This window comes from Micrasema longulum, unplaced genomic scaffold, assembly GCF_059751315.1.
Source record: "Micrasema longulum isolate JH-2025_06_02 unplaced genomic scaffold, ASM5975131v1 h1tg000142l, whole genome shotgun sequence".
NCBI classification, from domain to species: Eukaryota; Metazoa; Arthropoda; class Insecta; order Trichoptera; family Brachycentridae; genus Micrasema; species Micrasema longulum.
Window position 1 is genome coordinate 28,697 of NW_028277348.1, and position 1,153,433 is coordinate 1,182,129.

General features: G+C 31.9%; 11 protein-coding genes and 2 long non-coding RNA genes across 23 annotated transcripts in view; 6 read left to right on the plus strand and 7 right to left on the minus strand.

Annotated features, from left to right (window-relative positions):
* The first annotated feature begins 46,121 nt into the window (after nucleotides 1-46,121).
* Nucleotides 46,122-48,181, plus strand: LOC148284165 (uncharacterized). Its single transcript, XR_015825389.1, has 2 exons — nucleotides 46,122-47,469; nucleotides 47,777-48,181. It is a non-coding gene; the product is annotated as an uncharacterized LOC148284165 (long non-coding RNA).
* An 89,891-nt stretch (nucleotides 48,182-138,072) lies between these two features.
* LOC148284166 (uncharacterized) lies at nucleotides 138,073-287,472 on the plus strand. Its single transcript, XR_015825390.1, has 3 exons — nucleotides 138,073-138,194; nucleotides 209,963-209,999; nucleotides 287,357-287,472. It is a non-coding gene; the product is annotated as an uncharacterized LOC148284166 (long non-coding RNA).
* A 31,079-nt stretch (nucleotides 287,473-318,551) lies between these two features.
* LOC148284167 (membralin-like) lies at nucleotides 318,552-701,208 on the minus strand. The gene is made up of 11 exons (XM_088242544.1): nucleotides 700,977-701,208; nucleotides 700,114-700,718; nucleotides 697,820-698,039; nucleotides 694,487-694,592; nucleotides 692,413-692,659; nucleotides 688,677-688,767; nucleotides 622,866-622,923; nucleotides 554,858-554,941; nucleotides 481,501-481,633; nucleotides 359,522-359,621; nucleotides 318,552-320,529 (listed from the first exon to the last, which is right to left on the minus strand). Exons 2-11 carry the CDS (start codon nucleotides 700,617-700,619, stop codon nucleotides 319,678-319,680), a joined length of 2,397 nt encoding a protein of 798 aa, XP_088098670.1. The 5' UTR covers nucleotides 700,620-700,718; nucleotides 700,977-701,208; the 3' UTR covers nucleotides 318,552-319,677.
* A 149,944-nt stretch (nucleotides 701,209-851,152) lies between these two features.
* LOC148284168 (growth arrest-specific protein 1-like) lies at nucleotides 851,153-907,858 on the minus strand. Of its 2 annotated transcripts, none has more exons than XM_088242542.1 (3): nucleotides 907,510-907,858; nucleotides 854,885-855,168; nucleotides 851,153-854,017 (listed from the first exon to the last, which is right to left on the minus strand). In XM_088242542.1, exons 1-3 carry the CDS (start codon nucleotides 907,601-907,603, stop codon nucleotides 853,538-853,540), a joined length of 858 nt encoding a protein of 285 aa, XP_088098668.1. In that variant the 5' UTR covers nucleotides 907,604-907,858; the 3' UTR covers nucleotides 851,153-853,537. The 2 variants fall into 2 exon arrangements, with proteins under 2 accessions (XP_088098668.1, XP_088098669.1); XM_088242543.1 differs by lacking the exon at nucleotides 907,510-907,858 and adding an exon at nucleotides 866,609-866,715.
* A 9,629-nt stretch (nucleotides 907,859-917,487) lies between these two features.
* Nucleotides 917,488-927,596, plus strand: Art8 (Arginine methyltransferase 8). Of its 6 annotated transcripts, none has more exons than XM_088242559.1 (8): nucleotides 917,515-917,653; nucleotides 918,889-919,169; nucleotides 920,463-920,624; nucleotides 921,828-922,064; nucleotides 922,759-922,952; nucleotides 923,199-923,410; nucleotides 926,099-926,327; nucleotides 927,373-927,596. In XM_088242559.1, the coding sequence occupies exons 2-8, from the start codon at nucleotides 918,909-918,911 to the stop codon at nucleotides 927,551-927,553; spliced, it is 1,476 nt and encodes a 491-aa protein (XP_088098685.1). In that variant the 5' UTR covers nucleotides 917,515-917,653; nucleotides 918,889-918,908; the 3' UTR covers nucleotides 927,554-927,596. The 6 variants fall into 6 exon arrangements, with proteins under 6 accessions (XP_088098686.1, XP_088098685.1, XP_088098688.1 ...); XM_088242556.1 differs by lacking the exon at nucleotides 917,515-917,653 and adding an exon at nucleotides 917,949-918,592; XM_088242558.1 differs by lacking the exon at nucleotides 917,515-917,653 and adding an exon at nucleotides 917,953-918,151.
* Grip75 (gamma-tubulin complex component 4) lies at nucleotides 927,588-939,177 on the minus strand. Its single transcript, XM_088242563.1, has 12 exons — nucleotides 938,908-939,177; nucleotides 938,658-938,808; nucleotides 936,726-937,023; nucleotides 935,502-935,697; nucleotides 934,335-934,525; nucleotides 933,828-933,954; nucleotides 932,552-932,708; nucleotides 931,527-931,661; nucleotides 930,801-930,975; nucleotides 930,153-930,354; nucleotides 929,905-930,068; nucleotides 927,588-928,776 (listed from the first exon to the last, which is right to left on the minus strand). The coding sequence occupies exons 1-12, from the start codon at nucleotides 938,974-938,976 to the stop codon at nucleotides 928,620-928,622; spliced, it is 2,022 nt and encodes a 673-aa protein (XP_088098689.1). The 5' UTR covers nucleotides 938,977-939,177; the 3' UTR covers nucleotides 927,588-928,619.
* Nucleotides 939,178-942,484: 3,307 nt separating this feature from the next.
* On the plus strand, nucleotides 942,485-946,595 carry Use1 (Vesicle transport protein Use1). The gene is made up of 6 exons (XM_088242545.1): nucleotides 942,485-942,799; nucleotides 942,886-942,982; nucleotides 943,395-943,521; nucleotides 943,672-943,874; nucleotides 945,036-945,177; nucleotides 946,396-946,595. Exons 1-6 carry the CDS (start codon nucleotides 942,654-942,656, stop codon nucleotides 946,434-946,436), a joined length of 756 nt encoding a protein of 251 aa, XP_088098671.1. The 5' UTR covers nucleotides 942,485-942,653; the 3' UTR covers nucleotides 946,437-946,595.
* A 2,081-nt stretch (nucleotides 946,596-948,676) lies between these two features.
* Pal2 (Peptidyl-alpha-hydroxyglycine-alpha-amidating lyase 2) lies at nucleotides 948,677-958,592 on the minus strand. The gene is made up of 6 exons (XM_088242547.1): nucleotides 958,322-958,592; nucleotides 958,055-958,242; nucleotides 954,124-954,322; nucleotides 951,817-952,044; nucleotides 950,653-950,937; nucleotides 948,677-948,892 (listed from the first exon to the last, which is right to left on the minus strand). Exons 1-6 carry the CDS (start codon nucleotides 958,478-958,480, stop codon nucleotides 948,776-948,778), a joined length of 1,176 nt encoding a protein of 391 aa, XP_088098673.1. The 5' UTR covers nucleotides 958,481-958,592; the 3' UTR covers nucleotides 948,677-948,775.
* A 691-nt stretch (nucleotides 958,593-959,283) lies between these two features.
* LOC148284173 (uncharacterized) lies at nucleotides 959,284-961,413 on the minus strand. Of its 2 annotated transcripts, XM_088242550.1 has the most exons (3): nucleotides 961,183-961,413; nucleotides 960,832-960,936; nucleotides 959,284-960,375 (listed from the first exon to the last, which is right to left on the minus strand). In XM_088242550.1, the coding sequence occupies exons 1-3, from the start codon at nucleotides 961,189-961,191 to the stop codon at nucleotides 960,202-960,204; spliced, it is 288 nt and encodes a 95-aa protein (XP_088098676.1). In that variant the 5' UTR covers nucleotides 961,192-961,413; the 3' UTR covers nucleotides 959,284-960,201. The 2 variants fall into 2 exon arrangements, with proteins under 2 accessions (XP_088098676.1, XP_088098677.1); XM_088242551.1 differs by lacking the exon at nucleotides 960,832-960,936.
* Nucleotides 961,414-961,668: 255 nt separating this feature from the next.
* LOC148284174 (uncharacterized) lies at nucleotides 961,669-993,324 on the minus strand. Of its 2 annotated transcripts, XM_088242548.1 has the most exons (7): nucleotides 992,804-993,324; nucleotides 970,615-971,033; nucleotides 967,270-967,305; nucleotides 966,694-966,907; nucleotides 964,439-964,585; nucleotides 962,552-962,701; nucleotides 961,669-962,468 (listed from the first exon to the last, which is right to left on the minus strand). In XM_088242548.1, the coding sequence occupies exons 2-7, from the start codon at nucleotides 971,021-971,023 to the stop codon at nucleotides 962,354-962,356; spliced, it is 1,071 nt and encodes a 356-aa protein (XP_088098674.1). In that variant the 5' UTR covers nucleotides 971,024-971,033; nucleotides 992,804-993,324; the 3' UTR covers nucleotides 961,669-962,353. The 2 variants fall into 2 exon arrangements, with proteins under 2 accessions (XP_088098674.1, XP_088098675.1); XM_088242549.1 differs by lacking the exon at nucleotides 967,270-967,305.
* A 20,360-nt stretch (nucleotides 993,325-1,013,684) lies between these two features.
* Nucleotides 1,013,685-1,027,508, plus strand: LOC148284175 (uncharacterized). 2 transcript variants are annotated; one of them, XM_088242553.1, is made up of 9 exons: nucleotides 1,013,685-1,013,706; nucleotides 1,018,552-1,018,676; nucleotides 1,021,844-1,022,091; nucleotides 1,023,078-1,023,197; nucleotides 1,023,287-1,023,508; nucleotides 1,023,877-1,024,094; nucleotides 1,024,670-1,024,902; nucleotides 1,024,983-1,025,149; nucleotides 1,026,437-1,027,508. In XM_088242553.1, the coding sequence occupies exons 2-9, from the start codon at nucleotides 1,018,622-1,018,624 to the stop codon at nucleotides 1,026,899-1,026,901; spliced, it is 1,728 nt and encodes a 575-aa protein (XP_088098679.1). In that variant the 5' UTR covers nucleotides 1,013,685-1,013,706; nucleotides 1,018,552-1,018,621; the 3' UTR covers nucleotides 1,026,902-1,027,508. The 2 variants fall into 2 exon arrangements, with proteins under 2 accessions (XP_088098679.1, XP_088098678.1); XM_088242552.1 differs by lacking the exon at nucleotides 1,013,685-1,013,706 and adding an exon at nucleotides 1,013,999-1,014,268.
* Nucleotides 1,027,509-1,032,300: 4,792 nt separating this feature from the next.
* Nucleotides 1,032,301-1,041,439, minus strand: Psf3 (DNA replication complex GINS protein Psf3). The gene is made up of 3 exons (XM_088242554.1): nucleotides 1,041,129-1,041,439; nucleotides 1,040,043-1,040,311; nucleotides 1,032,301-1,033,388 (listed from the first exon to the last, which is right to left on the minus strand). Exons 1-3 carry the CDS (start codon nucleotides 1,041,232-1,041,234, stop codon nucleotides 1,033,146-1,033,148), a joined length of 618 nt encoding a protein of 205 aa, XP_088098680.1. The 5' UTR covers nucleotides 1,041,235-1,041,439; the 3' UTR covers nucleotides 1,032,301-1,033,145.
* A 1,410-nt stretch (nucleotides 1,041,440-1,042,849) lies between these two features.
* LOC148284177 (G protein alpha o subunit-like) overlaps nucleotides 1,042,850-1,153,433 on the plus strand; it is a 114,712-nt gene continuing 4,128 nt past the window's right edge. Inside the window, exons 1-2 of one of the 2 annotated variants that reach the window (XM_088242565.1) lie at nucleotides 1,042,850-1,043,184; nucleotides 1,108,301-1,108,343. In XM_088242565.1, coding sequence (XP_088098691.1) covers nucleotides 1,043,067-1,043,184; nucleotides 1,108,301-1,108,343 — 161 coding nt within the window. In that variant the 5' untranslated portion in view covers nucleotides 1,042,850-1,043,066. Of the gene's footprint in view, nucleotides 1,043,185-1,048,767; nucleotides 1,049,430-1,108,300; nucleotides 1,108,344-1,153,433 lie in introns of those variants that run through there. The other variant, XM_088242564.1, reaches the window with a different exon arrangement.

Here is a 1,153,433-nt window from a genome sequence, read left to right on the forward strand (position 1 = left end):
CTGTATTCGTAAGCGTTTTACATTTAAGAATAGAGAAAAATTGATTATCTACTACCTATAATAATAATAAATCTTTATTAACCATAATATACAATGTCATACATACAAAAATAATAACAACGGTATATACAGTTAATTGGCATACTTATTGCCACTAACAATTTCTTACAGTGTAACCAAAACTAAATAAAAAAAAGAGTAAAAAATAATTTCAAAAATAAAAAATAAAAACAAATAAATTAAAAAGTTTAGAAAACATAAACAGTAAAAACATTGTACAAGATTATGGTGTCTATTGCTTACATGAATTATATTTAATACATTAAAATTTATTCTATTACATCTTCTATGGAAACATTTATTGATTAGAAACACTTTTGACATACCTGCAAATTTTCCAACACCATTTATTTCCTTAATTTTATTGGGGAGCTTATTTTATATATTTACTACCGTGCATACGGTTTCTCTTTGTATAAATGAATGTTACGTTGATTGATTGATTTGGTGTTTATTTTGTAGAACTCCATATTTAAACTTAAAATACTAGAAATCAAACACTGACTTGAGTCTACTGAACACATCAATTTATTTTTAAAATATAAAAACAAAAATTTCGAAAATTAAAAAAATTATAATAATACATTTATGTTTATATTAACTTATTCATTAAAATGAACAGCAACCTATTATAAAATTATTAATATATTTTTGACAAGAATTATCTTAAGTTATAACACTATAAAGCTTCATTAATTATCTCACAATACATACATGTATGTCAATAAATACTTACTTTGTTATATTTTTTCCGAAATTTAAATATAAATACCTTAATACCCCATTACCTATTAAACACTTAGCCTTGCCCTTAACCATTGGTTTTTCCCTCAATTATGATTAATGTACATGCTATAGTTTATAAGATTATTTTTATTTTCTACTTAAGTACCTTGAATTATATAACTATATAAGGACATTTGATCCATCTAATCTTCACATTCGTTTGAAAATGCCCTAACAAGGCGAAACAATTGTCACGAAATTTTTGTTAATAAGTGTTCAGTAGACTCAAGTCAGTGTTTGATTTCTAATATTATATTAGTTTGAATGTTTCGTTAGTGGAATTTTTAAATATTTTTTTTAGTAGTAGTCCCATCCCAATTTCACCACTATATATCAAGCCAAGTTTATGAGTAAGGCCCATAGGGACTTCGTAAAAAATATTTTCTCCCACAAAAATGCATAATCTTATATCTTTCTCCGTTTCATACTTAGTAACGTAACAAAAACATTTGCTGTAATTTTCAAAACGATTTGTCAGCATTAAAGTCATCCATGAATATGTTTTACATGTGTGGTGTGAGGAGGGAAATATTAAAAAAGAAAGGAGGCAATAAACAATATTTTGTTTATTGGCATTTCGAGCCGATGGATTGTTTTTATGAAAAAGGTTTAGAAGATACAAACTGTTATACTGAAAAGGTTAACATGTGCAAAATGTTTATTTGTCATACCCTTCCCCGGTCACGTCATCACATGTAAGATTTTATGTTTTCGGTTCCGAATTAAAAGGCAAAAAGCAATGTTTTCCTATATAGCAGTTGAATTGTAAGCTAGCGATATTTTTTTCAAAAAAAAATTTTACAATATAAAATCGAAGCCCCAATTGGGTAACATTTGCTTCCGATTTCCATTAAGGCCTGGGCTAAAATATATCAAGTATACGAAACGATACGCAATATAGTTATTTGTGAGTTATTTATTGAGCAGGTACGTGGTTATTTAAAAAAATAGAAAATTAACGGTGTCAAGTTAAAATGATAAAATTAAAAACCCATTAAAAAAGATAAACAGAAAAATCTGAAACTTGAAGGAAGCCAAAAAACAAACACAAATTTGAGTTCAGTTCAGTATTTATCATTAAAATGTTCATTTTCGCACCCAGTGACCCACAGAACACTGAATTGGTACCCCAACTGCGTCGTACCATGATCATTTGATACATGAAGGCAACATGATCAGACTTACGCTTTAAATACAGTCCATGGATAAGGAAATATAACGGTTAAAATCTCTTTGAAATTAATATTTTATTTCAAACTGATTAAAACCCAAGGCTGCAAGCATGGTAGCAACACGTCAACTACTATACTAAAAAGCAGACTTATTTCCACCCGATTTATTTTTCCAGGATTTTTATCCAAGAGTACACATCGAGCCAAAAACACCCGTTCATGATTTAGGTTCTATTTCAAATTTCGTTATATTTTTTGTCCGGACACTGCAAGGCTTTAGAACACATTAAATATCTCGAGTAAAACAAACTATGTTTTAATATTTGCTGGTTGGCAGCTACTGGTTTGCAGCAATAAGATTAAATTATTACTGATAATACAATATGTACTAATATTATAATCTATATTTAATATTATAAATGCGAAAGTGTATTTTCGGGAAAAAGAATCTATTTGAAATTAATTAATTAAATTTCTATAATTGACTTGCTTTATCTGTGGTTGGTTGGGTTTGTTCGTTTTGGTTTTGTAGCAGGATTTTGGATTTGTGAGTAGAATAATGACGCTACGTCACCATAGATTAACGCATCATCGTATTTCTTTCACAGTGATATTTGGAAGACCAATCTACTTTCAATCCCGATAAAATATATCATTCCATCGCGAAAATTCTTATTGATAAACAAAAACTCTTCTGATGAACGACGAAACTAATAAATTAGTTAATTTCCCTCTAATACCGTGCGAGCAAAACCGCGGGAAAAAGTTAGTAATTTTATATTTTAATAACAATACATGTGCCAGCCAGGATTTGTAGACGGTACCACCTGTTTCATGTTCCAATAAGTAAAACATCGTATGTTAAAAATGCATTTTTTTCGTAGGACTTTTTCAGTGTACAATACAAAATTTAAAAATAATAGATTACTCAAACATCACTCTGTCAGATTTAAAATTTACACTAAAAATGCATTATGTAAATTAGTAGACATTATAATAATAAATATGTACATCTCCCTTCCCCTACTTATCCTCTCTTCAAGCATTCTTGTCCTAATCCCGCCCAATTTACAGTAACTTAATGTTCTTAGCTTAACTTAATGATATACAATGTAAAAAAATCTGCCGTACTTATATTTAAACACAAGACGTCAATTTCTGAGTTCGTGCACCCACCACCACCCGTATTCCTAGACAAACAAAACAGTTTAACGGTAACTGCAAAAGTCAAATATCTAGGGCACATACTGACTGATAATTGTAAAGACGATCAGGACATAGAGAGACAGAGAAGAGCCATCAATGTCAGGGCCTCTATGCTAGCGAGACGCTTCATTCAATGCAGTAACGAAGTGAAGAAAATCATATTTACTTCGTATTTGACGTCCATGTATACAGCGGAACTTTGGAACAACTATACGCAAGGAGCGTGGAATAAATTAAGGATCACCTATAACAACTCATACAGACAATTATTCGGATTGCCTAGGTACTGCAGTGCCTCTGAAATGTTTACAGCTGGACGAATAAACACCTTCGCTGCCCTGCTTCGCCAAAGAGCCTGGAGCCTATGGGAACGCCTAAAAAACTCTAATAACGAAATTCTCCAAGCCACTGCAGGGTGGATCCATTCACCGTTGTTCGAGCGATGGGGCGATATGTTAAGACCACCATAAGTGCTGCAATATAAAATTTTAATTTATGTTTATTGTTATATTTATTGTTATATTTTTGTTTATATTTATGATTATGTTTATGTTTATATGGTAGAATTGGCACTGCACGTTATAGCCATTTTACTGGAATAAAAATTTAAAAAAAGAAAAAAATATATAAAAATTCTTTGATTATTGAGTACATGAAAATAACATTTTTATATGTATAAATTGTATGTATTTATTTGATATGTATTATATTTTCTTCATTAACTTTGTATACTATGTGAAAATCTGTTATTAGTTTTGAGTTTATACACTATATCTGTTTGTTTACTATAAATATGTATGTAGAACTGTTGATTTCCCAAATAAAATAAAATAAAAAAATATATTGTAACGTCCACTCTTTGTTAATGAAAATTAATAAATTATCGAGGAATAGCAAAAGTCGGCTCCATGAGGAGAGAAACGTAAAGATGTTTACCATTTTGTTATGGATATATTAAGCCGACACCGATGCAGCGTTGGCGGTCCGGATTTATAAAGACTTTTTCACATTGTTTGTAAACAATCCAGGACATCCATCAGGAGGGGGTAGGGCGAGGAACGAGGGACGAGGAACATGAACCACGGGACCAGATGTACTAGGCATAGCAGTGGGACGGTAATGCGGGCAGTAGATAATGAACAGAAAGGAATAAAGGAGCGATATACCACCTAAATAGGTGCACTAAATCAAACGAATGTCACAATTGCATCTGGAGGGAATTATTAACAAACAATGGAACTTCTGCCAATAACGCACTTGTTATGAACCGTCTGCTCGTTGCAGAAATAGGGATCATCACGAATAACTACACATGTGTATTTAATGTTCTACCAAAAACTTATAATAAATAATATTTGGCTGATTTATATAGCGCCATTTTTGTAGAAAACCACCTCAAGGGCGCTTTACAATTGAATACCTAAACTTACATTCTAACTAAACTTAAGTGATATATTTTTATTTTATTTATTTTATTCGACACTTTACATATATATACAATAAATATATATATAGGAGCTAGGTAGAAGTAAAATGAATTGTCTCATTCGCCCATACCAATACTGAATCAACTGCTCCACAACTGTATAGCTTATGTTAGGTGTTTGTTATTTTCATTGTGTGTTTTGTAATATAAATAATATAGATGTACATAAATACCTTGTTTTTAAAACTGTCTGAATATTTGTTAATTATGTTTGTTTTTTAAGTTAGTCTTCTTTGTTTATTCTCAAATGTAATTTCAAAAAACTAAATTGTTAAGTGTCCTCGGCACGGGAAACCCCAGTGAGGTCACATTATTTTTATTATTAATTATAGTTTGTAAGCGAAAAATATGAAAAAATGAATAAATAAATAAATAAGGGCGGGCATATTGCCTTAAGGCAATTTCTTCCTACCTACCCAAACCGTTCAGTTTGAGAAAATTATAAATACATGCACATATTGAATCTTACAATTTTATACAAAAATTAAAAGCAAAGATTAACAAAAATAAATATATATATAAAAAAAATAAAAATAACACTATACTATGAAGAGAGGAGAGGGGATGGGAAGGAAAGAAGAAGGATAAAGGAACAATTTAAATATTTAGATAGTGACATTTCAATCTTGACTTAAATATATTATATTTCCAGATTTAAAATTGAGGGTATGATAGTCTAAAGAAGCGGGATTTTAGTTGGGATCTGAACTGACTGGGACATCGGGACATCGGGACTGTCGATGATTCGTAAGTTTGAAGGCAATTGGTTCCAGGAAGAAGGGCCGGCGGCGGCAAAAGCACGATCTCCAAATCTAGTGTTTGGGGAGCGCCGGATTTCGACAAGTTTTCCTCTTCCTGAATCAAATGCAGACCTAAGAGTAAATTTTCTTTGACATGTATTTTCCCTAATACAAAGGTCCGATAGGTATTTTGAAGCCATTCCATGAAGGAATTTGAATACTGTCCAGCAAAACTTGTATTTTATTCTCTCTGGGCTTTTTAACCTGTGCAAATCTCGAAGATGTTGTGATATGTGAGAATATTTTTTTACTCCCGTAATAAGCCTTGCTGCTGCATTGAAGGCAGATTGAAGTTTATTAGTTTGATATTTTGGGAGATTTGCGTATATTCCATTACAGTCATCTAGACTTGTGTGAAATTCAAATATCCTAAATGCTATTAAATTTTAATATCAATTTGCACACTTACAATTATTATTGTACCTAGATTTTCAACGACAGCTTATTAATTTGCTGTAATAATTAATTCCATTTTATAAGAGCGGACAATGGAACTTTAAAAAAGGGTCTAAATAGAATAGGGATTTAATGTGTTTTTAGAAACAAAACATAATTTTAATAAATTACGCATTTAAGGTATAAAATAAATGTATAAAATACATAGGTACCTACTACTTTTTTCTTTTAAATAGGCAGTAAAAACGTTTTCTCCTAGCTCGTTCTAAGCGAAACACTGTGCATTGGTTGAATCATTGTACTTTTTTCTCGAATGAATTACAAAAATACATGTAGGTAAATTGTAATTTAAGTCATTTGAAGAGATTTGAAAAAAAATAATGAGTCAGTTGGCGCGTATGGTTCCTTCTAGCCTCTCTAAATTAAAAGCAGAAGTTAAACATTGTTTCCGCGCGTGCAAACCTTGGACAGAGCTTCACAGTCGCAGAGTGAGACTGAAGTATACCCAGATGTAGGGCTCTATCGGTGTACACGGGGGCTCTAAAGATTACTCACAAGCTGAATAATTTGACCCGAAAGTACAAAACTTCGCGAAGCGAGGAGACGGGGAATAAATTATAACAGTTAAAGCGCTTATACTTTGTCGAGGCTTTATTTACAGGAGGACGGGGAATGTGACAATGCGTGTAAACAAAGTTGCACGGGGACTTGCCATTTGTGGAAATATCTCCCCGGGGTACCCGAACAATCAATTATTACAGTCACGAGATCAACGTACAATATTATGTAGACATTTAAGCAAGCCGGGAAGCAACGTGTTTAAATTAAAGCTCCTAATTCACGTTTGCGCACGCTAAAACGACGATTATGTACGCTATACTATACTATTAGCTCTGGGTGGTATTCGTCGAATTTGATAACTACCGCGTGAAAATAGTTACGATGTTGTGAGAATCGGAGAAATACCGGACTATCGTTAAGTTAACGCGTCAGGCTAAAACCAAAACAATCACTCTTTACGGACCATTGTCCTTCTGATACAACGAACATCGATGGTATCGCATTCCAGATCAGTTTATCTTCTCAGACGGTTATGCGAACATTAAGTCGCACGATTGGTTTGCCTAAACGACCGTACGATCCGTATCTTTATTCCTGCTGTAAATACAGTCCTCACCTCACAGTTGCGTTATGATCGTGTAACGAGATATCCTTAATTAACTAATCAGTCGGATTTATAACAAATTTATCGAATTAGATTTCATTTGCCATTAGCGCGCTTAGCCGAATTCTGTCACGCACACAATTACAGTGTAATATTTGGAAAACAGGATAGTGTATAGCATGTTTTGTTGGGCTAAATCATATAATTTAGGAAATAGACACATTAGTATGTATCTACATAATCAGCGAGAAAGTATTCTAACGATAAATTAATGTGAGTAATCGATTGTGAAAATCTAATTTAGATAAGGAACGCGTCTAACGCTTTCCTATGTATAATCCAACTTCTAAAGGAAGCATTACATTTATATGATATGGATGCTGGAATTACAGATTTTATATTGGAAAATATCAATATACAATGCTTCATATTAAATATGAAATGTGCATGATAATTTATTATTTAAAACATAAGTAAACACAATATTATTCATCGGGGATTTTAACACTATTCCGATAATCCTCAGATATCGTAAGGTGATTTCATTAGTGGATAAAAACCAAGTTGTTCAATTCTATCCAGTAACGTGATGTTCTCGACGTGATTCAGTTTGCAAATGGTCGCGGGGGAGTAATCGAGAAGAATGGGATGTTAAAAGTACCAAATGAAACACAAGCATATTATAAGGAACGGACATGAGGCGAAGCAGTATCAAATGGAAATCTAATATGCCAATGGCGGATGCTAAATGGCATTAATTGGGAGCATTATGGCATTATGTTGTATGTGGAGCAGACTGCTTAACGTCCCGATACGATTTATTCTAGGACTCGATATATTATATTACATATACATCAAAATGCATGCTCAGGGCAAAATTAGCACAACACGTCATTTCGTCATTTATTTATTCGACGAAATCAATCATGTTTGAATTTAGGACGCGATGAAAAATCCGGTCAATAAACAAGTGAATGTGTAAGTTAAGTATAGATTAATTCAAAATTTGAAGTTTATTTATGCAAGTACACGAATAAATACGAGTAGGTAGGTTATTATTATCTTATTATAAATATAATTTGAGAATAAATTATCCATCAATCTACATAATATATTAGATATAATAAAAATGAGCCTCATCGTAGAATTATGATGCAATTTATTATTGTAATTTGGTGGTATTTGCCATAAGAATCCGTTTTTTAGTCAGGAATTAGGATTCCTTTACAATACAAGAACATTGGTCAAATGATTTACAATGAATTACCAGGATCTTGGAGGTTAAACTAAAAAAACTAGGAAGCTTTGTGTTGCACATGAAAATCGGTTACATTATTTACAATGAATTACCAGAATCTTGATAGTTAAACTAAACTAGAAACCTTTTTGTTACAACAATTTGACAACGAAAAATAATAAAAATAAGTCAAAAAGATCCAGCAAAGTACCGTTAGTCTATAAGGACACACGATTAAAACTTTATGGCACAATTCTCGGGTCGAAAAATTATGTGACTTACGTACTAATTATATAATAATAAATACACGCGTTATTCCTATATAAGCTTTATCTAACTAAGATATAAATATTGCTTTGCCCTTAAAAATTTTAATAAAAAATTCATAGAAAATCACGTAAGAAAGAGATATACGCATCTGCTTAGTTCTTATTAATTTATATGTAACTTGCTACAATAGAAACGACACTAGCAGACAGCTGTTAATTTTTTTTAAATGTGCTTAAAAACATAAATAATTAACTACTTATTCCGCAAATTAGATTGTATTTATAATTATAATAAAATGAAATATCTGTTTGGTTTTTCACGTTTGTAGTGCAATCGAAGCACTTTTTTTACATACACAACGGCATATTGCAGCGTAGCATCACATAAGACTGCTGGGAAATGAAGGCAAGGAAGGCAATTACCCACGAATTTAAATGTCATTTTCATCGCGCTAGTAACGCGTCTATTTTCGTACACGTACAATCATGTGTGACAAAGGGGAATTTAACAAATAAATATAAAGGCATACGTAGTGAATAAGGATATTCGTGATTAAAAACCACTATACTATGTACGAGACCATTGCTGAATAAAAACAAGTGCAGGTAACAAAATAAAATTATCTGTTTGCTTCTCGAGGGAATCATGGGTTGCACAATGCAAGTTTGGTCCTATTTGACAAATGACCGGAAAAGGTGGGAAGCGACCGGCGATCGGCCGAGATTTAGTGAAACGACCACTGGATACAGAGCCAAACGAATTGCATGCATGACTAGCGTACAGTTGAATCCGGATTTTATTTTTACGGACTTTAACAGGACTTTTGTGAAACGAAATTCAAGACCAACCAGGTGTACACACTCCTGCAATCAGACTTTCAAGGCAGGTCTCTTGTTTTACCCTCATAGGCACTGAGTCTGCAGTGATCTAAAATATGTGATACATTCCTAGTACTTCCGTGCTTTAGGTCAAATAAGTCGTGAATAAACTTGAGCAGCATGATCAGTCCAATGAATTAACCACCATAATTAAAACGGGGGATAAAAATAAAAATTATCTTAATAGCTTTAACGTCGATATTATGAGTATAATACAAAAGAATCTGCAAAGGTCAAACACGGAAGTATCGAAAATCTCTGAATTTCGCGTTAAAATTTGCAAAACTTTTACCGGGTTATTTAATAAATCGACGCGAGTCTGTATTTTCACCTCAAAAAGCCGTCTTATTCTCTCTAGCTAGAGAGGTAAAATTGTTTAAAACATTGAAAAATAAGCAATGTGAGCTAATTTTATTGCGATGCGTCGATGATACGAGTAGTACACGGGCGGTAATGAATGGTTCTGATGTCTTGCTAAATGTCACTTTATTTCGATTTCTGAAAATTTTTGGCTCCAATTTAGGTATTGTCTTTAGATAGAAAAATATTGGTATTTTGATGGTTTTCTTGCACGCCAAAAAAAGTTCCTGCGTTAATGTTACACTCGCGCTTATTGTGACGAAAACAATCTAAAAGAACGAATAAAATACAAAATGTGAACGAAAAACCCTAGCAAATTACTCAGCTAAATGTACAGCCTGTTAGGGCGAAATACACTAGAAATGCCTTAACGTGAAGAACTACTGGTAGATAAAATATTAACTGGCGTTTCGATATTGGTAGCACTATTTATCGCTGAAAAAGATTTTCAAATATATTTTGTAAAGCATTTGCAGAGGAAGGCAATCCCTATTTGCCATATGGAAGAATGCAAACGCCGAATTGACCCGGACCAGCCAACTAGAATGTAGAATGTAGTATGTGTGGAACTGCGAAGAATGAATTTCATAGTTTCATAGAGTATGTACATTCATGGATGAAGCATAGCGCTCATGGTCGACCGAGCGTTTCGAAAATTTCAGCATTTTAGAAAGCACACATTTTAAAGGACTCGAAAAATGGATTAAATTTCTGCGATTTATTTGCAGTTTAACAAAGTTTGGTATAAAGCGGTAGAATTGCGGATTTCAGATTCAATCAACACATCAAAACCCATGCTACCACAAGTGAAATATTTTTAAAACAGCTTAGACTTTGTTAAACATTTGCGGTATTTATAATGTTTTCTTCTTCACGTCATATTCACCTTCTTTTTAGTTCAAAGGAAATTAAAACGCCACTGTAACGGATACATTTCCCTTTGAAAATTGTTTACAAAGCAAGCGTTACTTATGACATAGCCAGAAATAGATCATTTTAAGCAATAGTCACAAAGTAAGGCTTTCATTTATGTTCATTATAAATGTCAGTGTACAAACTAACTAGGTTTAAAATCTATTACAAATGAAGTCTAGAAAAAACATTCGCACATAGGGTTCTAAAATAATAGTTTATTTTCATTATAAATAATGTTTCATGACTCAATGCATTTTTGAAACACGGGAAACGATTCGATAATATTGTCATAACTACCGTATTTGCGTAGGTGCGGAAAGAAATAAAAACAAACGTATAAATTGAGTTAAGTAATTTTAGTTCACCTAGTAGTTAGACCTGAACGAGTAAAATTCCATCAGAATATCACTATAGGTACGATACAAATATCCAGTTGGAAAATGCTTTGAGATTTTTCAATTTGACATTTTGGAATAAGCCAAGGAATCTCAGTACGATATAATATCTTTAAAAATTACCCGATGGTGAACATGGAAAAACGACGAAACATTTAAGAAAATATTAAGGTAAAATAAACAGCCCTGTACAAATAAAAAAAAAATACACAAAAAAAAACAACAAAATACCTAACAGTTTTTGAAAAATGATTCCGTTTTTTATTTATGACGGTAGTTGTTATAACTAAAATACACAACAAAAAAGACACGGCATGATCAAAATCAACAAATACTAAGGTTTGTTTGTTCTGTTTGGAAAATTGGTGATTAAACATGAAAATAACAGGAATTACACGGCATGCATTAACTAGGCGCTTTGATAAAAATTTCTGATGTAGGTATTATAATAATATGAGGTAATTATTTAGTAGTTTAATGTTTTTAGAATTATGATGATACTATTAATTTTGCATCGGAATCAAAATAGGAAAGTATTAGATCATTTCGTTTATACTTCTACATTCAGATGGATAATAAATTTGATATGCAATAAAAAAACAACACAAAATAAAATAATAAATAAATAAAAAATAAAATAAAGAGTATAAAAAAAAGAAAAATCTTAGTTGTGACGATAATATAAACCTTAAGCTGAGAAAACGAATGGTCAAATGTAATATTTATATGGTCTGTCTTACTGTACGGTGTAGAGGCGTGGACTCGCGTGGAAGTTAATATTATAAACCGCCTTGAAGCATTTGAAATGTGGATCCACCGTAGAATGTTAAGAATATCTTGGACTTATATGATAACCAACAATGAAGTATTACGTAGAGCCAATACTAATAGAGAACTATTCACCACTGTTAGGCTCCGTAAGATTTCAAATTTTGGCCATGTATTGAGAGGTGATAAATATGCCATAATTCACAGCTTGTCGTGAAGGGGAAGATAGACGGACGTAGAGGGGTCGGAAGAAAAAAGCTTAACTGGCTTCGAAACATCCGAGCATGGACCAGCATTAGAACTTTGGAGGAGCTGTTTCGCGCTGCTCAGGATAGGGAAGCTTTCTCCCAAGTGATCGTCAACGTCGAGGGGACCCGACATGACACGTGAAGGAGAAGATAAAAAAAACATACGTAAGTTATCATTACAAAAAAGACAATATACAGGGTGTTCTTAAAACCCTGTCACATCCGAAACCACAATGATAAGTATGGGCAAGAAGACAGATTAGCATATTTAAAAAATATTTAAAACAAAGAAAATTTAAAAAAATAAAATATTTAAAAAAACAAATGGTTGCTTACTTCTGCAGGAGAGAAGTGAGGGGAGCACGGCGCAGTATCAGATTCCCCCTTTCCCTTCTCGTTTTTCCCCTGCAGAAGTAAACAACCGTTTGCTTTTTTTAATATTTTATTTTTACAAATTTAATTCGTTCGAAAAAAAAATTTTAATGTGCCAATATGTCTTCTTGCCCATACTGATCATCGTGGATTCGGATGTGACAGGGTTTAATGAACACCCTGTATAATTTAAGAGGCTAAAAAATCCCATCATCACATTAACCCGCAGTTCTTTGGATAATACAGATACAAAGTTGAAAAAATGTAGAAGGCGTGTTAAATAATTTTGCAAAACAAAATTAATTGATGAGATGGGATGCCGCGCCATTTAGAATTGTTTGTTAACATCTCATAAACATGGCTATCTCTTTCTCGTGAATAACTATGATTAATTACCGGGAGTGAGTTGAATAAGGACCAGAATAATGATTATTTCAGCGAGACAACCGGGTTTGTTGTAAATTGGGTCGGGGGACAATCCCCTGAATTTGTTTTGTGAAATGATCTCATCAAAACGCGACATAAAAAGGGGTGCAAAACTACACGGGAAATAAAACTAATACATTATGATACTTACTGTGCAATTGAGGGATAAAATTGCAGCAAGTAGTAACCTACAGTATGGACGACAATGCATTTGCCTGATTTACAGATCTTCAACAACTGCACACTGCACATGTGCCCACATGCCGAATAAGATCACCTATATGATTTAATGTAAGTGGTAATAGTAATACGTCGGATTTCGGTCAAAATGAGTAAGGCACCAGAAAGTACTTTTAGATAGCCATTTTAAGTGCCATGAGTGCACAAGTCAGCCATTTTAAGATATTTATTGAAAAACATGCTCGTTAAAATAGTGTTTTATTATATTTTTAAGAAGAAGACAAGAAATGTCTATGTTAAAATCGGAATTAAAGGTACTGCAATTTTTCGTATAAAGAGTGCATTAGATCCCAAAGGCAACAAAACAAAATGTAATTTATAGCAAACATGTTTTTTTTTAATCGTAAAAAAACAAATTGTCACGATAGTAGAACAACGACGCACGTAATTTTCTTAAACATTAGATGAGAGCGGTATAAAAGTTTTTTTGACACTTTATGTCACAACTTGATAAGTAAAAAAGCATATCATTTGATACTTGGATTAGTTATATTTATTTTATTTATTTAAAACCTGGAACTTTTAATTGACAGAACGACAGAAATAGTTAGGTAAAAAGCACTTAAATACACCTGTCTTGTGCTCACGGATCACACAAAGAAGAATGATATAAATTATAAACTAAGCTAAGACCATTATTATGTAATGTATTGCATAGGTGCTGTACATATTAAAATGAAGTATGCAGTGAAATCCTAAGGATTAGAGTGATAAAAATCACCATATTAATTATACGATTAAAATTAGTATGTGCTCAAATTAATTTATAATATAATTACATTGTAAGGATTGATTTATTCGAGATTATTAAACCAAAATGATTACGTTTAATGTATAGTACATAATATGTGCCCGCCCCATTACACAATATTCCTTGTATTTATTTCGCTGGATGAAGAGAATGTTTAATATAATTTCTAATTAACTTCAACGGTTTGTTTAGCATGTGGGCTGACAGTTGATAGCACAATATCACATGTCAAGATTCTCATATCGTTGGCTATACCAAAACCAAACAACATACAAGATTTATAAGAGAGCGGTTTACATATTACGTTTCATATTACGATAAATATTCGGTTACCATTTCATCGCCTTCATAACAATTACATATTAACTCAAATCACGTAATCATTTTAATATTTAAAATAGCTATATACAAAATATAAAGAGAACTTTGTATGAGTCAGAAGACAAATTATCAACTTAAACTCAAAGTAAGTAGGTCAAACTCTAAAGCAAATTTATTTTTTTGCAGTTATTCATTTTAATAATATTACTTGGCATTGTGTTTAATACTTTAAAGATTAATAAGCCAATAAGAGTATTATAATTTAAACACAAACAAAAAAAAAAATTGTTTCGGTGATTTTATTTAATACACACGTACAGACAGTTAATGAGGAACTTTAGCCCTACGGGAAATCGGATACGAAAAATGTTTTCGAAAAAATATTTTAATAAAAACGAAGTACTTTGAACGACGCCAATATGTATCAACCAATGATAATTGAATTGTTGAAGAATTCCGGTGTACTTACCGTCAACGAACCAATCACACGTGGATTAATTTCAGAAATACAAAACTTTAAAAAATCATGGCGCTGATAATACGGTACATGAATTTTTTTTTAAAAAACCACTGAAATTCCTCATTGTACAATTTTAGTGCAAAAGTAAATAAACGCATATGGGTATATTCTATGGCCAAGCGGACGAAGAATACAGTTCTATAAAAAAATTGAACCAGAGTTCTAAACGAGTGTACATGGAATATTCTCATTTGATTATTCTATTTATATGCAGTATAAAAAAATGTATAAATATTCATTGATCCTATAATAAGCTTTTAAGTAAAATGCGAAGTATAACAGAATCAGTCTGCCAGTGACAATGTCAGCAGGAAGAGCAATGTCTACACTCTTAACTCAACCGTTCGGATATCGACATCTTTCATGTTACCGAAAGTCAAAAAAATATAGCTTCCATTTAATCTAATTACAGGGTATATTTTACTCTTTTTCACATTCAAATTTGTGCTGTTTTATTTTTTTTGTGATGCCTATTATTATTTTTAATAATGAATATAATTTAAAAAACTAAATTAAATAAGTTTTATAATGACAAATGAAGTTTTAATGACACTTGACCAAACATTTAAAGAAGGTGATCCCTTTTCCAAAAGGAAATCCAGACATGGTAGACATGATACATTTATGTAAAAGGGTTTTTCTACACTGGTATATTCCAGTCCCAGGACTGGCATCTGAAGCATAAGACTGGTCGTCTTAAGAGTACCTTCATGTAACAAATAAAATTGTTAAAATACGTTGCAGTTGGAGTACTAATGCAGTGCCCTTTGCAGCATTTGCTGCGGAAAGGGAATAGCGGAATGAATAAAATTTATCGTCGGTCGGCGTGTATTACCGCCAATCTAATAATTCGACTTGTTCCAGGGATGATATTCCAAACGCTCTCGCGGCTTAGAAAAAGCGTTTTATCTCGCGTATTTACATACAAAATACGCGAGGTAAAAGTGTTTTTTACGGCCGCCAGAGCGATTCAGAACAGCACCGCAGAAGAACAGAAAAAAGCATTATAAAAATCAAATCTAACACATTATTTAATCCGCGGTACTGTTCTTCTTCAGAAAGCCTTAATCCTATTGGTCCCCCGCATATCGTATGATTAGGGAACATCCAATAAGAGTTATAAATCCCCCAATATGAAAATATAATTTTTAGCAAAATTGTAGATTGGTGGTTATGCACGCCAACCGACGACATATGCAGTGTACTTAATCGTATTAGGTAATATATATATCGCGGGGTAACTGCCAAAAGTTGGTAGGTCCATAAAACATGTTATGGAGTTATCGCAATTTTAAAGTTTGACATTCTGACAGAAAAAAAATGGTTAGAGATATAACAATGTTTTGGCAATAAAGATACATGCCGATTTTGGCTTTTTCATTGCCTAAGTCAATATTGTTAGTGTTTTTACAAACTTCTTCCTGTTTGCTAATAGAAAAAACTGGACTAAAAATATGTAAGCTATAAAACTGCTTTACTGAGATCGAAGGAGCTAGAAACTTTTTCTAGGCATAGATATTCACGTAAAGACACACAATTCATCGCTAATTCCATATACCTAAAATGTGGACTTACCAACTTTTGGCACAATATTGACTAGCTTAGTTCAATTTTATTAATAAGATAAAAGTTGTCACAATAAATTATACTTAAAGGTTATTACAAATTATTTTACCTAACTAACAAAAGGAACTACTTGATTTTATAAATTACGTTAAAGTTCTCCTATAATTACTTAATATATCGTTAAAGATATCAATATCAGCATTACCTTATACATAATTATATTCGTGGGTATACTGGCGAAAAACGTTAACTCGAAAATATGCAGATTTGACAGATTTAATGATGAAGTTTTGTAAAGTTTTTAATGCTCTACAAACTGGCAAAATACACGAAGTCATATAAAAAACATGTAGTTTTAAAAATAAATTTAAGATTAAGTCGTATACTGGGCATTTTATTGAGGCAAAAAACTTTAAAAAAATCAATATTTACTAAGCATAAAATTAAGAAACGGAAAAATTAAAAACATGTTCTTAAATGAACACTTAATATCTTACATGAGATGTAAAAGAGTAAAATTGGAACAAAACTTAAATGCTTGAATTCTCAAAAAAGGGATTTGAGAGTTAAAGTTTTTTGCCAGTATACCCACGATAATCTTAACATACGTGATAATGCAAAAGGTTAATGATTCATTATTAAGAATCAAGTTACGTAAAATAAGGATTTTTTAAATTTATTATTTAACTTAACCCAACCTATCATAACCTAAACTAACGTCAAATAACAAAAAAAAATGAGGCTAGGCGAAATTCAATCCTTTCTTTGAACGTTCATTCAACGAACGGCCTAGCCATTCAGTTGAATGCCGTTCAGCTCAGTGGCTGATTCAACTATTTAGCGGCGACATATAGATAAAAATATCTGGGAATAATAATCGACCAAATTATTAAATGGAAAGAACAAATAGATTCAATGTGCAAAAGACTAAGAAAATTATTCTACATATTTTTAAAGCTTAGAGGTATTTTATCGACGGATCAATTGAAGACAGTTTATTATGCTCTAGTACAGTCAATCATTCAATATGCAATAGTCGGGTGGGGAGGGGCCTATAACGATTTAACCCTTAAAAGTTCTACAGAAAAAAAAAAAAATATATATTTTATAAACCATCCTTGTTTTCAACTACCAAACTGTTCAAAAGATTTTGAAAAAATACGGAAAGTGTTGTATGCTCCAGGTGCATAAGGAGAGCCTCCCATCGGACCGTATTACGGGAAGGTTAAGAACAGGATGCCTCGCTCTACAGAGAAACTACCACAGCCAAACATCATTATACATAGGATTTACATAAGCTTTTCAATAATTTATCACAAAATCTACGTCAAAAAATAAATTACGGAAAATTTAAGGATAAATTAAAGAAAAGCTTCGTGACATAATTAACATTAACTGTATTTTGAAAATGGAGATGTATGTTTAATATGTGCCTGAGTTTATAAATTTAGTGTTTTTTATTTATTTTATTATTTTGTTTTGCATTTTTTGATTATTTTTTATGTTATTTTGTAAACTGACCAAACACAAGAGCCAGACTCTTTTTTGGCAAGTTCAACCTTAAGTGTTCCATTATTTTACTGAATGTATTGTTTATTTATGCTAATAAAGGTTTTTATTAAAAAAATATCCGCACAATAAAAGATAACACGCTTAATATAATATGTAATACAACGATGTCAACATTCTAGTTCATTATTCTTAATATGTGTTAATAGATAGTGGAAGTATAAACTGCAGTTCGACGACGATGCATAAAGCGGTATCATCGACAGGAAGAAGAATGCAAAGTGCATTAGACAAATGTCTCATAACACCTTAATGGCGCGGTGCGCGGTGTATCTTATTCCGTTCCGCACTCGATTTAAATACAAAACTGCTAGAAACTACCTTCGTTCTCGCATTGTTCTGCACAGGAGCGACAAGGATGTGGATATAGCTGGGGAGTCACTTTAGGTGTGAGTTGCTGGCTGTTGAACTCATGGGACATTAATGGCACGACAAAGACGGAAATTCAATGCATAATACAGTCAGTTACAGAGCGGGTGTTTATTACGAATTTACATGTTCCACTATATAGGTACCAGAAACTAAGTTTGGATGATATTTTTGAGTTATTCGACCTGCAATCCGACTCGGCGAAAAGTAGGGAAATAAAATATGGTACGACGAATTTCTAAAAATACATAGGATTCACTGAATTATTTCAGTTAAGAGCTGCATAAAAAAAGATGTCTTATATTTTATAAGGTACAAAGATACAAACATAAAAAATACAATTTCTAGATATTCGTCGATACAATGAGGACATTCAGCCCTACGGGAAATTGGATACAAAAAATGTTTTCTTACGCGCGGTAAAAATTAGAACGTTGAATTGTACGGGAAAGTTTTTTTAAAAGGTGCGAAAAAAATTATAATTAAAATAATTTACTAAAAATGAACTTCTTTGAACGACATCACTAATTCATATTAATCAACCAATGATAAGGGAGCTGAGAAATATTTCGGTAAGTTGACGGACCAAATGACTGAGAAGTGGAAGAGAACTTGAGACGCCACTCGCCGAGTAATTTCAGAAATCCAAAATTTGAATAAATCATAGCGCTGATAACACGATACATAAAAATTGAAAATTTCAGATATCCAAAACTTGAGTAAATCATAGCGCTGATAATACGATACATAAAAATGTTTTTTTTTTTGGTTGGTTTAATGGTAGTAAAAATAAATTTTAAAAAACCACTAAACTTTCTCATTCCACATGCATACAATTTATCTTCAATTACAGAATTACACAGAACATATAAAATAACATTTTTAATTTATTTATTGAACATACGGTCTAAGCTAAGTGCAACAGATATATGAAAAAACATTTGTATAAGAAACTTAACAAAAATAATATAAAACTATGGAACAAAGACAAACAAGGGCAATAAAATTATGGTATATTATATTTGTGACTATTTTTAAACTTCATACCTCATTTGGCAACAAACAATAATCCTAACTTGGCTCTTTTTCTTTGAATGTTCACGATATACCTATTCCATAATGCCGAATATTGTCGCGGGTAAGATTCACTGGGCACTACGATCAATTATCTAAAGCTGTTATTTTTTGTTCATTTCAATTGATGCCATAAATGACAGGAGTCACATTTGACCCAAATACACAAAATGCTAATAATTGGCCATGACAATACACGACAATTGACATTTTAGCTTTATATTTTATCTCCGCCTGGTGGTCAAATAGTCAGCGCGCTTGCTTACCACGCAGGAGGTCCCGTGTTAGATTCCTGACATGGTGGACATGAAATATTTATTTTAATGTGTTTTGACACAAGTTAGTAACAACAAATTTTCGAAAAAGGAATTTTAAGGAAAAATAGAATATTCATTGGCAATTGCCTAAATGGCTAAAATTGAAGTAAAAAGTAATAAGATTTTCAATATAATTGTTAAAAACATAAAAATGAAGTGTCCCTAGCGAAATCTGGAAAGCTACTAACTCGTACTTATACTAATCGGCCGACTGGCGTCTTTCATAAGTATTGGCAACTTTGATCTCTCTCGCTCCTGAATATACATGTAGTATCAAGAGTGAGATGAAAAGAGTGTGTGAGACAATATTATTAATTTTATTGACTTTTTAAATAGGTATAGGGTGACCATAATGATGGAACATCGTATAATGGGCTATATTGAAAGGTTATTTTATTCATAAATGGCATTAAATAATATTTGTTTAAAAAGTAATCAAAAATATTTCATATCTTATATCACAAAAAATAATAATTTATAATAGGTATTCAACTTGCAGTTTTATTTGAATTGTTGATTTGGGGTGAGCTTTTAACTTTAAATGTGCAATATCTCACAACTGGTAAAATGTACCAACTTGTGCCAGAAACCCGAGAAATTCATAGTCCCTGGATTAGTGGTTTAAAACAAAGTTGTTTTATTTATTTTATTTTATTAAAATTATATTATCCCACAATTCCGAAAGTCAAACTAGAGGATGGGTCATGGGGTCCACCACTAACATTGAATTCGGGCAAAGAAATATCTGGGTTTTAGGTTGTACGAGTACATTGTAAAACTGTGGATTCCAGCAGACTACACACATTCCAGAGATATCTATTACCACAAAAATGAAGTAGATTATAGGAATTGTGTTATATTAATAAAGCATGATTATTATTATCATTACTTGACATAATTGAATTAAAACCCTAAAATACATTATATAGATATATATAAACGTAGTATGTTACATCTGTAACAATATATATTTTTGAGAATCTTACGAAGTGAAACGGAAGTGTTAGTTTAAACCTCAGAGTAATAATGCGTCGACCTATAGAGAAGCCCTATCACTTTGTTTCATAGAACGCAAGCGATGTTGGTTAGCAACAAATTGGTGGCCATTTTGTTTTGCTTGACAACATACACATAACGGTTCTATCGGATGTTTTGTCGCTGTGCTTGGCTTTGTTTGTAAATAACATGTAAAATATTTATGTTATAATAAATTAAAATCGACTATGGTGAATTGCAGTATGTTTGGTTGCAGCAGTAGGAGCGTCAAAGGTGTTAAAGGAGTCAGTTTTTGCAGATAATAGATTTCGATTATTTTCCCATGATTTACATTGATTTTTTTGTATTTATTGTCCCGACACGTGTATTATGTTGCTTAAAAACTTTCCTTATACTAACATATTTACTTTAGATACTATTTTTCCTCAATTTAGGGGGATAAATTTGTGAATTAAAGTATATTTACTGTTAATAATGACAGTTGATATCGGGCAATATGCCAGGGCCGCACTACGCATCCATATAAAGTTTAAGTTTTTATCGAGTAGAGGTCGATTAAAATTTTACTATATGAATAAATAAATAAAAAAATAAACACGCACATGTATTTTCAGTTTTATAGAAAAAATATAGGCGAATTATAGAAAAATGAATTGGAATAAATAACCCTGCAATAATAAATACACAGGTACATATTTAAAAGTATTTACAATTCAAATTAATATCCATTTCGCAATTCTCGACCTGAGTACGGCCCATTGTTTTGCTGCGAACTGTAGCTAACTTAATAACCAATGGTCATATAATGGTTTTCCTACGTTTGGGCTCCTCTATAGCTCGGCGCATTATTACTCTTGAGGTTAAAACATTGTATCTTCTGTTACTTGAAAGAGATACGAGTATTATACATTTTTAAAGGTAAGTACTCACGCTGAATTTTTTATTTTCTTACGCAATATATGAAACATTTAGGGTCATCAATAAGGAGTGCGATCTTACGAGTACGCCTAGGCTCGCTAAAACGTATTTCACGGATCGTATCCTCTCTAAATCGTCAATCAAATGTCACATTAGATTTATAAGCCTGATATTTCATACGCGCTACAAAAGAACGCGGAGTCGCAGCGCTTTGGTTGGCTTTTAAAGAAGGGGAATGTGACGTAATCGTTCGTTAATTTTTCTTTGCAAAAAAAAACGAAGGGTACATTTTTATTAGAAAATCTGGAAATAGAGAGATAAATTTTGGGCTGGGAAAGATATTTTAAAAGTAGAGTGGATACATGGGAGGATTATACTCAAAAGAAATATATATTCTAATGAAGAAATAATGCACAGATTGGCTTGCTCAAAGTAAATCAACAAATTAAATATAACGTAGCAATTTTTATAAATAAAATAATTAAGGGGATGAATAAAATAAAAACAATAATAAAACTTAACCAACAATGTCATACATATGAAACAAGGGGTTAAAAAAGATAATATTACCAGTGAGGAGAAAAACAGAATCTCAAAACTCATTGTACAAGGGATTGAAGCTGTACAATGAGTTACCTGAAGGAATAAAGGAAATAGAAAAAATCGAAATATTTAAAATTAATTTGAAAGAATATGTTGATAATTGAAATCGAAATTTTGATAAAAAAAATTGAAATAATATTAAAAGTTTATACTAGTTCTTAAGATGTTATGAACTAACTTAATAAAGAATACATAAATAAATAAATAAAAAGACTGGTCAACATATTTGCAATCCCCGGAAAGTTACTACTTATGTTAATATTTATTGTTTAGGTTGGAAAAATGCGTAAATTACATTTTGTTCTGGCAATTTTGAAAGTGAACTATGTTTAGACAGAAAAATTATAAATAAAATATTAACCAAAAATTCACATAATAAATAATCGATTCGATTTTACGTTTAAGTCCTCATCTAAAAACACTTTTTTTTTATTTATTATTTTTTCTTTCAATGTTACATATTATAAATACATGGTAAGGCGTGTAATTTTATAATTGCAAAATAATACTCGTGCATATATTTATTGAATACTGAGACACAGCTTATAGTGACAAACCGGGAATGACCCATGCCTGTGAACATTTCCCGATTAGCTAGAAAACCCGTGTTGATTCTGGGCACTTGAAATGCATTCATAAACACACATATAGGTTCATATACATGCGCAAACACACACATATTTCTTTCTAAGTTAGCATAAGTATTGAGTACTGTCAATCTATGAGGTGTCACCTCGAAATTAGTCGATGTATAACTGAAAAATAAATAAATAAAGGGTTTAATTTAGAGCGACAAAGTGGGTCCATTTAATGGACTTAAATGCATCATTACTATGAGCGAAGTGAAGCAAAACGAAGATTTTCGACTGTCGCCTTTCGCTGTTGCACAATTGATTAAATTGTCCTTGGTTTAGTCAGTCCCGGCCGAGTATGACAACCCAGAATACGAATTATATGACATTTGATAAAAAAATTATATAATTGAATTTGGAATTTAAATACGTAATTGAAACAGTCTATTTGTTTTTCCAAGATTGGTACACATGTTTATAATTAATTGGTCAATTTTCGGACATTTTGGAGGCGTAGTTGGTTAGCTCTACATTATCTCTGGTTGTCTTTTATTTATTTATTTTATTTATTTTATTTATTTTTATTTGGGAAAAAACAACAGTTTTTACATATATTGTGTATAAAAAAATAAGAATACATATGAACGAAAATTGTGAAAACAGTAAATAAATTTTTTCCACAGTGGTGTAAGATATCGATTAAGTACATTATCGGTATCAAAATAAAAGCAATTAACAATTGTTAGGCACTTAGAAACTTGCAAATAAAATAGAAATACATATACTTATTTACAGTTATAAAAATAAAGTTAATAGAAACATGATAAATTTAAATTTAAAGAATAAGAAAAGAAAAAAGTTATATAAAAATAATGTAAAAGGTACAAAAATATAATAATGAACATACGAATACATACATAATTACTGACATCGTAAAACTAAACGGGTGTATTTTCTATGAGGAATTTTCTATATTTCAAATAAGAGAGATGAAAAATGTCTGCGTAAAAAATGAAAAAGTCGTTTTTCCTTGAGTTAGTCCTAGGTACTGGCAAATTAAATGTAGTATGGAGTCTTGTTCTGTTGGGTACAAGGTATTCTAAAGAACTCGTAAGTAAAGGGCAGTCTGCGACGTTGTTTACCAGTTTAAACAGGAATATTTGATCTGCAATCACTCTTCTATACTCCAGAGTTTTAAATGAATTTGGTGTACAGTGAAATTTATATTTTATTAAAATAAATTACATTAAATTGCTTTTGACAGACAAACTATGTAAGACTCGATTTGGTGTGATCGGCGGTTTTCAAGATTATTTATTTCATAGCGAAAACGACGCACAGTTGTTTCCGCCTCGCGGCTTGTTCGCGACTTTTTGACAAAAACCGGACCGCATTAATGCCCCATTCACCATATTATTCAGCAGACTCGGCCCCCTGCGACTTTTTTCTGTTCCCAAAGATGAAGAGGACTATGACAGGGTGACGTTTCGCGACTATAGAGGAGATAAAGGCCGAATGGCTGACGAAACTGACTGATTATTTGTTTCCGGAAGGCAAGATGATTAGTCAAACTCTTTAGATGACAGTCTAGAGAAATGATAAATAACATATGTAAAAATAAATTTTAATCTAAAACTTTGTTAATGTTAAATCAGGGTTGGTATTCCGAACGAAATTAAAGCGCGGTATGGCGCGTTTTTACGCAATAAATACGCGTTATAGCGCGCTGTAAATGCGTTCGGAATACTAGCCCTGGATCTCATACATGGTACCCAAACCGCTACAACACGAGACAGAGAAAAGTCGTACCCCCACTTGGATTGTACAATCGACAAAAACAAATGATTTAAAAACTTCATAATTATGAATAAATACTTATCAAATTACTGAATAAAACAGAACAACGATTCATTCGTCAGAATAAGAAAATATGATTGCTCATTAAATTAGTCATCACAAGTGAAGAATATGACGAGGAAAATTATTATTATTTTATTTATTTTGTTGACGCATTTTCAATATCAAAACATCATTATACTCTTATATGTATTATTTTTAGATTGTGTGCAAGATGCCATTGTATTTATTAGAATTCAGCATTTTTTCTGTTCTAATTCTGTACGCGGGCAATGTCAATGTCCCAAACAGTGTATGCTAGACGTGTGCGCCGATCAAAAAATCGTCGGCGGCGCGGCGGCGAGGAGTGCAGCCCTAAGTGCATGGGCATAGTGCAGAGCGTTTCCGGCGCGAATGCGGTTCGCGGCGCGGGCCAGGTGTCCGCGCGCGATTTAACCACGCGGTTTCCGGGGAAGTCAAACCAGCTTGATCTTGACGGTGTCCGCAGTGTGATCAAACTGGTTCGACTTTCCCGCAGACGACGTGGTCAAATCGCGCGAGGCTCCCGCGCTGCGAAACGCGCCCGCGCTGCAAATGCTCTGCACTGTGGACAAGAACTTTGACGGTCGGCGTAATTGGCATGGTCATTTTAAGAAAACATTGATGATTTTTATTTTTTAGTTCTGCAATCTAACATACTTTTACTATTTTACTGCACTTTTTTAGATGGCATCAAACATTTTAAATGTTAGTAAATAATAATAATAACTATGGTTTATTAACCAAATAACAATTACTTTATCTACTACATATACACTTAGGTAACAACCTGTTTTAAGGCAGACATTTTCATGCAAAAATAAATAATAACATTACTATCTATTAGTTTATTTACTATACAGTTGTACAATATTAATTTATACCATTTATTATTTAAGAATGTATTTTGAGTAAATTTTCCGATTTTTCTCGACCTAAACCCAGTAACCAATTTTTTACAAATTTTAAAAATTTAATCCGGGTCATGGTTTTACAATATTCGGGTAACATATGAAATATTTTGGGGCCCAGAAACCTGAAATTTCTTTGCCCGAATTCAGAGTTTGTGGTAGACCCCATGACCCATCCTCTAGTTTGACTTATGTTAGTGTGAGAGTGTTCCCTTTGGGATTTGGTTGTTTTCAACAAATAATGAACTTTTTACATTTTTAAAATACCTACATTTATTTTTTTTGGTCAAGAACATTAGAAGGTAAAAAGTCAAGAACTTGTTACACATGGCGTATCTAATATACGGAAAAACGACCAAGAATATATCTTAGAAGAGCTAAAGAAAAATTGCATACTTTTACCCGTATGCAGAGACAAAACTTAAGGTGAGGAAAGTACATTCTATTGTTTTCACCTTCGAGTTATTTTCCGCGTTTGAGATTAGAATGTACTTTCCTCACCTTAAGTTTTGTCTCTGCATACGGGTATTAAAAACAAAACCGATTATAATAAAAGAACCATGCACGTATTTTGAACGAGACTACGTTTCCATATTATAAAAACATTTTCAGGCAATATTTTGATAACAAATTATCAAGGAATAGGAAACAGGAAGTGTCCAACGGAAGTGATTATTGAACGACAATTTAGTCAATTACTGCAAGGTAATGAACGGGAACACCTTTCAATAATTTATCGGGAAAAAAACACTCAAATCATGATATTACATTTTTATTGTTTGCTTACTACTTCGTTGTAAGCAAAAATTAATAAACAATATGTAGGTAATGTAAAAAAAAAACATCGTAAATTTCATAAACATTTTATTAGAGTAAAACTATTTATTACTATTTAAGAACGTTTTAAGGACGTCCAAATACGACAGGCCTGGTTTCCTCCCTAGGGAGATATTTAGATCTAAATTTGTTTAAACAGAGAGGGAAAACATTTTTGAGAAGGGAATAGGAAAGCCTAGGCATTTACAGTGTATTAAAACTGCTTACTACTGAAAACATTGTTGATCAAACTAACCGGTATTTTCTCCTAAGACCCAAGCTTTTAAAATTAATTAAATTAAACAATTACTACTACTACTACCATCCCGCCATTTCCCCGTAGGGGTAGGCAGAGAGAATGGACTGCCACACACGTCTATCCTGGCATACAATCCTAGCCTCTTCCACATTCATACATCTTGTCATACATGCCCTTCGGTTCTGTCTGCTTTTGACATGACCAGACTTAAGATTTTGGTTTATCTGATCATGCCACGTCTTTCTTGTTCGTCCTCGTCTAACGTTGCCGTTCATTTTCGCCATATATACTTGTTTTACCTTTCTTTCGTCGTCCATTCGTTCTATGTGACCAAACCATCTCAGAGACCCTTAATCTTATCAATTATACTTGTCTCAGATTTACACTGTCGCCTGATTTCATCATTCGTAACCCTGTCATACATTGATTTCTCACACATTCGTCTAAGAGATCGCATTTCAACAACGACCCAAATTATACTAAATAATTCAAGGCGTTCAGACCCAGACAATTACATGGTGTACGACATGCGCCTCGACGCCATGGTTGCTGACGTTCAACTGACAGACGACGTTGACATTTCATTTTTTTTATTGAGGTGAGTATTGCTAGCATATGAAAAGTATAATCCATCATTTTATTTATTTATTTTATTTATTTATTATTTACATACAATATTACATTTTAGTTATTTTAAGACATTTTTGAAAATTTTTTTTTTTTTTTTTCAGGACTCACCAAGCCAATGAATATGGCTTGTCGGTAAAGATCCTTTACAATTAATCATAAGATAGTCCTACATGGTTTTATAATAATAATGACTACTAACTTAGATATAGGGAGCGAAAAAAAAGTACATGTAATTGATCTTTTCAAAAAAAATATTTAGAAGATGTAAAAAAAAAGCAAAAAATAAGTGAATGATCACGCAATTTTAAGATAAAAAATAAATAAATACAGAACCGGAGTACCAAAATTTTAAACAGAAGGGTGTACATTTTTAATAGGCACAAAGCATTTTATTAAAAACATTATTTATTAACATATCCATATCTATATCTATATCTATATCTATATGTAAGTCTATATCTATATATCATCCTCATCCATATCCATACATATTTATACCCGTACATGCACACATACATATCCATACATACATATATACACATATATACACATACATACATACATATATACATGTGAACATACATATACACACATAAACATCCATGAGAATATTACTTAGTTATAAATTCTATTTTATATATATCTATATTTACAAATATTCAATTTTTTTAATATATAAACTCCTGATCGAATAGCCAGTCTATTATTTTGCCCTTGTCACTTTTGGTAGTGCCATTTCTCAGATTGTTTGGTAACAAATTGAACATAACTGGAACCACATATTTTAAAGTTCTTGTCCCATATTTGTTTCTTGTCTTTGGAATCACTAAACCTTCATTTTGTGTGAATCTTGTGTTATAACCATGTTCCAATAAATTTATTTAAAGCGAGATGTTAGTTTTAGGAGTGAAATTTGAATCTGCTAGAACCTATTCAATAATAAGTACTTTCAGAAGAATCATGGGCGTTTATTTTAGGAAGATAAATTTTAACTTGGGTCTGAATGACTATGTTGATTTAATACTTTTACAGTACCCGGGGCCTCAAAAGAATAAGAATTATAAAAATTGAAAAATTGTTTTCAGGCATTGGTGAATGTTACACAGAGTATAAAGTGCCTACATAAACCAGCCAAGGACAGGTCATAAGTCCTGTAAATGTCGAGACTTTCATATTCTCTTTTCAAAAATATTTTCCGTCTCAGCCGCAAAAAAATTAGATACACTTACTATTCATTTATTTACCGGCCGGTTTCGGAACTGCTACATGCTACGAGTATCTTATCAAGGTATTATTTAGAAATTAGTATAATCGTCGATAGTTGAATAAATTAAACGTGACTGAATATCCATTAGAAAAAATGTTTACTACCATCGCGAATATTATTTGCTACCCATTGTAAGTAAATGAAAAGTGACTAAAAACAAATCGTTTTTATTTTAATTTTAACCAATAATAATTATTAAGCATTTTAAACGTCTTTATTTTCCTTATATACATAAAATATCATTAACATTTTTTAAACTTATGTTTTAAAAAATGTTTACTACCATCGTGAATATTATTTGCTACCCTTTGTGTAAACCGAGTGTTATTCTTAAATAAAAGGTTTTCCGAAAACTTCCAAGAAGTAAAAAAAACGCTTTTATGATAAAAAGTTACACAAAAAACTGGCATAATAATACAAAATAATGGTCTGATAGTTGGATAAAACATAAAGTTGAAACAAACTTGGAATTTTCTCTAGAGCAAAGGGAGCGTAAAGTGAAAATACCCAAGACACGTTATAACGACGTCTAAACTTTTGAGCGTTTTTAATGACTTAAAATTTATGTAATTCTTAATTAAGTTTAACTGTTTATTAACGCTTTATGCTAAGTTCTTCTGAAGAGATTTGATAAATTTATGGATCAGCATTTTACTAGCTTATCTTCACACCGAAATAAATAAAATTTATAAGATATACTTTTATAATTACTAACATTTACCTTTTTTCATTTATAAATGTCTTTTTTTTTTACATTTTTTTTTGCACCACAACAGGCCAGGAGGCCTAATTACAGTGGTGAATTACATCACAGAGCACCCAGGCTTGAGAAAAATCACATTTTAAATTTTTGTGTTCTCACCGGGAATCGAACCCGGAACCTTCCGTGCGTGAGTCAAGCGTCTTGACCACTACACCACGGAGGCCGCCAACATACAATTAGCTGGGGTGTGATGTAGAAACGTGACAGAAAATATTTATAAATATCAGAAATACATAGGTTACTAATAACAATGAATAAGTGCGTGAGATGGACATGAAAAAAGTAGGAATAATCGGCGCGCGTGCATGAGAAGATGTATGAATGTAGAGGAAGCGAGATCTGTATGCAAAGATAGTGTTGAGGCGTTCTATCCCCTCTGCCTACCCCTACGGAGAAACGGCGTAATGGTTTGTTGTTGTTGTTGTTGTTGTTATTATTCACTTATTTATTTACAAGCCTTACCGAGCTAATTTCTATGGATTGTCGGTGAAGATCGTTTAAGAAAACATACGATTGCACTATTGAAATGTTTTAAACAATAAACATTCTAAATTAAAAAAATATAATAAATTATTGCTGTAAGGCTGATTCGGTATTGCAAATTGCAAGTGCTAAAAGCAAAGAGTGTGAGCATCTTACATCGCATGTGCATTTGGTTGCTAACGAACCGTTTGTAAGTCTCGTGCAGTCCATGTGCATTTCGTTCAAGCATCCGACGCATTTGAATAATAAATTGTCGCAATTATAATGAGACTCTTTGTTCCGTTCAACAACACCCACGAGCCGTGCAGCGGTCCTATTGTGGTGTTCGCGATGCCTCTTCCTGCCCGGGCCGGAGTGAATAATATAATATTGTCTACACAACAACCAGAGGAGTCGATGGTCTGCCGTGGAGATGAATCAACTTCGCGATATGGGATATTTATTTCTAATTACTACCATTGACAAGATAACGAGACTACCACGAGATACAATGTACGGAAGATAAGGAACATTTAACTGAAGAATTTGACTTGTATGTTTACTAATATTATATTATAGAAGATAAGGCGCCCAGATAAAAATATCAAATATACTAAAAGAGCGACTTATCGTAAGAGTAAATCTAAAGAAAACATTTTGTATTCAACGTAAATAATAGAGATTGTTATTAAACGGCTAAAAGTAAACTAAAATTTGGTTATGTCAAACGCACACCCAATCGAAGGGTTTATACCTACAGTCCATCCAAATTTTTAATAAAAATTCGCTTATAATATTTGCCTACAAACACAAATGAAATTTGCATGTTTACATTGTTCACCAACATACAGGCTTGTTAAACATTCCAACGCACTGTACATACATAATCGTCATGATCGTAGAACAACGACGCATGTGATTTTCTTCAACTTAACGTAAGAGCAGTATAAATATTTTTGGACATTTAGTGTCACAACTTAAAAAGCACAAAAGTATGTCATTTGATACTTAGATTAGTTATACATGTTACTTTTTTTCAAACCTGGAAAAGAAAGCCTTTATGTAACCTTTTCAAGATCAAATATAAAAGCTCGTTGAATTTTTCGCACATCCGCCGTTTTTCTACGAAGTTAAGACGGTTTGGAACGTATGTCAAGATTGATCCATGTGACGTTCTTTCCTCTATGTCCACCCCTATAAAGAAATGACGTATACTTTTGTATAACATTGGTATTTCTTAGAAAAAATCGTTTATTCAATTTCGAACTATCCTAAACGCCAAAACATAAATGTGTAGGAGAGCGATTTGTTCAACTTTATAAACGGTACGTTCCAGAATATTGAAAACGTTAAAAAAATATTTTTTTAATATCAAAAACATTTTTCACTTTGTGGTGTGACATTTTACACATCTTAATTTATAAATTAAGTTAAATTTGTTAAAACAAATTTATGAACAAATAAACGTTAAAAAATAGTTAAAAGCGAGAAAATATTGTGAATAATTCAAACCATAATTGCTTTTAAAGAGTAGGAGTTAGGAGTCCTAGGAGTTTAGATGAATGATATTGAGTGTTTAGGATAAACGGAAATTATTGAATAACTTAAAACCAGTCTGAAGATGCCGATGATGAAGATTGGTCGAACAAGTAAGTGGAAGTGTACCAAGTTATTTTGTATTAGTAACTTGTGAAAATATAAGTTTTTACATCATTACAATGGAATTCCATAAAGAATTGTCAGTAAATAATTCAAATCAAACTTAAAAAGCATTGCGTTTTTGGCACTTGAGATTGTACAGAAAGAAAGGGAATTTCACAGAGAATCATATTCTTCAAAAGAAAAAAACACTTTAAAAAAATGGTGTTTAGAATAATTTAGAATTAAATAGATGAATAATTGTACTAAGTACCAAATTATAGAATCTTCGTTTGCTATATAGATTAATGGTTAGCATGCTTTGTAACCATACGTTTAGATTCGGGATTGATTTCTTACAAATCTTGAAAACAAAGACACTGGAAATTCACAAAACCGATGATGACGATTTGAAAATAATATAAAACAAAATTGTATAAACAAATTAATAAGCAAAAAATCGGGAACCACGTAATATATATTTTTTTAATAATGAAATCAGTAAAACGAGACTTATTGATCCAATAATACAAACTAAAATGTATCTAAAGCGCATACGAAGCTTTATTTTCTTTAAAATGATTAATGATAGCAGGCCCAATAAGCTTGGATAAATATTTATTCAGTAGCAGATTGTCGACAGTTTTGATACATGCAATGCATTCATCTTGCGGGTTTTCGCTAGCACACGGTTAGCCGGAGAGAGACCAGAATCTACTTCGTTACTGAGATTTGTGTTTTGACGAGCCATGTACCCCACGGAGGATATTTTACGTCCATCCCTCTGACGGATGACCCGGTGAAGAGCTATGTCAGAAATGACACAACGAATTACGTATGCCTGGAAGCGGTTATAACTCGCTATACGAAATATACATGTTCACGTCATAATCATGAGTCATAACAGAAAACCAAAATAAGAAACACGAATACAATTAGTTTATAATTATAAAAACTTTTTATTATATAAAAATAGCGACTTAAACGAATTACTTACGGATTCTGTGTTTTGCAAGTAATTGGGTCGAATTTTAAAATAATGTCACATTACTATTGATTTACATACTTTGAGATAGTAGGCATACTAGAATTCTGAGATTATTTACTGAAAACCATTATTTAAATAGTCAAGATTTAGATTACCATAAAAATGTATAACTAATATTATTTTATTGAATTATATAAATTTTTTTCCTATCAAAATTAATTACTAAATTAAATCATGCTATTATTAAAGAAATAATTTAAAATTTTAGATACATGATCTCAACTTTGCTACATTATGTATATTTAAATAACTTATCTGTATTGTATTTCTTGATATGTATAATTTTCATAATGTATTTTGTATATTGATGTGTGTCATAATATTTATAAATGTATTGATTTTATTTAAATTCATTTCAACAGAGAGGGAAAAAGCTTTTGAGAAGGGAATATGGAAGTCATTTACAGGGCTTAGGACCTGTCATCGGCTGGTTTAAGTGGCCACTTTACACACTGTGTAACATTCACCATTCTGCCCATGTTTGAACATCCACATTTCCTCAACTCTTCCATCTGTTGACTTTTGTGAAGTAAAAGAGCTGAAACCTTTATCACGTGGGTGAGATTCATCCGGCTGAACCAAATCACCTACTAGGCAACGCCTGGAAACAATTTTCCAATTTTTATACTTCTTCTTTTACCAGGTAGTAATTCAACAATGTTTGATTATGTCCAAATGATTGCAGACTGGCTGGCTGACAGCCAGTCTGCAAGCATTTGGACATAATCAAACATTGTTGTATTGATTTTAACTCGGAATTTTGTAACAAGTCGGGACATACAATAAATATACAATTGTGCTATGTATTATAAAATAGTATATTAAATAAATAAACTAGATTATAAATGTAGAACAATTTTAAAAATAAATTGACTTTAAAATGCGACTATAAATACAACAATACTCGTATCATATCACGCTTATGATATTTATTCATTTTATTTATTATACGGCACAAGTGCCTTTTACAATATAACATTATAATGAGTTCAGTAATACAAATAAATTAATTAATATTAAAACATGGATATATACATAGAAAAAGAACAAGATAAATATGTTTACATATATGTATGTCAGCATACAAAAGACATAAAATATATATTGCTTATACGTGAAGGATCAAGAAGTTTTGCCAGCAGAGTTCAGAGTATTTAAGTAAGTTTTTTTTTGTGCTAAAGAAAGATAGGTTAACCTTGAACCGAAAGACATAATTACGAAAACAGTGGCATAAAAAACACAGCACACACTTTACAATATTCTTTTAAAAAGCTCCCGAAACAAGCGTTTTTTAAATTGAATTATTAAAATTAGAATTCTTAAAGTAGTAGCAAGTTAGACTAGATGTTACAGTCAAACATAAGAAAATAGAGAAAAAATGCAATAATATTCTCGGTTACCAAAAAAAAAAATTGGATAAAAACGGAACCTATTTTTCGGAAAGTAAAAATTTTTCAATCAAAATAAAAACACAATTATTTTTTTAATGCATTTTTTTTTTAATTTTGTTTTTTTTTAGTACACAATATTACTACTAAATACAATTTTCATGTATATTACAACATGTATTTACATGAACGTTTTTTGGTGTTCATGTAAATACATGTTGTTGCTTGATTACATTCATTTCTGAATTTTACCTAGATAAGGGAGCACGAAAAGCTCCGAAATCGGTTGGTAATTAAATGAATGATAAGTGGTTAACACAAAGTGTTTTTATTTGAAATAAAATTATGTAATGAATAACTACAAAGTTAGTACTTCAAATATAAATTTACGAGTTATAAATTAATTTGACAACGATTTTAACTTATAATAGTTCATAATAAACGTATGAAACAAAAGCATGGGGAATATGATTGGGGTGTCCTTGTTAAGGTTTGGGGTTATCGGAACCTTATTGGAGGTCACACATTCTCTTCCCGTTATTATGCAAAGAAAATACCTGGAATAGGGTTTAATAGCACTTGTCTGGGAACCCGAATATTTCACACTGAATGGGCCAATGTTCATGCGCAGTAAGAATATAGTTTACCCGTTTCGGCTAATCTATACGGTTTAGCAATACACAGTTCATCGAGGTCAACGTGAATGTATACTGAATACTTCTTTATCGTCATGGTTTCAGGGGCGTGCATGAGGTGGTAAAAAGGCGCTTCATAGTTATACATTTACAAATAATTTATTCATTTTTTTAATAAGATTCCTAAGATGATTTTAAAAGAAAATGTTGAGAAAGCTTTTAAGAAAAAAATAATTAAATGGTTAATGTGTAACAAAGCTTTATATTGATTATCATTTAATGTCATCTATTTTAAATTTTATAAATATATTTTTTGTGAATATTAGGTATGCTTTTAGTCCTTAATAATGTTTATATTACTTTTTAAATTTATATAATTTCTCTAACGTTTCTCTTTGTAAAGGAAAAATAAGAAACCTGCTGACAAGCCGGTTTCGCGGTTAAGTGGGTTTCATTATTTTTCCTTTTATATTTTCTGTTAATGTTATTTTACCTTCTTTAAAAAAAATAAATAAAAAATAAAAAAATACATTTATTGGGGCTAAGGCTTCCAGTTTCGACACATATATGAGTCTTGAGACTGAGACGACCCGGGAGACCGAGTCTCCAAGTTTTTGAGACCTTGAGACTATTCAATACTAACGATAATTCAATACTAATCGTATGAAAACGAACGAAAAAGTGCTGCAAAATAACATAATAACGTACATTTAAAGAAACTTTTTATTAAAATGAATACAGAACATGCTGGCCATACTTTTATCACCAAATATGGATCAAAATAAAACCCCATAAAACGCCAAACTCTATCTGTGCCACAAGGACGACAAAGACCAGAAAGTCCAAAATGCGATGGATGGACAGCATTAGTGAAGATATGACAATGTTGGAACTGAGGAACTGGAGAGGAAGGGCAGCAGTCCGGCAAGAGTGGAGGAGACTCCTGGATTCAGCCAAGGCCCACCCAGGGCTGTCGAGCTTATGATGATGATGATGTATAAAATAGGCTAACTAAAATAACAAGAAAGAAAAATCTTCTTACATCAACAACTAGTTAAGGGTGAAGTCGGCTAGCAACCAGCGGACATCATGCTCCAGACAGAACTAAGAGAAAATATGTGCAACTTTAGCATTCATTCGAGCAGTGCCGCACCAACCCAGCCTCAGTCTTATTAAAAAGTGGCAGTTTTCACGCGGAGAGTGTGTTTTTCGCTTTTGATTCTTAGTGTTGCCTGCGCTAGCACTTTTATACAGATTATGAAATTCAACCTTCAATTTTATGATTTTACCGTATGATATGATATTGTCATAGTAATATTTTAATTCGTGTGTAAATTACGTGCTAGCAACTGGCAACGCTTTCCCTACCCCCTAGAAAGCGTTTAGAATCGCACTGCTAGTCTTGAAATTTTGAAACTACGTAGATATCTCGAGTCTCGATATTGAAAATGTCTTGAGACTCTCGAGATGTCAAATGTCTTAAGTCTCGAATGCAAGACCTAATTAGAATACAAGTCCCGACTCCACAGGAAGTCCCGTGATCATTTGGGACGAAAAATATATTTTACTACAACATCATTAAAAAATAACAAATAGCACATAAATATAGGAAGAACGAACAAAGACAAACATTTGATTTACACTAATTAATTAAATCATTAAAATCAAAGAGTTTCCAACATAAATCACCCCCACCCCACCTTTGAAAATTGATTTTGTCTTTGAGGGTCACAACTTTTCCTGTTTCCAAAGATGAGGAGAACTATGCAAGGATGAGATTTAGCGACCAGCGCCGGCGGTGCTATTCTGAACCGCTTTCGCGGCCGTAAAAAACACTTTTATTTCACGTATTTAGTATGTAAATAAAAATAAGTGTTTTCTACGGCCGCGAGAGCGTTCGGAATATCACCCCAGGGGAGATAAAGACTTAATCGCTGGCAGAACTAAACGCCGTACCAATAAGCGGGTGCCAGAAATGTTTGGAGGATTGAAGAAAAACTCTGGCATAAGTGTATTATATCCGATGGTGATTACTTTGAAGGGGAAAATACTAATATTTTATTTATTTTATTAACATAAACGGCAAATCTGCCTTTTACAAAAAATATAATACTAACATACTAGGCTTAATTAAAAAAAAATGTATATATAAATTTCATCTTAATAAAGATTTATAAAAAAAAAATAAACCTAATAATTATACAATATTTATAAAAAAAAAATATCCAAAAATTGTACAACATGTTCAATAAAAAGTTTAAAAAATAAATGTTAAAAACAAATTAAATAATAAAATATTTTAAAGTAATACAACAAGAAAATCGTAAGTACTGTTTTATACAGCTGGGCAAAGTGAACAAAAAATTGAATATATTATGAAATGTATAAATAAATAAATATAATTACCATTCATTATCTGTGAAAAAGTTCAAAAGGTTTGTTCTATAGGAACAATACCCTACACTAAATATATCAGATACGTGGGAATAAGTATTGCCGAGTTCATGAAGTCTGTTTAATACGGCATTATAAGTATACACTGTCCGTGAATTGTTGCTACGAAACGGTAGCACCTGTCTAGTCATTCTTCCAGGCACCCTAAAGTTGATGAGAGGTAACAGTTCAGGGCAATCCCGTATTGAATTTACAATTTTGAATAAATTTAAAAGGTCTATAATTTGTCTTCTATCGTTAAGTTTTAACAAATTAAAATATTTTTTTTTAGTAAAACATCGTGATAAAAAAAAATCATGACTGATTCTACGAGTAAGTTTAAAATGTATATACATTAAGAATTTTTTTTGCACTCTTTCAAGAGAATTTTGGTGACAGTTGTAGTAAGGAGTCTATATTGTAGAGTTATACCTTAACTGGCTTCTCACTAATGAAGTATAACATCAACTTCAAAGTGCTATGTTTTTGAATTTCTTAGGGCCGGTTGCATCAAAGTTGGTATAAATTTAGTTTAAAGTTAAATATTTAAACTTAGTTAAGGCTCAAAATCTGGTAACTGAAAAATTCCGTTGCATCAACATTATTTTAGTTAAGTTAAAGTTAAGAATGTTGCTATTGTAAAGGTTCAAGTTTCACCCTAAAAATTGTTGGGATTTTTGCGCAAGCACGTACTTGTTTATTTATGTAGCAATACACATGCCCCGCGACGCGTCTTTGGGCACAAACGTTTAAATTTCGTTCCAATTTTCAGTGCGTGCGAAAGGGCGAAGCAACACTGCGCATTCGGAGAAGAAAAGAACAAAAGGGACATCGTCCTTTTTGAACTAGATAAAAAATTAAAAGAGCAAAAGCTAAAAACAAAATGAAGAACTTTTTACTCTAGAAAAAGAGCAAAAGATGACATTTTTCGGGCAACTATGGCAGCCTTAAATGCCCAGAAAGAGTTAGCTGAGCTCAATCTAGCTCTATTTAAAAATAAATAAACAGCATTTCAATACAGTGATGATTTAGATTTATTTTACACCACGCCGCTGATTATTAAGTCCTGTGTTTTGAAAAATAATTAACAATTAAAAATTCAAATAATTATTAGTTCTTCACTTTTTTGACATTCGAAATCTTGCGATAAAGTCGGACTCTTCCCACAAAAAATGGTCCGTTCGTGGTTTGAACAGTTTTTTTTTTCGGTTTAGAATATACTCGATGATAAATTCGTCATCGGAAGACTAAACATCAGATAAAATGGACATTTGTGCAACTTTTCACAGATCGATCAATAGATTTCAACACTCACGACGCTTTTTTGACAGATGGCAGATCGCATTTAACTTTAAACTTAACTTTAAACGGTCCCCTGGCGGCCGGTCAAATAAAAGTAACTTTTTTGTTAATATTTAGTTAACTTTTTTTGATGCAACGCATTTTGACATAAAAGTAATTTTTATTTGACTTTAGCCCTGACTTTAACTGAACTTTTGTCGATGCAACCGGCCCTTAGTCACACGTAACACGAAGCCTAACATTTTTAGAGATTTACTAGTAATGTTGTTTATGTGACTAATGAAGGATAATAGTGAGAAACAAATAAAGATTTTTTTAATACATGCAAATTTCGCGTATTTTTAATCAAACTTCGTACATCGTCTGGTCAGTCCCAATTACATACGTAATATTTTAAACTAAGAAAAATATATCAGAATGAGAGATAGTAGCAATTGAATGTAAAACCTCATCGAAAACGCGATTAATTCCAAGATATTATTTACCATATCAGGGGAAAAAAGCTCCGAGTCAAAATGTTTATATTTCAACATGATGATAGATGGCGGTTATGAACATCATGTGTACGTTTGTATAATAGAGACATCGAAACCATGTGATCTTGTTTAAAATAAAACAAGTGCTTTCCTTCCATACTTTTATTTGCTTATTATATGTAGTATTATTTTTATGTTTTTTCATTACTCATTTTGTATTATTGAATTTAGTACTCACTGTTATTTGGCATATTATATATTACTTCAATTTCTACCTACAGAGTGAGCATATCAAGGCATATCTAAATTATCATTTCAATTACGCCGTTACGCAGTTTCCCCGTAGGGATAGGCAGAGAGGATAAAACGCCACATCACTCTGTCCTTGCATACAGACCTCGCTTCCTCTACATTCATACATCTTCTCATGCACGCACGCCGATTATTCCGACTCTTGACATGTTCATCTTTAAGTATTTGATGGACTTGATCGTGCCATGTCTTTCTCGGTCTTCTTCGTTTTCTGCATCCATCATCATTCGCGTCAAAGATCCTTATGAAGCGTATGAAACAGTACTTATGATTTTCTTGTTGTACTACTTGAGAATATTTTATTATTTAATTTTGTTTCTTTACATTTACTCTTGAATTGTTTAAACTTTCTACTGAATATGCTGTATAATTTTTAGGTTAATTTTTTAAATATAGATCTTGTATAATTTTTGGGTTTGATTTTTTTATAAATCTTGGGTTTAAGGAAATTCATGTTTTTAAAAAAAAAAATATATATTTAGCCAAATATGTAAGTATTATAAATTTTTGTAAAAGGCAGATTTGCCGTTTGTGTTAATAAAATAAAAATAAAATATAGCTTTTTGTGACGTCAAGGTTTATTATTGAGGGTGCAGAATGATCGATAAAATAACATTAGCTTATTTTCATCCTTTCGTACGTTCACATGGAGATAAAACCCACAAAGCGCATGTGGTTTAGATCTCTATTGATCAACAGTCCGTAAGATGTTTGTAACATACTAAATATCGTTATTGTGTATTTATAAATCGTCTAATAATAACAGCCATGCGAGAAATATGTATAAGGTGAAGTCGAATTCTTATCAAAACACGACACCATTTTTTCATGTTGAGTCACTCTTTAACTATCAACTCGTCATTTTAAAAAATAACTTGGGTAAAATATTTTAGCAAATGTTTATATTATTTAGTAAACAGTATTTAAAGCCCGCAAACAAAGAAACGGTGGCATACGTGGTGCAGTGGTTAAGACGCTTTCTCACGCACGCAAGGTTTCGGGTTGGATTCGCGGTGAGAACACAAAAAAAAAGTGATTTTCCTCAACCCTGAGTGATTTGTGGTATAATTCACCACCATAATTAGGTTTCATGGCCTGTTGTGGCGTAAAATAAATAAATAAACAATGATTTCCCCCAATACGATGATATTTTGCAAAGCATTATTTTGATATTTTATTTATTTAATATAACAATACGCCCAAGAGGCCTTTAACATAGTTTTAACTTTTTAAATATACAACATGATATTTTTTTATTTTTTTTAGACGTGTAGAAACCAAAAAAACATGCTGCGATACAAAATCAAAAGTAAAACTTTGCGTAATAAAAAAGAGAAAAACATGGATACAATGTAACATTAAATTAAAATATGAATTGAAAAACAGTAGGTTTATAAAGTAAGAAAAATCTAATTTTAAATTATTTTTTAAAATGGTATTAACAAATTAATAAAAATAAATAATAACTAGCCGAATACAGGTCATAAGCTCTGTAAATGCCTAGAGTGCCATTTCTCTTCTGAAAAATGTTTTCCCTCTCTTTTGCGACAAATTTAAAAGTAATTTCTTTTTTTTTTAATAAATATTTAAAAACATCTATATTTTGTATTATAATATATTGTATGGCACGTACTTATTTTGTACTCTTTGTCCTAACTCACATCTAAAAGATAAATAAAAAGTGAATTCAGAGTTTCATTACAGATTCGGTAGGATGGGGAGGTCCAGAAAACCAGCGTTTTATCAGAAAACGGTAGTACCTAAGGGTCTAGTTGAAGTATTATTCGGTATAAAGGAAAGGATTCTAGTGAATAGAGCCTTAATAAACGCCGGGAAGAAAAGAGGTACAGCGTGCCCTCACAATCAAAATGTGAATTTTCTTTCGTAAATTTTGATTAATGTCGATACGCCAACCTGCATTGTATAGTTTTTACTGTTGATTTTGTAATGACATAATTAATTTACCAGCTTTCAAATTTATAAATAATAATTCTTGTATTTTTCCAATTGAACATGATGGGCCTTACTTAAACTTGGTGTAAAGTTATGCTACGGTATAGTGGTAGAACACGGGTGGGAATATCATCCTAATCAAAAGTTTTTTATGTTTATGAATGTTAGAAAAAAAAAATTTTTGAATTTAAATATGTTTCTTTGACATGGTTTAAACCCGTAATTTATTTTTATTTTTATTTAATATAATATAAAGTTACAACATGTTAACAAAAAGAAATACATAATAAAGCAAAAGTACAGAAACAAAAAAAGAAACGAAATACCACACCAAAAATACAGATATAGATCATACAGAAAATACTGTAGAAAAAGCTACAACAAACGTCATACGATCAACCACACAAAAAAGAAGCAACCTCTTGTGCTTGCTGTGGGATTACAATATTAATAATTTAAGTACAAAATACACACATATTTCAAAAAATAAATGACGGTATATATATTTTTTTTAAATATAAATAAGTACATATACATATGCATGCAAATGCGCATGCGTACGCACGCATGTATAATTATACACACATATACACGCACACGCACACTCGTCATACGCATATACATATTCACCCACATACATACTATAACATGGTTAAGAAAATGATAAAGTAAGGGTTTCAAGTTACTTAACAAAAAATAACATATTTCCTTAATTTTACAATACAAAACTTAAATATAATTTAAATGTTAAAAAGCAACATTTAATTCAGGAGGTTGATAAACAAATATTTTTAAAACACACAATTAGAAGAGAGTGCAAATCAAAGTGTGCGACCCGCTTGCAGAGTCGCCTTTCTAGTGCATACAATACAGGCGTTGCAATTTTTTTATTTAACAACAAACGTGTAACGGACGGTTTTGTTTTTGTACCTACTTCGCCCCATTGTTTTGCTGTAAACTATAGCTAACTTCGTAATTGATAAGTATATAATAATCCTAATAATGATTTTAGTACGAATGGGCGGCTCTATAGCGGTAGCGCGTTATTACTCTTAGGGTATAATCGATAAGATTAAGAAAGAAAAGAAAGTCATTAAGATGGTTTGGTCATGTGGAACAAATAGATGACGAAATAATGGTAAAACATAATAATTGGTAGCGTAAGACGAGGACGACCAAGGAACGCGTGGCATGATCAGAAAAACGCATATAAGGAATCTTCTATATTTAGTATAGGAGAGATGAACAATGTCTGCGTGACCGGAGAACGGTATTTGTAATAATGACATGCTCTGTATAAAAAAAATCATTATTCCTTGAATTTGTCCTGGGTATCGGCAAATTTAATGTTGTTTGTAGTTTTGTCCTGTTAGGCACAAGATATTCTAAAGAACTTTTAAGCATAGGGCAATTAATGCCATTATTCACAAGTTAAAATAGGAAAAATTGATCTGCAATCACTTCTGTGCTCCAGAGTTTGAATGGCACTAGGAGTACAGTCAAATTTGTATTACATTTTTTTTTCTGTATACTTTATAGGTTATTAATATAAACCTTATATTGCCGATTCCACATAAAAGAAGCATACTCTAACTGACTTCTCACATATGTGTTATAAAGCAGTGTTGATGTTTTAATATTTTTTAAGTCGTTAGACATTCGCATTGAAAAACCAAGCACTTTATATGCTGTTTTTCAAACAAAATGTCCCCTTTCGCGTGACAAGAAATACGTATTTATTCCATCTGCCAGTCTGTAGCACTAACTATGAACAACACTCTTTTCTCTATCGTTCTTGCTCTAACTATAATTCTTTTTTTTAATCTTTTTATATATTTTACATGCCCCTTAATTTATTTAAAAATAAATTAAGACTTATGATTTCTGGCTGCGATACGATCCCACTTACTATTTAATGATGCTCACACTTACACACACCTTACACTTACTCCCACACTAATTCACATAAACACACATCTACACTTACTTTCATACAAATACACATAAACACACTCTTTTGTTGTAACATAATTTAATAATATGTATGATTCTTATTAAAAACTTCGCTGGTTTGTCTTTAAACCGTATTTTAAAAAAGTTATCATTTATCATTGTCAAATGTTTGTTTCTTTAAAATAAATAAATAAACAATAAATAGTTATCATATTATTTGTATGCCGTACGTCCGAAGACAGCTAGCAGATAAAACTAGAGGCTTTTAATGGTTTTTGAGTGGTTCAAGTTTGCACAGTAAACACTTTCTTCTACTACTACTACTACCATCACGCCATTTCCCCGTAGGGGTAGGCAGAGAGAATGGACCGCCACACACGTCTATCCTGGCATACACTCCTAGCCTCTTCCACATTCATACATCTTGTCATACATGCCCTTCGGTTCTGTCTGCTTTTGACATGACCAGACTTAAGATTTTGGTTTATCTGATCATGCCACGTCTTCCTTGGTCGTCCTCGTCTAACGAAACACTTTCTTAAAAAAACAATAGGGACCGCTAAAGGTAAAAATTTGTAGTGTGTACAATAATCATTGCTCTAGTGCCATAATTGGGGGAGAAAATACGATAACACGTTTGTATTAAGAAATGCGAGATAGCTTTTTCTTTTGACGCATCAACCAGGAATATACAGCCGCACACATTCGCGACATGACACCTCTACCGTGCCACCGCACCGGTGGCAGTTCCTGGAAAGCTGACTGCGACTAATGCCACTCGAACCAGAATAGATCAAACACTCACTTTGCCTGTACTCAGTACACGGTGCATGGAATTCGCACATATTTGCTGGTATCATTGAATTAAGAACACACGCATAGCGAGAGAAAGTATGCTTTCTCATTACAGCAGAATTTTGGTGACTTACAACTTAAGTTCGAGGAAATGAAGTTACCCTTTTTTTTTTAATATGTGAGTTGCATTATTCTTTCACCTTGCTTGTAATGCACAAGGATTATATTTACTTCAAAGGGATAGTTATTTATTTGTTTACTTTTAAAAAAAATATTCTATAAAATTTACTTCAATGAAAAACTTTGTTTAGTTATTTAGTTGATATATTATGTAAGGATCGGGTGCTAGATTTCGGCTGTGGCCTGTTTCAGGAGCCTCTCCGCATTTGCTCTAGTGACGAGGAAACCACAGAAAACTCGTCAGGAGAAGGCGGACTGTTGTAATTCGCTAACAGATCTTCATAAGAGTGTTCGGCATTTGGTGTCCTGTTATCATTGATACCTTTTATTGCCTTTACTATATCTATCATGTATAATGTTACCTCTTTTGACAAGTCCTTATGACTAATTACTACATAAACATCGTGTAAATCCTCGTTTAGACTTCTGCATCGCGCCTCAAGTTGTATTCTCTGCAGACTTAAAAAGGGGCAACGCATCAATAGATTGGAGACATCTTGGAGAGTAACATCATCGAATGGGCAAGTGTTGATCTTAGATATCTTGAATCTAGGTAAATAGCTCATAAATGAGTCATGATTTGTGTAAGTTCGTATCCTGCACGCTGCAGTTTCCTGAACTCAAAAGCATAGTAAATAGAAGGAAAAAAAAATTTGGTACCTTTCTTGTGGGTTCTGCTAAATAGCGATCATTCCAGAAGTAAAGTTCATAAAGTTACCTACATTGCAGTGCTACTTGTCACAAGTGACGTATGTTGGTTTAAATACCTTGGGCCTTACTTATTAGATTTCCTTATACCAGGTTTACATTAAGAAAGAACTATACCCGGTTTAACTATTTATAACCGATATAAAAAAAGCTTACTTATAAAAATATTTATTACCTAGAATTTTTTTAAACAGTCAACACTGCGCGTGCGCAGTAACTTTAAACAATAAACAAACGTCAAAGTAAAATAGACACTATTGTCAGTGTAATGGAGAACACGGAGAAAACCGTTAGAAAAAGAAACCAAAATTAGGAAGAAGAGGAGAACGTAAAAACGAGTTGTTTAGTTTATTTGTGTTTCTTTTTTTATCAAAATTACTTAAAAGACATACATTTCAGATAGTATTAAAACAAATTATTAAAAATCACTTGAATCGCATTGAGAAGGTCGGAGGACTTCGAAATTGTTTAAAATTGAAAAATAATCTGATAAACTATCCATTTTGATAACCGAAAATTTGACTTTTGACAGATCGCGTGCTTATTCCAGCGTTATACCACATAATGCGCAGGTATGGTCGCTATCCCAGATTAAAACATAGTTTAACTCTATGCGAGGTTTATAAGTAATACTTTTTGCTATACCATCATAATTCTACCACTATTCTCAAGCTTAACTTTATACCCGATTTATAAGTAAGGCCCTGTTTTTTATTATAAATACTGCTTATTTGACTATTCGCCCTGAATTCACGACTTTAATTTCGGCACCAAAGCTAAACTGCTTGAGTGGCGGTTTATTGTGTGGACGTAGACAGTCTAGCATTAAATAAAAATAAGGTTAACACTTTTTTATTTCCACGGTTGAAAAATATAACATTTGGATTTAGGAAAGTCGGATTAGCTACTTTAGTTTATATAGTTACTACCCCAAAATTGTCGGCCTCATGGTGTAATGGTCAGCACGTTTGCCTACCATGCAAGAGGTCTCGGGTTCGATTCCCGACATGGCTGATATGAAATATTTATTTAAAAGGGTGTTTTTACACTAGAATATTTTATAGTCCCTGGACTGGTACCTAAGGCGTAAGACTGATCATATTATCTTCATGTAACAAAAATAATCAAGATACACTGCGATTGGTGTCCAATGGCAGACCCCTATGCACTATAAGTGCATAGTGGTATTTTGTTTACTATTTTACTATTAATATGTTTTTAATTGCTATGTAATTGTGCTTTATTTTTTGATACTCTGTTTTACCTCTTATGTATATTGTAAAAAACAAAAAATGACGATGATGATTTTAAAAAAATACAAGATTTTCCAACTGAATCTATTTAGTGAAAATAAACTGGCTAGATTAATTAAATTAGTTTATACTAAAAAAAACACGTTGTTTTAATATGAATATATTACATACCTATTACCTTATACATTATTATTTGTCTACGCAAAATTTTAAATTCATAAGACAAAAAATACATGAATTGAATTTATTTAAATAACATTATGGTATAGAAAAAATATTTCCATTATTCAACCTTTTCTTAAAGTCAATTTTTTTTTTTCTTATATTTTATACCCGATTTTCAGTAGACTACAATTTAACAAACATATTTCTGATTCAAGCGAATTTTATTTTGAGTGGGTGAATTTTCAATGATCTGATTTAACATGTTAAAATAAATAAAGGGTTGTTTAAGCGGAGTAATCTTTTTTTTGACCAAAGATTCCGCAATATAGACACAAGACAACTATCAAAGCTACTACGTAAAAAGTTAAATATTGAATTTCTTTCTCAGTCCATTCATTATTTATATTTAACTAGCGGACCCGACAGACGTTGTCCTGCCCGAACATTGGCTTGCCTGCTATTACATTGGAAAAATACTTTTCATTGATAAACAGGTACCTAGGTTCTCGTTTATGGTTGAATTCCAAAACATAAAATATTGAATTTTCTAATATAGAATTATTTTTGCAAATGTCAAATTCGGCTTTTCTCACCAACAGGAATGCACTTTATTCATGAATGCGATTTTCAAAAATGTATTGAATGTCAGTTAATATTATTTTAGTATTACCAAAAATCCAGTTAAAATAAATAAATTATGTGGGATGTAAGGAAAAAATCTGTTTGGGATCCATAAAAAGCGAATGTTGTTTGTAAACATTCAAAAACAAACTTTTTTTAAACAAAAAAACAACATCCTTTTTTTTTTGTACATGCATACTCGTCGAATGCAACCCTGAAACAAATATTTATGCTTTTAACTTTTTTTTACAGATTCGACTAAAAAATAAAAAGAAAACCATTTTCCGTGAACGAGGTTTATGTTAGTAATAATAATATACGACCGGCCATTAACGTTATGAATGCGAGGTTTGATTATTGTGTACTGTTCGCCACACACGACTTGATAGAAACAGTGCCGACATACGTATGTAGTATGTAGGAAGGACGAATCAAAGGAAACCACTGTTATATTTCATGCAGATATTGTACGAAAGGAAGATTATATTTAAGTGTACGATTATGTATGTTCAGGAAACGCCTAAGTTAAATGTAAATAAGGATGTTTTACTACAAGCTTTGGGTCTGAAATAAATAAAGCTATTCAAGATTTGGTAAGCTTTCGCCATTAACAATGTTGATGATTTTAAGAAAGCACTTCATCAGTATAATAGTATAATACTAGACAAAAAAATTGCTCAAGTATCTATAAGAAAACGGAGACCTTTGCATACACATTATGGAGAGGCACCAGTTTTGCTATGTGGACATTAAATGGGCTTCAAAAAGAGATCCACCTACATTTCTGAGTGCAGTGGCTTTAAATTAAGTCCGCGTCGCAGGGTGCTTAAACAGAATTTCTAACAAGCACGAAGTTCAACAATGTTTTGAGTATGTCCAAAAATGTTTTCAGACAGGCTGGATTACCCGGACATTAATAATGGGCTTCAAAAAGAGATCACCTACATTTCTGGGTGCAGTGGCTTTAAATTGAGCCCGCGTCGCAGGGTGCATGAACAGAATTTCTGACAAGCACGAAGTTCAACAATGTTTTACAGGCTGGATTACCTGGACATTAATAATGGGCTTCAAAAAGAGATCTCCTACATTTCTGGGCGCAGTGGCTTGAAATTGAGTCCGCGTCGCAGGGTGCTTGAGCAGATTTTCTAACAAGAACAAAGTTCAATAATGTTTTGAGTATGTCCAAAAATGTTTGCAGACAGGCTGGATTACCTCCATAGGGAGTTTTTTAGATCTAAATTTGTTGCAACAGAGAGGGAGAACGTTTTTGAGAAGGGAATATGGAAGTGTAGGCATTCACAGGGTATATGAGAGGTCATAAGCCATGTGAATGCCTAGACTTCCACATTCCATTCTCAAAAATGTTTTGCCTTTCTGTTGCAACAAAATTAAGAAGAAAGTTTTTTTTAAATAATAAAACGATGTATTTTTGCTATAAGGTAATCACCCATCAACCAACCGAGTTGTGGTCCCGTGGTAGTATTGTGGACTCACGGACCAAAGGTCCCAGGTTCAAATCCCACTCTACCACAACTCTATTTTCATTTTTCCAGCACAAGTTATTTAAAACTTTTAGGAAATGGTCTGAAAATTAAAATATTTGAGTAAATAAAAAGAACTCTAGTATTTCTCTTTTTATAAAAAAAAAACTATAATAAGTGTTTTACTTTTGGCAAGACTACTTTACTTACTACTTTATTCTACTTTACTTTTGCTTTACTGTTATGTGAAAACGAGGAGAATGATATATTATTAATCAACAATGTTTTGGGTATGTCCAAATGCTTGCAGATTGGCTGGATTTTCTCCCTAAGGAGTCGTTCATATTTAAATTTGTTGCAACAGAGAGAGAAAACATTTTTTAGAAGGAAATATGGGAGTCTAGGCATTTACAGGGCTTATGACCTATCATTGGCTGGTTTAAATGGCTACTTTACACACTGTGTAACACGCACCATTCTAACACAGTATAAAAAGTTGATCATTTTTTATTTAAATAATTGAGTAATTAATTTAATATCGACATCCCTAACGGCCTTTAATTGGTTTGAATTTTACCATACGTTGGTAAAACTATTTTGGGTTTTTTTTTCCCTAAAAATCAAAGATGTGTCTCTTTTTATATTTCCGGCTAAGAAATGTGTAATATCATAAAGTAAATACAGTAAAGGTAAACATGCCAAGGGCAGGCGAAAAACTAACAAGATAAACTTTCTTACAATTCAACCTCTGATTTTAACGGGACGACACAATGTTGAGATGGTCGGATGGAATGATATAGAAACTAGTGGTTAGAAGTAAGGAGATATGAAAGGATAAGGGATTTGACAATTCTTCCGCTGTTCAAACAATGTTCATATCAAAACCAATATCGATACAAGACGGGTGAGTACAAAAAATAAAAAGGGTACCAGTGTTGACTGATGATACATTATCCACCGGTATAATATAACAATATACCTAGTTATTAATTTGAGAAAAATGAGGAGAAAGCAATATTTTATTTCAGTATTTTACGTACAAATGGAAATCGACATATCGAGCCATCATCGCCGAAACGTATTTATTAATATAACAAAAATAAATATTCGAAATAAAATTTGGTTAATAAAGTACATATACGAGTGTATTAATAATTAAGAAGAAAAATATTCTCTTGTAAAATACAGTTTTTGTCGGTTGCAATGTTTTGGCGATCATGGCTCGATATATATAATTGTGTATAAGTCCGTTTCGTGTTCTAGTGCCGCGCGAAAAGTATTTACGCTGAAATATTTCATAGTTCCTGGGCTGGCACCTAAAGCACACAACTGATTATCTTGTGTTCACGTTACAAAGAAATTTCCGAAAGGCACTCCGATTAATGTACCAATGTGGTGGACTATGCACCATTACGTCTGGATAGGGGAATGATGGTGTATAGTAGATCAGCGGTTCCTAAAAGGTGTTCCGCGGAATCCTGGGGTTCCGTGGAAGGGTCACGGGAGTTCCGAGAGTTAGGAGAACAAGATCAGAAGTAGACTGGATGCCGCTCCAGATCTCCGTATTCAATTGTCGGACATTTGTCGGACGTCTGAAGAAACATATTCTTTCTCTTCCTTAATCTCTCCTCCTTTCCTTTTTCCTCTTTCCTCTTTTTTCCCTTTTCCCATTGAGTAATAGTTTCGATTTAAGGTAATTTATAAACAAATGCGTTTATTTCTATTTTTATATATCTTTGGCTTTTAATTTTTTTTTCTTCTATTGAATATGTTCTGTGACTTGAATTATAAAAATAAAACTTTTATTTTATTGGTTAGTTGGAAGAAATTGCCATTTGGCAATAAGCCCGCCAATGTACAAATAACATTATGTACAAAAAGTTAAATAAATAAATAAAATCTAATTTTAGTGCTATTATAAGAAAAACTGTGGAAAACTTTCATTCTTCACGTTAATTACGAATATGTAGTATAGATGTTTAATTTAAAATATAGTCTTTATTTTAAAGTCGAACGTTACAACATGCAAAGTGTAGTAGGTCTTAAAAATAACATTTAAGTCATAATATTTTGAGTTTGTGCAAATGTTTGTATGCAAAAGACTGAATTTCACCTCCTAGAAGGTCATTAAGATTAGAATTTAAGAAATATGGATGTTCAAACATAGGCAAAATGGTGTATGTTACATAGTGTGTAAAGCGGAAACTTAAACCAGCCAATGTCAGGTCAAAAGCCCTGTTCGAGACGGGGTTCCGCCAAAAAAGGTATATCAATCAGAGTTCCGTTAGTTCCGTCGACAAAAAAATTGCGAGCCGCTGTAATAGATTACATTATTTACATATTATGCTAAAGTTCATTTTTGCTCAAGACTACAGAATACTTTTAATAAATCAAATTCATAATTAAGTTTAAAAAAAAGAAAACATACACATAACTAATTTAATACGTTGCCTGAAACACTTTGATGCTTTTTAATAAAAGTAGTTGGCCTCGAAACTCGCATTACACCATGTTTTATGGAATGTCACTAAAAACACGATAATATTAAATACGTAGTACCATATATTGCAGGAATTATGTAATATTAAACGAGGTGTGTTTCGGATACATAAAAAAATTACATCGAAATATTTATTTTTAGTTTTTTTGCAAAAACTAGATTTATGAGTCTAAATCAATTTAGCAGAAACGTTGTCTGAAAGGGTTATGCCGTAGGTTAGCGTGTGAGGACTCTATTGGGCTTGTCGCGTGTTTGACGTTAATTTATATCCATTTGATATGTCTTATCACCATGTTAAATTATTGCGATTTAAGGTTGAATAAACAGAAATATTTGAAATACCAGGGAGCATCGCCAAACCAGGAGATATCGTGTCAAGTCGCCATTTTAAATGTAAGCACGACTTTAAAAAAATACAAGTATAAATACGATTAAATCTTCATGAATTCATAAGGACGAAAAACCTGGTTATACATTTGTCTTATGTACGGCTTATATTAATAGGAATAAATCCTTAGAGTCTCAAACCATATTTCTGTATTAAACCAATATGTCAATTTTCATTTTTTCAAAAAAGATATTTCTGAAGAAAAATCGCCTAAAATAACAAAATTAGAAAAATGAAATAACTATAACCTCATTAACATTAACATTGATAAAACAAAAGAATCAATTAATATGAAAATAAATTACACATAAAAATGCTTTATTTCATAATTTTAATTCAATGAGGAAGTTCGGTGATTTTTTTTATTTGTCAATAGAACATTAAATGAAACCATTTTTTTTTTTTAATTTTATGAATCGACAATATTTTGAGTTTGTCCAAATTTTTGTAGACAAGGACTGGATTCAACTCCCTGGGGAGCTGTTTATATTAACATACTACAAGGGAGTTGAATCCAGTCCTTGTCTACAAAAATTTGGACAAACTCAAAATATTGTTGATAAATTACCTGGTCCATGAAAAAGTATAGAAATTGAAAAAATAATATTTTCAGGCGTTGCCTAGTATGTAGATGAAATAATTCAATTAGATGAATCTCACCCGCATAAATAAAGGTTTCAGCTCTTTAACTTCACAAACATCAACAGATGAAAGAATTGAAGGAATATAGATGTTTAAATATAGGCAGAATGGTGAATGTTACACAGTGTGTAAAGTGGCCACTTAAACCAGCCATTGACAGTTCATAAGCCCTGTAGATGCCTAGACTTCTATATTACCTTCTCTTAAATGTTCTTCATCTCTGTTGTAGTATGTTAATTTTATGTATCGTATTATCAGAGCTATGATATTTTAAAGTTTCGTATTTCTGAAATTACTTCGCATGTGACGTCAGAAATTATCTTCCGCTTATTCTCTGTGAGTTCTGATGATTGGTCCGTTGACGGTAAGTAAACCGGGTATCTTCCACAGCGCTCTTATCATTGGTTGATTCGTATGAACTAGTGAAGTCGTTCAAAGTAGTTCGTTTTTATTGAAATATTTTTTATTATTTATTTCGTGCATTTTCATTTGCCGAACAATTTAGCGCTCTATTTTTTACCGCGCGCAAGAACACATTTTTTGTATCCGATTTACCGTAGGGCTGAAGTTCCTCATTGCTGTCATTTGATTCCAATAAAGTCCATAACATTACATATATTTTAAAAATTAATGTACGTTTATTAAAATTTGTGACATTGACATTTTCATTTAATAATGTACAGGAATATCAAATAAATAATTTTGTTCAGAAATAGAATTTCCTGAAAATTTACAAATTCATTAAAATGTGAGGTGAATTGAAAGGCGCGCTTTAAATTAAAATTGGGTGGGTAAAGACGTAATACATTATACTTGAGAAGAAATTGAGCAAGCATTGAATAAATTATTTAGTTAAAAAACTATAGGTAACTTGGGTAAATGGGGAAGTGTCGCCAGAGGCAAAATGAAACGCCTCGTGTACAAGGAGAAGGTGGAAAGAAGTGGAATACAGGAGAAAGTAGGCAACTTCTAAAAATGTTTTCTAGGGAGCGTTTTATTTTCTTGAAAAACAATTAATCCACAAAAGCGTCTAAGTTTTGCGGGTTTTGTCTATATTTCTCGACTCCCGAAAAAAAACTTGGAATTGAAAACTAGGCAAGAACATGCGATGTTTCTAACGAAAACTTTTTCTCGTGTGTACACTATATAAATTCATCTAACATACAATAATTTTTCGAAAAGTTAAATGATAAAACTTTTAATAAGTAAGGTTGTCCGCGTGGTTGAGTAATATAACACATTTTAGAAGACGTTTGACCGCGGCGCTGGTGTGCATGTCGCGGCCAAATAGTTAAATCAGCCACTCAACAGAGCGGCTAGGCTGTTCATTAAATGTCGGCATTCACCTGAATGGCTAGGCCGTCCGTTGAACGAATTAAGATAACTCAACGTTAAACGTGTTGGCTGGTTGAAAGCTAGCTCTTTGGAAACGCTCGAACTAAAAGCCGCCGGGTTAGGTTAGGATAGGTTGGGTTAAGTATAATATTAATAAAAAATGTTTTTTTACTTAACTTACTAAGTAACGTTAAGGATTAATTATTAAGTTAAATTAAGGATTAAGTCAAGTAAAAAAACGTATATTTTTATTAAACTTCCCAACCTATCCTAACCTAACTTAACCTAACTTCACATGACAAAATAAATTTACAAGTAAAGCGATTACTATTGATGAATGAAATTAAAGCGACGTTCAAACCTTTCGTTAAACGCTCATTCAAAGAACGGCCTAGCCATTCAGTTAAATTCCGACATTTAATGCAAAGCCTAGTCGCTAAGTTCAGTGGCTGATTTAACTATTTGGCGGCGACATATGCATACCACCACGATTCTTGCGAAACATGTTTAGGCTCTAATGTTGCAGATTGCAGATCAGAGGTCCAGACTCCCATTTTCTAATATGATTAATAGTGACAGATCAACAACGGGCACCGAATTTCAATATTTAGGTCGGCAAGTTAATAATACAACAGATACTTTTCATTGAAAAGATTTCGCTTAGCGAAAGCGCTCGCTGGTCAATAAAGAAGAGTAATACAAATCCAATGAGTCTGATTAATACTTCGTATCAAGACAATAAATCAACTGTGCAATGCCCCCTTTTCAGGGTCGAAAATTTTACTTGCGCGGTGCAAAAACGTTAATAAGGATCTATTCTTGTAAGTACGGGGTCAGTACCAAACAAGCTCCTGGCATCATTGCGACCCGTGTAGATAGGTATATTGTGATGGTCCCTGTAAATCAAATATAAGCGCTCGCCCTACCCTACCTAAATCTCTACAACTCCAAGCCCAAATCTCTACCCGTAATTCAAATATAAGCACTCGCCCTACACTCCCTGAATCTCTACTACTCCAAGCCCAAATCTCTACCCGTAAATCAAATATAAGCACTCGTCCTACTCTCCCTAAAGTTCTACTACTCTTAGCCCAAATCTTTGAAGTAACGGACTATAACGTAGGAGGCAAATGCTCTTACACCCTCAGGGTAAGTATTCTAAACGTGTTCAATTACCGGTTACCGACGAAGATACTTTGAATTTTCATACAAATATGCACACTTTCGTACATAAATATGGATATTAGTTTATACCGTCTTAGTATATACCGATGAAGATAGCTGGTCATAATCGCGGCCCAGGTTTGACTATTGGTCCACGAAGACGCGGCTTCTATGTGTAAAGGTGTTTTATCATCGGAACTGCAGAAACTACTTACATCTAGAAGTTTCAAAGAGACATTTTTTTTTTTTAATACATAAGTTACAAAAAACTAAATTTTATAAACACAAAAAAACCCACAAAGGCATGGCTTGTGTATAGATTAATTCACTGATTAGTAAGTGTTGGTATTGTTTTTCTTTTTTTTTTACAATATACATAAGAGGTAAAACAGAGTAGTAAAAAAATAAAGGATAATTACATAGCAATGAAACACATATTAACAGAAAAATACTTAACAAAAAATCCCACAAAGGCATGGCCTGATCGTGGGCATAGATTGTAGAAGGTGCACATTGCACATTCATTATATATTGAATTACATTGACTTATCACAGGCATGATTAGAATAGCATAGGTAATAATAACAAGACACAAAATGCCGAGTTGTTAATTAACATACATAAAAGGGTTGTACAAAATAAAATAATTGAGAATTGTTACAAGCACGTAGTAGTACCTAAGAATTCTATTTTTATCGAAAGGCAAATAATAGTTGAAACCGAAGTGATGAAAACCAGAAAAACTTTTTTGTAAGAAGTCATTGACACTAGAACACTAACAGTACAGCGTTATTAACTTAATATCTAGAGTTCAAATGCTTCTTTAGAGGCTAATCACAACTCTTGTATTTGATAAGCAAAAATAGAACAAAAGTCTTAAATAGCAAATTACGCGAAGAGAGAATCTTAGAAGCATACAAAATAAAATTCAGAATAATTTGTAATTGTGTCCAGGTTGGAATTTATCAATAAAATTCTAGTAATTAATTTGTTGAACTCTGCCCCCCGACTATTTGTATATAGTATGATTATTTTGGAAACATTTTCGATTACAGTATACCGACAAAGACAATATTTTTTTTATATACAAACGGTATTACAATGGGAAGTTAAAATTTATCTTCAATGAATAAAAATTAAGTTTTCTGAATGAAAAATAGAATACCCATAGAATTATGGTATACCAGAAGCTAGAACCAAGTTTGCATACATCGCACTGTCTCCAAAAGTTTCCCAATGATCCCCCCTGCACGACATCCCGTTTGCGCGCATGCGTGAAGTGGCCGCGTAATGTTGCTAGATCGCGAACAATATATTATCATAACACAAGTTTAAGTAAATTTTGAGTTATTTTATTTTTTCTTCTACCACAAAAATATTTTACCGTACTATAAAAAAAAAACTAGATACTTTTACTAGGCAAACGTAAAAAAATAATTTAGTAATCAAGTAAATGAATACCGTTTAACATTATACTAAGGCTTATTAATAGAAAGCCGGGCAAAAGACTCCCCTGGCAATACTAACAAAATGTCCATCTTGTTTTATTTCACAATCTGACAGACGGTAAAATAATAGAATTCTTAAATAATATTATTGGTGAATTCGCTACTTACACATGAAATGTGACTCTAACCTATTTCCATTTAAATCCAGCAGTATTTACAATGCATAATTTAATTAAAATCGGCGGTTGCGTAGTAAACGACGTCAACAGAGCAACTAATAGCCAAAACGTAAAACTACTTATTTATGAGTAGTTTAGTCGGCTTCAGTTTGATGCGAGTACGCGGTTTCTGGACGATTATAATTCTATGACCTGTGCATACAATTTTTTTTTCAAGACAAGTTCAATTACAGATTACCGAAGAAGATACTTTAAATTTTCATACAAATATACACATATTCGTACATAAATATCGATTTTACTGTATAGCCGAACAGGCTATGGCTGGAAATTTGCGTCCAAATAGCAAAAGGTACACGTGCTAACTGACCAAATATATCAAAGATTATTACACTGTAAAGCGATAAATCGTCATGTTTTCTGTTAGCGCGGGGGGAAGCCAAGACAAACGTGAATTATTATTGAAAGGATTTGGCATAAAAATACTTTAATAATTATGACACATTCTTAACATTATGGGATAGAATTATGCAAAAAATTAAATAAATATAATTGACAAAAATACTACTGGGGGACCCTAGTTACCCATTAGGCCCGAAAGGGTTAATTATATTGAACCTTAAATCTTTAGTCATAGTCACTGAAAAGAATTTGGTGAAAATTTTATCCAAACATTAATTGTTCATTGCATTTTAAAATATGCACATAACCTCACTTTACAGTGAATTTTAAGTGCAATAGTCCATTTTTTATATGGAACGGATACAATTGTTTCATATAAAAACTGCGCGAATTAGCAAACCTAACAGTCGATAATCTTTTTTTTTAAACTTGTATTTATTTACATAAAACATATTTTTAAAAAACTATTCAACTGTACGCTCGATACGTTTTTGTGACACGACGCTACAATTTATACATCAAAACTATTTTTTGTCAATAGATTTACAGTTTTCGGCTAACCGTGAACAAAAAACAAAATACTTTCCTCTTTAACATTAAAACCGAAATTAAGGTGAGTTATTTAAAAAATATATATATATTATGGAAGCAGAGTGCATTTCCTCATCCCAGAAAACCCACACACAACCTACATGACAGGTTTATTTACTTCCATTCGGATTACAGATTACAAGAATTGTCTTCGGAAAATAATGCATTTCTGTAGGTAAATTTTAATTAAAACTATTTTACACAAATGAACACATATATTCATTAGATTATTGGTAAATATTTGTTTATATTTGTATTTCATCAATGATGTAAACAGTGCAAAGATCATGTGAAGAGGCAGCCGGTGCGTATACCTTACTACGATACCTTACGCATTTGCACATGGCAACTACAAAATGATTTACAGATCATATTTCAAAACTGATAATTAATCAAATGGGCAAAATATAATCCTTAAAGTTACCTTAATAATGTGCTGAGGTAAATCTGGTTGAAGAACAAACTTATTGTCTTTTATTTATCAAAATGCAAACTGACGAACACAGGCGACACACACGTCCGACAGAAACCAAACTCCCGTTTGCTAGTTTCACGTTTCTCCTGACTTTCGCTACTAGCAGCGCCAGTTGACAGCCACTCCCAGCCTGTTTCAGCGCAGCTGTGTAAAAATGGCGGCGCTAAATTCTCTAAACGTCAAATTACTGCCATCTATTGAAAAATATAGATTAGTTAAAAAGCAGATTCCTACAATAATTCTAATAATGATTTTAATTTATAATATAGTGCAGGTGACATAATATAATATCTCGTATACGGTAGGTAGGTAGAAAATTCAAATGAGTTTATTACTTAGTAAAATTATCACAATTCCATAGAGCCCTTAGACGAATGTGTGGGAAAGCAATGTATGACAGGGTTACGAATTATGAAATCAGTAGAGAGTGTAAATCTGATTCAAGTATAATTGTCAAGAATAGATGACGAAAAAATGGTAAAACAAGTATATGTGGTGAAAATGAACGGTATCGTGAGACGAGGACGACCAAGGAAGACGTAGCATGATCAGATAAACCGAAATCTTTAGTCTGGTCATGTCAAAAGCAGGCAGAACCGAAGGGCATGTATGATAAGATGTATGAATGTAGAAGAAGCTAGAAATGTGTCTCTGCCTACCCCTACGGAGAAATGGCGTGATGGTAGAAGTGGTAGTAGTAGAAAATGATCACAAGACACTATTCACACTTTTACTAGAATATCATCAAAACAAGGTGAAATGGGTTAATCACTTTGTAAAATTATCACAAGACATTATTCACACTCCTACTAGAATATTTTCAAAACAATGTGTTTCAATTAAAAAAAAAAAACAACTGATAGAATGTGAGAATAACAGTGTTTATAGCATGTGATTAATGAAAATTATAAAAAGCTATTTTTTTTATTGGGAGAAAAAATTAAAAAGTTTATTTGTAAAAAATCGACATTTATTTGATGGAAGTTCACAAATAAAAGAAACCATACTTGGGGGTTTAAATTTATTTAATAAAGAATGAAATTAATATCACATTAAAATATGCATAATTTTGGAAATCTGATCTTCCACAGTATTCTGACTTCTAGTAGAAATGATTTTATACTGGTAATGGTTTCCAGAACATAACAAATGCCAGGAACCATAGATCTTTGTTATATTATGGTAAATCAAAATCGTTAAATACTGCTTACGGTTTACCATACATGTATTATTATTATGGATAACTTATAAACAGGGTGTTCTTTAAACGCTGTCACATCCGAAACCACGATGATCAGTATGGGCGAGAAGAGATATTAGCATATTGAAAAATATATTTAGAATGAACAAATTTTTTCAAAAGAAAATATTTAAAAAAAAACAAATGGTTGCGTACTTCTGCAGGGGAGAAGCGAGGGGGAAGCCGCTGCGCGGTTGATGGTATATCAGACTCCCCCCTCCCCCCCCCCATTTCTCCCCTGCAGAAGTAAGCAACCATTAGTTTTTTTTCATATTTTATTTTTGAAAATTTTATTCGTTCTAAAAATTTATTTTAATTTTTCCAATTTGTCTTGCTCATACTGATCGTCAGATGTGACAGGGTTAAAAGAACAACCTGCATAGCGCCATTTTCGTAATATAATACCTCAAGGGTGCTTTACAAAGTGATTCTCTGGATAAATATATTTAATGGAAGCTTTTAAATTTGTAATTTGATTAAAATGATTTATTTTGATATCACATGCTACGGATTTATTCAAATGATTTAGAAAACATGTGGGTTTTAAGTTTTTTCCGAAACATCACTTTACTCTTATAGCCTCGCACCTCTGCTGGGAGAGCATTCCATGCCATAGGGCCAGCGACCGCAAATGCACATTCACTAAATTTAGTGCGCTGTTTGTGTAGAGGTATAAAACTTTTTCTCTCGCCGTAGACGTAGCTGATCTAAGCTTAAGACGCCTGTCAGCTAGTTCATCTGGAATGCATAGTTCCCTTAGATATTCAGGAGCAGAGTTGTGCAGTGATTTATACGTAAGCCAACAGAGTTTGTATTCCACCCTCTGTGGAAAACGTAGCCAGTGTAATTCCCGAAGTAGTGGGGTGATATGACCGAACTTGAGGATTCTGAATATTAAAAGTCAATGGTAATCTCTGTAAGGTTTAACAATGTAGTTGTGAGTTAAATTATCTGAACTTCTTGACACTCTACAGCAATATGGAGAAATATACTTTAAAATATTACTTCATATTCAGCCTGTAGCTGTCCACTACTCTATTCTACTCCACACCTTTGGGTCTACTTACTTACTTAACGTGTCCAGCTGGATCATACCTTTCTCTCTACTTTGTTGAGAGGTTTCAATAGGAGAGGTGGCTTTAATAAAACTGTTTCTAGATCTCGGACGTTAGGCTGCTGGCTGGTGGTGGTATAGGGGATGTCTAAGATTGTGGGTTTGTTTGTACCTCTGCTTCTGCAGATGTCTTTAGACGAAAGTGATAATAAAAAATAAATTATAAACGGATAAAAAATTATAATCGGTTGTGTTTATATTCCACCTTCTTCGTCTATTGATACTTACAAGGCCCACACAGAATTGGTAGAGTGAGTTTCCACTAATGCAGCTTCTGTGCTAATATGTGGAGATTATAATTTGCCTAAAGTATCTTGGATTAATGATGAAGATGGAGTTAAAACATAAAGCCCCAATACCCCTCAAAGAGCGTTGGGAGTAAACTCATTTGCTTAGATGAACATGTATCAATTGAATTTTGTAAAAAATTGTTCAGGATACTGTCTAGATTTGATTTTCAGTACTATACCTAACATTTTTGTTTCAGAATCTATTGATTCTTTGTTGCCCATTGACAAATATCACCCACCACTTGATATAAATGTTACGCATGCCTTTAATATTGACTCACTTAAACCTAACGATAATGCGCATTACAAGTTTGATAAAGGCGATTATGATGGGTTTAACCTATATTTCTTGTCTTATGACTGGAGCACTATTTTTTCTTATAACAATATTAATGAGGCTTAATTAACTTTAACCAATGTTTGAATGAAGCAATAAATATGTTCATCCCTGAAGCTAACTTTATCCGACCAAAGTTTCCAAAATGGTTCAGTTCATATTTAAAAAACTTAATATTTGAAAAAAAAAGAAATCACAAATCAACTGGCAACCTAATAAATTACCAAATATTTTCCGAATTGAGAGAAATGGTAAAAGCGGAAACAAGAATCTGTTATAATGTCTTTATTAGCAATACTGAGCAGATGATTAACGATGACCCAAAAAAGTTCTGGAAGTTTGTCTCGGATAAGCGTAGCGATCATCATGTACCGTGTACCGTCAGTTATGTTCCTCAATGACGGACGAGCAACTAATGGTACCGACATTGCAAATCTTTTTGCAACTCATTTCTCATCCGTTTTTGTAAATAATAATTCCTTATGCTGCACTATCCCATTACACTATTTAAATACTATAGATCTAAACAGTTGCACAATAACTAGTAATTATGTTTTCCATTCTATGAACAAATTAACCAATAAAAAGACTTTTGGACCTGATGGGATTCCGGATGTTTTATTGAAAAAATGTAGCTACACTCTTGCTAAACCAATTTCATACATGTTTAATCTTTCTCTGTCATCTGGTGAGTTTCCATCCTTATGGAAAATAAATTACATAAGGCCTATTTTTAAATCAGGCGATAAATCTGATGTTAGCAATTATAGGCCTATTTCAACATTATCTTGTTTACCTAAAATGTTTGAAGCTATTATAGCTAGCAAAATCACACCCATGTTTAAAAATATACTGATCGATGAACAGCATGGATTTAGATCTGCCAGATAAAACACCTCTAACATGGTAGATTATACCCAGGTTATTGTTAAAGCACTTGAGGATGGTCAGCAGATTGACATTCTCTATACTGATTTTTCCAAGGCATTTGATAAAGTAGATCATAAAATTCTCATATATAAATTACATGCCTTGGGAATAAGAGATCCATTACTCTCATTTATTTAATCGTATCTTACTGGTAGGAAACAAAATGTTCGGATAAATAACTATTTATCAACCAGTGGGAATGTTACATCGGGTGTACCTTAGGGTGCTCGTTTGGCACCCCTGCTTTACAATTTGTTTATTAATGATGTTGCTAAATCATTCTCTAACTTTCGCTTTTGGCTCTTCGCGGACGACAACAAAATTCACAAAATAATTCAAACTTTACAAGACTGTTTTCTTCTTCAATCAGACATTAATTCTTTTAACCAATGGTATAAAGTCAATAAATTAGAACTAAATATTAAAAAATGCAAAATAATGTCATTTCAGGTACCTAATAGAAAACTCCAAAATTGATTTAGTTAAGTCCATCAGAGATATAGGAGTTGTTTTAGACTATTAACTAACAAACAACGAGCATATAAATAAAACAGTAAATAAATCACTGAAATTGCTTGGCTTCATTAACAGAATATCCTCTGATTTTACTAATGTCCGTACAATCAAAACTTTTGATTGCTCAACTGTTCGCCCTCTTCTTCAATATGCCTCCGTGGTCTGGTCTCCATTCTATGTCAATCGCATAAATCACATTGAATCAGTCCAACATCGCTTGCTTCGAAAAGTAGAATGGATGCTTGGACTAGAGACTAGAGAGAGGTAATTATTCCTATGCTGATATAGAGTCGATGTTAAATATTGCTAGTCTACAAAAACGTAGAACTAATATTGATTGCATATATATTTTCGGCATACTAAATGATATAATCGATGTTCCATCATTACTGGAATAAGTAAAATTCAATATTCCGACTCGTAGGTTGAGAAACAATGAAGTTCTGTTTATTGATCGGCATAGAACAAACTTTGGCCTTAATTCTCCAATGACCCGTCATTGTCGTATTGTTAACTCAAGACAAGATCTGGACTTTTTTGGTTTGAGTTTACACCGATTTAAACGAGCACTAAATAACTAGCCCAGATCTTGTCTCGATGTCCCTTATGTTTGTCAATGCTACTTTTCTTCTTTTTTAATGTTTTAAACTATTCTTTTATTGTAATATTTAAACCCTATAAATTGTATACATAGACAATGTTCGTTAATAAATAAATGAATAAATAAAAGTGTGGTGGAGCGATTCCGGTGATTAAGTATAGTTTATCAGATGAAGTTGCCTTTAGGCAAACTTTTACTATTCATGCCATTTCGTTGACTCCTTAACTCTACTAAGCGTTTTGCACGGCAATGTAGATGCGGCGTGACGCGACAACGCTCATTTTTAAAACATGATTTGAACCTATCGTTTTATGAAGCATCATCTCTATTTAATTATACATCAGTGCGTTACTCCAGCAATATCTGATTGGTTTTTCATTTTTTAATTTTTCATTAAGAGTACAGTATATTGTTTCAATAAATCAAACTCAAATACTTTTTTAAAGCCAAATTACATATTTTTTCTTTTTAATATAAATAATTTTTGGATTTTAAAAAAATCCACTATTTTTTTTATAGGACCTACTATCACATATATCACTGGCGCAATCGCCGGGAATGGCGGGAATGAAAAATAAAGTACATTCATCCATATAAGGTTTCATAATAGTTGTGATGTTCGAAAACAGATGGTGCTTTTAAAACATCGGTAAAATAGAAAACATTTTTTAAAATTAAAATGGTTCGAATCAATAATTTAAAAGTTTCTTCAAAAGAGTACAGATGGTGCTATATTAAACTTGTAGATAAAACAGTAAACATTTTTTCTAAATAAAAAGTTTTAGTCAAGGATGAATCTTTTAGAAAATGTCAACAGATGTCCTACATAGCTATGTATCGACGCTGGAAAGGAAAAAGTTACCGAACGACATGACGTGTGGAAACTTTACAGAAGAGCCAATAAGTTTTTAAAAAATTAAACATATGTTTCAATGTTTATACATATGTATTAGTATTTGTTTTTTGTATTTATTACCATTTAATGGCAAATTGCAGATATTATATCAATGTTTAAACCCGCTATTAATGACAAGTCATAAGCCTTTTATATGACTTGACCGATATATTCCTTTGTTAGAAGTGTTCTCAATCTTAGCTGTAAGAAATTTTTCTGTTATAATTGAACTTCATTTTATAATAATGATGAAAATTAGTAATACTTGTGAAAAGAAGTAATTTAAAAAATTAACCAATGAATTGTATTAATTATAGATAAAACTTGTTTTCGAAAATTGGGATTGACAGATAATACTTGATTATGGACTCGCCAGATAAATGAATCCTTACTATGGAATAATTACTACGGGGAGAGTAAGTAGACAGTAGTCAGGGGTAGGGAATAATTCTTCATCAAAATAATAATAAAAAAATGACAAAAACAAATTTTCGTTCCTGAGAAACGAAGGACCATTTTTCGTATAATATTTTGTTACTAGTTCCGTTTAATTAGAAGTTTACATTAAGTGTTTCCTGCCAGTAATGGGTAGGCGTTAATTAAATTTTTAAAATCAAGAAAGTAAGAAATAAAAAATATCTAAAAAAGTTATTACTTTTCGTGCTTTTGTGTACTGTGTTTTTATTCAACTTCGAACAATTTACACATAAAAAAGTTAACACTTTCAATGTTTTAGTGATTAAAACAACAAAAAAAACTCTAATGTGTGTGTCATGTGCAAATGAAAAACGATCACAGTGAGATTTTTTATAATGTTTCTTGATAGTTTATATACCTCTTTTTACTCTATAAATTTATCTGCAAATACAACATATTTAACACTTTTGATGTCGGTAGTGCATAAAAATACGATATTTAAGAAAGTTTTTAGAAGCAGTCGGTGTATGTTAATTTTTCAACTCAAGCGAAAATAGTTTATATTAATCAATTACTTTTTTATTACATAAATTTAACTATTAAAAAAAAAATGGCTCCTAAAAAGAAATAAAAAACTGAACTAAACCCTGTCACCAACAACATTACAAACTGCTGTAGACATTTCAATTTTGATAACAATGCTGCAAATATAAATAAAAAGAATTGTGGATGGGTACAAGAAATAAAAAAATAAAATAAAATTGATAATGAAAGATGGGACGGGAAAAAACATATGAGACCTTCGAAACTTTCAGAAAATCATTAAATGTGAATTTTAATTCTGCAAATGGCTGAATTTGAAATTGCAAAAAAACATTGTGAAATACGTAGAATTATAATATACCAGAAGGCGCGTAGAACCAAGTTTGTATACACCGTACTGTGTCCAAAAGTCCCCCCTCTACCCGACATCGCGCCTACGCGCATGCGTGAAGTGAGCCCGTAATGTTGCCAGACCATGAACAATATACACAAATATAAGATCATTTTGTGTTATGTTATTTTTCCAAGAAAAAATATTGTACTGACTGGACGATAAAAAAAAACAGGTAGTTTTACTAGGCGAACGTAAAAAGAAATAATGAAATAATCATTCAGTAGTAAATTAATACCGTTTAATATTACACACAGGCTTATTAATAGAAAAACATTCGACTACCGGGTAAAAAATTCGACTACCCTGGCAATACTAACAAAATGTCCACGTACTTTTATTTAACAATCTGACAGGTGGTAAAATAACCGAATTCTTAAATAATACTGCTTGCGAATTCGCTTCTTACACATGAAATGTGATCCTAACGTATTCCCTATTAATCCCAGCAGTATTTTGACACTTGCCAACGACACAACACGGCATAATTGAATTTAAATCGGCAGTTGCATACTAAGCGACGTCTACAGAGTACCTAATGGCCAAAACGTAAAACTACTTGTTTGTGAGTAGTTTAGTCTGATTCGATTTAAGTCTTCAGATGCGGTATGCGGTATATACATTATTGAATGTACCTACAATTTCTGTCAAAAAAATTCAATCTCAATTGTTAAAAATAATATCGAGACAAGTTTTGGCTCGTGTCTCCCTAGTTGACTGTCCCAGACTGAATGTACTCCGAAGAACGGAAATGAAATGAGCGTTATCATTTCTTTTTTGTTATTTCTAGATGCTTGTTACTGAAACTTGTTAGGGAGAATACTAACAAGTGCTATTTTTCTTTCGCTAATTAGTCCATGAGATTTGTTTAAATCGGCTCCTCTGAAGAGTCTGAAGTCAGTTCTAAATTGTAAAACATTATTTATAGCAATAAAACACGTTTATCGCAGTGAACGAAATGGAAAAACAAAATTCGTCCTAAAATAATAAGATTGTTCATCAACTATATATATTTTGAATACGATTAGTCCAAATAAATAGTAAAAACTTTATTTTAAGGAATATATTAAATGAAGGGTGGGCGGAAGAAACGTCGTGAAACCAAATTTTCAAGAAAAACTGTTTTTTAGTTTCAAAACTGTAAACATGATCGATGAATAAAAAGCTGTTTTTTCCATACTTGCATTACAAAATTCACTGATCAATTGGCCACTAAATTTATTTAAAAATAATTTATATAATATTCGGTAATTCTTAACATTATATTTTATTAAAACATTGATTTTAAAAAAATTATCTTGCTTTTGTTAATGTTTTGAATATTTTTTTTTAAAAGGATCAAAAACATAATATACATGTGTTTATTCTTTAGTTAAAAATTTTCAAACTTTTTGAAAATTTAATTTTGTTTTACTTGTAGTTTTCGAGCTGTATTTTTCCGTCAAAAGCTTTAAAACGATAATTTTTAAGTTAACTGTTTTTCTAAGATATTTATTTTTCTTGTGTTGATTTAAAATTGTGTACAGTAATTGAATGCACTTCAATTCATACTAAACATGACTACTTTATTATTTTTTTATTTTTTATTATTTTATTAGTGTATACACGGCACAAATACCTTTTATAAACATTAACATAAATACAATTAACATACAGTGTTCTATACAAAATTATGAAATAATATAATAACAATATATCTATACATATTACACAGTTGTTTTATAAATGTTCTATATAACAACTTCTGAGATTTTAATACTTAACATACTTAGGTAGAAAAATAATAAAAATAAAGATAACGCGGTATATTCGAAATAGCAAAAATCATAAATCATTGATTTGTTGGTATTGTTGCAATGTATATTGATTGTGTAATAATCTTATTCTAGTTACGCTGTGCCTCTCCAAAAAAAAAACGGCTTACACAGAAGATTTATTTATTATATTTAATAGTTGTAGTATAATCCATTATTTATAAAAAAAATGTAAATATGATTGAGCTGGTCTCTAATATTTAACCCTTAAAAGGCTGTGCTTAAAAAATCTTTACAAGCAGTAATGAAACATCCTGTTACTTCGAGTAAGAGACTGAATATTCTGAAGTTCAGACCCCTGAAAAAAAAAAAACAGAGACATAATGTTTGATATTTTTTTTTGGTAATTCATAACTATTAAATTTAGGTCTGTTGTAGCAATATAAATTAAAACTAATAAATACGCCAGTCATTTAACTATCGTGCGCTCCTACTTACTGCTAATAACCGGCTAATTGAACGAATATCTTATTTTGTTTTTATCTCTTTCACACAAGCACCGGCCACAAAACACCGTCGGTGTCTTCCTTTTTATAAGTTCTAAGCTCGTGCTCTTTATTTTACAGACAAACAGATTTATTGTGGGATTGGCAACTCTTTCATTCGTATTATAATTATCCATCGCATACCAAGGACAAATATTTATTGTATTGAAATTCAGCATATTTATACAAATCTTATTTTCCAAATTTGGTGTGAAAACATCCATTTGAAGATCATAAAATTTACGACATCATCATTTATATAAATAAGAGAGATCTATTAAGTCTTGTATCATATGTAGACTCGTATTATGCGGCCTCCGTGGTGAAGTGGTCAAGACGCTTGACTCACATATGGAAGGTTCCGGGTTCGATTCCCGGTGAGAACACAAAAATTTAATGTGATTTTTCTCAAGCCTGGGCGTTCTGTGATGTAATTCACTACTGTAATTGGGCCTCCTGGCCTGTTGTGGTGCAAAAAAAAAAAAATGAATGTATATATACATAATTTATGAATTTCACCACAGCCACACAAAAGTAAATAATATATTTTTTTAAATCAGTTGTTTTCCTCTGTTTTTTTAATATCCGTAGGGAGGCTATTTAAATCTTCGATTCCCAAATATTTATGATTTTGTTGAAATTTATTGGTTTTGCACTTTGGTACATTTTTATTGTTTGTTATTGCTATAAGAATTGCATTAAAAATAATATAGTCTCTAAGTTGGGAAAATGAAATTTCAAAAATGTTTTTGTTGAAAAGCTTTGATATTTTTACTTGAATGACACAAGTATGTTTTCTACTACTATTGCACTATTTTCACCGAGGTCACTCTGATAACAGTGTCGCCTGCAAATGATTTTCTGTTTGAAAATGTCATTTACATAAATTGTAAAAAGTAATGGGCCTAAAACTGTCCCTTGATGTATACCAAAGTTACTTGGTCAGGCGTTGGCTAAAAGCTTTATTTGTCTTTGACGGTTATTTGTAAGATACCTCTGAAGTAAGCTTAAGGCCCCTCCATCAATGTAAATAGATTTTAATATTAATAAAAGTTTATCGTGGGAAATGCTGTCGAAGGCTTTTCTCAAGTCAAAAAAAATTCCAATACATTTCAGAGATTCGTCAAGAGATTCTTGTATATTATAGGATAACCTGGCAATTGCATATTGTATGTTTTTGCTCTCCATGGGTCAATATTGATTCTCGCTGATCGTATTATTTTTGAAAAAAAATTGAGACATACTTATTTTGATAATCTTCTCCATGATTTTTAATGTATTTACCGAGTGTCCGTCCCAATTTTATACTATCTTATTTTAAATTAATACACAATAATATCAAACGATTAGTTGATAGCTTATCGGTACGAATATTGTTTGATTTTTTATATTTTATTATGTAAAACAATATCTACAACTTATAATAATAATAATAGTTAGGACTACACTTTGGCATAACTATTTTTTTTGTCTGCATGCACATACTATTAAATGTTTACAATACATACCAGGTTTACTTATACGGAAAAGCGAGTTGTTCCTAAATATTGTAATAAATATAGCAAAACAAATTTGCAATACAGTATACCTAAAATATAGTATGTAACATTTTACCGAACAATTCTAAGGATAGTGCATTTATTACAGGAATGAGATGCATGCTCAAAATGTGGTTAATGATTTTTTTTCTGTTTTAATATTAGTTAACTGTAATATTTAATTACAATTATTAAAGTAGGTTTAAGTACTTGAAGTAAAAAAAGAACTTGCTGACGAATAGCATGTTTACAATTCAGTAGGACTTTATTTTTAAGATTATTTGCGTAAATACTTCAAACAAATTATTTAATCCACCCAACGTCTGATGTGTAACGCCTACAAAACAAAAAAAACAACAATCGCAAATCGACAAAACAAACTAACTATAATGCACCACACCACCGTTTGCACACAGACCTCGCTTCATCTATATTCACATCGTCTATGTACGTTCAATTCCGCGCATGAGCCAAAAAAATAAAAATCTTTTTTTTGGCGTTTTCGATTGATTGGGACAAGTCGCATTGATTGGTATATTTGAATTTCAAAATTGACCAATAGACTGCTTGTATTCGATTAAATTCAGTATCGGGAATGAACCCTTCCTACTCTTTAGTGAGCAAAGTAATACCGCTATATCCCTAAATCCCATGCAGCGGACGAGACGTAATCGATTTGCGTAAAGGCGATACAGCGAATAATCCACACGTAACTGCCAGTTTAACCGTCACAATTGGGAAATATCACCTTTTTTACAATTTTAAATCAATAAGGGTCTATGAAATACTGACGAGTAAAAAAAATGTTTTTTACTCAATAGTAGCAAAAAAAATATTTTGAAATTTAGGATTTCAAATTCCCGCAAAAGTCTGCATTGCATTGGCCACGCCCCTAATATCTCACGATAAATGTTGAACTTGGTTCATGACCCTTTAAATTTAAATATGCTTTTTGCTACACACATACATTTTTTTTAATTATGAATTTAAATATGTTTCTTACTATGTATTCTGTTCTTATTTCGCATTTTACTGAGTTTCAAAATATTTTTATAGACATGTTTATATATTTTAATGGCTTTTAATAAGTTTTCACTGCATTTGTTACTTTGTTTTTATTATGTTTTTGCTACGTTTTTTTTACAACATTTTTACTATGTTTTTACTACATTTTATTATGTTTTTACTACATTTTTACTATGTTTTTACTACATTTTTTACCATGTTTTTACTCCATTTTTTACTTTGTTTTTCACTTTGTCCTGTATCTTTATAACTGTGTCTATATATATTGATTACTGTTTTTTATATTTTTTTGACTGTCTTAGAACGGGGTAAATAACCCTAGTTAGACAGTCAAAGCAACTTTGCATAAATTATAATTTTGTGTATGTAATATAATGATAACAAATGATAATAAAGGCCAAACACGTCACAATTTTGTAAAGACGTATTTTAAAACCATTTCATTAAAAAAAATATGTATGAAAACATTTCTCTGCAATATCCATATTGATTTTGAAAATACTATTAATTTTTCAACATCCATTTCACATGTTTTTATCGGTATTCGGTATTTTTTTTTTTCGAAATCGCATGTTTTTTTCCTCCTAAACATTTTGACAAATTATTCATCGGCGGTATTGAACTTGCATGGACAATATTCATGCATCTTCTCATGAACGCGCGCCGACCATTACGACTTTTAACTTGTCCATCAAGCATTTGCTGAATTTTTTTTTCGTTTTTTTCATCAATATTCGCATCGGAAATCTTTTTAATTTCGTTCTTTCGCTGTCCATTCGCTCTACATGTCAAATTTTGTCAGTAATTCTCGCCTCATCTTTGGATACTGCACGAAACTTGAAATTTTTATGCCAATTATACATTATTTTAACACATTCGCCCGATAATAGCATAATAATAAATGTAACTATTAAATAAGAAACATAAATTTTAAAAATAAAACACACCAAGAAAAATAAAATTGTATCGTAAACAAAAAAAACACATAAAATTCAAACAAGTGATGATAATGAAATACAGCTGTAGGAAAGTTTTAAACAGTCAAATAATTTACAATGGGGTAGGAATTAAAGGGTGGCTAGGACACGTGTACTTAGGTCACGTGGCAGCTGCTACCCCCTTCCCCTTCCCCGACCGGCTACAACCACCCCTCGCCGTTCCCCGAACAGTAACACAGTCTCAGAAACCCTTCAATGTAACAACTTCGTGAAAGTGACGCAAAATTCCACCATGAATTCATTTCTCGACGCAATATTTTCCCCAAGATCGCCTTTTTCCTAAACAACTTTTAAAGCGACGTTGTTTTTGAATTTTAGCAAAAAAACAAGGTTTTGTGTCCACGGTTTGTTTAATTTCATTGTAGAGAAGTCATGACTGTAATATTTACGTTCAATGGATAAAACATACACTCCTGGCGAGTATTTTTGATTATTGAAGCGGTCATAAGGACGTTTTATTTATTTATTACTGTACTCCATATTTAACTAAGCCAAAACAATGTTTTCTGGTTATTTTAATGTCAATCGCGACACATAAATGGGATGCAAAGCTGACTTGGGAGGATGAACAGGAGCTAAAAGTCGACAGAGATGCATAGAGGATCTTTGTGGACACCATAACCTCCAACTAGAGAGTGGACATGGAATGATAATGATGATTAATACCAATATGATTTTCAGTTTTCAATGCGTTTTTTGTCCCCATCGAAGTGTTACTAAAACATAATAAAAAAATAATGTAAATGAATGCCTTGACACGGGTTATGCCCAGTGAGGTTTTACACTAGAATATTTCATAGCGCTCGAACTGTCTCCTAAAGCGTAGGCATTTTATCTTCATGTAACAAAAAGAAAGGAAAAGGGAGTGATAATTTTTTTAAATGTTTTTTTTATTTCCCGCTTTAATGTTTAGTTGAGATTTCAATAGTTTTTTTCAAGTCGTTCTACAAAATTTATCACTATTATTATGTGGGTACAGTGCGTTCGAACGTTCAATAATCCTATGTTAATGATTAGGGCTTGTCGCTGAACCAAGTAAATATACAAATTTCGTTTGTGTTAGAAGGCACATTATAATACACACAAAGCAAGGGTTACTGAAGATTTAAATGGACTGTACTATGGTCAAATGGACGTTCATGATTGGCTAGTTAACTTGTTAATTATGACGAGATAGCTATGGACGTGTACTCAAAATGAGCATAATTTTAAACTTTTAATATTTTCACCATGTATGTTATACTTTAATTATAGTATTCGGCGGAGGACCTGTTGTACACAATAAATTGTGACACGTATTCAAAAAGTCTATTTTTTGTATAGTTTTTTCTAATTTTGGCTTTCATTTGCTTACACCACGTCGTACTTACTGCTCTGGGATTTGACGCTAATGAGATCGAGAACAATAATTTGAAATTATGAATCCGATAGAGATATAATTTTATTATATTACGTACGCCATCTTTGAGTTGTGGACGGGTGGTTTGTTTGTTTTTGCAATTTGTGACATTCTGGCGACAGCTAAAGATTCATTTTTGTTAATAGAGTATGACTTTTTTTAAACAGTATTTTTGGTCTACAAGTCTAAGCGTAGCAAACTTACTTTTCGTAAGAATTTTTTTTTACATTGCAGAATAAAATCCTAACCTTTTGTAGGGATGTTTTTTTTTTCTTGTGATGGAGTAAGTGTTTGTGTGCAAAAGATAGGGTGTGTGTATGCGTAAATTAAATAACATGACGTTTTCTGGATTTAATGTGAAGTGAAACAATGTGTTTAGTGCAACAAAAAATATAAGGTGGCTCCTACAATCGTAGCTAAAACGTCAGAACAAATCCGACACACACGGTATCACCCAAAAAAGAAACAAATTGATAACATTGACCGTGAAAACCCTCGCACCTATTTGATGTAAAGCGCATTTATTTATTTTTAAAAACCAAAATTAAATTGATATCTTTAAAAACTTTTTTTTTCAAATCATTAGATTTTTTTACTTAAATACTTTGTCTTAAAGTCTAAATTTCAAGAGGGTCATCTGCCGGTCGAAAAGTAACTGTATTTAAGTTATATAAAACTTTGAGGTACATTTTTTATGAGAAATGCCTTAGAAAATAAATGTTTTTGTCTGAAATTAATTTTTAATTTTTTTTTGTTGCGTTTTAAAATGTAAAAATTGAATTATTTCATTACTTTTTATCAAACCACAGCATTTATGATGTTAAAATTTTTAATTCCAAGTAGAAATTTCAAAACTTCCTTCCATATCCTATTTCCCAGCTGCTGACAAGTTTCTAAATAAGAGGCTTAGCGGGTTATTCATTTTTTTTTAAATTAAGCATTTGTCAAAAAAATATGTATCATTGATAAAAATATTATTGATGCAATGACTATTTTTTAAATACTATATTTCAAATAATAAAAACTTTATTTTTTATGAACTAAAAAATAAAGTATTATATTCCAAAATTATTATGTAAAAAATATTTAATTGTTTCGAGACCAGCTTAAAACGAATGTCTTAAGAAATTTGTTTCGTCTAATAGAACAATGCATTAATACTCCTTTTTTTCTATAATACGAGTGTAGCCTGTATTAAACAAGATTATAACTATTTTTAAAATATGAATATTCAAGAAACTCCATAAATATAATCATTTATGTAATGTTATAATCTTGTAATTATATTCCTTCCATTAATTTTTGATTAAGCAATTATGTTACGGCATTTTGCCTCCCAACCCTCGCTGTCCTTACAATAATGATAATAGGCACATACTCGCAATGCATATCTAAAGCGAAGGATATTTTATAGGAGATTCTGATAGTTTGTAAACTCGCACTGTCACAGCAGTCTTCACAGTCGAGTTAACACTGACATGACTGGCGTACTCCGGCAATAAATGGTCGCTTTAAATACCCGTGGGGTTAAATCTACCCCTTGTTGACAGAATCCTTCCAATAGTTTGAATTTAACGAGAAATTAAATTTTCAATGACGAACCTCCATGCTTAAATGAGTTCTAGACGGAAGTGAGCCACAAACTTAGGGCCAGTTCGCACAAACGAAGATTTTTTTTGAAATTACTAATAATCCAAACTTTCATGAATTTAAAAAAAAAAATTTTTTATACATAAATTTCCTAAAAAGTACATGTTTTTGTAAAATTCTAAACATATCTACTTTTACAAATTTAGTAAATGTTATCACTGTAACTCTTCAAAAAAAGAAACTAACTCTTGTGCTTGGAGAGTGTCATACACTGTTTTAGTTGTTTATTTATAAGAGTTTATATAATTTTAAATTCGAGTACATGAAAAATAAAAATAAATCATAGGATATATAAAGAAAAAACATAAAACAATAATGCATTCAAACTAATTAAAATTTAATGTTGATTTTCACAAGTTAAAAAAATTTCTTTAGATTAACTTTAAATTTATTTATTGATATATTAAATAAATCAAACGAAATTTTGAATTATGGAGTATTTTTACAAATCAAGAACAACGTTTAAAACATGTATAGATTTTTTACGATTCTAATGATATACTTGAAGCTATCAATGTTAAAAAAAAACAAGATTTCATTAATAATTTTCGGCTTTAAAAACAAGTACATACAAAACGGCTCGCAGTTGACGTCACGTCATTATGACGTCGCGCGTCATTCCCGCTGAGTGCACTTCTTACAAACATTGCTTGCAAGTATGGTGCGGTAACGTAATACATGTCGTTCGTCCATCGGATGCGAAACTTCTTGTTTACAGATGATTGAAAATATGCGTATTTTAAACCATTGTAGAAATTTTAAAAATAATTAGGAATAAATAATAATACCGTTAAAATAATAAAAACGTAAAATGACCCTATTGGGCAACAATGCAATCTGGTGTTCCGAGTGATTTTAAATTTAGTTTTATCTATGTCTTAACTTGGCATAGGCTAATGGTCCTATGGATTTGGAACAAATTAAATTCTCCAAGAGGACGGTGCCCGACAATTTTAATGAATAGGTATTTGAACATAATTTTTCTATTACTTTCTAAATCGATGTTTCGTTGTTCATCTTTCCGCACTCCATAACTAAACACATTTTGTTGTTTTTTTAAAGAAAGAGTATCAAAATAAAATTTTCTGTAGCGGTACCCTTTGCGTTTTTTTTCACGCAAAAACATTTTTGATTAAAAAAAAAAATTTCCTTTTCGGGGATTTTTTTTTCTAGAATATATACTGAACTCTTACCATCGTTTTTATGCAAAAAAAATATTTTTTTAAATAGTGGAGGTAATATATTTTTTCCTAAATACGGTCGATACAGTTAAATCAATCGTAGATTTAATTAAAATTTTGCATTTAAATTAATATTAGACACCCGCCGGATACTGATCTACTATCCGGTATACGGAGGATACTGAGTTACTACCCGGTATCCGCCGGATACTGAGAATCTATCCGATATCCGGCCGGATGGACAAATTAGGCCAGATAGATTAGATACCGGATAGTTACCGAATATTCGTTTCATCTCTTCTAATAAATTGTGTAAATTAATGTTTCCTTTTTAATTTATAAAATTAATTTATTAAAAATATACATATTTTTATAGCAAAAATATACTCTCGAGAGTTAAAAAAACTGATTTGAGACAATACGTAAAATATTAATAAAACATAATTTATTCAAGATAACTCAAATAGCCCTATTTTTTGCGAAAATCACTTCAAGCTCGCTGTACAATAAACATCCCATCACGTCTTGCAGCTACAGAGCAATCTGACATAAAGTAACAACATTTTCTTATAATATGCACCAGATGGCGCATAGGAGACTAAGTTGAGAGACAGTACATTCAAATGCATTCAAAAGCAGTGTACCTTAATCATCTGCTACAGGAGGGTAAGGTACATTTAGAATGGACGTTTATAAACTTCTCCGTTCATCAATACCTTACTAAAGAAGAACGGCGTATCGATGTAATAAATTCTTTCCATAAATTATCAAATGTCGACCTTCAAGAGCACTTTTTTTTGTAATCCTGTTACCTAACATCTGGCTAAGATTACATTAGTGCATGTTTTTTTTCATTTTTCTGTACTTTAATGAAATTGATTGTGTACGTAACTGAACCTTAATACAATATAATCATTTCAATACGCAAAAAAATGAACATGACGCTGGCAAAAGCGTAAATTTTGTTATGCAGTGTTATTATATTATATAAAAAATAGAAGAGTCCCTGATAATTCTTACCCCTGTAGCATAGTGAGTTGGAACGAATGAGTGGTTACTCGATCCTCGAGTCATCTGCAGTTTAAACAAATCTGACACATTTGACAAGCTATCCACTGCGCGCCGCACCGCGCCGCGCCGCGTCCTACGAACTCATCAATATTCATTATCAGTGAGACAGGTTTGGTAAAAAAAACATATTGACGAGAGTTCAGTTCGGATCATTTGATCTGAAAACACGAGAAAGAGCCTTGAAAATAACTACGCAGTAACTTTTCATGATTTTCAAGATTTTACGAAAGAATCTAACATTACTTCGTTTTAGAATTTGCTCAAGTACTGCGACGATCTAAATACGAAGTCGCCCGGGGGTTTTGTTTACACGTTGGTTTTCTAAATAATGCTCCTCATGCCAAAAATATGTTTTGCCTAGTATTATTGCTCATTGCACAAATTGCTTGCATGATGGTATTTCTAACACATGTAATTGTGAACTCATAGAATTTGTGGAGGAGTATAAGTATTTGTTTTTTTTTTATTGATCATAATTTTAAATGGGATCGTCATATATTTAAACTTTGTGATCGATTGCGGACTCTTGTGAGTACTTTTTATAAGTTATCTTTTATTTTGCCAAAAATCCCTCTTAAAATTATTTATTTTTCTTTAGTAGAATCAATAATAAGATATGGTATTAAGTCGTCGGGACATTCGACTAAAACTAATATTAAAATGATCCAGGGTCTACAGTATTCTATAGTTAAGCGAATTGTACCTGCAGAGATTTACGAACAAAGAAGTAATAATGATCTCCTGTACAAAACAATCAAAACTCTGCCTGTTCGAGGACTACTGTGGCTTTGCATCATTTTAGAACAATTTAATAGTGATACATTCAAGTTTCCTCTCAAACATAACCATAATACACGCTTCACGTCTAATGATGGCTTGGTAGTACCAAAAGTATGTAATAAATATGGAAATAGAACTCTCAAATATTTAGTACCTGGAATTTTTAATTTATTACCAAAAGAACTTCAATTTAACTCACATTGTAACAAGAGAAAAATAACAGAGTGGCTACTCGATCAAGAGTTTATATATGAATAGTAGCTTAGGTGTAAATATTTTATTTTTTCATATATTTTCTTGTATTAAAAAAATAAATTTATATATTATTATTTGCATAAACATGTTTATTCTGATCTTTCCGGCTGTTAATTTTTATATGTTATTCATTGTTTTTATAAATGTTAATAATATTGTTAAGTCAGTATAAATATAATCTTCACCAACAAGCTACAAAAAGTGGCTTGGTGGGATTTTAGTTTTAGTAAAAATATAACAAGTGAATTTTTTTAAAATAAATAATCTATTAAATAAATAAAAATAAAATAAAATAAAATGTTCATCATTAATTATTAAGCAATAATAAAAATATTTTGTATTAATGTAATCAAATTATTTCTAATTGAAACAATAAAGTATTAATTAATTATTTGATTAAAATTATTTATTGACAATTTTTTATGGAATTTCATAGTAATGATGTAATAACTTTTATATATACAAACGTTTTTAATTTAAAAATACATTTTTACTTATTTGTTTGACCAATTAGCGCTTTCACCCTCTAATGGCGCTAATTGTTCAAATAAATAAGTGGAATTGTACTAAGTATTTTTAAATTCATAACTTATATTTATTTATTTATTTACATACATTGTTTAAGTTTATTGTACATTATTTGAGACAATAAGTCCCAACTCCATGGGACTAAAAGTCCTGTGTTGAGATGGGACAAGCAAATTTATGACACAGACACATTAGTATATCACCACAAACATAGGATTAGAAACATAAAAAATGATTATGAAATATACAAAAAAACATATATATGGCACATCAATATGGTAAACAGTAAACTCAAGTATTCGGAAAATCATCAAGGAGTTCGGTTTCTTAGAACAGGCAAATGCCCATATAGAAACCGATTACAACATTAGGCATACTAATGTTTCTGGCTTGCCGATCCTTCGTATATTGAGCCTGCTCCTAGTGCAAGTAAAATTAGTCAGTGTGTTTTTTGTGCCATTTTGTAAAATAAAATAGGTGTAATAAAGAAATAAAACAAATATTTCACATCAACCATTTCGGGAACCGAACCTGAGACCTCTAGCATGGTAGGCAAACGCGCTGACCATTCACCGCGCACCACGAGGCCGACGAATAAAATTATTAAACAATGAAATTACAGATTCTTTTTACACGATCTTTATTTTTTTACGCCTGTGTATTATTTAATTTCTAATCTGAATTATATTTGTTATTGTGAATTACAATGATATTTTTTATAATTCTTTAAACACGTTTCCTAAATCAACTTTTGATGGAGGCTTTCTTTCTTCCAATGTCTCTAGAAATATGTGCTTCGAAGCGCTACGTAGTTACCTTCAATATTTGTTTTAAGTGGTACGTCGAATATTTTATGGGTTTTGGTACATACCTTTCATTTTTTTAAATTTATTTCATGGTGTCCTTATTTTTATGGCTATACGAGCTTCATAGATTATATCTACATATAGATGCAAGTCAGGACATGAAAATTATTAATTGTGTGTAAACGTAAAAAGAACAAAATATTAAAAAACACAAGTTAACCTAGTGATAAAAAAATAAAATAAGAACTTAAGTCTGTTCATTGTTACAAGAATTTTCAAATAAACAAACCAGCCGCGGGATATTCGACGGCGAATAGCCTATTTCACACATATCATATTAATCTAAGCGGCACGGTAAAATTATAGTGGATTGTCATATATTAGATTCGTCAGTACCTATTTAAATTTGATAATATATGTTTTTTTTTTAAAACCCTATATATAATAACTTAAGTAAAAATATTAATGAAAATGCTTCGGATAGCGCATTATCTAAAAAAATAAAATATTGGCGTTCTTATAGTTAACCCAAATACTTCAATTTTGGTGACCACTTTCAACGAGTTGTAAATAAATCACTATTAGAAAATGGAAATCAAGTTGATGTTGAGTGCAGTTCGAACCTCGGATATCTGATTCGTGAGTCCCCAACACTAGCCACGGGACCATAACCCGAATCGGGTTGTGGTCCTGTGGCTAGTGTCTCTGACTCACGGACCAAAGGTCCGTGGTTCGAATCCTAACTCTACCCCAACTTGATTCCCCTTTTCTAATAGTGAGTTTTTTACAACTCGTTGAAAATGGCCCTCAAAATAAAATATTTGGGTAAATCACTAGAACGCAAATATTTCTTTTTAAAAAAAAATTATTTTTTTAAAATAATATAGTAAAACTTGACAAAAGAGTTTTAATAATAATTTTATCCCAATAATTATTTTAATTTAGCAAGTACTCTCAAGTAAAAATTCTGCAAAAAGAAATCGATTGGAGATTAGTCGGTCTTATAGTGTACTGGTTACTGCGCTTGCCATTCATTAATAAAGTGAATAATTGTAAAACAATAAATATAGATCCACCGTTTTGAATTATTTCATGCCGTATAGATGCCGTGGTGTGAGATCGGCAAAAATGCGATATCACGCAGTGAGCTCGTGGTTTGCTCGTGCACAGCGGTCCAGTCTCCGTGAATATATGGTAGAGTTTTCAGAAATATAAGGAATAAAGAGAACCTGTCTAGTAATGACATATTCTTTGATAGTTGCAAGGCATCAGACCACGCTATGATTTTCAGGCGCCGACATCGGCATCAGCGTCGCGACACGTCGATTAGAAGTAATGAACATGGAAACCAAACCATTATCTTAACCTCTCTAAACATCATACCAAAGATTGCGACTAATGTTGGATTAATGATTATAAAGGAATATTTGAATATTTGAAGTATTATTGAAAATATTTAGTGTACAAAAGCACCGTGAAATACAGAGGCGTAGCCACATATTTATTTAAATCTTAAAGTACAAAGAATAAGTGCTTTGGCGGACTTATTGCAAAAAGCAATATCTTCCAGTCAACCAAAAACAGACTGGTCAAAAGAAGTGTTGGTCAAAAATTTGTACTAAAAAACAAAATAAACATCAAAAGATAGATACATAAAAAAATCTAATATATTAAAAATAACAGCTATTTTTTTATGGGGAGGTAAAGCTTGCGTATCGTATGTATGTTGTAAACTTGTATAAGTATAATATTTTACACTGGTTCATTTATAAATTTGTGTAAACCACATTAACTTTATAGTTTTATAACGTATACGAGTTATAGCTTATAGTTATTAGATTATAGTTATAATTATTGTCAGACTACAAAGTTAAAAATGTTTTTGATATTTAAAAAAAAAGTAAAATATTTTAACCATTGCGTCGTCGTTATCTCAGTAAAATTGTATAAGTTAAGGTCAGTGCACCGATAAACATTTTTTTTGTGTTTATTGATTTTTTTATTAATTTATTCATACAAATACAATACATACTCATAGATAACAAAAAATAATAACGTATCCCTAACTCTACAAGGCCAAGAGCCCTGTGTTGAGTTGTTATACAACATAATGGAAAGTGGAAGCATGCATATTAACAATAGCAAAAATAAAAACTAAAAATTATTACATAAACAAATATTTCAATAAACATCTGGACAACACGCTTAATAATATATGAATTTATGCAATATCTCGCAGCAGTCTCCTGCAATGGTCTTCTCACTTATACAATATACACTTGTACACTTTTCATAACAATGGTTTTCGATTATGATAAAATTATAAATAAACTTATCAATGAAACTTTTTGGTTTAGTTTTCCTTTTTATTATTTTGACCAACGAGCGCTTGATCTTATCTCCAAAATATGTTAAGAATAGTATAAAAACTGTAAATGTTGTAAACAATTCACCAGCCTTGAAGATGCCTACTAAGGCGAAAGTACTCGTTGGTCAAAATAATAAAAAGTAAAACAAAACCAAGAAGTTTTATTGATAAGTTTATTTATAATTTTATCATAATCATTAGCTATGGAGTTTTATCAAGAAATTCAACAAAAAACATCAATGTTATTAAATGGTTTTCGTTTTGGAGAACTTAATTTTTTCATCAAAAATATTAACACCACAGTCTTAAAATTAAAGTGTCGCTAATTTTGTAAGCATACAAATCGTTAGCAGGTTTTTATATGTTGCCTCGATTTTTTTTCATAATAATTATTTTATTTGAAAAACATTACATATTGTACTATATTCTTCATTTTTTCATATTAATAACAATAAGAAATATCTTAAATACATTTTTTTTCCATTAGCCATAATTTAAGCATATATCTTACTCCTATATTTAACCTACTATTCTTAATATTGTTTTTGGTAACATGTCACAAATTTTAGGTTTACTGTATTGTAATGTCCCTTTGTCATATTTATTACAATATCTAGGAGCAGATAGCCGTTCCATCCTAGTAAACCTTATTTGTCTATTTGTCAATTTTTATCAGCGCAACTGGGCCGTACACAAATATCATTTAGGGATCTCAATAGCATTACTATATTCAAATACTAGACGGTATTAAATAAACTCGTACCGGGGTCTATTCAAAATGTCATTATGTATCCAAATGAAACCTATTCATAAAATTCCGCATAATGCTGTGTGGAATTTCCGAGTTGATGAAAAAGAAAAATTCTCAAAGAAAGTAGGAGTCTCCGCGGAAACTGCATACCGCCGCTTTGTAGTAGACTGCGACACGGTATAAAAGAATATTAGTGCTCTGGCATCAAAATAATCTCTTCCTGATGATTCGCTTTCGCCGCTTTCTTTCCTAACACAAAGTGGCGCCCGTCCTTCTGTGCGGGGGTGGCGGTAGTAGAGGGGGAGTTCACGTCAGTATGTTGTCAAAGCGAATTAGTTTTTTAACGTAACATTTTCATCTAGTAGACGTTAGCCGGAGCATCTTTGCATGCTAAATTTTTACTCTAAAGATTGCTACCGATTGCTCGCAATACTAACGCGGTGTTTATGAACTTTAAAAAAAAACATTGATTTTGTAAACTCAAACTAATTTTCTTAAAAAATTTCTAAAATTTTTATTGATGAATAAGTGACCATTTATTTATTTTTTTAAACGCCTTGTAGGTTTTTACATGTTACATATATTTATATATAAAGAACAGACATATATTTTACACGAAAGTAGCAAAAAATTTAAATGAACTATTAAGAATAAGAAAATAAAAATATATAAAAATTTTACAAGATTCACTTTTTAACACTTCTTGATTTATTATTATGAAATAGAACATACTGTGATCAACATTTTGAGTATGTCCAATTATTTGTAAACATGCTGGATTTTACTGCCTAGGGAGTTATTAAAATCTTAATTTATTGCAACAGGGAGACAAACTTTTTTGAGAGTAAAAAAATAAGTCTAGGCATTTGCATAGCTTTGGACCAGTCATTAGGTGGTTTAAGTGGCCAGTAATTCAGCCAGATGAATCTCACCCACATAAAAAAGGTATCAGTTCTTTTACTTTTCTCCCTCAATAGATGGAAGAGTTGAAAACATGTAATTGTCAGAATGATGAATGTTCTAAAGTGTCCACTTATACCAGCCAATGACAGATCACAAGCCCCATAAATGCCTAGACTTCCATTTATCTTCTAAAATATGTTGTTCCTTTCTATTGTAATTAATTTTAACACAAAACTTAGTTTTCAGTATTTTAGATATTAAAGAACAAGATTATAGTTTCGCAAGAGAACTCCTTCCATCAACGGGTGATATTATTATGGGCACTTGCAACATTTGTAACAATTGCAACACCTGGTGCCAGGTCTGCCAACGCAGCAACGTAACACGTCATCAACAGCTACAGAAAAAAAGTCAGATTTTTTTCGTCCAACGCAGGTTTCGGTTGGCCTAATACGATATAGTTAATGACGTTAAACAATAACGTAAATTAAATTCTTAGATCGCGGTTAGGTTGAGCCAGGATGATTGGCAATCATTTTATTATATTTGGCCAATTAAGTTTGTAATAAATTCCACATAAATGTGTGAGTGAAATCTTTTATTTATACACGCTCGTCCCATGCAACGTAACTTTCGGGTAAATTTCATGTAATCATTCTTTACATGAAAACAGTTTCAGGACAATATTCCAGTTTTTCTACTCAAGACATTTTTTGGTGGAGTTCTCTCTCGACCTGCCTTTCAAAGCTGGAAAGTGAGCAATGCATTAACAAGTGGGGAACATCTTGAAGAGTTTCATCATCACATGGACGGCTGATGATCTCGGAAAGTTTAAAACGGTGCAGGTAGCTTATAAACCCGCATTGACCTGAAAAGGTTTGTGTGAGTTTGAAGCTCATACGCTGTTTTTTTTTGCTTAACAAGATATATATGCATATCATAAATCTAAAATAAACGTGTAATATTTGTTTATTTTGTAATAAGCAGTTCGCAATGGAGTTTTGGGTGTTGACACTCAAGTATGGAAGCTAAGTACAAAATAAAAAAAACGAGTATGAACGTGGGCTGAATGTTGTTGAAATGCGACTTCTCAGGCGAATGTGGAGTTAAACTAAGTACATGCACAAATGTAGAGATTCGTGCATTATGTAATAAAGTAAAACATCGTCAAACAAATTACAAATAGGAATGCTCCGTTGGTTTGGAGATGTAGAGTGAATGGACACCAAAAGAACGGCAATATCTATAGATACGAATATTGATGGATGTAGAAAACAAGATTGAAAGCAAAATACATGGCACTCGGGAATATCAAAAGTTGGAATAATTGGAAAGATGTATAAATGTAGAGGAAGCGAGATGTGTAGCTGTAGCTGTCTTATTTTCGTATTATTTTGTATTTTTTTATTTTTTATTTCTGTACTTCTATGTTATGGTCCTCCGAATATGTCATAGACAGCGGCTTGGCTTGTTCATAAGATACTAACGGGATATGAAAATAGGACAAGAATGAAGAAAACATGAGGATATTAACATAATCTACATTTTAAATTTTAATCTTGATGCATTGATTAAAATATAAACAAATTAAAACGGGGAAAAACGTGTATAATAATTTATGCATAAATCTGTTGGGGAAAAAAATTACAACATTCACTAAACAAAAAATAGCCATACTACTATTTTTATAATGAAAAATATAGTAGTGTAATGCCTAAGACGTTCGCCTGACCATCGGAGGGTTCCGAGTTCGATTTCTGGCAAATTTAGGGAAAACATTCATGATTTTTTTCAAGCCCGGGGTCTTGTGCTGTAATCATTACACCGCGGTAGCAATTAGAATTACAACTGTTGTAATAAAAAACTTTAAAAAAATAAACATATATTTTATTTGTGTCCAGGTGGACGAAGAATACAGTTCTGTGTGTGCTATAGAATCAGAATCTTGTAGAGAATAGTGTAGCGGTTGGCGCATTCGCTTACCATCCTTGAGATCCCGGGCTCGATTCCTGAAAAGGTCGGTATGAAATAAGGTGATTTTTTAACTGAAATATTTCCTTGAGGGGATAATGAGGGGTGGGGAAGACGTTTTTGCCTATGTCCATACATCCTCTTCCCCCTTACAAATTTTCACAGAGTTTGTATTCTTTGGGAATATTTTTGCTAACTGTCCTCTATGCGCAGCTTACAGAGAGTTCCCAGGACTCTATAACAGCTGCGGATGGATGGAGGGCTTTTGGAACCTTTTAAATGAAGTACTTTATTATCCTTGGACTGGCTAATAAGGTGTAAGACTGATCACCTTACTTCTTCCTGATTCCCATCCCTAATTTCTCCTTTTTTTTAAGCTCATACACTGTTTATGGGACTTGACTGTGGAATCACCTCCCATCCACTATCAAAGATGTCTGTAGAGGAGCATCGTTTATATTAGGTACGACTGAAGAAACATCTTCTCTTTCTTAAGAGGATATGCGATGCCAGGAGGTTTTAATAAATAGGTATTTGAGAATTGTTTTCCTGTCATTTTCTCGCAAATGCTTTCCCGATACTGTGCAAAATAGATAACTGCACATCGGACTCTCGATAAAATTGATCGGGTTATGGTCCCGTGGCTAGCGTTGCGGACTCACGGATCAGAGGTCCAGGTTTCCATTTTCTAAAAGTAAGTTAAACTCGTTTAAATATTTGGGTAAATTATAAGAACGCTAATATTTTATTTTTTTAAATAAAAAAATCGAAGTTTCGTTTTCCCGTTTTACGAACCCCAAAACTTAACAGATATTGTTTTTTTTCTTTCAGAAAGCGTATTAAAATAAAATTTGCAGCTACAATATCTTTTCCGTTTTTTAAAATTATTTATCATATTTGTGTTACGTACGTCCGAAGACGGTAGATAAAACTGATGGTTTTTATAGGTTTTTGGGTGGTTCTAGTTCCCATAAGAAACAATTTATCAAAAAACAGAAAACAATAGAGACACGCCAATAGTAAATCTTTATTGTGTAAAAATCGTAGCCAGCGCCACAATCCAGGGGGATAATACAGGAATACATCTGTACAAAGAAAAGTCAAACTGCGTTTCCACTTAATCTCTTCTCTTTTACTTTCTTGAATTTTTAAATTTAATTAACACCTTCCCTTTACTTGCAAGAAACACTTAACGTAAAGTTCTAATTAAACGGAACTAGTAGCAAAATATTAAACGTGAAACAGTCTTTCGTTTCCCAGGAACGAAAATTTGTTTGTCTCATTTATTAGGATGAAACCGCAAAATCCTATCCGAAGACGTCACCGTGACGTCACACGTCACCAACAAATCGGTTTACAAAATCGGGAAATAATTGGATGGACTTGCTACCGTAAAAGCTTGGATTAGTAGGTACCGTCCTACTGAAATATCATACGAAATTCAACGATACGCAATTTGGACTATAAGAAAAGTATTATTGCATTTTGTTCGATTGATTTTTTCATTTATGTTTCTTTCTTAAAATTAAACTCGTTTATTGTTGTAGATTTATTTACACTTTTAGATTCATCCAAAGCGATTTTCTCGTCTTAACAATTAATCATAAAGGATTCATTTATTTATTTATTCTTTCTTTCAAGTTTTTTCTACGATTTTTTTTCATTAAAGATAATGTTTCTTATTGGGGTGTCTCATGCCGAGGGAAACATTTTATATGATTTTGAGACATGCCTTATGTACATATTAAACAATAAAATCACGAAAAACTTACAATAAAAAACAGTTTTTTACGTATGACCTAATCCACTCTTCAATCCGTGCACGATCCACCTCCATTATTCATTTCTAAATAGCAATTTTATAATTAGAGTACTTACTAATTGTCCTTATGGACAATGAAAGTAGGTTGTACGCTTTAATCGAGAAGTAGACCGATCCTCTTTTCCGAAGTCTGTGTTGCTTTTCAATTGTTTTTGGAGCATCAAGGTGGAGTTTTAGTAACTCTTGACACATTTGTGTTTGGTGTTATGAGAGGAAGTGAATATTTTTTGTATGCAAACAGTAGTACATTTTTTTTATAAACGTAAAAGTATATTTTTCAGGATCAAAGGTCCGAGAGTCGAACTCCGCTCTGCCACGATTAGATTCATATTTTCGAACAGTGAGTAATTATTTACAAGTCGTTAAAAATAGCACTGAAATTGAAAGGTTTCGGTAAATCATAAAAATACAAATAATTAAAAATATTTTGTATGCCTAATACAAAAATATGAAATAAAACAAATGCAATTAAAAATATCTCGATGGTTTTGTGATTATAAAAAGGTTGCCAATTTACGTTTTGTGAGGGTTGTCAATTCTAGTTCAGAATGTATGCATTTTCCATACAATTGAACCGCACCTTAGCCACACAAAGGTTTGAGTGTTTTTTAATTTTCTACGAATTGAAAATATCACCGTAGGGAATATACGTGTTTGTACGTTATACATTATAAACTTATCGTACTAAAAACGTGTGTGAGAGTTCTTAGAAGAAAAACAACGTATCACAAAAAGCATATCTAAGAACACATTAAGTGATCGTTGGCTTCATACTTGTAGTTGTATTTATTTTTAATTTTTGTAAAATAATTAATTAATATTTTTATGCACATTGGCAAGCAATTTTTTTCCGCGTCTCCCTACCTTTCATTTTTTTAATAGATTCAATCTACATAGATACGAGCTATGATTGCCAAAACATCGTAAGCGACAAAAACAATATTTCTTCCATAAAGGAATGTACTATGAAAAACAAATTTCGTTTCGAATATTTATTTGATGTTAATATTTAGTTTTTCAATAAAATAAATATTCAAAACAAAATGTGGTTTTCAAAGTGCATTCCTTAATAATTATTAAGAAGACAAAATATTATCTAGTTACGTTGGTTAACTCAGTTTTCGTCAGTTACGTTGTTTTGGCGATTATGGCTTAGAATAAAATGCTTGAAAAAAAATTTTTCAGTTACGTTTGTTATTTTTGTATTTTTATCACTTATTACTATTTGACTTTTTGTACCTTATTTCTGTTTTTAAAAAATATACAAAGCCCTTTGTATAAATAATACAGACACCGTTAAATAATAAACAATAAAGTTTTTTAATAGGGATTAAAAAATGAAAAAAAATAATAATTCACTGAATTTTAACTGTATAAAATTATCTTTTCATCGAAAAAAAAAGCGCTTCCCCTGGCAATAGTCTGGGCCTCCCGGGCTGGAAACCGCTGATTTTAAGGGTACTTTGAGAATGTAAACGAAACAATTTAAACAATTTTTGGAAATTCCCATGCAATAAAAAACCTTATAAAGTTTTTAAATAAGCAATTAAGAGTACACATAGTATTTAATTTTAGCGTTTATAAATATTTAAATCTAATGACAGGTCATAAGTTCTGTAAATGCTTAGACTTCCATATTCTATTCTATAAAATGTTATCCGTCCCTGTTGCAATTTGTTAAAAAAAAATATTTTTTTAAAACCATATTTTAATTAAATTTTAAATATAAGGTCGGATTTTTTCTCCTTTTTGAAAACAAGTAAACAATTTGTTAAGATAAAAATATCCCCTCTTTAAAAGAGAAGATCTTTAAAAGACGTTATTTATTTTTCAACAGTATTTTGAATAAGTAGATTTTAGCTTTTAGCCGTTTTAGTTTTAAAAAATCATCAAATGATTGACTAAATATGTTTGTTTAAATATGGAAAATATTACTTAACTTGTTTTTGTTAAATATATATAGTTATAAAGGTGGTAAAATTACTTTGTTACTTTGTTGTTTTCAATATGTGTTTTTTTTAAATGCTAATATTATTCAAAAAAATATCATTATTATATTATTTTATTATTATTATTATTATTTCAAAGTCACTCGCAAACGAGTGGAGGCGTATAAAAAAAATAAATTATATTCAAGTCTCAAATTGAGTTGTTACTCCAAGGAATGTAATTCATATGCATTATACTTGTAAAATACTTTGTGGTATATGGTTTATAAATAAAAAAAATTATTAAAAAAACCATAATAGACTTAAACCAGTCATGATGAATTTTAAATCAATTTTCCAGCAAATGTTTAAATTTCATTATTCTCTTCTTCATATCTGTTCAGATATTGTTTTATCATTTTTTTTCTTAAGCAGAATGAGGGCGCTCAGTGGGTATTTTTTGCTTGTTAATAGACTATCAAACTAAACTAATTTGATAAAAATATATTTACATGTATCGTATTATCAGTGCTGTGATTAAAAATATTAAAAAAATACTCCGCATGTGACGTGACAAGTTCTTTATGGTGAGTTCTGCTGATAGACTCCTCGTAAGCGGGAAATCTTTCACAACACTCTTTAATATGTTAATTTACAAAAGAACTCGTGACGCCATTCATAGGAAGCCATTTTTATGAATTTGTCATGCATTTTCGTAAAACTTCCCGCTGAGATTAAATGCTTTAATTTTTATCGCGTGTTACAAAACTATTTTATATGTAATTTCCTACAGCACTGAACTTCTTCATTAAAAATATACACCTTTACATAATATATGTATGTGTGAAAACCAATCATTATTGCATGTATTCGTTGTTTGACGACAAAATTAAATTACTCCATATTTAAGTTCAACCTTTACTAAATAATTGATCAACTGACAAATAAGGGTAACAGATTAAATAAAACAAGACGAAAAAACATAAATAGCTCCATCTACTCCGCAGGCGGCTAAGGGAATGAAATTTATACGCCGAATTAAGACCAATAATTCAATCGATACTAAAGAGTTTCTCCCCTGAACAAATAATAGAAAATTAACCGTTGGCACCATAGTCAATATTGCCTCGAAACCTAGGCATCACATTATGGACCCTTGGATGACTGTTCGTACAAATAAAGGTTTCTCGGAGTCCTATGGTTCCCGTCGTTCTCTAGAATCCATGTGTGCATTTGGTTGTTGCACATCAATAGGGATGAGGTTGTCAATTTTTTTAAAGTTCTAGATTAGCAATTAGAAAAAATTGACAAATCTGCTTCCCTTCCATACTTTTACTTTTATATATCTTGATATTTTTATGTTTTTTCATTATGTATTTTTGCATTATTTAATTAAGTACTCACTCGTATTTAACACATTATTTATAACTCCTTTTTCTTACTGCAGTATATAGTGAGTTTCTAGAAACTATATATCAATTATCATTTCAAGTATGTTTTTAAAAATATATTATTTTTTTATTGATTTCAATGATACTATTATTTTGTTTATTTGAATATGTATGAATCTATATTTCTATAATTTATATTCTAATATTTATGTATGATTTTTTTTTTAACGTTGTATCCTTTGGAATTTTTATTATTTATTACTTATATCTTGTTTTTTGGATTGTTATTCTATTGCATCACATGTCATGGTAATTTAATCTAATTAATTTTTGTATGTATTTTTTATTGTTAATTACTATGGCTTTATACAGTCACAGCCCAAAAAGCTTCAATAAGTTCATTAATATTTAAACGAGTGTAATTTTGAATAAATAAATACGCAACAGTAAAAGCACTCCTTCCACGTACCTGAAAACCGTTTTAATGACCGTGGGTCTTTCTATTGGTTTTCATGATACTAAAAAACGTTTTCCTGTCAATAAATGAGTTGATCTTTATAAATTTCATCTTTGAATTAAATTTAACTCTACCATTGCCATTTCACTGTAAGTTTGACAAATTATTAGGATGGCTTATGCTGGATATTGCCATTCTTCCTCATGACCACATTGGTATGGTCACAAAAAATGTGTTTACTTGTATTAAATACAGTTACAAAAATATATTAATAAACACACTAACATTAATTTAAATTATTGTTATTATCTTGATGTAAAAAAAAAACAAAATAAAAGATTCGCATAGGTATATTTGCAATTTTTTATTTATTTTTTTATTTAATGCACAAAATACACAATTTTACATGGCCACAATTATATGTTTTTTTATGTCCCGACTTGTTAGAAAATTCCGTGTCAAGTCGGGACTCTTCGATATATAAATCAAAAATATTTATTTACATATTAAAACAACATACAGGTAATCAAAAAAATATGCAAAATAATCAAAACAATATACAAAATATACAAAATAATAATAGAAAAATAAAAATAATAAAAAATTATAATACATGTCGAAAATGGAATCAAAAGTTATACAATAATACGTATGATAGTGATGACTAAGTAATACGTATGACAGTGATGACAATTGAACCTAAGTAATTGAAAAAAAAATCGTTAATGCCAACAGTATGCCAAGATTTCAATATTTCGTTCACTGAAAGGTTCTTCATATTTGTTGAAATATCTGCGATAAGATTTTTTAAAGATTTCCAACAGAGCCCTATGTAATTTGGCTTTGAAAATATTTTTTTCAATGGTGTATATTTATGTTATATGCGTTTGTTTAATTTTAAATATTTATTAAAGCATGAACCACTTGTCAAGGACCACCTTTTTCTTCTTCTTGTAACTGATTTGATTTGTTAATAGGGCTCTAAATAGGACTTAGAGTTCTTCCTTTTTCACACGATTGCAAAAAATTGCCAAATCTTCATTGGATATACGAAAAATAAATATCCATGCTTGAAATTGAGACGTAGGTTTATTGGATGTGTTTCAGGAGAAACAGGAGCTAAACCTGGTAATTGTGGAAAAATATTTTCTCATCGAGTAGATGAAATTTCGATGAGATAGAAACGTCTTCGACCATTAAAACCAATTACGTCCATACCAGTAAGCTCTAGAAGACCGAATTTGTATAAGTGTCGGTTTATTATAAACGAGCCCGTCAATTAGTGAAGCGGTCTCGCCAAAACTTCTTTCATTACTAAAACTTGATGTCTCCTTAAAGTTATTCTCCGAATCACTGATTTTCGACACCTGAATGGTAATCACTTCCTTTGAACAGTTATCAACAAAATCACTGTCACATTCTTGCAACCATTTCATTATTTTCTGCCATTTTTAACATTAGTTTCAGAAAAAAAAGCACTTCAAGTATACACGGGTCAATTTTGATCCGATGGGGTGTGGAACTTTTTTTATTTATTTTTTAAACTAAACTTGCGTTTTATTCACTGGCGGCTCCTGACCGAAAACATTGGCAGTGCATTTTTTTACATTTTGTTAACTTGTATATTATTAAGTTCAATAATATTATAATAATATGATAGGTCTGACGTGATAAACGAGCAATAGTATGACAGCCCGCGCATCGGAACCAGAAACGATAAATGCGCCCAACGTAATACGCACGTCATAGTTCACTAAATTCGTTATAATATCATGTCATTACGCATGTCCAAAGTGACATTACGAACGAACTTTAAATCTGCGCATGCGTTGGCAATGCCTGGAATATGTATATTATCTTCTCCCTCTAACGCACAATTCATCGGTATTAAGCATTTTCTGTCTCGTTCAAATGACGATTTTAGGGGATATGATATATTTCTTACAAATTCAGGGTAAAAGATGGTGCAAAACAGAATATGCACTGGGACGATTGCGCATGCGTAGACAAAAGGAAAAAATCGTCCGCTAGAGTCGATTTCGCTAGATCTTTTGGCGCTAGTATTGAATATAATGATGTTTACGTGTATAATATTGCAACGAATCCCTGTTTCTTTCTACCTACTTATAACATATATTTACTATCGATAAAATTGCTAATTTATTTACACAAATTTTTACTTGGCAGTGCACTGCACTTATGCACATACTAAGGAACCGCCTCTGGTTTTATTGCCAAAGATAATAGACTCAAAATGTAAAACAAATTTAAAAAAAAAAATAAGTGCACATATACATGGTGTAGCGAGAGATTTTTTTGAAAAATATATGTAAATCATAAGACGTAGTACTTTATATAATTGGCACACATATTATTTATATTTTTATGTATTTGATTGCTTTATATGTGTTTTATTATGTACTATACTATTTTATTTATGTTTAAGTAACATGTATTCTTGGTACATATATATATACTTTATATTTGTATAATAACGATTTTTAATTTCTTACATTTGATTAGCTAGGCATTTATAATTGAGTTGTTTTAATTTTTCTTTTTTATTTTGTTATTTTATTAGTATAGGACTACTTATGCTCTAAAGATAGAAAATCTCCATCTAAGAACAGGCTGTGCCATGTTAGATGGAGACTATCATAAACAGAGAACACTCTGTTTTCATTTTACATTAGTTGGTTTTATATAGATTCTCTGTTATTAAGGATGTATATTATTTTTTTGCAATAAATTTATAAATAAAATAAAATAAATAATGTTGAAATATTTTGCCCAACTGATAAATACCAGAAGCGGTGTGTGAAAATATCTGACAACTGACAAATTATGATCGATTTTAGTTTCGGTCGGGTCTGTTTTGACCAGTCAACGGTTAATAACAATTAAATCGGTCAGAGTTTTTCAGTAACTTTTGCTTAAAAAAAATAGAATCTGACTTATGCTTAAAACCGACACTTTAAATTAATCAACATTAGTATGTCGGTTTACGAAAACAATACATATGAAGTTACTTTTCATTATAGTCCTTAAAATATAATATGATTAGAATGACAGTTGTCAGAAAAAGTGGCGACATAACTTTGTAGTAACGTCAAAAGAGTTATTTATATTGACACACGAAAAATCATTTGTATCTGGCGTGTTAATTTTTTTTTATATAATGCTTGAAACATAAATCAACATTAATATATAAAATCAGCTTTATAACTAAAAGAAAACTAAAATAAATCTAATTATTAACGACGTTCTTACAAGGTTACATCATTTTGCAAAAACGTTAGAGATGGGACAAATTGTTTAAGGTAAATTGATCGAATAAAAAAATAATTCATTTGATGTTGTTCATGAAAAAAGTATAAATGTTAAATTTTTTGGTGAATAATAGTGTTGTTAATAGGCTTGTTTTTGCGTTTTTTTATATCAATTTTCGGAAAAAGAATTTCATGATTGCTTGAAATAACTGATGAAATCGATTTGATCAGTGATCAGTAATTTCCCATAACTAATGAAATTAGTTTGACAGCTGTCATTCTAATTAAGCTATATATTAAGGACTATAGGTGATGTTTTAATTATTGAGGCGAGTGAAGATGGTGTTACAATTGAGAAAGGTAAACCAATCGACATTATTTGAGAAAAAAAAATAGTTAGATGCGTTTTGATACTCAATATAATATTTGTCTGTATGCGAGGGGTAAACTATGGTAAATGTTTATTCATTTGTTTATTAACGGCCGTAGCAAATTTGTACAAATTGTATAATATAGTTTAAAAAATAATAAAATATAAGATAATGAATAAGTTTATAAATCTTCCATACATATTATGATGTACACATAAGCACATTATGTATGTTGTATACATAAAATGAAGAATAGTCCAAAGGCGACTAAACTACCCATAGTAGGTTTACGTTTTGACCCATTAGTTTCTTTGTAGACGTCACTCAGTACGCAACTCCTGATTTGAATTCAACTATGCCGTGTTGTGTCCTTTTAAAGTGTAGAAATACTGCTAGGATCTTGAAGGAACACGATGCAATCACATTTCATGTGTAATTAGCAAATGAATGTGTATAAAACAAATGCATTACTTAAGAATTAAGTTATTTTTCCATCTGTCAGATTGTCGAAGAAACAAAATGAAAATTTCGTTAGTGTTGCCAGGGTAGTAAATTTTGTACCCTACTTTGCTCATCTAATGAAAGTTAGACCTCGAATTAAACAACGTGGGGGACATTTTAACGACATTATCTTTAAAACATCAAATATTATTTAACATGACATAAAAATATCCGTTTTATGTAAAATAAAATTTGTTTTATATTTTAAGTTCAAAGTTCATTAATTCAATTACTCTTATTAAATGACTCTTTATTTATCTTCTCTGTTGTGTCAATCAATGTTTCCGCGTGCACAATAATTTTTTTAAGAAATTAACAGATTACTTTTTTTTTTACCTTACATTTGTGTTATGATTATTATTTTTCCCATTAAGCAACATTACGCAGCGACATCACAAATACACGCGGCGAAAGAAGGGCATAGTGAGGGAATTATTGGACACAGTCCAATGTATTCAAATATGATTCTACGCTCCTTCTGGACCATTCTTAATTCTATGGTCGTACACGATAAGTTTATAAAAATATTCATTTTTGGTTATTTTGTTATTGTTGTAATGTCAGTAATACCTATTTCCTATGTAGAACCAAATGAGTACGTTGAACGAATATAGATAGTACGTATGATTGTTGATATGACGAGGACCCGTCACAATAGATCTTCACAGGTCGCAGTGACGTCAGGAGCTTGAATAGCACTGACCTCTAGGTCTAAGAATAAGAATAAGTATGATTGTTTGAAAATAATGTTTCGGGGCCTTTATCTAATTACATTTATTCTCTCAACAATATTTTGAGTTTGTCCAAATTTTTGTAGACAAGGACAGGATTCAACTCTCTGGGGAGCTGTTTATATTAAATAATTACAACAGAGATGAAGAACATTTAAGAGAAGGTAATATAGAAGTCTAGGCATCTACAGGGCTTATGACCTGTCAATGGATGGTTTAAGTGGCCACTTTACACACTGTGTAACATTCACCATTTTGCCAATATTTGAACATTTATATTCCTTCTATATCTATATTCCTTTAACTTCACAAACATCAACAGATGAAAGAATTGAAGGAATATAGATGCTCAAATATAGGCAGAATGGTGAATGTTACACAGTGTGTAAAGTGGCCACTTAAACCAGCCATTGACAGGTCATAAGCCCTGTAGATGCCTAGACTTTTATATTACCTTCTCTTAAATGTTCTTTATCTCTGTTGTAATATGTTAATTTATTCTCTCTTTTAAAAAAATAAAAATATTTATAATTTATTTAAATAGGGTGTACATATAAATCAAAGTATTATGCATTAGCCAGAAATTTTAAGATTTTGTCAAGCACAGGCTGTTTGGAAAGAGCTACTATCGAGTCGAAGAATATTTGCAGGAAAAGATAGCTTAGCCTTAGGTCCGTGTTTTTTTATTTTAATTTATTGATTTTAGTTTGTTGATTTAATTTTTTTCGTTTGTTAGGTTGAATTGACTAAAAGTTAAATTATATAATATAAATATTTATAATGTTGTTGACGTTTATAAGAGATTCACTTATAAACGTAAAACTGGACTATTTCTTTTGAATTCAGTTGGTCAGTGAAATGCAATCTGTGTATGAAACAGACTGTTACTAAAATTGAGTCAGAGTAATCAGTAGGGCTGGTATCTGTTATATTTTCTCATATATGATCATTAAAGAACTATCACAAGTGAAGAATGCCTACGCTCATAGAATGAGCATCTTTTTATTTAAAGGTATAAATAAATATAATGGCTTTGTTTTATGAACCAACTTTTTCGGCAACTACACGCTGCCCTCTTCGGGGTCATATAATAACTTTTTTTAAAAATACGTATTTAACGTATATATAAATACGTAGTTATTATATAACCCTGAAGAAGTCAACGTGTAGTTGCTGAAACTAGTCGGTTGTGACAATAATAAAGTGGTTCATAAAACAAAGCTATATTATTTATTTATACCTCTTAAACATAATCATGAACCACAAAGTTAGTGCTGCAAATATAAAAAAATAGAGCACTTTTTTGTTTATGTAATAAATTAGGCATATTTGAATAGCAGTGGCTTCACTTATGGAAGAAACCAAAATTTTTCTTTCCTCAATTTTAATATAAAATGATACAATTGTTGTTAGAATAAAAACTATAAAATTTCGCAAAATTATTTCGCATGTAACAAAAAAACTGTTTTTGAAATGGTTAAATTTGAATTTAAAAAAAAAATAGCTTTCGTAAAAATTAGATTACAGTACATTGCGTTGGAATGTTTAATATATATAGATTGTTAATTTATTTATTTTTAGCACCACAACAGGCCAGGAGGCCCAATTACCATGGAAAGATTCATGCTTCGTATACGTCTAAGAGACAGAATAAGAAATAAAGAAATTAGGAACAGAACCAGAATAGCGGATATTATAGATTGCATAGCAGGACTGAAGTAGAAACGGGCAGGACATGTTGCGAGACAAGATTCCACAAGATGGACCCCCAAAATTGATGGAGACCTTGGGAGAATAAGCTAGGCGTCGAAAGACCTCAAAAAATATGGTCCGATGACATAGCTGCTGTGGGAGAAAATTGACTGCAAGCAGCAACCAACCGAAAAAAATGGAAGGATTTGGAAGAGACCTGTATCCAACAGTGGAGGACAGAAGGTTGAAGAGAAGGAGGAGAAGAAGAATGAATAGTTAATAAGATTTCGTTTCAATTTTGAACAATTTCATCATGCAACCTCCTCGCATTCGAAAATTGTATAAAAAAAGAGCTGTGTGTATTTTTTCCAATATTTAAGTATTTTATTAAATATAAACCTTAAAACAGGTTTTACCTGTGTCCATATTCCCGAGAAATCCATTATGTAGAAATAATATCACCCTAAGAAATGTTTTGAAATAGAAAACAAATATAAAAGAAACATTAACCCTATTTTTATGTAAGGCAAGCAAGGCGTAGCACAAGTAAAATAATATGTTATTCTTATGATTGACATAATATTATTTAAAACCAAATTTCAACCTCAATATAGGTGAGGATTTCTAAGAAATAATATTATTAGAAATGTTTTGAAATAGAAATACAATATTGTAACAAGTGCTAAGCTTTTTCCTAATAGCAAATAAACATGATTGTTATTTGTATATGTTGTTTCTTCCCGAATTTCGTTTTTACCTGACTTTTTAAAATCGTGGCTCTTCACATTATGACACTTCACGATTTTTTTACAAATTCAATCAATATTTAGTCATTTTCATCATTAGTCCACACCAAGTTTACATTCATTATGACAGGCAAAAATGTTCACCGCTACTCAAGAAAAATCCTGTAAATCTGAAATTGTGTCTAGAAGCTATTTTAAATATGTGATATTTTAATGCTTAATAAAACGAATAACATTCCATAATGTACAACAACAACATCTCGTTTCCCAGCACATTTCTGACCAAACAACAAATATGTTAGCGTTCTTATAACAAACAGTTGGAGCCTTCTCGGGTTTCATTTTCTAATTTTGTAATGGAAAGAAAAATAAAACGTTAGAGAGTAGTTTGCTGGGTGGAATGGCGCGGGCGGGCGTACCATTGGCTGCCGGCATTACTGTTATGGACCCTCGGTTAGGGACTACCTGCTTTCCCCGCCGAGCGCGGGCCCCCACCCCATCAAGCTAAAAAAATAATACTTCTATTTGTCAGTCAAATGCTTAAATACAATTAGTAAAAATCGGCTTTTGTCTACTTCCTGACTGACGCATTCTACTACCGTGCATGAAGCAACGGATTTGGTAAGAAGTTTGATTGTTAAAAAATATGTCAAGAGGTAACGCGGTCTGGCTTTTCGTCATACAAACATGTTACCTGTAATATCCCAGGATTTTGGCAAAAGTATTTTTTTTAACTCACTACTGATATTTTCTATGGGCGTGACTCAATTGTTTTTTTTTTTGATAAATTGTTTCTCATGGGGGATAAGACCATTCACAAACCCACAAAATTGCTTGGTTTTATCTGCCATCTTTGGACGTATGGCATATTTTGAAAAATGGATGAGGTACTGAATCAGATAATTCAATTCTTATATCTTTAAAAAAAAAAAAAAGGTTTAGTTTTAGGGTACGGAAAATGGGACAACGAAACCTCGATTTTGTTGATTTTAATTGAGTATAATCAGTCCGGTGTGCAGAAGTCTTTTTTGAACAATTTCAGGGAGATATTTGCCAGAGAGTGACAGAAAAACTAAGTTCAAATACCAATTCATTAAATTTCCCTGTAACCGCATTTTCTATTTATATATTCAAAACCTTTTAAAAAATAATTTCAGTTAAAGAATGTTATGATCAATCTTCTTTTTCCGATTGATGATGATTAATAATTTTGATAAATGTATCAATAAAAACTCCTTGGTTAAGTTTCATTTTATTTATTTTGACCAACGAGCGCTTTTGCCTAAGAAAGTAATTTTTGATAATAATTTAATCAAAATCATTAACTCTGGCGTTTTATCAAGAAATGTCTGAAATTAACATATAAACAATAGTGTTATCATAATGACATTAACATAACAATACGGTGTATGTCTAAAAGTATGATAAATTTCCAAACCAGATTTTTAAATATAATTTTTAACTTTAGCATTTCATTGCCCTTCGGGTAAAGAAAACTTTATACTTTTATATTTTAAAACATATAAGTTTGTAAGTGAAAATTCTTAATGGAAGTTCATTGTAGTTTATTATATATATATTGAAGGATAGGACACTAAAAGTAAAATTCTTAAACTCATCAAAATAGCATTATATTAATTCAATTAGTTAACCCGAAAAAAGTTGATAATGATGCGTAAGATAAAAATAACTTTATTTAATTCACTTTCATATGGTTTTGAATTATTTATCCTTACCTCTGTTTTGTATAAATACATTGAACTCCTTAACAAAGATACCAGTCTCGAAGATGTTGCGAAAGCGACGAAACCGGTCACTGGATATTCCAAATTTGTGGATTAAAGTATCACTCGTTTTTTATTTTTATAATAAATTATATATTTTGTGCTCGTAGCTAACTCAATAAAACTTTAAATTTTTTTTACAAAAAATATAAAGTTAATCATTTTTTAAGAAATATGTCTTTTCTTCTATTGAAAATATTTGAATTTAGGTGGCATTTTTAAAAAGCCACAAATAACCTAAGTTAGGTACGAATTTCGGATACTTGATCGCTTTAAACTGACAAATAAATAATAAGGTTCCTTTGCCTACTTGTTACGTTTGTAAGAAGTCTTGGGTGTGATTTCTGAAATAGTTAACATGATAGTCTTATTTTAAAAATATATATCACTAAAATACTTCATAGGTCCTGGACCGGCACCTCAACTACCTGTAGCGTATTTCAACTTCATATGCAGTGACCTATGCACCATCAGATGCATGGTAATAGAATAATAGATGAATTATGTAATTACAGAAACAGTATTTTTAGAGTACCCAAACGTTTGTAGACTGGGCTGGATTTCACTCCCTAGAGAGTTATTAAGATTGAAATTTGTTGCAACGGAGAAAGAAAAAAAATGAGAATCAAATATGCAAGTCTAGGCATTTACAGGACTTATGACCTGTCATTGGCCTCAATAATGGTTTAATCTCGTTCACTTAACAAAAGATGGAAGATTTGAGGAGATTTGGATGTTAAAACATTGGCAGAATAGTGAATGTTTCACAGTGTGTAAAGTGGCCACTTAAACCAGCCAAAGACAGGTCAAAGGCCCCATAAATGCCTAGACCTCCATATTCCATTCTCAAATGTGTTTTTTGAAATAGTTGATATGAAATACTTGCAATAAATTTCTAAATATCAAATATTTATTATAATTTAAAACCTTTTAGTTGGATAAATAAGAGTGCGTTCGAAAGTTTAATATCATAGGTTTATGTGTGTGCATGTCGGTGAACCCAGTAAACATACAATGTTTGTTTGTGTGAGAATGCATATTATGATATATTTTTTTGATTTAAAAAAAAAAAAAATATTATTAATAAAACATAAAATATATATAGTACATATTATCCTCCCAGGAATTATTAAAAAATAACTCATTTGGGACCGTACATAAAAAGAAAACATTTTTGTTACAATTCATAATATTATACATAGTTTTAAATGAAAAGTTGCTATGACGTACACATGAGCACCGGCTATTAAAGATTGAAATATTCTGTTATCACGTAATTAGAAAAAAACAATATTTTAATAATGCATATTGTCTCTGCACTTTATAGTCATTTTACTGGAATAAAAATTTAATAATAATAATAATATTACCTATCCTATCTGTTGAAAGAAAATTGAATATGATATGTTCATGTTTTAAGGATATTGAGTTTCATATAAATCACCGGATTCTTTAGCATTTTGTGTAAACAAGCTATGGTGAGCAAAAAATCCTGAATAAACAAAATGTAAATGCATCTACGAGTATTAATACTAAAATGGAAATGTTCAGTGCAACAGGAAATTTTATATAAAATATTTTCTTACGCGCGGTAAGTATTAGAGCATTTAATTGTACAGCGAAAGTTCTCGAAAATATATAAAATAAATAATTAAAATGTTCAGAATAAAAATAAACTACTTTGAACGACGTCACTAGTTCTCCGAAACCAACCAAGGTCAGAATATTGTCATACGTTTCCGGTTACCGCGAAGCCAACCCACCAATCGGGACAACTCACCGTAGAGCACTTGCGACGTCACTGGAAGAATTATTTCAAAACCACAAAATTTTAAAAAATCAGGGCGCTGATAACACTATACATATAAATACATGTATATTTTTTCGATTGGCTTAGTTTGATAGTCGATTATAAATTTGAAAAAAGCTTTAAAAAATACTGAACTTCTTCATTAGGCTCGTAAACTAAAATTACGAATTTTCAGTGCCCATCAAAGCTCTCCATCAAAATTTACAAAAAAATGACGTCATCTTTTGCCTTCTTTCAACAGATATTTATATGTTTATAGCATTTTTCACAACCCTTGCCAAAATATCTTGCTGAGAATTTTATGTACCTTTCTGATTATGGTCTTTCACTTTCTCTCTTCTCAGGAGAGAACACTTTCAATTCCTCGACATAGCACATCATTTTTTGGCTATTATTTTTTCGTCCTAGCTGCTAGACTTTGGATTGAGCTACCTCTTTTTATAAAAAATGCACTTTCTCTAGCCTCTCCCAAAAAACGCCTGAAATCATTAGAATCCTGAAATTCCTGAATTTTACTGATTTAAAAAATATATTTTGATCCCCTTCTCTTTTCTTGGTTCTTTTTTCTTTTTCCATTCCAAACTCATTTTTTGATTTCACATTCCTCTATGAAATAATATTTTTAAAAAATATGTGCAAGCTTTATCTCCCAATTAAATAACAGCTGTCATTTTTAATAAATTAGGTTTTTTTATGTTTGTACCTTCAGATATATATTCATGGTTTTTTAGTACAAATTTTTGACTAACTCTTCTTTTGACCAGCCTGTTTTTTTGGTTGGCTGAAAGATATTGCTTTTAGCAATAAATCCGCAAAAGTACTTATTCTTTGTACTTGAAGGTTTACATAAAGAAATAAATTTATTTATTTAAATTTACAATCCACTACTACGGCCAATTACAATTAATGTACAAAAACTATATAATTAGGTAACTACAAAAACATGATAAAAAAAGCACAATAGATTATTAAGGTCCAACATAGAGTCCATAAAAACAATAGTTAACAAAGACAAATAAGTCACTAATAAACATTATGATACATAGTTAGAGAAGAAGAGTCTAAAACTGGTAATCCCAGCTTGGAAAAGACCCACCTCTCTCGGTAGGCTGTTTAACAGATCAATCGTTCTCCCCATAGGCATCATCAACGGTAAACTCGTCCTGCATTCTGGAAGAAAAAATTGTCTGTTATGCCTAGCTTCTAAATAGTTACTCGGTACAAATAATTTTATGCGTTTCAAAATGTTGCGATTGTAAATTAACCCGTTCAGAAGTTTAAATGCCATCAAAAGCAAGACAATACTCCTTCTGGCCCGTAAACTTGTGATACCAAGCATATCTAAATGGAACAATGATGGGTACTGCAATGGGTAGTATCCACACTCTTATGCAGAAGTAACGAAGAAACTTCTTTTGTGTTCTCTCAACCATTAGTGAGTAAGTAGCTTCTTTAGCCCCCCACACGCACTACTCTCTAGAATGCTACGCATTAAAGCTGTATACAAAAGTTTGATGGTATTCAATTCTGCGAAGTGTTTAAAATTATGTATCACCAATCCCAACATCTTGGAAGCTGAACGACTCACATTGACAATGTGACTATGAAACGTTAATGAGGTGTCAAAAGTCACTCCCAGGTCCTTGGTTTCCAAGCTATGCTTTAAAAAAACTTCAGTTATATTATTGTTATGATACAAAGTATGATAATTTCTAGTGAAACACATCTCCATGCAGTTATCAACATAAAATTCTAGTTATTATCCTTACCCCAGTTTAGAATTTCTTTGATATCCTGTTGCATCATTGCATAGTCGCTAACTCTTAAAAGACTGGTAAATAATCCCTTTGCTCGTGGTGATGTAACATCTTGTTACCACAAGCAAAATACTGAATATTCTAAAGCTCAGACACAAAAGAAATATAAATCATAAATCAGCCGCTCATAATTCACGCATGCGTCCCCCATCACTGTCAACAACCAATTGAATTAGTTTCACACAAAACCGGCTACAGCGGCTACAGAATAGCGTCTCTGTCTACCTTGTTATGTATTCTATATTCGTGTTCTCTCTAATACAGATGTATTGCTGTATTTGCGGACATCATTCTTCGGGTAGCAAGGTTAAATATTTTTGTACTAAAATCCAGCATGGTTTAACAAATTTTACTTTCCAAATCCGATGTAAAAATGTCCATTTGAAGATTACAAAAAATACAACATCATCATTTAAAAAATAAGAGAGATATATCAAGTCTTGTATCGTACGCAGACTAGTGTGACATCACAGGCACACAAGAATTAACGGAAAGAATATTTAAATATAATTTAAGCAAAAATTGGGAAAATCTTATGCATTTACCTATATTATTTATAAAAAAAAACAGAAAAGTAGCGGCCTTAAATTTGAGTTAGAAGTGCAGGAAAGACGTACGGTGAGTTTACTTAGTATTTCCTGGCAAATTGTGGACGCATAATGTACACATCCTGATTGCATTACTCGCCAATTGTTCCGTTCTGAGCGCAGCGCAGCGGGGGGAAATATCGTACTGGGAAAACTAGGAAATGCTCTCTGACTTATTAGGAAAAAGGGCCGCTAATACGATCTCATCTGGACCGGATATTGGATGGAAGAGTTGTTTCGATTTTTTCATTGACGTTTTATTGTTTTCAAATACAGTTTTATTTTTATAAGGCGTGCCTTTACAATAAAAGGAAATTAAAATACTCGTATTTAACAAACCTTTCAAATGTTAAATTTTCATACTGGGTTCGGTAAATGTTATATATATGTAGCCGCTAAATAGTTCAATCAGTCGCTCAACTGGCGGCTAGGCTGTTCATTAAATGCCGGCATTAAAATGAATGGCTAGGCCGTTCGTTGAATGAATTAAGAGATAACTCAACGTTTAACGTGTTGACTGGTTGAAAGCTAGCTCTTTGGAAACGGCCGATTGACGGTCAAACAGTTGAGTTAACTTATATTAATTAAGTAAAAAATTATTTTTTTTATTATTGAACATAACCCAACCTATTCTAACCTAACCTAGCTTTACATAACAAAATAAAACTTTTTCATTGTTGTTTTAAAATTAAAGAATCTAAGCGACGCCGAAGTTCGGCCTTTTCGTTAAACGTTGCTTTCAATATTTTGGCTAAGCATCCGTTGGCCATTCGATTGAATGGCGGCATTTAATGAGCTGCCTTGCCGCTCAGTTGAGTGGCTGATTTAACTATTTGGCGGCAACATTTATATAATATATGGTAAGTGAACACCCACGATCCAAAAGTAGATCCTAAAGGTCCGTTCTGTATCTGATATCTTTGTTATAAACTTTTTATGACAATATTTGAGTTTGTCAAAATATTTGCAGACAAAAGACTGGATTTCACCCCCTCGGAAGACATTAAGATTAAAAAATTACAACAGGGATGGGAGATACCTTAAAGAAGGGAATATGGAAGTCTAGGTATTTACAAGGGTTATGACCTGTCAATGGCTGGTTTAAGTAGCCACTTTACACATTGTGTCATATTCACCATGAAGAAATATGGATGTTTAAACATGTGCAAAATGGTGAATATTACACAGTGTGTAAGGTGCCCACTTTTTTTATTACTTTATTTTTATTTATTTATCACTTTAGAAAAATATATCTTGAAATTTAGCTATAACATAAATTGGAAAAAATGCCCACTTCAGCGTCTAAACGTGGGCCATTCCTTTTTTAATTATGACAGAGTTTATAGTATATAAATATGGTATGACATGACCATGAAAAGAAAATAAAAGAAAAATAAAAGAAAAAATAAATTAAACCAGCCATTGACAGGTCATAAGCCCTGTAAATGCCTAGACTTCCATATTTCCTTCTATAAGGTATTCTCCATCTCTCTTGTAATTTTTTAGCTTTTAATGAAACTGTTATTTTAGATTAAATAAATTTTTATTGATATTTTACTTTCAGAGCAGCAAAACAGTTTTTATTCTTATTAAATAAATTTAAAGTAACATGTTATAATTTTGGATACCACCATGTCCAGAGACTACTCAGTAGGACACAACTTAAACAGGTTTAATTTACACACGTACACAATTATGTTTTAATACATTTCCAATAAGGTTCCATGTAGTTATTTCAATTTTTTTTTTCATTAGAAGATCTTCCGTATTATTTGGTTTTAGGGAGGTTTAATGTTCGTTCTCCGAAGCAATTTGTAATTCAAACGACAAGGGACCCCTTATGTTTCAACTATAATATTATATAATTTATTGATTTCTGCTAATTTCAAAAATAATTATTAAATGATTACTATGTATTATATCTTATACATTATTTCATGTTTCTGGGCTACCTGGGGTGCTATTATTGATCTTATTTTTGAAATTTGGGAATTTTTATTTTTGCATGCTATTTAGATGTGTTAGTGTATTTATGTACGTATGGGAAAATTACGAGAAATGAAAATTCAAAATAAGAAGTAATTTTTTTTTAAGAAAGTGCTTTGGGGATTAATATAAAAAAAATAAAAAAAACGCTGTTTTTATTGTGATTATTTTTAACCTTAGAAATAAACATTCATTTTTGGCGGATTCCGATCAATTTTCCTTGTAATTTCGACACATTTATTTTTTTTCACTGGATTATAGGGAATGCTAAAATAATATTACCTCACATTTGTTATATAAAAAAAAAACTTACTTTTCTTAATAAATGCTATAATATTGATATAAAATTTTGTACCTACGAGAACTTTCGAGAACCCAGATGAATCTGTTTTTGTAGTCTCCGCAAAGTGTTATATCCTTCCCAAAGTGTTAAGGGAAGTAACTCCTTTCCGCCGAATAGGGGGCATTTGATAGCTGGGCAACCATTTTAGCTCCATTACCCGCCTTCGCTCACGTGGTCTAACACGTATCCATTTCCTATTGATATTGCTCCACATTCCTCTTCATTTCCGCCGGAAACGCTCCACGTTTCCCCGGAAAGACTGCAAGTTTAGTTGTCAACACTTTGAAGCCTATTTCAATTATTTATTCTCAAGTAAATCACTAAGCTGTCAAATTTTAACGAAACTGGCGACCTTCGTGGTGTAGTGACTGAGACGCTTGACTCGCATACGGAAGGCTCCGGGTTTGATTTCCGGTGAGAACACACATATGAAATGTGATTTACTTCAATCCTGGGTGATCTATTTTGTAATTCACCACTGTAATTGGATCTTATGGTCTGTTATAAATAAATTGTAAATAAGACAGAAATCAAACTGAGAGCGAATTTATAAGGCATAAGCTGCCATTAGCTAGTTTTCGTGATCAAATAAAACACTGTGTAATATTCAACATTCTGCTTCTGACATATTTTGAAAAAGAAATATTATGCCCAACGTAACAATAATTTTGACCACAATAAAAAAAATGTCCTCCACACACCGAGGCAACATCTTTTCTATTTGAGGTACCCAAAGAGAGCTTTTTGCATGAGTAATTTATGGTCATGATGTTTTATCAATATTTCAGCGCTTTACGAGTGATATTATTATTTAAAAATAAAACTTTTAAATAAAAACATTTCATTTTTATGTTTTATCTAGTATTGTAGTATGTAAATAAATTTTTCCATAGTTTAAAGTTTGATTACATTATATTTTGATTTCTTACGTAACACCATACCTCCAAAAGAAAATTCTAGAATTGAAAATAGCTTTCTTACCTCTTCATTCACATTCTCAAGGCACTCTTTTGATTTCTCCTTCATTTTAATTGCGTATAAACATACACACATTTTTACAGTTTATGCGGCTCAGCTGTGAAATCATGTCCCATCCACGATGAAAGATATTCTAAAGAAACATTACCCATATCTTCCTTTGACTATTTTCGTTTCCTGTCCTTTTATTGCTTCTTTTCTATTGAAGACTAGTGTCGACATCAATTTATTTATGTATTAATATGTATTGCTAGTTTCACATTAATTTGTTTGTTTTTTTCACATACGCATTTACCCTAATAATAACTCATTTCGTTTTATTGCTTGGTTGAAAGAATTGCCGTTTGGAAATGAGCTCGCTAATGTGCAAATACTATTGTGCAACCACATTAATTTTTTTAATATATGACAATTTTTAAAAGTAAAATGACAATTTTTCGTCGTCTGGAAGTCAATGGGATAAAACAGGGCATGTGTAGGTAAGGCGGGATAAGAAAGAGGGGTGTTCTGTCGAAATGTCCCGCACTTCTTAGCAAATTAAATTTTCAGTGGCGACACGGGACGCGTTTTGAAAACAGACAAATATTTTTATTTTACCGTTTGCAAAATCGATATACTATACGCATGAACCTATACATAGACACAGTTTTCGAAAAAATAATATACCAATACCTATTAGTTTTGTTCATCACGAAGGCGGGAAATCTTTTTACCGTTTGTTTTTTTTATCAGATGATTTTTGAGAAATTAACAAGTTATAGATTTATTTTCAATTCTTCGAAACAGATATTTAAAATAAAACTTTATCAGTTGAAGTAAGGCCCAGCGAGTATGGCGGGTGACGCAGAGGCTTAAATTCAGCTCTTCCAGCGTAGATACCATTTGCCGCGAAGGGTGAGGCTGGGGGTTGCGTTGTCGTGAAGTAGCAGTGGCTATGAACGATTGACCAGCTTTGGTTGTTTTACCGCGAGCTTCTTTTCTACACCTTCTTCAGCCTGTAGTCATCCACTCCTGAATCTTCTCAATCCTTTTCCATGCCGGTCTTGGCCTATTAGCATCCACGCTGTTCCAGAATACTTCGCAATATCGTATCTCCAGTGAAACTGCGGTCGTTCGGGGTTCCTGGTAGTAGTTCGAGGGCGCCGGCACTGGAGGAGCGTTGTTTATCTACCATCTTAGCTGCGAGCAACATGACCAGCCCAGCGTCATTTCAATGTTGCAACTCTTTAAATAAAGTCCATCACCTTTGTTTTGGTTCTTATGATTTCATTTCTTTTTTCATCTCTAAGACTAATTCCCAGCATCGCTCGATCCATGGCTCTCTGTGTAACTCTCAGTTTATACGCAATTTTATTGGATAGTGTGATGGTCTCAAACCCATATGTAAGTACTGGCAAAACACAGAAATCAAACACTTTTCGTTTTAGATTGAAAGGGGTTCAAGTATTTTTCAAAATATAAAAAAGTTTTTTTTCTACCTGTGTTGGCGTTATCCTCTACTATATAAACCACCATTTCGTCATCATAAGCTTATTTTGTGTGACTTTTCATTTTGGGTATTGCTTTGCTGGAGTCCCTTTATCCAACCACTGCATTAAACGTTTACAATTGTTGTACATTGAGTGAAGATCCTTAAGCCCACCATCTACCCACAGCTGTTAAAGAGTCCTGGGGGACTTTCTGTCAGCTGCGCATAGAGGGAAGTTAATATATATATTCTTAAGGAAAACAAACTTTATGCCTATTAAGGAGAGGTGAGGAGGATGTATGGACAGAGGCCAACACGTCGTCCCCACCCCTCCGGATCCCCTCAATGCCTCTGTTTTTTTATTAAAAAAATATGTATATACACAAACAATTTACATAAATAAACGTATCCAAATTTACGAAAACAATGACTTAAAACTATAGTACAACAACAAACATAAGTAAAAACACGGATATTTACAATAAGAAAACGGCCTTGAATAAAGAAGGAGGTCGGAGGCAGAGGATCCGAGTACCTCCTTTTATACCATCTACCTTGAATATAATTATTCTTATTATGCTTTTTCCTATATATTTATTTATGAATGTGTACATTTATGCATACATTTGTGCGTGTGTATGTATGCGCATATATTATTATAGATACAAACTACTTTAACTAGAATATAATATAAATGAATGCCTCGAAAGGGGTTATGCCCAATAAAGTGTTCATAAAGAAAATAAATAAAGAAAGTATGTGAACTAAATTAAAAAAAACATTGGAATAAAATTGAAATTTTGAATGATAAATTCGTTAAAGTAGGTATTAGGTAAAAACTCAATGATTATGTTTTTTTCTGCAACAGAGATGGGACATAACTAATAGCATTATTTATTTTGAAAATGCATATAAGGTCCACGTTTTTCCAGTGAAGGCAGATTGAGAGATTGTTCTATTTCAAAACAATAATAATTACCCCTTTGCAATCCGAACAACCATGCTACTTTTCTTAGAAAACTTGTATGTTTCTTTTTCTTTAAAAATAGATAAATATTTAAGTTAATGCAAACTATGGACTCTGCTTAACTTCATTTGTTTTTCTGTAGTTTTGTGAACAAAAAACACTGAAAATATATGATATTAATGATAAATTGACATGATAAACATACAACATTATGATAATATGTGAATGTACGATTGTACGATTGTAATTATTGAATGCTAAAAAAAACAAAAGCCCTTAGGACGTCTGAAGGGAAAAAAATCCTTAGTCCTCGCTTCAGGGTTGAAATTATTTTCATTCTTTCATTGCAGTAGCTTTTATTTGTCTTGCATAAGCCAGGCTTAAGTTTGTGGATGCCGCTCGTTCGAAGAGGCATTGGCAACAGTCGTTTCAATAGTATTTTTCCATAGTATTTCCTATAGTATTAAGCTATACGTATTCACAAGTAGTATACATCAATTCGTCTTTTCCGAACAGCAAACGGTGCGCTGTATTTTAATGTCTCGTGGTTCTTTGCAGCAATTAATGTTTCAATCATAATCGGAATTCAATCAACTGGGTATTTCTTTTTCTTCTCGAATTTGACGTTTCGTCATGATTGTAGAACAACGCGGATGTGCGAAAAATGCGACAATGACTTCATTTTATATTTGATCGTCAAAATGTTTTATGAACGCTTTATATTCCAGGTTTTATTTTTTTTTTATATATAACTAACCTAAGTATCAAATGATATATTTTTGAAATCGAGTTACCTATGACATATAAGGCCCTATACACCTGGTATAAAGATACGCCTAAGCATAGTGGTAAAATGAGGATGGGAATACCATGCTTATTGAACCACTGTTATAAGAATGATATTCCCATCCGTATTCTACCACCATGTCTAGGCGTAACTTTATACCAAGTTTATGAGTGAGGCCCAAAGTGTATTTTTTTAAACCGCTCTCATGTAAAATTTTTAAAAAATACATGCGCCGTTGCTCTGACAAATTAAACGAAAATTCTGGAAGACAGAAAATGGCGTTTAACTCGATTTTAAAATGCCGCTTGAATCCAATGGCGTATAATTGGTGTAGAAAAAAATGTCCTTCCGTCTTTAATTTTATTTTTATTTTATGAGATCAAATTTATTGAAATTGACGGGTATTTATGTTATGGAAACTTATTTCCAAATATTTTAGCTAGCAATGAAAAAAAACATCTCCAAAAACACAGTATATAGAAGTAAATAAGAAGTTTCATTAGTAAAAAATAATTTATTCAACGAAGGTCCATATTCATGGTCTAAAAAATAATAATTTTCCAAAAAAAAATACGAAATGAATTTTATGAAGATTTTTGCAAGAGTGGTAAACGTATGTCTAATATTTGGAAAATGCAACGGAGTAAATTTAAATGTATTTAATCTAAATAATAAAAGCACTAGCTACCATAAAGTTTTGTTTTTATTTTATTTTATTTGAATAATAATTGCTATTTTTTTTTTGGTCAGACTAAAAAATTGCTAGCGGCAAAAAGTCCGCCATTTAACCATATAAAACTCTGTTTCATTATTTTGTATTTATCACGTTGTACATATTATGTTAAATAGATATTATTATTGTTATTGTTATCAGTATTATTAAAATTTCTTTACGGATTTTGATCACGATGAGACGCAGAAATAAAAAATATTCGTTTCGCGTGATAAAAAAATACTTTAATTACAATGCACCTGTAAAAAACATAATGGACATATAGTTTCATTCGTAAATCTAATTCAATGCATGAAATAAGTAGATGATTAGTTATAGTGTTGAATTAACTATAAATTATTATTAATATTTGGTCATACTCAAACATTGTTGAATTAACTACCTGGTAATAGAAGAAGTATAAAAATTGAAAAAAAATAATTATTTTATTATGATATATATTGTTTTTTTTTTTTTTATTTTTTTATTTTTATTTTTTTTTTTTAAAATTTTTTTTAAATTTAATTTAATTTAATTTATTTCGAATACAAACAGATGTACAGGTTAAATTAATATTTAAAAAAAACTTTATAAAATGTATACATAGTAGGGCCTGCCATCCAATTAAATTCACATAATAATACTGTAATACAGCGACGACAGCTTAAAGTTTAAACTTTATAAATAGTAAATATACTTTACATTAAAACAAGATGAATATGGACAAAACAAGGAGATAGTGGAAAGGAAAAGAAGGAAATTGATAAGGAGTGGTAAAGGATGATCGAAGGAAAGTAAGAGTGGAAAATTGCATTTTGATTTAATGATTTAATGAATTATGAATGAAGAGTATGAATCAAGCCTTTTAATTATCTTCTGTACATATTGTGTGCAGTGTTAAATATATCAAGACTATTAATTTTTTTGTTAAATGTTTCACATATACGAGGGATCGTAGAATGTTTAATGTTTCATTTGTTTAGTGTTTTTATTTTATTCGTAAATTGTTAATCTTTCTTTTGGGAACTATGTATGAAATATTAAATTTAAACTATTTTAATTTTCGTTCACCACGTGGATAAGTTTGCCTTCTATCTAAGAGGTTTCGGGTTCGATTCTCGAAATGGTTGACATGAAGTATTTATTTGAAAACGGTGTTCTAATACTAAAATATTTTACAGCCCATGGACTGGGACCTAAGAATGATCATCTTAACTTCATGCAACAAAAATGACCAAGATTAACCGCTGCTGGTGTTCCAATTCTGTATCCTTAGCACAATTATCGAGGTATGTACCTACAGCTTGCTTTACTCATACTTCACACCACATCGGAGGACATAAGTCTGCTGCCCAAATACACGGAAAAATTGTTTTGTTTATTGTTGTCGAACGAAAAAAACTGTCCAAAGGAGCTCTCTGTAATCTGATACCCTTGGCATATTTGTGCTAAAAAAAAGTTACCCAGAAGTACATATTATACACTTCATAGAATTGAGAAAAAGTGGGCAGTGAATTCTTCACTGACTGGGATTAAATTGATTAGCATGATCAACTCGCCGAAATAATTACAAATTTTTCAAAAGCCCTAAAATTATTTTTAGAAGCCATCAGATATGTATATCCAACAGCACCTATAACAGGGTCACGGATAGTAACAAGACGCTCCACTTGGTAATCATAGAAGGGGGGAAAGGAACAAGATCACAGGATGTGTTCAGAAGATTGATTAGGATATCCGCCGCATCGCGAAGGGGAATGAACAATATTAAAAACAAATACTTTTCCATCAAATTTATCATAACCTCATAAAAACGGCATAATCCAGTGATCAGGGATAGATAACCCTAGAAAAGGTGAAGAAAAAAAAGAAAGGTAACCCTCCCTGGGGGGGACGATTCCCATCGCAATCGCCAAGCATCAAGAAGAGCATTTAAAGACATTTATTTTATATCTTAAGTATGAACATTATTAATTAAAGCTAAAATAATGTTATATAATAGCAGAAATATAAACCTTGTTTATTATAAGCAAGGTAAAAAATAATGAAATTCCCATGTAAAAAAAAATAATTGAAAAAATTAAACATTATAATACGTAATGCTACTTATTAATTTACTATATGTTTAGCCCTGTCTCAATTACCATGTCTAACACGGGCATAACGTAAAAAATAGAGGGCTTTACTTAATTGCTCGATACTTGAAGGATCTGGGCTTGAAAGGGGAGATACGAGCATAGTAAATTGAGAACTCTCTTCATACAGTAGTCAGGCTCTTTCTCTCTCAAGTCCTGCGCTTGGAGGGCTAGAATGAATGGTTTATTCATATTTATCTTCACAGGTCGCGGTGACGTCAGGAGTGTATGTAGCACTGACCCGTGAAGAATGAGTACGTAAGTAAGTATGAATATGTACCGTTAGTTAATTTGAAATTAATAAATGAACTAAACATATTTAAATAACTTGAAAGAGCAAATTAACTTTTTTTTAAATTATAAGAAATATAATTAGCCTAAAAAAACTTGTTAAAATATATTACGCAATAACTCAATCAGTTTTGGAATGTGGGATGATTGGATAGGGATATGCAAATGACACACTGATCAAGCAAATAATAATTGCACAAAAAACTTTAATAAAAATTATCTTAAGTGTCCCAATCAGAACTAGCTCCCTCGGTGTATTTGAAAATCTTAATGTCAAATCTATAAAACAACTTTATGTAAAAACTTTGTTACTATACGCACGTTAACATTATTCTCTACCTTCTCTGTTACAAATACAAGAGTTACTATCCCCCTGATGCTGCAAAAAAAAATACAACCTTCGGTCAAAGAAGATTGACCTTCTACTCGGTTAAAGTGTACAATCTACTTCCATTATCCATAAGGACAATTAGTAAGTTCTCACAATATAAAATTGCTATTGAGAAATGGATAGTGGAGGGGGGTTGCGCACGGATCGATGAGTGGATCAAGCCAAATAGGTAAAATGTATGCACTGTTTATGATTTTTTTTAAATTGGTCTATATAAATTGGTTATGTTTTTTATTAATATTTTTGTTTTTTATTGTTTATTATGTTAATTATTATTTGGTTAATTTGATTAATCACGTTATTTTATTGTTATTATTATGTTAACTTTGTTAAATAGCTAATATTAGGCATGTTTCACATTTTGTAAAATGTTTCCCTCGGCACGGGACACCCCAGTGAGGAGGGAACATTACTCTGTTTAAAAAAAGAATACAAACAATGTAAAAGTATAAATAAACAAATAAAATAAATCAAATAAATAAAGTAAATAAAATAAATAAAATAAATAAAATAAATAAAATAAATAAAATAAATAAAATAAATAAAATAAATAGAATGAATAGAATGAATAGAATGAATAGAATGAATAGAATGAATAGAATGAATAGAATGAATAGAATGAATAGAATGAATAGAATGAATAGAATGAATAGAATGAATAGAATGAATAGAATGAATAGAATGAATAGAATGAATAGAATGAATAGAATGAATAGAATGAATAGAATGAATAGAATGAATAGAATGAATAGAATGAATAGAATGAATAGAATGAATAGAATGAATAGAATGAATAGAATGAATAGAATGAATAGAATGAATAGAATGAATAGAATGAATAGAATGAATAGAATGAATAGAATGAATAGAATGAATAGAATGAATAGAATGAATAGAATGAATAAAATTAATAAAATAAACAAAATAAACAAAATAAACAAAATAAACAAAATAAACAAAACAATCAAAACAAACAAAACAAACAAAGCAAACAAAGCAAACAAAGCAAACAAAGCAAAAAAAGCAAACAAAGCAAACAAAGCAAACAAAGCAAACAAAACAAACAAAACAAACTAATATTTGGTACATAGAAGGAGTGGAGTTCCTCTTTATATACGAAGCGAGCAATCTCATATACCACGCGACGGCGACGCTCGGCGGTGTTTTCATGCCACAAGTTTGGCGCATCTGATTAATTGCGAAAGCAGTCAACGATCGCAATTTGCGATAAGCAACAATCAGTGTCATCTGGCGGTGGTTAAACATCATGCAACATGAGTTTAGCAGCCACCCCGATATGCTAGAAGCAATTTGGATCATCGTCGCACGCGTGTTCCTACTCTAGAAACTTTGACATAATATTCAGCGCAGCTTTAGACTAACTAACATAATGAGGAACTAAGATAATCTTTATCTATGTACATATTTGATCAAACACCATTTGTGATTTCAGTTATGTATTTGTAATTTTTTGTTCTAATATGGGCAAAATGGTAAATGTTAGTCAGTGTGTTAAGTGGGCACTTAAACCAGCCAATGACAAGTCATAAGCACTGTTAATGCCTAGATTTTCATGTTTTGTTTCCTTAAATGTTCTCCATCTCTTTTGTTTTATATTGATCGTTGGGATTATATTTATTTATTTATATAAACGCCCAACGGGCATTTTTATGGACACATTTGAACATAGAAAATTATTTTTTAAAAAGTAGAAAGACTCAATGGTTTATAGTAGACTTTGTGGGAGTGGAAGCGGAAGAGAGGTGTTTATAATTGAATTTTTAAATAAGCGCTTTTCTCGAAAACCACCATGACAGTTTTATTATTTCACAAAAAAAAGGTCAATGTTTGTTATTACATAACTACTAATTTGTTTTTTCCATTATTCTCTCGATTGAACGTGAACAAAATAAGTTTTCGAAAATGCTCACTTTCTTCTACTTGGTATTTCATTTTGAAGGCTTGTAATCGGCCTCCGTAGTGTAGTGGTCAAGACGCTTGACTCACGCACGGAAGGTTCCGGGTTCGATTCCCGGTGAGAACACAAAAATTAAAATGGGATTTTTCTCAAGCCTGGGTGTTCTGTGATGTAATTCACCACTGTAATTGGGCCTCCTGGCCTGTTGTGGTGCAAAATAAAATTAAAAAAAAATAATAATAATAAATGTAAGGTAAAAGCAAACACACAATCTTGTACTATAAAGCAGAACATATTCTTTGAACTAACGTGTAATCTGTACCTTTTTTTTTTCATGCTCATTTTGAAATTTGATGAAAACGGTCACAACTTACCTAATACTTAATATTTTTTTATTTAATTTTTAAATGATAGTTATTCATTTCCAAGCACTATTTACGCTTTATCTGCATTCAATTTGTTGATTGAATCTTAAATTATTTGGTAAAGCTGCATGATGAAATTAAATATTTTTTTTAGTGTAATTGTTATTTTATTTAAAAATCAAACACCACTACAGTTTTGGAAGAGCACTCCTCTCATTTACGGGTAATACAAAACTTGTATCTTAATTTAGAAAACAATGTTCGCACTAAGTGGAATATTTACCCACATATGCAATCTTAGTTTCAATCACTGATTTATTCGTTTTATTTTTTAGACTCTTCCATTACAATTTGAACAGTATTTCATATTTATAAAATAAATTTTGTATCACCCTTTGATAGATAAGTTCTCTTTTTGATGTAATAAACGGTAATAGTACTAAAAATAAAATAAATAAAAAAATTGACAATAAGTGTAACGAAGTGTATGTCAATTCAATCGATAAAAGCATTAACATATGATAATTGGAATTGATCATTAAATAAAAAGCTATTGTATTTGAATGCATATATAACGAATGTAATAAATACCAGATGATCATCATTATCTTTCCATGTCGCTCCCCAGTTGGAACATATGATGTTTACAAAGATCCTTCAGACATATTTGTCGGCTGCCAGCTCTAACATCCTCCCAAGTCAGGTTCGCGTCCCGTAGTTCTGACATAAACTGCCGACGAATAATCAGCAGTGGACGTCCAAGACGTCGAGAACCTGGTGCCTTGTGATGTAGGCAAGCGTGGTGAAGGAGGCATCAGCAGTACATGCCCAAGCCAACCTATCGCCTCCGCTTGATGATAACTATACCAGATAAATTGGAATAAATAAATAAACAGAAAATTTCACATATATTATGTTAAATTTCGTATTTTTTATGCATAAATATGTATTATCACAAGTTTTTTCCTTTTCCGCTTTATTTTCTTTCTTAAAAAAAAAAAACATTTTATGGTTAAATATTAATATGAAATTAGAATATATAAATAGTCAAAGAAACCAATCTAATATAATAATTTGTAAATGCTAAAAGTATTTCATTAAAAAATCGCAACGCCAATGTTTATTAAGTATTTCATTACTAAATAAATATTTAAAAAAAACTTTAATAATTACAATGAAGCCATCTCTGACGTCACACTTCCTTCCCCTTCCATATCTCAACTCATCTCATCAACTTCTCTCACCTCCGCAGCTAACTTTATCCTCCATCAGTTTAATTGGATGAAGTGCGATTGTGTCCTATGCGAGGTACTAACCAGAACAGGGAACACTATGTAGATGCCGACACAGAGCACGGAACGCAGAGTGTTGCATATATCAAGAACAATACACACGAGGTACGCTCTGTACGATCCTTAGAGGATTATTAATGCTCAACTTCAAAATTACTTCCTTTCCACCTTTTCATGCATACTTTTATTCATATTTTTCTTTTCAGTGCTATAATAGAACGGCGTATATTAACAAAAAATACTTTGATACAATTAAAACACAATTACAAAATATAACATTAAAAGAATAAATTACACCTGAGATACCAGCAAGGGAACATTGTTCTGTATAAAAAATAAATAATACAAACATCGTAGAAGTATAAATAAATAAAATAAATAAATATGTGTATCCACCCTACAAAATGCAAAAAGAGATAGATATCAATTTCATAATGGTAATTTCCTCCAAATCACTGAAAAAAATAGCATAAAATATTTAGGCATAATAATTGAAAAAAAACAAAATTGACCGATCAAATAAATATTTTTGTAAACAGAATGAGTAAACTTTTATGTGTAATTATTAAATTAAGAAATAAATTAACTATCGAACAATTAAAATAAATTTACTTTGCATTAGCCCAATCCATATTGCAGTACGGAATAATTAGATTGGGTGGTGCTTTTAAAACAAATATTTTACCGGTTGAAAAATACAAAAAATAATTAAAAAGTAAAAATAAAAAAACTTCTACTTTTCCTGGATTTTATATATAAAATCGTTATCAAAAAGAATTGGTTTACTATAATCCATAAAGACAACATTAATTTTAATGGAAAAAAATGAATAAAAAAATGTGTTGTTTCTACGTCACAAAACGTAAGTGCACGACCTATAACATCTGGTAACACTTTAATTCCAAAATTAAAAACAACTACAGCTCAAATCATGCTAACAGATGAATATTTTTGTTTAAAGAAATGAAAAAAGGAAATAAAAAGTGCCGTCAGGAATGCAACATACGAGTATTTAAGAAAAAAGCGTAAAGTCATATGTATATATTTTTTTGTGTAGCACTAGTTGAAAACATAGTTTATTAGTTTTTTTGTAGTTTATATGTTATACCAAAAATATTAATAATGAAAAATAAAATAAACAAATAAATGTAAGACGTCGCTCTCCATAATGTACACAAGATTTTTTTCTTTTACGTCATGGAAAACGTCAATGTAAACATATGTATAAAATTTATATAAAAAAACGTATTTAGTGTTAATATTTTATATTTTTTTATCTGAAATAAAAAACGAATAAAATTCAACACCCATATATTTTTATGAGATAATTTTTTTTAACAGTAACAGGTGTATAAAGGACCTTAGTCTTATTGTTAAATTAAGACCTAAATATTTTAGAACACAAGAAAAAAGCCACTTTCATAACATCAGGAATAAAAGTAAATTAAATATTCCATTGACGAAACGATCATTTGTACGAAGAGAGCCAATATGCATGGCAATCAAAACTTATAATAAGCTTCCCAAAAAACTAATGGGAATGACTTTTTAAAAATTATTTCAAGAATGCTTAAAGTGTTTCTAACATGTTCCTGTAGTAAAAATAAATAATTAGAAGCAATCGAATAAATTAAAATGTATTAAATGTAAATAACGTAAGCAATAGACACCATAACTTTTATAATGTTTTTACAGTTGGTATTTTCTTAATTTTTTTTTAGGTACTTTATTATTTAATTTTTCGTAAAATTGTATTTTTTTATTTGTTTTTGGCCAAACTGTAAGAAACGTAGCGGCAAGAAGTCCACCATTTAACCGTGTATACGATTACCTTTGTTTTTTTATATATTTTTTGTATTTTATAACCTGAATATTATGGTTAATTTTTTAATTTTGTTATTTTATTATATTGTAATCATTTTTAAAAATATTTTGCGAGAACCTTCACACACATATACTTAATACATGTACAAAATACAAGTGTCAAATATCATGCCACAAAGTGAAAAATATTTTTGATTTAAAAACACATATATTTATTTAAATCATCAAGTACAAAGAAAATTTTACCTTTGCGGAATTATTGTTGAAAACAATAACTTTCAGCCAACCAAAAAACAGACTGGGCAAAAAAAGAGTTGGTCAAAAATTTGTCCCAAAAACAAAATGTATATCAAAAGATGCATACATGAAAAAACCTAATTAATTGGAAATAACAGCAGTTTTTTAATGGGAGGATAAGTCTTTTACTTATAAATTTAAATTCAAGAACATTATGGTTTCCATATTCAAGAATGAGGAATGTGGAATTCAGTTGATGAGTTTGAAAGGAGAGAGAGAGAAAAAAATATTTTTGAAAAACAATAAAATGAAGTGAGGTTAGGGTTCCAAGGATTTACAGTAATGTTTCAGGAGTTTCTTGAAGGTGGCTAGAGAAGGTTTATTTGTTATACGAAGAAGTAGCTCATTCCAAAGTCTAGGACCCTGAACAGAATAAGAATTGCTTAAAAATGATGTGCTATGTCGAGGAATGGAAAGTGTTCTCTCCTGAGATGAGTGAAGTGAAAGAGCATGATCAGAAAGATAAATTAAATTTTAAGCACGATGTAAACTAGATTAGTACAGAAAAGACAATCGAAAAGATCGGGAGAGATTTTTTTTAGTTGTTTCCTTCTCATATCCTCACTAACACCCTCACGAGCATTCTCACAACTGAAATTAAGTGAAGATACGTCTGCCTCGTTGTGTAGTGGTTGACTCGTTCGCCTACCATTCTTGAAGTCCGGGTTTGATTCCTGGCAGGGCGGAAGAAAATAAAGATCCTCAAGGTTTTTAAACGGCTATATTTTATTGTTCCTGGACTGGCACCTGAAGCGTAAGACTCATCAAATTACCCCCATGTTGTTACATGAAGGTGATCTAACTTCGTTGCATTTGGTTTATCAACGTAGCGCTCTATGCACCATTGCCTGTAGAAAGGGGAATAATGATGATAAATATTCCAAGTAAGTAAGATAAGTAATTTTTTGTTTTGTACACCATTTTGTGAAAATGACCTAAATTATATTTTTATGGTATTTTTTATGATCAATATAGTATAAAGTTTCCACAAACCAAGTGTTGTAAAATTTCCATTAAATATAAACGTAAAAATTGTTTTTTTCAATAAAAAATGGTTTCGTTTAGAATCACCTTAAATTAGCATCTGACAAGGTTTTTCTTTATTAATGTTTATTGTTTTGGCGTTTTTGTTTACTAATCATTGTATTTTTTTTACCTTTTATTTTCTTCATTGTACTAGTAGTTTAACGAAAAATGTTGAATTTGTAACATTTATAAGGTTTCGACAAATAAAGAAAGATTTTTCTGGGTTGTATATTGTTCTGGGAAACCTTTGAAATGTGTCATTTACTTTTTGTTAAACACAAGAAAACTTGACAAGCTCCCAATTAAAAAAATAACCAATTGGCAAGCCGTATAAAATAACGATTCTTTTCCTTCAAATTAAACGATAAACGAAACACTTCAGGGCCTCAATTACAAATAGACGACAAAAGATTTACCAAAGATGGTCAATTGCAATTTCCGTCTATACTTTTGAAAAATATTAACACAAACAGTGCTCAACGTATTTTGGTAATTTTAATTGTTTTGAGAATAAACACAATTTATTTTTAAAAAAAAACATCAAAATAATAGCAAAGGTCCGAAACATATAAAAAAAATATATCGATAAAAAAAACGCATTCATTTAACTAATAAATAAATAAGAAATACGTTTAACCGGAAACAAGAATAATAATTAAATCTGAAAAAAAGAAATGCATTGTTGATTAGCAAAACGTCTAAAAAAATATTATGAATTTTTTATAAATAATTTTAAAAACACGTATCTAAAAATAATATAGAATAATAATTATGTTTATTTTAACAGCGTGTACTAAGGGGGATAATATACTTATAACCAATATATATTGAATCAAATAAAAATAATACTAAAATTTAACCAACAATGCAATATATACGAAACTGGAAGTATACAAAGATAAGATTGCCAATGAAAAGAAAAAAATGAGTCAAAAACTTATTGCACAAGAGAATAAAACTGTACAATTAGTAACCCAAAGAAATAAAAGAAATACATATATTAAAAATCAATAAAAAAATTCTTGATTGATAAACTTTATTATGAACTATCATTTAAAATTTATATTAGTTCTCAAGATCTTATCAACAAACTTAATAATTTCATGGAGATCTGTCACAATAGATCTTCTCCGGTCGCAGTGAAGTCAGGAGCTTGTAAAACACTGACCCCCACGTTGAAGAATAAGAATGAGAACGGAATATAGCGTAAATTAATAAAATAATTGGTCGTTAACTAAAAATGCCAACTAATGATATGAACCCTATCTTTTCTACAAGCAGCCTTCGGTCTACAGATGTCCCGAAAAAATGGTGAAAGCTCACCGTCTTTTAAAAAATCCACCGACTCTATTCAGCGGAAATTCAGAAAGTTAAACTATCCTGGGACAAAATAAAGGAGGCGCAGTAACACTGCCAATAGAGAAGACTTGTGTTTGTCATAAGCTCTGTACAGTGAGTGAAAATGGTTAGTAGTGAATGATTAAAAGAAAGATTTTTATTACCGTGATAAGAAATAGGATATAGATGGCTGTGGGAGAATTCTCTAAAATCAAAGACAGTGACGTGGAAAAACTTTAACAAACAACGAAAAAGTTGATTCAACCGTAGCACTCCAGCACGGAGACGATTGAAACTTGTTGCTCGGAAACTGTCGATAACGAATTCGAATGTAGGGAAAACGACACCATTTGTGTGGTTGCAATTTTTAAGAGCTATCATTACGCCATCTTGGAGTACTCGCAGAGGCGGGGTAGATCTCCCTGTTAACTGATTTCCCGTGGGCGCGATCGATTCGACACACGATACGGGTACACGACACGCCGCCGCCGGAGGCAAGAGCGATGGTTAACCAAATTATTGAGCTGATCTGATCGTTCGTAGGAAGTGACTAAGAAGCAAATAAATTAATTTGAGAATTACTCTTAAAGAGCATTAAAATTTACTAGAAAAAATATTTTAATACTCAAACGTATAGAAAATTACACGTAAAAAAAGCATAAACGTTTTTTCAACTCGATTGAATGAATTTGTTAAAGCTCATAAACACATAAATAATGTGAATCTTAGCTGGTTTACATAACAAAGTATCTGATTTTTCACTAGTCCGTGTCCCGATTACAATGGGAAGTCAACAGGGTTGTTTTCAATTATTAATAAAATAAAATAGATTTTTTTCTACGAAAATGTATTTATTTATATAAAAAATAAGTATACAGTCATATGTTACCTGTAATTTAATATTTTTGAAAAAAAAACATGTGTATATATACACGTTTTTGTAGAAAAAAATCGATTTTACTTGAAAGACAATTGAAGGTAACTCTGTTAATTTGTGATTGTAATGAGGAAGTTCATAGGTTTTTAAATATTTTTATTTGTTAATAGACTGTTAAACTAAGTCAAAATATATTTTTTAAAAATTTTATATATCGTATTATCGGCGCTACGATTTTTCAAAATTTTGTATTTCTGAAATAACTCCGCGTGTAACGTCAGAGGTTCATTTCCGCTTATTCTCATTCAGTTCTTCCTATGGATCCAGAAGCGACAAGCAGACCGGAAATCTTCTATAGCTCTCAGATCATAGGTTGATTCACATGAACCAGTGACGTCATTTAAAGTAGTGCGTTTTTATCAAAATATTTTTTATTATTTTTTCTATACATTTTCAAAAAACTTTGTTTTACAATTTAATGCTCTAATTTTTACCTCGCGTAAGAAAACATTTTTTGTATCCAATTTCCCGTAGGGCTGAAGTTCCTGATTGGGGTACAGAGCTGGTAATTTAAACGCTCTCGCAGCTGTAGGCTTTTAGAACGCGTATTTGCTACGTAAATCACGCTATTAAAGCATTCTCTGCAGTCGCGAGAGCATTTAGAATAGCAGCCCGTATGTGAATTGCTAGCAATTTGTTGACAGTTTGTCTGAGCTACGGATCGAGGACTAAAATTGGAAAAACTCAAAAGGGTTTATCAGAGAAACACCATTTGCTACTAGAAAGCGGACTACATTATTCCTTCAAGGATAAGTAAGCTTTAAAAGTGAACTGTATCATTGCTAATTAAGGAATTCTACATCATCGTTCGAATCCAATTAGGCAGAGGACACTGTATTGGTGCACCAAATGCAGCTAATTGTGATTATATTTTACATACAGGTAAGGTGGATAAGTCTTACGCTTTAGGTGACAGTTCAGGGAAAATTAAAGATTGCAGTGTGAAACCACCCTTTCAGCCAATATTTTATATCAAACTTGCCAAGAATTGATTCCAAGATCTCTAGCATTGTAGGAAAATACACCAACCACGCTGATTAAAAAATATTTATCTTTTAAAAGGGAGAATTTTGGTGCGAAACGTAAAAAAAGTGAAACTATTAAAAACAAATAAGTTACCGTTTGGAGAAAAAAATATGTTTTATTTTATTAAAATTTACCTTTAGGTATTTATTTTTGAATATAGTTTGGAAAAAAAAAACTTACACTAAAGTTTTTTAATCAGTTATTTTTGTTTCGTAGAAAAAAATGTAGACAAAGTAAATGAATTTTATTATTTTTAGAATGTTTAAGCGATTTGTGCTTAAAAACTAAAACAAATTTGGTAGATATAACACAACTTAAACGTATTAAAATTATTCGATTAGATTTCCAATAAACTGTTAGTGAACCCTGAAAAAGGTAGAGTGTGAGCTAGAAAGGGGTGAGAGGTGGCCTCACGTTGGGCGCCAATAGTACGGGTAGCAGGACTGGGGAGGCACGGTGAAGGGTGAGGAGCTGGCGACAGGGTTGGGAGGGAAAACAAGGGGATGAGGAGACCTCATCACAGAAGTGTCATCTCGCTACACATAGGCGCCTCAGATACATCTAGTCAAACGGTTCACATGTTGATTTGCATGAGTGACTTGACAAAAGTAAGGTTGAACCCTATTCTTGGTAGAAAGAATCGAATAAATCATAACCGGTTGTGGAAAAAGATTAAACCTGTAACCGATTATAGCCATGGCGCTTTTAACATAAAATGTTAACAACAAAAAATAAACAATTCCTCATCCCTAGAACCTATCGATTTAAGTAAGAAACTTCTAGATGATTTTTTAAATATTTTCATTATTATTTTTCATTTATCTTTTTTTCAAGTAAGTTTTTTTTTGTTCTATTCATATTAACGTGTCGGGTACATTGACATATCATTACGCAGTGAGTCCTCAAAAGTGACACTTTACTCATGCCCAAACGCTTAGTCATGCCCAACGCGTATTTAGACGTTTTTAAACCGCCAGCCAGCATATTATAAAATTTAGAGTTGAAACCAAAATGCCTTTTCGTGTCATGAAAAAGTGCAAACACCTTTCGGATTGAGTAACTTTTCATTTGTAAATATTTATTCATGAGTGATTAACAAAGTTTTAAATAATTAATATTCAAATATAAATATGTTTTTTTGTAAACGTCAGAATCGTGAACGTTTTATTGCTTACAGGGCCTGCACTGATAGGAATAAGTTTTTGAAATATAATAAATGTGAGTAAATATTATTTTTAATCGAGAGAAATTAAATCAATGGATCCAAATTATAAGGAATTTAAGAGTATTTATATAATTGGAATCCACCAAAAACTAATGTCGATTGTTAGCATTAAAATAAAATCTGTTTAACACACCAAAAATGAGTATCCTCTCATTTTTGGTAGCATGTGCATGCTCGTTGAATGCAGCTCTGGTGTAAATAAACAAACTCAGTCTCTATGGGTGCATCTTCATATCACTATATTTAAAAATATTTTTCTCCGGTGTATTGACATGTCGATGGCCATGTTTTTTTTTACTGTGTTTCTAATTTTGTGTAATATTTTTTGAGACATGTTTATGCGAGAATCCTGAGCGGCATCCATTTTAAAGACTCTCATAATTTCCCAGAAATTATTATTGAGAATAACATTTCGGTGCCCTCCAACATACCCATCAGAACAGTTGTTCCAATACATGAAGGTGCTGGATATGAGACAACTGAACCTAAAAGAAGCCTTACACACTTCTGGTCGAACAATAAGGAGACGTCTCAGCAAAATGTCCGTACGAGGTTTTCCCAGAGCATGAATTATGTCATACCCAAAACCCGTACGGCTTTCGCTCAGAGACATCTCTCATTTATCGCACCGAGAGTATTCAATATTTTGAAAGAGCGTATTAAGCTCTCAAGGACAAAGAATTTTCAAGAAAGTAGTTAATGTCTAGATTTTCCTTAGTGGGAGGGATTTTAGTAGGAAACTTTTTGATGATTTTCCGAATGTTTGAGTTTATTGTTTACCATATTGATGTGCCATATATATATTTACATAGTACAACAGAGATGAAGAACATTTAAGAGAAGGTAATATAGAAGTCTAGGCATCTACAGGGTTTAAGTGGCCACTTTACACACTTTGTAACATTCACCATTCTGCCCATATTTGAACATCTATATTCCTTTAATTCGTTCATCTATTGATGTTTGTGAAATTAAAGAGCTAAAACCTTTATTGATGCGGCTGAGATTCATCTAATTGAATTATTTCACCTACATACTAGGCAACGCCTGAAAATGTTATTTTTAATATGGGCAGAATGGTAAATGTTACACAGTGTGTAAAGTGGCCACCTTAACCAGCCATTAACAGGTCATGTAGATGCCTAGGCTTCTATATTATCTTCTCTTAAATGTTCTTCATCTCTGTTGTAATATGGGGATAATTGTAGGAAGTTGAATCCAGCCCTTGTCTACAAAAATTTGGACAAACTCGAAATATTGTTTATATATATGTATTTAAAATATATATATATATATATATGTTTCTGATTCTATATTTGTGGTGATATGCTCATGTGTCTGTGTCAACTAATTGCTAGTCCCATCTTAACACAGGACTTTTAGTCCCATGGAGTTAGGACTTGTCTCAAATAATGAACAGTAAACTTATGTATGTAAATAAATAAATAAAAAATAAAAAAACAAGTCCAGAACCTTACTTACTGCCTTTGAAATGATAGGCCGTAGTCACTATACAACGGGGCAGTTTAGTTTAACAAAGTATTTTCATTATATGACTGATTCATAATTTTCGTATTTTCACGACCATTCATCGGTAAATATTAATATTTTCGTGTACAAACATAATACCGAAACCGGTTTTGGTAATATTTCAGCAAGAGCAATGATTGAAGTGCGGGAAGTAGCTTTCAGTCAAAGGGCGGAGGACATATTGGAAGACAAAGTTTTTTAATTGAAACAGGCAAAGTTTGATTTATGTTTCCGACGAAACAAATATTGCGATCAGATATTAAATATCGTATTTTGAATTCATCCCCAATTCGAATTAGATGCGTTTATGTGCGAAGGAGCTAAAGGCCAATAAATCAAATGAATATTTACAAAATAAATTACTTTGTTATATTTATATTTGAACATAAGATTTTCTCACCTTAATTGTTATCTTTTATTTGTCCTCTTAGATATGTTATGTTTCTTTTTTACTTTTTTGCTGTTTTTTTTTTATTAATATTTTACTTTCACCAAGTTAAGTTTTAATTATTCAACTTTATTTCATATTACGAGTATATATTACATAATAAATTGTTCACTGCTGTGATTATTTCTGTAAAACTTTTTGTTGTAAAAGGTTTTTTAAACCGTTGATATATAAATAAATACAACAATGTTACAGTAGTAGCCGCTCGATTGTGGAATAATCTACCCACTAATGTTAGAGACGCCCCTTCATTATTTACATTTAAGTCAAGATTGAAATGTCACTATCTAAATATTTAAATTGTTACTTTATCCTTCTTCTTTTTTTCCCATCCCCTCTCCTCTCTTCATAGTATAGTGTTATTTTTTTTTTATAAATATATATTTATTTTTGTTAATCTTTGCTTTTAATTTTTGTATAAAATTGTAAGATTCAATATGTCCATGTATTTATAATTTTCTCAAACTGAACGGTTTGGGTAGGTAGGAAGAAATTGCCTTAAGGCAATATGCCCGCCTTTATATGTATGTATATTTATTGTATATGTATTTAAAGTGTCAAATAAATAAATAATGTTTTGAGTATGTCCAAATGCTTGCAGACTGGCTGGTTTTCCTCCCTAGGGAATTATCCATATTTAAATTTGTTGCAACAGAGTGGGAAAACATTTTTGAGGAGATAATATGGAAGTGTAGGAATTTACAGGTCTTATGAACTGTCATTGGCTGGGTCAAGTGGCCACTTTCACACTGTGTAACATTCACATTTCCTCAACACAAAAGTCAACTGATGAAAGGGTTTTGGAAATGTAGACGTTTAAACATAGGCAGAATGGTGAATGTTACACAGTAAAATTCTTTTGTCTCAAAAAAAAAAAAAAATAATGACAATTTCCTAGACTTCCATATTCCCTTCTCAAAAATGTTTTCCCTTTCTGTTGAAATAAATTTAAATATAAATTTCTTTTTTACGTTTATGTACAAAAACATTTCTCCACAACATCCACATCGATTTTGAAAATACAATTAATTATTCTAACTTCATTTAATTTTTTTTTATCGGTATTCGTAGTGAGTGATGTTTCTCTATTGATTAGCCCTGTTTACGTCTAGATATTTATATTTTCTTCTGATTTAGGTCCCCTTTTCACACGAATCACATTAATTACATCTATCGTTTGTCTGAAATAGAAAAGTATAAATATGGCGTTTGAATCATTAAAGTATCAACCCCTTCAGTTTGAATTGGCCGGTTTGTTTTGCAATAACCGTCGCACGGTGTGGTAAATTTGGACAGAAGAGAAAGTTTGCATCGCTTGTTCTGCCGGGACAAACCACCACAACCGGGAACCGGATAGATAGACGGAATCACAAAAATATCACCGCAGATGTTAATATGAAAACTTATACAGCGAAGAACATCTCTTCTCCAATTTACATCAGAGATTTCAACACAAAAGAAATACAAGTATTAACAAATAACTACACAGATGGAAAACATTGAAGTTGTGGCATTTACAGGGCTTATCACCTGTCATTGGCAGGTTTAAATGCCCGCTTTACTGACTGTGAAACATTCACCATTTTGCCCATAAGTATTTAAACATCAACATTTCTTAAATTTTTCCATCTGTTGATTTCAAACTAACCTTTGAGGCTGTAGTCTGGTAAAACGAACGCAAAATTAGAATATCATTGATTTTGAAAGTTTTTTTTTTATCGGGCTATATTAAAAAAAATAAAAAACACAAATTAGATAAAAACAATATTTTTTTGGTAAGGGCTGGTCTGAAGATCATAAAAAAGTCAATAAGATATTCTTTTAAATTGAATATTACAACCAGAGTTATCTTCTTTTTTCATAAAAAGATAATACAATTCTATAAAAAAAGGTTTCAACTAAAGTATTTCAATAATTTATTTTAAGTATTACCGAAGGCATAATTTTACGTAGAAATAAAGGAAAATGTCACAAAAATGTATGTTATTTAAAATGCTTGTATTTCTTTTCAAAAACAAAAAAATAAAATTTGGCCGCGGCCACTTTCATGTTTAAATTATAACAACAAATTTTAGTTCAATACTTGTCTTTATTGAGATCCCAGATACCTAGGTTCAGTCTAAATTTGAAATGGCGTAATCTGCCGGTCTTAAGGTAATTATATTTTAGTTACGTAAAAAATTTAATTTAATTTTTAACAGAAATACCTTTAAAAATATTGTTTTTATCTAATTTATAATTATATTTTTTTTTAATATTGCGCGACTAAAAAAAAAACATTTGTTCTAAAATGGCAAAATCGTATGATTTCCAAATTTTGCGTTCGTTTTACCAGACTAAAGCCTTAAATAAGCGGCGCAACAACAATGTTTTAAGCAGACAAGCGCCGTGGCGCAGTTGGTAATACGGCTATCAGTAAAATTGGCGTCGGGGGTTCGATTCCCGACAGTTGCAAGAAAAAAATCCAAGAAATATTATTTTCGTAATTGGTCTGGGTGTGTATTTTTCATTACCTCCTTCCATATCTTCTCTATCCTACCCGCTGACTAGGCTCTAAATAAAAGCTTAGCGGGTTATTTCCTAAAATAATAAAATAGTACAAATGTTTGCCAGTAGACTGGGTTAACTAGGGAGTTATTTACAAATAAATTTGTTGCAACAGAGAGGAAAAACTGTTTTGAGATGGTAATTGAAAGTTTAGGCAATGACAGGGCCATGACCTGTCATTAACTGGTTTAGTGACCACTTTACACACCGTGTAACATTCACCATTCTGCCTATGTTTCAGAAAAATCAACGGAAGTGTCGAAGAAATATTTAACATGAGCAGAAAGTTGAATGTTAGACAGTTTGTAAAAGGGCCACTTAAATCAGCGAATGACAGGTTATTAACCTTGTAAATGCCTAGGCTTCCATATTCCCTTCTTGCAACAAATTAAGAAGCAGTGCTTCATTTATTTATTTCCACGTACGTTAGTTGATTTCAGAGACACAGTTAATAGTGACACAACCAGGAACGACCCATGCCTGTGAACCTGCCCCGACTCGCTAGAAAATCCATGTTGAGTTGGGGCACTTGCAATGCATTGCATGATTGTAAAATCTTTCAACGGTGACGTATATGAGGAGGATCGGAGTTAAGAAATTAAAAAATAATGACAATAATAATCGAATCTAATGTTATTAAATTACAAAAATGGACATGGGCTATTGTAGTACACGTAAATACAGTTTTTGCTACCATTCTTGTTTGCTATACGGTTATGAGAAAGAATGTCAATATCCGACAAAAGCCTCCCATATAATTTGCCAAACACACAGTGAAAGTAGTAGAGTTAAATTCAATTAAAATCGCGACACACGAAATTGAACATTTTCAAAGAGTATTGCTTTTTTGTATTTGTAAAACTGATAGGAAGTACATTCACTGTTGATTTAAAAATGTGCATTTCTATTACAGAAATATTTTTTTTTTTTAAATATTTTTTTTGTAAATTAGAAGTTATTAAAAAAAATACGATTCATTTCTTCTTTATAATTATCATTTCACAACATTAAACGATCCCTTTTTAAAATCGGCAATTCCTGGTGTCTCAGAATATGCCAGGTTCAAGTTTATCGTTTGAAAGAGAATTATAATCGGTATTATGATTAAAACTGGTTTTGTGTTTGAAGACTATAGGGACTACTATAGACTATATATATACTTGAAAACAGCTATTTATTTCATGGTGTTCCAATTAACAGATTGCATTTGTGGCCTTATTGATTCATTTTTTACTTTCCAAACGCTAATTTTACAAAGTCCAGATTCAAATTAAGGTACTTTATCTAACATTTAGCACCTGTAGTCTTATTTTTCAAAATAAAACCTACAATTTTCTATCGGGTTGCATACTTTAAGTCCGTATGCGAAAAACTCGCTCCTTTGGCTTAAGTTAAATTTATAGTGCGCGACATGTTCTTTATGAAATTTAAAATTAAACGTAATGTAAATTATATGTTCATGTTATTTCCTAATAAGTAAATATGAATCAATGAACATTTAATAAATAAATAAAACCTAAAAATATACAAATAACGATATTGGTAAATTATTGCTAAATAATAAAGACAAATTACTTTATTAAATAATTCAGGTGTTTACCAATTAAAATGCAATTCTTGGCCTTCTGTTTACGTTGGAATTATGGTGGAAACATCGAGAAATTTTGATATTCGTGTTAAAAAACATTTTATTTATTTATTTTTACATAAACGGCAGAAATAGCCTTCAACATATATATTTATATTAATATATAATAAACATAAACAGGAAAATAACAAAAATGATAAAATTGCATAACTATATCAAAAGTAATAAGTTGGTAAATACACATAAGTAACAAAAAATATTAACGATATATATATACATTAATATGAAAAAGAAAAAAAGAAAGACATAGAAAAAAGTTCAAGAATTATATTGCGAGAGAAAAAAATTAATCAGACTTGTTTTATAACTATCAAGTCTAGAACAAAATATATCAGCCATGTCCTCATTCTGATTACTGATAATATGAGGTGTCTTCACAATAGCGATTTCACCGAATTCGCAAATCACCTAATCAATTTTAATCACGACTTTAATAAAAATACAGGAGTTGAAATCTTACATACAAATAATAAAGGGTTGAAAGTAAATAATATGGAAATATTTCACATTAGGAAAGCTTAAAAAAATAATGTTTCCTTTATCAGTAATAAAAAAACCTTTCAATATAGGCTGTTATACGATGTTCCATTGCAATGGGCACCCTTAACTCATTTAAATCAAGCTCCTCCTTTTATCCCCTCTCTTTTCACTATTTATCAAACAACATTAAATATTCTCATAATCTAATCAGGGCATGTCCTTATTAAAATTCATGTCGTGTCGGTTTTATATTTTTGAGCCACAACTATGGTGAAGGTGTATATTGGGTTTTCCATGTTGGTATAATTGGTGTCCTGACAAAGAGACGGGTACGTCTCGAAACCGGTAGACATAGGAAAGTGGGTGAGTGGTTAAATACAAATATTAAATAACATTTAGTAAAATGTTTGACCAAAAAGTTAATCTTTTTTTTTTATTTATTTAAATTATTTATTTAAAATTCTTGATGGAATTCCATTGTAATGATGTAATAACGTATACTACATAAGAGTTATTAATTTTAAAATACTTGACCAATAAGCGCTTTCACCCTCCAATGGGCATCTTCAGACTGGTGAATATTAAACAGTGTAAGGATAATTTATATAAAACTAAATATTATCTTAAGTGTAGGTACATTTAAAAATAAGTTGAAAAATATACAATACATGCATGATTTGCATTGTTTCTTGAATTTATGTTTCTTCATGTAACTATTGCAATTGGCTTAGGCCGTATTTATAATAAATAAATAAATAAATACGCAATATTTCAATGGAACAGAGTGAGACATGTTATACATATTATATGAAAAACATTTATTGTTAATTAAACATGAATTTTGATAAATCAGCAGATATAATTAAAAAACTCACCTTTATTAACTCCCTTATTTGGACCCTTTACAATGTAATAAAACAATAAATGTTTTTCACATAACAGAATCTTCTCTTAAAGTACACCGCCAACACATGTTTCAATAATTTGTCTAACTCTGTTCCATTGAAATATTGCGTATCGTACCTTTTTCAACGTATTTATAAATGTACCTACACTTAAGATAATATTTAGTTTTATATAAACTATCCTTACACTGTATAGTATTCACTAGTCTAAAGATACCCATTAGAGGGGTGAAAGCGCTAATTGGTCAAATAAATAAGTGAAAGTGTACCAAGTATTTTTAAATTAATAACATATTTGTAAATATAAGTTATTACATCATTACAAAGTTAATGCTTTAAATATTAATAAATAAAACTATTTTGTGTGCATTTTCAGAACACGTACGATGTTCCCACTATATTCTTCCAGCAAGGACTCGCGTACGAGGAAGTTTGTATTAATTTAACGATGGGAGTCCTGCAAGGAGAAAATCGATAGATAGTACTCAACAAGAGATTATTTTCATAGCTACATGTCTGATAGTGCGGCGGGAGAGTTGGACAGAGATAAGGCTGTCACCCGGGGTAACTTTCTATGGAAGGGTCACGCGACTGATAGCCGAACACACCTGATAGTCCCAACAGTCACATAACAGCTGCCTGTTCATTTTACCCGAAATTCAATACACTATTTTTTACGAACAAATATTTGTGTCATATCATAAGAAATCAGCTATTATTGTTATGAATAGTTACGCCATTTACGTCGCATCTTGTAAACGTATTGTATTTTTACTATACACATGGCAGTATAAAAATTAATATTTTTTGAAACGTGAAAATATTGAAGTAATTTAATTAATATTTCACAACAGAGATAAGGAATATTTTAGAGAAAGGAATATGAAATTCTAGGCGTTTACAGGGCCAATAACTAAACAAACAACTCTTACGTAAAATCTCGTTCAGTATTCAAAAGTTTATAAATAAATTTGCATAAAATTACTTAATATTGTTCATTATTTACTATTTTTTTTCTCATGTATCTCTATAATAATGTATACACTTATGTTTATGTATATGTATTTGCATATATGTGTATATATATATATATATATATATATCTGTACATGCATGTATGTATGTGTGTGTATGTATGCATATGCACGTGTATGTATGTGTATATGTTTTTGTACCCATATACCTATGTTGGTACATTCCTTATTTTACTTATTATTGTATCTATTAGTTATTCTTATGCTATCTTTAATTTTAACTAAATGTACATACTTATGTTTCACTGCTGCACTTAAATGTATTTCTAATATATGTAAAAGCCCGTAGGGCATGTAAATTAATAATAAATAAATAATAAATAAATAACAACAGGTATGGAGAATATTAAAGAGAAGGAAATACAGAAGTCTGGGAATTTACAGGGCCTATGACATGTCACTGGCTGCTTGAAGTGGCCACTTTACAAACTAATATTCACCATTCTTATATATGTTTGAACATTCATATTTCTTCAATTCATTCATTCATATTTCTTCAATTTCTTCAATTTTAGTGAAATAAAAGAAAACGAAACCAATGTCGTGAAGAGATTTATCTGATTAAATAATTTCAAATACTAGACAACGCATGAAAACCATTTTTAAATTTTTATACTTCCTTATTAGAAAATTGTTGAAACTCATTAAAACATTTGGGCAAGCTCAAAATATTGCAACTAGTTTAATAAATTTCAATCTTGATTTTAAGTTTAAAAATATCTTATTTAATATAAGTTTGTATTATGTTTAATTTATTAGTAGCTTCAGAATAGGTATTTTCGTGCCTAGTAAAATTGCTAAGGACGCTTCCTTGCAACTTTTGATTGTTGAAATTTTGTTAATTAACAAATGTATATTTTTCATTAATATTAATGCAGCGTAAACTAAATATAGCGCATTTCGATCACGTGTTACATAAATGTAGGGTGTCAACAATAAAATGATTCAGCAAAAGTACTTCCTCCACATATCCAAAACTGTTTTAAAGTTGTTTCTTCCTATCAGTTTCACATATACAAAAAAAAAAGTTTTTTTTGTCAATAAACGAGTTACTTTTAAAACGAGACAGGCGCCGTGGCGCAGTTGGTTAGATGACCAACTGTGAAACTGGCGTCACGGGTTCGATTCCCGTCAGTTGCAAGAAAAAAATCCAATAAATATTTTTTTCTCATTTGGTCTGGGTGTTGTGGTGTATTTTTCATTACCTTCTTTCATATCCCCCTCTATTCCACCTGCGAACAAGCCTAAAAATAGAGGCTTAGTGCGTTATTCCTTAAAAATAATAATTATTTTTATTGAATTTAACTCTACTACTTTCACTGCCCCTTTCAATATAAGTTTGGCAAATTACAAGGAGGCCCTTGTCGGATATTACCATTCATCGTGACCATATTGCAAATACGTATGGTAGCAAAAACTTTATTCGCTATTGAGAAAGAATTGTAAGTAGGTAGGTACTCAGTTTGACAATTTCAACATCCAGGGTTAAGTTAGGTTAGTTTAGATTAAACACACTACTTCGCTTTGATGGGAAAGGACGGCACAAAAAATAACTTCGGTTCATATTCACAGACATTAGCCGATACATAAAATTAAATTTAATACTTTAGTGTAAAACCAACTTGAAATACAAATATTTCACACCAAATTTCGAATCGAATCCGAGACCTCGTGGTAGGCGAATGAGCCAACCACGTCACTACGAGGCGGACTTCGCTTCACTCGATTTCCTCTTTCAAGACTTTTTTACATTAGAGCAACGAGTCAAAAGCACTCGTCCAGGATTCTGATTCTATTTCATGCACATAGCTGTATGAAGTAAAACCTTTGGGGCCTCGTCTTCCTCAGTCTCCACTCGAGAACACGATTTCGATTACTTAAAATTATTCCTAGAGATAAAAAACCCAGTCGACTGCTAGTGCCTACAGTCCGATATCAAAAATATCAAATACTGGAGTTCTATCCAAAAAATGTATTTCAATATTTCAAAATGCGAAATTTCATCTTTCACCAGAGCGTTGGGTACTGTATATGTGTATTTTTTATATTTAAATACACGGCACTGAGTGCCTTTAAAATATTATATTGTATTTCGAAAATAACTCCGCGTGTGACGTCGGAGGTTCTTTTCTGTCAGTTTTTCAAATTGGTTCATTAACTGTAAGCAAACCGGATATTCTTAATATTGGTTGGTTTATATAAACCAGTGACGTCGTTCAAATTAGTGTGATTTAAAAATAATATTTTTTATTATTTTTTTTCATACATTTTCAAGAGACTTTGCTTTACAATTTAATGTTTTAATTTTTACCGCGTGCAAGAAAATATTTTTGTATCCAATTTTCCGTAGAGCTGAAGTTCATTATTGGAGCTCTTAATAAAATGTATCAGCAATAATTTGATATACACATGACGGTAAGATAATGCATTTTCTGGTTCAATTCTTTCTTTTTTATTTTGTTAACATTTTTTAAATCTTAATTTTGCGAGGTACTTTTGATTTTATTATTTTTATTTATTCTGTAGATATGAATTGAAATTTTCGATTTACTAAGTTTTATTTTTTATCTTTTTTATTTATTTTATGTTAATTATTTTATACGTATTCAGTATTATATCTGTTCTCTTTTTATTTGATTTTTAATTAAAACTAATATCTGAGCACCCGATGACAAACTATTATTTTATAGTTTATCGGGACAAAATATATTTTAATACTTTGTTTTCTTTATGATGTATTAAAATTGTAATAATGTGTATATTTTATTGGATAAAGACTGTATGAAAAAAAAGCGCACCTGTCTTGAGACTTTTCATTTTCAAATAAAGTTACATTTTACACATATATTCAAGAGCTGATTAATATTTTTATTTTATTTTCATAAATTTATTGCAAAAATAAGTATTCATATTTAATACTCGGGAAGCAATATGAAACTAGTCAATTAGATAACTAATACGGAGCATCCTCTGGTTAGAATAGTCTCCAGTTAATATGGCTCAGCCAGGAGATTTTTTATATTTTAAAATATAAGTAGTTCTAAACTTATAAAAATTATGGTATTTTAGGCTGTGCCCGTGTTAAACCATAATAATTAACACGGAAAAATAGTTAATTAGAAGAAATAATAACAAGTTGTACAATTATTTGCAGTATTAAGAATAAAAGTCCATAAAATAACTTGAAATACCTTTTAAAAAATAAAAGGATAGATGTGCTCTTAAAAAAAATATTATGCAAAGTTATAAAAACAATCTTGGAAACAGAATAGCAAAGAAAAAAATAGCGATAAGTAAAACTGACCGACTGAAACAAGATTTATATATTATTATTTGTATAAACATGTTTATTCTGATCTTTCCGGCTGTTAATTTTGATATGTTATTCATTGTTTTTATAAATGTAAATAATATTATTAAGTCAGTATAAATATAATCTTCACCAACAAGCTACAAAAAGTGGCTTGGTGGGATTTTAGTTTTAGTTAAAATATAACAAGTGAAATATAATAAGTGAAAGTGAAAATAAATTGAAAAAAAATATTGAATAAAAAATTTTTAGCCGAATCCGAAACCGAATTTTGACTTATGTTCGAGTATCAATTTACATATTACTTATACAACAGATATTCATTAAAACAGTCCTTCAATGTTTTACCTAATTGTTTTAACTATAAAGACATTACAAAAAAGATAAATACGACAGATCTTAGAAACAAAGACAACTTAGAGTCACGGGTCATAAGATGTACCCGAGTACATTGTGGGGAGATCCTTAAGCTCACCATCCACCCGCAGCTGTTATAGAGTCCTGGGGGACTCTATAACAGCTGCGGCAGCGCATATTATGCACGTATTCCTTAGAAATATTTATAATAGGACAGTTATTATAAATATTTCTAAGGAATACAAACTCTATGCAGATTAAGGAGGAGGTAGGAGGATGTATGGACAGATGCCAACACGTCGTTCCCACCCCTCAGGATCTCCTCAGTGCCTCAGTTTTTTTAATTAAAAAAAAATTTAGTGAACCTGATAGTAATAAAATAAAAAGGAATCAATTCATTAGTTACGTAAACTTTGACAAAGAAGCTTGTTTGCTTTGAAACCAGTCGGTGAAAAATAAAAATTAGTTGTTAAAAACAAAGTTGTTTTATTTATTTTATTAAAAAAATATGTATTTACACAAACAATTCACATAAATAAACGTATCCAAATTTACAAAAACAATTTCTTAAAACTATAATAATACAACAAACATAACTTACAAAACAAACATAATAACGGGATATACCCACAGCAGATCCAGACAGCAGGTTTCGGCCGAACAGAAGTTTCGGCGAATTTATGCCCGAAACCGAAACCGCGGCCAAAACTCATTTTAGTGGCTGAAGCTGGCCGAAACCGAAAAACGGAACATCAGTAGGCACTAAATAAAACATTGTCTTAGTAAATTTATTCCCGCATCAATCTCATACAGTAAAATATTCCCGTGAAAAACCTTTTTTTGTCGACCTTGCTAGGAACGGAACCACTAGACCACAAGTTGGTATAACCTTCGCTTCATTTTTCTTTCAGAATTATTACCAGAATCAAATAAGAAATATTCGTCGATGGTTCCCTTCTGTTTGTTCACACACTGATCTGTATTTTTTTTTCACCTTTCACTTATTCTCAGTTAAATATTAGGCAGTAAAAATAAAATTCGTATATTAAAACTGTTTGCTTAATTTACAAACAAAATAAAAAAAACACATATTATGAATTTTATTTGATGAATAACTATAACTATTGTATGTTAAAACTGGTGAAATAATTATCTCTATCGAGACTGTAGGTATTTTCACATTCATAATGCGTAGGTACCTCCTTATCCTTAGAGTAGGCAGGCCTGACGTCGGAAAAGCGCATGTCAGTTTCACGTTGCCTACTGCGCATGCTCGCAGGGCGTGGCGGTTGTTAGACGAACTCACCCTCAATCAGTCCATCGTAGGACACCGTTCGGGGCAGTCGCTAGTTTGGAGGCTCTCCCGACCACCCTATTCCCGTCCTTATAAAAACTTCCAACTAATTTCCAAGTCCCAAACTCACAAAAAAAATCCCACTTTTCATCGCAGATTTTCAAATCCAAATTCAATCTAATCATTTCCTCACTCTTTTCTTTCTTCCGAAACTTTTCGAAATAGTTTTGAAACTTTTGAATTTTCCAACTTCCTCGCCTCACCGGGAAACTGCTGGTTTTCGAAATTTGTAAAATATTCATTAAACATGTATTTTTTCTTAAGTCTTTTCTCTTTATTAAATTAATGATTTGAGTGCTTAAGAGATTTGAAAACTAATTTGTAAATTATCCGTTAAAATTCGTGTTCCGTCGGCAGCTTCGAAAAGGTAAGACTTTAAAATTACTATTTAAATTATGAAAGTACACACAATCATCTCGTTGAATGTTTTTGGCCTTTGAAATGAATTTTATTTTACTTTAAATATTATTTCCAAATACCGAATTTTATAGAATTGTTGTATAAAAATAAATTTAAATCTTTTGAAAACATATTTTTTTGAAACTGATAACGTCATACTTTATGGTTTTTTTATTTATAATATAAATCATAATAAAACAGTTTGTTTTTACCCACTCATTACTTTGTTTTAATAGGTGGTTAAAAACAATTTGATTTATTTAAATTTTAATTATATACTGATAATGTTAATTTGAAATAAAGATGCATCTTTAATTTTCATTCTATTATCAATAAATAGAATTTAGTTCAATAAAATTCTTTTGTATTTTAAACTTTTCATTTAAATTTTATATTTGAAAACTTTGATGTTTATATATTTGAAGTTTATATATGAAATTTTATTCATTTACAAAATTATGGAATGCAAAAAAGATTTTTCTGTTTTTTCTTTATTTAAAATATTCTAGAACTTTATTTTATAAAACATACTTTCTAAATTTGTAATGGAGTTTATATTTTTTTCATAAAATAAATATTTGATTGAAAACAAAATTATTCTTGAACTACTAGGATGAGTTTAAGTTCAATCAGTTAAAAAATGTGAATTTTAAATTTAAAAAAATACAGTTAACCATCATTATTTGGATTTTTTAAAGCAACGTTTTACACCTTAATGATTTATTTATATTAAAATCTATTTCAGGTTTTTATTAGTTCATTGGTCAATTGTATGTCAAGAATTAAACTCGGAAAAAATAACAAAATTTACATGAGAAAAATAAGGTTTATTAATGAAAGAAATGTCTGCATTTTTTCTGTAAAATTGAGTCGACTCCTTTTTTAATCTTTTGAAATATTTATTTTCTATTTATGAAAAATTCCTCAAATATTTTATTTTTTATATGAATCAAGTACATACCTGAATTCCATTTGCATTATTTTCCCGTCAAATTTGTTAAAATTTCTTGGAATTCATTTAATATACCTGAGATCAAGTATCACACAGGTAAACTTAAAGTCACCATCTTAGATTCCTGTTCATATTATAACTCCAGTATTTTGTAATACACATTCCCGCAAAACATATAATTTGTTCCTTGTTTATACACGAAGGGTTGAAGATTGCGTTTATTTCGGATACGCGGTTAAAGGGTGGGATTTTCATACATAATATATATCACATTTCATGTTCATTACGAACACATTACTCACGTTTCACAGTTTCTGTCTTTGAAGAGGGTAATAAGGTCTTCCTTTAAGATTTAAAGGTGGTTCGCCGCATATTTAACTCGCTGAAAAGCCGTTTCAACTACTTTAAATAGCTCAACTGAGAAGGGATGGGGAACCAAATATTCTACACGTATTGTAGGTAAAAACTTAATGAACATTTATCCCGGTATTTATTTTATGATTGAAAAAAATTCTTATGTTCGGAGTTGTTATTACAAAGGTTGTAATAACACAAAAAAATGACTTAGGCATATGAGGAAACACTGACATTTTATAAATATGAATAAATTACAGGATACTTGATTTCCCTGGCCATATATAAAAATGAAAAATGAAATATTATGAAAGTATTTTTTAAATTGATATGAAATTACATTATAATTTTTAAATGACATGTTTTTTTATGTAAACATATTTTAAATATAAAAACTACAAACAACAATTTAGATCATTTTTATGATTTTAAATTCAACATTCTTAACGAGTTTTGAAATCCTATTTTATTTGTGGATTTATTTTGCAAAAGTTTGTTTCATAAAATGATCCTTAAACACTAACCACAGTTTGATAAATAAGCTTCTCTTGAAATTAATAATATAATAAAATAATCAATGTAAAACTAAAAAGCATTTAAAGTCATTTTTTAAAGTATTGAAAAAAATAATACTTTAATAATCAAGTACTAAAACATTTTTTTATTTTCTGAAATTTATAAAATATTTGACTACTGGTTGGTGAAAAAAATATTAAAAGTAAAATGGGTGATTAATATTTTTGGTTTATTGAATTGAATTGCCCTTCTTTGTTTAATTTCACTCATCAGGTAATTGTAAAAACACCTTGTTTTTTTCTGGTAGTACCTATAGTAATAAGAGCTTTTCACAAAATTATCAAAGTAATATTCGTAATATTCTAACACTCCACCCCCTATTATCACATGATCCCAGTCAAGTTTGCGCGTTTAAATGAGGCAACATATTAAATGTCAAATAAGGCTTTGGAGTAAATTGTTCTTGCATTCCAGCTCACATGAATACTTGCGTGCTGGTTTTTTCTTTCCTCCGAGGGGTTAAATAAATTTGCAAGGGAAATTTAATTCATATTCATTTAACCTCATTTCCTTTGATAGCACCTCTATGCGGAGCAAAGGGTAGGTAATGTTTTGCTGTTAAGTGATTGTTTTAATCCAAAGTGATCTGATTTACTAGATTATCTGAAACTACTTGTAATAAAGTTACTGATTAAATTAAAAATACAGCAAGTTTCGACCTATCAAAATACGTTAAATTGATTTTGTGAAATTTTATTTTAATTTGCATTAAATTTAAGCAGAAATTTTGTGTGCTAAAATGTTTAAATATCCCGATATTTGGAATATCATTAATATTAAAATAAATTCAATAAATAAACATAATATTATTCTATCAATATCATCAAAAAAGCGATACCCTTTTTCAAATAAAAATCTAATGATATTGCAAGAACCATCAAACTAGATTAATTAAAATGTATTCCTAAAAACAAAATATTGTGATTTTTGGTATTTAAATCCAAAAACACGAAATCAGTGCAAAATGAAGTATTATTCTGGTATTTTTGATGAATATATTTTAAGTTAATTCATGATTTTGAAAAAAAAGAAATAAACAATTCTGTCATTAATTAATTGTATGATTGAGAGTTATTGTTCCAACCTAATGTAGGACGAATGATCTGAAAGAGTTAGAACTATTTTACGGCAGCGTTAGTAGATTTCCGCCATTCTGTTTAGACAAATGAAACACTTTTTTATTTTTTAATATCGATTAAAAATAAGTTCGTCTTGAAGTATAGCGGCTGTCCGCGTTTGCATAAATTACTTTCTTTTTAAATGTTTTGTTATTTATTTCCGCTTATAAGTAAATATTTAATTATTTGAATATTAATTTACATAAACTTTTATTACCGTACAATAATTTTTAAATATCCATTAATACAAAAAACACAGTTCTTACACTATTTTTCTAATAACATTTTTTTAAAATCAATCAGTTTTCCATAATTCTTCATATTATCAGGCATCTCATCATATAATTGAAATCCTTTATTTATTGAGGTATTTTGCTATTATTTATTAGTTCTTTAGATATGTACATTTCAATTGATTCTAGTACTATTTCACTTATAAATATAACACTATATCGACGGTGGAAACTTTACAGAAGTGCCAGAAAAAAGGTTTTTTTTTCAATCAATAAAGAATCTCGCATTTTAAAATTTTATTTTAATTATGTCAGAATCTCTTCAAAATAATACGCAGATCAATAAAAAAAAAACAATAAATGGCTCCCACGAGTTGCTACATGGAGCTTAGTAACCTTTTTCGTTTACACCGTCGACATTATTACAACAAAATATATTTTTAATTCTGAAGCATAAGATTGATCACCTTACCTTTATGTAACAAAACATCAAGGTAAGATACTTGTAGTTTATTTGTACAGTGCCCTATACACCACCAAGTATGGATACGAGTATGATAATGATGATACAAAACGCACGATTAAGTATTGTTACCACATCTTGAATGTTTATAATCGTTGTAATTATCGATTTAACCCGCTGACCGATACCTTATATCCTGGCTGTGATCCATTATTAAGGGTGCCTTTTCTCACACCTACCGTAGTACAAACGACCTGCTAAAGCTTGCCCCGAGAATTAAAGTCGGGATCACGCTCCAAGTGAATAGAACCCCTAACATGTGGTGAAATAACCAAAATATACAATGTTTATTTAATGTTCGCTTTGGTTTTCGTTCCCTTATTTCTGAATTTGATATAGCAGCAACGAAAGGGTAAATAAAAGAAAGATTTCAATCTTTTTTTATTTACCGGTACATTTTTTTTCGGAGAGGGTGAAAATGTTATATTAAATTTATTGCCATGTTCTAGATATATCGGAAAATATTAAAATAAATTCGACAATTGAATAAAAGTACTTGAATTAATAAAACTATGCGTCGTAAACTTAAGTCAATCTATTATTATATATAGTATCAACTTGGAACTTTTAACCGACAAAAAGAGCATTTTTTAAAGTACCTGCAAGTATTTAATGCGTAATATTTTTATTTTTAAATAATTAAAAAATATTTTTTACGAGAACAGAGTATTATAAAGTTGGTCTGGTTGTTGTCTTCTATTAGTGTCTCTGAACGGACTTTGAATCATGAGGTTTAAGGTTCGAATCTAGTTTTACTACAACTTGATACTTACAACAAAAAAAAAACAAAATCGAAATACTTAGGTTAATTGTAAAAATGAAAGTCTTTTTTTCAATAATAAATTATGAGAATATGAGTGATATTTAAATACAGATATTTGGAATAAACGGTGACCTGTTTAATGACTTCAGCGACATCACCGAGACGAGCATAAATATTAGAAAATTAAATGAGTTCACAACATTAATTAAATGTAACGAAAAAAAATGTGATAAAAAGTTTATAAAAACGATCATGAACTTTTTTATAATAAAGATATCAGCCACAAAGTTGTCGCAAAAGGGATGATACTGATCCCTGGTTATTCAAAAATTTTGGATTTAAATATGGTGGTACTTATAGACTGAGTACGTCTGTTATTTGAATTACAAATTACGATGAACTTGAACAAAAAATCACAATCAAACTTTAATATTTTTTCACTTCAACTCTACGTCGATTTGTTTTCAGTTGAATTGTCACAAAGTATTGACTACACAGATAACATTTAATTAGTAAAAATAAAAGCTTTGTTTATGAATGGTAAATATTGTCAACAATGTTTTGAGTATATCTTAATGTTTGCAGGCCGGTTGGATTTCTTTCCTAGAAAGTTATTAAGATACAAATTTATTCCAACAGAGAAAAAAACCTTTATGAGAAGAGATATGAAGTCTAGGCATTTACAAGGCTTATGACTGGTTTAAATTACCATATTACGCGCTGTGGGTCATTCACCATTCTGCTTAAACTTTTTTTAAACATCCACATTTCCTCAAATTTTCCATCTTTTGACTTTTGAGAATTAAAATATCATTTTTATTTTTTTAAATTTATTCATACAAATACATACACAGTACAAAAAAATATAATAATAACGTATCCTAAACTTTATGAGGCTAAGGGCTATGTGTTGAGTTGGGATACAACAAAATAGAAAAAGGAAGCACGTGTATAACTAAATAATAACAAAAATAAAAAGATTATAATATTATATAAACATACATATATTTCAAAAGGCATATGGACAACACGCTTAATACAAGTAGTATATAAATCTATGGAATATCTCGCAGTGGCACAATAGTCTCTTTCCTTAGACAAAATACAGAATTGTACACTCTTTCTGAAAATGGCTTTCATTTTGGAGAAATTAATATGTTCATCCAAGACATTGGACAATCTCGGGGTCACAAAAAAGAAATTCCTCTGAGCAAACGTCGTATGTGTTTTTGGAATGAAATGATTCAAATTACAGGAAAACTTCGTACGAGCATTCTGCTGAGATCTACTCTTGTACCCGCTTGGCTAAAAATGTGTCAATGACTCTTAAAAAAAAAAAAAAATCCAATGTCCAGTACCTTCATGGATTGGAACAATAACAGGTGGAAAAGTGAGACTGAAACCTTTGTAAATGTTAAACTGAGTAAATACAAGGAGGTACGTGCTATAACGTAAAACTGATTATATCGTGTATACCCACGCAAAAGCAATGCCTATGTGGTATTTTTTTCTTAGTATTTTATTGTTTTAAACTGTATAATGTTAGATTTTATTCAAATAATAAAAAAATATTAAAAAAAAAAAAAAGTTAAATGTACAGATGAACAGTTGTGTTTTTTTTTAAACGCGTTAGATCCACAGTGAACGAGTATAAGAAAAGAATATTAATAAAATACTGTATTGCGACATACGGGCCAGAAGTGCATAATTAATGGCAGGTGGTGATATTATCGCCAGACTGAGGGCATTACATGATTGACACCGGCCACGTGACACAGCGAACGAGTTCACATTTTAATACGAAGAGTCACGTTTATAAAATGAGGTATTATTTTGAATGTACACTTTTTTAACCCAACTAACGGTAAACAGTTTCTTTTACCTTCTAAATAATGCGTTTACAATTTTTAAAAAGATTTTATACATTTAAAACTTATTGGCTTAATTGACACGGCGCGGCGCGGTAAAATAAGGGAGGATGGAAATTAATTTATATTTTTGTATTTATTTAACATCTGTCGGCCTCGTGGTATAATATAATGCTCAGCACATTTGCCTACCATGTCTCGGGTTCGATTCCCGACATGGTTAGCATGAAATATTTATTTAAAAAAAGTGTTTTTACACTTGAATATTTCACTTATTTATTTTATTAATTTATTTTATTTTATTTTATTTTTGCACCACAACAGGCCAGGTGGCCCAATTACAGTGATGAATTACATCACAGAACACCCAGGCTTAAGAAAAATCTTATTTAATATTTATGTTCTCACCGGGAATCGAACCCGGAACCTTCTGTATGGGAGTCAAGCGTCTTGACCGCTACACCACGGTGGCCGCCAATTCATAGTCCCTGGACTGGTACCTGAAGCGATACGCTGAAAAAATGATCAAGATACGCTGCGATTGGTGTACTAATGCAGTGCCCTATGCATCATTAGGTGCGGAAAGGGAATGACGATGATGGTGATTTATTCAGCATCATTCCGCAAAAGGAAATCGATTGAAGATTAGTAGAACCTATAGTGTACTGGTTATTGCGTTTGCCTGACATAAAAAAATCAAAAGTTGGCCTTTGTGTTGTAATGACTAAGACACTTGACTCATGCACGAAAGGTTCCGGGTTCGATTCTCAGTGAGAACACAAATAATTATAAGATTTTTTTCAAGTCTGGGTATTTTGTGCTGTAAATCACCAATGTAATTGGGCCTCCTGGGGTGTTGTGATGCAAAAAAAATTTACATTAAATTAATATTAATCCAGCTAATATTATTTTATAATTTTCAACATGAAATGGGCCATAATAGTAAGTACTACTACTATTAGATGGGCGTTAAGGTTATTTAAAAGAACTAGCAGTAACAGTTAATGTTTAAAAAAAAACTTTTTTGTGAAACAGTTTAAAAATAACAGCTTAGAACAGTGTGGGCAAAAAATCTGGTACAACCAGTTATTTACTTACTTATTTACCGAGTACAGACTTTAGACCTTGCCATTCCACCAATGTGCAGTGACCGACATCGCTTTGTCAGTGGCTATCCTCAAATCATCCTCTTCACAAGTCAGCCGCATTTGTGAACACCGCAGCGAATGAGGATCATCCCGCACCTCTCCACAATCGCAGTTCGTGTCATATCCCTCAAAAAATTTCCATCCCTGTTGGTTATATTTGCACCTAGTCCCCCCTACCCTGAGTCTGTTGAGAATTTTTCACGTAGGGTCCAAACGGCGGTGTTTGTGCTTTCAGAAGGCGTTACGATCCTGAGCCTATCGTCGAGTTACAAAATCTCTCAAAATTCTCTCTACAGAATCTCTCTGCATTTTTCTGCAGAGGTCGTTAAGTCAGTTGTGACTTTGAGAAAACTCTTTCTCGATCGAGTTGCTGAAACTGTTTCACGAAAAAACCATTTAAAAAATTAAAAATAGTTAGGATATTAATAATCTGCTTCGTGAAACTGTTAAGCATAAAATGTAAGCTAAAAATAACGAAAAAAAAAACATGCATTCAATAAGAAAAAAAACATTTAATATTTAACAGTATTAAATCATTATCATACTTATCCACATTTTATCATTCACTAAAAAGCAGCATATTTTAATAATCAATTACATGAACGCAAAGTGATTAGTCTTACGTTTTAGGTTTCAGTCCAAAGAAAATGAAATATTTCAATGAAACATTCCTTTCACATACCCGAAAACCGCTTAAAAGACCAAGGTTCTTTCTATCGGTGTTGCTCTAAATAACTTTTTATTTTGTAAATAAACGAGTTGCTTAATATTTTTTAAAAACCGCGCTTTCATTGCCTAGTATTTAATTCAGTTAGAAAAATCATTTCCACAAAGGCATTTAAGTATTTAAAGTGAAACAATATTTGCACTTTTGTGGGCTTATCGCTTAAGAAATTTCTTCCAGGCAACCAAAAAACAGACTGGTCGAAAACAACACCGGTCAAATTTATATAATATACTAAAATTATATATTTCCGCATTGAGGCTCTTTTTGGAGGCAGATAGGGCTTGTAAAAACTTAATACCATGAATAAAATATTTCAGTGTAAAACAACCATTAGAACAAAAAAAAATATGTCCGAAAAATTAAACGAAACCTTTACTTTGATGGCAGGTAAATGCGCAAACTAAAAAAATTAATTCACGAAAGGGTTTAAGTTACTTTGATAATGTCGTAATAAGACAAAACACGTGGTGAGTTAATAATAAAAAACCTTTTCATTCTTTTTATTAGGTAAAAATGAACATGGTACAGGCAAACGCGTAAAGTTTGTAATGCCGCGTAATAACTACTTTGTTTTGAAAACAAAATACAATGAAGAATCGTAGGTTAAACTTTCATTTGAAAATATTGGCCTATACGTACTTAATTCAAACAAAGCGTTATTCGATAACGTTAAGCGGTGTTACAAATTGGTGACGTTTATTGTTAAACATTGCGCCCGCATTGCAAACTAACTTCTAGTTTAAATTTAATTGTTTCTGTCGGGTTTCGAATCATAATACTTTTACCTGTGTGCGACGCGACTATAACCAACTACATACGCTTGAAGCGGATATATTAATTCTCGAAAGCTGCTATGTTCTAACTTTTTTAATCAGTTTAGTTATGAAATTTATACGATTTAATAAACTGTTTATTACGCTCTTCTTTTTTTAACTTCTATCTGCATCATTCGATGGGAATAAGCTTGAAAAAACTGTTGTTTTAAGACAAGACACAGATCAGAGGCCAGAAATAAAAGTTGATGGCCAAATACTACAGGTCTGTTCAAAGTTTTGTTGCCTTGGCTCAACAGTGTCTGAAGATGTTCGAGGATGGAGGAGTTCGTTAGACCAAGAGATAAACTGTAGAATAGGAAAAGTAGCCACATTTGAAAAGCTCCAAGATTGAGTTTAGGAAAATAATAAACTTAATATTTACGAAAGTACAAGTTTATCAAGTCTGTGTTCTTAGCGCGTTCCTATTCAGACACTAAAAAAACAAAATCAACGCTTTTCATTTGCGATGTTTGTGGCGTATTCTTGGCGTCACGTGGTAGAACAAAGTGACAAATACAGGTGTACTCACCCGTACTCGGATGTCTTCGGCGATGGTGATCTAAAAACAAAGACGTTTGCGATGGTTCGGTCATGTGGGTCGAATGGAGGCCGGCCAAGTACCAAAAGATACTATGTATGGAGAGCTTTGTGATGCTAAAAGATCCCACGGTGGTAAGCAATTGCGATTTGAAGATGTCTGTAAACGTGGCATGAAAACTTTTTGCATAGACGCTGATCATTGGAAAGATCTCGCCAGGGATAGAGATGTGTGGAGAGGAGACGTAATGGAGGGAAGAGCGGCACACGACGACTTCTGACTGGAAAGTCTGAGACTTAAAAGACTGCAAAGAGGGCAGCTACCAATCGGAGCCCCCCCACAACCTCGAAATGTGAGAAATGTGGCCGACTGTGCTGGTCCCGTATAGGACTATATAGATGCACTCACCAGAAAAGCTGTTTTTCCCAGTCTCCAAATTAAGTATACATCACCATCGTCTTTCAAAGACGGACGATTGCCATATAGATAGATCTACATCAAATTACGCATATGGAAATTAATCGGTTGCACTAATCGCAGCGTATCAATATTATTGGTCTAACGAATATCAGTTGATAATCATGTAATTAACACCGCTAATTTAACACAATTTAAACTAATTTTCGATTTGGAATTGAATGAAGGGTGTCGAAGTTGTGCCATTTTTGAAAATAATGAAAGTTGATAATATTAGTTGATGTTTTAAAATTCATAGAAAAAAGCATAATAGAATAGGATTTTTGTTCACAATATCCAACATAAGTTTTCCATGCAATTTGTCTAACTGACAGCGAAAAGAGCAATAATTGAAAATCAATAGAGTTAAATTCAATTAAAATCGAAGTTTCGAAAAAATTTCTCCGGTTCAAAAATTTTAAACTGTTTTTTACCGAGAGAGAATATAAACTTTAATATTTTTTTTTACAAAAACATTGAATTTAAAAAAAATAGTGGTAGGAGAATAATTTCTAAACTATCTTTTTTTTTTTCATAGTTCAAACAATCTTATTGATGATCCTGATTTGATCAAATGCATCTATATCAATGTGCTTAATAGGCCAATGAGGCATCATATTTATTTTTGATACTTTCATAAATGTATGTCAAATTTGCGCATTAATTATGTGTTCCCGAAAGCTCAGTCTCTCGAGAACACAAAATTAATTTGCTCTTTGCTTTTTATCAAACTTAGAGAAACAATTATTCTTCATTTAAAAAATAATAATTGAGTTTACAGTATTTTTATTTGTTTTCATTTTTTAAAATTGTATTTTCATAACTGTAAATTGTTTATAACCTGTATATGCAAAAAACCATTGAGCGTTCATAAATAAATTTTTAAAGAAAGCAAAGATAAACTTAGGACAGTCAAAAATACAATGAATTTTAACACTATAATGACTTGAAAAATTACACTAAAGAAAAAAATAAAATCAACCTGAAAAAGCACAAAACAACAAGATAGATCTTACAATATTTTTTATATAACACTAACGGGTTTTTAAAAATAATCAATAAATAAAATAAACAAATCACAGTACAAGGAGTGCAAAGAATATCTTTCATTATTTTCTTAACTGTCTGCGTCGGGAATCAAACTCGAAACTTCAGTCAATGTAAAAACAATAAATACCGATCTGTGACACGATGCATGTTAATTATTAATACTATTTTAAAACTTGATAAACCGCCAGAAGGACTTTGATTATTTTTCTTTCTTTTCTTGTCGTATGTTAATTTTTATATTAATATGTTAAAATTGGCACTGCTACGTAGTTTTTTTACTGGAATGAAACACGTTTTTAAGCTCCTTGGGAGGTGAAATCTAACGCTTGTTTATGCATTTAGACAAACTCAAAATATTTATGGTCAATTAAAAATAAGATACTAGAGAAAAGTTTGCTCACTTTTCGAGCACAAGTCTCATCTGCGCTAGGGTTTGAAAATCTAAAAAGTTTTCTTAAAATTTGATAAGAGCTGGGGCTAATTTCAAACAGTTAGTTCTGCGGCAATGTTTTCCGTGACGTGATAATAATCGGGTCTAATTGGGGAGGAATAATTGAATTAAACTACGACCTAAGTACCCTGAATCCGGGTGTGCCCGTACAAACGTGGTCGCTATCCTTGTCGCGGTTTCCCTGGTTGAATACACTTAGGATAATTAAACAATACTATGCTATAACTGTTAAACTCGGCGCTCCAGGCTGGCTCGTCGATGTTTGCTGGAAGAATAACGTGTTACGGGCGTACGAAACAATGCCATTAATGTTTGACAAGGACCGTAAAATGGCTATCGAATAGGATGTCAATTTTATACAGGGTGTTTTTTAAACCCTGTCACATCCGAAACCACGATGATAAGTATGAGAAAGAAGACACATTATCATATTTAAAAAATACTTAGAACATAGCAAATTTAAAAAAATAAAATATTAAAAAAAAACAAATGGTTGCTTATTTCTGCAGGGGAGAAGTAAGGAGAGTGCGGCCGCGCGGTTATGGGGGCATCAGATTTTCCCTCCCCAACCCTCTTTTTTCCCCTGCAGAAGTAAGCAACCATTTGCTTTTTTAAAATTTTATTCGTTCTAAAAAAATATTTTAATGTGCCAATATGTCTTCTTGCTTATACTGATCATCGTGGTTTCGGATGTGACAGGGTTAAATGAACACCCTGTATATGATAAAATGTGAAATTATTGTAGTCACGCGGTTTTGCTTTTTCACGTGATCATTCAGAGCTTTTCAGTGTCATACCGCGAAACTTTAGAAGAACATTTTTATGGCGTTCTCTTAAAAATATCCTTTTGAATATTTTGGAAAATCCTAATTTTTAATTAAACAAAAATATAAAAATTGAGGTTAAAAATATATTTGACCAAAGAAGCGATACGCCGTGGATGTGGAATATAAGGTGGTTGTGTAGGAGAGGGGTTGGGGTTAGTGGAAGGGATGCTAGTCGGAGACTTTAAGGTTTTTACCTCCGTTTTCAAACTAAAATAATTGATTTATTTTCAATAAAAAACCGCTTTTAAATAAATTCACTAGGATTTTTCCACTTAGGAAGTTTATCAATGAGGAATATTCACCTAAAATTTCCCGATCTGGATCTAAAACATATTGCATAAAAAATATTTGAGGTTGGATAATAAATAATTATAATATTCCACATTATTTTCTTGTATTTTTTTTTCAATGCAAATGAGGAAGTTTAATGGTTTAAAAAAAAAAAATTGCATATAGCAAACTCTCAAACTAAGCAAAAACAAATTGTATCGTATTATCACAGCTAAGATTTTTTAAAAATGTTGTAATTTTAAAATTACTCTGTCCATGACGTCACTAATTGCCGTTGGTGAGTTGTCTTGACTGGTGAGTTGACTTCTTAGAAACCAGAAAACTATCACAACACTCAACAACGCTGTAGTTGATTGGTTGATTCGGAAGAATTTGTGGCGTAGTTAATTTTTATTATTTTTTACACATCTTCGAAAAACTTCGCTATATAATTAAATCCCCTTTTTTTTACCGCGTGTAAGAAAACATTTATGTATCAATTTCCCTTAGCGCTGAACACCCTGATTGAATACTTATTTTTATCAAACTGTGCTCTCAATTATTTTAATTAAAAATATATAAATGTAATATAAAAAACGCTGGGTAAGATTCAATCCCAGTCGAAAGGTTTCAACTTCAAAAAAATCAAGAGATGGAGAAAATGAGCCATCGACTAGTCATAAACACCGCACTAAGCCTCGACTTCTTTCTTCCTTTCTCTAAAATTTATTGTGATTTATTAAAATTATTTAATGATATTTTTTCAAAACTAATAAATTGGCTATCCACCCGACCAATAATCTCTCAACAACTGAATTAAATGCTTTAATTAAAATACTGATTAATTGAAATAGTTTAATAAAACATTTGTTGATTACAAAACAAAATATTCAATTTAAGTCAACATAATTATTGTATGCGGAACCAGTGGTGTATAGGGAATTGCATTGGTACTCCAATTACAGCGTACATTGATCATTTTTGTTACACGGATGGTAATGTGATTAGTTTTACGCTACAAGTGCCAGAGAAGGATCAATAAAATATTCCAGTCTACGGCCACCTCTAAAAACAAATTTTCACATCCCTCCTGCTAGAAATCGAACCGGGGTTCTTAATCACGTTAGGCAAATACCCCGATTTTCCTTTTCATGATTTTTACCTAAATATAGTTAGTCATCAAGTCAATTACATGCATCGAGGGTCCTTGTTTTATTTTTAAACAGAACTGTATTTTTCATTCACTCAGACACTGAAATTACGATAATTCAAATTTTAATACTCATATTACGCGTATAGGCTTGCCGCTGATTGCTATAATAGTGTCTTTTCTCGTTTTTTTATTATTTTTAAATAAGTAAAATATTGCGATTGCAACGGATTTTTTTTTTCGTGCGACGTCGGATAAATTTTCTACTAAGGTTTGAAATTCGCATATTTTAAATAACCCAAAATCGAAATGTAAGGCGCCCTGCGGAACAAATGGCACGTATCAAGTTTAGGCGCTAAACTTGTACGCGATGTTAGAAGCGCAGTTGACAGGCATAACGCAAGACGTCAAATATACGTAATGTCAATTGCGTGTGCTTATTTAAGAAAAAACACGAAAATTATAAATGAAAACTTGCTATAAAAACATTAATTTGTAGTTGTGTTATATAATGTTGAAGGTCCAACACAAGTTTTTAAGATTTATGAATTTCTAATTAAACATTCTAATTGAAGAGCCAAACTATAAATGTTTGATGAAGCAGTTTCAATTAATATGTATTAGTGATAGAAGGGAAATTTCAGATTTAGTGCTGCTTTTCAAGTTATTAAATAATGTTTGAATTTGAATTTTTATGTGAGACAGCACGGGGCGAGACATAATACTACTTTTTCTCTTAATTTGTATAGTTTAAACTAAATACTACCTTTTCTACGGAAAACTATATTTATTTTATTTATCTTTGTATAAATTAAAACCATTACTTTTTTAATATTTTTTTTTCTAAATTATAATAATGTACCAAGTGTTATACTCGTTTTCTTGTTTATACTATGATACATCAGCTCTGTTACTTCAATTACTTCAATACTTTTGAAATTTAAACTACATATTTATTGTTAATATTTTGCATACTTGTACTAATATTTCTTGTTAAATTTTCTTTGTTATTTATTTATTTTCTCCTGATTTTATGTATCTATATTTTTTTTACTTGTGTACAGGTGTTTTGGATTTTGTTTCATTACAGTTGTTTTTTATTATTATTTTATACTTTGTTAAAGGCGAAAGCCGTCAAATAGAAAATTTAAAAAATCCGTTCGTAATATACATGATATTTTTAACTACCCTATCATAATAACAGTACGAGAATTGGGTGTAATAGTCAATACACGTATGCAAAGCACTGAAAATTTGTAATATGTACCGAATAAGAATTTCATTAAATTTGTAAAGAAAATATGCAAGGGTGCAATTTGTGTAAAATTGCATAGCAGCGCAAACAAAGTGAGCAAAGAACAAGCATTTGCTATTTGCGCTTCCCCGCGAGGTTGAAACTTCGCTCTTATCAACCGAGAAGCAAGTGGTGCAGATCTTATAACACGCTTCCCAGCGCTCCAAACTTTAAACTAAGGTAAGCGTTAGTTTGTCTAGTCTGGAAAGTAAGCGCCATGAAAGTTGATTACTTTATTCCCCGCTGGATCCACTTAAAATCACAATCCCACCGGATTACCAGCGCTGAAAAAACATTCTCCATCGCCAGCTATTTCCACGTGTTTAAGTATCCGGTTATGTCTTGGATGTCTAGATAAAGATAACAGATCCTGTCTACGCTGGGATAACTTTTAATTCTAAATTAATTTGATAAAGCAGTTAGTGTAATAGAGAACAAATTCAGTAGGTACTCCAGTTCAAGCGCAATAACTTTATTTATAAAATTAAAACACCACTTTTTTTTACCTATAAACGTTTTTTAAACCCAGTTTTTTTAATACTGATTATTTGGAGCTAGAAGATGAGTCAAAATATTATATTTATTTGTATTAAAACTGTTATTTTTAATCAAATTTAGTGGCTCGTGGTGCAAGGGTAGACGCAAAAAGGGTTCCGTATCCGATTCCCGGTGAAATAATAAAACATATATATGATTTTAAGCCTCGAAGATCTGGTGTTTAATTTACCACCGTAATTCGGCCTGTAATTCGGACGCCAATAAATTATTGAAAATAAATATTTTGTATATTTTTTGAAACACGCTAAAAATATGTAATTGTTGTTTTTGACTATTTTTTATTTTTTTATTTAAGAAAAAATAAATTTTTGCGATCTTAATATTTACCCAAATATTTTAATTTTAATGGCCATTTTTAACGTGTTGTAAATAACTCACTATTAGAAAATGGAAATCAAGTTGTGATTGAGTGGGGTACGATCCTCGGATCTTTGATCCACGAGTTCACGACATTAGCCACGGGACCACAAACTAATTTTAATTTTATGTAACTATTTTGTGTTATAAATAAACGCTCGTACTTTTAGCTATTTTATCTTCTAAATAAACGCTATAGGCACTCAATTGAACTGAAAGCACGGACATTAAAAATTTCTAAAAAAATACACAATACTGAAAAAAAGAGCAGATAAATTCAATGAAACTATTTATTTTTAACAACAATAGTGAGATATTTACAGAAAATTGATCCACTTTTGTCCCCAAAACATTACAAAATATTTTACAAAAGAGCTAAATGAGAAAAAAAGCTTGTAAAATTAACCTAAAAAATAATTTGAAAATTTGAACTGAAATATACCGATATCCGAGGCAATACGAATAAAATTTTCAAGGACAAACAGAGCTAATTTTTTGAAAATATATGCGATAGGTAATCAGTTGAAAAACGTGGAAAACCCAATTAAACATATCTTTTTTTCTTTATGATTGGTAGCCCACTATTTCTAGTAAGTAGTCGTCTGGGAAAAATTACAGGTAATATTTATACTCCCTGAAATACAACGCAGAATTTGACCCCCTCTCTACCATCAAGGAATACTTGCAATATTTTTAGATCCTGAATATTAAAAAAAAAAATTGAATGTAAAAGAAGAAATCCAAGCATATTTAGGGGATTATTATTTAATTAATGAAAACACTATATTACTTCATGGGAAATGATAAGAAGTGAAGGAAAATATTTATTTCTTAAAAATGTACGCATAAAAAGTGATTATTAAATCACACCCAATATTTAGGGGAAGCAAGGCTTAATTCTGTATTCCATATTACAGTCATGCCATATCAATTCATAACCATTCCCGTACAAAGTAAGAGAAATCTTTTTCTCTGTCCGAGTCCCAAAATTCTAGCTGAAAGCTGAAGGAACACATAATAAAGGAAAGTCCATAAATATCCGACACTGGGACCCGCGGGGAGGATGTTCCTAGCTTCCTGTTACATATTCCAAGCTCCTAGGGCCTGCAAACGTTGCGTTTTTACTAAATTGTAAAGGATAATTTTGATGAATTAAAAAATTATGTTTGTGTTCCAAAACAAGCACATTACTTTAAATAATAACAGAACACTTTATTTGTTTTTGGCTAATATTAACACAATATGGTAAAGGGCAATAAAAAAGGTCAGTAGGGCAATAAAAGGGCAATAAAAAGGACAGTAAAAGCAATAAATGAAAAATTAGCGACGTTAATAGTAAAATACTTAAATACAAATAAATTCAAACTTTTTACAGTGTTTATAAAATACATATTTAGTAAAATTCCACTTTTATTTATTATGTACTTTTAATGTCCTGTTTAAACCCGGGCACTGCTGAAAAAAAATTTATTTAAACGTAGAATTGAACTAAATACGTATTATAATTGTTATTTTTAAAATTCAGTTTCATCAAGTCAAAAAGTAAACTCGATTTATTACACAGAATATCAATAATTACACCAATTGATTAACTATTTATGTATGTAAAAGCACTATAATTTATTAAACAGATTTTTTCATCGAGTCGAAAACACTCGTCCAAGATTTCGGTTCTCTTTTACACACATAACTGTATTCTTCATCCGCCTTGACACGGACCAAAAACTGTTTTTTTTAAACTGTACATTTTTTTAAAACTGCATAATTTCTCCGTCTGTAAGTCTATCGAAAGTCAAATATTTATTTTTGATAATTTTTAAATTCAATATTGATGCATGTGTTGAAAACAAGTAAAAAAATATTTATAAAAATTAGGTTATTCTTAAATTTTAAGCAATAATGAATAAAAAACGTGATAAACATAACGTTTGGTCACCCTAGCTCGTGTGAGACGGGAAGTTCGGGGTAAATCTGTTTCTCCGCCGAGCACTTGTCATAGTGTCGCCAACAAGGGGTGGAATATTGTATTATTCAAAGGCAATTTGTTTTATTCGATAGCTATTTCCCTTAATATTACGTAAAGTGGGAAGTAACTGTCAATTACGGAAAAATATATTATGTGAAGTCCTTTTACCGTTTCGTTCAACAGCTCGTGATAATTTCAACACTTTAACGAGAAACACACTTTGGTATCACGGAATACAAAAAAACACCCATTTCAAATAGTTTACAAATAGGGTATTACAACTAACAAGAGACGTTTGATTTCGAGTAATTTCATTAAGTCAATGTGATTTTAATGGTTCTTTTATTTAGAAAAAAACATATTTCTGTTTGTTTTAATTTTATTATTACTAGTATTAATATTTATACATATTTTTTTTTTACAATTATTGATGCATTTTGAAATTTATTTTCATGTTTCTATTTTTATTCTGATTTGCAAGTTTTATGATTTATGTTTATTTTTTTAATATTATTATTGTTTATATTACCATATAATGGAAAAACACATGTAACAAAAATGTTCTGCCTAAGCAGGAAGTTCCTAGCTAATCGGGACTTGAAACAAAGAACCTCTGTACGTTATAGAACAGCGAATACATGAATAATAATATAGACATTTCTTAAAATATTTCTAAGGAGTTTTCGGAAAAACTCATTTAAAGACAATCATATAACATTAATTTATAGACGTAATTACATATTATCATTACAACCATGTACAAAAGTTTGAATACTAGGGAGTTCACAAAACTGAGGATGGATGGAAGCATGCACGCAGAGCTCGCAACCCGCCTAGGAATTGCTGGAGCAACTTTTAACATGATGCGTGTTATCAGGAACTCAAGTGTATACTACATACTATAATACCAGTGGAGTATATGGAGTATATGAGTGCAAATTTGGCACCCTACAAAAGGTTGAAATATCAAACCTCTGAGTTTTGAGAGTAAGTCCTTGAGGATATCAGGCATAAGGTGGTTTGATTTATAACTTACATTTAAGTCCGAGACCGGATGCAGCAGCCTCCAATAACGAGCGTCTTAAGGATGCGGCGGTAGACCTGACTTGGACAGGTGCTGCGCATGTCTTAGAAAAACCTAAACCCAAGTGTCTTTCTTTAAACCTGCTGGCGCACGCTGTCTTAAAAGACCGTCGATGACGATCTTTCGACTTTATTTGGTGGAACCAAGTGACGCGGGATTGACGTGGGAGGAAGCGAGAGTGCTGGCGGGCGATAGCGTCTCCTGGAGGCATCTGGTGATGTCCACACGCTCCGCCTAAGAGCGGATGTAGAAAAAAAGAAGAAGTACAAAAACAAAATCAAAACCATGATATTTTCTTATAAACAACTTAATAAGAAAATATTATATAAACTTAAGGGTAAAAAAGGTTTTTTGAATATACAAATTACGTTTACAAAATAAGCACTCTAGATCGACCAAAGCATTTACGTTTATTCCAAGCACTTCAAAAAAATATAACTTGCTTACATGCAGCGTATTCTGATTATTTTTGTTTGTTGCAAAGTTATTAGTATTACGCTTCAGGCAGTCCAGAGAGTATGAAATATTTAAGTGCAAAGACACTTTTACTACAATTCATATTTGCAATTTTATATTTCAAGCACTACCACTGAATATATACATTTGAATTATTTTTTATGAATGTTTAAAAACTTTGTTATTAGCCGGGTTGGATTTTTTAATAATCATCAAGCAGATTATTTAGCGCATAGCAATCAATTAAATTTTTAAAGAAATCTTCTCGTCTTCACTGTTCTTAAATTATATGTATTAATAGCGAACGAAATTTAATCAGAATAACAATTATTTTCAATAATAATCACGCAAAAGCATTACAAAAACATGAAATGGTGTTTTTTGTTCGTTAGTAGTTTGAATTGAAGGAAAAAATGTGTCTTAGTTTTATTATCATCATCATTGGCCTATACAGACCCAGTGGTTCATATGGCACTTAGAAATGGGACTCCAATCGCTGGCTTCTTTTAATATCCGCGTGGGCTTTGACGCGTGGGCCCAACATGTTGGTTACCTTTCTAATAAGCGCGTTAACAACTGATCTATGACTATCTCATTATTAATATTCAGTCAATATTTTCTGCGCTTACTAGTTTATTTGAAACGCAATACTACCAGCCACTTAAGTGCATTAAATCTGCCTAAAAAAATCTTGGCTGAGAAAGGGAAAACTCCGGAGGGAGATCGCTAGTCTATAATACATATTTGCCGGGTAACTTTAACATGTGTCGACGTTACAACGGGTAGCCATGGTTTCATATCCTATTTTTTTGAAACTTTGAAATACAATTTTCAACAATATTTATTATTGATAATTATACTTTTATTCCAGTACAATAATACAATAACCACTTACATTGCGGTTATAGATTAATCAATGGAACCTCGTTTTACACGGACGATACACGTAAAACAGCATCCTAAAAAAAACATGCTTGATAGGTTATCTTTTATAAAAATAAATTCGGGATTGAAAAAAAAAGTATTCTGAATTGAAAGCAAAAGAAAGACGCGCGACGTAGGCATTTCAAAAGTGTGATTATGTTGTAAAAGTCAACCGGAAATCAATATTCCGTGTCAGCTGACCTACTGTCGTAATAAAGGCAATTCCTAAATGTAAACAATGAATTATCAAAACCCTTAATTAACTATTAACAAACCCCTGATACGGGCGGATGTAAAATCGCTGAGAAACACGGAATTAGTGCATGACCTCAAAATCTCCCCAGGAAGTAAAATAAACAATGGATAGCATATAAGTAGTACTTAGTAACACTTTTAGTTAGTTAGAAATAAAGTCAAGTCTGACATACACAGTCCGACAATACAGTCAATCTGCTACAATATGTAGTTCAATTACTAAATTCATACAATGCAGTTACAAAATGTAGTCTAATTCAGCACTTCGACCCTCAACACTGTTCTCTTCTGGCAACATTCAACTGGGTAGGAGCTCCCATGCATCACATGCATTAAAATCCTACAATACAGTAGAAATCCAACTATTCGAATCAATTGAGGTCAGACTCCATTCGGATAATTGTTTTTTTTCAGAAAAAAGGGTCTGTTTTAATTAATTACTGTATGTATGCTAAAAAATGATATTACTTTTTTCAAAGAAAAATAGCTTTTTATTAATTAAATGAAAAGGCAACACCTTTAAATGCTAAGCGTAGTTACAAGTGTTGTATATTAGTTCAGTATCTCTGTTGTAATATGTTTATATTAACCGCTCTCTAGGGGCTTAAATCATATTCTTGTCTAAAAAATTTGGACAAACTCAAATTTTTTTGAAAAATAGACTACTTTAAATGACGTCACAAATTCTTCTAAATCAACCTATGATAGAGTGTTAATTTAAATATGTTAGTGATTTTACAACTTTTTTGTGTATTATGTCTATAAGAAAAGGTTATTAATACTGTATAGTACCCAGATGCACATTAGTACAGTATCCCTGTTGTAATATGTTCATATTAACAGCTCCCTAGGGGGTTGAATCCTGTTCTTGTCTACAAAAATTTAGACAAACTCAAAACATTGTTAGAAAATAGACTACTTTAAATGACATAACAAATTCGTCTTAATCAACCTATGATAGAGTGTTGTGATAGATTTCCGGTTTCCAGGAAGAAAACCCATTAACCGGGACAGTTTATCAAAGAGAACTAATGACGTAACACGCGGAGTAATAAAAAAATAAAAAAAAACATAAAAATCGTAGGGATGATAAAATGATATATAAAAATAAAAATGAAAGGTATTTTGGCTTAGTTTGAGATTATAAAAATAAAAAATTACTGAACTTCCTCATTAATCTTCACATTCGTTTAAAAATGCCTCAGCAAGGCAAAACAATTGTCCGTTTTTTGTTTTTGTTGAAAAAAAAAAAAACAATAATAATCAACCAGTGTTTAATTGTAATATTCACTTTTAAAAGGCTGTGCTAAAAAAAATCTTTGGGCGCGGAGCTGAAACATCTTGTAACATCAAGAAAAAGACGGAATATTCTGAAGTTCAGATATTTAAAAAAAAACATAGGAACATACTTCCATAATTAATAAAAATTATAATAAATGCAGGCCTGATCTAGCAAAATCAATTAAAATCATAAATACGCCAGTCATTTAACTAGAGTGCACTCCCGCTCACTGCCAATAACCGACTAAATCTCTTTCATATAAACACCGGTTACAGAACAGCGTCTATCTTCTTTGTGACAAGTTCTATCTTCAACATATTTATTGTTGTATTGGCGTCAATTTCATTCATATAATTATTCTTCGTAAAGCAAGGATATATATTTGTTGTTCAAAAATCCTGCATACTTATACAAATTTTACTTTACTAATTCATTGTGAAAATGTCCATTAATTTGAAGATTTAAAAAAATACAACTTCATAAAAAAATTAAAACATTTTAAAAATAAAATATATACTCCAAATAAATCCTGTTTTTGTAATAGCAGCATATGTTTATCTTGTTTATCTTTTCATGGTTATGTCATACCATATTTATATACCATTAACATATACATTATTAAAAAAAGGAATGGCCCACGCTCAGACGCTGAAGTCTTTGTGGGCATTTTTTTCCAAATTACGGTATCGCTAAATTTTAAGATGTATTTTTGTAATGAATATTTTTGTAATAATAATGTAAATATATGTATGTAAAGTAAATGAAAAATTATTTAAAAAAAACATATTTTACATCACAGCTACTCAAGATTTAAAAAAAAAGTTATTCGGAACGTTTATAAAAAAATAAATAAAAAGCGATTTTGAAAGGTGTTCCGATTCATAGGTTGAAATATCAATACATCGGAACTTATTTCTTCACCATTGATCTTATAACAATTAGGTACCAATAACTAATTTGACTATTACTCAGACATAATTTTATATTTGAGTACTGAGTTGTATCTTGGTCACCCTTCATATCTCTTACCTTTCACCTGTATGAAACATTTATGTGGCCGGGGTGTGTTATGCTCCCGAGCATGAGTCCCTCCTGAGTACCTGTATTATTCTCTGTGGGGAAATAGCTATTGTGCCTTTTAGTTTCATACCAGCCGAAGATAAAACATCCTACCACGTGCAAACACCTTAGATACGAACGTCAGATGTTTTTGCTTTAAGCTGATCCCACAGATCAGAAAAAAAAACAAAAATGTTATAAATGTTAAGTGATTTTCGAAGTAAAAATTTTCATCAAGGATATTTATCATGAATTTTCTTGTATCCTTTTAAATAAAATATTTAAATTACGTTCTAAAAAGTTTATTTAAATTACTCTATTTTCTTTTCATCAAATTCTTAAACATAGATTTTTTAGCACAAACTGCTAATGACTGCATTCAAATTACGTACAGTTATCTTTTAAGGAGACTTTTATTTCAAATATTTTTTCTAATACACATAAGTAGCGATCAGCATTGATGAAATACTGATTTTGTAGAAATAACAATACATCATCATCATCATAACCACCGTAGCTGATTTTGCATAGGGCACTGCATTGGTACACAAAATGCAGAGTAACTTGATCATATTTTACATTAAGGTTAAAGGAGCATTCTTACGCTTCAGGTGCTAGTTCAGGGACAATGAATTATTAAAAAGGACAGTAAAAGCCATTGGTTTGCCTGCCATGCAAGAGGTGTCGGGTGCGATTCCCGATACGGTTTACATGAAATATTAATTTAAAAAGGTATAATTACACAACCATATTTCATGGTCCCTGGGCTGGCACCTGAAGTGTAAGACTGATCATATTACCTCATGTTACAAAAATGTTCAAGATATGCTGCAGTGTGCTATGCATCCTTAGGTGCGAAAAGGGGAATGATGATGATAATTATGTAAAAGCCAAATAAACAAATATATTAAGTCAACCTTCTCAGGAATCGATATGAGGACCTCAAGCATGGTAGCAAACGCGCCAACCACTATACAACGAGGCGGACTTTTCTCTACTAGATGTTCTTTTCCAAGATTTCCACCTCGCTTCAGGATACTAGTTCAATTTTATACAAAAAAACTGTATTCTTCATCCGTCTGGACACAGATAAAATAGTAAAGATATAGTACATATCATTTATTTGTACAACATTTTGACTTTGTACGTGGTACGTGTATAATTTTGAAGTAAATAAATAAACACCTTATAAGAGACAAATAATACTAATTGTTTTTTTTTTTATCTTTAAATAAATAAATAAAATCTTTCTATTTACTCTCCCTCTCAATGATAACAAAGAGACAGGTACCCCTCGATACTCGTAGGCATAGAAATGTCGGTAAGTGGTTATATGCAAATATTTATTGACATTTATTGAAATTTTAGACCAAAAGGGTAATTTTATTAATAATAATAATATAGATAATTTAATGCATAAAATAATATACTCTTTTTAAGTGGTATCCGATAAAAGATGTCCGAGAATATTCTATATCAAAACTGTATGAATTTTTCATTGAAATCGTTTTTAAAATCGAAAGAAATTCGATTCCCAGTCGACAGGAAGCCCTCAAATCAATTTACTAATAAAATTTTCTGCTCAGTAAAAGCATGGGGTTATGAAGGAAATAGAAAAAGAACACCCTGCGCTTATTTTTGTATTATTTTGTTTGTAAGGAAAACTCAGAAATCTATTGATTTTTCGCCTCTATGTTATCTACGACGTGGCGTTATCAACAGCGCCAGACTGGTTGTGGAATTAATCCATAAGCAAATGAATTAAATGTTTTTTTATCTAAACAGTTAATTTTTGTTAGGTTTTCACTACTGAATTACTTGATTAAGGTTTTTATTAACCCATACTTGAATTAATTAAATTAAATGTATGTATTTAATTCCGTTCTTCAAAACAAAAGTAATCTTGAGGAAAAATATTTAAAATTAGGTTTTATACCCGTATGCAGAGACAAAACTTAAGGTGAGGAAAGTACATTCTAATTTCAAATGCAGAGAATAACCCGAAGGTGAAGACAATAGAATGTACTTTCCTCACCTTAAGGTTTATCTTTGCATACGGGTATTAGTGTTAGAGAAGAGGCTATTGCAGGAGACTCCTGATATTGCTTAATTTTAATAATTATTAATTAAAACATGGTGCGCGCAAATTGCCGCGTTGGTCCGGACGGTGATATAAAATAGATGTTGGTGATATAATTTTTATTTTTGTATTTATAAATAATAATATGAATGTTTCTACTTTCCATTATGTTGTATGCCAACTCAACACAGGTCTTTTAGTTTCATAAAGTTACTATTTTATGAAATATATGTAATTTTGCAAGATATATTTAAATAAAATAAAGAAAAATTGAATAACATTAGTTTTATAAGTACCAAGAGAACAGTGCAACTATGTAATTAGTAAGTTTAGAAGGGTAACAAAGATTATGAGTCCAACAGGACGAGACATTTTCTTTAACAACAATAAAATCGAAGTGGTTGATGAATACATATATCTAGGACACAAAGTCAAACTTGGTAAAGATAACCAGATAGCGGAGTTACCAAAAAGAAAAGGGCTAAGTTGGGCTGCTTTTGGCAAACTAAAATATATTTTTGAAAATAAAGAAGTCCCTATATGCTTAAAAAGACAAGAATATGATATTGCCGGTGACAAAGTACGGACTAGAAACCATGCGTGTAGCACAAAAAAGTAGCCAGAAATTAAAATGCATTCCATCGAAAAACAGATGCTCGGTGTATGTCTAAGAGACAGACTAAGAAATGAAGAAATAAGGCGCCGAACCGGAGTCGTCGATATCATGAATCGTGCAACGAAATTGAAATGGCAGTGGGCAGGACACTCGGCGAGGCAAAATGATGGCAGGTGGACACCTAGAATAATAAAGTGGAGACAATGGGCAAAAAAAAGAAGTGTTAGAAGGCCACAGAAAAGATGGCTCGACGATATTGCCTCTATTACCGGTAAAACGTGGATGATGAAAGTGAGTGATAGGAAGGAATGGAGACGTTTGGAAGAGGCCTTTGTAGGTCGACGATGTCCCAAACGTGACGTGATCTCTCTCTGCCCATTCCTAGAGGGAAACAACGTGAAGGTTGTAATAGTAGTCTGTGCAAATTGATTCAGCACATACTTCTTATTTTAATAAAAAATAAATCATAATATACATTTTTAAAAATATTTTACAAATTAACAAAATTAAGCGTTCTTTTTATATGTGTTCACTAATTATAAGTGGATAAACACTAATGTATATTTTTTATTGTACAATAATTCTAATTACTAAGTTAACGTCAGAGATTGATTTGTTTATATAAAATCCCTCAAGGGTTAAATCCAATATATGTATCAAAATTGTGGACTTCCTCAAAGTATTGTTTTAAATACCAACTTAATGAGAATTTAGTACGGTGATATGATTCACTATTACATTTTTCATATAAAAATATCAAAGTAATAAAATATTGGTGTAATACTTATATCTATAAAGTAAAAAAGACTTGATTTAAAAAAAGGTTAATTAATTGTTGATATTTGAGTAGAAAAACGACACATCCACTGTTATAATGAAAAAGTTTAATGCTACAGGAAATTCGATATTTATTTTTATACACGCAGTAAATTTAGAGTATTTAATTGGAAGACGAAGTTTTTCGAAAACGTATAAAAAAAATTAGTAAAAATTCGATTTGATAAAAACGAATTAATTTAAAACATCACAAGTTCTAGTGACAGCTGTTCAGAATAACCAACAAATTATGTGTTTTGAATTCATTCTGGATTCCAGCAAGCCATGTTTAGCGTATTTTCACGCGTACACGGCTCACTTAATAAAAAATACCACTTTTTTTAATGAAATACTTTCGATAAAAAAAAACAAAAAATTTGTATCTAGGTATTACTAGCGTAAAAAATATATTTACTAATTTATAATTCTTTATTCCCGCTAAAACACTAAATTGTACTGGACACGACCCGTATACGTCACGATTCGCATTAAATTTTGACGTTTTGTTATTCCAGCACTTACTTGGTATGAAGAAACCGTCGCGTCGTATATTATTTCATCCGCGTTTATTTAAATATATTAGTGATTTTACAACTATTTTTGTGTATTATGTCTATAAGGAAAGGTTATTAATACTGGATAGTGCCTAGACGCACAACGAATATAGAATTCACAACTTCAAAATCCTTCGTACACACCACGCGACAATAAAGGGCCATGCAAATAGTAAGACAAAATGCCAAACATGAATCTTGACGTCACGAGTGTTACGATCAATCATGGCGCGTTTTTGAGAAATCGTAGTTTTTAACAATTTTGTTTTTAAAATTATGAAGTAAAACATTTTTTCACATTATCCGTATTGGTTTTGAAAAATACAATTGTAAAAAAAAAAACATTTCACGTATTTTTATCTGTACTCGTTGTATGTGATATTTCACTATTAAACGTATTGCAAAGAGCCGAAGATATTATATTACGTGTTTTCTAGAACCAAATGAATAAATAATACCGTTTGTTTGCCACTGTTTTTCACTTTCCCGGGCTAACGAAAAGATTACAGTCTGTTCAATTCACATAAAAGGGGAATATACACTCGAACCTTTAATAAAAATATCAATATGTATTTTCCTGTCAATAAAACAAATTGCCCATTAAATGAGAGAGACCGTCGCGGTGTTGCCGCCAAGCAGTATGCCATACAACAATATTTGAAAATCATTATCGGCGTAATAAAAAGAAGCTCGCCACAATGGACCTCTTTATAAGACGAAGCTGCCATAAAGGGGCTATAAACAGCGTGTGTCGAACCCTAGACCGCCATTCCACGCCCGGCTCATCAATCATTTGGCGACATTTTAGGTAAAAATGTTCGCGAAACCACCGGATCATTATAATAAACAAAATCTCGCGATAAAATCAAACGAGTTGTCAAATTTATCTTTCTCCGATAACGTTTTTTAAATTTTCTCCGGAAAATTGTTAAGGCGTTTGTTGAAATTTCAAGAATGGTGATTGAATTTTTTATGTTTACGTTATGTCTGAATATGTTTTTATGAGAATCTGATCGAAGTTTTGAAAAACAAATTTATTTTATCTAATAATTTGAATTATGGCATAAATATCTTGGTTTGCAAAGTTTTCTTAAATAGTATTAATAACTAGTCTTTAAGCAACTTAAATTAATACGAATATCAGGCATCATATTTTGGGATAGCCAAAATCAAACACCTTTGAAATGTATGTCTACATAAGCATTATTTAACTGAATTTGTTAATATTATTTTCAGTTAATTTATAAACTAACAGACAAACATTTTAAATTAAAAGCAATTATTATTCCTAAAATATACAATACAATTTTTTTTATTAAAAAAAATTAATCTTTTTAAGTCGCTGTCGATTTTGGCTATTTGGTTGAGTTTCAAAATAATTTTATAAATTCAAATTTTTTTATGAATTCGTTTTTGATATATATATTAAAGTTCGTCGAGTTTTAAATTAAAAGTGGAAGAAAAACATTTTCAATTATTAATAAAGTATAAATAATTATTGAAAAAAAAAATCCTTTTCTGTAGCTGAGTATAAAATATTTCGTGTCGACCCTCGCAGGAACTTTCGGCCTCAAGCATGGTAGGCAAACGCATTAACCACTACGGATGGATTTTTCTCCACTCGATTTCCCTTTTTAAATGTTTTACCTTCGCGTCGAAAAAACTCCGGAATCGTTTATTTCCTCCCACACAGAACTGTATTCTTAATCCGCCCGGATACAAACTAAAATATCATAAACGCCACGAACAAATTAAAATATCTCCCTAAAGTTTATATTTTATCAAACGATGACACAATTATCTAAATTTTAATGAGTGATTTTATTAAATTAATTTTAAGTAAATTTTTAAAGTAATAACTTATTTTTGTTTTTTTTTAAAGGTAAATTTATTTTTCTATAGATGTAGGATATAAAAAATAATCGTAAATATTTAAATAACGGTAATAATATAAAGTAATAGAGTCGGAAACGAGTATGGAGAAATTGATATGTTGCGTTTCCCATTATCAGTTTTTAAATAAAAAATTCTTACGTCGATAAAATAAAAAAAACTTTTATTTTTCGAATGCTGTAAGAATCACATTGAATTTTTTGTATTTTGCACATCTACAATTAAATAATAAATACTGTAAACTTCATGTTATAAATTTTTAAACACATTTAATTAGTACCTACCAACTTGAATGTAGTATTTTACCATTATTTATGCGTGTTTTACATATTTTACATATTTTACATATTTTTTTTGCACCACAACAGGCCAGGAGGCCTAATTACAGTGGTGAATTCAATCACAGAGCACCCAGGCTTGAGAAAAATCACATTTTATCGTATAAAGCGTAATGTTAATCGATACTTTAAAAATAATATTTGCTGTTTATTAGATAAATGCATAACTATTGAAGTATTATACCACGAAACGCTTGAGTTTGAATTTTGTACCTGCCGTGTAAAAGCCCTATGGGCATATATAAAAAATAAAGTAAATATTTTATTTGTTTTTTTAATTAACATATTTTTGTTTCATCAATTTATGTTAAAACGTTATTTTCGACTCTTAAATAGAATTTTACCGGAATAGGCTTTCCGTAGATCGTATTTATGTAATTATTGAGAATAAATTAGTAGACCCCCTTTCCGTATTGAATGGAGTTTCTTCTTTCCAAGTGCGGACAAAACTCCGCTCAAATTGATTGATTCCACTTCTAGCATCTCTCTTTCCTTTCATTACACCGTGAAATGCTATGCTACGTCACAAATCCACTAAACTCAGGGCTTTTAAACTTACAAAGATACAACAATATTTTCTTTAAAAAAAAAGCGTCTAAAAAAAATTTTAAAGTAGAAAAAAACTTTTGTTGACGACAATCTTAAAAGTAGACCTTAAATGATAAACACTTAAATAGAACGAAATATTCAGAAAACCAGATTTAGTGAATGTGTGATTTCCAAAACATGATAACTTTTGAACCAAATAACATAATTTCAATATATAAATAAATTTCAATGTAAAAAATAATTATTTTGATACTTGAAGTAAATATTAAAATAGCGTAACTCGGACAACTGATATTTTTTGCACTAAAACAAAGTGGACTTCATTTTTTTTTCTACTTGAAAAAACATTTTTACAACAAAAGTGGACTTTGGTGTTTTATTCACGTATAAACTAGCTCGGTGATATGATTTCTGAATTTTTAACTTTGAAACAGAAAAAGTGGACTTCCGTGTTTTATCCTTTAAGGTACAGATACATCGTCACCGTTTAGGCAAAAGTCACTAACCCAAAAAACCTCAGTTTTGAAAATCGCAATTTGAAGATTTAAAGACAAAGGAAAAGTCGGAATTTTTGTGTTTTAGAAGTTTTATGTCTACAGCACAATTACTTGATTTCTTTTTTATGAATTCCGTAGGTAACTTTTTCTTTCAGATACATTTTTATTTATATGGAAATTTTTTAATGTGGCAAGGCGGCTAAAATTTGGTTCTTGACTGCTTGTTTATAATTTGGGCAATGCAACCCAAAAGAGTTAATGACAGAAAGAAAATATTTCAAAATTTTGTAGGTAAAAAAATATTTAGCGCAATAAAATACTTTTTATCATGTTTATTGTTTATTTTTTATCATAAAAATACCTAAAGATAAACGAAATGTTGTTTATAAGAAGAACACTATCATACTAAAAAAAATGATAAAAATCTGCCTGAATTCTCATCAAATTCTACCTGCCTTTAATCATTTATGCTTGTTGAGATTATATTAAAAGTCGCACCACTGTTTTTCTAAGAACAAATTCTTTCGATAAAGGCAATTTTTTTCAAGCTAAGTAACGTTGTGACTTGATTTTTATAGAAGATAATTTTGCGTTTTGAATGGCATTTTCAACTCACAACTGAGTTTTTTTAGGGTTAGTGACTTTTGACTGAACGGCGGCAATATTACGTCACATGAAAAATATTAGTTTTAATAGTTGTAGGTCAAAGGTCCGAGGTTCGAACCCTCTCAACCACTACTTAAGAGGGTATGCAGTGGGAGAGCGGTTTGAAGAATAGGTATTTGAATATAGTTTTTCCGTCACTCTCTCGCAGATGCCTCCCCGAAAATTGTGCAAATAAGAGAACAGCACGTCGGACTGATTATGCCAAACTAATATGGGCATAATCGAGGCTTCGTATTTCGGTTTTCCGCTCACCAAAACTGAACGGATTTGTATTTTTTAAAGGAAAAGTATCTTCTGTGTCGGAACATTTGGTTATGATTTTTCCAAAAAGAGCTATCATGTTTGTATACCGTATGTATGAAGAAGGCAGATAAAGCTACACGCTTTAAAAGGTTTTAAGATGGTTCTAGCTCCCACGAGAGACAATTAATATGTATTTGATTTGATTGACCTAGTATTTTAGTATTATAATTGAGGAAGAAAATACGAGAATACTTTTGTATGAATAAAAGTCAGAACACGCATCCTCTTAATGCATTTCTTTACCACAAGATATCTACGACTATTGGGAAATGAGCTCAAAATTGAAATATTTGATATTTCAAGCGATCTTGTAAAGAGGCGATGAATTATTAAGCATACTTATTTTAAAAGGCATTTTGGTTTATAATTGAAATCACTACAATAAATTATTCAATTATAATTTATTGATTTTCAATTGTATCTTTATTTGATATCTTTCAATTTTAATTTTCAATTTCATTTATTCATATATATGTGCATTACAAAATGGAATATCTTAATTCATACATATAGAAATAATTAAAATAATAAGGTGAAATTAGGTATATATAAAAATAACACACAAATAAACACAATACTCAGATAATAATATGTTAAAAAAGTAAGAGAATCTTGTAACGAAAAAGTCTCCCAGCGACGTGAAAAATGTCAATGTCCAAAGTAATATTGTTCAACATAGAGATAGCCCTTCCAACAGGCATAACCATTGGCAGGTTGATCCTGTATATTGGAATGTGAAACAGTCTATGCTGACGCTGTCTAAGGTAACTATCCGGAACATACAAGCTAACGCATAATTTCAGGGTTGTCAATAATACCGCGCAACAATCAAAAGAAGTGCGTAGTTAAATACACATTCCTTCTGGTCTTCAAACTGCTGTAATCGAGCATACTAGAAGAACTCAGTGGAATAAAGCCATGGATAATATCCGCACTCCCTCGTGTAGAGAAACCGAAGAAATTTCTTCTGAACCCTCTCCACCATAAGAGAGTACTTCAACTCACACGGTCCCCAAATCATCGAGCCACTCTCGAGTCTACTTCGCACCAACGAGTTACAAAGAATTCTCAGTACTCGTGTACTACCAAAAACCCTGGCAGTACGCAAGACGAATCTTAACATCTTCAACGAACTATTTTTTTAAATTTTTTTATTTATTTACATACAATATTACATTTTAGTTATTTTTAAAACATTTAAAAAATATATATATTTTTTTTACAGGACTCACCAACCCAATTAACATGGCTTGTCGGTAAAGATCCTTTACAATTAATCATATGATAGTCCCACATAGTTGTATATTAATAAGTACTACTAACTTAAATATATGGAGCGAAAAAAAGTACATATAATTTATGCTTTCAAAAAAATATTTAGAAAGATGTAAAAAAAAGCAAAAAATAAGTGAATGATAACGCAATTTTAAGATAAAAAAGAAATAAATACAGAACCGGATACAGAATATTTTTAATTGAGTTAAAATAATTGTAAACCAACATTATCCAATATTTAAATATTAAAATAAACTTCTAAAATATGAATTAAGTCTCGAAAAAGGTCAAATGGAAGTCTAGGCATTTTAAGATTTATTACCTGTAATTTATGAATTCAAATGGCTTTTAAACTCAGGGTAACATTTTTGGTCTTTATTAAAACCACCACTACTCTTTATTTTTTAGAATTTTTTCAAAGTAGAATTCCTCAAACATATCCAGTAGTTGCCTACAAAAAAAAGACGGGCTTAAATGAAATATTGTTACATAAAACAAAACGCACAACGGAACACATTAATACTTTTCGTCTGATACTTGACCTCGTGTTTGTTTAGAAGTGTTTACATTTTACTTAGATATTTAAAAAAGTTCAAGATATCCATATATACAATAGCATTCGTTGTTGACAATCCCTGTGGCAGACTAATGCGGATGATTTCGGCATTTCGGAAAAACTGGCTCTTGTCCCGAAATAAGAATTTCTGATGCGTAAAGCGGGAGATTTAAAATTGGAATGTCGTGAATGTCTTCTGGACGTTGCGCGGGAACAATGGCGGACGGTTTAGGTCCAACTGGGACGTAGCACCCAAGGATTATCGAATTAAAGCCCTTTCAAATATTATTAGCGTTTGATCGTCACATTTTCGAGGGAATATTTAAAACAATGTATTTAAATAATATTAATTGTTATTTGATGATGAAATAAATCAGTTATATAATTTTTTTATAATAATTTTCGTTCTTCGTCTTTCGCCAATACGCACGTAGTGATGTATGAAAAAATTTATAATATTTCAAATAGTATTTTTTTTGGTATATCTACGGGGTACAAATGAAGTAAAACGTACTATACTATAATCATAAAACAAATAAGGATTAGCACCAAATATTTTTAATTGTAATATTTAAGCAACGATGTTTTGAGTTTGTCCAAATGTTTAAAGACAGGCTGGATTTCAGCTCTTTTACTTCACAAAAGTCAACAAATGGAAGAGTTGAGGAAATGTGGATGTTTGAACATAGGCAGAATGGTGAATGTTACACAGTGTGTAAAATGGCCACTTACTTACAGCGGTCAATTACAGGTTGCAAGCCCTGTAAATGCCTAGACATCCATATTTTCTTCTTAAAACTTTTTTCGTGTGTTGGAACAAATTTAGAAAATTCACAAATTACAACAGTGATGGATAACACTTTAGAGAGAATATCGAAATCTAGGCATTTACAGGGTTTGTGGCTTATCGTTGGCTGTTTTAAGTGGCCACTTTACACACTGTGTAACATTCATAATTTTGTCTATGTTTGAACAACCATATTTCTTCAATTCTTCCATCTGTTGATTTCAGTGAAGTTAAAGAGCTGAAACCTTTATTGTTGCGAAGATATTTATCTGATCGAAGTATTTCACATACTAGGTAACGCCTGAAAATAATTTTCCAATTTTTAAATTTCTTCTTGGATAGGAAACATTTAGACGAATTCAAAATTTAATTTAGAAAAAATTTAGGTTGCTGTTTGTTTTAGTATAAGGCTTTGAAATGGGTTAAAAGAAATAAAAAAATATTGCAAGCATACTGGTATTGGTATACAGAGAGATAATAAATAATCAAAACTTCAAGGATTTTTTTATAATTAAAAAAAAAATATGTTCAAAACTCGTTTATTTATCGTAGCTGCTCTAAATTTAATTAACTTTGTCCCTATTTAGATATTTTTAATACAAAATTTTGTGACTTTTTGAAACACTTTAAAAAAACTTTTTGAAACACTGTAAAATGAAACATTTGTCAGTGTAATAAGTTTATGTTCCTTTAAATATGTTTATTTTATTATTTCAAAATTTTGGATTGGTCAACTATATTATGAAAATACCTCTTCTCTATTCATCCACTTAATTTTCTCATCCCTTAACCTTCTTACGAGCTCTTTTTTTTCTCATGTCTTACATAATATATTATTTTTCTCTTTACTGTGTAACATGTTCTCTCATTACATTTGTGAAAAACTTTAACTGAATGGATGTATTGTATTTTTATATTTTGTATTCTTATATAAAAACTGTTGTTTTTCCTTAATAATAAAAATAAAATAAAATAAATTAATATAAAAAAACCTACCCTACCTATAATACGTATAATTATTTATTCGAAGCGAATGGACTTTTTGATCAAGCTATATAATTTTTTTTTTAAAAATCGAAATGTTTGTATTCCTATAATTTACATTTTTTTAGAATTCGAATTAACTTCATGGTGTTGTTTTCTTATCACTGCGGCCTGTGCAGATCTTTTGCTATAGTTCCTGTAAATAAATTCTCAACCCATACGTTAAGTTTTTGAAGAGCCAGGCTTTTGAGTAGATTGCGAGTGCTTTCATGAATATGGTTAAGATTCCTTCACAAAACCCAAGTCCTTAAAGTATTTGGCTATGAGGTAGTGGACAAGTGCTCTCACGTCCTCAGATTCAATCAATGGTCCACCAAAGATGCGTTTCTTTTGTGGAACAAAGCATAACATTCACATAACCTATTTCATTATCTGCACTGTAGAACCTACATCTAAAAGTTTCAACGAGATTAATTGAAGTATTTATTAAAATTGCAGTGCTCTGTGAGGATTCTAGTGATATTTTTCACTTGGTTTTAACTTAGTTTTATTAGGTCAAAAGTAAACCTTTGCGAGTGCCCCTTTAGTAATTTCTTCGCATGGTACTAACCAGGTGCTTACCAGAGTATAATACTCTACTTCCTGGCCCATGACCTAAGTTTATTGCGAGGAGTACATTTGGGTAACCCACAAAATAGTTCTGTGTCCATTAGAGTATAATGTAACATTTAAATAGGTGCGAAGGTTTTCACGGTCACTGCTATCAATATTATGTATCTTTTTTGGGTGATACCGTGTATGTTGGATTTGATCCGACGTTTCGGCTACCATTGCAGGAGCCATCTTCACAGTTTTCCCTGAAGATAGCTCCTGCAATGGTAGCCGAAACGTCGGATCAAATCCAACATACACCGTATCACTCAAAAAGACACATAATATTAAATGTAACATTTGTTGTAAAATACGATTTATAAATAAAAATAATTGCTGAAAAACTAAAATGTTTTCAGCTCATAATCTGTTATATTAGAAGTAAGTTTTGAAACAGTAATTATATATCTGTTATAATATAAATAATTATCCCAAACAAGTTTTTACTATTACATAACGTTAAATATAAATTATTAAGGTTTTGGACGTTTTTTTCATATTTTTGTGATTTCCGCTTAATTTATAAATTGGATTATTCTATAAAGTTTATATTTGAAGAACTAACTTTGTGGTTATTCATTATAATAAAATAAATAAAACAACTTTGTTACTTAACTTATATTAAAGTTTCTTTTAGTTTTACCAATGTAGATTGAATCGCAATCATTACAATTTAATAGAAAAAAGAAAAAAAAAATAGTGGTTAAAAACAAAATTATTTTATTTATTTTACTATAGATTATGTTAATTTATAGATTCAATATATTGTTCTTTGTTACACGATTGTGTATAAATAAGTAAGGGTGCGTCTGATATATTTGATTTATTTTATTTAGTTTCCTGTAATATGATGAAATATAATTTAAACTGCAGAAAAAAAACGTATTATTAGAGTATTTATTGTTTTATTAGAAATGTTAGGTAACAACTCAAAGGAAAATCTCTCTCGTCTTAATCGTTTAACCAGGAAATCAAAGTAAAAAGGTGATAGGATCAAAGAGTCACCAACTCCTTATGGGGATTAAAGTGCGCAGCGAGTGTCACCCCGCTTCCACTTTACAACCCCTTAAGTCTGTTTAAAAACTTTATTTTATAATAAATTCCCCGTTTATTGAAAACTGGCTGGTGTGTTCTCTTTATGCGATAAGTTTTATAACAACCCGGAGTAAACACTCTTTCACTGCACGTCTGAGAGCGGGTTGTAAGGGTAAGTGTCCCCTCGGTAAGTGTCAGCGCACCTACCCTGGGTATTTCTTTTAAGAAAATAAACCAGGACGGCTGCGGTCACAAATTTAGAAACGAAGTTTGCTCGAACTGAAGGCTGTATTCTTTTATTTATTGAAAAACAATTTAAGCGATGAAGTGAACTTAGAGCTTTAAATAAATTCACTTTTGATTCAATAGAAAAAGGACGTCATTCAAGAAAGTTAAGCTGAGAGACATTTTCACCACGATTTTCGCCTCTGATAAATTTTCGAAGGACTTAATGGCTTTCGTGGCTTTGACTATTCACACAATTGCGTGTCTCGTATGATAAAACAGTTGATAGTAATTGCTCATAATATAAAATTCTCACATAATTTTGATATTATTGTCACAGTTTCTTTGATTAGTAAATGTAATTATTTTTTAAAGTAGTAATTTTATGAAACAAGATGTCTTTAAGCACCATTAACTAGTATTTTTAAAAGAAATACAATTAACAAGAAAAGTGAAATGAAGTACTTCGAGAAAATGCTGTTTTTTCTTAATCTATCTGAAAAATGAAAATACAGTTAAAATAAAGCGCAAATAAAGGAGAGTTTTTGTTACTAATAATTATGCTCCTGGGCGAATGAAGAATTCAGTTCTGAGTATGAAAAAGAACCAGAACTCTCGACGAGCGTTTTTGACTTGATGGCTACTCTCTGGTAAAAACCTAGAATAAGGAAATTGAGTGGGGATAAGTCCGCCTTGTTGTGTGGTGGTTAAGGCATTCATCTACCATTACTGAGGTCGGGAGTTCGATTCCATGCAGGGTGGACGTGAAATATTGTTTTTTTTAATGTGGTTTTAGTCTGCAATGCAGAATTTCTGGATGTGAAGTGTAAGACTGAGACATTCCACGTATCAAAAATGATCTATATACACTGGAAGTGGAAGTGAAGGTTGCAATGGAGTTCTCTATGCACCACTAGGTGCGGATAACGAAATGATGATGATGATGATGGTACAGGAACAATTAAATCATAACCATAAAAATAACGCTGTTTTTGGTGTGAATCTGTTTAAAAAATAAAAATACAGGTGGAGTAAGGCGTAACTAAAATAGGATATGTGAATTTCCAAAAAGCAATTATTAGATTATATTTCGTAGTAAGCATTATTTAATGAAAACACTAAATGTAACAAACGTAATCATTAATTTTAATTAACTATTAGTTTCAAAGCAGACGTGGGTAATTACGAAGTTAGTGACAAGTTGATTGCTTGTTACGATTATACTGCCCGAGCTGTAATAAAAACATAACATTTTGCATGTTTGATGACGTGTGGAAAACATAATTAAATATACCCAGTTAGAAGCAAGATCGTTAGATGTACAAGTATATCTTTACAAGGCGGACTTTCGGCAATGCCTCAAAAACTGGCTAAAGGTTTATATACATATATAAACGACTCGAATGTTCCCCACGCCATAAAAGCACCGTTAAATTTATACTCCAAATCTAACAGTGTGTTTTCTGCCAGCTTTTATTACCCTCCGAGCTTTTAGCTTGTGCACATTTTCATTAATATTTTTCATTGACATAAGTGAATCTTTCACTTAAATAAACGTACTTCAAGAGTAACTACAGACAGGAGAAAACGTGTTTAATGTATGATTGATGCAAAATAAGTTAACATTTTAAATGAAAAAAGGAAAAATACTTAGCAATCTAACCAAATAACGTAACATAAAAAATATATTATTGTTTTTTGTTATTGGATACCAAATTATAAAAGAGTATTAACATATAAGTGCTCTTTAAAGAGAAAAAAAGTATTTATTGGTTAAATAAACAAAAATACAAACCGTCAAATAAATACAAAATTTTACAAAATACAAAAAATAAAATCAAGACTTATCAATATAAATATAAAATAGCTACTTTTTTTTCTCCTCAAAATACTTTAACACGAAACGATGCAATAAACAAAAATATTTTTGTACCACATTTTATAAGTAAGATAAACCATACGTGATTCAGAAGTAAGGAAATGCGAACTCAAAACTGTCATGCTGAAGGCATTTGTTTTCTTCAAATTTCCAGAAAAAAATAATACCACAACAACAAACCATCACACCGTTTCCCCGTAAGGGTAGGCAGAGAGGATATAACGCCACATCACTGTATCTTTGCTTACAGATCTCACTTCCCCTACATTCATACATCTTTTCATGCACGCGCGTCGATTATTCTGAATTTTAACATGTTCATCCTGAAGTATTTGTTAAATTTGGCCATGCCATGTCTTTCTCGGTCTTCCTCTATTTCTGCATCGATCAACATTGGCATTGTAAATATTTTTAGCCGTTCTTTTGCTGGCCATTCGCTCTACATGTCCAAACCAACGCAAAACTCCTCTCTTGATTTTGTCGATAATGCTTAAATCCGCCTTGCATAATGAACGGATCTCAACATTTGTGCATCTATCGCACTACCACACATTCGCCTGAGAGATCGCATTTCAACAGCATTTAGCCTACTTTCATCCCTGTTTTTTCATGTCCATACTTCGCTCCCATACATCAAGGTCGGGATCAGGACTCCATTGTGAACTGCTAATTTTGCCTCTTGCGACAAACATTTATTTGCAAAGGTTGATTTAAGTTCACCGCTCACTTTGTTCCCGGCACTCACCCTCCTTTTAATATCTTTATCAGTCTTTTCATTCATAGTAAACATACTTTCCAGACACACCGATTCATAGCTCATTGCGCATATAGCTCATTTCACATTAAGTCATACTTTCATTTCTTTCAAAAACCATCACATTCGATTTATCGACATTCATCAGCAAATCGCTTCCCTTGCATACATGGTAGACCATTGTTACCAAGAATTGCAGTTCTTCTTTATTGTTAGCAAGAAGCACGCCATCATCAGCATACAAAAGACAATTGACAGTTAAATTAACCCCTTTTCTTCGCATTCTTAAGCCTTTCAGTTCTTTCATACGTTTAAACTTAATAATAGTCATAAAGTATTTCAAATATTTAAGGTATAAATAAATAGCTAAGTACAACGTTAAATCTTGTTTATTTTTACTCTCGTCTCTAGTTTTCGTAAAGATTTTGGATTACTTTATAAATGAACATTTTTTTTTGTAATTATCAAAATTCTAATTAGCTCTCATTTAGGTAGAGCGTCAGACGTTCAATACTGAGTAAACTCGAGTTGTTTTAAAATGAAAATGGTTTAGTTAAATATTTCAAAGGCGCTTTTAAGGACGGAATTATTACCAGTACTTTAATAAAAGAGCCCAAAAGGCTGTTTAAATTTCCCTGGCGGAGAGTAAAACCTCCGCTTGATGATTTCATGATTTTAAAGTGGCTATGTTTGGTAGGTTTTAAACGTTTAACGAGAGTTTGAACCCCTTCCCCGATGCACATTCGTCGTGCGGCAAAATCTTAGCCGTTACTTAGCCCATAAACAACTTCTATGGTCAAATAAAACTGGGAGAGTGCATCCAGGTAACGGAAGATATACGACCCAGTACTTTACTTTTTGTGTACATTTTATATTTTATTTTCTGTCAACGTAAAATTTAAGCTCGCCATTAAATTGCGAGTATTATTAGATTTATCAGCATAGACACTGAAGAAAAACCTTAAGCATATTAAAAACAAAAGTATTTTTAGGAAAAGTTTGACACAATTTTTAAACTATAAATTAAGATTAATAATACAAATTTGGACGCAGTTTCAAAAAACATTAATTTCAAGATACTCACAGATTGCAAAAGTTTCACAAAAAAAAATATAACCCAACATATTTAAATGTTGATACCCATATATTTTAAAATAAAATAAACGCTTTTTTACCTTTTATTTAAAATATTAAGGTAGGCTGTTAGTTTACGTGCTGTTTACAAACTAACCTGTAAAGCGCAATTGAATAAATGAACAGTTTACATAAAACATTTAAGATCATGCCTGTATTACATTTTTCTTAGTCTGTTTCCAGAAATATGCTTATTTGAAAGTGTATTTGTTACGGTTAAAACTCTTTCGCAATTGTCGAAAGTAAGCACATCTCGCAGGAATAGTAAATTCACTTCTATTTACAAATATTATTTTTATATTATTTTCTTTTATTATTATTTATAAAATATTGAATACAAAAAGTACATATTATACTCCCAGTAGTTATTAAAAAAACTCAGTAGGGAACGTACATAAAAAAACATTTTTGTGATAATACATAATATCATACATGGTCAATACATCCGAAATAGTAAGAAAACATTACATAAGAAACAAAAAATATTGTGCTTTACACATTTTCGTACTGAAAGCTTAGAAATATGGTCCAAATACTTCAAAATAAACTTGAGCGCAACCGTCATAACGGTAAACCACTTTAGTTGAATGAGAAAACATATGCCGTTTTTGGTTTCCGAAGCTGCAGAAGACGGCACGAGGCAGTCACCCGTGGAATTTTTATTGCATTGTGCAAACATGCATTTTCTCGGATCTAAAAAGGCATAAGCCGCGAGTCTGGGATCCGGAAAGGAATAAGCCAGCGGAATAAGCTCATGGAATCGTCTCCGTAGCGTGTCCTCACAGCGGGTAGCGTGTCATTGTATCCGGCATGGTATGAATAAACCAACAGAACAGATATATCTGCAGCTGATCTTTTTCTTGGATCAGAAACATCACAAAACAAGCAACGAAGGGGTGGCTTCTTTCAAATATGAAATAATACATGATTTTGAAATCTGAATTACTTCGACGAGTTGAAAGTTATTTACATAAAAAATAAACGACAGCGATTCAATGTATTCGACTAAAAGTTAAGCAAAAACTAGATATTTACAATATCATACAATTAATTAAAAGAAGACCATTATTACAAAAATAACAGGAAATCTTACATATTTTTTTTTCTATTATATTTTTTTCAATTCACTTGTTTGCATTGTTTATTTGCTCTCGTCGTTTATTGAAACAATATATATAAGATACATAATTTCAATAAATTCGCGAAAAGAAGTATATTTTTAGAATATGCTAAAATATGAACAAGTTAGTGCTTTTGGATAAGTAATTAAACAAAACTCGGAAAAATTTGTTGTACCAACATTGTATTTTCAGCCAATTTTAACTTCGACATCAATTATCCATCGGTATTATTGATTCGATATTTTATACGAGTTCATACGAAACTAATATTTTCAATGATTCAAGCATATACTGGCGCGATAAAGTTTTCTCATAAAAGTGTCTGTCAAATGATACCTGATAAATGTTTACAATTTTCCAATTTCTCTTTCCGCCGAGTTTTCCAATTGGTTGTTGAGATGCGGAGGGGAGGAAATTTGAGCTCCGGTAGACGGTTTAAGAACTCGCAAGTAAAAACATTTCGAGTCTTTGGAAGGAAAATTGTTGACGTGTTAACAGGTTATAAATTTGTCGTTTTGTCGAAAACTTTGCTGTTATATTTATTGGACCTTTAATTCTAGTTTTAAACGGCTTGTTTTACATAATACCCACTTATTTGTGCTTTGAAAAAGTTTTGTTGTGTCGCTTCCTCGATAACTTTTATATTGATGATAGTAAAAATAACTACACATTTTTAATAAAATACTAGTACGTACGTGAAATTTGAAATAGTAATAATTATTTTATTAAAAACCCCAACTTCCATAAGACATAATAGGAGCCGTGGCGCAGTTGGTTAGACGGCTAAATGAGGTCTGAGCGTATTTTTCTGGTGTATTTTTCATAACTTCCTTCTATATCTTCTTTTTCACATCTTCTGACAAACCTCTACATAAGAATTTTAGTAGGCTATTTATTCCCTTAAAAAAACATGCTTACAAACTACCTATAACTTTTAAAATTTATTTTGAATATTTAATATCATGTACTATGTTTTTTGGAAGGATATGGAAGAGGCCTATATCCAGCAGTGGAGGACAGAAGGCTGAATATTTTAATTTTTTTTTAAACTAGGTTTTTTATGTACCTATGTATTACCTACAGATTATATCTAAATAAGTACATCCGTTCCAAGATAGACGCAAGTTGTAAGGAGTGGTAGATTATCATAGGTGTTTACTACTTTTAGGTAATATACTTTTAAGTGATATCAAAGCGTTGTCAAACTTTTGTATAAAAAAAGTAAAAATGGTATTTTACTTTCAAAACGTTCCTTCATATTTAAAGATGTACATGTATAAGAAAATTTAAATGCGTGAATAAAGAAACTTTCCCATCGGAAGGTCGAAAACGATTGAAAATCTACTGAATCATAAAATTACACGTTTGCATGCATTAAAAAAATAAATATTATATTTATTTTATTAAAATAATTTAAAAAATACAGTTTTAACATTTCAATTTTCTTATATTTTCTGAAACTAAAATCCCACCAAATATTTTTCTGTAGCTTGTTGGTGGAGACTTTTTAATTGTACTAACTTAATTAAGAGCCAGAAAGATCAGTAATTTACATGTATTTAGAAATAATATTTTTTTTTTAACACGAGAAAATATATTTATTTATTTATTTATTCATTTATTATTTTACACGCTCTACGGGCTTTTACATATTTTAGAAATTACATTCAAGTGCAGCAGTGAAACATAAGTTTGTAAATTTAGTTAAAATTAAAGATAACATAAGAAAAGCTAAAAGATACAATAATAAGTAAAAATCAGGAAATGTACCAACATAGGTATATGGTACATAGAAAAATATTTAATAAATTTACATATGAAAACAAACGCGCATACATATACATACATATAAGTTTATACATTATTATAGAGATACATGAGAAAAAAATAGTAAATAAAGAACAATATTAAGAAATTTTATACAAATTAATTTATAACCTTTTGAATACTTAACCTATATTTATATAAAGACAGACGAAATATATCAACGTCACCATACTCATTACCTAGCCGGTGTAGTCTAGGTATTGGTGAATTGTAATAATAATTGTGACTACCAGGAGATTAAAAAAAAATAACGTTAGCTGCCGAGTATTTCGAACTGGTACTTTCAAGCTGATAACACTAGTTAATTCCGGGACGTCCAATGAAAAATTAAAATTTTTGCACATAAGTTACTATTCATATAAAAACTTTTGATCGAATGGCCACTCTCTTATTTTAAGCCAATCAACAGGCTTATGGAAGCCCGAACTGATTGGCAATAATAACACTTATTCTAAACAATCTTAAAATCCATTTGAATGGACAAAAGGTATGATTTTGGCATAATCTAGGCGGACATGGTAAATGTGTCATCGCAAATCAGGAGTGACAACACCGTTTGCTTCTTGAATGCTTGCCTTCGCTGTAGAAACAGATCGGCAGTACCACTTAACGAGATTTTGTGCATTGTTCTGAGGATTTTTGGTAAAGAAAAAAAAAATCTGGTGTTAGTTTTATAATTTCCCACTGCATAGACAGCATCGGGACGCAAGTTACGGTGAGGTGCATTAAGGTTTATCTGAGCAAGAATGTCATGGGCATCTATACAGTTACATATTAATTTGTGGAAGAATATCAAACTCTATTTACATTGCGTGTTAAATTTAAGTTCTTTTGGCAGTAAATTAAAAATGCTAGGTACTAAATAATTGAGAGTTATATACTTGGAACATACTTTTGGTACTACCAAACCATCATTATACGTAAAACGTGTATTATGGTTATGTTTGAGAAGAATTTTGAAAGTATTACTATTAAATTGTTCTAAAATGATGCAAAACCACAGTAATCCTCGAACAAGCAGAGTTTTGTACTGAAGAATATTATCACTTCTTTGTCTGCAATTCATTTTAACATTAATAAATATAAAATTTCGCGTCAATTTGGTCAAATTAATGTTGTAATTTTTTTTTTTAATGCATGTTTTTTTTAACATCACGTAAATCAACTTGAATCACTTCTTAGTAAAAAAGGAGTATAATATTATATATAGATTGAAATTTAACAATGTATCATGTTATTCTATGCACAGAAATGCAACAAAACTTTAACAAACCAATTTAAGGTAAGTGAGACTAACGGTTCACGCCAGGAGAGCACAAGCATTGTACTTTTCAAATGTCACAAGTCTTCGGCTACCAACTACTTTCCTCCCTTCTATTTTCTTCAGTACCATATTCCCTTACAACGGAGAGTTTCGTTTACGAGATCTTACAGTACCGTACTCGACAGGGTTCTAAGTTTACTACGAAACGCTTCGATACATTTTGAATGGAGATGAAAATGTCTTGTATTTTTATTTCTTTACCTATTTAAATTGAATCTTGTTTTCAAAATATGTTTATTTTAATAATTCCCGCCCGGGTCCAGGCGCATAAAAATACAATTCTGTGTGTGAAATAGAACCATAACCCTAGACGAGTGTTTTAGAGCCGATGGCTGCTCTCTGGTAGAAATTCTGAATAAGGAAATCGAGCGGAGATAGGTCCGCCTCCTCGTATAGTGGTCGACGGGTTTGCTTATAATTCTTGAGGTTTTGGGTTTGTTTCCTTGCAGGATGGAAGTAAAATATTGGTTTTAAAGATTTTTGAACCGCAATATTTCATAGTTTTTGGACTGGTACATTAATAAAAAAACTGGTTATCTGCCTTATGCTCTACTGGGTGCAAAACTAGGAAAAATTATGATAGTTAAAACAATATCGATTTCTCCCTCAAATAATGGCATCATCAGTTTTTTTTCGTTATAATATGTTTAACATGCGGAAGACGAGTCTAATGAAAAACGTAATCTGAAATAGCAAAATAGGTTTGAATGGTTTTATTTAATTGCAAAGTCAAAATTATTTTACTTTTACGATACATGTCACAATTTTAAATTACGCAGGAAATTTATAAGCAAAGCTTAACAGATTTATTAATTATATTTGGCAGTTTGTGTCATTTTTATTTGACCAAAAAGCATAATTGCACCCTCGAAAGTTATATAATGACCATTCTGTAAAAGAGAACAAATTAAGGATATTATGAACAGTCCTAAAAAACTGCCTTTGACATATTCGACATTTTTCAAGTTTTTTACTGCATAAGTTTTTGTCGGATGCTAAAATTATTAGAATAAAATATTACAAAATACGCTCACAAATCTCTGAAAACTTCAAATTGTGTAATGAAATATACATAGAATATAATTTAAAAAAAAACAATACATGAGTCTATTAAAATAAGCTTTATCAATTTTTAAGCTAATATTTTTAATGATATAATCTAACAAAGTTCGACTTTTTCGAAGAATCATGAATAATTGAAACTTGCGAAAACTGCAGTTTCTATCGGCGGTGTAAAGGAAAAAGCTAGCGTAACTTAACAATATACCGAATGGCTGTCTATTATTTGTCAAATATATCTTTCGATTATTACTCGTCCATAACGAAACATAATAAAATCCGAAATTTCATTATCAGTACAGATGTACAATGTGTAGACATACTGTGCGGCAGTATATGATATTATTCGAGGGGTATCGCCTTGCACCCCTCTTCATAGCCCTTAGTCGGTTGTGTGAGCAGCGGAGCCTTTTGCTCAGTTGACGTGAAATGTGAGGCGTATAATATGATTTTCTGTCAATATGAACGGTAATAAATGTACCCTTAGTGGCGGAGAAACCTTATTTCGTGGATGGAGCTCACTAAGGGTATACTAAATGTATTGGCTATGTTATTCAAAGCGGCACAAGTATCATAAATTATCGATTTAAAATGTTTGTTACTAGTCTGATTTTTTTAAAAATTAAAATATAATACATTCATTTACACTAATTTATTTTGACAGTACTTAGTAAATAAATATTTTAATATGTGCATAAGTTAACACCATTCCATTAGCAAAAACTTATATAACGACCTCTCTGTAAAAATTAAAAAAATGGAAAAAAAAGTGTTTAAGTAGAACTCATAAATGCCTCATTTTACAGCAAACTAGCAAAATAAAAATAAAATGTTTACTTTAAAAAAAGCTATTGGCAAATTTTGTGGCATTAGGTAAAAAGGTTCAAGTCCCTAATTGAGCAGGAGAGCCATTTAAAGTTTCTTACTGATTTAATTATTTAACATGCAATTTTGGTTGCTATCTCAGAATAACTTGAAATTCGCTAACTTAGGGACAAAAAAGTAAAGACGGTACGACTTACAATACGTAATCTCCACATGAGTTTTATTTTCACGATTTTTAATAAAGTTTTGTTTGTTTTTTGGTTACAAAGGTACAAATGTGATTTAAAACCTCATAAAAGTATTAAGTTAAACAAATATGTTTTTTTTTGTATCCATTTTTTTAAGGAATAACTTACTTACTATTCCTTTATTTTTAGAGGTTTCTAAGCAGTTGGAAAATATATTGAAGAAAGTTATAAAAAATTTACCACAACACCCAATCCAGACTTATTGATAAAATATTTTTCCTGGATTTCTTTTTACAACTGGTGGAAATCGAACCCACTACACCAGTTTCACAGTTGGCCGTCTAGTCAACTGCGCCAGGGCGCCTGTCTGTGTAATACAACTGACCATAAATTGTGCGAGGTTCTATTTAAAAATGTTTAATTTGGAACTACAAATTCAGTGAATTAAATAAAAATCGATCGTTTTGTTTACACAAAGCATTATTTCAAAATAATTATGTATCGTATTCAAATGTTAATTTCATATCTCTTAAGTTTCGCGATGAATTTAATCATACGCCTGGGAGTCAGGCAATTTGCACAACACAAATAAACAGTTCATTATATGGATTTAATTTTATTTAGTTATTTTATAGAACAGAATGATGAGTTATTTTATGAGCACAAAGAAAACATAATGAACCAATAATTATAGATTTGACCTGTTTTCTTAAGAGAACATGAAATTTTTTTAAATATAGGATTAAACAAATCTTGTTTTTTGATTATTTTTTTGTATTTTATTTACGTTACTTATATTGTCTTGTAAGTGCATTTGCCTAGTAATATGTTTTTAAAACAAACAAAAAAAAGTTTTTAAAAAAAACATTTCTGAATCGGACTAAATTTATCATTACATAATTTGACTTGATTTTGTTTTTTAGTTTATAATTTCGTAGTCAGTTCTTAAAATATAGAAAACCACAATAACTATAGAGTGGGGCTTGCTCAGAAACCAATACCTACCAGGGGCGAATTCTCCTAATAGCTGATTATTTGCAGCTTACCTTTTTTTTTCAATCGAAAGTAATGTTATATATTAAATTATTTTTGGAAAAATAAATGTCATCAGCCATCGTTTGCATTTATTGCGTTGGTAAATTTAAATATTTAATTCATCATATTTGATTTAAAATGTCAATCCATACAGACAGCAAACCAGTGCGCCTCTATTGACCAAAACTACTACTACTGGATTACACGAGCTCGCGCGGCTAAAGATAAAACATGAATTTAATTACATCTTTGAACCCCTAATTTTAGATTCACTTGAAAAAAAAACACACTTACGATTACTTCTGAATCTTGCAACTTTCCTAAATGCAATTTAGTCTTTGAACACTTTTTTATAAGGGCTATTATTCATTAAAATAAAACTGTTAGACAGAAAACCGTGCAAGGGAGGTAGCATTATACGCACCGGTTGTGAAAAAGAAAAACGAATATATATGCCTTATCAAGGAAGTGAGATTAAAATAATACTTGGCAAGTCCTAATCGGTGGTTTGTAAGTGAATTTGTTGTAAAATAAAACATATTTAATTAAATTCAAATGGTATTTTTTTTGGATGTGCCATATTACAGCTATGAAAATTTTATTAGAATTATTGCAGGTTACCAATCTAAAAACTCACTACTTGCCACTGATGAGTACAGTCACCTTACTTACTATTATCTTATGGACAGTGCAAAAGGTAAATCGCGCATTTCCTGTCTGTAAACAACAAAATAATCTGAACATCCAAAATAATTATAACGTAGCTCGGATGTCAAATTGTTGACAGTAATTCAAATAGAAGATGACCTTGATACCACAATTAGAAGTAAAGAAAACACTATGAACAATTGCTATAAAAGCAGTAGCCCTTAGGCTTCAATAGCTGAGTAGTTCAGTAGGGTTTTGCTTAGTGATGAAGTAGTTTAGATCAATTCGATTCAGTTATCGCCGTTAATCTCGCGCTTCGTATGAAAAAAAACTATATTTTATTAAACATGTAATTAATAAGCATGACGACATTTTCTTCTGTCATCTCCAAAAAGTGTTGGAGCTCTCTGCATCAACAAGTAAAAATCCTACAAATGTTTGAGAATTTTAAAGAAGACAATCTTTTAGGTTGGAAATCCACAAAAGAGTTGGTTAAAATTAAAGTAAAAATATTGAAAAAAATAAAATAATAATAAATATTACTAAAGAGAGAGATGTTACGGTTTGTGTGTGTCAGGCGCCAGTTTTTCGCTAGGGAATAACAATTATTTTAGTATGCATTCAGTCAGACTATATTAAGGTGGAGAAGCCAGCCTGTTGGCAGTAGTCAACAGGCCTTCCGTTCCACTAAAGGAGTGTTTGGCATTTTGTTTCCTACTTTAGTTTATTTTACCAATTGCCTGCAATATATTGACCATGTATGATACTACCAAATGTTTACAGTTTCGCCGCTAGACGCGCTTACTCCTGTGCTCCGTTTGTTTATAAAAAATTAACTTCCAATTATTATTATTATAACGGAAAACCTATAAAGCACAATACGAGTATTCGTAATATAATACCTCAAGCGCATTTAACAAAAGCGTTGTACATATATATCTACTAACATACCGACTACAGGTAAAAAACATGATTATTTGTTGTCCGCATCCCTACTGATAATATTCACCGCACGCGCCTGGAGAGTACCTACACTTACGTATAAAAAAATTTATACAATCGATACTCCGGAACATGCCTATAGGCCAGTAGAGTGGACATCTACAAAAAAGTGAATTATATTTTTTTAAAGTCAATAAAATAATGTGAATTTTGTGAATATATTTCTTTTTAATTTTTTTGAAGGATTATTGAAAAAAAAAATTGTTTACTCATGTAAATTATTTTATTTTTTTATTATTTGAAAATTTTTTGTAGTAAATCTTAAAAATTTATACAACCATTGGTACCTATAATATTTTATACACATATTTTTTTTACCAAAAAGCCTTTATTAGTACAAAAAACAATACATACAATAAAAAAATTAACACTTAAGGTTGAATTTGAAAAAGAGTCTGGCTCTTGTGTTTGGCAAGATAACAAAATAATATTTAAAAAAAAAACAAAAATGCCCAACAAAATAACACAATTAATAAAAAATTAAACAATTTTAAAAATGGAGAAAATTTAACACTGATAAAAAAACAAATAAGAACACAAAATTAATCAATTGATATACACAGGCACATAAATACACACATTTTTATTTTAAAAATAAGGTTAGTGTTAATTATGTCAGGAAGCCTTTCTTTAATATATCCTTAAATTTTCCGTAATTTATTTCTTTACGTAGATTTTGTAAATTGGTTAATTATTGAAAAGCTTATGTAAGTCCTATGTAAGTATAATGATGTTTGGCCGTAGTACTTTTAATTCTCTGTAGAGCGAGGCATCCTATTCTTAACCTTCCCGTAATACGGTCCTATGGTAGGCTCTTCTTATACACCTGGAGCATACAACACTTTCCGTAGATATCCTCCTCTCTTAAAACATTAAATTCCTTGAGCAGTTCGGTAGTTGAGAAGAAGGATGGTTTATATTGGTTAGATCGGGTTGTAGTTGCGTGGCTAGTGTCTCGGACTCACGGATCGAAGGTCCGTGGTTCGAATCCCACTCTACCCCAACTTGGTTCCCATTTTCTAAAAGTGAGTTATTTACAACTCGTTGAAAATGGGCCTCAAAATTAAATATTTGCGTAAATTATAAGAACGCAAATATTTCTTTTTCTTTGAAAAAAGAATATGGTTTTTTTTTTTTTTTTTAATTGTAGATCATTTAAGGGTCTAAGATAAGCGTTAAAAGCCCCTCCCCATCCAACTATTGCATATTGAATGATCGACTATACTAAAGCATGATAAACTGTCTTCAATTGATCCGTCGATAAAAAAAAGTTTTTTTCATACTTTCATAATTTTCTGTCTGTACTAGTATATAAAGTTTTCTATGTATATTCTTGTTCATAAAAAAACAAATTATTTTTTATCCTCGGAACGTGTTACTCCAGTAAGGACTTTATTTTTTTTGTATGTTTTTTGTTTCACAAGAATTAAAAATAAATAAATAAAATACAAATATATCTAAGCAATATTTCAAGTTAATACTTTTGAAGTTAAGCTGTGGTTTGGGATCAGTTTTTCACTCAAATATGATTATCCACCCTTCGGCGTAGGGTGGCTGTCTTCTATCCTCACCCCAACTAATACAACAGACTGACTTGGCTGTCGTAACAAGGAAGCTGAGTAACAATTTTCGCTTTCGTTTGAGTGATGTACCTACCCGTAACTTTACCCACGCGCGCCGCGCCGTTTCGCTAAAGCAAGGGATGTGGCCAAATAGTACAGGGTGTCACAGTGGAAGGCATACGATTTGAATAGTAAGCCATTTTTTGTCTGTCAAATATTGAAACTTCATTTTTGACAAATAACTTATGGATACATGACAAATTAATATTGGACCATTTGCAGCGCCGTAAATTTACCAATTGGATGCGGGAGGAACTCGTAGTTATTCAGATGTTTCGAAGAAAATTATCTTCAACGATGCGACGTCCCTTTGCGCAAATGTTGTACAAGTTTATCTTCCATCTGCTGTTTTTTTAAAGACAAAGTGGTGAAACCTTTAATAATGAGTAATAATGGATGTTCAAACATACTGTGTGCAAATCGGCTACTTAAACCAGCCGATGACAGGTTATGCCTATAAGGCGTATAAAAACCTAGACTTTCATATTTACTTAAAAATAGTGTATTTAAACATTTTGTATCTATAAAACCTAAATAATTTAATCAGTCGTTAATTAAAATGATGAGTAGATCTTCGGTAATTGACTTAGCGTTTTTTCTTTTTATTACAGAAAACGTATCTGATTTTTTTGATTAAAAAAAATCATAAGTAATACGTTTCTATTAATGTTTGTAATTGAATAATAAATAATAATCCGTTTACTGTTTCTAACAAAGTAAAAAAGAAAATTGCACTTTGTATTTGATTAAATACGATTTTCTTTTGTTAATTTTTTTATTATTTCTTTTTTTTTCTCTGTACGCGTGCAAGAATACACATGCATACGTAAGACGTGTAAGTACAGAGTCAACCTTCACCATTAGTTACGGGTAAACCTTTATAAAAGTAATATGATGAAATGTGAGATTTATTACTCGTATATACGGGGGAGAGAGACCACTCTTTTCGTATGAAATATTGAGCGATCAAGGGAGAAGGTGTTTGCTAAAGTATCCCGCAGCTTGGGTTTCTGACTGCCCCGCTTGTTTATTTGATTTTAAACAATTTTCAGATCTCAGAAAAAAATATAATCTACATGCAGTTACTTAGATTATACAGTGTTCATATTTCATGTTTTGAATTCAGAATTCAGTCTTAATTATTTGTTTATTTCTCTTGCTGTTTTTTAATTTTTAACCTTTAAATGCATCGTGATGAAAATTATTTAGGTTTAATTATAAATTTAACTACTAAAGTATTTTTTTCTGGTAATAATTAGGCGAGTTCATATATGGATTTCAGGAAAAAAAAAATAAAATCCACCTTTTGTTTCCAAAGTCTCTGTCACGCCCATAAGCGTGTCCGATCACGATAGAGACATATAGTATATTTACAGATACAAGAGCGATGTGTAAATATATTGTTCACACCGGCTTTTGCTAACAGACCCGTACACTAAATCCTTAGCACATTCAAAACTTTTTTTTGAATTGATGGTTCTGCGCACTTGTGCAATTATTTAATCTTCTACGTCAAAAATCCACTTCTTCGAATATTTATGTAGCTATAAAATTAATAAATTTCATCACTTCTCCCTTTTTTTTTTTTTTTTTTAAATATAAAAAAAGAAATTCATTCAAAAATACACATTTGAAGCACTTACTTTGTGGTTATTGATTTTATAATTAAATCTAAAATGAAGACAATTTTTTAAAGTTTATTATTAATTTAACTACCGTTTCTTCTTGCTTCTTTTTTGAGGTGTGATTTTAAAATGAATAAAATCTGATTTTATGAGTTCAACACTCTATCTAAACCGAATGCATACAGTGTAGTCTTGTATAATTAGTTAAAAAAGTGCAAATTATCAAATTTCAACCTTCCTCACCCCAACTGCATACGGCCACACACATAAAATTGACACAAAGACTTTATTACCTCCAAATGAATAAAATAATATTTCTTTTAGGTTGGGGTGTATCCATTTAAAATTTAAAAAAAGGATTATGACTTATTGGTAGTATCATACATTATATTTTCTAATTTTATCTTGACAAAAAAGCATGTCGTAGCTCAGAAACCGGTGGGAAATTAATGAAAATTGTTAAAAACAAAATAATTGTTATTTTCATTTTAAAAATATCATTTATTCGTCAATAGTTTATTTGTTTTTATATTATTTGTGGTTAATACCGTACTTACAACAATGAATTATTTTTAAAATATAAAAAATATACTACCCAATAGTTTTTACGGGAATTGTTTCTAAAATCAGTAGTTTGGAATAAAAATAGTGATCTTAATGCAAACATAGTAAGCTCTTATCTCACTTTACCGAAGAAAAACTTTTGTTGAACTATGATTAAATATTTGAACGGCATTTTAATAAACAGATGGTGCTTTTCGGGGCTATTTCATTACGTGTTGTTAGCTGTTTCTACATACATTGGATTGCCTAATAATCTGACGTTCAAAACGTTTGCAAAAATGACGACATAGTCATTTAAATAAAGTTTACCATCTTATTTTTTTTAAATATGTATCCATGCGTTCAAGCACTCAATTATAAAAGTGGCTTTTCAATCACGGCTAAATTTTTATTTTTCACTCGGTTGAAATTCACCCTTGCTATAATACTTTAAGTCTCGCCGCAGAAAAAATCCCTATTTCCTCACGACAAAGACGAGATTTCCAAGACAAAAGAACATAAACTAATTCAGACATGCTTTTAAACGTAATAAATTGCTCGGAATATTAAATTCAGCAACTCGCGGTGAAAAATCTCATATTTCGTACGGGTCTGGCTGCAGAATGTTTCTAAGCCATGAGGATTGTCGGCAAAAACAATTTGGCAGAATTAAAAAATGTTGGTTAGGTACTGGCGCGTAGGAAAACCTTCCACTGATCAAGAATAACTTTGGAATAAAAAAAACACGATTTCTTAAATTAAATGTTTTATTTTAATAACACAATTTTTTTGTTTGTATAATATGTTTTTTATATCTGTATCATATAATTTTTTTTCTGCACTAAATAACGTAGTATCTTAATCATCGCATAAGGGAAGATCGATTTGAACGCTTAATTTATACGTGATTTCAAGCGGTTATAAATAGGTTATCTTACAATATACCTTTTTTCGATTCTTTTATTAATCATGTGACTTACCTAAATTAATATCACTTTTAAAAATACTATAAAAATTTGCTTAATTTTACTATCCAGTTCTTTTTAATTACACCACTTCTGTTTATAATAACATTTTACGTGAAAAAGGCACAAATTAAATATGATGACAAACTTTAAAAAAAATAATTTGCAAAAGTCGTGGTAAAAAATTTATTTTTACATTAAAATTGATTTATCAAATTAAAAAAATTGCAAACGTGTATAATTGTTTTGTTGATTTTGTGAATTGGATTTTGTCCAAATTTTCACTATTATCAATTCTTGGTTCTCAAATTCACAATTTCACGTTCTTGTCTAACTCATATCGTCAAACCAACGCTAAAGTGACGAATTTGCATTTTGGACAGTTTTGAGTTAAATATACCACGAAAGTAAACTTTAAACTGAGCACATACTACTAAAACACCGAATTTGAAATTGTGTAACAGCACCGAAATCTGACCACCAACCATTTCATCAATTTGAAAAACACCTATATATGCAATGCCAAATTGGCGAATATTTCTTTGGCGACTTTGGCATTGAATACATTTTTATTAGTTTGCCTAATTTACTACGCTAAAATGGTGAAAGTGGAAAAATCACGATTCCAGTGCCTTTGACTGAATGTTCCTTTCTTTTTTTTACAAAAAAAAACTATTATAATAATTTTCATATAATTTAACAAATTCAAATTAAAATTCCAAATGGAAATTCCACAAAATATACATATAATCAATTTTCAAAAAAGCTTGCAATGTGATAAAAATAAAGTCAAATCTTAGATGTTTAAATTTTTCAATAAATCATCTTTACCAAGGTATTTAACCATACGAAGTTAGTTAAGAACCAATATAAATTGATTTATGAGGCCAGTTCTAAACTTCAAACCACAATATCTGAAAATGATGTTTTTCCACATTCGCAAATTTGGCATTTGCACGACGATATAATGTTTATACGGCTCGACTGTGAAATCATCTCCCATAATCGATGATGTCTCCACAATAACTCTGTATTACGCCTGAAGCAACATCTGCTTTTCTTCCTAAATCTCTTTATTTTTTTTCCGGTAACGACTAGTTTAGATATAAATTATTTTTTGTACACATATTGCTAGTTCTGATTTTGTATCCATTTTTTATCGCATGCGTTTTAAAAAGAAAATTATAGTAATAATACATTTTATTTTATTTGTTGGTTGGTAAAAATGACCATTCGATTATGCCCGCTTATGACTGATTTACGTAGAAAAATGTATTAAAAAAAAAAGAAAACTTAATTTGAAATTGATTTTAATGTGAACATTCTAGATGTTATCAATTTTTTTGTAAATACCATAATACTCAAAAAAACATTGTTTTTTAAAATAATTGATAAAACTGTATTTAAAGATTTATAAAACAATTTTATAAAGCATAAATACTTACTTGAGTATTCCATAGTCGCAAAAAAACAATGAAATGTAAATTAATTATTAAGGGTTTAAAGGCAGGTCGATAAGTCGATCCCATCCTTATTAGGGATGTTGTACATTGTACTCCCTTAGTAAGGACTCGAGGGAAATAGGCAACTTGGATCACAAATTTACGGTGACTTAGCAAGCCTTCGTGTTATGATTACATTATTTTCATCTCAGAATTCAGAATAACCTCCTGTAATTAGTAGCCTGAATAACTTTGCATAGAAAAATACACCGAACTCAAATAATATTCCAAATAAACGAAAGGCAAGTAGAGATTATATTATTCTGGAGAAAATTAAGTGATATGTGTGTTTTAAAATATCATACGTTACAAAAGATAAATATGACTTATTATTATAGTAGTACTCGCGATTTAACGACGTTTTGAAACAGTTATGTAATTAACAAATGAATTACAATAACAAAATTTATATAACTCGTTTGTTTTCTATTGATGAAGTCTTAGAAGAAAATTGTGATAAAAAATATTTTGAGTTCGTCCTAATTTTTCTAGACAATGAGTGGAGAGAGACATTGAGCCTAGGGAGTTATTAAAACAGAGATGGAGTTTATTTTAGAGAAGTAAATATGGAAGCCTAGAAATTTACAGGGACTATGATCTGTCATTGGCTAGTTTTAGTGGCCACTATTTATAATATCAATCTAAAACTCCGAAAGCAACTTGCCAAGACATACGTATGGAGCATATTGATGTACGGTTGTGAGACATGGTGCCTTACCGAAAGAGATAAAAAAAGACTAGAGGCCTTCGAGATGTGGTGCTACAAAAAAAATATAAGGAGTTTGCTGGAGAGACCACATCACTAATGACGAGGTTCTCAACAGAATCGAAGATGGTAGGCACCTAATTAAAACTATCTCAGAGAGGCGAGCCCGATGGATCGGCCACATAATGCGCCATGAGGGTCTCCTGCACGATATCATAGAAGGAATGGCTGAGGGGACAAATTATAGAGGGCGCCACAGACGGGAATATTTGGAGAAAATGTGCGGAGATTTAAACTGCGCATCATATGCCGAGCTGAAGAGGGCTGCAGAAAATAGAGACTAACGGAGGATGAGATGTGGGACTTTGCTGCAAACCAATCCCCAGGATTGTGACTGCGAAGAAGAAGTGGCCACATTACACACTGTAACATTCACTATTCTGTCTATGTTTGAACATCTTTATTTCTTCCATTGCTTCATATATTTATGTAAATTCTTAGCTACTACTACTTCTACTACTACTACCATCACGCCATTTACCCGTAAGGGTAGGCAAAGAGAATGGACCGCCACACACGTCTATCCTGGCATACAATCTTAGCTTCTTCCACATTCATACATCTTGTCATACATGCCCTTCGGTTCTGTCTGCTTTTGACATGACCAGACTTAAGATTTTGGTTTGTCTGATCATGTTACGTCTTCCTTGGTCGTCCTCGTCTCACGTTGCAGTTTATTTTCGCCAAATATACTTGTTTTACCATTCTTTCGTCGTCCATTCGTTCTACGTGACCAAACCATCTCAGAGACCCTTTCTTAATTTTATCAATTAAACTTGGCTTAGATTTACACTCTCGCCTGATTTCATCATTCGTAACCCTGTCATACATTGATTTCCCACACATTTGTCTAAGAGATCGCATTTCAACCGCGTTCACTCGGCTTTCATCCTTCCTCTGCCAGTTCCATGATTCATTTCCATACATAAGTGTTGGGACTAAAACTCACTGGCAGTTGTGCACTGCCAGTTTAGCTTCGATTGACATATTTGCTTAAATGCTTCCATATTTCCATCCCTAAAATGTTTTTCACCTCTGTTGTTCTTGACATTCAGTCTAAATAATCTTCACATTCGTCCGAAAATTATCTAAAAACAAGGCAAAAATTGACCGGGTTTTTAGTTTTTGTTCTAAAAAATCGAATTAGATAAATAATTTAACTCAAATCAATGTTTGATTTCAGTATTGATATTATAAAATTGAAATATTTTATAAAAAATAACACATAAAAACAAACTATAACGCCATTTCTCCAAAGGGGCAACTGCTTACTGCAAGAGATAGAACGCCACATCAATGAGTCTTTGCATACAGACCTCGTCTCCTCTACATTTTAACATCTTCTCATGCACGTACGCTGATTATTCCGACTTCAGACTTATCCGTCTTTAAGTATTTGTTGGATTTGGTCGTACAATGTCCTTCTCGGTCTTTCTCATTTTCTACATCCATCCACATTCCCACCTAAATATTTTTTGTGGTTATTTTACTGTCCATTTGCTTGATACGTCAAAACTGACGCAGCACCTACTTTTCTTAATTTGGTCGATAATGCTCGTCTCAGCTTTGCTTACCGCCCAGATCTGAACATTTCTTCACCTTGCTAAATTCTGTAATTATTCTAAATTCTATGTACATATATATTTACAGAATAGTTGTTTATTTACGAATAAATAAAAAACACAAATAGATTACTCTACTTCAAAACTCTATGCATGGATATAAACTCTTTTAAAACAATTTTAATTTATCAAAATCAACACGCCAGAAAGTAGAAATTAAACGAAAACACTCTTATTAAATTTTGAAACAAAACTTATATTTTCTTTTAGCTTTCCTCCCGTAAAAGGCGATACGAGGCAAAAAGTCGTTCCGGAAATGGCGTGCTATCCTGGAATTAAATATTTAATTAGGCACTAGAGAAAATAAGGAGCAGATAGACTTTATTGGTCCCTGTCACGTCATCTCAGTAAAGTGACCCCAGAGATCTCAGTCCTCCGTATTGCTGTTCCGAACTCTTACAAGGAATAGTTCAAATACTTGTTTCAATTTGTCGACACCCTCGTACGTAAATTTGAATCACAAAAACAATTAATTAGAAATGGTCTTGAAGCCCATTTTCATTATCGGACTAGTATTGAGATCTAAATATCTTTACTTTGGTTTTATAATAGTTTATTTTTAAAATACTCGTAGTTTTAAACATAGCCACATTGATAGTTAGAGATAATATGATACAAGTAAACGCCGTTTTACGCCGGGTTCCGTTCCGAGAGACACCGGCGTAAAAAAATCGGCGTAAAATGAACAAAAATACAATGGAAGGTTAGGTTCCGTGTCAAGATTCTAAGAACAATCTAACATGTTTATTTAATACATATCCTATGACCATTCAAAATAAATTATAAATGTATTCAATAAATACAGTTTAAATTCGTTTACAAAATAAATAATAATCTCTTCATATAAATAATGAATTTTTCAGTTCATCGGTACTAAATAAAATTCTCACACTTTTGCAAAAGCATCAAATTTCATTTGTTTTGATTGTTGCTTCCTTTTTTGCAGAATCATAGCATAAACTACAAATATTTTAATATTCTTTTAATTTTAATAAAAAATATAGTCATACCTTTTAATGTTTCTTAAAAACAAAACAAAAACTAACTCGGAAACAATTTCACACACACAATAGGCTGCTCGCGTACACGGTAATAGAATAAAACAACGTGTAAAATGGTGTCTGCCATTAGAATCGCGGCGACTACTGCCGTCTGGTGTGGGCCGAACGGGGAAAAGTCGAGTCAGTTATGTGATAAATTAACAGTAATAACGTCTTATTTACAAAACCTACTTATCGTTAACACAAATACTTTAATTATTTTTATGTGCAGAGTCAAACTCAAACTCAACGTGGCTTTAGTGGGCTCATTGCATTTATTCAACTTTTAAGATACGAATGCCTTTATTCTCCCGAATGAGTTCAATAGAATTAAATATTCAAAACGTATTAAATGTGGCTCATTGTTTGATAAATTGAAGAAAATAAAGATGAGGTAACGACAGGGAAAACAACAGTCGAAAATGCGATAAATGATGGAATAACATAGTTTTTGTATGTTCCAGGAAAGAGTTTGAAAAAAATATTTTAAAATAGTAAGGTTTTTTACGGTGATTTTAGGAATACATATATTTTGGATTGATTGAAAACCTACTTTTCTTAAATATGAACTGGTTACCTTTTGTTTGTAGATGTAGTAGTTTTCGAACATTTTCTTTTTGAATTATGCTATTAATAGCTCGAAAACGATTACATATCAATTTTGGAACTAATTACTTCAAGATGCCCGAAACTACACAAAAATGTCCAAATGTGTAACGATAGTGATAGGATAAGTAACATCAAATGTATTCTCATGTTTTAGAGATATATGAGTAATTTTACACCTGGACAAGTTATGTGTATCGCCAGAGATTACAACAAACACATTAAAGCAAAGGATTGAAACAAACATATAGTAATACAATAAAGATAAAAGTTCATGACAAAATTATCGTTAGTTACAAGACTAAACAAGCCAAATTATGTGATTTGTCGGTGAGCCCGTTTTTGCCGTGTATCCTTCAAATATAAATCGAATAATAAAAAAATACTAATCTGTCGTAGTTTTTTGGATACCAAATAATAATACATGAATTACACACTAATTAAGCGCAAATTGAAAAAACTCAATGAACGCCGTTAACTGTAAGTATTTGAAAGAATTAGACTTTTTCCCACGTTTTTTAGCCAACCATCCTAACAGCGAATCTTGTCGCATGGTGTTTGAATCTTTTTTGATTAAATAAAGAAATCCCTTAGATTCGAGATACACCCTTAAGGCCAAAGACTGCGGGTCGGTTGGCAGACCTCTCTACTGTCTTACTTAGAGCTAATTGAGATTTAAGGTTACTATCTACCCCATATTCTGTATTCCGACTAAGTTCTAGTTTCCCTAGACTCGACCGTGGCATTAGGCAATTTGTTTTATTAATCGCTTTAATGTTGGCATCGGTTTTATTAGCGACGCCTTATTTCTCGGGCGTTCGTGTATATTGAACGACCATTATTTTGAAGATAAATCCGTAAAAAAATAAAGTAAAAAAAACTTGTAGAAAACAGTAAACAGTAAACTGAAACAAAAGTAATTATTTAAAAAAAATATTTATTTGACTTATTATTTAACCAAATATTTCAATTTATGGACCATTTTTATCTAGTTGCAAATAACATATATATGAATGAAATAGGAATCAAGTTGGGGAAAAGTTTAAACCTCGGATATCTAATCCGTGAGTTCGTAGCACTTGCCACGGGACCATAACTCGATCCGATTCAATATCTACATATGCGGTACATATCGTGAGTAAAATAAAATTATTTCATCAAATAAACTGGTATAAAAATTAAAAGGTATTTTTAGGCGTTGCCAGTTGGTGAAATAATTCAGCCAGATTAATCTCACCCACATCAATAAAGTTTCAACTGTTTCACATCACAAAAGTCAACAGGCGGAAGAGTTGAGGAAATATGGATGTTTAAATATATCAAGAATAGTAAATGTTACACAGTGTGTAAAGTGTCCACTTAAACCACCCATTTTTGATCATACGGCTACAAGAGTAGATCCCAGCAGAATGCTCGTACGAGGTTTTCCTGTAATTTGAATTATTTCATTTTAAAAACACGTACGACGTTTACTTAGACGAATTTTTATTTTGTGGCCCCAAGAGTGTTCAATGTCCCGGATGAACATATTACGTTCTCCAAAACGAAAGCTATTTTTAGAAAAAGTGTACAAGTCTGGATTTTGTCTAAGGGAAGAGACCATTGCAGAAGACTGCTGGGAGATATTCCATAGATTTATATACTATTAAGGGTCTATATGTTAATTGAAATATTTATATGTTTGTGCAATAATATTTAAATTTTATGTTTGCTGTTATTCAATTATGTACATGCTTCCACTTTCCATTATGTTGTATCCCGACAGGGCCCTTGGCCTCGTAGAGTTTGGCATACGTTATTATTATTTTATTGTAATATACATATACATGCATGAATGAATAAATAAAAAAATAAAATGTCATAACTCTCCTGCCAAGACTTCCATATTCTTAAAAAAGACTTAAAATTTAATTTAGACATTAAATTTTTAATGTCTAAATCATTACAGATTTCTTAAATTATATTTTTTACTAACTTAGAAACATAAGTTAAAAATTATTTAATATTTAAATTAAAATTGTTATATTTTTGTTTTTTTATGTATTTTTTTATGATAACCAAATTTTAATGTTCTGTTTAGTACCAGATACATATTTTTATTGTTTTTTTAAAAATAAAATGTGATTAAACATCAAAACACACATGAGGTAAAAAATAAAAACGATTCTGATTAAACTTGCCAAAAAAGAGTCATGCGTAAATCAGTCAGATGAATTTCACCCACATCAATAAGGTTTTAGCTATTTTATTGCACAAAAACCAAGAGGAGGAAGAGTTGAAAATCTAAATGAGGATTTTTTAACATTGTAAGAGTTGCTAGTAAGTGGAATAATTTAGCCAGATGAATCTCACCCAAATCAATAAACCCTTATTTCCATACATTTCTGCTGGAAAAAAAGGAAATTGGAGTTTTATTAAAAGATGAGCTAATACCGGTAAAACTGATATAAAACCAGAATTATTATGTATGATTTAAGATACATTAATTACTTATTTACTAATAACATGTTGTTCATTATTTTTTTAATATTTTAAGATGGTATTTTACTTGCTAATAAATCCATTAGCATATATAAAAACATTTTTATAGAGAAAAAAAATTTCTCTTTGAATTCTCTAAAATATTTTCATTCAATAAACAACCCATGACACAAGTACACGTTTTATGAAAAAATGACAGAATCTACGTTGTAAATAGCACCCGTTAAACAACATAACCTAAATAAACCACGTTAAGGATTCTGCTGTGTTTAAAAAGTGCCTTCCCGTAAGACGTGAGGCTTAACTAAATATAAAGCCGGGTATCCCTCACCCCTGCTAAAGGAATTTAGTCATTATATAAATTAAGTTTACCGTTTCTTTTGCCTTACCGAGGGGAGGAGTAATGAGAAAGCTGACTAGAAATAAATGGGATTGGGTGTTTTACATAGATGAGGAAATCGGGCACACTAGAATTGCAGAATAACACGTGTAAAAAATTGCTTTTACGGTCGATATTTGTAAAAAATATTAATAGAATGTGAGGAAATAGTTTCAAATGAAAAAAGTGTAAAAAAAGCATCTATATCATCAATTGAAAGGTTTCTGATACCGTTGAGTTACTGAACTGGAGAAAGGTCTATATGCTGGTATTTTATATGCATATGAATACAAATTTGTGTAGCTCTGTTTATATAAAGTTTGATGTATTCATATCCGCAAGTCAGAAACTTTGCGTATCTTGACAATATCCGGTTCGCGAAGAAGCAACCGCAAAAAATATTGTGTCGAAATGTCGCCATGATCTGGGTCGGTTTTTATTTTCGCATCCCTCCGAAATCGAGTCAATATTTGATCAAGCCAGAATGAAACGGCAATTTCAGGCGCGGATTGTGGAACCGGCCGGAGTCGGTTGTCAATCGGATTGTGAAGCCGGCCGGGTAAAATTGGTTGTCAGCGCGGATTGTAAGGCGGGTAAAGTTGGTTGTCAATCCACTTCCGGGGAATGTGACAGGGTCCGGATATGCTGCCCTCGTCATCACGCTGCTAATCTCGCGGACAGCGGCAGAGAACCTTCGGTGACAGTACCTCGAGGTAAACTGTTGATATATAAGGCATCAGCGATTATTTTTGAAGGGGATGAAAGGCATTTTTATGACCCAGTGAGTGTCAGGTGTGATAGCATTCACAAAAGTATTTTTTATTTAACTTTGTGACAAAAATCAAAATGAAAACATACAATACGCTTTATAATTTACATCACTTTATAATCGGGTTCTGATCTTAATATGATGATATTTGTATTTTTTATATTTAATATTTTCATTTTATTTCTGAGACAAACCCTCGAAAGGATTGGCTATAACATTCCTTTAATTTAAGTGACCGACCGAAATTTCGGTTTTGGCCTAAAATTCGTTAAAACTTCGGCTCAGCCGAAACCGGCGGTTGGGATGTGTCGCATTGTTTTCGGTTGTACTCGATAGCATCTTATGGATCGTGACTCTAAGTTCTCGTAAGTTCTAAGATATTTCATTTTTATATATTTGTAATTCATTTAAAGTTAATAAATTCTTATAGCGTATATTGAAGAACTGTTACATATAAGTCGTATGCAGAAAATGACAACGAACCAACAATGAAAGATAAATAAATTTACTCATTGAATTTGTTTTATTTTTTTATTATGTGTATTATTTTACATTTATTTTAATGAATTTGCAAGGTTTAATAGAAAAAACGCGTAATTTTGGGCGTTTTGAAGTAATTTTTTACTTATTTCAATATGTTTCGGCTTCGGATGAAACTAGAACAGAAGCCGAAATTCGATTTCGGTTGTGGTTGAAAATCTTGTTTCAATCGGTCACTACTGGATTTCCAAACAATTTATACAAACATTTGGACATACTTAAAACATTGTTGATTAAACAAACTGGTACAAAAAAAGCATTAAATCGAAAAACTGTTTTCAGGCGTTGCTTAGTAGGTGAAATAATTCAGCCAGGTGAATCTCACGTCCATCAATAAAGGTTTCTCTTTTATTTCAAAAAAGTCAACAGATGGAAAAGTTGAGGGAATGAAAATACTGAAACATAGTCAGAATTATGAATGTTATTCACTATATAAAATTGCCATATTAACCATTCAATGACTGGACTTATTCTCGTAAATGCTTAGAAATCCATATTTCCTTCTCAAAATTGTTGTTTCTCTCCATAAAACCAGGTAAGCCCTGTAAATGCCGAGACTTCCATATTACCTTTACAAAAAGTTCTCCGTCTATGCTGAAAGAAATATCAATTTACTTTTTAAAAACATTCGTCATTTTTAATTGAAATACGTGTACCTTTTAATTAGCAACATTGATGTTTAATCCGCTTGTGTTCAGATAAATACGAATTCATAATAAATATGCAAATCATGATTCAAGAAAGAGTTCGTCACTTCTTTAGCCCTACAACGGGGCAAGGGATAACCCTTTGGAGAAGATTGACAAGTCAGAGGCTTTGCTTTGAGATGATTTTCCTTTGAAGGCGTGCGGTGTTTGATCGCGGAGGCATCCACTGAGTCACCCCCAATTTCAGGAGAAGGGACAACATTGTTAGTAGCAACTCAGCAAATTCGTTTTTTTACGAAAACAATGCATCATTTTTGCACATAAATTAATTATGTAAAAAAAATAATTTAATTATATTTTTACGCCAAAACAGTGTGAAAAAAATCGTTTCTTTCCTTCGTACGGAAACATTGAGATTTAAGGACGTGTATTTATACGTAGTTTATACATTTGTTGTTTGGAAATAACGTTTGTTTCAAAGTAGTTTCTTAAATGAAATGTAGATTTGTTTTATAAAGTTTTGCAAACGTTATTAATTTTTATATATAAGGTGTTAACATAAGTTTTGTTCGTTTTTTTCCAAACAAAGAGAACAAGAGATTTTTTTATATTTTTTATAAATTAGTCAATAATTCTTAACATCTTCACCGCACGTTGCGCAAATATCGCGAGCAGCTTTGGCAGTTTTATTCCATTGATTGAACGCAAACAGGTGGAGGTTTTGAAAATGATTATTCTTGTCTACTTGACATTCCATTTTGAAGGCTTGCAATCAAATAAAATAACACAATACAATACCCATAATCCAGAGATATTTGTTACCATAAAAAATGTAGTAGATAAAGATATTGAAATTTTGCTGATAAAATGTTATTAATGATAATATAGAAAATATCTTATAGAACGGAAAATTGTCTTTGAAATGACATAAAATATTAACCTTTTTGTTTTACTTTTGGTGTTCATTTTATTTGAAAAAACCGGACACGACTTATAATAACACTTTCATATTTTCAACACAGAGTTTAAAAGAGACGATAATTATTCAATTTATTCATTTATACAAACATTGCATATTAGATAAAATGGCATAAAAAACACCCTGGCAAATTTTGCTTTTACTGGTAGTAGGCTCAATATATGAGGTTTGGCAAGCCAGAAATATTAGCATGCCTAATGTTACAATCGGTTCTTATATGGGCAAATGCCTGTTCTAAGAAACTGATTTATTGCGGCAAATATGTTGATTAAATACGTTTCCCGTAAATGAAAATAATGTTAAAGAAATAGAAAAATCGGTGAACGATGTTATGAAGAAAGCAGCCAGCCATAGAAAAGTGAAACTGAGATAATAGCACCTTTGTGAAAAGACTGAGTAATCAAATCTACACAACAGTTGGAATGTTTTTGACTCTAACAAATGATAAACAATAAATACATTAGTTTTTTTATATGACAAACAAACTAACAAGAATATTATTATATAATTGACCTGTTTTTATGATTTTTAAAGTACCGTCAGATTTTTCTAGTGCTGTGGGTGTTTTCTGCAAACTGAGAAATGCCGTTTTTTTTATCGACACCATTTTCAGATTGTGATTAATACAGTTTTTTGTATGGAAGCGGTCTGGCTGTTCATAGCAGAACATAGAATTGACTTTACTACACCCGATAACATCAATATATATTTTTTTCAAAATTGTGGACTGGCTGCTTTCTGCATTACAACGTTAAGTTGTAGTACAAAAGAGATAAAAAATCCAGTTTACCTTAAGCAATTTGTAATCTAGTAATGTTTTTGGTGTGGATGCCCAGCTCATTACTCCATATTCTATTGTTGATTGACATAATGCGAAACATGTTTTCTTTAGATATGATACATTGTCTCTTATGTTTTGAAAGAAATGCAACGACTTTTTGGTTTTCTAGGTATTTATTTATATGTGTGGTTTTTAACATAAAAGCGGTTTAATATTCTTAAGTATATAAAACATTCGACTTTTTAATAATAAGATATACCTACGCGTGATGTAGAATCTTTGTAATAAAATTTTAAGGGTAACTTTTTTATTGTTGTCCTGTTTTTGTTATACAAAAGGCTACACATTCAGGTTTTTCAGTGTCAAACGTAAGCGAATAACAGTCTAGTGCTTTTTAAACAAGTTTTACTATATTTTCAGTTTCGCTGTATGCTTCAGCCCATGTATTTTAGAAAAATATAACAGCAATATACCTTACGATTCGGTTTTTTTTATTTATTTAATTATTATTGTTTAAGAACATTTTTTATTTCGTTATTTATTTTATACATTCGCTTGTTAATTTTTTATTATTTGAGGAAGCTTAAATACGTTTTTTATTGTATTATATGAAACTGTTTAGAGACTATTAGCAAGAATTATCCCAATATCCTAGATAACACTCACTTTGTTTCCTATGTTTGAAGACAAAAATCAACATATAGGAGAAATTAACAAATATTGTTGTTCAAACGTGAGCAAAATGGTGAATTCTTCACATGATAAGTGATAACTTAAACGAGTTATTAAAAAACAGTTAACTTCTCAAATAGATACTTCAGACTAGTTATTCATCTTCATTATGATTTATCCAGTTTTCATTAAAACCCCCGGTTAGCTACTAAATCATATTTAATATGTCTACTTATACAAGTTTAATGTTTAAACCATTTTATAGTTCAGTTTATTACCCATAATATCTCAATTAAACATTCCCAGAAACAATAATCTAACCATGAAGGGTGGACAAGTCCATTATTTTTCACATTAAACAGTAGACTTCAAATAAATTCAGAGAAGCATTTGAATTTTCGAGAATATTTGTATATTAAATCATAATTAATAAAGTGCATAGTAAAATTAACCTGATGTTTTTGTTATGCAGTAGATTTTAGATGTTATTTTGTACCGTTTGAAACTAGTACTAATTCCAGTCTGAAGGTGCCCATTAGAGGGTGAAAGCACTAATTAGTCAAATAAAAAAGTGTAAGTGTACCAAAGGTTTCAATTTGTATTTAAATATAAGTTATTATATCAATACTTGAATAATTACATACTAAATATTTTCTTTGTGTTTGTACACAATGTTTGTGATTATTCAAGTATTGATAAGTAGTAAACAGTAATTGTTTACTACATAAATTTAATCTGCCAACCAGTTATGACTGTTCCTTTGTCAAGACTTATGTTTAAGCTTGGAAAAAGGAAAAGTCATGCTCAGAAACCGGTCGGCAAAACAAACAGCAAACATATCAAAGCAGACAGTAAACTGGGACAAAATATCAGACAAGGAATCCTTGAGCAATGGCTCGATATTATGTAGGTATAATATTTTCTAATAGACAGAGAGTATCAATCTAACTGATAACAATCAGCTGCCTGACTGATCTTACATAACCAGAGGCAGGTTGGATCTGAAAGCCGGGAGGTGAAACAGTATGTGCTGATGCTGTCGGATTTATCCACCTGGAACATGAAAATCTTTATTCTAAATTATGGAAATTATGGATACAAAACGAATTTAAATTCTTTCTTTTTTCAATAAATTAAATAGATTTTTCCTACAATTTTCACATTTTCACTAACAAAAATTGTGTTCTATTATTACCAATTATTTAACTTATTGATATCTATTGTATTCTTCCAAGAGCCTTTATTTAAATTAAAAATAAAATGTAATAATAATTCCAAAAATTGATACATGCGCCAAACGTAGCGCCATTAACATTACATTAAGACGGGCGGACGAAAGAACTGGTGTCATAGGTAACTGTATACTATTTAATAAAAAATGGTCCTTGGGAAATAATGTTCGAAATACTATTCTCTGCGAGCTTACTTAAGGATGAAAAAACATCAACTGGATTTTTAGAGATTAAAATACAGTATACATTTAGTATGAAGAAATCAGCTGAAGTAAGCCAGTTTCTTTCCCCACTGAGAACGGGTTGGGCGCTGGGTGAGCTTATAGATACATATTTTTTTGAGAAAGATATAAAAAGTGACGTTAATTTATAATTAATGTAGATTATTTTATTTATGTCACCAAAATAAAAACAACTTTAAAAATTGCCGTGTATAGTCAAATATAATAGTAAGCTGCGCATAATCGCTTATATGGACGATAAACCGCCCCTGTTCGTAGTAAAATTAAATGCTCTTATTTTTACCACGTGTAAGAAATCATTTTTATATCCAATTTCCCGAAGCACTGAAGTTCTTCATTCTATTGATTTAATCGTGGTGTATAAAATAGAGACATCCTTTATTTAGTTCTTGTTATCACAGTTATTAAATAATGATGATTTCATAAAGGGTTGGAAATCTTGCGTTCCCCAACCCCCGCCTCCGGTGCACAAGCTCGTTTAATAATTCATCAGAAATACCATCGGTAGAAGGTTTCTGTTTGTTTCCCGAAACGTCGGATCTTTTCGCAGCTGTCTTCTGTAAAGCATGATAGAATTATTTATTTGACAAGTCGGTTGTATTTTCAATTGTAGGGAATGGCTCAAACGCTTTTTGATGAAATAGCTTCTTTGATATCTGTTTGATTGTGCTGTTTGGATTTATGAGAGTCATGAATTAGTATCATAAATACCTTAAATTTTAGTTTATAATTTTAATTAAGGTTGCGAGTCGGGCTGTGGCTCGGGGCTAGTGTCGCGGATTCACAAAACAGATGTCCAGGGTTCGAATCCTACTCTACCTCAACTTATAAGAATATAATTATTTTTTTTCCCAAAAAAAAATCATTCTCCTCTATATTTCTCTGTATAAGTTGCATTAAATATAATAAATTGGAAAAAAATAATTGCAAGAAAATCTAAAGTTAATTTTATAAACATCATCGTAATACCTTTAACCGCACCTAATGGTGCATAGGGTACTGCAATTACGAAGTTGTTGTAGTGTATTTCAGTAATTTCTAACAAGAAAGTCAATAAATCTTACGCTTCATTCGCCAGTTTGGGGACTGTTCAATGATCTAGTGTAAAAAAAAAAAAAAAAAATGTATTTCAACAATGTTTTGAGTGTGTCAATTGTTTGATACATAAGAATTGGATAGGCTAAGGAGGTATTAAGATTTACGCATTATAGCGGAGAAGCATAGAATTTCAGAGAAAGTCATCTGGAAGTCCATGCATTTACAGGGTTTATGACCTGTCATTAGTGTGTTTACGTGACCTCTTAGCAAATCAAAAAATCTCATACGAGGGAAGTCAACTACCTATAGGCAGAATGGAAAATGTTATACAGTGTGTAAAGTGAAAAAGACTTGTTTCTGCAGATGATAGGTCGTATGCTCTGTACATATCTAGTTTTCCATATTCTCAACAGCTTTTTCATCTCTGTTGAAAAAAATATCTTTATTTTGACTACATAGGAAGAACGACAGGCGGATTTTTTATTTCAGTCAAAGGTTACAATTTTAAGAGATAAAAACACTTTGTCGTACAGGTGTAAAATGGACCACAGTTTATTATATACTCGTACATATATAATATATTTACAAAATAAGTGCTAACAATGAAGTTAAAAGGGTATTTATAGTCTTAATAAAATCAACTCGGGTTTTTTCAAGCACTTCCAAATGAACTTAAACTTTTAACGTAAACTGTTATCCACTATGAAATATTTAGGTAATTTCTTTACAACGAAGATCTTAAAATTTGTAAAGGTATTTTGTCGTCAACAATGTTTGAGTATGCCCAAATGCTTGCAGACTAGCTGGGTTTCCTCCCTAAAGAGTTATTCATATTTAAATTAATTTCAACAGAGCGGGAAAACATTTTTGAGAAGGGATTATGGACGTCTAGGCATTTACAGGGCCCTTCTCAAAAATGTTTTCACTCTCCGTTGAAATAAATTTAAATGTGAATAACTCTCTAGGCAGGAAATCTAGCCAGTCTGAAAGCATTTGGACATACTCAAACATTGTTGAATTACTACCTGGTAAAAGAAGAAGCATAAAAATTGGAAAATCGTTTTCAGGGGTTGCCTAGTAGGTGATTTGGTTCAGCCGGATGAATCTCACCCACGTGATAAAGGTTTCAGCTCATTTACTTCACAAAAGTCAACAGATGGAAGAGTTGAGGAAATGTGGATGTTTAAACATGGGCAGAATGATGAATGTTACACAGTGTTTAAATTGGCCACTTAAACCAGCCAATGATAGATCATAAGCCTTGTAAATGCCTAGACGTCCATATTCCCTTCTCAAAAATGTTTTCCCTTTCTGTTGAAATAAATTTAAGTATTTTGTCGTAATCAAAACTATATTAATAGACTTTTAAGACTATTTAAATTGGTAAAAGATCGAAACAGATAATTTTAAGGGTTTATTAAATATATATATTTCAAGTTATTGTTGGGCACACAGTGCTAATTGCTACAAAATAATGAAAAATATTAAAAAAACACGAACCTAACACTGCACCATACACAACATGATATACCATACTAATAATTTATAATAAGAACATGTATAAATTTTTTATTTGAAGTACTAGCTTTGTAGAAATTAAAAATAAACGTGTATTCTTAATGAAAAATGTCGAGTTATATTAAATTAATCACCCTGTTTTTTGTGAATAAATGAACTTAGAAGAAATATTATTTACAGACTCATACAGTCCACCTAGTAACGATAAAATATTTTTTCTTGTGTAAAAGTTAATTTTAAATGCAAGAAAATTAAAGCTAGAACAAAACGAAATAATTTTAACTACCTAATATTGTTTTGAGAGATGTTAAATACGTTGGCAAACAAAGCCAGTTTGAAAACTACCCTATAATTAACTCGGGAAGCCCTTAACAATCAACCACTTAGTGGCACTTTCTAATAACTTGGTACTTTGAATGACCTGACGTAGTGAAGCAAACTTCGCTTGAGTATTTAATTGTTTGATAAATTAATTAACTTTTTTGGTTACAGGTTGATGACCGCAGCGAACAAATTGGCGGTAAATCGGGTAAGTTTTAATGCAATTTTCTTTGATGTTAGAACAGAAATGCAGAATAACATTTTTGAGAAAAAAAATTACCAATCTAGACGTAGACGTTCCCTTGTTGGAATTGGTTTTGAACAAGGAATGGTATTTGTGAAACAAATGCAGCTCAATACGATTGTCTGTCACATGAAAATAAGGGGACCAGTCTTACACTTCAGGCGACAGTTCATGAACAATGAAATATTGCAGCGGTGACACACCTTTTTTGCAGTATTTCATACATTCATTCCAGGAATTAAACCCGGGATCTCAAGCATGGTAGACGAACGTGCCAACCACTAAACTACGAGGCGGACTTATTTCTACTCGATTCTTTTTTCAGGGTTTTTACCTGAGAGTGGCCATTGGGTCTTAAACACTCGTTAAGGGTTCTGATTCCTTCTCGCACTCAGAACTATATTATTAATAAAGTTACTTTGAAAACATTTGATAGTTTAATAACAATATTGTATGTGATCAAAAAAATTAAATACTATAGTTTCATACGAACAAAATTCAATTTAGAATTACAGAGATGTGGCAGTAAAGTGAGCGGTTTGGGAAGGAAAATTATGAAACGGTTTGTAGACGCCATAATATTTGGCGTCGGCGTCGTTACGTTTAGCGAAGTAGACTTTTGTGTGCATTACCCCTCCAAATCTCCTTTTTCCCCCATCTCTTGTCCTGTTAATTAAGAGAAAACGTTATTTGCTTTAGGTGTGTTGTTCAACTTGATTTAATTTATTATAATTTCATATAATTTCTAATTAAGTTTGATGGTTTCTTAACGCTCTCTTTAAACATGAAAATCAAAAAAGTACCTATTATAATGATTAATTGTTGAATTTGTACTAGGTTTTCAATGTAACTTCATTTTTATCCGCTTTCAAGCCATCTGTATTTTAAAATAACTTATTTGATAAAAAAACTAGTACATTTTATATTTTTAATTTAAATAGAATAATTAATGCCTCATTTTTGCATTTGGCACCACGACTATTATCTATGTAATTAAGTAAACTAATTAGTAGATAATGTTTTATTATTACTTTGACGCAATAGCAAAATATCACATCCCACGATTACCGATAAAAGTATATAAAATAGTTTTACAACAATATATTGTATTTTAAAAATCAATATGGATGTTGTGGAGAAACGTTTTCATATACAACTTTAAAAAAGAAATAAAAATAAAATATGTCACCAGAAAAACGCAACACGTTTGGCATTGATAATTGTGACGTCAAGATTCGTGACGATGTTTATGACGAAAGTTGAAAAACTGACTCCTTTAGTCCACTCCTGTCTAGTTTTAAGCGTATCCATCTCACATTACCGTCCTTACAAGACAAAAAGACTTGATTTATTAGTTATTTACATAGCATAATACTGATAAAATAAAATTGGATCGAATTCATTAGTTGAGTATAGTTTTGAAACTGGTCGGTAGAAAAAATAAAAAATAAGTGGTTAAAAACAAAGTTGTTTGTATTTATTTTATCATGAATAATTACAAAGTTAATGCTTTAAATAAAAACATCAAAATTATGATTCAACTTTTCATGCGGAAACTTGTATTTTACTTTGAAGGTAATTGAATCTCTGTTAATTTTTCAATGTAAATGACACATTTTAAGTAAAATACTTAATGCTTTTAATTATTAACTAAAATCATCATAAACCGTCGCGTATCCTAAAAATTGTGCATGCATAAAAATATTAAGTAACTCGACTTACCGAAGTATTCACTTCAAACGTACCTCCATAAAACGTTTTTCGTTTCCCTCATGCGCACCTTAATCTTATCGGAAGTAAGAGATATAAATAAATAAGAAATACGAAATTGTCTGTTTGACGTCCTGATGCGAACTTCGGGTAATAAAAATGCTGCCGTAGATGGATTTTGATGCTCCTTTTATAGACAGGATATGTGTTCCGTTGGCGTAATATTTTACACGCGATTGGTGGATTTACATTCGATTTCCCGCCATTATGAGACATTTCTTTTAAGAAATGCAATGCACAGACGATGAATATAAAGGTTATTAAGCTGTTTTACGGTTCCATTATCGAGCGTTTGTTTCGGAGTATTTATGAGACCTCAGATTTATGAACCATGTGCAATATTAGACGATAAAAAAAGCATTCACTAACTAACTAACCATCACGCCATTTCCCCGGAGGGGTAGGCAGAGAGGATAGAACGCCACACCACTCTGTCCTGGCACACTTCCTTTGCTTCCTTCACATTCATACATCTTCTCATGCACGCACGTCGATTACTCCGACTTTTCACGTGACCACTTTCAAGAATTTGTTGTACTTGATCATGCCATGTCTTTCTCGGCCTTCCTCGACTTCTACAACCGGACACATTCGCATCATAAATCTTTTTAGCCGTTCTTTCATCATTCATTCGCTCCACACGACCGAACCATCGCAAAAGACCTTTCTTAATTTTGTCGATAATGCTTAACTCAGCCTTGCATTCTGCTCTAATTTCGACATTAGGGCACCTATCATACATTGTTTTTCCGCACATTCGCCTGAGGGATCGCATTTCAACAGCATTCAGTCTACTTTCGTCCCTTTTTTTCCAACTCCATGCTTCGCTTCCATACATTAGGGTTGGTACCAGAACTCCATTATGAACTGCTAATTTAGCCTCTTGCGATAGACACTTATTTGCTACGACAGACTTTAAGGCACCATTAACTCTGTTACCGGCACTAACCCTCCTTTCAATATCCTTGTCCATATTTCCATCTCTAGTAAACATACTACCCAGATATACAAATTCTTCGACCTGTTTCAAACTATCTCCATTTACTACAATCTTACATTCAGTCATAGTTACATTTCTTTCAAAGACCATGACGTTCGACTTTTGCACATTCATTAGCAAATCACTCTCCTTGCACACTTCGTTAACCTTTGTAACCAAGGATTGCAGTTCCTCTTTGCTGTCAGCTAGGAGGACTGCGTCATCGGCGTACAGAAGGCAACTGACAATTAGATAAAAGCATTCAATATAATAATACTGGTTTAAGTTTTTTGAATTGCGTGATTTATTTTAAGTGTGTTTATATAAAACGAAACTAAATAAAATTGAAACTTAGCATAATATAAATAAACAATTTTTAATAAATTCATCGTCATCCTTCTTTTTTCGAGAGAATGTTTCAGTACTAGAGTCTAGTTGGAATGATTTTTCAATGTTTTAAATTAGTAATGCAGTTATTTCGTGTATTTATATGATTATAATGATATATTTATCTTTGTTCTTTCTTCATTAATACGATATTATGACTAACCATTTATTTTTTAATGATATGTTGTTGAATTAGTCCATTATTCGTTCCAACTTAACACAAAATTTTGGTCCAACGGAAAAAAAACTCGTATCTTCATAAAGTAAATATCTCGATAATTGTAAATAAATTAAATAAAATTAATTGAATTATCTTTCTTATGTTGCATAGAGTAATAACAGCATTTCTTAAATATTAATTACAAACAAACAAATCATCACGCCGTTTCCCCATAGGGATAGGCAGAGAGGATAGAACGCCACATCACTCTGTCTTTGCACACAGATAACACTTCCTCTACATTCATACATCTTCTCATGCACGCACTCCGATTATTTCTACTCTTGACATGTCAATCTTCAAGTATTTGATAAACTTGATCGTGCCATGTCTTTCTTGGTCTTCCTCGTTGCCTGCATCTATCAACATTCGCATCGTAGATCCTTTAAGCTGTTTTACACTGTGTAAATATGACCGTTTCGGTAAAGATGCCATTTTAGGAAACCATGTTTTCAAATAGCGATCGATGTCAATCGAACCAGTTACCTCAAGTACGGTAGGCAATCACGAAAACAACTTTACTATAAGGAATTATAACCATAATATAGTAAAAGCAATGAACAATTAACGAAATGAGTATTAAATTTGTTGCAACTGAGGTAAAACATTTTTGAGAAGGGAATATGGTCTGAAATAAGTTTAGGTCTTTACAGGACTAATGACCATTGGCTGGTTTAAGTGGCCACTTTATACACTGTGTAACAATTACCATTCTGCCTATGTTTAATTATCAACATTTCCCCAACTCTTCCATCAGTTGACTTTTGTGAAGTAAAAGAGCTGAAACCTTGATCACGCGGGTGAGATTCATCCGGCTGAACCAATTCCCCTACTGGGCAACGCCTGAAAACAATTTTCAATTTTTATTTAAAAAAATTACCAGTTAGTAGATTTAATAATGTTTTGAGCATGTCCAAATGGCAGGATTTCCTCCAATCCAATCCAATCTCACCCTCGTGATAAAGGTTGATCAATTTAAATACTGATATAGAAAATAATAATAAAATAAAGACATATTTGATTTATTTTTTCCATGGAAGGAAGACACATCCAGAAGAAAAAGACAACAAAAAATATGAAAAATTCAAAATTTAAGGGATAAACAACCTACCGTTGTGGCACAATTTTTTTGTAAGTTGAGCTAACCCTACTTAACCACTAAGTACACACTGTAAACGTATTGTTACGCAACTATTACTTTAGTACAACGATAAACACAATTTTTAAAGGTGAAATTGGTATCAGTATATCAGAACACATAAAAAATACAATATTACAACATATTTTTTCCCCAGCTTTCTCCTGCTTTTAATCGAAGCGGGGACCGGCAAACGGTACCAGGATTTAATTGTGTCCTAATACGCGACAATTATAGCGAAGTATAGTCAGACCACATCCCCGCCGGGGTGTGTAACATCCAACCCGTGCTGTAGGATATAGGAAGCAAATAAGGGGTCTCATAAACCCCCTGCGATTTGCATTTTAAGTGTTTTCCAACGGGTGAGACACCTCGGAGCACATTGGGCCCATTTTACTGCTCTACATGTATAAGCCAGCGAGTAAATCTAATAGGATGTTAAGGGAATTTAATATTGGGGAGTGTCAGCTTCATTTGACTGCGAATAGGAGTGTCATTATGGGGCAAAAAAATCGAGATAAAATGGAATACATATTTATTTACCTTAACCTTTTGAAAAAAAGGCGATTTCATTGATATCAAGCAATATAGAAGTTGAATACTAGATTTTACGTATTACTTATTTACTTTTTCTCAATAATAACATTAACATTTGATTGACATACTCGTATATTTAAAGAGCACAACAAAAAAAATCAATTTTAAATTGACGTTCCTACTTATTCCGTCACCATTCTCAAATTCGTTAGTCAAACATAAACGACTTTTAAATATAAATTTTGTATTAGAAGTACTAACTTTGTGGTTATTTATTATGATCTAGCCACCTTCAAGAAACACCTGAAACATTATTATATATCCCCAGAGTACTGAACTCCTTGATTTTTACTGCTTTTTTTTTCTCAAATGTATTTTTTTCTTTCCTTGGTTTCTTTTTCTTTCTTCTTCTAAACTCATTATCTGATCCTATATTTCCTTATCATTGAATACGTATAACATAATGTACTTTTGTTAAATTTTTACTAATGTTTATATGTGCAAGCCTTATCTCCCAATTAAAAAACAGCTGTTATTTTTAATTTATTCGTTTTTTTTAAAAATATTTTATTTTAACATATGTATATATTACAATATTTTAGTTTGTCCAAATGTCCGTAGACAAAATAGACTACCTCAAATAAGGGAATAAAGAATTCTAGGCATTTACAGGGCTTATGACCTGTCGTTGGCTGGTTTTAGTAGCCACTTTACACACTGTGTAACATTCACCATTTTGCCTATGTTTAAACATCCATATTTCTTCAATTCTTCCATTTGTTGATTTTAGTGATGTTAAAGTTCTGAAACCTTTATTGTTGTGAAGTAACACAGTGTGTAAAGTGTTAAAATGTGTAAAATGTTACACAGTGTGTAAAGAGGCCACTTAAACCAGCCAATGACAGGGTATAGGCCCTGTAAATGCCTAGAATTCCTTATTCCCTTATTTAAGGTACTCTCCATCCCTGTTGTAATTTGTTAATATATATATATATATATATCTTTTGATATATATTTATGGTTTTTTAGTACAAATTTTGGACCAATCTCTTCTTTTGACCAGTCTGTTTTATGGTTGGCTGGAAGATATTGCTTTTAGCAATAAGTCCGCCAAAGTACTTATTCTCTACACTTTAGTTACGAACGAAGTTCTAACTAAAGTATAGAGAAAACTCTAAACGAAGTTTTAAATAAATAAATAAAAAATAAAACAAATAAAACAACTTAGTTTTAAAGCACTGTTTTTTGACTTTTTAAAAATATTTTACTCCGCTCCTGTCTAGTTACGAACGTATCCATCTCACATTACTATCTTTTTAAGACAAAAATACTTGATTTTTTTATTTTTTTTATTGGCAACATACTGATAAAATAAGATAGTAAAGAATTGATAAGTTAAGTATACATCGAGAAAGAAGCTTTTTTTTGCTTTGAAACTGGTAGGTGCAAAAAAAAATAGTGGTTAAAAATAAGGTTTTTTTATTTATTTGACTATTAAATAGTTTTAAAAATCACAGATCTCGTAGAACAGTTAAGAGGAAAGCGTTGTATTACACATAAAAAGATAGTAAAATACGAATCCTTTAAAAAGCGCAATGGCCTTCATACAACATTTTTTTTTTAAAGTTTTGTTTTCGTTTAATAATGTTAAATTAAACAATAAACTTTAATAAGTCTGACTACTTTTTAACAATTCGATGTAACCGAACTTTTTCACGAAAAAAATTTCAAGTTTATCAATAATATAGCCTCTTATGTAAACTAAGAACTAGAACTTGAAAAAAAAGAACAGGCAAGGACGCAATACGAGAATATCAGAACAATATCACGTACAACATTTTGAACCGAGACAAAGACAGTTAAGACAAGAAAACCGGGACTCAAATTTTACATTTGTAAAATAAACTATCAGAAAAACAAAAAAAGAGAAATTTTATATAATAATCTGTTAGGGTTTATGATTTGTTTTTTTAATAAAAAAAACAATAATATTAGTTTTTTCTTCAATATTCCCTAAGATTCAATAACAAAAATAGAACGCAACAAATGATAGTTTTGAAATATTTGTACAATTTGATTCTTATTAAACAATTTTAATAATAACAAATAAGGGAAATATGATGAACGAGTACAATAAGGTGTTAGTTGCAAGGAGAGTAGTTAGGGTTAGAAATTATATGAAATATATTATGATTATTATTTTTACTATAGTTGAATAATTTGGATAGCGTCACTTTTATGAAAATCACGTTAAGGGCGCTGTACAGTAAATAAATATCCCAGCACATCTTGCAGCTACAGAGCGCATGGACGGTAAGTAATCTAGCCCTCATTTGCATTATGTTTTAATTTGACAACGAAGTTTAGTGTTTGAATGATATTTAAAAACTCATTTTAAAAAATAGAAGTTAGATGATAACAAGTCTTGCAGCTACTGAGCGCATGGATTGTTGAAATTCTAGACCCCATTTACAAAATTTAAGTATTTTATGGTTGATAAGATTTACGTATTGAAGTAACATTACGAATCGTCTTGAAGCTACAAAGCGGATGGACGAGTGGAATTTCAGCAACTTAAAATTATATCAATAAATTAACAAAAAAATAAAACTGGACAGAGTCGGTAATTTGTCAAGTGTTCATGCTAAAAAGTAAACAATAAAAAAAATACATACAAAGCACTGTTCCAACATCATGTTTTACATCATCTTTTAACATCATCGTTGTTTAACATCATGTTTATCATGTTTAACATCATGTTTAACATCATCATTTAACATCATGTTTAACATGTTCCAACATCATGTTTAACAAAATAAAGAAAGATATCCGAACTTTAGTAAATTGAAGGTATCATGGTTACTGCCGGGCGTGTGGCTTACAAGCTGCTCGCTGATTCCTGGAAGATGCCAGATGTACATATGCGCCGTTACCGAGGGATGGCGCGTATTGTTTCGATGATTGGTGTCCATTTTGTGCTGAATTGTTTCGTTTTATGATAGGTACGCAAGACACCCGCTCAATTTACTATTTTGCGTTAATATTGGACAAATGCGCGTGTGAGAGTGGTATAAGGATTTTGTATGTTATTAGAAGGTAAGGATTAAAAAAAATTATGTATTAAACAAAAAAAACATACGTTCATTTTTAGTAGTACAGTTGTAATTTATTAAAAGGGGTATTGTTTAAGATAGTTAAATTTAGGTACTTTTGAGTCACAAATCAAAACATTCGTAAACAATTTTACTGACTTTTTTTATGATTATAAAGTAACAGGCGCACTGCTGTTTGAAAGTTTCAGTTGTTCAGTACTTGTCACATATTTTGGTAAGAATAAAGTGTAAAACAATGCAGTAAAATAAAAAGTCTTCTTTTTTACTTTTCGTCCATTCATTCACCTCTTATAAATACCAGCTCAATATTTTTTAATAGTCAAAACTCAACTCAATTTTCAAATTTTAAGCTTCGATTGGAAAGATGAACTATATTTCACACCCAGCCAGTACGGTGGCTGAGCGCTAATGATGTTCTGAACGTTTCTTAAAAAAACATGGATTTAATTTATTCATGACACGTTAACAAGGATTTATTTTATGATTTATCTACATAAAGGAAAGATAAATGCCGTAATTTTAGAAATTTATCGATTTAATAACAACATTTCTCGAATAGATTTTAAACGAAGTCGTGTAATTTACATTTAGATAATGTAATAACAACTGACAAATTATATGGAATCTCTATAGTCAAATGATTTAAATCTAAATTAATGTAAATGTATACACGGCTGATGTACTTTGTATAATACGAAAACACCCCAGCGAGATTCATATCTTAAAAGAGTAGTATATTCTTGTTTTATAATTTAAATATCTCCATCAATTTCTAGAAAAATACGGCAACTTTGGTATTTTAGCATTTTTATGTTTTTCTTTTCCCGAATTTTATCTGCCGAAACTTCTACTTCAGTTGACTCCTTGATTAGAAACCGACCAAATTAAGAATACGTTTTAACTTCTACAATATATTTTGACGTAGAGTAAAATGCGGTGCTTGAACTCTAAGTAGGCTGAGATTTTTATGAGGCAAAAATTCTGTCTAAGTCTGTTTTAAGAACATAACATTACGAACCGGTTTTCTTTCGTTCGAAATAAAACATTATTTATTTATTTAACTTTTTGTACATAATTTTATTTGTACATTGGTGGGCTTATTGCCAAACGGCAATTTCTTCCAACCAACCAATAAAAAAAAAAAAATTATAATTCAAGTTACAGAATATATTCAATAGAAAATAAAGATTAAAAAGCTAAAGCTATATAAAAATAGAAATAAACGTATTTGTTTATAAATTATCTTAAATCAAAACTATTACTCAATGGGAAAAAGGAAAAAAGAGGAAAAAAGAAAGGAGGAGAGATTAAGGAAGAGAAAAGAGATGTTTTTTCAGACGTGATTTAAACAGAGATAATGTAGTAACATCTTTAATGGTGGATGGGAGATGATTCCACAGTCGAGCCGCATGGACACTATATGAGTTAGAGAAGAAAGAGAAATTGTGGATGGGTATTAAGAGAGTGAAACAAAACAAAAAAATACGTGTTTTAGCAAATACTATTTTGATCAAAAAAATATATCATGCACCAAATTTCTGAATAATACTAACGATTACATCACTGAAGTTTTAATTTATTACTTGTTTGTAGTCCAAAAAAAATTGAGGGGCTACTTACGCTATCTATCATGGTGTTGCTTTTTTAATTGTTAATTATTCTACGCACATTACTGTCAAAGCTGAAAAATATGTAACTTTTATTGTTTGTTTTTAGTGTATAAAATATTTTATAATAAAAGTTAATTTAACAGCCCTCCTCATTGGGAAACTAATAATTAATAATAAGTTTATCGGTTTCCTAAATAAAAGAAATAATAAATGACAGGTTTACACAATTACACAATCCACTTAGTTTGATTGACCGACGCCGACGAGTGGTTACATCACTCTTGGGACATCGTCAGACTGGTATAGATAGTATTTAACAAATTTACACTTCGAATAATGTTATATTGGCCATGAAGTTTAAATAGGTACTCGTATTTATGTAGAAAGGGGTAGGGGGAATATTTTGTAGAAGTAATTGATGATGTGTTTCTAAGGAAAAAATATTTAAATATTGAATAATATTATCTGTGGGTTTTGTTATTAAAAGGTTTTTATTTTAAATTAGGTAGATTTTTAGTCAAGAATGTCATTGAGGTGCTCTTAGTGAAATTAGAAAGTACTTTTGTAAGTTACCTAGTTTTGTGTGAAAAATATTAAATGATATATAACAGAAAATAATACACGTTCATCAAATAATTGGTCAATATTTTCACGGATTTTTTTTAGTTTTCTGTGAATTATTTCAAATTTTTTTAATCAATCTTTTATAAACAATGACAATTTCTGGGTTAATACTAAAGCCATGTACAGTTTCTATTAAATAATTGACAAAATTAGAATGACATTTTTTGTTCTTCTAGTTGTAAAAATAATAACGTGATTTTCTGTTAACGGCATTTAAAGAAAATAAAAAAATTAGTCACATAAAAAAACACACTCAACGACCTTCGTATAGGGTACGTACTAACCCTAGTTAGACTGGCAACGATAAAATAAAAATGAATAGACATAGTATATGTATTTACTCTTAACCTTTATCTATGTATGATTATCTGTTATTTGTTTTATTTATCTTTGTCAACTCTTTTAGTAAATAAATAAAGGCATGGAAGACATTTAATTGCATGCAAATTAATACACAATTGCGCTTGCAACGTGTTTATTTAATTATACGTCATTGTTTAAACCGGGTTGTTGTCACACGGTTCACGGATCACAGGTAAAAGGTTCAAACTCCGCTCTTCCATAGAACGATTTCTATCACATTTATTTACGATTAGTTAAAAAATGCTCTTAAAATTGAAATATTTGTGTCAATCATAAAAATGCAACAGTTTCTTTAAGGGAAGTTCGATTAATCAGTCATTTTGCCTGCCTGCCCCGCTTATGTGACGATTATATCCAAAGCGCGTAAGCATGTAAAAAATCAGACCCGATTTTGTATAAAATAAATTAATGCACTCGGAACGTTGGAATAATGTCAATCCAGAGCGCATCAGTATGTGATATGTTTAAAAAAGACTGTAGTTATTTATCAAATATCTGTACCTTAGAGGATAAAATACGTGAGTCCACTTTTTGTCGTTTTGAAGTTTGAAATGCAGAAATGATCAAAATAAGCTATTTTATACGTGAATAAAACACCAAGTCCACTTTCATGATAAAAATGCATTTTTAAGTCGAATTAAAAATCTGCAGTCCACTTTGTTTTAATGCAGAAAACATCAGTAGTCTTATTTATACTATTTTACTATGTAATGCTATTATTAAAAAAATATGTTGGAAGTTATTCACGTATTTAAATTTTCTCATTTGGTTCAAAAGTTATAATGTTTAAGTATAAGTTATAAATCGCACTTGATTTTTGAACATTGTGTTCAATGTGACTCCCATAGTTTATTATCCTTTAAGGTACAGAAATGATTTCATTCCGCAGTCCATCATAAAGCTTATTAATTTTGATTAATTACTATGATTTATTCCTACACGTTGTTCGCTGATTACTAGAAGCAATATATGTTTTGTATGTGAGGATGGTTATTTTGGCAACTTGACGAAAATTTTTGCCCTAGACTAGAAAAAAGTTACTCATACCTGCTTTAGACCATCAGAATAGATTAATCCGTTAATTTCGCAAACGACCAAAGGAAAAGTTTATAAAATCCATTAAAACTACATTTGAAGGTACAAATTAAGTCCATGCAAGTCAAAAAAGTTTTGGATTGATAGTTTTGATACAATGACAATGAAATATAGATTCGTACGTTTTTTTTATTTTTCCCGTAAGATCGTTGATTTTATATTTGGCTCATTTTCAGAATTCACGATTCAATTATAAATAATACATGTAAATTCAGGATCAAGGGCTTCCAACAACAAACTTTAACAACAATATTTTGAGTACAATTTTTGAAGACAAGGATTGGATTTAACTCCATGTTTAAACATGGGCAGAATGTTACATGTTTCTGTGTGTAAAGTGGCCACTTAAACCAGTCAACAACATGTCATTAGCCCTGTAAGTGCCTAGAATTCCATTTTGTTTTTTTTTTATGTTTCCTAACTCTGTTGTAATACATTTTCAAACATTCCTTTTTTTAAAGTAAAGTATTTTTGTAGGATCAATCTTTTGCAAAAACGTTGATCTTATTTTTGTCGAGCTTTATTTAAAACGGGTTGCCAACATAACGATGTAGCGCATTGAGAAAACATAGTATTTGTAAGAAGTAAATAATCCACAAAGTCTTGTGAGGGATTAATTTCACTGAAGTTTATGATTCTAGTTTGGAATAACACAACCATACCCAAGCGATAAAATAAAAGTTGCATTACCCCAATAAGTCACTCCCTAGAGAAATGACCAGCAAAGATGTTTACAAATAGTTCGAGTGGACATAAATACAATTTGAACCGCCATTAATAACAGAACCTGGTCACGTCTCCGCAGAACTTAAAGAAATAACAGAAAAGAAGACGGAGAGAGAAAGAGATTGTTTCGAAAAACAATAAACTGTTAAATGCCTCGCATCAAAACTTTACCGGGCAGCTCAGCCCGCAAGTCCCCCGAGACAACACTGAAGAAATTCTATTTCCTACTGCTCTTAAATAGATTCTCAAGACGACCTTTTGATTTTCAAACAAAACGAGGAACCATTTAAATTCAAACTTCATATCACAATATTAAATCGGATAATAGTAAAATGTATCCTCAATCATAAACCACTGAGCTAAAAAAATACACTACAATTTTTTTTTTTATTGGAACAGGTATCATCGTAAATAAAAAAATATAAGAAAAAAATAAAATTAAAAGTTTTTAGCTCCATACGTTTAGATTTAATATTTATCAAACACCGTTTTAATTAATTAGAATAATATTAATTTATAAATTTTTCCTTGATAAAGAAGCTTGTATAGCTTTGAAACCAGTAGGTAGAAAAAATAAAATATAAAAATAAGTAATGATGTAATAACATATATTTACATATAAGTTATTAATTAAAAAAATACTTGGTTATTTATTTTATTTTTAAATTTACCTAAACTTAAGATTATATTTAGTTTAATATAAATTATCCTTACACTGTATAATATTCACCAGTTTGGAGATGCCCATTAGAAGGTGAAAGCGCAAATTTGTGAAAATAAATAAGTGGAAGTGTGCCAAGTATTTTTAAAATTAATAGCTTATATGTAAATATAAGTCATTACATCATTACAATGGAATTCCATAAAGAGTTGTCAATAAATAATTTAAATGAAATAAAAAGAAGTGTTTAAATCAAGGTTCTTTTATGTTTATTTAATTATTTGTCTCATTAAAAAATCTTATAATACAAAAAAAAATTCATGCCTCGATATACTTAGTTTACATCGACCTACAATTCAAAATTCTTAGTGAGTACTAGTTTGTTTGAATTCCACGAAGAAAAATTACCCGAAAGAAGTTGAGTATTACTAAATAGTTTTCAGATAAACCAACCGAATATTTTCATAAAGTTTGAGTTCATATAGAGGATGATGTAATGATGTAAGAGAGGTGGAGATGAAGGGTAAACGGTGGGGGGCGACAGGTCAGAACCACCCTTACAAGTGGTTAAATAAAATTATCGCCGAAGTATGCCGCAGCACGGAAATTGGCTTCGACGATCTTAATTTATCGAAGTTTTTATGGTTTAATTAACAGAATTCACTTAGTGGGGTGCACCCACCCTTACAACCTCTTTCTCAACAAAAATGTGTCTCATGTATAATATAAGGGGTCGTTTTTCCGCCTGAAATTAAAACGGTTTAAAATTCAATGAAGTAAGAATTGCTCCCTATCTTGTTTTAAACATTTTTTAAAGACTCCCAGGACATAATTTGTTGAGAAAGATTTAAGAAATCGTATAATTAATCAAATATTTTTAAGTCGAAATTATAATTTCATCAGCCGTTCCCCCAAATAACGTGACGAATGAGGTCAAATTCATTAAGTTATTTAATTTCCGGTTTAAATTCAATTTGTGCTATTTTACGTAAAATTTAATCAAAACTGGGTTTTTAACGTTTTCGTCATATAAAAAAACTTAAAATTTGAGCCTTGCACTGGGTTTAAAAATGTTATTTTCAAGCTTAAAACTCAATTGTCTTTGAAAGAATTTTATATTTCAAACAAATAAGGATAACAAACATACTTTTTATTAGAATACAGGGTTAATTTTCAAGGCTAAGCAGATCGTTTCAATACAATAAATATATAAATATATGTATATATTTAGCTAGTATTCGTGAGATTCCGAGATAGATTCTCAAAAAAAAAAAATTAATTACTGCAATATTTTAAAGTATCAAGAATGAATCTAAAATGTGTGAATAAAACTAATAATAATATTTACTTATGCAGCAACTGGTGTACAAACACGTAATTATTGCAAGTTAAAGTTTTTAAACAATCCTAAAAAATTGCTTTAAAAACATTGTTTGGAATAACGCAAGAAAACCTTCCCGAACGCATTTGTTTTTCGTTTCTATCCCAAAATGGCACAATATTTACTCCAAATTCCAAGTGAGACACAAATCTCCTATATTACGTTGTGATCCCGTACAACTCTCTTGGTTGGAATATAAAAGCTCAACGTGAACCACCGAAACATCTGAAAACTGAAACAAAGTTTCCTGAAACCTGAAAGACTAAAGCTCCTAGGGGGAAGACACCTGTCGCCCTCCCCTGCACTTGTAAGCGGTCTCAAACAAACTGGAAAAAGGCTTTATTTCAATTGCAAGCGATCTCTTGTTCAACAACAATACCAAATGTGTTGGCGAAAGTAACAATAAAGGACATTGTCTGGGGATTGCATTTCAATTTGAATTGAAATAAGGTACATTTGTTTTTTTTGGAAAATAAACTGATTTGTTTTCAAGCACTCATCCAAGAATTTTTAGTTGGGCAAGAAAATGTATTTTAAATAACCTTTTTGCCTCTATGACTCGTACACGGAAGTTCCCGGGTTTGAATTCCGGCGAGAGCACAAACATTATGTATGATTTTTCTCAAGCCCGGGTGTTCCGTGACGTAATTTACAACCATGAATATGCCTTCTGACCTGTCGCGGTGAAGTCAGCAGCGGATGTCTAGGATCTGGTGGCTTTAAAAGAAGGCAAGCGTGGTTTAGTCACTAAAAAGGCATCCGCAATATACCTTTCTAACTGTATCGTCTCCTCCGAATCTCTTCCTCAATGTGGTGAATAGGCTTGAAAATTTCAATGACTTACCGAGTTATGCTAGCGGTAGTAACTACCAAAATGCCCTCTCATCTAAGAAAGATTGGTAAAAAAATCGGACATCGATGACCGGATTAAGCCGACCTCAGAAGTTACAAGGCAGTTGCTCGCATACCTCAAGCCTCAGGAGCAAAGGACCAATCAACTAACCTCCTTAAATTTACTATTTACGAAATTATATGATATGATCACCAACGATTAATTGTACGCCTAGACATTTCTATATATAATAAAAATGCAAACTTTTCTGCATAATGAATCATCATCATTTATCTGTCCAAACTCCATCATGCATTGGGTACTGAATAAGTTCACTAAATGCAGCGTTTATCGACAGCGCCAATCTGTTTGTCTTTTTCGTAGGTATTTTTTTTTATCAAACTCCATAGTTATTATGCATATATTATGTTAGTTTCTATGTAAAATGCCCGCTAATATACAAACAATGCAGTTTAAAATGAATAAAATTGTTTTAATATTCCTTTCTCGAATACCTTCTTCATATCTGTGAAGTTTGTGTATTTATTTATTTTATTCATAATATATTTATGTAACATTTATTGAGACACAAACCCCAACTTTATGGAAAAAAAATCCTGTATTGAGTTGGGACAAATAAATGTTTAACATTTTAACAACAAACATATGTCCATATATAATACAGAACAAAAACATCATTTAAAAATACATGACATATCAACATATAAAAGAACATGCAATCTAAAAACATTTGAAGTATATGAAAAAAAAAACATTTAAATAAACTGACTTATATTATTTATCGATATTAATCAAATCTCAGAAGGGTTTAATCTAGTACATGTTTCTAATTAATTTGACAAACAAATTTCATCAAACTTTATCTCGGCAGAACGACCAAATATTTTTTTTTACATTTGATGGTTAAAAGGGCTTCGGAATCCCAAAAATATTTTTTTATCAAAGTTAATTATGAATTGTGACAATGCAGAACGAAATAAACGTAAATAAATGAAAAATATGGTAAACCAGTTTTAACTGAATGCTGTTTTACTCGTGTTTTAGTTCATGAGAAAAAAAGAAATCATGTATTTAAAAAAAATATTTTTTTAAATATTTATTTGGAAGTTCAACAAGAATACATAAAATACATACATTTTTAAAGTAAGCATTACTTACGTTCTTTATATATATTCTTAATTATAGAACTCCACCATATTTCGTAAATTATATAAAATAAGTGTGTAAAATCAATTTAAGTTATAATAAAGATTAAGTTTAATGAAATATAAGAATAAAGATAAATAAGAAATAAAATTGAGTTAAACATACGAAACTATTTTTTTTTTAAGAAAAGAAAAGAGAAAATAAAAACAAATAAGATGTAATAAAATAGACCAAAATTAATGTTCATACACAAAAATAAGGATTAGGCATTTGATTTAAGACACATAGTAATATTTTTTTTACAATCATTTGCTCTATTATGATAAATGTCAATGTTAACTTTTTTTATATTTTGTTATAGAATCTTATATGTATCCTATAAGATACATTGCTAAGAAAATATTAATTATAAAATTATTTTCTAACGCATTAAGTACTATAGTATGTTGTAGAATATCGAAATTGAATAAATATTTGATTTAATATTTCAAAAGATCAATTTTTCTGTGAATAAAGAAGGATAAATTCGATTATCGTGGATGGCCCCTTCATTATTATTTTGCCCATAGAAATGATTTCAAAGTTAATTAGGATTCTCCCCAATTTAATTCATAAAAGAGTATTGCTAAGTCAAACAGGGACAACCGTTTAATCACTTCAAAGTGGACTACCCCTTTTCATCAGCGCAGCACTGGGTTTAATTTATTTTTGTCAAATCATATTTTAGGTAAATTTAAAATAAAGCGAAAAAAAACAATGCCTTTTCTCAATGTTCTTCTCGTAGCACCAAACGAGAAGAACTAATAATATTTGGTTAATATTTATGAACTAAATTATTTTAAAACTTTTTTGTTTTTTTTAATTGTTTTAATGTAATTCTTATTTCAATAATAATTAAATACATATTGGCTTACAATTTGAACTTTGATTGTTGTTTTTTTTTGTTTTTTAATTTTTGAACATTTTTATCTATCATTTATTTTTATCATATTTACCACCAAACTGCAAACGCAGTTTTTTTGCAGGGTTTTCTCTCTTTAAATATTTAAGTAACAAACAATAATGTAAACTGAAAAATAATATAAAATATATCAACAAAATAAAGTAAAAAAATAAAATAATAGTAAAATACAGTTTTTTTTTTTACCAAAATATATAAAAAAATATAAACAAACACTCTTGTGAATACTGTTGATTGTTTAGTTTTCTTTTTTTTTCCTTTTTTTACATACTTAACTTAGAATTTAAGAAATAATGTTTAAAAACATATTTAATTCTATTTTTATTCATTTTACTTTTCTGTATTTCGTCTGGAAGTGTATTTACTATGCGTGGGAGTATATACGTCCTGACCTACTTTCCATACGCATTTACAGCTCTTTTTTTTGTGAAATTTCCTGTCACTTTTTGGCGCGTTTCATACTTATGGGATATCGGTGTTTTGTAGAAATCTATAAAGTCCTGTGTTACCAGGCGATAGAATATCATATTTTGTACGTTCAAAACTTTACACATCGGTAAAGGATTTTCAAAGTCATTTTGACAAGTAATCATGTTGGTTTTACTAGCTAACATTTTTAGGAATCTAATCTGTATTTTTTTTATCCTATTTGTATGCGTTTTGAATGTTAGTTCGTAACAACTCACTCCTTATGTTGTGCAGATACAAAGATTTTTTAAGGGGGATTAATTTAGCATATTATGTAAATCTCCACACAAGCAACAAATATAAAATTTTGCATTCGATCATGAATAATATGTTTTTACTGATATATTTAAATAAATAAATAATACAACGAGTTTTTTTGGAGGTAAAAGCTATCAATCGGAAAATTTAAAAATAAAAAACAGTTACAAATATTTATTTATAGTAATGAACGTATAACACCGATAAGCCGTTTTACGAAATTATTTTATAACCATCATCAAGATTTTTCTATCCGCAACCAGTGGTGCATAGGCTACTGGGTCAATTTAATTACATGGAAGGTACGGTGAACAGTCTTACGCTTCAGGAGCCTATTTAGGAAGAGTGAAAAAAAGCAGTGTAGAACCAGATTTAAAACTATTATTTCAAAATCAAACCGCATTGGTTGGAGAATGCGCCAACCCATTCACCCTTCTTCTTCTTCTAGTGCCTTGCCGGTTCCCCGACGTTGGCGATCACAACAGCGAAAGCATATGTATCTGTTCTGCGCTACTTTTATATTTCGCAGCCAGGACGACTGTTTATTGATGTACTCGCCGTAGTGATTTCTGGGAAAAGATGACATGAGTGGTTTTCTGTTGCCTTCTCTGGGGATTTTTCTGTCTTCTGGGGTTACCTTCCCTTAGCTGGTTGGTTTTGGTTTTGAGGCGCCAAAAACTCGCCTTTCATCCTCTCGTTATCTGCTGTGATCACACCGCTATGCGCGTGACCCCATTGTCCAGGGTTCGCGATGTGGACGCTAACGAGTTGGACTAGTCAGTAGTGTTGCCGATGGAATGCATCTGGGCGTTTGCAGCATTTTATAGAATCGCATCCTCCAGCAAGATGTGACTCACTGCGACCCTACTGACAGTTCGAACCCATTTCCAGTTATCTTTTTTTCCTAGGATTTTCACCTGAGAGTAGTCATCGAGTTCAAAACACTCGTCCAGGATACGGACACATTTAAAAAAAAATATTTATTTATTTTTTGAAACTTAAAAAAATACATACGCAGCATCAAAATATAAACAAAACCTATTTATTAACGAATTCAAATTTTAACTTCAAGTAAAGGGCCATTAGATTAGCTTTTTAGGATTAAAATTGAAAAAAAGGGAATTAAGGGAATCTTTCGCCTTGCGTTTCAATATTCACACCTTGTATCTTACTTATGAATAAAAAGATTGGACTCCACCCCTCTCTCTACCCCCCCCATTCCCCGCCACTCCCACCCCTCGTTAATAAAGTGTCTCGACAGCTTGAGTTATGAATTAAACATCGGTCTAACTATTATTATTTGTTAGCGTCTTGGCACATTTTATTTTTCACTGTCATTTTGTCTCGTTCCCCCCACAGAGGAGTACGCTAACTGCGTCTCACTCTGATGCGAATGAGGTATAAAATAAAGTAAAAAATAAAATACAGCTTTCTACGCATGTTAAACAAATATGTTTCTGTAGCGCTGTAAGGGTCAATTTAACAGTAAAAAAATAAGTTGAACTTCAACATTGTTTTTTTACTTTAGATAAGTAGAAAGAATGCAGAAAAATTTTGTGTGATAATGAGGTCTGTTAATTCGTAAGGTTCCAATGAGGAAAATTAATTGAAAAACAGCATTTTTTGGGCTTGTTGCAAAAAAATAAAAAGTTCTAGTTAAATCGTTGCTACGTTTTCGTTAAAATTGACAACGTTTTTTCATTATGCAATCCATTTTGTTTATTTTGACGAAAATGTTAAAAATTAAGTCATTTTTTTAAAATTGAGAAAACAGGTTTTTTTTATCATTCCACCCGTTTTGCCCATTTAGACGGAATCTTTACACGTTACGTGTAAAACGATTTAATGTTGAATGTTTTCATCGAAATAAAATAAAAATAACCATATCCACTGTTTTATTATTCCGAATTTATCTAAAAGCTGAGAGAGTTACATTTTAACATTAATTATTTAATTTATGTTTGTGTTTGTATCCTGGCGGATGAAGAATACAGTTTTGCATGAGAAATAGAATCACAATCCTGGACGAGTATTTTCGACTCGACGGCTTTTTTCAGGTAAAAATACTGGAAGAGGAAATCCCACGAAGAAAAAATCCAGCTCGTATTGTAGGGATTGGCGCGTTCGCTAACCATACTTAAGGTCCCGAGCTCGAATTCTGGGAAGGTTTCTATGAATCATTTGTTTTTTTAAGGTGGTTTTACAATGAAGTATTTTCTTTTCCTTGGACTGGCATCTGAAGCGACAGACTGGTCACCTTACCTTACTATAACAGATGCTCAAAACACATTTGAAGTAACAATGCAGTGTACTTTGCACCATTGGTGCGGATAAGAGTTTGATGATGTTTATACACACTAAAAATTCAAATTAAAAAAATATATACATTTGTGTGCAATTATTGTGAGGTCGTGTAGACAGGTAGTTTATTTATTTAACAAATTTACGGACAAGGTCCAATTTAATCAAATCATACCACGAAAAACAATAATAATACAGTAAAAAATAATAGAATCAATACAGCAAAGACAAGTTTATACAAGCAAAGACAGGCATTATGGAATCCAGGTTAGTTCTACAAATATACAATAAATTTATTGAGAATATTTTTTCAGTCTATTTGTAAAAAAACAGTCAATTTATAATCAAAGTAATTATAATCTTAGTTTTCATTTACAAATCCAATAATTCTGGGTAGAGACGCATGGAAACCGTAATAAGTCTTATGATGACCGAGGAACAGAATTGTATTATTTCTGAGTCTATGTGAAGGGTTATTAAGAGATATTTGTTGTATTTTTAACATGCAAATTAAATCTGTATAAAATTGACGTGATTTCTAGTTTTTATGATTTTTTTCTTATAAATTTATGCTGAACTGATTCGATGCGATTTATATGAGTAACATATGAAGGAGACCATATTACGGAGGGGTATTCAAGAATTAGTTGGGTGTTATAAATGATATGCTGTAAGTATCAATTACAGTTGATACACTATCATCACGAATAAAAATAAGCCAAGACCGAAGCAAATGCACATTTTAAAATGTCTTATAAAGTTAAATAATAAATAAAATTATAAAGATTTCGGGAGACGCCAAAATAAGCAATATGCGAACATTTCCTACATTTCCTGCATAGCGTCTGTAGCAAACAAGGATGACATTCTATCGCCCATAAATATATTTCGCGACAAGGATATCGACAATCAAACACTAAGGGTGAAACCTTCCAAAGTCCTCCGTTCTCCGGAAAGGGAGGAGGAATACAAATAAGAAACGGTCGTACAAACTCTAACGAAATATTTAACTATTGTACCCGAAAGGGAGAGAAATCACCCCAGATATTTGATTTCCTCGAACATTTCTTGCAAACTTCAAATAATTGAACGCGCTTTTCTCTGAGGCGATCGCTCAGTGCTAATATGGAAAATAACTCGCTGAGAATTGTATAAGTAAATAATTGATTATCATAACCACGTATAAATCTACCTTTTCTATGCAATCAACTTGGTATCACATAGTATACTAGTTTTGCGTCAAGACTTTATTTTAAAAGAACACTTTGAAGATTGATTAATATTACAAGAAAGAGAAAAACAATTTTGAGAAAGAAAAATGGAAATCAAGGCAATAACAGATCTTTTTACTTGTCATTGGCTGGTTAAAATGATCTCTTTATACACTATTAAACATTATTTTTCTTTACGTTTGAACATACCTATCTGTTTTAATTTTTTTTTTAATCTCGGTTTCTCATGGTATTCCAATAAATACCATAATAAAAACTGAATTAAGCGTGAATATAAATCACATTCGATCCATTTCAGCACATGGGTTCGATTTCGCTCCTTCGCTCTTCAAAATGTAAATAAAGTACTTTTCTAGCTTTGATTTTAATTTTAAAAATATAATTCAATTAACATAAGGTAACACGAATTACATAAATGTTTTTTTTTTTGTGTGAAATGTGAAATATTGTTAACAACACCATACAGTAAATATTTATTGAAACCAGACAATTTATTAATCCAACCACTATATATTATTTACCATTACAACAACTTAGATACTATTAGTTGTTTATTTGCTTTGCAAATAATAATAATAAATAATTAAAAACATACCCCTTTTCTAACAATAGACGTCACTAGTTTTCTCGATACTTTTATTTTCACCTATAAGAGGGCCAACACACACGCGAATGTAATATTCAAACCAAAATATGTACATGCATTCTTATCATCAACATACCCCCAATCCGCATTGTATGTTGCAAAACGCACTATATTTAAATATCAAATGCTGCGTATATTGTTTGTTTCATAAAATAAGGAGATCAGTCTAACGCTTTAGGTAACCAGTCCATCTACAGTAAAATATTGCCGTCGTAAACTTTAATCAAATATTTCACGTCGATCCTGCCAGGAATCGAATCCGGAATATCAAGCACGATGGGAAAAAACGCCACTTTTTTTAGGGTTTTTACCCGTCGAGTCAAAATCACTCGTTTAGGGTTTTGGTTCTATTCTACAAACAGAATTGTATTCTTAATGTAGGCAGAATCGTAAATGATACACTGTTGTGTAAAGTGATCATTTAACCTACTGATGACAACATTGTTAATGCATAAACTTCCGTTTTCCCAATAGTATCATATCAGTTAATAAAAAACTAATTAAGAAAATGACACATTTTTTATGTGAATTTACATTTGTTTACTTTTTATCAAATCAGTGTGTCGAAAAATTGTTTTTTAAAATAATCGTACATCTTTTTCACGAAAACTTATCAAAACGATCTTTACAAAAATTTACATCTCAATGACATTAAAATCCTTAGCAAAATGTCCTCATTCAACTTACCATATGGGTCACCAAATATTTGGTATTTAAGTTACGTGATCAAGAAAATGTATAAAGGATTTAGTAAAAATTTGGACCCGCATGTTTTGTTCTCTCATTATGGAGATCGTTAGGATACCAAGATGGTTTATGCTTACCTGAAATTTGAGATAATCTTCTGCGAACAAAGTTTACACTACCCCCTTACTCGAAGGCCTACATTACATTTTGTGAAAGGGATGGTAAAACATTTTGGAAGAGAAAGGTTGGAGATATGATTTTTCCATGAAAACGATAATTGTTATTTTTTATTATTGAAACTTCACACGGTGTTATTGAAGCATTTTTTAATCCCAAATGACGGCATGTTTCGGCGTAGCAACACGTCTGATCATGATAAAATCTCGTTTAAGAATGAAAGCACAATAGGTAGCGGTGTGTAACGTGTCTAATTAAATATTCGTCTTAGTTCATAAAACCTTGATATTTGAATACAAATTATTCATTCTAAATAAAACAGAATTGAAGAGAAAAAAATAAGAAAATAAACTCTAACCTAATTGTTTATTTATAAACTTTTTGATTATTTATTTTTAACATACAGCTGCATACATTTTTTCAGACAAAAGTCTTAATTCCATAAGACCAAAGTCCTGTGTTGAGTTAAAACGAATAATTTATTAAGAGAATGATATAATTCTATATTACCTTCTCTAAATTGTTCTTCATCTCTGTTGTAAATATGTTAATATTAACACTTTCTTTAGGGGTTGAATCCAGTTCTTGTGATGAATCTCACCCAATGAATCTCACCTACTTCAGTAAAGGTTTCAGTTTTTTCAGGTCTCAGATTAACATACTAAATAATTAAAGATATACGAATGTTTGAAGATAGGAAGAATGGTGAATATTGCACAATGTGTAAAGTAGCCACTTCTTATTGTATTATTAACCACCAAAATCTATTTAAGTATTTTTAAAACAACCTGAATGAAACTGTCCATTTTTTATTTTATATATCTCTATTTTTCATAATATATCCTAGATTTAGTACTGGTAGATTTTTAAAGATGGCACGCTCGCAATACTTACACAAACGCATTATATTTGTGTTTGATACTTACACAAATAATCTCTGTCTCTCTCGCGCTCAGAGGCGCTTATGAGTGTGACATAGACTACTAATGTTTTGTTAGCTGCTAATGATATGGTGATAAAATAAACACAGGATGCTTCTGTATTTATCTGATTCGATGTATGTTTATTAAGCTAAGGATTAAAAACACTGGTTTAAAATTTAAATTTCATTTAATCAAATCATATAGAGGTCGATTATCTAGTGCTGGCACTTACAAAAAAACCTTTTTAAAATACAGAATATTGATTTTAAAAATCTTGATATTGTAATAAATGTTTTTAAAATCTAATTTGGATTAGAGTGAAAAAAAACAACCACTTAAGAAAATGACAAATATTTATTTATTTTTAAACAAGCATGTTCTTTATTAAAGTATTTTGTGTTCATTATAATAATAATTAATACAGTGTAATTAAAATGCACAGTACAAATTATATTGGAAAAAATATGTATACACAATTATTGATTAACAATAAAGATATAAGATTCTCGACATAAAAGTAAGTATAACAACTGTTGTTTTTCCTAAATAAAGAAATTTAAGATAGCATATTTGGTTTAAATTTTATATAACCTCTTTTTAAACCCACATCCTGTAGATTTTAAAAGCTTTAACGACCAGTATAATCACGCATAAGCCATGCCTATTTTGGTTGTTTAGTGGTATACGAAATAAAAAATGTATTTTTACAAAACGTTCTTCTTCTCTGCTGTAATACGTGAAACTTATTTTCGTTACCTTAAACAAATAAAAATAAAAATCAGTTTTTTTAATAAAACTATGTAAATTTTTAAATTGCTTTTAAGTATCTCGTAAAAAATAATAATTAGGTAATTTACGTATTACGGAATCAAAGTATTCCCCGCCGTAGTGCAACTGTGGGTTTAAAATAAGGGCCGTCATTTTATCTCTCTGAAATTCTCCTTAATCAATGTCAATTTCGTCCAGCCGCCTTCGCCAGGGGAGAACCTGGGAATTAATTTAAATTATCGCCCCAGCCCTTGTGATAGTGAGAAATGAATTATAATACATTTCGTCTCCTGTCAACACTTCGTTCCCTTCCTAATCTCTCTTGCATTTCGGATATAAATAGAAAGGACTGTTAAGACAAACCGGAAAAGAAATCATTTATCAATAAAAAACCGTGTCAAACATTGGTTTTTGAAAAATGTTATTTCAAGCATTTATTTTGTAACCAAACATTTCAATACATATAAGTGAATATAACTACTTACTGACTCTTCTATGTTTACCGGTTTCGAGACGAAGCCGTCACTTGTAAGGATTTTAATTACAATAAGATAAAATTGGTGCATAGTAAGATTTGCATGTTTATTTGTTTTTTTTTTTTTTTCACAAACAGTAAAATATATCACATTACATACACACTTCATAAAATAATAAATACTTAACATTTTTCTCAAATTATATGTTAATATCAATAAATTTTAAACAAACATTAAAAATGTTAAATAGACGAAAAATTATTTTACAATAGACGTAATTTATGCAATTTATAAAGAAATTTATTTTAATATAGATGTAATGTAAACAATTAAAAAAATATATTTCCAGATCAATAATTTATAAACAGTCTCGTTATAAATAAGATATTTAATAAATACTTTAATGCATAACAATCATCATCATTATCATTTCCTTTCAGCATTAAATGGTGCATACGGCACTGCGTTGGTGTACAAATCGTATCTTGATCATTTTTGTTACACGAAGGTTAGATGACCAGTCTAACGTTTCAGGTGCCAGCAAAGAGACTATAAAATTTTCGAGTCTAAAACACCCATTTAAATAAATATTTCGTGTTAAGACGAGACCTCTTCCATGGTAGGCAAATACGTTGACCACTACTGGCTGACTGTACAGCAATAATTATAGATATTGAAGTAAAAAAGATGACGTAACAATAAATTACGTTTGATTAATGAAGGTATTGAATAATTCCAAAATAATTCAAAATATAAATTTTAAAAAAGGAAAACGGAAACCGTAAGAAACATATAAGATTTATGATTTTATTTTTTTAGTCAAGGAATTTTTTTATTTGTGTGGACCATCACTTTACTAAAATAATCAATATCAACATTCTGTTCCACACCATTAAACAACCTTGTGATTCGAGATAAGGAGTTACAGTGCGCAATATTGTTATTAAATACTGGAAGGGAAAACGTATTGTAGATCCTTAATCGCCTTGTGAAATATATAAGTTACACAAAATGTCCTCAGCAAGTGAGGTCACATTATTTTATTGTTATTTTTTTATTTATTATGGAAAAAAATGAAATGGCAATGAATTATATTGTACAGTTCACATTTAGTCAACGTTCATTTTATAAATGTCCTAACTACGAGACGGGTGAATCCCAAAACCTGAAATTCAAATTTAACACTGTTTTTTTAAGATAATTTGTTTTATATAGTATTTAAGTTAAAAATGAAAAGTTAAGTATTATCGACCAAATATGATACAAACAAATTTATACGAAAACAGTAATATTTTTTAATGATATTAAGTTGTGACTATAAAAAATATTAGACTTTAAACTTTTTTTTAGTAAAGTAGACCAAAAACGAAAGATGAATAATATTTAATAGTTATAACGGGAATCAAATCCGTGTGTCCCGGGGAAAAACCAGGATTTTTAAATTCTATTTTTTAAGAAATAACCCGTTAAGCCTCTATTTTAGAGGTTTGTCAGCAGACGGGAAAGTGAGGATGTGGAAGGAAGTCATAAAAAATACACCTTACAACTCAGATGTGAACTTTAATCACAATGAACAAAGTGGCAACTTAAACCAGCTAATAACAAGTCATAAGCCCCGTAAATGTCTAGGCATCCATTCGCTTCTGGAAAACATTTTTTTAAAAGGATAATATATATATCTGTGGTGACACGGAAAAGGGTCATAAGTCGGCATGGCGTAATTTTACAGTACGGCTGTTTTAATTACTGACCCTTACAAAAAAAAAAAAAAAAAATTACGAAATAAAAAAGTTAGGTACATTAGTTATTTTAAATAATGGAATATATTTCAATCAAGAGTTTTTTATGAGTTGACATATGCATTGCTTAATACATGTGCCTTTCTTCCTAGTTATTTTTTTCCCATACTTCAATCGCATTAGCACTAAGAGCACTTAGGCCACAATTCATAGATACATTTTAGCTTTACATTTATATATATTCTTAATATTTTCAAATTATCTACATTCATCATAACCATTTCATGTCCGCTCCCTAGTTAGAGCATACGGTGTCCACAAAGATTCTCACTAGGTAAAACAGAAAAATACCAAGTAATAAATACTTATTTTTACTACTACTACTACTACCATCACGCCATTTCCCCGTAGGGGTAGGCAGAGAGAATGGACCGCCACACACGTCTATCCTGGCATACACTCCTAGCCTCTTCCACATTCATACATCTTGTCATACATGCCCTTCGGTTCTGTCTGCTTTTGACATGACCAGACTTAAGATTTTGGTTTATCTGATCATGCCACGTCTTCCTTGGTCGTCCTCGTCTAACGTTGCCGTTCATTTTTGCCATATATACTTGTTTTACCATTCTCTCATCGTCCATTCGTTCTACGTGACCAAACCATCTCAGAGACCCTTTTTTAATCTTATCAATTATACTTGTCTCAGATTTACACTCTCTCCTGATTTCATCATTCGTAACCCTGTCATACATTGATTTCCCACACATTCGTCTAAGAGATCGCATTTCAACCGCGTTCACTCGGCTTTCATCCTTCCTCTGCCAGTTCCATGTTTCACTTCCATACATAAGTGTTGGGACTAAAACTCCGTTGTGCACTGCCAGTTTAGCTTCGATTGACATATTTTTATTAGAAATTACTGTGCTTAGTGCTCCGTTCATTTTGTTGCCCGCATTCACTCTTCTTTCAACATCTTTTTCTACTCTTCCATCTCTTGAAAACATGCTTCCCAGGTACACGAATTCTTCTACTTGCTCGAGACATTCGTTGTTTACATTTATTACGCAGTCAGTAACCTCACTATCCCTTTCAAATACCATCACTTTTGACTTACTTTCGTTCATCGCCAATTCGCTCTCCAGGCATACATCATACATTCTAGAGACTATTTGCTGCAAATCAGCCTTGCTGCTTGCTAACAGAACTGCATCGTCAGCATACAACAAGCAGCTTACTGAAAAATTATCAATTTTTGCTCCAATACCCATACATTCTATCTCTTCCATACATTTGTCCATGTATAGATTAAACAACCATGGTGACATTACACATCCCTGTTTCACGCCTTTTGAGATCGCAAACCAAGATGTAAATCCCCCATTAACTCTTATACACGCTGAACTCTCCTCATAGAGAGACGATACTGCACGTATAAGTTTATTGTTTACTCCATACTTTTCCAACACGCCCCACAATTTCATTCTATCTACTTTATCATACGCTTTTTGCAAATCGACAAATGCGCAGAATAGTTTTTGACTTTTTGCCAAAAACTTCTCCGTTAGCATTCGCAGCGCAAAAATTTGATCCGTGCATCCACGTCCACTCATAAAGGCTCCTTGCACGTCCCACACTTTGTCTTTCGTCACCTTTCTTACTTTCTCGATTATAATTTTCCCATACAGTTTACCGACAGAACTCAGAAGACTGATGGCCCTATAGTTTCCACATTCCGCACGAGATCCCTTTCCCTTATATAAAGGCATGACAACTGCCCTCCTCCAATACAACGGCGTATGTCCTTCCTTTAGGCAGAGATTGAAAAGTCTGTGCAGCCATGTGCTCACGATCTGGCCACCACTCTTCAGATATTCCACAGCAACCTTATCATACCCAACGGATTTTCCGTTTTTCATACTTTTCAGCGCGCTCTTTATTTCTACCATGCTTATCTCACATGACCTATTATCACTCGTATCTTCCTCTGCACAACCAAGCTGTTGCTCAGGGACACTTTCAGTACTTTCGTATACTTCCATAAAGTATTCCATCCATCTCTCTTTCACTCCTTCGTCATTCGTTAGCATTCGGCCATCTTTTGATTTTATCGCTTTAATGTAAGAACACAATATTTTTGGTGTGCAGAGGTTTAATTTTGAGAGGTACAATAAAATAAGAGAAAGGACGTAGAAACTTCTGACATACATCCACGACAACAAACCACCACGCCATTTTGGTATTACTGTAGGCCAAGAGGATAGAACGCCATATCACTCTGTCTTTTAACAATCAACATCAATTCATTCCGCCGCAGTCTCCGGCAAGTGTTTTGTAAAACTCGTGGCAATTCGAGGTGGCGCGACGTTAGGATGGAGTTCAACAAAATATTTGCCCTTTTACCATATCATAAATAAATGTTATTTATTGCTTTGCATCATTATGGCCAAGCTTATGCTAGCGCGAGTCGACCTGTGCCCCTTTAACATGTTGAAGAATTTATCGTTGAAAGTAGGTACAACTCGAATTAGGTCTTTTTTCTTTGACACTTTTTTGCAAATATCGACTTAGCTTCAAATGTAAAATCACGTTTTCATTGTCAAAACGAGAAAAACATCAACTTGTACCCGTTTTCTTCGTGTGTCATTGAATGGAGTTTCAAATGACAGTAAAAACTCAAAATATCAAAAACGACTTGTGCCGTTTCTCCGCGACACCAAAAATATGTTCTTATGGAATTTACCCAAAAATTATTATGCCTGTTCCTTTGAGACTCTGTTTAAACACGTCCCTGTTTCAATACGGTTTGATATCATTTTATTCAAACTAATTTCACACAAATTTCCTCAGCCACTTTGGGTTCGCTATCGTCGTCCCTCTTGCACCGGGAAATTCGTATCTGCCGCGGTGACAGGTCGTGTCATGTATCGCTAATCCGCTCCTGTAACACTAGACAATGTGCGAGATTATACAGGATGCCGGGGCACTGAGACGACCCTGCCCCGGGGCAGTTAATCTCGCGTGGGTGACCTCGGCCGGCCTCGCTAATTCATTACTCACCCGCCCCCGCCCAGACCCTGTGCGTCGCGACGCTTTAGTTAACATCTCGTAACAAAACAGTAACAATACGTCCTCTAACTCATTTATTTATTCATTTATTTTACATAAACGGCATAAATTGCCTTAAACATATATTGAACATAAATATGAAAAAAAAAATACACATAAAAACATAACAAAAAATTATAAAATTGCATAACTATAACAATAGTAACAAGTAGGTAAATACACATAAGCAACCAAAAATATTAACGAAATAAATACATAAATATGAAAAAACAATAAAAGGAAAAACATTTTTGAATATAAAGAAAAGTTTAAGAATAATATTGCGAGAGAAAAAAAGAAATCAGACTCGTTTTATAACTATCAAGTCCAAAACCAAATATATCAGCCTTGTCCTCATACTGATTGCCATATCTAAGAGCCTAGGGATAGGCGAGTGCATGTGATAGTTGTTCTAGAACTTGCAGAACAAAAAGGAGATCTGTGGCGGGTATGTCGACCAGGTACACGGAAACACACCAACTCCAGCAAAACTGGACAGTCAATTAATGAATTGATCACCTTAAAAAGTAATATTAGGAATGTCTAATACCCACCCTATCATAACAACAGCATTTAAAATACAGTTTATTGTGTTTTTGTGATTTTAAACAACAGATTATACACTCCTTAGAATCATAATATCCTAAGAGGTGCATTTATACAGCAATTACAACAAAACATCAGGCCGTTTCCCCGTAAGGGAAGACAGAGATGATAAAACACCACATCACTCTATCTTTTCATACAGATCTCGCTTCCTTTTCATTCATACATCTTCTCATCCACGAGCGCCGATTATTATGACTTTTGACAGGTCCATCTTCAAGTATTTGTTGAATTTATAATGCTATGTCTTCTTCGGTTTTCCTCTATTTTTGAATCCATCAACATTCGCATCGTAAATATTTTTAGCCGTTCTTTCGCTGTCCACTCGCTCCACATGATAATGCTTATCTCAGCCTTAAATAAGGTACGGATCTCGACCTATATAGTTTATGATCTAATGTAAAACATTACATTGGTATGTAAATAAATTAAACATTTCATGTTTTTCACAAATCTGGAATAATTTTGACCGTCGGGATATAAAACGAGCAAATAAAAAACGGCTTGCAGTTGGTCATTTTGACGTCACACATCGTGTCCGGAGTGATTGCGTTCGAGTATGGTACGGTATCGTTATACGTGCCGTTGGTCCCATAGAGCGTGAAACGTCTCGTTTTTAGGTAATTCAAAATACGAATATTTTACATCTTTGTAGGAAATTTATCCGACGCCGTACGGAAAAATAAATAAGACCATGGCTATTGTAACTTTCTGCTCATTTAAAAATAATGATAATGAAAAAACGCGCAAACGCCCTATTGGCCTATATGACTTTATTTATTTGAATCCTTATATACAATATTTTCAAGGAGTTTTTGATAGTCAAAAGAAATTATTTGAGAATGATTTTTGACTATTAAGATGATTATGAAATAAAGGTAAAATTCAACCGTTTGTTTGAAACATGCTTTCTGTAGACAATTTTGAAAAGAGAATATGGAAGTCTGAGGACTCACAGAGATCATTTTCTGTCATTGGCTTGCTTAAGTAATCACTTTATCAACTGTACCATTTATCATTTCGCCGTTAATTTTCTTTCATTAGGAATACAAACAGATGTACAAGTCACGATACTTATTTATAGAGAAATAAGTTGAGAAATCACAATAAGCATTGCAATTCAATAAGATTTATTCCCATCAATTTAACCATATAAAGCAATGATTTAAACAATATGAACAATTATATAATAAGTAATGAAAATAATATTCTGGATTACAAATGAAAAAAACAAAAAGATTAAAATATAATTTACATATCACATCATGATATAATTTAATAAAAAACAGAAAGAATGGAGTTATATTCATAAATTGAATATTTTTTGTTCTACATGTATTCTTTATCATTTCTATTTCTTATATTCAGATTGTTAACTCTTACTCACATTTATAAAAAAAACAACCTGATTGTAACATAAAATTTTTATTGATATGTTTTTTTTTATTTGTATATATATATATATATATATATATATATATATACAAATAATTATATATATATATATATATATACAAATAATTATGTATCTACGCAATCGATTTACGTATTCTAGATCTAGTATACCCACACACAGGCTGTGCCAATGTGGAATTCTTTCGTTTTCATGTATTATGTAATAAATAATGTACCAAATGTAAATGAATAAATTGTAAATAAAAAATATATTTAAGCTCAGAGAGAAAATAAGTACAAACAATATTCAGTAGAAATAGAAGAATCGGACAAAAACAGATAAAAAAATTTATACTTAAAAATACAAATAATGATAAGTTTGTAAGGAGACATTGCCGCTCACTAAACATTTTGAATAATAATAATTTCTGGGTAAAAATAAAGATATACCCATAGAATTAAAATATTAATAAATAAAAGTACACTATAATATTATAGCTCGTAGAAAATAGAATTAGGACAATTAGAAACTTCAAATTAATATTTTTGATACCCAAAATGTTTATTATTTTTTTACAGTTTTACTAACGACATAAAAGCACAAGTGAATAAAGGCGTGACAAAAACTAAAAGCAAAGATATTCGGAGTTGAAATTTTAAACACTAGTAAAATTATTAATAACATAACACTTTTATTAACTATCAAAATTGATTTTCTACTACTTTTTGGTTGTGCAGTTGGCTTTTTGTAAAAGGGCCATATATAAAATCTTCATCTATGTAAAAAAAACATTAATATTAAAAAAAAAATACAAAACAATGCCTCAATCCACTCTTGCTCTTGATTGATTGTCGATTTTAAACTTAATTTTGAATGTAAAAAACGAATATTTGGCGAAGATAAAAATATTCGTTTACCAAAATCTGTCTGAGATAGTTTTAACTTTATATAGGAAGGTTCAACACAACCATTATTTTCCACTTGACTCTCGAATTCAGATTTATTGTTGAATGATTATGTGTTACAATACACAGTGGCGTAGGAAACCGAGTGGTCTACCGCAGGCTCAGGCGGGTAGGGAACACTTGTCAGGGCTAGAACTATGCGGAGGGATGAAAGGTTTTGGTAGATAGGGCGCAAGTGGGGAGGAACCCTTTTGAAATTTAATACGAGAAAGATTTCAAAGATTTCAGTGGTCGGAATCAACAACCCCTTTCGGTGAGAGAAAGGAAGATGAAATTTTTGCCGAGTGTTTGGGAAACCAAACAATATTATTTCAATTAAGTGGGATATCATTGAAATAATTGTTTTCATTTTTGAAAGCGAGTCTTGTATTACGGTAGATTTTTTTACAGCTTCAAAGTGATTCCATTTTTTGGTGCTAGAAAACGTGATTCAAAGAAAACACCATAAAACATTATTGAAACAAATGGATATATTCAAAATAACAATAAAAATGCGTTTTTCGAAAATATTTCACTTTTTATGTATAAACGGTAAAACAAATTTTCAGCTCGTAATTTATTATTCACAAATTAACCATCAAAAAATGAATAATTATTAAATATGACATTTCGCTTGTTTAAGATGCACTCGTATACGCTTTTTTTTATTGTTACAAAAGTTTATTTACCAAATAAGATAGATAACAGAAAACAAATATATGTAGTGGGACCAAACTTAACTGATTGATTACCATAATACGCCGAGACATCTATTTACATGGGGGATAAGTTTCACGCTGACCCGTGTAAAAAAAGTGTGAAAACGTATCAACGAATATATCAAAATAAATTCGGGATAAAATGAAATTGTTAGCAAAAATATATATCTTAAGTTAATTATAAAATATGTATAGCTAGACAACAAAGGCGTGACAGAGATTATTTACTATCACTTTCATTCATTTATGATACTCTTATTAAATAGAAGGGTGATGTAGGAAATTCCAAAAACAAAAAGTAAAGTATTACAAATATTATTTTAACGTTTAGCTGAATTAATGTTTTTCAATTCAATTTTTGTTTTTTGTTATTTCAAACGCGAAGAAAAAATAGTAAATAAAGAGGTTCCCGTGTAAATGGCAAAACAATGAAATGTATTTTCCTTTTGTAAATTTTATCATTAGTTATATTTAAGAAGAAAAGAATGCAAGATAAAAATATTATGTCTATTCACGTTAACTTTATTTTCGATTGGATAACTAATTCAATAGGTTATATTATAAACATTGATATAATGAACGCAAAATTTTGTTAGTGTATTTGAGTTTGGGAATAACCAACACAGAATAGTAGAAAATACATATCACGTATTCGGTAAACTCCAATACTTGATATTTTACTTCTAAATGAAGGATTGTTTATGTTAAAGGTAACCTTAATCGGAAATTGTGAAAGTTCATTTATCGCGGTAGGTTAGTGGGTACGGTTAGAGTGTTTTTGTTATGGAATAGGGTTCGAATACCAATAACAGTATAAAACTCAAAGCCTCGAGTACAATCGCAGAAGTGTGCGCTATGAAGTGGAACTAATATCTGATATTACAATCCTGTACGGGTATAATATTAGGAATACTCCCACAATATGAAAATCAGGATACCGGGTAAGAAATGCGCTTCCTATATTAAGTTTTGGATCGCGAGTAAAGGATGTGCGTAATATGCTTCAAGAAATCAACCGATATTCAATAATGTGAGATGGAAAGATACTCCCAGAGAACTTCAAGTAAATTCCGATGAAAAGTATCTTATACATGAAAAAAAATGGAACTCTATTAGTAAATGGGAATCCAATTGTAGTAGACTGGGGTTCGAACCTCGAAACTCTGATCCGTGAGTCCGCAACATTAGCCACGGCACCACAGCGAAATCTTTATTTGGTTGACAATATTTTTAGTTTGTCGCAGTGTTTGTAGACAAAGACGGGATTTCACCATTTAGAAAGATATTTAAATTAACATATTACAACAGAGATAGAGTACATTATGAAGAAGTGAAAATGGTATTTTTTACTAAACCAACCGGTCCAAGAAGAAGAAAAAAAATGTTTTCGGGTAATGCCTAGTTGGTGAAATAATTCCGTCAGATGAATCTCACTCGCATCAATAAGGTTTTTACTCTTTACCTTCACAAAAATCAATAGGCTAAATGGTGAATACTAGTGTGTAAAGTGGTCACATAAAACAGCCAATGACTGGTGATAAGCCCTGTAAATGTCGTGACTTCCATATTTTTATTTATATTTTAAATTTTTTGTACATAATGTTATTTGTACATTGGCGGGCTTATTGTCAAATGGAAATTTCTTCCAACCATCATATTTCCTTCTTTAAAATAATTTCAATCTCTGTTGTGTTTTATTAAAAATATACTTTTACTAAAGTTTATTTGTGCAAGCTTTATCTCTCCATTTAAAAAACCGCTGTTATTTTTACTTGAAAAGATATTTTCATGTATGTATCTTTTGATATATGTTTTGTGTGATTAATTTTCGACCAACTCTTCTTTTGACAAGCGTTTTGGTTGGCTGGGAGATATTGCTTTAGCAATAAGTTTCTCAAATAACTCATTATTTTTATTTGTAGAAATTTAAAAAAGTTATAAAGCATTAATAAAAAAAAATGATCCTTCATTGTTAGCTTTACTGCCTAATTCAATTAACAAATTGATGTCAGTTATTTCAATGTTTTCAATAAATTTAACATTATCTTGGTTTGGGGAAATAAGTTAAGAGTATAGTAATAATTTATAAGCCACCCGGAGAGAAATGAATGTAAAACAATTTAGTGTCACTTTACGATGTCGTTATACGACTTTATCCACCATTTTCCGTCGTAAAAATCCTATATTCGTGTTCCGAGTTAATTTATTCGTGTGTTACACATACGTCCTCTTTACATTTCATTGTTACGTAAAAGTTACAAGAAGTAATTTGTTTTTCATAAATCTTTATTAGGTTTACCTTTGCGAACAGAAGCAATATACTCCGCGATGAAAATCCATTAACTTTTGCCGAAAGATTATTTTACTTTATCTAAAACATACCGCAGAGTAAATTGTGTATTTTTCTAATGTAGCTTATCGTGACATTTTTATTATAACTTAGTAAAAAAAATAATTGGATACCTTAAAAAAACTAGCGTAGCAGACAAAAAAAAGTTACAATATAGAAGGTAATATGGCATCTAAGGCATTTACAGGGCTTATGACCTGTCATTGGCTGGCTTTAGTGGCCAATTTACACACTGCGTAACATTTACCATTCTGCTTATGTTTGAACATAGAATCGGGTTGCAGTGTCTCAGACTCACGGCTCAAAGGTCCGTGGGTTGAATTCCACTCTACCCTTTAATTATTTACAACTCTTTAAAAATGGCCTTTAAAATTAATATTTAGATACGAAAAAAAAAATATTTTTTCAAAAAAAACCCTTTCCTTCCATTCTTCCATTTGTTGATCTTTGTGAAGTCAAAGAGCTGAAACCTTTATTGATGCGGGTGACATTTTGTTTAATTATTTCATCTGCATACCAAGGGCGAATCGTCCAAATATATGATAATGCACAGCTTACCATTATATTTGACTTTCTAAAATAATGTTTTTTAGTAACTATGTTTGCAGAATTTTTTTATTTTATTTTTTTAATTACCACCACCGTTTTCTATATTCCTACAAAAAAATCTATAAAGAACGCCCAGTCCGTTCTCAGTAAACGATGCAACTAGCCAATTACCTCAGAAAAGTACAATATATTTTTCGTTTTTGACCTAGTCTTACAGTACTAAAACAAGCCTGCAGATTACAAATATTATTTGAAGATTCTCTATTTAAAAACTAGTACTTTGAACATTATTTCTGAAGAACTATTTTTCTTTGATAGAATACCGTTGACATATTATGTATCACAAATGACATGTGGCGTTAGAAGTGCCCGTTTTTGGCATTATTTTAAAAGGGATTAGCCAGTGCTCCGTTTTGACATTTCAATCATAATGGAAATATCTGCTGAATGTCATTGCAGTATTTTAAAATAAACTATTGTACAAGTGTTCCTTTAAAATAATGTAGAATAAAGCTACGTATATCGCAAAGTTATTAATAATTGTTTTATTAGTTGATTGTCACAGAATCACAGAAAAAATGGCCATTTATAATTTTATTACTTATATATTATGTTGAACATTTGTGGTAGAGATTACCTGTAAAATGAATCACTGCTGAAAAATAGGCAGCATCTTAAATATTATTTATTTTTTATACTTCTTCTCAGACAAGCTAATTTCATCAAAAATATTTTGAGTTCATACAAACCTATGTTGAATATAAATTAAAAATAAAACATATCTATTTTGATTTCAAGTTGTGGAATGGCAAAGATTGATTACTTTTATGAGAACTTATGGCAAAAAGAATCGATTAAGTGCTCCCTAGTTGATCTGATGCGTTGTAAAAAAGGAAGCTTTGTTGAGGCTCTCAGGAGGCATCCACAGTACATAGTCATGCCAACCATAGCCTCCGCTTGTGACAGTTGTCATCGGAGTTTGTTGCGTCCGTTCTATTATTACTTTAATCCTTACAAAGTCAAACCACCACATACGAACACTAGTGAGGTGCCACGATTTGCACCCGTAGACGAAAATAGGTGTTATGCGGACGTTAAATAGGCGATATGTAAGATTTTAGAGATATAAATAAAATTAATATCTGTTGTGAATCACTTTTTATTGACAAAACCGGCTTGTTTCAGCAATGACACGTTGCCCTCTTCGGGGATATAAAATAACTAAACATACCTATGAAAAAAAGCAGTGAAAAGATTAGTGGGTGTTGATAAGCATAGAGGAGGGGGTAATTGTATTTAAGGTACGGTAAGACTTTAAGGAATTTTTCGACCATATTTTGACAAATAACCACACTTTTTTTACAATATTTGAGTTTGTCCAAATGTTCGTAGACAAAAGACTGGATTTTATTTTTCAACTTCACAAAAATTAACAAATGGAAGAATTGAAGAAATATGAATGTTCAAATATAGGCAAAATGGTGAATGTTACACAGTGTGTAAAGTGGCCACTTAAACCATATAATGACAAGTCATAAGCCCTGTAAATGCCTAGAAGTCCATATTCCCTTCTCAAAAATGTTTTCCCTCTCTATTGAAATATTTTGTCGTAATTAAAAATATATTAATAGACTTTTTAAACTATTTAAATTGGTTTAAGATCGAAAACAGATAATTTTACAAAAGGGTTTATTAAATATAAATATTTCAAGTTTTTGTTGGGCACACAGTGCTAGTTGCTACAAAATAATAAAAAATATTTTTAAAAACATGAACCTAACACTGCACCATACACAAAATGCAAACATAGGCAAAATGGTGAAGGTTACGCATTGTGTAAAGTGGCCACTTAAACCAGCCAACGACAGATCATAAGCCCTGTAAATGCCTAGACTTCCATATTCCCTTATTTAAGGTATTCTCCATCCCTGTTGTAATTTGTTGATTCACACTTTTTTTGTAAATGGAATTGTGAATTATTACATTTAAATCAAACCGTCTAACAAAATTTTAATATTAAAAATAATCAATTAAATATAAGTCAAAGCCCTATTTTTAATATTTTCCTTTTTAAGTATAACCCTATCTTAAACACAATTACTCCCTTATCTACCCGTCCCCCACCATAACGACGATTACCCCCTCCTCTATCATTATCGATACCCACTAATCTGTTCAGTAAAAAGTGTTTCATAAAACAAAGTTTTTTTATTTATGGATCTCTAAAATATAATAATGATTCACAAAGTTACTGTTAAAAAGATCCAAAATATGATACGTCAGATACTTAGATTAAAAAAAATAACAGGAACTACTCCACACTTATTTGTTTATAAATTTGTATAAACCATATAATTTAACCAGATAACCAGATAATTTAGAACGATTAGAAATTAGTAAAGCCATTAATCAAAAACTTCAAATAATAAATAATCAATTAAATTTAACTTCGAGTCCTCTTTTAAAACTATTCCCGTAATGATTTATTTTGTCTTCTCTCTCTCTCTTTCTTTCTATTTTCTATATTTTTCATACAATATTTTATTATATAAATAGCAACGCGTGTAATTTTAAGTTAGTAAAATTCCTGACGATGAGGTAGTAACCTCGAAACCAGTCGAAATGTAAAATTTAAGTGGTTTATACAAATTTATAAACAAATAAGTGTAAAATGTCATACCACAAAGTGAAAAATGTTTTTGATAACAATAAGGAACTACTCTAGATCAATCAAATTATTAAAACTGAATAAAGAAGCTTAAACAAATAAATTAAAATGCATGTGAATGAATGAAGACAGTGTAATCATACTTGCATATGACAGGACATCTCAGTTACGTGATTATATTAAAATAATCGGTGATAAAAAAATTGACGACAATTGAATTGACCAAACACAAAAACGGAGAGCGTGTTAATGGGCTTTTGTTAATTATCCTTTCTTATACTATGTAAACATTTCCACTCAACACGGATTGTTTTTTAAAAAACTGAAATTTAATCAATTCAATATATTTTTTTAATTTAAATGAACAAATAAATAAAAAAGTTTATTTAAAAGAATCACGTTAACGAACATTTATTTTGTCATTGCTAGTGTACGAAAGAGACAAAATAAAAGCACAGACAAATAGATATTTGAAAATCGCCGGTCCAAAGCAATGGTGTAGCTTTAATGAGGTGGGATTTGAGAAAGGCACGTTCTGCTATGTACGCCCGTACATAAGCGCCCCTGGCTTAAGGCTGTTTACCGTGCGTGCGAGAGGGACGACGCTACACCTCCGCTCCGACCGCACCGTGTACATTATATACAAGAATGAGATATTCCGATTCAAAGATATTCGGTATCACTCTCAAGAAAAAGTGATTTATTTGATGTAAGTATGTGTTGGGGCGCGACGGAGCTAGTTTGTCGTCGCACGTTGGCGAACGCCAGAAAGAGATGAAATATGATACTCGCCTCGGGGGGCGAACGTGGTATTCAATACTATTGTCACTTAAAATTATAAATTGATCAACGAGATTTTGAGTTAGTCTAAATGTTTGTAGACAAAGAATGGATTTCACCTCCTAGAGAGTTATTAAGATTAACAGAGATGGAGAAAATTTTTAATTAGGAAATATGTAAATCTATCTATTTCTTGTACTTCTATCCATAAGCCATGGGCCCTATAGGTCCATAAATTCTGTAAATGCCCAGATTTTCCGTTTCTAACAAATCCAGTATTTGTCTATAAACTTTATATAAATATAAATATTATTGATTAAACCAATAGGCCCAAGAGGAATGATGAAAATTAAAAAATGATTTCAAGCGTTGTCTAGTAGGTGAAATAATTCAGTCAGATGAATCTCGCCCACACCGATAGACTTTATGCTCTTTAACTTTACAAAAATCAACAGATGAAAGAATTGAAGAAATATTAATGTTCTAACGTAGGCAAAATGGTACAAGTTACACGGTTACATGTCATAAGCGGAGATACTATAACTCCCTCGCTCACTGTACTTCATAGTCCTAACGCTCATATATACCCCCGATATAAATTTCAGCGCTTATCAGCTCAAGGTTTATTTTTTCGTTTTTATTCTCAGAACCCACATAAACCTTCCCATGCCAAAGGGGGGTATCTAGGCTTCCCCCAGGTAGCATATTTGTTCAATTCCTTTTTCGTTAATTATCTTCTTTAAAAAAAATAATGTTTAGAGTAAAAACATTTTTGGAGTAATAATGGTCCATGAAATACTGTCAAGTAAAAGAAAAATTGCTACTTATTAGTAGCATAATTTTTTTAATTTTTAAAAAATTTTGAATTCCCGCAAAAACGGTCATTGCATTAGCCACGCCCCTAATACGTCACAATTCATGTTTATTTTCAACTTTGTTTCAAATCATTCAAGTTTTTTTAGGACATCGTTACGAATCTTGACGTCACAACTATTAATGTCAAACATTTTTTTTTTACATGAAAATATTTCTCCGAAACATCCATATTGATTTTGAAAGTACAATTAATTATTCTAAATCCATATCATGTATTTTTATCGGTATGAGTTTATTATTTTTATCGCCTGTTAAAACCTTTAAAAAACATTAAGAAACATGCGTATATTGTTCGTCGATTAATATTATTATTTTTTTCAATTAAAGATAATTATTTGCGTTCTTATGATTTACACAAATATTTAATTTTGAGGGCCATTTTTAAAGAGTTGTAAATAACTCACTATTGGAAAATGGGAATCAAGTTGGGGTAGAATAGGATTCAAACCACGGACCTATGATCTATGCGTCTGAGACAGTAGCCATAGGACCACTCTTGTAGAATTGTAGAACTATGATGTAGAATTCTCATAACATTTGATGTAAGGAAACATTTCCGCTTAAGACACAAACTAGTGGGAACTCTCACAGTTCCACGTCTCACCTTATATTTTTCGAAAAAATCCAATTGAAACCGATTTGCGTCCAACTCTAAGTATTTCTTCGAGCTGAAAATCATTATTAGGATTTTTTTAGAAACGCCACGTGACGGCGCGTCTTGAGTCAAAACTTACAATGACCTGCAATATAAATTTCTATGGAGACAGGGACTCTAGCGTTTCGAAATACTCCGAAAGTTTAAGTTATTTGAAGTGGTTTTAATGCATTAAGAATAGTTTAAAACTTTTTTATCTAGAAGTGTGAAATTATTTTCAATAAAATGGCTGTAACAGGCGCACGAGGCATGACGGAAAAGGCATTTTCACTAGTTTTGACGTAAATTGCTGTGGTTATTTCTCATGGGATTTAAAAAAAATTTATGATGCAAATTGATGTTTCTAAATGGCTTCAAAAATCAAAAAATGTGAAGGGAATCATCAGAAGACAAATTTTTATTATTATAAAAATATTGGTCACATTTTTAGAAATAAGATAATAATTATTTATTTACTTTTAAATCCCACCGTACAAAGCTCACTGCAATGTGACCTACTATCATCTTAAGGACAGGGCAGAAGATAAATCATACATTTCCTGTGTGTACAAAATAAATAATAAAAAACATAAAAGTAATTGAATACCTAGCACGGATGTCCAATTGCTGACACCCAGAGAAATAGAAAATGACCTCAATTCCCCACTAGGAAGTAAAATGAAAATGAGTGCAATTAAGACATTTGACTCACACACGAAAGGTTCCAGCTTTGGCTCTCGGTGAGAATAGAAAAATTAAATGTGATTTTTCTTAAGCCTGGGTGTTATGTGTTGTAATTCACCACTGTAATTAGGCCTCCTGGCCTGTTGTGGGTAAAAAAAAACTCTCGCGCTACAGAGCGCGACTTGAATAAGACAGAATTGGCAACAGTGCCAATTCTGTCTTATTCAACATATAATGAATACGCATCAATGCATAACGTCATTTTCTTCTGTCACATCCAACTGGGTAGGAGCTCCCATGCATCCACAAGCGTGAATCCTACATATGATAGTGAGTTTTATCTTAGAACCGACGTCGACGCGCAAAATAACTTGCTCAGATCGAATTAAATGTATACGTAGAAATATGTAAAGTAATTAATTTGTTATGGAATTTCGTTTGAGGCCTAGGTATTAGGAAGTCGTCAGTCAAAAGAACTGGAAAGGAACGAGAGAATGGAAACATTTAAATGAATACACACGAATACGCGAGGGAGCTTCGTTACAAATTCTTTTAAATTTCTTCACTTTCTTTGTCGAAGCTTAAAGGCTTTTTGCGTTATTTGAGGAGTTCAAAAGTGACGATTAACTGTTTAATGTAAACAGTCGACGGGATCACAAAGCGCCGGAATACAATGTTGGAAATAATTACAGCGAAAAGGGATGGTTTAATGTCTAAAACGTTTAAGGCTAATGGTATATTATATTTTCTTATGCATAACATGTAAATCATAAATCATTTACATCTGGATATTTTAACAATTTTCGCCCAGCATTCAATCGATTGAATACTTATTATTGCTTATTTGATGTCCACAGTCGTAATTAAAACGTTACCGCAAACATTTTTTTTAAGTCTAATACCAGTATTATTTTTGGATTATGTGCTATACGAAGGGTACTGGATATGAAGGATGCATGTCAAAAAAGAATGTTCTAATATGGAACTTTTTTTAGTTTTCAAACCTCTTGGATTTAAAAAAATAATTACAAATGTATAAAAATTTGCTCATGTAATTATTCTATGATGTTTTATATAATCTAAAATAATGTTTATTGAAAAAAATTCTTGACAAAATAAGTATCCAATTACAAAATGGTTGGTGCGTACACAATTAATAATAACATTTCTACCTTTCTCAGTGAAAAGGCGTGTTTAGAGAGGGAGTTCGTTTTACATTTATTTTTATTAATATATTATATAACATACAAGATGTGTTCAGAAAATGACGGGAGTTTTTAAATTTCGCGGGTTCGGAGAGTCCGATTGTCAAATTTTGTCAAACATTGAAGATGACGAACGGCCCGGGCGCCCCAGCACATCAACAACCGATGAAAACGTGGAAAAATTCAATGAAATGGTTATGAACGATCGCCAAATCACGATCAGAGAAGTCGTTGATGATTTTGGCATATCGATTGGCTCATGCTATGAAATTTTTTCGAATGTTTTGGATATGAAACGCGTGGCAGCAAAATTTGTTCCAAAATTTTTTAATTTCGAACAAAAACAGCGGCGAATGGAAGTTGCTCAGGTGCCACTTAATGAAGTCAACGACGATGCAGAATTACTGAAACGTGTTATAACAGGTGACGAAACATAGGTTTACGGATATGACGTTGAAATTAAGGCTCAATCGTTCATGTGGAGGCATTCTGGATCGCCAAGACGAAAATCGCCGGACACGCCGAAAACGTCTAAACTTTGCGGCTACCACAGACAAAAAAAACAATGAAAAAAGCTGAAAATTAAAAAAAGAACAATGAATAAAGCTAAAAATTTTAGCATACTTCAGGAGCATGTATGCTAACACACGTAATAAAAAAATTGACAAATGGACTCTCCAAACCCGCGAAATTAAAAAATTCCCGTTATTTTCCGAACACACCTTGTACATGTACGTATTATATTTTATTTACATTTAATTTTTACTAGGAGATTCCTTAAAATAAAATATTTTAAAAGGTATGCAATTTTTAATTGTATGGAGGTCAGGGTACGGCGGAATACGTGTGTTTTTTAAACATAGAATTAAATGTTTGAATAAAGCTACAGTCGTTTTAGAAATTATCCCTTTATTTTTAGTATTTAACTGACATCCATCGTTAGTGGCCCTGTATGCATTTTTTTTTATTTGTTCAGTTATCTTCGAAAGTAGAGCCAGTATGTCAAATTTTGTTAATTCTTTATATCCTATACCCTTTATATGTATACACCGTTTTTCAGGACCAGACTTTCGGAGAATTTTAAAGATGAGCTAATAGTTGTAAGGGTGAATTTATCTCCACCCTATTTCATTATTTGGGATTTGTCCGAGTGGAGATAAATCCAGCACGTTGTGTAGTAGTTGACGCGTTTGTCTACTATTCTCAAGGTTCTGGGTTCGATTTTTGGCAGGGTGGACGTGAAACATTGATTGCTATGGTTGTTTAAACTACAATATTTTATCATCACCTGACTGGGACCTGAAGCAAAAGACTAATCACCCCAACGTCATGTAACAAATGATTGAAACACGCTGCATTTGGTTTACAAATGCAGTGCCCTATGCAACACTGGGTGTGGAAAGAGGAATGATGATGAAAAGTAGTTGTAAAAATGCACAAAATACATGAGAGTACGGATGTACATATGTTTTGGAGAAAAGAAAATTTCAAAGATTTTCGCAAACAATAATCAGGCATTATTTTTGCGTTTTTTAAACATGTTTAACAATCAAAATAATTAAAATCGTTATATCAATTTATTTATTGTTACGCATATTTCTTTCAAAATTATTTTATGTACAATAACATAATTAGAGTCGATTTTATTTTGAATATGTATCTTTATATGAATAAAAAAATAACTACACATATTTTTCACTAGCAATTATCCAAGAATAAAACTGATTTTTAAAGTATCAATAAAGATATTCTTCAACCAATGTACTAACGCAGATGACAACAATGAACATAAATAAATTTATTTTAAAATACAATGTTGAACAAACTTATTCGTTAACCCGCGTATGTACAAAATAAATCATATTGTATTAATAAAAACGTTTGCCAATACAATACGCGATACATTATCTACGCCATAGAAATATTTTACTAACCTGCAATTAAAAAAATGCATAAATATAATATTTCTCTTGGAAAACTACATCCTGTACATTTTATATTCACAAAGCTAACGCGGATATTTTTATGCGAAGTCTTATGTATGTGTGTGTACAAATAATAATAATTCTGAAAAGCAATTTGATTCCTCACAAAGAGAATAGGACCGGAAAGATAATTCCTTGGGGTGGAGGATGTTTGCCTCTAGGATGAATCTTCACCGTAGACTTGACTTACGAGATTTTATTTTTGTCGCCACACTGCACTGTAACATTTGCTTTTGTTTGTAAATGCACTTATTTCGCAAAAGACTTATACCGTACGACTTATGCCATAAGCTGCCAGAAGTACGAGAAAAAAGTTGCAGTTTTATGCACCCCTTTTCCGGGAAAAAATGTTTTTAAGTAACGGAAAGTTTATTAAAGTAACATTTTCAAATGTGAATTCATAAAAAACGAGCACATCGTCTTTTTAAAATGAGGCAGTGAGTTCAAGTAATTACTTTTAATAACAATAATTATCGTTCACAAAATATTTTTTTGTTACGTTTGTAATAACGGAAACGAACTACTGTAACAGCATATAACACTTTAGTCATGAGAAAAGTCACATTCAGTTTCCTATTGTGATCACTCTGGGTTCGATTTCTGGTGATCACAATTCTATTTTGGTACACATTTTGTTATATTTAATTGATTTTTAAAGAATGAAATAATTTGAGAATAACACAATATTTTACATTATTCTTTTATAGAAAAAAAAAACTTTATTACTGTTAGGCAAGTGTTAACTGAATTCGGGTAACTGACAACAAATACGGCTTTTATTTCGCGATAATTACAAAATTAAAACGAAATATTAATATGAATTAAAACGAATTTTCAATCGTTATTTATTAAAAAAATAATAGATTTATTTTAAAATATAACATTAATTTAACTTTGTTTCCTGGAATACGTGATTTTTTATTTCTTAATTTAACACGATAGACGTAATTTAAATTGTACATTGGTAAATTTATTGCCAAATGGCAACTTTATCCAAACAACTGATGATGATGATGATTTCACTAAATAAAGGTTTTATTTAGTTAATTTAGGTTTTTTTTTATTTTTTTATTTTATTATTCAAAAAACTTCTTTTTTTATACTAATGTTGTATTATTTTAAAAATTATTTTTATCTAGTTATTTTCAACTTCACTGTGTTATGTTTATATTTAGAATATAAGATTTTCTCATGGTTATTGTTATATTTTATTTAGAGATGTTATGTTTCTTTTTTACTTTTTTTTGTATTGTATCTTCACTAAATTGTTTAGTTTTAATTATTCTATTATTTCATAATATCTAATACACGTTTATTATGCACTGCTGTGATTATTTTTGTAAATATTTATTTTTTGTAAAAGGTTCTTTGAACCGTTGATGTATAAATAAATATGCTTATGTGATGGGTCCTTTCTCTTTAAAATCTGTTTAAACCGTTTGCCTCAGCACGAAAAGTTGGTTATAATTATTTAGTGATGTGAAATGAAGTTTAAAGTTACTGAAAGAGATAACCTTAACTGAATTTCCGAGAGTTCGGGGGTTGAACATCAATTATCACCGGGGTTAACTGCTTCCACGCGGTAGAACGAGGGGGGAAGGGGGAGATAAAAGCCCGCCGGAAAGGTTAAGCTGAAATAGCCTAATGTATATCAATTTAGTCGATTATCTTTGTTTTTATTTGGTCTGCTAGCGTGAAACCGCAGTCGGAATATAAGATGTTAAGGATTTATACAAGAATTAACAGGAACTGGGGGTAAAAGCGAGGGAATGTGGAAATATGCCGAGTCAGGCATCGTGAATTTATATGTTATATATTAAACAAACATAATATTCTATATAATCTTACCGCGCTTTGCTGATAGGTTCAACGTTAGTCTTATCTATTAACGACGGTTTAATTTTTGAATATTTGTGTTAGCAAATTTTTTTAAAACTCTTACTCCACTAAGGTACGCACTAAGAATACACAAGTCAAACAATCCAAAAGGGTGTGATATAGCGGATTTTTTTTTTATAAAAGGATCTATGAGCAATGCGTAGAAAGAGATATGTTGCTATTAAACTTTTTTGAATAGTATATTGTTTTTTATTTATTTACCCCGATGCGTTTCAATATTTTGTAATTTTTTTAAATTGTGCTGGGTTGGAGAAATTTGGATCAGATATCTAAGATTCGCCCTCCAACCAACCACATTTTGAGTCCTATTTATAACAAGCGCACTTATTTATAACTTGTTGAAAATCATTGTGGTTACTTCAATAAAAAAGTTCTACTGTAAAAAAATCACTCAAGGTTTTGCTATTCGGTTAACCATATTTTCCACAGGTTGTATGGGCAATTTTTCTGAGGTTAATTTCTGGTATTCTGACTAGTCAATGGGTTGATCCACAAGCACTTGAAATTTTATGGAAGATTAATAATTGTGAATAAATTAGTATTTAAAAGGCCATTTTCAAACAGCCTTTTAGAGAAAAAAGTGCAAATCAGTCGAACAAAGAAGGGAATGTACGGAATACTTTTCATTGTGACAACATCGTTAATTTAATAGGGTCAATGAACCAGTTAATGACCACCCCCCAGTAAATGACCATTGGTTAATAAAACACAATATAATAAGAATTGCTACATGTGTTCAGTCAAAAAACTTTTAACACTAGAAACTATGACAAAAACAGTAGGCGGACACATCTTTTGGTAAGAAACAAATCTATCAGTTTTGAACTTTGAGTTGTCAAAAGGTTATAGTGCGTCTTCCCGTTATTGTTCTGAGATTGATAGTGTTATAATAAGGAAAGGTGTGGTGAGTGTTTTATTTGATGCTATTTCTTATGCAATTCTTTGAATATATCCATATTCTAATGTGTGAGGGTGTTTTAAAATGTTATGATATAACTAAATCTGTAGTGGTCATTCACTGGTGATTCTGCTTTTTTTTAGAGTAATATTAATTATAATTGAATTACTCGTATATCAATAAAAAAGTCAAAGTACTTAGAAAATTTAATGTGTTTTTTATTGTTTTCTTTTATTTTGTACGCTTAAAAAATTAAATTTATACCTTAAATGTGGATTTCACTACAAGCTGAACCTTAAACGGTCATTCGTTGGTGCTTTGACCCTACATTTAAACAGTGAATAGTCATTTCCTCTTTTGCACCCAGTTGTGGGTAAAGTCTATGGTATATGTAAACAAACCAACAACTTTCGAAGCACTGGAAGTCAACACAACACGCAACATTTACGAAATAACGCCGGATTTATTAGAAAAAGTGGTCGACAATTGGACCGTCGGAATGCGCTACGTGACTGCTAATCGCGGATAGGGTTACCATATGACAGGCGTTTGCCTCGTTTGACAGGCATTTTAAGGCTTAGACTGGCGAGTGGACGGCATCACTCAGAGACGGGCATTTTTAAATTTCGCGCGAGTCTTAAGCGTATTTATAATCGTCTCAAGTATCGGTTAAAGTTTTCGTTGACACAATAGCAACCACGCCTCCCTCGCCATGGCCTTCGAGGGGATAATGAATCTAGAGGCTGGCAACACTGACAACTCCTCTATCCCCCCATTCACGGTATTTGGGTGAAGGTTGGATAGTAAATATACCGATTTTTTTTTAGAATGGGTCGTTTTTTATCTAAATCAGGCATTTTTGGCACATTAACAGGCATTTTTTCTTTTTAAAATAATAACTCTAGTTGCGGAGGACATTTGTCGGATACAAATTTTAAATAATAAAAACTCATTACAATATTTGAGTTTGTCCAAATGTTCGTAGACAAAAGACTGGATTTCACCCCCTCGGAAGTCATTAAGATTAACAAATAACAATAGGGATGGAGAATACCTTAAATAAGGAAATATGGAAGTCTAGGCATTTACAGGGCTTACGACCTGTCATTGGCTGGTTTAAGTGGCCACTTTACACAAATATTGTAATGAAACCAACTGGTCCAAGAAGAAGTTTAAAAATTGTTTTCAGGCGTTTCCTAGCATGTGAAATAATTCAGTCAGATAAATCTCTTCGCAACAATAAAGGTTTCAGCCCTTTAACTTCACTAAAATCAACAAATGGAAGAATAGAAGAAATATGGATGTTCAAACATAGGCGAAATGGTGAATGTTACACAGTGTGTAAAGTGGCCACTTAAACCAGCCAATGACAGGTCATAAGCCCTGTAAATGCCTAGACTTACATATTCCCTTATTTAAGATATTCTCCATCCCTGTTGTTGTTTGTTAATAAAAACTCATTCCAAAAAATATTCGCTTCGTTAATTTCAATAAATTTATAATTTCATCACCCTTTAAAACACCCTTGATATAATTTTTTTTAAACCGTAGTTTTTTATAAACATGTCAAGGTTTCGTGTTTACACATACTGCAGAACATATTCATGAAGATTAATGGATACTCTGGGTTTATAAATTGAGCCGACAATCTTTGGTATGTGCAACAGAATTCGCACCAATTGTAATTCATCGTATAACGTCTCTGCCGCAGTCTAAATAAATTTATTAAGAGAGAAAGTCGTCCTGAAATTTATGTTCAGCGTGAAAGAACGACCCAGAAATAATATGTACACCCCTGGGCGTACCGTATACGGTACCGCACACTACTGGAAAATTCCATAGTAAATTCACAAAGCACGGACAATGCGTTAGGACTTTATTATTTCTCACTCTTGAAGAAAGGGGCCTTTTCAACAGGAAACGGCCAGGGTTGAATCCGACAAGAAAACTTAATTGATTTTGTGTTTTTGTTTATTATTTAATTTTTAAATTTAAATTTATTTATTTATTTAAATGGCAAAAATATTCCTTTTATTTATTGTATGTGTCTTCACTGTGGTGCTTTGTCGATGATGCAAATGCAACAACACTCGCCTAAATTGATTTATTTTTCATAAATATATTACAACAGAGATGAAGGAGAGTTTAAAGAAGGGAATGTATTTAATTATAAACGACACGCTATGCCTTATACCTAAAAATACATACTTAGTAGAAATATAAATTCAATGGAAAAAATAAATAAACATACACATTGTTATTATATTACCATAACAGCAGTTTCCTACAAAACAAACACCTTTACCGATTATAAAAAAGATTCATTGAATATGAGCAGAATAAAAAGTAAAAAAAAAACAGAAGTATATCTTCAAACATGCATCAGTACATTTTCCAAAAAATATACAAAATACAAGATAAAAAGATGAAAATTAAAAAAAAACCAATCCAATGAAATATATTCACAGATTGTAAATTGCACAAAAATTAAAAAATGAATAAATCACAAATTTACATAATACATGAATAATAAATATATTTTTTGGTCAACAAACCTTACATCTTTCGATAACAATTTTATGACCATTGTCGATGATCAATGGTCATTTTATTAAATAAAATATACTCGTACTTCCATTTTTAAGAAAAAAAATTAAAGGAAAAATATGTTCAGTCTTACCATTCTTGTTTTACCAGTAAGACGGATAAACGGACTATGGCTATATAAAATGTGAAATAAACATTCTTTCAAAAGAAATATTTATTGCAAAAGGAAGGATATGTATTTTTCAGAAGGGAATATGGAAATCAAGGTTACATACCTGTTTTTTTTTAAATCAATAGAGAAATACCTGAGTTCTTATTATTTACTCAAATATTTAATTTTCTGACCATTTCCTCAAAGTCGTAAAAAACATGTGCTGGAAAAATGGAAATCGAGTTGTAGTAGAGTGGGATTTGAATCTCGAACCTATGGTTTGTGAGTCCACAATACTACCACGGGACCACGACCCGGTTCAAAACCTGCAATGGTCAGGTTGAAGTTATCACTTCAAATTATGATATAAAATACTCGCTACACTTCTACTAAATTAAACGACCAATTATTAGCGATTTTTCTTCTAACTAGCATCTTCAGACTGGGGAATTTACACAGTGGTGAAGCTCATAAAAAAGAAAAAAAAGAAAATTTCGAAGTTCAAAGTAAATTATTTAATTAAAAATATTTGGATTACTTGAAATGCGTATAAATAGTATAAAAAAAATCAAATAAGAAATATTTTCAAAACAGCGTAGTGCTCAGCACCACACCACCCTAACTATATTATTCTAGCACCTGCACATAAAATATAAATTTGAGTCAAGAACACAATGATACTTGCCTACCAACCCTGTACAGAACAGGGATAACGGGAAGAGGAAAGGCAATGAAACCATGAATAAGGGAAGAAGAAACAACGACCCCTACAGCGGGGCGGATTAACATTAATGGAATGACTTTTATTTTATTTAGTAATTAATATAATCTTATTAGAAGGAAATAAAACTCCCAAAAATCAAGTTCAAACAATACATAATTGCGATTTGGGTAAAGCAAGCAAAAAATGCGCACTAAATACACAAATATTTTATTAGGGGTTTATCAATAAAGTTAAAAAAAAAACAAAACAATAATAATTATCTCATCTCAATAAACTTTGTTATATAATCAAATGAACATGCAGCATTTTCAGTAACAAAATAATATATTTTTAATAAGTGAACAATAGTAAAAGTACATATTGCTCGTAATTTTTCTGTCTTTTCTTTCTTCTTTTGTTATTTTTTTGTATTTTTATATATAAATCGTCTATACATAATGCATACGTACTCTTTGGGTGCGTACTTTTAGACATTGCACTCATTTGTCGACATAATCACAATTATTTATAAGACTGCATCTAGTGACAAAAACAAGTCAATGCTCATTCGTTAAATAAAATAATACTCACCATAGCTTTAGTAATCCTAGTCTTTTAACAGATTTTTTGTTTTCACCGATTTTTAGATAAAAATTACCAAAAAACATGAATAAATTTTTAAAAGAAATGCAATCCAACACACCATTTGAACGATACGTCGATCGATAGTTTAGGCTATAGATTATTTTGTAAACTTCGGAAACGTTTTTCGAATAAATCGCGATGCGTACTCTTTGACAGTGCGCACTCTGCTTGCTTTACCCCACTCAATACAAATATGATTCACTGAAATTTATTATTCTTAGATTATATTGTTTGAGACACGATACCGGAGACCTTATTAAGAAACGTGATTCAAGTGAAAATAAATCGAACTCAGATGGTAGAATTTTTAGGGATAGATCGTCAAACATAGTGTGAATTTTTGTACCGCAGTACACAAGAACTACCTTTTCTTTGCATTGCAGTTTCTAACATATTTTAAGTTTATTTTATTTGAACTTTAATCTCGTTCCTCTTTATTTGTTTTCCCCATTGAGTAATAGTATTGATTTAAGGTAATTTAAATACAAATACTGTTATTTATATTTTTGTGCAGCTTTCTTTTTTTTAAATTCTCTATTGAATATGTTTTGTAACTTGAATTGTATAAATACAATTTCTATTCTACGCCTTGGTTGAAAAAAATTGCCATTTGACAATAAGCCCGCCAATGTACAATTTACTTATGTACAAAAATAAGTAAAACGAAAACGATGTAGATATGCTGCGATTGGAGTACTAAAGCAGTGCCCTATGCAATACTGGATCCGGATGGTGAAAAGATAGTGATGTAGATAAATTTATAAATTTATTTATTTTTAAAATATTCCATAAAACAAAATGTTCTTTAAGTCACAAATGGACAAAATTTATCAATGCATTAAACATATATTTTTTTTTTAAACTCTGGAATTCGTTTGTACAAAAAATAGAAGGCTTAAGAATAGGCAATATTTAAAATGCACGATATAAGACAATAATTCAGTTATTTTTACTTTTAACCTAATGTATATTATGTTACACTGCTGCACATAACTGTATTACTAATAAATGTAAAAGCCTGTAGGGTGTAAAAATAAATAAATAATTCTAAATCATGAAAACATAGACTTAAGGTTTTAAGTAAGTTCAAATGTTTGTAGGTAGTTTAAATTTCTTCCCTTATGGTAAATGCAGCCTGTCTACAAACGTTTGGACATACTCAAAACATTGTTGGTTAAACTAACTGGGATAAGAAAAGGTATAAGGTAATTGGTTCAGCCGAATGAATCTCCACATTATAAAGGTTTCAACTCTTTACTTCACAAAAACCAACTGATGGAAAAATTGTGGAATGACCCTTATCTAACGCCAACTGAAAAAATCTTTTAAAAAAACTAAACAATTGTGAACCGTGAACTTTTGAACTTTTTCAACTAGAATCTTTAAAATTTATTCACAAGTTAGCCACTGATATTGTAGACAAAGAACTAAAACTTGAAAAAAATTGTTTTAAACATGGACATAATACAAGAATATCAGAACAATACCACATACATCATTCCAAAACAAGACAATGACAATCGAGACTAATAAGTTGGGGACTGAAGTTGTACAATAAACTGCCAGACAAAACTAGACAAAAGACTCATTATAGAAATATAATTATCAACAACAGAGTATAAATTAAAAATTATATTTTTATTGTAAAATGAATGTTTTAATCTATAAGGGTTGATAAATAAATTTCAAATAAATTTCAAATAAAAAAAAGCGGGTGTTTAAACATGGGCAGAATAATAAATGTTACACAGTGTGTAGAGTGGCCACTTAAACCAGCCAATGACAAGCCCTATAAATGCCTAGACTTCCATATTTCCTTCTAAAAAGTGTCCCTTTCTTTTGCAACAAATTTAAACATCTACCTATTTTTATTTTTATTCCAAATGTTATATTATAATTCCTAAACTTATACAACTAAATCAAACTATCAAACTAACATGGTATAATATAAGTCAAAGTTATTTTTTTACTACCGCTGCGTTATTATTCATAAAGGTCGTAACGATATTATATTTAAACATAATTATATTTATGCAGATCTTTCGAAAGATAACCACATAAGTGTTTTGCAGGGGACAATATTCAAATAAGCATGTCTTTAATAGATGCACTGAACGTGGAAGCGAAAAGTGTGAAATTTCTCCTTGTTGCGTTTGAAACTCAGGGGAGCAGTTTTCTCGGCGCTTTGTGAAAATGTCTGATTTGAAAGACCAGTTTTATTTTTCATGAGACAATACGGCTAACGCCTTTGAAGTTTAGGGGGTGCCTGAGCCTTTGTTTCTATTCAGAGATGGTTTGAATACAGGGGTAGAGTTGTTATGGTCGCTATTGCGACGTATAAGGTTGGAATGCGCCGTCTTTATGACTCAATTTTACTTTATTTACTGCCTGGTCGTAGACAATCGTGCTGGTATCTGCTCGGTCTACATATACGAGAGGCTTAATGAAAATGAATACAGGCACTGGGAGGCTCTGGGATAAGGTTTGTTTTCAAATACAGGTTTAAAGTAACGATTTTCTTAGCATTGTGACCTCAACTTTAGTCTGACGCTTATTGTTTTATTCACAACAAACCGTAAATAGTTGGTGTTCACAATTTGCAACGGGTTGATAACTAGGATAGTTTTGAGGATTGAATTTAGTATCACATTATATTTATTTATGAATGCTTTTCACACAAGAGTAATAAATGCATTTTTGCACAAGATATTTGCATTCATTCATTCATTATCGTCTTTCCTCACATAATGGTGCCTAGAGCATATACTTTCTACTTGCAGGACCAACCTGCCAATGGTAATGCCAGTAGGAAGAACAATGTCTTTACTCAACCGTATCTCTTTGGATATTGACATATTCCGTGTTACTGAAAAAAAAATCAGATATGATAGTTTATTTTACTCTAATCAATAATAACTGCGTATTTTTATTAATTTATTGATTCGGCGTTCATTTTGTAAAACTTCATATTTATACTTTTAATATAAAAATCAAACACTGATTTGAGTCAACTGAACACTTTATTTAATTTTTACAATATAACAACAAAAAGATCTGTGACAATTATTTCGCCTTGTTTGGACGTTTTCAAACAACAAGACGAAACAATTGTCAGATAAATTTTTGTTTTTTGTATAAATGAAGTGTTTAGAAGACTTAAATCATCGTTTGATTTTTATATTAAATATTAACTTTATTTAACCATTTTCTCAAATTTAAATCTTAGAGCTATTTTTATTTCTCGTGTTATGAATGCGTTGAATACATTTTCGTAAAGTTAATAAATGTATAAAATAAATCAATTGCTACGCTAACCGCAGCGTACCTTGATTATTTTTGTTACATGCACGTAAGATGATCAGTTATAAATCTTTGAAATATTCTAATTTAAAAACATCTTTTCAATAAATATTTCATATCAACCATGGCGGGAATTGTGCAAATGTGCTAAACATTGAACACGAGGTGAATTATTTATATTTCTTGTACACATATATATATATCAAGCATTAATTGCACTGTAGGAAAACATCATGAATAATGACAAAGAAATGGTAAATTTTACGCCTTTTATGTGTCACAAACATGACGGAGAAAGTACGACGATATTTGAAGCGACTTTTTTTTATTCGTCTTAAATTTATGAATAAACCTATGTCTCTAAATCTAGAACATTTTGCTTGTTTGGTTTCATTTTGATTTTAATATCGATTTATATTATTTTAATTCAATTCAATTCAATAAATTAATCATATATTTTTTTGTATTTTATTTAGAAAACTTACAGTTCGACACTTTAAAAGATAACACGAAGAAATATAGTATGGACTCAGAATCAATAAAATGTTCCCAAACATTGTAAAAAGTAAGTAAAATACATTGGATGAGTACAGACATACTAGCTTTTAAACGCGCCTTCGTTCGCATGGCATTAGGGGGGGATTTATTTATTTGTTTATTAATATTCACGGCACGCAGTGCCTTTTACCTTAAAAAGATACATATTTAAAATAATATAAACATTTTAATATAAATGTGAAAACTTTATATAACCCAGCAGTTTTGTATAAATAACATATTTAGGTATCAAAAAATAATTAAACAATGTGTGCATATAAAATTTTAAAAGGAACAAAATATAAGTATAATAAATACAATTAAATTCATTAGTTTAAAAAAATATATATGGTTATAATAATGACAGTTAAAGTAATTTCAAAAATAAGAATACACTTAAATATGGTCCACAATAGTACCCATACAAAAGTAATCATAGAAAGCACTATAATCTAAAAAAATGTAAGTTGATTAATTTGTTTTGTCGTTTATCAAAAATAATTTTACTAATGAAAAGGTCATTATAAAAAGCAGCCTGTATTGATTGCCGGCCCTCCAACTATCACTACGGACGACAATCCGTTAGTCAATGGCGATGTAGTATCGTTATTGTTTTAATAATAATTAATTTTTCCACCAAGAATTTTCCAAGGGAATTTTATTTTTTCAGAATGAAAAGAAGCTGGTGACACTTGGCAGCTCTCTGGCAATTCTTTTGCAAAAAATCACGTCAATCGGTATCTCCGTTGCGATGTGAAAGAATGAATTTTTCCATTAAGAATTTTCCGGAAGGAGTGATACTTTTTTCGAGATGAAACCTTTGTTACTTCTCAGCTCTCCAGCTATTCCTATGAAAGAAATAAAGTCGATCGGTCTTTCCGCCGCGACGTGAAGGAAGCAGATATACTTTGGCCTTTATAATATTAGAATGGGTAATCATCATCATTCCCCTTTCCGCGCCTAGTGGATCATAGAGCATTGCATTTGTGAACCTATAATGATAAGGATTCAAGTTTTTTTTTAATATAACCAATTAAAAAAAACACAATGTTATGCGAGTGGCGTTTCCAATATAAAATGATGAAAACGACGAGTAACTAAATTTCTTTTTTCTATGATAAATGTTTTATGTTATTTACATGAATTTTCAAAATCTGGATGTGTGTAAGATGGTAAGAAATAATTTATTTTGTATTTATTAAAATAAAAAAGTTTTGTTGGTGTATTTTTAGAGTAAAAAATGTATTAAAAACCATTTTGTTTTCACTAATCTCATATCATGAATACCAATAATAGTTCCGGACTATTAAGCTCGGATTAGATTCTACGGCAGTTTGGTTAAGTGGATAGCCATAAGGGTGGAATTATTTTGAAGTTGAGACAACTTGAAGTCGAATGCAATTGCTGCATTAAATTGTGGGAGGATAATATTCCAGACGGTCGCTTCCAACAACATTAGCTCCACTCTAACTTCAATACGGCTTGTTGGTTTTACTAAACTTTTGTCAATAGGGTGCGGTGCATCCACTAACGGATTATCAATACATAATACAAAAACTGTATTTTATAAAAACTTATTAATTTTATTTTAAACACAAATATTAATTACCTTATAAATCTCACAAACATAAGATAAAATTTTTCTCTATTTATTTTAAGGAAGTTTATGCTACGGAAAATTTTATTTAAAAAATGTTTACTTATACGAGTTAAAAATTAGAGCACTTAATAATACAACGATGTTTCTCAAAAAAGGAATAAAGAAATAAAAAAAAATATTTTAATAAAAATTAACTACTTTGAACTACATCACAAGTTATTGCGAGTCAACCAAATTACTACGGCGTTATTATGTGTTGTGATAGATTTCTGGTGTCCGGAAACAACAAGTTACGTTACGCGCGGAGTAATTTCAAAATTACAAAACTTTGAAAAGTCATAGTTATGATTATAAGATAGATTTTTTTTCTTTGGCTTAGTGTAATAGTCTATTAAAAAACTAAACTTCCTCATTAAAACATAATTAGAAAATATTTTACATTGGACAGGCATGCTATTTTATAATGATTGATCTTTTTTTTTTTTACACGCCTCCACTCGTTTGCGAGTGATTTTGGCTCTTAGAAACAAGAATAAGAAGTTTAAAGAATATACGCTTCAGTGAACGACAAAAAAACCATACCCACGAAAAAATATAATATAATGTGAGGTAGTTAAAATCAGTATAAAAGAGTTATGTGACAATAAAATATTATCACCGTCTAAATTAAACGTAAAAATAACACGAAATTTCGGGCCAAAAGTAAAAAGGGACATTCAATAAGACTTATTATTTAAATTTGGCAAATAATATTAAACAAATTCAAATATTTTAATTATTTGTCCCTAAGAATTTAGTCAGAAGTAAATAAGTAACCAAATCATTCTAAGCGAGTAAAAATTTTACGTTAAGAGGGAACGTTTTATATTCTCCACAAATATAAAGCTTCTGTCGTAGAGGGGACAGTCAAAGAACAGATGATCTAATGTCTTACCGCCATTTTCACAAAGACACATTGCCGAAGTAAAGACACCTAGATTGATCATTATGTATATTTCTTAATGTACTAGATCCGAGTTTAGTTATATATTCCCAAGCAGGAACATAATAGAATAATTCGTATTATTGAAGTAAAATATGAGATTTTTTTAGCCAGGGCGGCTTATGTCTACATTTATAGATTGTACACTACTTGTCATATATAAGGTAAACATGAGATGTTCATATACACCCTCACCCATTTTGGACTTTGCCATCTTACCCCCGTTTATACCACAGAACTCAAGTATCTGTTATTTGCTTGCTAACGCACACACATACACAAATAATGTATTTCTTCTTTCGCACTTGCTACTCTTTTGTTGCGTAATTTTTTTATGTAAAGCCTTACTCAAGACTGCTGGAGTTGACGACTTGTAAAAAAAATAATAGTGCGTTCATAACTGCAAAAAAGACAGCACGGCCGAAGTAAAAACCGGAAATTAAGGCTATTGTGTTCGATTCTACCATTAATACGAGTTCTTCGAGACCATCGTCAGACTCCTCTCATGATACTCTATGCACCATAGGATGCGAATATACAATAGAAATATCGTTTTCAAACGTCAAGATAATTAAAAACTCAAATATTTTATGTATTTGGCTGAACTGTTGGTCCTATTCAAAATCCTTAATTCACTATTTGACGCTCTCAAGTTACTAAACTCAATACAGTTAAATATCCCTACAAGAGACAAAAGACAAAATTAACCTTTTCATTCTGAAAATCATACTGTCTTCATACGCAAAAAGGCTAGCAGCTATTTGCAAGTCATATATTAGGATATGACACTTTTGAGTATTGATCAACTTAATGCAATCTTTTCAAAAATGTAAATAATCATAAGTAAAAATGGCACTTATAAAAGTTTTTGAAACTTTTCACACTGTGTTATGGATAATTGATTGTTTATTTTTGTCACACTTATTTGGAAGAAAACAAAAAAAATATATTATAACTGAAATAAAATTATTTATTTTTTAAAGTTAAAATAAGAATAAAGTGTATTATAAATACATTAACTTGTATTTATTTTTTTTATTAAATGTTAGAAAATAATCGTATAATCTTATGTCTTCCGATTTTAAGACATATTATTTCTCTTTGTTAGGACAGTGCAATTAAACATGCAATTTTAAATTTTTAAACATTTATTTATTCATTCATACAAAGACATATATCACAAAAAAAAACGTATCCCTAAATCTTTGAGGCTAAGAGCTTTGTGTTGAGTTGGGATATAACAAAATAGAAAGTGGAAGTTGACATATTATTAAAGAATACAAGAAATATTTTTTTTTACATAAACGAAAATTTTAATAAATTTTTGGACAACACGTTTTACAGTACTAGATTTTAATCTATGCAATGTCTTGCAGCAGTCTCCTGCGACGGTCAAATAACACTATACTGCCCTTATACGCAGAAAGGGGGTCATTTGCAAAAGTCGTATTTTGAAATATGACACTTTTGAGTATTTATCAACTTACTGCAATTTTTTCATACCTGTAAATAGTTGTAAGTAGTTTGTCAATTGTTTCTAAGCATAAAACCAGTATGTGTCATATTTACACTCTACACTGCGTTTTTGCAAATGAATGCCTAGACACTGTTCTCCGAATAACTACTGTTTTTTGAAAACTTAAAAAACATGTAATTTTTTGTAATGAAATATTGTTTTTTTTTTGCTTGTGGTTCGACCAAATGGTTCGAAATTTCTTTTAGAACAGTACCTCATATTTAAATCATTTTATAATAAAAAAACCCTTTTTTTTGTTTATGAGGTATTGTTTATAGTACTAATTACGGTTTTCACTCTTCCTCACCTGAAACTTTTACGTCCGCCAAAAAATATCCCTGTCTGAATCTCTATGATATCAAGTTGTCTTCTTTCATGCAATCACTGAATCAAGTTCAACTGTAATCATCCTTTCTCTTCTATTCTCACAACCTTATTATCTGTACTTATTAGAATATATTAAAGTATTTTGTCCTTTTTTGTATAATGTAATGTACATAGTTTTTGTAAATGCCCACTAAGCGTATACGCGCTATTTTGGGGCCAGATCGTGAAACTTCGAGCAACATTCGTCACAGTAAACTTTATAAAAAACTTATTATTTTTGTGCCAAAAAATTTTTAAAGATTTTTTTTATAATTTAAAATAATTAAGATTTTTTTTTATTTCTTGGATTGGCATCCATTTCACAAATCTTTACGCATCCATTACATTTTTTTTTCAAAATACAAGCGATACGCCTCAAACGCGGACAAGGGAAGTTGTGGGGTAGGAGAAAGGTAGGGGTTGTTGAAAGGGTGCTACTCCAAAAAAATAAGGATTTACTCCAATTTCAAATTACAAACAAATCATTGAAAAAGCGAGTTTTTGAAATAAAAAAAAAAGACATTTAAAAAAAAATTTGAGAAATGTTCCTCTGAAGTTTCTGGCCTGGCCCTGAAACACTTTGCATATTAATAAATAAATAAAAAAAATAGTATTTTTACAAATATAATTTACTTTTGATATTTTACCGACAGAAATAATTATGTATTTTTAAAATTAAACGCAAATATGTACAAGAGCTTTCCCGTGTTAGGGTAAAATGAATCAAAGCTTGTTGAAAAAGCTCAGACAGGGTGAGCTGAAGATCATCTGCTGTAGTAAAATAATAACCTCGTTTGTAACAAGTTGTTAAACTGCCCACGGTAAAATGGACCGAAGTCAAAGTTTACAGAGAAAGCTCGTGAGAACTAATACGAAGGAAAAAAGGTTTGAGCAACTAATCAAATGAAATCTAGCGATTACTACGCAAAATCAACACGATTTTACGCAATTAATAAATTGATACAAAAATATTGTTTTGTAGATAAAATGTTGGGAAAATGCGGTGTCGTGCCAAATCATCAATCAAAAACAAATACAAAAATGAAAAAGGAAAATGTGAACAAAAACAAAAGGCAAATTAATTTATAGTAGAAATAAAAAATTAAAGATTTTTTTTTTAAAAGTAGTTAACTTTTTTTAAATATATTAAAATAGGATGTAATAGAAAAAAAAAACTTAAATTCATAATATTTTCCGATCACGTTTTCAACTAGCAATAATCGTACCTAAGAGAAATCTCATCGGGTACTTATATCACGAAAAAATATTTATTTTATTATGTGCTATTTTTCATGGACTGACACCTAAAGCGTAAGTCAGACTTGTCAGTTAATCATTAAACCTATTTAATTTGATTTAATAACAGTTATTTTAAATTATGTAGGTAATAATAATTAAATGATAAAGTCACGTATCACATGGGATTAATTTTTCAATGAATTCACCATGGTAAGAACGATTCACGATCAAGAGCTTTAGTGACCAAACTTCACGTATTAGTTCGGAAGCTATCGGCGTGAAAAAGAGAACGATATTTCTTGTGTTTTTCTTTTATTATGTTCTTACAGCGCCTTCTGCTGGGCGGTTTTGCGTAAATTTGCGATGTTCAGGTACAGACTGATGGTCTTACTTTCATGTAACAAAAAAACATCGATATCTTATATACCAATTCAGAATGCACCATTGGGTGAGAAAAGAGGAATGATTACGTGAAATATAATTACAAAACTGAAATAAAAAGAAAATGAGAAAAAAGTTCAAGAAAAATAGGATATGTTAAAAAATGATTTAAAATAAACGAGTTATTTAAATGAGCGTTATTTCTGAATATAAATTTTGTATTTTTAGCAGCGCTATTTCGCCAACAAAGTAAACACATTTGACTGGGGGTAAAAGTAATCCATGCTCTCTGGTCTACCTTGTAACATTTCCGATGTACAAATTCATCGGAGCATCTATTCTGTAAACACGCCATTGTTATGATACCGAGATCGAGCTACTAACCTCTGTCTACTCAACCCGAACGCCCAAATTACTTGTTTACGAATACCAGCATTATGTATGTAAAGAGATTATTATTATAATCAACACAAACTCATAATATCAGTAAAGGAATCATTATTCAAAATTTTCGGGAGTTTAAATTTGGTTTGATTTAATTCCGAAGTTAAAATATTTTTTCGCAAGTAAATTTGTAAATTAAACTAAACAAAACAATAATTTTTATGTATCGTATTATCATGGCTACTAGTTTGTAGTTTTATAATTGTACAGTCGAGTCGGTAAGTTTTCTTCACATTTAAAAAGAGAACCTAGTACCTATCAAAACACTAAAAATCTCGAAAAACATGGCTACCTGGAAATCGAAAATCTATCAAAACGCTGCAATTAATTGGTTATTGCTCACACATATTCACGTTAACCTGTGACGTTGCAAAGTGGTTCATGTTTATTAAAACCATTTTTATTTATATTTTTATGTATTTTCGAGAAACTTCGCTGTACAATTAAATTTTCTAATTTTTACCGCGTGCAAGAAAACATTTTTATATATCCTATTTCCCGTAGCACTGTATTTCCTTATTTAAACGTTGTCCCTTACGTTACACGTTACACGCCGATAGTGTGCATTCAAAGGATAAAAATAAGATTAGATATTTGAAAATTGAGACGTTAACAGAAAGCACGATAATGCACGCCTCACAGCACGTAATAACCATTGAGCAGTTCGAAATAATGAGAAGCTCCTTCTTCGAAAGTTCCATAAACCACAATAAGAGGCGCACTTTAAAACGTCCAATTTTTCTCCCTCTCCGAGACGGAAATTGCAAAGGATGCCGGGACAAATTTCCCGTGTCCATATTTCACAGTACCTTCCTAACACAAGATGGCGAGTTGATACACCCTCGCTGTCCTTCCTATATAGGTCTCCCGCCCTTCGAGTCTCGTCGGACTAAATTGCCAGCGCAATAAATCCCAATTTAAGAACGCGTTCATGGCTATAAAATACTCGAGACTAAAACGCGACCGCAGGAAAAGAACGGAGTTTTTAAATAGATCACCTGCACAGGGGATGAGAATACTTTAAGCAGCCGTAAAAGTTGTCCTATTATATTTATTTACCTTTTAAACGTGGTATTCTGATTAATTACTGCAATTCTTTATTTTGCTGTAGTTGAAAAAGGTAATTAAACTTTAGTAATAACTTACGTGGCTTTTTCTTGATATTTTTTTTATTTGGTAATTGATTTTCTATTTACTTACATCTGCTTGATTCGTAGACTTTATCTTTTACGCTGATTCCAAAATATTTTTTGAAGTGTATCGTATTTTATTTTGTTGGCCTCGCGGTGTAACGGTCAGTGCGTTTGCCTACCAAACAAGAGAGCTCAGGTTTAATTCCCGACGTGGTTGGTATGAAATATTTATTTAAAAGGGTGTTTTAACTGATCATCTTATCTTTATATAACAATAAAATAATCAAGATACGCTGCGATTGGTATACCAATGCAGTGCCCTATGCACCATTAGGTATAAAAAGGTAATGATGATGATTTTTCATTGTTATGGACTTCTTCATGTTAGATTATAACTATACCGACATGGTACTTTTCCTTAATATATCCAGTCTGTCACAACGTCGATTTAATGCAGATTTAATTTGCATGTTTAAAATACTCAATAGTTTATTTGATGTCCCGACTATTCTCCAACAGATAACTCTTAATTTTTCTTCACGTAGACTAAGAAACAATAAAATTCTGTTCCTCATAAGAGCAATTGTGGTTTCCATGCGCGTCTACCCAGAATAATTAGATCTGTAAATGAAAATCAAGATTATAATTTGTTATTTTGATTGTAAATTGTTTTTTTTTTACAAATAGACAAAAAATATTCCTAATAAATTGACTGTATATTTTTAGAATTAACCTGGATTCCATAATGCCTGAATAATGCCTGTATAATGTTTTAACTTGTCTTTGTCAAATTTATTCCATTATTTGTAATTGTATTATTATTGTTTTTTGTTATGTGAATTGTTTAAATTGGACATTGTCCGTAAATTTGTTAAATAAATAAATAAAAACGTATCTTGACCATGATTCTCTTTTCGCATTCAGTGATGCATAGGGCACTGCATTGGTAAACTAAATGCATCATAGTCATTCTTGTTTATATCAATTTCGCATGATGCATATAAACATACACGACTTATTTGACGAAATTTCGCATGATGCATATAAACATACACGACTAATTTGACGAAATTTCGCATGATGCATATAAACATACACGACTAATTTGACGAAATTTCGCATGATGCATATAAACATAGACGACTTATTTGACGAAATTTCGCATGATGCATATAAACATACACGACTTATTTGACGAAATTTCGCATGATGCATATAAACATACACGACTTATTTGACGAAATTTCGCATGATGCATATAAACATACACGACTTATTTGACGAAATTTCGCATGATGCAAATAAACATACACGACTTATTTGACGAAATTTCGCATGATGCATATAAACATACACGACTTATTTGACGAAATTTGTATGACTTGGCAGTGGTAACATTTTTATGTATTTAAACGATTCCTCCAATTAGCCGAATCGTACAAAATTCTATGTAGCCTATATTTTATTAGTTAGTTAATACATGAGATTACGAATGAACTCGGTAAATTTTGATTGATTACACTTGGTTGTAAGAATTATTTTTTTCTTGCAATACAAATCCCATTAAACGTTCAAAAACAATTTTCCAAAGTAATCGAAGTGTTTTCGTCAAAATTAATTCTGATTCAAAAAATAATCCGTCTGGTTTAATTTGCTTTCGTTTAAAAATCTCGCAACATAATCTCATAATAATGTTATTCTCGATATAAATCTCCGTCCCGCGTAATTCATAACCAATACTTAAAGCAAATCTTGAGAATTCTCTCGGAAATATGTTCCAAGGGGAATTCCAGACAATGTTGGAAACATTAATTCGGCGGGAAAGTAAAAGGGAGCGGAAGTCATAGAGTTTAAAAGTAGATTATTTGAGTATATAAGTACGTTGCTACTCAATATGTGGGACGAGTAAGTGTATGGAGAAAAATACTAATGAGTAAAAATAAAATTAATAAAACACTTGATAAATTCTTTCAGGTATATTTAGCTTATTACTCTAGGTATATTAGTGAAGTATACCTTGAGAAAGAAGCTTGTTTAGCTTTAAAACCGGTCAGAGGAAAAAAAAACTAGTGATTAAGAACAAAGTGGTTTTATTTATTTTATTTAGTATAACACTTTGTTTTTAGACCATTTGAGTTTATTTTAAAAGATTACTGGTTTCATATAGCACAGATCTTTCTATATAGTATATACATATATACGGGTGATGTTATAAACTAAATATAAAAATACTTAGTAGGGAGAAGCTAATAAAGGAGTAAGGGGCCAAATAATTAGTAGCTTAGAAATGTATAAAAACAAAAAATAATAATTAGGAAAAAACATGCATTCATAGTTTGATATTGAAAAAATTCTTACGATAACTTCAAATATTCGCGTTTTATAAACCCCTCATTCCTTAATTAGTTCCTCTCTACCCCGCCAGTACCTAGATTTATAATTTCAGGATATTTATGTTTAGTTTATGACATTACATGTAGACGGAAAGATCTGTGCTTTCTGAAACTAGAAGTGCTTCAAAATAAACTCAAATGGTCTAAGAACAAAATAATATATGTAATCATGTTATTTAACAAGGTTAATGCCAATTCAATGAATAATACAAGCGAGTGTTGTCATTTTTTTTTACACCACAACAAGCTAGAAGGCCTAATTACAGTGGTGAATTACATCACTGAACACTCAAGCTTAAAAAAAAGGAGTTTAATTTTTTTTTGTCTCACCTGGAATCGAATCCGGAACCTTCCGTGCGTAAATAAACAAAAAAATGCGAAAAAGTACATTAAAAGCAAAATGTTCCCATTGACATTACTAATTATTTTTTAATCTTATTTCATACAATCACTCGTAATAAATAAACTGTCAATAAAAAGTAAATTATGAGAATATAGTCAAATAAAGTGAACCAAAAACAGTACTTAAAACATTAAAAAAAAACAATTAGAAAAAAAAATTGGCATTACAGTTAACTTGCAGTCATCCAATATTTGTTTTGAACTAAGTATCTTTTTGCTCGAAGTTTATGATTTGGATTGAAAATAATATTCTTTGGAAAGCTCAAAAACCCTTGGCCAATTGCAGGGGAAAATAAGGGCAATTTGTGTATTATGGTGATACTTTGCAAATATGAAATTTGATAAGTAAAATATTTATTATGTTTATTCAGAAAAACAACAGCAATACAAAAAAACATAAAATAAAGCCAAATAAGCTTTCTACATAAATACAATTATAGAAATTCAGTTCACTTGGATATTAACCCTCCCTCCCCGGTGATGTGTAGCTAGTACACATTGCGTCTAGTAACTATAATATCTTTATGAATAAAATAAATATTGGGTTTAGATTTTCAGTTTTCCTCCATTACACATTTACGTATAGACTAAAATAAATTGTTATTAAATAATAAGTACTTATTAGGGACAAAAAAGCATTTTATCGGAAATCGGGGATAAATTACAAATATAATCAAAAGTATACCACAGTATACCAATAACACCTGGCGTTACACGTCCACTGCATGTCCAGTCACGTAGTCCAGTACTTTTCATGTTTTCAGCAGTTAGATTTGAAATATTATCATCTTTGAATTAAATTATGGTTAATTAAAGCCATTCCCTATAAGTACTCCATTTTTCTCTTTTTAAATTTCTTATTTTTAAATGTGTAGTGACTACAGAGTACCGTAACGCGCGGATGTTTTTAGGACAGTAAGGGAAAGGTACGAGTAGAAGTGCATGTGTGCAAGTTTTTGTAAGGATGCGTGGGTATGGGAGTGGTGTGTGGTTTTGGTACGTGTGTGAATACGTGTGTGAGTATATATGGGTGTGAGGGTGGGTTTATAAATTATTTATACTTAGTTAATTTTTGTAAACGCTCATTTTTTCATTATTAATTTTTGGCATCTAATGGTGCATAAGACACTGCATTGGTTCACCGATCGCAGTGAATCTCAAACATTTTCGTTATATGACGGTTAAATGATCACGCTTACGCTTCAGGCGTCCAGGGACTATGAAATATTCTAATGTATTAACACCTATTAAAATAAATATGCCAGGAATCGAGCCCCACTTTGCCCCGATTTGATTTCCATTTTCTAATAGTGAGTTATTGCCAACTCGTTGAAAATGGTCACCAAAATTTAAATATTAGGGTGAATTATAAGAACGCATATATTTCTTTTTTTTTTCAAATAAAGAAATAAAATTAAAAAATTAAAAAATTCATGCCAACCATGTCGGGAATCAAGCCCGAGACATCTTGCATGGTAGACAAACGCGCTGACTACTAAGCCACGAGGCCGACGATAATCACCTATAAGAGTGTCAATTGGTCTAGGTTACCCTTACCGTCTCGAAGGGCTTTCAATCTAACACGCACCGCTATTTACCATATTTATAATTAGAGATCCTAGTAGGTTTTTTTTCCGCTTTCTGGCCAAGAATTTCGTTCGCAGAAGTACAGAAGGGATGACTTGAGATTGCTCCATCCCCCTTAATAAGATCCGGATGGAAAGGTTTGTTTTTAATAGAGTAAATGCTTTTACTGACAAGAGCTTCGAATCTCTGCCCATGTTTCGTCAAACTTAAATTTGTTCACATCGATTTTCTTCTGAAGAAGAAGAAGATTGACGAATCATTACAGATTAACTATAATCCATCGTCAATGCATCTCTCGTCTTCACAAATAAGGGGAAAATTATCATTGAATCCCTCTCTAACCGTGAAACTAACGTATTGTGTTTAAACATCATAATTAGGTGGGAACTTATTGGCTTTATGATGTTGCTTCCCGGCTTTGAGAACCAACGCAGCGTTAGAGATGGCAGGATGCGAGGAGGCTACGAGCTCTTAGTGTCGAATGAGTAGGTAAGGAGTTTAGTTTATCCTGCCATTTTCCCGATCGGGGGGGAAAAGCTGATATTTCGTGTAAACATTTCTACTGCGCCCGTAATTCCGGATGTCAATGAGAGAAATACATTCAAGGGTGCTCTTTTACTAGCTAGAAACGAAAAAAAACATTTTCAATAGGGAAAAAACAATACCCAAACACTCAAAATTTACCAAGCGTGTCAGATCATAAATAGCCAGGGAAAAAAAACCATATTGTATTCTAAACTGTAATGGTCAGATTTTTCGATTTGATCAATTCTGTTGTTTTATAAAAAATAACTTAGCGTAGTTTTACTTATTTATTTGACCAATTAGCTCGTTTACCCGGTAACGGGAATCTTCAGAACGGTTATTATATTATTTTCTTTTTTTAAAATTATGTAATTATAGCTTTGAAGTATATATTAGTTTTACTATTTTTATATTAAAACCTAATGAAAAAATATTAAATCTCATTTCACGGATGCTAGAAAAGGTTGAAATAAAAACATAACGATTAGCTTGTTATGATCTAAAAACTTTTCATAAAACTTTGACACAAAACAAAATGTCTCGTTCCTTAAGGAGTTCAGTTCCTGATCAGGTAGAACGAAATAAGCATCCAATATTATAAGGTATCAGATTTACACAAATAGTGTATATCCGATGGAAGTTTATCTAATGACATCGTCTGCAGTGAATCGAGGCATGCAAGGTAATTGGCAATTACTCCGAATCAGGCCACCTGCTTCTACAGTCTATAGAGTATTTACTTAAAGGGGTAAACTGAAAAGAAAATCTTAATTTAATAAAACGGAGCGCGGAGAAAAATATATTACCATAAAACTCACTGAAATACGAGATCTTATTTTACAGTGTTTATAAAATTACCCGTAACAAATTTCTTTAAAAACAATGCTTGGCATAGCTACTTATGTGATTATGATACTTAATTAATATTTCTAATGAAAAAGAGGTATGCTATTCATTTTTAAAAACTTCTCTCAAAAAAATGTACAAAAAATACAAACAGCTCAACATCGTTCGAGTAATCAAATAATAAAGAGAAAAACAACATTTCCATATATATGGTATATTTGTATATTCTTGAATCGTAAATTAGTAGTTTCTTAGACATCTTAACTGGAGATGCAGGAATACCGATCTCAATCCTGCAAAAAGCACCACTTGCTTACTTTAGAAGATTGCCGTCTACTGTTGGACATGGGGGTGCTTCATGACATACTTAGTGGATGCCTTGATAGTCCGGCTCTTATGTCGGAGTTATCATTAAAAGTCCCCGGCTACCGCAACCGTCACACGTGTTCCATATTATATTACATGCAAAGGTTATCAATAAACTATTTTTATTTTTTCAAGTACAAAAAAGGGAGAAAACATAAATTAAAGTAGTTTAAAAATTAAAATCAAAGGAAAAAGTATTTTCAATGTTTGTACTTAGTATTGACATAAATGGAAATAATGTAAAAAACTTAGTAAAAGTAATTAAAAAGTAAGAATAAAAAAACATGCTCAAATGAAAAAAAAAACATTTTCAAAAAGAAAAAAAAATTATAAATACGAGTACATACATATTTTAAGAGATTAAAAAAAAACCACGAGAAGGAACTTTAAAAGAAATAAAAAACAGTAAATTTCAGTTAATTTAAGTTAATTTTTAGTTACTCTTCTTCTGATGATGTTACAAAAAATTAAGTTTTAAAGATTAATAATCAGTCTTACTCACCTACTGAATAATCATATTTATTTCAATTTTAGTTTGAATATTTAGTATTGGAGCATCTACACTTTGATAAGGATAATTAAAATTATTGTGTTTTCACTACAACATAACCTTGGAAGTTTTGACGATAAATGTATTTTTAATTTTTTTTTTCTGATGTAAATCGTGATTTGTTAATGTACATACGAGTATATCTAATACGCAAACCCCGAGTAAAAGTAATTAAAATGACGTTAAATGAGTTGGGCAAAATGCATCAACCATATATGGCGGAATTTTGAAGATTACAAAAAAACATAAATGGGATATACACATTATGCAAAATATTACGTTTTAAAGTCTAATTTACACAACATAAAATGGGCAAAGATAAATATTTTATACTAGTTAAAATAAGAAGGAAATTCGAAGATCAATGTTATTAAGGATAAAAAAATATTTACATTATCAGAACATTACGTTTATCAGGTACGTTACGAGGAAAATTACTTGATATGAATTAAGATTTTGAAAATTACAGTTTTTGCTAAAATTTCTGATTGCAATATGATCATGATGATCAAAAACAATATCCAAAAAAAACCCTCCATAAAATTTTCCAAACTGACAGTGAAAGTAGTAAAGTTAAATTTAGTAAAAATCGCGATAGTTCGCCCTACACATACCGCACACCGCATCTGAGGGCATAAGTATTCTTGTCGGTGCCCACATACATGGGGAAATTTCTCGTTTCCGAACAAAAAAAGCTGCGTGAAGGAGTTCTCCGTAATCTGGTAGCATTAGCATCTTTGTGCTGAAAAGGGGTTATCCGAAAGTACATAGTATGCTCTTCATTGAATTGAGAAAAGAGGGAAGTAAATTCTCCATTGACTGGGATGAAATTGATTGGACATGATCGATTCGCCGAAATGATTTCAAAACTTTAAAATTATTTTTGGAAGCCAGCTAATTTGCATTAAAGACAGGACCTATAACAGGGCCACGAATAGTAGTGAGAGGCTCCATTTACAAATCATAGAGAAAGGGAAAGGGTGGGAGTAAAAATCGCGAAATATGAAATTGAACAATTTAAAAGAGTAACTCGTTTATTGACAAAAAAACATTGCTTTCTTATGTAAGTTAAACCGATAGGAAAATCTTTGAATTAATGTTACAAAAATGCACTTTAAAAAAAAGTGACAGCGGGAATTTCTAATTTCTTGTTACAATAGAGAATAAAAAAATAAATACAGCCATAGAACATAAAGCTTTTAAAAGGTTAGTAAAATTAGCAATGATAAATCCAACTGGTCCATGAAGAAGTATAGAAATTGAATAAGTATGATTTTCAGGCTTTGCCTAGTATGTGGGTGAAATATTTTTTTTAGATGAATCTCACCCATATCAATGAAGGTCTCAGCTCTTTAACTTCACAAACATCAACAGATGAAAGAATTAGAGGAATATAGATGTTGAAATATGGGCAAAATTGTGAATGTTACACAATGCGTAAAGTGTCCACTTAAACCAGCCAATGACAGGTCAGCAGCCCTGTAGATGTCTGGACTTTTGTACTACCTTCTCTAAAATGTTCTTTATCTCTGTTGTAATATGTTAGTAAGAAAAAATACTTAATTTGAGCAAAGTAAAATATTTGATGCTGGTGTAGCGGAAATTTGAGGCTCATTGTTATTGTAGATGAAAAAAAGTCTCCGCATCTCAAATGATACATTCCTGTTTGGCAAAAATAATAGAGAAAGTATTTCTAAACATGGCGGGAACTATGTTAATCCGGAGTACCACGGCGAGAAATAAGATTGCTCGTTTCCGGAGGTAAAGAGGTATTTTGTAGTATTTTCTCAATGCACATTTGCTGAGTGGCGTCGCGCGTTATAACACCGTTACTCATTATAACGGCATTTGAAACGGCTTGTTACATTCTCCGTCTGATCTACTGTACTCGGGGAGTGAAATACGATGCGAGCTTTTCATACCTCCGCTGAAATATTTTTATTACACGCGCGCGAGGAATTCTGAAGAACGATTTCGGGCCAAAATCTCGGCGCGGAAACATGTATATACGAGTACTTTCATTATAATCCCCCTGTTTTTTAATAATGTCATATTAAAATATGCATTTTAAAACGATTACATTTTTTTTAAATCCTCATCTTCACCCTCCTTTCCACACCCAGTGATACATAAGGTACTGCATGTTTAAACCAAATGCAGCGTATTTAGATCTTTCACTTTAGATTCTAGTTCCGGAACAGAGAAATATTTCAGTACATATTTTACGCCCACCCTGCCAGGAATCGAATCCAGGGCCTTAAAATAAATAATAATAGTAAGGGAACGCGCCAACCAGTACACAACGAGGTGGACTTATCTCCAATCCGTTTTTTTAAAATTTAGAATGAGAGCAGCCATCGAGTCGAAAACACTCGTCCAGGGTTCTGGTTCTATTTCCCACGCAGAACTGCATTCCTTATCTGCCTGGATACAGGTTAAAATGAAGTGGAAATATTATTAAAATGGAATAAAAACATAATAAAAATAAAATTTACTAATCTGCTTTCCTTTTGTACTTTTATTGGCTAATAAGCAAGAAAAAGTATATTTAAATACTAATAAACTGGTGAAAAATATTTTTTGATATTTTGGTGTTTTTTCGTTATTTTATTTTGTACTCACTGTAACTTAGTTATATTATTTATTAATTTAATTACTTTTTTTTAACTTTATAAACCATATTTCAAATATGTTTTTTTTCAATCATACTATTATTCTGTATAATTTATAATTGATCATTTTTGTTTATGATTTTTTCGGAAGTTTACTCTTTACTGTTTTATTCGTGTTCTTTATTATTTAAAATTTTTTTTACTATTTTTTCGAAAAAAGAAGTTACAACACAATAAAAAACGAGGTGGACAATAAATTGATGGTTTTTAAAAATTAAGTGGATATAAAAAATATATATATAAAACAAAAAATAACGAATTTTTTTTTTTAGTATAAATAATAAACTATTTGTTCTCCCAAATATTTTTATGCAAATAATATGCGTACAGTGTTAGATTTTGGGTTCATTTAAGTTTATCTTAATAAAACATCATTATCATAATTCACTTTCCGCACCCTGTGGTGCATAGGGCACTGCATTGGTGCACTATCTTATATGAATAGTGGAGCTGGGTTAAAAGTAAAATGGATTGCCTCATTCGCCCAAACCAATATGGAATCAATTGCTCCTCAAATGTATAGTTTATGTTATGCATTTGTTCTTTTGATGTGCGTCATTAAATATAAATAATAAAGGTATACGTAAATAAAGTATAAAACTGTCTTAACATTTTGTTAATTATCTCTTTATGTACGTCTTCTTTGTATATTCTTACATGTAAAAATATTTTTTTTTAAAGTATGTTGTCAAGTGTCCTCAGCACGGGTAGCCCCAGAGAGGTCACATAATTTCCATTATTTATCATTGTTCTTACGGGAAAAAATAAATAAATATATATGAAGGTATGATGATAAATATTACGCTTAAGGTCTCAGTTTTGAAACTTTGAAACCAAAAATACCTTTTTAAATCAATATTTCACGTCGGGATCGAGACCTCTTGCATGGTAGGGAAACGCGCTGACAACTACACCACGAGACCGATGATAATAATTGTCTTTTAAATTAATCAAACAAATTAAATTGACAATATTAAGATTTAAAAAATATGATTTCACCAGAAATATTCTCTAATTAATTTGAATGTTTTAAACAATAAATATAATAAACCTCATTTACACAAGAAGGCAAAGCAGTATAAATCTTAAAATAAAGAGCCGAAAGTGTAAGATCGTAATAAAGTGGAATAAGGTTGTGAAAAATGAGCTGTAGCACTCTCATTCGGCGGCAGCGCTCCGCTCTGAGGGGATAATAATCGCATTAGAGGTTTCCATTTCATCGCTCCTCGTTACTCTTACTGCACCAACGCTTTGTGAAACATTCTGATCATGCTGTGGTTTTCAATTACATTCCGGAACTTGCGGAGCACACTGTGGGAACTTACCGACTTAAGGACGTTCTGGTCTTTGGAATACTCTGAACAAGTGAATCTTTTCCGATAATTAGTCAAATGCGGGGATATGCTCAAATTTAGCAATTATTAACTTATGCTGCTGATAAACAAATTATGAAGACTCAAAGAAAATTAAATATAATCGACGACTGAGAGACAAAATAATAAAATTTCGCGACCCAAACACTACTGCTAGGCATATGCGAGTATATATATTTTTTTATTTGGGATTTTTACAACTATTACGTAAAAAAATAAGTAGAAATATATTTAAAATACTAGGGCCAATTAAAAAAATCCACTGTAAATCTAATAATACATAATTTATAAGAAAAAAAGTTTACGTCATTGTATGTGTGTGACGTTTGTATTCATGTGTGTGAATGTGAATATGTGTATGTGTGAATGAATGAGAGAGTGTGTGCATGTGCGTGTGTGAATGAATGAGGGAGAGGGTGCGTGTGTGTGGATGCGTAAGTATATTTAAAAAAAATAATTTGAAACTTTTAACTATACTGAAAAGTGTACAAGAAAGAGCTTGGTTAGAAGTTTGATTATAAAAAATAAAAATAAAACAATAATTATTAATTTCTACTTTCGAAACCTTTTTGTAAATATATATGTCAAGAAATGTCATAAATTATATTTTTACAAGTGTGGTAAATGTTAACAAAAAGGCGGACTGTGAATGAAAATCGAATTTCATTCGGTTTTGTGAATTGGGAAATATTTGAGAAAGGAATAGGTACATGGAGTGGATACCTACTTTTAATATAATCTGAATGTTCTTCAATTTCTGGCACTGGATCACAAATGAACTTTAATATGACAATGTTTTCCTCGACGCGCGACGATTCCAACCACTTTTTATCCGATTTTTTGTCAAGTCAAAAATGTTGTATTGTTTTTGTTCTAAATCCGAATCTTCTAATTTAGAATATCTTCTATCTTAATATTAGGTAGGTACCATAAGGATGGGTCAAAGGAAGGATGGGAAATAAAGGTTATCGGCCAGGAATAATATCGATAAATGCTGTTATTTACTTAACAGTAAATTTATAAACTTTATTCTGTAAAAAAAACATTTTATTTTGAAATTTAATTAATACACGTAACTTACGATACGATAATTTGATATTGCAGGAGACTGCTGCGAGATATTGTAAAGATTTATATACTATTAAGCATGTTGTCCAGATGTTTTATGGAATACATTTTAATGTAATATTTTTTATTTTTAGTACTGTTTAATAATATGCATGCTTTCACTTTTTATCAAGTTGTATACCAACTCAACACCGGGTCTCATAGAGTTAGGAAAACGTTACTGTTTTTTTGTTGTAATATATGTATTTTTATAAATAAATAAATATTTTCCACCTGATACCTTGTAAAGTAGGCAAGCGTGGTTAAGGGTCTCAGAGGGCATTTGCAGTATATGGCCCTGCCAACCGTTTAGCCTTCGCTTGATGCCAGTTGGGAATTGTCATTTTATTACTTCATTCCTTAAACTTTTTTTAGATAGAAAGAAAACATCTTTTTCTTTAATGCAATTAGCGAAAAATATAGTGTTTTTTGTGCTAAGCTTATGACGTTGATTAAATAATTAATAATTAATAATTGCTGAACACACCAGTAATAGTGAATTCCTCACAATGTATCTTTAAAAGCTTTAAGGTTGAGGTCCAAGGTTCACATGCTATATAACAGCTTCATGTCCATATTCTAATACAGTTCTATACGGTGTACCGGAAACGGTAAAAAAATAAATATAATAATTTTTTGTAACATTAAAGCTTTTTTAAATAAATTAATTTTGTCCGTATTCGGGCAGATGAAAAAAAAAGTTTTGTATTTGAGAAGGAACCGGAGCCTTAGACGAGTGTTGTCGACTCGATGGCCACTTAAAGGTTAAAATCCTGAAAAGGGAAATCGAATGTTTTTTTTTTATTTGAAAATAATTTGACGTTACTTTCATTAAAAAATTGTTAGTGTTAATATTTTTAACATCTTTTGAACAGGTTGCCTGTGTTTTTTTAAACTTTATTCTGGTAGTTCGTTGTAGAATTTCAGCCTCTTGTTAAGTCCATTTTATAGTTTACTTATTGACGCGTTCGCCTACCCTGCTTGAGGTACGTGGTTGAATTCCTGGCAAGGTCGACATATATTAATGATTCAAATAACGATTTAGCACTGCAATATTTTACTGTCCGCAGTCTGGCACCCGAAGCGTAACTCGAATGTAACAGACATTCGGAAAAGCCGCGTTTGGTTTAGCAACGCAGTGCCCTATGCATCATTGGGTGCAGATAAGGGCCCGATGATAATGATAGTGCAATTCGAAACATAAACAAATAGTGTCATAGGGATGGAAAGAGTGTTTTCCATGCTAAGTAAATAATATTGGCATGTTAATTGATTAAAATTGAAATATTGATATTTGATAATTGCTGCTCGCGCCAGCCCTAATAAACTCCCCACGAAGTATCCTATAAAGCTATTAGATTTAAGGGCAGCTGTTGCCATCCATCATCTCTAACAATTCTTTTCTCTTCCTTTCAGGCTCCCCTCCAGTCCAGCGCCCCCCTCACTAGCACCTAATGGAGAATGGAGGGTCAGTCTCGCGGTGACTTTCCCCCGCAAAAGGCGAGGATTGCGGGAAATCTAATTACGCGCTGGTGAGTATTCTGTTTACGGACAACTAACATGAAAACCGACTGATTCATGTTTTAAGATTTTCAGATACTGATGTTTTTCCGGGGTGTCATCAGTGACTACTGTTTGGCATAAATAATTAATTAATTATAAAGTATGTTCATTACAGTAAACGATTTTTAATTTCAAAAATATTTTTTAAAATTAAAAAAACAAGGCGTTATGGGTCCTTGGCATCAGTTGCTGACTGTTCGTTAGCAGTTCATGTTAGAACTATAGACGCGAACATGACTAAGTCACATGCTCAGGAGCTGGCAGCCGACAGGATGCCTGAGCCCGTATGACAATGAGAAGTTGAGATTTATCTCCGATTTTATCTACAAAGTAAAATTGAATTTTCTTAATGAAAAATAAAATATGCACACGACGTTTTTTTCTTAGCATTTTCAATTATTATAAGTTACTGATGAATATACTTTAAATTTTCATACAAATATACAGATTTTTGTACCTAAATCTCAAATTGTACTTTATCGTAATATTATTTTACAAATAAAATGAATTAAAAAAATAAAATAATAATACGTAAAGTAATTGAAAAAATAAAATAAACAAAATAAATAAAAGTGATTTAAATAAAACAAATTAAAAAATAAAATAAATGTTATAAAAAAAAACAAACAAAATAATAATAATAACAAATAAATAAAATTAATAGGATAAATAAAATGAAACAAATAAATCAAATAAAAAATTCATGGAAACGTTACCGAACCCAGTAGATTAAAAAAATTGTCTATTTTTTCCTGGAATTTAAATCATCATTTTACACGAAAAATTGCCGTAGCCTTACTTGGAGTACATTCGTATCTTCAGTCAAGTGGTTAAATGGTTGGATTCATATAAACACAGGGCTCCTGGCCTCATAGAGTTAATTCTTTATTATTATTAAAAATAAACATTTTTGTATGAATAAATAAAAAAAAACATCGATTCCATATCAATGGTGCAACCTATTTCTATGCAATGCATCACAATACAACACGGTCTACCCACACAACTCGAAAATTATAAGTATTTCGCTTACAAGGATTCCCGATTCTCATTTTGCCTTCGGGTACCTCCTTCCGTATTTTGATGCTTCCTGCCGTCTCCCGGTTCCATTTGATTCCATCAACAGTCAGTCTACACCCGACCGCTTCCACTTCTGGTCCTTCACCGATGCTGCAGCGATGAATTGGTCTTCCGGCAATCTCTATACAAGCCACCCTAGGGTCTCCGTTTTCAGACGATGTTCGCCTCCCGCAGTGAATTCCAGTCTTCTGGCTTCACCCGGAGAAGAGTCTTCCGCTCCTCGAAAAATCTAATGACGATTTTTCAAAGTTTGGCCGATACACGTCGGTAATTTAATCCCCTCTTTTGGGGCAAAGGGAAAAAATGCCTTTTTTTCTGGTGTACAGCGCGTGCCGCGTAAATTATTCTCGTCTCCAAAACCCTTTGAGGATTGTAGCGTAGAAGTGAAAATCCCAGATTCAGATTACTTATTTATTATAAACTGACTGTTTATTCTAGGAGAGACAATTTTGAAAAAAGTACGTCATCGAAGACATAGACTACAATTTTACAACTGAACAAGACTTTGAGGTCAACAAATAGACCAAGAAAAAAAAGGAGCAACATTTCTGCAGACAACATAATTAAAGATTTTGCACTTAGCGGCTGCAATGGAAGAAACTGCAAACTCTGAAGTCACAATGTTTGAAGAAAATACATTGTCCTGAAATAAAACTAGCTACGAAAAGAAAGTAGTTATGCTACTGTAAAGTTTTTTATAAAAGTTAAAGTGTAGTGACTTTTAATAAAATCACAAAATTATTTCAGTCAAAGTGTAATGAATTAAGCCGATCAGTGTGACGCTGTTAACCGTTTGAAGGGCATAACGTAGCCCCCGACCCGTCCACCACCCCACCGCTGTAGCCCGTAACCAAACATATTGGCAGTAAGTACACGACCTAACGGGGGTCGCTGTTTGCCTTTGCCTTTCCCGTTAATTTGGGCCACGCCGAGGGTTGGATATCACTTGTTTCGTGGTAAATACACCAAACCTTCCAAGGATGATCCTTATGGAAATTGTGAAAACCTGTATGAAACATATGTAGTTAGGGAAGCAACAAAAAGTAACAAAAAATGTTAAGTCATTAGGAAATTACATACCTTATTTTCGGTGTTTATATCTTTTATTCAATTTTATAAATACAATTAGGCGAGAACTGAAATTTTTTCTCAAAGTTTTGTGACACCCGTCGGTGGCAGGAGTTCTCTTCTATTAATATAAAGGTACAGATAGACATGCTACTAAAAAAGTATGACTCCGAATATGCTTCAGACGAGAATACTCTTTGAATGTGTACATTTGCTTAAGATAAGCATACTCGTTTTAAGCATGCTCCTGAATATGTATGCTCAAAACGAATACTCCAAGATACGTGTCATTTACTACCAGGCTCTCTCTAGTTGAAAACTCCAAATGCATCCAGAAACTTCTGTCAACACGAAAAAAAAGAAGGAATAGGACGGTTTGGGTCTGATTGATACTAGCATGCTAATAAGCAAACGCGTTTAATTAGCAAACTTGCTTATAAGCGTTCCCCTTTCCATCTCCACCACAGGTAGCCGGTCAAAAATCAACCGTCGGCGTCGGTCGATTTATCAGCATGCTTATTTAAACATGCTCGATACTAGCAATGATTTCAGCACACATGCCACTAGGTAGCAAATTGGAGTGATGCTTTGATGTCCCCCAACTTTCCTATCTGAGACATTGTTTCAATCTATGAAGACAATAGACATTAAAATAAAGGATTATTGATACATTTTTAGGAGAAGTGTACAAGTTTGGATTTTGTCTAAGGGAAGAGATCTTTCCAGGAGACTGGTGCGAGACATTGCACATATTTATATACTGTTAAGCGTGTTGGACCAGATGTTTATTAACATTTTTGTGTAATAATTATGATTTTTAATATTCTTCGATAAAATGCATGCTCCCACTTTCCATTATGTTGCATTCCAACTCAATACAGAGTTCTGGCCTCATAAAATTAGGGATACGTTATTATTATTTTTTTGTAACATGTATCTTTATATTAATTTTTAAAAAAATATGAAAAAAAAAATAATTGCTAAAAGTTTGCTTTCTTGCTACGTAGCGGCATATCTATCTGTAGTTTAACAGTTGAAAAAGACTGGGCTAAAAAAACCTTCTAGAAACGGTGCTGTAACGTCATGTTATATTCAGCAAGGACGACATGTTTTGCAATACAGGTATTAAAAATAAAAAAATTGACACATATTCATAGATACTATTTAATAACCTTTTTTCCATATATTATAAAAATACGACATCATTATTATAAAAAATCAGAGAGATAATTCAAGTCTTGTAGATTTATGTGACATCATTTTCATTGATTAACTCTTTTTCATTTTGATTCTCTGACAAAACGTCTCGTCGCGTTGTTTTCGATATAAAATTTCTTTATAAAATATTAAACTATAAAGTTGATACCAGCCACCGAAAAAAAATAATAATAATGTGGGATTGAGAAAACTCAGACTTCGAGACATATTTAAACTGAATTTCTTTTCAAGTAATGCTACATACCATACACCTACGGCCCGCATGTGTCGGGAATAAAATATTTACTACCGAAAAAACAAAATTGCCATTTTTCATGATACTCACCCAATTTTTGCGAATAATCTCTTGAGAATAAATATTAGTTAATAAGTGCACACGTAAAACTTGTTTTATTGTGTTGTTTACTGTATAAGACTTAAAAAAATATATATGTTTGTTAAAATATATATATATAAATCTATAATTGAAGATAAATATACATGTGAAATTGTATCGACGAATACCTTCAAATTTTATGTTTTCTAGAATGTATTTTTGTTGAATTACCTTATAAAATAAAATGGTCCAGGATTCTGTTTCTGTTTCATACTCAGAACGATATACAACATCCCCCCGGACAAAAAAGCTCAGTTCTTATTATTGTAGAAATCGTTAAAAAAATACACAGCAAAATACTAGATATGCCTACAAAGGGTGCTAATGAACGCGTTGTTGCGGATTTTGCCAGTAAAAGCTTCTAAAAACAATGTAGGAATTGTAGGTATTTTTTATAATACCCACGATTTGACAATATAAAATTTTAATCAAGTTGTGGTCCCGTGACTAGTGTCACGGACTCACAGAACAGAGGTCCTTAGTTCGAGCCCTACTTTACCACAACTTGATTCCTATTGTCTAATAATAATCATCATCATCATCATTTTTCCTTTTCTGCACCTAATGGTGCATAGAGAACAGCATCGGTACACCAAACGCAGGGTTTATTGATCATTTTTGTTAAATAAAGGTACCAGTCCAAGGACCATGAAATATTCAAGAGTAAAAACACGCTTTAAATAAATATTTCATGTCATTGGCCAATAGTCAGTTATGTACAACTCGTTGAAATTAGGCATCAAAACTAGAATATTTGGGTAAATCATAATAATATTTTGTTAATAAATTAACTGGTCCACGAAGAAGTTTAAAAATTGAAAATTGTTTTCAGGAGTTTCCTAGTATGTGAAATAATTGAGTCAGATGAATCTCTTCACAACAAGAAAGGTTTCAGCTCTTTAAATTCACTAAAATCAACAAATGTAAGAATTGAAGAAAAAAAGATATTCAAATATAGGCAAAATGGTGAATGTTACACAGTGTGTAAAGTGGCCACTTAAACCTTCTTTATTAACATTTAAGTCAAGATTGAAATGTCACTATCTAAATATTTAAATTGTTATTTTATCCTTCTTGCCTTCCCATTCCCTCTCCTCTCTTCATAGTATAGTGTAAATCAAATTATATATTTTTATTTTGTTAATCTTTATTTTAAATGTTTGTATAAAATTGTAAGATTTAAAATGTCCATGTATTTGTAATTTTCTGAAACTAAATGGTTTGGGTAGGTAGGAAGAAATTGCTTTAAGGCAATATGCCGGCCCTCATATGTAAATATAGCGTATATGTATATAAAGTGTGAAATAAAATAAATAAACCAGCTAATGATAGGTCATAAGCCCTGTTAATGCATAGGCTTCCATATTCCCTTTTCAAGGTATTCTTCATCCCGGTTGTAATTCGTAAATCATAAAAACGCCAATATTTTTTACAAATGTTAAATAAAATTATGAGGGGAATTCACGATATTTTTTTAAAGATTTAAAAAAAAAATGTTTATCTTAATGCAGCTTTAACTTTTGGTAGAAAAATGTATGTGTGAGATTGTGATTTTTCTCGTATTTATTTATTTTCCGAATATGGGCGATTATTGGAAGGGATTCAGGCGAAACAAGTGTACCGTGTAACAAGTATAGAAATCCCTCAGGACTGCACAAGATGGGATACATCTTGTACTAAACCACGTAATCACGAGGCGGGACGTTATGTCAGATATCAAATTAGCTGGTGACAACCACGCCGCGAAATATTCACCCGAGGAAGATTATGAATACATTACCGAGGTTTTTGAATAATTTTCGCTTTTTAGATTCACTTGCGCCGCGCCGCCGCGCCGCCTCGCCGCCACGCTAGTAAGATAGGAAAGTTACACTAAAGTTGCCTTCTTCCGTGCGAGTTGTAAAATTAATATCGGATTTTGGGCCAAATTTCTAAACATAGCTTCTTAATCACTTGTTCATTTTAGATATTTGGATTTCCCCATCTAAAAACTCATAAAACAGTATATAGTAAACATTATTTTGAGTAGGTCCAGATGTTTAGAGACAAAGCTTGATTTCACTCTCTAGGGAGTAATTAATATGAAAATAGACTTAAAAAGTAGTATTCTTATATATAAAACAATAATATGTCCACACATAAATTACTGTTCTTCCATTCTTTTTTTATGTAATGGAGGAGAATTTCAAAATATACAAATTCTTCGAAATAAGGCAATGAGGATTATACTCAAAAGAAATATCTATTCTAATGTAGAAAGAATGCACGAAGAAATTGGCTTGCTCACAGTAAAGAAACAAATTAAATATAATGAGTAAATTTTTTTACACAAATTAATTAAGGGGATGAATAAAATAAAAACAATAGTAAAATTTAACCAACAATGCCATATATATGAAACAAGGGGTAAAAAAAGATAAAATTACCAATGAGGAAAAAAACGGAATCTCAAAACCCATTGTACAAGGGATTGAAGCTGTACAATGAGTTACCTGAAGAAATAAAGGAAATATAAAAAAATATATATTTAAAATTAATTTGAAAAAATGTGTTATTAAGAAATTTTGATAAAAAAATTGTAATATTATTAAAAGTTAATATTAGTTCTTAAGATGTTATGAACTAACTTAATAAAGCATAAATAAATAAAAAATATTGAAATTTATTGCCACGGAGAGGGGAAAAAATTAAGAAGGGATTTGATTGAAATTTGTTTTAATAAACAAATACAAAACACCCCTTGTTTGAAACAATTGTTTAAGTATTCGTTTACGATTTTAATAGGGTTTTTTTTATCATTTGAATTATTTACAGACTTTAGCTGACTATTTTTTTAAATAACATTCTGCACATATAACATTCATATTGCATTAATAACATTCTAAAAAAGTATGTTTTAAAATTAACTCAAATAGTGTTAAATAAGAACTTACCTGCTTAATGAATTCTGTACCGTAGAGAATAAAATACAGGAGACACTTTCTGCCGCTTTAAAGTTTAAAATGCGGCAATTATCGCAATTAGCTATTTTATACATGAATAATAAAATCCACTTTCGTCAAAAAAATGTTTTTTTTTAGTTTAAATAAAAATCAGAAGTTCAGATTATTTTCATGCAAAAAACGTCAGTAGTTCCAGATAGTCAGATACCAAAGTTATGATTTTACAATGAACATTAATTTTAATTTATAAAAAATGAAATTATCTCACATGTTTCAAAAGATATCATGTTTTGGAATAAGCACAATCACAAAATCTTGTTTTCTAAACATTTTGTTTTATCTGACTTCTGTGGTTTATCCTTTAAGGTAAATAATTAACCTTCTAAATATGAAAATGCCGCGTAAGTAAATAATCGACTTTAAAAAACATATGATTATACATGTTTTTTAAAACGCAAATATATAGTTTACAGAATCATTAAAACGGCAAAATCATATAAATATATTTGAAAAACAACAAAAAAGACAAGTTAGAAGAGAATATAGAACGCCAAACTCCATTGTTACACCTACCATTTTTTACTACCGTTTTTTTAATGTTATTGTAGCATGATTTTCTAGGTCGTTTCGAAATAAATTAATATACACAGAACGATAATATCATAATAAATTGTAAACTAACAAAAAGCTTCCTAGCTTTTCACAGCCTTTCTTGTGAAGATTTTCTAGGCTATTGTGCCGTGTATTCATACTCATTCTTACCGACGCCCGACGTTTCGGACAGCTCGTCTGATAAAGGAGGCCATATAAATGTATAAACATCCATACAATTTTATTAGAGAAGACGAAATGCGCCTAAAAACATCATGGTACCTGGCATTGAATATGAATTCATAAACCGACACAACAAAAACCTGCCGGCTGCGGCACGGTACGAATTCCTCATACAACCACAATGCTTTTGATCACTAAAATTACATCAGCACAAATAACGAACATTGTAACGCTGTCCGAAACGTCGGCAAGAAGAAGTATTAATACAGGACACAATAACTATCAATAAAATTATGACCATCCTTATCAACAAAATTTAAAACATTACAAAACTTGTTTATCGAAAATAACAAAATAAATCATGTACTCGTATATTAAATCCAACAAGTGGTACTTACCAAATCACAGGAACCTCACAAGCGATAATTTATTGATAATAACAAGTAATCATTAAACATTTCGTTTTGTCAACGCACAAGTTTTTTTGATAATCAATAGTTAAAAACATACTTTGAACATTATCACTCACAAATGTGCACTGAAAATCAACTACCTTTGTAATAAGTATTTCATTTTTGTCACACGCAAATTATTTAGATTCTACCACGCGCGTGTTACCTGGAACTCTCCGATAAATACTGAGATTAAAACAATTAGTCAGAGAACTCCACATGGAAGCGGAGAGAAGGGGTTTAAACATCACAGGTAACAATAACGCGGTAAACAAAACATCAAAATGCATAGAAAATATTGCGAAATATGCATAGATTCAATGCATTATAACATATTATCGTTCTATGGAAATAAAAATGTAATATTTTGTCAGTTAGTGATCCAACCGCAGGTTAATTTATTACATTTATTTATTTTAGAGTTAATTTTCCATCCAACAATGTTTTGAGAACGTCCAAATCTTTGCAGACTGGCTGGATTTCCTCCCTAGTGAGTAATTCAGATATAAATTTGTTGCATCAGAGGGAAAACATTTTTGAGAAGTAAAGAGTTAAAACCTTTATCATGTGGGTGAGATTCACCCGACTGAACCGATTCACCTTCTAAGCAACGCCTCAAAATAATTTTATATTATATTATAATTTTTTTATAATTCTCTTCTACCAGTTAGTTGATTCAACAATGTTTTGAGTATGTCCAAATGTCTAATATTTTACAAAAGACAACAGATAGAAGAGTTGAGAAAATGTGGATGTTTAAACAAAGGCAGAATAATGAATGTTACACAGTGTGTAATGTGGCCACTTAAACCTGCCAACGACAAGTCATAAGCCCTGTAAATTCCTTGACTTCTATATTTCCTTCTCAAAAATATTTTCCCCCTGTTGCATCAAATTTAGATCTTAATCTATCGTATTTGTTTGTAAGACATTTACATTTTTTAAAATATTTTTTTTTTCATTTACGAGAGGTTGATACTTTAAATTAGTCTTAGATTTGCCACGTTCATGAAAGCATTTTTATTTATTTATATTTTTTATGGAAGAAGCTGTTCAAGTATTTAAGTTTATATTTTATTGAGATATAATAAGTTATTTAGATGTTGAAATTGTTTCTTTGTTGTTCTGAACGTGTATTTTAAAAGAAATGATAGTATTACTTTAGTTTTTTAATGAGCTGTAGTAACTCCTAGGAATATAATAAATTTGTATTATACTTTGTAATACACTTTACATCATAAGATTAACAAATAAAAAGCCCTCTGAAGGCTGGTTGCACAAAAAAAGCAACGTAACAAAGTTTAAAGTTAAATAATTGCTGTGTTTCTGTCAAAATTGGAAAAATGATTTTTTGTCTCTTTGGTTTTTTTCATGAAACAGTTTTGACCATTTTAACGAAAACGGAACGATTATTTAGCGTTAAAAAAACTTTTTTTTATGATTGTGATAAAATTATAAATAAACTTATCAATGAAACTTCTTGGTATAGTTTTACTTTTTATTATTTTGACCAACGAGCGCTTAAAACGTTACCAAGAAGTTTCACTGATAAGTTTATTTATAATTTAATCATATTATTTTTTTCGGTGCAATTGGCCCTCAGTTATAAAGACCAATAAATTTTATTGTTTGACTTATAAATTGAAATGAACTTCCATCAACAAAGTTTACTAACTAATTTGAATGTTCAAGAGCCAATTACAAGAAGAAAGATTGTTTGAATTAAAATGTTAATAGTTTATTCAATCATTCTCAATGACGATTTAAAATAAAAATCATTACTTAAAATTAAGATGTTATAAATATAAACTAAAATGTACAAACTTAATAGTGAATATTGAAGATTTAGTTTGTACATAGTTCTTACAAAATGTATTCATAAATTAATAATAAATTATATTACTGTAGAAGCTTTTGATTTATTATTTTGATACTTTTGAATAAATAATTTTATCAGTGATGTAAGATCGGGATTGATGGATGTTAAAAAAGACAACCTTATTCCTGAAAGCATACATATATATTATTAAAAAATCAAAACGTTACATTTCCCCTTATTGGTTAAAAATATTCACCCCAACTGAGAAATTACCTTAATAAGTCTAGAATATTAGTTGTTTATGAATATATTTTTTACTTGCAGACGGCTTTATGCAGAGATGAAAGCAAATTATTCAGAAGGCAAAGTGGAACATGACTTCGTTCGAGAAATAATATGGAAATCTTCAGAACATGGAAGGTCGGGAATCGAGGGGAAAGTGAGGGAAAGAAAAACTCTCGTATTCTGTCAATAGTATTAAATTAAAAGTCACCTCCAGAGGCGGGTCTGAAAAGGGAAAACATAAAAACATCCTCTTTTATCTTAACATTATGTTCATGTACTTATAACCTTAACGTATGAGTATATTACTCAAATTTTGCTTGGAATGGGGCGGGGCGTTTTCATTGATAATTTTATAGAATTAAAATGTTAAATTCATCGAATCGTTAAAAGTCGTTTTACTTTTTTAAAACCTATCTCTGGTTCCTTAAAAAACATCGAAAAAATTATTGATTTCACGTAAGCGCGTAAAATTAAATTTTAGCACTATTGCATTTTTTTTAATGACTTCATTTTTACTTGTCCCATGTAAGCCTTTGTAATATAAAAGAGGTATTGTAAAGCAACTAGTAACGCTTATTTTTATTTTTCCTCATCCGCTTCTAAGTAGGGCGTGTAGAAATCACCAGGCGCCTGTCTCCAAGAGACCATATCGCGACCCGGGACTCTCGCCAATCAATCATCCACGTCAATCCATCGTACCTTATTTTCGCAGAATAAAGCAGAAAGATCGTCATCAATGGTCTTTCAGTGAAGTGTGAAGAAGAAGCAACTTGGGTTACGACTTTCCGAGGCATCCGCACCACGTGTCCAAGCCAGGGACACCGCCGCACCATGTAAATATTTAAAATTATACAATGAGATATGCATATTGTCCATTGATTGATAGATTTCTGAAGAAACTTTATTTAAATCACTTCGGAAGAAATATTTCTTAACTCACTTCAACACTCCTCTCTTTGCCTTCTTTTATTTCCACTTTCCTATTAAATATTAGTACAGAAATAATACATTCAAATACACAAATTGCTAGTCCTTATTTAGTATACACAAATATTTTTTTCACTACACGTTTTGAAATTAAAAAAAATAACGGTGTTCATATCATTGGCTTATGGGAAGGAAATTGCCATCCGCCAATAAGCCAGTTAATGTATAAGTTAAGCTGAATTGAAATACAAATATTTAAAAAAAAGATAAATATTCATGAAAAATGTCTTTAAAATGTGTATTTTAATACTAGCAATACACAAGATTTGTAGATTGTAAAAAATAATATGTAAGCTACTTTGGAAATAGGTATTGCCTTGTAGGTAATATAAATTAAAACCCAGTTTTAAACTGACAAATGACGTAAAGTGAAAGGGACTTATGAGAAAATACTGAAGTTTTAATTAGTGAGACATTCTTGTGTACAGGGGATAAAAATAAAAGTCAGTGAATATTTTATAATCCTCTTTGCAAGTCAATTCAATTTTCCACTGCAGATTGTTAAACCTCCATTTTTCAGTCTTGTCTTCCTTAAACCAACCCCACATTAATCGTCGTTTCTTTGCCGACGCAAACCGAATTTCCTTTTATTCGGCCACATAACTTTATAACGATGCCGGTTTTTCCGCATTGCTAGAAGCCAACTTCACTCGTAACATTCTCCTTTGTTTTTGCGGCGTGCCTCGAGGCGTTTTTGGAAGATTTTTACCAACCTAATATAAGAACAAACATGCCTTAAAAGCCAAAACAACTGCATTAATTTTTAAGTCTTGTAGCTCCGAGAAGGGGAAATCGTTATTGTTTAGGAAGCGAGATCAAAGTAGGATTTGATAACATATTACTTGCCTTTAAAGGGATATTGTAAGACACTTAATACCCAATTAGGAAAACAATTTTATTGCAATCAATACACTTTGCACGATATATTTTCGTACTTTACCTTAATTGTATACGTACTTAACGGATGTAATTATTTTTAAAAAAATCTTTGTCCTTCTTTTGAAAAATATACACTTTACCATTTGAGAATTTCCAATTTTAAAGAATAAAAATTCATCATTTTATTTTACAAACGAGCCGACAAAAGCTTATCCCAACTTATTTTTAATACACTGTAACCTCCTTTTACACAGCAGATACGTTCCACACTTTTGGCTAGAACACCCCAGTTAGGGATGAAAAAAGCCAAAAAAGAAGAAGAAGAAGTACCGTGTAACAAAAGTTAACGTAAAAAAAAAATGCTAAATCGGTTTCCTTGTATAAAAATTAATTCATGAAAAAAAAACGAAATTGTTGACTATTTACGGTATCTTAATTTTTTTCTGAAAATAATATGACATTAAAATATTTAATAAAAATCGATTATTTGCTATAAGCATAATATATTATTTGCCTAGTAACTAAAAGAGTTATCTAGGGAATTCCGATAACGAATATTATAATAGGGTTTTATGACTTTTTTTACAATTTCAATTAGACCCTTTGTCAATGGAATACTATCGAGTAATATTTTTTTTTTTACTACTTACTAGTAGTACAAAAATTATATTATTATTTGTAATTTCCGCGAAAACAGTACATTGCATTGTCCACGCCCCAATACGTCAGAATTCGGGGAAATTTTGAACTTTGTTTGTGACCGTTTAAATATAAATGTAACGTTGTCACGAATCTTGACGTCACAATTATCAAGGTCAAACAGGGGACAAACGTTTTTGTAGGGACATATTTTTTTTGTATGAAAATATTTCTCCGCAATCTATATGAAATATCTGAATTCGAAACCAATAAAATCTATATTGATTTGGTAAAAAAAATATATTAATGCATTTCAAATATTTTTATCGGTATTCGAGGAATGGCAACTTACGTTGACGCTTTGTTAAATTGATGTTTTAAAAAAAGTTGAATTTTTGGACCGCGTTCTATCTTAACCGCGTCAAATAAGGTTCCAGTATATTCCATTTTAATATTAAATTGATAATTTGTATCCACAAGATTAATAATAAAAGCTAGTATGCTATAATATTATGCAGTAATAATCGATTATTGAGGATTGATATTATCAGCTCCGAGCCTTAATTGGAAACCTACGAGATAAGCTAGGCTAATATTTGTATTTTAGTCGTGTGACCATGGCGTTCTTGGATCGGGTGTGAAATTACACATACATCATTATATAAATACGAGTATTTATAGAGTGTTCACATAACTTGGGTCCGTTTTTTCCAAATTGCTGTGTTTGCTTTTAAGTAACATATATTATTTTATTACATTACAAGCCTTCAAAATGGAATGTTAAGTTAACGAAAGTGAGCATTTTTGATACATCTTTCTGTTCGCGTTCAATCGGGGGAATAAAGCTGCTCGCAAATGCGCAGTATACGGTGAAGATTTTATGAATTATTGACTATTTTATTTTAAAATAATGAAGGAGAATACCTTTCTAAATTTTAGTATTCATTTTTGAGGTTATGTACTTTTGACGTGTTTTCGTAATCAATTAAAAAACATAGGAGAGATTTCCTTTTTTTTATATTTCATTTGAAATTATGGTATTCATAGACATGTGTGCATATATTTTTTTATGTGTTAATTAATAAATTTTAAAATTATTTAAATAGTGTAAATTTCGAAATGAGAGCTAGATTTTCTTGTCCTGCTTAGTGCATAGTTGACGTCATTTGAGCTGATTTCACGGCACAGATCTCAAACTGAACCACACCTTTCCAAGCACCAACACTTCGAAATATCATTGATGTGATATGTTGTTGTTAAAATTTCTAACTAAAAATTAAAACTACTCGTTTAAAAAATACTAAAGGTTTGATAGTTTTAGAATATTCGCAACACAAGAAGCTAGGTGATAAAAAGCACAATGACACTACTAAGCAAACTTAAATGCGCCTAACTTAAACAGAATATTTTCGACTCTGATATAAGATCGTCTGTTTATTTTATTACACTCTTAGTATTAAAGCTTGAGAATTTATTAAATTGCATTAACTGTGTGAAATAACATGATTAAATGTGGTTAAGTTGAACGCTTCGTTTTAAAACCACCTGAGTTTATTTTGAAGCACTATTAGTTTTAAAATAAACTCAAATGGTTTTAAATTAAACTCGTTTAATTTCAATTCAATATTTTTTTAATAAAACGTTTTGTTTTAATACCACATGAGTTTATATTTTAAAACACTCCTAGTTTCAGAAACCACAGATCTTTCCATCGACACGTCTAATTATAAACTTGGTTTAATTATAAACTAAAGTTTTTAATAACACCTGTAGATAAGTATCTGTGCTTTCGAAACTATATTAATTAAACAAAAAAAAACATTTTTTTTGTTAATGATTGAGTAACTTTATTGAAGTATTCAATTTAAAACATCAAAAAAGGTACTCAATTATTGTCAAAAAAAAAAGTTTTTTTTAGTATGAGCGAAACCGATGGGACGATTCTCCGTCTTTAAAATGGTTTTTGGGCATTTGGAGGAAGTGCTTTCACACTGAATATGCACACAAATATTACATATATGATGTAAATATTATAATATAATATAAATATAACGACATGAGATTAATAAGATATGTCAGAAATTATTATACCCACCATTCAATTATTCAGTAACCCTTTGTACCCCATAGTGGCAAACTCGCTCACTTTGAACACTACACTTGTTTACAATATGTTTGAGTTCATCGCGCCCGCGCCGCATCGCAAGCGCTGCGCCACTATGGCCAAGCATTTAAAGTATAAGACATCCTACTAGCCTCTATTAAACAAATGACATAAAGACGTCTTGTCGGTTTGCAATGCATGGACATAAGATGGTTAGCGAGTGGATAAGTAGACCTTTTAATATTATCTGAATTGTTTTATGTATATGTTTCAATTCAAATTATTACTGTTATGTTGTGTAATTTAAATTTATGTTTACTTTTTTATGATTATAATTGTGTTAGGATATTTTAATGAAAAAACACATGTTACGAAAAAGGAACTGCTAAACAGAAAATTTCTAGCTAATTGGAACCTGCAATGATGAACCTCTATTGCTCAATCACAGATGTTTATCGACATTGTTAAAAAATCCTCAGACAAGTTGACCAATAACGATGGAACATTATTAATTTAATCACGAAATAGCATGTTAAATTGTGCACAAACAATCACAACTTTATTTTTATTTATTTGTTTTGATGTAAATTTACAGATTAACTTAAATTTACTTTACTAGTATGACAATATGATTAAATAATAATGAAACTAAATTAAATACATCTATAAAACTACATTATAGAATTAAAAATAAAAGTTTGAAAAAAATAATACACAAAATTAATTATGTCTATCCCTAATATGCAAATAGCATTGCGCTTGAAAAATGAAGATGCTTCCAGCTTCCCGGAGACTTTTTGGCAAGTCATTAAACATTTTTTAGACTTTAAGCCCTTTTGTTATCTAGATTTCTATTTTCCTCTTGAATGATTTTTTTATATATTTTTTTTATTTTAATAGTATAATTATACATTTTTACAATTTAAAAAAAAAAATTCACTTGTTATATTTTTACTGAAACTAAAATCCCACCAAGCCACTTTTTGTAGCTTGTTGGTGAAGATTATATTTATACTAACTTAATAATATTTTTTACATTTATAAAAACAATGAATAACAGATAAAAATTAACAGCCGCAAAGATCAGAATAAACATGTTTATACAAATAATAATATATAAATTTATTTTTTAAATACAAGAAAATATATGAAAAGTTAAAATATATACACCTAAGCTACTATTCATATATAAACTGTTGATCGAGTAGCCACTCTCTTATTTTGCTCTTGTGACAATGTGAGTTAAATTTAAGTTCTTTTGGTAGTGAATTAAAAATTCTATATTTCGTGATATTACCTTATTTTAAATGTTATATAACATGTTATTACATAATAACATCAAGAGAGAAGATTTGCTGAGAACGTCGAGGAAGAATTGCTGAGAAAAACCGAGATGCTTCGTGCTTACATCAGTGCGCAATATATTACTTGGTTGGTCACGCGTATTCTTGGGGAATTAACACACATTCAGAGATGTTATTGCTTGAGAATACACGTAGCTGACAAGTGACAACATCGTCGCGTCAGATACATTCCGCCCGTCACACGAGGACCCCGAAATCATTTGTACCGTGTCGCACCTTGTCACAGGCGAGACTACGGGCTACGTTCTCCCGTCTACGGACGTGGCACGTTTGTGTCACGTCCCTGCATGACAGTTATGCCAAATATGTGCCATTTAGAGACACGAAGACGTGCATAAGTGCATATCTACCTGTCGTCATATGTCAGACAATAATAAGGTAGTATACAGTTGGAACTTTATACAAGTAATAGTATTGTCTAAACATGGCCCTTGTACATAAACATTTGATGATATGTGATCGTTATTATTGCTATGTTATCTATTCTCATTTTGAAATTACTATATTATAAAGTTTATATTTGAAGCACTTACGTTGTGGTTATTCATTATAATAAAATAAATAAAACAATTTTGTTTTTAACCACTATTTTTTTTTTCATCGACCTGTTTCAAAACAAACAAGCTTCTTCGTCAAAGTTTACGTAACTAATGAATTGATTTTTTATTTTTTATTATTAAGTGAACATGAAACAAAAATATTCAAAAAAAGGAATCAATTCATTAGTTACGTAAACCTTGACGAAGAAGCTTATTTGCTTTGAAACCGGTCGGTGAAAAATAAAAATTAGTCGCTAAAAACAAAGTTGTATTATTTATTTTATTACTATATTATGTTAAGGTTCCTTTTTTGCGTTATTTTCACAAATATATTAGGAATTTTGCATATTGCAGGCGAAGTGAATCAAATGATAAAATGGTAAAACTTTTATATTTAATGTTTAAACTCTACGAGCTTCTGCCTACTTTTTTACTAAATACATGGGTTTTTTTAGATGATGCTAATTACAGAAATATAATATAAACAACAAGTTAACTTCAGCCCTAAAATGTTTATATCTGAGCGCAAAGTGCTTAAGCTGCCTTTAGTTGTTTTAAACAATTTAACACTGTATTTATTATTTTTGACAAGCCATTTTATTAAGAAGAGAATTATTATATTTTTAATTAGAAGTCCAAATGACAATTTAAATATTTTACCAAAATGAAGGATTAAAATAAAACCATTTAATAATATTATGAAAGGATCAGAATAGTTAAAACATAGCAATTAAATTATTTTTTTTAATCAGAATTGTAATAAATTATTGTAAAGCAATTTTGTAATACTGTACTAAATAAATGTGAAAGCTAAGAGAATTATATAAAGAAAATGACAGATAACATAAAAACAAAATTAAACATAATGCTATGTTTGAAGTATGAACGATAAACAAGATTAGTTGACTGAATGTTTCAGGTCAATGGGCACTGTTTTTATAAAGTGTCTTTGATTTTGGAATTCAATCAATGATCTGTTACACACCAGTATTCGTTCTTAAATACTCCATAAATTAAATAGACACGTTACTTTTGCGTACAAAATGGCATCTCAATATGTGGGTCTTTCGTGCCTTTATTCTCTAACAGGCTTCCATCATGATCAGATGTGATGCTACGCGGAAATATGCAGTCATGTGTGATAAAAAAAATGGTCAAATTACACTGACACAGTGAAAAACAAAACAGATATATCATTTCATTTGTAAATATAATTTAATATATGTAATAAGCAGATAATTAGTAAATAGATACATATATACATAATGTTCAAATCATCTTTTTAAAATTTTGAGAATTGAAAACTAGCGTCGTAACTAAAAGTTGAACATAAATAATACCAACTGAAGAAATATGTATATTTATTCCATGCATAAATGATTGATTACATGACGTGTATTGTAATACGTTTTTTTTTTGTTGACGGCAACGCAATATTTGCCATATTTTATATTTATGAAACTAGGAATAGGAGTAACGATGCAGAACTAAGTTCACACAGAGGCACTCCTTACATCTTGGTCAAAGATCTTTCAATCTTTTACCTAAAGAATTAAAAATCATTAAATCACAGATACCGTTTAAAGTAGGTTTGTGGTCTTGGATTCGCATGAAGAAATAGATAAACACCTTCTTCAAAAAAAATAATTTAATAATAATGAAATACTACAAATAAAACCAGTCTTTTGTTCTATAAGCATATGTTAATCTTGTTTGTTTTTTTTCTCTTTATTCATGGTTATGTTATACCATATATATATGATATAAACTTTAAAATCATTCCACGTTCAGACGCCAAAGTCTTTGTGGGCATTTTTTCCAAATTATGTTATAGCTTATTTAAAGATGTATTTTTTAAAGTGTATTTTTGTAATTAAAATTCTATGCAAATATGTTTAGAAAAATAAACAAAATAAAAAGAACTTTTCAAATGCCAATGTACGTAAACACTTAAGGCCTTACTCATAAACTTGGTATAAAATTATGCCAAAGCATAGTGGTAGAATACGTATAGGAATATTCCCCTTATAACAGTAGTTCTATAAGGGGATGGTTATCCCATCTTTATTTTACAACTATGCTTAGGTGTAACTTTATACCAGGTTTATGAGTAAGGTCCCATATCCCTATCTTATGAGTACAGTTCCAATTTAAAGTATCCATATTATTTTACTATGAGTACCTAAAATTTAAAAAACACGTATATCGTTATACACGTATATCGTTATACTAAAAATTATCTTTTTACTTTTGTACTTATGTACTCTACATAGAATAAGGTTTTACAGTACAATTATTTTTACGAATTAAATAATTTTTAATATATTTTATCAATTTAATTTTTTTTTTTTTAATTTCACTTTTTTTTGTATAACACACCAGGAGGCCCAATTACAGTTGTGAATTACATCACAGATCACCCAGGCTTGAGAAAAATCACATATTTTTTTTGTGTCCTCACCGGGAATCGAACCCGGAACCTTCCGTGTGTGAATCAAGGGTCTTGACCACTACACCACGGAAGCCTATTTATATATGTCTGCGAGGCTAAAGACGGAAACCTACCTACTGTAAAAAATATGACCAAAATGAAGTCGATTATTATCACACAGATTTGAACCGTGTAAACTAAAGATCATATTTACATAAAAGTATCGTATTATGTTAAAATATGTTACACCAAATGATGAATGTAAAAATAATAGTTTAAAAAAATACAATTTCGAATTTATTTTTTTAAACTTTTTTAAACTCAATCCTGAGAAGGAATGAAAATGACACACAATTTCCATGAAAACATTAAAGTTTTCTGGAAAGCTGTGAAAAACTCCAGGAGTAGCAGTGAAAGCGGAGGCATGACAGTTGTTAAAGATAAGGATGGAAAAATGGTGACTAATGAGAGTGGAATAAAAGAGAGATGGAAGGAATACTTTGAGGAAATTTATGAATCGCATACTGGTAACTCGGGCGGTGCCGATGTATCGACATTATCCGAGGTGTGTTTGAACGCAAATGATGAGGTAAGTCAGATTAGTATGAAAGAAATTATCAGTGTTGTCAAATGTATGCGGAATGGTAAAGCGCAAGGGTATGACTGTATTGCAGCAGAGTTTATTAAGTCGTTATGAAGGAATGGAGACGTTTGGAAGATGCCTTTATCCAGCAGTGGAGATAGCAAGGCTGAAGAAGAAGAAAAATATACTAAAAACCCTTCTTTTATTGAGCGACTTTTGTTCAGACGAAAATTTGAACATTTTCTTGTTTTCAGAAAAATAAGAAATTTTCAGCAATTATAAAAACAAACCAACCATCGTGCATTTGGTAAGATATTACAATTTATTATATTTTATAAAAACGAAAATATCCTCAAATGATTCTTTATTTATCTTAACATATTACAACAGAGATGAAGAACATTTAAGAGAAGGTTATTTAAAAGTCTAGGCATCTACAGGGCTTATGACCTGTCAATGGCTGGTTTAAGTGGCCACTTTACACAATGTGTAACATTCACCATTCTGCCTATATTTGTTTTTCATCTCTGTTGTAATATGTTAATATAAACAGCTGCCCAGGGAGTTGAATCCAGTCCTTGTCTACAAAAATTTGGACAAACTCAAAATATTGTTCTTTATTTATCGTTAAAAATATTTTTCAAACATGAGCCAATTAAAATAGATTACAAAAAAATATTATTTATAACAAAACACGTTTACTTAAAACTATTTTAAACTTAAATTGCCTCAAGAGGTCCTTACAAGGATGAAATTATTTTTTTATTTAAAATGTGTTTCAAACAGTTAAGACAATCTGAAGGATCACATCAGACTACCTAAAATTATTTTCTTTATGCAACAAGTTACCGTGAAATTGATATACCAATGAAGTAACCTATACACCATTAGACATTGTAATCATCATTCCCCTTTCTTTACCCAGTGGTGCATATAGTACTGCATTTATAAACCATATACAGCGTATTTTGATTATCTATAACATAAATGGGTCGACTTTGTTGCGATTCAAAGATCGGCGGTCCATGAGGTTTTTTTGCGTCAGATCGTGTGGTACCATAACATCGAGCTTTATTTTAAATCCAGCCTTCTGCAAATGGTTCGAAACGGTTTTATAATCGATATTCAGCCCCTAGACGATGCTACAACTGCTAATATGATGGTTTATCTCGATAATTTTGATGATTTGATCGATATTTTCGATGACAGGCCGGCCAGAGCGTGGTGCAACATTTACCTCCACTATACCAGAACGAAATCGCTCGAACCACTGTGGTGTAGCACGAACTGAAAGAGTAACGGCCCCGTATACATCGCAAATTTTTTGGTCGCTTTCGATGCGTTTTTCCTTTTCGGGTAGTAAAAATGTAAAATATGGCGAATTACTTCCTTTGAGACCTCTATACTCGACGCAAGATAGTTCCCGACTGAACCAACAAAGCGCAATACGGTTAAAAAAGCGTTTGTAGTGTACTTTCACACCTTTACAACGCCATCGTATGATCCGATGTGACTAATAATGGACGAGATATACTTAGTTTAAAAAAGGGAGCGAAATACGAAATGACCTTTTCCTCGACCTGATATTATATAAAACGCAGAGATGCTTGTTGGTAGCTGTTATGGGGTGGCCTTGGTGGTCTTGTAGTAAAACTCTTCTTTTTACTTATTATGGTATATTTACAAGATATACAGAGGAACAATAGTAACAAGTGGACAAGTGTCTACAGAGGGGGCTAGCTGAAGAATGGCCTGTTGGTCTAGGTATGTGGGGGTACCTTGTGGCCAGTAGGTAGGTGTTGTATTGGGAACAATACAATCCTTACCTACACCTCTTACAGTAGCCGACAGAATACTTACCATATTTCTATTATGTGCCATAGCACATCATTTATATACAGCAGAATTCCGTTTATCCAAACTCCAGTCATCCGGATTGCTAAATATCCGGATCGTTATCAGGAAATAAAACCTCCGAAAAGTAATTAACTTTTCTGGACACGTTTTGAGTTTTTTTCGGGTTAAGATCAAAGCCAGAGAGACGCATCGACTACTTGAAAAAAAAACTCACCAAAACACGTTCAAAACCGGCTGCGAAAAATATCAAAGATTTGCACAATAAAGTATTGTGTTGATTAAACTAATTTCAATAATTTATGCTGCTAATGAATACAAGTAAATTATAAACTAAAAATTAGATTACCTTCAGGTTTAGTAGTAAGGTGTAAGTTTTTAAAACAAAGATTTTTCACGTGATTTAACGGGAATCAGAAAAAACCCTGTCCAGAAAAATTATGTTTCAAGCGAATTTTGCGTTTTGTAAAAAAAAACGGTCATTAATTTTGACTTTTAATAATTATTATATTATTATTTGTAAAAAATTGCATAATACATAATACGAGAAAAATATGGTAGAAACAAGAATAAGTAAAAAATAAAAGTTTTTCATAATTGTTTAATATGAAAATTATGTTATGTTATCATTACCTATATTTCATACATCATTACCTTAATTACCAAATGTCAACGCATTTATAATGCATTCTATTATATCCTCGGGTGCATATCGAGATTACGGGACTGTCCTTGACAGGGCGTCACAAATGAGCGCTGTCTTCGGCGAAATATAATATACGAGTTTATATTTATACCTGATGATGGGTAAATCTGAATACCTGAAACTTGCTGTGTTCTTGTTAACATGAAACTCGTACGTGGCGTAAACATACAAAGTGTGTATTTATTATGTATTTGAAATCAATAGATATCTTAGAAGTTTAGAAGAATCAACCGAATTGAAAAACTGCATAATATACATACAAATACATATTTCAATTATTATATTCCATTTTAGTTAAGTACCATGATATTATATTATCGCTCATGTTTAATTTATTTAAATGGTTTGAAATTATTTTGAATCAATTAAAATAAATTATGAAACATTTGATCTATTCTAATTATTTCCACTAGATTAAGATTCATTGTTTCTGGACTTACATGTAAACAGATGATAGAATTACGATGCATTTAGTTTAACAATGCACTGGCATATGCACCACTAAATGCGGAAGGGTGATGAAGCTGCCGATTTAGATATATAATAAATAAATACATAATTACTTTGTTTGTTAGACCACACACGAGTTTATTTAAATTTTCAACGCTAGTCTCCGATATGTTGTATCATCCATCATAAGCAAATTCATTTACATTGAGAAAACAGGTAGATTCTATTAACACAGACTTTAGCAAGGCTTTTGACAAGGTGTGTTTAAACATTTTGGTCGCCAAATTATCAAATCTAGGAATAAGTGGTCCCACGATTAAATGGTTTCAAAGCTGCTTGACTGATAGAACACTATCGGTAAAATTTTGTAACACTTTATCCCAATTCTGTGCTACTAGTGGTGTTCCTCAGGGTTCTCATCTGGGCCCAATACTGTTCATTAGCTTTGTTAATGATATAATGGATGTATTTGATGATGTGGAAATATTGCTGTTTGCCGATGACATGAAGATTTTTAAAGTTCTTAATTCCGTAAATGATTGTGTGACTCTGCAACGTAATTTAAATAAAATGTTCCAGTGGTGCTCCACCAATAAACTTCAATTAAATATAAAAAAATGCCACATAATGAGATTTTTTAGAATAAAAAACCCAACTTTATTTGATTATTTGATGGGTAATATGCAATTAGACTCAACTTCTGAGGTGCGCGACCTGGCGTTTTTGATCAAAAATGATCCTTTATTAGGCACATAAATAATATTACTAGTAAATCTCTAAAAATGTTAGGCTTCATGTTACGTGTGACTAAGGAATTCTAAAACATAGGCACTTTGAAGTTGATGTATACTTCATTAGTGAGAAGCCAGTTAGAGTATAACTCTACAATATGGACTCCTTACTACAACTGTCACCAAAATTCTCTTGAAAGAGTCCAAAAAAATTCTTACGGTTTATAAATTTTAAACTTAGAATCAGTCAGGAATTTTTAGATTACGATTTTTTACTAAAAACATTAAATTTGTTAAACTTAACGATAGAAGGAAAATTATAAACCTTTTAAATTTATTCAAAATTGTAAATTCAATATGGGATTGCCCTGAACTGTTATCTCTCATCAACTTCAGGGTGCCTGGAAGAATGACTAGACAGGTGCCACCGTTTTGTAGCAACAATTCACGGACAGTGTATACTTGTAATGCAGTATTAAATAGACTTCATGAATTCGGCAATAGTTATTCCCACGTATCTGATATATTTAGTGTAGGGTATTGTTCCTACAGAACAAACCTTATAAACTTTTTCGAAGATGATGAATGGCAATTATATTTATCTATTCATACATTTCATATACAGTTTTTTTGTTCAGTTTGCCTAGCTGTGTGAAACAGTACTTATGATTTTCTTGTTGTTTTACTGTAGAATGTTTTATTATTTAAACTTTCTACTGAATATGCTGTATAATTTTTAGGTTATTTTTTTAAATATAAATCTTGTACAATTTTTGATTTGATTTTTTTTTTATTTTTATAAATCTTGTTTTTAAAATTCATGTTTTTGAAAAAAAAAGATAAAAATATTAAGCCAAATATGTTAATATTATAAATGTTTGTAAAAGGCAGATTTGCCGTTTATGTTAATAAAATAAAATAAATAAATAAGATGAAAATAAAAGATTAAATCAAAATAGCTTTGTTCATTGCAAATTTAACCAAAAATATTGCACAGTGAAATATTTTATCTCGTATATTTGTGGAAAAACCAATGGGACTACGATGAATTGAAGGATGTCATAGTTGTGTGACGCGAGCAGGCGCTACTTAGGGTCGGCATTGTTGCGACAAAAATTTTTTTTTTGCGAAAATTGAAAAAAAATCGAAATAAAAGGTAATTTACACGCGAAACTGGATTATCAAGAATAAGCACAAAACTTGTGTTTCACAAATTAATTTAAAAACCAATCAGTAAAATACCCGTTTTTTGACCAGCGAATACATTTCAGATATTTTTTTCACAGGTCAATTTTCTAAATGTTCTCTATTTTACAATGTAATTAATCTATAAATTATAGAGCAAAATACACTTTGACAGATCGCTTGAGTTCCGTAATCTCGATGTGACTTGTTCCTTAATTCTTACAATCATATACATTATTACTTATTAACGGTGCAAAATAAAGTCTAGCACTTTATTTCCACCTATGATGAACATATTTACAAAAGTCTCTTACAAACAATAATACAACCAACGAATATGTTTGATTTTGAAGAAAACAAATAAAACAAAATCAATTGATTAAGAAAGCAACATGTTAGGGGAATCGAAGCCGGAATAAAGGAAAAAAATACAGTTCGTAAAAGTTAGGTAAAATTCACGACTGGGACGAAATACAAAACATACATTGTGTTATTTTTTGGCAAGAGGCGAAATTAAGTCCAGGGTCTGTAAGCCAATAGGAAGTAAAATATTATTTTTAATTTTATCTACAAAGTAAAATTAAGTTTTGTGTATGAAAAATATAATATTTATGAAATCTTTTTTTCTAAACATGTTCAATTACAGGTTACCAACGAAGATACTTTAAATTTTCATACAAATATATGCATTATCGTACATCCATATCGATTTCACTTTAAACCGTCTCGATATGTACTGAGGAATAATAATTCAAAATCCTGGTGCCAAACCTTATGTATGGAAGTAAAGAATGGAATAAGAAAAAAACAAGGATGGAAGTAGGCTAAAAGCTGTCGAAATGATCACTCAGGTGAATGTGGTATAATTATTTACAATAGATGCACAAATAATGTCGAGATCCGTGCATTTTCGACAAAATCAAGAAAGGAGTTCTGCGATGGTTTGAACATGTATAGCAAACGGTCGGCAAAATAAGGTCTAAAAAAATTTATAACGCGAATGTTGATGGATGCAGAAAACGAGGAAGACCGAGAAAGACATGGAATGACCAAATCCAACAAAAACTTGAAGATGGACATCTCAAAAGTAGAAACAATCGGGGAGCGTGCATGAGAAGAAGAAGTATGTATGCAAAAACACAGTGAGATATGGCGTTCTATCCTCTCTGCTTACCTCTACGGAGAAACGGCGTGAGGGTTTGTTTGATGTTTGTTTTGTTTGAAATTTTGGTGCATGTCAACTCCCGATTTAGCTGGTGAATAGTGCCAGCAACAAGTTGGAACAGGTAGCAGATAGCGGAGACTACGGCCCGCTAGCGCGGCCAACATGAACACGATGTCGCTGGATCACTACGGTGATCCAGCGACATTGTCAGTTGACATCGACATTGACATCGACAGTTGACATTGACATCGACAGTTGCCATCGCGCCAGCCATCGCGAGTATCCAAGCTCGCAAGAACATTACAGAGTATCCAATTTATTCTCAATGCATTACAAAATATACGTAAAATATTGATAAATTGAAAAGAGAAAAAAAAAGAAAAGGTGATATGGATCGTAAAGACAAATTAAATTTAATAGACATTTTAATTATTTCAGCGCCCTTGAGGTAATTTTCACAAAAAATGGCGCAATATAATTATCCAGACTAACAATATTAATAAAGAGAGATTGATAACATTTGAGAAGGGAATATACATGAAATATTACCTCAACTAAGATTACAATTATTTTACTTCACAAAAATCAACAAATGGAAGAATTCAAGAATTACAGATGTTCAAACAAAAGCAGAAAGGTGAATTTTAGTGTCTAAAGTGATCACTAAAACGAGCCAATGACACTATATTAAACTCATAAATGTCTGGACTTTCATTCTCCCTTCTAAAATAAAGAAAATCGCGATCTTTTTTTAATGAATCAATCCTGAAATTCCTTTCTGCCTTTCTAAATAGATTGATTACATTTTCTTAAATACCTTTTTTTTATTGTGTTACATATTATATTTGAACATTTTTACTATATAACACATAAAGATACTCGTACATTGAACAAAATTCGATGAAGGATGGCATCGCGAACAGTGGTCACTGGAAACTGGATAATTCCTTTAAAAATGTGGAAATATATATAATCAACCATTAAAATATGCCAATGTAATACGTAAAATAAAAGTATCGCTGAAATGTTTTTTTAAAATAAAAACAATATTTAAATAATGTGTAGAAACTTCGAACTACTCCAGTCACGGGTTATCCTTGTGAGGCGATCATAAAAAAGAGTTATTATGTGTTAAATATTAAAAAAATTATAGCAGATAGTTGAAATAAATTAAAAATATGGAATTAAGATATGTTAAAATAAATGGTAGGAACAAAATAATGTTTTGTTTTACGGCTGTAGCCGAATCAGGGAGGTACATAAAATTGAAATCAGCTTAATATACAATTCTGTTTGTACAACACATGTTTAAATACACGCTCTAAATGTAATATCAAATACACATGCATTATCTCCAACGAATCCTGACAATGTCATAAAAATAAGGATTTTGCCAGCGACGATTACACACATATATTTGTTCGCCCTCAAATTACAAATAAATAATTTGATAATATAATAAAATACAGGTTATTTATTTACAAAAATCCGAAACAACGGAGCTTTTTCAAACCCCATTTATTAACAGCGATGTTTAATTACAAATACATAACTAACAACAATATTTTATTCAATTTCAAATAAATATATAGGTTTCTTAAATAAACTGATACATTTTCAGGAGTATGAAAACAAAGGTGCAGTTTTTGTTTTTACACATATTTTTTTGTCAAAGAAAACTACACCCATTACAAAAACAATATTTACAAATAAACCAAAATTATAGGCCAATTGTCGTTTTCTGTCTATTAATCAATACAACGCCAAAAACAAAAAAAAACATACCTTTGTTTGGCCACTTCATATCATTCCACTTGTAAAATAAATAAATATTATAATCATAATAAAATTAAATTTAAACATACGAAAATATTTTTTTTGTATATATTTGCCTTAAAGACTGTTTAAACATAATAAATTAAGACGTAGAGAAAATTATTTTTAAAATATACAGAAAATACTTTTGGAAAAGCTAAAAAAAGACGAACCAGAAAAATACAAATGTAATAAAATGACAAAAAAATAATAATACATACTGTAGTATATTATACATCCCATCTTAACATAGAACCTTAGTCCCACGGAGTTGGGACTTATGTATCAATAAATGTAAATGAATATGTTTTTTTACAGAAATAAATAAAACAATATAAACTGATTCAACGGGGTTCAAACTGTCAGTAGGGTCGCAGTGAGTCACATCTTGCTGGAGGGTGTGATTCTTTAAAATGCTGCGAACGCCCAGTTGCATTCCACCGGCAACACTACTGACTAGTCCTACTCGTTAGCGTCCACGTCGCGAACTCTGGGCAATGGGATCGCACTCATAACGGTGTGATCACAGCAGATAACGAGAGGATGAAAGGCGAGTTTTTGGCGCCTCAAAACCAAAACCAACCAGCTAAGGGAAGGTAACCCCGACAGAAAATCCACCAGAGAAAGCAACGGGAAACCACTCTGGTCATCTTTCCCAGGAATCACTACGGCTAGAACATCAATAAGCAGTCGTCCTGGCTGCGAAATGTAAAATTAGCGCAGGACAGATACATATGCTTTCGCTGTAGTGATCGCCAACGTCGGCGTCGGGGGGACCCGGCAAGGCACAAGAAGAAGAAAGAAGAAACGGATTTACAGTTTAGAGCATAAAGATTTGATAAAACAAACATGTGTATTAAATTAATAAATATCATGTAGAAAATAACTGTTTTATGGATATGAAGAATGATTCACTAACAGCTTTATTTTCAATAAAATAAAAGTTTTTGACAAAAAAAATCCGAGATCTTTTACATTTTCCAACCGTCCTTAAACAATTAATCAGCCATTATACATGATAAGTTTATGGAATTTATAATTATATGAAATGTCGTTGAAAGGCATTTCTAATGTCATTTTATTTCTAATACACCAAGTCGGTAATATAATTATTTATTTATAGCTTTCTGTACCTGTTATTGAGCTAACGACATTTAATGTGTTCGCTTATCAATGTGTTCGCTTAGCACAGGACTTAGGCAGTGGTCATTAATCATTAAAAAAATAATGTGGTTGTAACAAAGAATTAACAATAGTCCAGAAACCGCATACGCACATCAAACAGGCGACTAAACTACTCATAAATGAGTAGGTTTACGTTTTGACCCATCAGTTTCTTCGTAGAGGTCGCTCAGTACGCAACTCCTGATTTGAATTTAACTGTGCCGTGTTGTGTCCTTTTAAAGTTATTTTAAAGAAACGGATGCAATCACATTTCATGTGTAATTAGCAAATGAATATGTATGTAACAAATGCATTACTTAAAAATTTAATTATTTTTCCATCTGTCAGATTGTCGAAGAAACAAAATGAACATTTTGTTAGTGTTGCCAGGGTTGTAATTTTTTTTACCCTTCATTGCTCATTTAATGAAAATTGGATCTCGGATTAAACAATTCTATCGTAGACATTTGACCGACATTATCTTCAAAACATCAAATATTATTTAAAATGATATCAAAATATCAGTTTTATGTAAAATAAAATTTGTTCAATAACTCTTATTAAATGACCCTTTACTTATCTACTCTGTTGTGTCAATCAATATTTCCGCTTGCGCAATAAAATTTTAGATAAATTAACAGATTGCTTTTTTTTTACCTTACATTTGTGTTATGATTTTTTTTCCCATCAAGCAACATTACGCGGCGACATCACGAATTTGCGCGGCGAAAGTAGGGCATAGTGGGGGAATTATTGGACACAGTGTATTCAAATATGATTCTACGCTCCTTCTGGACTATTCTTAATTCTATTGGATGAAATATAATCAATAATACTCATAAACTTTTTTTTTCCAGTACAGTTTTTGCTAAAGTAACCATCACATGCATTCTCCTATACCGAGATTGTTGAGGCGCACGACAATGTAATTAGTTAAACTAATAGTTGACATTTCCAATTAAAACACTTTGAGATAAATTTAGATCTAAATGTACATACGCCTTAATTATTTATTTTTGTAAATTATGTATACTTTTGTCACAAAATATGTAGACTATAAAGGGTATTTTATACCGTTCTTTAAATAAATATTGCAACGATAATTTAAACCATAATGTAGGTACTTGAAAAAAAAACAGGGGTATGAATTATAATACCTTTCAACAAACTGTCTCAAAGACAGTTTGTTGAAAGGTAATATTATTTATGTATAACATATATTATGTTTTACAAGAAAGTATATTATATACCACTGTGATAAAAAAATAAAGTAAAATTTTTATTCAAAATACGTGGGCTCTTCGATTCCGGCAAATCTTTTTTTTTATTTATCAATCTACTATCGTACTGTCACTGACATCTGTGTCAAATTTAATGTCAATATCTGTATTTGTCCAATATATTTACGCACGTGTTTTGTGAACAACAAAAAGTTGATTCAGCGATTTTTACAATGTCTCATTTTGTCATGCAAAGAAGTGGCATTCAATTGTGTTTGTGGAATGAAATTTCTATTGCAGAAACATTGAGAATGTTGCAAAAAGCTTTCGGTGATTAGCTTTTGTCACAAAAAAAATGTTTACGTGGGATAAACAATTCAAAGAAGGCAGATAAGGCTTTAAAGACAAAAATCACCCTGGACGACCATCAAAATCAACCGGGGATACTGTTTTGACACAATTATTGGAGAGATAAAAACCGATTCGCTGCGCGCTTTAAAAGCCATCCAAAAAATCTACTTTCAGAATTGATTTGAGGATTGGAAAAAACGTTGGCATAAGTGTATTGTATCGGAAGGCGACGAAATAGATTTAGAAGAATAATAATGTACTCGTAGATTAAAATTATATAAATTCAAATAAATAAATAACTATAACAGTGTAAGTCACTCTCCAAGCACATAAGTTAGTCTCTTTTTTTGGAGAGTTACAGTTATAACATTTACTAGATGTATAAAAGTAGATTTGTATAGAATAAAAAAAAACATGTACCATTAATGAAATATATTGATTAATAAAAAAAAAAAGAAAAATAAAAATTTAGACATCTAAAATAGATAGATAAATAAAATAATTTTCAAAATTTCACTTTTTTTTCACAGTGTTTTATAATATAACATTAAAAGGACAGCCCGTTAAAAATATAATAACTTATATTTAAATACAACTTTTGATATAGTAATTCATATTGTCTACGTCAACAAGTACCCACCAAATAAATGAAATATTTCACGTATTTTTTGCAATATTTAATATATCATTACAATATTATCTAATATTTACAAAAAAATTGCGAACGAACGTATCTAATTGAAAATTAATTTTAGATAAACTAAACTTTTTTGAAAATAAGAAACTATTTTAGGAAGATATAAGTATATAAAATAATGAATAAAAGATGATGAAGAACTTGGATTGAAGATTATAATAAATAAAGAGTTTTTTTTTTCGTGGTAAATTTCCCAGTTTTTATTGGCGAAATCACTTACATGCGTTTATTGAACAATAAGTAACATTAACTAATTTTAAATTATCTTACAAAAAATAATAACTTTAAAAATGTTTATTTATTAATTTGAGATGGTTCACTATTTTCCAGTGCAATTAAATTATTTAACTCAAAAGGAAACAAAAAAAAAGATAACCGATTAGATTAGAATTCATAAACGGCACCAAAAGAAAACGTATGCAAATAATATTATATAATATGAACATTTTTAATACACACAAACCGGCTTTAGTACTGATTCTAATCAATGTTAAATAAATTAATAATTTGAGTAATTAACACATTGAAAAATAGAGTCTGGGCTTACATTCAGTAGCTAAGGTGAAATAAAGAAAAACGCTAAAAAGAAACATTCTTTTGTATATAATTTACGTTTAAATATGGAGTTTTTTTTAGCATTTATTACTTAATGGTATAACTTAAAAAACACGCAAAATCCAAAAAATACAGAAATGAAATTGAAACATTAAGAATACAAGTATTCACAATAATTAAAGAATTGTCAGTTCAAAATAAAGCTTTATTTGTGAGAATCTGACTTTCAAATTATTGGATTTATTGCAAACATGGCAATCTCCAAAATTAAATTAGTTATTTTAAGGTTGTTTCTTAACATAATTATGATTATTTCATCACAAGTTACATATAAAATATTAAGTGGTCATACTAAAAATTTTGAATATAAAAAAAAAGTTGGAGCTATTATTGTATCAGTTGTTTTGCGATTTACTCAAAAAAGAAAGATAAATTATGCCGGGTTTGCAAAAAGTACTCGCAAATGCGAATTTTTAGGAAAAATCTAAGATTTCTATGTATTTTTTGGTAAAAAAAGGCGGATTTCACATACTATTTTTTATGTCAAAATAATAAAATAATAAAACAGCATCGGTTAAAAACGAAGTTGTTTTATTTATTTTATTATAATGAATAACCACAAAGTTAGTGCTTCAAATATAAACTTTGAAATAAAACAGCTTCCAGAAAGATATATTAAAGTACAATATTATAAACAAGTTTTCATATAGTATTTTAAATAGGTAAAGATACTTAACATAACTAGTCTAATGCGTCCAGAGTACCACCTAATAAAGTGGAAGGCTCATCAGACCCTTGAGGTAAATTATCAATACTATCGTCAAGGGATTGCCGACTACTTCTTGATGGCCCTGCATCATTAGAAAATATACATTCGGGTGAAATAGGATCATTCGCTGTCTGTGGCGAATGTAACCGAAAGCGAACTCCGAACGTCTCCTGCTCAAGTAACTGATTTTCTCGAGACACATTACCAATGGTTTCCGACTGGGTATCTTCTGATAATGCGACAGAATCAGGAACGACATCGTACGAATCTTCCAAAGATTCGCTTGATAGCGACTCTGGGTCGACATATTCTTCGACAGGTGCAGCCACCCCTGTCGTCCAAGTAAAAGTCCCAGAAGTAGAGGGAGTCTGCGGGACGAGAATGTCAGCAATTGACTCGATGGTTTTTATTAATTTCGATGGTTGCACTTGTTGGACATCCCACAAAGCTTGGGAGTTGCTCGAGTCAGCGGCTGGCTGAGACAGTTCACTCGAGCTGGATTGAGCTAAAGACTGGGCTGTCTGAGTTGTAGACTGAGTGACATTGGACTGGGGTGTTTGCGTGGTTGACTGGGTAGTGGTGATCGTATCCACAGTTTGAGTTGTCGATTGAGTGGTGATGGAGGATACAGTTTGAGTCGTGGACTGTGCAGTAGCCGCTGGAGGTGTCTGGGTGGCTGTTCCTGCAGGCGAGCCAGGAGCCGGAGGAGAGGGAGGCTGAGGTTGCGCTACTCCTTGTTGTGTCCTCAGCATGATGCGCTGCAGTTGAGCTTGCTCTATTATAACAGGCAGCTCGTAATGGTGAAAGAAGTACAGCATCGAGTGCTGAAACAAACAAAAAAACATTACTTAATCGCTATGCATTCACAAACAACAAAAATATACATGCAGCATTTGTAGAATATCGTAAAATAAATTAAACCAGTCTATGGTTCCGTAGTAGTATTGTAAACTCACGTATCAAAGGTCTGAAATTCAAATCCCTCTTAGGTTACTAAAAAATATGCATTCAATTCCAAATTTACTTCCATTTCTATGATATTTATTGTTTTATTTTATTTTATTTTTATTTTATTTTATATTTATTTTTTAAATGTTTATATTGTTTGTAATCAATTGTGATTTGATTATTTTCGCGGGTGACTTTTATCTTTTAATCTTCTGAAACCTGAATGATATCTGGGCTGGTATTCCGAACGCGTTTACAGCGCGCTATAATGCGTATTTAGTACGTAAAAACGCGCTATACCGCGCTATAATTTCGATTGGAATACCAGCCCTGGTAGTTGTAAAAAATATTTGATGTAAGAGAATTATTTGAAAATTTTCCATTTCGTTTTTTCCCCCTTTATGGTTTAGAAGTTATTGCTTTGTACTATATTACTTTACAAGGCATTAGGTACTCGACGTCCTGGACGTTCGCTGTTAACTGTTAGTCGGCAGTTCATGTCAGAACTACGAGAGAAGAACCGAGAGTCGAACAATCAAAATGTGAATGCTGATTTAGGTGGGATTTCAGATTGCAACCTAGCGTACAAAAAATACGCCATAAAGAAGATTGCCAAGAATTAAAAAACAAAAACCCGATATTATAATTTGATTTATTATGGAAAAAATAAAATCGGAAATCTAATGTTCGTTTAAAGATACATACGGTCTCAAAAGGGCTAAGCCGTGATCTACAGTTAGTTTAAACCGAACAAAAGTGCGATTTTTGCCTCTTTTTCATTTAGATTTTGGCAATTACACATTATAATGCCTAAAACACCTGAGTTAAGTGAAAGTGAGAAATTACTGAAATACTTTTTTTTTTAATTCGAAGAGGTTAAATAAGGTTAAAAAAGGAAAAAAAATGCTCTAGGTAAGCGGTCCAAACTATATATAAACGATTTTTAGAATCAAACTCTTATAAAAAAAATAGCTAAAAACTCAACAGAAGAAGGCTTACTACTAGTCGCGAGGATCAAATTTCGAGACTCAAAACACATCTTCAAATTTTAAAGTGAATGCAGCGCTAAACTTTTACTCCGCCCAATGTGGAAGCATAATCTAGTCTGGGTGACAAGGCTGCAAAGCGATTAAAAAAATCCATGATCTCCGAAGTCCACGGAAAAATACGGTTAAATTGGGCACCAAAACTGGACCACAGATGATTTGGCAAAAACCCTTTGGTCCGATGAAACAAATATCAAAATAAGTTATAGGGCATTTCACTCACACGTTGACGGTAACGAGGCAACTGATGATTGGCAAAGCTGGGAGCTGAGACATTCCCAATAGACCCTGAACCCTACAGTGGGTTGCTCAAATGTGCTCATCGTAACGAGCTTAAGTCATGGACCAGGAAGCAGAGCATATAGAATGAACCTTTCCGAAACTTTGAGATGTAGGTTCTGCAGTACAGATGAGGAAACACCGATTCACATTGTATGTGAATGTGATGCTTCACATAATAAAAGACGCCGCATCCTCGGGGAACCACTGGTTAAACTTAAGGATGTTAAAGAGCTCGCCCTCAACCTAATAGCCCGAAGTTTAAAGGATCTGGGCTTGAAGGGGGAGAATTAGCAAAATTATAACTCTCGCCATTCACAGTCGCCAGGGTCTTTAAAGGCCAGGACTTGCAGGGCGAGACCTATTCACGGATACCCTTCACAATAGATCTTCACAGGTTGCATTGACGTCAAAAACTTGTATAGCACAGACTTTCGCCCTTAAAAATATGAATAAGTTGACAACCTCGAAAAAAGTAATTAAAAATTAAAAAGGTTTAAAATTAAATAAAAATAAGAGTTTAAAAAAATTATTAATTAAGAGAGTGAGAGACGTTTGGTCTGTCGGGCGCCAGTTATTCGTACAGAATAACAATTAGATTAAAGTTGCATTCAGTTTAATTATGTCAATGTGGAGGGGTAAGAAAGGAATAAAGATAAAATGTGGAAATTAAATGTATTTAAATTAAATTATGAACAATATCTAACCTAGCTTAGAATTAGACTTAACCTACTTAAACCATAAACTTAAAATTAACCTGACGCCCTGATGCGGCGCGCGGCGTGGTGACGCGAAGGCGGCGTGGGTCCTTGGCGTGCGGCGTGGGCACAGGACGCGATGGGGGCGGCGGCGTGGTGCATCGTAGGGGGAGGCAGCATCTGGCTGCGGCGACAGGGGTAGCTGGGACGGTGGCGTCCAGCTGCGGTGAGATGTGCCGCGAGGACGGCTCGTCATGAGCGGCGGCGTGGCTTCCTGTCCCATGGCGGGGCATGAGAAGTGACGTCGGGTGCGTGGAGGGACGCACGACGTGGGCGGCTCGTCATGAGCGCAGCGGCGTGGGCGCGTGGGCTGCGTCACCGTGGTGCGGCGACGTGAGCGCGTGGGGTACGTCGTAGGCGGCAGCGTTGGGGCTACGGCGTCAGGGCTGGTTAGCCAGCGCGGTAGTTTCTCTAGTGGCTGCTGACTGGGCTGCTGACTGGGCCACGGGGATGGCAAGGCACCCGCCCGTGACCCTTGAGGTCAACTGACGCAGTAGAAGAGAGTCCGTAGAAAGAGTTTAAGTGGAAGAGAGTCTAAGTGGAAGAGAGTCTAACAAGGAAGAGTGTCCAACAAGGAAGAGAGTCTCCGTCGAAAGAGATTCCGTAGGAAGAGAGTCCGGGAAGCGGGCGTCACGGTTTTTATCATCTTTTCGACGTCCCCCCTTCCCGGTTGGTCTCGTCGCTCTCATTGGCGGGCGCACGCTTCGGTCGGGGCGGTCTTCTTTTCCCGCCGAATTCCGTCTTTCCCGCCAAATTGTGTTCTTAAAACTTATTCTACTACTTAAATATTAAATTAACCTAGTCTTATAATTAACTTATGATAAGAATCGGAATAATCGGCGAGCGTGCACGAGAATAGGTATGAAGGTAGAAGAAGCGAAGTCTATATGATGAGATAGAGTGACGTGGCGTTCCATCCTCTCTACCTACTTTCACGGGGAAACGGCGTGATGGTTGTCGTTATAATTTTCATAAAAAATGTAAAATATATAAATATGTTATTCATGGAAATAAAGTGATTTGGATTTCAAAATATAAATATTATTTTAAACTATTACTATTCACGTTTTTAAAAGTGTCCTGAGCTTCACAAGTATTGACATGTGGCTGGTTCTTGGGTGTACCTTCTCGGCAAGAACAATAGGCTTCCGATTGCCCGAGCGGACAGACTTTTATTACCTTCAACGACCCTTGCGAAAGGCGCAATTCGGGTCCTTGTTGCTGACTAATAAGTCGAACGGTATTTTTTTTAAAAAAAAGAGAGACGCGTTTACAGAAATTATTTTTAAACAAGAAATTATAGAATTGATGGATTTGGCACAGCGGTACTTTCGGTCTATATCAAAGTATATTGGAGCAAAATAATCAAAAAAAATAATTTAAATACATCATTTGTAGGAATTAAAAAAAAAAGGAGGGAGCCATGTTTTTCTCTCTTTATTTACAGATTTTTGGGACTCCTGGTTCTGTATATGACCATCGGGAGGACATCACCTTAATTGTGTGATGCCTACAGTACATGTTGGAGGAATCGTTATGTTTTGGGGGTGTATGGCGTCTACAGGCGTGGGAAAACTCCCGTGTGCGAGGGACGAATGGATTCCGACACCTATACCACTCTGCAAGATGATGTTTGAGAGCCCTCAATCATTCAATTATAAAATACCTAGTCCCAAAAGAGTAGTTTGATCCGGCAGGACAATTATCATTTTATTGATTTTTAAAATTTCGATATGTATCTCGAAACAAACATTTAATCTATGAGAGAGAAATGTCTTCAGTAAAAACGTATTTCTTATGTTCTTCAGAAGTATTTCCTTTTTTTATAATTTTAAATACAAGCCTCGGAACCTTGCACCTACTTGGTTTGAAGTTAATAGATTTATTATTATTATTAGGATAATTAAACAAGATAACTTCTCCACTTAAGGTTAATGAGAAATTAAATTAACGTTGAACCTAATAATATTAATTCTCGGAAAACAATTCGAAATTCGTTATAGCAAGTATTAAGTTGGAAAATTCATCCCTATCTTACGTGTGGGTAACTTGTTGAACGGATAAACTTGTAATCTGCTAATAATTAAGGTAATTACTGATTTCAGACAGATTTTGGTACTTGACCAATCAATTAAATCGCTCGTCAAGGGGTTCGAACAAAACTCACAATAAGTTCATTCTCAATACATACATAACGATTATAATACTAATCTTTATACGAGTAGCAGTTAGCCGTTGTAAGTAGATTAAGTAATGATCTAAATTTAAGTTAGTGAAGTATCTGGGAAAAGAATTTAGGGGCATGAGAAAATAAGGGTTAATATTTTTTTTAATAAAAAAAAACAGTTTTATTAAAAAAAAAAAAATCACAACACTGTTTAGTATCAGCTCCGTATATTCAGTTAAATGTTTAAAAAATTAAAGATATAAATCTTAATACAAGTGAGGTGTAAATAATTAATATTTTTGTACAGATTTTACGTATTCAAAACTCTTTCAAGTTCGTAAAATTTAATATTCGTCTTATAAGTCGGTTTTCGTCTATAGCTAGAAGGCCTCTGTGAAGAAAAAAAAAGAAATGTTTACATTGACAGCAAATAATTCAAACAAATTGATAATTTAAATTAATCATAAATTCTAATAAAACGAAATGAATCAATGATCAATTCGCTCGTAAAGCGGAATAGATAGCAGCAAATATACGGATAAATACAAATATAAACCGGTGCAAGCACAAAAATACGATCGGCGTGAAAAAAGTTCACAGACGTGGAAGTTTGCATGGCCGAAGTCGGCAGTCTTCTGAAATGTCAAAGTTGCCACGTCAACTTAAATATAAGATAATTTTACGAGGAAGTTTGAGCGCGCTCGGGCCAAGTTTCTTAATTAAAACTTGTGCCAACGCGAAAAAAGTGTGCCAAGTCGAGGGGATCCTTTCCTCAGTCGGGACGATACAGGAATCAGACAGATTGTTTATGTATTCTAAATAATATATCCTTATTCTATTCGCCCGCCTCGGAAAGCGATAAAAAATACAAATATGGTAATAAGGGTGACATATTGAATAAAATTATAAAGAATTGTGTATTACGTTTGTTAGATCAACAGAATATAATAGAATTTCATAAGTCTTAAATTTAACTATAGCCCGGTTGTTTGCCGAAAAATCGAAATTAATTGTAACAATTTTAAATACATAATATTTTTTGTATGAAATAAGGAATATTTTCACAAATTTAAAAACTATAACTTTTGATATCTCATCCAATAATCAAATAACCGAGCCCAAAGCCCGGTTCGGTTGTTCGATAGTTAAAGATGGAAAGTAATACTTACCGAGTAACAATTTTCAGAACAGTTTTTTTTCTCCTTTATTATGGTCTGTTACCAAAACATGATAACATCGCCCTAAGACCAAATTATAATACGAATTTAATTCAAAAATGTTTTTGAATTAAAAAAAAAAGTTAAGGCAATTCATCATAACAAGGATGATTTTAGCCAAATGGTGTGCTTTAAACGTTTAAAAAAATAAAAAAATAAATGCAAACATATTTCAGCTTGAAAAATTATATCATTCAAAACAATAAATTTAGACAAGTTCAAAACTACTTCTGGGGATAAGACTGACATGAGATGAATTTAAAGAAAGGGGAAGGTTTAGATTGGTTTACAGAGGATATGCATCCCGAATGGGGGAATCCAAACAACGCATGGTCTATGCATTCCTCGTCAAGCCCGCTCCGAGGACTGTCCACAATCTTGATTTAAACAAATTAATGTTAACTCACAATACAGTGGCCAATGCTCTATTGGAGATGATTCCTTTAGACAATTTGTAGGCATGATACCAGGGAGAGGGTCGAATGAAATTTTGCAAATTATGTTTATATAGTATTATGAATAGTATGTTTATACCTATTACTAAAGATCAAGCAAAGAAACATTACAAATAATAATGTATACAAAATATTATTTGAAAATACAATTTTAAAAAAAAGAATAGCATTAAAACGTCACTTTGCTCACGTACTTTAAATAATGTAAGAAGACATATAATATACAAACAACTTTTTAAGCAAGGACATAATGGTGAACAAAATGAAAAACAATATTTTCAAAACTAGAGTCCATAAATGGATTGCTAAAAAGACTAGACAGGAAGCCGAGGAATATGTTTCATATTTAAGAATATAATTTTAGTTTCTTGAAAATCCCCCTTCGTTTTATTGATGTAGGTAGGTATGTTTGAATTTTTACACAATTGATGTGAAAGTATGTACAATTAGGTATAAAATAAATAATTCACTGACACTCCGGAACGTGCCTGTGGGCCAGTGGAGTGGGTACATCCATAAATAAAAATAAAAATATATTGAATGTACCGTACCTATTGTATAAACATTTTTGTTTACTATGTATTTGTATTTTATATTGGAATAAATAAATTTTTAAAAAATATGTAAGTAGTTTATAATTTATATAGGTATTAATAAATAATAAATTCCATGATTACTGGGACAAGTAAAATTCAATATTCCGACTCGTAGGTTGAGAAACAATGAAGTACTGTTCATCGATCAGCATAGAACAAACTATGGCTTTGATTCTCCAATGATCCGTCTTTGTCGTATTGTTAACTCAAGATCTGGGCTTTTTTGGTTTGAGTTTACAACGATTTAAACGATCACTAAATAAATATTCCAGATCTTGTCTTGATGTCCCTGATGTTTGTCAATGCTTATTTCCTTATTTTTGTTAATGTTTTAATCTATTCTTTTATTGTAATATTTAAACCCTATAAATTGTATACATGGACATTGTCCGTAAATAAATAAATTTCAATTAAGTACTAGGCATGTCTATTGCTTCATAGCAATAGTTTTTAACCAACTGAGTACCTACATTACTTAATTTAAAAAAAATATTTTACGATTATATAGGGACTACAGCTGCACAGATATTAAAAATGTAAATACACCAAAGTGAAAACGGCGGAGTAATTTGTGTCGTGAAGGCAAAGCTAATAAAACAACTTTTTTTTGTGACGTAAAACAATATTCGTCAACACAACAAATGGAACATTACAAAATAAAAAGTTTTGTACTGAACTGACTCCAATCTTACCTTTTCAAAAATGCGTCAACTGTGAAATAAAATCAATGTTCGTAGACCTACAAAATAATCCTAAATTATAAGAACGTTTAGTTAATTTTTCAAGAAAGTACAGTAAAACTAAATTTCAGGTATAGTTCACTACTTTATTAGATAATATTATAGTAAATGATTAAAGAATAACACCATTTAAAATGGTAGTAAGAACCGAAATTAATGTTGATATAGACATTTTTACATGCACTCAATCACTAGGTCTGTTGATACAACAATATTTATTATTTACGCCAATAGCGGAATTTAAAAAATACAGGTCAATAAAGTAAAGAAAAGAAGTAAACAAGTAAGTTTGCAAAGCAGTAAAATAAAATTAAAATACATATCTATATCGACCCCTCCTCTTTATAATGTCGTAACTCATAAACGGTCGATTTTTAGTTTTAAATGTACTTCGTCTACATTTCATTTTAATTATTATAATATTTTGTACGTCAGGATAAAGCACGATAGTCACATTTGGAATATTGTTCAGGAAATAGATTTTTGTATCAACTGAATGTTTGAAACTCTATTTTTTTTTTAATAACTGCAATCATAAGTGTCGGTGAATTCCATAATTTAATTCATATTTGACCATAGTTAAGACAAATATGCCAATTTATGTAGGTATATTTTAGAAGTTAATGGACTTCAGTGTTTTATGCTCTAACCATAGAATTTAGAATAGTCCAGAAGGAGCGTCGAATCATATTTGAATACATTGGACTTTATCCAATAATTCCCCCTACTATGCCTCACTTTCACCGCGCGCATTCGTGATGCCGCCGCGTAATGTTGGACGATGGGAAAAATATAATTATAACACAAATGTAAGGTAAAAAAAAGCAATGATAATTTCTCTAAAATTTTATTGTGCACGCGGAAATATTGATTGACACAACAGAGTAGATAAGTAAAGGGTCATATAATAAGAGTAATAGAATTAATGAACTTTAAACTTAATATATAAAACAAATTTTATTTTACATAAAAATGATATTTTTACATCATTTAAATAATATTTGATGTTTTAAAGATAATGTCGGTCAAATGTCCACGATAGAGTTGTTTAATCCGAGATCCAATTTTCATTAGTTCTCTCAAAAGATGAGCAAAGTAGGGTAAAAAAAATTACTACCCTGGCAACACTAACAAAATGTTCATTTTGTTTCTTCGACAATCTGACAGATGGAAAAATAATTAAATTTTTAAGTAATGCATTTGTTACATACACATTCATTTGCTAATAACACATGAAATGTGATTTCATCCTGTTTCTTTAAGATCCTAGCAATATTTATACACTTTAAAAGGACATAACACGGCATGGTTGAATTCAAATCAGGAGTTGCGTTCTGAGCGACGTCTACAAAGAAACAAATGGGTCAAAACGTAAACCTACTCATTTATGAGTAGTTTAGTCGCCTTCTATTTGATGTGCGTATGCGGTTTCTGGACTATTATTTATTCTTTAGCTCTAACACATACACAAAGCAAAAATTGACCAATAGAAAGAACACGATAGTCCGTTAAATTACACTTAATGTATTTTTTCAGAAACCAGCATTTCATCATATATTTAATTGAACAAACTGAAGATTTCCTACAATGGATAAGCGGATAGTAAAAAGGAAATGATTTTTAATTATTTTCATATGAACATCAGCATTCATTTGTTATTATAGCGTTAGGAACAAAACAAAAAAGTACTCCCGGGCATTATCCAAAACATCAAAACATCATTTAAATCGGATTGTGGTCCTGTGGCTAGTGTCTCGGACTCACGGACCAAAGGTCTGTGGTTTGAATCCCACTCTACCCCAACTTGATTCCATTTTCTAATAGTGAGTTATTTACAACTCGTTGAAAATGGCCCTCAAAATTAAATATTTGGGTAAATCATAAGAGCGCAAATATTTCTTTTTTAACAATAAAAAAAAAAAAAAACAGTTGATAAGGAATAATGATGAATTAGATAGTAAAGTTCGAGTTATTCTTGAAGTATCCACTGTTTAGACCTTTGGCCGTGCAGATTGGACGTAAAGAGTTTTGAACTTGCAGAAAGTTAAAGAGAAATAAAATATTTTGCATCCTTGATTTTTTTACAAAGGTCCACAGTTGAAAATTTTTCACTGTTAAAGTTGGACCTACGAAGAAAGTTACCCTTCTTATCTGTTCGAAGTTGTAGCCATACAGCAAATGAGAAAATGTGTGCCATCAGTATTATTTTTACGAGCCACAAAAGGAGCTGACGATGACTCTTGTAAAGAGCGAATATTGTTCATATCATATAACTCCATGTTAATAACTTTTAAAAGCTCGGTACTTTTACACGTTCCTACAAACTGGATCTAATCCCACGAAATTATGCACACTATCCAGCATCTTTTTTAAAAGTTTTAATTTAATTTTCAACTTCGACCTCCTTGTGGGTATAGCCTCGAAATATGAATTTATTATATAATACCATATAATTTTGACCAGGCCAATTATCTGACCAAATCGTCAGCTTTTCAATATTTCCTAAAGCACCGCTAGATGCTTTCATTCCTAGCCCTTCCGACTCTTGTTTTATCCCACATCATTGCTGTGGTAAACCACATGTGTTATCGTGAATTGTGTAGTTCAGAGTCCACATGTTTTAGATAGAAACATGGACTATTTGTTAAGTATAGAGTAAGTAGACAATTCTCCAAGTAAACCTACTCGTATATTACTTTCAAATAGGCAGTTTTTAATATTTTGCAGTTTTATCCGTCTATTTCCGTTTGCAAAGAGCAATTGCTTTTTGTATGTGATCTTCCAAAAAGTTTTGGTTTATTACTTAAACTGAAACTAATTTTAAGACTGACGCTGGTGTCACAGGCAGAGTTAACCCAGAATTAAATTAAGTTTTGAATAAATGGCGATAAAACAATAATTTGAGAACACCATAATTATAAATATGATTATACTGCTTAAGAAATGAAGAATACGTATTCGTTATGTTCAAATCAGGTACTAGGTATTTTGTCAGTGTCCGGCATTAACTGTAATGAGATCCGTAATTCGGAAAATAAGTATGTGATCTCGAAAAACTTTCAACGTTCTTTCTTTTGTTTTGTTTATCCTTAAAGGTACAGATATTATTATATCTTAAATTCCAAAGAAAATATAAAAAAAATTTTTTTTTGGACTCATATTGTCGTATCTCATATTTTTTTGAAAGTATACTATTCTGTGTACCCTCGCGATAATTTTCACAAGACGCAAGATATGACCGAAAGCGGCGTAACTATCAGTTACGATTGTGTTCTCCGGACAAGACCGCAGCGTGTACTGTTTTTAATTTTTAAATAGTATGGTTTTCTACATTTTTTCAAAAATGAATCCCGCTTATGCAAAAAATAAAAGAATGGAGCTGACTAGAGCACAAAAATGTGATTTAGCATAAGAAACATTATATATACTACATACAATTGAAACTTCAACAACAGATTCATCGTATAGTAACCAAAGCCCACATTTCCATGAAAGACGGCATAATGCTTGATAAAACAAACCTGTTAATTCTTTAACATTTATTTGATTTCAATACTTATATTTTATATTTAATATATTATAATACAAAATAACAACTTATATTATCGTTTTTGCTTCTTACGATGTAAACAATGATTGTGAGTATCGAATAATAATCGTATGTTGCACATACGAAATCCCGATGTAAAATGTCGTATGTAATTCATACAATATTTTACCTTACATGTTTTCTGAAGTAAATTATCGTTTGGGTATTTTTACAAATACCACTTAACATTTTAAGTTTTTAGTAAGCTTATATAAAAAAAAGATTCAAAAATAAATATGCATTCCATTTTTTTTTATTCGGTCTATATTCAGATTTAAACTGGATAAAAATATCTTTGAATGAAGGCTTGTAAGTACCGAGGTTTGTAAACAAGTATGACTAAAGAACACTTCATTACACAATTCCCAAAATTTTCAATAAGATGCCTAAGCAGATCTTAAAAGAAAATGTTGACAAAACTTTTAAGAAAAAAAATAAATTAAATGGCTTATATGTAACAATGCTTTACATCGATTATTATTTTATGTTAACCGTCATCTGTTTAAATTTTTGTAACTAAATTTTGTGTAAAAATACGTATCCTTTTAGTTCTCACTAATGTTTATACTACTTTTTAAATTTATATAATTTCTTTAACGTTTTTCTTTGTAAAGGAAAAATAAGAATATATACCTGCTGACAAGCCGGTTTCGCGGTTTAGTGGGTTTCATTATTCAAATATATTTTCTGTTCATGTTTACCTTCTTAAATAAAAATAAATACAACAAACATTCCTTCTGTAAAATTGCATTTTGTGGATAACGATATCATACGTAGGAGGTGCAGATATGTATAATATCTGCCAAACATGTACAGAGTATAATAAATTTAGAATAAAATCAGTATGTTATGAAAGTTTCAGATAATACTTTCAAGAAACAGCATTTAGGATAATATCAACAAGGGGCGACCATTAGAATATTTACTTTCTCATTGACATGTCTTCTGAAGAGCTAACGAACGATTGAAATAACAATAAAAAAATTCGCTACGAATCGTCTTTTCACACATACTACACTTATGTAGGTAGACACTTATGCAAACAGTTGAAACGCCGGCAGGTATACGGCGCATAATATATTAGTTGAGATATTTGGTTGCTACATAAGTATGGGTTATGGTATACAAACATTGGAATTGGCTGAGGTAGGTCCGGATGCATCTCAGTGCGGATACAGGATTTGGGAATTAACCGCTATCCGCAAGGGGGGAATCCAATTTGCTTAGTGAACACGGTCGGGGAAGTTGACAGACTGTGCAAAGGTATTGAGCAACAGCGGATGGATATATTCGGGAGTTCCGTCAGGTTATATTACCCCACCTGCATAAGAGAGTCTTGGCTTATAAAAGGTGTACGTACAATTTATTTCATTTTATTTTATATCCGAGATTTAAACGCCATTCGATTTCAACCTAGATCCCATTTTCTGTCACGGGTTATTTACGGCAATTTAAAAATGGCTTCAAAATTTAAATAATTGGGTAAATCATGAGTGTGTAGGACACTGCATTGGTAAACCAAATGCAGTGTTTTTTAATAATCTATTACATGAAAGCAGGGCGATCAGTCTAACGTTTCAGATGCCAATCCAGGAACTATGAAATATTGCAATTTTAACAACTTTTAAAATCAATATTTCACGTCCAATCTGCCAGGAATCGAACTCATGACTTCAAAAATGGTAGGCAAATACGCCAATTACTTCACAACGAGACATAATTATCTCAACTCGATTTATTAATACAGGATTTGCATCTATATGTTGAGATGCCAAAATAAAAACGCTGTCTTTCCGTTTAGAAAATTTTTCATGTTTATTGTATTATATTGTATGACTTCACGACTTTTCTTAATTCGAATAAATAAATAAATAATAAATTTTCTTAATTCGGGTATTAGAAGCAAACTTAGAAATCTCCACCAAATACGGAAAATTAGTTATTGATGCCAAAATAAACAAATAGTATTAAAAAAAAAAAAAGCTTAATTTAAAACAGTCTCTAAATCTTGCAAAAACAGATTTCAACTAAACTTGCCACCTCAAACTTAGCATTCTCCATTGAGCAGGAGAAGCAGAATGAGAAATCTCACAATTCTTTTTTCAAAGTTTTCCGTAAATATCTCAGTAACCCTAATAATGGAGATTTCTCCGCTTTTCATTTATTTTCTAATCTTTTAGTTTTATACAGATTCCCTGGAATAAAATATATATACTTATTTATGCAATAAAATTATAAAATAAATCAATGATATATATTTTATTTTTTTATTAGTTTTCGTTTTGGTCAATGAGGACCTTCAGCCCTACGAGAAATTAAATACAAAAAAAATATTTCTTGCGCACGGTAACAACAAGAGCATTAAATTTTACTGCAAAGTATCTTGAAAATATACGAAAAAAAATATAAAAAAATATTTAATAAAAACGCACTACTTTGAACAACGTCACTAGTTCATATGAACCAACCTATGATATAAGAGCTGTGAAGGATATCCGGTTTGTTTTCTGTAAAGTAACCAATTGGGAGAACTGACAGAAGAACCTCTGACATTACACGCGGAGTTATTAATAGTCTATTAACAATAAAAAAAAACACCGGACTCCCTAATTGGCTCATGTTTTTATTCAATTTTTTTTTTGTGAAATTCTTTCTGTACTCTCTATTTTCATAAGTAATAAAAAAACATGTAAAGCGTATCCTCGGCACTCGACATTCCAGTGAGTACACGTCCATTTTGTGTTTTTTATTTGTATATAAATATTTCAGTAATAAAACTAGTAGCATCCCGTATTAGAGTGGATTGAGTAAGTTGAGCCAGTTCTCCCAGAGGAACGCGAGGCATACTGGTAATGGTATCTTGATTAGGTTATTCGGAGACTGCAAGAAAAACCCATCAGTCTTCACAGACAAATAATGCTATGGGGAAAACTAGCGAAAATCATGGGAAAAATAACCAACTCCCTTTTATTTGACTGAATCGAGAAAAAGATTTTTATTCGAGTATCCAGAAGAATCTATCACCCTGAAAAAAAACACTGAAATTATCATAACGTATATCAAGGCAATTACATTTAAATGTGTTAAAACTTCTGTGAAATACTGGATTTTTTATCGTTTTAGGATTTGATACCCTTTATTTAATATTTTTTGTGAATTTTATATTTATATACGAGTATACATAATTTTCAAGGGATATTTTTTAAACATCAAAGCTAAGGGAATGTTAGATTGTTTCAATTCATTTTCAATGTAAGTACATTATCTAGACAGTTAAATAAGTCCTCAAAATAAAGATAATTCTTGCTAAAATCAGTGAAAAACAATTAAATCAATGATAATATAATAACAGTATTATTTGTTGATTCCGCATTTTTGTGGAAAGACATTTTTAATTTATTTAAATAAAACACTTCGTATTTTATATACTACTAGCTGACCCAACAGACGTTGTCCTGTTCGAAAAATACTTTTTATTGATAAGTAGGTACCCAGGTACTAGCTTGTGATTAAATTAAATAAATTCCAAAACTAAAAATTGATAATATTCAAATATTAAATTTAAGTAGGTACTTGTTTATGGTTGAATTCCAAAACATAAAAAAAATATTTTTCCAAATATGGCATTCTTATTGCCAATGTCAAACTCCGGTCTTTTCACCAACAGAGAGGTGTACTTATGTAGGAATACGATTTTTAAAAATTTATTAAATTTAATGTTAATTTAGTACGAGTATAAACAAAAATCCAGTAAAAAGAAATAAATGGGTAGAAATTATAAAGAATTTAAGGAAAGAATCTGATTGAGGTCCACAAATGCTGATTGTAAACATTCAAAAGCAAAATTTTTTTTTACACAAAAAAACAACATCTTTCCATTTTTTTTGTAAATGCATTCTCCTCGTAGGCTACCCTGGTAGATCGAAGAATAAAACGTTTATGCTCTTTACTTCTTTTTTCAGCTCAGTCAAAACCAAGACTTTGATAATATCTTTTTTCTTTAAAATGCATTAGTTCCATCAGTGTTTATAGGTGAATTTTTTTTTAAATTCCCCACAGTTATATTGCCAAACCCATCAATTTACTAATTATTTATAAAAACTTTAATTTTCAGATGTCCTATTGACGATCATTAGGTTCGCAGGGATATTCAAAAAGTTGAAGACGAGCTATAGCAATATGTGAATTTAAAATAACATTATTATACGAGTGTATAAAATTTTATATTCATTTAGCCGGAAAACTTTGTAAATGCTCCTTCGGACCAAAATAATAAAATAAAATTCGGTTGCGATAAATGTAGATCTCAATAACTCACTGGGAGTGAAATCCAGCCAGTCTACAGACATTTGGCCATACTAAAAACATTGTTGAATACAATTAATATTTTGCGATTTCGAATTCTTCATCCCTTCTGGTTTTGTATAAACATATTTCCTTAAAGCCACTAGTCTCGAAGATATCGCAAAAGTGATGAATGACCGGTCAATGTAATTCTAAGATTGCGAATTTCAGTGTAACTCATTAGTTTTCGAGAATAAATACTAATAATTCGCTAAATATCTCTTATGTGTCCCCAAGAGCGTTTAATTTGCTGTATGAACATATGAAGTTCTCCAAAACGAAAGCCATATTCAGAAGAAGTGTACAAGATTGGATTTTGTCTAAGAGAAGACACCATTGCAGGAGACTGCTGCGAGATATTACATATTTTTCTATACTATGAAGTGTGTTGTCCAGATGTTTATTGAAATATATGTTTATGTTATAATTTTTAATTTTGCTATAGTTTAATCATGTGCACGCTTCTACTTTCCATTATGTTGTATCCCAACTCAACACAGGGCTCTTGGCTTCATATAGTAAGAGATACGTTATTATTTTTTTGTAAGATATATGTATTTGTGTGAATAAATAAATAAATAAAATAAATAGTTCGCATACTTATTAAAATGCACAAAAATGTCGACGGAATACGGATTTTTTATTTAAGACTTTTCTTATAAAAAAAAGAAAGGTTTTTAGAATTTTCCCGGCCTTAACGAAATTTTATGTAATTCGGCCGCGTCAACTTATTAAAAATCATATTTTCTTCCCCCTTTCTTATCCTCTGCCCACCGGGCCCGTTAACCCCTGGTCAACCCCTTCCACCGAGTCTGACGGGGCCTGCATACAATATTATTTCTTTCGAACTAAAGAAAATTACGTTTAAAACAAGCGACAAAGAAATGCCAAGAAGTGAATAAGTGTATAAAAAGATAATTTAAACCAGTAAATGACAAGTCGTAAGCTTCTCCATAAATGACTTTATTCTTAAAAATATTTTCTGTCTCAGTTATAAAAAAAAGTATGAAAACTAAAAAGTATTTTCAGGCGTTGTCTAGTATGCAAAATAATTCAAGTGAATCTCATCCACAACATTAAAGGTTCTACACGGTGTCTAAAGTGATTACTTAAACCAGCCAATGACAGGTCGTTAAAGTTACTATTGATAATTAATACTTTCTTAACTTCTTTCATATACTATAAATCTAGTTGTTGGAATAATTATAATTAATAAAAACATCTAAGAACGAATGTAACATTTTTATAAAAATAATATTTTACGTATACCTAAATTTTTGTAGACAAGTACTAGATAGTTACAATAATAATTCGTTGGGATTTCGTTGAAATAAGTTTTAGCTTTTTTTTTTACATACGTAATAATGTGCTGTTCCTTAATCAGCCTAGCACAAACTATAGCGTGCATGCACTAATGTCCCGATTGTACCGCATCGTAAACTCGAGATCTGGACATTTTTGGTGCAAGTTTTTCTAGACTTAAACAATCACCAAGACCGACCAAATCTTGTCTTGAGGTATTATTTAAACAAAATATTATTTTAGTTGTATTTTATTTCAATTGAACCTGTATATATTTAAAAGAAATGTATTTAAGGTATTAAAAGGACTAAACAAGCCCGTAAATAAATAAATAAATAAATTAGCAAGAAATAAAGAAATTCAAATGTTTAAACGTAGGCAGAATGGTGAATACGACACAGTTTGTAATGTGATTACCAAGTACAAGCAATAATAGGTCATAAACTCTGAGCAATACTAAAATTTGGAAGCTGATGTTTCTTTATAAGATATAAGGAATAATAAGAAACGGGTTGTGGACTTCTGATCAGAAGGCCCGTGGTTTGAACACCACTCTACCAAACCTAGTTTACCATGGTTATAATATATACACGGACTCAAAAAAATGTTCCCAAAAAAGAAACTTCAAAGTAATAATTTCGTAAGCGAGTATGGTGGGTGCCTTAGTAATTAGGACATGCTACAGTAATTGGACATTCTAAATCAAATGGTCAAAAAAAAAAATGTAATGCGTTAATTTTAAAAGAAAACACAAAAAGGGTCTATTGTATTGTGGAGATAAATTCTTACATTTACTCGATTTTGACCATTAGATTTACCGTCCAATTTTAAGATTAATAATTATGGTTTATTAACAAAAAATACAAATTCTTTGTCTACTACATACATACTTATGTAATATATTTCTCTGGATTATGTCTAGTCTGCCTAACTAGGTACAACCTGTTTTAAGGCAGACAGTTTTATGCAAAAATAATCAATAACATGACTACTAATTAATTTATTATAAAATGATACCGTTTATTGTTCTATAATGTTTTTCAGTAAGTTTTTCGATTTTTCTCTACCTAAATCCAGTTACTATTTTATTACAAATTTATTTAATTAAATTCGGGTCATTATTAATAGTAGCTTATGTGTAAATATTTTAGCTTTTCATATATTTTCTTGTATTTAAAAAATAAATTTATATATTATTATTTGTATAAACATGTTTATTCTGATCTTTGCGGCTGTTAATTTTTATTTGTTATTCATTGTTTTAATAAATGTAAATAATATTATTAAATTAGTATAAATATAATATTCACCAACAAGCTACAGAAAGTGGCTTGGTGGGATTTTAGTTTTAGTAAAAATATAACAAGTGATTTTTTTTATTTTATTATAAAACTGTATAATTATACAATTAAAATAAAAATAAATTACAGCATGTCAAATTACTATAGCACCCACCCTAATTAATTAGCTTAAATAAAATGATTTATAAACTAGCTACGCTTAAAGGCTGATTCGCTAGTCCAAAACGAGAACAGAAACCAATGAAGTGGTGAAACACTTCGAAAGTGGTTGCGTAGTGTGAAGTAAGTGGAGAGGAGGGAGCAGAAATGAAGGAGGAATGAATCCCGCCTTGAATTTTAAACGGACGCGGAGTGAAAACGGGAAACATAACAGGAACTTGAGGAGTGATGAATGAAACACTACAAAATATGAGGGAAATGAAACATTAAATGAGTGAAGTGAACCAACTGACTAAGTGGTCAAACTATTGTATTCAAAGTTTTAACTCTATGAACTTTTCGCCTAATTTTTTTTACTATACTGTTTTGATATTTTGAATTAACATGGATGTTTTGTACATGAAGAACCAGGAAAAAAGGTTTATGGATCATACTGATTATTATTACTATGATTTATTTCCCCATCCGCACCTAGGGTGCCCATTGAAATCAATGACACTCCAATCGCAGCGTTTCTCTATAAATTTTGTTGGATGGAAGGTAAAGCGATCAGTCTTACGCTTCAGGTACCAACTTGCCCACCACATTCCGTACACCTCATCTGAGGACATAAGTCTCCTTGGCGGTGCTCACATACACGTTGAACTTGCTCATTGCCGAACGAGAAAAGCTACCTGCTTAGCATCTTTGTGCTGAAAGAAGGTAATCCAGAAGTACATAATATGCCCTTCAATATTTGAGGTGTTCATATCTCCTTCTTTTTTCTTTTTCATCTCCTCTGCTGTCTTTATAGTTTAGTGTTAGTAAAAAAATATAAATAAATGGTTTTTAATTTAGTATAAAATTATAAGATTCAATATAATTCCCTAAAATATGTCCGTGTACTTATAATTTTCTTAAACTGATAGGTTTTGGTAGGTAGGAAGAAATTGCTTAAAGGCAAATTGCCCGCTTTCTTTTATAGGATTTTAACCATAGATTAGCCATCGACTCGAAAACGCTCGTCCAGGATTCTGATTCTATTTCACACATAACTGCATTCTTTATCCGTCTGGACACAGAATACTGATTACAGAAATATAATATAGGCCCGAGGGTATATAACCTTATCCCAGTTTCGTGGAAATGTGGTGGGATTGCCAGGCTGAGGAAGGTGTTGACTGCATTCTTAATCCATATTGGTCGGAGGGAGTCAGAGAATTTGTTGTCCGATGTAGAAGGACGTAAACTGGTTGCTTGTTTTAATAGTAATGACTTGGGACTTAGGATATAGAGATTTTGGTATTATTTATGTTTTCTCTGGATATTCATTGTTTACCTTTAAGACTGAAAAAGCACACATTATGATAAAACTGTAAATACTTTTAAATATCATTGTAAAATACATAATTTACTGCCTTAGAACGGGGAAGCTATCCCTAGTTAGGCAGTTTAGATGAACCAACAGCAAAAATAAAAAATATGTATGCTTACTGTTACTACTGAATTAATTTTTTGTATAAATAATTACTTGTATATTGCTGTAATAAATATGTAAAATAATAAAAAAATAGATAAATAAATAAATAAATAAATATAAGCTATGAATTTACCTCACCTTTAAAACATCAGATGGTTCACTCACCGGCAATGGGCTCATATGTTAATTCACATTATTTAAAACAATTAATGAATGTAAATTTACTACTACTACAGGTGTCTATCCTGACAGACATTCCTAGCTTCTTCCACATTTATGCATATTGCTATGCATGTCCTTTGTTTCGGCTTTTGACACGACTAAATTTGAGATTTTGGTTCACCTGATTATCCCTCATCTTTCTTGTCATGACATTATTTATTTATTTAACTTTTTGTACATAATGTTATTTGTACGTTGGCGGGCTTATTGCAAAATGGAAATTTCTTCAATTATTGTTTAACGTTATGTAAAAAAACGGACACAACTTACGCTAACAATATTTTTGACATCTAAAAAAAAGTTAAATTAATTGTAAGTAAAAAATGCAAAATGCGAAATACGGCGTTACTTTTATTCGTTTAGCAATCCCATCAAAACCTGTCTTAAAAAAAAAGTTGTGTACCAGTTTTTTTTTAATTTTTTCACGTTTGCGAATCCTTATGATTCAGTAGATAAGTATCCGGGTGGATTAGCAATGCATCTAGGTGGGTGTAATACAATCCTAGACGAGTATTTTTGACTCAATGGCAATGTAAAAATACTGGAAAAAAACATTAAATAGAGATAAGTCCACCTCGTAATGTAGTGGTTAGCGCGTTCGCCTACCATGCTTGAGGTCCTAGGCTCAATTTCTGGCAAGCTCGACGTAAAATATATTTTCAAAGAGTAGTTTTACATGGCAGTATTTGACTGTCCCTGGTGTGACACCTAAAGCCTAAACCTGATCGACTTTTCATCAATAAAACACGTGTGTATAAAAGCAAGTAAAATTATGAAGCAAGTACAAATTATGAAGCATAAAAAAACGCAGATAATTTAGAAACCCAGCAAGCTTTGAGAAGTCTTGAAGTTATAGAATTCCCAAAGCGATATTTTCTTAGAAGCCATATTAAATTTTGTATAAGCACAACCGGCCCGTAAAAAACTGCTTAGACTAAGGGCATAATATCGGGTCCGCCAGCGTTACCTGATGGTTTTTTAAAAAATAGTACGCAGTCAATTTTTGAGATATGAATATATATTTTTAAAAATATGCACAATGAATGGAAATTTACTTATTGTAAGGTTGTTTTTACAAAAAAAATGATCATAGGTGATACACAATGTCCGTTAAGTGTCAACCCTCTTTTTCGGCACACTCGTCTACCCTCTGCGCAAAGTTCGCCATTACTCTCTCCAACATGTTACACGGAATAGCACAAATTTCACGCGCAATAGAATCCATAAAATCAACAAGAGTTCGTGGCTTATCGATGTATACTCTACTTTTAAGGTAGCCCTACAAGAAAATGTCACATGGCGTAAGATCTGAGAGCGTGGCGGCCAGTCAACATCTCCTCTGTTGGATATAACTTTCCCTGGAATCAACTTCCTTACTTCGCCCATAGACGCATTTGAAATGTGAGCTGTTGCTCCGTCGTGTAGAGACCACACATGTCGACGAGTTATGTGACGGCAACGAATTTCCGGAACGAGAAACTCACGTAACATGGTCAAATAACGCTAAGAGTCGGGTTGTGGTCCCGTGGCTAGTGTCTCGGACTCACAGACCAAAGGTCCGTGGTTCGAATCCCACTCTACCCCAACTTGATTCCATTTTCTAATAGTGAGTTATTTACAACTCGTTGAGAATGGCCCTCAAAATTAAATATTTGGGTAAATCATAAGAACGCAAATATTTCTTTTTAAAAAAAAAAAAAAAAAAGAGTTAACGTGACCGCTCTCCCATTTTATTCGAAAAAGTAGGACCGTATCACACCAAATTTTGCAACTCCAGCCCACGCTGCAACCCTATCATCACATTGTGATAGGCCCTGGTACAGTTGTTCAGAGTTATACACATAATAATGGCAGTTTTGTTTATTTACATTGCCGTTGAGGTGAAAATGAGCCTCATATGTCGTTAAAAATACGATCTCAGAGTTTTCTTAGAACATCTCTCTCATCTGTTCGACAAATCACTTCTCCTCTCGAAATCTTCAGGCTTTAGCTGCTAGATAATTGTGATTTTGTAGGGATGGAAGTTTAGATTGTGTAAAATGCGTCGGACAGAAGTATCTGATGTTCCAAGAGTCAGCATGCCGTTTTGCAGATCGGCAGGGGCTCTGTTGAATTGCGTGACGCACAGCTTCGACGTTTACAGGTGGTGTGACCGTTTTCATACTGCTTTCTGATTTAAAAAAAAATGCAAAACCGGTTTCGGAGAAGTTATGAACCTATTGCAGAATGGTATTGCAGGTAGGAATTGAACCACGGGGTGAAATGAAGACGGAACTTCTTCTGAGTTTTAACAACAGAATCACCATTTTTTAAAGCCGTCTTCACGACGAACGCAGGATGTTACATGGTCTCTGCAACTCTGCATTGTAACTAAACTTCCACCCAATGAGATCATCCCCACTCTTCTGCGACAAAAATGACTTAGATCCTGCGCAAGTCAAACTCGTAAGGTAACGCTGGCGGACCCTGTACAATGTTTTAGAAATTTTTACCACTGAAGGAAAATTATGTTAAACCTTTAATGAATTTAGAGAATGTGGGTAATGAAAAGAAAATTTGCCGAGTAGACACTACAAGTGCCTAAGTTAGTAGGGGATATAAAGTCATGAAAACCTTTTCTCTAGACAAGTTAAAAAATGAAACGGATCCGGCTCGTCAAAGGAAAACAAGTTCGTGAATAAGTGACGAGATATTATTTATGTCAGATGAGCATGAGGTGCTGTAATAAAATATGTGTTTTCTTGTTTGCAATAAAATAATTTACTAAGCCCATAATCATAATTTATAATGGGTATTTAAAATACTCATTTTGTGATTGACGATTTTTGATAATTGATACCTACTTGTATTGAAAATCACAACTTTTTCAGCTTAACTAAAATCAATCGATTTTGGATAAACCAGCTGTTTGATATAAATCAATGGTAACGCTAAGTTCCCACTTATTTAAAGTTCATTGAGTCAATCTAATTAAATAAACCGGAAACTCTTTTTACGTGGCTTCGATAACACAGTAAAATTTTTATTTTATTTTTAAAAGTAACGTTAATTTGTTATGCTTAATATTCATATTGAATCAGTCCTAAAAAAAGCATATAAAATGGTCGGACTTATTATGCGAGTATCAAAACCTTTTAAACATGCGGAGACATATGAAAAACTCTACAAAACATTTGTTCGTCCCCAGGTAGAATACTGTACTCCTATTTGGTCACCTTACTATAATGTAAGTATTAATAGACAAGAAAGGGTCCAACAAAAAATTTTTTTAAGCAGGTCGACTACCGGTTAAACATTAACCTTTCAAATCATGCTGAAAGTATGCAGTACCATGGAATAAACTCTCTTAATAATCAAAGAATAATGTTGGACCAGTTATTTTTATTCAAATTAATTAATAATAAAATTGATTCTCCTAACCTACTAGAAAGACTTCCATTCCGTGTGCCATCTAGACCGACAAGACAAAATCTTTTGTTTTACACTGAAAACGCGTCAACAAACTATTTTAAACAATCTACAATACCTAGAATATGCGACTAATATAACAATATATTTACCGAGGCTGATATTTTTTGTGACAATGCATGTAAATTTAGGTCAAAAATTATTGAAATTTTGAGAGAAGCAGACATTCAACATTATTATTATACAAATATTTTTTCATTTCGTTACTTTTACATTTATTATATTGAACATAATTTAAATTATTGTATTAAGTGTAAACAATTTTTTTGGTGTGTGCATGAGTTTCTTACTCTAATATACAAAGAAATTGGCAATATATGTGTACATACTGTTTGTTTACCTAATAAAATAAATAAATAAATAAATTTATTTAACAATACGTAATAGTCAAATGTAAAAATTGAAGACAAACTACGTAATTTCTTCTTCTTAGAGGTGGGAGTCAGTGCTATCCCAGCTCCTTACGCTACCGCGACCTGTGACGGGTACTATGTAATTTAGGATACAACTGAATTATTTTAGCAATGTAAACATGTTTGTCGGCCTCGTGGTGTAGTGGTCGTCTACTACGTTTGTCTACCATGCAAGAGCTCTAGGATACGATTTCCGGCATGTTTGAGATGGAACATTGATTTAAAAAGGTGTTTTTCCCTATAATATTTCTTAGTCCTTAGACTGGCACCTGAAGCGTAAGGCTGATCATCTTACCTCCATGCAAAAAAAAAAAATGATTAAGATAAACTACAGTTGGTGAACAAGTGCAGTGCAGCAGCCCAATGCACCATTAAGTCACTGTTTTACTTCATTGCCGTATTCTCCAATCGTCAGACTACACCGGCTCGGAAACGAGTATGGAGAAATTAATGTGTTTCGTATTTCACTGTCAGTATTTAGATTTTGAATTCTTACAGGGATAAATTCAAAATAACTCATATTAATCAAGTGCTGTAAAAATCATTTATCGGAAAATAAACATGAATTGACTGATGAAGTTTACATACCGGCCCTTACCGAAAACGATGAAGGCAGGTCTGAAGGTCATAAAAACGTAAATAAGACGTTGTTATAAATTAAATATTACAACCAGAAGTATTTTCTTTAAAAAAAAAGAGAATACGATTCATTAAAAAAAGGTTTCAACTAAAATAATTCGAAATATTTTTTTTAAGTATTACCGAAGGAATAATTTCACGTAGAAAAAAAAGAAAATGTCACAAAAATAAATGTATTTAAAATGCTTGTATTTAACATGGGCAGAATGGTGAATGTTACACAGTGTGTAAAGCGGCCACTCAAACCAGCCAATGACAGGTCATAAGCCCTGTAAATGCCTAGACTTCAATATTCCCTTCTCGAAAACTTGTTCCCTCTCTGTTGAAATAAATTTAAATGCTTGTATTTATTTTCAAAATCAAAAAAAATAAATTTGGCTTCGGCCACTTTCATGTTAAACTTATTATCGTAAATTTATTACGGAAATTTTTTGTTCTATACTTAGTCTTTATTGAGATCCCAAATACCTAAGTTTGGTCTAAATTTGAAATGGCGTAATCTGCCGGTCTAAAAGTAATTATATTTTAGTAACATAAAACTTTTAAGTATATTTTTTAACAGAAATACCTTTAAAAAATATTGTTTTTATCTAATTTATGTTATTTTAATTTTTTTATTATTGAGCGATCAAAAAAAAACATTCGTTTTAAAATGGCAAAATCGTATGATTTCCTAATTTTGCGTTCGTTTAACCAGACTACAGCCTTAAATTCACATAACTTCAGGAGTGAGAAAAATATTTTTTTATAGTTAATTTTTACAAAAAATATTAAAATTCATAAGGATTCGTGGGTTCAAGGAACTGCACTAGCAAATTCACTGCAAAGTTAGCGAATGTAACAATTTATTCGGAAGCTCTGTTATACAAGTCAGAGAGTTAAAGTCTCCTAGAAAAAGGATAAAAGGGAGTCAAACGGGACAACTTTACGAGTAAAAGTTTCAAAGATGTTGTGGAAAAAGTCTCCAAACTGCCGCCGTGTAATAGTTTTACCGGCTGCGGTCTACGCTTCAATAGCCATAGTGACACTAGAATAACTATGTTCCTTCAGCAGTTCTTATATTACGATAATATCTGCCATATTATATACATATTATGGTATACTTAATATAAGGCATTTATCTATAGTTTTAAATAGTAAATTTTTTAATTTATTTCAACAGAGAGGGAAAACATTTTTGAGAAGGGAATATGGAAGTCTAGGTATTTACAGGCCTTATGACCTGTCATTGGCTGGTTTAAGTGGCCACTTTACACACTGTGTAACATTCACCATTTTGCCCATGTTTGAACATCCATATTTCCTCAGCTCTTCCATCTGTTGACTTTTGTGAAGAAAAAGAGCTGAAACCATTATCACTTGGGTGAGATTCATCCGGCTGAACAAAATGGAATATAGAATAGACTTCCATATTCCCTTCTCAAAAATGTTTTCCCTCTCTGTTGAAATAAATTTAAATATGAATAACTCCCAAGGGAGGAAATCCAGCCAGTCTGCAAGCATTTGGACATACTCAAACATTGTTGTAATATTTAACTTGACGTGATTATAATATTTCTTTTTAACCATCTATTCTTCATTTATATTTGTTTCTTTAAGGGGAATTTTTTCAAAGCAATCAACAACACCATTTTTTAATTTATTTTTCAGAACCCCAAGAAGCTGCTGAAGCCTTTCAAAACAGTTCTTGGAAGGCTCGGCTTCGGTGGAAAAACTGTTAAAAAAAATTTGCTGCAAAGGGTGCAAAACTTATAGGCGATTATTTTAAATAACAAAAAAAGGATTTGTGACAAAAAAATATTTTTTTTTTATTGTTTTGATAAAAAAAGGGGAGCCCGTAAGTGAAAGATAACTCAGTAAGACTGACACGCAATGTTAAGGAAATGGGTGTTCTGTGTTCTAATTCACCACTGTAATTGGGCCTCCTGGCCTGTTGTGGTGCAAAAAAAAGTAAATTTAGACATATAACCTATTAATGTCCATTGAGATCCGTGATAATAAAGGTCACAAATATATTTAATGTAATTTTAATGAATTATTTAAGTACTCGAATAGGCACATTGCTCCTTTTACGGGACGTAAACACCCAATTCATTATGGCACGTTATCACCCGGGACATTTTACACCCCGAGGGAAGGGGTTGGCTGGAAGCGGAAACAATATATTGCTAGACGACCCCTAACCCTTTCACCACCGCAACAGGAATCAGAGTAATAATACCCACGTGGGATGTAATTGCTATTTGATGCTGTTAGCTTCAGGAGGTCAATTAAGTGAACGCGCGATTACCTGTTCATTGAATATGTTTTGTTTCCAGTAGAGAAAACCTCCGATGGTTTCACGCGTAATCTAAAGGAAAATAATTTGAAATCTATTTTATTTTTATTATCAACCTTTTTTGTAAAATATTCAATCGATACAACATGATAAACAAAAGATTGATGAAATAAAAAATGACAGGTTGAAAACCTATGAAAATATAGATATCATCTTCGTTTTAATGCTTTAAAAATTAAAATTAAAACAAAAATACTACAGAACCAGATAAAATAGTATAAAATAATTAAATAGTAGTAAAATATTTTACCAATAAAAAAGTAGTAAAATATTAAAATTAAAAGTTTTCAGATTAAGACTTAAAAAACATGTAAATAAAAAGAGTAGGTAAAAGAAAAAATGAATTAAATTGTAGAAATATGAGATAAAAATATAGCATTTATTAAATTAAAGTTATATATTATAAAAAACCAGAATAAAAAGGCCTTCTGCCTTCCACCATTTCCGTAATAAAAATATAATTTTATTTCTATTCAGACACGTTTTTAAGAGTGGCGGCACATTAAATATTTATTAAATTTAAGAAACATATTTATTAAATAAAATATATTGATTCTAGTAGTGCAGAAACATAAAAAAAATATTGAATCACAGGACGAGATCGTACACATCAATTGGATGTTAACAGAGTTATTTTTGATTGTGTATAAAGTAAAATCAAATTTTCTTCACGAAAATGTGTATATTCGTACGAAGAATTTTTGTCGGTTGTAATCGAAAATGTTTTGAAAACTATTTTTATGAATATTCCATCTTCGACAGTTGAAGATAACTCTGATGACTAAAAATATTACTAACAAACTTAAAAGACTAACGCATATATTCAAAACAATTCGAAATATAATTAATGTACAGGAACTTTTGAAGATTTATTTTGTATTGTGCCAATTAATTTTGAAGTACAGTATAAGCGGTTGGGGTAGTGCGAGCGAAAGTGCTAGCGAGAAAAAGTGTATTTGTTGCACAAAAATCCATAATTAAAATAATACTATAGAGTCCCGATACAGACATCTCCTGAAGAAATATTCCGCAAATCACAACTTATGACACCAAAATAATTATACGCTAAAACAATACTCACAGATTAAAAAACTACTCTTACTCAAATAAAAGACATAAGTCCTACAATACATCACAAACAAATAATATAATCACTAGATCCTCAACACAAAGACAACTTAAACAAATACAAACTAATACCACTTTCGGACAAAGGGATTTTGAGTATTATTCAATCTATAAAATCTATAACCTACTTCCACTATCTTTTAAAACAATTAGTCACGAGAAAATGTTCAAAAGGCTATAAAAAAATGGAAAGTGGAGCTAGGTAGAAGTAAAATGGATTGTCTCATTCGCCCAAACCAATATTGAATCAACCGCTCCACAAGTGTATAGCTTATGTTAAGTTTTTGTTATTTTCATTGTGCGTTGTGTAATATAAGTAATATAGATGTACATATATACCTCGTTTTTAAAACTGTGAATATTTTGTTAATTATCTCTGTTTATTAAGTTGGTCTTCTTTGTTTATACTCTAATGTAAAAACATTTCAAAAAGTATATTGTTAAGTGTTCTCAGCACGGGTAACCCCAGTGAGGTCACATTATTTTTACTATTTATTGTGGTTCGTAAAAGAAAAATAAGAACGAATAAATACATAACTTCCCATTGTATGTAATGCGGGTTCTGATAACAACACATGTATCATCTAATACCATTTAAATACTTTCTTATTACAAAGGAAGAAAGAAATTGTCGGGCATCGAAAGGGTTTACAATCGGTGGGAGGAGGCGGGGCAGGCGTCGCGCGTCGGCTGGCGGCGAGTGAAAAATGGACCACGATTCCGTACGGATAATAATAACCGGCAAACACGCCATTTGCATACTGAAACCGCGTCGGCAAATTAAAAACATAGAGGCGTAGGGCAGCCAGGGTACAAGTGTCCTCGTGAAAAATCGTCACAGGATGTAGGGGTTAACTCGACCGCCTGGCTAAAGGACTTTTAAAGAAGTCCTATATATCGATTTATACTTACAAAAACAAAAAAAGCAGTCAGGAAAAGACTGTATAAAAAGTTTCTCGTATAATTAGAATAAAAAATAGGTAGATGTTCTAACGGGCTGGGGTTTTTTTAGAAGGAAATATAAAAGTTTATGGTATTTACATGGCATATTTATGTTCTATACATGGCTTTAAATGGTTGAGAGACATGTTGTGATTCCGTGGCTAGCGTTGCGGACTCACGGATCAAAGGTCCGAGGTTCGAACCTCGCTCTACCTACATTATCTACATAATATTCTAATAGTGAGTAATTTACAACTCGTTGACAGTGGCCCAAAAATGTTAATGTTGGGAGTAAATCATGAGAACGAAAACAGAAATAGATATTTTTTAAATTGAAGATTCCTACATTCTTATATAAAAAAAAAATCCATGGAAATAAAATTAGAAAACTGGAACTCCATTTTAATTCGACAAAAACTTTAAAGTTTATATTTCTGTAGCTTGGATCTATAAGGGCCTAATGTCGTAAATTGTAACATTACAGGAGAGTAATTATTTAGCCATTTTGTGTCGATATAATAATTTCTTTGACTTTTTTGACAACGAATATTAATAAAAATTGTTTGCATGTGTATAGAATGTATGGTTGATTACATTTATTTTTTTTATTGACATCGACCCTCTTCAAAATGTTGACATGAAAGATATGAAATCTAACATTGGCCCTCTTAGATCCAGGCCACAGATTTATAAAATAATTCATTAGATAAACAAAAACTAAGCTCCATTTTATCTAATCGATTTCAATGTTTTACTAGAACGTTAACCTCTCATGTACTCAATTTAGAATGCGCTCATGACAGTGTAGTATGAATGTGAAATAATTGAAATTAATGAATTATTGGAGAAAAAAAATGTTAGAGAAAAGAAACACTTCGATGAGGTGTGTGAGACGATGGGAGAATAAAGGAACAGCAAAAAGCTGTTGGGGGAAGGAACACTTAGGACTGTAAATTTCAATTTCTGTGGCAGTTTCCGGAGCAGGAAATGTAGCGTCATTGTTCGAATTTCAAATGATTGAAACAGCAAAAATATCGAGGAATCGTTTATGAATTTCTCACCATTTTTGTACGGGCTTTTAATAAGCATTCAATTATAATAGATGTCGTCAATGTGTGATTGACTGGGCTTTAATGTAATAACATTATTTTTGGGACGGCCAAATTTTTTTTAACAAATACTGGGAGAGATGAAACAATTATAATTCATATTATATATGTTTTTTTTAAAAACAATTTTTTGAATTTTTTTAATAGAAACATACAGACTTTTTATAAAACACAAGTATAAGGAAAAAAATGAAAGAAGTAAGACCAATAACAGATTTCATATTCACATTTATAATAGAGGGGAGAGAGATCAGATTAAAAAAGAACAGTTTAAAAAAACCATAAAAAGTATAAGGAAAAAGGGAGAAGACGTGATTTAGTGCTGTCCCTACACTTTTATCTCCTCTACCTCAATTTCCAAAACCAAAATGTCAAAATCAACAATTCATTAGACACAGGTAAAACGTACTAGTATATGTAAAAGTTAAGCAGAAGATAAATTAAAAATGTCTAACAGACCTGACGAACTAAAGTATTTACAGGGTAATATGTCGATGTCACTAAAATTGACATTTTAGTTAGTCTGTATTCTTCAAAAGGTGCTATTTTTCATATAATGAGTGAGCGTGGTAATCTGTGCTTGCAGAACGTCGAAGAGTACAGAATGACAAGTTCTACGGACAGGTGCGCGTTTTCAACAATTTTTGGGCCATCAATTAGGTTATTAACAGTGTTATACAGAAAGCTCATATCTATCATGATACGCCGATATGTAAATTTTGATTGTCATAAAAACGAGCATATTATTAATATTGTAAAAATTAAATAAAGTTTTTAGTACACTCAAATCAGTGTTTGATTTTTATATTGAAATAAGCATACCCAAATAAATATATTTTTTACCTTAATTAAATATTTAAAAATTGAAAATTGTTCTACTTCAAGATTAAACATAACGTATTTTATTTTTAAAATGGTATTGTAATTCTACTAGATAATTCTAAAATATTACAATATTTGTAATATTATTTTAATCTGATGTTTAATTTTTACATAATGGTAAAAATTATATGATTTTGGCTAAAATTGACTTAAAGTGGCAATAGATACAAAAAATATACATTTTTTAGTAAATGTACCTATTCTCAAAAAGAAATTGAGTGAGGATAAGTCAGTCTCACAGTGAAGTGCTTGGCGAATTTGCTTACCATGCCTGAGGCCCTAGGTTCGATTCCTAGAAGGATTGATGCGAAATATTTTTATATTGCAATATTTCATCGTTCCTGGACTGATAAATGAAGCGTACGACTGATCACCGTACTTTTATGTAGATACGCTGCAATTATACTCCCAATGCAGTGACTTATGCAGCAATAGGTGCGGATGGGGATTATTTTTCTGTACATTTCATCAGTTTATCAACCACCTGATTTCTATTAATTAAAGTTTATTCTTCTTTGATTCTACCTTCAAAGTTTACATTACGGAACGGGTCAAATAATAACCCGTAAAGTAATGCTGACTACAAATGTAACATAAATATAATGATATGTAATTCAGCCATCAGTTTTATGGGGAAAGAAACGTGTGTTGCACTGCACTCTTAGGCAAAATATTAACGAGAATTTAATAAACTCCACGGGGTAGAAAAAGAAATCCTTTTTATTGCAGGGGTATTTGTATACATTATTAGTTACAACTTCGGGATGCTGTTGAAAGTCTCCGCATAGAAGACAAAGCATCCGAATGAAACATAAATAACGGAAAAGCAACCGAGAAGCATTTCTCACGGCTCAGATGTTTTGGCTAAAAGATGGTAGAAGAAAAGAAAAGAAAGGCCTAGAATCATACCTTGTTTTAAGATTGTCTGCTATCAGATCTAGAATGGTGCAATTGCAGTGCGAAGTCAAAATAACATTGAAAAATTATAAGGATATCGTTTTACTCGTAGAACAAACATAATTTTCATCGAAATACTTTTTTTCATTTATTTATTTAACTTTTTGTGCTTTGTACATTGGCGGGCTCTTTGCAAAATGGCAATTTTTTCCAAAACTCATCCGTGTTGACAGTATTTTTCTCAATAGCTTTTCAAAATATGTTGCCTGGCATTTAAACGGTTAAATAATGTAAATTAGTTTATAACGTTATTTTCAGTTTTATAGAATTAAGATGCTGAGGGTTGGAGCTCCTACCTCAGTTAGAGATTGACAGAAAACACGAGATTGCTGTTTAATGCGTATTTATTACATGGCAAATAAATCATGAATTAAACGATGTCGCGAGAATGTTACGGCGATAAGTTGTTGAACTGGCTGCACTGGGACTTACTGACTGGCAGACTGACTGACTGGGCGTTACCACGTCATGTGGTCTTTTTTATTTTTTAATTGTATTTAATGTAATACAAAGTTACTGCGTGTTAACAAATATAAATACATAATAAAGCAAAAGTACAGAATCAAAAAACGAAACGAAATACCACACCAAAAAAGAAGCAACGTCTTGTGCTTGCTTTGGGATAACAATATTAATAATTTAAGTACACAGTACACATATATTTCAAAAAAATAAATGAAGGTGTATGAAACATTTTTTTATAAATAAGCGCATATACATATGCATGCAAATGAGCATGTGTGCACACGCATGTATAATTACACACAAATATACACGCACACGCACACTTACTCACACGCACATACACACCCTTCCGCGTACAAAACATAACATGGTGAAGAAAATTACAAAATAAGGTTTTCAAGTTACTTAGCAAAAGAACTTCAAGTACTATAGAAAAAAAAACATTGAAAAATACAAAAAAAAACATATTTCTTTAATTGAAAAATAAAAAACTTAAATATGATTAAAATGTTATTTAAATTTAAAAAGCAACATTTAATGAAGGTGGATAAATAAATATTTTGACCTTAAGTTTGAATTTTGTAAAGACATTGATAATTTTTATTTCATCGGTAAATTGTTATAGAAATTTATTTCCTGACATCCATAACTTTTTTCAAAATGTTTAGTATTAAATTTTGGCATATATAATATTGGCGTCTACGTGAATAACTTAATGTATAGATTTTTTTTATACTCTTTACAGATTTTTATAGATTTTATAAATTTTTATTGGTCACGTTCCTTCCTTCATGTCTCTTTGGTGTGAATGTACTGCAGGACATCGCTCTTAGGTCTTGCAGAATGTAATGTATTGTATTCAATATAAAACGACGATTTTCTTATCGGTCATCGCTCTATTTCAGATAAAATGATTTAGCACGTGTATGTGTCATCGACCATAGACTATGAACCCCACAGTTTTCATCATCATCATCATTCCCTTTCTGCATCTAATGGTGGATAGGGCACTGCATCGGTACACCGATCGCAGTGTATCTTGGTTATTTTTGAAACATGAAGGTAAGATGATCAGTCTTACGCTTTAGGTGCCAGTCCAGGGGACTATGAAATATTTTAGTGTAAAAACACATTTTAATAATAAATATTTCACGTCAACCATGCTGGGAATCGAACCCGAGAACTCTTGCGTAGTAGGCAAACGCGCTGACCATTACACCACGAGGCTGATATCATTTTTAGTTTTAGAATTATAATTGGGTTTTAAAATTATTATTTTGATATGTGTATATATTAATTTCATATATTAAAACGAGTACTAGGATAACGTTGCTGTTAATTAATCTGCAATGTCGATTTTATTTGCCTTTGTTTGACTAATTTCAATTTCACAAGTATTTATATAATACAAAGGGGTTTTGGAGCGAAAGAAGAATCCTTGATCTTAATTACTTTATGCACTAAAAAGAGATTTATAATTAATTTATAATATTGGGAGGATGCGATAAATACGAATAACACGGAGAGGCGGCGTGGTTTGTAGCGAAAAGGTAGAGTTTGTTGAGTAACTTATCAGAAACAGACATTGAATTGAATCTATAATTTTGGTTTGTATTGTTTTGTTTTATGAGATGCAACATTCCTGTTCAATTCACCTTTTTAAATTAATATAAGACAACCGCGTGTATGAGAGGTGTAAGGGAGGTATTTAAATATGATGTATTTATGAATAAACGTAAGTTCACTTATAGTAGCCCTGTTGTTTTTAATAATTATTGGGGGGTGGTGTTCCAGATAGCTAAATTTGGGTACTTTCGCATCAAAAGTTGATGCATTCTTAAACGGTTTTAATGGATTCATATAAAATTTTATGATTTTAAGGTCACAGGCTCACTATTGTTTGAAAGTTTCCATTGTCCACTATTTGTCACATATTTTGATAAAAATAAAGTGTAAAACAATGCTATCAAATGAATAGTCTAACTTTTATTCACGGTTTGTCTATAAAATGATTACACATTTATTTATTTTTATTTATTTGACACTTTATAAACATATACAATATATATACATATAAGGGCGGGCATATTTCCTTAAAGCAATTTCTTCCTACCTACCCAAACCGTTTAGTTTGAGAAAATTATTAATACATGGACATATTCAATCTTACAATTTTATACAAAAATTTAAAAAAAAGATTAACAAAATAAAAATTATATAAAAAAAATAACACTATATTATGAAGAGAGGGGATGGGAAGGAAACAAGAAGGAAAAAGGAACAATTAAAATATTTAGATAGTGACAAGGGGCGTCTCTAACATAAGTGGGTAGATTATTCCACAATCGAGCGGCTACTACTGTAAAAGAGGAGGCAAGAAAATTAGAGCGATGATAGGGTATTAAAAGGGTTCTCTCGTTACTAGAATGAAGAGATAGTCCGTGTTGTGAAAGAGGTTGGATGAGTTCTCTCAGATAAACAGGCGTATTGGGATTATTTAAAATATTGTGAAGAAGTGATAGAATGTGAATGTTTCTTCTATGCCTGATACTGAGCCAGTGTAGTTGCGTGCGATACTCGGTTATGTGGTCAAATTTGCGAACATCAAAGATATAACGAATAAAAATATTCTGCAATCGTTCCAACTTATCAAGTAATTCAGAGTTAGCATCTGGATAACATACATCCACATAGTCAAGGAGTGGAAGAAGTAAGCTCTGGACTAACGTTTGCTTAACATTAATTATAAACACTAACTCAATGATTTCTAACAGTTAACAAATTATTTTCAAATTTAAGCTACGGTTGGAGAGGAACCATAAATTTACGCCCAGCGCGAAGCCCTGTGGTTCTATAGGGTTCGCTGATACTGCGTAGTTTTATATTTATAAGCGACACTGCACGTAAATTGAACGTAGTTATGCAGAAAGCAAGTCCACAATTTTGATAAATGAGATATTGGTCTTATCGGGTGCAGTAAGGTCAATTCCATGTTCTGCTAAAAATAGCCAGGCCGCTTTCATACAAGAAACTGTAACAATAACCTTCTGAAAATAGTGCCGAGCTCTAAAACGGCATTCCTTAATTTGCAGAAAACACCCACAGCTCTAGAAAAATCTTACGGTACTTTAAAACTACTACTAAAACTGGTCAAATACGTAATTAGATACTTGTTTGAAATATAAAAAAATATATATACTAATTATTATCAAAATTGGTTTTATGTTGGTTTTATATTTTTTAATTAATTGTATTATTATGTTGGTTTTGGATGTTGGTTTAATTGGTGTCCTGACGAAGAGACGTGTACGTCTTGAAACCGGTAGACATAGGAAAGTCGGTAAATGGTTATATACAAATATTTAACAACATTTAGTGAAATGTTTCAATTGTTTATCATTTGTTTAAGTCAAAAACATTCCAACTATAGTGTAGATTTGATTATTCACTCTGTTCACAAAGTGCTATTATCTCAGTTTCACTTTCCTATGGCTGGCTGCTTTCTGCAAAACTAATTTTAATTAAGCTGCACATTTTCCTGGATAAATTTGATAGGGTATATGATGTTTGGATGTTTTATATTTTTGAAAACATTTTACTTTAAAAAACGCTAAAAAAATTGTTTGTATTGTAAAAATAAAATAATATTATTGTATTTTCCACAAAAAAGGCCTATCCTAAACGAGCACTGCTTTTTTTTTACACGGTACCGTGTGGAACGAATCCCCGCGTAAAAAGAGGTTCCAGTGTACGTGACCTCTCAAGACTTCCGCTACTTTTCTTAGACTTAATATACAGTAAGTACGTGAAAGTTGGTAGGACTTTTGTAAAATTCCATTGAATTATTTGTAATGGTGGAAGGGGCATAAGAGTAGTCATATCAGGGGTGACATGTGGAAGAGTTGTGAAATAAATGGACCGCCGAGCGGGTAATAAGATTTTGGGGCATCATAATCTGGCAAGGGGTAATAACTCAAAAAAGACACCGGAATATTTCACGGGAACTAACTTTATTATAGAGGTCCAAAAGTTTGTGTTTGCGACCTTCCTTGAATGTCTACGTCATAACCTCGTGAAGCACTGGGCGCGAATAAAATTGGTACGATTTAAAGTTTATATTACATTTCAAGTGTGATAACGTATCACATAAAAAACGAGAAAACTGTTAAAAATATATCATAAATAATACTTGTAAAAAATGGTTAGAATTATGAAAATGTATCATCTTCCCTTCACGTAATTAATTACTAAATTGCAGTTCGTGAACAAGTTCAATGCGCTTGACAAGATTGAGTAAAAAATACCTATACGATTAAGCATAAATTACTACAAACAGAACAACAAACAAACCATGACGCAATTTTCCGTAAGGGTAAGCAGAGAGGATAGAACGCCACATCACTAACTTTGCATACAGATCTTTCTACCTCTACATTCATACGTCTTCTCATAAACGAGCGCCGATTATTCGAACTATTAACATGTCCATCTTCAAGTATTTGTTGGATTTGACCACGCCATGTCTTTCTCGGTCTTCCTCTATTTCTGCATCCATCAACATTCGCATGGTAAATATTTTGAGCCATTCTTTCGCTCTCCATTCGTTAAAAATGTCCAAACCAACGCAGAGCTTCTCTCTTGATTTTGCGGATAGTGCTTATCTCAGCCTTACATAATGTACGGAGCTCAACATTTGTGCAAAAATTACTAATACGATTTAAGTAAAAAATACCAGTAAGTTTATGAAAAGATACTAATAAGATTATGTATAAAATACCAATAAAGTTAAGCAAAAAATTACCAATAAGGTGAAATAAAAATTACACAAAAGAACATTTATCTGCCTTGTGGTCTAAATGGTCTCAGGTTGCATTCCCGGCATATTTGACGAGGAACGTAACTTGCAAACTTGCTTGCATCCAGCTTGGAACGGGTACATCTACCTAGATGCAATTCGTGTTAAGGGAAAAATACTAAAAGTAATAGATAAAAGTGAAAAAAAAAATATTTTGAAATTTCTAATGTATTTTTAATTAACTAGTAATTATTTTTTATACCAAATAATAACTACAATTAATAAACTTAATATTACAATAATTTAAAAGAGCGTTTTTACACGACGATATCTTATTGTCGTTGAACAAGCACCTAAGGCGTTGGGACTCATTTCATCATCTAACCTTCATGTAACAACTATGATCAAAATATGCAGCGGTAGGTGTATAAATGCCGCGCCCTATGCACCATTAGGTGCATTGTGTATCCCACATCCTGTGGTCTTGTCCCCTTCTCTATGATTACCGAATGGAGCTTCTTGCTACTTTCCGTGGCCCTGTTATAGTCGTCCTGTCAGATATACCGGTCTGGGAGCTTTCGAAAAGAATTTCAAGGCTTTTAAAAAGTTTTTTTATCATTTCGGCGAATTGACCATGTCCAATAAATTTAATCCCAGTCAGCGAAGAATTCACTTCCCTCTTTTCTCAATCCAATGAAGTACTTATTATGTACTTCTATACTTCTTTCTTTTGGCACAAAGATGCTAAGGCTTCCAGATTACAGAGAGCTTCTTCGGGCAGCTTTTCTCGTTTGACAACGAACAAATTTTCCGTGTATGTGGGCACCGCCAAAGTGACTTATGTCCTCAGATGCGGTGTGCGGTATGTGGTGGGCGAGCTATCCCTTTATTTTAAGTTTTCTTTTGAAAAAAATTGTTGATTTTAAATTCGTTTTTGTAGTTTTATAACATAATAATAAAATATTTTTTAAACATAATATGAATATTCTTTTTAATGTTTATGATTATTTAAAATGCAATGTTAGCATTATATTTTTGGATTCGTACCAAGTGCTTTATTTAGATAAATCAGTTTTTGAATAAGGAAATAAATGCATTCATTAATACTGAAGCCAAGCGTATTGAAAGGACGGACTGTTTGTTTATACGAGGGGTGTGGATATAAATGATCCAACTGAGAATCGGGTTAAAGGGTAGTCTATCACATCGGCAGAGGACGGGAAGAGTAGATGGTCGAGATGGAAGACTATCGGAGTGAAGTGATGAATTGAATAGTTGAAGTTGTGAAACCACAGAAAAGATAATTCGGGAGAAACAGGAAGTGGGGATGACCGTATACATTCCCAATATGGACGGAATTAATTCTTATCCCCATAGAAATTTGTCGCAATTTGAGCAGAAGTCATTTTACATTCGTAATTGTAGGATTTTTTTCCAAAACTGATCATTTCCAAATTCGAAATTTTTCAGGAACAAATACTTTTTGAAGTAAAAAATGTGGATACAATTATAAAGATATGACGAGTTTTTTTATTCCCAGAAAAAATAGAGCGGTCCGCTAAATACACCGATTAATCTTTTAAATTGTTTTTTTTTTTGTTTTGAACTTTTCCAATCCCTGGCTAATTCCTGAAAAAAAAATTTTTGTGTCCATATAAGAAATAGATCGTTTTGAAAAATAACTGATTTTTAAATTACAAAATTACCCAAAGCAAGTGCGTTTTAAAAATTAAATATATTAAAATGTTTGGCGTTCCCTAATCCATATGATGTGATACACAACTCGATTTTCCATATTTTGAAATAGTTTATTTCGGAAAAAAACCCTAGAATTGCGGTCGCAGCTTTCGTTTATTTTGTGAAAGGGATGCTAGTTTGAGAAATATATTTTTTTTATTTACAATATTATTTTTTTAAACATTAGGATTTATTTAAAGGTTTACCGTGATGTTATTTCTCTGAAGTCTAGTATGGACTGATTATTCCATCACTTCGTCAGACTACACATCGCTAATTTTGCCATTCCAATCTTTCAAATTTCAGTTTCACTCCTTCATCTTAGAAATGAACAGTTTTTAATAATAACAAATATAAATACCTGAATGAAAAGCCAAGATGTGACGAGGGCAAGACTGCTGTACTGTCCATTGAAGCGGTAGTGATATCCGTAGAATGAAAAGTGGTACAGGTAGAAGAACCTGAAAATGGAAAAAAATACTCCATTTTAATATGCTTAAAAAACTAAACTTTATATATCGGTGATAAAACATGCTGGTTACATGGCTCTCGATTACAATCAGATTATAAGAGATTTACAAATAATAATTGATAAAAGTAAATACAATTAAAAAGCGATACAATTTATTTCAAATTTAAACAAAAAAAATTTTTTTTACCCACTTATTTTTATCGACCGGTTTCTGAGCGACTACGCACTCCTTTATCAAGTTATAATTAACAAATGAATACAATCCTATTTAAATCTTATTTATCTCTCCAAGCACAAGAGTTAGTCTCTTTTTTTGGAGAGTTACAGTTACAACATTAACTAGATGTGTAAAAGTAGATTTGTATAGTATTGTTATCAAAAACATTTTTCACTTTGTGGTATGACATTTTACACTTATTTGTTTATAAATTTGTATAAACCACTTAATTTTCAAAAAAATTTTTTTCGGGAATTTATAAATTAAATTGTTTAAACTACCCAAATTTCTATTTTGGAAAAACTTCACGTAAATTTAAAGTTAGAATCAAAGAACATATAATATGTTTGAGTAATAATAATTTTTCAGAATTCGCAAATCATATTATATCCGAAAACCATGAATTTAATCTAGAAACGTGTGTAAAAATTTTGCATGTCAATAAAAATGGTTTTCGTTTAGATAATTTAGAACGATTAGAAATTAGTAAAGCCATTAATCAAAAACTTCAAATAATAAATAATCAATTAAATTTAACTTCGAGTCCTCTTTTAAAACTATTCCCGTTGTGATTTATTTTATCTTCTTTCTCTCTCTTTCTTTCAATTTTCTGTCTCTTTCATACAATATTTTATTATATAAATAGCAACGTGTGTAATTATAAGTTAGTTAAATTCCTGACGATAAGGTAGTAACCTCGAAACCGGTCGAAGTGTAATTAAAAAAAATTAAGTGGTTTATACAAATTTATAAACAAATAAGTGTAGATTTGTATAGATTTAATAAAAAACATGTACCATTTATAAAATATATTGATTAATAAAAAAATACACTTATTTTTCAGTCTTTTGAAAACATGGGCATTTAAACGCTCATATATATGAGATGCCTTTAATAGACTCAACTGATTTACAATTCAATACGTCGATGTCACCAAAACTGTTATTGCAGGTAGCCTTAATTTATATACAGACAAGATATTGCATTTTGAAAGAGTCATCGTCTAGTGCGATGCATTTTGTATCATAAATCGTTAACGTCCATGGCTCAGGAGCTACTCAAGATATTTTTATAAAGTAAACTAGCCAAGCATTCTTCCATAACAATAGGCGTTAAGTTGATACGAATAGACGGGTTTCGTATAAAATTATTAGCTCACGTATTTCTCCACCGTACGGAAATATACAAAGGTGATTTTTTAAAGTAACTTAATACACACAACATTCTGTCGAGAATGTCCACCTTAAATAAAAAAAATCGTCTGGTCAAAACAGCGCCGATTGGACATCAAATAATGTAGGCGTATAACTAAAAACAACAGTACAGTTTATAAAAAAAAAGACACAGATAAAACCATTAATTGAGGAATGCGTAGTAAAGGGTATAACATTTTTAAATGTTTTTTCAAACAGAGATGTTTTAAAACTACATGAATTGTAAATTATTTACCAATTAAGTACTGGCACTTGTGGATTTTTTAGAATTGATTAAATAAATCGATTCTGGCAAAACTATTTTTTCCGTTTTGTGGGGTTTTTTGCGAGTCGCCGTAAACAAATTGCAATGCCGTGTTCGCGTTTTTTTTAATTTTTTCATCCGCGGGAGCTGTTTTCACCAAACATAAAAAGTTTTTTATTAAGATTTCGTTATATTTCAGTGAATATAAATTAATGTAAAAATAATAATAGTTATTGTTTAATTCTGCATTATGTAAATCAGGTTCAAAAAATGTTTCATTCATCTTAATGCTATTGTTTTTTTATATGTCTTTAACCCCTCGCAACTATAGTTGTTTCAATACAATGCTTACAATAGCTCTGAAACTAATTGTAAAAAAAAATATTCAGATTCTTTTCAAATTCATTCATTCGGATGAGAAAGGGTTTGGAATATAACAGTAAATAATATAACGTTTAAGTAAATTCACGTATCACATAACTTGGGAGTTGTTATTTATTTATTATAATATATACTATTAAAAGTGTTATATAACGGCAATAGAAACTTGAAACGGTGCGGCGCTTAGCACCGGTATGGTTTTATAATATGTACATTTGTATTTAATTTTAACATTATTTCTACATGAAGTTTTTGCGATATTAATATACAAAATTTACGCACCACCATTTTATCAATCAAATAATCTTACACGTATTAAAAATGTCTCCACCAACTGCTGAATGTATCTGCTGTGATCGTTTGATTTTCGCAGTGACAATATACTATGTACGACCTGTGGCAAAAATTATCATTTTTGATGTAAAGGTTTTACCGAAAGTAATTTCTAAAAAATTTCCACGGCCAACAGGAAAATGTGGAAATGTAACCAATGCAAAGTAAAACCTAATAAAATTTCATTCGTCAATGATGATTTACTAGGTTTTGTAAGTGAAAAAATGGACGAAATTAAGAAGGAGATCACAAGAGAACTGAAGTCTATTAAAAAAGACCTAACCGTATTAAATGACATAAAAAATGCTATGGATTTCTTCTCCGAGAAGTACGACGAATTGAAAAAGGATGTAATCGAACAAGGGAGAACTATTTCGTTTTTGCAATAAAAAAATGAAGATTTCAGATCGAAAAAAAACAACCTGGAGATCAAACTAGCTAACATAGAACAAATCAACAAAAGCAACAACATTAAGATCCAGGCGTACCGGAAAAACGAAACGAAGATATTGCGGACATATTTAAAATCCTATGCGCCTTTAATGATATACTAAATTATTGGCTGCCATGGGGTCCCAAAAATGAACTCTCAATCGCAAAAACCGCACAATATAATTATTTCACAATCCAGTCCTCAAAAAAGATATGAAGTCTTATCTGCAGTGAAAAAATTCAATAAAAACTCGCCCCTGGACAAACTTAACACTCACCACCTGGGCATCATGGATACAAAAACTCCCGTATACGTTGCAGAGCATTTAACCTCAGCAAACAAAGATCTACACTCCGCATGACGACGGAAACGGAAACTGTTATATTTTTATATATGAGTTTGATAAGCAGTATGGAGTTCGCAATATCAAAATCATATAAACTCAATATAATCGATTTCAAAAAAGGGTTTTTTGAGTACTTTTTACATAAGTCCCAAATTTCTAACCCTCGCGAGTGCTAAACATTTGGGCAAATTTTAACTCTTTTTCATTTTGATTCTCTGACAAAACGTCGCGTTTTTTACGATACAAAATTTATCTAAAATATATTAAACTATAAAGTATATACAAACCTTCTCAATAAAATATTAAAAAAACGAGAGATTGAGAACACTCAGACATCGGGACATATTAAGGCTGCCGTTTTTTACAAGTAATGCTACATACCACACACCTATGGCCCGGATGTATCAGGAATATAATACCTTCATAATAATAATAATAATGTTTGGATAATTTATATAGCGCCATTTTTGTGAAAATCACCTAAAGGGCGCTGCACAATAAATAAAATAAACTGACGAAAAAACAAAATTTGTGTAATTCTTTAATTGAGGATATATATTCATGTGAAAATCTATCGACAAATACCTTAAAAATTTATGTTTTCTAGAATTTATATTTGTTAAATTACCTTTGAAAAAATATAAACAAAATAATAACAGGGGTTTAAACATACGAGTATATACCTAAAGATTCGATGATGGGACCAAAAAAATAAGAAAATTCTAAATTTATTTGAACTAAAATAAAATAAAAACGCTTTGTTTTCAACTTAATATTTATTTTATAACCGACTGGTACTAAAGCTATTCAAGCTTCAGAAACAAGGTTTAATTTAGTACTAAACTCGAGATTTGAAACGTTTGTATTTATTTTGCGTCCCGATATCTCCAAATAAACCTAAATTAGCCAATGATAGGTCATAAGCTCTGTAAATGCCTAGACTTCCATATTCCCTTCTCAAAAATGTTCTATCTCTCTGTTGAAACAAACTAAGGGAGGAAATCCAGCCTGTCTGCAAACATTTGGACATACTTAAAACATTGTATGATATTATTTATAATTCAACTTTAATGATTTCATTGTTATTGTTCTTACTATTTATTTTTACGCATATGTTTGTGTACAGTGTACATCTATGCACACATTTATGAGTGTGTATGTATGCACATATATTATTATAGATACCAACTATTGTAACTAGGACATAAAATAAATATAATGTAAATGAATGCGTCTACAAGAAAAAAAAAGTGAAATAAATAAATTAAATAAAAATATGTACGATATTCATGATATTATTATTATTAATTATTAATTTATAAAATTATTGCAAAAAAATAATATACATACTTAATAACAGGGAATCTATATAAAACCAATTAATGTAAAATGAAAACGGAGTGTTCTCTGTTTATGATACTCTCCATCTAACATGGCACAGCCTGTTCTAAGATGGAGATTTTCTATCTTTAGAGCATAAGTAGTCATATACTAATAAAACAATAACATAAAAAAGAAAAACTAAAACTACTTAATTATAAATGCCTAGCTAATCAAATGTAAGAAATTAAAAATCATTTTTATACAAATGTAAAGTATATATATGTGCCAAGAATACATGTTACTTAAACATAAATAATATAGTATAGTATATAATAAAACACATATAAAGCAATGAAATACATAAAAATATAAATAATATGTGTACCAGTGATATAAAGTACTACGTTTTTTGATTTACATATAATTTTCAAAAAAATCTCTCGCTACACTATTTATATGTGCAGTTATTTTTATTTTAAAATTTATTTTTAATATTAATTTGTAATTTCAATTATTTAACACTAGAAACACGTTCAAAGGGTGATTAATGTCCTGGATGAAGATATTAAGTTCTTTAAAACGAGTCATTTTCAGGAGAAGGGAACCGGTTTGGATTTGTCTAAGGGATGAGACCATTGCAGGAGACTGCTGCGAGATATTGCATAGATTTATATACTAGTAGGCGTGTTGTCCAGATGTTTATTGAAATATATGTCTTTGTAATAATTTTTTGTTTTAATTTTTGCTATTGTTTAATAATGTACATGCTTCCCCATTTCATGAGGTTGTATCCTAACCTAGCACAGGGCTCTTGGCCTCACATTAGGGACATGTTATTATTAAAAAAAAAATACAATATATATGTATTTGTATGAATAAAATAAACGTATTAGTGATATACATTTTCAACAGTTTAGCAGGACTAAATAAATTGTAGTATTTTTTGTATATAAATAAGAAAAAAAAGAAGGTAATTATTGAGTAAAATATTGAAACTAAATAAGAGCCCATACGTTACATGGCAGCGGAGATTTTACTGACAAAGGATATATGAAAGGTCTTTTCAGGAGACACATTTTCATAATATAAATACGACAACCACAAGAGGCAAGGACGTTTTCCGAGGTGACGGCACAAGAATGTGAATCTATTCGTCCACCTTTACAGCATTACGTGTATGCTCCCCTCGGGGTGGCGTGCGGCGGGGGCGGCGGCGGCGGCGGCGGCGCTACCTGCGTCTCTAGTGCCGTATAATATTACCATCATTCAGACAAGACGGGCAGACAATGCTGGACGAAACAAAACAACACTATGATTGATTTTAGTACACATGTCTATCGAAGTGTACTGTATTGTATTGTATGGCTTGATATGCTCAGGCGATACGTGAAATTATATCTGATAAAAGTTACCACTAAGAGCGTATCGTAATGAATATTCTACACGTTTCCAAATCATAATTATCCATGTAACAATGTCGTAATTGTTATTTTTTTACTATCAAATACGATTCCACTTTTGGTTGTATTGTATTCCAACTTATGAAAGGGCTTTTAGTCTCAGAGACTCGAGGATATGTTACCCATTCAATGTAATATTGAACTATGTAGGTATTAAATAAATTGAATGAATGAATCTTGTGTAAAAACCGCTAACCCAATGAATGAAAAATATACGAATTGATGTTGACGGGTCAGTCAGCGACGGGTTGCGACTGTCTGGAAAATTGGCGTTTTCTACAGGGTCTTCTAATAGGGACTTCCGAAATTTAACAATTGATAGTGGCCATAATTTTAAAGCGACATCTGTCAAATTGGCTGTCATTTTCAGTCTATTTTGTCAAATGTCATTTTCAAAATTGATCATCATTTTCAGTCTATTTGCCATGGACGGATATAGCGTTCAACAACACGTACAAATGATAAAATTGTTTTATCGAAATAGGTGTTCTGTTCGGGCAACGTTCCGCGCGCTTTGTCATTTTACGGTCACCATAGGCGTCCTACTAAAAGGACTATTCACAGTATGGTGAGTAAATTTGAGTCTACTGGTTCAGTTATCAATCAACCAACACTCATTCGTCAACGAAACACAAGATCTGCCGAAAACATCACCGCTGTCTGTAAGAGTGTGCAGGAGAAACCGAGGCATTCGATTTCACGTCGCTCACGAGAACTCGGCCTTTCGCAGATCACAACTTGGCGAATTCTGCGTCTTGACTTGGGCTTGAACCCGTACAAAATTCAACTGACCTAGGAGCTGAAGGTAAAATACCATATACAATGACGTGTGTTTGCTGAATGGGCTCTGGAGCAGATGGAAGCTGACCCTAATTTTTATCGAGTACGTCAAGAAACAAAATTGTGAAATTCGGGATGATACCAATCCACATTAAATCTAAGAGCATCTAACGTATCCCGAAAAACTCACTGTTTGGTGTGGATTTTGGGTTGGCGGCTTCACCGGTCCATATTTCTTTGAGAACGACGATGGCCAGGCCATCACCGTCAACGGCGAGCGCTATTGGGTGATGATTACCAACTTCTTTTGAATTGGATGATATGAACACCAACAATATGTGGTTTCAACAAGACAGCGCTACGTGCCATACAGCTCATGCCTCATTGAACATTCTGCAAGAGTGATTTGAGGGCATAGTTATCTTACGTGGAGGTATTGTGAACTGGCCACCGAGATCGTGCAATTTGACCCCGTTAGATTTTATTGTGGGGGTTTCTTTAGTCGCAGGTCTATGCAAATAAGCCACGAACCACAGCGGTCCTCAAAGCCAAGATAACCTATGCCTTTGGTCAAATTCAGCCAGATTTATGCACCAGAATCATGAAAAATTGGACATTTCGGATGCGCGCCACCCAGAGAAGCCGCAACGGACATTTGAACGATGTTATATTCTATACATAATGGCATTCATAGACCTTTTAAACGAATAAAAAAAATTGATATGATATCTCATACACAGTTTGTTTTATTTAAATTTTAAGATAGGAAGCAATTAATGCAAGACCCTGTAGTTATTTATGAAATAATATATCGATGGTCTAAACTAGAAGACGAACGTGTTAATCAAAGAATTGGTAATTTTTCAGGAGAGCATTTTTGAGATTGGCAAGTTGCTTTTTTGGCTTTATTTTCATGTCACTTATAAATATGCAACTACGTTCCGGGTTCAATTCCCGGTGAGAACACAAACAATTAAATGTGATTTTTCTCAAGTCTGGGTGTTCTGTGATGTAATTCACTACTGTAACTGGGCCTCCTGGCCTGTTGTGTCTCAAAAAAATAAAATAATAATACATTGTTTGGCGTTAATACGTCCGAACCCACTTTGTACTTAGGACGCTTGTCGTCTATACCTATGTTTTTCAACTTTTTTAAATACGTGACCCCCTTACGAGTAGAAAAATACCTGGCGACCCTACCCCCTTTCAAATTTTACCTTATTTGGGAGGGTTAAAGTCACGAGCATTGTAAGGAAACGACTCGCCTACAATCTGTATGGAATGCCGCAGCGAGACTTATTTTCGGAATCTCTAAGTTCAGTCATATCACTCCACTACTTTGGGAACTACACTGGCTACGTTTTCCACAGAGGGTCGAATACAAACTCTGTTGGCTTATGTATAGGTCACTGCACAACTCTGCTCCGGAATATCTAAGGGATCTATGCATTCCAGATGAACTAGCTGACAGGCGTCTCACGCTTAGATCAGCTACGTCTACAGCGAGAGGAAAAGTTATTATACCTCTACGCAAACAGCGCACTAAATTTAGTGAACGCGCATTTGCGGTCGCTGGCCCTATGGCATGGAATGCTCTCCCTGCAGAGGTGCGTAGCTGTGAAAGTGAAGTGATGTTTCGGAAAAAACTTAAAACTCACTTGTTCTCTAAATAATTTGAATAAATCCGTAGCACGTAACACGTGAAATAAATTGTTTTAATTAAATTACAAATTTAAAAGCTTCAATTAAATTCATTTAACAATAGAATCACTATGTAAAGCGCCCTTGAGGTATTTTATTACGAAAATGGCGCTATATAAGTTATCCATAATAATAATAATAAAAGGATTAAATAAAGTTAAAATTCGGGATGGGGAAGCGCCAGATTTCTAGTGCTCTTAAGTTCCCGCGACCCTATCTGGCAAGGCTTCGCCGCCCTTAACCCAAAACTCCCCCCCCCCCCCCCCCAAGGAATCGTGACCCACAGGTTGGAAAACACTGTTCCAGACCGTCGATATATCATCTTAATCGTCTCCTTACGATTATAATTCGCCATCTGTTTATAGAGCCGTCCATATGGACAAAAACCATTATATGATTATTAATCACGAAGTTTACAACAATACAACGGGCTGTAGGTACTCAGGTCAAGAATTGCAAGCGCAAACCTAAACCGTCCGTTACTATTTTTTTACTAAACCAAAAACCAATCCAAAATAAATGGACGCATTTATTCTATGCAATAGAGCGCAAGGGCGGGTAGCGAAAAATTACTCTGAGATCGTTTCCCGATCTGCATGGTAGGCGAATGCGAAGGCGGACTAATCCACTCCACTCGATTTTTAGGAGTTTTATCTGAGAGTAGCCATGATTCTGTTTCACACACAGAACTGTATTTTTCATCTGCCCGGACACGAAAAATATTACAAAATATAAAATAATATTTCATATAATTAAAAAATGCGTACACTTTAAATGAAGCAGTAACTGATATACACATATAATTCCAGTTATTTTGGAAAACCACTTTATAGTTTCAGAAAGTACAGATCTTAGCATCTACAGGAGTAGTTATTAATCGAGTTTGTAACTACAACTATAGATGAAAAGATCTGCGTTTTCCTAAACTATATAGAATTGGTCCAAAATAAATTCAAGTAGCCTCTTAGTTTTTTTATTTAATAAATTAAATGTTATTCTAGAATATAAATGCCGATTCAATAGAAAAATTATCTATCTACCAAACACAACTCATTACCTAATCAACGAAGTCTCCGGTTAGGTGAATTGAGAAGATAGTTGATTCGCGAAAAAACAGTGTAGAACCCTTGGAATTCGTGAAGGGCGAACAGGATATGGAGACTTTCATAAATAAATAATATTTAATTAATTAACCCCGCAGTTATAATTTTCTTTTAGCTGCGGGGTTTCCACCTACATAATATTTCAAGCGGCTTTCAAATAAATACAATCTCAACAAAATTCCTTTATGTTCATATTTGCATGAATGAAAATAACATAAACACATTCAGATTTTCTTTCTGTGTTATTATGGTAAATTGTGTTCGTCGCATTATGTTTGTGATTCAGGAGTATTTCGGATCCTTTATACGGTGGATGAATAGCACTCATTGAAACGTACCAATTCCTGTATCATTATTAATGCTCGAACGTAATTGGCAGGTATAATATAAGATATAATGCAATCATACATTAATTAGCAAGGTTCTTATTGATATTCATTTCTAGCTAAACAATGTAGGTAACTCTTTGCTAACTGATTTGAATACTAAATTTATTTAGAAAATTAATGTTTGAGCCATATTTAAAAATAATTATACAATGAAATCCAAATAAGCTAATGAAAACACGTGAAATTTTCTGAGTAATTATGATCTATTTTACATAAATTTTGTCTGTTTCCTGGATGGAGAAGAATGAAGTTATGTATATAAATTAAACCAGAATGGATCTGATGGTATATAGGCACTGCTTTAACCCTTTGTTTCACGACAGTAAAAACTTGTCCGGATGCAAAATACTTCATATCTCTTCGCCGGTACATATTTGGACGTTTTTGAATAGTTTCGGCGATTTTGAAGTGATTAATTCCAAAAAATAACTCCTCGGGATAAGTTTTGCGTAGAGCTGTCACCCGTTTGGTTGTCTTGTACAAGCATCAATATGATAATTATGATAGCGAGTAAGTTTTATTTTTCAATAAGTTTATAATGTTGGTTTTTCATTTATTTTTGTATTGTAAATATATCGTAGTGAAAAACTAACATTTCTTTTACCTTACGATTCCCTGACGCAAAATGGTATGAATTAAAACTGCCTTTTGAAAAAATATAGTATATGAACTTTAAAAAAAAAACAAGAAGATTACATAATTGTTTTCAAGCTATAAATATCATAATTCAAAAAAAATAGTTCAAAAACCCTACCAAATCGATAATCAGGGATCATACAGTTAATACACTAATTCGAGTGTATCCCGAAAAGCTATTGAATTAATTTGAGGTTATCAGTCTTACGCTTCAAGTGCCACTCCAACGGCAAAAAAATCAGTGTAATATTTTTTTAAAAAAGGAACAAATCTTATCGTAGTTGAATGTTCATTAAATAAAGAATTTGATTATATTTTTTAATGATTTATTTTTTCGCAACACAATTTCATTTACATTTTTCGAGACACAAGTCCTAACTCCCAAGGACTAAAGTCTGTCTAGAGTTAGGACGCATAATAAACTCGAAAAATACAGTACTTATTTAATATTATTTTCCAAACATTTCATTTACATGAGACAACCATCTCAAATGATAAAAAAATAAACCAGGAGTTTCTAACTCAAATCCCTTCTCCTAAGGAAAATCTAGTCCTGAAACTCTCTCATAAATCTATATTTTGTAGAACTTAATACTCTCTTACAAAATATTAAACACTTGGAACGATAAAGAAGATGTGAATCTGAGCAAAAGTCGTGCGGAAAATACGTATAACATAATTCATATCATCATATATTAATTACCTGTCAATAGGTTTGAAATAAATATTTGTAAAAAAATAGGGTTAGGTTGCCGATGTTTATTTATGGATCTACTGTTGATTTCACATCTTGTGAGATTGGGAACCATTTATTGGCCATGGCAATTTTAGAGGCTTTAGTAATTCAATTTACATTTTTTTTAAAAATCAAAATCAAAATTCTTTAATTTACATAATTATATAAAATCATGATTTACAACCCCTGCTTGCACTTGTATATAACATAGAAATTTGTTTAGTCTCCCACTAGTATGACGATGTCGGTCACTGGTAAAAAATGTATAAAATAATTATAAATAAAAGTGGAATAAAACTATAAAATATTTTTATTATAATAATAAAAATGCAGTTCCACCAAGAAATGTCAGTAGAAAAACTCAATATATTATGAAATACTTGAGTTCTTATTATTTACTCAAATAATAAAATTTTCAATTTTCAGACCATTTCCTAAAAGTGGTAAATATCTTGTGCTGGAAAAATGAAAATCGAGTTGTGGTAAAGTGGGATTTAAACCTTAGACTTTTGGCCCGTGAGCCCACAATACTACCACGGTACCACAACAACGGTTCAATTTGTAGAATTATATTTTTTACGGAAGAAAACAGCAACGCGTTATCGGTTATAAATAGTAGTAGGTTCAAATACTTTTTACTCGAGAGTTAACACTCGAAAAATCTCTACTACCAAACAATCTAAATGTTTGCTTTTACTTCTGGAGCTCTGCCGACGAATACAATATTTCTTAACTACGTAATCTTGTATCTGTGGAATCGGTAAAGTGGCTAACGTAAGGGGTTGATACGGTCCGCGAAAACTTTCAAATATGTAGGATATTATTTACTCTGGCGATGTTAGCTACAAGGGCACACGATTCCTGGATCGATAAGGAGGGCAGCAGACGTTACCTATTTTCCGCGCGAAGGATCTCAAGATCTCAAGTCTCGGGAAAGTTTCGCCGCCTTCTCCCGAAGGGGCCGGTCGCTGGGGGAAGTCCTAATATCGAACATTATTTATGCCGTCTATTTTTATAAATATTTCATGACGTGTAATGCTTCCGTGGGCCTATTTGGAAAATGTGAATGCTTCGAGGGCAGGCAAAATAAAACAGGAGGTCTCTTAGAGTTGTTTCGAGGCTTAGAATGATTCTATTATGATAAATTCGAAGTTTGTGGTGACAATTGAGTAGTTTACCGCACTGATACTGAATTAACGCTTTATCGGTTCCGACTAAAATCGGTATTTATTTATTTATTTTAATTTTATAAACATAAACGGCAAATCCGCATTTTACAAGAATTTATAATATTAACATATTTGGCTTAATTTAATTTATTTTTTTTAAACATGAATTACCTTATAACCAGGATTTATAATAAAAAAAAATTAAACCAAAAATTATACAAGATTTATATTTTAAAAAATAACCAAATAATTAAACAGCATATTCAGTAAAAAGTTTAAATAATAAAACATTCTACAGTAAAACAACAAGAAAATCATAAGTACTGTTTCACATAGCTAGGCAAAGTGAACAAAAAACTGTAAATATGTATATTATGAAATGCATGAATAAATAAATATAATTACCATTCCCTATCTTTGAAAAAGTTCAAAAGGTTTGTTCTATAGGAGCAATACCCTACACTAAATATATCAGATACGTGAGAATAACTATTGCCGAGTTCATGAAGTCTATTTAATACGGCATTACAAGTTTACACTGTCCGTGAATTGTTGCTACAAAACGGTGGCACCTGTCTAGTCTGTATTATTAGCTTAGTGTTCAGAATCGCTGTGTACAATCCTTCTTCACAAAAAAAACACTTCAATTATTTATAAAATTCCGATCTTAATTTTTTAATTGGACAGTTTGCCCACCACATACCGCACACCGCATCTGAGGACATAAGTCTCCATGGCGGTGTCCACATACACGAAAAAATTGCTCGTTACCGAACGAGAAGAGCTACCCGAAGGAGCTCTCTGTAATCTGGTGACATAAGCATCTTTGTGCTGAAAGAAGGTAATCCAGGATTACTTAATTGGATTATGAAAAGAGAGAAGTTAATTCTAAAATGACTGGGATTAAATTAATTGGACATGATCAATCCGCCAAAATGATAATAAAACTTGGTAAATGCCTTGAGCTTTCTTATGGAAGACACCATGTCTGTTTATTCGACCGAACAGGGCCACGGATAGTAGCGAGAAGCTCCATTCGGTAATCATGGAGACGGGGAAAGGGACAAGACCAAGGATGTGTTCAGAAGATTGATTAGGAAATCCGCAGCAGCGCGAAGGGGAATCAACAATATTGAAAACAAATAATTTGCCCTCCGATGTTTATAAGTAAAAATAAACAAGTTTTTTTTAAAAAGGAATTACCCGCTAAGCCTCTATTTTGGCGCTTATCAGCAGGTGGGATAGAGGGGATATGGAAGGAGGTAATGAAAAATACACCACAACACCCAGACCAATTGAGAAAAAAATACTTCTTGGATTTTTTTTCATGCAACTGGCGAGAATCGAACCCGCGACGGCAGTTTTACAGTTAGCCGTCTAACCAACTGCGCCGCGGCGCCTGTCTTTAAAAAATACAAAAAAACGTTCAAAGATAGACATAATGGTGAATGTTACACTGTGTGTAAAGTGGCCACCTAAACTAGTTAATGACAGGTCTTAAATCCTGTAAATGCCTAGACTTAATATGTTATTCCCAAGCCTAATATGTTCAATCTCTGTTGTGCTATGTTAATTATGGAACAATCTACCTACCAATGGCAGAGACGCCCCCTTCAATATTTACATTAAAATCACGTATGAAATGTGACTGTCCTTACTCCTCCTTCTTTTCTCTGCTCTTTATCCCCTCTTCTCTTCATAGTATAGTGTAAATATTTAGTTAATTACTATTTCTTAATTTTTTTTAATGTTAATCAATATTTTGTTTTATAATGAAAATATTATAATATACCAACAACATGTTTATATACCAATGATTTTCTCGAATTGAACGGTTTGGGTTGAAGGAATAAATTGCCTTAGGGTAATATGCACGCCCTTACGCAAGTGTATGTAAACTGTTTATATATATAAAGTGTTTAAATAAATATATAAATTATTATTAATTACTAATTCCCTTGGGGGTAAAATCCAGTCCTCAAATATTTTCAGGCGTCGCTTTGTGTTTAGATAACATAATTTAGTGATATGAATCTCATCCGAATCAATAAAGGTTTCGGCTCTTACACTCCACGAAAATCAGCAGATGGAAGAATTGAAGAAACATGGGATGTTAAAACATAGGCAGATAGGTAAATGTTACGGTGTGTAAAGTGGCTACTTAAACCAGCCAATGACAACTCATAATTCTTGTAAATGCCTACACTTCCATATTTCCTCCTCTAAAATGTTCTCCATCTCTGTTGTAAAGCGTTAAATGGAAAATTACCTAAAAAAAACTAATTTGGCGAGGTCTAGTTTAACTAGGTAGGTAATATAAATTATCCATAGTATTTTTAATACTTGTTTGTTTTTTTCCTATTAACAAATAAATAACTAAAGTTAATAAATGAATAAAATATGTAATAATAAATACATTTCTTTGCTTTATTATTTTATCTTTCATTTGTTCATAATAACTTTCTTTTATTTGTATTTACAAAATAAAATAAAAATTTAAGATTTAATAAGATACCTGTGATAGTCAAACATTTAAGCCTATAATTAAGATCACATATAAAGTTTCCCTAGACAAAAACAATAATGATTCATTGAGAAAAGGGGTATTTTTGTCTAGAATAATCTCTTGAAAAATACGAAGGTCCAATATCAAATCTTTAAAGAAACATAACAACTAGTCCTAAAGTAACAAAATAGTTCTAGTGACAAAAATCTCCATCGTATGTGCTGGCCCGCGGTCAAATCAAATCGTGCCACGGCGCAAGTGTTACTTTATCCTGCTCCATCGCAAGGATCGAGGGGTGCCGTCTCCCTCTATTCAGTTGCTCGGGGCGGAAAATTCCTCCAGCGAATAACGAATATATGAAATTGAAAATTTGAGCTAGACGGAACGGGCGACATATTTTTCTGCAGTTGCCACATTGTTATATTATGTATCCATAAAATAATCGATTACTTTCATTTACATTTTTATTTTGATTGTTGGAATTTTTTGTATATATTTTCAAAAATGCATTTTTCAAAAATATTTACACAATGGTCTCTATGCGAATAAACATCTTATCGTTCGTTTTCGGTGTCATTTAAGGTTTTGCCGCGACCAATATTTGTCTACTTTCTAGAGTCTTGTAAGCAAAAGCTATAAGGATTACAGAATATTTCAAACAATGACGGGATAGCCCGTTCTGTCGACTACTGGAAATAGTTTGTCGCGAGCAAAGAAGGGGTGGCGAGGTAACTCAGCGGTGCGCGTGAGGGTCTAAATTTAGGATTGTGTGGGCACGGCGCGTGTCCAGTTTAGTTGCAGTATGTTCACCAACGGCATGCAGTAGTGATTTTTTTTATTAAAAAAAAAAAAAAACTTTGATATTAGTAAGAAAAATGTTTGCAATTGGTTACTGCACATCGATAGGGACGAGGTTGTTTAAAGTTCGAGATTGGTGGAAATTGACTAATCTGCTTTCCTTCCATACTTTTATTTGCTTTTTATATAGCTTGATATTTTTATGTTTCTTCACTTAATATTTTTGTATTATTTAATTTAGTACATACTATTATTTGGCAAATTATTTTTTACTATAGTATAGAGTGAGTTTCTAGAAACCATATCTCAATTATCATTTCAATTGTGTTTTTCTATATTTTTTCTATTGATTTTAATGATTCTATTATTTTGTATATTTGATCATGTATGAATCTTAATTTCTATTTTAATATTTATATTTAAAAAAATTGCATTGTCTTTTTTGGAATTCGATTATTTATTATTTGTACTTTGTTATTCTATTGCATCACATGTCATTATAATTTAATTTCATTAATTTTACGATGTATTTTTTATTGTTAATTATTATGGCTTGACAAAGGCACAGCCTAAAAAGCCTTGAACAGTTAATTCATATGTAAACTAGTGTAATGTTGAATGAATAAACTAATAAAGCTGTAACTCCGGCACTTAACGTTTGTACGTCAACTCAGTCCGACGATTATTCCCTACGTATCATAAGTAACCATCGACCAATTTTTCAGAGTATGCCATTTGTACTGATGATTTCGATGAATAGATGTAATGTATAAGGTAATTTTGTTTCTTCCATTCTTTGATTTCGACTTTATTTCTGATAAACAAAACAAAACAATATCCGAATAACGAGAGTAACTTATGTAATTTTGCATTTACAAAATAAAGGTCCGGCGGGAGTATCAATAAATAATCCCTGTATGTAAGGGTAGATATTTGTTTACAAAGAATTGTGTTATCACTATCAATATTTTAATATTCACACCCAGTGGTGCATAATGCAGTACATTGGAACATCAAATGTAGCGTACCTCGATACCATGGACAGCCAGAAGAACAATTGTCTCCGACTCAACGTAAAAGTTCGCCTGTCGGCCATATGCTGCCAACGTATGCTGCAGTTCTTCGGACACAAAGCTAGACGAGACCCAGAAAATCTGGAGAAAATAATAATCACGGGCAGTGTGCCAGGACGAAGAAGCAGAGGCAGAGCTGCAGCTCGATGGATCGACCAGGTGATAACAATGTCACGGGCGACTCTACGTGGAGCAGTGGAAAGGACGCAGAACCGTCAAGGGTGGGAACGCACCGTCAATGGAATGGCTGGGGAGAGTATCAAAGATCACGACCCTCAGAATTTAGGAACGATATTTTGAAGAAGGTGATTATTGAAAGTATTTTCTTCACACATCCTTAACCCGTTTAAAAGACCGTAGTAAACAAAATATGGAAATATATTTTAAAACTGTATAAAATATATGGTTAACATAATTAAATTATAGTGCAATCGAATTAACCATGTACATTAGGTATACGAACAGTACAAGCACTCCCTTCAAATAAATGAAAACCATTTCAAAGGCCGGGGGGTATTCATATCGGTTTCACTTATGGTAAAAAATTAAAAAAAATTGCAATAAATTTACTTTTAAAAAGTTCAATTTCACAAGAAGTGATTTTTATTGAATTAAACTGCTTTCATTGCCCCTTTCACCTGCAGTTTGTGAAATTGTATGTAAGGCTCATATGTCAGATATTATCATTCTTCTTCATGACCATATTGCAATTACAGGAATGGAATAAATTAAATTGAATAAATAAAATCGTTTCAGATGTATAATTGCACCGTTGATAATAATTAATAATACTCGTATTGAGTATATACAAACAAAAACAAAAAACCAGTACACTGTTTCCGAGTAGGAGAAGGCAGAGAGAATAGAACGCCATACTCATTCTTAAAATAATTATATCTTATTTTTATAAATATGCATAAATTATCATTGAAACTTAATTGATTGTTTAACCAAGATATATTAAGTGAGCTTATAATATAATAATCTCACACTCCGGAAAAGGAAAGGAACCCTTGCAAGAAGAACGAAGGAGGCGGGTGGCGAATAGGGGCTGAAGGGACCGGAAAAGGATCAAAGTAGGCATTTCCGGACAAACCTAACACGTACGGGGCAGAAAACAGACGACAAGCGGGAAACACTGGGACTGGTTCAAAGGATATGAAAACCAACGATTGAGGAGATTATTTGTAGCTGAAATATTTGAAAATCCTAATTAAAAGTAATTTCCTAGTTAAATAATAACATGCGATCATATTATTCAAATTTCAATTTAAAATATATAATTTTTACCAATATTTAAAAAAAAAAGAAATATTTGCGTTCTTATGATTTAACCAAATATTTCATTTTGAGGGCCATTTTCAACGAGTTGTAAATAACTCACTATTAGCAAATGGAAATCAAGTTGGGGTAGAGGGGGATTCGAACCACGGATCTTTGAGCCGTGAATCCGAGACACTAGCCACGGGACCACAATCCAATTCAACCGATTAAAAATCGGGTTGTGGTCATGTGGCTAGTGTCTCGGACTCACAGACCAAAGGTCCGTGGTTCGAATCCCAGTCTACCCCAACTCGATTCCAATTTTCTAATAGTGAGTTATTTACAACTCGTTAAAAATGGCCCTCAAAATTAAAGCTTTGGGTAAATCATAAATCGCAAATATTGTTTTTTTTTTTTTTTTAAACCTTGAATATTTAAAAATAGTTAAGCAATAAGAAAAAACAAAATCGAAAATTCTATTGCCTTAGAATTTTGAGCTTAATTTTGTGTTCCATAATTTAAAAAAAAATTAACGATACAATATGTAAAAAATAACATTAATTTAGTTAAGAATAACTGTTAAGTAAAATTTCCATTTTATAGAAGTTATTAAATAATTTTTAACTTGTTTAGTTTTTTGTTTAGGTAAACAAAAGTAGAATGTGTACACGGGTTTCCGCAATCTTTTTGATCTTCAGAAAAAACATCAATGGTCTAAAAATAACGAAACAGAAAAAAACGTTTCAAAATTAATATTTTTAGGCATTTAAATAACGTATGATCTGTAATCGGCTGAGTTAATTGGGGATTGGTTTCCAAGTCAAACAACGGCGGGAGTTTTTTTTTTTTTTAGAAAAAAGATAAATACTTGAGTTCTTATCCATTACTCAAATATTTAAATTTACAGACTATTTCCGTATTATAGTACTATACTATATATATTATAGTAAATAACATGTGCTGGATAAATTAAAATCGAGATGTGGTAGAGTAGAATTCAAACTTCGGATCTTTGGTCCGTGAGTCCACAGCCCAGTTAAACTCGATTTTCACTAACAATATTTTAGTAATACATTCAAATTTCTGTAGACAAATTCTGGATTTATATCAGTATGATATTTTTTTACAGAAACGGAGCTATTTTTTTGTTGTTTTTTTTTGCAATTTACATAAGAAGTAAAATAGAGTTTGAAAAAATAATAGTTACATAGCTTATTAACAGTAAGAATAATAAATAAAAATCCCACAAAGGCATGGCCAGGTCGTGGGTATACGAGAAATGTATGATTATGAATTTTTTGCTTCTTTTATAAATAGACAGGTATAATATAAGAAAGAGAAAATAAAATATTCTGAAAAAGATTAGTAAATCCTTTTTTTTTTGGTAATAAAAAAAGGAAAAAAAAAATTAAAACACAAAAACATTATAAAAGGGCAACAAAACAATAAATTATGTAATAACTTACATTTACATAATAGTTAAGCCCCTTAGTTGGACCCTGTACATTGTAATAAAACAATAAATGTTTTTCACACACTGGAATCTTCTCTTAAAGTACACCGCCAACACATGTTTCAATAATTTGTCTCACTCTGTTCCATTGAAATATTGCGTATTGTATCTTTCTCAAGTTATTTTTAAATGTACATACACTTTCGATAATATTTAGTTTTATATAAATTATCCTTACACTGTATAATATTCACCAGTCTGAAGATGCCCATAAGAGGATGAAAGCGCTAATTGGTCAGTTAGTTACTTTTTAATTAATAACTTTTATGTAAATATTTATGTAAATAAATATGTAGATATAAGTTATTACATCATTACAGTGGAATTCCATCAAGAATTGTCAATTAATAATTTAAATAAAATAAAAATAATATATATCATATACTAGAAAAATAGAGTTAATATTTTTAGTTTGAATCCAGGATAGTGCGTGTTTTTTAAAAAGAAGGAAAATTTTGGGATTAACGAAATATTATCAGTAAAAAAAGAGTTTGTCAAATTTTTTGTAGACATGGACTGGATTCAAGTCCCTGGGGAGCTGTTAATTTTAAATCAAAACATTACTCAAAATATTGTTGATAAATCCACCTGGTCCATGAAGAAGTATAAAAAAGAAAAAGAAATATTTCAGGCGTTGCCTAGTATGTACATAGGTGATATAATTCAATCAGATGAATCATACCGGCATTAATAAAGGTTTCAGCTCTTTAACTTCACAAACAGTAACAGACGAAAGAATTTAAGGAAAATAGATGTTTAAATATGGGTATTATTATTATTATTATTATGGATAACTTATATAGCGCCATTTTCATAATAAAATACCTCAAGGGCGCTTTAAATAGTGATTCTATTGTTAAATTAATTTTATTGAAGCTTAAAATTTGTAATTTAATTCAAACAATTTATTTTGTTGTCACATGCTACGGATTTATTCAAATGATTTAGAGAAAAAGTGAGTTTTAAGTTTTTTCCGAAACATTACTTCACTTTCACAGCCTCGCACCTCTGCTGGGAGAGCATTCCATGCCATTCACTAAATTTAGTGCGCTGTTTGCGTAGAGGTATAATAACTTTTCCTCTCGCCGTAGACGTAGCTGATCTAAGCGTGAGACGCCTGTCAGCTAGTTTATCTGGAATGCATAGTTCAGTGACTTATACATAAGCCAACAGAGTTTGTATTCGACCCTCTGTGGAAAACGTAGCCAGTGTAGTTCCCGAAGTAGTGGAGTGATATGACTGAACTTAGAGATTCCGAAAATAAGTCTCGCTGCGGCATTCAAAACAGATTGTAGGCGAGTCATTTTGTTTATTGGTAGACCTGCATAGATACCATTACAATAATCGACTCGAGACACTACAAACGCATTTTTTAATTGACGGGCGGCATCAACCGGCAAATTTTTGCGTATGCATTTAATTTGTCTCAGCTGGTAGAAGCATGAACTTATCGTTCTACTAATTTGAGCGTCAAGAGATAGGTCAGAATTGAGTAAAACTCCCAGTAGTTTAACGGTGGGTAAAGCGGTACTCCCTACATTGGGTAGAGCCGGATCCTGGATCAAATTCTGTCGTCTGGCTGAAGCCACCCACAGTTGTTCAGTTTTTGATGGGTTTAATGTTAGTCTGTTTTTAGCCATCCAGTTTCCTATTTTCTTGATGCATCCATCAATTAAATTGACAAGCACACTTCTCTCGCCTGGTTTGCAATAAAAATAAATCTGCGTATCATCTGCATAGCAGTGAGACCTAGTGAATGTAACAGTGAGGGTAGAATAGTGAATGTTACACAGTGTGTAAAGTGGCCACTTAAACCAGCCAATGACAGGTCATAAGCCCTGTAGATGCCTAGACTTTTATATTATCTTCTCTAAAATGTTCTTCGTCTATGTTGTTATATAATAATAGCAAAAAGGATTAAAAATTTCAATATAGAAGTAGTGTTGTAATACTAGTGGTAGTAGTATATGATTTTAAAAAAAATCTAGTATTTTGTTGGTAAATGAATCAAGTTACTATTGTACATAATAAATAATATGATTCTTGATTTATAGGCAGAGCTTTTATGCCGCACATCAAAGCGGAAATACAAATACATGTTTGAGATAAATAACGTTTTATTAAAAGAAACATTTGCGTTACCATGATATTTTCAATATTTAAATTTGGAGCCATTTTTAACAAGTCCTAAAAACCTGTGCTAGAGATTGCGAATCGAATTGGTAGAGCGGGGTTCGAATCTCAGACCTGAAACTCAAGTCTGCTTCACTACCACGGGACCACGATCCAGTTCTCTTGAATTAAATTTAGTTCGAATTAATTTGTGCGCTGAAAAGCAATGAAAATGCTTTGACGCGCTGATAAATGGTATTGGAAATAATCGCAGCCTTCGGGTATGTTGGTAAACAGCCTTAGAAATTTCCTGAAAATTAGTTTACGCTCCGCAAATGGGTATTCACAACCCCACTTATTAACTCTTAAAATAATAAGTATAAAAGATACCCCCCTTAATCATTCTCCGGTAAGTTTTCTCTGCGGGAAAACTACCTGAATATCACACACAGTATATGAGGCTTATGTTGCCGGTATATTAGCGAAGTTGCCACCCCATAAAGTTTGATTCGCGGGCCGGAAAAGCTTCTCAGCATGGGAGGGTGGGTACAACTTGCCGGCAATAATAGTGCCTGGTCCCCTTTATAGCGCGATGCCTCAAAAGGTTTAAATATAACATCCGAGGCGTGTTAAAACGACCGCATCTTGTTTATGACTGGCCCATATATAAATATAAGAATTTTATCATCTTAGTGGCACGTGGAGTTTGTGACAATCACCTCAAGGGCGCTGTACAACAAGTATCCCAAAATGTCCTACAGCTACATAGCGCATGGACGGTTGGGATTCTATTTCCACGTTTTCCAATATATGTATATATATTCGTTTAAGTATATTTTTACTGTCTTAGAACAAACATGTCAAATGCATGCAATCGTAAAAATATTCTTTTATTACTGAATACATTTAAAATCATATCCCCAGTTTATGAAAATACCCTATTAAAGAAAATAAGATTGGAATAACCCTGCAATGATAAATACACCGGTACATATTTGAAAGTAATTACAATGCAAATCAATATCCATTTAGCAATTCTCGACCTTAGTACGGCCCATTGTTTTGCTGCGAACTGTAGCTAACTTAATACCCAATAGTCATATAATGGTTTTCCGACGTTTGGGCTCCTCTCTAGGTTACGCATTATTACTCTGAGGTTAGTACGCACATTTGAATATTTCATTCGAAAAAAATATGATACCCACACATAAACAATGGCTAATAGATTTAAGCGGACTCGTTATTTATATAGCATAAAATGTTGTTTTTAAGAGATAGTTTTATACTCGGTGTGATTATTTTTTGGTTGGTTGGAAGACATTAGTGTTGGGCACCATATTGTTTGAAAGTTTTAACTAATACACACATCGGGTTGTGGTCGCGTGGTAGTATTGTGGACTCAGGAACCAAAGGTCCGAGGTTCTAATCCCACACAATCACAACTCGATTTCCATTTTTCGAGCCAGAGTTATTTAAGACTTTCAGGAAATGGTCTGAAAATTCTGTTTTACTTCATAAATTATTTTTTTATCCTTTGAGAGTTAACTACGTCAAAATCATCAAGTATAGTAGATGAGCAAAAATATTCAAATAAATTTCGAATGGACTAACTGTTTGTCGCAAAAATTAATAAATAATTCAATAGAAACCTACCATTAAGAACAAAAATATTTTATGTCAACCTTCCCGGTCGGACGCACCAACTAATACACTACAAGGCGGGCGTTTCTCCACTCCATTGCCTTTATCAATTTTTAACTGAAAGCTGCTATCGAGTCAAACACACTCGTCTAGGATTCTGTTTTTTGTTTCACACAGAACTTCATCCGCCCGGACACCGACAAAAAAAAAACAATACAATACATCGCCGCCGTTCAGGCAAAAGTCGTTTACCCTAAAAATGACAGTTTTGAGTTAAATATGCCATTCGAAGCGTAAAATTATATTCTTTAAGAGGCAAATGTCACCAAAGTAACTTAATTAGAACAAAAGTTGCGTAAATCCTTATTATTTGTTTTTTACTCTGTGACTTTATATTAAAATATATTAAAACATTGTTTATTCAAAAAAATATATATTTAACCGCAACATTACAATAATTATTTATAATATTTCCTCCCGTTCACCAGCTATAATAGCTTGGATTGTCCAGATTATAAACAAGCAAACGTCACTTAAACATATTTAAGCCACCTTGCCTCATTAAAAATCTTCCAGATGTTGTAAAATATATCAGAAGGAAAACGTTTCCAATGGAATTCACTGAAAAGACAAAATTTATTATGTTGTACATAATATGTGAAACTTTCAAATCCCAAAAATCTGATTTTTCCTTGGTCTCCAAACTTTCAAATTGCGATATCTAAAAATGATGTTTTTTGGGTTAGTGACCTTTGCCTGTAAACGTACATGGGAAAACGTTACACGTGTATTTTATATGTTACAATAAAATAGATACATTTATTTATATTTGAATTTCTCGAAACAAAAGCAAATAATAATGTCGAGCTTACGAAAAACAAGCAAGTACTTAGCTTAAAATTTTGATTTATCAAAAACAACAAATAATGTTAGTTATTGAATATTTATTGCAGATTTTCCGTAATTCAAGAGGGTAATATTTTCATATTGCTACCACAAAAATAAATATGATATTATGTATTTAAGACCGCAATATCGGTATTGTTTGAAGACTCTCCAAACTGATATTTGATAAAATCAAAAACAATTTTCGGGAAACTGGGTACGAACCCATTTCTTTATAATAAAAAATAAAACCCTTTTGGGTTATTTGTGGGTACTCAGTATACATCAGTTGGTATAATTGTGATATTTTTTATTACATATTATCGTGTTTCAATGATATTAAGGTTCAGTTAGAATTAATTTATCAAACCACAAAAATAATGATATTTTTTTGAGTACGTCAAAATGTTTGTAGGCAGCCTGGATTTCACTTGCTAGGGAGTTATTGGTTTAATTTTTTATTGCAACGGAGATGGAAACTTTTGTGAGAAGAAAATACGAAAGTCTTAGCATTTACAGGGCCTTATGACAGGTAATTTGCTGTTTTAAGTAGCCTCTTTAAACACTGTGTAACATTCACCATTCTGCCTATGTTCAAAAATTCACATTGCCTCAACTCTTCTATCTAATAACTTTGAAGTAAAAGAGGTTAAACCTTTATTGATAAGGGTAAGATTAACCTGGCTGAATTATTTTACCACTAGGCAACGCCTGAAAATGGTTTTTAATACTTCAACAAAAGTTTCAGCTTTTTTACTTCCCAAAAACAAACAGTGAAAGAACAATTCCTCCACATATCCAAAACCGTTTTGAAATTTATTTACAAATTTCACTGATCTGTCTTTCAACCTAATCTTTATTATGTAATTTAATCACTGCTTACTGTGTTTTTCTGTAAAATAAACAAACCAAAAAAATATTTTGTTCGTAGGTGTATTATCGAGGGCAGTAATTATACATGGCAGGACAGAACGTAGCAGGCGGTGGCCCTATGGTTCGCAAGTGTTCAAATTCTAATTTGTGCTTGCTATTAATTATACAGTCGAATAATTTATATTGCGCCATTTCTGTGAATATCATCACAAGGGCGGATTATTACTAGAATTTCCAAATTACTAGCCACATGATATTCGACAAAGAATGGCTCATTTCACACGAATCGTCCAAACCCGCACGGCACGGTAATACTGAGGTGGATTGTCATTAATTGTATTATTTTGTATTTATTTCAAATTTATTCAGCGACTACTCTCAGGTAAAAATCCTGCAAAATGAAATCGAGTGAAGATTAATCTGGTTGTTGCGTTTGCCTGGCATTAAATATAATTTTTTAAAAATCTAATTCAATAAAAATGCATTTATCTTATGTTATTTTATGATGCATAGGGGATTTTCGGCATGGTACGAAATGGGTCAATAACGTGATATCACGAAGTAGGATCGTGGTTCGCACGAGTACGCAGCATTATTGATTATTATATTGCACAGTTTTACAGTTTTAAAATGTACAGAAGTTCTTTGCGTCATAGATAGGATATTTCTGTCTTAAGGCAGGACCTTCTTTTTAACATGTGTTTTTCTTTCATTAAATGATGCTTAAAAAAATTAATTAATAATAACATAAAAAATATATATGAATTAGAAAACATACCGATAATTATAAAAATTGAAGCATAAATATATAAATACAATTTATAATTAAAAAATGACACATAAACGTAAATACTTATAATAATAAGAACATTTAAACAAATATAAATTAAATAGGTGCGAAGGTTTTTACGGTCATAGATAGGATATTTCTGTCTTAAGGCAGGACCTTCTTTTTAACATGTGTTTTTCTTTCATTAAATGATGCTTAAAAAAATTAATTAATAATGACATAAAAAATATATATGAATTAGAAAACATACTGGTAATAATAAAAATTGAAGCATAAACAAAAGTTATAAAATATACCATTAATAATTAGAACATGAAGCATGAATGCAATTAGAAAACAAACTGACAGTAATAAAAATTAAAACATAATTAAAAATAACCCATTAACAATTAAAAAAGAACACATAAATATAAATCAGAAAACATACCGATAATTATAAAAATTGAAGCATAAATATATAAATACAATTTATAATTAAAAAATGACACATAAACGTAAAAACTTATAATAATAAGAACATTTAAACAAATATAAATTAAATAGGTGCGAAGGTTTTTACGGTCACTGTTATCAATATGTTTATTTTTTGGGTAATACCGTGTGTGTTGGATTTGTTCCGACGTTTCGGCTACCATTGCAGGAGCCATCTTCAGGGTAAATTGAGTGTTTTGTAGAAAAAAGTGTGTGTTTAAGTACTAGTAATTTGTACCGTTTTAAATATATATTTTACCGAACATAAAATATTAAAAAAACGTATAAATAAAACAAGGAGATATTTGACAATTAAAACTTACTTTGAATACTGGGTGTATTAAATTTACGGCGATCATATTGAAATATTTAAAATAGTGTAAACGAAAATATTCTTACACCGTTTAATAAATGCTCTATTTGATGAAATAAAAATAATACGAACTATATAATATGCAGTCGCATTTTAACGAATTAAATATTAAATTCTTTATTGTACTAGTGATCTGTGCGGTGGATATTATGTAAAGGTAATACTAGTATAAAAAAACAAGGGAGGATGCTCTCTCATGCAGCTAATGGATGGAGTAAGGCGATACATCTGCCCGGGGGGATAAATCTCAAAGGAGACGGGAAGCTGGTGCTGAAGTGACTTACGACAACATTGTGTGTATATGAATTCTTCGTGATACATAAAACAAAAAATGGGTTCGGAGAGTGAAGGGAAAAGCAACGAGATTCTTTCTGCTGAGGTACTGCAGTGCACAAAGGTCAACTATTGTTTCCACGAGAAATGATCCGAAGGGGGTTTATACGTTGGCGATGGAAATAAAATAAAAACTTGATAAACCAAATAATAACATATTAATATTTAAAGCATTAACTTTGTGGTCAAACGTTTGACTAAATGTTATTGAATATTTGTTTATAACCACTTGCCGACTTTTCTATGTCTACCGGTTTCGAGACATACCCGTCTTTTCGTCAGGACACCAATTAAACCAACATGCAAAACCCACTATACACCTTCACCATAGTAGTTGCACAAAAATATAAAACCAACACGACGTGCAAATTAATAAGCACATGCACTGATTAGGACAAACATGCACTGATTAAATTATGAAAATATTATCTTGTTTGAGAATTAATGAAAAAAGTAGAGGGGATAGAGAGAGGGGATAAGCTTAATAGGTTTTATACGGTGACCATTACAGTTTTGCATACATTACATTACCATTTCATGTTTTATAGGGTGACCATTACAACATAATTGGTGTCCTAACATTTAGTAAATAATAACACTTTTGAAGTTTGTTTAAAATATGATCCAAAGTAATCCATGGATCATATTCCGGTTATCTCCTACATGTACCTCGGACCAGTAGTTTCAGTTCTTGAGGGTGCTTAATAAAATAATTTTACACACTTCTGGTCGAACAATGTGGACTTAGCAAAATGCTCGTCCGAGGTTTTCCCAAGATATGAATGATCATAATACCAAAAAACGCAAGACTTTTTCTCAGAGACACCACTCCTTTAACGCACCGAGAGTGTTTAATATTTTGGAAGAGAGTATTAAGCTCTTAAGGACAAAATGCCGTGCTGACGATGCCGTGCTTCTTGCTTACAACAAAGAGGAACTGCAATTCCTGGTAACAAAGGTCTACGATGTATACAAGGGAAGCGATTAGCTGATGAATGTCGATAAATCGAATGTGATGGTTTTTGAAAGAAATGAAAGTATGACTAAACGTGAAATCACTGTGAATGGAGTTATACTAAAACAAGTAGGGGAATATGTGTATATGGGAAGTATGTTTACTAGGGATGGAATGACTGAGAAAGATATTGAAAGGAGGGCGAGTGCCGGGAACAGAGTGAACGGTGCACTTAAATCAACCTTGGCAAATAAAAATAGCAAGAGGAAAAATTTGCAGTTTGCAACGGAGTCTTGGTCCCGACCCTGATATATGGGAGCGAAGTATAGACTTTGAAAAACAGGGATGAAAGTACGCTTAATGCTGTCGAAATGCGATCTCTCGGGCGAATGTGTGGTAAAACTACGTACGATAGGTGCACAAATGTTGAGGTCCGTACCTTATGTAAGGTCGAGACAAGCAATATCGACAAAATCAAGTAAGGAGCTCTGCGCTGGTTTGGACATGTAGAACGAATAGACAGCGAAAGAACGGCTTAGAATATTTACAATGCGAATGTTGATATGGATTTCCTCGGGGAGCGGGGTGAAAAACTAATTAATAATTTTTAAATAATTTTAGTTAGTTGTTTCAGGTAAAATTACTATATTTGTTTGTTTTTGTAGATTTCTGTGGTATGTTTTATCTTGTAGTAGTGTTCTTGCTTTGCATAATAATATTATTATTATTCGTCCCAACTCAACAAAGGAATCCCATGGAGTTGGGACTTGTGAATAAATGAATAAACAAATCAAAGTCTTAACATATTACAACAGAGATAAAGAACATTTAAGAGAAGGTTATATAGAAGTCTAGGCATCTACAGGGCTTATGACTTGTCAATGGCTGGTTTAAGTGGCCACTTTAGACACTGTGTAACATTCACAATTCTGCCCATATCCGAACATCTATATTCCTACAATTCTTTCATCTGTTGATGTTTTTGTCGGTGCGTTTGTCAATGCTTCTCTTATTTAAAAAAAAATGTTTTTTCTATTATTTTGTTGTAATATTTAAACCCTATTAGTTAAGTAGTATACATGGACAATGTCCGTTAATAAATAAATAAAGTCAATGTACGAGTAGTATATCACAATAACACAACTTAAAAAAAACAGTGATGAAAATAACTCTTAGTACATTGCACAAAAATTCACACAAAAGGTTAGTGAAAATACTTGAATTACTGAGAGAAAGGGTACATCAATTTAACACACGTTTGATTTAATTATTTTTTGTTAGAAGAAGGACAGCGTCGCATTAACGTTAGTCTGAGGGTCTGAACGTATAGTATTAGACTCCTTTATCCAAAATTTGAAAAAAAAAAAAAAAAAAACCTTTTTTGAGTTTTCAAATTGCAGAGCAAAAATATATTTTGGTATTTATCGGAAGGTAAAAAGGTATTTTTTCCCAGGAAATCTAATTCTGAATAAAGTGAGAATTTTTGTACAACATCCCACAGAAGCAAACGTACACGTATCCAGACAGCCCTTTGATTTATGTTCTTCCCCTGGCGTCAAACGCTGATGATATTAGACAACTTTCGGATATTTTATACGGGATATTCGCCGAACTTGTGCCAAGTGCTTAGCGGCTTCTACGCTGGCGCTGTTGGTAGTAACTGCTGGAGCCGAGGAAAACATGCGAGTATGATAACATAAAAGGGTAAGTTTATTCAATTTTGCGCAAAAAATTTAGACATCGTCTGATGATGTCCTTTAAGTTAAATAATTCGTCATATATTACATGCTTCCACTTTCCATTATGTTGTATCCCAACTCAACACAGGGCTCTTGGTCTCGTAGAGTTTGAAATTAAACCGGAGATTTCCGATTTTGAGAAACACATGCAGATATGTTAATAACTTAAAAAAATTAATATTTTCAAGTAATAAAATATTGAAGTTAGATAGTAAGCCTTTGTGAAAATAAAGTATTCATAATATACTTTAAATAATTGAATTCCGTCAGACCCTTCGCACACCTCAAAGTCCGGTTATCTGAGAATAGGTTCTTCAAAGATATTTCACTGTTGCTTTGGGCTAGAGACATATGTAATTGTATAAATAATAAAAATAAATCGGTAGTCAGATGGCAGAAGCGACCATCTGTAATTTTTTCAGCTTTTTAGTTTTCAAAAGTTTTAATGAAAATTTCAGTAAATACACATAGAAAAAGAATTAAAATAACAGTATCATTTACTATGGTAATTTATTATTGAAAAGTTATTAAAGTTTTGAAATTTAGTCTTATTTCAGCTCTCCTGAACATATTTAAACAATTCAGATGGTCCTTTCTGCCATCTGACTGCCGAAATATAATTATTAATTCAAAAACATAATATCGAAATTCAGGGGAAATTCTAAAATTGCCAGAATTTTACTATAATCTGATGTATTATTTTCAGCAATGTTTTGAGTATATCCAAACGTTTGCAGACTGGCTGGATTTCCTACCTAGGGAGCTATTCAGAACTATTGTTTTTGCAACAGTGAGAAAACATTTTTAAGAAGGGAATATGGAAGTCTAGGCATGTACAGGGCTTAACGCCTGTCATTAGCTGGTGTAAGTGGCCACTTTACGCACTGTGTAACTTTCACCACTCTGCCTATGTTTAAACATCCACATTCATCTGTTGAATTTGGTGAAGTTAAAGAACTGAACCATTTTTCCCATCTCGAATTTTTTTCCCTCTCTGTTACAAAAAAATACATCAAAATAACTCCCTACGAAGGAAATTCAGCCTGTCTACAAACATGGTTATTTAACTAACTAATATAAGAAGAAGTATAAAAATTGGAAAATTGTTTTCAGGTGTTGCCTAGTAGGTGATTTGGTTCAGCCGGATGAATCTCACTGACATTATAAAGGTTGCTGTTTTACTTCACAAAAGTCAACAGATGGAAGAGTTGAGGAAATGTGAATGCTTAAACATAGGCAGAATGATGAATGTTATACAGTGTGTAAAGTGGCCACTTAAACCAGCCAATGACATATCATAATCCCTGTAATTGCTAGATTTCTATATTCCCTTCTCGGAATGTTTTCCCTCTCGGTTGCAATAAATTAAGATAAATATTTCATATTTACCATGCCGAGAATCGAACCCGATACATTTTGCATGCTAGGCAAACGCACTGACCACTACATCGCGAGGCCGAGCGATGTAAACTTAAATAAAAACAATCTTAAACTTATTTTAAAAACAAAACAGGTGAAATTCAATCTTGTTTATCTCATTGAATTAATTACACATAAAAAAAATCTAAACAAACCTTTTGCATAAAAATGCGTCTGATAAAATCTACGGAAATTTAATTACTAACAAAAAATTAATACTTATTATCAACGCAACAAAATATTCCGCTTTGAAATGTCGCTATTTATTTTTAACCTAAATTATACAATAATTTATCTTGTAGTTTTCTTGAACATTCACAAGTGGGTCAAGTGAAGCAGACGCAAGTCTAAGACATAGGATATATTAATAATGACGGGTCGAATCAGGCTCCCGGGGGCGGGGGGTCGGAAGGGCCCAGCGTACCTAATTATTAGTTCATAATCGTAATACCATCTTGGCAGAGGGTAGCACGAATAGAAATACAGAGACGGATTTTATCTCCCATTGTGTTGTGTAAATGTAGATATTATTTTTAAAAACGGAACGTTTAAGAAACCAACGGTTATTTGAGAAAGCCCAGGTCAATTATTCGAGAAATCACACAAGCCGTGCAACTGATTGTGATTAAAAATAAAAGCGAAAAATTTCATTAAATATATTACATACATTCCCTTAATCATTATTTTTATCTAATATAAAACTTGTCCCTCTTGACTCATGGGGTTTCTTCAATAACTAATTCATGTATAAATTCGCCTAATCGTCAATCTTTTTTCTTCAGCCGTTAATATGTAACAGCAACACAATAACCTTAGATCTCTAAGTTCAGTCATATCACTCCACTACTTCGGGAACTACACTGGCTACGTTTTCCACAGAGGGTCGAATACAAACTCTGTTGGCTTATGTATAAGTCACTGCACAACTCTGCTCCGGAATATCTAAGGGACTTATGCATTCCAGATGAACTAGCTGACAGGCGTCTCACGCTTAGATCAGCTACGTCTACAGCGAGAGGAAAAGTTATTATACTTCTACGCAAACAGCGCACTAAATTAAGTGAACGCGCATTTGCGGTCACGAACCCTATGGCATGGAATGCTCTCCCAGCAGAGGTGCAAGGCTGTGAAAGTGAAATGATGTTTCGGAAAAAACTTAAAACCCACTTGTTCTCTAAATCATTTGAATAAATCCGTAGCATGTGACAACAAAATAAATTGTTTTAATTAAATTACAAATTTAAAAGCTTCAATTAAATTAATTTAACAATAGAATCACTATGTAAAGCGCCCTTGAGGTGTTTTATTACAAAAATGGCACTGTATAAGTTATCCATAGTAAAAATAATAATTAGAGTTATAATACGCCACTGGCTAATAGAGTCCCTACACAAACGAGAACTATTCTATGATTATCAACCACGAAGTAAGCTACAGTTTACAGCGATACAACGGGCCGTACGTACCCAGATCGAAAATTGCAAGCGAAAACCGAAACCGTCCGTTCCACGTTTGTTGTTTAACTAAATGGGGATGAAGTTGACGTAATCCAGAACGTTGCACTGGAGCTGTCATCCGATTTCGTTTAGAGTTAACATCCTGTGAGAAATAATGTTGGTCTTGCAAAATATTGTGTTATAAACAGAAAATAGAAGTTGCTTTCTTCAGTCGACACTCTTGATTTCTGTTAAAATAGTGTGGCGCGTGTGTGCGTCATGAATCGATGGACGTTAAAACCACGAAGGTTTTAAGTATTATTTTTTAACGCTGGAAAACCTTATTGATCTATTTAACTGTGTTTAAACAAAATCTGAATTTATTTGAGTGAATAAAAACAACGTTTCGGTACAAGTTATATAAATAGAATATCACAAAGAAAGTTAAGCAAACTATTTGAAAAATATTCAATGCTTAGCAAATTTTTTGAACCAGAGTGAAAACAGCATTCTATTTTAATTAGTATTAATTACTGTATTTTTATTTCCCATTTTTCTTTTTGTTTTGTATAATTTAGTATTTTTTCTCATGTACTACTGTGATAGGTGAAATTTAAAATTAAAAATACGCGGGCACTTCGATTCTGGCAAATGACCAATCGAGCGAATACCGGGTAAAAGGTAAGTCGAGACCGAAAAGATCGCGCCAAAATCAAGATCAAGTTAACAGTTTTTATCGATTATCGTGGAGTGGTGCATCATGAATAACTTCCGCCGGGCCAAACTGTAACAAGGCATGTGATTTGAGCGTAATGCAAAGTTTTCGTAAAGCTATTCGTAAAAAGACACCAGAATTATGGGCAGACGATTTCTGGTTTTTGCACCACGATTATGCACCATCTCACACTGCAGTAGTGCTTCGAGACCATTTCGCCAAAAATTCAACTCATATCGTTCCACAACCACCGTATTCGCCTGATTTAGCACCGTGTGACTTCTGGCTACTATTCCCTAAGCATAAGAGACCGCTCCGGAGACGCTTTTTTGGCACAATTGAAGAGATAAAAACCGAATCGCTACGCGCTTTTAAGGCCATTCCGAAAATCTACATTCAAAACTGTTTCGTGTATTGGAAAAAACGTTTGCATAAGTGTATTGTATCAGGAGATGAGTACTTTGAAGACGATGAAACAGATTAAGAAGAATAAAAAAAGATTTTAAAATTTGTTAACCATTTCACCTTATTTTTTTTTATCACAGTGATAAGTTCGAAATTATATAATTTCAATTGATTTAATAACTATAACAGTGTAAGTCACTTTCCAAGCACAAGAGCTAGCCTCATTTTTGGAAAGATATAGTTATAACATTAGCTAAATATGTAAAAGTGTGTTGTAATAGAAAAGAAAAACACGTATCATTTTAAGTACTATATTAATTAATAAAAAAAAAACTATATTATATAAGGTTATTTTTGGTTTCAATAACTTTAAACCATGTGTTGTGTCCATGAAATTCAAATATGTAGATGAATTTGATAAATACTTAACTGGAATTAATCTTCAGACGGCCCTGTTTCGATGTTCATTCAAAGGGTGCGGCTGAGGGTAAAAGCGATTACATGTTAATTACGGGAAGTTCAAAGCGCTCATGTATTCTGCTACAATCTACAACTTGTGGTGTGAATTACACAAAGTCTTTGACTTTTGCTGACAAATACGGGGGAAAATTTAAACGCGAAAATTTTAAAACAAATTTAGATTGATACGCGTATTTTTATTTAATTTATAAGCTTTAAACGGCAAAAAATAATATCAATGAAAAACATGTTCATTATCATAATTTATATTTCCGCATCCAGAAGTACAATGGGCAGTGCATTGGTAACTCGATACAGCGTATCTTGATTGGGGCTTCCAGTCTCGAAACAAGTTTGAGTTTCGAGACCAAGTCTTGAGATTTAGAGACTTAATACTTATGAAAATTCATACAAAGAAAAGTGCATGTAGTAAATAAATCACATTATAGCAAACTAAAAATTAACATATTACAACAGCGATGAAGAACATTAAAGAGAAGGTAATATAGAAGTCTAGGCATCTACAGGGCTTATGACCTGTCATTGGCTGGTTTTAGTGGCCACTTTACACACTGTGTAACATTCACCATTCTGCCCATATTTGAACATCTATATTCCTTCAATTCTTTCATCTGTTGACTTTTGTGAAGTAAAAGAGCTGAAACCTTTATTTTTGCGGGTGAGATTCATCTAATTGAATTATTTCACCTACATACTAGGCAACGCAAATATGGGAAGAATGGTGAATGTTACACAGTGTGTATAGTGGCCACGTGAACTAGCCAATGACAGGTCATAAGCCCTGTAGATGCCTAGACTTCTATATTACCTTCTCTTGAATATTCTTCATCGCTGTTGTAATATGTTAATGTTAACAGCTTCCCAGGGAGTTGAATCCAGTCTTTGTCAACAAAAAATTGGGCAAACTCAAAATATTGTTGAACTATAAATTACTTAACCTTTTATTTAAATGAATACAAAACATACCAACCAATTATGTCTTTATCACCAGATACAAATGTATCACAAAAGCCCAACAAAAATAACGAAAAAAGCTTCTTCAATCGACAACGAGTCAAGGGTGAAGCCGGCTAGCAACCAGCAGCCAGCAGCCAGCATACTCCAGACAGAAATAAGGAAAAATATGTACAGCTTAAGCATGTATTCAAGCAGTGTCGCCTTGATCCAGCCTCAGCCTAATTTAAAATTGTAAATGTATAGGTTGACATGAACATTACATTACATTTCAACATACTCAAGTAAATTATGCATAACTGGTGGATTTCCTCCGAGCATGCCGAGAGAAAGCGCTGCCAGCACGTGATTAGTAGGTAAATTACACGATCTCTACCCCCTAGAGAGCATTTAGAATCGCACTGCTGGTGTTGAAATTTCGATACTAGCATCTCAAGAGACTCGCAATTAAAAACGTCTCGAAATTTCTCGAATAGAAGCTCTAATCTTGATCATTTGACGCATGAAGATATACTCGTATATATTTATTTATTTATTTATATAAAGATACATATTACAAAAATATAATATGATAATACGTATCCTTAACTCTATGAGACCAACGGTCAAAACATAATTAGTCTTATTCTTTAGAAATGTTTACAAAAAAATTACATAGATACGTGGCACTACACATAAAAAAACGGAATATTTTACTAACAACGTTAATTTCAAGAAGCAATGTAAAAATAAATATATTTTAACGTGTTTATCAAAAAACAGTCAATGAAGCATTGAGAAAAAACGTATTATTGCAAACTAGTTGTTAAGTATTTTATTTTCATTAAATCCTGATTAATGATTGCGACATGAACTTTTTAGCATAGTTCAATAGATACCAACTATAAAGCAGAAATAGGAATTGTATTATTTTATTTTAGGAATTTTATTTGCTATAAACTTCGAGAGTATTCGAGTTAATAAAATAATTAGTAAAAATAATAATTTTACAAAAACTATCACATTTTCTTAAAAAAGCTCATCCAAAAAGATATTTTTGAGTCGTAAGGTTTTTACTTTTTAGAGTAATTTATTTTACTACATCTGTTGTTTGAAAACGGGGGATTAGAGAGACGATAAATATTATTATTTAAAAAAAACGTGACAACCTCCAATACTTACAGCCTTACAGCTATTTATATTTTTATAGGTAAAGTTTCTATACCTAGGCAATCCCAGCTCGGCAATTAATGAGGTAAGTTGTCCTCGAGTTCCCGACCTCTGAAAGTTGATCATATTACAATGCGTCGGGTTTCTGGCACAAGTTAGCAACTAACATATTGCTTGTTTAGGCTCGTTCCAAATCAACGATTTAAATAAAACCGCAAGCTGAATAATACAAAATATTATTTTTTTGTATTTATTAAATACAAAATATTTTTATTTAAATTTTGAACAAAACTCATTTCATGCCATTAACAAAGACCACCATGTTTTTAGAAAATTTGAAGTTATCAACTTGTGCCAGAAACCCGACGAATAGTAGTGGTAATGTGCACAAAATAATACAGAACAAATAAATAACCAGCTCATTATTAATTTAAAATAAATAACAAAAAAAGATTTTAAGAAAATAAATAACCTGTTAAGCCTCTATTTAAATTAAAGGCTTGTCAGCCGGTGGTAAAGAGGCAAAGAGATGATGAAGAAGGAAGTTATGAAACACGCACAAAACAAAAACCGAACCAATTGAGGAAAAAAATCTTGGATTTTTCCTGAAAGTAGGGGAAATTGAACCCGTGACGCCAGTTTCGCAATTGGCCGTCTAACCAACTGCGTCACAGCACATGTCGCAAATCGAATAAAATTTGCAACAAATATTTTGTGATGTCTTCAAGTACCCTTTAAACACAATGAGTTTAAACATAAACACTTATGTATTAAGATATATGTAAATACGTAAATGTATGTGTACAGTTAGTTTTTAAGCATATGAAAAAAAAACTGACTCAAAATAAAGAGTGTAACAATGTTATTGAATGATATTTTTTATTTTATATTAAATTTTTCAAAACAAAAATATTTATATTATAATTTTTAGTGTAAGTATGTAATTTTCACAGGGGCGCGGACGTCGGCACCATGTGTTTGCATACGGTTACGGTTCGCGTCCTGGCTAACTACGGACATTTTCCGCCCCAATAATGCGATGTTCCGCGTGTAATGAGATATGTGTGATAATTGGACGCACCTAGCGGCGACCGCGATAAACATCGCGACATTAGCAATTTAAATATAACGCGACGCTATCTTGCTGGCACATCGCGCCAGTCAGCGTGCTGATAAAATATGCCAGCGCTGTTTCCAGGTTGTGTGAATGGAGAAATGGACGATTCATATTGATCGAATACCAGTGCGCAGAGGCACCAAAAAATTTCAGGTTGAAAATATTGCAAAAAATTTACTGTCACGTGTTTGTAAAAATCGTCAAAAAGTAAGAATAAACAACAATAACTCTTAATTATTAATACCCGTTTTTTTTAAAAATAAACTAATGAAAAGTTATTTTAAACGATTGTTACATTTTAGTCAAAATGGACGGAACGTTTGCATGACAAAAAGTTACCGATGTTATTATTTTTTTTGGATCGAACATTTTACTTCTTTTTTTTCTCGAACGGCCTAAGGTGTTTCAGAGAAATTAACATGAAGAAAAACATACAAAAATAATATTTTATATTAGGTACAACAGACTTCAGAAAAATCACATTTCAAGCACTGCCAGTGAAGGAAGAAAGATTTTACATATATTTGTGTCTTAACTTTACCACAAATGACACATTGATGATTTTATAATCCTATATTTATTATAGGCCATTTAATTTTTTAAATTTATTTTTATTTATTACATATACGGTCTAAGCCAAGAACAATAGGTATATGAAGAAACACATGTGCAAGAAACTTAACAAAAAGAATATTAATCTGTGTAGGTGAGATTCATCCAAATTATTTCACCTACTAGACGATATTTATACATAAACATAGCTCTTCAATTTATTTTTAAAATACTGCATGTTTGATAAACATACGGGTCGAAGATGAATAAACCCCTAAATAAAATAATAAGGACACTAATATTAGTTATGGGTAGTTTTCCCTGCAGCCTTCGCTCGGGGTGGGTTCTCGGGGGAGCGGCAAAGGACGAAGGAAGATAATAATTTCAGCAGGACTAGACCCACAGCCCGGGGCCAGGGCAAGTTTGTCCGAGTGGAAGGCATTCCCTGCCACAAAGCCTCCGCAGGCTTCATATATCCTGTTGGTGCACGTGACCTCTCCACCATAAGCCGCCCTAATCGAAGATCAAATTAAAATTCACTGTTACTAACATTTTGTGAAGAAACTCTTCACACAAACTACAAGTCAAAATATTTTTTTGGCAACAATGTTTTAAGTTTGTACAAATTTTTGTAGACAAAGACTGGATTCAACCCCCTAGGAGCAGTTTATATTAACGTATTACAACAGAAATGAAGAACTCTTCGGAGAAGATAATATAGGATACTAGGCATCCACAGGGCTTATGACCTGTCATTGGCTGATTTGTGTGGCCACTTTACACACTGTGTAACATTCACCGTTCTGCCTATATTTGAACATCTATATTCCTTAAATTCTTTGATCTGTTGATGTTTGTGAAGAAAGAGCTGAAACCTTTATTTATGCGGGTGAGATTCATCTTATTGAATTATTTAACCTACATACTAGGCAACGCTTTTTATGGGATTTGGATGGTTCTAGTTCCCATAGTAAAGTATTCATCAATAAAGCAAAACTATTGAGACTCGCCAATGGTAAATATTTAATGTGCCATAATACAGGATGAAAATACAGGAATACGCTTGTAGAAAGAAAAGTAAGATCGCGTTTCCCCTCAGGATAAAAAAAAACATTATTAAGTATACTCACAAAGTTTTCATCGTAATGCTTTTACGTATCCAAAGAAACAGGTTCGTTTTTCTTTAACAAACCAATTGACCTATTAGTACACATATAAGCACCCTGAGCCCTCTAAAATTATGACACTTAACTCATGACCAAACGCTTGGTAATGGACAACGCGTATTTAGTCGTTCTTTAACCGCCAGCAAGTTTTGACGTGAGCTTGATATTTCATTTGAAACCCAAATACCTGATTGTGCGTGAAAATGTGTAAAAACTGTTCGGATTAAAGAAAAAAAGATGGTATAACTTTTCGTTGGAACCTAGATACTTGTTTATGATTGAATAACAAATCTAAAAATAATTCATCTTCAAATATTTCATTTAAATAAGTACCTAAGTGCTTGTTAATGTTTGAATTCCAAAAGATAATTATTTTTTTTTTTTAAACGTAGAATTCTTTTTGCAAATGTCAAACTCTGCTCTTCCACCAACCGGGGTGCACTTTATTAAGGAATTCGATATTCAAAACGTGTTGAATGTCAGTTAATATTATTTTAGTATTACCAAAAAATCCAGTAAAAAATAAACTAATGGGTAGAAAATATACGGAATTTAAGAAAATAATCTGATTGGGATCTGTATAAAACAAATGTTGTTTGTAAACATTCAAAAACAAACTTTTTTATACCTACACCAAAAAAATTACATTCTTTTTTTTGTTTTTGTATTTCCATTCTCGGCGAATGCAACCCTGGAAACGATGAAAACAACATTAACGCCCCTTACTTTTTTATTACTAAATAAAAAGATGATTTTAAAAGCTATAAATATGCTCACGGCAAAGATCTACATTTCGCTGAAAACCGCACGTAAATTGGTCCAGTAGTTTTTCAGACTATCGAGGACACACATACGAATATTGCTTTTTATATATAGATATATAGATGAAAATCACATCAGATAATGTTGCAAAAGGGATATTTGTGGAAAATAGTGCGGTGTATACTAGTAAGACGCTACTAACATATAGGCATTATAAGTACACATAGTCTCAATATTGGTTTAATAGACGAGAGAAAACAAACAGATTGACTTCAGGAAACAGAAATCAACGTCACTTATGCTAATCTAAACTAAAGAAGCTTCGCGTGTACTACTACGCCCTTACTACGTGTCAAACGATTAACTGCCGTAGCTAGTCAATCTTATCCGACAAACTATAGCTTGGAAATTGCGTCTCTTCAGAACCCGTTTACGGTTAGCTGGGTAACACAAGTAAAACATTCAACAAATAAGGCAAAGGAATTGTTTAATATCAGTCAACGGGTATCGGAAGTTTTAGCTTTATATATTATCAGTGTAACTCTGATAATGAAGAGGTAACCGTAGTTTCACAAAAGGGTAGAACCATCAATAAGTACCTATAAAACCATTAAAGGAAACTATCGGTGACGCAAGGCTTATTTTACACAAAAGGTTTATAATACTAACCTATTGCAAGGCAATTGAGTACTGTTTTCAGGTTTATCAACTTAGTATGTTATCAGCTATCTGCATTAAAAATGATGAACCATTTCAGACCTGAATTAATTACTGTGGATATGAAAAATGTTTTGATTTTATAAAAAAAGATTTGGTGTATTTTATTTTTTTTAAATCTTTTATACTTTGTAAAATATTTAACATTAACTTTTAATGAACAACGGATCTTAAACTGATTATGAATCGAATAAGTTCATGAAACATGTGTTATTATCTTACAATGTCTGTTTATTCGATCAAATTAGTTACATTTTCCTGAAATACATTGAAAACTCGGCTTAACAACATTTGAAAGGAAGACAGGCATTTGCTAGAAAACAAACAAACCAGCCAGCAGTAAAACTAAAAAAATAACTTTTCGGTGAATTGTCGACTACTAACATAAGCAGAAAAAAAGAGAAGTACTTGAAAATACTGGTTAAATACAAATAAACTCGCGGCTTTTTAATTTCCGTAGATACGGGATTGAATAAATCTTAAATATCGCGTATGTTTGAAAGAAAGCTGAGGCTGAAAGGATTAAACGGCCTTTTTTCTAATATATTATATGCGTGTATCTTCTTTTATGACCACAAAATATTATCTGAATATTAAGAGTTCAACCTTTATCGAGAATTTTTTACTGCATTAGCGTTAACATCGGTGCAGTAAAATAATTTGGAGTGACGGGTACGTTTCAAAGGTACATGGAAATTAATTAAGCTTAGTGAATTGGGACAGTCAGTAATGCCATTTAAAAGCTTAAATAGATATATTAAGTCAGCAATATGTTGTCTATTTCAAAAGAGTTTATTTTAAAATGTACTCTCGCTTCATAATAATGATAGAAATGGTAATTATTTCTGAATAATAGACATTTAAATAATTTATTTTCGAATTTTTCTATTTTATATTTGTGATTTTCATAGTATGGGGACCAGATTAAAGTTGCATGTCCAAGCCGACTTCTGACAAATGCGTGATACAATTTTTTTAGGGCATTTATATCTTTAAACATTTTGGTGACTAGTGACAAAACCTAACAATTTAAATGCATCACCCGTAATATTGTGGTATTGGAAATAAACGACTCGAAATTATAGAATAAACTACCAGACAAAACTGAACAAAAGACTCACACAAACTTTTCGAAAGATGTAAAAAATATTATTTTGGACAACAGAGTATGAATAAAAAATGTTTATATTAATTTTGTAAAATGAATGTAATAATCCGTAAGGGTTTATAAATAAATGTTCAAATTAAAAAAAAAAAATAATAAATAAAATGTCTTCTTCAGCTTGCCGTCACCAGAAACCAAGAAAAAAAATTGCTATTTCATTTCTATAATTCATAATAATTACATTATAATATGCAAGATATAAATCAAACGGTTTATGTAAACGGTGTATTTAATATCGAATTATCTAGACGCCCAGTTATTATAAAAATTAGTTTAATGAGACATATTTTGTGTTGATTTACGCCTTGCAAACCTAATAATATACAATGGAATTCCATTAAGAATTGAAAATAAATCATATAAATTAACTGGTGAAATGTGAGTTTTTAAAGAAAACAAACGAATTGCATTTGAAAAAGTCGAGTGGAAGGCTAATCTACCAATTTAAGTTATAAAATAAATAAAATATTAGAAAATAAATACCTTAAATCTGGTGGTATATTTATATACCACTTTGTTCTATGTGTTCTGTAAAGGGTTAAGTGTAAGTACCTTTTTTAATACAATATATTTCTGAGAAAAATGTATAATAAGAGTAATATAAAAATATGTAATGTAGACGAGTCATTTTGTAATGGAATAATTAAATTATTTAAAAAAAATTGTGAACAGAGGAACAACACAAAATTCCATTAGTACGCAATATTAGGCACACTTGAAAATTACTTCACGCAGAAATTCAATTTGTTAGTTTACTTCCTGCAAAATACCTGAAAAAGAGCATTCCTCTTTGCTTTGAGGAAGGAGAAGACTTTTTTTCCCTTGACTTTTTTTTCTATTTTTCAAATGAAAAAAAAATATAGCAAAAGAACACGAGAGCGTTTGTTTTGAATTTCTTGAATAAAGCTTCAGTTTAACAGGTCTTCCGGCAGCTACGGTCAAGTCTAATAATCTATCCCGGGGCTGATGTTACGGAGGAAATCACGGGCTTGGAAACATATTTATGTGTGAAGTGATTTTACTACCCTACTCTCGCGGAGAGGGGGAATTAAAAACCCCGGATAATCTGAGAACGCATCTTGAGTTGAGTGCTACTAATTCATTCCTATAGACGTAGACAAAACAGGGTATAAAAATTTCAGACCTTTTTCTTTTTCGCTAAAGCTCGCGAGCCTGATCTCCATATTTTAAGAGCGGCGTACTTTAAAGAAAATTTAATAATAAAATTCGCAATGTTAAGCTTTTTTAAAGTGACGAGATAAGTTGATACCAGTGCAGAAAGTTCGTTTGAATTTGACGCCATTTGGCCGTGTGATGGCATTAAGTAGTACAAAGCTAATTTAAAAGAAATCTTAAAGCTTAGCATTGATGAAAGTAACGTGGTTTGATAGGCACGATCGATTTTCCGGGTCTGAAAAAAACAATACATTCAACAAATTAAACAGCAATAGTAAAACAGATATGACGTACGACGTCGACGTTTTGATCGTGTTTATTAAACTAGTTTTCTGGTATAAAATCTCCAGAGAAAAAAATGACACAAATGAGCATTTAAATATAAAAGTTATTTCTAGAATGATTCAAATATAATTCGAAATATTTGTAAATATTTTCCAAAGATAAGTTAAGTTAAGCCGAGTAAAGTTATTAGTTAAGCAAATTTAATGAACATATTTTTTCAGTAAGTATTATTAGCTAAGTTTTATTGCATAAACTAAAACCTGTAGTTACGTTTTTTAGAAATAAAAGACGAGCAATACTTAAATCCAACAATTTAGAATAACTAGAGACAGCGAAATTTATTTATTTTGAAATACTCGTATTTCTTTAAAAAACAAACCTTTTTTGATTTTGCTGCCGCAGTTTTAATTTTCGATTTATTATCTTTAAATCATTTGAACGATTTTACCCTTAATACAAAGTTTTTATATGAGAACCAATGTACCAAAGTTTGGTCTAAATTTTAAGAGGCATAATCTGCCGGTTGAAAAGTGATTATATTTTAGTTGTATTAACGCATTTAAGTATATTTACAATAAAAATACCTTAAAAAATAGTGTTTTGATCAAATGCAGGATAACTTAATTTTTAATTGCACGATTTTGAAAAAGCAACGTTTTAAATTGGCTAAATTGTATGATTTTATTAATTTTTATCAGAATACAGCCTTAAATATGTTCACTTTCATAGAAATACATCAAATAAATATCTAGGTAAGTACTTAAAAAGAAATCTTGATGAGCATATATTTTTTTGAGAGACGTTTTTAATCTTAAGCTTCACGGTCGATGAATACAAAAATGGCTTAGGTTAATGGTTTTCTAGAAAGAAAACCTATTCACCGAAGCGTGTAAATATCTTAAAGGAATTAACACGAACGCAGACATCCGTTGGAGATGTTATTTTATAAGGATTTATAATTCTATGAAAAAAAGAATTGTTTTAATTTTTTTATCTATTACTTAGCCAAAAACACAAAATAAATATTCACGAAAAATATTTTTTTTTACGAGAAGATTTTAAGGATTACTTTTCCGAATTGTTGAATGGAACTTAAAAATATTTAAAAAAGAGCTACTGTACCCATATATTTTTAAAAAAAATGTTTATATTTTTATGCTTTTTTATTATTTATTCGGTCCATTTCGTTATAAACAAAAATTTCTATTTTTCAAACACAATTGACTTTTATTTACAGTCGGCCTCGTGGTGTAGTGGTCAGCGCGTTTAGTTACCATATAAGAGGTCTCGCGTTCGATTTCCGACATTGTTGACATGAAGTATTCATTTAAAAATGCGTTTTTACACTAGAATATTTCATAGTCCCTGGACTGGCACCCGGGGCGTAAGACTGACCGTCTTACCTTTATGTAACACAAATAATTAAAATTCGCTGAGATGTGTGTATCAACGCAATGCCCTATGCACCATTATGTGCAGAAATGGAATGATGATGATTATTTACAATTTAATTGTATTTACCATAATATTTAAATTTTGTTACCACCTTTTGAACGTACATTTTACGTCGACTTTGCCAAGAATCGAACCCAGGACCTAAAGCATGGAAGGAGAACACGCCAACCGCTACGATACGAGGCGGATTTATTACTACTCGATTTCCCTTTTCAGGATATTCATTTGAGCATTTTCTTTTTTATCAATTTATTTATAAACTCTTACAGATTGCATTTATTTAACAAAATAGTTCTTCTTTTAATTCATATTTTATTGTTTATGATAATATTTTTAAAATCCTTTGTAAAGGTTTTTGTTGTTGAGTCTTTTTTTAGTTTTGTCTGGAAGTTTACTGTATAATTTCAGTCCGTGGTTTATTAGTCTCGAATATCTCTCTCGTTGTAGAATGTTTTATATGGTATTGTTCTGGTATTTTCGTACAGTGACAATGTTAACAACGTTTTTTTTTTAAGTTTTAGTTTTTTATTTATTATTACATCATTACTTAATATTATTACATAATCAATAATTTATGAGTTAGTTTTAAGAATTCTAATTGAAAGAGTTCAGTTACATTTAATTGTTTAGTTTGTTCAAAGAGTTCTTAAGTTGCTGTTAGACAAGGGGGGTCATATACTAACTTTAATATTTTATTTCAATCTAAATCTTACTGCCTACGGATTAGATTCCAATTCTGTCTACAAACATTTGGACATACTCAAAATATTTTTGATTTAACTCAAACTGGTATAAAAAGGACATAAAATGAAAAAGTATTTCCAGGCGCTGCCTAGTGGGTGAAATAATTCAGCCAGATGAATCTCACCCTCATCATCAAATGTTTCAGATCGTTAACTTCACAAGTCAACAGTTGGAAGAGTTAAAGAATTGTGGAATGTCCAAACGTAAGCAGAATGGTGAATGTTTTACAATGTGAAAAGCGGCCACGTAAATCAGCCAACGATAGGTAATAAGCCCGGTCAATGCCTAGACTTCTATATTCGCTTCTCAAAAATCTTTTCCTTCGCTGTTATAATAAATATTAATCATGTAAACGTAATATCATATTACGCATTCATAAACGATTATAATATATGACTATATTATATATCTGTTGTTACTTGTATTCATATTTAGACAGGAGCATTGCATTTTCATTCACTCAGGTGCATTGAAATGTCATATACAGAATTCTGATCTGTCTCTGAAGAGGAAATAACAAAATAGTAAAGTAAATTCCGGGTAGAAAGAGAACAGGATTGGACAGCAATCTAAAAACATGACATATTTAATATTTTATTTCTATATTTTTACACTCGTAAAACTAGAAAACAAAACAAACAAAGCCTAAGGGTTTATCAAATACAATCTTTGTTTTCAAATATCTAAGGTTACGAAATTATTTTATAAATAATATTAATGTTTTTTGTAGATACTTCGCATCTAAATCATTTACTCACGAATATCATTAGAAAGATTTATTAATTACAGATTGTAGTGTAATGCGTGCGTTTCATATAAGCACATAAGCAGTGCATACCCTACTGGAATTTAATTAAAACAATAACAAATAATAATATAAAATATGCGAGTCACTATTTGTAAAATTTGAAAATGCGTCAGATATAATTCCGTGAAGTACTGTGTCGTACCGATCGGCGCGCCGCCATCGGCCAGGGTCGGCTAAGGCACAAACTACAAATGCTTATTTTGTTTATATTGCAGCTGTTGTTTACATGAACAAAACGTATACGTATGGGATTTTTTTCCGTTTTAATTTCGCGTGTATGGGTAACTTTATAGGCAGTGCTTTTCGTGAACTTTGGTGCATTAGTTTAGAAAGAAAAAAAACATATACGTTGATGACATCCAGCGTTTTATTCAATTATTATTTAATAAAAGACGGTTAAAGATCAAATGTCAAATAAATAACCTCAAACGCCTCAAATCGATTTCTTTCGTCCAATCGACAATATGGTTCACGTTAATTTTGTTAATAAAAAATTGAAGTAGAGTTCTGTAAAACTTTAGTTGATAGTGACAGAAATATGTGTTTAACCGTTTTAAGAAACAACACGTTTTCTCTGTTATCCTTTATGGACAAAAAACTAATGTCGCGAGTGAAGTAAACCGTTTGGTAAGACTTATTACTTATATTATATGAATCGTCCTTTTCATTCTACTGCCTACTCAAGTTAAAAACAATGCACGCGACTGATTACATAGTATAATAAAGTACAAAAAAGTCACATATCCCTAACTCTATGAGACTAAAAGCCCTGTGTTGAGTTAAAACACACAATACCATTAAAAGTGGGAGGATATAATTGATAATACGAAAATAAAAACATTATTTGCATCAACAGGCGCCGTGGCGCAGTTGGTTAGACGGCTATCTGTGAAACTGGCGTCGCGGGTTCGATTCCCGCCAGTTGCAAGAAAAAATCCAAGAAAGATTTTTTTCTCAATTGGTCTGGGTGTTGTGGTGTATTTTTCATTACCTTCTTCCATATCCCCTCTATCCCACCTGCTGACAAGCCTCAATATAGAGGCTTAGCGGGTTATTCCTTTAAAAAAAATCTAAAACATTATAAATATATTTTGGCATGAAACGGAAAAAGCAAATACGAAAAACGAAAATTTTCCGATTTTAAATTAATCATAGCAGATGTAAAAATAATGTTTTAAATAATCATTTCAAATCATTATTAGAACGCACGTAGCATTTTGTGTGAACTGTTTAGATTTGTTGTTTCTTTGTTGGTAGGCAGGTTCCTGTGCATTAGACGTATATTTTGGTTTATATATGGAGCCCACGCACAGATGCTATACAAGCCAGTGAAATAGGCTGTCTTGCTCCTGTCTTGCTTGCCTAGCTCCCTAAACAACAGTCGCGTTCCTGCAGTATCAGAGCCCTTCTGATTGAACTTTTAATCTTTCAAGAATTAATTTCTAAGGAGAAGAAACGCCTTTCGTTACAGTCTACAGCTACAGTAGTATACGAAGTAACTTTCATAAAATTATACACAGATCACGCGGCGTAAAACGAACGGATTAAGTGCCTTCAAACTTCTGGTCTTTAGAATAACTACTCCTTCCTTGAACAAAATTAAGCTTTAACAGAAAATACTTCTTCCTGTGCTGTCTTTATGAAAAATTCAATTGACTGTTCTACCATCGGCAAGTGAATTTATCAGATTTATTTTTACATTTAAATAATGTTTTGAAATATAAGTATTTGAAAAATGTCTGTGTAAAAGTCGTACGTGTTTTAGGAATCAAATACGCAATTCAAACAATTTTTTTTTATTTCTTTAAATTTTTGTACACAATTTTAATTGTACATTAGCGGGCTTATTTCTAAATGGCAATTTCTACCAACTAACCAATAGAAAATAATAAAAAAAGCTAAAGGTATACAAAAATACAAATAATTGTATTTGTATATAGATTATCTTAAATCAATACTCGAACTCAATGGAAAAGGGAAATAAAGAGGAGAGAGGAAAGGAGGAGAGATTAAGGAAGAGAAAACAGTTTCTTTAGACGTGATTTAAACAGAGATACTGTAGTAATATCTCTGATAGTGGATGGGAGATGATTCCACAGTCAAGTCAAATTACGGGAAACATAAAGAAATAACAAATAAAGCAAGAAAGTGGATAAACAAGGCAATTGCAAGAACAGGTTCGATGGTCAATAAACTAAAACTAAACGAAAAAGCGTGATTCATGTCAGCCCTGCTTCCGCTGGAATGACATCAAATCTATAGAAAAAACTATTAAGTTAAATGCCGTTTTAAACGAAGAAAAGTATCTCCTTCTCTTCTCTCTCTAGCAAACTAGAGAATAACTTTAGTTATTTTAGAGTAAAGACAAAAAATCTGATCTTAAGATAGCAATTGTTAAAATTGATTGGTATAATATTTTTTTCTCCATATGCCTACGATCATCCTTATCAAGTTCCGGTACAAATGCTAGTATAAGGTTTCAGGATGAAAAGTGATAATATCTGCTCCCCTACTAGCACAATCCCACCCTTTTTCATAATTCGAATAAGTACCACATGTAGGATTTCGCCTGGGTTGGTTTGCAGGATATTAACAAACCCCTTTAACAATTTAATTTTATTCTCGTTTGGGACGACTTGAAGATGAAAAATATACCGATAAACGACAGGATCATACATTCTAAACAAACTTTTGAACATAGAACTAATATCGAACACCTGAAAAGCTCTAACAACACGCTTCTCCAAACCACTGCAGGATGGATCCATTCACCCCTGATCGAGCGATGGCTGGAAATGCTGAGACCACCAAGGACATAATATAAGACAATTTGTTTTATTTAATCACATTTATGCAAAAAATCATTCAATTATTATTTTATTTTTATTCTATACATTTTTCGTTTTTTTATTTTTCTCTTCTTACAAGTCGATTATTTTTATTTTGTAATTTAGTTTTAAAAAATTTTGAAGTTTTTATCTTTTCATTTTTTTATGAATATGCTATAGATATTTTGTAAGTTATCTAAATTGTTATTCAAAAAAGAGTTTTAGTTTCGTATGGTAGAATTATTTTATTAATAACATTGTTGAGAACCCCTGAGTTATGAGCACGAGACAGTTTGAATTATACCTAAGGCATTCGATATACATCGCAACAATACCAACAAATCAAGAATTTATGATTTCCGCTATTTCTATCTAATTTACTACGTTATCCATATTTTTTATGAAAGTATCTTAAGTATAATAAATCGCATAGTTATAATATACTACAATGTATAAAACAGTATTATTTCATAATTTTGTAATAGAACACTGTTATGTTTAATGTATTTATGTTCGTGTTTATATAAGGAATTTGTGCCGTGTACACTAATAAAATAAAATCGAAATTCGGCTGTGCACTATTTATTGATAATACTGGAATAAAAATTATTATTTTTTCTTTATCCGATAAAGTAAAAAGGCCTGAGGAAAGTGATTAATATATTTTTCCTGAAAATGTTTAGTTTCCGCCCGAGGTTTAGATCATATAGAAAGAAAACTCTCTCTCTCTCCGATGGCGCTACAGCCCATATCAAGTTTTTCCCTCCAGAAACTTTCACCTTCAACTCTGTCGGTCCTCAGCCGTCGTCTTCCAATTTGCCACCTGGAGAAACTGCGCTGCATTCTTTCTCACTTCATCCTCCCATATCAGCCTGGGTCTTCCCACTGATCTCCTTCCACCCGGGTGTCCGTTTATGAATCTTCCAGAGACACGTGAATCAGGCATTCGCTGTACATGTCCGGCCCATCTTAATCTAAGCAATGTCATATGTGCGGAGATGCCCGAGGCATGGTTTATATTGTACAGATCTTCATTATACCGAATGGGCCATTGATTTTTCCTCTCACTGGTCCGAAGATTCTTCGGAGTACTTTTTGTTTAAAAATGTCTAGCATTTCATCCATCTTCACTGTCAGCGTTAACGCCTCACACCCATATGCCAATACAGTACGTATAGTTGTTTTGAATATGGTAATTTTGGTTTTTCTGTGGACATTACGTGATTCGAATACTGGCAGCGAAGAACAGTATGTTCTGTTGGCTGCTGTGAGTCTTTTTCTGATTTCTGCTGGATCCTCATTATTCTCTGTTATACTTGAGCCAAGGTAGGTGATTTCTTGACCACTTCAAAACAGTAATTATCATTATATTGGACACAGCCTATTGCTCTGTGCGATGGGTTTCTGCTCTGTATCATCATTTTCGTTCGAAAAAAAACTCATGTGAGATAAAATATAATACAAGAAAGTGGATTGACAGGATAGAAGCTGAGTGGTAGAGGATTGTATTATTATAAGACATCGACCTCCAACAAGGTTTAGCCACGTGATGTTGGATTACGCAAAATAAGGAAGTGAGTTAGATAAGAATAGTTCGCCATCCCTGCCAAGCCGCGAGGTGTGAGTCTGGGGTGGGCTGGGGGCTCTCGGACTGTAGTGAAGTAATTTAGCCCCTGCCCTGCGGGGGGGTCGCTTCGGGGGGCGCTGATGGCGGATCGCTGTCGCCGGACGGGGGGTCGCCACCCCCGAAATGTGCCCCCCAGTGGGATGAGGGAGATCGGAAAAATACACGAAGAGAATTAACTTGTCAATGCGTGAATGTGCACATGCAAGATGTCGGCGTGACGTTTCACACTGAAAAATCAATAACGGAAATCACAATATTGACAGAGAATTGTTGAGAAGAAAATACAGGAATTTATAACAAGTCATTGGCTAATTTCAGTGAATTTTCCAATAATATTTTGAGTATGTTCAAATGTTTGTAGACGAGACTGGATTTCACTTACCATGAAGTTATTAAGATTTAAAGTATGGATAAGAGATAATTTGGTCAAATGAATCTCACCTGCAAAGATTTCAGCTCTGTAACTTTTAAAAATCAATAAAGAGAATAAACAGAATGGTTAATATTACACAGCGTGAAAAGTGACCACTTTAAACCAGCCAATGATAGGCCATAAACCCTGTAAATGCCTAGACTTCAATATTCATAAACAAAAATGCTTTCCCTCTCAGTCGCGAGAAATTTCAATTATTTTTCACACTTGATCTTGCCTACGTACATATTTACATACCTAAAAACTGATATTTTGAATAGATTAAAAAAAAGCATAAATAATGTTCACATTTACTTACTTAATCCATGTCAGCTCCCTAGGTGTAGCATATGGTATCAACAAAATCTCTCTTGGCCTCACTGTCTACAGCCAACGTCCGTATGTCCGCCGAAGTCACGTACGCGGCCGCGTCCCGTAGTTCAGACGTGAACTGCCGACGAACAGTCAGCCGTGAACGTTCAGGACTCCGAGAACCTAATACTTTGTAAAGTAGGCATACGTGGTTAAGGCTCTTGGGTGGCATCCGTAATATGCAGACAAGCTAGACGTATCGCCTCCGCTTGTTGACGATCCTACTAGCGCACACCCAGTATTCTTCCGAGACACCTATTCTCAAAACTCCAAGGTTTACTGTTTTGAGCCCTAGTGGAGAAAACGCACTATGCAGGCTTGTATAAGACACATTAAGTTTTTACCAAGTAAACATCTGATCTCCAGATAGCTTTTATGCAATTAAATGCGGCGGCTGCTAATTCTGGTCGCATTCCCAACTCTTTTTGAATGTTGCCATTTTCCGTACTAGGGAGTGTATCCCAGGTACTCAAAATACTCGAACCTTTCTATAACTTGGCTATAATGTTATAGACTCAAAATGTTATTGATAAAACCATGTGGTTCAAGAAAAAAATTAAATATTTTTAGGCGTTACCTAGTACGTAGGTGAAACATTTCGTGCGGAATGTCATCCGCATCAATAAAGGTTTCAGCTCCTTAACTTAACAAAGATCAACAGATATAAGAATGAAAGGAATATAGATCATCAAACAGAGGCAAAATGGTGAATGTGAGAGGTTAAATGCCCTGTAAATACCTAGACCTACAAATTTCCTTAAAAATCTAATGTTAATCGTCTCTGATGAAATATATTAATAAAACATTCACATTTGGGTGTTTTTAAGAAAATGCAACAATTTTCCAATTTTTATACTTCTTCTATTACCAGGTAGCAATTCAACAATGTTTGATTATGTCCAAATGCTTGCAGACTGGCTGGATTTCCTCCCTAGGGAGTTGTTCATATTTAAATTTATTTCAACAGAGAGGGAAATTTTTTGAGAAGGGGATATGGAAGTCTAGACATTTACAGGGCTTATGACCTGTCATTGGCTGGTTTAAGTGGCCACTTTACACACTGTGTAACATTCACCATTCTGTCCATGTTTGAACATCCATATTTCCTCAAATCTTCCATCTGTTGACTTTTGAAAATTGTTTTCAGGCGTTGCCTAGTAGGTGATTTGGTTCAGCCGGATGAATCTCACCCACGTGACAAAGGTTTCAGCTCTTTTACTTCACAAAAGTCAACAGATGGAAGATTTGAAGAAATGTGGATGTTCAAACATGGACAGAATGGTGAATGTTACACAGTGTGTAAAGTGACCACTTAAACCAGCCAATGACAGGTCATAAGCCCTGTAAATGCCTAGACTTCCATATCCCCTTCTCAAAAATTTTCCCTCTCTGTTGAAATAAATTTAAATATGAACAACTCCCTAGGGAGGAAATCCAGCCAGTCTGCAAGCATTTGGACATAATCAAACATTATTATTTTAGACAATTTGTTTTTACTGTTTTTTTTTTTTAATAGGAGTAGCAGAATTGTTGACCTTGCTTATAATGTACAAGGTTTATATTAAACACGTGGATTTTGTTTCTTGGCTATCTATATCTAAGAAGTGCTGGGAAAGGGAGGGAATTTCGGCTGTGGACCTTTATAGGAACTTCTATGCATTGAAAACCACAGAAAACTCATTTAAGAGAAGCCGGACATTGATCACGGCATTTTATGTATTGTTATCATTTATTGTCCTTATTACCTGTACTACCCTAACCATGAAAGATATTACCCATTGTAATAAGTCATTGTGACTTATTACGGAATAGGTGTTAACGAAAAGGCGGACTGTAAATTAAACACGAATTTCATTCAGTTTTGTGATAAGGGAAATATTTGAAGAAAGGATAGGAACATGGAATGGATACCTACCTTTAATATGGTGTGAATTTTCTTCAATTTTGGGCACTGGAAGACAAAATGAACTATAAAATGTAACAATGTTTTCCACGACGCGCGACGAATTCAACCACTTTTTTCCGATTTTATGTGCAGTGAAAAATGTTGTTTGGTTTTTGTTCTGAATTCGAATCTTCTAATTTTTAATATCTTCTATCTTGATGTAAGGTAGGTACCATAAGGATGGGTCAAGGGAAGGATGGAAAAGAAAGGTGATCGGCCAGGAATAGTATCGATAAATTCTGTTATTTATTTAACAATAGGTGTGCCTCAGATCCTCATCGACGCTTCCGCATCGCGCCTCCAGGTTATATCTTTCGACGCTGAAAAGGGGGCAATGCATTAACAAGTGGGGAATATCTTGAGGGGTTTATCGTCACATGGACAGCAGTTGATCTCGGAAAGTTTAAAACGGTGCAGGTAGCTCGTTAACCCGCCACGACCCGCGAGGATTTGTGTGAGTTCGAAGCTCATATGTTGCTTTTTCCATAAATCGAAGGCATCAATAATAGAAGGAAAGAATATTTAAGCTACATGTCCTGTGATTTTGTGATAATAACGTACATTTAAGAATTGCAGAGTCCTGTTTCTAATTTTTTTTTTTTTAGCAAAACTTAGCGGAAACTCGGCAAAATCGGGAACACTTCTTTTAAGCGTAGCTTCCCGAGCCATTTCATCTGGTCTTTTGTTACCTAGAATTCCGCTATGTCCTCTTACCCATCTAAAATATACATTTTGAGATCTAATTCGTAATTTATAGACTTCGGAATGCATGTCCATTACAATAGTTTAATTATGAACTTAAATGTAACGTGATTTACCACGGAATTACCCATTATTGTTCTTAAAATAATAAACAGCTTCATGGAACCGTGACATGGTGCTGAATCGTGCCGGAAGATTACTTCTTCAGCATCTCGTTTTAAATATCTCACAAATCCACAAAAACTCAATGCAGAATAACAAATACTGTAGGTTGTGTGGCTTGTACCTCGAATCCTATAGTGAGAAATTACGGGAATCAGACGGCGAAGGAGATCACTGGATATGCTCACCGCTCGGACACGGGCGGAGTGAGTAATGCTCTCAAATCAGAAAATAGCACGTGAGGTTTACGCAGCCAATCGTCCACGGCGGGCACGGCGGGCACGGCGTAGCGCCAGAGCCGGCGCAATAAACGAACCTTTATTACGGGAATAAAGCGCGGCCCGGACTGGAATGACTCGCTGCGGCATTTTTAAACTGGTAATAAAATTCGTGTTTGGGTTCTCTCTCAAATACATCCATACTTTATTTTAGTTCATTTCAACATCACAAAATCATTTTGTAATAAAACATTTAAAGTAAAAATGCGATATTGGAAAATGCATCATCGTTCAATTTCGAGCGGTCTAGGTAGTTTTTATGTTAATTAATTAATTTCGATATCATACACTTTTTTTTTGTTAAACAGCTTTTTTCCCCTTGCTTTTAATTTTAATTATATTTCCGCTTAAAATGTTATATGAAAATATCAACAAGGTATTTTGCCGCAAAAAATCATTCTTAGAACAGGAATTGCAACTTGACGCATAATTAAAAAAATATCGTCTCTGCAAGATGCTTTAGATTTACAAAAAGATCTAGAATCTTTCAGTAGATACTGTGATGAGAATCGGTTATTTCTCAATATAGATAAGCGCACTAAAATATATTTCACCCGTAAACGCAACAAAACAACACATTCATATAATGTTAATTCTGTTTTGTTAAATAATGCGAATGAAATCCGGGATTTAGGATTGATGTTGGGCGGGAAATTGAGTTATGTAAGTCATATTGATAATATTGTTCAAAGAGCATATAAAATGCTGGGATTTGTAATTCGAGTGTCAAAGCCATTTAGTGACATGGATGTTTTATTAATATTGTATTATTCATATGTGCGCAGTCAACTTGAATTTGGTTCAATTATATGGAATCCTATTTATGTTTGTCATACACAAAGAATTGAAAACATACAAAACAAATGTATCAAACATTTAAATTACAAAACGAATAATAGTTTTCCTAATAATGTAGATGCAGCAAAACACTATGGAATCAGTTCTCTTAAATATCGAAGAATTGTTCAAGAGCAGGTGTTTTTATATACAATCTCAAAAAATGTAATTGATTCTGCTGAACTATTATCACTAATAAAATTTAGAATGACCTGATACAAAAGCAGACTAAATCATGTTTTATAACATCTTGAAGATGTTTTTTAAATTGACCTAAATTTAAATTTACTGTCTTATATTTCACTTAAAGATTCTTCTCATCGTTTCTTTGAATCCCTTAAAATAAATATGTGTTTATGTTTTTCCTTTTTTAAAAAAAATGTTATTACTATTTTATTTTATTTTTACATCTGAGTATGTTTTTCATTCTTTATTTCCATTCTTAATTCTTAATTACTCTTACAAATTTTCTTCATTTTTAATATTATTTCCATTTGTAAATACTCACTACAAACTACAAACCTTAAAATATATATTTTTCACTCAAATTTAAATTTTCAAACAACTTTCATTTATGTTTTCTTTTTCCTTCTCTTTTTTATACTTTCATAATTAACATTAGATTTAATTGCTTTTTAATATGGAAACTTCACTGGTCCATTAGAATTAAGTCCAATTGTGTAAAATATTAAACTTTGTAACTGTACTGTATGTTTCCTGAATAAAAGAAAATAAAAATAAAATAAAATAAATCTCTTCAACAATCGAATCTGGGTAAAAAGGTAATACATTCATCGAGTACGCTCGTCAAACGATAAAAACTTTATCACGATAAATCTTTTCAACGAAAGAAAATATTATTTTAAAAACATATCAAAATTGCGATAAAGACGACACAAGAGCAAAATGTTTAGTCTGTATTTTTTTCGTTGTATTTATTAGTTTTCATTATTTTATTGTTAATTATATATATGTACGCGTATGTGCATTTGTGTATGCATGTTCATGTGTGTATGAGTAGGTAAATATAATATATATACATATATACATACATGTTATTTATTTTTATTTATTTATTTAACTTTTTGTAAATAATGTTATTTGTACATTGGCGGGCTTATTGCCAAATGGCAATTTCTTTCAACCAACCAATAAAATAAAAGTTTTATTTTTATGATTCAAGTTTCAAAACATATTCAATAGAAAAAAATATTAAAAAGCTAAAGATATATAAAAATAGAAATAAACGTATTTGTTTATAAATTACCTTAAATCAAAACTATTACTCAATAAGAAAAAGGAAAAAAGGAGGAAAGAGGAAAAAGGTAAGGAGGAGAGATTAAGGAAGAGAAAGGAGATGTTTCTTCAGACGTGATTTAAACAGAGATAATGTAGTAACATCTTTGATGGTGGATGGGAGATGATTCCACAGTCGAGCCGCATGGACATTATATGAGTTAGAGAAGAAAGAGGAATTGTGAATGGGTATTAAGAGAGTGCCTTTGAAAATTAGAACGAAGAGGTAAACCATGAACTGATAAGCGTTGAAATTTTTCACGTAGGTATATAGGAGCGCTAGGACTACGAAGTACATTGAATAGAAGTGAGAGGGAATGATAGTATCTCCGCTGTTTAATTTTGAGCCATTTCAGTCGCCTACGATAATCGAAAATGTGGTCATATTTCCTAAGACCAAAAATGTACCTTATGCATGTATTCTGAAGTCGTTCAAGTTTATCGAGTTGCTCATAGCTTAAATCAGTCATGGAAACATCAGCGTAATCTAGAATGTGTAGAAGTAATACTTGTACAAGGGCGCATTTAGTATTAATGGGTAATTCATGTGTGTATATGTATATACTCGTATATATATGGATGTGTGTATGTATATGTATGTATGTTGTATGTGTACATTTATATTTATTTTTTCAATGTTTTATATTTAATTACTAATTTTACTTCCTTCTTCTCCTTCTCCCCTATTTTCCCATCCCACTTCCTTTCACCCCTAGCGAACTGTATGTTTTGTTTTTATGTTTTTATTTCTAAATGAAGCCCGTAATTGGTCTTGTTATTTGTTGTTATTCTGTATCTTTCTTTCTGTGCAATTTTGTCTTATGAGTACCTTTATATTTATAAAAAAATTAATGCCAAAAATGCCATGGTATACAAAAAATGATTTATCAAATGTTTAAATTAAAAATAACGCCTAGGGGTAGAATAAATATACGTTCTAAACAATCAAATAAATATTGTATTTTTTACGAGTTAATATATATAAAATAAAAAGGCGTTAAAATTTAATAGTCAATCAATATACTGTGTCACACGAGTAGGGGAGCAAAAACATGAACTAAATTTCTTATGACATGCATCTATGGACTTTTTTGCTGTAATCCTTAGTGCGTTTTTAGTTTTCTTAAATAATTTAAGGCTAACAATGCCTAAAGTAGTAGAAAGCATTCACGGTATCTTTGAGGCTGATGTGTTTACTACAAAACTAAATGTATTTATAATAAGCAAGTTCGATGCTTTTTTATATTTTTTTTAATAAACCTTTTTTTTAAAAATTTTATGTATTGTATTATCAGCTATATGATTTTTTAGGGTTTTGTATTTTTGAAATTTCTCGCGTGTGACGTCTTAAGTTCTCATCCCCTTCTTCTAGATGAGTTATGCTGATTGGTCAGTTAATCTACCGTAACCCGGAAATCCATCACAACTCTCTGATTATTGGTTGATTCGAAAGAACTAGTGACGTCATGTAAAGTAGTTCATTTTTATTATTTTATTCGTGCATTCAAGAAACTTCGCTATACAATATAATGCTGTAATTTTTACCGCGCGTAAGAATACATTTTTACGTATTCAATTTTCCGTAGGGCTGAACTTCCTCGATCAAAACTATTTACATGATTGTAATTGAATTGAATTATTTTTGTCTGAAGGACTTTGGAAGGAGTGTTTCTGGGTAAATACAAGAGTTTTTTTAAATATTTTTTTTAAATATTTGGACCCCTATATTTAGTGTAGCCTTGCGTGTCATAAGGCTAAGGTACTCGGAAAAATTATTTTTGTTTGTCTTGGAAATGGGATGTTCGATCACTGATTTTGGTTTATTACCTTTATAAGTCCAATCACCATTGTTGCAAAGTTCAAGAACAATGGCGCGTGATAACTACTTTTAACTACAGTGTGGATATCTGTTAAGGATATTCCATCTTTCTTGCATTCTGCTTCAAGATTATGGCGTTGCAAACTGAAAAATGGGCACTGAAAAAACAGATGTTCGATACTCTGTGAAGAAATATCATCGCATGGACAATAGTCATCATTCCTTAATTTAAACCTATATAGGCAACTTCTCATAGCTCCGTGTCCGGTAAAAATTTGCGTCGTTTCGAAAGTACTTTGGTGATGACGACGGAAATTTGCTGCATCAGCCAGCGTTGGGAAAAACATTTTAGTAATTTTACCTGTAGAAGAAGCGCGGTAATGATCCTCCTAACGCTGCTGCGTATTTTGTTTTATACAGCGTTTAGCAAAGCTTTTACAAGTTGCCGCTCTTGCTCGTTTATCCGCTCTCTCATTTCCTACGATACCAGCATGTCCTATTATCCAGCATATTTGAATGATCATCACTCTTATTTTTAGAAGTTTAATTTTACTCTGAATATCTACAATTAATGGATTTACCGACCGAGTATCAGTTATAGCTTGAACGCCCGAACGACAATTTGATAATATTTTTGCAATACAAGAGTATATATAATGTTATTTTAATGAGTTTAAATACATTTCATAATATATTGTCGTGGCTCTTATTTTATTATGTTTCTAGTTACCCCATGATAATGCTGTAATTTTTCGAACATAAACTACAGTTTGAGGTAGTATTTTTTTTTTTAATATCCTCTTCCCATTGAATCTAAAGAAATTAACGAGAGCGAACATAGTTTTGTCCAAAAACATTTGTCCATCTCTGTAAACCCGTCCGTAAACATGTGTAGGTGCAGCTAGATGCTTGTACTGGAATAGTATAGTGTAAAACCATATACGAGTGTAGTATATATTTATGCCCATTACCGGGGAATTTTTCCGCTGTGCGATAGCAGTAAAATGTACATTATGTCACTGAATTTGGTATGTTAACATGGCCAGCTTTTATTGTTATTTCATCTTTATGCGCAAAATAAAGTTCAGAAGTTCAAATCTTGTCGGTGCAATTAAATTAAATCGATTTCCAATAAAAGAATCAAAGTATGATAAAAAACATAGGTGTGGACTATAAAATGGCCTAAAATATTACGTCTTGCTTCGTTTAAATTACCCTTCTTTATCTGCAGTAAAAATGTTAAATTACAACTGGTTAACGATATATAACAGAATTTTTGATGTCCCTGAATTCTTGCAAAAATTTCAGTTAGCATTACCATTGGCGGGCTTAGGAATATTGAAATACTGTTCCTTGGTCATTACATGACTAATCGTGGCGTTTAGTCGCCTTGGCACAAAATGATCAATGCGAATACATCTGTTTTTTTTACTTTTTTTTCTAACTATTATTTATGTATAATCTGTGTGGATTTAAGTATGAATATGTATTATTTTATTTATATTTTTTAGACACCCCCCTCATTTTTGCTGATTGGAAATATCTCGTACAAATAAAATATGTAATATGTATATGTAATATTAAATCATGTTAATGAATGCCTCGACACGGGTTGTGCCCAGTGAGGTATTCATATATGTCTTGAAAAGTGGTATGTAAAACGCGAAATAAAAATAAACAAATAAATAAATAAAATTTCACAATCTTGATTATTTTGGAACTAAGTTAGAACTTTTTATCGTACAACTTGAAGATCTGTCGAGTAAATTTGTGTTACATCTTAACATAATTGTTTGTCTTAGATTCAGTTACTAGACCTGTAGGCAAACCGCGCATTAAATTCGGTAAACGCGTATTTACGTTAGCAGGCCCTATGGCACGAATTCCTCTCCCAGAAGAAGTGCGAAACTGTGAGAGTGATGTTTTGGAAAAAAACCTTCAACACACATGTTCTCTAAATCATTTGAATACATTTGTAGCATGCGAGGATAAAACAAACTGTTTTATTTAAAAGATTTACTTAAATTATATGTCAAACTAAAATCAATATTCGTAGAATCAGTTTGGAAATCGCTCATTGAGGTACTTCATTGTAAAAATTGAAGTATCCATGTTATCCATAATAATAATCCATGTCTTTGATATTTGTTTTTGGTTCTAATTTAAGTTTTTCTATTTTAAAATAGTTTGTGTCAATATGCTAGAATTGAACTGACTCCGTTGGAAAATACTAACTACGTAACACAATAAAAAAGTTTCAACATCCATTACTATCTTTGAGATTTTAGTCGCGAGAGAAAATATTATCATGATCTGATTTATTGACAATACTTGATGGAACTCCATTGAAATTATGTAATAACGTATATTTACATATAAGTCACCAATAAAAAAATATTTGGTACACTTTCACTTATTTACTCGACCAATTTCACCCTCTAATGGGCATTTTCAGACTGATCTTTTCATGATAATTTATTTAGATACTTTTGGATTGTAATGTCGTCAAGTTAGTAAATATTTCGTTTTACGTCCAGATTAAATAATTATTTTTCTATGTGAAAAAACCAGAATATTACGATATGATAATTTATTATAAATTGAGTTATTACCGATTTTCTGAGAAAACAATTATTTTATTAGATCCATAGGAAATTAACCGTAAATGTAGAAAAGTCGTACAAATCGTGGATATAATTTAAAGATAAAGATACACATCTCTGAGAACGTCACATTACTTGAGGCCATAAGAGAAAATTTCGCTACAAAATTGAAATATAATTCAATGGTTTTTTTTTCAATTTACCCGCATAAGCCGAGTGGCCCTCGTGTTCCCAGGGCATATTTGTTTTGTGCGTATAAGAGACAATACGAATATAGGAAAATGACAGTTACAGCTAGCTGCGACGGCGAACCGTCGCCATTGTTAGCATTGACGTTGAGTTGGGTAAAGCGTGCACAGAACGAGCGGAGAAGCGAGAAGATAAGCAAGGGCCATTTACATAATAAGACGGAGACTCACCGTACTCGGTATATTGACCGACTTATTATGGCGGTAATGATGCAACTAACGCAACGCCCCGCCCGGCCCGGGAAATTCAAAGCCGTGGAAACTGCCACAAGATGTGCACCTTCCGTCTTAAGAAAATTATTGCAATAATGTTAAATAAATATGTAATCGGCTCAGTAACCGGGTTGTAAAACGTCTTATTGTAAAGGCGTACAAATTTTACTGTGTCTGTAAGTTTCTAAAATTATAAAAATTTACATTTTCATTATTTTCGAGAACACGGTTTTGGAGGATTTTGGCATTTAAACACCACGCTTGCCAGGCGGGTTGGTGATTATAATTTCATCCGCCCTTAACATAGAGAACAGACGCTGTATGTAGCCGCCCACTCGGGGTCAGACGCTGCGTACGACGTCGTCGAACTCGTGGGCTATGGATGAAAAGAGAGTGCACAGGGCAGAAAAACATGGAAAAATTTGGAAGAGGCCTATTTACAGCAGTGGAGAGAAACGGGCTGATAAGAAGAAGAAGAAGAATATTATTTTCGAACATGTCGTACCTTTAGGACGGAAACGACTCAATAAAAAAATAAACTTTTTGGGAAACTGCAAAAGAAGAGTGTAAATTTTGACACCTTCGTATTCTTTTGTCGATTGTTTCAAATTTTCCGAAGTAAGCACCAAATTTAAAATTATACCGAAGCCATTCACTATGGGAAAAAAGCGTAATAAAAATTGATGATTATAAGTTTAAACGAGACATTTATTTAATGAGTCATTATTAGATTGAAAAAATAAACAAACAAACAAATACACTTTGATAAGAAAGATAATGATATGATTTTTATTGGGTCAGATCAGGTCACCAAAGACATGTTTTTATTTATTTACCAAATGACAAAAAATTAAATAAGTCACTAATATTATCGGTAAGTCGGAACAACGAAACAAACAAAAGCTAAATTGGCCGTTTTAATATTTTAAAAAATAAATTAAAATTGCGATTTCTATCGGAATAAAATTAACTCAACCGGCTTTCGGTCACTATATGTTTGTCAGCGTTGCGTCCTTTACTCAGCAATATAAACACAACACTAATAGCGTCGATTCCGTACTGACACGGAACCTAAATTCTCTGAGTAACAAAAAGACCGATGTAACTACTAATGGAAACTTACCTTGATATTTTTTTATAACATAAAGGTAAGATGATCTGTCTTACGCTTCAGGAACCAGCCCAGGGATTATGAAACACTATTGTGTAAATAATCCATTTAAAAAATATATTTCATGTCAACCATGCCAGGAATCGAACCCGAGACTTCTTGCGTGGTAGGCAAACTCGCTGACCACTACGCTACGAGGCCGAAAAAATAATACATTTGTAAACAATATAATATTTATATTTTTTGATTTTTTATTATTAAACTCTATAGTCAATGATTTTAATAAAAATAACAATAAAAACGCCTCGGTTAAAACATTAATTACAAAAATAATAATAAAAAAAATATTAGCGTTCTTACAATTTACCAAAATATTTCAATTTTGGTGACCATTTTCAACGAGTAGAGTGGGGCTCAAACCTCGGACCTCTAATCTGTGAGTCCACAATACTTGCCACGGGACCGCAATCCGATTCAAATAATATAGTAAAACTTAACAAAATAAATTTTAATGTCAATTTTACCAAACTCATCATTATTTTAATTTAGGGAGTACCTACTCTATGGTTAAAATCCCGCAAAAAGAAATTGACTAGAGATTCGTCGGTCTCATGATATACTGTATTGCGTTTTCCAGACATTAAATAAATACATAATTGTAAAACAATAAATATCGATTCACTGTATTGTATTTTATCATGCCGTGTAGATTTTTCCCGTGATGTGAAATGGGCCAATCATGCGATATCGCGCAGTGGGCTTGTGGTTTGCACGTGCACAGCGATCCAGTCCGGTACGGTACGTTATTTTGTTTACTATTGTATCGTGGCCAGACTAACTAGGGTAAGAACCCCGTACTAAGACAGACAAGTGATTTTTAAAATTTTATTATTCCGTTAACTCAATAAAAAGTACAATACAAAGATTTAGCGACAACATTAACATTAATTTTAAGTGTCAAGCTTTTAAATTTCCCAAGTCCAGGTCGTTTGGGCGATTTGGCGGTTGGGCGGCGGTGGGCGGGGAGGCTGGGGCGGCGCCAATGGGCGGCCCCGATGGGCGGTGGGTCCGGCCCACACACTTGTAGGATTTCCGCCTTTTTCCAATTCCACTCCCACCCCGGGGGTCGCTGATAGCGAACCAGGACGAGACCTTTTTGATTGCAATTTCAAGAACATACATTTAAAAATATATTCAAAATTTAAAGTCGACTTACTGGATTATTCAGAACGATGATCATGTTTTTTTGAGAAATATAAAAGGGTATTTTTTTTTTCATTCATGACATTTTGATACATTGATCCATTAGATTGATATACCAATAAGGGCTAGATTTCTTACTGTCCATGCGCTCTGTAGCTGCAAGACGTGCTGGGACATTTATTTATTTTACAGCAAGCACCCTTGAGGTGATTTTCACAAAAATGGCGCTATATAAATAATCCAAACATATATATATATATTGCTCTGCAACATCGTCAGCAGTGATTAAAGTGTCATCTTGTCACTCACTATTTAAAAAAAAATATATACATAACAATGAAGCACCAACTAAGTAATTGTAATTTTTTGCAATAAACATATATCTAAATCCAAACAATGAATAAATAGTTTAATTAATTTCTGGCATTGCTTTGTGTATGAAATACATTAGCCTTTTTACTTATACATTAACTTTAAAAAAAAAAAAAATCATTTTCGTTCGTAGGATTAACCCAAATATTCCAATTTTGGGGACATTTTCTTTTAGACATAAATAACCGTGTTAGAAAATAGGACACAAGTCGTTATAAACGGGTTTCGAATCTCAGATCTCTGGATTCGGAGTCCTTGCACCTCCCTAAGGATCACAACCTGTTTCAAAACATATACATACGAATATGTAATTCAAAGACAGAAAAACACATTCCAATAAAAAAACAATCATCACAGCTTAATTATGTAATATAGAGTGGACACGTCACAGTAAATAAAACATAAAGCTGCTTTTAAAAATAATATCAACACAAAAATATAAAATATCATAAAATATAAGAATAAACTCACTAAAAATAAGAGACGAAAATACATTTTAAAAATTTACCCAGTAAAATTTATAGCTGGTAAAAACGAGGAAGAGAAATAGTTAAAATATTAAATTAAAAGAACGATTACGTTAATGAGTCCAAGTTTCTAAGATGTTTCGAAAATAATGTACAATTTGGACACATGATTAATTTTAAATAAACGAAGGAGGAAATAGACGAATGCTAGCCTTTGTGGTATATTATATTTTTAAAACAATGCACATAAATTAAAAACGGTTTTATAAAGAAATGTGAATACACACAGAGTCCTTTTTGGAAGATAATAAGGCAATGATGTGGTTGGAGTAGACGAAAATATACAACACAAAAATCAATATGCATATTATATTACGTGTGTGTAGTAAGTACTTGAACATTTCGTTCCAATATGCACAGTAGTGCTTCCTTTTATTGGGAAATGTTTTATACATATAATTTGGGAATTCATAAAAGCTTTCTGCTAACCGGTAAATATGAAAAGTTTACCAATACGAAACGGGAACCAACCTATGATTAAAGAACAACGAGTTCAGAAGACTTTCAAAAACACGATTACAAGGAAAATAATACTTGGTATATAATATATCCAAAATCCCATCTACATACGTACTTTATCATTGTAAGAAAGCTTAGCGGTGTGCTTTATAGACTAAAAAAGCTCTTATTTTTTTTCATCATTTAATTATAAAAACAAAAACTTTGCAAAATATTCAGATTTTCATACTTTTTCTAATAAATATTTGCCTACCTATAATTTATACAAATATTTCAATTTTGGAACCATTTTCTTTTAGTCGTAAATAACCGTGTTGGGAAATGGTAAACAAGGTGTGGAAAGGCGGGGTTCGAACCTTGGACCTTCTGATCCGGACGACACTGGCCACGAGAGCCAAAACCGCCTCAATTACAAATTTAAATAAATAAATAATAAGTAAGAATCTGAAAAAAACTTTCATTTATTTCAATTAAAACCCATATTTACGTGTGCTCAAACACAGGGTGAATGTTAAAAGAGTTTTGAAGAGGCAGTTTTAATTGTTATTTATACTATTTATATATTAATAACTAGTAATTAAGGCAATCTATTGCCTAGACTGACATGTTTCATTCGTGTTTTCAAAAAAGTCTTCATCTCATCGTTGAGAATTACAAACATATTAAACTTAGCGAAATTTGTAATTGTTATCATTTTACATAAATTATTTAATAGTAGCAAAACATAAAAGCAACATTTTAAAAACTTTCTAAGATTAAAAAAAAAAAAAATGAGGTCTTAAGATAAACTCCAATATATTGCAATGTTGAAAGTGTAATCTTTTTCAAATTATAGTAAAAGGGGCGGAAATGAAGTGAGTTTCCTATTTTAATGCAACGAAAAACGAAAAAACAAATTAAATAATCAAAGAACAGTTAATATCATTGATCTACCTAGTATCTCTGATATACAAAAAAAACACGCGAAGGATCACAATCGGGAAAAATAATCTACCTATTGTACAAACAAAAACACACAGTAAACAAGTTTTTCAATCGAAGTTTAGATCAAATAAATACTTTTTTTATATTACATATCTTGATTTCTAAATAAAATAATCATATATCTAGGCGAGGAATAATTTTGTTATATTTTGTATTTTAAAGTAGTTATGTAGTGAATATTTGCGTGGGTCACCAATATTTTTTAACGTTGCTTATGTAACCAATAATGCTTAAAAATATGTTTGAGTATGGTTAATGTGAGGTAATCTTGTATGGAAAAATAACGTCAGAATTTTTTTTGTAGTGAATCCCCATATGCAGGATAAATAAGCAAGATGTGAATGGATCATGGCATAATAAATGGAAAGCAGAATAGGCTTAGGAAGTAAGCCCCTAAGTCTATACAAAACTCCAGTTATAGGTGCAACCTTGGATTTTACATGGTCAAATTGATAGTTCCATGAAAGTTGATAGTCTATAAATAACCCTAAGTATCTTGTGACGTAAACTCTTGATTGATTAAATGGGATCGTGATGCGTGTTATATTAATAATATTTAACTCAAAAGGAGTTTTGTTGTACAGGTTACGTGTTATTAAAATTAAAATATTCATGGACATATTAAATTGAGTTTTATTATAATTTTAAGAATGTAACTTAGCTTTGACAGATGTTTGAATAAAGAGTTATGAAATATGGACAACACTGGATGAATTTAGCCGCATAGAAAAATAAATTATTTTATGGAACTAATTTGGATCTGTAGTCTGGTCACCACATTACATAACTCACATTAATTTAATTGAATCTGTGCAAACAAAAAAATTTCGTATCCTAACATTTAAATGTAACCTAGGCAGAACCCTTCAGTCTTGTGATCAGCGCCTAGAACATTTTGGTCTAGATAAATTGGAAATTGGAAACTTATGAGACAGATTTTCGACAGATATATCTTTATAAAATAATTAATTGTAATGTTGATTCTACATTTTGTTTAGAGAATGTACCCTTGAATGTCCCCTGTCGGCGATTGAAATCGTACACAACATTTTATCTTCCACCCTTCAATAATAATATGGTCCACTTTAATGCATTATCACGTATGTTAAGATTGTAAAATAATGTAAAAAGTAATGCTGATATTGATATCTTTAACGATACATTAAATACTTAAATAAAACTGTAACGCAATTTATAAAATCCAATGATCACTTATGTTAGTTAGTTAAAATAATTTGTAATATCCTGTTAGTAATAATTTATTGTTATAACTTTTATAATTGTGAGATTATGAGATTTATTCGTCTGGAAAATCCAATCAAATACGACTACTCACTGAACGGTGAAATATTATCATCTGTGTCTAGTATACGAGATTTAGGTATTATACTTGACAATAAACTTTCTTTTGCAATTCATATTGAACAAATTATCAATAAATCCTTAAAACTTCTTGGATTTATTGACAGAAGCACAGCTGACTTCAACAATATCAATACCCTTAAAACTCTCTTCTGTTCCCTAGTTCGCCCGCACCTAGAGTATTCCTCTGTTATCTGGTCTCCATATTATGATGTTCACATCAAGAATATTGAAACAGTTCAACATCGATTTTTGAGAAAGATAGACTGGAGGTTGGGCTTATCCAGAGACCTATATACATATAATGAGTTAGAAACTACCTTAAATATATATTCTCTTTAAGACCGTCGAAATAAATCCAACCTTATAGTCCTATTTAGAATTCTCAACTCACTCTTTGATGCGCCTGAACTATTGAGCTCAATAAAATAAAATATCCCAACTAGAAACCTCAGACAAAACTTACTTATTCATACCGATAACCATAGAACAAACTATGGTTTTTAATCCCCTATGCCCAGAATTCTTAGGTCTGCCAACAAACATACCAGTCTTGATTTTTTTTATAACAAGTTGTCTTCATTTAAACGATCACTGAATCATTTTAAATTATAAACACGTCTCTCCCGCTTCCACTTCCACAAAGTCTACTACAAACCATTGAGTCTTTCTACTTTTTTAATATTAATTTTCTTTGTATAAATGTGTCCATAAAAATCCACATTGGGCGTATCTATAAATAAATAAATAAATATTAATCATAGAATTCAATTACACTAGCCAATTAAAAATACATCTATTATGAACTTTTTTTCTTCTTTATTTGGGCATGCTGTGGTCACACATAATTGACGAACAATATTTAAAATTACAATTTGTAATCATTATACCAATATCAAATGTATCGTTTATTGTTTGTGAACCATAATAAATAAAATAAACTAAAATAAAAATAAAATAAATACGTAATTTATTTTCTACCATCTCGTCAACATCGTGAACATATTCGATGGTTTAGGTTAGCAGAATTTCGTTTTCGCTTTCTCGTCGGATTCTCCTCGTTATCCATTTTGAAATTACTTTAATATCCTGCAGCGCGTCACGTTAGATTAATAAGGTAAAACAACTAAACTGACAGCCATTTCTAATGCCACTGAATGAAATGTTTTATACTAATTCCACGTTAAAAGGGAACTTGTCAATGGACAAGTCTTCTTATAACATGGAACTTAAATAGCTATAACAATTTTCTACAAGTTATTTGTTAGATTAGAGTCTTTTTGTTAGATATTGAATGAGGACTAAAAGATATGTAGTTTTAAAAAAATATCGCACAAAAATGTCGAAATCACCAAAAGTGTGATTTGTGCCCTTTTCACAAGAATCGATTAAATCGTCTCGCGTACTACGTCTCACTCTTGATACCACTGATATATTTGGGAGAGAGAGAGACAATTTCACGCGCCACGCGCGCGAGCACCTAAGTTGCCAGTACTTCTGACAGACGCCAATTGAACGTCGTTATGCACAAAGCAGCCAGTCCACAATTTTGGAAAAATAAGATATTGATGTTATAGGATGCTGTAAGGTGCTGCAAGGTCAATTATATGTTCTGCTAAAAACAGCCAGACCGCTTTTACACAAAAACTGTAATAATCAACTTCTGAAAATAGTTTCGATCACAAAAACGGCATTTTTCAATTTGCAGAAAACACCCACTGCACCAAAAAAATCTTACGGAACTTTAAAAATAATGAGAATTGGTCAAATATATAAAATTCTTGTTTGTAATATAAAAAAAAAACTAATGTTTTCATTGCTTATCATTTGTCAAAGTCAAAAACATTCCAACTGTTTCAATCAGTATAGATTTGATTATTCACTCTTTTCACAAAGGTGTTCAGTTGTCAAAAGTCTCTCAGTTTCACTTTTCTATGGCTGGCTGCTTTCTGCATAACTACGTTAAATTAATAGCTCTCCGAATTTCGTCAGGGGTGGTTCACTCGTTCGCGTTGCGAGCATGAGCTGATGGTTTTTTAGCAATTAGATTTAAAATATTATTAGTTTTGACTTCAACTATAAATAATTAAAGCAATTGCCTATGAATATTCCGTATTTTTAATTTAAAGTCTCTCATTTTTTACACGTGTAATGACTACACAGCACCGCAAAGCACGGATGTTTTTGGCACAGTAAGTAAAAAAAAAACTCCTTTTTAAAATATTGGACACGATTTGGCAGGCGAAAGTATATCATACAAAACACGAATTCTCCTTAAAAATACAATTTTTCAAAGTAATATCGAGAAACATGGCGGTTGCAATCGGATTACATATTATTTGTTCTGGGATAGTACAATGGACCCATCTTACAAAGAAAACATTTGTTATAGATTACTTAGAAATACAACAAAGTAAGCACGAAAAGCGACGATTTTACTGTGGACAATACAATAGACATGACAATATTGTCTTGTCCCAGCTCCGAAAACAACCTCGAACAAAAAAATTGTTTATATTATACCAAGATGTATTGGAATTATTGAGAAACGAAATCGATTACCAAAATGTTTTTTTCTGTCTCTATTTCCATCAGAAAAAGACGTGAGGGAGCGACACGTTCACGTCGAGCAAATCGCTATAGTCATAAGGTTGTGCCCGTGCGTGCTCACACGAGGACAATTTCACCTACATACTAGGCAACGCCTGAAAATGATTTCAAATTTTTACAGTTTTTGAACCAGCTGGTTTTATCATTTAAGTAATTCGGTCAGAATGTCAACCGCAAGATCACAAAGATCAACAAATAGAATGATTGAAGGAATACAGATGTTCAAACATAGGCAGAATGGTAAATGTTACTCAGCGTGTAAAGTGACCACATAAACCAACCAAGGGCCTCTGGCCTTATAGATTTTGGGATACGTTATTATTATATTTATTTGTATTGTGTATGTATTTGTATGAATAAAAAAAATATTAAAAAAATAATGACAAGTCGCAAGCCCTGTAAATGCCTAGAATTTCATTTGCCTTTTATAAAATGTTACAGAGATAAATCTGTTGCAATATATGAATAAATTTCGCATTATTTGATACCCCATCTGTTCATCATTCCTTTATCTAGGGTATATTTAGTTTTTTATTGCTTACTTCTTGGTATGAACACTTGACCAATTTACTACTATACTCTATTTTTTATAAATTTATTGATATTGTTTTAACTTTGCTGGAATTCCTCTCATCCATGCGCTTTGTAGCTGCAGGATGATTGGTTATCTAGCTTTAATATATCAACTTTAAAATAACTTAATTTTGTAAACGGGGTCTAGAATTCCAATCGTCTATGCGCTTAGTAGCAGCAAGGCGTGTTGTAATCTTACTCCTTTTTACTATTCATATTATTATTATTTTGTAATACACTAAATTTATTTGTCAATTTTTAAAATGTGTAAATGGGGGCTAAATTTCTAACTGTCTATGCGCTCTGTAGCTGCAAAACGTCCTGTAATCTAGCTCCTATCTATTATAATTTTTGATTGATTTTAATTGAGAACGAGGAACTAGAATCCCAACCGTCCATGCGCTCTGTAGCTGCAAGACGTACTGGGATGTTTATTAATTGTACAGCGCCCTTGAGGTGATTTTCACAAAAATGGCGCTTTATAAATTATCCAACTATATATATATATATATATATATATATATATATATATATATAAGATATATATCAATTATGATTCGCGTGTCTCTATTAAGGTATCAGTATTAAAACGCATGAAAACCAAACTTCAGTATAATTCTTGTAAAATTTGGACCTACTTAAAATATTGTATAAAATTTATTATTAAATTTAGATTTTTTTTATTGTTAAAAGTGCCATAGTTCAAATGTATTTTTTACAACTGAATAAAAAGAAATCAATACAATACAATACAATACAATAATACTTAAGCCCCGATTTCCTACCCCACAGATACGACGGATACTTGAAAGCGCCCCCACTATAAAGCGTTCTTGTTTTCTAAATATGTTTGCAGATATGATACTCAGTAGATACGAGTACCAACCACTTCTTTTCGATAGATTTTTGGAGTAAGAATATTTCAGGATTTTTCTTTAAGTAAATAAACGATAAAAACAATGTGACGATACGTTCTACGGCCGCGAATTTTCTAGAAATGTATCAGATCGTGCAATTATATATTTACATTTCGATGATCGATGATTATTAATTGCTTGTCTAGAGTCGACTATTATAACGGTATCTATGCAAGTCTTCCAATGAATTAAATGATAAGACAATAAAGTGTATATATCGTGAGCACAAAGGGATTTTTTTTTGGAAATTTGAGATTTTTTTTCTAATGTTTGGTGGATGTTATATTTTACTGAAAAAAAACAAAGTCCAGTTTTTTGTTTATAACCCGCTAAGCCTCTATTTTGAGGCTTGTCAGCAGGTGAGATAGAGGGGATATTGAAAGAGGTAATTTTAAATTCACCACAACACCCAAACCAATTCAGAAAAAAATATTTCTCGGATTTTTTTCTTGCAACTAGCGGGAATTGAGCCCGCAACGCCAGTTTCACAGTTGGCCGTCTGTCTAATCAACTGCGCCACGGCGCCTGTCAAATATACTTGTACATATATTTTTTTACAAAATTAAAAATTGTATATTGATCAAGTTAGACTATGAACATCTGCTAGAGGAAATATTGACAAAACCAAAACACTTCCTTACAAACAAAAAACATTGCTTTACATTATACATTGCTTTATGTCACATTGTCGGCCTCGTAGTGTAATGGTCAGCGCATTTGCCTACCATGCAAGAGATCTCGGGTTCGATGTGGATGTGAAATATATATTTAGTTCGGATGTGAAATATATATTTAAAATTGTATTTTTACACCAGAATATTTCACAGTCCCTGGACTAAAGCGTAAGACCGATCATCTTACCTTCATGTAACAAAATTGATCAAGATACGCTGCGATTGGTGTACCAATGTAGTGCCCTATGCACCATTAAGTGCGGACAGGGAATAATTATGATTTTATCACATCCTTTGTCTATGAGCAAAAGAAACTTAAAACCAAAAGTGTACTAAACAACAAAACTATTCATTTGTGACTATGTAAAAACTTCAATCACGATTTGCTAACAAACAAGAATTCTGACCGGCCAGTTTTACTTGCACGCTCACGCTCGCGATATATATGATTGGTTTATTATGCGCATAAAATTAATTAAAAAACAATAAAACAATATAGCGATGGAAATTTTACTTGATATTTTCTTTAAATTTAAAAAGTACGGTAAATAATTTTATCATGTTCCTTTTTTGTGTGTGATCCATGCGTTATTAGATGTTGTTTTAAAAAAGTCAACACGGTACTTTTTTGGCTCGTATATTTAATTAGTCTCTAAAAACGTAATCTTACGATTGGAAATTAAATAAATGTTTAGCATGAGAATATAGATTGAGAGTTAATAAAATGGAAACAATAAATAATTACAAGAGTGCTAAATATTTTTGGACTCAGCGAAGCATTTTCTGAACAAATTAGGAATCGCTATTGGTAATAACATCATATGAGAAGATGAGTAATCATTGGAGCTTATATGAGATTCACGCTAGGTTACATAAACAACACGATCATTTTCGGTATCCGACCTGTTGAGGTGTAAACGAAATCTGTCGGTTTGCTCCACTAGCTAGATCACATTAATTAAGGGTGACAAGTCAAGACGTAGAATCCACGTACCGATATTATGAAAACATATCGTGAACAATGGTTACTTTGTTCAGAAACATAAATCTACTTTAATATAATGGATATTATTACATTGTAAAATTTTTATATCCGTTCCTGAGGCCTTAGATGATAAAACAGGGGAGTTCGCTTTTTGCCGTTCTGAAGTTGAAAATGCAGAAAGTATCGCAATACTATTGTATGCATGAATAAAACACCGAAGTCGACTTTGGTTGTAAAAATGCATTTTTTAAGTTGAGGTAAAAATCTGTAGTCCACTTTGTTTTAATGCAAAAAATATCAGTAGTCTCAGATACACTTTTTTCAAATGCACTATTTTTTATTAAAAAACAATTAGTTTAGACTAAAAGTTCGTTATAGATAGAAATTATTTGATTCGGTTCAAAAGTTATGATATATATTTTGGAAGTCGAAAATTGCAAAATCTTGTTTCCTGAACATTTTGTTAAATGCCACTTCCGTGGTTTTTCCTCAAAGGACAAATAAAATATATCACATCTTATGTATTTATTTTGAAATCCACCTTCTTTAACGTTCTGAAATAACACTAGCTGCAATATTTCGATACACCGTCAAGTGTTTCAAATACCTGGACTGGTATTCTGAACGAAATTGCGTGCGAAGAGATCGCTCCGTTAGCGTGAATTTGGTACGTTAAAACGCGTTAAAAATGCGTTTTCTACGCGCGTTTTTGCGTACAGAATACCACTCCTAGGAGTATATGCTACGAAAAATAGCAACTTTAAAAAAAAACTGCGAGTGTGGATAGGAATAGAAGGCGCCTCATTCAACACCATGAAGGCGGTCTGGATATAGGAAATTTACTAAGTGAAAAACAAATGCCGCCTGTATAATGCCTGCATAACACCTATTTATTCAATTTTATTTAAAAATATATATTTATATTTTTCTATTATTATTTTGTTTATTGTTTCGATTATCTTGTATATTGTTTAATATGTTAATAAGTGTTTTTAATTTATATATAGAAGAATCCCGACTTAACACGGAATTTTCTAACAAGTCGGGACATAAAAAAATATAATTGTGCTCTATGATAAAATTGTGTATTTTGTACATTAAATAAATAAATAAATATTGGATGAGAATCGTTACACCTCGCTAGGACTAAAAAAATCGAAATTCTGAGTTTTGAGAATGAATGTCGCAGAAGAATCTTGGGTGTACGGTGGTTTGACTTTGTTAGGAATGAAGTAATAAGATAACGGACGCAGAAAACTCCGGTGACAACTGTCTTCAAGCGAAGGCGATACGGTTAGCTAGGTCATGAACTGGGGTGAGAGCTTTAACCACGCTCGCCCATTTACATGGCATCTGGTTTTCAACGTCTAGACATCCACTGCCGACTGTTCGTCCGACTGATGGTCAGCAGTTCATGTCAGAACAACGGGACGCGAACCCGACTTGGGAAGATGCACATGAGCTAGCAGCCGACAAACGCCTAGAGGATCTTCAACGACACCATATTTTCCAACTAGGGGGCGGACATGATGATGAAATAATGTACATCACAAAATGTACACTTTAATTCGTACATATATAAGCAAATTACATATTATACAATATACATACATGCTTTGTAATAACCGGAACTTTCTCAGATGCGTGTAAAAGATCAATGTCTCAAGTGATATTGTTGGACATACAGATAGTTCTTCCAACAGACATAATTACCGCTCCGGCAAGTTAATCCTTTATATTGAAATGTCAAACAGTTAAAATGTGTTTATTGTGTATGCAGATAATGGGTAGAATTTCGTTTTAAAATTTGTCAAGGTATCCAAAATAAAACACTTTCATTGGATTTAATTCAACTTTTTTTTTAAATATATCTATGCGATGCGTTTCGTCTTGTAAGGACATTATCAAACTAACTTAAATATTTACAAAGTTTCCTTATACACTAACGATAACAATATTGATATTTTTTGTAGATATCTTGATAAAACTTTATGGTTTATGATTTAAATAAAATTATCAATAAAAATTATTGCTTTAGATTCATTTTTATTTCATTCTTGACCAAGGAGCGCTTTCGCCTAAGAAGGCATCTTCAGGACTGGTTGTACACATTTTACTAAATCATTAACAATAATTGCTGTTTAATGATATATGTGCATAATAGTGTACATATTTTACAGTATCTAATAAGTATAGAGGATTTTTATATAGACTAAGAAGAGCAGTATATACAAATCGATTTTTAATTACGTTACTTTTCCTCGTATATATGAAAATCCTCAATACTTGTTAAATATCCCCATAAACTACGTGCATAATGGTGTCAACACACCATTACGCACCTATATCATTAAACATCAATTATTGTTAGTATATAAGGAAAATTGGTAAATATTTAAGATAGTTTGATAATGTCCTAAAAAGACGAAACGCGTCGCATAGATTAAAAAAGAAAAAATAGTAGAATTGAATCCAATAAGAGTGTTTTATTTTGGATAACTGACCAAATTTATTTTTTTTAATGTGGATTAAAACTTGTAGTGTTCTTATTTCACACACATACCTAACTTTAATTTTTATCCGCCCGGACACATAAATTATTTTTAGATTTAATGACCGGGGTGCAAATAACATGAAACCTTTTAATATAAAAATCAAACACTGATTTGATTTGATTTATTTTTACAATATAAAAACGAAAATTTCTGAGACAATGATATGCAACCTTATATTTTTATTACTGCTCCGTGAAATATAAATAATAATAAGAATGCAAATGGTAAACAAGCTCTGTAAAAATGAGTAAAATGAAATATAATGTAACCTTTGCAAAATCGGTGAACTGCAATAGCACATAATGGCAAAGAAGAAAACGAGATTCAAATATTCGCATCACTTTTCGGGGCAATATTGTCTTACTGAAATCAATTTCGCGTTAAAGCTAAAATTTTCAAAAAAATCTGCTTCTGGTTATACTAGATATTCTGTGTTAGTTTATCGAGTGGTTGATTATATTACATTTTATAACACACTTAAAGCGAACTTAAGCGTAGTGACATGGAGAAAGTTATGTTTATAGTACGCACTAACCCAAAATTGAAAAATATTGACAAGTGGTGGAGAATTACTTTGAATAGGAATATAAAAGTAGATGCTTACATAAATAATGACCGACTAACTGAAATTGAGCATGTTGAAACTTACTAACTAACAATAGACAGACAACTGACATGGATAATTCATATAAACAATTTATTTAGCAAAGTGGCGACATTATCGAGTCTTTTTAAAAAAATTAAAAACTTTGTTCCAAAACGGAAACAATTCTAATGTACGAAGCCTATGCAAACACTAAAATATGTTATATGCAACTACTATGGAAACAGGAAATCAAAATGACATAAACAGACAGCAAAATAAAATGTTAAAGACAATATATAACAGCAACTAAAGAAATTTTTAAACAAACTAAACAATTGAATGTAACTGAACTCTTTAAACTAGAATCCTATAAATGTATTCATAAATTAGCCACTGATGTAATTGTAGACCAAGAATTAAAAATTGAAAAAAAACTGTGGTTAACATGAACACAATACGAGAATATCAGAAAAATATCATATCCAACCTTCTAAAACGAGAAAAAAACAATCGAGACTAATAAACCATGGACTGAAATTATATAATAAACAACCAGACAAAACTAAACAAAAGACTCAGACAAGCTTTACAAAGGATGTTAAAAATACTATTATTAAATTAACAGTAGAATGTTCATTTTAAAATTTAAAATATTTTGTTTAATGTATGTAACCCGTAGGGGTTTATCGATGAAAAATTTTAAAATAAAAAAGCTCAGGGGTGGTATTCTAAACGCAAAAGCGCGTAGAAAACGCATTTTTAACGCGTATTTACGTACTAAATACACGCTAACACAGCTATCTCTTCGCGCGCTATTCCTTTCATAATACCAACCCAGGACATACGTGTATCATAATGGCAGATCAATATTAAGAGGAATCACGGTCTCGCTTTTCGTTGTACAAACGTATTTCCGTAGTTTCTTCCTGGATTATGGCACTAGTGATTTTTACAGACTACAGAGGTTTATCATTAGCGTGTCTCCATCGCATAATTTTTTTGATGAACTGTTTCATATGGGAGCTATGACCATCTTTTAAAAGCGCCCAGTTATATCGCCCGTCTTCGTACGAACGGTATACAAAGATTTTTTTTTCTCAAAAACAGACATAGAAAATTTGATTTTAATACTTTTTCTTTTAAAAAAGAGACCTCGATATTGACGATTTTAGTTAGACATAATCAGTCCAAAGTAAAATTGTCTTTTTTGCACAGTATAGGGGTGGCATCTGTGAGAGAGTGACAGAAAAACAATGTTCAAATACCCATCCCTTAAATTTCTCCTCCACCGCATATCCTCTGAAATAAATAAGCGTATCAATGGCTCAGTTTCATACAGAGATAATTAGAAATGATTCGTTTTGAGAAATAGCTGACCAAAGTATTGACAGATCTAAATTAATTTATTACAAATAATTATTTATCACCTTGAGTGGAGTAAGTTAGAAGTGAGTGAAGTAACCTCGGAGTGCCTAAAGGCGCTTAATTGTGTCGGTGAGTGTAACAGTGTGGAATTAACAATGTCTTACATATGAAACTAGGGATAGAAAAAGATAAGGTTACCAATGAGGAGAAAAATGGAATCTCAAAACTCATTGTAAAAGGGATTGAAGCTGTACAATGAGTAACCTGAAGAAACAAAGGAGATAGAAAAGATCGAAATATTTCTAATTAATTTGAAAAAATATGTTATTGAGAAATTTTAATAAAAAAATTGTAATGTTATTTAAAGTTTACATTAGTTCTTAAAACGTTATGAATTAACTTAATAAAGCATAAAAAAAATATTATAACAATAATTTGGGTACCTGGACACTCAAACATCGACGGTAATGAGGCAGCTGATGAACTGGCAAGGCTGGGAGCTGAGACAGCCCCAATAAGCCCTGAACCCTACTGTGGGTTGCCTAAATGTGCTCCTTGTAATGAGTTTAGGTCATGGACCAGGAAGCAGTGTTATGCTCTGGCAGAAAGTACCTGGCCAGAACCATGCGAAGGAACTGATGAAAGGGTATTCGCAAAGTTTTCCTTTTGACCAAAAAAAGCTCAGCCGACATCAAGTAAGGATTATCACTAGAGCCCTTACAGGGCACTGCAGATTGAACGAACATCTTGCTAGAATGAACCTTTCCGAAACTTCTAGATGTAGGTTCTGCAGTGCCGATGAGGAAATACCTATACACATTCTATGTGAATGTGATGCTTCACATCATAAAAAGTTACCACTGGTTTAACCTGAGGATGTTAAAGACCTCTCCCCCTTCTTAATAGCCCGAGACTTTACGGATCTGGGCTTGAAAGGGGAGATTTACTAAAATGTAAACTCTCGCCTTCCACGGAGTAGCCAGGCTCTTTATAGACCTGGTCTTGGAGGGCGAGAACTATTTACCCGGGGACCCATCAAAATAGGTCTTCACAGGTCGCAGTGACGTCAGGAGGTTGCATACCACTGACCCCCACCACTAAGAATATACCTGTTAATATGTTTATGTGAAATATATGCACGATGGGCACGAGTTTTAGGATTAAAATTGTTAAGAAAATGATCACAACGTTTTAAATAGTAATGGAACTGAGAGATGGTAAAGGTTGTGTATTTTTTATAAAAACATATGTCTAACAAAAGAAAACCAATGGTTTTTAAGAGTTTATGCCGTTGTAAAATTGAAAGGTGTTTTATTTTTATACAATGAAAAGCATATCTCAAAAATGTTTTAGCTGTCACTCCATGGAACTGAGCCATCGATATTTATTCTTTGTTACAATATTCTGGAAAATAAATAGGTACCTAAGAAAGAAAACGTAATCAACATTATCAATGTTATGCTTAAAAAGATGGGGATTTATTCATTTTCAGAAACATCGACTTAAAACATAAAATTTGTAAACATATCCTACGTGAAATACAGTATTAATTAAATTAAACGAAACAATAAAGATTGACGCAATTAAGACTCGCTTCAACAATAATACACGCGAGCTAAGAAAAACATAACACGCTCGCACATCCGGCAAAATAGTGTAAGAAGATTTTGTAAAAATTTAGTAAGTGTAACAAAAAAGATAAATTAAAACAAATAATATTGTATGCATTTATGTAAAAGAAACCAAGAGACAATTTCCGTTTGACGCGTGACCAAATCAACATAAAACTCGAAGCAATATATATTTTTTAAATTATGGAATACTAGGTTTTACTCGCGGCGTTGTTTGCGTGGTATTAGGGAGAAATATTTAGGTAATGAATTAGTTTTGTTGTTTATCAATAAGAATTTTCCCGATGGAATGATATATTTTATTCGGATTGAAAGTAGCTTGGTCTTACAACTGTCGCTATGAAAAAAATACCATGATCCGTTAGTCTGTGGTGACGTAGAATCGTTATTTCGTTAGGAAATTCAAAATTCTGCTACAAAACCAAAACGAAAAGCAAACCAAACCAACAATAGATAAATCGAGTAAGTTTATCAAATTTAAAAAAATAAGTTCAAATCTTTTATTTTTGACATCCCAACTAACCGCTTACTTATTTTCAAAAAACGTTGCTCATTGTTGCTATATGAACACATATATTTTTTTGTACTTTTTGTAATTCGGGATAAAAATAAGTTTCCGGTTTTAAAATTCACCTCTCCGGTTATACCTATGCAAAAAAATATGTCAATCGGGCGCTCCGTTGACACGTGAAGAAAACACAAACAAACAGACACACTTTCGCATTTTTAATATAAGTACAGAGGTTAGAAGTATATATATATATATATACTATGGATAAATAATACGGACTAGTATGGATATTATGGATAAGTAAACTAACGTTATTTTTTTATACAGCTTGTCCACCGCATACCGCACACCGCATCTGAGGACATACGTCTCTTTGGCTGTGCCCACATACACGAAAAATTTGCGAGCGAGAAAATCTACCTGCAGGAGCTCTCTGTAATCTGGTAGCCTTAGCATCTTTGTGTTGAAAGGAAGTAATCCAAAAGTACATTATATGTACTTCATTGGATTAAGAAGAGAGAAATGTGAATTCTTCACTGACTGGGATTAAATTGATCGGACATGATCAATTTGCCGAAATGATTATTTATATTTTTTATACAGACAAACACAAGTAACAGTAATGAACTTAGCTATTCATGTTAAAATCTTAGCTTTGATTTTAGTAAGATTTATTTATAATTATAATTGTCTGTGTTTGGGTGGATAAAGAATACAGATTTGCGTGTGAAATAGAACCAAGGTTGTTTTCAACTCTCAAGTGAAAACCCTGGAAAGGTCAGATAGAGTGGAGAAAAGTTCGCCTTGTAGTGTAAACGTTAGCGCGTTCGCCTACAATGCTTGAGGTACCGGATTAGATTCCCATGAAGGTTTTTATATATTTGAAAGTTTTAAAATGTACAGAGGTTCTTTGTTTCAGATCCCGACTAGCTAGGAAATTTCCGCAGGCGGGACCTTATTTATTAAATGTGTTATTTTTTCATAAAATAATGCTTCAAAATTTCAAAAGATGATAATATCAAAAATTAAAAGTAAACGTAATTTAGAAAACATTCCGATAGTAATAAAAGTTGAAGCATTTATATAAATTTAAAAAAAAAATATGATCAAAAATAAAACATAAAGTTAAATAGTAATAATAATAAGAAAATGAAAACAAACATAAAATCAAAACATAAGAAATAAAATAATATATGTTGGCTTGATGTATTTTACTGTCCCTGTTCGGGCACCTAAAAGGTTAAGACTGATCACTTTACCTTCATGTAACAAAAGATCGATGTACGCTGAATTTGATGTTACAAGTAGTGTCCTATGCACCATCCGGTGCCGATAAGGGTTTGTTGATGATGACGATAATTTATAATATAAGCCGCACAAAAGAGAACAAAAAATGATTTACAAATGAAATAGATAGCAAAACTTGTTTGTTTTTCTTAAATCTTATGACGGAAGAAAACACTATTTTCAAAACAATTTCAGTAACTAATCACCTGAATCTACATTAATTTGGTCATATTATGATTGAATAACTCTCTCAAAAATGATCTACTAAAATAAACAATTAAAAGAAGAAATTAATTATTTTTAAACAAGTAATATTTTTTATAATTAAAACAGAAATAAAAACATTTCATTAGTTATTATTATTTATTGTTTTATTTACCGGTTTCGGAGCTACATTAGCTCCCTTATCAAGGTATAATGAATAAATGGATTCAATCCTTTTTTTAAATTTAACAGCGTTTACTTACTAATACACATGGATGTAATAAATTTAAAGTCTCTAGTCTGTATGCCATGTTGTATTTTGTGTTTGTTAACATATGCAGCGTTTTGATTTATATTTAAATTATATAATGAATAACCACAAAATTAGTGCTTCAAATATACATTTTGTAAGTAATACAGAAACAATGTTTGTAAAAGTTTTAAACTGTTTTCTAAGAAAAGTTGCATAGTTTCTCGGATTGCAAAGGGGTAATTATACCGATATTGAAATCTCTCAATCAATCTTCATTGGAGAAACAGAGATGGAACTTACGTGCATTTTCAAAACACTTGATGGTGTCCCATCTTTGTTGCGATCAATGTCTTTTAATGTTCCCAACCGTGTCACCAGATGTCAAAATCCGCAATTTATTTAGAGCAATTTTTGTTTTCATGTCCTAATTTCTAGAATGTGTAGATTAGTTAATTCGTCACACAACTTGAAATTCTTTGGGATAGATCTTCCGGATTTTCGTAGATCTCTTTGCCATTAACACAGTGTAAGATGAAGATTAATTTGCATGGGTAGACTTAAAAGTCTTATATGTTGATCGTGTTTTGTATATAAGTTTCTTCTTATAACTGTTGTAATTAGCTTAGGACTTATATGTAATGAATAAGCAATATTTTATAGTAAATAAGCAATATTTTAAGTTGCACTGATTTTTATAAAATCGAGACTTAACTGAGCAGTGACCGCAAAAATCAACGGACTAATTAAACTTGATCGGGTTGTGGTCCTGTGGCTAGTGTCTCGGACTCACAGACCAAAGGTCCGTGGTTCGAATCCTACTCCACCCAAACTCGATTCCATTTTCTAATAGTGAGTTATTTACAACACGTTGAAAATAGCCCTCAAAATTAAATATTTGGGTAAATCATAAGAACGCAAATATTTATTAATCTATAAAAAAAAAAAAACTTATATTTATATGAAAATTAAGAGTTACGATATTTTGGCGAACGGCAAAATAAATTAATGCACGGCTTGAAAATATTCTCGTCGATTTCTGTTTAACGAATTCAATACTCGCGTGTTTACCCGCCTGAGAAGGCCCTGCTAATTTTGTTTTCTCGGATATGTTTTTCGTTATACAATAACATGGAGCGGGGATGAATCTCATATATCGCGTGTAATTCTAATTATCAACGAATCGGCGCATCGCCCGGAGCGATCATCCCTATCTTCCCGTAGCAAAGGGGGAGAGATATGGATATGTTCCCTACCTGGAAACTGGAAACAGTCGACAAACCATTTGGATAAATACAAAAATTGGGAAAATTTATCTTTTGGTTTTCTGCATGAAATGTGTCCCGACATCCCTACGGATAAATTCCTATTTCTTTAAAACTATTTTAACAATTCAATGTTTGTTTGTTTATTGATTGATTTCAAATAAACAGCGTAAATTGTCTTTAAAAACGTTGAATATAAAAAACTAAGAAAATATATCAAAAACAATCAAATTGCTGAACTATAACAATAGTAAACAAGTTAAAATATATAAATGTAAAAAAATGAAAAACATTATCATACATATAAAATAGTCTAAGAATTATATTGCGATTGAAAAAATTCAATCAAACTTAATTAGTAACTAGCACTTGTTGGTCCAGAACAAAATATTTCTTCCAGATACTCATATTGATTACGATATCCGTAAAGTCTGGAGGCGAGTGCATGTGATAGTTGATTCTAGAAAATGCAGAATAAAAAGGAAATCTATGGCGGGTATGCCGACCAGGTACGTGGATACACAACAACCCCAGTAAACCCGGACAGACAAAAAATTATTTGATTATTTTATCAAGGAATCGTGTTGTAGATTTACAAATATGTGGAATGTTAAATTCAAAAGAAAACGTAAAATTATTATAGATGGTAGAAGACATTTTAGTTCGATTTTGATTCTTTAAATCACATATCGCAAAAAGTGGATAGGTGTGGGCGAATGTGCTGTTTTTGAGAAATTTTCAGAAGATAGGTACTAAACCGTTTTCCTGAGGACTTATAAAAACACGTGTAGATTCATCAAATACTTTAAGCGGACAATATTTATGTTGATCAGTTTTGTGTAAGTAAATCGACAAGTCGCAATTTTGTACAAAAATTAGAGTTAAAATAAAGATCGGACAATCGGTGTATATGACGATTCCTAAATTCTAATAGATATGGTAAAAGGTCGAGTTTCGATAATAAAATAAAGGTAAAACGGAGATTCAAAGGAAGTATGGTGATTGTTTTGACGGGGTAAAAAATGACCACTTTTTTTTTTTTATTTGTTTATTTTTCCACTCACATATTATTTACAAAGAAATATAATTACAAAAATATGCTTTAGAAAAATACATCTTAAAATTAAGCTATAACATGAATTTGAAAAAATGCCCACAAAGACTTCAGCGTCTGAGCGTGGGCCATTCCTTTTTTAATTATTAAAAAGTTACTAGCATATATATATGGTATGACATGAACATAATAAGAAAAGAAAAGAAAAATAAAAGAAAAACTAAATTAATATTTGCTGAAATTAAGAAAACATGATTTACATATTTGCAGTTATTTTTTATTTTTATTATTTTTTTTAAGAATGTGTCTATCTGTTCCTAATCACACAATGACATGTTTATTCGTAGACTTTCATCCTTCTCAAACAAATCTCAGTCACTATTGAGTTATCTATCTGAATATGTAACAAATGTCGTTTACAAAGTGCGAATTTCGTGATTCTCCTCGGAAATGGGGTAATAATAATAAAAGCACCAAAAATCCCGGCTAACCCGAGCGTCAAGTCGAGCTAATTCCGGAGCCGTAACGGGGAGCAGAGTGAAGTAGTGGTCATTTGGGACGTATTCCGCGGGCGGGATGTCTCAAGTTACCTCCACCGCCAGCGCCACCGCCTGGCGCAGTCGACGGTGCGCGGGCGCGGGCGCGGGGGACCTAACGAGGAACTTGACAGAAAATATATTACGGAGACCCGCGATCAAATTGGCATTTGTGAAACTGAGAAATTTCAGTATTCATTTAACCAAAATTTATAAATTTCGGTTATTTAAAAAAATATATATAATCGCATATCTTTTTGTCGTATACGCTTTCGGATAAGTAATATCTGCCAATTACGTAAATAATACTGCTGCTATACCAGTTGTATCAAATAAATATTTGATAGAAAACTTTTATTTTCGAAGCACTGTGAAATGGTCTGAAACGAAACTATGCTCATTCTTGGGTTTGTCACATCAGAAATACCAAATATTGTAATATAATTAATGCAATTAAATCATTGTACTGCTCGCTGGTGGGGTCAGAATTTCCATCTCTAATCTGGTCATATATTAATAATGTTTATATTGATAACTCAGAAAGAGTCCAGCGAATGTCCTTCTGAGATATCTTATTTATGCTTTGTTTGTTTATAACATCTTAAGAACTAATAAAATCTTATTAATTAATTAATAATCGTTATCAAAATTTCTCTAGAACGTGATTTTTTAAATTAATTTGAAATATTTCAATGCTTTTATTTCTAACTTAACTCATTGTACAGCTACAATCCCTCGTACAATGAGTTTTGAGACTCTGTTTTTCTCCTCATTGGTAAACTTATCTTTTTTAATTCCTAGTTTTATTTGTACGACATTGTAGGTTAAATTTGCTTAAGTTATTTAATTTATTTATCTCCTTAATTATTTTAAGTATGAAAAGTGCTAAATTATATTTCATTTGTTGCTTTAATGTGGGCAAGCCAATTTCTTTGCGCATTATTTCTACATAATGATTTCTTATTGGAAAAATCGCATTTATCTTCGCTTTCAAATACAAGCATAATATATAGATGTGCCTAATGTTATAGAATCTCCTCGTTCGGAAAATGAAATAAACTTTAGGATTTCATTTAAGACCACCGGACATAAATTTTTAAACAAAGTACGTCCAGTTTTCTCCATTAGTACGATTTCATCTAAACGCCAAAATTATAAATTAATGTCCATAATAATACCTGTAAATTATTTTTCCTATTGATTTATGAAAACTATTTTACATTTTAACTTATGTGTAAGTATCGACTTATTTTATTTCTAACAAATCGGGACATGAATATGGAAAGGGTCATGTAGGTTGTAAATAACCGTAAAATAAACAAATCTTGTTTAAATTATATTCGAGTACTTACATCAAATTATTGATAAAGGAACACGTAGTAAATACATTTGAATTACTCTTTTGAATATTTTTGAACATATATTTCTCAATTATACTGTGTGTAATTTACTGTTTAAAAAAACATATCTACAACATTTTTTTAATTCTGAAAGTGATTATTTAATTAAAAAGTAACTCTGTATCAATAAAGCCCTCAGCAAGTAAAATTTATTTTAAAAATCGTATAATCCATAAAATGTCTTGAAAGGGGACATTTTTTTTGTTGCCGGATTCTTTTATAGTGAAAGGGTTTAAATACAATTTTGCAAAACCTCGACAATATTCTCCAAACATCTTAAGACATGCGTTGTAATAATGTACTCAAATTTAAGAATACACTTTTCTCAATGGAACGAATATCGAATACCTTACAATACCGTCCTATTCGAGTATGCTAGTGATAGGATTAGATTATAGCAAGCCATTTAAGGATTGAATATTTAATTCTAAAATGGTGGATGTTATTTGGGGGAGGTAGTAAATAAGATGGTCTACGTTACCACCATAAACAGTATTATCTCAGCTAATCGAAATGAGATGTCTTAATCTAAATTATTAATGAACACTGTAATTATGCTTCAATCTGTTTTGGAGTGCTGTGGACAGGAAATAAATTTATTATTGCCTTCTATATAATTCAGGAGGGATATCGATCGGTATATAGAAATGTCTTACCGCATAACCGAATATCGCAAGCAACTACACTGGTTCAGAATTAGACACAGAAGAAAAATTCACATTCCATCACTTCTTTAAAATATTCCCACTTCGCCTATTTATCTGAGAGAGCTCTTCCAACCTCTATCACAGCACGGGATATCTCTTCGTTCTAGTGAAGAGAGAACCCTTTCAATACCCATTCACCGCATCAATTATTTTGCCTCCTCTTTCACAGTAATAGCTGCTCAATTTTGGAATAACCTACCCACTAACGTCAGAGACGCACTTCTTTATTCAAATTCAAATCACGTATGAAATGTCACAGCCTTATTTTTTGAGTTTTTCCTTTCTCCTTCTTCTTTCCTTCCCTCTTTACCCCTCCTCTCTTCATAGAATGAAGTAGATGTTTAATCATTAAATATATATATATATATATATGTATATGTACATCAATGTTTTGTTTTATAGTGAAAATATTATCATATACCATTAATTTTCTCCAATTGCACGGTTCGGGTAGGTAGAAAGAAATTGCCCTAAGGCAATATTACCGCCCTTATGCATATATGTATATGTATGTAAAGTGTTTAAATAAACAAATAAACGGCATTCTTTATCCCGTGTTCAGGCGGATGGAGAATAAAGTTCTGTGCATGTAAAAGAGCCTGAAACGAGCGATTTTGACTTGATGGCTACTCTCAGGTAAAAACCTGAAAAAGTAAATAGAGAAGGGATAAACGAGCGTCGTAGCTAAGTTCTCGGGCAATTCGCTTACAATTGTTGAGGTTTAAGTTTCGATTCCTGGCAGGGTCAACATAAAGATTCGTTTTAATGGTGGTTTAAGATTACAATATTTCACTGTCCCTAGACTGGTACCTGAAGTGTAAGACTGGTCACCTCACCTCGATGTAACAAAAAGTGATATAGATACGCTGCGATTAAACTGCCAACGCAATGCCCTACGCTCCACCCGGCCCAAGGCCCCAATTACAAAGGGTATTCATCAGTGTTATCGTTAACTATTTATATAGTAATATCTAATTTTGTGTATTGAAATATGCGTATTTTAATGAAAATATAAAGTGCCGTCGTCGATAATCAGCCAATTGTAATATTGATTTAAGTATAAAGTTTATATTTGAAGCACTAACTTTGTGGTTATTCATTATAATAAAATAAATAAAACAACTTTGTTTTTAACCACTAATTTTTATTTTTCACCGACCGGTTTCAAAGCAAACAAGCTTCTTGAACCTGATAGAAATAAAATAAAAAGGAATCAATTCATTAGTTACGTAAACCTTGACAAAGAAGCTTGTTTGCTTTGAAACCGGTCGGTGAAAAATAAAAATTAGTGGTTAAAAACAAAGTTGTTTTATTTATTTTATTTATTGATTTAAGTATTTTTATTTTTTCGTGCAGATAATTCGATTTACTCAAAAGACATCTAAAGATAACTCTATTAACATGCTATTGTAATACGGGCACATTATAAAAATGTTTGAACACAAAGTTAATGGTTTAAACATAAATAATGAACTTTATTTATTTAAAAGGTGTATTTTAATGTAACCGCGTATTCAAATAATGGAAAAAAAGGGAAGATAATGGAATTGAATTCAACGATTGTGCTGAATTGTTGAGCAAAGTGTTCGCGTACAAATCGGAACATCAGTGGAAATGAATACAGATGATCTTACCAATGTAAACGGAATAAATGGGACAAAGGCAACGTTAATGCAAAGTCGGACGCCGCGTGATGCGGTGCGACGCCGACGGCACGAACGCGGCCGGCGCCGGGGCGGCGCGGCGGCGGCGTCAGGACGCCCCGCGGTGGACCGACGCCACGGTGAATGGAGATTTCAGGACAAACTCGATTTCGGAAAAAAAATAATATTTAGTCCCGTTACCGCAGACATTTATTAACAAATTAAGTTAAGTTAATACTAGAACCTAAAAAAAATAATTAAACGAATAACAGATGGTTTTTTCACCACAACAGATCTACAATACTATCTCCTACATCATACAAATGTATAGTCCATTCAATTTTTTTCTAACCCCTGTTTTATGTGTGCGTAACGCTAAGATTTCATAAACATTATTTTAGCGTGCCTGCTAACACAAACAAAATTTGTACGTTTACTTAAAATGGCCCTCAAAATTTAATATTTGGGTAAATCATAAGAACGCAAATATTTTTTTTTTAAAGTAAAAAAAAAAAAACTTGATTTATCGACAGGCACTAACACATAAATGTAGGGTTATAAAACATTCGAACGCACACATTCTATATTTACCATTCATATAACTAGATAATGCAAATTTTCTATGCCCGGGCGGAACAATATGAAATTCTGAGAGTGAAATAGAACCATAACCCCGGATGAGTATTTTCTACTAGAGGGAAATCGAGTGGGGACAAGTTCACCTCGTAGAAAAGCGTTTCGCGCATTTGCCTACCACGCTAGCGGTTCAAGGGATGATTCCTGGCAAAGTGGATAGAAAATACTTTCATTTTAAAGGTGATTCGAACTGCGATTTTTCATAGTTCCTAGACTGGGACATTCATTTATTTTATTTATTTAACTTTTTGTACACAATGTTATTTGTACATTGGCGGACTTATTGCCAAATGGCAATTTCTCCCAACAAACCAATAAAATAGAAGTTTACTTTTTATAATTCAAGTTACAGAACATATTTAATAAAAAAAAAAGATTAAAAAGCTAGAGATATAAAAAAAATATAAATAAACGTAATAAATAACCTTAAATCAAAACTATAAATCAATGGGAAAAAGGAAAAAAAAGAGGAAAGGAGGAAAGATTAAGGAAGATAAAGGAGATGTTTCTTCAGACGTGATTTAAACAAAGAAATTGTAGTAACATCTTTGATGGTGGATGGGAGATGATTCCACAGTCGAGCCGCATGAACACTATATGAGTTAGAGAAGAAAGAGGAATTGTGGATGGGTATTAAGAGAGTGCCTTGAGAATAAGAACGAAGAGGTAAACCATGAACTGATAAGCGTTGAAATTTTTCGCGCAGGTATATAGGAGCGTTAGGACTATGAAGTACATTGAACCGAAGTGAAAGGGAGTGATAATACATAGTACACAAGTGTAATAACCTTCAATGATAAAACATTTATTAAAAACTTACATTTTAAAACAACGAAAAGCGCAGCAATTTGAGTACCCATTCGATACCCTTTGGACCGCTCGGTGCGAATAAGAACATTGGTGCAACAAAAAAATTATGCGTTAAAAAAAACTATAATACATACTCGTATATAATGTATGTAAGTTCTCCCGACCTGTGTTCAAGTAATTCTATGGATATGTTTTATCATTTCTTTTTTAACTGTTTTGCAAAAAAATAAATAGATAAAATTATAAAATATCGCAGTGCGGAACTATCATTAGAAAATCAATATTTCAAGTCCGCCCTGACGGGAATCCAATCTTAATCATGGTAGACGAACGCTTCAACTTATATCCACACGATTTATATTTTCAGATATGTTTTCTGAGTAGCCGTCGAGACGAAAACACTAGTCTGGGGTTCTGTTTCCATTTCGCACTCAGAACTGTATTCTTCGTCTTTCGGGACCCAAACAAAAATACAGAACGTAAAATATAAAAAAAATAAAGCCTGGATAGTGATACTGTTTTATATATTCATTACTTATGATTCGAATTTTTTACGATTTTTAACCGTATTTATACAATACTTTTTTTTTTTTTATTCATAAATTTCATAAAAAAAGTACAAGTTTTTTGTAAAATTCTAAACCTAACTACTTTTACACATCTAGTAAATTTTATCACTGTAACTCTCCAAAAAAAGAGACTAACTCTTGTGCTTGAAGAGTGACTTACACTGTTTTAGTTGTTTATTTATAAGAGTTTATGTAATTTAAATACTTGAATAATTGTGTAGAATATCCGAAATCGGTAATTCTACACAGAAAACAACTGATTGCTCATAATTAAACAGTATTCATTCACACACGATCGAATTGCTTCATTCCACAATTCCTCTCTCTGCTCCCATACGGAACAATGTAAAAGTGAGGCGGATGGGACCGCAAGTGAGCGATCACACACAACAGCAACCTGGAGAACACATTCTGGTGGAGAATAATGGAGGGTATAATTGGAAATAAAGCCCACCACGTGCGACACGACTAGCGAGAGGAACCGACAGAACGTACCGTAGAAGGACTTAAATCCGTACAATACGGGTCAGAAATTTGATCAGATTGTATTATCATTTATTTATTTAACAAATGTCCAATTTAAACAAATAATATAACAAAAAAATATATAATAGAGTAACAAATAATAGAAGAAATACAACAGAGGCATTATAGAATCCAGTTCTACAAATATACAGTCAATTTATTGGGAGTATTTCTTTAGCTTATTTGTGAGAAAACTCAATTTACAATCAAAATAGTTTAAATCTTGATTTTCATTCACAAATCTAATCATTCTGGGTAGAGGCGCATGGAAACCATAATTAGTCTTATGATGACCGAGGAACAGAATTTCATTATTTCTGAGTCTACGTGAAGGAACATTGGAGAATAGTCGTGTGTAAATATTATCTAACTTGGATTCAACATTTCACTCAAATTTTGCGCGATATACAAATCATCTTCAGCATCTTCCTATCTGCACTCGACTGTGTATAGGGTATTATTGTAAATGCAGCGTAAATCGATAATATTTCATTCATTTATTTCAATATAAAAAAATTTAAAAACACATTTTCATATAGCTCTTTAGATAAAAACCCGCGTTCAGCGGAAATGCTTATATGAGAAATAATGATTAAATATGACATAAGGACTTGTTTATCATTAATATAGAAAGTTATATAATAACATTTTTTCGAATCAATGTTTTTAATTATTTTTAAAACATCAAAAATTTCTTAGTACCCAGCAATAGTATAATTTTTTTAAATAAATATTACATAGTTAGCCAGTCTTCGGCTGACAGTCCAGGAAAAATATTTTATGTCGATTTTCCCAGGAATCGATCCTAAAACTTCAAGCATGGTGGCGAATGCTCCAACAACTACACTATGAGGTGGACTTATCTCCACTCAATTTTCTTTATGTATGTTTATCTTTGAGTAGCCATCGAGTCAAATACTGTTTAATATTCGCTAGGTATTTCAGTAAAATTGTAATATTTTTAGCTCATAATCTATAAATAGAAATAACATTTCAAAAATCTTTAAGTAATATACATATTGTGAACAATAAGTGTCTAGTATCACTTAAATTGTAAAATTTGTTTTTCCCAGTTCCAGTACAGTTAAATTATTTTCAACAGTTTTTTGCGTAGCGCCAAAAAAAGATAAGTTGAGAATGACGGCAACTACCCACGAATTTAAATGTTATATCTTTATCTGTTTATACGTCATTGCAAGGGAGTACCAACGCACAAATACAATGATCGTATTGTGCGTATCAAATGAGCAAGGTTTTGGGTATTTTTCTTGATTATGTATTCTAAGTTACGTATGTTAGTTTTATTATGAACCAGGCCGTGGTCTCGTGGCTAATGTTGCGGTCTCACAGATCAGAGGGTTGAGGTTCGAACGCCTGTCTGCCACAACTTGATTTCCATTTTCTAATAGTGAGTTATTTACAAATCGTTAAAAATAAGTTCCCTGATTCGAAACTCAGTTTTCTGTAATTTTATTTTGCTCCTTCTTAACATTTGTAAATACTTGATTCTTTGCTTTAACTAATGTTACCACAATATGGTAAAAATATTATAAATATTAAAAATAAGAAGAACTCGAAAAACAGTCTGTATGATTTTTTTTTTATATGATTGAATCCAATAATAACTTATTCATTCTCCGATTCAAGATATCAATCATTTCGTTATTCAGTATCTGTGCACGCGTACGCTCAGAATAGTATGTGAAACATGTATTCATTGCGCATGACTTGTTGCGATTGCCAACAGACCATTGTGCAAATCACAAAATGAACTTACGAAGTGCGATAAGGTAAACATTCGCAAAATTGACTGCAAGATTTTTTGCAAGGTATTCTGATCCGTGTAAAACGTCCGTTACTCTCATTCCGGGTATATTAGAGGGTAAGAAAATACAACACGGATTTGATAGAAAATAGAAATACGAATGCATGCTTAACATTAATTTATTTAGTTGGCTTTGTTTTTATTTATTTATCTTAGGACACTAATCTTCCCTTGATTCAATGATTGGTGCCAAGGAAAGATTTCTCAATTTTCTAGAAGCGCATTACGTATATTTTCGTTACATCAAAGAAAAAAAAGGTTATAAATAATCCTTATTATTAATTAATATAGTTACATAAAATGATAATGTTTTTTTAAAATTACAATCTACAAATAAAAAGAAAGCCAGAAAACAATAATACAGTAATACTAATTATAATAAAATGCTGTTTTTACTCGGGTTCAAAAAAATCTTTAAATTTACTTTGAATTAATTTACTGATATAATGGGGTCTAGAATTTCAACCGTCCATGCGCTCAGTAGCTGCAAGACTTGTTGTTATCTAAATTCTAATATTATAAATCTTCTTTTTATTTCGTTTTTAAAATATCACTTAAACTCTAAACTTCATTGTCAAATAAAAAAATTAAAAATAAAAATGTTAATAGGGGCTAGATTTCTTATTGTCCATGCGCTCTGTAGCTGCAAGACGTTCTGTTATCTAGCTCATATATATCATAATTGTAATATATCATAATTGGAGACGAGGAACTAGAATCCCAACCGTCCATGCGCTCTGTAGCTGCAAGACGTGTTGAGATATTTATTTATTGTAAAGCGCCCTTGAGGTGATTTTCACAAAAATGGCGCTATATAAATTATCCAAACATTATTATTATTATACATATTAGTTTTACTAGTTCATTGGGGAGATTATTGTGGTTTTTTTATTCCCTTGAAAACAAAACTTTTTTGAACATTATTTGAGTGGACTTTAGAAATTTTTATATTATTTTTGTATCTGAGTGACTTATTCATCTAAAATTCGTTTATTTAACCTTCTTTGTAAATTTGAATATTTTAAAATTCATTTTGAAAAATTCGATCCCACTGACCCGCTTATAGAGTCGCCTATACGGACAAAAACCATTGTATGATTATTAATCACGAAGTTAGCTACAGTTTACAGCAGTACACCGGGCCGTAGGTGCTCAGGTCGAGAATTGACAGCGCAAACCGAAACCACCCGTTACACGTTCGTCGTTAAACCAAAAAATTGGCACTCTGTCTTTCTATTCAATAGGGCGAAAGGGCATCTCTATTAACGGGAGCGAATTATTACTCTGAGATAGGTACATGTAAATTATTCCAATTGACTAATCATTTGTAACAACATAACATAACCTGATCTAACCAGATAGAATGTTGACAGAAAAACAAAAAATATTTTTTACATACATTGTGTTTTAATGTTACTACACTATTTTAACAAAAAAATAAAAACAATAAAAAAAATACAAAATAATTATTAGAGTCGTTTTGCGAAGTGCTGGAAAAATTGCAGTTTACAGTGTCTTAGTAGTTGATGCTCAGAGCGCAACTAAATAAACTGGGACTTAAAATATTTGGAGAATTCTCTAGTTCAAATACAGACACGCACGTAATTGTCGGGTCGGCGGAATGGCGGGCACAACAAATTAATTGGTAGCATTTGACAGGCCCACCGCAGAGGCGGCGGCGGCGAGTAATGGCGGCGATAATTGAAAATAAAGCCGAGCCAGCCCTGGCTCGAGGGGCGGTATGCGGAACCCGAATCAAACTCGGCCAGAAGTGGTGAGGAAATGTGGCGAGGGATGGAGTAAGCTGTAGTCTAGAGGTATTATCATCAATACGCTACCCGCATTTCGAATATCGCAGTTCTCAGATAACTACTGTTTTCTATAACATCAAAAACATTTTTATAATGCATTTTAAATTTGCAACGACGATATAAATTTACGAAAAAGGGGCCAGGATATCTTCTAGGAGATATTTAGAAGGCTGGATTGGACCGGCGTTGCCTTGTATGTGAAGTAATTCAGTCAGATGATTCTCTTCACAACAATAAAAGTTTCCACTCTTTAACTTCACTAAAATCAACAAATGGAAGATGTTCAAACAAAGGCAAAATGGTAAATGTTACACAGTGAGTAAAGTGGCCACTTCAACCAGCCAATGATAGGTCAAAAGCCCTGTAAATGCTTAGACTTTCATATCCCCTTCTTTAAGGTATTCTCCATCCATGTTGTAATTTTTAATACTTAATTGTATTTTTTAAAAATGAGAGAAATATATTAAGTTTTTTTTTGTAGCCTCTTGTGCTCTTCATTTGGAAAAAAGGACAAATGGAACAGTTAACACCATTAAATTAGTCAATAATGTATTCTTTAACATTATTTTACAAAAAAATTGTCAATAATGTAATCTCTTTCACTATTTTGCAACAAATTAATAAATAATATATTCTCCTACACTATTTTACAACAAATGAGTCAATAATGTATTCTGCCTCACTATTTTACAACAAATTAGTCAATAATGTTTTCTTCTACACTATTTTACAACGAATTAATCAATAATTTATTCTCTTCCATTATTTTACCATAAATTAGTCAATAATGTATTCTCCTTCACTATTTTTTAATGAATGAATCAATTGTGTATTATTCTTTTTTTACATTTTACAACAAATTAGTCAATAATGTATTCTCCTTCACTATTTTATAACAAATAAGTCGATGTCAAGTCACTGCAGGAGACTGCTGCGAGACATTCGGGCGGCCTCCGTGGTGTAGTGGTCAAGACGCTTGACTAACACACGAAAGGTTCCGGGTTCGATTCCCGGTAAGAAGACAAAAATTAAAATGTGATTTTTCTCAAGCCTGGGTATTCTGTGACGTAACTCGCCACTGTAATTGGGCCTCCTGGCCTGTTGTGGTGCAAAAATAAATAAATAAATAAATTGCATATACTTATTTACAGAACTATTAAGCGTGTTGTCCAGATGAAATTTATGTTTGTGAAATAATTTAATTGGTAGTATTCTTTAATAATATGCATGCTTCCACTTTCTATTTTGCTGTATCCCAACTCAACACAGGGCTCGTAGCCTTATAGAGTTTGGGATAAGTATTTTTTTGTAATATGTATCATTATATGAATAAACGAATAAAAAAAATAATTTAAAAAAAAAAGTATTCTCCTTCATCATTTCGCAACAAATTTGTCAAGAATCTGTTCTCCTTCACTATTTTATAACAAATTAGTCAATAAATGCATCCTCTTTCAATATTTTATAACAAATAAGTTAATAATGTATCTTCCTTCACCCTTTACAGCAAATTAGTCAATAATGTATTTTCTTTCATTATTTTACAACTAATTAGTCAACAATTGATAGCATCTTCACCGTACACTGCGCAAATATAGCGAGCAGCGTGGGCAGGTTTTTTCCCGCGATTGTACGAGAATAGAAAGAGGTGTCGAAAATGCTCATTTTCGTTTACTTGACATTCCATTTTGAAGGCTTGTAATCAAATAAACTAATATATGTAAAAGCAAACACAATCTCTTGTAGAGCATCAAATTTTCTTTTAAATGACAAATGGATTTTATGTCTATAAAATGTGTTATAAACTGTTAATAAGTAAATAATATAAAAATAATTCTAAACTTACTAATATATTTATTAAATTTTGGTACTAATTTTTTTAATTTGGAAAAAACGGACACAATTAATGTTAACACCTAATGTTATATTTACCCATAAATGATATTCTGTTAAAAAATATATATTTTTATATTTTAAAAACCGTTGTTAAAAACTTTACAAATCTTTTATGTCCGTGGATTTAATATTAGACAGTGGTCATTGTGTTTTTTTTTTTAATGACTTTGTGACGTGCTAATTATTTTCACTCGACCCGCTTTCTAAACATAACTCAGCGTAATGATCAAATTGTTTATCCATTTTAAAAACGGATTACGGGCTTTGGGGATTTTCATTAAAATAAACGTTTGATGGGTCAGCTCACAGGAGCACATGCCGGCCAAGGGTAGACGCAAACCGGACATAAAGGATGAAGGACAATTACAGGATGCGGATTAATATTCCCGCCACGGAGAGACGGGGAGGGACTAATTGTCGGTGTTGTCGCCCTGATACCGAGGGAGGGGGTGTTTGTGGCAAACAGAGGACAAGTCCTGTGAGGGATCGCAAGAGCACGGAAAGTTCGTGTGTATACTCCAAACAATTATTATCGCGTTTACCTACTCATTTTGAGAGCGAACTGTGTATTTATTGGTTTGTTGATAAACACCAACATCACAATAATTGAGTCGCCCATTTACAAAATTCTTACTATCCAATTTTCATTTTTTTTTAAATGGAGCATGCCATTTTGTGGCTTATTAAAGGAGCCACATAAATCTTTAAAAAATCTTAAATCAGTATTTTATTTATTAAACTTTTTTGTAGATAAAGTAAATTTTACATTGGCGGGCTTATTGCCAAACAGCAATTTCTTCCAATCAACCAATAAAATTTAAAAAAATATTTATACAATTCAATAAAAAGCTTAATATATACATATTCTACCTTAAGAAATATCTATTTTAATGTAGAAAGAATGCACAAAGAAATCGGCTTGCTCACAGTAAAGCAGCAAATTAAATATAATGTAGCAATTTTTATACATAAAATAATTAAGGGGATGAATAAAATAAAAACAATAGTAAAATTAAACCAACAATGTCATACATATGAAACAAGGGATAAAAAAAGAGAAGATTACCAAAGAGGAGAAAAACAGTTCTCAAAACTCATTTTACAAGGGCAAACAGGGCTCAAAACTTGCGCATTGATATGCGTAACGTAAATATTATTTTTTTTGCAGATTGCACAAATTGCAGATACAAGATTTAGCGTACTATGTGATACTATGCGAGGCGTAACTCTCAGTCAATGGCAGAATAGATGGGACATGGCATGTACGGGGAGATGGACGTGGTCTTTTTTACCTTCCATCAGACACAGGATGTGTAATAAGTTCTTGGTGTTTGACCATCATACCGCACAAATGGTTTCGGGACATGGGGAGTTTGGAGACAAGCTTCATAAACTTGGACTTGCCCCTGTCTCGAGCTGTGCTTGCGGAGATAACCATCAATCGGCCGAACACATCCTGTGGCACTGTGTGCTATTGGATGATGCCAGAGATGAGATTCTAAATGGTCTGAAAGGGGTCATGCGACCATCGTAAAATGTGGATCTGATGGCCAACAGTACGAATTTTGCACTCTTCCGTTAGTTTGTCCGGACTTGGGTATCGCGTTGGGAGCTCCTTAGATGCGCGGACACCTAGGTGGGAAAATATAGTGGGACAGGCAACTGTTCCTGTGGGATGCTCATTCAGTTGGGACTGTGCTTCCTTCCGAGCGGAACGCACTCGTTCTTTTGTTTTGTCCTCCCCTTACGGAGTTGGTATTTGGATCCTCTGCCTCTGACCACCCAGGGAGTCCTTCTTTATTCAAAGCAGTTCTCACTGTAAATATCCGTGTTTTTACTTATGTTTGTTGTGCTTCTATAGTTTTAAGAAATTGTTTTTGTATATTTGGATACGTTTATTTATGGTAATTGTTAGTGTAAATACATATTTTTTGAATAAAAAAAACAGAGGCATTGAGGGGATCCTGATGGGTGGGGACGACGTGTTGGCCTCTGTCCATACATCCTCCTCCCCTCTCCTTAATCTGCATAGAGTTTGTATTCCTTAAGAATATTTATAATAACTTTCCTCTATGCGCAGCTGACAGAGAGTTTCCCAGGATTCTATAACAGCTGCGGGTGGATGGTGGGCTTAAGGATCTCCCCTCAATGCACAAATTGTGGCACAAAGGGCCAAGTTTTGAAAAATTAACAGAAAACACCGAATTCAAATTTTTAGCTGATACGAGTAATATATGGATAACTTTTTTTACTTTTGGGACATGTTTGAATTCGATTATCGAAAAATCTCTGTTTTCGGTCCATCCTTCTAGACACCTATCAGGTGGTAAAATCGTGAAATATATTTGTGTCATTTAATACACACATAATGTTATATTTCGAATGTTGTGAATAAATTAAATAAATTTGTCTTGGTATCAAATATTAATTTGTAAAGTACCATTACAGAACTTCAATTTTTTGTCACAAAGGCAAACACTTTATTAATATTCTCCACCTTATGAAGATGAATTAAATTTTCATACTAAAGAGAAAATAAACACCAGTGATAAATAAATACTGAAAGTGAACCGTGTTTTCGCTTGACATGTTTGGATTAAACGAGCACAATGGATTTACTAAAGATGGTGCTCTAATATGGACCGTGAAAGCACCCTCTCCACATACACAAAAACCGTTTCAAAGACCGAGTGTCTTCCTATCGCTTTCAATGGTACAAAAAAACTTTTTTTTGTCAAAAATTGAATAACTCTTTTTCTTATTTGAATTTCGTAACCGCGATTTTGATTTGATTTGACTACTGAATTCATTGCCCCGCCCCTTCACTGTGATTTCGGGATATTATATGGAGAGCTTATGTCGGATATTGTCTAATACGGACAGAATAACAAATGGCAAATCCATCAGGGCGGGATTGGAGAGCATCAGACAGTATTCAGGTTAAGGCGGGAAGGGTGTCGCCCTGGCGCCGGCTGGCCGCCTAGAGAAAATTACCGGACAGGGCGGAGAAGAGCGGAATCAACTGGTGTCAACTGGTTGCCGCCCAGTAAGACAGAGGGCGGCACCGGCATTGATATATATTAAAATGAGGATTTCTTTTTTTTTAAACATACAATGATTTTGCAAAAAGTGTGAAAAGAAGAATTGTCAAAAAGTACAGCACAACGAAAAAATATCGTATATTTAAAAAGAAAGTTTGAATGCAAACAGGTGAGTACTTTAAAGATGATATGAGTTATAGATATTATTAAAAATGAACGGTGTAATAAAATGAATTTATTAAGTGAATAAAATGTGAGAAAAAAAGTTTTTTTACCGCTTCAAATTTTGTGTTTACAATGAAAAAAAATAATCATTTAATAAGATGTTAAAAAACCGGCACTAATTTACTGACAAAACTGAATTTTTTTAATGCCTACAAGGCTTTTACATGTAAGCGAGTATTAAGAAAATGCTGTAAAAAAATAAATTATAATTAAAAAAATAATTTTTAAAAAATGCAAATTATAGAAATGCAGAAAAAAAATTGGATCCAGGTTAATAATAATAATAATATGATGATAATAATAACAAATAATTTAAAAAATAATTCATATTTAAGGCACTGAGAACCAAAAGAGATAAGCGACATTTTACATCAATTTAATCTGAGTATGGACATAATTAGAAGTAAATAAAATCGTATGTTTAAAGACACACTAATTCAAGATCCAATATTAAATCTGGGCCCCAATTACAATGAGAAGTAAAGAGAGTTCTTCAATTTTCCATACCCAAATATCGATTTTTAAAGAAAAATATGAATATTTGTATTAAAAAATGGAATTTCTACGTCGATAACATGTAATAGGCCTGGACTCCGATTGCTATGGTAAGTTAACAGAGTTATCTTCGACTGTCTGTAAAGAAAAACCGATATGTGTGTACGAAAATGAGTATATTTACATAAACATTTAAAGTATTTTCGTCGGTAACCTATAATTAAACATGTTTAGAAGATAAAAATGTATGTATATTCTGCTTTTTATACAGGAAACTTAATTTTACTTTGTAGATAAAATTGAAGATACATGTTAACATCCCATTGTAATCGGGGCCCTGAAAGCCATTTTGCCAAAAGCTGTTTAAATGTCGCGTGATTTTCTCTGGCTTTCAGCTTTTCATTTATAATACAAACATTCTTTATATTTTAATCAAATACAAATTTATGTCTTATTTATTTATATTTACAAAAATACACATTTTTTTAAAACGAGAAATCGGGTTATTTTTCCCTTGATTAGGCTATTTTAAACTAAAGTGAAGATAACGTAGACTGAAGGTCTTAAAAAACAGTTATGCAAATCTAGGTACTTAAATAATAATTGAATGCATCATGCATGGCGTGAACATAGATTATAAAAATAAGAAAACCCAAAAATCAATTGTAAGGCGAGGTGACTTAATGATCTAAAATTAAGGTATTTAAATTTTTGCTTTAAAGAAATTGATAGTATTTTAAAATAAGAATTTATTGACTTATTGTGAAAATAATTTGTAAATTGATAAACATCTAGATTAAAAACATATTTTATGTTTTAGAAATACGAAATTAGTAGACTCAAATCAGTGGTTCAATTAAATATGAAGATTTTAATGTGCTTAATAAATAATCAATCAAACATTTTGCTAAAGTTGTTCGCTTTTATTAACAACAAAAAAATGATTGAATATTCACTTCCGATAGATAAATTTCTGTTTTAAATTTACAATGTTTCGACATCGATGTCGTTAGCATGTTAGTTCTCAAAACATTTTATGTATGTTTAGTTGGATAATTTATAAAGCGCCATTTTTTGTTAAAACCAACTCAAGGGCGTTGCAAAGCAGCTAAAGAGCGGATTGGACGCAAACGGTTGGGATTTAAGTTCCTTGTTTCAGACATAATAACCGGTATATTTAGTTCAAAATTGATAAACGCAAAAAATTGTGCTGAACTGTTTCGATGTTTTTAACATGAACCCTGTAATTTTATGCAACAAAAAAAATACACTCGTTAAATTGTCAACGATAAAAGGTTGTTTGTTCTACCAAGTACATAAGTAGGCAACTTCGGGTAAGCAGATTTTAAAGGGTACCTATATAAAACATAAACGAATCCGAGGTATTTAAAAGAGGAATTCAAATAGAAGGAAACAGGCATATCATAAAATATTCGTACTTCGTTTCTTTGTATAAAGGAAAATAAAATATGTATATTTATTAAATATACAATGAAAGCGGTATTTTACCATGGCGATGAAAGAAATACAATCAACACAAAATAATCAAATGCGGTAAAATTATTCAAAATGATTTCTGGGGAGCGAGACGTGAGATACAGGCCACCTGTAAAGTACCCGTACATGCCTGTAATACACCGAATATTTAACATCGCTGTACTTTAGAAATTGAAATACTTTCTGGGGAGCAAAAGAGAATATCTCGCAGCAATCAAATTCGATGGTATTTTTGGAGTCGGAAAAAGTTCTACTGAAAGATTTTAAATTTAAAAATTCTTAGGTAATTTTAAAACCATGCAAAATCAGTGATTCTGCGTCTTTTAAACATTTCCTCAAAGAATTAAGAATAGTCCGGAAACCGCACACGCGCATCAAACTGAAGGCGACTAAACTACTCATAAAAGAGTAGTTTTACTGATCATTAGTTATTTTGTAGGCGTCGCTCAGTACGCGTCTCCCGGTTTGAATTCAACTATGGCGTTCTGTGTCGTTTTAGAGAGTAGAAATACTACTGGGATAAAAAAGAAACGGGATGAGAACACATTTCATGTGTAAGTAGTAAATTCACAAATCATATGACTTAAGCATTTCATTATTTTGCTATCAATCTGTCAGATTAAGAAAGAAAACGAAGGAAAAATTAAAGACTGCAAGAATAACTCCTATATTTAAAGGTGGAGATCGAACGGAACCTAGTAACTCTAGACCTTTAGCAAATTTAACTGTATTTAATAAAATATTTGAAAAATGTATTCATAAACGATTAATGGGACATATTAAAAATCTTAGTATAATATGCTTAAACCAAAATGGTTTTCAAGAAAGAAAAAAAAAGGAACTGGAACTGCTCTAGTAAATTTAATTAATTATATTCAAACAAATATGGATGCTAAAATTCCAACCACAGGAGTGATATTGGATTTTAAAAAAGCTTTTGATACGGTTCACATTGAGACCATGATAAAAAAATTAAATGATATAGGAGTAAAATCTCAAGAATACAAACTATTAAAATCATACTTAACAAATCGGAAACAGTATACCTTTGTAAATGAAAAAAAAAGTAAAATTCAAACAGTAAATTTTGGAGTCCCACAAGGATCTATTTTGGGTCCACTATTTTATATTTTATATATAATTGATTTATCACTGTATAATTTTAAAGGGAAAATTATTATGTATGCCGAAGACATTGGACTTTTCTATAAAAATCAAACAGACGTAATAACAAACAATGACATAAACGAAGACCTTACTATATTGACTAAATGGACAAACACAAACTTAATTACACTTAATGAAAAAAAATGCAATATTATCCTTTTTGAATCTAGAAAAAAATGTCACAAAGTACATGCTTACATAAATAATGAACGACTAACTGAAATTGAACATGTTAAATACTTAGGACTAACAATAGACAGACAATTGACATGGAAAATTCATATCAACAATTTAATTAGCAAAGTGGCGACTTTATCGAGTCTATTTTTTAAAATCAAAAACTTTGTTCCAATAAAGAAAAAAAAATCTATGAAGCCTATGTAAAAACTAAAATATGTTATATGCAACTACTATGGGGAACAAGAAATCAAAATGACATAAACAGACTACAAAGACAGCAAAATAAAATATTAAAGTTAGTATATGACCTTCCCTATCTAACAGCAACTAAAGAACTTTTTGAACAAACTAAACAATTAAATGTAACTGAACTCTTTAAACTAGAATCCTATAAATTTATTCATAAATTAGCCACCGATGTAATTGTAGACGAAGAATTAAAACTTAAAAAAAACTGTAGTAAACATGAACACAATACGAGAATATCAGAAAAATATCACATACAATCTTTTAAAACGAGAAAAGGACAATCGAGACTTATAAACCATGGGCTGAACTTATACAATAAACTACCAGACAAAACTAAACAAAAGACTCAGATAACCTTTACAAAAGATGTTAAAAATATTATTATTAACAGTAGACTGAATTTTAAAAGTGAAAATATTTTGTTAAATGTATGTAACCCGTAAGGGTTTATCAATGAAATTTAAATAAATAAAAAAAAAAAAAAAAAAAAACAAAATGGACATTTTATTAGGGCTGCAAGGGTACTCAATTTTTTTACGCTACTTTGCTCATCTAATGGGTAAACTTACGACAATCGGACCTCTCGGCTTAAACAACGCCGTGGTGAACATTTGACCGACATTACCTGTAAAATATAAGGGCATCAAATATTATTTAACATGACATAAAAATATCCTCTTTATGTAAAATAAAATTTGTTTAATTTTTTTAAGTTCAAAGTTTAATTACTCTTTTTAAATGAACCTTTGCCTATCTACTCTGTTGTGTCAATTAATGTTTCCGCATGTACAATAATATTTTAGAGAAATTAACAAGTGACTTTTTTATAAATATAATTATCTTACATTTGTGTTACGATAATATTTTTTACGATCTGGCAACATTACGCGTCAACTTCACGCATGCGCGCGGTAAAAGTGGAGCAAAGTGGGGGGCGACGGTTGTTTTGGCACAGTCCTATGTATTCAAATATGATTCTACATTTTGTTTCTATGCTTTTCATATTAAAAAATACATTGCCAAATTAGATTTTATCAATAATACATACAATTTTCAGGTTTACGGCTCTTATTAAGGTCATACACATATGTTTTCCGGGACGTATCGGAATATTTGTAATGTTTTAAGTCAGCTGCAAGTAAAACGATAAATTATAATAATAAAAAATTGGTGTTTATTACTCAAAAGGCAAATCATATTGATTAATGCAATTTCACACTTTTTACTGTTTAACTTTACTGGGATTCCAAGGGCACCATAAAGTCGCGTGTATTGCGTGTTGTCGACCGAAATAGGGATTCACCCAGAGCAGGGAAATAATACGCATCAACAGCAGCTCTAGAGATATGATTTGGTTAGGTTTAGTCCAAACATAGAAATAGGCTGGGTAAAAAGCCGCAAAACTGGTAGTCCGCTTGGAATATTTCAACTAACACCCTGTAGCCAGACATACCGATTTGAATTGAGTTTAGAAGGCATTGGTCACAGATTCTAATGAAGATTCCTTGTCGTGTGATGATGCTCTAATACTTAACTTGATAAGAGATTAATTTCTGTTTTTTTCTTCTTCCTCCTCAGCCTTATTCTCTCTGTTGGATAAAGGCCTCTTTCAAACGTCTCCATTCCTTCCGATCACCCGCTTTCATCATCGATGTTTTACCAGCTATAGAAGCAATGCCATCGATCCATCTTTTCTGTGGCCTTCCAACACTTCTTTTGTTAGCCTATGGTCTCCACTTTTTTACTCCATTTCTGTTTTATCCTTTGTTATTTTCCTTGTTCAATAAATATTAGGTATATATTATGTACCTTATTAAACAGTTATTGTATTTTTAACGTCTATTTCCATTTAACAAGATTCGTACAAAATAAATAAAACGGATATTTTTATATTTACATACATATCATGACATTTTCGAACCTTGATAATTTGTAAGAAAATCATAAGGATTATACAGAATTATCCAGAAATGTCGTATTTATATAATAATCTTTTAGGGTGTTCAAAAAAAAAAAAATTATTCAAATGCTTCATAACACCAATTGATTATTGTATTGCGTATAACCAGTTTCCTAAGAAGACGGTGTCAGACCAAAAATAATTTAAATAAAAAAAGATTGACGGGCAAGAATACTTACTTTTCATTACTTATCTTACTTGGAATTAATACTTACTTATCTAAATTCTTCCTCGAATTGTAAAGTAATTTCATGATTGCATCCAACGTACTTCTAGCACAACAGACGTCCAAAGAAAACAACAATATTGCGTACCTGGGAAAACATAGAGCGCCAAACCGAAGCTAACTTAGCCGAAAGGCGCGAGGGTGGCGGGCCGGAAGGGGGCTCCCCTCACGGGGGCGGATTCCCACCCGAGGAAAGCAAAAGAACAACCCCACCAGCTCCTAAAATAATAAAGCCCCGTGAGGGACGAGGCGGGGTGGGGGACGCACGGGGTAGGGGAGAGTACACAAGGCTTGAGGAATTCATATTAAGTCCGCTCATTGTTCATTTGAAATGTGCCCGATAAAACGAACGTAGGACCGCGATAGTGACTGAGGCAAATATTAAAATATATTTAATCAAAATCACTTCACACCTTGCACTTTACTAACCTTACGCAATATCGGTATGTCCGACACGAGGCGTAGTGATTATCGTTCGACTACTATGCTTGAAGCTTTAGCTCAATGCCCGGAAATATACATATATTTTAATACATGCATTCGTTTTTTTTTAAATATGTATAAATTTGACCACATAACCGAGTATCGCACGCAACTACACTGGCTCAGTATCAGGCATAGAAGATACATTCACATTCTATCACTTCTTCACGATATTTTAAATAATCCCACTTCGCCTGTTTATCTGAGAAAGCTCATCCAACCTCTTTCACAACACGGACTTTCTATTCGTTCTGGTAACGAGAGAACCCTTTTAATACCCTGTCATCGCTCTAATTTGCCTTCTCTTTCGCAGTAGTAGCCGCTCGATTGTAAATAATCTGCCCACTAATGTTAGAGACGCCCCTTCTTTATTTACATTTAAGTCAAGATTGAAATGTCACTATCTAAATATTAAAAATGTTCTTTTATCCTTATTCTTTCCTTCCCATCCCCTCTCCTCTCTTCATAGAATAGTGTTATTGTTTTTTTTTAGATATATTTATTTTCGTTAATCTTTGCTTTTAATTTTTGTATAAAATTGTAAGATTCAAATGTCCATGTATTTATAATTTTCTCAAACTGAACGGTTTGGGTAGGTAGGAAGAAATTGCCTTAAGGCAATATGCCCGCCCTTATATGTATTTATATTGTATATGTATCTACAGTGTCAAATAAATAAATAAATATAAGGAAAGGTATACGAGAATGTTGTTAGACCGGCGATTATGTATGGCTCGAATGCTGGACTATCATTAAAAGATAAAATTACGAGTCCGCGCATTCGTGGCATCCTGGGTGTCACAGTAAGTAAGTAAGTGTAAACAGTAAGCTGGAAGAGAAACAGCAGAGATGGTACGGGCAAACAAGACGGAGAACACCAGACCATACGGTAAATAAGGCAACGTCCATGGATCTTCTCCAAGAGTTATCCCGGGGAAGACCAAAGAACTTCTGGATAACTCGATGTTCTGATGATAACTCGAAGAATGACTAGACAGGTGCCACCGTTTTGTAGCAACAATTCACGGACAGTGTATACTTGTAATGCCGTATTAAATAGACTTCATGAACTCGGCAATAGTTATTCTCACGTATCTGAAATATTTAGTGTAGGGTATTGTTCCTATAGAACAAACCTTTTGAACTTTTTCAAAGATGGTGAATTGTAATTATATTTATTTATTCATTCATTTCATAATACATATATATATATTTATACATTTTTTGTTCACTTTGCCTAGCTGTGTGAAACAGTACTTATGATTTTCTTGTTGTTTTACTGTAGAATCTTTTATTATTTAAACTTTCTACTGAATATGCTGTATAATTTTTAGGTTATTTTTTTAAATATTAATCTTGTATAATTATTAGTTTAATTATTTTTTTATAGATCTAGGTATAAGGAAATTCATGTTTAAAAAAAAAAAAATATTAAGCCAAATATGTTAATATTATAAATGTTTGTAAAAGGGAGATTTGCCGTTTATGTTAATAAAATAAATTAAAATAAAATAAAACAACTCGAAATCCTGCAGAGAAATGGCCTAGATAAAAGTAACACCCAGACCCGAAGATTATACGAACAAGAGCGAGGAGAGCCGACCTCAATAGTCTACCCAGCCAATGAGTTTGGACAGCGCTAGGAAGATTAGATTTTTTTAAACAATTTTTTTAATACATAAAAAATCACAAATTACAGAATATTGTAGTTGAATTTACGGTTCACTATTTTACTCAATCTTTCAAAATGTTATTTTTACCAGTTAGTACGAAATTCCACGGTACTCATCAACCACTCGGACTCCCGACGACCGATGCGACGGCGACGTCTAAAAAGAGCGAGATCAACACTCTCTTCAGCTTAAAAATACTATCACTATTCCACAATTCTTTCAAAAGGTTATAAACCCTTTTACCGACGTAATAGAGCTGTCTGTTTACCAAAGCAGTGTTGACTCCTCTCAATATCAATCCCTATTCAAAAATCACCATCATAATTTGCCTCATTGCATCCAGTTACTTATACGGCAATACATAGGAACTTCAATTGCAGCGTACCTAAATTATTTTTATTACGTGGAAGGTACGGTAATCAGTCTTTAGCTTTATGTACTAGTTCAGGGACAATGAAAAACTGCTGTGTAGAACCACCTTTAAAACATAATGCATCACATTACATCAATTTGACATAGTCGAATTGAGCTCCAATTTTTTAAATCACTTTTTCATTTGATAAAACACGAAACATTTAAAAAATGTGTCCTCACTGGGGTTAACCCGTGCCGAGGACACTTTAAAAAAATATTCAGAATAATATTCACAAATAAAAGATAGGTTATAGATAAGTTGCTGATAATTCACGGGTTCCATATCAAAAAGTCAACTTTATTATAAATAAAAACTTAATCCTGTTTCTTTCGTGATAAAAAATACGTCTTAAAGTTGCAATTTTTTATTAAAGTGTTGACATAAGCTCAAGTATTAAGAATAAGATATAAAATTAAGAAAATCTGAGAATAATTAGATAAGAAGAACGGTATCTCACTGTTTTTGTCTATTAACGCTGCTTTGAATATTTTCTTGCAATTTTACAAGTCAGATTGTTTTTGCTGACTACCTACATTATACTATCAGCAATTGAAAAAAAAAATTCGCAAGTAAATTATAAGTACCATTTTTTGACATAAACGTACATCGAAACCGAAAGCGTTCACTCTTCCTCGGTGGGGGTGCAAATATTGAATTGACTTTAACCAACAATGACAGACACAAATACTTATATTATAAAACGAGATATCTTAATAAGATCAGTCTCCTCACGATAAAAAAACACAGCATTCCGAAACCCACTTTACAAACCTTGAAATTGTACAATGATTTGTGACAGAATATGATTTTGAATTTCATAAAGTTTAGAAGCGTAAGAAATAAAATAATTTGATTTAAACTATGCGCTTCCAAGCTTAAGCATAAAATATAGTGAGGAAGTTTAGGGGTTTTTCTATATTTGTGTATTTGTCATTTAGTCTATTTAACTAAACCAACAAATTTAAATTTTGATTTTCATATAACCTATCATTAGCGCTATGATTATTTAAAGATTTGCATTTCTGAAATTACTCCGCATGTGGCGTCAGAGGTTTTCTTCCGCTTATTCTCGGTCAGTTCTGCCGATTGGTCCGTTGACAGTAAGCAAACTAGATATCTTTTACAGCTTTCTAATTATTGGTTGATTCATACGAACTAGTGACGTTGCTCGAAGTAGGTCGTTTTTATTATTTCTTGAGTACATTTTCAAGAACCTATGCCGAACAATTTGATGCTCAATTTTTTACCGCGCGCAAGAAAACATTTTTTTTATTCAATTTCCCGTAGGGCTGAAGTTCCTGATTGTGTGTTGTTAATACACATTTTCTTTTGATATAGTATTTGGAGCATATAACCTGTGTCTAGGCGGATAAGGAAGCTAGTTACTTGTGTAAAATAGAACCAGAACCCTGGGCGACTGTTTTCGATTCGACGGCTGCTCTCAGGTAAAAATTTTGAATAAGGAAATCAAGTTGAGATACGTCCGCTTGACAATTTAGTGGTTGGCGCGATGGCCTATTTTTGAGGCCCATGGTTCGATTCTTAGCATGAGTTTAATCTTTTAAATATTGTTCTGTTCGGGTCCAGAATCTTCTACGGGATCTGCTCTAGTGTACTATATCTTCGATTTCGCACTTTTCCGTATTAAGTGATTTCTGACCCGGTCGCGCAGAGTTTTTCCGGTAATCGATCTGAGGACCCTCATCTCTGACGTCCTTACCAGGTTCTTCGTTCTAGTGGTGTCCGCTCGTGTTTCTACGGAATACATTAAGGTGGGTCTGGGTGGAATTTTTATACTTTATTGAGATTTTTCCAAAATTTGATCTTCAAGCATTCAGAACTTTATTTTTTTTCATTATTGTATATATTTTTTTATTATTTGTTGGTAGTCATAAACATTTGTGATTAAAATACGTCGGAACTTTCAAACAGGGGTTACAAAATAAGATATTACGCTTTTAAAAAAAAGGTGATGAACTAGAATAAATTATTGAAACACCAATATTATGTATCTTTTGTGGGTGATACCGTGTATGTTGGATTTGATCCGACGTTTCGGCTACCATTGCAGGAGCCATCTTCAGGGAAAACTGTGTGTTTTATAGAGAAATGTATGCGTTTATGTACTAGTAATTTGTACCGTGTCACAGTCAGCAGTAGGCACATTTCTAGTTTTGTAGGAAAGAATAATTATGTTTATGTACTAGTAATTTGTACCGTGTCGCAGTCGGCAGTAGGCACATTTCTATTCGTTTTTGTCATATGTAGTGCTGGGAACCATGTTGAATTTAATTTAAGCCCGTCGTCTTTGTTTATATTATTTGGATGTCTGTGTATTTCAATTGCCTCTTTTATTATTCGAGCACTATAATTACTAGGTTTATGTAGATTTTTTGGTTCAAAGGCGAAAAAATGTTTTGTGTCTATAAAGTGTTCCGCTATTGCGGATTTGTCTGGATGCCCAAGTTTACACGCTCTTTTGTGTTCGTCAATTCTCTTCTTTGCTGTGCGCCCTGTTTGTCCAATGTACACTTTATCACATCCTTGGCAACTTATTTTGTACACGGCTTCAGTTTCCAGAGGATTTTTATCTTTTGGGTTTACTAAATAGTTTTTTATTTTTCCCGCAGTCTTAAACGTTGTTGCAATATTTTGTTTCTTCAGCACTTTGGCTATCCTGTCAGTTACATTCTGTACATATGGCAGGTATGCAGTCCCTCTGGTAATATCTTCTTCCTTGTTCTTCTTTGTCCCTTGCGATTTAATAATGCTGTCAATTTGTTTCTTCTTATATCCATTATGCTCCAATGCATCTGAAATTTTGTTGAACTCTTCGCCCTTTTCGGAATCTTCGAAAAACGAATAGAAATGTGCCTACTGCCGGCTGCGACACAGTACAAATTACTAGTACATAAACATAATTATTATTTCCTACAAAACTAGAAATGTGCCTACTGCTGACTGTGACACGGTACAAATTACTAGTACATAAACACATACATTTCTCTATAAAACACACAGTTTTCCCTGAAGATGGCTCCTGCAATGGTAGCCGAAACGTCGGATCAAATCCAACATACACGGTATCACCCAAAAATATACATTATATTGATAACAGTGACCGTGAAAACCTTCGCACCTATTTATTGAAACACCGTTGTTTTTTTTTTTATTTCAGGTTAATTTGGATCGTAAAGTTTTTTTTTTCTTAAACGTTATATCTTGTTGTTACAGTCAAAAAAATAAAGGAAGAAATAACCACGACAATAGTGAAATTAATAAATAAACATATAGCAGACGGAAGCTTTACAGAAGTAATGAAATTAGCAAGAATAACACCAATTTACAAAGGAGGAGAAAATAACTTAGCGTCCAACTACAGACCTATTGCAAACTTAACCGTTTTAAGTAAAATATTTGAAAAAGTGCTACACAATCGATTATACCAACACCTCGAAAACCTTAATTTTATTGCAAAAGACCAACATGGTTTTGAAGGTCAAATTTTGTGAAAATCTCAATAAAGTATAAAAATTGACATATCTCACAAACTATAAAACTTTAGTTATTGAAAGTTAGATCCAATAATTAGCAGATGATCTCTTCTATTTCTTTTTGCGGGTTCAGTTTCTGTCACTTTGTATATTCTTTGTACATAACCTTAAAAATGTAAAAAAATGTTTTATTTCCCTATTTTATTTTTTTATTATGTACATACATCATATAGTATTCACCGAATTAGAAGCCGTGTTGCAAGAGGTTTTTGCAAAATTTTAATCTTGTTTGAGCGAAACCGTGTTGTTGGAGATCGTGTTATAGGGGGGGGGGGTTACCTTTACATACAATAATTTCCCCATATTCTAAGCTAGGGAACACTCAATATATATGTACAAATATTATGTATCATATAACGTCTTCGAACTATTTAACCAATTATGAATGCAAAAACTGTGAACTTTTGTTTCTGTCTTTATAATACCTTTATAAAAATTAGAAACGATAAACAAATAAAAATAGTTTGTAAGTAATAAATTGTGACCAAGTGGTAGTATCCACAAAACACATCTATTATTAATTTAAAAAAATGGATAGTACCTACAAACTTTCTCCTATTCATGACTGGTTTTAACAAGACAAGAGTTTTGATTATGATACCCGGAAAAATATTCACGATTTTTTTTAAAAAAGCTTTCTGTTAATCTTTTTTACTTGAACTCATAAGAACCAGCAAGAATAAAAACGACAGGACAATACAAATATAAGGGACGACTGACAATTATTTACATTGGATCTTTAAAAATAATGCGTGCAGCTGACATCCTAACAAACGCATTGTGCGAGACAAACTTTGCTTTAACAATAATGGACTAAAAATACGAGTTATAACGGCTAACGTGGTCTATTTACGTTTAAAATCTAAATTGACCAACATAAAAAAATACCTCTCCAATTCAATAGTATCTTAAAATTTAGTCCAAGCACTTTTACAATCAAAATATGGATTTTGTCCGCCTTGTGATTAGCGCGATTGGCTATTATGCATAAGGACCCGAGTACAATGTCCAAAAAGATCGATACGAATATTTATTTTTCAAAAAAAATTATCTTCTGTTTTCTGTTATTCTGGCACCTACGGGAGACTGGTTAACTTTCTCAGGACTATCTATAACTATATTTTATATATTGAAAAGCAGCACCATATACTGTGCTGTAAATAACCACTGAAATTGGGCCTCCTGACCAGCTGTTTAGCAAAACATATATATGCACACATTTTTAGTACAGCTCTTCACTAGGAATATTAAATTATAAATTAATGAACCTTAAAAACATGTGTTGTATCCGAAACTCGCATAATAACTTTATTTTAATATTTAGGCTATACGGGTGTTCTTTAAGCCCTGTCACATCCAAAACCACAATGATCAGTACGGGCAAGAAGACATATTAGCACATTTAAAAAAATATTTAGAACGATGAAAATTTAAATAAATAATATATTTGAAAAAACATATGGTTGCTTACTTCTGAAGGGGAGAAACGAGGGGGGCGCGGCCATACTGTTGACGGTGTATCAGACTCCCCCTCTCACTTCCTCGTTTCTACCTTGCAGAAGTAAGCAACCGTTTGTTTTTTTAAATATTTTATTTTTGTAAATTTTATTCGTTAAAATTTTATTTTAATGTGCCGATATGTCTTCTTGCTCATACTGGTCATCGTGGTTTCGGATGTGACAGGGTTTAAAGAACACCTTGTATTATAATTTAAAGTGCATAGTCCGGAGTGTATTTTGCAAATAAACCTATTTCGTGTGTTTTTTACAAAAACTAAAGGAAAATATAGAATAAATAAATAGGAGTAATTCCCAAAATCATTGCAATAAAAAAAATGCATTTCTTTGTAATAAAACATATCAGTGTAACAAAATAAGCAACTTTGTCCATAACGCTAGGACAAGCCTAAATCTTCACATTAAAGTACGCTAATTCCTTAAGAATTAACTCCGATGAAGTTACGGCCTTCCTACGAAGGACGGCAGTATTGAAATCTAGCCCTTTTTATTTCATTTTTCATGATTCACCGCTTAAAATGATTCCCGGAGTACTTTTGAGAACGCGAAATTATATTTCGATGCCTCGCTTAATGAACTTAAACAAGAGTATAACACAACTTTATTATCACATTAATACGAAACTAATATCCAACGTGCTTTCATTCCGAGTCAAGCGTCGCTTAAGACCGAGTTCATACATAGAATCACATCATGCAGTAACATTTAAAAACAAAATTTTGCGATTCCTATTTCCCTCGCACTTGTATATTATGATGATACACTTTACAACGTTGAAAACGCTAGCGAACAAAGCGCTCTTACAAGGTGAAAAGCTTTAAAAGCTCAACGCCTTTTCAAGTTTCGAGTGTCATTAGCTGAATCGTGTAAATCATCATACAGAAACCACTCGTGTCAAAGGGTTTTTGAGTAAAAACAGCAGCAAACAATTAGCTAAGAATTGGGTGGAGGTTGTGTGAAGTGATCCCAGCGTCAGCGTCACAAGGGAGAAACAAGCGTACTCGTTACGAGTGCTCGTCGAATAAATGTACCTCAGGATTTCAGGATACTTGGGGCGAAGTTTTCCGATAACTGTGCAAATAGTCAGTAAAAGACATTTCAAGGGGAAAAAAGTTGAGAAATTTTGAGTGGATATATAATATACATTTTTACTTTGTAAATTCAAAATTATGTTCAAATTAAAGTCCTACTGAAATGCGAGGATGCAATCGCGATTAACAAAGTTGATCTCGCATAATTGAAAATATACTTAATGCTTAAAGTTAATGATATTTACCATGTAATAGAGGACGAATAATTTGATTAAAATGATGACATTATATTTGGAGTCACCGTAGTTTACCTCTCGCATACAAATAGTACAACAGTGAAAATCCGTTTCCAAGCAAAATACTGTATTTGGGCCCCCTGACCTGATGTCGTGCAACAAAAATAACGCATATCATACTGTATGTAATTTTATTCTGTAGAAAACATTTTTCTTTTTAACTTTATGAGTTGTTTAGAATATTGGTAGTTTAGCAAATAAATCAGCATGTCCAAAAAAGGTCGATTAACTATTTTAAAGAAATCGGTAAATTCTCCATGTAACAAAAATGATATACATAGACACGTTGCAATTTAAGTGCCAATGATGATTATTTCATTTAACATACCCTTGCATTGAAATGCATCTATTAGTTTCGCAAAAAAATAAAATATATTTTTTACAATATAAAGCATCTTTCATCATCATCGTTCCCTTTTCGCACCTAATGGTGCATAGGGCACTGCATTGGTACTTCAATCGCAGCGTATTTTGATCATTTTGACCCGAGACCTCTTGCATGGCAGGCTAACGCTCTGACCATTACACCACCAGGCCGCCAAGCATCTTTATACGTACAATATTTAATCATTTTACAATGCATTTTAATATGTATTGACCTAACTAAAAATGTGTAGGTATGTTATGTGTTTACACAATACAAAATGGACATTTATGAGTATATTAATAAAGTTCTATAGTTTATTGTCTTGTGACCAATAACAAAACTCATCCCTCGACAGAGGGTGTATTGACATACGCAAAAGAGGGTTCAGAATAGGCGCAGTCCTGAACTATCCGCGAACAATAAAGGATAGGTTAGGGGTTCACTAGAAGGCTTGCAATCGCAACCTAATCAAGTTCTCTAACAAGCGTGTGATTACATGTAACTCAGCATTTAGACTACAAGCCACTGTATTGCGTCAAACATTATGTCATTGAAGCGCCTAAATTACTAACGACCAATGAGCGGTGAGCAGTCAATATCCAATTAGCATACAGAGTTGAGACATCTTCAATGTAACACCACTCAGCTAATGTGATTGTATCATTTCTCCACAATTAAGCTTGCCCTTAAGGGAAGGTAAATAATAATTAGGTAGCTATCGAGCCATGATCGCCAAAATATCGTAACCGACAAAAACAATACCTTACAAGAGAACACTTCCTTCTCTTTGTTACAAGGAATACGATTTGAGAATCAAACTCTGTTTCGACTGTTTATTTTATTGATATCAACGATTATAATAGCAAGAGAACAACCTAGGACTAACAGAAAAAGAAACAGTTTTTTGAATACAGCAATAAATTTTTACAATTCAGGTTCTAGTGATCTAAAAAATATACAAAACATGTACGTACTTAAAAAACACCTAAAAAAACAGTTCTTACAGCCCGTGTGACGAGTGATATGTGATGTTATTTTATTGAATTTTTATTTAAACTATTGTGTTATTAATTATAATATCCCCTCATACCAGCACTTTTGCTGATTGGGAATATTTCGTACTAATAAAATATGTCATACAAAGTAATATGTAAAGTTTAAAAACCTTGTATTTTGTCATAAACAAATAAAAATTATAATAGTGAAAATACGTACATACTCATTGTTTTATTCCACTTTAATTTATAGTTTTTGCCTTTGACCGGATTTCGTCTTGACAAAACAATTTTTATGTCATTTACAAGTGCAAGCACGGATTGCAAATCATGGGATTAAAAAAGTATAAATTAAAATAATTTAAGTATACAGTAATAACAATTGAAAGAATTTAAATATCGTTTGAATATATAAAATGTATGATTTTATGAAGTTTTACAATAAAAATGTTTTCGAATTATACGTGGTTTACCTAAGATAATTTTACGAATTTTGTAAAGAAACAAGAGATCAACATCAGAATAAAACGTAGTAAAATTTATTGTTTCGGGGGCGTGTTTTTTTTATTTTACATCCACGGCTCGAAGACCTTTTAGACAATTAAAGCTACATAAATGATGGAGATGAAAAACACTTTTCTAAATAAATATTAGCCAATTTATTTATTTTTTCTTTTAAATTACATTTGTATACACATTCACTAATATATGGCGTTTAAGGATGTACCCGTGTTAAGCCATAATAATTACGACAAAATATAAAACTAATTAATAATTACATTTGATACAGCATAAAAATTTTAAAAAATAAAAACCAAATACAAGAAATAACATTAAATACTTATATTATATGATACAATATTCGAAAAAAAAAACTTGACAAATTGACAAACGTAAAATAAAGCGAAACATTAAAATATATAAAGTGGAAATAAAGGTAAGTTTAAGGAAGGGAGGAAAGCAAAAAGGGATAAAATAAATTATTTAATTTGATTAATTAATTAAATAGTTAATCATAATAAATATCGAGTTGAAATCTTTATTGCGTGTGAATTGTTATTACTACGTGTTTCTTCTTCGTCTTATGGTGCCAAATCACGATGGAGGTTGGCTATAAAGATGGCATTTTTTATTTTATCCGCAGCCGCTATGAGTGAGGATCAGAAGCTTCAGCATATCCAATCTCGCTAGTTTTTAAGCCAGGAGATGGATCTTTTTCTTACACTGCTGTATGTTTTTATAGGCATTTTATATTTGGATTGTACATGCTGCAACTTAAAAACAAAAAAAAACAATAGAGTTAAAACTTGATAATAAATAGAATACACCTCACCTGGCTATACAACGTCCTTCATTATTACCTGGACACGTCACTCATTAGCAACATACACTTAGAGGCTATTTAATAGACGACTACGTTATCCTGACATCTTCAGAGTTGAGCTCATTTCCTCGAATACACGATATCATAATCCCTTATCTTCAATATGCAGGAAGTACAATACGGTTAACAATGCGAGGTATGGATATTTTTGGTAATTCACTAAGATGGAGAATTATAAAAATAATTTATAATCTATCGGTCTGTTTTCATAATTTACCTACTATAATCAAGCCATTTTTTCCTGGGCTTTTATTGCTTTTTTTACTGAAGATTTTTTTTTCTTGGATTTTCTTAGAATAAAATAGTTCCTTAAGCTTTTGTGTTTTTTTAAACTGAATTAATGTTAAACACATTGTATGCTGTAAACCAAAGGTGACGGGTATAATATGCAGCGGGTAAAATACCCCAAGGGCTGTAAAAAAAGGCAAACGTGTTTAATAAATTGTGAGCCGGTTCTAAGATATACGTTTTTAAGATGATTTTGCCACTGTTGCCTGAAAATGAATTTTTTGTGATAAAAAATACTAAATTGATTTTTTTTCCCTAATTTGTTGAATATTAAGCAGATTATTTTTACTTAACCGCACCCTAAATTCTTGTATTATTAAGTATTAAAAAACTTCAGAAGTTGTTACCTTTTTAGTTATTCGCATGCTTATTTATTCTTCAAGTTTCTGAAATACCACGTGGGTCTTTACACCTGATCTTTTCAAAAATGTAAGTGTCGGCGTCTCCTATACACCGTTGAGGAAACACTATTATTCAATAAAAAATATGAATTTCATAATACTTTAATATAACGTACTTAATATTCCACTCATAAAGAAAAAAAAGTTTATCCCAAAAACAAATTTTCAGACAGTGGCGAAATCAACTAAAAAAACCCTTAAAAAAATATATCACAGAAACGGCTCACAATTTACTTAACACATTTGCCCTTTTTTACGAGCCTCCTTTAGAGCGTTCTACTCTCTGCAGTTTTACATCGACTATTTAGCCACATGTATATCTTATATATAATCTACATTTGTATATATGTCCAGTTGTCTGTTATTGTTCATTATTAAAATAAATATTAAAAATGCTAACTAAACGGGCTAACCATTATACCGCGAAAAGCGGGTAAAGTTGCGGACTTTGGACCAAAGATAGGTTCAATGTTCGCTCTTCGTTCTACCACAACTGTAATATTATTTTTTCAACTGCATAAACTCAAAATTTTTATTCAAAGAGTCGAATTAGGTTTTATTTAATATTAAACTATTACACAGTGGATATTAGTAAATTAACGAGTCCAGTTATAAATTGACATATTACTAAACACCGTTTTTGCAATAAAAACAGATTGTAAATCCATAATTATATCAAACATTTTTTGTAAAATAATAAAACAGAGATCTGCATATCTATTTTGTATACAAGTATATCCATAAATCTGAAAATGAAATCGGAATATAGCACCAGTGCCAAAGTACCTGTCATGAAAACCCAATTTTTGAACTGGATAAACCTCTCGATTTGCATGTTATTAACTACTATAAATTGATGTTCCGTTCAATTTGAAATGACTAAAATTATGCGCATATTTAGCGCAGTCTCTGTTGCATTACTTTAAAATTGTATTTTAAATATTTTATTTTATTTAATACTACACTTTAATTTTGTTGGTTAGGGAAGAGAATCGATTGTGGCTGGAGCCGAGAACAGAATCAAGTAATTAAGACATATTAAATATTCACTTTTAATCAAGGCCTATCGCTTCTCTTCTCCTAGAAGAAAACTTTGTCCGTTTCTCGATATGACACACTATTACTCAGCTATTCCCTTTTTGTTCTAGGAGCCAAACTCTAGAATCAAGTGAAAAATCCACATTCTCTGATAATCTTTAAGAAACATTTCTTTATTATATAAAACATTTAAGTTTGTAAGTGAAAATTCTTGATGGAAGTTCATTGTAATTTATTATATAAATAAAACACGAGTGATACTTTATTTAATTTAATTTAATTCATATTGCACCCAAAGGCCATAAACTTGACAAATTAGAAATTCTCGAAATTAATAGATTCAAAAATAAACCCGACGTAGAATTACTTAATGAACAGATAACACATGTGCATTCTCCATTACTTTATCCATTGTAATATAATTTTACTAATGACTTTTTACCCCTTGTTTTTCAGAAATCATTACAAAACCACACTCACGAAGGATGGGACACCAACAATAAAATAAAATACTTAAACTCATTAAAATAACATTATATCCATTCATTTGTTTACCCATAGAAAATTTGTCGATAATGATCCTTAAGATAAAAATAACTTTATTTAATTTACTTACATATAACTTTGAATTATGTATCCTTACCTCTGTTCTGTATAAATACATTTAACTTTTTAATAAATATACCAGTCTCGAAGATGTCGCGAAAGCGATGAAACCGGTCACTGGATATTCCAAATTTGTCTTTATTATATATTTAATTAACTTTCAACCATATCAGGTACAGGTACAGGTCCGATCGCTGGTTTCCAGATTAAGAAAACTGTGTTATATATTCTGCTCGTTTAGGAACATCTTGGTCGTTGCACTCAAAAACTGTGATTTTAGTTTGTTTCAGTCAGTGGCCACCTACGGTCTAGCGGGTTGGGGAGTTATTAGTAAATTACATCGCTGTCATTTGATGTTTGATATCCCTCCCTGATTTATTGAAGGTGATTTCATTATATGTATGCGTCTAAGTTAATCTACTATATTTTACTGTCATATTTTTCGAACGATACCTCAATTTAACATACTTATAAACAGAATACAAAACACTGGTGCAATGAATATGCCTTATACATATTCTGATATATTTATTAATCATTTAGTTTCATTACCCAACTCCAAAAAAATACGAATAGATTAGAATGGGGAGGCACTAATAAAACAAAACTAAAACCTTTCGAATCTGCTCAAAAATCGAACGATACAATATTTTTTAAAAGCGCTTCGGGTACCCCAGCGTAAAGTTGTTTGAGGAATACAAGATCTTAGATATACAGCAATTATATATTTTTAGAATAATAATGTTTGTGAAAGCAAATTATTCTGCCAAATCCCAAAGACACACTCCCACACTACCAGAAGTCAAACGAGAGGATGGGTCATTGGGTTTACCACAAACTCTGAATTCGAGCAAAGAAATTTCAGGTTTCTGGGCCCCAAAATGTTCAATATATTACCCGAACATTTCAAAACCATGAGCCGGATTCAATTAAATAAATTTTTAATAAAAAAGGTTACTGGGTTTAGGTAGAGAAACATTGGAAAAATTACTAAAACACATTCTTAAATAATAAATAGTGTAATTATTTTTTTAAGCTATTTATATATATACGTAATAAGGGTTAGTTTTTCGTTTTATCTCTTTATGTGGCTTAGAGTCCTCGTCGTGGGCAAATACTCGTGCCATAATCAAGGGAGAAAATAAGGGAATACGTGTGAATGAGGAAAAATCAGACTCAGCTCATGCCCAACGCGAATTAAGTCATTCTTTAACCGCCAGCCGGGTTTTGCGTGAACTTGACATTTAATTCGAAAGTGAAAGAAAAATGACTAATTGTGTCGTGAAAGCGTGCAGAAACTGATTGGATAAAAGGTAAAAGCCTTTTCATTTATAAGTAAGTACCTACGTACTTGTTTATGATTTAATTCCAAAACTAAAAGTTATTAATATTCAAATATTAAATTTAAGTAGGTACCTAGGTACCTGTTTAGGGTTATGAAACTCTGCTTTTCTACTATGAGGGGTGTTCTTTAGGTAGGAATTAGATTTTCAAAAATGCATTGAATGTCATTTAATATTATTTGAGCATTACTAAAAATCCATTATAAATAAGTTAATATGTAGAAATTAAGAAATCGTAAGGAAATTAATCAATTCAGTATCCATTAAAAATAATTCATGTTTGTAAACGTTGAAATACAAAATTTTTAAATATTAAAAAAAAACTCCGATTTTTTTGGAATATGCATTTCAGTCGAATGCAACCCTGGAAGTTCGATGAAAAACACATATTCGCCCCTAAATTTTGTACAATATCATATTTTAATCATTATTTCTTTTTATCATTACTGAAAATCCATTAAAAAGCAATAAATGGTTAGAAATTTCAAGGAGTTTAAGCAACATTTTTTTCATACAAAAAACAACATATTTCTTTTTTTTTTTGTAAATTATACATTCTCGTCAAATGCAATATATATATATAAATATATGTTTATGGTGCGGCTTCAGATCTTATTGACTAACATTCTAAATATAACTTATTATATTTTTATGAAAGCAAAGGCTTAAAGTATTATGTTTTGGGTACTTGACGCGAGTAGTGAGTCGGGCTTGTAGAATATTCAAGAATATTATCATTTTATACTTAAGATATTAATTTATTAAACCCAACAATTATACATGAAAAAAAAACGGTAGCACTTAAGTTATTTGTGGTTTTCAATTGCAAAAAAAAAATAAAACGACAATATTAAATAAATACGACCAAGATGTTTTCCAAAAGCATTCTTTTTGACAATTTAAACTTCGTTCGAATGATAAAATATACACGACGAAGCATTAAATAATTAGACTCACCTCAGCCAATGTCTCTTCGTAACAGTAGTATGACAGCAAACGGCGTCGTATTGGTCGGCGATCCAAACTATAAGGATGATGTAGAAAGCTGTCGTCGTGTCGTTAAAGAACTCGGACATAATGGCCTCCATACCTTTAATGAAAAAAAAAACAGAATAATTAGTGTTACATAAAAACAAAATCTTCTTTTCATATAAGGATTTTAATTTAACAAAATACAGTTTTATTTTAATTTTATCGAGTTTATTACAAAGATAATCAGTTACTTAAAACACTTAAAATTGAAATAAAATAAAAACCTTGGCAAGAATTACAAAAAAAACAGTACCTATGTTACGTAATATGTTAAAGTCGAATGTTTAGTTACCGAACCTATCCTGGGCCCCGATTACAATGGGAAGTAAACATTTATCATCAATTTTATCTACAAAGTAAATTAAGTTTTCTGTATAAAAAGCAGAATATGCATACAATTTTTTCTTCTAAACATGTTCAATTATAGGTTTCCGACGAAAATACTTAAATGTTCGTGCAAATATACTCATTTTCGTACACAAATATCGGTTTTTCTTTATAAACAGTCGAAGATAACTCTGTTAACTTCCAATTGTAATCGGGGCCCTACATTCATTCAAATACTAGGTATAATTTTTATATGTAAAATTCGAGTTCGACTTTAGTTTGCCGTAAAAATATAATTATTTATTTAATCGACGGTTTATGCCTGTAATAAAATAATATTAATACAGCACTTTATAAACAAAATAACAAAAAATAAATAAACGTATCAAAACAGTAAGAAACATAGAAAAAAAAACCATTTTAACTCATACCCCTTTACTATAACTATACGAGGCAAAATGACACAACATTATAATAAAAAGTTCCGGAATTATAGAGGCAATGTTTCATAATGTATTATTATATATCGTACAAGTGTAATTAACGCCAGAGAGAGTACTACACACAGTTGATAATTATAATTCGGAAATATGTATAATGATTAAAAGGTATTATATTGTCTATTTTGCAACATTAACAAGAATTACTAAAAATATTAAATATTTCAATTATTTAGAATTTTGAAAACGTTTTTACTAAAAAATATTTTTAAAATTAGAAAATTTTAAGGATGGAAGCTCTTTTAGATGTACAAACCTAATATAACGACAGTATTATATCGGTAAATCCGAGAGCGAAATGTTTTGTTTCTATGAATTGAAATAAAGAGAATGTTACTTTTTTTTAAAAAGGAATAACCCGCTAAGCCTCAATTCTAGAGACTTGTCAGCAGGTGGGAAAGAAAGGATATGGAAGGAAGTTCCTAATAATACACCACACACCTATAAAAGTTGAATCAGACCGAAACCAGAAAAAATGTTGGAAAGGCCGATATTGTTTTGTCCCAGGACTCAACTATTGTCCACGTGTAAACAGCACTTAGTAGGATAAAACGTTGTCCTAATACATCGCCACCGAGATAGACGAGCAGGCTATCTCCGCAGAACGATGATTGCCTCCACCGTCGCACGTGGCCTCTAGCGACTGCAGTGTCCTCGTGTAAACACGCACGGACAGGACCTTGTGAGAATAGCGATTTGCTTGACGTGAACGTGTCGCTTCCAAATTTTTTTTTTGCCGAAAATGGCGGCAGAAAGCAATCCTTTTTTAGTATTCAGTTCGTCCTTTCACAATTCCAATACATCTTGGTATAAAATGATTCATATTTTTCGTGAATACGCTCGTAATAAACGCCGTCGTTAAATTCATTTTCGCAGCGTTCTGTCCTGCGCGGTCGAGGCTGTTTACGAAGCTGGGACATGACACTATTGTCATATCTTAAGCCACCAGCCTGGAAAAAAATCGAGCATTAAATATTTTCCTACATCTTCTCATGGCTGTCAAGGTACACACAAGTATGTTGTAGGACAAAACGAATTCAATACATGTGGTTATTTATGCATATTCACGTGTTTGCATCCTTAAACACGTGATGGCGAAATGCTCAATATTGGCCAGTCTTCGGCCGCCTATAATTCGATTTGCATTTTAATGAGCTTATACCGTGATACAATAAGCGCATAAACGGACCCACGAATAGGACACTGCCTCATCATCATGCGTAAGCCCAGTCCCTAAATATAAAATCGCTGCAGACAGGCGACGTCAATGAGATAAAAGACGCAAATCATCCGTTTTTCAACTCTGCAATAGGAAGAGAAGCATCGTGACATTTCCATCGGGTGCCAATTTTGATGATGGATGCGACAAATCGCAATCTCGGGTTTTAACTAATGGATACGGGGTATTCAAACAGGGGAATGTATGACCAAATAATCCCTTGTCGAGTGTAGTAGCTACCTTTACAGCAGGTGAGGGTGATCGGTCATCAATCCAGACATAATAATAGTTTATTACTGGTTACGTATAAATTTAGGCTATTAAAACATTCGTAATAAAACAATCTAAATAATACATTTTTTTAAATAAATGTTTAAATTACTTACCAACAAGAAACAAAAATACGTCAAAATATTAAAGAAGAAATATCTGTAAAAAATTTCCGATAGTGACGTTACTTTTATAAAAATAAATTATGACGAAAATAAAATATTTATGCATGTTGCGAAAGATTTTAACAAATTGTTACATATAATTTATTTCATAAAATTAATCATTTCAACAGTTACTTTTTAATTTTCCGTGTTCAATAATTTAACGATGCGTTTAATTTGTGTTTAATTACAAAATAAATTTAATATACAGACTGGTTTCAAAACACGATACTTTCTTTGTAAAGGTTTAAAAATAAAAAATAATAATTAAGCCTTGACAAAGGAACCAACGTGTTCTGAAACCTGTCGGCATATTAAATTTATTCAGTGATTTTTTTACACACATTAAATATACGAGGGCTGTGCGATAATTTTCTAGAATGACACATAGATGGCGTTGATAAGTCCGCGATTTTTTTTTTCACTTCGTAGAACTTTCATATGAACACATGCGAAATTTCATTTAGCTGTGTCAATTTATTATATGTTTACAATCAGGTATTGTCGCCGTTTTTACTATGGGAAAAATCAAATATCGCGCAGTGATTGAATTCTTATTTTTGGAAGGTGTAAATAGAAAACAAATTCATGAACGACTATTAGAAGTATATAAAGACTCTTCATCTTCACTTGCAACAGTATACAACTGGGTGGCTGAATTTAAACGTGGTCGTACAAGCCTTGAAGATGATCCAGACACTGGACGTCCAAAAACTGTCAACACCAGAAATCATTCGAAAAGTTCATGATATGGTGTTAAATAATCGACGATTAAAAGTGCGTGAAGTAGCTGAGACCCTAGCCATCTCAAGAGACCGGGTGGGTTATATTTTACATGAAAAATTAAAGATGAAAAAGCTTTGTGCAAGATGGGTGGGGCATTTGCTATCTATTGATCAAAACGCATTCGAATGGTTGCTTCTCAAGCTAGTTTGGATCGTATTAAGCGTAATAAATTTTGAACGTCGTTTTGTGACTGTTGATTAAACTTGGGTGTACTACTACACACCAGAACGAAAAGAACAGTCAAACTTATGGATTGAAGCTGGTGGAAGGGCACCAAAGAGAGCAAAGACGGTTTTATCAGCAGGAAAGGTTAAAGCAACAGCTTTTTGGGATTACAAAATAATTTTGTTGATCGATTATCGGCAGGAAGGTAAAACAATAAATTCTGAATACAAGCCTTTTAAATCAACAGGATGAAAAAACACGTGAGGTTAGACCAAGGTTAGCGAAGACAAAATCATTTTCCATCAAGACAACGCACCTGCTTACAAAAGCGTTTTAACAATGGCTAAAATCAATGAAACGAATTGTTTGTCCATCCACCGTATTCGCCAGATTCGGCCCCCAGTGATTATTATCTATTTCCAAACCTTTTGCTGGAAAACGTTTTACATCGAATGAAGAAGTCATTGCAGCCATGGATGAGTATTTTGGAGATAAGCCGGAATCGTTTTATAACGATGGAATAGAATTATTGGAAAAACGTTGGACAAAGTGCATAGAAGTTAAGGGAGATTATGTTGAAAAATAAAACTAATTCCATGCCAAAAATAATTGTTTTTCATTATTATTCGAAAAAATTATCGGACTGCCCTCGTATAGGTTAATTAAAATTTATTTCATATAATAAAACTGCGGTCCAAAGAAATACTGAATTACAATTCGGCAAAATAAAAACATCGATAAACTTTGTATCGCGGGAATTATAGGGCAACAATTTAGTAACAGTAATTGAATATCGAATTTCAAATAGTTTACAATAATGATTACTCGACTTATTTCCGGTTCGCTTTTAATGATTCCATGGACATTCAACAATAAATAACGTTAAAAATAATTATCCTTAAATCTGAACTGCGTTGGAATTTTGACAAACGGTACCCGCTGGTCGCAGCACAATATAACACCAGAGGCGGATTTAATGGCGGTAATTAAGTTGTAACAAGAGCGGTCTACCATACCACGGAACCAGGAGCCAGGGTACTATGGGCTATAGGGTATCGGAGACCCGCCATGGGATGGAATGGGACGGGGGTGGCCTTCGTTTCACATTATACGCGCGATATGTGAGAAGACACGATTTACATAAATAAAACTACATATTCATATTCTGAGTACGCCCAAATTAAAAAACAAATCATATTCATGGAGTTTTCTGTGAGATTATCGAATGTAATAACAAAGTTAGTTATTATTATTTATTTATTTGATATTTTCCATTCAACATTTAAATTAAATTCTACTTTTCAAACAACATTAAAAAATTACACTTCATCACGTTACCATTTTTTATTCACCATATTGATGAATAAAGATTTAATAATAAAAATTAGTTAGTGCAAAACAACACAACCACTGAACCACAAATCAACCAACGCAGCAGTAAATTTTTCTATCATACCAAGAACATTTAAACAAATTAACCATATTACAAAACAAATTTCCAAGAATATTGTAGAAAAAAAAAACAGATACACAAGGGTAAAGCTAACCTACCTCTTAAAGTTTCAAGAGGTTGTGAAATAATCTACCCACTAATGTTAGAGACGCCCCTTCTTTATTTACATTTAAATCAAGATTGTAATGTCACTATCTAAATAGTTGAGTTGTTCCTTTCTACTTCTTCTTTCCTTCCCATCTGCTCTTCTTTGTTCATAGTATAGTGTTGATTTTTTGAGATTTTTTTTAGTTAATTTTTGTTTTTAATTTTGTATAAAATTGTAAGATAAGGTATAGTTACTTAAAATATGTACATGTACTTGTAATTTTTTAAAACTGAACGATTTGGGTAGGTAGGAAGAAATTGCCTTAAGGCAATATGCCCGCCCTTATATGTATATTTATTGAATATGTATATGAGGTGTAAAATAAATAAATAAAGCTTACACACACATTTTTTTAAAAACTGATATTGATTTTTTTTCTTCTGTTATTTCTAATGGTATTTATTTCCTTATAGGGTCAAAGCACCAATGAATGACCGTTTGAGGTTCAGCTTGTAGTGAAATCCACAATTAAGGTATAAATTTCATTATTTAAGCGTGCAAAAAAAAAGAAAACAATAAAAAACACATTAATTTTTCTAAGTACATTGAATTTTTTATTGAAATACGAGTATTATAATACAATATTTTGAGTTTGTCCAAATTTTTGTAGACAAGGACTTGATTCAACTCCCCGGGGAGCTGTTTATATTAACATATTACAACAGAGATGAAGAACATTTCAGAGAAGGTAATGTAGAACTCCTGGCATCTACAGGGAATACATCTACATGAAAGAATTGAAGGAATATAGATGTTCAAATATAGGCATAATGGTGAATGTTACACAGCGTGTAAAGTGGCCACTTAAACCAGCCATTGACAGGTCATGAGCCCTGGATATGCCTGGACTTCTATATTACCTTCTCTGAAATGTTCTTCATCTCTGTTGTAATATGTTAATAAATATTCCTCTAAAAAAATAGCAGAATCACCAGTGAATGACTACTACTACCCCAGTAAAAATAATACTCAGATTTAGTTACACCATATAAAACACCGTACCACATTAGAATATGGATATATTAAAAGAATTGCATAAGAAATAGCATAAAATAAAACAATTACCACACCTTTCCTTATAAAAACACTATCAATCTCAGAACAATAACGGGAAGAGGCACTATTATCTTTTGACAACTTAGTTCAAAACTGATAGATTTGTTTCTTACCAAAAGATGTGTCCGCCTACTGCTTTTGTCATAGTTTCTAGGGTTAAAGTTTTTTGACTGGACACATGTAGCAATTCTTATTATATTGTGTTTTATTAACCAATGGTCATTTACTGGGAAATAGTCATTTACTGGTGCTTTGACCCTAATAAAAACGTATAGCCGGCTGTAGCAACGAGTTCTACGTCTGTAAGAATTTATTATAGAAAACAACTTTTATAACGTCTTATCCTTTCTGCCTACCCCTACAGCGAAACAGCGTGATGGTTTGTTGTTGTTACACACCATCATCATCATTCCCTTTCCGCACATAATGGTGCATAGGGCTTTGCATTGGTACACCAATGGCCGTGTATCGTGATTGTTACATGAAGCTAAGATTATCAGTCTTACGTTTCAGGCACCAGTCCAGGGACTATAAAATGTCGTTGTTACACAGTTTACAAAAAATAAGTTTTCAAAGACGGCGAACATTATATTTTAACGGATTTAAATCAAATTTTTACAGCATATTTTAAGCTTGAATAACATAAATACTATTGCGTAATAGAAAGATTTTTGTTTTTTACCAAATTTTGGCGCTTTTATTCTTAAAATCTAAAAGTATAGGCCGCCATTCTGCACAATAAATATAAAAAAAACCTTGATTAAGACCTAGATAAATGATGCAATATTTTTTATTTTATTGATTTGAGATAAACTACTAAGATGTACTGATGGTCAGAGAAGAGTCGACAATTGAGTTGACCACTTTGTCCAGAATCAATATTCAATTTACATTTATTAAGTATAGAGACACAGTTTATAGTGACACAATCATGAATGACTCATGCCACAATAGGGAAAAATCCCATTTTTTCAACATTTTAAAAGTAGTAATAAACAAACAAACGAACAAACCAACCAACGAACAAACAAACAAACCATCACGCCGTTTCCCCGTAGGAGTAGAAAGAATAGAACATGAAAGTCTATATTTGCATACAGACCTCGCTTCCTCTACATACTTGTACTCTACTATACATCTTACATGTTCTAATGGACGCACGCCGATTATTCCAACTCTTGACATGTCCATCTTCAAGTATTTGATGGGCTTGATCGTGCCATGTCTTTCTCGGTCTTCCTTGTTTTCTGCATCCATCAACACTCGCATCGTAGATCATTTTAGCCGTTCTTAATAAAGGTCTATAAAATAATACTGTAGAGGAAAAAATATTTTTTTGCGAATTATTAGTAGCATGACAAATACTTTCAAATTTGTAATTTTGAATTCCAGCAAAAACGGTAATTCCATTGGCCACGTCCCTTATAAGTAACGATTCGAGTTTACTTGTTCCTGGCCGTTGAAATTTTTGTAGTACAGAATGACATCATATCCAAAAAAAAGTTTTTTTGGGGGTTGCTACCTTTGCTTCCAATGCACTCAATCAATCTCTAAAATGTCTATTTTTTACACCCGAATTTAACTAACGTAAATACATAAAAATATAAACTAACGTAAATACTTAATTTCACATGAGGGAAAAAACATTTTTACCGTAAAATATTCCGTCAATCATAAATGAACGTTTGAAAAATAACAAAATCGTAAAAAACTTAAATTAGCTAAAATTTATTGACATAATCTGCAACTTTTTTTATAAATATTTTTTATTAAGTATTATTTTAACGCGTAGGAGGTTTGTTGGCGTAGGGCAAAAAAATGTGATAATAAGGATGATTATAAAAACCCCGTTTCGATACTTTCAAATATAGGGATGGGGGATAAAGTTCGTGAGATGTATATTAAGACTGCATTGCGCCATCCAATCAAACGATAATGATGTCATATTGTTCAAGAGTCCCTACATACTTAAAGGAAGATTATGAGAGGGGAGGAAACTGCGTGTTTTCGACGCATACTACCAACTCTGGGAATACAAAATGGGTGGATAATTTTGTATGTTTGCATCAGACGAAATCAATAATAGGTAAAAAAAATCATCACTGATGTATATACTTATTTTTATTCGTTACAGCGACAGTTAGAATATTTTTTATTCCTGCTTGTACATACATTTCACTTTATTTTTTGTCATTGACTAATATTTGCATAAAACCACTTACAGAATTTTCATTGTCTACCGGTTTCGAGACCCACACCTCTTTTCTTCAGGATACCAAATGCAAATTCCACTATAAACCTTCACCATAATTGGTGTCCTGGTGAAGAGACTGGCACGTCTCAAAATCGGTAAACATAGAAAAGTCGGTACGTGGTTAAATAAAAATATTCAAAAACATTTAGTAAAATGTTTGACCACAAAGTAAATGCATTAAATACCAATAATACATGTTGTGTTTAAATTTGACATTTGAAGCACTAACTTTGTAGTTAATCATTATAATAAAATAAATATAAACCAACTTTGTTTTTAACCACTTATTTTTATTTTTTCTACCGGCCGGTTTCAAAGCTACATAAGCTTATTTATCAAAGTATACTTAACCAAGTATAAGTAACGATGTATACCTTGATATACCTTAAAAAATTAAAAACAAAGTTGTTTTATATTTATTTTATTTATTTATTTCGATTTTTTTTTCGTTACCCATGCATAGATTTTCTTTTCCGTATTTTTGTTACCCATAAAGAAAAAAGTTTATCACTCATGGTATACTCATAATTTTTTAAACTTTATTTTAGTATTTTCGTCATATCATTTACTACTTTATTTAGTATTTTTTTAATCATATATAACTGTATTTGAAAATGTAAAAATGCCTACGAGCGTTTTAATAAAAATATATTTATATCCGAATACGAGTTTATTATTTTTTCCTTTTTTTATTTATAAATCAATTATTGGTTATATATTTCTTTATTGGTTTTATATTACTCGTTTTTAGAATGAATAGAAAATAATAATATATATTTTTTTAATCATTACGTTTTCTCGCATTAGGGGCACAATAAAATGAGGTAGCGTAATGATCCCGAATAAGAAAATCGAGTGGAAATAAGTCCGCCACGAGGTGTAGTTTTTAAATGTATTATCTTAAAATCATTCAAACAAAATTGACTTAAACATTTTGTTTTTATATTAATTAGTTTATTCTAAATTTCGAGGGGCATAATCTGTCGGTCAAAATAAATTAAATTAAAAAAGAGAGCTCATTTAACATTTTTTTTATTTCAATAAATTTTGTAATGAAAAAACCTAACAGCTATTATAATCATATGAAAATACGGCAATATTTTTTTGGAAACAAAATAATATTACTAAAAACAGTAAAAAAACATTTAAAAAAAGATTTTTTTTACCATTACATACCATACTAGTTAAGAGTACGCACAACCATTTTTTATATATTTTTTTTATTTTGCACCACAACAGGCCAGGCCAGGAGGCGAAATTACAGTGGTGAATTACATCACAGAACACCAAGGCTTGAGAAAAATCACATCTTACCTTTTGTGTTCTCACCGGGAATCGAACCCAGAACCTTCCGTGCGTGAGTTAAGCGTCTTGACCACTACACCACGGAGGCCGCTTCGTACAAGGTAAGAGTACGCATATAATACAATGTTAATTATTAGTCCACAAATCACTATTAAATGATCCAAAACTAAAGTAGTCAGCGAACTCGCCTGCCACCATGCATCACATTGTAAATAAGATCCGATTTACTTCCGGTTGCTTAACGTATATCTCGTTACAAAAAGGGGAACGGAGGACTTGTTGGCAAGTTTGATCATCTGAACTCATTGATTTCTCATCGATTTTTTGTTTCTTTCCTGCTCTCTTTGATTTTGGTTATAACTTTTACTTTTCCTTATTCTTCTTCTGAATTTCCTTTTTTGTACATTTTGTAATACATCTTCTAAATAATGTGCATGCGTATTCTTTGGATGCGTACTCTTAGCTTAGCACCCATTTGTGGACATACCCAAAATTATTTGTAAAATGACATTCAGTGAGAAAAGAAAATTTACAATTTAACATTTACTGGATGTAAAAAAGTAGAGAGGTACAGATTTTTTTAAAAACATATACCATTTATGAAATTTATTAATAAAAAAAACAAAAAAAATTAAACCCGCACTATAGTCTTAGTGTTGAAAAAGAGATTATTTGTTTTTATCGATATTTAGATCAAAACCACCAAAAAAACAAAAATGACTTTTTATAAGAAATGCAATTTTATAAGAAATGAAACTTTTTGAAATATAAACCTTGTATATTATAAGCAAGGTAAATAATAAAGCAACTCCCACATAAAAATAAAAAAAAAACAATATTGCCACTGATTGATGGTTTAGAGTTAAGACTAGGTAACCTATTAAAATTGCAGCATTGTTTACTTTGGAAACGTCTTTCGAATAGATCGCCATACGTACTCTTTGATAGTGCGCACTCTTTGCTTGCTTTACCCTAAGTATATTTTTATCCGATATACCTTAGAAAATGATAGTTTTAATCTAATGTTTATTTTATTTTTAATGGCGCGATTTTGAAATAATGTTTTTTTTAATGAAAAAATCTTATGATTTACATACTTTTTACCAAACTATCACATTTTTTATATTTTTTATTATTATATCATTTTTTTTTTGGACTCCCAGAAGTTACAACAAACTCTTTTTGGGACAGAATAATATTTACATAAAGGTATGGTAATAATAATAATATAGTAACAAGTAATAATATAGCAACAAGTAATAATATGTACATAAAACTGAAATAAGATATCAAACCAATATATAATACAGATAAATTTAAACAATCCATAATAAAAATTAAAATAAAATATTAACATATTGTAAGAAAGAAATATCCGAGGAAAATGAAGAACTTAAAACTAAATTTCACCTTCCACGTACCTCCTCAAGTAGTAATTTTAAAAAATAAAACAGTCATTATTTGGCGTTCTATAGGACTCCGGTAGGCTGTTGTACTCACTACAAGCAAGGTACAGCAGAGACCTTAGACCATACCTTGTCGTGCGTGATCCAGGTACGTGAATATTTTGACTCTGTCGCGTATCATACTGATGGACGTCACGATTAAAGGTATAGCCAATATTAGTGAGAGAGTCATTATTTACACCTTGAAGCACCGTTTTTGCAATCTCATAATACGGTATGACCAAAAATGGGAGAGAGTCAGTTAGTTTGACAATGTCTTTGACATTACTAGAAAAAGTATTGATGCAAATTAGGAAATAAATATAATAAAAAATATTGAACAACAAGGGGTACATATGTTAGTTACCTACAATATTTCATGAAACATTCAAATTGTGCTGTCATATAATTATTACTATCAAACAAAAAGCTTTTCAGCTTTTTCGCTGGACATCGTCAAATATTTTCCTTCGAAAATTGCATCGCACAAAGCGACTGAAAGTCCAATATGTGTGCAAAGTGCAGGGTGGGCTACATCATACACGCGATTGATTGATCGTATGGCGGAGCTTGTGCCGTACAGCGGGTAGACGAACATACAATTTTACTTTCGGAAAGGGGAGTGGATATTAAATTTAATTAAAACTATCGATGGATACGGAAAATCGAATAGGTAAAATGTAATACTCAGAAATCAGATTATTTATAATACTTTACATTTTCCAAAGCTTTGTCATAGTGAATTAGTTGGCGAATCAGTCTCCTCGTTCGGGTGCTGTTGCTGTCTGTCAATATAATATAATGCAGGTAATGCGATAATTGATGATAATAAGGCAAGTACCAATAAAAAGATAAAACATATATATGTACAAGATTGCAGTCTACCTTTGTTGTGGCATATTACTTTGTAAATTCTCCAATCGTCAGACTACATCGGCTAGGAAACGAATATGGAGAAATTGATATGTTTTGTTTTCCAATGTCGGTTTTAAGATTAATAATTCTTGCGGCGATAAAATCCAAATAACTTAAACTATTCGAATGCTGTTAAAAACACTGACGTTTTTTTATTTTTCTTACTCATAAAAATACCTATGTATTACTATTTTCTTTGCCTAAAACTGCTAAAATTTTTGAAAATATTTAATTATGCAACTACCTTATTTTATGTAATGTCTTATCTTTATTTATGTAGATCTATCTATAAAGCATAATTTAATTCGATACTTTAAAAATATATATAAGTATTTATTAGATAGATATTTTTTAGACCCGCATATGAACTTTTGTAATGAAACGCTTGAACTGTATTTTTGTACCTGTGTTACGTAAAAGAGCTCTGAGGATATATTGCAAACGCTCTCGCGGCTGTAGAAAACACTTTTATCTCCGTATTTTGAATTTAAAAAATGTGCTAATCTTACTTGTGTTATATTATGTTATTTGTTATATAATTAAAATAATTTAATACATTGAATTATGAACTTTGTTGGAAATATTTTCACGCCTCTATTATGCCTAACTTAACTTAACCTCAATTTAATAATTGGTGCAAAGTTTAATTTGAAACAAATGTAGTTATATCGAGGGACAGCGCACATGGAGACATTAGTGATGTGTTCTTAGGTACAACAACTTAATACTTTTTCTTTCTTTTTTGCAGATTTTAGCATAAAAGCTCGCCACAAACAAAACATTACCAGACAATATCCGTCTAAGCAGCAGTTAGCTAATTAGCAGTAAATTACATATAAAGCGGGGAAAAGGGTATCAGAGATGCCGCAAACCATTACAAAGTATTAAAATCAATGCTTTCTCGACAAATTATTAAATTGAAATGTTTAGGTTCTGGGGATTTCGAATACAAAACCAGTTATTCACATTGGAAACATTTTAGTGAACGGCTTCCGAATTGCATTTTGGCCTCACCAGGAAAAGACTTTAACTTCTTCCTTATCAATTCGCCAAAGTTAACAGAAAGACACATAATTAAGAGTGGGATATAACAAACAAGAAACAGTTGGGAATGGCTGAGAAATTTCCAGAAAAGGTTCAAAAATGATATTTCGTTTCGGGTACATGAAGGCACAATTTGAAATGAATTCAGAAGAACTTCTAAAACAAAGAAAAAAATAGCTGCCAGGTCCTGAAACCAAATCATGTGCCGTGTTTGCAATACTTTAAAAACCGAATAGAATATTGTAAAAATGCATAACTTGTTTAAATTTTTTGTGTAAAAACTGCTCAGGCTTCGGCGTTTTAGCATTTAAGTTCATTTGTCGAAAATGCTTGCAGTGAGAGCGATGACAGTGCTAAAGACGAGGATTTTATCACCATCATATGTGTATTGACGACTGATGCTCTGATCAATCATATTGTAATAGTTTCAAAATTGCATTAATGTTAACATCAATAGATTAAACGTTTTTACAGCTTTCATTTTCAATTATATTATTTCTGTTTGTAATTTATATCTACTTAGAATACATTTATATTATTTGATTACGGCTTTGTTTTATTGCACCATAAATGTATTTTTTATCAATACAATAATACTATATGCGAATTGAATAAATTTGTCAATAACATGTCTCAAAAATGCTATCACAAATGTAATTTTACCTAGGGACAATAGCAGATGATTTACAAAATGAAAAAATATCAATTAAGATGTTATCCTAATATTCTACCGTTTTCATCAATCGTGCACAACGAATAGAACATCCGTAAAATATTACAATTTTGCCAAAATTTGACCGGATATGTTACATGAGAAAAATCCGTCCCTATGTTAAACACCTTCCACAACCTGCATAAAACCGTATGGAAAATATCGAAGAATTTTATTGGTTTAATTAGACTAATTCAAACATTGCTTGTTCCATCCAACAAATTTGTCAACTTGAGCTAAAACAGAGTGTATAGAATTCCATGTATACGTGAATGGATTTTGGGCGTAACGTTAAAATTTGGATCAGGGACCAGTGTCGGAGTGGAACTGTATTCGTCGGTAGGATAAAAGTAAATAGTAAAAATATTCAAAATATTTAAGAAAACGGGTTTCGCAAAAAAATAACGTAGGTAAAAAAAACGTGTATTAATAAATTAAAATTAAAAACAAACAATGAAAAATAAAATAAATCAGTGAAAATCCAGAGTTTTCGAAACTTACAGAATCTATGAAATTTTGTCAATTGTATTTCCCGATTTCAGTGCCTACGTTGATTTAGTATGAAATATTTTTTTGGGTAGGTGAAAATTAATCTGCAATTCGGAATTTAATATTTTCATCCTTTTTTTTCACTGTCTTCATATATCAGTTTTGTAAGGAAATTTTTATTACATAACTATCATTTTTATAAGAGAAAACATCTGTCATTACTATTACTTTTATGAAAAAATATCGATCGTCAATATAACTTTCACGCGAGAAAATATATTTCATGACTTACTTTTATGAGAGAAAATATATATAATTAATATATTTTTTACGGTAAAAATAACTACGATTAATTTTAGAGAGCAAATATCCATCATTTTCATAATTTTTATGAAAGAAAGTATTAAATTTTACAATTTCGATAAAAACAATACGACACGGGTTTCTTTATATGGGTAATTTGTTAATTAAAAATAATTATATTTTTATTTACAGTAAATACGTATTTCAAAGAATTTTCTTTTTTCTAATTTCTCATTTGAACCAATCGGCGTTTCATATTCCATTAGAAATTATTTAAAAATTAGTTTTAAAGAAAATTAGTATGAGAAAGGGGAATTTTAACCAAGATGTGATTTTTTTTAAATCCACCACTGGCACTTTTGAGCTGGGCAATATGCAAAATGGTAGGCGCGCTGAAAGGAAAATGGGTGAAAATCGGGCTTACGGATAGATGATGCGATAGATGATGCAACTGTAGGTAATTACAATTCTGGGAACAATAAGCTGACGTCAAAGGCCCCCGCTATGTGTTACATGTGTATATATCTGCACCGTCGAATAACATGGAAATACGCTTTTGAATCTGGGTTAGTAATGTAATGAAGAGATTGATGACGTAATATATTATGTACGTGTATAACACAAATTTAATCCCCATTACTAAATAAAATATAGATGCTTCGGTCATTTGGAGATCTCTTATCATTGATTGGATTGCATTTTATTATGAATCTGGTTGTGGTACTATGGCTAGTGTCTCGTATTCACGGATCAAAGGTCCGTAGTTCAAATCCCACTCTGCCCCAACATAATTCCCATTTTCTAATAGTGAGTTTTACTACTCGTTAAACGGGTAAACCATAAGAACCCAAATATTTATATAACTTAAAAAAAAACAAAGATTTTAAGAAACAACACCTACTTGTGTTGAATATGGTCGAAGCTAAAACCACCGGTATATTTTTCAAAATGATTCGATTAATTAAATTTTTTTTGGTCAAATAGAAAGAACGAAAACCGAACCACGCAAGTAAGTTAAAATTGTTTTTACAATGTTTATGCAATTTTAAGAAAAAATATGTTTTTTTTACAATCAAATAAATAAAGTTTTCCGTTATTCTACGGATAACACATTCACATTCACATTTACATTCAACATTGTCTGCACAACTAGGTGCTAAGCATTCAGCCGGAAAAGCCCAATGGACAAATAATGCAGTTAACAGTGCAATTACGGAATTTCGAATGTTTACGTTATTGTGGTGAGCGGTTGGTAGAGGGGAATCAGCCATAAGCCCTGTAATTGCCTAGATTTTAATATTCTTGGATGATTGGTCTGCTGAACAGCCTACCGAGACATGTGATCTTTTCTATGCTAGGCCTACGAGTTTTAGACTTCTCTAACAATGTATCGTAATATTTAAGAGGGTCGTTTGATGGAAAGTGAGCATTAGTAAGAAAACGCACGATTTTTGTTGTTTTTATCAATTAATTTTCAACATAATCCTCTTTTGCGGCAAGATACTTTTCAAGACTACTTTCCAACATCTTTTTCCAAAAAAAAAATTTACGAGCTCTTCAAAATAGTGTGAAGTTTCAGTCAACACTTCATCGTTTGTTGCAAAACGACGTCTTCCGAGCCATTTATTTAGATTTGGGAACAGGAAGAAGTCCAAGAGACTAGATCTGGTGAATACGGTGGGTGGTCGGTCAATTCGTAGCCTAATCGGTTCAATTTTGCAGCACGACGGCCGATCTGTGAGCGGGTGCGTTGTCATGATGGAAGATAACTTTTTTGCTGGAAAAGAGCCAAACCGGAGTGTTATTTTCTTCAATTCGGCGTCGAAACGATCCAAAAATGATGCGTAGTAATCACCAATTATTGTTTTACCATTTTAAAAGTAATCAATAAGAACAATGTCGTTCACAACACAAAAAAACTATCGCCATCACATTACTGGCTGATCGGGTTGTCTTTGCCTTCTTCAGTGGGCCTTCGCCGCATTTTCACCACTGCTTGGACTGTTTAAATTAGTGACACAAGATGAGTGGTTTGCTTGACCCCGTGTCAAATGACCTCGCTCAACCCGGCAAAAACTTTTTTTAAATGATTTTTTCCACTAATTATAATATCAAAAAGCCTTGTCAAATATTAAATTCGGCATAACAAGAAAAATCGAGAAGTTTATTTATTCGGTGATATTGGAAATATACAAACAAATACAAACATTTATATATATGTATAAATATCCAGTGAAAAGTGAAAACAGACCTACAACATACCTGCGGTGACTCCCGCAGTCGACATTCTAAATCCCATACAGATTGTGTTCGCCCGGTGCAAATCTACTTTAATTCGGATTGATTTAATCAAGTCGGCACCCCGCGGCGGTCTACCCCTTCCCCCACTCCTACCACCTTCTATTCTCTACTACCTTACCCCTAGAGGTGAAGCTGTAGGTCCATAAAGGAATACGTTATACGAAGGCGATTGATACTGAATTTCTAGGATTATACGCGTATCATGTGTTTAATAAAAGTAATCAAATATAAATAAGGTACCTACTAGGTACGTAAACTTATGTTTGTAAACACAAAATTAGCTAGGCATTTATAACTACGTAGTTTCAGTTTTTTTTTGTTATTGTTATATTAGTATAGAACTACTTATGCTCTAAAAGATAAAATATCTCCATCTTAGAACATTCTGAGCCATGTTAGATGGAGACAGAGAACACTCCGTTTTCATTTTCTATTCATTGGTTTTATATAGATTCCCTGTTATTAAATATGCATACTAATTTTATGCAATAAATTTATAAAATAAATGTAAAAAAAACAAGGATGACAAGTGGGGAATTCGTTCTAGGTGTCCTATAAAGCGTCAAAGTCATGTAATTTTAACAAATTACAACAGGGATGGAGAATACCTTAAATAAGGGAATATGGAAGTCTAGGCATTTACAGGGCTTACGACCTGTCATTGGCTGGTTTAACTGGCCACTTAACACACTGTGTAACATTCACCATTTTTCCTATGTTTAAACATCCATATTTCTTCAATTCTTCCATTTGTTAATTTTAGTGAAGTTAAAGAGCTGAAACCTTTATTGTTGTTAAGAAATTCATCTGACTGAATTATTTCACATACTAGGCAACGCCTGAAAACAATTTTTCAATTTTAAACTTAATTAAAAAATGTAATTTTTTTTTTAATAATCAATTAAATATCGGGTTGTGGTTCCGTGGCTATTGTCTCGGACTCACGGATCAAAAGTCCTTGGTTCGAATCCCCCTCTACCCCAACTTGATTCCCCTTTATTTAATTGTGAGTTATTTACAACTCGTTGAAAATGGCCCTCAAAATTAAATATTTGCGTAAATTATAAGAACGCAAATATTTATTTTTCCTTTAATTTTTTTTTTTAATTTGTCATTTGTTTTTACGTGATTTGTTATTGCTCAGACATTTTAACGAATTTAACGAAGGACAAGTTCAAAATTGATACTATTTTTTGATACGAGTTTCGTCGTGGTACTAACGTGGCACAGACGGTACGCTATATAATCGACGCGTACGGGCTAAACACCGCAAGCGAACGTACTACACGTTTTTGGTTTGATCGCTTTCGTTTGGAATATTTCGAATTCAACCAACACCCGCGGAAGCCTTAGATAAGGAATCAAAAGTGAAAGTGAAAGGGGACCTATCTCAAACTACGACTGAGCTAGCAGCAGCTTTCAACGTAAATAACAAAACAATAATAAGTCCCACGATGAGTTTTCTGGGTTATTATACCGTGTATCGTTCGTATTCTTTTCCAACGGATCGGATCGCGTTACGGCGTCCATCATGAGGGTTAATGTTATTTGTGTAGATAAATATGTAACGTTATGTATTTTAGATTTGTAGGTTGTCGCAGGCGTTGCTGTCTCCCACTTGTTAATTTGAAATCTGTATCGTTTCATAGTCTACGCTTTTTGTGATTTTTTTATAACTAGGTACCAGGATACCAGGGTAATTTCAATCGCATACAATCATCTCTGTTTATACTGTCGCGATTTTTATTTTATTTTATTCAGAAAATGAACAGTCATAAAGATTTTCTAACATAAAAAGACCAATTCAGATTTTATAAATTTGGCAAAAGATGTAAACATTAAATGTGAAAAAAACTTAAATGAGAGGAGAATAATCGTAAACGTTTACGTTTTCCATTAGTTTAATTATTTTTGATAAATAGAAAATACCGAATGCTCACGCCGAGTCATTCATGTACACATATATGAACGCACAAATATACACGCATACATACGTGCATCCACATGCATATATAAAACATACACACTCATAAAAATAAAAATAAAAATAAAATATGCATATTTTAAACATACACGTGCACATATAAAACATACACATGTATGTTTGTAAATCTCTATCACTTTTTTATGCCCTTTTTCAATATTGTGTTCGGCTAAGCCGATTTTTCGGGGTAGCCGAGCCTGCATACACTCATGAGCTTATTTACTCTCAATGTTTCTAGCAATCTGCCGAAATTTAAAACAATAATTCACTTCCGCTTATAGAGAAGCCCTTTAGCTGTACTGCTCACAGGACAAAAGCGTTCCAAATACTTGATTTGGAACAACAAACGTGTAACAGGCGGTTTCGATTTGCGCTTGAAATTCTCGACCTGAATACATACTGGTCTTTGTATCGCTGTAAAATGTAGCTAACTTCGTAGTTGATAATCAGAGAATGATTTTTGTGCATATGAGCGACTCTATTATACGGTGCTGTATTATTATTCTAAGGCCCCATGTATACTTCGGTGCAGTTGTTGAAGAAGAATGCATTCATATCATATATGCACCCCCGTCCACAGACCTTTTACAAGGAAGACGTCAATCAACAATCATCAAAAGGCAAAGCTGTACAGATAATACAGAAACAGTATTTTGTTTAATTCAATAGATACTTTTATTCCGAAAAAACGTTTATTTTTTTATACAAAACTTCATATCTACAGGTAAAACTATTTCATTTACCTCTGCGAGATACAAAAGCTTCGAAGTTCGGCGTCATAAAGCAACTACGGTTGAACACTGTAAACGGTAGGTACCCGGAACTTGAGGAGCGTCGGCGTCGTGTAATAAGGATTTACGAGAGACATCTTCGTGACGTAGCGCTGTAGAAGGTGCACGTCACTTGATACTTTACCTTGGAACATTAAGCTTGGTGCAATCTTCGTTTAATTCGGTTGACGACTCCAATTAGTTTCACGTATTACAACGTTTAAATTTAACTTTGCGTAGCAAGAGAAAAGGCATTGTAATTGTATAAAAAAAACAGAATTAATTTGTGTTATTTATTTATTAATTTATTTATTATTTATTTATTTATTAATATACACGGCACAAAGTACCTTTTACTATTCAAAAATACCTATTGTGTAGAAATAAACACTTCAATACAGTAGATAAAAGAGGAAAAAACAACAAAAAAAAACATAAAAAGTTTACATGTACATATTATTTCACAATGGCTTCATTCAATGAACTCTTAAATAAAAAGTCAATACAAGGAATAAAAAATTAAATAAAATAAAAAAACATTAGGTACATTGAATATAAAAATTAAAATGTACGAACAATGTTTTTTTTAAAAAGTTATTGAAAAAAAAGGACAGGTAGATTTATATTTAATCATAATTATTACTTAATAAAAAGAACAGGTAGATATATCTTAAATCATAATTACATTGAACAAAAAATACAAAATTACAAAATCTATGTTTAAGAGAAAAAATGTTTTTTTTTTAATGTTGAAAATAAGAATTAAAAAAAAAACATTTAAAATATTTTCATTTAAATATACAAAAACTGGAAAAAAGTAAAGAGAAAGCAATTAAGGTTTAAAAAATATAGTATAGGTACATGACTGTAGCTTGACAAATGTAAGTTACAGTTCACCTTTTTGAAATAATTACAAAGATTTGTTTTATATAAACTATACTTTATGTTAAATATATAAGCAACGTCAGAATAGTTATTGCCGAGTACATGGAGTCGATTCATATTTTTTAAATTCACAAGATATTAGGTAGTCGAAATACTAATAATGTAATATAACGTTAATTTTATATTTTTTTATGCTTAGACTATTTGAGATCATCATCCGTCTCCCCAAATTGTAGTAAATCATATTGATACATAAAGGCAATATGTCTTATGATCAGTATTACGCTTCTGAAAATGGTAATCGAGTTAAGATTAGTCCGCTTAATGATATACTGGTAAGCGCGATGGCCTGAGGCACTGGGTTCGATTCCGGGATTCCGAGCAAGGTCGCCATGAAATAATATTTTAAGTTGACAGTAATAATTTATACTGCGTAATACATTTTAGATGATACTGTTTTTTACTTGAAATTTAACAACAACAAACCGTCATGCCGTTTCCCCGTTAAGGTAGGCGGAGAAATAGCGCCATAATACTCTGCTTTGCATACAGATCTCGCTTCCTTTACATTCATACATCTTCCCATGCACGCGTGCCGATTATTCTGACTTCTGACATATCCATCATCAAGTATTTGTTGGATTTGGTTTTGCCATGTCTTTTTCGGTCGTCCTCTATTTCTGCATCCATTAACATTATAATGGTAAATCATTTTAGCCGTTCTTTCACTGTCCCTTCGCTCTACATATCCGTACCAACGCAGAGCTCCTTTCTTAATTTAACTTTTTAAAATAAAAAAATATGCTAGGACGATACATATGCTTATTTATTAATTGTGTAAAAGGATCAATCAAACCAGCCAACGACATGCCATCGGCCCTGTAAATGCGCAGATTTCCACATTCTTCAATAATTCCTATATTTCGCTTGAAATATTTATGTAAAGATATTTCCTTCGTCTCTGTCTCAACATTGGTCTATCTTAGAAATAGTGAGCCTATTTGGGACCCAACTGTTGTTATCTTAATGTAAACATTTTTTGAAAAAAAAAAAAAAAAACAGCCAAAAGCGTTGCATTTTCATTTGGTTAAAATTATTTATTGTATCAAATGAAATATTTGTTTAAGAACAACGACACTATTAAAGAAGGAGTGCAATCAAACACTTTTTATTTCCCTTCAAGTGGAATGATGAGTATAAAAAAGATATGAAACCTGAGAACTGATGAGAAAATAAGGCAGAAGGCTACAGACGAGACTAATCCACAGTTCAATCAGGGTAATTTGAATCGATAAAGGAAATCTCGGAGTAATCCTGTCTGACTGCAACAGGACGGATAGCGGATGCAGAGTACCTTTTTACATATTCTAGCTACTGTGTACCAACAGGACTTCTTTTGTTTGATATTAAACTCTAAACTAAAAGTCCCGGGATCGATTCCCGAGTAAAAAATACAAAATACTGATACAGAAAAAAACAATTAACAATTTTTGGCTTTCGGTTTTTTAGAGATAGATCAAAAACGGGCTCACCGCATTTTTGTAGATTAAAGATACATAAAAAAAACATATTTACTATAAATAATTTTATTTTGTATTCCCAAGAAGTTTTTGGGAAAAAAACTCACTTAGGGACATGCAGAAAATAATATTTATTTAAAGGCATTTTTATATTCTAAACTACAGTATTATTTACAAAAACAGAATAAAAAATATGGTACATTATAAATCTTCAACAACTAATCGAAAAAAAATATTATTCTTACAAACTTATCCTCCATATTCTAAGCTATTATGTGAATGAAAAAGTACGTATTATACATAATACAAGGTAAAAATCATGAAGTATTAAGAATAACATGTACGTAATACAACTTTAAAGTATGTGATCAAGTATTAAAAATTACATATAACCTCATAGTACAAATTAAAAAAGTATGGAAAAGTTTTAAAAAATTACAAAATATACATAGTACAAGCTAAAAAAGTAGAATGGAATATTTAAAACTTACAAAATATGGCTTCTTGCCTTATAAATTATAGCAAAAAACAAAAGGATACGACTGGCAAAAAAAACCACTCAAATTGCAATGAATGCTTCAGTGTTTATTTTTATTTAAAGTGGATAGTATTGTTCGTTTTTTGTGTGATTGTAGGAAAAATATACTGTACATTAATCAAAAACCTATTTTAATAAACATGAACGCAGTGTTGAACCATAAATGAAGATTATTGTCAATAAAAAAATTATATCAGAGTTACTAATGTTTTAATTGAATTGAATTGTATACTGCTATAGTTGCGGGAGAATGTTTTTATTATCGACGAGTGTCACAATACTTGTTGCAATATATATAAATAAATACAGGGGTAGGCGCTAGAAGTATTACCAAATTCACGCTGCTGTAGCAACCAAACGACTAATGACAATGCGCTCATGTTTTGACGCGTGTCAGTCTGTTATATTGTTAATAATTCTACCAAAGCATATCGTTTTACGATAAAAAGTTATCAAAACACTCCGGAACGTGCCTGTGGGCCAGTGCAGTGGCTACATCCATAAATAAAAGGGAAATAATATCGAATGCACCTATTGTTTAAAATTTTTTTTTGTAAACTATGTAATTGTATTGTATATTGGACTAAATAAAAAAATTAATAAATGGAATTCAAACTCAATAGTATTACTGCCCTGAAGCGGATGGAAAATCGTAACCAGCCATTATTAATGAGCTACGACATTTACATGTGAACAAAAGGTTTGTGTATCGGACCATTTCACGTTACAGTTATACTGGTAGCATAAAAACGCCATGGATGTGGATATCCAAAAACAGCAACATAGACAGAAATGATTCGAAAGTTGAAAGCCAGAATTCAACGTAATCCACGACAAAGCGCAGTTCGATTGGCGAAAAACTTCAATGTGTCTGCTCGTACCATGGGGCGCATATTAAAAAATGAACTACGATTGAGACCTACAAAATACAAAAAGTGCAAAGTTTAACGCCTGCACAAAAGTTAGTTCGCCTAGCAAGAGCAAAGGTGTTAAAACACTTGCACGTTGGTGGCGAGCTAGAAAATTTGGTCTTTTCTGATGAAAAAAAATTTACGATTCAGCAATATGTGAACAAACAAAACGATCGTGTATGGTAAAAGTGCAAATTAAAAGACAATTTTGACCAGCGAATTGCTCTGCAAAAGCAAGCGCCTGCATCAGTGATGGTTTGGGCTGCGGTAACTGCCACAGGACGCTCACAACTCGTTTTCATTGAACAGAGCCTAAAGGTAAATCAGCAAATTTAACGTAAAAAGATTTTAAATTATGCGTTCTTACCTTGGGCACGTAACAAATTTGGTAGAAACCATTGGACGTTTCAACAAGACTCAGCACCATCCCATAGAGCCCGTGAAACCCAACGTGTTTTCCAAGAAAAAGTTCCTAGCTTCATTTCATCACAACAGTGGCCTTCATATTCCCCGGACTTTAACCCAATAGACTTTTTCATGTGTTCCATTCTAGAGGCCAAAGAATCAGCTAAAATTTATGAAATGGTCGACGCCTTAAAGATTGCTCTTCGCCGAAAATGGGACAAAATACCATCAGCCGACATTCGTGCAGCGTGTAAAGCCTTCATGGGCAGACTCGATGCTTTTATCCGCGCTAAAGGTGGCTACATCGTTTTTACAGTATACAGAAGATTTTAAATTAAAAAAATCAAGATTGTCAAAATTACAGAATTTTTAATTGATAACACTTCGAGTACCAACCCTTGTATATATTAATTATCATAATTATCATTCCACTGTCTCTTCCTTAATTGGAGTGTATCGTCCATGCAACCGTTATATGTCGTAAGATAACACATACAAAACCATTTTTATTTCGGCGTTTTGGTGGTAACCCATCGTTTTGAGAAATACCACAAACAAGAAAAAGAGGTATTTAATTTATTGAACTTTTTTATTTGTATTTTACAATAGGTATACATAAGTTACGAATACAAAATACACTATTACATAAACTCGAAAAGAAAAATCACAGAAAGGTACGGCCTGTGTGTGGGCGTGCATTTTATTTTTCAATTTCAATAATAGAAGAACACGACAGATATAAAAAAATAAAAAATAAGTGTTAATATTAGAACACAATTTTTTCGTCAGTAAAAATGAGAAAATTATAATAAAAGTATAAGGTATTCATTAAAAAAGAGATTATTTGAATCTACTTTTCTTATCCATAATTTCAATAAAAAATTGAATCGAAACAAATTGAAATTATTAATCTCTATCATATTGTCCTCTAGTTTTGGAGGTATGAAAAATGAGTGCCTTTGCCCGAGTTTGGATTTACAATAAGGGATTTCAAATAAACTACTCAATCTTTGACTAGATTTATTAATATTAAAGAAATAAATGTTGGCTTATAAAAACATATTTAAGACATAACTGGGAATAGATTTTGGTAGTTTTAAAAGTTCAGCTTCCTAAAATTATTGGATAGAGGGAAAGGTTGAATTTGTATCAAGTATAATTTTTATAACTAGTTTTTGTACGGTTTCTAAAACCTTGATATTATTATTATAGGCTCCTCCCCGTCTAATTATTCCATAAGAAAGAGAAGTTTGATTGTTATTTTTACGATTAACTTAATTGTTTTAGAAATTAATAAAAGGAATATCATGAGCCACGAAATCATGTAACGTATGCCTAAAATAATATATTTATTCAAATGCTACTAATTAAAACTTAAAAATATGCTAGTTTTCATAATATAAAAATAAAACAAACAAACAGGTTTTTATACTAACAGTTCTCACAATAAACCTGTTTAAATTCGTATTCCAAAACAGTTCATTTTACGAAAAAGATAAAGATAATCAAGCTGAGTATGAATACATTCCGGGCTAAAGGAGCCGAGTCCTTAATGAAATCCAAGAATAAATAACAAAATAAATAAAAGTCTCAGCTATTGCGATTACCCGCCCTCTACTTTACATCACAGAGAAACGAGAGAACGTATCATTTCATTTGAACGTGATTTAAATTGAGAAAATGACGTTTAAAATACGAACAAATTGCGTTCGGCTCCATTTTAATTTGAATGCCAATCATTTTGGATGCTCTCACAGCATCACGGAGAGATTTCCCGAGCAACTGAGGATTCAGCGGTAGTTAGCTTCCTGAGTATGACTGGTATTTAGAAGCTACAGAAAAAGTTTTCTTTGTATCCGATAAAAGCGTAAGAAGAGAGATGAAAATGGGTGAATTTTCTGTGTCCAGGCGGATGAAGGACGAGTGCTTTCAACTCTAATTAAAAATCCAGAATAAGGAAATCGAGTGGAGATAATTCCGCCTCGTTGTGTAGTAATTGGCGCGTTCACCTATCATTATTAAGGTCCTGGGTTCGATTCCTGGCAGGTTGTACGTGAAATATTAATTTCACAGCTTGTTTAAAATACAATACTTCATTTTTCCTCAACTTGCACCTGAAGCGTGGGACTAAAAACTTTACCTTCGTGTAACAGGTGATCAAAGTCCGTTACATTTAATTTACAATGCGGTGCTTTATGCACCACCAGTTGCGGAAGGGGAAATGACGATTATAATGAAAATGTGAGAAGCACGATTTCTACTTCATGGTGTGATGGTTTCGACGCTTGGAAACCACACAACAGTATTGTTTTTTGTTATTTTCCTCTTTAAATTCTCATTATCCACACATACTAAGGTTGATTGATATGCTCCCCCCTTATCTGCTTCGAGTTAACCAGTCCAAGGATGGTATTCTGAACGCAAAAGCACGCGTAGAAAACGCATTTTCAACGCGTATTTACGTACTAAATACACGCTAACTATAGCATATTATGGATGCGATTATTTGTTTCGATTCTATTAAAATTTTCACAAGAAAAAATGGCTTGGTGGGGTATGGCTTTTGTCATTTTAGTTCCGATTATTTGGTTAATTTGTAAGTCATTGTGTAACGTTTATAAATTTGAAACAATAAATGCCCTAATATTCTAGCTGGCACCTTTAAACTGATTACTAGTTTAAGATTGACAATCCCGAAGAAGAGGATAGATTACACGATTTAAATAAAAAATAATCACCTTCCCTCTTTACCCCCTCCTCTCTTCATAGTTTAGTGTAGATATCAAGTCAAATTTTATTTCTAAAAAAAAATATATATGTTTATTTATGTTTTGTTTTTTAACGAAAATATTACAATATACCTACAATATGTCCATATACCACAAATTTTCTCAAATTGAATGGTTTGGGAAGGTAGCAAGAAATTGCTGTAAGGCAATATGCCTGTCCTTATGCATATGTTTGTAAACTGTATACGTATATAAAGTGTTTAAATAAATAAATAAATGATAAACGAAATTACACTGATACAAAAAACATTTTAAAATGCATGAGTACCTACGCTTACATACGAGTAGATATTATTGTTGCCATGCATTTTAGTGAATCAAATAGTTTTAAGGATAAATTTGATTGTAAAATCGAGCGGCAAAATTTACGGACGATTTATTTTAATCGGGTGTCGCGTCGCCCGATTCGGCAATAAAGAAGCGACAAATGGCCGTGCGGGAGGCGGTGTCTTGTTTTCGGGTGTCGTTGGGGGATGATGAGTGGGTACAGGGGGTGGAGGAGGGAGAAAACAGCTGGGCAGAGAATTAAACGCAATCTTAGGCAATAGGACAAGTCCTGACCTGAGTTTCAGGACATAGAGAAAAAAACATCATCATCAGCATACCCCTGTCTGCACTCGACGGTGCATAGGGCTATGAATAACATTATAGGTAATAATAAACTAATTATGTTTATTTTTATAACTCGGTAATTACCTATAATGTGCTTAATTAATAACTTTCATCCCCCCAGGTACTTATTTAAATGAATTCACAAACTCTCTTTATAAATAAATTCATTTAACATAATAACAACATAGATTTCTTGAGAAAGAGTTAAAGTGGCGTTATGTGCGTTATGCGTTACTGTAACGCAACTTATAAAATTAAATGGTCACATATGTTAGTTAGGATATTAGTTAGTTAGTTAGTCATAGATTTTAATTAAGCTAGCCAATTTAAAAAAATCTAATATTAACTTTTTTTTCACATTTAATTGATGAACAATATCTAAAATAACAATTTGTGATCATTATACCAATATCATATGTATTGTTTATTGTTTGTGAACCATAAAAAATAAAATAAATTAATAATTTAAAGTTTATATTTGAAGCACTAACTTTGTGGTTATTCATTATAATAAAATAAATAAAACAACTTTGTTTTTACCACTAATTTTGTATAAATAAAAATTAGTGGTTAAAAACAAAGTTGTTTTATTTATTTTACTAAATTAATAATTGTCTCTGGACTTGGATTTCGAAATTTTGAACAAAATTATAGCGATCATCTTCTATATCGACAGAAATATATTCGAGAACTGGTAACGGTACGGTATAAAAACACCAATAAACGCGTTCAGTTATGTTTTGTCTTTACCCTTTAAATTTTGGCTTCTACAACACTAATACCACTTTGAACAGTTTTTAATTTCAGCTTTCCATAATCCCTTCTTAGAGATTTCGGCTCAGATTTTTTCAGTACACTTTGTGAGAATTTTCATTTTAATGAAATAACAATAAAAAATGTTTCATCAAATTCGAGATAAAAGAGTTGAAATCCGGGATAATAGGAATTATTATCATCAAACACTCATTTAAGTGTGCAAAAAAAACAATCAAAAAGAGTGATACTTAAGTAGAGAGATCTCTGTTTTGTGTACAAAAGCTCTCGCGGAAGGCTAATCCGCAAACGGGGTAAATCGCGCAAAATAAAACAACAACGGCACTTTGCACAAAGAGGCAGAGTCAATGGCCCGTGCGGCCTGCAGCGCAACCTGCATAGTGCACACGAGTGTCGGAGATATAGTCGCTCATTAGACTAATGACGCAGCAACATCTAAAACTCCCGGCGGACTGGGAAATTAAAGTTTAGTGCGATATTAACGACCGCTCCTTCCGCGGCGCGCGGAGGAGCACCAGTAAAGCTGAGCGATTTATATTCAGATGGAATCGCTCAGAAAGGGGTGAGGTCAAGCGAGAATTACTATTATTACTTTCAATTACAGGCGGAGACGAGAACGCTTTACTCGGCGCGTACAAGACAATACACGGGCTCTAGATGACGTACAATACGTTTAACTGAAAAGGTATAATGCCTGGAATCTCTGTTTGCACAAGACCGTTTATTTGAATTTATTTTCTTTTATCTCGCAGTTGGGGGATTACTCACATATAAATATTTAAAAAAAAAAACAATAAATTATTGAAAATTCAAAATCCCGGGTACCATCGTGATAAGATTTGTAATTCAGGGGATGACGATTACGATTTATACGGCACGTTAAGTGGATACGTACACAAAACACTCGTTTATAAAATACAGTGAGCTAATAATATCATCGATATCTTTTGAAGTACACGTACATTTGTCAATAAAAAATATTTTGAAATGCCAGAATACATACATATGGGGACGAGGATGTCAATTTTTTTAAAGTTCGAGATTAGCATTTAGCAAAAATTTACAAATCTGCTTTCCTTCCATACTTTTACTTTTATTTGCTTTTTACATCTTAATATTTTTATGTTTTTTCATTATGTATTTTTGTATAATTTAATTTAGTACGTACTATTATTTGGCATATGATTTATTGCTCCTATTTCTTATATTTATTACTATAGTATTGAGTGAGTTTCTAGAAAACATATCTCAATTATCATTTCGATAAGGTTTTTATTTATATATTCTTTTTCTGTTGGTTTCAATGATACTCTAATTTTGTTTTTTTTAATGCTACTATATTTTGATATTATTTTGTTGATTTGAATGAAACCATTATTTTGTATATTTGATTATGTGTGATTCTTAATTTGTATATTTTGTATTTTAAAAATTATTTCTGATTATCTTTTTTGCTTTGTATTCTTTGGAATTTTATTATTTATTACATTTACCTTTTTTTCTTGATTGTTATTCTATATCATTATAATTTGATCTAATTAATTTTACGATGTATTTTTATTGTTATTTATAGTGGCTTGACACGGGCATAGCCTAAAAAGTCTTAATAAGTTCATTCATATTTAAACTAGTGTAATTTTGAATGAATAAATAAATCTATTACTAGCTTTTACCCTCGGCTTCACTAAAGTGGTATTAGGGAAAAATTATTTAGGGTATTAATTAGTTCTGTCGCTTATCAATAAGAGTTTTCGTTCATCAATAAGAATTTTCCCAATGGAATGATATATTTTATCGGAATTGAAAGTAGCTTGACCTTCCAACTATCTCTATAAAAGAAACACGTTGATCCGTTTGTTTATTGTAACGTAGCATAGTTATTCCGTTCACAAATCCAAAATCCTACTACAAAACCAAAACAAAAAGCAAAACAAACTAACAACAGATAAATAAAGTAAATTTTACAAATTTAAAGATTGATTTCGAATTGATTCCTTTTAACATCCCACCTTACCGCCTACTCATTTTCAAATAATAAGTGTACGCAGTGCAGGACCAGGGCGTATATACTCCCTCGCATAGTAAAGAGACTCCCGGACGAAATAAAGTATAGTGATATGAATAAAAACAAAGTAAATTTGGTTTTAAAAATCTTTTTCTTAAATTCTAAGTTTAATGTGTAAATTATTTTTTTTTTTAAATGGGGAAACCAAACAATTTAAAACAGTGTCAAAAAAGTGTTTGTTCATTATTTTTTAAATACTTCGTTACCAAAAAAGACTTGATTTACTTGTATTTAATTTTTTAAACTTTTATTTTATTGATATTTTTTAAATTTTAAAAATATTTTATGTAAAAATTATTATATTGTGTTACCAAAATGTTTAAAGAGGGAAATCCCTACAAAAAAACTGCTTTTGCAGTTTGGCGGGAATTTAAAAAAATGTTTAGAAGAATGCTTATGTTAAAAAATTTCAATAAAAAATAATAAAAAAAAAAAAAATAAACAAACAAACAAACACATATTTTCGGCGTATTTCTATTCTCCATATAAAAAAATAAAGAAGTATCGTACTGCTTATAGAGATCCAGTGTAATTAATGAACAGAACATACCACAACATTGTAACATACATGTGCATATCTTAATTATAATTAATAAGTAAACAGTCTTAGATGTAATTTACAGCATCTTTTCGTTTGATACCATCGTTATGTCTACAAATGTCATCCAGGAGAAATAATCGAGTGTTTGAGCCATTACATTAAAATTGCTCGGCACAGCGAATTCACGAATCGGGTGTTAATTCAAATGGATGATTTTTTATTAATTTTTCCCTCTAAAATGGCGCATGGAACGGGGAACGGGGTAGGGCGAAGATAAAAATGAATATGCAAATAGACAAAACGGGGAACACGATGAAGGACGGTCGAAAAATAAAACGCGCGTAATTGAGTTTTTATAATCCCGACATTATAATTTGAGAGCGTTTTTAAAACAAACAGAAGAGAATATGATAATGAAAATTATTTCGTCAGATAAAAAACAACATTTTATCATACAACGAAGAACGAATAATACAGAAATACTATTCTAGAGCACGTATTTAAAATCGTTTTGAATGTATTTTTATTTGGACGCAAACTTTGTTTCGTGGAAATACATTATACCTACATACTATCGATGCCCCACTTTCATGGAATAACAAATATCAAAATGTGAATTTCAGAATTAATCAGAATTTTCATTTAAAAACCATTCCGTATTGATTCGCCGAAGCAAAAAACATGTAGATTCCAAACTAGTATTAAAATTAATATTTTGTTGTTTTACTGTGTATTCCTTTTCAATAATCCTTTGTAATTCATTTTACAACAATTAATTACAAAAACCCTTCTTTTTCTTTTGTAATTACTTCATTAGGTAAGTTAGTAACTCTAACCAAATGAATAAAAGGCCGTTTATATTCCGAAAGCATTTTTTTTTTAACGCAGCGGGTTATTTTGTAAAATTGTTCATAATAATAAATTATAATTAAAAGTCCTGGACCAGGACCAGAAACGAAGTACATAATCAAAATAGTAATAAATAAACACAAGAGCCTGACACTTTTTGGCAAGTTAAGCCTGAATTATTCTTATTTATTAGTTTATCTGGGTTCTGATGTTGAATAAAGCTTTTATTCAAATAACAAAAAAAACAAAAATAAAAAAATTACACAGCGCGTTTTTATTTTTTTAATTCTAAGGTATGTTTCTTTCTTTATTATTTGTGATTCTTTTCTGGTCATTGTATTTAATGAAATTTTTTATTGATGTTGAATATAAATATTTAAATACTGTTACCAATGTTATCTTGTAGCTTATGTAATCAATTACTTACACATCATTGTTTTTTATTGTAGGAGTGCCTAATCATTTCTTAATGTGCAGTAAAATAAATAAATTAATAAACAATTCGTATAATGAATAAGACAATGGAAACATTGTTTGGACACATCACGATTTCATCTCAACATAAGCAATTTAAAACAAGTCTCCCTACATTAGAATTTTAAGAAACCTCAGAAAAAGACAGAAACGCAATGCACTTTTGTTTGCATAAAAATTATTACTTTGCAACCATTTAATTTATCCTTGACTATGGAAGAGAGTCGGGAGTAAGATTTTGCACGTTATTACATCGATTATTATACGAGCAAAATTATTATCCAACAGATGTTCAGCTCGACATATAAACATAAATTAGAACACAGCTATCTAACAAGATTGACATCTGTTGATGGCCTAGTAGTACCAAAATTTAAAAATAAATATGGACAACGTACGTTGGATTATATTGTTCCAAAAGTATTTAATTTGTTGCCACTTGACATGAAAACATGTCATTGTAAAAATAAAATTAAGTTTCTATTACGCAAGTGGTTAGTAGATAAAACGTTCCTTTATTGATTTATTATTTATGTAATATTTATGGAATACATTTCTTATATTTTTTATTTATTATTATTTTTTTACATTTATATATATTTTTTTTAAATTTTATTTTTTTATTTTTTTATCCCTCATTGAATACATTTTTGTTATTTTCTTGGGTTAACCTTTTCTTTTCTTTTATTACTTTCTTACTTTCATATTTCATTTACATTTTTTAGATCTTAATTTTAATATGTACTTTTAATTTTCTTACTATTTTTTTTTTTTTCTGTAGATATGAATTGAAATTCTCGATTTACTTTACTTTGTTTAATTTATTTTTTATCTTGTTTTGATTACATTTATGAGCACACACTATTTATATATGTGTCAATTATTTTTTTTTCTTATATTTAAAATATATTTAAGTAAATTACTATTCTTTAATTTTAATTGTATTATTTTACTCTATTTTCTTACTTAAAAAAAATTTCTTTAAACTATTTTTATGTTTATTATTTTGTACGTATACAGTATTATGTCTGTACTCTTCTTATTTGATTATTAATTAAAACTAATGTCTGAGCACCCGATGACAAACTATTATTGAATAGTTTATCGGGACAAAATATATCTTAATACTTTGTTTTCTTTATAATGTATTAATATTGTAATAATATGTATATTTTATTGAATACAGACTCTATAAAAATAAATAAAAATTGATAATAAAATGTTATTTCAAAACAAAGGAGCTAATACGCGGATTTTCTTTAGCGTAACGTCCGTTTTATTAATGCGATATTACAGCATAAATTGACAAAACTGACCAATTATCCAATAAGGCAATTGTTGTGCTAAATATAGCGAGAAATAAAAACCGGAAGCTGGTAAAGAATGGATTTAAAACGGAGGAAAATCTTCACTTTATTATCCCTCTACAATAACGGCCGAGTGCCAAACTTCCCTACAGGAAACAGAGGAAGAGAAAGCCTCCACGACCCGTTGACAATACAAGGCAAAACGAGAAACGAATTTTCCGTAATTAATTTCATATTTCCTTCTTTATTTCGTCAAAGCCAGGGAGTTGGGAAGAGATTTTTTCACGTTTTTCTCTGCCACTAGATGAGGAAACGTCCCCTTTGTGCTCGGTCTCCGCTTTGGACACGCTTCCGCCGGATCATGTTTCACAAACACTCCTTTCTCCAATCGGCCTTCTCTCAGCCTCTACTCATCTCCTCGCCGTCTTTGCCGACCTCGTCATAACTTCCTCTTCGTCTGTCGTTAGGTATCGCGCCATCGTTCTCCGGCGTATTTCGTGACACGCGGGAAAACTATTTCTTTTTTGAAAGTCTGGTAATTCGATAACCTTGAATGACGAATCAGGCAAGTGGTTATGAACATAAAAATAATAAAAAAATAAAAAAAATGAAATTTTAAAAATGAAGCAATAAATCGAAGACCGTGCTTGTTAATTTATTTCAATGCAACGTTTCTAAAGTAACCTCCTCTTATAAGTGAAGAATAAAATTATAATACGATGTTTTTCTTTATATTTCCTATGTTTTTGTTTTTTTTCTCACTACTCGAATATTCAAAATTATATAAACTCTAATAAATAAACAACTATAACAGTGTAAGTCATTCTCCAAGCACAATAGTTAGTCTCTTTTTTTGGAGAGTTACAGTTATAACATTTACTAGCTGTATAAAAGTAGATTTGTATAGAATAAAAAAAAAGATGTAGCAATTATGAAATGTATTAATTTTAAAAAAATATATAAAAAAAACAGTAGGCACATAAATTATACTAAATAAAGTATTTTTAAAAAAAACTACTAAGATATTTTTATATTGTAACATGTTTAATTCGGGCAAGTACTGTAAATTAAAATATAGTTATTTTTCCACGCGTGGCAATATTACTGCCAACCTAGCGACATAATCGAAAAGTATAATCCTATGCAACCTCTCATTTTAGGGGGTCTCATTACAATAACGGCTTTTAATTGAGCTAGATGGTGAACACAAGTGTAGTTATCAGCGATTGTCTTTTTCTTTTATCTTACCTTTAAGCCATAACTAATTTTATATCTATTTATTTTTATATTACCCCTTAATTTCCGCTAGAAGACGAAGCCTCAATTGTATGGCATTGCTTGTACATATATTTTATTTATAGCCCGCTAGAAGACAACCCTTCAACTATCTGGGACCAATATTCTATTTATGGGTTATGTTGGAAGGAATGATGTTATTTGGTTGATGAATGTCCAGCTAACGTTTCATACTAAGTAGGGTCCCCAAGGCAAAGGCCTCACATAAGTTTTTTTTTGTTAAACTTGGAAAGTACTCTAATGTGCGTTCTAACACAAACTAAAGTTTACATTTTTTAGATACCTTTCAACAAAGACCAAGTAAAAATATGGAAACTAAGTATTTACAGGGATTATGATCTGACATTGGCTGGATAATAACATACAAACTGTCTAACATTCATCACTATGCCTATAGGTAGCTGACTATCATAATAACGGTTTTCGTAAATATATATGTTTATTGTAAATGCTTGGTATAAATATTATATTTTACAGGAGTGTTTTTTATTGAAAATTTGAGTGCGGAGAAAACTAGCGATCTGTTGTTGAAAGGCGTAAGTTTTCAATTGTTGAAGTAGGTATGTCCAAATCTAAAATGATTCACTTTAAAAAAAGTGAATAATTTTAGATTTAAATTTACTCAAAAAAAATATTAAAAGTTTACTTGATGGACCGACAGGCTTATAGACAGTCACACATTCGAATGGACTATTTATACCGAGTATCATATGAACTATATGTTATATTGCACCCTCAGAAGCATGATGTGGTAGGTCTAATTCGGTTATTTCATTTGACAGTTAAATATGAAAAGAACTCTAATATCATGAATAATGCAGTGTTCTTCTCGTTATTTTACTTAATTGATTAAAAAAATATTAAAATATGGAGTTTGTGTTATATCACGCTTAAAGAAACTTTAGAGATGTGAGTGTTCTCGTAAGAAAGTGAAAAAAAAGTTGTTAATCTGCATTTCATAAGCACTGAAAACTGACCAAATCATAATTCTTGTTTGTTGGCAACTAAAGATTGAAGTTTTTACGTAGTCACAAATTAATCGTTTTTCAATTTAGAACACTTTCGATTTTAAGTATCTTTTGCATAACATAGACGAAGAATTGAACGTAGTTATGCAGAAAGCAGCCAGCCATACAAAAGTGAAAATGAGATAATAGCACCTTGGTGAAAAGAGTGAATAAACAATTCTCTACAACATTTGGAATGTTTTTGACTTTAACAAATGATAAACAAGGAATATATTAGTTTTTTTTTTACATTTCAAACAAGAATTTAATTATGTATTTGACCAGTTTTAATAATTTTTAAATTCGTTAAGATTTTCTAGTACTGTGGGTGTTTTCTGCAAATTGAGAAATACCGTTTTTGTGATTGATACCATTTCCAGAAGGTGAATAAAACAACTATTTGTATGAAAGCGGTCTGTCTGTTTTTAGCAGAACATAGAATTGACCTTACTGCACCCGATAACATCAATATCGTATTTTTTTCAAAATTATGGACTGGCGGCTTTGTGCATCACCAATGTTTAGTGTAAGTATGGATGTGTTTTGATTTGGCCAATATTTCCCGTAGCAGATGTTTATGACTAACTGGTTCAATATACGATGATTGATTTTGAAAAAAGCGAGAAAAAATATGATTTTTTTCAGTAAAAAAAATATCCGAAATCCCGTACTTACTGAAAAAAATCTCGAAATTAAAAAAAAAATAACTTAGCTAGTTTTCTTTTATGTTTGCACACGATTTATAATTAAAAACAGACAAATTTAGACTTACAAAAGCGCACTTCTAGAGGTGCGATAGAGCATATCGAAATTTTAGAAAAAGCAAAGGATTAAATTAAATTAAATTAAATCGTCATTATAAGAGATAATGCGCAGATCTGATAATATTCTCAGACGACAAAGGCAGGATACTAATCGCAGCAGGTAATACTTTGTCTGCGGTCCGCTGCGGTGTATAGTTTGGTCTGAGAGAAATGATATTGAACATTTTAGCTGTAGGGTCAAGTAGAGTATGAATGAGACAGTAAAAAAAGCCGGGTAAATAAAAGACAGAATTATTGCTAATTACTTTAAAACAATAAAAAAAAATTATAGTTATGTTGAGGAGTGGACGAGGTGTGATAAATACCTCACCCTAGAAGGAAGAAAATTTAGTAAGTGGACTGTATTGGTGGGGGAGGAAGGTTGCGCAACTCCACTAACCTATTGATGATGAGGCGTGATGAGTGCTGGAACCTGGCTGGTGAAGCTGCGCGGCCGTGAGACGCTGGCACAGCTTGTATGGAGCTGGCGGTCTAAAGGGACGCAGGCACAGCTCGCTTGAGGCAAGATTAGTTGAGCACTTCACTTGCTTGATGTTAGATTAGTACCGATAATATAATGTTTATTCCGGCACTCACACGTAAAATTATTGTTACACGGAGTGCGCTAGGAAATGGGAAGGACGGCTAGGTAGGTATAGATAAGGTTGAGAATTAGCCCGAACAAGTTATATTTACATATTATATAGTAAGTACTACCATTATGAAAATGTTAATTCTATTACCATTCATATATTAAAAATATGTAAAAGTATACCCAATTATCCTGACAAAATCTTTCAAACTTGTCGAACAAACTTTTGTTATATTGCGAACGCCTAACGTCACATGTCGCTGATTGCAGTGACGATCGACGATAGCAGACTTTCTGTCTACCCAAACAAACATAAATCAGTGTTGCTTTAAGGTTTGGTTATGGGTTTTTGCAATATTGATTTTTAAAAATATTGTTTAAAAATCCATATTGCAAAAACCCATCTATTGTGCAATACTTCGTGCCTTGATGCACAAAATCCCCTGACTCTGTCAAACCAAATCATCGAAAGGGTCGATTTGAAATATCTTCGTCGGTTACCCGTAATTTAACATGTTAAGAAAAAAAAATATATATTCTATTTTTCATACAGAAAACATTATTCTACTAACGATGAAAATAAACGTCACCTTCCCGTTGTAATACGGGTCATGGTAAATACAAGTGAGACATAGAGAATTCCGAATAAAAATAGAATAATTTATATTACTATTACGCAATGTTTAATTAAGACTAATTTTATTATTTCTAAACCGTATAAAAAATATTTTAAAGAGGTTACAGTGTACATTTTTAAAAAATCTATCTATAAAAGGCAATGTTTGTATGGGTAACGAAATGTAAATATATGTTATAAGCATATTTATAGCTCTAAAACATTGTTATTTTTTAGTAAAAAAAAGTTAGGATGGTAAACGTTGTTTTTATCGTTCACCACGGCTGCAATGGCCGAGAATGCATACACATAAAAATTGATGAATGTCATTTTTTGTGTATAAAAAAAAAAGATTTTGAATGTTTACAAACAACATTTTTTTATGGATACCAATTAAAATATTTCCTGAAATTCTTTATCATTCCGACAGATTTATTTCTTTTTACTGGATTTTGATAATTAATTGTATTAATTGACATTCAATATTCTTTTGAAAAATCGCATTCCTGAATAAAATGCACCCCTGTTGGTGAGAAGAGCAAAGTTTGAAATTCTGTATTTGAAAATAAATTGTTTCATTGCTTTATTTGAAATTTAAACATAAACAGGAACTTAGGTACCTACATTTTTAGATTTGGAATTCAATCATAATTAAGTACCCAGGTTCCTACTTATCGACGAAAAGTTACATTCTCTTTTTTCTTTTTATCCGCTATTATTTTATAACAGCTTTTACACGTTTTCACGCATAATCAGGCGTTTGGGTTTGAAATAAAATAACAGGCTGACGTCAAAATCGGCTGGCGGTTGATAATGACTAAATACGCGTTGGGCATGAGTTAACTGTCATAATTTTAGAGGGCTCAGGGTGCGTCTAAAGCTAAGGTTTCCTAAGACAGCGGTGCCCGTATCTTTACGGTCGTGGTGAACGGTGATGCGGTGGACAGCCGTCGTAACGGTGACTAGAGAGCTGTTTCCTAGGAAAACGGTGTTGATAACACCGTTAAAAAATAAAACCACTCTCTAGCAACCTCTACGACGGCTGTCCACCGCATCACCGTTCAATACGGCCGTAAAGATACGGGCACCGCTGTCCTAGGAAACCCTAGCTTAAGTGTACTAATAGGTCAACGCTTTTATTCAAGAAAACTGAGCCTGTTTGATTATGTAAAATCATTACGAAGCAAACTTTGTAAGTATCCTTAATAATGTTTCGTCTTAAGAGGAAACGCGGTCTGACTTTTCTCTATATAAACGTTTTCCCTTATTTTCACCCTAGATTATGAAAATATAAATATTTTTCATCGGCGTGTTACGCTTTATTGATAAATAGTTTATTGTGGGATCTAGAACCATCTAAAAACCCATAAAAACATACAGTTTTATCTGCGGTCTTCGGGCACACGGTATACAAATATGTCAACTATTTTTGAAAAAAAATCTACCGTCTATTATTTATATACCGTATTAGCCCGAATATAACGCTGCCTCGGATGTATCGCAATCTACATATATATTTAATATTTGAAGCAAGAACGAAAGGAAAAATTCACTTATCTTAACCCTGAATATAACGCGAATGTATTTTTTTGAAAATATTTCTAAAAAAATATATCGCGTTATATTTGGGCTAATACGGTAATTACCTTCAATATAAATTTTCAACGTAATTTTCATAAATATTCATTATTCAATTTAAATGAGTGAGAATAATAACAATTTTAATGTTTTACATATTGTATAAAAAAAAAACTGTTAAAAAATAAATAAATATGTGTACGTAAATTTAAATTGATCAATACAGGTGTTAATATTAATCGATTTGTATTTACACTATTAAAAATATTGATACGATTAGCAACCGACTACATATTTCTTGGTATTTATTATTCCGCTTAAAATGCTCGCCTATAAAATTCCTGAAATAATGTCATTAAAACGTATTTTCCAGCGAACTTTTAATTAATTAAAGTATGCGATGCATGGTTTCAGAATATGCATACACTTTGATATAATTAAAAACGGATCATAACATGGCTCCTGTTTTGGTTTAAATATTCAAACGCAGTGAAGCTAAAATGAGTTGGGAAATATTTCTATATCGAAAGTTGTAAAACAAAAAAAATTAGAAATTCAAAAAGCTGTTTAATATAGTCTCCCTAATAGCAAAAAAAAATAATATTTAATTATGTTTTATTAAAGAAAAAAATACTCGAGTTCTTATTATTTACTTAAACATAAAAATTTTCAGACCATTTTCTAAAAGTCGTAAATAATGTTATAGAAAAATGGAAATCGAATTGTGGATGAGCGGGATTTGGCCCTCGGACCATTGGTCCGTCAGCCCACAATACTACCACGAGACCACAACCCGGTTCAAACAAATAAAAAAAAAACTCTGAGAAGCTCTGGCCAGGACGTAAAACAATGAACGCATGATAGCCGACGATGTATTTTAGGTATAGTCGGGGTCTACGTTCAAGGCGCACGGATGGAATGCGGTAGTGTGTTGTGACGCTGTCCGGTTAAGTTTAGATAAAAATTAGCCGGTCGGAATTCACGAATATATAATATACTTGAATATTGAGGCGCCAATTTTCATCTTAACTCAACCGGGCAGCGTCAAAACACACTACCGCATTCCTTCTGTACGCTTTGAACCGACCGTCTTTATGTACTTGTTATTTAGTAAGAATTAAAATATTTGTTGATAATCTATTTTTAAGTCTAAGGCAGAAGAACAGCCATGATCTGAAACCGGTCGGCGTATCAAATGTATTTTAGTGATTCAATACTAATTAATAAGTAGGTAGTTAATTATCATTCGATGAAATTTAAACAAGATTTTGTTTGTAACCTCAAAGATTGACTGCGATTTTTTTAATATTTTTTTTTATTATTATTTATTTTATTTAGTTCTATGATTAACATAGTCTAATATATATTTACAACACAATATTTACATCTATACTTATTCGAACATTATTTATCACTATTATACACTTAATATCCTAATTTATAATATTCACTGTTTCATATGTACATTTTCATTAATTATATTCACTATTTACACTATATATTACCTAATATTTTTCACATATTTACTTTTTACATTTAATTTTAAATATATTAACATTTATTTAATTTTTTATGCTTTCTGGCATTTCCTCAAATAATTGTATTCCCTTGTGCATAAGGCAGTTCTGGGACATTGCTTTTGATTTCTTTTCCAGTCTTATATTTTTAGATCCTCTTGTTGGATAGTTATGAAAGAACTCATAATTTTTTAGTTTATTTTGAAAATATCTCGGACCTATTCCTTTAAAAAGACAGAAACAGCATGTAACATTATTGTTTATAAAATCAATGAATCATATCAACGTCTGATAAAATGTGTTAAAAAGCGACAAGAGGAACATTTTATTACGTGTCCATTAACACAAACAGCCATATCTGAATGTCAGATAATGGTCACTGCTTGGAAAACCCAATAATCATCAATCATTAATGTAGGGTAGGGTAGGGGGTGGAGATAGAAGGGGGCGGTGATTGGTAAAGGGTTGAGTAGAATAGGGAAGAATGAGATTGTGAAAACCAAACATTTCAAATATTTTTTCTCGACTTAACTTTTAAACACATTATTTAATGAACTAAAATAAAAATAACTTATTGGCATTTTTACAACAAATGTAGTATTTATATGGGCTCTCTACGTAGCAATAATAAAAAAAATCGGTGATAATGCCACAATTTATTTTATTTCATTACGTAAGTATTTTCTTGAGAACTCATGAGAACTTAGACTCACGAGCCATAAGATATACCCTAATAATACAGCCTGTCGGTCTGTAGCTTTGTCGGCCTCGTGATGTAATAGTCAGAGCGTTTGCCTACCATGAAAGAGATCTCGGGTTCGATTCCCGACAAGGTTGATATGAAATATTTGTTTAAAAGGGTGTTTTCATACTAGAATATTTCATAGTCCCTAGACTGGTACCTGAAGCGTAAGCCTGACCATCTTACCTTCATGTAATAAATATGATCAAGATACGCTGCGATTGGCAAACTAATGCAGTGCCCTATGCACCATTACGTGCGGGAGGAAATGATTATGATAAATATTATAGCAAAACGAAATCCGACACATCCAAACTGCTAGTTTTGAAGTTTTAGCCAATTTTAATTGAAACTCGTTTTACTGGCCGAAATTGGCCGAAACTAAAACCGAAACTGAAACCAAAACTTCGGTCGATCACTACTTAAAGAGTTTTTAAAAATGACATGAGAGTAAAAAAAAGTACCGAAATAACAATTTTTGTATCATAAAAATACTTATAATTCACAAAAAATCCTATTAATAGTTTTTTTTTAACAATCCGATCTTTTTAAATTTTTTTTAAAAGTAAAAATAAAGTGCCTGATTAAAGGATTGACAAAAAATTATTCCTATAATTATTTTATTTTATAGATCTATTATAAAAATTATTATTTTATCATAAGTGTTTTTTTCTTTTACCAAAGATTTTTACATCCGAATATTTTATTTGAAATGAACATATTTTATTTCCAATATTTAAAAAGATAATTTAACACTTCTTTAACAAAGCTCTTGAATATTTTTTGGCAAGAAACCCCCTCAAAAGTGACGCGACGCCGCACCTGGCGCGTCCCAACTCCGTTATCGGATTACGCTTGATGACATTATTTAATACTAATTAACCTAAAATCTCACCACTGTCATTGGGGGTTGGGGATCGAAGCACAAAAGTCATTGACGGTTTTATTGGAATTATCTCTCAAAGTGATTAGGGAAGGTGCGATTAGTGAAAAACCTAATTAAAAGTTTCGTAATTGAAAAGGAGATAGGATTTCTGCTTCGAAAAGTGTCAACTCGAACCCGTGTCTCCATTCACCGAATATGCAAAAAGTTCATTATCCAGATTTTTCTATTCACATTTCAATCCATAAAATATAATAATGAGATGACGAACGATTAAATTCAATTCAATGGTCCCTGAGAAAATATCGTAAGCGTTCATTTATTATTATCGGCCACGCCATGTATCAACTTTATTTGACTGTGGAATCATCCCCCATCCACTATCAAACATGTTTTTCTACAGCAACATTGTGTAAATCACGTCCGAAGGAACATTTTCCATTTCTTCTTTAAACACTCCACTCATCCTTTCCTTTAATTTCCTCTTTCCTATTAAAGGCTGGTATCCAATCAATTGATTTTATTGCTAGTTCTATTTTATTCTGTTTTTACTTTTTATTTGAACATACGTATGGAAATTATTTAAAAAAAATTATAAATTGAAAAAAGGTACCTTTTTTACTTAGGTACTAATTATTACTTTGCAGATGATAAAAAGAAATTAAATTACTTTAAAAAAAGATTTACTGAAAAAAAAATCCTTAGGGACCATCGAATTATGAATAAGTACGTAAGCACGTACCTTAATTGTTATTGGACACGCATAGGAAGAATATTTTTTTTTAAATTTTAATCAATAATGGGCCTTCCTTATAAACCTGTTTTATAGTTACACCCAGGCATAGTGGCAAAATAAGGACGGGAATATCATTTTTTTTAAAAGAATAACCCGCTATTATAGTGCTAGAATAAGGATAGTAATCTCATCCTTATTTTACCACTATGCCTAGATGAACTTAATACCGGGTTAATAAGTAAGGCCCAATAAATATAATTTCAGGTTCCTTTGTAAAAAAAATGCCTTTAAGAAGCGAAGCGGGTTTTAGTGTTCCAGGAAATATATGATATCGTTTTTTAAACTTATTTAATATGTAGTTGAGGCTTCGACATAAACAAGAACTTAATCAAAATAATAGTATGCGTATGTTTTTCATACTACTAATATATCTGATATAAATCTTCCTACATATCCGAATATATGTTAAGTAATTTAGAAAGCAATTTATATACTCGGTAAAAAGTTTACTCATTTATAATTATTCAGAAATCAATTTGAAGAAGTAACGGAAAAAACTTCTTACGAATATGATAAAATAAATAAATAATGGGAACCTACACACGTTAAATAAATTATTGGGAGATATTCAAACTGAGGAACATAACAATAATATATCCCTTATCATACATACTACTCCCGAGCCAGTTACGCAATCGAAATGATGATACACAAAAATGTGAAATTCGTATCTAAGCCACGAAGCCACGGGGATCCTAGCATATTCTGCCCAGAAAAGAACACGTTTGGGGAAAAGCTCGACCGCGAAGCTAGTGTAAAAATGGGAGATATTGCTACCATCAGATTTTTTCCCCTATTTTCATGATTTACTCAGATGTTTTTTTTAGGTAAGACCAGTTTTTATTTATTACGGAAATTGGATAATTAAAAATAAAACAAATATGCTTATTTTACAGCATATCCCTTTATCTAAATACATAACGAAGTAACGATATTTAGAAGAAAACTCAACATAAAACCGAGTAAAACACAGATAGAAACAATAATATTTTATATAAATATTTTGTTTTAGTCGAATTCAATTAAAATGACCCAAAATAAATATTGCATGAAATATGAACCATTTTTCCCAACAAAAACTGGAAATGTATTACTAAAAACACCCGAAATAATGTCGATCAAGCTTTTATCTTCCTGCTTGCAGAACCAACCTGCCGATGGTAATGCCAGTAGGAAGAGCAATGTCTTTACTCAACCGTATCTCTTCGGATATTGACATCTTTCATATAAGTGAAAAAAAGTTCAGAGAGGATAGCATTCTTTCTCTATAATTGCTGGGTATCTTTATTTGACCATTTTTGTATATTTAAATTAAAGTATAATTTTTTTCGTTTTATGTATGCATTGAACTTTTTTGTAATGTACATAAACGTTTATAAAATAAATAAATTGAAATTGAAATATATTAAAGAGGTTTTGTAAGCTTTTTTAAAAACGTGTTGCCCTTTACAGTTGGTTACAACACGTGTTACAACCTTTCTACCACCATCGTATCGCAATTATACACCGCAAGACAAAAAAAATTACGAGTTTACCTGCTACCGCGCCCCTTGACTTTACTGAACCCTTTTTCTAAGAAATCCTTTATCGATACCTCTTTCTTTTGTTTAATAAATTAAGGACACTGTGTGTCACCTTTCTACAATATTTACATTTTAAAATGTCTCAACAGTCTTGTTTTACCCGCGTTTGAGTGAACATAACACAACAATCATGGAAAGTGCAAAGCAAATGTCGATTGCGATAAAATCCAAAATAATCACATTGTCGCAAGAAAACATATCTAATTGTGAAATATCTCGTCGAGTTGGGTATTCAGAAGGTGCAGTGAGGTTTTTATTAAAAAAAATCCAAGAAACTGGATCCATAGAACGGAAAAAAGGAAGCGGACGGGGGCGCGTGACATCTGCCCGAGATGATCGCTTAATAAAAAAAATTGTTATGCGCGATCGATTTTTAACGGCACCTGAAATACACGCAGAGGTGCAGTCTACCAGCAAATCAACATTTTCAGTAAAAACAGTGTCCAGGCGGCTGTTGGAGCATGGTTTCCAAGCACGGAGTCCCGCAAAGAAACCATTACTCACGGACAAAATGAAGAAGGCTAGACTGGATTGGGCGAAAGAGCACCAGAATTGGACCTTGGAGGATTGGCAAAATGTTGTTTTCTCTGATGAATCAAAATTCAACCTTTTTGGTCCAGACGGCAGAAAGAAAGTTCGACGAAAACGTGGGGAAAGATATCATCCGTCGTGCGTCAGTCGAACCGTTAAACATTCACCCTACGTGATGATTTGGGGGTGCATGACAGCATACGGTTTAGGACCTCTAAATTTTGTACAGGGTACGATGAATGCCATTCAGTACAAAAAAGTGTTAAAAAAACATATTATTCCAACAATCGAGGACATTACGCAGTATACCGCGGACCCAATTTTTCAGGACGATTCTGCGCCGTGCCATAGAGCCCGCACTGTGAGTACAAATATATATATTTTTAAATGCATTTTGTGACCACATGATAAATAATTTATTGTTTTTCTATAGATCAATGAATTCAAGGAGAAAATTGGCTTAAAATCGTTGACGTGGCCCGGGAATAGCCCTGATTTGAACCCGATAGAAAATTTATGGGCGATTATGAAAAAAAAAGTCGGGAAAAAAAAATCAAAAAACATTGAGGAATTAAAAAAAACTTAATTCAAGTTTGGGAAGAAGAAATAACATCAGAAATTTTAGATTCGCTTTACGCTTCTCTAAATAATAGAATTTTACATGTTATAAAAAATAAAGGTGAATTCACTAAGTACTAAATATTTTTAAATGTTATAAATATGTTTAAATGTAAAATACTTTAATTTAAAATAAAGCGATAAGAACCTACTTCTTAAATATGAATTAAAAAATAACATGTCTTTTATTATTCCATCACAAACACTCGACCATAAATGAACCGTTATGGGTCTCTAAGGTTCGGGTAATCTGATACCTGATATATAATGGCAATTTCTAAGTACAATTCATGAGTAAGATTTTTTATTTTAACCTTGAAATAACGAGTAGTCATCACATATGTCAAACAATATAAAAAAAACTAATTAAATATCAAGAATAATTCATTATATGTCAATTTTAGTTTTTTTTGAGAACTCGTAAATTTATTTGTCTTGCGGTGTAGATTTTAAAACCTAAACAATATTCACAACAAGCAAATTTTCTCTCGACAACGACGTGGCGGGGTAGCACTGGAGGAGGAATTTCGGATCTCGTAAAACACCAGCATTATTCTTTCTAAATGTGTCGGTCTGTAGCTATATTTTTGGATATAATTTTTATATTGTACAAATATCCGTGCTTGTTAAGAAACACTGTATACTGAACGTGTAATTTCGAACAACGTGTACCTAATATATGTTTTTACGAGTAGTACCACAATAGGTCGGGTGGCCCAATTATAATGGTAAATTTATAAAAATACCCAGGCTATATAAAATTCACATATAGGTAAATAATTATTGAGATCTCACCGAGAATCGAACCTAGAACATGGAGCAAGCATTACGGAAACCGCTTTATAAAATATAAATGTAAGACTATTTTTTTATATTGCAACGTTTTCTAAAATACACTAATTCCAAAACACATTTATTTTCTTGCATCAATTAAAATACAACAAATTGAAACCGTAAAAAAGGCTATTTTCGCTAAACGCAAGACAAACTATTTAGATCGTTTTATGAGTAATATTGGTAAACAAAAGCTTAGCTAAAAAGTATGCGAAGTAAAAGGCGCCTTCTGTTTAGCTTATCCAAAAGTCGAAGAACGTTATAAGAGCGAACGAATGAAGATCTGATAAATGGTAGGGTCCCGGGGTCGTACGTTAATTTAAGAAACAAGGGTGAAATACTTTTTCGAAGAGGGTTTCGAGACATGACAAAACAGAAAAGACGGAAGAGCGTTTTCTGGTAAAGCAGATTATGCGTTAATAATTAATGGCCATTTGCGTAAAGGATGACCGCAACAGTCGTGGTCAGTGAGCACAGTCAAATAATGGACGTGACACAGAAATGGTTTTGGACTTAGGATTAATTGATCGGGATGGACATGTGCCATTTTGATATCGAATGACATAGGACAGCATCGGTAGGGTCGAGACCCTTTTTACTACATTAAGCGTGTCATGGTTTAATTGACAAGGAAAATTTTACCAAGATTCCAAAAGCTGACCACTCGAAATCAAATCTCCAATTCACCGGTGAAATGCGAAACATTTCCGCATTGGCACAGCACTCTAAAATATCAATAATTCAAATCCTTCAATTAAATAAAGAATGCACGAAAGTTATACCATTTATTCAAAAGAAATACGAAATATCTGATGGGTAAACATCGCAAGTATTACATATTTTATACAAATCTTAATACATGTTTTTCTAAACATGTTCAATGACAGATTACCGAAGAAGATACCTCAAATTTTAAAACAAATATAAACATTTTCGAAAATATTTTTCGATTTAACTTTTTAGAAAGTCGAAGATAACTCTCTAAACTTCCCATTGCAGTCAGGGTTTTTAAAGAATCTCACTAATGTCATAGGTACTCGCATATATTTTAATATGGTAGATTTGTTCACTTGTTTAAAATACAAATTATTTTGAAGATTACAAAGTAGGGGAAACCCAGGCAAAGCGGATGTGTTAAGGGAGATATTAAATAAAAAATACAAAGTTTGCGTAAATTAAAAACTTTATAAAGTATAAGGTTAGCAAAATTATCTATCTACAAAAGTGACGTAATGAAAACTTATTCTTAATTAAAATTTTAATAATAATTTAAATTTGAAAAAACGCTTCGTATTGTTTACTTTGCCCAGGTATCCGAGCAAAGCGAACTTGGGCTCCGGGCAAAGAGAATTAGGAATCACAATCGTAGCAGAAGTAAGAACCAAATCCACTATGTGAGGTGCATCATTCGTGAACCCAACTTTTACACTGGCTGCATTGAGTCCAATCCTCTGTTAGTATATACATAATTTTCCATAATTTTCCTCACAAATTAGGCATTTAAAATGTTTATTTTCATTTGATTTTGCTTTTGATTTTAGTCCGCTGGTAGATGGGCCAACTTTTATTTTCATCATATTTTTTTTTTCGAATGTTGGCTTCATTTTTATCTTTTTGTAATTTTTTTATGGGAGTAGAAATAAGAACTTCCGACTTTTGGCATTTTCTTTTTCTCTGCACAGAATTAAATTTTGCTTTGGGCATTGGTGACTTAATCTTCGTTAATAATGAGTGCGTTGATTTAAAAGGTGGTTTTTTAAATTTCACTGGTGATTTCAGCAGGAGGCAAGAAAGCTTTATCTATACTAGGCACAGAATGCGATGGTTGATTCGTTAGAGATGTGCGGCCTTCAGAATGTTCTGATTCAACATTTTGTACAGAACGATTTGTCACTGTAGCAGGAGCATAATTAATGTCACTAAATGCATTTCGATTGTAAGGCCATCTTCCTGGTTTTTGAAAGCCACTGACTACATTTTGTACGATGCTCTTCTTAAAAAAACTTGTTGCAAAAAGTTTTGCCATGGCATATTGATTGACTATGCATCCAGCATAATTCTTTTGAAACATGTTTAGTTCTTGTTTAAAATATTTTTTAATTTAGCCGTCGTAAAGTCAGTACAACTTGCCTGGTTTGTTTTTCGTTCGTATGTATACACCATCTATAAAAATGAAAACATTTTAGTAATGAAGTAATACGCAATTGCACATAATCAATCAAAAAGTACATTCAATCGGGCAAAGCGAATGGTCCATCCGCTTTGCCCTATTCGCTTTGCCCAAGGCAGTATCGAGTAACGTTTTGTTAAAAAAATATAATGTGGTTGCTGTATTCATAACTTAACTTAGTTTTTCAGATAGGTAACAAATAAAACATTGGATGAAATAAACTAATATTCACTTGAAATTTAACCAAATAATAATAATCAAAAATGGCTTACCTTCGTTTATCGTAAGAAAATGCTAAAAAACGAATTATTATCACAAGACGTGTGCATTCCTGTCAAACGACAAATATTCACTGTCATGGCATCGTTAGTGATGTGGTACACCGATTGTAAGACTATTAGCGCAATCTAAAGGTAATTTTCAGAAATATTCTATTCATTCGCTTTGCCCGGTACATTCGCTTTGCCTGGGTCTCCCCTATATAGCTTATGAGTCAAATGTGAGTTTAAAAATAAAAAGGTTTTTACGGCAAAGTGTAGTAATTATTGTATTATTTAAATTTTTTCATCAACTTACAAAACATATTCATTATCAATCAGACATGTGAATCATCAATATTGGTAGAATAATTTGATTGATGAACTTTAAAGGCCGCGGAGTGCTATCAGCCGGATAGTCGCGCTTTTATAAATGATAATGTACGAGTAAATACAAATATTTAGAGAGGTATTGAATACAATGCGAACGGTGAATTCAACCAACAAAATATAATGTGTAATTTATGTACTTTAAATGCAACCCACTTCAATAAAATTCCATTCCTATATTCATAAACCTTGCAGGTACGTAACAAATGCAATATACACCAAACTCGAACAATGTTTACTTTCCAAAGCATACAAAAACGAAACAGCAAATTTCAGTTCGTGTTGTAAAACAACAGTACAAAATTGAATTATACAGCCCGCTGTATGATTTAAATTTAGCTGCACTGCCTATTCCAGGAATAACGGTATTTTATTCCTAAAACTATAAGTTAATAAATATCACAGCGAATCAACAGAAAATTATTAAAATTAAATGTCCGCTCAATTAAAGTGATAAAATAGCAAACACATCATGTGCACTTAAGTAAAAAAAAAAGTACCTAATCAAAATTACTCAAATTAACCCTCTCCTTGCAAGGTCGACTAAAGTAATAAGACAAAACTATTAAAAGGATTCGAGACGGTTATCAATTTGATAAGTACCGACTTCAACATTTTTATGACGGGGAGTCTAGTCCTTATGTTGTGTTTATTTACTCAAAATATGTATTTTATTAATCTTATATTATAAATATATACCTACATAAAATTATTACGGTAATTTGCTTCACCTGTATAAACAGGATAAGTAAAACTGTTTTATGACAGTAAAAAAATATATTTTGCAAGCCGAAAACACAAAAAAGGAGGATCAAAATAAAAAAAAACGCTTAAAATCAATCAACAAAAAATAAAAATTCTAACGAGAACATGAGTTGGCCATATTTAGTTTGAGGTTCTAAAAACATTTCCACGGTTCTGGCATTATATTATGTATTTTTTGTCCCATGTAAGCACAAGAGGTTGCCTCTTTTTTAATGTAGTATTTCGTTTCGTTTTTTCGTTTCTGTAATTTTGCTTATTTATTTTTGCTTTAATGTTGTGACTTTATATTACATTAAATATAAAAACAAAAATATTTTTAAAAAATAGTTCTGTCTCCGCGCTAACCATAAGTCGATTGGTAACCAACTCCAAGTTTCGATATGGTGAAGAGAAACTGACTGATTTGAATAATTGTAAAAAATCATTGATATTTTTAGGAGTGTAACACGTCATGCAAATTACAGATTTTTAAACAGAATTTTAATTTTTAGATAAGTGCCTTGAATTGAAGGAAGGCAAATATAATTTGTAATGCAAATTAATGCGCAAAAACATAATGGATCAATATTTGAGCGTCCAAAACATAATAAGAGATAACGATAAAAAACAGATAAGTTAATGCTTAGGGGTGCTTTTTTGGGTGTAAAAAACTTCATCAATACATTGGTAAGGTTATAAATATAGCTATATTGGTCGATAAAGTAAACTAGATTTAAAATTTTATTTTCATTTGTCAGAAATCATAACTGCAATTTGAGTTTTCCATCGAATTCTAAAATAAAAACCATCGTAAAATAGCAACAACATTGTTATAACCGTTCCAAAGCAGACATACTTTTGTACAGCATAGAAACGTGACGAATTTTAAACTAGAGTCCGATACGCATCAAGAAAAACATTTCCAAAATTATCGGACGCATTGACAAAAGTGTCCGCTTGATTGTATACACCGAACTGTGGTTGCTGTTATTGATGAGTTGCTTTCAGATGAATGTTTTGTTTTACAAGCGCGTTGCAGTTTCCGTGTTATAGGCAGGGTTTATTTCAGTAATCCCAAGTTCGATGGGAATGTCATGCCTCGCCGGGGTGGATCAAATTCGTGAAACTGGGTAAGGGGAAGGGGTGAAAGGGAGGGAAAGGTGGGGATATGGACCAATGGAAGTATTTGAAATTAATCCATAACAGTAAAAAAGTAATATGGTAAAATTTATATACTTTGAAACATAATACTTGGTAGTCTTGCAAGGACAGGATTACTTTTTCACTATTAATTTTTATTATTGATAATTCCTTTTTTTAAATATCATAGGTCAAAAAAAATTATCTAACAATAGGTAAATTAAAACAATGAGAATGACATAAAACTTCGATGTACAACGGATACTTCACAGAACTCTTAAGACTACAATAAAAACTCTGTTAAATATGAATTTGTGGTGTAAAAAAATGATGAAATTATTGATAAAATCAAAAATAAAATCCCAAATCACTTTACAAAATAGATGTGAAAAATACAAACAATAACGATAATTATATCTCCTAACGCAACGACGAGATTTCAAAAAAATCTCGGTTACATGGTTTTGTAAAGGTACGGCCGTACTTTAAAGTTTTCTTCAGTGAATATTTCAAGGCGGTAATAAATATTTGACAGGCACAAAAATGCAAAACACGGTACGAAATCTCGCCTCTAAAATATTTAGACCGGACAAACTTTTGGCGAGTTTTCCATCGGAATTCAGTTAAAGATAATCGTAAATATATTTACAGAAACTTCAGCTTTCTAGGTTCGCGCGAGTGCTAGACGCGGAGTACTAAAAATACGGAATGGTGAAGCCATTGTTGTTGTCAGGTCATCCGGATATTTTGGAAAAGGGTATGCTGACACCGATTCTAATTCGGAGTGAAAACTTTTAAAAGCACATTTAAGTATGTACTTAAACACTATTTAATAAAGGCAACAGCTAGAAAAAGAAAGATGTTTTTAAAAAAGGAATAACTCGCTAAGCATCTACTTTACACGCTTGCTTTAGAAATGGAAATGATATGATATGGAAAGACGTTTTGAAAAAAAAACACAATATCCAAGTATTTTTTTCTTTCAAATAGCTGGAATCGAGCCCGCGACGCCAGTTTCACAGTTGGCCATCTAACCAACTACACCATGGCGCATACCTTTGATTGATAAGGTATTAGAAATGAATACATATTTTAATATACATCAACATATTTGCCCATGTTTAAGTAAGTTTTTAATTTTCAATTTGCTGTAAATTTTGCGTTTTTGGTGGTTTATCCAATTTTCCAAATTTCTTCATATTCGCATAACGTCTGGCAGTCATTAATCTGGTTGGAGTTTTACTGTATGTACAGAATTTGAAAAGTATACGCACTCGTCAACTGTACATGTTTAGCGCATTTTTCGAAAACTTTTACGTTTTCTTCCTGGGATTGTTGAGGTGCCGTGCCTACGGCAATAAATATTGTCTTTCCATTGGAAATTTTTAGTGATAAAAAACAATAAACAGTTGTCATATATTTTTTTTTAATTATCCAAAAATCTGTTAAAAATTACATTTAATGAGATTTACCCTGCACTTTCTACAACAAAGAATTACAGATTAAAATTATTAATATAAAAAAGCAAAACTTTAATATGTTTTTAATGAAGCGGCAGGCTTATTACGGGAGTAAAAAATATTCTCACATCTCACGTCTTCGAGATTTGCACTAGTTAAAAAGCCCAGAGATAATACCAGGACATTATTCGAATCCTTTTATGAAATTGCTCCGATATACCTATAGGACCAATGTATTAGGGAAAATACATGTCAAAAAAATCTACTCTTAGGTCAGCATTTAATTCAGGCAGAGGAAAACTTGTAGAAATCCAGCGCTGCCCAAACACTAGATTCGGAGATCGTGTTTTTGCCGTTGCTGGCCCCTCTGCCTGGAACCAATTGCCTTCACACTCGCGAATCATCGAAATTACATTACCCCCGATTACAATGGGAAGTTAAAAGAGTTATCTTCGACATTCTATAAAGAAAAATTAATATTTATGTACGAAAATGAGTATATTTGCATGAGCATTCAAAGTATCTTCATCGGTCACCTATAATTGAACATGTTTAAAAGAAGAAAATGTATACATATTTTGTTTATCACACAGAAAACTTTAATTTACTTTGTAGATAAAATTGAAGGTAAATGTTAATTTTCCATTGTAATCTCATTGTAATCCCTGATCTCGACTAAAATCTCACTTCTGTCGTTTATCATACCCTCAATTTTAAACCAGAAAATATAATTTGTAACTTAAGCTTAGTTAGCATGTAAAATCAAGTAGAAAATTGTAAAGCGCCCATGACATGATTTTTCACGAAAATAGCGCGATATAAATCAGCCGAATAATATTATTATTGTAAAGCACAAATGTCATTGCTTTTAAAAAGTTAGAGTTAACTAGTGAAATGAATACCCGGGGGTGGATAGGGTTCGTTTCTCAGCGGCAAACAAATAATGAGGTCAATATAGGTATCTATTTGAAATAGTCAGGAATGAATAAACACGATAAAAGCGGAAAACATCCCGCGCTGGAGTCTAATTGAGGATGATGATAGCTTAGCTTTTCCTCAGATTTATTTTGATTAACTCCCCTTGCTGTTGCCAGAAGGGTGCTCTCATTTTCCTCCAGTAATAATATTATTTTTATTATTTAACCCCATTCTCCCTTTGCTCTGGAAGACGTGCCATTACACGGTTGGCGGGAAATATGGTCCGACAGAGAATAAAGGGAAATCTCTCATCTGCCAAGAAAATATTAACGAATTATGTCCGCTACGGTGCGCGGCGGTTAGTTAGAGATCAAATGGAGGTATGTCGTGAAAGTAAATTGTTTATATACCTACAGTACTACATTATTACGCATACAAACATATTTACAAAATTTAAAACCAACCACACTATCGACTTAAAAATATTTAAAAATATATACAGGCATTGTAATTAACAAAAAAATGCAATTTATTTGCGTTTTATTTTATTATATTATATTAATATTCATTATAATGCATTCGTACAAACTATGCCCAGAACTCTCCATTTGTACCCATCGGTACAGAGTATAATTTAAACTTCTATCATTCTAATTTATTAGAGAAATAAAAGACGAGTGATACTTTAATCCACGAATTTGGAAAAACATATAAAAAAATACTATTTATTTATTTTATAAATTTATTGCATAGTATAAATTTAAATTTTTAACAAAAGGGAATCGATATAAAAATAGTGAATAGAAAATTAAATCGGAGCGTTCACAGTTTATTTTTTTTATTTTATTTTTTTGTTGTTTTTCGTTTTTGTTTTTTTTTTACAGTATACATAAGAGGTTATATTGAGTATTAAGATATAAAGGATAAAAACATAGAAATGAAATACATATTAACAGTAAAAATAGTAAACAAAAAATCCCACAAAGGCATGACCTGTTCGTGGGTATACTAGAAATGTTTATGAATCTTGGCTCCTTTAATAGACATAGAGAGTTTTAATATTTTTGTGTAACATAAAGAGAAAAGAAAATATTCCGTGAAAGATTCTGCTGACCCTTTCGATTATAGTACAATGAATTTAACAATGCGAGCTCTAAAATTAAAACTAAACTAGCAGGCAACAGTCGGATATCGCCGACTGTTACATGCTTGGAAATTTGGCCTTTCGGTTCTCACTACATCGACCCTGCAGGCCTCATTTGATCGGCTCTTCGGGCCTCATTTGAATTATTCGTATCTCGGGCACTGTGAAATTTCTCCCTTTTGAGCCTCACAATTTATTTTTTGCTGTTGAGAGCAATCTAAATATAATAATGAACTGGGGGTGTGGTCCTGTGGCTAGTGTCGCGGACCCAGGGATCAGAGGTCCGAGCATCGCACCACGCTTTACCACAACTTGGTTTTCATTTTCCAATAAAAAAATAGTTTGGGTAAATCATAAAAAACATTTTTTTTTTTTAAATGAATAAGAATAATCTGTCACTCAGAATAACGCTTAGAATACAAATATTTACTAAAAAATATATTTTTAATGAATAATCTGTCAACTCAGAATAACGCTTTAAAAACCACACAATTATTTTATTTTATTTGGGAAATCAACAGTTCTACATATATATTTAGTAAACAAACAGATATAGTGTATAAACTCAGAACTAATAACAGATTTCCACATAGTATACAAAGTTAGTAAAGAAAATATTTTACATATCAAATAAATACATATAATTTATACTTATAAAAGTGTTATTTTTATGTACTCAATAATCAAAGAATTTTTTTATATTTATTTTAAGAACATAATTACCTGTATGCAGAGACAAAACTTAAGGTGAGGAAAGTACATTCTAATCTCAAATGCGAAGAATAACCCGAAGGTGGAGACAATAGAATGTACTTTCCTTACCTTAAGTTTTGTCTCTGCATACGGGTATTAGTTACTGTAAATTGGGCGGGATTAGGACAAGAATGCTTGAAGAGAGGATAAGGAGGGGGAAGGGAGATGTACATATTTATTATTATAATGTCTACTAAGTATCAAATATTAAATATCCCGGCAGCCTTCGTGGTTAATGAAATGTGATTAAAGATACTTTTTCTGCCTGTCTGTTATTATTGTTTTATTTTTTTTAATAAACCCACAAACCAAACTGTCACTTTTTTTTGTTTTTTCAGCAAGCTACTTTTTCTGCCAGTCTGTTGTTATTATTTTCACATTTTCTATTTTTGTATTCCCAAAAACCGGACGTAAATCTGTCTTATTTAGATATTATTTTAAAAGCAAAATTAAAACATTAAAATAACTGCTTTTACTGCTTTTAGTATTGCCATCTAGCGGCCGATCGTGAAACGGTAAAATATATAAGTTAAGATTTTCGTTATTATAATTTTTTTTTTTTTATTAGTTGAAAAAAAAAACTGTTCGGCTAGAATTTATATAAATATTTTATCTGCCATTAGAAACATATTTATTTTTATTTTTATTACACATGTGTGGATCCGATCGCTAGGCGTTTCATATATACAATATTTTTGTCGTCCTCGTCGACTCGAAGCGTGGCGTCCTTTGTAATCCAGCTACTCAGCAGTCAGTTTAGGTGGTAGGGTGAGGTGGTGGATGGTCTGAGGTCGGGGTTCTGCGGCTATATGCCCACGTTGACCGGACGTCCAACGGGCAAAATTGGCCCATACAGAGAGAGGACAGACGCAGTCAATCATTTCTAGAGTTATTATGTTTGATATATATGATGCTAGTATTTAAGTCTTTGGTGAAATTTAACATTGTTTATGTTCGCTCACGAGCCCTAGTATATTTTTAAAAATTTGCAATGTCTTAGTCGTGCAATTTTATTCTTCTTCTTATCTTTCCTCTCCCCGGTGTAAGTTGGAAATTATCGTAGCAATTCTCACTTTGTTAGCAGCTGCCCCGAACAAGAACTGAGTGCTGCAATGAAACCAGTCACACAAGTTCTTTAGACAAGAGATGCGCCTTCTACCTGCACTGCGTCTATTTTCAGTCCTTCCCTGAATAATGACTTGTAAAATGTTATATTTTTTGCCTCTCATTACATGCCCAAAGTACTCAAGTTTTCTTTTCTTTGTGGTCTTTAGTACCTTTTTATATTTTTTCATCCGTCGGAGAACGTCATCGTTTCGGACTCTGCCCACCCAGGAGATTTTTAAATGCCCGTGTAGCCTCACATTTCAAAGGCTTCGATATTTTTTGAATTGGTTTGGGTGAGCGTCCACGCTTCGACGCCGTAAAAAAATACCGAAAAGACATAACATCGTACAATGCTCATTCGGAGGTATAAATGAAAGTCTCTACTGCAAAGAAAATTACGAATCCTGAAAAAGCAGTGTTTCCATAGTATTTGCTAGAAGGACAGTATAATCAGGGTATCGGATATTGTTTTTAATTCGTCCATTTACGCTAATGCCGTCTGTTAGTTCACTTAGCGCATCTCTAAAAATGGCTTCTGAGTAAATATTAAAAAGGGGAGGAGAAAGGCATCCTTGCCGGACTCCGTGACATATGTCTATTTCCGATGTCGATTCATCTTCCACTTCCAGCTTTTTGATACTAGCAGATGTTACTAATTATCTTTATATGTCTAGAATTCAGGTTGTCTCTTTTAAAAATTTCTTAAAGTTCTTGGTGCCGAACTTAATTAAATGTTTAAGCATAGTCTATGAAAGATGCCTTTACATCCACGTTCTTGTCGCGGCATTGTTCGACAAGCAAATGAATACAACAGAGAGCTTCTCTTATATCATATGTATTCCTAAAACCAAATTGTATTTCGCAAAAATTTTCCTCGCACTGTTTATATATTCCTCCGTGTATGATTTCCAGATTTTTTTTTAGAATGTGGCTCATAAGGCTTATTGTTCCATATTCACCACACCTTTTCGCGTTCACTTTTTGCGGTACGGTAATAAATGTCGATTTAAGCCAATCTTTCGGTATTACCCCGGTGACATGTACTTGATTAAATAACTTAACAAATATATAAATATCATTGTTATTTACAAGCTTTATTAACCCTGCAAATATTTTTCAGGTCTAGGTGCTTTGCCATTTTTCATTTGGTTAATCGCATTTATCACTTCCGATTTTAGTATTTTTGTTCCTGTTTCTCCGTAAGGCGTGTCAAATTGTTTTGGTCTTCGATCATCAAACAGTTATTTAATGTATTCACTCCATGTATCTAGTTTTCCATTGAAGTATTACATAATTTTATCATTTTTGTTCATCAATATCGTACATCCACACTTCTTTCTTTGGTTCTTTCTCTATTTTAAAATTTGTCTCAGTAATGTTGGTTAGTATTTTACTTACTTTTGTATTAGTTTCCTCTGTTTCATCAAAGTTAAAATGCAGTTTTATAATGTTTACAAATACTTATGCACTCCACTTTGACAAGACAAAATTGATACTTATTCACACACACCCTCGCCCCCACCTCTCTCTCACACATAGTCTCATTGAATACCTACTTGTTTATTAAAAGATACTGTAAGTTATGCAAAAAAATTCTCTACTCTCTCTCTGAAACCATTTTTAAGAAAGACATTTTATAAACATAAAAATACATTTGCAAAACATACGGCTAAAAAAAGGAATTGGCAACTTACGCATCCTTTGTTTTAAGACGTATTTGTTTGGTAAGAAAAAAATAATTTAAATTTTGAAAAAAAGTTAGTCAAAGAAGGTTGTTGTTTTATCATCCTTAAATATTATTATAATACTTGTTACTATCCGAACGATATTTTACTACGAACGTAAAAGTAGGATCCTTATCCTAACCAAAACCTATCCGTGTATGAAATAAGTGAAGAGATGAGAGGCACCGAAAGAGCCGGCCTAAAAAAGAGTACTCTAGCTACATCGTAAGAAAGATGGGAAGAAAAGGGTCAGAAAGATAAAACATGTTATGTGAAGAATTTCAATCCCTCGAGAGAGGTCAAGGGATAAGATTATGAATGAAAAATGTGAATGTGAACACAAAATCACTCAAAACAAAATTGGCGTTAGATCCAATATGTTGGAATCCCTTTAGTCATTTTGATTTTGGTCACTATGTTAATACCTATATACCTAGGTATACTTAAAATTATATTTTAAGCCCCAACTTTCTGATTGTTTGTTATGAACAATAAATAAGATAACCATAAGAAGCACCTTTTTACTCTGAAAATTCAATAAAAAAATGAGGTGCGTCTGATAGTCCGATGCGTCTTATCGTCCGCAAAATACGGTAACTTTGTTTAAAATAATACACCGATTTATGAACACATTCGTTCATTTGTACAAATAAACTAATGAAACATTCTTAAACAAACTTTAGCCATAACCCATTACTAAAAATGTTTAAAGAATAGAATATCCTTAAAGTTTAACCCGATGTTCTAACTTTTCCGAGATTCATTAGCATCTATGAATAGATATACATAATGAAGGTAATTGAACACTAAAAAGTTCACGTGGATAGAGATCATATATACAAACTGTTATTATTATGGATAACTTACTCAAGGGCGCTTAACAAAGTGATTATATAAAGAAATAAATTTGATTTAATTTAATTTTTGATGAAGTTTAATTAATGAAGTACTAGACAGAATTGGTGAAAGTCGGCAATAATTGCCATTGGTTCGGTCACATTTTGGCAACGGAATTTCCTGCATACTACTATATTCCAAAGGAAACGGTAGAGTGCATGCAGCATAGAGAACGACCCCACCGAGAGTATCTTGATCAAATTGAAGGAGATATGAACTACGCATTCTATGACTATTTAAAAAGGGCTGCTGAGGGCCGAGATAAACGAAGACGGACATGCGGGTGTTTGGTGCAAACCAATCCCGGAAATTCACTTTCCAATTCAGAGAGAGGCACTAGAATTGTTTAAACAATTCCGATACAATTGATTATAACAATTATGAAAAAACAGGGTTCTAAGAATATAAACCATGATATATATCATGATATCTGTTGCTGATATAGGTATTTTCAATGAGGAATTTCAGCCCTACGAGAAATTGGATGCAGTAAATGTTTTCTGGCGCGCGGAGAAATTGGAGCTTTAAATTGTGCGGCTAATTTTTTTTATAAAAACGAACTATTTTGAGCGACATCACTGGTTCATATGAATCAACCAATGATAGGAGAGTTATGAAAGATTTCTGGTTTGCTTGCCGTGAATGGACCAATGGGCAGAACTGATCGAGAATTAGCGGAAGAGAAACTCTGATGTCACACGCGGAGTTATTTCAGAAATACGAAACTTTAAAAAATCGTAGCGCTGATAATACGATACATATTTTTCTTCTTTAAGTTTAGCTTAGTTTAATAGTTTTTTAACAAATAAAAAACCACTGAACTTCCCCATTAAGAAAGTCGTTGTTGTTACGAGACATTCCCGCGTTTCTCCGTGTTCAACTTTACTAAGGTTCCCCGGGCATCATATAGTCGCGTTTTTTGGGTGTTGCGGACCGGATAGGGATAAGCACGGATGATAATATGTAGCAATAGCAGCTCTAGAGTTATACTTTATGTCCCTTATTTCGGTTCAGTCCAAACTTAGAGATAGGCTGTATAATGAAAAGGCCGCGAAACTAGTATTCCTCTTTAGATATGTTTATCAACATCCTGTAGCCAGGCATACCGATTTGAATTAGGTTTGAGATGCATAGGTCACATATTATGCTAATGAAGATTCCTCATCATCTTATGATCTTCCGAGAATTGACTCGATGAGAAATGGATTTATTTTAAATCGTTTATAATTTTCCTTGTTTTACAAATATTACACATATGTTTACTATCAACGTAATTAAACTGTATTTTGAATTAATATTCCTAGAAAATAAACACGTATAATTATTTTATTAAAATTATTTATTGACAATTCTAGGATAAAAAATAATAGCGATAGAATTTTAATAAATCAGCAGATAAAATGCTAAAACTCACCCTTATTAGCCCCCGAAAATAAATAAAATAAAATAATAAAATACAATTCTCCCGACCGACTACAAAAATATACTATCGATACCCCCCACCATCAAGTGTTGATGTAAGTACATCGGTTTATACCGCCGGGTCTAGAACCCCTCGATACGTTTATCTACGCATTAAAAGTGACAAAAATTTTGTTCCACAGAGGAGAAATTTTGTTTTCTTTAATTACGATTTACTTAAATTTTTATTCGTTTTGAGGTTGACAATTTTTTTTTAAAAAGCCTGATAAAAATATGAGAGAGAAATAAGTAAATTTTGAAGTCAAATTGTATTCTGATGAACGAGCTTATGACAAACGAGCGGCTAGATGCAAAAATAATATCGTTAGGTTCTGTCCTACAGTTAGAAAGTTACCACTGTAAAAAAATAATTTAGTTATTATATTTTTTCCATCTGGTTTACTATCTTTCTGAGAGAACGTATCGAGAGCCGGCTTTGTAATCGCTACATACTACCTCAGTAGATAAATGCAGACGATCGTTAAGCATATCGTTTTGGCAATGGTTAAAAGTCATATGAAATCATGTACACGCGAGCATTTTTTGCTTGAATTGGGATTTATAGGAGTTTATAATCGCTTTAAAGTGGGCATTTTCTATCAAAGAAGCCTATTTTAAATGTAAATGAGAACTATTTTAAATGATTATGACGTAAGGAACGCGGACTATTTTTTAGCGGTCATTCATTGGCTTATTTCGATCATATAATGTCGATATAGCAAGTATGTAGAATATACTGAGGTAAGATATAAATAGTACAGAAGTTAAGTATACCGTCTCGATATATACATATGAAAATAGCGTTCATAATCGAGGCACATATACACTATTTTAAAATGTACTATTATGAAAAAAAAATAATTAGGGCAGATTAAGGTTAGGTACGCACGCACCCCGCCATAAAGTATTATTTTAAACACGGAAATAATATTTTTTTTTATATGATTTCTCGTATGAAACAATGTGGTCGAATTAAAATGAGAACGAAATGTAGAACTGGATAGCGGAATAAAAAAAATCGGAAGGAGTTTATCGAACCACTTCGTTCGCATTGCTAATTTGATCATTTAGGGGTGCGTTACATTTGTCACATATATCACATGCCATAATCATTGGCACCAAAACAGGCCAAGAGGTCCAATCGCAGTGCATAAAATATCCTTTCATTTTCGAAACGCCGTAATTAGCTGTGCTAGAAAATTTTAATTGGCGGATGAGAAAAGTCCTAATCTTGTACCTTTTATTACCGAGTCCACAAGACTACTACGACAACAAAGCTCCTGGAGAAGACGGGATAACTTCTGATATGCTGAAAATTTGAGGAAGTGAATTGAAAAAGGCCATTCAAATATAATTAAATAAATGCTTAGAACAAGAAGTAATACCAGATGATTGGAAAAATGCCGAAGTGAAATTGTTGTTTAAAAAAGAAGATCAAGAAAATCTAGAAAATTATCGGCCGAACAACTTACTCCCTCATTTATACAAAACTAATGACAAAAATATTGACAAACCTTATTACTCCGAAATTTAACTTCTACCAACCTGTTGAACAGGCTGGCTTTCGCAAGGGTTTTGGAACCTTAAAACAGATCCAATCTATAAGTCTGCTTATAGAAAAAACCACAGAATATAACATTGACATACACATGGCCTTTATAGATAATCGTAAAGCATTCGATTATGTGGAAACCTGGGCAATCATAAATGCACTTGAAAATGCCAGGATTGATTCTAGATACACGAGGTTGATAAAACATGTATATGAAAATGCTACCATGGATGTACAAGTAAACGGTGATCTAAAGACGGAGAAAATCAAGATCAAAAAGGGGGTAAAACTGGGTGTAAAACAAGGTGACACGATATCTCCAAAACTTTTTACATTAGCCTTAGAAGACGTTTCCAAGATGCTAAATTGGAATAACAAAGACATAAAAATAACTGGCAAGTATCTAAATCACCTCCGTTTTGCGGACGATATAGTAATAATAAGTGAGGAGGTAAATGATTTGGAATCTATGGTAAAATAATTATACGAAGCCTCTAGAAAGATCGGTCTGGAAATTAATATAGACAAAACCAAGATTTTGAGTCCAATACCTAGCAACATATATACCGGAAGTAAAACTATCGATGCTGTTGACGAGTACACTTACCTTGGGCACAAAATCAAATTGGGAAAATTTAATCAAACTGCGGAACTGCGTAGACGAATCAGGTTAAGTTGGGCTGCGTTTGGAAAGCTGAAGCACGTTTTCAGAAATAAGAAAATCCCAAATTATCTGAAGGCCAAAGTCTACAACTCTTGTGTTCTGCCGGTGGTAACATGCGGTCTTAAAACCATGTCACTTATGTTATCAAAATTAAGTGCACTCAGCGAGCTATGGAAAGACAAATGTTGAGCGTCTCTTTAAGAGACCGAATAAGGAATGAGGAGATAAGACGCCGTACAAAGGTGACCGATATCGCAGAAAGAGTGGGAAGACAAAAATAGCAGTGGGCGGGTCATGTGGCGAGACAAGAAGTCGATAGGCGGACCCCCAAAATACTTAACTGGATACCCTACGAAAGTAAAAGGAAAGTAGGGAGACCACAAAGGTGATGGACTGACGACGTCGTCGAACTCGTGAGCCATGGATGGAAACAGAGTGCCCAGGACAGAAAAAACATGGAAAAAATTGGAAGAGGCCTATATCCAGCAGGGGAGGGAAACGGACTTATAAGAGGAAGACGAAAACAGGACTACTACGGGACCACGAAGAAGTTTAAAAATATTTTTAGTATGTTTAATTTTCTCAACACAAATAACTCGATTTTACTACGAATATTTGTAGAATATTGATTTGTTTAAATAATTGCAATAATATTATTATTTTTGTTAAAAAAATAAATATTGATAATCATTTATAATATACGAGAAATAATATATGATAAAAATTTATGCAGTATGATCTGCAAATATAATAAATAATTATCAATATTTATTTTAATTTTTTAACAAGAATACTAATGAGATTATATATTAAAACTTGAAAATCAAAAATAATACAGTAAAAAACAAGAATTGAAATATGATACTACTCGGCATCCTGTGTCTGTGCTATTTATCCCTAACTTGTAAGACAGGGTAAGGGGCTTAACTGTGACGTAAGGTTTTATGTATAAGATATTTTCTTTTATGTGAATCTAAAGTCTACCTCAATTAAACGAATGTACATAGAACAATTACCTTTCTCTTTCAGGCATCTTGCTTCTGGTATACTTCGTATCTCACAATTAATTTGCAAAGACATACTGCGAATCGTGGTAAGCTCGAGTCACATATTTTTATGGATCCACAAAGAACGGCTCTAGGAAAAAAATGTGTTTCAGCTTTTAAATGTACGCAAGCGAACAAGCTATCGCTTGCCTTAATGCGCTCGTATATTGCCCGAGGCTGCTTAGATGTGCGGTAGAGTTAATAGGAGAAAAGCTCCGAAAATTGGAGCCAAATGGTGATATTAATTCAGAAGATAGTAGTATATTCGTGTATCTTGTATTCTAACAGTGCCAGCGGCTGGCACGTGGTGAAAAATGAGGCAGAATAGATACATATAAAAATTGTTTCACCTTTGAACTCGTGATCTTTTTATGTAATAAAACAATTCCAAAAATAATTTTATGCCGAAAAAACGAGCTATTTTACCTACAAGAAGCTATCTCGACCAGTTCGTTGTAATTTATTGATGTAGTAGAAAACTTAAAAAATTCTAATTTTATATTTTAAAACATATTACTTGTCATCCATGTCAATAACAAAAAGCGTTAAATTCTGAGAAAAGTGGTAAATATATCTCAATTTCTACTGTAGTGGCGCATCAGTCACAGACTTTTATCGTCAACAAGTATCAAGAGTTGTATTGATGTTTTTTGTGGATATTTCTTGATAAAACTCCATTTATAATTATGATTAAAATATCAATAAAATTCCTAAATTCAGTTTTATTTTGTTTAATTGGACCAAAGAGCGCTTTCTCGAACTTTTCAAACACATACAAAAGCGCTCGTTGGTCAAATTAAACTAATTAAAACTAAACTAAGGAATTTCATTGATATTTTCATCAAAATCATTGAGTATCTAAAGTCCAAATTAAAAATCTAATCAAATTCTAAAAGAAGAATAACCAAATATACATACATTTCCCCGTATCTAAATTAAGAATATAATTCTGTATGCGAAACAGAACCAGAACCCGGGACGAGTGTTTTCAACTCGATAGCTACTCCTTAGGCAAAAATCCTAAAATCAAGTGGAGATTTATTCGCCTTGTTTATAACGAATGTCTACCATGACTTAAAGTACCAACTTTGATTTTCGGCGAGGTCGACATGACATAATTATTTGATGGTCTTTTATTTCACTATCCCTGAACCATAGCCGGAAGCGTTACGTTGATCGTCTTACCTCAATGTTTATTACGCTGCGGTTGGAGTACTAATGAATTGTTCTATACACAGTAAGGTGCGTGTAAGAGTATAATAATGGTGGTCGAATATAAGAAAGAAGACAAGAGAATTTCAGAGTTAAGAAGAACAGGGAATATACATCCAACAAGCTATACGTTCAAAGAGAGACATTATTCGACATGAAGAAACCATTACGATGGATATGATCGCGAGAGGGTATAAGAAAAATGATAGCGCGCAACAGGCGCATGGCACCGAGCCCCTTGGCAGGCAGCCAAGAGGCCACGGCGGTGTGGGCACCTCCGTGGGGGGAACATCAGGGAGGTCGGCAGCAACAGGCGACTTGTTGCCGCTTCTTCACTTGTTGCTCTGGCGCAACAGTCTTCCGATTTGTTAGGATTTCCTCTTCCGCTTCCTGCACGCCGGGCGTAACGTCAGCGTTTGAAATATTGAATAGTGGGTTTCGTATGGGGATCCAAAAAGTAATTCGGAAAATGATTATATGCATATATTATATGATAAATTCGGATATGTGATTTCATAAGAATATCGTATTTTTTATTCTAGTGAATATTAATATCGAATATTATTAATATAGAATATTGATTTTGGAAGATAGATTTAATTTGATTTGAGAAATTAACAAAAAAATAACGGACGCAGCAACTTCCGGTGACAACTTTCATCAAGCGAAGGCGATAAAGTATGCTGGGCCATATGCGGATGCCTTATAATTGTTACTGGACGTCTACTGTTGACTGTTCGTCGGCAGTGGTAGCGAACCTGACTTAGGAGGATGCAGAAGAGCTAGCAACAGACAGAGAGGCCTGCAAGCTCTTTGTAGAGAGCGGACATGAAATTGTGATGAATATTGATATTTATTTTTAAAAACCTTTATTTTATGAAGAATTATTATTTTACTGGAGTTGTTGAAGTGTCATTAGCAAAGGCAAAAATGTTACATGAAATTCAACATTGCACGTTGAACCTAGTAAGTACCAATTAACAATATCTACCTAGATTCTCCTTTACGACATATTCATAATATGTTTTGTTTAATCGAATCAAGGTTCTGTAGTAGTCTCGCGGACTACGGATGAGAAATCCGAGGTTCGTACCCGCTCCACCAGAAGATGATTTCCATTTTAAGCATAGTTGTTTACGACCTTTTAAAAATGGGCCAAAAATATTTTTTAGGGAAGTTGTTCGGTCTCTAATTTATCTTATTTATTGATTTGGAGTTTATTTTGTAGAACTCCATATTTAAATTTATAATATAAGAAGTAAAACACTGATTTGAGTCTACTGAACACTTAATTTTATTTTTACAAATATAAAACAAAAATTTCGTGACAATTGTTTTGCCTTGTTAGGGCATTTTCAAACAAATGTGAAGATGAGATGGATTTAATGTCCTTATACAGTTATATCCTTGAATTATATAACTATAGAAGGACATTCATTATAAGCTGTAATTTATCTCTTTCTTCAATAAAAATGCATTGCTTGGAAGTTTTAGGTTCAGTTTTGATTAGTGTACATAATATTATAGTGGTTAGAAGCTTTTGATTGGCTACAGAAATGGATAAGCTATTTGATTAATTATCGCAATTTTTAGATATGCGGGTATAATCAGTGTATACAAAATACGATAAATAGAAATATATTTTGAACATAAACATTGAATAAATTTAAACGTATGTGTGAAGCCAAATAGGTATATGGTCTATCAAACGCGATACTGGCTGTAAGTAGTGACATCATTTCTTCTTCGAAGAAATTTATTGCATTAAATTTGTTACAAAACCTTATTTTAAAATTTAAAAGTATTCAATAAATTACAGTTTAAATAAATTAAATCGATTCTAGCTATAAAAAAATAGCACAAGCATTGTGAGAAAAAATTTATACGATGTTTATATTATATTATACAATATTATTGATAATGTTTTAAATATTAATCGCGATTGTGATTCATCACATGATGATGCGAAACCACGGCAGAATAAAAACGTAATTTAATTCAAAATAAAAAATTACGCCAAACAAAGGGGGATAAAATATTAAATTATGAGCCCATTTAATCATCAATATACTAATGTGATCAAAAATAAAGGAAAAATTTTTAATTAAAAATACACGGGCTCTTCGATTCTTGCAATTCTTTTCTTTTGGGTTTGTAGTACTGTCACTGACATATGTGTAAACTTTCATGTTAACATCGGCAATTATCGAATAGTTACGCGCGTGTTTTGTGAACAACATGTTAATATAGCAATTTTTACAATGTTGGATTTTGTTGAGCAAAGAAGTTGAGAAAAAATGTTGAGAATGTTGCAGAAAGTCTTCGGTAACCAGGTGATGTCACAAAAAAATGTTTACAAGTGGTATAAACAATTTAAAGAAGGCAGAGAAAGCGCTAAATACAAAAATCGCCCAGGACGACCATCAACATCAAGTGATGAACAACACGTCAAGGAAATCAAAGATTTGGTGATCAAAAATCGTCGATTAACGATTAGAGACCTCACTGATACGGTTAACATTTTATTTGGATCAGTCCAGACCATTTTGAAAGATGTTTTGTGAGTGGAAAGAGTGAAATCTCGCTAGGTGCCAAAAAGACTAAACTTTTTTGAAAAACAGCGTCGCGTTGAAGTCTGTGAAACAATGCTTTCTGGCTATCAGGATAAGATAAAATGCATGATAACTGGAGATGAGACTTTTGACTGAGAAAATTGTTCGGATTGCAAAAGAAATCGGAATTCCATGCTGGTCTTATTACCTCCGTCATTAACTCCGTCAAGCTATCGAGCAGTGTATCTCTTTCCACGTCAAGAATAGGACGTCTGCATGCCTAACCCGCACACGCAGTCCGGATTTTCAGCAAGGGCGAATTCATAGAGTCTGCCCCTGAATTGGACATGATCCGTTACTAGCTCACAGATCAAAAGTCCGAGGTTCACACCTCGCTCTACCGCAACTTGATTCCCATTTGAAGTATTTGGGTAAATCGTAAGAATTCATCAAATATTTACTTTTTATTGAAAAAAAAACGAATCGCTGCGCGTTTTAAAGGCCATTCCGAAAATCTACTTTAACAATTGTTTCGAGGATTAGAAAAAGCGTTGTCATGTGTATTGTAACGGGAGGGGAGTACTTTGAAGGCGATGAAATAGATTTAGAAGAATAAATAAGAATTTTAAAAGTTATAAACAATTTCACCTTATTTTTTATTACATAGTTATGAACCGCTTAGATTTATTAATTTACAATTATCTGGGTATAATTTGATATTAAATTTCTATTAGAGTGAATTAATTAAATGAAATTCGTTGATATATTTATCTGTAAATGTGATTTAATATGCAACCGCAAATTCGATAATTACTATTTGCAATCACTGGCATTTAATCAAATAAGGCTGACATTTTCAAATTCTAGTGGCAATTTTTAAACGTCCCTACAACGTTACACAATTATACATTACAAATTTACTTATTATTAATAATTAAGTGATAAATTTTACTGTTTTGCTGATGATTAAAGACTATTACGTATTTCTTTGTACGAAAAATGTATTGATAACTCCCTAGGGGGTGGAATCCAATCTTTGTCTACTAACATTACGACAAACACAAAATATTGTTGATTAAACCAACTGGTCCAAGAAAAACGCATTTTTTTAAATATTGTAAGGCGTTGCCTGGTATGTATTAGGTGTAAACCTAAGTTGAGTCCGTTTTTTTTCCAAATTTAAAAATGAGCATTAGGAGTAAAAAATAAATAGAAAAGGTTATATGTCATTCGAAAGAAACTTTTCTGCTCTGCAAGACATTGTGTTTGCATATACGTTACATTTATTATTTTATTACATTACAAGCCTTCAAAATGTGATGTCAAGTAGACAAAAGAGAGCATTGTCGACACCTCTCTTAATTCGCGTTCAAACGAGGGAATAAAGCTGCTAAAGCTCGCGATATTTGCGCAGTTTACGGTAAAGATGCTATGAATATTTAACAAATAATTTGTTGTGAAGAAGAACACATTATTGACCAATTTGTTGATGATAACAAAAGTTGTGTTCTTTTTTTCCAAATAAAGAGAACAAGAGAGCACAACAAATAAGTTAAAAATAAATTATCCTTCATTATTTTACAACAATTTAGTCAATAAATCTTTTTTTTTATTTTGATGCTCATTTCAAAATTTGGAAAAAAACGGACACAACTTAATTTATACGAACACATAGATAAAATAAATTTCACAAACATTAATAAAGGAGTCAGTTTTTTTAATTAACAGGTGGAAGAAAAAAATATTACACAGAGTGTAAATAGGCTACATAAAAAACTCAATGACAGTTCATACGCCCTGTAAATACCCAGACTTTTATATTTCCTTATCAAAAATGATTTCTATCTCTGTTGCAATACATTTTAAATATAATGGAAACCATTCGCAAGTAAATTAAATATTATACACTAAAATAGTCATATGAGATAGTGTGGTACCAATAATAAATTACACAGTAAAAAGATATTGTTATAATCAAAAAATCTACGCTCTTTTTCCTGCAATAAAGATACACATAACAGATTCAGGAAACAACATTTTTAAAAGTACATCCTTATCCGCACCTGATGGCGCATAAAGCACTGAATCGGTAAACCAAATGCAGCGTATCTCGATCATCTGTTTTATGAAGGTAATCGGTCTTACGCTTCAGCAAAAGTACATTCCTTCACATACCCGAAACTTTTTTAAAGACCGTGGGTCTTCCTATCGGTTTCACTCATACAAAAAAGCAATGGTGTTTTTCTCAATAATCGAGTTACTCTTTTAAAATTTTCAATTTCATATAGCGCGATTTTTATTGCATTTAATTCAACTGCTTTCACCGTGAGTTTGAGAAATTATGTGGAAGGACTTTGTCGTATATTGTTAGTCATCCTCATGACCATATTGCAAACACAAATAAAAGAAAACCTTTATTTAATTGAATTACAATAGCCAATGTCCATTACGGTAATTTTATACATTCAATAACGTCAGGTTTGATTATTATCAATATTTAAAAATTTCCTAACTCCTACGCCCTTCATAAAAGTCAACACAAGATAAATCTTATAATCATGCACGTAGCACCGCTTATTTGAAGGTTTTTAACTACATCAATTTAATCATGCCACAGTGAAAGGATTGTTAGTAGGTAGCTACTACGTTTGACAGTTCCAACACCGAGGGTTGGCAACACTACATCCCTTTGATGGGAAAGGACGGCGCAAAATATTAGTTCAGCTCATACCCAGAGACCTTGGGCTCCCTGAACATTATGTAAAATTTACCAACCACTCTACACATTCTCTAAAAGACGAGAATTTCGCAAGTATCGGACACTATATTATCGAACACTCCAGAGAATCTCCCATTTCTCAACCATTGAGCTAACAAACTGAGTAAATAATTCATTCTGATTTAGCCAAGTGAGGATTCCAGGCCGGTTTGGTTTCAGAAGTCTCACGCTTCAGGTATCAATCCAGTGACAGTAAAATATTACAGTGTAAAACAACTCAAAAATCGAACCTTGTAGGTTGTTTTAGGTCCGTTATTGTTTAATATTTATATTGATAAATTATGCAACCTACCGACTGGAGGCAAAAAATAACTTTCGCTGATGACACGGTACTAATATTCGACTCCGAATCTTGGATGAAAGCAAAACAAAAATGTGAAAAAGGTATCCGACGCGAAAAAGATTAGTTAGACAAAAATTTACTCACTTAAATATTTTAAAAACCAAATTTATCTGCTCCAGTATCACAAAAAAAACAAAACCTGAAAATTTTTCACTCAAGATGCATTCGTGCACACCTTATACTTTGTGCAAATGTGAAAATTTAAAACAAGTCAATTCAATAAAATACTTAGGGGTCATAATAGATTCTTAACTAAGCTGGAAAGATTAACTTATAGAAATATCCAAGCAAATAGGAAAATCAGCATACATTTATAAAAGCCTAAGAAAAATCTTGAATGCTCAACTTATGAGACAAATTTACTTTGCTTTTCGCCAAAGCAAATTATTATATTGCAATTAAGCTTGGGGAGGTTGCTCTCATTCAATCCTTGAACCAGTGAAAATAGCACAAAAATGGTTTATGAAGATCATTCTCAAAAAATCCTTGAGGTATTCAACGGAAGATCTATTCGCTGAGTTAAAGATATTGGATGTAAGACAATTGTTTGTGAGGTGCCTACTACTTAGATTTTATGTTTATTAAGTGAGGTCAAAAGAATCCAACAAAATATAAACACTCGTTCAGCAGCACAAATTAACTGTATTGTCCCATTTGTATCAACCGCCTTTGGTAAAAAGCAATATAACGGTTATTGCTCCAAAAATATTTAATGATTTATTGCAAGATATAAAAGTCTCGAAATGTAAAAAAAACTTTTAAAATCAAAGTAACTGCACATATAAATAGTGTAGCGAGAGATTTAATTAAAAAATATATGTAAATCAAAAACCGTCGTACTTTTTATAATTTTATTTTTTATTTTTTTTATTATTTTACATATTTATTACAGCAATATACAAGTAATTATTTATACAACAAATTAATTCAGTAGTAAAATTATGCATACATATTTTTAATTTTTGCTGTTGGTTCATCTAAACTGCCTAACTAGGGATAGCTTCCCCGTTCTAAGGCAGTAAATTATGTATTTTATAATGATATTTAAAAGTATTTACAGTTTTATCATAATGTGTGCTTTCATAATTGGTACACATATTATTTATATTTTTATGTATTTCATTGCTTTATATTTGTTTTTTTACTTTATATTTTACTATATTATTTATGTTTGAGTAACATGTATTATTGACACATATGTATACTTTATATTTGTTTAATAACGATTTTTAATTTCTTACATTTAATTAGCTAGGCGTTTATAATGAAGTAATTTTAGTTTTTTTATGTTATTATTTTATTAGTATAGGACTACTTATGCTCTAAAAGATAATAAAAATATCCATCTTAGAACAAGCTGAGCCATGTTAGATGGATACTATCATAAATAGAGAACACTCCGTTTTCATTTTATATTGATTAGTTTTATGCAGTAAATTTATAAAATAAAAAAATAAGTTATATCTCCAGCGCGATTGGCGAACGCGCCACTACACTACAAGGCGGAATTATCACCACTCGGTTTCCCTTTTCAGGAATTTAACCTGAGAGACTATCGCGATGATTACACTCCTCCATACAGGATGCTTCTGCTACTGCATTGTAAACCTTGCTCCCGAAAGAAGCATCAGTCGTGTCCCTGCAGTACCAGAGTCCTCCTGAATGAACGTCAATCTTCCGAGAATAAATATCTACAGAGAAGCAACGCCTCTCATTACAGTCCACAGAAATCTTCACACTTTCGGTTCAATTTCACACAAAGATCTTCATTCTACTCTAACACGGAGAAAATGTACAAACGTACGCATGATCAGTTCTCAGACCAGATCAGTTTGGTTCGGTTCAGTGCCGAAAGTCGTCGATTATTATTAGCAGTATAGTTATATTCTGTTTGCAAAACAGTGAAGATGGTAAAAAAAAATAACCAACAAGCAAAATTCAATTATAATATAATTTATCAAGCACTGTCTATTCTCACTAGGTAAAGTATATATCTGTTCTGAGGTAGACAACATTTCTTTTTTTTTATACATATAAAATACAGATTTTTTTTTTTGGAGATGTCTAAAGAAAATTAAAACAAATTTGAATAATATATAAAGATACGATAATCTTAAAAAAAATGTACTTTGATGAGTTATCAATTTTTTGGGTAGATATTAAAATGATAGATATTAAATACAGTTTCTTCTAATAACATGATGATAAAATTCACATATTTTGTGCCATATGTAAAATGCATAGCGTAGATGACAAGATGTTTGATAAATTATAAATACCGAAAGTTACTCACCCACTAAAGCCAGAATAACAGTAAGGAGCGGTGCGGCAGGAAAGGATACTGTTACATTAAACTCCAGCATTTGTAGTAAATCCACTGTAAAAAGAAGAAAGAAAAACATTAATTGATGCTGTGTTCGTAAATTAATATAAACTGCATATACAAATAAATCAATCATTTTGACCCCTTAAAGCAATGGTCCTCAACTCCTGAGCCGCGGCCCGGTACCAGGCCGTGGACCAAATGGTTCTGGGCCGCGCAAGGCCCCGCATAAAAATAAAAAATTATTTTGAAAAATCGAATATACCTATAAAATTTATCATAGTGCTGTGATGACTGAAAATTAACCCCTATTGCCATTTCTGACATCCTATCGATTTAAAGCGGGGTTTTCTGCAGTGACAGCAACCAAAACAAAACAAAGAAATAAACTAGACGTAAGCAAGACACTTCGCGTGTCACAATCTCATATTACCCCCAGATGGAACCATCTCGTTTTAATGAAGCAAGCTCAGGGTTCTCATTAATTTAGAATTAAATCAAAACACATAAAACTTCAACACCAAAACTTTAAAAGTAAATAGATAAATAACTTTCAAGTTTATATATCTGCAAGATATTAGAATAACATTAAAATCCCGATATTAAACCCTGAGCATTCTCAAAATTATTTTCTCTATCTTGGAAAAAAAAATTCTTTCAACCTTCCGTTGAACCTTAAAAATATTAAAATACCCATGAATCCGAAAGAATTTTTTTTTTTTTCGAGAATTTTAATAATCCTTCATTGTTATTAAATATTTTTTCTTCATTTTTCCCACAAACCTAGTGTTTTCTCTGCTATTATTTTTCACTATAACTTATGTGCCACAGTTGTAATTTTATTATTATATATTGTACAAATATATTGTTATAAACATATATTAAAAAAATCCTTAATTGTATCCCCCTCCCCCACCCAGTGGGCCACGGTAAAATTTTAAAACGTTGACCGGTCCGCGGCGACAAACAGGTTGGGGACCACTGCCTTAAAGGACCCATTTTATGTTTGGGTCAACGATTTCCAAACCGAATTAGATGTGTTCTTTTTTAAGATATTGCATTTGAACATCTGAGTGGTAGACTGATCTACCAATGTACGTTTTACTATACTCTTGTGATATAAGACTTATTATTAATTCAAAAATATAGATCTCAAATCTGGTTATAAATATATGTAGAACTTTGTTCTAGGTTTTACACGTTTTTATTATTTATTCATAATTTTGTATGCATTGTAAGCGCCGTTTTGCAATATAATACCTCAAGCGCACTTTACGAAAGTGATTCAGTGCAATATTAAAGTCAACTCAATTTAAAACAATTAATTATTTCATCATTCATTGGAATGACGTTATCAGCATATGAAGTTAGGGTAGAAATAATTGCAAGTATTTACAAAACATAGCGAAATAAATTGTTTTGTACAAAAATTTCACATGAATTTTGAGTCACATTAAAATCAATATTCACAAATCACTTTGAGGTATTATATTAAGAAAATAGCGCTATGTAAATTATCCGTAATAATAATAAAATACGAATTTTGTCATTTAGAATACTTCCTTATTTTGGTAAGTAAAAAAACATATCAATGGAAATATAAAATTAAAAATATAATACTACCGAACCAACGTCAATTACAAAAACGTTATTAATAAGTTGGAAATTATTGCTAATAAATTTTAGAATACTATTGATATTTTCAACACGGGTGATTCACAAATTATAATTATAGGATCATAAAGAATGAAACGACTAATTAGTAAAAAGGGTCAAAACATCTCGATAGACGATTTGACAATATTTGAACTTTTCTGCTTGCAGTTTTATATTACTATCCCTCAACTCAGCGGAGTTTAATTACGGAGAAAGTAATAAGCCCGGCATCAAATGAAAGCTAACACTGAAAATTATCATATAAAAATGGGTCTTTTGAGTACGTGTCACCATTTTCAACGGACGAAAGGGCCTGCGCTAATAATAAGAAATAGTACATAAAAATGTCAAACCACAAAGTGAAAAATGTTTTTGATAACAATAATAAAATATTACATAGATTATTGCTCACACAAATTATGATTTTAAAAGATAAAAAATTACCATATATTTTTAATGAGGGATTGCATGAACCCCGCCCTTATTAAATGTAGCGATGACGTAGACCGCTTAGTCGAGAATTGAACCTCAAAAGCAATATACCATAGTACGTACCATGACTTTGTATGATAACATTATTCAATATACAACTTAGTCAGTATCGGATGGCACGCGAAACGTTCATTTATCAAATTCGTGCAACTCACTTCCATACAGACGAAATTCGAGACGGTTTGTGGGTAGTTTTACTATCAAATAATATTTAAATGTTTTGTTTTAAACGCATGTTATTATGAAATCACAATCATACCCTTATCCTTAACCTGATGGTGCACGGGATACTGCAAAGGTACATCAAATGCAACTCATCCCGAGCATATTATGTCAAGTGAAGGTAATATGATCACTCTTGCGCTCCAGGTTGCAGTGTAAAACTAAATTTTAAAATATTTTAATCATGTAATACACAATGTTTCATGTTTATATTTTTTAACTAATTTTTTTTCAAGCCGATCAACAGGGTTAATTAAATAAGCCCTTATAGATTGGTATTAATGAGTAGTACTTTATCTAAACATTCTTAGGATCTCGAAGTGTCTCGCGTTCATTAAAATTGTGTTGTCAATTGAATATTGAAAATGATTTTATTTATTTTTCTTGTGAATTTTATACATACATTTATTTATATTGAAAAATAAGTCGTAAATTAATGATGTAACTAAAAAACTCCTAAGTAAAAGCTGTTATTTTGCAATAATTTTGTATGATATAAAGGTGGTTTTAAATTTAAAATTAGTATGACTTAATTGAAATTGTTGAATATTTAAATACATACGATGCGATGCGATGCAATATGAACACAGTTTCTTATCTTACATACAAAATACTTAAAAATGTATTTATTTTTTTCCATATTCCGTATTTTGCGGACGATAAGACGCATCGGGCCATAAGACGCACCCCGATTTTCGGTTGAATTTTCAGAGTAAAAAAGTGCATAATAAGGTTCGAAAAATACGGTACGTGTATTATATATTGTCTTGAGGTAATTTCTGACTATCTACTCAAACCATTATGTACGGATAATAGATAGTAAAACGAGAAACATATTACGTAATATATTTTACTTGAAAACTAGCGGACCCGACAGACGTTGTCTTGCCCGAACGTTGGCTTGCAAATTGAAATTTTTTTTTTTGTACATTTTCAAGAAATTTTGATATGCAATTCAATGCTCTAATTTTTACCGCGCGCAAGAAAACATTTTGTGTATCTAATTTTCCGTAGAGCTGAAGTTCCTCATTGCGATACAGGTTGGGAGAGCTCATTCCGATAAACAGGCAGTGTATGGTGAAAAAGTGATAGAATGTGAAAGTTTCTTCTTTGCCTGATACTGAGCCAGTGTGGTTGCGTGATGTATTCGGCTATGTGGTCGAATCTGCGAAGATTTAAGATATATTGTATTAGATTATAGATTTAGATATATTGTATACAGACATTCTACAACCGTTCCAACTTATCCGGCAGTTCAGAAATAGCAGCCAGGTTACAAACTTCTACATAATCACGGAGTGGACGTAGAACGCTCTCAACAAATGCTTGATGTTGATAAGCAAGGAATTCAGCTCTCTTTTAAGCAAGCTGCCATAAAGTTTACGACTCACTTCGTCAACCTGATTATAACACCCTTAACACTCGTGTATGAATACCAAAATTTTTGACTGAATTGTTGAATTAAATTTACTAAGAGAGTGTGGAAAACTCAATTTTATAAGCTGCAGTAAAATGTTTTGAAAATTATTATGTTATATGCAATTTCAAATAAAAGGAATAAAGCACACAGCGTATTCCAGATATGGAATTCGAGGAAGGAATCAAAAGGTTAAAGGGATCTGAAACGTATTTCGGAAATTCAGCAGTGCATTACGAGTAAGGTATGTACATACTACAATATAACTGAAAGGAATTTCACATTCGCAGTGAAATACTTTACACTTGTGAGAATGCGACGAGATGCTTCAAAATGAATGCAAACGAGCATAGACCAGGTACAGGCGGAGGCATCTACCAACTTTCACATTTAAAAAATATTTACAATGAAAATTTATATACTTGACGAAAATTAAGACGGTAAAAGTTGTACACAAAATTGCGTTGCAAAATTATACAGAAATACAAGACTTTGACTTAACAGTAACCAAAAATGTTTACATGCACAAATATAATACCAGAATACAACATTATAACTTTTAAAAGCTAGGGCAGAAGCAGGACAGACATTACAATGACTTACCTGACTACTTAAATTAGAGAAAAAAATTAAATTAACATTAATAATTACACGGTGGTTACACTAACCAGGCGAGAGATAACGTGACTTGACCTGAAAATATGTTTCTATATAACCTTAACGGGTTTCTAAAATTATAAACGAAGAGATAAAAAAATATATAAGTGTGTTTCAGTTTACTCATGGGTAAGTTCTCTGTGTGAAATGGAATCAGAATCTTGAACGAGTGTCTTCGACTGGAGGTAAAGATCGCGTTATTCGCGTTCGCCTACCATGTTAGTGGTCCCGGGTTCGATTCCTGGTCAGCTCAATATGAAAAATTTGCTTAAAAGTCGGTATTGTACTGCATACACTGCAATATTTCACGGAGAGTTCCCCTATCCCGCTTGAAGTTTTAGGTTCGTTTATTGGCAATGGTTTCAACTCTGCAATATTTCACTGTCCTTGGATGGGCACCCGCTGCATAAATTATCTTCATGTAACAAATAATCGAGATTTGGTTCACCGACCCAGTGCCCTATGCAAAAAATAGGTGTATGAAGAAGAATAACCATTAAATTGGCGTTTTTAAAGTTTAATTTTTTTTTCTGAAAAGTTGAAGAGAAACAAACCCTAGATTACGAAGAAACAGTATGATATTTGTTAACATTATTTGTATAGTCTCTTAATTTTAAAACTAGTTTTGTATACATATTTTACTGTTTGCCGTTACGTAGGTTAGGTTATACAAATACATAAACCGATGAAAACGACACAATTCGATTTGACTCGAAACCAACACATAATAAATAAATATTCTTATTTTTACTGACATGATCCAAAACTAATCTGAGTTTCGTTTTTTGGTAATTGAAAATAGTATTTTTAAAAAATAGATATTGCGAAGAAACAATTCACACCAACACTCGATGTAAAAACTTTATAAACGATTTACTCCATCCACTTTTAGTTAAAAAACAAACAGAAATTTATGTTACCACCTACTTCAATTGAATAAATAACAAAAATCTCAGGTAGGAGTCGGGAGAGAAGACGAGTAGGCATTCCGAATACGTTTATCTGGAATGTTTGAAACACGTAGCCAGAATCAAGAGGAGAGGTAACAAGCGAATAACGGTGAACATGAAAGAGTGAAGTAAAAATCGTAAAGTTTTATAAAATACGTTAATAAATGCATACAGAAAGATTACCTTTGTGTTAAATTCACTCAATCTTTTAATATTTTTTTTTTTTAAACTGTTCATCTTTCAATACGAAAATAATGTAATTAATTTACTCGAATGAATTTAATCAAATAAATTTAATCGAATGATTAGTCATTGAATAAATTAAATAATCGAATGAATAAATTTAATGAATCATACATTTTATTCATAGAAGGCATTCATAAAAGACATTCATAGAATCATTCAGAGAAGGCAACGGGAAACCACTCTTGTCATCTTTACCCAGGAATCACTACGGCGAACACATCAATAAGCAGTCGTCCTGGCTGCGAAATGTAAAATGAGCGCAGGACAGATACATATGCTTTCGCTGTAGTGATCGCCAACGTCGGGGGGACCCGGTAAGGCACTAGAAGAAGAAGAATCATTCATTTCTGGTATACCATACATAATAGTTGAAGATAGGGAGTCATGGTCACTATAAAAAATACTATCCTGGGGGAAAGGGTAAGTCACAGACTTTTCAAAATCATTGCAATCTTTCGGCTTTATTTGGCGGAACTAAGACGCGGGAGGAGGCGAAAGTGCTGGCTGGCGATAGGGTCTCCTGGAGGCGTCTGATGATGTCCAACTGCTCCACTTAAAGGCGGATGAGGAAAAAGAAGAAAAATAAATTCCTATATCTCTATTTGCAATAGATCGAAGTTGCTAACTTTCATCCGCATATGATACAGTTACTCATTTATAAATTCATTTAGTACAATTACCAATTCATTCAAATGAATTACTGCATTCGGACATTCGTTCGAATGAACTTTGTAATGGAATGCATTCGATTATTTTCATTTGGAATAATCTACTCTAGTTCAAAGTACATTATGCCTTTTATTTGTACAATTATTTATGAAGAATGTTTTTACAAATAGAATGTGAACAATCATTAAACCTTAAAAAAAATAAAAGACGAGTGATACTAAAATATACGAATTCGAAACAGCCAATGACCGGTTTCATCGTGTTTTCGACACCTTCGAGACTGGTATCTTTATTAATTTAATTCTAAAATAAACGATGAAACCGGTAACTGGTTATACCAAATTTGTATTATAGATTTGAATACCGCTTGTTTTTTATTTTTATAATTAATTATAATAAACTTCCCACCAAAAATTTTCACGAAACTTGGAAAAAAAATATTTTTTTGTATATAATTTATTAATGAAAAAAAAAAGTTTTAAATAAAAAACAAAATGAAAATGAAAATGTGACTTACGTATCTCAACTAAAATGCTCCAGATGTGCTATATTGTGGACACGATTTGCAAATAACACCTGTTCTCTGGCTTATCTGTAGAAATTCAGTTTGTAGTCGGAAAATTTAAACATTTTTTATGGACCTACCGATAAAACTGTCCCAAAAGTAATTATATAAAAGCTGAGAGTTAAATGGTTTTTGAATAACATGACTTTTCAATATTTTTTTTAATTATCTAGGCAGGATTCTTTCAGTGTAGGTTTTTTGATAAAAACTTTTTATCTGGGAAGTAACATAGAATTAAAATGATGAACTAATAAAGCTTCAGAAGTTGATAATTAAATTCGCTAATCAGATAAATGTTATAATTGAGCATCTCAAACGTCAAATACTAAGACTTGTAGTATTAAAAATTACAAAGGTTATAATAATACATTCAAATCATGTTCAGCGCCCATTCCCTACAGATAATGAATTCGTCAGTTTGAAGGGTGGAATCTTCGAATATTCGCTAATTAAAAATGTTCTCCAAATTGCCGAGATAAGAAGGTTCTTGCGGAATCTAAGGGTGACAACATAATCTTGTCGTATTAAAAAAATTAAATTCGAGAAGTTTGGGGAGAAAGGGAGGTCGGTGTGGGTGGAAGAGACTTAATGAGAAGGCAAAGACAGTTAGGCTTTGTAATTAAGTTCCATTTCATGGACCCAAAGATGAGGATTATGGCTATCCCGAGTTTGACTAATGTTTTCCCTCGTGTAATAAGGGCGATTATTTCCCGTCGTTAATTTAATTATTTGTGTATTGTACATTCTTCGACAACAAATAAATAAACTACTTAACGGCAATGAAAATTCCAAGCATTTTATATTTTTCTCGAAAAATACGAATATGATATGTGTTTAAATTTATCTTTTTAAACTTTCTAATGGTCTTCTATGGTGTAAAAAATTTGGTTTCATGAGCTACCTGCGTCGCTTTAAGATCTCCGAAATTGACATCTCACATGCGATTATGAAACAACTCAAGATGTCCCAGTGTCCCCTTTTACAGCTTTCAGAGACAGCTGGAGGCGCAAAGCAGAAGTTTGGGCGAGGACCTGTGCGGCATCGGATCAGTAATACTTCATAAAGAACTCACACGAGAGGTAGAGGTACATGGTCAAGTTAGTGCAAGACATTGGTAAAATAAACCAAAGTAGGACACAAAATGCCGAACACTCCTCCAGTGGAAAGGAAGGCCTGTCGAGGACTGTCTACAGGCTGGCTTTTTCTGAAGAGTTTTAAGTTGTTTCCTCTTCACTGGAACAAATGCTATAGAAGTTCTTGATTTGTCCGCTATAGAATATCCCTCCTGATCCTAACACTTAAAGATAAAATAAAAACTTTTTTAAAGCAGAACAATCCACTTTTATGAATTATAAACCAAGTACATAATAATCAAGGTAAATAATAATAATAATTATTATTATTATTATCATAGTTTATTAACAAAACTAACAATTACTTTATCTACTACATACACACTTGGGTAATAGATTTCTCTGAATCATGTCAAGTCTGCCTAACTAGGTACAACCTATTTTAAGGCAGATATTTTTATGAAAAAATAAACAATAACATTACTACCTACTAGTAAATTTACAATACAGTTATATTATAATATTAATTTATTATTTAGGAATGTATTTTGAGTAAATTTTCCGATTTTTCTAGACCTATACACAGTAACCAATTTTTTACAAATTTGTTCAATTGAATCCGGGTCATGGTTTTGCAATCTTTGGGTAACATATTGAATATTTTGGGGCCCAGAAACCTGAAATTTCTTTGCCCGAATTCAGAGTTTGTAATAGACCCCATGACCCATCTTCTAGTTTGACTTCTGGTAGTGTGGGAGTGTTTCTTTTGGAATTTGATAGAATAATTTACTTTCACAAACATTGTTATTCTAAAAATACATAATTGCCTTATATCTAAGATCTCAATTTCCTCAAATAACTTGACGCTGAGGTACCTAAAGGGCTTTTCAAAATTATTTTAATGATTGATTTTTGAGCAGATTCGAGAGGTTTTAATATCGATTTATTATTTTTATGCAACTCCCATATAAAAAAAATACCTAGAATTATATAGCCATATGATTTAATCCATTTAATCTTCATATACGATTGAAAATGCCCTAATAAGGCGAAACATTTGTCCGATTTTTTTGTTTTTGTGTTTCAAAATAAAATAAACGATTTTAAGTAGACTCAAATCAGTGTTCGATTTTAAAATTAAAATTATAACGGTTATATGCATACAGGGCGCACAGCAAAGAAGAGAATTGACGAACATAAAAGAGCGTGTAAACTTGGGCATCCAGACAAATCCGCAATAGCGGAACACTTTATAGACACAGGACATTTTTTCGCCTTTGAACCAAAAATTCTACATAAAACTAGTAATTATAGTACACGAATAATAAAAGAGGCAATTGAAATACACAGACATCCAGATAATATAAACAATGACGACGGGCTTAAATTAAATTCAACATGGTTCCCAGCACTACATATGACAAAAACGAATAGATATGTGCCTACTGCCGGCTGCGACACAGTACAAATTACTAGTACATAAACATAATTATTCTTTCCTACAAAACTAGAAATGTGCCTACTGCTGACTGTGACACGGTACAAATTACTAGTACATAAACACATACATTTCTTTATAAAACACACAGTTTTCCCTGAAGATGGCTCCTGCAATGGTAGCCGAAACGTCGGATCAAATCAAACATACACGGTATTACCCAAAAAAGATAAATAATATTGATAACAGTGACCGTGAAAACCTTCGCACCTATTTGGTTATATGCATGTTTGCCACCGTTTTAAGGTAATATTTTTTTGTAAATTTAGTTAAATTTTCACAGGTGTTTTGTTATTTGTTTTATGATAATTGTTTTCTTTTGTTAAAGGCATTAGCCGATGAATAAATAAATGAAAAAATATATATGAATTGGAATGTTCGATTGGTATTAAATATAGTGGCTGCAGCTATTTATTAGGCCGAGTCGATGGTCGAGGGTCAACTAGAAAAATTACATTCAGGTACGCAAATGCAACTGGAAAAATTGGAGCTGTTGATAGAAAGAACAAAATAATATGATGTATGAATGGACAAGGAGCTTGCCCTCTGAAACATTTCTTTCGAATGGACTTTTTGCATTAATGTTTTTTTTTACCGATCTGTTTCGAAGCTTTCTTATCAAGGCATAATTTACTAATTAATATTATCCTATTCTATTTCAACAGTGTCTACTAAGTATAAAATCTAAACAAATGGAAGTAATAAATCAATTCGTTATATAATTTAGCGTATTGTAAAATATTTTTAATAATAGTTGCTTTTTTTTTTTTAATTTTTTTTTAATTTTTTAATTTTATTATTATTATTTTATTTTTTTCACCACAACAGGCCAGGAGGCCCAATTACAGCGGTGAATTACATCACAGAACACCCAGGCTTGAGAAAAATCACATTTAATTTTTGTGTTCTCACCGGGAATCGAACCCGGAACCTTCCGTCTGTGAGTCAAGCGTCTTGACCACTACACCACGGAGGCCGCCAATTTTGCCTTGCTTATAACGTACGAGGCTTTTATATTATATCAAAATGTATGTTCCTTCTAATTACTCTAATTATAGTGTGAGGATCTGTTGGGATAATCGGCTGCAGCTCTGTTAAAAGGAACTTCTCCCCATTTGCTTTAAAAAGAGGAAAAGTCTTTTTTAGTGCTTTGTTTTTGTAAAGGTGGGTGGTGGGGGGTAGGGGACGGTTCGATATGTATTGTAAAAACTAGACAGGACTATCCGAACTATTGTTGATTAGATTATTTTTATGATACTACTTTTCGCATATGTTTTCCAAGATTTCTAAATTGTCTACGCCGACTAAAAGACTTGACTTATTAATTCCATATGTTTAGATTTAATATTAAAAAGACACTGTAAAAAAACGATAATATTCATTAGTTAATTATTATCAATGTATTATTATTATTATTAGGGTTACGAATGATGAAATCAGGCGAGAGTGTTAATCTGAGTCAAGTATAATTGATAAGATTAAGAAAGGGTCTCTGAGATGGTTTGGTCACGTAGAACGAATGGACGACGAAAAAATGGTAACACAAGTATATACGGCGAAAATGAACGACAACGTGAGACGAGGACGACCGAGGAAGACGTGGCATGATCAGATAAACCAAAATCTTAAGTCTGGTTATGTCAAAAGCAGACAGAACCGAAGGGCATGTATGACAAGATGTATGAATGTGAAAGAAGCTAGGAATGTATGCCAGGATAGACGTGTGTGGCGATCCATTCTCTCTGCCTACCCCTACGGGGAAATGGCATGATGGTAGTAGTAGTAGTAAATGTTTATACCTTGATAAGGAAGCTTGTGTAGCTTCAAAGCTGGTCTGTAAAAAAGGTGGTTTAAAACAAAGTTGTTTAATTTTTATTTAGATTATAATGAATAACCACAAAGTAAGTGCTTCAAATACAAATTTGACTTCTTACATGTTTGATGGCATTTTATTTTCCTTGTGGACTGCTATTTGTATGACTTGATTATACGCGACAAACGTCAATAAAATGCAGCACTACCTATTTGAAGTATATTAAGTGTTTATGATCCCAGAAGCGCAAGCGGTTTGACTCATTCGCATCAACTAATTTAAAGGTAATCTTAGGGGAAATCACAGACCGGGTTGGTGTTTCATCTTGACTTCGCACTCCCCCACAGAGATGTTTAAGGGAGACGAAATGCAGATAGATACATTTGAGATATAATCGAGCGTCAATTTTATTTATGGTACATATTGAGACCACGATAAAAAAATTAAATGATAAAGTAGTAAAATCTCAAGAATGCAAACTATTAAAATCATACTTAACAATTTGGAAGCAGTATACCTTTGTAAATGAAAAAAAAAGTAAAATACAAACAATTAATTTTGGAGTCCTACAAGGATGTATTTTTGGTCCACTATTATATATTTTAAATATTAATGACTTATCACTGTATAATTTTAAAGGAAAAAATAATATTTATGCCGACGACATTGGACTATTCTATAAAAATCAAACAGACGTATTAACAAACAATAACATAAACGAATACCTTACTATGTTGACTAAATGGACAAACACAAACTTAATTACACTTAATGAAAAAAAAGCAATATTATCCATTTTGAATCTAGAAAAAATGACATAAAGTAGATGCTTACATAAATAATAAACGACTAACTGAAATTGAACATGTTAAATACTTAGGACTAACAAAAGACAGACAATTGACATGGACAATTCATATCAACAATTTAATTAGCAAAGTGGCGACATTATCGAGTATTTTTTTATAACAAAAACTTAGTTCCAAAACGGAAAAAATCTAATGTACTAAGCCAATGTAAAAACAAAAATATGTTGTATGCAACTACTATGGGAACAGGAAATCGAAATGACATTAACAGACAGCAAAATAAAATATTGAAGTCAGTATATAACAGCAACTAAAGAAATGTTTAAACAAACTAAACAATTAAATGTAACTGAACTCTTTAAACTAGAATCCTTAAAATTTATTCATACATTAGCAACTGATGTAATTGTAGACGAAGAATTCAAACTTGAAAAAAACTGTAGTAAGCATGAACACAGTACAAGAATATCAGAAAAATATACAAACTTCTAAAACGAGAAAAGGACAATCGAGACTAATAAACCATGGACTGAAATTATACGATAAACTACCAGACAAAACTAAACAAAAGACTCGGACAACCTTTACAAAAGATGTTTAAAAAATTAACAGTAGAATGTGAATTTTAAAAGTAAAAATATTTTGTTAAATGTATGTAACCCGTAAGGGTTTTTCAATGAAAATTTTAGGAAAAAAAAAAAAGAAAAATACAAATCGTTTTGAATTTTTACATTTGTTGAAGATACTCATTTTTGTCAGTTGAATTTTTAGATTTTTTAACTGACAGCCATTTGTTCTTAAAAGGATTTTAATGTGGAGGGTGAATTATGAAGTGATTTGTGTAAAGTGTAGTGTTTATATTATGTAACATTTTTTGGTTCGTGTACCTGCACACAAATCTGCCCATCCTGCTGCTCCATAATCCTGAATCTTGAATTTGAAAAAAATTCTACCTCATCTCTGTAGGGATATAAATAAAAAAAATATATTATGTGTTTATTGGATTTATGATTTACTTGTCTTAAATAGAACCCTCTATTAAATATTATTATTGTCAATGAGACTCAGCTTCCGTTTACAGTGGAGAGCTGGGTACATATTCTGATGGGTAGTTATAATTTATCTTTAATTTTATCTACAAAGTAAAATTAAGTTTTCTGTGTGAAAAATAGAATATGTTTACAATTTTTTTTCCTAAACATGTTCGATTACCGGTTACCGACGAAGATACTTTGAATTTTCTTACAAATATACACACTTTCATACATAAATATCGATATTAGTTTATACCGTCGTAACATATAAACCCACTACAGGTTCATAAATTAGAAAAACTAATTAAATTGATTTTCATGATAGATAAGTATATTTTTATACTACAAAAAATATGTTTTGTACCATTAAAGAGATCTCATGTAAGCATTTTGTTATAAAATAAAAACAGTCCTTAATCGAATAACTTTAATATTACGTTTATGTCAACATATTACAACAAAGATAGAGAACATTGTAGAGGAGGGAATATTGAAGTCTAGGCTGGTTTAACTGACTACATTATACAATATTATAGTGTTACTTTCACACTCCCAATATGAATTATCTTTTTTGGGCGATGCCATGTAGGTTGAATCCGTTCCGACGTTTTGGCTACCGTTCCAGGATCAATTCAACATTCCGCGAATGTTTGAACATCCAAATTTTTTCAATTATATCGACCGTTGATTTTCATGGGGTTATAGAGCTGGGAAGTTAAGCAATGGGAAGTTAACATTTATCATCAATTTTTTCTACAAAGTAAAATTAAGTTTACTGGATGAAAAGTAGAATATGCATACATTTTTTTCTTATAAACATGTTCAATTATAGGTTACCGACGATGATACTGTAAATTTTCATGCAAATATACTCATTTTCGTACACAAATATCAGTTTTTCTTTATAGACAGTCGAAGATAATTCTGTTAAATTCCTATTGTAATCGGGGCCCTGATACCTTTATTGATGCGCGAGAATTTATCTGACTTAATTATTTAACATAAATACCTACTAATCAACGCCTGAAAATATTTTCAAAATTTTTATGCATAGCTACATAAATTTGGACAAATTCAAAATATTATATTTATTTATTAAGGGTGTAGTCGGGTAAAACGTGCGAAAAATCAGGAAATCATATGATTTTGCCATTTTAAAACGAATGTTTTTTTTAAATCGCGCAATAATAAAAAAAAAAAAAAACATTACTTAAATAAAAACAATAAATTTTTAAAGGTAAAAAATATACTTAAAAGTTTTACATAACTTTTTTTTTTCGGCCGGCAGATTACGCCATTTCAAATTTTGACTAAACTTTTGGGGCGACGATTCTCATATAAAGACTAAGTATTGAACTAAAATTTGTTTTTTTTATTTTTATTTATTTACAATTTTAAAAAACCCGTTAGGGTTACATTAGAAATTTTATATTGTCTAGTCATTTTATGTCTCGTCTAGTCTAGTTAGTTCAGTCATCATGTGCTTTTTCAGATTGATTTTAAATTTGTCTCCAGTAAACGTTTTCAAGTAGTAAGGTAAGTCGTTGTAGTGTTTAAGTCCATTATGTGGTATTTTTGACTGTCCTGTGTTTGTCTTTGCTTTTTCAATATGATAGTGTTGTTGTTGTCTGGTGTTATATTTGTATATTTGTATACGCTCTTGAGGTGATTTTCACAAAAATGGCGCTATATAAATTATCCAAACATTATTATTATTATTATTATTATATGTCAGCATTTTTAGCTAATATTATGTCGTCGTCTTATATGTTTCCCAGTGTTATTTTGTGCACAATTTTTAAGGTCTCAATTTTAGTCAAGTAGTTTATGTCAAACTGGTGTGTTTTTTTGTACAGTTCAGTCGTAGAGGTCAGGTAGGATAGGTTGTATGTTAGTTTAAGAATTTAATTTTGTTGTCTTTGAATTCTTGTTATGTCTGTGTTGTTACCAGTTCCCCAGAAGGCGATCATGTAACTCAATTTACTTTTGACATAGGCTTCGTACATCATAATGTTTTCCTTTCTTGGTATAAAATCTTTAATTTTGTAGAAGAGGCTATGTAGTGATGCCATTACTTTAGTGAGTTCGTCTATGTGTTTTGTCCATTTTAATTGTCTGTCCATTGTGAGTTCTAGGTAAGTCACATGTTCTAGTTCTTTAATAGTTTCGTTGTTTATTTTTATGTTCATGTTATGGTTCTCCTTTTGTGCTTCGAAATGTATTATATTGCACTTCTTGGCATTTAGTGTTAAGAAGTTTTTGTTTGTCCATTCTAATAGTTTTTGCACGTCATTGTTGATGGTTTTAGTCGTTTCAATGTCATTTTTATTTTCATATAAAATTCTTATGTCGTCCGCATAGATTGTTTTTTTCCCATTATGTCACTGTGTATTATATCGTTAATGTATATTATATAAAACAATGGTCCTAATATTGATCCCTGGGGTACTCCGAATAGCATTGTTGTTATTTCACTTTTGTGTTCTTCAATTTAATTATTTAAAGATAATAAATAAATAGAACATGAAAGTGGCCGAAGCAAAATCTTGTTTTTTTGTTTTTGAAAAGAAATACAAGCGTATGATTCCCTTATTTTTTGTGCGTTTTACTCGACTACAGCCTTAAGATAAATATAACGTACTTCACTACGTACCGAAATTTCAATATCAGTACATTTTAATCAACAAACAGCACAGCTTACTTCACAGCTTGCAGTTGCAAGGAATAATTTCTTTATTTATACTCGGGACGGGAGAAAAGTCGGCTATTTTTCTTTATTTTCTAAGAAACGAAGTAATTTGTTTTCTCTGCAATGTAATGCACCACTAATTGGTCGCCTAGAGGGTTGTTTGAAAAAATGCCCTAGTCTTGGAACCCAACCTCTATATTCTATGCGGTATCTACTGAAAGTATCACCTCTATTTAATGATTTATTTTTAAATTGTAGTCAGGATTATTTTATGGGTTATTTTTGTTTAACCCATTACGTAATTCAGTCTGACTATTTGGTGGAATAAGACTATGGATGAAAAGTTAGTGAATAGAAAGCAGATAGCCGCTGAACTGCCAATATGCGCAGAAAAATATATGTCCATATCATTAACATATTAAAACAAAGATAAAGACACATTTTTAAAGTAATAAAGGTCAATGAAATACTGTCCAGAAAAAAAAAGTTTTTGTTACTTATTAGTAGCATAAAAAATATTTTTCAATTTGTAGTTTTGAATTTCCGTAAAAACGGTAATTCCATTGGCCACGCCTCTAATACGTCACGATTGATGTTTATTTGTCCCTGATAATTTTCTAGTGACGAATTAAAAAAAAAATATGGAACCATTTCTCCACAATAACCATATTGATTTTGAAAATACAATTACTTGTTCCAAATCCATTTCATGTATTTTTATCGGTATTCGTAGTATGTGATATTTCCCTATTCTAAACGCTTTTATATCGTACAATAAAAGTGTTCAGAATAGCAGCAATGGTATAGAAGTTGCCATTTGGCAATAAGCCCAACAAAGTACAATTAACATTATGAATGAAAAGTTAAATAAATCAATTAAAAAATTAAAAACACTTCAGTACTGAATATATTCATAATATCAATAACAATTTTTACTTTGTTGTTTTAATTTTGAGTACGATAACCTCGAAACAGTAACTACCTCATCATCAGAACTTGTACTGACTTAGAATTACTCGTCACTATTTATATTATAAAATAGTAAAGAAAAGAAGAATAAAAGAAAGAGAAAGAAAGAAGCTAGAATATTTTTAGAAGAGGATTTTTTAATATTGACATATTACAACAGAAATATTGACAACATTTCAGAGAAGGGAAAATGTAAGCACAGGCAATTGTAGTGCTTATGACCTGTCATAGGCTGGATTAAGTGGCAATTTTACACACAGACGAAAAATCATAATTGATAACCTTCCAGGACAGCAGGAACCAGCAGGTGTGAAGAGGCTAAGGCTCAAGTTCTGAAGTATCCGCAAAACGTGTCCAAGCCAGAACCACCGCCGCGCGCCTAACATGTTTTGATATAGGAGGTTGCCGCGTCCGTTTTCGGACTGCAACGTTGATTATAAAACTAAACCACCTTAAACCTAATATTCTTCTCGGGCATTTACTCTCAAAACTGAGGACTTTTTTTTTTCGTTTTTATCGAGTATAGATTAACAGTTCCAGACAGCACGCATCGGGTTAAATTCCAACAATTCCTAAACGGGCAGGGTTTCTTTCTGCATGCTACCAGCCCCGGTAATGTGAGCCCAAGTATTTTAAGCTGTTAACTTTCTCGTTCCTTTGTCCATTATTACTCAAATACTCAGGAACGAGCCCATGCGATTTATCATAAGAAAGTTGTAAGATCTTCAATACAAACAAAATAAAATACATGCCTACTCGTAATACGAGTACACAGAACCTCTCTTTAGACAGTTTCGAAATAACACGATTCAAAAATTAAATTTAAATGTTTATTATTTTTCTATTAATATGTATTTTATTGTTATGTAATTATGCTTTATTTTTTTTATACTCTGTTTTATTATTATGTTTATTGTAAAAAAAATATATATATATATATAAAAATTTAACATTCATTTGACACGCGTAATAGTAATTTCGATTCTATTAAATTTTTCAACTCAAAATTATTTATTCATATATATGTACATTACAAAATGAAATAAATAATTAAAGTAATAAGGTAAAATTAGGAATATATAAAAATAGCACATAAGTATACATATTATCCAGAGAATGCTATGTAAAAAAAGTAAGAGAATCTTGTAACGAAAAACTCCCTCAGAGACGTGAAAAATGTCAACGTTTAAAGTAATATTTTTCAAAATAGAGATAGCCCTTCCAACAGGCACAACCATTGGCAGGTTAGTCCTGTAGATTGGAATGTGAAACAGTCTATGCTGACGCTGTCTAAGGTAATTTTCAGAAACATAAAAGCTAATGCTCCGCATAATTTCAGGGTTGTCAATAATACCGCGCAACAATCGAAAGAAGTGCGTAGTTAAATACACCTTCCTTCTGGTCTTTAAGCTGCGGTTACCATGCATACCCTGGAGGAACACAGTGGGATAGAAACCGAAGAATTTTTTTCTGAACCCTCTCCACTAAGAGAGTACTTCAACTCACACGGTCCTTAAATCATCGAGCCACTCTCGAGTCTACTTCGCACCAACGAGTTATAAAGAATTCTCAGTACTCAGTAATGCAGGTCTTGGGCTATCAGGTGCTTGTCGGTGTAGAGTGTCAAATAACCCGCGACTGGCTTGTTCTTGGCTCAGGTTAATATCTGCACAGTACCTACTAATGTTTTGTGCTTATATATATTTTTTATAATTATGTATTTATACATTTATGTGTATGTATTTATACATTTATGAATGTGTATTTATAAATTTATGTATGGGTATGAACAAATTATTTAAAAACTACTCTAATTTAACTAGGGGCATAACAAACATCATGTAAATGAATCCCTCGACACGGGTTGAGGGATTCATTTACATGATGTATTACACGGGTTCATATAAAAAAAGAGAAAAAAGTTTTGATGGAAAATGAAAATAATAAATAAATAAACATATTTGTGGGAGTCATAGTCCATTGATCGGTGACACACGGGAGTGCAATGATTTCACCCGAAATATAGATCAACGACTGCAAGAAGAAACTCAGCGTTTTCTATTGGATACAATACATTATATTCTGCAAGACTAACAGTATTGCATATAAAACGTCAGTCTACATAATAGCAATATCTTACAGTTTATTAACTTAACTACACACTTTATTCCTGCCATTGAGACATGAGAAACAAAGGAAGGCGGCCTATAAAGAAACCACAGAGCGTGGGAACGCCCAGTCAGCCCCCAGAGTCAGCCCAACAAAGTCAGCTTCATTACATGTAATCATCGCCGTAACACTCACGCGACACAATTCAATTCATTAATTTTTCACCATGTAATAAATACGCATACAACCATCAATCTCGTTTCGTTTGTCAATCCCCAACTGGGGTAGGAGTCCCAATAACCAGCAAAAGAAATCCTACACATAAAAAAAAAAAAAAAACAATGTAATTATACTACTTGTATTTGGCTTTCCCAACATTGCTCTTTAACTTATTCGGTGCAGAGAAATATGTGAAAAAGAAGGGTGATAGTGTAAAATCATGGTTGTGAGTTTTGAAAGTATTTTGTTGTAATGTTATATTTTTAATAAAATGAATAAATAGCGCACAATAAAAAAAAATATAATCCCGAAATGATTTTCATATTAAGGAAACTTATGGACAACTTTTCTTTTTTTAGTATACCCCTAGAGCCCTAGTATCAAAGTCGGACAATCGCCTTTTTCCAAAATAGGTTTTTTGATAGGCTATGAGATACATATCAAAAACTGCCATTTGGAGTAGAAATTGCGGTATTAAATATGCACCTATCAAAAACAGACATTTACTCACCATCTTTGGATAAAAAATTGACATTCTATACATCAATAGCCCTAATACGCAATGGCCGCCGTTAATTCGTCATCTTTTGACAGTTCAGTTCAATCACCGAAGTGAGAGTGTCTTCATCATTTTTCGAGTTTAGAGAGAGTGTTAGGTATTTGTAACGATATGGAATAAACATTTATTTTAGTACACTGAACATAACCCCCCATTTATCACTGTTTTATGAATCTTGACCTTAGTAAACATCCAATCAAAAACGAACACTTGCAGTTCCATGGAATTCAAACACGGACAACTACATGTATTGGTTTCAAAAACGGCCAAATATTTTTAAATTGCATTTAAAAATTTAAAAAAATACTTGTCTTAGATATTTAAAGCGCAAGAAAGTAATATTTACCCATTTATTTAAGGTATACTATGTTTAATATTGGTTTCTTGTATATCCGAAACAGAAAATCATCTCCATTGAAAAATTATAAAAATGGCTATTGTTCCACTGTAATACTAAGGTAAACACGGTACTGGGTGGAACATATCCTTCGTGTAAAAATGAGTTCGGTGTATACCTATGTACAATGTTTATGTTCTTAGTAGGGAGATTTCTAGGAATGGTAAGAAGCAGTATTTCTACAGATTGTGCACTTTCTTAATACAATTTGCGGAAACTCTCAAATGTAAAACGCGGCATGGGGTTTTATCCTATTCCCATAAAAGCGCAAGGATGATTTCAATTTCCACACAAACTTTTGCAAATTTAATAGATATTTCAACAGAGATGAAATGAAATAAAGTAAAATACCTATACATAATAAAAGTAAAATATAATTTTATATTTAAAAAAATATATATTCGTGTATAAAAATTAATACACGTATTTAATAACAGGTTCCTGACGTGGATACATTATGTTTCCGAACAAAAATATACATTTTCGTAAGGAAAATGTGATTTTACTTTATAGACAATGGAAAATAGATCTGTTACCTTAACATTTATCTTCAATTTTATCTACAAAGTAAAATTAAGTTTTCTGTATGAAAAGTACAATATGCATATTTTTTTTCTTTTGAACATGTTCAATTATAGGTTACCGATGAAAATACTTTAAATGTGCATGCAAATATACTCATTTTCGTACAGAAATACCGGTTTTCTTTATAGACAGTCGAAGATAACTCATTTAACTTCCCATTGTAATCGGGGCCCGGGGCCGGGATTACAATAGGAAGCTTATCATTACTTATATAGTTGAAGAAAAATGCTCATGAGCGATAACGAAGATACACTACCAACCCTCCGCCTTCAAGTTTTGAGGTAAGTATCTACATCGGTTTGTACCGACGTGTCAGTACCTCACGGTACACGTATCTACCCATTAAGTGACAAAAATTTTGTCCCGCCTAGCAGTTTTTGCTTTAATTACAATTAACTTAAATTTTTCATGATTCTAACTAAGGTGGCCAGTTTTTCTTTTAAAAGCCTATTTCAAATATGATAGAAAAGTAAGTTAATTCTGAAGTCGAATGAAATTCTGACATAACTATCAATTTTTAAAACGAAGGGCTAGATGCACAGATAATGTGACTTTTTTGTCCAATTAACATACAAGAGCATCTAGGCGTAAAAATATTGCTACTATATCCGATGTCTTGCAGTGTACCCGCTGGTACAGCGCGGGTTTCAACTGTGTAACTCGGTTATAAACTTAGACTATAACCTGTCTGCGTAATCTATAAGTGTGAAAGCACTACAATTAATGATATAAAAAATAAATTAAGTTATTATATTTTTTCCATATGTTTAAGTCTTCCTGAGTGTACGTTGCGAGATGATAATAGAGCCGGCTTTATAATCATTCGGTAGATAAATACAGAAAAAAGTTAAGCATACAGTCTTTCTAATTGTCCAAAGTCATAAAAAAAATCATGAGCATGCGACCTTTTTTTGATCGAATAGGAAAAATCCTAAAAAATTCGTGTTTATAATCGCTTTTAAGTGGTCACTTTTAATCACATAGCTTAGCCTATTTAAAATTTAAATGAGAACTATTTTAAACTTTAAGTAAAGAAAGCGGACTAAATTTTCGGGATCATTCATTGGTTAGATTTGATCATATGATAACGAAATGACAAGTCGGTAGAACATACCGAGATAGATAGAGATAGCACAGAAGTTAAGTTTTCCGTTTCGGTATGTACCGATGAAGATAGTCTTTATAATCGCGGCCCAAGGGTGGTATTCTGAACGGAAACGCGCGTATTTACATAATAAATACACGCTAACAGAGCGATCTCACTCACGCAATTCCGTTCAGAATACCAGACCAGGTGTCGGTTATAAAAATTATTTTAAAAACATGAATCGAAATTTACGTTCCCTCAGTATCGCTTCACACGGCTTGTGGCTTGTGGCTTGTACGGGCTATAAATTAGTTCCAAATTGGCAGTTTTGGGTTACGTAGTGCGCCATGTATGAGAATGAACACTTATTTGCGGATGTATCGCGTAACATCAAACTAGTTCATATCTCTCTACAAGTCTGTATGTCTGGCGCCAGCCAATCAAGACCTTTTGTCCTGTAGAAGTATACCGCGTAATTCACCCCACGCTCCTCACAGCAAGGGGTTAATACAGATCACACAATTACGGGAATACTGTACGAAGATAAATCGACCCTTGTCAACGGTTCTTTAAAGTCGTATGTCGCACATGAAACTGAATTACTCCGAACAAACTGGTGATTAGGGGACTGATGGCTTTATCAAACTAGATGTTCAATTATTTTGATATGTTATCTCTCAACGCTATAGGCCGATACTTCAATGTTACACATAATTATAATAAAGCATTGCAAATCGGCGGCGAGTGCAAGTGTTGCAAAGCCCAAATTTATTTATTTTAACAAATTATAACACGGACGGAGAACACTTAAGAAAAGAAAATATAGAAGTCTGGGCATTTACAGGGCTAATGACCTGTCATTGGCTGGTTTAAGCGGCCACTTTAAGCGCTGTGTAACATTCACCATTTTGCCTATGTTTTTTTATATATATATTTTTATTTTGTTAATCTTTGTTTTTAATTTTTGTATAAATTGTAAGATTCAATATATCCATGTATTTATAATTTTCTCAAACTGAACGGTTTGGGTAGGTAGGAAGAAATTGCCTTAAGGCAATATGCCCGCCCTTATTTGTATATATATTGTATATGTATATAAAGTGTGACCAGTTATGGCCTGTCTCATTGCGGTGCGTGCGGGGTGACGGGGCGGGCTTATTTGTTATAATTGTGAGTAGATTATGTCACGACACGCATTATTCGTTCATTTTTACATTACGTTGTGATATTTAAGAGTCCTTATTAGTAATAATAATTAGTAAATAGTTGTTAACGAAAAGCGGAATGTAGCAAAAAAAAACTCATTTCATTCAGTTTAGTAAAGGTTGGAAATATTTTATGAAAAGAAAGGAACACGGAAATGGACCTACCTTTGATACGATGTGGATGCTCTTCAATTTCGGGTACTGAATGATAAAATTCACTTTGAATTAACGTTAACTTTTAACAACGACGCGCGATGAATCCAAGAATTTTCACGCAATTATTTTAATGTCAAAAATGGTGATTGTTTTGTTCCAAATCCAAATGTAATATTTTTGTATTTTTTCTTCTTCTTAATGTAAGTTAGGTGCCATTAGGATGGGCCAAGGGAAGGGCGGAAAATAAAGGTAATCAGCCAGGAATAATATCGATGAAAGCTGTTTTATACTAAACTGTAATAATTTGTTCATTGTACATCATGACATCATTTAATAAAAAATAGCTTATTTAGGAATATTATGAGATTTGTAGTGAAGATAATAAAATGGATGTGTGTTTGCTGTGTAACAACAAGATCTCACGAGGTATTATTTATGAGGAAAAGCGCAATCGTTAAATGCCAACAAATGCTGGAATTTTTTTTTATTACAACTTACCACTGATCTCTGTTTTAGGTATTAAACTTATAATTTGTGATGAAAAAAGAAACATTTTTGAGTAATATCGGTCTTTGTTTGGTATTGACAAAAGAAACCGAATATGCCGAATACCGAATAGTAGCTGAATATTCGTGGCATCTCTAATGTACACGGGTGTTGGTACACAAAAAATTTGGCTGGTTAAAATATAATACCTGCTTACGTATTTTCCCTTTTCTAGACGACTGATTGCGTTATGAATAGGTAAATTCAAAATCAAAAATTACCATGGCAAGGTAATGCGAAAATTAAGGGGATGTCTACGTAACATGTTTTGTGCTTGGATTTAGATTTATTAAGTATATATTACGTATTTAGAGGGTGGTTTTCAATTTCTCCCATGTTATATAATTTCATATAAGGGAGGCTGTAAGATGTTTACTATGGCGAGAATATACCAACATATGAAGGGTACAGGATATAAAGGATGAATGTTAAAATATATTAAGTTTTCAAACCTATTGGACATTAAAATAAACGTAAAAATAAAAAGGAACCCGATTAATGTAAATAGCATATACCGTTTTAAAGCATCTAAAATGTTTTTTTATTAATACTAAATTATCGCTTTACTTCCAGTATTAATCTGACATCCATCCTGTATGGCTCGGTCCGCATTTTTTCTTGTTCAATTATCTTGGAAAGTAGAGCCTTTAATGTCAAAGTTAATAAAACAGGAATGTAGAACACGTGAACTGCGAACGATTATTAATTTTAAACATAAAAATTAACATCCTTCCTTTATATTGTGTACCCTTCATTTATAAACAGGAGTAGGTACGTCAATCTTTCCGCATTTGATTTTAAATTTGTAAGAAGAATTTGAAAAAAGCGGAAAGTTTTCGCATTATTGCGTAATGCGACTGATCATATTTTTCATTAATCTCCATGTTTTTCTTTACAAAATCCGACATTCAGCTTTTGCTTTTTTTGCGGTGAAAATAAACCCGTCCGTTATATACAAAACACCCACCGTGATTGTACTCTTTGACTTCATAAATATGCTACAAAATTAATAAACATGAAAAAATTGAATGCGTATTAAATAAACGAATTTCATGGAACATTTTTTTAATTTTTTTTTTTTATTAACAACATTGTACATGCATTTAGTAGGGACAGAGTCACAGTTTATAGCGACAAAATCAGGACGACCCATGCCATTTTGTCCGATGTCCATGGCTTCCGCATCCGGGGCTCAGGGTCTGGGGACGGCGCCTCCTAAAGTGAGGCTCCCACAACTATCAGGAGTCATTTAGACACTGATTCTGGAAGAGGAGTTTCCTTGCAAGGGCGAATCGTCTACATAATCAATAATGCGCAGCTTACTATTATATTTTACTACCAATAATAATGTTTTATAGTAGTTTTAACGATGGGAAAATATATAAAATAATTTATATTTATTATAAAATAACGTCACTGTTTATATATTCATCAAAAAATAAATAAAAACATCTTTAAACGCACCCAGCGCCCAGCTTGTTCCACAGTGGGCGAAAGAAACTGGCCGATTACTGCAGCTTATTTTCCATACAGAATGTATACGGTATTTGAACATCTCAAAACCCAGTAGGAATATTTTCCTTCCTGAGTTCACTCGCAGATTACAGATATTATTTGAAGCTTTTCTACTTGGAGAGTAGCATTTCGAACATTGTTTTCTAAAGACCATTTTCGTTTGATAGTATTCAGTTTATTTATTTATTTAATTTATTTATTTATTTATTCATTCAAAATTACACTAGTTTAACTATTAATGAACTTATTAAGGCCCGGTTGTTTGATCGTTAGTAAAAGTAAAGTTTTACTATAGTTTAATTTACCAACGATTTTGGTTTTACTATCGTTCTACTATCAGTGCGTTCTTTCACCCGCATTTTTACTATGGTAAAATGTAACCACTAGTTTTTCGATTCCAAAGCTCAAAAATTGAATATTGTTCTTTATTTATTTTTTACAAATGGTTACACTGTGGAATGTGACTTTGAAAACGTCAAAACACCGAACAAATTAAACCACGTGACAACATGGCATGGGTACTGAGTAAACGCAACGAAATAACATCGGTAAACATAATCTTACAATTGTTTTTTTTTAATACAATTTAATGAAATAAAATCCGAGTTACAATAACAATATTTAAATATTTTATTTGAAAGCAAGAATGACAAGAAAAATTAAATGACAACTAAAATACTGTCAATCCAACAAGATAGCAAATTTTAGCTCTGGAATATTATAATGTGGGAATATAATATAATATTTATATGTTCTTTGTTCATGCCATTATTTATAATTTAAAAAAATATCCAAAACATTTTTTTAAACCTTTAACCGAATTATTTTTAAAAAGAAGACAAGATTTGACTGACACAAAATTGTCCGTCCGAGGTTTGGTGAATAATACTGCCAAATCGTTTTCAAAATGTTTTCGTTTTTTTGACAATAAGTACAAAATGTTATCATTGAAAGAACCCTCCGATTTATATTGATCATAATAAGCGTAATCTATTCCGTATTCGTAAATAAAAGCAAAACTGAGAGACGTGAGCAAATAACGACAACCGGTAAACGTCAAAAAATGACGCCATCTTGATTATTCTACGTTTTACTCATCAACATTGGCGGGTAAAATTTTTAACTAATGGTTAAAGACTTTTACTATCCACCGTTAGTTACTATGGATGAAACAACCCATTTTGTCCATTTTTTACTATTACTACGGATTTTTTACTATTACTAACGATCAAACAACCGGGCCTAAGCCTTTTAGGGTATGCCCGTGTCAAGCTACAATAAATAACAATAAAAATACATAGTAAAATTAATTAGATCAAATTATAATGACATAGAATAACAATCTAGAAAAAAAAGGTAAATGTAAAAAGTAATAAAATTCCAAGGAATACAATGCAAAAAAGATAATCAGAAATAATTTTTAAAATTTAAATTATACAAATTAAGAATCACACATAATCAAATATACAAAATAATGGTATCATTAAAATCAACAAAATAATAGTAAAATATAGTTATATTTAAAAAAAAAAATAGAAGTATCATTGAAATCAACAGAAAGAGAATATATATATAAAAACATAATTGAAATGATAATTGAGATATGTTTTCTAGAAACTCACTCAATTCTATAGTAAGAAATAGGAGCAATAAATCATATGCCAAATAATAGTACGTACTTAACAAAATTATACAAAAATACATAATAAAAAAAACATAAAATTATCAAGATATATAAAAAGCAAATAAAAGTTTAAGTATGGAAGGAAAGCAGATTTGTAAATTTTTGCTAATCTCGAACATTAAAAAAATAGACAACCTCGTCCCTATCGATGTGCAGCAACCAATTGCAAACATTTTTTCAGTTGAAATATGATGCCAGTTCTTTCGTCCGCCCGTCTTAGCGGCGTTCCGCTCGGTGCTGTGTCGATTTTTGGCATTATTCATTTTTAGAAAAAAACGAAGCGGACGGCAACGGTCACGTGATATTTTTGTTGCAATATTACTGCTTTTATGTCTAATGAATGTCATTGTTTTTTTTTCAAAAGTTTATTTAGAAAAAAAAATGTATTAACGTTTCCCATTACGTAAAAGAAAAATAGAATTTTGAGTACATAATGGGGAGTGACGTCTTACAATAATATGTTTATTTTATTTTTAATTAGTAAATATTTACAGTATAAAATGGAAACTACAAAAAAAAATACAGTATTTTCAATCAGTCCTACACAAAAAATAATTATGAATGTAATTTTGTGTTTTTATGTATATTAAAACTAGTTACCTAAGCAGTAGTTTAAATAATAATTAGTATATATTTTTTATCGTTTAGTGAATTTAAATTCAAAATTCTTTTAATTAATTTATTAACATGTATTGCTTTTTTAGTTTTTTTTTAACAGTTTCAAAATATTTCTATGACCAAATATTTTCTTTTTTATCAATATTTAATAACTAGTAATATAATTTTTTGACTTCTCAATATGTATAATAAATGTTTAGTATTAATTTGTTTTAAATACTATATTTTACATATTATTCCACTTACATGTATGTATTTTAATGTATATGCAACGAATAGGTAAAAGGCACTAAGTGCCGTTTCTTTCAATAAGATAAAATTATTATTTTATCAAACTTGTTTTAGATCATTTTTTTTTTAAACTTTTGCATACGTGTACTGTGTTCAATGAATGGAGAATATACCCACATATTTACACCTAGGATTCACAGAGTTAGACCCGCTAAAAGGATCTCCATTAGCCTAACGCTCTCTCCCACTGTCTTCCAAACGGAACTCTATCCCATCTATGCCTACGCACATGAAAATTTGCCCACAAAAACAAAAGAATTGCTATTCTCTCAGACAGTCAGCTGCTCTAAAAGCACTGAGCTCTGTCGAGACTAATTCTAAATTCACCGTGGAATGCCTACGGGTCCTTAATTGTGTTGGTGACGAAAACGAGGCAGCTGATGAATTGGCAAGGCTGGAAGCTGATACAGTCCCTATAAGCCCTGAGCCGTACTGTGGGTTGCCTAAATATGCTCCTCGTTACGAGCGTAGGTCTTGGGCCAGTAGACAAAGCGTAATGCTTTGGCAAAAAGTACTTGGTCAGCATCATGCAAAGGAACTGATAAAAGGGTACTCGCAAAGGTTTGCCATCGACGTCTATATGAAGGTTCTGCAGCCCAGATGAGGAAACACGTAAACAAATTATTTGTGAATGTGATGCTTTACATCATAAAAGAAGTCTCATTTTCGGGGGACCACTGGTTAAACCTGGGGATGCTAAAGAGCTCGCTCCCTACCTAATAGCCCGATACTTTACGGAGCTGGGCTTGGAGGGAGAGATTAAGCAAAATGATCATTCTCGCCTTCCATATAGTAGCCAAACTATTTAAAGACCTGGGCTTGGAAGGCGAGAACTATTCACGAGAACCCGTCACAATAGATCTTCACGGGTCGCAGTGACGTCAGTAGATTAAGGCATAGCACTGACCACCACCTCTAAGGATAAGAATAATACTGGGTTTTCAAATATGTTTTTTACTATGTCTTTTACTATGTTTCTTACTATGTATTTTGTTCTGACTACGTATTTTACTGGGTTTTCAAATTGGTTTGTTCCTATGTTTTTTTTTACTACATATATTTTTATACTACGTATTTTTCTATGGTTTTTACTATGTCTACTATCTTTATTATTGTTTCTATATATTTCTTAATGTTTTTTTTACTGGCTTAGAACGGGGTTAATAACCCTAGTTAGATAGTCATAGTAACTTTGTATAAATGTATCATTTTATGTACACACAAATTGCTCGATTGAAAACGGATTATATTTTTTTTAATGTTATTTTATTTTTGATTCAAAAGAAAACAGATATTTTAAAATTATAAGATACATTTCATAAGCTCCAATTAGAGCAGGTCTACGCAAACTGCGGCCCGATTTACATTTTTGTGCGGCCCGCGAGTTATTTTTTAGTTTTATTTATTATACAGGCTCAGAGGGCTTTGACATGACAGTCACAAAATTAAAATTCAAGCGTTGCATGGTATAACAAGTCGATATGTATTTTAATCTCATAGTAATAATGAGATGCCTGTTAGCTCTATTGCATAGAACAAAAGCGTTCCAAATTTTTGGTTTGGTTTTTAATACAACAGCCAAAGTGTAACGGAAGGTTTCGGTTTGCGCTTCCAGTTTTCGACCTAAGTACCTATGGTCCGTTGTATTGCTGTAAACTGTAGCTAACTTCGTGGTTGTATTTTAGTATTTGCATGTTAGTGAAGTGAGTGTCCTGACAAAGAAACGGTACGTCTCGAAAACATTAGTTCAAAGTTATTTTATATATACCTCTAAAACAAAACAATGAACCAAAAAGTTAGTGCTACAAATATCCAAAATACAAAGTTAATGCTTTAAGTATTGAAAATAATGTAGTTTAGTTTCATACGTATCTTAGGGTTATTAAGAAAATCAGTTTTATACACATAGTATAGTATGTGTGGCGAGGTTATTAAAGAAAATTAAAGTGTATCGGTTGCCTACATTTTCTCATCCGTGTAATGTGTGAAGTCGAGTGGTAGTTTTTAGTACCGGGTGTGCCAGCTCAGCGCGATGATTGATCGCCCGTTTTGTGTTACATTTGTTTTGCTTGGGGCGTGGACGCAAAGGATTTTATTAGCCACTCGATACATTGTCTCGTGGACTTCTTAGATTACAATGAAATTGATGTTGGAAGCTACAAGACTTGTATACAGGAAATTGACGTATGTCACCTTCCTTTGACAAATAAGACCAACATTATATATTAAGATAAATAAGAAATACATTCGTATTACAATATGTGCGTATAAAATCGACTTATTAATTTGAACTAAAAAAAACATGAAAATTAAAATATACCTTACGTTCAAATATGACCCGGAATTTGTAAAATGGATCAATTATTCATCAATTTTTTATATTATCCCCTACAAACTAATCACCGTTGGAGGCAATAATGCGCATGCAATCCATTCATGTAAGAAAGAGACATAAATATTTCCTTAGTTCATATTTATTTCTATGTAGGTAACTCTTTACCATAAATACGACACAAGCTGGCAGCGGTAAAAATTTCTTAAAATGTAATTAAGAATGTAATTATTTATTGTTGTCAGCCTAGTGGTGTTGTGGTCAGCGCGTTTGCCTACCGTGCAAGAGGTCTCGGGTTCGATTCCCGATATGGTTAATATGAAATATTTCTTTAAAATAATGTTTTCACACCAGAATATTTTATTGTCCCAGGACTGGTACCTGAAGCGTAGGACCGATCATCTTACCTTCATGCAATAAAAATTATCAAGATACGCTACGATTGGTGTACCAATGCAGTGCCCTGTGCATTATTAGATGCGGAAAGGGAATTATAAAAATATATATATATTTATACACTTATTCCAGAAATTAGATAGTAATAAAAAATGCAACGATATATCTGTTTTGTTTTTTACATTTTCAGTGCAATTACAGCATCACATATGACGTATTTCCGCGTAGGATTACGTCTATTTAACTTCGATTTAATAACTGTGATTTTTTACGGTGTTCGCTGACTTCTAGAACCCAGTTGTTTTGTATTTGTGGATGGTTATTTTAAAATTCCGACCAGCAACTCGATAGAATATTAGCGATCTGGCCCAGACCATAAAAAGGCTGCCCATGTTTTGCTAAATTGTTATTAGTTTACCGTGGATTTATCTACGATTCTTATAATATAATATGTTTGCTGTCTATTGTTGGAAACCTGTGTTTCCCCTCTACTGTTCTATATCATTTGGACAAAATTTTGTTTACCTTTTTTTGCCTCTACAGTATTTAAGTATAACTTCATAAGGGTGTTTTACTTCTGTTTGAATGCCGTGTTCAGAGCGTTTAAATATAATGCAAGAGGTCTCGGGTTAAATTCTCACCAAAGTTTACATGAAAAATTAATTCAAGTAGAAGAATTTGTGTAACTGGGAAGTATGTTTTCAAGAGATGGAAGAGTAGATAAAGATGTTGAAAGGAGAGTGAATGCGGGCAACAAAATGAACGGAGCACTAAGCACAGTAATTGCTAATAAGAATATGTCAATCGAAGCTAAACTGGCATTGAGGGGAGACCCTTAAGCCCACCATCCACCCGCAGCTGTTATAGAGTCCTGAGGAACTCTCTGTCAGCTGCGCATAGAGGAAAGTTATTATAAATATTCCTAAGGAATACAAACTCTATGCAGATTAAGAAGGGGGGAGGAGGACGTATGGACAGAGGCCAACACGTCGTCCCCACCCCCCAGGATCCCCTCAATGCCTCTGTTTTTTTATTCAAAAAAATATGTTAACAAATAATTTACATAAATAAACGTATCCAAATATACAAAAACATTTTCTTAAAACTTTTGTTCTTATATTCATATTTTTAATCTTTTTTTTTTATGCAAAGTTTCGCTTTTTATTTTGCATTGCAGTTTGCTTTTTATTGTTTCTACATGTATATAAAATCTTTTTTTATTTCTTTTAATGTGTTGTGTATTTATAAAATTATTACTTTCTTTGTTGGTAGTTACCTGTATATTTATTTTTATACTTATAAGTATATGAAAATGTATTTATTTTTTTGTTTGAATTCTTTACAAGTTACTTATAATTTGCTTTTTAATTCAATTACTTTTATTATATCCATATAAAATAATTTTTTTCTTTTTACTATGTAAAGTTTCACTTCTTATTTTGCATGGCAGTATGCTTCTTATTGTTTCTAAATGTATTGTTTATCTTTTAAATTTTTACGCACTATGTTTGTACTTAACTGTATATTTTTTGTAAATGCCCCTTGGGCGTATTGTAAAATTAAATAAATAAAAAAAAAAATAAACATAACAAACATAACTTACACAAAACTGGGATCGGCGAGGTGTACTGCTCATTGACTTCATGACCCACGGAGACAGTATCAATGCCAATGCGTATTGTGCGACATTGAAGAAATTACGGCGGGCGATTCAAAATCGACGGCGAGGTCCGATGTCTACTGGCTCCTTTTCATCCTCCTCCACGATAATGCCAGGCCTCATACGGCTGGCACAACACAACAACTTGTGCAACGATTCAAATGGGGAACTTTCAACCATCCATCCTATAGTCCAGACTTGGCTCCTTTAGATTGCTCTATGTTTACAAAACTCAAGGACTTTTTGGCAGAAAAGAAATTTAAAAGTGATAAAGAGCTGAAAGCAGCTGTGACTACGTATCTCAATACACTGGCGGCGGAGGAATATGAGGCTGGGATACAAAAACACGTCTCACGTTACGACAAATGATTTGATTTTCTAGCAGGTGACTATTTAGATGGGTATTTAAAGGTGTTAATTGCAAATAAAACGTTCATATTTGTTTTTTTTTATATTCCCAAACGGGTACTACTTTCCGAGTCACCATCGTATATATTAGTGCGAAAATTTGAAGTATCATCGTCGGAAACCCGTAATTGAACGTGTTCAAAAACATATTTTATTTAAATATCCAATTGTTCATACGGAAAATTCAATACCACTTTGTAGATAGTTAAAAATAACTCTTTTAACTTCTCATCGTAATACGGGTCCTGGACTGGCACCGGAAGCGTAAGACTGATCATCAAGTAACACAAAAAATCAAGATACGCAGCGGTTGTTGTACCAGCGCAACACTGCATGTATCACCAGGTGCGGAAAGAGAATGATAATAATGACGATAATGATATATTTATAAACATCCTAGGAAACAAAACCGCGATTTTAAAATCGATAATCTAACGAACTAACCACTAGATTACGAAGCGGACAAACTAAATTATTATCAAAGGAAAACCATATGTATATTAATTTCGTCGGCACGGTTTCGTTGAACAGCTCGAATATTCAATCGAAAAAGTGACGAAAAACATACTCGATGAAGAAAAACCGCCCACTTTCTTACATAGTAAATAAATGTTGTGGGTTAAGAAAATAATTATGTTCGTGGGTATGGACAACACAACACATCCCCTTTACGGTCAAAGCGCAAACCGTGAGGGGAGGCAGAAGGGGGTAACTAATAATATTACCCCAAGTACGTCCGTTTGGACGAGGCGGTGTAGAGTTACGGTAATTCGAGTTATTCGAGCAAACAATGCGACGGATAACGGAGGAGGTACTGAGCCCGGGTCCTATGCCCTATTCCCAATAGCCATCGGTCTATGTTTGAAGAATTTTACGACACTCGATCGCCGGACCCTAGACCCAAGGGTGGGGGCCTTGCGACGGACAGAATGCAATCCAATTAAAGGTTTTTTTTATCTTTCAATGGACATCAAAATAAATCATTTGCGTCACTCTCTACCTTACGAGAAAATCTCTGTAATTGACATTTAGTGATACTATTGATGATTAAATCAATTTTAGTCAAATTAGATCTTCTTTTTATATCCGGTCTATTTTCATGAGAAAGGTAATTATCATACCGGGTGAGGTGATTTATGTAGTTATTGACCGTGACATTTTCCCCCATTGTTTCACAATATTTATACCGTTAAACCTATATTGTTTTAAAACCTTTATTGCAATTATATCGCGTTTAACGTTGAATTGTAAAATAACAATCTCGTGCAAGCAGCGCCCTTTAGCTGATTTTCAAAAAAATGGCGCCATATAAATTATCCAGCTATATAACAATATTCAAAAAATCAAATTCATCAATATGTTTTGTATTATATATCTATTTTGAAAAATTAGCGTTATTTTTTAGGTATAAATTTATTTTAACTTTGAAAGCTGTCATCCGTTAATAGCTAGAAAATATTTCATTCAACAACAAGGTTAAATATAACTATATTCCATTTATTAATTGCATTCGTGCATAAAAATACTTTTAATGCAGATGCGCGATCTACGCAGATTTACCTAATTTTAACTTTAGAGTATTTTTTTGCTTGTTTTAAGTACAGTAAAGTACTGCTTTATACAATAAGCTGATTTGTTTACTATATGTTATTAGAATAAAGGACAAATTAGAAATCAAAGCACGAGGAAATTATTATGCCGAAAAACCGCTAGTAGAAATTTAAAAAGTTCGCATTTCCGATGCAAGATTAGTGAGCGATTTCTTTTATTTTACAGAGACGCGGTAAGTAGACGACGCCATCTTCCGAACGTCCGAAAACTTTAAATTAAAAATTCCCTCCAAAGGAGGCAAGACAAACAGACGGGTAAACTGTGCCGCTAATTCCGAATTAATACGTCAAGTTTCAAGCACAAAGTGAAATCGCTGTACGTGAATCAAACAACGGCCGCGAAATACGAACAATTAATTTACTAATTAATGTTAGTAAATATTAGTACTGAACCACTTACTGACTTTTTATGTCTACCGGTTTCGATACGAACCCGTCTCTTCGTCAGGACATTCACTACAACAACATGCAAATACTAAAATTCACTATCACCTTTAGCGTCACCTATAATGTAATTCATACATTTTTTCTAAAATACTATGAATACTACAGTGACGGTAAAGGTGATAGTGTATTTAAGTAATATGCATGTTGGTGCAGTGAGTGTCCTGACAAAGAGACGGGTACGTCTCCAAACCGGTAGACATAAAAGTCGGTAAGTGGTTAAATACTAATACATTAATAAAAATGTTTGACCAATTAGTTAATGCTTTGAGCATAAAAAATAAATGAATTATTGATTGTATGTACCAGACGATTGTTTGTACGTTGTACCACTGGTGTATCGAGAGTACTTCACTCATGAGGGCCCCAATTGCAATGGGAAGTTAACAGAATCTTCGACTGTCTACAAAGAAAAATTCACATTTGTCTACGAAAATTAGTATATTTGCATGAACATTTTAAGTATCTTCATCGGTAAGCTTTAAATTAACATGTTTAAAATAAAAAAAATTATGTATATTCTGTTAATTATGTATACAGAAAACTAATTTTACTTTTTAGATAAAATCTAATGTTAGCTTCCCATTGTAAACGGGGCCCAGGGCCCGTTTTACAATGGATGTTTATATACATATAAATATGTATTTACTGGCGTTTACCCACGGCTTCGCTCACGTGGTGTATTAGGGAGAAAATATTCAGGTAATTGATTACTTGTGTCGTTTATCGATAAAATATTTTGTTTTTCAAAAATAATTTTCTCGATGGAATGACATAATTTATCGGAATTGCAAGTAGCTTGGTCTTCCAACTATCTCTATGAAAGAAATACGACGATCCGTTAGTTTATGGTGACGTAACATCGTAATTATGTTTACAAATCCTAAATTCTACTACAAAACTTGAAAAAATACAATTATGAAAATTAAATTTAAAAAAAAAAACTATTTTAAAAAATAAAGAAATAACAAAGTTAATAAACAAAAAGTAAACAAAGTACTAACAGTCAAAAGGATGTTTGTGTCTTTCGTTTACGTCTTTACGTTGAATAAATTTCAATTTATTCAATTGCATCTTCCTATTATTAATTTATATTATAGAAACATTTATTTATTACAAATATTTTTAACACTCTTGAAAGATATCTAGTACAACTGAACGTAGTTATACAAAAAGAAGCCAGCCATAGAAAAGTGAAACTGAGATAATAGCCATTTTGTGAGTGAATTATAAAATCTACACAATAGTAAGAATGTTTTTGGCTTTAACAAACGAGAAACAATGAATACATTAGTTTTTTTATATGTTACAAACAAGAATATTATTATGTAATTGACCAGTATAAAATATTTTTAAAGGAACATAAGATTTTGCTAGTTTTGTGGGTGTTTTCTGCAAATTGAGAAATGCCGTTTTTGTGATCGACATCTTCTTGCGAAGGTGATTAATACAGTTTTTTGTATGAAAGCGGTCTGGCTATTTTTAGCAAAACATAGAATCGACCTTACTGTACCCGATAACATCAATATCTCATTTTTCCAAAATTGTTGACTAGCTGCTTTCTGCATAACTACGTTCAATTTATCTTTTAATTTTTTTGGGAAGCTTATTATAAGCTTTGACTACCATGCCATGATTGATTCATCAATGGAATTCCTGGGGTTATGAAAGTGGCTTTTTTTGTGCAATAACATATTCAGGTTTAGATTTAACAATAAGACTTAGTTCCATTATATAAATGCACGTCGCTGTAAAAAAAATATTTAATAAAAATCATCCCAAATGTCGCCAGGTAATTGGCATTTACCATTTTCCTAAAACATATTTTTTTAAGTGTAAAAACAAAATTTATTATTTTAGAATTAATTATTATATTTCAATTTAATGGGGATGCTTGATTTGGCCGAAGATGCATTTTTTATTAATTATCTTTATTTAAAGATAGGTTTGAAGGTGCAAACCAATTTGCTACCGATTGAAATTTTTCACTTATTGTTGTAGATAACTGAATTCTTAATTAATTGTGTAAAATAAATTACCTAAGAATGCTCTCCGACAGGAATGTTGTAGGTTTTTCATTTGATCTAGATTTATATAAAATTTTAAAATTATTTTTTTTTACTTAGATACCTTGTAGAATTCTTCCCAAAATTTTTGAAACTTCTATTTTCGAAACAAGAATGAGACTTACATGTCACAAAATTCGATGTAGGTTGATCAATGTTTTTATTTAATAAACAAATGTTTATCGAGAAAAGTTGTCTTATTTGAATTTTTATGTTATTGCACAATTTCACAAGTGGTAAAAGAGTATGTTTTATCTAATGTTGGTTTTGTCTCTTGTTTTGCTTGACTAATAATATGGCCGACGGATAAAGAAGCAACGGTAAGTGCTTCGCTCCCCAATTTCTCCGTCACAGAGGGTTGAGATGAAATGTTTGTTTTCAAAGATGGTTTTACACAAAAGTATTTAATAATTAAACATAGTTTTTGCTATCGTTCGTGTTTGCAATGTCGTCATGAGTAAAAATTACAATATCCGACATAAACCAACATACGATTTGCTTAACCCACAGTGAAAGCGGCAACGAAAGCAGAAGAGTCTAATGAAATAATTGTCGCGGTTTATGAGAATGAGAAAACTTAAATATGTATTTATTAGATTAAGGAATATATTAACCATCGAAAAATTAAAATCGATTTACTTTGCATTAGCCCAATCCATATTACAGTACGGAATAATCGGATGGGGTGGTGCTTTTAACACAAATATTTTACCGATAGAAAAAATACAAAAATTAATGATAAACGTTATTTTAAAAAAACCGTCTACTTTTCCCACTGTTTAATTATTTAAAAAAATTAAAGTTTTAGGTATGAAATTGCTATTAAAAAGAATTGTTTGCTTCAATTAAATACAAAGCATTGTTTCTACGTCACAAAACGTAAGTACGCGACCTAGAACAGGTGGTAATATCTTAATTCCCAAATTAAGAACAACTACAGTACAACATCATTATACTTACAGAGGAATATTTTTCCTTCATGAAATGAACAAAAAATAAATAAAAAGTGCAGTTAGGAATACAACATGTTTAAGAAAGAAGTGAAAGGTTACATTTATAATTCTTTTTTGTGTAGCACTGATTAAAAACACCGTTTATTTTTTTTTGTAATTTGTATTTTATTCAAATAAAAACAAAGTAAACAAACTATTTTAAGAAGCCACTCCCCACTATGCACACAAGAATAGTTTTTCTTTTGCGTAATGGAAAACATTAATGTAAATATATGTATTTCATTAATATAAAAATTGTATTTAGTAGTAATATTGGATACTCATATTTGCTATCTGAATAAAAAATTAAAATATAAAAATGAAAAAGAAATTTTTAAAGTCTCGTTTATTGATAGTGGAAATGTTTTTAGTACGCTGCATGTGGAGGGAGTGGTTTCACTAAACTAATTGTCCATGGACTTAAAGCTGCAGCAAAAGACGCGTTGCCTTACCAAAGCAGTGCCCTCTTCACCATCGGGTGCGGGTAAGGATTTGATTGTGATAGTAATAAAATTATTTTAATTATAAAAAACATAAAATTACGATTTCATTTGACCCAATTTAAGGTTGAATAAGGATATCTCGATTGCAAACAACACGTGAACAACAAACTAAATTATCTACACGTTGTAATGGTGACTTGGTTCTACGGTTACATACCCCTAGGGTGGGGGCTCAAATCTCCTAGACTACCCCCTCCTCCTTTACTAACCCACGACTCTTCGGGGCACAAGATGGAGCCCCAAATTATAATGTATCGATTTCGCGAGTTTTCCATCACTAAGCCGATTAACTCATCTGAAGTATGACTGAATAAGAGAAAGGCCTAATTAATTTTATAGTACCGGTTTCCAAACAAGACGCTGTATATTGTATACATACCTGCTTCGGTAAAGTTAGAGTATGCTTAGAGCAAATTAATAAGGTTTACAAAATAAGATGAAATTATCCAATTCAGTATTAAAACAATATTGAGATATCCGAGTATACGAGTACAACGTAAATAAGCATGTGAACATTATTCTCTTCCCGCGTGATTTTTATTTTCGGTTTTAAAAATATCGGTTATGGAGAAGACTTAGAAGAATGATAATAATAATATAATATTATACGTATGTATTTTTTAAATTGAGAAGTAAAATAAATCGAGTTATATATAGTCTTACATGCCTTCAAAACCCAACTTGGCCATATTTGGCACTTCATGACCTTATAACTTATAACACGCTGACGCGATAGCTTTCTTAAGAATAAAGAAAAAATACATTTTCACTTTTAGACTTCAAGCCAGATATGGCTCTATGAGCAGTAAAAGGTTAGTGATACATGGTTTTTTTTAAATGATCTTGCGATACACATAAATTTTTAAATCATTTTTAAATTGTTGTAAATAATGATTTTAATAAAATATCATATATATATTTTTTTTGGTTAGATTTTATTTTGTTTTCTTTGACCGACGACCGCTTCGCAAGTAGGCATCTTTAGAACTGGTATATTTTACAACATGTTTTTTTTTTTAAATTTCTTTCTTAAGTTAACTTAATTAAGGCCTTACTAATAAACTTCATAAAAAGTTATACCAAAGTATAGTGGTAGAATACGGATAAAAATACCATCTTTATTGTAGTGGTAAAATAAGGATGGTATTCCCATCCTTATTATTATCTTAAGATGTTTACATTATTTAAATTTATTTCAACAGAGAGGGAAAAATTTTTGAGAAGGGAATATGGAAGTCTAGGCATTTACAGGGCTTATGACCTGTCATTGGCTGGTTTAAGTGGCCACTTTACACACTGTGTAACATTCACCATTCTGCCTATGTTTGAACATCCACATTTCCTCAACTCTTCCATCTGTTGACTTTTGTGAAGTAAAAGAGCTGAAACCTTTATCACGTGGGAAACCAGCCAATGACAGGTCATAAGCCCTGTAAATGCCTAGACTTCCATATTCCCTTCTCAAAAATTTTTCCCTCTCTGTTGAAATAAATTTAAATATGAACAACTCCCTAGGGAGGAAATCCAGCCAGTCTGCAAGCATTTGGACATAATCAAACATTGATGTTTACATTATTTTACATTTATTCAAACTCTTTTAGTTCTTCATACATCCAGGCATATATTTATACATTTATAAACCTTCTTACATAATGCAATTTTGGGATTCTTTTTTTTAATAGCAGCCTTATTTTATCCTTATTTCTAGTAATATTTTTACTTTTATGCTTTATCTTTTACAACATTTTCAACTTTTATTCTATTTTTGACGAGGTTTTAGAAGGCAAGAACATCAGGTAAGTATTAAATTTAGGGACAGACAACATATTATGATTACAAATAATTTGAAAAAAAAATCTTCATGTTAGAAACGTTTTTTTACTAGACTAAAATTGGGACTAAGTAATATTTATCACTTTAAAGATGGGCAAAGAAAACATGGAAAAATAACAAAGTAAAAATTGAATTTTAAAATTGGAGATTTATCAAGAAATATCTAGAAAAAAACCAAAACATTTGTAAATAACTCAATAATTTTTCATTTATTCGGCAGATCGGATTCGAGCCTTTGATCCGTTAGTCCGCGACACTACATAGGGACCACGACACGGTCCAATGTATTTTATAGATATTTTTAAGTGTTCGAATGTGGAATTCAAAAGTACTTTTATTAACATTTTTGAACGAAATACTGAAACTACACAGTAATTTTCCTAGTAAAAAGGGAATAAAAGTACTTCACAAGAGACAGGCGCGGCCTCACGTCAGAGTAATTGAAGCACTGTGCAGTGACATAACACAATTACAGACCACACACCTTGCTTCAAATAACTGCCCGCACATGATCAAATAAATTACGGGCCCTGAACTAAAAGTGGCAAACGGTCAACTTCCTGACGAAAACGAGCGCCTTAGTAAAAATGGATTGTTTCATGTTGGCTGAAATTATTTATCGATTTGATAAAAGAACCTTCTTTATAATTCGAGAAAAAATCAATTGAAAATAGCTCCCGGCAATGGCAGTAAATAAACGAATTTTTAAATAAATCTTGTAAAAAAAGTTGCATTGTAATTCATGGGTAAAGATTTTCATCGTTTCCCTATCCGCATCAAGTGGTGGATGGGTGGCCAAAGCGCTGACCGCGGTCGACCGCGTTATCCATCCCTAGTCGCCCGCCTTTCTTGTTTTTATGAAAATTTACTTTGTGAAAAAAAATATCTATGTTCATGGAAATGTGCGGCGTATTGGTATTTTTTTTTATCCACTTACCTCTCCGAATCTACATTTTCTAGAAGGATTTCAATTAAAACAAAACGTCGCTCCCGATTGACAGATGACTGTTTGGCAACACGTTTACGAATAGTTAAAACGAGTTATGGTAAATTTGCTGAAAATATGCAATGCCATGTTTCCAGCGCGCCCTCGGATACTACATAAATAGTTAATATTTACGAATTGTAAAATTAATAATAATCATATTACTTACGTTTATAAAACTAAAATAAAAGAACGTCTTGTTTTATTTACGTACTATTTTTGTGTTTGTCTGAAGTCAGCATTAATTGCTGTTATTAAAATAACTCGATATCTAATTGGTTTTGGTACTATCTTTGTTATTTTCAATTCAATTACTACTTTTAGGGTCAGTAGACTGCCGGCAAAAATGTCGAAAGCAGGTCGCCCGTCGTGGATAAAACCTTGGCCATCCATGACGTATAGGTTAAATTCATTCCATTACAAGTATACGGTTTGGTTAGCGCAGGAGCCATCTTCAGGGTAAACCATAAATATGTTGTGTAAAAAAAAAGTGTCGCAGTCGGCACTGGATTCAGTGTCATTTTGTAATTAGTCTTATGTAGTGCCGGGATCCGTATTGAGTTAAATTTAAGCCCGTCTCTGTTTATGTTATTTTGATATCAGTGTATTTCTATGACCTCTTTTGTTATTATTTGTGCACTGCAGTTTCTGGGTTGTTGTAAAATCTCTGGTTCGAAGGCGAAAAAATAGCGTGTTGGTGTCAACATGATTCCCGGCAGTAGTGCCGAAACGATACACAAAATAACACTAAATGTACCTTCTGCTGACTGCAACACAGTACAAAAACTATTACATAAACACATTATTTTTCTACACAACACATAGTTAACCTTGAAGATGGCTCTGCGGCAGCCAAACGTCGGAACGAATCCAACTTGTATAGGATGACCCAAAAAAAACCATACTTAGTGAAAACTGTAACTGTGAAATCTACCTACCTGTGCTTGCCTCTATTTTAAACACAAAACTATATTCTTCATTTCGCCCAGATACGAAAAACTTGAATTTTTACGTTGTTTATAATATTGCAAATATATTTTTTATTCCCAAAATAATATTTGAGAGTACAGTACGGCGTTTTCCATGACATTAAATTAATAATACATTTGTAATATCCCACTTATAACCTCCACGTGTTGATTGTTTACAGGTCGTTTAAATCACTAATGATATTGAATAATGTTATCTTTTTTATTTGTTGAATTGAATCAAATTAGTTTGACCCTGTGTAAAAAGCCCAGCCTGTCTCATGCCGTGGGGTAGGTGCCGCACAGCAGTGTCCACTAATTCGTACACACTTCCGGCGTCGCGACGCCGCCGGCACTTGAGCCAAATGGCTTGGCATTATCCCACACTGTTCAGTGGTGTTCAGGCCAGACGACGCTAGCCTAAAGCCTCCCTATAACGCCATGTGAAGAACCACTATAAACTCAACCGTATGATTGCGAAAGCTGAAATACATTCATATTGTTTTGTACGTCAAGCACTCGTGATAATGCAAACCATTTCACACGCGTGAAATGTCACACAAAGATGTCAATACCGCCGAAGTCGATTCTATACAATGTAAAGAACAATTAACAAAAAAGTACAAATAATAAAAAGGGTAAGACAATATAACTTTTAGTCCAAGTTAATATTCACTTATGTTAAAAAAATAATCAAAATTGAATTTCAAAAATCATTTCCAATATGAAATTTTTATGTGAATATTGTCGGTATACTGATAAAACCCTCTAAATGACAAAAAACATTAATTCCATTTACCAGATATTTTTCTACGAAATATCATCCATTGAAACAATGTAAAGTAAGAAAAACAATATGTCCATAATATGAATCAAACAACCACACACAAGACCAGAAAATACTTCGGTCGAGTTGAACATTTTAATGGATTCTTCTCAGAATAAGCAAAATTGCATTTAAGGGTTTTATCAGTGGACCGATGTTATGTATAAATCATCACTTCCCCCCTGTCACCCAACGGCGCTTAGTAGCACTACAATATAGCATCGTTTTTGGATATTTTTTGTTCCGTGGGAGGTAAGGTACAGACTGAGTATATGTAAATAAAAATTAATAATAAAAAAAACACTTGGATCATCACTTATTTACTATACAATCAGCGTAATGGATCTTAACTATAGTTTTCTAAGAGAACGGTGTTATTATCGAGCGACCATGACATGCGGTGGGCGTAACAAGACTGTCGTCTTGTCAATTTAAAGAAAGCGGGGCGTTATCTAGCGGCCGTAATGACCACCAAATTTTAACCAAACTTTTTTTTTTTAAACTGTATCGTTCTGCGAATAATAGACGATTTAGGTATAGATTATAAGGAACACCTATTTCAAGAGGAGTCATCATAAGTCAAAAAGTTTAGTGTAATTTAAAAATTTTCATGATTTCCTTGCAAAACCTTTCATTTTCGCTAGTTCGAATCACATTTTCGGACACCGCTATGCCAGAAAAAACGTTCTACAACTGTTTGTACCGCTATGGCGGCTGTCCTGCAAATGACGGCACCGCTAATTGACGTTTTGATTACAATCATCGCTCAGCAGGAAACCAGCGCTATCTGGTTTGTACAGGCAATGTTTTTTTAAAAATTTGTTGCAACAGAGAGGGAAAACATTTTTGAGAAGGAAATATGTGAGTCTAGGAATTTACAAGGCTGTCATTGGCTGGTTTAAGTGGCCACTTTACACACTGTGTAACATTTACCATTCTGCCTATGTTTAAACATCCGCATTTCCTCAACTCTTCCATCTGTTGACTTTCGTGAAGTAAAGTAGCTGAAACCTTAATTATGTTCGAAACCTTTATTTGCGGCGAAAATGATTTAATGTGACACCTGAGCTTGCCGGCTTTTACAAGTTTTAGCGATATTAGGTCTAATATTTGATATAGCTACTCTCATTTCTTCATCCAAATTGCTAAGTCTTTCGCGTTTCTTCGTTTTTATATTGGTAAACGTCGAGAAACCTAGCTCACACAAATATGAGGTTGAAAATTGTAATAAAATTTTCAGTGGCCTTATGGAGAGAGCTTTCGTCTTGAACAAAAATCCAAAATTCATCCAGAGTAATTTCTGAGAATTTTATTTTTAGAGGACGATCTGTTGATAGAGTAATTCATTGTTCTTCTTCTTGATACGAAAATTCATAATTAGATGTATCCCTGGAAGTATAAATTGCCGCAAAGGGATTTCGTTTCCAGTCATAATTTTCTATATTTATTGAAGGAAAGTAATATTCAATATTTTCTTCCAATAAAGTTCTGTTATGGCTAAAATAATTTTCTCGGCAGTGTTTTCATTTAACGAAAGTAACATAGCTACTCTTTTTTTTCTAAAATGAGATTTTTCCAAAAAGTTACTTTTTTCGAAAATGCTGTCAATTTGTTAGTGGAGGTCAATTTATTTTCTTTTCTTCCTTGAATGCTGGCATTGACGCTATTCAAGTTATCAAAAATATCGACTAAATATGCCATTTAGCACACTAGATATAATTTCGAAAACATTGTACAAAATCATCCACACCTTTACTTTCGTCAACATTAAATTTTGGTTTTCATATTTTCGCGAAGCATTTGCAACAAGCTCGCGGAGCACCCCGCGGAGCACCGGTTAAGAACCACTGCTCTAAGGAAACGGTATATTTTGGATAGAAATGATATATTCATTTAATTTTAACAGAATCCCATAAAAATAAGTCAAGTTAATATTTTTGAGTGTTTTTCAAAGTTTTTTTTTTACACTTAAACGAACCAAATGGTGCTCGTCATAGCGAATTGGTCAAGCAATTGCGTCATATTTCGATAGTTTATAAAATGAATGCAATCAATGAAATTCCTAGTACAGACAATAAATAATTGTAGCTATAAATCAGATTTTCCTAAGAAAAAATATGCCGAAACTGTCGGAAATCCTCAAGTACAAATAATAAATTCGTATCAACTGAAAATACAAAAAAACACCATGCAATAAAGTATTTCATTTTTAAACATATCGTTTTTACACCTAAACATGTTTTTTCAAATGTACTTTTGAAATGTTTTTTGATGGATCCAAAAAATGGCGAATAGTATAAAGAATATTTGTGTGTTCAGCCAAGTCGAAAGATGAAATTTATTTTATTTTTAAACGTTTTAATTCCGCTTTGGCGTAGGAATTTTAAAAACCTAATCGGAAAGGTCGGAAAATATTCTTTTAAAGCGAGGCTTATAATTATTATATTTATTTTCTGGAGGACGTTAAGAGAGGGATAAAAAAATGAAAGTACGTTGCTGGGGAGGCGGAGAAAGTCCCCAGGGAAACCGGAAATGGAGTATGACTGAAGGAGTGTTGAAATAGAAGGAGATGCGAGAAAAACTCGCAACTTCCGGCGAGGGAAAACACCCTTAAATATTGTTTACAAAGAGAAAAGGTTAATAAAATACGTCGAAACGTGAAACTTCTACTCCAGACGCAGCTGGGATAGACTTCCAACAATGTTTTGAGTACGTCTCAATGTTTGTAGATAGGCTGAATTTTACTCCCTATGGAAGTGTTTTAAGGCGTTGCCTAGGTGGTGAAATAATTCAGCCAGATGAATCTCACCTACCTCAAGATTTCAGCTCTTTTTTTTCACGATAAAAAACCCAATGACAAGTTGAGAAAATATGGATGTGGGCAGATTCCCCATGGCAAAAATGTTTTTCCTCTCTGTTGAAATAAATTTAGAGATAGACTTTGTTTTAAAAAAATACAGTACCTACCTACTGCAAATTATTTCATTTCAATTTGACCGGCAGTACAACTGCCTTTAACCTACATATTGCACGGTGGTCTCCTTTTATAAAGCTTTCAGTAAGTACTTAGGATTGATTTACTTCGTCCATCAACATCAAGTATTGTCAATTAACTGTAGATAATTTTAATTAATACAAAGGTTCGAATCCGCCGCGTGATGTAGTGGTTTTTGCAAATGCGCTTTCGACAGTGTATAGTGGCCATGTTAGTAAAACTACAGCTGACAAATTTGAAGGTTATAATAAATGTTGGGCAAATCATTATAGAAAGTTGCAGTGTTGAGCGATGCATGCAAATCGTTAAAATTTACTATCAAAATGAGTGCTCGGTTCGAAGTATATTTCGGACGAAAAACCAAATTTAGCGGCGAGGCCCATTTTTGGATGAATGGCTATGTAAACAAGAAAAACTGTCACAATTGAGGAGATAATAATTCACATGGGATCCATCAATTGTGAATGAACCTAGAAAACGTTATTTTTTAGAGTGGATTTTAGTCCGGCAGGGTCATTAGTCCTTACTTCTTCCAAAATGAAGCTGGCACCGCTAAAACTGTCAACGGCGGAAAGTACGGGTCGATGATAACCCATTTTCGGTGGCCTAAATTGGAATATATGGATCTTAACGACATGTGGTTCCAACAAGACGGCGCTGCGTGCAACACAGCTTATGCAACAATGAACGACAAATTCGACGGCATGGTTATCGTGCATTTTGGTGACGTCAACTAGCCAACATGATCGTGTGATTTAACGCCATTAAACTTTTTCTTGCGATTCTGTGCTAAATCACCGGTCTATGCGAATAAACCGCAGACGTTTGATGCCTTTAAAATTATCATAAACAATGCCATCAATGATATGGAGCTTTAATTATGCGGTCGAATAGTCGAAAATTAGACCTCTCGGATATGCGCTGTCCAGTGAAGCCACGGCGGCCATTTGGCCAGTTTCATATTTCATGCATAATGTAATCGAATACTCTTTTAAATAATATTATTTAAAAAAATGACATCTCAAACACAATTTTTTTTTTCAATTTAAAGTTCAAGCGCCCTTAATGGAAAACCCTACATTTATTTTTTTTTATGACAAAATTTTCAGTCTTCATGGACATTTGAAGCGTAAAACGGATTATTTTAATCAATATTTTATAGTTTGTCGATTAAGAAACAGTGAGTTAAACAAACCAACCAATGACAGGTCATAAACTTTGTAAATGCCTAGACATCCATTTTTTTCTTCATTAAAATTATGTTCTCCATCTCTGTAATACCTTATTCTATTTTTTTTTCTTTGTCTCATAAATATATCAAATTAATACGCTGAAAATGGTATACCAGTAGCACATGCCGCAACAAAAAAGAAGAATAATGCAAGAAGTTTGATAAATTAAATTTAATAAGGATTTAACGTTAATACTCAGAAGCTTGAAATTTCATTTATCGAATTGAATTTCCAACATACCGAGTTCTTCCTGCGAAACTGTCGGCGCAAGAAGGAACAAATAGAAAAAGCAACGAAAAAGACAGATAAAAGAGATAAAAAGAAGCGGACGTTTGTTGCTGGAAGCGGAGCACACATTTGAGAGCAATTAAAAAATGTTTATGGAAAAATTCAAAAGCACTTTAGGTAATAATACAACGGAAAGCTCGTACCAAAGCTTTATGAGTACTGAGAAACATGGGGAGGAGTTTGTTGCAGTGTCAGTCAAACTTCGGGCCGCGCAAGTGTATAAAGGAAGGGATTTAGTAAAGCTTCGAGCAGTACTCGCTTTACCGCGTAAAATCAGTAAGTCCGTCAAAGTGGCACTCCGCATATTGCCAGTCGGATCAAAACGCTCCTGGCTACAGGAACTTAAACCAGGATTCATGCATCAAATATACACAGTTGCATTCGGAATATACTAAACTGAATCAAACGAACACAAATAGAATAAAAAAACAATGTAAAACATAAATGCTAATCTAACAGGACTGCAGAAGGCACAGGTGAATTGCGCAGCTAGAACTCATTAGCTTAGAATGCAGCATGTTTGGAAAACAAATCATCTGTTTAAAGAAAAACCCACGTTAGTTATGGATACAGCGGCTCATTAAATGGCTAATGGGCCCTAAGATAAAACGTATTTTATTTTTACGGTTTTTTCAGCGTAAAAGTCGAAATGAGAAAAACAATGTTTTGACTATAATATATTACGCCGATTGTTTAAAATACAATTTTCTGCTCATTAAGACATACCGATTGATAAATAATGATAAATATACCAATTGACTATTGAAATAATCAACGCACATAAGTAATAATGTTGTGTGTAAACATTCGATAATTATGTTGATGTTTTTGTATGTAGTAGGTACCTGCGAGATCGTTTGTATACATCCAGCACAAACGTTTAAGTCTTTGAGTGTGGGGGGGTAAAATCTGTAAACTTTTGAAATATCGCTAGCAAACGTTCCACTTGTGTTTATTTTCACACAAAACATTATTCTTGAAACTTTTCTTTAGTGTATTACTGCCATCGGAGAAGAGCTTCATAAAGGAGGGCGATATTATTGTATCTCTAATATTTTTCATACGTGGGACGAAGTTTATACTATTATTCGGTTTGCTTTGGAAAAATACAAGACATTGCTTGCTTGCGGCAAAGGAAATTGGAAGGGATTGGTAACGTAGTAACCACAGGCTTATATGCTGTACAAAGTGTTCCCTCATATCGAGAGATCGTTACCTGCGAAGAAAATGGGGACGTTTCATTTCTATTTCTTTTGGAGTAACAGAAAAAAAGGAAGATGAAAGACGACATTTTTATAGAAACACTTAAATAAAATTCTTAGAAATACTTAACATTAATGCCCAATTATTCTTACTTATTTTTATGGAGTAATTTGAGTGGGATTTGCCTTCAGACAGACGGATATTTTCTTGGAATTTTAAAAACAAAGCAAAAGTCTGGTCTTATCTATGATCATAAAGTTCCAACACTACTTGAACTCATTTTAAATAAGGCAAGCAAAATACAAATACATAAATGTCTTCAACGTAGAAACGTTTTTGACAGGTCAAACATCATTTAAATGAAAACAAGAAATGGAAAAAGTATGGACATAAATTATGTAAAACAATTAATACGTTATTGTTAATAATAATTTACATAGACAGGGAAACATTAGTGATAATAATTTAATTGCAAAATAATCTAAATAAATATTAGGTAAGTATTAGGTAAAGGTAGGTTGATTACAAGAACAAAGTTGTGGAAATAACTATTTATATTCACGAATAATTTAGACCGACGAATAGGTACTTTAAAGAGTAGATACAAGAACATGTAAATAAAAATACGTATTCACTTAACAAATCGTGTGAATAAATGATGAAAGGAAAAATCAGGTCAGAACATGGCATAGTGAAATGGTGGTGATAGTGGACTGCCATTTAATGTTGATTTGAAGTGTCCTTTGTCATGGCTGAGCTTGTACAGCCGCTGAAAGGGTTTCCGGCCGCCATACCACCGGGAACTATAAGCGGTGACACGAATGGGTGGTAATAGTGACCGGTTGGTTCGATCGTCCAACTCCCGACAGGGTGCTAGTGTATGGGAATATTAGATACACTTTTGGCATTGTATTCCCGTGAAAGAATAGATTATCCAATACGCACTATTGTCTAAAACGTGTCTAAGCCAAATCAAGAAATCACAAAAATAAATACATCTTTGGCATTGTATTTCCATAAAAATATAGATTACCAAATTAAAACATTTGTATTAAATGTGTCGTACAGATAAAATGCAATATTAAGAAAACAGTTCTTAATAAGCCTATACAATACATTAACATACAACTTAAATTAATTTTTATTATTATTAATTGTTACATATTTTTTTTTTCCACTTTTAAATAAAAAAAATAAAAAATTAGGATTAACTTTCATTTTGTGATTGTTTTTACAATGAGTATTATAAACCTTTAAGTACTAGCCTTAAAGTGTAATTTTATTAAAAGAATTCATTAAGTTTAAAATGAAATAATCAAGTTGAAAACACAAAATTAAAAAAAATAATTGTGAAGAGTACTTGAGAAGATTTATCTTAAAATCGACACCAAACCAAAAAAAACATTAGGTGGCATATGCAGATTTTTAAAAATTTCTATCGAGGAAATGACGTAATTTTTCTCACCACATTTTAAACAAACAAAGAATCCAAGTAAAAACTTTTTCTTTTCTACCGCAATAGGATTAATAAAGCTTCAGTTGGCATTCAATTTTTGTTGAAAAGTAAAATACAGCCTTGACTTCTTGTTTACTTTCAATTTTGAGAAATACATTTAAGTTTTAAATGAATATTCAAAGATTCCTGCTTGTAAATTTTTAATCAAAACGAGACCCCAAACAGTCGAAATCGCCAAAAAAATATTAACCGTAAACATGTGTCAGTCGGGAAAAAGTTATTTCGGATTATATTCGATGGGTAGTCTTTTGACGCACTAACGGGCATCAAAGGACGATTTATAATGCCCGGTGAGGACGCACTATTTGGAATGAATGTCCTTCTACAAAAATGTCGAGATCAGCGAAAAGACGTTTTTGCTTGCTTTATTGACTACGAGAAGGCATTTGACAGAGTAAAGCATTCAGAATTACTGAAACTGTTACAGGAGTGCCAGCTGGATGACAAGGATGTTAATTTCATAAAGAACCTTTACTGGCAGCAGACAGCTGTGATAAGATTAGGTCACAATGTAACGAGAGATATTGCAATTAAGCGTGGAGTGAGACAAGGCTGCATATTATCGCCCTTACTTTTTAACTTATACTCGAACAAGATATTTAAGAATGCTCTCTCTGATGTCAGAAAGGGAATAAGAATTAACGGCGAAATTGTCAATAACATCCGATATGCTGACGATACCGTTATCCTGGCTGACAACGCATGTGTCCTTCAGGAACTTCTTAATAAAATTGACGAAGCTGGTAGAGTAATGGGCTTGAACATCAATGTGGCCAAAACAAAGATGATAGTGTTTAGCCGAAACCCTCACAATAATGCTGTATTGCTAATAAATGGTCAAACAATAGAGAGAGTGACTAACTTTAAATACCTCGGCAGTCAAATCACTTCTGATCTGGATCCGGATAAGGAAATTAGATGCAGAATAGAAATAGCACGATCAGCATTCAATGGCATGAAATCATTCTTCTGCAGTGATAGTCTTAATTTAAAACTGAGACAGAGGATGGTCAAGTGCTATGTGTGGTCAATACTGCTCTACGGGGTTGAAACATGGACTCTCAAGGTGAACTCCATGAACCGATTAGAGGCTTTTGAAATGTGGCTTCACCGGAGAATGCTGAAAATCCCGTGGACAGATTTAGTGACCAACGTGGAGGTGTTGAGACGAGCCAGTGCCGAAAAAGAACTATTGTCCTCAATAAAACAGAGAAAACTCGCATATCTGGGCCATATTATGCGCGGAAGCAAATATACGCTTCTACAGCTTATTATGATGGGAAAGATCGAGGGAAAGCGTGGGGTTGGAAGGCGACAGATGTCCTGGCTGAGAAACATCCGCGACTGGACGGGAGTGCGTGGGGTTGAGGCGCTGTTCCAGTTGGCGCAGGACCGGAATGCCTACTCTAGAGTGATCGCCAACGTCGGGGAGACCTGATATGGCACAGAAAGAAGAAGAGGACGTAAACGGATATACATAAATGAATAGGTCCCCGAAAATATATGTGGATAGAAATTACGGAGGAAAAGGAAATCGGATACCCCCGCACAATGCGATCTACTTCCTGTCCTCGCTTTGTTCCGTTGACTGGGCATTATAAACCTCCATGCTAGATCATATATACTGCTAAAGAACCCACTAGTAAAGGGCGAAAACAGACAAAATCGGACCAAATAATATACTGATTTAATTTTGTTTATTATGTTTTGGACACGTGTCCATAAAAAAACTGGTTTTATTATAATTATTATTATGGACAACTTATATAGCGCCATTTTCGCAATATAACACCTCAAGGGCGATTTACAAAGTAATTATTTATTTATATATCAACGGTTCAAAGAACCATTTACAATAAATTACAGAAAAAAGATTACAGAAATAATCACAGCAGTGAATAATTCATTAGATAATATATAATATTAAATATAACTATATCATTCAACTAAATAATTAAAACTAAACAATTTTTTTTTTTTTAAACTGCATAAAAGTAAAAAAGAAACATACAAATAAAAGATAACTAATTGAAGTGAGAAACCCTAAAAAATATAGCAAATTAAAATTGAGAATAATTTAACATAAACATAAAGTGGCTAGTATTTAGCTAGGTTATAATGAAAAAGAAAAATAATGCTACAACGATATTTTATAAATTATACGTTTTGTGGATCAATGTGAAAGCTTAAATAATCTTAATAACACCTTTATTTTATCAGTTGGTAGGAAGAACTTGGAATTTGGCAAAAAATCCACAAATGTATAATTTACATATAAAGCGCCCTCCGTGGTGTAGTGGTCAAGACGCTTGACTCACGCACGGAAGGTTCCGGGTTCGATTCCCGGTGAGAACACGAAAAATTAAAAATGTGATTTTTCTCAAGCCTGGGTATTCTGTTATGTAATTCACCACTGTAATTGGGCTTCCTGGTCTGTTGTGGTGCAAAACTAATTTTTTTTTAAATAAAGAAATAAACAAAAATACGTATCCAAAAAAACACAGTCTAATTTATATATTTATATATTTTTTTCCCTATGCGAAACCCGTAATTGGTCTTGTTATTTCTTGTTATCCTGTGCGTATTGTTTATTAATATGACTGTGTTGGTTTCAGTAAATAAAATAAAACATAGAAAACATGTCTCTCTTGACAAAAAACTTTTAATTTTTTCTTTTTTAAAATTTAAATCATTCGACAGGTTTATGGATTGGTATATAAAAAGTCATCCATTCATAAGATATACAAAACATGTTCGAAATAATATTAAACTATAAAGAACAAAAAGATAATTTTACAGCAGGGCATCTATATTCCTCAAAAATAAAAAGTAAAATATTCGAATACATCGCGCACACATTATTGGTTGGGATTGATACAGCTTGTGCCACAATACGCGTATTACCCAAACAATTCAGGCCTGGGAACAATCAGTCGTAGTTACACAATGTTGGAAAAAAATTCAGATAGACCTATTGTGGTTAAAAGCGTAAAGTGAACCATTGATATCGGCACAATCAGTCCTGACACGATGACGCAAAACGAGGAACTTTTTTTTAAATTTCGCATCAATCGGTAATGTTTTAAAATCTAGATAATTACAAATGACATATTTATATAATTCAAGTTGGCGTTTATTTTTTAGAACTCCATATTATAATCTTAATATTTAAATCAAACACAGATTTGAGTCAAACAATTTAGTATATTTTATTCTGTAAAAACACATAATCGATCTTTAATAATTCGATCAAACCCTGATAAAGACAAATCAGATACATAAATTAATCAAACGCACTTTCGGAGTGTCATATTGTATTTCATTTTTCACACCAATGTCAATGGCCTGTACTTTATTTATTAATACACACATGCGGCAGTACCGATAAATAAATAAGAGCGTTCTTATGATTTGCTAATGGGGTCTATTTTTTTATTTGTTGTTATTTTATTTATTTATTATAGGGCACAAGTGACTTTTACAATATAAAATATAATAATATAATGAGTAAGTTAGATTTATAAAACTTTAAAAACAATAATAAAACATGGGTATAAAAAGAAAAAGAAAAATAACAAATACATATATATATATATATATATACATGAATGTATATACCAGGGGCGTGCGGTGACTGTTGCTGGGAAGGGATGCTGGGAGGGCTGCTGACAGTATATATTTTTTATATTGATTATTGTTTATTTACGTGTTTCTTATCTAAATATTTGTCATCGTGAAATTAAGAAACCATGAAAATAAATAAATGTTTTTTTAAATTACCTGTAAGTAAATCAATCTATTTGAACTTCAGATCGATCCGACGACGTTCTTTCTTCGAAAAATCGTCGTTGACTAGATCATAAAATATCGATTTTTCCTTCAATTTTAACAAGTTTCTTCTCAATATAAATAATAACGAGAGATAAAAGCCTGTTCTCACCAACTGTACTGCGATTGTATGTTTTCACTCTTTTCATTGCTGAAAATGAACGCTCAGTTAATGCATATGTTGCGGGAATAGTAAAATAAGATTTAACAATCTGTACACTTCGGGGAGAACCTCTTTTATCTCATTATATAACTACTTAACAAAATAATGAAAAAACACTAACATATAGTACCTACATATATTTCCACAATCGTATAAAAATACATTATTAAAAACACAACCGTTATAGATTCATCTTTGACTAAATTACTGATAAGTGACAAGAACGAGACAACCGGCGTACGGCGGAACTGTAAATAACTAGGTTCATAATATAACAAAACAATACGATGTCCGATATAACTGACCAAATTTAATAATAAGCAATTTCATACTTTATGCCATATGATAATAGAGTCGATATTTCATTGCGTTACGCAAAATTGGATGCATATCATTCCTGGCGAGTCTCATAGATCAAATGAAAAATATATTTTACTTAATGAACATGCGCGAGATCGGATTTTGAAGTATGGAATCAGACTCAACTTTATTAGCAGAATCCAGCTTATCTTAAAATACAAGGCGAATGTTAGTATAGCGTATTATGTTGGTACAGGAATTACGCGTACGCGTACATACGTAAGTAGATATGAATAGTGAAATTATTGTTCGAGTTTGGGAATCGTTCGCGATAGAAAGATCTTCTTGGACATTTATATTAAGGATATTTTGTGGATTTTTTCCCTTTCATTATTATTTATTTTTAAATAGATATACATCATTCTACATTTTTTTCAAGGGATGCTCCGCATCCACAGTATCTGAGGACAGAACGCGCCTGGTATATACATGTAAATGTCAGTATACAAAATATATTAAAAAGTCGGTATATATGAATATAAAATGAGTTTTGAGGTTGGCACTTTTTTTCTTAAAAGCCTATTGTAAATCTGAGAGAGAAATAAGTAATTTTTGAAGTCGAATTAAAATCTGACATAACGAACGCCTAGATGTGAAAATAATGTCGCTAGGTTCTGTACTATTAACAAATAAGAGTATCTAGGCGTTAGAAAGTTACCACTTTAAAAAAAAAAATTAGTTATTATATTTGTTCCATCTGTTTTACTATCTTTCCGAGTGTACGTATCGAGACGTTCAAGGAGCCGGCTTTGTAGTCGATCGGTAGATACATACTTACGATCGTTAAGCTTACCGTCTAGGTGATTTCCAAAAGTCATAAAAAATTCATGTTCAAGCGAGCATTTTTTGCTTGAATTGGGATTTATTAGAGTTTATAATCGCTTTGAAGTGAGCACTTTTTATTACAGGCACAGTGCCATGATTATGAACGTTATCTTCATCTGTATATATCGAGACGGTATACTTAACTTCTGTACTGTCTGTATCTTACCTCGGTATGTTTCTACCTATTTGTCATATCGACATCATATGACCAAAACGAACCAATGGAATGACCACAAGCAATTAGTCCGCGTTCCTTACGTCATTAACATTTAAAATAGTTCTCATTTATATTTTTAAAAGACTTCTGTGACAGAAAGTGCCAACTTCAAAGCGATTATAAACTCTGATAAATCCCAATTCAAGCAAAAAATGCTCGCTTGAACATGATTTTTATATGACTTTTAACCATTGCCAAAACGATATGCTTAACGATCGTCTGCATTTATCTACTGAGGTAGTACGTAGCGATTACAAAGCCGGCTCTCGATACGTTCTCTCAGAAAGATAGTAAAACAGATAGAAAAAATATAATAACTAAATTTATTTTTTATAGTGGTAACTTTCTAACTATAGGACAGAACCTAACGAGATTATTTTTGCATTTAGCCGCTCGTTTCTCATAATCTGACAGTTGTATCGGAATACAATTTGACTTAAAAATTTACTTTTTTCTCTCTCATATTTTTAATAGTCTTTTAAAAAAAAGCGCCATCCTCAAAACGGTTAAAAATTTAAATAAATCGTAACTGAAGGAAAAATTATTGATCGTTTACCAGGGCTGCATTTGACGAGAATCCATATACTAAAAACTGGAAAAAGGTTTTTTTTGTATGAAAAAGTTTATTTTTAAAACAACATTCGTTTTTTATGGTTCCTAATCAGATTATTTCCTTAAATTATTTTTGATTTTATTTCTTTTTACTGGATTTTTGGTGAAAGTAACTGGCATTTCATACATTAAAAAAAAATTGTATTCCTACATAAAATGCGCCCCTGTTGCTAAGAAGAGTAGAGTTTAACATTTGTAAAAAGAATTCTATATTTGAAAATAGATTATTTCAAGTTTTAGGATTCAATCACAAACATTTACCTAGGTACCTACTTACTTTTAAAAGTTACACCATCTTTTTTACATTTATCCGAACGGATTTTTACGCTACTTTGCTCATCTAATGAGAGAACTAATGAAAATCGGACCTCTCGGATTAAACAACGCCGTGGTGGACATTTGTCCGACATTATCTTTAAAAAGTAAAATATTATTTAACATGACTGTACCTATCCGTTTTATGTAAAATAAAATTTGTTTTATTTTTTAATTTCAAATTCATTAGTTCAATTACAATTAATCAATGTTTCCGCGTGTACAATAAAATTTTAGAGAAAAAGTTACAAATTGCTTTTTTTAAAAAAAATATTTTCAATTTTTTGTGTTATGAATTTATTTTTCGCGATCTGGCAACATTACGCGGCGCCTGATCGCAACACCAGATCGTCAGCATAAGTAGCTTTTGCAAATTATTCGTTAATCGTAACCATAGTATATTCTAAAATATTTATATAGAAATGATTTGAATTCACAAAGACTCGAGTTAAAAATGTCGATACGAGAGGTACATTCATTTCCTCGTCTGTGTACGCACGGTATAGGTGAGTGACAAAGATAGTTGGTTTGAAAAGGGTGACAGTAATATAGAGTATTTTGTCTAGTTCTACGTGTTGATATATTAATATTTATCAAATTCAGGAGTTCGCAACAATCGAATTTAGAATTAATGATTTTATGTAAAAATATTAGGTCAGTTATTGTCCTGCGAACCTTATAAGTAGGTTTATTCAAAAAAATAACAAAGACATGTAGTTACTTTGTTCTATAGGAATATGCAGTTTGAAATTAATGCATATTAAAAATTTTCGTTCGACTCTTTTAACATTATTTATGTGAATTTTGTAAAAGGGGGATCATATAGTAGAGTTGCACTCTGATAGGCTTATAACCAAGGATATATACAAGAGTTTCATTATTTTAACTGATTCAAAATCCTTTATGGTTCTAAGAATGAAACCTAAAGCTTTCATACTTTTAGAAGTAATGTGGTTGATGTGGCTTTTGAATTCAAGTGTTTCGTCAAACATGACAACAAGATCTCGAATCTCTGTGACTTTTTCCGGTTGAATATTATTTATTGAATCCGGAAATACAATTGAAGATTTATTTCTACAAAAAGATAATAATTTACATTTATCAACATTTAAAAACAAATTATTAGAAATAGACCAGTAGTATAGTTATAGTCTTTAATAACCGTGTTAGAAAGTGGGAAACAATTTCGACCTCGAACCTCCTGCTCTGGAGTGCGTGACACTGCCCACGGGACCACGGCCAGTCTTCCCGTGCCCGTTCATTGGGGGCACAAAAACCTAAGTTTAGCGAACAATTCAAAACATTTTTTTTTAAATTTATTCTAAATTTAATAATTTCAAGAAAGATGAAACGTTTATGAACTGGTTTTCATTAAATTTAAATAAACGTTTGAACATTTTCATAAAAACAGTATTATTCAGCCACTTTCTCTAGCTGAAGGGTTTCTGAAAACATTATCCTTACATAATATTATGTGAAATTAAAAATTCGTGTTGATTTTTCAAAATTATAAAAACAAGATTCTTTGCGAGAACTCGTTTTGATCCGTACGATAGGGTACGTATTTACACGAAAATGAGGGCGGCGTTTGAAGGGGTATGCAGGGTATATTGTACGGGAATAATTGTACGAATACAAGGGTTAAATCGAGGCTAGTGTCTCGGACTCACGGCTCAAAGGTCCGTGGTTCGAATCCTACTCTGCCTCAACTTGATTCCATTTTCTAATAGTGAGTTATATACAACTCGTTGAAAATATTCTCAAAATTAAATAGTCGGGTAAATTATAAGAATGCAAATAATTATTTTCTAAAAAAAAGGGGTTAACCACTGTGTTAAAATTTACTTTACCTTTTTGGATTGATCCACTCATCGATCCATATGAAGGTAAGATGATCAGTCTAACGCTTCAGGTACCAGTCCAGAGACTATAAAATATTCTGGTGTGAAAACACCCTTTTAAATTACAATATTTGAGTGTCCAAATGTTTGTATACAAAATACTGGATTTCACCCCCTCGGGAGTCATTAAGATTAACAAATTACAACAGACCACTTTACACACTGTGTAACATTTACCGTTTTGCCTATGTTTGAACATCCACGTTTCTTCAATTCTTTTATTGGTTGATTTTAGTGAAGTTAAAGAGCTGAAACCTTTATTGTTGTAAAGAGATTCATCTGACTAAATTATTTCACATACTAGGCAAAGCCTGAAAACAATTTTCCAATTTTTAAACTTCTTGGACCAGTTGGTTTCATTACAATATTTAAAAGTAGAGTGGCCACTTAAACCAGCCAATGACGGGTCATAAGCCCAGTAAATGCCTAGACTTCCATATTCCCTTATTTAAGGTTTTCTCCATCCCTGTTGTAATTTGTTAACCCTTTTAAATATATATTTCATGTCAACTATGTCGGGAATCGAACCCGAGACGTCTCGCATGGTAGGCAAACGCGCTGATCATTTAACCTTTAAAAATAAAGATCTAATATATGTAAATAAAATAAGAAAGAAAGAAAAGAAAACAATAAAAATGTATTTAACAACAGATAAAAATACCGAGTGTCTTAAATGAAAGTTTTACATAAATCTGTGTCTGTCTGGCCACTTTCGTAATAAAAACATAATTTGATTTTTATTACGACATGTTTTCAAGTAAAGTGGAAACATTATTATTATCGAGTAGCAATTAAATTATATTTTGCATTAGTATTTTGTCACTCGTGGTAAAGGAGGTTTCCCAATACAAGGCGATTAATGTCCCCAGCAAGTAATAAGAAATTGAAAAATATGCCATCGGCTGTTACACATATTTTTCATGGCTAATATGGAAGAAGAAAAAGGTGTACACAAAGAAGTATTGAATTTCTCGTAATTCAGTGAGATGTGAATATTGAATTCACCCGAATATAAGAAGGGAAGAAGATTTTAGAGAAAGCTACGACTACGAGGAAAAATCAGAGTAGAATTTTACATTCATTTTATTGAAGCTCATATATTGCACATTTAAATACGACTTATCGCTTTAGGGCGGATCTTTAGGAAAACCTCAAGCGTAAAATCATCGAGCGAGTTAATTAAATTTCACTTACTAAATTTTATCAAATATTTGTAAATAAAAAGGAAAGCTTTAAAAAATCATGTTACTTTGATTAATAATCAAACCTTTCAATATAGCCCATTATACGATGTTCTATTGTAATGGTCACCCTATACCCAATACACTATAATATGTAAATAAATATTTTTGATTTATATATCGAAGAGTCCCGACATAACACGGAATTTTCTAACAAGTCGGGATATAAAAAACATATAATTATGTCTATGTAAAATTGTGTATTTTGTGCATTAAATAAAATAAATAAATACCTATTAAACTCACGCCCCTCCTTTCATCCCCTCCCTTTTTTCAACTTTGCCTCCCACAAAATAAAACATAAACTATTTTCATGACCTCATTTATTTATTTATTTATGCATGTTTGTCCTAATCAGTGGATGTGCTTATTAAAATGCATGTCGTGTTGGTTTTATATTTTTGTGCAACTATGGTGATGGTGCATAATGGGTTTTGTATGTTAGTTTAGTTGGGGTTCTGGCGAAGAGACACGAAACCGGTAGACATAGAAATGTCGGTAAGTGGTTAAATACAAACATTTAATAAAATTTAGTAAAATGTTTGACCACAATGTTAATGCTTTAAATATTAATCGAATTTCACTTAAATAACACACACTTTTTATGCGGTAAACAATTTTCCTTCATAAAATCAATGGATATAGCAGATATAATAAATAGATTCGTTACTCCTATACTAGCTAAAATTAAGATACAACAAATATTTCATTGCGCTCAGTAATTGGATAAAAATATTTCAATAAACAATATTATTTTTGTGAAACTTGCAAACTGTTTGAATGTGTAATTTATGCACATAAGTATAAAAATATAAAATTATTGGCGGTTTTAAATTAAATGTATACATAGATACGTTCATTTAGTGTAAAATAATATCTAAGCACTCATATTTGGATACTTTTTACAGTTATGTATGTTTTAAAATGTGTTTTTTACAAAAGAAAACTGAAAATAACACATATGGGCAAAAATCTACAAAAATTTTTTTTTTTCCAAATGAAAGTTTTAATGTAAATTGTGATTTTGCAAATATTTTTTAATTATAATAATAAAAATACGTTTTTAGTTAAGTTCCACTTTTATTTAAAATGTTCACCAGAGATCGGGTTTCGTCGTGACCAACATCGTCAGACTGGTGGGAATGTGGGTAACGCTTTTAGAGAACCACATAATTATCTCCCTGCCCAGGACATTAAGGGACCAGCCTATTATAGTTTTCATAAAATTTAAAAACAATTAATTCAAATATATTCTTACCATAAAAATACATTAAATCATATTTTTGAGATTTCTTTTTATCCATAGGATTATTACTATTTTTATTTTAAAACATTCAAACAATACTTGATCTCATATTATTATTTTTACTTTATGTTTAAATTTGTTTAACTTAAACTAGTTTATTGCCAAAATTATACAACATCATATTTTTTTAGTTTCTTACTAGTCTGACGATGAAAATTATAAATAAAAGTAGAATTTAACTTAGTGATTATTTTTATTTTTAGGTACTTACATACAACTAAAAAATATTTGACAAATTACAATTTACATTAATAAACCAGTCTGAAGATGTCGGTCACGACGAAACCTGGTGACTGTTGAAAATTTTAAACTAAGTGGAACAGTTTTTTTATTTTTATAATTAAAATGCAGTGCTACCTCTTGGTTTCACGTTTCTTAACGTCAGTAGAAAAATTCAATCTATTTATAATTTTTAGGTATAAAAACAACCGACATGTACAAAATTTACAGAAGAATTTTTGTACGTAAGAATGTAGGTACACTTTCAATTCAATTTATTTTACAGTTTTTGCAAATACATTTCATACAATATTACATATGTAGATAAATCCAGGATCAACCTACGGTGTAGTCAATCTTCTATTTTCGTAATATTTTTTTTACTACTTATAGTTAGAGAGCAAAGAATAAAAATAAACGTAAAAAATCGAGTAAAAATTAAATAAGGGATTTGCGGTGAAATCGATGAAGGAAAGTACAAAGGGTAAGAGATAAAAAACGGGATGCTTTGGGCACGGTATTTCATATTAAAAGCAACAAATCAGCGCTAAATACATGATTTAGATTGGCTTTCCGCGCCTAAAACAATCGAAATTTAATTATATTTTTATTTTCAAAGAGGTTTTAAAAACAATTGAAATCAATTCACGCTAGATTAAATAAACGGAATTTCTATTTGAAATTATTTGATTCATCCTATTGATGTTGTTTGGTTCTAAATATAAAAAAAGGCGTTTGCGTATTTATACCGAATATTGAGAATAGATTCAGTGCGGTGAATAAAGAAATGGATTTCAAATGAACATTTTAATAAGTGCTTGACGCTGTTGGCCACCATACATTTTATGATTTTGGGTTCGATTACCAACATCAATTATTAAATAAAGTAGGTATGTTACGCTAACTTATATTTAAAATCACAAGACTGGATCTGAAACGTAAGAATGATCATCCGATGGCCGTGTCGTTTAAGTTGAAGTACTCTCTTATGGTGGAAAGGGTTCAGAAGAATTTTTTTCATTTCTCTACATGAAGGAGTGCGGATATTATTCAATTCAATTCATTTATTTCAAAATAACATATACATAACAAACTAACATTCAAGACGTACATATTATAAATAAATAAAAAATACATGAAAGAGACTCTTGTGAAAGTAGTAAGAGGATCCTGCTGCCGGAAAACCCTTCGGATACATGAAACAGATTAACATCCAAAGCGATGTTGTTCAGCATGGCGACAGCAATTCTAACAGGCATAACCATCGGCAAGTTGATCCTGTATATCGGAATATGAAACAATCTATGCTGACGCTGTCTTAGGTAATTATCAGGAACATACAAACCAATGCTCCGCATAATTTCAGGGTTGTCAATAATACCGCGCAACAATCGATAAAAATGTGTGGTCAAATACACATTCCTTCTATTCTCTCATTTGTTGTAGCCAAGCATACTCTGGAGAAACTTGGTAGGGTAGAGCCAAGGATAATACCCGCATTCTCTCAAGTAGAGATATCTCAGATACTTCTTTTGGCGTTTCTCTATCATAAGAGAGAACTTCAGTTCATGTGGCCCCCAAATCATCGAACCACTCCCGAGTCTACTTCGCACCAAGGAGTTGTAAAAAATTCTCAGTACGCGGGTATTTTCAAAAACCCTGGCAATACCCAGAACCAATCCTAAAATCTTCAATGTATTACTACTGCTTGTCTCTATGCTTACAAATCTAATGCCCAGATCCTTAACATTCGATGTTCGTAGCAGATTCTGGTCATTCATTCCGTAGCGAAAAAATAAAGTTTTTTGGGCTCTAGTGAAGAACGTAACTAAACACTTGTAAACATTAAATCTAAGTTTGTTTCGCCTTCTCCATTCAGATAAATTAGATATATCCGCTTGGAGAAGACGAAATTTGTCAAAAGTTGTCACCTTTAAAAACAGTTTTAAGTCATCCGCAAACGACAGAAAACGCGAGTTCAAAATTACATTTTTAATATTATTAATGAAAATTGAGAACAGCAATGGACCCAAAATAGAGCCTTGCGGGACACCCAAGAAAGTATGGAAACATTCTGACGCGAATAGACCAACCTACTGAGTTCCTCCGGGGTATGCTTGGTTGCAACCTTTTAAATACCAGAAGGGAATACGCATCACGCATTTAATTCGTGGGTAATAAATAGACTTCCATGCCTTCATTCTCTAACGGACTTTCATAATGATCAGGCGTGATGCCACGCAAAAATATGCCGTCGTCTATAGCAATAAATAGAGACATTTACCCAAGCGTCAACCACAACCATAATACAAGATACTCTAATAGGGATCTGATACTAAGTGAAAGGGTCAACACTGTTCTGGCATCGAGACAACACTATTACGTAGGCGAAAAGGTCCATAACCTTTTGCCAGAATCGTGGAAAGACGAGTGTTGTCAAGTTACGGAAGGTGTTGACCTCACTCTTTCATGACATTGGTCGTAGGGAGTCAGAAAAGTTGATGCATGCCACGGATTGGAGATTCCTACTGGATGTCAAAAATAAAATATAAAAAATAAGGAATAATTTATTAAAAATTTATATTTATAGATGACAACCATGAAGTTTCGCATAAATAAATTGTCTATGTTTTTATGAAATCATGTATGTGTATGCGCATGGGTGTATGCACGTGTGTGTGTATGTATATGTGTATTTATGTGTGTGTATATATATATATATATATATATATATGTGTGTGTATATATGTGTATGTCTGTATGTATATGAATCAAAATGTGTATCGGAATAAGTTTATATTTTGTTTGTCTGTGCTCTATATTAATTTGTTAACTATTAGAATATATCAAAATGTAATTGCCTAGCTTAGAACGGGGTATGTACCCTTGTTAGCTGGGCAAAGTGAACATGGAATTGTATTTTGATAAAAAGTGTGAATAAATAAGTAAAATAAATAAAAAAAAATTTTTTTAATAAAATTGACTGCAACTTCAAAAAACAAAACGGACATATCATCTCATCAATAAATGCAAACTAATTCATCATTTAGCAAATACCGATAAAAATATGTGAAACGTATTAAGAAAAATTTAATGTATTTTCGTAATCAATATGGATATTGAGAACAAATATTTTCATACATAACATTTACAATAAAATTTTAAAGTTTAAAAAAATTCTCCACAAAAACGTGACATGTTTGGCCTTGACAATTGAGACATCGAGATTCATGACGATATTTGTTTCTGGACTTTTTTTTCTCGTAATATAATTCTTAGACTTTTATCTGTGCTCGAAAATGAATTTTACCTTTTCATATTCATGTTTACATATTTTTTTATAGTTAGTTACTTATGGGCTTTTACTTGTTACTATTGTTGAAGTTATTAATTTTATTACGTACATGTTTTTTTTTTCTATGTTGAACAAAAATAAATATGAATGATTGCATTTTTTTAGGGCCACGCAATATTTGCTATATCATAGATGTTGCTAGTATAGTAGAAACGCGTCTACGTATTATACATCATTGTATCCAACCATATTGTTTAATATGATAGAATATAAAATAAGTTTTTCAAATATTCTTTTTGATAAAATGCGTATCTGATTCGGTACAGAAATTGTGTAATTATTTGTATCTGGTTTGTTCTACTTTGCAGTCTGATATCTATTTCTATTTATTCTGTTATCAATCTACCACGCCTTCCCATCGCGCCATCACACCCACTGTTCTCCCTCCCCTCGTCATCCGGTTACACCAAAACGGAACAGTAAATAATCGAATATCGTACCGTCTCGGCCGGCTCTAGAAAACTGATTGAATTCGAAGGTTTGCCGATCAAACGAAACATGCGTATTAACATCGTTACTGATATGAAAATACAGCGGTGAAAACATTTTATTTCTACATTTATTTGGAAACACTTAAAAAGTTGGTTTGGACCTACAGAGCAAATGGAGAGCGAAAACACGACTAAAAAGAAATATGATGCGAATGTTGACAGATGCATAAAACGAGAAAGCCCGAAAAAAGCACGGCGTGACCAAGTTTAATAAATACTTTATTCAATAATATTTTCAGTATGCCCACGTTTATAAACAATGCTGGACTTTACTCCCAAAGAAGTGTATCAGGAATGAAACTTATTATAGCGGTCTCCATGGTGTAGTGGTTAGGACGCTTGAATCACGCACAATCATGGTGAACTGATTCAGGTTGGTTTCATTCAGGTGAATCTCACCCACTTTTAGCACTTTTTCTTCACAAAAGTCAACAGATAGAAGAGTTGAGGAAATGTGGATGTTTAAACATAGGCAGAATGGTAAATGTTACACAGTGTGAAAAGTGGCCAATTAAACCAGCCAATGATAGGTCATAAGCCCTGAAAAAGCCTAGACTTTTATATTCTCTTCTCAAAAATGTTTTCCCTCTGTTGCAACAAATCAAAAAGTTTCAAATACTTCAATATTTAATAAGTATATTCACAATACGTTTGTGTTCAGATAATCAGAATTCTCTTTAAATCGTAAAAAATTCCAGAAATGATTCGATGTATATAAATATAATACGAAAAACACAATAAAATGCATTTATATAAATCAAATGACCAACCTTTATTTTTGTATATGTAAATTAATTTTCATTTATTTAATTACTTCATATATCTTCTTATTTTCACTTTTCTTTTCTTTAAAAACAATTATTTTTTTATCTTTAGCCCAATTTGATTTTCTAACTCCATCTTATCTTTATTATTGCTCAAACTGATTTTATTAAGCTACACCCTTATTTTATAATTTTCGAAGGTGGATTTCTACAATTGAGCATATATATGAGTATGATACCAATGCTTACTTACAAATTGTATGTATTTTATGTATCCTTGTTAAACAAATTTTTTTTTAAAGCCACTGCAAATGCGGCGGTCTAGCGCAGAAAAAATTGTTTCACAGACAAAATGTTTTTGCATCAAAAAGCCCAGATAATGTCATGTTGTTCCAATTTATTTTTCAGATGTAAAATTAGCATATAAACACACCTCTATGAGAGCCTATTGGTTCCAAGTAGCAATAAATGCCAGTCGTTTTTTGTTTTTTTTGCAGATGCGGCCTTTTATTTCTGGCAGTGCGATGTATCTATATTTTACCATTATTCGGGCATCCATTAATTCTTTAAATAATGTTAGGTATTAAAACTAGTTAAAATTTAGTTGGTCTCGTATTTTACTAGTTATACTTTCATCTTTATAAGCCTGGGTGTAAGCAATGTAAACTAATGTGGGGTTACCTTTATAAAGTTAGGGCAGGATATGTATATAAACCGGTGGGCATTATAACCGACGTATTTTTTTAAATAAGAGATTCAATACAAAGCAAAACGTAACATACGTTTGAAAAATAAAATAAAAGTTAGTGTTTCAAATCAAAGTTGCGGCAGAGGATACTGGATGAGGGTCTACGTACAATAGCTACCCTTTGGTAATCGTTAATCGCATTCCTGATCTTAGTTTTTACTGTTTACTTTTTATATCTTAGCACTTGAAAAACTTACACTTCGCTCAATGCATATATATATATTTTTAAATTTACAAAAAATAATTTTTAACGTTCTAGAATTTCACTGTGTAACTGCAAAACGTTTGGTAACCTATCTTCTAAAATATGTAATAGTATAATACTTTACTAATTAATTATTTTATACTTGAATTAGGTTAATGCAATCTAGAATTCCAACCGCCCGCGCCCATGCCCTGTGACTACAGCATGTGTTGTGATCAAGGTACTATCGAGAAAAGCGAGACCATTTAAATTGCACACAAACTTGCATTGGGAACCATATAAGACGACGGACACATTAACCAAAAATGGTGACATACACAAACATAACCAGACTATAACACTACCGCATTTAAAAGGCAAAGATAAATGCAGAACAGTCAAAAATAATATAAATTTAATGACATTGTGTACAATATTCTGTGTTTACTATATTAGTTTTATATCACCTGTCGATGGGAGGAGTGCTCCCCCGAAACTGTAGTAGTGTTCTTGTAAAAGAATAAAAATTGTGTAACACTAATAACAAAGTTTTATTTTCATAATAAATTATAATGAAGTGTTACGAAATGAATGCCGATTCAATTGACAATACTATACAATGGATTTAAATACTACAATGACTTGCATTGCTACTTAAAAATTACATTAGACAAATTAAAAATCGACCTGAAAAAGCACATGATGGCTTAATCAACCAGGCGAGACATAACATGACTAGATTTTATATTATTCTAAGAAAAAAAAATAGTTTTCTTGTATATTTGTACAGGTTTTTCGACATATAAACATATATAATCTGATGGGCAACAGAAAATAATAATTAAAGCCTCTCTTCTTCTAATAATTTATTTATAAACTGGGTCACAAATTTAAAAGTCAATAATTCAATTTCCAGATAAACTTTTTATTTGCTTTCGGAATTTTTTGAAATTAAATTATTAACTTCAATTTTTTTTATTTTTTAGTCTCTACATCTATTTTTTATTTATTATATTTCTTATAGTCTTATTTTCCACTTACTCGTGTATAAATAATCTACACCATAGATTTCATATTGTATTCTGGATTTAGTATACCCACGCAGAGGCCATGCCTATGTGGGATTTTTTTTTTTAGTAAATAAATTAATATGTGTGTACCAAAATGTAAACAAAAAAAATAAAAATATTTTTTAAAAGTACAGACATTTGATAGTTTTTTTATGTAGCTCTGCAAAACATGTTGTAATCTAAGTTATATACATTATTAAAATGCATCATGATTGAAAAGGGGGAAACAGAATCCCAACCGTCCATGAGCTTCGTAGCTGCAGAACTTGCTAACATATTTATTGTACAGCGACCTTAAGGTGATTTTTACAAAAATTGCGCTATTGAAATAAATAATAATAATAATAATAGGTAGTTTTGGTATATCCTAGTAAATAATGAAAATAACTTACCAATGAAAACGAATATCTGATGATGCGAGTATCGAAGGAGCATTGATATGGACACCGTCTGTTGAAGAAGTAAACAGCACAAACTAAGTTAAATTTTCATGGCCCGTCGAATACCGATGTTGTTTTTCTGGGCCGTTAGTTCTGATAAAGGACGCCGCATTGCCGTCCGGAAAAATGGCAAGAAAGACGAACACACAACATAACCCAGAAAAACATCATCACAACTCGATTTTTTAAAACACATAATCACAAAACATGGACATAAAGATTGCAAGTAAACATTTAAGGTAAAATTTATATTTGAAGCACTAACTTTGTAGTAATTCATTGTAATAAAATAAATATATAACAGCTTTGTTTTAAACCACTAATTGCTAATTTTTTCTATGGACCGGTTTCGAAACTTCACAAGCTTCTTTATCAAGGCATACTCAACTAATTAATTATAGGTTCGTAGGTTTTCACGGCCTTCAGAATACAGATAGTGTTTTTCTGGGTTATTATGCCGTGTTTGTGGGCTTTGTATTGCCGACGTTTCGGAGCACATTGCAGTGTCCATCTTCAGGGCTGAATGTATGAGTGTAGTTTTTAGTGTGTTTAATTGTGAGGAATTTGTACCGTGTCGCAGTCGGGCAATGTATGTGGTTAAGTGTGTGGAGTTTGTACCGTGGGCTTTGGAAGCACCGGGTACCATGAGGTTCGTAGTCGTAACCCATCATCCCTGTTTATGTTATTAGGATGCTTGTATATTTCTATGGCTTCCTTTATTAAACGGGCTTGATGATTTTTGGGCTTTCCAAGGACATTTGGCTCAAATAAGAAATTATGCCCTGTTTCTATGTAGTGCTCTGCAAGAGCAGATTTATCCGGGTAGCCCAACTTGCATGCACTCTTGTGCTCTTTTATTCTTGTCATTATGTTTCAAGAATAAAAGATCACAAGAGTGAGAATTTTACAAACTCCACACACTTAACCACATACATTGCCCGACTGCGAAACGGTACAAATTCCTCACAATTAAACACACTAAAAACTACACTCATACATTCAGCCCTGAAGATGGACACTGCAATGTGCTCCGAAACGTCGGCAATACAAAGCCCACAAACACGGCATAATAACCCAGAAAAACACTATCTGTAATTAATTATATCCTACATAATATTACATTGTTGATACATATTATGGAGCTTATAAGTCAAGTGTTTTTGTCATGTTGTTCTTTTAGTGACGGACAGTGTAAAGCGAGAATAAAAAAACAATATTTCCTTCAGTCCACTCCTATCTAGTTCTAAAAATCGTATTCATCTCACTTCACACTTCCCATCATTAAAAGAACAACGTGAAGGTAAGGTGATCAGTCTCACGCTTCAGGTGCCAGTCCAGGAACAATGAAATATTGAAGTTTTAATAAAACCTTTGAAAATCAATATTTTACGTCCACACTGCCAGGAATTAAACAAAGGACCATAAAAATGGTGGGCAAACGCGTCAACCACTATACAACGAGGCAGACTTATCCCCACTCAATTTACTTATCCAAGATATTTACCTGAGAGCAGCCATAGAACTGAACACACTCGTCTCGGATTCGGGTTCAATTTCACACACCGAACTGTATTTCTCATCCGCCTGGACAGATTTAGAGATGAAATAAGCGAAAAATTATTGCTGCTTCTTGCTACACACGTGCTGATAAATGTTTATTAGTTGGCTTTGAAATGATCAATAATATTTTAATAAGTTACGAAAATATTCTAATTTTTTTTTTTGCGAATATGCTTATTTATTAAATTTTATAAGCATTTGTTCGCCGAGGGGCTTTTAAATTTTAATGTGTAATACAATAAACAATCAAAATATTTTTCGATTAATTTCAGTGAAAATCTCCCGTGCGAGGGCAATCATTACGAATCAAGTACTTTAAGGGATTATCGATTGAAATTGTTCATCCATAAACAAAATTTTCACTGATAAAACGTTACGCGGGCAGGTAAAAATAAGAACATAGAATATGTCGATCAAACTTGTTTATCAAAGGCTGCACTAATTCGCTGTTAATGCAGATATTATGTACCAAACTTAGTCTCTGAATACAATGTACCGTATCAAATTTCTATAAAACGAAATGAAATGCTAAATAAAGAAACAAGCCACACGCATAAAAAAAAATAGTGAAATTAATTTTCAAAATTTATGCGCCAACATTACAAGTCAAGTAAGTGGTGTTTTTGCTATTGCCACTAAACGTTTGTCTTTCTGGAATCAATTATTTTTCTACTTTTAAATTGTTTCTCATCATACTTCGTATATGACATCATATTTTTATTGTTTAGTGTATAAGACATTAAAATTTAAAAGCCCCTCGGCAAACAAATGCTTATAAAATTTAATAAATAAGCATATTCGCAACAAAAAAAATTAGAATATTTTCGTAACTTATTAAAATATTATTGAGCATTTCAAAGCCAACTTATAAAAATTTAAGCTTAGCATGATGTGTAAAATTTAATATATAATTATTTTTTTTAGGTAATAATGTTTCTTAAAAATCGCAAGTACATTTTTAAATGACGAAACTCGTGTTAAAATGAAACCTTTAAATAGAATTCCGTAAAATTATACAGTGTAATAGAATAAAAAAAAACATTTTATTATTATTAGTATTTAAAAAACGTGTGTTAAAATATACGTAATTTATCAAATATATGTAAAAGGATTGATTAACATATTACAAAAGAAATGGAAAACAGTTTTAAGGGAACATGGGAGTCAAAACATTTAAAGGGATTATGATTTCTCATTGGCTGGTTTCAATCTTTGTCATTAAATGTCAATCTTAATAGCTCTCAACTAGGTAAATCCAGTCATCGTCTGCAAAATATTGTTAATTCGATTGACTATCTCTACTGACATTCCTTTGTAGATTTTTTTTTAATTATAAGTAAAAAACGTTTTTTTATTTTCGACCATCTTAGAATCGTTCACCAGTGACCGGATTTCGCCGTGACCGACATTGTCAGACTGGACTTAAATGTAATTACCAAATAGATAACAGTCACGTATCTGCGAAATCTCAAGAGGATTTAAAATAAATTTGGTCGTATTTCTTTCTTGCTGTTTTCACAATTGAATTGGCATTCCAACATAAAATATCAAGGCATTGTTACAGAAAAAGTCGTAAACTACATATTTTACAGTCGATACACTGTCAATATGTTTGGCGTAAACGTAAAAGACATTAAAAACATATAATATGCAATAATACGTTGTAACTTCAGTCCATCCGAATATTTAATAGCCTTTGTATTTATTAATGTGTTAGTGCTTGTCATTGAATTAAGTTTAGTAAATATACTTTTATATAAATATATATAAATAAACTTTTTCGCGAGGTCGACATCCAATCCCATATCTTTATATATTATCAAACCAACCTGTTCAGAGAGTTGATACCGTACGCGATCTGGGTGTTATTCTTGATAGCAAACTTACATTTGAGAATCACTTCGATGACATACTGACCCGTGCACATAGAAACCTTGGTTTTGTACTTCGTACATGTCAGGTATTTAATGATATCGCGTGTATTAAAATGGTCTACTTTGCTCATGTTCGCAGTTTGCTCGAGTATGCCTCTTCTGTTTGGTCTCCACAATATGTCACACATAAAGAAAAGTTTGAGAAAATTCAATGGACATTTCTTAGACATCTTAACTGGAGATGCAGGTATACCGATCTCAATTATATGTCTTCCTGCAAAAAACACCACTTGCTTACTTTAGAAGATCGCCGTCTACTGTTGGACATGGGGGTGCTTCATGACATACTCAGTGGACGCCTTGATAGTCCGGCTCTTTTGTCAGAGTTATCATTAAATGTCCCCGGCTACCGCACCCGTCACACGTCGAGCTCTCTATTTCATGTGCCAGCAGTTCGTACGAACTATGCCCAGAACTCTCCACTTATACGTTTTGCTAGTGAGTATAATTTGAACTTTCCCCTTATTGATCCATTTGATTGTAAAAAAATAACATTTAAAATGCGCGTCTTAAAACATTCTTTTTTGTCTTATACTTAGTTTCAATAATAAAGTTTTATTTTATTTTATTAAATTTTATCTCTATTTCTTAATATTTTATATATATTTATATTTTCGATACCTGACACCCTCTTTCCAATATAACACCCACACACCCACCCTCTCACTCACTTACACTCACACAAACACACTAGTATGTATTGTACGTGTATTTAATGTATTTCTGTGGATATCTGTCATTGGTTTTATTCTCTGTATATGTTATTTGTTATATTTGTATTACATGTATTACTGTTGATATCCCCAATAAATAAAAAAAATAAAAATAAATACTACTATTGTTTGTGTTAGTACATACTATATTACGTTATGTTTTCAGTTGGAATACGTGATTTTTTATTTCTTTATTTAACATATTAGACATAATTTTAAATTGCACATCGGTGGATTTGTTGCCAAATGGCAACTTCTTCCAACCAACTGATGATGATGATTTCACTAAATAGAGGTATTATTTAGTAATCTAACTTTTTTTAATTTTGTTTTATTGCTCAAAAAACTTTTATTTTCTAAAGTACTAATGCTGTATGAATTTTTTTAATATTATTATCTAGTTATTCTCAACTTTACTGTGTTATATTTATATTTAGTACATAAGATTTTCTCATGGTTATTGCTATCTTTATTTAGAAATGTTATGTTTCTTTTTTCCTTTTTGTATTATATGTTTACTAAATTGTTTAGTTTTAATTATTCTATTATTTCATACTATGTACTACATGATTATTGTGCACTGCTGTGATTATTCCTGTAAATTATTATTTTTTGTAAAAGGTTCTTTGAACCGTTGACGTATAAATAAATAAATACATTTGAAATTCCTGCAACAAATAAATTGAGGCTTACAAATATCAACTTGAACTATCGATTGAAAATTAACTTAATCTCTCAAAATGTGTTCAGTGTTTCAAATGCAGACTACAGATTATCGTAAAATGTATAACGACAGGTATTGTATTTATGGCCATTCTAATAGTGAAACATTTTTAGTAAGGGGACTTTATTTAAACTTTTGGTTTGGTCATTAATTAACTTATTCATTTTATTTCAAACATCAAGTACAAAGAAAATGTACTTTGGCAGACCTCTTGCTAAAAGCAATATTTTCCATCCAACCAAAAAACAGATAAGTCAAAAAGAAGAGATTGGTCAAAATTTTGTACTAAAAAAAAACATCAATATATACTAAAAGATAGGTACATACATATTTTTTTTTTAAAAAACCCTTTTTAATTAAAAATAACCGCTGTTTTTCTTGCTTGCACATATTAACTTTAATAAAATTAAAAATTGAAATAATATAAAAAAAATACGTTATACATGTTAGACGATGAGGAATGTGAGATCAGATAGTGTGTTTGGAAGAAGAGAGAAAGAAGAATCAAGAAAAGAAAAAAAGGGATAAAAATACATATTTAAGAAAAAGAAAAAAAAAACAAAAAAAAGCAGAAAAACTCGGGGAGTTCAAGATTCTGGGAATATATAATAAGGTTTCAGAGGTTTTTTGAAAGTGGCTAGAGATATAAATAATACAAATATTTCTAACAACTTTTTGAATTTTTATATTTCATAATTATCAGATGTACTTTTGGGAACCTGCAATTTAGTAAAAAGCTTTTCTTGTTTTTATGCCTTAACAAAGGAACATTTGCGTTCCGAAACCGGTTAGTATATACATTTATTTAACACATTATTGCAATAAATCTGCAAGGCGTTTATTTCGAAGATTACCCAATTCAGTAAAGAATTGAATCTTAATCTTTATAAAAGAACTAAATATTTTTTTTTTAATTTCAACAGGAATGGAGAAATTTTAGAGAAGGGAATATGGAAGTCTGGGCATTTACAGGGCTTATGAACTGTTATTGGCTGGTTTAAGCGGCCACTTTACACACTGTGTAATAAATATTGTAAATATTTTCTTTGTGTAAAATCACGAAATAAAGAATAATTTGAATAATATTAGATATTTTTATAAATGGAAAATCACAAAGTTAGTGCTTCAAATAATAATTTTGTTTTTTATTTATTTTTATTAATTTAACACATTGTTTTAGTGGCGAAGATCTACGAAAAGCCGGAAGATCTATCCCAAATAATTCCAAGTCGTGTGACGAATTGACTAATCCTCGCATTCTGGACATTGGGGCATAAAAACAAAAGTTGCTCTTCAAAGATTTAATGAGAAGCAGGTTTTGACTTCTGGTGACATGGTTGAGAACATAAAAAGAAATTTATTGCAACAGAGATGGGACATCATTTACGGCATTAAGTATTTTGAAATACATATAAGGTCCATCTCAGTTCTACGTTTCTCTAATGAAGACAGATTAAGAGATTGCTTTATTTCAAAATAGGTATAATTATCCGTTTGTAATCCGAACAACCCTGACACTTTTCTTGGAAAACGGTGTTGGACAGACTCGATATGGTCAATGAGTGTGATTATGTTGGAAATCCTAAGCATTAGATAAAAATTATTGAAAAATCTAAAGTTTTCCTCGAGTCATTTCCCAATTTAGATATTTACATGACTTTCTAATCTTTTTGCGTGGATTTTGTTATTCAAAACGCAGCAATTATTTAAAAGGAAATTTGTCAGTTGTAGTTGGTTTTGAAAATATTCGACTCATTTTGTGTTAATAGCAGCATTTGAATAGGGTTAAAAGCACCAAAATTGGATACCGACTGAGTGTAAACCTATGCCCCTTTGCTTGTTAATATTTGGTTTGCGTGCAGATTATTTCAGCTGAGAGATTTACAACAGAATATTGTGCAAATAAAACGCATACTTGGGTACAACGCGGTTATTTTGAGCACGGGAATAGGCTTAACAGGATTCGTTGCATAGTATTGTTACCATGAATAATTATGTAGTGTGCAGGTTATTGTAATCACTGCAATACATCTAACTATACTTATATTTAACTGTGCAATAAACTAAGGGGGTTTTTACCACCCTCAGTAGATTGAGTGTGACAGTTGGAATGTTTTTTTACTTTGACAAATGATAAATAATGCAAACATTAGTTTTTTTTAATACAAAAATTAATGTTATTATGTATTTGACTAGTTTTAATAATTTTTAAAGTCTGGCTGACCACACAACTTAAGATGTGCATTTTACAGAAAACGGCCATAGATAAAAGTACACAGTAGTTAACAGTATTTATTTACATAAAAAAAAGAAATATTACACCAGTAACAAATATAAACATTTACCTATAAAAAAGAAAGAAAAGAAAATAACCGTTTTAACATTTTTTAACATTTTTTTTTTTTTTTTGCACCACAACAGGCCATGAGGCCTAATTACAGTGGTGAATTACATCACAGAGCACCCAGGCTTGAGAAAAATCACATTTTTAATTTTTGTGTTCTCACCGGGAATCGAACCCGGAACCTTCCGTGCGTGAGTCAAGCGTCTTGACCACTACACCACGGAGGCCGCCAAAAAAGGGGACGAGAAAAAAAAATGTTTATGCAATGTTTAATTTTTATTTTTGCTATTATTCAATAATGTACACGCTCCTACTTCCCATTTTGTTGTATCCAAACTCAACACAGTGCTCTTAACCTCAAAGTTTGGGATACGTTATTATTATTTTTTGTAATATATATGTATTTGTATGAATAAATAAAAATAATAAAAAAGTAATATTTACAGAGTGTCCCAGAAGTCGACGTCAAGCCGGAAACTGATGATAGAGCAAGTCATGCTTGTTGTGAGAAAAATGGAAAAAAAATCTAAGTCTTGTGTTTTTTTAATTATAGGCATTTAAAAAAAATCGAGAAAATCAACATCCTGTGATGGTATTTTAACTCTCGTTACTACAAATCTTTACTTTATTTCACTTTTATTTTTATTATGAAATCCTATATAATGTTTCTGTAAATTTAAAGCTAACTGATGGATGCATCAAGAAAATAGGAAACTGGATGGCTGAAAACAGACTAACATTAAACCCATCAAAAACTGAACAACTGTGGGTGGCTTCAGCCAGACGACAGAATTTGATCCAGGATACGGCTCTACCCAATGTAGGGAGTGCCGTTTTACCCACCGTTAAACTACTGGGAGTTTTACTCAATTCTGACCTATCTCTTGACGCTCAAATTAGTAGAACGATAAGTTCATGCTTCTACCAGCTGAGACAAATTAAATGCATACGCAAAAATTTGCCGGTTGATGCCGCCCGTCAATTAATAAATGCGTTTGTAGTGTCTAGAGTCGATTATTGTAATGGTATCTATGCAGGTCTACCAATGAACAAAATGACTCGCCTACAATCTGTATTGAATGCCGCAGCGAGACTTATTTTCAGAATCTCTAAGTTCAGTCATATCACTCCACTACTTCGGGAACTACACTGGCTACGTTTTCCACAGAGGGTCGAATACAAACTCTGTTGGCTTATGTGTAAGTCACTGCACAACTCGGCTCCGGAATATCTAAGGGAACTATGCATTCCAGATGAACTAGCTGACAGGCGTCTCACGCTTAGATCAGCTACGTCTACGGCGAGAGGAAAAGTTATTATACCTCTACGCAAACAGCGCACTAAATTTGGTGAGCGCGCATTTGCGGTCGCAGGCCCTATGGCATGGAATGCTCTCCCAGCAGAGGTGCGAGGCTGTGAAAGTGAAGTGATGTTTCAGAAAAAACTTAAAACCCACTTGTTCTCTAAATCATTTGAATAAATCCGTAGCACGTGACAACAAAATAAATTATTTTAATTAAATTACAAATTTAAAAGCTTCAATTAAATTAACTTAACAATAGAATCACCATGTAAAGCGCCCTTGAGGTATTTTATTACGAAAATGGCGCTATATAAGTTATCCACAATAAATAAAACTGCTCCAGCTTGGAAGAAAATGTTACTTTTTGCCCAACCAAGTATTCAAAATTAACACTACGCCCAATTTTAACTAACTGTACTGAAAAAAAATGTACTACGCTAATTTGGCAGGTTACTTTAAAAGTTTACAAGTTTACTTAAAAAATTTACCGACTTTTCTATGTCTACCGGTTTCGAGACGTACCCGTCTCTTCGTCAGGACACCAATTAAACCAACATGCAAAACCCAGTACCTTCACCATAGTTGTTGCAAAAAAATAAAAAAAGGTAGGTATGTTGGTTGAGTATATTGGTTTTATTGGTGTCCTGACAAAAAGACGGGTACGTCTCGAAACAAAGAAAAGTCGGTAAGTGGTTGTATACAAATATTTAATAACATTTAGTAAAATGTTTAACCACAAAGTTGATGCTTTAAATATTAATGATAAATATAAAGTCATTAAAGCTTTTAGCCAAAATAAAATACACGGTATACGACTTAACCATAAATTTATTTTTAAAACTACAGATTTATGAAATTCAACATGGCTTGGAGTATTTCGTCAGTATGTAGAGCGTTAAAAACATTACAAATCGTCATCATTAAGTCAAATCCGCATATTTTTGAGTTAACGTTTTTTGCCAGTATACCCACGATATATTTATATTTTATGGAAAATGAATAATTAATATAATATTTTCAGTGAGATTATTACGCTGTAAAACTTTATTAAAGCATCGAAAAATATTTTTACCAAATAGATTCTTAAGGTTGGATTTCGCATTTTAAACATTCACGGCGTTCTTTATGTAGCGATATTTATAATAATGTACGGGACAATTTTTGTAGCAAACTGTATACGCTTCGTTAAATTTTTGAAATTTTTAATTAAGTCGGTAAAAATATTGATTTCACAATATTTCTATTTCTGTCAAAGTTTAATCTAGCCGATAATTTTTCAAATACGTTTATTTATCTATTTTACAAGAAAAAGTAAACGTTAGGTAACCTTATTTTCTGGATTACACAATCAATCTCACCCCCGAATTCCAACCCCTTTGACTGAATTCTAATACTTACAACAATTTCCTTACATTTATTAAATGCCGTTAGGTACAACAATAATTCCTAAGAAATTCTTGTCTTCCAGCGCAACGAAGAATTTATTCTGAACTTTCTAGCATATAAAATTGCTTAGGAAAATAAAAATATGTATTTTTAAGAGGTACGATAAATAATAGAAGTACAGATAAGATTATAAATACAAATAGTTGGCTTTGAAATAAGGGTACATAGTGCATGTATAAAGGATGAATGTCAAAAAAATATGTTCAATTTCAATTTTTTTTTTAATCGTATTTAGGTATCTTGGAAAGTACACCCTCAATATTAAATTTCATTTGATAAAACTGAAGATGATGTGAACTGCCGTCAGATTTATTAGTTTAACACACATACATATTTACATTATTTACATCCTGTACTCTTAAAATATTGTGTAATTAGTCGAATTATCAAAAATATGCAGGCCATTCAAATAATAAATGATGATGTCTTTGATGTCTTAATTACATTGTTTATGTCATTTTCCTGTTATTTCTGTATGATTTTTAATGGCATTGTCATATTGTGTTTGTATACCAAAAAATTCACCAAAAACAATAAAAAAGGAATGGCCCACGCTCAGACGTTTAAGTCTTTGTGGGCATTTTTTCCAAATTTAAGGCTATGTTTATTTTTAGAATATGTATTTTTTCTCTTTTTCTCTTCTAATGTTTAATAAATATAATGTATAAAATATGTAATTTAATACATGCATAATATGTAACAGTATGGAAAAATAAACAAAAAAATAAAAAATAAAAAATTATTTCTCATATTTAAATATGTTGCAACAGAGAGGGAAAACATTTTCGAGAAGGGAATATGGGAGACTAGGCACTTACAGGGCTTATGACCTGTCATTAGCTTGTTAAGTGGCCACTTTACACACTGGGAAAATCCAACCAGTCTGCAAGCATTTGGACATACTCAAAACATTGTTGAATAGACTACCTGGTAAAAGAAGTATACAAAATTGGAAAATTGTTTTCAGGCGTTGCCTAGTGGGTGAATTGGTTCAGCCGGATAAATCTCACCCACGTGATAATGGTTTCATTTCTTTTATTTCACAAAAGTCAGCAGATGGAAGAGTTGAGGAAATTTAGATGTTCAAACATAGGCAGAATGGTAAATGTTACACAGTGAGTAAAGTGGCCACTTAAACCAGCCAATGACAATTCATAAGCCCAGTAAGTACCTAGACTCTCATTTTCCCTTCTCTGTTGCCACAAATTTAAATATAAAAAACTCCCTAGGGAGAAAACCCATAAATGTACAGAAATATTCCAATTTTCGCATTCATTCAAGAAAATATTTATAAAATAGGATAAACGTCAAAAAATGTATTATCTTATTAGTGCAATCAAGGCCAAGGGCCCGTATAATGAATGGGAATTCAACAAAGTTAATTTTATTTTTAATATTAAACTAAATATGCATAGATTTTTATTAATATGTTCAATTACGGGTTGCCGACGAAGAAACTCAAAATTTTCATACAAATTTCGCACATTACACATTATAGACGATCGATAATAACTCTGTAAATTTCCCATTGCGATTGGGGTCCAGAGGTCCTATTACAAAAAGGTGATAAGAAATTCAAAGTTGTTTTCCGATACAGTCAACTTAAGTTTCTATACGAAAATCAGTAAGATAAATTTGTAAAAAAAAACTACTTTTGTAAGGTAAAAGAGAAGTTTGGAGACATTAAAATGAATATTCGCGCTATTTAAATAACCAGCTGCTGATAGTGTAGTGTAGTTTTGAGGGTGATTTTGTGTTTGGCATCTCGCATTTTGAGAATAATCACACACTTTGATATGAAAATTGAAGTGTTAGAAACCGGGACATAAGAGTCATGATAGTTACAGGAAATTAATTATGTTACGCATACAAATATTTATATCAATTTTACTAGTACGTACCTTTTCTGTGGAGAACCGATGGGGCAAATTATTAAGAATCGAGGTATTTTTTTATTAATTAGACTAAACAGATTTTACTCCCAGGATAAAACAAATGGACCGTAGTCATTATGGGACAGAGCATAAGTTCGAAAGTCTGACCAGTCCAAATTGAGTTAGCGAATAGCTTCTGAAGTTAATGTTGGATGCAAAATTCCGTCTGCCATTTTGTTTTCGAGCGCCAGCAGATTTTTTTAGTCTCACTTCCGGGATTTAATTAATTATTTGCGTTTTTCGGACGTCTCCGTCAAGAGCTTAATTGGCTTTTGTTGATCCGCGCGTACATATGGGGCGTGGACACGGCGTAACCGGATTATCTACAGTACAGATTAGTCTACTACACACCCACTTTCAGATGAGTTCTTTGTCTTTTTAACCTCTTTACAGCTTTATATTTTCATGGAAGTAGTCTGACATTTTAATACCTTCCTCTTGTTTCAATCGATTCTTGCGTTGCTTCACATTCTTGACCAGCTTCTTGCATACTTTATAATTATGTTTTACTTTTTCATACTTTGTTACTTGCTTATCGTATTGCTATTAGCTTCATTTATACTTTTTTTTAGTTACGAGCTCTTTTATACCATTCATAGTCTTTCTCGTAAAATAATAGAGTACGTACTTCATTTTATTTTTTTAATTGTAAACATATTATATGTCAAGCATGCGCGGTCCGCCCATAGAACGCATGGAACCATTGATTCCCCTAAATTTAGCCAAATAATGTTTGTAAAATATCATTTTTAATAAATTAATTATCGGTCATAATACCTAACATTTAGATAACTATAAACAAATAATGTTATAATAATTTGATTTATAATCGCAATAAATTGCGGAAGAATTTTACAATAGCTTTAAAAAAAATGTTAAAAAGCAACAGAGCCCTCTAACACATCCGTTCACCAGCGCTGTCATGCGCGTACTGATCGGCGAGTACTTGCTACCGGCTGGCTGGGTACCGATTGAAAGAACGATCGCGGTGGAAGCAAATTCGAAATTCCGTTCCGGCGCAGTACTGAACGCGCAGTCCGGGCGCAGGGCAGACTTCAATTCTCACTAAGCAACGGAAGCAATCGAAACACACCAATACGTTTTTTGCCATGTAGTTTAGATGCGATGCGAACGTAACGCCGCGCCGCACCGCGCCGCGCAGCATATGCGATTTTGGTATTTTGGCGCTGAACATAATATTATAATTATAATTTTGTGGTGGAGTAGGAATGCAAAATAAAATTTAGAATTTAATTTAAACATTATATCAATATAATGTTGATTTGTTTTAATAAAAAAGTTTATAATCTACTACATATTTGGATTTTTCGGGTTCAAATAATGACCAATATTTTTTCGTCGAAAAGTCAAGTTTTTCAACAAGAAAATATCAATTTTGGGTTTACTGCATTTTAGTCAAGTAAAATATAACACCACAAAATACTCGCAGTTATTTAATAAATATACAAAGTGAAGTTGGTTGATTTGTTATTTCAATTTATTACTAGATGAAATTATTGCTATTATTTCTAATCATATAAGTGTTTAGTTTATCTTTAATTTCTTAAGGGCGGTGTATATTATTATGTACCAATTACTTAAATACTAATTGCTCCCCTAATCAAAAACCCCACCGCACGCCCCTGATGTCAAGTCATTTTGGGTCTCGTCTGGTTAGTGAAGTCATCGTGTGCTTAAGTGCTATTTGTACGATCTCAAAAGACAATAAAGAAAGATGTGTAATTTCACCATGGTTGTTTAATTTATACTTAGACAACCGAATACCAAATATAATATATAGAATGTATGGGTATTGGAGTAACAATGGAAAATTTTGCAGTTAGCTGTTTTTTGTACGCTGACAATGCATTACTAGCAAGAAGCAAGGAGGATTTGTTACAAAGATATCTGCAGTGTATACTCGTATAGTGTGCATTAGAGTGTTCCTTACATCAGGAAAAAAAAAATTCTTAATTTTCTGTAATGTTGATCTGCTCTGTCAAAAAAAATTATTGTGTATTTTGGAATTTTTAAACTTAATTTTAGCGGTAGCTACTACAACTTCAATGTTTTTTTTAAAGAAAACGGGCAGGAATTAATAATTAAGGCTAAAAACGAAAACCGAAAACGTTTAGGGCAGGTCTGAAGGTCATAAAAAAGTCAATAAGATATTGTTTTAAATTGAATATTACAACTAGAATTATCTTTTTTTTTTTTTTAAAAAAAAAAGAGAATTTAATTCTATAAAAAAAGGGTTCAACTAAAGTATTTCAATACATTTTTTTTTAATGCATAACTTTAAGTAGAAAGAAAGGAAATTGTCACAAAAATGTATGTGATTTAAAATGCTGGTATTTCTTTTCAAAATCAAAAAAAAAAAAATTTGGCTTCGGCCACTTTCATGTTCAATTTATTATCTTTAAATAATTACAACAAATTTTAATGCATTACTTTTTTTTAAAGATGATACTTCGGGTTGTAATATTTAATTTATAACAACATCTTATTTACGTTTTTATGACCTTCATACCTGCCCTTACCGCTACCCATACCGAGATCCCAGATACCTAAGTTTAGTCTAAATTTGAAATGGCGTAATCTGCCGGTCTTAAAGTAATTGATAAACCTTTTAAGTATATTTTTAACAGAAATACCTTTAAAACATATTGTTTTATCTAATTAATGTTTTATTTTTTTATTATTGCGCGATTAAAAAAAAACTTTAGTTTGAAAATGAATAAATCGTATGATTTTCTAATTTTGCGTTAGTTTAACCAGACTACAGCCTCAACGCCTATTAGGAAGAAAATGATGTTTGATAAACATGTTAATTATATTTACAGGAATTATAATGTTATATCTTTTATATTATTATTCTAAAAACGATTATTTGTGTATGTCATATAGGGGCCCGTTTCACACGTATCGTGCCAATCCACTCGGTCCGGTAAAATTAGGGTGGGTGGATACTTTTTTATTATTTTCTTTTTTGGTTTTATTTATTTAGTTACTACTCACGGGTGAAAGTTTTGCTAAAAAAAATCGAGTGGAGATTAATCGGCCTCGTGGTGTACTGTTTCGTGTGTTTGTTAGTTGTATACCTTTTATTAAATGAAATAATATAAAAAGTATTTATTAATAAATCCAGCCCATATTATTCCATTGTGCCGTGCTATATTGAACGTTCGACTAAATTGGCGAATAGGAATTTGAGCTCTATTCTTTAAATACATTGGATTCATTTTCGTCTGTCACAATTTACAAATCATCCAACAAAGCTTGGGTTGAAATGGTCCAAAACACTCATGCGTCTTAAAGTGCCGTCTATCTCAGTAATTTATTTATTATTTTTCACCGGATTGGTGCGACAACGACAATGTTCTAAAAAGTTGGCAGTCGCTTTTGTTCATTATGTAATTTATTAACTGTCGACGCGTATACATACAGTACGCGCTGTCAAATATTTTGAGATTATATTTATGCGCCGAAAATAGCGGTTAAGATTCAATTTTATATTATTCGATTCAGTTTTAAATAGTATGAAATCAAAAATCCGTAAACGCGCTGTGATTGCCCGTTTACTCTGTGTTAGATTGTTTATGGCTTGTTTTCTGTGAAAATATAGTGGGCTGTGATCATATTTTAACATAAAAAGTATTTAACTTTGTAATGCTGAATTTAAAGAAATAAAGCATACATACAAGGTATGTTTGTTATATGGTATTATTCGTGGTCTATATTGTTATTATTTGTTCTATATATGATTGATTTCTACTCATTTTTATTTTATTTCTTCCTTTACATAACTTCAATGACAACACGGAGAGTTCCGGATTCGATTTCCAGTGAGATCACAATAATTTATGTAAAATTTTACGTTTATCGTAATTTTAAGTTTGATGATAGAAAATAACTGCTAATCGATGAAATAGGGTACTAAATTTGAACAGAAAATACTTATGTTAAAAATTCTTTTTTTTTGTTATTAAGTGATCTGCTGACATTCCATTCAATAAAATAAAAATTATGAAGAGAAATGACATAATTTAAATTCATCAACTTTAAAAATAACCGGGAATTAAGTAATACTAACTAATCAACGTATCTAATATATACGACCGAGGGATAAGTAGTATTCATAATAATATTTATAGCATAATAGGTGGCCTCCGTGGCGTAGTTGTTAGGACGTTTGATTCACGAAGGTTCCAGGTTCGATTCCCGATGAGAATACGAAAATTTAAAATGTGATTTTTCCCAAGCCTGAGTATTCTGTGCTACAATTCACCGCTGTAATTGGGCCTCCTGGCCTGTTGTGGTGTAATTTAAAATAATAATAGTAAACAGATGTCAGAAAAAGTAGGATACTGAGCAAACAGAAAAAGTGAGTAATTGGTTTATTAATTCATAAGTCGATTGCCTATTTTTGGGAAAATAAATAATAAAAAAAATCGTTGGAAAAAATGTAAATGTTTAAAAATCGGTAAATTTTTTTAATAATTCAGTAGATCGATAAATATCACCCAAAATCTCGGGGTCTCCCTTAGGTAGATCTCGAAAGGATCGTACCCTACCGATTGTTTGGTTGAGAAAAATCACTTTTCTATTTTGTGTTCTGGCTAGGAATCGAACCAGGAACCATCCGTGCGTGAGTCAAGCGTCTTAACCACTACAACTACACCACGAAAGCCGTCGGGATGTTAACATTATTATGAGAGACAGAATATTATTATTTTTCTTTTAATAAATATTTGTTTTCTAATGATTTACCCAAATATTAAAATGTTTGAGGGCCATTTTCAACAAGTTGTAAATAACTGACTATTAGAAAATGGGAACCAAACCTAGTTGTGGTAGAGCGGGGTACGAAGCTCGGACCTCTGATCCGTGGGTCCGCGGCACTAGCCACGGGACCACGACCCGGTTCAATATTATATTTAGATTGCTCCTAACAGTAAAAAATTCATTGTGAGGGTCAAAGGGGTGAAATTTCACGGTGCCCGAGATTCTAATTAATCAACTGAGGCCCGCAGGACCGATTAAGCGAGGCCCGAAAGGTCGAATTTTCCAGCATGTAACAGTCGGCGACAGTCGACTGTTGTCTGCTTGTAATATAATAATATGAATAAATAAAAAAAATAATGAAACATCAAAAGTTACTGTACCGACCTGATTTAGTAACTTAACCAATAATTTAATACAACTTTGGTGTTTACCAGTATAATTAAATTTTAGAGCAACATCTTAAAAGTCTTTGTTTTTTCGAAAATCTTCGTGATTTTCACCCAGTTTCTAAATTTAATGCGATTCAACGTACAGTTTATAATATTTAAAACAAAAAATGCCAATTGAACCAATAACTCAATTTTTCTTAAAATTTGTAACTTGTTAAGTTCCTACGGATTTTTTCTACAAATTTATAACTTTCGTACGTAATATTTATTTACAAGAAATTCAGAGTGGTATCTACATATGGATAGCAACAAATGTATATAATTAACAAATATAAAACAGTACCACCCTTTTTTAAATTTCTACTATATACCTGTGTTATGAAAAAGCACTGTTAATAATACATGATAATTGAGAAAAAAATAAATAAACATAATTTAATATTCCTTTATTCTTATTTTCGAGAACGGAGAGTAAAAAAGACTTACTTGTGAACAGCGGAATACAATAATTGATTCAGTCACTTCGGGACTTCATTGTGTGAAGATTTTCCACTGGCAGATGTTACGTTTATCCCAAATAATATGAACGGGGAATTTTATGGAGTTTCCAAGACACGACGTAGAAAGGAAACCGATAAGCTCTCGATGTTAACAATTACAACGCGCCCTTTTTTTACCTTTCGTGACCGATTTCCGACACACACTGAACTTATCGGATAAGAGACGAATCCGGGTGATTATAGTGGGAAATTTTTGTACAAATTCATCAGAGGGTGAACGAGCTCTTCCACAAAACCCTCGTAAAGTGTATTCAAAAAAGGGAAAAGGGATCCGTTTTGTATGATAGCAAAGAGATAATGCGATTGGATTGTATATAAAATCATGTACGATTAGGGAGCATAATAGTGTTTAGCCTACCGTACATGTTTACTGGAAAAGCACAGTTCCAAAGAATCTGAGAAGATATTATACTTTTAAATATATCATCATCATCTTCGTCTTCAAGCCGCGCCTTGTTTGATGCTTGACTTATTATATATCAGAAAAAATCAACGTCATTCCCGAAATAAAGACCCATAACATTATTTAAAAATGCAGCATCAATAAGTTGTTTGTATAATTCTCTTGTACGTAGAAAGTTGTAATTTGGAAGTATTGTTTGGTCACCTCATTATGTGATTTATAAAAATATAATTAAAAATTTACAGAAAAAAATTCTTCGTTCTTTGTCGTTTAAGTGTAACATGGGCGGAATACTTCAATGTTATGAAGAGCGCTTGGAGTATTTTAAAATTGAAAAGTTAGAAACTAGGAGACAAATAATGGATATGATGTACTTGTTTAATATAATTCACAATAATGTTGATTCAGTGTTTTGTGTTGAAAATGTGTCATTGTACGTTCCCCGTAGGCGTCTGAGATCACCTAATACATTTTACCTTCCAATTTTTACAAACAATATGGCACATTTTAACCCTCTTGCAAGTATGTTAACACTCTATAACCAAATGGGAAAAAAAGTCACGATTGACATTTATCATGATAGAGCAAATGATCATAAAAAAAATATTACTATGTATTGATGTAATAACTTATATTTACATATAAGTTATTAATTTTAAAAATACTTGGTACACTTCCACTAATTTATTTTGACCAATTAGCGCTTTCACCCTCTAATGGGCATCTTCGGACTGCGCTTGGTCAAAATAAATAAGTGGAAATGAACCAAGTATTTTTTAAATTAATAACTTACATGTAAATATAAGTTATTACATCATTACAATGGAATTCGATCAAGAATTGTCAATAAATAATTCAAATAAAATTACTAAATCTTAAATCAAATGCCTAATTCTTATTTTTGTGTATGTAAATTTATTTTAGTCTATTTTGTTTTATCTTATATGTTTTTAATTCTATTTTCTTTTCTTAAAAAAAAAATGTAGTTTCTTATGTTTAACTCAATTTTATTTCTTTAACTCAATCTTTATTCTTATCTTTCACTAAACTTAATCTTTATTATTACTTAAATTGATTTTACACACTTATTTTTTATAATTTATGAAAGATGGAGGAGTTCTATAATTGAGAATATATATAAAGAACGTTAGTAATACTTACTTAAAAAATGTATGTATTTTATGTATTCTTGTTGAACTTCCAAATAAATAAAAATAACATCAAAAACAAAAATTACTGTTGTGAAAATAAAATTTAAAAATCCGTTTTCTCATGCCTACGGACATACCCTACAATTGTCTCGGTGTACCGAGCCTTCCGCCATTGGCAGGCAATGCTAAACAATAAACAAACGAAAACAAGAGAAATGTTAGGGAGGCAGAGGCATAAGTTTACACGGAGTAATCATTCCGTTTTATTAATGAATCAGAGAAGAAGGATTAGTCAGAGGCAGCCAAACGGGCCCTTTGATCGACTCTCAAAGGGTACCCATCCATACCTGTAATTAAAACGGAAGGCATCACAATTTGCAAAGAACGCTTTCGAACAACTTAAACCTTTTAACCTATTAAATAGAGAGGAGAGGGCAAATTTTGAGGGTCATACTCGTATTGTCGTTTCTGGTTCGAATTGAAAACTTTTAAAGAATATTTGTACAAACGTGCGTCGTTTTATAAAACTTGAATGCACATATGCAAAACGGCATCCGACATTAAGGCGTGTACATGTTACACCATAAATGTATTTTAAGTCGAGGATCAAAACCGTCTTTTGACCAAAATTTAATTCAATAGGGAATATCAGGGTTTTTTTTCATTTTCAAAGTAATAAAGGTCTATGAAATACTCTCAGGTAAAAAAATATTTTTTGTTAAGTATTAGTAGTAGAAAAATTATTTTTAAATTTGTAATTTTGAATTCCCGCAAAAACGGCGATTGCTTTGGCCACGCCCTTAATACGTCACGATTCATGTTTATTTGTTCCGACCATACAAATTTGTAAGGAACATTGTCACGAATCTTGACTTCACAACTGTCAAGGCCAAACATGTTGCGTTTTTCTAGCGACGTATTTTTTTAAAAATATATTTTTTAAATTTATGTATGAAACCATTTATCTACAATATTCATATTGATTTTGAAAATAAAATTAATTATTCTATATCTATTTCATATATTTTTATCGGTATTTGAAGTATGTGATATTTCCCTATTGTTGTTAACTATACAATAAGTTAAGAATCAGCTATAAATTAAATGTGTTGATATTTATTGGTGATTTTTACAATATTGTGATTGTTATACCCAACTGTGTACAAAATGTGTAAATCGCGCTGATAAGTAGAACGAAAAATTTACATAATATTAATTTACAGACCACAAAAAAAAATATTTTTTTTTTAATAACTCAAATAGAAAAGGCGTTCAAGGACACAGGCGAGAAAGGTTCTTTCCTATGGACAATTTCACATGTACCGTGCCAATCCACCCGGCCCGGTAAAATTAGGATGGGTGGATCATCATTCCCTTTCCGCACTTAATGGTGCATACGGCACTGCATTGGTACACCAATCGCAGTGAACCTTGATCATTTTTGTTGCATGAAAGTAAGGTGATCAGTTTTACGCTTCAGGTACCAGTCCAGGGACAATAAAATATTCTAACGTGAAAACGCCCTTTTAAATTAATATTTCATATCACCCATGTCGGAAATCGAACCCGAGACCTCTTGCATGGTAGGCAAATGCGCTTACCATTAAACCACGAGGCCGACGTGTGAGTGGATACTTATTTATAATTTTATTTATTTTTTGTTTTATCCATTTAGTTTCTACGCGCGGATGAAAATTTTGTCGGAAGAAAATAGAATAAAAATTAATAAGCCTCATGTACTGGTCCGTGCGTCTCCCTGCCAATTAATAAATAAAATAATCATTATACAATGAAAGTTAATCTACCCTGTGTTGTTTAATCGGGCCGGGTGAATTTTTAGTGTTGTGTGATAGTGGCGTATAGATGGGAACCTCCTGGACCATCAAAATGGTACCGTTCTTAGATACGATCATGACGGCATCACTTGATAAGATGTATAAGAAACAAGGAGGCAAGCAGTTTTACTAGTCAACTGATGCCTAGACCATATTTGTATTCGTGACAAAAAAAACTCTATAGCTGACATTATTCCTTTGAAAAAAACCAAAAATGTCATATTATGGACAAAAACATTAATATTCTAATCGCACAAATTAAATGATACTAACAAAAAAAATGGAACAACCAAAGAGTAGAAACTGATCCTATTACTTTGTATACCAAACTTTTAATTCATTTAAATACAGTGTATGTAAACAGTATTGAAGTGCGCCAAGAATAATAAAGTCAAGTATTGTAAAAGAAAGGTATAGTTCAGCAATCAATAACAATAGTATTCTTTATGGAGAAGGTAGAAAAGTTTGCCTAAAACTTTTGCTGATGAATGTCGATAAATCGAATGTGATGGTTTTTGAAAGAAATGAAAGTATGACTAAATGTGAAATCACCGAGAATGGAGTTATACTAAAACAAGTAGAGCAATTTGTTTATCTGGGAAGTATGTTTACTAGGGATGGAATGACTGAGAAAGATATTGAAAGGAGGGCGAGTGCCGGGAACAGAGTAAACGGTGCACTTAAATCGACCTTGGCAAATAAATGTTTGTCACAAGAGGAAAAATTGGCAGTTCACAACGGAGTCCTGGTCCCGTCCCTGATGTATGGGAGCGAAGTATGGACTTGGAAAAACAGGGATGAAAGTAGGCTGAATGCTGTCGAAATGCGATCTCTCAGGCGAATGTGTGGTAAAACTATGTGCGATAGATGAACAAATGTTGAGATCCGTGCATTATGTAAGGCTGAGACAAGCATTATCGACAAAATCAAGAAAGGAGCTCTGCGCTGGTTTGGACATGTAGAACGAATGGACAGCGAAAGAACGGGTAAGAATATTTGCAATGCGAATGTCGATGGATGCAGAAATAGAGGAAGACCGAGAAAGACATGGCATGACCAAATCCAACAAATACTTAAAGATGGACATGTCAAAAGTAGGAATAATCGGCACGCGTGCATGAGAAAATGTATGAATGTAGAGGAAGCAAGATCTGTATGCAAATATAGAGTGTTGTGGTGTTCTATCCTCTCTGCCTACCCTTACGGGGAAACGGCGTGATGGTTTGTTTGTTTGTTTTAAACAATAAAGAAATAAACCAGATGTATTATAAAGACTAAGAGAACATACACTAATAATATTATGTATCACGCTTAAAACAACAAATTTTAAAACACATAATGCACCTTGAACCCTCTAAAATTATGACACTCAACTCACGCCTAAACGATCAGTCATGCCTAGTGCGTATTTAGTCGTTCTTTAACCGCCAGCCGGGTTTGACGTAATTTTGACATTTAATTCGAAACCAAAATGCCTGATAGCGTCTTAAAAGCGTGTAAAAACCGTTCGGATAAACGTAAAAAAGATGATGTAACTTTTAGTTTGTAAGTAGGTAAAGAGGAACTTGTTTATGATAAAATTCCATAACTTAAAATAAAAAATATTATAATTAAGAATTATTTTTGTAAATGCCGAACTTTGCTCTTCTACCAACAGGGGTGCACTTTAAGTAGGAATGCGGTTTTTAATATGTATTAAATGTAATGCAATATTATTTTAGCATTACTAAAAGCCGGTGAAAAGAAATAAATGCGTAGGAAATATAAGGAATTTAAGTAAAGAATCAAAGTAGAATCCATAAAAAACTAAAGTTTTTTGTAAACATTCAAATACACACTTTTTTATATGCTAAAAAATAACATTCTCACAAATTTCTAGTACATGCATTCTAGGCGAATTCAGCCCACGTTATAGATTAATAAAACATTTATGCTCCTAACTTTTTTTCTACCTGAAGGATTGAATATTGTCTTTGAATCTTGTAACTAATAATATACTAGTATATTATGTAATGTATTTTGTGTATTTGTTTTATTGGCCCTGATATATTTTTAAAAACCCTGTTCATAATGTTATGTTAATTCTACAAAAATAGATGATGATCGTTTCCGCATTGTGTTAAACCTGTGAAATTGACAATTCCTCTAAAGAAAACGATTTCAGAATATCAATGATCGGATACAATTAAGGCGGGCAAATCGTTTAGCATCTTTTATAACGGGCGATTTTTCCAGGTCGAATTCATCTCCACCTGTTTTTTCGGGTCGAATCTACGCCGATGTATCAAAGGTGAGGCGAGCTCCGTTGGCGAGAGATGAAAAGAAAATAAACTGCTTCTCAGTGGGTATTTTAAAACCCGCCCCGGGGCGGATATTTTTCGGGGGAGTGGTGCCTTCCCCCCTGCCCCGGTGCCCTCTCTCCCACTCTTCCCGATTTCAGCCTATAGCCTCCGGACACACGCGAGCGGGACGAGGGCACTTATTAAATAAAAATGTTTTAAAAATAACTGGAAAATATTCAAGTTTCGAGGCAATAAGCAAATAAGTTACTATGGAAAGGGATAAAAAACATAATTAATTTCGCTATAAAATCTCGAATTAATCATTTTTTTCAAGGCGCTACTGACCAAGCAGTCGTTATTGCGCATTCGTGAGATTTTTATGCGATAAATTAAAACATTAATTATTGAATACTTTTTTGCCATCGTTTAACATATATATTTAGCTTCCGAAAATGGCGGCGAACGTTTGCAGCACAATAGGTTTGAAAACGTTTTAAAGCATAAAAAAAAATAATCTTGGAATCATGACTATACAACGAAAACTGGCCAAGTCACAATTCTTTTTTGTTAGCAAATCAAGTTTTAAGTATTTACACAACTAATAGTTTTGCTATTTAAAACACTCGTGATTAAAAGTTTCTTTTGCTTTACATAGCACAAAGCATTAGCAATGGACCTATGTTATGTTAGTATGGAAGTGTTTTGATTTTGTCAATATTTCTCATAGCATATGTTCATAAACTGACTTGATCTATAAACAATGATCAATTTTGTAAAAAAACAGCGAGATACAAGTGAACATGTTTTTTTTTTCGGTAACTAGTTTAAAAACCTTTTCAATAAATCTCAAAATCGCAGAATTTTACTTGGCCACTTATCACCGTATGCTGACGATATATCTTTAATAAAAAGGACCCAAGTTTCGGTCCTAGAGCAGACAGCCAATTTCTTGGTACATTATAGTAATAAATCTCTCTTAATGTCTACATTTAATTGTAGTGAAACAGGTACTTGCATATTATTTATATTTAAATAATATGCAATTATGGAATATTTTTCTTTAATGAAACGAACCAAGAAAATAAAAAGTGCAGTCAGCAATACAACATATTTAAGACAGAAAAGAAAAGTTATATTTGTAATTCTTTTTTGTGTAGCACAGATTAAAAACACCTTTTTTGCAATTTATATGCTATCCTAAAAATATTAATACGTCACTCCCCATTACGGACACAAGAATTGTTTTTTTCTTTTAATGTTAATATATGTATTGAATTTACATTACAATTTTGTTTAGTAATAAAAAAAAAGATTAAACATATAAAAAAAAATTTAAATAATAAATTATGTAAAGCAACGTCTTTTCTTTTAATAATAATAATTATCGTTTAATAATATAAATTATGTAAAGCTACGTCTTTTCTTTTTTGATAAATACAATCACATGCGTAAAATAAGGTTAAAATCAACCTAAAAACCTCTGGTAAATTTTATATTATTTTTTTTTATTTTTTTTTTTTTTATTTAAATCTTAAAATAGGGCACACATATCATACATATTGTTATGTGTGTTCTAATAATAACATTACAAATATATTTAATTTATAAATTGTTTATCACATATGTCTTGACCATTATTTTAAATTTTGATATGTTTTTTTCTTCATAAATATTTTTTTTCATTTCGTAATACTTTTTAATTGCTTTAAATAAAATTGAATTTTGTGACTTTGCCTTTTTCCTAAATGGAAGTCTAATTTTGTTCTTTTCTCTAGTATTGTGATTGTGTTCATGCTGGTTCCGATCAATTTTTTTCCAAAATTCTGTTTTTTTATTAGAGTTTATAATTTTATGAACAAATATCATTGTATTGTAAAATATTCTTATTAACCCAACTAATGACCTTACAAATAATGTCAACAGTCCAGAGTTATAGTAGCATGCAGATAACATGCGAGAGCTGTCTTTCGAGTTTTTAGAAAAATGTTTTTTTAAATTACAAATAGTTTTATTGCTTTTCAAAAGATTCGCCTTTAAGGTTCAAATCTTTTGCACGCGTTCAGACCGATTCTTGAAACATTTTTCCACTTAAAGGTGGAATCACCGAAACATGGTTTTGAAAGGCTTCATCAGCTTCTTTGGGTGATTAAAATCGCTATCCACGCATTTTTTGTTTGACATTCGGGAACACAAAGAAATCAACAGGTGATAAATCGCTACGGGCAAAAAACCTTAATTCTATGTTTTTCTCCTTTAAAAAAATGTTTGTTAGACGTGCTCTGTGAAATCCGGTACTGCACATGGTCAAGGATGACGCTACGTTTTTGTTTTTTTTGCTGATTTTATCGAAGACTTCTGGCAAACAATTTTTTGGTCAAATTTTTTGAGCATTTCCTTAAACATATCGTTTTTGGAGCTGATGTTCAAAATCGTATGAATTGCAATTTTTCTATCTCACGATAAAACTCATGCCTTTACTACAATCGTAAAAATCAAATATCCACCTTTACGTAAAGTTAAGGTGATTTTTTTTTCACTTGATTGCTCTCTTTAAATGCTCACCAGAAACAAACTACGGGGTCGATTTCTGAGCTGTCACTGTTTTAACAATAACAATAGTCAAATTTTAGGAAAATACTTATGTCACACCTAAATAGTGACACCTATTGGTCGTAAAAACTTAATAGGCAGCCTATGTAATTCTGCATAATCGAGGTGTGGTAGAAGTAAGTTCTGAAGTATTTTTAATATTATATTATTAATTTAACTCACATAAATGCCCGGAGAGCTTTAACAAGTATGGAACATAGATAAAATATATAAAGTAAGAAATAAAATATAGCATTTGGTACATTCAAATACATATTTCTACATATAACTAGTAAGAATATAAAGATGACCTGATTATTTTAGTTTATATTGTTTATTATATCAGTGATAATTAGGTTAATTAGATTCATTACGTTTTTAAAATTATTACTATGTTAACTTTGTTAAACAACTAATTTAAGGCATGTTTCAGATTTTGTAAAACGTTTCCTTAGGCACGGGACACCCCAGTGAGGAAACATTATTCGGTATAAAAAAAAATACAAACAATGTGAAAGTATAAATAAATACATACATATTGTAAAACTTTTAAATTAATCAATATACCCAATAAGAAAAACATAAAAATAAAAGTTTTGCTATACTAATACACACTTGTGAGCGGGTAGAAAAGAAAATTATAAACAAATTATTAACATGCTTTAAAATGCTTAACAGTTGTAAAAAATAACTAATAATAAGAATAAGAAAAAAAAAAATAATAATAAAATAACAAACAAAAGCAAAAGATAAAACTATTGTATATAAAAGGGAATGCGTGTGACAGACTTTTCTAAAAATAAGGTTAAAGTAAAGACTAGAGTAAAGATTACATAATACACAAAAACATTGTAGAACACTTCAATAAAGCACATATAAAATGAATATAAAAAAATAAAAGATTTACCATTTAATGTCTAAAAAACTACACAAAAAAAATGGTATACATAGGTTAAAACATGAGTATTAGAAATAATAAAAAGATGATACTTGAAAAAATAATTTTAAAAATATATTAGGTATTGCAATGAATACAGAGTAGTATAAGAGTAGAGGAAATGATAACACTTTGGAATATATCATCCAAACTTGCTGCCAGAAATTGAATACATAAGGCAAATTGCTCGCTTAAAATTGATATGCAAGAAATTCTGCAACCTTTTGAGCGAGTGCAGATTGCTATAAAGTCTAACTTCGTTAACCGTGCAAACCTAAATACTGATGCATGATAATATCTTAGTTTTTGACTTAAGTCGGGGATAACAACGGACATGGAATAATAATGAAGATCGATACCCTTCTTCTTATCTTTCCTCTCCTCGATAGAGGTTGGAAATCATCGCAGCAATTCTCACTTTGTTGGCAGCTGCCCTGAACAAGGACTGAGTCCTGCAATGGAACCAGTCACGCTAGTTTTTTTAACCAAAAGATGCACCTTCCACCAAAGGCCATAAAAATTATATGGACAACTATTGGAAAAGCTCGTACAAATGACACATGAGAGAAAAATCTTCCCAAAAGGAAAACTCTCGGAAACGATCGATTCTATTATATTCCGGTTCATTTTTTTATTTTTTCCCAGTACCGGTTATTATTAATCTTAAACAAAACATACTACATGGATTAGTAGCCAAATATCACAACCGGTTATGAATTAATCGATTACTTTCATTAATCGATTATACGCTTCTTTAGCTCAAACCTTCTTCCAGACGCCGAGAACGTGTGGATGCTGCTTATCTCGTGGTTATTTCACAGCTAGTTTGCGGTGTCTGAATACACAACCATAAATCACGCCAGCGTCGCGACGCCTCTGCGCGACGCCAACCCATTCAAAGTACGCGGGCGTTCGTTTTAACGCATGGTTTATCACCGCCTGTGTTACAAACACGAAACTTGCGAGCTTCAATTATTAAGACTTCACTGATTAAATATTGTAGAAATGGAACTGTTTTTTTGTTTTACAAAATGCACACAGCGTACTAATATAAATATTATCAGAATGTATAAACCATAAACGCTGGATGACTTATGAACATAATATATGGGAAATCTTTCACCGAATTGCTGAATGTATAAGGGTAAAAAAATTTAAGAATACAATGAATCGAAGAAAACGTATATTATATAAGTTTAGAGTAAAAATAGAATAAAGCCAAAATATGTGTTTATTTATTACTTTGTATAAGAATCTGTAAGAAATACTCCTGCTTAAATTTCAAATTATAATGCAGTGAAACACATTATTTAAAAACAAGTACAATATATATTTCATTACTATATATATTTTTAAAATTATATATTTAATACTATATTATTTATGTTTTAGTAACATGTATTCTTGGCACATATATAAGTTTATTATTTGTATAATAACGATTTTAAATTTCTTACATTTGATTAGGTGAGCATTTATAATTAAGTGGTTTTTTATTTGTTATAGTTATTTTATTTTATTCAGAAAACATACAGTCATACATAATAAGTATTGAATACAACAATTTTTTAACACAAAAAGACCAATTAAGTTTTCATAAATTATGCAAAAGATATAAACATTAAATCTTAAAAGTATAAAACTATTTATCCCTTTCGCTTCTGAAATTATTTTCCAAATTTTCTCTACTTCGGATACTGGAGTTATCCTATAAAAATAGATTATTTTCTAAGTGACCAGTAACATGCACAATCGTTGTAGCCAGGATCTAACAGAAGATGGAAGGTTTGAACTTTTGTTTGTGCCCACACAAACGTGTTGACCAGTAGCGAAGGGGATACGCTCTAAAAGATAAAAAATCTCCATCTTAGAACAGGCTGCGCCAGGTTAGATGGAGACTTTCATAAACAGAGAACACTCCGTTTTCATTTTATATTCATTAGTTTTATATAGATTCCCTGTTATTAAATATGTTTACTAATTTTATGAAATAAATTTATAAAAAAAAATGTACATAAATAATACTATACATTTTGGACAAATATATATGTATGTGTGTTTATGTATCCATATGAATGTGTATGTATGCATATGCATGTGTATGTATGTATATATATTTATGTACATTAACATATTTAATCGTTCTGTATACCTCAGAGCAATAATTCTCTAGAAAAGCCCTTAAGCTGTATTGCATAGAACAAAAGGGTTCTAAATTGTTGGTTTGGTTTTAGTGGGTTATGAAGTTTAACAACAAACGTGTAATGGACGGTTTCGGTTTGCGCTCACAATTCTCAACGCAAGGACCTACGGTATACGACTAGTATTGCTGTAATCTGTAGCTAAGTTCGTGGTCAATATTCAAAGAATGGTTTTTATGCGTATGGACGACTCTATTAGGTTTTTACTCTAAGCTATATACCCATATACCTATGTGGGTACATTTCCTTATTTTAACTTATTGTTGTTTCTTCAAGTCTTTATCATGTTATTCTTACTTTTAATTTCATATTATTGTAAGTTTTTAGTTTAAGCTACATTAAATTTTAAATTGTTGAACAGTGACCGGATTTTGTCGTGACTGACATCGCCAGACTGGTGAGAGACTGATCAAATTCTAATATACTAAATTTATTGTACAATAAAATCCAAATATATTCTAACGTTGTTATATTTTCTACCGAAGTTAAATGTATTAGAAGAACCCTTTTTTTCTAATCACAATATTCAAATCAAACACGTTTTGAAAGATAAAAATAAATAATTTTCACACGTATTTACGTTCATAGAAATTCTTTGTATTTTGTAAATTAGGTACTGAAACCATTTATACAGATTTTTTTATATTATTAAAACGTTCACAGAATTAGAATAATAACAAATTATCTAGATGTTTATAAATTTCCTTATTATTTTTACAATTTATCAATTAAAAACCTATAAAGCTCAAGAGACAGACGTATGCTGAAAATCTGGCTTTTAGAACGAGGTTTTTATAATGATTTTTTTTTTCTTTGTTTTTTTGACCAATTTTTATTTTTTTACGTGTAACATATTTTCGATGCACGTAGGATACATATTTTCTTTTTTTCCATAGTAATAAGAGATGTTATATGTTATAGAAATTAAGAGATAAGATTGTGTATATATATTAGAACTCAACTATGAGCACCTGCTGACGAACTGCATTAATTTTATGCAGTTCAGTCGGACTTGATAATTTGTATTTAAATTTTTTTGTGTTTTTGATAAATAAATAAATAATACTTATCATGAAATATTATTAATTTCTTCAAAATAAAAAAATATTTAAATACATAAATTTGAAATTATTTAACACACATTTAACTTTTGGTTTCTCCCATAATAAAAATATGTTTACACGCCAAGAACGATGCAAATTATTATTTAAGTACCTAGGCTTGTACTTGGGGTGCGGAGAAAGGTAGCGCGAGTAAGTACCACCTAACGTATTTAAATATAAAAGATGCCGAGATATTGGATACTTTTGGGCGGACTTACGAGCTGACTCAAATGCTTTCAGGTCATGGTGCTTTTCGAAAATATCTTTATAGATTTTAAAAAAGAGAAAACGATTGCTGCCCTTGCGATGGACTCAGCTCTCAGGACGTCCTCCATATATTACTAGATTGTCCTATGTTTGACGCCGAGAGGTTAAACTGCATACGAATGTGCGCACAATACGGCCAAATTTTTGAAAACCAAGAGGAAGTTATAAAAAATGAGGCAACTGCGGAAAAATACATTGACTTTATAGTTATTTACTTCATAGTTACAAAAATGAAAAAAATTAATGAAGGAATTGACTCAGACCCGTGAAAAATCGCAATCCATCTTATAAACATCACAACATGCGCAGGTGCTCGTGTTTTGATTTTGTCGCCATTTGTCGGTCCTAGCGGTCACACGAGTGTGAAGAATTTTTTTAGCCTAAAAGTATTTTTTTGGTTCGCTAAGAATTGAGGAACGTTTTCGCAAAGTTAAATTTCTACAAAAAAAAACAAATGCATTTTTCATTGAAATGGGTTCATCCCTGTGAGTTCTATCGATTGGTGAAATAAAATTTTAACAAAACGATATATGTGCGAAGTTGTAGCGGTTCAAGTATCGTGGATCATAACAAAACGAAACATCTACACTCTATAGAGTTTTCACAAAGCGAAATTTCTACCTATTTTTTGGGGGTGTTAAGTTTTTTAAAATCGAAAAAAAAAACACAAACAAAACATAATTCCGGCCAAAAAAAAAGAAGATTTGAAGAAACTTCTGACCTACTGTATAGTAATAATAAAATAATATTATTTAAAATATATTTTGTTTTCATTTTATTTTTATCATTATTATTTAACTTTTTGTACATAATGTTATTTTTACGTTGGCGGGCTTATTGCCAAATGGCAATTTCTTCCAACCAACCAATAAAATAAAAGTTTTTTATTATTATTCAAGTTACAGAACATATTCAATAGAAAAGAAAGAAAAGAAAGATAAAAAAGCTAAAGATGTATAAAAATAGAAATAAACGTATTTGTTTATAAATTACTTTAAATCAAAACTATTACCTAATGGAAAAGGGAAAAAGAGGAATGAGGTAAAAGGAAAGGAGGAGAGATTAAGGAAGAGAAAGGAGTTGTTTCTTCAGACGTGATTTAAACAGAGATAATGTAGTAACATCTCTGATAGTGGATGGGAGATGATTCCACAGTCCAGCCGCATGGACACTATATGAGTTAGAGAAGAAAGAGTTTATTAGTGCTATAATGTACGTAAAAATGTATAGTAGGTAAATACCTAAATTTGCATATTTACATAGGTACTTAGATATATCAGTAGACATATAATTTTACAAAAAATCAGTTTAAAATGGTTTCATGCAAAAGTAAACTTATTTAATTCCCAACATAAATCAATGTTCCATACATTCGTATCATAAAAATATGTAGATATTTCTTTTTTGCGAAAATTCGTAAATTAATAACATTTTTATAAATAATTCTATTGATTCTACATTGTTGATTTTTAGTATATGTGTAAGGATTTTATATATCTATAAAATGTAATTTTTAGATATGTAAAATCTAGATTCTTAGTTTAAAAATATTGTTTAGTTTCCCACCACTCTGACGATGTCGGCCACGCCGGTCATTAATGAACAATTTCAGATAAAAAGTAAGCAAAACTAATTTTACTCTTTATAATTGATTTATCTTCAAAAAAAAAATTGCGTCGCATCACTTAAAAACCGAAACCGTAAGAACAAAATAGCAAATAAAATTTTAGTAAAAATATGTTCCTGGTTGGATGTATGTTTGGTTGATAGGTATTACTTTAAGCAATAATTTATTTATTTATTTATTATATATATACGGCCTAAGCCAATTACAACTGTTACATAAAGAAACATAAATGCAAGAAACTTAACAAAAAGAACATAAAACTATTAAGCAAAGACAAACAAGGGCAAAACAATAATTGTATACAATATATTTAAAAAAACGAAAGACCAAAAACTTTGAGCTAAACCATGCCAATCCAACTTCATCCCACACTGTTTAGTCGCGAAGAGGTCTACGAAAAGCCGGAAGATCTATCCCAAAAAATTCCAAGTCATGTGATTAATTGACTAATCTACACATTCTGGACATTGGGGCATAAAAACCAAAGTTGCTCTTAGAAGATTTTATAAATAGCAGATTTTGACTTCTGGTGACACGGTTGGGAACATGAAAAGAAATTGATTGCAACTGAGATGGGACATCACTTAAAGCATTAAGCATTTTGAAAATGTATATAAGGTCCATCTCAGTTCTACGTCTCTCCAATGAAGACAGATTAAGAGATTGCTCTATTTCAAAATAAGAATAATTACCCCTTTGTAATCCGAGCAACCATGCCACTTTTCTTAGAAAACGGTGTATGAGTAACAAAATATAATAATTTAATTAATAAAAATACGAAAAAATAATATATTATATACGCCAGGCACGAGCAATTTTTTCTAGTCTGGGCCAGATTGCCAATTTTCCTCAGAGTTGCGGGCCGGAATATCAAAATAACAACACACCCATACAAAACATGCATAGCAGCATGCTCTAGTAGGCAGCGAACACTGTGTAAAGAAAAATCACAGTAATTAAACTAAATTAAAAAGACAGACATGCTGCACTCAGGATTGAAATCATTTTCCTGATAAGTAACTGCAGTCCTTGTTTAGTAAAATCATATTTAACAATACACGTACTGACGAGCTTTTGATTTAAATTACTCTCAACATTTCTGGTGCACTTATTTCCTCTAAAATCGGATTGAACGTTTAACATGCTCACGCACTCTGGATTGCAAAAACTTATTCGTATTTCGGTTGTGATTATTTAGGTTATAGAAATCCTTTTAACAAGAAACAACTGACGCATTCTGGATTGATGTATATTTTTTTATAATGAAATAAATTAACCACGTGTTTGATGTTTTGAGTGTATAAGCGAATTGTGGTATTAGAATTTTATTTTATTTTATTATAAAGCCAACAGACATTTATAAAAATTTCACAAGCTCCAATTAGAGGCTTCATCTTAATATTGTTAACATAAGTAATTGTTACATAAATATAAAGCATAAATATAATAATAGATAACGTACAAAGCGCTATTTTCGTAACATAATACCTCAAGTGCGCAAAAATAATATAACTAATTGTACACAACCTGTTATATTTTTAAAATGTAAAATAAATATATATTTAAATAAAACCACTTTGTTTTTAACCACTAATATATTTTTTTACACCAACCGGTTTCAAAGCAAACAAGCTTCTTCGTCAAGAATCGGGTTGTGGTCCCGTGGCTAGTGTTGCGGACTCACGGGCCAGAGGCCCGAGATTCAAACTCCACTCTACCCCAACTTGATTTCCATTTTCTAATAGTGAGTTATTTACAACTCGTTGAAAATCGTCACCTTGACAAAGAAGCTTGTTTGCTTTGAAACCGGTCGGTGAAAAATAAAAATTAGTGGTTAAAAACAAAGTTGTTTTATTTATTTTATTATAATGGATAACAACAAAGTTAGTGCTTCAAATATAAACTTTCTTTATTTACAATTCAAATATTCTTTTTTAGCAATTCCCGATTGGAAATCATCTATGCCGTGTTGTGTCGTTTTAAAATGAAGAAATACTGCTGGGATCTTAAAGAAACAGGATGTGATCACATTTCATGAGTAAGGAGCATATGCTTGTGTAAATAGCAAATGCATTACTTAAAAATTGAATTATTTTCCATTTGTCAGATTGTCAAAGAAATTAAAATGGACATTTTGTTAGTGTTGCCAGGGTAGTAAATTGTTTTACGCTACTTTGCTTATCTAGTGAGAGAACTATTGGAAATTGGACCTCTCGGATTATACAACGCTGTGGTGGACATTTGACTGACATTATCCTTCAAACATCAAATATTATTTAACATGAAATAAAAATATCCGTTTTATGTAGAATAAAATATGTTTTATTTGTTAAGTTCAAAGTTCATTCATTAAATAACTTATATTAAATGACCCTTTACTTATCTACTATGTTGTGACAATCAATGTTTCCACGTGTACAATAAAATTTAAGAGAAATTAACAAATTGCTTTTTTTTAAATATAATTATCGTACATTTGTATTATGATTATATTTTTCACGATCTGGCAACATTACGCAGCGACTTCACGCATGCGTGCGGCGAAAGTGGAGCAAAGTGGGTTTTTTTTTACACAGTCTGATATATTCAAATAATATGATTCTACGCTCTTTCTGGACTATTCTCAATTCTATGGGTACCTAAATCATAAAAAATGTTTACCTGAAGTTTCAAGGTATGGAACTAAGAACCCGTGCATAGATTATTTGAAGTCCTAACAGAAAACGCCTTAGTAGCGTTTTTAACCATTGTGGACTTTACCAATATTTCGTAAATTAATTATTATTTTTATGAATATGTTTTTGGCACTACAACAGGCCAGGAAGCCTAATTACAGTGGTGAATTACAACACAGAATACCCAGGCTTGAGAAAACTCGCATTAAATTTTTGTGTTCCCACCGGGAATCGAACCCGGAACCTTACGTGTGTGACAATATATGAATACGCATACCTTTTACCTATACATACACATACATATCACATTAATTGTTTTTTTTTCAAGAAAGTTATATAATATCACTAGTATTAAATAAAATTTCCGACCAAACGTGCCATAAAACACAAATATGAGAGATAAGTACCTAGAATTTTCCTTAAAATTATTTTCTAAAAGACTAGGAATTCGTTAAAGAATGACAGCAAAGTATTCCAGAAATCGGAAGGTGCGCCAATTTCCAGTTGCACAGCCCCAGGCGAGACTTGGGAAAGGGTGTTGGTGTTACGCAAGGCTGTTATTAGGAGAAAGGGTGTTATTAAGAAAGGGGGTGTTATCGGGGTGGGTGTGAAGGCTGCTCGGCAGTGATAGAGCGGGACGCGCCAAGCTGGAAAATTACTTCGAAGGGTGGCCCCTGCCCACGAAACCCGCCTCATGGTCAACCGAAACTATACTGAAAGAAGTTCATCATTTTTCTTTTCTCGCCGCTAACAGATTGACGAGAAACGTACGCCGAATGATTCGTGATGGTTCGAAGGAAGATTGAAAAATGAGGAACAAAATATCTAACCCCCAGAAGTACACGGTGGTATGTTTACATCGGCCATTTTGCTGGAAAGCAAAAAAAACTTTTTACAATTTATTTAGAGGATACGTGGTGTGACTTTTCTTTACACAGACATATTCACATATTTACATATTTTCTCCCTGCATTATGGCACTAGAACAATGATTTATTATTTAATAAATTGATTCACTGAGTAACACAAAAGGTTCAATATTTGTATATTCCATTGCCCAAAAAAAATCTGTTTAAAACAAATTCATCTATCGTACCTGCCATAAATTTAACTTACTCTGTCCTCATTTAGAAATTAGATCTTCAACCTTCTTACAGCGTTCTTCTTTTTTTCCTTTTGAATATTTCATGTTTTCCTCTTTATTGTGTAATAATATGTTCTATAATTATAGTTTACAACTTTAACTGGATATATGTACGTTTTTTAAATATTTTAATGTTTTTTATTCAACAACTGTTGTTACTATTTTTAAAAAAAATACGTTATAAATATCAATCATAGACGTGCCCCTATTGTTCGATTTTGTTTTTTTAAACTTTTTTTGACAGGGTTACGAATGATGAAATCAGGCAAGAGTGTAAATCTGAGTCAAGTATAATTGATAAGATTAAAAAAGGGTCTCTGAGATGGTTTGGTCACGTAGAACGAATGGACGAAGAAAGAATGGTAAAATAAGTATATATGACGAAAAAGAACGGCAACGTGAGACGAGGACGACCAAAGAAGACGTGGCATGATCAGATAAACCAAAATATTAAGTCTGGTCATGTCAAAAGCAGACAGAACCGAAGGGCATGTATGACAAGATGTATGAATGTGGAAGAAGCTAGGAATGTATGCCAGGATAGACGTGTGTGGCGGTCCATTCTCTCTGCCTACCTCTACGGGGAAATGACGTGATAGTAGTAGTAGTAGTAGTGTTTTTTTTTAATAAATTGTATTTTATAGGAGCTAGAACTATCTAAAAATCCCAAAGAGCGCCTAGTTTCATCTGCCGTATTAGGGAGTACTCTATTAAAAAATGACAACTATTTAAAAAAAAAACAAAACGTGCCGGCACAGAAAATTTCTTAAGGTGATTCTAAACGAAAATTTGAAATTGATTATTCAGAGATAACGCTTTCATAATATTGTATTTCAAAAAATCCATTTTTACGTTTATTTTCAATGGAAATTTTACAAAACTTGTTTTGCGAAAACTTTTTACTATATTGATTGTTACAAATACCATAACAATATAATTTACGTCATTTTCACAAAATGGTGTATAAAACAAAAAATATTCATCTTATTTTTTGTTCAAGTATTGAGCTACAAAGTTGTCGCCGACCCTAAAACGGCTTCCATATGTGGAGAGACTGGAATCTCTCGGTCTCACAACGCAGCAGGAACGGCGAGAAAGGGGTGACCTAATAGAGACTTACAAGATACTCAACAGGCACTATAGTTGCCCAAATGTGGATCCCATGTTCAAGTTTAAACAAGATACTCGTCTTCGAGGCCACAGTCTCAGGCTGGAGAAAACGAGATTCAATCTGAATCCACGGAAGCATTTCCTGAGCAATAGGGTTGTTGATGGTTGAAATAAGCTGCCACAAGAGCTGATCTCAATGTGTAGTCTGAATGGGTTCAAAAATGGACTTGATTTGTTTCGAAAAAGTCAAAAGGCGCCAACAACTAACTTTCGTTTAAATAGATTTAGCATATCAGCTTTAAGCTGCTCGCTTGAAATTAACATAATAAAATTAACTGAAAAAAGCCAAATTTATAATAACGACAGTGTACTACTGGAGGTGCGATCGCAGACCGTAAAAAACTTTCAATTTCCGGTTTAAAAAAAAAGCAACGTTAAACGGGGAAAACTAGGAGGATATCAATTTTTAAGATAAATATTAAAAATTTACTCTTATCATTATTTTACATTATATAATTTGAATCGGCATTCGGTGTCAGAATACAATTCTGTGTGTAAAATAGAACTATTCTCGATCCATCATAAAGTCGACCTGCGATCGCGCTTGTCTACGCCTCCTCCCCCACTACTAACTTAACACTTTTAATCCAGATTAATCAATTGAATAAAATTAATTCATTCATTTTATTTATAATTTAATTTTAATTGTCTACTCAAATTGAAAAAAAATATAGCAATTTATACATTCGATGATGATGATAATAAATATGGTTATAATATTGGAATATAAATATTGAATTTTATGTGGCATCAGATTTATCAAATCGATTATAGATGTGATCCATAATTGAAAATATCATCATTGTCATTTAAAAAAAGATAATCTTCCTCAAATGACCAACTTGAAACATCTAAATCCAATGAATCTTCATTATTGTTCTCGAGTTCATCAACAATATGATCGACATTCCAAAATTTTTGCTCAATACTAATAATACGTCTAATGAAATTATTCCAATGGTTTGGTCTAATTCTTTCAATACCTTCTTGAATAAGTGTTCTCTCATCACTTATATTAAAAGTGGTTTTGTTAACTTTTACGCGGTGCTTTATCATCGACCACACCAATTCAATTGGGTTTAATTCGCAATGAATTTTGCCTGAGAGTATCTATCGAGACAAAAACACTCGTCCGGGTTCTTGTTCTGTCATATTTCACACACATAATTGTACTCGTATTTACCATTCCGCCAGAACACAGAAACATATTCGTTTCGTGTAAAGGCATAAAATATGTTTCATATTAAAATAACATAAAGTGGAAAGGAGAGGAAAAATTCTCTTTTTGAAATATAAACCTTTTAAGCTTTATAAGCAAGGTAAAAAATAAGGCAACATAAAAAAAATAAAGCAGGAGAGGTAATTCAATAATATTATTATAATCAGCGCCATTTTGAAATTATTACGTACTGGCAACTTCATTTTGAACGGCATTTTTTAAATTTATTATTTGTAAGTACCTATATACGGCATGATTAAAAAAAACTCTGTATCCCGGATGTAACTTCTACAACCCGAATTTCAACGAAATTCAATCTTCAATTCCGTGAATAGAATTCAGGCTCGAGACGTATTCCTTACTTCTGAGCAGTTATTACAAACGCTATCTTCACCGGTACATATCGAGACGGTATAAAGTAACATCGATATTTATGTACGAAAATGAGTATATTTGTATGGAAATTTATAGTATCTTCGTCGGTAACCTAAGATTGAACATGTTTAGAAAAAAAAATGTCAACATATTCAATGTTTACTTTGAAGATAAGATTGAAGATTAATTTTAACTTCCCATTAGGATATGGGCCCTGATGTCCTACGACACCGACGAAAATTAGAATATTTTATTTGATCATACCGTAATTCTATTATTTTTTTATTTTTATATAAATATTTTATGAGTATTATTATTAGAAGTGAATATTAAGCGAGTATTATTATTAGTGAATCGTATAGTATATACCTTAATAAAGACAAAAAGCATTTGAGAAAAGAAAGAGAAAGACATCTATTTAATATTTTTAACTATACAACAACATGTCAATCTTCAGTTGCTGGCTGCTATTTTTTAATATCTTCAACAAAATTGCTCGCAACTATTTTTCCTATTTTTTAACTTAACTTTTTTAACTGTATTTTTTTTGTTTAAATGTATTATTGCTCCTTAAGGCTGTAGTCTAATAATAGTAAGGCAATCATACGATTTTGTCATTTTAATACGCCGTTCTTTCAAAATCACGCCATTAAAAAAGTTAAGAATATAAATATTAGATAAAATCATTTTCTTATGTTTCTGACAAAAAATGAACTTAAAAGTTTTATTTAACTAAAACGTAATAACTTTTCGAGCGGCAGATTACGCCTCTTGAAATTAAGGCTATGTTTAGGTACGTCGGTACTCCTATAAAGACAAAGTACTTTAGAGAAATATATTCTAATGAATTGAATGGGAAAGTTATTAAACAAAAAACTTAAATTTCCGTTTTTAACGCTTTTTAAACAAGCTTTTGAAATTGCACAAATTTTGTGGTATTTTTCTTTTATTATGGGTTAAAAATACCTTCAATAATCGTTAAAAAATAAACATTGTTGAGATAATAGTTTAGTTCAAACGCTTTTACATGTAGTAATCTTTTTTTTCAAAATGAATGTTTTGGTTGTAAATATTTCATTTCTACAATTTGTTTTTAAACAATTTTACTGTCATCAAAATGCCGATACAATTTTTAAAATTTTGCTCAATACATCTACCTACTGTAGAAATGAAATATTTACAACTAAAAGAATTTTCGAAAACCCAAATCTAAAGTTATTTTCAATAATAACTTTCCTGTTCAATTAGTTATGCATACTTCAATCATTTGAACAAATTTTATTAAAATCTCTTCTTCTTTTCCACATGCGCTCCTAAGTGGAGCATGTGGACATCACCAGTTGCCTCCAGGAGACCCTATCGACAGCTACCACTCTCGCCTCCTCCCGCGTCAATCCAGCGCCCCTGAGTTCCGCCGAATAAAGTCGAAAGATCGTCATCGACGGCCTTTCAAGACGGAGCGAGCCCGCGGGTTTAAAGATGAGGCAACATGGGTTTAGGCTCTCCTGAGACATGCGCAGCACGTGTCCAAGCCAGGTCCACAGCTGCATCCTTAAGATGCTCGTTATAAGAAGCTGCTGCGTAAATTCTCGGACTTCAGTGTTAGTTATAAAATCGAACCACCTTATACCTAATATTCTCCTCAAGCACTTACTCTCAAAGCTCAGAAGTTTGGTGTTCTAAGCTTTGGTAAGATGCCAAGATTTGCACCCATATAGGAGTACTGGCATTATACAAGAGTTGAATTATCAACATTTCAGGAAATTGTTGACACACTGAAGGAAAACTCTACTCGTCTGGGTCTTAATACAAGCATATAACTAAAAAGACTCTGATTATGTGCAACAAATCCTGTCCTGACACTTATCAGCCTCTATATAATAATGGACAGAGGATCGAGAAAATTGGCGGCTTTAAATACTTGGGAGTTCATATAACTGAGGTTGGAAGCATGCACAAAAAGCTCGCAACCCGCCTAGGAATTGCTGTAGCAACTTTTAACATGATGCGTGTTGTCTAGAGCTCTAGACTTTACACGGTCAAAACGAAATACCGATTATTTAACTCTTGTTAGTTAAATACATAGTCTTTAAATGAGTACCTACCAATATAACTCAGTTTATATTTAAATTTATTTCAACAGAGAGAGAAAACATTTTTGAGAAGAGGAATAAAGAAGTCTAGGCATTTAGAGGGCTTATAACATGTCATTGGCTGGTTTAAGTGGCCACTTTACACACTGTGTAACATTCACCATTCTGCCCATGTTTGAACATCCACATTTTTTCAACTCTTCCATCTGCTGACTTTTGTGAAGTTAAAGATCTGAAACCTTTATCACGTGGGTGAGATTCATCCGGCTGAACCAAATCACCTACTAGGCAACGCTTGAAAGCCAATTTTCCAATTTTGATACTTCATCTTTTAATCTTTTTCTTCCCAAAAATGTTTTCCCTCTCTGTTGAAATAAATTGCAATATGAACAACTCCCTACGGAGGAAATCCGGCCAGTCTGCAAGCATTTGGACATACTTAAACATTGTTGAATTAACTCAGTTTAGTCTAAATTTCAAGAGGCGTAATCTGTTGATCGAAAAGTAATACTTATATTTCAGTCATATAAAACTATTAGGCACATTTTTTTCATAAAAGTTTTAGGAAAAATCAGTATTTCAATGTAATGTTTCTTTTTTTAATTTAAATTTAATTTTAATAGCGTGAACACGAACGGCGTTTTAAAATGGCAAAAATCGTATGATTTCCTTTACCAGACTATCTTCATGATAAAATGTTACGTACATATTTTACTTTTCACGTTTAAATTATAGAATACTTTTCACTTAAAAAAGAAAGAAGTCGCACGTAATACATATATATATATATATATATATTTTGTGACAATAGCTTAGAATATATATTTCGGAAAACCTTTCGGCCTTCCGGAAAAACATCTTTCTATTCAGGTATGATTAAGTAAACGTGTCTTATAAATAATAAAAATCTAATACCTTTACAGCGAAAAGATGGGGCATTAGATTGAATATCCGACCGGCCACTAATGCGTACAAAAGAAAGCGCTGAAGAATGGGCGGCGAGACTTGTGTGACATCAAAGGTCTTAGGGCCGAATCGTGGAGCGAATTCTAAGGGGGCGGGGGGTGGGGGAAACATGTGGAAAGCTACTGAAAAAACAACCTCACTGAGACATTACAGAGATAAGGACGTCATCTAAACGACAGAGAAAGTGTTTCATTTGAAAAACTTTCTGAGTTCAAGCAAATAGTTTACAAAAACAATACACAGTTAATTGATACCGTAATGAATATTAAAAACACAAGTCTTCACATAATTACACCCGACAATGGTTAATACTGAATATTTGAAATTTGCGTATTGAATCGTACAACTAAGTCTTGAGTGTTTTAATTGATTATTAGTTATGTTGATATATTTTTGCTAGATGTTTAAGCCAACCAGATGTGACAGTCGTATCTGGCTTGAAAATCTAGTGCGAAAATATGTCATAAAAGACAGCATTCAGTTTGTGTAACGCAATTAAGGCTGTAGTCTGGTAAAACGCATGCAAAATGAGGAAATCATACAATTTTGTCATTTTAAAACGAATGTTTTTTTTTTTAATCGCACAATAATAAAAAAATAAAAAAACATAAATTAGATAAAAACAATATTTTTTAAAAGTATTTTTATTAAAAATATACTTAAAAGTTTTATGTAACTGAAATATAATTACTTTAAGACCGGCAGATTACGCCATTTCAAATTTAGGCTAAACTTAGGTATCTGGGATCTTAATATCGGTAACAATAAGGGCAGGTATGAAGGTCATAAATACGCAAATAAGATGTTGTTATAAATTAAATATTACAACCAGAAGTATCTTCTTTAAAAAAGAAAAAAGTATACAATTCTATAAAAAAAAGTTTGAACTAAAATAGTTCAAAAAAATACCGAAGTATTACCGAAGGCATAATTTTACGTAGAAAGAAAGGAAAATTTTGTGGTTATTCATTATAATAAAATACATGAAACAACGTTGTTTTTAACCACTAATTTTTATTTTGAAAAAAGCTTGTTTGCTTTGAAACCGGTCGGTGAAAAATAAAAATTAGTGTTTAAAAACAAAGTTGTTTTATTTATTTTATTACTATGTACTTTTGTTTACATTTAATTTCTGTACCTATACTTATATTATTTATATTGTGAAACGCACAATAAAAGAACAAAAACATAACATAAACTACCTGTATACGTTTGTAGAGCAGGTGATTCAATATTGGTTTGGGCGAATGAGACAATTCATTTTATTTCTACCTACCTCCACTATCCAGTTTCTTATGGCCTTTTTGAACATTTTCCTATGAGTGATTGTTTTAATGAATAGTGGAAGTAGGTAACAGATTTAAATTACAAAATATTCAAAATCCCTTTGTCCGAAGGCGGTAATAGTTTATATTTGTTTAAGTTGTCATTGTGCTGATGTGTTGATTGTTGGGGTTGTGTCTTTCGTTTGAGTAAGAATGGTTTTTGAATGTGTGAGTATTGTTTTAGCATACAATTGCTTTGGTGTCATAAATTATGATTTGTGGAATATTTCTTCAGTAGATGTCTGTATCGGGACTCTAAGTATTATTTCAATAATAGATTCTTGTACAACGTGTGCATGTCACTCGCACCACCCCATCCGATTAAACCATACTTCAAAATTGATTGTCACAATGCAAAATTATTAGTTAGTTATTTTACATTAATTATACTTCAAATTGTTTTTATTATATACATTAGACTTTTAAGTTTATTTGTAATATTTTCCATCTACTGTTTCCACTTTAAATTTATATCAATAATTACTCCTTAGTATTTGACAGTATCTGCCCTATCCAATGTTCGGCAATTACAATGAGTATTATGAAGATAATCATTATTGTGTAATTTGATGTTTAGATAAGCATTTTATAAATAGTTTCTAGTACTGATTTGAAATGGAATTAAGTTAGTTTTAGATTTATTAAGAATAAAATCATTTGTATCTAGCCATGACTTCACTGCATTAAGATATTTTTCGGCTTTCTTATATGTTATCTTCCATGTCTTATCATTGAATAATAGTACGGTGTCATCAGTATCACAAATAAACCAACAACGGCTCATTCTAGTATAGTACAGGGTAAATAAATATGTATTTAGACTTAAGTGAATATGTGCGTAGCATAAGAAATACTTCTAATAGCTAGGTACAAATTGGATCATGATTCACGGTATACTACGGTATTTGTTCCACCGTACCCTATGCGGCCATTTTGATTTTCTAGTCAAACAAACACAAATTACTGGGTACATTTGTTCATGATAGTAATAGTGTTTTGTGTAACCAGAATACAGTTTACAGTAAAATCAATGCGATATAAAAATGTTACATGCAAATCAGAACAAAGAAAACTTCACATTAAAATTCAGTTTTGACACAAAAAAAACAAATGGCCGCACCGGGTGCACGCACTGTCACAGCTACCAGCCGGCGATATGTTTGGCCTATGAGACGTTCTTACTGTGAGCAAGATAAAATTGAAGTGCTTATACTTGTACGTGCAGGGTACTTAATCTACTACCCGCCTGAGTCAATGTCGCCACCTTGACCCTGCATTATTACGGGAGATGTTTGTTGATCCGTAAGATTTGCGTTTGCAGTTAACCTTATCATTTGAATTATACTGATAACAGAAATGAAACAAAAGCAATGAGTTAACTTCACCATTAAAAAGTCAGTTAGTTCACTTCGCCTGTAATGGGCTCAACGACAAAGTTCAGTGGTTTGTTTTTTTCTTTTTTAAATTGTTAATAGACCATCAAACTTATCCAAAACTTATAAATATGTTTTGTAATGTATTATCAGCTCTATGACATTTTGAAGTTATGTAATTAAGAAATCTATAACAACACTCTAACATTGGTTGATTCTGAAGAACTAGTGGCGCATTTTTTTTCATACATTTTTAAGAAACTTCGCCGTTCAATTTAATGCTTATTTTTTTACCGCGGGTAAGAAAACATTTTTTGTATCCAATTTCCCGTAGAACGAAACTGCCTCATTTAATATAAATCAATAATAATACGTGCATTATGTGATTTGCATAATATTTTTATATCAGCAACATAATTACGGGGATGCTCAGAGATAAAAATAAATATAAATATATTTTTAAATGTCACATTTTTTAATCTCTCAAGAGTATACCGTAAAATGTTTATTCCCACAATATTTTTATAATCTTCTTTACTACCCACAAGCTCTGTCCAAACAGATTTACTTTGAAAGTAAAATAGGCGTAGGTACACTTGCAAAAACTCGTGCAAATAATAAAATAAAAAGATTTTTATATTTTCTCAGTTAAATTTCTTCACAAAGGAGGATGATCATACTAACATTTAGTAAACCCCAACGTTGAATACTCTTAAGCAAATTCATAAGCATTTTTTACAAATGGTTTTAAAAGGAGTATGGCTGGTTCATAATATTTGCGCAGGGTGTAAAGAGAATGCGAATTTCCATTTGGAAGGATAAACGTAACTCGCGTGATGTTAAATATTTTTTTTGATGTTCATGTTCTATTACGGTTATCCTTTCAACATAAAAAATATAAACATAGCAAAAAAAAAACTTAAATTTATTCCACCAAACCACTTTATGTGGATTGCTGTTGATATCCTTTAAAATAATATTATTAAAAAATAACAACGTACCTTCACAATAAAATAACAGTCAATGTTCACATGGTCACAAAGGGTTAATAGGAGTTACAAAAAGGATCTGATGTACAGTCCATGTAAATATTTAGTAACCTTTGCTTATGTGTGCGCGGCGATAAACAGTTTTCACAAGCGAAAATTGTATGTATACTTGATTCACCGACAGGCACTAACGCATGTACTTAGCCATTTTAAACATTCGAACGCAATTAATTTCCATAATCTCAACAGCTTTATCTTTGCGGAAAAAATATCTACGATGCAGATACAAGAAAAATCTTAAAACAGTCACAATTTTGCAATCCGCTTTTCCCTTCCTAAAAATGATGTCCATTTATGTAAATATTATGTTGTGATATAAGTTGTGAGTTTAGACCGTTTTTTTTGCAAATTTTAAAATGAGCATCAAAAGTAAAACAAGATATGGTCGGATTTCTGGCACAAGTAGGTAGCTACATTTTACTAAAAGCTCACCCCAAATCAACAGTTTAAATAAAACTGTAAATTGAATATTATAAAATCATCTTTTTACGGATTTATAAAATACGTAAATAATATATTAATTTATAAAATAAGAAATGTTTTTATTTACTTTCTAAACAATGGTTATTTGATGGCATTTCTGAAGACATCTCATTTTCCGAAAATTAGTAGTTATCAACTTGTGCCAGAAACCCGACGATGTTGTGTTTGCTTATTTTTGCGTGTACTTTTGCCCTTATAGTTATTTTTTCATTTTTTATTATATTTATTTGGGGAAAAAAACAACAGCTTTTTACATATAATTCATATAAAAAATAAGGGTACATTGTAACTTACATTGTAAAAACCGTCAATAATTATTTTCCACGACTATGCAAGTTATTAATCAAGCGTACACATTAAAATAACCCAGTAATATAATAAAATTAATTTTAAAGTTAAGAATTGTTAGTAATTCAGAAACAAATACAGCGAAAAAATATATTATAAATAGTAATAAAAAAGTTTTAAAAAAAAATAAAAATAAAAAAATTTTAAAAAAATAAAGTACTTATATATATGATAAATAAGTTCATTTATAAATAAAGTTTTTTTAAATAAGAAAATAAAAATAATGAAAAACTTTGAAAAAATATTTAAGAAGGTACAAAACATAAACATGAATATACTATTTTAATGACATACTCATATAATTATACAGGCGTATTATCAACGCCTATTAGTAATCTTTTATATTTAGCACAAAAAAGATGAGAAATGACATCAAACATGAAGCGTCAAAAACCTTTTAAATCGCTCTAATGTAAAGTTGTAGAAATCATATGCGTCGTTGTTTTACAAGCATAAAGATATATTTTTTTATAACCTGTTATTAACTGTTTTTAATGGGCAGATAGAGTTTGTACATATAAATTATGTATTATGTACATAAATATTTTTAAAATTCTCGCAAAGGGAAAATAAATTAAGAGTACTTATAAAAATATTATTTTATCACGAATACCCCATAATATTATTTCCAATTTGAATAGCGGAATAGTCCACGTTTCCTCAACTTCTTCAGTCTTCCAACTGTTGATATTTGTGAAGTAATTTAGCCAGATGAATCTCACCTACATCAATAAAGGTTTTAGCTCTTTTACTTCACAAAAGTCAACAGATGAAAGAGTTGAGGAAACGTGGATGTTAACACTCCGGCAGAATGGTAAATGTTACAAAATGTGTAAAGTGTCCGCTTAAACCAGTCAATAAAAGGTCATAAGCCCCGCAAATGCCTCGACTTCCATATTCCAATCTCAAAAATGTTTTCCCTCTCTAGTGAAATAAATTTAGATCTTAAATCCCTTGGGAGTTAAATCCAGCCTGTCTACAAACATTTAGACATACTTAAAACGTGGGAGTTGTGATCATGTTGTACACTTCAGCGGGGATCTATTCTGACAAGTAAATAAAAATAGATATACCGATTTGATCGCCAAAACATCGTATCTGACAAAAACAACATTTTGTAGGAAAACACTTCTTCCTCTCAATTAAGAAGGAATACGCTTTGAGAATCAAACTTTATCTCGACTTTTTATTTTATTGATATCAATAAAATAAATATTCAAAACAAAACTTGGTTCTCGAAGTAATACATATTCCTTAATAATCAAAAATATATATTCTCCCGTAAATATTGCTTTTGTCGGTTACGATGTTTTGACGATCATGGCTCGATACAATTAGTAGATTCGTCTTGTCACGGACGAGCGATGCAAACATACAGATAACGCGGCTAACCCCGCGCGCTGTTTCGCCCTCCGCAGATAAATAAATAAATAAGCGCGTACCAAATTAACGAGAGACAGCCGAGTGGTTGACACAACGATTTCCCCTTTGATTCTGGGAAGATTTCTAATCGAAGAAAGGGTAAATTAGAATTAAAAAATCATCCACATCAATGGTTGTGCCGTGGGCGATAGGTACCACCTACACAATATATCGCACATTGGAAAGAATAGGGCCGCAAGTGCAAATTTATTGATTTCGAGTGAACAGTATTTGAATATGGTTTGGTTGTGAATGTTTTTTAGTAATAAATACAAATGTTCATGGAAGCAGAGATAGAGGGGGAGGAAGGTAAAGTTGGAACTATACCATTTCTTCTCCCTTTTATGTACTTTTTGTTTATTTTTATATTTCTTTTTTTTGGATAAATTTTTTCCCCCATCCCTTCTGTATTTATAATAAATCAATGTGAAACCTGATACAGGTCTTACTTTTCAAAATTGTTTTCTTATACCTTGATGTTGATAAAAGACTGTGTAATTTTCATAATGAATAATAAAATAAAATGAAAATATTTCAAAAATTACCGTTAATTGTTTTCTGAGTAGGGGAATCTAATTTTATACATTATATCGTCGTCAGTAACCCTAAAAATGACAGTTTTTAGTTAAATGTGTCCTTCGAAGCGTAAAATTATGTTTTTTAAGAAGCAAACGTCACCTAACTTGCGGAAATCCAAATAATTTATTTTTTACTAAGTGACTTTATATTATTAAAATAATTTTGAAAAATGTTAAATACACCAAAATTTAATTTATAATATAGATAGTAAATGCAATTAGTTAAAATTTAAATTAATTTTAATTAAATTTTATTCAAAATATATATAATTTATACAATTTAATAAAATTTAACTAAAATATTAATCATTTATAAACTGTTTTGAAATAATAAGCTATGTATAACCATAATTATGTAGTTATTTTTCTCATCGTATAAGTAAATATGAAAATGCAATGGAGAAACAATGTTCTGTAAAATACTCCTGAGTTAATAAACTGTAGCAAATAAACTTTTCCGATAGAAGATCGTTTTTACAAATTATTATTTTTTATTTTTTTATTTACTTGTTTTTTTTATTTTCTTTTATTTAGGAAACATACAGTACCGTTACAAAGTTTTATATTTTGCACAGTTAGACTTAAATCTAATGGACCAGCGAAGTTTCTATATAATAAAGTAATTATATGTAAGGTTATTAATTAAAGTACAAAAAAGAGAAGGAAAAAAAACATAAATAGAAGTTGTTTCAAAATTAAAATTTAAAAAAATGAAGAAAATTTGTAAAAGTAATTAAAGTCAAGAATTAAAATAAAGAATGAAAAACATGCTCAGATGTAAAAATAAAATAAAATAATAATTACATTTTTTTAAAAAGGAAAAACATAAATATACACGTACATATTTAAAGGGTTGTGGTCTTGTGGCTAGTGTCTCGGACTCACGGACCAAAGGTCTGTGGTTCGAATCCCACTCTACCCCAACTTGATTTCCATTTTCTAATAGTGAGTTATTTACAACTCGTTGAAAATGGCCACCAAAAGTGAAATAAGGGATTCAAAGAAACGATGAGACGAATTTTTAAAGAATCTTTAAATAAGAAAATAAATTTAAGTCAATTTAAAAACATCTTCAAAATTAATGACACATAGTAAGAGCAGCAATATATTGATTTTATATACATATAGAATATAAGTAATTAAAAGTAGTTTAAAAGTATAAAAACATGTCAATGCAGCAGAGAAAAAAGAAAGAATAACAGGTATAGGTAATATTTAAAACTTGAAAAAGCAAAAGCAATTATATTTAAAAGGTCATATCCAAAGTCCAAATAAACTTTAAAACTTAAATGCGTATGCATTTGACATCACCATCATTGTTTGACACCAATCAGTGATTGTTTGTCGCAGCTCGTATAAGATTAGAGTTTCGCGATTATAAAGTTCAAACGGTTCTAAATTTTAGCCTGGGAAAACGTACGTAGAACCTTTCCAAAGTAAGGTAACACAGTGTTAAAATGGCACCCATGAAACAGAAAATATTTTTCCCTTTGGTTTATTCACACACAATATAGGTACCACTCGACAGAACAATGATAACATAAATCCAGTACAAATTTAAAACATTTACGTAGGATTACAGTATCGCTTTTCCTGTGAAACGCCGCGACAAATGGGGTGGAAACTCTCACCCCCACCCGCCCAAATACCTCCTCCCTCGACAACAGACCCCCGCCCTTCATACTAACAGCCTCCCCCTTTCTTACTAACAACCATCACCCCTCGCGTCCGCACATTGTATTGATACCTTGTCAATACGAATCCGTTTCTGGGTGATGAACCGTGAAACGAGGAAGGAGGAGGAGGAAAGGGGGGTATTCATAGTTAAGCACTCAATCAGATATCAAGATGATACATGTGGCACCTAACAAGGAATGCAAGCGCAATACAAATGCTTGATTTCCAAAAGGTGAATTGAATCAATAGAGTTTTTCAGGGGTCGAACGGATATCTACATCAGAAACATCCACACACTACAAATACCACAAAGTTGTAAAAATGTATTATTATGATTAAAGCGTACTTGAATACGATTCAAGTAACTGGAGCCCATTTTGCGGAGTTCATTCGTTAAAACCTGAGAGAGTGCAGAGATAATTTTTACGTTTTATCAACTACAACTATTTCTATCGAATCTTTAAACTATGACTTCTTGAAAGTTTATCCAGAAGACGGAAACTGGGTGATTTAATGTTTCTCTTTAAGATAATAAATGGCATGTTGGACTCTCCTGACTTGCTAAACATGATTCAGTTAGGACTACTAGACATAGTCTAGGGAACCAGATCAGTTGTATTGACATTTTTCACATTAGTTAAATGAAGTTTAAACTTGATATTAAAGAAATAATTTAGGATTTCGACTGATGTTTAAGTATTTATGTTCATTTATAAAAAGAGAAAAATAAATTTATAAATAAATACACGTCAAATATATTTATAAACGTACGACTAGATATTTGTTTTTTTTTTTTTAGTTTTTAAAATTGGAATTTTTATATATTTTTTGTAAATTTTTAATATTTAATTTTTTAAAAGGTTTATTATTTTGTTTATTTTTATTTTTAATTTTTAAAACGGTTGAGAACCCCTGAGCTCTTATCAGGAGACAGTTAGTATTCTTCCTAGGGCATTCAATATACATTGCAACAATACTAACAAATCAATGATTTATGATTTTTGCTATTTCGAAAATACCGCGTTATCTTTATTTTTATTATTTTTCTACCTAAGTATGTTAAGTATTAAAATCCCAAAGTTATTATATAGAACATTTATAAAACAACTGTGTAATATGTATAGATATATTGTTATTATATTATTTCATAATTTTGTAATAGAACACTATATGTTAATTGTATTTATGTTTATGTTTATACAAGGCATTTGGGCCGTGTATACACTAATAAATAAATAAATAAAAATAAAAGCGAAAATACTTAGTTTTTTACCAATTATTTTTATTTAATTAACGAACGGTTTCGGAGCAACATAATAATAATAATAATGTTTGGATAATTTATATAGCGTCATTTTTGTGAAAATCACCTCAAGGGCGCTGTACAATAAATAAATATCCCAGCACGTCTTGCAGCTACAGAGCGCATGGACAATAAGAAATCTAGCCCCTATTTACATTGTTATTTTTATTTTTTTTTATTTGACAATGTAGTTAAGAGTTTAGGTGATATTTTAAAAACGAAATAAAAACCAAATGTATAAAATTAGAAGTTAGATAACAACAAGTCTTGCAGCTACTGAGCGCATGGTCGGTTGAAATTCTAGACCCCATTTACTAAATTTAGATATTTACTAAATTTAGATATTTGATAGTTTACATAATATGATAAAAATAATATGATAGCTAACATCACAAAAAGTCTTGCAGCTTCAAAACGCATCGACAAATGGAATTTCAACAACATACGAATGATTTAAAAAAGTTAATAATAAAAAATATTTTTTTAAAAACACAATAATAATACATTGAGCAAAGAACTAGTAAGTATGGCAATTAAGTGAACATGTAACAGCACAAAAGTAAAATATAAAAAACTAAACAAAGATATCATTCCTTTACTTATTATTAAGGTTAACAAGACAATAGACGATACTCAAACTCAAACTCGTCCCTGTTTTATTTTGGTATGTAGTAAACAGGACCTATTGTCCTTTTCATAGTAAATAACTGTGAAAACATTTGGTTCACATTTGGCTGTTCCCTGGAAGATGATAGTAGAAACGCATCTGTGTGCGTAGTGTAGAGTGTAGGTACCAAGGAATCTATCTATGTGTGCTTTATCGGTGTTGTTGAGTTAATTGAGAATTGAAGATAAATCCTATTTTATAATTTGAACAGTGTCTTAAGTCTAATAAGTGTGGAGGTAATAAATCAAATTATGTCAAGTAGTAATTTATGTTTGTGGTGGTTTGGAGTGTGTGGTGAGGAGGGTAGAAATTGTATCATTTTCATTTGTTTTAAAATCAGACAGGAGCGTGTGTTGCTGCCGAACCAGTCGATACGTAAATAAAAAATAAGTTGTTGAAAACAATATTTATGTGAATTATAATGAATAACCGGCCGTTAGTGCTTTTAATATGAATCGTATTTACTATGATGATTTAGACGTCAATATTTGTAAATATAGATATATATATAAAACAAAATTTATAATTATGTAATATTCTCGTGGATATTTATATGTGTGTATATGTATGTTCATATGTATGTATGTGTATATATGTGTATATATATGTATGTATGTATGTATATGTATGTGTGCATGTACGGGTATATATATATATATATATATATAGATATGGACATAGATATAGATATAGATATGGATATGGAAATAGATATGGATATGTTAAGAATTAATGTTTTTCATAAAATGCTTTGTGCCTATTAAATATGTACAAACTTCTGTTTTAAATTTTGGTACTCCGGTTTTGTATTATTTTTTTATCTTATAATTGCGATATCGTTTACATATTTTTTGCTTTTTTTTACATTTTTCTAAATATTATTTGAAAACATAAATTAAATGTACTTTTTTTGCGCTCCTTATATTTAAGTTAGTAGTAATTATTATTATACAACTATGTAGTGTTATCATATGATTTAATGTAAAGGATCTTTACCGACAAGCCATATTAATTGGCTTGGTGAGTCCTGTAAAAAAAAATAAAAAAATAATGTTTTAAAAAATAATAAAAATGTAATATTGTATGTAAAAAATAAATTTAAAAAAATGATTTCTTAAAACTAATCAGATCTTGCATTTAAGGGGGATAATGTTTATATCAACACAAAGACCACTCTTTCCTTTGAATTGTTTCAGTTATAAAACGAATCGAAAAAAATATATATTGTAGATTTTACAAAAACGCTCACATTATAATCAACCTCAGTCGGACAGCACTTCCTTTTTTCAAATTTTTCATTGATGAATTACGTCGAATTCGAAAAACATTGAATTATTCCAACTCTACAATATTTATTTATTTCCTAGAAATCTGAAATTCTAACTCACAAATAATAGCATTGATAAAATACATAGTGTATTAATTTCGAAGAATTTTCAGGTACAGACAGCTTAACTAACACAAAATCACAATGTATAAGGTATCGTTATAAAAAAAATACCAGGGCCGCGATCGTAAACGCTATCTTCATCGGTACATATCGAGACGGTATAAACTAAGATCGTTATTTATGTACGAAAATGTGTACACAGCTACTTACTTACTTGCTTTGAAAAATTCTCCTCCATTTGGAGATTCCAAATAATGCCAAAGACTTTAAATTTTTTATTTATTTGCACAATTGATCGCATTGCAGACTAAGGCAATTTTAAATATTTACCTACAACTGCAAATTTACCACCATTTTCTATTCTTTCGATTATTTTAAGTTTCTTATAATAAAAATACGTATATGTTATACTTCACTTTTATTTTTAAATTTTACCAGGTTTCGTCGTGACCGACATCGTCAGACTGGTGTGAGCTAAACAAATTTCTACATACAAGTGCAAGCAGGGGTAGGAAATCATGATTTTACATTATTATGAGAATAAAAGCGTTTAAATTAAAATAATTTAAGTATCTAGTAATAACAATTGTATAAATTTAAGTTTTGTTTGAAAGCATATAATAAAAAACAAACGTAAAATATACAATTTTATGAAATTTTAAAGTAAAAACGTGTTTAAAACCTACGTATTTTAATTTTAGGAAAGTTATAACAGGGGCCGCTAGCCGGTATTTCATTCAAAAACCATGTCCACGGGCCCAGGGGTAATTAAGTCACTCTCCGAAAGCAAAATTCCCGGCTGTTAAAACTATATACGCATTATTATTTTTTTATTTAAATGCAGTTCCACCTAAAAATATAAGTAAAAAAACTTAATCAATTAAAGCACTACATTGCGAAAAAAATCGCGTTATAACGAATCGCACTCGGCGGGGTCGCGATCATCGGGGGTTACCTGTATTTGTATGAAAATTTGAAAGTATCTTCGTCGGTAACTTGTAATTGAACATGTTTTGAAAAATTAAAAATTGTAAACGAATGCTATTTTTCATACAGAAGACTTAATTTTACTTTGTAGATAAAATTGAAGATAAATTTAAACTTCTCATTAGAATACGGGCCCAGGGCAAGGGAATAATATTACGATAAGAACCACACATTAAAATTTTCAATAACAGATTTCATTATTATAAATCTAAATGTAACAAATACATTTACATTTGTATCTTACTGTAACACATTTACATATATATATATATAAATAAATGTAATATATGTATAATTTAACAGCGGTCTGATAATAAAAGAAAGGAAAATTGATACTAAACGTAGTTTGATATGAGAAAATATACTTTTTTGTATGAAAAGTTCATTCGTCGAGCAATTTTTTCGGTATTAACAGATCGATTTTTATAATATTGGTGTAGAGGCAGACTTATTGAGCATTTATTATTTTATTTGTCATTCGTAAAATTAATATGTTAAAAAATCATTTTAAAGTTGAAATAAAACATATATTTTTTTTCCAATAGTGTAAGCAGTTAAATATCAAATTAACCTTTCAAATTTTCAACCCACACAAGAAAAAATCATTTTTAAATACACGTAAAAAACAGTTCTGTCGTAACATATTGACCGAAGGACTGCAGCATATTCTCCAGCTCTAGTGTCGTGAAGGCTACTTTTGTGGCAGATAGGGGTATAAAAAAGTGCAAATTAAACAAATGTGCATGTTTACGAGCGCAATACACAATAATCTATTGCAAACGATTCACTGTAACCCATGATCCACTGTAACCCATGATCCACTGTAACCCATGATCCACTGTTACCCATGCTCCACTACGTTAAAAAAAAAAGTAATGTTTAATGTAAATACATTTTTTTATTTATGAAAAACAACAGTTGTTATATAAGAATATCATATATGAAAAAAGGTGCATAAATCCAGTTAAAGTTTTTCACAAATATAATGTCAGAAAAAAATAAATATACATAAGACAAGAGAAAAAAGCACACGTAAGAAGGATAAGGGATGAGGAAATAGAATGGAGAGGGATTTTCATAGTACACCTAGTTGAAAGATTCAAGATTTTAATATGAAAAAACATGAACATAATTAAAAGAACATAAACTTATTACACCCTGATAAATGTTTCATTTTACAGTGTTTCAAAAATATTTTTTTTTAATTCACAAAATTTCGTAGAAAAAATATCTAAATGGGGACAAAGTAAGTTCAATTTGCAGCAGCTACGATAAATAAATGAGTTTTGAACATATTTTTTTCGTGCAATGGATTATACAAAAAAAACAACTTGTCGCGTTGACTTTACGGGACAGTTGAAATACGCTCTAAGAGATATGGACTATCGATAAAATTGTTTACAATTTCGAAGAGGAAAGAGATCAGAAATGCTTCTACGTTTAGTAAGGGAAGTTAAACTATGAAAGGAAGAAGAGTCTTCGTACTAGTCAAAATAAGTATGAGATTTACGATCCAGAAGTTTAAGAAGTCTATTCCGTATCCTATCTAGTTGTGACATTTAAATTGAATATCCAGGATTCCAAACAACAGAAGCAAACTCAAGATGGCTGCGGACGTATGCATTATAAGAATTTTGAGGGATGTGGTTGTTTCGAATGGTTGAGTGGCGAGTATAATAAAGCCCAGATTTCTGTAAGCCTTATTTACAGACGCCTAAATATGGAAATCAAATAAGATTAAGAAAATTAGTGGTTAAAAACCACGCTGTTTTATTTATTATACTATAATGAATAACCACAAAGTTAGTCCTTCAAATACAAAATTTATATTAAAATTATTTTCTAACTTAACTTTTAAAAAATAATTTAGTATCGTCAGCAAACATGACAAAATTAGAATTTGCCAATGTCATTAATGTAAATTAAAATAAACATACTATTATTTCTATAACATATTATTATGTAATACGTTAACGCAGATAGTCACAACTATTGAGACCTTAAAAATTGTGCACAAAATAACACTGGGAAACATACAAGACGACGACATAATATTAGTCAAAAATGCTGACATGTACAAATATAACACCAGATAACAACAACACTATCATATTGAAAAAGCAAAGACAAACACAGGACAGTCAAAAAAACTACATAATGGACTTAAACACTACAACGACCTACCTTACTACTTGAAAACTTTTACTGGAGACAAATTTAAAATCAATCTGAAAAAGCACATGACTGAACTAACTAGACTAGACGAGACATAAAATGACTAGACAATATTAAATTTCTAATGTAACCCTAACGGGTTTTTTGAAATTGTAAATAAATAAAAAAATAGGGTCAAAATGCTAAAAAAATGCATTAGCTGTAGACACAATGGTAAATTAAGTCTCAAGTGCATATTAACTTCAAAATATGAAGAAAATTATATAGCCAATGAATAAATATGTGTATATTTGTTCCAGCATTTACTTAATTTTTATTATTAAAGGGAAAATTATTATGTATGCCGACGACATTGGACTTTTCTATAAAAATCAAACAGACGTATTAACAAACAATGACATAAACGAAGACCTTACTATGTTGACTAAATGGACAAACACAAACTTACTTACACTTAATGAAAAAAAATGCAATATTATCCATTTTGAATCTAGAAAAAAATGTCACAAAGTAGATGCTTACATAAATAATGAACGACTAACTGAAATTGAACATGTTAAATACTTAGGACTAACAATAGACAGACAATTGACATGGACAATTCATATCAACAATTTAATTAGCAAAGTGGCAACTTTATCGAGTCTATTTTTTAAAAACAAAAACTTTGTTCCAATAAAGGAAAAAAAAAATGTATGAATCCTATGTAAAAACTAAAATATGTTATATGCAACTACTATAACTACTATGGGGAACAGGAAATCAAAATGACATAAACAGACTACAAAGACAGCAAACTAAAATATTAAAGTTAGTATATGACCTTCCCTATCTAACAGCAAATAAAGAACTTTTTGAAGAATTTAAACAATTAAATGTAACTGAACTCTTTAAACTAGAATCTTTAAAATTTATTCATAAATTAGCCACTGATGTAATTGAAGACGAAGAATGAAAACTTGAAAAAAACTGTAGTAAACATGAACACAATACGAGAATATCAGAAAAATATCATATACAATCTTTTAAAACGAGAAAAGGACAATCGAGACTTATAAACCATGGACTGAAATTATACAATAAACTACCAGACAAAACTAAACAAAAGACTCAGACAACCTTTACAAAAGATGTTAAAAATATTATTATTAACAGTAGAATGTGAATTTTAAAAGTGAAAATATTTTGTTAAATGTATGTAACCCGTAAGGGTTTATCAATGAAATATAAACTTAAAAAATATATACAAAAAATTGATTTTGCCGTCCGCAATTTTCATATAAATTTGTATGAAGCAAACCGAGTGAATAATTTATTTTTTGTCGAACGCAAACTTAGTTTTTAAAATTTACTCTTAGATAAACACCAGAGCCGGGCGGACGTCGCATCGCTCAAGGTATTGTCGATACATCTAAATAAAATAAAAACGTGTTTTTTCCATCGTATCAAGTTTCTAAACTCACGCGTACTCGCTAGCCTACTTCGTCTCTCTAAGTTTATAAAATCAACAAAAATCATTACAAATTTCAGGAATTATAAAACCGCACTTACTGTTAGATATAGATGATACTATAATTTTGTAAAAGCCGAACTAAATATTTATTTATTTAACAATGTTTTGAGTTTGTCCAAATTTTTTTAGACAAGGACTGGATTCAACCCCTTAAGGAGCGGTTAATATTAACATATTACAACAGACATGAAGAACATTTTAAAGAAGGGAATATCCATTATAAGCTCTGTGGTCCTACATGTCAGTTGTAATATGTTAATTTATTCGTGTAAAGATACCTACATATAAACAAGGCACCTACTGAAATTGCCTAATTCGTTTTATTTTTTTGCGGCTCATAATATTACTGTTAATATAAAGTACCATATTTGGTAAGTCCAAAATAAAAAAAACGACTCCATTGTCATACTCAATAAAAAGATCATTCGTCTCCTGCGATTTCGTGACGCAAAATCAATTAATGAAAAATAAAACATATTTTTAATGAACGCATTTTTTTCTCGTCAATGCGCATTGCAAACGTTGTATTATTTTCTGTTTTCACTAGTATCGATCATTATAACCGCAGATAGAAGGGTGCTGGTAGATAGGAAGCACTGCCACAGATAAATTGTCGAGATAAACAGCTGTAGGGTCCCACGGGCGTAGATAACGTCTCTACCAATCTGACGAAGACTACCGTACCTACCCCGAAAACATGGTATAATTATTATTACGCACCGCACCGCCCGACACCCGTGTGACGGTCAATGGGGGGCTTTAATCGCAAATTTACCCATACAAATCCATGTATTTCAAATATTATCGGAATATTGTGTATTTGTATATTTAAATTTAGCGTAAATACAGTAGAACCTCTACATTTATCAACCCTCACATTCGTAATATTTGATAATCGTCACATTTTGATGTTAATTTTTCCCCCATATTCGTAAGTAAGTCTCTAAAAACTAGAAGTATCGAAGACAGTTGTTAGTAAGCGTGCAAGGAGACAGTATTCTTTAAAGCTGACCGACTAAATAAAGGAACTAACGGGGTCCTCATTAAACGCTGTCCTCACCTTAGCCCAGGACCACGAGGAATGGAGGCGTATCATCTACCCGGTGGCTGATATCTCATCAGACCACGACGCTCAGCATTTAGCACGACGATGAAGAAGAAAGCTAGTGAAACAATTCAATCGACAGACCGTGCATAAATCGCGATATATATTGTTCAAATTTTGAAAAAAAGAAGATAACTTCTCTATCGACAATGCTCAAAATTGAGAGAAGATACCACTGCAGGAAACTGCCGATAAATATTGCGTAACTTTATTTATCATTGATCGTGTTGCCCAGAAGGTGATTAAAACTAATAATTATGATATATTTTTTATTTTTTTATTTAACTTTTTGTACATAATGTTATTTGTACATTGGCGGGCTTATTGCCAAATGGCAATTTCTTCCAACCAACCAATAAAATAAAAGTTTTATTTTTATAATTCAAGTTACAGAACATATTCAATAGAAAAAAAATTTTCGTGTTCTTAAATAATATGCATGTTTCCACTTTCCATTATGTTGTATCCCAACTCAGCAAAGAGCTTTTGGTCTCATGGAGTTAGGGATACGTTATTATTTTAGTAATATATATGTCTTCTTTTCTGTCGTTCTTCAGTTCTGAGGGTCGTGATCGTTGGTACTCTCCCCAGCTATTCCATTGACAATGCATCTCTACCCTTCGTGGCTCTGCGCCCTCTCCACAGCTCCACGTAGGGTCGCCCGTGACATTGTTTTCACCTGGTCGATCCATGGGGCTGCGTTTCTGCCTCTGCTTCTTCTTCGTGGCACACTGCCCGTGATTATTATTTTCTCCAGATTGTCTAGGTCGCGTCTGGCTGTGTGCGAAGAACTGCAGAATACTTTGGCAGCATACGGCCGGTGGGCAAACTTTTACGTTGAGTTCCTCCAGTATGGAAACGAAGTTCTTCTGGCTGTCCGTGGGATTCTCAGAATTCGACGCCAACAACACATCTCGAGGACATCTATTCTCTTCGCTCACGTGCTTTAACTGTCCGCGTTTCTGCGCCATATTTTGGAAACACAAGCGTACGCACTATGTACATTTTAGTTTCCTTCGAGATGCCCCGATCTTGCCAAACTTTTGTCAGTCAAGTCATGGAGTTTTTTTATTACTCTATTAATTCTCGATGTGCATGTTTATGTAACCTGTATATGCCACTGTAATGTATATGCAACTTTGTGTAAACACGTAAATTAACTAAAGCATTTTTTTACAGAAAATAAATACCTAATGTGCGAAGTAATTACAGATGTAAGAATGTTGGTACCTAATACCTACTTTCATCGATGTGTTTTATTTTCAGTAAAATTTGTTAGGTACGTATTGCCGCTTACAGCAAAAGTACATGCAGTAAATTAAGGCTGTAGTCTGGTAACACGCACGCAAAATGGGGAAATCATTCGATTTTGTCATTTTAAAATGAATGTTTTTTTTAATCGCGCAATAATAAAAAAAATAAAAATACATAAATTAGATAAAAACAATATTTTTTAAAGGTATTTTATTAAAAAATATACTTAAAAGTTTTATGTAACTAAAATATAATTACTTTTAGACCGGCAGATTTCGCCATTTCAAATTTAGACTAAACATAGGTATCCGGGTATTCATATAAAGACTAATAAACGTATGCAGAGACAAACCTTAAGGTGAGGAGAGTACATTCTATTGTCTTCACCTTCGGGTTATTCTTTGCATTTGAAATTAGAATGTACTTTCCTCACCTTAAGTTTTGTCTCTGCATACGGGTATTAGTATTGAACTAATATTCGTTGTAATAATTTGAAGATAATAAATTGAACATGAAAGTGGCCGAAGCAAAATCTTAATTTTTTGTTCTTGAAAAGAAATAAAAGCATTTTAAATCATATACATTTTGGTGACATTTTCCTTTATTTCTACGTAAAATTATGCCTTCGGTAATACTTTAAAAAAATATATATATATATATATACCGGTACCTAAAAGGGCAGGTATGAAGGTAATAAAAACGTAAATAAGATATTGTTACAAATTGAATATTACCAACCAGAATTATCTTCTTTGAAAAAAAGAGAATACAATTCTATAAAAAAGGGTTTCAACTAAAATATTTCAACAAATATTTTTTTTAAAGTATTACCGAAGGCATAATTTTACGTAGAAATAAAGGAAAATGTCACCAAAATGTATGTGATTTAAAATGATTTTATTTCTTTTCAAAAACAAAAAATTAAGATTTTGCTTCGGCTACTTTCATGTTCAATTTATATTATCTTCAAATGATTACAACAAATTTTAGTTCAATACTTAAGTCTTGATATGAGAACCCAGATACCTAAGTTGAGTCTAAACTTGAAATGGAGTAATCTGCCGGTCTAAAAGTAATTATATTTTAGTTACATAAAACTTTTAGGTATATTTTTCAATAAAAATACGTTTAAAAATTATTTTTTTTATCTAATTTATGTTTTTTTATATTTTCCATTATTGCGCGATTAAAAAAAAAACATTCGTTTTAAAATGGCAAAATCGTATGATTTCCTCATTTTGCGTGCGTTTTACCAGACTACAGCCTTAACGGCAGTCGAATACAGCATAAGATATTCCAAAATGTGATGAGCAATGGACAATACAGATTGTAGAATTAGTCGGAAAAGCCGAATGCTAAGTGCACCGAACGCGAAAGGTAGGAAGATGAATTTTAGAAGGTACATTAGGATCAATATCATCTGGAAGCCATTTTGCTGTTCCAAATCGATTTGTTTCTGTTCCCTCGTCCGATCACATACTCGTACGATCAAAGTATTACGCTATTAGATTATTAGTATTATATGATATATGTTAATGGCGTTTTTTCCTAGATTATTTATTAATTTGTTTTATTTTCTTCGGTTAGCTAATATTACATATGTACATCAACATCAAATTTTCATTGCTATTTACTTATTTATAAATCTACATGATTACGATAATAATAACTTTTTAAATAAATTAACTAGTTTTCTTTCATTATTCATATAATTTTAACTCTCCGTACAATAAGCTATTTTGTTTCTTTATGAAGAATTATTATCCTATTTCTAGTACCTACTATAGTTATGTATGTACATTTCTTTTTAATGCTATTTCACTAATCAAATATTTCGGAGTGAAATTATTAAACACTTTATATACACTATAAATATCAATACATTTTACAATACTTTTTTTTAATATTTTTTATTTTTATTACATCTCCTTTTCTTCGGGATTATGAATTGAAGAGGAAGTGGGAGTTTCACTATTTCACTTTCAAAACGGATTTAAAACAAAAAATAATTGCTGAATAAAAACTCTAATATCAAATGAAAATTTTATAATTGTTTAGTCAAAAGTACGTGAAAACCCCTACCGTGTCATGGCCAATAAATAATATGGAACGAGACGGTATTTAATATACGTTTAGCGTGACGGCGAACGCTGCTATCTGCTTGAGTGATTCAAGAAAAGCGCATGTATAATTGTTTATAAAATTTCGTTCATTTTCTCAAAAAAATATTACGTAAAAAAATAGCATTTTTGAAATATATTGCGACATTTAACGGCGATGCAGTAGTAAGCAGAAGCGCCGGCTTTAGGTCGCAATGCGCAAAAAGGATCAAGACTCGCGGTGCTAGTACTATTTTGTAGGCCCGGATGATGTTAGCTTTTGATTCGCCATCACCTGTAACCCGTGCCCGCTTTCGCCGCGTAAGTGGCCGGCCGCCATACGGTTTCGGATTCATTACCGGGCGCGCCCTATTCGCCGTATCATTTATTAGTTTATGGGATGATTAATGACGCCTTTGTTTGCTTGGTCGGCACGATTGGTATGCTAATACCGCTCCGGGACAGTGTCAACACGCCACACTAGAAAAATCGCCATTTTATTTTCATTTTGCTTTTCCCACCGCGCTCGCTCAACGTGAGAGGGGTGTAAAAATGGGCAATAGGAAACAACAATCAATTAATTTGCTACCCAAAAAACTAACTGTACCATCAAATGAAAATCTATTCAAATTTAGATATTTGGAAATATGAATTGCAACGTCATTTCCATCTTGTGTTGATTCCAAATTAAATTAAGAAGAATAATTATTATTAGGACATAAGTTTTTGTTTTTAGGCAGTAAACCAAAAACTGTTTCTTCGCGTTTCATGATAAAAGTTATCCTTCTGTAATTACAATGCTTTTATTTCACCCTTATTCTTTTTCCATTGCCATACTTAAGGTTATGTTAGGAATGAAGAGATTTTTAATTCTTAAATTACGTAGAATTAAAAACTTTATCGAGTGATAAAATTAAATCTTAAATGCATGTTTTTACATTTTAAATATATATTGGTACAGTATTCAGAAGTAGGAAAGGGGGAAAAATACATTTTTGAAATATACGTATTTTTTACTAAAAATAAGGGTTTGTTGGGGTTCAGCAATAAGGCGCATTTTAGTAGCAACATTTTTTTGTGAAATTCAAATAAATATAAAATACCTACTCAATAAGGTATTATACTCTTTTTACTAACAATGACGATAATACTTTTTCGGAAGGTTTATCCACTTTTATCAACAATTTAATGAACTTCTTAGATATTTTCTGAATTTCGTGAAATTTCAAAATTTGGCCGGTAAAAATAATAGCGGTAAAACCTCAGAGCAATAATTCTCTAGAGAAGCCCGTAGGCGCTATTGCATAGAACAAAAGCGTTTCAAATTTTTGGTTTGGTTTTAGTTCGGTTTTGAGTTTAACAACAAACGTGTTATGGTCCTGTGGTAGTATTGTGGACTCACGGACCATAAGTCCCAGGTGCAAATCCCACTCTACAACAACTCAATTTCCATTTTTCTAGCACAAGTTATTTACGACATTAAGGAAACGGTCTGAAAATTTTAATATTTGAGTAAATAATAAGAACCCAAAGAAAAAAAAAGAGTAATGGACGGTTTCGGTTTGCGCTCGCTATTAACAACCCAAGTACCCACGGCCCGTTATATTGATATAATCTGTAGCTAACTTTGTGGTCAATAATACCATATAATAGTTTTTCTCCGTATGGGCGACTCTATTAAGTTATTACTCTAAGGGTAAAATCATATATGGATAAAATCTCAAACTATCCACATGCTATGTTTACTTTATACATAACTTTATACAGTGAGTTTAAAAGCATAAAACATTACAATAACAATTGTATGAAAAAATATTGATATTTGAATGGTATGTTGCCAAAAAAGAATAGAATGCATTTATGGGTAAGAACATCTTCATAAAATAAAAATTTCGTTTTATTTGCTTAAAAAAGTGTAAGGTTTTTCTGGTATCATTCATTATGTTGTCATCATTTGCGGCGACATAATTTTTATTTTATTTTTCTTTTGAAAGCGATTTATTCTCGAAACAAAAATTTGAATTGTTAACAATAACATACCCGATATTCCGCGAGAAAAATATTAAGATTTGCGAAATCTTTTGAATTTTAGATGGATGAAAATACGTTTGCGAATTTAAAATATATTTTTTGAAGAAAAATTCCGAATGACGGAATTCAGATCAACATAGGTATTCGTTTTCCTTTATCGGGGCCCTTGACCAAAACATGACAACATCGGCCGAAAGCAAGTTCCATGGTTTTACAAATTAGAATAATCATAAAAAAAACACAAACAGAAAGGACAATGAATATGGACACAAACAATAGATCACAAAAATATATCGTACAAGTATAACATAAAATGATATTTGTAATACACACAAAACTAAACTAATAAAATTTTAACATAAATTGAAATAGGCACTTGACGAAAAAACCCACCAAAAACCGAACTTACGTCGTATAAAAAAGAGATGAACTGTTTTTTCATTTCAAATTTTGACTTGCTAAATTATTAACTAAATATTATTAAGCTTTTCACTTATTTTTATAATTAAAAGTGAAATTTCATATCGGATTCCAAATCAATTAATTATACAAATCAAATAATAAAAATATCAGATTTATCAACAAACAAAAAAAATCAAACAAACGAAAAAATATTGCCCTCTTAGAATAACACGCCACCGGCTAATAAAGTCGCCCAGCAATATAAAGGGATAAAGGTACTCGAGACTCGAGAATTGTAATCGCAAACCAAAACCATCCGTTACACGACAAATGGTTAAACTAAAAACGAAACCAGGTTATTCCTTTCAGTTTGTGTTGTTTTTATGTTATGGCGGCCTCCGTGGTGTAGTGGTCAAGACGCTTGACTCACGCACGGAAGGTTCCGGGTTCGATTCCCGGAAAGAACATAAAAATTAAAATATGATTATTCTCAAGCCTGGGTGTTCTGTGATGTAATTCACCACTGTAATTGGGCCTCCTGGCCTGTTGTGGTTCAAAAATAAATATAATATAAAAATATAATATAATTTGTAAATTCATGTAACTTATTTTTGGCCGATGTCATCATGTTTTGGTAAAAGGCCCTATAATAAAGGAAAAAACTAACAGTGTCTGCCATCTGTGTTTTACCGACTAAACTACAATAAAAGAAAAACAGCGGCTAGTTTTACATGTGGCCGATAGATGTCACTAGTACACTAATAAAAAATCGGCGACACGAATATGAGACAAGAGAAAGTAATCTTGTTATATAACGATACAAGTAAACAAAAACTTATGAATATATACTCACGAAGATCAGCATAATAATGAATGCGAGAAAATAAGAAGTTCTAGCCATCCACAGGGAAACAAATCTGTAATGAGCTCCAGTCACAACATTTCTGTAAAAAAAAACAAAAAAAACATACATTTCTTGAATAGCATTGAGTTGTAAAAATTAGTTATTTATTACAGGAAACCGAAATGACATAAACAGACTACAACGACAGCAAAATAAAATATCAAAGCTAGGATATAACCTTTATCTAACACCAACTAAAAGACTCTTTAAAAAAAAACAAAACAATGAAATGTTAATTAACTTTTTCAACTAAAATCTTTCAAATTTATTCATAAGTTAGCCACTGATATCATTGTAGACAAAGAACTAAAACTTGAAAAAAATTGTAATAAACATGAACATAATACAAGAATATCAGAACAATATCACATACAATATTCCAAAACGAGACAAAGATAATCCAGTTATAATTTATAATAACACATTATAGTCCCATATTTAGGATAGTTTTCGAATAAAATATTTCAATTTGAATACTAACGCAAATAAAAATTGTATGTTTTATGAGACTAAATAAATCAGGGACTGAAATTATACAATAAACTGCTAGACAAAACTAAACAAAAGACTGAGACGAACTTTTCAAAAGATGTAAAAAATATTATTATCAACAACAGAGTATGAATAAAAAAATGTGTATTATTTTTGTAAAATGAACGTAATAATCTGTAAGGGTAAATAAATAAAATTTCAAAAAGAAAACACGTAGACTTCTAAAAAGGAACCAACCTGTCAAATCAGGGTCCGTATCACAATGGAAAGTTGACAGAGTGAAAAATTGAATATTCATATAAATTTATTTTTCAAACATATTCAATTACAGGTTACCGGCGAAGACAGTTAACATTTACATACAAATATACAGATTTTCATATGGCAAATTCGATTTTACTTTAACTCTCCAAACTACCCGCTGTTATCGGGGGCCCTGATTTTAATTGATAAGGGCAGTTGTTATTACTCGAACATTCCTACTTCTTAAAATGCCCTTTCTATTTTATAACATTCTAAACTGTCAATCTCTGCGTAATTACTGCTTGAAGCATTGAGTCGATAGTAGAAAATACTTGTATTTTATTTTACTGTAAGCTATAGCAGTCTTGTACTAAATATGTAAACTGCAAAAAAATAATATTTTGTAATCACGGGAATTAAAAATTATTTTTAAAATATTCTAAATTAAATGTTTTTTTTTCTCGGATCTGTAACAGAAATAGGAGGGTTGATTGATTGCCCCATAAAAAAAAAGGATTATCAAAATTAAGTGTGATGTTTTTGCAATTGAATCTCTTTTTTGCAAGGTTTATAACATGGTACAAAACTGGAGTAAAAAATATTTGCACATTAATTTAACAATATTGATGTTTTTTGTTTAATAAAACTCCACAGTTAATAAATTTGATAAAATTTTACTGAAACTTCTTGGTTTAGTTTTACTAGTAGGCATCTTCAAGACTTATCTCCAAAATATGTTAAGAATAGTATAAAAGCTGTAAACGTTGTAAACAATTCACCAGTTTTGAAGATGCCTACTTAGGCGAAAGCGCTTGTTGCTTAAAATAATAAAAAAGTTAAACTAAACCAAGAAGTTTCATTGATAATTTTATTTATAATTTTATCAAAACCATTAATTTAACAATGTTCGTTTTTGGAATTCTATACATCGCTCTTTTACTTACATTTATTTTCATTTATTTATTCAGATATTTAGAACATTACAGGAAAAAGACCCAATTCATTCTAAATACAATAATAGATCACAAATTACAGTAGATAGTTATGTTATTAAAATAATATAACAAAATGTAAAAAGAAAAATTAAAACTTAATACATAGGGGCATAATATAATATTAGAGCATTGCAGATGGAGAAAGTAAACAAACAAAATGGCCAAACTTTTGAATTCAAAGGATTTTTGGATTGTACTGATTGATTGTGCCCAGTGGCGGTATTCCCATAGAAGCCCATAAGCCCGGCTTACCTATTATTATATTTCAAAATTACCAAATCTTGACCAAACGCTTAAAAATAATTCATTACGTTGTTCAAATTTTGCACCGCATTAGAATTATTGACCTGTTTGACGTTCGTACTATTTGCATCTAATTTTCTTTAGGGTAAAGTAAACAGAGAGTACCTCTCATGTTTTGAATCAAACGTACTTTACGATTGTTTATTATGCTCTTTTTTACGAAATTAAATAATTAAAAACGGTTATTTTTATGTAAATTGATTAAAGACCGGTACTGATTAAGATTTATAATAATTCATTAGCATTTTTGTGCAGTCATTTATGAAATGAGTTCGGAGATGTCTGACGTTCCGTTTTTATTTGCCTTTCTTCAATAAACCTTTTCCTATATCCTATATCAATAAAAATTTATCATTATTATATTTATGTATTTATGGGTTCCGATGACTATTATTCAACTCTACGCATGCTATATTATATTGATGTTACTTATTGGTAATGTTTGATATCTGAGGAGTAACTTTTTTAATAAAATAATATTGTGTTTTATTTATTTTGTTTAATTAAATGAACTCAGAAAGAAAATCCCATGCATATTTTCATAAGATATTGTTATTCGTCATAATATGCATTCTGGATGCTTTTTAGACTGTAGAACTGTAGTGAAGAAAGCATACATCATGTTTTCATACAAGTGAATTCATCATCATTATCTTTCCGCACCTAATGGTGCATAGAGCACTGCATTGGTTTCACAAATCGCAGTTTATCTTGATCATTTTTGTTACATGAAGGTAAGATGATAGGTCTCATGTTTCAGGCACAAGTCCAGGGACTTAGACATATTCTAGTGTAAAAACACCTTTTTAAATCAATATTTCTTGTCAACCATGCCGGGAATCGAACCCGAGACTTCTTGCATAGTAGGCAAACGCGCTGACCACTATACTAAGGCCGTCAGGTGAATTACACCACAAATGAATGAAAAAAATATATATGGGCTTGCCTTACTGGTAAACCCTAGGCACGCTACTGCTTGTGCCTGAATAAGCGTTGAGTTTACTTCACTTTTAAAATGTATGCTGGTTCACTTCACCTGCAATGGGCTATTGTGATAGTGATAATGAATGATCTCTGTAACGATAAGTGTTGAAATGTTATATTTTTTAATAAAATCAAGGTACAATAAATAATAAACAATATTTTTTATCCCAAAATGATTTTTACGCAAGGATATTGTTTTTTTTTTCAGTACACTTATTTGCATCATACTGCGTGAAACGTATACCCCGTATAAAAAAGGTTTCAGTGTATATCAATAAAAAAAACTCAAATATGCATAAAAATATACGTAATATAAAAATGATGTACTATGATAGCAATTTATTATGTTTAAAGATAAAAAATCAGAAAACAAAATAAATATTTAGTTTATCAGGGTAGTTCCCGTTCTGCATTGGATTACTAGGATTGGACTTGTGGATTTAAGTATTATTCGACTCTTATTTCTAAAATAAATTGCAATGCACTTTCCACTAAGACCATACTTAAGGGTTTTTAAAAATCCTTAAAATTGAAATAATTTGGTTAATAATAAGAAAAAATATTTTTCTTTTGTTAAATAAAAAAAAAACTATTTTACCTTTAATATTTTTAGACACAATATGCATTGAAAATAAATAAAAACATGAGTAAAAAATATGCTAAATTACCTTAAGTAACCAGCATTGTCATGTTCATTTTCGGCTAGTGACTTCACTGACGCCATCAACAAGTCATCATACCCGAGGAAGGTATCCAAGATAAGTCGTGAGAAGGAGTCGCCGAAGCACTTGTCGACGCTGGGGTCCAGCGTCACAATCTTCACAGGAATGTTGAGTTTTTGGCGTGCCTTTGGAGACAGGCGCAAGAAACCATATTCCATCGAGTATTCTACAATATACTCGTTATCTGGCCATACTAAAATAATAAAAAAAGGATTATTGACCGATATTTCAAAATAAATGGAGAACTCTCTAGAAAAGAAATATGGAAGTGCTCTATAATCTGTCATTGGCTGGTTTTAGTGGCCACTTTACACAAGATGCAACATTCACCATTGTACCTATGTTTGAACATCCATATTTCTTCTTATCAATCTTGACATACTCCCTTAGAGGTGAAAACTAATAGAGTACATAAATTTAGATAAATCAAAATATTTTACAGAAAAAAACTAAGTTTTTTGACAAATATTCTTAATGGAGATAGAGAACCTTTTTTAGAAGGGACATGGAAATCTAGGCATTAAAAGGGCTTATTACCTGACGACTTAAAGTTCATTCCGTTTTGCCTAGGGCTTCCAATCTTGGTATGCCGAGATCCTAAACGATTTGCTTATCTCGCACGGATCGAAATTGCGTGTGCGGGATCTCGCGGGATTTGGGGGATTAGGTAGCAGCAAAACAGTTAGATGTTGGCTCCAGAAATGGCTGTTTCTTTACAAAGACCCACAAACATGACAGCATTACTGATTTATTCACAAAATCCTGATTGCTACCAGCCTTAGTAACGATGAAATATATAGCTTGCTACCCAAAAGTCTACTTCGAAAGAAAATTAAGGAGTTTGTTCAGAGAATGCAGTTTAGCGTGTCATCGTCATAAGAAACTAATAATACGAACATTAAGGATAATGACGATGATGTGTCTCTTTCTATTCTGGCTAAAGTGACTGCCCAAACTGCTAGCAACAATGACGAGGTTTCTCCACCAGTTCCTAATCTTTCATTGCATGAGGAGTTGGACTTTACTCTATCATCTACTTTGAAAAAAAGCTTTGCATTACCATCCAGCATCAGTTCCAAAGAATCTATTATTATTAAAATAGAAATTAGTCTATATGAATTAGGGGGCTGTTTTATGAATTATTTAAAATTCATCCCCTAAAATTTATACCACCAACGATCGTTGAAGTTGAAAGGGCTTTCTCTGCTGACGGCTATTTAGCCTCTAATATGCGTAGAGATTTGACAGATGACACAATAGACATGCTATGTTATCTTCGATAACACTCAGCAAAATATAGTTAATAATAATTAGCTTTGTCTTAGATTAGTAAGATTTGATTGAGTTTTCATATTTAAATTTATTTCAACACAGAGTGAAAACATTTTTGAGATAAATAAATTGAAATAAATTTAAATATGAACAACTCCCTAGGGAGGAAATTCAGCCAGTCTGCAAGCATTTGGACATAATCAAACATTGTTAAAAAAGTAATAAATAAAAATACTTCATTTGGTTGATTGTAGACTTTTATTTTAGCTATCGACTATTATATATCTTTTAACACCACAGTTTCGATAATTTCTATACCTCTAATTGATTTAATAAATATTACAATTTCTGAACACTAATTACAAATTATTTAACCTCTGCAATGACACACGCTGGATCCAGCGGGATTGAAAATCTTTTATCCTGCAAATACCGAGATCCCAAAACAGCTGCGAGATTGGAAGCTCTACTTGTACCAGCTAGTTTTAAATATTTCCAGAAACAGTAGCATTAAAATTTTGCTACTATTATTTCTTGAATTTGAATGAAAAATTATAGTGTAATATTCAATTTTTGCTTTTACGGTCACAAAAGTATTTTTATTAATGAAACCGCTAACTACGCAGAAAGCAAATATATTCAGGAAATTTTCAGAGTACTTACATCAAAAACATCAATTTTGGACTGGTGCCATTATTATCTTTTAGGTATGATTTATTGTTTAATAATTAAATTCAATTTGAAATACCTGAGTTATCATATTTCCCGTCCTTATTTGAAGTCGAATCTTGATTTCTTAATTCAGACTTATCAGCTTTTAGCTCCATTAACTTTGCATATTCTGTTTGATTCATCTGAAAAAAAAACATTTTATTAGTCAATTGATTCTCTGTTGCCTCTGTGTTGGGCTTGCAGGTGAAAAAGAGGGGATATGGAAGGAATTTGTGAAATATGCACCACAACACCCAGACCAATTGAGAAAAAAACTTTCTGGATTTCTTTTTTGCAACTGGTGGGAATAGAACCTGCGACGCCAGTTTCACAGTTAGCCGTCAAACTAAAAACAAAAATGCCACTATTCACGATCACTGTTTTTGGGAAGACCACAAGACCAGTAGCGAAAAGACTATTTCTTTTAAGTTTGATGTGCATTGTATGTGCACTGTAGGGGCTCAAATTTTGGTGGGGCCGCGGTGGTGCATATTTTGCTGGAAAATATGTTCATATAAAATGCCGTGTAATGCCGCAGTTGCATTCCATCAGCAACACTACCAATAGTCCTACTCCCTAGCGTCCATAAGTGGTCTCTTTGGCCCCGCGAACCCTGGACAATGTGGCCACTGGCATTAACATCAGTGCCATAGCAGATAGGGAGAGGATGAATGGCGAGTGTCCGGCCCCATAAAACGGGACCCCTCCAGCTAAGGGTAGGTAACCCCGACAGAAAATTCCACCGAAGAAGGCAACGGGAAACCACTTCGGTCAATAATTCCCAGGATATCACTATGAAGAGATGCTTTCTCCCAAGTGATCGTCAACGTCGGGGGGACCCGACATGACACGTGAAGAAGAAGAAGAAGTGCATTGTATAACAAGTAGCAAAATGACTATTCGTGTTTAGTTCAGTGTGCATATTGAACTTAAAAGAAATAGTATTTTCGCTGGTGTTTTGTTGGACTTCCTACGGTGATCATGGACAGTGGCGTTTTTGCTTCTAATCCCTCAAATATGAATTAAATTTAAAATATTGATAGTTTTAACTGATAAAAATCTAAATTGCTTAGTGTTTAAATATATCAGTAAATTAGTACATAAAATTAGGTCACAAATATTAATATTAGAACACCTAAGTTTCTGCCATGTATCAGCCTGGAGTGGATGTACGCTTACACATTTTTTTTCTCCATATATGTAGTGGCAATAATTTAAAAACTAATGGCATTGATGGGCCAAAATGTCATAAATTTTCAGTTACGTTATTGTTTCACCGGAATGACGATCTGTTAGTTTACTTATTTATTTATTTATTTATTTATTTATTTATTTATTTATTTATTTACGGACAAAGTCCATTATAAACATTACAATTAAAAGAAATTTTTACAAAGGAATAAAAAAATATAAGGAACAGAAATAAGCAGCAAAGACAGATGATAGATTTTTTAGATTAAGTAAAAAGCATAGGCTAACTATACAGATTCTTTAGCTGATTTGTAAAGAAAGACATCCTTACACCATAATAATCAAGATCTTGATGATCGTTCACCCGCCTGATCATTCTGGGCAAAGGCGACTGTGCACCATAATTGGTCCTGTAGTGACCGAGGAAAAGCATTTCATTATTTCTTAGTCTACGGGTGGGAACGTTAAAAAGAATCTTTTGCAAAATTTCAGGGGCATCAATGAGACAGTTCATAATTTTATACATGCAGATTATATCTGCAATGCATCTGCGTTTTTCAAGACTTGATATGCTTAAAAACCTCTCCATATCAGAATATGAATAGTCTCCTCTTTCCAATCCCATCTTCCATGCAATTTTTCCTATAAAACGATGTTGAACTGATTCAAGGCGCTTGATATGAACAGCATAATGAGGGGACCAGATTACAGATGCATATTCAAGAATAGGGCGAACTAAAGAGCAATAAAGTGTTTTAAGTGTAAGCATACTTTGGAAATCAGACGTAGTTCTATTAATAAAGCCTAAAATTTTTAAGGATCTGTTTACTATATTATCAAAGTGTTCCAGAAAAGTTAGTTTATTATCTAGGATCACTCCAAGATCTCTTATAGAGGTGACAATCGAAAGAACTTGGCCATTAAGTTTATAATCAAAAATAAAAGGATGTTTACATTTATGGTATGAAATAATTTTGCATTTATCGATGTTAAGTTCCATGTTATTAGTTTTGCACCAAGTATGAAATGCATTTATGTCTTCTTGGAGTCTGACACAGTCATCAATATTTTTAATTAGCTTAAGTATCTTGTTATCGTCAGCAAAAAGCCAGAATTTTGTAAAAGAAAAAACATTAGCAGCATCATTAACAAACAGATTAAATAGAAGAGGGGCCAAGTGGGCACCCTGTGGTACACCAGAAGTTACTAGGAAGCTATTTGATATGAAGTTATTGATTTTTACACTTTGTTTTCTATGTGAGAGGTAGGATTTTAAAAACGATAAAAAGGGATCTCTAATGCCTACAGCACGAAGTTTAGCACATAAAATGTTGTGATCAACTTTGTCAAAGGCCTTGGAGAAGTCTGTATACAGTACATCAGCTTGAAGATTATTCTCGAACGCTGTAAAAATAGTATCAGTAAAAGAAAGCAAATTGGTCGTCGTTGATTTGGCTGTCCTAAATCCATGCTGCTCCTCAATCAGCACATTTTTAAATATAGGTGTTATTTTTTTGTAATAATTGATTCGAATAGTTTAGGTACAGGAGATATCATTGAAATGGGTCTATAGTTAGTTACGTTAGATTTATCACCAGATTTGAATATCGGTCTTATTATAGAAATTTTCCAAATATCAGGAAATACACTCGTTGTTAAAGACATATTAAACAGTAAAGACAGAGGCTTGGCAAGACTAGATTTACAATTTGATAGTAGTATTTCAGGAATACCATCTGGACCAATACATTTACCATTACCAAGTTTACTTAGAGCGATTCTGACATCCTCAGCTGACACTTCACAATTATTCAGGTCTACAGTATTAGTATAGCTAAATAAGGAATTAACATTGGAAGAATTATTAACATATACTGAAGAAAAATGCGTTGCAAAAAGATTAGCTATGTCGGTACCATTAGATGCGTGTTTATCTTTAAGAAACATACTTATTGGCAGATCGTTATTGAAACGCTTATTAGAAACAAAACTCCAAAACTTTTTGGGATTTATGGACAACATTGTTTCAGTTTCATTGATGTATGATCTATAACAATTGGATGATTCAGACTTCGCAAGTTCTCTTAGTTGAGAAAATTGTTGATAAAATTTGAGATTCCCAGTTTGTTTATAAAGTTTGTGGATTGTACTTAATAGTTATATCAGATTATGTAGTTACCCCTGATCTCATGTGTATTTCTTGTTCAGTGCTGCGATGAACTGCACTCCTCCATGGTTCGGGACTACTTGTATCATTCTGATTAGATTCATCAACTATGTCACCTTCTAATGTAGTCATCATAGACACATTATTCAGAGGACTTTCGTCGATTGTATTTTTTGTAGAATATTCATCATCTTTTGTAGATGATTCTAATTTTACAAAAGTTGATATAAGTCTGCAAAAGAAAAATATCTCATTATTACTTTTTAAATAAGCACGTTAGTTTTTTTATGCAATCCATGAAAACAAGCATGCTAAAAATATAATCTTATTTTATCACTGCACAATCATCCATAAAGCTATATAAAATTCACTTCAGTTATTATAGTGAGAATGTTTAGTGCTTTTTGTACTATTAGCAGTAAATATTAATTATTATTTTTTTATGTAATTTATAAGACGCAATGTTTAAAAAGATTCTCGTTTTCAGAATCCTGACATCATCAGTTCTCAGCAAGAAGGAATTATTCACAATAACTTACAAATAGGTTATTGACAAAGTGAAAACAAAATGATATGAACATATTGGTTCACTAACACTTTGGTACATGCGCCGCTAACTTAATACCAGTTGATGTGTGATAATGAAATTATATTTATGAACTAATGAATTTTAAATGTCAAAACAATATTTTGTTGTATACGAGGCAATAACTTGCATTTATGATTGGTGAACTAACAGACGACAAGTAGTGAGTAATGCTTTGAAAAACGCATTTAAAATGTTCACAATTTTAACTATTATAAATATATTTTGTACATATTAGAGAAGTTTTACCATACAATCAAATATTTAATAAGTTGTCATATGTCCAAGAAAATATATTTTTGAAATCTAATTTTGAGTAGCACTAAACTTTCTTATAGATTTTATCATTTATCCCAAGACAATGATACAGATTTCATTGGGAAAGTAAAACATTAAGTTTTGATGAATATTGTTATATTGCATTCAAAAAACCTTTTAAGAATCCAATATTCTCTGGTGTACATAGGTAGTAGATGTTGAGCAGCATGGTTGGGAAAAGGTTAAAACAATTACAATATTTTAACACAAATGACAAAGTAAAGATTTATCTCTAATAAATACTACTTAAATTACACAAAGTATTTTTTACTATTAAGAGCAGAATACTTTGATCGTTCCTAAACGACTCATTTTGGATTGTATTGTTATGGACTTTAATTATTATATCAAATAATTATTATATTATTGTTCATGTTGAGCATAAAAAGGAGGCATGAATGAGAGATGCGGTAAGTTTTAACAAAAAAATAAACAAAAGCTTTTACAATGCGATATCATTCTCTTATTTCAGTGAAACATGACACATGACCCAAACGACTCAATATTGCAATGAAAAAACAGTTTTTGTAAATAACGAAAAACCTTCAATTATATGTACAAAAAACACGTAACGTGTAGAAAATTTTTTTGTTTCAATTATGGATTTAGTTATTCTACTGACATTTCTTGGTGGAACTGCATTTGAATTATAATAATAAAAATGCGTATTTAGTTTTATTCCACCAGACTGACGATGTCGCCCACAACTAAACCCGGTCACTGGTAAAGATAACAAATAAAAGTGGAATAAAACCAAATACATATTTTCATTATTTTGTTTCAATTATGTTAGTTGTTTCTTGGATAAAGTGAAACATAAAAGACCAACCTAAATTATACTTATACTTTGTTGAATTTATACAGTTGTTTTTTTTATTTATTAAAAATATTATATATACTTTAGGTGATTACGGAGACACAGTTTATAGTGACACAACCAGAATCGACCCATGCCTATGAACTTGCCCTGACTCGCTAGAAAATCCGCATTGAGTCAGGGCTATTACTATCAATCATCGCAAGCATTGGCCAATTGTTTTTATTAATTCATTTGTCTTTTTGTACAATTATATTTGCCATTGGCGACTAATAACTGCCAAATGGCAAATTCTTCCAACAAACCAACTGACAAATTGTACGGTAAATGGGATGACACCTTTAGGGATTCGTCTTATGCTAAATATTTTAAATTGGTGTCATCTTCAAGTCGCAAGACTAATGACTGGAAAAGGGAAACTAAAAAATGAAGACCGCTTTGCAACTGCGCTAGTAAACGTCAGTCAATTGCAATTGTTGGCAAATTCTCAAACATTCTCATTTAGCATGATGTGGATAATTTTGGAGAAAACTTTTACACTTGAAATAAAAGACAAAAATTTTTTAATAATTTAAATTGACTCACCCTTCTTTCGCTAAGAGCCCGAGCATAGATGTAACATCTTCCTTGTCTTGCTTTAATCTATTTTCCTTTGCATAGCTTTGTTCAACATTGTAATCCTCAGAGGGATTTTTCAATATTTCCACTCGGAGAATTCCGTCTCTCGGCCAAGTCGACTTTACATGATCTAAACAAGTCGCGGGAGATCGTGAGAAGGATATATGGATGTAAGCTAACACGAAGAAAGCTATTATCGCTTTTAATAAGAACACAAATTCATAAAATCGCCGCAACGACACAGGCACTGTCCGAGCATACGCCAGAGCAACTTTGAAGAACAGAGCGTGGAACAATCTATCTCGTACATTAAACAGTGGATTTTGGTTATCGTTTCTCGGTCTATTTATTGTGTTTAATATCGGGGCACCCGGCAGAAAATTGTTTTCAGGGTTGACACCCAGTGGTAGGTTCATATTAGGTGCGGGAGGCGCTCCTGGAATAGCAGGCCCAGCTGCATTTTCACCTGACATACTTTAAATTTCAATAATCCTTGGGTGTTCTTTACCTTAACCCGATGGTTTATTGTGTATTTGTTTATAATTGAATGTTTGCATCTTTTAGACACGTTACTAGAAAGAAATAAAAGTGGTTAAATATTTTATTGCGCTAACTGTCAAAGCTTTACCAAAACATGAAAACGAAATTTATGGTTATGTTTGAAAAAACAGTATTCTGTGGCCAAAACGAAAAAACAAACGCAGTGGGGACAGTTTTTATACAATTTTGACTCGAAAGGTGCTTTGATTATATAAATTGCACGAATTTAGAGTAAATTACAGAATCATAACAGGATTAAAGTTTGCCATAAGATGACGTTATTTACATACCTTATAAATGTATCTGAATTATTTTATCAATTAAATTACTCTATGCTTCGGTTCTAACATTAGCTTATATTTCGTAGACTCGAATTGATAGGAAATTAAAACATTTACGAAACACAAACGACGTTTAAAACCATATAGGTCGCTCAAAACTCACAAATAATAATAATATCCAATATTTCTTGGACTATCGTCGATAAGCGACAGTTCGACAGAAGAACTTGTCGGTAAAAGCGCAGGTGATAATTTAGACGTTTAAAAAATATATTATCAGCTGTCTACACCTCAATATTTATTATACCCCTATAAAAATTCAAACAATTCAGTCGATTAAATTTTTTTAGGTCCAATATATTACGATTTTTAACAAACTGAATACCAGATTTTTTTAGTTTTAGGTTTTTATGTATTTTTGTACCTTATTCAAAACGCGCTCTTTACCTGATAGTGGTCATTTTACTTACTTTTTATTTAGTTACGTAGTTTTCTAATAGATGTCTCTAGTAATATTATAAACGAAAAATATTTCTAATATGTAAATAATGCCTTATTTTTTGTGTAACAACAATGTTTATTTGTTACAAAAAAGTACTAGAAACTTCAGTTATTTTTAATGACAAACGTACGCGTGTTTTGAGAGTAAACAATTCTAAGGGTTTGATGTAATTACGTGTGCCTCGATAAAAATTGTTTGTATATGTACCTGTATTGAATTATTTTTGTGTATTATTCAGTGTGAAAAGTGGAAAATTATGTGCATATCGGAATTAACTACTCGTCATGTTTGGTAAATAATTTTTGCAATTTTTTAAATTAAAATATTTGTTTATATTGGAAATCAGTTGGTACCTAGTACATAAATATCTGATAATGTTGTTTGTGTCTACCTTGTAATCATTAATTTATTTTTAGTAGGAGTAAATTAGGTACCTACCTACCTACAGAGACATCAGATTTGTTATAGTTAACGCGTTTGCCTACCTACCACAAATTAGATCCTCCGTTTCGATCTCTGTCATGGTTCACGGTTGACATAAAATATTATTTTTACAAGGGTGTTTTCACTGGAATATTTGACAGTCCCCGGACTAGTATCGAAAGCGTGAGACTCGTCATCTTACGTTCATGTAATAAATTATCGATATGCGCTGCTATTTGTGCCTCATTGGGGAACTTCATCCCTACGGGGACTTGGAGACTACAAATGCCCTTCAAATTTTCTTGAAAATGTACGAAAAAAATATTTTAATAAACAAACGAATTTGAACGACGTCACTAGTTCTTATTAATCAACCAATGATAAGAGAGTTTTATTTTTATATATTTTTTTATACACTAAACGCCCATACGGCTTTTACAATACAATTTTGCTAATATAATACATAATAAAGTTTATAAACAAAAATAGGTAGCAGTTATACTGTAGTACAAAGGTTAAAAATTAAGTTGATAAAAACGTGTTTGAGAAGTTGTAGTAAAAGTAATCCAAAAGTTCATAGTTTACTTGTGACCATGTGTAATTTAATGTATCTAAAAGAGTAAAAATAAATAAATAAGAAATCAAAAGCATGTTCACATATTTATGTAAACAAATATAGAAAAGTTATTTCATCACTATAATAATTTAGTAGCAAGGGAGTGACTAATTTAAACATTGTTTTAACTGGTAACTTATTACGTTGTACTTAAAATGTTTTTTTTTATTTAATTAACGCAGGCGAAGTATTAAATATATTAAAAAGATGGTTAAATTTATTGACATTTAAGTGAAATTAAACTAACGGAAAGAACTGAGCATAATTTATTTGTAATGATTTAGTATGGAAAGTACATCTAAGCCTGGTGATCTAAAATGGAATCCTAACATTTATTTCATTTACCAAGCATGGACAATCTATAACATTTTTTTACAATTTTATATAGTGTGACAACATCAGCTACTATGCTTCTAGTTGAAAGGGAGGATATATGCAAATTTTCTCATAACAAATTATATCATATCTCAGAAACAGGTAGACCCATTTTATAGATTACATATCGTAGGAACTTTCTCTGGACTCTCTCTAAGTTATCAATATTTACATTATTAATAGGTGACCAGATTTGAGATGCATATTCTATCTGAGACCTCACCAGTGAGCAGTAGGGGAACACGGGTAGAAGTGAGCCACGGGGAGGAGTGAATCATTTACCCTATTACTGTGAAATACAATTCGAAACATGTTCAAACTTGACCAACGCATACTCTATACTCGTGCTTGTCCTGCACATCCAGTTTCCGCCTGTATCTCGTCACGGGTTCACGTACTGACAAGGTCACTTGCGCTTTTTAACGCTAAAGTAAAATTTACGTACTTTTTATGAAGAATTTGACACCTTGCTGATTAGTTCTAAACAACGAAAAGTGACTCGAAAGTAAGTATTAAATTATATAGTACCTAGAACTGTATGTTTGTGGTGCACATTAAACATAAAATATTATTTTTGGAATTAAATAACTTATTTTGGGTGCTTGAGGAGGACTGAACCAACTTCGATTGGAAAAGATTGAATCATAGTTCATTCGTACAAGTGATGACGCATTTCATAAAATTCACTTCCAGCAGCAAAAAAAATTCATCATTATCGATATATTGTCCATTACAGTAATCAATGAGGTAAAAGAACATGGAGTAATAATTCTGATTTTACCACCTCACTCAACAAATAAATAGCAACCACTTGATGTGGGTATTTTGGGACCTTTTAAACTGCATACAATGCAGCTTTAGATGCAAGAATCCTTTATAATTCTGGCAAAACGTTTCAAATGTACAATGTGACCTCATGTGTTAGAATTATTTATGAAAAAGCCATCACTTCTGGTAATATAATAGCTGCATTAAAAAAAACGGGAATACATCCATTCGACAGAAATATGTTCACAAAGTAGATTTTTTGTGCAGCTTTGTTACAAACGTATGGATATAGAAGATTTCAACTCTTCCACAACTTATCACATCACCCAAAATGTATCCGAACGACCAGTAAATCTTCTTTATCCTGGTGAAGGGAGCTTCGTTTTGGTTAAATTTACTACTGTTAAAAAGTCTGATGTGCACAATGTTGGGAATGTATTTAGTTTTGATAATGTAAGACAAGAGATTTCTGTAAAGGGGGTATTTTTTAATGATGCCAGACATTATTGATATATCTACTGTAGCTCTAAATGGTGTTAGATTGACATTTTTACAGCCAAGGTATTCAGGCACAATAAAAAGACAACACTGCCATTACACATTTCCAGTTCAATTTGATTGTATTAACGTTCTTTGATTTTTTGTCTTTTTCACTTCCTTTGTTAATTTGTAACAATATTTAAATACTTATTTCTCTTCATTTTTATTTTTGATTACAATATTTTTATACAATCTTGGGTGGAATAAATATTAAGGCCAAACATTGTCATCCTTTTCTTCTTCTTTCTGTGCCATATCAGGTCTCCCCGACGTTGGCGATCACTCTAGAGTAGGCATTCCGGTCCTGCGCCAACTGGAACAGCGCCTCAACCCCACGCACTCCCGTCCAGTCGCGGATGTTTCTCAGCCAGGACATCTGTCGCCTTCCAACCCCACGCTTTCCCTCGATCTTTCCCATCATAATAAGCTGTAGAAGCGTATATTTGCTTCCGCGCATAATATGGCCCAGATATGCGAGTTTTCTCTGTTTTATTGAGGACAATAGTTCTTTTTCGGCACTGGCTCGTCTCAACACCTCCACGTTGGTCACTAAATCTGTCCACGGGATTTTCAGCATTCTCCGGTGAAGCCACATTTCAAAAGCATCATCATCCTTTTAGCTGGTTTTATTTAAATTACAGCACCATCATGTAAACAGTTCAATTCTACCCACTACTTGGTTCAATCCTACCCGTACACGGGTAGAAATGAGCCAGTCTTGCTGTATTTACTAAAATAATAAAGAACTTAAACATTTTATCAAATTTGTTTTATTACCATCATATAAACAATAAACTTAGTTGACGTAGGCAGTTTACACTGCTGGTTCACCTTGTTTCCTTTTTCCAGAACAACGGTTTTTAAAAAAATGATTCACTCCTACCCGTGCTCCCCTACAATAATTTAATTGAATTAATGCTTTTAAAGTGAGTAGTGGAAGATTCCCAGTTTACGGTAATTCAACGGACCAATCGGAAAAACCGACCGAGAAGAAGCGGAAGAGAACTTGAGACGTCACACGCGCAGTAATTTTATTAAAAAAATCATAGCGCTGATAATAAGATACATAAAAAAATGGTTTAGTTAAATAGTCTATTAACAAATAAAAAAAACCACTGAATTTTCTCATTCATTGCCTTGCGCCACGTGCCTGGTGCAGATAAGGCAGTTTCGGTGATAATGTGGAATGTAAATAAGTAGATTACCTTTTAGCTTGAACATAAATAACATGGACTGAAAATGGCCCCAAAATTGACATATTTGGGTAAATCATAAAAACGAAAACATTTATTTAAAAAACAATGTCAGTTCATCACTTTCGCTGGTCGCTATTTAACAACTAAAAACAAGTGTCAACTTAAATAAATAGGTACCTACTAAACTTTTGCAAATTGAAGGGATTGATTATACGAACACCAGACAAGCTATTTTAAAAAAGGGACCGATATTTAATTAAATCTAAATATAATAGCCGTTAACATAAGTTGTTCGAAATCATTCGCAAATGAGTGGAGGCATATAAAATAATTTAAAAAAAAACATAGTTTTGTCCGAAAGAGGTAGACCCATTTTATAGTTTACATATCTTAGGAATTTTCTCTGTACTCTCTCTCTAAGTTATCAATATTTACATTATTAATAGGTGACCAGATTTGATATGCATATTCTAACTGAGACCTCATAAAAAAAACATAGTTTTGTCCATTTTTTCCAAATTTAAAAACAAGTTTGGTAAAGCTTATAGGTACTACATTTGGAAGAAAAATATTTGTTCTACAAAATATTGTGTTTGCTTTTGTTACATGTATTATTTTATTTCATTATAAGCCTACGCATTTACGACACCCTCCGTTCGCGTTCATTTGATGGAATAAAGCTATCAAAACTGTTTGCGATTTTTTCGATGGACATGTTATGAATTATTGACGGAGGACTTTTTTGTATTTTTTTTATTGTGTCATCTTGTTCTCTTCATTTAGAAAAAAAGGCACAACTTATTTAACTCCTAATACTGTAAATAAAACCCTTGTATATAGGGTTGGGTGCTCTTTTTACCACTAGCGCACTCTTGTGCGCACTTTTTGGTTCTGTGTCTATATTTAGTGATTAAACAATATTCAAACGATTTTTCTTATACTTTTACTATAAGTCATCATTTATCTACAATTATTGATTAAAAAAAACCATTTTGAATCATAGGAAAAAAAACTATTTTCTGTATCCTGGCCAATGAAGAATACAGTGTGAATCAGAACCCAAGACGAGTGTTTTTATCGCGATGGCTAATCTCAGATAAGATTTCTAGAAAAGGAAATCGAGTAAAGATAAGTTTGCTTGAGGTCAAAAGTTTGAATCCTGACATGTTGTGATTTTTGTCCAAAAAATACAATATTAAACACTGTGTCACTCGCGCTGCCCTATCTGACTATAACGTACTCTAGATAACCTTTTAAGTTTTTTGGTAATATTTTTAATTTGCGATTTCCGTTTTCTGTTATTATCAATAATTGCCCTTAAGTATTTTACATTATCTCTCTACACATAGTGATTTTCATTTTTTTATCACTTTCATTTAGTACTCGTTGAAAAAAGTCCCATAAATCATAAAAATATGTACGTTATCAGAAAAAAACGGACAAAAGCGCGGGACCATCAATACATTTGACGTTTAAAACAAAATGGCCATCGGTATTAAGAATATTAATGTTCAAAAATGTTATGTCAAATCAAAATGTAGACATTTTAATCGCCACATCTTCGTGATCGTATCCCAAGTATTCCTACAATCTACTGTAATAATTTATTCGTTTGTTTTTTGTCGGTCTTTGGACACGCTGTAGTTAGGGTTGTCTAATCCCTCGGAATTCAGTTTGTTTTTCCCACAAAACGCTTTTGGTTTTTTAAAATCTCCTGATTCCCGTGGTGCAACTAATTTTTTTTGGAATAAATTTCCATGTTGTTTTAAAGCTCGGGAAATATTTGTCGAAGAAAAAAATGCTGTATTTGTTTGTTTGTATAAAATTGGAAATGCAAATTTACACTAATTTCAAAACACTTTTGAGACGCTTTAACTTTTTTATCGTTTTATCATTTTAATTATTTATCATTTTTATTATATTAAAGTTCATACAAGAGATCTAGGGTTTGATTCCCGACGTGGCTAAAAAGGTCTTACGTCCGAACGATCTTTTTCCTTCTAATACGTAGGGGAAACGTGTCCAAAATGATTTAAGGGAGAATTGATGTTTAATATATAAAAAAAAACATTTTTTAAAAAATAAAAGTACTGCTGTAACAAGTACACTCAAATTTTAATTCACATTCACAATAATTCGACTGGTTTTAAAAAGTGTAATAATTTTTTTATCTATTATAATTCATCAAATTTCCTTATTATTCAACATGTTATTTACATACCGATTTTAGCAAAACCCTACCAATGTATCATTTTGCCCTACCACGTGTACAAAATGATCCCTTGAGGATCTTTTCACAGGATTATTCGGGAGTTATTGTCACTAATAAAACAACTAAAATATTAATAAACTGACATATGAATAATGAAGGAGATATGTATTATTTTATAATATTGTTTGTGCAGTATAAAGAATGTGCTGTATTAAAACTTTATATGATGTTTAAAAATGACTTGCCTTTGAACAGACAGGTGAAAATTATATTTTTTTACGCACACTCGTTTTCACTGCATTCCGCCATTACTGAAAAATGTTTAAAACTTTGTTATGTATATGTTTATAGAATTAAACGATAGATGGTATTAGTAGTTTTGCTAAAATCTAAAGGGATATTTTTACCTCGAGGGATCATTTTGTACACGTTTCCCCTAAACCTGATCACCTTGCTTTCATGTTTCGAAAAAGTTATATTTATTTATTATGGATAACTTATATAGCGCCATTTTCGTAATAAAATACCTCAAGGTTTGAAGTTTCAATACAGCGCTCTATGCAACATTAGGTGTAGTTAAGATAATGATAATATTGATATTTGGTTCAAATAAAAGAATTATTTGATTCCGATTTATCTTTCTTTGAGCCTTCTGGATTTCAAAACGATTGGGTTGGCAACCCTAGGAGCGGTAGTGGGCATAGGCATATAGTATTATAGAGGCGGTCAGAAGTTCTACGGTGCCTCGAGGGAAGGGAAAGGGGAAGGAGGGGGTGGCCATCTGCCCGCGAGATGTGATGTCTTTATTATTGGGAAGACCGCAAACCTATACACATCTACCTGCATTCATTTATACACACCTACATTTAAATCAGAAGTAACCACTGAGCCTAAAACTTTACGAAAAATAAAATATTTAAAAAATTATTTCTTGAAGCACTAAATCTGTGATTTCTCTCAACGTTAAACAATATTTACATTGATTTATTTGGAGACTCAAAGGTTTTCAAGAAAATGGTTTTACAATATTACTGGCGACTTAGAGGCCTAGATCGCCTTTTGTATACCGGCCTCTTTCTTTCTATTTATTTAGTTTGTAGCAAATCACCCAATCAATTTCAATCATGACTTTAATAAAAATGGAGTGAAAATCTTACATTCAAATAATAATAAGGATTAAAAGTAAATATTATGGAAATATTTATCACTAGGAAGGCTTTAAAAAATAATTTTCCATTGATCAATAATAAAACAACTCTTCAATACAGACCATGTTCGACCGATGTTCGATTATAATGGTCACCTAGACTCACGCCCCTCCCTCCCTTCCCTCCCTCTTTTTTAAACTATTTCTCCTACAACATCAAATATTTTTATAACCTAATCAATGCATGCAGGGTTGCCGACTAAATGCATGGCATGTTAGTTTTATATTTTTTCGCAAAAACTATAGTGAAGGTATATGGTGGGTTTCGCATGTTGGTTTTATTGGTGTCCTGACGAAGAAACGAGTACATCTCGAAACTGGCAGAGATAGAAAACTCGGTAAATGGTTAGATATAAATATTTTAAAACATTTAGTAAAATGTGTGACCACAAAGTTAATGCTTTAAATATTAATAAGCGATAATTTTAGTTAATCATAATTTATGAAAATTAATCATCTTACCGGTTTCAGACTACAACTGCTCCTTTGGCAAGACGTGCAAATAAAATACGCTTATTAGTCATCTTAAACCGTCACTCAATAGTATTATGTCAAATATTATAACGAAAAAGTGATGAGGGGCGCAATATTAATGAAATTAAGCTATGCATTAAAAAATAATAGTTTTCTAGTAAAAACTATATTTTCTAGGCCTCCTATGCGGTGCGGACCCGTGGTGTGATAGTTAAGGCGCTTCTACCGATTCTGAGTTTGATTCCCGATGAGATCACAAAAAACATTTTTATGTTTTTCTCAAGCCTGGGTGTGTGATGTAATTCTTCTCTAATTGGGCCTCCTGGCCCATTGTGGTACAAGCAATTTTTTTATTTGAAATTCATTTATAAACCCTTACCGATAACATTTATTTAACTTGTTTAAACTCATATTCTATTGTTGAAGCTACCAAAATAAAATGTTTTACAATGTTTTGGCTTGCACTTAAATTTTCTTTTACTTTTGAAACATTGGGAAGCACAGTTCCTTCCTTGATTGTGTTTGTAAATTATGTTCAAGCGCTTATAGCGTCTGTGCATGTAGTTGTGCCGGAGGTGTGGGTAGGTACTGAATTCATTTTATTACACTATTATTATTCCCTTTATATTCTCAATATGTTTACCTGCTCTGGGTGTTATATAATTTGGACATTATAAAATATAATGCTTTGGTCGTTTTTTAAAAAAATACATAACACCAAACGGCCTATCATTATCACATTTCTTAATAAATAAGGAAACAATATTTGAATATTACATTTAAAAACTTCTCCATAGTTTTCCTTAATATGACGTTATAAAATTATGCGCTAGCAAAAATAGATACACCTACAGCTTGCCCATCACATACCGCACACCGCATCTGAGGACATAAGTCTCCTTGGCGGTGCCCACATACACGGAAAAGATGCTCGTTGCTGAACGAGAAACGCTGTTCGAAAGAGCTCTCAGTAATCTGGTAGCCTTAGCATCTTTGTGCTGAAAGAAAGTAATCAAGAAGTTCATAATATGCATTTCATTGGATTGAGAAAAGAGGGAAGTGAATTCTTCACTGACTGGGATTAAACTGATTGGACATGATCAATTCTCCAAAATGATAACAAAACTTTTTTAAAACCTTGAAATTCTTTTTGGAAGCCATCAGATCTGTATATCCGACAGGATCTATAACAGGGCAACAGATAGTAGCGAGAAAATCCATTAGGTAATCATAGAGAGGGGAAAGGGACAAGACCACAGGATGTGTTCAGAAGACCGATTAAGATATCCGCAGCAGCACGAAGGGGAATCTATAATATTAAAAACAAATCATTTAACAAATTACAACAGAGATGAAGAACATTTAAAAGAAGGTTATATAGAAGTCTAGGCATCTACAGGGCTAATGACTTGTCAATGGCTGGTTTAAGTGGCCACTTTACCCACTGTGTAACATTCACCATTCTGCCCATATTTGAACATCTATGTTCCTTCAATTCTTTCATCTGTTGATGTTTGTGAAGTTGAAGAGCTGAAACCTTTATTTATTTTAGCCCTGTAGATGCCTAGACTTCCACATTACCTTCTTTTAAACGTTCTTCGTCTCTGTTGTAATATGTTTATATAAACAGCTCCCCAGGGAGTTGAATCCAGTCCTTGTCTACAAAAATTTGGACAAACTCAAAATATTGTTGACAAATCATTTGTCATTAAATTTACCATTACCTGATAAAAACTGCGTAGTCCAGTGATCGGGGCTAACCCAAGATGATTTTAAGCGCTGACGGATTGAAGAAAAAAAAAAAACGTAATCCTCGCTGAAGGGGAAAATTCCCATCGCCATTGTCAAGCATCAAGAGAGACATTTTGTTAATATTTGATTGAGACATTCCTTCAGTAGTAGATATACCTACAACAAAAACTCTGAAAAACACTAAAGAGTTTGTGTACCTTGGAAGCAGGATCACCTGAGGATGGTAGAATTAAAAGAGACGTCGACTGCCGAATACATCAATCAAGGCTTGCGTTAATAACATAAACCTAAAACTCTGCAAGCAACTTGCCAAGACACATTTATGGAGCATATTGATGTACGGTTGTGAAACAATGTGGTGCTGCAGAAGAATATTAGGAATTTTCTGGAGATACTACATCACTAAAGACGAGGTTCTCAGCAGGATCGAAGAAGGGAGACACCTAATCAAAACCATCTCAGAGAGGTGAGCCCAATGAATCGGCCACATTATGCGCCATGAGGGTCTCCTGCGTGACATAATAGAGGGAATGGCTGAGGGGACAAAACACAGAGGGCGCCCCCGGCGGGAGTATTTCAAGCAAGTGTGCGAGAATTTGAACTGCGCCTCGTATGTTTAGCTGTGTCGTAGAGGGCTGCAGAGAATATAGAGCGGTGGAGGACGAGATGCTGGACTTTGCTGCAAACCAATCCCCAGGATTGAGACTGCGAAGAAGAAGACAACAAATAATACGTTTTTAAATATCTTAAACACATATTTGTAAATAATCCCGTAAACATTTTACTATGGATAGTTCTTAGTCTGAAAAGGAATTTTGTTCTTTTCAATTAGAAAGTAACGAATTAAACAAGTACAATTGTAAATAACTCGACGATAAAACATTACATAAATGTAACAGAATTAAAACAAAAAATACATGAAATAATAGTTTTAGAGCAATATGAACTACATATATCTTATTTTTTGTAAATTCTCTGACATCTTTAGTAAATAAATGAATGTGAGATGAAAAGGGGTGTTCTCATTCATTATTTAAATCATTTTACCATGAAAAATAACAATACGTATTGGTCATTTTGTTCATGACATTATTAGATGTGAATCTGCAAGTTTGTAGGTACAATGTTTAAAATTTTTGATTATTGGGTATTTAGAGATTATTATAGATTAACATACAAAATGTTTCATAAAAACAATTTATATTTGGTGCACTAACTTTGTGTTTATTCATTATATTAAAATAAGTAGAACACATTTTTTTTATTACCACTTATTTTTTTCTACCGACCGGTTTCAAAGCTACACTAGCTCCTTGATAAAGGTAAATTTTACTAATGAATTATATTTTATTTTTACTATTTTTTTATCAAATTGATTTTCTTTTTAAAATAGGACGAGTGAATTGAGATGGATACTTTATTTAAAACTGAACCGGAGTAAACTAAAGGAAATATTATTTATTTGGGTATTTTTAATTTTTCTCTTCTTGTAAATCGCTTTTTTAATTTCTAAGATTTTTTTCTTTTTTAATAAAGTATACGCGCTTTTGTGATTTACCCAAACATTTAAATTTTGGGGGCCATTTTCAACGAGTTGTACATACATAGCTCACTATCAGAAAATGGGAACCAAGAGGTAAAGCGGGGTACGAACCTCTGACCTCTGATCCGTGAGTCCGCGACACTAGCCACGGGACCGCAACCCGCTTTTCCATTTCCACGTTGTCTACTTGTATTTTTTTTAATTTCAACATGAAGAACTTTTGATCAAGGGTCTTCATTAAAATAATCATTATTTTCTACCAAATATTTTGCGAATTCAGAAAAAATATTACTATTCGTTTTTTACGTATATCTTGATAAAGAAGCTTGTGTAGCTTTGAAACAGGTCGGTAGAAAAATGAAAAATAAGTGGTTAAAAACAAAGTTGTTTTTTATTTATTTTTTAAATGTTTCCCTTTACTAAATGCTGTAAATGTAAACCATAATATTATGCTTATAAAGCATTCGGTCGTTATTAACAAGCGACGACGAATTCCAGGAATCGAGAAATAAAAATGTTTAAACATTCTTCGAGCGTATACTGGACAGGTATGGTTATGATATCCGAGTCTTCATCTGGCAATATAAAGTAATTTAAACAAATTTTTGGTGTCACGGTAGACTTGTTCATACATTAGGATATTAAAACTCTGACTATTTTTTTTACAAATTACATCGGTTACGATGTTCCCTTTAAAAAAACTAAGCCTGAATTGAATGTAATGTAGATTAATTTAAGCTAAATTACTTAAAACTCACCAGACTGCGTTTGAGTCGCAATTTATTTAGTAATTGGATTTACGTGAGTGATTTGTAGTAGATATACAATTTTTTTTTATTAAAATTACAAAAATAAATGTAGTCACTGAATGCTTGCACGTATATAAGTATTTATGATTCATTATAAAAAGATCTTCGTTAGTAAGGATATATCACATTTTTTCATATAATTTCAAATTAAGAAGGGTCTATGAAATACTACAGAAAATTTTTTTTTTTGTACTTATCGGCAGCATAAAACATATTTTTAAATTTATAATTTTTATTAACATATTACAACAGAGATGAAGAACATTTAAGAAAAGGTAATATAGAAGTCTAGGCATCTACTCATGACCTGTCAATGGCTGGTTTAAGTGGCCACTTTAAACACTGTATAACATTCACCATTCTGCCTATATTTGAACATCTATATTCCTTCAATTCTTTTATCTGTTGATGTTTGTGAAGTTGAAGAGCTGAAACCTTTATTTATGCGGGTGAGATTCATCTAATTGAATTATTTCACCTACAATAGTTTGCTGCCTAGTGGCAACGCCTGAAAATGTTGTAAAGTAAAATGTTGTAAAGTATGTAAAGTGGCCACTTAAACCAGTTATTGACAGGTCATAAGCCCTGTAGATGCCTAGACTTCTATATTACCTTTTCTTAAATGTTCTTCATCTCTGTTGTAATATGTTAATATAAACAGCTCCCCAGGGAGCTGAATCCAGTCCTTGTCTACAAAAATTTCGACAAACTCGAAATATTGTTATAATTTTTAATTCCCTTAAAAACGATTATTTGCATTAGCCGCGCCCCTAATGCGTCACGATTTGGTTAAATTTTGAACTTTGTTTATGACCGTTTAAATTTAAATAGAACGTCGTCACGATTTTCCGAATGTTTGAGTTAACTATTTACCATATTGATGTGCCATATAAGTGGTTTTTTTTTTGTATTTCTGATCCCATATTTGTCGTGGTCTACTCATGTGTCTGTGTTAACTAATTGCTCGTCCCATCTCAAAACAGGACTTTTAGTTCCATGTCTCGAATAATGTGTAATAAGCTACATATATGTAAATAAATAAAATCTTGACGCCACAGTTGTCAAGTTGCCAAACATGTTGCGTTTTTGTGGAGAAGTGTTTTTAACAATTTTTTTTTAAAATTTATGAATGAAAAGATTTCTCCCCAATATCCATATTGATTGTGGAAATACAATTATTTTTAATCCATTTCACATATTTCTATCGGTATTCATAGCATGTGATATTTTGCTATTCTGCTTTCGTTGACTGAGAATCTATGTAATGTTAATTTAAAATTCAATCTAAAAATATGTAAATAAAAATAAAATCAAAGTTTCATCTACCAAAAACCTGACCCATGACATTTTTCATGATACGTTTATTTTACATGGGTAATTATATTTTTTTTTACAAGTTTTATACCGTTTCTACATTAATCACTGCTATCACATTTCCTTTACTTAAAATAAAAATGTACATTTGTATATAAATGAATACTAGCTAATTTATCGTGAGGCCACATTGTTTTATAATTAATTATGGTTTATAATGTGAAAAAAAAGAAATAAATAATATACGTACATATTACCTACCTACGTATTACCTATTTACATCAATATAATAATCTTATTTATAATGCGTCCACTTATTGTATTTTGTATGTAGTTATGTTTTAATAAATTGTGTGACATTTTACAATTTCTACCTGTGTTACAAACTCCTTGTTATTTTTATACAAATATATAATGAAGAATGAAAAAAACAAGATTTTCCTGGAATTTTAGATTTTTCTTGTAACACGTGACACCTGCTTTTACAATGACAAAATAAAAAGGTACACGGGAGCAGTATAATACATTTTGTTACACCACCTTAAATCAACACCTTGATGTCGGTTGGTTTTTCATTTACGCAATCTTGCTTGTAAAAATGCAATGGGTTATATTAAGGCCATTGTCAATTAAAAAAAACAAATCATTACGTTTGCTTTGGTTCTAAAAGTAAATTGTTTTAAAATATTGCTTTATTTGTCAAATCTTTCAATAGAGATAAAGAAGCTAATTGAGAAGGAATATGCATATCTAGGCATTAAGAGAGTTTATGGCCAGGGCCTCGATTATGATGGAAAGATAAAGACGTCATATCTTCTCCTTGAAATAAATTATCTTTAACGATTACGAAGATACACTTCCAACCCCCCACCTTCAAGTTTTGGATAGGTACATCGATATGAAACAAGAGGAAGCTCACGTCACGGTACACATATCTACGCACTGCAACGACATAGATTCGGTATGACGTCATATTTGAAGGTAAAAGCCTCCCGATCGACTACTGAGATACACTACCGATCCCCCCATCATCAAGTTTTGATGTAGGTACATCGGTTTATACCGACGGGTCTAGAACCCCTCGATAAGTTTATCTACGCATTAAAAGAGACAAAAATTTGTTCCACCTAGTAATTTTTCCTTTAATTACGATTTACTTAAATTTTAATCGTTTTGAGGTTGGCACTTTTTTTCTTAAAAGCCTATTCAAAGTATAAGAGAGAATCAAGTCAATTTTGAAGTCGAATTAATTTCCTATATAACGGTCAGTTTCCGAAACGAGTGGCAAGATGCAAAAAATAATGTCGCAAGATTCTGCGCTATTAACATATGAGAGTATCCAGGCGTAAGAAAGTGCCACTATAAAAAAAAATAGTTATTACATTTTTTCCGTCTGTTTTACTATCTTCCGTAGTGTACGTATCGAGACGTTAAAGGAGCCGGCTTTATAGTCGCTCGGTAGATAAATACAGACGATCGTTAAGCATATCGTCTTGGAAAGTGTCTAAAGTCTTTAAAAGTCATGTTCAAGCGAGCATTTTTTGCTTGAACTGGGATTTTTTGGAGTTTAAAATTGCTTTGAAGTGGGCACTTTCTATCACAGAAGCCTATTTAAAATGAGAACTATTTTAAATGCTTGTGAAGTAAGGAACGCGGACTAATTTTTGCGGTCATGCATTGGTTCGTTTCGATCATATGATGTCGATATGACAAGTAGGGAGAATACACCGAGGAAGTTACAGATAGTACAGAAGTTAAGTAAATCGTCTCGATATGTACAGATGAAGAAAGCGATCATAATTGAGACCTAGTTATCATTTTACAAACCTCGTATCATTTTCCATTGTACATAGTTTTATCAGTTGAAATATTTGTCTACTACTACTATTACTATTATCATGCCATTTCCTGTAGGAGTTGGCTGAGAGGGTGGTCCCCCATCCACCTCTCTTCTGACATACATTCCTAGCTTCTTCCACATTCATACATCTTGTCATACATCCCGGTTGTATCTGCTTTTGACATGACCAGACATGAGATTTTGAATTATCTAATCACACCCCGTCTTTCTTGGCCGTCCACTTCCTACATTAATATTCAATAAAAATAAATGTTCATAACACCTTTAAATGATTAAATGTAGTAATCTAGTAGTACACTATAATTTTTTTGACATCCAAAAAATATTATATGTATTCAGAGTAACTCTACTCTATTCACGGAAGGAATATTTTTAACTGTACAAATTGTATTGACTAGATAATTTTAAAAAAAATCATATAATAACTTTTATGTGTATGTTACTTGTGCAAACTTATTGTATTTATTACTTACGTATATTTAAACTATTAAAAATAAATACTATCCACGTGTTACTGTTTTTGTTTGACGATTTCTTGCATTTGAATGTGAAATTTATTTTTTTTAGTGTCTAGAGCACGCCATGAGGTGATGTGTAAATAATGAATCGAAATCGATTGTGTTCAGCGATATGAGTGAACTAGTGCTAGAAAGAAGCTGTCAAGATCTGCTTAAGCCATCACTTCCAATGTCCCAAGATCCATAGATCACTATCTGCATTGTGTCTTTGTCAGCTGCATCAAAAGGTATTGTACTCCATTTCTTCTACCTTTCAAATTTCGTGAAAAGATGAAAAAAGATGGCGTATCCCGTCGTGTCGATTATCCCCGTCAATATTACCATTTCTTTGTTTACGGTTGTAAGATTCGAGCCTATTCATCGATTTCTTTTTTAGAATAATGAGAAGTCTTTTGTAGATTGGTGAGGTTATTGTCTTGTCAAGGAAACTGCAGAAGCCAATGCTTCAATGTGTCTCGATACTTTATAAATTCTAATGTGAATAATACTTAAACTAAAAATATCAATCTGGTTAAAAGAAAAAATATCACAATTTGTAGTATAACTTTGGAGTTCACTGTGTAGGTACTATTTAAATCTAAAAGAATATCTATCATTTTAATTATTTCACCTAATTGATTCGTCTTAATGTTGTTAATATTAATTCACCCTTCAGCGAAAATGGTTATGAGTAAATTGTTATTTGATTTATTTCGATTCCATCGGAAAAAGTCACTCGAAAAAAGAGGCTATGTAATGCGATAAACAAAAATAATTTTGCGTTTAATATTCCTTCCCTCTAAGATACAGCTTGCTCACCACATACCGCGCATTGCATTTGAGGACATAAGTCTCCTTGGCGGTGCCCGCATACACAAAAAGATTGCTCGTTGCCGAACGAAAAAGCTGCCCGAAGGAGCTTTTTGTAATCTGGTAGCCTTAGCATCTTTGTGTAGAAAGAAGGTAATCCAGAAGTACATACATAAAGGAGACGTATATGCCGTGCTCAGGGAAGTCCTCAACAAAAGGTGTTCACTGACAGATGCACCCGCAATCAAAAATCTCATGCCCCAGACACGTCCAGTGACTCCTGTTTAGTAAAAGATTAATTATCACCACCTTCCCTTAGATCGGGACAAATACGGCACAGACATGAGTTCCGCACCTCGACCAGCATGGATCTATTCCTAAAATCACTTACTTTAATTACTAAAATCAACAGATGGAAGAATTGAAGGAATATGGATGTTCAAACATAGGCAAATTGGTTAATGTTACACAGTGTATAAAGTGGTCACTTAAACCAGACAATGACAGGTCATATGCCCTGTAAACGCATAGACATTTTTATTTCCCTTAAATGTTCATTTGGGCTAACCCAAATATTGCTCTTAAAAGTGTTTTATTTTTGCCACGCGGGAAACAAACACGTCGGAAATGTAACTACAATGTACTGAATTTACGACTATTACATTGTGGCGGTGGGCGGGATTTAAGAACATCAAAAAAATATCCGTTTCAGAGACATGACATTCCCATGAAATTTGTAAACTCGACCTACGATACACTTACTTTTATTCCAAGTGGAACTTGACATTCCGACAGTGATGCGTAAAATAACAAGTAATCCAAACAGTTTAAGCGGAACAGCGTTATCCACGATCCCTTCATTCCATAGCAAACAAGGGGTCCCTGGAAGCGGATTGAGACGTCATCTTTGTCCCGTGAACGGATCAATTTGACGTAACTCAAGTTATTTGGAACGAATCATATCCCTAGATTTCCTAGTTTCGCTCTTCCTGTGGTACTTTTCCCACAGTCGCAGCCGCGATAAATTGTTAGTTATATAAGAAACGAAAACAGGGTTGACAACACCAATGCCTAAAAGAATCTAAAAAATATTATTTATTTATTCATATTTTTTCTATTATAAATTTTATTTAATAATAAAAATCATGTTACCTCACTGGGGTTACTCGTGCCCAGGACACTGAACAATATACTTTTTTTTAAAAATATTTTTACATTTGAGAATAAATAAAGAAGACTTAATTAATGAACAGAGAAAATTAACAAATTTTTCAGACAGTTACGTATTTATATTTATAATTAATTTATGTACATATATATAATTTATAATCCAAAACGCACGATGAAAGAACAAAAACCTAACATAAGCTGTACACTTGTGGAGCAGTTGATTCAATATTGGTTTGGGCGAATAAGACAATCCATTTTACTTCTACCTAGCTCCACTATCCATTTTTTTATAGCCTTTCTCATATCTTGGAAGCTCATTGTAATTTATTATATTAAATTAATAAAAGACAAGTGATACATAAATCTTCACATTTTAAATAACCAGTGATCGGTCACATTGCTTTCGAGACCTCTTCTCCAGTCTTGAAGATGTCGCGAAAGCGATGAAACCGGTCACTGATTATTCCAAATTTGTGGATTTACGTACATAATACACTTAAGTAACAAAATCTGTTCTGCCTCGTGGTTTGGTGGTCAGCGCGTTTGCCTACCGTTCAAGAGGTTTCGGGTTCGATTCCCGACATGTATATTTATCCCGTATATTGATTTAAAAAAAGGTGTTTTTGCACTAGAATATTTCATAGTGCCTGGACTGGTACCTAAGGCGTAAGACTAATCATATTACTTTCATGTATTGAAAATGATCAAAATTCACTCCAATTGGTGTGACAATGCAGTGCCCTATGCACCATTAGGTGCGGAAGGGGAATGATGACAATAAATTTAATTTAAATAGGTACAAACTTTGTAATTTGGCTTGCCTACAACTAAATAATATCAACTGCAAACTTCATTTTTTCCCCTAAAACTGTTATAACTTTTCAACCAAATAATTTAGTATGTGTTATTTATTATCTTACAAAATGTATTTAATGAATCAAATTAATCTTATTTTACTGAAATATGTTTAAAAATTGCTTTCATTTATTAGAACGACAGAAATTCAATCCAAAACATACAAATCAACAACCCAGCCGTCAAAGTCAATTTTTTTTTGTGAAATGCTGACTAAACGTAGAAAAAAAACTGGCCGTTTTTGAAATTCGGTTGTAAGTAAAAAAATCTTTAAATTCGTGTTAATTTGAATGAACACCTAGGGTGAAAATGTTAATCATTTTGATTATATTGATTTCATGGTACTCGTCCCATGCTGTTTATCAATTATTTTTTCACTAACCATCTTGCCTTTTCTGTTCAGGTAGGTATCTGCTAAAACAATAAATTATATGTGTTTTGTTTTAAACTATATTTTTAATAATTATTTTACGAATCAATACAACGCAATTCTCAATACTAATTATTAGAGAGAGGGTTACAAAAAAAACATTGTGAAAAATAAATTGTTTTATCTGTAACGTTTTTATGAGTCGCATCATTTGTATTCCATTCATTGAATTAACCAGAGTTTTAATAAAACTAGGTTCCTCTAGCTTTAAAAATATATTTAAATAAATTCTCCAGATTACGACAACCCTGTTAATTAAAGTTTTTATTCCCTTTGTATCCTCTACCTTACGAATAAAAACGTCTATTTTTAAGGAATAAATGAGAAAAAATGTACTTAAGTTCATTTCAAAAAGCTATTTTGAAAACTTTTTGACTCCTTGATTTTGACCACAAAGGCAAGAGCTTTTCTCTCAGGCACTCTAAATTACCTGCAACACCATCACCCTTCATTTATTTGATACGGGTGATCCTCACGTAGTTGAAATGTTGATAAAGTCAGCTGAGAAAAAATAGGAAGAACGTGCATTCAAATTCATGTTTTTAAGTACAAACGTTTCGATTAAATACATCCATTAAGGCTTTTAGTCCCATTAATAATTCTAACTATCAAGAGTGTCCTAGTGCATTGCAGCTAGAAGAAGTTTTATTTATTTTTAAATAATCCTACGTCAAATAAAAAATTTAAAAACTTTGCATTAAAAACAAAGAAACGTTTTTCCTAATAAAAAATGTAATACATATATTTGGTCATACGATATTGTATTTTTTTACACATAACTATATTTCATTCAATCTAAGGAATCCCATGAAAACCATTTAATCTAACACCCGATTTTTCCAATTAAATACGAATGTGTTTTGTAATATTTTTAACAATATAAATATGACTTTTTAAAAAAATGACGTATAAATTGTAAAAAGGAATTCTTTTCTTATCACGAACATTCTGCTTCATTAGAGAGATAGAAACGTTAAGTATAAAATACAAAAATATCATAATATGGTAATTACGTCGTACTGTAATATACACTCAAAACAGGGATTGGGACTTTTTGGATGTAAGTCTTTCTAGATTTATACAATCATTAAAATAGACCTGATCTTGTCTCAAGGTTGTTATTTTTTTTTCATTTATCTTATCTTCATATTTTTAGTTGCATTTTATTTTAATCGTACCTTTTTTAACCACTATAAGTGAGTCCGTAAATAAATAAATAAATCTATGCTTATGCCTACCTACTAACTACATTTGTTTATTTATTTTTTTAGGATAGTGTATGTAGTGTCATTTTTGTGAAAATCACTTTAAGAGCGCTGTACAATAACCATTCCAACACGCCTTGCAGCTACATAGCGCATAGGCGGTTGGGATTCTAGTTACCAATTTCCAATAAGGTAAAATTTTAATTATATTTATGAGCTAGATTACAACACGTCTTGCTCCTACATAGTGCACGGATGTTTAAAAATTTAGCCCACATTTACACTGTATAAAAAAATTAGTAAGAAGTGTTTTCATGCCCACATGAACTTAATACCTACTTAAATGAATAATTTTATGAGCTTTTGCGTCAAAAAGTGATAGCGACAAAGACTCCTTTAGTATTAAAATTCTATTGATCTTTTGTTTAGCATTCATTCTCAAAGAAACCGTGTCGAATGTCTTTGTGCCAGTTTTGAGCTCGCCAAATCGAAAGCTTCCACTACTGTTCTGGATTGTTTCATGAATGGTTTCCGTTTGTAAGGAAAATATGCCTTTCTTTTTTAAACATTGTGTAAGCCACGATACTCATGCATTTCGGAACTTGAATACTTATTCATAGCTTCGAATATGTACCTATATATTAAATATACATATACATATATTATATATGTTTATATTTAAATACATATAAAATAAAGGCGATGTTCGTATGTGTGTCCTCGATATACTAAATAACTACTGGACCGATTAACGTGCTGTCTGTTTAGAAAATGAGGCTCCTTATAATTTCTACTCATTTATTTTATATAAATTATGTATTAAAGTAATGCATAAATACAACTGTATAATATAATAATATATCACTAAGATAATAATAATCGTTATTTGAGTTGATTTTATAGATGACAAATGTTGTTGTATCACACTGAACCCCATAAAAAATAGCAATTTGCAGTACTTATTACTTATTTGTACTATGTACGTACAAATGTAAGATATTTTTTTATCGCTTACTCGTAAATAAAATCACCGTTCGCCACTGCCGTCCTGGCGTCCTATGACTACAACACGTATTGATATTAACAAATTACAACAGGGATGGAAAATACCTTAAATAAGGGAATATGGAAATCTAGGCATTTACAGGGCTTATGACCTGTCATTGGCTGGTTTAAGTGGCCACTTTACACATTGTGTAACATTCACCATTTTGCCTATGTTTGAACATCCATATTTCTTCGATTCTTCCATTTATTGATTTTAGTGAAGTTGAAGAGCTGAAACCTTTATTGTTGTAAAGAAATTCATCTGACTGAATTATTTCACATACTAGGCAACGCTTGAAAACAATTTTTAAACTTCTTGGACCAGTTGGTTTCATTACAATATTTGAGTTTGTCCAAATGTTCGTAGACAAAAGACTGGATTTCACCCCCTCGGGAATCATTAAGATTAACAAATTAGAACAGGGATGGAGAATACCTGAAATAAGGGAATATGGAAGTCTCGACATTTACAGGGCTTATGACCTGTCATTGGCTGGTTTAAGTGGCCACTTTACACACCGTGTAACATTCACCATTTGGCCTATGTTTGAACATCCATATTTCTTCAATTCTTCCATTTCCAATCCAGTCTTTTGTCTGCGAACATTTGGACAAAATCAAATATTGTAACGTACTGATATGTTTATTGTACAGTGCCTTTGAGGTTTTTTGAAACGAAAATGACGATATTAATTTATCCTTACTTATAGTAAAATTTAATTATAAACTGGTGAACATCATACCTACTTACATTCAACGTTATAATTTGTTCATATTTTTTTATTCAAAACTTTTTGACGTACCTACGTACTTTGTTTTTTATGAATTACTTTGCGCACTTTTCAAATTACTTCCAGATTTCAAAGGCACCTATTTTATCGGCTTTTTAAACCGCCTTCATGATGCATTCATTGTGATAAACTGCACATGTTCCGAAGAAATCCCTCACATTCGTACCAACCATGATGCACATAAAGAAAACTGTCAGATTATATGGCGGTCCATATAATCTGACGTTTTCAACACGACGTAAAGTCAAAGGACCCGCGAAAGTGACAAAATAATACCGTCCTATGTCTGTAAATGCCGCCACGGTCCATGGGACTAAGAGATTTATGGGGTCGGTACATCCACAATATATCCACGTACTCGGCAGCCGGGATGTATAATAGTGCCAGTTTGAATCAAATGAACACGTCATCTTGTATTTCTTGATTTAACATGAACTTAAGATGTCTGCATTTGCGGCATGGACGCTCAAAGCGTTCATAAAATTAAATATTTTTATTGTTATTGATTAAACGATGTAAACGCGATGATTCTAACATAATCATGTAGGTTATATTGTTTTTTTATTTATTTTTTTTACTAAAAAAATCATAGTTGGGTTAAACATATTTCAGCTCTTTAGGTAAAAACCTATGTTGAGCTAAAATGTAGGGTCGGGTGGCGAAAAGTGGCGCGGGTAAGAAGAGCCACCCGGTGTGTTTTGGCCAACGTGCACTTTTGAAGCGCACGTTTCCTTTTCGTGGCTCTAGTTTTGAGGTAGTCGCCGTCCGTCGATCCTAGCGGTCACACGAACGTGATGAATTTTTTTCCCCAAAAAGTATTTTTTTCGGATCGCGAAGAATTTTGGATAGATTGTAACTTTAAAGATATTTTCCTATCATGTAAGTTTATTCGAATAACTATTTTAGTTATGTTCAAGCCATTACTACTTTGAAGACTTCAAACTGAAACAGTTTTTTTTTAAAAACAAATTTTTATATTCGCTGTATCCCTTGGGGTGAAAAGTGGCATTTGGCACTTTTCACCCCGCGACTAAATTCCTTCAATAAAATTTAGCTGAATATAAGTCTAAGATATTATTTTTATTTTTTGGCATGCCACGTACATACCAAAGGAAGACCGAGGGCGGCACTACGACTTAGGATACAATCAAATGTGCTGTAAAACTTGAAGTTAAAGAAAAAAGATTCATACGGTCAGTAGCGAAGGAGTTTAATATTTGTCGAACTGGATTTTTTTAAAATATGGATCGCCTTACTGATGATCCTGGAACGGTAAAATTTGATGTTAAAAGTTCTTAAGTATTGAATGCTCAACAGAAAACGGCACTTGCTGATTACATAAAAAAAAGCGCTCATATATTTTTTGGATTGAGCCCAACGAATGTACGGCATCAAACTCAATGTACAGTATCCTCAAATTTGGTTTGAAACACAACACAACACACAACACAACAAGATCAAGAATATTTATGCATGACATGCCGTGAGTCTTATTACGAGAGTTTGCCATGAGAAAAATGGGTACAGTGTATTTTATGTAAACAATGGGCACACGAAAAATGCATAACTAGGGGATATTCTACTTTCGTTTATCAAAATTGTGATTCTGATGACAATAAATGTATGAAATTTTTATTTTTTTTAGAAATAAAAGGATTATTTTTGCTCTTAACGCTAGTTGTTTATTTATTTGTATTCGTTGTATATTTGTATGGCACTTTTAACCCCGCACCCCGAAACTTTTCACCGCTTTGACGGGGTGACAAGTGTCAATAGATTTACTCAAAAAAAATGTCAGTATTTTCTTTACCTCGGGGAGTAACTTCATTAATTGAAATAAAAACTGTGCTGCAATAATAGAAGAAAAATATTATAAACGCACGAACGCTCGAATTATTTGATTCCATGTAAAAAAAGGCACTTTTCTCCCCACCCGCTCCTATTAAATAAATATTAAATGTGATGTAATACTAAACTTGTTTATTAGACATTCTAAATAAAAATGACAAATTATAATTATAAAAATACACGTACTAGTATATCTTTAAAAAAAATCTAATTAAAAACTAGAGACGTTAAGAATTTGAATGATCAGTTAGTAAATACTCGTATATACAATAGGGAAATATCTAGTTTTTTTGTTTTTTACATTTTTACAGTAATAAAGGTCTATGAAGTACTGCCCAGTTAAAAAAATAATTTTGTTAATTATTAGTAGCAAAAAAAAATAATTTTCTATTCCCGCGAAAACGGTCATTCCATTGGCCACTCCCCTAATACGTAACGATTCATGTTTATTTTTTCCTGCCCATTTAAAATTGTTTACAACATTATCACAAATCTTGACGTCACAACTGCCAAAGCCAAACATGTTGCATTTTTCTAGCAACGTACTTTTATTAAATTTAATTTTTACATCTTAATGTGAAAATATTTTTCCACAATATCCATATTGATTTCGAAAATACAATTAATTATTCTAAATCCATTTCATATATTTTTATAGGTATTCGTAGTATGTGATATTTCCCAATTAACAGAACAAAAATACAAACCATTTTTCATGTTAAATAAGAACATATATAAATATCAATGATAACTTAATGCAAAACTGAGAATCAGTCTTTGCCTTGTCCAGGTGGAATGAGAAATACAGTTCATAGTGAATAGAAACAGAACCATTGAAAATGTTTTTTTAACTGCAAAATTTAATTTTTCCTGAACTAACACCTAGACCTGTCACCTCTCCGGGTTCGACCCGGAGTCTACGGGTTTAAATAGTGCACATCTGGGCTACGGGTCAACATCGTACATCTCCGGGTCAGGCAAGTCGGTGAGAGTGAGAGCCGCCCACTGGGCTTACACTTGGGGTACCTAACTTCCACTGTTAATTTGGCGTCTTATTTCGCATTAGCGCACTGACTTGTCACCGGAGTTTCCGGATCCGAACTGTCATGGCGTCAGTATTAGGATTTTGATAACTCTAAATCAAAATATTACTAAAATTCAATCTGAAAAGTTCAATAAAATACGAAGACGCTGTAGAAGCTGTTGAATCACTCGGTTCAAGAAATGTGGACAAGTATCGGCTTTATTGCGATACCAACAAATTAAAGCAAATATTTCCTCAATTCACACTATATGATTTTTCAACATTATGGGCGTATTCACTTATTGAAATTTCCAAATTTTGAACAATTATCTAAAATGATTGAAAAATTATTTTTCAACCCCCATTAGTAAAGTTTTTAAGAAACGCAAACTTTTGGAAACAAAATCGATTTATGGAAGTATGCACATCTACATATCAGGTGCTTGCGGTGAATATTATCAGTAGGGATGCTGACTAAAATAAAGAATGTCTTTACTTTTAATAGGCATGAGAGTTCATAGGTAGAAATAAATATCTAATTAATGCATATTTTATAGGCCCAAAAATTTTTAATTCTTTTTTTACTGATAATATTTTATCGATTCCAAACTTTCAAAATTTTCCTTCTTTTAAAAAGATGCACTATCCTTATCCTGGATTCAAACTAAAGATATTAATTCTTTTTTTCCATGATTTATTTTGTTGCCCTTTAATAATAAGGAATATTTTTGTGTTTTTTTAAAATATATTTTATTTCCTTTTTTAATTACTATAAAAAAAATACCATATTATCTTTTACAGAATATTTTATTTTTTCTTTCTTATGTTATACAAAAATATTATAATTATTATAGGATCTGTGTTATCTGTCCATTATTTATTATAGGAGCAAAAATTCATCAACATTTTCTTGTATACCCACGAACAGGCCATGCCTTTGTGGGATTTTATGTTTACTATTTTTATATTAATATGTATTTCATTGATATGTAATTATGCTTTATTTTTTTCAATACTCTGTTTTATTATTATGTTACTTGTTAAAAAAAACAAAAAAATTTAAATATTTTTAAAAAAAAAAATCAAATCAACATAGCATGGAATCATTTTTATAAAGTGCGCTTGAGGTATTATATTACGAAAATGATGCAAATACGTTTTTTATAAGTACCTAAAACTCGAGATATTCTTGAATTTTAGACAAATTTTAATAGCTATTTAAATCTTTAGACTTTATCTTTTTAGAGTTGTTTTTCTTTGCATTACACGAGTTGGATGCCCTTATCTCTATAAGGCTTGTAGAACAATATGACATCTCCATGAACTTTAATGCGCGTGCGCGGAAATTACATAACTTGTAATAGGATTGAACTAAAAAAAGAGTAGTATTATTATTATTATAATGGATAACTTATAAAGCGCCATTTTCGTAATATAATACCCCAAGGGCGCTTTACATAGTGATTCTATAAATAAACAAATCTAATTAAAGCTTTTAAATTTGTAATTTAATTAAAACAATTTATTTTGTTGTCCCATGCTACGGATTTATTCAAATGATTTAGAGAACAAGTGGGTTTTAAGTTTTTTCCGAAACATCACTTCACTTTCACAGCCTCGCACCTCTGCTGGAAGAGCATTCCACGCCATAGGGCCTGCGACCGCAAATGCGCGTTCACTAAATTTAGTGCGCTGTTTGCGTAGAGGTATGATAACTTTTCCTCTCGCCTTAGACGTAGCTAATTTAAGTGCGAGACGCTTGTCAGATAGTTCATCTGGAATGCATAGTTCCCTTAGATATTCCGGAGCAGAGTTGTGCAGTGATTTATACATTAGCCAACAGAGTTTGTATTCGACCCTCTGTGAAAATCGTAGCCAGTGTGATTCCCGAAGTAGTGGAGTGATATGACTGAACTTACCAGACACTACGAACGCATTTATTAATTGACGGCGGCATCAACCGACAAATTTTGCGTATGCATTTAATTTGTCTCAGCTGGTAGAAGCATGAATTTATCGTTCTACTAATTTGAGCGTCAAGAAAAAGGTCAGAATTTAGTAAAACTCCCATTAGTTTAACGGTGGGTAAAGCGGTATTCCCTATATTGGGTAGGGCCGTATCCTGATTCAAATTCTGTCGTCTGGCTGAAGCCACCCATAGTTGTTCCATTTTTGATGGGTTTTTATGTTAATCTGTTTTCAGCCATCCAGTTTCCTATTTTCTCGATGCATCCATCAATTAAATTGACTAGCATACTTCTCTCGCCTGGTTTGCAATAACAATTTACAAGGTATCTAACGAATACTGTCAAGTTCAAGGTACCTTGATATTCAGTTCCTTGTCAGGAAATACGGAATAAGATAATTTTAGGAATATTTGAAGATTTTCTTTTAAAAAATATTTTTTTTTCATAATAAACGTATTATTATGTACAAATAGTCAAGGGATGCGCCGCATCCACAGTACGTATAGATGTAACGCGCCTGCTACATATGTATTTTTTTGTTACTTATGTCTTGTTTAAGCATCAGTTTTATTTTTTTGTAAATTTTCTTTTAAAGCAATAGTACCTACCTATGTATCTTACTTTACTGCAATTATAAATTTAAGTCACAATTAAATTGGTATTCAAAGAATCATTTTGTAATGCACCCTTGAGGTATTATGTTACAAAAATGTGTTTAAATTGTCCGTAATTATAATAATAATAATTGATATTTGCAGCGAACTGTAAAGGATTTTAATTCCATCACTACCCTCAAAGTGCTATTTACTGCCTTGGTTAGAAGTAATTTAGAATTCAATACAACAATTTGGTCACCTTATTACAATGTTCATATTTTAAAGATGTTGATGATCCAATCAGTGACCATAATGTTCTTATATTTAATTATCAAAATAACTTGACAAACTATGCAAAAAACAGAATTCAAGAAATATCTTCAAGTCACTTTAAAATAAATTATCGATACCTGAAAGAGTATTTTCACACTCACAAATTTAAAATTAATGTTAATGAGAGTGTAAATAAAAACTATAACGCCTTTGATGAACACGTCAGAGCAGCTATCGAGGAAAGCAAACGTAGACAAAGGAATATTGGTAATAGAAGACAAGGTAATACTCCATGGTTTAATATGAAACTAGATTTACTTATAAAAAAAAGGAATCAACTACATAAACAATGGAAATCGGATCCTGGAAATGCGACGCTTACGGCTCTCAAAAACAAAGCTAGAAATATTGTAACTAACTACAGGAGAGTAATCAAATTAAAATACTTTAGTAAATCGCTCAATGAATGCGCAAATAATCACAGGAAAACTTGGCAAATTTTAAACTCTGTATTGACAAATAGTCGTCAAAAAACTAATGATAAATGTGTCTGCCTTATAGTAAATGATAAAATTATTGATGAATCGGAACAAATAGCAGAATCATTTAATAATTTCTTCATATCGATTGGAGAAGAACTGGCTGCAAAAATAAAAAAGTTTCCAGGTGATTTAAATACAATAAACGCGCAAACAACAGCTGCCCAATCATTTCATATGACTAAAACATCAAAAACTGAAGTTCTGAGAATCATTTCTACTCTTAAGCAACGAGCGGCTGCAGGAAGGGACGGTGTAACGCCAAAAACGGTAAAAAACTGTAAATACGAACTTGCTGAACCTTTAGTTGACTTCATTAACTTAGCGATAGTACAAGGTATATTTCCTGAAAAACTTAAATTGGCCAAAATTATACCACTTTATAAAGATGGATGCAAAAAAATGTACAAAACTACAGACCCATATCCATTCTTTCTGTTTTCTCAAAAATTTTTGAACGAGTACTTAAAGACAGGCTTTCCAAATTCTTAAATGACTGTAATTTACTGACTCCATTACAATATGGCTTCAGGAAGAATTCAAGTACAAAAAACGCATCCTTTGACTTTATTTCTACGATACAGAAACATTTAGACCAAGGTGATTATACTGCTGGTGTTTTCATAGACCTAAAAAAGGCTTTTGACACTGTGGACCACAGCATTTTGATCGAAAAACTTCAGTATATTGGTGTAACTGGAATACGTTTAGAAATTTTTAAAGACTATCTTTCAAACAGATCATCTTTGGTAGAAGTTGGAGGTAAGTTTAGCAATTCTGGTAAAATCACCTGCGGGGTACCTCAAGGGTCTATACTCGGTCCGTTGCTATTTCTTGTATACATCAACGATGTGACAAAATGGGGCATCAAAGGAGGAATACAGCTTTATGCAGATGATACGGCTATTTTATATCACACTAAAAACAAACAAGTTTTACAGAAGATGGTTGAAAGTGACGTTTTACATCTGGCGGAATGGCTGCGTTTAAATAAATTGAGCTTGAATGCAAAAAAGACTCACTACCTTCTATTTGGAAACAAGAGTAATGAATCAATTGATGTCTTTATTGGTGTTGATCGTCTGGAGAAAAAAAATAGCACTAAGTACTTGGGACTGTTAGTGGACTCGCAGCTTACTTGGAATGAACATGTTGAGCGCGTGAAAGGAAAGATTGTCCCTGTAGCTGGAATACTGTACAGATTTCAGAGAATGCTTCCAGTTTCGCTGCTTCGAGCAATCTATTTTTCTATGGTCCATTCGCATTTATCATACCTATGCTGTGTTTGGGGTTTTGCAACTAAGAGCAAAATTTCTGAGGTGCAGATTATTCAGAATAGAGCGATCAGAAATGTGTTTCACCTACCGTATGATACTCATGTAAGGGACATTTATTTTGAAACAAAAATCATGCCTTTTAGCATGCTTTCCTATTTCGAGATAACTGACACTATCATTAATACTACTCTCGACTCAATGCACAGTAACATAAAGCCAGCTTTCATTGGAGACATCCATCGGTACAGTACTCGATCAAAAAACAATATATATATTGGATCTGTGAAGTCTACGAAGTTTGGTACTAGATCTTTACAATACATAGGTTTCAAGGAATTTAATAAATTGCCACAAAAATTTAAAGTACCTATTTCAAAATATAGAAACAGGACGTGCGAATTGAAGAATTATTTTTTCCAGAAGTACTTTGAATAAATAATGTTAGTTTATAGAGAATGCGCATCTTGAACATATACCTTTTAATATTTAACCGTTTTTGCTTGTATATGTAATTTTTAATACTATTTAAATGTTATTTGTGTTTTTTTCTTTTTATATACTTTTTTTGGCTTGTATACATAATTTCAATTTTTTCAACGTTTTTGATAAAAAAAATTAACCTGTATTGGGTGTGCGCATATTTTAAAAAAATGATTTTATTTTGTACTAGTTCAGTATGTATATATACATCCATGTAATTTTTAAACTTTTTCAATTTTCTTTCCCAGATTGCATAATGTAAACATTATTTTGAATTTATTTCCATGCCTAGTATTCTGTTTATTATGTTATTTTCAAGTATTTTTCATACCCTTTTTAATTTGTAGTATATCATAATTTTAATTTTTCTGCTTTTGTTAAATAATATTATAGTTTAAAATTTAAAAACGTCTCTAAAAAGTTATTATCTGTATGTCCCTAAATGAGTTTTTTTTTTAAAAAAACATTTGGGAATATTGTATATAATTATGTATAATATGTTTTCAATATAATAAAAATAAAAAAAAATAAAAAAAAAGTTAGAAAGAGTACAACGTAAATTCCTTAGATTCATCAATTACAAACTTAATATACCCACTGAAAATATTGATTATGATAATTTATTATCTACAGTAAATATGTCAACTCTATGTAAAAGAAGAATTATAAATGATTTATTAAATTTATATAAAATAGCAAATGGCGTATTGGACGTCCCGGAATTAACTAATGTTATCAGCTTGAAAGTACCTCTTCGAAATACTCGGCAGCTAACGTTATTTTTTGAATCTCCTTGCAGTCACAATTATTATTACAATTCACCAATACCTAGACTACACCGGCTAGGTAACGAGTATGGTGAAGTTGATTTATTTTGTCTGTCTTTATATAAATATAGGTTAAGTATTCAAAAGGTTATAAATTAATTTGTGTAAAATTTCTTAATATTTTTCTTTATTTACTATTTTTTTTTCTCATATATCTCTATAATAATGTATAAACTTATATGTATGTATATGTATGCGTGTATGTTTTCATATGTAAATTTTTTAAATATTTTTCTATGTACCATATACCTATGTTGGTACATTTCCTGATTTTTACTTATTATTGTATCTTTTAGCTTTTCTTATGTTATCTTTGATTTTAACTAAATTTACATACTCATGTTTCACTGCTGCACTTAAATGTAATTTCTAAAATATGTAAAAGCCCATAGGGCATGTAAATTAATAAATAAAAATAAAATAAATTATGTACTTGAAATTATTAATTCGAAAAAAAAGGTAATTAAAATATTACAGCTGAATAAAACTAATTCAATGAGAAGAATAAAAAATATTTCGATAGATTTTACCTTTAACTAAGTATAAACAGGTAGGTACCTAATTATGTACATCGTTTTTAAGTTGAGAAAATATTGTTCATTATATTGTTATAATAATAATGATAATAATAAACAAAATGGCGTATGGTTAATTATTACGACCATGTAATATTTCCACTCGTACCTACGGTATGTTTAATTGAGTTCCCGTTTGAAGCTTTTTATAAAGCCTCAAATATACATATTTCAACCTATACTTTTTTGCTGACATTTTTGCCTACAGTGACAGAATGATTGATTACTTAATTAGTAATAAGAAAATTGAAATGGCATTCAGAACGACACACATATTTAAAAGAATTTATTCACAAGCTAATACAAATATTAATATGTTTGATAAACGAAGTTCTGTGAAAATAAAGTTGTCCATAAAGTTTCTTGCTTACCCCCTCGCTCTTATCTAAATATTATTATTTGGAAAGCTTACTAATAAGACGAAGTAGTAGGTAAGTATATTAATTATTATTATTTTAGTATACCTATAGCGCATTTACAAACCTTTTATCAATTAAAAAACCGTTTTAAATTGGCATAAATATTATAATTATTGTATCTGAAAATACGAGGGTACAAAAAATTTACCTTAAAAAATAGGTTTGTAAGTACTAGGTATAACCAGTGGTGGCTTTCCCTTATGTCCATTGGGTCATTAACCCCCTTAAATTTGCCACAAATTAAAATAATTTACTTAAAATAAATTATAAAATAGGCGGCCGAATTTTAGTGTATGAATGATAATTTAAAAAAATAATATGAATAATAAAAAGGAGTTAGATTACAACTCGTCTTGCAGCTACAAAGCGTATGGCCGGTTGGAATTCTAGACCCTATTTACAAAATTTATGTATTTTATAGTTGATAACATTTACATATGGAAGCTAGATTACCAATCGTCAATGGACGAGTGGAATTGTAGTTTTTTTAGATAATTTTAGAAAGTTGGAATGATATCGATAAATTTATTAAAATAAACTTAAACAAAGAGCATAGTCGTGAATTTGTCTACTATAAAAAAATCGCAAAGTAATTGTTTTTCTTCTTAAATAAACCATCACAAAAACTATAACTGTAACTCTTATTTCAACTTCATCGTGATACTTTTTGGTCACAATTTTTTTGTTGATCTGTAATGTAAAAAAAAACTTTTCTACATATACATTGTTTTATAGTACCTTCATATTATTATCATCATCATCATTCCCCTTCCACACCTAATGGCGCATAGGGCATCGCATTGGTACACCCCATATCTTGATCATTTTTGTTACATGAAGGTATGATGATCAGTCATCCGTTTCAGGACTATGAAATGTTCTGGTGAGAAAACACTCTTTTCAAATAAATATTTCATATCAACCATTGCGGGAATTGAACCCGAGATCTCTTGTATGGTGGGCAAACGCCCTGAACATTTCACCACGATGCTGGGTTATTATTATAGGTTTTTATTATTTTATCTTATTTTGTCATCGCCAAGCGGGTTTGTCATTTGAGACTATTACTAGTAACTGGATGATAAAACTTTTGATTCCGAGCTCTTGGCTCGATCTAGGGGTCCACAGTTTTATCTTTATTCGGAATCGAAGATCTGGGCTCTAGGCACACCTTCGTAATAGCAATTAGTTGTTATGAACCTGTTGCTGGCGGAACCCCGCTGGGTTCACGTTACTCGCTCATTTACCGGATTATATTTTACAACCCCCATTACCAACAATTTACTCTCAAAAGATACCCACATAAATCACCCCTGTCATGTCAATACCCAGAGCAATAAATTGACAGTGTCCGTACCAAGAAGCCCAGAAAACATTGCACGAGTTATAAAGAAACATATCTGCTTCAACTATAAAAAACAGTAAATATGCACTATACTTCTAAAATTTGGTGTTTGAGTTTTAAGATGTTTTATTTAGTTATTTTTTTCGAAAACTTTAGTTTAACTTGAAACACAGCAAATACTTTGTTTACACCACTAAATTGTTAATTTAAATTGCTATTTTTTTCAATTTTTATGCTTTTATCATAATATTAACAATTAACAAGATGGGTACGTAGCAGGGGCGGCCCATAAGGTTTTCAATTAGGTAAGCAACCATTCTATGCTAGGTTCATTGTTAAAATATGTGCCCACTACTAACACAGTCATTCGAATTAAGTGCTTTGAAAGAAACTAAAAAGCAATATTTGTTATAATTTCAGTTTAAAAGTTTCAACCAATTTTAGTTCGAAATTTGTTATAAAATAGTCACAATATACGAAAAATAAACACGTATTGGTTTGTTAGAACTGGCTCCACGGAGCTACTGAAAATCTTAATTTGCGCATGCGTGGACTTAGACCAATAGACTTACGCAGTTCTTTATTTCAGAATTAGATCGCAGGCGAAATGTTATGTTACTAGGAATGGACATCGAGCCCACCTTAGATCTCTACGATTAACAACAAACCAATTAAAAAATATTTGTTGCAGTTACTTATTAGGATTTATTAACTTATGGTTTATTTAATAATATAGAAAAATAGATACTGATTATTAAAAAGATAATTTTTTAGAGAAGCATTAGTTCCATTCAATCTATGGCGGACCGCGCATTGTACATATCAATACAAAATGTGGACAAAACCAATCTGTGTGGCGTTTGACACTTTCGCGTGCATATATGCATGTATGTACGAATTAAGAGAAATTGAATTTGGACGTTCTGTTTATTAAAAAACATTTTATCTTTTTACAAATACAATACTGCAATTATTTTACTGCAACTTCTCGGGATTGACATTCGATTTTTTTCGTCATTTAATATTTGAAATTATTTTTATTTGCACAATGAACTAAAGTTTTTTTAATTGGGAAATTTATCTCTCTATGGGAGGTTTATCTCAAATAAGAACAGGAATTGAAAAATAATTCATCGTGCAAATTTTTATTAAGTGTAACAAAGCCGCAGCAAATTTTTTAAAATTTTTATAAATTTGAATGATGCATCCACTTAAAAATAACATTCATTTATGACATTTCTATTTATACAGTATAGTTAAATAATTGGCCTTCGATTTCATATTAATTATGCTCCTTAAAAATTCTGTAGTACTTATCTCTAATTAACATTCTGGAATTTTTTGTTAAAACGAATTAACCAAAACCGACATCGTGTATAAATTCAACATTTTAATTCATCGACACTAGTAAAGCCATAATGTTTTGTCACACAGCGCTCTTTATTATGTTTATTATATCTTTAATATAAACTTTCCATGTGAAATAAAATGTTTTATGCAAAATCCATTTGCTATCTGACAAAATAATGTACCCTTAAATTCCTGCGATTTTGTGAATAGTAAAACTAATAGTTTTTTTCTGTCGCAGTTATACTTATTATTAACACATTTTTATTTAATGCTGTCAATTATCATTTACCATTTAAGATATTTTTTTTTTTCATATTTTTTATTGGCAATTCATCGTATTGAAGGATTAATCTGGTCAATGTTTAATCATTCTCAATTTTTGTAACGGTTAATGTTTTTCAAATTCGGGTCATGTGCATATTACAATTCTCGTATTAAACTTTTTTTTCTAACCGCCAATAAAACGAAGAAGGAAGTATTGATATACAGATACATAAATCTTAACATTATAATATTTTTTTAATTTTTGAATTGAGATATTTAAAAATGTATTGTTTCTACACACGAAACGTCTCGAGGAATGGACAACCGCTTGCTTTTTCACCGAAAGGTGTTTTAATCATATTTTATAGCTTTGTCCAAGAATGAAATAGTAATAAATAATTCTGTGGATTTATTTTGAGGCAGGTACTTAATGTCGTCTTATCAAATAGAAGCGAGGTATTATTTTTTTCGAATACTTCGGAAGGAATTTAACCTGCCACTATTTCAAAAATTTATTTATGACTTAATTCATTTCCATAAATTATACTTAATGTAAACTCCGGCTAGGCTTGAATAGTTTATATGCTGTAACGAAAAAATGTTTGCTTGATAGCTTTATAAGTTGCTGGAATTAAAATAATAATGTCGTACTAATTTTTTATCCTATTACAGATGAACCCGGCAATGCTTTTGCTATTGCTAGATTTGTCTATATACTTGTGAATAGATAAAATAAACACAGTCGAAAGTTATTTAATTATTACGTAAAGTTCAAATTGAAGAATATGTCCATAAACATTATTGTTTTGTTTTTCAAAAAGTAACCAAGAAAAAATCTTATTTTTGCTCTACTCACCCCTTTCACTGGAATAAAAAAATATAAGAAATTGTGTTCAAGGACTGTGTCCAAAAATTCCCCCACTCTGCCCCACTTTCACCGCGCGCATGCTTGAAGTCGCCGCAAATGTTGTCAGATAGGGAAAAATATAACCATAACACAAATGTAACATCACTATATTTCAAAAAAAGCAATTTGTTAATTTCTCTAAACCTTATTGTACACGCGGAAACATTGATTGACACAACAGAGTAGATAAGTAGATAGATAGTAGTAGATAAGGTCATTTAATAAGAGTAATTGAATTAATGAACTTTGAACTTAAAAAATAAAACAAATTTAATTTTAGCCAAAACGGATATTTTTATGTCATGTTAAACAATATTTGATGCTTTAAAGGTAATGTCGGTCAAATGTCCATGGCGCCACGGACATTTGACCACAAATCACCACGGCGTTGTTTAATCTGAGAGGTCCAATTTTCGTTAGTTCTCTCATTAGATGAGCAAAGTGCTACTCCATGATTGGAAAGTTAAACTTAATTCTCAGATAGATACCGAGGTGCCGGGTTTCAAAGAATGTTGTATAAAAGAGAAAGAAATTGAAAGTTTATGCCCTGTCCAAAAGAAAGGCATTTCAATTGTTTTCGACAGACGATTTTCAACGATTTTTTTCAAATAAAGAGTTCAGTAAAACTTTTTACCAATTTCTCGATTTCTATAAATAATACCTTTATAATAAAAACATATCTATACAGTCTACCCGATAGTTTTATTTTCCCCTTTGTTGAGTAAGCTTTTTGTAATATTTTCCTTATTTCACTAGCAAGGAAGCTAAAATTCCACTTAATAAATTAAAACCTATGTACGTCTTTAAAAAACGTAGCGGAAAAAAATGACTACCCTGGCAACACTAACACCATTTTGTTTTCTTTGACAATCTGACAGGTGGAAAAATAATAAAATTGTTAAGTAATGCATTTGCTTCTTACACATGCATTTGCTACTTACACGTGCATTTGCTACTTACACGTGAAAAGTGATGCTTTCCTGTTTCTTGTTGTTTCCAGCAGCATTTCTACACTTTAAAGCGACACAACTCGGCATAGTTGAATTCAAATCTGAAGTTGCGTACTGAGCGACGTCTACAAAGAAACTGATGGGTCAAAATGTAAAACTACTCGTTTAAAAGTAGTTTAGTCGCCTTCAGTTTGATGCGCGTATGCGGTTTCTGGACTATTTTTAATTATATGCTTGAACGATAAAACTAACAGATTTTGCACAGAAGTAGTGAGCTCTAGCTGCCTCGTAATATTATTTCCTTTTAGTTCCACTAAATTTCATCAAGGTTATGAAATCTAATTTAAATATTATTGGAATGGCATGTGTACCTATTGTTCTTGGGACACAAAAACGAAATGTCGGCAATCCTTCCACGAAATGGAAACGTTGCTGACAGAAAGGTTTGACATATGAACGTAAATGCGAATGAACATATTCCAGCTGTCGAGAAGCCAGAACTGCTTATGATTTATTTCTTTTAAAATACTTGGCCGTCTCGCGCGGCCGATTTTATAATATTTTTTATATGTCAAAAATTCGTTATGGCTCTGCAAATCTCATGACGATTCGATGGAAATAGTCGACTGACGATGCGTTACGTGGCATTTTTGAAGTTTATTGTGTTGATGTAACACTATATCAAAACTTATCAACGTGTAAAAGTATATTGGAAGTGGTGCTTTTGTTTTTTTTTTTTCAATTTTAAAAAATAGTATTTTGAATGCTGATGATGACGGGCTTCTTGCTAGCAACAAAGACGGCCTGCAATTATTGGTAATAAGGTCTACGATGTATGCAAGAAGAAAAATTTGCTGATGGATGTTGAAGTATTGGTTTTTGAGAGGGATGAAAGTGTGACTACATGTGAGATCATTTTGAACGGAGATATTATGAATCAGGTAGAAGAATTTGTATATCTAAGAAGTATGTTTACTACGGATAGAAAAATTGTAAAAATATTAAAAGGCGGATGAGTGCCAGCAACAGGGTGAACAGTGCACTTAAATCAACCTTGTCGAATAAATGTTTGTCGCGGAAGGCAAAATTAGCAGTTTACAATGAATGGAGTTCTGGTGCCGACCCTTAGGTATGGGAGCAAAGTATGGAATTGTAAAAGCAAGGATGAAAGTTGGCTGAATGTTGCCAAAACGCGATCTCTCGGGTGAATGTGTAATAAAAATATGTACGATTGATGCACAAATGTCGAGATTCGTGCTTTATGTAATACAATTGCGTTGGTTTGGACATGCATAGCGAATGGGCAGCGAAAAAACGGTCAAAAGATTTACCATGCGAATTTAGATGGAACGTTCACTTGACCAAATTCAACAAATACTGAAGATGGATATGTCCAAATTCGTTATAATCGTCGTGCGTGTATGAAAAAATTTGTTGCATTTGGTTGGTTGTTGAGCTCTTACCGCAGTAGGAGATGACATGTAAAACGAAGTAGATGTTCGATGTATATTGATTACTTGTTTGATAAAATTCAGAACTTGGTTATTATTATTTTTTTGCACCACAACAGGCTAAAAGGCCCAATCATAGTGGTGAATTACATCACAAAACACCCAGGCTTGACAAAAATAACTATTTTTTTGTGTTCTCACCGGGAATCGAACCCGGAACCTTCCGTGTGTGAGTCTTGTGCGTCTTGACCACTGCACTACGGAGGATTATACACTAATATAAGTATAACTTTTTAACTTTTACATTTTGATAAAAAAAATGTTTTTTACTTTATGTATAGGTATACATATATATATACTATACACGCATATCTTTTTTACTGTGTTTCTTACTATGTATTTTGTTTTTATGAGTTTTTATTTTTTTATTTATAAAGGAATAACCCGCTAAGCCTCTATTTTGAGGTTTGTCAGCAGGTGGGATAGAGGGGATATGGAAGAAGGTAATGAAAAATACACCACAACACCCAGACCAATTGAGAAAAAATCTTTCTTAGATTTTTTTCTTGCAACTGGCGGGAATTGAACCCGCGACGCCACTTTCACAGATAGCCGTCTAACCAACTGCGCCACGGCGCCTGTCAAAATACTTGGTTCGGTTTTGAAATATGTTTTTTACTTTGTCTTTTACTGTTTCTTATATACATAGTTGGATAATTTATATAGCGCCAATTTTGTGAAAATCACCTCAAGGACGCTTGACAATAAATTCTTACGATGTATTTTGTTTTTACTACGTATTTTACTGTGTTTTTTACTACATTTGTCACTATGTTATTTTGAGTACCAATGGAGTTTACGATGTTTTTCACTGTATTTTCACTATGTCTACTACCTTCATTATTGTTTCTATGTATTGATTACTGCTTTTTTTATATTTTTTTTTACTGGCTTAGTATGGGGTAAATAACCACAGTTAGACAGTCAAAGCAATTTTACATACATACATTTTTGGTATATTATACGATAATAAAAAAAAGCGCTATAGTAATTTGGATAACTAAATTATAATGTCTGACTGCATAATGTTGATAAATATGAATTCTCAAAGAACCCTCTTAATACCCATCCACAATTTCTCTTTCTTCTCTAACTCATAGTGTTAAGATGTTTCCTGTCACATCCGAAACCACGATGACCAGTATGAGGAAGAAGACATATTACGAGTACATTAAAATAAATTTTAGAACGAATAAAACTCGAAAAAATAATACATAAAAAAAAGCAAATGGTTGCTTACTTCTGCCGAGGAGGGGAGGGAGTTTGATACACCGCTAACCGCACGGCCGCACCCCCCTCGCTTCTCCTCTGCAGAAGCAAGAAACCGTTTGTTTTTTTAAATATTTTATCTTAAAAAGATAAATTATTTGTTCTAAATATTTTTTTTAATATGTCTTGTTGCCCATACTGATCATCGTGGTTTCGGGTGTGACAGGGTTTAAAGAACATTCCGTATATATATTTTTATTATTAATGAAATCACGCCCAATCAAGCGAGGTCTGTATGCGGTGTTCAATCCTCTCTGTCTACCACCGTGGAGAAACGGCGTGATGGCTACTACTACTACTATTACTACTACCATCACGCCATTTCTCCGAGAGAATGGACCGCCACACGAGCCTATCCTGGCATATATTCCTAGCTTATTCCACGTTCATACATCTTGTCATACATGCCTTTCAGTTCTGCCTGCTTTTGACATGACCAGACTTAAGATTTTGGCCACGTCTTCCTCAGTCGTCCTTGTCCCACGTTACCATTAATTCTCGCTATATACACCTGTTTTACTATTATTTCGTCATCCATTCGTTCTACATGACCAAACCATCTCAGAGACCCTGTCCTAATCTAATTAATTATACCTGACTTAGATTTACACTATCGCCTGAGTTCATCCTTCGTAACTCTGTCATACATAGATTTCCCTCGCATTCGTCTAAGATACCTATTTCGCTCTTTTTCACTCGGCTTTCATCCTTTCTCTACCAGTTCCATGTTTCACATCACAAATACATAAGTGAAGGGACTAAAACTCCGCTGCGCACTGCCAGTTTAGCTTCGATTGACATATTCGGCGTGATGGTCAGTTTGTAATTAAAATGGAAAATTGTAAAGTCACGTATTTGACATTTAGTTTTACTGCGTCCGCGTGAAACAGAAGCGGGGATAACATTACCTGGCGAGGTGACGGCTCGTATCATTATTGAGTCTTAGTATTCAGGATTCTGGAATACAAGACATTGCGTGTCCGCCGCCTGCGCCCGCGCTTGTTACCTGGTGCCGTTTACTACCTATTTTAGTGGAATAATTAGCATTAGCAATGTGAATATGTAGCGAAATAAGATTCGCATTACCAAATGGTAATCAACGATAAATTTAATGAAATAATTAAAACGTTATTTTTATTGACCGACTAAAACAAAATTTTCAGCCGAAACCGAAACCGAGTTTCGGCTTCTGTTCTAGTTTCGGCCAAATCCTAAACCGAAATAGAAACTTACCTCAATAGGTTAAAATTCACTTCAAAACGCCCAAAATTAGACGTTTTTATTGTTACACCTTACGGGTTCATTGAAATAAGAGTTAAATACAGTAAAATAACAATGATTTAAAAGGCATAAATTTAAAGAGTAAATTCTTTTTTTTTAAGCAGTTTTCGATTTTTCGAAGTTACACAGTTTTTCAGGGCCAGACCGCAAAATTTTAGAATAACATTCCTCACAGTAAGCTTTAAAAAAAATCTTCATAATTTTTTTCAAAATTATATTTAAAAAAAAAAAAAAAAACTCAAAATGAAATAAATCTTTAATTTCTCGAACGAGCATCTCTTCCGCAAACTTCTACCCCTCCCCTACAACAACAAAAAAATAGATTAAAACGTATTTGACCAACGAAACGATACGCACTAATCGCGTACAAGGGAAGCGGCTGGGTAGGAGAGGGGTAGGGGTTTGTGGAGGGACTGCTCGTCCGAGATATTAAGGATTTACTACATTTTGATGTTAAATACATTTTTTTTTTTTTTTAATTCGTAAGGATTTTTTTAATGCTTTCCACGAGAAATGTTACTCTGAAGTTTCGCGGTCTGGCCCTGAAAAACCGTGTCTTATAACTTATATGTAACAGTTCTTCAACCTTAAACTTCAGTTATAAACAGTTTAGTTTTTGAACCGCCCATGCGCTCTGTAGATGCAGGACATGTTAATAAACGGTTTTTTATTAATTAAACACTATTTTAGTCATTTTTTGTACAGTGTTTATGGAGGGTACATTTCTAAACTAGCTCTTATAAAATTATCAAACATTAACACTATCGGAAATGAGGAACTAGGGTCCCAACCGACTATGCGCCCTGTAGCTGCAAATCGTGTCGGGATGTTAATTGAACAATGTCCTTAACGTGGATTTTCACAGAAATGGCGCTATTTAAATGATCTGAAATAAGTACGTTAAAGGTACTTTAACTTATTAACTATAAAGGAATTATATAAATATAAAATATCTTAGAACTGCTAACTATAGTCAACAAATCACAAAAAAGTGTAGTTTTATGTTAGACAGTGGCAATACAATAACAAATTTATTGATGGGACAATAATCCAATATCTCTAATCGTGCTAATTTTCCACCCGAGTACAACCGACCGTAATGCCAACTGACTGCAAGTTTTGGCTGAGCCGAAGTTTCGGGCAATTTCTGGCCGAAATAAAAACTGTGGCTGAAACTGACCGAAACAGAATCCGAAACTTCCATGGGTCACTAGGTATTTTACAACTTCTAACTACCATCACCTGCTTTATCTGGAGTGGTAGGCGGAGAGAACGGAAGTCTATAACCGTCTTTCTTGACACACATTTTTAGCTTGTTCCAATTTCACTCGTCATGCCATTTGTATTTGTTTTTGCATCATAATGGACCAAGAGACTCAATTAAAATTAGCTATAGCTCAGAAAACTAAAACCTTGTCTTTGACTCTGTCTGGGAGGGTGAGTTCTTGTTTACGCCGGGAAGCCTGACTGCGGCAGACGCGGGTGACGAACCAGCAAAATCGTGGTAAAGCGTACGTTACAGTTATCATGTCTGAGAAAACATTCGGATTTTGAACGAGTTTCAGGAAGCATTAAACATCGGTTATTAAAAATGACTGTAAAATAGATTTTGCATGAAAAATTGCTCGTCGCTGAACGACAAGAAGTGCCCGAAGGAGCTCTCTGTAATCTAGTAAAAGGAAGGTAAACCAGAAGTGAATTCTTTTGACTGGGATTAAATTGATTGGACATGATCAATTCACCAAAATGACCAAATTTATTTTGAAAGCCGCCAGATCTGTATCTTACAAGATTTCTAAAAGGGCCACGGATAGTCGCAAGAGGATAGCGAGTAAGGGAAAGGGACAATACCACAAAATACGCTCAGAAGATTGATTGGGATTTTTATAAAGATAGTAGTTCTTCAAAGAAACCTGTGAAAACTTCGTAATGGTGATTCAACGCTGGTATGGCATGAAGTTTACTGATAGATTCCAAAGCTCCGTTTGCTTTGTTTTTCAATGCAAACATGACCATTTTAGCTCTGCTGTGGACTAGAGCCATGGAACACATGACACATGGCTCATTTGTCGTATAAACATCATATCCAGTGCAAGATAAGGACCGGAAGGCTTTGAAGAAGCATCATCAAGATTCGCTAAACTATCTGTATTTGAAGATACGGAATCCAAAATTGTATCTAAACCTGCATCAATTGCAGCATTTTTCTTTTAAAGTATTATTTTCATCTTTCGGTGAAAATTATCTTGAACTGAAATATTTAACAATTACTGCCATAATTTAATAAAAAGTCGAGTTAATTACCTTTTATGCCTTGTGCAGATAATGCCTTTCGATTGTATTTAATTCTTATTTAAAGTATCATTTACACGTGGACAATACAATAGATAAGACAATAGTGTCTTGTCCCAGCTCTGTGAAAACCCTTAACTTTGTACAGAACGCTGCGCTGGGACAATGCAAAAATTCAACCACAGTTCGCACGTGACCGCTGAAAAAACAAATACACGACGGAGTTTTTTACGGGTGGGTTTACGGAAAACATGATTTATTTTATTCCATGATACATTAGAAAGGACGAACTAATCTGCCGCCATTTTCGGGTGAGGAGATGCACGGTAGCGATACGTATACATCGAGCAAAACGCTATTGTCACAAGTACCTGTCCGTGGGCGTTCACACGAGGACAATGCATCTAATCAAGCAAGCCGTAAGCGGATAACAGTTAGAAAATAGCAGTTTAAGAAATGAACGGTATTAGCATAGATACCTACTGATAATCCCGGAGGGCTATTTTTGGAGAAAAAACACATTTTACGTTTATTTTTAAAAATACGGCAAACCTTCCAAAACATAACCAAGCATTTAGCAATAGCACATCCTATACTGTTTTGATTAGCATCCTAACGAAATTTAAAAAAAAAACATTAATTTCCGTTTTGCGTCCGGTCGCTGCTAGTAAGACGTGAAGGCTCGCGAGCGAACTTCTCGGGAACATCGCGTGTCTGATCCGTCGATACAGCCCCTCAACCGTAAGCTCACTGCATATTTAACAATTCGTTTTATCTTAGAATTTTTATGCATTTTAGATTTATTCATTTGTTTTTTTACAAGCTTCAAGAACATTTATATAATTCTCATACATAACTTAATGAAGGCACATAAATTTTAATGAAGAACAAAGTAAATTTGTTGCTAAGAATGCATGTAAAACCGTGATCATTCTTCCGTGAAAGGGAATAATAAACATTAAATTTTCATCAAAAAGGATAAGCGTAGTGTAAAATTGGTAAAGCTAAAGTATGACAGTTTGTTTTCCAAGAAATCAAAACTACTATTCTTTTTACTACCACTGCCCAACGAAAAAAATCGGGATTAGTTAGATGTAAATATTTTTATTCATTAACTTATCTATTTAATAGCCCTTAGAACATCGATAGTAGCATTTTTTTCGCTAATTGCAGCGTACCCATCAGCCACATGAATGCAGAAATATAAGTTAGACGGCAGTGTTAGCTATTCTGAACCACTCTCGCAGCACGAGAAAACCATTTTTCCCGAGTATTTACATAATACGGCCGCGAGAGCGTTTGTAATACCAGCCCTTGGTGGTGTGGTGGATAAAAAAAATACGTAAATGTATAGTTGAAGGGCATTTTTTTTAAAGGGAACTATTTTCTCTTTTTAAAAAAACTTAAAATAATCTCTACGAACAACACGAATTATTTTAAGAAAAGCGTGTTTTTGCGTTATTTTTTTTTACAAGAAAACGGTGCTCCTAAACACTCACCAATTATATTTTATATCACCCCAGTTAACGAACTTCCCAACCAAAGCCTCGACCGTGTTCTTATAACGAATAAAGGCACGTCCTCGAACTTTTGAAAACTGGAACAAGCTTCTCTGCCTAGGATAAAAAGGGGTCTCGAGAACCTCCCACAATTTTAATAAAGGTTTCATATTCTCTTCTCTTTTTGCCGGGGCCGCTGATTTGTTTGATACAAATGTGGTATTTTTCACAGTTGTGGCTATTCGTTAATGAAGGCATCAACTTCTTGCTCCGGGGTACCTATACTTATCTATTTAATACCCTCTCGATCTTTCCTTTCGTATTTTTTGTTCTTTTCAGACCCAGCTGCAGACTATGTTGTTACATAAATATTATACACATCCCCAGACTGATACAACCAGAATAATTTTAATACATACCTTCTCTTAGATTAAGAAATTTTGTTGATTATGCTTTATAATTTATTTTGATTTTATTTGAAAATCTAATAGCGTAAATCATAACATAAATGTTTTTGAGTTTGTTTAAATGTTCATAGACAAAAGAAAATCAACAGATGGAAGAATTGAAGAAATATAGATGTTAAAACATAGGCAAAATGGTGAATGTTACACAATGTGTAAAGTGGCCACTTAAACCAGCCAATGACAGTTCATAAGCCCAGTAAATGCCTTGATTTCCATATTCCCTTGCTTAAGGTATTCTCCATCCCTGTTGTAACTTGTTAATCTTAATAACCCCCTAGGGGGTGAAATCCAGTCTTTTGTCTATGAACATTTGGACAAACTCAGACTTTTAGACTGCATTAATTCATATAATCATCGTTATAATATGGATCAATACTATATGAATGTATAGTAGGCCATATACCTAGCTTTGGTTTTGTAGCACCCAGGTAACAAAAATACATTATGCTTACACATATTCACGGCGCCTACTTCATTAATTTATGTGTATAAAAAAAAAAGATGTTATTAGGCAGTACATTCGGGATTTAATAAATTGGTCTAATTTATTGTTAAAAAATATATCTCGGGATAACGATTCTCCATAATGACACATTAGAAAAACGCCACTCTAAAATATTCTTCATTATCTCAGGAGCTGTCAACCACTAACAACAGAACTGTCAAGAAAAAACTTACTGATAAAGCACCCGACACTTTGACAACCTCTCAAAGCGATAGTGGACTGCGTAAACTTTAAACAATTTTCGATATCAGTACGTTGATAGAATTTGATCAAGTTGTGTCAGGTGTTCATTATCTAAACTTTTTTATCAGTCTCAATATGGCGCTAATGTTTAAAATATAACGCGTCTTTTTTAGCATTGTGAAACTACATACAATATATTCCGTGTCCAAGCAGATGAAGAAAACATTATGTTCGAGAATAGAATCAGAATCATGGACGAGTATTTTCTACTCGATGGCTGCTCTCAGTTGAAAATCATGGAAAAGAAAATCGAGTTGAAAAAACGAGAAATTTCGGTCTCGTAGTGTAGTGGTTGGCGCATTCATTTACTAGGCTTGAGGTCCTAGGTTCAATTCATGGTAAATTTGACATATTTTTTTTTTCAAAAGAAAAAAGGAAATATTTGCGTTCGCGTTATTTACCCAAATATTTTGATTTTGGGGCCATTTTCAACGAGTTGTAAATTTCATCAATCTTTGTGTTTCTTTTACACTAAAGAATGTCATGGCAGGAACCTGAAACGTTAAACGGATCACCTTACCTTCCATTAATTGAGATACGCTCTATTTTAATTGATAATGTAGTGCCATATGCATTATCATTATCTAATCTGTATCTAATGATATATAAAACGCGTCATCGGTGTATCAACAATGACCAGTGATATATCTTAAACCTTTTCTGAGGCTGATAAGGAGTCCAATTGGCTAATCCAACAAACGTTAAAGTGTTTTTCCATTTTGTGAGCGAATGGGTAGAAAAGTGGGAGGAACTGGGCAAATACCTACCATAAGAACTAAATCTGTTTTGAATAAATAAATATATACTTAAGTACTGGCATCGGTTTTCTAAAATGAACTCTTGTCGGTCTGTGTTGTTCTTGTCCTATAGAAGGGAAATGGTAAATTAAAAATCTAAATAGTAGACTAACTCAAGAAAACCGCGCGCTGACTATGGTCTTGGGCCCGTTTTGTCTGCTCCAAGATCTGAGAGGTTGTTAGGACGATTAGGGTATTTGCACGGGATTGTTCCTACTGTTGGTATTAGGACAATTATGGTTTTCGGGGGGATCAGTGTTATGACAAGAGTTAATTTCGCCTGAGTTCGATTGGGATCATGTTAGGATCTGTGTTAGGACTTTGCCAGTAGTTTCTTAATAATTTGATGTACTTATGTGCTTTGGTATACGTATTGTTTTTCTTCTGTTGCTAAAATGCATGTTGTATAAGGCAAATTTTTCGAATGTTTCCTATGTGTATTTGGGTTTTGTCTCGTTGTTTTTTTTTGTTTGTATCACTACGTTCTTCTTCCTTTCCGAATCAGGATCTGGAGCATGCCGCCGTTGTCTCAATTTGAAACTGGCACTATTCTTTCACTATCATACAGGGAAATTAGAAAAGGGTGATAGTACTGACCATGTGTATTTGATTGATCACAAATTGACAGTACTGCAGGATCCCCTCCTATACAATACAATATTTCAAAGTTTCGATATTTTGTTATTTTTACTATTTGATTCTGAAGAAATATTAAATATTCGCTTAGTTAGTTTTTTTTAAATGATAGTGAATATGCGAAACTGAAAAAATATAGAAGTCATTATGAACAGTTTCAGGAAAGGGGTGGGTACTTTTATTGTTACCCTTTTCTTGGGAATGTATCGTATAGGATACATGTAATCTCATTTTTTCTCATGAACTAAAAAACTTTTTTTTTTCATTTGTAATTTATTTATTTATAAACCCTTACGGATTACATTCATTTAACAAAATATTTTTTCATATTCTATTGTTAATGATAATATTTTTAACATCTTTTGTAAATGTTGTCTGAGTCTTTTGTTTAGTTTTGTCTGGTAGTCTATTGAAAATTTCAGTCCCTGGTTTATTAGTCTCGACTGTCCTTGTCTTGTTTTATAATGTTGCATATGGTATTGTTTTGATATTCTAGTAATGTATCCATGTTTACTACAATTTTTTTCTAGTTTTAGTTCTTCGTCTACAATTACATCAGGGGCTAATTTATTAGTTATATTTAATTGTTTAGTTTGTTTAATAAAACAGCATTCAGTTAACATTGCTTTACAATAATTTTTAATCTTAACCACACTATCACAATTTATAATAAACTTTAATTTAAACAAAAAATATATATATATAAATTTGAAATTCAGAAAATACATTTTTTCGTTCATTTATATTATTTTGGGTTATTACAGCTATTACATAAAAAATAAGTAGATATATATTGAAAATACTAAAGCCATTAAAAAAAAAATCACCGTAAATCTAATAATATATCAGAAAAGAGTTAACACATACGTAATTGTATGTGTGCGACGTTTGTATTCATGTGTGTAAATGTGAATGCATGCGTATTTGCGTGTGTGAATAAATGACGGTGAGTGCGTGTAAAAAAAACACATACTTTAAAACGTGTATTTATATTGAAAAGGGTATAGAAAAGAGCATGAGCAAGAAAAGAGCAAGAGCAATGACGGTGAGTGCGTGTGTGTGGGTGCGTATTTATGAAAAAAACATATCCTTTAAAACGTGTATTTTTATTGAAAAGGGTATAGAAAAGAGCATGGTAAGAGATTTGATTATTTATAACAAAATAATAGTTTATACCTACTTTAGAAATCTTTTCAGCCAAGATAAGCGTTAACTCTTAAGTATTTACAACATACAATATATTCATTACTATTACAACGCCAGTCCAAGAACTAAGAAAAAAATATTTTTAAATCAATATATCATGACTGTATTTTAGGAAACAAACCCAGGATCTCATGCGTGGCCTGAACGCCCCTAACCACTACGCTACGATGCGGAGAAATTATCGCACAAGGACGAGTTCAACTGCGTGTGCTTTATTTAAACCGAGTTTGATTAATTCTTGTATTTTATTTTACAATTCGCAAGATATATTTAATAATATGTATGAGTTTTTTTACCTCGTCTCTTGTTATAAACTTGTGTCTTGTTATAAACAAGATTGTTATCACACTCGCTTTAAACAACTCAATCCACTGGCTTTTTGTTTATAGCCGAGAGGTTTCCACATACAACGGATATCGTATCGTTCAAATCCACACGAGACGGTGAAATTAGGGTAGATTGACATTAAATTTTTTTTTAGTCATTAACCATACAAAATATGTAAAGAAGGAATTTTTAACACAACAATTATTCATTTTAAAACGTTCTAACTTGCATTATTTAAAGCTAACTATTAAAGTCGATTTAAAACTTTATTTTTCATAAATTTTTTTCTCTATTATAGATGTGTATATTACTCTTAAGGAAATTATTTTTTCAAATATTTTTAATATGTGTACCATTACTTTCTAATACACATACCGGTATTTAATTTTTATTATATTATTAATTTGTTAATACCATTTTTTTTAAAGAAAAGAAATGTTATTTAAAAATTGTTTTAATTTTTCTCATTAACTTCATTTATGTTTGTACTTAACTGTTTTATTTTTGTAAATGCCCACTGGGCATATTGTAAAAATACAAACATAAAAAAATTTATATTTTTTTATTTTTACACTTTATGTACATATACAGTTTACATACATATAAGGGCGGGTATATTGTCTTAAGGCAATTTCTTCCTACATACCCAATATTGTGCTCCCTGTAATTACATAAATCTTGTTTCGGAACAAAATATTGTAACATGTTATTTGTCACAGGAGGCAAAATTATCACTTTACAATGGACTCCTGGTGCCGATCCTTATGTATGGGAGTGAAGTATGAAATTGGGAAAACAAGAATGAAATTAGGCTGAATATTTTATATAACTAAGTATGATAGGTTCACAAATGTCGAGATCTGTGCATTATCTAAGGATCAGACTAGCATTATCGACAAAATCAAGAAAGGAGTGCTCCATATGTTTGGACGTCTAGAGTGAATGGTCAGCGAATAAACGAAGAATGTAAATGGATGCAAACGAGGGAGACCGAGAAAGACGTGGCAAAACCAACGAATTCCAACAAACATGCAATTCAACAAATACTTAAATATGGACTTGTCAAAGGTCGGTATAATCGTAATGCGACCTTTTCATCATAAAATTCATAAGAATATCTGAACAAGTAACATACAATGAAGAAAATAATAGATTACTGATCTGAAAAAAAAACATGGCTTTAAAGCGAATCATTATTTGAATTTGAATTCCTTGGCCACGTTTAAATTGACCAGTTCGTTAAAATGGCAATATCCAGTTTAGACATGCTAGTATTATTTATTTATTTAAATCTTTAATTACAAAGAATATGTACTTTAGTGGACTTTACGTTTAAAGCAATATCTTTCAGCCACCAAAAAACAGACTGCTCAAAAGAAAAGTTTGTCTAAAATTTGTTCTAAAAAACAAAATATATTATATCAAAGAATAAATACATGAAAAAAACGAATTAAAAATAACAACTGTTTTTTAGTGGGGAGATGAGGCTCGCACATATAAACTTAAATAAAATTACGTTGTGTCATACATATTAAAGGATGGGGAATGTGGAGTCAAGTTATGAGTTTGGAAAAACAGAAAGAGGAACCCAGGAAAGAAAAGAAAAAAATAATATTTTTAAAAAAAACATTAAATGAAGGGAGGTTAGAATTCTAAGGATATACGAGTAAAGTGATGTTTTAGGCGTTTCTTGAAGGTGGCTAGAGAAGGTGCATTTTTAATAAGAAGAGGTAGCTCGTTTCGAAGTTTAGCACCTTGCGTTATTATCAAATTTATAACAACGGCAATTTAATCGTCGGTCAGTTAAAATGTTACTGGCTCTTGCAAAATATTTTTTTATGAAAACCTACTTTAAGTTCATTCCTTAAAAATATTGCAAAAACATATTTAAGTAATTTAAAAGGTAGGTATCAGTTACGGAATTTGCATCTACTTTAAAATTTCGGCGCCAAAAAATGGCAGGTAATAAATTTAACCGTTTCTCAGAAGTAAGTAAATAAAAACGTGAAACACGATTACACCCGTTACCGAAATCATTCGTAGTTGGTGTATTTTTTTTATTCTTGGAAGTCATTTTGAAATATTACTGGTTGAAAATAAAACATTTTTTAGCAGCCAAAGTTAACGCAATTAACTTTTACCTACGAGTGTGTCTTCGATAAACTGAAAAACTACTGGACCGATTTACGTGCGGTTTCTTTAAAAATCATGAACTTTGCCATGGGTATATTTATAACTTTTGAAATATTTAATCTGGTTTTCTTCACACGTATGTTTCTCACCTGATAGTGACACTAAAGTAATGATTTTTTTTCGCACTATGGATATTTACCATTGGCGTGTCCCAATTGTTTCCTTTTTATAAAAATAGTTTATTACGGAAACTAGAACCATTCAAAATCCGTAAAAAAAAACCCTGTTTTACATTTTTGAAAAACACAAATCATATCGATAGAGAAAATTTTATTCTGATACTCTCTCTAAAAAAATAACAAAACCGGCTCAGTTTTGCGGTGCGGAAAACGAGACAACGAAACTTCGATTGTTTTCATTTAATATGTATGTCTACGAGTATGTACGCAAATCTAGCAGTAGCAAAGCTTTGCCGGGTTCAGATCGTTATGTATAAAATGCATGAAGCCATATGAGAAATAAAAAAGTAATGTATTTATTTTTGATAGTTGTACAAATAAAATTTGAAAATACCTCAAGTAATAAACAATATATGTACAAAAATAATTTCATAAACAAAACATTGTTATAAAATCCGGTACGCTTTCCGATGACACTCTATCTACCTATATGGATGTTTGTTTTTAACGAAAATCATCGCCATCCCACGAAACGATTCGATAGACTCAGCATCCCTAATCTCTTTTGGTAACTCATTAAACATTTTAAGTCCTTTATGATACAGATTTTCCATAATCAAGGAATTCATAGTAAATATGTCAAGAATATTCTATGCTAAAATTCTATCTCGGCCGAATCCATCTTTCTCAAGCCTCGCCAAATATAACTCCAAATCGCCCACAAAATATCGACGTCCCCAAACAAATCTTCAAAGACCTTCCCCCGAATCTCCCCCAGAATTCCTTATACATCATAAATGCGTGTTGTCTAGATGTTTTTGAAATTTATGGTTATTTAATTATTTATATTTGTAGTATTGTTTAGTAATATGTATGCTTCTACTTTCTATTTTGTTGTATCCCAACTCAACATAGGGCTCTTGGCCTCATAAAGTTAGAGATACGTTATTTTATTTTTTTGTGATGTGTATTTTTATATGAATAAATTAAATGTATCTTGATATAATATTAATTGTATAAAGCAATATTTAACAGGTAAAATGTAATACATAATAAACAATACGGTATATATTTTATTATATTAAAGAAAAAAAACTTTCACTTCTCAATTTAAACTCATGAATCCATCCATCATAAGAAAGAGCACGGGATCTACTAAACCCGGAACTCTGGAAGCCATAATATATAAATTATAAGTCAAAAAATTAAAATGGCGAAATCAATATGTTTCTTTTTTGGGTGATACCCTGTTTGTTGGATTCGTTCCGACGTTTCGGCTAACATTCAGGGTAAACTGAGTCGCTCCGCTATGTGAACAGGAACAGTGACCGTGAAAACCTTCGCACCTATTTATGGCGTAATTAACTTGCTTCAGTGAAAAATTACATTTTTTTTTCTGCTCGACAACAGTCCGGAGGCCCAATTTGTGTTCTTACTGGGTATCGAACCCGAAACCTTCCGTCCGTGGAGTGTCATGACTCATGACCACTTCACCACCGAGGCCGCCTTATCGGAAGTTATCAAAGCAATATAAGTAGTTTAAAATGAGAAGAAAATTTGCGACGCTAAGTACGAAAATAAGTACACACCCCTTCTTTTAACAATTATAATTGTCATCATCATCGTCATTTCTATATACGCACCCAGTTGTGCATAGGGCATCGACTTGGTCCTACAATTGCAGCGCATCCTGATAATAGTTGTTACTTGGGAGATCAGATGATTAGTCTTCGGATTCGAGCCTAGAATCTCAAGCATGGTAGGCGAACCTATCACCACTCAATTCCCTTTCACAAGATTTTTTAAGAGTAACCATCGAGTCAAAAGCTCTCGTCCAGGGTTCTGGTTCTATTTTACACTCTGAACTTTATTCTTCCCCCGCCTGGTACAGAAAAAAAATTATTCATAGAGTCTTTATTCAATAAAATATACACATTATTACAATATAAAGAAAACGAAGTATTAAAATATATTTTGTCCCGATAAACTATTCAATAAAAGCTTGTCATCCGGTGCTCAGACATTAGTTTTAATTAATAATCAAATAAAAAGAGTACAGACATAATACTGTATACGTATAAAATAATAAACACAAATTAAAATAAAATAATGAACAGATAAAAACAGTTTAAAGAAATAAAAAAAAATAAAGCAAGAAAATAGAGTAAAATAATACAATTAAAATTAAAGAATAGCAATTTACTTGAATATATTTTGAATGTTAGAAAAAAATTAAACACATATTTAAATAGTGTTTGCTCATAAATGTAATCAATACAAGATAAAAAAAATAAAACTAAGTAAATTGAAAATTTCATTTATATCTACAGAAAGAATAAAAATATTAAGAAAATTAAAAGTACCTATTAAAATTAAGATCTAAAAAATGCAAATAAAAAAAATAAGAAATGAAAGAAAAGGTTAACCTAAGAAAATAACAAAAATGTATTCAACCATTATTTAAACTATTGTTCATGTTTTGTATATTTGTACAATCGGGCATTCATAAAAAAGAATCTTACCATTTCCAGTATACAAAAATAATATTTACTCTCATGATATGTAGAAAATCGAGCAACTCTCGAGTGTATCTTACGTAAACATTTAAGTTCTAAGTATCTATATATTATGTACTAAGCTTAGTTGGATAAAGTTACGTTATGTTTTTGAAGATTTCTTAATATTAACGATGAATAATTAAAAATGAATGTTTTGCAAGCAATACCCATAAGTTTTTAAATGAACGTTTTACAAACTTTTTCACGCCTTTTTCATGGGCATGGAAGATCACAAACTCAAAAAAAAATGCACAGAGCTTATTCCATTTTCTTTATATTTTTATTAATTATATAAACAGTAGGTACAAAATAAATGATCATTTTTTTTGTATTTTTAGTGTATTATCTTACCATTCCATAACTTTCGTGTCTAATTATTCATTCAGTAAATTTAACGTTTGTGTCGAGCTTGATATATTTCTGTTGTTTTCTAGTACTGGTTTTGATTGAGTTCCAGTTTCCTCCACGAGTGGTTTTTCTGAACAAATGTCCTTACATCCACATGTATATAAATAAATACATAATCTAAATCGTGTTGAGAGAGATTTCAGGAACAGGTTTGATCGCTTTGCGCCTTGCTACAAAAAATAAAACACATTTTATCGCAGCAAGACTGACACCTTACTTTTTACATCAGAGGCGCCCGAGAATTTATAAAATACCTATAAAATATAATGTCTTAATCAAATATAGTTGTTTGACCATCAAATATACAATTTAAGTATGGTTACATCATCACATTATTATCATCATTATCCTTGTTGTTTTGCATTCTTTAAACTCGTCCTCAACATAAATACTCGTCAGTATTATCGGTATGAATAAATATATACGTTCATAATGTTCTATTATAAATTTATGCTGATATACGTTTGCATCTAAGTATTATCAATTATTAATTAATTTTTTTAAGAAAACACATTTAAATAAAAATGAATAGTTCGAATAAAAAAAATCAAATACGTTCAAAAAGTCTACAAAAATGGATATAAACGGGTATAGCATCGTCCAGCCAAAACAATTTTAATTTCTTTACTCCATTGGCAATACACATTTTAAATTTATGTTTTATGGGTATTTTTTGTTGGTTTTTTTTAACAAATACCAACTCGTGCTTTTATTTGATCATTTTTTCAATGTAATATTATTTCTGCACTTTATAGAATATCCTAAAGTGCGCACTCAGTATAAAACATCCCAGTGAGAATACATACCTATATATTTGTGTTTTTAATAAATAAATTAGTATTTAATTAATTATTGATATTGCTTGTTTTTAAAAGGAGATTACTTCGAAATAATTTTATGTGACGGATAGGTTATAATGTTTATGATAGAGATATAAACGTTTTGTATGTATAAATTTGTGTTTTGTATTTTGATGAGTCATAATATTTATGAATGTATTGATTTTAGTATAGAAGAGTTACAACTTAACAAGGACTTTTTTCTAAAAAGTCGGAACATGAAAAAAAAAATTGCTCAATAAAATGGTATATTGTGTTCATAAAATGAATAAATAAGTGTAAATTCAACAAATTTATTTCATGATCTTAGTAAAATATAAATATAAAATTATGTATAGATAAAAGAAATAAGTTTAATGGTTTGACACAAAAGAAAAAAGGAGACTTCTTTCTACTGGAAGTTTTTATTGCTTTGGAAAGTAAAGTATCTTTCGTTAAATGAGCCTATTTCTCCCTCTGTGTTTATTTTATTTAAAGATCGATTCAATGTATAGAATTTAATAAATATACAATTAAAAATAATTGTAACTACGCTCCTGGTTTTGTCGTTTTACTTCTTCCCCAAGTCAAGGCAACCAAATTGGTGTATCCAATTAAAAATACAACATAATCCGAAGAACCTCAATATTTCCAGAGCGTCGCCGTCCACTGCCGTTTTCCGGGCATTAAAACTTCAGCATTTATAAGACTTTTGTGGCCGACCTACGCTAATGACACTTTTACAACCGTGATTTAATGGCGAAATTATATTATCTCACTATACCACGAACCTCGGACGAAATGAATATAGGTAGACAGAAAAATACAACTCCATAAGAAGAGGGATACCACGTTTTCCAATAATTGATAGTAATAAAAATCTTACACCAAATAAGTATGATGAATAAAAAGAAAAAAAAACACTACTAGGTATTTAAGTGGAAAAAGACAGTTCATTTTATCAATCTTTGCATAAAAAATATTCAGGGCAGCATGGTAGTAATAATTTTTAATGTTCTTTACTTTGAAAATTCTGAGTTTGTTTAATGTATATTTTTATAACAATAAAAAAAGTTTATTTACGCTATCCTTCAAAAGAACTGTTTGAAAATTGTAAAGTTTTAGATGTGCAGCATCTATTTGTTAAAGAGGCACTTGTGAACTTCTGGAAATCTGTAGATAAAGTCAGGACTTACAAAAAAAAAAAATATACAGACCCGATCAGCGGGAAGGATTAATTACCTTGACTCTACCACTCACTCAGAGCTTGCTCAAAGAAGCTTTACCTACCTGGCTCCGAATTTTTTCAATCAACTTCCGGCAGCCATAAAGAACTCCACAAGTGCCAATGTATTTAAGAAAAGTATTTGCAATTGGTTGCTGCACATCGATAGGGACGAGGTTGTCAATTTGTTTAAAGTTCGAGATTAGCAATTAGCAAAAATTGACATTTTTTATTAGATATTTTTATGTTTTTTCATTATGTATTTTTGTATTATATCATTTGGTACTCACTCTTGTTTGGCATATTATTTATTATTCCTATTTTTTACTATAGTAGAGAGTGAGTTTCTAGAAACCATATCACATTTATCATTTCAATTATGTTTTTATATATTTTTATTATTTTTCTATTGATTTCAATGATACCATTATTTTGTAAATTTGATTATGTAAAAATTTTAATTTATTTTTTAATATTTATATCTGATTATCTTTTTTACATTGAATTCTTTAGAATTTTATTATTTTTTACTTATTCCTTGTTTTTCTGGATTGTTATTATATTGTATCACATGTCATTATAATTTAATCTAATTAATTTTACTGTGTATTTTTTATTTTTAATAATTATGGCTTGACACGGGCACAGCCTAAAAAACCTTATTAGGTTCATTAAATTTTTAACAAGTGTAATTTTAAATGAATAAATAAATATATATTTTGGGATGTAAAAATGTAATCTATCTACCGTCGTCGCCAAATAATAATGTCTACCCTAACACATCTTTAACTTTGCAATCACTATTTAAGCAAAGGCTTTCTTATCTGAGACGACTAAACGTAATAAAAAATGTTGTTGTTTTTTTTAAAGGAATAACCCGCTATGCCTTTTTTTTGGCTTGTCACAGACACCCAGACCAATTGAAGGAAAAATCCAAGAAATATTTTTTTCTCGCAACTGGCGGGAATCGAACCCACAACGTTAGTATCACAGTTGGCCGTCTAACCAACTGCGCTACGACGCCTGTCTTTAAACTAGAAACAAAAAATTTCACCGTTTTTCAGTAATAATTTATCTAAATGTGGAGTTTGGAGATGGACAATTGATGTTAATATCATTGCAATAAATAATTAGTATTGGTTTAATTATGTCATTGTTTTTTAAAGGAATAACCCGATAAGCTTTTATTTAAGAGACTTGTCAGCAGATAGGATACGGAAGAAATTTGTGAAAAACCACGACACTTAGACAAATTAAGAAAAAAATTATCTTGTGTATTTTTCTTACAACTGGCAGGAAACGAACCCGTGACGCCAGTTTCGCAGTTGGTCGTCTAACCGACTAAGTCACGGCGCCCATTGCTGTCTTAAGTTTTACCCTATATAGAGAACATAATATAACATCTGACAAATTTTTAGGATTTAAAAAAAAAAAAAAAATATTTGCGTTTTTATGATTTACCCAAATATTTAATTTTGAAGGCCATTTTCAACGAGTTAATAACTCACTATTAGAAAATGGGAATCAAGTTGGGGTAGAGTGGGATTCGAACCACAGACCTTTGTTCCATGAGTCCGAGACACGAGCCACAGGACCACAACCCGATTAAAATTTTTGCCAGTAGTGTCTTGATAATTTGATGTTCCTCTGTGATTTGGTATAGATACGTATTGTTTTTCTTCTGTTGCTTGAGTGCATGTTGTATAGGGCAAATTATTATAATGTTTCCTACATGTATTTGGGTTTTGTGTCGTTTGATTTGTTTGTATTACTACGTTCTTCTTCCTTTCCGAGGCGGGATCTGGAGCGTGCGGCCGCGGTCTTAATTTGGAACTAACACTGTATTCCTTCACCGTCATACTGGGTAATTATAAAAAGATAATTGTGCTGACCATGTGTATTTGATTGATCACAAATTGTCAATACTGCAGTGAGGGGTACAATGAAAGCTTTTAAAGTTTCTTTGTTTTGTTATTTCCGCGGTTTAATTGTAAAGAAATATTACATTTTTCCAAATTTTTATAAACAAATGAAAAAAGGGGAAATTTAATTAGTTCAAATAGCCAATTAAATGAGTGGAATTTAGTAATGACTACATTGCAATGTTTAATAATAACAGAAAATACTAAAGAAATATCTAAATCCAAATAGTTTACTACACGCATTTTGTTAATAGACACGACTAGACACATCACGTTTCAGGATAGAACCAATATGGCTGACTTCTTATTATATTCGGCTTGACGTCTTAATTAACTCGAAACCACAGTTCACGAAATAAACTCTTAAGTAGGGAGCTGAGAAAGAAATAATGGAACTGTTCATTCGTGATCAAACAGAACATAATTGTGGAAAAAAAAACATCCCGATTTTCAAGGTAAAAGTCGTGAAATAGTCATGCTTGTTATTTCTTTTATGAGCTTTATAGACAATAAACAAAAACACCTTTAAGGAAATAATCGTGAAGGGCATAGTTTAACCGGAGAAAAAACATTCATTTTTTTAATGAACATCTTATGGTTCATTCTCGGTGTCATGCAAGGTTTTGCGACGAGCTATATTTATGTAATTTCTAGAACTTCGTGTGCAAAAACTATAAAAATTACAAAATTTAAAAATATGACTAGCTAGCTTGTTTTGTTGACTACCGGAAACAGTTTGTCGCAAACAGAAGGGCGATCACGAGGTGACATCACAGCGCTGCGCATAGGGTCTCAATTTAGGTTTGTGTGGGCACGGCGCGCGCTATATTCAGTTGTATTTTCGGAACAAGTAGGTTGATTTTAGCAATCGAGATGTCTACAGAAAGCTGAGAACGGGAGACGTTTGTATGTCGACTTTGTCTGAAAACTATACCCTAAGTTTTTTTAGTTTAGTTACCATACATTTAGTTGGCCATTTGTACTAATGATTTCGACGAATAAATATTATATTTAGTGATCGAAATCGTCAGTATAATCAGCATGCGTGTATGAGAAGATGTATGAATTTAGAGTAATCGAGGTCTGTATGTAAAGACAGAGGAGTGACGTTTTAAACTCTTCACCTATTATAACAATATACTTTAATCCTGTTTTTCTTTTCTTTCTGTTTAATTTTTGGGTTATTAGTGCTCATAAGTTTTTTATTCTTGTTTTCCTTTCCTTACTATATAATTTTAAGTCAGACGTATATGTTATAACAACGCACTTTAATCCTGCTTTCATTTTCTAAATTCTTTTTCTTTAAATGTACATTTTATTTTTATACTCTTATAGTGTTTTTCTTTATTGCGTGTCAACTTCAATACTTTATGTATTCCTTAATTTATTATTTTCTATGTAAGTTTCTATAAATATCATATATTATGTATGTATGGTATAATTTCACATAAATTAATAAAAAAAGGCATCTTTATTGGCATTTTTTTCCAAATTGCACTTATAAACTGTATAACTCCCGTAAAAGATAGCAAAATTTCTTGCCAATTAATGTTAAGCAAACATTAGTCCAGAGCTTACTTCTTCCACTCGATGAGTATGCAGATGTATGTTATCTAGATGCTAATTCTGAATTGCTTGATAATTTGGAACGATTGCAGAATGTTTGCATACGTTATATCTTTAATCTTCGCAAATTCGACCACATAACAGAATATCGCGCGGAACTACACTGGCTCAGTATCAGGCATGTCTTGAAAATATATGTATATTGTGACGAATAAATTCACACAGGCACTTTGTCACATTTTTTTTGCGTGAGCAACCCCGTTTTGTCTATGAAATTTCATATCTTGAGAAACGAAGCGGCTCTCGTGATGGTTTGATTCTATGACAAGGACCCGAGAAATCCGGTAAGTGCCACATCATAGCGTTGTTCTCAACCATTGAAAACAATTCTAGTGCCAAAATAATAATTACTTGTATTCAACAGGGTCCCTTGTATCTATATATATATAACTTATATTATTTTTAATATGTTCGCACTGACCACGTGGAAATTCGAAGCTAACATTTTCAAACCGCCATGGAATTGAGTATCTGAAAGCACCCTAAAAGTATGTCAGAGGACAAAATAAAATCAAAGCGGGGACCAACTAATGGTTGAGTTATTGTAACATACGGAACAAAATCGTGTACGATGTTGATCTGTCAATCAGCCTTTTGAATTTGTTTATCTGGAGCGGCAGCATCAATGGGAGCTGATGCTGCAGAGTACTGCAGTTTATCTCCAAATTGCTTTTTAATGAAAGTTTTGGTTTTGCGTTTTCAAATAAACGCATGGAGATATATCACCAACAACCCAAGGTATTATTCGTGACAAATAGAACCATTCTTCAGCCCGTGGATTGTTAAGAGGAATCCAGTTTCGTCTTTGTAAATCAAGATGCAGGTTTTCTTGATAGGTATTGGCACATCGCCGATGCAAAATTGCATAACGTGTTGTAGATTGATTTAAGAAATCGTATTTTAAATAGTTTTGTAGATTGATTTAAGAAATACTTTTTTCTTAGAATCATTATATTATCTACATGTAGTCTATATTATTCGAATTAGAAATAACTATTATATAAAAATAATTCGATTTGCAATCAAGAAAGGTCGCGCGTCCGGAGTCCGGACTCCATTATTTATCATTACAATCTTTTTATCTTAATCGGGGTTTATATTTTATGAAGATTAGAATAAACAAAGGCTAAATTCGAAAAATGTGTTTTTATTAGGGGATTTGTGTGGTGCATAGGTCACGTGGTATGGAGGGGATTTACTTTGGTAAAAGGTTTTAATGGTCTCATGTTTTACTTGGCTCATCTGGTCGGTGGATGAGAAAGTTCAGGTGAGTGCTTCGCTCACCAGAATTTCTTCATCACATTATCAATGATTTGTTTAATAATGAAAAATATCTTTATACACGTACAATATACCACTGATTCATACCCCACTGATTTTCTCAAATAAACGGTTTAAGTAGGTATAAAGAAATTGCCTTAAGGCAATATACCTGCCCTTATCCATATGTAGCTTAACTTTATATGTATACAAAGTGTTTAAATAAATAAAATAAGTCAAATAAATGGAATAAATAAAGTAAATAAAAAAGAACATAAATAGATTAAAATAAATAAACAAATTAAATAAAATGAATTAAATAAATCAAATAAATAAATATAACAAAAAAATTATTTTTTTTTAATCTAACAAAATTTGCAATATATTGTAATTTGGAACAATAACAAATAAAAAAAACGGCAGGACTCTGTTTTTTTATGATCATAAAAGGTTTTATAATTTTGTGTGCAGCACACATAAAAAAAACTAAAAATACGTTGAACATCTGTGATAGGTTTTTGTCGGTTTCAACAAAAAGTTTCATAGTAGGTATTGGTAAGACAATTTTTTACATGTTAAAAATGCAATTTGAGAGGTGGGTTTCCTGTAACACCAAAACATTTTAAACAAATTCTAGGGCCATTAAGTAAAACAGTAATTAAGTCTTGTGTATTTGCCATTTGGCGCTTCTGGAAACACAACATCCGCTGGCCGGCATTAAATCATTTTCTAATAAGAAAAATGTTCGCCCTGGCCAAGATAGAGGGTTTATCGAACTCGAAAATAGTTTTAATTATGTTGTAACACGAAACACAGCCGGGCGCCTGGTCGATAATACGAAAATAACATAATAAAATAATTCTCGTAATAACAAGCGGTAGAATGCCTTTGATTTGTGGATGGGCGAGATTAGATTCCTTGAAAGGCAATTCGTCAAAAAACCTCCATTAATCACCCGAGATTAGGTACTGAAGGACGGCGATAGGTCCGTCATTACGCATGCGCGTCAAAGGAAACACCTCGCGGCTTGGTGTACGCAGAAATAACATTTTTTTAAATTTCGACAAAAAACTCATGGCTCTTGAGAGTCTGTAATAATATATTTTTCGCGTCCAAGTTTACTTCAGTACAAAACCAGTTAGTTCTTACTAGTATAGAAAACTTCTATCATGATGTTGGAAAGGACAAAAGAATTTCTCATGTCAACCCAAATTAATTTTATCGTATCATATTTAGGAAATAATTCTTCTTAGTCGTTTGCTATTGGCAAAGCAGTCCTGGTTACATTGTCAGGAGGGAAGCACGTCGTTGCAATCCGCCTCCGTCCGCTTCAATCTTCAGCGCTTCTGGAGGTCTTCTCAAGAGGGACGGTAGTCGCTTCTGTCACCAAGTATGTTCATCTGATAGGACTTTTTCCACGAGATCGAATTCCTTCTACTCGTCTTTGTACCACTAATTTTTCCGTATTGTCTTTTCATCTCGTAACGTGCCCAAAGTACCTGAGAACAAGGATTTGTATAATTTGATTTGTATGTATTTAATATTCTACAATACAAGTTGTTTGATAAAATAATATTAGTTTGTTTTTCATGTCTTTTTTGCTATTTTTTAATAAGTAAAAAAATACGTTATATCCACAAAAGGATTCTTAATTCGTTTATATTTCAAAAAAACATTTTTTTCGGGAAGTTTAGCATTAAAAATACCTTATTATTATTTATGCATTTATCGGTTAGCAGTTCACAATAAAGTCCTGATGCCGACCCTTATATTAGAAAAATAAGGATAAAAGTTTTTTCTTATATTCTGAATGCTGTCAAAATGGGATCTCTCATGCGAATGTGTGTATGATAGGTCTAAAAGTGTCGATATACGTACATTACTTAAGGCTGAGAAAGGCACTATCGATAAATTAATGAAAGGAGTTGGTTTGGACATGTAGAGCGAATGGATAGCGAAAGAATGACTAAAACGTCGTACGATGCGAATTTCGATGAGTGCAGTAATCGATAAAGACCGAGAAAGACGTGGTACGACCAAATCCAACAAATATTTAAAGATGGACATATCAATAGTATGGATAATCGTCGCGCGTGCATAAAAGATGTATAAGTGTAGAGGAAGTGAGATCTGTATTCTAAGACAAAGTAATATGGCGTTGAGAGTAAATTCAGCCTACCTTTTTGGGGAACGGCGTGATGTTTTGTTTGTTTTTTGTTTGTATTATATGTGTCTAAGCGTAGAATCCGAATCCTGGACGAGTGCTTTCGACTCGATGGCCACTCTCAGGTAAAAATCTTGAAAATGTAAATTGAGTGGAGAAAACTCCGCCTCGTGGTGTAGTGATTGGCGTGCTTCAACCAGCCATGATTGCCCTGTAGATGCCTAGACTTCTATATTACCTTCTCTTAAATGTTCTTCATCTCTCTTGTAATATGTTAATAGTAAATACTTAAGTTGATTTATTACTTCAACGTTTTACTGTCCCTGGACCGGTTACTAAAGCGTAAGACTGATCACATTACCTTCCTGTAACACATGATCGAGATACACTCCATTTACCATTAGGTGTGAATTAGGGTTTGATAATAATGGAAAACTCTGAATTATGTAGAAGTGCAGAGTAAATTATAACAATAATATTATGTATATTTATGAATACTCTTTTATGATTAAATAAAATAAATAAAAAAATAATAAAGATGGTTAAAAACAAAGTTGTTTTATTTATGTTATTATAGTGAATAATCACAAAGTTAGTGCTTCAAATATAAACTCATTTATGAGTTCATTATTTTTTGCAATCATTTTCATTTTACTACATGTAATATCAGATTTTTCGAAAACGAAACAAAAAAAACTGTTTGCTGAAAATTCTGCGTTGCTTATAAGCAAAACTTAATTTATTTAGTTTGAATTGCGAAATTTACTTTAAAAAGTGTTAATTTTATCGTATATAACAAACTTTGATTAAGCTTTGTCTGGTAACTAAACATACGATCGGGCCCTAAAGTGATTAAACAGGGAACCTTAATAAAACCTAATATAAGTCCCCCGTTGTATTAGTTCAGAGCCCAAATACAACAGAAAGCGAACATAATTATACATAAATTGCCAACAATGTAAAATCGGATTTCCTATACAAAAATATGTATAATCGTACGTCAATTTTTTTGTTAATTCATTTAAATAAAAAAAATGGGTTGCGATATTACTACTAAATATTTTTTTTATATAAATTTAATACATATATTAACATTAACGTTTCCCATCATGAAAAATAATAGGGAGATGATATTATTCACAGAGATAATTCACTTGATAGAAAATGTTTACTTGCCATTGTAATTAGGGTTCAGGCTTTTACTTGGTATCATATTCAATAAGTTAACCTAATTTTAATAAAATCCGTACGGAGAAATATTCTTATAGACGTAACTGAAACTCTTGTGAATGCTAATGTCGTTTCGCGTCTAGATTATTGTAATGGAATATACGCAAATCTCCCAAAATACCAAACGGAAAATCTTTAATTTGTTTTCAATGCAGCATTAAAGCTTATTACGGGAGTAAAAAAAAAATCTCACATTTCACAACATCTTCGAGATTTTCACTGATTTAAGAGTCCAGAGATAATAAAATACTCGCTTTGCTGGACAGTATTCAAATCCTTTCATGAAATGGCTACAGAATACCTATCGGACTTTTGTATTAGGAAAATACATGTCAAATAAAATCTACACTTAGATCAGCATTTGATTCAGGCAGAGGAAAACTTTTCGAAATCCGGCGCTCCCCAAACACTAGATTCGGAGATCGTGCTTTTGCCGTTGCCGTTGCCGGCCCCTCTGCCTGGAACCAATTGCCTTTAAGCTAACGAATCATCGACAGTTCCAGTCAGTTCAGATCCCAACTAAAATTTCACTTCTTTAGTTAATCATACCCTGAATTTTAAATTAGAAAATATACCTAACTAGTGGACCCGTCAGACGTTGTCCTGCCCGAACGTTGGCTTCCCTGCTATTAGCTTGGAAAAAGACTTTTCATTGATAAGTAGTTACCTTACTACTTGTTTGTGATTAAATTTCAAAACTTAAAATTGATAATATTTTATTTAAGTAGGTACCTAGGTACTTGTTTATGGTTGAATTCCAAAACATAAAATAAATGTTTTTTCAAATAAAGCATTCTTTTTGCAAACGTCAAACTCCGGTCGTCTCACCAACAAAGAGGCGTACTTATGTACGAATACGATTTTTTTAAATGTATTGAATTTAATATTTAAAACATTTAAGTTTGTAAGTGAAAATTCTTGATGGAAGTTCATTGTAATTTTGATTGGAAGTTGATTGTGGTTTTTAAGCGATGAAACCGGTCACTGGATATTCCAAATTTGTGGATTAAAGTATCACTCGTCTTTTATTTATATAATGAATTTAATATTATTTTAGTGTTACCAAAAATCCAATAAAAAGAAACAAATGGGTAGAAATTACAAGGAATTTAAGGAAAGAATCTGATTGAGATCCACAAAAAACAAATGCTGTTTGTAAACATTCACTTTTTTTAAACACAAAAAAACAAAATCTTTCCATTTTTTGCAAATGCATTCTCCTCGAATGCAACCCTGGTAGATCGACGAATTAAACATTTATGCTCCTTATTTATTTTTTACATATTCGATTGAAATTTTTAATATCTACGAACACGCACAGCGCAAAGATCTATGTTTCTCTGAAAACCGCACGTAAATCGGTTAGGAGGAGTACGGTGACATCACACGTACAGAGGAATTATACATATAAAGATATGTTACTTAAGCTTATTTAGATTGTTAGTTTAAGTATACAATTGTAAAGCGCGCTTGAAGGGATTTTTCACAAAAATGGCGCTATATAAATCAGCCAAATATTATTTTTATTATTGTTAACATTAAAGATAAAATGACTAGTTCTGAGGATTGAAAGTTTTGGCCTTGTCAAATTGTATAATTCCTATACGGTTTCGCGTATTCTTAATAGAACTAACATATTTTCTGATTATTGTCCAATGTGAAATGTTATAAAAGCCCCCAATTTAATATCTTGATGCTAGAAACCCATTTCAAAGAAACCGGATGCTTTAAACCCAATTAGTTTTGAAGGAAAGATTTAGAAACCGACGTAATACTCGTATCTCCGTGTATAAAACCATAAAATCCGCTTCGAATTTCACGCGTCATTATTTAAAAAACATGGACCAAACCGTCACTGAGCGCTTCCTGAAATATTATTTCTTAATTAATTCCAGCAGTAATACGGTTTTTAATTCCTAAATAATGGAATATCTGTAACGAATTTCCCTATTTTTTAACTATCTCATTCATTTATCATTATTTATTTTTTATTAATAAACAATAAAAATATAACATTAAAACTAAATACAAGTTTACATTAATCAAATACATATTTTTACATTAACGTTTCCCATTACGTAAAAGAAATAAATAATTCTCGTGTACATAATGGGGTGTGACGTCTTACAATAAATTATTTTATTTTAATCATTTTATAAATACACATGTATTTATTTAATACTAAGGAATCTACATAAAACTGGTGAATTAGAAAATGAATACGGAGCGTCCTCTGGTTAGGATAGTCTCCATCTAACATGGCTCAGCCTGTTTTAAGGTAAAGATTTTTTGTGTTTTTTAAAAAATATTTTTTAATTTTTTTTATTAATAACAAATAAAAATACAATATTACAACTCAATATAATTTTTTACATTAAATTAAATACATATATTTACATTAACGCTTCCCATTACGTAAAAGAAATAAACAATTCTTGTGGACATAATGGGAAGTGACGTCTTACTATAGATTATTTTATTTTAATCAATAATTTTTTTAGAATAACATAAATAAGTTACAAAAAAGATATAAACGATGTTTTCAGTCAAAGTTACATAAAGAAGAATTATAGATGTCATTTTTTACTTCTTTCTTAAATATATTGTACTTTTTATTATCTTTGTTCATTTAATTAAAGAAAAATATTCCTCTGTAAGTATAATGATGTTGTGCAGTAGTTGTTTTTAATTTAGGAATTAAGATATTACCACCTGTTCTAGGTCGCGTACTTACGTTTTGAGACCTAGAAATACTATTTATTTTATCTGTATGTATTTGAAGCAAACAATTCTTTTTATATAACAACTCTTTTTTTATCTAAAACCTTATTTTTTTTATATAGGTAGTTCTATACAAATTGTTTAACAATAACAAAAATAAAAAAATCTATAACTACTTAATTACATATGCATAGCTAACTAAACATACCTAAGAATTCAGTAAACATTATTATATAAATTTATAATAAATATATGTGCCAAGAATACATAATATTACTTATAAGTACACCCCTTTATTGGTGAGAGGACCGGAGTTTAACGTTTGTTAAAAGAATGCTATATTTGAAAAAAAAAAATATTTTATGTTTTGGAATTTAACCATAAACAAGTACCGAGGTACCTACTTAAATGAAATATTTTAATATTATCAATTTTAAGTTTTAGAATTTAATCACAAACAAGAAGTTAGGTACCTACCTATTAATGAAAAGTATTTTTCCAAGGTAATAGCAGGGAAGCCAACGTTCGGGCAGGACAACGTCTGACGGGTCCGCTAGTCAACTATAAAATACCTAAATTTTGTAAATGGGGTCTAGAATTCCAACCATCTATGCGCTTAGTAGCTGCAAGACGTGTTGTAATCTTAATCTTTTTTATTATTCATGTTATTATTTATTTTTTTTTAAATATCGTTCATACACTAAATTTATATGTCAATTTTTAAAATGTGTAAAAATGTGTGCTTTTTAAATGGTGTTAATCAAGCTTCTATTTGTAATAATTTAAATTTATCTTAATTAGAAACGAGGAACTAGAATCCCAACCATCCATGCGTTTGATTATTAATACATACATCTCTGTTGTTTTAGTAAAATATATTTTTAATTGGTAGTAATTGTAATCATAGGGTGTTTGTGAATGCATACACTTTGACTTAACGCGGATTTTATTTCTAGCAAGTCGGCATATGAATATAAAAACAATATCCTGCCTAAATTTGTTGCAACAGAAAGCGAAAGCCTTTTGAGAAGATAATATGCAAGTCTAAGCATTTACAGACCTTATGACCTGTCATTGGCTGGTTTAAGTGGCCACTTTCACACGCGTAACATTCACCATTCTGCCTATATTTAAACATCCACGTTTCTTCTACTCTTCTATCTGTTGACTTTTGTGAAATAAATAGTTGAAACCTTTATTATGTGGGTGAGATTCATCCGGCTGAACCAATTCACCTTCTAGGCAACGCCTGAAAACAAATGTTTAATTTTTATACTTCTTCTTATATAAGTGTAATCAACAATGTTTTGAGTATGTTCAAACATTTGGACATACTGAAAACATCATTTACAAAATCATGTATTTACTGTAAATAACAGATATTTAAATATATAATTAGCATGACATTAGATAACTAAATACTTCACACTTAAATACAACACATTATTTGACATCCTGTTGCAAATTGTCCCTTAATCTAAACCTTCAAATCCAAAATTTAAAAATCCCTTAGGTCTTAGTAGCTACAGCTTATTTGTTATTTTTGTTTATGTTACAACTAAGTACCGGCACTTCTGGGTAAACAGATTTTGAGATTTACCGGCACCTCAGTGCCGGATGTAGACTAATGTACATAGTAAAGCTTTGGGCAATGCTAGTAACATTTCAATTTGTTCGTGAAAATTCTTTGTGAAAGTTTATTCTATTTTATTATTGAAATAAAAGACAAGTCATACGAAACTTAATTCACCCGGTAAACAACACCACGGCATCCAAAAGAGTCGTTGTTACTGTCCCAAAAACATGGGATCCTGCAGAAATGTCAAGTGAAGAATGCAGTTGTGTGAAATAGAACCAGAACTTTGGACGAGTGTTTTTAATTCAATGGCTCCTCTCAAGTAAAAATCCTAAATAAGGAAATCAAGACCCCCTGGTCGTGTAGTGGTTTGGTGTTTGGCGCCTACCATTCTTTCCGTTCGATTCCTGCCAGGGTAGACGTGAAATATCGATTTTAAAGGTTGTTAAAACTGCAATATTTCAGTGTTCCTGGACTGGCATCTTAAGCGTACAACTGATCACCTAAATTTCGTGAAATAGAGGATGGAAATACACTGGATTTATTTGAAAATGCTGTGCCCTATGCACCATTGAGTGCAGAAGAGGGAACATTTACCCAGTAACTCTGTAAAATAATCTTCCAAATAAAAATAATTAAACACAATTAATTATATCATTTTGAATTCTTTATTTTCTATTTTTATTTATTTATTTATTTAGGAAAAACAACAGTTGTTTTATAAAAATATAAAACAAAAAAATAGTTCATACATCCAGTTAAAGTATTTCAAAAATATAATGAGAGCACATGTTACATAGTAAAAAGAAAAAATAATGTATTTATTAAATAAGACAACAATATGAAGGTTAAGAGATGAGGAAATAGGAGTGAAGTAGAGGGATTTTCATAATATAGTTGACCGATTCAAAACTTTGATATGACAATAACATGAACATAATTAAAGGTTCATAAACTTATTACACACTGACAAATATTTCATTTTACAGTGTCGCAATTTTTTAAGTCACAAAATTTTGCATCAAAAATATGTAAATGGGGACAAAGTGAGTTAAATTTGGAGCAGCTACGATAAAGTTATCTTAATTCTTATTTTTAGTGGTGGGGGTCAGTGCTATGCAAGCTTCTGATGTCACTGCAACCTGTCTATTGTGACGGGTAAATTTATCCTAGCTGGTTTTATAAAAATAAATTAATGATAAAGATACCAGTCTTGAAGATATCAAAAAAGAGATAAAACGAGTTTCTAATTATTGAAAAATAGTGAATAATGGTATTAGTCGCCTTTTATTTATAGTATAATCAATTATTACTTATGGTCATTCGTTATTAATAAAAAAATATTCCAATAGACTTGAAACTTCATTTGTGCCTTCGTGAACATCCTTGGCTATGAATACCCCTTAATTTGACTCTGGCCTGCATATAAGTTCGATACAATGTTTCAAGTATGTATTTCTTCAGTACTCAGAGATGGTTATCTTTGTGGCTTAGAGCCCATTACTCGTGTATTTCTGTGTTTGCTGTCGAACACATCTCAATAATTTTGAATGGTCGGCAAGATGAAAGAACTTTACCGAAAAGGCTTAAAACTCAACCCTAGTCCACGTCTTCATTTCAGGAAGAAATGAAAATAATGTTAAGGTGGCGGCTAGGCTTTAATAAGACGTAAATATTACATGTTGTGTGGGTACTAGGTATTGTTTGTGTGCAACTAAAAAAATGTTCATGTTTAGACTGTTTAGACTGTTTAGTTATATTAATAATATGTTGTTATTGTTTCATCCGTGATCTATTAAGTATATTAACAGAATTTGATGAAAAGATAAATCTCAGAAAGGTGCAAACGATTGAATTTAAGAGTTAAACCAAAGAAATAAAACCATCAAGTCCTTCTCAAAATAGGTAATACTAGAGAGGAGAAATCAATTCAAATTAAACTTTTAATGAATGTATAATAAAATAAATGAATATTCTTTTAAATACAAGCATATTAAACTAGTGACAAAACAATAGGACTCTCATTAGTAGAAAAAAATGTTTAGACGAGGGATAAAATTGAATGTAAAATAATATTGCAAATCAATTAAAAAACTGTACTCGTATACGATAAATTTTTATAACAATGTGGTATAAATATAATATCTCAAGTCATTATAACTATTTTAATTTATTTCAACAGAGAGGGAAAACATTTTTGAGAAGGGAATATGGAAGTCTAGGCATTTACAGGGCTTATGACCTGTCATTGGCTGGTTTAAGTGGCCATTTTACACACTGTGTAACATTTACCATTCTGCCCATATTTCAACATCCACATTTCCTCAACTCTTCCATCTGTTGACTTTTGTGAAGTAAAAGAGCTGAAACCTTTATCACGTGGGTGAGATTCATCCGGCTGAACCAAATCACCTACTAGGCAACGCCTGAAAACAAATTTCCAATTTTTATACTTCTTCTTTTACCAGGTAGTAATTCAACGATGTTTGAGTATGTCCAAATACTTGCAGACTGGCTAGATTTCCTCCCTAGGGAGTTATTCATAATTAAATTTATTATATTCTCTTCTCAAAAATGTTTTCCCTCTCTGTTGAAATAAATTTAAATATGAATAACTCCCTAGGGAGGAAATCTAGCCAGCCTGAAAGCATTTGGTCATACTCAAACATTGTTATAAATATATATATATATATATTTGGATAATTTTTATAGCGCCGTTTTTGTGAAAATCACCTCAAGGGCGCTGTACAATAAATAAATATCCCACCACGTCTTGCAGCTACAGAGCGCATGGACGGTTGGGATTCTCGTTCCTCGTCTCCAATTATGTTGTACAGGAGCTAGATTACAGCACGTCTTGCAACTACAGAGCGCATAGACAATAAAAAATCTATCCCCTATTAACATTTTTTATTTGACAATAAAGTTTAGAGATTTCGTGATATTAAAAAAAAAAAATAAAAAACAAATTTATAAATATAGAAGTTAGATAACAACAAGTCTTGCAGCTACTGAGCGCATTGACGGTTGGAATTCTAGACCTCACTTACTAAATTTGGATATTTGATAGTTGATAACATTTACCTATTGAAGCTAGATTACTAATCGTCTTGCAGCTACAAAGTGCACGGACGAGTGAAATTCTGGCAAGTTAAAATTATCAATAAATTTACAAAAACAAACATTGAGCTTTATAGTAAATTTGCAAAGTGTTCGTGCTAAAAAGTAAACAATAAAAAACTAAACAGATAAAGCACTTCAACACTGTGGATAACATTACAGATAAAAATATCCGAAGGGTAGCTTTTGTAGTCACTAGTCACTGTCGCAGTATCGCACATGTGCAAACACATGTTTTTGCTGAATTCCTAGAAGATGGTCCGGTCCACGTGTAGTTGCCGGAGGGACGTGTTCCTTACAATTGCCTTAAATTAATAAAGCGCATTTAAAAGTACGATAATATTATTTATTTAAACTTAATAATATTATTATTTTTTAATAATAAAAATATTTTATAGTTTTATTCCACTTTTATTTATAATTATTTTAGAATTTTTTTTTTTTACCAGTGACCGGGTTTAGTCGTGACCGACATCGTCAGACTCTAAAGTATTTTTATTATTACAATTAAAATGCAGTTCCACCAAGAAATGTCAGTAGAAAAACTCAATATTATTATTTCTTCCGTCAAGCGACAAAATGTATATAACATGCCACGCGTAGGATGTTCGCGTTAACTACAATAAACATTGATTTTATAGAGAAAACATAAAGTAGATAATAAAAAATATGCTTTATAAATTGCACATCAGACGACAATACCTTTTGCACCATAATAACTAGTATAACATATTTGACACGTACGTAACAATATGCTAATTTTATAGTCTCAAACAGAAAATAAATTAAGTGAATTCGTTTGGAATAGGTATGTATATTACGAAAAACAATTGAGCACAACGTTTCCCCGTACGCGTGGGCAAAGAAAATAGAACATATTATAACAATACAGCAATAGCAATACCAGAGAAAAGAAAAAACTCCCAGTTAGAAAAAAGGCGCAGTCACAAAATTCAATTTTATATATGGCAGTAAAAAAATATTATAATACGTGAAAAAACAATTATGAAGAACAAAAAATCAAAATTCAAACAGAAGATTGAGAAATATATGTTAAACAACTTTTAAATGAAATATTGTCAAATTAATGTTTGAAGAACTAACTTAGTGGTTATTCATTATAAAAAAATAAATATAATACAACTTTGTTTTTAACCACTCACGTGTTATGTCATTTTGGCTTTTTCGGTCTTCCTCATTTTCTGCATTCATTAATAGTTGCATCATAAATCTTTTTAGCTATCCTTTCGCTGTCCTGCGCTTTGTTTAAACTATCGCAGCATCTTTTTCTCGATTTTGTCGACAATGCTGGTCTCAACCTTACTTTTTATGCTTCTATATTGAACCCGATATTTTTGCCCCTTTTGTTGATAGTTTTAGACGTTCATCGAAATAATCACATTTCCACAAAATTTTGCTGACATTTGACGTTTTTTCTAACGAACAAATCTTCGCGGGGCAAATTTTGACGTCACGTTTGCGACGTCGTCATACTTTTCATCAAATAATAGGACTAAGCTATCATTGAAAACGAACCAAAAAATACATTTAGATTAGTTAAAAGTACAGGCCCATTAAACACTATACATTGAGCTATGGCACAACACAAACATGACCCCATAATAATCCATTATTGTTAAACGTATTATTTTAATCTATGAGAATTGTATGGTCATTTTGAAATCGAACATTCTCGAATTTCGATAACGCAACCGGAACATTAAACGGCTTGCTCGAGGCAAGATCATGGAGTAGGAATGGAGTCGTGAGTTCTCAGTCGCTCCCATCTTTACCACAAAATGTCTTCATTTGTTTCCCAACAAAATTAATGAGTCCCAGTGCTCGTCGTCTCGGCTTCACGATCATTTCTTCTTGTGCTTAGAAAACAGAATTAATCAATACCTTCACTATTCAGTTCTGCATCATATTCTGAAACAGGCATTAAACTAAATGTGGTTCAATATTTGTATATTACTACTAACCGACTTTTCTATGTCTACCGGTTTCGAGACCTACTCGTCTCTTCGTCAGGTCACCAAAATTAACCAACATGCAAAACCCACTGTACACCTTTACCATAGTTGTTGAACAAAAATATAAAACCTATAAAAAATATAAAAAACCAATAAAAAAAATGTATAAAACGAAAAGACCAGTACCTACATTCCGAAACCGGTAGACATAGAAGAGTCGGTAAGTGATTATATACAAATATTAAATTAAATTCGGTAAAATGTTTTACCACAAAGTTAATGCTTTTAAATATTAATAAAACATTTATTGTTTAACTACTGTTTATATTAAAAACTATATATTTTTTTTATTCATAAATTTCATAAAAAAGTACATGTTTTTGTAAAATTCTGAACATATCTACTTTTACACATCTAGTAAATGTTATCACTGTAACTCTCCAAAAAAAAAAGACCAACTCTTGTGCTTGTAGAGTGACTTACACTGTTTTAGTTGTTTATTTATAAGAGTTTATATAATTTTAAATACGAGTACATGAAAAGAAAAAGAGAAAAAGAAAAAAACATTGGATTGTTATTTAATTTATATTTCTATTTATTAAAAGCAATATTTATTATGTCAACGTATTGTATATATTTTAAGTTAACTTGAATTTTAATTAATTATACGCTTCAATAAAAAATACGAATAAACGTCTGTAGTTATATTTTGTCTTTTAACTAACGTGCTTTGCTTTTAACAAAAGTGTTCGAAAAATAATCAGATTTTGCTTCTTGATAATATAGTATATCACCCTTCTTTCCGCTTCCAGTGGTGCATATGGCAATGCATTGATAAACCAAATGCAGCTTAGTTTAATAGTTTGTTAAATTATTATAAGTTGATTAGTCTTACGCTTCTGGTGCCAGCTAAGGAACAACGAAATATCGGAATTCAAAATACCTCTAAAATCAATATTTCACGTCCACCCTGCCAAGAATCGAACTCGGAACTTCGAGAATGGTGGGTGAATACGCCAATCACTTCACAACGAGACTAACTTATTTCCATTATATTTCCTAATTCAGGATATTGACCTGAGAGTAGCCGTCGAGTCAAAAACACTCGTCCGGGGTTCTGGTTCTATTGCACACACAGAACTGTATTCTTCATCCGTCTTTATTTGTATAAAGTACAATAAAAAAATATTGCATAAAAATGTACATTAAAAATCATGAATATTATTTTATTTATAGATGCTACCACTCTTAGCTTACTTCAATGCGGTCTCGAGTTCAATTTCAAAACAAGGATAAGACGGAATCGAAAGAGTGATGGCATTTCTGCTCTCCGTCATTTCATTTTCACTTATTTTCTTTTTTTAATATTAATTAAATAGTTCCTTTAGCCTTCTTTTTTCCTGCCCATCCCCTCTACTCTCTTAATTGTATAGTGTTATTTTATTTATTTTGTTAATCTTTGTTTTTAATTTTGTATAAAATCGTAAGATTCAATAAGTCCATGTACTTGTAATTTTCTCAAATTGAACGGTTTGGGTAGGTAGGAAGAAATTGCATTTTGACATTATGTGGACATATGTACCAACTACATGTGACTAAAGACTTCTGTTGAGTTGGGAAGAATATCACGTAACCAATGGCAATGGTAGGAAAACTAACCAATCACCAAATAAGAAATTATTTCATAATGTGAATTTTGAAATACACACAAATTTTACGCTTTGTTTTAATTTGGCTTTAGTACACGTAAAAAAAATATTTTTAAAACAAGTTTTTTTACATATACGGCATAAACTGCATTTAATATAAACATTGAACATAAATATAAAGAAAAAAATACATAAATACATAGTAAAAATGACAAAATTGAATAACTATAACAAGAGTAACAAGTAAATACACATAAGTCACCAAAAATATTAACGAAATATGATATAGTATATACATTAATATAAAAAACACTTTTAAAGATAGATAAAAGTTTAAGAATTATATTGCGAGAGAAAAAAAGAAATCATACTAGTTTTACAACAATCAAGTCCAAAACCAAATATATCAGCCTTATCCTCATACTGATTACTATATCTGTAGAGCTTACGGATAGGCGAGCGCATGTGATAGTTGGTTCTAGAATTTGAAGAACAGAACGGAGATCTGTGGTGGGTATGTCGACCAGGAACACGGAAACACACCAACACCAGCAAATCTGGACAGTCAATGAATGAATTGATCACTTTATCAAGTAATATTAGGTCTGTTAGAATTCTCGTATTGGAAAGTTTCAAAAGATTTGCCAAATATGACAATGGATTATAATCAAATAAAGCAGCTGGAATATGTAGTTTAAAATTGATATATTTTGAAAATTTCTTCGGGACGCGCTCAAGGGAATCGGAATAAACACTTAATGGGGCGGAGTATTGGTTTTATAGAAAATCAATGTGATAGAAAGAAAAGAGCACAATTAACCCAAACTCCATGCACCAAATACGTGTAAATTAAAAAAGGTGTGGTAACAATGAGTATAAAAACAAGAAAACTTTATAGGTTTTTCGAGAGAAGTTAAAACCGAGTTGAGTGCATTCAAATTTTAAAGGAACTCGGAAACCACACAATTATTTTTATGTTTAAAACTTTAGTGAGTTATCATTTTAACACTGTCAAAAGCTATCGGTGTGGCTTTGGAATACTCTAATTGGCTAACTAAATGAGCAATCTTTATTTATGGTTTCGCCGCTAAATCGTAAAGTTTAGCGGTACGAATTTAAACAATTTTACACACATCATAACGTTTATTGTACGTGCAAACATTTTCGGAGAAACAAGAAATATCTCAATTAGGGTCTGGTCGTCTCAAGGGTATGTTATTCCTCTCCCGCCTGATTGCATATAAAAATGCTATTAATGTCACTCAACATTATCCAATCACCTTGACTTTGGTTTTGTTCCAATTCCATACCATGAACTCCTTTTATAATGTATGGTCTATTGTCTTTTACTCGTCTTTCTTGATACTTCTTAATAGTATGTATTAGTAAATGCATTCTTTTAATACATTTTAGCTTAGTTTCAACGATAATTTTCCTGATAATTGCTGGGCTATCGTTTTAATTTAGTGTGATCAATTCTTACTGCGTGATCTATCTAAATAATAATAATAACTTATTTTGATAATCTCATTTCAGTTTGACAGAACTTACCATGCCATCTTTTTTCACAAGGATGCGACGAAATGAGAAAGTTAAGTGTATTTTCAGTATTTTTTTATTTATTAATACACTTTCAAACTAAGCCATAAGTTGTGTATCGTATTATTATCGCTCTGATTATCTAAAGTTTTGTAATTTTGAAATGACTCCGCCTGCGACGTCACGGGTTGTTATCGGTTAGTTGTGATGCCATTTAAAAGTAGAACTCCGTAGCGGTCAAGTGTCAAGATACATTAAACGTAGAAAAAAATAACTTTTCATATACGCAACAACAATATAATTGATTGGTTAGTGTTTTTTTTTTAAACAGTTTTTCTTATTTTAAATTGTCTATTTTTTACTTCCCCATTCAGCGTTATTTTTTTTTTTATGAGCTGTATATAATTTTTGAAATTCTAAAATACTGTTTTGATTCTACCATACCCAACGCTGACGATACTAATAATAATAAATCAAGTAAAAATAAGAAATATGTAAATACAATTTTAAGCATCTGAAAAAGCTCTACTTAAAATTCGATGATTTATGAGAAAATCATTGCAAATTTATATTTTAAAGTTGCACTATTATTCGAAAGCAATTTCGCGTCTTCTATCATATTCATTTAATTAATAGATACTAAAGGACAATCTTAATAAATGGTAGTCCAGCAAAAATAAATATCATATTATTTGAGTCGCCAAATGTAAGAAAAGACATAGGCAAAAATAAATAAAAAAATACCTTCAAAACATATTATAGAAGTAAAAGACGAATGAAACTTAATTCCACACATTTGAATAACCCGTGACCGGTTTCATCATTTTCGCGATATTTTTTAGTCTCGAGGATGTCGTGAAAGCGATAAAACCGGTCACTTATTATTCCAAATTAAATTACAACAAACTTTCACAAAGAACTTTCACAAACAAACTAAAAATACTCTTCTTAGGATCCTTCAAATTTTTATTTTACTTTAATGGTTTTATAACTTTCTTCGGTACTAAAGAAAAACAGGATATTTCATTGAACGGACTGCAAATAATTCTGGAACAAATATTTGATACGCTACCCTCGTGTCTTTTTGTTTATTACATATTAATATTTATCTTCTTCGAAAACCATATATGAGAAGGCAATTTTGTCGTTCAGTCATCTCTGTCGACTTAAAAAGATTATGGTACCAGGTAAGTACGGAGTAGGTGCCCAACACCCTAAATGTCTTTAGTCGTCAGGTTTTTATCATCATGACAGCCGATTCATCAACATTTATAATATTATTATATTCACCATAACGAGTTTTGTGAAGACGTGAGTAAACCATAATTGGATAATGTTATTCATAACTACTTAATCATTAAAAAACATTTCCATCACTGAAGGTACGAAAAGGGTATCAAATAGTGTTGCACCTATCCGATTAATAAAATTAATCGAATTCTCAAAACACTTTAATGAGATAACGGATTTTTCTTTTTTTTTCACTTTTAAACTGCGCATTTTTTATTCGTTTCCAAAAAAATTATCAATCTAGAGACATATATTTCGTAATGACATTTATTTAAGAGACATATTACTTCAGTTTACTCATCTAGACATTACGATTTCCACTATCAACAAAAATCAGACAAATACGACAAATTATTCAGATACCTAACCTTGTTTGCAAAAGTGTCAAACGTCTGTCACGTAATCGATTGCGACTACTGATTTAATGAATTAATATTATTGATAATCCATGGCGACAAAAGTAAGAATGAAATAACGGTTCCCTAGTTTTACCTTGTACTTTTTATTTTTTAAAAAACAAAACTATTAAAAGTAATATTTAAATTTCGTATTATGCTAACCGCCAATTTAAAAAGAGCAAATTGTCATTTTTTTTGACCCATGCGACTGGTGGTGTAATTGATCATGAAAATATTGAGCTTTTTACGCAATAAAAAAATGATACGAAAACTCTCTCAAATAATTGACCTAATATGATTTTAAAACTAAAAATCAAAACTGCTTTACGGCTACATGACCAGTAAATCTTACACTATTTATCAATTATTATTTTTCAAAATTTTTACCTCATGCTGCATAGGATACTGCATTCTTGTACCAACCGCAGCGTATCTTGATCAGGTGCCATTTCTGAATCAATAAAATATTCGAACATAATTTTTTCAATAAATATTTCATGTAAACCACATAAGAAATTGAACTCGAGGCCTCTTGTGTGGTAGGCAAACCTGCTGACCTTTTGACCATTCAGTAGTCAACATAACTAATATACTTTTTAGTTTTTTAACATGTCGGACACCTAACATAAATATTAAGCTAGTTGCAATGCATAAAAGAAGAAAGTGAGGAAATGGATAACATCGACGGATATTATCCATCTCCTAGGTGGATAATATTGAAAAGCACCGTAGCGTAGTTTGCTAGACAGCCAACTGTAAAACAGTCGTCGCAAGTTGCAAGAAAAAAAATCCAAGAAAGATTTTTTCTCGTTGGTCTGGGTGTCGTGGTGTTTTAGTTTCCATCTTCCATATCCCCTCTTTCCTACCCACTGACAAACCTCTAAGCAGAGGTTTGGCGGGTTATTCCTTTTTTAAAAAAGGCAATCGATTTTTTAATAACAAAAAAAAACAACTCTAAAGCTGTAAAGTTGTCTACATGAGGCTTAGTAATTTTTGTCTTTCGTCGATATAACCATTTAAAAGCTTGTATATTGTTTTCAAACAAACAAACGACCACGCCATTTCTCCTTAGGGGTAGGCAGAAATAATAGTACCCTATATAACGCTGTCTTTACGTACGTACTTCCTCTATAATCATGAACCTTCTTATGCACGCACACCGAGTATTACGACTTTTGACATGTCCATTTTCGGGTATTTGTTGAATTTAGTCATGCCATGCCTTTATCGGTCTTTCTCGTTTCCTGTATCCATTAACATCAGCACCGTAAATCCTTACGTAACATTTGTACGTTTTATATATTTCACGCTATTTTCAATAATGATTATTTTATTTTTTGTACATTAATTATTACTTAATTACATTTTATAATTGCTACTTCTTTTTAAATTTTTATTAATAATTATGTTTGTTTTTGTTTTAAAATATCACTTTGTATTTATTTAAAATAGGAACTATGCAACAAAAACGGTCCTGGCTAAAAACGGGAAACTCTTAGATAGTTAAGATCAGAAATCAAAACCCTATGTACGTCAGAAAAACTGTTAAATAAATAATTAATTATGAAAATTTTTTTTTAAAACGGGAGTATCCTTTCATCGGTATGTCGAATCATTCGATTGTCATGATCGATTATAAGCGATCCCATTTCTATTATCAACCACCGGACCCATAACGCGTACTGCTGTATGAATATTTATACGGTTTTTGTATACGTTTCCGCTTTTTTCAGTGCTGAGATGATTTTTGTCGACCCGGTGAGGTGGGTTATACATACAATCAAATCGTGTTAAATCGTTTTATATTTTTATCAGCTAGTTACGATAAACGACCACGATTAATATCTATGGTAAAAATCTAAAGAAGAAAAATTGAACATGTTCACATTTCTTATTTTTATCTAACACATGAACACTATGTATAACACCATTCTCTTTTTTGGAAGCAGTTAGACATAATAAAAAATGTATTGACGATGTGAAAAAATACAAATTACTTATACAACGTAAAAATGAACTGTTGTGAAAAACTCGTAATTATGCGTTGTCTCTCCCTAAAATAAAAATACTTAGCAGGGCCTCGGCTACGGTGGAAAGTTAACAGATTCAATTGTCTATAAATTGGAAATAAGCTCGAAAACATCGATGATTCATTTCATATAAAGTATGGTACCTACAAGGCGGCCCGGCCCTTATTTTATGTTTCATGGGTGGGAGAGACTATTTTTTTCATAGTATTTAGTGATAATTTCTAAATAGCAATTTTTTTAAATTTAATATTATTGAAAATTGAGTTCAATCAATCAATTTATTTATTTATTATTTTATTTAACACTTTTTATATTATTTTTAACACTATTCAATTTATATACATACAAAGGCGGGCATATTGCCATAAGGCAATGTCACATGCCTACACACATGGGAATAAATATGTATTTGCCTTTTTTTACATAGTAATAAGATTTTTTATAATTATGTGAATTAAAATTAAATAAATTACTTATTATTTTATTGTTCAGCCCTGTTCTATAAATTGTTTACATGTGATCCTCTCGTTAAATGTTGTCAATTCCTTCGTTAATTTGCAACCATTTTGCAACCTTGCAACAAAAAATTGGTTAATTAAGACATGTATCACTCAAATTTGGGTGCTTTGCTGAGAAAAGAAAAAAAAAGACTTTTTACATGTTATAGAATTTAGGAGATAAGATTATGTACGAGTATATATATTAGAACTTGACTATAAGCACCTGCTGACGAACTACACTTAATAATTAGTATTTTCATTTTTGTTTGTTTTTTATAAATAAATCATGTTTTTTTATATATTTTTTTAATATGAAAATTATTGTTCACACTTCTTAAATATTTCCAAATTGTTCGTTTAACTGTTTCCATTGGAATTTCATTAATTTATTTGTCAATTCTTGATTTAATTGTTAATATATATTTTTTTTAATGCCATATTTTACAAATAACTCACAGTACCCAGCAGTTAATAAAGTACATCGGGCTTAAGAAAGAGACTGCCGACTTTGTAGATCATCCTCTCTGTCCCACGAGTCCGGTATCTATAACATGGATGAATGACAAAGATGACGCTCTAAACCGAAGTTGGCCGACTAGGCCAGCAGTCTCTTTCTTAAGCCCGATGTACTTTAATTAATGCCGGGTACTGAAACTCCATTTACTTATTTTTTAATGTTTTAAATAAATTTTTTTATTATTTAATCTAATATAAAATACAAATACATAGTTAACAAAAATGTTTACACAATAGGTACGGTACATTCAATATATTTTTATTTATGGATGTAGCCACTCCACTGGCCCACAGGCACGTTTCGGAGTGTCAGTGTATTATTAATTTATATATAATTGTACATAATTTCACATCAATTTTGTAAAAATTAAAAACACACCTACATCAACAAAACGAAAAAGGATTTTCAAGAAACTAAAATTATATTCTTATAAATGAAACATATTCCTCAGCTTCATGTCCAGTCTTTTTAGCAATCCATTTATGGACTTTAGCTTTGAAAATATTGTTTTTCATTTTGTTCGCCAAAATGTCCTTGATTTAAAAGTTGTATAGCTTAAAGCTTTTGTCCGTAATTGGTTTTTTTCTTTGGGAGCAGAAGTATTGTCTTTTGTCTTTGCCTAGTGTCGCAAATTTGTTGTCCGTCATTACGTCTGTCAGGATTTTGATGGAAATGCCTTAAAATTGTCTTTATGTATATTTGTCTAGTACTGGAAATTCTGTAAAAAGTCTGTCTGTAGAGTATTGGTAAGGCTTTTTGTTGGCTACTATTAGTAAGGCTTTTTGTGCTTTCATGAATGGCTCTAATGTGGTTTTACTTGTTCCTCCCCATCCTGTTATTCCGTAACTAATATTTGATTGTGCTAGAGCATAGTATACATTAATTAAAGTTGTTTTGTTTAGTATGTTTCTAATGTTTTTAAATAAATATATCGTTTTTCTTAGTTTGGTTGCTGTCTTATCTACGTGTATGTTCCATCTTAAGTAACTATCAATGTGCATACCTTTATATTTGTATAGATATATGTACATATATTAAATAATGTAATTTTCTACTTTCATGTAAAAGACACAAAGTGCCCTCTCCTATCATCATGCATCACTCCTATCTTGATTTTGTCGATAATGCTTGTCTCAGCCTTACATAATGCACAGATCTCGACATTTATAATAATCATAAATAATATAAATACAAAATAAGTATTGATCGCTTATAGTTTTACCACACATTCGCCTCAGAGGTCACTTTTATAAATACGAGTTTTTGCGTTCTTACCTAAAAATTTTAATTATGTGGCTATTTTCACTAAGTTGTAGATAGTCGCGTTCGAAAATTCGAGAAAAATCGAAGCGCGGTTTGAATCTCGGATCTGTTTATTTCAACAAATTCAAGACTTCATTAATTTTGAGAATACGCTATTTTTCCTGATTTTCTAACTTTTTTTTAAATCTTAGCATTCTTCCTGAAATTTCATTGTTATAATTTATAAGAATAACGGATGACTTATTTTTTAAATTTTAATTTACAGTGCCTACTAATTTCAAAATACCTTACTTAAAAATGGCGAAGATGATCGTATTCAGATAAAATGTAAATAATTACAGTTCACAAGTGAAGAAAGAAATAAAGATAGGAAATAGGAACGTGATCACTGATTACCGCACACAATAAATTGTAAACGTCTGATATTAGTAATTGGTATTATTCTAGGGTGTTATTATACCGTTTTTATTTTTGCATTCAAACCGCTTTCGGGCTAGAACAAGGAACTAATAAAAATTGTTAAACGTTCTTGAAATGTAAAATTCCGTACAGTAAGAGAAACATTCTATAGTTCGTGCCACGTAATGTGGCAAATTATATTTTTAGCATCATTCTAAAAATGTTTTTTTTAGACTCGAGAAATTATGCAGAAGTAATTATTTTGATTTTAATTACGAGGTGTAACAAAATACAAAGATATCAATTTAAAAAAAACTCTTTTGGATAGAAAAAAACGTTTATAATTATTTTATTACGTCATGAATACGAAATAAGTACGAAAGGAAAAAGTTACTAAGTAACAGGTTACAACTTTGCAAAAGAGACAATTTTTTACAAATTAATTGAATTTCCTGTATATTTTTAAAATATCTAAATTAAATGGCTCATTTCATATGTATCATCTCAATCCATACGGCATGGTTAAATTAGGATGGATGAACACTAGTTTATTTTTTTGTTTAATTTATTTAGTGTAATACGCAGGTAAACGTTTAGCAAAAGAAAATCTAGTAGAGATTAGTAAGCCTCATCGTGTACTGTTAAGTACGTATATTTCCCATTGAATAAATTAAATAATATAAATAATAATTGTTTTGTACTGATTTTACATTTTCTATACTGGCAACTTGTGTAAAACTGTAAATATCCCGTTCCATCCCAAATCCTTCCTATTTCAAATTCTTGTGCTTCTACCGTCCTGTAAGCAAGTCACATGTGAAAAGTTGTCACTCTGATAAATCGTTATCATATACTTCGTCAGTATATTTCGTACAATGTGAAGTTAGTGTTGTATAAGCAGGCTAAATTATACAGTTCATCATCATCTACACGATACCGGTATCCGTGCCACAGCTAAAATGAAGTGCTCTATATAAGAAACAATCGAAAGAACTTTAAAAGTGAGTAACAATTTCCATACAGTCCACTAAACTCTAATTCCTTCTGTTATCAGTTATTAGTACCTAAAAGGCATTGAACTGAACAAACAATAATTATAATACGATTAGAGTCAATCTACCATACGTTATTTTATCGTGACGGGTGGATTTTTACTGTGGTGTGAAAACGGCCAATATGTACTATTTTATTGCATAATAATTAAGTTTTTTTCAGTTCGGTGCTTTATCGTTGCGTTTATTTGTAATTAAATTGGACAAAATACATATTAACATATTATTCAGACAAGATGCATTTGATGTTCTAAGCTGGGCCCTATGCATCACCGGGTGCAAAAACATAAATTGTTAATTTTTAGGCGAAACTAGCCGAAATCGAAACTCAGAAAAATTGCATCTCCGCTGTCCCGAAATAATTTATAAGAAAATGAAAATATTTGTTATTTATTGCGTATTTTAATTTATTTTTAAATTTTATTAAGGGTAAGGGATAAGGTTAAGCGTAAGAAGGTTAAGGGATGAGGAAATAAAGTGTAGGAGGTTTATATAAACATGAACATGAACAAAAACATAATTCACACTGACAAATGTTTTATTTTACAGTGTTTCGAAAAGTTTTTTTTAAGTCACAAAATTTTGTATTAAAATATCTAAATGGGGACAAAGTAAATTAAATTAGGATACAATGCAGATAATTGGTAGAATTAAATATTAAACTTTGATAAGGTATCCATGATAAAACGCTTTATTGTATTTAATTCTACTTAAAAAAAAAAAAAGTGCGTGTTATCAAAAACTCTGATGATGTCTTAACAAGACGAAACGCGTGAAACATATTTTTTTTAAATAAAACTAGAATTAGATCCTAAACAGTGTTTTATTTTGGACACCTTACCGAACGAAAATATTTCGTTTCACTGCCAGTACATTTGGTCTGCAGTATAGAGTCATTAACATAATTACAGGTAGGTAGGGCAGGCAGTTGTTGTTTCCAACGTCTTCATCTCCATAACAATCTTCCTTTACCTTTAATCATCCCCCCTCCCGCCCCGTCCTCCTAACCGCAACATAATAGCCACAGGATACCTACAAGACTAGAGAGTTCGATAACTTACCTTTTTATTTGGTTTGATTGGTTTTGAGGCAGGTACCTCTCATACTTTAATATATTTATTTTTTTACAATCCTTCTGCATACTTATCTCATGTTCTTAGACACACCCATTAAATTATCTGATAAGGGTAGAAATAATAATCGTCACTTCCGTATCAACACAATGTAGTACATAGGTCACTACATTGGTACAATTGCTGAGTATTTTTTTTGTATTTTTTGCACCACAAAAGGTCAATTTCAGTAGTTAATTACAGAAAATACCACCCAGGTTTTAGCGAAATCATTTTTAATTTTTAATGTATGTACTTCATAAAAGATGGAGAACATAAAAGGAATATGGAAGTCCAGGTATTTACATAGTTTCTGACTTGTCATTGACTAGTTTAAGTGGCTACATTATACACTGTGTGACATTCATCATTCTGCCCAATGAACATCCACATTTCTTTATTTATTCCAACTGATCATTTTTGTGAAGTTGAAGAACTGAAATCTTTATTGATGCGAGTTATACACTTATAACCGAGTTCTTCACCTACGTATGGCAACGACAAAAAATATTTTACAATTTTTTTCAAGTTTTCAATTGATTTTATTTAATTGATATATAAAGACACATATTACAAAAAAATAATAATAACATATTCCAAACTCTATGAGGCCAAGAGCCAAGTGTTGAGTCGGTATGTAACAAAATAGAAAGTGGAAGTATGCATATTATTAAAGAATACTACAATTAAAAAATATTATACAAACATAAATTTCAATAAACATCTGATTTGTTTTCACTTTCAGTTGATTAAGTCCACATTTTTTTTGTAACTTCCCTTTTTTTTATATTTATAATATGACAACTTCCGAATTAAAAAAAAAAGTATTTTTCTACGCCAATGAACACTTGTAATGTGTTTTTTTCAAAAACATCAACTTTAAATCGGTATCTTAATAAGATAAATACAAAAACATTTGTACAATCGAGAACAAAAAATTCTTCCCACACTTACAGATCGAACTTGTTTCTGAATTTAAAACAAATAAATATTGATGGACCAGACTGGTATGATTTTAAAAGGGGTTAAACTGTTAATACAGTGTCCAATTAAGAATGCATGCCATAGTATATTATGGAATCTACGAGAGAGATAAAAAAATTCTGTCATTGCTTTATTCATAAAACTTTTTTTAAATGATAAGATAACTTCCCAATCAAGAAAACAATTTTTTTCTAAGCCAATGAACACCTGTATTGCGTTTTTTTTCAAAACATTAACTTAAAATTGATATCGTAAAAAGATAAATGCAAAAATATGTGTACAATTAAGAATGAAAAATTAACCAAAAATCTTTTCACTCTTTCAGACGAAATTTGTTTCTTAAATAAAGTACTCGTATAATAAGTAACCACAAAGTTAGTGCTCCAAATATAAAATTTAATACTGATGGATATATTTACGGATATAAAAAACCTTTTTGATTGATAAAATAAAATGGTAAAAAAATGACAGGCTGACACTTTTTGAAAAGAGAATATGAAATCCTCACATTTAAAAAGCTTATTGGCTAACCTTGGCTAACCTGTTATTTGCTTATCGCACTTGTTAATTTGTATTTTACAGCTGGGCTTTTTTGTGGATTAATATAGTGTTTTTTTTTCACTTTTCCTTAAGAATCGCAATTCGCCAAAAATGTCGCTTACGTTGTTTTGCCGATTATGGCTCGTTTTGTTTGCTTTTACATTACATATATTATTTCATTAGATTAAAAACCATTAAAATGGACGAAAGTGAGCATTTGTTTTTATTGCATTTTTTTATTGTGTCCACTTGTTCTCCTTATTTTGAAAAAAAACGGATAAAAGTTATGTTACCATACGATATCTTAATATTATGTCAGTCCAAAAAATATTTATCATTATTTTATTTGACTTTATTACAATTCTCAATTACTTAAATTAATAAGAGATCTTCAACAATATTTTAATTATATCCAAACGTTTGTAGACAAGGCTGGATTTGACTTCCACGACAGTTATTTCATTCTCAAAAATGTCTTCCATCTCTGTTGTAATAGATTCCAACGATCGATATTAAAAACATGTGATATTTAAAAACTAAAAAAAAACATTTTATGGTCAAGGAATTTCATCTATAATGGTTTATATTGGACTGTGTTGTGTATCACGCTGTGTCGAACAAGTGTGTTGGAGGAATTCTCAAAACATATTTTAATAAAGTTATTTTTATTCGTTTCTATCGCTTCATCTCGATAGCCTAAAAAAATCACCGGAATATTTATAGACTTTATTGATAACATGTATGTTAAGAATATAAATCTGACATGTAAAAATTCTTATATTTATATTTCAAACCAGCAAAGCTTATAATAATATGTTTTAGTAAAGGATGTTTTTTTGTAATATTTCATAATAAATGTTTAAAATTTGTTTTTAAAGAGAGGGAAATTAGTTGTATTTTTTATTGTGTTCTTTTATTGTATTCACTCCGTAGGTTAAAAAAACGCTTTATTTTAAAATGACTGTTTTTTTTATTTTGTTTTTTTAATCGACGCTAGCTTTTCTTAAAGCACTAGCTACCTTCTTTCTTTGAAGAAACCGTTTCCATGAGGCCACTCGCCAAAATAATATTAGCCGTGTCGCTTATAAACTAAAGACGTGTTATAATAATATATTATTAAAACACGTCTTTAGTTTATAAGATTTATACATGTACATATGTATTCCTCTTATTTTGATGATACTATAAGTTTTGAAACATTTTATTTATTTACACAGATATGTAAAAATGCTCGTTTTTTTCAAAAATGTATTTATTAACCCTTACATACTATAACATTCATTTTACAAAAATAATATTTAATATTTTATTCAGACCCTGTTGTTGGTAATAATATTTTTTACATATTTTGAAAAGTTTGTCAAGTCTTTTGTTTTGTTTTGTCTGGTAGTTTATTGTATAATTTCAGTCCGTGATTTATAATTCTCGATTGTCCTTGTCTCGTTTTGGAATGTTGTATGTGATTTTAATTATAATAATAATTATGGTTTATTATTTATTATTTTATTTTATTTTTGCACCACAACAGGCCATGAGGCCGAATTACAGTGGTGAATTACATCACAGAACACCCAGGCTTGAGAAAAAACACATTTATTTTTTTGTGTTCTCACCGAGAATCGAACCCGGAACCTTCCGTATGTGAGTCAAGCGACCACTACACCACGGAGGCCACCAAATTAACAAAAATTACAATTTCTTTATCTACTACACTTAGGTAATAGATTTCTCTGGATCATGTCTAGTCTGCCTAACTAGGTATAACCTGTTAAGGCAGACATTTTTATGCAAAATAAACAATAACGTATCTGATGTAATAACTTGTATTTACATATAAGTTATTAATTAAAAAATACTTGGTACACTTCCACTTATTTGTTTGACCAATTGGCGCTTTCACCTTCTAATATGCATCTTCAAACTGGTGAATATTATACAGTGTAAGGATAATTTAAGTCAAATAATAACATTACTACCTACAAGTTAATTTACTATACAATATTAATTTATACCATTTATTATTTAAGAATGTTTTGAGTAAATTTACCGACTTTTTCTACCTAAACCCAGTAACCAATTCTGTATTGATATTGATATTGTTCTGATATTCTTGTTATATAAAATGTGTTACATTTTTTACCATTTTTTTTTCACAAATTCAACTTAAACTTTTAAGTTGAATATTCTTATTACTATTTTATAAACGAAAAATACTTTTAAAAAAATTTAGGGTACCTAGCACAAATTTATCTGAAAAAACAATTTTTTTACTGTGTGACTATTCTTATGAATTTTTTATTTATAATTATGAATATTTTAAGTTTCTAAATAACTCTTACCTCTTAATCAATATTAGATAAACGAAATAACACCTGTGTTGTAACTTGTAACTAATAAAAAAACTTAATTATGGTTTTGAAAGGCCAGTGAATAGTGTTTGCATTAAAGATTTACGGATCCTTGGACAAATAAATTTTGTGTACATAGTGTTAACAAGGCATCATACTGAACAACCAATTAGCATGCATATTTATTGAATGTATTTAAAGTGTTTGTGGTAAAAATCGTTAACAATGTCTTGTGCTTACTGTTTTAATACTTGGAAGTAGAAAAAATAATTGAATTTTTTTAAGTTCGAATAGAATACAAGTATTTACTATTGTGATTCATAATGTTTTGGATAAATAATCTATAAAACAGAAAACAAAGCACCTAAAACAATATTTTTTATAGATCCATAAAAAACTAGATTCCACGAGTATACCCGCTTATTATTTTGACCATACGATGTTTATGAATTTGAAAAAAAAAGTTTTTTGGAAAACTTTATTATCGATAAACAATATGACTACTTTTTAATCTACATAAATATGCTAACAATAAATACGGAAAATGAAATCCGGTTCTTGTTTTTAAACACTTGAATGTATTTTCTCTTTTTAATTCGTATCTTACTATGGTTTTTGCTATGCACATATATATTTTTTACTCTATGGTTAAAACAATGAATTTTGTTTTTTCTACGGATTTTATTTTGTTTAAATATGTTTTTACTTTGTCTTTTACTATGAGTTTTATTTTTACTACCTATTTTACTCGTTTTTTTTAAAGTATGTTTTTTACTATGTTTTTTGCCATGTATTTTCCTATGTTTTACTCTAAGTTTCTTATTTTCATTTGTTGTTTTTTGTGTATTGATTACTGTATTTTATGTATTTTTTTACTAGCTTATAACGGGGTAAAAAAAACCCTAGTTTGGTGGTCAAACCAACTCTGTATTTATCTTAAATAGTTGTAGCGTTATTAATTTATTTTTAACAAATAAACATTTAAAAAGATACAAATAAATATTTTATGAAATTAAACCGTTCGCTGTAAGACAACTTAAATTTATTTGATTTTGATTCAAAATAAATTCAGGTGGTCTTATAACAATGTTTTTAATTTAATGTATTTAATCATGATATTTCACAAGGTTAATGCTGATTTAATAAATAACATAGGTACAAATAATTTTCGTCAGTATATGAGCAGGATATAATGTTTTTTTTTGTCGAAAATTTAAGTGATTTGAGCAAAAATTCCGGGTGCATTTTTGACATCTTTATCCTTACGTAACGTTATAATATGGTCTGATTACGCTCTAGCTTCTTAGAAAATCAGTCAGCCAAGTCTTAATAAAATAAAATACAAAAGATCACAGCTGCTGGGAAGGAAATATACAATCGACTACTGATTTCTAGTTAAAAAAGAGCATTCACGCAAGAATACACAGCATCTGCCGACCGTGAAGACACTGGTGTTATTTGTAAAGCCGGATTCACGTTTTATAAGGCAAGTATTTGTTGAGCTGTGCTCAGATAATACTCACCTGTTTTTTACCTCGATCACATGGCTTCAGAAATGTGACAAGCGTTAAGAGAATCGGTTCAATCGTCCGTAGCTTAGGGCTTATGGTTCCCTCTATCTTTTTTATCGAATACTATTAGTCGAGTCAGAACATAATATTCTATTTAGTAATAGTATAATCTTTTTATTTCAGAACCTAAAAAAATTCATGTGCTTAAATATTCCATCCAGAAACCTAAGACAAAATCTAATTTTTATACGGACAACATAGTTCTACGCTATTCTGTATAAAACTAGGGTTTATCTTTGGTTTTCACAAGTTTATTTATAATTAAAATATATGGTTATTACGGCTTATAATATTTTTTACCTCCGGTTTGCCAACAATAATCCTATAAAGAAGAACGCATTTAGAAGAACCACGGTGATATACACTAATGTTCTACTCTATTATCAATTTTTTTAATAAAAAAGTCGTACATTTATTTCATTTCAATTAAAATATCATCTTTCTTTACCCTTCAAATATGTGAAGATATATATTTATTATGCTTTGTTTTTCCTTTGTTAGGGCCTTTTACCAAAAAATGATGACATCGGCCTAAGACAAGTTACATGCATTTACAAATTATAATAAACACATAAACAATAATTATATAAAATTTACTGTTTTTTTTTTTTTCTGTTTTTTCTGTGTTTTCTGTAAGGATAAGTCTATCCCTACGGGAAACAGGGCAAGACAAGAAATTAGAGGAGCCGGGTTGTGGGCTCCGATTACAATGGGAAGTTAGCATTTATATTAAATTTTATGTATCTACAAAGTAAAATTAAGTTTTTTGTATGAAAAGCTGAATACGCATACATTTTTTTATTATAAACATGTTCAAATAAAGGTTACCGACGAAGGAACTTGAAATGTTTATGCTAATATACTCATTTTCGTACACAAATGTCGATTTTCTTTTATAGACAGTCGAAGATAACTCTGTTAACTTCCTATTGTAATCGGGGCCTTGGTCTTGCGGTCGTGTCGTAAAAATCACAGATCAGGTCTGGTGTACAAACCTAGCTCATCCACTCTCCATATTATAACATTTACGGCTAAATTTGCCCAGTAACGAAATATTTCGGTAATTCGAATTAATTAGTTTTACCTACCACAGAGTAAGTATCTAAAGATGGAATTATTTTTTATATTCAGTAATTAATTTCATGCTTAAAACAATTTAACCAACTTTTTTGCAAATTGGATACGATCATTTGTTGAACCAATAGAGTGTAACTGATATAAAATCAGGTAGTAAAACTACGGCTAGTTTTTGTTATTTCCTGTGTTTAATAGAACAATTTTATTATTTACAATTAGGAATTAAAGCCATATTGTAAAGAGAATATTTGTATCGAATTGATTAATTAAACGAATTTGATATTAAAATTTCCCGACGACAATTTCATTCCTTTATATCACTGACGTATAATAAATAGGCCTTGGTTTTCTCTGTGTTCGTGTACGGTGAAGAGTGTTGAACACTGAGAGAATCTGAAAATAAAAAAATCGAAGCTTTCGAAATTCTATGGACAGCAAGACGTACAAATATAATATATCTATACTCCAGGAACTAGACATAAGAGAATGACTAACATTCATGTGCGAGAAAAGGATTCTGCAGTTCTTTGGACATATTTCCAGGGGGAACTCTGATAGTTTGAAGAAAACTATCCTCCTGGGATGTGTCGAAAGGACAAGGTCGCGTGGACGTCAACCGACAAGATGAAGTGGCTTGGTCACTGAATTGTCAGAATTATCACTGACAAATGCCTACAGAAGAGCATAAGACTGTTTCAGATGGAGGGAGACTGTCAACAGATGAGCCATGCCTGGAGCCAGGCGTGATCACCATCCTCAGACATGAGGCACGCATTGAAGAGAGATAATAAATATTATACACTTCGTTCCCTAAAAGTAGATTCAAATCAGTGATTGATCTAAACATTATTACTATTTTGTTTTGTCTGGAGTCGATTGTTGTAATGATATCTACACAGGTCACCAATGAATAAAATTATTCGCCTACAGCCTATATTGAAGTGTGGCCCACGCTCAGACTTTAGTGTTTCTGTGGGCATTTTTTTAAGCACGACGATAGTTATTATGATTGAGCTACTGGGTGGGCCTTGGCTGCATCCAGGAGTCTCCTCCACTCTTGTCGGTCTGCTGCCATTCACCTTAAGTTCCCACCTCCAACGTTGTCGTATGATGTAGTCCATCTATAGCATTTGGGACCTTCTTGGTCTTCATCGTCCATGTGGCATGGAGAGAATAAGGCGTTTTATAGAGTTTTCGTCGTTTATTCTAATTGTATGAACTACCCACCTCAAGCCTCAAGCGCCCAACCTTGATGGAGCTGATTACATTGGGCGCTTCGTAGATGGCATATATATATATTTTTTTATTTATTTCTTAAGTTAGCTTATATTAAAACTAATATAAACTATTATGTACATTTACATCATCTATATATATTTACATTTCCTTACAGTAACTTATACATTTATTTTTAAATTCTTTCAGACACTTTTCATTCTTCATACATTCAGGCATCTCATTATACATTTTTAAACCCTTATATGTACATCAAACAATCTTGCGACTCAGCTCTTTTCAATAATGGTAGTCTTATTTTATCCTTTTGTCTAGTAGCATATTCATGACAATTTTCGTTTAAGACAAATTTATCCTTAAAATATTTTGGTAATTTATCGTGAAAAAATTTATGTATAAATATCAACATATTAAATTTAAGTCTCTTTCTTACAGATAACCATTTTAGCTCCATTTTAACCATAGCTCCCTGTTGTATCGACGAAGCCTTTATTTATTTTTATAGCCTACATTTAAAACTTTCACAACTCTGCAGGTATGAAATTTCTCACAATAAATATTACAAATAGACGGAAAACTTATCAAAAAAATAAGTCAACAAGGACGATATTAATGTATACAGTTAACAAGTACTGCGATAGACGTTTTTACAATATGTGAAGCCTCGCTATGTTTATTATTATCTGTGTCCTGTAGATAAAATAGAACCAGACTCTTCATAGTTTAGTGGTAATTTTTTATATGTTTTTATTTTATTAATTTTTGTTTTTAATATTGTATAAAATTGTAAGATTCAATATCTCAAACTGAATGGTTTGGGTAGGTAGGAAGAAGTTGCCTTAATTCAATATACCCGCCCTTATGCGTATATAAATTGTATATGTATATAAAGTGTGAAATAAATTTAAAAACCCGGGACGAGTGTTTTCGACTCGATGGCAAATCTTAAATAAAAATTTATGCTTGTAAGTGAAAATTCTTGATGGAAGTTCATTGTAATTCATTATATAAATAAAAGACGAGTGATACTTTAATCCACAAATTTGGAATATCCAGTGACCGGTTTCATCGCTTTCGCGACATCTTCGAGACTGGTATCTTTATTAAGGAGTTCAATGTATGTATACAAAACAGTGGTAAGAATAGGTAATTCAAAATCATATGAAAGTAAATTAAATAAAGGATGGGACACAAAAAATAAAATACTGAAATTCATTAAAATAGCTTAACCCGAAAAAAAATCGATAATGATCCTTAAGATAAAAATAACTTTATTTTATTTACTTTCATATGATTTTGAATTATCTATCCTTACCTCTGTTTTGTATAAATACATTGAACTCCTTAATAAAGATACCAGTCTCGAAGATGTCGCGAAAGCGATGAAACGGTTACTGGATATTCCAAATCCGTGGATCAAAGTATCACTCGTCTTTTATTTATACAATAAATTAAATAAAAATCCTGGGAAAAGAAATCGATTGGAGGTATGTTCGCCTCGTATTGTAATAACGTTTTTGCCTGCCATTCTTGAAGTCCTGGATTCGATTCCTGGAAGGGTGGACATAAAATACTAATTTCAAAGATGGTTCTACACCGTAATATTCCAGTAGGACTCACCTTACCCTTATGTAACAGATGATTGAAATATTGTTCAACAACGTTTGATTATGTCCGAATGCTTGCAGACTGGCTGGATTTTCTCCCTAGGGAGTTGTTCATATTGAAATTTATTTCAACAGAGAGGGAAAAAAAATTGAGAAGGGAATATGGAAGTCTACGCATTTACAGGGCTTATGACCTGTCATTGGCTGGTAAAAGAGCCGAAACATTTATCATGTGGATGTGGATGAGATTCATCCGGCTGAACCAATTCACCTACTAGGCAACGCCTGAAAACAATTTTCTAATTTTTATACTTCTTCTTTTACCAGTTAGTTGATTCAACAATGTTTTAAATATGCCTAAATGTCTAATCATGTCAAATTTTAAAAAAAAAATCCATTCTATCTACAAACATTTGGACATAGTCAAAACATTGTTGACAATATTATAGTCTGAATTTTATATTTTCATGATGTTAAAGTTAAATTCAAGTAGATTTTTTTCTGTGAAAATTTTTTTTTATACAGATCTTGTTCGTAATATGAAATCCGGTCTCAAATTAGGAATATTTTTCAATGAAAAATTATAGAAGAACTAAATTTATTAACTTTTAAAACAGAATCGGCAAGTTTGCAAAAGAAAATGGACATTTAAAAAAAGGTACAAAATCAAAGGCAAGCAGAATCTAGTTCTAACTCTGCCATCATTGGTGTTATATTGACTGTTCTTGGGGCAATAATATTAATTTCATATGTTACGATGCAAAATTGAAATATCCGAGTATCTCATATTTGGAGCACTTTTAAAAAAATAAGGTTTTCCTATTAATTTACTCTAAAATGATGACGTTTGTATTTTTTTAACAAATTACCATAACAATTTTTTTTACATAACTATGTTTTCAAAAATTTTAATATGTGATACCTCAATAAACGATTTGATCAAAATCAATAAGAACTTTTTCCCTGGGCCATTCCACATTCGGTACATCTCCTCTACTTTGAAAAAAAAATTTTTTTTACTTATTTTATGGCCGTTTTAGATGATAATTCAGACGTCTTTTAAATCCTACCTTATGCATTTTTCTATTAAAATAACTTAGTTATAACATTCATACGAGTCGTTGTACATTTCGTTTTATTCGTATTCCGTAGCCTCCAATCACGAACCGCAATCATCTCCATCCACGCCACTGTGACGCCAAGCATCTTTTACTTTATTGCTGTTCGTAACACAGGTCCTTCGGAATAATAAAAAAAATTTGTAGGCAAGTACTGGATTTTACCCCCTAGGAAGTTATCGAGGGCATTTATGAGATTGAAATTGTTTTTTTTTTAATACGCCAATAAAAAGAAAGATCAATATAAATTTCTTAGATTCCTCAACTTTAAGCTTAATTTTCCTACCAAGTCGATTGACTATTAATTGTCATTTTAGAATGACAATTATCGTAGCGAGAATTTTTTCTAAGCGAAGAATTCTTTATAGTACATTTTTTTTATAAAATGGCGAATGGCACACTAGACGCTCCCGATTTAACGCGAATTTTGTACTGTTGTGTCGTCGGTAGACATAATTATTTTATAAAATCTTCAATCGTCAGACTACACCGGCTCGGAAACGAGTTTATACGTTTCGTTTTCCATTGTCAGCTTGTAGTGGCATTTTATCTTCTCTGCCCACGGGGAAAGGGCGTAATGTTTGTGTTTTTTAACGTTAACCATTCTGCTTATCTCCAAACGCTCATATTTATTCCGAAAATTCTTCAGCTCTTTGATTTTTCTTTACCAAATTACGTTTAATTAACGTGTAACATGTAAGCTACTTAACAAACTAGAAAAATATAATTTTCGGTTAGTTCATTTATTTACTATTGCGCGAATTACATTTCGGTTAAAAAAAGTACTTTAATTGGTATTAGGTTAATTATATGAGACAGATGGATGATTTTGTAATACATAATTATGTTGAGAGGAATAATTTCTTTAAATATAACATAAATATCCTTACAATTAAACTAAATAATTAAACCTAGGTCTTAACTTAATTTTTCAAATTACAAAACATTAACTTGTTTTTAATGCAGCAGCAAGGCTTATTACGGTAGTAAAAAAATATTTTCACATCTCACAACATCGTCGAGATTTGCACTGGTCAAAAATTCCAGAGAGAATACAAGCTTTGCTGGACATTTTTCGAATACCTTCATAAAATGGTTCCATTATCTGTTATCTGTATTAGCGAAAATACATGTAAAAAAAATCTACTACTGGGTCAGCATTTGGTTCAGGCAGAGGAGAACTTGTCGAAATCCGGCGCTACCCAAACACTAGATTCGGAAATCGTGCTTTTGCCGTTGCCGGCTCGTCTGCCAGAACCAATTGCCTTCACACTCGCGAATCATTGTCAGTCCTAATTATTTCAGATCTCAACTAAAATCCCATTTCTTTCGTTTATCTCACCTTCAATTTAAAATCAGTAAATATAACATGTAACTTTAGCTTAGTTAGAATGTAAGTTTACGTATATAATTGTAAAGCTCCCTTGAAGTGATTTTCACTAAAATGGCGCTATATAAATCAGCCAAATATTAATATTATTATAACCTCTAAGAGAACATTTTTGAGAAGGAAATTAACATATAAAAGAATCGATCAAATCTGTTGATGTGAAAAGCCAGTTTTATTTCTATTGCTTGGATTTAAAAGGACCAATATCGTTAATCGAAATTTTATTGAAACAAATATTATGTTAAGCATTGTATCATGTTATCATTAACAAATACAAAAGAATATCTATGATGAAGTTTAAAAATATTAATATACCATTTTATTATTAACATTGCCGTTGAGCCCTTCTTGTCAAAATGTTGGCAAAAAAAAAAACTGACATCGGCCCTTAAGACCTAAGACCCAGATTTATTTTTAAAGATTTTGAAGTTAAAATTTGCATTTAATAAAAAAAGCATTTAAAAAATATTTTTTCCACATTACCATCACAAAAGAGGTTCTTTCGTTTGCTTCCCTACGCTCGTTCGCCTGTTCATCAGCCAGAGTCCAGGGTAGGCAACTGACCGGGACAGTATTATAATACGAGTTAATGTCTCTATTACGGAGCCTGTTCTGCCACAAGTGGCGGGGAGTAATAAGCGACTACAGGATTTGCTTTCCTAGAACCAAAACTCGTTTAGAAATGACGAAATAATTATTATATGTCTACCAGCACAAATATACCGGTATCGTAATAAGGAAGTAATAACTCTATTACTACAATACGAATAACTGATTTGTAGAAATTTTAACCCTTTTATTTGCAGGCAATAGTTTAAACAAATTACGCAAGCAAAATGAAAGGAACAAACAGAAAACTATTTTGCGTATTATTTACATTGTACGAGTAGACATACAAAAATGCAACTACTTTTTAAAATTTTATGGATAATTCATAATTTTACTTTTACTCATAATTAATATCATACAATTAGAAATAGTAAATAACTCAAAATTCACTTTAGCAGATAGTAAAATACTAATAATTCCATTTAAGTGCTCTATACATTCATAGTCTTTTAGAATTATGTTTAATTCTTATTCCTCTTATTTTAATGTGCTGAATTTTTCATTAGAAAAATATCATTAAATTAAATTCAACAAGATTTCTATCGGATATTTGTTGTATTTTTTTTTTTATATGAAAAATGTAAAAATTCTAATTTTCTGTGATGTTAAACGGCTATTTCATTTCTTAAATATTTTATACATAAATTAAAAATAACATTCAGTATTTGTTGCATATTTTTTATTATTTTTAGCAGTCCTGTTAGCAAGCAGCGAGGATGATTTGCAACAAATAGTCTCTAGAATGCATTTGTAGAGGAAGGATGAAAGCCGAGTAAACGCGGTTGAAATGCTATCTCCTAAGAGACCGTCTATCGTCTATCGTCGACCGCCTATAGACTATCGTCTAAACGAATGTGTGGGAAATCAATGTATGACAGGATTACGAATGATGAAATTAGGCGAGAGTGTAAATCTGATTCAAGTACAATTGATAAGATTAGGAAAAGGTCTCTGAGATGGTTTGGTCACGTAGAACGAATGGATGACGAAATAATGGTAAAACAGGTGTATATAGCGAGAATGAATGGTAATGTGGGACAAGGACGACTGAGGAAGACGTGGCATGATCAGATAAACCAAAATCTTAAGTCTGGTCATGTCAAAAGCAGACAGAACCGAAGGGCATGTATGACAAGATGTATGAATGTGGAAGAAGCTAGGAATATATGCCACAATGGACGTGTGTGGCGGTCCATTCTATCTGCCTACCCCTACGGGGAAATGGCGTGATGGTAGTAGTAGAAATAATTTCCAAAGTAAAAAAGTTAAGTAGGTACTAGGTACTCAATTCGCTCCGATATTATCATGTTTTGGTAAAAAGCCTCACTACAGACAAGAAAACTTAATTCATTCATAATTTAAACTAATTTATGAAGAATTATATCATGTTGCTGAAACATTTACTTGTTTTTTTTTTTAATACGGGTAAAATTCTTGTTTTATTTAAACATATAAAAATCTTAAATGATACTATTAATGTAAATTATTTTAGCATAAGAATATCTTATATAATTTACTTGAATATTTTTTTAAAACTTTAAATAAATAAAATTTACTTTAATACCATTATTTTTCTTGAATATCACCAAAATATATTTTTGAATCTGTTAAAAAATATTTTTTTTAAATTATTAATTTATACATTCCATAAAAAAGCGTTTGTATTTACACTCATTTGCATAATGTAAATGCTGTTTATTTATAAAAACATTTCTTCATAGTACCTACCTAATTACAAAAAATATGTATTATTTTTATTTATGAAAAGACACATTTTACAAAAAAATAATATCGTATCCCTAACTCTATAAGGACAAGAGCCCTGTATTAAGTAGGAACACAACCAAATAGAAAATAGAAGCATTGCAATTTTTTCCCAAGTTTAACTCAAAAATTCTTAAATTCTATTTCAGTCCTTAGAATTATGGTTTTCGTTCAATGTGTTTTACTTATAGGTATTTTTAGAAGGAATACTGATTTATTCTATCCACCTCGTGGTTTAATGTTAGGAATGTTTTTCCTAAACTATATGAACAATACAATTATTAAAATACTTCGCATTGCGAAAGCACATTTTTTCTGGAAGAAAGTAAAATTCTTCGATACAAAGAACATATCTCCGTCTCTGAGTTTTATGCCTCGGAATAAAACGTGAAAATATTGTGCGTGTTAATGGCAGGATTCTGGTCTTTGTCGGCGAAATATCCTCAGAATCTAACGATCTTCGGAGATTCATAATGTCTCAATACAGCGCACGTGTGAAGCACTGAGGCGATAAGCCGTGGAAACGGCGAGGAATCAAACCAGTTTCATTATTTCCTAAGAAAAGGTTGTGTTATATGGATGTACATAATACGTAAAAGTTGCTGTTCCTCAAGGTTTAAACTTACTGATGGTCAAAATAATTCAGATTTGTAATTCTTATTAGCAGAATAAAATTTATAAAAAGGTATAATTTTTTAGCGGCTTCGCTCGCGCGGTATTAGGGATAAATTCGTTTTATCGTTTTACAATAAGAATTCTTCCCACGAAACAATATATATTTCTTGTGATCAAAAGTAGCCTGTTTTAACAGCCGGTCCTCCAACTATCGCTATGCAAAAATACTACGATCCGTCGTTAGTCTTTGGCGACGTAGCATCGTTATTCTGTTTAAATATTAATTTATTTTTCCGAACGGAGAAATATTTTTTTCGATATAAAAAGTAGCATATGACACTTTTAAGACTTTCGGCTATCCTTTTGCAAAAAAATACGTCGATCGGTTGCTCCGTTGCGACGCAATGTAAATGAAACCCAAACAAACAGACAAAAACACTTTCTTATTTTTAAGATCATGTACGAGTATGTATAATGTATAATGTACTCGTATTGATGTATTTAATTATGTCGATTTTTAGATCCTTTTTCGTATTATCAATTGCAATGCACTTTTCCCGATGGGAAAAAAGTACAAAACAATTTTTATTGGCTTTTTACATACTATTTATTATATGTAATTACATACTCTTTACTATATGTAAGTAGTCCAGAGCTTACTTCTTCTACTCCTTGACTATGGGGGTGTATGTTATCCAGATGCTATCTCTAAATTTAATTTCTAATTTTTACTTGATAAGTTAGAACGATTGCAGAATGTTTGTATTCGCTATATCTTTGATCTTCGCAAATTCGACGACATAACTAAATATCTCATTTCGACATAACGAAACATTCACATTCTATGACTTCTTCACAAGTTTTTAAATAATCCCACTTTGCCCGTTTATCTGAGAGAGCTCTTCCAACCTCTATCACAACACTGATTATCTCTTCGTTCTAGTATCGAGAGAACCCTTTTAATAGCCTTTCATCGCTCTAATTTTCTTGCCTCCTCTTTCACAGTAGTAGCTGCTCGATTCTGGAATAATCTACCCAATAATGTTACAGACGCCCCTTCTTTATTTACATTTAAGTCAAGATTTAAATATTTAAGTTGTTCATTTATCCTCCTTCCATCCCTTCTCTCTTCATAGTAAAGTGTTATTATTTCTTTTTTTTTTATTTCCTAATCTTTGTTTTAAATTATGTATAAAATTGTTAGATTCAATATGTCCATGCACTTGTAATTTTCTCAAACTGAACGGTTTGAGAAAATTAAGAAAAAAATAAAATTAAGGCCTGAAGGCAATAATGAGGGCAATAATTATTTATTTTACAGAAACAAACAGTCGACAATGATATAATAATATTAAAAAAATCAGATTTAATGAGAGACCAGCAAAGTTTCTAGATAAAAATCATACATATTAAATTGTGGTACAAAAAAAGGGTGTGTTTATATGTATTTCATATATTCATTCATTATTATTTTTCCGCAACCAATGGTGCATAGGGCACTGCATTGGTACACCAATCGCAGCGTATCTCTTTTTGTTACAAGAAGGTAAGATGTTCAGTCTTACGCTTCAGGTACCAGTCTAGGGACTATGAAATATTCTAGTGTGAAAACACCCTTTTTAAATAAATATTTCATATCTACCCCGTCGGAAATCGAACTCGAGACCTCTTGCATGGTAGGCATTTGCTCTGACCATTACACCACGAAGCTGACATGTGTATTATGTGTATTTATATGAGTGTAAGTGTAGAGTGTGTGTATGTGTGTATTTGGGCGGGAGTAAGTTTTCAGGTGTGAGTAAGTGTGGGCATCATTAAATAGCAAGTGGAATCAGAAAGAATGAGTCCTAATTTATTTTTAAATAAATTAAGAGGCGCGCTAAAAATATAAATAAATGAAAAAAATGCATCGTAGTTAAAGCAAGAACGATAGAGGAAAGAGTGTTGTGCATAGTTAGTTCTACAGACTGGCAGATGGAATAAATACTTATTTCTTGTCAAGCGAAAGGGGATATTAAGATCAATTTTGGAGAATAGGTTAAAGGGTCTACTTTATTATTTAATAACTTATATAAATAGCGTTATTCAGATGTAGTGCGTCTATTTTCAAAGGTAAAAAATCCATTTAGTTTAGCAGATTGGCTGTAAGTGCATAGCGTTTTTTTGTTTTTATAATCTAGGTATTTAAAAATTTTCGTTAAACATTTTCAATCCTTTCTATGTTTGTTATGTATTGTGGACTCCACACAACAGATGCAAACTCCAAGTTACTGCGTACAAAAGTGTTGTAAAAAGTTATGCCCGCCCTAATATGTATATAAATTGTAAATGTATATAAAGTATTAAATAAATAAATAAATAGTAAGGAACTTAATATTTCAACTAAATTAAGCTGTTAAAGCAACATCAAACCCAACAAGTTGAATTTGTAAGTCGGTAACAGCAATTCAGTGGAATTCAAACCGAAGATCCTTCATGGAAACAAGTTTTATAATGCACGAAATCAACATCGTATTATGCTCCACTATAATTTTGTGGTTTTGAATTTACTGATTGATAGTAAAAAATAAAATAAACTGCAAGGCTAACGCATTAAGAATGATTCCGAACGACAAAATGTAGTATGAAAACGATTTCAAATTCTCACAATAGATATTGTCTCTAAGTTATCAAATTATAGGCGTGAAATTGTTCTACAAATTCACTGTGGATCTTTTGGTTGTATTATTTATTGAATCAAAATTTACATCCTGGAATAATATGATTAATTGATTAAATAAAACACTTTATTATGAGACAACTTAAATTTATTTAAGAGTACAGTTTCATAGCAAAGTACTGATCTTTCTTATTACGGATGTATTTTTAAAATAAACATTTTTAAATATAAAATAAAGTGTACTGAGAGGGGTGAACTATTAATTAATTCTGTAAATTTATAATAATATTTTACATCTGTATATAAAAAAAGATATCCTTTCCGAAACTATACAGCAATACTCCAAAATAAATTCAGGTGTTTTCATAACAACGCGTTTTATTAAATGAATTATTTTCGTTATCGTTAATAATGTGCTTGGAAAGTAAATTTTTTATTTTACATTATATTTTATACTTATTCAGTCGGCCTCGTGGTGTAATGGTCAGCGCGTTTGCCTACCGTAAGAGGTCTTGGTTTCGATTGCCGACATGGTTGATATGAAATGTTTATTTAAAAGTGTGTTTTAACAACTAGAATATTTCACAGTCCCTGGACTGGTACCTGAAGCGTAAGACAGAACATCTTACCTTCATGTAACAAAAAAAAAGATCAGGATACACTGCGATTGGTGTACGAATGCAGTGCCCTATGCACCATTAGGTGCGGAAAGAGAATGATGATGATACTTATTTACACTAATACCAGTACATAATAATTTACACTTATTACGCCCGGTAATAACTGTTGGTTAATGTGTAATAAGTTATTTAAATTTGCTTTTTAATTCTATCATTTTTCTTATATCCATATTTTTTTTTTACTATGCAAAGTTTCACTTTTTTTTTGCTTTTTTTATTTTGCATTGCAGCATGCTTTTTTTTATTCTACATGTAAACAAAAAAAAAATTGTTTATTTTTAAAATTATTACTCACTATGTTTTCCAAATGAAGAGATCAACCTCATCCAACAACAAAAATACAACAAATAGTCAACAATATATTCTCCTTCATTATGTTACAACAAATTAGCCAATAATTCATAGCATTATCACCGTATTCTGCGCAAATGTCGTGGGAACCTTTGGCAGCTTTATTCCGCGAATTGAACGCGAACAAGGGTGTCGAAAATGCTAACTTGTGTCTACTTGACATTCCATTTTGAAGGCTTGTAATAAAAAAAAATATCGAGCGAAAAATATTTTTTCGAATTACGTATTATTCAGGTTGTTCTTTAAAACCTGTCACATCCGAAACCACGATGATCAGTATGGGAAAGAAGACATATTAGCATGTTGAAAAAATATTTAGAATGAAGAAAATTTTTAAAAATAAAATATTTAAAAAAACAAATGGTTGCTGACTGCTGCACGGGAGAAGCGAAGCGGGCATGGCCGCGCGGTTGACAGTGTATCAGACTTCTCCCTCCCTTCTCCTCGTTTCTCCCCTGCAGAAGGAAGAAACCAGTGGTTTTCTTTGATATTTTATTTTTGTAAATTTTATTCTTTGTAAAAAAATATTTTAATGTGCCAATATGTCTTTTTGTGTATATTTTTAAGTTTCGTAAAAACGGACACAACTTATGTTAACATCCAATAATAATGTGAAAGATACTAGAAATGTGTAATTCCTTCTTCTCTGCCTACCCTTACGCGACAACAGGGGCGAATCGTCAAAATAAGCTAGTATGCACAGCTTACCATAATATTTGACTTTCGATAATGTTTCATAGCAAATATGTTTATGCGAAAATAAATAAAAATAATTGCTCATTTATTATAAATCAACACCACCGTCAAAAAAATTGCGCCCAGCGCACAGCCCGTTCTCAGTGAATTATGAAACCAACCGATTACCCCAGCTTATTACTCCATACAAAAAAGTACACTATATTTTACATCTTTAACCTGAGTCAGCTTTTTTAGTACTAAAACAAACTTGCAGATTACAAATATAATTTGAAGATTCTCTATTTGGAAACTAGTATTTCGCACATTATTTTCAAATGACTATTTTTCTTTCATATGATACCGTTAACATATTCTGTATCACATAGGACATGTGGCGTTTGCTTCGCAGTGGCCAAGGAATCGGCCAGTGCTCAGTGTTGACAGTTACTGCTGAATATCATTGTAGTATTTGTTAATAAACTTTTGTATAAGTGTTATTGTATTAAAATAGTGTAGAATAAAACTACGTATATTACGTGATTAATACTAATTGTTGTTCAAGTTGATTTTCACAAAATCACAGAAAAAGAATTGTCATTTATAATTATATTACTTTCATAATATGTTAATACAAATTAATGATCATTTTTGGTAGATTAGCTATAAAATAAATCACCGCTTGCCACTGCGCGACAATGCAATGGTGTGACGGTAGCAGTAGTAAAACTTGTTTTTCGTTGTTTACTTTATTATTATTATTATTACCTCTTAGACATTTTACAATAAATAAATACCCCATCATGTCTTGCAGCTACAAAGCGCATGAACGATTGGGATTCTAGTTCGTCGTTTCCAATTACGATATTAAATTTAAACCTTCCTTCACATTATTTTTTATTTTGACAATGAAGTTTAGTATTGGAGAAGGTCTAATTTAACAAAGGTGAATAAACGACAGCAATAAATCTTCATCTTTATTAGTTCATACGCTCGTAGTGACAGTCAAGGGGAGTTGGAAAAATTCTCAGAAATTCCTCATCTACAGTCCCTACCTTTTACGTCGGGAACACTATAAGCAACCATATTTTTTATATTAAAAAAAACACCTCAGAGTAATAACACGCTAGCGCTTATGGAACCGCTCATACGGACAAAAACCATTCTATAATTATCAATCACGACATCGAAAGTAGGTTAAATGCTGTCAAAATGCAATCTCTCTGGCGAATGAGTGGTAGAACGATGTATGATACGTGCTTAAATGTCGAGATTAGTGAACTATGTAAGGCCAAGACAAGCATTATGAACTGAGTTGTGGTCCTGTGGCTAGTACCTCGGTCTCACGGATCAAAGGCCGTGGCTCGAACCCCACTCTACCCTAACTTGATTTCCATTTTCTAATGGTGAATTATTAAATTAATATTTATTTACTTATTAAACAATAATAACCCGTTGAAATTGACCCTCAAAATTAAATATTTGGGTAAATTTTAAGAATGCAAAATTTCTTTTTACTGTTAATGCTGTTAAAAAAATAAATTTTCAACAGAATCAACAAAGGGGTGAAGACGTGGGCATCTAATCGGAATTGCAGATCCAACAATATTTCGAGTATGTCCAAATGCTTGCTGACTGGCTGGATTTTCTCCCAATGGAGTTGGTTTTTTATATTTAATTTTGTTGCAACATAGAAGTAAAACATTTTTGAGAAGGAAATATGGAAGTCTAGGCATTTTCGGGACTAATGACCTGTCATTGGCTGGTTTAAGTGGCCAGGTGCCTGCTGAGGCAAAAGCTTTCTTCAGTCAAGAAAGAATTAAGTAATACTAAACATAATAGTTTTAATAACTTGTACTTATCCAAATTAATCACACATCAATATCCAGAAAAAACATTGATATTAGAAAAATAATATTTAACAAAATAATAGTAATCATAACAACAAATATGTCCACTGGGTATTGGACTATGCGTGCCTACCGCATTGTGGCACGTGGCTCTATAAATAAGCCGTCTGCCGATAAATCTTGTTGCGCAGTGCGCAGTGCGACAGGCGCACTCATCTGCGCATGTTAACGCCTCATCAAAAGCGCAAGTCTTCATGAAAGTGAAACGGAAAATGATGGATAGGAAGAATCTGCACAATATGTACATACGAATAGGTAATCACTACGATGGAAACCCTTGTAACATGATAATTTTGTTTAAGAAATGGTATGTGCTTAGAGGTTCTAAAATTATATGAAAAAAAATCTAGTTCAGCAGTGTAAACTTTGCAGGCTTTTCTCAAAAGACCGGGGTTATTAAACTGAACAGTGTCAAATTTACTTTATACATAATATGTGTAGACAGAGGTGTGGTGATAATATAATATTTTTTGTAATGTCTACTTTGTATTCTACCAAAATGGTGAATTTAATGACAAATTATTTGAATTTATTTCAACACAGAGGGAAAACATTTTAGAGAAGGGAATATGGAAGTCTAGGCATTTACAGGGCTTATGACCTATCATTGGCTGGTTTTAGTGGAAATCCAGCCAGTCTGCAAGTATTTGGACATACTCAAACATTGTTGAAAAAATTATTTGTTTTTAATATTGTTGATTCCCTTTCGTGCTGCTGCGGATATCCTAATCAGTCTTCTAAACACATCCTGTGGTCTTTTACCTCTCCCTCTCACTATGATTACCGAACGAAGCTTCTCGCTACTATCCGTGGCCATGTTATAGGTCCTGTTGGATAAACGGATCTGGTGGCTTCTAAAAAGAATTTTAAGGCTTTTAAAAAGTGTTTGTAATCATTTCGGTAAATTGATGATGACCAATCAGTTTTATCCCAGTCTGCGAATAATTCACTTCCCTTTTTTTTCAATCCAATGAAGTGCATATTATATTCTTCTGGATTACCTTCTTTTAACACAAAGATTCTAAGGCTACCAGATTACAGAGAGCTCATTCGGGCAGCTTTTCTAGTTCAACAACGAGTAACTTTTCCGTGTATGTGGGCACTGCCAAGGAGACTTATGTCCTCAGATGCGGTGTGAAAAGCAAGCTACTTAAATGTGGACTACATCCGCTTTATTTAATATGTAATATAAAAGCATACCACCCAGTTAGCTGGGTGGCAGCCAAATTATTTACTTAAAAATCTTATATTATGTTTGAATCGTTAATTTGATCATAAATCTGATTTAATAAAATTTTTGTAAACTAAATATCTGTGGCATTATTAAGATAAACAGGGGTATATAAGTAAAAAAGTCATTTTATTGCTCCCTGGTTAGAAGTCGTTTAGAATTTATTTCTCCAGTCTGGTCGCCCCATTATCGCGTACATTCTGATTCACTCGAGCGCGTCCAGAAGAAATTTCTAAAATATATTAATTTTAAACATCATATTACAGCTGCTTTGTTTAATTATAATCAATGGTTGTCTTCAGCAAATCTTTTAAGACTTTCTGATAGAAGAATCCTAACTGACCTAATATTACTTTTTAAGGTGATTAACTCATTAATTGACTGTCCAGATTTGCTAGAGTTGGTGTGTTTCCGTGTACCTGGTCGACATACCCGCCACAGATTTCCTTTTTGTTCTGCAAGTTCTAGAACCAACTATCAAATGCACTCGCCTATCCCTAGGCTCCATAGATATGGCAATCAGTATGAGGACAAGGCTGATATATTTGGTTCTGGACTTGATAGTTATAAAACGAGTCTGATTTATTTTTTTCTCTCGCAATATTATTCTTAAACTTTTCTTTATATTTAAAAATGTTTTTCCTTTTTTTGTTTTTTCATAGTTATGTATTTATTTCGTTAATATTTTTGGTTGCTTATATGTATTTACCTACATGTTACTATTGTTATAGTTATGCAATTTTATAATTTTTTGCTATGTTTTTATATATGTATTTTTTTTTTCATATTTATGTTCAATATATGTTAAAGGCAATTTGTGCCGTTTATGTAAGATAAATAAATAAATAAAATTAAGAAAATGAGCTAAGTATGCAGTTCCAATCTATAGGGCCTACGGAAGGTTGGCTAAAGAAATACAAATTAGTAAAAAAAAAACAAATTCAATATTTCAATTATAAAATTGTTTAATGTTATAATGTATATATTTTTCAAATACACAATTAAATAATAAAAAAAAGTACTAGTGATTTGTACGAAAATTGCCATTAACACGTTGGAAAAAAAATATGAGAAGAAACACGAATGAATTTTACAGCTTCACGAATTAAAAAAAAATAAACATTAGCTTTCTTATGATACATTCTTAATCTTATTCTTAGTGGTGGGGGTCAGTACTATGCAAGCTCCTGACGCCACTGTGACCTGTGAAGCTCTATTGTGACGGGTCTTTGTGAATAGTTCTCGCCCTCCAAGCCCAGGTCTATAAAGAGCATGGATACTGTGTGAAAGGCGAGAGTTTACATTTTGCTAAATCTCCCTCTCCAAGCCCAGATCCGCAAAGTATCGGGCTATTAGGTAAGGGGCGAGCTCTTTAACATCCTCAAGTTTAACCAGTGGTCCCGTTAGGATGAGGCTTCTTTTATAATGTAAAGCATCACATTTATACATAATGTGTATGGGTGTTTCCTCATCTGCACAGCAGAACCTACATCTAGAAGTTTCGGAAAGGTTCATTCTAGCAAATTTCTGTTTGTTCAATCTGCAGTGCCCTATAAGGGCTCTAGTGATACAAACACAAATATTTAAATTTCGGTGGTCATTTTTTACGAGTTGTTTTATATCTAACTATTAGAAAATAATAACCATATCGTGGTAGATTGGGGTTCAAACCTCGGACCTCTGATCCTGAATACGCAACACTAGCCACGGAATCATAATTTAGCTCTTAATTTTTAAAATTTAGTTTACCCATTTAAAATTTTAAAAAAGGACAAAATTTATTTTTTATTAATCAATATATTTCATAAATGGTACATGTTTTTTTATTCTAGACAAATCTTCTTTCATACATCTAGTAAATGTTATAACTGTAACTCTTTTTAAAAAGGTACTTACTCTTGTGATTGGAGAGTGACTTACACTGTTATAGTTATTTATTTATTAGAATTTATATAATTTTGAATATACGAGTAAATGAGGAAAAAAGAATAACTTATAGGATATAAAAGTAAAAACAGGAAATAATAATACATTCATACTAATTACAATTAAATACAGTTTTTACACTTGTTAAAAAAAAATATACTTAGAATTTATTTATTGAAACGAGTATGTTAGTTTTAAGAGTTTTTAGTAAATTGAGGAGATTTTTGTAATTTTTGACACCTTTGAAGACAAGGCTATATCGACCATGACTTGTGTGGAATTTAGGGATTTTAATATTATTTTGGTATCTGAGTGACTGATTCAACTCAAATTCTTTTATTTTTTCTTCTTTATAAATCTGTATAGTGGAATTTATTTTATAAATAGTGTCTACTGTATGAACTTTCAATAATTTAAATAGAATTTCCGTACTGAATATTGAGGGGTTCTTTAAAATTACATTAATAATTATATTTGTATCTACTATTTTAAGAGCGTTTAATATATTGGCATAAGTTTAAGAATTGAAGAATTAAATAATTAAAGAATTAAATTAATGAATTCATAAATTAAACCGGGTTGTTGTCCCGTGGATAGTGTCTCAGACTCACGGACTAAAGGTCCGTGGTTCGAATCCCACTCTACCCCAACTTGATTCCATTTTCCAATAGTGAGTTATTTACAACTCGTTGAAAATTGCCCTCAAAATGAAATATTCGGGTTAATCATAAAAACGCAAATATTTCTTTTTACTGTTTTTTTTTTTTTTTTATTAGTGAGAAATATTAAACGATTCCCTTACACATTTGCACAATCAGCGAATAGGGACTTGTATCTCTTTACCTTAACGCCACAGATATTACGTGTTATATTTTAACCCTACCTCCATTATCCTCTTTATTTGCATCCCCGTCCTAATGCCTTTTCGTATTTCTTTTTTTTAAATCAACAATATTTTATGTTTGTCCAAATTTTTATTGACAAGGTCTGGTGCTTACCCCCCAGGGCTTATGAGGGCTGGTGCAAGAAGCCACTTTGGGTGGATGAATTAAAGATATGGATAGATGGACGTTCAAACATGAACAGAGTGGTGAAAGTGTGTAAAGTGGCTACTAACACAAGCCAATGACGGGTTAAAATCCCTGGACTTTCATATTTCCTTCTTAAAAGTGTCCTCCATCTCAATTGCTATGTTTTTTCTTATTTCATTATATAACCATTTTATTTCCTGTTAAGGAAACCTGTTATGGATTCTAAGCCCATGCAACATTTCTTAACTGTTGCTGAACTGAATAAATACTCCTATGTAGAAATGTTCTTTTCCACACAAAATAAAATATAACAAAATAAACTGTTATTTAAAAAAATATCAACATATTATGGTCCACCGTGGTCGATGTCGGCCTCGTGGTGTAATGGTTAGCGTATTTGCCTACCATCAAGAGGTTTCGGGCTTGGTTCCCGACAGGGTTAATATGAAATATTTATTCAATAGAGTGTTTTCACTCTAAAATATTTCATAGTCCCTGGGCTGGTACCTAAAGCGTAAGACTTATCATCTTACAACAAAAATGATCAAAATACGCTGCGATTGGTGTACCAATGCAGTGCCCTATGCACCATTAGGTGCGGATAAGGAATGATGATGATGGTCCACCGATAAATTTTCAAAAATATTTTTCCTTTTTGTGATACCTCATTTTATGTAATCAAACTTTTTTTTTATTTTCCGGAAAAAGCGCAATTTCAAATAGCGATTTAAAAAATCAATGGTGCGTTGAAGTCATAGACAATCCGCGTAATCCATAGACAATTGTCTTAATCTATAGAGGCCGTGCCGCTTTGAGGCATTGGGAGGAAGTAGGTAGTGAACCGTGACATTTTTTTAAAGGACGTGTTATAATATTTCATTCGAAACGACCTTCAGATGTCAGTTGAATTACAGAATAAGGAAAATGGTGTGGATTTGTTTAGCGAACCATTCCGTCAATAAATGAATACTGCAGACAAGTAAATTAGCTAAAGTACAACCCGCTTGGACAAAAAAGTTACAAATTTATTTATTTGGCTTTGACGCATTTTTATGCAAACGGCTCTAATTAACGGCAAAATGTATGATTAAAAAACCAAAAAAATACAATACTTTTTTTCAAATCAACACGCCTCATTTTCATCATTTAGTATGAAGTAATTTTTTATTTGTTAATTTTTCCATACATTGACATCGAATTTCAATGATAAAAATATACTTTAAAAAATTCGTCTTAAAATTAAGCTATACCGTAATTTGGGATCTAAGCATGGGCCATTCCTTTTATTTTTTATTTTTTAAAATTCATTTTACAGAAACAAACATGCAACAATGATATAATAACATAAAAAAGATTCGGTTTAAATACAGACCAGGGGCCTTATGCTGGACTCATTCGTCTTTACAATCGTATGCCACTTCCGTAATTCGATGAGTGACAGCATTCTTGAACCACCCATACGAATGCAGTCCACTGAAAACCAATCGACTTTATCTGGAGTGCCACAAAGCACTTGACATTGACAACCAAATGCGACATCGCAACTTCAGCTGTCAAACTTCCTTCTTGTAATAAGCTCGGCATTCATGTTTGCATGACGAGTAGGTATTTTTGTTGTATTTTAACTTAAAATTCGCAACTCTGATCAATGTTATGGCCGTATCATTAAATGTGAAACAAATATAACCGTACTTGTTTTCAATCCATTATCAAATAAAGTTTCACTAGAAACATGATTTTGAAATAATATTATCGCTCATCAATGTCAAAATACGTATTTGAGATATATATTATACAATATGTTTTTAAAATCCATTAAATATATATAAAATATTTCTAATAACATCTAGATGTGTGTTATGTCAAAGGCAAATAATAAATCTTAATGTTGCAGTGTCTCAGTAAAACGTTATCAATTATTTTTTTCATAATATTCCATACACAAAATATTCAACGGAAGAAGTCTGACAAGAAACAATAAAGGTTTACGTATGACAGGAGAGCCATAGATAAATACGGATTAGTTAGTGTTGCCACTTTCTCATTCGTCTTTGTAATTAAATTGTCGGAGGGTTTTCAAGGTAGCCTCCGTGGTGTTGATGGATTAGCTTTCCTCGCTCTCAGGAAATATGGGTTCGATTACTGGTTAGATTACAATAATGAAGATGTGGTTATTCTAAAATCTGGATAGTGGGCTGTAATTCATTACTATATTGCTTGCCTACCACATACCGCATCTGAGTACTTTAATCTCATTGTCGCGTCGGTGCCCTCATACAAGGAAAATTATCGTTGCCGATCAAGAAAAGTTACCCGAAGGAGCTCTCTGTAATCTGGTAGCCTCGGCATATTTGTGCCGAAAGAAGGTAATCAAGAAGTACAGAGGGAAGTGAATTTTTCAGTCACTGGGACTTAATTCATTGGACATGATTAATTCGCCGAAATGATTACGAAACTTTTTGAAAGTCTTGAAATTATCTATATAGGATAGGGCCTTTAAAAAAGCAACGGATAATTTCATTGCTATAGTTATAATCTAGCCTCTTAGACTGTTATAAATTCAATTAGCGGTTCAAATATTTATTATCTTATTACATTTACAAGTATGTATTTATATGGGAAATCTATAAATTACAAGAATACTTCTTATAAGAAATACATTTCTACGAGTATGTCCTTTGAGCTCGTCCTATGTTAGAGTTTTAAAAAAACTATTTTTGCTTATCGGCCTCGTGATGTAATAGTCAGCGCGTTTGCCTAGCATGCAAGAGGTCTTGGACTCGATTACCGACATATGTGATATGAAATATTTATTTAAAAGGCTGTTCACACTAGAATATTTCATAGTCCCTGGACTGGTAGCTGAAGCATAAGACTGATCATTTTAACATCATGTAACAAAAAGTGTTTAAGATACACTGGGATTGGTGTACCAATGCAGTGCCCAATGCACCATTAGATGTGGAAAGGGAATGATGATGATGATTCTTATGTCCGCCTTGCTGTCAAATGGTCAGCGCGTTTGTCTACACAGCAGTAAGTCTCGGATTAGATTCCCGACATGTTTACATTTGGTATTTATTCTTAAAGTTTTGAATTTAAAAAAACATTTGCAGGCCTTGCCAAGTATGTAAGTCAAATAATTGAATCAAATTAATCTAACCCGCATCAATAAATTTATCAGCTTTTTAATGAATGAACTGAAGAAATATAGGCAGAATGGTAAATGTTATACAGAGTGTAGTATGACTGCTTAAACCAGCCGATGAGAGGTCATACCCGCTGTAAATGTCTAGACTTCCATATTCTTTTCTAGAGATGCAAGGCGGTAAAATTACCCCGGTATTTTACGGGAATTTCACCAGATTTTGGTGAAATACGGTATTTTACGGTGATTCTCGGTAAAAAACGAATATGACGTACTAATTTTTTTTTTTTGAAGATATAACAAACACGAGTAGTTTTGCTTTATGACACCTTACATGACAGTGAAAACCAGATTTAGATCCATCTTGTGGTAGTCAAGATTTATTAGGTATTCAGGTCGTTCAAGGTCATGCGGTGTGTATTTTATTTATTTTTTTATTAAAAAGGTTATTATGTTTTGAAACTTAACAGGATCGGTGGACATAAGGTCCTTAGTAAAACCTTAAGTTTGTGACCTTGAACGACCACCGCACGTGCCGCGATTTTGAAGAAATGGTGCTTAAAATCAGTTTGTTGTGTATAATTAGGTCCCTGTAGATTTTATAGAAAAGAATATATGGAAAAGTCTGAGAAAATTAAATTTACTTAAAAACCGTAATTATTTTTTTTTTTTTTCGTCGGACTAATACTTTCTAAAATACACGTTTGAACATGTAACACATTTTATCAAAATAGAGGAAAAGCGGTATTTGCACTAACTTTTTACTAATTATTTGATAGTTGACCTATCAAAAGTCATCATCATCATCATCATCATCATCATTCCATGTCCGCTACCTATTTGGAGCATATTGTGTTCACAAAGATGCTCCAGGCATCTCGGTCGGCTGCCAGCACCTGCGCATCTTCACAAGTCAGGTTCGCATCTCGTATTTGTGACATAAACTGCCAAATAAATTAGCAGCGGACGTCTAGGATATCGAGAACTTGATGCCTTGTTAAGCAGACAAACCTGAAGTAGCATTATGTTGTGTAAAATTATTTTTAGATTATAATGTACACTGTTTTAAGTATTTGTAATACCTACCACCTGTATTGTACATTACAGTGTACATTATAAACATAATTTTACCTTCATGTAACAAAAGTGATTAATTTACGCTGCTGTTGGTGTGGATAAATACTAATGCAGTGCCCTATGCAGAAGAGACTAATGATACCTATTTTTTTATTATGTCAGTATAAAAAAACAGTAATACAAAAATATGAAAACAACTTACTAAACTAGTATAACAAATTTTTATTGTATCTGTGGCTGGTACTTTATATTTTTCTAATTCGAGACACTGTATATTTTTATAATTTGTTATTTTAAATTCGAGTGCATGATAAACAAGTTTAGTGCTATATCATATTTAATTTTATTCTCATGTAAAACTTTTCCGCTCAAGCAACCTAATAAAATTGTAATTTTAATTCATACTGATTTATTATTTGAAATAAATAATAAATCAGTATGAATAAAACATTTGAATTTATTTCGTGTGATTGAGGCGAGTCCTCTCAATCTGCGGTCGTGGCTACTAGAGGAGGAAACTTCTCTCACGAGGGCTCCGGGGGGAGTGGGGCACAAGAAGTGTATATATCTCTGTAATAGTGCAGGGGGGGATCTCGGCCGGTGGTCCCTCGTGTGTGGTCGGCCGCGCCCGAGAGCTTCACGCGATCGAATTTTCCTAATCACTCCGAGACACAAATCGGCTGTCCGGCTTTCGTACCGGGCGGGGGAGACGCGAGCCACGGGACACTGGGTGGAGAGTTCGGACAGACGTTGGACATGTCACCCTGCGCCAATACCCGAGCGTGGCGCGACGAACTTGAACCGATGCGAAATAATATCAACTTTCATCATATTATTAGGGCACTGCATTCGTACTCCAATTGCATCGTTTCTAGATCATTTGTTACGTGAGGGCAAGGTGATCGGTCCTACGCTTCAGGTGCCAGTCTAGGAACAATAAAATATTGCAGCGTAGAATCACCGTTAAAACAAATATTTCACGTTTACCCCGCTAGGGATCGAAGGCAGATATAACTTATCTCCACTCGATTTCATTTTTCAGGATAACCTTTCCGTACCCATAGATGAAAATACTCCAGAGTTATATTTCTGTTTTACACACAGAACTGTTCTTTATTCATCTAGACACAAATAATTTTACGTAGGTAGGTATTAGATTTATGCTACTAGCAATTTCGGCCGTAAGCCCTAGTATTCCAGCATTTTGTGTATCAGCTATTTGGCCCTTCGGGCCTCAATTACAAAGTCCTTTGAGCCTCATCTGAGAGGCTAATAATTGTAGTTTTTTCCACCTCTTTGAGATGTTACTGGATGTTTTTTTTTACTTATTACTCCTAATAAACAAAATTTTCAAAATAGTTATGTTCAAATTTAATTTAATACTATTTATGGTAAAATTAATTATTTTACGTATGTGACTTGATAAATCAAAACTTGAAAATCAAATTTGTAAAATTTTTCATTAACTACAAGGAAGTACATTATCTCCAACTTATCACTATTTAAAAACAAAAAAATATTTTTTAATTCAAAAGAGTTTTCGTCGCTGTCCGTGCGTTTAATCCACTTTTAGCGAAATTTATTTCAATTAAGTGCTCAAAAATGTCAATAAAGTTCAAACTGACACTACATTATTAACGTTTTATAAATAATTTATTTTATACCTTTAATATCCTTAATACAATAATTTTGCTATAAACGGTCACCTGACTTTTTGCTACCATAAAGTCTTTAATAATTTATTGAATTCTAGTTTAGGACAAATGAATTCGGTAAGGCATGGAATTACTTTTGTAAAGCGCGGTAGGGCTATTTATTTTCGAAACGGCGCTATGTAACTTATGCACAATAATAATAATTTAATGTAAAAACTTAACTTGGGCAGTTTCAATTGGTTCCGAAATTAGTACTACAATATGTATTTGCAATTTTGAGTTCGCTGCAGTCATATATTTTGCTTTTGTTAATACTTTTGATTTTTACGAGTTGCTCAACATTTTCATATGAAAAGTCGATTTACAGAACTAAAATCGGCAATTTGTGGATTCAATTCGGCAGCCATCACATTCCTAAGTAAAGCCGTGCAGTGACCGTTTTTATAAAAATCGTACTATATTTGCTGATTACAAGATAGAAAGCAAAAATAGCGCCTATTGACATACTGTAACACAGTTCTTAAATCAATCTTAATTTATTATTTATACTTAATTCGCCTGGTGGTTAGCGTGTACTGTGCAAGAGGTCTGGGGATCGATTCCTAACAGGGTAGACCTTAATAATTTCTCACTTTCAACAATTCGATTAACTCTATCAATTTATTGTATTTTTATGTAACTAAAAAATAAATAACAATTCTAATTAAACTATCCATCCCAATTTTTATCGCCATTGGAATAAACTTCAGCGAATTTCTTACCGAGTCCTCTCCTATACCCTCTTCCCTACAAATATACATACTTTTATTTTACTTATGTAACCACACATACGCACCCTCACACAAACATTTACACACGGATTTACTTTCGCACATACGCACACACGAAAACAAACACCGCACACACACAATAAATTATGTAAACTCTCATTTTAAACTACGTATTATTAATGATTATGATAAAATTATAAATAAACTTATCAATGAAACTTCTTGGTTTAGTTTTGCTTTTTATTATTTTGACCAACGAGCGCTTTTCCCACCTTTTAAATAATAAAAGCTTAATTCCAATTTCGGTCCAAAAACTCCTAAAAATGAACTGTTTGACAAACTAGTAGTAAGTATTTATGTTTCTGTCCCCTGTTAAAATACTTATTTGATCTTATCTCCAAAATATGTTAAGAATAGTATAAACACTATAAATGTTATAAACAATTCACCAGTCTTGAAGATGCCTATTTAGGCGAAAGCGCTCGTTGGTCAAAATAATAAAAAGTAAAACTAAACCAAGAAGTTTCATTGAAAAGTTAGTTTATAATTTTATCATAATCATTAACTATGGAGTTTTATCAAAAAATATCAACAAAAAACATCAATATTACGTATTAAACAATGGATATTTTAAATTGGCTCTAGTATTGACAACATATTCATAGTGTTGCGTACCAGCTGTAAAAATCTCAAATAAAATAAAGTAAATAATCAACGTATTAAATATAATAATAATTTTTAAAAATTTTGTTTCAGGTATCAGTTCATTGAACTCTAACAAACACATCCAATTACCGATTTAATGTTTTGATACAAATTTTAAATGAGCTAGTCCTACTGGGTAACGTTGAAATTTTATGAAGACAATTTATCTAGGGTACGATTTGGTTTGTCCATAGGAACATAAATATGCCCGAGCCTGTTATTACGTCCGACATGAATAAGGCTCAGGTCTCAGTATTCTTACGTGTTCATTAAATCCTTCGTCCAGAACAGTAGTTCAAAGTATTCAGTCGCTTTGGGCAAACAGTTTATTATGTATTTCTTCTACGGCTTTTTGTTAACGTCTAATCACCAGTATACTCGTAGCCAGACTCGGCCATAATGTTTGTGGTCAAAACAAGTTCGGAAACCATTTTATTGCTTCAAATGTTGTAATATTAAACTGTAATGTAATACGTGTTCTACCGAATAAACATTTTAATAGTGGACACAATTAACTAAGTTGTTTATCCGACATTGACGGGATGAAATATTCAAAATCATAAAACTTGTAATTTAACATGCACAATACATCTTTATTTATTAATGGACATTGTCCATTTATACAATTCATATGGTATTAATATTACAATATAAGAGTAGTTAAACACATTTAAAAAAAGAAAAGAAACATTGACTAACATAAGGGACATCAAGACAAGATCTGGATTATTTATTTAGTGCTCGTTTAAATCGTTGTAAACTTAAACCAAAAATGTCCAGATCTTGTCTTGAGTTGACAATACGACAAAGAAAGGTCATTGGAGAATTAAGGCCATAGTTTATTCTATGCTGATCGATGAATAGTACTTCATTGTTTCTCAACCTTCGAGTCGGAATATGGAATTTTATTTGTCTTAGTAATGATGGAATATCAATTATACCTTAATTAATATACCTTGATTATATCTTAATGAATGCATACAAATTTACCGTTATTGTAAAATTCAATTCTAGACAATGATCATCTTCATTACCTTTCCGTACCTAATTGTACATAGGGCACTTAATTGGTACACTAATTGCAGCATATCTTTTTTGTTACATGATCGTAAGATAATCAGCCTCATGCTTCAAGTGCCAGTCCAGGGACTATAAAATATTATAATCTAAAAGCACCTTTTATTCCGTGTTATGAATCGAACCCGGGACCTTACGCATGATAGGAAAACGCGCTGACCACTACACCACGGTGAAAACACTCCCTCCAAATACCTCGGTCTTCTTATCGGTTTTGGTCATCATCATCATCAAACCCTTATTTGCATCCGATGGTGCATATGCTACTGCATGGTAAAATTAAATATATTGTATCTTTATCTAAGGATTTTACTCATAGAACAGTATTCTTCATCCGCCCGGACAATGCCAAAAATAGATTTCGCTCATTTCGAATTGGCCTCGCTCATACTAAAAACATATTACAGTCAAACCTGGATAAAAGAGGAACCTCTTTAAAAGAGAGCTGGCTTTAAGGTCCCGTGATTTTATACCTGAAAACGTCCGTAAAAAAGAGCGAAAAAATCTCTATATAAGAGAGTCGTGCTATCTGAACTGACCTTTTTATAAAAGAGTGCCAAAACCGTGACCTCTAAAAAAGAGCGCTTAGTTTGTAGATGTAGCCGCAGCGTCACTGCTTGTGCACGTGAACTTTACCTAATACGTAGATATGTCATATACTTTCGTTTTCTTGTACCTTCCGTACCAATGTACACAGTAGTATATACATTACAGGAATAGGAATTTTAGTTAGTTTGTTTGAAGACCTCTGTAAAAGAAAGCATGGATGTAAGAGAGACCTCTTTATAAGAGTAAAATGTCCTGGTTCCTTGGTCTCCTTATATTTATTTATTTACTTGACAATTGTAGTCTGCATGACTTTACGGGCTGTTTAACCCAACGCGTAATGCAAACTGTAAATATATGGAAGTTAATGTATTAAAAACAGATAGCTTCTAAACTGCAGATAGGCACAGAAAAATAGATCCATAATATCCGCAGAAGCCGTATCCAGCAAGCGAATTGCTATATTGATATCTGAATTCTGACTAGTTATTATAGTTATTGGGAACAAAGTACAAACTGATGTCTTTCAGTAAATTTTGATTATATTATATACTTCCAGAAATCAGCTTACAGAAGTGTTTCCTATGAAAAAATTGAAGACGAGATTCGAGGGTTTTGTAATTCAGCATCCCTGCTAGAAATAATGATGGATTCAATAATGGATAAATATTACTTTCTTTAACTTTCTTTAACTTTCTTTAACTCATATAGTGTCCATGCAGCTCGACTGTGGAATCTTCTCCCATCCACCATCAAAGATGTTACTACATTATCTCTGTTTAAATCACGTCTGAAGAAACATTTCCTTTCTCTTCCTTAATCTCTCCTCCTTTCCTTTTTACTATTTTTTCCTTTTTCCCATTGAGTAATAGTTTTGATTTAAGTTAATTTATAAATAAATACGTTTATTTCTATTTTTATATGTCTTTAGCTTTTTAATCTTTCTTTTCTATTGAATATGTTCTGTAACTTGAATTATAAAAATAAAACTTTAATATTATTGGTTGGTTGGTTGGAAGAAATTACCATTTGGCAATAAGCCCGCCAATGTACAAATAACATTATGTACAAAAAGGTAAATAAATAACATACGAGTATCGCAAAAATCGCTTTTAAACCTTCACGATTTCAAGGATGTGGTTTGATTTTTTTGCTCTAGTTAGGCTCAACATCTTAGCAATGATTGTGTACGTCATAATAAAAATATATTTTTTTAATTTACGTTCACATGATTTTGAATTATCTATCCTTACCTCTGTTTTGTATAAATACATTGAACTCCTTAATTAAGATACCAGTCTCTAGGATATCGCGAAAGCGATGAAACCGGTCACTGGATATTCCAAATTTGTGGATTAAAGTATCACTCGTCTTTTATTTATATAATAAATAACAATGAACTTCCACCAAGAATTTTCACTTACAAACTTAAATGTTTTAAATACATGTATGTTTATGTAAAAATATTTATTTAATTATGTACGTGCTTCCACTTTCCATTATGTTTTATCCCAACTCAACAGAGGGCCCTTGGCCTCATAGAATTTGGGATATGTTTTTATTGTTTTTTTTTTTAATATGTATGAATTTGTATGTTAATAAATAAATAATTAACTAAATTCTCTTTAATTGATTCGGAAGACCTCATTTATTATAAATACTATAATTATAATACTAAATTCGTTTCATGTATATACATAAAAACGAGTATTCGTTGTTACGATAATGAATGAAGTAGGTCATCAAAAAAATGCAATAAAAATAACAACACGAATAGCAAGTATGAAGTAAAAGAAGACATTTAAAAGGAATGAAACGTCATTTGCAAATTCTTTTATCAAAAACATATTATATAAAAACATGTACCAAAAAAGAAATATAAATAAAGAGGTCAGTAATAATTTCAGTCTATTATTTATAAGTTGTACGAATTGAGTTGTTTTTACTGTCTGCAGAGTTAAAATAAATACAAATAAGGTCTAAAATGTCAAAATATACCAATTCTGATGGGTATTACCTACAAAAGCCATGGATAATATTTTTACGAAGGGATATAAAAGTAAAGGAATTCAGTGCTTATGACGTGTCATCAGCTAGTTTAGCTTCCAACTTAATCAAATCATTTAACATACTATGTAACATTGATCATTCTGTCGATGTTTGAACATGCAAATTTCTTCAATTCTTGACACTTTTCGCAGAGCTGCACCTAATACAGGCTTTCTAAAACAATGTTTTGTACGACAAAATATATTAAATTTGTATTTGAAGCACTAACTTTGTGGAAATTCATAATTATAATAATAATAAAACAATTTTATTGTATTATTATTGTGAAAAATGTTTCTTTACCTCTATAGAAAGTATATTTTTGTGTAGTATATAAAAAAAAATTTGTATGAAAAAAAAATCTTTTCTCTGTTTTTGATATCCTATCTTTTTCTGAAATTATTGTATTAAATATTTTTTTGTACCAGATATTATATTATTATGTTATATATACTTTTTGTTAACTAATTTATATTATTTGTTTTTAACATTAATTTGTTAGTACCATTTTTTTATACGTATGTATGAATATTTATATATATTTGTTTGTTTAAATTTTTTATAAGTTTTTTAAAATTTGCTTTTTAATTCAATTACTTTTCTTATATCCATATTTTTTTCTTTTTTGTTATGTTAAGTTTCACTTTTTATTTTGCATAGCAATATGCTTTTTATTGTTATTGTCTACATAATATATGCAAAAAAGCGTTGTTTACTTTTTAAATTATTACTTACTATATTTGTACTTACCTGTATATTTTTTATAAATGCCCCTTGGGCGTATTGTAAACTTAAATAAAAAAAAATATTAAATTATGAAAAATAACTATATACATAAATTATTACATATACAGAGTGCAGTCGTTTTATTTATTAAAAAAAAAACATTTTCATTTTCAAACATATCACTAAACTACAATTTACATTATGCCTATCTTTAAATCTTTTTAAGTTTTTTAAAGATACGTTAAAAAACAGTTTGCGATTATAGTGATATTAAAATCCATAACATATCACGTTGCATTCGTTAAACGCGCTAGACAGTCCATATTATATTACAATATGTTTGGAGTCGAAATCATCTTAAATTTCCTCTCGCCTCTACCAGCTTCGTCTGTGAGGATTGAGGACGTGTTCGAGTGAGTGGCCGTGAGAAAGGAGAAAAAATGACAGTACGGGGAGATAATGATACGAGATACTAGGCGGAAAATGCTGACAACTGAAAGTGCTAAGTGTGAATTATTCAATACCGCGAACTACAAAGTTCCCTTTGGGTGGTCGCTGCACTGAAATATGTTTATCAACGTGATTTCGTGAAAAGATTGGAACGAAACGTGTAGAAGGAGTTACGAAAGCTTTTTTGGACAGAAAAACGTCCACAGAAACATGATATCATCAACTTCGATCAAAAACTGGCAAACTATTTTTGACGTGCCCTCGCTTCTGTTTTTAAATATAGTTTTTTTAACAATATTTTAAAAGTATCTTTACTGTAGAAGGTGCTGAATTCAATACTTAATATCTTTTACAGAGATGTTTTATTTTATAAGAAAAACCGGCAGTTCTATATTTTCATCCAGTTGAACATTTAAGAATTAATAATCGGTTTCTACAAATTGCACATTGTAAATAATAAGTATACGTGAAAAGCGATTACTTAAAATAGTATTTCCTCCTTAAAATAATTTCTTCTTTTCTGTTGACTTAGAAACCTAAATATTATTGAAAAATATTTTTGTATTATAACAAATCTCCTGCAAATAATATTTTTTTCCATATGTCTTGTAAATATCAATGCGCTTAAATGCAAGAATCGTAATAATATTATGTTCATAATAATTTTAAAGATGTAGAGTTATTTCAGTGTCAACACAAAGTTGTTAATTTTCTATCATACTGGCGTTATTATATTTTTCACATTGAAAAATTTACATAAGACCAATTATGATATTTCTATTTAAATAATTTGAAGAAAATTTTTAAAAAATGCTTTTTTGTCAACACGCGAAAAACGTTTGTTTATCCTATTTCTTTCACATAATCCATTTTACAAGTTTTTGTAAAAATGTATAAATTATTGAACTTTTTTTTTCATTTTAAATATTCTTTTTAATGTAACTGATATTATGAACTGTAGCCTAAACCTCCATTTTCGTGTTAAAAAGATTTCTTATTTTGATATGAAAACATTATTTAAAGATAAGTAAACGATTATTAGTAGAATCATATAACAAGTCAATCAATACGAAACCTTCTAGAACATGCTAGAAACATGCTAGAAATCCTGTTTCAGTATCAAGTATACCTATGTAGATGTACGAACATAATACGCTGATGTTGTATATAATATGTGGTAACGGAATGACCACACAAAGCTACTGTAACTGTTAGTATATTTACCATAGGACCAGTCAGCCGGGATGTCATTGATGTTCCCGCGTTCTCACAATTCATTAAATCCTCAAATAGGGGAGCCAATTACGATCAAATATCGAACGATGATGGACGCATTTTGTAAAATTATATGACGAAAGATACGCTCGTTAAAATAATTAATCAAATAATAGACACGCAACTTTCATCGAATCATTACGTAAACGTGTAAAAGAATTTATGTATTCTGAAAAGTAAAAAAAGATGTTGAAAGAAGGGTAAATGCGGGCAACAACAAAAAACAGTGTACTAAGCACGGAAATTGCTAATAAAAATATGTCAATCGAAGCTTGACTAGTTTTATTTATTTGTTTATTTTTATTTTATAAATTTATTGCAAAAATATTGTATCCATACTTAATAGCAGAGAATCTATATAAAACTAATTAATGTAAAATGAAAACGGAGTATTCTCTGTTTATGATAGTCTCCATCTTACATGGCTCAGCCTGTTCTAAGATAGAGATTTTTTATCTTGAAAGCATTAGTAGTCCTATACTTTTTATTTAATGCACAAAATACACAATTTTACATAGACACAATTTTATGTTTTTTTATGTCCCGACTTGTTAGAAAATTCCGTGTTAAGTCGGGACTCTACTAATAAAACAATGACATAAAAACTAAAACTACTTAATTATAGATGCCAAGCTAATCAAGTGTAAGAAATTAAAAATCGTCATTATACAAATATAAAGTATATATATATATGTGCCAAGAATACATGTAACTTGAACATAAATAAAATAGTATAATATATAATAAAAAAATAATAAAATAATAATAAAAAAGTAACAATAATAAACAATATAAAGCAATGAAATACATTTTAAAAAATATGTGTACCAATTATATCAAGTACTACGTGTTTTGATTTACATATATTTTACAAAAAAATCTCTCGCTACACTATTTATGTGTGTAGTTATTTTTATTTTAAAATTTGTTTAGTAGCAGCACTTGTGTATGGAAGTGAAACATAGAACTGGCAGAGGAAGGATGAAAGCAAAGCAGAGAGAGTCAAAGTGGGGTCTTTTAGATGAATGTGTAAGAAATAATATATGATAGGGTTACGATGATGGAACCAGGCGAGAGTGCAAATCGGAGACATGTATAATTGATCATATTAACAAAGGGTCACTAAGATAGTTTTGTCATATAGAACGAATGTAAGACGAAAGAATGATAAAATATATGTATAATGTATTTCGAGAACGAATGATAACTTAGGACGAGGACGATAAAGAAAGGCGTGGCATCATCAGATAAACCGGAAATTAGATTTTATTTTACTAAATTCCGTTTAAGACATAAAATATTAATGAATTAAAATAACAGTAGTTTTGCTTTGTTGTGATTCATGTTTACATACAATTTGACTAGCAAATTCTAACGCAACCACTGGAAACTTTTTTTTCCACTGGAAAAGACCACGCAAGCCCTGTCTAAAAATATTTTTTCAGTATCCTAAAACTGTCGCAAATAAAACAGATCAGTGCTGATATTAAAGCGCTGAAGATAGAAATATGTAGAGTTACGACTTCCGATTTGATTAAACGTTCGTATACTATTCTCGTATCTTTTTAATGTTTCAAACGTTCAAAGAAATACATCGTCGAAAATAACTAAGTACTCTGCCCTGTCTAAAAATATTTTTTCAGTATCCTTAAACTGTCGCAAATAAAACAGATCAGTGCTGATATTAAAGCAAATTCTAACGCAACCACTGGAAAATATTTTTTCAGTATCCTAAAACTGTCGCAAATAAAACAGATCAGTGCCGATATTAAAGCGCTGAAGATAGAAATATGTAGAGTTACGACTTCCGATTTGATTAAACGTTCGTATACTATTCTCGTATCTTTTTAATGTTTCAAACGTTCAAAGAAATACATCGTCGAAAATAACTAAGTACTCTGGATCCAAGCGAATGAAGAATTCAGTTCTGTGTGTGAAATATAATCTGGTGTAAGATGGCTGCTCTCAAAAAGGTCCTGAATTACGAAATCGTGTGGATATAAGTCCGCCATGTTGTGTAGTGGTTGACGCAATCGCCTACCATTCTTAAAATCCTGGGTGTGATTCCTGGGAAATTGAGCATCAAATATTTATTTATTGTTATAACTAACGGCCGGAGCCAATGTGTACAAAATTAAAGATCAATATAAAGTTAAATTTTATTAAAAGAAAACATAGTTAATTGTTATGGTTAAACTTAATAAAAGAAATGTATAGTTCATGAAAATAAATAAAAATATAGTAAAACAGTGAAATATAGAAGAAAAGTAGTAAATATATAAATATAAGATGCATTTTAGGTTCGTAAATATATTGATTTAAATGTTTTTATACTGCAATATTTCATTGTTCCTGGACCGGCACCTGAAGCGTAGGACCAATCATCTTACCTTCAGTTAACAGAGGATCAATATATGCTGCATTTGGTTTACATGATGACAATGATGAATGGCTAAGTTGGTAACAGATATTTCAGACTTATCTGACGATGTCTCTATGTGAAAAAACCTGTAATTGATCTTTCAAACTTTAATAAAGTATCAACCTGTAACTTTTTGAACAAATGTCTTACAATCTAATGGAATTAAACTTTAAGTATTACGACTAAATCGATTAATTTGTCGATAGCTTCATGGCATTGATTAAAATTTCATTGTTTTTCGGTTACCTTCTATTTTTTTATGTTGATTTCTGTCCTTTCTTATGATTTACTTAAGGTAAACATTAGGAACAAGTAATAGAGCGGGGTTCGAACCGCAGACGTCGTTCAGAGTCGGCAAAACTACCACAGGACGGCAAACCGTTTTAGCAAACAATGTATGTTCAAATCTTTGCAATTAACAAATACAAAGTTTAAGGATTGACACATTGACAGATTTTCCATTAGTAACGGAGAATTGGAGAAACCTATTTGAAAAGGGAAAGACTCTTCCCAGTAAGTAAATTAAAAATTCGGAACAATCTCATCTACCTACATTATCAATAAAGTTTTCACTATTATTTTCATTATTACGAAATAGACATGTTCAATCATAGGAAGAATTAAAATTAGACAGCGGAGAGATCATAACTCCCTCTCACTTCTGTTCAATGTACTTCATAGTCCTAACATTCCAATATACCTGCGTGAAAAATTTCAACGCTTATCAGTTCATGGTTTACCTCTTCGTTCGAATTCTCAAGGCACTCTCTTAATACCCATCCACAATTCCTCTTTCTTCTCTAACTCATATAATGTCCATACGGCTCGACTGTGGAATCATCTTTCATCCACCATCAAAGATGTTACTACATTATCTCTGTTTAAATCACGTCTGAAGAAACATCTCCTTTCTCTTCCTTAATCTCTCCTCCTTTTCTTTTTCCTCTTTCCTCTTTTTTTTTTTTTCCCATTGAGTAATAGTTTTGATTTAAGGTAATTTATAAACAAAAACGTTTATTTCTATTTTTATATCTCTTTAGCTTTTTAATATTTTTTTTCTTTTGAATATGTTTTAACTTGAATTATAAAAATAAAACGTTTATTTTATTGGTTGGTTGGAAAAAATTGTCATTTGGCAATAAGCCCGCCAATGTACAAATAACATTATGTGCAAAAAGTTAAATAAAAAGAATGGTGAGGTGGTTTTCACTGAATCATAATAATATTTTTATTCCAGCTCGATTCGGCGGGTAGTGCAATACATAACCAGCCATGTAACCGGTGCAAAGTTTTTATTTTGGTGTATTATGGTAATAAGGAAAAAAATTAAGGTTATTCGTATGAAAAATAAATAGAAATAAAAATTACGAAACAAATAAATTTTAACAAAACAGAGAATTAAAAGGTAATAAAAATCAAAAGAAAATTGATAAAATATTTATTAAAAAGTGAGTCCTCCAATCAAACGTTGCTCCGATTCTGCCACAACTTCGATTATTTCACCAATTGTCTTAAGAAAGTCTAGCAGCAATCTCACTTGCTCTACAATGTTGGGAAAGCTTTTGTGGGGCTCTACAACCATTGTTGTAGCGCAATTTCACATCCCTAACACTTCGTTGGTTGTATTTACACCACAACTCACCGGTGTATAGAACCTGAAACAACCAGTTCTTCTCCTCCACGAAGCATTGATATAATCTTCTTGCTAGCATATTAGCTCGTGTACAATAAGTTCGATATTATCGCCTAATATCAGTATTGTATCTAATAAACCGTTTCTTTCATATTTACAGTCAAAAGTTCATTTCTTCTATATTCCATATTCAAAAAAGTTGCCCACCGCTGTAGAGACATCTGTCAATCTTAAATTATCTGGTCCATTTTTTTTAATGCGTTCTCACAATTACTCAAATCCAGTATTATCCCCGTCATCCATTTATTACTTAATTAATCAATTAAAATAAACGAGGTAACTTTTTTCTCATTTCCCGTTCAATAACCTCAATTAATAGAAGTATATATCAATAAGATTCCATTTATATTAAACTTAGATATTACTGTGCACTATAATGTAGATAAGAAAGCACCTGATTGGTCATTTATCAGCGTCTACCGGAATTAGCGGGGCAAATTAAAAAATACTTTGCACGACATGCAGATAAACGGTTCTATCCTATTTCGGACATATTGTAAGAAATAATTGAAGCCTCTCTTATAGCTGGTAGTTATACATAGGGACAATTGGAGGTAACCGAGCAAGAGGATGGTCTTCAATAAGATGGACTGACCAAATAAATGATCCCGTTATATTGTTCTCTACTTGGCCTAGGACCGGAAGGAATACAGACGTGTTTAGAATGGTCCAAATATTGGATTGAACCAATGCTTTCCTGAAAAATTGACCTATTAACAATCAGTACCTATTTTTAAAAAACAAAATCAGCTATACGTTAACTAATCTTTTTTACGGTTTTCCGGTAGCCATGTTCAATCAAAGCTCCGCATTTTCACACCACAACAGGCCAGGAGGCCTAATTCTAGTGGTGAATTACAGCATAGAATACGCAGGCATGAGAAAAATCAAGTTTTAATTTTTGTGTTCTAACTGGTAATCGAACCCAGAACCTTCCGTGTGTGAGTCAAGCGTTTTAACCGTGACACCATAGAGGCTGCCATGTTTTGAAGGGTACGGGGTTCTATTTTTAAATGCCAGAAAAACTTACCGATTTGAACTCGTGACGTCGCGGGCGGTGTAATTTCAAAATTACAAAATTTCGCGATGATAATATGACACGTAAAAATATGTAATTTTTCTGCTTCGTTTGATAGTCTATTAACCAATAAATAAAAAACAAAATCTTTAATCTTCTTCATTAGTGTCCTGACGAGAAGACGTGTAAGTCGCGAAACCAGTAATATAAAATTCAATTAATGTTTTTTTTTAAGGAATAACCGGCTAAGTCTCTATTTAGAGGCTAGTCAGCAGGTGGGATAGAGGAAATATGGAAGAAGGTAATGAAAAATACACCACAATACCCAGACCATTTGAAAAAAAATCTTTCTTTGATGTTTTTCTTGCAACTGGCGGGAATCGAACTCGGGACGCCAATTTCTCAGTTGGCTGTTTTACCAACTGCGCCACGGCGCCTGTCACCTCTACCGTAATTTGCGGACGATAAGACGCATCGGACCATAAAACGCAACCCAATTATTGGTAAGATTTTCAGAGCAAAAAAAATTAAGATCTTTTGGTCTGAAAAATACGCTGTACCTACTCGTATATAAATATTTACAAACATTAAATAAAATATTCGACCACAAAATAAATGCTTCATTCAAACAAACAATCACGCCGTTACTCTGTAGGGGTAGGCAGAAAGGATAAAACGCCATATAACTCTGTCTTTGCATACAGACCTCGCTTGCTCTGCATTCATACATCTTCTCATGCACGGCCGCCAATTATTCCTACTCTTAACATGTCCATGCGAATTATGGTTTAAATATTAACAAAAAAAGACATTATTATGTATTAAAAATAAATCCGAGCAAAGCAATAATTACATTTGACATGAATGTTCATAAAAACGTGTAGTTTATGGAGGTAATTTTAATTAGACATCGGTGTAAACCCCATAGCTAGTGGAAGACAACTAATTGTAAATTTGGCTTCAGTGTTGGGTGTTCTCAGACTCATCTAGCATCTAGTAAAGGCCTGGGCAAACTTTTCTGGAGAAGGGCCGCATTAGGAATTGAAAATAAACGGCGGGCCGCAAGAAAAATTCTATGTATAGATAAACATTATTTACTGTCATAAAAAAAAAATCAATATATATTGATTCTCCAATCAACAATTTTATGAGAAGAATGGAACTAACTTACATTTTCTAGTTTTTGAAAAAAAAAACTTCAATTAATTTTGTAGTTAGTAGGATATAGAGTTAGAGGAGTCAAATTTGAGTACATAACCGAATACCGCACGTAACTATACTGGCTCAGTATCAGGCATAGAAGAAACATTCACATTTTATCACTTCTTCACAATATTTTGAATAATCCCACTTCGCCTGTTTATCTTAGAGTGCTCTTCCAACCTCTATCGCAACATGGACTTTCTCTTCGTTCTAGTAACGCAATTCAGCATAGAACAGCGATTCTACGGACGGTGGGTACTTTGCTTGAGAATTGCAAGCGCAAACCGAAACCGTTCATTACACATTTGTTGTTGAACTAAAATTTAAAACTAAACCCAGAATTTTGAACGGGCTTCTCTAGTGAATTATTAGTATTTACCAGTCTGAAGATGCCCATTAGAACATGAAAGTGCTAATAAGGAAATATCACATACTACGAATACCGATAAAAATACATGAAATGGATTATGAATAATTAATTGCATTTTCTAAATCAATATGAATATTGTGGAAAAATGTTTTCATAAACAAATGTAAAAAAGAAATTTAATAAAAATACGTTGCAAGAAAAACGAGACGTGTTTGCCTTGGTTGTTGCGACGTCAAGATTAGAGAATAATGTACTAAACAAATTTCAATGGCCAGGAACAAATAATGATAAATTGTGACGTAGTAGGGGCGTAGCCAATGGAATGACCGTTTTTGCGGGAATTCAAAATTGCAAATTTTAAAATATTTTTTATGCAACTAATTATAAGCAATTTTTTTTTTACTGGACAATTTTTCATAGACCTTTGTTACTTTAAAAATGTTTTTAAAATATATAAATACAATGGTATCAAGCTTTTTTCATTTATTTTAATATAAGTTTTTTTATAATATTTTTTTATATTAAAGATTTTAAATCGGGTTGTGGTCCTGTGGCTAGTGTTTCGGACTCACGGACCAAAGGTCCGTGGTTCGAATCCCACTCTACCCCAACTTGATTCCATTTTCTAATAGCGAGTTATTTACAACTCGTTGAAAATGGCCCTTAAAATTAAATATTTGGGTAAATCATAAGAACGCAAACATTTATTTTAAAAAAAAAATTTAAAAAAATAAAATGCAGAAAAAATAAACTTTGGCAGCACAAAACTGTAATTCGGGCGCGGGCAACAGTTTGCCTGGCCTGCTTTAGTATCTAGTCCCTAGTTTCTAGTCACTCAGCGGAGGAAAGTTAAATAACCGTGACAATTATAAAGTCATCAAGGCCCGTCATAATTTAGGAATATTTTTGTTGCGGCCAGACGGACCCACCCACAAAGATTTTCAGAGAAGACCATCATTATAATGGGCTACAGAAATTTTAGATGATGCCGTTCTAATGTTTTTTTTTTCTCGAAACGTATATTTCACGCCTTTTCATTTTTACTGGCAGTTAAATTATCAGAAAACTAAAAAGCGTTCTTCTATTTACTCGCTTGTTCTTGGAAAAGCAGTCATGGTCACGTTGGCTGGAGGGAAGCACGTCGTTACGATCCTCCCCCATCCGCATCTACTTTCAGCGCTTTTGGAGGCGTACTGAAGAGGGCCACCAGTCGCCACCATCACCAAGTATGTCCATCTGGTAGGACTTCTTCCGCGCGATCGAATTCCCTCTACTTGTCCTTGTACCACTAATTTTTCCATGTTGTGTCTTCGTCTCGTAACATGGCCAAAGTACCTAAGAGTACGGATTTGAACAGTGGAAGAAAGATGCTGATCCATACGTTTTCGGATTATAGACATTAAACAATAATAAATAAAATAATAAAAATACTAGAGTTCAGACCATTTCCTGGAAGTCATAAATAACTTGTGCTGGAAAAATGGAAATCGAGTTGTGGTAGAGTGGGATTTGAACCTGATACTTTTGGCCCGTGAATCTACAGTACTGCCACGGGACCACAACCCGGTTTAATAAATATTACTAAAAGTATAAATAAACAGTAAACCAACATAGGGAAAACATTTTCGAGAGGAGAATGTCAAAGTCTAGGCATTTATATGGCTTATGACCTGTCTTTGGGGTTCATGTGGCCATTTTACTCCCTATGGATCATTCACCATTATGAACTTGTTTGGAAAGCTTAAAATAAAAGACGTACGAAAAGCATTTTCAGGCATGAATCATGAATCTCACCTACATCAATAAAGTTTAACTTCATAAAGGTCAACAGATGGGAGAATTAAACAAATGTGAATGTTTAAAAATTGGCAGAATGGTGAATGTTACACACTTGGCCAGTGTCAGGTCATAAGCCCGGTATTGGCATAGACTTCCATATTTCATTTACAAAAATGATTTTCCTCTTTGTTGCATTAGATTTCAATCTAAATAACTTCTTGGGGAGTGGAATCCAGCCTTGTCTACGAACATTTAAAAATTAACAATAGATTAGAAATGCCATAAACAAAATTTACAATTAATAAAACCATTGACAGATATCCACAGTACGTAAAAATTAAATCAGTTACAATGATTTTTAGTGAGTGTAATTATGTGTTGGAAATTGATTGTGAGGGTGAAAAAGATATAAAATATAATTTCATTAATATGAAGAAGTGTTAGAAAAATATATTAATATTTCACAGCAGAGAAGAAGAAATTTTTTTAGAATGGATTATAGTAGTCTAGGCACTTACAGGTTTTATGACCAGTCACTGGCTGGTTTAAGTGGCCACTTTACATGCTTTGTCACCATCCTGCCTATATTTGAACATTTAAGAGTATATTCCTTCAATTCTCTCATCTGTTTAATTTCATCTTTGTCAAGCTGAAACCTTAATTGATGCGTGTGACATTCTGACCAAATTATTTCACCTGCATACTAGGCAACGCCTGAAAATATTTTTAAATTTGTATTCTTCTTCTTAGACTAGCTGATTGCATTGTAAGAATTGAAAGAATATAGATGTTCAAACAAAGGCAGACAGATGAATGTTATACCAAGTGTAAAGTGGCCACTCAAACCAGTCAATGTCAGGTCATAAGACTTCTATATTCCCTTCTATAAAATGTTCTTCATCTCTGTTGTAATATATTCATATCAATAACTCTCAAGAGGGTTGAATCCAGTTCTTGCCTAAAGAAATTTGGAAAGACTCAAAATATTATTGAGAAAATTACATCTTTTTTAACTCTTAAAAGACTGCGGTAAAAAAACATGGAGACGTATTGATAATAATTTATTTTCCATAGTTTATAAAAATAAACATGTTATAGCAAAATAAATTAAATATCATAAATACGCCGCACATTCTATATACATGCGTCCCCCATCACGATTGAATCTGTTTTACACAAACACTGGCCACAGAACAGCGTCCCTTTCTTCCTTTCTATGATAATTGAGAGAAAAGAGAGATACATCAAATCTTATATCACCAGCAAGCTACAGAAAGTGGCTTGGTGAGATTTTAGTTTTAGTAAAAATATGAAAATTGAATTGTTAAAACTGTAAAAATGTATAATTAATAAAAAAATCATTTTTAAAATTTAGACTAATGTGACATCACAGCCACAAGAGTTTAACATTATACTTACTGAAACACAGCACGTTAAATTTAATACGTCAACATTTGAACTAGGTACGCAGTACATTCATATGCATATATTTTTATTTCTTCATCAGTAATGAATATATTACTTCTCTGGTTTTAGTAATATATTCATATCTGTAGATTGTAGATATTTGATTTATATTAGATATTTATCTTTGATCAAGATAAACTGAACCAGTTTATTGAGTAATGTACATAGATATAGATTGAAGAAATAATGATGTGATAGTCACAATCATGTTACTTAACAGCAAACTCATTTTTAAACGGTATACATTGTTAAGTCGTGTATCAACTTCTCTATAATATTGAAGTCGTATTTTTTTATTTATATCGGGTTGTGGTCCCGTGGCTAGTGTCTCGGACTCACGGACCAAAGGTCCGTCGTTCGAATCCCACTCTACCCCAACTTGATTCCATTTTCTAATAGTGAGTTATTTACAACTCGTTGAGAATGGCCCTCAAAATTAAATATTTGGGTAAATCATAAGAACGCAAATATTTATTTTTCAAAAAAAAAAAAAAAAGAATTGAAAAAATAATTGAGGTATAATTGCGATATTTTATCAGTTTTGTTGGAAGGAACTCATTGGTTTTTCACATATACATTTATTTATACTTTTACATTGTTTGTATTCTTTTTTTATACAGAATAATGTTCTCTCACTGGGGTGTCCCGTGCCGAGGGAAACGTTTTACAAAATGTAAAACATGCCTTAAATTAGTTATATAACAAGTTAACATAATAATAATAACTCTTGAACTTTGCAACAATGGTGATTGGACTCATAAAGGAAATAAACCAAAATCAGTGATCGAACATACCATCTCCAAGACAAACAAAAACGATTTTTTCCGAGTACCTCAGCCTTGTACATGACACATAAGGCTACTAAATACAGGGGTCCAAAATATATATTTTTTTAAATAAAATAATAATAATAAAAACGTAATTAATCTAATTAACCTAATTATCATTAACATAATAAACAATATAAACTAAAATAATCATAAAAAACATTACCAATTTATATATACCAATAGAACAAATTTCATAAACAGTAAACACATTTTACCTATGTGGATTGATCCACTCATCGATCCGTGTGCAACCCACCTCCACTATCCATTTCTTAATAGCAATTTTATATTGTGAGTACTTACTAATTTTCCTTATGGATTTAACCGAGTAGTAGGCCAATCCTCTTTGACCGAAGGTTGTATATTTTTTTTATTTATTTTGCAGCATCAGGGTGGAGTATCTAGTAACTCTTGTATTTGTAACGGAAAGTAGAGAATAATGTTTATGTGCGTATAGTAACAGAGCTTTTACATGAAGTTGTTTTATAGATTTGACATTAAGATCTTCGAATATACCGAGGGAGCTAGTTCTGATTGGGACTCTTAAGATAATTTTTATTAAATCTTTTTGTGCAATTATAATTTGTTTGATCAGTGTGTCATTTGCACATCCCCATCCAATTATTTGATATTCCAAAACTTATTGAGTTATTGCGTAATATATTTTTATAAGTTTTTTTAGGCCAATTATATTTCTTATAGTTTTGAAAAAGTAAATTTGCTTTTGAAATTTATTTTCAATATGTTCGATTTGATTAGTTCATCTTAAATTCCCATCTATATAAATGCCTCAATATTTCATTGAATCTACTCTGTCTGATTAACAAATACATTTAATATTTGGAATTTTGTTATTGTAATTACAGCTGTGAATAGTTAAAGAAACATTTGGATTACGTATAGTTTTATAATTCATTTTAAATGTTATGTATTTTGTTAATTGAATCGGCATTCACTTCGTAACACTTCAATGTGTTTATATTACCCGTCGATGGAAGGAGTGCTCTCCAGAAACTGTAGTAGTGTTCTTGTAAACTAATAAAAATTGTGTAACACTAATAACAAAGTTTTATTTTCGTAATTATTATTTTTTTATTTTTTTTATTCATAAATTTCATAAAAAGTACATGTTTTTGTAAAATTCTAAACATATCTACTTTTACACATCTAGTAAATGTTATCACTGTAACTCTCCAAAAAAAGAGACTAACTCTTGTGCTTGGAGAGTGACTTACACTGTTTTAGTTGTTTATTAATAAGAGTTTATATAATTTTAAAGAAATAAAGGTATATGAAAAAAAAAATTAAAAGATAGGATATATAAAGAAAAAACAATAAACAATAATACATTCATACTAATTAAAATTTAATGTTGTTTTTACACGAGTTCAAAAAATTTCTTTAGATTCACTTTAAATTTATTTATTGATATATTATTTTTAATAGTTTTTAGTTCATTGGGATCATCATTACTTATGTATTTTGATTTTTGTTACATTATACGTCCTGAATGCAGGTTCCAGGTTAATCCTTGGTACATCAAAGTACGATCATATTACATTGCTGCTTCAAAATCTTCACTAGCTACGTTTTCCAGAAAGGGTCGAGTACAAGCAGTGTTGGTTAATGTACAAGTCTCCTCAATACATCTAGGAACTCTGCGTTCCGGACGAGCTGGCAGATAGGCGCCTCCGCGCTCTCCGCTCAGCCTCCTGTTTTGCAACCTCATTCCCGCAATCAGAGTTCCAAATTTGGCGATAGGGCTTTTCAAAAGCCGGACCTTTGGCGTGGAATGCTCTGCCTTCAGAAGTTCGAAATTGTGCGACAGAATCGCTTATCAGAATAAAAAAAACACTTTCTTATTTGGGAAATCGTTTCCTGGTTTGAAAAGTGCTGCTTTTTATATGTAATTTTTAGAAGTACAAACATAATATGTGTATTGCATGATTTGTAAAATTTGTCTTTAAGTAAATAGGAATAAAGAGTAAGCCTATAGATAGACCTAATTCATTTTTTTTTAATTTTGCATAATGTACAGCCCCGTGAAGTGATTACTCACGAAAACGGAGCTATGACATTTTACTAATTTGTAAAACTATAACATCGAAAAAGCGTATAAATCATCGTTTTTTATAGAATTTTATGTTCTTTTATCATAAAAAGCATCCTTAAATAAGTCGTTTATTTTATTTAAATTCGTTGGAAATTATTGCGACTAATACATAATATTGATCTGTACACTTTTATTAAGCACATTCTGGCACATACTTACCAAAAGTTAAAAAAAAAAACAATTCTATTATGTATGATATGACAGAGAGCAAATGACACCTTACTTTAAAGCTTGCTTTGAAATTGATTAATCGTTTGGAATAAGACCAGATTAGGTAGATAAATACCAACATGTTGGTATTTATACCTTCAACGTTGTGTGTAGAAATTTTTCAGACGTGAAAGTTATTACCTCGGGATTGAATAGATCTTTATGAAATAATATCGATATTATTATAGTCAGGGATAGTTATGGACTCATATAATAATCGTCAAATCGTTATTGTCTTTAGTCTTTGTCTCGAATGAAAATTCATTTATGTATGCGGCAACAGTTTCGACCGTAATATTCATAATAATTCTATTAATCAATATTGTAAGTAATGCTGAGCTGAGCAGTGGCGTATAATAAGAGTTAAACAAAAAGTTTTATAAATTGAAACATTGATGCAAGATGCAAGATGCCTTATTGCAGTTATAATCATGTTCTTGAAGACCGTGTTTTTGGAAGGTTTCCTGTATAGAAGCTACAGAACACATGAACAGTTCAGATTCTAGTTCCTTGCTTCCAAATTTAATGTGATCGATTGCAATAACAGATCAGAGCTAGATTACAGCACGTTTTTTTTATAGAATGATCTAAAATTCAATGAATTAACTCAAATAATCTTAGAATCTATTTGAATGTAAAAAAAGAATTGTCATGACATGATCCAGGCAGACATGGCAAGTTTGTTTTCTACAGTCAGGAGTAATAACACCGCTTGCTTCTTGAATGCTTTCCTTTGCTGTGGAAATACATTGACAGTACTGTTCAGTGAGATTTTGTCAACTGTTCTGCGGATCTTTGGCAGAGGAGAAAATAATCCGACGTTGGTTCTAAAATTTCCCACAGCAAAGACAGCATTGATACGCAAGGTACATAAAGTTTAGTATGTGCAAGGATATCTATTTATATATTATACTAGCTGACCCGACGGATGTTGTCCTGCCCAAACGTTGGCTTGACTTGGAAAAATACTTTTTATTGATAAGTAGGTACCTAGATACTTGTTTGTGATTAAATTCCAAAACTAAAAATTGTTCATTAATTAAATTTAAGTTGGTACTTGTTTATAGTTGAATTCCGGCAAATATGGCATTTTTTTGCAAACGTCAAACTCCGGTCTTCTCACTAACAGAGGGGTGTACTTATGTAGGAATACGATTTTTTTTAAAATATTAAATATAATATTATTTTAGTATTACCAAAAATCCAGTAAAAAGAAATAAATGGGTAGAAATTATAAAGAATTTAAGGAAAGAATCTGATTGAGATCCACAAAAAACAAATGCTGTTTGTAAACAATGAAAAACATTTTTTTTTTGTTTACAAAAAAACAACATCTTTCCATTTTTTTGTAAATGCATTTTCCTCGAATGCAACCCTGGTAGATCGATGAATAAAACGTTTATGCTCTTTACTTCTTTTTTACACATTAGATTGAAGATTTTAATATCTATGAACACGTACAGCGCAAAGATCTATATTTCTCTGAAAACCACACGTAAATCGGTTTAGCCGTTTAGAAGGAGTTCGGTGACATCACACGTACAGAGGAATTATATATATATATATAGATACACATCAAGTTATTTACGACTTTTAGGAAATGGTCTGAAAATTTAAATATTTGAGTAAACAATAAGAACTAAATAATAATAAATATACGTCTTATAGCAAGAGCGCATGAACGGTTAAAATCCATCCCCCTTTTACATTATTTTTTTATTGATTGTGTTTTCATTTTTTTTTAATCATTAAAAATACGAGATAGATTCACAACACGTCAAGTAGCAGCAGAGCACACGGATGATTGGAACTCTTGACTCCATTTACAAAATCTAGGTATGAGATCATTTTATAGTTGATAACATTAATTTACATATGGAAGCTAGATTACCAAACGACTTTCAGCTACAAGGTGTAGAATTATCGAATGTTTAATTTCATTATAATTGCTTTTAGAATCTTTTTATTCCAGTTTTTTTTTTAATTTATGCAAGAAAAAGATAAATATCTGTTTTACATTACATTCTCGAGGCCGTGTAGTATGACCTAGTTGCAACGCCACTGGCAGTAGTAAAACGCAATGTTTTTTGTTAACATCACACAGTGGCTACAAGTTTTGGTCTCCACATCCGCCTTGTGAGTTCTAAATCTATTTGTCATTATTAGAAAATCTACATACCTAGTAATACAAGATAAAAATAGATTAGCTACTATTGGTGGTCGGGCGATCAACCTCGACAAACGGCAAATTCATTATAGACATAACAGTTAACTGATGACTAAAGCCATGCGTCCGAATGGTGATAAATGGGACTATGGGAAAAAAATCATGAGATACAACTTACTACACATTAAATTTAAATTAGTGTTCGAATTTAAAGCAAAATTTGATTTGCTGATTTGATACTTCTTAAATATTTTTTTTTAATTTGTGTCACGGTGAATACTTTCATTTTAAAGAAATAATTATTTTCATAGTAATAAAAAAAAAAAAAATCTAACACACACCAAAACAAATGTCGTTTATTTTTTAAATATGTTTATATACAAATATTGTAAAAATAAAGATGATAAATTAGGTTATTATCCCTTGACATAATGTGATTAAAATATACCTATGCAATTTAAATTACAATAACAACCCTTCTTCTTGAACAACTTATTTACTTCCCACAATGTGTTTTTAGTGTAATTTCAGTTGAATAATGAATAACCACAATGTTTGTGTTTCAAATATAAATTGTATAAAATGCAAATATACGTAAAAAACAGTGGAAAGTATTTCTATTATAGGAATGGAAAGGGTTGTTTTGAAGGGGGGGGGGTACGTCTATATCAACAGTTTTGTCTTCGAGTGATCAGACATTAGTGTTACTTGATATAAAATAACATTAACAATATAGGTGTTAGCCATTGATATCAAAATAGTAGAACAAAAACACTGTTCAACTGTTGGTTTATATCACGTGGATTGAATAAATTAAATACATATAATACAATCCACCTACTTTTAAAATGCAAACCCAAACTTTATTGATTTGCCATGAATTTTTTTTGTTATTTTACTTACCACGATTCTTTATGATTTTTTTTTCAAGATTTCATTTATGATCCATATAATTTTTTTAATTTTTTTATTTTATTTTTGCACCACAACAGGCCAGGAGGCTCAATTACAGCGGTGAATTACATCACAGAACACCCAGGCTTGAGAAAAATCACATTTAATTTTTGTGTTCTCACCGGGAATCGAACCCGGAACCTTCCGTCTGTGAGTCAAGCGTCTTGACCACTACACCACGGAGGCCGCCTTATTATGAATCATAGTTCTTTTACGCTTCTTTATTAAAAAAATAATTTAAAATAAAATGCTTTTTTTTTTTCAGAATACGGTTTTAAAATTTAACATACTTTAAAAAAAATAAAAAATACAATTTATATCATTTCGTCATTTGAATTTTAACAAAAAGGTTTCTAACTTTTTACTAAGCTCTTTATTGTACCATTTTTAATACAATTTACAAGTTTTAAACAATTATTTTTTTATACTTACGCGACCACACACACGCACCCTCTTCCTCATTCATTCCCACACGCACATGTATCCTCTCCCTCATTAATTCACGCATACACACATTCACATACACATGAATACAAACGTCACACAAATACAATTACTAAACTTCTTTTCTTATATATTATGTGTCATTATATTTACAGTGGATTTTTTTAATTGACTTTATTTATATATATATTTTTTTATATGGCTATTATTTTTATGTAAAAATCCCAAATAAAATAAAATAAAATATTACACAGACAGGGTATACAGGCTAAGCTTAAACGAATAGCTAAGTTAAAAGTTGCTCTAACGAAAAGTTAAAAAGAGGAAAAGCATAATTGAGTTGTGAAATATCAAACGCCAGTGTATCCACAACAATCCACCAGTGTATATGTGGACCTACTAGCTTCTGAATTGAAACATGTAATTTTTTGACAGTATTTTTATTGTAATAATGAAAACATGTTTTAACTTAAATAGTAGCGAAATGATCTTTTTTTTTACCCACACTTTGTAGAACAAAAGTTTTAAAAAAAAATGGTGGAGATACTTGCTGATATTTATCAAATCAAATATGATACACATATTTAATATTTAGCTATTTCAAACTAATTACGGGGATTGAAAATGAGAATTCTGTTATACTGTTGGGCCTCTGTATTCGCAGTCAATTACTATAGATAACACGAAACTACAACTCAATAAATACATAAGTACGTACTCGTATATAAGTACATATGTATATTTGTAGGTATGTGTCAAGTCATATTTTACACTCTTGCATATATATTTATTGCTAGAAAAATCTACAGTTTAACCGTTATTTGAGAGTAAACAATAAAATTTATTTATCGTAAATAACGTTTACTGTCGGGAACGGAACAATAAAATAATATGTAGAATACCAAAGTTATTGCACTGAGCTCACGATTGTGGGGGTTTCTGGTATTTTCAAAGTGTACTTGTAATTTAATGTGCTGTGATTGTTTGGCTTTTGTTAAAATATACAGCCTACACAAGTTAGGAGCAGAAGTCCAAGGCGTCGAAAAGCCAGGCCAACAAACATTTTTTTGAACTGTTGGACTGAAAGGTATTTTTTTTAAATCTCTGATGGAGTATAAATCATTCATAAACTGGCTTCGAGTTTCTCTGTCAACAGTCAACTCTTGCGCATCCTCTTAGTCCGCGTCAGCAGATAAACAGTAATCACAGGAGATTTAGAGAGAAGAACTAGACAACCCGGTGTCTTGTAAAGTAGGCATGTGTAGTAAAGGCTCTCGGGAGTCATCTACTGTTTGTAGCCTAGCCAACTCTGAAAAGTTCTTATATGAAATTTGCAGTATTATTAGCCTTTGCTTATAATGTACAAGGTTCATTTTTTACAAGTGAACTTTGTTTCCTGGCTAACTTTATCCGAGTAGTGTTGAGATAGCGAGGGAATTTCAGCTATGGACCATTATAAGGACTTCTATATTTTTACTCAACAAAGAGGAAGCCACAGAAAAAATATTTATGAGAAGCCGGACTATTGATAGACATCAGTGCCTGTGCCAGCGTATAGTACAAATACTTGTAAAAAAAAAAGCTTGAATATCACCCTGTTTTGATTAGCAACCGTTCGGTAAATGCGTACAAGCTCTCGATCAACCATATATTATTCCTTGGATGGGTTTACTTTTATTTATTGACCATCTGGCGCATCATAAAAATGGATAAAACGGGTTAATTTTTTTTCATTATGTAAATTTTTAAGAAAATGTAACATTTTTTTTTACTAAATAAAAATATAAATCTCTGATGAATAATCGAAACTTTCCATTACTATCAAGCCGGAGAATAATATTTTTACATAAAATGATAGCTTATTTTCTAGCTACATAATATGCGTTTGTTGAAATACAAAAATGACCTCTTGTTTATATTTCAATTATTAAATAATTATTTGATAAATTGCTTAAAACAGTAAAATGTTAGTATCACACATAGATCAACTAGGATTTTTTTATTGCAACTCAATCAATAATTCCATAGGAAGTGATTCCAGCCTTGTCAACAAAAATTAAGACATTCTCAAAATATTGTTTTTTGTTTTGTTTCACAAATTCACCAGATACCCGCTCACGCAGTGATTTGCAAATCAATGCAGTGATCGTGTATTGTTTTTTTGTTGTAGATAAAATAAATACTTTATTTATTATTTGCCCAAATAATTCAATTTGTCAACCATTTCCTCCTTTAAGTAGTTTGTAACTTGTGCTGGAAAATGGTAATCGAGTTGTGATAGAGTGGGATTTGAACCTCGCGCCTTTGTTCCTTGAGTCCACAACACTATCACGGGGCAATAGCCTGGTTGTTACTTGTTTTATACGTCACCGTGTGTAATAAAGTCCTGTATTTAGAAGAGTAATAATTAGAGATTGAATATTGATGTCTACTATTTTTTTCTTACTTTCGTAAAATCTTTTGTACAGGATGTCGAGTGACAGATTTCAAACTTTAAAATATTATTGCAAAATAAATAGACAAGTTATTTTAATAATTCTAAGTTTTATTTCAAGTGCATGAGTATGACAAAATTACCTAAATGCCGACCTTTGAAATGTAAGTATTTCTTCAAAAACGTGTTAGAAATTGCACGAAATCCTCCTATATCGGTCGAAATATTTTTTTTAATTTCATGGTGGTGGCAGGTTAGTTTTGGTAAACAATGCTCTTGAGGTAGCTCCACGAAAAAGAGCCTATGGACTTAGATCAGGCAATCGTGCCGGCCAGGAGATGTCACCAAACCGACAGATCACTTTTCTGGGATCTGTCTCATCTCTCACAGCGTGCAGTAGCGCCAGCTGGTTAAAAATAGATATCTCTGTTGAAGAAAAGACTAAAGAAATTTCTTTGCCCGAATTCAGAGTTTGTGGTAGACCCCATGATCTATCCTCTAGTTTGACTTCTAGCAGTTTGGGAGTGTTTCTTTTGGGATTTGGTAGAATAATTTGCTTTCACAAACATTGAACATTAATTGCCTTATATCTATAATCTCTAATTTCTCAAACTCCTTGACGCTGGAGTACCTGAAGGGTTTTTTATAAATTATTTGAATTATATTGATTTTTGAGCAGATTTGAGTGGCTCTTATATTGATTTATTAGTACGTCCCCATCCTATTATATCAAAATGTTACGTATTGACTTGAAGATTTAGGAAATTTTTCTAAATGGATGATGATTTGGCATAAGAATTATTGTACAATAAATTGTACAAGATCTTGCCCAACATCTTATACCATTTGCTGGCCCATTTGATACGAGCTTAACACAATCCATGTAGGTACTGAAATAACCCTTCGCCTCCAGTTTCCAGTATATTACGTTGGTACAATACAATACGTATCATATTATTTATTTAAATGCATGAAGACCTTATCTCGGATCATACAGGTAACATTGTTGTGTGTGTTTTATGGTGCTTTTCTCGTAAAAATCAAGAGAGTAAAATAAAACCATTCACTTTACACGGGAACCTATCCAGGGAATAGTGTATGTTTACAAAAAAGTTCGTTTCTATCCATTTCTGATTAAGATTTATTTACCGTCGCCGCGGATAATCGAGAGTGTTCTGTAATTGGGATATGGACCACCCTAGTCGAGAGTCGCTCTTGAATTGAGTGTAGGGTGACCAACTATGCTATTATGTATTTACATATACACGGCACGAGGACATTTACAAATAAAATGAGTTTCTCCACGGCATTTCCGGGTGAACCTGCAATTAAATTATAGTGAGAAAACAATCGGAAAGTAAAATGCAATTAATTCAAGAATTTTTTAAAACAATATGAACAGTAATTTCATACTAATAAGGTTGAAGCTTTTACAACAACAACAAACCATCACGCTGTTTTTCGGTAAGGGCAGGCAGAGAAGATAGAACCCCACATCACTCTACCTTTGCATACAGATCTCGCTTCCTCTACATTCATACATCTTTTAAAGCACGCGCGCCGATTATTCCGACTCTTGCCATATCTATCTTCAAGTATTTGTTAGATTTCGTCATGCCATATAATTTTCGGTTTTCCTCTATTTCTGGATCCGTCAATATTCGCATTGTAAATATTTTAAGCCATTTTTTCGCTGTTCATTCGCTCTACATGTCCAAACCAGCGCAAAGCTCCTTTCTTGATTTGTCGATAATACCTATCTCAGCCTTACATGACGTACTACCTACTTTAATCCCTTTTTTTCCAAGTCCACACTTCGCTCCAGTCAGCACCAGGTCAGTCGTTCCATCCCTAGTAAACATACTCTCCAGATACACAAATTCTTGTACCTGTTTTAGTATAAACCCATTCCTAGTGATTTCATATTTCTCTTACTTTCATTTCTTCAAAAACCATCACATTCGATTTATCGACATTCATCAGTGTAACAGACGCGGCGGATCACTCCTTCTTCCGTAGCAATCGCGCCCGTCACAAGAACTGTATTTCTATAGGCGCTGGTGTCAACGCAGAGTGGCCGGGCGTAGGCGGGCCTCGGCCGACGAACGATAAGCTCCGGGGGAGGTATCGCTGCCTAGAGATCCCTTGTGGGGTCGCTAGCAAGTAGCACTGGCGGCCGCAATCCTGAGTCAGGCAACCGGGTTGTAAGGCCGGTATCTCTCCGTCGGCGGGAACGGCGGGGTGTGTTCCGGGGAAGTAGCCAAGGGTCCAAATTATCCGGGGTCCAAAATCCAATCCAAAGAGTATCCGAGTTCCAAGTCCAGGGGGTAGCGGTGTTCGAATACAGGTGGCGATGAGGTCCGGTTTGAAGCGAGGCAGGGAGACGAGGTGGAGAGTAAAAAGCCTTAGTAGTGTGACGAGATGACTAATTTATTTTTTCCCCGGCGGGGCTATATATACAATATATTTTGCCGTGCGGCGGCGGGGCTAGGCCAATAGCGGGCGGTACTAGGTTGACCAATCACGCGGCGAGAGAGATAGTGAGCACATTCGCCGGCTCTATCGGTCTCTCTCGCGCCACGTATAAGGTCCCCACCCTCCCGCTACCCGGCCGCAGTTCCCCGCCGACCGCGCGGCGATCAACACTCATACAGAATAATCAAAAAATATGTAGCATAGGCAGACAAATATTATTATGCTTTCTAATCTATATTTGCTTCAGTATGGCGATGACCACCCCCGAAAGCGACAAATACTGGTCTTTATTGAGGAGGTGGTACATCGCTTACACATACTGAAGCTCCTATGCTACATTATTTTAAAGGCCCCAGGAAGGGCCGCCAAGTTGGTTCAGGTGATTTACGTCGGCAACAATCAGCAAATCGCTTCCCTTGCATACATCGTAGACTTTTGCTACCAAGAATAATTGCAGTTCCTCTTTGTTTTTAGCAAGAAGCGCGGCATTATCAGCATACAAAAGACAATTGACAGTTGAATCATCTATTTTTACTAACATTCTTAAGCCATTCAATTGAAGCTTCCATGCTTTTATTTTATGTACTGGGTGTTAACATAAGCTGCGTCCAATTTTTTTTATCATACTAAAAATAAGTTCCAAAAGTTTTTCAAAAATAATAAAGGTTTTACGTAATTCGAAAGAATATTTTGTGCTTTACAAGATGGTGTGTTTGCTTTTACTTTACATATTTCATTTTGTTTTATTACAAGCCTTCAAAATGGAATGTCAAGTAGACGAAAGAAAGTGAGCATTTTTGACACCTCTTTTTGTTCGCGTTCAATCGAAGGAATAAAGCTGCTAAAAATGCTCGCGATATTTACGCTCATAATATGCTCAGCTTAGTTTTGAGAATTTATGTAAGCGTGTATGAGTGAGGCCTGCTTCACACGTATCGTCCAAATTCTTACGGCAAGGTAAAACTTAGGTGGATCGACATTTATTATATTCTTTTGTATTTACTTAAAATTTATTTAGCGGTTTTCATCAGGTAAAAACCCTGCAAAAGGAAAATTGAGTGTAGATAATATAGCCTTACGGTGTACTGGTTATTGCGGATGACTGGCATTAAATCAATAATATTTTTTTATTCAATAAATCAATCCACCTTGGATTTTTACCATTATGTAAAATGGGCTTAACCCTTCCTGGCCTAAGGGGGTATCTAGGGTTCTCCAGGTGGCATATTTTTTCTATTTTTTTTTGTTAATCGTCATGTTGATTTTTTTTCCCAACCCTACCCCATAATGTTAAGAATGCATAAAAAATATTAAAATATGCCAAATTTTTCAAACAATAATTTACATTCGTTTTCGCTTTCCCCCGTGCAAACAGCAAACTTTGCTCTACTGTTTAATAATGTTCGATATATTGGTCAGTTTTCATGTGTGATTAAATTCAGATACATTCTACAAGCATTCCCTCTCCGAACTCCCCGCTGTACCACCACGCTAACGCGTAGCGAGAATTTAGATCAGTGTTGTTCAACATATCACAGAGAGAGCAGCACGATATCATATGTAGCTTCCTATCGCATCAGTATTTTAAGATAAAATGAATGATTTTCTCAGAAAACTCGAAATATTATGAAACAGTTTTATAAACATTACCATGACAATCATGATCACATTTTTTTTTCAAAGTCGTATTTATAGCGTTTTGGCCGAGATATTTTTCTGATACCCCTCTCAGGAACTCGCGGAAATTTTTACCTTCAGGCTCAGAAAGGTCAAGGATTTGTGTGCGTAAAGAAGCTACCTGTTTTCTTGGTCTTATTCGATATGTGTTTACGCAACAATGTTGCCACTGTAAATAAATAATCGGTCGAGGATCTCAATAGTGAGGTAGCCACGTTAAATTAATACGTTATTCAAATATTATATATGCTGGTACCTTTGCACAAAACATGTAATTTTTTTATGAAATAAGTTATTAAAAACTGATTATATGATTATAAGCGATTTTATATCAGCGTAATGCGTATTTTTTTATTTATTTTATTAATTTTACATGGCTGGTGTGATGTAGAAGTTCGTAGATATGCCGGCTGGTTTCGAAACATAAAATTATTTTTAAATAAGCATTTAAAAAATGATAAACCTCGGCTTTGCGGAACAACAATACAATTGTGTATGCTATTTTATTATTCAAATAAAAAAATAAACGTATTTTTCTTTAATCATTTTCGTTGGTGAGTTTTCGATAGTTGTAACTAAATCATTGTTTTTATAAATATGGTTTATTATGTTTATTGCGAAAACAATAACAAACTCATCTCAACAAGGTTAAACTCCCTAAAATCTGGTCACCGTATTTGTGTGGGCAAAAGACAGAGATCATAATACACTCTCCATAGCGATGTCTCTCTCTTTTCGGGCTGGAAAAATAAAGTAATCCTCCTTCATTGGTTATTCATAAGGTAAAAATTCAATAATGACGAATTATCTGTTTACAATTGAGAATTCAAAATGAAATACCAATCGATATTTTGCTCCGATACTCGACTGGATTTTAAAAAAGCTTTATAATGATGAGAAAGTTTGGTATTACCCGAAACTTTATGTTATTTTTTTCTTAGACATAACAATACAAACATTTATTTGTACAACGAAACCTCTCTAAAATGTACGAAAAAAAACAATAAAAATAGTTAAAGATGCTTCTTCTTTTTTTTTACATCCGCTCCTAAACGAATCATTTGGACATCACCTGACGCTTGCAGGAGACCCTATCGCTAGCCAGCACTCTCGCCCCTCTCACGTCAATCCCGCGTCCCTTAGTTCCGCCGAGTAACGCCGAAAGATCGTCATCGATGGCCTTTTAGGACGGTGGGAGCCCGGAAGTGTAAAAAAGGAGTGACTGGACGACTTGGGCTAAGACTCTCCTGAGAACTCAGCAGCTCGCGTCCAGGCCAGGCCCACCGCCGCACCCTCAAAACACTCGTTATAGAAAGCTGCTGCGTCTGTTCTCAAATTTCAACGATAATATTATTTAACTTAATTACATATATAAAATAAAGTAAGCTTAACATCATTTAAATACACATCCCTATGTTGTCAAAATTAACAAATTGTTAAATACTGCTCGCCAATCATAAATACTGTTTGACAATAAAGAAAAAATCGTCAAACAACAAGGATGAAAGAGTGTGGTCACAAATAAAAATAAAAGCGGAAATTTTAAAAACCAGTATCTCAAACAATTATTGTGGCATTAAAATGCTAATAATGCCTTGACTTATTTAATTTTAAAAATAAAAAAATATATTAATTTTTTAATCACCGTTTTCGTGGGTGATCACTTCAGGGGCGTTAAATAGTAGGCCCCGTAATTTTGTTTTTTAGGAACTAAAATTACCAATTAAAAAGACATTACGTGTTTTCCCGCCCCTTTGTTTAGAAAAAGCAGCATGTTTGGCCATTTGCTACAATGCATGCGATCCCTAGTTCAATTACTAACATGGTCGATATGAAATATTTCTTTATAAGGTATTTCCCACTTCGCTAGCCCAAAGCAACAGTGATATAAACCCGAAATTTTCGATTTCATGATACACATGCGCATGTGTTAATAAATTAAATGAATAAATGTTTTCTAAGAATAAAATATAGAAGTTAGATATATAACCTATCTGAAAATATAGTATTCATAATATACTTAAAATTATTTCATTCAGTCTGACCCTTTGCACACCTCATAGTCTAATTATCTCGTAATATGTTCTTCAGGGATAACTCACTGTTGCTTTGGGCTAGCGACTTCAGTATTTCGTTGTACCTGGATTTAATTTTAAGCGTAGGACTAATCATTTTACCCCATCAGCAAAAAGAACAGAGAATCTATTCGAGAAAGGATTATACAAGTCTGAGTGATCATTAAACACTCTTTAATATTCACCATTTTACCCTTGAACTCCGACTTATAATCAAAATCCAATCATTTAATTTTAACTTTTCTGTAAAAAAATAATAATCTGTGTTTACATAACCTAAGATTAGTTCTAAAAATTCTGTATGTGTAAATAAAACAAAAATTTCAGGAACATGTGTTTGTAAATTTATTTATCGGAATACATTATATTAGCAATATAATGTCAATTATATTGTCAATTAAAAATCGTACGGAATATCAAGTAAATAACTGTAATAATTATGATTGTCAAATAACATTTATCTGTGCCTACAAAGCACAAGGATGAAAGTTGCAAATTACCAATTTAATATTAGTTTAACATTTTGATATTATTTTGCAATCAAAGAATTTTTGAGTTAAGTTTTTTTTAACATGTGTTAGGCCTTTTGATGTACCAAAACAATTATTTTGGAAGAAAATACTAGATTCTGATAAAGGACTACCGTCCTTTGGCTTTGTGGATACAGATAAAATACAAGTACGTTATTATTTCGTCGTAAAATTTGTAATACATCCAAAGTAAAAACCGTTTATTTATTAATAATTTTATGACTTGTTACAAATTTCACTGCAAGAAATAACATTACAAATAATAATATTGAACTTTAATATTTAATATTTTTTATGTAAAGTAAAAGAATATATATTTGAACACCGTTGGTACATAGGATGTATTGTTGTCTCGACGACGTATAGGAATTAAATTAAAAATAATATCGATACATATTTATTAGAAGAAAAACATTTTCGAATTTCTGATAATTAATTGGATATAAGAAATACAATTCTCCGTTTGAGTTTTTGTGGCTGATTATTCTTTGAGGATACATATTTTTTTACAAACCTATAACTTTTATCGGCAAGGTCAACATATTAATCTATTATCTACGCACATTTTGAAATAATGTTTATGCTGTTTCTAGTGAATTTAGTCTTAGGAGACAATCTACAGTAAATAAATGTATACATATATGGTACCAAAATTTCTAAATCAAATATAAATACTTAAATTTCTAATCGATATTTTACAAATAAAATAAAAATAATATAAAATCTCTAGAAAATTATGCATAAATAATACGTAATTAATAATGATTTAACAATACTAAAGTAATAACTATTTTCTGTCTTAATAAAAAATATTTTTTAAATCTAACCATCGTATCTTTTGAATAAATAACTTACTGTGAATCGTATTTTAAAATAATATTTTTGATATTAAAATAACATAATGTTTTGAGTATTCTTATCAGAAAACAATTTTGAATATAAAGAAAATATTATTTCAGTATTGAAAGTACTCGTAGATAAAACAAAATTTTATTATGTGGCCATAAAGAAGTTTAATTTGAGGTTACATTTTAAACATAGAAAAATTGTACAAAGTTTACAGAGTTTAATATTACTTATCTTCTGAAAATACTGTTATTATCGTGAGAAAAAGTCGAGTTATCGTCGTAAAACCTTTTCCGTCACTATTTAAAGAAATCTACATAACAATACCATCAAAACGATAATATATGTTGGTTGAAGTTACCCATTCGATAAAAAAAAATATTTTTCGATCCTTATGAAAAAACATAAAGTATAAAATAAATAAGCTATATTTCTAATCAGTTTCTTTCGCTTTTGCTTGTGTCTGTACATCTTACAATTCCAAGTCAGTCATATAGACAAAAACAAAATCTCAAGGCAGTGGAATATCTTCTTTGGTTAATATACAACATTACGAAGACAATAATTAAAAGGAATGTTCACATAATAAATACGAGTATATATCATATAATCTTACCCAGAGCGGTTATCAGTAATATGACAATATTATGTTAAAAATAAACAAAAAATTACTCTAAATTTCATGCCACTGAACCCCAATTCATTCCGATGAAAGAAATTTAACAATCTATTCAACAACAATAATAAAAAACTTGTTATTATACAGATATTAATTAGGACTTTGAAAAAATATTTTACTGTAATAAATACTATCTCAGCTGCCATGAGCTGATCATGAATGCGTCTGCCTTTGAATGGTAAAATATTACTGAAGTTGACATACAACCTCATTAAAAATTCGAGCTAATTTATTTGATAACTTTATTTAAAATCATTCATGATCACAAGGCTAATTTTTACATCTAAAATAATATTTATATATAAAAAAAAACTACAGTTTAATAATCTCACTTTGGTACACTGTGGTGATAATAATTCTTTTAAACTCTAATTTAAATTCTATTTAAACTCTTAATTATGAATATTTACAACTTAGGATAAATTTTGTACGTCATTCTATATGTAATAATTTCTTAAAAGTAGTTATTATGTACATAGATACAGGAGAATCTAACATCTTACTCCGATCAAGAATAATAGTTTGGATGGAAGAAACTTTAGTTACATAATTTATGCTTCATTTAATTAAATTTTAATGTACAGTTATTTTTTTAAATAGTATTGATTGATAATTGTAAAATCAGTCTATAGTCTAAAAAGATGGATGTCGTCAGTCAGGAACTGTGTACCTAACTAAAAGTAACACAAGTAAGAATAGAGGTGTTGATCTTAGTATGCTGGCAGCTGCTGTTACTTCGTTAGTTCTTAGGTCTTCTCTAACCGTTGTCGTTTCGCCTATCCTCGATTTCGTCTTGTGGAAGCAGAGCCTCGCCATGTTAGTCTGCACTTTGGGGCAGTCGTAATTCTCTAACCCGTCACACTTGCACGTGCTGAGCTTGGCTGCCTTATCCTGTCTCCTGAGGATGTTGATGGAGTTCAGGCATCGGGAAGAGCATTTCTTACCGTGAAACATTGACCGGCAGAATCTCTGATAATAATCCAGAGCTGTGGCGCACAGCGAGTCGGCAGCGCAGATCAGCTGAGACACGCGGCATGAGACAGTCTCGTTCAAAGAGGCACGAAGCACTTCAGGCTTACACACCTCTACTCTTTGTTTGGTCTCCAAGCAGTAGTCATCATTGCACTCACACTGTGAACAACAAAAAATATTCTTGCTATCATCGAATGATACATTTCAAATAACTTTTACTCTCATATATTTACTTTTGTTGCAAAAGAGTCGTGACGTTGACTAATTCATCTCCTTTTACCCTTAAATCGATTAACTTATTTAGTTACGTCTATTTTATTTTTTGAAAAGTGCAAAATAACATTTTTTAAATAAATTTTATAACTGTAAAGGTAAATGAGATTAAATGCAAATTAAGGTCTTGTTTTGAACTTCATTTATTTCTGAGTAATAACTAATATTCAGGATGCTTTTTTTATGATTGACAAAAACATACAAACAAACAATCACGCCACTACCCTAGGGGGTAGGTTGAAAGGGTAAAACGCCACACCACCATGTCCTTACATTCAGACCTCGCGTCCTCTACGTTCATACAATTTCAGATTTTTTACTTTTGACCTTTCCCTCTTCAAATATTTGTTGAATTTGGTCATGCTATATATTTTTTGGTTTTAAAATTTGTATCGTATATCTTTTCAGCCGTTCTTCCGTTGTCCATTCGCTCTACATTTACAAACTAACGCAGTACTCCTTTCTTGATTTTGTCGATAATGCTTGTCTCAGCATTACATAATGCACGGATCTCGTCATTTACGCATCTATCACACGAACTTTTACGACACATTCGCCTTTGAGATCGCTTTTTTAAAACATTCAACCTACTTTCATACATGTTTTTCCAAATCCATGCTTTGTTCATGGGAGCAGAGCAGCTGGTATAGACTAGACCTCCGTTTTTAACTACTATTTTTCCCCTGCGACAAACAAACGTATTAAACTGGGATGGTTTCTAGTATTCAGTATAAACCTTAACAAAAGACTTACATTCATTAAGTTCTTCCCTTCCTCGGTAGAAAGCAGCGCGATGAGTGCGTGCTGGCACGACTCGGGGCACCCGGACGCCCCGTGCACGACGTCCGAGCACCACAAGAGGTAGTTGTTCAATGCGGCCCCACACCCCGTGCGGTACGCGCAGCGCAGGCGCGCCTCCGCGCAGCTGCCCTTAGGGATGGATCCAGAGCGGGAATGGCGCCCAACGTGGAGCTCTTCTTGTGGCGCGCCGGAACTTAATGCCACTAGTGACCACAGGATGGCCAACCACATCGCGACTGAAAAAAGGAAAATAGCATTAAAGATCATCCCCAAAAACGGAAAATTCAATTTGCGAATAATGAAAAAAAAACCAATGCATAATGGTTTAAGTGTAATACGAAAAACCATTTTTTTTTATTATTTATTTGGATAATCAACAGTTACTTTTATTGTATATGAAAAACAAAATAAACCAATTACAGGAATTTACAAGTAGCACTACAGTAAGATAATATATATATGCCAAACATAATAAGTAGTTATAAACACTAAACTAAATCCAAAAGAAAAGGGCATTATTTGGAAAGCAAACGCAAAACGTGATTATGATTATTATAAAAAAAAAAGTGTTTTAATGATTTTATAATTGCCTTGAAATAAGTAAAAATTCGCCATTAATATGAATTTTGCCTATCGACGGTGGATATTCAAAAATTACTAGTGACATGTAGCCAACTTTACAAAGGAGCCAATTAAAGTTTTTTGAATATTTTATTTAAATTATGCAGGAATCGCGCCAATATAAAAGGTAAATATCGTTTTTTTATTTGTAAAAAAAAAAACAACTTTAATTGGCCATTCCCACCGCCGACATAATTAGATCAATTAAGAGGAGTAAGAGGGTAATTTTTAAAGAAACATCGAGAGAGTTTGGATAGATATTCAGGACAGTCAATTGAACGAGAGGCAATTTTTAACAAAAAAAATCTTAACACGATCGTCCAAACCAGTGTTTTTCAAGTTATGATGCGTATCGCGGGGGATTTGTAGTTTAGTGATGGCAATGCAGTACAAATATTACCAACTATTTTATTGCGCAATTAAAAAATAATATAAGATAACGAGCACCTCAATAATATAATTAGACAAATGCAGATATTCACAATTAAACATTTCAATGACATAAAGAAAACAGATATCTGCGGTACAGTACCACCTAAAAATGTAGGTTTACGGAAATATAAAAGATGACAGCGGTAAGGTACAAGCTACTTAAAAAATTATGTGATACTATACACATCACATCAGCCTACAATACTGTCATCAAAAAATGCTAATACACGGTATAGTTACCCAGGAAAAGGTTATTAGTACAACCAAACTACCTACATATTTTTACATATATAATTATTCTGCACGTGTGTATGTCACTACTGAACTTCTCCTAAACGGCTTAACTGATTTTGATGAAATTTTTTATGTGTTTGAGGGGGTCCCTGAATGGTTTGGATTTACAATTGGATCTGGTAGGTGGCGCTGCGATATGTAATAAATATTTTATTGAACTGGCTAATTAGCAGGCAGGCAAGCCAACGCTGGGACAGGACAACGTCTGTCGGGTCCCTTGTTATATTATAAACATATTTAAAACTATTTTATATATTATTTTATATATTTTTATATATTTAAACATGCTAGAAAATTCAGCCCTTCGGTTCTAGTTCAATCGGCCCGCAGGGTCTCATTTCATATTTCCCGAGGGTGTGATCTTAATTGTTATTAATGAAAATCATATGTTTTTGTTTGTTCTTTTCTTATTGATGTGCTATGTATTATTTTATTATTATGCTCCCGACTTCATATCATATTTGTTGTGATATGTATGTTTTGATTAATTATTCGACCCAACTCAACAAAGAACTTTCGTTCCATGGAGTTGGGACTTATGTCTCAAAAAAAAAAGTACTGTATATAAGATTGAGTTTTTCTACTGACATTTCTTGGTGGAACTGCATTTTAATTATAATAATAAAAATACGTAAATAGTTAAATAAAAATAAAAATATACGTAAAATAATAAAAAAATACGTATATTATCACCAATCTGACGATGTCGGTCACGACGAAACCCGTTCACTGGTAAAAATTTATAAATAAAAGTGGAATAAAACTATAAACGTATTTTTACTATTATAATTACTGTAAATAAATCAGTCAGATGTTTTTTGGCATTAAAAGTAGTATGTGACATTTTTCAGCTCTCCGGCTATAGCTTTGCGAAAAATCACGCATATCAGTTGCTCCGTTGCGACGTGAGAGAAACACCAAACGGATAAGCAGACTTTCGCATTTATAATATTAGTATGGATTATATTATTGCTACGTACTCTGCACTACGACAAACTCAAAGCGGTTTATTTCTTTAAATGAGATCATGAAAGTTATTTGTTTCTGTGCGTGCGGGAATAAACGAATCGAAAAGCTCACCCTTGCGGAAAACCAAAACAATCTATTTACAATTTGTAAGCTAAACGGTTGCACCTAACACGTGTGGGATATATGATACTTTGTGGTTTGAAATTGTTTAACGCTTCGCTGACTAGGCAATTCCATACAATGTCTTCAAGGATAGTAAGGTTAACAGGAAATCAAACCATTTTGTCTTGGAAGGAAGATAAACCATTTTTAGAAGGCAGGTCAGTGTACATTTTATCGATAAATACGTTGGGAATAGATATCTTTAGGAAAAAATTGATAAATTGATAGCTTTGATTCCACAGGCAAATTTATGGTGAAAATACTTCACTGGGGTTGAATACAAAATTATTGGATGCGAAAGATTAAAAAACGTAGCTAGAAACAGTAATTAGGAACTAACTAAGCCATGAAATAAACTTTCGCCTTGGCTCTTAAAGTGACGAGAATTTGCTTCACATAATGGCCACACTGATGATTCAACGTCAAAAAATATGAACACGTGAAATCAAACATGATAATTTTCATTTAGAACATTTTAGCGACCTTAAGCATTACCCAAAACACTTAATTAGGTTAAATTGACCTAACCGTATTAGTTTTATTTCCGTTTTGGCAGCAGTTTTATACACCTTTTGATGTTTACTCATCAGTGTGGCGATTGTGTGAAGCAAAGTCTCGTCACTTTAAAATAATAAAATTCTTTAAATTAATTACTCACTAGGGGCAGAGAAGATCCAGAAAACCACCCCAGGGCTTAGAGGGAGAGAACTATTCACGGAGACCCGACACAATAGGTTTTCACAGGTTGCAGTGACGTCAGGAGATTGTATAGTACTGACCCCACCTCTAGAATAGTTATTAGTTCAAAAAGAATAGAACTATCGGCGAGTCCTTAGTACCGCTATCCAATCGTAATTCATAAATAATTTCATTTAGGAATTCGCATTTTATATTACGTTTGTCCTCTTACTTTAATCAAAATTCAATTAAGCTATAAACGGACACGTATGGTTTAAAATGTGTTCAAGGTAGTAGCACTGACGTACATAATCTCGGTTACTACTGTGTCTGCTTTGTAAAATAACAACGTATTATTCGCGTATAAATCAGCGCAAATCCGCAACGCTAGAACTTGCGGTAAGAATTTTAATTGCTCATTTAAACTAGCCGAACTGGTGTCAACAATGCTTAAGGTGAGAAGTGGATACGGTAGGTTACATAATACGCAGGCTAATTAAGCGCCGTTTATCAGGTGAATGATTACTGTGAACCACTGGCGCGGAGGTTGACTTATCTGTGGTTTGATCTTACGATTGAGCTTAATCTTAAGTCTGTAACGAAAGGGATTATTGCAATATGTCGTGCCAGAATCGGAACGAGGATGTGGCGAACGGCGATCCTAGAACCATTTTCTGAGCTGCTCGAAAAAATGTAAGGAAAATGCGTATTTTTTTATTTTTAATGTAGATGTATTTAATTGCTCGCAAAAATACAATTACATTCATTATTTCCATTAGATTCAGTTGCCCGTACTTGTTGTGCGTGGTATCACAATATTCTCTTTAATACACAAACATCACTCTGTCAGATTAAAAATTTGCACTAAAAATGCATTATGTAACTTAGTAGACATTATAATAATAAATATGTAATTCTCCCTTCCCCTCCTTGTCCTCTCTTCAAGCATTCTTGTCCTAATCCCGATTTACAATAACACTCTGTTCTTAAAAAATATATTCGAAAAATCTATAAATATTGAAAAATATTTACGAGTACATGAAAATAACATTTTTATATGTATAAACTTATATGTATTTATTTGATACGGAATATATATTTTCTTTACTAACTTTGTATACTTTGTGGAAATCTGTTATGAGTTCTAAGTTTATATCTGTTTGTTTACTATAAATATGTATGTCTAATTTTCTTGCCTCCTCTTTCACAGTAGTAGCCGCTCGATTGTGGAATAATCTACCCACTAATGTTAGAGACGCCCCTTCTTTATTTACATTTAAGTCAAGATTGAAATGTCACTTTCTAAATATTTAAATTGTTCCTTTATCCTTCTTTGTCCTTCCCATCCCCTCTCCTCTCTTCATAGTATAGTGTTATTTTTTTTATATATATATATTTTTATTTTTGTTAATCTTTGCTTTTAATTTTTGTATAAAATTGGAAGATTCAATATGTCCATGTATTTATAATTTTCTCAAACTGAACGGTTTGGGTAGGTAGGAAGAAATTGCCTTAAGGCAATATGTCCGCCCTTATATGTTTATTTATTGTATATGTATATAAAGTGTCAAATAAATAAATAAATCTGTAGAACTGTTGATTTCCCAAATAAAATAAAATAAATAAAAACTTTTAGAATATAATATTTTGTTTTTGGTACTGTCATTTCCTTGTTATGTCGGCCTCGTAGTTTAATGGTAAGCGCGTTTGCCTACCATGCAAAAGGTCTCGGGTTCGATTCCCAACATGGTTGATATGAAATATTTAAAAGAGTGTTTTTACACTAGAATATTTCATAGCCCCTGGACTGGTATCTGAAGCGTAAGACTCATTATCTTAACAAAAAATATCAAGATACGCTGCGTTTGATGTACCAATGCAGTGCCCTATGCACCATAAGGTGCGGAAAGGGAACGATTATGATGTGTCACTTCCTGTAAGAAATCTGTCACGCTACAAAGTGTTTATTATTTGAACAATCATACTCTCGCACAAAAGGTTCCGGGTTTAATTCCCGGTGAAAAAACAAAAATTAAATGTACTTTTTCACAAGCCTGAGTGTTGTGCTGTAGATCACCACTTTAATTGGGCCTCTGAATAAATAAATGTATATTTGTATATATATTTATTAAGACTTACAAAACCCATGTTGCCTTACCGTGACATGCAAACTACTGTATATTCCAACTATCCGGATTAATGAGTGCCAGACGTTATCTCATAAAAACTCACTTAAACTTGTCCTGCACAGTTAATTACTTTGACAAAGAAACGCGCCTGCCGCTAGCGCCCTTTTTTATTTGTTATTAAAAAATCTCCTTATTTTTTATTTCCTGATAACAATCCTGATATTTGTCAATACGGATGACTGAAGTTCGGATAAACGGAGTTTCATCGTACCTTACTAATGACTAAGATTATCTACCTACTACCTATGTAGGACTTTGAAAAATGATTTCTTTCGCGCAGTAAACATGAAAGCATTTAATTGTATGGAAAAGTTTCTGTAAAATGTATGAAAAAAATAATAAAAAAGATTTTATTGAAAATAAACTACTTTGAACGATGTCACTAGCTTTCCGAATCAACTTATGATAGAGGGTTGTGATAGATTTCCGGTTAGCGAGAATCCAACCAACCAATCAGCAGAACTCACTGAAAAAAACTTATGACGTCACAGTGCCAAATAATTTCATTTTAATTAACTTTAAAACGTCATAGCGCTGATAATACGATACAAAGAAAAATAAATGATCGTTTTGGCATAATTTGATAATATAAATATAAAAAAATTGAAAAACCACTGAACTTCCTCATTGTTTGTATATAGATATTGAGCTATTTGAAACTACTAATTTTAAAAACATTTCTAGCTATCTATGATTAAATTGCAGCTATGGTTACGTAATTCTTTGATTCCAAACAAGTGACTGACCATTTGGTATTTTTCTGCTGAAGAATGGATTATTTTTACTTAAAATCAATAATTGTTTTTTTTTATTGGAGCTCCGTTTTGTACGGTACCTAAGCACAATTTGTGTATGTATACGCATTTCGACCCTGCAGTAGACCTACAATCAACCCGCGATAGAGAATTAATAAGCTCTTGCAAAATGTAAATACATAATTCTAGTTGTGTTACTTGTACTAATATAAGCAATCGAAATTCATGAATATTTAACGTCACATGCCTGATTTATTTGCGTACGCATAGAGCTTAAAAGAACCTGATTTACTAGCATTATAAACGCAATACTTTAAGTCGCATAAGTTAAATTTTGTATGAAATTCAAAGTCGGATATTAAAAATATTTAACTATCTAATATTTTTATCTCAATACAAGTGAAAAAGAAAATCATAACTCTTAAAATGCTAAAAATCCTTACGAAAACAATGCCTTAACGTCGTGTTACTTAAGCAAAAGAAGAGATATTTTGAAATACAGATATTTAAAAACAACACAAAAATTTGACACAAAATGTATGTAATGTATGCATACATTTTAATAATCTCTTTTCCATAATTTTTAAATATAATTATCTTAAATTAAACCTGTATGGCAAAATACGACTTCATTAGTTGGTTGCGAATTATGTGGTTATGTATTGTTAAAATATTGTCAAACTTCAACATCCTTTTTACCCACAACAACTGTTCACTTCCCACCTTCAGTATCCTTTGATAACCCGCCACATTAAGACCTAGGGTAGTGAATCTCACGTTTATTTCGTTGAACGTGTGCCGCATCATAGACTTTGTTTCCACCAACTACCAGTGTTCAGCTCCAGATCGGGGGCCTGTCCTAATGTTAGAGCCGCTCGCAATTGACCAGTCGGACAACCGCAATTCCATCAAGAACAAACCAGGTTAGTGGCATCCATTCCTAATCCATCTCATTCGTTGGGGTTGTGACCGATTGACACTGAATACCGCATATCGAGGATATTAATTTATTATATTAAATTTAAAATACAGTCCACTATATCGTAGAAACCATAGGGCTTCGCCCCCGCTATTTCTCACCCCGGATCCGCGTGGGATCCTAGAAATCATAGCCGCACAAGAGTTAATATTTCTTATGTTCACAGTATTTTTACTGGAGATAACATGGATTAAGATTATTAAGTATCGTGTTTATACGAATATTTAAGTCATTTATTTACAAATAGAGGCATAAGATAACTAAAAACGCCTTTTTTTAACAGAGTTCAAAAACATACAAAAAAACTACTAAATTAACATAGTTGGATCTGTTTTTTCTAGAAAGCTAAACCTAACGACAGTCATTTTAAATTAGTTACAAATCGCCAAAACAGGTGTACCTGCCTAAAAAGATACGGTATATTCAACGCTTTAAAATACAATTAAAATTTATTAGCCAAACCAAATCACGTCCCATCAATTCGTCACAAAATTTACGTGCATACCATACAAATACTAATAATGTCAGTATGAATAATGGATATTTATTGTCAAATTTATATTTTAAATGTCTTCCATCTTAAGAATGATCAAGCGGGACGCGAAACTCATTTGCCACTTCAAGAAGTGTAGAAAATTATTTTAAATATATCTTAGAATACTAATATATCTAGAATGCCTTAGAACATTAAAAATTAGCAATTTAGTTGCTAATTGTAATACGAAGAGAAAGCGCTCACTTAAATTTTAAATATTTCAAGAAAACACGCAATAACATGACACAAACTATTCTCAATTACAGGTGAAATTTTACAAGTTTTTTTTTTTTTTTTTTTATTATATTGAAAACATATTATACATAATTATATACAATATTCCCAAGGAGTTTTTTTAAAAAAAACTCATTTAGGGACATACAGATAATAATTTTTTTAGAGAGGTTTTTAAATTTTAAACTATAATATTATTTAACAAAAGCAGAAAAATTAAAATTATGATATACTACAAATTAAAAAGGGTATGAAAAATACTTGAAAATAACAGAATAAACAGAATACTAGGCATGGAAATAAATTCAAAATAATGTTTACATTATGCAATCTGGGAAAGAAAATTGAAAAAGTTTAAAAATTACATGGATGTATATATACATACTGAACTAGTACAAAATAAAATCATTTTTTTTAATTAACAAAATATGCGCACACCCAATACAGGTTAATTTTTTTTATCAAAAACGTTGAAAAAATTGAAATTATGTATACAAGCCAAAATAAGTATATAAAAAGAAAAAAACACAAATAACATTTAAATAGTATTAAAAATTACATATACAAGCAAAAACGGTGAAATATTAAAAGGTATATGTTCAAGATGCGCATTCTCTATAAACTAACATTATTTATTCAAAGTACTTCTGGAAAAAATAATTCTTCAATTCGCACGTTCTGTTTCTATATTTTGAAATAGGTACTTTAAATTTTTGTGGCAATTTATTAAATTCCTTGAAACCTATGTATTGTAAAGATCTAGTACCAAACTTCGTAGACTTCACAGATCCAATATATATATTGTTTTTTGATCGAGTACTGTACCGATGGATGTCTCCAATGAAAGCTGGCTTTATGTTACTGTGCATTGAGTCGAGAGTAGTATTAATGATAGTGTCAGTTATCTCGAAATAGGAAAGCATGCTAAAAGGCATGATTTTTGTTTCAAAATAAATGTCCCTTACATGAGTATCATACGGTAGGTGAAACACATTTCTGATCGCTCTATTCTGAATAATCTGCACCTCAGAAATTTTGCTCTTAGTTGCAAAACCCCAAACACAGCATAGGTATGATAAATGCGAATGGACCATAGAAAAATAGATTGCTCGAAGCAGCGAAACTGGAAGCATTCTCTGAAATCTGTACAGTATTCCAGCTACAATAGTTTTATCAAAATAATTTTAAAAAGAGAGCATGAAACAAAACCTTATATTTAATCATATATTACTTTGTTTTTTGTTCTTATCTAGTCCACAAAATTAGGTTTTTGCCAGTGGTTATCAAATGTAATTCAGATTTTACTGGCTGTAAAATACGCATAAATTTATTTTAATTTTAGTTACCAGGATTTTCTAATTACGCAAAAACTACGCAGAATTAGTGTATTGATAAGGTAATCAAATGACTTCGAAACCAAGAAATATCTGTTTCCATATTTTCCAAAAATATAATATCAACTAATCGTAACTACACCATGTCTTCCTCGTTTTCTCATACGAGTATTTTTTTCTCCTTCTTTGTAGTTTTTTTTTTCGATAGTTTTATATTTATTTTTAACACTATGATTTTTCCATATTTTTTAAAATTGTATTTTGTATTGTTTTTGCAATAATTAGATGCATGTATGTACGTTCCAACTATTTAAATTTTTATAATATTAGGCGTTTTCTCGTACGAGGAATTATTCAGTTAATTTTAATCCACAGAAATTAAGGTTCCAGCTCTTATAACTTTACATCATCATGTTGATGATTCTGTTGAGAAGTGAATATTAAAGAAATATGGATGGTTACACAGACAAAATAATATAAGATAATGTTCACATAAAAGTACCTACCTACCTTTCAACCAACTGCATTATTTATTTTTTAAATTCTCAACAGCCTCTAAAAATATTTTGAAAATGAACGATGGAACGCGTGACGCACGACTGACAGATGGAATTTTTGAATTTACAATATTATGCCTGTGTTCAAATAAACAATAGCATTCTGTATTTTATTCTGCGTTTCGACCATGGTTTTGACAAATGATTGATAAAGTTCACAAAAAATATTTCGTGTACATTTTGAAGACTATGACAGATATGCACTGAAGAATCGAATACCCCACCCCGTCAAGAATGCCACAAGTCTAAATGTACCATGGCGAAACTTTTTTTGTACATTTCCAATTTTTAATTGAAGACACCACTTATGTTATAATATTATTACGGCTGATTTGTATAGCGTCATATTAATGAAAATTAACTCAAGTTAGCTGTATGTTAAACATTTTAACACGGCTTACAGCTGCATCAGAGCTCAGGACCGTGCGGTTCAAATTTTAGTTCCCCGTTTACAATCAAAATTTAATTGAAACTTCCACTTTTTTGACGGAATATTTCAATTTTAGTTGGTAGCTCGATTGCAAAATCAAAATCTGTAAATGTATTATAATGGTTTCAGAATATTATTTAATTTTACACAGTAAAAATATTTATACATACATGTTTATATTTATGTATGTAGTAATATATATATATATAATGAAAGGAGTGTATCACATATTGCATTTTTTGTTAGTTTTTCTAATTTTTTTTCTACGGTTGTATGTAAGAACGTACTTTCGTTAGTTAAAAAACGTATTTTAATAAAAAATATGTATTATGAACCCAGTGCCTCACAGATAAGGTTTTTATTATTAATGTTGAATAAACTTAATAATTTGTAAATATTTATTTCAACCATCACTAATCGAAACATAAAATTATTACTATACAAATAATTTTATTTTTATTTTTATCAGCAAAATTAATTACTAAATTGAATTAGAATATGATTAAAGAAATAAATTGAAATTTTAGATACATGATCTTAACTTTGCTATACTTTGTATTATTAAATAAATTATCCGTATTGTATTTCTTTGCATGTATAAGTTTTTGTTATGTATTTTGTATAGTGATATGTCATAATATTTATAAATGTATTGATTTTAGTATAAAAGAGTCCAGACTGAACAAGGAATTTTCTAATAAGTTGGGACTTAAAAAATATATATTTGTTCTGTAATAAAATTGTGCATTGCGTATATTGAATAATAATAAAATAATAAATTATGTTCGTTCTTCCGTAAAATAGATTATCTTTTAGCCTGATTTTGCCATGTACTGTGCCACATATTTTATTATAAATAATGAATAAGTAAAGCAATAAATAAATAAACCCTACAATGCCAAATGTAGACGATCTGCTGCATACCGATAATCGGTGTATAAAAATGATTTCAAACAAGTTTATCACTCGGCGTCTAGTTTATTATATTGTATACATACTAGCCATTATAATTTATTTTAAACAGTCACCACCAGAGTAAATTTTTTCGATAACATTTAAAACAAAATGTCTGTTGTACGTATTCTGTCAAAAGTGTAATTTAGAAGTTCAAAGGGTGATTACTTTGTTTTTTTTAATTAGTTATAATTGCTTCTTCAACTTTCATTAATATATAAAAAGATGTTCTTAAGAATAGTTATTTCTTATTATTCGTACATTCTTGTGTTTCTTAACCTTTTAATGCCCAATGTAGCAATGTCCACATAAACTAAAATATAAAATTAAAACTGAAAATAAATGATTTTTTTTTCATCATTTTTCCCCGTATTCGCATTAAAAATATGTTTTAGTTAGAATTAGAAAAATTGGGCATTGAAGAGATAACTAATTTAGTTTGTTATTAGTATATTAGGAACAATGGAAATATTTTAACAATTATGTAAAAAATAACATAAATTGAATTAACAATTTTACTGAACAACCAAAATAATAAAATTTTAATTCTTACAGTGCATTAGAATCATAATAGAAAGCGATGCAAAAATAGATATCCATTCGTGTTGTACTGAGGCACTTGAGTAATAACTAAACAACTAATGTTCCACAGACTTCTTGTATCTTACTTATGAAGAATTAAAACACATTTTTTATCAGTAAAGGCAAAGCTGCAAAAACCTACAGCAAACATGTTTATGTAGTTAGCAAGGTATTATTTTAACTATAATTTTACCTACACGTTACATTTTTAAAAATGATTTTGAGTGTTTTCCATTTTACCGTACAATGGCCCAATTTGTTTAATTGATGCTCAATTTATTACACTGCATTTACATGCACTATCTATAACGAGGTTATTTAAATGTTTAAACAGTGAATTACAGTGTTTTATGATGAATACCTATGAAAGACGTAGTAATTTTTTTTTTTTTTCATGGTCTTTATTCAATAAAATATACACATTATTACAATATTAATACGTTATAAAGAAAACAAAGTATTCAAACATATTTTGTCCCGATAAATAGTGTGTAAAGTGTCAGGTCATAAGCCCTGTAAATGCCTTGATTTCCATATTCCCTCATTTAAGGTATTCTCCATCCCTGTTGTAATTTGTTATTCAATAATAGCTTGTCATCGGGTGCTCAGGCATTAGTTTTAATTAATAATCAAATAAAAGAGTACAGACATAATACTGTATACGTATAAAATAATAAACATATATTATTTTATTTTTGATGCTTTGAAAAACATTATTAAGAGGAAAAAACTCAACAAAACCAAATAAGAATGGTTTAAAGAAATATTATTTTTAAAAGTAAGAAAATACAGTAAAAAATACAATTAAAATTAAAGAATTGCCAAATAGCTAGTAAATAAGTAAATACAAACAAACACAAACAAACCACCACGCCGTTTCCCCGTAGGGGTAGGCAGAGAGTATAGAACGCCATATCACTCTATCTTTGCATACAGACCTCGCTTTCTCTACATTCATACATCTTCTCATTGCACATTACAGTAAAATTTCATATATCCATATTAATGAGTAAGATTTTATTGCTTTTGAAATAATATAGAGAATCGGAATCTCACAAAAACTCACCTAAACATATGCAGCAAAGTTGATTACACAATTAAATTAAAATTGAAATTTTCTTATTTATTTTTAATTTCCCAACAACGATCTGGATATTCGGCAATCCGAATGACTGGAGTTTGAATAAATGGAGTTCTACTGTATTCGTTGAATTGTCTCAGGTCTATTCGTAAATTTTGATATCTTAATTTATTCATTTACCATAATAAATATATGTACCATGCGCCAAATGAATTGAAAACACAATTTATCTTAATATTTGCGTATACGTTTTAATTTTAAAAATAATTCAATGATTTTCAGGGGTAAATGTGAAAGCATCTTTGGCGTAAGCACCTGGATCCTTTGATTATTATAATAATAGTGTTTGGATAATTTATATAGCGCCATTTTCATGAAAATCAACTAAAGAGCACTGTACAATAAGTAAATATCCCATCACGTCTTGCAGCTACAGAGCGCATGGATGGTTGGGATTCTAGTTCCTTGTCTCCAATTATGATATATTACAATTTTGATATATAGAAGCTAGATAACAGCACGTCTTACAGCTACAGAGCGCATGGACAGTAAGAAATTTAGTCCCTATTTACATTTTGTTTTCAAACATTTTATTTGACAATGAAGTTTAGAGTTTAAGTGATATTTTAAAAAACAAAATAAAAAGCAAATTTATAAAAATAGAAGTTAGATTACAAGTCTTGCAGCTACTGAGCGCATGGACGGTTGAAATTTTAGACCCCATTTACTAAATTTAGATATTTGATAGATGATAACATTTACATAATATGATAAAAATAATATAATAGCTAGCATCACAAAAAGTCTTGCAGCTACAAAACGCATCGACGAATGGAATTTCAACAATATAAGAATGATTTTAAAAATTTAACAATAAAAAATAATAAAAAAACACAATAATAATACATTGAGCAAAGAACTAGTAAGTATGGCAATTAAGCGAACATGTAACAACACAAAAAGTAAAATATAAAAAAAAACTAGACAAAGATAGCATTCCTTAACTTATTATTAAGGTTAACGAGATGTTAGACGCTACTCTAACGGTACCTGTTTTATTTTGGTATGCAGTTTTCAGGATCTATTGTCCTTTTCCTAGTAAATAACTGTAAAAACATTCAGCACATATCAGCACATACTGTTTAATAAAATATATATATTTTACATCTTGTTTTCGTTTCCATTTTTATCAATCAACTCATGTGGAAATATGCTTTACGGTACACGAGTAAGAAAGTGATCGCGTAGTGCACGGCATGCGGCAACCGAGTATACAGGTAATATCGTCAATATTTACCTAGGGTCAACACGGGCGCCATGCGGCAGCCAATCGCTCGTTCACATTACATACAACTTGAGATAATAACTTCATTGTGTTTGTTTAGTAATTCATACGCGAGAGGTAAGGTATTGTTTAAATTTTGAATAAAAAATAACAAATTTCAATCTGGACACTGACCTGGGAGATCCTGTGAAAGCACATGAAAATATTTACACAGAAACGTATCAAAAATTGACAAATAATTCTATCAATTATTATGAAAATGAAACTTTATTATTAGTGCTACACCATTTTTATTATTTTACAAGAACACTACTACAGTTTCGAGAGAGCACTCCTCCCATCGACGGGTGATATAAAACTAATATGGTAAACACAGAATATTGTTCACAATGTCATAGAATTTAAACAAAAAATAACCAAATTAATCAGTGAAACTTAAGCTAGGGTTTCCTAGGACAGCGGTGCCCGTATTTTAACGGCCGTAGTGAACGATGATGCAGTGGACAGCCGTCGTAGAGGTGACTAGAGTGTGGTTTTCTAGGAAAACGGTGTTATCAACACCATTTAACACCGTTTTCCTAGGAAACCACTCTCTAACCACTTTTACGATGGCTGTCCACTGCATCACCGTTCACTACGGCCGTTAAAATACGGGCACCGCTGTCCTAGGAAACCCTAGCTTTAGAGCAGGGGGGGTTTTATTCCACTTATCTAAGGTGTTAGCATATGAATGGATAGTTTTCTGAAGTACAGATATGAAAACATGATCAATGAGAGACAGGACATGTTCTTGTAAAATAATAACAATTGTGTAACACTAATAACAAAGCTTTATTTTCATAATAATTTATAATGAAGTGTTACGAAGTGTATGCCGATTCAATTAAAAATAATTCTATCGTTCAATTTATTTTTGTGTTGGATATCCATATGACCTCTTTAATATTTTCCCAAATTTCAATTTTGGTGGCTAATTTGATAATAATTCATTCTAGTCTTATCGATTTTAAGCGTAATAAATCATTAATATGACTCGTAAATGACAATTGCTTATATAAATAATTTCGTGTTTAATAAATATGAGTAATTGCATCAAGATAAGATTAAAGAAGATGATTAGGATTGTAAACATAATTGTGTTATTACAATTTGTTTGTCCAAATGTTTGCAGACAAAACACTGGATTTCCCCCCCTCGGGAGTCATTAAGATTAATATGACTCGTAAATGACAATTGCTTATATAAATAATTTCGTGTTTAATAAATATGAGTAATTGCATCAAGATAAGATCAAAGAAGATGATTAGGATTGTAAACATAATTGTGCTATTACAATATTTGAGTTAGTCCAAATGTTTGTAGACAAAACACTGGATTTCACCCCCTCGGGAGTCATTAAGATTAATATGAATGTTACAGTGTGTAAAGTGGCCACTTAAACCAGCCAATGATAGGTCATAAGCCTAGACTTCCACATTCCCTTATTTAGGGTATTCTCCATCCCTGTTGTAATTTGTTAAATATGTTTTAAAATATATGATATATTTTATATAAATTATTATTCTAAATCCATTTCATATATTTTTATCGGTATTTGTAGTATGTGATATTTCCGTATGTAATGTATTTGATCACTATTCGCATAATATGCTTATCAATTTAAAAAAATTAGAAATCAACCCAACAATAGGATATACAAATAATCCCTTGAGGAAATACATTTTGGAGCAGAGGTAGATAAACGATATGTATTCAGCATTCACCTGTTTCCGATACGTCGGGCAGGTGTGCAAGATTTATACCTGGAAACAAAACGCAAACCAAGCGAACATTTGCACCAGGTTAAAAAATACATGAATTTACATTATCACACCATGCAATAGAGAAATATCACATACTACGGATACCGATAAAAATATATCAAATGGATTCAGAATAATTCATTGTATTTTCAAAAGAAATTAAGTAAAAATACGTTGTGAGAAAAACGCGACATGTTTGACCTTGGTGGTTGTGACGTCAAGATTTGTGATAATGTTCTAAACAAATTTCAATGGCCAGGAACAAATAAACATGAATCGTGACGTATAAGGATCGTGGTCAATGAAATGATCGTTTTTGCGGGAATTCAAAATTACAAATTAAAAAATAATTTTTATGTTACTAATAATTAGCAAAAAATATTTTTTTTACCTTTATTACTTTAGAAGTGTTTTCAAAAAAATATATATTTCCCTATTACAGAACTACGAGATTCGTGAATCACGGTTTTAAATTTTCCCGTTTTATTCTAAACTTATTTTCATTTATAATTAAACATTTTTCAATCCAGTACACGGCATACTAGGCGCTTTTTATTGCTTTTGTCAAAGCAATATTTGACTGTGCACACACAAATTTATACAAATTCCTTGTCTGCTAAAAAAATACTTTTCTGCTGTTGAAAAACTTGATCAGCTTTTGTGCATGTTTTTTTTATGTACACTAATTTTATTAAATTCCAAATTTATTTTAAAGGGTGTTTTCACACCAGAATATTTCATAGTCCCTTGACTGGTACCTGAAGCGTAAGACTGATCGCGTTACGTTAATGTTACAAAAATGATCAAGATATGCAGCGATTGGTGTACCAATGCAGTGCCTTATGCACCATTAGGCGCGAAAAGGAAATGATGATGATGAACTTCATTAAATAATTATGTTTTAACGTCGCCACTTTTAAAAAAAATAAGTGTCAATGTCATTATTTCAAAGTGTTTTTAAAATTATTACATGATTTGACTCCGCTAAATATTTGTCATTGTTTTTGTTTGTTTGGGTAATTTTTAATATTGTCTCAGAAATACTTAAATAAAAAATATATCCCACAACATAATTTTAGATGTAGGTACACCTACATATTAATTATTATAATTATCATTGTTTCGCATAAATAAATTGTCTATGTTTTTATGAATGTATGTATGTGTATGCGCATGGGTGTATGTACGTGTGTGTGTATGTACATGTGTATATATGTGTATATTTATATATACATGTGTGTATATATGTGTATGTCTGTATGTATATGAATCAAAATGTGTATCCGAATAAGTTTATATTTTGTTTGTCTGTGCTCTATATTAATTTGTTAAGTATTATAATATATTAAAATGTAATTGCCTAGCTTGGAACGGGGTATGTACCCTTGTTAGCTGGGCAAAGTGAATATGGAATTGTATTTTGATAAAGAGTGTGAATAAATAAATAAATAAATAAATAAATAAATTCTCACTAAAAATTCAAACTATTGTATCCATCAACGTGGCGGCTCCTACTGCTAAAATTATTCAATTAATTAATTAATTACATTAAAAATAACAACAAAAAACTATCGATCTTTTACGGACCCCATCACGTTTTAAACTAAAAATATGGTCATATTTAATAACGTCTTGTTTCGTGAAAGCTGTGTGCAAATTACCATACAAAATATCTGGAATAACTTCAATTCAAGTAACGAAGTATAAAATAATTTGATTGAGTTTGCACAATATGCACGTAATTTACTGGATAACCCAGTTTAATAAATAGATAAATAATCAAGCCTTGGCAAGATTTACGTTAGGTACTCAATATTATACGAGAATTACTTGTCAAGTTTGTCACGCGCGTAGAAAGTAAACTACTTATTATTTTATATTTCTTGACGTCATAAACTTGAGAAAATATCTACATGGCATGACAGTCTAGTTCAACTATGAAAACGAGTTATATTTGGTTGACAAACTACATGCTACATATTTAGAAGATAATGAAAACCTGTAATTGTTATATTGACCAAAGTCAACTCTTTTCGTTTTGTTCAAAACGCTGTTTTGTAAATTTTTATCTATCCTATTTAACAACAGTTTTAATTTCTACTACATAAGTAAGTACGTGTCGAAGCCATGAAGAAAAAAGTTACTAAGCGACATGCAGAAGACCCTATTTAAGTTTTCATGTTTTTTTTAATCTAAAAAATCTCATACGTATGTACGTTTTATTTTAGTCGATTCCTACTTAATTTAAAAAACGATATTCCGTATTTTTAAAAAAATACTTTAATCGGCTTTTCTGTAAAGTTGCTACATGAAGCTTGGAAGCTTTTTCCTTTCCAGCGTCGATATACTCGTACTTACATAAATAATTCTCATTGAATTAATAGTAAGAAAAATTTACTTATTTGCAAACTCAAATTTCTCTTTACAAATGTATTTTCGAATTAAAGTTTATGAAAATTAATTTAAAAAAACAATAAATACACATGTGTCTGGATATCAAGAAAATAATTCAGATTTTTGTTAAGTACAATTTACTCCAAGTTAGTTCGTGATTGCACAAATGATTTTATGCATGTAGAATTAATTTAAATCACTTAAGATCGCGCATTTTCAGTTAAGTGATACTGTCATCTTAACAAATAATCATGCGACTGACAATAAATCAAGGCAATCAATTTCTTGCCAATTATAGTGAGTGCTTTGTCGGCCTCATGGTGTAATCAGCGCATTGTCTACCACGTAAGAGGTCTCAGGGTCCATTCCCGACATGGTTGACATGAAATATTTATTTGAAAGAGTGTTTTCACACTAGAATATTTCATAGCCCCCGGGCTGGTGCTTGAAGAGTAAGACTAATCATCTTACCTTTATCTAACAAAAATGATCAAGATACGATGGGTTGGTGTACCAATGCAGTCGCCTATGCACCATAATGTGTGGAAAGGGAATTATGATAGAGAATGCTTTCTTAGAAATGAGACGTGCAAATTTACGAATGCATGTGAAAAGACGTGTACGTTATTCATTTCTTACATTTTTATAACTTGTAATTTTGCAGAACATTTTTAACTACATATGCGCGTTTGTTTCTTTAACTAAGCAATTATAACATAAAAAAATCTAATTTATCAACGTTGAGGAATTGCTGATTTTGGCAGATTCTAATAAATACGAAATACATTTCTTCATAGAGGAACTCAATATCCAAATTATGAATTTTAAGAACTGATAGTACTATAAATCGTCGGGTTTCTGGAACAAGTAGGTAGCTAACATTTTACTTGTTGCAAGATATTTCTTTTTAAACAACGATTATTTTATTCCATTTATGAAGATATATAACTTTTCGAAAATTTGTAGTTCCAACTTGTTCCGAAAGCCCACAGAAATAATGGAAATAATCATAAATGTAAAAAACCATATGCTTTCGTATGAACACCTAGAGCAAACAGACGGTTAAAGAATGAGACTGGAAGATGGACGTATCAAAAATTGAAATAATCGGAACGCATGCACGAGGAGATTCATGAAGAATTAAGGTCTGTTAGCAAAGACAGAGTAATATGACGTTCTATTCTTTCTTCATACCCCTACGGAGAAACGGTATGATGGTCTATTCTGTTGATAATAACCATAATATAATTCTAAATTCATGAATGCAAACTTCCATATTTCAGCTACTTAACTAAAAACGGTCACACGACGTGCAGACGAACATGCCATATATTTTCCCACAATCTGCTTGTGCAGATGTACTTTGTTGGAATAATTCACAAGCTGAAAATGCATCAATGTATCAAGTTTCGCTAAATTCATTCTAAGTCGCATGACACAACGAACCTAACACGTGTACCTGTTTACCACGTGGAGCTTGTTGCTTTATCGTTATATGACTATTACTCATCCGTACAATGTAAAAAAATAAACAAACATGACTAATTTAATATATCTAGTTTGATTTCATATTATTATTTTATTTTATTTATTTTTATTTTTTTAAATTGTTTGTTATCAGTTGACTTAATTTTATCTAAACAATAACTTTATTGTTCACATTAAAATCTTGATTTCTCTATATTTTGTAATTCCTTTTTCTTCTTTTCTTCACTATTTTGGCCCTTCTCTCCTCATATTATGGTGTAGATTTTCATTTGAGTTATTTGCTATTAATTATTTTTTTTAATTTACGTATTTCATTTTTTAAATCATTTGTTTAACTTAATAAGGGAGAAAATCCATGATATTTATAAACCATTTCTTTTATATCATTAAAATGCATATATCAAATCTTAAACTATACACTATCTTCGTAAGAAATCATTTATAAGGGGGTGAAAACTGAAAACAAATAAAAAATATTGAAAATTGTATTTCAAAATAATCATTCTACAAAAAATCATATTAGGTATACTTATTTCATTGTTATTTTGACATTAAGTTGATACACTTTTAATAAAATTACATTTCAGTTAAAGTTTCTGTAAAAAAATGGAGTGACATTTAAATACTTAAATTTCACATTTCTTAGATGCTGCCAAGGATTTACTCGCTTGTTCCCTTACTTTGGAGTATCGGCCGCTGTGGCTCGAGATTTTAAAACCTGAATATTAAAAAATAAGAACTCTTTTTGTTTAACGAACTGAGATAAATATGTTTTAATCATCAGGAATTATACTTATGTACTTTGAATTACTCATGTCACTATTTAAATTATAAAATATTAAAATAAATCTTACTAACAGAATAAGTTCTCATGTTAATTTCTGAGATGCTAGATGAAACTTATGTAACATGCGTTATAAATCATCTTGTGATTCTGCCATTATGGTTGCATCGTCTGCATAGCATGTGATGTTAACGACCGTATCTCGCTTTGTCCTAGATTCACCACTTCCTCTATTCTTATAATTCGAATACTTATACCATATTTTCATCTCTTTTGGTCATAACCCAGCATTCAGCACCATATGTAATAACCGGTCTGGGGAGAGTTTTGTAAATAATGGTCTTAGTTTTTCTAGTGAGCAATTTGGATCCCAGGTGTTTAAACAAGCCATAATAACATCTGCTACCGATGGCCGTGCTCTAATCTCGGTACTATAATTGTTATCATTAGTCATTTCAGTACCTAAATATTTAAAGGAATTGACATAGTCTAAGTGGTGTCACCCAACGTTAATTGCCTGTCGTACATAGTTTATTTGTGACTTTCTTGCAAAAATATATTATAACTACATAAAAAATGCATTTACTAAGTGTGTTTTTCTCATTATGTTATTTGTATTAATACATTTTGATTTATACTAATTTAAGTATAATATTGTGAACTTATTAAAAATAATTCAAATATACATACAGTCGTTAATAATTCACATGAAATAGCAATATTGTGTATGCGTACTTTACTTCAAATAACAAATCCGCTAGATATTATAAACGTCAACTTGAATACCCTAAAGTATGGGCACTCGAGCAGAAGAACAGATGGTATCACCAAGATACAAAAGAGGCATTGTTTACAATCTAAAGAGGACCCTTTCTAAAGAAAAAAAATACTAAGGAACTATTGACGTATAGACTTGAGAGAGCTTAAGAAACATTAGAGGGATTAGATGCCAGGCAACGTGGGATGGTTAGCAAAAACTCAAACAAAATGTTTGCTTTTTATACGCAATATTTTAGTTTTTTTATCTTAATTTTCTAAGCTGTATTATTAATTTGACCTATTTTTTTTACTTTACATTAATGTAATAATTAAAAATAGCTATTTTATGGTAATATTTTATATAAATATTATACATTATTAAAAGCACGAAATGAGGAAGTTCGGTGTCTTTTTTATTTGTTAATAGACTATTGAACTAACCAAAAAAAAAAAAAAATTTTAACTCCGGGTGTGACGTCAGAGGTTGTTCTTTGTTAGTTCCTTCGCTCTGTTATATTCCTCGCTGCTCTCACATCATTGGTTGGTTAATATGAACCAGTGACGTCAATTAAAGTAGGTCGTTTTTATTAAAATATTTTTTATTATTTTTTTCGTACATTTTCAAAAAACTTTGCCGTACAATATAATGCTATAATTTTTACCGCGCGCAAGAAAATATTTTTTTTATCGAATTTCCCGTAGGGCTGAAGTTCCTCATTGTAAAAATGTAAACAAGAGGAAATAAATGCATATGAATAAATATGCAACATGCATTGTGTTTTTTTTTCCAATAATAAATAAATAACCGAATAATATACATATTTTTCGGTTTCAACTTGTAAATTAATATTTACTAATTCTTGTTTAAAAAAATATTATTATCGTCATTAAATATATTTTAATACCTATTCTTTTTGGTAATATAAACCTTGGTATACCAATGAGCAAGTCCTACGAAAAAAGGAACGTTCTGTAAGGTTATTTACACTTTTATCGATGTGGTATCTTTAGCTGTTCTAACTTAATTACAATAATTTATATATCAATGCATTTCTGTGTAAAATAGAACCAGATCGAGATAGATTTCGACTCAATGGGTGCTCTCAGCCTAAAATACTTACTTAGGAAATCGAGCGGAGATACGTCTGCCTAGTCATGGAGTGGTTGGCGCGTTTGCATACAATTGAGGTCCTGGGTTCGATTTCTGGCAGGGTGAACGTGAAACATTTATATCAATGGTTGTTTTATCTGCAATAAATCATTGATCCTGACTGGCACCTGAAGCGTAGTATTGATCACCTTCAGGTGACAGATGATCGAAATACATTTATTTTTGGTTTTCAAATCAAATTCCCTATGCGCCACCGAGTGAGGAAAGAAAAAATTACGATCTATGAATTACGCTTTAATTTTGTCGTAAATAATCAAAAAACAATAAATACATCCCAGTTGAAAACATAATTAAGGGTATTAGAAGCAAACTAAAAAATCTCCACCAAAAATGGAAAATTAGTTATGGACGCCAAAATAAACTAAGCATAAAAACCTACCTACCCAAACAATAGCGTAATTCAAAACCGTCTCTAAATCTTGCAAAAAGATATTTCAATTACACTACTTGACACCGCAAACTTAGCTTTCTCCATTGAGTTAGTGAAGCATAATTTCAAATTTCACAATTCTTTTTTCAAAGTTTTTCGCAAACGTCTCATAAACTCCTTCATTGGAGATTTCTAATTATGCTTCTAATACCTTAAATGATTAATTATCGAAATAATAAGACTTTTAATTATGATACGACTCAATTCGAAACGCAATATTTCCCACTTCCACAATATTTGAACTAAACAAAATAATAAAACTATGTAAATAGTAAAAAAATTACAGCTGTCTGAAACAATAATCTTTGTACTCATAATAATTTATTTGATTCGTTGTTTATTTTACTGCAAAAACTTCGAAGTACGTACGTTTTTTACAAGTACGTTTTTATTAAAAAAACATTATCTAGCAAACAATGAACTAATTATTTGCCACTGTAAACATGATACTCTAAGATTAGACTTAATTGAAATGTAGACAAGATATATGAAAACGATATCTCTTTCATATTGCCTATTTTTTAATCTATTAGGTTGTTACAGTGGATACTTACCTATGCAGTGCAACAACAACAACAAACCATCGCGCCGTTTCCCCGTATGGGTAGGCAGAGAGGATAGCATACCACATCACTATATCTTTGCATACAGATCTCGCTTGCTCTACATTCATGCACGCGCGCTGATTATTCCTACTCTTGACAAGTCTATTTATTGTCTAGTGACATTTCAATCTTGACTTAAATGTAAATAAAGAAGGGGCGTCTCTTACATTAGTGGGTAGATTATACCGCAATCGAGCAGTGACTACTGTGAAAGACGAGGCAAGAAAATTAGAGCGATGAAAGGGTATTAAAAGGGTTCTCTCGTTACTAGAACTAAGAGATAGTCCGTGTCGTGATAGAGGTTAGAAGAGCTCTCTCAGATAAACAGGCGAAGTGGGAATTAGTATACAAAAATGTTTAAGCTACATTATGTATCCTTGGCACTTATTTATATACTTTTAATTTATTTAATTATGATTATTCAAGTCTTATATTTAGTTAGCTATGTATTTATAATTAAGTAGTTTTAGTTTTTTTTATTACTGTTATATTGGTATAGAACTATTTATACTTTAAAACATAAAACATATTTTTACTTAAAAACATAGAACAAAATGACTCGACTACAATCTGTATTGAATGCCGCAGCGAGACTTATTTTCGGAATCTCTAAGTTCAGTCATATCACTCCACTACTTCGGAAACTACACTGGCTACGTTTTCCACAGAGGGTCGAATACAAACTCTGTTGGCTTATGTATTAGTCACTGCACAACTCTGCTCCAGAATATCTAAGGGAACTATGCATTCCAGATGAACTAGCTGACAGGCGTCTCACGCTTAGATCAGCTATGTCTACGGCGATAGGAAAAGTTATTATACCTGTACGCAAACAGCGTACTAAATTTAGTGAACGCGGATTTGCGGTCGCAGGCCCTATGGCATGGAATGCTCTCCCAGTAGAGGTGCGGAGGCTATGAAAGTGAAGTGATGTTTTGTAAAAAACTTAAAACCCACTTGTTCTTTAAATCATTTGAATAAATCCGTAGCATGTGACAAAAAAAATAATTGTTTTAATTAAATTACAAATTTAAAAGCTTCAATTAAATTTATTTAACAATATAATCACTATGTAAATCGCCCTTGAGGTATTATATTACGAAAATGGCGCTATATAAGTTATCCGTAATAATAATTTTTAAAAAACATCTTCATCTTAGAACAGGCTGAGCCATGTTATATGGAGACTGTTCTAACCAGTAGACGCTCCATATTAATTGTCTAATTCGCAAACTTTATATGGATTTCCTATAGATTAGAAAACAAATTTAGTCAAATTATAATATCAATAGGCATTATTATTAGATCATTTATATTGGTACGTGAGTTGTACCTTGTGCGGGCAATCTAAATATGATAAACGAAATATATTTTATACAACATTCTAAGATTGAGACATCTGTGTTACGAACAAGAGCGTGGCATTAGATATATCCCCGAGGCATACAATTATTTACGAATAGAAAGCTGCGTTCCTTTATTATTGGTTTCAGCTTTGTCCGGATGCGCGAGTACAATACTCAGCGGGTGAATTGAACGAACGAAAATAAACGGCCTGACGAAATCACAAAGAAACCAGTAAGAAGCGAGAAAGATCTGCTCTTTAGGCAGAGAAGAAGATTATGATGTCCGTCCATATGGTCTAGAGTTCCAGAGACTGGATTTTGGCTCTGGTACTGGGTACCGTATAAACTACTGACATGTCTCGGAGAAACTAACGCCGGTTGTCAACATTCTAACCTATAATTAATAATTATATTTATTCGAGACTTATTACAGTATATCAACTTATTACATCGACTTATTATATTAGTATTATTGATGTTTTTTGTTGATATTTCTTGATAAAACTCCATAGTTAATGATTATGATAACATTATAAATAAACTTATCAATGAAACTTCTTGGTTTAGTTTTACTTTTTATTATTTTGACCAACGAACGCTTTCGCCTTTCTTCAAGACTGGTGGATTGTTTACAACACGCTCAAACTCGCTTAACCATACTTTTGACAGCGAAAACAATATTACATTACTACATTTTGAAAACAAAGGGAAAAAATTAGATAAATTAGAATCATTAGAAATTAATAGAGATGTTTCGGAAAAAACTTAAAACCCACTTGTTCTCTAAATCATTTGAATAAATCCTTAGCATGTGGTGACAAAGAACATTGTTTTTCTTTAATAAACAATTTAAAGGGTTAATATTAAATTTATATCTTTATATAATCACTTTTTAAAGCGCCCTTGAGGTATTATTTTACGAAAGTGGCGCTATATACGTTGTCCATAATAGTAATAAAAAACGAACGCTTCTACAGTTTGGCAGCCACTGAAACTGTCATGTGTCTAGCTGCGTTAGGGACTTAAGAAAAAAAACATTAAGTTTTATATTACCCAAACAAAATCTCTGCTTTTCGTTCGGGACTAAAATACATGCGCCCCGCTGTAGGCGTAAGGGCTCAGCGGACTGTTTATTATATTTTAAAACAAATATTGTAAGGAGAGACATGCCTCTTTTATAATTTATTACTTCTGCTTTATTGTGTTTTCTCTTTCAATATCACAGGACTCTAGTGATGGCTGTGTTTATTTGTAAATACGATCTACGCGTAGTGTCATATTAAGTCTAACGACTTTGAACGGTGTTTTATTACAATGTAGTCGTTTTGAAGTTTAAGAATATCGTGTTCATTTAAGTACATGTTTCAAAAAATATAGCAAAAAAATATACATTACAAAATTAAAAATATTTCAATGTTTCTAAAATTGCGATAAAATCAGAAAGAAACACTGATATCTATGTGTACACTGGATGCAGTTCTAAGCACCCGTCTTGTGTTCCATTCAACTTAGGTTCCGGGAACTTAACTTGTAGTCAGTAAATGTGAAGCCGCGTAAAAAAGTGTCACATACAGCTTTGAATTCACAGTAAACTGGCATGATTCAGGCAGAGGAAAACTTGTCAAAATCCGGCGTTCCCAAACACTAGATTCGGAGATGGTGCTTTTGCCGTTGCCGGCCCCTCGGCCTGAAAAAAATTTCTTCAAACTTACGAATCATCGACAGTCCCAGTCAGTTCAGATTCCAATTAAAATCTTACTTCTTTAGTTTATCATACCCTCAATTTTAAATCAGAAAATATAATATGTCACCTTAGCTTAGTTATATGTAAGTTTAAGTATACAATTGTAAAGAGCCCTTGAGGTGATTTTTTACAAAAGCGACGCTGTATTAATCAGCCAAATATTATTATTATTATTGACAATTAGTTTTTGTTTAACTATGCTACGCGTTTTGCAAGGCAATGTTGACGCGACAACGCTTATTTTTCAGAACATAATTTCAAACTTTCGTTCTATGAAGCATCATCTCTATTTAATTATACCTCAGTGGATAAAAAACATTTTTCTCAAATCACAACATTTTTTTTTCAGAAAATATAGTTTTCGAAAATTATAACCTAATGTCACTTTGTTACACATATGCAATAATTTAAAATAATCGTCATTCTTTTATCTGCATTAAGTGGTGCATAATGCACTTCGTTGATATCTCAAAACAAATCTCAATCATTTATCACACTAAGAAAAAATTGTTAGCCCCACACTTGTCAGTCCGAAAATTCTTATTCAATTTTGGTGTTCTCGCCGAGAATCAAACCCGGATCCTTCCGTGCGTAAGTCAAGCGTCTTAGTCATTTATGAAATATTGCGGTGAAAAAACACTTAATACAAAAATAAATCACGTCAATCGGGAATCCAACCCGAAATCTCATGTGTGATAGGCAAACAATAAAACGCAAAAACGTGTAATTTTTCAAAAAAGAATAAAAAAAACGATTTTATATGTGTGCGGGGATAGTTTATTATTCAATAATTCAAACTTGGTTTTATTTGTTTTATTGAAAGCTTGTACCTGACCTGGCTCTAGATGAGGGATTTGTTGAATATTTTAATTTATTATGTAATGACTCAATAGGTCTTAGCTCTTCACGGATGTATAGGGGGCCCTTATTGAGTTCTCTAAGAAACAAACAATAAATAATGAAGCAACATAATTTGGCTTCGATCAATGGGGGCGAAGGGTTTTTTTAATATAAAAAGGGTCTACAAACGAGCTCAAAAATTGGCCATGGGTGAAAAATCACAACTAACCTTTTTGAATTATTGTAGATAAATGTTTAGTAAAATTATGTAAACGCGATATAGAATTGGTTTGGAAATGAATATTCATAAAACAAAGATTATGAGTCCAACAGGGAGAGACATTTTTATTCATTTTTTTTATATAAATAGAGAAATAATTGAGTTCTTATTATTTACTCAAGTATTTAAATTTTCAAACCATTTCCTAAAAGTCGTAAATAACTTGAGCTGGAAAAATGGAAATCGAGTTGTGGTAAATTGGGATTTGAACCTCGGACCTTTGGCCAGTGAGTCCACAATACTACCACGGGACCACAACCCGATATAAAACAATAATAAAATCTAAGTGGTTGATCAATACATATATCTTCGGGAATTACGCCGGCTACGTTTACCACAGAGGGTGGAATACAAACTCTGTTGGCTTATGTATAAGTCACTGCACAACTCTGCTCCAGAATATATAAGGGAACTCTGCATTCCAGATGAACTAGCTGACAGATGTCTTACGCTTAGATGAGCTAAATCAACGTCGAAAAGAAAAGTTATTATACCTCTACGCAAACAGCGCACTAAATTTGGCGAACGCGCATTTGCAGTTGCAGGCCCTACGGCATGGAATGCTCTCCCAGTAGAAGTCCGAAACTGTGAGAGTGAAGTGATGTTTCGGAAGATACTTAAAACCCACTTGTTCTCTAAATCATTTGAATTAATTCTTAGCATGTGGTGACAAAGTACATTATTTTTCTTAAATTTAAAAGTTAAAATTAAATTTATATCTTTATATAATCACTTGTAAAGCGCCCTTGAGGTATTATATTACGAAAATTACAATAATCGACTCTAGACACTACAAACGCATTTATTAATTGACGGGCGGCATCAACTGGCAAATTTTTGCGTATGCATTTAATCTGTCTCAGCTGGTAAAAGCATGAACTTATCGTTCTACTAATTTGAACGTCAAGAGAAAGGTCAGAATTAAGGATGACTCACTTACATCGGGTAGTGCCGTATCCTGAATCAAATTCTGTCGTCTGGCTGGAGCCATCCATAGTTGTTCCGTTTTAGATGGGTTAAGTATTAGTCTATTTTCAGCCATCCAGTTTCCTATTTTCCCAATCCATCCATTAATCAAATCAACAAGCACATTTCTCTCGCTCGGTTTACAATAAAAATAAATCTGTGTATCATCCGCATAACAGTGAGACCACAATCCACATTCTTTGATAATATTATCTATATCTTTAGTGTACATGAGATAGAGGAGTGGTCCAAGTACTGATCCTTGGGGTACTCCAGTAGACATTTCTGTTACATGACGGTAAGATGATCAGTCTTAGGCTTCAGGTGCCAGTCCAGGGAGAATGTAATATTCTACTATAAAAACATCTTTGTAAATAAATATTTCATGTCAACCATGTCAGGGATTGAACCCGAGGCCACTTGCACGGTAGACAAACGCGCTGACCACTACACCACGAAGTAGAACATATTTTTTGTATTCTAATTAAGTTGATCTGGTGTTACTCCGTATGGATCCGCTGGCGAAAAGATTTTTAAGATCGAGAAATCGTTTTTTTTTTCTAAATAAAATTAGAAAGCAACCCAACAATAGGATATAATATACAAATTAATAATCCCTTGAGAAAATACATTTTAGAAATATCGAATAAATTGATTATTTTACCATAGCTATTCATAATCTGACTGATTTTGTTTCTGTGTGATCTTTTAAATTTAGAGAATGTATACAAGTACGAGAATCATGCTCCTATAAAAACATCATGCTTCACAGCTACTGATTTCGTCCATCATTGCATCAACATACTCCTGTCCGCATCCGAATGTGGATAGGGCACCCAATTGGTGCACTTGTTACGGAATCGCTGGTGATCAATGAAGAAAAACAGTCAGGCGAAGACGTGTATTAATATTTTGTTTATTGGTAGGTTTTAAGTTTTACAAGTGGATTTTGAACGTGACCGTTCAGTGTTACTTCTAAGTTACAATTCTTATATTACTATCTAACTGTGCGTATTTAATCTATAATCAAGTCATAAGAGCAGCGAGCAAAACAAATAAAGTGGCAGGAAATCAGTCCCTAACGACGAGAGACATTCGCATTATGCGTAATGGTTTTATTCCATAAATCTTCCATAACCGAAGATATGTAATAATCAAACATCCCGAGATAAGACGGTCAAGACTTAGGTAGGTCTTTAACACACTAAATGCAGCATAAATCGATCATCTGTCACTCGCAGGTGAAGGTGCCAGTCGAGGAACGTAAAATATTACAGGGAAGAAACATCTTTTTAACCAACAGTTCATGTCGACTTTCCCAGGAATCGAACCCGGGACCGCAAACATCGGAGGCAAACGCGCCAACCAATACACTACGAGGTAGATTTATCCCCACCCGATTTCCTTATTGAAGATTTTTACCTGAGAGTAGCCATCGAACCGAAAGCAATCGTCTAGAATGCTGGTTCTATTTTACACACAGAACTGTATTCTTAATCCGCCCGGACACATTTATTTCGTTATTGGAGTAATAAACACAACTTTTATCATATTATCGTAGACATCGAGGATTTTATTATTGGTGGCGAACTGTAAATTTATTTTATTTTTAGTTTTTTATTTATTTCAGTAATTTAAAAAGTGCTTTATCATAATTTGTACGCTGACGTCATTCATTCTCTCGCAAGCTTATTAATCTGGGCTTTCTAATAATTTGTCACATACTTTCTATCTTTCTGCTCAAAGTTTTGGTTCTCTGCCAAGACTTTAACTAATCTCTCGATATTTTGACGTTTCATGTCTCGGAATAAATATCTTTGAAATTGTTTTTTCAGACCCGTCTTGGATGCTTATTATTATTTTCAAAAGTCACAACAAACTTAAATTCCTTTGACTTAATAAGGTAAAATATTAATAATGCGTCTAATTTATTTTCGCTTTATACGAAGCATTGAATTTTAATCCAAATTTAAGTACATCTTCGTATTTATTTTGTAAGAGAAGGTAAGTCTAGAAAAAAAAACTATGGAAGTTGCCTAAATGGTATTTTTTAAAATTTGGAAATGGAGTCTAGAATTTCAACAGCCTATGCGCTTAGTTGCTGAAAGACTTGTAAGAATCTAACTTTTACTTTTAAAAATGAGTTTTTTATTTTATTTATTTTAATATCATTCAAACAGAAAAACTTAATTGTCTAATTAAAAGATAATGTAAATGGGGGCTAGATAATTTACTATTTATACGCTCTGTAGCGGCAAGACGCGCTGGGATATTTATGTATTGTACAGTGCTCTTGAGGTGATTTTCATAAAAATGGTGCTATATAAATTATACAACTATAATAATAATAATAGGTGAAGTAATTCAATCAAATGAATCTCACCCGCATAAATAAAGGTTTCCGCTCTTTAACTTTAAAAACATCCACAGATGAAAGAATTGAAGGATTATAGATGTTCAATGTGTGCAGAATGGTGATGTAACACAGTGACATGTCTTCAGCCCTGTATATACTTAGACTTCTGTATTACATTCTCTCAAATGTTCTTTATCTCCGTTGTAATATGTTAAGTAAATATTAACTTTAAAAGAGGAAAAAGAATCACAATTGACTGCATCTATGCGCTCTGTCACTGCAAGTTTATTTATAATTACTTTTCTATAAAAGTAACGAGTTTTGAAACTCAAAACATTTCATATATTTATAAAACACATTATTTTAATTTTACCCTTTCATGTAGAGAGAATTAAAAGCACACTTTAATAATGAATATCACGAAAATGTCGAAATAATAAATTTGATATGTTGACATTTTTGTGATAACCTTTAGAAGTTTCGGATGCATTCACGTTTTTGGTTATTTTTAAATTCTACACAGAAAGCTGTGCCCAATTTCCACCCATGGCAAGCACATTAAATCTTGATAGGAACAAAAAATCCTAAATTAAAATGGCGACACTAGAAAAATCCGTCTCGTCTAAGGCAATAAAACTGTTAGATACCTCACTTAAGTGGCGCTTCTTGCTAGACAGGGTGAAGTCTTAAGCAAGTCTGGAAATAATGGATAGTTGGAAGTATCCCGAGATCCAGAACTCAAGAACTAAAGAGTAGACTCTTTCGGTCCAAAGAGAACTGTGGTCTAACCTAGCGGTTCACAACCTGTGGCATGTGTTTTAATAAAGTGACACACATTAAGAGTGCACGAAAATAATATTTATAACAATAATAAAATTTGGCTGATTTATACAGCGTCACTTTTGTGAAAAATCACCTTAAGGGCGCTTTACAATTGTATACTTAAACTTACATTCTAACTAAGCTAAGATGACATATTATATTTTCTGATTTAAAATTGAGGGCATGATAAACTAAAGACGTGAGATTTTAGTTGGGATCTGAACTGACTTAGACTGTTGATGATTCGTAAGTTTGGAGGCAATTGGTTCCAGGCAGGGGGGCCGGCAACGGCAAAAACACGATCTCCGAATCTAGTGTTTTGGGAGCGCTGGATTTCGACAAGTTTTCCTCTGCCTGAATCAAATGCTGACTTATGAGTAAATGTATTTTCCCTAATACAAAGGACTGATAGGTATTTTATAGCCAATTCATGAAGGGATCTGAATACTGTCCTGCAAGTATTTTATTATCTCTGGGCTTTTTGACCAGTCCGAATCTCGAATATGTTGTGAGATATGCGAATATTTTTTTACTCCCGTAATAATAAGCCCTGCTGCTACATTGAAAACAGATTGAAGTTTATCAGTTTGGTATTTTGGAAGATTTGCGGATATTCCATTACAGTAATTTAGACACAAAACAACATAAATATTCGCAAGAGCTTTAATTATGTCTATGGGAATATTTTGTCAGTGTCATGTTGTGATAGTTAGGCATCTCAGATGAAATAGGGTGAACTATGAGGAATTTGAGTTTTGGAAATTATTGATAATTTGTAAGATTTATATGAGGGAGAATGATTGTTCGAGGAGAAAGGAAGATAATCTATTTTTATTATGTATGACTTGTATTACGACATTTTCGTAATACAATATCTCATGGTGGTTTACAAAAGTACAGTAGAGTCGGTTATCCGACCTTCGGTTATCCGACCTTCCGAGTTATCCGACCTACCGGGGCAATGCCCCTTTCCTTTACCCGACTGCACGCATTATATTCGCGCGCCAGGCGACAGTCCTCAGTTCTCGGTGCTTACGTAGATCTTTCGCTGAGTTTTGGTTCGTTACATTCAGTTATGTTACATGTACATTGTATATTTGAAATGTTTTTGATATGCAAATAAAATTATGTAACGCATTTTCAATTTCGTTTTTATCATTTTCCGTGTTATCCGAGCTTTTCGCTTATCCGACGCGGCCAGTTTAGGTCGGATAATCGAGACTGTCAATTTATACAGTATTTCATTTAATTTAAGCAAAGTTTTTTTAGAAAAACAATTTATTTTGCCACCACGCATAGAATTTATTATAATTTTATTAAGACGAAAAACTAGTACTGAAACACGTATGATTATTTTGTTTTATTATTCATATTTAAAGCATTAACTTTGTGGTCAAAAGTTTTACTAAATGTTATTGAATTTTTGTATATAACCGCTGACTGACTTTTCTTTGTCTACCAGATTCGAGACGTATCCGTCTCTTGGTCAGGACACCTATTAAACTAACATGCAGAACCCACTGTACACCTTCACCATAGTTATTGCACAAACATATAAAACCACTTAAACACTTAATTGAACAATTATTGCACACACTGGAAGAAATAATGAAGTGACCGGGTGATCGTAAATACAAGTATAATCAAAGGGTACTAAAAAGAAAAAGGTTAAGCGCCTCTGGTATGCACTCCACTAGACACTAGACCTAACACTTGAAAAGGACTGAATGCAATTAGCAAAATAAAAAGTGACAGCAAAGAGAATAATGAAGTATTTACTAATTTGTTCATTTTTCAATCATCACAATCTAGAAAAGAATTTAACGTATGTCAGTTGTTTATTTGTGTTTGAAGTGGTTGAACGTTAAAATTTTAGAATTCGGAATGTGGCAGCTAGAAATTTGAAAAGTATTTGCATCAAATTGTAAATATTTTTCATACACTATACAATAAATTCACAAATGAAAATGCAATATTCCTGAAGACGAACGATGTCTCAGAAACGATGAAAACAGTAACCAATAATTTGTTCTACACGTGAAATAAAGCTTAAACCCCTAACTAACTAAATTGTTTTTGAAATATTTATAATGTATTACGACAAATTTTGGCTTCGTGTGTAGTGGTCAGTGCATTTGTCTTTTGCCATGCAAAAGGTCTCGGGTTCGATTCCCGACATGGTTTATGTGAAATATTTTTTTGAAAACGGCTTTTTAACACTAGAATATTTCGTAGTCCATGGACTGGCACCTGAAGCGTAAGACTGATCATTTTCCTTCATGTGACAAAAATGATCAAGATACCCTACGATTGGTGTACCAGTGCAGTGCATAGCACCAGTAGGTGCGGAAAGGGAATGAATAAATGAATTACTACGAATGACATATATATATTTTTGACAAAAAGTATTATACCTAAAGTATGGTATAAATCATATTATCATACGAAAATAATTGTTGTCATATTATGAAATAAGTTTGTTTTAAACGCAAAAACCTTTCAACTTAAAAGCTATAGTAACTTAAAGTAAGTAGTCTATGTACCTACAAGTCTAATTTTAATTCATGGTTATGGAAAATCTATTCAACAGTTTTATTAAAATTAATATTTGAATATCAGTCTTTGTAGTGGTCAAGACGCTTGACTCACGCACGGAAGGTTCCGGGTTCGATTCCCGGTGAGAACACAAAAACTAAAATGTGATTTTTCTCAAGCCTGGATGCTCTGTGATGTAATTCACCACTGTAATTAGGCTCCTGGCCTGTTGTGGAGCAAAAAAAAATTAAATTAAAAATAATCTTCTAACCATCCAAACAAGATGTAAGTAGAAGATTTACATACTTATTTATTTTGCGTAAAACCACAAGGTTAATATGCCGATCGGTTTCGAAACACGACTGTTCGTTTGAGAGGGTAAAAATAACTGATTTTATGCAAAATTAATACGCTTATTTTTATTATCGGGGGGGGGGTCAGTGCTATGCTTTAAGCTCCTGACGTCACTGCGACCTGTGAAGACCTTTAAGGCCTTAAAAATAATTGCTTAGTTAAATTAAAAAATTTATCGATTAACTTTCTAACCTTTCTGAAATTCTGTTATGGAAAAAGTCTTCTTTAGTTCTCGAATAATTAATCGACCACTCAATTTAGCTGTCTCACGACAATAAAAACATATGTACGTATATCATTAATCATAATTCTGAACACTCAACAATAAAACGAAAAGATGTTTCTTTAAATTTAAAATATCTCCTCTAAATGTAGTCTTTCAACAATCGATATAGTAAAACTGATTAATCAAACTCGTATGCTTGTGTTGCAATTTCACAAATGAATGTAATTATTTTTTTCGTTGATCAGTCAATCTCAGAACCGGGCTCAATTATCAACTTTAATATCACCCGATATGCGGAAATAAAAAATGTATATAAAAAAACTCATTTCAAAGTACATTGATCAATTTTAAAACAAATTGATATTATTCTCCATTACATTAATTATTATTACTATAGAATACAATTATCTGCGATCATTTATTATACTCGTGCATAATTGGCCAGCTGTTGTCGCATGATTGAGTTGTCAAATGTCTACCACCCACTATAACCACTTTTTGTGTTTGTATAACGAGATGTTTATAAGTCACTAACTGTGTAGATTAATCCTGTATGTACTAAAGCAATAACGCCCATAAAATCTAATAAAGACATTGTTGATAAACAATTATCTTACGCTCACGTGTAACATAAATAAATAATTTGTATTCCCGGAGCAAGGAACAGAAGGATATAAACTAAACAAACTACTTGAGTTTTTCAGTATAAAAATAAAACGGTTTCGTTGCATAGTTTGACAGGCATTTTTTATTGATTAAAAGTTCAATAAAAATCATATTAACTATTTTTAAGAGTTTAAAAAAATAACTTATTAGATTTTATACATATTATAGTACGAAAAGGAGAAATATTGCGCACTAATATACCAATATTTACTAAAAAAATATTTTATAGGTTATAATAATGTGCGCATAGATCGAATAAATAAATACATAATATAAAGAAAAATCAAACGGCATTAAATCAGATTGGATTATTTCATAGAATAAAATCCTAAGCCCATTTTTTTTTTTAATAATAAGGGGAAATAAATTTCAGTCGTATCGTTTTTATGTGTTATTATTTTTCCGGCAAAATAACCAAAATAGACCCACTGCTGCTTTTCTAGAAGCAGACGGAGTTTTGAATGAAAGATCAGGCCATTATAAAACGCCCTTTATTTCAAAATCGTGCATTTAAAAAAGTAAATAAGCATTAGATAAACACAATTATTTTTTAAGGTATGTTTGAAGAAAAATATACTTAAAATTAATTTCGATTTCCTTCCTTGTTTTGTCTACAGTTTCTCTGTTTTGTCTATAATTCTTTTATCTAAATATATAGTATATTTATTCGTTATATACTTAAAACCGTTGTCTCTTTTTTTTAGTTTGATTAAGTGAAAACATATTATTAGATGTACATTTTTTATATAATTTATATTTATAATTATTTATCCTGTACATCTGTTTGACTTTAAAAAAAACGGCGTTTTAAAACAGCTTAATCGAATGATTACCTTAATTTGATCAGACTATATTAAGGTAATTTGAAATCGCTGTAGAGGAAACAATTCTGATTTGCATGAAACTACAAAGAATGCGTTTTGCGTCACAGTTTCATACAAATTAATGACTGGAAATGATTCAGACCACTGGACATTTGTGGTCAAATTCTTTTGACGCCTTTTTAATGAAAACGTAGTATTTTCGGTTAACAATCTATAATAAAAATAAGTGAGTTTAGATACATGTTTAATGTTGTAAGTATGTACTAACTTCACAGGGCACTGCAGATTGAACAAACACCTTAATAGAATCAATCTTTCCAAAACTTCTAGATGTAGGTTCTGCAGTGCAAATGAGGAAACACCTATACACATTATATGTGAATGTGATGCTTTACATCATAAAAGGAGCCTCATCCTCAGGGAACCACTGGTTAAACCTGAGGATGTTAAAGAGCTCGCCCCCTACCCAATAGCCCGATACTTTACGGATCTGGGCTTGGAGGGGCAGATTTAGCAAAATGTAAACTCTCGCCTTCCACACAATAGCCAGGCTCTTTATAAACCCGGGCTTGGAGGTCGAGAATTATTTACGGGGACCCGTCACAATCACAACCTTCTCAGATCGCGGTGACGTCAGGAGCTTGCATAGCACTGACCCCCGCCACTAAGAATAAGAGTTTGAATGTACTAACAAAAATGCATTGGAAACTATTGTCTTATTAGACCGCTGCACAATGGTACAATGGTCGGCGACATCTTGTTCATACATTTCTCTCCGCCGCGGAGCTGGGCAAATAATAAATTCACGGGAAACTGCCGTCAGAAGTCGAGCCACGAATAAATAACCGCGATACTTGTCCGAGTCTAACTTCGGGCAGAACAATGCGCCATTAGCGGCAGATAGAGGCCACATTCTCGCTTCTCGGGATGTGAACCCGGCACCAGAGGTGTAAGCCGATCACGCTTCATGTATAATGTATAACAGGCCAGAGTCGACATACAACACGCTGTCTTTGAACTGTGTATATATCGACTCACAGAGAAAGTCCTACGAATAATAAATACCACGGATGTACCAAAAAAAAAATTGCAATCACGTTTTGGTCAAAATTTAGCTGAAACATAGCAGTTTAAACGAAAATACGCTTAAATACTGAAAAAGCATTCGGTACTACTATAATATGAGTAAATGTAACTTGAACAATGGAAGTGCTTCGCAAAAAATAATAAGCTTTTATTTACTCTTACCAACATACAATTTTTAGTGGTGTCTTAGAATAATTCAGAGTGAAGGATGTTAGTATGTATTCAGAGTGAAGGATGTTAGTAAAATAATGTTAGTATGTATTTGTTTTTAATCAACTTCATATTATTTGTACATATACGAGTGAGACGTTTGCTCAAATTATGGCTAATAGATAAAAGTTTTTTGTATTAGTGATAGTTTTTCATTTTTGATAATGTAATATGTAATGTTTTTCAAGTTAAATTATTATTAATGTAAGTTAAGTGTGAATAATCGATGCAACTTATAAGAACCTGCTGACGAATTGTATGTATGCAACTCAGCAGGACTTTAATTTAAGGCTATTTTGTAAATATTTTCAAAAAAAAAAAAAAAAATTAGGTTTAGAACTGAAAACTTAAAAGGCAAATTCTTTGGCATTTAGGTAAAGAGATACATGTCACTATTAAGAAAATTAGCTAAGTATGCAGTTCCACTCTATAAGGTCTAAGGAAAGTTGGATGAAAAGATACAAAAAAAAAAATCATTTTAATAATAAAATTGATTAATGCCGTATAATTCAAAAGTACTATTAGGTAAACAATTACATGTAACTCGTATTAAAACTGCCATTAACATGGGACAAGCAATATGAGAAGAAACACAATATAAGTTGATCCTAAGTACCTATTTCATTCATTGAGTTACATACTGAACAATTATTCTAAGACACCACTAAAAATTGTATGTTAAATAAGTACGTAGCAGTTTAGACGATTAATTATTAAACATAAATACGTATGGTTAGAACCTTAATCTATTTTCCATGTATAACAATGAATTTACGCAATGATTGCTGTTTTCTTTTTAAACGCTATACGCAATTTAGAAGAACCTATATAAAGAACTTGTTTAAAAAACGCATGTCATGTTGTTTGAGCTCACGAGTAAAATATTTGTTACGCTTTTAGCTCATCAAGTATGAAGCAATAAAGTTGCCACAAAATTTTACAACTGCTTAGTTTAGTCTGGAATTGCCAGTACTTGTTGTCGAAAGCTCTAATTGGTCAAATAAACAAGTTTATTGCAACCGTGTCACTAAGCTGATTTATTATTATTACCAATAGCATTTGTTTACAAAAAATCATTTTGTCTGGACTGTCGCAAAAAAGTGTGTATATAAATTAAATCACAGATTGTAAAATGGGAAACGAAATATTAATTTGATAAAACTAGGGAATGAGAAAGTTGCTGAGTACTTTATGTTCACTGTCATTAGCACAATTTTCATTGTCTACATGAAATAATATGGATAATCTAAAACACTCGAAGGAATTTTTACTTGGAAATCGCTGTCGTGTTAACAACTAAAGATGCCTCCCTCTCGTCGCAATGACAGACTGAAAACGTGTTCAGAATACCTACGGAGTTCTTAGTTGTCTATGGCAGGACTACTACATCCTGCAAACAGCACGCAGTAAATCAAGTCATAAAATGGTGCCTAATATATCACTTCCACGACTACCAACGCAGGTTATCTGACGTACAAGCATAGCATTGCACAAACTGCAAATATTGCAATTTAATATCTCGCCACAAATAGGATTACAATGAAACCGGTATTTATTTTAATGATAAATTAAATCGAGACAATAAACATTTCCGTAAGCATTCATTATATTTTCTTTTTCGTGCAAAATACACAATTTGACTATAGAATAGGAACCGAAAAAACTCAGCTTAATAACTTTATGCTCATCTATCTAATTTAGTGTATATAATGTCTTACATTAACCATACTTTGGTAAGTTAGATGATAAAAAAAATACCAACAAAAATCCACTTAGGTTTGAGAATGGAGTATCCTCGTTCGAGGCTACTCTAGTTTTATGGGTTTTATCGAGTTGAATGTCACGAAAAATAAGTTGTTCATTATTACGTCAATTGTTTGTATCCTTCGATGCATCCTCACAGGTTTAAAAGTTAACAATAAATAAAGTAATAAAGCATAGAGATTTAAATAAAATACAAATATGGCTAAAACTCACTGAGCGTTTTAGCGAAATCATTACCTGCTAAAATGTTTTAATTCCATCTTTTTATTTTCTTAAATTTAGCATTGGACATCGCTTCTCGTTTCATTTTTAATTTGCGATTATTAGTGCGTTTAATCAAACAAATTTCAGTTGACCTGATGTGAACCAACTCACCCAGAACTCCTGTGACCTGTGACCCGAGATAATTCTTACAAATGAGTCCACAGAAAACTAACAACAAACATAATTGTTTTAAGCAAGGCACATTTCTATCGCTTATTTAATAAATTACCGACGAACAAATTATTTACATTCTAAAATAACTCTGTACCAAATATTTCATTCATTTTACTTTGCATAAAATAAACCGGCTTCGAAGCCCAATGTAAAACAAATAGTTCAATATAAATCGCGACACTAGTGCTTCTTAAATACTTTGTTTATTTATTTATTTACGTATTATATATACATAAACATTTGATTTTAATATTTATATTTTTTATTACAGGACTCTCCAAGTCAATTTATATGGCTTGTCGGTGAAAATCCTTTACATCAAAACATATTAAAACTAACATATTATCATATTAACACTCTTAATTATATTAAAATCGGATTGTGGTCCGGTGGCTAGTGTCTCAGATTCACGGATCAAAGGCCAAGGTTCGCACCCCGCTCTACCACAACTTGATTCCCATTTTCTAATATTGAGTTATTTTCAATTCGTTGAAAATGGCCCCTAAAATTAAAATATTTGGGTAAATCGTAAGAATACAAATGTTTTTTTTGAAAAAAAAAATTACAATTATAACTATTATTACTACTAACTCAACTATAAGGATTTAAACTCTTATATAAATCCTCTAAAATTACTTACTTGTAACTTATCATGTTTAACTTTAAAATAAAAGCCGAAAATCCATCCCTTTCCCAACACTATTCAGATAAATAAAGGCAGGCAACAAAATTCATTTGTAAAATATAAACCTCGTGCATAGGACTAAATTTCTAACTGTCTATGCGCTCTGTAGCTGCAAGACGTCCTGTAATCTAGCTCCTATCTATTATAATTTTTGATTGATCTTAATTGAAAACGAGGAACTAGAATCCCAACCGTCCATGCGCTCTGTAGCTGCAAGACGTACTGGGATATTTATTAATTGTACAGCGCCCTTGAGGTGATTTTCACAAAAATGGCGCTTTATAAATTATCCAACTATATATATATATATAGGACTATACTCAAAGTAAGTGAACTTGCCAACCACTACACTCCGAGGTGGACTTATCTGCGGTCGATTTTCTTTTTCGGAATTTTTACCTGAAATTACCGTTACCGAGACAAAAACACTCGTCCAGGGTTCAGGTTCTATTTCACACACACAAATGAGACGCAGACAAGACTTTGATACTAAAGCGACATCATTTTTAAATAAAGGACTGACACAGAAATAACGGGAAACCTACATTAATGTTTTATGTTATTTTTGTTGAGTTTCTTGCATTTATGTCTCTTCATGTAACTGTTGTAATTGGCTTAGGCCGTATATATATAATAAATAAATAAATAAATAAAATTGATCTAAATAGAGATTTCTGTATTATTCATTATAGGCCTCAAATGCTTATTTTTTGTGATAGCATATGAAATATTATAATTTGAATAACTTCTGCACTTCAGTAAAAAACGGAAATCGCGCATTAGTGGCCCAACAAGAGATTAGTTGTGGTTTGCGGACGAGAGGGTCTCGTCCTGATGAAGTCATTAAACCGAAGGAAAGAGGAATCCTTCTTAACTCGCCGCGGGTGCCCGCCCAGGGTCCGCTAGTCGGGTGATCAAGGGACCATTACCTACTGCTACGTGACCGATCGACGATCGTTACCGCAGCGGAGTTCTGCCTTGTACCCTTACACTTTTTCCCCTCAGCTCAAAAAAAGGGGAAAACGGGCTACCGATAACTTTATAAAAAAAATAAAAAACAGGTTCATAGATACGTACATATTTGTATGTCAATTATTTGATGAGTCGAGACAAAAATAAAATTTTATTTTTTATACAATTTCATTCTGTAATAATTTCTAATTAATCTCAAATGTCAGAAAATATTTATGTTTCACCACAACAGGCTATGAAACACAATTACACTGGTGAATTACAGCAAAAAACATCCAAATATGTATAATATTATTGTTCCTAGAATCTAAATCACAAATTTACTGATATTCCTCCTTATTCTTAAATTCTATTTACATTTAAATGAACGTGGCGTGTAATTATCAGATGTATTCATAAAATCAACTCGTTTAAAGAAATTTAAAAACAGCTGTCACGAAAACATTTATCTTTATAAAAATACTTATTCCCTTTTTAATGATCCACCTGCGCTTTTACGCAATCTAAACTTGACTGTATATGGCCATGAAAAATTTATAAACTTAAGGGTGAAAATAACATAGTTACGTAAGTTTAGTATAAAGTTTTACAGGCTTCTAATTGAAAATTTTAAAGGTTAATAAGATATTCATAATCATTATTCCCTTATCCGCAATACATATGCATATTCCACTGTAAAAACTATAGTTTTATCAGATCTGTTAAAGACATTTTAAATTTATCTCCCGCTTAACTTTTACTTTTACATACATCTACTACCTATCTGTATCCATTGAATTATTGTTGGTTATAAATTTTTAATAATAAATGTAGGTAAATATTTATGGAAGCAGAGAGAAAGGGGAGGTAGGTAGAGTTGAAACTGTAACATGTTTTCTCCCTCTTATGAACTTTTCATTTAATTTTTAAAATATTTCTTTTTTTTTGTATTTTTTCCCCTCTCCTTCATTATTTATAATAAATATGTGAAATCTGTAATGAGGAACTTCAGCCTTACGGGAAATTGGATACAAAAAAGGTTTTCTTGCGCGCGGTAAAAATAAGAGCTTTAAATTGTACGGCAAAGTTTCTTGAAAATGTACAAAAAAAATTAATGAAAACGCACTACTTTGAACAACGTCTCTGATTCATGTGAACTAACCAATTATATGAGAGCTGTGAAGGATATCCGGTTTGCTTAACGTAAACGAACCAATCGGGAGAGCTGACAGAGAAGAACCTCTGACGTCACACGCGGAGTTATTTCAGAAATACAAAACTAAATGATAAATATTTTTTTTATTTTTCAAACTGATCTTCCTCATTGGTCTTACTTTTTAAACTTGTTTTCTTCTACCTTAAATTTGTTAAAAACGCTGTATGATTTACAAAATAAATAAATCCGCACATGCATAAGGCACTGTGTTGATACTCGAACTGTAGTGTGTCTTGATAATTCGTTACATATTGGCAAAATTATCGTGACCAGTCTTTCACTTCGGATGTCAATTCAAAGGCTATGAAATGTTACTGAGCCTTTCTAAATATGTTAATATTTACTGTCAACCTTACTGAATATCGCATTCAAGACTTTGTGCGGGGTAAGCAAACGCAGTTACCCCTACACCACGAGACGAACGAGCGTTATAAATAATTAAAAACCGTGGGAATGTTTTTGTCCTACGTATTTTTAAAAATTCATTCAAGTACCTACTTCGTAAATACTTCAATCTTTTGATAACCAGCATGTGAGATGCGCTATATCGAGTTACTTACGCTGTTGCATAACTCGTGTCTGCTTTCTGGATAGCAGACTACCGACCGTTTCCATTATGTTATAATATTATGAAGTAAATTTTGTAAAAATATCGGTAAACACATATCTAATAGTATATTTCTGTACCTCAGAGGCAGACAGCTGCAAATCCAAGCGTCAAATGTTCAACCAAAGCCTACAGTAGGGCCAATTTAATAGGTCACATTTGACACTTCATCAAAATTCAACACCATAACCTTGTAAGGGCGATAATAAAATATTATTTATTTTTTCGAATTTAGAACTGCACAATTGCTTAACTTTTTTCAATTACGATTACATATTTATTGTAATAATGACAAAAGAAGGTAATTTTACGATATCACTAATAAACCATTCTAAACATAATAAACTTTTTCTGTTCTAAACGTCGTTACAATTTTGCATCAGTAAACCCTTTATCTTTTTAAACACTACGGATGTTACCCAGAAAAATCGAATGTTGATGATTTTGTTAAATTATGTACTTATCTTATTTTGTTCCTTAAATTTACGATAGAAAATAATAATGCGACAGGAATTCGACTTATGATTTATAAAATAAAATTACAGTACCCATAAGTACTTTTTCATAGTAACTGAATTCAATTCACATATATTATGTTTGAAGTCCGAATCGATTCATTCACTTTAATCGATAACCGACAAATGTCAAATGTGACCTATTAAATTGGCCCTACTATAATGAATTTACTTTCTCTAAGTGATTTCTAATAACTTAAAGCGTTCATTTGTACTTTCAGTATCTTAATACATTGGTTCTTTCATTTTCAGACTTTCAATTCTTCAAAATCAATGGACATGATCATAAACTAAATACAGAAATCGAAATGTCATTTCATCAAATTCTGGATTTGCATCCGTCTGCCTCTGAGGTACAGATTTTATCCCTAAAGAACCAATTATTTCAAATATCATTCGATACCACGTGCACGGCGAAAAATAAAAAAAGTCGTTAAAATCGAGTAAAATCTAAACTAGAATTTTATCTGTTTACTTACGCGCGTCGTTAGTTCATAAAAAAAATTCCTCGGTATTTGATTTGGCAGTCATGAACAAACAGACCGTATTTAACTTGAAAATATGTCTTCCCTGCTAAAGTAATTAAAAATATTTCTTTGTTTAAATCCAACCTAGTAAAAAAACGTATTTAAAAGCTTGGTCATTGCAGAGAGCTTTTAAATACATTTTTTCCGGATTTGTTACATTATGCAAAACATGTATTAATTCTGTAGTTCAATAAAATCCATTAAAAAAAATGTTACAAGAAAAATATCGACATGGAGCAGTGTAGTGAATAAACCAGTAAAAAAATGCCAATATCCCATTTCCTATTGGTATTATATAATCATAAAAAATAATATGGAAAATCGAAAACAGTATTGGGTAAGCCGATAATAATTTTAATATTGATATTACCATCTATTCGGAAAATTTTAATGTAATTTTTATTTTTTGTAACATGTTACTTAAGAAATTTTACACAGAAATTTAAATAGAAAAACCAAGTTTACTAAATCAACACATTTATTGATACACCATTCAGAATAAGGATACACACAAATGTATTCATACATTATATTCATTCTAACTATAATGCTTTTTTTTCAGCTATTGATATTAAAAATAAATTAAGACTCATTACTTCTGGCTGCGATACGATCCCACTTACTATTTAATGATGCTCACACTTACACATACCTGAACACTTACTCCCACACTAATACACATAAACACACATCTACACTTACTCTCATACAAATACAAATTAAAACACCCTTTTGTTGTAACATGATTTAATAATATGAATGATTCTTATTTATAAACTTCGCTGGTCTGCCTTTAAACCGTATTTTTTTTAAATGTCATTATTTCATTGTCGACTGTTTCTTTAAAATAAATTTATGAAATATTACTTTTTTTGCGATTTTATTTACATATACCAATGCATGTTTAAAATTTAGTATTGATTAATTGGGAAAAACATTGAGCCGCGCAGATGTTAAAATTGTTAATGTTACCTACTTGTCAAATCACATATCGATGCGATACACTCAGTAACTTATTTCACATTTGTTTGCATGCAGCTTCTTCATATTTTATCCTCGCTATGTTTAATCTTCTCAGTCCTTTCTGCGTCTTTTTACTTTCCTCGTCTCCCCGCTATAAATAACTGACACCGGGACGCCCAAAGAGAAATAAACGAATGTTCGAACGGACTTGTAAATTTAACCAGTCAATTTACTCTCATTAAACACATTGAGCTTTCGTCTCTGCGAGTCTGGGACATCACGTCATCACTCCGCATCAGTCTCAAATGATAAATATTAATCTAAACATTTACTGGCGGCTTTTGATTGGACTTCATAATAAATAATTGATTCACAACTGTCAGACGTAATCGAATTAATGCGGTGTAAGGATTGGAATATGTTGCACCGAAGAATCTCAATTAAAATTCCCCGTAGATACAATATTTTAAGTACGTTCAAATGTTTACAGAGAGGGCTGGATTCCACCCCCTAAGGAGTTATCAAGATTGAAATCACTTGAAGCAGCCAATGAACAGAAATTCTTTTTTAATACGTTTTAGTATTTCAATTTTTGAAATACAAAAACCTTGAACCATTGATTCTTGAGTCCACGACACTAGCCACGGAATAACAACCGGGTTCCTTTTTGTTTATTAAAACAAAAAATTTTTGGTCTGTTGCAATAAATAGTATTATGAAACTATACTAAAATATGTTTTAACCGTGTACAGTTCGTTTAAATATTTGCTTATGAGTGCGCGACAGTACGTTATCAATTACAATATTATATTGTGCCTACTAACATAAACAAAATGTGTATGTTCACTCCGTTCACCAACAGGCACTAGCACAGTAACATAATATGCCTTTCAAACTTTTTTCCTTTATTGAGGCCTTCTACTAAGACATGATAACGAACGCACTGCTTATTAGATTCACTAAATCCGATGCTAGTTCACATGCTTCCTCTCGTGCGAATCCTATCATGGATTGGTGACCATCGTGTAACTCCTCTCAATCCTGGCCCATTCTGGTGAGCATTTATGCAACTGGTATTCCAATCCACTGTTGAATAGTCCTAAGCCATGGCGATCTTTCACATCCCATACCCAGTCTACCCTATATCTTCCCTCCCACTATGAGCTGTAGCATATTTTCCCCGTGGAATATGTGGCCTTCAAAGAAGGCCTTTCGTCTTTTGGCTGTGATTAAGAGTTCTCCATCTTTTCCCATTATATTCAGTACCCTTTCGTTGGATACTCGATCAGCCCATGAGATACGCAGGACTCTCCTCTACGTTCACATTTCAAATGCCTCAATTTTATTTACCGTGGAAATTTTGAGAGTCCACCAGTTTACTTGCTAGAGAAATTATCAATGTTGCATAATACGTTTTAAGTAATATGCATTTACTTTAAAATAATCAATCTCGTGGTCTAGCGATCAGCTCGTTTGCCTTACAAGCGAGAAGTCTCCGGTTCGATTTCCGACGTGGAATGAAAATTATGAGTCAGAAAATAAAATCACGCAGTTTTTTGTTCTGCTTATATGTTATCACTTCACGTGAAGGCCATTTCGCGTAAGAGACGAATTATCAAACCGGTTATTTATTTACTCAAAAACTTCAGGAAGTAAAATCCAAAATTAAGATAATAAAATGTCAGTCTACGAACTACCAACTAGATAGCAGATTTGTTTTTAATTATATGTTTTATATTTACCTCATAATCTGTCAAGTGTTATATAATACTCATATTCTGTCAAGTGTTATACAATACTCAAATTCTTGAGAAAGTACTAAAATTCCTACCTCGATACAAGTGCTCATGTTGAGGGAGGTAATTACGAAAAGTACGGGTATTTGATAAATAAATCATTCTTAATATTATTATTGCCTAGATATATTGATAAGATTAAGAAAGGGTCTCTGAGATGGTTTGGTCACCTAGAACGAATGGACGACGAAAAAATGGTAAAACAAGTATATATGGCGAAAATGAACGGTAACGGGAGACGAGGACGACCAAGGAAGACGTAGCATGATCAGATTAACCAAAATCTTAAGTCTGGTCATGTCAAAAGCAGACAAAACCGAAGGGCATGTATGACAATATGTATGAATGTGGAAGAAGCTAGGAATGTATGCCAGGATAGACGTGTGTAGCGGTCCATTCTCTCTGCCTAATGGCGTGATGGTAGTAGTAGTATATTGGCTTATTTAAGAAAAAAGTTTAGAAATTGATAAAACACAATTAACGATAAAGACGAATCAAAGATGAGTAGGTATTTAGTATTTACTCACACTGTAAAATTTTCACTAAAACTATTATCATATCTACATAGTTTTCCAATTAATTAGTAACGAATTTAAAGTGTACTTAAATACATAATATTAGATATGTTTCCAACAGAGATCAGATGAAGCTGTTGAGACAAAAAAAATCTGGCCATTTACGGGGCTTATTATCTGTCATTGGCTGGGTTAAGTTATCATATTTACGTATGGCCTTTTTCACATAATTTAGTGAAAAATATGATCAAATATCTGAAAAAGACTTGTCTCAATTAATGCTCCCACGCACGGCTATATTTTTTTTATATCGACAAAACATTTCTGACGTAGGTACGCATAAAACCAGATAATATTTTGCGGTTTAAATATTACAGTATGACGATTGAAATATACTGAAATAAGGACTGTAATTCAAAAATTTTATACCTAAGAATGTATTGCCAACTCCATAATATGTTTAATACTCGTATTCGCGTTTTTACAACATGAAATCAAAATAAGTACCACATATTGACAGTATTATAGTATTTACAAGTATCATAAAATATGCATAATATGTTTAAACTTCATATGGTAAAGTTAGGAATATTGAATAGCTATATTACCTACATAATCTTTCTTCGCCTCAAAAATTATTGCTTTTATATAAATATGAAGGATACTAAAAGCAGAAAAAGAAAATTGAGTAAAAAATATTTACCCCATCTAAGAAAAAGTTTTAAATGTGTTTTAACTTCATGATTTTTATGCATTAATAATGCAGTATTTTAAGATTTTGAAAGTAATACCTACATAACGAATAACATTTGAAACATTTTCTGAAATTTGAATACTTAAACAATCTAAATTGCGACTTTAGATATCGAAATTAGAATAAATATACAAACAAACAAATCATAACGCCGTTTCCCCGTAAGGGTAGGAAGAGAGGATTGACTGACATATAACTCTGTATCTGTATACAAATCTCGCTTCCTCTACATTCATACATCTTCTCATGCACGCACGGCAATTATTCCGACTTTTGACATGTCCATCTTCAAGTGTTTGTTGAATTTGGTATGCCATGTTTTTCTCGGTCTTCCTCTATTTCTGCATCCATCAATATTCGCATCGTAAATCTTTTTAGGCGTTCTTTAGCTGTCCATTCGCTCTACATGTCCAAATCAACGCAGAGCTCTTTTCTTGATTTTGTCGATAATTCTTATCTCAGCCTTACATAATGTACGTATCTCGACATCTCTACATCAGATCTATCGCGCATAGTTTTACCAGACATTCGCTTGGGAGATCGCATTTCGACAGCATTTAGCCTACTTTCATCCCTGTTTTTCCAAGTCCATGGCTAATTTTGTCTATAAATAAATAAATATACGTAAAGACAAGTATAAATGCTTGAACTGTATGTTTTTAGTCCACAAATTTAAGAATTTCGAAGTGATTATGTAATTTAATAAACTGCAAGGCTGATCTGGATTCGCAAATAACCGAAAGCTCTGCCACTCTAAGTTCCGTAATTAGGGCAGATAAACAGAATCCAATGACCTTTGGGATTACAAAGTACAGGACTTCGAACAATGGCTAGAAGCACTCCATCATGAGAGTGGCAGTAAACGTGAATCGCTGCAGGGGAGATCACAATATCCGAATAAGTTCCGTTCGTTTCCAAAAAATCTGGCGTAACGAATGAAAGCGCCCAATAATTTGTAATTATGCCTTTGTCGGCACATTTTATATAAGGACTGGTCTGCGGACGGTGTTGGGGATATAATTGCTCCGTGAATTAAGTAATAACACATTCATATATTCTGCGTACGCAGTGGATTATAATAACATTCACAATATAGCAACGCCTAAAATATTTAACATTTTAATTTGTTTTACTAGAAAAAATATTACAGTTAATTTTACAGATGCTCAGTTATCTTTCTAAAATAATATATTTTTTAATGTAAAAGGAAATATTTTTAAAGTGTAGTAGAAAGTATATAATTTTAGGTTTAGAATTCGCGATTTTGCCATGTTCCTACGCCTAAGATCTACTTACAAATTAGGACCCTTTTAAATTATATTTATACTGCTTATCTGTTACCTTTCAAGCATTTGATTATTTAGTCCTGTATGCTATTAAGTTTAATTATTTTTTAAGCGCTCTTCAGGTTTTAAAAAAAAAACACCGCTATAAAAATTAGGCAATTATTTAAATATCCTATATGTGCAATATACATATTACATATATTTAATCAAATATTTTGCTAATATCGTTTAATAACGTTCTGAATACATCAGACTTTATTAGATTCATATCATAAAATGTTTCCACAATGTTTGTAGTATTATGTTTTGAATGTTGAAGTGTATATTATCTAACCTTCATGGACCAACAATTGATATTAGAAACTTTATTACATCTTTAATTTTAAGCATACTAATTCAATTACAATGCAAACGCATGAATGTAACTAATAAAATCATACATTATTTATAAAGCGCGCTTGATATTTAAAACAAAATTTATACTATCAATTATTTTTAATTAGAATGCATGCGCTAGAGACAAAATTAATAAATATAGTGATAAAAAATATTAGCTTCTAGAACCTCTGTGATTAACGTTATTTGTCACATTGTTATTCGTATATTATATTGTTTTTGAGACTCACCTTTAATGTTTTAATTTATAGTTACTCTAAATTACCCACACCTGAAGACCTGAGCATTGTACGCAAAACAATACTCAGCAAGAACAATTCACCATTAACACGGTATAGGTTCACAATGATATTGAACGTAATTACTAGTTTACTGTACCAGAAACATTAATGTCACTATCGACATTGACATTAATTTGTGGTTTAGGTAGCGTGCTGTATATTCAATCATTTCTACAATAATTATTTGCATGTACATCAAATTTTCGGCGTTACTCGTGTAAGGCCGCGAAAAATTATGCAATTATAAATAAAATCAAAACAATTACTTTACAATATTTTTTACACAATGACATAAATTTAAAAAATGCTTACTTTTCCTGCAATAGTATAAAAAACAAAGTGGTAAAATTGGTACACATTTTTTTTCAATGTATAAACCTTATTTGAATTCATTAATTAATACAAGTTAATAATCCTAAAATAGTATTAACATATTACAACAGAGATGAAGAACATTTAAGAGAAGGTAATATAGAAGTCTAGGCATCTACAGGGCTTATGACCTGTCAATGGCTGGTTTAAGTGGCCATTTTACACACTGTGTAACATTCACCATTCTGCCCATATTTGAACATCTATATTCCTTTAATTCTTTCATCTGTTGATGTTTGTGAAGTTAAAGAGCTGAAACCTTTATTTATGCGGGTGAGATTCATCTAATTGAATTATTTCACCTACATACCAGGCAATGCCTGAAAATGTTATTTTTTCAATTTCTATACTTCTTCATGGACCAGGTGGATTTATCAACAATATTTTGAGTTTGTCCAAATTTTCGTAGACAAGAACTGGATTCAGCTCCCTGGGGAGCTGTTTATCTTAATATATTACAACAGATATGAAGAACATTTAAGATAAGATAATATAGGTGTAAAGTGGCCACTTAAACCAGCCATTGACAGGTCATAAGCCTTGTAGATGCCTAGACTTCTATATTACCCTTTCTTAAATGTTATTCATCTCTGTTGTAATATGTTAATATAAACAGCTCCTAAGGGAGTTGAATCCAGTCCTTGTCTACGAAAATTTAGACAAACTCAAAATATTGTTGATCCTAAAATAGGTAGTCTCTGTAAGTACAAAAAAATCCAATTTAACAAATTTCACTAATATCTTCATTAAATTTCCACCTAGTGAAACTTAGTAATATAATCCAATATTGTTTTAATATATTCCCCAAGTTTTACTGACATAAAGTTTTGTAAATCGCTCTATTTTATCATATATTTTATGAATTCTTTACCAGCCTTTAAGGTAAAACAGAATTAAATTCTTTTAGTTATTTCAGATAACTTCTTGATTGATGAAAAAATATTGCCTTTAACTTAAATACATGTAGAGATGATCCTTGATAATTTTATTAACATTTTAAATATAACTATGTTCAGTTACAAAACATTGAAAAAAGATTATTCTACCTCGTTGGCGTAGTTCAATGAAGAATCCAAATAAACGATATAATAATATATATTATACTGAATGTAAACTGTTATTTATGGCTGCACTTTACATTCTTATCTTTTAAATTCCTGAATTCAAGTTAAAAGATTTAATGAAAGCTTTGACCATAACAAAATGACATTGAATAATATTTTACGCACGTGGGAAGGTTTACGTTTTCCTCTGTTTGTATGTAGAAATAAAAAAATGCCAATCGTGAAAGTATAGTGAAGTAGAATCTAACTCAGCTTATGAGAATTAATTTTTAGGTACCTACTTCGTTTTAAACATTCGTAATTAATTTAACAACTTTAGTACGACAAATAAACATAATATATAATTATTGGTAAGGTAAGGATTAATCTATAATAAAATTTTACTGGATTTCATTCTGTATTTATTTATTGATTTACAAGAGTATATAATGTGACGCGTTTCGTCTCAATGGGACATAATTTCAGCATTCGCAGAATATTTTTAATTTATTTTATTCTAATAAACGGCACTTATTGCCTTTTACGTATTAAGTTTAAAATACGTTATTAAATATACATACAAGCAAGAAAAGTGAATAAGTCATATACAGCATTTAAAAATAAACTAATACATAAAAATAAAAAAATTAAACTTTTAATTATTTTATTACTGGTAGTATAATATTGAGTGAAAAAATAATGAAATTACCTTTGATGGAAGTCGTCCAGTGATGACATCCCCTCTTCAGTACAGTGTGTATTCCTTCGGGTTCACTAGCAATTCCCTTCCTTCGCATCGACATGGGAAATATTTCTTTCACGGCACAAAATAAAAGTAACAAATATTTGGTGAATAACCAATAAATTATCTACACAACAACTGTTTAAGGAACCAAACTAAAAATAAAACGCGCTGAGGTCTGCGGTTGGAAATCACAACTTTTTCTTTTGGCGCTTTTTCTGCCTTTGGAAAATAAAACAAAAACCCGCGAAAGAGCTTCCGAAATCAGGAATCCCCGCCACACAACATACCGCTGTTGCGGTCCGCACGCGATTGAGTTGTGTTCCGAAGATGACAGCTTCAATCTATGCCCCTTCCAAGACGTAGCGTTCAAACTTTTCGTCATTAGACGCTGACCACCGTCTCTCTTTTCCTTACTATTGTTTATAGTTCCGTCTACTTCCCTCGTTCAGGTTTCGGGTGAAGCCCCTCTCGCTCCGATTCGACAAGAACCTCACGCGTGTCTTCCGTCTCTCTCTCTTGTAACTACAAGAACAACCTTCATTTTTTATTTCCTTTTTTTTGTTTATTTTCATTAGTCCCCTTGGCGTTTGAAGCGGGGGCGTTTCATTTAAGCTCCGTCTCGTTTCCTCTGCAGCTTTTGTGGATGAAGCTTTGAAAGTTGTTCGCTCTCTCGGAAATAACAAATGTTTTTGATTGCGCGCGGGTTGTTGCGCATCTTTCATGGAAGGAAATGGAGAATCTCGGACCATGAAGAGATCTGGGACTTTAGTAGTTGGTACATTGTTGCCAGACAAACATCTGCTGGCCTTTCATACTTCCATCGGCAATAATAGCTGAATAGGGATCTCATACATCGATCCATTCATTGAGCAAACATACAAACTTATTCGAAAATCCAGAAAAACAGACGAAAAATTTATGTTTAAATAAATCTAAACTATTAACAAAATCATTTATTATCTGGTTCTAAAATATGGCATTTTTTGGGCTTATGTATTTAAAAATAAATAGGTGGTTAAGTATGTATTATATTATATTTAAGCGATTAGCATGCTGATGAAACAATATTATATATGTATAACCACATGATTAAACTGATTTATCTTAAAATTAAAATAGTACAACTTTTGTTTATAACCACTTATTTTTTAACTACAACAACAACAACAAACCATCACGCCGTTTCCCCCTAAGGGTAGGCAGAAAGGATAGAACGCCACATCACTATATCTTTGCATACAGATCTCGCTTCCTCTACATTCGTACATCTTCTCATGCACGCGCGCCGATTATTCCGACTTTTGACATGTCCATCTTCAAGTATTTGTTGGATTTGGTCATGCCATGTCTTTCTCGGTCTTCCCCTATTTCTGCATCCAAATATTTAACTAAATTTTATTAAATATTTGTATGCAACCACTTACCGACTTTCCTATGTCTACCGGTTACGAGACATACCCCTCTCTTCGCCAGGACACCAATTAAACCAACATGTAAAACCTTCACCATAGCTGTTAGAAATTAAAATAAATATCAAGGGATGTAATTTTATACTTTTCAGACCTTTAAAGATGATAAAATAACTTTTTTTTTTTTACCGACAGGTTTTGAAGCTAAACAAGCTTTCTTATAGAAGTATACTTGACTTTAATTGCCGTAAAAGATCCAAATTTAAATTAAAACCCGTTTCAATATTAAATTGCCGTAACATTGTTGCATTGTCGTACCTACATTATAACTAAAATAACCCTTCACATACTATCTGTATTGAAAAATAAGGGCACCATAAACACTGCAAAAGCACAATCTCCAAACCTAACGATAGGGCTGCATTGAAGTTTTCCTCTGCCTGAATCAAATGCTGACTTAATGGCAGATTTTCTTTTACATATATTTTTCCATAACACAAGACCAAATATATATAATGGATCCATTTCATGAAATTATTTCAATGTTGTGGTCAGTATTATTTGCTAGAAGCAAAGCTCATATTTAATCTCTGGACATTTTAACCAATGCAAATCTCGGAGTTGTTGTTCTGAGTGTAGGTAAATTGTACATTTTTTATTAGAATAATTCCTTTATTTAGAATTTGATATTTTTTTAGCCGTTCAAATCCCGTCTAGGTGTTTTTCACGAATTACCAGAATAAATAAATAAACAACTGCTTATCACTTTATTTGCGGAACGTGGCTAAGAACAGAATGACAAATTTACCCACAAAATATAATCTGAATACCACAGGTAGATAAATAAAACCAAAACGCACGCTTGCCTATATTCTGCTTGTTTATATTCTGTAACATTGAGACATATTTTCCTTGTCCAAACATAACTAGTCACCCCGTATTTACTAAACAAGTTACAGTCTTGTTAGCCACTAACATGAGAATTTGGTGACAAATTAGGAAACCAGTGCCCCTCCATTATTTTATTATTTTATTATGGAACTAATACATATCACTAACAAAACAACCACAGATATGTACGAGTTCATACATTAAAAAAATTAAGTAAATATAGTATATACCCACACATTTTTTATATTTTTATATATAATTCCTCTGTACGTGTGATGTCACTGAACGTCTCTTAAACGGCTTAACCGATTTACGTGCGGTTTTCAGCAAAATGTAGATCTTTGCGCTGCGCGTGTTTGTAGATATTGAAAATTTCAATCGAATCGGTAAAAAAAAAGTTAGAAGAATAGTTTTTTTTTCATTGAACTCCCAGAGTTGCATTCGACGAGAATGCACATACAAAAAAATTGAAGGATGTTATTTTTTTGTGTTTAAAAAAGTTTGTTTTTGAATATTTACAAACAACATTCGCTTTTTATAGATCCCAATCAGATTATTTCCTTATAATTTCTTCCCATTTATTTCTTTTTATTGGATTTTTGGTAATACTAAAATAATATTAAATGACATTCAATACATTTTTGAAAATCACATTCATGAATAAAGTGCACCCCTGTTGGCGAGAAGAGCCGTGTTTCGAAAAGAATTCTATATTAGAAAATTTATTATTTTATTATTCGGAATTCAACCATAAACAAGTACCTAGGTACATAAATTCAATATCTGAATATTAATATTTTTTAGTTCTGAAATTCAATCATAAACAAGTACCTAAATACCTACTTATCTATATTTTTTTTAATCCAAGCTAATATCAGGCAAGCCAACGTTTGGACAGGACAACGTCTGTCGGGTCCACTAGTACTTAAAATAAAATATTATCTGGCAGGTTTAGAATAATAAAATACGATGAGAATGTTAATCTACGACCGGTAAATAAGTTTGTTTATATTATGGAACGAATGGATGACGAAATAATGCAAAACACGGCAAGATATGGCAAAAAATATGGCAAAATAAAATTGTTCGTAACTTTGGACGAGGACGGCTAAGAATGACCTCATCAGATAAATTCTTATCATCTCAATAGCAGACTCAATCGAAGGGCACATATGATAATATAAATGAATGTGGAATAAGTGAGGATATACGCATGTGACGTTGCATCCTCTCTGCCTACCCTTACGGAGAAATAACATTATGGTTGTAGTGGTAGTAGTAATATGAAATATTGCTCCTAAAAACGTTAGTATAGAAAGCGCTCGCCAATTTAATGTGGTCAAACTTTAGGTGAGTCATCCTTTATAATATTGTCTTTTTTAAGCTAATATTCATTCCCTATCCGAGCACAGAGCACTGCATTGGGACACCAACCACAGCGTATCTTTATCATTTTTGTTACAAGAAGGTAAGATGATCAGAACGTTAGTCCGGGGACTATGAAATATTATAGTGTAAAAACACAATTTTAGATACATAAATATTTCATGTCAACATTGACATTTAATTAAATTCGTCGTGTAATTTTAATTTTTAGATTTGTATATGTTTTGCACCACAACAAGCCAGGAGGCCGTGGTACAGTGGTAAATTACAGCACAGATCTCCCAGGTTTGAGAAAAATCACACTTCTTTTTTAAGATCTTACCGGGAATTGAACCCGAAACCCTCCATGCTTGAGGCAAGTATCTAAGGTATTTCATCGCGGGCTACCATTTAAAAATTATTTTTTATTAAATGCATTTTTTATTTAAAAAACCTTCAATAAAAAAATTCCCAAAAAATATGCGTAGATGCAATAATAGGCTAGACTTAACAAAAATGAGTCCGAGTAATAAGACTTTAAGGTTCGTGTTTGGCTAGTGACTCACTGACGTTAACAAATTAACACATTACAAAATACCATAAAAAAGAGACAACTTAGATTAATTCAAAACAACAAAGAAAGTGAAAAAACTATTATTTTTTTTGTCTCTTATATTTTTTTGTAATATTTTATTTATTTTATATAAAAAGGAGTAGTTAAAATTCCAATCTATCAATATAATATTATATGTAAAATTTAGGGATTTTATTCATGGTTTTAATACTTTGTATCATAATGATTAACTATGGAATGTTATCAAGAAATATTGACGAAAAATCGACACTAAGTGTGCATTGCTAAATCTAAGGTACACATTTATAATTCGTATATTTGATCGTAGTGTTTTCACACTTACCTATAGATTACGCCTGTGCAGATAAACCCGCGCTGTGCGAGGAGGTATCCTGAAAAACACTTGACCCATCCTTGTTTTATGATTGATTATTATAAATTACATGCTGATAATTAAATTAAAGGTAATACTCGTATTAGAATATTCAATTTTTAAATCTCGTCACGGACATCCCGAGGGAATCGCTTGCAAGTTAAAGAGGAAGTTCAGTGTTTTTTTAATGTATTCTTATTTGTTAATATACTATTTATTGTTCTTTTCCCAGAATTCTAAATAATTATAACACGTTTTTTACTGAAATCGATATATTTCCTCGCTTTAAACAAATTTAAAGAAACTGCTAGAACCCTAATTGAAAATAATCATTATAATTTAATCTAACTGTGCCTACCTAATATTTTATTTTTTTGTACTCTTTAGTATTGTAATTAATTCATTTGTTTGAAAGACGAAAGGAGAAAGAGCTGATCTGGGGTTACTCCGTATGGATCCACCGGCGAAAGGATTTTTAAATCCGAGTAAACAAAAAACTTTTCCTTTTATTTTTTTATTATTGTTATATTTATTTATTTTTACGTGTGGAATGATGCGGAGCGGCGTTTTAAAGGAGCGCCTTTTTTTACATTGTAATTAGTAATGTATAGAAAACTATCATTGGCCTATAATTTTGGTTTATTTATAATGTTTTTTTTTGTTGTTATAATAGCCGTTGTTTTCTTTTAATAAATAAAATAAAAATAAATTAAACTAAGCAAAAAAAAAAAAAAAATAAGTATCGTGTTATCAGAGCTATGATTTTTTAAAGTTTTGTATTTCTGAAATTACTCCGCATGTGACGTCTCAAGTTTTTGGCCGGTTCTGCCGATTAGCCCGTTGACGGTAAGTAAACCGGAAATCTTCCATAACTCTCTTATCATTGGTTGATTCATGTGAACTAGTGACGTCGTCCAAAGTAGTTCGTTTTCATTAAAATATTTATCAATATTTTTTTCGTAAATTTTCAAGAAACTTTACCGCATAATTGAATGCTCCAATTTTTACAGCGCGTGAGAAAACATTTTTTGTGTGCAATTCCCTGAGGGCTGAAGTTCCTGATCGTTAAAATAAAATAAATAAATATCCGAATATGAAACAAACTATTAAAAGAAAAACAAACAGTTATTTTAATAGTTTAGTAGTTTTCCAAGTGGTTTTCTATTTTTTGGGAATAGTAAAAATAAAAATAACTACCCGTATTGTAACATTTTTGTTTGTTTAGGTCGTTGCAGTCCGCTACCGTAAATACATATTTGAACAAGGTTTTGTTTATTGTGTATTTAGATTGTTTATTCATCCTCATGCGTCTTCAAGCAGCGGTTATAACGAGTTAATCAAATATAAACATGTTGGTAGTTAGTACTTCGTACGCTAGCAGACTAAAGTCAATCCTTGGTTGTAATTTTTTATCATGACAATTGTACCCGTGTCCGTTCTGTATACTCGCAGGTGCCTACTAGAGATAGGCGTTTCGGTTATTTAAAAGGAGTAGCAGTAACAGTTACTGTTTCCCAAATCAAACAGTTTCGTGAAATGGTTTTTAAATTACAGTTTAAAGCAGCGCAACATGGGCAAAAATGGTACAAAGCAGCTATTATAACTATGGATACCTTATATAGCGCCATTTTCGTAATATAATACCTGAAGGGCGCCTTACATAGTGATTATATAGATAAATAAATTTAATTGAAGTTTTTAAATTTGTAATTTAATTAAAACAATTTATTTTGTTATCACATGCTACGGATTTTTTCAAATGATTTAGAGAACAAGTGGGTTTTAAGTTTTTTCCGAAATATCACATCACTCTCACAGCCTCGCACTTCTGCTGGGAGATCATTTCATGCTTTAGGGTCTGCGACCGCAAATGCGCGTTCAGTGAATTTAATGCGCTGTTTTCGTAGAGGTATAATTTGTATTCCACCCTCTGTGGAAAACGTAGCTAGTGTAAATCCTGAAGTGGTGGAGTGATATGACTGAACTTAGAGATTACGAAAATAAGTCTCGCAGCATTTAATACAGACTGTAGGCGAGTAATTTTTTAGCCAAAACAGTTTTACGTAACGAAAAAGTAGTCATCATAATATAAGAAACTGTTCTAATTAAAATACTGAATGAAATGTTTATTTATATAACTTAAATAAAAAATAGGCAATACTGTATTTTTTATTTTATTATAAACCAACAATATTTTGAGTTTGTCCAAATTTTTGTAGACAAGGACTGGATTCAACTCCCTGGGGAGATGTTAACATATTACCACAGAGATGAAGAACATTTTAGAGAAGGCAATATAGAAGTCTAGGCATCTACAGGGCTTATGACCTGTCGTTGGCTGGTTTAAATGGCCACTTTACACACCCGCATAAATAAAGGTTACAGCTCTTTAACTTTACAAACAGATGAAAGCATTGAAGGAATATAGATGTTCAAATATGGGCAGAATGGTGAATGTTACCAGTGAATATAAACCAGCCAATGACAGGTCTTAAGCCCTGTAGATGCCTAGACTTGTATAATACCTTCTTTAAAATGTTCTTCATCTCTGTTGTAGTATGTTGATTATTATAAACCTTTATTTTACGATAAAACATTAGTTTCCTAACGGAACGAAGTGCATTTCAAGCCGAAGTCACGTCCACCAAAAACCTGAATTATGGGGACTCAAATGACTAATTATTTTTGTATTTCTGGTTTTTGCTTCAAATTCGTCTTACGTTTTTGTATTTTTTAAAAAATAATTTTTACAATTGATTTCCTCTTCTCTGTATATTAATTGTTGTTTGGTATCGTAATGAAGGACAATGACATTGAGGGGAGTCTAGAGGAATGGGGAGAGTGCGTGAGACTCTGCCCCCTACCCTCTTCCTCCCTTATTAATCAGTAGAGAGTCGGTGTTTGTTATGCTCTCCTGAATAAACTTTCCTCTATGCGCATTTTCACAATATATTTTTACACTACAATACTGTATTGATCCTTGACTGGCACCGGAAGCGTAAGACTGATCACTTTACTTTAGTGGAATAGATGGTCGAAGTACGCTCCATTTGATATACCAATGCAGTGCCCTATGCACGATTTTATGGGGGATGATGATGACAATTTTGTGTAATTTAGAAACATTAGTTAAACTTTTTTTTTTATATTTATTTTTTCTATACAGATACTTTTTTTTTATTTCATCTTTTCCTTCATTTTTTACTGTTTTTTCTTTTTACTACGTATTTTGCTATGTTAAAAAAAAAATGTTAGCTTTACTCATTTTTTTTTACTATGTCTTTTACTATGTTCCTTACTGTGTACTTTGTTTTTACTACGTATTTTAATGGGTTTTTTTAACATGTTTTTTACTATATCTTTTACTATGTTTCTTCCTACGTATTTTACTGGGTTTTTTTACTATATTATTTATTTTTTTACTACGTGTTTCACTTTATTTTTTACTTTATTTTCACTGTGTCTACTACTTTTATTATTATTTCCATAAATTGATAACAGCTTTTTATAATTTTATTTAACTGTCTTAGAACGGGGTTAAATAATCAAAGCAACTTTGATAAATGTATAATGTTATGTTCATAATATGATAGTAGTGATTCGGATACCTATTAACTTCTAACTTAACTCTTAAGGATAAATAATAAAAGTATTTGAATTCGTTCAATTTTATATGCCAAATTCTATAAATAATAAGACTAATTAAACGTTTCTTTTTACTTTTAGCCTACAATTTTATGTGATATTTACGTTTAATTTAGACAGTAATAATATTTTATTGTCACATAACTCTTTAATACTGATTCTAAACATCTCACATTATATACTTTTTTGCGGGGTAAGTTTTTTTTTGTCGTTTCAAGAAAGCGTATATTTAGAGCCAAAATCACTCGCAAACAAGTGAACGCGTGTATTTTTTTTGTAATGTGATAATAAATAAATCAATTGATTTACACCTATAATTTTATTTGAGAGAATATTGTACTTTTTTTGCATAAGATTCATTGAATCTCTTATAAAAGTAAATAAAAACATAACTATACAATACAATTCAACAATCAGTAAATTAAACCTAGCAAACGAATATTTTTATTTTTTTCGAAAAACACAATTTAAATCAACAAACAAAAATCAATAAACACAAATCTAATGTCAAGCTGTCGTGTCCTACAAATATTCTTCGACTCTATAGTAGCTCTTTCCAAACAGCCTGTGGTTGACAAAATCTTAAAATTTAAAATCTCAACGAACTGGTACCGGTCCGCGGACCAGTGGTTGGGATACGCTGGTGTAAAATATGTCTATGCCCACTCCCTAAGCCATGTCCACAAATTTTCTTTCGGCCTCTGTTTCGGCAGCAAACTTCTGTGCGTCCTCCCGCGTCAGGTCTGCGTCTCTTAGTTCATACATGATCTGCTGAACCGTCAAAACTGAACTTTTAAGACAACGAGAACCGGATAGATGCCATTTAGAGTGGGCAAGCGTGGCAAAGGGTTTTGGAAGGAATCCGCAGTATATTGTAGACCCGTCATAGTCCCAGCCAACCATATCTGCCACCGCTTGGTGACGAACTATTACTGCATTATTTGTTCAAAAAATCCGTTAAGATATATTAGTTTTCAAAATATTGATTTGTATTACATGAACCGGTCGGCGGAGTCAGGGTCCTTGGAGATTTGAGGATAAAATATGACACAACTTGACTCCCATTTACTGGCACGGTCATTTATATTTTTGGACAACCATTTTAAAAAATGCAGTTGTGAAATTTGGTAAACAAACATAAATAATTGAGGACACACGGCAAGAATTGGCTTAACGAATAAATAACAAATTTTACAAGAGAGCAAAAGGAAAAATGAAAACCTTATTTGTGTGACTCTGGGCTCATGTATTTAGTAAAATCAGTTTTGATTTAATATAAAATATATATTTACATACAATAGCAGAAAAAATAAATAATAATGCCTATTTTCTATTTTGAAAAAACTTCTTTTATGAACTGACAAAAACGAGCTGGTTGCAGCAATCGTCGCATTATAATGTTTTTTTGCCATCCATTTATTTATAAGTTAAGGAGCCACCTTTTATTTGTTTTAAATATTTTATTTCTCTGAACTCATTCAGGAGAAAAAAAATAGCATTAATATCTTGAAAATAAAGGAAACTGCATTCAGCTGTTTTAGCCTTATTTCCTTTAGTTTGGATATCACTAATTTACTTTTGCAAATCAAAGTGGACTGTATTGTTATTACAATTTGCCCCGTTTGTAAAAAGTTGCGTACACTAAGTCAGTACGGAAGTTGAACAAATGATTTAGTGGTTATTTCGGATTTATTTTGTTTGTAGATTTTGATCAGGCGCTGTCAGTTTTTAAACACTAGATAATAATTATTATTATAATCGCATTAAAAAAATAATTGTGGAATAAAGAGCGTAAAAATGGAAACTTCAGATACAGCTGATGAATATTTCAATAGTTATGAAGATTTGGAGGTTTGTGTCTTTTTTCATTCTTAATTTACAATATATTTTGAGGTTATAACGACACATTTAATTTTCATTCCCATAAATAATGAAACCAAAAATTTTCGAAATTCTGTGGTGATATATTTAAAAAGAAATGGTTATTGATTGTCATGTTGTATTGTAAATTCTACTTGGAAAAATGCGTTTTTATGCATCCAAACACCATCTGTCAAAAGTCACGGCATGAGTTGCACTGTACGTCTATTTTGGATTAATTTTTCCATTTCCTATGCGCATGCGCTTTATACATTTTTTTTGACGTTTGGTATATTTTGACGTTTTTGTTTGGGATTTACAAAGGCTCGGACATTTTGTTTACACCAGACAATAGTTTTTTTTAGAATTGGAATTTATTTCTGAATTTAAAGATGGATTTAGATCGATTAGAACGGTTGGATAGCTTAGGACGATATGAAAGATATCTTAGGTATATGCAATTAATAGACAGCATGGATAATTTAGAAGGTATGTGTGATAGTGAAATTAGCGAGCGTCCTGTTCGGCTTTCCCGGCGATTCAAAAGGCAACGCGTTGCTACTAAACCACCCTCAAACGCTAATGTTTCAAAGGCTTCTGACGAAGACAATATTAGCGACGACAATTTTGATAGCGATTTTGATAATGAAGGCGACGATGATATTACATTTTCGGATACTGAAACAGCCCCGCGTGAACCACCAAGAAAAAAAATTGACGTTGAAAACCCCTACAGAGGTCTCAGAGACGCTGCCAATCCACTTGAAACAATGGATGCGACCGAGTTTCTGAATAGTTATAAATTGAGTAAAAAGACTGTTTATGATATCATGGAGTTAATCAAACAGAGATTGATTACCCACAACAACCGCGGTGTACCTGTACCGCCACTCATTATGTTATTAATAACAATAAAATACCTGACTGCAGGTAAGTCTTTTTTTGTTAGCATTAAAAAATCCCCAATTGTGCAAACATTAATAAAATCTCTAGCATTTGGCGATGTACTAGCTTATTTACAAAAACAATGGCCATTCAAGTGGAGCTGTGTCATGAGCTCTTAAGAAAATAATGAGACCATAGTCATTGCAATTGTTGTGACGGCAATATCTCTACTTGGGTTAGCATTTACTATCACTTCCATAATAAAGTTCTTACTCGTATTTTAAATACATAATAAAATAGTTAATCATCCTTCCTTTTCCAATATTATGTTTCTGTTGTAGGAACAGTTCAGAAAGAAGCGATGAAAGGCGTAAGCCAAGCGACGATTTCAAGAATTAACACCCGAGTCACCAAACTTATTATGTGCTTGCAGCATCGCTACATTAAATTTCCAGAAAAAAGTGAAATCGACACAATCAAAATGAAATTTTACGAGAGAGGAAAGTTCCCTGACACAATCGGCTGCTTAGGAACCACACATGTTGGTGTTAGAGTTAAGGGAATCAAAGATTACAATGCTGGATTTGTTAATGAAAATGGTTATCATTCAGTCAGAGTACAGGTATGTCCTAAATATAACCTAAGTTCATTTAGTTTTAGTTTTTCAAATTAGAAATTTACACAAAATTGTCTGATATTATTGACGATGGTTCTATGCTTCTCAAACTATTTTGAATCGAGTTGTGGTCCCGTGGCTAGTGTTGCGGATTCGTGGATCAGAGATCCGAGGTTCAAACCCCACTCTCCCCAACTTAATTTCTATTTTCTAAAAGTAAGTAATTTACAACTCCTTGAAAATGGCCACCATAATCGAAATATTTGGGTAAATTATAAGCTTAATAGAACATTAAAACTTCTGAGTAATAATAATAATTATGGATAACTTATATAGCGCCATTTTCGTAATATAATACCTCAAGGGCGATTTACAAAGTGCTTATATAAAGATATAAATTTAATTTTAACTTTTTAATTTAAGAAAAATAATGTACATACTTTTTCATATTACTTTTCCACCGCATGCTAAGAATTTATTCAAATGATTTAGAGAACAAGTGGGTTTTAAGTTTCTTCCGAAACATCACTTCACTCTCACAGTTTCGGATTTCTGCTGGTAGAGCATTCCATGCCGTAGGGCCTGCGACCGCAAATGCACGTTCGCCGAATTTAGTGCGCTGTTTGCGTAGAGGTATAATAACTTTTCCTTACGACGTAGATGTAGCTGATCTAAGCATAAGACGTCTGTCAGCTAGTTCATCTGGAATGCAGAGTTCCCTTAGATATTCTGGAGCAGAGTTGTGCAGTGACTTATACATAAGCCAACAGAGTTTGTATTCCACCCTCTGTGGAAAACGTAGCCAGTGCAATTCCCGAATTAGTGGAGTGATATGACTGAATTTAGATATTCCAAAAATAAGTCTCCCTGCAAATCGTAAATCGCAAATAGCAAATCATGTTTGAAACATATCAATTTTAAAGGACGCCTCATTTTAATTTCACCTTCGGTCGAAATTTCAATCAGTTGTATGTCAATATAGAAAAGAAAAAATATAAAGTTTAATGTGAAATAAATAAAAAAATATTAAGATTATAGGACCCAGCTATTTTGTAGTACCTACCTTTGTGAAGATTTCATTAAAAGGAATAACCCGCTAAGCCTCTATTTTAGAGCCTTGTCAGCAGGTGGGAAAAAAAGAATATGGAAGGCAGTTATGAAATATACACCACAACACTGTCGGGAATCGAACCCGCTACGCCGGTTTCACAATTGGCTGTCTAACCAATTGTCAAATTATTGTAATAGTTTTCTTATACCAGACTTATTTTATTCTTAATAATATTTGATATGTTTCAGCTTATTGTAGGACCAGATGGAGAAATCCTAGATATTGTATCCAAGTCCCCGGGTGCAACCCATGAAAACTTTATTTTTAATTCTTGCGAAATTTACCACAAGTTTCACATGGGTGAAATACAGGGTGTTCTAATCGGAAACCAAGAATATAATCCCACAACAGTAATTATGACGTCTATTAAATATCCTGAACACACTGGAGAATACTATTACAATGAAGCTCTTTTCAAAACGTACAATGCTAATGATGTCATCTTGGAGTTGAAAAAAAGATTTCGGTGTCTTCAAACATTCCTAGCTTGCAAACCCAATACTCAGCAAAACATCATCAACTGTTGTGCAATATTACATAACATAGCTAAATTAAACAATGATCCCTTGCCGATCGAAGATCAGAATTCTATTGTTCTCGAAGTGACAGGTAAAAAAGACTGTGCCAGGAAGAGAATTGAAGTACCAATAGTTGAAAATATTGCATATGTCACAAGAGAAGACTTTATCCGAAAACATTTTCCCACATATTATGCAAATCCTAGTGTCTCATATTTATCTCTGTGATCTACAAAATATGACATATATTAGCAGTTGTTGTATAAAAATAAAATATGTAAGCTAAAAAGTAGCTTGGTGTGTATTCTATGTTTTAATTCAGGAAATACATGATACCAGTAAAATGTATTGATGAATATTTTCTTTAAAATCTTTCTGTTTTAGTAGAAAATAATGTAAAATGAACTGAAATAAATGAGTCGTCTGAATTTAAACTTTTTTTTTCCTAATTAACCTAACCCGAACATTTTAAAAAGAAAGTGAGTTTTTGAGAAAAAGAGAAGTTGTTGTAGTTTCTTAAAAAATTTAATAGATCTACATTTTTTTTCAAAATATTTACACCAATCATCCATAGATGATATTGCCATGCCCTTTCTATGAATAAATCAAATGGAAGATTTTTAACAAGTAACGTGCTACAATAAATAAATTCTTTGAGACATGCACAGTACGTCCATACTCCCTTAGAGGTTAATTAAATTAAAATCAAACAGCCAGTCAGCAAACAGCTAAAAAGAAAATTTTGAACTTTTAAAATCCTTTTATACATTCCTCCATTTTTTGGATGGAAAGAGAATTTTACTTTATCACGCTAAAACTCTAAACATATCAAAAACATGCTCACGAAAAATGGAATAAACTATTTCAATATTATTAGGTTGACATTTACAGGCAAAATAAAAATCGAATTACTCCATTATTGCTTTTATTCCCCCGTACGGTATAAAAATATAATATGATGCCACTACAAAAATAATATTATTTACTGCTTTTATTTTTTCTACTTTAAATGTCTGTTTTTTATTATTTTCTTAGATTCATCAGTTGATGTTGCAAGATGAGCCCAGAATGTTGGCCTATAAAACAGCAATTATGAACAATAAATCTTATATCAATGGAAAAACTGTAATGGATGTTGGCGCTGGGTCAGGAGTTCTTTCTTTCTTCTGCGCAATGGCTGGTGCAAAAAAAGTGTATGCTGTAGAAGCGAGCAATTTATCAAAACTATGCACAGATCTTGTTAAGGCAAACAAATTTGAAAGTGTTATTGAGGTAAATTGATTGTAATAGAAATCATTAAAATAATAAAGGATATTTAGATCACCGAGTTGTGATACTAAAGCTTTTTTCATAGTACAAAGTGAACCATGCTTTTTCACTGAAATTCACTATTTTCAGAGTTTAATTTTTTAAGGTATCACAATCTACATGAATTTTCAAAGCATTTATTAATAGAGCATTTAAAATATCCATTTTTAATAAACGAATGTTTATTTTCCTTCTAGCTGTTTAAGTTATGTTCAACCAAACCATCATGCCGATCTCAAGTATCTTCATCTTCAAGTATTTGTTTTATTTGCATATCTTTCTTGGTCTTCCTCGTTTTCTGCATCTTTTAATATTCGCATCGTAAATAATTTTATCCATTTATATCGATGTCCATTCGCTCTACATGTCCAAACCAACGCAGAAGTCCTTTCTTGATATTGTCAATATTGCTTGTCTCGGCCTTACACAATGCATGTGTCTCGACAATGCTAAAAATAACATTTGATACAGCGAACAATTGAAATTATGTTTTGTATGGTCCTTCTTTAAAGAAAACTCAGCATGTAAAGACAAATTAAGACTTCTTTCTATGCAAAAACCAGTTGATTTTCAAAATCAAAATTTTGAATACATACTCGAAATACATGTATGCAATAAAGATGGTGGTAGTAGGTTCCTATATTATATTTTATTTTAGGTAATTCACAGTAAAGTAGAAGATTTTTCTCTGCCTAATAACGAAAAGGTGGACATAATAGTTTCAGAATGGATGGGATTTTATTTACTGCACGAAGGAATGCTCGACTCTGTCATCTACGCTCGAGATGCTTTTTTAAAGCCAGATGGTCACATGTTTCCAGAAAGTGCAACAGTGTATGTTGCTCCTTGCAGGTATTATTTTTGACATTTGATTGAGAAAATGATTCCAATAATACAAAATAGTTATTTATTTAATCAGTTTTTTACTACTAACTATAGCATGCACTGTCTGTCCATTGAACAGATGAAACTATTGCCTCTCCTAAATCTTACAAAATAAATGTTACTTGCTAAACTAAAGCGCAACCTGCGATAGAAATTAAATTAATAATTTTTTAATAAGGCTATCAATACTAATCGTTTGATTTTGTTTTCCAGTGTCCCATCGCTTTACTCGTTCTGGGAGAATGTCCACGGTGTAAAAATGGACGTTATGGGCAGCACATTAAGAAAAAACAAAAGTGGAGAACCGAAAGTGTTGAAAGTTGATGAAATAGATTTACTTTCAGAAAAAGTAGCATTTTGTTGGATTGACCTTAAAGAAGATAACATATTTGAACTAGATTTTTACTCACTGACACATGTAATAGGTACACAAAAATTACCTGCTTCAAAAATGGCCTTTTCCAAACCTTACATTTTCCTAGAATAATTTAATCGGTCTATAAATTAATATCCTTTGTCCAGGCAAATGAAGAATACAATTGTGTGTGAAAGCGAACTAGAACCCTGGATGAGAAAAATCATGAAAATGAGATATTTTTACCTCATGCTGTAGTGGTTCACGCGTACGCCAACCATACTTGAGGTCCCAGGTTCGATTCCTGGCGGGGTCAATGTGAATTATTTTTTTTAGTGGTGGTTCCCTGCGTGGGACTGATCACCTTACCTTCATGTAACAGATGATCGAAATCACTGCATTTAATACACCAATGCATTTAATACACCCTAAGCACCACTGGGTGTAGAACGGAAAATTATTACGATGATAAATAATTATAATTTAAAAAATACTGCCATTTTTATCCCAAATTTTACATTCACAAGTTGTCAACGACTGGCAGCCCTTCTGCCCCCTTAGCACGTCATGACTTTGTTTCGTAAGTTCGTTGAGATTCCGTACGTCTTTCTCACTCTAACAATACCAAAATCACATTTCTCTTTCGTTTCCGCTACATACAAACACTCTGATTCTTGTGCTAACTACTCTTTCTAGTAAAATTTACAAGTAGTAATCTGAGCATTTTACTGTACAATTCAAGGCCACCGATAAGCTGATCCACTAATATGTATCTCCATATCGCGGGCCAGTTACTACAACGAGGTAACTTCAAAATCAGCACTTGTGAGTTACCCACTAAAAACACTTTTTTTTATCCTCCTCAATGAATGCTACAAAAAGACAAGTCATGCATTCAAACCATCATAATATGATTTTTATGAATCACGACTTGCCTATTTGCAGTATTTATGGAAGATACAAATATTTATATATTTTAGTGGGTAAATCAAAAATGCTGATTTTGAAGTTATCTATTTGTAGTAATTACCCCACGATATATCGATGACTCAGTTCCATACATAGATAAATAGAAATTACTAGTTTTTAGTAATGACTGACCAAAGTTTTGACAGATCTAAATTGATTTGTAAATTGATTTGATTAACAAATGGACACCAAGTCGTTGGAACAATAGGCATAATCCCCCAGTCTACACACGTGCGTTTCCAGAAATTCTCCAGCAGCCAGTGGACCACATGGTGACGGTATCTACCTACTGTCTACAAAAGATTCTCTTCGGACATCTATCTCCCTTTGTTAACCATGGAGTTGATACAGTGCTTTATTTATTTAGTTTTTTATTGCTTACTTCTTGGCATGAACACTTGACAAACTTACTACTATGCTCTATTTTTTGTAAATTTATTGATATCTTTCTAACTTTGCTAGAATTCCACTCGTCCATGCGCTTTGTAGCTGCACGATGATTGGTTATCTAGCTTTCATATATCAACTTTAAAATACCTAAATTTTGTAAATGGGGTCTAGAATTCCAATCGTCTATGCGCTTAGTAGCTGTAAAACGTGTTGTAATCTTACTCCTTTTTACTATTCATATTATTTAATTTTTTTTTAGTATTATTAATACAATAAATTTATTTGTCATTTTTTAAAATGTGTAAATGGGGGCTAAATTTCTAACTGTCTATGCGCTCTGTAGCTGCAAGACGTCCTGTAATCTAGCTCCTATCTGTTATAGTTTTTGATTGATCTTAATTGAAAACGAGGAACTAGAATTCCAACCGTCCATGCGCTCTGTAGCTGCAAGACGTACTGGGATATTTATTAATTGTACAGCGCCCTTGAGGTGATTTTCACGAAAATGGCGCTATATAAATTATCCAACTATAAATAAATAAGTGACACCTTAAGTGAAGTATGTTTTTATGTAAAATATGTACACAATGGTTACTAGTTTTAGGATAACAGATGTTATACAAATAACCACAACGTTTTTATCAGTTATGGAGCTAAGGGTTTATTAAGTTAATTTATTTCCATGTGAAAACATCTGTCTTACAAGAAAAAACCAATAGTTTTTAAGAGTTGTACCTTTGTAGAATTGAAAAGGATGTTTCTTTAAATATACTGAATAGTATAACTCAAAACATATTTTTTTTAGTTATCCATCTATGGAATTGAGCCATTGATAACCATCAAACATAATGTATATAATAAACAGTATAATCAGGTGAAACAAAAATTATAAATAATGATGATAATATGATATTTAAAGTATTTTAACTGCTTTACTAGGGTTAAATACTCAATTCTAAGACTTTTTCTAAAAAAAAAGATAAATTGATAAAACCAATCTCTATTTCAATATTGAATCTGTTTTAAAAATACACAAAAAAATAGATACAGTACTGTACTGTCTATTGCAGTGATGGGTAACATTTTTAGCTTGGCAAGTCAAAATTTAAAAAAAAACTTTACTTGACCTGGGTGCCACGTCACATCTGGGAATATGAATAATTTTGGCAGCCTTAGTAAATGAAAGAGTTTTGTTTTTTAACTATTTATTTATTGTTATTAAAAAGCAAAAGCAAATTATTATCTACTTAAGTGACTATTTTGTTGCTGAATTTCATTTACTAAATTTTAAATTATTACACATGCGAAGAAAGCTCATTGCTTTGCGTGTTACCTCTGACACAAGTGACATAAGTTGCCCATCACTAGTCTATTGTGATAATATATTAATTATTTTTAGGAGCTTCTAAAGCTGGAAGATATCAAGGGATGTGTATTTGGTTCGAGTGCCAGTTTCCAGCTTTGTGTGAAGAAAATTTAAATCCTGTTGTATTATCTACCAGCCCATCATCTCCCTTGACGCATTGGAAACAAACTGTGATTGTGTTACCCGGAGAAAATGCACTGGAAGAAGGGGAACCTATTGCATGGGAACTTAACATGAAGCGATCACCAGATAACAATAGAAGGTCAACATTTTTATGATATATTCCTTACACTGTATAATATTGTCATGATCGTAAAACAACGACGCATGTTATTTTCTTGGACTTAACATAAGAGTGGTTTATTTTTTTTTTACACTTATTTCACAACTTGATAAGCACAAACGTATATCCTTTGATACTTGGGTTAGTTATATAATATTTTACTTTTTCCAAACTTGGAATAATTACCTTTTCAACATCAAATATAATAGAAAATAACTGTCGCATTTTTCACACATCTGTCGTTGTTCTACGAACACGATGATATTTGAAAAACCAGTCTGAAGATGCCCAATTAGAGGGTGGAAGCGCTAATTGGTCAAATAAGTGAGTAGAAGTGCACCAAATATTTATAATTTAAACTTTAAATATAAGTTATTATATATAATTTTAACAACTGTTCAAAAGGGTTTCTTGCTAGCAACAAAGAAGACATGCAATTCTTGGTTTAAAAAAAGGTCTATGATGTATGCAAGGGGAGTTAGGGAGATTTGCTGATGAATTTGATGTACTCAAAACAAAGAAAAACTATTATAATAACAGGTTCTATGGTTGCGGCTCTGAAAAAATCTACGTGGAACAAAATCAATAAAGTATTAGGACGAAAAAATAAAACTGATTGTGATGCAGTTATTGAAACATATTTCTTACAGAAAAATTCAATAGAAGATAAAACAGAAAAATTTGGATCTTTTTTTGAGGTTGGAGTTAATAATTTGCTGCACAAATTCACTATTAAAACCAGTGAAATTGAGTTTACACCAAAACAGCATTCATTATATGTGTACTCACTTTGTTTGTATAAAATCGTTAAAATAAATTTAATTTACTGTTCCTTTGTTAAGACTCTCAACATGCTTTCAGTGTAAAAGATATTACTTTCATCAGGAAGGCTTATCTAGTTAAAAATCTTTGCAAATTGCACATTTTGTTTAGCTCCTGTATCAAAAATTTCTAAAACATACTCACTTTTTGTATAACTATTTAACATATTTACTTATTACACAGTATTTCCCTTATCTTGCAGATACGATTTACAATTGACAATGCTAGATCCATCGACAGAAACTCATCCGACACCATGTTCCTGTTATATGACCAAGTGTATTGTGGTACGAACATTCCTGGATCAGCATCCAGATGGCAAGGAAACATTCGGCAATCAGAAAATAGATAATAATATGGAAATGGATGAAACGCAGATGTAAATGAATACTTTGTTTTATAAATCAACAAAAACAATTTTTTTAATCAATGAGTTTCTTTATTTTCCTTTACAATTAAACATTTTAGGTAATTAAAGAAGTTGGTGCTGATACAAATTAAGTGTCGTTTAGTGTACCTAAATAAAAACTTATTTCATAAACATTTAATTGGAACCTAGCTACCATATATATGTATTTTAATTTATATTATTTTTAAAGCAGTTTTTATCACATAACACTATAATGAAAAAAAGGCAATTGTGACAATTCAGACGTCAATTCAGAAGTTATTTAACACATTTTTGCTAAATGATAAATGTATGATAAGAGGTATGAAAATGGACCTCGTCGCTTCAGAAAAAAGTTGCTCTCAGGGGGATTTGCTGAAGCATTACCTGACAGAGATTTTAGCTGTTTGAATAGTCGACGCTCAATTCTTGAACACGCATTAGTTTGTAGAGATGAAACAACAAATTTTCTTGAAAAATTCTCCTCAAAGTGCATTGTGACATCCCTAAGCCGAGCGTTTTGGTGACTGCTCAAATGCTGCTTACACCAACTGATGTCGGGAGTCTTAACTGTTCTAGGTGCTAAATGGCCACAACCTCTAGGCATATGGAAATAGCGCGCAGAATGCCGAAGTGAAAAAAAAAAGCCCTTTGCATGGCGATTATCGAACGGTTATTTTCGTAAAACACGCACATGATAACAACTAAAATTGAGATAGTAGTGAAAATATAATGAGATTACTCACATTTGTCTACCCCAACTCCAGTCTGAGTAGTGACCCTTTCAAATTACTCAGCCGGCTCCGCTCTACCCTATATGATAAACTGCATTTTTTTTGTTTAATGTTTGAATACTGTTTATTTATTGCATGAGAACATCTATAATCAACCTCTCAGACTCCCTGTGACAACTATTACAAAGGAATACAGTCAGCACCTTTTTAGATTTAGCACTTGTACAGAGTTTCCATAATTCTGTCATTAAAATGTATAGTTTTTGGTCTATGTAGGTACGTTGTCTCTGCAGTGACCACTCGTGAAGAAATGTTAAATGAAATGATTTACAGAATCGACGTAACTGATTGCTTCAAGTAATGAGTATTGCTGAACCATCTGTTAAAGTCTAATCTCATCAAGAGTCGAGCAAGATATGTTCCACAAGGCTGAGCTCTTAAAGCTATTAAAAGTTGAAGTAATTTTCCCACTGATGTTTCAAATCTGTAAAAAAGAAACAGACATTACACATAATAGTTATTAGCAATGAAAAAAAAACATGTTTAAAGTGTACAACAGCATATTATTATTTTTGTATATAATTTATAGGTATCTCTATTGCACATATTACACAATTGTTGAATTTTAAGGAACTTGATGCATTCAAATCAAATTCATTGTTTCCAGGCACGATATGAATTATTTACAAAATAAATTTTTAGTTTAACATTTTTTTTATTTATTTATTAATTAAGTAGAATGACATTCTAAAAGAAAAATCAGAGTAGCTTAGGAACGCTAATAGACAAATAGGTGCGCTTGTAATTCATAAAAAAACAAATGGACTAATAAATGAATTGCTTAAATTCTTATCAACAATATTTTGAGTTTGTCCAAATATTGTTGATAAAACCAGCTGGTGCAAGAAATATAAAAATTGAAAAGTATTTACAGGCGTTGCCTAGTATGTAGGTGAAATAATTATGTCAGAATCTCACCCGCATCAATAAAGGTTTCCGCCCTTTTACTTTACAAACATCAACAGATATAAAAATTGAAGGAATATAGATGTTCAAATATAGGCAGAATGGTGAATGTTACACAGTATGTAAAGTTACCAATGAAAAGTCATAAGCCCTGTAAATGCCTAGACTTAGATATTTCCTTAAATAAAATGTTTTTCATCTCTGTTGTAATATATTAATATTTACATATTTTGATTCAAATGGACAATTCGCTGCAACTTTATAAGAAAATTTAAAAAGACGAATCGGCAATAGAATGAATTAATCAGAATAATCCGATGGGCTAATACACAAAAACGTATCTACGAAATTGCTTATTTTAATAAGAGGAGAAAAAAACTTTTTTAACAGCTTAATCTTACTTTATAGCAAAACCAGATTGAGTTCATGAATTCAAATATTTTAATTAGAGCAAATTTAGCGTAGATACGTCTTTATGTTATGGAGAGAACCGATAATCGGAAACATTTCTGCATACTTAACTCAAAAATGCATTTTTATAGATACGTTTTGAGGTGCTGACCCATCAAATCATTGTAATATAATCAACTAAATTTATGAAATAAATTCATACTACAATTGTAATGCCAAACAAAAATTATTTTACCTATTGGTATATCCAATGATGTGATAGTCTTCTTCCTCAATATTGCTTACTTCACTCGCCATTGAGCAGAACGCATCACACAGTTGCAAAACTTCTACAATATTAGACATAACAGGGTTCGTTCCTTGATAGGGTTCATCCTTTTGTAAGCTTTCTTCAGAAAACTACAAAAAAACGCAAAGTTGTAACATAGTATTTGGCTCCGCAGTGTGGAGATATTTATCTACTTGCATAGTTTTAAAACTTACGGGTGTCATGAGAAGAAAAGCCTGGCTCAATATATCTGTCTGGAATGTGTTATGCGCCTTCTTCAAAAGTTCAAAGTCTTGAATTTTTTCAGCCTCTGATTTCAATTTGGAGTAATTACTTTCCAAAACATCAAATTGCAAGTAGTGTTGTAAGTTATCGACCAGAAACATTAGCTTATTGTGCAACTGCCATACTGAAGAACTGAAACATAAATATTTTGCATTCATTGTTTAAAGAAAAAGAGCTAATATAGATGAAATTAAGTAGTGAAATTCTTTGTTGGTGATTTTACACAAACTAAATACATGGTTAGATTATTAAACATGGGAAATTACAAAGTTAGCGGTTCAAATATTAATCTTATGATCATTCGGTGTGAAGTTTGAGCAATTAATCAATTTCCGATTATCTATTTGTATTCAGTATGACATTACAGAAATTTGTTCATCGCTGATTTCTGTATTGTCTTCTCAAAAATCTTATTCATGTGTTAAGATATGTTTCCTCTATTAAGTTCGATGATATTTTTGTCCAAGTATTCGGGTTTACTCAAAATATTGCTCGACTTAAAATCAAATGATTTACATGCACATTTTTTTAAGTGATGCGTATACAGTGGAAATATAAATACTGTTTTAAATATTTACCTTTGTCTTCTAGCCTTTTTATATGTGAACCACAAAACATGTAAATCGTGTTGAGTTTTTTTAACTCGTAAAAGGAATCGAAAAATTTCATTATAAAGGTACAATATCTCGGGTGTGAAAATTAAATGTAAAGGCCACTTCGCTTTGTAATTTAAAATAAGGGTCGACCATCCATCTAAAATTTGTAAAAAATATGTATAATATAAATTCATATTAATTAATGTTATTAAATATTAGTATTTAACCACTCACCGACTTTTCATGTCTACCGGTTTCGAGACGTATCCTTTAACTCTGCTTGTAATTTATGTATTTTTTCATAAATACTATGTATACTACGGCGACGGTAAAAGCCATAGTGTATTTTAATATTTACATGTTGGTGTAGTTGAGTGTCCTGATGAAGAAACGGGTACGTCTCGAAACCAGTAGACATAAAAAGTCGGTGAGTGGTTGAATATTAGTATTTACTGACATTAATTAAAATGTTTGACCACAAAGTTAATGCTTTAAATATAAATAATATCAATTCATATTATTGATTCTCATAAGTTGAACCCATAACATTAACTGGCAGGGTTAAAATCAAAAATGCCACTGCCCATGATCACTGTTTTTGAGGAAACCAACTAAACCAAGTTCAATGTGCTTTTTCAAAGTAATTTTTAAACAATACATTTTTATGAGCAAAATAAATTATCTGCGAGTATTATAAAAGTAACTTACCAAGAACACCATATTCTGCATCACTAACTGATGCCTCGTATTTACTAAAAGGAACTGAAAAATTAAACTTTCCAATATCCACATTATTTCCTAAAGATACTGATCTGGCTGCTACGTAAAACGCTTGATTCATGTCTGAAAAATGATAAAAATCTTACAATTTAGAGAATACTATGTTTTTGATTTCAAGACAATAATAATATCACATAGGTAAAAAATATTTTGAAAGTACTTGTAAAGTAATAAAAATCAGAATCAGGGGATATTTCAAATTCATATTAAAGACCCGAGACACAAACTAGCCGGCCGCCGATGCTAGGTATTTTATATATTTATTCAGTCCCACATTCCGCTGTATATATTTTTAAAAATTTAAAATTCAAACCGACGTGTGTCCAGCCCAAAGTATTTCTCCAGCTGACAAATAAATTAATATATTGTTAAAACTATTCCGGCGTGCAGCCGCCAGCTATGTGTCTAAACTCCAATACAAATTTGTATGGAGACAGGTGGTTCCAGTGTTCTGAATTTCCTAAAGTTTAATTGAATAACAATGCAAATTTAATTACTTCAAAGTACTTTGAACTCATTTAGAAAATTTTGAATTCTTTTTATTTAGGATTGGGAAATAAAATGACAGGAAAGGCATTTTTGCATGTTTTTACGTAAGATCCTGTATTTATTTCTTACGGTATTTTAAAATTTTCAATTAGAGATTTTAATCACTGTATACCTTAGAGCATTTACCTAACTATCCATATAGAATGAACAGAGAATTTTCATTTTTAAGATAATACACATCATTAATTTCCATAATCAATTCATTTTAAGATAATAAACATATTGCATTTGAAAATCTGAGTGGCAGATTGATCTACCAGTGTATGTTATTACAATACTCTTGTGACAAGACTTATCATAAATACAAAATTATAAAAAATATAGGTCTCAATTCTGGTAGTATATGTATGTACCACTTATGTTACACTCAGTTCAATAAAGAATTATTGAAATTTAGATCAAACCTCTTGTTGATACTGGGGAAGGGGGTGCATCTAACAAATGCTCTGCCAAACGTAAAACTTCCAAAAATAGTTCTCCGCGGCCCAACAGAAAAAAATCCTTCATTAGCTGCAACTCATGAAGAACGCCAGCTTCTTCAACAGCTACTACCCAAAGATGCTAAAATATACATCAAGAATTATACATACATGTCATTTTATTAGGTGTTAACATAAGTTGCGTCCGTTTTCTTTCCAACAAGAGGACACAACAAAAAAAAATTACCATAAATTTGTCAATAATGTATTCTACTTCGTTATTTTACAACACATTAGTCAATAATTCATAGCATCTTGAAAAAAATTAACACAACTTATGTTAACACCTAATACATTTAACAGTATACATTAGGGGTGGAAAAAAAAATTAAACTGCTGTTTTAAAAAAGTTACCCTCCTGAAACAGTTTCATAAAAATAAATTGAATCATTTAAAAAAAACTAAATCACCAAGTGCAGAAGTAAAAAAAAAAAAAAACATTTCAGACATGCGAAAATATTCAATGCTCCGCCACAACCCGTACCGCGCTTCGCCCTAAGCTCAAATCTTATCCATAACCCACCTACTCGTATTATAATCTTCCAAGGAAGAAGTACATACATATATATGCATGAAATCTCCCCAGCGTCCAAACTACAGCGTCCTAAAAAAACTGTGAGCCTACACCGTTTAAAAAAACTGTGTTACAAAGAAACCCCATTTACTGGGAGGTATTTTTTACGTTTTCGACCCATCCATCAATACTCTATACAATATTATCAGAATTTATATATAGTAATGAGCCACTTATCGGGTTAAAATTTCTTTTAACTGCCAGCTCTGCTGTTCGATCCTTTTTGATAATAATTCATAATTAGCAGCTCATAAACATCTGGGCCTTGAATAATTAATACCATATTTTAAAAAGGGCTTGATATTTTAGGTAACACATTGACGAAGTAATATAAAAGGAATGCCAGGTTTATTAAGTGGCTCAATTAAAAATGTCACCCACGAATAATGTAAGTAAAGAAGCCCGCCCAATTTAACTAGGAGTTATTTTCTATTTTCTTGACAAATATAATAACAAATACAATAATAAACTGTTATTTTTTAAATGTCTTCACAAAACAGCTTAATTTATAAAACGGTAACTGTTACTGCAACTCTTATAAAAAAAAAAAACAAAATGCCCATCTCTAGTATGTATACATACAAGTTATTATGTAATATACACAAATTACTTTTTTATTTTACTTACTTCTGTAACACAGGACTTTATTTCATCAAGAAGCACATCTAATTTTGAGATATTAAAAACATCACTATTCTTCAATTCTAAAATGGCTTCGTGAAACTGGGCCTCTTTTTCACCCCATATTGTGAATCTAAAAACATATTAATTCGATAAATTATACAACTTCTTTGAAAAACTGGATTTATACGAACATAAAGTTGTTTGCATTCAAATACACATTTATTATAAAAAATGTAGGTAAGCAACAGGGCCAGATCTAACAAGATTAAGCGCTCTGCCACTTACTGAAAAGGGATGGGAATATACACGTTTGTAAATTAATATTAGCATATTATTCTCCCCTCCCTTGTAAGCAAGTGTCTAGTTTATTGTGTCGACTGAACCTATAGTAGGTCCGACTCTGGTAAGGTTTTGAAAAAATAATACATACTTTTTCTTTACCAATAATTGTTTTGTTAGTTACACTATTCTGTACTTTGAAGAGTAAAAAATAAATAATAACTAGGTTACCTTTTTCCGAAATCCTGATTTATGGGTAACAAATGTACGGCATTCCTTCTGAAATCAGTGGGACTAGATCCAAATAAAACTACTGATTTTCCAATAAACAGAATCTTCTGTGCCACTGATAAAGGTATATAATATGGTAACATCACTGCGTTTATTTCAAAATCTAAATATTTTATTGATTTGTTGTGATCCTAAAAATGACAAAGGGAATTACTTGTATTGATTTTTGAGATTTTTTTTACTATACCTTTTGCTGCTAAGTATTTTGTTTTAATATTTTTTTTTTAAAACTATTTTTTCTCAGTATTTTTTATTGTTAATGAATCAATTTTATGTTTTTGCTATAATACAGGGTGCATTATACGTTCCAGGTCAATTTTGTCTGGCTGCCATTTTGGTTTGGTTGTCATTTTTTTACTCATATTTGACAGTTGTGAAGAGTGGTCAATAATTTATTATGGAGCATTTAGTCAACTATTCAGCGTCTAATAAATGATTTTGAAAGCTTTTATACACTGAGAGATTAAGCAAAGCCTGGACGACAACATAGCCAGCGTACACTAGAAAATATTAATGCGATGAGGTGAGGTGAGACAAAGTGTTTGTGAAAGTTCAGGTACATCTCATTGACACTGTGCACAGGAATTAGGATGTTGGGAAACTATCATAACATTCTGGAAACCTTTCTTGTTCCCGAATTGGATCAATTGGGCCTACAGCATTTGTGGTTCCAACAGGATTGTGCCGAGTCACACAAAGCTCATATAATTGACATTATCTTTTTTAATAAAAAAAAAATCACTATGTATAAAAGTGTAATAACAATATAGATAAATAAAAACGTTTTTAAATTAAACCACTTATAAAAATTCTGCAATTGATGATATATTTTATAAATAACAAACTATACCAATCATTGCTTACAAATTTGTACAAAATACTCAAATGTACATCATAACTGTTCCTTGTTCTTGGTCGACAATATCAAATGATGTAATTATTCATTCTAGCAAGACCTTTTGCTTACCCACAAAAACTTTTCTGAATATATTTTAGGTTTATTCCATAAAGCAGAGAAAATCCAAATTCGTGGAGTATGCATGAAGAGAACGTAAAATATACATAAAATGTGTACATAAAACCAAATGCAATAATCGTGCAACATACATGTAATGAGTCCCCGGATTTACTATGATCGTGTGAGTGTGATGAACTAATTTTGGATGCATTTAGATGGGGTGTTGACACCTGATGTCTTTCTATACTCTGGATAAAAAATTCTCTGTGTTTGTCCTTTAAATCACCATACAGTAACCAGCTACATAAGTGCTCGAAAAATACTCTGTGGACTATTGCAGTCAGCCTAGAAATACAAATAATCGTCATATGGAATCAAAGGCAATAATGAGCAGTTTTATTAATTATAGAAGGTTATAAAATATTCCATTTTTCCATGTCGCCTTATGTGAAGATATGTAAATATTATGTAGGTACATTTTATTATGTTGCTTAACTATAAAAAATAATGCCTTTAAACAAAAGAGATATAGTATAACAAACTAAATAAGCCACAATAAACCATGATGATTTTTATATACAAACAATCCCAATTAATCGAATTTGATGGGACCGACAAGGTTTTGATTAAACGAAAATTCGGTTAAACCGGAAAATATGTACATAAAATGTACAACACAAATTGTCTGTATGGCATTGTCACAGGTAATACAAAAAGTATTTAGGTGATTCGGTTGATCCAGAAATTCGGTTAAACGGGACCGTTGTGTACTTAAGTCAGTAACACTTGTTGATTGATGATCAAATCCTGTGTTGTAAAAAACAATGATGCTGAGAATTTAATAAATAATTTGATATTTCATCATCATTTCCTTATCCGCACCCAGTGGTGCATGGGACACTGCATTGGTAATTCAATTACAGAATGTAAGGTGATCAGTCGTCTTACACTTCAGTTGCCAGTCCAGGGTCATTGAAATATTGCAGTATAGAACCACCATTTAAACCAATATTTCACATCCACCCTGACAGGAATCTAACCCGGGACCTCGTGGTATGCGAACGGTTAAACCACTACACTAAAGGTGGACTTATCTCCATTAGATTTACATTTTTAGGATTTTTGCCCGAGAGCAGCCATAAGTTGAAAACCCTTGTCCAGGGTTCTTGTGTTATTTCACACACAGAGTTGTATTCTACATCCACCCAGACATAGATATATTAATATTTACTTCTATGTTTCATATTTAATTTATTTTTGTATTCATTATGTATCATTTAAAAAAAACAGTGATAACAAAGCTTTTTCTATTTCCTAAACTTTATAAATGTTACAAAGTGAATGCCGATTTAATAAAAATATCAAAATAGTACCTTTGGATCGCCAATGTTGTGTTTTCATTTCCACTGAGAGAATACCTTTGCAGGACATGAAGAATCTGACATCCGTAAAATCTCTTTTCTTTAATGCTGTATAAAATACTGTTCAGTGTGTTAAATAATGGTTTAAATATATCAATAGTACCGAGTATGTAGGCCAATGGTAAATATGGATTTGCCAGAGCACTCTTCTCCAAATCCACAAGATTAGAACGAAAGGGTTCCAATATTTCATCAACACCTTCACTCAAAGCCTGCACGTATAAACCTGATATTGGATTTACCAATTTATCTAAAAATAAAATAATAATTGTAAAAATACAGGTATTAATAAACATTGTGTGTCCAGAAAGCAATGATAGTGTTTCTTTTTTGATGCGACTGTATGTCAAAATGATCGAGACAGACTTTAACGAAGATGCTTTGTCGGATCGGCAAAAGGTCGGCGTCCCCTCGCCCCAAGAAGGCCAGGATGAGCAGATCCAAAATCAAGACGATTCCCATTACGTTTATTCTCAGATATTTAATGTGGTCAACTGGTTTTAAAGTCTGGTACAAACTATTTATGCTAAAGAACTGGTTCATCACGAGTTTGTACCACCTGGTACAACTGTGAAAGTTAAATATTACATCGAAGTGCTAAAAAGACTGAAACACAGAATTCAACGCAACCGGCCAGGCATCGCAGGCAACTGGAAGGAGCATCACGACAATGCGCCCACAGCGCCTTCCTAGTCACCAACTACCTAGCCAAAGCCAAGGTTCCAATGATTCCCCAGCCGGACATTTTACAGTCCAGACCTGGCACTCCCCGACTTCTTTTGTTTGAAAGGAATCATGAAAGGAAAGCATTTCGAGATTATCAAGGGGATCCAAGCAGCTTGTACCGCGGCCTTAAGGAGCATTCCGTAGGAGGCCTACTGTGGCGCATTTGATACCTGTAAAAATCACTGGAGCCGATGCATCAATGCAGGGGGAGCCAATTCAATATAACACAAAGTTCAATAACTTCTTTGTAATTGACTCACTGACATTACTTTCCAGACTTACCGGGAATGTAATTTTATCAGTGACTAATCTTTGTTTTTGATTAGAATGCAAACAAGGTGGTTCTGTGGGAATCACCCGGCAACCAATACCCATTGACATCTGACCTACTATCGTCTATAGTAGATCAGATGCCAATGGGTTATGTATATATAAGGACAACGTAGAAGGTGAATCGCGTATTTCCTGTATGTGAACAACAAACATCCAAAATACTGATTACCTAGCACAGATGTAAAGTTGCTGACAGTCAGGGAAATAGAATATGACCTGTATTCGCCACTCGGAAGAGAAAACAATAAAGACTACTATTATAAAAGCCATGAAGCCCTTACTACGAGTGCTTAGTATTACTCACATAGTTCAGTTGATCGTTAAGTAAATCTCGCACTCCGTTACCGATTCTGTCATCTCAGGGGAGGAGCTCCCTGCATCCACAAACATTAAATCCTACAGTTCCATAGCTATATATTATTAGGTCTATAAGGGGTCTAAATCCGATAAGATATATTTTAAGTACAAAAATTATTACAAGATTAAGATGCTGAATTAACATAAAAAAAGAATGTATATCTCAACACACAATTCCCATTTAACCATCCAGAGTGTGAAGAAACTTATTGCGAGAAATGGCATTGCTTTATTGTGTTGATATGTTCAGCGTCGTAGCTAGGTGCTAGCCAGACGACCGGCTGCCAGGGGTGCAACCCTCAAGGGGGTGCACTTTGTAGACCCACAGCCTTCTTTTCTCTTTCTTTTCCTAGAAAATAAGTCTTGGGGGGCACAAAAATCTAATCTTGCCAGGGGCGCTCATGACCGACGCTATGACGCTGGATACACTAGATACATTTAAATATCATATTAAGACATTTTACTTACTACTAAAAACATAATCAGCATTTCTCCCCGAGGCAAACGAATTTTTAACAACAAATCTTTTTATTGTTCCGTGACTTTTCGCTATCTTTACAATTCTTTTGAATATTTCCTTCTCGGGTGTATTCAAAACTGATACTTTTTCTTTGTAGTACTGAAAAAGTAAGCATTGCAATCTTAAGATATAAAATCAAATATCCATGATATCATTTTTTACTGTTTACAATATTATTGATGGAACGAATTCTATCACCTGTTCAGAATTTAACAATTCTGAGGAGCTGGAACAGTCCCACAGTAAGAATATTGCGTCATGTATCATAGTGAAGGGATTAATCACGATATTATACAGTAAAACTAAAGTAAGAGTGTTTTACGGTCCGACTAGACGTATTCACGTTACATTTTATATTGTTTATCACAGAGATAATGTAGAACTATTACTAGTTGTTTATCATTCGCCTCATATCGGATTAAAAAATGAACTGTCAAAGTTACCAATTTAATGTTAGACATAGACATCAAAAATAATACACAGATATTGTGGTGGGGTTCTGTTCATTTTCTAAAACCGTTTAAAATAAATAAATCATCAAATTTCTCGACTTATAAACTTGATACGAGCCAAACATACCTGTTTAAAATATTCAGGAATTAAAATATTTTTTCCTCGTAAAATAAGCAGGTATTTTCGTTTTAGATTATAAAATCAACCTTTATTTGTATTGGGAAAAAACGCAGCGATATTTTAAAATATTTCCATACGAATTTAAATATAACTTTCCAATACATTCTATTATTTTCTCTAATCTGGGTTTCTCAGCAATAATGCATTTCAATATAACATATTAGTTCATGCCAGCCAATTCTCAAAAGAACCCCATTTTTAATTACCGCCTTTACAAATAAATACATTAAAATAAATCCCCATTAACCCGATCCGTTACTAGGTATTTACAAATATTTCGTCCATTGTTAATGTCAATTACGACCTCGGGTTAAATACAAATGACATGGAATTCCAAAATCCTTTCTATTGAAAATAATAACTTAACAATAAATATTGATCCATGTTTTCCGCTGGGGAAAACATAATCTTTTTTTAATAATAATTCGCAAACCGATGGCCATTAAAATAATATTTCTATTTTAAAAACTTATAAAGAATTAAAACGCATGATTAATTCCTCAGTAATATATACAAACCTTTCTTCTTCAAATTTCATACATCTTCATTCGTACGCGCGCCGATTATTCCAACTTGCCACATATTAACTTAAAACTCTAATTAACCTTTGCGCCATAATTTTCTAATCCGCGTCCGTGATACATAAGGCACTGCACCAGCGCGCCAATCGCAACGTATCAGCGATTGTTTTATGAAATGTATAAAATTATTTTACATCCACCTTGCCAGGAATCGAACCTAGGACCTCAAGTATGGTAGGCAAACGCGCCAACCACTACACTAGGAGGCGAATCATTTCCATTTTTTTAATTAATGATTCCTTTCTAATCTTCATAAATATAAATTAGTTTAATGATTTATTTTTTTATGTTTAGTATATGTTTATTGTAACAGACGCGGCGGATCACTGCTTCGTCCGTAGCAATCGCGCCCGTCACAAGAACTGTATTTCTATAGGTGCTGGTGTCAAATGCAGAGTGGCCGGGCGTAGGCGGGCCTCGGCCGACGAACGATAAGCTCCGGGGGAGGTATCGTCGCCTAGAGATCCCTTGCGGGGTCGCTAGCGAGTAGCGCTGGCGGCCGCAATCCTGAGTCAGGCAACCGGGTTGTAAGGCCGGTATCTCTCCGTCGGTGGGAACGGCAGGGTGTGTTCCGGGGAAGTATCCAAGGGTCCAAATTATCCGGGGTCCAAAATCCAATCCAAAGAGTATCCGAGTTCCAAGTCCAGGGGGGTAGCGGTGTTCGAATACAGGTGGCGATGAGGTCCGGTTTGAAGCGAGGTAGGGAGATGAAGTGGAGAGTAAGAAGCCTTAGTAGTGTGATGAGATGACTGACTTTATTTTTCCCCGGCGGGGCTATATATACAACATTTTTGCCGTGCGGCGGCGGGCTAGGCCAATAGCGGGCGGTGCTAGGTTGGCCAATCACGCGGCGAGAGAGATAGCGAGCACATTTGCCGGCTCTATCGGTCTCTCTCGCGCCACGTATAAGGTCCCCACCCTCCCGCTACCGGCCGCAGTTCCCCGCCGACCGCGCGGCGATCAACACTCATACAGAACAACATAAAAACACATTATGGGCATACAAATATTTTCATGAATTCTAATCTATATGTGGGCTTCAGTATGGCGATCACCACCCCCGAAAGTGACAAATACTAGTCTTTATTGAGGAGGTGGTAGATCGCTTACACATACTGAAGCCTCCTATGCTACATTAAAGCCCCAGGAAGGGCCGCCAAGTTGGTGCATGTGCTTTTACGTCGGCAACATTTATTTTTAATTAATTAGTTTTAACGTATTTAATATTATATACATTCTAATCTTAGTTAATTATAATTAATTTTATAAAAAATAATATGCAAAACATAATATTTTAGTTTTAAATATGACGAGATGTTTATGAGTAAGTGTGGAAAAGAGACAATGAGTTTTAAGCAATAAGTGAGAGGGAGAAGGAGAAAGCTCCTAATTTGGGCGTTATAAAACCACCCCAAAACAGTCGGAACACAACGAGTCGGAAAAGAGCCAGGAAGGAGAGTCGACCAAGAGTCGGTCGACAGTCGGGAGAGTGAGTTGGGTCGACGCAATCGTACCGTCGATCGCGGAGACGATACAATGTCGAGAGTCGTGGAAGTTGAAGTGAAGTGAGTGTACGGGTAGCAAGTGCTACGTAGCAAACCTCGTGGAATCCGACTACTCCACGAGGGTCATCGGAGGCCGCCTTCCAGCCGCGAAGGTCCCTCCACATCCAGGACATCCATCATCCTCTAAAGGAACGCCAGTTTCCTGCACCACCAGCGCGTGTGCCTAGCCCACGGCCGGCCAGTCTTCCAGCTGGCTGTCGCCGTCACCATCGCCACGGGACCGAATCCCGAGAGCCGCCCAAAGCTCTATCCATGGCAGATCTCCGCCTAGGACATCGCCCAGCATGTGTTTATCCGAACACAGCATCCGGCCACCATCCGTCATCTCTCCACATAAGTTAAACCACCATTGCGTTAGAATTAAGATATTGGCGAAGAGTGACAATTACGAACTGCATTAGTTAAGGACCTAGATCTGTAAGTATTTTCTTTCTCTCATGTTTGTAACTAGTTCTAAGATTATTATTATGTTCTAGTTTAATAAACATAGGTACATAAAACATTCAAGCTTTTTAAATTATCTTCCAATTTAATCGTTTTCAGATTAGATTTAAGTTTTCTTTATTTTCTTTTGGGCTTTAAATTCATTTAGTTTTAATTAGAATTATATTATCATGATGGGGGATAAAAAGGGGAACACATGGCGAAGTAACTTTTTACACCACATATCCGATGAGGCACCAGGAAGACGCGATCTTCCAAATTCATCTCAAGTTTTCGTTCGGCGGATGTTCCCGCTTTCTCTCAGTTAGCGGAGAGACGGACAGCTTCCGTCTATTCATACGTGCGAACGCGGAATTTGATTTTTCACAGCCTCCGAGATGATCAAATCTCATCTTAAATTTTCTCTCGCCACCACTCTATCTCAATACCCAAACACCCCATAAAAATATTATTTTTATTATATATTATTTTACCCCCCCGTGATAAACTGCCAAGCGCTCGTCGAATAAATATTCAAACGGAGGCATTTATACATGAGCGGAAAAAGAACGCGCTTTCAACCTGAAGTTTCTAACAGTTGTCGGTGGTTCTGTCACTAGCTGTCACTGTCAAAATATACGACGTGTAGTTCTTCAAAAAAGTGTTTATGCTTTTCTATTAGATATAATATGGAACCGTTTTAATTTGTAATAAATCAGAAAACTTAAACATTAAATTAACAATGACTTCTCATCTAGAAATAGACGTTAAACGATTGCTTAATCGCTGCGAAGAAATGGCAAATGAGGATCCGAATAAAGATTGGAGACTCAAGAAATACCTCGAATCGCTCGAAACTATGTTACTTGAACTTCATAAACTCCCTACGTATGTAAACTAACTATTTAAATACTATTTGGCTTTGATTAAATTGTTGTTTTGTATGCAAAAATAATATTTCCGAAATGTTTTAGTAAACCATCTAAAGATACTCTATCCAATTATAATAGAAGACATGTGTTTCTCAAAGGTCTTATTCAAACTACCAGACTAATCAACCCAGTTCAGAAGGTATGCTAATTATAAAATATGTACTTGTGTTATTATTTATTTCATGTTTATATGAGCAGAAGTTAGTGTCAGGGTAAATTATAATATTAAATCATATAATTTGTGTTTCTTTTTCATGTAATTAACTTACCTTTAAAAATATCAAGATATGGAAATTTATGGTAGTAAATTCTTGCACCCCTTGATTTCAATTTATATCTTACCAATCATAAGTACGTATATTTTAAAGTAATAAATACTTACCCATATAAATTAGCCTATTTATTTTAATTTCAAAAAGGCGTCTATCTTTTGTTTACAGCGTTTTTCTTCTTTTTTTTTAAATGGCGGATATTCATTTTTTTGCTGCAAAATGACTCCAGTTATATTTTCTATAGTGATTTGATTAAATAAAAAAAAAGTTTTTTCATAGGTTGTTGCAGTTCAACATCTTGCTCACGGTGCCGCGACTACAGGAAACAATGAAGCAACTAAAGAAATACACCAAAAAACAACAGCCAAGTATGGACAAGAACTCAAATCTGAACTTTTTTTGAATGGTCAGTTTGTTTTACCAATAATCTGTTCTTAATTGGAATGTTTCTAATTGAAAACATAATGAATTCATTGATTTGAAATTAAATCATTTTGTAATTTAAAAATAGAATTTTTACTTTATTTATTAAGTACATATTTATCTTAATTTTCAGATAATGATGATGCACTTAGACACAGAAATATATCTAAACCACCCAATTCTAAATCAGTAATAAATGGTTCAGAGGACCTTGATAGTCTACTGCGATACCATCACACAATGCAGGAAAAAGTAGCTGAAAACATGCTATTGCTCACACGGAACTTAAAAGAACAAACTCAGTTAGCGAGCACAATAATAAAAAAAGACACAGAGGTAAAATGTTTTTTTATATTTAGCACTTTATTGTAAAAGTAAAAAATGGTTTATGTTTTAATTGTAGTAATCATTTAGAAAAATTACTTATTCATAGAAACATGTATCTATTATAAACTTGTTGAAAAATTATATAACAGTAATATTTAGTTCAAACTATTTAGAAATCTTTAAATAAAAATAGTATGAGCAATATTGTTAATTGAATCGGCATTCACTTCCTAACACTTCATAATAATTTATAGTAGGCGCATCTTAATATTTATATCAAACTCTTCAAAGAAAAATGTTTTTGTTTTTACAATCACCTTATCAATTAACATTATCCCTTTGCAACTGGTTTCATACCAGCGTGAGTTTGCCTCTCACCAAAAATCATCATCAATACATTGCGATTCCCAAATTATTCCTGAACGTCTCAATCATGCAGATACCTTTCCCAAAAATATAGGCTTTCAGGTTTTTTTTTCTATTTTTTCATTGCTGGTGATCATAATTAAAAGCATTAGTAAGGTAAACAATCGCCGGTTGCAACAACGGTTGTTAAACAACTTTAACTTTCACCAAAAATAATTGAGGGTACTACTTGCCAAGTCAGTAGACCTCCACAAACTTTGATTTTGAGAAAAATGAACCTATAAAACCACTATTTTTTTTTCTGAAATCTTACCCTTTCTTTTCAAATAAAAAAACAGCTTGCTTATTCTAAAGACAATTTGAATCTGTCTCTAAAATTTACCACTTTACACACTAACATTGACCAGTCTACCCACATTTGAACATCTATATTTCTTCAATTCTTCCATCCGTTTATTTTCATAAATTAAAAAAACTGCAACCTTTACTGATGTGGGTGAGATTATCTGTTGCAATATTTTTATATCTTAATGAAAATTTCTTAAGGATTGAATCTAGTATTTATTAGCCAAAAATGGGATACATATGCATTCAAAATGTTGTTAGATTTATTTTGTATTGTAAACACATGGGTGCAGTCAATTTGAGTGTTTATAAGCCTACATTAATCTACTAGAGAACTTTTATTTTATCAGTATGCACATTTTATTTGAAAACCTTCTTGTATGCAAACATAAATGAAAGTGATTTTTGATTTGAATGCAGTATACCTAATTACTATAAAGTTATATATTTTCTATTTAGGTGCTAAAAAATTCATCCCACATGACGGATACCAATTTAACCTCACTATCGTCTGAACACCTAAGATTAAAAGATCAAAGCAAAAAAGCTTGGAAATGTTGGCTATGGATTATGATTGGTCTTGTTATGGTCATATTCATAAGTAAGTTTATCTATCATTATTAAAATCGTTACCTCTAGTTTTGTATATTGAAGGAAGCTGAATTTGTGATTTGCAACCAAAGGTTATATTAAAATTTATTGCAACAGAGAGGGAAATCATTTTTGAGAAGGGAATATAGAAGTCTAAAGGGAGAACCAACGCAGCAAACTCCGGTGACAACTGTCATCAAGCGAAGGCGATACGGTTGGCTAGATCACATACTGCGGTTGCCTTCTAAGAACCTTAACCAGGCTTGTCTACTTTACAAGGCATCAGATTCTCGGCGTCCTGGGTGTTCGTCGGCAGTTCATGTCAGAACTACTGGATGTGAACCTGACTTAAAAGAATGGACAAGAGCTGGCAACTGACAGAGATACCTTGAGGCTCCTTGTGAAAACCATATGCTCTAACTAGGGAGCGGACATGGAATGATGATGGTGATATGGAAATAGAACATTTACAGGGTTTAATGGCCACTTTTCGCACTGTGTAACATTCACCATTTAGACTATGTTCCAACATTACATTTCCGCAACTCTGCTTAACCCTTATCTTGGCATAATGGAAAAAAAAATATTTACACATGGTGGAAAGGGGTTCAGAATCCCAAACATTTTTTTTTTCAAATTGAAGTTTATTATGAATTGTTATAATGCAGTTAATAATCTAAAATATGGTAAAGCAGTTTTAATTGAACTAGTGTTATAGTTCATGAGAAAAAATGAGATCATATTGACGCTAAAAAGGAAATAGTTACCAAGCCATATGTAGCAACCTTACAGAAGAGCCAATTAAATTTTTTTTTTGTTTTTAATAAAGAATCCCGTATTTTAAATTTTCATTTAAACTATGTAGGAATCATGCCAAAATACTAAATAATATGTATGAGATTTTTTTTATGAATTAATTTAAAAAACTTTAATTGGCTCTCATGTAAAATTGCTACATGTCAGTTGGTAACTTTTTCCTTTCCAATAGGATATATTTCCAAGAAAAGGGTTAAGGTTATGTTGCCCATAATTCACAATTTGATTCCTATTATTTTAAATATGCATTTACTTTAAGAATCTCAATTCCATTACTATAATTTTCTACTTTCTTTCTGAATAGCACCTTTGAAATTGATCCCCCTAATTTGAATAACCTCTAATATCTGTATTTCCCTATATAATCTTTAAATAATTTTTTATTTCTTATATTGTATTTGTTTCATTTCAGATATGGTACTATTTATGAAAGTAATCAAGAAAAAATCGTGATAAATATGATATGCTTTTTTTGAATTTGTTGAAGATGAATATGATTGATTCCATATAAGCAAAACTATGTATAATGCTTTCTTATACTTGTTGCTGTGTTTAGTCAGATAAGTTTGAGTTGGTACCTATCCTTTTTTTATAATAAAAAATATTCCTGAATATTTGAGTATTTCCTTTTATTTGAGTATTTGAATATTGTCGGCCTTGTGGTGTAGTAGTCATCGCGTTTGCCTACCATGCAAGAGGTCTCGGGTCCAATTCTCGACATGGTTGACATGAAATATTTATTTACAAGCTACAAAAAGTGGCTTGGTGGGATTTTAGTTTTAGTAAAAATATAACAAGTGAAATTTTTTTAAATTGTAAAAATGTATAATTATGCTATTAAATCAAATAAAATAAATAAATAAATTTAAAAAGGTGTTTTTACACCACAATATTTCCCAGTCCCTGGGGTGCTATTCTGAACCACTCGCGGCATGAGAAAACAGTTTTCCTTATGTATTTTGCATGTAAATACACAAGATAATACGGCCGCGAGAGCGTTTGGAATACCAGGCCTAGACTTGTACCTGAAGCGTAAGAGTGATCATCTTACCTTTATGTAACAAAAATTATCAAGACACACTGTGATCGGTGTACCAATGCAATGCCCTATGCACCATTATGTGTGGAAAAAAACGGTGATGATGATTTGAGCATTTATATTTTTTTGTTTGTAAAAACAAAACTTTATTGATTTATTTTGTTCCTTCCCGTTCTTACCCTTTATTTTCTTTTGTCTTTCTCCTTCTTCACTCCTTCTTTAATCCTCCTTTTTCTTGTCAATATATATTTTTTCAAATATATATATACTTTTATTTTTATGAAATTCCACATTGTGTTGTAATTTTTTCTATTCTGATCTGAATCAGTTTTCAACAATGTTTTTAATATATCCAAATGTTTGGGGACGCGCTGGATTTCCTCCCCAGGGAGTTATTTAGATCTAAATTTGTTGCAACAGAGAGGGAAAACATTTTTGAGAAAGGAATATGGAGGTCTAAGCATTTACAGGGCTTGTGACCTGTCATCAGCTGATTTAAGTGGTCACTTTCCACACTGTGTAACTTCACCATTCTGCCCATGTTTGAATATCCACATTTCCTCAACTCTTCAATCTCAGATTCACAATCTCACCCACATGTCAAAGGTTTCAGCTTCTTTACTTCACAAAAGTCAACAGGTGGAAGAGTTGAGGTAATGTGGATGTTTAAACATGGGCAGAGTGGTGAATGTTACACAGTGTGTAAAGTGGACACTTAAACCAGCCAATGACAGGTAATAAGCCCTGTAAATGCCTAGAATTCCATATTCCCTTCTCAAAAATGTTTTCCCTCTCTGTTGCAACAAATTTAGATCTGAATCTGGATCTTGCCTTGTGATTCTAGCATTATTTTTAGATTTATTAATAATCTAATAAGGAACTTGGATGTTACGTAAAAAGGTAATAATCGGCCATCACTCTTTATTATTTAATACTGTTACAGTCACATAATTACTTATGGTTTAACTATTGAACATTAGTGCGTGTATTAAAAATCGAAAACAATAAACAAGATTCATTTTAAAATATCGCCATTACTCACTGTGTTGAATCGCAGAAAATTTCGCACCTTTATATTCACACATTTTCATTGTTTCATGTATGTATTATTGACTAACTTGATTCATTATAAACCAAAAGGTTTTTTATAAGTTATATGGTCCATGAAATATTGTGCATTAATTAAGGACACACTATTTTGAACTAGAATTGTAACCTTTTTCTTTTATTAAAACAGTTACTTAGTTTTTTACTAAATATTTATAACTACGTAAAGACAAAAAGCATTATAATATACCTAATATGGATCTTTGCTATAGTACATAATTTCATAGTGTGTTTGTAAAATGTTAACTACTTGGATGAGTTTAAACAGTATTTTTTTTTATTTATGTATCATGAACTCCATAAACAAGCTGTATACATTTTTATATTTCTCATACCAATAATTTAATTTACATTGTTAGGAATGCGTTTGGACAAATACGCTTGCTAATAATACAATATGAACAAATATTATATTGCATTAATTACTATTTTTTTTTTACTAATTTATGTATTTCTAAACACTCGTTTACAATAAATTTTTATAATATATTTATTATTTAAAATTTATATCTTTGATTGCATGTAAATTATTTTTTATAAAAATAACTTTTTTTTTGAAATGCAATATTTAATAATTTCAAATGATATCAATTTAAATAATCTCTTTTAATGTAGTAAAAACAAATAAAATTTTATTATTTCCTCCCTAATATTGATTTTCAGCTACTAAATCAAACTTCCATATTTTATTGGGACCTATTTCGGTCACAAACATGTAAGATCCATTCCGAGCGATGGCAATTGAATGCGGATTTGTAAAACCCTGAAAAAAAAATGCAATAAGTTTTCCAAACATATTTATATTTTGTAAGTTTACACCAACGTCAATTGATTATTTTGTCCATCATATATATATATATATATATATATCATATATTTGAATGTATCATATAATTTAGTTTATTTTTTGTTGTATTTATACAGGTATTTAAAAACAATAAAAAAAACTAATGCATTCCACTAACCAAGTGGCTTTCAGTGGATTTTTGTTGTGGTAGCAATGGTAGTAGCGTTATTAATTTATCATGAATTGGAATCGAAATGCCCACATCGTAATTAAATTGTAAAATGTATAATAGATTTTCCCTCAAAATGAAAGCAGGAAGTGTGAGACTAATACCCGTATGCAGAGACAAAACTTAAGGTGAGGAGAGTACATTCTATTGTCTTCACTTTTGGGTTATTCTCCGCATTTGAGATTAGAATGTACTTTCCTCACCTTAAGTTTTGTCTCTGCATACAGGTATAAAGGTTACTTTGTAAGCAACTGATAGACACTAAATAATTTTTTTACTCAAAAAAAAGTTGGTTAACTCGAATGGGGAATGTAAACTTCAAGATTGATGTATTTTATTCAATAGTTCAAACACTTTTTTGTGTATTTTATTCATAAGTCATAAGCACACTTACTTTGTTAGTGACCATGAATTAATTACCTCTATATTTGATGCTCAATGCTAAATAAAGCTCGGGAAAGATAATCAAGAGGTAGAAATAGAAAGAAGGCGAGGTCTAGCATGGGCTGCCTTTAGTAAGCTCTCATATATCCTGAAATCTCCAAAGTATTCACATTACTTAAAGAAGAAACTTTTTGATGCTTGTGTTCTCCCTGTACTAACATATGGCTGTGAAACTTTTGTGTTCACGAAAAAAAAAACACAAATTATCAGTGACACGGAGACCCATGGAAAGAAGAATGCTTGGTATTTTATTGAGAGACAGAAAAACCAATACATGGATTAGAGCGAGAACAAAGGTCACCGATGTGGTCCACAGGGCTGCCAACCAGAAATGGAGCTGGGCTGGTGATATAGCCAGAGCCACAGACTCTAGATGGACCAAAAAAGTCCTGGAATAGCGACCCAGAACAGGTAGAAGGAGTGTCGGCAGGCCTCAGACAAGGTGGTCTGATGACATAAGACAAGTTGCGGGAAGTGGTTGGATGCGGTTGGCTCAGGATAGAGAGATATGGAGGCCCATGTTCACCATTGGACAAGAGACGGCTGATGATGATGATATTTGATGAATATCAAAGCTACGAACCTTTCTGATAATAAACCGCTCACATATGCTGTGAGCACTGCGTAGTTGTGCTGTTATACCCGCTCACAGATGTATGTGAGCACTGCGATAAATTAGTTAAATTAATATAAGAAAACAACAAATTATGTGATTTTAGCATGGCACTAGCGTTTCATATGCTAATAACTTTGTAATATTGTGGGTTAATTACTACGACTAGCTAACATCAAAATTGGCATTTGTGAGTTACCCACTTAAAACATTATTTTTTTCCCCCCCATGAATGCTAAAAATAGACAAGTCATGCATTCAAATCATCATATTAAAATGATTTTAATGAATCATGACTTGCCGTTTTTGATGGGTAACTCAAAAATCCTGATTTCGAAGTTACCTAATTGTAGTAATTACCCCGCGGTATTATAATGTATACATATTCATATGCACTAGAATACCTACCTATTTGTAAATATTTAATAGTTCAAAATTATTGCAACTTACCTTCTTTGGTCCCCAATCACCCAGGAATTCTTCTGACTGAGGATCGATAGTGAATCCTCGAACTTTTATCATTGGAGAGGTGGGTCCGTTAACCACGTAAACGAGATCTCCTAGGGCAGCTATGGCGAACACCCGTCCCAAATCGGGGGCCTGGATATTGGCTGGGGGCTTCAGCGGAGAGGCTGAGCCCATCAGTCCTGCGCGGGGGCATACAACACGCATGTTTTCTCTGTCAGCAACACACACTAAATCCAAATGTTCCAAGAGGGCCAATCCATGAGGTACCTACAATGTAATAAATTATCATCATATTTATAACATTGTTTGTTAGTTTATTTAACATCAATTCGTCACCATCATAACCTTATCCGCATGCGATGGTGCATAGGGCATGGAGGTAAGGCCATCAGTCCAGTTTTACTCTTTGGGTGCCATTTCAGGGATAGTGAAATATTGAATTGTAAAGAAAATTGTGTTGATCTTGCCTGGGTTCAACCTCTAGGGACCTGTTAATACTAATATATTACAACATAGATGGAGAACATTTTAGAGACGGGAATATATGCCTAGACTTCTATATTCCCTTCTTTAAAATGTTCTTCATCTCTGTTGTAATATGTTAATAATTTAAAATCGAAATTATATGCTCTTCTTACCTGCCTTTCCTACCCAGTTTTAAGGTTAAACAATATTTTATTCATAAGCTTAGTCAATCTTTTTATTTTTATTACGTTAAGTCATAAAAAAATTACATTTATTTATGTACATTAAATATAGATTTACATATTTTGTAACTTTCTATTCAATAAATAAATAAAAAAAGTACCGGAAAATTATGTTATTGTAAAGAAATGTTAAATCATTGACCCTTTGTTTCATCGTCGTTACCTTTCCACACCGAATAGCGCATAGGGTACTGAATTTGTATGCTAATCTCAGCATATCTTGACTCTTTTTTACAGAATGACAAAATGATCAGTCTTGCGCTATAGGTACCAGAACAGAGACCATGAAATATTCCATAGTAAAAACACATCTTTAAAAAAATATTTCATTTCAACCTTGTCGGGAATCGAACCCTCTTAGATGGTAGGCGAAAGCGCTGACCATTAGACTACGAGGCTGACGCCTCGTCTACTGTAATGTTATTTTTCTTGAATTTACCTGAAGTGACAGGAATTCTGGCGGGCTTGGCATCATCCTCAACAATCCTCCTGCTGCATTAAATTTGAGGATCTGATTATTACAGTAACCGTCTGCCACAAACACTTCTCCAGTTGTGGCTATAGCTACGGCCGTAGGCATGCAGAGAAGAACGCGAGACCCCCTGGGGGAACCACCTCGGAAGGCCTCACCAAGAGTCAAGCGTGGATATCTATGGCCAGGAGTGTACTGTAAGATAAAAAATATTTTAAACTCTGAATATACCATTCTTATCTTCAATATGCTAAAAAATATAGCTATCATCCTCATCATCATCAAATCCGTATTCGTACCCAAAAGTGCATAGGTCACTGCATTGGTACTCTAAATGCAGTGTATCTCGATCATATAAACTTCACATACTAAATTCACATAAAGGTAAGGTACCTAATGAATTTTATGTTTTAGTTGCAAATCCAGGCAGAACCGGATCTGCCATAGGTTCAGTTGGCACAAAGAACCTGAAAAGGTATTAGCCCAGTGCGTTCGAATGTTTAATAACCCGATGTTAATGTGTTAGTACTAGTCAGTGAACCAAGTAAGGGAGTACGGGCTACAATGGATTACCTTTTTTTTAAACCTCCGTCGCCCTGAAGTTTATCATTTAATTCTGGTCACAGGCATTATTAGCCTTCAAAGTAACGGTTTCAGTTTGGCAATTTTCAGCTTATTTAATTAGATGCTATATTTTTCATTACTTTAAGGTAATCGATCCACTGTGACCCAGAAGTGGGCCACAGTGGATCAACCTTAAGTTTGCAGCGGATCAGACTGGAATACACTGAATAACCCCATTAAATAAAATAAAAAGTGTTAATTTAAGTGATAAACTGTTTGTTATTGGTACTTTATGTAAATTCTCAATTCTATCCGGCTTTAAAGATTAAAAATCATACTTTCTATTTCGAGATTATTTGGGGTATCGGTAGCAATAATGGACTTCCCTTCCCGTCTTGATGCTCTTCCCTCTTTTCTTGAACTGACCTTTGGTAATTCACGAAACTGAAAATGACTTTTTATTTATGAAAAGAAAAACTATCCACTGTGACCCAAGTGAAATGATTCACCCGATGACAGTTTTCGTAAATATAAAAATAGCAAGCTCCTCTCCCAACTAACTAAAATAGTGTACTTAAATATTAAACAGTGACCAACGAAAGGTAAAAATGAATCTTTAAAATTTTCAACCCACATTCGAACAAAACATTTATCAAATACACCTAATTGTCCTAACATATTGACCGAAGCATCATGGCATGTCCTCCACCTTTAACGTTGTAAAGGTGACTATTGTGGCGAAGAGAGTATGAAAAAGTGTCAACTAAACAAAAGTGCGTGTGTACACGCGCAATGCACAAGAAGCTCTGTAATCTGTGATCCACTGTTACCTACACTCCCCTCTAAACATACCAATTTCATTTGTGTTAGGTAGGCAAACTTGAATGCTTTGTGTGAAAACTTAAATGAGCAGAAAATTACTACGGTAATGGTATTTTTTTTTCTGTACGACCTAGGATAATTTTTTTTATTTAAATTGTAATTAAAATTAAATTGTCGACAATGCGTATTGGTTTGAAATACGCATGTTTTAGATTACTGAAATGAGATGTTTTACGCCCTATAGGATAAACGGCACGTGTTAAGTTACCTCGCCATACTTATAATGCAATATTTACGGGCATGACGTGTGACGTCTAAGTGACGTGATGCCAACTGCGAGCCGTTTTGCATGTGCTTGTTTCTAAACCCTCTCAATCATAATGAGTTTGGAACCTATCAAAGATAATGAGTTTGAAAGGAGATAGAAAGAGGAACCAAGAAAAGAAAAAGGCATAAAAAAATATATTTGAGAAGAAAAAAAAAAGCTGTAATAACTCAGGGAGTTCAGAATTCTGGGAATATATAATAATATTTCAGGCGTTTCTTGAAGGCGGCTAGAGGAGGTGCATTTTTTATATGAAGAGGTAGCACATTCCTAAGTCTAGCAGCTTGAACGGAAAAGGAATAGAAGGAAAATGATGTGCTATGTTGAGGAAATGAAAGTGTTCTCTCCTGAGAAGAGCGAAGCGAAAGACCATGATCAGAAAGGTAAATCAAATTCTCACCAAGATATTTTGGAGTGCAAGGGTTCTGAAGAATATTATAAAGAAGTGAGAGAAATTATATGATTAGAATTGTAAAAATTTTCTCTATTCAATATATTTCTGATTTGTGAAAATCATGATACCCTAATGTTCTTGTATTTGGGCAAACTTCAAAAGTGCTTACCTTAAACACTTGGTGCATGGCGACATCCGTCACCCAGACGTTATCGTGTCGATCCACGGTCAGGCCGTGAGGCATGTAGAAGGAATCCGCCCCCCATGATGTCACGACCGCCCCCGTGTGACAATCCAGTACTAGGACGGTATCCTTCTTGATAGGCCCCTCACTATAGTGCTGGTAACTGTGCGACTCGTTGAATGAACTAGAAAAATGAAATCATCGTTTTTAAATCTGAATATTTTCCAATTTTCTTCATTGGATTCCTAAAAATCATACCCTTTGTTTATTATTTGTAAATTCTCTAAATTAATACTCTTTCATTTTTTACCTTCGTATTAAAACAAATGTCACTGACATATTATATATGAGAGTTTTAGAAGGAAACGTAGAAATCTCCATTGAAGGAGTTATTGAGATATTTGCGAAAAACTTTGTGAGATTTCTAATAATTATGCTTCACTAACTTAATTTCGCGACCCCCCAACCCTTTTTTCCATGTATGTTAAAAATATATAATACTTACAAAAAATTTAGGCGTTTGCGTTATTTGCAGTCTGATATAAACATATAATTAAGTATTAAGTACGTAAAACATATAATTTTTAATTGAATACGTGGCCAATTGATAACTAACAAACAAATACAAACATATTAGATGTATTTAAATAAATAAAATATATCGTTAGGGTTAGACTCCCAGCGCCATCTGTTGGTAACACTAGGAACTAGTGCAGGTTCCGGATGTTAGCAACAGATGGCGCTGGTAGTCCGAAAGATCCACAAGTTTCGAGACGTTTCTTTACGCTTCGAGATAATTCTCGCTAGAATGCGCTGGCCTATAAATACGGCGGTCGACCGCGGCCATGGCAGTTTGATGCGAAACAGCGAAGCAAGTGGAATCAGAAGCAATCCCGATAAGTGGAAACGATTCAGAAGTGTAAATTCGGTGTTATGTGGACTGTAAGGTGCCTTGGAGTTGGAGTAATTATAGACTGATTTGTGAGCGTAAGTAACGCGTGGTCATGTCTGCTGTTTAATTGTTGTTATAATTGAAAATGGATAAATTCCTGAAAAGATCATCAGAACCATCAACGTCTAGCGGGAGTAGCGGAATAAAGAAAAAACGTCTTTATGACGACATTTATTTAAAATTTGGGTTTACTGTGATTGACAGTAAACCGCAGTGCGTAATTTGCTTTGAAATTTTGTCAAGAGAAAGCATGAAGCCATCGAAGTTGGTACGCCACCTAAACACAAAACATCCTAATGAAAAAAATAAACCCGTGGAATTTTTTGAGCGAAAATTAAAAGCTCTTGAACGTCAAAAAACTGCTATAGGACAAATGTCCAACCTGAATGAGAAAGCGTTGCTCGCTAGTTATCGAGTAGCTTTTCGTGTGGCTAAAGCAGGAAAATCTCACACTATTGCCGAAAATTTTACCAGCGGCTTTAGATATAGCAGAGATTATGTTTGGCAAGCAAGAGGTCGAAAAGCTCAAAAGTATACCTCTCTCTGACAAAACCATTCAACGCAGGATAAGCAATATGGCGACTGATGTTCGTGTCAAGTCATTGAAAAAATAATGAAAAGTTTTTTTGTATCCTTGCAATTTGATGAATCAACGGATATTGCGAGTTGTGCGCAATTTGTAGCTTTTGTGCGTTTTTAATCCAATGAAATAATAATGGTAGAAATACTATTTTGCAAGGCACTTCCTAAAAATACTACAGGTCAATGCTTGCATGACATGTTCCTTGAAGCTACGCAAGATATGAATATCGATTGGGCACAAAAATGCATTGCTATTTGTAGTGACGGAGCAAAAGCCATGACTGGTACGAAGAGTGGATTTATTGCTAGACTGAAAGAACAGATGCCAAACGCTTGTTGGATGCATTGCTTTCTCCATCGCCAAGCTCATGCAGCCAAATTCTTACCGCAAGAATACAGTAAAGTTCTTAATATTATTATTAACAGTCTAAATTCTACTAAAGGAAATGCGTTGCAGACTCGATTGTTTCGAATCATTTGTGAAGATGTGGGGACACTACACCGTAATTTGCTTTACCATACAGAAGTTAGGTGGTTATCAAAAGGCAAAGTTCTGACCAGAGTTATGGAACTTCGCACTGAACTATTAGTATATTTACAGCAAGCCAAGTCACATTACTCTGAATTCATTTCTGACCCAGAATTCCTCTAAAATTGGCTTTTCTTTCTGAATTATTTGAACATTTAAATAACTTGAATAAAAGTCTTCAAGGGCGTGATGAAAATGTCATTACAGCAAAAGACAAACTCCATGGCTTTATAAAAAAAATTGAATTGTGGTCATCATCTATAAATCAAAACAACTTTGATTCATTTTTGTCCACACAGTCTTTCATTGTCGGAAGTCGGAAGCGAGATCAACATCAACTCATATATATCTGGTATGAAAATGGTGTTACATAATTTGAAGAAAGAATTGTGCCATTACTTCTCACTGCAAGAAATATAGGATAACACTGGGCGAAGGTGAATCTTAGATCCGTTTTTAAATGCAGCTATAAACGAGGAAAATTTAGCAACTAAGCTCAAAGAGAATCTGCTGGAACTATCTGCCGATGGGATGGTTACACTTGGAATTCAAGTCTGAAAATTTGGATACGTTTTGGTTAAAAAGAAAAACAGAATACCCGGAATTAACAACCGAGGCTTTGAAGTGTTTGATTCCATTTTCTACCTCGTACTTGTGCGAGTTGGCATTTTCATCAATGGCGCGAATAAAATGTAAACCAAGAAATCGCTTAAATTTGGAAAACGATTTAATACTTAATGTGGCAAAAACGGATCCACGATGGGAGAAATTAATTGAACAAACTTAAGCGCAACCTTCACATTAAAATGAACGAAGATAAGCAAGCACAGATGTAATCATTTTCTATTTAAACACATTTTTAATATTTATTTTCTTTGTAATAACATGTTTTGAACTAGCATTTTTCTGACTTGTATGATTGATTATAGGGAAATTTTGTTAAATATAATAATTTTAACTCTTATCGACTTTTTATTTAAGTCTCACAAATTATATGTTAGTAAAAAAATGAAGTTTTCTCGACCTCTCGCGACCCCCCTACAGAGGCTCCGCGACCCCCCAGGGGGTCGCGACCCACAGGTTGAAAAACAATGCATTAGATAACACAAAGTATTCGTTAAAACCACCCTTGTGTCAAAAAAGAAAATACATTTCTCGAGTTGCCTTACGTAAAAAAGATTAATTGAATTTGATATTTTATAATACTAATAACTAAACATCGAAATATCAAAAAAAAAAAACTCTACTTTTAGTTTTGTCGTATTAAAAGTCTACAAAATCCAAAAAAGCGGACGACGAAGATTTTTCTCACCTAATCAATTACGTATAGGGCACTGTTTTGGTACCTTAACCGATGGGAGAAATGCTCAAATTGTTCTTTTTTTTAGTATATTTCATAATATTCTACATATATGTATAAAAAAGGGAGTAGGTATGAAAATATTGGGCAAGTATGTGCTTAATTGCTAATAGAAAAAGATGATTATTTACAAAAGTAAATAAAAATTTATTTTTTTAAAAAACGTAAATAACTATTTTTTCTTCCTAGGTACTTCATTATTCATCTTCATCATTCCCTTTCCGCACCTTATGGTGCATAAGGCACTGCATTGGTAAACTAATCGCAGCGTATCTTGAACATTTTTGTCACATGAAGGTAAGATGATTAGTCTTCCTCATCAGGAGCCAGTCTAGGGACTGAAATATTCTAGTGTAAAAACACCCTTTTTAATAAATATTTCACGTCAACCATATCGGGAATCGAACCCGAGACTTCTCTGAGCTGACCCTTTGACCGCGAAGCAGGTATAATGCTTAGTAATTGTAATGTTTCTCATTATTTGTTGATTTACCTTTCATCCCATACACGATCAGCTCTGTGGAATATGACCGGTTGTCCCTTGGAGTTGATGGAAACAGCTGTTATCTGTCCCACGTCCAAGGGCTCTGTCGGCCAATTCTCTATTTCCTTCGGGACGGGGGGTGTTGAAAACTGGTTCCATTCTTTTTCTTTCTCGTGATTCAAATCATTTTCATTCTCCTGAAATAAAAATATGCCGATATAGTCAATGTCATTAACTCCGCCTGGAAAATAAGTAAACATATGACAGTGATCATACCTTTACGTGGGGTGATCTAGCCGCTAGCAATTCTTCTAAATCTTCGAAAGACTCGATTGGCATATCTCCATCTTCCCCGTAAGTTTCTTGAGGTCGGGCGCTCGTGTTAACCAATAATAAGAACAATGAAGTGAAGATAAGAGCGTTCTTGACCGCCATTGCTCCCCGCTCGACTGAACGAATTCGGTTTGTGGATGTTTTCCACAAAATTAGTGGGAAAACGTCGTAGAGTGACGTCAGATTTCCTCTATCGATTCTGTTCCGCTCCCGTTCACGCGCATGCTCGACTTTTATTATAATTGGGAAAGTTCACGCATGTTTACAATCATCTAACAATAAATACACTCATGCCATAACCACAAAACGAGCTTTATGTTTCTTAAATTTGTTTCTAAATTTAGACTCTTACTCGATTAACTTACCTTTCATTCTCAATGTCAAGATATTCGGGTTAAAAAATAATATCGTTTTTACAAAAATCGCAATACGTATTGCTTTATTATAGAAGAAACAGTGTAATTCAGTGCATTATCAACAATATCATTATACTTAATTAAAATAAGAGATAATATTTTTAATTCAATATTTTATCTTTCACAACCACAAATAATTATTTTTAATAAAATTTATATTGTACAAAATATATACATATCTAATTAAAAAGTTTTTTAAACAATAACAACAATAAATAATTCTGCACGAAACGATTCGTGGTGTCTGTCTTGAAAGATGGGTAATATTTTCTTTAAGACTAATTTATAATTTTTCAAGAATTTAGATAATATCTCGTAAAATATGCATTATTTTATACAGCTTTGGAAATGAATACTAAAAAAAAAATAATCTTATCTTAAAAACATTTTGAGTTTATAATATAATAGGAACATTTATCAAAATACAGGAATAATATTTTTATATAGATTAAAATAAAATATTTTTTTTACCGATTTCTCCACGACAATAATGAAAATCAATAAGTTTATATTTTAGATATATCATGTTAAATTATTTGATCGGATGTAAACAACTTATTTAAGGGCAAATTAGCTCGTGAGATTAAAAAATAATATTCACGATTAAACAAAAAGGTTTTTGTATGTGCAAAGACACATACCTAACATTGAAAAATAAAACCGAACATGATGAATTTCGATTCTAAAAGTTCTGCCAAAAAAAGTTTATCTTAGCAATGTTGACAAAAAATGTGATTCAAGATTAACATATTGTGTTTAAGATTTTTAAAAAACTACGGTGGTAATTTATAGTGCAGAATATGAGTTTCAATGTGTTATTTTTAATTTAGCTACACAACTAAGATTGTTTGTCGATTTTTTTATAAATAATACACGATATTTTAGGGGCCGACCATGAAACATCAGGGCAATATTTCTCATAATAATCTTAGAAAAAAAAACAATAACTCTTTAGATAAACGCATTTTTCGTTTAAATGTAATAGCTACTTTATTAATATTGTTTAACAGACTTCATTAAAACCGTGATAATCTACAAGCTAGACAGAAATTGAGAAAAAATGTATTTTTATGTAGGAAACACAGTATGAAAAAAGGGATTCTTTGCTGAATTATTCATAAAAATATCATTTCAAAGTTTCACGGTTTCACCCTGAATATGGTGTTTAACGAATCTTATGTTTCTTTAAATGTTTAAGCGTAATAACAGTTACTCGTATAATTTCATCCTACAGTTGTTTATTTTACGTTGAAAGTACCTCATACTAAGATTATAAAAAATAACAATAAGAAGGCAACTTTTGGGTGCTATTCTCGAAGCAAAATAGTGCGTTGTGGTTTCCGTTTCGATCTCGCGCGATTACATCCTGAATGGGTCCTGGTATTGGCTGCTCAGGTCAGGGATCTGCTAGGTATCGCTCCACCCCGACGGAGGCTGCGTCCAGATATAGCCAGTTCCTGTCATGGAACAGACGGCGTTATAGTACCTTCCTGGACTACGGCAGAAGGACCACTGAGGACACCTGCAGCGGAATAGTGTCTGGAACTCTTCCTTGCATACCTCATTCCACCAGCAGGTTCTCTGTTCAAATCAATGCGATTAGATCTCCAAAAATACTTACACCAGCGAATACGATACAAAAACGCTGGATATACCCAAAATATATAACATGCTTCCAATATCAATAAAAAATTAAATATACAAAACAGACATATCCTTGCATAGGACTGAGGACCGAGCTTATAGAACGTTCCTATAAAAAATATATATATTTCTTCTTAGGTGTTTAAAAAAAAACTTAAATATGGTTGACGTACATCAAAATATATTTTTTATGTAAAACATGTTTTGTGTTTATTAAATTACACAACATTATAATCAATATTCTAATTTTTCTATTAATTAGAATATAATAAAATACTACAAGTTTGCTTTATCAGTTTTTCTTTCCATCGCGACTTTTAGAAAAATTTCACATGATTTTAGAAAATCTTTTTTATTTTAAATAACTAATTAAAATTTAATTAATTTTAATACCTCTGTTAGGTAACCCTTTACGGATTGGTCGGAATAGCTTCTTTTGGTTATTACTCTTCCGCGACACACCGATGTACACAATGCCACCAGAAAAAGTATTGAAATCTATAAAAAATATTTTGTAAAACTGAAATGAACTTGAAAAACTTTTTTATTTTCGTTTTATTTTTCGATTTTAAAACTAATTGAAATTGTGGTTTTAATTATAAAAGTTAAACTCTTGGAATATATTTTTAGTTTTCTTGTGAAAATAATATTATTGGTTTATAACCTTTTATCAAATTAGAGATTGATAAATAATGCTTTTTGCATTAAATTTTCATAAAAATTAAGAGAATCGGCGGTTCTTACCTTAATCATAATCTGAACAGAATTATTTCACTCGTTTTCATTCACTTTTCACCCAAATAACCTACTTTATCATACTCAATTGTGTTCACTTCTGACGTAAATTAAAACACGCCTTCTGCATCATAAATATGCACGTTTTGTGAAAATTTCCTCATTACTGTTTATTTCAAACGAAAATAGACTCTATATTAAATTCAATTAAATGGTATAATTCGACGATGCGGAATTTGATTTTACGACGTTTTGTATTCTGTATACATTCAGTGTGGCAAGATCAAATTCCACGCCCCCTTTATTAAAAAAAATCACTCGTTTAGTACTTACGCGAATGTATTTTTTTTTAATGTACCACAAATAGTAAAAATTAACATTCAATGAAAGGGTGACAGTATTCTTTATAAAATTACACTATTTTTTACTCTCTTTTTTTATGCCATTAAAAACATTATCTATCTTGCATAAAAAATATATAAATGAAAAAACTGATGAATTCATATATATTTTAATAAAAATAACGCAAATCAATCCAAGTAACAATTATTTTCAACGACTTAAATATTGCGTATACAATTTCAATAAACCATTAAAAACATAAATAAAGTCATTCAAACGTCAAAATATTATTTACATTAGTCAATAAAACAAATAAAAACGTTATGCTTTATTTACAATATGGCGATAATTCATACTAGTTTGTGTGTAAATAATTTACAAACAATTTATTTATCTTGTAATAATATAGATGTTTATTTTAATGACTGAAAAAAATTACAACATACCTCAAACCACCCATTAAACCGAATCCCAAAACACGCTTTTAATAAATAATATGACACGCATTAATTGACGTAAAATTACATATTATTAAATAGGACTAGAATCTATATGTATAATATCAGCTAAAAATTATGCAGTAAATTGGTAGATTCTAATCTTAGCAATCCAAAATAAATCTCACGTTGGTGTCTTTGTGCATGAACCTACACATACAAATGCCCAAATTCACTCATAATAATAATTCATGTTACATTTATGTAATTAATATATAGGTAGCTATTTAGTAAATAATTATGCTGCTCTAGTGAAACGTGTATTATATTCCATTCGATAAATATTCCCATTTAAAATAGTCCATTCATATACTAATATATTTGTTAACATTTATGTGACTTTACATTGGTTGTAAATCGATTTCATTAAATGTATTATCCAACGTCACTTTCGTAATTTCTGCGTAATCGTGTTCGCCGTTTTCGTTTTCTCGGTGGTCCCTTTCGGCGTCTTTCCTATAAACAAAAAATCTTATTAATCCCTTTTAAATGCAAACATAATAACACCATATTTTTATATAAATATACAATCTGCTTACGCGTATTTATTTTTCCGGGGTAAGAAGAGTGACTTTGGACAGGCTTTGAAGTAAGGCCAACACTCGCCCGGTCCTTCCACGTCTCCATTTCCCGCCTTTTCTGCCTCCACGTATTCCTGCAGTAGGGCGCTGTACGGAGATTTGCTCGCTCTATCGGAGAAATTTGAAAGCTTTATTGAAAATGACGTTTAAATGATGGAAAATTATTCTACTGAAATACTGGCCTTTCATGACTACTCTCATTATTTGTTTCAAATTATTTTTTCTCTAATTTTATTTGCTATTTATTATTAAATAATTAACAAAACTGTATTGAAAAGTCCTCTGATTCCGTAAAATTTAATAGAACAGGAAATTCACAACAATCGGGTATTAACTTATCTGCATCGACTTATTAATACGATGGTTATCTGTTATACTTTTTTCATAACTCGCGTATTTAATAAAATTGAATGTCTAGACATCATAAATTTATGTTGCTTGTTTTAATAGGTTATCGGCCTCGTGGTGTAGTGGTCAGCGCATTTGCCTACCATGCGAGAGGTCTCGGATTCGATTCCTGAAATGTTTGACATGAAACACATATTTAAAAAGGCGTTTTTACACTATAATATTTCATAGTCCCTGGACTAGCACTTGAAGCGTAAGACTGATCATCTTACCTTCATGTAACAAAATGATCAAGATACGTTGCGATTAGTTTACCAATGCAGCGCCCTATGCACCATTAGGTGCGGAAAGGGAATGATGATGATGATGATGAAAATATATAGGTTCCCAGGCAGAAAAAATAATTATTTACGTTTTGTAAATAAATGACATAAACAGACTACAAAGACAGCAAAATAAAATATTAAAGTTAGTATATGACCTTCCCTATCTAACAGCAACTAAAGAACTTTTTGAACAAACTAAACAATTAAACGTAACTGAACTCTTTAAACTAGAATCTTTAAAATTTATTCATAAATTAGCCACTGATGTAATTGTAGACGAAGAATTAAAACTTGAAAAAAATTGTAGTAAACATGAACACAATACGAGAATTTCAGAAAAATATCATATACAATCTTTTAAAACGAGAAAAGGACAATCGAGACTTATAAACCATGGACTGAAATTATACAATAAACTACCAGACAAAACTAAACAAAAGACTCAGGCAACCTTTACAAAAGATGTTAAAAATATCATTATTAACAGTAGAATTTGAATTTTAAAAGTGAAAATATGTTGTTAAATGTATGTAACCCGTAAGGGTTTATCAATAAAATTTAAATTAAAAAAAAAAAAAAAAAATATATATATTATATTTTAATACTATTCGTATAACGTTTTTTTTAAGTACGTTTGGAAGATACATTTCTGTTTACTTTTGTAAATAATATTTTTTCAATCAGCAGTTAACCACATACTTTTTTTTCTTTTTATGCATACATTTCATAAAAGGTACTTGTTTTTTAAAAATTCTATACATATTTACTTTTACACATCCAGTAAATGTTATCACTATAACTCTCCAAAAAAAAACCTCTTGTGCTTGGAGAGTGACTTACACTGTTGTAGTTGTTTATTTATAAGAGTTTATATAATTTTAAATACGAGTACATGAGAAAAAAAAACTTTCCCACAATATTTTAATACATTTTTAAATACTAACCTTTTTTATTTATGTATGAATGTATCTATTCGTACATTCACGACGTTTTTTTTTAGTACGCTTGGAAAATAAATTTTGGTTTACTTTTGTAAATAATATTTTTTTTAATCAGCAATTAATTGCGGTTAACCACATACTTGCCCAATATTTTCATACATTTTTGAATACCAACAACTCCCCTTTTTATACATGTATGGATAAATATGAATATTACGAAATATACTCACGAAAAGAACAATTTGAGCATTTCTCCCAAAAGACCGAAGTTCGTAAGTGGGTGTGCGTGGACTTCGCATATTGCTCTCAGTAAGCATGATTTCCCTTCCAAACCGAAATTGGAAAGCAGATCTTCAACGGCACCAAAGAGAATAGCCCTATAAACAAACATTTTTCGAGGTATCACTTTATTTTAAACTAGAATAACAATATTTCTATCTTCATATTGGCGTCCGTGATTCACATATGTTCAACATTTGTGTACTCGTAATCAAAGGTGTGCGATGGTTTGAATATGATTTTTACGTGATCTGCATTGATTAGCCAAAAAACTTTCGTCGGTTGATAGTTCACGAATCACGTGTAAGAACGTGGACACAAAAGTAAAAGTCAACACACAAGAGAAAATTTTACTGTGGAATGGAAATCCTACATTTTTATACTATATTGATTTAGGAACATAATATTCACACAAAAAAACAAACCGTCATGCTGTTTCCCCGTAAGGATAGGCGGAGAGGATAGAACGCCACATCACTCTATCTTTGCATACAGATCTCGCTTCCTCTACATTCATACATCTTCTCATGCACGCGCGCCGATTATTCACACTTTTAACATGTCCATCTTCAAGTATTTATTGGATTCGGTCATGCCATGTCTTTCTCGGTCTTCCTCTATTTCTAGACTCATCCACATTCGTACTGTAAATATTTTTAGCCGTTTTTTCGCTGTCCATTCGCTCTACATGTCGAAACCAACGGAGAACTCCTTTCTTGATTTTGTCGATAATGCTTATCTCAGCCTTACATAATGTACGGATCTCAAAATCTGTGCATCTATCGTACATAGTTTTACCACACATTCACCTGAGAGATCGCATTTCGACAGCATTTAGCCTACTTTCATCCCTGTTTTTCCAAGTCCATACTTCGCTCCCATACGACCCATAAATCAGGGTCGGGACCAGGACTCCATTGTGAACTGCTAATTTTGCCTCTTGCGACAAACATTTATTTACCAAGGTTGTGTTAGTAAAAATGACAAAATCACTAAGCGTAAATCTGTACAAAATATCAAATAAATACATATAATTGTCAAATTGCTATTTAAAATGTCTTCCTTAAAACAGGGAACACGAAGTAAATCAGACAATACACAATCCAAGGAAATCTATTACAACAATATATACGTTCTTGCCAAAAAAATTGTAATGAAAATTGCAGTACATTGTAGAGACTGTATTTGAGTTGATAGAGTGTTAGTATTATTGTTACTTAATATCAAAATCTTTATCAATGTTCGGACCAACTTCATATGATGTTTTTTTCTCAATATTTATTTCTACCCACCTATACAAGTCACAAACTTCCCCCCGTCCCGTTTTCCTAGCGCAGCTCTGCACCATTCAAAATTCATGTATATTAAGGCGTGCAACTGCCATGTAGTTATCTCTTACTAAGTGACGTTACAATACTGGCTTGTTTAATTTGATTTGTTACTAATAAATACATGCCCGAGTCAACAAGACCGCCAACTCAAACGAATAGCTATATAGTCAGCATCTTCTCGACCACCAGCTTCCTTAGCAAGGCACCAACGTCAAATCATCAGGACGACAGTAGGTAAGTCGAATTTCGTGTATTTTCCTCCTCCAATAAAGATCACTTCTGTTCACATCTTTCTGAACGAGGTAACATTTATTCAGCCTCGTTCAGTCCATATCAAATTCATTTAAACGTCGCCGCCGACGAAATCGACGTTGATTGAAGTGTTGATGTTTTTTTTTTTTGCAAATTACTTCGGTTTTTAACAAAATATTCATATGTACATATATGTAATTAAATTTAATGGCAGACTTTAATAAGGCCACTTGCATAGTTTAAATCAAACGTAATATCAATTATTTTTTTATATTAATTTGTTTGTTTTAGAAGAACATACTTACACATTTATATGGTTTAATAGTATTTTTTAATTATTTTTTAATATATATATATACATACTGTATATTTATATTTAACTTTTCTATATTACTTTTGAAATAACATACATGTCTAATTTGGAGGATGAATTCTTAACTAATCTGGTCGAATGGCAGCCCGTTCATTAGTTCAAAATAACTATGTTTATAAAATATTAACTTTTATTTCTCTTTTAAAAATAATTCACAGCTGTAGTTGGGCCTTTAAGCGTATTATTTTGCGAGAAACGACAAAAAATATTTGAAAATTGTAATGATTTTACATTTTATTATTTTCCTTACCTTTCGCCTCCGTGTAGAAAAGCCATAATCTTTTCCTGGACATGAGACGGTACATCCTCCGCCATACTTCTCTTCCCCCTCCTCCTGTCTAAGTACTTCCCTACAAAGTCAGCCAAGAGCCCCCCCGCGGCTCTGCCCATTGAACGGGAAAATATTGGTGGCAAAGCCCCATAAGGATTCTCGTTATCTGTCAAACCTAGCTTGTCAAAGTCGACTAAAAAGTTGAAAAGAGTTCGTTAGATTTTGCTTTAGTTTTTAGGAATTCAAATAACAAATAAAGTGTTAGTGATTGAAAAAAACACACACACATATTGAAAATAAGGCTTCAACGTTAGTAAATAAAATAAAACAATATTTATTCATGTTAGGCGTATCAAAACGACTTTTATAGTTTTAAAATATTATATTTATGAATGTCATTCTTTTCTAGTTGTATTTACAAAAAAACTCAAAGTTAGTAAAAAAAAAACAACACATAACACAACAATTTATTATGTTTTTCAATAATTCAAACCAAAAATCCGATTATTTCAAACAAAAGAGGTAAACCAAAATTATCAATTTTAAATACTCAACATGTTATTTCTAATTTGTGTTCAATTTTGATCATATCTGAAAAAGGGTGAAATTTTTCGTAGAACATCAAAAATTATAAGTATTAATCAGTAATCACACAATAATTGAACATTCATGTTTACATTTTATATGTTTAATGGTACCTATTGAATAATATTTGATCCCAATTTTATCCGTTTTCCATCAACATCAAATGATGCGCGGAGCGTTAAATTTGCAGATTCAACTGTGATTTATGAACATTTCATTGACTTGCTATCAAAACTGGTAATTTGGAAAACTATTCATAAAACAAGGTTCCTTGTTAAACTTATGTTTTAAAATTAACAAAAAATCATATTATTAGGTAACTAAAGCTTCATGTTTAATTCAATATTGTGAAACAATGGACCTGTACATAAAAAGCACGAATTTAATTCGGGATTCACTACACGGGGTAGTATAGCCTTCTAACCACTGCATTGTGCTTCATTATTTATATTTTGTTTTGTTCTCTTTTTATCCCGTGCCACTGATCACATGTTGCATAGAGGAATGAACATAGAAAATAAAAAGTGCAATCGGGAATATTTCAGAAAGAAATCAAGAATTATATTAATACATTTTTTTATGAGCACTCTTTAAAAATACTTGTATGTTTTCTCGTAATTTATATTTTATATTAAAATATTTACCAATGTAAAATACAAAACATAGTATTGTAAGACGTCACTCCCCTTTATTTATGCAAAATGTGTTTTTTTCTTTTACGTAATGGGAAACGTTGATATCAATATATGCTTTAAATCTAAAAAAAAATTAATGTGAAATGCCATTTCCACAAGAGCATTTATATAAAAATATATCATCTATATATATATAAAAGGCAATGTTCGAATGGTTGTCCTCGATGGACTCGATAACTACCGGACCGATTTACGTGCGCTTTTCAGATAAATGTACATCTTTACCGCTAGAAAGTTTATAGCTCATAAAATCTTTAATTTATCAAGTACAAATAAGTTAGGAGCGAAAATGTTTTTTTTTTCCATCACCAGGGTTGCATTCGCCGAGAATGCGCATACAAAAAAATGGATGGATGTTATTTTTTTATGTATAAAAAAAAGTTTGTTTTTGAATATTTGCAAACAACATTATTTTTTTTATGGATCCCCGTCAAGATTATTTCATTAAATTCCTTATAATTTCCACACATTTATTTCTTTTTACTGGAATTTTGGTTATACTAAAATAATATCAACTGACATTCTATACATTTTTTTAAATCGCATTCCTGACTAGAGTGCATCCCTGAGCAGAGTTTGACATTTGCAAAAAGAATACTTTATTTGAAAATAATTTATTATTTTATGTTTTGGAATTCAAACATAAACAAGTACTTAGGTGCCTACTTAAATTCAATATTTGAATATTTATCATTTTTAGATTTGGAATTCAATCATAAGTGAGTATCAAGGTACCAACTTACCAATGAAAAGTTACAACATCTTTTTTAAGTTTATGTGAACGGTTTTTACTAAAGTTTTGTAAGTAAACTTAATTATGTTTAATCTTAAGAGGAAACGCGGTCTGACTTTTCTTCATACAAACGTTTTCACGTATTTTCTCTCGGAATTATGGCACTAGAGAAATGTTTTTTTTACAAAACAACAACAACCTATCACGCCGTTTCTCCGTAAGGGTAGGCTGAGAGGATGGAACACCACATTACTCTATCTTTGCATTCAGATCTCGCTTCCTCTACATTCATAGATCTTCTTATGCACGCGCGCCAATTATTCCGACTTTTAACATGTACATCTTCAAGCAATTGTTGGATTTGGTCATGCCATGTCTTTCTCGGTCTTCTTCAATTTCTGCATCCATGAACATTCGCATTGTAAATATTTTTAGCCGTTCTTTCGTTGTTCATTCGCTCTACATGTCCAAACTAGCGCAGAGCTCTTTTTTACACATTATAGATATTTACCATTGGCGTGTCCTTATATTGTTTCGTTTTTTTGAAAATAGTTTACTATGGGAAATAGAACCATCCAAACTCATAAAAAACACAGTTTTATCTGTTGTCTTCGGGCGCACGGTATACAAATATAGCAATTTTTGAAAAACGCAAAACATACCACTACAGAAAATTTTATTCTGATACTCTGTCTCTTGTCTTTTTCGCACAGTATCTGGGAGGCATCTGCAAGACAGTGACAGGAAAACAATGCTCGAACACCTATTTATCAAAATTCTCTGTCCTCACAATGTATCTAAACCGAAAAAAAAATATGTATACGTACATATCTAATTTGGACTAAACACAGTAATTGATATCAATCTTTCGATTGAGTTCGTTTGATCTATTTAGCGAGAACTCAAATCAAGCAATAGCAAAGCATTGCCGGGTTTAGCTCGTTCAATATAAATTAGAATAACGAACAATTTAAGCGGGAGATCATTTTTATTTATTTATTATACGGCACAGGAGTCTTTTACAATATAATATTGTAATGAGTTCAGTTATATAAAAATAAAAAACAATAATAAAACATGGATATGTAAAAAGAAAAATAGGTATATACGAATAAATTATATTATGTATGTTAGCATACAAAAAATATAAAAAAGTCGATATATAATGAACATAAAATGATTTTAATTTGTTGCAACAGAGAGGGAAATTTTTTTGAGAAGGGAATATGGTAGTCTAGGCATTTACAGGGCTTATGACCTGTCATTGGCTGGTTTAAGTGGCCATTTTACACACTGTGTAACATTCACTATTCTGCCTATTTTTGAACATCCATATTTCCTAAACTCTTCCATCTGTTTACTTTTGTGAAGTAATATATAAGTAAGGTCATAAACCCTGTAAATCCCTAGACTCCCACATTCCCTTCTCAAAAATGTTTTCGCTCTTTGTTGCAACAAATTTAAATATGAAGACCTCCCTAGGGAGAAAATCCAGCCAGTCTGCAAGCATTTGGACATACTCAAAACATTGATGAACATAAACTGAGTTCACGGCAGATCATTGGCCTAAGTAGCTTTTGTAAATTAATCGTTAATTGTTACTATCGAACATCATGAAATATTTATGAAGAGATTTGAATTCACAGAGACTCGTGTTAAAAATGTCGATATGAGAGGTAAATTCATTTCCTAGTCTGTGTTGGTATACGAGGTATAGGTGAGTGACAATGATAGTTGGGTTGAAAAGGGTGACAATAATAGTATTTTGTCTAGTTTTACGTGTTGGTATGTTAATATTTATTAAATCCGGGAGTTCGCAACAATCGAACTATTATTTAACACAGTGAAGGGGAAGGGGGTAATTAAAAGTAAATTAAAAATACTTACCAGTCAGTGGAAGACTAATGGTCAAATTCGAAAAGAATCCTTCTGGGGGGTGCCTAATAAAAGGCATAGACAACGTCGGAGAAATAACTAATGATGTACCAGGAGGCAGTGCAAGTCGTCCATCATTAGTAATCCATAGCAAACGTTTCTGTCGTGAATGGGGAACATCTGATTTATCGATCTTTCTTTTTTCCTTGCTGACTTCATCTCCATGTTCGTCTATCTCTTTTATTATTCTAGTTTGTGATTCACTCTCTTCGGCAATAGAGCTGGTTTCGGAAATGGCATTTCTTACTTCACTGATTTTCGATCGTCTGTCTGTTTGTGCTGATTTGAAATCGCTCGAACTAGGATTTATGCATATAGCTATTGTTAATAATAACAGTACTGTCACATTTCTTGGCTCCATAATTTATGATCTAGAAAAAAAAAATATATACTTCATTAATTTCATGCACTTGGGGTTATTTATACAGGGTGTTCTTTAAACCCTATCACATCCGAAACCACGATGATTAGTATGAGCAAGAAGACATATTGGCACATTAAAATATTTTTTTAGAAAGATTTCAATCTTAAAAAATAAAACATAGAAAAAAAACAAATGGTTACCTACTTCTGCAGCGGAGAAACGAGGAGGAGGGGGGGGGGGGAGTCTGATACACCGATAACTGCACGGCCGCGCCCCCCTCGCTTATTTCCTGCAGAAGTAAGCAACCATTTGTTTTTTTTAAATATTTTATTTTTAAAACAAAAATCGTTCTAAATATTTTTTTTAATATCCTAATATGTCTTCTTGCTCATGCGGATCATCGTGGTTTCGGATGTGACAGGGTTTAAAGAACACCCTGTATATTTTTGATTTGTAAGTCTTACCTTAAAAAATAAAAGTTCGTAAATTAAGAAGTAAAAATACATAATTGCTTTTTATGTATAATTTTATTTGTAGTTTCTATGATATAAAATATGAATATGTGAAATATTTTTAAGCTTTTTACCATCTAAATTTACAAAAGTACAGACACAATGTTAATCAGTTTTTCTTATAAATTACAAGGAGCGTATATTTGAATATTTAGAGGTGGAGCGTGGCTATACTTTTCGTTTTTAATGCGCGCGTGTAAGGTTACGCTTATGTTCACAACAGAATCGTTCAGTATAATATTTTCTTCTGATCTATGTTTTACAGAGTAAATAATTTTGAATTTTTGTACTTTTAATGGTTGAATAAAAAGCTTCTCAGGGGTGATCTTTAAAAAATGATTTTCGAGCTTCGGTTCGACAATTTCAACGCAGGCAGACAAATTCTTGTGTTCGTTGTATATGGAAAAACTACTGTAGATTGATCCGTGTTTCAGCCTTGCCGTAGTCAGATCTAATGTCGTCGGAGTAATTACTAATGGCAAATCGTAAGTTTCTGAAAATAACGTTAATTTCTTTTTGTTAAAAAGCGTCAACGACGTTTTATCCGTTGCCTTATTACCGTACTTAGAAAATTCTAAATTGAATTGGGCTTGATGAAAACCGAGGTATTTTGCATTTTTAAACCAAACGTAAATCTTATTGGGAACGTTTGGCTTAAGAGTGACGTGACGATTTTCAAAGTAAAAAGCGTCCGTTGCCAGTTGAATACAATCTTCTAGAATTGTCGTTACGCTTAGTGAAGTTTTCGATACTTCCAAGTCCAATGTGGATTCTGCTTCGGCATTACACAAATCGTTTTCGGAACGCTGACTGGATTGCGCCACCTGCATACTGGCTGATGCTTGGGATTTTCCTGACGGTTTGTTAGGGCGCTGGCTACGAGAATTACTCTCAGAATTTTTGACAAACAATTCAATCGGTCTTCTTCCTGAACATAGTACAGTTATTTCTTTTCTGTACTTTTTTGTCTTGCCGCAGATAGTCCAAACAGGCTTTAATCCAAAATCTATCGTCAACGGATTTACTTCTACAACTGAATCGGTTAGTATACCTTGAACGGGAACTGGTATAAATGTCATGTGATTACTTATGTTTGCGACAAATATTAATTCCACCTTGAAATCATTTTCCAAACTTTTCGGCATAAACTTTAAATTGAAATTGAAGAATAAACCAGGGTATAATTTGACTTCATTTAGCATAACGACGCTCATCGTTTCAGAATCCATATGCAAGCAATCTGGGAAAAATATCGAATGAAATCGGCAGGATATAATTTTTGCGGTTTTATTCGTAAGTTTTATTAATCTTTTGTACGTATTTCCGTTAATAAAGTCGTAGAAGATTAAAGTTTCTGGTTTGGTACAGAATATATCTTGCCAATCTCTCAGACAGTATGAAGACTCTAGACCTTCCTTTATTACATGATACGACATTATGTCCCGCTTTTCATTTTTCTGACTATAAGGCCGGGCTTTACGAGCAGCGCACGATTCGGAAGGAATATTTCCCTCGGAAATTTTCGTATCTATCACCAAATCACTCTTGGATTGCAAAGTCTTCTTGCTCTTCCTTCTGCGCAACTTGTTGCTGCTCGTCCGGCCGCCCTTCCCCTCGGCCGCGGCCGCCGGTAACAAGGCTCCGGTAGACTGCGATTCTTGAGACAACTCTTCGGGTTCACCCTGGGTATTAGTGTCACTATCTATGGTTGAAACAGATTTTTTCTTCTGTTTTTTAGTAAGTGAATTTAACTTTCCAGGTTTTTTGTGGTTTTTTTTTACACAAAGTTTTTCTCTGAGGATCTTACTAACAATGTTTTTTTTATTTTCTTCGATTGATTTTATTTTTTCATCTTTATCGTGTACATGTTTGTTTATTTTAGATAAAATTTCTTCAGAATTTTCCAGGCACCGAACATTTGCGCCTATGTGTTGCTCTATCTTTGCAATCAACTTAGCAGCCTCCAGTTGTCCAGATTTTTCTTTATTCATGGTAAAAGTTATTTGAAATTTCACAAAAGCTTTTTCTTTAATACTACGACAAACTATTTGTTTTATGCCTAAATGTTATTTTGACGTTTCATCTAAAAGCAATAGAAAACGTGTTCGAAATGCATTTTTAAAAAAGTACCTCTCTGGAAAATATAAAGTTTTTTCATTTTATTTGGTTATTGAAAAAATGTTTCCAAAATAAGTATGAAAGTACAAATGTTTTGTACATACATAATGAATAATAGCGCTTCTACCTCTCTAATAGAGTAAAAACTCGTGTTTCGAGAGGGCCTCGTGGTGTAATGGTCAGCGCGTTTGCATACCATGCAAGAGGTCTCGGGTTCGATTCCCGACATGGTTGATATGTAATATTTATTTGTAAGGGTGTTTTTATACTAGAATATTTCATAGTCGCTGGACTGGTACCTGAAGCGTAAGACTGATCAATTTGCCTTCGTGTAAAAATGCGCTGCGATTGGTGTACCAATTCTGTGTGAATTTGGTGCAGAAAGGGAATGATTATGATTTGAGAGGGAGTTCGTTTTACATTAATTTATTAAAATATATATATATATTTATATTTATATACAGAATTTTAAATTCACTAAGATAGACTGGATCTTGTCTTGAGGTAGTAATTTTTTATTTTTTTGTCCTAGCTTTAATTTTATTTAATTGTATTTTATTTTATTAGTGCCTGTATTTATTATAAGAAGTTGTATTTACCATTGTTAGAATGGACTGCATAAGTCCGTCAAATAAATAAATAAATATGATATTTTATTTACATATAACTTTTGTTATCTAAAATAGGTTCCGTAAAATTAGATGCTATATTCTAAAAGATACATCATTTAAGATAGGGTGGGTCTCATGTGTTTTTTAATTTAGATTAAAATGTTTGAATAGTTGGAATTTAATATTTAGATACTCGTATATTTTAACTTCGCAATCATTTGTTTTGGGTCTTCAAATAATAAGTTGATGCACTTTTTATGCAAATAACTCCTTCTAAAGGAATTCTTCTGTGCTGCATCTAGTTTTAGCGTCATCGTCCTATTGATCAGAGATAATGTAGAACTTGCTATTGATCGGTTAACCGTACCAACAGTACCTAACGATGATAATGTACGTTTCTGATTTATGCACACATTCTTGTCAATATTGAAGGGCGAGTGTCTCGTGGTCACAATCTTGAATGCCAATAGAAATCTTATTTATTTATTTCATTACTGAGATCAATCGAATATATTGTTTTCTTTCATCGAATAAATCAATTACAAAATCACCTTTAAAAGCTATCGTATTAGGAAGATGCCATTTTTCAAAATTAAGGCAACACACAAGATACGGCGCGACGTTCAATTTCGGGGGAGTTCCGTAATGGACCAATAAACACGTGTATTTTTAGGTTCGTAATATAGATATTATAAATATTTAATAAAGCAAATATATTCATTTATAATTTTAAACGTTTTTGGAATGTAAATATTTATTTTTATTAATATTTATTTAAAATGTTAAATTATTTTTTATAAATTTTATTCTACCTATTACAAGAGAAGTGGATAGCGTTTTTGAGAAGGGAATATGAAAGTTTAGACATTTACTGGGCTTAATCATCTATAATTATCCACTGTGTAACATTCACCGTTCTGCATATGTTTAAACTCCAGAGTTCTTTTTTTTAATTACTCAATTTAATTACTCCCCACATGGATTCATAACAAACCCGACTGACTTTTTACTCTAATTTAATAGCGATGGCAACTACGTACAAACCCACTGCTATGTTTTTGTTAATTTATACAAGGACGTTAATTTCCTTTTTTTTAAACTTTATTTCATATTTTTCCCTTTATAATAATCATACATTATAAATTCGTGCAATCAATCATTTCACCCCATTTCTTGTATGATTACCGTACAAATGTATTTGTATCGCTTTCATATTATCCAGTACCTTCGCATTTCATAGCAGAAGCCAAGAATTGTAATCGCCCTGAATGCTAATCCACCATGTTTCCAACGAATGTGTATAATATATGTTAATAATAACATTATTTATTATGCTAATTTACTTTCCAGGTCAACCTAGGTATAATTATTCGATAGCGTCCTTTTCATATTAAAATCTTCCCGAGTTTCTCGTCTATCGTTTGAATGATAATATCGCATTCATTCATAATAATTTTAATTTGCATTTTTATACATATTCAACGGGTTTTCCTCAGTGGAAAAACGGAACTTCAACAGGAAAAATTTCGCATACATTAACTTAACCCAACAATATAAAAACTCATAGAAATGAAGATTAAATTATATGCACACATACCATTGCTTTAAATAACGAGAATTAATCGGATAAAACGCTTATCAATTCATGTTTTATCTCTTTGTTTTTATTCTCAAAGCACCCTCTTTACACAATTTTTCTTTCTTCTCTAACTCATATAGTGTCCGTGCGGCTCGACTGTGGAATTATCTCCCATCCACAATCAAAGGTGTTACTACAGTGTCTCTGTTTAAATCACGTCTGAAGAAGCTTCTCCTTTTTCTTCCTTAATCTCTCCTCATTTCCTCTTTCCTTTTTATTCCTGTTTCCCATTGAGTTTATTGATTAAGGGTTATTAATGAATTAATTCCATTTTTGTATATCTTTAGCTTTTTTTTTTTATTGAATATGTTTTGCGTATTGAGTTATTATTATGGAGTTCCACAAGGAAGTGTCTTGGGACCTGTTCTCTTCTTCCTATATACAAACTCTTTGTGTGATTTGAGTAATGGCGGAAAAACTATAGCATTTACTGATGACACAGTTGTTTTGTTTGAGGCTAGTGACTGGAACTCTGTGTTTCAAAAAGCAAATTGTGGTATGAGAAGTGTCAAAGTGATATTCGTTACATCTATATCAAGAATGTATTGACAATTTTCTGGTCAGGCGACTCCGGAAGGAGGTCCTAACAGAATGCCCGTACGAGGTTTTTGCGTAACTTAAACTTCTTAATACCGAGAACGCGTACGATGTTTGCTCGGAGACACTTTTCATATATAGCTCCAAGAGTGTTCAACGTCTTGGATGAACATATTAAGTTCTCCAAAACAACGTCTATATTTAAGATGAAGATCCATAATTGGATTGTATCGAGGGGTAGAGACCACTGTATGAGATTGCTTCGGGAATAAATATATAACATCGCTGCTGTCTTCATTATTATCCATATACGTATATGTGTATATCATCACTGTCATACGTATTGTTATATAACTTTTCTACATTCCATTTTTCGACATGTATAAATTTTTACTATTTATATTTTTCTATTAATATTTTGTTTATTTTTCTATTATTATTTTGTATATTGTTTTGATTATTTTGTATGTTATTTTGATTACCTGTATATTGTTTCAATATGTTAATAAATATTTTTGATTTATATATCGAAGAGTCCCGATTTAACACTCTCTAACAAGTCGGGACATAAAAAACATATGATTGTGTCTACGTCAAATTGTGTATTTTGTGCATTAAATAAATAAAAAAATAAAAATTGAATTACAAAAACTAAACCTTTATTTGTTAGTTGAAAGAAATTTCCATTTGGCAATAATCCCGCCAATAAACAATTAACATTATGTATGTAAAGTTTTAAAATAAACAAAAAAAAATTACCTGTTCATAATACATACGAGTTTCGTGATAAATTTGAGGGAAAAATGCGCTTGCCGTAACGTTATGAAAAAATACTCTTCAATTTTATTATATTTAAATGTTATACAATCATAGATAATATTATTATTTACGCACGTACGATTGCTTTAAATAATGATATTGTGATCTTTATTATTACTATTTATTTAAAAAAAGAAAAAAAAACTTTATAGTAATAACCAATACATAAAGAATAACAGCAAATAACAAGACCAATAAATGATGGGTTTCATATAAAAACAAAACGTACAGTTCGCTAGGGGGAAAGGAAGTAGGACGGGAAAATAGGGAAGGAAGAAAAGAAGAAGAAATGCTAAGTAAATATAAAACAATGAAAAAAGAATATATAATATATTGTAAAACTGAAAATATGTGTGTGTGTTTGTACGTTTATTTGTTTTTCTATTACATGACCTTTTCCGAAACGGTAAGTTGTATCGACGTGAAATTTAGAAAGATAAAAGATACAAATAAATTAAAAATAAAATTAACGGAATACCGCATAAAAAACAACTTGATAGTTTAAAACATTGAAAATCCTTGTACTCACTATTAACTCGGTGTAAGTCCCCCTACAAGCGCAAGAGCTTGTCTCTTTTTTAGAGTGGAACAGAATTAAATAATAAATTACTAAACTTTTATATTATAATGTTATAAAAACTGTAATAAATGTCACTAATAGTTTGTAATATCAACATCATTCCCTTTCCACACTTATTGGTGTATAGGGCGCTGCATTGGTACTATATTTAAAATTGTAATATTAAATAAAAACAATAATATTTCAAATGTTATTTCTAAATCAATTGCGCTGTTTTGAACCCAAATTTTCCAGGCCTTCCTTGTTAAAATTAAACTTTACAACGGTATATCGTAAAGATGTGATTTTTAAAGTCAAAATGTAAAATGCCATTTCTAGGTCAACCGCGCTGTTTTAAAGCCAAATTTTTTCTGCCTTCCTCAATGAAATCAAACTTTTTAACGGCGAGTAGTAGTGACGTGAAATTCAGAATAAACATCGGAAATTGCATTTCTAGATCAACTTTTAAACTTCGCTAAATCTAACAGATTGAACAATCAAATTTACGTTATTTTTTTAATCTCCTGGCAGTCATAATTATTATTACAATTCACCAATATCTAGACTACACCGGCTAGGTACCGAGTATGGTGAAGTTGATATATTTCGTCTGTCTTTATAAAATATAGGTTAAGTATTCAAAAGGTTATAAATTAATTTGTGTAAAATTTCTTAATATTGTTTTTTATTTACTATTTTTTTTTCTCATGTATCTCTATAATAATGTATAAACTTATGCATATGTATGTGTATGTATATATATGTACATGCATGTATGTATATGTGTATGTGTATGTTTGCATATGCATGTATATGTATGTGAGTATGTTTTCATATGTAAATTTATTAAATATTTTTCTATGTACCCATATACCTATGTTGGTACATTTCCTTATTTTTATTTATTATTATATCTTTTAGTTTTTCTTATTTTTATTCATTATTGTATCTTTTAGTTTTTCTTATGTTATCTTTAATTTTAACTAAATTTACATACTTATGTTTTACTGCTGCACTTGAATGTAATTTCTAATATATGTTAAAGCCCGTAGGGCGTGTAAATTAATAAATAAATAAAGAAATATGGGTATATACACTACACATGTAAATGCCTAGACTACCAGATTCCCTTATCTTAAATGTTCTTCATCTCTTCATCTCATGGTGAGTGACTTTTTATACGTCAATATACGAACGATTCAAATGAAAAATACATTATAAAACTTATTATGCTAAAATAAATATCACACGATTATATATTATGCATTCTACATTTCAGTCGGAAGCGCTAAGTAGTCAATGAAATAAGTGGAAATGTAGGCACTACATTTATTTTTCCATTTTTTTGGCTCTCGTTTTTACGGTGTGCGGGTAATGCATGTATTTCCGAGAATTGGAACGGGTTGCGAATTAATTGTAATTCTGTGCACAGGGGTCCGCGGTTTGCACACCAAAATATGCGCGGTATAATTTGCTGGTATAAATAAACAATATATACCGAGCATATATGTAGAATATCTAGGTAAATAGAGGACGGTGAAGGCGCAGGCGGCATCACATCGCATAATTCGCATCGGCAGCACGCGCGAACCTAATCGACTTACTTTCCTCTCTATTGTATATTATTTCACTTTTCCTACGAACAAGGCGGCCATTTTCAATTTCAGTTGCCGATTATTCTAGATTTAGCACAAATATCATCCGATCAGAACTCAACTCTGAGAATATTACGTCGTGTAATACACAATTGGATAAAATATGTTTAAAACGAATGCTAAATTTTAAAAGACTTACAAGATTTAATTTTTATACAAATTTTTACTCGAATTCTGCACGTGCATATATACAGGTGTGTTCTTTAAACCCTGTCACACCCGAAACCACACTGGTGGGCAAGAAAACATATTAGCATATTAAAAAAACTATTTAGGACAAAGAATTTTTTTTCAATAACATATTTTAAAAAACAAATGGTTGCTTACTTCTGCAGGAGAAAAGTGAGGGGAGCGCGGCGCAGTATCAAACTCCCCCCTCTCCTTCCTCGTTTCTGCCCTGCAGAAGTAAGCAACCATTTGCTTTTTTTATATTTTATTATTTTAAATTTTATTCGTTCTAAAAAAATATTTTAATGTGCCAATATGTCTTCTTGCTCATACTGATCATCGTAGTTTCAGATGTGACAGGATTTAATGAACATCATGTATACGAGTATTATTTAAGAGCCCATTATAGGCAAACAATTTATACTGAGGGCGTAACTATTGTCTAACCTATACTGCCGTCATAAGAAAGAAGGACGCATCTAACATTTTTTTTCGAAAATGAGTTAAATACATATTCGGAATCAGGAAAAAAAAACATATATCTTGCTAAAATAACCACAACCCTATTATTTTCACTAATAAATGAGACTAAACTGCAAAAAGTCTTATAAGAAGATTACTAAATATAAAAGGCTGTTCCGACTTATATAATTACAAAAGACTGATTAAAATACTTATTTTTTCTTCTATTCTGTTTTTAAAAACATCTGAAATGAATGTACATACTCGTTTTCGATTAAATTTAAGATCTGTTGGTAATTTCGAAGCTAATTGATTATTAGGTCGGCGTTACTATTTTAAAAAGGAGTAAATGGCCAGTAACGTCTATTTTATTTAGTTGAGTAGAATCAACTGGCATATTAACACTAAAAAAGAAAGACGTTTACTTAATTACTAAATAAAAGGGCGTTTCTAGCTAGAAACGTCTTTTCGTTGAAGTATAACATATTTTCTTGTATTTTTTTTACTAAAAAGAAGATGAAAATGTTAATTTTTTAATAAATAATGTAAAACTTATTAAAATTAATTTATATATTTCGTTAGGGAAAACCAGAATACATACTGTCGCATAGAAATATACTTTATTTGTGTAGTATTTTTCACACAGCGAATTTTTCAATCTCCGAGTTACAAAATATTTATTTTCTCCTTTTTTTGTTTTACGTAGAAACGTCCTTCTTTCTTATGACGGCAGTTTAGTAAAGTATTAAAATATGCACTCTAAAAAAAAGAAGCGTTGTTTACTATGAACAATTTTTTATTTCTATTTGTAATACGTAAACACAGATAATCATACCGAAATATGAGTGAAAATTCTAAAAATGACTTAGCTGTAGGCACAATTAAAAGTCAACGATGTTAACTTTAACAGTGTTCCTTACTCCTTAGTACTAAAGATATATGAAAAACGTTATTAATTCAACAAAAAGTTGAAATGTGTATTCTGTCATTTACTTAAAATTGATTACTTTACATTGATTTTGCCGTGCGTGATTTTAATATAAATTTGTACGGAGTGAACCGAGTGAATAATCATTTACTCTTGAACGCAAACTTAGTATTTGAACATTTAATTTGAGATAAGCATTGGCGTCGGACGGATGTCACGTCACTTGAGGTTTTGTTGATACCTTTTTTGTTGATACCTACGAAAAACGTATTTCCTCCATCGTATAAAATACCTTACTGATTCGTGGTTGCTAGCCTAGTGCCTCTCCTTAAAAATCGGCAATAAGCTGCCATTACACTTTTTTTTCAGAAAATTACGCCCAATTCCGAACTCGATAGTATTTTTTTCCGTTTCAGAATCTGAATTCGCGTGTGCGTATAACACATAAATAGGTATTTATTTCGCATTTACACATACACATTTCTTAACAGAAGATTTTACCATGCAATTCAAAAGTATTTTTTTCAAAATTATTTACAAGATTTTTAGTTAATCTAATTTAATTCAGATTTCTGACCAGTTTACTCCGTTTAATACAGCTATGATTTATTTTATTATTGATTTAACTCATTAACCACTATCCCACCTGCGGACTTGATTCTTAAATAGATACAAAGCGGGTTATTCCTCTCTTAAAAATGGGAAAAATCCTGTATAAATTGACAAAGTTCATTGGCTTTTTAAAAACTAGATCGAAAGCCAAAAAAATATATTTTTAAAATATGTATCTTATTACCATCGTTGTGATTTTTTTTAAAGTTTTGTTATTTGGAAATTACTCCCGTGACGACACTAACAGCCGTCGGTAAATTGTCCTGATATTTAAAAATAGAAACCCGTACGTATGAAAACACGCTAAATATGGCTTCCCAGAAACAGGATATATATTAAAACACATTATTGATTAGCTATTCTAAACAGCTATTTACTAGAACTTGTGAGGTTTTAAAGTAGTTCATTTTTATTAAAACGTATTTTTATTAATTTTTCATTGATTTTCGAGAAACTTCGCCGCACAATAAATGCCATTTTTTACAGCTTGTAAGAAAACATTTTAACGTCCAATTTCTCGTAGCACTGAACTTTCTCATTTCCACAAATATAATACATAAACTTAACCTCGTAACACGATTTTCTTTGCGAAAAAACATTTGAAATGTATAAAGTATATTTTACATACTGAATTTTATAGTAGATGTATTTATCAATTTAAAAAAAAACGGTTCTTTGCACCGAGGTATAATGAAATATAAATGATTCTTCATAGAGCAATAGTTTGAAAATATTATCCGAAAAATGAGCGTTGACTCGTGAACATTGCAACGCAAAACGCGTAGTGGAGTAAAAAAGCTGCAAAGCAGTATGTCGCGCTCATGTTAGGTTCCGGAACTTAGATTGAAAGAAACACGAGACGGGTGCTTAGTGCTGTATCTGTGTATACATATATATGAATAATTCTTTGTCATTGAACATGTAAAATCCATTGAATTTCCGAAAAAAAAATTTTTTTTTTCAACGTTCTTCGTCAAAAACGTGTAAAATGTACAAAGAAGGTTTATTTTATTTACTGAATTATTAGATCTGCAAAAATTTGTTTCAACAGAGAGGAAAATCATTTTTGAGAAGAAAATTTGGAAGTCTAGGCATTTACAGGGCTTATGACCCGTCATTGGCTGGTTTAAGTGGCCATTCACAAACAGTATAACATTTACTATTATACCTATGTTTGAACATTCACATTTCCGTAACTCTTCCATCTGTCTACTTTTGTGAAGTTCTCAAACCAGCCGATCAAAGTCACTTAAACCAGCCGATGACAGGTCATAAGCCATGTAAATGCCTAGACTTCCATATTTTATTTATTTTATTTTATTTGGGAAATCAACAGTTCTACATACATATTAGTAAACAAACAGATATAGTGTACAAACTCAGAACTAATAACAGATTTCCACATAGTATACAAAGTTAGTAAAGAAAATATATTACATATCAAATAAATACATACAATTTATGCATACAAAAATGTTATTTTCATGTACTCAATAATCAAAGATTTTTTAAATATTTATTTTAAGAACATTAAGTTACTGTAAATTGGGCGGGATAAGGACAAGAATGCTTGAAGAGAGGATAAGGAGGGGAGGGGAGATGTACATATTTATTATTATATTGTCTACTAAGTTACATAATACATTTTTAGTGTAAATTTTAAATCTGACAGAGTGATGTTTGTGTAATCTATATTTTTAAATTTTGTATTGTACATTGAAAAAGTCCTACGAAAATAAGCATTTTTAACATACGATGTTTTACTTATTGGTACATGAAACAGGTGGTACCGTCTACAAATCCTGGCTGGCACATGTATTTCCTTCTTAAAAATTTACCTCTACAGATGCAACTAAATAATAAATAACTCCCTAGGGAAGAAATCCAGCCTGTCTACAAATATTTCTATTTACTCAAAACATTGTTGAATTAATATAGTTCATTTTTTATTAAATTTAAAAAATACATATTTATCAAAAAAACTTGTAAATTGTATTCATCGGTACGGAATTTCAAAGTGAAGAATGCATTACAACCAAATCAGGTTTTTTTTATCAATGTAAATAAATAAATAAATCTCCTTTCTCTTTCCTAATATTTCCTCATTGCCGCTCCCTTTGTTCCTTTAATTATTTATTAATTTATACAGGTACAAATATTGCCAGTTCTATTTTCGTATTTTTTTTTTTTAATATTTTTTTTCTCGCATACATTTTGAAACTAAAATTATATATAAAAATATGACCTTTTATATTCAAAATTTTTGAGAATGGAAAATATGGAAGTCTAGACGTTTATTTTTATTTCATTGGTTGGTTAGAAAAAAAATCCATTTGGTAATAAGCCCGGCCAGTGTACACAAAGTTAAATAATTTAAAAAATAGTATACTAAAAAAAAATATACCTTTTACTGGTTCTAAAAATTTCTTTAGAAAAAACGGCATTTTTGTTTCAAAGAGAATAAAGTTTAAACTAAATATCGTGTTGTTCGTGTTTTTAAAAGTAATAATCCACGGTTAAAAAACTCATTAAAAATAATAACAGAAACTGTATAACTATCTTGTTCTAGATTAATAATCCACTCGAAGTCTTGCAAAAAGTGAGCTTGCTAAAATTTATAAATATGTACATCGTAATTTAACTCATTTTTAACTTGTATTATTTAAAGTACCTTATGTGTGGGTATGCCTGACATAATTAATTTCCAGTTAAGAGTTATTCATTACAGGTTATTCAACTACCTATAATTTATAGTTATCCGTCGTTATACTTGACAGACAGGTCTTGGAAAAGAAAAATACTGTATACGAAACTACATCAAATTACCATTCAGTGTTCAATGAATACCATTATTTGAAAAAAATATTTACGTACATATATTACATACATATTTTTATGTATATGAAAAAACCCATACAATTCTTAAGTAGACATCCTGAATTTACCATACCTCACAGGCCATGGCCAAATTTACTGTTATGTTATAATGTTACGGTCGGATACAGAATGTTTCATTGAGAGGGAAGAAACAGTACATTGTTAAAAGTAATTTTTATAAAAACGGCGTGATAATAATATAAAATACTAAATTGTATTTACTTTTTTTGTATTTCTCTATAAAAATTGTATTTATAACAATATTTTGAGATGTGTACATCACCAGGGCTGGTATTCCGAACGCAATTATAGCGCCGTATACCGTGGTTTTACGTACTAAATACGCGTTATGGTGCGCTGTAAATGCGTTTGGAATACCAGCCTTGGAGACCCTATCGATAACCTGGACTCTCGCTTCCTCCCACATCAATTCCGTGTCCCTCAATTCCGTCGAATAAAGCAGAAAGATCGTCATCGTACCTATGTCCAAATCTTTGCATATAAATAAATTGATTGTAAGCTTTTTGATTTTTACCTGTTTTACTTTAAAAGTGAACAGTTTTTTCGCTTAAAAAGACAAGTATATGACTCGTGCATATTGCCGGTGACAACAGACGGACTAGAAACCATATCTGTAACACAAAAAAGTAGCCAGAAATTAAAATGCGCGCTACGATCCATGGAAAGACAGATGCTCGGTGTATGTGTAAGAGACGAGTAAGAAATAAAGAAATAAGGCGCCGAACCGGAGTCGTGGATATGATGGATCGTGCAGCAAAATATAAATGGCAGTGGGCAGAACACTTGGCGAGACAAAATGATGGCAGGTGACACCCAGAATAATAAAGCGGAGACCATGGGCAAACAAAAGAAATGTTGGTAGGCCACGGAAGAAGTGTTGGAAGGCCAAAGATGGCTCGACGACATTGCCTCTATTGCCGGTAAAACGTGAATGATGAAAGCGGGCGAAGGAATGGAGACGTTTGGAAGATGCCTTTACCTAGCAGTAGAGAGAACAAGGCTGAAGAAGAAAGAAAGAATGACAGATGACAGGTAAGTTCTGTAAATGCTTAAACATCCTTTTATTTTTTTTAATTGTTGAAATATACGTAGAACTATGTTCAAGTTATTAAAATTAAATTAGAATGTCATTCAAAATGGAACACCCGGTATAAATTGCATGTCTACCTCTTCTACAAGTTGTCTTGCACTCCATCGCAAATTCTGAGTAGGTATTTGATCAACTCCATTCATAAAAAATACATCTTTTTTCAATTGGATCTCGTCGTAAGCTGCCAAAATAAAAAGTACAAACAAGTACTCGCCCGGTTTTTTTCCGCAAACAGCAATAACAGTTAGGTTTTGGAACGCATCATCAGTTTTTATTGAAAATCATCAATGCGAAACGTTAAGATCAACAATCGAGAGACAACGAAATGATTAACCTATTTGGTACCAATACAATGCTCCCATTCAGGACTCGGGACACTTCTCTATCTTTTTAAAACATCAAAATACTGATTAACATCCTCGTTTTGTGACAGTTCTAGCTTTTTTTACAGTAAAAATCACTCATTTGACACGCAAAAGAAATGGACTTGCATTTTTCTCGGATCGATGAAATTTTGTAATATTTTCTCTAGAAGCTGTTAGAGTTGCTATTTTCTTATATTTTTTTATGTTCACATGCCTTTTTCAAACTACCATTATCATACCTACTCTCATACCTAAACATATTTATAAAATAATGTAATTGATTATTTAAATAAAAACTATTGATATTACCTGTTTGCCAGTTAGAAGACGTAGAACGGTCCTTATAATGAGGGCGTTACCTCTCGTAAAATGCAAAAAAAAGATAATAAAGATGTTAATGTTAGGGATGGAGAACAATTTAGAGAAGAAAATATAGAAGTCTAAGCATTTACAGGGCTTATGACCTGTCATTGGCCGGTTTGAGTGGCCACTTTACACACTGTAACTCACCATTTTGCTTATGTTTGAACATGTTGATTTTAGTAAAGTGAAGTTAGGTTAATGTTTATTAAGACATACAAAACATAAATACTACAATATTTGAGTTTGTCCAAATGTTTTTAGACAAAATACTGGATTTCACTCCCTCGGAAGTCATTAAGATTAACGAATTACAATAGGGATGGAGAATACCCTGAAGAACGGAATATGGAAGTCTAAGCATTTACAGGGATTATGACCTGTCATTGGCCGGTTTAAATGGCCCCTTTACACACTGTAACTCACTATTTTGCTTATGTTTGAAAAAAGTCTAGGCATTTACAGAGCTTATGACTTGTATATTGTAATAAAGCCAGCTGGTCCAAGAAGAAGTTTAAACAATGGAAAATTTGTTTCATTTTTGTGGCTTGAAGATAAGGTGATCAGTCTTACGCTTCATCCGTTAGTCCAGGAAGGTTGAAATATTGCATTGAAAACCCCACCTACCTACCTGTGGTATTCTGGATCTTCTTCGCCCCCTAGAGAGTGATCAATTCGAAGATTTTTATTTTTTTTAATGCGACTTCACTTTGCTTCATATAATGGTCTCACTGATAATAAAACGTCAAATGGTGTATAAAACTGCCTCAAAAACGGAAATAAAACCAATACGGTTTCATCAATTTAACCTAATTAAGTGTTTTGGGTAATGATGTCACAATAATGTTCTGAATGAAAATCATCATGTTTGATTTCAAGTGTTCATATTTTTTGACGTTTAATCATCAGTGTGGCCATATGTAAAGCAAAAAATAGGCGCATGGAAAAAATAAATATCCCCAAATTAACGACTCTAGGGGATAGAGAAGATTCATAATTGCCCCCCCGGATCCGTTTTCGAGATCTTGTATTCTCTTTTTAGATCCGCACATTGCAAATACATTTTTTTAATCTTTGATGAACGGTGAATTACTTTTTTTTTTTAATATTCTTTGTTTCCAAGTTAAATTTCTTTGTATATATTTATGAATTTTAGCAAGCCCACTTTTTGCAGGAGTTCGAGTGGATTATTAAGTATCTTATAGGTTTTTGAAGTTTTTTATGTAATGTTTTCATTCACTGTTTTCCCAATTCTGGCGGCGATAGGGTGTATTAGTTCATAAACTTTTAGTAAATCGGGAGAAACAAGTCCGATCAGGAGAACCAGAGCCGTAACAGCTCGTTAAGAGCAACCTTTCCACGTTGTTTTGCCTGTTTCAAAGACACCCTGATTCAGACATCTATCAACAAAATAAATTCAAACCTATCAATTCCAAATGAAAATCCATGTTCATAAATTCACTCTATCAAGACAAAAACCTAGCACCAACCTATTAAAACCCTGGTATACCTTAGTCAAGACCTATCAAACAACCCATCAACCTTATATCTAAAATATACGTCTTTGATCTGCAGTCAGATCTCGACCGTCTAGAGGATTACTGCAACTCCAACTGCTTGGACCTTAATCCTTCTAAGTGTTCAGTTATTACATTTAGTCGCAAAGAACTATGTGCTTAAGGGTCAAAACCTCCAACGCTCATTATGTGTAAAGGATCTAGGTGTCTTCCATGATAGTAAATTACTTTTTGACGCCCATGTTGACAGCATCATAAAAAAGTCATCGCGTGCGCTTGGCTTTGTTATGCGTAGCTCTACGTCGTTCACTATGGCAAAGACACTTAAAATCCTTTACTGTACATTAGTGCGAAGCAACTTAGAATATGCATCACAAATATGGAATCCTATGTACAATGTGCAGATATCACGCATTGAAAATATTCAAAAAAATTCGTAAAGTTCATGTGTTTCCGGTTGAAACTTGAGTTTAAATCTGACCAGTATATTCATATATGTAAAAAACATCACCTACTGCCTCTGCAAAAACGTCGTGAAATAGCGGATATAATTTATTTACTTAAAATTGCCTCTGGTTCAATTGACTGTCCTGAACTACTTTGCAAACTTTCTATCAATGTTCCTTCCAAAGTTTTAAGAAATAACCCTCTTCTTCACATACCTCTTGTTTCATCTAATTATAGGCAAAATTCATATTTATGGCGAACTTTTAATAATTTTAATGTACTAAATAAATCATTTAACATAGATTTATTTGAAAATAATCTTAATAACGTGCGGCGTTTGCTTTCAAAATAACTCGTAGTATTTTTTTTCTTTTCTTTTAAATTTACATTTAATTACTATTCATTTTATGTTCGAGAATCTTTTTTAACTTACTGTGATGCTACTTGTGAAAACCTGTAATTGGCTTATTTGTTATTTGTTTTGTTATATAAATATGATATAATTATAGCTGTTGGTTATCCAAATAAATAAAATAAAATAAATAAATAACCACCTTTAAAACCAATATTTCACGCCCACCCTGTCAGGCATCGAACTTAGGATCTCAAGAATGGCGAACGCGCCAATCACTATACAAAGAGGTGGACTTATCTCGATTCGATTTCCTTTTTCAGGGTTTTTACCTGAGATTAGAAATTTAGCCAAAAATGCTCGTCTAGTGTTTTGGTTCTTTTTCACACTCAGTGTAGCTATTACATTGGTTCGTAAACACTATTTAATAACATGTACGAAATGCAGTAAATATTTTTTTTAAATACACGTGTGTGGCATTGATTCTTCTCCGCTTACCCTTACGGAAAGGGCGTAAAAACATTAGTAGAAGTATAATCAATCAGTTATTATGCTTAATAATTATCGTATATTTTTATTGTAACACATACTTGTATGTAGACATTGTAAATGTTACTTGTATGTTTTTAAAGTACGCCAACCATCTGCATATCCTTTAAAATTCTATGTAGCACGACTAACTGTGAAGTAAATAATGACTTTTCTTAATAAAAACATTGTTATGCTGTGATTCCGTTACTGGGAAAAGAATTTAAAACCTTGTTAATTTATGAAAGAATATGGACCTCATTTTGTACCTTAATGGAGTTTACGTCATCCGCAGGACGATGGATGGGGGGTTTGACCTTAAATTCTTGCATCCCAGTCAAGTACAGGGGAAATCGTAAGACAAAAATGCTCTTACTGCAAAAATTCAGCCAGTTCAAAGAAAACTGTATCTCTTGCTTAGAAACTAAACAAAAAAATATTCAAACCTTCCATTGATAAAACAATATACATTTTGATAGATTATTTTATAACAATACGTAGCAAAATATTGTTAATTTTTTTATTTTAATTTCTTGATAAAGCTCGCGTCTTAATTTCCTTTTCGGGGATTTTTTTTTTTTTTCTTTTTTAACTAAAAACTAGATACGTTTATATTACTATATTACACGTTATACATTCAAAATCATTTATGTTGGGTCCGTTTAACACTGATAACTTATGTGCAAACGAAAAATTTTTAATCTTATACTTTTTAAGCATTTAAGCAATACATTTTTAATCCAAAAGGATTCTATATCTAAAATACTAAAAATACTACAGTAATTTCACGGGATTAAAAAGTAAGAGTCGCACGTAAAAGGCATGTCTTATTAAAATGTGTTGGCGTTTATTTTGTACTCCGTCTAGTCTAATAGATGTGATTTTATATAGAAAATTTAAAGTTAAATTTTAGATTAGAACCTACAGTCTACTAAACCTTCACATTCATTTGAAAATACCCGAACAAGACGATGTAATTGTCCGATTTTTTGTTTTTAAAAATTAAATTAGTAGACTCAAGTAAGTGTTTGATTTAAATATTAAGATTATAAATGAAATGCCAATTTTCAGATGCACAAAAGCTGGTAGTGATCAAATTTATGATAAATAAATGTTTTTGTGGTATTTTTCTTTCTTAATCTTCCTGTATGATTAAAAGAAATAGTTAGTGTACAAAAATAATTTACTTAATTTTTTTTTATCTGCCATCTTTATTTGGCCTGCGAATGTCCACTGCACATTGCCACCACTCGGAGAATCTTCGCAATGATACTGGTTTGAAGTTAAATCAAGTTAAAAGAGTGCATAACTATGTTGCCGTTTTGACTTCAGCAGGGTCCGGTTTTCGATTCTTCCATTTATGTCGGCCAGGAGGGCAGAAAATACAACCACCTTGTAAACCCACGGAACTACAAACACACTATCCCATATTACCCCTATGTATATCGCCATGCGTGCACGAAATACCTATGTATATCAACGCTATTTGATTACAGCTCTGAAAAAAATATGTTTTTTGATTCTGAAAATTGACAAAACCCTCAGACAAATATAATACTCGTATCTACTCGAGCTTTTATAGATTCAAACAAACCTGATAAACATTTATCGCAGATATTAATTATTATTCTGAACTAAATTATTATTAAAAGATAAATAACAAAAATACTAAAATATTGCATTTCTGCGATTTTTCCATGCGATGTTTTGATTTCTGCGAAGTTATTTCGCTAGTAAAATTATTTAAGTTGTTGTCAAACTTTATAATACCGTTCTACTTCATTCAATTTTTTTTTTAAATCTTTGTGTGATGTGATGTGATTTTAAAAAAAAATTAATGTGTTTAATTTTTGAGATCCCAAATTACCTATAATCGGAACCAGCAATATATTGTATTCAATTATTACCAAACTAAGTGCACTTTTTATAAATATAATAAATAAGTGCAGATTATTTCATCGTCATTCCCTTTCCACACCTAATTGTCCATAGGGCACTGCATCGGCACACTAGTCGAGCGTATCTCGATATTTTTTGTTACATGAAGGTAAGATGATCAGTCTTGCACTTCAGGTGCCAGACCAAGAACTTTGAAATATTATTGTGTAAATGCACATTTTTAAATCAATATTTAATGTCAACTATGTCGGGAATCGAACCGAAGACCTCTTGCATGGTATTTAAACCACTGACCACTACACCACGAGACCGAAGTTATAATGTTATAACGTATATTTAAATATATGATTGGATTATAACTTATATTTAAATATATATTAAAAATACTAAGTACCTACACTTTCACCAATTTATTTGACGAATTAGCGCTTTTACCCTCTAATGGGCATCTTCAGACGTAAATATTATACAGTGTTAAGATAATTAAGCCAAATATTATCCTAAGTATGGGTACATTAAAAAAAAACAAGTCGAAAGAGTACAATAATATGTCATATTTCAATACACACAATATTCATTCAATTTAATACAACATACGGACAATTTTTCGTTTATTCAATATTCATACAATTTGCCTACAGTTATCATACAATAATATTTCACATTTCATGATTTCATAGTCGATAGAGATACAATTATATTTCAATACTCTTCTATTACTATGTATGTTATTTTGCAAAAAGTCTAAATGTGGTAAGAGAGTAAAAAAAATGAAACTTTTTATTAGTTCGTGATTTTAATTTGATTTCACTTTTCTCAATTAATAAATTAGATTCACAAATTACAACAGGGATGGAGAATACCTTAAATAAAAGAATATGGAAGTTTAGGCATATTCCCTTATTCTAGGTATTCTCCATCCCTGTTGTAATTTGTTAATCTTAATGACTCCCGAGGGGGTGAAATCCAGTCTTTTGTCTACGAACATTTAGACAAACTCAAATATTGTAATAAATTAGATGTTTTTATAGCTGGCTGGGTCATATACGACTCGTATTACGGGTATGATTATTTTAATGTTTTATTGTCAATTAAGTGTAAAACTATTCAGTGTAAATAATTAAGGTTGCATGCTCCAAATTATTCGAAAGCGCCTAATTACATTCTGATTAAAAGTAACAGAATAATGGAAATGTAACGTCTTCATAGGTTTTGTTCACAATCATTTAGCCGACTCTTTCCATGTCTGCTGAGATATTATCTCTACAGAATAACACAGTGCATGTGCAATGTGCGTATCTAGAGGATTATTAATATTAACTTATACCATGAAACCTTTGTGAAGAAATTTTATCAAAACAATGGATTATAAATAACCTTGTTAATCTTGTAGGATTTGAGAATTAAAATTATCTATGAACAAAGTATTTTAGTTGTTTTCAACACAGTGTTATAGAAAAAAATACTTAATATATAATACTGTCCATACTTAAAAAGTAAATTACATCAAATTAAATGCTTTCAAAATTGCAAAGATCAGCTAGTTTTCTGTTCAACTGTTTACAGAAAAAAACTAAATAGTGTTTTAGTTTCTAAATGAACAATTAAAAGATGGGTTTTGCAATTTAAAAAAACAATCTTCAGATGATGTTGATTATGTTACTAGGATGAATTTCGTTTTGAAAACCAAAAATTATTTACCTTATAGTTCTATGGTAGTTGATGGTTTAGAGTTTAAAGGGTACTTGTTATATTTTGTAAATTAAACAACGATGTATCACTGAAATGCTTTGTTATTTGCATTCACATTTTTCACTAATATTTCAGTAATCCGAGCGTCTTCGGCACAAGTGTAGGAACTGCAGGAGCGTGTCTTCCTCCGATCGATAACACTCGGAGACAAAACTCGATACGAGATCTTCCGCGACTTATCCTTAATCGAGTTCAGATCGATAACAATGCAACAAATGAGCATAAATTAAACACCCCGGGTTAGAGTCTTCCTGCCTTAGTGGGTCGCGGCGCTAATCCGCGGTCAAATCATGACTAAATCATCGTGGACAATGTACGCGATGATTGTAATTCTTGTCACTCGCGGGATTTGCGGTGTGCAGTGTACTAGTGACTTGTGAGTTGTATACTAGGCACCGGCGGGCGTCGAACTGGGGTGCTGGCTGTTGAGTCCGTCTGCGTCTGGGCCAAGGCGAGTGTCTTCCGGCACTAGGTTAGTGCAAATACTCCTCTTTGGTCGACACTGATGTGCTGAAAATTGCCGACGAACTCATTACTGCGCGTTCAAATTTATTTTATTTATTTATTTTTCTTAATATATATAAATATACATATAATGATTAATACACGTTAATATCAAGGTAATTTAACTGTCTAACTAGAGCAACTAACCCTTTTCTAAGACATTTAAAAATATATTATTTTACCTACTACCCAAAAACTCAATAGCATGTAATATAATATAAGATTCATTTCATAATTTATCGCAACAGAGAGGGAAAACATTATTGAGAAGGGAATATAGAAGTCTAGGCATTTACAGGGCTTATGGCATATCATTGGCTGGTTTAACTGGCCACTTTACACACTGTGTAACATTCACCATTCTGCCCATGTTTAAACATCCACATTTCCTCAACTCTTCTATTTAAGAGTATTGTCTTTTTCAAAGAAGTTCTGACCATTCGTCGAGAAATCAGTTCGACATCGATTTTTGAGAAAGATAGGCTAGAGGTTGGGCTTATACAGAGACCTATAAACGTATAATGAGTTAGAAACTACCTTGAATATATATTCTCTTCGAGACCGTCAAAATAAATCCGACCTTATAGTCCTATTTAAAATTCTCAACTCACTCTTTGATGCGCCTGAACGACTGAGCTCGATAAAATTGCATATCCCAACTATAAACCTCAGACAAAACTTACTCTTTCATACCGATAACCATGGAACTAACTATGGTTTTCATTCCCCTATGCCCAGAATTCTTAGGTCTGCCAACAAGCATACCAGTCTTGATTTCTTTGATAACAAGTTGTCTTCTTTCAAACGATCACTGAATTCATATTCACAAGTATAAACACCTCTCCCCCTTCCACTCCCACAAAGTCTACTTTAAACCATTGAGTCTTTCTACTTTTTAATAATTTTCTATGTGTAAATGTGTCCATAAAAATGCTCATAGGGCGTATATATATATATAAATAAATGGAAATAAATTAAAATCAGATCTTCATTTTTTTTATTATTATTTACATACATGTAGTTTATTACACATTATTTTATACATAAGTCCCAACTACATAGGACTAAAAGTCCTGTGGTGAGATGGGACAAGCAATTAGTTCACACAGACACATGAGTATATCACCACAAATATAGGATCACAAACAAAAAAAATAATTTTTAAATATATATATATGACACATCAATATGGTAAACAGTAAACTCAAACATTCGGAAAATTTGCAAGGAGTTTCCTACTCAAATCCCTCCAACTAAGGGAAATCCAATCCTTAACTCCTCTCTTGAAAGTCGTTTTTGTCCTTAAGAGCTTAATACGCTCTTTCAAAATATTGAACACTCTCGATGCGAGAAATGAGAGATGTCCCTGAGCAAAAGTCGTACGGGTTTTGGGGATGACATAATTCGTACTCTGGGAAAACCTCGTACGGACATTTTGCTGAGACCTCTCCTTATTGTTCGACCAGAAGTGTGCAAGCGCATCTTTTAGGTACAGTTGTCTCATATCCAGCACCCCCATGTATTGGAACAACTGTTCTAACGGGTATTTTGGAGGGCGTCGGAATATCATTCTCAATAATAATTGCTGTGAAATTATAAGAGGCTTTAAAATGGATGCCGCACAAGCCCCCCAGCCAGCCATTCCATAGGTTGCAGTGGATTAAAACAGAGCAAATAAATAACCATTGGAAATAGACTTACATATTCATACTATAATGGATATTACTAGAAAATAATATTTTATCAATTTATCGACCTGTACTGTACCGATGTACTTACAATATTTTTTATTGAATTTTCTTGTTTGTATTAAGTGCGACTCCATAGTGTAAAAGATAGGATAATTGCCTTAGGCACAAGAATTTCGAGTTTGATTCGCGATAAGATTGGAATATACAGGGTGTTCTTCAAACCCTGTCACATCCAAAACCACGATGATCAATATGAGCAAGAAGACATATTGGCACATTAAAATATTTTTTTAGAATGACTAAAATCTTAAAAAATAAAATATCGAAAAAAAATAAATGGTTGCTTACTTCTGCAGGGGAGAAACGAGGAGGGGGAAAGGGGGAGTCTGAACCGCACGGACCCTTGCTTCTCCCCTGCAGAATTAAGCAACCATTTGTTTTTTTTTTAAATATATTTATTTTTTTAAATTTTCTTCGTTCTAAATATTTTTTTTAATATGTTAATATGTCTTCTTGCCTATACTGATCATCGTGGTTTCAGATGTGACAGGATTTAAAGAACACCCTGTATATTAATACGATTGTTCTTGAATGAAATAATATAAATATTGTATTCATAAATACTTATAGCATGAGATTTATAATGTTTATCATAAGAATAAATAGAAAAACATTAAAAAAATAAATATTACATAAAAGTAAATTCTGTCTTTGTATCCGGATTTGATCAGAAATAAACAGTAATTCGCCACTGCTATTGGACCTCTTGACATTTTGCGAAATAATGGCTTGCATTGAGTAAAAAAAAATAACTTTTATTTAAAAAACAAATATATTTGGTTGTGTTGTACACAAAATATGTTTTACAATGCAATTAATCTTAATTAAATTAAATGAGACAACGCCACAATGCGCAATGGTTCACACAATTTTATGTTTAGATTCGTAATTATATAGACATCTCTATCTACAATCTACGTAAAGATACATCTCGTAAAATGTGTAATTCATATTATGTGTTAACATAATTATTTCCTATTGATAATAAATGCGTACCGTACCGTGATATTGTCAACCGCGCTAACTTTCGCGGTTAAATCTCAATAGGGAAATATCGCATACTACGAACCGATAAAAATATGTGAAATGGATTCAGAATAATTAATTGTATTTTCGAAATCAATATGGATATTGTGGAGAAATGTTTTCATTGATAAATGTTAAAAAGAAATTTAATAAAAATACGTTGCTAGAAAAACACAATTTACACTATTTAAAAACTACATTTCATACATATTATAATATTATGAGGATGTTTGCCATCTTCTATATTGATGAATCATAGCTTAAATATACTTTGATATTCTTGGATGATTTTAATACCGACATGGATTTTTTGTGACCACGCTAAGTTTTTGTATTTTACGTGTATGTGTATGTGTCAGAATCATATTATATTAAAAATGTATATATACTTGACTGATTTATCTAGCAAGTCGGGATATGAGTACAAATATTAATGAGTAATTAATGTGTAATTTTGTATAAATAATGATTGATAAATAAATCACTTATTCATTGAATTTCATGCGATTCCAATTAGGTAAAGAAAAAAAATATTTTTGTACAAAGAAATTTTTTAAAGATTTTATTTCATTATTTTTTTGTGCTCCACTTTTTTATCCGGTTTTCACAATCACTGTTATCAAAATGTATATTTTTGAGTTGATTCCGTGCAAGTTGGATTTGTTCCGACGTTTCGGCTACCATTGTAGAGCTGTTTACCCCGAAGATGGCTCTTGCAATGGTTAACCTATAGAAGGAACCATCTTCAGGGTAAACTGCTCTGAAACATCAAAATCGGTCCAGTTTTGAGGTGCGAAAAACGGGACAGCGAAACGTCGATTTTATAGATTTCAGTTGGTCAAAATCAGTCTGTCGCGGAATTGTCTTTTTCGCTCTGTATCGGGGAGGCATCTGCGAAAGAGTGTCAGAAAGATAATGTTCAAATTTCTATTCTTTAGAATTCTTATCTACCACCCTTCCTCTTAACCCTTTGATACCGTATGTATACATAATATGTTTAAACGAACAATAACTTTGCGATTTTATGTTTTCCTTAATAAATCAAATAACAATATCGGGTGTTTGTTTTCTAAATGCTGGAAATCTTCCCTATGGCTTCTATTTTTGTTCGCTGTGTTTATATCCGTAATCCCGCCTAAAACAGCATTCACATTTTGACAGTTCGACTTTCGTTAGACCACCTTTGTAATTAAATTTATCTAGAACCAGCGGACCCGACAGACGTTGTCCTGCCCGAGCGTTGGCAAAAGACTTTTCATTGATAAGTAGGTACCTAGGTACTTGTTTGTGATCAAATTCCAAAACATAAAATAAATATTTTTTCAAATATGGCATTCTTTTTGCAAACGTCAAACTCTGGTCTATTAACCAACGGAGGGGTGTACTTATGTAGGAATGCGATTTTTTTTTAATGTATTGAATTTAAAATTATTTTAGTTCGAGTATTACCAAAAATCAGGTAAAAATAAATAAATGGGTAGAAATTATAAATAATTTAAGGAAAAAATTTGAATGAGATCCACAAAAAAAAACCTGTTTTTAAACATTTAAAAACAACCTTTTTTGCACACAAAAAATCAACATCTTTCCATTTTTTTGTAAATGCATTCTCCTCAAATGCAACCCTGGTAGATTGATTAATAAAACATTTATGCTCCTTACTTTTTTACATATTAGATTGGGGATTTTAATATCTACGAACACGAACAGCGCAAAGATCTATATTTCTCTAAAAACCGTACGTAATCGGTTAAGCCGTTTAGATGTAATAATCCGTAAGGGTTTTAAATAAATTTTCAAATAAAATAAAAAAAGAAATTCAGTGACATCACACGTACAGAGGAATTTTGTATGTAAAGAAGAAATATTATTTCAATTGATTTGAAGGGTCTCCGTGGTATAGTGGTCAAGACGCTTGATTCACACGCGAAGGTTCCGGGTTCGATTCCCGGTGAGAGCACAAAAATAGGATGTGATTTTTCTCAAGCCTGATTGTTCTGTGATGTAATTCACCACTGTAATTGGGCCTCCTGGCCTGTTGTGGTGCAAAAAAAAGAAAAAAGGGTACAGACTTTTGTGCTCAGCTCACTGAATAAGTCCATGAATGAAAACGCTAATTTTTACTAGTGACTATAGAATCAGCATTTCAATTAGGTTGAATAAATGCATAAATTCCGTTCGTATAGTAAAATGATGTGCTGAAAATCAACAATAAGTAGGTTGAGCGCGTTTACATCAAGTTGGATGATTAATTCATTACTACAAATAAATACTCAAGTGTGGGTATACACAAATTAAAATGCAATTGAAATACATATTGAAATTTAAAACGCGTTTTATTTGCGTATTCTAAAAAATAATTAAATTATTTGCTTCGTACAAATTATAGGTAGAGGTAGGTATATATTATGGTGTACATTTTTGAGACTTTTAGAGAAATGAGATTATCTTTAGCATACATGAAATTATTTTTTGAACATCAACGTCATGTTACAACGAGTGTGTTGAGAAGCTGAAAAGAAAATAAAATAGTAGGTAAACAAAATATATAAAAGGAAAGAAATTTACATATTTTTTATTTAAAAAATACGACAAAGGCAAATTATTAAAAGGTTATGCAGAAGGCAGCTAGCCATAGAAAAGTGAAACTGAGATGATAGCACTTTTGTGAAAAGGGCGAATATTCGAATCTACACTACAGATGAAATGCTTTTTACTTTGACAAATGATGAATAATTCATGGATTAGTTTTTTTCAAATACAAAAAATAATTCAACCATGTAATGACAAGACTTAATCATTCTTAAAGTCTGGCTGACCACACAACCTAAGATGGGCAATTTACAGAAAACAGCCAGATCTAATATCGAATGAAACCTCATACAATCTCAGAATGTATGAGGTGTCGTTCCTTTTCAGAAAACTTTGACATCACGAAATTTTCAGAATAGTTTTTTTTAGAATCATTTATAGTTTTTTCAGAATACTAAAGTATTCTGAAAAAACTATAAATGATAAAAAAACTATAAATATAAATAGTTTTTTGTTGTTTTAAGGCTGTAGTCTGGTAAAACGAACGCAAAATTAGAAAATCATACGATTTTGCCATTTTAAAACGATTTTTTTTTTTAAATCACGCAATAATAAAAAAATAAAAGAACAGAAATTAGATAAAAACAATACTTTTTAAAGGTATTTTTATTAAAAAATATAGTTAAAAGTTTTATGTAACTAAAATATAATTACTTTTAACTGTGGCTGGCTGCTCTCTGCATAGCTACGTTCAATTGTTATATAAAAATAGTATTTTTTATCATTTTTGCTACGTTTTTGTTTTTATTAAAAGAAGGTAAATTCACAAAATTACATATAAATATTCGTTTATCGCTTCAATTATGACTTATTTTATCATTATAAAGAGTTAATAAGATATCATATCACCTACTCGCCATTATAAAGTTGAAATCATTTATTTAAAACACACCTGTAATTCAAGTGACGTTAATCTACTTCCTCGATAAATATTGATTGGAATTTTACAAAACTAAACACTTTTACTACTAACATAATTTATTATTGATTTTACAATTAATTTGAGGTATTTTTACATAGTATTTTTGTACTATGCAATGTATATGACTGTATGCAATAAATAGATATCATAAATCTCTGTTTTCTATCTACGTATAATTTTAATTATTATTATGTTTTCTGAAAAAAAAATTAAATCCTAGACAATATTATTTGTCGATAATATTAACGGTATTTAGATATTTATTTATTTCGTAATATACACCTTTTTTAACAGTGAATTTTTACCTAAATGTGAAATGTCTTTTGATTCGGTTAGTCTCCGTCTAACATTCGAAAATATAAATATAAAGTGTCATCTTCTTTATTTGCTTTTTGCATAAGTTTTTATGTAATAAGTAAGATGAAATTCCAGCAGCTTAAAAAGTATTCAATGGTACCTCTCCTAATGCACATAATGACGAAATGAAAAGAGTCCTTAAATCGATTTTTAGTAATTAAACTTTATTGTTATGTAGAAACGTGATTTTATTAAACACCGGAATATTATTATAATCTCCAAACACGATAATGTCAAAAATTAAAAAAGTATTTTTCTTAAAATATGTTTACAATACCATTATAAAACTCTCAAAATTTGACTTCTTACCTGTAAAATCAATGAATACGCAACACATAAATATTTTTATTTATTATCAAAACTGAACTTTATAATTCATTTCTCTATTTTATTTATACGTAAATGTAAATTTAATCATCGGTTCCCATTAACATGATAACTTATATTAGATTTGAGTATATTAGGTATTTGGCATAAAAACTTTAAGTGCTATTTCAGGTTTATTAAGAGGAATTAAACAATCGGTATCATAAAATAATACTAATCTCAAAACTTTATACATACATATAGCGGCATTTGATTTTTTATTTTTATCTTATCATATTTATAGCTAGTGCATTTATATTTTATGATTAGCTGATTATTGGTAACAACAAACTAAATGAGAAATTACTATTTTGGCTTTATGTTTACAAAATTATATTTTTTAATCGCTTTCTTATTTTGGACCAATTCCACCAATAATTATAAACTCGATTTAGCACGTTTTTCAAAAATACAAATGTTTTTACTAAACAGCAAAACTGTCATTTTTTAAAACTATTAATATACTTTGTAAATATGGATTGATTACTGGATCAGACAAAATAAATAATAAGTGTTTTTTATTTATACGTTTTTATTTATATTTTATATGTAATTTAGAGCATTTTTTATTTTGTTTAATGTTTCCCTCGGAACGGGACACCCCGGTGAGAGAAAATTATTTTTAATTTTAAAAAATTATAAAAATTGTAAAATAATATAAAAAGATATCATTTGAAAATTAAATTTATTTATTCATTCAAAAAGCAAATAAAAGTATGGAAGGAAAGCAGATTAGTCAATTTTCGCTAATCTCGAACTTTAAAAGTATTGACAACCTCGTTCCTATAGATGTTAAATTTATTGTCAACCCATATAGATGTTAAAGATCAAAGATTTCCCATATAGATTGTGTCAACCATAAGAACGCAAATATTTAATTAAAATAAAGTATAGGTGAAACAATGAATGTATTATTTTTTTACTGTTTTTAGAAATTATGAACTAACAACATTTTTTTTTTTTAAATATCGAAATTATGTAACAATTTTTTGGTATCCTTACATTTAGACAAGTTGCGAAATACCTTCGAAGAACCCTTTAATCGGTTATATGGAACCAATCTGGGTGGCATTATTTAAAATGGTATCAATTACCCTCATTTCCATACAGAGAAGAAATTAATAGTGCCCATTTTTGCGTAAATTTAACAGCTTTAAGTTCCTTATCGATACAAGGATTCCCAATGTATGTATGTTTACTGCCGGCATTAAGTGTGCAAACATCCATTCGTGTATTTCGTAGTTATATTTCCTCAATACCCGATGCTAAATGTTTCAGCCAAATTAAGGTGCAAATCGCGAAATAAATATAATCATCAACATCACACTTAATAGTTATGAAAAGAGACTCCAACACTTTAACTTCAAAACTTTAGAAACTAGAAGAAAGATAAATGACTTGTTATATTTATGTAAGATTGCAAATGGTACATTGGAAAATTCAAGCTGTTTAAGTACGATAAAAAATTGTGTTCCTAATGGTCATACCTTAAGAAACCTAAAAACATTCCGCATAGTGTCCCTCTTCAATCCAGTGTCAAGAATGTGCAGATCATGCAACACCATAGAAAACGTAGAGATCGACATTTTTGACGCTGGATTGTTAAGGTTTAAGAAGTGTATACAAAATGCGTTTTAATATTGATATATTAATTTTGTACATTTAATTTTGATGGATTACATTGCTGGTTTTGTTTCGATGCATATTTTGTTTATTGTTATTATAAAGGGCTAGAGATGAATATTTCCAAGACTAAATATATGGTTATTCGAAAAAGGCCACAAACTTTCCCAATGACTTTAAAACTGGGGCGCAGTTTATTGAGCAAGTTCATCAATATAAATATTTAGGATGCTGGCTGAATGATAAATGGGATCACTCGCAAGAGATCAAAGTCAGAATAGAGGTGGCGCGAGACTGCTTTTTCAGGATGCGTGACCTTCTTTGCAGTAGAGACTTTAATTTAGACCTCCGAATGCGCATTACTCGATGTTACGTCTTCTCGATACTTTTTTACGGCGTCGAAACGTGGACACTCACCCAAAACACTTCAAAAAAGATCGAAGCCTTTGAAATGTGGTGCTACAGGAGGATATTAAAAATCTCCTGGGTGGATAGAGTCCGAAACGATGATGTTCTCCGACGGATGGAAAAAGATAAAGAGGCACTGAAGACCATAAAGAAAAGAAAACTTGAGTACTTTGGGCATGTGATGAGAGGCGAAAAATATAAAATTTTACAAGTCATTCTACAGGGAAGGATTGAAGGGAGACGCAGTGCAGGTAGAAGGCGCATCTCTTGGCTTAAGAACTTGCGCGACTGGTTCCATTGCAGCACTCAGTCCTTGTTCAGGGCAGCTGCCAGTAAAGTAAGAATCGCAATGATGATTTCCAACCTCCATCGGGAAGAGGAACCATAAGAAGAAGAAGATTAGTATTTTATGAGTTGTTTTTACAACAACAACAACAAACCATCACGCCGTTTCCCCGTAGGGGTAGGCAGAGAGGATAGAACGCCATAACACTCTATCTTGGCATACAGACCTCGCTTCCTCTACATTCATACATCTTCTTATGCACGCACGCCGATTATTCCTACTTTTGACATGTCCATCTTCAAGTATGGTTGTTTTTATTAGTTTTATATTAATGAATGTTTTTTTTATAATTTAATTTGGATACTTTTTACTGTTAATTTTATTTAAATACGTATTTAATTCATGTTCATTTTATTCATGATTATTTTACTATCAATTCGTACAATTTTTGCAATATTATTTCAATTTTTACAATAACTTAAATCCAATTTAATCATTTATTTTACTTATTTTATATAAATATGTATTTAGTTAGTGTTTGCATGTAATTGATGAAAAATAAGTGGTCTATTTTTTTTATTGTTTCAATATTTATGTGTATTATGTATTATTTTTTCATTGTTTGCAAACCAAATAAATAAATAAATCAAACCCTTATCCGCACCTGATGATGTATGTTGCCCTGCATTGGTAGAATAAACGTAGCGAATCTCAATCATCTGTTACATGAACGCAAAGTGATCAGTCTGACGCTTCAGATACCAACCAGTCCAGGTACTATGAATTATTGCAGTGTAAAAACATGATTTGCTATCATCATTTCCATATCCCTACCAAGTCGTGCATTGGCACTGCATCGGCACTCTGATTGCAGCGTATCTGGATTATCTATTACGTAAAGTTAGAGTTATTAGTCTTACGCTTCGGTCGCTAGTCCGGGGTCGGTAAAATATTTCAATGAAAGTACGCCCTCCGCATACTCGAATACCGTTTTGAAGACCATGGATCTTTTTTCTTTCAGTTTCGCTCATACGTGAGTTTGGCAAATTATATGGAAATAAAGTATTGCAGTGTAAAACCACCTTATAAACAGATATTTCTGTGGCTTGGGTCTAAAAGGACCAACGTCGTAAATGATGTTATAATAAACTGTTTGAGGTGTTATATGTGTGTGTTTGTACAATTGTTAAATATGTATATTTTTTTATGAAATTTACCCTCTGCAAAATGTTGGCAAACAAAAAAAAAACTGTCATGGCCCTTTTAGACCCAAGACACAGATGTTGTGTTGACCCTTCCAGAAATCGAACCCAGCACCTCAAGCATGGTAGACGAACGCGCCAACTATTAAACTACGAGGCGGACTTTTCTCCACTCGATTTAAATTTTTAGAATTTTTGACAAGGTGCTTCACAAATGCTAGGAAATACGGCCCCAAAATCAATATTTACTTATTTATTTACATATATTAGTTTATTGGACATTATTTGAGACATAAGTCTCAACTTCATAGGACTAAAAGCCCTGTGTTGATATAGGACGAGCAATTAGTTGACACAGACACATAATTATATCACCACAAATAAAGGATCAGAAACACAAAAAATAATTCAAAAAAACATATTATAAATGGCACATCAATATGGTAAACACTAATACATATATATTTTAAAAAAACAGTGAATTGTATACTATTTTATTTAGTATTTATTAGTCTTATAAGAAAATGGAGAAAAAAGGAGAAACGAGAATTGTACACACACGTATAAAAATGGCTTGAAAGCAGATCAGTGCAAGACATTACAAGAGTATAACTTTATGGATTCAAGGTTTTTTGAAAAGGGCCCTCCGATCTCCGATATAAGGCTTTTCGAGACCAAGGTATTTTAAGGGCTGTGCTCTAAGAGCGAAGACTATCTGAGAGCAGGGTTCTTTGAGATCTGGACTCTCTGAAATCAGGGTCCTCTAAAAATAACACCCATCGAGTGTACAGAACCTAATAAGAGCGAGTGCCTTTTGCAACCGCAACTCGCGCGGCTGTTTATACGCCGCAGGTTTTAAGATGAGTTATCTTCACGTCAACGCCAACGGTCCGCACTGTTAGTGGAAGGACGACCGCGACCGCCGCCGCCGCCGCGACCGCGACCGGTTTGCGAATAACGGATCTCAGTTCAAGTGCATATTATTGGATGTAAGGCACTGTTACATCTCGAGCGATCGGGTAATTCCGCATAACACCATCTACCTAACACCACTCACTCTTCATCCGCACTATTATCCAATTGGCACTTTTTTGCGCAATTCAATGCAGAGTCGCTAGCCGTTTATGCATTATTATCGGGAGAGTTTTTCAAGTACCTACTTTGGTATTTCAAAAATCATCTCTTGAACCATATAATTTTATAAAATAGTCCAGAAACCGCATGCGCGCATCTAACAGAAGGCGACTAAACTTCTCTGAAAAGAGTAGTTTTACGTTTTGGCCCATTAGTTTCTTTGTAGACGTCGCTCATACGCAACACCCGATTTGAATTCAACTATGCCGTGTTGTGTCGTTTTGAAGTGTAGAAATACTGCTGGGATCTTAAAGAAACAGGATGGGATCACATTTCATGTGTAATTAGCAAATGCATGTGTAAGTAGCAAATGCATTACTGCAAAATTAAATTATTTTTCCATCTGTCAGGTTGTCGAAGAAAACAAAATGGACATTTTCCTAGTGTTGCCAGGGTAGTAATTTTTTTTACCCTACTTTGCTCATCTAATGAGAGAACTAATGAAAATTGGACCTCGGTTTAAACAGCGCCGCTCGGATTAATCAACGCATTTGACCGACATTATCTTTAAAACATCGAATATTATTTAACATGGTGTAAAAATATCCGCTTTATGTAAAATAAAATTTGTTTTTTATTTTAAGTTCAAAGTTCATTTATTCAATTACTCTTATTAAATAACCCTTTACTTATCTACTCTGTTGTGTCAATCAATGTTTCCGCGTGCACAATGAAATTTTAGAGAAATTAACAAATTGCTTTTTTTTAACCTTACATTTTTGTTATGATTATATTTATTCCCACCTGGCACAACACTACGCGGTGACTTCACGAATGCGCGCGGTCAAAGTGGGGCAAAATGAGGGGATTTTTGGACACAGTCCGAAGTATTCAAATATGATTCTACTCTCCTTCTGGACTATTCTTAATTCCTATGTCTTAAACACTGATTTGTAGTACCGTTAGTAAGCTTTATTATAAATACGTATGTTAGTTACATTAATTATTTTTGAACATCAACAAGAATATTTCACCGAAATTCCAAGTTTGATATCGGGCAAAGTCAACATTGACTATTTGTCGCTCCAATAATTGTATTAGTCTCTTCACTAAAACCATACTCTTCATGTATTAAATAGTCTAGATAAAGGCATTGATTACATAAATATTTATGTACAAAGCATAAGAGTATTACTCGTCTAATTAAAATGAAAAGGGAACGACTTAAAAAATTTACGATGGATTTGATGGATGGAGAAAAACTGAGAAGACATGGCATGAATCCAACAAACATATACTTGAAGATGGAAGATGGAAGATATGAATGTAGAGGAATTAGTTTTATCCTCTTTGCCTAACCCAACGGGAAAACGGCGTGATGGTTTATTTGTTTTTTCTACAATATTATTGAACTTTTATCCTTTTGAAATAAATAGAAATATGAAATACTGAAAGGGTCAAATGCTCAGAGGGGCTAAATATTTTTTTTTGGAAATCATGTTTGTTGTTTTCGGTGATAAATAAATAATCATTAACGATTTGAGTTAACCAATATTTGATTAAATACATTAACTAAAGTAAATATTATGCTAAAAATATTAATGTTTTCAAACATTTTTGTCCTCTGAAAACTACACTTTGTCCCTTACAGCATTTCGAATTTTCGTCAACGATATGTAATTTTTTTTTTCCTTAGGGCCACTTCAATTTGATGGATACTGTTTTAAAATATGTAATGAAAATGACAAATTATTATTATTCATATTTATCATTATTTCCTTATCCGTAGCTAACAATGTAGGTATACTCGTAAAATAATATCTATTAAATTAAAAATAATATTTATATTAGGAGCTTACTTATGAAATTGCTGTTTCGTGTAAAAAAAATGTTTTTTTTGTACAAAAATGATGTATAGAATTTATCGAAATATTATCTTATATCTTATTATCTATACAGCTTTGACATTGTTGAGGATTTTGATGGTTGCCTTTGTTGTAAAAGTCCTGAGGGCGAGAGTCGACAAATTTTCCGTCAAAGGCATTTTTCACCTACTTTTCGGAGTTACTTTTTTTCCGTTATAAAAAGTTATCCGATTTTTTTTTTAAATGTATTCAGTTCGAGCAAGGTCCGGCGGAGACGGAGAGCCTCCGGCATAAGCTATTGACCATCATCAATTGTTTAACTGTGAGCTTCTCTAAAATTGCTGCTAGCTCAGTCGTAATTTTAAATGAGATGAGAGAGATCCAAGATGTAGACGGAGATGAGTTTGCTTCTACTGTTGCTTTCAATTCCTCACATTCACCTTTACTATTTGGTATTCTACCGGATTCATTGTTGATATTTCCCGAACGGAAGCGATCAAACCAAAACCGTGCAGTACGTTCGCTTGCGGTGTTTAGCCCGTACACATCATTGATGTTGCGTGCCGTCTGTGCGTAGGCGACGTTAGTACCGCGATGGAACGCGTTTTAAGAAATATTGCGAATATTCAACTTATCCGTAATTAAATTCACAAATCAATGAATATTACTCCAATGTTGGCCAAAACCTTGCAAGTAAATTAGATGGACCATGTCTAAACATATCAGAAAAACGAAGAAGAAAAATAAATAGTACCTTTTTTCTTAGACCAACAACGACAAAAGAAGTGTGTAATAAAAACATAATTGACAATCTTTAAAAAAATGCATCGCCAGGATATGATAAAATCAAACCTTCACTCATAAAAAATCTCAAAGATATTTTAAGCCCGGTCATATCAAAATTAATTAACATGCATATAAAGTTAGGAATCTACCCGGAAGAATTAAAGACTGCAAGAATAACTCCTATATTTAAAGTGGAGATTGAACGGAACCTAGTAACTATAGACCCATAGCAAATTTAACTGAATTTAATAAAATCTTTGAAAAATATATTCATAAACGATTAATGGGACATATAAAAAATTTCAATATGCTTAAACCAACATGGTTTTCAAGAAAAAAAAGGAACCGGAACCGCTTTAGTAAATTTAATTAATTATATTTAAACAAATATGGATGCTAGAATTCCAACCACAGGAGTAATATTAGATTTTAAAAAGCTTTTGATACGGTACACATTGAGACCATGATAAAATAAATAAATGATATAGGAGTAAAATCTCAAGAATGCAAACTATTAAAATCATTATTAACAAATCGGAAGCAGTATACCTCTGTAAATGAAAAAAAAAGTCAAATACAAACAGTAAATTTTGGAGTCTTGGAGATTTTGAGAAACGCAACTTCTACTCAATTGATTCTGTATGATCTGATGAAGCATAGGTTGCAAAGTATTTGAATACGCAAGGTTTTATCAAATCTTGAAATTGTATTGAGTAGACTTTAACTTTTTTCCACCGAAGATAACAACAATAAAAAATATAAAAAATCAGAATAAGGAAGTTCAGTGCAACGGTAAATTTGATTTTAAAATGTTTTCTTAAGCGCGGTAAAAATTAGAACATTTAATTGTAAGACAAAAGAAAATGAATGAAAAAAATTTTTTTTTTTTTTATAATAATTAACTGCTCTCAACGTCATCACTAGTTTTCCGAAATTAACCAATGACAGAGTGGTATGATATGTACATTTCCGGTTACCGGAAAGCCAATACACCAATCAAGACAACTCACCGTGGACAACTTAAGACGTCACAGGCGGATTAATTTCAAAATCACAAAACTTTAAAAAATCATAGCGCTGATAATACGAAACATGTTTATTATTTTTTAGTTTAGTTTTGTAGTCTATAAACAAATAAAAATACAAAAAAAGCACTAACTTCCTCATTGATAAAATGACTATGTATTTCACATACAAAACTCTAGTCTTCATTTATTTCGGATACTGATAAAATGACAAATGATTAGTTAAATTTATTGTTTAGGGTTTTCCCGATTAGGACTCGAACGGCAGCGGCAGGTAGAATTATATATGAATTGGTATCGTTGCGATGTGAACGGTAATGTAATACATAATGATTGTGGCCTGAATGGGAAGTATTTGGTGACCTGGTGGCCTCATACCACGGCGTGATCACGTGGTAATATGGCCAGGAAGTATGCGAGTATTTTTAACAATATGCTAATTATTGCACTAGTGCGTGTATAGGAAGAAAGGGGATTCAATAAATTTATGTAAATAGACCCTCGAGAGATTTCGTAGATGAAATTAGTTCAATTAAAAAATAATTATTTTTGGTTTGTGGTCCCGTGGTAGTGCGGCGGACTCTGGATCAGGAGGTCCAAGGTTCGAACCCCACTCGACTACGAATCCAATTCCATTTTTAACTCAGTTATTAAAGACTAACAAACATTAACATCAAAATTTGAATATCTAGATAAATCATAAAAATGCATAAGTATATATATTTTTCTTAAAAAAATATGCAGTTTTATAATAACACCTCAGAGTTATAAAGTTTTTTTTACACTTTCTATTTCAGTTCTATGCGATTCGTTTACATTCTATATTGGTTTACGCATTAAAAAAGTATTGTTTTGTGATTTTGTAATAAAAAAGTTGTTTAAAATGTTTTTTTTTTTAATATTAAAAAAAATATATTTGAAAATGTATTTATTAACCCTTACTGACTATTACGTTCATTTTACAAAAATAATTTACAATTTTTATTTATACTCTGTTGTTGATAATAATATTTTTTACATCTTTTGTTTAGTTTTGTCTGGTAGTTTATTGTATAATTTCAGTCCCTGATTTTTAGTCTCGATTATCCTATCTCGTTTTGGAATTTTGTATGTGAAATTGCTCTGATATTCGTGTATTATGTCCATGTTTTTTTTTTAAAAAATCAAGTTTTAGTTCTTTGTCTACAATAATATCAGTGGCTAACTTATGAACAAATTTTAAATATTCTAGTTGAAAAAGTTCATTAACTTGTAATTGTTTATTTTTTAAAAGAATTCTTTACTTGGTGTTAGATAAGGGAGTTTATATTCAACAAAATATTTGAAAAATACATTCATAAAAGATTAATGGATCATATAAAATAAAATAAAAATTAATATACCATATCTCAATCAACAACGGCTTTCAGGAAAAAAAAGGAACCGGAACCGCCCTAGTAAATATAATAAATAACAAAATTTTATTTAAGGTAATTTATAAACAAAAACGTTTATTTCTATTTTTATATATCTTTAGCTTTTTAATATTTTTTTCTATTGAATATGTTTTGTAACTTAAATTATAAAAATAAAAGTATTATTTTATTAGTTGGTTGGAAGAAATTGCCCGTTAATGTACAAATAACATTATGTACAAAAAGTGAAATAATTAAATAAAATACATTAAAATATTGTGCATTAAAATTTGCATAATATTAAACAAAACCATTTTTTCAATTGAAATACATCCCGCCACATACCCAAAACCGTTTTAAAGACAGTGGATCTTCCTATAGGTTTCACTCATACAAAAAAGCAAAGCAAAGTCAATAAACGAGTTACTCTTTTAAATTTTTCATTTTCATGTATCGCGATTTTAATTGAACTTTACTATTTTCACTGCCCCTTTCACTGTGAGTTTGGAAAATTATATGGAGGGCCTTTATCGGCTGTCATTCATCCTCATGACCATATCGCAAACACGAATGTAACAAAATTGCATTTACTTGTATCACAATAGCCTATGTCTATTATAGTAATTTTATAAACTTAATAACGTTAGATTATATTTTAATAGGGAAATATCACATACTACGAATACCGATAAAAATAAATTAAATGGATTTATAATAATCAATTGTATTTTCAAAATCAATAAGAATATTGTGGAGAAATGTTTTCATATTTAAATGTAAAAAATAAATTTAATAAAAATGCGTTGCTAGAAAAATGCGACGTGTTTGGCCTTGGTTGTTATGACGTCAAGATTCGTGATTATTGTTCTGAACAAATTTCAATAACCAGGAATAAATAAACACGAATCGTGGCGTATTAGGGGCGTTGCCAATGGAATGGCCGTTTTGCGGGAATTCAAAATTACAAGTTTAAAAGTATTTTTTATTCTACTAATAATTAGCGAAAACTGTTTGTTTTTTACTGGACAGTATTTCATAGACCTTTATTACTTTACGATATTTCCCTATTGTCGTTATTTGAAAACTTTCTAACTCCGACGCCTTTCATATAAGTCGCCAAAAGATGAATCCCATAATCATGCATTTAGCACCGCTTATTTAAAGGTTTATTAACTGCATCAATTTAATCAAGTCACAGAAAAACGATTGTTAGTATGTCGTTTGTCGTTTGTCGTGTCGTTTGTCGTGTCGTTTGTCGTGTCGTTTTAGTTACTCATAAATATTGCACTTCCTCATTGCGCTGGCAAAATCTGTTAAGTGATTTTTCTTTTTTAAAGGTGTTTTTCATTTGCCATTAAGGTTATACAAATTTGTTTCAATAAAATACCCTCAAATATTTTTCAAAATAAAATTACGTGTTTTTCCTGTTTGTTATCAATATAAAAACATGTTAAAAATATCCCTCATTAAATTTTTTATTGTTTGATAATTCTTGTTAAATTGTGACTTAACGTATAATATTTTGAAGAAAATCCTAACCTCACCCAACTATTATATGTGACATTTACAATAATTGCAATAAATCTAAGAGATACTTCATCCTTAACTATGAAAATAAACACTGTCACTGTATAGCGAATAATTTGTCGCATATTAAATATGTAAATTATTGAGATATTTAATGCAAGTACAAGAGATACATACATAAATATTTTGTTACTTCAAACATTAAGAATCTAACCGTGTTAAACAAACTATTCACATGTTAACTTGGAATATACGACTAAATACAGTATTATTTATGGTTAATAATAATAAAAGACATATCACTGATAGCATGCATTCTTATAAGAACTTTCTTAAGTGTATTGCATTTTTTAATTATTTGTGATCGCAATTTTTTTTGTAAAATAAAATCCTTCGTAAATTATGTGAATTTTCTTCTCGGTGAGTTTTTTGCTTAAGTTTTTTCATTTATTTTTCAAAAAGGATTGGTGTTATAGTAATTGGACATTCTAAATCTAATGGTCAAAAGTAAATAAATGTAATGCGTTCATTTTAAGAAAAAACATACAAAAAACGTGTCTATTTTATGATTTTTTAGACTAGTCGGAATTGGACTCTCTAAAAACTACTAGTTTTTTAGTCTAATAGTTTTTAGAGAGTCCAATTACTAAACGACCCACCCTACTCTTTTTCCATAATTTGATTTTAATACCATCAACCAACGTCATGATTCCTTTATGCACATACGCACAAAATTATGAATCGCATATTTAATTAAATTTCAAAGTACCTACTCTAATACTTTATTACATGAACTATAAAACACCTACTTATTAAGAAACAATCACCTCATTTCCTTTTAGGGGTAAGCAGAGAGTACAGAACACTGAATTTTCACAATGAACACCTTTAAACTTTGCTTACTCTTCATTCTTGTATTTTGTCATGCACGGGTGTCGATTATTCCTACTTTTGTCTCCTCAATAATTTGTTCGGTTTCGGCTTTTACTTTTGATCATGCCATGTCTTTATCGTTATCGATCGTTCTCGGCTTCTGCGGCCATCTTCTCTACATTCCAAACACATTTTAATACTTCCGGAAACCCAACGTATTGCTAACACTTAGACGAACATTGTAAATATTATTTATTGCAAATATTAATCTGGAAATATAACTTTTTTTCTACATTTTTAGGGTAATAAAGGTCTATGAAGTCCAGTAAAAAAAAACTTTTTTCGCTAATCTAATTATTAGTAGCATGAAAAATATTTTTTAATTTCTCTAGACCAGTGGTCGGCAAACTCATTAGTTAAAAGAGTCAAAGATCAGCATTACGACAGTTAAGATTTCTTTGGAGAGCCAAATTTATTTTCGTTTTAAACTTTTTCCTCTTAAAAGCCAACGCACCTCATTATGCAGCGAAGCTCTCTGTATTAAATTTACTCTCGGTTATTGTAAAGGAGATTTAACGACAATAGAGAAATATCACTTTTTTATTATATATATATATAATAAAGCTCTATGAAACACCGTCCAGTAAAAAAAATGTAACTAGTAGCATAAAAAATATTTTTAAATTTTTAATTTTTAATTCCCACAAAAACGGTGATTCCATTGGCCACGCCTTTAATACGTCACGATTCATGTTTATTTGTTCCTGGCCATTGAAAATTGTATAGAACATTATTACAAATCTTGACGTCACAACAACAAAGTTTTTCTAGTAATGTATTAAAAAAAATTTTTTTTTTGAATTTACATATGAAAACATTTCTCCACAATATCCATATTGATTTTGAAAATACAATTTAAATCCATTTCATATATTTTTATCGGTGTTCGTAGAATGTGATATTTCCCTATTATTGTAAATATTAATTATACTAATTATTTACAACACCCGCTTAAGAAAAGGAAGCATATTGGTTAACGTATTTCATTGGGCTTGTTATTATTATTTTTGGGCGAATGAAGAATACAATTATGCGTGTTAAATAGAACCAGAACCCTGAACGAGTGTTTTCGACTCTATGGCTGCTCTCGAATAAGGAATTCAAATGGCGATAAGTCCGCCACGTTATGTAGTGGTTGTCGCGTTCGCCCATCAACCTGGGGTCCTGGATTCGGTTCCTGGCAGGGTGGATGTGAAATACTGATTTTAAAGGTTGGTTTTGCTGCAATATTTCATGGTTCCTGGACTGGCATTTGATATCTTCATAAATTCGCTACATTTGCTTTACAAATGCAGTGACCCATGCACCACGGGGTGCCGAGGAGAATGATAATTATTATTTTGTACGTTAGTTCTGTTTGTCTTATTTTATTAGCAGATTTTTCTTGTAGATAAAAATAAGGTAAAATAATAATATCACAAAATACTAATCGCTTTTGATAAAGAAAATATTTTAAGACACGCTGAACGATAACGAAACGATAAGACTCGCAATCGTCGTCCGCACGTAATTAGAGACAGACATAAACTCAACAACACTAAACTCGTGAAGTTCTTACTGTGAAAAAGTAACGAATAATATATGTAATATGGGTGACGCGCAGAAAAAAAGGCGAAGTTTTATGTTCTTCGCCAAAAGGCAACTATCAGTGAACATTCCTCTTCAAGATGAAGCCGCCATAGAGACGCCAAGTACAACGAGTCCAAAAAGTCCAGCTCCGGTGATGATGAGAGTCAAAACAGCATCATTCGTCAATCAGGGAATCCAAAAACGGTGCGTCGTGTTTGAATTTCCAGTATTTTGTATTTCGATAAAGAAGCTAAAAAATAGATAATAATTTTATTTTTTAGCAATAATACCTACTTGTACCTGCTATTTTTGTCGCTTACTATTATTAAAACTGCGTATCTCAAAAAATGCATGTTCTTTTTATAATTTAATTTCACGGGTGCGCCATCGCGTGATTTAGATGAAAGTTTTAACTTTTCAAGATCATTAATTCATTACATAAAATTTGACCTATTTTTAAAACTATATATGATTTCTTTGATATTTTTCTTTCCTCCCGAAAAACCTGTCTAAAATGAGTTAAGCGGCCTTTTACGCTTAAAACTGAAAAAAAGTAGTACCTAATAACCGTGTTAGAAAAATGGGAAAAAAGTTTATATTTTATTTTTATTATTTTACACGATACTTTATTTTTTCTTTTGAATATAAACACTCGTGGTGTAGTGGTCAGCGCGTTTGCCTACCATGCAAGAGGTCTCGGATTCGATTTCCGACATGGTTGACATGAAATATTTATTTTATAAGGTGTTTTTACACTTGAATATTTCATACTTTCTAGAATGGTACCTGAAGCGTAAGACTGACCCTCTTACCTTCATGTAACAAAATTGATCAATATTCTCTGCGATGGATTTACCAATACAGCGCCCTATGCACCATTAGGTGTGAAAAGCGAATGGACGATGATGATATAAACACACCTCACTGGGGGGTAACCCGTGTCGATGCATTCAGTCACATGATTTATATTATGCGCCCATGTGTAATAGTTGGCATTTAAACACTATTTACATGCACACATAAATGCATACATACACACAAATGAACGCATATATACATAAAGATAAAATAATCATAATAATATAAGCACAAAACATACGTACCTACTGTGCAGATATTGAGCCGAGAAACAAGCCACTGTCGCGGGCTATGAGCCCCCCGGTGTAGACCAGCAAGCTTCCGATAGCCCAACAACTGCACAAATACTTACATATATAATATATATGACAATGTTATAGACAATAAAATATTACTCAAAATACTATGTGGATATAAACAGAAATGATAAGTACTATGCATGACATGTAAGAATAATTAGAAATTTACTAGACTACTGCTTTGGTGGGGTGACAATGTCAAGATTGACAATATTTTATTATAACCCCACATTCCCATCCAAAATGTTCTATTTCGCTTATTAGATATTTTTTCAACAGAAATGAAGCTGTTGCGAATATGAAAGTCTGAGAGCTTATGATCTGTCATCGGCTGATTAATTAAGTAATCAATTTACACACTGTGTAACATTAACCATTCTGCATATATGGAGGTAGTTGGTTTCCATATTCACGGATGGCATTTTTCGATTCTCTATAATGCATATATTATATTCTATCCCCGTTAAAAATATACATCGATTAAAATCCCTTGCGAATAAAATTCAGTGGTTGACGAATTAATTTAGAGTAGGTATTAACCTACTTTAAATTAACTCGTAACGTATAATTACGAGTTATTTTTATGGAAAATTTGTGGGTTGATGAGTTAATTAAGAGTAGGTATTTTATTATTTTTCGCCGGGTTATTTTATTTTCCTGTTTAATTTTCGTACTTTAAATTACATATTGGTTTTGGCTTACTGAAAGCGAGAATATTTTGAGACTGAAATTTCACTAATATATTACATGAGAGACCATGCCTTTCTCTATCTGCTCCGTATACGATATGCAATATTATGATGGTCTAATATTTCAGGTTTACTTTTAGCCCATAATTCTAATTTAGATGGTAATATTTTATTGTCACGTAACTCTTTAATACTGATTTAAAACATCTCACATTATAGTCGTTTCATCAAAGCGTATATTCTCTAAACGAGTGGAGGCGTATAAAAAATAAAAATAATAAAATTTTAGGTGCTAGTCGGGTACGTACTTTTAATACATAATAAATAATACGTATTTCATGTCTACCGTTTCGGAAGTCGAACCCGAACCTTCGTTAGTAATAACCAAAACCACTTTCTACACTTTACTACAAGTATCTTCACAAAAATAGTTACTTGTAGTTTGTAGTGAAATATTTCGCGAGATTCAAAATAGCGGGTCACTTATTAAAATAAAAAACGTAAACGTTTACTTACAATACAATAATCAGTTACCTAAATATATTTTTTTTTCTATACACAGAAGAGGCTATTAAAACAATTTATTTTTAAGGGAAAATAATAACGAAATGTCTATTAATAACTGTATTAATAATGAACTATTAAATATATATATTTAATTATAATAGTTCATTATTAATACTTATATTTAAAGCATATTTTATACAATATTACATCTAATCCGTGTATTTTTCCTTACTATAAGTACCTACTACTCAGTTTAGTGGGTATGTTTTGTTTTTATGAAATTCTTAATGCTTTTTATCAATAACTTGATAAACAAATTATCAAAAAATACCAGAAATTTTCAGATTAGATTTATATCGGTAGAATTCGATAACGATTTATTTTTATTGACCTGGGCCCCGATTACATTGGGAAGTTAATAGATTTATCTTCAATTTCCTATAAAGTAAAATTGAATTTTCCATACGAAAATGTATTTTATTTAAAACGATGAAGACATTTCGAATTTTTATACAATACTCACATTTTCGTTAAAAAAAACGATTTTACTTAATTGACAATTGAAAATAATTGTTAACTTCCCATTGTAATCGGGGGTCCCTTTTCTTTATATCTTGTATGGCTATAATATCACACGAATCTATATATTTTTATACGGTACTGTATGGGAGTGTGTTCACTTAAGCGAACTGCCACTGTCAAATATCTGGGAGTTATGTTTAGACTGAAATTTCATTCTCAGATTCTCACATAGGCACTGTCTGTGATAGTACGCGCAAAATGTTGGGATTTGTTCTCCAAACAGCTAAGGTATTAAGAACATTGGTGCGAAACAGACTTGAGTGTGGATCTCTGATCTGGGCGCCCCACGAACTGAAGTACTCTCATATGCTGGAGATGGTTCAGAAGAAATTTCTGAGGTATCTTTACTTAAGGGAGTGCGGATACTATCCGTGATTGTACCCGTCTGACTTCATACTGGGAATGCTTGGCATCAATAGTTTGAAGAAAAGAAGAAATGCATATGTATATATATATATATATATATATAGTTGGATAATTTATATGGCGCCATTTTTGTGAAAATAACCTCAAGGGCGCTGTACAATTAATAAATATCCCATTACATCTTGCAGCTACAGAGCGCATGGACGGTTGGGATTCTAGTTCCTCGTTTTCAATTAAGATCAATCAAAAATTATAACAGATAGGAGCTAGATTACAGGACGTCTTGCAGCTACAGAGTGCATACTTGCTTATGTATTTTTTCCGATTGATCCGTGGTATTACGATCAACATAGGTGTAACGGAGAGTATTTTTCTTAATGTTCCTAATGACTACCTTAGACATAGACAGCTTAAGCTGTTTTATCTTCCTGCTTGCAGAACCAACCTGCCGATCGTAATGCCAGTAGGAAGAGCAATGTCTTTACTCAACCGTATCTCTTCGAATATCGACACCTTTCATATTAGTGAAAAAAAGTTCAGAGGGGGTAGCATCCTTTTTCTTTTATTGCTGAGTATTTTTATTTGACCATCTTTGTATATTTAAATTTTAGTATTAATTTTTTCGTGTTATATATTATGCATTGAAATATTTTTGTAACGTACATAAACGTAAATAAAATAAATAAATTGAAATTTAAATAAATTAAATAAAATGCAAGACTAGGTATATCTCTCTTATTTTCTTTTTTGAATATGAATTTTGATGTAACAGGCCTAAATTATACGATTATTTTCATAAATGACGAAAAAGGGTAATTACTTTTAAATAATAATATTATTATACATGTCAATTTTTGTTTTTTTACAGAAGGATTTTATAGGAGTTAATATCAACTAATTCTGCATGGCCATATTTTGTAATTAAAGCTTATCATTTCGTATGAATCCTTTTTGATTATTTTTATTTTTATTTTTATAAAACATGGTGAGTTTTACATTTTTTATGACAGGCCTCATATTTAAAAAAAAAAAAAAAATGAACTACAAAAAGTTATATTTTTAATTATCTTAAAAGCAAATGTAAACACATTGTTATTACTTTTTAAAAAACACAATCTAGAAGAAACAAGAAATTGGTATATCTCTAGCAGTTTTTTTTTTCTAACGTTGAAAATATTTATTTCAGGGGTTCGTTTGGAGCTATCGAAGATCTAGTACAATGTCATTTGTGTTTGGAAAAACTTAACAATCCAAAAATGCTGCCCTGTCAGCATACATTTTGCCTTCAGTGCTTGAAGTCTGTCGTCAAAGGTATTTAAATTTGTTTGTGTTATTTAATTTTATTTAATTAAATGTTATTTTTTTTTTTCAATATAGGTCGTAAAGAAGAGCCAAATCAATAAATACAAATTGAATAGTGAGAAAGTTCAGTGTTTTTATTTTATTATTTGTTAATAGAATATCAAACTAAGCCAACATTTTTATTTTTATGTGTCGTATTATCATCGCTTTGATTTTTGTCATTACTCCGCCCGTGATGTCATGTCGTCGGTGAGTTGTCCTGACTTGAGTGAGTTGGCAAATTGAATTCCCGGAAACCGGAAATCTATCACAATACGTAACATTGATTGATTAATTCGGAAGAACTTATGACGTAGTTTAAAGTAGTTATTTTAAAAAACTTTTTCATACATTTTCGTGAAACTTCGCTGAACAATTAAATGCTCTAATATTTAACCGCTTGTAAGAAAACATTTTTTGTATCCAATTTTTGTAACACTGAACTCCTTAATTCTAATTTTAAATAAAATGGTTATTAAAAGTACATTAAATTTTGATATTTTTTTTTATTTATTTTTTACATGCAATATTACATTTTTATTATTTTTTAAAACATTTTTAAATTATTTTTCTTTACAGAACTCACCAAGCTAATTAATATGGCTTGTCGGTAAAGATCCTTACCAAAACATATGATAACACTACATAGTTGTATAATAATAATTACTACTAACTTAAATATAAGGAGCGAAAAAAAAAGTACATATAATTTATGTTTTCAAATAATATTTAGAAAAGTGAAAAAAAAAAGCAAAAAATAAGTAAATGATATAGCAATTATAAGATGAAAAATAAATACGAAGCCAGAGTACCAAAATTTAAAACAGAAGTGTGTCCACATTTAATAGGCACAAAGCATTTTACTAAAAACAATATTTATTTACATATCTATATCTATTTCCATTTCCATATTCATATCTATTTCATATCTATATCTATATCTAAGTCTACATCTATATCAATATCCTTATCCATATATATATATATATATATATATACCCGCGCATGCACACATACATATCCATACATACATATATACATATACGCATACAAACATATGAACATAAAAATATCCATGTCAATATTACATATTTATATTTCTATTTTATACATATCTATATTTACAAATATTTAATTTGAGTAATATATAAACTCCTGATCGAATAGCCAGTCTATTATTTTGCCCTTGTCACTTTTGGTAGTGCCATTTCTAAGATTGTTTGGTAACAAATTGAACATAACTGGAACTACATATTTTAAAGTTCTTTTCCTATATTTGTTGCTTCTCTTTGGAATCACTAAACCTTCATTTTGTGTGAATCTTGTGTAATAACCATGTTCCAATCATTTTTTGAATTTATCACTTTTTCTTTGTTCCAAAATGATACAGATTGATGGATGATTATAAAACATGATTCATCATCGTTTCCCTATCCGCAACCAGAAGTGCATAGTGCACTGCATTGGGAAGCATATTTAGATCATTTTTGTTACATGGAAGATGAGTTGATCAGTCTCACGCTTCAGGTACCAGTCCAGGGACATTTATAACAAATACATGTTAATCCTGCCAGGAATCGAACCTAGAACCTCAAGCATGGTTGACGAACGCGCCATCCACTTCACTATGAGGTGAACTTATCCCCACACAATTTTCCTTTTTTACCTGAGATAGGCCATTGTGTTGAAAACGATCATTCGGGGGTTCTATTTTACACACGTAACTGTATTATTTATCCACTTGGACACATAATATAAAACACGATTAACCATTGTGTTGCTATGATGTCACACGAGTCTACATAGAATATATATCTCAATTTTTTTTTAAATAATGAAATCGACCTAAATTATATGATTATTTCTACAAATTATGGATAATAGATTATTAAGCAGTATGTATATATGTTATATACATATGTGTGTGTGTTCGTTTTTCGTTTTAAATGCCTGTATTTCAAAATATGTCAGACATTGCATCCATCAGACATTATAGCACCATCTCTGAAGGAAATTTTTAGCAGTCTTTTAAGAGTTGAAAAAGTTCAGTGTCTTTTTAAAATATTTTTATTTGTTAAAAGACTAACTAACTAAGCCAAAAAATACTTTTTTTTAGATACTTATCGTATTATCAGCGCTATGATTTTTCAATGTTTCGTATTTCTGAAATAACTCCGCGTTTGACATTAGAGGTTCTTCTCTGTCAGTTCTTCCGATTGGTTGATTTACGGTAAGCAAACCGGATATCCTTCATAGCTCTCATAATAATAATTATTATTATTATGGATAACTTACATAGCGCCATTTTCGTAATATAATACCTCAAGGGCGCTTTACAAAGTGATTCTATAAAGATATAAATTTAATTATAACTTTTTAATTTAAGAAAAATAATGTACTTTTTCACCACATGCTAAGAATTTATTCAAATGATTTAGAGAACAAGTGGGTTTTAAGTTTTTTCCGAAACATCACTTCACTCTCACAGTTTCGGATTTCTGCTGGGAGAGCATTCCATGCCGTAGGGCCTGCGACCGCAAATGCACGTTCGCCGAATTTAGTGCGCTGTTTGCGTAGAGGTATAATAACTTTTCCTTTCGACGTAGCTGTAGCTGATCTAAGCGTAAGACGTCTGTCAGCTAGTTCATCTGGAATGCAGAGTTCCCTTAGATATTCTGGAGCAGAGTTGTGCAGTGACTTATATATAAGCCAACAGAGTTTATATTCCACCCTCTGTGGAAAACGTAGCCAGTGCAATTCCCAAAATAGTGGAGTGATATGACTGAATTTAGAGATTCCAAAAACAAGTCTCGCTGTGGCATTCAATACAGCCTGTAGGCGAGTCATTTTATTCATTGGTAGACCTGCGTAGATACCATTACAATAATCAACTCTAGACACTACAAACACATTTACTAATTGACGGGCGGCATCAACTGGCATCATTAGTTGGTTCGTATAAACCAGTGACGTCGTTCAAAGTATTGCGTTTTTATTAAAAAAAAATTTTTTCATACCTACATTTTCAGGAATCTTTGCTGTTCAATTTAATGCTCTAATTTTTACCAAGCGCAAGAAAACATTTTTTATATCCAATTTCCCGTAGGGCTGAAGTTCTTCATTAAACTTATTTTCAGAGAAAGAGTTGTGCTGTCCGGCTTGTCAAGCTAAATACACAGCTGGTCTAGACTTCCTGGAAACACTTCCTTCCAACTTGTACATTGACAACCTCCTGAAGTTACTAATTCCTCCATCTGGCCAACCTGGGGAACGTCCTGTCACTTTAGCGACTCCCAAAGATGCCAGTCTTCTACAAAAACGGTGCTGCAAATGCCAATCTCTATTGGATTCGCTAAATCAAAACAGCTGTAACCATTGCAGACAGGTAAAAATAATCAGTAGACGAAACTTGGGGTAATTACTACAACTAGGTAACTTCAAAATCAGGACTTTTGAGTTAACCACTAAAACACATCTTTGTTTCTTCCTCAATGAATGGTTCAAATAGACATTTTGTGGTTCGTGAATATTATGATGATTTGAAAGCACAACTAAAAAGCGGAAAAAAAAGCGAAAGTTTAATTATGGCGTTAATGGAGGATACAAAAATGTGTTTTTAGTGGGTAACTCAAAAATGCTGATTTTAAAGTTACCTAGTTGAATTACCCCACGGCATAATATTTATCAATATTATATTTCCATTATTTACACTTAATTGTTCATCAGGCTCTGCATTGTTACACTTCATTGTAGTGTCATTTTCCAAAGTTTATAATAATTATATGAAGGTAAGATCATCAATGTTACCTTTTAAGTACCAGCCTAGAAAAACTATAAAAAAATTATTAATAAAAACAATATTTGTTTGGAATTAAACCTGGGACCTTGAATCAATGGAGTACCGGCAAATTCAATAACACCACGAGACTAATACACCACAAGACACAAGGTAGACAAATAATATTAATGATAATGGATAAATCATATAATTTATTTCAATGTTAAAATATTTATTATTGTCTAGTTTTAACGTTAGTAATATAAAATCAGAAATGATAAATTTTATGAAGGTAAAAAAAGGGATTGAATTAAATTGAAGTATGAATATGGAAGAAGCAAGGAATGTATGTTAGGACAGACGTGTATGGCGGTCCATCTTCTCTGCTTACCCCTAGGAGAAATAGCATGATGGTAGTAGTAGAATTAAAGCTAATATATAGTAAGATTAGTTATATTGTTATTTGGTTTGAAGTCTTGGGCTCAAATGGTATTAATTTTTATCTAAAAAATACTGGTGTCAATAATACAATTTAAAAAATGTTGAATACCTCTAATGTTTTGGTTGTTTAAAATAATATTCCTATTTCATAGATTTTCTGCGGAGTATGCTGGTCAGCTCATATTACTGAACTGAAAACACAAATCGGTAGTCTTGTTCGTCAGTTGGAAACTGGATCGTCTAGACTCAATCTCAGATTAGTTGATTACAAGGTATAAAAAATACATTTTTAGAAACTAACATTACACCACAGAGAACGCCGGTATTACCAACCCATCTAAAAACTTAAACATTTCTTCAGGACAGGTACGAGTGGCTTGTTAACAAAATAAATTCTTCAATTGCCAAGAAGATTGATGACATTATGCTGGAAAAGGAAAATTTACTTTCTGAAGCAGAAAATATTTTGCAAGTTGGGGAAACATCCGCAAGTGCTTTACAAAAAGAACTGAAGTCCACGCAGGAAAGTGTTAATAACTATGTGTCTACTGACTTCGATAACATTGCCGATGATAATGAAAAGGTAAGATAAAAATGCTTGTAAGGAATTTAAAGTACTGAAATAAATACTAGGTTATTGTTTCAGTAATAATCAGTTAAAAAATATAATAAATTCACCGAAAATATTTGTTTTAATTGTTAAAAATATAAAAATAATTTATACAGTTGTTAAAGACCTTTGCATTACATAGATAATCCAAAAGTGGTAGACAAAATTATTTTAACAACGATTCTGTATTAAGGCCTATTTTCTCTAAAATAATCTCTCAAATTTGATAATAATTATCAGAAACAATTATTGATTCTATTCCTTTGTGTTATGGTGGCGTAATATAAATTACTTATTGTAGTAAAAAAATATTTTAAAAGTTTGATAGTTATTATTTACAGGTAGCCATGTTTATGAGTTTCCATCGAAAAACTGTAGATATCTTGAATGATGTTTCACACTGGGGAGATACAAAATATTCTTTTGATGAAGAGAACTTCAGGATTGAGGAGGATCAGGACATTCCGAATGATGCAGAATCAGACGAACCTGTTGCAGTAGAAGTAAGAGGCGTTCAGAATCCTTTGGAAAGTCCTGATAATCTTTCGCTTTATTACAGGTAACATGTATTTTGAAATAAACATTCCGAGATAGTAGTTTCCTTAGCCACTCGATGCTGATAACATTATTTTGAGCTGTTATAGCATGTGTTTATGTGTACATCTACAAATGAGGGATGTTGCAATGATTATACTGTTATGATGCCGAGTTAGCGATTGGGTCGAAAACATTCGTCCAGGATCCTGGTGCTATTTCACCCACCCCGACACAGACAGTGAGAACTTGATAGCAGGGTTTTAAGTATGGAAGAGCTTGGAAAGTCAAGAATTTTGTGAAAAGGCAGTACTTCTATAAGGAACGCAGAAAATTGCTGGAAGGAAGCTAAAGATTTCTTAATTTTGGATATTGTATGCATTGGTAGAATATAATATTATGATCTTAATCCTTTTTTATAGTAAAATTGAAATAATTCAGGGACTATAATTTAAATCTTATTTCGATAACAATTCCAAAGCCTAGCAAAAATGATGATTTTTTAGGTGTCTTGGACTCATCTAAAAGATTACATAAGCAAACCTTTTTCTCAAAATATAGTTTAGTGTGAATGACTGACAAAAACTATTTTACTTACAGATCCCGTAACTTTACTCCTAGAATGATTTGGAGGAAGTGCCAGAGGCCAGCGGGTGTGGCTGTTGCCCCCTGGATTGGACAAGAAAACCTTTACATCTGTACCACAGACTCGCATCATATTTTTGTCGTTGACAAAGCAAAAGGGAAGATAATTCAGAGAATAACGGATCCGAGACTACTATTTCCCCACAGCATAGCTTTTTCACAACTCCGGAATGAAATATTTGTGACAGGTAATTGAACACAACTTGACATTTTGCTGTTCGATACAAGTAAAACATACATAAATTAACTAATTTAATTATTGATACAGACAAATGGAGCCACTGTGTGCATGTTTTATCTAAAGAGGGAGAATATTTGAGGACTATTGGAGCAAAGGGAGATAAAGATGGTTGCTTTAGATCACCGGAAGGTGTCGCTGTTGATGTAACAGAAAACTTTTTGTATGTTTGCGATACAGGAAACGATAGAGTTCAAGTAAGATACCACCATATACTTGTATTGTTACGAATTTTATACAAACATATTATTCCTCGTTGGAAATTCATCCTAGCAATTTATTGGTGTTTCCAATTTTTTGCTTGTACAGAAGAGGTACCTACGCCTTTCTACAGCAACTGTTTCATTATTACGTTATGGAGAAAATGCATGTCCTTATGGGGCAATACATAATTTCAGAAAAAAATGTTATTACAAGTTTGTTAGCCTCGTTGATGTCATTTAGTTGATCATTTTACTTGGTTTGTATTTTCTTGCTGTTCATTTTTGCACATTCAATAAATAAAAATTAAGTACCTACATTATATTTTATCTGCATATTTCTCACTTATTTGTAGATAGTATTCACATCATCCAGTACATGAAATAATATAAACTTTTCTATTTCTGTCTTAGTACATAGGTTCTCGTATTACGAGGTATATCCAGAAAGCATGTTCCGTTCGACAGGTTAAATAAAACAAGTACATATTCAGAATTAGACCTTAATCTACTTTTCTACATAACTCCCACCATTTTGTAGGCACTCATCATAGCGCGAGACAAACTTTTGTATTTTTTATGTTTTTTCATAAAAGGGTTCCTGCATGCGCTTCTTTTTGTGTTCCTCAGTAAGAGTTTACGGCACAAAACAAGCACAAAGTTTTTAAAATTCAGTGTTTCATGAGGAAATGATCTTGAAATTTGGGTAATTTCATAGAGCAGAAATTGAATTTTTTTTTTTTTTTACTACACGAACCAGTTCATCACTAATCAAAGATGGACAGCCACTTTGTACGTCATCGTGAAGATTATTACTGCCTCACCTATCTCCTTATCATTGAATCACTTAATACATATTCTTCCTACAGACCTCATGAACGCGGACTGATTTAATGATCTTCCCATTGAGGGAACAAATTACAGGCTTTTTTTCACAAGCGGCGGGATTTTAAATTTTATTCAGCATTTCAAAGAAGCACCACAAACCATACACAACACTCGGCTAACTCATAATGGCGCCAACTCCTCAATATCGCAAGAAATACAAACAGAACTTACTTTCTGGATATATTTCGTACATATATATTTTTAAATTAAAATGTTGAAACAAGGTGGTAGCAATATTTCAAAATTGTACCCTCGCCTCTTTTGTTCATGTACAAATAATATGATGAACTGTATACACAATTCAAAATTAGTGAGGAACATGGCTTGTCATTGGGAAAAAATTGGATTGCAACACAGCATTTTTTAATACATACTAACATTGTTTTATTTCTGCAGGTTTTTAATATTGACAGCGGTACATTCGTCAGGTATATAGGAATAGTAAACAGAACTCAGGAATCAAGTAGAAAAAACTCTTCTGTTAGATATACTCAATTGAATGCTCCGACAGCAATAGCCGTGTTACCCGAAAAAATTATCATAGCGGACAGTGGAAGTGGAAAAATCAAAATATATTCTCTGGATGGAGAAAAGCGTCAAGAATTTGGATCCGTTGGCAGTCACAAGGGTCAATTCCGCCATCCCGAAGCCTTGGCCATAGATCCTTTGGGATTCATACTTGTAGGAGACTCTGGAAATGCCAGGGTTCAGGTTTTCAAACCAAACGGACAATTGGTTCGAGTCTTCGGAGGAAAAGGCCAAAATGCCGGACAATTCGGGTGGATTTCCAGTCTTCATATTACTCCCCAATTAGAAATAATAGTGAGTGATCCCAGAAATCATCAAATCTACATATTTTAAATAATATTTATGATTTACTAAAATTAAATTTGTATTTTCAGAACTTTATGAATAGAAACATTAAACAAAAAGTTATTTGATTTGTCATTTACATCTTATTGTTATAATTTTGCGTAATATGCTATATTTTTTACCTAAAGATATATTTAAATAAAAATTGCGATTAAAAAATCCAAACCTACATATTATTTATTCTTTTTAAGAGAAACGCATCCCTGAAAGAAAGCATCACGAATTAAGTTATTATTATCTATTATACTGCCAAATTGCAATCTACAGACAGCCTAGTTGCGATAAAATTACTTTCTTATCGGAATTGAAATATTTCTTCGAGACAACACAAAAACAAAATATTGTTTATTGCGGCGATATAAACATAAACATAACGGATTCGACAAATAGACAATGTATTGAATATGAAGAAATACTGGGCGAAAACGACCTACAGAGCGTCATAAGTGACGTCACAAGAGACGAAGTAGTATCTGGTCGAAATGTGCAATCGTGTATAGACAATATAGCAGTATGATACCACACATCTACGGCAATTTACTCAGGAATTGTGACAAATAAAATATCGGATCATTTTATGACAATGGTAGCCATAGGAAATGAAGAAATACCGGATGGCCAAAAAAAACCATACAAATATTAGATAAAAATATATATTAACCAAACTTAAGAAAACAAATTGGGATGACCTTCTTCGTACAAACTGTTCTATAAAACTATACAGTAAAATAAAAAATATTTTCAACGGTATATATGAATCTGCAAAAAAGGAAATAAAGTATAAAAACAGAAATAAACACAAAAATCCATGGATAACAGAAGAACTGAAACAAATGATAAAAAAACGAAACCAACTTTATAAAAAATGGAAAAATACGCCGAATATTCTAAATGGAGAAACAAAACAAATAAAAAAATACTTGACACTAAAAACGTTTACGACAAAAATTGAAATTAAAATTAAAAATGATCCGAGAAAATTGTGGGAAAAAATAAATGGTTTATGTGGGAAACAAAAAAAAACTCTAGACACGGTTATCATTAAGCACATGAGATGTTTAGGAAATACAAAATATCTATGTAATCAATTAGCAAAAACATTCGTAGAAGAGATAAATAATATTAAACATAAATACAATGAAAAATTCTTGAATCGTGTAAACTATGCTTTTCCAGTGCCTATGTCCATGAGATATAAACATATTTATAAAGAAGACGTAGAAAAGATTATAAAAAACATGAATTCGAAGAAATCTTCCGGATGTGATCAAATTAGAGTCAAGAAATCAGTCCAATCTTGGCAAAATTGATAAATTTGTGTATGTGTCAAGGAGTTATGCCAGATGATTTAAAGATATCAATAATAAGACCTATCTTTAAAGCAGGGGACCACAAGGAGTTTACTAACTACAGACCTTTAGCCATCCTTTCGTGTATAGATAAAATAATCGAAAGAGCTGTTGTCAGCCAGATACAGTCCTTTTTAGATTAAAATAATATTATAAACTCAGTTCAATATGGATTTCAAAAAAACAAAAGTACTTCAACACTACTGTCTAAATTTACTGATGAAATAAACAAAAACTTAAATGAAGGAAAGTACTTGGGTGTACTTTTTATCGATTTTAAAAAGGCATTTGATACCCTAGATCATCAAACCTTGGCAATAGCAATAGACGAATGTGGGATACGAGGACCATTAAAATTGTGGTTCCAAAATTATCTACAAAATAGGAAAATACAAGTCAAGATAAATGACGAACAAAGTAATCCAACAACCTCAAATACTGGTGTGGCAACAGGCTCAATATCAGGACCAGTTTGCTACATAACGCAGGTAAATAGTCTTCCCAATGTTATAGAAAAATGTACCAAATACATATTTGCTGACGACACTTGCATCTTGTGCGCTGACAAAGATATTACACATGTTGAGAAAAATATTCAATCGGACTTAAACAATATCATGAAATGGGCTCACGATAATGGGATAATACTGAACATAAATAAAACAAAAGTGATACTTATTCATTCTACACATACAAGTAAACAAAACAAAATACTTAATGCTCAAGGTCACGATTATAAATGTCTCCATTTGAAAAAATCACCTTGTGCCTGTCAAACGATAGAAATGGTCAAAAAATATCCATATCTAGGCTTAACTATCGAAAATAATTTTCATTGGAAATTACATGCAGAAAGTGTTTGCCAAAAACTAAAAGCGGTACTTATAAAATTTAATCATTTGAAATTCTGTGTTCCGCGGGCCACCCTGTACTGTTTATACCATGCGCTGGTTGAGTCAATTATATCATATGGAGTGAGTTGTTACGGGCTAACATTTATAACGTATACAAATAGGATAAAAAAATTACAAATTAGATTCCTTAAAATGTTAGCATGTAAAACCAACATAATAACTTGTCAAAATGACTACGAAAATCTTTTCCCGATATGTAAAGTTTTGACGGTACAGAATATAATATACTATCGCCTATCGCCTGGTAACAGAGGACTTCATGGATTCCTACAAAACGCCAATATCACATAAGCATGAAACGCGCCAAAAAGTGAGAGGAAATTTCATAGAAAGAAGAGCTATAAATGCGTATGGAGAGAGGACTAGGGCGTATATACTTCCTCGCATAGTAAAGAGACTCCCGGACGAAATAAAGAATAGTGATATAAATAAAAACAAAGTAAAAATGGTTTTAAAAATCTTTTTCTTAAAGTCTAAGTTTAGTGTAAAAAAATAAATAAATGGGGAAACCAAACAATTTAAAACAGTGTCAAAAAAAGTGTTTGTTTATTATTTTTTATATATTTTGTTATCAAAAAAGACTTGATTTACTTGTATTTAATTTTTTTTAAACTTTTATTTTATTGATATATTTAATATTTTTTTATATTTTATGTAAACATTATTATAATGTGTTACCAAAATGTTTAAAGAGAGAAATCCCTGCAAAAAAACTGCATATGCAGTTTGGCGGGAATTAAAAAAAAAAAAAAAAAACAACAACAAAATAATATGCATAATTTGAAACAAAATAGGTACATTGTTATTACAAATATTTACATGCATGTTATAATTATTGTTTAATTCCTATTATTTCAAACATGAACCTAGGCCAGAAGGAAAGACGAGATAAAACAAAATCAAAAGTTTAAACAGGTAGATGAAACATTTTATATTACTGTTTAACATCAATATCATCCTTCGCTGATCAATGCTTAATGGTGCATAGATCACTGCGTGGGTAAAGCGATTGCAGTGTATCTTGATATTGATTACATGAAGCCAAGACAGATCATTTTATGCTTCATATAAAGTCAAGTGGCTATGAAATATTACATGTTTTAAATCTCAATCACAACTAGATCACAACCATATATTCAATTTAAAAATAAATATTTGCATTCTTGTAATTTACACAAGCATTTCAATTTTTGGAGCCATTCTCAATGAGTTACAATAATTCACTATTAGAAAATGGGAAACAAGTTGTGGTAGAGAGGGGTTCGAACCTCGGACCTCTGATCCATGAGTCCGCGACACTTGCCACAGGACCACAACCCGATTTTATAATTGAAAATCGAACTTGGAACCTCGAACATGAGTACACTAACCGCTCCACTACAAGATGGACTTTACTGTTTAACAGTTAAAAATTCCATTACCACACCGATTACATGATTTTCATAATAATCATATTCTGATAATGCGCTAAAATAAGACATGTTAATTATAAATAGTTTATTTTTAGCAATAAAAAATGAGACAATTATTGTCCACAAATTTTGGATAACCAATGACAAATGTCAAAGTTTTTTTTAATTCGTTTAATCGAATTTAACATGACATATTATTATAATTTTAATTTTAAGCAAGTAACTTAACGCTGATATGCCTTAATCTATTTTAACAAAAGTTAGTTGCTGGCACACTTTAACTTTTCCAAAACAAATCTAGTCCAAAATAGATTAAATAGTTTCTAAACAAACATAGATTTACTAAATGATAAAATTAATTAAATTCATTGTCTAAATAAATTATATACATAATAACACAATACATTTTAAGCCAATATTAAACCACTTTTTAAAAAACACTTGTAAAATAATACATATTTTTTTGGTTAACTAAAGAATGCATATATTTTAATAAGTCCAAGTGTTGTAAACGAGCGATATGTGCAATGACAGTCTGCGCATCAGAACCCCAAAGCGTGGCAAAATGCACCACTTATTTTGTTTGTACTTTGTTACTGTCAGATTTCTGGAACAAGTTAGTAACATTTTACTAGTTGTGAGATATTGTACTTTTAAAGTTAAAAGCTCATCCCAAATCAACAATTTAAATAAAACCGCAAGATGAATATTGTTAATATTACTATTTGCATTTATTAAATGCAAAATATTTTTATTTAGTTTTTGAACCAAGACTATTTGATTTTTCAGACCATTTATGAAAACACAATTTTTTGAAAATTTTTAGTTACCAACTTGTGCTAAAAACCCGACAATATACACAATAATTTTCCGTCTACAGACTAGCGATATTTATAAAACATTGAATTTTGTCAATTAATATACCCCCACATAGGGTTCCATACCCCCCTCTTGTTAGAATGGCCGCCATTTTTATTTGCAGATTTTTTTCAATAAATAAAAATAAACTTTATTTCTATGGGTCTGGAGGTCCTACAGATATGAAAAAAAATCATTTAAAAGGTACTAACAAAATAAAACTAGTCCATTAAGCAGCTAGTTTCTACGATAAATTAAAATTCTAATAATTTTAATAGATTTTTGGGCTGAAATTCAGTTGAGTAATATTTTTATACATTTTATACACAAGTAAAAGTTTTGCTGTAAATTTTATTATTGCTTGATAGGCGACTTTCAAATTAATCTTTTTTCATATGTGTAGGGCCTCCAGACCCATATAAGTGGAGTTTTTTATTGTCGTATCGAAATAAAATCTACAAATAAAAATGGCGGCTATTCCAGTAGGGAGGGGATGGAACCCTATGTAGGGGTATATTTATGGACAAATTCAATGTTTTATACACCCTTTAAATATTGCAAGTCTGTAGCCAGACACATTGTGTAGATCATATGTGTCGGATAATATAAAAAATGGTTGAATCCTGACTAAACGATTTTTCACAATTAACATTTTTCTGTAACAAATTATCGCAATTATTAAAAGTACAACATCTAGGTATTAAGAACTATTTAAATATATTTGTTATAAATAAAATAATAAGAGATTGAACAGTATCCATATAAAATAAAGATTTATTTTTAATTTAACAGAGTTTGATATAATGATGTGGATTTAACTGGTTTTGAAGAAATTCATTAATAAATATAACCAATTTTGATTTAATCCGTCTTTTATTGTTTATGTCGGGGTTGTCAACATTTATAATATATCTTTAAAAATAAAATAAAATGAATTTTAACTTAAAAAGAAAATGAGTGATCACATGCATACTGTGAAATGCAAACTAGCGGCCATATTGAAAAAATGCACCATTCTGATTGGCCACATCGAATGTTGCCGATTTTGATATAAAATTAAATTTCAAACTTGAATTACTATAGTAAAACATATGATCTTTCCACTTTAGATATAAACAGCATATTATGTAATCCTAATATTTTCATAGTTTTCAACGATTTTGATATTCACCGCCACATATATTGTACTAACATAATACATAACTAAATTATAGAAATTCTGACCAATATGAGGTTAAAAATTAATTATAATGCATTATTTTCTACTATAAAGCATAAACTATTTTGCTCAAGCCACAGTTTCACCACATTCAGTATTTTTCATACAAATTTAGAGTAAGCTGACGCAAAACAAAATATGCACAGTGGTGATTAGCGTTTGCGTGAGCTGACATGATAAGGAAGATTGTCCGCTAGAGATGATCTTGTTAGATTGGTGATTAGACAATTTTGGCATTAATACTGAATAAAATATATGTTTAAGTTGCAATGAATCCTTACTTTTATAAATCAATATTTATTAATATTTTTACTTAGTAGTGCACTACACTTATACACATACTAAGAGACCACCTAAGGATACAGTATATATTGAGGCGATTGTTTTACCGGTGGCTAAAATTTGTGAATGTATAAATCTTCATTGTCGATTTTGTCATTTGACAAAATTAAACATGTGGCACGGAGGTGTATTTCTGATTTATCTGAGTAACGGGGATTCTTGCTCAGTGCCGGATCTCTTCCTTTTGAGGTGCTCGGTGAGGGCGTGCGAAGGGCGCAAGGGCAGGGCTGAGAGCCGACACCAGGAATCTAGAGCTCCCCCAGCCCGCTGACCAGCCGCCAGGATACCTTGCTCCAGCCTATCTAGCCGAGATGATGTGATAGGATCAGGCTGGGAGTTCTGGCTCAGGTCCATTATGTGACGGAAACGGCTACGAAATGTCTGTAACAATAAGATTTTCCATCTCTATAAGGTTTTGGTCCTGTTGCAATATCACGAATCGGAGATCCGAGATTTGAACCCCTCTCTAGACACTAAGATGATTTTCATTCCATTACACAATTTATCGACTATTACAAAATGGTCCTAAAATTGAAATTTCTTTTATAATTATAAAATTAATAAATATGAAAAGAAAGTCAAAAAAATAAAATAATGCTGTTATTTTGGAATAATTAATTAATAGAACATCATATTTATTATGACACCACAAAAATGTTTGCAATTTAACCTCAATAAATAACAAAATATACCAATAATAATAAAAACATTAAATACAAATACTAATAATAATAAAAACTTAAATAAATGTAAATAACAAAATATAAAAAAAAATAAAGAGATTTATGAAAATTGAAACAGACAAAATATGTACATTCTGGCTAACCATATAAATAACAAAATGGCTTTTTATTGTTAATGGGCAACCTAATGTCTAGCCACATTGGCATTGTACAATTTGGATAGACATGTTTAGCCGTTATATAAATTGGTGAAGCAGTTTGATCTTTTACAGTGACCAATATAATTATTTAATTATAAATTTACTGATTAAAATATTGTGAGCATAAAATATACTATAAAGTTTATATTTGAGGCACTAACTTTGTGGTTATTCATTATAATAAAATAAATAAAACAACTTTGTTTTTAACCACTAATTTTTATTTTCCACCGACCGGTTTCAAAGCAAACAAGCTTCTTCGTCAAGGTTTACGTAACTAATGAATTGATTCCTTTTTTAAACTTTTATCATGTTCACTAAATACTACACGTGGACCCAATAAATCAAGTCGTTTTATCCTTACACGGGTTGTAATTTGATATCACTATTTTCGTAGTTAGACAGGAGAGGACCAAAGGAAATATTGTTTATTTAGTTATTAATTATTGTTTTCTTATTATGAATCGCTTTTTTAATTTCTATGATTTCAAAGTTGTCTTATTTTAATATTTTATTTTCAACATGAAGTACTTTTAATCCAGTGTCTTTATTGAAGTTATGATTATTTTCTATCAGATGATTTGTGAATTCATAAAAATTATTATTATTTAAGCATCTTAAGTGTTCTTTTACTCTAATATTAAAGTTTCTTTTAGTTTTTCCAATGTAGATTGAATCGCAATCATTACAATTAAATTGGTATATCCCAGATTTATTATATTTATGGACTTTGTCTTTGTGATTTTGTAACAATGTTCCTATATTATTAGTTGTGTAGAACATATACAGACACAATTATTCATAACTCTTCAAATCATCAAATTGCCCATAAACATTCCACATTCCATTCAATAATACATAGGTTAATTAACGTTCCACTAGATGATACTAATTTTTAAAAAGAACTTAATACAATAAGACAGATTGCTAATAACAATGGATATAATGAGAACTTAATTGATAAAATATTAAATCAAAAACAAAAACGCAAACTTATAAATAAATATTTATATTCGACTCCCACAGTAAATAAAGCAAACCCACCTAAAAAATGGAGGCGGATTCTTTTTATAAATGTCATTTTTTCATAACCATTATCTAATTCCCTACCATCAAACATTAAACCGGCTTTCTACATAATAGAGGAGAGAATAAAGCTGAAGAAGAAGAAGAAGCAAAGAAGAAAAAACATTTGTTATGCACCTTTATTATTGTGCCCTGTGTTTAATATTATCAACAAGCATGATTATATAACTTTAAATGGATACAAAGAACTGAAATAGTACTTATTAATTTCTCCAGCGACAATACGAATTTATTTTTTTCTCTCAATAATTTACACTTCATTATAAAGATTACATTGTATTTAATTTTTTTATTTATTTATAATTAGCTCTAAATTAGTGTGTTATGTAATATAATACAATTATTGATGATACTTCTAAGTTGAGGAATTGTGACTGGAATAAATATAAATTAAGAATTTTTATTCACCAAAACATTAGAAGGATGTAAAACTTAGACACCTTTTTAGTATTTTTAAATAACTTTCCTAGTGAGTTTGACATTATTGTTTTAACGGAATGTTGGTTGATTATTAGGATATAACAAATATCATACCACAAATTATACAAATAAAAGCTCTAGGGTGGTGGTGTATATCAGATCAGGATTACATGTTAACATTACCGAAATCAACTTGTCGCAAGCAAATTACTTGGGAATTACATTCGAACATAATCTTTGCATTCTAATTATATATAGATCACCGTCCTATGCACATATCGACATGTTTCCTGACTTCCTTGAGACCATATTAAACGAAACGAAGAAGTATGCGAATCAGATCATTATTGGAGATACTAATATTAACCTTCTAAATAACAAACACTTGCAAACAAATTATTGTAAATGCTTTCTTGCCGAAAAGGGGCTGACTCTAAATTTTGAAGCAGTAACTAGGTAACAAAGCAATACTTGTATCGACCATATAATAACAAAAGGAATAAAATATTGTGATTCCTTTATTATTCATTCTCATATAACCGAGCATCATACCATTTCTTTATGTATAAATTCAGAGACCCCTCGTATTAAGACAAAAATTTTAGAATATTCTATACAGTTATGTATGCAAACCCAACAAAAGATTTATAAAATGAATTGTGAAATAATATATGTCGATAGCGCATTCGACAATTTTATGATCATCCCTGAAACACCACACTTCCAAATACACAATTTACAAATTGATTCCGAATAAAAAATGTAAATGAACACCCTGGATTACAGATAATATAGTTATGTCGATACATAAAAGAAATGCACTAAACAAAAAAGCAGAGATAATCCAGGTGATATTTCAATAATATACGAATAAAAAAACACCGGAATTTTTGCAAAAAAGAAGTTAGAATAACGAAAGAAAATGATTATAGCAAATAATATGCGACGAAAACAACTACAACCCTCGTAAAATGTGGAAAACGGGTAGGGAAATTACAGGAACCTCTCTTACAAAGAAATTGGTATTGAAAAAATGGAGACCAATGGTAATAATTTATTAAGTTTATATTTGAAGCACTAACTTTGTGGTTATTTTATTATGGTAATAATTTAATTTCAGATAGTAAATTAATGACTCATCACGCTAACATACATTTTACCTCTATTGGTAACTCCCTTGCACATAACATACTTGACAAAATTAAACTAAACAAAGACACCCTGGTAAATAAAATTAATATTGTACCTTCACTACATAAATAAGATTCAACAGCCATTACTCCCGTTAAAAACATAAAGACAATATATTGTCTCAAATTGAGTAACACTACAGGACCAGATAATATTAGCTTAAAACTATTAAAATCTATTCAAAGTCACATTGCAGCCCGCCCCACTGGCTTACATATTTAATCTCAGCTTTTTAATACAGGAATATTTTCTAGGCACTCGAAGAAATCTTTTGTTATGCCAATCTTTAAAATTTGTAATAAACACTTAATTCAAAACTATCGACCCATTTCATTACAGAATAATATCTCAAAAATAATAGAGAAAATAGTTAAACAATGAATAAGCTATTTCTGAAAGCATAACAACTTACTGAGAAATAATCAGTTCAGTTTAGGGCAGGATTAAGCACAGAAAACGCCATATTTAAGTTAACCGAGACAATTACAACATCTAAAGATAATAGTAAGAGGTGCTTAGCGGTATTCCTAGATTTAGCAAAGGCATTTGATACCAACTCTCATAAAATACTAATTAAAAGATTACGAAATATGGGTATCTGAATATCCCCTGAGGGATGATCCTGGATTGGTTTAGAAGTTATATATCCAATAGATCACAAAAAGTGAAAATTGACAATGAACTAAGTGATGCTGCTATGTTAGACTATAGTGTTCTTCAAGGAAAATACATTGGGCCCGCTGCTAGCTGTTCTTAGTATATATTGACAGACTTTGTAAGAGTGAATCTATTGGACAAATATCGTTCGCTGATGAAACAGTATTAATTTATAGTGCCCCAAATTGGACAGGAGTTCATGACTGTTGCTGCCAAAATACAGCGATAGGTAAATTGGGCAGATCACAGAGGATTGATAATTTATGTCCATTTCAAATGACAATTATTTCAGAAGAAATTAGTCTAGCCATTCGAAAACACTTTAGGAAAACATGCATTTGTGCAAACGTCTTGCATGTGTTATGGTTATGGGTTGGTGTTCGGGACATTGTTTGGAGACCATAAATCTTCTTTACCATGCTCTCCGGTAGCTAGGATTGAAATGGTCTAAAGTCGGGATGTACTGGGAAGATATAGCTGGCTCTTTCTTTAGTTCACTTATACGTGGAGGAATCCTTTTACGTAAGCAGACAAAACCTACGTTCTCAGATGTGATCTTTGGCGGGAATTAGGTTTAACATGATTGGACAAAGCGGACCAATCACAGAACAGCATTTCTATTTTGGGTGCGGATTACTATTTTGAAAAGATTTTTTGTTACCGATACGAAGAAAGATGTCATAATATTCCATAAAATACTAATGGACTAATTGGACCCAATATATTTTTACATTACAATATCTTCCCTGAATGTTTTTAAGTATTTGCTATTATGTTCTGATGCAACATTTTCCCATAATTTATATTATAAGTACTGGAGTCCGGTGGACTTGTGAATTTTAGTAACCTTTTTAATGTATAGTTCATTATATGTGTTTGAAGAGAATAAAAATATATGATAGACTTATCAATAATGATCATAGGTATTGCATAATTGTATTAGACTTAATTCATATGTAATACTGACAATTTGATAAAACGGAAGTATGTTTAGAAAACTGCAGCGTCTAGATGCAATAACCGTAAGGGTCATTGTTTATGTTATAAGGGCAGGTCTTAGCGAGAATTTGAAGCTTAGGACTGCACGAGCGGCGGCTAGAGAGAGACGTGCGCCACAAGAGAAGACCGCCCGCCCGCTGGGGCGCTGGACAGTTCCGGACATCGCCGGCCGGGGATTCTGTTCTATTTACAGCTTTATTTTTCAACAATGTATGTTATAATTAAGTGTTTAAATGAAAGTTCGCCGGTTTTTTGATCGAACGAATGAAGGCGACCCCCTCATCTGAATACTCTGTCCGTGCTGGCTGCTTCTCGCGTACCACTGTTGGTTTGAGCGCGAACAATGACAAAGCCAACAATCATATGATGAGGGTAAACAATTGTTTGAATGACAATTTGCTTACTTCAATGCAGACAAAACAAAGTGTATCTGCTTTAGCCCATCTTCGGCAGGACAACCAAACTCTGAATATTAATCAAAATTGCATCATTGCAAAAATAGAGTAAATTGTAAATGTATAATATTGGAAAACGTCACTAGTGTAAAATATTTGGGTTTAAAAATAGATAAGTTCATGAGATGGAACATAGACACTGAAGAAATTTCTAATAAATTAAAATGCATGATTAATTTTTTCATACCATTAAGAAATATAAAGAACTAAAACCATTGTATTTGGGTTAGTAAATTCAATACTGACATAATATGGTCTGATTGGCTGGGAAAGCTGCACTAAAACGACTGGCTTCAGCAGCTATAGTCCAAAAATCTAACTCGGGTTGTGGTCCCGTGGCTAGTGATGCGGACTCACGGGCCGGAGGTCCGAGGTTCAAACCCCGCTCTACCCCAACTTGATTTCCATTCTCTAATAGTGAGTTATTTACAACTCGTTGAAAATGGCCACCAAAATTGAATTATTTGGGTAAATTATAAGAACGCTAATATTTTTTTTTATTAAAAAAAAAAAAAAAACAGTGATAAGAGTTATGTTAAAAAAACCATACCGATATCCAAGTGATTCACTCTTCAAAGAATTTCAAGTACTAGATATCCGTCAACAGTATATATTGAGGTCAATAGCGGTCACGCATCTCAACAGAGAAAAACACCCAAATATTTGCCATAGTCATAATACTAGACACTCCAATAAGGATCTGATTTTACAGAGAGGAGTTAATATTTTTTTGGCTCAAAGGCAGCAATACTGTATAGGCCCAAGGATATATAACCTTATTCCAGATTCATAGAAGTGTGGTGGGATTGCCAGGCAAAGGAAGGTGATGGCTGCATTTTTAATCTGTATTGGTCGGAGGGAGTCAGAGAAACTGTTGTCCGATGTAGAAGGATGTAAGTTGAATTCTAATTTTACTGGTAATGACTTAGGATTTAGGTATTGGTGGTATATTTATTTTTTAATCTGGAAGTAGAACACTCATAAGCATATTCTTATGTGTGCTTAAATAATAATAATAAAATAGTATTTATTTTCTATATTATAAAAATATATTAACTGTCTTAAAACGGGGAAGCTATCCCTAGTTAGGCAGTTTAGTACTTTTAAAAAAAGTAAAAAATAAAACAATTTTTTGCTTAATAAATAACATCCCCACTAATGATTATGTCAAATAGCACAAAAACAAACAAGCCAAAATGCAATACAGTTATTCGTCAATTGGCTATTTTACAACACAGAGCTGTTTTGTAATATGGCTAGCCAATATATGTATTTTATATGTATGTATTCCGTCTAAAATGACAGTCTGGTTGCGACACATATGAAAGCTTAAATAGAGCGTACCGAAACTAAGGAATTCCCCACATCTCCCCTAGAGTCTAGAGAAGCGAGGTAGCACCCAAAGTCATAGTAGAACATCCCCAACTTATGCAGGTCCACAGCGGAGGCGTCGGCTTTCAGGATCTCCCGGTACGCTTCTTTATATACCTTTGGGGTGTCCAGAGACACCATTGGAGGTCTCTTAGAGCTCAGAGCTTCCGCCAACCAGAAGGGCAGCTCTATATTGGTGCCAGCAATAAGACTTTCGTTTTCTGATGAGGGATCGAGAAAACCTAGAACATTCCAAACACCTTATATCAAACTGAAAAATGTATTGTGCTAATGACATATTAAATAAAATATGTATTTTTTTATTAAAAAATTGAAAGATTAATATAGATAGGAAAATTATATATTTGCTAACGAATCGCATGTTTACATAACAGTAATTATGGAAAATTATTTGAAAAAAATATCAATTTTCAAGAGTAGAAATATTGGCTTAAATCATACTTTTTTATGATGGATTGCGGATATTATTTTTTTTATTTATTTAAAATATCATATTCATGAACATATTATTGTTGCAAATTTTGAATGCAAAATGTATATGATACATTTTTCCTCCCTCATACTGTGCGCACATTTGTTTGCAGTTAAACCTCTCGGCGTCAAACATAGGACAATCGTGTAATATATGGAGGAATTCTAGAGAGATTAGTGCATCGGAAGGGCAGCAATCATTATCTCTTTTTTTCAATCTATTGAGAATTTATTATTAAAACAGATTGTATGGGGGAGGCCTGTAACATGTTATATTTTACTTTAGAAACAAGTAAATAAATAAATAAATATTCAGTTTACAAAGGAATACAATTTAATGATATTATTCTGACACATAAAGTCAATATTTCATGAACTTAATATTTGCAGGATAAGATTAGAATCACAGAACAAAGGGTATTCCGCCCTCAGCTTTGTCTAGAATACGAAAAGGCGTTCTTTATCAGTTTAGTGGGGCACAACATGTAATTTTTTAGAGCAAGAAAGGTAAATATATCTATGGATATCATTAGTGTTTACCTTAGAATAACCTAAAAAAACACTTACCCATTCTTGGAAGCTCATTTATAAATTTGCATGAAACTCTTTCATTGGTAGCCAAAATATCATCAATAGACAAATAATGTGGAGAGTAACTTCTGTGCTGAGACATATTAAAAAAATAATATGTTGTACGAAACAAAATAATCACATTTTATCACATCAATATTTTTCTCGTTGTACGTGTTTTTAATACAGGTGAAATAATGCTATGGAGTGTGGAACGTGCAACAATATCATCAAGTGTTATAACACTAATCACTGAAAAATAATATTATACACTTCACAGACAACCGAACATCGCAAGCCCGGTTCCCGCCAATTTTGACAGAAAACAAACAGCACAGAATTTGACATAACCATAGACAAAACTGTCATGATTCCTTGCCATATTATAAAAAAATAAAATAGGCACCAGCTTACAAAATATCTAACAAATGAATATCGCACAAATAAATATTTTCAGTTCTATTTTGTATAAATAATATTATCTCCCAGGCAAAATTTTTAAAAAAATAATTGTAATATAAAAAATAATAAATGCAATGAAAATTTGCATTTTTATTATATTACCAGATATTGTAATTTTGGGCCACTTTCTTTTTGTGGTGAATAACCATATTTTAAAATTAGAAATAAGTTATTGTAGGCGTGGAATTTAACCCTCCTGGAATTTAACCCGGAGTCCATAATACGTATTTTATTTTGGATTGTTTTTTATAAAACAAAGCTTTCATTAAAATACTAATGTTTCAAAAATAAACTAAGTTTTTTGCTGTTTTAAAAAAAAATTAAAACGAGATTGATAAAAAAAAACATGTTTGTTATTTATTCAGTTTATTTAATGCAGCAATTTTCATCATACTTACGTATGTATGACGAAAAATATAATTAAAATAAACACAACTAAAACCTTCGACAGGCAACTAAGTACCTAAAATATAAAATAAATTTACATTATGTTGTCAAATTACATACGCCTATATATAGGTACATATATATACTATCTATACCTATAGATGCATGAAAAAATATGCTTGATCCATGGATGTAGTTTTGTCAGATAGGTAATATTCATTTGATGATTGAATGAGGCCGTATATCAAAATATCAATGATGCCTAATAATGTCGGCTTAAATTCATGTTTACAGATTACATATTTACAAATATATAAAATGCATCTAGTACTAACTAAAAAAATACCTTGTCACAAGACTAATTAGTTTATATTAAAAATGTGATTCTAGTATACTAACCATGAAATTTGTCTGACTCCTGTTTAAAATCAAATCAATTATGTGCGTGAATACTTATGGCATTATGATTTTATTTTATTTATCATTGAGTTCGACGAAATACTGATTTGAATAGTCTTCTTACCATCAACCGTAAATATTTCCTTTAGAAAATAGGAAGGATGATATGACATATATATTAGAGAAAATCGGAGATCATTTTCCATTGCTGATGGTGGAATGAAAATGGCGCCGACGCAAAGGAACTTCGCTCGAGGTGCAAGTATCGCCGCATCGAGCGGCCAGCTTCCACCGCGCACGCGCTTTAACTCTCCCAGGATATCTTGAAAATAGACTCCTTTCCTTTTATCGGTAGTTTATTGGAGGGCTCGGTACAAAAAGGAAGAGATCCTTCGTAGTTTAGAATTAACTGCAGGGAAGGAGAGATTAATTTTTTGTACAAAATTATTCACGTCCGTTTCGCGCTCAGCACGCACATCGCGGAACAGGTTTGACGGATGTGCTCTCCTTACGATTTGAGTGCATGCTGAAAAACAGTATCGTGTAAGTAAGGATTCGTCAGCCAGCAGTGATATCTGGGTAGTCCGGATGTGTGATGAGTGAGGCAGGTTCGGGCAGTGCGGTCGCTCGGTAGGGTTTGGTGACTCGCGGTGTGGTGACGGGGAGTCGAGGGTGGCAGCCGCCATCATGGGGTGCGCCTCGTCAGCGGAGGAACGGGCCGCCATGGCGCGCAGCAAACAGATAGAGAAGAACCTCAAGGAGGACGGCATCCAGGCTGCCAAGGACATCAAGCTGCTGCTGCTTGGTAAGCCCCGCCCGACTCCAGCCTATTTCCATTAAACTGTCATGTTCTTCAATTCTTACAGACACAGGTGGCTAGTTGATCACAGCCAATCACAGCCAATTTAAACTATAACGATCATCAGAATATCATGATGATCTTTATGCCCTGCAAATATAGATGGTTGATCACGAAATCACGAAAATCGATCGTGAAAAATATGCCTCATTTACGAATCGAGTAGACAAACATCGAGTAGACAAGAATCGAGTAGTAAACACATAAAGTTGATACTCTTTTTCGAGCAGTTTTTATGTTTTGTTTTCTTTTTATTGACAATCGTTTCGCTTCATGGGGACGTTTACACTCATTTGAAAATGTCTGTATAAGTCAAAACGATTATCACGAAACAATCAAATAAATAAAAAAACACGAAATCCATCAAAAACTGAGAGTAATTTCATCTAAAAATAAACTGTTATATTTATGGTAGTGGAAAACAGTTTCCGACGCAACGTGACGCTTTCCACCCGAGCTGGACCCCGATTACAATGGGAAGTTAACATTTATCTTCAATTTTATCTACAAAGTAAAATAAAGTTTTCTGTGTAGCAGAACAAACATACATTTTTTTGTAAACATGTTCAATTATAGGTTGCCGGCGAAGATACTTTAAATGTTTATGCAAATATACTCATATCATCGTACATAAACATCGGTTTTTCTTTATAGACAGTCGAAGATAACTTTGTTAACTTCCCATTGTAATCGGGGCCCTGGGCATAGATTCGTTTATCACTATTTTTCAGTACACCCAGGCTTGAGAAATATCACATTTGATTTTTGTGTTCTCACCGGTAATCAAACCCGGAACCTTCCGGGTATGAGTCAAGCGTCTTAACCACTACACCACGGAGGTCGTTGTTTTAAATTAAGGTTACAAGATATAAAGGATGGATATCAATTTTGACGTGTTTTTAACTAATAATGATATTTGACGGCAGTTCACATGATAATGAGGAAGTACAATGTTTTTTTAATAGACTATTAAATTAAGCCAAAAAAAACTATTTTCATTTTTATGTATCGTGTGGTTTTTTTAAGTTTTGTATTTCTGAAATTACTCCGCGTATGACGTCTCAAATTCTCTTCCGCTTCTTCTCGGTCAGTCCTGACGTACAGTAAACCGGAAATCTTTCACAACCCTCTTATCATCGGTTGATTCATACGAACTTGTGACGTCGTTCAAAGTAGTTTGTATTTATCAAAATATGTTTCATTATTTTTTTCATACATTCTCAAGAAACTTTGCCGCATAATCTAATGCTCTAATTTTTACCGCGCGTAAGAAAACATTTTTTACACCCAATTTCTTGTAGGGCTTAACTTCCTCATGACAAAAAAAATGCATACAGGGGATAAAAGGTGGATGTCAGTTAAATACTAGAAATAAGGCGATAGTTTAATATAAATTAACATAATTTTAGATTACAAAAAGTAGTATAGGCTATATACATTACGCGGGTTTTTTTTATACAGGGTGTTCTTAAAACTTTGTCACATCCGAAACCATAATGATCAGTATGAGCAAGAAGACACATTAAAATATTTTTTTAGAACGAATAAAATTTACAAAAAAATATATATTTAAATAAAACAAATGGTTGCTTACTTCTGCAGGAGAGAAATGAGGTGGGAGTATTTATTTTAGATAGTTGTACAAATAAAATTTCAACACCTAAAAATAATTTCAAAAACAAAACATTTTTATAAAATCCAGACGCTTTCCGATGACACTATCTACCTACATGGATGTTTGTTTTTAACAAAAATCATCGCCATCCCACGAAACTATGCGATAGATCCAGCATTCCTAATCTCTATTGGCAACTCATTAAACATTTTAAGTCCTTTATGATACACATTGTTTTGAGTTGCCTGGATTCTTGTTTTAGGGAGTCTGAAAGCTTCGCCTCCCGTCGTAATGAATTTCGTTACAGAACATGACATGTATTCGGGCAATAATTTATTTTTTAGTTTAAATATTAACATTAAAGTATTTGAAATTCCTTTTTGCTTTACCGAAAGCATGTTTAGTACCGTCAACATATATCGTTGAATTTTTGTATATCTGCCACATCTCAATATTGTCCTCATTCCACTATTCTAAATTTTCTGAAGGACAATATATTGATTTTCAGTGCTCAGAAAAAGAACACTAGAACAATAATTGAAATACGACAGGACTATTGCCTTAAAAATTAGAGAGGTTTTTTCTGATTCTATTTAAAAATCGAATCTTTTTGGATTTTTTGTTGATATTCTCAACATATGAGGCAAATTTAAGTTTATTGTCTTTTATTACCCTTAAATTTTTTATGTCATTTACTTCGTCTATATTTTTCCCGTGAATGTTTAGTTAATTGCATTCTTCAATTTTTTTTATTGCTTATTTTCACGTATTTACTTTTTGAAACATTTGATTTTAATTTATACATATCCAACCAATAAAAAAATAATTTGACTTAAATCTATTTGCATCTCATTGCTAGTATCATCAACATTGTTTTCAGCCACATAGAGAAGAGTGCCATCGGCAAAAAGTTAAACAGAATAATATTTTAAGCATTTAACAATATCATTTATACAAATAATAAAAAGTATTGCCCCCTACTTATTTAAAGTTACAGTGCCGAAAACCGCATTCAACGGATAGCGGTTTTAAGGTTTAATGTTTTTCAGTTTTGAGAAACAAAAGTGTAAGTAAAAATGAAAGTTTTTTTTTTTTTTTTTTTAAAAGAAAAATACACGAGTTCTCATTATTTACTAAATATTTAAATTTTCAGACCAATTCCTAAAAGTCGTAAATAACTTGGGCTGGAAAAATGGAAATCGAGTTGTGGTAGTGGGATTTGAACCTTTGGGACCTTTGGTCCGTGAGTCTACAATACTACCACGGGACCACAACCCGGTTTTATTTTGTTGTTGTTTGTTTATTCAAATTGTTAATTATTTATTGTATTTAGGAATATATTCTAAGTTTTAAAAATCCCCACCATTGTCCGTATTGTAATAGTTTTATTAAAATAAAGTGACAGTTCGCGGAATAAATTGAACGTGGGCTTTTTTGTAAAAAGCATTTTTAATTGTTTATGCCAGATTATAGCAAATTTTACAAATTCAGTTTGTATAGTAAATGCACCTATGCACCATCGGGTGCCGATAGAGATTTAATGATGATAACGATGATGTTGAAAAAAATTTAAATCTTCAATTACCTTAAAAAAATAAATATGACTGTAAATTGTGACAACACTATGGATAAAATAAAAAATTAGGTCCTCCATTTTTAATGGGAAGTTCAATATTTTTTAATAAACTATCAAACTAAGCCAAAGAAGAATTCAAATATTTTTATGCATCGTATTATCAGCGCTATGATTATTATTTTTTATTTTGAAGTTACTCAGCCAGTGAAATTACAAGTTCTAGTCGGTGAGTTCTACAGATTGGTGAGTCGGCTTCCAGGAAACCGTAAATCTATCACAACACTCTTTCGTTGGTTGATTGGAAAGAACTTATGACGTAGTTCAATGCAGTTATTATTTTTTCTTTTTTTCACATATTTTTAAGAAACTTACAAATATTTTTTACAGCGTGTAAAAACTATTTTCAGCCTAATTTCCCGTAGCACTGAACTTCCTTGTTGGCAACGTGTCTATGGGACTATAAATAGTATATCTTAACAAATTTACTGGGTTTATTCGTGGCATAAACGAACTTATTGTAGTACTTATGTTATTCCACTTCGCCGTGTAGTGGTTAGTGTATTTGGCACAGACCCATATATGAGATCTCGGGCTTAATACCAAAATCCACTTGCAGTATTTTATGTATATAATGTTATAATAATTTTTTTTAACCACGTGAAAACTCGGGACCGGGACACAACGCATGGTTATTATAATCACGTGTTTACACGGCTCCGGGATACAAAGCACAGAAAAAGGAGTGAGGCCCTGTATATGTGCGAACATTGCAATGCGCAATGTGGCTCTCCATAAAGGCCAATGTTGGCAAAACTATCATACAAAAAATACTTATTTAATTATTTCAAATAAAAATGAGAAGTTTCAATTGATTTACCCCAGTGTTTTCATAATTATGACACTTTTAAGAAACCCTTCACAAAGGATGAAATTTCACAAAAATGGGCCGGGCACAGGGTAAATTCTATGTGTATTTGGCCGGTACTCAAAGTGTTAACAGAGTTATATTCGACTGTATATAAAGAAAAACCGATATTTGTGTACTAAAATGAGTATATTTGCATAAACGTTTAAAGTATCTTCGTCGGTAACCGATAATTGTACATGTTTAGAAGAAAAAATTGTATGCATATTCTGCTTTTCATACAGAAAACTTAATTTTACTTTGTAGATCAAATTGAAGATAAATGTTAACTCCCCATTGTAATCGGGGCCCTGGACACCTTAAAGGTAAAACTCATCATCTTGCTATCATGCAACGAGTGATCGAGATACGCTGCGATTGGTGTACCAATGCAGTGCCCTATTCATCATTAGGTACGGATAAGAGAATGACGATATTAATGTTATGTTTTCCTTTTTAACTAACAATAATAATTCATAATAATATTTTTTCATTTTATTATAAGCTGCATGTATTATAAAGTAAAGTAAAGAGAAAATTAGTAAAAATAATATAATCCTTTTTTTCCACCATATGCATATGTTTTTAAAAAAATTATTATTTTTAAAAATCTATCTACAGAAAACGCGTAAAAGTTGGCTTGTAAAAAAAATAAAATAATAATAATTAAAAATATATGCTTAAAATTCAGATGTACATAAAAAAATAATCACAGAACCTCTTTTGATTTCTCGAATAAATTGACAAATCAAATACACTCTGATTTGTATCCCAATGTTATTGCATCTAGCACCATTCATATGCGAAGATGCGAATAAAGGTTTTTAAAAAAGTAGAGGAGAAAACTACCGATCTCTTTGTATTCCATGTTTATTGTTATTTAGTATTTTAAGAGATACAACGTTTTTCAGCACGCTTATTGCTAATTTACGAGTTACCTAATAGAATGCGCTTAAGTGCGGTATCACTGTAATCAGCTGGTCTCCCTGAGTTTTACGTTAGTACGATAGTGGCGAATAGGAGCAAACCTAAGGTGTCGCTAATGTTCTTATTCATATTTCTTAATCTACTAAAAATAAGTTCGTCATCCGAAGTAAACTAATGTAAAAGTTATTGTTGTCATTCTACGTATGTTTTATCAATGAAAATAAATGTATTTTAAAAAGTTTTCTTTTAACAGCACGTCTGAAAAAATAATTGCAATTAATAATGACCAGTATGACAGTCAGACTACAGAAAACTAACGCTGGAGTGGAAATTTTCTCGCTGAATAGAATAAGAAGCAGACGACACTGATAGTATATTTTTTCACGATGAATCAAATTATAAAACCTTTTGATTATAAAATTCGTTTACTCGCTTTCTGTAGACCATTACGCATGCGTGTCCGCGGTAGGCAGCGGGAAGGTGCGCGGTGCGCGGCCGGGCGGCGTTAGTATCGCTCTAGCGGGGCGCGGTCACAGCGGGTATCTGGTGTATCTGCCGCCATTTTTCGTGTTCCCGCCAGTGAGCGCTCGGTCGCCGGCGTGTTTCGCGTCGAAAACTATTCAAAAAACCGGTTTAGCGATATTGTCGTTGTTCTCAAATGTGTTACGGTCATTTCTAGTGTCCTCGACTATCCCGTCACGGTTAAAAAAGTGTAAAAAAATCGATCGCCGAGTCCGGGAAGTGTCGGGGCAGTGTCAACGGAGCGGCCATTACAGTATTCGACCGTCCGTTTTAGGTTAGGGTGGCGTGCGAAACCGCGGTTCAGTGATAGAATTTCGGGATTCGCGCCAGCCGCCCGTGAAAGTGTAGTAGGGTGTAGGGTGTGCGGGATTTTACATGTGCCGTCGGCAATCAGCGTCTGACATACGGGCCGGATGGAGGGTTGTCGGTAGTGAGTGCCCGGGGCGCTTGGAGCCGGACAGCCGGCAGACTACGCGGGAAGGGGCGGAGACAAGATTGCGACCACATTCTGCCAGACGCGGTGCGCATCATGGGGTGTGCTCAATCGGCCGAAGAGCGGGCGGCCGCGGCCCGCAGTCGGCTCATTGAGCGGAACCTCAAGGAGGACGGCATCCAGGCCGCTAAGGACATCAAGCTGCTGCTACTCGGTGCGTACCACTGCCTTCCTTGCTCCGCTACCCGCGGTCCGATGCGCGATCACAATCCGCTCCCCCGAAACGTAAACACGTACCGCTCGCCGTTCGCACGTCCAACTGTCACTGTCAATGTCAAAATTTCCATAGAATTCGTTATTTACACGATGTTTCATGTAGGTACCGTCTACCGTCTATTCTGATGACAGATATCTTCGGATGACAGTTCTGTCAGCGCGGCGTTGTTCGTTCTTCGTTGACTCGTTCTCTGACAAAGCATTCCTCGAGTTTTAGTCATCGATCGATCGTATCCTGTTATTATTGTACAAAATTCCGCACGAATCGTAGTTTCCTCGCATTTTCGAAGTTATTTTGTTTGGTTTGTTATGTACTTGGCGACCAAAATAAAGAAGCGATATTTTGATTATAACGAGTGATAATGTCGATAATGATGATGTATACAAGCCTAACAAGTAGTTTTGGTATATAAAGGTATGTCATGCGGTAACATTTGGACGTCATTTCGTTTTATCACCACACCAATATTGATACTATACGATGCGACGCGACGTATTATTTGTAAAGCCTGTTTTATTGGAGTTTCGGTCCATTTTGACGACTATGCTGGGTATGGAAACGTTAAAATGGTCTTGCAATTTAGTATTCTTACGTGCTAAATATCTGAGTATATGACATGTTTATGTATTATTCTCTAACATGATCATATTTTATATCAATATGATAGACTTGCGGTGTAACTCTGTACCATTTGAAAGTCGTCATCGACTGAACACGTATAGGGTGTCTTGTACTAGTACTTATCACTCCTATATAATATGTAAATACTGAGTAACTAAGGCCTTGTATTACCTATGGATGCATTGATATACAAGTACTGAATGTTTTACAGCAAAATTAATTAAGAAATATTTTTAAAATACCATAAAACGATGGCCTTTACAGAAAGGGTTATGACCTGTCGATGGCTGGATTTAGTGATCACTTGCACACTGTTTTCATTTCTGTTTTAACATCCACATCCACATTTCTTCCATAAAAATATGTGTTGAAATCAAAAGTTTTCTTGCACACTGAGAAACTCAAAACCATAATATTATTATGTACTTAAAAATTTGAGGATGTCTAAGTAATGGGAAAAAAATCCAATAAATGTATCGAAATCAATTATTCATCATTATCATACCGTACCCGCCACAGACGATGCATAGGGCACTGCATTGTAACTTTGAATGTAGTATATCTCGATCATTAGTGACATGAATGTAAGGTGATCCGTCTTACGCTCCAGCTGCCAGTTCGGGACAATGAAATCCTACAGTGTAAAACTACCTTCGAATAAATATTTCACGTTGACCTTACCGGGAATTAAACCCGAGACCTCAAGCATGGTAGGCGAATGCGCCAACGCCAACCACTTGAAATGATTTACAACAATCATTTTGAGAAAATATTATTATTTTCCTGCATTCTTCTAGAATCTATATCCTCATTCCACGTGCCCTCAATTTTTAAGTCACGCTTGTGGGCCACGATTTTGGAGTCGTATCATTAAATATATTTTGTAGTTTAATTGATAGTGTCAGGTACCAGTATGTTAGTCTGGTATGTTGACAGATTCTCATTAAAGTTATTGATTTTTTCTAATGTTATTATTATTCTTTGAATTTATTAATTATCATTTAATGAAATAAATAAGGTCCTTCCTAAACACAGGAATTTCCTAGCTAGTCGGGACCTGAAACAAAGAAACTCTGTACATTTAAAATAAAAATTTAAAAAAAGAAGTCATTTAACGAAATTCGTATGCGTAATGCGTATTTTGAGTAATTATGTCCAAAAATATTTATTTTATTTTATTAGGTAATACAACAAAGATGCGTACCTACTTACATAAACATAAAATTTGTAAATATGAAAGTGTTCGTCGATGCTGTCGATACAGTAATGAAGTTCGGTGTTTTTTTATTTGTTAATAGACTACCAAATTAAGACAAAAAAATATGTGTTTTTATGTATCGTATTATCATCGTTATTATTATTATATTTTTTTAAGAAAAAAATAATATTTGCGTTCTTATTATTTACCCAAATATTTCGATTTTGTGGCCAATTTCAACGAGTTGTAAATTACTCACTATTAGAAAATGGGAATCAATTTAGGGTAGAGTGGGGTCGAACCTCCGACTTCTGATCCGCGAGTCCGCAACACTAGCCACGGGACCATAACCCGATTCAAATTATTATTTGTTAATTATTAAATTACAGATCATGATTTTTTAATATTCTGTAATTTTGAAATGACTCCGTACGTGACGTAATATTTAACACGAAATGTTTATTATAAAACATCTATTGCAACTCACAATCTCAGTGATAATTCTCCAGAGAAGCCCTTTCCGTAGCGTCTATCTTAGGTTATAACAACGCTGTGATTAATTGATAAAATCTAAAGAACTTGTGACGTAGTTTTAAGTATTTCGTTTTATTAAAACCATTTTCATACGTTTTCGGCAATCTTCGCCGTACAATTTAATGCTCTAATTTTTACGGCTTGTAAGAAAACATTTTTATATCCAATTTTCCATAGCACTGAACTTTCTCATTTTTAAAAGTACCCTTAATATATTATTTATTTAATTTTATTTATTCATTCAAAATTACACTCGTTTAAATATTAATGTACTTATTAAGGCTTTTTAGGCTATGCCCGTGTCAAGCCATAATAATTAAAACTTAAAATACGTAGTGAAATTAATTCGATTAAATTATGATGACATGTGATGCAATAGAATAACAATCTAGAAAAACAAGGTAAAAATAATGAATAATAAAATTCCAAAGAATACAATGCAAAAAAAGATAATCAGATATAAATATTAAAATATAAATTGTACAAATTTAGATTCATGCATAATCAAATATACAAAATAATGGTATCATTAAAATCAACAATGTAATAGTAAAAAATAGTAGTATTTAAAAAAATTAAAATAATAATAGTATCATTGAAATCAAAAGAAAAAGAATATATATAAAAAAACATAATTGAACTGATAATTGAGATATGTTTTCTAGAAACTAATACCCGTATGCAGAGATAAACCTGAAGGTGAGGAAAGTACATTCTATTGTCTTCACCTTCGGGTTATTCTCTGCATTTGAAATTAGAATGTACTTTCCTCACCTTAAGTTTTGTCTCTGCATACGGGTATCACTCTGTACTATAGTAAGAAATAGAAGAAATATGAGTAATAAATAATATGCCGAAAAAGGAGTACTAAATTAAATAATACAAAAATACATAATGAAAAAACATAAACATATCAAGATATATAAAAAGCAAATAAAAGTAAAAGTATGGAAGGAAAGCAGATTTGTAAATTTTTGATAATTGCTAATCTCGAACATTAAAAAAAATGACAACCTCGTTCCTATCGATGTGCAGCAACCAATTGCAGACATTTTTCTTAAGTACATAGGCACATGTGCAGTTTTTTATGGCTTTATTAATTTAATTACAAAATTACACAGAATAGATACATTATTTGTACTGGAATTTAACTATGAAGTAGTTTATCAACATTAGCATAGTATTTCAGCAGTGGAAAATATTTTTTACAACGGAATGTGGAAGTCTAGGTAATTACAGGACTTATGACCTGTCATCGGCTTGTTTAGTAATCACTTCACTCGCTAAGTATAGCATTCATTATTCCGCCCATTTTTGATTTTTGTAAAGTAAAATAGCTGTATTTACGGGATTTACGACCTGTTATCACGTGACCAAGCGATCACTGAAACCAGTCAATGAAATTTCAAATATAATATAAAATGATATTCTACCTTGGCTTCCATATTCCTATTTTAAGTTTTAAAACTGTTAAAATATCAGTTTCACTAAATAATCACATAACGAACTCATTAAAAATATAATAACATAACGACCTCCTTAAAAGTAGTACAAAGAACAATTTCTAAAGTAATACTTTAAAAAGATCAACGTTCTAAAACTCTATGTTAATTATTCCAAGTTACTAAAATAGACAATATTTACAGAAAAAAAAACGATTGTTCAGTTGATCAAAGAAAACTATAAAACAAAATTTAACACTAGCAATCTTTGATTTCCAAATGGTTTCAAATTACCAAAACGTTATTTATTTATTTTAAAGAAACAAACAGTCAAAAATGATATAATTACATTTTTTTAAATACAGTTTAAAGACAGACTAGCAAAGTTTCAAAATAAAAATCATACATATTATTAAATTGTGTTTCAACAAAAGGATCTGTATTTGTATGAGTGTAAGTGTAGATGTGTGTGTATGTGTATTAGTGTGGGATTAAGTGTTCAGGTGTGTGCATCATTAAATAGTAAATGGGATCGTATCGCAGCCAGAATTAATAAGTCTTAATTTATTTTTAAATAAATTAAGGGGCATGTAAAATATATCAATAGATGAAAAAAAAACATTATAGTTAGAGCAAGAACGATAGAGGAAAGAGTGTTGTGCATAGTTAGTGCTATAGACTGGCAGATGGAATAAATACTTATTTCTTGTCACGCGAAAGGGGACATTAAGATTAATTTTGGAGAGTAGGTTAAAAGAGTCTACTTTATTATTGAATAAGGTGTGTAAATGGCATAATTCCGATACAGTGCGTCTATTTTCAAGGGTAAAAAAAACATTTTGTTTGGCAGATGACTGTAAGTACAAAGCGTTTTATTGTTTTCATAATCTAGATATTAAAAAAATTTTTGTTGAACATTTTCAATCTTTTCTATGTTTGTTATGTATTGTGGGCTCCACACAACGGATGCAAACTCCAAATTACTGCGTACAAAAGTGCTGTATAAAGTTTTTAATGTATTTGGTTTTTTAAAAGGTTTGGAAATTCTTAAAATGAAGCTCAGCATTTGGTAAGCTTTTTCAGTATATAAGTTAGATTAAACAATTCCAGCATAAAAAAGGCATTGGCATAAAAAACTAAGAATTAAGAAAATAAGATATATAAATAAACTAAAAATAACATTTAATGAACACAAAAAAGCTAAAAAGGGCATTTAAAAAATGTAATTATTTTTTATCATGATAGTTCTGTTGATTCGTATATGACAATGAGAAACTTCAGTACTACGGGAAAATGGATACAAAAAATGTTTCCTTAAGCGCGGTAAATAATTAGAGCAATTGTATGGCAAAGTTTCTTGAGAATGTATGAATTTTTTTTTTTTTTTATTCTAACGAACTACTTTGAACGACTTCACTTGTTCATACGAATCAACCGATGATAAGAGGGTTGTGAAAGATTTCCGGTTAACGGTAAGTCAATGGACCGATCGGCAGAATCGGCCGAGAAGAAGCGGAAGAGAACGTGAGACGTCATACGCGGAGTAATTTCAGAAGTACAACACTTTAAAAAATCATAGCGCTGATAATACGATACGCAAAAATAAGGGCCGTTTTTTTGGCTTAATTTAATAGTCTATTAAAAGTATAAAAAATAAAAATAAACCACTGAACTTCCTCGTTATCGTGAGAACTGCCGTCCAATACCACTAGTTTAAAACACTTTTAAAAAATCATAGCGCTGATAATGCGAACAATTTAAAAAAAAAAGAAAAACATTCAATTTTCACATTCAGTTTAAGTCCCTCTCCAAGCACAGGAGCTTGTCAGTTTTTTGGAGAGGAACAGCATTAAAAAAAACATATTGTAAAACCATTCTATGATTATTGACCACGAAGTTAGCTACAGATTACAGCAATACAACGGGCCGTAGGTAGATATTTGCGTTGAGAACTGCAAGCGCTAACCGAAACCACCCATTACACGTTTGTTGTTAAACTAAAAACCAAACAAAAAATTGGAACGCTTTTGTTCTATACAATAGAGCTTAAGGGCTTCTCTAGAGAATTATTACTCTGAGAATGAAACTTAAATGATGTACCTTGATTGTATTATATTAAAATTAAAAATAAAGATTTCGATGTACGCAAGGGAAGCGATTTGCCGATGAATGTCGATAAATCGAATGTGATGGTTTTTGAAAGAAATGAAAGTATGACTAAATGTGAAATCACCGTGAATGGAGTTATACTAAAACAAGTAGAGGAATTTGTGTATCTGGGAAGTATGTTTACTAGGGATGGAATGACTGTGAAAGATATTGAAAGGAGGGTGAGTGCTGGGAACAGAGTGCTAAGAATATTTACAATGCGAATGTTGATGGATGCAGAAATAGAGGTAGACCGAGAAAGACATGGCATGACCAAATCCAACAAATACTTGAAGATGGACATGTCAAAAGTCGGAATAATCGGCGCGCGTGCATGAGAAGATGTATGAATGTAGAAGAAGCGAGATCTGTATGCAAATATAGAGTGATGTGGCGTTCTATCCTCTCTGCCTACCCTTACGGGGAAACGGCGTGATGGTTTGTTGTTGTTGTTGTTGAAGATTTCAATATCTTATTTGATCATTAGTTATAGTTAACCCTACAATGCCCAATATAGACGATCTGCTACATACCGATATTCGGTGTACAAAGTGATTTCGAAAATGTAAATCACTCGGCGATTAGTTTATTACATTGTATACTTACTAGCTATTATAATTTATTTTAAAAGTCGCCACCGGAGTAAATTTTTTCGATAATATTTGAAACAAAAAGTTAATAATTGCGCTTATTCTGTCAAAAGTGTAATTTAGCTAATGTTCACACTTGGATTTATGATAATTGTTGCCGCAACTTTCATTATTCTATAAAAAGATGTTCGTATAAATCGTTATTTATTGTTTTCTTTACATTCTTCTATTTTTTATCCTTTCAATGCCCGATGTAGCATATTGTCTACATAAACTAAAATATGAAATAAAATAATTATTTTTCTCAGTATTTGCATAAAAAAACATACAGAAAAATATGTTTTTAGTTAGAATTAGAAAAATTGGACATTGAAGGGTTAAAAATTTAAAAAAAAACCATAACAATTTTAAAGTAGGAATGTTTTTTTAGGAAAAAAGGAATACTTTCATAACTTTTACTGTAATTATTGATTTTTAACTATTATTAATGATCAAACAACCCGGCGTTAGTGGGGTTTATCTAGATGGCTTGTGCAATCACAAGAATTGTAGCAGTTAATATAGTGACATACAACAGCCAAGCTAACAGCCCGGTACACGTGTCCGGTGTCCTATGTCTGGTAGCGAGACATTTACCGACTCGCTAAACGGTTTGTGTGACCGGATGCTGCGTAAGTGCCGCCGCATTCCCATCACTGCCAATTATCCTATTGTTTCTGCCTTTTCTGGTGACTGGACCCGCCGCCGAGTCGGGCTGCTTACCGGTCACTGGTGACAGCGGTGACGATGTGACGGAAGCTGGCGAGATTCAGACAAGATTGTCTCAACTGGGATGCTGGCAATAATAATTGTACTCATAATTTGAAGTATGCAATAAACGTCAGACAGAACACGCAAACATATATGTCATAAGATGGACGTATTGCGAACATTTTTATTATTATTTTTTTTTTTTTGAAAAAAGAAATATTTGCGTTCTTATAATTTACGCAAATATTTAATTTTGAGGGCCATTTTCAACGAGTTGTAAATAACTCACTATTAGAAAATGGGAATCAAGTTGGGGTATATTGGGATTCGAACCACGGACCTTCGATCCGTGAGTTCGAGACAATAGCCACGGGACCACAACCCGATTTAACTATATCTTCTCTTCAAGACCGTCGAAATAAATCCGACCTTCTGTCCTATTTAAAATTCTCAACTCACTCGTTGATGCGCCTGAACTACTGAGCTCAATAAAATTAAATATCCCAACTAGAAACCTCAGCCAAAACATACTCTTTCATACCGATAACCATAGAACTGACTATGGTTTTCATTCCCCTTCTTTTTTAGGTCTGCCAACAAACATACCAGTCTTGATTTCTTTGATAACAAGTTGTCTTCTTTCAAACGATTACTAAATCAAATTCAATTATAATCACCTCTTTCCCGCTTCCATTCCCACAAAGTCTGCTATATATACCATTGTGTCTCTCTAACTTTCTTTATAATAATTTTCTATGTATAAATATGTCCTTAAAAGTGCCCATTGGGCGTATATATAAATAAATAAATAAATATTTACGCTACATAAATGCAGAAAAGTTTGCAAGCAACAAAATTTCCAAGTACTTATGTACTTATTTGTGAAGCAGAACAAAAGATTAATTTTTTTTTAAACTCGTGAAAATGTATTAACAGTAAAACGGTAATTCAGTATTCCAATAAATAAAACCAAATATTTTTTTTAATACATTAAATGATAAAATTGCTGTTATCTGTAGCTAACTTTGTGGTCAATAATCATAAAATAATGTTTCTCCGTAGGGGCGACTCTATTATTTTCATTTCAAAAGAAAAGTTTGACTACGACACGTGAATTCAGTGTGAAATATTTCTGAGTTCAACTGACTAACTGGGTGTGTACATACACTCCTTTTATGTTATTGTTTTTTCGTTTGTACATTTTTTTCTAATTTAAAAAAAGTTTGGAATGACTGCACAAAATATGGCACTAGATTGGGTATTTTATGTGCTTTAGGGTAGTTTAACATCGACTTCAAGCCAACAACAAAGTTATTAATAACACTTGTGCGAATGAAATTGTCTGATGAAATTAATATACTACGTTTTTTTTTCCACTGCCCGCCCTGGTTAAAAACTGTGCACGCGACTGATAAATATGATTTGCAGGTATGCTTCGATATCTTACGTTAATTTGCAGTTTGATATGCAACTTCTGACTATAGCTAAGACTATTACATGCACAACTATTAATATAAAAAAAATTGCGAATACAATTTTTATTTTCTTAAATGTGATATATTAATAATCGCGTATCTTTTATTGGTTGCACTAAGATTAGGCCATTGACCGTTTTGTATGAAGCGATAAGCAGCATAAATTCCTCCTATTGGCTCGGTGCGTACTATCGGGAGTCCTGGTATAATATTGCACGTCCGCCAAATGCAAATCGTTTAAGGCGATCCATCCAGCGCGGAGCAAAAAAAGGCAGTTTTCAAACTAAAATTTAGAGTCTAATAATGAGTATAACATTTTTTTTTTAAAACCACATAAAAGATTTAACATTTATCTAGTAAACTGATGAAGTAAAAATGTTTTTTTTAAATTTTATTTGACTAAAAAATTGCAAGGAAAAGTGCACTTTTCGTTTTTTTCAACATTTTCAACACAAATTATCTATATTTAGATAATATATTGTAACATGTTTAATTGTAGTTATTGAAAGATCTATTATTTATCTAAGCCGATGATGAGTTAGTTTTTTGAAAAAAAGCATATAATTTTCGTAAAATACAATTCTTTCAGAGTCCATTTTGGGTTAAATTGTTGAAACTAAATGCCTCTTTCTTATGTATATTACTTTTAAAATTGTTTTTTTTTTTACATTTCTCTATACAACACACATTTTTCTAGTTACATATATTTTTCATTTTTCAAAAAATGCTAAAATATAAATGTAATTAATATTATAAAATCATGTATTTTCATTGAGAATCAATCATATATAAAACGTACAGTTTGGTATCAGTTCTCTCGGGCGTTCACCGAGTACGGACGTGTTTTCTGTGTCGGATTTTTTGGGACGTTTCTTCTGTGATTTTTTAAAGTTTTTGAATGAAAAATGGGTTCCAAAACAATTAAAGCTAAAGGTTTTACAAGAAAACATAAATGTCGTAACAAGACCAAAAGATTTGACAAGATAAATGAAGAAAGAAATAGGTAAGAATTTTTTTTTTATTTTCGCATGTATAACTACAGTGTGTTTCGGAATCGAGTATTCTTTAGCATATTATATATGAGGCGCAGAGCTTCATAGAAACTGAAACGACATTACCAACTGATTGATTTGTTTTCTGAGGCCTTGAATAATCCAATAAATGTGTATTTATTTAACGTTTTGTACATAATGTTATTTGAACATTGGCGGGCTTATTGCCAAATGGCAATTTTTCCAACCAACCAATAAAATAATAGTTTTTTTTTTTTTATTCAAGTTACAGAACACATAAAAATAGAAATAAACGTATTTGTTTATAAATTACCTTAGATCAAAACTATTACTCAATGGGAAAAATGAAAAAAAGAGGGAAGGAGGAAAGATTAAGGAGTAGAAAAGAGATTTTTCTTCAGACGTGATTTAAACAGAGATAATGTAGCAACATCTTTGATGGGTACTTGATGTTATGTTGATTGTTAGTGCATTAAAAATATATATATATATACCTCTACCCACCTCAACAATAAACGTGTTTCAGGAAAAGGGAATTGGCTGCCTAAAGATCTTCTACAGACAAGCATATTGTTTCCAGTAGTTTAAATGAAGCTGATGATGGAGAAAATTACAATTGCGATACTCTTCATTCAACCGTATGTATTGTCATAAATTTAATTACCTAATATAATTAATTATAAACAACTAACTAGTAACTAGTCATAACGGCATTTCTATAAAGGGGTAGACAGAGAAGGTAGAACGCCGCACCAATCTATCCTGGCATCATATATCTTCACGAGAATAATTCACATGTCCACTTTCAGGCACTTGTTGTACTTATAAATTTAGGCATACTCGTATCATATTTATGCTATGCTCAATAACTAACTAAATAACATCACGCCATTTCTCCAAAGGGTTAGGCAGAGAGAATAGAACGCTATACCTCTCTGTCTTGGCACACGTGACATGCTTCTTTCACATTCATGCATCTTCTCATGCGCGCACGCCGATTATTCCGACATGGGACAACTCAAATATTTATTGTACTTGATCATGCCACGTCTTTCTCGACCTTCATCGACTTCTACATCCATAATTTATTCGTTCTGCATGAGCGAACCATCATAAAAGACTTTTTTTATTTTGTTCTACAAAGCTTATCTCAGTTTTGCATTCTGGATATAGTGCTGGTTTTAGTTTTTTTTTAGTAATAATATTACCAAACAATGAAATAAATCATTTAATTTATATACCTACTGAGTTAATTATCACTAGCTTATTAAAAATAGAATTCACCGAAACATTTATGCACACTCCATGATAAGCACTGTTGATTCTTGAAACTACATATTTATTTGAGTCAAACTCGGATTTTTTGGTGATTGAAAATACATATTAAAACCACAGCAAATTGCATTCCTCATTAAGGGTTCTTTTCTTAGAAAACTCAATTATGTTAATAAAATTTGAACATAATAATATAATGTTTCCTATTTTATTGTCTTGTGCACTGTTGGATATTGCAAATACCATATATATATATTTTTTTTTTCAACAGGTATCTGAAACAATACTTGAAGAAGATGTTGGATATTGTTTGGACGTAAAAAAAAAGAAGACGACAATACTCATTTTAGTATTAGTGGACGAAGAATAATTGATTTAGGGTTTTTAGCAAATTTCGGTGTTTTGACTTCAATAAATGTTTTTTTTTTTTAAAGACAAAACAAGTATATTATATTTTACTTTTATTATGTTGTTTGTGAATAAAGTGTAGCTTTAACAAAAATATGTTAAGTATTAGATAGAAGTTGGTACATGATTACAACACCAGGTTTACTAGTATGGAAGGGCTAGCTGTTCCTAGATACTGCAATAAATATGGCAAAAGGACACTGCAATACAGTATACCTAAAATATTTAATATGTTACCAAACAATATTAAAAATACTGAGTTAAATACAGGAGTTCGACGTTTGCTCAAATTATGGTTATTAGAAAAAAGTTTTTTTGTATTAGTGATAGTTTTTAATTTTTCAAAATGTAATCTGTAATTGTTTTTCAAGTAAAATTATTGTTAATGTAGGCTAAGTGTAAATAATTAATGTAATTTATAAGAACCTGCTGACGAGTTGTATGTATGCAACTCAGCAGGACTTTAATTTAAGAATTTTTTGTAAATATTTTTGAAAAAATAAATAAAAAAAAAAAATAAAAAAAAAATTTGTAAATATTTTTGAAAAAATAAATAAAAAAAATTAAAAAAAACATGTGTGCTTTTATTAATAATTAAATGGTATTTTTTACTTTCTTTTTTATCAACAATAATATATTTGTTAATGTAATTGGATATGTATCTGGATAAATAATAAAACATTTATTGATGATAAAATATTGTTTTTTTTTTTGTATACTTTTTATGCATTAAATCGTATCCACCACATTGATATATTAAGACTAAGGAATAAATAATATTCCAAAAACGATGTAAAAAAAACAGTTTATACGAAAATTAATGATAGGCGAGTACAAATTTATAATCCAAATATAATAAATAAATTGAGCCGTGAGTCCGTACTGTAACATAATACATATTATTTATCTTGCAAAAGTAATTATAGTTTTCAAAAGGAACTATTGGAACTCAAATTCAAATTCATGACCATGCAGGTAAAAAAAAACTCATTTTTGCGGGTACTTAGCGGGCATACTGTATTTAACTTTACCCAAGTTTGACTTACCCGCGCGCACGGACAAATATATTGCTGTCTCTTTTTAAAACTCACTACCGTCTTTAAACGAAAATGAAATTGTGTTTGGCTGGATGAATCGCCTTAATGGAGTCGTCCCCCCTGTATTGAGTACTGATCTACGTACTTGTATTATGTGAACCGAGTCGCTGTACGATTGCAATGAATTATTAACGAGTATGATCAAATTCAATCGGAACTATGCCCATACTACGGCATACCCACTGCATTCCATTGTGAATAATCGAAATCCCGAGTTTTATGCTGCGGTGATTAAATATATGCTTAAAGTTTCCTTAAAAAAACTCAATACCATTGAATGACTTGCGAATTTGTTGCAAGTATAATAAATTACATAGAAAAAATATGAAACGCAGTTTTTAAACTAAATTATGTAGAGGTGCTACAGTGTTTCGGGTATCGGGCACGTACCCAAATCACTGGGAAGCATGTTTTCAAGAGATGGAAGAGTAGAAAAAGATGTTGATAGAAGAGTGAATGCGGGCAACAAAATGAACTGAGCACTAAGCACAGTAATTTCTAATAAGAATATGTCAATCGAAGCTAAACTGGCAGTGCACAACGGAGTTTTTGTCCCAACACTTGTGTATGGAAGTGAAACATAGAACTGGCAGAGGAAGGATGAAAGCCGAGTGAACGCGGTTGAAATGCGATCTCTTAGACAAATGTGCGGGAAATCAATGTATGACAGGGTTACGAATGATGAAATCAGGCGAGAATGTAAATCTGAGTCAAGTATAATTGATAAGATTAAGAAAGGGTCTCTGAGATGGTTTGGTCACGTAGAACGAATGGACGACGAAAGAATTGTAAAACAAGTCTGTATGGCAAAAATGAACGGCAACGTGAGACGAGGACGACTAAAGAAGACGTGGCATGATCAGATAAACCAAAATCTTAAGTCTGGTCATGTCAAAAGCAGACAGAACCGAAGGGCATGTATGACAAGATGTATGAATGTGGAAGAGGCTAAGATTGTATGCCAGGATAGACGTGTGTGGCGGTCCATTCTCTCTGCCTACCCCTACAGGGAAATGGCGTGATGGTAGTAGTAGTAGTAGGCACGTACTCGTTTTATGTTGAGTGTATGGTCCACAGCAAAAATTCACCCGGCCCGATAAAAAACATATGGTAAATTGATTTTTATTGTATAATAATGATGGTCTCCGTGGTGTAGTGGCTAAGACACTTTGATCACACACGGAAGGTTCTAGGTTCGATTTCCGGTAATTCACCACTGTAATTGGGCCCCAAGGCCTGTTGTGGTAAAAAAATAAATGATAATCATTTTTTAAATTAATATTATTATTAATTGGCAAATAAACTCACGAACCATTACATCATGAGGCCAACTAATTTCCATTCGATTTCCTTTAGCATTTGTTCACCCGCGAGTAAAAACAATAAATAAAACTAAAAAATAAATAAATATTCAACCACCCCATTTTTTCCGGGCCGGATGGATTCTCACTACACGTGTTAAATGGGCTATTTAATGACGAATAATCAGTAATGTTTATAAAATTCGTTTTATGGTGAGAATTCTGCTGGGTGTCAAGGTAAAAAGTCGAAGAAGATATGATCGAGCATTTATACTGATTTTTAAATTTTTTATTCATTCGTCTTTTTGTACAGTATTTTCACATTGGCAAGCCCTTTGCCAAATGGCAATTTCTTCCAACCGGCAAAATATAGTAAAAGTCGTCGCGTGGTTGCAATGAAACATTGAGGTTTTGTTATAAGTTTTATTAACAATTCGCAAAGGCGGTGATTCAATATAATGATTCTCGATTCTCTCGATCCGATTAACAGATATAATTAACAGCCGGAAAGATCAGAATATGTATATGCAAATATATATTTAAAAAAAAATTAAAACAAGAAAATATATGAAAAATCAAAATATTTACACATAAGCTACTATTCATATACATGGTGTTCATTAAAACCTGTCACATTTGAAACTACGATGATCAATAATGATTTGCTCATAAGAGCAAGAAGACATATTGGCACATTAAAATAAACTTTTAGAACGAATCAAATTTACAAGAATAAAATATTAAAAACAACAAATGGTTTCTTACTTCTGCAAAGGAGAAGCAAGGAGAGGCGAGGGGGGAGTCTGATACACCGTCAACCACATGGCCACGCCCCCTCGCTTCTCCCCTGCAGAAGTAAGAAACCATTTGTTTTTTAATTTTTTTTATTTTCTGCCTTCTAAATATTTTTTTAAATATGTCTTCTTGCCCATACTGATCATCGTGGTTTCGGATGTGACAGGGTTTAAAGAACACCCTGTATAAACTTTTGATCGAAAAGCCACTCTCATAATTTGATCTTGTTACATTTTGTGTTAATTTAAGTTCTTTCGGCAATACATTAAAAATGCTAGGTACTAAATATTTGAGAGTTCTATTACCATACTTATTACATACTTTTGGTAGGTGCTACCAAACCATCATTACACTTGAAACATGTATTATGATTATGTTTGAGAGGAATTTTGAAAGTATTAAATTGTTCTAAAATGATGCAAAGTGAGCAAATTTAACGATGATAATGTTCCCCTCGTTGGTTCCTTAGTTCCTTTATTCCATCTTGGCAGACTTTCTCTGTATGACGTGCGCTGGTGTGAATGATTCTCTCATTGGCTCCGTACCCCAGGATGTCGCGCCCGCTATCGCAGGATACTGTCCGACCGCCCAACCGCAGGCGCGGGCGCAAGAGCCATTGGCGGGACCAACACTCACCCGCCTAGGCAATTCTGTAAATCATCTAACAATATTTATTATTGAGAACCATTGCGTAGAAAAATAACAATAAAGTAAAGGAAATTGTTTAAAAATTCAAATTAAAGTAAAAAAAGTTATTTAAAAGTTTGTAGTGAGTATTTACAAATGGAAATAATATTAAAAATGAAGATTTTTTTTTGTAAAAGTAATTAAAAGGTAAGAATTCAAATGAAGAGTGAAAAACATGCTCAGATATAAAAATAAAAAAAACATTTTCAAAAAGGAAAAACATTAATATACACGTACATATTTTATGGGATTAAAAGAAACGATGAGAAGAATCTTTAAATGAAATAATATAAGACAAAAAGTTTAAGTAAATTATAAAAAACATCTTCAAAATTAATGACACATTATAGTAAGAGCAGCAATATATAGTAGAAGTAATTAAAAGTAATTTTAAAGTATAAAAACATAAATGCAGCAGAGAAAAAAGAAAGAATAACGGGTATAGCAATTAATCTTTAAAAGTTGAAAAAGCAATATAAGGAGAAGATTTTAAACCAAAGGTAGTTGATAAAATTTAATTAAAGAAATTTTAGCAGTAATACAAATTTCAGTAGAGAAATTTGATTAAAAATAACAATATTAATATATGTTATGTGAAGTGATCTAAAAAAATGATTTTTTAACCACAGGGCATGTATGTAATTCATATTTTGTATTATGCAATTATGTCGATCTGTTATATTTTAAATTGTACCTAATAAAAATGCAGTTCCACCAAGAAATGTCAGTAGAAACACTCAATCTATATTTTAAAATATTTAGGGAATCACTGCGCAATTTTGTAATAATCAATTTCAATTTATTTATTTAATCACGATTCATTTTTTTTAATGTGTTTATCCACCACGATATTTTACAGTCCACAGACTGCCTCCTCGAGAAGAAAGTGGTTATCTTGCCGTCATGTAAAAATCGATTGAGATACGCAAATTATCGTACCAATTTGGATTTGAGTGGGAAACTCCTTGATGATTTTGCGAATGTTTTGAGTTTACTCTTTACCATATTGATGTGCCATATATTTGTTTTTTATTGTTGTGTTTCTGATCCTATATAGTATTTTTTGTCATGATATACTCACTATTTGCTCATCCCAACTCCACACATGACTTTTAGTCCCATGGATTTGGGACTTATGTCTCAAATAATGTGTAATAAGCTGCCTTTTAGTAACTAAATTAAAAAAAATAAAATGCCCTATTCACTGTTAAATTATTGAAAGCAGGAGGTAGATACTAGGTCAGTAGTGGGTAAGCTATGACACGCGTGTCAGATGAGACATTTTGGGTGACACGCATCATTTACGAACCGTCTTCTCCCAAGATCGAGCGAATCGCTTTCTTCGTTTCATTATACCCTAACCACACTATCGTCCAAAAATATTACGTCTCCACTATGTGTGGGGTCAATTTGGACCATAATTTTAAATGTAGTTTAACGTGTTTGTATTGTAGAAATATAATAAATAAAAATCCTTACTCATTTAAAATTTTTATTTTTTATTTTTTTATTTTTATTTATTAATAAAACATATAAGACATGAATATCATGATATTATATTCCCAAGAGTTGTACGAGAAAACTCATTTGGGACGGTACATAAAAAAAATAGTACATTTCTTGTAACAATACATAGTATACATTTAAACAATAAAAATTTAAATAAATTTTAACAATCTATGAACTTAATATTAAAAAAGGAAAGAAAACATTTAAACAATCTGTGAACTTAATATTAAAGAAGAAAATAAAAACATTCAAACAATCTGTGAACTTAAAATATTAAAAAAGAAAAGAAAAACATTTAAACATTCTGTGAAATTAATATTAAAAAAGAAAATAAAAACATTTAAACATTATGTGAACTTAATATTAAAAAAAGAAAAGAAAAACATTTAAACCTAAAACACAATATATAGACTATTCACAGAAACTGAGCTAAAAACTATCACTTTCAAAAAGATTCAAGAAATAGGTCTTCATTTCTGGTCTTTGAGATTTACCACTCGACATTTCATTTTTAAGGTCATCAGGCAGTTTATTAAATTGTATACGACCAATGTATTCCAGAGACCTTTTGCCGAACTTCGTGGAACAAAATTTAGAAATGTGAAGATTTTTTGCATGTCGTGTATTATAGTTGTGAATTTCATGATTAAATGTAAGTTTTAAATTTGTGTGAGCAGAAAAGTTTATGATGTTTGAAATAGTGTTAGTGATGTCATACAGTGCCATTACCTTGAAAGGAAGTATTTTTGTGTTACGATAAATATCCTTGACATGGGAATCCCATTTCAAACCAAGAATGCTTCTCAGAGCTCGGTTTTGAAGAACTTGAATCTCAGAAATCTGGTTTTTGTTAGCGAAACCCCAAATACAGCATAAATAGGATAGGTGAGAATGTATCATAGCGTAATAGACGGCAAACAAAACAGAGTGAGGAAGCAGACCACGAAGTCTATGCAAAACGCCAGTTACGGGTACTATTTTTGATTTAACATGTTCATATTGGTATTTCCATGAAAGTTGAGAGTCAACATATAGTCCTAAGTATTTAGTAACATTGGTCTTTTCAATATAGCCAGTTCCTAGAGAAATATTAATTTTCAAATCCTGTTTGTTCCCAAAAATCATATATGATGTTTTTTTCATATTCAAACTTAATTTGTTTAATCTTTAAGAAAGGAAAGAACACTAATTAAATTTAATAAAGTAAATCATACTGTAATCATCGTAAAATCTGACACGGTAGTACGAAATTGCTGATTAAATGCACAATTCTTTATTTTAATTTGAAATTTTCTTGTATTCTGAAATAAAAATAGTTGAGTATTAAACTGAAAAACAGTAGGTACTCATTAAAAATATATATGCAAAAACCAAAATACTGACAATCTATTCAGGCATTGTATTCGTGTGAAAAATCGCTCTTATCGACACGTTTCTCACATTTTATCAATGTTTTTGAATGGGTTTTTACAAACATTCATGTTCAGATTCATTGTTATTATATTCATCATCACTTTTTCATTTAGCAAGCCACTGATGTATTTGTTCACTTAGATCAGTTTCCATTTTCACCATATAAAATCACAGAAAAAGACCAATGTGCATACTATATTATATGGGTCAAAATGACGCAGACACTTTTGTACGTGGATACATTTTGTCTATGGGTCAAACGTGGCCATAAACGCTATTATTACAGAAACTGTAGTTGTTAAGGGTTTACATTAATAATATACATGAGTAGGTTTAAACTTCACACTGCAAAGGGATTAACTGTCCAAAACAGAAAAATACGAATGGCAATTAAATAAAACAATTAAAATAACAAAAAAATTAATGGGACTCAAACACAAAATGGCAAAATAGCTCGATAAATTATTCTACCATTATTAAACGTCTTTCTTTAAATTTCGATATTGAACTGCAAAAGACATTAATAGAGTCAAATTCACTGCCAAGTTTATGTAGTTTCTGAATAGACGTGTGAATATTGTAATTAGTATTAGATTTGTTAATATAAAATAGTGCTACCTGTGTTTTCGCGTACGAGTTACGAGTTTTATAATGAATTAAGGACATCCAACAAGCCATTTTGAATTTTAAATATAATATAAAATCATCAAATAAATTATTGTGTTTTTACTACATAATGATTTTCAATATGGAATTTTTAAATACTACGAATACCGATAAAAATATATGAAATTAATTTAGAAAAAACAATTGCGTTTTTAAAATCTCTATGGACACTGTGGAGAAATGTTTTTATGTGTCAATGTGTCCCTAGAAAAACGCGACATGTTTGGCATTGATAATTGTAACGTCAAGATTTGTAATGATGTTCTATAAAAAAAATTCACGGTTTCAAACAAAGTTCAGAATTAACATGAATCGTGACGTATTAGGGGCGTGGCTAATGCAATGACTGTTTTCGCGGAATTCAAAATTATAAATTTAAAAGTATTTTTTATCTTATTAATAAATGCGTAGTTCTTTTTTACTCAACAGTATTTTATAGACTCCCATTATTTAAAAATTTAAAAAAAAAAGGTATTTTCCTATTATGTTTAAACATTAATGAATTATAACTAATTTTTCTTTGTAATCGATGGTTATAAATTTACAAATCTTAAAAATTTACATTGAACTTTTTCTAATTTGGGTGAGACCAAATCGCAGAATTATGTTCTAGATTTCTAACTAACGCAACAAACAATGATGGGTACTGCAATGCGTAGTATCCACACTCTCTCATGTAGAGGTTACGAAGATTCTTCTACTGTGTTCTCTCAACCATTAGTGAGTAAGTGGCTTCTTCAGCCCCCCACGCCACCGCACAACTCTCCTGAATGCTACGTATTAAATATGTATACAAAAGTTTGATGGTATTGAATTCTCCGAAGTGTTTAGAATTATATATCACCAATCCCATATCTTGGAAGCTGAATGACTCACATTGACAATGTGACTATGAAACGTTAATAAGGTATCAAAGGTCTCTCCCAGTAAAAAGACATCAACATTTAAAAAGAGATGATTTTGATTGCACCATTTATCCAATTTATCTAGATTTGACTAGAGAACGTTACAATCGTTTAAACTATTTTTTTGTTGAAATTTTGAGGTCATCAACAAATAAAAGTATGTCAACTCCTTTAAATTCCGAAACAATGTAATTGATAAATAATAATAATAATAATATTGGTCCCAATTGGAACCCTGTGGTACACAACTTGATGTTTCGAACTAAGAAGAAATACGAGCCCCGATTTCCACAGAAAACTTAGGTTACTGAGCTCACTGAGTTTCTCTTTCATTTACTAGGACTGAAAAAATTCTTAATATTCGTAAATCTGACATGGTATCCGAATCAAGCTAGGTTTTTTCAGTATTTAGACACGCCGATCTAAAAAGATTACCATTCATCACTGTACTAGATACTAGACTTACTTACTGAGTAGTTCTTGTTTTTCACAACACTTTAAGTACTCAGACTTGAAGTGTATTTAGATGATGTGTAAATAAAATCAACGGTGTTAACAAAATGTTAAAAATACAGATGTTAATTTTTCAATCAAAACTAGGGTTAAATTTCCTTTTTTTGAATGTTGGGTAAATCTAAAATAATAATTTAATTTGTGTTTTATAGGAAATCAAGGGCGTTAAAAAAAGGAACACACTTACACACTTAATCCGTATCTACAATATGATTTATTCGCTTATCAAGTGAAATTTTAAACACAATCAACAAATCAACCGTTGAATAATTTAGTTGAAACAAAGTGACCACCTGTAGAACCCTTTAAAAATTATTTATGCGTATTTACGCTTCAAATAGGTTTTTTCACGAACATAGAACATAGCAACTCTTACAAATTATTTTGAATTACTAGCAATTTCACTATGGAAGCTATGTTATCAAAACTTTAATGAAAAAGTGGAAAGAATAGTAAATCTGGAATAACATTTTACTAAATTTGTTGCAACAGGAGGGAAAACATTTTTGAGAAGGGAATACGGAAGTCTAGGCATTTACGGGGCTTATGACCTGTCATTGGCTGGTTTAAGTGACCACTTTACACACTGTGTAACATTCATAATTTTGCCTATGTTTAATCATCCACATTTCCTCATCTCTTCCATCTGTCGACCATTTTTTCCTTCTTTTTTGCAACAAAGATGAGGAAATTGTGATGATGATAACAATAATTAAAATTAAGTTAATACTAGAATTTTCATGTTTTATGTTAGTACTATTTTAAGATCAAATAAATAATCAAAGGCGTAACAAGCCGAGAAGAAGGTTACACCTTTAGGCCTCGAATATTAATTTGTCGCGCCCGCCACAGGCCTCGTACTATGGCCATACGTTTTATACGTTTTCATACGTTTTCGTATGTTTGAAATAAACGTGCCCGCTGTTGCCACCGCCTTAGGCTCGCACTATGGACGAGCCCTTAAGGTTTGTTGGCGAAAAAATGTTTTATTGAGAGCTATCAGTTGCTAAAATGAAACCATCGCTCGGTTAAAACGAGAAAAGTAAAATTAATAATTAAAAATTATTTGAACTTAACAATAATAATATAATATATTTTTAACACAAGCTTAAACGATTAATTTTTTTTAGACTTGGCATGAACAGATTTGATTATTTGAGGCACTAAATTTGAGATTTTTCTTATATTAAACATGAAATAATAAAACTGCGATTTAGATAAAAATTACTAATCATAAAATGTAACACCGCCATGTTAAAATGTCTACATAATCGCAAAACTAGGATTGTTAATGCTAAGATAAGCGGCGCACGCTGGTGGCGTTCGTCTCTTCCATAACCCTATTTAGACTCACGAACATTGCTTTAAAAAAGAAAATCGGGTTGTGGTCTTGTGGCTAGTGTAGTAGTCTCGGACTCACGGACCGAAGGTCCGTGGTTCGAATCCCACTCTACCCCAACTTGATTCCATTTTCTAATAGTGAGTTATTTACAACTCGTTGAAAATGGCCCTCAAAATTAAATATTTGGGTAAATCATAAGAACGCAAATATTTCTTTAAAAAAAAAATTAAAAAAATGTACAGCAAATCCATCGCCAACAGTAACCATTGAGAAATACATTACTATTGTCTCTACGTGGCTTTTGTTGCTTGTTTAAGGACCAATACCAAACAGGACAATATTATTCCTTTCCTTTTATGTACGCGTATTGTTCCGTCTTGTTCTACCTATATAAACTGTGTGTTTAGGTACTTGGCATAGAGTACCGTGTCCGTGTCCCACTGACATTGCTGCTTACTGGCAAGAAAGTCAGCGCCGAACTTGTTATACAGAAAGATAGGAATTCTGTCCGGAGTACAATAGTATTATTTTCATGAATGTAAAATAATAACTGGTATGAAATTCTATCGGCTATGAAATTAGTTCTTCTTTGTTCACGAGAACTGGAAATGTCAATCGTAGTCTGGTGAATTTTCTTTTAATCTTAATAATAGTGCACGAAAATCCACTTTGGGAGACGCTAGACGTTTGCATTAAGTATCTTTTGTAAAATATACTAATGTACTTAATACCTAAAATCATGTTTGTGTTTTTTAATTACTTTTTTAAAGCATGAAAGGAATTTGCATTCTCCTGACTTTATTATTGTTATATTGATTTATTTCAATTATATATATTTTTTTAATATTTTATTTGAAGGTTTGTAATATAGGTATTACGATTGGTTCTCCTAGTAAATGTCGGAAAAGCCGCGGTTTTTCCGTGGGCGTAGCTTAATAAAATAAAATACGTGAGAACATAATAATTTATATGCTCACAAAAAACAGTAAAGGATTCACATCCCTCGTTTCCTCAATTTTTCCACTTTATGTAGTTACCTAATGGTCATTATTACTATCTTCTATAATATTGATACTCTAGAATTGATTGATTGCGTCTGTCCCTTACACTCGTGCACAGGAATTCGAGCCTTGTTATCGTGAAATCAACGCTAAATCAGGGTCATTTTCGTCTGTTTAAATTTAATATTCGAACGGAATAATAATTTTCTCTATATTTGTACATCAATTTATTTTTTTAAATAAACCATCAGAATATAATATTTTTCCAGCTATCACAATAATATTTACCTCTAAATTGATTTTTTTAAACGAGTCATGTGAATTTATTTTTTTTAAATATTACCACGAAAACATTTACCTCTAAGTTTTTATTTTTTAAAAGCCGTGACAATATTCTTCAACCTTTATTCCCTTAAATTCAATTATTATTTACATTTCGAAAATGTTGTATTCTTAATAACATATGTCGCTTTTATTATTAAAACTATAAATAACTTATTTAGCTCCCAGAGTCATGAATATTGTTTTTAATGTGTATTATGGATAACTAATAAAGTGTATCCGAGATCCTGATTAGCCCTCTATAAGACACCTAAAATGAAGTGAATGCTAGTTATTTTGAATAATTTGTACAACTTTGTTGCAACAGAGAGGGAAAACATTTTTGAGAAGGGAATAAAGGAGTCTAGGCATTTATAGAACTTATGGCCTTCACCTGGCTGGTTTAAGTGGCCACAAGAGTCATGAATATTGTTTTTTATCTGTATTATGGATAACTAATATAGTGTATCCGAGATCCTGATTAGCCCTCTTTAGGACACCTAAAATGAAGTGAATGCTAGTTATTTAGAATAATGTGTACAACTTTGTTGCAACGGAGAGGGAAAACATTTTTGAGACGGGAATAAAGGAGTCTAGGCATTTACAGGACTTACGACCTTCACCGGCTGGTTAAGTGGCCACTTTACACACTGTGTAACTTCTCAAAAATGTTTTCCTTGTCTGTTGCAACAAATTTAAATTAGGGAAAAAATCCAGCTAGTCTGCAAGCATTTGGCCATACTCAAAACATTGTTGAATTTATACAACGCCTGTTTTGTGTAAATCATTTCAAGGGCGCCAACGTGCAATAAGATAATCTGGGGTTTTTATATAAAAAATAAAATTTATCGTCATCTGTAAATTGTCATTTTATTTGATGACGATAACGATAATAATAATGTTTTATTAGAAAAATTGTACATTTTGTTACGTAATAACTATTGTGTTACAAGTATTCTCATTATGATGGTTTAACATTGTGTATATGCGAGTGCCGTGGTATTGTGTCATTGTAAACTTTTGACTCGTAAAGTTTTCCGACATCGTCCGATACAGCTACAGCAGGGGTAACTTTATACATTTACCTGTCGTAAGAGAAGCAGTGAATGCACAATGCACTTTATCTCGACGTCGGCGTCGCGGCGTGGCCTTCATACTTCAGTTGGCATTGTGTCAAATTTACATACCTACTAAAACATCCCCGAGTAACTGTTGTTACTGTAACCATGAATAAGATAATACAACTTCAGCTCTAACTGAAATGCCAACTCGCTGTAGGGGATGGCATAAAGGATAGGACGCCAAAAACGTTTGATAGAAGTCGTACAGCCAATGAGTACCCAAAAGTTATTAGATATGATTTACAATGCGTATTTTTTTGTGAAAACACCACAATGGTGCTTTATAAAAGCTTAATATTCGCGCTTATGCTTACGTATCAAATGAAGAACATTTTATAGAAGGGAATATAGAAGTCTAGGCATTTACAGGGCTTATGACCTGTCATTGCCTGGTATACGGGGCCACTTTAAACATTCACCCTTCTGCCTATTTTTTAACGTCAATGTAACATTCACCATTCTGCCTATTTTTTAACGTCAATAAAGTATAAAACCATCTCGTCCAAGAATTTATTTTTTAAATTTATTTTACTATATTGTTACATATTTACATATTTATTACAGCAATTAACATTTAATTATTTATATTATGAAATTTATCTTATATTGAATATGTATCGTCGTCGTCATTCGCTTTCCGCACCTAGTGGTGCATAGGGAACTGCATTGGAACAGCAATCCCAGTGTATCTTGATTATTTTTTCTACATGAAGGTAAGATGATCAGTCTTACGCTTCAGGTACCAACCAGTCCAGGGACTATGAAATATTCTAGTGTAAAAACACCTTTTCAAATAAATATTTCAAGTCAACCATGTCGTGAATCGAACCCGAGACCTCTTGTGTGGTAGGCAAACGCGCTGATCACTACATTACGAGGTCATAAAGGCGAGACAATATGTATAATGATATATTTTTTAATTTATTAGTAAAATGATTTCATTTACACCTAAAATAACTTAATTCATAATTTTCCTTAACCAGTCTGATTATTCTGAATAAAGGTGCCTAAAATCTATTAATTTCAAGATGATCGAGGAACTGAATTTCATTATTTCCTAGTCTACGTGAGAAAACATTGTGAGGTTTTTGTTGGAGAATAGTCGGGAAATATAATTGTACCGTAGAGTATTTTGAAGATTCACATGAATCTGCAATAAATCAGCGTTTTAAAAGACTTGCAAGTTTCAGAAAAAGTTTCATATTAGTATAGTTATCTGTTATGATTCCTAATTTATAAATAATGTAAATGAATGATTGTCATATTTAAAAAGTAAGTAATCTTTTATGAATTGTCTACCTACATATGCATATTTTTATGTTTTTTTTTAAAGTCACTGTTACCTGATTGTACCCCAAAAATAACAGGTTTTACCATTGCTATAATATTTTTAGAAATTTGCATTGTTCTTTGACAAGGGTAGCGAAAAACACACTCTTTTCAAGGTAACAGGAAACAACCATTGTCCTCAGCTTTATTTATAGTTGGTACCTACTCTTCTCTTTAACCGTAAGTTTAAATTAACGTAATATTTAACAGAAATATTATTCAATCATTAATATTTATCATTCTTTGATACCGAGACTTCCATAACATCGTTTGTTCAATGGTATATAATGTAAATATTATGAACCTTGCTGGAAATCATCTTTATATTTCTTAAATATTTTTTGTTTTACTATTAACCTTCTTGATATTATTTTTTAAATATTATAACATTTGAAAGTTAAGTTTAAAGTTTATTTTCATTTTTTGTAGCGTTAATTGAGAGAAAATAATGTAAAATCTGCTTATTTTACTGTAAAATATTAACAGTTTCTAATGTTTTGATTTAATGTACCATGCATTTATTCAGGAATAAAATATAAAAAATAAATCAATTTTATTTTAAGTATTTGTTTGATTCACATTTATTCAGGAATAAAATATAAAAAATAAATCAATTTTATTTTAAGTATTTGTTTGATTCACATAAACGGCCGGAGAGTTTACAAGTAGGGACGTAGATAAAAAGATACAGAGTGAAGGAATAAAAAATAACATTAAGTACATTCGAACACATGCAGGTGCATATAATAAGAAAGTTTTTTTTTTAGATACGCTAATAAAAAATAAAAATAGATATTGCAATAGATACACATCAGTATGCGAGTAGAGAAGAAAGTTTTAAAGATGCTTTAAAAAGTTATATAGTATACATGTGTAAAAAAATTGAGTAAAAATTAAATAAAAAAATATATTGAAGTATTTAGTTTTTTGAACACTTCTAAAAACTACATTAAATTTTAATTGGTATGATTTTCTTTTATGTTTTATGTTTTTTTCTTTATACGTATATCCTATGTTTTTTTTCCTCATGTACTCGTACTCGTATATTTAAAATTGTATAAACTCTTATAAATAAACAACTACAACAGTGTAAGTCACTCTACAACAACACGAGTTAGTCTCTTTTTTTGGAGAGTTACAGTGATAACATTTACTAGATGTATAAAAGTAGATCTGTATAGAATTTTTTAAAAACATGTACCTTTTATGAAATTTATTAATAAAAAAAAACTAGGTATAGCAAACACTGACATATTAACAAAGCTTAAAGCATTTAATATTTAAATATGTTTTAAAAATTTTAAACTACGCCTAGCGACGCAATGGCGAAGCTGTTTTTAGTTACAATGATAACAAATAAGTCATAATAAAAACATTATATGCTTATAATTTGTATTACTTGGTACATAAAATACAGGATACTTAGAATACACAACAAACAATGTTAAAAGAAAATAACTATTGTCTATAAATATGAACACGTAGTACAAGGGTTTGTAAAAACAGATAGGTATAGTGGTAGATACCAGATGGGAATACCATATTTATTATAGTGGTAGAATGAGAATGGTATTCTCATCCCTATTCTACCACTTAACCCAGGCGTAACTTTATACCAGGTTTATAACTTAAGCCCCATACATTTAGTAAAAAATAAAATTAATTTACTATTTATATCCAATAAACTACCCATATTAAGTTAAAACCAGCATGGAAGATAAGAAAAAAAGCAACAAAGAACTGTATTCATCTGCCCGGACACACACAAAAGTAATTACTATGGGTGTCACCAAAAACAATGCATATATATCTATATCATCTGCAGGCTTATTCCGTCACAATTTCGTTTCGTAAGTTCGTTCGTTCGTTCGTTATATATACATCTCACTCTAACGCAATCAAAATTGCTCTGTATTTTGCTCTCGTTCCCTCATACGATACGATTGAATTTACGAAACGAATTGGTTTCAGAATAAGGCCACTGATACTGAGGCGAGGAGTTAAGTCGTTTGCCGTCACTGAGGTGAGGTACACATAATCAAAAATAGATGATGCTTCATAGAACGATAATTTGAAATTATGTTCTGAAAAATGAGCGTTGTCGCGTCAACATTGCCATGCAAAACGCGTAGTAGAGCAAAAATACTAACTGTATACCAGTTGACTGTAAATTCAAAGCTGTATGTCGCGCCTTTTTACGCTGCTTCACATTTACTGACTACAAGTTAAGTAATTTAATTTACAGAAATAAACAGTCGACAATGATATAATAACATGAAAAAGATACAGTTTAAAGACAGACCAGCGAAGTTTCTAATTAAAAATTATACATTTTAAATTGTGGTACAACAAAAGGGTGTTTTTATGTGTATTTGTATGGAAGTAAGTGTAGAGGTGTATTTGTGTGGGATTAAGTGTTCAGGTGTGTGTAAGTGTGAGCATCATTAAATAGCAAGTGGGATCGTATCGCAGCCAGAAATAATGAGTCTTAATTTATTTTTAAATAAATTAATGGGCGTTTTAAATATATCAATTGATGAAAAAAAGGCATTATAGAGCAAGAACGATAGAGGAAAGAGTGTTAAAGGAAGTTACGGAACCTACGTGGAATGGAACACGAGACGGGTGCTTAGTGTTGCATCTAATATATATAAATATGTATCAATGTTACCCGTACGTTTTTTCGAACCTCCAGCGAATCAAATTCCCCGCCACTTGAACGCCAATTCGTATGACTACTGATTTACATTGCTTCAGTACAAGATGACCGTATCGCGTGATAGGTGTCTTATCCACAACCCACCGTCCGGGCGGGGTTCACGGTTCACCCGACACTTGACCCCACTGAGTATTAAATTGGGTGGTGTTGTGCAAAAGCCACCCAACCCTCAAATTATGATTTAACCCTTTCCTGCGTGACACCGTTTTTATTTTTTTTTCAACAAAAACTGTTCTGACCATACGAGAACGCTTTTGTCGCGTGTTTGACGGCGGGAGCCAGCAAGTGTAAAGAAGAGGCGACTGGGGTTACGGCTTTGCAGAGGCATACGTGCATACTTGTTTAAGCCAGGTTTACCGCTGCACCTTTAAGACACTCGTTATAAGAGACTGCTGCATTCCAAAAATTAAACCACTTAATGCATAATATTTTTCTCAAGCACTTACTGTTTAATTTCAGAAGTCTAGTCTTTCGAGTTTGGGTAGGGTACCAAGATTCAGCCCCATATTGAAATACTGGCATGTTAAATAAGATTGCAATAATTAGTACTTACTTTTTATACAAAGATATTTTTATATGGTAGTAATTCAAAAATATGTATAATTTATTTAAGGATGGGAGTTAGTGGTTTATAAGCTCCTTACGCCACTGCGACTTATGCAGTCTGCTTATTTATTTGAATTTTTTTAAAGCCCCAAATTCTTGGAAAGGCCGACATGAAATATTGTTTTTCATGTGTTGTTTTCACTACAATATCTCATAATCCGTCGTCTGACGAAAGCTTAAGATTGATCATCTAAACATCGTGTATCAAACAATCGATATTAGTTTCATTAATTTATTTATGCAGTGCCCCATACACCATTAATTGCAGAATAGAAAACTTACAAAATCAAATGTAAATCCCTCTCTATCGCTCGATTTCTATATTAAACCCCATTAATTTCCGAGTAGTTAATAGTAAAATAAATTGAAGTTAGTGTATTATGAGTAATAAAAATAATTTTAAACAGAGAAATATCACTTTTTTACAATTATGAATTAATAAGGGTCTACTAAATACTGTCGAGTAAATAAAATGCACTTATTAGTAGCTTACATTTTTATTCAAATTTATAATTTTAAATTCCTGCGAAAACGCTTCATTGCATTGGCCACGTCACAATTTGGGTATTTTTTTACCGTCGTTAGTGACCGTTTAAATAGACCTTCGTATAGGTATTTCATGAATCTTGACGTCACGTTTGTCAAGGCCAATATTCTCGCGTTTTAGTGGAGGCGTATTTTTCACAATATCCGTAATCATTTTTACACAATATCCGTATTGATTTTGAAAATTCAATTAATTTCTCTAAATCCATTTCACACATTTTATAGGCATTCTTAGTATGTGATATTTCTCTCTTCTAAACTAGGCAGGTACAGTGAATTTGAATGGTTAATGAGCCTACGTTAATGTGTTTAGTGCCTGTCGGTGAACCAAGTAAACATCAATTTAGTTTTTGTTAGTATATTTTAGAATATTTTATTTGAAAATGTTATTTTACACACACATAAGCAAAGTTTACCAAAGATTTAAATTAACTGTACTTGAATTCATGCCAAAGTTTTTTATGGGGTTGGCTGGTTATTGCACGTATCGCCCAATTGCTCTCTCCTCGTCTCTCGTTACCTTTATAGCACAATGAACAGTAGACTCGCCTTGTTTCGCGGTGTGATTATTATTGTCATTAGCGACTCGACTCATCAAAGTACCAGTCACTGGCCATTATCCGTTCATTATGCGCTTAGCATTCCTAAACGTAGAGAGGGTTAAATGAAGCTTGTAACACATAATATATGAAACTTATAATATTAGAAATCAAACACTGATTTGAGTCTACTGAACACTTTATTTTATTTTTACAAATATAAAAAAATTCGTGACAATTGTTTCGCCTTGTTAGGGCATTTTCTAACGAATGTGAAATTAAAAATTTCTTTATAATATTTCAATCATGTTTTAAAATTAAAATGAACAGCAACTTTAAGATATTTTTTCGACAACAATTATCTAAAGTTATAAAACTAAAAAGCTTCATTAATTATCTCACAATACATACTCCTACTTGTATGTCAATAAATACTTACTTTGTTATAATTTACCCGAAATTAAAATATAAATACCTAAATTCCCCATTACCTATTAAACACTTAGCCTCGCCCTTAACCATTGGTTTTTCCCTCAATTATGATTAATGTACATGCTATAGTTCATAAGATTATTTTTATTTTCTACTTAAGTACCTTGAATTATATAACTAAATAAGGACATTCAATCCGTCTAATCTTCACATTCGTTTGAAAATGCCCTAACAAGGCAAAACAATTGTCACGAATTTTTTGTTTTTATTTTTGTAAAAATAAAATAAAGTGTTCAGTAGACTCAAATCAGTGTTTGATTTCTAATATAATAAGTTTAAATATGGAGTTCTACAAAATAAACACCAAATCAATCAATACATAATATATGCTTTGAATTACGATTACTAGGTTTTTAAAAAACTATACCACACTTTGTAAATCAATCCAATAGACTTTTTTAAATAACTGGTAACCTTTTAGTCACAATAAAAAACAAAATATTGATGAGCCACTACTGGCCTTTATCCGTGGCCACTCCATAGGTGGAGCATATGGTGTCCACGAAATCTCTCAGGCCTCTCTGTCTGAGGCCAACTCCCGTGTGTCTCCACAGTCCTAATTCGTTATTTTTTTAAAAACGATTATTGAAGGCGATTAGAATCAAATAAAAAATATCATAAACGTTGTGTGATATTTTACTAGATTTTTAGCAGAGTTTAGTCAAATATTTTTTCTTTATATAAATACCAATGTATCTACGTTTAGTCTAAATTTCAAGTGGCGTAATCCGCCGGTCAAAAAGTTATAATATTTTAGTTCTATAAAACTTTGAAGTATATTTTTTATCTAAAATACCTTACAAAATGGTTTTTAATCTTTATTTTTCAATGGCGCAATTTGAAAAGAACGGCATTTTAAAATTGTAAAATACATAGTATGAATTTCGACTCTTAAAATTATACTGGAAAATGACATAAAATCTAAGGAATTTCATAAAGTAAGTCCTCTCGTTAATATGATTTTTTGCGTTTAAGTGGGTATATAGTTTTACTTAACTATAAAAAAATGTTTATAGTGTATATACTTGCTTTATTTAATTTTGGAAGGCAAGATTGAGGATCGCCGAGGGACTGGAAGATGTCATGACAGATTTCCTGGCTGCGAAATATACGAGACTGGACTGGCTTAACGACTGTGGAGCAGATTTTCCGGGCAGCACGGGACAGATATACTTTTGCCAGAGTGATTGCCAAAGTTGGGGATACCTGACATGGCACTAAGAGAAGAGAAGAGAAGAATAAGTGTATAGGTAGCAGGGGCGAATCGTCCAAATAAGCGATTATGCCCAGCTTTTCATTATATTTGACTTTCGATAATAATGTTTTATAGTAAGATAGTAAGTTTGATAGAATACCGTTGAAATATCATGTATCACATAGGACATGTGGCGTTCGAAGTAGCCGTTTTTTGTCATTATTCATTTTAAAAGGAATCGTCCATTGCTCAGTGTTGACATTTCAATTATAATGGAAATATCTGCTGAATGTCACTAGTATTTTTAAATATACTTTTGTGCTAGTGTCGTATTAAAATAGTGTATAATAAAGCTATGTATAGTATATCGCGAAGGTAATAATAATTGTTGTTTGAATTGTTGTTCACACAAACAAAGAAAAATGAGTGGTTAAAAATTATATTACTTTTATATTATGTACTTATATGTAGGTAAAAATCAATGAACATTTTTTGTAGACTACCTAAAAAAAATCATCGCTCGCCACTGATAGGTAGTTCCGTTCACCTACCTCACCCCTTCCCCGTATTATGATAAATTTGTAGTTTATTATATAATTAAGCTTAAAGCTATCTTGAATGCACTTTCTACCTAATCACCCATTGTTTCCTTAAGATCGCCTCAACGCCTCCCAATTTTATCTGGGCCTTCTACTGCCCCCCTGAAGGCCTTCAGCGCCCACTTTTAGAAAGACTGCTTAATCGCATGCCGATGTCAATTCATGTATGTAATACGTAAAAAATAAAAGAAAGAGTATTTTTATTTCTTTAATTGCGTCTTTCAGAGGAAATCCTGTCTGACTTTTTTACGTATTCTCTTATTTTCTCCTTGAATTATGGCCGCAGAGCAGTGATTCTTTTAACACTAGATATTTATTATTAGTGAGTCTTTATCGTTTTGTTTTTTTGATAAATTGTTTTTTATTTATTTATTTAACTTTTTGTACATAATGATTATTTGTACATTGGCGGGCTTATTGCCAAATGGCAATTTCTTCCAACCAACCAATAAAATAAAAGTTTAATTTTTATAATTCAAGTTACAGAACATATTCAATAGAAAAAAAAGACTAAAAATTTAAAGATATATAAAAATAGAAATAAACGTATTTGTTTATAAATTACCTTAAATCGAAACTATTACTCAATTGGAAAAAGGAAAAAAGAGGAAAGAGGAAAGAGGAAAAAGGAAAGGAGGAGAGATTAAGGAAGAGAAAGGAGATGTTTCTTCAGACGTGATTTAAACAGAGATAATGTAGTAACATCTTTGATGGTGGATGGGAGATGATTCCACAGTCGAGCCGCATGGACACTATATGAGTTAGAGAAGAAAGAGGAATTGTGTATGGGTATTAAGAGAGTGCCTTGAGAATGAGAACGAAGAGGTAAACCATGAACTGATAAGCGTTGAAATTTTTCACACAGGTATATAGGAGCGTTAGGACTATGAAGTACATTGAACAGAAGTGAGAGGGAGTGATAGTCTCTCCGCTGTCTAATTTTGAGCCATTTCAGTTGCCTACGATAGTCAGAAATGTGGTCATATTTCCTAAGACCAAAAATGTACCTTATGCATGTATTCTGAAGTCGTTCAAGTTTATCGAGTTGCTCACAGCTTAAATCAGTCATGGAAACATCAGCGTAATCTAGAATGGGTAGTAGTAATGCTTGTACAAGAGTGCATTTAGTACTAATGGGTAAGAATTTTTGCAACCTTCTAAGTGAGTGTAGACTGAAAAATATTTTGCGGCTTAATTCATTAGTATTAGCTCGCCAGCAGAGATGTTCATCCATTAGTACTCCTAGATTTTTTACGGATTTCCTGTACTGAATATTGGTACCATTGACAATAAGAGGATTAAGTGAAGGTATGTCTAGCTTACTAAGCAATCTTTGACTACCTGCAAACATAATTTGTGTTTTAGACGGGTTTATTAGTAAACCATACTCTTTTTTATGGGAGCTAGAAACATCCAAAAGCGCCCAGTTGTATCTGCATACAAATATGATAAATAATTTTTAAAAACGGAAAAGGTACCAACACTAATTTCTAACAACCAAATCGGCTCAGTTTTGGGGTGCAGAAAACAGGACAGCGAAACGTCGATTTTGTGCGAAAGTGCAGTTGTCTTTTTCGCACAGAATTAGGGAGGTATTTGCGAGAGAGTGACAGAAAAACAATGTTCAACAATAAACAAAATTCCCATACACCGCCTATCCTTTTAACAAACTGCCGTATAGCAACTACTGTAGAATAAATTTTGTATGGCCAGATTCTTTCTTTCGTTCCGGTGAGAAAAGAACATACATTGTTGCCGACGTAAAAGTACATGCACCAACTTGGCGGCCCTTCCTGGGGTTTTAATGTAGCATAGGAGGCTTCAGTATGTGTAAGCGATCTACCACCTCCTCAATAAAGACTAGTATTTGTCACTTTCGGGGGTGGTGATCGCCATACTGAAGCCCACATATAGATTAGAATTCATGAAAATATTTGTATGCCCATAATGTGTTTTTATGTTGTTCTGTATAAGTGTTGATCGCCGCGCGGTCGGCGGGGAACTGCGGCCGGTAGCGGGAGGGTGGGGACCTTATACGTGGCGCGAGAGAGACCGATAGAGCCGGCAAATGTGCTCGCTATCTCTCTCGCCGCGTGATTGGTCAACCTAGCACCGCCCGCTATTGGCCTAGCCCACCGCCGCACGGCAAAATGTTGTATATATAGCCCCGCCGGGGAAAAATAAAGTCAGTCATCTCACCACACTACTAAGGCTTTCTACTCTCCACTTCACCTCCCTACCTCGCTTCAAACCGGACCTCATCGCCACCTGGATTCGAACACCGCTACCCCCCTGGACTTGGAACTCGGATACTCTTTGGATTGAATTTTGGACCCCGGATAATTTGGACCCTTGGATACTTCCCCGGAACACACCCCGCCGTTCCCACCGACGGAGAGATACCGGCCTTACAACCCGGTTGCCTGACTCAGGATTGCGGCCGCCAGCGCTACTCGCTAGCGACCCCGCAAGGGATCTCTAGGCGACGATACCTCCCCCGGAGCTTATCGTTCGTCGGCCGAGGCCCGCCTACGCCCGGCCACTCTGCGTTTGACACCAGCACCTATAGAAATACAGTTCTTGTGACGGGCGCGATTGCTACGGACGAAGCAGTGATCCGCCGCGTCTGTTACAAGTTGGTCCTTCGAGAAGAACCGGATATTCATCGCAGAGCGCCTAGAGATGACTTCGAGAACCCCTTCACTCCGCTCGGGTCGAGGAGGCACGGAACCGAGAGAAGACCCTGCTACAGATCAGGACTCAGCCGAGTCGGACACATCCGAAGATACAGTCCAGCGGCTGAGGACGCAGGTTCGAACGCTCCGTGCTTCACTACACGATCAAGACCGACGCGTGCCCTTGGAGACGAATCCCGAGCCCGCGCCGCGTACTACGGATATGGACGGCATCATGACGGTGCTGTCAAAAATGGCGATTCTACTAGAGGCTTCGCAAGGAAGAAGCCCGACTTCAGCCCCAGAGGACGTTAGCAGAGTCGGCGCCATGATAGCGCGCCAATCTACTGCCAAGGACCTACCCGCCTTCGCCGGAGAGCCGCAGGAATGGGCTACTTTCAAATCGCAGTACACTCAGTCGACGGAGATGTGCTGCCTTTCGGATCCAGAAAACCTCCTGCGTCTACAGCGTGCGTTAAAAGGACGGGCAAGAGAATCTGTGTCGTCATTACTAGTGGATCCAAGCCAAGTGAGGGTGATAATGAAGACGTTGGAGCTACACTACGGCCAGCCGGACATTGTAGCGTCTTCCTTGTTGGAAAAAGTGAGAAGGCTCCGCTGCATACAGAACGACGGATCTACGCAAGCATTAGTAGATCTGTCTAGCGCAGTTCGGAACGCGATAGCGACCTTAGAAGGCTTCGGTGGCGATTACATGTCTACGCCACAACTACTAAGTGAACTAGTGAGCAAGTTACCGCTGTGCATGAAGTCTCTCTGGTGGTACAGCAGAAGAGGAAACCGGGTGAGGCCCTCCGCGAAGGATTTCGCGCTCTTCTTGGAAGATTTAACGGAATCTTCGATGATAGGCGGCGGAATAGAGCCGCAAGTGTACAGCGGAAAACAACGCGAGAAGCCACAGAAGCGAGAACAAGTGCATACAGTGATTTCAACAGAGGGAAACGGGAAAAGTGTAGCGTCATGTGTTTTGTGCGGACGAGGACATTTACTACAAACGTGCCAGGAATACATAGAGTGTAGTATTCCGGAAAGATGGGACATAGTGAAGCGAAAGAATTTGTGTTTTTCGTGTTTATCGAACACTCATCGGGCGATAAAGTGTAGAAATGTAAAAAAGTGCGGCCTCGATGGATGTCGCCGAACACATCACAAGACATTACACGACAGAAATAGTGCCGATATCAGTGAAGCTCGGTCTAGCGCCGATATACGAGCGCCAGATAATAATGCCCGCCGCAACACGCCTGCAGCGGCGGGCGCCGGGGGAAACAGACCGACCGCGAACGAAACCCGCGCCGCGAGTTCAAATGAAAGAAACTACGATTACGGCCACAGTTCGCGGACGAATAATATAGTGACGAGCACCTACGCTCGGGAGGAACCGGTCCTCCTAAAAGTGATTCCCGTCATGTTAAGTGGTCCGCGAGGACGAGTGAACGCGTACGCGTTACTAGATGAGGGATCAACCGTGACATTGATTGACGCAAAAATAGCAAACGACATCGGCGCGCCGGGAGAGACTCGAGGATTAAAAATCCACGGTGCCGGCGGAATGTGCGTAACAGATAGTGCATCAAGAAAAGTCACAATTAAAGTGCGCGGAGTTACGGAAGATTTATTCACTCTCCGCGCAAACACAATACAGAAGCTGAGTCTGCCGCTACAGCCCGTGATTGAAGGGGAAGGCAGGATGCGACAAGTGTGCCCGCAGTTACTCATCGGCCAAGATAACGCCTCTCTCATAGTGACGAGAGAGGCACGGAGATGCGGGGAATACATCGCCTCAGTGACAGCCTTAGGAAAGGTGATACACGGTGGGCGGACACGCCAGACTAACGCCAGCATACTAATGGCGCTTAGTACAGAACAGAGACTAGAAAATCTAGTTAAACAAAATTACGCCGTCGACGCGTTAGGTATAAGTTCGACAGCCAAGATATCGCGTCAGGAGGCGCGAGCCACAGAAACCATGAGAGCCACGACACGTTTCCTACCGCAAGGACAGTACGAGACAGGGCTACTGTGGAAAGACAATCGAATATGTTTACCGGATAATCGCCGTACAGCGCTGGATCGATTTTTAAGCATAGAGAAAAAGTTCAGTAAAAACAGTGAATTCGCCGCGGCTTACAAGTTAAAGATTAAAGAATATCTAGACAAGGGGTATGCCCGGGAACTGACGCTGGCTGAAAGACAAGACACTGCGAGTGGGCTTTGGTTTTTGCCGCATTTCGCAGTGACGAACGTGAATAAACCGGATAAAATACGGATAGTATTTGACGCCGCCAGCCGCTGCAACGGGAAGTCATTGAACGACATGTTGGCCAACGGCCCGGACCTTCTCTCATCGCTTATGGGAAATATAATGCGATTTCGCGAGGGAAAGATCGCGCTGGCAGCAGATATAAGGGAGATGTTTCTCCAAATTAAAATAAGAAAAGAAGACCAGAGGGCGCAGCTGTTCCTCTGGCGCGATAGTCCCGAAGAAGAAATTCGGGAAATGATTATGACGTCGATGACGTTCGGCGCGGCGTGTTCACCGAGCAGCGCACAGTACGTGAGAAATCAAGTCGCAGAAGATCACGGGCAAGAGATGGCCGCCGCCAGGGATGCTGTGCGAAATAAATTCTACATGGACGACTATATGGATGCCGTAGACAGTGCAACAGAGGCGATACAACTGCGCCACGATGTCAGCGAACTACTACGGCGGGGCGGATTCATCCTCGCGAATTGGGCGAGTAATGATCCCTCCGTAATGGAAGCGATTCCTTCAAGTCTGAGAGGGAAAAGCGCACGCGAAATAATTAGCGGAACCTCCGTGACAGAGAGGGTCCTCGGCATCAAATGGGACCCGGTGACAGACGAGTTTCAATTTAAATTTAAAGTGTCACGGGAGGTTCCAACAGAGAGGCCTACAAAACGGCAGATGCTAAGTGAAGTTATGAGCATTTTCGATCCACTCGGTTTCGTAGGGTGTTTGACAATACGCCCGCGAATACTGCTACAAGATGTGTGGCGCTCCCACATAGAGTGGGACGAACAAGTGAATGAAGAACACGCAGAGAAATGGCGCACTTGGGTGGACATATTACGCAATACCGAGTGCGCTATACCGCGGCGCGTATCGAGCGCCAATGGCCAGCCAGTAGAGCTGCACGTATTTTCCGATGCCTCGGAGCAAGCGAGCTGCGCCGTAGCCTACATCGTGGAGGAGAACGCCGCCGGAAGGAATGCGACGTTCATGGCTAGCAAGTGCCGAGTTAGCCCGCTACGAGCGCTATCAATTCCACGCCTGGAATTACAAGCCGCGCTCATGGCCGCACGACTGGCGGCCACAATCAAGAAAGAATGCGGAAGTAATATACGCGATACCTACTACTGGACAGATTCTACTACGGTGCTGTGCTGGGTCCAGAGTGATTCGCGCATCTTCACGCCATTTGTAGCCCACCGCCTAGGGGAAATAGATGAGCTAACGAACGCTCAAGAGTGGCGGTGGGTACCAGGAAAGAAGAACCCCGCTGATCTCGGGACGCGGGACGGCGAGATACCAGACATCTCCCCGGCCGGCATGTGGTTCAGTGGGCCGAGTTTCATAAAGAAAAATAAAAGTCAATGGCCGCCGCTCAAGGTAATAACGGCGACCCCGGATACAAGCAGTGAAATAAAGTGTGCGAACAGTGCCATCGTGATGACAGCCCTCCCGGACGAAAGAAGATTTTCCTCCTGGCGGAGACTGATCAGGACTACAGCGTGGGTGTTGCGCTTCATAAACCGCTGCAGGAAAAAGAATACAGGAAGCGCGACACTCATCGCCCCGGAACTCAAGGCATCAGAGAGGGCGTGGATACTCATAAGCCAGACAGACAGTTACCACGCCGAGATAGCCGCAATTAGACGGGGGGAGTGCCTCCCGCGGAACAGCCGCCTGCTGGGCCTCACTCCCTACCTCGATAAAGATAGCGTCCTCAGAATGGGGACGCGAATTATGGAAGCCCCCGCGGTGAGCGAGCAACTAAAGGCGCCCGTCATACTGGACGGAGCGCACGCCTATACGCGTCTATTGATAAGGCATTATCACGAGTCGCGGCAACACGCAAGTACAGAGCGGACACTCAGCGAACTCAGACAACAGTTCTTTATAACACGATTACGGACAAATATAAGGAAAATTATATACGAGTGCCGCTACTGTCGAATACAGAAGGCCCGCCCGCAGCCTCCGCTCATGGGACAGCTGCCTGCCGGCCGACTCGATCATCACGTAAGGCCTTTTACCCACTGTGGGGTGGACATGTTCGGGCCCGTATACGTAACTATCGGAAGACGCCGGGAGAAACGATACGGGGCCCTGTTTACGTGCATGGTTACGAGGGCCGTGCATATTGAAATTACACCGTCGTTGAGTACTGACTCGACGGTGCAGGCCCTCAGAAGGATGGCGGCCCGCAGAGGACATCCGACAACGCTCTACTCGGACAACGGGACGAACTTCAGAGGCGCAGACAAAGAGATGGCGGCCGCCATGAAGGAACTAGCCCACGATCCCGAACTACAGAACGAGGCGACAAGGAGAGGGATCAAATGGGTGTTCAACCCGCCATCGGCGCCACACATGGGGGGAGCCTGGGAACGGCTCGTCCGGTCGATAAAGGGGGCGCTTATGGTGATTCTAAAGGAACAAGCCCCCCGAGAGGAAACGCTAATGACAGCGATAGCGGAGGCCGAGTACACAGTAAACACTCGGCCCCTAACCCACGTCTCGCTTGATAGCCGAGACGACGCTCCGCTGACTCCGATGCACTTTCTCATCGGGTCGAGCGGGGCCCAGCCGCATCTGGCCGATTACAGAGACGCGCCGCCCGAACTGTGCCTCAGAAAACAATGGCGGGTGGCGCAGAAACTAGCCGACGCATTTTGGAAAAGATGGATGAGGGAATATCTCCCGACGTTGGCACAGCGACGGAAGTGGCAACAGGCCGCCACACCGATCATGGTCGATGACCTGGTCATAATAACGGACGCCGCCCTCCCGCGGAATGAATGGCCGCGGGGACGCGTCATAGCAGTCACACCAGGGAAGGATGGACAAGTCAGGAGCGCCCGGGTCCAGACAGCCACCGGAACCTACACACGACCCGCCGTCAAGCTCGCCGTGTTGCAAATCAAGGACGACGTCGGCGCAGAGATGCCTCCTCGGCAGGGGGGAGTGTTGCCGACGTAAAAGTACATGCACCAACTTGGCGGCCCTTCCTGGGGTTTTAATGTAGCATAGGAGGCTTCAGTATGTGTAAGCGATCTACCACCTCCTCAATAAAGACTAGTATTTGTCACTTTCGGGGGTGGTGATCGCCATACTGAAGCCCACATATAGATTAGAATTCATGAAAATATTTGTATGCCCATAATGTGTTTTTATGTTGTTCTGTATAAGTGTTGATCGCCGCGCGGTCGGCGGGGAACTGCGGCCGGTAGCGGGAGGGTGGGGACCTTATACGTGGCGCGAGAGAGACCGATAGAGCCGGCAAATGTGCTCGCTATCTCTCTCGCCGCGTGATTGGTCAACCTAGCACCGCCCGCTATTGGCCTAGCCCACCGCCGCACGGCAAAATGTTGTATATATAGCCCCGCCGGGGAAAAATAAAGTCAGTCATCTCACCACACTACTAAGGCTTTCTACTCTCCACTTCACCTCCCTACCTCGCTTCAAACCGGACCTCATCGCCACCTGGATTCGAACACCGCTACCCCCCTGGACTTGGAACTCGGATACTCTTTGGATTGAATTTTGGACCCCGGATAATTTGGACCCTTGGATACTTCCCCGGAACACACCCCGCCGTTCCCACCGACGGAGAGATACCGGCCTTACAACCCGGTTGCCTGACTCAGGATTGCGGCCGCCAGCGCTACTCGCTAGCGACCCCGCAAGGGATCTCTAGGCGACGATACCTCCCCCGGAGCTTATCGTTCGTCGGCCGAGGCCCGCCTACGCCCGGCCACTCTGCGTTTGACACCAGCACCTATAGAAATACAGTTCTTGTGACGGGCGCGATTGCTACGGACGAAGCAGTGATCCGCCGCGTCTGTTACATACATTATTCGCATACTTGCCGCTCCCACTTTGCCGGCTGCCAGATTCTCTACACATTACCAAATTAACTTTATTAAATGTGTTTATATAAAAATAAATAAAAAAAACAATAGTTTGACGTCACTCGTAAATTAGGCGGTCTTCTCTTTTCACCTTAAGATCGAAGGCAGATGGCCTCGTTTTCTTAATATAATATTTTTAAACACGATTCCCGAATAGAATTCCTACGTGAGCGAGTTATGACCGCCTGCGCCCGGACTCGTGTTTACAATCGAAACGTTTATCGAATGCCTTTGAATATCACTTCGCGTACCGAAAATATCGCAAATTTTCTGTATGCATCAATTACGTTTAAATAAATAGACACGTTATACAAACACACAGGAACCATCTTACGCACACACACGCATTTATATAATTAGTACCTACTTCAGTATATCTAAATACTCATTTTTTTAGCCTCATGGGTATTGTAATAATAATAATTTACTTTAATGAGTTTTAATTGGATTCGTATGGATTATCTACAATGTTGTTTTTATTTTATATTATAATGTTCTATTGCAATCTGTAAAATATCCCCTAACCCCCTGAAACCAGAATTAAATCTGGCAGTTGTAAAAAATATTCCATATAAGAAAATTATTAGAATAATCTTCTTGTTTTTTTTCCATATACATGTAGTTTAGAAGTTACTGCTGGATATATTTTGATCGTACCTAGGTTTAAAGACTGTTTTTTCTATTAGTATGGTGAAAAAATACCAATTGCAAATACAAACAAAATTCATTTTATTTTTCAAAATAGTTACAATTATAATGATAACTTATATAAATTTAAACATATTACATTACTAAAATAACTTTCTTTTTTTTTAGTTACCACTTCTACAGACTTCTTAAGGGTTAATTACAAATTTGTAACTGAGTCTAAAAAAGACATGGTATTTTTGGCGAAACTAGTTGGTTATTAAAGTATAAAATATAAAGTGGCACATTAAAAAAACAGTTATTTCATTTTAATGTATTGAATAATAATGTTCCACAAAGTTAGTGCTTCAAACATTAAAAATATATTACGTTACAGACCAGTTGGCATTTGACCATAAATAATGCAAATAATAACAGAAGGAATCGGGTGCTCTAACGAGAATCTAACTGTCAAAATGTGAATACCGTTTTAGGCGGGATTACGGATTGCAACCTAGCGGACAGGAATATACGCCATGGATAAGATTGCCAGCAATTCGAAAACGAAAACCCGACATTATTTTTTGATTTATAATGGGAAAAATAAAATCGCTAAGTTGGATTTCGTTTGAATATATATGCAGTTTAAAAGGATTAATATTAAGTTCAGTAGAAATCCAATTATCCGAATCGCTGATTATCCGAATAGCTTTCATAATTTCAGAAAAAAGAAATAATACGAAAACGTACTGCGATTCGCAAAATAACGACTTGGCTGCCTGAAAAGGGAAGATTGCAGTCCGAGACGTTTGACCGAGATGTTCAGTAAGCAATGACTTTCATTTACAGTACGATACGTACATACTTTGCTAATGTACAGCACTTGTAACTACGCTTAACATGTAAGTAAAAGTGTTGCCTTTTCATTTAATTAATTAAAAACTCATTTTTAATTCTTAATCATTCATTTTCATGTTCAACATACATACAGTAATCAATTCAAATATTCCCTTTTTTGAAAAAAAAAAATAATTATCCGATTTTTTTTATTATCCGAATGGGGTCCGGTCCCAACAGATTCGGATAGTTGGAGTTCTACTGTAAATAAATAATATTCTCTTGCTAGCTGCCATTCTAATGTACGAGTAGCTAAACGAATCGCACAATAATGCTTCGATTGAAGACCTCGTTCTAAAAACATCAAATGTCATTTTTTTTCCAAAACGATGTTATTGGGTTTTATTATTCTCTGTCTATGTACCTCGAATTTACTTTTAAAAATCCGATGTTTTCATTAAAAAAACAGCAATTTTCCACATCAATTTGTTTGAAAACATGTATGCATCGACAAAAATATCCTATAATTAGCATTTCTACCACTATGTAGCGCCACTATCATTCATTGATTGACAGTTCCAACGTGTTCTGGATATTCTATTATATAAGTTTTCAGCATTATTTACTAAATATTTTTACAAATCTAAATATGGAGAGATCAATATACTATATACAAGTTTTAAAAGCCGCTGTTTTTATTAAAATTATTCATGCAAATTTTTATTCTCTTTTGAGATTTTGGTATTCCTCTGTCATACATTTACGTATCGGGTAAAATATATTTTTATTAAATTATAAATACTTATTGGGCACTGATGAAGCATTTTATCCGAATTCGGAGACAAATCACCTAATCAATCGAAAGTTTACCAATGTGTCGCATGTCGTGGCATATGAAGTAAAATTGTACCGAATATGTAATTGTCTCGCACACTCTTTACGTCTTACTCTCGATACTACAGGTATTCGGGAGCGAGAGAGACAATTTCATGCGTCACAAGCGCGAATAGCTAAGTTACCAGAGCTTCTGCCAGACGCCAGTAGCTCTACGAGCTCCGTTAGGAATGGTCCTCTTGCTCGCGCTTAGCCGTGAATATAAATATAATATATTTTTTTTCATGTTTTTAGCAATTAGATTTAACAAATAATAAAATATTCTATTTTTACAATTTAAAATCATTTATTGCACGTGTATCGACTACACAGCACCGTATCGCGAGCATGTTTTAGGCACAGTAATGAATAGATTTTTTTTTAAATCATACTGATAAATCGTGGAAAATTGGCATGTTCGCACATCGTCTGTAACTCTTCATTATTACTTTCTTTGGAATCAACCGAGCGAAAAATATTGCACGTCTGTTCGTACACACAAATTACTCATAAAGATAGCACGGAGATACTTGTAAATATTATTTGACTATATATATATATATATCACGCCCATGTAAATTCATGTTTTTGGATTTTTCTAACGCATCTTATTTTTTTTCCACATTAGTCGCGTACCTACGTTAATCACAATCAAATCTTGCATTGCAAGAATTATTTATTTAGCTGTATGAAATTTTTAATAGTAATCTGTATTGAATACTGTACATATGTATATGCCAATAGATACTAGGAACTAATTGATAAAAATATTTAAATTTCTATCCCAATTCAAGTTTTCTTACTAATAAAATATGTAGCCTAATTAGAAGAGCGAACAAATTTTCAAATTTCCTACTAGTAGTGATAAGTTGTTTATTTAATTAGTAGAAATCATCACAAATCTCCAAAACAAAACAAGAAAGCATTTTTTTGTTTCTTGAAAGTTAAAATAAATTGAAACCGAATCTGACGTGTAAACATACGTGTTTAAATTATTATTGTAACTTAAACATATCGTCGGGATCGTAGAACAACGACGGATGTGCGAAAAATGCGACATTGACTTTCTTTTATATTTGATATTGAAAAAGTTATGTAAAGGATTTTTTCCCAGGTTTGGAAAATGTATACGTTATTTATTATTTACCCAAGTATCAAATGGTATACTTTTGTACTTATCAAGTTGTGACATCAAGTGTCAAAAAAATAAATTAAACCGCTCTCACTTAAAGTCGAAGAAAATCACATGCGACGTTGTTCTACCATTCCGACGATATGTATAATAATTTTTTTCGTCTCTATTAATATTCTTATTTTTATTGTTGCAAAACGATAAGAAAATAATTAACATTATCGTTTAATATTTCACAATCCATTAAACCTTGGGTTTTTTATAGCTTACCCCTACTTATATTTTTATGATTTATAAAAATCCAAAACAGTACCTAAAACGCGTTAAATGTGTTTTTAAATCTCCGTTTTAACGGCATTTTAATCCTTTTTCCATTCGTGTCGTTATGTTGTTTTTTTTATTTTTATAATAAACACTTTGGCATTCCAAACAATGTACTTCGTGGAAATTAAGTACATACACATGATTTAAAAAAATGTTATATAAGACATAATTTACTTCTAGATATCGCCGATCGAAGGTTATAAATAATATACTTATATTTTTTAGTAAAGAGATATAATTTAAATACTAGAATATTTTTATTTTCTGTCACTTAACCACCTTTTATTTTCAAGGACTAAATAATTTGCATTAACGTTGTTTTTAAATAACAGTTAATTCCGATTATCAGCCATTTAATAGCGTCTTCCAGAAATATATTATTTTCAGAAACCGATTGGCGTTTAGTTGTTTTCTCGACCTTAAACAATGTTTGAATACAAATTATGTACACGTCTTATGTTAAATATCGTGAGGGAAGTCTCGGAGAAGGATGGTTTATTGACTGTATTTTCTTTTTAAATGGATGTGTAGTAAGTAGTAAACAAATATGTACGCACAAATGATTAGTGAAAATGCTGTTTAGTTGACGGGATAGTAACAGGCCGGCAAAATGCTCAAATCAGTTGTCTTACACGATGTAAAATAATTTTCAAAGAGTGTTATTATGATATCATCCCATAAAAAGGACGTTGCTTAAATATTCAACCAGAAAAACGTAAATGAGGATAAAGTAGGTTTGAAGAACCTACTATTGAATATTATAAATAACACCGTAAAAGGGACGAAAAAAGACAGCAAACCGTACATAATGTACAATCATACAATAAAAAAAATATTCACTAGTACGTACTCAATTTTATAAACAGTCAAAGTGAGCTTTTATCTCCTTTTCACGTGACGTGAGCAAACATTGATTACATAGATGGCGGAAAGCTTTCAGGCTTTGTCGGTTCTGTTTGTAATTTTAATACAAGAGACTTTGTATAAATATTTATTTATAGTATGTGTGAATATATTTTCACATACCATTGACACAGAGGTTACTGTTACTACCCCTGTATAGCCTGTAGGCACAAATGAAGGGTCAAACAGTTCAACTTGTGTAGGCGTCGATTGTCGTATTTATGTCTTTACATTAAATTCTGAAAATACATTTGCTTTGAAATTTCAATGCTTTTTAACCTAGGGGTAATCTACCTTTATCTACATTGTTTTATAAATTAAATAACCCGTTCAATGGCCTCGCCTAAACATAAGAGGAATTTTTTAGGGTTACCGCATATATTTTATGTGGTTAGGCTCCACTATAGATAGAAAATGCCGAATTTTCATTAAGGTTTTTTTCATAAATAATTTGTCGTCGAAATAAGCAACATGAATGAACATAATACTCATTTTGTCAAAAGTTAGCTGATTAGATTTGTATAGTGATTTTTTTCATGCAATTAAAAATCTCATGATCCGAAGACAAAAAAAGATCTAAGGCGCATTCGACGAGTAATGGTGTATTCATGTAAACATGATAACATTTTACTTTATATTTTATCATAATTCAATAATATGGTTACTTATGATGGCCAACGTAAGGAATAATGTGAAACTTCGTTAATGGCACTATTTTCAGTTGATTAAGCAGGAATAAAAAATATACTTATCACCCATTTCCAGAAATCGCCTTTAAAAGTCACTGAAAACTTTTGTTTTTTCGGGAGATTCCGCTGCGATTACTGTTTCTCTCTCTTGGATTTAGTACTAACTTGAAACAGGTCCAATTCCAAGAGATGAATCAGTTTTTATTTCCTGACACACGATATAACCACTAATCAAATAATTTCCATGAACGAGTATGTTGTATGTACAACGGCGCAATTTGCCGAGTTCATAAATTTAAGATGACTTAAATGAATTACCCTTTCCGTACAGTTTATCACTCGACGCGTTGAGTGAAACTCAAACGGTAGGATGTTTGCAGTATTGGTATCAAGTTTTTTCTTTATCTACTTTTTACGTAACACATATCAAAATGTGTTTTTGGCTTTTAATTTTAATTACTATAATTGATAATGTTCGTATGTGTTCTTTATTTGATATTTAATTTCAACTCTACTACTACTACTACCATCACGCCATTTCCTCGTGGGTGTAGGCAGAGAGAATGGACCGCCACACACGTCTATCACGCCACGTCTTCCTTGGTCGTCCTCGTCTTACTACCTGACCAAACCATCTCTGAGACCCTGTCTTAATCTTATCAATTATACATGACTCAGATTTACACTCTCGCCTGATTTCATCATTCATAACCCTGTCGTACATCGATTTTCGACATTCGTCTAAGAGATCGCATTTCGACTGCGTTCACTCGGCTTTCATCCTTCCTCTGCCAGTTCCATGTTTCACTTCCATACATTAGTGTTGGGACTAAAACTCCGTTGTGCACTGCCAGTTTAGCTTCGATTGACATATTTTTATTAACAATTACGGTGCTTAGTGCGCCGTTCATATTGTAAGTACCTTATATATTTTTTTCTTTAAAAATTCAGCGTAATACTTATCTATATAATCTAAAGCTGTAGACAGTCTACATAAATATTCTAATGACCTAACCGTACCCGTAAAAAAGTAATTAGTTGTGTTAATAAAGCGCGCTTCGTTTGATTAAAGAGGTGATATATTTTATGCATAAAAAAAGATGAATGGCAGTATTTCTAGAAATTCGCTTACAAATTGTTTTTCTGGGTAATATTGGTTGTATAGTATAGAATATGTGGACAAAAGCCGCTACATATTGCCCTTGCACATAGTTCTATAGTGCGGCCTCTCGGGTGTCTTTGATTGTTATACGATGTCATGTGGTTTTTCCATATCAATTTCCTCGGAGAGAAAAACGCCCGTCTTGAAAAATAATCTTACTCAAGAACACGCTAGCAATCAGGAAGTTAAGCGCTACCTGAAATTTCGTTTAAACAATGTTGTCCTGGGCATAATATTATTAAATTTAGCATAATACAAAAGTCGGGGCTGCGATAGTTTGGACGTGAGAGCGAATGGACAGCGAAATAACGGCTTAAAAGATGTTCGAAGGTACGAAGCGAATGTTAATTCATACAGAGAAGCTTAACAATCAGGATGTTTAATGCTTCCCGAGATTTCATTTAAAAATGTCTTAGGCATAATATATATTAATACGAAAGATGTGCTGCGAATAGACGGCGAAAGAACGGCCAAAAATATATCCGAGGTGAATGTTGATGGATTGAGAAAGACAGTCATTGATTGCGTGACAAAATGCAAAAATTGATGGCACGCAAACGTTGGAATAATCGGTGTGCGTGCAAAGATGCACGAATGTATGCAGAAGATGCGAAATCTATATCAGAAGATATTGTGGTGTGCCGTTTTGTCTTTATTATCTTCCCTACTGAAGAATGACATTACTGTTTGTTTTTGTTAGATTATGTTATTTATTTATTATTAATCTACGCCCAGAGGGCTTTTACATGACATAGTAACAAATATATTATTTATGTAGTACACAATGTGGATAACGTAAAATGTATAAGATGCGTATTAATAAGAACATGCAATTTAAATTTTACTAAGTATTTAATGTTTCTTGTAACCTTATGCGTAAAAAAAACAAGACTTCAAAAGTGAAAATAATCTAAAGTTATAGATATGTGTAACAACAACAAAAATAGATGTATCAATTTATAAAGAAAAAAGTAAGACTGATAGAAAACGAGTTATAGGTAAGTTATGTGGATATTACACTTATTGTGATGAAAATTTCCTTGGAAGTTTAGTTCTAAAGTAGACTTAATAAGAAGGATCTATTTGAAACTTTTTGGACAAAAATATTTATTTTACAAGTTAGTTGTTCGGCTGGCTGGGCCATATATTACGGATGCCTCCTGAGAGCGTTTACCACGCTTGCCCACTTTATAAGGCATGTGGGCCCCGGTTACAATGGGAAGTTAACGGAGTTACCTTCGACCGCCTATAAAAAAAAACGATATTTTTCTACTAAAATGAGTATCTTTGCATGAACATTTATAGTATCTTCATCGGTTACCCATAATTGAACATGTTTCAAAGAAAAAAATGTATGCATATTCCACTTTTCGTACAAAAAACTTAGTTTTACTTTGTAGATAAAATTGAAGATAAATTTTAACTTCCCATTGTAATCGGGGCCCAGGTTTTCGCGGTCCTAAGCGACCACGGCTGACAGTTCGTTGTCAGTTTACTTCTGAACATCTGAACTAGTTAGTTGGCCGCAGACAGAAACCAGGGCCGCGATTATGAACGGCTATCTTCATCGGTATATACATATACTGAGACAGTATAAATAAAATTAAGTATTGATATTTATGTACGAAAGTGTGAATATTTGAATGAAAATTCAAGGTATCTTCGTCAGTAACCGGTAATTGAACATGTTTAGAAAAAAAAAACATATTGTATTTTTCATACAGAAATCTTAATTTTACCCTGTAGATAAAATTGAAGATATATTTTTAATTCTTATCAGAATACGTACCTTGGGGTGCTATTCTAAACAGCTCTCGCGGCACGAGAAAACAGTTTTTCTCGTTTATGGTGCGTGTAAATACACGTGATAATACGGCTGCAAGAGCGGTTTTAATACCACCCCTGGAGGGATTTTGTGGACACCATGTATTATGCACCACCTAGGGAGAGGATAAATCTATCACGCACCCAATTAACCATTAATTAATTTTATATCCTGTAATTATTTTCATGACTAAAAATTGTGTTGCTTTTAATTGAAAAAAATCTCTTATTGTTTTTATGTAAATTTCATTTTTACTTTTTATGTTTATTCATTTACATATGTTTTTTTTTTCTTTTTAAAACTAGTATTTTAACCGTATCTTATTTTTAAAAAAAATTATAAATGGTATATTCTGTAATTTATTTTTGTTCTTCAATTTTTATTATTATCGGTATGTTTTCCAATTTATATTTTTGTTTAATTTCTTAATTACTCATTTTATATATTATAATGTGTATTTGTGGTTCAATTTTTATTATTATCGGTATGTTTTATAATTTATAATAATTGTGTCTCATTTATTTACTATTAATGGCATATTTTCTAATCTATTTTTATGATTCAATTTTTATTATTATTACTTGCATGTTTTCTAATTTAAATTTATATTGATTTTTTATAATGTTTTTATTATTCTTTGAATTTATTAAGCATCATTTAATGAAATTAAAAATAAAAAAAACACATGAATAAAATAAGGTCCTTCTTAAACACAGGAATTTCCTAGCTAGTCGGGACCTGAAACAAATAAACTCTTTACATTTTAAAACTGTGAAATACTAAATAAATAAATAAATATTAAATTTCTAAAAAAAAAATTTAAAAAAAATAATTAATACGTAATTTTTTGTGGTATCACCTAGTATGTCTGTATAAAAGAGTTGAGGAAATGTGGATGTTTAAACATAGGCAGAATGGTGAATGTTACACAGTGTGTGTTAATGTTACACAGTGTGCCAATGATAGGTCATAATCCCTGTAAATTCCCAGGCTTCTATATTTCCTCCTCAAAAATGTTTTCCCTCTGTTGCAACAAATTTAAAAAAGCAAATTTACTTTTTTAAAACTATAAGAAATATAATTAGCCTAAAAGAACTTGTAAAAATATATTAAGCAATAACTCAATCAGTTTTGGAATATGGGATAATTGAATGGGGATGTGCAAATGACACACTGAGCTTTAATAAAAATTATCTTAAGTGTCCCAATCAGAACTAGCTCCCTCGGTATATTTGAAAATCTTAATATAAAATCTATAAAACATCTTTATGTAAAAGCTTTTTTACTATACGCACGTAAACATTATTCTCTACCTTCCGTTACAAATTCAAAAGTGACTAGATACTCCACCCCGATGCTGCATAAAAATAAAAAAATAAATACAACCTTTGGTCAAAGAGGATTGACCTACTACTCGGTTAAAGTGTACAATCTACTTCCATTATCCATAAGGACAATGAGTAAGTTCTCACAATATAAAATTGCTATTAAGAAATGGATAGTGGAGGTGGGTTGCGCACGGATCGATGAGTGGATCAAGCCAAATATGTAGGTAAAATGTGTGTACTGTTTATGAAATTTGTTCTATTGGTCTATATAAATTGGTTATGTTTTTTATGATTATTTTAGTTTTTTATCGTTATTATGGTAATGATAATTAGGTTAATTGGATTAATCACGTTTTTTTATTGTTATTATTATGTTAATTTTGTTAAATAGCTAATCTTAGGCATGTTTCACATTTTGTAAAATGTGTGATAAAATGTGACCCCAGTGACGGAACATTATTCTGTATAAAAAAGAATACAAACAATGTAAAAGTATAAATAAATAAATTTAGTATGTCTGTGTTTTAATATTCTATGATCTCCATTACGCGAACATGGTCATGAACGATAAACTTTGCATACTAATATTTTATTTTGTATCAATTGTTATTCTCGGTGTCGAGTCATTTGCAGAATACAGTATTAAAATATGACCTATCATAATGACATTTGATTTGTCGGTTTAATTTAATTAACAAATAACAACAGAGATGGATAACATTTCGGAGAAAGTAATATGACACTCTGGTCATTTACAGGGCTTATGACCTATTATTGGCTGATTTAAGTGTCCACATTACGCACTGTGTAACATCCATTTTGTTTGTGTTTGAACTTCCATATTTATTCCATTCTTCTACCCGTTGGTTTTAGTTAGGTAAAAGAGCTGAAACTTTTATAATTATGAAGAGATGTGTCCTATTAAATTATTTCACACACTAGGCAACGTCAAAAAACAAATTTCCAATTTTTATTATGTTTATTTATTTTTATTGAGTTATTCATTTTAACATATTTACAATTTTTTTGAACATTGCCTAGCTAACAACGGTACGTACCCCGTTCTAAGTTAATTAATTACTAATTACATTTTTAAACATAATGATAATTTAAAAGTTACTCTATTTTAATGAAAGAACAACCAAATAAAATATGAACTTACTAGTATACATATATTTATACTAGCGGACCCGACAGACGTTGTCCTGCCCAAACGTTGGTTTGCCTATTAAAACCTTAGAAAAAGCATTCATTCATTGATAAGTTGGTACCTAAATACTTGTTTATCATTGAATTCTAAAACTAAAAATTGTTAATATTCACATATTGAATTTAAGTAGGTACCTAAGTACTTGTTAATTGTTGAATTCCAAAACATAAAATAATTATTTTTTCAAATATGGCATTCTTTTTGCAAACGTCAAACTCCGGTCTCTTCTCCCCAACAGAGGGGTGTACCTATGCAGGAATACAAATTTTAAAAATGTATTGAATTTAATATTATTTTAGTATTACCAAAAATCCAGTAAAAATAAATAAATGGGTGGAAGTTATAAGGAATCTAAGGAAAGAATCTGATTGAGATTCATAAAAAACAAATGCTCTTTGTAAACATGCAAAAACAAACTTTTTTACACACAAAAAAACAATATCTTTAATTTTTTTTTAAATGCATTCTCCTCAAATGCAACCTTGGTAGATTGATGAATAAAACATTTATGCTCCTTACTTCTTTTTTACATATAAGATTGAAGATTTTAATATCTACGAACACACACAGCGCAAAGATCTATATTTCTCTGAAAATAGCACGTTAATCGGTTAAGCCGTTTAGGAGGAGTTCAATGACATCACACGTACGGAGAAATTATATATTTAAAGATATATATGTGTATATATATATATATATATATATATATATATAAATATATATATATACACATAAATACACATAAATACATACATACAAGATACTCATTTAATTAATATAAGCGAAACTTCATGATTGCTTTTTTTTTTATTTTTATATTTTAATTTCTTTTTTTTTTTCTCAATTGTTATACTTCTTGGACCAGTTGGATAAGTCTAAATATCCCCCAATGGGGTGAAATCTAGAATTTTGTAAATTTAAAAAAAAATCTAAATATTTTACATTTTGTACATGATGTTAATTGTATATATTAAGCCATTGTCTGCAAAGAGTCTTATTTTAGAATATTTTAATTTTTATACAATGTCCTTAATGTGTATAATACATTTTTGCACGAACCAGATCGGATACACTGATCTGTGAGCAACTGTAATGGCTTTATCTCTAGCAACCAGCTCCGCTGCCGCCAATATATTGTAGATTGTAGCGTCGCTATATGGGGCCGTGAGCTAGTGGGAACGATCTCCCGTTGGGATGCAAATGTTTATTACATGACGGCTCCCCCTCGTGTCGGTGAACAGCGAACATTCCCACTAATTAGTCGGATTCGGGCGGCCAGTGCTGGTGGCCGATCCCTGGAGGCAGACACTCCCGATTTCCCCTGAGTCCGGTGAACCGGGCGGGGCGACAACGGATTAACTGAAGAGAAAAATTACCATTTGAATGTTGATGGAAACAGGAAACGAGAAAGACTAAGAAATACTAATATATTTCGAACGAACAATTTTGAATTCGCGTGTTAAAAAAGTATTGGAAAATTACTAAGTCGCTTCGTGTCGATTGACTTGTATATATATTACTAGCTGAACCGGGCCACGCTTCGCTGTGGCTTTGTCTGATATCAATTATTAGGGGAGTAAATTAAAATAGTCTAGCAACTATACATTTACCGAGAAAACACATTGCTTAATTTAATGTCTTAATTTGCGTTGTTGTGGCTGTGGCTGTGCTGTAGAATATAAGGAAAGAAAATTGTAACTTTGGCTAAAATTGATAAAATGGCAGCACTGTGTAGAACTGTCATTTAGTACTTGTTAAGTATGACAAATTATGAGTCAATTTAAAACGCATGGAATGTTCCGTTTCCGTAGGAAATTTCAAATAAAAAGTATTAAAATAAACACTTCTTCTAAAATGCAATATTCTGTAAAAATTTTGAGTCAATACATCGATTGCTTTTCCAGATTTGCGGCCACAAACATATGGAACCTACATTTTTAAATATGTAGATTTGCTATCTTTTACCGCTTTTTTTCGTTCGCGCGGTATTAGGGAGAAATTATTTGTGTCGTTTGACTATATGAATTTTCCCGATGGAATGATATTATTTTTCGAATGTAAAACGTAGCCCGTATCAATTACCGGTCCTCCAATTATAAATATGCAAAAAACCACTATCCGTTAGTCTATAGTGACGTAGCATCGTTATTCTGTTTTCATATTGATTCATTTTCCCACAAAAAATCGTTTTTCGACTAAGAATTTTCCCGAGAGTGAAAAATATATTTTGAGTCTTATTCTCTAGCTCTCCGGCTATCCTTATGTAAAAAGAATAACGTCGATCGGTCGCTCTGTTGCGGCGTGAAAGAAGATGTCATTTTTCCACTGAGAATTTTCCACGGGGAGTGATAATTTTTTTCTAGCAGAAAAGTAACCTACCATACTTCTCAACTCTCCGATTTTCCCTATGAAAAAATCACATTAATCGGTTGCTTCGTTGCGATTTGAAAGAAACACAAACAAACAGACAAACACACTTTCACGTTTATAAAATTAGTATGGATTTATACTTCTAAAAATGGTATTTCTTCAAGTCTTATATGTCGCTATCAAACATTGCCTTCGTACATTTTTATTGAAAGTTAAAAAATATTCTCGAAACAATCGGGGAATCAATTGTTCAGGGAATACTGACTTGATTGGTTAATGAAGAGCGAACCATGTCGATAAAAATTATCTGTTTCATAAACACTACTAAACTACACTACATAAACGCATAGAAATAAATGTACATTTTGCCTGCGAGACGCCGCTTTTCATAGAATTGCGCACACCTGTTTTCACCCTATCGGAAAACTGATTGTTTCAGCTCCGCCTGAATATTTAAACGATATACTATCGTTTCAGCCTTTAAGCCGTGTTTATTTATTGGCCCCACAATCACCAAAGGTGCTAAGCCTCTATTATTTTTTTTTTACACCAAATAGATTCAGTAGCCTGATGCTGTGAATTCGTTTCGTTAAATTATTCGTATCATATGAGAGGGAACGAGAGCGAAATATGGTTTTGATTGCGTTAGAATGCGATGGCTATATGGCGAACGAACGAACCTACGAAACGAAATTGTGACAGAATCCTGCAGATATAATGTTAGCATTTTGATTACCGTTAATTTTTTTTCTTCTCGTTTTTTTTTTCTTTTTACTCTTGTTATGTAAGAACACTTCGTGGTTCTTTTATATTTTAATATGTTTTAGTCTGTCTTAATAAATATTTTTTTTAAACTCACCAATAATGGTATACAACAACCCTTCAGTGAACTTCAAAAACAGGGAGATGACGCATACAAATTTACTCGAAGAATTCAATCAAACGAAGAATGGAAAATACGAAAGTAAAAAAGGAAACATAATGCGTTTAAATCTAATAGCTTGTAATATACCTAGTAACTAAAATTATTTTTGTTTATATTGAATATAATGTAAGTCATAACTAGTTGTTTAAGTTTTTTTTACAACTATCTTAGTAAACACATTCCATTATGTGTATGTTTTCCCAAACAAATAACAATAACATTTTCAAAACCTATATTAAAATTTTATTTTGGACCTCATTCTTTTCTCATTAGTTTATGTTTTTTACCCTTTATAGAGCTCATATTTTGTGTTAATTTACGACCTGCAAACCTAATAATATATGCTATTTTTTAAGGCAATAAACCTTTCGTATTTGAACAATCTAAGTGGAAAACTGATCTACCAGTGTATGTTATTGCGATACTCTTGTGACATAAGACTTATTATTATTATTATTAAATATTAGGAAATAAATACCTCGATTCTGGTGGTGTATTTAAATACCACTTTGTTCTAGGTGTCCTACAAATGGTTAAAAATTACCACGGTTATACCACAGGTTGATTATTCTCCCTGCTTTTTTATTCATTTTCAACTTTGAGTACAAAAAATATGCACTTTGGCCGACTTTATTGCTTACTGAAATCTTCAAGCCAACCAAAAACAGATTGGTGCGTAATTTTTACCTGCGTTTTTTTACGTTTTTTCGGATAACAACTGTTTTTTGTTGGCAGATAGAGCTTGTACATAAATAAATGGAAATCTTTATTAACCATAATATACAATGTGATAAATACAAAAATAAAGAAATTTTCATTATTTAATAAAACAAAGGTATACACAGGTTAATGGCGGACTTATTGCCTCTAGCAATTTCTAACAGTCTAAACAATAAAACACAGTTTAGTAAAAAAACGTTTTTAAAAAATTAAGCATTAAAAAAAAAAAACAATAAAGTAAATAAATAAGAAGTTAAGAAAATTCAAACAGTAAAACAAAAATGTATTAGTAAATAAAAAAACATAGCATATGTTATATGAAAAGGAAAGAAATGCATACAACGTGGGATCGGGTAAGGAGTTTGGGACAGAAAGAGGATCCAGTGCCGCGATTATGAACGATATCTTAATCGGTACATATCGAGACGATAAAAACTAAGATCGATATTTATGTACGGAATTGTATAACTGTGTACTGTGATCTATAAAGGTCTATGAAAAACTGTCCAGTAAAAAAAAATTTTTTGCTAACTATTAGGAAAAATAGTTTTAAATTTGTAATTTTGAATTTCCGCAAAAACGGTCATTTCATTGGCCACGCCCCTATTATGTCACGATTTATGTTTATTTATTCCTTGCCATTGAAATTTGGATAGAACCATTTCACGAATCTTGACGTCTCATCAACCAAGGCCAAACACGTGGCGTTTTTGTACGATCGTATTTTTATTGAATTTTTTTTTTACATTTATGTATGAAAACATTTCTCCACAATATCCATATTGATTTTGAAAATACAATTTATTATTCTTAATCCGTTTTATATATTTTTATCAGTATTTGTAGTGATATTTCCCCGTTAGTTAACTTTACATTGTAGATAAAATTGAAGATAAATTTTAACTTCCTATTAGACTACGGACCTAGGAAAGAAAAGAATATTTTTTTTCGTTAAATGACAGAAGTAGGGCTCTAAGAATATAAAATAACATTTCAGGCGATTTTTAAGTGTCCAAAGAATTTGCCTTATTTTGCTTTTCCGTGATCACAAAATCATGAATTAGGCCATTAGAACGAAGGATAAATCGACTAACACCATACGTTTCTATTGTAGCATTAGCTATGAGCACCCGTGAGGTAGTGTATAACAAAATGGCGCTTTATAAGTTATCCGTAAAAATGATACTGTTTAGTATAAATTTAAAGTAATTTTATTAATGGTTTGTGCGAAAACCTTATTATTGATATTATATATCTCCATGAGATCTTTAGTATATTAAGTAAAAAAATATGTAGTTTAGAGATACGAGCATTTGCAGTTAGAAACTTCATTATCAAATTGATATTAATATTATTGTTGTAGAAAATTTGGCATAATTAAGAGTTTGGGTTATCTCTTTCTAACACACTAATGCACCAATAATATTTATCATGTTAATGCATTACTGTATCGTCTTATAATACAGTAAAGCACCAAACCTCCAGCTATTTTTGTAATACTTTAGTGCTGTTATACCATTTAGCAGTATCAATTTTTTTATTTTCAATCACTTAGGTAAAGTTATCAATAAATCAAAAAAATCAAAACTGTAAATTTATTTCAAAAATGTATTTTTTTGGCTTTATACACTTAAATACTAATGGCGCGATATCTATTCATTTGTTTTTGGTAAAAATCATAATACACATTCTATCGTCTCTGGGATGCTATTCCAAACACTCTCGTGGCCGTTTTATACGTACGCGAGAGCGTTCGGTGGCCTTATTCTGTAACTAATTCGTTTCGTAAATTAATTCGTATTATATGAGAGGAAACGAGAACGAAATACGATTTTGATTGCGTTAGAGTGAGATGGATATACATATGGCGAACGAACGAACTAACGAAACGGAATTGTGACAGAATAAGCCTGCAGAATAGCAGCCCAGATTATGTGTATGCGTTCCGTGCGTCTTTCCACGTCCATCTTTTACGTAAGCATAAAAATTAATACACAGTAAGAAAATACCTAAAAAAAGCATGTCTATTTACACATTTTGAACTTAACGTTATTAATAAAATAATATTCAAAATATTTAAAAAAATATATTGCTTTCATTGTCCGAAAATTGTTAATTCATCTAATGTTTTTTTTTCTTAAAAGAAACAATAGACACAACGTGTATTATATAACTTGAACCAACGAATTGTTCGGCAATCTTGAAAATTGTTTTTTTTTTCATTTTTATAGCGGTAACGTGTTCTGACATGTTGGAGATATTTTTTTTGTCTTGATACAAGTAATTTAAATACCAACGCACATAACCATCCCCCCGTCTCTTTATCGGGACAAACATGTTTACTAGGGGAGCATCGCATAATTCAAAGAGTTTAAACCATTACCCACTTTGCCGTTGCGGAGCAATACATCCTTTTGTATGTTCGTATGTCTAAAGATAGCTCATTTAATTATTGGATTTTAGCTCTGAAGACGGAAATAGTCCATAGAAACAAGATTTGATTTTATTATATTAAGTATTTAAGTCGCTGGCTTCTAGTGACACCACAGCAAGGCAGATCGTTCAACTTTACCTCAAAAGTTAAATGGAAATAAATTATGTTTACGCAAGGTATCAAACCAATTCCAAGTATCATTTCTTTGATTGGTTTTACTCAATTTTATCAATATTTTTAAAGTATACATCAATCGATGTATACTTTGCCCTTTATAAGATAATTTTATAGAAGTGATATACTTGTGTATCTTGCCAAAGTAATCGCCCTACAAACGCCTTTCCTTAACTGTACATTATTTAGAGCCAATCAACACTGTTGTCGTTTTGATTTTTCAGCACATATTTATCAATATAACTAATTGATTGTTTGTTTTTGTTACAGGTGCCGGTGAATCAGGGAAAAGTACTATAGTTAAACAAATGAAGTAAGTTATTATTTTGTCTAAATTTTTTGTCATTTTGCCAGCTTTTTTTTTTTTTTTTTTTTTTTTAACATTTTTTTTTTCACCACAACAGGCCAGCAGGCCTAATTACAGTGGTGAATTACATTACAGAGTACCCAGGCTTGAGAAAAATCACATTTTAATTTTTGTGTTCTCACCGGGAATCGAACCCGGAACCTCCCGTGCGTGAGTCAAGCGTCTTGACCACTACACCACGGAGGCCGCCGTCATTGTTCTATGAGAAGTCCTAATATTTTTCTTATTTATTCACGAGAAATAACACTGTCTTGATTCACCTACCTTAGATTTATATACATAAATTTCCTGGCCATAATTGAACGTAGTTATGCAGAAAGCAGCCAGCAGTACAAAAGTGAAACTGAGATAATAGCACTTTTGTGAAAAGAGTGAATATACAAATCTATACAACAGTTGGAATGTTTTTGACTTTAACAAATGATAAACAATTGATGCATTGGTTTTTTTTATATTACAAACAAGAATCTAACTATGTATTTGACTAGTTTTAATGATTTTTAAAGTACCGTTAGATATTTCTAGTTCTGTGGGTGTTATCTGCAAATTAAAAAATGCCGCTTTTGTGATCGACACCATTTTCAGATGGTGATTAATACAGTTTTTTGTAAAAAACCGGTCTGGCTGTTTTTAGAAAAACATAGAATTGTCCTTACTGCACCCGATAACATCAATATCTGATTTTTTCAAAATTGTGGACTGGCTGCTTTCTGCATAATTACGTTCAATTGATAGTATTATGTTTAACAATAAAAAGTAAAACTCATTAAAAAAATGTAAGACATAATTTCAATAAACAATTTTGAAAATCACTTTTTAACGTTATTTTAACGCATGAAATAAAATGTGAACACATAATATTACGAGTATTTACTATGATTAAATGCGGATAAATTGTCTTCATTGAATAAGAATAAAAAACATATTTCCACAGAGACATTTTAGAGAAGGGAATATAGAAGTCTAGGCATCTGCAGGACTTATGACATGTCATTGGCAAGTTTAAGAGGCCACATTAAACACTGTGTAACATTCATAATTCTGCCTATATTTGAACATCTATATTCCTAGAATTCTTCCATCTGTTGATGTTTGTGAAGTTAAAGAGCTGAAACCTTTATTGATGTGTGTGAGATTCATCTGATTGAATAATTTCTCCAACATACCAGGCGACGCCTGAAAATATTTTTTTAATTCTTCTTGAACCAGGTGGATTTATCAACAATGTTTTGAGTTTGTCGAGCTGTTTAGGGAGCTGTTAATATGAACATATTACAGAGATGGAGAAGAATTTTAGAGAAGTGAATATAGAAGTTTAGATATCTTTAGGGCCCTGTCATTGGGTGGTTTAAAAATGTTCTCCATCTCTGTTTTAATAGACAGGCGCTGTGGCGCAGTTGGTTACACGGCTAACTGTGGAACTGGCTTCGCGGGTTCGATTCCCGCCAGTTGCAAGAAAAAAATTCGAGAAAGATTTCTTGTAAATATGGTTAAATGTAAAAATAAATCAATTTAAAATACATAAAAAAAAACTTCAATAGTAAAATTAATTCGTCATAGATACTTAGGTCACACTCATTCATATCTCTGACTCGTCATTTCGAACTTTAACCCACGATTTACGAGTACACAATACATCATATTATTTTTACAGATTTTGTGATCTTCTCATAAAGTATTACTAAGAACCCTCGGGGTTTTGTTTTGCGCAACCCTTGCCAAAATTGTTTGGAAACTGGGAACTTTTCGGCAAAGGTTGACTCCATTTCCACATTGCCTAGATTTTGGAAGACATCCAAGGCGGAATGTAAACATTAGCGATTTCGTTTTCCAGTCGACCTTGGCTTATCTTGAACAAGGACAGCGGGGAAACGTGCCTTCCTTTTGTAAACAATCATTCTTGTTTCTCCATCCTGGAACAATTTCGTCGGGGAAGGAGGAAGGACCGAGTCCTTGGATTTGTTGTCTAATAAATAATCATTATATATTAACTGTGATTTTTTGTGAATTTTCGTTTGTGGGGTGGCAAATGATAGAAAAAATCAAGCTCGATGCCACTATTATTTATTTGTTCTTTTACAATTGATGTATTACTTTTTTACATTAATGATAATGTTCCCACAATGGGGTGTTCCGTGCCGAGAGAGACATTTTATATCATTTTCAAACATGCCTTATTGGTTTTAGATTCAAAAGTTATTTCTAAAAATTATCAGTGAGAGCTTATTAAACCATATCTTTAACAAAACAACCATCCTTTATTATATATTTATTCCTATTTAAATATAATGACATAATATGTAGTGGCATATGTAGTTTCATGTTCTTTTGTTCATTTTTTTGTACATATGTTTCTTTATATAACTGTTGTAATTAACTTAGACCGTATATGTAACAAATAAATAAATATTTTAACATATTACAACAAAGATGAAGAACATTTTAGAGAAGGTAATATAGAAGTCTAGGCATCTACAGGGCTTATGACCTGTCATTGTCTGGTTTAAGTTGCCACTTTACACTCTGTGTAACATTCACCATTCTGCCCATATTTGAACATCTATATTTCTTTAATTCTTTTATCTATCGATGTTTGTGAAGTTAAAGAGCCGAAACCTTTATTGATGTCTATGAGATTCATCTGATTGAATAATTTCTCAAACACACTAGGCGACGCCTGAAAATATTTTTATAATTCTTCTTGATCCAGTTGGATTTATCAACAATGTTTTGAGTTTGTCCAAATTTATGTAGACATGAACTGGATTCCACCTTTAAGATAGCTGTTAATATTATCATATTACAACAGAGATGGAGAAATGTATTTGGAAATTTGATAACATCGCGTTATTTATGTTACTATTTTAGACGGATCAGAGGTTCGAACCCCGCTCTACTACAACTTACATTTTTTTAACAGTTATTAATGACTAAACTAAAATAGCATCAGAATCGAAAATTTTAAATCATCATCATCATTCCCTTTCCGCACCTTATGGTGCATAGGGCAATAAAGTGGTCACCAATCGCAGCGTATCTTGATCATTTTTGTTACATGAAGGTAAGACGAAGACATATGACCATGTCGGGAATCGAACCCGAGACCTCTTGTATGGTAGGCAAACGCGCTGACCATTACACCACGAGGCCGACAAACAAGAAAGCAAATAAATATATTTTTAAAAAACACTGATAACATATTTATGTATTTAATAGGTATCGTAATTTATTAATTACGTTTTCAATTATTTTATAGTAAATAATTGGTTGGAGAGGGTAGATTTAAAATACCCAATTTATGTTTTTTAGTTCTTTGTTTTTGTTTATTCATAAAGTTATGTTTGTGTGAAATTTGTTTTTTTTTTAGTTTCTTTAAAAATACGTATTTGAAAAAAAATTGGAATTTGTCGATTATAAATTAGGACTTGTCGGCATTTGATAAGAAATATATTATATTTGTTTTATCAAATAATGAAAAAATCTAAGAAATTTCTTATACTTTTTGAATAAAATCACTTTTAGCTAGATATAACTAAAATCGGCAATAAAAGCTTTTTTATATGCAATTTAAATTATGCTATAAATAATTGTTTTGTATTGTCATTATTGTCATAAACTCCCTAGGGAGGAAATCCAGCCAGTCTGCAAGCATTTGGACACATTTAAACATTGTTGAATATATATCTAAAATAATTATATTTCTGAAAGCAAATTATTCTACCAAATCCCAAAAGGAACACTCCCACACTACCAGAAGTCAAACGGATGGGTCACGGGGTTTACCACAAACTCTGAATTCGGGCAAAGAAATTTCAGGTTTCTGGGCCCTAAAATATTCAATATGTTACCCGAACATTACAAAACGTTGACCCGAATTGAATTAAATAAATTTGTAATAAAATGGTTACTGGATTTAGGAAGATCAAAATCGGAAAACTGTTTATTTTTGCATAAAAATGTCTGCCTAAAAACAGGTTGTACTTAGTTAAGCAGACTAGACATAATCTAGAGAAATCTATTACGTAAGTATGAATGTAGTAGATAAAGAATTTGTAATTTTTGTTAATAAACCATTATTTTTATTATTTTTTTTAAAGAACGATATATCAAAAAAATATTTTTCCTTAGTAGATTGAGAAATAAATTAAATAAAGATACTGCAGAACTAATTTACAAAACAATCATTCTTCCACATATAGATTACTGCTCAACAATATTATTTTTAGCAAACGAAGGAAATTTAAATAAACTAGAAATTTTACAAAATAAAGCGATGAGAATAGTTCTTAAGAAAAATAAATATAACAATGTAAAAAAAATGAGAGATGAACTAAAATGGTTATCTGTAAGAAGGAGACTTAAATTTAATATGTTGATATTTATACATAAATTTTTTCACGATAAATTACCAAAATATATTAAGGATAAAGTTGTCTTAAACAAAAATTGTCATGAATATGCTACTAGACAAAAGGATAAAATAAGACTACCATTATTGAAAAGAGCTGAGTCGCAAAATTGTTTGATGTATAAGGGTTTAAAAATGTATGATGAGATGCCTGAATGTATGAAGAATGAAAAGTGTCTGAAAGATTTTAAAAATAAATGTATAAGTTACTGTGAGGAAATGTAAATATATATAGATGATGTAAATGTACATAATAGTTTATATTAGTTTTAATATAAGCTAACTTAAGAAATAAATAAAATAAAAAAAAAATATAAAAAAGTATTGTATTCTATGTAGACTTGCGTGATATCATAGAAAAAAGAAAATATTATTCGCTTTAAATTTGTTGCATATTACTTACTTGTTTGTGGAAACTTACAATGACCCGTGCAATATTCAAATTGCATCCTCAATTGTCATTGTAAACATGCTCCGAGATTTCCAAGCTTCGGAGCTTCCAGCCAGTCACGTATAGTCGTCTCTCTCCCCCACTCCCGCTATTGATCCACGCCCCCCTCCCCATACGCCGCGTTGTAATCCTCGTACTGGAAATAGTAAAATTCAGCAGGTACTGGTCCCTAACACTGTGGGCATGAATACGCTATTCTCGGTTCTCGGTGTTTAGATAGATAAAAAAAAGTACTTGGTCCCGGAAAATCGTTTTTTTTGTAACCCTTATCGTTTATTTACACTACAGTAATATATTTTTGCAAACAAGCAACACCGCCCACTTTTCTTGGAACTGGGCTTGTCATAGATAATCGCGTTTGTAAGCAAACAATTTCAGAATACAAATTGCTGGTACTTCCTTTCTTTCGGAAATAGAATAGTTTTTTTTAGTTAAATAAATCGACATAAAAAAAGATAGATTAAAAAAATCAAAGTCGTCATTTTTTGTACTACTGTTGTTTTTTTATTCAAAAGATCGTCAGCATACCTGAATATGTTTTTTAAATGAAAAGTTTTTATTTTTTATGTTCTTGCTTATCGCATTTCCTCAAATTGTCATTTTTTGCGTTCTTATGATTTACCCAAATATTTCATTTTGAGGGCCATTTTCAACGGGTTGTAAATAACTCACTATTAGAAAATGGAATCAAGTTGGGGTAGAGTAGGATTCGAACTACAGACTTTTGGTCCGTGAGTCCGAAACACTAGCCACAGGACCACAACCCGATCAATAGGAACTTAAATATTTTTTAAAAGATGTATTTTCTACGAAACTCCATAATTTATTCGGAATGTTCATTCCGCTTTTCAAATTAATCAGTTACCGTACCTAAGAAAATATTTTTATCCAATTTCCCGTAGGGCTTCCTCGTTGCTTTAGTTTTCTAAAAAAATAAATTGTTCTATTAAATGTTTTACAATGATTTATACCGATCATTTGACATTAAATTCATTTTGAACCTTTTTTGTAGTCAGTTTTTATGTAAAGAAATTTATCCTGAAATGATAAATCTAAAATAAATACGTTCCAAAAAAGTTGCCGAAAAATAGGTAATGTTCGGAATAATAATTAAGTAATACATACTTCGGATTATGTTCGATTCAGTTATTTAATACTCATTTTTATCGGTTATTATTAAGACCAAAAATAGTTTTTCTGTGGCCGGTGAATTATTATCCTGCCCGAGATTTATCGACCAAATAGTCCATTAGTTGACTCGCTGAACAAACATTTTATATCCGACACTCATAAGGCGTGTTGTAATAGACTTTATTGCTCCCACGTATATCCAAGCCCTTATAAGTGTAAACATATTACCTATACCATAACCGTTGCACCACTTAATACCTACTTACCTACAGATTGCACATTATAAAATGTATTAACAATCACTCTTGTACTTGTGAAATAGTAAATATGAAAAAAATATTTCATGTGATGGCATAATGCATAATTTACAAAAAAATGCAATGGTCGGGTGTTTTTTTTAAGAACTTTACTCTAATTCATTTGCCCTATATTAAGTAAGCACATATTTTTTCTTCTTGATTATTTTTAAATACCACTAACCGTAAAAATGATATACATTTTGTTAGTAACGTAAATTAAAATGTTTGTTTTATAGCGTTTTTATCAGTTAAATATAAAAAATACATTATTTTTATCGACCTTATTATTTGTGTTTGGGTAGTACATTTTTAAATCAATCCCGCCAAAATCTCATGTCGTGTTAAAGGGGTACTCAGTGCTTATTTTTGTATTTTATTTTTTCGCTATCTCTGTACATATTTTATTACATGTAACATGTCACTTGTTTTTCGATATTTTCATATTTAGTTCATTGATTTTATTGGAAGGGAAGAAAATTATATTTAAACATTTTTTTCTCGGTTAAAGTTGTAATATTTCCTTTTAAGGTTTAGAATGAATAATTATGTTGTTACATAATCGTAAAGAATAAAATGGTTTAAAAATCTCCTTCGGAGCTTAAAGTTCAGAAATACGGTGTTTATCGTTGGCTAACTAGCCGGGAATTCGAACTCCGGTATTGAAGTGTCGGCTCAAAGGAGTACTCTAAACTCCATGGGATCGTTCAAAGAGTAGTGCACTTTTTGCGCTGGTTCTGTTAATGTGAGGAGAAAGTCGAAATATTCTTAGCGGTTAGCTTCCGGACTAAAATGAGCGTTGTTTTCGCCGGGAAACGGAAAATTTCAACCGTGAACGTACACGAGAGGAAGCAACAAGATTTTCATTGGTATGCTTGAGTGAATTATTGATTCCATCGCATTCCTGTAGGCGGATTATAGCGCTGTCTGTGTAATATCCTTTGTGACGCGGTAGGCGGGAGCCGACACCTCACACTTCCGCCCACGGAGCTTTCGGCGCGAGCTTCAGCCACTGTTTTCTTTTCAAATTAGGGAAAGAAATGATCGTCCGATTCGCTTTTCTTTTGTAGGTAGAATCATAGCTTAATATTGGAACTATACATCTGAAACTTAATATTATGCCAAGGGGATAATATTTTGTTTCCAAACGTATAGGTATATTAGCGATACTAATCTCCAATGGAAAAAGGGGAATAAGGGAGAGGAAAACAGAAGATATTTAGGGAACAGAAAGAAGTTTCTTAACCATTAGCACTCTTACAATCGCTGTTAAAGTTAGTTCGGAATTCAATTCTTGGAAAAAAATATAAAAGAGTATCGATATAACATAAAAATACAACATTTAAAAATAATTTTATGTCAACCCTAAATTTTCTTTATGTAATATTTTTTAAAACAATCCTGGGTGCTCACCAGGTTTTCACATGATCACATGTTCCGCAAAACTACGTTTCTTTTCTTCTTCCCATTTTTTTCAGTCACATTCTGCGCAGTCCTGGGATCCACTTTTCTCTCTTGGCTAAGAAGTGTTACTTTCCATATTATTTCTTAATCATAGATTAATAATTAATTCATTAAGATTATTCGATGGGCCGCCCATTTTTATAAATTTTAGTAGCATATGTGTATGAAATAGCTAGTAAAATAAGTTTTTATCAGTTGAAATGAGTTTACTATATTCTAAAGGAAGAGTAAAATACACCATTATTTTTTTTATCTTAAATAATGTTTTTTTTCAAAGTAAATGCATAATATAGTCCCAATAATCGTTTCATTTCTGAAATTCTCTACAATTTTTTTTATGGTTTAATGACGATTATTAGGCAAGCACCCTTATATTTTATATTTTATCTGTGATGTTCTTCTTATATAAAATTAACTATATGTTAAAAGTAAATGACCAAAGTGAAATCGACAAATATGGCAAAATACTCAAGTTCAAAACCACAAGAGAAAGGAAGTTTTTTTTAGTATTTAAGTGGAATTGGGTATAATAAAGCTTCTAATGCTGATCATTTTCTGGTTACTCTGGAATATAGAAAAAGGTATTATTTCGTGATACCCGCTGGTCTTCTATTTATCTCCACATTGCAATCCCGAAAGTAAAACGCTTCTCGCTAACAGTACTATCAGGAAGTTTATTTTCAAATTTTCAGATTTGTTTATTGTTGGGATTATGTTGATGTAACTTGTATTAAACCAACAACATCACCCATAAACACGGATATTTGAAATATCACGTTTGATTTACTGCCAACTGAAATATACAAATTTAGAACAGAATTCGATGCTCGTGAAATTCAACTTGTTTATTAATTAATCTAATATCACTACAGATGTGTACAAGGAGACTGATTATTCTGCACTGTAGCATTTACTAATTACTACAACTATGGTCTAAGGTAGATTTCAGTATAAATACAATCAATTTTCAGAGGAGGCTGCTGTTACCTTACTATAAACGAGGGGATATTTTATGTGATCATAGTTTTCCAAGTGTAAAGTGATCGTGTCCGTATTGTGGTATTGTGGTTATCGCGTTTGCTTATAATTATCTTAACTCCTAAAAGACTGTGCCATAAAATTTCTCTGGAAACGTTGTAACGTCCTGTTAAATTAAAAAAATAAATAATTAAAAATCACTTTTTAAAATACGTGTATTTAAAAGCAAAAAATTAACACAAGTATATACTGCCTCATTATCTATTTTCTATTATTTGTAAAAATAATCGTACAATTTGGGCCTTTTCTAGCAAAATACGACTTCGTTATTTAAAAAAAAAATGTATTTAGTTTAAATTTTGGGGGCATTTTTAAGTTAGTAGTACGTAAAACCCCCGATATCAGTGATAATAAAAGTGGTACATCTTTTAACAATCGGACATTCGATTGCGTTTCACTGTGGTTTCATTAAGTGCGAAAACTGATAAAATAGGCTTCCACTCGAAGTGTCTCGGTCGACCTTGGTTCGCTACTGTATACTTACATAATTGATTATTTATATTAAGTACCTTTCCATTAACATTTCCTGATTTCCGAGCATCATCCCTCTGTTTGCCTTGCACTCATTACTTGGCACTTGGCACCTGGCGACTACTCGCCGCCCGCGACGCTAATGGCTCACGTGGTACCCGGCATTCACAAAGCCGCTAGCCGGTCTATCACTTGCCGAACATTAGCCTTATCGCAATAGCCGCGTCAGCGTCACAGCACAAGCGGTATAATATACCGCCTATCGCCCCTCGACCTGACGCGATCTTCGACGTATCTTGACAGATCTACCCGCTACGGATTACCACCAATTCGGTTACAGCGTAAAACAAAGCGACTTAAATACGCGAACAAAATTGCATGTCCGACGATCGGCGATTGCGTAGATAGAATGTGGGAATTTCAATCGTGATAACTCGATATTCAACTCTGGTACTTAGCGCAGGAAGTCGTCGACTAACGACCTATGCGACTTGCGGCTATTCGACTTTACGAGCACAGTCCGCCCACGGTTGAACGTCTGCGCTAAGGGTGACGATAGGGGTCCGAGCATTTTCCAAGCCCTGTTGAGATGTCTACAAAATACTACTACTACTGCGAATGTTTAATGACATCAAAAACATTAAAACGTTTATATTGCTATATAACTCATATGTGAGAAGTCAATTAGAATATGCTTCAATTATATGGAATCCCCAATATAAAATATATATAAAAAACCTAGAAAGGATACAGAAGAGATTCATTATTTTAATAAAATATAAATTTCACTGTACACCAAATTCATTTCAAACTCTGGAGTATAGAAGAGTGATTGCAGATAAAATATTCCTGTTTAAACTAGTAAACAACGTCGTAGACTGCCCTTTACTTACAAGTTCTTTAGAATACCTCGTACCCAACAGAACAAGACTCCATACTACATTTAATTTTCCAGTACCTAGGACTAACTCAAGGAAAAATGACTTTTTCTTTAGAGCATGACATTATTATAATACGGTTCTCTCCGGTCACGTAGACATTTTTCATCTCTCTTATATGAAATATAGAAAAATCCTTATAGACAGTACACCCGTTTAGTTTTACGATATCAGTAATTATGTATGTATTCGTATGTTTATTAGAGATGTTTATAGAGATTATAACAAGAAGATAGAAAACAAAGGCAACCTCGATAAATAAGCCGACTTACGACACTTCATACTTACACCCTGTTTATCGGAACCGACTGTGGTCGTAAGTCGACGACTACCTGTATACTGTATATACTACATACTAAAGACTTCAGTTATAAGCAAATTTTGTACAAAATATTTTTGTACTTATATAGTGCGTGTATATACTATTGCTGTTGAATAAACGATAATATTGAGTTATTACTTTAATTCCATTTGTATCGTACAATAATAATACGAGTATTAGGTACCTATCAATTTTTTTACGATAAATTTATTAAATATTTATGTATTTATTTAACTTTTCATAGATGCTTTTTTATTTAATGAAGGGAAATCATAAACGTACAAATTCTACAGAATAATGCAATTTAAATAATTCTAAAAACAAACATATATTAATATGTACCTTAATTTTATTTCAAAATTATGGCGATAAAATACTGAATGAAATCCAACAGATTATTCACTATCACCCTTCCTTCATACCTCTACTCCTAGTAGGTAAAAGAGCGGTGTAGGGAATTCCTAAAACAAATAGTATAATTATTATATCACTATTACGCGCTGTTAAATTAATGTTATATAAAATAATTTTTGTACCGTGTTATTTCGAAACCGCGTAAAAAGAGGTTCCGGTGCATTTTCATTTTTAAAATACGCACGGTTTTTGTTGCCGATAAATTTCTCATGCAAATTTGTAATGCAAATATCTTATGCAGTCTTTCTTCGTGAATAATAATGTTCATATTTGCAATTTATGTCCCACTTACATAATAATTATGGTAATACGCTTATACATTTCGTTTTATCATCCATATTTGTTTCTCTAAAATTTCCTCCTTCCCTCTTGTAATTTGTTGATAATTTATTTAACTTTTTGTACATAATGTTATTTGTACAATGGCGGGCTTATTGCCAAATGGCAATTTCTTCCAACCAACCAATAAAATAAAAGTTTTATCTTTATAATTCAAGTTATAGAACATATTCAATAGAAAAAAAAAAGATTAAAAAGTTAAAAATATATAAAAATAGAAATAAACGTATTTGTTTATAAATTACCTTAAATCAAAATTATTACTCAATGGGAAAAAGGAAAAAAGAGGAAAAAGCAAAAAGGAAAGGAGGAGAGATTAAGGAAGAGAAGGGAGATGTTTCTTCAGACGTGATTTAAACAGAGATAATGTAGTAACATCTTTGATGGTGGATGGGAGATGATTCCACAGTCGAGCCGCATGGACACTATATGAGTTAGAGAAGAAAGAGGAATTGTGTATGGGTATTAAGAGAGTGCCTTGAGAATTAGGACGAAGAGGTAAACCATGAACTGATAAGCGTTGAAATTTTTCACGCAGGTATATAGGAGCGTTAGGACTATGAAGTACATTGAACAGAAGTGAGAGGGAGTGATAGTCTCTCCGCTGTCTAATTTTGAGCCATTTCAGTTGCCTACGATAATCAGAAATGTGGTCATATTTCCTAAGACCAAAAATGTACCTTATGCATGTATTCTGAAGTCGTTCAAGTTTATCGAGTTGCTCACAGCTTAAATAATGGTAGCGTTAGACGAAAAAGGCCAAGAAATATTTGGAAGATCGGATAAATCATAACCTTATCTGTTCACGTAACCTATGTTATCGAAAAGCATCTATAATAATCAGTTTTAAGATAGAACCTCAATAAAAAAAAAGTATTTATAATATTTTTTAAATGTATGCCAAGAAAAGGGGTGCAGCCTTTAAAAATAAAATTTGATATACCATAAATAAAAAAAGAATACCTATATGTATTATCTCAAAACACAATAAGTAATGATTAACACAATAGCAATATTGAATAGTAAATTAAAAAGAAAACAATGAAATTTACTTAGAGAAAAAATAAGAAATTATTTTGTATTTATAAAAAAAACAGTTTAAATACTAAGAAAATTACGTTTCAAAAACAAATTAAATTAAAATAATGTAAAAAGTAACAAAACACAATCATCATAAATTATTTTGCTCTTGAAAAATAATAGGTTTTTTCACTTTTTTTTTTGAATAAGCAAAAAATATTTAAAAAATTAAGGTATTCATGTTTTTTTCTTTGTCCAATGTCGCACGAAAAAATGTTTTAAAATATGCATATTCCGAATTACCCGAAAACGAGACGTTTCACGCCCCGTAGAACCAACGGCACGTATGACGTTTTGGCGCCAAACTTGTACGCAATGTTTACTAGAAGCGCATAAAGCTTGACGTCAAAACGACGTGATGCCAACTGCGAGCAGTTGTCTGCTCTAAATGTATATTTTATTTTTAATTTTATTCCTTACTTTTGAAAATAACCTGGTGGTTGACCATCGTGTTATTGATTAATTGCTACTCGTTTTGAATAATATTATCGTGCATTCTAGACGGCATAATAAAGTGATTTTATAACATAGCGGTAGTGTAAGTGTAGATAGAAGATAATAGAAATGTAGGAGTTGAATATAGAATGCGGCTAATTTCTCTGCATCGTAAATAAGAGAAACTTAGCGGAAAATGAAATGGAATTTAAAATTGATCTATGCGCCTATATTATGAGATTGTTTCAAATTTAATAAGTTTTTATTTGTGTATATTTTATAAAGGATAAGCTTACTGTAAATTTTAATAAATCATATTCTTTCATCATCCCAACCATTCATAGGAAAAATATTTTTACTAACAACCTATCAAATTTTAATCAAAACCTCCGTAAAAATAGAAGTGCATGGCCTCAATTAAGGGAGAAAACAGAGAAAATTATAACATTGGTGATTGGAACAAGTCTCTTCAAAGATTTCAGATTTTAAATGTATGTACGAATAAGTTCGAATGAAAAAGTATTTTTAAAATGTCTTATATATATATATATATATATATATATATATATATATATATATATATATATATGGCACATCAATATGGTAAACAATGAACTCAGACATTCAGAAAATCATCACGGAGTTTCCTACTCAAATCCCTCTCATTAAGGAAAATCCAGTCCTTAACTATTTTCTTGAAAATTGTTTTTGTCTTCGAGAGCTTAATACGCTCTTCCAAAATATTGAACACTCTCGGTGCGATAAATGAGAGATGTCTTTTGAGCAAAAGTAAAAAAATAATGACGTAATAATTATTATATGCGGCTAAAATATATATGTATTTTTTGTTTAAAAACATAATTTATTAAATATATATCTTGAGTAGTTTTATAAGGAATTCACAAAATATCGAAAACAATGTTTTTATAATAAAAAAATATGTACATAAATTAATAGTTGTTTGCTATTATTACGTATATGTATGATTATTTATTTATTTATTTAGAATACAGATTGTACGTATTTTACATTTACTTATTAATTTATTTCATTTTGTTAATAAAACCAATCGTTGAATATTTTCAAACGATACCCCCCGTATCGTTGTTTAAGTCTTGTAGAAGTCTAAATAAAATATATTTGACACAAATGAACTTATCAAATGAGTTTTCTCACATGGAACATTGAGGGGTCACGAGAAATGTTGGCACTCAGCCAACACTCAGCCGGACGGCAAGCTGTCTCAGATCGGAATAATTCCCTATGTCGTCCTTAACCCCCGTCTAATAAATGGAAAATGTTCATTTCAAGAAAGATTTCTGTATTAACAGCGATAGGAAAATATATTTGAAAAAGATCTAGGTATTTACTGGCTATATGTCCTGTAAAATACTATTTGAATATAAGAATTTGCCGTAAATATTATCTTTTTATATTTATTTATTTATTTCGACGGCTTACGCCTTTGACAAAGTATAAAATAATATTGAAAAACAAATAAAACAAAACACTTGAACACAGAATAAAAAATATAGATATATGAAATAAAATCAGCAGAAAATAAGGAAATAATAAAGAAAAATTAAATAAGAAATTATAACATAGGTATGCAGCAAATTAACAATAATTAAAGGGTTTTAATAAAAAAGTATTGAAGTAACAGAGGCGATGTATCATAGCATAAACAGTAAAACAAATATAACACTTATTACATTTTTATAAATTAGAAAAGAAGTGATTAAAAAGTAATGATTTTAATTGATATAAAGAAAAAAAAAAGTCTAAGTTTACATGTATGTGAGCTTATTCATGTTAATGACGCATTTAATAGACGCAGAAAACAGGGAAGACCGAGAAATACATGTCATTACCAAATCCAACGAATTCGGATTAATGCTTATTTATTTATGTGAATTGATAATTCATCATCGTCATTCCCTTTCCGCACCTAATGGTGCATAGAGCACTACACTGGTCCACCAATCGCAGCGTATCTTGATATTTTTGTTACATTAAGATAAGATTATCAGTCTTACGCTTCAGGTACCAGTCCAGAGACTAAAATATTCAAGTGTGAAAACATTCTTTTAAATAAATATTTCATATCAACCATATCGGGAATCGAACACGAAACATATTTTAAGCTCAGACGCTGAAGTCTTTGTAGGCATTTTTTCCAATTTATGTTATAGCTTAATTTTAAGATGTATTTTTCTAAAGTGTATTTTCGTAATTATATTTATATGTAAAATAAAAATAGGAAAACGCCATAAATGTAGGCGAAAAAAATATATTAAAATACTGCGTCTCCCCCCCCCCCTACCCCACAGAATGTCAAAACTCTTTTAAAAGTAAATTGGTGTGAATTATGCACTCGTATGCGGTTTCAATGAGCTTTTTATTTAAGGAGTCTGGCACAGTGTACTATATTCCTAATTCTACGCTGTTTTTTTTTTTTAACTTATGGCACCCTTGAAGTGGGGGTCCGATATGTTAGTACATCCTTCGTATTATTCGTAATTCGTTAGTATATTAAGTCTAAGAACCAGTGGTACTAAAAAAATAAATTTAAAAAGTCAAATTTATTTCTAGTTTATTAAGTTGGTTCATAACATCTTACTAAGTAATTTAAACAAACTACTAACTATATTTACAAGAATATTTGTTTCGTTTCCAACATTTTTTTTTTTTGAAGAAACCCGTTTTTTACTATTGTTTAAAATATCTTTTTTGGGTGCAACTGACCTTGAAATATTGTTAGCTCATGCGAAAATCAGAATCTGAATTATTTTGGGTGTAAATTAAATAACTTTTCTTATAAATTTTATTCAATATTTGTATATAACCACTTACCGACTTTTCTATGCAAGACAAGTAGACATAGAAACGTCAGTAAGTGAAATATGATGTGGATGTATGTGTGTGTGTGTATGTATGTAGTATGTGTACATTTATATTTATTTTTTCATTGTTTTATATTTACTTTCTATTTCTTCTTCTTCTCTTTCTTCCCTATTTTCCCATCCCACTTCCTTTCACCCATAGCGAACTGTACGTTTTGTTTTTTTATATATCTGTTCTTATATGAAACCCATAATTGTTCTTGTTATTCGTTGTTATTCTTTATGTATTGTTTATTACTATGACTGTGTTGGTTTCAAAAATAAATATACAAAAATTTAATATCATTCAGTCAAAAATGAATAATTATATTTAATATTTAATCAGTTCCTTGCACATTTAATCAACCTGAATCCCAAAAGGTCTTTTTGTTATAATTGTTTTGTTTCTAGTTTGATGTTACGGAATACACATGTATATTTCGCTATAATATAATGTTTTTAATGGACTGTAAATTTATTAAAATAAAATTTCGTAGCTAAATATAATTGTTTGTCGGCCTCGTGGTGTAATGGTCAGCGCGTTTGCCTACCGTTCAAGAGGTCTCGGGTTCGATTCCCGGCATGGTTAATATGAAATAATTATTCGAAAGGGTGTTTTCACACTAGAATATTTCATAGTCCCTGGACTGGTACCTGAAGCGTAAGACTGATCATCTTACTTTCATGTAACAGAAAATATCAAGATACGCTGCGATTGGTGTGCCAATGTAGTGCCCTATGCATTATTAGGTGCAGAAAGGGAATTATGATGATGATGAAATATGTTTATCTCAAACTAGTTGTATTAGTGGTTCGTCATCAAACTCCATAACCAAGAGAGAAAAATATAAACTAATCCATTTTAATAAAACAGTTATAATCTCATACAACTTTCTTTGCGTCAGAATAAACAATACTTACCTAATTAAAACCAAAACTGTATTATTTTATAATATGAAGACACGCACTCTTAAAGTAATTACAGCTCGACTTGTGGGCTCGCTTGATTTATGTAGATTTTATTTAAAATATTTTCATATTAGGTAGACAAATTTGAGTGTAAGTGAATAATGATGATGTGGTATAAGATACTAACTAACAGGGTTTGCAAAAAACGTTTTTTTAGTTATAAAAAAAAACTCTTGTAATTTAAATTTATTTTATTTGATGCATATATACATATATATAATATGTATACGGGCAGAGGGCTTTTACAAAAAAAAATGGGTAAAACCTACAATAAATCGAGGCGATAATCAATAAAAATAAAATATAATATACGTTTCTTTCTTTTAAATTTATTTCAACAGAGAGGGAAAACATCTTTGAGAAGGTAATATGGAAGTCTAGGCATTTACAGGGCTTATGACCTGTCATTAGCTGATTTAAGTGGCCACTTTACACACTGTGTAACATTCACCATTCTGCCCATGTCTGAACATCCACATTTCCTCAACACTTCTATCTGTTGACTTCTGTGAAGTAAAAGAGCTGAAACCTTTATCGCGTGGGTGAGATTCATCCGGCTGAACCAAATCACCTACTAGGCAACGCCTGAAAACAATTTTCCAATTTTTGTACTTCTTCTTTTACCAGGTTCAACAATGTTTAATTATGTCCAAATGCTTGCAGACTGGCTGGATTTTCTCCCTAGGGAGTTGTTCATATTTAAATTTATTTCAACAGAGAGGGAAAACATCTTTGAGGGGGGAATATGGATAGAGTTTCTTTCATTTCCCCTTTCGCAGGTAATGCTGCATAATATGGCACTGCATTAATAATCAATTAATTTTATTTTTCTATCAATTTTTTATAGTAAGTATTCTTCTAATCTTAAGCGCTTTTCAAATACCAAATCGTTTTTTTTTTATTTTAATATTATAAAAAAAAAATAAAAAAAATAATGTACCTTGTACCGTATTCGGTTATTTACTTGATTAAAAATGTCTAAAAAAGTTATTTTTATTGAAATAATCATCCGATTCTTTACCACGATGATTAAGTCGTGCCAACCCTGGTATTAATGTGTATCTACCACCTAAGAATAAATTATTATCTTAACTCTATGAATATATATGGGAACAACTGTGTACTTTGCCATGGTATTCTTTTGTTTATGGCGTGCGAATTTCTATGTATGCCATGTATACCTGTACTTACCGCCTTTAGCTTTGATTTCAATAGTTAGTACTCACTCGCTACCCGCGATGAATTATTGTGATTATTTATGGCCGATGAAGTGTGAACTTTTATCACAGAGCCCCTATCTAGATCGTACTTTTCTTTGAAAAACATCGCGTACGATAGATCTTCTGTACACAATATATTGCTTAATTATGTACTTTGATTTATTTGTAAGAATTATATGTTTATATAGTTGGCTCTCTGTTCACCATCATAAAATGGTTCAAATATTCTCCGCCATATATATATTTCTGGGTTAATTCGAATGAATACTAAAACATTTGATTAAAAATCCCGATTAAATGTATTTGTCGCGTCAGTTTCTTGATTTAAACATCCTTGTCTTGTAAGTATACGTTTTCAATGTACATATTTTGAATAAATCAACCACCTATAAGCGTTAATAAAAAAAATACACTAATATCTTAATGTTTTTTTGCTTGTTATTATGTTTTAGCAAATGCGTTAAAAATACATAATAAAATTCTACATACATAAATCCTTTAATGCTGACAATATTGTCATACCAAAATATATCTCGATCGTTTGCTCATTTTTACCCACCAACTTACTCGATCCGCTCCCTACGTGAAGCATATGGGGTCCACGAAATCTCTCCAGCCCTCTCCCATGTGTCTTTCTAAGTCAGGTCCGCGTCTCGTAGTTCAGACGTGAACTGCCGTCGAACTCTCAGCCGTGAACCTCCAGGACCACAAGACGTGCCTTGTAAAGTAAGCGAGCGTGGTTAAGACTTTCGGGAGGCATCCGCGATATACATATATCCCAATGATAATTTGAACCACAGAAAATATAGTATTCTGAACAACTTCTTAGGACTACCTATCTCGGTATACCGTTATACCGGGATCCCGCATGATTTTCCGATTCCGATCTGAGCGAGTTTACGTGTGCGGGATCCTCCGGGATTATCGGGATAAGAGAGCAGCATCGAGACGTCCTCCCACGAGTGCGACTAATGATTTATTTACAAAATCCTGGTAGCTACCAAGCCTTGGGTGACGATGAAATATTCAACTTTCCACCCAACAATTTACTTCTACGACGTGCCTTCTTCTGTACTGGCTGAAGAGACTGCCCAAACTGCTAGCAATAACGACGAGGTTTCTCCGCCAGTTCCTAATCTTTATTATCGAGAGAAATTAGAGCTTACTTTGTCATCTGCTCCGAAAATATTCTGCCCATCACCATCCGTCGTCAGTCCCATAGAATCTATTATAAAAAAGAAGTATACATAATTCAAAAATTACGCGTGCGTCTTGTGCGAGCGCTCGATGCGTACTGCGACCGCGCGATTATGTGGCCAACCACTCGCGCTCATATTGCCGGTCCTTTGACTCTCGCTCAAAAACCGACAAAATAGGGAGCGGCGGGCGCGACGAGGACCATGACGTGCGGCATGACGGGTAATGTTGCCACACTACGTCTCTGCCTCCTTTCCTCGCTACTTCCCATGCCACTCGTCGAATGTGTGGCAGGCCCAAAAAATACTTGATTCACACTTCCACTTATTGTCATATATATATATATATATATTTTCACACTATATTACAGCTGCAGTAGTTCCTGTCCCTCTAATTAACTGAATAAATATTACAATGTCTGAACACCAAGCACAAATAATTTTAGCTCTGCACTGAAACACGTGGAATTTCTAAAATACCGGGATTCCGGAGGATCGAAAATATTTGATCTTGTAAATACCGGTATCGTAAATTAGCTGCGGAATCGGAAGCCCTGCTACTCGTCTATATACTTATTCGTAGTTTGGCCCAAGGGCCGCGGGGCGTGTCGATGTCGTCGCGAAACAGCCTACTGAATTCCAGGCTTATTCTGTCACAATTTCGTTTCTCAAGTTCGTTCGTTCGTCATACTCGTATATCCATCTCGCTCTAACGCAATCAAAATCGTATTTCACTCTCGTTCGCTCTCATACGATACGAATGAATTTACGACAAGAGTTAGTTACAGAATAAGGCCACTGAGTGCGAACTCTGCTTTATAATGTACAAGGCCCACTCTGTCTGAAGGGTGACAGATTAATACAGGATTTGCATTAAAAATAACAGAACATAACAATATGTATCATCATAATAATAATGTTTGGATAATTTATATAGCGCCATTTTTGTGAAAATCACCTCAAGGGCGCTGTAAAATAAATAAATATCCCAACACATCTTGCAGCTACAGAGCGCATGGACGGTTGGGATTCTAGTTCCTCGTCTCCAATTATGATATATCATCATTCGCGTGAAACGGACGCTTAACGATTTTTTCGCTGGTGTGATGTGTAATATTTTTACATTGATTTTTAATTAGACAACGCGTATTTTTTGTAATGTGGACGTCTCTGCTGTAATAAAACTTATTTCCGTTGTATATTACGACTTAAATTAATATTTAGCTAGTTTTTATTTTAAACAACAATATTTAAAGGCACTCTATGGAATGATATTTATTTTTTACAACAGAGAGGAAGAACATTTTTAGAAGGAAATTTGGAAATCTTGGCATATATAAAGCATATATAATATGACCTGTCATTGGCTGGTTTATGTGGCCACTTTACGCACGTTCTGCTTATGCATAATCATCCATATTTCCTCCCTGTATATAATATTCCCTTCTCAAAATATTTTCCTTCTCTGCTCCAATAAATTAAAACGTTTTATTTTTTCTATTTACGTTTTTTTTACGTTAGATACATTTCTAAGCAGGGAAGTGCTATGTCTTTTGAGAAACAATTAAAAAAGTCGTACTGATGTGAAAACTTTTTTTACATTTGTTTTGCGTTGTTTGGATAGGAATAAGCTAAGAAATTTACTATTGTAACAAGAAGCGTTGTTTCTTCATTACATCGTCGAAATTTGTATTAATGGTGTTAAATTGTTCGCTATACAAACCCTCAAATGAATTTTATATTTTCAAAACTTGATACAATTTAATCAAAACGAAAATACAAAACCCACTTGAAAACATTCTAGAAATCCATAGTCCAACCCGTCGCAGTACATATTACATTTTATATAAAATGTAATTAATCAAGTGAAACAGTTTCGACGTGTACGAGTGTAATCGCTTTTTAATATTCTCGCTGTTTCGTTTTATAAACCACTCCTCGCTCTAGACGTAAACGCCACTCAAATCATACCCTACAGCCCTACATCATATTTTACACGCACGCATCCTTATTTTCTTTGTGTGTTCTCACCGGGAATCGAATACTTATATTACGACTATCATGATTTCCGGAACTAGGACATTATATTGATATCTGCGTCGAAATCATTATTAAGGATATTCGTACCTACTTTTATGTTTAAAAAAATAATTTTAGATTATTCTTGACTTCAAGTCAATTAGAATTGTATTAGAATAGTATGAGATACTGACAGATCATTTCCTCGATTGCAGTTTTAAATCCAAAGTATCCCACCTGATCGTGACCCGACAAGTATCGGCACAGCAGCTGACGGTGCCACAACAGAAGAACTACTATGGAGATAGAACAATGGGGAGTGTAGTACCAAAACTGTTTAATTGAAAACCAGCTGAAAATCGTGACGAAAATCCAAAATTCATTAAAAAAATACTCAAAAACTTATTCAAAACAAGATGTGAAACTTAAGTGTGCACGTAAATATATTTTATTCTTCATTTATTATTAAACTATATACTTACTTTAAAAAAATAAAATAAAAAAGTGTAATGTAACCCGCAGACAAGCTTCGGCTTTGCGGGAACAAAACTACAAGTATGTATGTTACTCATTTGTTAAAATAAATAAAACTTTTAAAAAAATATTTTTTTCAATTATGCATTTTTTCTAATCTTGTTTACCCGGTTTGTTTGTTTCACTTTTTTTTTAAATAATAAAACATATAATACACAAATAAGATATCCCAGGAGTTATAAAAAATAACACATTTGGGACGGTACATAAAAATAAATAATTTTTGTGATAATACATAATATCGGTTAATTCAATCCAAAATATTAAAAAAACATAATATTGTAAACACAAAACAAAGTATAATTTACTATCTATTTTAATTACATTAATAACTATCATTAAAAAAAAAAGGAACTAATAAAATGGTACTCGCAAAGATTTGCCTTCGACCTAACAAAGCTCAGCCGAAATCATGTGAGGGTTATCACTAGAGCCCTACAGGGCACTGCAGATTGAACAAAAACCTTGTTAGAATAAACCTTTTCGAAACTTCTAGATGTAGGTTCTGCAGTGCAGATGAGGAAACACCTTTACACATTATATGTCCTCCTCCTCATTCTCGGGAGACCACTGGTTAAACCCGAGGATGTTAAATAGCTCGCCCCCTACCTAATAGCCCGGTACTTTACATATCTGGGTTTGGAGGGAGAGATTTACCAAAATGTAAACTCTCGCGCCAGACTCTTTATAAGACCTGGGCTTGGAGGGCTATTCACGGGGACCCGTCACAATAGATCTTCACAGGTCGCAGTGACGTCAGGAGCTTGCATAGCACTGACCCCAACCAATAAGAATAAGAATCACTATCAATATCAATCATATTATATTAACAGTTTTTTTATCATTTTCCAGTAAATTGTTCCGTTTTTTTTTTATTGTGTCATATTGTATATTAAAAAAAATCTTAGCATCAAGTTATTCAAACAACTAAATGTTCACGATGGTTCAAAAATTATTAAAGTTTATTTTAGATAGGACAATTGATAGTACATTATTTTATTTTCAATATTCCGAGTATTATTCTGACGCCCTTTAGGAATTTTTAAATAAAAAAATAGAGATACATAAATCATCCTAAATAATGATAATAATATGAACATCGTTCCCTAATCGATTCAATAATCTGCATGATATTTTTTTACCCCTACGCTTATAAATAATTGTAGTGGGTATTCACGCTTTGTGTGTGAAAAATCCGTTTATATACTATACATATCTGTCGGCCTCGTGGCGTAATGGTCAGCGGAATCGCCTACCATGCAAGAGGTCTCGGATTTGATTCCCGACATGGTTGATATAAAATATTATTTAAAAAGGTGGTTTTACACCGGAATATTCCATAGTCCCTAGACTGGTAACAAAACCTTCATGGACCTTCATGTAACAAAAATGATCAAGATACGCTGCGATTGGTGTACCATTGCAGTGCCCTGTGCACATTAGGTACGGAAAGGGAATGATGAAGTATGTAGACTATACTAGGAAAAGGACAATAGATCCTGTTTACTGCATACCAAAATAAAACAGGGACGAGTTTGAGTTTGAGTATGAGTATCGTCTTTTGTCTTGTTAACCTTAATAATAAGTTAAGGAATGCTATCTTTGTTTAGTTTTTTATATTTTACTTTTTGTGCTGTTACATGTTCACTTAATTGTCATACTTACTAGTTCTTTGCTCAATGTATTATTATTGTGTTTTTTTTAAATGATTTTTTATTATTAACTTTTTAAAATCATTCTTATGTTGTTGAAATTCCATTTGTCGATGCGTTTTAAAGCTGCAAGACTTTTTGTGATGTTAGCTATCATATTATGTAAATGTTATCAACTATCAAATATCTATATTTAGTAAATGGGGTCTAGAATTTCAACCGTCCATGCGCTCAGTAGCTGCAAGACTTGTTGCTATCTAACTTCTGATTTTATAAATTAGCTTTTTATTTCGTTTTTAAAATATCACTTAAACTCTAAACTTCATTGTCAAATAAAAAATTTAAAAATAAAAATGTAAATAGGGGCTAGATTTCTTTTGTCCATGCACTCTGGTAGCTCCAAGAGTTCTGTTATCTAGCTCATATATATCATAATTGTAATATATCATAATTGGAGGCGAGGAACTAGAATCCCAACCGTCCATGCGCTCTGTAGCTGCAAGACGTGTTGGGATATTTATTTATTGTACAGCGCCCTTGAGGTGAATTACACAAAAATGGCGCAATTTATTTATTGACACTTTATATACATATACAATAAATATACATATAAGGGCGGGCATATTGCCTTAAGGCAATTTCTTCCTACCTACCCAAACCGTTCAGTTTGAGAAAATTATAAATACATGGACATATTGAATCTTACAATTTTACACAAAAATTAAAAGCAAAGATTAACAAAAATAAATATATGTATAAAAAAAAAATAACACTTTACTATGAAGAGAGGAGAGGGGATGGGAAGGAAAGAAGAAGGATAAAGGAACAATTTAAATATTTAGATAGTGACATTTCAATCTCGACATAAATGTAAATAAAGAAGGGGCGTCTCTAACATTAGTGGGTAGATTATTCCCCAATCGAGCGGCTACTACTGTGAAAGAGGAGGCAAAAAAATTAGAGCGATGACAGGGTATTAAAAGGGTTCTCTCGTTACTAGAACGAAGAGATAGTCCGTGTTGTGAAAGAGGTTGGATGAGCTCTCTCAGATAAACAGGCGAAGTGGGATTATTTAAAATATTGTGAAGAAGTGATAGAATGTGAATGTTTCTTCTATGCCTGATACTGAGCCAGTGTAGTTGCGTGCGATACTCAGTTATGTGGTCAAATTTGCGAAGATTAAAGATATAACGAATACAAATATTCTGCAATCGTTCTAACTTATCAAGCAATTCAGAGTTAGCATCTGGATAACATACATCCGCGTAGTCAAGGAGTGGAAGAAGTAAGCTCTGGACTAATGTTTGCTTAACATTAATTGGCAAGAAATTCTGTAATCTTTTAAGTGAGTGCAAACTGCTATAAAGTTTACGACTAACTTCGTTAACCTGATCGTGCCACTCTAAATGCTTATGAATGATAATACCTAAGTTTTTGACTGAAGTCATGAATGGAATTTCTGTACCATCTATTTTGAAAAGAGGAAGTGTGGAAAAATTCACTTTTGAATACATTTGTTTACTACCAACAAGTACAATTTGGGTTTTTGTTGGATTTATGAGAAGTCCATGTTTTTTTGTCCATGAAGTGATATGGTCGAGTGCAAGTGACATTACTCTATGTGTTTCAACAATGTCGACGGGCTCGAAATGAATATACAATTGCAAGTCATCGGCATATAAATGGTACAAACAGGGGAGGTTGTACGCAATATAAATCATCCAAACATTATTATTATTATTATGTTAAAAATTGGCCATTCCTTTGTAGATTTTTCCAGACTTCAATAGGCTAATTTGCTATTCATGGCAATGCTGAGCAGGTACTTCAACCTTAGCACGGAATAATAATCGTTATTACTCACCTTCCGTAGGTTACCGCGTCCCCTGAGATTGGGCGGGTCAGAAATATCGTACTCGCATCTTCATACAATGAATTCGGTGGAACTTCCCTCGTTTCGTTAGTTCTAGACTTATTTGCAGTGTTTATAGATTTTTGCAGGCACGTTTACTTATGTGGATTAAAATATAGCTTTACCCCATTTAAGTTTGCTCCAAATATCTCACGAATATGTTTATTCATTGCGCCGGAATCGTGGAACAACGACGGATGTTTGAAAAACGCGATATTGACTTTATTTTATATTTGATCTTGAAAAAAATATATGAAGGCTTTTTTTCCATGTTTGAAATATTATACATATAACAAACCCAAATATTAAATGATATACTTTTGTACTTATCAAGTTGTGACATAGTGTCAAAAAAAATTAAACCACTCTCATGTAATGTTGAAGAAAATCACGACGATTGTATATTTTTTTTTATATATAATTATTTATTTATTTAAACGCCTTTTAGGCTTTTACGTGTTTTTACATACATATATACAAATAAAGACAGACGTGTATTTTACAAAGAAGTAGCAAAAAATATTTAAATTATTTTTAGAAGAAAAATAAAAATATCATCTTTACATATTAGTATAAAAGTGGAAAGAACAGAAGTGCATTTTTAAATATGAAGACAGAAATGCATTTTACACAAAGAAAGGAGCAAAAAATAAAAATGAATTAAGAAGAGAATGAAAAATAAAAAAAATAATAAAAAAAATCATCACATATTAGTAGAAAATATATGAGGATACATAATAATACACACAAATATTGCAGTGGAGAACAGGAGTACATTTTTTCGAATAGGTTGTATTAACCTAATCTTAAAATTAGAAGAAGTTAGAAAAATACTTATTTAGAATACATATATAAGTCAATAAACGGTAAACAATTAAAATCAATATTAGTATAGTATAGTATAGTAATGATTAGGTGTTGGGATCAACCGATTTGAACCGACTTCCTTTGTGGTCCAATCTTGAAAATACCTAAACATGTACAGAGGTTTCGAGGTTTCGGGTTCAATTACTAAGACAAGAACTCTGGTTAAATGTTATTCACCCTATCATTGGGCCAAATGGTTTCTTGCGCTAATAATAAGGATGTGTTTTTTTTAATTAATTCAACTGTGTCAACAGTCAAATAAGGTAAGGTTCGTATGCAATTAGTGGTGATACTGCAGATAGCGCTACCCACATCAATTTGTCTGTTGGCTGATAGATATCAATATCCGTCAATATGCCTCACTAATTTTATCTAAATTGTCAGGATAAAATGAATCGCTTATCTCAACTGAATTCAGTATTGCATACCCGTATTTCAGTTTCTGGCTTAGTATCAGAAAAAATAAAAAATGTAAAATTATTATCCGAGGAATATTTTGTGTGAATATACACGCATTTGTAATACAATAATCGAAGGCTAACACGTTTGCAATTATGTAGGTTACGCAATAGTTTCTTGAAGTTCTTTAAGTGATGTACGAATTAAGTCGTTATTTAATGAATTTAAAATGATTCCAGTTTGTCAACGATTTATAATTCGCTCTCGTCAACTAATGAGTCTCTATCGACATAATTTATTTCTAATATGCCTTTACATATAAAATCATACATTAAAACATAGCATGCTCAAATCCGCCGTCTTATATTGAATTAGAATTCAATTTAAATTGAGAAAAGTTATCAAAATATAAATAATATTAGTCAATTGCATCATACAACAAAAATATTTAATCGTATTTATAAAAAGAAATCTGGCACCCGAACACAAAGTATTAATAATTCATTAATAATAAATATGATTGGAAGTTAACAATGAACTATTGAAAGTTGTCTACAGTTGTCTATAAAGTATAGTCGAATTTTCTGTACAAAAATGTGCATTTTTTCATTGAAAACTTAAAGTATCTCCGTTGCATCGGTTAGCCGTTGTAGTCGAACATGTGATTTAAAAAATTAAAAAAAATAAAATATTTTGTTTTTTAGACTGCTGAAGATAACTGTGTAACTTCAGTTATTTATAAAGTATATTGACATTTTTGAAACATGTTAAATTACAGATTACCGACGAAGATCATACGTACTTCAAATTTCATATAAATATACACATCTTCGCAAAGAAAATTATATTTTACTTAATCTGGGCCCCGATTACAATGGGAAGTTAACAGAGTTATATTCGACTGTCTATAAAGAAAAACCGATATTTGTGTACGAAAATGATTATATTTGCATGAACATTTAAAGTATCTTCGTCGGTAACCCATGATTGAACACGTTTAGAAGAAAAAAATTGTATGCATATTCTGCTTTTCATACAGAAAACTTAATTTTGTTTTGTAGATGAATTGAAGCTACATGTTAACTTCCCATTGTAATCGGGGCCCTGATATATATTTTAAGGCATCGTTTGCAATGAGTCTTATTTAAGTATATTTTTATGTCTTTACAATATCCTTAATGTATATAATAATTTTTTGCCGTTTTTGCATGTATATAATAAACTTCCTCATGGATAATAATGCTGTTAACATGAATTCAGTGATCTTTTACTATTCTCCCTCGATATAATATTGTGAATTGCGAAATCTTCTACGTCTAAGCTCCTACTTAAAGCCTATTTGTTTAACGTTGTTAGCGAGATGAATGATCTACGCTAATGGATGATCATTCATTCAGCTTGTCTTTGACATCGCCGGGTAAATAAATATATCGAGTGAACATAAGCTTTGTCGATTATGTACCTACATTAGCGCCACACTCAAGTGAGTGAATGAAAACTGTTTTTTCAATCTTATATAACCTTATAGGTCAGCGATCGTCGATTAGCGGCCCGCGGGCTGCTGTTCAATTCCTGAGCGGACCACTGTAGAACATGCAGCCCGGCGGTTTTCACTTAATTTTTTCGTAAATCAGAGTGTATAGGGTAACGAGTGTTGTGATCGGCACGTTGTGAATTAAAAAAATGGTTGCAAATTGTGTTATTTTATTACAGCAATTATATATTAGGCACACTGGTTTTTATCAGTTGTGTTTGGCTCGCGCGCGCACGAGTGACATCGATGGTCCCGTGCTCCTCAAAAATAACTCCATACGTCCCGCCACATTGACATATTGATACATATACATGCCCAAACCCTGAAAACTTAATTTAACCTATCCCAAACGCTCAGTCATGCCCAACGCGTATTTAGTCGTTCCTCGATACAAAAATGCCTACTTGTGTTATAAAAACCTTTCGGATAAACATTGTAAAAAGGATTGTGTAACTTTTTAATAATAAATAATTGTTCGTGAGTGATTAACAAAGCTTAAAACAATCTATATTAAATTAGAAATATATTTTTTTATAAATACATAAATAGAGAAATAAATAAATTGGTCGAAATTAAAAGGAATTTAATGAGAGAATCTGCTTGGGATTCGCCAAAAACTAATGTTGATTGTTAACGTTTAAATACCAACTTGTTTATGTACCAAAAACGAATATTCTCCAATTTTTGGTAGCCTATTTATGCTTGTTGAATGCAGCCCTGGTATAAATAAACAGTCCTTAATAACTATGGGTACGTTTTCGCGTCACTTTAAAAAAATATATTTTACGCCATAGGGCATGATTATATATTATATGTCAATATCCCGCCATCAAAATTTATTGCCGACCGCTGTTATAGGTATTCGAGAAATAATATTTTCAAGTGATATGTGGTCAATCAGTTTGTATTGAATTACTTAGGTAAATATATGTATCGATCGTGACCCCATCTTGTTTGCATAATTTGCCCAATTTTCAACCTGCTTCATGGCCACGAATATATCATTTTCTGGGACCCCTTTTGAATATTGATTTTTTATAGGATCTTAAAAATTTAATGAAATCCAGCGTTCTTAGTAAGGAAATAATACAATTTAATTTGCTTAGCGCGCAAATTGCGCGTAACAATAAATTTATGGTCTTCTCCTTTCTGTGCCATATCAGGTCTCCCCGACTTTGGCCATCACTCTAGAGTAGGCATTCCGGCCCTGCGCCAGCTGGAACAGCGCCTCAACCCCGCGCACTCCCGTCCAGTCGCGGATGTTTCTCAGCCAGGACATCTGTCGCTCTCCAACTCTACATTTTCTCTCGTTCTTCCCCATCATGATTAGCTGTAGAAGCGCATATTTGCTTCCGCGCATGATATGGCCCAGATATGCGAGTTTTCTCTTTTTGTTGAGGACAGTAGTTCCTTTTCGGCATTGGTTCGTCTCAGCACCTCCACATAAGTCACTAAATCGGTCCACGGAATTCTCAGCACTCTCCGGTGAAGCCACATTTCAAAAGACTAATCGGTTAAGGGGGTTCTCCTTGAGAGTCCACGTTTCAACCCCGTAGAGCAATATTGACCGCACATATCATCCTCTGACTCAGTTTTAAATTAAGACTATCACTGCAGAAGAAAGATGTCATGCCATTGAATGCTGATCGTGCTATCTCTTTTCTGCATCTAATTTACCTATCTGGGTTCAGATCAGAAGTGGTTTCGCTGCCGAGGTATTAAAAGTTAGTCACTCTCTCGATTGTTTGACCACTTAATCGCAATACAGAATTATTGTGAGGGTTTCTGCTAAATACCATCATCTTTGTTTTTAGCCACATTTATGTTCATATGTATATATTATTAACTAAAAAAAACACAGAATTTTGAAAAAAAAATACATAAGAGCTAACATAAACATGATCACAATATCAGAGAAAATGGAAAAATCTGACTCCCATTCAGAAAAAAGGCGATATCACAAAATTCCATTTAATGCCAGTAAAGACAGTAAAAAAATATTTTGACATGGAAAAAAACATCAATGAAGAAGAAAAAATCAGAATTCAAATTAAAGGTTAAAAATATTTGCCAAACAACTTTAACACAACAACTTTAACACAACAACTTTAACACAACACAACTTTAACACAAATTAAATAAATGTTCATTGTTATTATTTAAGCACACATATATAAGAATATGTTTATGTGTGCCCTACATCAAGATTCGTTTAATATAGTTTACGATCTATTACTTCTTTTCTATTGCGGCACATTTCCTATAATATTGTTATTTCAAATTAATAGTGTTCTCTAAAATAAATACTGTCTGCATAACTTGGTCAATACATATTTTAAGTATGAATAAATAATTTACCAAACAAATATTGTTGATTTAACTAACCGGTATAATAAGAAACTTAAATATTTCAAAGAAATTTTAGGCGTTGCCTAGGTAAAATAATTCAATCAGATAAATCTTACCCGCATCAAAAAGGTTTAGGCTTTTTACTTCACAAAAGTCGAAAGATTTTAGAGTTGAGGAGATATGGATGTTTAAACATTGGTAGAATAGTGAATGTTACTCAGTGTGTAAAGTGGTCAGCTAAATCAGCCAATGACCACAGGTCATAAACCCTGTAAATGCCTAGACTTTGAAATTCCCTTCTCAATTTTTTCCCTTTGTTGCAATAAATTTTAAACATTCATGAATTCAATCCTAACAAATTAATATATGTATAAGTATGTTTATAATACAGGTAATATGCTTTGAGTGGATTAATTAGTAATGACGCACAATAAATGTATTTATCTTAGTAATGATGTAATAACTTATATTTACATATAAGTTATTAATTTAAAAAAATACTTGGTACACTTCCACTTATTTATTTTGACCAATTAGCGCTTTCACCCTCTAATGGGCATCTTCAGACTGGTGAATATTATACAGTGTATGGATAATTTATATAAAACTAAATATTATCTTAAGTGCAGGTACATTTAAAAATCATTTGTCTCACTCTGTTCCATTGCAATATTGCGTATTGTATATTTTTCAACTTATTTTTAAATGTACCTACACTTAAGATAATATTTAGTTTTATATTAATTATACATACACTGTATAATATTCACCAGTGTGAAGATGCCCATTAGAGGGTGAGAGCGCTAATTGGTCAAAATAAATAAGTGGAAGTGTACCAAGTATTTTTTTAATTAATTATATTAATTAACTTAAATGTAAATATAAGTTACGAGTATTACATCATTACAATGGAATTCCATCAAGAATTGTCATTAAATAATTTAAATGAAATATTTTTCTTAGGTTTAAATGTGGTATTATTGTATTTTTAAGCCAATTGACATCGTTTTTATGGTTAAAATTTTCGCACACCGTAAATCTTCGCTGTCGTGGAAAATTCAACTGAATGAGGATAATTTGTAAAATTTTCTTTCAGAACGAATATTTTAAGCGCGGGTTGTCAACGCATTCAAACGTTTCATTAATGTAAATTTATATCATTAGTTCGTGTCGTAATTAGAACACGGCGCTAATGAAATATTTCTATACAGCGCCATATAAGATGCGCCACCGATTTCAGTAGGAAGCACGTCCATGTCTTGTGAGACACGTTCCAAGTTTCGAGGCGACAACGAATCTTGTAACTCAGGTATGACACTAATATAATGAGCTGCAGGCTTATTCTGTCACAATTTCGTTTCGTAAGATCGTCCATTCGTCATATACCTATCTCACTCTAACGCAATCGAAATCGTATTTCGATCTCGTTCCCTCTCATACGATACGAATGAATTTATGAAACGATTTCTTTTTCTTTTAATAAAAGAGAAATACTTCAGTTCTTATTATTTTCTCAAATACTTAAATTTTCAGACCATTTCCTAAAAGTCGTAAAAATCTCGTGCTGAAAAACTGGAAATCGAGTTATGGTAGAGTGGGATTTGAACCTCGAACCATTGGCCCGTGAGTCCACAATACTACCACGGGGCCACAACCCGGTCCCAGTTACAGAATAAGGCCATTGATACTACTGAAACTACAAACATACTATGTGTGAGCTATTGAATACTAGCACGTTGTTTGTGAATTATTTGTGCATGTAATAAATGTTTAGTGTATAGGTGATTTAGGTACTCGTAAAATGGGCTTTATTTGCTTTCAAACTAGTTGTAAGTCGATTATTTAGCGAATTCAAACATCCGTATTGGTGTATCAAAAAATAATGTATTTTAAGGACGATTAGCACCAGAAAAAGCTATATGAATTATCAATAATAAAACTTAACCGAGGAAGCCGACCCTCATGTATGAGAGTAAAGGATGGATTTGTAAAAACAGGCATGAAAGTAGGCTGAATGCTGTTGAAATGCAATCTCTCGGGCGAATGTGTGGTAAAACTATACACGATAGATGCACATATGTCGAGATCCATACAATTATTATGTAACGCTGAAATAAGCATTATCGACACAATCAAGAAATCCAATAAATACTTAAAGATGGATAAAAGTCGTGAAAATCGGCGTGCGTGTATTTAAAGATATATGAATGTAGAAGAAGCGAGATCTGTATTCAAACCGGGTCGCGGTCCCGTAGCTAGTATCGCGGACTCGCGTATCAGAGGTCCGAGGTTCGTACCCCACTCTACCACAACTCGGTTCCCATTTTTTAATAGGGAGTTATTTACAACTCGTTGAAAATGACCCCCAAAATTCAAATATTTGGGTAAATCAAAAGAACGCAATTATTTTATTTTTCTTAAAAAAAGAAAGATTGATATGGCGTTCTATCCTTTCTGCCTACTCTTACGGGGAAACGGCGTGATGGTTTGTTTTTTTGTTAACCAAGGAATTTCATCGATATTTTTATAAAAATCGTTAGCTATGGAGATCAAGAAATATTTACAAAAATATCAATATTACTTAAATAATTAACAAATTACAACAGGGATGGAGAATACCTTAAATAAGGGAATATGGAAGTCAAGGCATTTACAGGGCTTATGATCTGTCATTGGCTGGTTTAAGTGGTCACTTTACACACTGTGTAACATTCACCATTTGCCTATGTTTGAACATCCATATTTATTTAATTCTTCCATTTGTTGATTTTAGTGAAGTTAAAGAGCTGAAACCTTTATTGTTGTGAAGAGATTCATCTGACTGAATTATTTCACATACTAGGCAACGCCTGAAAACAACTTTTCAATTTTATTGTTGTTTTCGTCAAAATGGCTAAAATGTGGTTTGTTGTTTTATCTTGCTTTTTTCATGTGACCGATTTTGACAAATACATGTTTGATCAGTTCATACCTTCGGAAGTTTTAAACGGTGATAATATGGTGCTGAGTATATATAATGGATCGCACTCACTTTAAAGTTCTTCCTCTTACGAATAAAATGCCTTTAACATTCTTGTGCATTTTCTAAACATCAACACGATACCGGTATCCATAAATTGTGAAGTGCTCCGTATAAGAAACGTAAGAGGAAGAACTTAATGTTAGTACGATCAATTCTACAAAGTCTACATCATTTTATCCTGTCATCAGTGTACAAAACTTCTTAAGCAATGAGCTGATTAAACATTATGTTATTTTGAAATATATAATAACAGTTAGTAATATGTTTGACCACAAAGTGAATGCTTTAAATATTTATAAAATAAATTACAATGAACTTCCATCAAGAATTTTCACTTACAAACTTAAATGCTTTAAATATTAATAATATGATTAAACATTCTTTGTGAGGGGTGGTCGTAAGCCTTAGTTGATAAAGCATCAAACCTGTCGACGCACAGTCGGCAGATAGAAAAATATATACGTAACGCCACGATGTATCACTGAAAACGCGTAACTAAATGTCCATGTGTTCGTTTGGAAGACTGTTTTTTCAATGAAATATGATTAAAAAAATAAAATTCAGTACTTAACATCTCATATAACTTTTTAAAATCATGTTTAAAAGTTCTATTTGCAACGTTCCTTATTCAGATACACTAGTTTTCCCCTTATTTTTTTAATCGAAAATATATTTCGTTTTACCTCTTTAGGAAAATAGGTAGAATCCATCCATCCATCGCCCCATTTCCCGTCGGAAGAAAGGATGGAACGCCACGTGCGTCTAAACACCTTCCACATTATTTTATGCCTATAGATATGGTATGTTTTTTAAATGAAAAAACCTGGAATTTTCAAGCTTTCCCGACATTTTTACGCAAGTGCTGCTGCTAGACTTCCTTATCGGGTTGAACTGATACCGGCAGGCTTCGGAGAACGGCTGGGGAAAAGCCCAAGCATCATAATCAGCCAATTGGTGGAACACTACTGGGAATTTAGGTTGTGGCAGCATCGGAGCAGGACGCTATTCTTCTTAATTTAGTTATCTATTCTACTCTTTTTTAGTTTTATTATTTTTAAATCCTTTTGCTTGTCTATTGGATGTTTTATTTGTGTTATATTGTTTATATCCGCTTTATTTATTTATCATATAAATTATATTATTTTTTAAATATTTTTTTTCACTCATTTGTCTGTACTTTGTCATGGTCATGTGGCTGGTTGGGGATTGCACTACTCACCCGATCTTTATTTATTTGTTTTTTTTATGCTTTCTATATAGGTCTTTCTTGGCCCTCCCTGTTCTACATTACCATTCAGTCTTGTGCCACTCTTTCCTCATACTATAGAATGGGTGCGCGTGAGTTTGTTTTGAGGTCAAATGAAAAAGATGGATTACAATAAAAGTAATTTATTAAGTAGTTACACACGGGTTACATTATATTATTTCGTTCAGAAGGAATTTACAATAGCGAGCACTGGCGGAGAGCTGGTGGCCAGGCAACACGAACTGTCAAGATGAAATGTGTCGAGCACTTTCGATGTACGGCGTTTAGTAGCCTCGTCCAGGCTGACGTTGCAGCGGTCTACGCGTTGCGGGCCAAAGCAGAGTTCGGACCTGCCAACCTCACGGCTGTTGGTGTTGCCCGCCACAATACATTCGTTCCACATGGCCAAACCATCTAAGTGATCCTTTCTTGGTCTTGTCAATTATACCTGTCCCAGATTTGCATTCTCGTCTAATTTCATCATTCGTAACCCTGTCGTATATCGATTTACCACACAGTCGTCTAAAAAGATACTACTCATTGTAAATAATATATACGTCTAATGTGTAGTATTGGTCGATTCAGTCGAATCATCAACCTAACTAGATATATACTTAATAACTAATAAATGTATCACGTGTCGAGCCTTCTATTATAATATTATGTAGTATGAGAATCAGCGGCAGTTAGTAGTTCACGCAAAAAGTCAAATTACTAGGATTCTCACCTGTACGTGCGCCGCTGACGGTTTTTATCGGATCAAACAATACAGTTTTAAGCATACAGTAGAATTATTTCTCACAGAATGCACCCGATTAATTATGAAGCCGTCAAGCCATGGCGGCTTATTGCTCTACGCGCTGCTAATTGCCGGCAATTGGCAATCTACTAGCACTGCTGACGTAGATTTTTACTATCAAAGCATCTTCGTTAAACTACAGAACAGTCCGGAATCACAACATCGACGGCTATAAACCTTTCATTTTTTGCACGTTTGTTCTCGAAGAATCCATTCTCCGTCACCTTAGCTTTCACTCTGTTAACTCATTCGATCTGAATTGGTAATTCTAATTAGATCCATCCACGCACGTTTCTTTACTACTTAGCTTTTGTATGTACCAGGGGCGAATCGTCCAAATAAGCGATTATGCACAGCTTGACTTTCGATATTAATGTTTTATGGGAACCATGTTTATGGTAAAATAAATAAAATAATAGTAATTTATTCACCACCATCATTTATATCTTCGTACAAAAAATATCTATTAAGTTCGCCCAGCGCCCAGCCCGTTCTTAGTGAACGATGAAACTAGCCGATTGCCTCAGCTTATTCTCCATACAAAAATGTACACTTTGTTTTACATCTTTAACCCAAGTCAGGTTTTTTAGTACTAGAGCAACCTTGCAGATTACAAGTATTATTTGAAGATTCTCTATTTGGATACTAGTATTTCGAACATTATTTCCGAAAGACTATTTTTCTTCAATAGGATACCGTTGACATAGTATGTATCACATAGGACATGTGGCGTTCGCAGTGGCCGTTTTTGGCATTATTCATTTTGAAAGGAATCGGCCAGTGCTCAGTGTTGACATTTAAGTCGTAATGGAAATATCTGCTGAATGTCACTGTGGTATTTTTTAATAAACGGTATTTGATTGAAATAGTGTAGAATAAAGCTACGTATATCGCGTGATTAATTAAAATTGTTGTTTGAGCTGATTTTCACAGAACCTTAGAAAAATTAGTCATTCATTATTATATTTCTTACATATTATGTACTTATATGTAGGTACAAATTATTGAACTTTTTTTGTAGATTACCTATAAAATAAATCACGGCTCGCCGCTGGTATGTACCGTATAGTACCGTGCATTGACGTACATTACAAATCTCAGAAAACATCAACGAATAATATTTGCATTAAACATTCCCCGCAGATTAAAATAAAAAAATCGTTCATTCTTAAAAAGGCACAGTATATTAATACATTATTATTACTGAATGTAATTGATTCTAATAGGGAAAATATTGTATGTGCATTATGAAGGACTGAATATCGTTTTGAATCTTGGATGTTACCTATTTTTATTTACTGTAGATTCTACGTTCTATATTTCAGTGTTCATCTTCTGTGGTAATCGAATTGTAAGTTGATAAAAGTGATCATTTATGTATTTAACAAATTACAACAGAAATGGAGAACATTTCAGAGAAAGAAATATGGAAGCTTAGGCATTTACAGGACTTATGACCTGTCATTGGCTGATTTAAGTGGCCACTTAACACACTGTAACATTCACCATTTTGCTTATGTTTGAACATCGATATTTCTTCAATTCTTCCATCTGTTGACTTTAGCTTAGTTAAGGAGCTATTTTTTTTATTCGTTTACAAAAATAGTTCACAAAAAAAATTAAACAGGCTTCCTTAGTTAGGGAAAATCAATGAATACGAGTATTCAAATAATCATATATTATTTATTAAAAAAAAAAACTAAATAGTGCGTAAATTGAATGCAAACAATTACACGGCTTATTGTGGCACAATCAGGAACGATCTATGCCTGTGGGCTTGCCCCGACTCGCTAGAAATTTACCAGGGGTTAAATGATTAAATTACTCCTGTTGAGTCGGGGCTCTTGAAATTATTGCATAAAATGATTCTTATCTTATTAAAAATATAATTGTTAACGCGACTGTGAATTTGGACGATGTACATATTGATAACGTTTGCGTATAATTAGTCGTTTGCATATTATATTCGATCATAGTTATAAGCACATATTGACGAATTGAATTCAAGCAATTTAGTAGGGCTTGATTATTTATTATTATTAATTTAATTATTTATTTATTTACGGTTCCGTGAACCTTTTACACAATTACAATAAAACCAGTGAAAAAAAATACAACAAAAAATTACATAATATTAAAAAAAGAACAAAAACATCGAGAAAAGTATACAATGGTAAAAAGTATTTACATATACAAAAGAAATATTACATCTGTAACAAATATAAATATTTACATTTATAAAAGAACGGGAAAGGTAAATAAAAGAAAATAGCAGTTTTTAAAAAGAGGAAGAGAAAAAAAAAGAAAGTGCTTTAAAGGAAAGTTAAAAAGTTTACTTCATGGTTTAATATAAATATTAATATTAAACAATAATAAATAATTATACACAATTATTATTATGATTATTTATTATCACAGTATACACCTACAATTATATATTTATACAAAGTTGCTTTGACTATCTAACTAAGGTTTTTTATCCCGTTCTAAGCCAGTAATATATATATATATATAATAATAATAAAAAAATAAGTAATAAATATAAAAAAATAAAGGTAGCAGAAATAGTGAAAAGCATAGTAAAAAAAAGGGTATTAAAAACGTATTTAAAAACCCAGTAAAATACATAGTAAAAAACATAGTAAAAGACATACAAGACAAAACACACATTTAAAAAATCCAGTAAATACGTAATAAAAAACAAAAAAACATCGTTAAGTACATAGTAAATAGAAAAAATATCGTTATTTTTTGTATTTTTAATCATTTTTGAATTTTTTCAAAATGTTTTGGATAGCTGTTCAGATGCCTTGTTTAAGTTCATCATGTTAAACTTAATGTTAATAAAACTGAGTATTGCAATATTTTTGTATTTTTGATTCGTCTAGCAAAAAGTCAATTGGGATAGTGCTACAAACTTCTGTTTTTTTGCACTTGAATTCATCATTTTAAAATAGTTTTTCCCCACAAATAAATAATTTATTTATGATTGATGTAAACTAGTTAATCTTCTGCAAAATATATATAATTAGTATTCGTTAATTCAGAATTCGAGAGATCGACCACCGACCATGGTCTAATTTGATTCGTATAGTATAAAAGTATGAATGATATTCAACAGTTCAATGAATGACGTGTCATCAGATATAAGCCCAAGGGCGCCTCCATTCATTACATCTGGTAATTGAAGACATAAGTCGGAAAGTAATACAATGACATCTTTACAGTGTAAAACCATTCACTGCATTTCTGGGTGAACGCCGTTGAACTCACGCAACGCTTATCGAGACTCTTTGAGCGAAGGCATTGCTTTTTTTAATGCATTAATGAATAACGTCGCCTTAATTTGAATACAACGTAAGTCACTAAATTATCCATTTACAGGTTACAATAAAAAAACGTAAATCGGTATTCGAAAAATGAGTTTTTTCTTTTTTCTCTCACCAATTTCTTCAAATGACAGATGGACGCTATTTTGTATGGTGAAAAATATTCAATCATAATCTCAAATACCAAATAAAAACATACGTTGTATTAAATGTGTGCTCTCTGATTACACATAAAATTATATGCGAAAAATTAAAAAAAAAATAGTTGAAGTACTGCCTGGGCCCCGATTACATTTTTATAAGTATTTTTAAAAAATTGAAAATAAATGTTTGCGTTCTTATGATTTACCCAAATATTTCATTTTGAGGGCCATTTTCAACGAGTTGTAAAAACTCACTATTAAAAAATGGGAATCAAGTTGGGGTAGGGTGGGATACGGGACAACAACCTGATTAATTAATTATTAATTTCTTTTTAATATACGCATCTATCTCCTGACTCGTTTCAACTGTAGTTTTTTAATTAATAAAATGATAATAAAATACAAATTCGGAGTTTCAACATTAAAAATATCAAACTTACCTCCTACTAAAAGTATTAACGATTATTATCAGTTGTTTTAATTTTGTAATTTTTTTTATAACTATCAACACTTTGTAAGTAGTTATATTATAAATGATAACTGTATATATGAATTAAATTGTTTAAAAACATGCACAAAGTAATTTCAATATTACTGTAGCGCAGCGTTGGTGTTCGTGATTTGTTATACCGAACTTCTAGTTAGGGATCTCTTCAAGACGCGTGTTTACAATCACGTTGAATGATTTGATACACTACATCCAATTCAAATTGCATACAAGAAAACGTTACTGCCGCAAACAGGCTCCCCATTGTTGTTGCTATGCAAATGTACAAGAGCTTTTATGTACTGCATCCGCTTCCACAGAACGTGCTCGGTATAAACTTATACACTAAGGACAGTATACGCGTACAGCTGTCTTAGCACACGAGTATTAGTTACAATAGAATTTGTATGGAACCGAAGAAGAACGCGAACACGAGTGTCATCAATAATGCGTTTTTAATGGTTTTTGTCTTTTGTAAACATTAAAAGAAAAAAATCATTTTTTATCAATATGCTTCTGTTTTGGGTGATACGTGTGTGTTGGATTTGTTCCGACGTTCCGGTTACCATTGCAGGAGCCGTCTTCAGGGTAAACTGTGGATCTTAAGATGTCTCCTGCAATGGTAGCTAAAACGTTAGAACAAATCCATTACACACCGTATCACCCAAAAAAGAAACATATAGATAACAGCGACCGTAAAAACCTTCGCACCTATTTAACCAAACCATTTTTAATTTATAATCACACTTTGCGCACCTAAATTTGTTGTATCAGAGAGAAAAAACTTTTTTAAGAGGGGAATATAGAAGTCTATTCATTTACAGGGCTTATGACCTGTCATTGGCTTGAGTGGCCACTTTACACACTGTGTAACATTCACCATTCTGCCCATGTTCAGACACCCACGTTTCCACAACTGTTCTATCTGTTGACTTTTGTGAAGTAAAAGAGCTGAAACCTTATCATGTGGGTGTGATTTATCCGGCTGAACCAACCGCTCTTAAATAAATTAAATATTAAAATAAATATAAAACAACTTTGTTTTTTACCTTTTATTTTTTTTTCTACCCACCGGTTTTAAAGCTACACAAGCATCTTTATCAAGGCATAATTAACTGATGAATCTCTTCCTATTTTGTCTCTTAACAGTTTTATTAAATATTACATTCAAACATATGGAGCTAATAAGTCAAGTCTTTTTGTAATTAGAAAATTTATACCAAAGGAATTGGTAGTGTTTTTTTAATCTTTGCTTTGTGTTTTGATTCCTTCAAAGTATAAGTAAAATAATGACAATTATTAAAATTGCGTATCGAATCGACTGAAAATTTAGGCGCTTTGAAGTTGGTTGCTAGCGAATCTTCGCTTAACGAAATCGAAACTCGAAAAAGGCATGTTGGGACCAAATATGATATTTCCTTACTAACGATCGCAAACACCTTCGTTTTTGTGAACCGCCCCATAGTGAGGGCTCAGACTATAGATGTATATTTTGATCAGTGTACAGTGTACACATACATTATGTTGTGCTGCAAGTGCATACAACAGGCCGCATTGTGATGGAACACCAAATGCAGAGATGTTCTGTTCGTTTGCCTTGAATCTAAATTTCACTCGCATATAAAAGAATTGCATTTCTTGACACATTTATTCAAAAAGTTTTAATGACGATTGTTCACATTCTTCCTGAATATTTCGGCTGGTATTTAAGGCTGTAGTCTGGTAAAACGCACGCAAAATGAGGGAATCATTACGATTTTGCCATTTTAAAACGAAAGTTTTTTTTTTAATCGCGCAGTTATAAAAAAATTAAAAAAACATAAATTTGATCAAAACAGTAATTTTTTAAGGTATTTCCATTAAAAAATATACTTAAAAGTTTCATGTAACTGAAATGTAAATACTTTTAAACCGCAGATTAAAATCTTATTTTTTTGTTTTTGAAAAGAAATACAAGCATTTTAAATCACATACGTTTTTGTGACATTTTTCTTTATTTCTTCTTAAAATTATGCCTTCGGTAATACTTCAAAAAAATAATAATATCGAAATATTTTAGTTGAAACCTTTTTTTTATAGAATTGTATTACCTTTTTTTTAAAAGAAGATAATAATATTCAATTTCTAACAATATCTTATTTACGATTTTATTACCTTCATCCTGCCCTTACCGCTACAAATTTTAGTTCAATACTTAATCTTTACAAAATAAAGTTTTTTTTTATTATTTTGATTATATATATTCAATATTATCAATCAAAAATTTATATTGTTCATTGGTTATAAGTCAGTTAGAATACAATTCTTCTCGTTAGTCCTTTCTCTATGCTACCCATTGTAATAAAATTTAATAAATCCAGCATAAATTTCTCCGGTTCACAAATTTCAAATTGTATTTACCGCGACAAAATATAAACTATACATTAAATTTATTGAAAATTGGTGATAGAAGAATAATATCTGTTTTTTTTTTATAAAGTTGTTGGTAATCTTTTTGATGTTCCTGATTTGGTCAAATTTATCTACTTAAATAGCCAGGTCAATGAGGCATCGTATTTACTTTAGATATTCGTAAGTCAAATTCGCACATTGATTCTCTGTTTCCGAGAATTTACTCTCTCGATAGCAAATACACTGATGTTTAAAAAAATAGATACATTTGGTATATCTTTATCAAATTTCTATAGCCAATTATTTTTAAAAAAATTGAATAGTATTTTTGGTTTGTAGTATTTTCATTTGTTTTTTAATAAAAATACTTCAGTTCTTATTATTCACTCAAATATTAAAATTTTCAGACCATTTCCTAAAAGTCGTAAATAACTTGTGCTGGAAAAATGGAAATCGAGTTGTGGTAGAGTGGGATTTGAACCCCGGACCTTTGGCCCGTGAGTCCACAATACTACCACGGGACTACAACCCGGTTTTATATGTATATATTTTTTATCATTTTTAATTGTATTTTTATATTTGTAAATTGTTTATAACATCTGTACATGTAAAAGCCCTTTAGGGCGTTAAGAAATAAATAAATAATTAATTTATAACCAGTTAGTGCTTTAAGTATAAATAGTATGCATTATAATATTATTTAAATGCATTACAACTAAGGGTATTAGAAGCAAATTTAGAAATCTCCATTGAAGTAATTACTGAGAAATTTGCGGAAAACTTCGAAAAAAGAGTTGTGAGTTTCTAATTATGCTTCACTAACTCAATGCCGAATGCTAGTTTGCGGTGTCAAGTAGTAAAATTAAAATCTGTTTTTGCAAGATTTAGAGACGGTTTTGAATTACGCTTTTATTTAGGTGGGTAGGTTTTTAAGTAAGTATAGTTTATTTTGGCATCAATAACTAATTTTCCGTTTTTGGTGGAGATTTTTAAGTTTGCTTCCAATACTCTTTACTTGTCTATTTGTAGCATTCATGGAGGAAGATGCGAAGATTTGTTTTAGTGGTTAACTAAAAAATCCTTATTTTGAAGTTAACGAGTTGTTTCCTTCGAATTTCCACGAATCAAACGAGTGCGAAGATAATAAAAATATTTTTCAATTGACGATACCTACGTAAATATCGTATTTAGGATCGTGTCGTAAAGGGTGTCGGCCCGTATCTTTCTATTTATATATTTTTCTGGCTGTATTTTTATTCGGAGTGATGAAGCCTTGTCCAGACGCGTACCAGAATGGAATTTATACGACTTGAGCTGTCGGCGAGTATTCACGAGAAAATAAATTTCTGGGCGTGAATCAGACTACTTGACATTCAAAGCGTTGTTATTGATTTCTTTTATTTGCAAATAAAGAAACCGCAAGTTCATACTGTTTTTGGGTGAAAGGTTCCATTGTTCTTTGTTCAATAGCGAGGAATGTTTTGTATTCTGTATAAACCATAATACTTTTTACAGGCTTACATCAATTGTTTTGTAGATGTTTTAAAATGTACCTAAAGGGAATAATTGAATCCTTAAAGGCTTTAATGTTTCGGAGGTTCTAAAGACCCCTAGTTGCTTTGATGTTTAGTAGGTCAATACTGTTTTCGCTACACCTGTATATTTCATATTTGTGTTTCTGCTACGACTTTGATATTGTTGATGTACTTATTATTTACCCAACATTTACATTTGGAGCTTTTTGCTCTGCTTGAATCATTTTATTCTTATTTTCATGAATTATGATCACACTTTTCCATACAGTGAAACCTCTATATATCGTTTTTTAAAGGGACTTATTGAAATAAACTATGAATGCAGGAATAAGAGGTCAATACACAAGGAGATAAGATCGGGTAAAGATACCGGCCTGGCAATCTGCATTACCATTGGCCGGTTAAAGTTCTAAAAAAGATACAAGTTTGAGGTGTAAATAAATGTATTTAAATAAAATTAGAAAGCAGAACAAAAACAAACAAAATATTAAAGTTTATTGCTTTGGAAATAATCTTTCATCGACGTTTGTTTTTTTACTGTTTTATTCCCGTAATCAACATTATATTTTCGGCTTTGCAAATAATATTTTTTTCGGCATCGGTTGTTGAATGTGAGTAGTAGAATGTTTTTAATCTTTCGAAGATAATGCATGCTTCTGAAAATGAAGGTACAGGCGGCGGCTCCTCTTCATCAATATCGACCTCTTCAGCTGTCTCCTTCAACCTTGCGTCACACAAGCTTTCGATAGTTTCTATCCCACACGTTGAGATACTGTCGTCAAATGTAACAAAATTGTTGAAATTCGTCTGTGTATCAAGTCTTAGGCAATCATCTTCAGAAACCTTAACTTGTTCTAATTGTCATTATATCTCTCTTCCTCCTTCGAACGTTCTGCGCATTAAAACATACACGAAATATGTCAAATACGCATCGTAATTTAAACGATGAATGCGGTAAAATGGTGGAAAGAAAAACGATCGATGCGATCATTTTTTGTAAGTTTTATATGAAATTATTTCGGAGTTGGAAGAAATAAACGACACATTCGGGAAAACGATCATTCGAGGAACGATAGATAAAGGTTTCACTGTACTAATAAATTTAATATTTTTTCACAATGATGCGTATTAGACTAGGTTTCTTGAAAAACATATTAAATAGTTGTATGTGTCACGATTTGATTATGTTAGTTATAAATGAATAAATATGATGTTACAAAACGTATTTATTTTAAAATATAACGTCAATTATTTGTCCTACTTCGTCAAAGAGCCTGAAGCCTATGGTAGCGCCTATGAGGTTCCTATAATACGCTTCTCCGAGCCACTACACGCCCGTCTGATGGCAAAACAATGCATCTACTGATCATTATTATTTTTTAATTCCGAACCCCTTGCTGAAAAAAGTACTTGATGATTTATAAGGGATAATAAAAAATGGCGATGTATTATAATGTTATTAAATAAAAAAAATGGATCTATTATTAACATAGTATACGTCTATCTCCAAGCACAGAAGTTTTTCTCTTTTTTGGAGAGAAACAGCATCAAATTAACAAAGTACTAATCTTATATATGATGTAATAAAAGTTCTAATAAATGTAATTGTATGTAGTATGTTAAATAAATAAAAAAAGAAGCGCAAATATAAAATAAATCGTTTTATATGAAAAACATAAAGTTATGTAGTACTTCGAATTTTAATGATTGTAAGGATTTTATCCAGCATTACATTGATCTACCTATCCCTTAAATTTGTTTTTC

What these genes read in the sequence shown, in the direction of transcription:
- Psf3 (XM_088242554.1), bottom strand. Translation starts at nt 1,041,234, where the DNA reads ATGTCTCAGCACAGAAGTTACTCTCCACATTATTTGTCTATTGATGAT. An exon ending in AAATGAGCTTCCAAGAATGG is followed by an intron (nt 1,040,312 to 1,041,128) that starts GTAAGTGTTTTT and finishes GGAATGTTCTAG; the next exon opens with GTTTTCTCGATCCCTCATCA. An exon ending in TGGGGAATTCCTTAGTTTCG is followed by an intron (nt 1,033,389 to 1,040,042) that starts GTACGCTCTATT and finishes TTATTGTTACAG; the next exon opens with ACATTTCGTAGCCGTTTCCG.
- LOC148284167 (XM_088242544.1), bottom strand. Translation starts at nt 700,619, where the DNA reads ATGTCAGGTGAAAATGCAGCTGGGCCTGCTATTCCAGGAGCGCCTCCC. An exon ending in AAATACACATGAGATCAGGG is followed by an intron (nt 694,593 to 697,819) that starts GTAACTACATAA and finishes TTTTTTTTTCAG; the next exon opens with ATGAATCAAACAGAATATGC. An exon ending in GACAATGCTGGTTACTTAAG is followed by an intron (nt 688,768 to 692,412) that starts GTAATTTAGCAT and finishes TTTTTTTTACAG; the next exon opens with AAATGTTGTGACTGGAGCTC.
- LOC148284168 (XM_088242542.1), bottom strand. Translation starts at nt 907,603, where the DNA reads ATGTCGATGCGAAGGAAGGGAATTGCTAGTGAACCCGAAGGAATACAC. An exon ending in CTGGACGACTTCCATCAAAG is followed by an intron (nt 855,169 to 907,509) that starts GTAATTTCATTA and finishes TCCTTTTTTCAG; the next exon opens with TCGCGATGTGGTTGGCCATC. An exon ending in AAGGGAAGAACTTAATGAAT is followed by an intron (nt 854,018 to 854,884) that starts GTAAGTCTTTTG and finishes TGTTGTTCACAG; the next exon opens with TGTGAGTGCAATGATGACTA.
- Grip75 (XM_088242563.1), bottom strand. Translation starts at nt 938,976, where the DNA reads ATGATACATGACGCAATATTCTTACTGTGGGACTGTTCCAGCTCCTCA. An exon ending in ACAACATTGGCGATCCAAAG is followed by an intron (nt 935,698 to 936,725) that starts GTACTATTTTGA and finishes TTGTATTTCTAG; the next exon opens with GCTGACTGCAATAGTCCACA. An exon ending in TTCCCCAGTATCAACAAGAG is followed by an intron (nt 931,662 to 932,551) that starts GTTTGATCTAAA and finishes ATCATTTTTCAG; the next exon opens with ACATGAATCAAGCGTTTTAC.
- Use1 (XM_088242545.1), top strand. Translation starts at nt 942,654, where the DNA reads ATGACTTCTCATCTAGAAATAGACGTTAAACGATTGCTTAATCGCTGC. An exon ending in TAATCAACCCAGTTCAGAAG is followed by an intron (nt 942,983 to 943,394) that starts GTATGCTAATTA and finishes GTTTTTTCATAG; the next exon opens with GTTGTTGCAGTTCAACATCT. An exon ending in ATCTGAACTTTTTTTGAATG is followed by an intron (nt 943,522 to 943,671) that starts GTCAGTTTGTTT and finishes CTTAATTTTCAG; the next exon opens with ATAATGATGATGCACTTAGA.
- LOC148284174 (XM_088242548.1), bottom strand. Translation starts at nt 971,023, where the DNA reads ATGGAGCCAAGAAATGTGACAGTACTGTTATTATTAACAATAGCTATA. An exon ending in TTTCTACACGGAGGCGAAAG is followed by an intron (nt 964,586 to 966,693) that starts GTAAGGAAAATA and finishes GTTTGTTTATAG; the next exon opens with GGCTATTCTCTTTGGTGCCG. An exon ending in CCCCGGAAAAATAAATACGC is followed by an intron (nt 962,469 to 962,551) that starts GTAAGCAGATTG and finishes TTTTGTTTATAG; the next exon opens with GAAAGACGCCGAAAGGGACC.
- LOC148284173 (XM_088242550.1), bottom strand. An exon ending in TAAAGGGTTACCTAACAGAG is followed by an intron (nt 960,376 to 960,831) that starts GTATTAAAATTA and finishes TGATTTGAACAG; the next exon opens with AGAACCTGCTGGTGGAATGA.
- LOC148284175 (XM_088242552.1), top strand. Translation starts at nt 1,014,084, where the DNA reads ATGGGTGACGCGCAGAAAAAAAGGCGAAGTTTTATGTTCTTCGCCAAA. An exon ending in CTTGAAGTCTGTCGTCAAAG is followed by an intron (nt 1,018,677 to 1,021,843) that starts GTATTTAAATTT and finishes ACTTATTTTCAG; the next exon opens with AGAAAGAGTTGTGCTGTCCG. An exon ending in TCAGATTAGTTGATTACAAG is followed by an intron (nt 1,023,198 to 1,023,286) that starts GTATAAAAAATA and finishes ACATTTCTTCAG; the next exon opens with GACAGGTACGAGTGGCTTGT.
- Pal2 (XM_088242547.1), bottom strand. Translation starts at nt 958,480, where the DNA reads ATGGCGGTCAAGAACGCTCTTATCTTCACTTCATTGTTCTTATTATTG. An exon ending in CCATGCACCAAGTGTTTAAG is followed by an intron (nt 952,045 to 954,123) that starts GTAAGCACTTTT and finishes TTTATCTTACAG; the next exon opens with TACACTCCTGGCCATAGATA. An exon ending in CAGAATTCCTGTCACTTCAG is followed by an intron (nt 950,938 to 951,816) that starts GTAAATTCAAGA and finishes ATTACATTGTAG; the next exon opens with GTACCTCATGGATTGGCCCT.
- Art8 (XM_088242556.1), top strand. Translation starts at nt 918,055, where the DNA reads ATGGATTTAGATCGATTAGAACGGTTGGATAGCTTAGGACGATATGAA. An exon ending in ATCATTCAGTCAGAGTACAG is followed by an intron (nt 919,170 to 920,462) that starts GTATGTCCTAAA and finishes GATATGTTTCAG; the next exon opens with CTTATTGTAGGACCAGATGG. An exon ending in TCACCAGATAACAATAGAAG is followed by an intron (nt 926,328 to 927,372) that starts GTCAACATTTTT and finishes CTTATCTTGCAG; the next exon opens with ATACGATTTACAATTGACAA.